A 1,080,552-nucleotide genomic window follows, 5' to 3' on the forward strand; every position below is an offset into this window, starting at 1 on the left:
AAACTCCTATAGAACATTATATTTATTTTAAGAGTGACATCTAAGCTGAAGAAAGAAAATAAGTTATCTCCAAAACAAAATCAGGATTCCCAGTAATATCTAGGCTTTCGTGGATCAAATGCTTGACCCACTTGCTTGAGTCAGTTACATATCAAACTAAGCTGCCCAAAACCAAATTCACCATCTAATCATCAAAATCTGCTGTTCTTCTTAACTTTCCTCTATCTTTTAAACGAACTACCATTCCTCCATAATTTGCAGTCTTGGAGTTATCCCAAATTCCTCTTCTTTCATCATCATCCATAACCAATCAAATGTCATCTCTTCTCAACTCTATCTCTACGACATGCCCCCAATTCACCACCACCACCACTACCTTGCTTTGCTTCACCTGCTCAAGATTATTACCTTAGCTCAGGACCTTATTACCTTTTGCCTAAAAGTATAACTTCCAAACTAGACTCCCAGTTTCTAATCTCCCCTCTCTAATTTATTCCCCATGCCATTGCCCCATCTCTCATACCACTGTCCCATACCACCTTTTTTTAATTTCAAGTAATAAATTATTACTATTAATCTGTTTCTCCTACCATCCTGACACCCAAAGCTAGGCAGGTTTTTTTAATTCCTCATATAGCCACACAATCTGGCAAAATCACTCCCTACCTTAACAATTCATGGAAAATAAATGTCTCTTTCTACATTTTAAGTATCAGAAAGTCAGTAGGATATTTCATCTTTATTTTTTTGGACTCAAGATTTACTCTGTTGCTCAGAGCTCTAAAGTTTTTCAAAGTTGTTTTTCTCTATAAAGTTGGTATCATTCTATAAAGTGTTTTCCTAGTTCTGTTCACTTTGTTCTATATCATTTCATAAAAGTCTTCTCACTTTCCTTTAAAATTATCTATTTCATCATTTCTTAAAGCACAGTATTATCTCATAACATTCAACTATCTCAATTTATTTAGCCATTTTCAAATAGGAGGACAACCTTTGGTTTCTACTTTGGAATTAGGAGAAAATTGCCGCTATAAATATTTTAGTAAATATAGATCTCTTTCCTCTTTCTTTGATTTCTTCAGGGTATTGGCCTAATTGTAGTATAACTGGGTCAAAGGGTAAAAACAATTTGGCAACTTTTTGGCTAAAGTTGAAAATTATTTTTCAGAATGACTTCATAGTTCCACCAACAGTGTGCAAGTCTGTTTTCCTACCAATATTATTTTATTTTCCTGTTTTGCTATCTTAGTAAGTATAACAGATATGAGGTGAAATCTTAAATTTGATTTAATTTGCATTTCTCTGATTATTAGTGAGTCAGAACATATGATTGTTGATAGATTGAATTTGGTTTTTTGAAAACTCTCTCACACATTCTCTGGCTATTGGAGAATGGTTCATCATGTTTTAAACTTGAATCAGTTCAACTGAATCTTGGAAATCATAGGTATATAAGAAAAAATTGTTAGAAAGATTATTTTTCTATTGTCTGTTTCCATGCTTATTTTTACTATGTTGTATGTGTTTGAAAACTAAAAACATAGTTTTATATAATGAAAATTTTCTATTTTATCTTGTTTATCCTCTATTACTTATTTAGTCATATTCATACATTTAAAAGGTAATTTCTTCCTTGCTCTTCTTATTTGTGTATGATCTGATTTTTATATCCATGTCATTTATCCATTTGGAGTTTACCTTGGAATATAGTTTGAGGAACTCGTCTAATCCTAATTTCTGCCAGACTGCCATCCAGTTATCCCAGCATTATTTTATTAAATAATGAGACATTCCCTTAGGAAGTAGAAGTTTATTGACTGTGCCACTATGTTTGTTTACTTTTATATATTGCGGACCTAGAATGTTCCATTGATTAAACCTCTCTTTTTTTACTAGTACCAATTAATTTTACTGATTATTGCTTTGTAGTATAGTTTGAGATGTGATACTGATAGAACCCCATCCTTTCCACTCTTCTTCATTATTACACTTGAGATTCTTTATCTTTTGTTCCTGCATATATTTTTTTATTATTTTTTTCAAGCTCTATATGATATTTTAAAAGTATGATTGGGTCAGCACTGAACAAGCAAATTAATATAAATAGCACTGTAATTTTTATTAAATTGGCATGATCTTCCCATAAGAAATTTGTTTTTCTAATTAAGCTTGCCAATTTCTGCAGTGTTTTATAGATTCATGTAGTTCTTGGTGACTCTTGGAATAGATACTCTCAAGTATTTTAAATATTTTGTTGTTATTTTGAATGGCATTTATTTTTCTAGCCTCTTCTTGCTAGTTTTATTTATAAAGACATTCTTGTGATTTATGTGGATTTATTTTATATCCTTCAACTTTGCTAGAGATATTAATTATTTCAATGACTTTTTAGTTTGTTTTCCATAGTTCTTTTAAGTACAGCATCATATGATTTGCAGAAAATCATCATTGTTTTCTTTTTGTTTCTTTATGTTTTCTATTCCTTTAATTATTTTTCTTGTCTTATTGTTATAGCTAATATTTTAAACACTAAATTAAGTAATAATGATTGAATGACCATCTTGCTTTACTTCCTATTGGAAAGGGTAGGAACATATCTATCACATATAATGTTTGCTCTTCAATTTCAACAAATTTTATTATCTACATTAAGGAAAAGTCTACTTATTTCTATTATTTCTAGAGTGTTTAAAAAGAATGAGTTAAAGTTTGTGAAAAGCCCTTTTAGCATCTATTAATACAATCTTTTCCAATTATTTCTATTATTAACACAACTTCCTTATATTGAATTAACCTTTTTCTGGCTTAAACCCAATCTGGTGATTGTGTATAATCTTTCTAATGTATTGTTATAGATTATTTACTAATATTTGATATAAAATTTTTATCTCGATACTCATTAGGGAATTTTTTCCTTGTGTTCCCCTTTGGTTTAGATATCAAGATCATATTTGTTTAAAAGCAGAATAGGACCTATTTCTTATTATTAGTTTATGTAGAATTAGAATTACTTATTCTTTGAATAATTGATAGAATTAATTTGTGAATACAGCTGGGCCTGGAAGGATATTTTTTTCCTTTGTGAATTCATTATGGCTTTTTCCATTTCTTTTTCTGATATTAGGTTATTTAAATCATCTATTTCTTCTTTTTTTAATCTTGGTAGTTTAAATTTTTTTGAAAGTATTAATCTACTTCTCAAGTATCAAGTTTGTTAGTATATAGTTGAGGAAAATGATTTATAATAATATGCTTCATTTCCTCTTAAATTTTTAGTGATAAATTCTCCTTCTAATGTTTTGATGCAAAGAATTGGTTTTCCTCTTTTTATCAAGTCAGTCAATTGTTTTTCTAAGTCAGCTTCTACTGTTATTAATCAATTCAAATATTTTTGGCTTTAATCTTATTAATCTCTTCTTTAATTTTCAGAATTTCTATTTTTGTCTTTTAGTTGAAAATATTAACATTATTTTTCTTAAAGTTTTTTATCACATTTTTATTGATTATTGATTAGTTCTTTCTCTGTCTTACTGATAAAAGAGTTTAGAGATATAAAATTTCTCCATAGAATTGTTTTAGCTATAGCTTCACAAGTTATGGTATGTTATCTATTACTGTCACTTTCTTTAGTGAAATTTTCCATTTTTAAAAATTTTTTTTCTTAACCCACTAATTCTGTGAAATTATGTTAATTAGTCCAATTACTTTCCAATTCTTTCTTTAAGGACACTTTATTGAATATAATTTTGTTGCATTACAATCATCAAATTATGCTTTTATTATTTCAGCTTGTCTACATTTTTATTAAAGTATTTATAGCTTAATACACAATCAATTTTTGTAAGAGTGTTAGGTACAGCTGAGTAATATATAAGTTATTTTCTTTTCCCAATTAGTAACTATCAGAAATGCATCATTTCTAATTTGTCTAAAATTCTATATTTGTTCTTTTAACTTCTTTCTTATTTATCTTTTTGTTAGTTCTGTTCACATTTAAAATGAATGCATTAAGGTTTTCCATTATTATAGTTTTACTTTAGATTTCTCTTTCCAATTTGATTATTCTTTTCCTATAAGTATTTAGATACTATATTATGGGGTGCTTATAATTAAGTATGGAAACTGTTTCATTTTCAATGGAACTTTTTAGCATAATATAATTTCTCTGCTTATGCTCTTAAAAATCTTTTCTATCACTGAGTTCTTATCTGAAATCATGCTTAATACCTCTGCTTTTTTTTTAGTTGAGTTTAAGGTATTTTCTCCACTCCTCATTTTATGCAATTTTGCATTTCTTGTGAACATCATACTGTCAAATCCTGTTTTCTGAACTATTCTGCTATCTTTTTCCATTTTATGGTTGAAGTCATACTATTCATATTCATGGATTATGACTTTTAATTATATATTTCTTTCCATTCTGTGTTCTTATACTTTTCACCTTTCTTTGCCCCAACTTCTCTCACTATAAATAAACAATGGAAGAAGAGAAGGAATTTACCCAACACTTGATATCTAAGAGAAATAACCCACTTCCTCTATGTTATAGATCTTCTTTTCTCCTTAAATGTCCCTGACCCTACACTTCTACTTTTTCTTCCTTTCCTCTTAATCTTCCCTTCAGTTCTTCTCTCAAACATTCAAAATCTCTTTATTTACGACTATTCCCTTACCTCTCCTACCCTCCCTATTAAACCTCCCTTACCCCTTATTGGTCCCCAACTATTACTATTTTTCTTTTGAGTGCATGTGGGAGTGGTGAGTAATTAAATTCAATATTAAATTATCCATTGCAGTGAGATTCACAGTATGCCTTTTCCTCCCACCCATGAATACATACTTTTTATGTTATGAACTTTTATTAAGCAACAGAGATTTCCCTGCCTTTCATCTGTGTGTGTGTCTGTCTCTCTCTCTCTCTCTGTCTCTCCTCTTCTAAGACCATTAAAACAGAACAAAACAATCCACAGTGTCATTTTAATGTTCTCTATAACCCTTAAAGATTTTAGAGTTGTGAGAAGACATTCGTTTCTTATCCTTCATTATGTAAACAATTCATTCCCACAAATACCCTTTCGGTTATATAAATAAATATGTACCTTTCTCTCATTTCCTGAATTTCAATTTCCAAAGTTCAGCTCTTCTCTTCAGGAATGCATAGAAATCCCCTATTTCATTAAAAATCTTTTCCCCTCTTCCTGTAGGATTAAATTGTCGTTGGTTGTAAATCTTTACGTCTTGTTTTTTGGAATATTCTATTCCAAACACATCTTTTTTTTTATAGTGGCAACTGCTAAGTCTAGCATAATCCTTATTGTGATTCCATGATATTTGAACATCTTTTGGCTGCTAAGAGTAATTTTTCTTTGACTTAAAGCTCTGGGTTTTAGATCTGATGTTCCTAAGAATTTTCATTTGGGTTTTTTTTTCCTCTAAGGGTAAATGTTTCTATTTTCACTGGTTCTAGTAATTCTGGGCAATTCCATTTATACTTTCCTGAAATATGGTAATTAGATTTCTTTTCCCAATCATAATTTTCAGAGAATTCAGTAATTCCTAGATTTTCCCTCCTTCACTTTGTTTTCCAAATCAGTTACTTTTCATGTTATATTTCTTAATTTTTTTCTTTAAAAAAAAACTTGTTTCTGATCATTCTTGTCTGGTTGAAGTCTGTTTTTGCCTGGCCCATTTTAATTTCCAGGGTATTCAGTTCTTGACTGAGATTTTTGCTCATCTCTTTACTGTTGTCGTTTTTCTTTGCCGTTCTTTTTTGTCCCTGGTTTTTCCATTCTGTATCTTGTATCTATTCTGTATTGTTTTATTTCCTCCGAATACTCCTGTTCCTGAAGTCTTTATCTTTAACTAGGTTTATGAGATTGCTGTCCTCTGAGATTTATTGCCATAACGCTCAAACTAATGTAAAGCTCCGAACTCAAATGGTTTTAAAAGGTGCTGCCTGCCCTGTTCTGAGTATGGTGAGCCAGACCAGGCTTCTTCAGGGGACTACCGGGCTCTATCTGGAGCCGCCTTCTTATTTCCGCGCTCCAGAACTTGTTTTCTATGGAAAGTGACTGGACCGAGAGTTATTCCTGTGCAGAGTTCCGGGACTTCTCAGGCTGGATTTTAGTCGAGGCTTCTGTCCAGCCGCTACCTGAATCCATTAGTGACCCTGCTTCTTGGGGCTCCCAAGCGAGGCTGCTTGCTCTGCCAGCCGGGAGCTGCGCGGGGCCTCTTAGGAAGCGAGCGGTCCTCAAAGCGCTGTTTCCTTGGGGTACTGGGATGGATTGCCCAGGACCGCCCCAAGGCCGCTCCCCTGAAGCCTAGTGTTGGGAGCCCAGCCTGACCTAGCTCTCCACCCAGAACGCCCCAAAGACAGCACCCTGCAGCCTCGAGGTCCACAGGCCTGGCTGTGCTAGCAAGTGCTGAGCTCCAGCAGACTGAGCCAGAACCACTCTCATTCTCCAGGGGTATCTGCGCGCAGGCGCATTGAGCTCTGCCCTCTATACCCCGTACCCGAACCTGAACTATATTTCCCAGGACTTTTGCAGGATTCTGAAAGGGTTCTCTCTGTGGCTTTCTGCATGAAGTCGGTGAGTCTACGGGTAATTCTGCACCCTAATAGACTGGTGCATCCCTATAGTTGCCAAAGATCTAGGATCCCCTGGCACCCACCTTCCCACTTTCATTGCTGAGGTGGTTACTAGCATTTGTTTCTGGTTCAGCCAGAAACCTTGAGGAGCTTTCCCTCCCAGATTAACTTTTTAATAAGTTAAAAAATGCAATTTTTTGGCTCATTTTTTCAATCTCGCCTTAATCACAGAATGGACTGTTAAAGACCTTAAATTTAAAAAGGTCAAGATCTTCCACTCCATCTGAGGCCACCTCCAGTCATCCTGATCTGGCCACTTGACCAAGATGGTACTGGAAGAGACAGTGACTTTGCAGGCCCTCCCTCACTAAAATCTATGTTGTGTAGCATCACCAACAACCGTCAGAGTAGCAGTCAATTAACCTTTCTGAGTTGCATCTGACCATTTCTTTGCCTTGATCAAGAACTTTCAGAGTTCCCCTGTTGCCTCAATAAAACACAAACTCTTGGATTTAACACGTAAAGCTCTCCAACAATCTGGTTGCAGCCTGCCTTTCCAGGGCTAATTACACATCCCTCAATATTCCAGCCAAACTTATTAATTCTCTAATTTAGCATTCCATATGTGGTTTCATGCCCTTTGTAATCTGTGCCACTTGCCTTCCTCACCTATGCCCCTTCCAATTCTTTGCCTTCTTTCAGGCTCAGCTAGGGTCACGCCACCACTGTTGGAAATTCTGCTTTCTCTGATGCTCCTTAATCCTTATTGAACTCTCTCCCTTCTCAGATTATATTATATTTACTTTTCTTTGTAAATGATAAATCTCATCTGGTTTTTTTTTTTAACAATGAGGTGATTCAGGCCAATTCCAATTGACTTGTGATGGAGAGAGCCATCTGCATCCAAAGAGAGACTTACAGGGACTTAATGTGCATCACAACATAGTATTTCACCCCTTTTTGTTGTTGTTGTTATTGTTTGTCTGTATTGGGGTTTTTTCTCATTTTTTTTCCTTTTTAAGTTGATTTTTCTTGTGCAACATGATCATTGTGGAAATATGTATAGAAGAATTGCACATGTTTAGCCTACTGGATTACTTGCTTTCTGAGGGAAAGAGGAATGGGAAAGGGAGGAAGAAAAATTTGGAACACAAGATTTTGCAATGATAAATGTTGAAAACCATCTTTGCACATATTTTGAAAATAAAAAGCTATTATCAAAATTAAAAAATAACCCCCCAAAAATGATTAATCTCCCTACTCAAATGTGAATTGCTCAATGGCAGGGAAGGATTTTATTTTTCTCTTTATATTTTCAGCACCTACTATTGTGTCTGGAACTTAGTTGGTGCTTAATAAATTTAACTGATTCATGCCAATGTCCTCAGCTTACATAATAACAGATTTGTATAGCACTTGAAGGTTTGCAAAGTATTTTCTTCACTATAGCTTAGTGAGGTAAATAGTTCAACTATTAATATGCCCATTTAACAGATGAAAACACTAAGGCTCTGAGAAGCAAATCAATTTGCCTGTACTCCACAACTATTAAGTACTTTAAGCAGAACTTTCATTTGTTCTCATTTCATTCTAGACCTTCCTAAATTGGAATTTGCAGGAACATCTCACTCAAATCCTAACAAGAAAAGAAAGGATTTGTAGTCTTTTAAAGAAAGCTCCACAAGAGCAGCTCGAAGGTCCAACTTGGAGGTCAGACACCCACCATGCACCTGTGTAACAAGTGTAATTGTAGGGCATGTCTTAACCTCCTATGAACTTATGATTAATTTTTCAGTCATTCAGTTTTTTCTCATGACTCATCCTGGACATTTTCCAAGCTACCTCTGAGGCTAATTCGGAGAAAGGGGATATTCTGAGGGGCTGTTGTCTTAAACTGACTCCTCATGAAAGCACTAGAGACAAGGCACCCTGATCTTGGGCCATTCTGGCTTCAATTTCACTATCTGTATGGTCCACTATAAATAGAATAGAAAAGAGCTTCCTCTTTTAGAATAGAAAACAGTTTTCTCACCTGTAAAATGAAGGGACTAGGCTCCAAGACCCTCACCCAATTCAGACACTTGCTCTGTGACCCTAAATCATTTAATCTAGTTTGCCTCAGTTTCTTCATCTGTAAAATGAACTGAAGGAAATGGCAAATCACTCCATTATCTTTGCCTCTCCCCCCCCCAAAAAAACCCACATGAGGTAACAATCAGCCATAAATAAAAATGACTAAACAACAGTAAAGCCTTTTTCCAGTTCTCATATTTGAAAATTCTTTATAGAGCATCAAACAAATATATAGAGAGATAACTCAATATCCCTTTTCTTCCAATGTGTATGTCATTGAAAACATCCTACAAACACCATAGGGGTTAGAGTCGTGTTTTCATTGGTATAGGAACTCACAGGTAAAGAAATTCTGTCCACTGGTATAGGTAAGCACTTTCTCTACAACTTTAAAAATTTAAGAGAACTCAATGGAGCAGTGAGAGATTAAAAGATACACCCATCAATACAAAGCCTGATACCAAAGGCAAAAGGCAGTCCATTTTCTTCAGGAGCTCAAATTCTGTTTTTTTCCCTATTTTTTATGTTTTATTATGTTTTTGTTTTATTTTGTTCAATATTTCCTAATTACTTGATCTTTTCTTCTCAATAGTATTTTATTTTTCCAATTACATGAAAAGAATTTTCAACATTCATTTTTGTAAGATTTTGAGTTACAAATTTTTTCTTCCTTTCTTCTTTACCTTCTCTCTCCCCATGAAAGCAAGAAAAATGATATAGGCTATATATGTACAATCATTTTAAACATATTTCTATATTTGTCATGTTGTAAAAAAAATCAGAACAAATGGGGGAAACACAAGAAAGAAAAAGCAAACAAACAAAAAAGGTGAAAATCCTATCCTTTGATCCACATTAAATCTCCATAGTTCTCCCTGTAGATGCAGATAGCATTTTCCATCCCTAGTCTATTGGAATTATCTTGGCTCCCCATATTGCTGAGAAGAGTTAAGTCTATCATAGTTGATCATCACATAATCTTGTTGTTATTGTGTACAATGTTCTCCTGTTCCTGCTCACTTCACTCAGTACCAGTTTATGTCTTTTCAGGCTTTTCTGAAATCAGCCTAGGAGTTCAAATTCTAATGGGGGAGACAACATGCAAACAAGATATAGTCAGGCTAAGTTGGAGGTAATCATAGAGACAATTGGGGAAGAGACTGAGAAACAATGAAATAAATAATGTAATTTGCCCCTTGATGACTATGCATGCTCAGGGGAAGGTTTATCTATTTGTTTTTGTTCAATAGGGGTGAGGCAGGGTACTGGAAAAGGATAAATTATAAATGCATGTAAAAAATTTGCTTTGAAAGAAAATATGTTTACTGTCCTCAAAGAGAGATAGTAGAGAACTAAACACTAATACAAGTAGCTATCATCCATATTATTGTGTAATAATTATCATCATAAAAAAAATGTGTATATATTTAAACTTATTTACTTAGCTTTAGATTTGAAAGCAAGTTACATTACTTATTTCATATTTTCCTAAAACCCTTGGTGGGGGAAGGGAGAAAAAATTTGGAACATAAGGTTTTGCAAGGGTGAATCTTGAAAACTATCTTTGCATATATTGAAAATAAAAAGTTATTATTAAAAAAATAAAAAGCTACTTTTAAAAAAAAAGATTTTGAGTTCCAAATTTTTCTCCCCTCCTTCCCCCTTCCAAAGAAGGTAAACAATTTGATCTAGTTTATACATATGCTATCATATAAACATATTTCCACATAGAAAAAAGAAACAGATTAAAAGAAAAAACACAAGAAAAAATAGTCTGAAAAATATACTGTGATCTGCATTCAGATCTATCATTCTTTATTTGGTTATAGACATAATTTTTCTTCTTGAGTCCTTTGTACTTATATTGGATATGTTACCAAGAAAAGTTCAGTCAGACATAGTTGATCTTCACACAATGTTGCTCATACTGTATACAATGTTTTACTGATTCTGCTCATTTCATTTTGCATTAGTTTGTACAAGTCTTTTCAGATTTTTTTCCTTGAAATCTGTTTCTTTATTTTTTCTTATTGAGCAATAGTTACATTACTCATTATTTTCATATACCACAAGTTGTTCAGCCATTCCCCAATTGATGGGCATCCCTTCAATTTCCAATATTTTGCCATCATAAAAAGGGCTGCTTTAAATATCTTTGCACATGTAGATTTTTTTTCTTTTTTTCATACTCTCTTTGGAATACAGACCTAATAGTAGTATTCCTGGTTCAAAGTATGTGCATAATTTGGTTGACCTTTGGACATAGTTTCAAATTGCTTTCCACCAACAGTGTATGTCCCAGTTTGCCCACATCCTCTCCAAAATTGATCAATTTACTTTTATGTCATATTAGCCTATCTGATAGGTATGAGATGGTATCTCAGTGTTGTTTTAATTTGCATTTCTCTAAACAAAAGTGATTTAGAGCACTTCTTCCTATGCCTATAGCTAGCTTTGATTTCTTTATTTGAAAACTGCCTATTCATCTCCTTTGACTATTTGACTATCCCTATTCATATCTATTGGGGAATGGCTTGTATTCTTTTAAATCATCTCAGTTCTCTGTATATTGAGAAAAGAAACCTTTATCAGAGACACTTTCTATAAAGATTGTTCCCCAACTTTCTGCTCTCCTAATCTTGATATCATTGGTTTTGTTTGTACAAAAGCTTTTTAATTTAATATAATCCCAATTATCTATTTTGCATCTCATAATGCTCTCTACCTATTGTTTGATCATGAATTGTTCCCCTTCCCATAGTTATGGCAGGTAGACTCTTCTAATTTCCTTATGGTGTCTCCCTTTATGCCTAAATCACACACCCAAATGGGTCCTAGTTTATGTTCTATTGTTTTCCAGTTTTCCCAGGAGTTTTTGTCAATTAGTGAGTTCTTATCCTAAAAATTAGAGTTTTGGCATTTATCAAACACTATGTTGCTGTTGTCATTGACTACTGTGTCTTATGTACCTAAGCTATTTCACTGCTTTCTCTCTATTTCTTAGCCAGTACCAGATTTGATAGTTTCTTATCTCAACTTTGTATCTCTCTAACACCCACCACAGTGCTCTAAAGGTGCCAATAAATGTTTGCTATATATAAAATGATTAATATTAAGTATTCCAAATGTAACATGAAGACTCATTCTCATTTGAATCTCCTTCCTTTAAATTATTAATAGGGTTTCTAAATAATTATGGCTCCTTAGTAGTCTCAGAATGCATCATAGTCTATTTCTAAAAGCCACTGAGTCCATATGTTTTCCTAATCCTGCTGGTCTAAAACATCCACTCAGAATATTATATAACATTAAGTGATTCAGGAAGCAGAGATGAGGCTATGCTCAAATATATCTGGATCTTTCAACAGCACACTATGAATGTTGTTAATTTTGTACTGGATCGTTTTTTAAAAGTACATTTTCCAAAAGGCAAAAAAAAAAAAAATGGACAGAATGATCTTTTCCACCCTATATTCAACTTTCTTTGCTTTTAGTCTCAGTTCAACACTGTGTTTATTGATGTTTCAACAGAATTTCTACATAAAAGAAAGTTGGGTCGGAGCATAAATGAGTGCATTTCCCAGTCTCAGCATCACCAATGACTTCTTTACTTTGCAAAATCAAGGGATTTTAGTTAATCCTACAGTTTCTCTATCATTGATCTTATTCCAAACAGTATAGTGTTCTCTAATTGATCAGGGCTTAAATGATCTTTCACTTTCAGTAGCTTAAGCTGAAAGGAACTACTACATTTAGATGATGTCCTGGAAACATTCAAGAGCTGAGAAGCTCTAAAATTCTAAATGCAAAGCCAAGCTTCTATCCACTAAGCCTGATTATCATAGTTTGCTTTTTGATCAAATTGATCAAATCAAAAAATCAGTATTATAGCATAATCACTGGAACTATAACTCCAACTGCCACTACACTGGGTGATACTCTTTTCCAAGATTAATGAACTCTTCCATTTCTGTTCTTGATCCCATCCCCTATCATTTTCTTTGGGACCTTGTTCCAGCAGTGCCCTATTTCTCTAGCATCCAGCTTCTTAAACTGTGATTTGTGACCCCATATAGAGATTCATAATTGAAGACAGAGGTTGCAAAATTATGATTTATTATCAGTAAATATTTGATTTGTACGCATATGTTATATACCCCTATACCAGAGTCATGTAAAAATTTCTTAGGTGAAAAGGAGTCACAAGTGGGAATAGTTTAAAAAGTGCTGCCTAGTACATTCAATCTCTCCCTCTTCTTGGCTTTTTCCCCTCTCTTCAAGTATCTCTGCTCTTGATGTAGGGAGATAGGGAGGAAGTAAGAGGAGGGAAGCAATATTTTCCAGTGGCTTCCTATTGTTGTTATTTCAGTCCCGTCTGATTCTTCATCCTCCCCATTTAGGGTTTTCTTGGCAGAAATACTGGAATGGTTTGCCATTTCCTTTTCCAGCTCATTTCCTTCTCCATCCTCATTCCAGATGGGGAAACTGAGGCAAGCAGGGTTAAGTGATTTGCCCAGGATCACACAGCTAGTGTGTGTGTGTGTGTGTGTGTGTATGTGTGTGTGTGTGTGTGTGTGAGTCCAAGGTCAGTTTTGAACTTAATTCTTCCTGATTCCAGATCTAGCACCCTACTATTACTTAGAGAATTTTCAGTTTAGTTCTTGTGGTTTCTAGCAATTTCTTTTATTTCCTCTTCTTTTGTTGTGAATTCTTTTTTTCATATTTTGTATTAACTGTAATTTGACACAGCCAATTTATAGTTCAGCCAAATTGGCCTCCTTCCTGTTATTCATGCAAAATATCCCATCTTCCTTCTCTGTGCCTTTGTACTGACTAACCCTTTTCTGTCTAGAATGCATCCCCAGTTTACCTCTGTCTAGTTCCCTTTAAGATTCAGCTCAAATATCTAGGTTTGAAGTTAGGTTTTTTCTAGTTCTTCCCTTGATAAATTAACCTTGTATTTATCCTATATATATTTATTGATGTCTATGTAATCTTCCCCATACTTTACCTACTGTAATTTCCTTGAGAACAAGGATTGGTTCATTTTTTTAAAACTTTGATCCAATTCTTTATTATGTACAAATTTAGATTTACAAATCTCCTGAGTTCACCATTCTTTCCATAACATTACTCTGTTTTCTGAATTTGTCCTAAAAAAAAAAAAAAAAGCCAATCAATCTCTTCCAATTGCACCACTGTTCATTTCCAGCTGCTCTGACCACCTCTACAATCAGCCAATGTTCTGAGTCTTTTTCAGGGGAGAAGAAGGGTCATAGGGGTTTCACCTCACAACTAGGGCAAGGAATTGCCCTACAAAATGACAAAGCAATCTTTTGAATGGACTGATCACTCATTCCTTCCCTTAGGCCATAGCACAAATCCAGGACACAGCTGTGGTTGTCTGCCAGACTTCTCTCTTTCAGGAAATTATAGCAGTAGTAGCATGATGCTCTGGCGAGTTCTTGCTTGTGCTGATTATTTCGTAGACTTATACAGAATCACAGGGATGAAAGGGAACTCAGGGACCATCAAGGCCAAACCCATACCTGAGCAAGAAACTCCTCTGTAACATCCAAGAGGAATTTTTTTCCTTAAAGACCTCCAGAGAAGTACTCATTACTTATCAAATTCTACCCTGGAATGGCTTTAATTATTAGGAAATGTTCCTTAGGGGCAGTTAAGTAGGGCAGTGGATAGAGCACAGGCCCTGGCATCAGGAGAATCTGAGTTCAAATCCAAACCCGGACACTTAATTATCTGTATGAGCCTGGGCAAGTTACTTATCCCAGATTGCCTCCAAAAAAAATTAAAAATTAAAAAAAAAAAAAAGAAAGTAATGTTCCCCACCAAAAAAAGCCCTAAATTTTCTTCTTGATAACTCCCTGACCTGCATCCTACTCCCACCAACTTTGTTCCTCACTCTAACCTCCATAGACAAGTAGAATCAATCTTCTATATGACAATGCTTCAAATACTTGAAGACAGCTGTCATTTCCCCTTCTAAGTCTTTTCTTTTCCAGGCTAAATATCTTAGAAAGTCATACAATATGGATGTATGGTAAAAATAGGAAAAGGGTGGCAATATAGGATCATAGTTTGGACCTGTATGGAATAATGTTAAACACCGAGAGGATGATGGCTTCTTCTTTTATTAGAAAAGGTTACCACTGAGATAGTACATCATTTAGTATGGCAATCCTGGGCACATCTGGCAAGCAGAGTGATCCTAAGATTGATATTCCAATCCAGACAGTAAAGCTTATAATTGTAACTAATGATCAAAGAACCAGTCTGGTCATCAGAAGCATTGACTTACTTTCTATAGTTTTGAACCCATGGTTTCATCTCCAAGGTCTTCAGAAGGTATAGAATGTAGTATGTAGATGGACATTTTCCATATTTGAAGCAAAGACAAAGCTGCTCAGTTTGTTTTGTGCTAACTGAAACCTTCCTGCTGAATGACAAAGTAAATGGAAGGAAAAAGGAAGAGGGGAGGGAATACACATTATTTAAAGCCCACTATATACCAGGAACTTTACTAAGTGCTTTACAAATATTATCTCATTTGATCTTCACAACAATCCTGTGAAGTTGGGTATGATTAGCCTGGTTTACAGTTGAGCAACCAGAGATTGAGTAACTTATATAGGGTTACATAGTGAGTGTCTGAAATGAAATTTGAACTCACGTTTTCTATACTCCAAGTTCAATGCTCCATTTGCTATGGCACTAGCTGCCTTCAAAAAAGAACTTAGATTTGGGGCCATTGTGGGACAGATCACGTAGCAAGTATGAATCATAGGACAGAATGGAAGGACAAATGGACAGAGCAACCCCATGATCTCCAACTGTGGGGATGATGTAGCCTTCAAAAAAAGGACAGACCCACAAGACTTCATTCACAACCCAGGATGTACCTGAACTACTTCAGGTCAGCTAAACAGCCTAGTTGTGTTTATCTCCCAGCAATTTTCAGGGCAGGTAGGTAGTAACGTGGATAACACATTTCATCAGGAAGATTCATATCTCCAAGTTCAAATCTGACCTAAACACTTATTAACTGTGTGATCCTGGGCCTCAGTTTATTCATCTGTCAAAAGAGCTGAAGAAAGAAATGGCAAATACTCCAGTAGCTTTGCCAAGAAAATCTCAAAGTCACGAAGAGTCAAACATGACTGAACAAATTTTTTTTTAAGAACTCAAACCTACTTCAAATGAACTGTCTATAGAAACAAAACAAAAAATGACTAATAAGCAGTCAAGAACAGAACAAAGAGGTCACATAATCTGCACTAAACATCTAGGTCCTAAATGACAGGATGCTGCCAAATGTTCAAGCTACTAATACCTTTTTAATAGAAATCTTGGAAACCCAGCTAACCATAGAATATGAGTCAAAACAAGAAGGGTTATCACATTGGTGTATGCTGACTCACCAGAGCAATTGTAGGTAGAATGAATTAACTTTATCCTCAAGGATCATAAGGCCATCTCTAACAAGGAATATAAAACATATTTTAATGTTTTAATTTTAATATTTTCTTTCCCTGAATTTGACAAACATCTATAAATGCGAGTACTTCCATATATAAACAAAGCACCTTTTGGAGACAGATGGGCAGATAGAGCAAATCTCTAGAGACTAGCTGCAAGAACCCTTGGGAGATGTGGTATCTTAAAGAGAAATCCCCCTTGATTCCTACATATTGGACTTTAAGACTAGATGAAGGTAGAGCTGGGGAAGCTCCAGATGGTTTTGAGAAAGAGAGAGGGAAAAATACTGGGCAGGGACAGCAGCAGCAAAAACAAAAGAAGAGAAAAAGGGGAGAGTAGATGGAACCTTGGATCTCTGTTAGATCTAACTTGTTTTTAAAAATATAAAATGAATTCAAAAATTCATATAAATTCCAAAACTTTCTTCTTTGTTATATCCTTTTAAAGTTCCTTCTGTTCACTACTATCCTTTTTTGTACAATTACATGCAAAGATAATTTTTAATATTCATTTTTATTAAAACTTTTTATCTTTAAAACCTATTTATAGATAATTTTCAATATTCACCCTTGCAAAACCTTGTGTTCCAAATTTTTCCCTCCCTTCCTCCATCCCTCCCCTAGATGGCAAGTAATCCAATATATGTTAAATATGTGCAATTCTTCTACACATATTTCCACAATTATCATGCTACACAAGAAAAACCAGATCAAAAAACGCAAGCAAACAACAACAAAAAGAGTGAAAATGCTATGATGTGATCCACACTCAGTTCCCACAGTCCTCTCTGGGTGCAGGTGGCTGTTTTCATCACAAGATTATTGGAACTGGACTGAATCATGTCACTTTTGAAAAGAGCCACATCCATGAGAATTGATCATTGTACAATCTTGCTGTAGCCATGTACAACAATCTCATATTTCTGCTCATTTCACTTCACATCAGTTCATGTAAGTCTTTCCAAGCCTCTTTGAAATTATTCTGTTGATCATTTCTTATAGAACAATAATATTCCCTCATATTCATATACCACAACTTATTCAGCCATTCTCCAACTGATAAGCATCCACTCAGTTTCCAGTTCCTTGCCACTACAATAAATGACTGATGCAAACATTTTTGCATATGTAGGTCCCTTTCCTTTCTTTATGATCTCTTTGGGATACAGCCCCAGGAGAGACATTACTAGATCAAAGGGTATGCACATTTTGATAGCCCTTTAGGCATAATTCCAAATTGCTCTCTAGAATGGTTGGATCAGTTCATAATTTCACCAGCAATGTATTAGTGTCCAGTTTCCCCTATCTCCTCCAACATTCATCATTATCTTTTCTTGTCATCTTAACCAATCTGAGAGATATGAAGTGGTATCTTAGAGTTGTTTTAATTTGCATTTCTCTGATCAATAGTGCTTTAGAGCATTTTTTCTTAGGACTAGAAATGGTTTCAATTTCTTCATCTGAAATTGTCTTTTCATATCCTTTGACCATTTATCAATTGGAGAATGGCTTGAATTCTTATAAATTTGACTCAATTCTCTATATATTTTAGAAATTAGGCTTTTATATGAACCCTTGAGATTAAAAAAAATTTTTTCCCAGTTTATTGCTTCCCTTCTAATCTTGTCTGCCTTGGTTTTTCAAGATTCATTTCTGGAAGATTTTGAGTTCCAAATTTTTCTCCTTCCCAACCCAAGACAGCAAGTCATCTGATACAGCTTATACATGTACAATCTTGTTAAATATATTTCTATATTAGTCATGTTGTGAAAGAAGAATCATGACAAAAGGGAAACAAAAAGAAGAAAGAAAAAAAGAAAAAAAAGTGAAAATAATATGTTTCAATCGGCATTCAGAATTCATTGTTCTTTCTCTGAATGTGGTTAACATTTTCCATCACAGGCCTTTTGAAATTGTCTTGAATTATTGCATTGCTGAGAAGAGCTAAGTCTATCATAGCTGATCAATGCACAATATTGCTGTTACTTCCTGGTTCTGCTTACTTCACTTAACATCAGTTCATGTAAGTCTTTCCATATTTTAGTGAAATCTGCTTGCTCATCATTTCTTATAAAACAATAGTATTCCATTACATCCATATGCCACAAATTATTCAACCATTCCCCAATTGATAGGCATCCCCACAATATTCTTTGCCACCACAAAATAAATATTTTCGTACATGTGGGTCTTTTTTCTTTTTTTATGATTTATTTGGGATACAGACCTAGTAGTAATATTGCTGGATCAAAGAAAATGTACAATTTTTTAACCCTTTGGGCATAATTCCCATAATTCTCATAAATTGTTCTCTATAATGATTGGATCAATCCCTTTCCCAACAATGTATTTCACTGCTATACTTTAAAAAAATCTTTGGTCTCGAATGTAATTAAGGACAAACTAGAACCATTCCCAAAAAGATCAGAGGTGAAACAAGGTTGCCCACTATCACCATTACTATTCATTATTGTACTAGATATGTTAGCTTTGGCAATTAGAAAAGAAAAAGTGATTAAAGGAATCAGAGTAAGTAATGAGGAAACCAAATTATCACTCTTTGCAAATGATATGATGATATACTTAGAAAACCTTGGAGAATCAATTAAAAAACTACTAGATACAATTCACAACTTTAGCAAAGTCACAGGATACAAAATAAATCCACATAAATAACCAGCATTTTTATATATTACCAACAAGGTCCAGTAGCAAGAGATACAAAAAGAATTCCATTTAAAATACAATAATATTAAATATTTGGGAGTATATCTGCCAAGGCAAAGTCAGGAACTATATAAACACAATTACAAAACACTTTCTACACAAATAAAGTCATTAATCAATTGGAAAAATATCAAGTGCTCATGGGTAGGCTGAGATAATATAATAAAAATAACAATACTACCTAAATTAATCTATTTATTCAGTGCCTTATCAAACTCCCAAGAAATTATAATAACAAAGTTCACCTGGAAGAACAAAAGGTCAAGAATTTCAAGGGAATTAATGAAAAAATTGACAATGCAGCCTACCTGTGCCAGATCTAAAACTATATTACAAAGCAGTAGCCATCAAAACTATTTGGTACTGGCTAAGAAACAGAATATTTAGACACAAAGAGTGATATTATAAGCAAATTAGAAGAACACAAATATAGATGATTTTGATTGCATTGAGTTAAAAGGTTTTTTGAACAAACAAAACTAATGCAGACAAGACTAGAAGGGAAGCAATAAACTGGAAAAACATTTTTATATTCAAGGATTCTGATAAAGGCCTCATTTCTAAAATATATAGAGAATTGACTCAAATGTATAAGAAGTCAAGCCATTCTTCAATTGATAAATGATCAAAAGATATGAACAATTTTCAGAAGAAAAAATAGAAACCATTTCTTGTCATATGAAAAGATACTCTAAATCACCAATGATCAGAGAAATTAAGACAACTTGGAGGTACCTCTCAGATTGACTAAGATGACAAGAAAAGATAATGATGAATGTTGGTGGGAATGTGGGAAAACTGGGACACTAATAGATTGTTGGTGGAGCTGTGAACTGATTCAACCATTCTGGAGAGCAATTTGGAATTATGCTCGAAAGACTATCTAACTGTGTTTACTCTTTGTCTAGCAGTGTCTCTGCTGGGCTTATATCCCAAAGAGATCATAAAGGAAGGAAAGAGACCCATATGTGCAAAAATGTTTGTGGCAGCCCTCTTTGTAGTAGCAAGAAACCGGAAACTGAGTGGATGCCCATCAGTTGAAGAATGGCTGAATAAGTTATATTATTGTTTTATAAGAAACAATCAGCAGAGTGAAATGAGCAGGACCAGGAGATCATTAGGGAGATCAGTAACAATACTATATGATGATCAGTTCTGATGGACCTGGCCACCTTCAGTAATGAGATGATCCAAATCAGTTCTAATGGAGCAGTAATGAACTGAACCAGCTACACCCAGCGAAAGAACTCTGGGAGATGACTAGGAACCATTACATTGAATTCCCTATCCCTATATTTTTGCCCACCTGCATTTTTTACTTCCTTCACAGGCTAACTGTACAATATTTAGGAGTCCAATTCTTTTTTTTTTCAGCAAAATAATGGTTTGGCCATGTATACTTATTTTATATTTAATTTATACTCTAATATATTTAACATGTATTGGATTATCTGCCATCTAGGGGAGGGGGTGGGGGGAAGGAGGGGAAAAATTGGAACAAAAGGTTTGGCAATTGTCAATGCTGTAAAATTACCCATGCATATAACTTGTAAATTAAAAGAAAAAAAGAAAGAAAAATATCAGATTAGATTTTAAAGAAGAAGAAGAAACAATCAGCAGGATGAATTCAGAGAGGCCTGCAGAAACTTACATGAACTGATGCTGAGTGAAGTGAACAGAACCAGGAGAATATTGTACCCGGCAACAATAATATTATATGATGATCAATTCTGATGGACATAGCTCTCTTCAATGATGAGATGATTCACAATGATCTTGTGATGAAGAGAGAGGACTGTGGGAACTGAGTGTGAACCACAACATAGCATTTTCACTCTTTTTGTTGTTATTTGCTTGCATTTTGTTTTCTTTCTCATTATTTTCCTTTTTGGTCTGATTTTTCTTGTGCAGCAAGATAATTGTATAAACATGTATACATATATTGGATTTAACATATCTTTTTAACATGTTTAACATATATTGGATTACCTGTCATCTAGGAGGAGGGGAAAATTTGGAACACAAAGTTTTTATAAGGGTCAGTGTTGAAAAATTGTCCATACATATGTTTTGAAAATAAAAAGCTTTAATAAAAAAAATATTGATTTGTTTTCTGGGTTTGGAATTTTTGTTTTTGCACATACATCAGCCCCACGTCTTTCCATACAGGGGGAGAAATTCCTCTTTTGTGAATGTAATCCCACTTCCTGTATAATCTAAGGCTAACTTCTGAAAGTCAACCCAATGGCAATGCATTTTATATATAATGAAATGAAATCCAGCTCTTGATAGGTGAGAGTCCACTAAACCCATGATATTTTGTACTTGTGTTATTAGAGAACAGACTTCTTCAGATTCAAAGGGACTACTGAAGGAATTACAAAAATTCAAAAGAATCAAGTGAAACCTTATGGACAATAGACTGCAGATCTCCCGAGATCCACAAATATGTGGGAAATCTGACTTCCAATATCTCTTGATTTTTGTAACCTAGAGGCTACTGAGAGCAGATTCCCCCTGGAGAGATATCTCCTTGGTTGACTTGAGCTCCTATCTCGTTCCTATTTGAAGATGTCATTTATTTTTATATTCTATCATTTATTCTATCTATATCTATCTATATATGTTATATATATATATATATATACATATATATATAATTTCCCTAATTCCTATTTGCAGCTTAAATTGATAAAGAGATTTATAAGCTATTTATGATCACATATAACCAATATTTTTATGGAGTTACGCTATCAACAGTAAACTGTTACCCACTCCTTGAAAATGATCAAGGAAAATGGCATTTCTACCAAGTCTCAAAAGAATTGTATCCATCACTTGCTGATATTTGAGATGTGATGTATGGATGGATATAATTCTAGTCTGATAATTTTCTTTGAGAAAGTACAGTGAATGGGGGCAGCTAGGTGGATAGAGCACCAGTGGATAGAGCAGCAGCTCTGAAATCAGGAGGACCTGAGTTCAAATCTGGTCTCAGACACTTAATCCTTCCTAGCTGTGTGACTTCCTAGCTGTGTCACTTAATCCCAAATGCCTCAGCAAATAATAATAATAATAGTAATACAACAAAGTACAATGTGAAAAAACATTCTGCTATGCTCCCCCCCAAAAATAGAAATCTCAATCTACTTTAAAGACTGAGTGGGTCAGATTCCAGATGAAGTGGTTTATTCATATCTGACACTATTACATTATAAATAAGCAGTCAAACAAAACAAATCTGTGTAGCAATCATTTCTGAAAACCTATCTCATTCTGCAACTCTAATCTTCTCTTTCAAAAAGAGGAAAATATTCTTCATCATTGGGCTTCTGGAGTCATAGATGGTTATTGTATCAGAATTCTTGTCTTTCACAGTTGTTTTTCTTCACATTGTTGCAGTTACTGTATATTGGATATAAATTATATAAATTTGTTTTGTTGGTTCTGCCTCATTTCACTTCAAGCTTTACTAAATTCATTCTTTCCATTTCTCATAGCACAATAGTGTTCCATTAATTCATAAACCACAATATGTAGCTATGGCCTCTTTGCTAATATTTTATGCAATATTTTTGTTTTGATAGTCATTAAGAATATTTGTCTATAGTTTTCCTCTCTACTTTGTCTTATCCTAGATTAAGTATAAAGACCATATTTTGACCTAAGAGTAATTTAATAAGATCCTTTCTTTTTCTATTTTTGTAAACTGTTTGTGTTTGATAGAATTTATTTATAAACCTATCTTATTCCAGCAGTTTTCCAAATATTCATTCAGTTTATTACCAATTTAGTTATCATATAACAAGACAAAATGGTTTTTAATAAGTTCTTTAATTTTCTTTTCTTTTGTTATAAACTCAACTTTTTCATTTTTTTTTTGTATTAACGATTTCATTTTCCTCTCTTTTTAAAACACAACCAGTAACAGTTGAATTATTATAAGGGCTTTCCTCCTCAGAAAATAGCTCCTAGAATAATTGACATGTTAATAACAATACTATAAAGAAAAACAATTTTATCACTCAGTGTAAGGACTAGGAACAGTTGATTCATTGAAATATAGTTTCATGTAACATAAATCTCCTAGGCAAAAATTTGCTAGAATGATTTTAACTCTATCATTATATTTGACTATGTATATGTTACAAGAATGATGTTTTTCTTTTTGTATTCTCTTCTTTGATTTTTAGTACTGATTTTAAAAATTATTTATTATTTTTCTAATCATTTCTTCTGCATGCATGATTAAGCAATTTGTTCTTTCTTTTATTAAAGTATTTAAAGATATAAAATTTTAATGAATATTTTGACTGCATCTCAAAAGTTTTAGTATATTAATCTCTTCATTCTCCTGTTCATGGATTCAATTACCTATTATTTCTATGGTTTGTATTTTGCCCATCAATTCTTGAAGATAAAATTAATTAGGCCCCATTTAAACTTAAATCTTTTTTTCAGATGCCCTTTATTGGTTATACTATTTATTATATAATGATCAATAATACATATGCATGATATTTTTATGTTCATAAAGTGTTTATGCCCTAGCACAAATCTTAAACTTTAAGGCAACAGAGACAATTAAATAAAGCAAATCAGTGTCAATTAAATAATTCAAAATATAATTGCACTGAATGACATAGAATCTAACTATTTAACTCAAATTATAGATATCATACACAGCAAAACTATAATAGTTAGGGAACTCAATATGCCCCTTTCAGATCTAGAAAAAAATTAAGGGAAAAAAGGACCTGAATAAAATTTTAGAAAAATCAGATATAATAAATCTCTGGCAACTACTATTATTTCAGATCTCCAGACTTAATTCTTGATTTGGGATTTTGCATTAGGCTCTGTACCCCCATATACTCTTCAATGGAGTAGTACAACCCTGTTTAGTCCAAACCTCAATTTTCTGGTTTCCCCCTTCCCTAATGTATCAGTGATCAGAGTAGCAGGTTTCAGCCCCCCTCCAAATCATTCTGGGTAAGAGTAGTAATCAGTCTTTCTGAAACGTATTAGGGCAGACACGCTGGTCTTTAGGACCCTCTGAAACACTTCTTGTCAGACTACAGTGAACTTCTGGCCCCATGGAACACGCCTAGACTGACAGATGCTGTCTTCCACACAGAATGCTGCAGGTTTCAAATACTCATAGATGTTCTCTGTTAGAACACTCCAGTCTTCTTGTCTAACTCCACCCCTCAAGAACTGAACCCTATGAACTTTAGGGACTTCTGAGTCTCTGATCAGAGTAATACCTGGCTTTTTACCTAAGCTTGCTCTGACTTAACTGGCATGACCTCTTTCCCAGTGCCTACAGGCTTTTCAGTGTCTCTTTGTGATGTCTTAGGCTGCATAAAGGATTTTTTTTGTTTGTTTTTTGAATTTGAATGAATTTATCATTATTTGATCTAGCACCCATTTATTTATTTGGGGGGGGGGTGCTGCAAAGGGCTTTATTTTTTTCAAATATATGTTCATATTTGTTGTATTGTGCAAGAAAAAAATCAGACCAAAAGAAAAAAAAAACTAAAAACTTCCACACCATAATGAGACATCAACATAAGATTTTGATTGAAAAAATTCTAGTGATAATGAAGTCTAATGAATCAGGAAAAATAAAATATATAAGTTAGCTATCCTCAGAGAAAGGAAGATGAGGAGATAATGGGGATATGGGAGGGGATCCAACCTTTTTTTATATTTTTAGGCAAGGAAAAGCTATAGGGAATGGATATACCAGTAGGTTTATATATCTCAAGTCAAGAATTTGGAAGAAGTTGACAATAAAGAGGAGCTAGTATCTTCTTCCAGCGGAAGTATCCAGGAGCAGGCCTTCAAAAATATGAACCCAGCTCATCCCCTACTCCTTCCCTCAAGGGAATAAGGGCTCGTCTGAGGAGGAAATGCCTTTCTGACCTCATTCATTTTTAGCAATATGTGACTTAGAGCTAGAAAGATTTAGAGCTGGAAGCAGATATCCAGGCCTCTCACTGCATTTCTTGGTAGGAGTAGCTTTATCAGTCAAACAGGTGTAACTCATCTACATTTGGGGTTTTCAAGAGTTCCTGTGGCCTCATTACCTTGAGTTTCTGCTGAGCCTTTCCAACTTAATGAGGCTAATCTTTGGAGGACAGGCATGGAGTAGAAACCTCTCCAGTCCTGCCAGCACATGTAGTCTTGTGTCACTGCCTTCCAGACCTCAAAGGCATCCTTTTTATCTAAGGATCTTTTTATGAAGGGATCCTAAAATAGTCACTCTAAAGTAAACAACTCAGGTTTTATCTTCCTTTTATGGCTAAATATTTCTAATAATCTCTCTCCCTTTAAAAAAAAACCTTCTAGTGAATATTTGGCATTTGAAATTCCATTTACAAGGAAATTTTCATTTCAGTCATTAGAGATAAAAGATAAAAACAGTGGCCAAGTTAAGTAGTATACATGTGTATGGCTGTATATGTGCATGTTTATAGATATCAAAATATATATGTATATATATTATATATATATACATATAAAGATATAGATATATGCACCTAATTGTAATATTCTTTGGGAAGGGAAGGGAGAGGGAGGGAGGGAAATTAAGTAAAAAGTGCACATGCTCTGCAGAGAACAAAGAAAACCCTCAAGGAAGCAAAGAAAAGCTGGATAGCTTTGAAAACAATGTATAGTATTTATTATATAGGTTTTCTTAAAATGGAAATTTATCATTTTATATACAAAAATACTTTTGTGTGAATGAGTTTCACACAAAGAATTAAACAATAATATTTAGTAACTGATGTTAATAGTTGATATTTATAATAATAATATAATATAGTAAGATTTGCATAGCAAATCTTATTTACTCATCACAAAAATCCATGGGATTAGTAGCATTATTCCCATTTTACAGAGAAAGAATCTGGATATCACAGATTTGGACTAATGCTCTCAGTCATATTGACGGTGAATGTCAGAGTCAGGATGATGAGCCCAAGCTTTGTCCTACTTACCATGGCTACCACTGGTTATCAGATCTTCCCTAGAGTTAATTAGGAGAGGCAGCCAGAGCAACTATGAAAATTAGACACCTGAGGAAGAGAAGGTGGAATTGAATTGGGAGTAGATGAGATAACAAAGGGAGAAAACTTGGAATCCAGAAAACAAACCGTAAAGACTAGTTTTATCTAAGCCATTCTTACTTTAAACTGGGCAGGAATAAACAGTTCCTTTTTTATGGATCTGCAAAACAAAAAATTATTTTTGATGTGTTTTTCCCCTTTCTACACAGTTTGCTTTAGGAAAAATTAGCTTAGTTCCTAGAGGAATGATTCTTTTTATTTTTGTTTAGGATTTCTGTAAGGTTTTTTGTTGTTGTTGTTGTTGTTGTTGTTTTTTGGAGAGGAGGGAGGTGGGTTGAGGGTGAATAGTTAATTCTTAATGGAGTCATCAATTTATAGAGTTCTAGGATTTAATCATGTTGTTTAACCTTCATTTTGCATTGAGAAAATTGCATAGTGGTAAAAATTGCACAAGATAATAAAGTGACTTGCCCATAGTTACAATGGTAAAGACAGGACTAGAACCCAAAGCCAGGATTATTCCCATTTCCCCAGTCCTCTGGGAATGTTATTTTTACTAACAGAAATATTCCATCACTAAACAATGCTATCCCATCTGTGGGGAATAGATAAGGTGAAGAACTTACAGGAATTTATGAATTCTTTTTCTGTATTTTATTATTTCTGTGTCTCCCCTATGACCTGTGTATGTGCAGGCTCATATCTACTTGAGCCTTGGCCAGCTAGAAACATATTTACTTAACCTAAACTGATGACATTTATTGGTATTTGACATTTATCAATATTTAGTCTATTAGCTGGACCACTGTCTGCTTGATTAAGCCTGAAGGCCTGACTTAGTTTCCCAGAAATCAGGAGATTTCAGGGAAACAGAAACCTCCCATTCCAATCTCCCCAAATAGCAACAACCAATTAGATGCCTCCCCCTCCCCTTCTCAATGCTCTCTTACTTGTGATGCAATTTCTTGTATAAAAGCTATGTATCTTTATTACTTCTTTAGCCCTCCTACCGTGAGCTTATCTTGCGATGGGACGGCTCATCCTCCGGAGGTTTTTCAATAAACAACTTTTCTGCCTTCTACTGAGGGATCTCTGAGTAGTCATTTTGGGTAAGGGTCTTCTACATCCCTCACACGTCTGCGCTGTTTATGCAGAATACTTGCAACAGCTGTGCTTACCTGCATGCAGCAGCTGTTCTGCATCAGCTTTTGCTGAAATACTTTTCATGTCTCTCAGTATCGGCTATCCTGGAACAGGAAGGTTTGAACCACAGAATTGAAGATAGCCTTGGAAGTCCCTTCCATCCTTCAAGGACTTCTGTTCTTTCCAGTTTTTTTTCTATAGGAGAAAAGTTGTTCTTTCCCTTCTGGAGTTTTCAAAGGAAATATATGGAAAATTTGAAAATCTGCAGCCACATATAAATTATACATTTTGGGGTTTGCATAGATGACCTAACAGCATCCCAAACTGTCCATGTCTCTCAAAAGGTCGTAGTCTGGTAAACATCTTATAAAGTGGGAGATTGTTTACCTAGAATGCCTTAGTCAAAGTCCCTATGTCTAATCTTCTAAGCCAAAGTTTCTTGAACTGTGGGTTGCAAACCCATATAGAGTTATGTAACTGAATGTTGGGGTTGCAAAAAATTTGGTGACAATAAAAGGTTTCTGAATTCAGTATCAAATATTACGCCTAATTATTTATGTAAAAATAAACAATTAAAATAAATAAATAAAAATAAACAAGTACATCCATCTCATTAGTATGTAAATTTGCTTTTGCCTTTAATGAATTATGTAATTTTATGTCTACCAAAGACATATTTTAAATACATTTCTTTATTTACTATCATTAAATTTTTGATTTGTATACCTATTTTATATACATATGTATTTTGGGTTTCTTAAAAATTTCTTGGGAGAAAAGGGATCATGAGTGGGAAAAGTTTAAGAAGCCTTGTTCTAGGCTCTCTTTACCACTTATTGCTCTTTTACCAGATTGGTTTCCTAGGCACTGATAGTCTATTAGAACAAGTCAAATCCAAATAGGAGAGCAAGGGATAAAAGAAAGAAGAGGGTAGGAATAAGTCCTGTATGATTCTTCCTCCATTCTTTGTTTCAGTCATACTAGCTTTCTAGCTGTTCATATTCCATCTCCTTTCCCTGTGCCTTTATCTAGGTGGTCCCTCTTACCTGTAATAGACTCTCCTCCATTTTATAGAATTCCTGGGGTCCTTCAAAGTTTAATTAAATGGCACCTCTTACATTAGCCCTTTTCTGATCTCCCAGGTAAATTAGTGCTCTCTCTTTCTTGAGAATTAGCATTGAATAGTGTAGAAGTTCTCAGAATGTGATCTAGGGACTCATGGGGATCCTTAAGATGCTTTTAGGGAGTCTGTGAGGTCAAAACATTGTCATAATAGTGATGTTTTAATTTTTAAATTACAGTAAATATCAATAGCTTTAACCCACATAAACAAAAACCATATACTGGTCTTTAATTATTTCTAAGAGTGTGAAGAGTTCCAAAGACCGATTTACAGAAAATGTTGGGAACCACTGATATAGTAGCTAAAGAGCTAATCTAACACATTCTAGATATGTGACTTTAAAGGGATCTCATAGGTGTCAGCACCCTCAGAATTCTAAGCCAATGGAGTTAAATTCAAATAAAAATGGGAGCCATTAAAACTATACATATGTAAGGATCCCTGCTGGCCACATATTGACTTAGTTTAAAAATGTAATGTTACATATAGTAGTATACATGTGTATGGCTGTATATGTGCATGTTTAAAGATATCAACATATATATATGTATATATAGCATGTATATATATATATACATATATGTACATATAAAGATATAGATATATGCACCTAATTGTAATATTCTTTGGGAAGGGAAAGGAGAGGGGGGAGGGAAATTAAGTAAAAAGTGCACATGCTCTGCAGAGAACAAAAGAAAACCCTTAAAGAAGCAAAGAAAAGCTGGACAGCTTTGAAAACAATGTATAGTATTTATTATATAGGTTTTCTTAACTTGGAAATTTATCATTTTATATTAAATCCTCTCATATTCTGCTATGAAAATGACATTTTTTCTTATTTTATATTTAAGTTTAAAATATATTTTTTATTATTTTTTAATAATCTTTATTCTTCTCTATGGTGAAGCTATTTGTATATCCCTTTTAGAAGACTACATCAGTGATGTGCAAGCTTTGTCATGTCTACCAAATTTGTTTCTTTTGCTTCTTTTCTTTCTTTCTTTCTTTTTTTTTTTTGGTGAGATAATTAGGGTCACACAGCTAGCAAGTGTTATGTGTCTGAGCTGGATTTGAACTCAGGTCCACCTGACTCCAGGGCCAATGCTCTACCCACTGTATCATCTAGTTGTCCCAAATAATTTTTTTAAAAAGGAAAAAAAATAAAAATTTAATGTTATGTTTGATTGTATTATTATTTGTTTTGTTAAATATTTCCCAATTACATTTTAATCTGGTTCAGGCCATACTCATGGAGTATCATGGGCTGCAAATTGCCTGAGAGCCACACATTTAACACTTATTTTTGTTTGGTTTTAATTTTGCCTTGATCTCAAGAATTGGTGTGGGAATGAATAGGATTTTCTTTTGTTTTTCTGCAATAGTCAGGGAGCCCTTGTGCAATAATATTTAAGAGTAAACATGCAGTAGTTGTAATGACACTTCTGCTCTATGTAATAGATAGAGCTGTGAGGAGAGGCTACAGACATATTCCCATTACCTCCAGATGTGATTGCAGATATAAATTCCATGAGATTCCCAGCACAATTATGTTCAATTCCTCTACCTCCCATTCCCCACCACCACCACCACTTATTAGAATATAAGCTTTTTATAGCTTCAGATCCATCCATCAGTGGCTACCTGTGAGATACTAGGGCAGGTCATTTAATTTCCCCGGACCTCTCTTTCTGAAACTATAAAATGATGCAATTAGACCAACTTATCTGTGATGTTTATTCCAAATCTCAGTCTATTATCTTAAAAATCTGTTACAATTCTATGAATTTTATTAAAACGATCTAATGAGAAAATTACATTGGAACCCCTAAGTTAGTGGTCAAACATTGGGTCTCCTGTGGTTCACTGGACTGGAGAGTAATTCTGCCCAAGGAGTCCCTGTATTTCAGGGACTCCCTAGGCATCCCATAAAAGCAGGGATTCCTCTCAGAGGAAAGCTAATTAATTCGCAGTTCAACAAAGGGATAGGAGTGTAGGGCTTCTGAAGTTTTTCCTTCTGGGCCCAGAATGTAAAACCAAAATAGGATGTCAGAGACAAATACCAAAAATTATTTCACCTCAACTTTTGCCTAACAGTATAATGGGGGGTGGGAAGGAATGATTCAAGACTGGTATTTTTGTTTGGTTTTGTTTTTGCCTTAATCTCAAGAATTGGTGTGGGAAGGAATAGGATTTTCTTTTGTTTTTCTGCAACAGCCAGGGAGCCCTTGTGCAATAATAATTAAGAGTAAACATGCAGTAGTTGTAATGACTCCAAATAGTTTATGATGTATTAATTATTCAGGAATTTGGGCCTGGAAGCCATTGTCCTTCTCCACCATCTTTCCAACAGATCCTCTGATGCCCACCTGAACAAATAACAGGGAAAGATGTAAGAATTCCTTGTCTGGCTGCTTATTTTTAATGCTAAATGTCAGGGCATGGGGGGAAGGGGAAAGTTGAGAAAGGAGAGAGCTTTGATTTAATTTGATGCACATGGTGATGGGCACCATTCACACTAGAAGAAGGCTCCTCCCCTGCCCATCCTTGCCAACCTGTGCACAAGCCATAAGTGATGGCAGCTAAGCTGAAGCCTGTTAGGTTGCTAATTAGGCTTTGCCTCAAAGCTACACCAGCCTACACTTTGTCCTCAGCTCCCCTCCATCCCTTTATCCATCAGTCCAGGACTCTCAAGTTTCATGTCTGAAGTCTTCCTCACCCCTTTCCACAGTAGCAACATCCTCCTCTCTTCTTTCTCTCTCCCCTCTCCTCCTTTCCCCTTTCCTCCCTCCCTGCCTTCCTCCCTCCACCCTCTCTATACCTCCCCTCTCTTTCTGTCTCCCCCCCTCTCTCCCTCTTCTCCTTGCCTCCTTCACCCTCCCTCTCTCTCTTTTTCTCCTTGTTCTGAACTTTTACTAACCTCATAGCTCTTACTAAAGTGTTTCTCCTATCCCATCCCCTCAGGGCTGTGCTAAGTGACAAGCGGATTAATCTGATCAACTAATTAGTCTAAGGATATTAATGAGTGATATTAACAGTTCTGCTCTCTCTTTAAGATCAGACCCTTCAAAGTTTTCATCCAAAGAGAGTAACTAGTGGGAAAGATTTCAGCCATTTTGGTTTAGGAAAGGAAAGGGATTTACTTGCTCAGGGTCACATAAGGAGTGGGCAGCAGGGCTGAGACATGCAAACCACATCCAGTATTCTTTCTATACTAGCCTGGGATCTGCCTAAGTATCTAAAATAAATAAATAGTTATTTCAGGACAAGTCCCCAAAGTTTACACAGGCAGGCTCACAAGCAACACAACAGAAAATCCTAATCCAGATTTGCTCTGAAAATGTCCATCTTGTCCAAGATGTTCCAAGATATTGTAATTTGTTTTTGTTTTTGTTTTTTATCTACAGTGCACAGCACAGTGCCTGGCATATAGTAAATACACAATAAATATTTATAGAATTGAATTAAATATTGGGCAAGGGCAATTTAGACGGAGGAATACCACTGACTACTGCATTAATGGTAGTAGAATATCTAGAATGCAAGATGTAATAAATAGTAAGTACCCTCGTCAAATCACTTCTGGTATAGGGTGTTCAATTCAGGGTGCTATATTTTAGAAAGGATGCTGACAAGCTGGAGTGTGCCCAGAATAAAGTGAGGGACCAAGAAGGTGAAAGACCTGAAGAGCCTCCCATAAAAAATGAATTGAAGGCACGAAGAAAAGATTTAAAGGGGATATGAAAACTGTCTTCAAATATTTGAAGCAAAGTTAAGAAGAAGAATTAAACTGGTTTTGCTTGGCCCCAGAGGATAGAATGGGGGTCACTGGGTAGAAATTGCATAGAAGCTATAAGATCTGTGTGTAAGGAGAAAGTTCTTAACAAGTAAAGTTCTAAGATGAAATAAGCTGCCTCTAACCACAAAGGTTCTTAACTTTGGACTAGCACTGCAATATTATTAGTTTCCTTTTTCATCATATTAATTTTGTTGCAGGCATTTTATAACATTATTCTGAGAAAAGGTATGTATGTTTCATCAAACTTCCAAAGGGGTCTGTGACATAAGATGCTATCCCTGTTGTTTCCCCCTCACTGGAGACTGGCTGGTTACAGGTTCAAGTGTATTCTTGATCAAACATCACCTTCTGCCTGAAGACATTCTTGATTCCCCCAACTACTAATCCCCTCCCTCTTTTCCTTTAATCTGTATTTATTCATTCTATATTCATATGTGCACATGTCAATTGCTCCAATAGAATACATATTCCTTGAAAGCAGTGATTTTTTTTTTTGTCTCTGTATCCCCACTGGAAAAATGTAATAAATGTTTATTGGTTGATTGATTGGTTGGTCAAGTTCAGGTTGGGCTAGAGCAGTGGTTTTCAAAGTATGGTCCAGAGCATCCTGGGGATCTCTGAAACCCTTTTAGAAGGTCTACAAATTCAAAAATAGTTTTTATTTCCAATATGGTAAATGTCTATAAATATAATCCAGATAAACAAAACTGCTTTGGAGAGATCCTCAATAATTTTTAATAGGATAAAGATACTGAAAACAAAAGTTTGAGAACCACTGAGCTAGAGAAATCAGCAAATATTTATGAAGTATTTACTAAGTGCCAGGAATTGGGCTAAGCTCTGAGGATAAAAATAATCAGCCAAAAAAAGAAAAAAGAAAGAAAAACAATAATCAAGACTCTTCTAATGGAGAAAGAGAATACATAAAAAGAAGTTGAAGAGAGAAGAGGGAACAGGAGGAAGGAACCTGCAGGAATGAAGAAATGAACAGGAATGAAGAAACCCTTAATAAACATGGCTGTTCCTTAAAACAGAGGTTCTAAGAGGAAATGATGAATCAAAGGAGGTCCACAGGGGCAAAGGGATTTTTCAAGGTGAGGACATTGCATGGCAGTGAAACAAGTCTGGAGACTTGTGAATAGACCTTAGAAAAGAACAAAACACCAGAAATCTCTTTATTTTCGAGAATCTATGATTCCATGATTCCAAGTCTATTAATAGCACCAGTAACAGGCAACTTCAAAACTTGACTTTTATGTGAGAAACAATTTTGCTACACGCATTCTGTTCTATGTCATCAGCTCAAAGCCCCAGTTTGGGGCAGTTGGGGAGCTGGGAAAAGACAGAGAGAGAGACAGACAGACAGCCACAGAGAGACAGAGACAGAGAGATAGGCAGAGACAGACAGAGAGAGAGAAGAAAGACACACACACACACACACACACACACGCAGAGACAGAAAGGATAGGCAGAGACAGACAGAGAAACAGAGAGAGAAGAGAGACACAGAGAGAGAGAGAAAGAGAGAGAGAGACAGAGACAGAGACAGAGACAGGAGAGGGAGGGAAGGAAGGAAGAAGGGAGAAAAGGCGAGGGAAAGAAGGAGGGAGAGAGGAAAGAAGAAAAGGAGGGAGAGGAAGAGGAGAGAGGGAGGGAGGAAGAGACAGAGGAAGAGAGAAAAGGAGAAATAAATTGGGAGAGAGGGGTTTCAATGAAGCAACTAGATGGCACAATGGATAGAGTGCTAAAGTTGGCGTCACCAGAATTCAAAATCTGAGTTCAAATCCATCCTCAGAAACTAACAATGTGATCTTGGCAAGTTTTAACCACTATCTACTTCAGTTTCCTTCTCTGTAAAATAGAGATAATAATATACCTATCTTCAAGAATTGCTGTGAAGATAAAATGAGATAATATTTGTGAAACACTTTGCAAATTTTAACATAATATATAAATGTTATATATTATTATCTGTGGTGTGGATTAGAAAGACTTCCTCTTCCAAAGAGCACATTGGCCTGCTTCCCAACTTATTAAAACGACACACTGAGGCCCTGGCTATGACCAGGAAGGAGGTCATACAGCCTTGAAGGAAATAAGTGTAATTACCCATAAAAAGTCCTTTAGGTTTTGATAAAAATCAAAGCAAACGTCTCTGGGTGCCGATTAAATTATTCATGTACTTTATTAAAGAGACTCTGTAGTTATAGAGAATAACTTGATATAAAATCAATTCCAAATTCACTTTCAAAACAGAAAGGATAAAATTACCAATCTGAGATAAGACAAAGATATTGAGTTTATTCTTCATGGAAGCACCACCACTGCCTTCTGGAAAAAAAAAAAAAAAAGCCTGGATTAGTTCATCAGTTCTTTCTATAACTTGGGTCATTTGAAATAATATATTGCTTTATTGGGAGATATACCACACTCTGATAGCCAGCTCTGCCTCAGAGTTTACTGAGGTTTTGTGGGAAAAAGAGTTTGGCAGGATCCCAGTCCATGAGGGCCTGAGAATGGTATGCCAGAAAGACTCAGGAGGCACAAAAAAATACTATAAAAGTCTTCCTCCTCCAAAGGCCCAGTCCAGAGTTTTTCTCTTTTACAGGCCTAGCTCAGAGACTATATTCTATTTCAAGACAGTTGCGATGTAGCAGAAAATTGGAATTGTAGTTATGTGGGCTTGGGTTCAAATCCAGACTCTAACATTTGGGAGCTGTGTGATCCTAAATCATTTAATCTTTCTAAACCTCAGATTCATCATCTGTGAAAGGGATTATCGAAATGATAAAATAATGTACTTTTTAATAGCACAGGTTCTGGAGGTACTCTCCCAACCCCCTGGATCTCAATGCAGGTCAAGTTTCTAGAAAGTAGCTAGAATTAGTATTCTAAGGGTAGCCCTGAAGAGGTGAGGGTGGCTTTTTCTAATGCTACAGCACACAACCCTCTAGCAACTTACTGTTGCCCCTATTGATTATCAGTTGGTAGTTATTATCCACCAGATTAATTAGCCTTTACTTTGGAATATTTACTGTTGTCGTATAGTAAAACTAGCTGATACAAATTATTTCCTCCAAAAAGTTGTATGTGTTTGTGTGTGTGTGTGTATGTGTGTGTGTGTGTGTAGAGAGAGAGAGAGACAAGAGAGACAGAGAGAAAAAGAGACAGAAACAGAGAAAGAGAGAGAATGAATGAGAAAGAGAGTACTAAGGAAAAGTGAGGTCCAGCTTAGAGAACACAAAGAACAAAGAGTAACTCACATTTCAGGAGTTCTGGACCCTTATAAATGAACTTCCCCTTAAAATAGCTTTTTGCTGGGCTCCTTATAGAAGTTCTGAATATGCCTTTACTCATTGTGTCCAGTTCTTATGTATACTTCCACCAGTCACTTCTGTTCTGGGGATACATCATGAAAAATCCAAATCCTCTTATTTTATGAAGGTCATACATAAGATCCTCCCCTGATCAAAAGAGACAGGGAAGGACAGAGGCTCTATTCCTCCTCCAGCAAGTGATTTCTCTAAGGGGCTTAGATGGATCTGCTCTCTCTTTCTATAGGAGTAGTTACTCGAATATCAGTTTTATACAAGCCCCACAAAACATGAGTAAGTTTCCCCAACTAATGTAAAATATAGTATCTTTCCATTTTCATTCAATGTTTTATCACCTCACAAATTGATCTAGGATTTTTCACACATCTCTAATGCCCTAGATTGATTGTTTTAGTTGAAGTATTCTTATCTGGTTATGGTAGTCACTTTAATTTTTTAAATTTTATTTTATTTTTTCTTAATTAATAAAAATCAACCTTCTTTCTCTTCTGTCTCCCCCACAATGAAAAAGAAAAACAAAATCCTTATAACATGTATGCCTCATCAAGCAAAATAGCTTTCTACAATGTTATGTCCAAAAATATATGTCTCAAAATGCACCACAAATCTATCATCTGTCTGTCAGGTCGTCATAGCATGTTTCATCATGAGTCCTATAGAATCATGGTTGGTTGGTCACTACATTGTTCAGAATCCTCAAGTTTTTTGATGATGTATCTTTCTAATGTTTTTGTTTTTGTATAAAGTGTGTTCTTGATTCTATTTATCTCACTTTGTATCAGTTCTGACAAATCTTTCTAAATTTCTCTAAAACTATCCTCTTCATCATTTTTATAGCACAATAATATTCCATTACATTCATATACTAAACTTTTTCAGCCATTCCCTAATTGATGTGTAAACATCTATTATTTTTATTTTCATCCTCATCCACCTTTCTCTTTCTCCTTTTTTCTCCTCCTCTTCCTCCTTTTCCTCCTTCTCCTCTTTCTTTCTGTTTTGCTAGTCTGAACCACAAAGGTAGTACTGCAGAGCTGCATTTCTAATTATTTGTGATTTGGAGCATTTTTCATATTACTACTGATAGCTTGAACTTCTTCCTCTGAAAACTGCCAATTCATATCTTTTGACCATTTTTTAGTTAGAGAATGCCTTTTCTCCTTATTCATTTGAATCAGTTCTTAACGTGTCTTGGAAATGAGACTTTATTAGAGAAAGTTGTAAGGATTTTTGCCTAATTAAGGTAGTTACATTAGGTGAGGGTATGGTGATTGGTGGTTGATTGATTGACATAATTTACAAGTGCAAACTTCAAAAATCTATATAAATGTTTGTTATTTTAATTACCATTATTCTTGATCTTTTTATTCTTACTATTATCCCCCTAAATTGCTCAGAAACAAATTCTCTATTGTCTCCCACTGTCTTATTTGTTCTGCTACAATAGAGTAGACTTTTCCCTTCTTCCTTTTCACCAAACTTCCATTTTTATGACCACAGAGTAGAATATCAGTTCTGTCAAAAAACAACCAACCTCTTTAGTCTTCGTTCTTATCAGTTTAATCCTATCCTAAAAATTCCTATCAATTATTTGTGATTTATATCTGCATTTGCTTGATAGCATTCTCCTCCAGCTTCATCTTTTCTCTCTGCTTCCATTCCCCCCCCCCAAATGGTCTAAAGCCACAGCCTTTATAACTTTATTCCATGATGACTGGTTAGATTTAATCATATACACAAGCTGCTGCAGTAACCTTAGCTAAACAAAGCCATATGGGAAATCACTGCCGCGGTCTCAGTAACAAAGACCTTTTTATTTTTCCTTCTTTTTTTCAGTACTTTCTGGAGCCTATGAATGAGCATAGCTGAATTTATATAGACTTCACAGTGATTTCTTTTTAAATATTATTTAATATTATTAAGCCTTTTAACACAAACAGACCCCACCCAGTTGCTAACACAGATACTCACATGCATATGTGACTATAAAGTAATGTTACTAATTTAAAAAATAAGTAAATAATTCAGAATTTATGAAACTTTTAAAAGTGCTGGGGATCTAAACTCCTCTTTCTAAATTGCCTTCAGAATCAGGAGCACATTCTTCTGAATATCCTCAGAGATGACAAATGTTTGTTCTTTTGATGCAGTTCGATTCTCAATTTCTTTGCCTTTTGCTCATGCGATCTCCTGTGTCGGTAATACACTCCCTCCTCACCCCGGTCTTGGAGAATTCCAAGATTCTTTCAAAATACAGTTCAGGTGTGACTTTGTACATAAGACCTTTCTTGATCTCAGCAGTTTATTGGCTTTAACTCCCTCTTTAATTGGCTTTGTATTACTTCATATACATGCAATTATACTGTTATATTCCCCAACAATTGTAAAAGCATAAACTCCCTGAAGGCAAGGGTTATTTTGGTTTTATCTCCAATTTTTGTGCATAGTACTCTCTTGATAAAGGTTTGGGGAATAAACATTTTTTAAGTGTGTGCTATATGAATGACACTGTCCTAGGCACAAAAGATGGTGCCCACCCTCAGGAAGCTTATGTTTTATCCTTTGTCAGTATATTCAGCATTTAGTAGCAATCAAAAGTCTGATAAACAAGGGGATTAATCACTTTGGGTCATACAATTTTGGGTAATAAATGGATGAATAAATGAAAAGTCATAACCTCCTGAGAACTCAACTGATTCTGAAGAGTATTCTCAAAAAGATTTTTGATAAATGTGTTTTACAAATTCAATTCAATAAACTTATTAAGTACCTATTGTGAAAAGGCACTATGTATATATGACAGAGATAAACAGCTCATATTCCCAGAGGGCTATTCTAAAGACTGAGTCTTGTTTAGGTGTACAGATTCCAATATAAGAAAACATTTAGGTATCATTACTTTGGAGTCTGTTACATCAAGGCAGCTAGGTGATACAATGTATAGAGTGCCCAACCTGGAATAAAGACCTTAGTTCAAATGCAGCTTCAGATACTTACTAGCTAAGTGACTCTGAATAAGTCACTTAACTTCTTTCTGCTTTGATTTCCTCATCTGCAATATACAGATAATAATAGCACCTATCCCTCAGAGTTATTTTAAGAATCAAATGATATATTATTGCTAAGTTAACCTTAGAATACTATATAAATGCTAGCTGTTATCTTCATTATTATTGATGGATAGAGAAGAGAATCTGGTTATTTTCCTGCTCAAGTATATGAAGAAATGTTAGTTTATACAATACTTGGAATGGAAAGAGGCATAAAGTTTGCAACATCTGTGACTTATCCAGACTTATATTAAGGAATTTTTACACTTGAGGTAAGTACCTACTGAATGGCACAAAGTATTATCTCTTTTGAGGAGACAGAGATTCAGGAGGTGGAGAGGAAGTAGGGAGGACAGAAAGCAACTTTCTCCAGTTCACTATTTTAATAAATTATTTTTGCTAACTACAGGCTTAGTTTAATTATTTCTGCACAGCTAAGAGACTGAAAGTATTGCTGGCCCTCCAAATTCATCATCTTAGAGCTAAACCTTGTCTACTCCCCACTCAGTTACAGCTCTGTTCATATTAGAAACAGAATTCTACTCCTTATGACCTCTTTTCAAAAAACTTCCTCACAGCTAAACAGTCTAGGAATCACTGCCTAGCTCAATGTATGGGCAGCCAGGTTGCACAATGGTTAGAGCCTGGGCCTATAGTCAGGAAAATCTGAGTTCAATTTGAGCCTCAGACACTTATTTGATGTATGACTCTGGGCAAGTCACTTCATTCTGTTTGCCTTAGTTTCCTCATCTATAAGATAAGCTTAAAAAAAGAAAGAAAGAAAGAAAGAAAGAAAGAAAGAAAGAAATGGCAAATTACTCCAATATCTTTGCCAAGAAAGGGAGTCATGAACAGTTAGACACAACTAAAAAATGACTTAACAACAACAACAGTTCAATGGATTGAGTGTTGGACTTGGAATCAGGAAGAGTTGAATTCAAATCCAACACCAGATACTTACTCAGAAACTTCCTTTTGTATGTTGTTTTCCTCCATTAGATTGTAAACTCCTTGGGGGAAAGGACTATATTTTCTTATTTGTATTTCCATATCTTACTATATTATAAGTCCTTAATAATTTTTTAATTGAATTGAATCACTAGCTATAATGATCCTGGTCCGATCATCTGACCACCCTGTACCTCAGCTTTCTCATCTATAAAATGAGTATAAAATGAAATAATGTGTGTAGAACATTTTGCAAATCTTATAGTGCTATATTAATGCTATTATTATTATCATATATCCAAAATATACATACTATCAAAAGACAAAAAATTGATTAACTCATCAGAATTAAAAACCCATGGTTCCATTATTACAGTTTCTAAGCTTCTTTCATGAAACCTGGATGCCTATGAGTTGCTGAAGGCAAATAATGGAATTTATAGAAAGTTTAGGAGCTGGAAACATAAGTTGAAACAGGCTTTCACTTTTACTGTTCAGAAGTGATTCATCCAGATAAGTTCCCTCCACACCCTCTTGCTCTTTCCCCTCTCCCACATGATTAGAATTTTTAGATCCTGGTATCAGTACAAATTGTCAATCAGGGTTAGCTACTAAGTTTGGGGGAAAACAGAAAAAAAAAAAAAAACCACACCCATTCCCTGGAGAATGTAGCAGAGTATCTTCCCACTCATCCTTTCCCAGCTCCCAGATCTTTTTTTCTAAAGATTTCATTCCCTTTAACCATTTCCTCTTCCCAAGAGTTCTGTTGCTCAATTGTGTCTGACTCCCTGTGACCCTACTTGGGGTTTTCTTGACAGAGATACTGGATTGGTTTGCCATTTCTTTCTTCAGCTCATTTTACAGATGAAGAAATTAAGCCAAATAGGGTTAAGTGGTTTGTCCAGGGTTACACAGCTTATAAGTGTGGAGGTTGGATTTGAACTCAGAAAGATGAATCTTTCTGGTTTCAAGCCCTGTGATCTATCCACTGTGCCAATTAGAGTTCTATTCTTATCCTATTTCATTCAGTGATATAGGGTAACTGCCTCCAATTCCAGGACCTGAAAGGATGTTATTTTCTATGATATTATTTTGATCAAGGCATTAGATATAATGCTTAAGTAAGTATTTAAGCCCATGGGAAATGACAGGCATAAATCTAGTTGAATAATGGACTCCTGAAGGATATGAAAGAGAAACTTAATTCTGTGCTTCTTCAGCTATGCATTGGGTTTTAACTGTATTCCCATTGGTCATATTGGGTTTAACATTTAAGTCATGAAGGTTAGTATAATAAAGATTGATGATATAAAAGAGAAGGGGAAGTTTTTAATTTTTAAAATTATATAGCATTTCAGTTTAACCCCTGAAATATACGTTTTCCTCAAGGATTTTTTGTTTGGGGTTGTATTAGTGTTTGAGGGATCATATATGGATATTTGTTACATATTAATTTCTTTTCTCCTGACCTATTCCCTTCTTCAGAACTCTCCAAATTCTATCTCATAGTATTCCTCTATACTTAATCTCATTCACTTTTTTATTTTTTAAACAAAATGTTGATGTCTTTTGTTTCTATATCAATTAAATTTCCCCTGTATCTCTCTCTTCTCCCTCTCAGAAAGACATCATATACAACAAAGAATTTTTAAGAGGGAAAGAAATCAACAAAGCCAATCATTAAAATGAAAAAAAAAAAAAAACCCTGAAAATATATGCAATGTTCCACACCCAGACCTCCCACCTCTTCTCATTCACTTTCATAGTTGTCTTTTCCTTTTTTGGCTCTTAACAGTTGACAGTTTGAAATCAGGGCAGAGTAAAAATAAGATACTTCAATTCAACACTGAGAAATAGTTTTGTTTCTTCAAAACCAAGAATATTTCTACAAATTTTCTAAAAAGTTTCTCTGCAAAAGCAGCGAGAGAATAGCATTTGACAGGAGTTATTATCATTTTAGATCACAGCATCTCTAGATTCTTTCTAACATTTTTTTCCCAATACACTATAGAAATCCTGTACACGGGAAGGGTTAAACAATGTACCTGGACTAAAGTTTTGAAAGTGACATGTCTAGGAAAAAATGTGTCCATGAAATGACACTTGGGAAACTTCTAAGAAAGACATTCCCCAAATATCAAAACTGCTCCCAGAATATTGTGGCCTCTCCTTATTTTCCATGATTCTGGATCTGTTTTTATACCAACATAACCTAAGCAAACACTGGGCTCATTGCTCATCCTGCTTTCACATCCTAGGAAGCAAAGCTAGGGCAGAGCTTTCTTTAACTTCAAAGGGTGTGCCAAAGGGTGCAGAGAAAAAAGAGAAATGGGTCCTTAGAGCCAAATGTTGCCTTCTGGCGTTCTCTTCGGCTCCCAGTGGGATTAAAGAGGGCAGACTTTGGCCCTTTGTATCTCTAGGTAACATTTCCCACAACCCCTGATACATAAATATTGACATTTGGAATAAATAAGAAAAGACCTTTATGAAAAGCCCAGTTGTTTTTTTTTTTTTAGTATGCTCTATGACATTTTTAGATTGCTTTAAAAGACATGTATGTTCCTGAAATTTTTTTCTTTTTTTTTCTTTGGAGTGAAAGAGTGATACAGAGGAATCTAAACCTATAATTTCAGCCCTGTAGGGATCTCCCCAAATCACTGTATATAAGGAAATCAGCTTCAATTTATCTTGTAGGCTCAAGCACTGAAAAGTTAATCAACTCACATGTGTAACATGTAGGATTTGAATTCAAGGCTTCCTTTTTAACACATTGCCAGTTCAAGGATATCACATCAGTTTTTGCATCAACTAATATCTATCATATTACACACACACACACACACACACACACACACACTTCAATGGACATATTGCATTCCCCAGTATGATGAAAGATCCTTGAGGTCAGGATTTGTATTTTTTTCCTCTTCCCATTCTTTGCAGTGCCTAGGCCAGTGCCTTGCACATAGTAGGTGCTAAATAAATGTTCACTGAATAGTATTGCATTAATTTGAATTGAATCTTGGTAGTTTACCCATTATCTTTTAAGACCTTGGGGATAATCAAGAAACAAAATATAAATGCAGAACACTTTCTAGCCTGTTCACTAAGAATAAAGCATCACCCACCAAGAGAAGCTTGATAGCTAGCTATGTCTATCTAGAGAAATAGATGAGATACATACACCCACAAATAAATTCACATCTTTTCCAAAGCAACATTTTCTCAAAAGAACTGTTTTTATTCACTATAAATGATCTGATCACATACTTTCGAATCAATGAAATCTTTTCTTTTTTCTGCCAAATATATGTATCCTATAATGCCCTACCGGTCCCACTCGCGAATCCATTCTGGAAGCACAAATAACGGGGACTAAAGTGACCAAGGGGGATTTCTCATTCCCCAGCTCCGAGCGAAGGTTTTTGTTCTCATTATGGAACTACAGTGCACCCTGGTGGCCATCGTCGTTATTACTACTTAACTAGCATCTCCATTGAAAGAAAACTAAAGGGAATTCTGATTCCAAAATATTGCAGACTGAAAAGACGATTATATATTTGAATCCCTTCATCTTACAGATAAAGAAACAGAGGCTAAGTAGGTTAAGGGTCCTTTATCTTTCTTCTTTTATATAGTGCCCTGGAACAGTTATCAAGGTTCTACTGCAGACAAGGTACCGCTAGGTGTCCTGGGGGATGACAAATTCGGCTAAGACTCAATCTCTGTCCTTCTGGAAGTTACAGTCTGGGGAGGGGGACGGGGTCGGAGCACTGTGTAGTGCTTTTAAGGCTTCATGAGGAGGAGAGTCTGGGTTCAAATATGTCTCTATCACTCACTCACCTGTGTGACTCTGGTCAAATCACCAGCTCTCTGAAACTCAGGCACTGAAATATGACTGTAATATATTCTGTGACATGATGCATTAACAAAACAGAGTTATATGAAGTCTGAGAGGGTTGCTCAAGAAATGTGAGCTGAACTTCTTCCTCCAGCTAATTGTTCTGGTTTCAAGAATACTACCTTAGAATTTTTCCCAGTTGCCTATGGGAGAAGTGACAGTTTTGCAGGTGTGAATGAGGAGCAGATACCATAGTCAGTCCCTGAGCTTAACTTCAACTTTCCCCTTGCTCTTCTCATTACAGCTGATTAATCAATTAACATTGCCTTTTCCAAAGCACAACATGGGGGATTACACATGTGTGAGAGCCATGGCGCCCAGCGCTCAAGTTGGAAAAACAAGGTATATATACATAAAATAAGAGCTAATAGTAGGAGGCAGTGCATGATAAAGTACAGATATTCAGTTCTATAGAAAGTCAAAGGACTTGGTAATGTGCTAGGGTGATCGGAACAGGCTTTGTATAGGAGAGGGGGACTTAAGTAGGGGCAGGAAAACAGAACAGATTCAAGCAGTCAGAAGGCAATAAAAAAGAATATATGAAGAAAGTGGCCTGCGCAAGAATATGTAAGGTGTATTTGGGGAAGAGTGAGTAGATCAGCCTGACTAGAGCTAAGGATTTCTGTGGGAGAGTAACAGGAAGTAACACTAGAAAGGGAACTTGAGATCAGATTATGGAGATCTTCCCCCCTTTTTTGTCCAGCATTTTTTGAATGCCAGGCTAAAGCATTTGGACTTCATCCTGTAGGAAACGGGGAGCTATAGAAGGTTTTGTAGCAGGGAAAATGGCATGATCAAAATTTTTTTTAATTACAGCTTTTTATTTTCAAAACATATGCATGAATGATTTTTCAACACTGACCATTGCAAAACCTGTGGTTCAAATTTTTCCCTCCCTTCCCCCCATCCCCTCCCCTACATGGCAAGTAATCCAATATATGTTAAATCCAATATATTTATATAATTATCTTGCTGCCCCCCCAAAAAATAAATCAGATCAAAAAGGAAAAAAATGAGAAAGAAAATAAAATTCAAGTAAAACAACAAAAAGTGAAAATGCTATGTTGTGATCCACACTCAGTCTCCACAGTCTCTCTCTAAATGCATATGGCTCTCTCCATCGCAAGATATCAAAGTTTAAAGAAGATCAATCTAGCAATTAGTAGGCTAGGAGCAAGGAAGAACAAGAGAGACATACAGAGAGAGGGGGAAGGAGAGAGAGAGAAAGAGAGAGAAGGAGGGAGGGAAAGAGAGAGACAGAGGAAAGAGAGAGAGAAGGAGGGAGGGAGAGAAAAGGGGAAGGAGGGAGGGAAAGAGAGAAAGAGGAAGGGAGTGATAGAGGCAAGAATGGAGGAAAGGAGGAAGAGAAAGAGAAAGAAAGAGAAAGGGCAAGAGACCAAAAGAAAAAGAGGAAGAGGGAGAGAGAGAGAAGGAAGGAGAGAAAGAGAAGGGGAAGGAGGGAGGGAGGGAAAAAAGAAAAAAGGAGGGAATAATGGAGGGAGAGAAGAAAGGAGGGAGGGAGAGAAAGGGAGAAAAAGAAAAAAAGGGAGCGAGTCAGAGAGAAGAGAGAGAGAAGAGAGAGAAGAGAGGGAGAGAGAAGGGGAAGGAGGGAGGGAAAGAGAGAAAGAGGGAGGGAGTGATGGTGGGGAGAGAAGGAAGGAGGCAGAGAGAGAGGGAGGGAGGGAGAAAAAGGGATAGAGACAAGAGACAGACAGACAGAGACAAAGACAGTCAAAGACAAACATAGAAAAGAAGAAGAGGGAGAGAGAGAGAAAAAATTTATTAGAAGGCTACAAAAACATACCAGATATAAAGTTAAGTGCCTTAGAAAGGAAGGGATAGGTTGATAGGTAGATTCAGCAGAGGAAATTGATAGTCCTTAGTGACCAACTTCTTTTGGGAGAAGTAGAAAGGGAGGAGTCAAAGATGGTTGAAGTTCTAAGCTTGGGCCACAGGGAGAATAAAGGTATTGCTGACAGAAATAGGGAGGTGAGGATGAAGAACTTGTTTGGGCAACAGAAAGATAATGGAATGGATCAATCTGTAATCTTTGGAGTTAATAAAATGGGATAATGTCATGTCTCTCAAGTACTAACTATGATATTTTCCAAGGAGTTTGACTCAGAAAATGCTCCCAAGATTGAGATAATTACTTGTGAATGACTTAGTTCTTCTCAGCAAAACAATGATCCAAGACAACTTTGAAGGGTTTATTAAGAAAAAAATGCTATCCACCTCAGAGAAAGAACTAATGGGTCTGAATGCATATTGAAGCATTCTTTTTTTTTTTTTTAACTTTTTTTCTTAAGCATTTTTCATCTAGGTTTTCTTTCATAACATGACTATTATGGAAATGTTTTGCATAATTACACATGTAGACCCTATATCGAATTGTTTGGCTTGTCAATGAGGGGAGCTGGGACAGAGGAAAAGAAAGAATCTAGAAATCAAAGTTTTTAAAACAAACAGTAAAATTTGTTTTTACATGTATCTGGGGAAAAATAAAAATACTAAATGAAAAAAACACTCCCAAGCTTAGACAAAGGTTAATCATGCACCTAGGTAATTTAAAGAAAAGGTATTCTCTTTTCTGCTATTCAATTAAGCAAATATTCATTAAGCCTCTTCTATGGGCAAGGTGCTGCACTAAATCCTTGGAATATAAAAGTAATAATTAAACAGTCCAATTCCTCAAGAAGCTCATGCTGTCTTTCTAACAGCACAGAATAATCATTTGTAGCATCTAATGAGACCTGCCCAAAGGCCTTCAACTTGGGAACTTACCTGTTTTTCCCAATTGTCATCACACCCATACAAGTAACAGATTAAAGAATTTTTTCTTTCATCATCTACCTATCCACTCCTTCTCCTTTTCCTCTTTCTCCTCCTATTCATTTTCCTTTTCCTTCTTCTTTTCCTTCTCCTCCTATTTATTCTTCTCCTCCTCCTTCTCATCCTCTTTTTCCTCCTCTTCTTCCCCATTCTCCTTTTCCTCCTCCTTCTCCTCGTCATCCTCCTTCCCTTATTCCTCTTCCTCCTCCTATTCCTCTTTTTTCTCCTTCTCCTTTTCCTCCTCCTATTCCTTCTCCTCCTCCTCCTAGGCTTCCTCCTTCTTCTCCATCTCCTGCTCCTTCTCTTCCTCCTTCTTCTTGTCCTTCTTCTTGTTGTCCTTTTTTTAAAGCATGACTTCATGAGAAGGTTTACATGTGGAATTGAGGGGCTCAAAGTTTAGGATTTTCCCCATATACAATATATCTTTTCCCCAGCATTTAGACTTAGGTGAAGTGCCTAACAGTTTGACTTCCAAAGTCTGTTATAATAGGCCTTTTGAGAAGTGGTTGTTGTGCATTTGTAAAAAGAACAGCTGAGTTTTAAGCTCCAAAGTGTGATCAATGTCCTAATGAAGATGTAGGCTACTTTATTCCAAAGGTTCTTTGGAAGTCCTTCTGAATAGTCTGAAGCCCAAGAAAGAAAGTCATACGTTCATGGAAGTAGAGAATCATTCCATGCCAGTGATAGACACAACAAATGGTCATCTAGACTTTACCTGAAGGCCTCTAAGGATGATATAATAAAAACACAGTATTTGGAATCAGGAGAGACCTAGATTCAAAACTCACCCCTGACACTTACTAGGGTTGTAACCATGGGAAAGTCACTTATTCTTGGGAACCTCAGTTTCCTTCTCTGTACAAGGACTGCAATGCCCATAGCACCAACCTCAGAGAGTTGCTGCAAGAATTTAGAGGAGGCAGGAGTAGTCTGTCTCATTCCAGTAAGGGGGGAAGGGCACAGTACAGGATGGAAAGCTTCCTAGAAAGCTGGCAGCAAGCCCCACCTCAGCCTACCAGTACGAGATCTTGAGCCCTAGTGGGGTAGAGCCGGCAAATATCAACACAGAATTTCCCATGAGATTTGGCATAGCCAGGGGAACCAGCAGACTCCAACTTATCACATGCTTCCCACAAGCAAGCATCCTCAGATGGCCAGTCATCATGTGCTTTAGTATGTCCTAGTGGGCAGATATCCTCCGGATTCTAGATTACCCTGAGCTACCACAGCAGTCAGGTCTCCTTATACTTCAATGAAGCCCTAGGGAAACACAGAAATATCCTACTGGGGTCCATACATACAACAGTCCTCACCACAAGAACCCCAGCTCAACACCAGGTAAGCTGCCAGACCCTTACAGCCTCCAGCAGCAGTCACATACACATCCCATCACACCCTCTCAGCCATAATACCAGATACAAGAGTCCTCCTTGGGCTCAGGGCAACATTAGTGTACCACCAGGCAAACAGCCAGGACCTGCAGCAACTAGCACAAGAGGCCTGAGAAAGTATTCTTTCTAACCTGAAGCAGAGTTCAAATTTAAAAGAAATGGAAAAGGCAAAAAAAGCAATAAAAAATAATTTGACTATAGAAAGTTACTGTGATGACAGAATTCAGAAGAGGACAACAACGTAAAAACACCTATGGGCAAAACCCAAAGAAAAATGGGAAGTGGTCTCAAGTCCAGAAAGAACTGATGAAAGACTTAAAAGCATGCTTTAAATCATATAAAAGAGATAGAAGAAAAACTGAGGAAATAAATAAGAATGATGCAAGAGAATTATGAAAAAAGGAGCTTAAAATTGTTTAAAAGGTAAAATTGGTCAAATGGATCCAAGAATCCACTGAAAAAAAACAATTCTTTAAAAAGCACAATTGGCCAAATGGGAGAAGAAAATACAAAAACTAAGGCAAACAGCATCTTAAAAATCAGAACTGGGCAAATGCAAGCTAATGACTCCACGAGATATCAAGAATCAAATAAATTCAAAAGAATGGAAAAATGGAAGAAAATGTAAATACCTTATGGGAAAAACCGGGAGAGACAGTATCAGAATCATTAGACTGAAAATCCACAATTAAAAGGAGAACCTGGACAGCATCTTTTAAAAAACTATAAAGGAAAATTGCCCTAATGTTTTAGAACAAGGGTAAAAATAGGCATTGAAAGAATCTACCAATCACCTCAGGAAAGAGATTCCAAAATAAAAACTCTACAGAACATTACAGCCAAATTTCAGAACTATCAGGTCAAGGAAAAAATATTACAAATGGCCAAAAAGAAATAATTAAAATATCAGGGAGTCACAATGGGCATTACATAGAATTTGGCAGTTACAATCTTAAAGAATGGGAGGTAGAATAACATGACATTCTGGAAAGCAAATGAACTAAGACCAAGAATCACCTACCTGACAAATTAAGCATAATACATCAAAGGGGGGAGAGGGGGTGTGGGGATGATCTTTCAGTGAAATAAAAGGATTTCAAGCTTTCATAAGGAGAAAGTCAGAACTAAACCAAAAATTTTATCTCCAATATCAAGATCCAAGAGAAACATAAATAGATAAAAGGAGGGAAAATGTGAAATTCAGTAGAGCTAAACTTTTTTATCCTTACATGGGAAAATAATACTTAAAACACTACATTATTAATAGTACAACTAAAAGGAATATACATGGACAGAGTGTACAAGTATAATTTGAAGGAATATCATTAGAAATAAGGGATGAAAAAGAGGGGTACTTTGGGTGCAGAAGGAAGGGAGAGGTGGAATTGTATAAATTATTTATCATGAAGAGGTATGAAAGACCTATTACAGTGGAAGGGAAATGAAGAGGAATTTTATCAGTATTGGCTAAAAGGAGGACTTTACACAGTTGAATATAGAAATCAATCTTACCCAACAAGGAAATAGGAGGGAAGAGATTATATTCATGGAATGAGGGAAGGACCTGACAGAAGAGAGGACAGATCCAGGGAGATGGTAGATAGAAACAAAACACTGGTGAGCAGGGAAAAAGTGAAAGGAGAGAAATACACATGTAGTAATTATAACTATGAATGTTCAAATTGGAAGAACAAGGAGTAGTGTAATTGTCATATCTATGGGAAAGGGAAGAATTCATGACAAAATAAGAGATTTTGCATTACAAAATGCAAAATAGGTAATTTTGATTATATTAAATCAAAAAGCTTTTGTACAAACAAAACCAATGCAGCCAAGGATAGAAGGAAAGCAGAAAGTTGGGAAACAATCCTTACAGCAGATGTCTCTTATAAAGGCCTCATTTCTCAAATACATAACAATCAATTTAAACAATATGAGCCATTCGTCGATCAATAAATGGCCAAAGAATATGATCAAGTAGTTTTCAGATGAAGAAATCAAAACTATGTATAAGCATATGAAGAAGTATTCTAAATCACTTTTAATTAGAGAAATACAAATTAAAACAACTCTGATGAAATTAAAACCGTTTCTAGTCATAGGGGGAAAAATGCTTTAAATCACTCTTCATCAGCGATACAAAAAAAGGCAGAAAACCATACTTGCTCCCAAGGTACTCTAATTGGGGAAAACAACAGATAAAATAATAAATACAAAAAAACTGAAAAGGTAAGGAAAATGATAGGAAGAAGAGATAATATACAGGAACATGATGATGTTCTATATCTGAGTAGAGCCTTGAATACTCATAGGATCTGAGAAGAGTTCTCCATGTCTTGCTTGTTCAGAGAAAGGAAGGAGCTCCATGGAACAGGATTAGTGAGGCGGTATAAGTTTCAGAATTGATGGGATTTTGTAGGAAGAAGAGTTTCTGGAAACAAGGACAAAGTTCATGAGAGCTGTCAGATGGAAAATCATCTGGAGATATTAATGGATTGATAAAATTAATATCAATCAACCATGTGATATACCAATCTGAAGGTTTCTCCTACTAGTGATAACAATATTGACAAAAATGGAAACATTCGTTAATATCTTTCTTTTATGTCTCATCCTAGTATAAAAATGAACCTTAATCCTCAAAGATTATACCAATGTAATACAATGTCTGCCAAATCCTATCAACTAAGAATAACTTTATATTTGAGCCCATTCCAAAGACCAATCTAGCCAAAATTATAATGGCCCATAACCAGAGAATTATCTTCCAGGTGATAAAGTTTGAACTTTCTCTTATAGACAATTGGGGGTGCCATCAGCCCATTATTTTGAGAAGTGGGATGACTGCAATGTAGTGTTTTAAAAAGATTAATGACATTCTTTTATAGAATGGATTGACAAGAGAGAGACTGGTAGCAAGGAGATCAAATTTATATCATTCATTCAATATAATTTTATCACATCTATTAGTTGGTGAGTATTGTCTTACAAAATTATGACACATTCCCTACTTTCAATGATTTTAAAAAAAGATTCATGGATTTATTATCTTCACATTAAGCAACTTATTTGCCTTTTGAAGGACTTACCCTTCTGTAAGGGTAAGAGTTGCCCTGGATGAAGAATTCTTAACTTCTGGGAGAGATTTCAAGAGATCTGTGAATTTGGATGGGAAAAAATTTCTATGTTGATTTTCACTAACCCCTAACTGAAACTTAATATTTGCTTCAATTATTTAAAAAAATTATTTTGAGTGATCCATGGGCTTTTTGAAATTGTCTAAGAAGTACAAAATGCAGAAATGGTTAAGAACCTCAGACTAAAGGATTGTTAAGGTCCCTTCAAGTTTTAAATCCTGTGATTCTATAATCCTAAAATAAGAGATTCAGAAAAGAGAATTGTGACATTGACCCAATTAAAGCACCTTCAGAGAGAAAAGGATCGTAGGGGAGGGCATTGAATTCTAGGGGAGTTTTGGAAACTAGACTAGCCCCAATGTCTCTAGGAGACTAACACAGCCATATAGGCCAAAACAAACCCTTAGAGAAAAATAAATCTGTCATAAGCAAGCTGTCCTGGACAGCTCATCAGTGTGATAAGAAACTGAGTGAACCACAAAGTAACCTTGGGCTAGCATCCAACTCCTTCTTCCCCCTCCCTGCTATCCATGAGGGCCGGTCCTCTGGGAACAAAGATAAGCAAATTCCCCATCTCCTTGCAACTAGGGAAGAATTCAGTCAACAGAGAGGTCATGGATCTTCACCCTCTGCTAGACAAGAAGACATTCTCTCAGGGTATCCATTGGAGAGCCAGGGGTCCCACATGTCCCCTAAGCCAACAAGGCATTCAAATCTCTTCTCCTAGAGAGGACAAGCAATGATTTTATATAATAATAACAAAAGTGCTACGTGAACTCTTTCCTAATCCATACACCTCCTAGGACTCTCCCCCACTCTAAAAATTTACCTTAAGTTTATTATGTATTTACTTTGTAAAAGGACAATCATAATTTGGAATAAAATACTGACCTTCAAACCAGGAAAACTTGCCTTTGAATCTTGCCTCTGATAAATACTGGCTATATAACTCTGAATAAAGTCTCTTAACTTTTCATTACCCTAAGCATCTCTGTAAATGTATAAGTTACAAAGAAGATGTAAAGGGAGTTCACTCACTTATGAGTTCATTTCCTGTGTCAATAAAATCAGAAATCCATTCCCCATTCCATATATTTTATAGATATTTTGCATGTATATTTTTTTCTTACAGAATACAATCCTTCTGAGGGCAGTAACTATTGCATTTTTGTCTTTGCTTTCCCACAAATGAATTGATTTGACTTGCCCAATACACAATTCTTTTTTCTCAATAATAGCTTTTTTATTTTCAAAATATATGCAAAATGACAATTGTGGATATGTATATAGAACTGAACATGTTTAACATACCTTGAACTATTTGGCTGTCTAGGAGAGAGGATGGGGGAAAAGAAAGGGAAAAAAATTGGAACACAGAGCTTTGCAGGGGTGAATGTTGAAATTATCTATGCATATGTTTTGAAAATAAAAAGCTTTAATTAAAAAATAAATGCAAAGATAGTTTTCAGCGTTTACCCTTGCAAAACTTTGTATTCTAAATTTTTCTCCCTCCCTTCCCCCATTTCTCTTCCTTAGGCAGCAAGTAATCCAATATATGTTAAACATGTGCAATCTTCTATACATATTTCTACATTTATCATGCTGCACAAGAACAATCAAAAAGGAAAAAAATATAAGAAAGAAAAAAAGCAAGCAAACAACAAAAAAGGTGCAAATACTTTGTTGTGATCCACATTCAGTCCCCAAAGTCTCTCTCTGGGTGCAGATGGCTCTCTCCATCACAAGTCTCTTGGAACTGGTCTGAATCACCTTATTATTGAAAAGAGCCACATCCGACATATTTAACATGTATAGGACTGCTTGCCATCTGGGGGAGGGGGTGGAGGGAGGGAGGGAAAAAGTCGGAACAAAAGTGAGTGCAAGGGATAATGTTGTAAAGAAATTTTTTTCAAAATAAAAAAAGTGGATGAGAAAAAAAAGAAAAATTAATTAAGAATGCTTTCGGGGAAAAAGAAAAAGAAAAAAAAGAGCCACATGCATCAGAATTGATCATCACATAATCTTGTTGCTGTGTACAATTCTACTCACTTATTTAGCATAAGTATTGCATATATTTCTAATACACATTTCTGAGACAGAATTCAAATCCAGGTCTTCCTGACTTCAAATCCAGCATTCTATTATGTTGTGTTGGTTGTTGCTGTTGTTGTCTTTTATTCTCAAAGTTGACCATGAAATCAGGGAAGTGATACCATGATAGGCAAGTGAGTTGGATTTAAGTAAGGAAGGGCTGTGCCAGGTCACCTGCCTCTCTCCTCTAGAGAAAATCTTGGGTCCAATGGGAGACCTTGGCCTTTCTAAGTTAAGGTTTTAACAGGTCTAAGTTCAACTGAAGCAACACTCAATCCTTGAATCAAATATATATTTGATTGATTGATTGATTATATATATATTATATATGCATATATATAATATATATAATCAATAAAACAAATTCCCTTATGGGTCATGTCCAAAAATATATGCCACATTCTGTACACTAAATCCATCACCTCTCTACCTAGAAGTCTTCATTATCTGTCCTCTGGAATGTTGGCTTGTTATTACAAAGCTGAGAGTTGTTAAATCTTTTAAATTTGTTTAGCTTTACAATATTGTTTTTATGGTATCAATTATTGTCCTACTTCTGCTCACTTCACTCAGTATCAGTTTATACATGTCTTCCAGTTTATACATGTCTTCCTAAGTTTCTCTGAAACTCTTCCCTTCATCATTTCTCATGGTACAATAATATTCCATTACATTCATACCTTAGTTTGTTTAGCCATCCTCCAATTAATGGGAATTCTCATAGTTTTTGAATTATTTATCCCTTCCAAAATTACTACTACAAATATTTTGGTCCTCTTCCTCTTTCATTTCTTTCACTTAATAAAGGATTCCAAATTCTTTCAAAATGATCTGGTTAGCTGCTTAAATATGATACCAGTAAGGCCACCAGAGCCAATACTACCTAGTCTCTCCTTTGTCTTTGGATCTGATTCAAAGATCTACACACAAGTTTGAGCAGATGGATTTCTTGGACCCTAGTACTTAAACAGGTTCTCATGACTCTTCAAAGTAGCAGGATAGGAAAGCTCTACATAATAGAAATTTGAAGTTTCATGTCTTCTTTCTGTTACATGTATATATAAAACTACCAATTTTACTTAGTATTTGTTAAATTCGGGTTCATAAATAAACCTACAAAGTAATAAGGCTTCCATAGAATGACATGATTACCAGGGCTAGGATTTATCAAAGAAGCAGTTATAAACAGTTTCTCTCTCTTTCTCTCTCTCTCTCTCTCTCTCTCTCTCTCTCTCTCTCTCTCTCTCTCTCTCTCTCTCTCTCTCTCTCTCTCTCTCTTTCTCTCTCTCTTTCTCTCTCTCTCTCTCTCTCTCTCTCTCTCTCTCTCTCTCTGACTAGCATACACTCTGATCTCTAACAGGAATTCAAAAATCCTGAGGGACTTCTGTGCCCTCCTCAGTTTTTAACTCCATCAGTTAATGACATGAAGCTACCTGGACTAAAACTCTGCTAATAGGAACCACATGTAAAGTTAGAATAGTTCTTGTGAGGGAGTAGCAAGGAAGTTAGAGTTGGAATTTGAGAGGCTACGTTAAAATCCTGACTTTAACAAACACTGCCTGGTTAACTTAGGGTAACCTCAATAACCTGACTGGTTTTCAGTTTTCTCATCTCAAAAATAAGCAAATGGTAGAGCAAAATCTACTTTATAGAGATTTGCCATTTTATACATAAGCCTCTCCTTCTGTTATGTCATGTAGATGGAAAGATTCATTTTGTTTGATATTTATTAAGTTATGGATTTTAAAATAAAGATATTAGATGATCTCTAAAGTTCCCTCCATTCCTTCTTTCTCTCATGAATCTATAGTCTTGATTCCTAATCTCTCTTGAATTTAGAGAATGTTGGCCATAAGGGCAAATAATTATCATCAGCTAAAGTAGCATTATGACATACATACAGGAAACATTCAAATGTCAGTATGACACAATATATGACTAGATATCCAAATAAAGGGAAGATAAATGTTCTGGCTCCTGCCTCTTAGTAGAAAGGTGATGGACTCTAAATATGGAATAAGATATATGTCAGATATTGCCCAGGTGGTGCGTTGCTTTTCTTGACTTACATTTCTTTGTTAAAAGGAAGACTTCAGGGGAAGCTAGAAGATGCAATGGATAGAACACCAACCCTGGAGTCAGGAAGACCTGAGTTCAAATCCAGCCTTAGATACTAATACTTATTAGGTGTGTGACCCCAGGCAATTGCCTCACAGGAAAAGGAAGAATTCTTTTGGGATGGAGTGGGGAGAATCTGTAGGAAATGAGATCAAATACAACCCTCTGCATGACAAGGTATGAACTCAGTTAATGGCAAAGATACTTCAACATAATGGTGGGGAGTTACTGCTCCTCAAGTAGAGTATGAGTTTCTTTATTTAGCCTTGTATCCAGGTTCTTAGTTCTTTGATTTTGTTGTGTGCTTCTTTCTTTTAGAATCAACCTGTGAGACTGGAAGATCTACAGAGATGGCAGTTTATATCTGTTCCTTCACCCAAGTAGCAAGAGGAAGAGAACAGGTAATATAGCTGCAAAAATGTGCTGGTGCCAAAGGAAAAATGGGGTAATGGGAAAGATCAAGTGTGGGAGAAAGGAAGCATTTTTGTCTTGCTCATCCAGCATATCTCTACCACAACCTAAAAAACACACAAGACTGAATTTTGATTGAGAAACCCAATAAAAAGTCATGAGAACTACACACACATATTGTAGCTAGGATATACTGTGACATATTTAACATGTATAGGACTGCTTACCATCTGGGGGAGGGGGTGGAGGAAGGGAGGGGAAAAGTCAGAACAGAAGTGAGTGCAAGGGATAATGTTGTAAAAAATTACCCAGGCATGGGTTCTGTCAATAAAAAAGTTATAATTATTTTTTTAAAAGTCATGAGGAATCATGTTTTTTTGCCCTAGCAGTTTAGGAGAATAAGAGGTATTCAAGATGTAGTCTGATCAGGAGCATAGTGCAATGGTAGAAATGGGGTATATTCTATGTTTCTAAATCCAGTTTTCTTGTGCAACAAGATAACTGTATAAATATGTATACATATATTGCATTTAACATATACTTTAACATATTTAACATGTATGGGTCTACCTGCCATCTAGGGAGGGAGTAGGGGGAAGGAGGGGAAAAGTTGGAGTGGAAGGTTTTGCAAGGGACAATGCTGAAAAATTACCCATGCATTTGTCTTGCAAATAAAAAGCTACAATAAAAAAATAAAATAAAAGCACAAAATAAATTCAATAAATTTGTTTTGAAACTTCAAATAAAAAATAAAAAAAGAAGGCTAGAAGAATGAGCAAACACATAAGGAATTTAACCATAAAGAGTTATTGTGGAGACAAAGAGGTTCAAGATACAAACGTAGAAGACAATGACTTTTTAAAATCTGTAGGCAAAGCTTCAGAGAAAAATGCAATTAGATATAAGCCTAAGAAGAATTTCTATACAGGTCCAAAAAAAAAGCTTTCAAAAAATAAAAAGAATAAAAAAAAACTTTTAAAAAATTAACAGTAATAGCAGAAAAAATGGGAAATGAGAGCTAAGCAGAAAAGCTATGAAAAGGGAGCTAACTGCTTGATAAAGGAAGTGGAAAATCTTACTGATGAAAATAATTCCTTGAAAGTTAGAACTGGAGAAAGAAAAATCAGTGACTCCATAGAAAATCAAGAAATAACAAAACAAAATCAAAAGAACTGAAAAAAATTAAATAAGATGCTAAATGTCTGACAGGAAAAGCAACTGACATGGAAAATAAAAGAGAGAGGGTTTAAAAATCATACAATTACCTGAAAGCCCTAAACAAAAAAAATCTTAGCTGTCATATTTCAAGAAATTATAAAGGAAAACTATCCAAATATCTTAGAACAAGAAAGCAAAGTAGACATTGAAAGAATTTACTGGTCATCTCTTGAAAGGAACTTCAGAAGGAAAAATTGCAAGAATTTTTATAACCAAAATCCCAAGCTCAAAGATCAAGGAGAAAATATTGCAAGTAACCAAAAAGAAGGAATTCAAGTACTATGGATCTATGATCAGGATCATATAAGATTTAGCAGTTATCAGTAAAATGAATTTAAAGGAGTTCAAAATATGATATTCCAGAAGACAAAGAATTACAGCCAAGAATAACCTACATAGCAAAGCTATGAATAATCCTAAAAGGGAAAAAAGTGATATTTAATGAAGTAGAGTACTTTCAAAAATTCCTAATGAAAAAATCAGAACTAAACAGAAAATTTAAATATACAAACATAACTTAAGCAAAGCATAAAAAAGGTAACATGAATGGTAGATCATAAGGGACTAAACAAGGTTAAATTGTTTATATTCTTATGTAGGGAGATCATATATATAATGTCTTAGAGTTATATGATCACAAGTAGTCTTAGAAGGAATCTAATAAGACAATAGATCTGGATGTTATTGTGTTTTGCTTGGATTATCTCAAAAGAAGAATGGAATGAGGGGAAAAGAAATACACTGGGAGAGAGGAGAATGGAGAGGAAGAAGGGAGAAAATTTTCTCGCCTAAATTGGGCATGCAAGTAAGAATTTATACAATGGAAGAGGGAATAGGAAGAAGCAGAATATTAGGATTGACTGACTGGATAATGCTAATGGAAGTGAAATGTAACTTGATTTATAATCAGTCTTGCAAAAAAAATTTTAGTTGATGTTTTAATAAAGCTTAAAAATTAAGCCCCTAGTTTTCTATACAAATAATGATAGATACTGAAACTTGTTTAAATGATTGATTTTATCTCAGCATATCTTTTTTGAAGGAGATAAGAATAAATCACCTACCCTATATTTAATCATATTGTACATATGCTCTATTACTCTTCTTTCTATCCTTACCTCTTCTTGGGAGTAATCTCAGATAAAGGTTAAAACTAGAATTGTCCCCATATTAGTAAAAGTGGGAATTTGATGATCCCTTGAAAATGAAAATCAGGAAGCCAGCTTCTACTGAGAAGCCAGGTTTCCCCAGAAATGATCCTAAACAAACCACAATGACTAAGTAAAAATCAGGAACCATTGCAGATTTATACCCTGGGAACTCAGCTATGCAGTAGCCCCCAGCCTCCAAAAAAAAAAAAAAAAAAAGAAAAGAAAAAGAAAAAGAAAAAGCAATTGGAGTTCAAAAAAAGGTAACACTACTTCATGGAGAAACTAAAACTTGAAAGATAGTTGAAATTTGGCTAAACAGAGATGAGAAGGGAGAATTCTAAGCTCTTCATTAAAAAAAAAAAAATCCCAGAGACCAAAGGTTCAGAAGTCAGAAAGAAGTCTTGCCTTCTTGGAGACTGGTGAGAGATAAGATTGGAAGAGTTATGCTGGAGACAGAATGTGTAGGGTCTTTAGAGAGGGCACCATAGTGGTATAGTAATCCCAATCTCTTTTCTTAGGAAACAGACAGATAGGTCAGTGGATAGAGTGCTGAGTAAAAGGATCTGTGTTCAAAACCAATCTCAGACCTAGCTATTCAACCTTGGGCAAGACATTTAACCCCTGTTTATTTTAATCCACTGGAGAAGAAAATGGCAAACCACTCCAGTATCTTTGTCAAGAGAACCCCATAGACAACATTAAAGTGCTGTGATTCACAGGATTACAAAAGAATTTTATGCAACTGAACGACAAGAAAGAATTTCTACCTGCAGTCAGGAAGTCTGGCTTCCAATTCCAACTCTAAAAGATCATAAATACAAATTTAAGGGACTTCAAAGCCTATCCCCACTTCATCTGGGACCATGAAGTTTCCCCATATGAAAAACTGGGATGTCACTAGCTATCACTCAGACAAAATAAAAGGTATTTCACAAAACTCAAAACATTTCAAAGATAAGTGTTTATTATAAATATTCATAAACACCTTGTTGAAAAAACACTATTCACATTCTTAATACTTCCATGAATGAGGTGCTAGTATACAAACCTCAAATGCAGCTGCCTCTGTATCTGGCTTCATTCATATAGAGAAGTTTGTTTGGTTTAGTTTGGTTTGTTTCAAATTAGTAGTAAGTTACAGGAATTTATATCATCATAAATTTAGAACTACAAAGAAAGTATTCTAGTTCTTTATTTTCTCAAGTAGAACACTGAAGACAAGGCAGATTAAGTGATTTGAACACAGTACACAATCAGTTCTTCACATTCCAAATCCTCCACATCACTCCTATTATAATTGCTTATAGATACAATTATGGGGGCAAGAAGAAGAGGAATGAAATGGATGCAAACTGACCAGAGATTCCATCTAGGAAAAAAAAGTTTTTAATCATTGTATATTGTTCTAATTAAGTTGAACATTTTTTCTCCAGGTCCTGCAAATTTCAGAAAATCTGAATAGAGAACTGTTTCCTTTTTGATCAGATCTCTTAATACCACTTGCAAAAATGCAGAAATAGATAGCAAATGCAATATATAGTAATAGGTCATTCTTCAACATTCCTAGGGATTGACTCTAACAGAAAAGCAAAGTAGGTCAGCAAGCTTCATTCTAGTTAAACATATATCTTTGCATAAAATTTTATAGGTCTTCACCTACAAAAATTCCTATCACTCTACCTCTTGTCACTTCTTCCAGGAAGTCTACCCTGAGCAGTGAGGGTTACCCAGAAGATAACAGAGATGGACAGTCTCCTGTTGTTGTACATGTTGTCATCCATTTTCTCTTCTCAAAGAAGTGGGGCACTTATTTCAGGACACCATGTCCTGTTGTATTAGTCTGAAAGAGGGCTTGTGACAAGTGTGCCAAAAACGCAAATGGAAAAGAATTGAACCTTGCTCAGCATCTTCCCTTTCCCTGATCTACAAGCTGGGTTTCTAGCTAAAGAATGACCAGACTCCGCTTATCATTTTGACTATCTTAACAACCACTGTAAATGACCAAACTGTTCTTTCGACTCTATTATTGCAATTAATCGGAAAGATGGCTGAAATAATTGGGTCAGATGTTGCAACAGTTCAGTTAAAGGACCACCTTAAAAAATGTGGCCATATTTAGAAAATTATAATGGGCCGATTTTCTCAATCACTTAGTTTTATGCCAGGAATTCTATCACAGCAACCTACCATTGTAACTGTTCCACTTTCTTATCCCTGCAAACTCATAAGGAGTTTTCCTTAAGAGATTTGATAAGTCAATTCTAGGGATCAGTGATTAGAGAGTTAGAGTGGGGAAATTTTAAAAAATAATTTTCTGTCAAAAATTTTGTTATTTAGGTTGTTTTGTTGGTCCTCATTCAATAATGTCTGACTCTTCATGGCCCCATTTGGGCCATTTTTTTGGCACAGATACTGTAGTGGTTTGCCATTTCCTTCCCCAGCTCATTCTACAAATAAGGAAATTGAGTCAAACAAAGTTAAGTGACTCGCACAGGATCACACATCTAGTAAATGTCTAAAGCCAGATTTGAAAGTGGGAAAAGGGTTTTTATCCACTTTTACCACAAAATTTATCCTCAAATTATTTAAGTAAAAAATACCAAAGATTTAAAGCAAGAGTCTTCAAGATGATTTAGTCCTCTGTGTGTGTCTCTGTCTCTATCACTTCCACTGTTTCTCTCTTTGTTTCTATCTCTGTCTTCCTCTCTGCCCCCGCCTCTATCTGTCTCTTCCTCTCTCTGTGTGTGTCTATGTGTGTCTCTCTGCCTCTGTCTCTTTGTGGCTCTGTTCAATCTCTCCTACCTATCCATTTCTGTCTTTCTGTGTCTATGTCTGTCTCTGTTCAGTCTTCTGTCTTTATTCAGTCTTTTCTCTTTCTCTCTCACTCTGTCTCTCTCTTTCTCTGTGTTATCTGTCTCTAACTCTCCTTTCTTCTCTCTGTGTGTCTCCCTCTATGTGTCTCTATCGCTGTTCAATTTTCTCTGTCTGTCTTTTTCTGTCTTTCTGTCTCTGTCTGTCTCTCGCTTTGTGTGTGTGTGTGTGTGTGTCTGTCTGTCTGTCTCTGTTGAATCTCTGTCTCTTTATGTCTCTGTGTCTCTATATCTCTCACTGTGTCTGTGTGTCTGTGTCTGTTCAATCTCTGTTTCTGTGTATGTGTCTGTCTCTGTGTATCTCTTTTTGTCTCTATCCAATCTTCTATCTGTCTCATCTGTCTGTCTCTGTCTCTCTGCCTCTCTGTCTCTTCTGCCCCCACCCTTTCTTTCTCTAACACATAAGGATGCCATAGTTCCTAAAGGGGAGGTCATACTATCAATAAGAGATAGAGATAGGATGTGCACTTAAAAACTCTCACTCCAAATCCAGAGCTCTTTTCACCATACAAAGTTGGTGAACTTTTTAAAGTTATGATTATTTTAAAGAAATGATTTGTGACTCTAAAAATTCTATCACTAAGAAGGGAAAGAGACCCACATGTGCAAAAATGTTTGTGGCAGCCCTTTTTGTAGTGGCCAGAAACTGGAAACTGAATGTATGCCCATCAATTGGAGAATGGTAGGGTAAATTGTGATATATGAATGGTATGTAATATTATTGTTCTGTAAGAAATGACCAGCAAGATGAATACAGAGAGGACTGGCGAGACTTACATGAACTGATACTGAGTGAAATGAGCAGAACCAGGAGATCACTGTACACGGCAACAAGATTATATGATGATCAATTCTGATGGACGTGGCTCTCTTCAACAATGAGATGAACCAAATCAGTTCCAATTGTTCTATAATGAAGAGAACCAGCTACCCCCAATGAAAGAAGTATGGGAAATGAGTGTGGACCACAACATAGCATTTCCATTCCTTTGTTTTCGTCTGCTTGCATTTTTGTTTTCCTTCTCAGGTTATTTTTACTTCATTTCTAAATCTGATTTTTCTTATGCAGAAAGATAACTGTATAAATATGTATATATATATATACATATACATATAAATGTACATACATATATTATATTTAACATATACTTTTTAAAAATTCTATCACTGATTTCCAGGCTTGCTTTTATGCATTTCAGTTTATTCTTCTGCCTTCATTTCCCTATCTATAAAATGGGAATGATCATAACATTAATATAATGTTAATGTCACCCAGACAATTACTTGCAAAAATTTATAGGACATTATTATCAATCTCTTGATAAAACTTACAATAATATTGAAATACATTGAGAAAATAGTTTTTTATTTGAGAAATCTGAAAATCAACACTTAGTTTCTTATTTAATCTCAAGTAAATACAAAAGAAAAGTTAATTTATTATTATTACTATAGATTATATGATACTTTAAAGCAAAGATCCTTAACTTTTTCTTCCTTTCTTTTTCTTTCCTTCCTCTTTTTTTTTTTTCAAAATGAGCTCATTAGAAAATCTAAATCAAGCTATGGACTCAGAATAATGTTTTTATAAACAGTAATAAGACTATGCAATGATCAACTGTGATAGACTGGACTCTTCGCAATAATGTGGTGATTCAAGGTAATTCCAATAGATTTGGGATGGAAAATGCCATCTGCATCCAGAGAAAGAACTATGGAGAATGAATATGGATTGAAGTATAATTATTTTCACCTTTTTTGTTTATTTGTGGGTTTTTTTCTTTCTCATGATATTTTTCCCTTTTGGTCTGATTTTCTTGCATGACATAATAAATAAATATTAATTAATAAATAATAAAGAAATGTGTTTTAAAAGATTGTACCTGTATAGCCTATATCAGATTGCTTGCTGTCTTAGAGAAGGGGGTAGAGAAGGGAGTGAGGCAGAAAAATTTGGAATATAGTCTTACAAAAGTGAATGTGGAAAACTATTTTCACATGTATTTGAAAAAAATAAAATACTATTGAAAAATTTTATAAGAATAATGTTTCTAAATGCATAAAATACAGAAGACTAGAAAAGAAAGCAATTATATTGAGATATAGTTGTCAAAATATTTTTTTTAATCCACAGGCTTCAGGTTAAGAACCTCTGGGTTTGCAAAGCTCCTTACAGATATTATCTCAAATTATCCTGAAAGAATCCTCTGAGGCAAATGCTATTATTACTTCTATTTTCAAAATGGAGAAATTATAGCTCAAAAAAGTGAAGTGATTAGCCAGAGTTACCCAGCCAGGAAGTGTCTGAAACAAGAGTCACACTTAAGTGTTTCTGACTTCAAATGTACTGTCTCATTCACTATGTCATGTTGCAACTGAAGGTATTTGAAACTAAAATATGGTTTCTAATATTTACTAATATTTCTAATATGTCTGATGATAGTGAGAAATAAATATAACTTATAGGTCATGCCTTAGTGGGTCATCATCATGAATGTGTGAGGCCAAAAATAAGTCATCACCTGATGACAGATCTTTCAAAGATGTCTGTGTATAATGATCCCTCCCAGGGATCTTCTCAGAAATGTTCCAGGTCGGTAGTACATCACAACTTGCATTCTTCCATGATAGCTTTTGAAAAACCAGCATGGCCTTCAGATTTCCATAAAGCATCAGAGAAGCATGTGGGGAGAAGCTATTTTTACATGAGCCACAAAAACTTGGAATGTACATTTACTTGCAAAGCCACTACCTTGGTTATAATAGAAGAAATACATAGTTCTCTGATTCCAAGACCTTGGTTCTGCATCTTGTAAACATGTGCAACCCTCTGAAACACTTTAACTCTCTGGGTCTTGGTTTCCTCATCTGTAAAATGAGATTATAAATGAATCAGTTTTTCTCTTTCTGCCTCCTACCCCACCCACTGTCTTCCTTCGGTTGCCACTTTTCACAATAAAAATCTTCATTGAAAAGAATGGAAGCACAAAATCTGAGCATGACCATTTATTAGCAAGGCTAGCAATAGCCAATAAGTGAGACCTCAAAGGTTCAAGGATGCATTAGAGCAGATAAAGCATCTTTCATATAGTTGGTAAAAGTGTACAGTGGTACAAATATCAATGTGCACTTGCCAAAAAGGCTATTTTTATGGAGCATTCACACAGGGCAAATACTCACACGGTGGTCAGAAAAAGTGCTACAAGGACACTCTCAAGGTCTCTCTTACTTTAGAACTGATTGCATATCATGGAAGATACTGGCACAGAATCACTCAGCATAGGGGCCCCTCATCAGAGAAGGTGCTTTGCTCTCTGAGCAAAATAGAACTGACAAAGCTCAAAAGAAACACAAGATGCACAGAGTTAGAGAATTCACTCCAAACACCCCTATGGCCTATTTGGCCTGACTTGTGGCAGAGCATTCCAAGCTCAAATTGGTTTAGTCAACCACAGTTAGGTTCACTGTAATTTAAGGCTAATAGTAATGTCATTTTGGTCATATTTTGAGAACAAAGGCAACAAACCAAGGGTGGGCTTATATTTGGCATAATCATACTGACTTGCTTGCAAAAGGTTTCCAAAGTCCACAGTGAGAGAAAAACACAGAATGAGTTAATATCCTTTGGATAGTCCTATGTCAGCAACATGTACAAAAGAGCAGTCCCACAATGACCAGGCAGAATATCTTATGATCACATCGATTCAATGAAACCAGACGATAACCAAGAGAAGTGAGGAAGTTAAATGCTTATAAAGAAGTCAAATCAGCTTATACACTGTTATGTTAAGTAATCAAACTATCTTTTAAATAAAACTAATTCCTAAGTACAGATTCTAGTGATTACATATAGTTCTCAATCAATAATTAATAAATAATATAGAATAAAGTGGGGTAACAATTTTCAACTTCACACCACAGTATGTCATATTACCTAAAATGGAGCCATAGAAATCATATGGTTTAATAAAAAAAGTATTTAATAAACTATTATTATTTATTAAAGAAACTGATATCACTCAGTCATTCAGGACAACCATCTCTGAAAGGAACTTAATATGTAAGCAAAGCTATTTGGTTAGATAAGCTTTTCAAAGAACAACTTTTTCCACAAGTGCTGGAACTATGTGGCACAGTGGGGAAAATGTTGGATTTAGAGCCAGAACAATCCCTGAGTTCAAATTCAGACACTGATACTTGCTATCTGTGTGACTTTGGGAAGACAATTTCTCTGTGGGTCTTAGTTACTTCATCAAATAAGGTAAATGACCTCTAGGACACTGTCTAGTACTGAATCCTATAATCTCCTTTGGATGATCTATGAGTGCCAGTTTGCCAGGAAATTGATAAACATGAGATCACAGATTTAGAGTAGACATTCTTAACTTTTTTTTGACAGTTTCTATGTGCCTCAATTTTTTCAACTATAAAATAAAGGGATTGAACCAGTTGACCTCTCAGGTCTCTTGAGGTTTTCAATCTATAATTCTATTATATATTTTAAAAATAATTAATGCATACCTTTCAACTAGTATCTAATTTAAAAATGTGATTGTGCATGGGATACATCCCCCACTCCTCCTAACAGTGAACATTTTCTTCTTTCAGCAGCTCAGAAGCAGAGCAGTGCTGGCAGGGACGACAGGGTCCAGGCGAATGTGATATTTCCATTATTTAAAGTGAGGCTGACAATGTGCTCAAGAAATGCCTAAGAAAGATGAAGTAGCAACGGCAACAGTGACAGTTGCATTTATCTCAGGGCTGACAACTTTAAGACTTGCTCTCCCAGCCGTAAAACAACATAATTTGGGGGTTCTTCTTGAAACAGTATTTATACCTGATATCCATTCCATCCAATCATGGACCCCATCACCACCATTCTCTAACTCAAGCTGCCTTGGGCTCAACTCAGCCATCCTGTCTTCATGTCTTCTCTCTGCTGTAATGGTTTTTCCCCTATTCTTTCTTAACTTTTTTCCTTTTCTTACAAATTTATAACAACATCAGAACCTCCCTTCTGAGCAGAAAGACTTTTCCATGCAACTACTTCCCCCACCAACTAGAGATTTTCTGAATTCTAAGTGGGGTATTTGCTATTTAAAGCTATTGAAATAACTTTATTTCAGGTCCCTTATTCCTTTCAGAGCTTAATTGGACATTTCAGCAGTATCACCTAATCTCTCTGTCTGAAAATAAAATGTCGACAGAGATAAAAATACTTAACCCCCATGCTGAGATATTTTAGGACTCATTTAGTGAATAATAAATTATAGAAGAAGTCCTCTATTATTTATTATACATGCTGTTCCTACCATTGGCAGTATCCTCTTCAATAATGAAGAACAACACACGCTATTGAGTATCATCAAGTCACTTAAGAACTACTGCTAACTGATATTTTAACTAGTGCTCCCAGAGTTCCTTTCTCACCAAGTAATTAGAAAAACCTCATGTCAAGTCGGTAATTCAGTAATCCTAAAAAAAGCCCTTTGAAAGAGTTGTTAAACCATATTGTGTGGTATTTCAGTAGTCTTAAAATTCCCTTTAAGAAAACAATAATTTACATGAAAGATTTTGTGCTTGGTTAGTCAGATCCCCTCATTTTACACATGAAAAAACTAAGGTCCAGAAAGGTTAAGGACTTTGGCCAGAACCACAAGGGAAAATAAGTAGTTGATCCTCTGATTCCAAATTCAAAGCATTTTCTTTTTTCTCAGTAGTATTTTATTTTTCCAAATACATGTATAGAGAGTTTTCAACATTCATTTTTATAAAAATTTTATTTTATATTATTTTATTTATTGTATTTCAAATTTTTCTCCTCTCCTTCGCCTCCCTCCTCCCCAAGACAGCAAAACAGATTCAGGTCCCTTAGATATAGATATGCTATCCTCAAAAAACTTTCTTTAAAAAATTTTTAAATTAATTCTCAATATTTCAATCCTGCATAGAATCCTCCCTAATAAGTAAAATGATTAAGCAAAACCAGACAAATCTGGCATTGTGTACATTCTACAACCACCATCTAAGACTAACATCATAGTGTGTTAACTTGACTTGCTTGTAAATTGGATTTAAGTAAGGCTAATAGTCTTACTTATGAACAGTCATCAGCGGCACTTTTTCCAAAGTCACTGAAGTCCAGTGGTAAAACAAACATCAGGTCACTTGGTAATGACTTAGGATGCAATGGATGACCTTGATGTCTTTGATGTTACACTCCACAGTGCCTTCTTCAGCCTCCTTCATAGTCATTGAAATACTGTTGTAAAGCACCCATTCCATCAAAAGTCTTCACATGCTTGGAGTACACATCCCCACAACTCACCAACAGGTTTGAGGCCTGTCAATTACTCTCAACCTGGTTTGGCCCTTTTGTGGAGACAGCTTTACCAGGCTATGGTCAGTGTATATGCTACAGCTTCTTGGAACCAGAGCTGAGAGTCGGGAGTCCTGAAGAGGGCTTGGCAAGCTCTCACATCAGAAGTACCAATCATCCCTGAGCACCCCAAATGCCCCTCACATGCGAATGGTTGTTGTCCATGCTCCAAGAGGACCAAAATGACATCATCATAACAGGATCAAGGTCCAGTATGTCTAAATGATCAGATCAATACGAGCTTGGAAGGCTCTGCTACAGTTCAGGCACAAATAATCCATATGGACATTTGGAGTGAAGATCCCTCTAAATTTGTGTATCTCATGTTTCTTTTAAGCTATCACAATTCTATTTTACTCAGAACACAGAACTTTCTTTGATATAAGCACTCCATGCTTTCCAAAGGTCTCAAAAAAGACCTTGTGAGAGTCCTTCTATTACTTCTTCTGACTTCCATGTAAGTTTTTCTAGATAAGTTCTTTATTAAAAAAAAATATATATATATATATATATATATATATATATATATAGTCTTTTAGTCAAAGGTGTGTTTAGCATTTGGGCTACCTGGCTAGCCTAGCCCATTAGTATTGTGCTCTCTGCAGCAGTTTGAATGCTTAACACTTCAGTTCAAGAAAGGACCTCAGCATCCAGTACTTTATCTTACCAGGTGATCTCCTAAGAATTAAAATGGAAGCAATTTGGTTTCCTGACATGGCATTGACATCCTGTCCAAGTTTCACAAGCATACAAAATGAGATCAGCCCAATGGCTTTGTAAACCTTTGGTTTGGTAGGTGGTCTTTTACCTCTTTTCTCCCACACCTTCCTTAGGAACCTCCCAAATACTTGAGCCAGCTCTGGCAATGCATACATCAACTCATCATATATGTGTACATCCCTAGAAGTAAGTAATCCACAGCATTCAAAATTTCTCCATTTGCTATAACTAATGGTTCCATGGATGGATGGTGTAGTGCTGGACTGGTAGAGAGCCTCTGTATTCATGGTATTACTTGTCAAGCCAAAATTAGCACAAGGAACAAAGAACTCATCCATACTCTGTTGCATCTCAGCCTCAGAGACTGCAACTCTCCTCCACTTTAGTCTTGGCTTGTAGCCTTTTTAAGTTAAACTTACCATCATTGTGATAGTCATTTTTGTCCCTGACAACATTGCTAAAAATATCATGCTAAAAAGTATGAGAGAAAGCACACAGTTCTACTTCATTCCACTGAAGACCAAGAAAGCTTGAGTGCATCGTCCATTATCCAGAACTCATGCAAGCACACCATCATGGAACTGCAATATGGCTATATATGATGCAGATGAGCTCCTAGGGGCAAAGTTTGCCCACAAATCTCTCAACTGATAGTATCAAAGGCATTGGTCACATTGACCAATGTTGCATATAACCCTGTGTCCAGCTCCTCCTGGAGATGTCAGGTAGCAAATACCTTTCCAAAGTTATACTATCTCTTAGTAGGACTCACCATCCAGGTGAAGAATCAGCCTTTGAAGGAGGACTCTGGCAAGAATCTTGCTAGCAAACACTATGAGAGAGATCTCCCTGTGATTGTCACAGAAAAAACTATTTCCTTTTACTTCATAGAGATAAATAATGGAGGCTTCCTTGAACTCCTGAGGAATAACTCTTGTTGCATAACCCAGAAGATTTCAGACAGCTTTTGTATGAGGAGTGTAAATCTCAACTGGAATAAAATCAGCACCAGGTACTTTGCCACATGACAGGAACCTAACAGGTTTAAAACATGTTCTTTAGTTGGAAGTTTAGCAAAAGAGGAATTATTTTCAATCTAAGGTATACAGTTAATAGCTTCAGCATTAGTTGATGATAGTCTGTTGAGAACACTATGAAAGTGTTCAGTCCATCTCTCCAGAACCATATCCTTATTACTAATCAATATGGCTTCATCAATACTGGGTAGCTGAAATCAATTGTCAATGTTGACAATGATTTTTGACCCATAAAAAAACCTTCAGAGCATCATAAAAGTATTTTGGATAATTAATATTAGCATAAAACAAGATTCCTGCATCTCTCTAAACTTCATTTGCACTTTATTTTAGATGTACTTAAATGCTGCCTTCTTAGAGACAGATGAAGTATCCTGCTGGTAAAACCTGTGGAACTGTCATTTTTTGCTTAGCAGCTTCTGAATTTCCCCATCAATTTTGTCAAAACGATGTTGATGTTTACTGGTATTCTGACCCAGATAAGTAAATTTAGTGCTGTGCACCAAATCTCTGAAAGCTCAGCTTTATTTCCAAGTTAGCTACAAACTGTTCATCCTCAGAGAAGTCCTCTAATCTGCTGATGTTAAATCTTCTGGAAATTGTCTTGTTTTGGGGGTCATCACATTTACTAAATGCAATTGTTTAGCTTGGAGAGAATAAGGCTAAGATTGCTCCAACACTGCACCACATTATCACCTTTGTCACTTACATCCTGTCTGTCTATTCTCTTTACAATGATATAGTCTATTAAATGTTGCAAGGGTACATCCATGAAATTTTATTGAATTTAGGTGAATGGAAGACAATATCGGTCATGAGACACACAAGTCTTAAGTAGGAAAATGTTTCTGATTCCATTGCTCCCAAGGACTCCCTGACATATCTGATACTCAATGCCTTCTCTGACACTAAAGTCACAAAGTACAAGCTTGTTCTCTTTTGGTATATTGGTGATGAGGATCTCCAGGTCTTCATAAGGTTTTTCTTTAACATCATCAGGGTTTGTCATGGTAGGAATATACACACTGATGGTAGTGGTATGGTACTTTCCTACAAGTGACAATCGTATTATCATGAACCTATCATTCACTCCTGTTGGGAGGCATACAAGCTTGTTGATCAAATTAGTCCAGATTCACAGCAGTCCCCTTCACTGTAGCTACTCCAGAAAATCTTGCATCCAACTCCAACTCCAGCCAATTGCTCTTTTTTTTTTTTTTTTTTACAAGCCTTCTTTCACTTAGGATTGTTATTTTGATGCAATAAGATCTCAATAAGAGTTATTAGTCTTTCATGTTATCCATAAGACTGCACATTTTCAATGTACCAAAGGCAATTGCAATCATCTTTATAAAAGTTGTTGGACATTTTTATATGTAGATACAAGTAGATTATTGCCATGTTAAGCAGATGACAGTTCAGTTGGGTGAAGCAAACAATTCTTTGGGTACTTTTTCTAACTCCCTCTCTCCAAGAAGTGAGCTAGGCATTCCTTTTAAAAGGCTGCTCAGACACTGAGGGACTGCTAAATACAACTGCTGCTTCAGTCCAGTAGAAAGATGACCTTATGCTCTGGGACACTTGTGCGCAGGGTTGTGACTACAGCTCCCAGTATATCTGTACCTGCTGCTTTCTCATTTGCATGTTGCCACAGAAATTTGAATTAAGTAAAAATGGTGAAATGATTTGAGTGATACCTTTTCATTTGTGCACAGATTGGACTTAAGTGAAGTGACTGGCCACATTCTCTCGTTCAGAGTCATCTGAATCCTGTAGCAAGACAAAATTCGGGACAACTGGTGATAGACCAGGATACAGGTGACCTTGGCATTTTCAATGTCCAATCAAGTTCTAAGCATTCCACAGTTCCAACCAGCTTCATATGCTTTCATGGCCACATTCTCATCTGACCATTCTTCTGGGGGAAGTCTTCACATGCTTGAAGTAGACACCCTCCTAATTCACTGAAAGATTTAAGGACATCTTCCATGGGCATATAATCTGTGAGCCCAGCTCCATGATGAATATTTGGCATTCAATAGTGCCACTGATCTTTTTTATTAATAACACACTGGCTTTATTAATAAAATCATAAAATCACCCACAACTTTTTAAATATCATATCTAAACACCTGTGCATTCCCCCTACATATATATATCATACATATTATGCCATATATATCATTTATACATCTGATAATCTTATATCTTATATATCACATGTTATATATGTGTATTTCTGTAAGATAGTCATGCAAAACAAGGTTTGGGGAATATAAAAAACACTAGTTACTTAAGAAAACTGAAGTCAATAATTTATTGCTGAGACCTCCTCAAGATGATGAAGTGAATAAGAGAAGAACACGCCAAATCTTTCTATATAACTCCTCCATTAAGACTAAAAAAACAACCAACATACTGAATTACAGTCAAGAAATCCAAGGAGAAACTGCAGAAAGTATATTTTTTTTCTATACAAAGAGATAGCCAAAAGCCAGCAGGTTCTATATTCAGAAAATTCCAACCCAAGAACACAAGAGAGTGATGCTCTACAGCTCAGATATTAGGGAAGAGCCAACTAAAGGCTCCAGGCTTTGGGTACAAAGAAGTAGGGAAGTGATAATGGGCACCTGATGTCTTCAGCTATAGCTCTCTGACTATAGACCACAGTTTGGTAGCTTGTATCAAAAGTGCTAGAAACAAACCAGAAGCCAGATCATCCTTCAGCTCAATGGCCTGAGCTTCTCCTGAAATTCTTAAGAACAGAGTGTTCAGACATATGAAGGAAACAATGACAGGACTCCAGGAAAAACAAATCAGAATCATGCAGGGTCTCACATTACTTCAAAAAGTATACAGAGTCTGGCCCTGATAGAAAATTCTAACTGAGAAGTAAGATTGGGAAAATGAATAAGCAAAAAGAAAACACCAATGATAAAAAAAATGTATAGAACTAGTGATGTTCAAGAGATACTCAGAATTCCGCATCATTTATAAGCAAAGTCTTTTAAAAATGTTTCACTGCAAGCTCCACTAGAATTTTTTTTAAATGATTACAATTTTTTTAAGAGACCAAAATTTGTGAAATAGAACTAAAACAATCCTTAAAAGAAGGATTTTTTAAAGCTGGGATCCATGGACCTCTGTGGTCCATGACAAGGTGCTAAGGAGTTCATGAACTTAAGAAAGTTCTATTGTTTCTCTAGAACATTACATCTTTATTTTCACAAACCTCAAAATGAAATTTAGCCTTTCTTTCAATTATTTAAAACCATTATTCTGGGGGCAGCTAGGTGGAATAGTGGATAGAGCACCAGCCCTGAAGTCAGGAGGATCCGAGTTCAAATATGACCTCAGACACTTAATAGTTATAGCTATGTGATGCTGGGCAAGTTACTTAACCCCAATTGCCTGGGAGGAGGAGGATGGGTGAGGGGGACTATTATTCTGAAGTGAAATATTTCTATTTCATCAGCAAGCCAAAGGGTTCATGATGCCAAAAGGATTAAGAACCCCTAGCTTATAAGAATATTTATAACTTTGAATTCTTATGTTAACAAATTTGAGAATGAGAAGATAAATAAATTAAGTATTCAACTAAAAGAACCAGAAAATCAACAAATTAATGATCAAAGTACTTGTAAGGATATCATATTAAAGAGAGGGATAAGTACAAGTTGAATACAAGCAGATTTCAGTTAAATGTAAGAAAATACTTCTTCATAGTCAAAGCTGTCAAAATGGAATGGACTGCCACAGAGGGAGGAAATTCCTCACCAGAGGTCTTCAAGTGAAAACTTAATGACCAATGGTTGAGCAATCTTGTAGAGGGGATTTTTCTGAAGAGGATTCTAGGTCTCTGATATCATTTCCCATTCTTAGAATCTATTAATCTGAGATTCTTAGGATGAAAAGTGAGAAAAGAATTACAATTAACATGTAGAACCACATCAAGAAATATATCTAGTCAATTCAACTTAACAAATATTTATCAATTGTTTGTTATGTGCTAAGTGTTAGAGTACAACTTTATTGGGCTGATCACATTAGAATGCCAAATGTACACTTGCCAAAAAGACTATTGTATGGAGAATTGATGGAAAATTGACACAGAGCAAGCACTCACAAGATAGTCAGAAAAACTGATAAAAGGACATTCTTAAGGTCTCTTTTAATAACTTTAGAATTGATTGTATGACATGGGAAAGACTGGTACAGGACCACCCAGCACAAGGTACCCTCATCAGAGAAGGTCCTGTGCTCTATGAGCAAAGCAGAACTGAATTAGCTCAGAAAAATATGAGGTGCACAAAGAATCCACCCCAAATGTTCATAGGGAATATTTGTGTCTGACTTGTGGCAGAGCATTCTGAGCTCGTATTGATCTGATCAGCCACACTCAGACACACTAACTGGATTCTAACATAGTGAAATCATTTTTATTCTCTTTGAGAACAAAGGACAACAACCAAGTTGTGTTAGGCAAGATGCAGAAACATTCAGAAGAGAGCAGCCAAAGCCAGGCAGGCATCAGGGAGCCAAGGAACACATCTGAAATCAGGATGCAAATAAACAATGGTCCTAAGACTCACATGAAGTCAAAGTCACAGAGACAGACACGAACCAAAGGATAAAAAGAGATTAAAAGTGAATTATGAGTCTAACCTAGCATATCATACCTGAGAATTTAATTAAATTTTTTTCTTTTCCTCTTCTCTAGTGAGTAGATAAGCACAAATAAGCTAGCTTGCACTATAAAACTATTTCTCAGCACCACATAGAACTTTTACAGAAATTTTACAAAATTACAAAATTTGACTACATATTAGAGCACAAAAATATTACAAATACATGTAAAAAGGCAGAAATGGTTAATACAAGTAACACAAGTCACTCATTCAAGAAGCACAAACAAAAGATATAAAATCAAAAAGATTTTTAATAATAAAATCTTAAATAATAAATGGAACAAAGACCAAGTCATAGAAACAACTAATACTTCTGTGAAAGAAAATTGTAATGATAAAACAATATATCAAAATTCCTGGGATGCAGCTAAGTAAGTCTTCCAGAGAGAAATATCTCTATTTTATACATTACCAAAACAGAAAAAGTGAAGATTTACAAACTAAATATACTTTTTTTAAAAATTAGAAAGCTAATAAATAAACTTAAAACAAATATGGAAGAAGAATTTTTTTAAAGTCAAACTATAGATAAATTGTAAATTTAAAAAACTATAGAAAACAAAAGTAAAAGTAAAAGCTGATTCTCTAAAAAAAACTAAAATTGATAAATCTTTAATTAATCTGATTTTTAAAAGACAAAAAAATCAAGTCAATGAAATAGCAAATGAGCAAAGTAAAATCATAGCAAAATAAAAAGAATAATCAGGACATATTAATCACATTAAGTTATATGCTAACAGGGGGACTTCCGGCCAAGATGGCAGAGAGGAGGCACACAGCTGTGTAAGCTCCGCATTTTCTCTCACTATCCATTTCATTACAAGCCTCTGAATTAATGCTTGACTGAAAAAAACCCACAAATAGCTACCAAGAGAAGACATTCTTGAAATTCGCCAAGAAAGGTCTGTTTTTGATTGAGGGCAGGGACAGTTTTAGATCAGGGGGCAGGCTGAGGGCAGCAGCGGCAGCGAGAGCGTGGGAAGCAGCTCACAGCCGAGCAGACCAGAGAGGGGGTGGGGTGTGATCGCAGCAGTCTCTGTGGAGAGAGCTTCACTACAGGACTGGATACTTTGCCCTGGCAGCAAGTTAGCAGCCCAGCAGAGAAGCTAAAAACACCGGGAGGGGGGAGAGGGGGGTGGAAAAATACAACCCCAAACAACTGGAGTCTCTGGAGACCTGGCCACCCCTCCCCCACAGTGTCTCAGCACGCTCTAGGAGTCTCAGAGCGCAGGCGCAGCACAGTCCTGCTAGTGCCTCGCTACTGCCCCCGCAGTCTGTAGAGGAATCTCGGTAACACCACCCAGCCCCTCCCCCCAAAAAAGCAGACTCCATTTAGGGTTTTTTTCTTTTTTTTCTTTGCTAGTTTGTCTTTGATTCTTTGACAAAATGAGCAAAAAATTGAAGAGGACTTTAACCCTTGACAGCTTCTATACAGATAGAGAGCAGACTCTAAATCCTGAGGAGACTAAAAACAGACAGTCCCCAGGTGAATCCCCAAAGGAGGAGATCATCTGTTCCTCAGCACAGATGAACCTCATAGAAGTGATTAAAAAGGCTCTCACAAGGGAGCTAGAAGAAAAATGGGAAAAGGAGAGGGAGGCTTGGCAAGAGAGTCTGGAGAAGTCATCCCACTCATTTAAAGACAGAGTGGATAAAGAAATAAAATCCTTGAAAAATAGGATTAGTGAACTGGAAACATAAAATAGCTCTCTAAAAAACAAAATTGGTGAAATGGAAAAAAAATTCCATAGAACAAAACAACTCAATTGGACAATTAGAAAAAGATATTTAAAAAGTGAGTGAAGAAAATACGTCATTGAAAATCAGAATTGAACAAATGGAATTGGATGACTCGAGGAGACAAGAAGAATCAGTCAAGCAAATCCAAAAAAAAATCAAACAATGGAAAAGCATGTGAAATACCTTCTGGGGAAGACAACAGACCTGGAAAACAGATCCAGGAGAGACAACATGAGAATCATTGGACTCCCAGAAAAGCATGATGAAAAAAAGAGCCTGGACACTATTTTCCAGGAAATTATCAAAGAGAACTGCCCAGCAGTCATAGAAACAGAGAGTAAAATAGACATTGAAAGAATTCATCAATCACCTACTGAAAGGGATCCTAAAATCAAAACACCAAGAAATATAGTGGCCAAATGCCAGAACCCTCAGACGAAGGAAAAAATACTGCAAGTGGCTAGAAAAACCCAATTCAAGTATCGAGGAGCCACAATAAGGATCACCCAGGATCTAGCAGCATCCACATTAAAGGATCGAAGGGCCTGGAATATGATATTCCGAAAGGCTAAGGAACTTGGTATGCAACCAAAAATAACTTACCCAGCTAGAATGACCATCTTTTTCCAGGGAAGAAGATGGACATTCAACGAAGTAAGCGAATTTCACCTATTTTTGATGAAAAAGCCAGAACTTAACAAAAAGTTTGATCTACAAATATAGAATTCAAGAGAAATCTAAAAAGATAAAGATTAATCTTGGGAATTATATTTTGGCTATAAAGATGTATAAAGAATACATGTATACCTTGTTCTAGAAACTAGATGTGGAAAGGACATTGTACCAGAAAAAGGGTAAAGTAGGGGTACTACATCTCATGAAGAGGCAAAGAAAACCTATTATATCTGAGAGAAAGAATGGAGGGGGATGAATATAGTGGGTATCTTACTGCCTTCAGAATTGGCTTTAAGAGAAAAAATTTAGACATATTCAATCTATGGTGAAACTTCTCCCACCTCATTGAAAAGTGAGAAGGGAAAAGTGAAAAGGGAAGGAATAAGCTAAGTGGAAGGGAATACGGAAACTGGGAGGGAAAGGGGTAAGATAGGGGGAGGAAATCCAAGGCGGGGGGAGAGATACTAAAAAGGGAGGGCTATGAGAAGCAAGTGTGCTCACAAGCTTAATACTGGGAAGGGGGGGAAGGGGGAAAGAAGGGAGAAAAGCATAAACTGGGGTTAACAAGATGGCAAGTAATACAGAATTGGTCATTTTAACCATAAATGTGAACGGGGTAAACTCCCCCATAAAGAGGAAGCAGTTAGCAGAATGGATTAAAAGCCAGAATCCTACAATACGTTGTTTACAGGAAATACACCTGAAGCGGGGAGATACATGCAGGTTAAAGGTAAAAGGTTGGAGCAAAATCTACTATGCTTCAGGTGGTCAAAAAAGCAGGGGTAGCTATCCTGATCTCAGCTCAAGCTAAAGCAAAAATTGATATAATTAAAAGAGATAAGGAAGGGCACTATATCTTGCTAAGGGTAGCATGGATAATGAAGCAATATCAATATTAAACATATATACACCAAGTGGTGTAGCATCTAAATTCATTCAAGTCATCCATTATTGTTTGAAAACTTAAAGTTTCCAAACTTAAATATTGTGATAAACATTAAGAAGAAATGCTCGCTGTCCCAAAGAGCTTTACAAGTTAGCTATCAACCAATCAGCAAACATTTATTAAGTACCTGTTATATGCTAAAGGGTGGGGAGAAAGGCAAGAATGAAATTGTCTGGTTCACTTCTCTCCAAGCTCTGCTTCTAACTCAACTGAGTTTTACATTGCTGCTTTTACAGCACTCTCCTCATATTCATAAGACTCTGTCAAAAACCTCCATTTTAGAAAGTGTTCAGGGCAGATTTGCTCACTTCTGTTTCAGCTCTATTCTTGGCTCTCTGGACTTTTTAGTCATTCCTCCACACTTCAGTTTGTTGCTTCCCCCTATTAGAATGTAAGTTCTTTGACAGTAGAGATTGTCTTGCTTTTGCGTTTGCTTTTGCTTTCATTTGTATTCCTACTACTTCGTTCCTAAGTTCCTGGCACACACTAAGAGCTTAAAAAATACTATGTAGCTGTCTATCCATCCATCCATCTAGATAAATAAAGCTATATCTATAAAAAGATGTGGTTATATACAAGTGCGGTCAAGGACGGAGATAGAGATAGGGATTTGGGTCTTAGCACTATTGTATAAGAAAAAGATGAAGCATATATATAAACATCTTGACTGAACACAAATACCACCAGCAGAGATGAAATTCCAGATCCCAGGTCACCCATAACTGAAACCTTCAGGATATTTCACCAAAAGGAAAACCATTCCAGCTCCTCAACCTGATCCAGACTCTTTTATCTTATATAGGATATTTACTGCCATTTACTGTTACCTGACAAAAAGCATTTTGGGATGAACCCGCCTAAAATCACTCACTTAGTTATGTTCAATCGACCTTCTTGACATTCTGGATTCTTGACTTTCTTGGGATACTCATTGCTTGAAGCAGATTAAATTCTTAATAATGTTTGTTGAGGAATAAAAAAAAAAAGTTATATGCTAACAAAACTGAGAACCTAAAAGAAATAGAGGGATACCTTCAAAAATATAAAACATCCAAAATATAAAATACCCAAGGCCAGATAGATATCTTAAATAACCCAGTCTCAAAAAAAGGAAATAGATCTAACTATAAAGGAATTATCAAGAAACAAATATTCCTAATCCTACTGGATTCACATGAGAGTTCTATCACACTTTAAAAAAGAAACAATTAGCAAAAGGGAAAAGAACCCACATATGCAAAAACATTTGTAGCAGCCTTTTTTGTAGTGGTAAGGAACTAGAAATTGATTGAATGCCTATCAGCTGGAGAATGGCTGAATAAGTTATGGTATGTAAATGTAATAGAATATTATTGTTCTAGAAAAAATGATCAGCAGGATAATTTCAGAGAAGTCTAAGGAGACTTACATGAACTGATGTTGAATGAAGTAGAACCAAGAGAATATTGTTTCACAGCTACAACAAAATTATGTGATGATCAAGTGTGATGGACTTGGCTCTTTTTTTGCTTGCTTGTTTGTTTCTTCTCATTTTTTCCCTTTTTATCTGATTTTTTAAATAATTAAAACATTTTTTTTCAAAATATATACATGGATAATTTTCGACACTAACCCCTACAAAACTCTGTGTTTTAATTTTTTCTCTCCCTTCCTCCACCCCTCCCTCAGTTGGCAAGTAATCCAACATATGTGAAATATGTGTAGTTTCTCTATACATATGTTCACAAATGTCATGCTACACAAGATATGAATAGACAATTTTCAGAGGATGAAATTGAAACTATTACCACTCATATGAAAGAGTGTTCCAAATCATTATTGATCAGAGAAATGCAAATTAAGACAACTCTGAGATACCACTACACACCTGTCAGATTGGCTAAGATGACAGGAAAAAATAATGATGAATGTTGGAGGGGATGCGGGAAAACTGGGACACTAATGCATTGTTGGTGGAGTTGTGAACGAATCCAACCATTCTGGAGAGCAATCTGGAATTATGCCCAAAAAATTATCAAATTGTGCATACCCTTTGACCCAGCAGTGTTTCTATTGGGCTTATATCCCAAAGAAATACTAAAAAATACTACTGTTTGTAGTGGCTAGAAACTGGAAAATGAATGGATGCCCATCAATTGGAGAATGGCTGGGTAAATTGTGGTATATGAATGTTATGGAATATTATTGTTCTGTAAGAAATGACCAGCAGGATGAATACAGAGAGGACTGGCGAGACTTACATGAACTGATGCTAAGTGAAATGAGCAGAACTAGGAGATCATTATACACTTCAACAACGATATTGTATGAGGACATATTTTGATGGAAGTGGATTTCTTTGACAAAGAGACCTGAGTTTCAATTGATAAATGACGGACAAAAGCAGCTACACCCAAAGAAAGAACACTGGGGAACGAATGTGAACTATCTACATTTTTGTTTTTCTTCCCGGGTTATTTATACCTTCTGAATTCAATTCTCCCTGTGCAATAAGAGAACTGTTCAGTTCTGCAAACATATATTGTATCTAGGATATACTGCAACATATCCAACATATATAGGACTGCTTGCCATCTAGGGGAGGGGGTAGAGGGAGGGAGGGGAAAAATCGGAACAGAAATGAGTGCAAGGGATAATATTGTAAAAAAATTACCCTGGCATGGATTCTGTCAATATAAAGTAATTATTAAATAAAAATTTAAAATAGAAAAAAAAAATTTCTTCATCTGAAAACTGCCTGTTCGTATCCTTTGACCATTTATCAAATGAATAATGGCAGTTTATTGCTTCCTTTTTTTTTAACTAAAGCTTTTTATTTTCAAAATATATTCATGGATAATTTTTCAACATTAACCCTTGCAAAACCACGTGTTCCAATTTTCTCCCTATTTCCCCCTACTCTCTCCCCTAGATGGCAAGTAATATGATATGTATTAAACATAGTAAAAAATCAGATCAAAAAGGAAAAAATGGGAAAGAAAATAAAATGCAAGCAAACAATAACAAAAAGAATGAAAATGCTATATTGTGAATCACACTCAGTTCCCACAGTCCTCTCTCTAGGTATAGATGGCTCTCTTCATCACAAGATCACTATAAATCATCTCATTGTTGAAGAGAGCTACATCCATCAGACTTGATCATTTTATAATCTTGTTGCCATGTACAATGATCTCCTGGTTTTGCTCATTTCACTTAGCATCAATTCATGTAGGTCTCTCCAGGCCTCTCTGAAATCATCCTGCTGATTGTTTCTTACAGAAGAATAATATTTCATAACATTCACTCACCATAACTTATTCAGCCATTCTCCAACTGATGGTCATCCACTCAATATCCTGTTTCTTGCCACTATGAAAAGGGCTGCCCAAACATTTTTGTACATGTCGGTCCCTTTCCCTCCTTTAAGATGTTTTTGGATATAAGGTGTGTAGTGATATCTCAGTGTTGTCTTAATTTGCATTTCTCTGATCAATAATGATTTAGAGCACCTTTTCATATTATTAGAAATGGTTTCAATTACTTCATCTGAAAACTGTCTGTTCATATCCTTTCACCATTTATCAATTGGAAAATGGTTTGAATTCTTACAAATTTGAGTCAGTTCTCTATATATTTTATTTATTTTACATATTTTAGTAATATATATTATATATTTTTAAATGAGGCTTTTATCAGAACCTTTGAATATAAAAAAATGTTTTCCTAATTTATTGCTTCCCTTCTAATTTTGTCTGCATTAGTTTTGTTTGTACCAAAAAATTTTAACTTAATATAATCAAAATCATCTATTTTATGTTCAGTAATGATCTCCAGTTCTTCTTTAGTCACAAATTCCTTCCTTCCTTCCTCCCTCCCCCCCACAGATCTGAAAGGTAAACTATCCTATGTTCTTCTAATTTGCTTATATCACTTTATGTATAGATCATGAACCCATTTTTTATCTTATCTTGATATACAGTGTTAGGTATAGGTTAATGCCTAATTCCTGCCATTCTAGTTCTCAATTTTCCCAGCAGTTTTTGTCAAATAGTGAGTTCTTATCCCAAAATCTGGGGTCTTTGGATTTGTCAAACACTAGATTACTCTAGTCATTGACTATTTTGTCCTGTGAACCTAATCTATTCCACTGATCAACTACTCTATTTCTTAGCCAGTATCAAATGATTTTGATGACCACTGCTTCATAATATAGTTTTAGGTTTGGTACAGCCAGATCACCTTCATTTGCGTTTTGTTTCATTAATTCCCTTGAAATTCTTGACCTTTTGTTCTTCCAGATGAATTTTGTTATTATTTTTTCTAGCTCTGTGAAGTAATTTCTTGGGAGTTTGGTTTGGCACTGAATAAGTGGATTAATTTGGTAGTATTGTCATTTTTATTATATTAGCTAGGCCTACCCATGAGCACTTGACATTTTTCCAAGAGATTAGATCATTTGATTTTTCTTGTGCAGCATGATAAAGGTAGAAATGTGTAAAAGAACTGCACATTTTTAACCTATATTGGATTACTTGCTATCTAGGATAGGTGGAAAAGGAGGAAGGAGGGAGAAAAATTTGGAACACAAAGTTTTGCAAGGGTGAAAGCTGAAAACTAACTTTGCATGTATTTTGAAAAAATATAAAACTATTATTAACTAAAAAATATTAGCACCAATAATTCACAAATTATTATCAAAAATTGAGAAAGAACCCTACCAGAATCCTTTTATAAAACAAAGTCCTAATTAATACCTAAACCAAGGAAAAATAAAACCCAGGAGGAAAATTATAGACCAATACCATTAATGAATATTAACTCAAAAATTTAAAATAAAATTCTGTCAAATAGTGTATTTGCATTTATGCATGAAATCATTAATTATGATCAAGTGGGATTTGCCGGGGATACAAGGATGGTTCAACATCAGGAAAACAATCTAAACAATCATATTAAAACTCAAATATCTAAAATCATGTCATCTCAATAAATGCAGAAAAATCCTTTAACAAAGAATATCTTTATCTTTGCTCAAAACCTTACAAATTATAAGTATAGAGTCTTTAAATATACATATATATGTATATTATATATATGTGTGTGTGTGTGTGTATATATATATATAAAGCATCTATCTAAAACCAAAAGTAAGCATCATATGCAATGGGGATATATTAGAACCTTTCTCCATAAATATTAGAGAAAGCAAGGATACCTACTCTACAATTGTTTACTATAGTTCTAGAGATACTAGCATTAAAAATAATAAAAGAAAATAAAACTTGAATGCATAAATATTGTTTAAAAGAAAATTAAAAACTATTAAAGAACTATTAAGATAGAACTATTCTTATTTGCTACTGTGATAGCATACTGCATTTGTAAAATCTTAGCTAATCAGTAAAGATACTTATTGAGGCAATAGCTTCAGCAAAGTTGCAGGCTACAAAATAAACATTAAAAAATCAACAGCATTTCTATTTAACAAATATAACAAAGTCTAAGAAGAAAGTTCTCTACCTCTCCCCGAAATTATTGCAACATTTTCCTAAGAGGTCCTCCTGTTTCAAGTCTCTCTCTACTCAGTCCATTCTACTAGTTAACCTAGTAGAATGGTAGGAGAGGCAAACAAGAGGCAATTATGAAACAAAAAATAGATAATTTTGATTACATGAAAGATTCTATATAAACAAAATGAATGCACCTAGGATAAGAAGAGAAGTGGTTGTAAAGAAAAAAATCCTTTTCAAATTTCTCTAATAAGAATTTAGTATCCAAAAAATATATTTTATATATATGCAGGCATGATTAATAGTTATTCTTCAATAGATAAGTGGTCAAAGGATATGAACAGTCCTTAAAAGAGTATGACAAGTGCTCCAAATCATGAATAATAAAAGAAATTCAAATCAAAACACACACACACACACACACACACACACACACACACACACACACACACAACCCTGGGATTTTGCTTCCACATCCTGCAAAATGCAGGACCAAAAAAATGGCAATAGTCAATGTTAGTTAGGAAGGGCTCTGGAATGACAGAAATACTGAAATAGCCCAGGCAATAAAATTCAAGACAGCCCCAATGAGGAAGATTTAGAATTTATTTGGTACGGAGCTCAGGACGGAGTTCTAATCGAATTCCGTGCCTTACAGAACTAAAACCAGCCTTATAAACATTTTTTGTTCCCCTTGTTGCATTGTAATCTGTGATTAGCATTTTACAACAGGGGAGTGGGAGCAGATATTCTATCATAGATAAATCAATCTCGAGCACCACCCGAGTAGATCAGTATGGAGCACCGCCCACCTGGAGCAAATAACCTTAAGATCATTGTTGAGCCAGTCTTTTGAAATACAAAAGAAATCCCCAATCTAACTAAGCAAACTTTCTTCTGCTGGCCCGAGTCGGGAAGGAGGGATTTGTCCATTTCAATACTAATACATTGGTGGTGGATTTGAGAAGATACAACCATTTTGGAAAGCAATTTGGAGTTATTAAATAAACTGACAAAGTTCAGAGTCTCCATAACTTGGTTTATACCCCAAAGAATCTATGAGCAAGAGGAAAATCCCTATATATACCAAAATATTTACAGAAGCATATGTTTATATGATAACAAAGCTAACAGGAAATAAGTTAATCATTTGGGGAATGGTGGTAAATAAACTGCCATCTGAATACAACATAATATTACTATGCTGTAAGAAATGATGTATGTGATGAATGCAGAGAGGCATATATGAACAGATAAAGAAGCAAATGGAGCCAAAAACTATATACATAATAACTTAAAAATGTAAATATAAAGAATGATCACACATGAAATCATAAAAAATGAATGAAACAAAATTACTAAGATGAAATATAACTTTCAAAAGACATATGAAAAGATACTAAGATGAAATATAACTTTCAAAAGACATATGAAAAGATATTCCCCAACCTACCCTTTCATAGAGGCAGAGATTCATATGTTACTTTTTTCAATATAGCAATCAATTGTGCTAGTTTTTTTTTTTCTTTTTGAAAAAAATAGCTATAACATTGGTTGTCTATGGGGAATGGGGAAAATATTGGGACTAACTATGATGATATAAGAAACAGAAAACATTATTAAAAATTTATTTAAAAAAAAAGAAAAGATCATGAGTAGAAATCACAGTACAAAAAAGATATGTTAAAGATGAACAAATGTACCAAATTTGTTTTTTTCAATTACATTTTCACATTTTCCTAGCAATGCAAAATTCTAGCAAGGATGAATGTTGAAAATTATCTTTGTATATATTTTGAAAATAAAAAATTATTTTAAAATTTTTCTATAGTGAAAAGTAGAGTGGTACAATCATCTTGATAGTGGAAGTTAGTGAGAAAATAATCAAACAAGTATTTATTAAGTACCTATTATGTTCTAGGTACTTTGCTAGATATTGGGGATACAAATTCAAACAATGAGATAATCCCAATCTCAAAGAATTTATATTCTAATGAGGGAGACAAGAAGTATATATATGTAAATTATACAATAAAGAAAGTAGTTAAATACAAGATATTTGGGGCAGTAGCAGTTTCAGTGGGTGGGGAAAGCTTGATTCAGTAGTTTCTGCTTGAAATGGTTGTTGGTCTTTTTTTCTTGAAGAGGATCATGACATCAGGGAGGTGATTCCATCACATGCAAATGAGTTGCATTTAAGCAAGGAAGGACTATGCAAAGACACCATGTCTCATTTTCTCTTCCAGACCAACTGGTTCAGTGGCCAGATAAAGATCAGGATGACTGGAGATAGCCCTGGATGCAGTAGGAAATCTGGGTCTTTTCAAGGTAAGATCTTTAACAGATCTCAATTTGGCTGAGGCAATACCCCAACAGTGATTAAAGTTAGGCAAGAAATGAGCTAATCGGGTGATGTCAGAGGCAGTAAGGTATTATGCAATGAGCATGAAATTTCAAATCCAAGAATCAGATTTGATTCCTATCTCTGTCACTCCTTGCTTTTGAGACCTTGGACTGTCTTTAGAGACCTCAATAAACTTACCTGAAAAAGGTAGGCATTAGAATCTGTACCTTGATCACAGCTCTAAATCTATGAACCTACTGATGGGAACTCTAAACCAGCTTATTCTCAGGAATTGCTAAAAAACAAGCCCATCCTGTTCCTATTATCAATCATAATCAGATTGGTTTTTTCAGTTTTATTAGAGTATAACCATGTGAAGTCTGAGTCCTTTGTTAATCCATTCATCCTGTCTCAACTCTCTGAGATGGTCTTGATTAGCATATTTTTAGACAACCAAACTCCTCCCTGGCTCCTCCCCTTAATCCCTAGACCCTGCCCCACCCCTTATCTTCCCTGATACCTTAAAAATTGTTCCTTTCCTCAAAAGCACATTTCTCAATCACCTCAACTAGTCATATTAGTTTGAGCCCATGAGTTATTTTACATAATAAAGGGCAAATCTCTGTAACCTGTGGCAGATGTCTCTGATGATTACATCATCAGATGTAATTTCTTTATGCTGCAAATTGAACCATTACTCTATTATCTTATAAAATTATGCTCTCCCAAATCTACTCCCATATTTCTGTTTCATATTACAATTTCACTATGACCTCTAAAATGTGTTGTAAAAAGCAGCCCACCTCACTCTTTTATTTGTATTCACAATGTTTAACAAACTGCCTGGTACAACATGACACAGATATTTGTTTAATTGTTCTGTTGAGGGAAGTTAAACATGGGGGGTGGGAGGGGGAAATGCACTATCTTTGTCAGGGGTAAGTACTAAGGAGAAAAAATGCATACTCTGAGTTTTAGCTTTAAGTCTGCCAGAAACAATTTTATTTATTTATTCAAGCATTTCTGAGAGATAAATTGGCACAGCCCTCTACCATACCCCTGAATATGACTTTCTAAGATGATGTGAGATAACATTGAGAGAAATCTTGAAAAAGAAAAAAAATCATATATTCTTTAAAAGTATATTTGAAAGTTAATATTCCAGAATATTTAAAATAATAAAAGTCACCATCCTATTCTTTCATGGACTACTTCTGTTAAGATTCAAAAGGACTTCTTTCAGAGAATAAGAATCTCTTCTGAATAAGAGAAGCTGGAACTTCCCTTTAGATGAAATAGAAGGTACTTCAATTAAATAGGTCATAGTCCCAAGTACTTCAAGGGACAAGGAATGCTAGAAACAAAAGAATATCAGGAATGATTACCAAGAATCCATTGGCATATAAAAAGCTTTTTTGTCCTCCACCAATCTATTAACCACAATTACAAAATCCCAAAAAACAGAGAAAATTTATAATTTATTAATGATTAAAAGGCCAGGGTAGCAATTCCTAGGTTCAAAATAAATATGTGGCAAATTCACAATGGCCATTCTCTTTGCCAAAAGGAACATTTATTTAGCAGAAGAGATTATAAACAAAATGAAAAAGACACCAAAAGTAATAGAGTTGGGAGATGACATAGTTAGACAACCTGAAATGGGAAGAGGGAGGGAGGGATGAGAGGAAAGATACCATGAAAAATGGAGGAGGAGAAAGATAGAACTCTGTATCAGGCTAACCCAAAAGAGATTCAGCAAAGATGGCATGGGCCATGGACAGATTTATCAAGGAAATTTAACCCTGGGGGTTTGACATAACTTGGCTTTTTTGATTAGATACAGTAAACTGGGGTTACCCATTACATCCATAGGAGATGGGACTGTCATGCTGAGCTGATCCCCATCAGTGTGCTGTCTCTGCTTATTTCAGAGAATAATCTTATGTGTACTTCAGGTTTTCTCTGCCAGCTCCACCTAGTGACCTAGGATTTCATCAATTAATATTTTTGGTTTTCCTAAAATATTGATTTTTCACTTGCCCTTGCGCTACCATATTAAAATGTTATTGCACCTCTGGAATGGAATATATTTGTGACAAAACTTGGTAATATTATCATTCAGGGACAGAGCATATGTTTGTAAAAACTGCATCAGACCTCCCAGAGGTCCATTGAAAACATGGTTGAAAAATACATTTCATATAATCAGAAATTCCTGACCATCCTTGACAGATTATCATGCCTTCCCTTCTACCCTAGTTTTTTGTGCATATCTTTCCCCTTTCTTTGAGTAGGGCATGTGTTATTGTTATCTTTGTAATTTTGGGAACTATCACAGTGCCTGGCACATAAATGCTTAATAAATGTTTGTTGAATTGAATTTGCTGTTGGGTTATTCCATCTTTGCCCTTGGGCAATCAAGAATGACTGAGAGGATCATACTGGCTGAAGCACCTGAGGCAGAGTATATATAGCTAGGTAGAAATGGAACTGGTTGAAAAATGATACCCAAAGAGGAATCATTAATAGATTATGTCAACCTGCAGGCTAGTTTTTAGTGGTCTGCTACAGGGATCTGACCTTGACCCCACGTTATTAAACATTATCAATGACTTGGATAGAAACATAGATCATGCCTCTGATACTTACTAGCTGTATCACTTTGGACAAGTTACTAAAACTTTGTGAACTTCAATTTGTTCACCTGTAAAATGGGGGTAATGACTAAAGTCACGAGTCACAGAGTTGCTAGGGGGATCCCATGAAATAATTTTTTTTAAGTTTTTGAAAAAAACCTTAAAATACTACGCAGACATCAACTATGGCATGCTTTTTAAATCTCCAGGTAACACAAGCTTAAAAAGGAGAGTTAACAAGCAGGACTACAAATCCAGGATACTAACTGGTTAAAAGGATAAGTCAAACCTAATAAAATTAATTTAATTAGGGATATGTATATATAAAGTCTTATGCAAGTTCAGAAAATCAACAGTACAAACACAAGAAGTAGGTGGAAAAGGAGGAAATGTGGGTTACTAAAGAATTCATGTAAAAAAAAATTTTAGGGTTTTACTAGGCTACAAGTTCATTTAATATGACATCCAAAAAAAGCTGATATAAGTTAGCCTAAGTTAAGAAGCACAGTTATCTCGGAATAACAGGTAATAGTCCCACTGTTCTTTGTCTTGGTTAATGAATATTATGTTAAGTTCTAGAGGTCATATTTTAGAAAGGACTGCTAAAGCAGGGGTTCTTAAACTTTTATTTAAATATCTTTATACTATTAAAACTTATTGAGGAGCTGCTGAAAGCTTTTGTTTATATGGGTTACATTTATAGATATTTATCATATTAGAAATAAAAACTAATTTTGAATTTATAGATTCTTTGAAAGGGTTTCAGAGATTCCCAGAATTCTCTGGACATACTTTAAGAACCACTGCTTTAAATATGCTAAACAACTTCAAATTCATAATGTAGAGAAAAATAGATAAAAGAACTAGGGATTTTTTAGCATAGAGAAGATTTAGAAGAGGGAAAGATATCTCATGCTATCAGTGGAAGAGGGATGAATGTATATTATTTTGTCCTGGAGGAAAGAACTGGGAGCTATATAGATGGAAGAAAAAAAAGGAAAAATGGCAAGAAGATGGAATGAGGCAGATTTAGAATCAAAGAAGGAAATAGTGAGCAAAGTCCTCAGAGGGCAACAGAGAGGAATAAGATAGGTGTGAACAGAGTATGTGACACATAACAATAATGAAAGTGAAGAACTGAAACAAAGGACATCAAAGAAATATGTGATCAAAAAATAAGATAGGCTATTCATCTGGTAAGAGTAAGGAATAACTGATGGAGGCAGTGAGGAAAGTTTCTCCATCAGATGAATCCTTATGATGAACTTATCCCAGGAGCAAGACAAAAGTCTAAAAGTCAATCATTCAACAAACATGTATTCAGCACTCACTCTGTGCTAGACGCTGAAGATACAAAGACAACAAAACAATAATAAGAAGAAAAAACAACAAATTTCATGGTCCCTGACCTTCAATACCTCGTATTCTAATAGAGGAGACAATATGCAAACAAATATGTACATAAAAAATACATACTATGTAAATGGGAGGTAATCCCAGAAGAAAGGCAATAGGATAGAGAACTAGGATGGGAAAGTCCTCTTGTAGAAAATATGAACTGACTTTTAAGCGTCTTTAGAAAATTAAAATAATAGGCAGTGATAAGGACTCCTATGTTGGGGACAGTCTATGAAAAGGCCCAGAATATAGAGACAAAAGTGTCCCATTTCAGGAAATGAAGTACATGGAGAGGAATAGTTCAGTATGGGGTTGAGAAAGTAGGAAGGTGGCAGGTGTGAAGGCTTTTAAAATCATAGGAGCAGAGACAAAGAGGGAAGGAGAAGGAGAGGGCGAGGGGGAGATGAGACAGAGACAGAGAGAGAGACAGAGGGAGGAAGAGAGAGGGAGAGGGAGAGAGGGAGGTGGGTAGATGGATGGATAGATAGATGATAGGTAGATGGAAAAAGAAAGAGAAGGATGGATGGATAGATAGATGGAAAGTGAGAGAGAGAAAGAAAGAGAGAGAGAGAGAAGGGGGAATGGATAGATAGATAGATAAACATTCTAGAAATAACAAGAAGCCAACCACTGGAGTTTACTGAATGTCTGGATTAGGGGAAGGGGAAATAACATGATCAGACCTGTATTTCAGGAAAATCCATTTTGGCTGCTGGGTGAAGTTCATATTGATGTAGAAAGAGACTTGAGTCAGAGAGAACAACCAGTAGTTTAATGCAATATCATAAGTGTGAAGTGATGAGAATCCCCACTAAGGTGGTAGCTGTGTGAATGGAAAGAAGATATATTGTGAATGTTGAAACAAGACACATGACAGATTGGGTATATGGCATTCAAGAGGAATCAAGAACAAACTCAATGAGTCACTATGGGTGATTGGGAGGATGGTGGTACCTTTGACAGGAATAGAGAAATTGGGAAGAAGGATGCATTTTAGAGGAAAAGATAATGTGTCCTTTTAGACACCTACTGGAAATCCATTTCAAGATTCCCAAGAGGAAGTTGGTGATGTCAGAACAGTTCCAGAGAGAGGTTAGGGCTGGATAGTTCTGGGAATCATCTGTATAAAGTGATCATTGAATCCATGGATGCTGATGAGATCACCAGAGAGAGAGAGAGAGAGAGAGAGAGAGAGAGAGAGAAAACGAACATAAGAGAAGTCCCAGGACAGAGCCTTTTAGGGGCACTCATGATTAACAAGCAAGATCTGGGTGAAGATCCAGCAAAGAATCTGTGAAAGAGCTGTTAGACATATAATAATAATAAATAATAATAGCTAACATTTATGTATCACTTACAATATACACTTTACAATTATAAACTCATTTGATCCTCACAACAACCCTGGGAGTAAGTGCTATTGTTTCCTCCATTTTCCAGGAAACAAGATTATTTGCCCAGAATCACAAAGCAAGTAAGCATCTGAGAGTGGATTTGGATTCACATCCTCCTAACTCCAGGCCTGGAGCCTATCCACTGCAGTACCTAGCTGCCCTTGAGGTAAGCAAACAAATAGGAGATTTAGAAGAAGGCAACATCTTACGGGAACCAAGAAAAGAGAAAATATCCAGGATAATAGGGTAATAGGAGGTATCAAAGTCTGATTTTTTGGGAAAAGATTTAGTGAATAGTTTAAAAGCAATTAGATGAATGATAAGGTAAGAAGCTAGACTGCAGATGATTTAAAAGAGTGAGAGGAGAGGAAAAAGAGGCACCAATTATACATATCTTTCTCAGTGAGTTTATGTGAAAATGAGAGAAGAGATAGAAAATGCTAACTGAAAGATTAGTAAAGTGTGTGTGTGTGTGTGTGTGTGTGTGTGTGTGTGTGTGTTTTAAGATAGTTGACTGGACATTAAGAAGAATCCATTAATTAGGCATAGAGAGGTTCTGAGGGAACATGCAAATTGAAAAGATCATAGCTCCGTGTGGAATTAGTGAAAAACTTCCCTAACAACTGAAGTTCATCTAAAATAGAATAGGCTACCCCTCAGTTCTTAAGTCATAGAAGTTTTTAAGCAGGAGCTAAATGACCCCCCCCCCCATTTTTTTTTTCTTTTCTTTTTTTGCAAGGCAAACGGGGTCAAATGTTTTGTCTAAGGTTAAAGAGCCAATACCTGTCTAGTATGTAAGGCCGGATTTGACTCAGGTCTTCCTGACTTCAAAACTGATGCGCTATTCACTGCACTACCTAACTGCCCCCTGCATAACTTATGCCACAGTTCTCAGTTTCCATAATTATCCTCAATTTCCCTGTTTCTCAAAGCTCAGTCCTGCAAAACCTCTCCTCCCTCTTTATCAGAATATTGATAAGATTTTTAAAAATCTTATGTTTTAGATGCCTCTCCCGGGATGCCTCCCCTTGATTATGTCATCTCATCTCCGGAGGTTCACCCACGCTGTCAGAATCCCATTCTGTTCTCAGTACCCTGACTCCGCCCCTGCCTCAGCCTATCCTCTGCATCGTGTATATAAGTTTTTGACAACTCTGATTGTTTGCTGGATTCGTGGAGACGATAGTCTCATTCAGCCCTGGGACCAAAACATGGATCCATTTGGTCCCAGTAAATTTCTCTCATTTAATAAATTATTAAATTATTCTCTAATCTCTATCCTGTCTCAGTTTCTCCAGCATTACATAACCACTTGTAAGCTATAACAGAGTGTTCTGATATTGATGGAACTGATCAGCCAATCAAAAATATTTATTAAATGCTTACTACATGCCAGAAACAATCAATAAACATTTATTAAGTGCTTACCTTCCAGCACTGTGCTACTTTCAATGAGTTTAAACAATAATGTGGGCTACAAGTACCTATAATATTATATACAGCAGAAATATGATAATCACATATATACACATATGTGTGTGTGTGTGTGCAAATAGACACAAATACACGTATATACAAAGGGTTGAAAAGAGACTAGTTTGATAGCAAGGGAAGACACTAACAGTTGGAAGGAATCAGAAAATGCTCAGTGCAGAAGTTGGCTCCTGAGTTGGATAGTTATTGAAAAGAGAGCTTTTATGCAGTGGAAGAAAGAAGGCAATAGAAATGTGGGACAGTAAATAAAAAGTTATGAAGACTAGAAATGGAATGTCCTGTATGAAAAGTAGAAAGGAGGTCAGTTTGCCCAAACTGAAAGATGTGAGAGGTAGAATAGTGACTAAATTAGGCTGAAAAAATAAACCATATATAGTATATGAACCATAGATAGACTTCATAATTCAAATAAAATAATATGTTCTGGATTAATAAATGTACCAAACTGTAATAAAATTCTGCCCTGGGACAACAAAGTAGTACAATCACCTTGATGGCAGGAGATCAAATGAGTATTACTTTTTCACCTACTAAGGATCAGGCATTGAGCACTTGGAATACAAGTATAAACAATGAAAGAATCTCTATTTTCAATGACCTTACAATCCATTGAGGAAAACAAAGACATATGAAAATATATATAGTACAATAGATGATCACATATATACATAACAAGTAGCTAAATATCTTAGTTTGAGAGAGAGGGCACAAGTAATTATGGGAATCTTGAAAAACTTTATGCAAAAGATGGTGCTTGAGCTGCTTCTTAAAAAAAGAGAGGAGGTAAGGAAAGATTCCAGGTATTGAGAAGAGCTAGTGCAAAGGCACCAAAAGAGAAAATGGGAGTATTGTATGTAAGGAATAGAAAGGACAGTTAGTTTATATTAAAATATACTCATGTTTATATATTCCTTTGAAGCTGGAATTCTTTTTTTTTTTTTTAATAGCTTTTTATTGATAGAACTCATGCCAGGGTAATTTTTTACAGCATTATCCCTTGCACTCACTTCCGTTCTGATTTTTCCCCTCCCTCCCTCCACCTCCTCCCCCAGATGGCAAGCAGTCCTTTACATGTTGAATAGGTTACAGTATATCCTGGATACAATATACATGTGCAGAACCCAACAGTTCTCTTGTTGCACAGGGAGAATTGAATTCAGAAGGTATAAATAACCCGGGAAGAAAAACAAAAATGCAAGCAGTTTATATTCATCTCCCAGTGTTCTTTCTTTGGGTGTAGCTGTGAAGCTGGAATTCTTAACCTTTTCTTAGTGTGAGTCTGAGGAAACCTCAAAATAACAGATTCTTTAAAATTCATAATTGGAGGAAATATATGAATTAAAATATATAAAATATAATTTTTATATATAATTATAAATTTATATAAAATGTTATAACTTTTCGCGTTCAATGATACATATTATTATGTATATATGTTGTTTTTATACACACATGTATGTGTGTATGTATATGCATATCCATATCTTTGTATGATAGACAGATATAGACACATACCCATACATCTGACTCTAAGGTTAAGAACTTCTGCTTTAGAATGTGCATCACAACATAGGATTTTCACCTTTTTTGTTGTTTGCTTGCTTTTTGTTTTTCTCTTTTTTTTTCCCTTCGTGATCTGATTTTTCTTGTGCAACGTGATAATTGTGGAAATAAGTGTGTAAGGATTGCTCATGTTTAACACAGATTACTTGTTATCTAGGGGAGGGATGGGGGAAAGGGAGGGGAAAAAATTCGAAACACGAGATTTTGCAAGGGTGAATGTTGAAAACTATCTTTGCAGATATTTTGAGAATAAAAAGCAAAAAAACAACAACAAAAGCTCCTGCTTTAAAGTTTGCAAAGAGCGCTATCGCCTCGGAGAGCCGCAAGACCCCTAAGAAGTGGACACCAGCGCCTGTTGCTGTTGCTGCTCTTTTTTCATTATTCTCGGGCTCAGAGAGGTCGGGGAACGTGCCTGGTGGCACAGAGCCAGCCGTGTCCCGAGTTCCCAAGACCTCCGGGTCTACGCCGCGAGACAATCAATCGTCGGCACGAAAGAAGCACTACTCTGTGCTAAACCTCCCGCTTCCTCACCTCCGAGGTCCTCTCTAGCTCTGACATGCTAGGATGCGGAGTCTAGGTTGCTGCCCTTCCCACGCACATGCCCAGGTAGCCCTAGTCTGGGCAAGCGGGAGGGATGCAGGGGGAAGCAGCTGCATCCCGCCTCAGGTTCCTAGGACTCTTCGCCTTTCTCAACTCCCTCCTCCCTCCCGAGCACCCCAGGAGGGACCGGACCCCTTCACTGCGCAACCGCAAACTCCACAGGGAGCCTGCCAACCTCGTCCAATCAGAGCGTGGTTAATAGACCGGATGGGGCGGGGCACGCCGAGCCCTAAGGAGCGAATCAAAGCCTTCGAGTGGCCATAGGCGGAAGCGGAAGCGGAAGCGATCCAGGAGCTGTTGTTGGTGTGTTGGTGTGTTAGGGGGGACCGTGCGTTTGTTCTTTGGAGGTTTGGGGGGGAAGGGTCAGGAGGGGGCTGCGGGTCTTGGCCGTGTGGAGGCAGCTCCTTGAGGCCGCCGCCGCCGTCGCCATGGTGCAGGCAGAGCGTGGGGTGGCTGCCGGCTGAGGGCAGGGTGGAGGGAGGGGGGTGACGGCCGCGATTTGGCCCGTCCCGGCTGGCTCCGCCGTGTCCGTCCGAGCTGGGGCGATACCGGGGCGAGCTGGGCAAGGTGGGCAAGCGGCGCAAGCCGCGCCGGGCCAAAGCCGCGGGCCGCGGCAGCAGCAGGAAAAAGAGAGAGTCCTGCCTCAGAAGCCGCGGCGTTGGGTACGCCGGCACCGTCAGCCCCTGGTAAAGTAAAGCAAAGCAAAGCCGGGCTGCCCCCTCCCCACCTCTGGTTGTGCCACCCGAGCCCGTGCCCCAGGGAGGCCGGGAGGGCGGGCGACGGGCGGGGCGCCGGGGCCCTGGGCCTGCAGCCTCCCCTGCTGCTCTTCCTCCTCTCCTGCTCTTCTTTTCCTCCTCCTCTCTACTTCTGTTCTTTCTCCTCTTCTTCCCCTTCCTCTTTTCCTAGTCGTTTCCCTTTTCTCCTTTCTCCTTGAATTCTTTCTCTTCCTCCTTTTCTTTTTTTCCTCCTCCCCTCTCCTTCTACTCCTTTTTCTTTTCCTTTATTCCTCCCTTTCCTTTTCCTCCTCTTCTTTTCCGCCTTCTGTTCTTTCTCCTCTTCCCCTCCTACTCCTTTTCTCCTTCTCTCTTCCTCCCTTCCCCCCTTCCCCCCTTCTTCCTCTTCCCCGGGGTTGGTCTTGACGAAAACATGCCTTGCACCTGGAGGAACTGGAGGCGATGGATCCGGCCCCTCGTGGTGTTTCTCTACCTGGTGGCCTTGGTCGTGTCCCTGCCTTTATGCATATGGGAGCTGCAGAAATTAGAGGTAAGATGAGCGTGTCGTGGGGTGCTTTGGTCACCCTGTGCCTCCTACCCCTGGGAAAAGACATTTTTCCATTTAGATCTTCTTCTTACCTTTTTTCTCCAAAGAAACTTCATGTAGGTTCATAAATTTAGAGCTCTTAAGGACATCTGGTTGCAAAAACTCATTTTATAGATGAGGAAACTGAGAATAAGTGACTTGCCCAGCGACATGCATTTATGTCACCAAGACCCTCACTCCACATGCCTATTCATCTTAGACGGCTGCTTTAACCTGCCTTGTAGTCTTTTGAAACAATGCACAGGCATCTCAGAAATAATGTTTGAGGCATATAAAGAAACCTAGAACAACAACATTCTATTTAAGTTTGCTTCCCTGAAAAATCCATTTTCAGGAACAAATATTCCCTTTTTTTTTTTTTAATTTTGTGGGCTTTTTAATTTTAATTCGGATGATTTTGCCTAATTTTTTATAAGTGGAAAATGTTAGAAAGTGTTGCTGGAATAAAATTATCAAAATTATTTTGTTATTGTACACAGATTGGGTTTACTGCAATTATGTCAATTGATGTTTATGACACATCATGCATTTGCATTTATCAGTAACCTTTAGCTTCTTAAATTAAAAGACCCAATTAATTTTTCTTTTACTTTAAATCATATGTATCAAGGGTTTTGCAAAATAATCCTTGTGGTTCCATGCAACTTTTTTGATGTCACATTGTTATTATGACATCAATAAAGTAATTCTAAAGAGCCTGAAAGTTCCTAAGGTAAAAACTTAAGTTATGTAACCTTTTCAAGTTAAAACTGGTAAAACTCAAAGTGTTTAAACTCTTAATCTTTCATCAGCTCCAATTTGTGAGAGTATCCTTTAAAGTAAAACTTACAAGTATATTTATCAGTAAAACAAGTTTGAAGCTGTTTCACCGTAACTGAACAGACTTCATTTCCCTTCTCTCCCAAGGCCAGCAAATTTATTAGTTTAGAAAAGAATTCTTAAGAGGAGAAACTCCCACCAAATCTAATGTAACTTAATCAACTTAAGATTTTCCTGAGGGCCCTGAGGATCATACAGCCAATATATGTCAGCAGGATTTGAACCCAGGTCTTCTGATTCTTATGCTGGGCCCCATACTGCGCCATAGTAGCATAATAAAGTTTTTAAAAAGCAAAATGACTTACTACAAAATGACTTTAAAACACTTATGTCAAAAACTTTATGGTGTATTATTTTAGAAAGAGTGATGTTTTTAGACCTATAAGTCATACTACTAGTGTCACTTATTAATAAAACGTGTTTTGCCAGTATGTCAGTTTTTGGTAGTATATGTAATTGGCTTCTGATGCTTTTTAATTGAGATGCTTATTCAAACATTCCCTTTTTATTGCTGGGTTTCATAACCAGTACCTAGAGAATAATCATTATAGAAAGAACTTGAAGTTGTTAGACAAGCCCTAAAAAATATCTTCAAGTGTGGTAGTAAGTACTTAAGTAAACTGCAGGAATCAGTTATACAGAAGGTATTGCCTAGGAACATCAAAAAATAAGCATATTCCTTACTCTGTAAAAAGGCACATGAGTGGCAATAGTTGTGGTTCCTCATTTTTCCATAGAAGTATTTTCTTTTCTCTCACGACATCTAGATTTTGTTTTATGAGATGTTGATATAACTCAGATTAAGAATATCTGACTTGAAAATTCAAACTATGAACTTTAAGAAAAGCCTAGTGACTTTCAACTCATTCCACTGAATACAAGGCGGTTTTTGGCTTTGTTTTTGTTTGCTTGCTGGTGCTCTTTGTGTTCTTTGCAAAAGCGAAGCTGTTTTAGGTTTGAATCCTGGGTAATTGTATTAAACAACTTTCCACTTTAGGAGTTTGAGCTACTGTTTTTGTTGCTTATGCTTATGTGTATTGCACCTTGAGCAGGTCTCCATAGGGAAACTTTGAGCTGTTCTCTCTCACTTGCTTCCATTTCTTTCCTTGCCACCTCAAGAGCATCACTCTAACTCCACTCTCCCTCCCCCATCTCCCCAATTTGAAAGCCAAAAACACTGCACTTTTATGGGAGAAGAGAGACAAAAATAAAACAGTTCTAGAGGAGATATTGTACATATAAATTATGCAAAATGTATACAAACAAACAGTCATTTTGCTGGGGAGGATATAGGCAGCTAGAGAAAATTAAGAAAGGTGATCTCTGAGCTGAGATAATTTTTTTCCTTCTACATTTTATTGATAAGGATTTTTTTTTTAACATTACAAACATATGTAATGTATTACATTGGTCACTTACACTCCCCATTTTAAAAATAAATAGAAATGTATATTCTCTCCCTCTCAACCTATCTTATTGAAAAAGAAATCATTATTGTAACAGATATTGTCAAGCAAAATAAATTCCCTCAGTGACTCTATACAAAATTATATGTCTCATTCTGAACCAAAATTCATCACCTCTCTGTAAAGATAATAAATATCTTTCATCATCTGATCTCTGGAATTATGAATGATCATTAAATTGATTGTACTTCTTACAGTTTGTTTCTACAATGTTATTTTATTGCATAAATTGCTCTCGTTTCCTTTATTAGTTTTCAAATTTTTATAATATTGATGTTATAAATTTTTCTCCTGATTCTGCTTGCTTCCTTCTGCATCAGATCATATAAATGTCTTTTTTAAATCATATACTTTTTTGTTTTTTATATCAAAGTAGTTGTTCATAATATTCATATGCCATAACTCATTTACCACTCCTCAATTGATGAGTTTCCCTTTAGTTTCTAGTTTTTTTGTCACTGCAAAAAGAATTACAATATAAATATTTTTGCATAGAAAGTATTTTCCCCTCTTTCTTTGATCTCTTGAGAGATAGTCTTGCTAGATTACAAGTTACATACTGTTTAGTAATTTGACCCATTTCACAGGTCCACCTGTGTGCCTCTTTTCCCAGAGGTCCTCCAATATATATCATTTTACTTTTTTTGGTTATCTTTATCACTCAGATGAGTATGAGGAAAAATTGCAGCATTGCTTTAATTTTCATTTCTCTTATTAATTAATCATTTGGGACAGTTTTTTCACATGGTTATTGATGATTTATTTTTCTTCTTTTGAAAACTGCCTGTTCATATCTCTAGACCTTATCAATTTTGGATTGATTTTTTAAGTTTGAATTTAATTGAAATGAAATTAATTTGAATCAGTTCATTATTGTACATTGGAAATGATACTTTTATCAGAGAAACTTGCTGCAAATGTATGTGACCTAGACATAAAAGTTCACTTCCTAAACAAACTAGAGAAACATGAAGAAGAAAAAATCAGTGAATAAAAGAGTTTATGAAGTTTTTGCTCAAAGCCAGTAAAGCTAAGATTAAAAAGTATACTCTTGCATTGAGTTTTGAAGATAACGGGTTCTGATACAGAGATGGAGCAGCAGTACATTCCATCTATGAGATAGCCATCCTGTGTCAGCTTCAGCTTTGTAGGCTAGACTGGAAGCCTAGTCACTAGTTATGATATTGGTGAAAATGTTTTATTTTGAAACAACCCATATGCAATTTTGAAAATAGAAGCCAAGTATTATACTTTTATTGATTTGTTCCCATCCCCAGTCTATCCATTTTTGATATAGTCAACATAATAATTTGAATATCTGAATTTTGATGCAATGACAGTTCTATAGACTACTGGTTCATGAATATACACTGATTTTTTTTTTTAACCCCAATTATGCTGAAAGTGAAATCTCAATGCACAGTGGCAAAAAATAAATAAATAAATAAGCACAGTTTAGTCCACAGTGCCATAAACTACATACATTCTATATTTTCTATCCTTCCTATAGTAAACATTGGCATCAAGCAAGCAGTGTACTGAAAAGTACTTTCAAGACCCAATAGTTTAAAAGATCTTAGGTTATCAGTTTCTTAGTCTCAAAGTGTGTGTGTGTGTGTGTGTGTGTGTGTGTGTGTGTGTGTTTGTCTGTCTCTCTCTCTCTCTCTCTTTGTGTCTTTGCTGAGGCAATTGGGGTTAAGTGACTTGCCGGGGGTTACACAGCTACGAAGTGTTAAGTGTCTAAGGTCGGATTTGAACTCAGGTCCTCCTGACTTCAGGGCTAGCACTCTATCCAGTTCACCATCTAACTGCCCCTATGTAATATATTTTCAAAAGGAAATAAAGATTCCTTTTAAAATTTGCATAAATAAAAAAAATAATAAAATAAAATTTGCATAAATAATTTGTATCTTTGAAGATGGGAACTGATTTCACTTACAGGTGTTCTGATTGCAAATTCTGGCCTTTTCTCCCTACCTTGCTGCCTGATTGAGTGCTATTTGATTGTATAAATTGTTTCTGTAACTTAAATCACTATAACTTGTTTATTCACTTTTTAATGATAGTTGTACTTTTTTCTGACTAGTTGTGGCTGAGAAAGTTTTGCTGATATTGGACCACAGCCATTCTGTGTTGCAAAAGCCTTTTTGTTTTATTTTGTTTTTGTCATTTACAAAATAAAACCCATGTCTCTTTACCCCACTACAAGATGTGTAACCATACTCAGCAATATTTTAAGAATGTCCATTCTGACCCATAGGAAGAGCCCAGGATTTAATAGTATCATTGACTTAAGAATTTTCTCTCAAATTCCAAATATTAATAATTACACCGAATATAATATTGCTTAGTTCCACTAAAACTTTAGTTTTGGGTTTTGCAGAGGACCTGATAATTAAGTTTGATTATGGTATTGACAGTTTGTGGTGGAATTTTTTTTTTCTTTCTGCTTGCTTTAAGGACCACACGTAAAGCTCAGAAGAGCCAGGTGTCCCTTGGGCTGTGGTTTGCCCACCCTTGAATTAATTGGTGAGCATGATGATAATGTGAGCCAACAAAATGCAAGCATGTTTGTGATCATATAATTTGTTTGTGATCATGTAATTTAATTAGAGTTTATAGCAAAAAAAAATATGATTTTTATCATCTTTTTTCCTTTGTAAATGGTTTTATGATGCTATTAACAAATCTGTTAGAATTTGTAAATAAACAAAAGCAGATCACAAAACACTTTGCCTCTATTAGAGCTTTAAGTCTCTAGTAATTTAATTCTATAAAGTTCAATCTACTTTATGTTTATAAATATTGGCTTAAAAAGTACTTGACTATGTAAGTGATATTTGCTTTATATAGAATGAGAAAATTTCTAGAGGAGTCAAAAGAACAATAATTATTAGAAATCGTAAGGCAGTTTTAAATGGTGTCTTTCAGGAGCATCTTAGAATCCCACTGATTTAAATTCCAAATTTTATATATATTAGTTGATTATAGAACTGTGGTTCTCATCTCCTTAAACCCCTTTTAGGCATTCAGAGATCAATTAAGAAACATTAAGATACTATATGCCAGGCACTATGCACTGAGGATACAGAGATCAAAAAGAGGAAATGATCTCTTAAGAAGCTTACAATTTAATTGAGGAAATTGACGTGTGCTCCCTAAATTTATATAGATTAAATACAAAATTAGATGGGGGGGTGGGAATAGCTGTTGCTCTCTAGAAGGGCTTGGTATTCAAAATGATGTTTGAGTTGAAAGTTTAAGGAAGGGAGGGGGGATGCTTTGATTTGGAGATGAGAAATGAATTCATTTCAGGAATTGAGGGGATGACTACTGCAAAAGCATGGAGGTAAGAGAGTGCTCAGTTTGATTAGATTGTAGAATACTGGGAGAATAATTTACACTGAGGCTGGGAAGATAGTTTGGGACTAGGTTGTAAAGGGCTTTACATCCAAACAACCCTAGAGGCATTAGGGAACCACTGGAGTATGAGTAGGGAAGTGGTATGGTCAGTTTTGGTGGATGTAAGAGGAGGATGGTTTAGAGTAAAGGGAGACCAGTTAGGAGGATTTGACAAATAGTCCAGGGGAGAGATGATAAAAGGCCTGAAGTAATTTGGCAACTCTGGGAAAAAGAAAAGTTTGAATATAAAAAAAAAAAAAAAAAAGTGGCTACAGAAACAGCAACATCTGACAATTACTTGGATAGAGGTGGAGTGAGAAAGAAAGTAATCATTCAAAAATAACACCAAGGTTAAAAAAAAAAAAACTTGTGTGAGTCTGGAATAATTGTGGTATCCTCAACAGGAATAGGAAAGTTTGGTAAAAGGGTGAATTTTGGGGAAAAGATAATGAGTTCTGTTTTGGCCATGCTGAGTTTGAGATGTGTCTGAGACATCCCACTTTTGAAATACTGAACAGAAAATTGATGATAATAGATTGGAATTCAGGAGGGTTGATTGGATGGATGATTAGATGGATAGATAGATTGATCAATTGATCTTGGAGTAACTTAATTAAACCCATGGGAGTTGAGAAATCTGAGATATGAGGGGAGAAGTGAAGGAAATGAATATGGACTATTTTTTGAAGAGTTTGGCCCTAAAAGGGAGAGAGAGATAGAGTGATAGCTTGAAAAAATATTAGGATATTGTTAAGGTTTTTTATTGGTAGGAAGATTTAGGCATGTTTGAAGTATGGGGAGAGATTGAAGATTATAGACAAAGCTATAGCTGACAGAGCAATCTGCTGAATAGGGAATGGAATCAATATATGAAGACCTTTCTCCTTGTCAAGGAGAAAGATTATCTATTCTGAAGATGTTAAGAGTTACTGAGATGGTAGGAGGAAAAAGTAAAGTAACTGGTGTGATCTTCCAGTGAGAAAACTGAGAGAGAGTTGTGGGAGGCTCAAGAAGAAAGAAGTTTAGGACAGCTTTGGGAAGTGGGATAAGGGGTCAGTTCGGGGCAAAAAGACAAACTGTCTTAGAACTTTCTATCATATCTCAAGGTGAGTACAAAAATTTTGGTTGAAAATTGTTACTTTTTATATATAAATTCTTCTACTAAAATATTATTCAGATGGTTCATTGTTACATGAAAGTGACCTTGGGTTCTTGAAAATATTCCAGATGAATTCTCAAACTTAAAAGTTTAAATAGGGACAGCTAGGTGGTACAGTGGGTAGAGCACCGTCAGGAGGACCTGAGTTCAAATGTGGCCTCAGACAGTTAACATTTTCTGGCTGTGTGATCCTGGGCAAGTCACTTAACCCCAATTGCCTCAGCCAAAAAAAAAAAAAGTTAAATAGATTTTGTACCTATTGTCCAAGGACAAACCTAGTTAGATTTGAAGATACAGTGTACAAAGGATTAGTTACAACAAATTAAACATTGAAGAGTGGCTACGAAGTAAAATATTGGATCTCCAGCATCTTCTTTGTGACATTTTGGAAGAGGGAAAGGGAATTGAGGTAACAAGGATACAGTAGAACTGCAAATCTTGCTTTTAAGTAGAATGGGATTTCATTGTCATAATGACTCCTGGGGAAAAAAAGAAATATTTTGGAAATTGGAAGTTCCAATCCCAGATTTCCCACTTAGTATCTTTGTGACTTTGATTCCTTTTAGGGTCTGTTTCCTCATTCATAAAATTGAGGGTATTGGACTAGGGGACCTTAAGCTTACCTTCTGACTCTAAATCACAGTCTGTACATTTAAAGGAAAAGTATCAGTAGTGATAGGTAATTCAGCACATTTATTGAATGACCGCTATGTGCAAGACTCCCTTAGAAGCTAGTATTGACGTGTTGTAATGGAAAAATGTTCTGTATTCCCTTGTAACCAGATCCATGTGATGAAGTAATGAAGTCAGTCCTAGATATATTTATTTATTTTTTGTGAGGCAATCAGGGTTGAATGACTTGCCAGTGACTTGCTCAGAATCACACAACTTTTTAGTGTCTGAGGTCCTGTTTACACTCAGGTCCTCCTAGTTCCAGGGCTAGTGCTTTATTGTACCACCTAGCTGACCTCTCTTAGTGTAGCATTTTCAAAGTTTTAAAATTTTTTAATATTTCCCAAGTCCTCTCTGTTTTATGGGGATTGATTGTATTTAAGATTTCTATTCTGGTCAGAACTTGTAGTTTTTATAAGACGTTTTTTGTTTGCTTAATGGTGCTTCTAAATTTCTTATATTCATTCAGTGAACATGTATTAAGCAGTTATTGTGTGCGATGGACTATGGAAAGGAAAAAAAAACACTAATAAGAAAGCCCCTTCTTCAAAGGCATGTTGTAACATATATAGAGCAGGACTGACTGACTGAATATTTCATTATTGTATAAAGAATTTCCATATAAGGAAAGTTCTGTCATTAATAACACTTTCTCATTACCTTAGAATCATAAGCTAGGTCACCATGCCCAGAGTCACACATCCAATATATATGTTGGAGGGAGGACTGTAAACAGGGTCTTTCTGGCTCCAGGACCGAGTCTCAGTTCACTCTACCAAAATATTATAACATAGGCCAAAAAAAAGTGACTACATAAAAGAAATCTATCTAAAACTCAGTGAGTTTAGATGAAGGGAAAAAAACTGTTAAGGCAGTCAGGGAAGATTTTATATAAGTGGTATGGAATTTTATCTTAGATCATGTCCTATCTAACACCAGAACAAATATTTTAAAAAACATGGTATTTTAGACTAAAAGAATCTTAGAGATCATTTTTAAGTAGACTTAAGATGATTTCATATCATGATTTTTAAAATTTAGTGGATAATTATTGAATACTGTTGCATATTCTATATTTGAAATAGATTTCTTTTGCCCTACTGGCAAATTGGAATATTTTATTTTAATTCATTTAACATGTTGCATTCTAAGTATCTGACAATGGAGAAGAAAAGAATAGAATTCTGGGAACTCTTAAAGAATGGAAAAGATGAAAAGGAACAATTTGGAATCATCAAATTAAAAGAACGGAAAAGAAAAAAATAAATGGTTGCTTACTATTAACTTTTAGAAGGTGTTAGCTATGCTTCTCTCATATGATGCTCAGCATTGTTGTAGGGTTGAGCATTCTTAGCCCTTAATAGCCATATCAATTGGGAGATTTTCCTTTAGGAATATTCTTCCTAATTTATGATAAAAGGCAACAGGAAAATTTGGTTTAGAGGAATTAGCTTTATAACCAACTTGAATGAAGAGCCTCTATTAAAAGAAAAGAGAGAGGTATACTTTTGAAATATTTTGCACTTACTGTGATAGAAAGTTACTTCTTGGAATTAAAAATAGAAACTTTTTTTTAAAAGGCATGCTTTTTTGTTCTTTAGTTTTTAATAGTGAGATATTTATGCTAACTTTTTTTTTTTTTTTTTAAGGTTGGGATACACACAAAAGCATGGTTTATTGCTGGAATCTTTTTACTAATGACCATACCAATATCTTTCTGGGGAATTTTGCAACATTTAGTGCATTACACTCAACCTGAACTACAGAAGCCAATAATAAGGTAATAGCTTACTTAGTTTTAATCTTACAATTACCCTGGAGATTTTTCAAGAATATGTTGAGTATTTTATGAAATTTGGTAAATTGTCTTCTTTGCTTTCTAAATAGGATTCTTTGGATGGTGCCTATATACAGCTTGGATAGTGTAAGTATGCTTCCCTTTATCTCATTACTTGAGAACTTGTATACTCATAGTACCTACATTTTCAGAATTTATATCATTAAAATAAATTTGACTAAATAAATACTGTATTTGTTAAAAATCACTAGTAGTAATAATTCCATAATTTTGCTTCTAAATACTGTTTGATTTTTGAAAAAATAGTTATCAAAATATAATTAGTCAATCCTCAACTACTTTTAGTTGATTGATTAACCACAGGAATCTTTAAATAAATTTATTAGCATTATCACCAAATTAAGTACTTGTTGAAATAAACAGAAATTTTGTTTAGCACAGAAGAAGCTGAAAAAAATTTTAATTTAGACATTCCTTTTTTATGTCAGCAAATTTGAGAGAACTTGTGAACAATTGTGCTTTCTGTTCTCAGCATGAGGTTGGTGGTTTTGGAGAAGTTAAGGGGTTGAGGCAGAATGCAAACAGGAGGATAAGTTCTCCCTTAGAGGAATGTTGCAGGATTTTGCATGCTATGATGCTCTGTTTTTTTTCATGCTCCTGCTGCCTTAACTTAGTGTTGATCATCAAGATTTGATTGTCCAGTAAAAATAACATTCTAACCTGTTGCCTGAACAGAAATCCTCCCACAGTCATTTTTTCAGAAGTAGTCATTCAGCTTCTGCTTGCAGAGCTCAAGTGAGGGCTGCTTATCCTAGGACCCAACAGGAACAACTACTACTACTACTATATAGAGAGAGAAAGTTTTTTTATATAAAAATATATATATGGTTTTTATATATATAAAACATTTGATCTCTATTTCAATATAATTTTTACTACTATTACTACTATATATATATATAGTTTTTATATATATAAAACATCTCTATTTCAACATATTTTTTTTCTTTTGTAGTCACTATTTATGCAGTTAAATATATCATTCTTAGAAAAGACCATAAACTTCACCAGACAACCAAAGCCTTCCATGATACAAAGTTAATTCCTGATACAGAATGAGGGGAAAGTATCTAATTTTGGATAATGGATTATTAGAGGTTTTCCTTACAATTGGCCAATATCTGCCTCATAACTTCCATCTATTATTTCTAGCTCTGCCCTCAGGGGCAAAGTAGAAGAAATTGTTTCTCCTCCTTATCAGAACCCTTGAAATAGGGATTTTTTAAGTCTCCCTTTCCTTCTTCCCTACCTAAGTCTTCTCTTCTCCAGACTAAGCCTTCACAGTTTATTCAGCAGGAGCCTTAGAGGCTTTGTCCCCCAGACTCTTCAACTTTTCACTATCTTCTGAGTATTCTTCTAATTTGTCCTTCTTAAAATGTGTCAGCAACTGACCACAGCATTCCCAGTGTCATCAGAAGAGGCCAGAGTGCTGTCTTCCCTGGCTCTGGACTCTGTCTCTTTGGATGAAGACTTCTTTTGGTTGTGTGCCATGGCTATTTATTGGCTCATTGAATATGTCATCCAAACCACAAAGTGACTTACTTAAGTCATACAACACACGCCAAACGCCTACACACCATTTTAGCCTTCCAGTTTGTTTCACCGAGAAATGGAGGCCAGCTATTACAAAATGCCTTACCTCACTTGTGAAATCTGACTTTTAAAAAAGTATCTTCAAAAGGAGGAATTATATAGATCTCCCAACTAAGGGAGTATTGGTGAATGTCTGATAAAACAGACTTACCCCCAAAGCTGCTTAAACCAGGGGTCCTCAAACACGGGCCAAATGCAGCAACTGAGGACGATTATCCCCCTCACCCAGGGCTATGAAGTTTCTTTATTTAAAGGTCCACAAAACAAAGTTTTTGTTTTTACTATAGTCCGGCCCTCCAACAGTCTGAGGGACAGTGAACTGGCCCCCTATTTAAAAAGTTTGAGGACCCCTGGCTTAAACTTTCAAGTCTCATATACTCAATGAAAATCCCCAGGTTTGTCTGGTGAGCATGGTTGTGCTGGAGGGGGAGGGTGAAGTTATACCCTGAAAGTATCCCTTTGTGTCAGTTCTAGATTTTTGACTGTCTTCTACATAGTTGAACATGCCCACTTTTAATATAATGCAGTTTGTTATGTACAAAATGTTTACCTCACAACAATTATGGTACAATTATTGTTTCCTTGATGTTTTAAATTGGTTCCCTTATAACTGCATTCAGAAAATCCAATTTGAATCATTGCTTCATTTGATTAAAAGGCAAAAGAAATTAATTCACATTTATCCAGCTTAGAATTCCAAACCATTCTCAAATATCATTATCTATTTTCATTCATCTTCCCATACATTTCAAAATCTAAGGTTAATGATTTCAGATTTTCACATTAATAAATTTGACCAAATTAGCTACATATCAAACATCCAAATCTAACAAAAACACTTCATAGCTTACAAAATGCTGCCCTTGCAGCAGCCCATTTTACAGATGAGTAATCAGAGACTCCAAGAGTTTGTTTCCCAGAATCTCATAGCTAATGATTTAATAGCTGGAATTTGAGACCAAGTCATGATCTGATCTTTATACCAAATAAAGGCTAAACAGGAAAGGATCTGAGGCAATTTCAGATATTTACATGACAAGAAATATAGTACTCAGTAGTGTATAAAATGTACTGAGAATTGGAATGTTGATCCATTGTCATTGGGGTGAAATAATTTTAACTTCTGTTTTTCATAGTGGATAGCTTTGAAGTATCCCACCATTGCAATCTATGTGGATACTTGCCGAGAATGCTATGAAGCTTATGTCATATACAGCTTCATGGGATTCCTTTCTAATTATCTGACTAACCGGTATCCAAATCTGGTGTTAATCCTTGAAGCCAAAGATCAGCAGAAACATTTGCCTCCTTTCTGCTGCTGTCCATCATGGGCAATGGGAGAGTAAGTATGTTTGTTCTCATCTTAATGCCTTATCTATTCAATGCTTCACTGCTCAGTCAGACTTTGTTATTATTTAGGGTGATGTGCAGAGATTTAAGGTAGTCTCTTCCCTTCAAGGAAATTACAGTCTCGTTAGAGAGGTGTGTTTTAGGAACATTGAGGTGTTCAAATGAATTGAACACTAACGGCAAGATAAGGAAATGAGTTAGGTGGTTCTTACACTCCAATCCTGATTTTGCCATACTACATGAGTGTGACATTGGATATACACTAGAGCTTAGTTTCCTCATTTGCAAAATGAGAAGTTTTTGAATTATGTCATTAATAAGGTCCCTTTGATCTAGTCATCAGATAGTAGTAGGTTGAACTAGTTTGGTGGCAGATAATGAAGGACGTAAAATTAGATAGTTTAGTAAGTTAATCTAGATAAGTAAAAGTCATTCAAGAAACTTAAGTTTTTGCTTTTGATTCTTTCAATAGAAAATTAAAGGTAAATTTGAGGTAACTTTAGAGTACTTTCACCTTCCTTTTCTAAGATCCCATTAGGGTGCCGAGGTTGAAAAATGTGCCATCTTACATAGATATTCCTTGGCTATATAACTTCCTGACCCAACTTGGTGAGTCATGGAATCAAAAATCTTGAAACTTAAAAAAAAAAAAAAAAATCTCCAAATAGCAAATAACTTTTACTCTGTATCTGATAACAATGAATAACTGTGGTGGTATTTGTGTTTGGAGTAGTTTAAATTACTTATTACAAATGCTGAGTTTTATGGTTAGATTCTTAATCTACCAATACTGATTTTTATCTTGAACAAATATTGATTGGGTTATTGTTATAATTTGAATCCGCTACTTATACAATTATTTATTTTCTACAATTATGCCTAAGTTTTACAGTTGTGTCCCAATGAAGCTTTTTTTTTTTAAGTAAATGAAACCTTTACCACCTTCACCCAATTCCTTTATTGGCAGCCCTTCTAGTGGGTGTTTTTTCTCCCCTTTCTATCTTATATTCCAGTTTTAAAAGAAAGTTTTTTAAACTAAAACAGTAACTTTCCCAGTGCAGAGAAGATGTGAGCAAGGAATCTTAAGGCAGAAGAGACAATTTAAAATGTCAAAAAAAAGTGATTTTTTTTTTTTGTGTGTGTGTGTGCCAAAGCTAAGCCTTAACTGTAATTTTCTATGCTTGCTTTTTAGATTGTTAACCCATAATCAGATAATATTTCATGCCTCTGAAATGCATCATGTAGATTAATTGGGTTGATTTTTACAGTGTGTAAGTAAACAAGTCCACAGATCCAAGTTTTTATATTTGATCTAAGACTTACAACAACAGACTGTCTCTAATCTGAGCTTACATATATGTATACTTGATCACCTATGGGACTAGATAAGATTGTTTAATATCAGCCAAGAAACTGTTGAGCAGTATCTTTTGATATAGACAATTGAATATTTCATAGTGTAAAGCCAATCACTGTGAGTCTTTGGTTTTTATGAAGTTTATATTTATAATCTTAGAAGTTCAACAGTATGTATGTCTCTTGACACCATGTGAAAAGAAAATTGAGAAGCATCTTTTATCTATTTAACGTGATTCATTTTTAAAATTTATATTGGGGAAGGGGTGATAATATTTACCTCTACTTTGAAAAAAGCTATTATGCTATTAACAATCTGGAACAATATTGTCCTTGCTAGGATAGATGTAGTGTAGCTTATTTGTTGATGGCTAAAGTTATCAAAGGGAAGAGACAGCATTTATTTCTAGTTGTCTGCAATTGTCTATTCCTCTTTTGTTTTATTCTCTATACTTCTAAGTGGAGTACTTGAGAAAATGAGTTAGGAAGAGTAGTTGAAGTATTGAATTAATATTTGCATTTCTTTCACAGAGTATTATTGTTCAGATGCAAACTAGGTGTATTGCAGTATACTGTTGTCAGACCATTCACAACTATTATTGCTTTGTAAGTATGTAAATGTGGAAAGAATATTTTGGAAGCACTTCATTATATTGCCTTTTGCTTTGTTGGAACTGTTAAGGACATGTCACTTATTCGGATGAATAATATAGGCATTAAGGAAACTTATTTTATTGTTATATTTATTATATTATTTTAGTATTATTACATCTTGCTTGACTTAGTATGTAATGGCAAGAAAATGCTTTTTAAAAATTCTTATGTCATATAACCTTCAAAATAACCAGCATCTTAGCGGAGCTTTATATTTGAGCTTTACACATGGTTAATTAGAAAATGCCCAAAATTATTAAAAATAACAAATTTGTTATTTTCAGAATTTTTTTGTATAAAATAAAGAACACAAAAGTCAGAATTAGTGTATTGCTTCAACTTTAATTTGTATACATTTTCCTGAAAATGATTTTAACAGATACTAAAAAGCTAAGAAAAGAATTTAAAATCTTACAATTTCTCTTTGCTAAATTTAGAAACTCCATTTGAGTTTACAATATCCAATAAACCTATTTTCTGGGTGTGAGAAGGTAGTAAATAATATTAATTAATAGGACTTATATAATCTGCCATATAGCTAGAAGAGTAATCAGCACTTTAAAAGAGAGGTCCTGCTGGCCCCTTTCCTTTTGCTTCTAAGTCATTTTTAGTCTCATTGGCTTTACATTAGATTGGCATTATGTATCCAATGTGTGAGTCTGTTTTATTTTGATCTTCCTACTAGATTTGATGGACATAAATTTTCTTGTAACATTTTTACAAAAATAGTTTTGTTGAAACTTTTAAGCAATATATTTATCCAGATTTGAATATTAGACTCTCATTAATAATTAACATTTTAGAATCTTTGAAATGAGTTTTTCATAAGACTTTGAAATTATGTTGTAAATGTGATTTTAAATGTTTCTCTTAAACCATTTTTAGAATCTGTGAGCTGCTTGGTGTATATGATGAAGGGAACTTTAGCTTTAAAAATGCTTGGACTTACCTAGTTATATTCAACAACGTGTCACAACTGGTGAGTAAGAATATGATTTTTGTAAGTAATGATGTAATGCCAGGGAAACTGAGGCAGGATAGAGATTAGAGAACAATTTAATAATTTATTTAAAAGGGAGAGATTTACTGGGACCAAATGGATCCATGGTTTGGTCCCAAGGCTGAATGAGACTATTGTCTCCCAAGAATCCAACAGTGAATGTCAGATACAAGATTCTTTTATAGGGTAACAAGAACAATGACATAATGGGGGAGGTACCTGGATGGGGATCACCTAATGGGGGGAGGCACCTAGGATGACATAATGGAGGAAGGTACTGGAGAGGCTTCTGTTGTTCTAATATCTAAAATGGATAAAGACCTTTATCCCATCAAACATTTAGAGGGAATGATTATAGCCTAAGGTCTAAGATATAAGACCTTTATCCTAACATTAAGAGGGAATGGTTATAACCTGAGGCAGAGTAACTGAATAGGACGATTAGGGAAACTGGGTCAGGACATTAAAAGAGAACTGTGGCACAACATTGACAGTACTCAAACTAAATACCTGTGACTAAATCCTCTGTGAATATACTTGGTTGGAAATGTTCTGTAAATTTGATACACTTTCAAATTTGATTTTCTAAGTTTCCCACATTGAGAATTTGAGAATCTATTAATTGTTTGATGACTGTACCTTGATCAATTTATGTTTTGCCTGTCAGTTACGTATGAGCCATTATAGTTCAGCATCAGATGTGAGAGAGATAATAATGGCCTACTGAACTTGAGATAACTTAGACTAGACATTGAATAAAAGAAGAAGTTTAATTTTGTTATTGACGATATGATAGTTAAAAGAATTGATTGGAATTGAGGCAGTAATTCTAAATTAAATGTCATCCAATATCTTTCAAATTTTAAAAGGGAGATGATTAGAGATAACAAGAATTAGATAATATATAAACAGATTATTTGAAGATATCTATCTCTGTTTAGAATGAACAGATAAATGTGTCATAGTATCAAAAGCTTCAGCACAAAAGCATTAATTACCAATACAAAGTCAAGTTCTGCAAGTCAATGCTAAACTAAATAGTTTAATGGTAACTATGAATAGTTTTCTCTTAGTTCTAAATTCAGTTATTTTGCTGCTAACTTCACTTTACTGTCAAATTTCACTTTTACATTATGTATTTGCCTTCAAGTTTTTACCAAAATAATTTTAATACAGAATGCTGTAAAAATCAATTGGGATGTTCTTGGGCATTTGTAAATTCTACTGTTGTGTATAACAAGGCTTTTTAAGAGTCAACTTCAATGAATAGTCGTTTTCTGTAAGTATTTTCTTCATAGCTTCTCTGGAGAAGCTTCTATATTTAAAAATGAATATTTTCAAGAAGATATTAAAACATTTTCAGTCTTTTATTAATATTTTATGTGGGGTATATTTTTGAACAATAAAAATGCATGGAAAAACAGAATTTAAAATAACTTTAATATATCCATCCATTCCCAGGGAAATAATTCCCAGAACAATATACCTTGTCACTTTTTCTCTTTTGTCTTCCCACGCGCGCACATGCTCACTCGTGCTCTTGCTCTTTTTCTTTCCTCTCCCCCTTTTATCTAGGTTACAACAAGTGCTATTCCTCTTAATAGAATTTCATCAAATCTAAGACATCAAAAGATTGTTTTTTTTTTTTTTTTTAGTTTGCTATGTATTGTCTTGTGCTGTTTTATAAAGTACTATGGGAAGAACTAAATCCAATTCAGCCTGTTGGCAAATTTCTTTGTGTAAAGATGGTTGTTTTTGTTTCCTTCTGGTAAGTGCTACTTTTTTACCAAATTCTTTAGTTTATGAAAAACTAATATAACTATTAAGAAAAAGTATATGGAAAAAATTAATTGGTCATTTTGAACTGGTTGAAATGTTTAGTTTTCTAGTATGATAACAGTAACTTTGCATTTGTAGTGTGTGTCATACAATTTTACGTTCAGTTGTAACTTCTGCCCTTAGTGAGATTATATTATGCACCATTCATAATAAATGTACCTTCATTTAGATTTATCATCATTTGCTTTTATACAGTTTAAACTATTAAACATAAGACATGATAGTCTAACTCTAGTCAAAAACTGTACACATTATATTATGTAGAGCTTTATTATTTACAAAGCACTTTTCTTTAAATAATTTACAAAGCACTTTTTTTTAAGTAACTCTTGAGATATAAGTAATGCAAGCATAATTATCCCTATTTAACAAACTCCTCATGAAGTTTATGAATGAACATTGGTCTTAATTCTATTTGAGGAACAGCAACTATCCATTTTTTTTTATCTTAATAGTATTTTTTTCAATTACATGTAAAGACAATTTTCAATGTTCCTAAGATTATAGAGTTCAAAATTTTTTTCTCCCTCTCCCCTACTTCCCCACACCAAACAATCTAAGTTATACATACAGTCATTTTAAACATATTAGTTGGGAAAGAAAAAAAAATTAAAATGAAATTAGTGGGCTTTGTTTTGCATTTAGTCTGTATAATTGTTTCTTTGGTTGTGAATGACATTTTCCATTCTAAGTCTGTTGGAATTGTCTGGGGTCACTGTATTGCTGAGAAAAGCTAAGTATATCACAATTGATTACTATACAGTGAGCAACTATCCATCTTTTTAAGATATTATACAGATAGGTATTAACTGATTCATATACCATAACTTGCCAATTTCTACTGGTCTTAAAATATATAAAATGACAAACAACAGTTTTAATATATAATCTAAATTTTCGTGTGTTAAACATTGAATTCAGTGTCTCTGACACAGATTACCTTTTCATAAACATGTTCCCTGTAGGCAAGCAGCGATCATAGCTTTGTTGGTCAAAGTTGGAGTTATTTCTGAAAAACACACTTGGGAATGGCAGACAGTTGAAGCTGTGGCTACAGGTCTACAAGTAAGTCTCACTCCTTGGATGCAGTCACAAATGTTCTCTTTTCCACTCATCTTCCTCTCTGATTCAGGTCTTCATTACTTGCTTGGATTTTCAAAAAAGGTCTCCTAATCAGCTTCCATGCCTCAAGCTTATCTTCATTTTCAACACTTAGATCTCAGTTTCCTCATGTAAAATGAGATTGGACTTAAAATGATCTTTAGTTCCTTCCCATATTGCATTATAGAGTTATAGATTTAGAACTAAAAAATCACCTATTCCAGAAGTCCTTCATTTTATAAATGAGACCCAGATAGTAGAATAAGTTGCCCTTGATCACGTGGTAAGTAGCCAGAATACAACCCTCTCTAACTCTGTGAATTAAAGTGGAATTGTTCCTATGTACAACAAACAAAATATAAAGATTATGACTACCATCTCTGCTCTTTTATAGGATTTCATCATCTGTATTGAAATGTTCTTTGCTGCTATTGCTCATCACTACAGCTTTTCCTACAAACCCTATGTGCAGGAGGCAGAGGAAGGCTCATGCTTTGATTCTTTTCTTGCAATGTGGGACATTTCAGACATTAGAGATGACATATCTGAACAAGTAAGAAATGTTGGTAAGTATTTGGCAAAAACTATTTATTTTTAATTTGTCTAGGTATATATCTCTGTATCTATACTGGCACCTTATTAAGAATTTATTGTGGACCAGGATTTGGTAGAAAATGGAGTCAAGAACTTTATTACTGAAGGATTTTATATGAAGGCAGTCCTATCACACAAGCCTATTGTAAGAAGGTTCTAGCATATATTTAAAAAGTGGTTTATTTTGTGTTTGTCAGAATTATTAACAAAGATTCTCATAAAACTTTTGCATTTCCTTTCAAGGAAGGACAGTCCTGGGTCATCGTAGTAAAAAGTTTTTTCCTGATGAGGAGGAACAAAATGAAAATACAAGTTTATTATCATCATCTCAAGACCAGATTTCTGTTGCTTCTTCTATGCCATCTTCACCCTTGGGTCATTACCAAGGGTTTGGACACACTGTGACACCACAGATTACACCTATTTCTTCTAAGATGCCTGATGAAATTTATAATGCAGGAAATGAAGAATCTTCAGCTAACTATAAATCTGTGGCCTCCTGAACATTCAGAGGAATAAAGTTTCTTCTGTCCTCCATGTTACTTCATAACCTGGTATCCCATCACTTAAGAATTTTGTGCTTGGGACAATACTAAACTCATGGAAAATTCCAGCACAAAGATGGTTGGTGAAAGCCAGGGTGTGTATAAAGGTAGAGTGGAATTTAAAACTGAATTAAGCACATTTTGTGTATCAAATAATCAGTCTAAATTTCCTAAGACTTGATTTATTTCTTGGTGTCAGAACACAAAATGCTTATATTTGATGAAGAGAAGAAAATGACTGCAACTATAACTGACATTAAACTACTCTGTCTAATAGATGGACATGAAAATCAATGTTTTCTACCCTTGCTGCATGGATTAGAATGCTGCTGAATTAACCTGAAGAGTGGACTTTATAAACAATTAGGTAAATGAATTAGTGCAACTTGATCATAATTAAAGTTAATGGTTACTTATACAGGTTGTGCTTACATAACCTTTAAATAACTAGATTTTATTCTATTCAATAAAAGAAGTAACTTCTAGTCTGTTGTTTGTAACTGTTTTCTTCATATTGTTAGTTACTCATAGCATAGTAATAGTAGAATAAAAAGGGGCTGGACTAGAAATTAGAGAATACCAAGTCTCCAATTCTGTAACACCCCCAAGATGGGAACAAATCTCACCAAGGGGCAGTCAGCTTAGATCTGGCAGTAAGGAGTCTGTTACAAAGAATTCTTGTTTGGAAGGATATTTAGCCAAGCAAGCAGAGAAAAGGGGAGACATTTAAAATGAAAATGAGGAAACAGAGAAACATGATGGGGGGGACATTTCCTATCAAAATTGTAGGATCCTATTTAAGAAGTTGTTAATTAATTGTAGCAACTGAAAATATTTTCTCTGACAGTGGTATGTAAGTTACAGGCTAACCAGTTTATTCATTATTATCAGTCATTTTAATGTTGAGGAGGGGAAGGCAGGAACTGTATCTTTTTTTTTTAATCTTTTTATTTTTAAAAAACATACATAGATGGTTTTCAATATTCACCCTTGCAAAACCTTGTGTTTCAAAATTTTTTCCTCCCTTCCCTCATCCCCACCTCTAGACAGCAAGTAATCTATGTTAAACATGTGTATTTCTTCTATACATATTTCCACAATTATGTTGCACAAGAAAAATCAGACCAAAAAAGGAAAAAAATGAGAAAAAAGCAAGCAAACAGCAGAAAGAGTGAAAATGCTGTTGTGATCCACACTCGGTCCCCACAGTGTCTCTCTGCATGCAGACGACTCTCTATCACAAATCTATTGGTACTGACCTGAACCATCTCATTGTTGAAAATAGTGCGTGCAAGAACTGTCTTATCAAAAAAACGAAGAGTCAATTGTCACAAGTACTCTTGAAGGTGGTATAGACTCCCAAGTCATTCTTGGCATACATTTTTGTGCTTTAAAATATAGATAGTATATTATAAGTATAGTTTAGCTAATACTTCTGTATTCTCATATGTGTGTGTGTGTTTTTTTTTTTCAACTAGGAGAGATAGCAATTCACCAATTCTTCAAGCCTATTCCAATCACATAAATCCTCCATAAAGACCTATTGAATCATTGTCTTCTTTTTTTAAAGTTTTTTTTTCTAGTTCAAAATTCTCTTCCTCCTACACCTCCCCCACATAATGAAAAGACAAGCAATATGATGCCCCTTGTACACATGAAGCTGTGCAAATTTTATTTCCGTATTAGCCATGTTGAAAAAAAATGACCAAAAAATATGCTTTGATCTAGTCTCAGAATCATCAGCTCAATCTCTGGAGGTAGATAGCATCTTTCATGAATCCCTTGGAATTGTATTGAATCATTTGTCTTGATCAGAGTATCCAAGTCAAATGACTTGTTGACAGCTGATCATCATGCAATATTCCTAGTTAATGTGTACAATGTTCTGGTTTCATTCATTTTGTTTTGCAGGTTTTTCTGAAACTCCACATCATCATTTTCTTAGCAAAAAGATCTTCCAGCACAACCACATACCACAACTTATCCAGCCATTTCCCAATTGATGGACATCCCCTCGATTTCCAATTCTTTGCACCCTCAAAAAGAAGTGCTACAAGTAGAATCTTTCCCTTTTTCTTTGATCTCTTTGGGATATAATTTGGCCAGTAGAATCTTCTTAGAAATCTTCCTCTCTTAATTCACTGGATACTAGAGAAATCTGTGCTCCATTATTCCTGATTATGGGAGCAACTCAAATCTTGTCACATCTACTTTAACTGATAAAATACTGTAACCTAATAATGATTACTGTCCTCTCATAGTAAAACATGCTGAAACCAACCTGAGTAGAGTTGCTTCTAACTAACTTTGCTTTTTCCTAATCACACCTTTGGCCTCTGAGCAATTGAGAGCAGAGATATTTTTACCAGTTGCTAAGCAAAGATAGGCAGTTTTGGTTACTTAGTTGAAGCTACTTTAGGATATATTTCTTTTAGCTCCTTGCGGGGTACAGCTGCCCAAAAATATGTGATGATAATGAATTCATCTTTTTTTTGTATTAAGGCATCTCATGCCAAGTATATGTAGGATTGTGACATGAATCTTTTTTTTTTTCCTTTTTTTGCTGTTTATTTTTTAAAATTTATTTTTAATATACATTGCTTTATGAACCTTGTTGAGAGAAAGAAATCACTGCAAAAGGGAAAAAACCATGGGAGAGGAGGGAAAAAAAAGAAATGAACATAGCATGTGTTGATTTACATTCAGTCTCAGTTCTTTTTCTGGATGGAGGTGGTATTTTCCATCCAAAGTCTATTAGAATTGCTTTGGATCACTGAACCACTGAGAAGAACCAAGTTTTTCATAGTTGATCATCGCATGTTCTTGCTGTTGTTGTGTACAACATATTCCTAGTTCTGCTTGTTTTACTTAGCATCAGTTTGTAAATCTTTTCAGGCCTTTCTAAAATCATCCTGCTGATTGTTTCTTATACAACAATAATATTCCATTATCTTCATATCATAATTTATTCAGCCATTCCCCCAATTGATGGGTGTCTACTCATTTTCCTATTCTTTACTATCACAAAAAGGGCTGCTACAAATATTTTTGCACACATGGGTCCCTTTCCCTCCTTTAAGATCTTTGAGATAAGCCTAGTAAAACACTCCTGGAACAAAGGGTTTATGCACTTTTTGATAGCCCTTTGGGCATAATTCCAAATTGCTCTTCACAATGATAGGATCATTTCACAACTCTACCAACAATGCATTAGTGTCCCAGTTTTCCCACATCCCCTCTAACATTTGTCATTATGGTTTTCTGTCATCTTAGCCAATCTGAGAGATGTGTAGTGGTGTCTCATAGGTGTTTTAATTTGCATTTCTCTAATCAACAATGATTTAGAGCTTTATTATTATAGCTTTTTATTGACAAAACACATGCATGGGTAATTTTTCAACATTGACCCTTGTGAAACCTTCTATTCCAACTTTTCCCCTCCTTCCCTCCACTCCCTCCCCTAGGTGGCAAGTAGTCCCATACATGTTAAATATGTTAAAGTATATGTTAAATACAATATATGTATACATATTTATACAGTTGTCTTGTCGCACAAGAAAAATCGGATCTAGAAAGAAAGTAAAAATAACCTGGGAAGAAAAACAAATGCAAGCAAACAATAACAGAAAGAGTGGAAATGCTAGGTTGTGGTCCACATTCATTTCCCAGTGTTCTTTGACTGGGGTGTAGCTGGTTCTGTTCATTAGCGATCAATTGGAACTGAATTGGATCCTCTCATTGCCCAAGATAGCTACTTCTATCAAAGGTGATCCTCATATAGTATTGTTGAAAAGTATAATGATCTCCTGGTTCTGCTCATTTCACTTAGCATCAGTTCATGTAAATCTCTGCAAGCCTCTCTGTATTCATCCTGCTGGTCATTTCTTACAGAACAATAATATTCCATAACATTCATATGCTACAATTTACCCAGCCATTCTCCAATTGATGGGCATCCATTCAAATTCTAGTTTATAATCACTACAAAAAAGGCTGCCACAAATGTTTTTGCACATGTGGATCCCTTTCCCTCCTTTAAGATCTCTTTGGGATATAAGCCCAGTAGAAACACTGCTGGATCAAAGGGTATACACAGTTTGATAACTTTTTTGAGCATAGTTCCAAATTGTAGAACATTTTTTCATATGACTATAGATGGCTTTAATTTTGTGTGACATGAATTTTAATCTCTAATCACTCAAGAACCAAAGTAGAATTTAAACTGGAATCTTACTTGGAAAAGAATGACAAGAGTAGAGTTTCTAAATGAAACTAGAATTGCATTATACTCTCTGACTTCTAGGCTTTGATATTTTGCTGTTATTTCAAATTTAATCTGGTATGCACACTCCCCACCCAACAACTTGTGCAGTTTCAGTGGGTTACAACCATAAAGATCCAGATTGTGTATATTAAGTTTCCGCTCCAAAAGAGTTGAGAAAATTACAGCAAGTCAAATACCCTTTTATTAAGAACTGTAATAAAAAGGGCCTCGATATCTTTTTCCTGTTTTTATACTTTAATGGATCTGGGATTTCATGGATTACACACACACACACACACACACACACACGCACGCACGCACGCACACACATACGCACACTCTCCTCATGATGCAGAGCATACCCAGTGTGCCAAGTCTATCACTCTCCTTTATCCAGCTCCTCCCTCCCATCCATGCTTCCCAAGGTCCACCTTTGGAGGGGCCGAGGAACATATTTCGATCCGCTGATAAGGTCGAGTACAGTTGGTTACTAGGGGAGCAATATAACTTCTCCTTGGGTGATCCCTTGCTCTGACTCCAAGCAGATTCCCTTCTATTTATATGTACATCTCTAGCAACATCCTTGACACCTCTGCCTGTCAGATATAAATAGAACTACAAAGACCTCAGGGATCAAGTACAGCTCCTGTTTTATGGAAGAGGGAACAGGCACAAAGATTAAATAATATATACCTGAGGTTTCACAGGTTTGAGAAGGTGGTAGGTTCATCAAATGAACTGCTCACCTTGTTTTTCCTCAGAGTCCTTTATTCCCTTTTGGGTCACATTACTTTTACTTCTCCAGATGTTATGGTTCTCAGTAACTGGAAGCCATCCCTCAGCACTAGAAATATAAAAATGGGTCTAGATTTCAGGGGGATGCCTGGGGCATTAAAAGCATACCCATCTCATCCACTCCCCCACCTCAGTTATGTTTAGAACAATATTTTACAGACTATGCTAAGTTGTGTCTTCAAGGAAAATTCTGTGCAGTAATGTTTCCAGAACCAGCTTGAATCAGGAAATTGGTAAACTAAACCCAAATACAGTGTGACCCTAGGCAAATTACTTTCTACCACTAAAGCCTTGAATATCCTTCTCTATAAAATGAAAAGTTTTCCAAGGTCTCTTCCAATTCTTGGCTAATGGTTGAAAGTACAGAGTTGATGATAGGGCAGATCAGGAGAAGAGTATGGATGAAACTGAACCATATAAATTAGGAAGTCACTCAATTTTTCTGCCACTAGAAAATATTTAATCCACAAGAATCCTTGTTCACATTGGATGCATTGGATTTTCTGACATTGTATCTCTTCTGGGTTTTTTTTTTTTAAAGCAATGTCAGCAGTTGAGGAATCCACTGGCATTATGGTTTGGAGGTAGGGTAGTAGGTTAGAAAGAGCTCTGAATTTGGAATCAAGAGACCCGGGTTTAAATGGCTCTTACATTTAATAGCCAACATGACCATGGACAAGTATTACTGTCCCCATCTATAAAATCAAAGAGTTGGACTTGATCAGTTATTAATCTTTTTTGTTTTGTGGACCTTTTGAGCCGTCTGGTAAACTTTATGCACTCTTCCTCAGCATAATGTTTAAACATAATAACACTTTTTATTTTTTCCAAATATATGCAAAGATAGTTTTCAACATCCACCCTTGAAAAACCTTGTGTTCCAAATTTTTCTCTCCATTTGGTACTTTCTTGGCAAAGATACGAGAGTGGTGATTTCCTTCTCCAGTCCGGATCTCCCTTGGGGAGGACCCTCTGGCGCCAGGCCGGAGATCCCCTCGGGAGACTCCCCTCAGGCTACGACAGCGACACTCTCCGAGTCTCCAAGTGAGTTTGCCTAGGAAAGTGATGTCTGAGAATATCCGTGCGTTTCTGTGCCTTGGTTTCCTCACCTGTAAATTGAAAGGATTAGCGGAACGTAAAAGAAACAGCATCATCACGTGCTGAAGTGTTGGAAGGCTACTTTTCTAGAGAAAGATCCCCATCTTGTGGAATACTGAGTTACTGCCAGGAGTGACTTCGCTCAGACTTTTTTGAAGACATTTTAAAAGCTGCGCCTAGGTTTCCCCCAGAGAGACATGATGAAAAAAAGAGTTTCAGGAGAAAAACAGGCAGCAGAAAAAGTAATGGACTCCAGCATCAATACATTCTGCTTTGCCCCTCTCTAGCTGTGTGTTTTTAGGCAAATCACCTAATCTTTCTGGGCTTGTCCCTGAGATGACACGGCTGGACTTGGTCTCTCGGGTCTCTTTCAGCTCTACGGTTCTGGGGTCTGAGATTTCTGTGATGCACAAAAATATCCCGAGACCTGAAAGACTCCGAATGAATGTAGGTATCCAGGTTATTTGAGGGGTTTTGACCCAAGAGGCTTCTAGAACCTGCAGAAGGCTTTGAAAAGTGAGGATCATGTTACTGACTTATTAAAGATTAACAATCACATTATTATTAGGTAGCATTTCTGTAACACTTATTGTGTTCTAGGAACTATGTTAAGTGATTTATAGATATTATCCTATTCTGATCCTCACAACCCCTGGGAGACAGGTGCCTTTATTATCCCCATTTTAAAGTTGAATAAACTAATGCAGAAAGAGTTTAGGAGATTTATCCAGCGTCACATAGGGAGTTAATCTCGGAGGGTGTATTGGGTCTTCTTGACTCAAAGTCCAGTGTTCCACCTAAGAATTGTGACCCTGATAGATAAGTTAGATTAAGTATTCGCTTCTAGAAGGCAGTATTTTACAGAAGATAGTTAACTGGCTTCTCTACCTAACAAAAAGAAAAGGCTCAAAGGGAAATGGGCTTTTTATTATGATTAGCTAAGTTCTGATGAGTTCTGTATGTGTGTGTGTGTGTGTAGAATTTGGGGGTTTGACAGGACTTGGGTAGCTTTTCTTGTTTTATTCAGTCATTTTAGTTATATTCAACTCTTTGTGACCCTATTTGAGGATTTCTTGGAAAAAATACTGGAATAATTTACCATTTCTTTCTCTAGCTCATTTTTACAGGTGAGGAAACTGAGGCAAATAGGATTAAGTGACATGCCAAGGATCACACAGCCAATAAGTGTCTGAGGCTAGATTCGAACTCAGGAGAATGAGTCTTTTGACTCTAAGCACTGCAACACCAAGCTGCCACCTGACCTGTTAAAAAGGATGAAATTTTGGGGCCCTGAGGTGTGGGTGAAAATGTCACTTTTATTATTGGTGAAAAAATGCAAGCTTAGGAGCTTGTGCTAGGTAACAGTTTCTCTAAAACCTGTTTCAACTAGGATTCCTATTCATCAATTAAACATTTATTAAATGTGCCAGGAACTGATAAACACTTATTAAGGCCAATTATATGCCCAGATCTCAGCCCTTTGTGTAGTGGCCAGAAACTGGAAACTGAGTAGATGCCCATCAATTGGAGAATGGCTGAATAAATTATGGCATATGAATATTATGGAATATTATTGTTCTGTAAGAAATGACCAGCAGGATGATTTCAGAGCCTGGAGAGACTTACAGGAACTGATGCTGAGTGAAATGAGCAGGATCAGGAGATCATCATACACGGCAACAGCAATACTACATGATCAATTCTGATTTTCAGCAATGAGAGGATCCAATTCAGTTCTAATTGATCAGTAAAGAATAGAATCAGCTACCCTCAGCTAAAGAACACTGGGAAATGAGTGTGGATCACAACATAGCATTTATACTCCTTCTGTTGTTTGCTTGCATTTTTGTTTTTCCGTCTTTCTAAATCCGATTTTTCTTGTGCGACAAAAGAACTGTATAAATATGTATACAAATATTGTATTTAACATATACTTTAACATGTTTAACATGTATGGGACTACCTGCCCTCTAGGGGAGGGGGTGGGGGGAAGGAGGAGAAAAGTGGGAACAGAAGGCTTTGCAAATGTCAATGTTGAAAAATTACCCATGCATGTGTTTTGTATATAAAAAGCTATCTAAAAAAACTATATGCCCAGATCTGTTAGGTTCTGGGAACATGCCCTCAAAGAGTTTAAATTTTGTCAGCAGCAGACACCATGTTCACAGGTAAATAATGGAGACAGATATATATAGATGTGTATATCTATGAATACATACATATAGAATAATAAGGAGCATTAACAACTGAGGAAATTTTAAAAAGGTTTCTTGAAGGAGGTAGCACTAAAACTGAGATTACAGTGAAGGTACAGAAGTGAGAGAGAATTAGTCATAGAGAGAACAAGCCCATTTGGCTAACAGGGGTCCTCAAACTTTTTTAAATAGGGGGCCAGTTCACTGTCCCTCGGACAGTTAGAGGGCTGGACTATAGTAAAAACAAAAACTTTGTTTTGTGGGCTTTTAAATAAAGAAACTTCATAGCCCTGGATGAGGGGGATAAATGCCCTCAGCTGCCGCATGTGGCCGCGGGCTGTAGTTTGAGGACCCCTGGTAGAATATAGAGGATGCTGACCTGTAATCATCCTGGAAAAAGTTGAGCTAGAGTCAGATTTTGAACCATTTTCAATACAAGAGATATGTGAATTTTAACCTAAAACCAACAAGGAACCCATGAAGGTTCCTAAACACAGTGACATGTTCAGAAATGCTTCCTGGACGGAGATAGGACCTCACTTCCAACAAGCATGTCTGACTATGTCATACTGATACTCTTAAGTTTTCGTGGCTCCCTATTGCCTGTGGGTTAAAATATCAATTCCTCTTTGGTATTTAAAAGTCCTTCATCCGGCTCATCCTTATGAGATGATTCTACTTTACTCCACTTCATATACTCTTATATTTTAGCCAAAATAGTTAGCTTGCTATTCCCCAAAGAGAACAATAAAAGCTTCACGGAAGATCTTCAAGGAGAAGAATAGTATGGAGCAATCTATCCTAAGTTTTAAAAAACAAAGTGAAGTGATGGAGACTAGGCAAGAGAAGGGGATAGAAGGTCCATTTTGGGTAGAACATGAACATTTAGGGGAATAGGATGAGATTGGGCTGGAAAGGTAAGTTGGTGCCTTGAATGCCAGGATCAGGAGTTTCATTTTGGGGATGCTGAGGTACTACTGAAGGGGGAAGGATGCTTGGGGAGGACTGAGCAGAGGGGACAGAGTAGAGGCAGAGAAGTCAGTTTTGTTGTTCATAATAATGGCAATGAAAAAGATGAGACCTTGAACAAAGGTGATTGTAGTCACAGTGGAGAGAGTGAAAAGAATCAAAAGGATTTGGCACCTGCTTGAACACACATTAAGAATCAAAGCTATTAAGCCTTGGTGACAGCGAGGGAGGATACTGTCCAACAAAATCGGACAAGAGAAAGATTGGAAGAGGTTTGAAGATGAGGGGCTTAGTTTGGGGCACATGAAGTTTGAGATACTAGTGGGTATCCTGGAATCAAAGAGGTAATTTAAAGGACCTTGAAGTGATCGGTCTCTCTTGAACTTTCCCTCAATATTTAGTTTTAAGTATTTTGTTTTTTCTCTTTTCAGTACATACTTTAATTATTAGTAGGGTGTCATTCATACACACACATTAGTACAGTGACTTTCGAAGTAAATTGCTTTCCACAATAGCTGGGTTTCACCAACATTAGGTGTGCGTGTTCAACCTGTCACCCTTTTTTCGACAATCTCTATTTTACTTTTCTAATATCTTTGCCAATCTCTTCAATGTGAAGTAGAACTTTGAGTGCAATGTGCCCACTTTACATGTTCAAAATTAAGGCTGCAGTGAAGTCACACATGGGCAAGCACTACCAGAAACACCTCAGATTCATTATGCATTTGATTTCGAATGAATTTTTGGTTGTTGAGTTCAGAAACCTTATTTACTATTGCCAAATTTTTTCTGATCCACATTTCAGTTACAGAGTTTAAAATTTGGTCTAGAGTACATACACATCAATGAACTCATGAGTAGACTTTTTGAATTTGTCTTTTGAGTAACTTGAACTTAGAACACTTTCAACAACTTCTGGAATTTTAGGCAGAAATTGTTTTCTGGAGTGACTCCTAATGAGTAATTTCTCCTAAGTAGGTAAAGATGACAAATATTCAGTAGTCTGGTCAGTACAGGTATAAGTAATTAACTTGAGAATATTGTTGGAAAAAAACAAGAAACAGAAGATTGCATTATATTTGAGAAACTGCACAATGTTTTTGATCTTAAACTGCTTCTTGAAACAAACCCAATAACACCGATATTCTCCTGGGATGCTAAATATCAAGTTTTAAATGTTGCAAAGGTGTGTGTGTGTGTGTGTGTGTGTGTGTGTGTGTGTGTGTGTGTGTGTGTCTCACAATCATCTCCTGACATAAATTAGCTAGAGGTATTATTCTCACTTTACAGATGAGAAAAATGAAACTCAGAAATAAAAGGTACTTGTCCATGGTCCTATTAAATTAGTACATGTCAGAGACAGGACTTGAATCCAAGTGTCTCTTGATTCCAGTCCAGGCACTCTTTTCCATTACCCAGTGCTGTCACAGAAATGCTAACATTTCTTTTCCATTTCTTAAGTCTGCTGACCTTCCACTTTCATCTATAAATTTTCCTTGGATGACTTAGCCAAGTTGGGTCTCAGGCCAAAATTTCTGTAGAAATCCCTACCCCTTTTCATTGTTTTATGTGTAGTACTGATAAATTTTATACCATCTGGGTCTGAAAGGTTGCACAAATGAGCCTACATTCTAAAAAGAGTTTGTGCCAAAGGGAAAGCCTATTAATTTGTGGAATGCCTGAACTAGTTATGGTATTTCAATGTAATGAAATATTATTATGGGGTAAGAAATAATGAAGGGGATGGTTTCAGAAAAACCTGGGAAGACTTAAATGAACTAATGAAGGAGAAATGAGCAGAACCCGGAAAAAAATTTATGCATAATAGTAATATTGTAACACAATCAACAACTGTGAAAGACTTAGCTGTTCTGATCACTATGATCCATTTCAGTTTCAAATAATTCATAATGAAAAATGCTATCCATCTCCAGAGAGAACTGATAAACTCTGAGAGCAAATCGAAACACTTTTTTTCACTTTTTCTTGCTCCACCCACCTAACATGATTTAATACTGAAATGTTTTGCATGAGTTCACATGTAAAATGAGTATCATTGCTTATCTTCTCAATGAGGAAGGGGCTAAAGGAAAAGAATTTAAAACTGAAATTTTTTTTAAATTCATATTTAAACAATTTTAAATGGCAAAAGCGATGGTATCAGAGAAACCCAGAAAGATTTGCATGAGCTGATACAAAGTGAAGTGAACAGAACTAGAACAATTTGTACAATAACAATATTATAAAGTTAATTTTCAAAGACTTAAAAACTGAAATCAACACAATGACTAACTGCATGCAGTTCCAAAGAATTCATGATGAAAAATGCAATCCACCTCAGAGAGAGAAAGAGAGGTGATTCAGAGAGCAAATAAAATCATATTTTCCTTGTTTTTGGAGGGGAGGGGGGTTGGACACAATTCATTAGGGAATTTATGCTATATATTTGTAAATATATATATATGCCTTTTCTATGGGGGGGAGCGGGAAGAATTTAGAAATTAAAGTAACCTTAAGAAAAAAAATTAAATGTTATTTTGGGCTCTCATTAAGACCAAATGTTTGATGGCTTCTTCAAACTCTTCTGAGTTTATTATAGAAATTGCTCTCTACTACCTTTACTCCTATAGCAAATGGTGAGAAATAGAATTAATGTCGTCTTCTTATTTTTTTCCTCAGTAGCTTATCTAAATAAGCTGACTGAGACAGTTAAGAAAGTGTAAATCCTGTATACCTGATGAGTATCAAGTTGCTTTTTGTCTGTTAAAATAAAGTAAACTTCATTTGGGCCATAAATTATGTCTAGTTTTCTGCTTTATGATTCTCCTCTAGAGGTAATCATGTTTTATAGCCATGAACTTTATGAAATAGTTTACAAGTCTTTGTGCTTTTTCATTTCTTAATGTTAAGCCGTATTTTCTACCTTTTTGTTGTTCTCCACCATTGATGTACAATTTTGCATCAAGGTAATGACCATTATGGTAAATTTTAACTTAGTTTGAAGTTCTCAAGTTGTCAAAGTACTTTTCTGCTTCTACTCTGTAGAATTTTTCTACATCTCCTGTAGCTCATACAATTGTCTTTATGGTTATCTTTTTGCATACACTCATATTGATATTACAAGGTAAGATGACCTAATGTACTATGAAATGATGCTTCTCTTTGCTAGGGCCACCATTCTATCTAAGTACAACTTCTTCCCATCCTTTGGTTTAGTTAATTGTAAAAAATGTAAATATTGATATAGCTTCTTTTAAGCATATGTCCATTTGTTGGCAGTTGGACAAAAATCTTATAGTGTTCCTAGTGTTAAAATAACAACTACAAACTGTTTAAAAACACTGCTTCTTGCACTTCTCTTTTTTTCACCACTCTCACCATCACTACAGATATAAAAAATGAATAACTTATACATAATAACTGAACAAACTATGATATATCAATTTAATAAAACACCACAGCACTGTAAGGAATTACAATAGAAGGAAATGAGAGAAACATGAAAGGATCTGTATGGTGTGATACAGAATAAAAGAACAAAATACATGACTTTACAGTGTAAATATCTTAAAATACAGAGCAGATGATATTGGAACTATTCCACTAAAGTTGAAGTATGCATATGTAACTGGCCAATTTCAAAAGTGGAAAGTGAAATATACCATCAGTTACAATCATACCATTTGATTATTATTTAACACATTTTTGAGAAACCAGCTTTGTAAGAAGATTCATCAGGGTGCTTCCTGGGAAGGGTAGGTTGAATTAAAACCATTTTAAAAAAATTTTTTTTCATAGCTTTTTATTTACAAGTTATATGCATGGGTAATTTTACAGCATTGACAATTGCCAAACCTTTTGTTCCACTTTTTTCCCTCCTTCCCCCATTCTCTCCCCGGGATGGCAGGTTGACCAATACATGTTAAATATGTAAAACCACTTTTTAAAGGAGGGAACCAGAAAAGATTTGAAGACCATTTTGCATTTTATAAGTTGCCCTGACCAAGAAATGTATCCCCCACTGGCCAGTCTCTTGAGTGATACAAGCCTCTCCATATTTCAATGGCCTGGTCCTAAGATAACAGACAATAGATATTACTGGGACCACCTCACAGCCTGTCTGTTTTATTCCAAAGTGAGCTGGCACTTCTCTAGCATTGTCTTCAAGATCACCTCCAAAATGTGAGACACCAACGAGAACTTTTGTGACATTACAATTACCAGAAATTTGTAGGCAGTATAACTCTCCCAAAGGCAACACAGGACATCATTAACTCCCATTCATATTTTCTGATGCAGTCCATAGGAAGATGATTTACACGTATGTAAAAGGATTATCCTTGTTGGAAATTGAACAGAACAGTCAATTTTGTACAATTTTCTACAGCAGCCACAAAGTTGATGATAATAAGATCCTTAGAAACTTGAGTCCAAATCTTAACTCCAATGCTTTCTAGCTGCAGGACCCTGGAGGACCCACTTAAATCTGTCTTGACTCAAAGTTTCCTCTTCTATAAAATGTGGAGAACATAAAAACCCACTTCATAGGGTTGTGATGAGAAAATAGGTTCAGTGCTTTGGAAAACCTTAAAATGCTATATAAATGCCATTTTCTTCTTAAAATAAGATCCTGTGACTATCTTAAAAGCTCTCTGTTCCATCAAGTTGTCTGTCATGCATGCTGAGTTTATATAAGATTCCTTGGTAAATAATACCACAGGTAACTTTGATCAACAATCCTCTCTGGTGCTGTCAAGAATAAAAGAAGAAAACACGCTGGTCAAACCTGTCACTATTACGGAGGACGTCCAATGCAGACACCAAGTGGACAACAAAATCCTTAAAGATGATGAATCTTCCAGATGTTTCCTTTGGCAGATGAAATTTTAGAATTCTTGGTCTTGATGTGATAAAGAACAGATCTGCCTCAGTGACATTTACCGTTAACTCAAAGGAGGCCGGCATAATTCTTAAAGGAAAAGCCAAGTACATGAAAAATGCCAATGGTCCAGACTGAAATACAATTGAGGGGAGAGTCAATCAAGTACATCTGTCTTGGATGGGGTATACAGATGGATGATCAGTTAGGCCTCAAATTTGAAAGAGCAGATTGGATTGCATTTGAGAAACTGCACAATGTTTTTGACCTTAAGTTGCTCCCTGAAATAAAAACTCATCTCAACACCAATATTCTCCTGGGATGCTAAATGTTAATGACAACTGGCATTTATATGGTGCTTTAGAGGTTGCAAAGCATTATACATAATCTCATTTAAGCCTCAGAGTCACCCCCTGAGGTAGATACTACAGGCATTATTCCCATTTTACGGATAAACAACTAAGGCTCGGAGGATAAAGGATTTGTCCATGATCCTACAAGACACATATTGGAAGCAGAATCCAACCTTCTGAAAACTGGGGACATTTGCCAGGCTCTGATTTCTGGCACATCAATTTCTTAAAAAGATTATGCATGACAATCAAATCAATCCTCTGGGATGCCATTAGTCTGGGCCAAAAGATCTGAACTCCAACACCAAAATGCTCTTTTGCTAGTTTTCATCTCAGATTTCAATTCAATATAAACCATGTTCATTTTTGCCTTTCTATCAAGCATCAAGCCGTTAAGTGCCAGGATACGAGGGACTATGCTGGAAATACAAAGACAAAAATGATCATCTCTACTTTTAGAAAGTTTATATTCTATCTCAAAAACTGAGCAACAACAAAGTGACTCTGAGTGGTAGAGAGGTGGCGTGGGAAGTCACTGCAGACATGGGGGATAGTCAATTCAAAGGCTAAATTTTTTTTTTTTTTTTGAGAAAGGTAAAAGTTAAAACCATTCTGTTACCTTTATGTTGACATAAAGGTGCTTTGGGTAGGTATGGTATTTGCTGTCACACAACTCCAGGAGAAAGGCCAGGAGGAGGAGAGTTTGTAATCAGCATTCGTCGCCCTGTTGCAAGCCCCTGATCCTGCCAGTCATGAGGGCTCCTGTTAAGATTGTATGGAGCCTCATCGCCTACAGGAGGTGATCAGTGCTGTATGCGGCTTGTGGCAACACGCTCAACTGGGCTCTGGATGAAGGATCTCTCGCACCTTCCTGGTCACCAAAGAATGCAGGAAGCAGGGCTGTGTGCTGATGCCTTCGATGAAAATGAAAAGAGCATCAAGCTCAGCAACTGCGCTGATGGCAAACTAACCTGAGAAGGCCACAAGCCAAGACTAAATAAATGGAGGGGAATTTCTGACATTCTGATCACAGATTGTGCGCTTGAGCCCAACACTGAGAGGCGCGAGTAGGGGATTTCTCTGCCTTGGGTGCCAGTTTAGGCCAGACAACTAACAACAAGAGCACAGTGGTTCTATGCACCCACCCACGCCACAACGTTACGCTAAATGAGAAATTCTGAACGCTGTGGCCAGATTCACTTACTGTAGCAGGGTACTTTTCAGGGATGTATGCCGAGGTGGAATTGGTGTGATTGCCAGAGCTAAATCAGGGCTTGGGATCCCAGGCCGCCCACCAAACCCAAGGTCTACAGAGCCAGAATACTGAAGAAAACTTGAATTGTCTTTGGAAGATTTGGAATTTTTCTGAGGTTACACACAGAGGCCCTTTCTTGTGTGGACTGCCAAGCACTCCAGCTCTTACAGAGAGCACACCCCGTCGCCCAGGTGTCATGCACACTTTTGCCTCAAAGGTGATTTTAGAGGGAACTCGCACAGGACAAGCACCCATACCAGTCACAAGGCTCAAGGATGCCCAGTTCTCTCTGAAGTTTCAGGATCAATCACGGGCCATGGGAGATGGCCAAGCGGCCCAAGCATGGAATGCTACACCCCAGGTGGCTCAGGACTCCATGAGCAAAGCCACCTGTGCCACACAGCCTGCCTGCTCCTGGGGCGTGACTTAGTGGGCTGAGACCGAATCGCTCGGCCAAGCACACTGTCCGGTGACCCCCGTGTCATGTCGTCATTGGACCTCCTTGAGCACGAAGAAGAAACAAGAGCACACTCACATTGAACCATCCATCTCAAGCAAAGGACCCGTCCTTTTGTTGTTCCTGCTTTGGACCTGCGTAAATCCTTTTTTTCTACATGATATCAATCATGCCTTACTCTTTTTTTCCCCCTGAACCAATATATCCCTCGTTCCATTGTTTTTGGGAGTATCTGTTTTTCCGAAGTTTCTATTCATTCTGGCCTATGATTAAATTCTGTTCAGTATATTCTTAGGTATTTTTTACAATAATGCTATAAACCTTAGGAAAAAAATGGCTAAATACCTTCTCAGAAGTCAGGGATTTTAAAAGCTTACTTTCTAATTTACATATTCCTCTATAAGTAGAAAAATGTAGAAACAATTTCAGTTAAGTTGAGCTAATTGTTTTGTTTCCCCCTCAAAGATTTACCTCCCCAAATGGGTCTGACTTGAATTCTAATCATTAAAATTAATTTGCACTCTCTAAATGCAACTACTTTCAAAAGTAGGTTGAGAGACATAAGGAAATCATGATGGGAGTTACAAATTACTAGATATACTGAGAGCTTCAAAGAGAAGATGGCAACTGAACTCAACTTGCAATGTATCACTTTACTTTTCTTGTTTAGATAAAAGATAAATGGTAACAGTTCTCTTTGATGTCTCACAGATATAAAAATCATAAAGGATAAAGATGCTTCAAAATGCTAAAGGGTTTTTCATAAGAATATAGAGATAAATGATTTTTTTTTTACTGATTCCTTCTCATCTTTTTAAGTTTTAGATAAAATCTATCATAGGAAAAATGCTGATAAATAAGTTTCACACAAATTAATCTGTAGCAAAATTGAACAGTAAAAAATGAAAAGAATTTCCTTTAATCTTAACAAGATTTGCTAATTAAGCAAAACCATACTATGATCCAATTGCCAGAAAGGTAGTAGCAATACCTTGTAATAATGTTACCCTATAATACAAGAGCTTTTAAATAAAAAAAAATTTATTTCTGTGTTGTTTTTCTAAAAACATATTAGATGGACCATTACAATGAATGATTTTTTTTTTTATTCAGTTATGAAACACAAATTCACTACTGATTAATACCATAAAATTCTAATTGTCAGACTGCAGGCCTTTCACTGTTTCACAGTGATGCTAATATTGCTTTTGTGGTGCTGAATGCTGAGGACAACCTCTTGTCCTATTTCAACAGGGATAGGATTTTCTAATACAACTGCAGCTTGTTTCCAGTGCGAGGTTTCACTTGATGTATCCAAGCTAATATCTTCATCAAGATATACATGATACCAAAATGGAATGGCAGTCACTTGTCCAGATTTACAAATCTTCACCTAAAAAAAAATTTTTTTTTAATTTTAAGAAATTCTAATAGCTTAAGCAAAGTCCTAATGTGTAATTCTCAGGATTTTGAAAATAATTTTGAATTGGTATACTTTCATTTTGTGTTAGTCATAAATATAAAATACAAAAGTCACTGAAGTGCATACAGTTTTAATAAAAGTTATGAGTGAAAAATAAACTAAGTCCAGGAGGACTATGGCTATGTAAAGCAAGCAATCAGCTACAAGAAAACAGAGAGTGACTGTTAAGAAGGAGAAAGTTTTTACATCTTTTTTTTTTTTTTATTAATATACATTTTTAATGCAAGAAAATTCTCTTCGTGGCATATTAGGAATTTATTCGGTATAATTCTCATGTCTCCAGGGGATAAATGAACAATAAACATATTAAGAAGCCACTTCTAAAATCAATTGGGATGGGGTGGAAATAACAGAAGGGGATACAATTTTCAGATCTTACCTAATGTGTACAAATGTCTCTGACAAAGAAAAAATATCATTAATATCAGTGCTATGTTCAGAATTATATTTTCTATTAGGCTTTTAACAGACTACTTGTAAATATTAACTACTTGTAAAATATATAAAATTTAAATTTTTCCTTTCTTTTTTGGGATGTGGGGGTAGAATTTCCCTAAATCACTTGGGCCAGAAGTGTGGCAGTTATTCACAAGCCACACTTGTGAGCAGTAAGGGAGCTTTAATCTACTTTATTTTTCTGACCTTGGTAGGTCTGTCCCTCCCTAGACAGCTTGGTGATGCTCCAACCCTGGAGCATCAGTAATCTTAATAAGGATATTCAATTGGCTTTAACCCTAATCTAGGATTCAAGAACTGAGTCCAAGTAATCCACCAGCCTCAGACTCCTCCAGTAGCAGAGATTAGAGTTATATGTTGCCAAATTCAGCAAAATGTACATTTTCCCCCTACAGAAAATAATACTACCTGATAGAGATGTTTTTCAAGATACAGTTCCACAAGGCAATTAAACCTGAAAAATGAAGGCAAGTTTCTGAACAAGACAAATAGTAACTACTTAGTTATTTTGTCCTTACCTTCACTTCTCTGTTAGAATTGTTCAAATACGGATTCATCAAATCTAATCTTAATAGTTCAGTTGGCTTGCTTAAAGGAATACAGGGCAATGTAGAAAGATCCAAAAATACACGTACAGGAACCTAGAGAAAGCACATTAAAATTCAAAAAGATAAACATAATAGCCTTCAATATGAGGAAGATTCACTATTACCTTAAAGAAATTTAAAAACTTGGATAAAAGCAAGGTGAAACTTAGGCAACTCAAGCGCCAATATTTGGTATCCATAAACTCTAATTTGCTAATTAGACAAAACCATACTATGACCCAATTGCCACAAAGTAAGGCAGCAGCAATACCTTATAATAATGTTATCCTATAATACAAGATAAATAAAAAAAATTTATTTCTGTGAATTTTTCTAAAAACCTATTAGAAAGACCATTACAATGAATGATTTTTTAGTTGATTTAGTACACAAATGTAGAGAAAAAGCCAACTTTGTAATTAGAAGGCCAAGCAAAGAGGATAATTTTATGCCACCAAGAGATATTGCCAAATGTTTGTTTATAAATTAAGCATTCTTTTGGAGGCAAAAATCAATAGGCAGCTTATGACTATTCTGAGCCTATTCCTTTAAAAAAAAAAATCCCTAAAAATTTTAGTGGCCTGCTATTTATTCACTTAGGCTTCTTTTTCAATCCAAAGTTTCCTAGCTCTACTAAGAGAATGAAGAAAAGGAACAGATAGGTTAAAAAAAAAAAAAAATTTTTTTCTAACAATTTATCCCTATGTTAGTAACCCCTAATGAACTAATTTTATATTCACTTCCCAAAGGAAATATTAATATTAACTTATTACAAAACTAAATAAGTTACAGGTGCCTTCTTCAGCAGTGTTAAGATGTGGGGATGGGAAAGAGAAAGATGGGGACAGGATGAAATTTTAAGTTTGGCTTGAAAAAACAATGTATCGTTTCTCTATAAGTACTTTAGCTCCCATAACCTTCTCATCCAACTATGGAATACCATCAACAACAATGCAGCAAACATTTTTTAGGGACACACTCTGCTAAGTGCTCTACACTGGACCTGCCTCCATGGAACTTAGAATCTAGTAGAAAAAGTACTTCATCAGAATGAATCTCCACATAATGAATGTGAACTATTTGCATTTTTGATTTTCTTCCCGAGTTATTTTTACCTTCTGAATCCAATTCTCCCTGTGCAACAAGAGAACTGTTCGGTTCTGCAAATATGTATTGTATCTAGGATATACTGCAACATATTTAACATATATAGGACTGCTTGCCATCCTGGGGGGGGGGGGGGGGGGAGGAGGAGGAGGGAGGGGAAAAAACGAAACATAAGTGATTGCAAGGGATAATGTCATGTAAAAATTATCCTGGCATGGATTCTGTCAATACAAAGTTATTATTAAATAAAATAAAATTTAAAAAAAAAAAATAAATAAAAAATAAATAAAAATTTAAAAAAAAAAAATATAAAAAAAAAAAAAAAAAAAAGAATGAATCTCCACATTCAAGTGAAGAGCCACGTTCTCATCCAAAGACTTCTCTGTCCTAACTTTCTATATCTTCTCCTTGAGGGAGCCTTATAGAGAAAGTATTTTGGCCCTTTCCTCTCTACTGCACTTTTCAAAACCCACTTGATTGTTCCACAAAGTATCCTTCCCTCTTCCAATAGAGCAGCAGCCTTCTTTATTATTTTCCCCCTTTCTGGTAACTTTAGCTCATTTATCCCAAGAGAATCATTTACTTCCTTCAGTGATCCTTTTTTTTTTTTTTTTAAATAACTTTTTATTGATAGAACCCATGCCAGGGTAATTTTTTTTTTTTTTTTTCAGCATTATCCCTTGCATTCACTTCTGTTCTGATTTTTCCCCTCCCTCCCTCCACCCCCTCCCCTAGATGGCAAGCAGTCCTTTACATGTTGAATAGGTTACAGTATATCCTAGATACAATATATGTGTACAGAACTGAACAGTTTTCTTGTTGCACAGGGAGAATTGAATTCAGAAGGTAGAAATAACCTGGGAAGAAAAACAAAAATGCAAGTAGTTTATATTCATTTCCCAGTGTTCTTTCTTTGGGTGTAGCTGCTTCTGTCCATCTTTGATCTGAATTAACTCTCTTTATCGAAGAGATCCACTTCCATCAGAATATACATCCTCAAACAGTATTGTTGTTGAGGTATATAATGATCTCCTGATTCTGCTCGTTTCACTTAGCATCAGTTCATGTAAGTCTCGCCAGTTCTCTCTGTATTCATCCTGCTGGTCATTCCTTACAGAATAATAATATTCCATAACATTCATATACCACAATTTACTCAACCATTCTCCAATGGATGGGCATCCATTCATTTTCCAGCTTCTGGCCACTACAAAGAGGGCTGCCACAAACATTTTGGCACATACAGGTCCCTTTCCCTTCTTTAGTATCTCTTTGGGGTATAAGCCCAGTAGAAACACTGCTGGATCAAAGGGTATGCACAGTTTGATAACTTTTTTGAGCATAGTTCCAAATTGCTCTTCAGAATGGCTGGATGTGTTCACAATTCCACCAACAATGTATCAGTGTCCCTGTTTTCCCACATCCCCTCCAACATTCCGCATTATCTTTCCCTGTCATTCTAGCCAATCTGAAAGTGTGTAGTGGTATCTCAGAGTTGTCTTAATTTGCATTTCTCTGATTAATAATGATTTGGAGCATATTTTCATATGTCTATAAATAGTTTCAATTTCTTTGTCTGAGAATTGTCTGTTCATATCCTTTGACCATTTATCAATTGGAGAATGGTTTGATTTCTTATAAATTAGAGTCAATTCTCTATATATTTTGGAAATGAGGCCTTTTATCAGAACCTTTGATTGTAAAAATGTTTTCCCAGTTTATTGTTTCCCTTCTAATCTTGTCTGCATTCATTTTGTTTGTACAAAAACTTTTCAGTTTGATATAATCAAAATTTTCTATTTTGTGGTCAATAGTGATCTCTAGTTCTTTGGTCATAAATTCCTCCCTCTTCCACAGGTCTGCGAGGTAAACTATCCTATGCTCTTCCAATTTATTTATAATCTCATTCTTTATGCCTAGGTCATGAACCCATTTTGATCTTATCTTGGTGTACGGTGTTAAGTGTGGGTCAATGCCTAGTTTCTGCCATACTAATTTCCAATTTTCCCAGCAATTTTTGTCAAATAATGCATTCTTATCCCAGAAACTGGTGTCTTTGGGTTTGTCAAATACTAGATTATTAAAGTTATTGGCTATTTTGCAGTGATCCTTTTTTTAAGGTGGCAAAAAATCACAGTTAATAAAGATTAAGCATGCTGCTAGTGACAGATATCTGCAACAAGAAAAAAAGAAAGCCAGGCATTTTGAAGTGTACCTTAGACTGTTGGAATCCTTACAAACTGTTAAGTCATTAGAGTTGAAAGAGACAATAATTATCTAATTTAGTATGGTTCAGTATCCTTGATCTAATCTTACAAGATGCTTTGGGCCAGAACCTGAAACAAGGTACTAAGTAGAACTAATTGATACAATGCTTGTGTTTACACCTTTACTCATTGGAATTCACAAGTATGGGAGATTCACAAAGAAAACTTTGTAACTTTATGAATTCACATCTCCCTTGAAGCTCTTAGGGCCAGAGAGCACTCTAGGAGAAAACCCATAATCCCACTCTCTGATATATAAGAAGAAAGCAGAGGCCCAATTAGAGAGAGATTCATTCCATTTTCCACTTGGCTGGCTGATGGCAGAAGGGAGTTCAGCTGAATTACATTGGAGAGGAGCACTCTGCGCCAGACACAGAGTACTCTGGGAGAGCCAGAAGCCCTCTCTCAGAGGCAAGAAAGATTCATTACAACTTTTACCTTGGTACTGGCTGGAGGCAGAGGCAGAAGGAAAGGACAAAGCTGCAAGAGCTCTTTGGAGGCAAGACAGATTCAAATTGGTGCTGGCTCTGGAGGCTGAAGAAAGCAGAGGCAGAAGCAAAGGATAAAGCTGCAAGAGCTCTTAGAACCAAGGAGAGAGAGAGGCCTCTAAGAAAAGCTAACTGGGCTATACTGGAGACAATAAAAGATCTGAACTTTTATCACCTGGCTGCGTTTTGGGTGATTATTACTCTTAACTGATACTAAGACTGCCTCCAGAAAACCTCCCCGAGAAACCTGCTTTCTCCCAGAGAGGACCACCATTATTTTATTTTAAAAGAAGAAAATCACCATATTAGATGACGTAAAGAACAAGAATGGCATCAATTTCAACATTATCCTTGAGTGTGTCCTGAAGTGTGACTTGGTATCATATTTTTCATCTTTTTTAACCTTATTTGATAATTTGGTTTTTTCCTTTCCTATTTACCTTTTTATGCTTCTTTTTTGAGTTTTGAATTTGAAAATGAAATTTTCAAATGAAAATGACCTTTTCATCAGGAATGTTTTAAAGTCCTCTATTTCCCTGAATCCATAATTTTCCTCTGAAAAATAGTGCTGTTTTGTTGGGCAATTGATTCTTGGTTGTAATCTAAGTGTCTTTACTTTTTGGAATATCGTATTCCAAGCTCTCCAATTCCCTAATATAGAAGCTACTAAATTCTGTATAATCCTGACTGCTCAATAAGACTACTTGTAGTATTTTCTTCTTGACCTGAGAATTCTGGAATTTAGCTATAATGTTCTTGGGAGTTTTAATTTTGGATTTCAGTTACTATTTCACCCTCTAGATAGCAGAGCAGTTTTCCTTCATAATTTCTTGAAAGATGATAATGTTATTTTTTTGATCACAGCTTTCAGGTGGCTCAATAGTTCTTAAATTATCTCTCTTGGAATGATTTTCCAGGTCAGTTGTTTTTCCAATGAAGTACTTTAGATTTTCTTCTATTTTTTCACTCTTCTGATTGTAGTTGATTGATTCTTGATGTTTCATAAGAGTCATTAGCTTTCACTTGCCCAGTTCAAATTTTTAAGGAATTATTTTCTTCAGTTATTTTTTGTATCTCCTAAAAAGGAGATTTCAACAATTCTGCTTTGTAGTTCTTTTTCCTCAGTAGATTTTTGTACCTCTTTTTTCCATTTGGCCAATTCTACTTTTTAAGGAATTATCTTCTTTTTCTAAGCTGTTGACTTTTTATTGATCCACTTGTATAACTATTTCTTTTTCCAATTTTTCTTCTACTTCTCATTTGTTTTTAAAAATTTTTTTGATTTATTATACCTTTCAACAACAATACTATGAGGATCAATTCTAATGGAAGTGGCTATCTTCAACAATGAGAGGATCCAAATCAGTATCAATTGATCAGTGATGAACAAAACCAGCTACACCCAGCATAAGAACACTGGGAAATAAGTGTGGACCACAACATAGCATTTGCACTCTTTCTGTTGTTATTTGCTTGCATTTTTGTTTTTCTTCCCAGGTTATTTTTACCTTCTTTCTAAACTGATTTTTCTTTTGCAACAAGAGAACTGTATAAATATGTATTTAAAAAAATTTTTTTTGGATCTCTTCGAGGACTTGTTGGGCCTGAAACCACTCCATATTTCTCTCTGAGGCCTTACATGCAGGTGATGCGACACTGTTGACCTGTTCTAAGTTTATGTTTTGACCTTCCTTGTTGCCACAGTAACTTTCTGTGATCATGGCTTTTTGTTTTCTGCACATTCATTAGCCTTTTTGGGGCCATTTAAAGTTGAGGTCTGCTCCTAACATCCAAGGTGATACCATCCCTTCTTGTGCTTGAGGGATAGTCTAGGATCTGGTCACTGTTTTTGCTAAGGCCTTCAGAGCTGACAGTTCACAGATGCACTGGGATTGCCTGACCAAGTCTGGTCAGCACTGAGGCTTCCAGGACTGCCAGGCCTGATCACCAGCCTGCTATATTGGAGCTGGAGGCCTTACCACTAGCCCCTGTGCCAGTCCGGGATCAAAGGGCTTTGGTTGCTGATCTTCGCTGGGGTAAAGGCCTCCTACTGGCTTTCCCTGCCTGCACAGGGTTGCACTTTGCTTTTAGCAAAGGGAGACAGACTATTCCTTCAATCCTTCTAAGTTATGTTGGGCTGAAAACCTGTTTTACCCCACCCTTTTGTAGATTCTGTTGCTCCAGAATTCATTTTGAGGCAAGATTTAAAGCTGTTTTCAAGGGAAATTGAGAAGAGCTAAGAGAACTTCTTGCCTTTTCTCTTCTATCTTGGTTCTACCTCCTCCCCTTACCATCATTTGTAATATTGTTTCTATGGAAAATACATTTAAGTACCAAGAATCAGACTTCACAAAATTTCATAATACAATACCTTTGTTAACTTGGAGACTGCTTATAAAGAGAAAACTGTAACGTGTACACTGACTCTACACAAAACAATAATAAAAACAACAACAAATCTGGTGGGAGAAATACATGAAAGAAAACAATTCAAAAGAAGAAAATGGTTACAAAGGGGAAGCTTGTTTACCATCTTATTAAAATAAATAGCTTTTTGTTAAAAACAAGTTTATAGTATCAAGAATAATTTTTTAAATTCTTGTGTATGTGAATGTTCTTTTGGGGTTTTATTTATAATTTTTAAAGCTGAATTAAGTTGTAAAATTATTAAATGCAGTAAAACATTCAAATAGAAATGGGAAATAATCTACAAAACAAAACACTCAAGCAAATTATTTTCTTTGGGAAAAGCATTCTGGTTAACTGAGTGGTACCTATTTCCCATAAAAACAAAAGCTTTCAAACTATGAAATGGGATTCCAAAATTGCAGATACATGCACACATACACACACACATTGTAAATATGCATGCACACACACATTTCACTTTTTTTTAATTTCTAAAAAATAAATGAGACATACTGGGTAGAGAGCTAGCCTCAATTAGGAAGAACTGGGTTCGAGACTCACCTCTGATACCTCTTGACTCAGTGTGAGCCTAATCACATCACCTAACCTTTTAGTACCTCAAGGATACTCTCTAAAATTCCTAATTTGTAGAATAGATGCATATCTGCTAAAGTTTCCCACCAGAAAAATCTTAACATTGATGCAACCAAAAGTCAAGTTAAACAAAATTAAAAAGAAGGGATCATTGCTTCTAAGTTGTAAGGGACCTCCCAGTTAATTGAGTCTATACCCTTCATTGTGAAACTATGAAGAAGCAGAGACCTAAGTCTGGGGCAAGGTGGGAGAAGTGGTCTGAAAGTCCTGTGACTCCAGAGTCAACATTTTTTTCACATCCAGTACAGCAATGACGTCCACAGTATTTGTTTTCCAAAGTATTTTTACTATTTTTTTACAGACCATATTATCATTGATAGTAACTTGCTCTAGACCACTATAATTCAGATCCCTGGGTCTAATGGATAGGCTCATTAAATGAAACTAGAAGGAGTAACACAAATTGAAATTACTTAATGGAAATCTCTATGTATTTTTACCCACTAAGTAAATTACTCTGCCATTCCCTAGCCACTTAAATATCAAAATCATGATATAAAAACAAAAAAGTTAATGACTTTGAATCCTCAAACTGCAATTTGTTGATCTTTTTCTTGAAATAATACTGTCTCTGGAACCCCTTATGTTCTACACTCTAAAGGTGACTGACCGAAACTTTTGGGAAAAAAAAGATTAAAAACTTCAGAAATTACTTTAAAATGCTTTACATATAGGCATTACTAATTTAATGAACTTGAAGCCAGGGATTTCACAGAACCTCCAAGTACAAGCTCACTAATGAAAGCAAGATCAGAAAACTAACTTTGCTACTGTCCTCCCCTTGCTCTTTCTTCTCAATTTTTTCCAAATACCCAAAAAAAAAAAAAAATTCCTTTTTCTATAGGAAATACAGTTTCCCTAAAACATGATTAGTAGAGTGACTAAATGATTTCCAAGGAATATTTATGTGGATTAAGTAGAAACTAGCAATCTCTTTTTCTCTAGAGCTCTGATTTATGAGAAACCCAGATTTTAAAATTTATAGGGAAAAAAAAAAAAAAGAACTCTACCTGGAACTGGTTAATGAAAGGTGCTATATTCAGTCCAAGAGTTGGCTCTGTCCCTTGAACAGCATTCTCTTCAACCAATGTCTGTGATTCCACAAGCATCCCCAACATAAGTACATATTGAGGAAAAATTTTGCCTCCAGATTGTAATAAGCACCTATAAAAGATAGAAATTTTTAAAGAAAAATTGAACTATTAACATATATTTCTAAATACCAAAGAATAAACATGTGAACTTAAGAGCTGTTTGCTGTTCAAAGCTGAAAAAAATTAGTACAGTTCATTATCATATACATCTAAAACAGATATGAAGGTAATTGTAATTTACCTATATTCTAGAGAACCATCAACTCCATGTCCATAGAACTAAATTTAGTACCACTAAGAAAAATATTGAGATCTTAGCTCAATAAACTCTAGGCAAATGACCAGCATATCCCAACCAGATCTAGGACAATATGCATAAATTTTGGGGACAATGAATTTATATTGGGAGATGAGGGCTACCCAAGTTTCCTAGGCCCACCCACAAAGATGAAAGAAGGTTATGTGATTGAAATAGGTGAAAAATGTTAAGTTGAAATTAGAAACTGAGAAAATAGAAACTTATTAGGCTAGAAGAAATAATAATGAAAATAATATATATCCATCTCTTCAATTCAGAATTAACTAATTTGCATGGGAACTTCCTTCAATCTTTTCAAATTAGTATTATTTTAGTCTCTTACATGTATATTTCTTTTGAAATAAAAGTTGCCAGTGACCAAAATTTATGATCAGTGAGTTCAAGAACACTTTATAAAAAAGTGTTTATAAAGAACATTCATAAATAGGACTATCACCTCATTGCTATTGGATAGTAGACTATCCTAAAATACTCATTTCACTATTTGTATAATACAAATAGCATGAGTTTCCTAAAGCTATGCCAGTTGGCAGGTCTTTCACCAAGCTAAAAAGGTTTCAAATATAGGCTCAACCAAAGTCTGTGTGTCTCTGTCAACTGCAGAAAAGTTTAGCAAGGTTTTAATGAGACTCATCAATGGAATTTCAACCACTAGGTGATGGATTTTTATTCATGCCACAACAATTCATAAAAAGCTACTGGTAAGAGAAAACCAGACTGATGAAATCACGTACTTAATTGTAAATATAGTACAGTTTCACATCATTATGAACTGATCCAGCTTTATATATACACTGGCAAGGTTAGTAGCAGTTCTTGGAATGAAGATGGGCATTTGATAAAAATACAACATGTACAAAAGTCTTTTTTCTTTAGCTAAATCAAGGAAGCCTACTCAAGAAAACAGAACCCTGATGAAAGAACAAATTAAGAAAATGAAACGTGAGGGATACAGAGAACTATGGAAAGATTTATATGATGACTACACATTGTAAACTACAACTGGTTGACTTAAAAACTGTAATCAATGCAATAATCAACCACATTTTTAGAAGATAGTCAATGATGAAACATGCTACTTACCTCATGACAAAGAGATATATGAATGGTGCAAAATAAGAAATATATTTTTAGACAAGGCCAATTGGGGATTTGTTATGTTTGACTAGGATTATTTGCCACAAAGGAAAGGTTTGGTAGTTTTCCTTTTTTTGGCAAATAGTGAAAGGGTGGAGAGTAAGGTTAATAAAAGGGGATAATGTGTCCAAAAAATTTCAAATTTCCAAAAACGTTAAAAAAAATAAAATTAAAATCTTTCCCCTGCATATTTACATGTATAAAGAAATGCTGGATTAAGTTCTCATTTCCATTAATATTCTCAAGTTTTTTTACATACAAAAATGACATATTTCAGTCAACAGGTATGTTTACCCAGGAAATGATCCCCTTAAATAACTACCCTGAGAAAGGTCTGATCAAAAGATATCAAAATTTGCCCACCAATCATCAGATAAAAGAAAGTATTTGGGTATATTTGAAATACCTATAACTATATATATATTAATTATTGCCAACAAGGTGCTACTTCAACTCTACTAAGGAATTTTATTATAATAATTTGATTGTTTTTCATCTACATGTCTCATTTCAGAGGACTTTGAAGCTTTTTATCTTTCTGAGACTATGGGAAAAATTGTCCTCACAGGCAACTTAACATTTTATTTTATGAGGTTGCTTTCAAAATGTACTGACACTGCTAGATTAAAGATGTACATGTACTGTTCACAAAATTCCCAGATTCTAAAAATGCAGAATTGGGACATCAAATAAAACACACTCTAAGAAAACTTACACACATGCCAAGAATTTTGCTTTGAGCATTTTCACTCTCTAAAAACTTTAATTCTCAATTAAATAGAAAAATTTTATTCAATCAAAATATTACATTTCCCCAAATAAGCATTTTCATGCAAATAGAGATTTTAACTTTCAATGATGAATTCTGCTGGCTCCTTACAAAACTGAGAATCTCACCTTCTTACCTAACATTAAATAAACACAAGCAAAAAAAAAAACCTTCCATTGGAGTATTTTCTGAACTGAGTTGACAAAAGTTCTGAATCTCTAGGTAGATAACACACAAGATGTAATTTTGAATACTCTCAAAAATCATCAGCATGGCCAAGTCAATTTATTTGGAAGAACTAGTGGTTCCTGTCTGATTTCTTGAAATAGAATATGTATTAATACAATATGCTAAAACTTCACCAAATTTATTGGAACAAACAAAATTATGTTAAAATGTAGTGATTTATTTTATTGGGGGGAAAATCAATAAAATTTGTCTTAAGAGTACAAACAGCATTGAAATAAACTATCCTTAAATCTTCTGGTTGTTTTATCCACATCCAGATATAGCTCATGATTGACACAAGAGGGTGCCATTTCATGAATTTAAAGGAAACATATACTAAATTAAAGAAAGCATAAAGGTGAGTGACCCACTTAAAAATCTGCTCTTAAGAAAAAAATGGTAAATCAGCTAATCCACAAACAATTGGCTAAATTGGTTGTCAAAAAATTCTAAGCATGGAGACAAAAAAATGCATGAAAAACTCATAAATATGTCTGGCCACAATCCTACTCGGCTAGTAGATGGAAAATCCTTAAAGTGTGTATTCCACATTATTTAAAATGAAAATATCCCAGAAGTCATTCATTTTCTCAGTGTTCTATTAAGCAAAGTAATGTTCTTTAGCTATGTTCAGATGGTATGATTTAAAAAAAACAACCAAAATTCATGTCTATTTAGGTTTGCTGGTGTTAAAGAGTGTTTTGTTGTTGCTCATACCACTGCTGTTGCCAGACTCCTCAAAGGAATCCTTTGCAAAGCCAAATATTGCCTCAGCGCCATCTGTGCCTCTAATGGTAAAATATGTCCTAATTCCAAAACCTAGCCATAAATGGCAGTTCTAAAAAGGAGAAACTTTTTTTTAAGTAAAGGGAGATTGGGTTTGTATTATATCTATTCTAAATATATGCCATTTTTCCCCCTTTCCTATTTTCAGAAGATTTAAGTATAATAACAGAGAATCTTAAGTGGGGAAAAGTTTTCATAATATTCAACACAAAAATCCATAAGGAAGTAAGGCAGCATGAGAGGACAAGCTTAGCAAGTAATCAGGCCCCTCAGGAAAGAATGCAATGAGCAATGGGTATGAAATCTATCTCTGAGGATAGTTGGTTCTGAACTACCTATCCTTTATACATTCATTTCCATTTATCTGATTTCTTCCATATGCCAAATTCTAATTTCTATAAAATCTTTATGAGAATGATCTATAGACATATCAAGGGCATTCTGGGTGAAAATATGAGAGGTAAATAAATAAAAGTCTTTTCAGAAACAATTTTCTGTAACAGACCATAGCTTCACTGTCACACAATGGTCTGAAAAGTGTAATGAAGGAAAGACCACACTGTATTTATTGTTGGTTATGAAAAAAGTATTTTTACTAAGTCAAATCTAAAATGTTATTCACCAAGTGTCTCCCAGGTGTATCTTTAGATCCCTACTAGATATACCTAGAGAAATAACTTTATTCAGCTATGCCCTACTCTTCGTTATCAAGCAAGGCAAACCAAAAGGAGTTTGTCACAGTAATGGAGAATACCCTGTGCAAAGTCCAAAAGGAAGAGGGATTCTGTTTGCCATGTGAATTGCTGCAAGACAGAGTACTACAGAACCTTTTCAGTGAGATGCAGAAGCTATCAAAAGAGATTGATCTCTTTTGATAATAATCCACAAAAGAAAATAAAAAGAATATTATTCATACTATGACATGCAATTAGACTGCAATCCATTTAGGCAAAACCTATTAGTATATCTTGTACAATTAGCTAAGCCCATAACCAAACAGGAAAAAGGGAGCAGACTGAGTTGAACTTGCAAAATTGCACAGCATTCTCAACAATTCCAAGCTGCTCCCTTTTTAAGTTATTCTTCCAACAATGCTACACAGCAACAAATCAAGCAATATCACATGCTGTAGGATCAAAAGTGTGGGTAGTGAAGGATAGTAAAGGAGCACATACTGAATTGTATCACCAATAATGATGTAAATATGCATGTAAAATATGGCATAAAAGTACTTTCTAAGAAAGGTCTAATCAGAAGAGGAAGAGGCCAGTTGGGCAAAAACAGCAAGAGATTAGAGATCATCAGCCAAGTACTGCATTTGTACCTAGAGAAAGTGAGAAGATTTAGAGGAAGGCCTCCACCATTTTGCACACATCTTTTATGTAAGTCTTACAGAAAAACAAGAAATCATACAGAATGAAAACCATGGAAGTACTGATTTGGAAAATACCCGCATCAATGGAATCCTAAATCTATTGAGTTAGTGAAATATCTTGTTTCATGACTATTACTAGTTAATTTCTTTACATTAAACTTCAACTTTCAAAGAATAATCTGGGAACACTCATTCAATTTGACAAATATTTAGTGAGCATCTAAAGTGCACAAAACTGTGAGAAGTTTTTGGATAACTACCTTCGAGGAACAGTTATGGGAAATGAGACAGGTAATTGGAAGTTAAAATATGCAAATGAAAAGGAAAACTACAAACCCCAGACCATGAAATTTCAGAGAAAACTCAAAATTATATAACACTTGAAAAATACTACTTAATTAAGGAACACATTAACTTCACAAACAATAATAAATTTACTTCCTCTATAGTAGTTTCCTACATCCTCTCAGGCCCAGAAGCAAATAGGCTTGCTCTGAAAAATTTACAAGGTTAAAAAAACAATAAACATGTCCGCAATTAGCAGAGAAAGTCATCAATTTTGTATTCTATCTACAATAGCTAACCATACAAACTAGACAATCACCCACAAAGAACAACTTGCCTACTTCATAATCCTCCTTCTAACTCCACCCTCACCTCCAAAATATCTAACTTGTAAATATTCCTTTCCAAGATTTCTTATTATATCTTTTTTTGCTTAATGCAAGACATAAGTAAAAACTGAAGATACTGATTATAAACATACCAGAATTTATACATTCCAATAAGTGTTACACTGGCAAAGTAGCTAACTTAGAGGCTACACTTATAATAATAATAGTATTGAGTATAAAAATTTGGGGGAGCTACTTTCAATGCTAAATTTATGGGGCCACCAAAAAAAAATCAGTCTCACTACATTCAAGGATAGCTAGAAACTCTTTCAACCCACTATGAGATAAATGATGCAAACTACCCAGTTTGATGATATATCTTTACTTGGTTTTGGCTCTGAATGACTTTTAGCTATTTCTAAAAATCAAGCCCACCCCCAAAGCCTGGAAATTTTCACCAACAACAATCACTATAAGACTGTATTGCAGTTTTCTGAAGGCAATTACAAGAGGGAGAGTTCCAGAATATCTCTGAGCAACAACATCACTGGAGTAAGTATATGGCTTGGTAGAGCAACTGCACTGAAAGGTATGGAATGTTTGGGGGGGGGGGGTTTCCTGGCACTTTCACAATTTCTTTCTTCCTTCAATTCATCTGTCTTTTACTAACAGTCACTTTTCCAACCTGTACTTCTATATTTCCTGAAAAAGAACTACAATTGACTATGAAATCCTTACATTTTTTAAACATTTTTTCCTACTATACCTTGTTCAAAAGAATTCCCCCAAATTAAGTATTTTTGTTCTTTCCATCCCAACTAAATAGAATATTTACTCAATTTTCTATTTTCCATGCCATAAATAAAAGCCAAATTTTCTTTAAGTGACACTCTACCCTCCCTAAGAAAGGTCACAGCAAAAACAAAACAGGCCTTAAGCCCTTGTATCGGAGCCTAGCAATATATAAATATAAATAAATATAGTCTTAAGTGCTTTTTGCACAAGCCAAAGCATAGAAGAAATTAAGTCATCTCTACACACTCTGAACTTTGAATCTATATTCCAACTCTAATCACTTAGAGGCTGTCCAAATGCCATTGTTTTCTATGGACTTCTCCATCTCTGATGGGATTCTTGTTTGCATGAGACATTAATTACCCTAGCAGGAAAAGCAAACATGAGAACTCTGTCAAGGAGAAGAACATGAACAAGACTGTGATTTTCTGTGCACGCAAAACTGACTCCTTTTCATGCCCAACAAACGTGCAGTTGCCTATTAAGGTCAGATGTACAGACAAACCTCCCGCGTGTGGCACACTACCTGGATATTGCTGCCTTTTCCATCATCTCCTGCTGAATAAGGCCGGAGGGCTCAATGACATCCAAGATGATAATGCCCCAGAGTTTGTCCGACTTGGGTCTCTGCAGAACGGCGCCATCATCTTCCACGCGTCTCAGCCAAAACTCGAGTGTGTCTCTAGGAAAGTGGTTGGCTTCAGAAATGAGGTCCAGGGTGAGCCGGTGCTGCTCCTTCTCCACAGAACTGTAAGGCTTCACCGGCCCCAGCGTGCCGGCAATGATGGGCAGAATGGAAAAGCCCTCAGAGACATCCAGCACGTACAAGGGGTCAGGGAGGGTATTGCCATCCTGGGCATTTCCAGAGTTCACCTCCCCCCCGAGGCCTTCAACGTCCATGATCTGCAACTGTTTGTCTGGGGTCAGAGAGGTCAGCACTTTCCTCATGGCAGCTTTAAACCCTTCATGATAGGGAGCGTTGTTAAGCAAAGCGATTTCTGTGGATTCCAGTGTGCACGTCTGCCTGACTTCATCTGGTTTACTGGTTTGAAGGCTTGCCAGGGCACTACAGAGTTCAGCCTCACTACCTAAAACAAGGGACTCTTCCTCATTTTTGTTGGAACCTCTCTCTATATCCATTCCACGATCAGCATTTAAAATACGAATGTTCTGGATTCTCAGGTAACAGTCCAGGCAAGAAACTTCCATCATCACAAGGTCTCCAGGCTTTACAAAATAATCTTCAATAAGGTTAGGAGTTGAGGAGAGAGAAGGAAGAGAGAGAGAGAAGTACAATAATTAATTCAAATAAAAATGCAGAATTCAAATAAAAATTAGAAGATATGCATTATTACATTACTTGAAAGCAGAATAAAACATGTCTTGCCCTCAAGGAGTTTAAAATTTACTTGGTAAATATGTTTTATAATCTGTAAAGCATTAACAGTTGAGATATTAATAATTAAACATGAAGATATAAAATAATTAAATAATGGGAAAAGAAGAGATCAGGTCCTTGGAAAAGTTTCTTGAAGGTGCCTCGGTTGGACCTTCAGTTCAATAAACATGACTCGTCCACTATAAATACAAAACACTATATAGTAAGCACTAATGATTGGAGGAAAAAAATGGTCTCTGTCTCAAAGAGTTTATGTTCTACAGCAAGTACACAACAGGTAGACTGATAAATAAAAATAAATATTAAATAACCACAAAGCATATGTATATGTATATATACAAAATAACTTCAAAGGATAGCAAAAAATTTCCTGTAGGACATAAAAGCTGAACTGCAAAGCCAAAAATTTAATGAAGCTGAGGTGAGGAAGGAGGGCTTCCTGGATGTGGGGAACTAATTATGAAAATACAGAGGAAAGAGATGGAATATCAGGAATGGAGAACTGCAAGGACAGTCTGACTAAGCCAGAAAGCTTGTGATTTTGAATTAGATATGTGGAAGCTAAACTATACTATGGAAGGCTTAAAAGTCAAGCTACAAACTCTGTATTTTGCCCCACAGCAGCCACTAAAGATTCTTTAGTAGAAAAAATGAGGAAATTGATGATTTCAGGGATAATGAAAGACTATGAACTAAATAAAGCAAAGTGAATTGAATAGAAACAAAAATAAATAAATAAAAGATCTGCATGAAAACATCAATCTCATTAAAAGAATAATTCTTACATGAGAGGGAGAGAAGTGGGACTGCCCTACTGGACAAGCCTGGAAAGGTAGGTTAGAACCAGAGATCTAAATACCAAACAGAGATTTATTTCTTCTCCTAGAGCATGAGTCCTCAAACTATGGCCTGTGGGCCAGATGCGGTAGCTGAGGACATTTATCCCCCTCACCCAGGGCTGTGAAGTTTCTTTATTTAAAGGCCCACAAAACAAAGTTTTTGTTTTTACTATACTCCGGCCTTCCAAAAGTCTGAGGGACAGTGAACTGGCCCCCTATTTAAAAAGCTTGAGGATCCCTGTAGAGTGTAGGATCTTAACCAGGGGTCCACAAATACCCAAAGAGCATGCATAGTCTTTTTCTGTATCAGATTTTTTAAATTCTGCCTTTTGTAGAGAAACAGAAGATAGTTTAAGACAGACTAATTATTTAGAATGCCACTTTTCTCCTTTACTGAGACCTTAAACTTTGAGAAATAGGAGATGAAATGAAAGTAGTTTTTTACTCTCCCACTTAGGTCCCAAACTCTTGTCCCAAGATCATCTAAACTAAGATACAAAAAGGTTCATCACCAGTAAGGTTGTCTATTAATTTTTTGCCCAGGGCAATAGATGAAACAAAGAAAAGACAAAAGAGATTTTTCCATAAACAAGTCCAGGATGACATAAGCCTATTATTAGATTAGACTTAATAATACAATCACAATAAATACTAAATATATATGTTTGGAATATACAAAAGATTTTAGGTGAAGAAAATAAAAGCACCTATGAAAGGACTTCTTACTCTAGCTCTTAAAATGTCTTTTCCTTCAGATTGAAAAGATCAGAAAAATAGAAATAGAAAAAGGAGTCTATATATCGGTTTATTTTTTAATTAAGATTAGGATCTTTAGCTATATCCAATTTCCCTCATGTGTCCTCCTCCAAACCTTAAAACTTCTCTACATCCTTAACCATTACTTTTTTTTAACCTTTTATCTTTATTCTTCTCCAATGTCAAAAAGTGGAGAGGAAAGGGTGGTGACAATCTTCTCACCATGGCCCTCTTCCCCTTGTTCTTGATTGTGTCTCCTCTTCCAGCATCTTCCCTCAATCATTCCCATTTCCAATCTCTCCTGCTTATAATCATATTCAGATCTCCCTTATTTTCCCTCCAAATTTTCCACTTTACTCTTCATAATTCTAAGTTAGGAAAAAACCTAGGAGGCAGGTGGACAAACTGGAGAAGAGAAGAAAAGACTATGGGAAAGGAATAGCACATCAAAGTAATTTATGCAAAACCACCAGCAAGGATAAAACACTGCATTAAAAGAAGAAAGGACTAAAACCATTTTTCAAGCAATATTAAAGAAACAAGTGGAGGAAAATTAAAGTTAAAAACTCACAAAGTCACATATGAACAGACTAAATAATCCAATAAAACAAAAAAGGCAGAACCCCACCACCAGTGGTACACAAGAAGCACATCTAGAAAGCAAAGCATCAAAATGAGAGACTGAGCACAATTCATATGCATCAGGTGAATTAAAGATCTTCCAGTCTTTGAGCATTACTCTCTGTCTTCATTCTCTCTCACCCAAGTACATGATGTTCCTTAATTTAAAATTTTATTAGTCCATTGAGACTCAGAGGTTTTCAATTTCATATTTAAAGTTAAGCTCCCAATTCCGATGAGTCAACAATCAGTTAATTATTTCAGGACAAAAGGTACTACTCAAGAGTCCTACAAAATAAAATATTTTGAAGAGTGTGAATTAGGGAGGACTTATATATTGAATGTACAGGACCTTAATTTCCATTCAGCTGCTAACAATCTACTAGATCAGTGAATTTCCCCCCACCAATGACAATGAAAATGAAGCTTTCCCAATCCCTCTTAACCAGAGTCCAAGTGACCCAACAAGGCAGCTCAGGAAAAGCCCCAATGTAATGGAATGCACTAAGTCAGTGATTCCATAATTATCACAGAGCAGGTTGGGATCCTAAGATCAGGATCACAGGATAAACAAACAATTTGGGCTGGAAAGGAGCTCAGAGTTCAAACAATCTAACCCCTTAGGCCAAGATCAGATCACATTCAGTGACAAAGATAGTATCTGAACCAGATCTCTCTCTCAAAAACTTCTATTTGCTTATTTTCCTTTAAACAAGTTCCATCAACACCAAAAGAAATAAGTGTATCCTATTCTGTGTATGTGCACATGCACAAGTGCATAGACACAAATTTAATCTAAAAATGTGATTTTATTGGAATACAGAACTCTTAGTTAGGAAATACCCTCTACTAATAAAAACTAGCATCTACTTTGAAACTGTTTTGAAAGCTGCCTGAAAACACTAAGAGCCAGCAGGTTTCAAACAGGACTTGAACCCAGGTTTTCCAGTCTTTGCAGCTAATTCTTATCTCCTAATCTATGCTGCCCCTCACCAAAATATGTACAGTCCCTAAAACAAAAAGTCGTGACTCACTGAGAGCCAGCGCAGTTCAGCTTTACTTTGAAAGTACAGGTGAAAATAAAACTCTATAAATTCCTGAAAAGTAAAATGAATGACCCTCTCCTGTGTGAGATACACTAAACTGTGACTTAAGTTTTTCTTCCCAGCCCTCCCTTTGCTTCCATCATTACAAACAATCAGGACTCAAGCCAACCAGTCATAAAACAAATTAAGCACCCACCTGGGAGGTTCTGCACAGGGTAGACAGCTTGTTCCCAACATGTCTCTTCATGAGGACTGGTTGATAAACTGTGTTCATCATCAAGCTGAAGCACAAACCAGACTATAATGGCATCTAACACTCCTTCCCGAATGACAGGAATACTTAGCTGATGAGGATTTCTGGTTGCAAGACTTTTTAGTTCCTAATCAAGAAAAAGAATTTAAAAAGCTATTAGATTTAATATTTAATACACAAGTAAAAGGGTATACACAAATATACACATAGTACATAACAATCTACCCAAGTATTACTAGAATATTTCATCATCTCCAAATTCAATTTCTCAGCAAAGACATGTTCATGAAGCATTCTCCAAGTTAAAAAGAGATTTAACCTTCTTTTAATTCAGTATATGCAAATATAAATAATATCTAAGTTTCTGTCAGCATGGAGAACTCTCAGTATCAGGCCATTTCCTCCCATCACAACCTATTCATGACCTAATAGGGAACCTATGGAGTTTAAGATGTGCCCAAAGGTCATATAGCTACAAATGTCTCAGAATCTTTTTTTTTTTTTTTTTTTAATGTCTCAGAATCTTAAAGGAGATTCTGCTTAATTAAGGTCAGCATCTTCATCTACTACACTACGACGCCTTATCAAAACACAGCATAATAGTTACATACATACTCAAAAAATATTGAATTAACAATCAAGAGACTTGGGTTCTTAGTCCTAGGTTTCCATTGTTCTATATGCTACTTTCAGCTTACAGTCAGAAGAAATCACTAAAATAATGGCCATGATTTATGTGTAGAATATAAATCAATAATGAGTAAAAAAATTTATATGCTGATCTTTAGTTATAGAGCCTGTAATAAAAGGAAATAGTGAAAAAAATAAATATAATAATCAGGGCATATCTTTCTCATCTCTACCCTTAAACTAGGATCGAATATGCATCAAATTTGGAGCAATTTAATCTAAAAATTATCTTAAATGGATCAAATTTTAAAAGCAGCATACTATATTCTTATTGTTTGGCAATCTCTAGAACTTTAGATGACAATACACAAAATTTCAGTGATTATGTAGTAAATTTTAAAATAGCAATAAATAATTTAACAATCCAAGGAGTTGTTTACCTGAAGATTATTGAAATTGACTGTCATAGTTTCAAAGGACTCTGTTAGAGGTAAATAGCCCCCAGGAACTCGACTCATTTTTTCAGTTGTATAAGGTTCAATTGTTTCTTCAAAATCTACAGAAGAATATGCTGGACTCTGAAATTTCACAGATGCTGGCAAATGAACACCAGCAATATCCTGAATACCTACCCTGTTGAGGAAGAGGGGAAAAAAAGCAACATTTATATTTTTATAATCCAATAGGCACATCCCACACTAAGTCATTTAAAAAAAAACAACTGTTAAGCAAGATTATGTGATAACTATGATAGACTTAGCTCTTCTCAGCAATATGTTGATCCAAGACTATTTTAATAGACTTGGGGTAGAAAATGCCATCTGCATTCAGGGAGAGAACTATGGAGATTGAATCTAGATTGAAACACAGTTGTTTTCATCCCCTTTTTTTATTTTTTTTTCCTCATGGTTTTTTTCCCTTTTGTTCTGATTTTTCTTTCACAATATGACTAATATGGAAATAAGTTTAAAATGATTGTCCATGTATAACCTATATCAGATTGCTTGCTGCCTTAGGAAGGGGGAAAGGTAAAAGAAGGAGAAAGAAAAAAATGTGGAACTCAGAATCTGACAAAAAAGAATGTTGAAAACTATCTTTACACATAACTAGAAAAATAAAATATTAAAAAACAACAACCATTGAGCACCATTTTCAGTGCTCCTTGATAATACCTTATTAAGAAATCAATTAAAATTTAAAATAGATCTCTTGACATTTAGCATAGCCACGTGAAGAAGCTGTAATAGTATGTCAATTTGGAGTTTCAGAAAGTCAAACCTCCTCAACACAAAAGGCCATCAACTTGGCTGGAGTCATTTCATTACTCTCTCAGACAAACACTGACTAAAGTGTCAGATCTAACAACCCTTTTAATTAAAGGATACTCCAACGAGTAAAGTTGGAAAAATCAAGTTAGTAACAATGGAAAGTCTCTAGTTGTCTCAAAATTCAGCAGCCCTCAGCTCCATTTTCCCAGTACTCTTGAATTTTTAACAGCTTTTATCCTTAACTTGGCTTTTATAAGAATCAGATCTCCAGGCAGAGATGTCCAAAAAAGAACTCTATTTTTGAGAAATTCTGTTCTCAAGTATAAATTAAAAATTAATATATTAAAAATCTGTAGGCAAAGCATATCAAAAGAACTCTTTTTGAAATTCCCAAATACGAGTACAAAAATACAGAAGCAAATGAAGTTTATGTATTAAAATTATAAATTTGTGAAATTTAATTAATTTATTTTATGCAATCTCTTGATACCCAGTCACTGGTGAATATACATGAGTCTTTCCATGGCTCTTTGAATTAATTTTAACTCGGATTCTTCCAAAATAAGGATAGTCCATATTCTCTAGCATAAAGCATCAGTAAAGGAATACTGGTTTTTTAAAATGGGATTTTACGGCAACATGTAGTCTGGTATCACTGAAAAGCACTGTAAAATTTCCTTAATACAATGTAGCTTGCCTGATTTGTTCCTCATACAGATATACTTTGATTATAAATAATAGACTAACAAAATGGCTTCTCCTACAGATAAATTTCATAGATTTAAAACTGAAAGGATTTTAGGGATTCTGTAGTCTATATCCTCTCCCGTTCACAGATGAAAAAGTTGAGGCACAGAAAAATTAAATGACTGGTCCAAGGTAACACAGGCAGTCATTGTTTGGGTCCTGATTGACTCAAATTGAATGTAAATAGCAACCACTTCTGCTTTGGCCAGAAACCCTCCAGATTGGCAGATTTAAGTGAAAAAGGAAATGCTTTGTCTAAATTGCTCCCTAACCTTCATGCACCAAGGTGCAGACTCAGTCAAACTGAGACCTGTTGCTTAAAACAGCCAAGATCTCCCACTGCATCCAAGGCCATCTTCAGTCATCCTGATCCATATTTTATCACTGGTCCCAGACGGCTCTGGAGGACAGAGTGAAGCAGGTGACTTTGCCCAGCCCTCCTTCACTTACATATAGTCACTTGCACGTCACCGTGTCTCCTCCCTGAAGTCATGTCCTCTTCCAGAACAAAGGACAAACCACCACCTCTGGAGGAAAGTATTTTATCTACTCTGCCCCCACCCGCAGTGGATGGCTAAGCCATTTCTTTTATATTGGTATAGAAATTACACAGTGGCCCCAGGACTGAATATATGTAACATAATGAACTAGTATTTAAAGAACCTCACTTATGATAGAAATAATTCTTTTATCTGAACAGGGAATTTTCCATGATGTTAGTGAATGTAGGTTACAGCAAGATGCCTTGCTAAATTTGTAACTGCATTTGTCAGTCTTGTGTGATGCAAATTCTATAAGATAAATCTTCTTTGAGGAAAGATTTTAAGTCTGCATTTTATTAAGTCAAAGTCTTAAGAAACAAGAGTAATCAACAACATGCACAGTTACATTTTTATCTTCCCTATATAATTCAGTTTTATAACTATAAAAAGCTGTCATCTGTAAAAATCATTTGTAAAAAGTCACTTCCTTTACATGTGTTCTTTAAGGATACTCTGCATGTATGCATTAACCCATTTTCATAAAACATTAGAAAAATGAGAAAGCACAAAAACAGATGGATCGTTTTGGATGCCTCCCTAATCAGAACAATGGATCTGGAGTCAGGAGACCCAAGTTCAAATCCTGGCTCTTATTTTACCCTATTATATGTGGCCTTCCCCAGAGTCTGCATATGTGTACAATGAACTGGGCCAGACCATCTGTAAGAACCAACCCAGCTCCAAACCTATGATCCTATGAATCCTTCTTTTTCATCAAAGCAGAAGGAACCATTTATAGTCCTTTTTACTCTTTCGGAAAATTTCTCTTTTTAAAATCCTTAGTGGCCATAAAAACAATAGTGTTTTCAACAGACTTCACATCAAATCCAGCTCCTCTTCCATATTTAACAACCACTGTTACTTTCTCAAGGAAATCAGATAACTGAGGTGCTAATTCTAAAAATGTGATGTTTACCACTACTGTTTACAATTAAAATGTATCAATGAAGAAATGCTGGCAGACATGTTGCGTTTGACAGGCTAGAAAACATTCCCCATGCTAGGAATAAATTCCATTTTTATCTCCTCTTAGCTTCTTTCAAGACTCAGCTCCAAAATCACTTCTTAGAGATCTTGTTCCCAAGAGGCTCCATCCCCATTCTGAAAAATATTTTTATTTACTCTGTGGGTACCTTGTATTTACTTGTTTTTCCCAACAGAAAGTACATTTTTTGAGGTCAGGGTTTATTAGTATCCCCAATGGTTGAATACAAGTGGTATTTAATAAAGAGTTCAATGGAGGAATCTATAAATGCCCTTGAGCATCTTAATTAATTTTACATAAAGCTCTACAGGTCATTTTTTAACTACTTTGCAAAATGTTGTGGACTAGTAATGCCATGTATTTTATTCCCACCCCCTACTCCCGTAATATTTTGCAAGAGTTTGTGCCCTCACCTGTATGTGCAAAAATGTTTATGGCAGCCTTTTTTGTAGTGGCTATAAACTGGAAATTGCATGGATCCCATCAACTGGAGAATGGCTGAGTAAATTATGGTATATGAATATTATGGAATATTATTGTTCTGTAAGAAATGACCAGCAGGATGAATACAGAGAGGCTTGCAGAGATTTACATGAACTGATGCTAAGTGAAATGAGCAGAACCAGGAGATCATTATATACTTCAACAAAAATACTATAAGAGGATCAATTCTAATGGACATGGTTCTCTTCAACAATGAGAGGATCCAAATCAGTTCTAATTGATCAATAATAAATACAACCAGCTACACCCAGTCAAAGGACACTGGGAAATGAGTGTGGACCATAGCATTTCCACTTTTTCTATTATTGTTTGCTTGCATTTTTGTTTTTCTTCTCAGGTTATTTTTACCTTCTTTCTAAATCCGATTTCTCTTGTGCAACAAGATAACTGTATAAATATGTATACATATATTGTATTTAACATATACTTTAACATATTTAACATGTATGGGACTTACCTGCCATCTAGGGGAGGGGGTGGAAGGAAGGAGGGGAAAAATTGGAACAGAAGTTTATGCAAGGGTCTGTGTTGAAAAATTACCCATGTATATGCTTTGTCAATAAAAAGAATTTGTGCCCTCAACTGACATTGCCTTGGTTTGACAGACAGAAGCAATGTTTGTGGCACTTCTTCTCAGGGTGTGGGACCCATCCTTCATTCCTCTCCAGACTCTGCTTCCACTTCTCCAGACTTTGCCCTCTTCCTCTGTCCTCTCCCACCCTCTTCCTTTTAAACTCCCCCAAATATTGTTTTCCTGAGCCAGAATATAAGATCCTTGAGGCAAGGAATGGCTTTCTTTTTGCTTGCATTTCTATACTTCATTTCTTAGCACAGTGTTTGACACATAGTAATAAATGCTCAATAAATGCCTGTTTGCTTGCTTGCCAAACATAGTCAAACTTCAGATACCTTTAGAACCAAAAACAGAGAAAATCCATGTCTTCAAAAGTCTTAATTTTACTCTCTCCTAATAAATGATAAGGATTTCATATAAGACTCTAGGTTTTATATTTATGCTTAGTTGACTTTGTTAAATATTATTCATTATAAATTTTTTAAAATCTAGGGCAAGGCAAATGTGGGAAACTAGAAATTCATGTAACAATCATACTCATAAGCACAGGGAATCAATATTTAAAGTTTATTATCAAATGACCCTCCTCCCCAACCCAACTCAAAAAATCATTTACCTGTGATGTCTTCGTATTTCTGGACATTCCACTGCCATGCCAAACACAATGGCACCGGCAGGTATGACTTGTCCATATTCTTTACAATTACCATCTTTACCTTTAGGCTGAAAATGTAAATACAATTTTTAGCCTACGAATACAAACTAGAACAGAAGTATCATTAATTCATCTTAAATTGTGAATACCTAATTTTATTACTCAAGATGAATATAATCTTTCATTACACATTTTCAATCCAAATTATACTAGGTTATCAATAGAATTTGGTCACTTTTATAGAATACAAAATTGTAGGTCCATACTATTCTATTCATAACCTCTTAGGTAATCATCATTTAAACTCTATTCTCCATCTACAATTTTGATTGGGAACACAAAACCCCTCCCAGGATAAGCTGCTCATATCTAATATTATCACCATGCTGCTAACTCCAGCCTTGGCTACCACCTCCCCCGACCTTTTCTCTTCTGAGATTGTAAAGCTGAAGAATGGAATTCTAAATTCTTCCCAAAGCTCTCCTCTATAGAGGGCAGAAACTGGATTACCAGATCATTCCACTTTCCATCAGCATCTCTGTATGGTTTTAACTCCATGGAAGAAAATATCCCTTGCCCCATGTCATGTACCCCGTGATTGCTTCCCTTCTTGTCCCTACTGAACTGAATTTAAATCAGATACAAATCTAAAAGGGTAGAGGACCTCTGAAAGATGAATATAATTTTGGCAACTGCAATGGAGGTTACAGGACTAGACTCTCTAAATACTATATTGGGATCTGAGGCCTTCCTTTGTCATTCTCCACAGTTTGTTGAGACTTTCAGTAGAGAAGAGGGCTAAGTTTTAAGTCTCCAAATTTCTTACCCTTATCTCTACCCCTTACTACTCCATAACCTGGGGTGATCTCAAGACTTCAGGAAAAAGTTAGATATCTTGCATCATCCGTATGACTGTCAAATCCTATGAAAGGGGCAAAGTATGGTCTTTCTGAATTAGGAACCAAAAACTGTACAGGGCCAAACTCTGGAGAAGTATACTTGAAACAAGGTGTTAACTCAGTGGAATTGATGAGATGATGGTTCTCTAGTTCCCATATATACTTAGTACTTAGTATGGTGATGATGTATGAGCACTTTCTCCAAAAGTACTGCTAGAAATATACCCACAGACTTCCAGTAGCAACTCTCAAACTTTTGGGTCTCTGTATTTCTCTACACACTTAAAAATTATTGAGATCCACTGCCCCCAAGAGTTTTCATTTATTTAGAATCTGGCAATTGATATTTACTATATCTGAAATTAAAACTTCTTATTATTTTGTGAAAATAGTTTTTACCTTGTGAATCCTCTGAAACAGTTTCATAAACCCTCTATATCTCCATCCCTCAGTTTCTCTAGGCCACACTTTTGAGAACCACTGATTTAGGGTATTAAAACCAATACTAAAAAAGTACCCATAACTCTTTAAAAACTGATGTTGATTAGACAATGTACTGAAATATTAAAGTATGCTGCATAATATTGTTCTAATTTTGACTGTTTCATGTCATTAACATCACAGACACATTATAATCAAATTCCATATTGTCACAACTTTAATTAGTCAATCAACTAAGGCACCAATCAGATAGCTAATGACTATCACCCCTGTGTAAACTACAAAACGATCATGACTGATTTTATATATAGACAGATAAAAAGATATGTAATTTCTCCCCAATAATAGCTTTTTGCCTAATGTATGGCTCTTGTAGATCCAATTAAAGGCAATGTATGACTATAATGAATTTTAATAAACAATGCTACCATAATTTAAATGCTGCCTTTGTTTATATAACTATATATTATGTATGTATTTATAGCATGGAATTTTTCTAGTTTTTCTAAAATATAACACAAGACAATGGTGTCATTAATATAACAGCATAAATTAATGACTAAAATACACTAAGTTTTCAATCAATCAACAAGCATTTATTAACTGCCTACTATATGCCAGGCACTATGAGATACTCTAGAGGCTTTTAAATAAAATGTTTTTGAATTATTGTTCTCTCTTTCAAGTTCTTAGAACAATTACTTAATCTTTCACAACTCTTTTTTTAAATGCGGAATCCCTATACTCATCTGTGTGCATATATATATATATATATATATATATATATAATATATATATATATATATATATATATATATATATACACACATGCAAAATACACATATATGTAAATACAAATAAATACTCAAATAGTATTTCGAAGTACCTATCTACTTTTAAGTTTTAACAAAATAATGTAAACACAATAAGAAAATGATTTGAATTTTAAATTAAACTCTAAAAGTTTCTCACAATAAATTAAAAAAAAACTAAATACAAATACACTCAAATATAAAATATGCATATATATGTGTATACACATACACACACACACACACACAGACACACACACACACACACACACACACACACAAATAAATTCATTTCTAATCTATTCAAGAAGTTTCATGCTACTTACCTTTGGTGGCAAAAGTAAATGTTCCCATGCATGAATCAAGCTCTCCACAATTCCTTCTCCAAACAAACCTGCATCGACAGTTTCTGTTACAACTAGGGAAACTCTATAGAATGATTTTTTAAAGATATATAAGTTATTTAAATGATATAATTAAAATATATGTGTAATTTATCTGTCTCAAATTATCTCTTGCATAAGAACATAAAATAGCTTCTATTCAAAATTTTGTCATAAATACCATCACTGCTACAAATTAAGAATGGATTTCTTTGTTAAAATGGTATAATTTTTTTTATACTTAAAACACTCTAAAAATTTCATTAACATTTAGTTTATAGCTCATAGTATGATTCAAAAATCAGATTAATGACATAGACTGTATGCCCCCATTCCTAAATAAACATTTTCATGATAATAGTAAAATAAGAAATCTGTCATGACAATCCCATGGAGCAGGTAATGACATCTTTATTATTCCATTTTATAAATGAAGAAATTGGCTCAAAAAGAGTAACAGTCTTTAAGTCAGTAATGGCCAATGCTAAGATTCAAAGAAATATATTTATATTTATAGACATACATTTAGACATATAGATATTTCTCCCAATAGAATATAAGTTCATTCAAAGCTAGCTTTACATTTTTTTATCCTTGTATGTTCAGTACCTGGGCACAGGATCTAAAGTACAGTGGACACAATAAATATTTGGTGATTCACTCCATGGTTTTATTGTACCTTTGTAATCTCATTTCACATCGCTCTCCTTGGTACACACTAAAACACTGTGCTACCCACTGGGTTTCTGTTTCTCATGGTTAACACTAATACTTCTCACCCCTTCCTTTAAGTTGCCCCTTCAATACTTGGCTCTAGCACCACCTCTATACAAATTTTTTTCCTGATAACTCATCAGTCCAGTATGACCTCAAATCACCTTGCAAAAATCATGTGAATGAATACCTACATATTACATGTTATCCTGTTTTTCTTTGTATTCCCAATATAGAATCTGGCACATAGCTAGCATATAATAAATGCCTGTTAACTGGATTGATCAAATGTCCCAAAGTAACAAGAACTAGTAGTATTTCATAGAACATTGAGCTGCTGGGGGTTGAAATGTATAAAGTTTTTGCAAAAATGCTACTTAAAAAATTGCACTTTATGTACTACTATTTGTTGCAGAGAATGAAGAGGTAGAAAATTCTATGAAGAAATTTCAGAGCCCTTCTAAATTAAATCAACATGTACTATAAATTCAGCTACTTTATTGTAAAGATAGAATAGGTTAAGGATTACAAGAAAGATGCTAGACAATGCAGGATAAGAATAAGGAATAAAAGAGGAAGCCGTTCCACAATTGATAATGGGAAAAGGAAAAAATTGAGTCTTTTAAAAAATCAAAGCTATCATTAGTGGTGTGAAATTGTGTCCCCAACTCACTAAAAATTATAGATATACAAATCAAAGCAACCCTAAGATTCTACTTCACATCCTCAGACTGGCAATGATGACAAAACTGGAAATTTAAAAGGTTGGAGAATCTGGGGGAAAACAGGCACAGTAATGCACTTTTGTTGGAGCTGTGAATTGCTATTCAGGAGAACAATTTGGAATAATGCCCCTAAATCTCTAAACTATGTATTTCCCAGACAAATAGACAGACAGAGTAGCAACTACTCTGTGAGAAAGAAAAAAATGAAATTAAGGAGATGCCTACCACCCATTGAGGAATAGTGCCCCCCCGCCCTATTAACAAGTTGCCTATATATTTGTCACTTTAGCAAATCTCCAAAAACTCAAAGAGTAAGAAATGGAAAAGACCTTAGAGGGCACAGGCTCCAACACCCTCATTTTAGGTGAGACCTGAGCTTGGGTCCTCCTAACTCCAAGCCTTACCTACTATGTCAAAATTTTTCAGACTTTCTGGTTTCAGAACTCATTCAACTATGGAAGGGGCAGCTGGATGGCACAGTGGACAGAACACTGGCTCTGGAGTCAGGGGGAACCTGAGATCAAATTCGGCCCCAGACATTCAACTAGTTGTGTGATCCTGGTCAAGTCCATTTAACCCCAACTACCTCACCCCCCACAAAACTTTTTTTTTTGTTTGTTTTTGTTTCTATGAATGATAGCTACGACATTTACCACATTAGAAATGAAAAGGTCTTCGTGTTAAGAAAACGGTTTTGGTGGCTCTCTTCAACAATGAGATGAACCAAATCAGTTCCACTTGTTCAATAATGAATAGAACCAGCTATACCCAGCAAAAGAACTCTGGGAAATGAGTGTGAACCACTACATAGCATTTCCAATGCCTCTGTTTTTGTCTGCTTGCATTTTTTATTTCCTTCTCAGGTCAATTTTACCTTACTTCTAAGCCCGATTCTTCTTGTGCAGCAAAATAACTGTATGGATATGTATACATATATTGTATTTAACATGTACCTTAACATATTTAACATGTATTGGTCTACCTGCCATCTGGGGGAGTGGTGGAAAGGAGGAGAAAGTTGGAACAGAAGATTTTGCAAGGGTCAATGCTGAAAAATTACCCATACATATATCTTGTAAATAAAAAGCTATAAAATTAAAAAAAAAAAAAGAAAGAAAGAAAGTTTTCTCCAGTTGGAAGGAACTAACATGAATATTAAAGGAGGACAAGAAAATTAAAACATTTAGTTCCTTCAACAATGATACAAATCACTCCTTGGAAAATTGTGTTATTTTAGTTGGTAGCATGTAATTAAGAGAAAAAAAAAGGAGAGATTAAGGGCAAAAAAAAAAAAAAAAAAGAAAATGGTTTTGACCTCAAAGCCCCCATGAAAGAGTGGGCAAGGCCTCTGGGGTCCTGTGCTCCATGGAAGGCAGCCTTGCCCTCCTGAGCTCGGAGCTGGTCTCTCTCTCTCAGTAACTGTTGGTCTCAGATTCCCCACCCATAAAATGAGCTCAGAAAGGAAAAGGCCAACCCCTCCAGGACCTCTGCCAAGAAGCCCCTCAACTGGTCCCCAAGGATCAGATATGGCTACAGACAACAACAAACAGAAATATTTCGCTGCACCCAACACAATAATTAAGAGAATGGAGAGAAACCATGATCGAGTGGAAAGAGGGACCACTTCAAAAATCTCTAACATACATCAGTTTAGTGACCACAACTAAGTCTACTCAGGGCTGGGGATATTCTCGAAGGTAGAACATTACAAATGAGCTGAGCCGATTTCTTGGTAAAGACAATTTTTAAACTGGGGATTATTATCTCAACAGAAAAAAGTGTAACAGATCTGGACCCTTCCTGTTCCCCAACATCCTCCTCCCTCCCCCAATTAAGGTTCTATAACAATGTTCAAAGTCACAACATGTTCTAAGCCATCTTTCCAAATTTGTTATATGTTACTCCCTTGACATATTAGAAAGACCTGTCCAACTGGACTTTTTTCTGTTCCTGATCCATGACATCCTGTCTCCTACTTTCCCCCACATCAGAAATGAAGGCTGTCCAAGGACAGCTCCCTCTCAGTTCAAACTCTTCTTACATGGCCCATTTCCTGCTCTTCCTAGTTGCTTCTTCCTCAAAGTATATTGCATTTATTTTGTACATCTTTTACACATGGTCAACAGAATTTAAGATCCTTGAAGGCAGGGCTATTTCCTAACTGTCTTGGTCTCCCCAGCACCAAGCATAGTTCAGCACCTACCAGGCTCTGAACAAATACTTGATTGACAAATTTTTCAGTTGGTAAGATGACCTTTATGATTCATTTAGGACATTTATCTGTCCAAATGTTTTCAACAACTATCCAACCTAATACATGTTTTAAAACTACCTTAAAAAACAATTACTGGTAATGCAGGGACATTAATGAATAACAGTGACAAAGAATATAAGAAGCTTTTGTCAGGTTTTATTTTAAAGGCTATCAATGCTTATAATAATGCTTTTTTAAACCAAGTATTTAGGAAGATGCTCAACAAGAATATAAAAAGATTGAAGCTAAGACAAACAAAATGATATGAATGAATATAAATTCCTCAAGTGCTGAGTCTTAGTGCTCCAGCAGTAAGAAGTAGAATGGACACATTAGTCAAAAATTCACTTCTCTGCTTCCACTGAGATAAAGCAGAGGTATAGAAAAGGACAAATAGATATATAGACAACAGAGAAAACCCTATATAGCTATATAATGGATAGCTCTGACAGGCTACCTAGACCTTTACCTCCAGCAATTGCATTACCTGGTACATAGTAAGCATTATTGACTGACTTATCTGAAAGATATGGTGACAGGAAGTTAAAGGAAGAATCACAGCTGAATAGACAATCATAGCAATCAGCTAATTCCCTCATTTTTCAAATAAGAAAACTGAGTTGAGAAATGTTTCTAACTCACATTTAAAAGCAATTCCCTCATAATAATACTATGAAGGAAGTAAAATCTATGAGAACCTATTAAAGTAAAAGAACAAGGAGTAAAACTCAAAATTCCTAAATCTCAATCAAACTCTAATATACTACACTAAATCTCAAAAGTCAAAGCTTCTACAGCTGTGGGACAAGACTCCCCATTGGAGTAGTATAACTGAATGTGGGGTTTGTGAAAAATTTGGCAATAGTAAAAGGTTTCTTAACATGCAACAACCACAAATTAATTAAAAAGCAAACACATAATGAATCCAAGGTGTTTCTGGCAGTGTGTGCCTGCATTGCATTGCCCAATTTCAGTGCAGCCTTGGTTTTGAACAGACAAGAAGATTATACTATGTACCATGCAATGCATGAACATAGCCATTTCATCTCAGATTCAAGACAAGGTCACCTAAAAATTTCTCAGGTGAAAAGGAGTCACGAGTGGAAAAAGTTTTCATAAGTAAGATACAGATCAGAACATATGACTAGGATGGGATCAAAATGATCAGGTAGGCCTCAACCAGGCTATTTTCAAAGTAGCCAGAAGTCCCAGATCAGAAAGCAAATCTGTTACCACGTCTTCCTCTAAGGTCATGTAAGAAGGTTTAGAAATTTATAGTTGATCGATTTTTGATTGTACATGTATAACCTATATCATATTGTTTGATGTCCTAGAGAAGATGGAGATGAGGAAGGGAGAAAAAATCTGGAACTCACAATCACAAACAAATGAATGTTCAAATCTATACATGTAATTGGAAAAACAGAACATATTAGAAAAGAGAAAATCAAAACAAAACATTTGATAAATTTTCCCAGACCTCCCATTTAAAGCTTGTTTTTAGATTCACAAGATGGGTAGGCATTAATTCATGTGACTTTAAAGGAAAGGGACCTGTATGTAGAAGAAGAAGGTTTGTGGCAGCCCTCTTTCTAGTGGCCAGAAACTGGAGACTGAGTGGATGCCCATCCAACCATTGGAGAATGGTTGAATAAATTATGATATATGAATGTTAAAGAATATTATTGTTCTGTAAGAAACGACCAGCAGGATGATTTTAGAAAGGCCTGGAGAGACTTACATGAACTAATGCTGAGTGAAATGAGCAGAACCAGGAGATCATTATATACTTCAACAACAGATGATCAATTCTGATGGACGTGGCCTTCTTCAACAATGAGATGAATCACATCAGTTCCAACAGAGCAATAATGAACTGAACCAGCTACACACAGCAAAAGAACTCTGGGAGATGACTATGAACCACTACATAGAATTCCCAATCCTTCTATTTTTGTCCGCCTGCATTTTTTATTTCCTTCACAGGCTAATTGTAAACTATTTCAAAATTCGATTCTTTTTGTACAGCAAAATAACCGTTTGGACATGTATACATATATTATATTTAACTTATACTTCAAGATATTTAACATGTATTGTTCAACCTGCCATGTAGGGGAAGGGATGGGGGAAAGTAGGGGAAAAGTTGGAACAAAAGGTTTTGCAACTGTCAATGCTGAAAAATTACTCATGCATCTATCTTGTAAATAAAAAGCTATAATAAAAAAAAATTCATGTGACTTAAAAAAAATTAGATTTCTCTTCAAGACCTTTACAAAATAATAGAGTGAATATATTTTTATAAAGAACATTCTACTTATATTTTTCTTTCTTTTTTTTTTTAATAGTTATTTCTTTTTATTTGGAACATAAACCTAGACTATTTTTATTTTTACAACTTAACTTTTAAAAAACAGATAGTGACTTTAAAAGTACTACTAAAGAACATACATGACAATACCTCTCAGGAATGTGCTTAGGAACAGCTATGTCAAGGGACTTCATATGTAATAATTTGATCCCTGTTTCCATCTTGTTTGCTGCCACTATGTCACAAGCGAGCTCATACATGGTCTTGGACAGTTCACAGGCATAGACACGGTGTGCACCAGCATTTTTAGCAAACATGCTGTAAAGGAAAAAAATCCATCAGAAAAAAAAGTCAAGCAATAAAAATTTCTGTTTTCTTTTCAAATTCAAGTTACACTATTTAAGAACATAACTTTTTTCTTAAATTTAAGTTCATTTTGTATTTTGCCATCAATGCTAATAAATAATCAGGTCAGTTTGAAACTACAAAAGTTAGGATATATCAAAGATAATAACTAGGTAACACAAAAGAAATATCCTTAAAATGATCATTCCAAAATTCCAAGAGTTAACACTAGCATAGGAAAAAAAAAATAAATCTCACTCTTGAATAGACATAAAACTTTAAAAAATAATAAAAATCTACACATATTAATGCAGTGATGACAAACCTTAATATTCCAGTTCCTGCTCCAATATCCAGAACAGTCTTGCACCCTAAGCGAACCACCTTTTGGATTGCTGAATGATAAGTCATATTCCTCTTGATGTCATTAAGCATGATAAAATGCCAGCGTTCCACCAGCCAGTTTGCAACACGATAAAAATTCTCCTTTGCATCAATGTAGTCAGGATTTAGCTTTACTGCTTTGTGGAAATACCCAGCTGCTTCATCTCTAAAGCCCATTCTAGCAGTGAAATGATAAACAAAAAATATTTAGCTGTTTGCTCTTAGTCCTATAGAGATGTGCCTCTCTGCATCCGGATAGCCCTCCCACTTGCATTCTAAATCCTACCCTTCCAGGCCCACCTCTTTCATGAAACTTTTCCTGGTTACTACAAACCCTAGCAATCCATCCCCTTCCAGTTCCTTCAATTATACTTAAACTTATAGCAAATGATTTAAAATTAAATCTTATATTGTTATTTAATGCTATCCCGCATGTTAATCTTATTTCCACAAGTAGTTAGCCATTAGTATCAGGGGCTACATCATGGTCTTCATGTTATCCTCAGTATCCAAGCACAATTCTAAGAAAACAGTATTGTACAACTGAGTAATCAATACTCACTGATTGTTTGGTAAAGCTTACGATATGATTAAATACCACCCCCAAACAGCCATGATTAGCCTGTTGAATTGGAAATGATCCCCTTCTCAATAACTTCACAGGTCTCTTCAATTAGCCTTGGTAAATAAAGTAACCAAGTCATCACTCAGTTTTCTGTTGTAGCTGCAAAGTTAATTTGGGAAAAAAAAAAAAAAAGGAACCTACATGAGAGCTGTAAAAATCAACATTAAGTTTAAATTACAACAGTACAGCTTTGGGGGGGGGGGGGGGAGGGGAATTTATTAAAATGTGCCAGAGAATCACAGAACTTGAAACAAAACTAGAAGAGACCTTAAAGAGACCGCCCTTATAGTCCAGGAAGGTTCTTAAGGTGAAATCTGAGAACATTTTAAGAAAAGTTTTATAATTATTTTAATGTAATTGCTTTCTCTCTCTTTGGGGGAGAAGGGATGTTATGTTTTTGGTGAGGCAAATGGGGTTAAGTGACTTGCCCAGCTAGTAATTCTTAAGTGTCTGAGGTCACATTTGAACTCAGGTCATCCTGACTATATCCACTGTTCCATCTAGCTGCCCCCAGTTTCTTTTTTAATACTATGATTTTATTTTATGCATTTAAAAACATTATTTTGAGGAGTCATTCACTGGAGAGTCAAAAGAATCCATGTCACACAAAAAGGTCAATGTGATCCAATGTCTTTTTTTTTTTTTTAACAGAAAAAGACAATGATATTGAGGGAGTCACAATGATTTATCCATGTGGTACAGTAGTGTCTTAAATCAATTTCAATCAGTCAGTATTTATTAAGCACCTACTTTGTGCCAGGAACTGTGTTAAGCACTGGGGATACAAAAAGATGTTTTAAAAACTAGTTAATAAAAATTTAGTTACATGTAGTAATTATTAACAATTTTTTTTTCCTATTTGTTCATTTTGATTCTTTTTTACCTTTGCTAGATTCTTATTTATATATTTGAATGTTTAAACCTGGTAATGGAAGTTAAAATAATTCATTCTTAAAATAAAAAGATTTATTGCCATACCTTATGACATTAGTATATGTAACTAAAGATTCTACTTTTTGAAGCCATATATAATTTTAAAGTAATAGTTTTCATATATATTTTAGTAATTACATCAAAAAAAGTAACAGATTTTATGCATCTACAAATTACCTTATAAATTGTAATACTGAAATATCATCATTATTAAGTCAAACTGACTCATGCTAATGAATAAAAGTATTCTTAATACTACAGGCCATTTGATAGAACATTATCTTTCTTAACTAAATGAAGAATTATACTGACAACCATTAAAAGATGACTTCATTTCATTCATTTTAAAGTAGGAAGAGAAAGTATATATGATTTTAAAAATTAAAGATAAAATTAAGGTTTGTTTTCTCTATGCTCATTGTTTTAAGGAAATAGGTAAGTAATTATAGGACAAAATATACTATAAAAAAGCACTTTTACTTTAAAAAATATTTTATAATAGTTTTATACAATATGATAATTACTATTTAAAAATCTTTACCATTCAATCAATTAATATTTATTAAGTTACTATACTGATATTGGTATGTTTCAGTTATAAAGGTTTACTTATATGCAAATGTATGCAAAATACCTTCTTATTGCTAATGGATAAAAAACTAGCTTTTTCTCTCATTTAGAATGGAAAACCTCCCATTAAACCCACTAAACCCAAATACAGAACTTAAAGAAATGATCCTTTTCTTGACCAAAGAAAAAAGGTCATTTCCCCATAAAGAAATGTAGTAACTAGTATAACATTTTTTCTTCAGAATTGTTAAATTAATTTAACATTTCAAAAGTGATAAAGCTTTCATGTTCTCAACTATGACTACCATTTTTAACTCTAATCCAACTATGTTTCCCTTTCTAGTCATAACCTAGTTCCTTGCTACCTCTTGACTCTTCTCTACATTGAGTATGATCTAGTGACATTGGCCTCTTTGCCAGTCATTAAATAAGACACTTTGCCTCTGGACTCCATGCATTTTCAACTATCTTCCAGGCCTGGAATACTCCCCTTTTGTTTCCTGATTTTCCTAGCATCTTTCAAGTCTCAGCTAAAAGTCCACCTTCTGTAAAAATCCTTTCCTAATCTTCTTTAATGCTAGCATTTTTCCACTAAGGTTATCTTCCATCTACCCTGTATGTTTTATTTGTACATAGTTGTCTGCCATGACATCTCTCTTGATTTGAAAGTGAGCTGGAAGAAAGAACTATTTTTGCCTTTCTCTGTATCCCCAAGACATAGCATGAAGCCTGGCATATATAAAGTCCTTCATGTTTCTTCAATGAACGGCAGAAATGCACCAAAAATCACAAATCAGTATAATAGATAATTTTTTTAAAAAAAGAGAGAGAAAGAGAACAAGAGAATAATTCTCTACAATGGAATTAGAACTATGGCTGTACCATGCAGGAAGAACTCTGCATTCAAATACCACAATATTAGTATCAATCCCAAAGACATGCACACACACATTTGGAGGGAGCACAAGGGAAAATTCATGGGAAAAAGAAAACTAAAAATAAAATAGAGCTTACAGGGTTTCATCTTTAAAAAAAAAAAAAAAAAGAAAAGAAAAAAATCTTCTTAAGTTACTGTTCTGTTGTTTTCAGTCACATCTGACTCTATGACCCCATTTGGGGTTTTCTTGGCAGAGATCACTGGAGAGGCTTGCCATGTCCTTCTCCAACTCATTTTACAGATGAGGAAACTAAGGTAAATAGAGTTAAGTGAGTTACGCAGAGTCACACAGCTAACGTCTGAGGCCAGATTTGAACTCTGGAAGATAAACGTCCCTAAATCCAGGCCAGAAGCTCTATCTACTGAGCCACCAAGTAGAGCTATCAAAAGGTGGAATGTGCTTCCCAGAGAGATAGAGGACGATTTCCCCTTCCTTGAAGTCTTTCAATCATCATATGGTATGTTACAGAGAACACTATATAAAATGGACTGTATGGCTGCTGTGTTCCCTTACTACTCTTGATATATGAGTTTGACAAATGTAGTCTCCAGGTTCTTATCCCTCCCCACCAAGAAATTCAGGCAATTCATGCTCCCAAATAATCTCAAATCAAAAATGGTAAGTTAACCTTTTTTGTGTTTTTTTTAACTCATCTACCAAAAATTAAACATCTTCGTAAAATCACAAATGGGGAAACAGGAATCATTATGCTATGCTCAAATCATTTTTTCCCTTCAATTGTTTTGATTATATTAATAATTTAACACTACTGAATAAAGCCATGTTTTTGAAATAACAAACCTGAACAGATGTTCCCCAATACTGTTACAAATCACTTCATCATCAGGAAAAAGTTCCAAGGCCTGCTCATAACAACCAAATAAGTCTTGTACTCGATTCAGAGAATCCAATTCTTCCGCCCACTTGAGGAGGGTATACTGAAAGGTTTCCTTTGCAAGAGGAAAAATATTTATCAGTAAAACAAAGTCCATATATAATGTCAAATTTAGGACTTCTGGGAATTCAAGTATGTTTAACAAAAGCACTACCTTAAATTCCACTTCTTCAAAGTTTCACACAAGTAAATGGAACCATGATTCAGTTCTCTTAATTACAGTTATAAATATGTACTCCACATTGATTACAACAGAAAATGGAAAATTTGCATAAATACAAGTGTCATGTATATATCAAAGAATTAGAGCACAGAAAAACTGAAGACTCCATCTAACCCAAGTCCCTCCTCATTTTATACATGAGGAATCAAGACCCAGATCCAGGAGGTAACTATCCAAAGTCACAAAGGTAATAAAATAGTAGGGCCTAAAATTTATGTTACCATTAAATGCCAAACACAAATATTAAGTCTATTTTAAATAACTGTTATTCTGTTCTTTGTAAGGCATCACCTTACCTAACCTCCCTGAACTTTAAAAAAATACCAAGTCCTCTTTTTTCAAATAAGCATATTCAAACAATTTATATGCATATATTAGACATGATTCAAAATTTTGCATCTAACCTCCATCACTTCTCTTTAAAAGGCACATATAGTAGTCTCCATCATGAGGTAGGGTTGTTACTGATCAATGCTGTTAAACAAAAATTGTTTCTCTTTACAATGTTGAGTTAGTGTATAAATTATTCTCGTTCTGTTCTCTGCATTGGTTTATGTTACTCTTCCAATATTTCTCTAACTAAATTCATCCTTTCTATAAGTTCTTATGGTTAAGCAATATCCCATTACATTCATAGACTGTTATTGTTTAGTCATTCCCCAACTGATGGGCAAGCCCCAATTTTCCATTGAACACTACCATATTAATGAATCAATGCTTCATTTGTAGATTTGTCTTCACATAATCATTTTGTATTTTAAGACAAGGAAAATGACTTTGCATGTTTGGTATTCCTCTGCATGCGTATTTTACCCAGGAACAATGCAATCATCTGGAGAAGAGGGCTTCTTATTTTTTGTCCTTGTACCTCTATTCCCTGACACATAAGACACATAAATTGAATCAAACCTTTAAGTTCTACCCTGTGCCTTATTATGGCATATAAATACTAAGGAGTTAAGCCAACAAAGCTCAAAATGTCTTCCAAGCTGGAAAAGCTTTCAGGACAGACCTGGATGTTTAACACATCATGTGCCAGCCTCATTTTAGGACCGATTTAGCTAAGCGCATTCCCTGAAGGCCAGAGAGCTTAACATGAAACCCTGGCCATAAGTCAGGGTAAGATTGAAGAGCCCACAACACTGAGATGACAGGTGTTTAATTACTGAAGATTTTTCACTGTAAATGTGAAGAAAATGAACGTATTTATCTTACTGAACCAGATCTTCTTAAATCAATTGGATTTTTTTTTTTTTTTAGCTTTTGTATGATATATTTAGGTGACAGTTTGCTCTTTGATATGAATTTTTACAAAATATTGTTTATAAGTTGATACATACTTTGCTTAACTGCCAGTTTTAAAACGGGAGATACAGGTACAAATATGTTAGCAGTGGATATCAAGCATTAGAAAATGTTTTTTGTCTTTTTTTTTTCAATAAGTATGGTATAGTAGTTTTGGATCTTTCCTCAAATACACACTGGCTCACCTAATGGTCATTTGTGCTTCAGATCCCTGCTAGACTTAAAACTTCTGTTTTTGCAGATTTTAAGGGACATGACAAATACTCCAGTCTACATCCCAGTTTCTTAAACCATGGGTGGAGACCTCCGAAATTATTTATTCTCAGTAAACGTTGTATTTGTATGCTTATTTTATATACCTACATATGTAAAGATTTCTCAGAACACGGGGCTCAGTGGAAAACGTTTAAGAAGGCCCCGTCTATAGACATAACTGGAGATGTATGCGGTATAGATATGGAACAGGAATCTAATAACAAGGGAAGGGGAGATGTAACTGGAAGGTAACAGACCAAGGCCAAAGGGGCTTTCCCGAGAGCTTGGCTGTGGACAGAGGAGGAGCCCAGACCTCATATTTTACATCTAAGGCCTAGGGCGGTGCAGCGGCTTTGGCAAAATTCTACAACCAGTATTGTTCGGACCGCAATAAGACGACCCCAGAGCTCCAGTTCAAGGTCCCTTCGTCAGTTACCCCGCGGGATGGGGGTGGGGGGAGGTTCCGGGGCCATTCGCCAGCTCGAAGCCGGGAGCGCGGGGAAGCTCCCCGAGGGCAGGCAGCGGGGCGCCGAGGGCTTTCTCCGGGCCCTGGGAGCGGCCAGACTGGCGCTCACCTTGACGTCGTCCCGCAGCTCAGGGGCCAGGCTGAGCACCAGCAGGTAGTGCGCGTAGGCCGTGCCGAAATCCCGGCCGGCCAGACAGTGCTGAGCGCTCTGCAGCGAGCGGGACACCAGCTCGGTCCGGCCGGCCTCCTGCCCGCCCCGGCCCCCGCCCCGCGAGCGCGGCATGTTGGCAATCCCTCGGAGAGAGCGACGCCGGGGTCAAGGTCAAGCCGGGCTGGTCCTCCGCGGAGACTTTTCGACTTCCGGCTGGGGCGCCTCGTCCTCCTCTAACCCAGAAGAAAGGGACGCCCCGAAGGAAGAAGGGAAAAGCGGAAAACATAAAAAAGAAGTACTTCCGACGTCGACGTCAACGTCCGCCTCTTTTACGTCAGGCGCACGCTACGCCCCCACGGCCTGGAGGCGTGAGGTGCTTCTCAGCTCTGGCGCCGCGCTTGCGCGTTGCGCATGCATTTGCCTCAGCCGCTCTTTCCACATTGCCCCTCCCTCCTTTTCTTCCAATGCGCAGCCCGCAGACTCCAAAGACTTGTGTCTCTCAACCTTTTTCCCTCTGCCTTCTCTGGTCTGGGAAGCTCCCCACTGCGCAGGCGTCACTCCAGAGTCTGTGGCAGTGCTTGGCTTTGCTCCACCAGTCTAGAAAACGCCGTTCTCGCACCAGCTCTACACTAATGTCTTGTAGGAATCTTGGAGGAAAGTGACTCCAACTCAGGCTCCTTTTGAGAAGCGAATAGGAGATGATTTTTCTTTCAGGGTAATTTCAGGAAAGTCTCAGGGGAGAAGCCGGGACCCAAGCCCACACGGAGCTGGGATGCTGACGCCCTATTGTTCCTCCAAATTTTGGAATTCACGGGCTTAAATCAAATCACTCTGGCTCTCATTGACCAATCTCCCTAAGTCTCCGTTTTGCCTCTAATTGTCTTAGAATGATTGGAAGTATCCATTGTTGCTGTTTTAGCCAGAAACCTTGGCATCTCATCCTCTCGGATTCATTTTTATTTTGAATAGGTGAAAAATGTCATTTTTTTGCCTCATTTTTTAGCCTTAATCAGCGAAGAGGCATTGCCTCTGTCAAATTGAGACCTGTTGAAGACCTTTGCTTAAGGTCTCCCGCTGCATCCATCTCTATTTCCAGGTGTCCTGATCTATATCTGGCCCCTAGACTCAGATAGCTCTGCAAGGAAAAGTGAGACAGATGACCATGCACAGCCCTCCTGCACTTAAATCCAATTTACTTGCATATTATAGCATCTCCCCCCTCCCCATGTCATAGTCATCTTCCTAGACTAAACAACAACACTGCTGCTCTTAAAAAAAAAAAAAAAAAAATCAAGTGGGCATGGCTCTCTTCAACAATGAGATGATTCCAACCAGTTCCAATTGTTCAGTAATGAAGAGAGGCATCTACACCCAGAGAGAGGACTATGGGAAATGAGTGTGGACCAAAATGGAGCATTTTCACTCTTTCTGTTATTGTTTGCTTGCATTTTTGTTTTCCTTCTCAAGTTTTTTTTCTTTCTTTCTAGATCCAATTTTTCTTTCTTTTTTTAAAATTTAATTTAATTTTTTTTAATTTTATAATAACTTTTTATTGACAGAACCCATGCCAGGGTAATTTTTTTTACAACATTATCCCTTGCACTCGCTTCTGTTCCGATTTTTTCCTTCCCTCCCTCCACCCCCTCCCCTAGATGGCAAGCAGACCTATATATGTTAAATATGTTGGGGTATTAGATACAATTTTTCTTGTGCAGCAAGATAACTGTTTAAATATGTATACATATATTGGATTAACATATATTTAACGTATTTAATATGTTGGACTGCCCACCACCTAGAGCAAGGAGTGGGGGGAAAGGAGGGGAAAATTTGGAACAGAACGTTTTCAAGGGTCAGTGTTGAAAAATTACCCATGCATATGTTTTGTGAATAAAAAGCTATAATTAAATAAAAATATATCAAGAATGAGTAAAACATTAAAAAAAAAAAAAAGACAAAGCAATTGGTTAGAACAGAAGGCAGGAGTGTCCTGGGGCCAGCTCTTATAGTTTCCTCAGGAATCTGATTGTAAAATTTTTATTTTCAGCATTTATACCTAGGAAGTAGGGGAAAGCTATGTATTAGGATATGATGTATTGTTTCATCACTTATATGGACTTAAAGTGATAAGGAAAATATTAATAATTGAAAATTAAACTTAAAAGCGTTTCAGGTATATATTTTTCAGATAGCTGGTAGTTAGCCAATTATTAATGTTGGGTCTGGAGCCCCAACTGTGTGCTGAAAGCACATTTATGTGCTAGCCATTGCTTCAGGAAAGCTTTGCAAATTTGAGTTTGGGATGTGAAAGAAAAGATCTTTGGCTAAAAAGAATATGATGTATAATTGTAATAGAATATTATCTTACTCTAAGAAATGATTGAGCTGATTTTTCTTGTACAATATGCCAACATGGAAATATGTTTAGAAAAATTACATATGTTTAACATATTGTATTGCTTGCTGTACTGGGTTTTGCAAAAGTGAATGTTGAAAACTATCTTTGCATGCACTTCTGTACATATTTTCACAAGAAGATTTTGTGAAGGTCAATTATAATGGAATTGGCTTTTTTTTTAATGAGGTGATTTAGGCCATTTTCAACAGACTTATGATGGAGAGAGCCATCTGCATTCAGAGAGAGAACTATGGAAACTGTGAATCACAACATAATATTTTCACTTTTTTGTTGTTGTTTGCTTGCTTTCTATTTTCTTTTTTCTTTTTTTTTTATTTTTGATCTGATTTTTCTTGTACAGCATGATAATTGTGGAAATATGTACAGAAGTACACATGTATAACTATAACATATGTTGGATTATGTACTGTCTAGGGAAGAGAATGGGAGGAAGGGAGGGAAAAAAATTTGGAACAAGGTTTTTACCAGGGTGAATATTAAAAACTATGCATATTTTTTGAAAATAAAAAGCTAAAAAATTAAAAATTTAAAAATGTCAAGAGGAATCATGAAAAAAGTGAAAAGGAAAGGGGTGATCCTTTATAATGCCTATTAATATAATACCTTTTCTCAAACTGTATTACAAAATAGCAATCATTAAAATATTTACTTCTGGTTTTAAAAAATTAATCAGAACAGATTAGGTATATAACAGACAGAAGCTAAATAAAACATTAGCTTCATGTTTGATGAATCTAATGATCCAAGTTATTGGAGGAAGGCTCACTATTTGACAAAAACTATTAGGAAAACTTGACACCAATCTATTAAATTTATACCAACATCTTACACATATATCTTCAAATCATGATGACTTGGACATAAAAAATTAACAAGCAAATTATTGTATCATAAGATATATCATAAATAAATTGGAGGAAAAAGAAAAATTATTTTTCAAAGTAATACCTAAGGGAAGAGTTAAAGTTCAATGATAGGATCACACAAGGTAAAATATACAATTTTGTTTATATAAAATTTAAAAGAGTTTGTACAAAGCCAGTCCAGCTAAAATTAGAAGGGAAGTCGATCTCTAGGAAACAGCAAGTTTCTCTCATAAATATCTCATTTTCAAAATGTTGATTTAAATTTATAAGAACAACAGCCACTCCCTAGTTGATAAAATCAAAGTCTATAAATGAGCACTTTTCTGAGTAAGAAATTCAATATATCCATATGCATATAAGTATCCATATAAAAATATCCATATAAGAAAATCAAAATCACTATTGAATAGATAACAAATTAAAACAACTTGTACCTCTCATATTGGTAAAGCTGACAAAAATAAGACATAACAAATGTTAAAGAGATTATAGGAAAACAGACACATTAGTGCACTGTTGGTAAATGAAGTGTTTAACCGTTCAGGAAAACAATTTGGAACTATGCCCAAAAACTGTGTATGGTACCCAACAATAACACTACACTGTATCTATGGTGTGCCAATACAGGAGAATTACCTTAATCATTCTGTGGCTCTATAGCTGTAGTCTTAAGAACTCCAATCAAAAATAATGCCACAATTCCTTTATCAAATTGCTTGACTTCTCAATGAAAAGAAGATTAAAAAAAGAATTTGGAACTCAAAATTGTAAAAAATGAAGGGTAAAAATTGTTTTTACATGTAATTGGGGGAAAAAGTAAATTTTTTTTTTTAAAAAAAGGAAAAAGAAAAAATTACCTTGGCATCTAGGTAAAGAATAGATTAGAATGGGGAGAGATTTGATTAAGAAGATTAACTAGAAGGCTTTTACAAGTCAAAATGTGATTAGGTTATATATACATGTTATGAAGATTGAAATAATAAGATTTTATAGTGGATTTGGGATGCCATTGAGTGAGAGTGAGGAATCATAGGATCTAGGTTATTGAAGATATTGGTACCCGACTGCCAAGAATTGTCTGAGGATCAAAGGTTGCATAATAAACACTCAATACATAATTGCTACTTGAATGTGTGAAAAGTACTTTGAAAAACTTAAGGGTGCCAGTTCAAATATGACTACAGTTGTAGAATATATGGAATGTGTGTGTGTGTGTGTGTGTGTGTGTGTGTGTGTGTATACATATGAAGTCAGTAGGACCTAAGTTCAAATCTGATCTCACTTAACACTTCCTATCTGTGTGACCCTGGGCAAGTCACTTAACCCCAATTAACTTAGCAAAAAAAAGAAAGAAAGAAAGAAAGAAAGAAAGAAAGAAAGAAAGAAAGAAAGAAAGAAAGAAAGAAAGAAAGAAAGAAAGAAAGAAAGAAAGAAAGAAAGAAAAGAAAAGAAAATTGTGCTCATAGCAATCAGAATTGACAGGAAAAAAATGAAAGCACCTATTAAAACATCATGAAAGTGTTGGGGGTGACAACATAAGTGTAGTATAGGAATTCAAGATAATTCAACCCTAAACTTGCAGTATTGATAAGTAAAAATTCATAGTAATCATCATTACACTAAGGCTAGCTGCTAGAAACATAAAGGGAGTTAAAAGAAATCTATTTAATTTACTCTCTTTCCTTACCTAGATCACTGCCTTGTCATGGTAGAGGGTCTTATATAGCTTAATGAAACTATGACTATGCCATGCACCCAAGACAGACCAATCACAAAAGGTGATCCATTGGACTAGGAAATGTTAAATCGAGTATCTTTGCCAAGAAAACTCCATGGACAATTCTAAGATGATAAAAGAGATGACAGTGTAAGATGAGCTTCTTAGGTCAGAAGATGTCCAAAGTACTACTAGCAAAGAACAAAAGACAACTACAATTATGTTCTGGTAACAATGTCCTTGTTATGTCTAATTTGCACCTAGTTACTGTTAGTACTAATGAAGTATCTGGGCCAAAGTGGAAAGGCAGCTCGGTTGTGAGTACATCTATCAAGGAAAGGAAAGTTCAAGGCTGGATATGGTCAAACAGAATAAAAAGATTAACCATCAATATCTTGGCAGTCAGTGAACTGAAATGGATGATTTTAATTCAGATTGTGGGTCCAAATTGGTAAAGCCATTCTATTGGGGTGAAAGTCATTCCAAGAGGGGATGAAAGCTATTACAAAGACATTGTACCTAACAAGTAACTTTGGATGTATCTGGAAACTTATTCAAACTGACCAGCATTAGTTTTATGGGTTCCTTATAGGATAAAAAGCTATATATAGTAGGATATAGTAACCAGTTGCAAGCTATAACAAAACATAACAAGGACATTATGACCAAAACATAATCTTTAATGTCCATCACATAACCTTGGGGGTTATGTGTCCTGAGCCCTGGGACCCAGACCCAAAATTACAACTGCTTGCTAAACATAATGCAAATCCACAATGACATATTTAATGCTGCTTTTCAGCTCCTTCTCCCTTTGTTTGATTTCCATAATTGTCATGGGACTTTTTAAGGTTCTTTATGAGGAATGATCTGAATAGTCTGGTCACTGTTCCAAACTGCATGGATCAGAGATCTAATGAATTGTCTGGCAACCGCTTCCAGGTAGTCCCTATGTAAGTAATTGATTATTATTAACAAACCACTTTTTTAAAAAGCATAATGGAACTCCTGCCTCTTTCTGCAGTACAAAATTTCACAAAAATAAAAGATATCAAATATTCCAATATTTAATTTCTTATGTAAAAATAAACAGGCACACCCATCTCATTAGTATGCAAATTTGCTTTTGGCTTTAGTAAATGACAAAATTATATGCAAAAGAATTTTTCTAAAATAAATTTTATGAGATAATGTGGAATGTTGGAGGGGATGTGGGAAAACAGGGACACTAATACATTGCTGGTGGCATTGTGAATACATCCAACTATTCTGGAGAGCAATTTGGAACTATGCTCAAAAAGGTTATCAAACTGTGCATACTCTTTGATCCAGCAGTGTTTCTACTGGGCTTATACCCCAAAGAGATACTAAAGAAGGGAAAGGGACCTGTATGTGCCAAAATGTTTGTGGCAGCCCTGTTTGTAGTGGCTAGAAGCTGGAAAATGAATGGATGCTCATCAATTGGAGAATGGTTGAGTAAATTGTGGTATATGAATATTATGGAATGTTATTGTTTGGTAAAAAATGACCAACAGGATAATTTCAGAAAGGCCTGGAGAGACTTACATGAACTGATGATGAGTGAAATGAGCAGGGCCAGGAGATCATTATATACTTCAACAACAATACTATATGATGGCCAATTCTGATGGACCTGGCCATCCTCAGCAATGAGCTGAACCAAATCAGTTCTAATGGAGCAGTAATGAACTGAACCAGCTACGCTCAGCAAAAGAAATCTGGGAGATGACTAAAAACCATTACATTGAATTCCCAATCCCTATATTTTTGCCTGCCTGCATTTTGGATTTCCTTCACAGGCTAATTATACAATATTTCAGAGTCCGATTCTTTTTGTGCAGCAAAATAACGGTTTGGTTATGTATACTTATTGTGTATCTAATTTACACTTTAATATATTTAACATCTACTGGTGCCATCTAGGGGAGGGGGTGGAGGGAAGGAGGGGCAATTGTCAATACTGTAAAATTACCCATACATATAATTTGTAAATAAAAAGCTATAAAAATAAAATAAAATAAAATAAATTTTATGATTTATTATCAGTAAATGTTTGATTTGTATACCTATTTTATATACCTATATATCTAGGGTTGTGTAAAAATTTCTTGGGTAAAAAAAAGAGTGGAAAAAGTTTCAGAAGTCCTACCTAAACAACATCCTTTACGAATATGAAGTGGAGGTAATAAATAGATTAAAGGGATTAGATCTGGGAGAATGCCTGAAGAACTATGAACAGAGGTTTACAACCTTGTATAGGAGGCAGCAACAAAAAAGCATTCCAAGCCAAAGAAGAGCAAAAAAGCAAAATGGCTATCTGATGAGACTTTACAAATAGCTGAGGAAAAAAGGAAAAGAAGAAGACAAAGAAATCTCCAACTGAATGCAGAGATAAGAGTTTCTTAAATGAACAAATAGAAGACAATAGAATGGGAAAGGCAAAAGAGCTCTTCAAGAAAATTAGAGATATAAAGAAAAACTTTCATGTGAAAATAGTCGTGATCAAAGACCAAAATAATAAGAATTTAACAGAAGCAGAAGACATTAAGAAAAGGTGGCAAGAATATAAAAAAGAACCATACAAGAAAAATCTTACCATAGTAGTGTGGTTATTGATCTAGATCCAGACATTGTAAAGAAAGAAGTCAAGCAGGCCTTAGGAAGAATGTCTAGTAAGACAGTGGAGCTGATGGAATTCCAACTGAGCTATTTAAAGCACTAAGAGATGATGCTGTTAAAGTGCTGCACTCAATATGCAGCAACTTTAGAAAACAGAGGCCATTCATTTCCAAAATATATAGAGAATTGATTCAAATGTATAAGAATACATGACATTTTTCAATTGATAAATGGTCAATGAACAGACAGTTTTCAGATGAAGAAATTAAAACTTTCTACTCATATGGAAAAATGCTCTAAATCACTATTGATCAGAGAAATGCAAATTAAGACAACTCTGAGATACCACTACATACCTCTCAAATTGGCTAAGATTATGGAAAAAGATCATGAGTGTTTTAGGGGATGTGGGAAAATTGAGATGCTAATTTATTGTTGGTGGAGTTGTGAGCAGATCTAACTATTCTGGAGAGCAATTTGGAACTATGCCCAAAGGGCCATCAAACTGTGTATACCCTTTAATCCGGCAGTGTTTCTACTGGGCTTATAAACAAGAGATCATAAAAATATGCAAAAATGCTTGTTAGTAGCCTTGTTTATAGCGGCAAGGAATTGGACACTGAGTGGAATACCATCAGTTGGGGAATAACTGAATAAATTATGATATATGAATGTTATGAAATATTATTGTTCTATAAGAAACAATCAGCAGGGGAGCAGAGCCAAAATGGCAAAGAGCAGACATGGCTTTCTGTGACCTCCTCCAAGCTTCCCTCAACTTAACAGAAGATTAAGGCTCTAAATTGGTTTTAGAGTGACAGAACTCTCAAATATTTGGAGTACAACAAATTTTCAGAAGAAGATACTTTGGAAGAACTTCAGAAAAGGTCTGTTTCAATCAAGAAGGGGGAAAGGTTGTCAAGTCCAGACTTCAGTGCCAGAAACTCATGCACAGAGAATCTAATGGGAGGCCCTAAGGTTATTCTATCTTGGTTACAAGCCAGTGATTCAGAGATTTTCTGTAAGACACCCAAAAGCAAAATCAAGGTAAATTGTGAGCTACTGAGCCTGGGAAGGAGCAGAATCTGGCCGTGCTTACTTAGCCCCCAAAGTCAATCAGCAGAACTGCCCCAGGACAAATTAAAATCCCTTATCTAAGAACAGAGCTCAAGCTTTAAAAAAAAAAAAAAAAAGCAAAAAAGAACTCTGAACAGAGACAGCTTTTATGGAAAAAGAGAAGAACAGACCTCAAACCCTGAGGATCCTAAAAGCAAATCAGATCCCAATGAAGCCCCGAAGGGTGATATGAGTTGGTCCCTATTTTACAAGACTCTCTTGGAAAAATTCAAAAAGTATCTTAAAAGAGAGTTAGAAGAAAAATGGGGAAAGGAAAGGAAATCTTTGCAAGAGGGTATGGAAAAGGAAAAATGGAAATCACCTGAAGAGATAAAAATAGACTTGATGAAATGGAAAAAGCATATAACTCCTTACAAAATAAATATGAAAAAGAAACCAATTCATTGAAAAACAAAATCTGTGAAATGGGGGAAAATGCAATGAACAAAACACTTCACATAAAAGTTAAATTGGTCAGATGCAAAAGGAAATAAAAAAGCTAACTGAAAAAAAAATTCACTAAAAGTTAGAATTGAACAAATGGAAATGAGTAAATCAATGAGACTTCAAGAATCAGTGAAACAAAACCAAAAAAAAAAAAAAAAAATTGAAGAAAATGTAAAATACCTTCTTGGAAAAACAACTAACCTGGAAAATAGATCTAGGAGAGACAATCTGAAAACCATGATGAAAAAAAGAGACTAGACATCATCTTTCAGGAAATCATCAAGGAAAATTGCCCTGATGTCCTAGAACAAGAGGGTGACTTATCCATTAAAAAATTCACCAATCACCTCCTTAAAGAGACCTCAAAATGAAAACTCCAAGAAATATTGTAGCTAAGTTTCAGAATTATCAAATCAAGGAGAAAATATTATAAGCAGCCAGAAGGAAACAATTCAAATATCAAAAAGCCACAATGAGGCTTACCGAGGACCTAGAAGCTTCCACTTTAAAAGAATAAAGGGCATGGAATCTGATATTCTGAAAGACAAAGGAACTTGGACTGCAGTCAAGAATCAATTATCCAGAAAAATCGAGCATTATCTTTCAGGGGAAAAAAATGGACATTCAATGAAAAGGTGAATATCATCTATTTCTGATGAAAAGACCAGAACTGAAAAGAAAATTTGATCTTCAAATGCAGAATTCAAGAGAAGCATAAAAAGGTAAAAAGGACAGAAAAAATAACTTTCTTTTAAAAGTCAAAATGTTTATATCCCTATATGGGAAGATGATATGTTTAACTCTTGAGATCTGTATCTTTGTTATGGGTATACTTCGACAGTGGAAATATAATTTGATTTTATTGTGATGATTTAAAAAAGAAATTAGAGGAGGAATGTTGATTCTAGTGGAAGAAGAGGAAAATGGAGTTAAAATAGAATAAATTACATCCCATGAGGAGGCAAAAAAAGACCTCTTGCAATTGAGGGAAAGAGGGGAGGGTATGAGCATTGTACAAATCTTACTCTTATCAGATTTGCTTCAAAGAGAGACTATCAGACACATTTAGTTTCAAAGAGAAGCTTGTTTCACCCTATAGGGAAGTAGGAGGGGACTGGGGAAAGAATGGAGGGAAGCTAATAGAAGGGAGAACAGAAGTGGAAAGAGAAAGGTATTTTAAAAAGGTAGTACTGAACAAGGAGAGGGCTGTTTGAGGGAGGGGATGATCAGTGACAAAATATTGGGGAGGAGGGAAAGGGGGAAAGGGAAGAGAAAAATATAACTGGGAGTAAACAAGAAGGCAGGAAATAGAGAGATAGTCATTTTATCTGTGAATATGAATGGGATGAACTCTCCCATAAAACAAAAGCAGGTCGCAGATAGGATTAAAAGCCAAAATCCTACAATTTACTGTTTATAAGAAATTTATTTAAAGCAGAGTGATACATTTAGAGTAAAGGTAAAGGTTAAAGAAGAATCTATTATATTTCAGCTGAGGTTTAAAAAAAAAAAAGGCAAGGGTAAGGGGAGCTAGTTGGTGTAGTAGAGTACCAGCCCTGAAGTCAGGAGGACCTGAGTTCAAATCTGACTTCAGACACATTTCCTGTCTGTGTGACCCTGGAGAAATCACTTAACCTCAATTGCTTCAGCAAAACAAACAAACCAAAAAAAAAAAAAAAAGCAGGGTGTAGAGTAGGGGCTAGCTCCCTGGAGGGCTTCAGGGTCAGCCAGAGTCAAGATGAATTAAAGTCCTTGGTCTTTAGAGGGAGAAGTGAAGAACATAGGCAAGCTGCCACAAGCTTGCCAAAGATCTCTCCTGGATTCTGGAGTCCAGAATCTCCATCCTCTCTCCTCCTTATCCTGCTGCCAAGTGACTCTGAACTCTCTCACTCCACCCTCTAATCCTTGCCTATGATTATCTTAACTCCAAACACCAACTGTGAGAAGAGCCATTTATCCAAACATAAGCTAATAGAGTCATTGTCTCAGTAATTATTTTTAAGTGCTCAGTTGTCTGATTCAAGCATACCTTTTTGGAGTTTCAGCCCTCTATACAGGGGTAGAAATCCTGATCTCAGATCAAGCAAAAGCAAAAATAGATCCAATTAAAAAAGATAAGGAAGGAAACTACATCCTACTTAAAGGTACCATAGATAAAGAAGTAATATCAATACTAAACATATATGCACCAAGTGGTATAGCATCTAAATTCCTAGAGGGAAAGTTAAGAGAGCTGTAAAAAGAATTAGATAGCAAAACTATGCTAGTGAAGGATCTCACCTTTGCTCTCTCAGAACCAGATAAATTAAACCACAAAATAAATAAGAAAGAAGTTAAGGAAGTAAATAGATTCCTAGAAAAGTTGACGAGAGACCTTTAGAGAAAATTGAATGGAGATAGAAATACACCTTTTTCTCAGCAGTACATGGAACCTACACAAAAATAGGGCATAAAAAATTCAAAATCAAATGTAGAAAGGCAGAAATAGCAAATGTCTTTTTCTCAAATCATGATGTAATAAAAATTACATGCAATAAAAGACCAGGGGAAAAAAGATAAAAAATTAATTAGAAACTAAATAATCTAATCCTAAATAATGAGTAGGTTAAACAATAAATCATAGATGCAATCAATAATTTCATCCAAGAGAATGACAACAATGAGACAACATATCAATATTTGTGGGATGCAGCCAAAGCAGTTATTAGAGAAATTTTTATATCTCTAGATGCTTACTTGCATAAAATACAGAAAGAGAGGATCAGTGAATTGGGTTTGCAAATAAAAAAGCTAGGAAAAAAAACTCCCAATTAAATACCAAATTTGAAATTCTGAAAAATAAATGAAGAAATTGATAAAATTGAAAGTAAGAAAACTATTGAATTAATAAGTAAAATTAAGAGTTGGTTTTATGAAAAAAAGAACAAAATAGATAAACCTTTAGTTAATTTGATTAGAAAAAGGAAAGAAGAAAATCAAAATTTTAGTCTCAAAAATGAAAAAGGAGAACTTTGCACCAATGAAGAGGGAATAAGAGCAATAATTAGGAGATATTTTACACAATTATATGTCAATAAATAGGATAATGTAAGTGAAATGAAGGAATACTTACAAAAATATACATTGCCCAGATTAACAGAAGAGGAAATAAATTTCTTAAATAGTCCCATTTTAGAAAAAAAAATAGAACAAGCTATTAATCAACTCCCTAAATAAAAAATCTTCAGGGCCAAATGGATTTACATGTGAAATCTACCAAACATTTAAAGAACAATTAATTCCAATACTATGCAAACTATTTGAAAAATTAGGGAATGAAGGATTCCTACCAAATTCTTCTTAGGAAGAGATATGGTGCTGTTACCTAAATCAGGTAGGATGTAAACAGAGAAAGAGAATTATAGACCAATTTTGCTAATGAATATTGATGCAAAAATCTTAAATAAAATATTAGAAAGAGATTAAGGAAAGTCATTTCCAAGTGGGATTTATGACCAAGTATGCTTTATACCAGGAAAAAAACTGGGACTGGTTCAATATTAGGACAATTATTTGCAATTGACTATATCAATAACCAAACTAACAAAAACCACATGATTATCTCAAATTGCAGGAATTTGCATTTGATAAAATTCAACATCCATTCCTATTAAAAACATTAGAGAGTAGAGGAAAAAATTATCAGTAGTATGTATTTAAAACCACTAGCAAGCATCATATGTAATGGGGACAAATTAGAACCATTCAAGATCAGGAGTGAAACAAGGTTGCCCCCATCACCATTACTATTCAATATTGCATTAGAAATGTTAGTTTTGGCAATAAGAGACAAAAAAGACATTAAAGAAATTAGGATAAGTATTGAGGAAACCAAGTTATCACTCTTTGCAGATGATACGATGATTTACTTAGAGAACCCTAGAGAATCAACTAAAAAACTACTAAATACAATTCACAACTTTAGCAAAGTTGCAGGATACAAAATAAACCCACATAAATCATTAACATTTTCATTCATCACTAACAAAATCCAACATTAAGACATACAAATAAAAATTCTATTTAAGATAACTGTCAATAATATAAAATATTTGGTAGTCTATCTGCCAAGGCAAAGTCAGGAACTATATGAACACATTTACAAAACACATTCCACACAAATAAAGTCAGATTTAATCAATTGGAAAAATATCAAGTGCTCATGGGTAGGTTGAGCTAATATAATAAAAATGATAATACCACCTAAATTAATCTACTTATTCAGTGCTATTATACCAATCAAACTCCAAAGAAATTATTTTACATATCTAGAAAAAATAATAACAAAGTTCATTTGGAAGAACAAAAGATCAAGAATTTCTAGGGAATTAATGGGGGGAAAATGCAAATAAAAAAAGCTAAAGCTAAAACTATATTACAAAGCAGCAGTCATCAAAACCATTTGGTACTGGCTAAGAAATAGAGTAGTCTATCAGTAGAATAAGTTAGGTTCACAGGACAAAATAGTCAACAACTATAGTAATCTAGTGTTTGACAAACCCCAAAACTCTAATTTTTAGGATTAAAAACTCACTATTTGACAAAAACTGCTGGAAAAATTGGAAACGAGTATGGCAGAAACTAGGCACTGTCTTACACCGAACACTCTATACCAAGATAAGATCTAAATGGGTTCATGATTTAGACATCAAGAGTTATATTATAAGCAAATTAGAAGAACAAAGGATAGTTTACCTCTCAGATCTGTGGAGAAGCAAAAAAATTGTGGCCAAAGAAGAACTGGAAATTATTATTGAACAAAAAATAGATACTTTTGATTATATTGTTATAAAGGTTTTGTACAAACAAAACTAATGCAGACAAGATTAGAAGTAAAGCAATAAACTGGGAAAACATTTTACATTCAAAGATTCTTATAGAGGCCTCATTTCTAAAGTATATAGAAAATTGACTCAAATTTATAAGAATTTAAGTCATTCTCCAATTGATAGTCAAAGAACAGAAAATTTTCATATGAAGAAATTAAAACAATTTCTAATCATATGAAAATGTGCTCTAAATCACTATTGATCAGAGAAATACAAATTTAGACAACTCTGAAGTACCGCTATACACCTCTCAGATTGGCTAAGATGACAGGAAAAGATAATGACAAATGTTAGAGAGGATATGGGAAAACTGGGACATCAATCCATTGTTGGTAGAGTTGTGAATAGATCCAACCATTCAGGAGAGAAATTTGGGACTATGCCCAAAGATCTATCAAACTGTGCATACCTTTTGATCCAGCAGTGTTTCTATTGGGCTTATATCTCCCCAAAAAAAATCTTAAAGGAGGGAAAGGGACCCTCATGTGCAAAAATGTTTGTGGTAGCCCTTTTTGTAGTGGTAAAAAACTGGAAACTGAGTGAATGCTCATCAGTTGGAGAATGGCTGAATAAGTTATGGTACATTATTGTTCTATAAGAAATGATCAGCAGGATGATTTTAGAGAAGTCTGGAGAGACTTACGTGAACTGATGCTCAGTAAAATGAGCAGAACTAGGAGATCATTGTACATGGCAATAGCAAGATTAATTGATTATCAATTCTGATGGACGTGGCTCTCTTCAACAATGAGGGAATTCTGATCAATTCCAATTGTCTTGTGATGGAGATAGCCATCTGCACCTAGAGACTGGACTATGGGAACTGAAGGGTCACAACATAGCATTTTCACCTTTTTGTTGTTTGCTTGTTTTTTGTTCTCTCATTTTTTTCATTTTTGATTTGATTTTTCTTGTGCAGCACAATAATTTTGGAAATGTATAGAGAGGAATTGCACATATTTAATATATATTGAAGTACTTGCCTCTAGAGGAGGGAGTAGGGGGAAGGTGGGAAGAAAAACTTGTAATACAAGGTTTAGAAAGGGTGAATGTTGAAAGCTATCTTTGCACGTATTTTGAAAATAAAAAGCTATTGTGCATACCCTTTGATCCAGCAGTGTTTCTAATGGGCTTATACCCCAAAGAGATACTAAAGAAAGGAAAGGGACCTGTATGTGCCAAAATGTTTGTGGCAGCCCTGTTTGTAGTGGCTAGAAGCTGGAAAATGAAAGGATGTCCATCAATTGGAGAATGGTTGAGTAAATTGTGGTATATGAACGTTATGGAATATTATTGTTCAGTAAGGAATGACCAGCAGGATGAATACAGAGAGGACTGGCGAGACTTACATGAACTGATGCTGAGTGAAATGAGCAGAACCAGGAGATCATTATATGCCTCAACAATGATACTGTTTGAGGATGTATTCTGATGGAAGTGGACCTCTTTGATAAAGAGAGCCTTAATTGATCAAAGATGGACAGAAGCAGCTACACCCAGAGAAAGAACACTGGAAATGAATATAAACTGCTTGCATTTATGTTTTTCCTCCCGGGTTATTTATACCTTCTGAATTCAATTCACCCTGTGCAACAAGAAAACTGTTTGGTTCTGCACACATATATTGTATCTAGGATATACTGCAACCCATTGAACATGTAAAGGACTCTTGCCATCTGGGGGGAAGGGGTGGAGGGAGGGAGGGGAAAAATCGGAACAGAAATGAATGCAAGGGATAATACTGTAAAAAATTACCCTGGCATGCGTTCTGTCAATAAAAAATTATTAAAAAAAAAAAAAAAGAAAAGAAAAGAAAAAGCTATTATTTTAAAAAAGAAAATAGAGATCACTTTGAGTAGAAAAGTTTAATTCCCAATTTCATGGACTTCAAAATCAATTTATGTCCCAATTCTTTAAAAAAAAAAAAAAAGGCAACGGCAAGGAACTGTGCTGATTTCACATGCCAACAAAGTTATACTTAAGACAGCAAACTAGGTTTCAACAATATTTAAACCAAGAATTACCAAGTGAACAAGTTGGTTTTTAAAGAGGCAGAGGAATTAAAAACCAAAATGCCAGCATTTACTAAATTATGAAGAAACCAAGGGAGTTTTAGAAAACATCTACTTCTGCTTCCCTGACTAAAGATAAGCCTTTTAGTGTGTGTGTGTTTCAAAAAGAAAAATTGTGGCAAATCCTCAAAGAGATGGAATATTAGATTATCTTACTTTTCTTCTGAAGAACCCATATTCAGGCCAAGAAACAACTGTTAAAACTGAATGGAGAACATCTAATTGGTTTGAAATGGAAAAGAGAGTACAACCAGGTTCTATATTATCATATTATTTATTTAATTTAAATGCATTGTACATCATATGATGTGCTAAAATGCTAGATTGAATGAGTCAAAAACTAGTATTAAAGTTACCAGAAGAAATGTCAACAACCTCAGATATGCAGTTGATACCATTCTGATGACAGAAAGTAAAGAAGCATCTTGATAAAAATGAAAAAGGAGAGTGTTAAAACTGGCTTTAAATTAAACATCAAAAAACCTAAGATCTTGGCATATATTCCCATCACCTTCTGGCAAAAAGAGGGAAAAGAAGTAGAAACACTATCCAATCTTATATTCTTGGGCTCAAAGATCACTGCAGACAATGATTTAAGTCATGAAATTAATTAAAAGATACTTGCTCTTTGGAAGGAAGTCTCTGGCAAATCCGGATGGTGTATTAAAACAGAGACATCCCTTTGCTAACAAAGGTACAGATAGTCAAAGCAATGGTTTTTCCAGTAGCAGTGTTGGATTGTAAGGAAAGCTGAGCACCATGGAATTGATGCTTTCTAATTGTGGTGCTGGAGAAGACTTTTGAGCATCCCTCAGAGAGCAAGGTGAAATCAATCAGTTCTTAAGGAAATTAATTCAGACTATTTATTGGAAAGTCAAATGAAGTTTTGGCCACATAATGAGAAGACGACTCATTGGAAAAGACCTCAATGTTGGGAAATATTAAAGGCAAAAGGAAAAGGAGAGAGAAGAAGATGATATGGATAGATACTATTATGAAAAAAATGAAAATGAACTTGGACAGATTTGGAGAGATGGTAGAGGATATTATGTGCGACAAGATCACCAGCTCAAATAATGAAATAAAATAAGGAGATTTCTCAAGGCAAAAGCAGAAAGGAATTTTATTACAATCTCGGGAGAAAGAAGATCTCCCTTCCCACAAGCAGTTAGGCAAGGAGAGGCAAGGCTCAGTTAACAGACAAGAATTATACAGGGACCTGGGCTAGTACTCCTTATAGGCTGGATCTTTGCCCTGATTAGCCAGGACAAAAGACCTCACTTTCTAAGTCATAAATGAGGAAAAACTTTCAACCCAATCACATCTTTAGGATGACTAAATTATCTTCTATGGGAGTTTCAGTGTCAAGGTGCTCAACTTAGTCTCCCAAAGAAAAAGTCCCACTCCTTGTAAACCACATGATCTCTGGGGAAAGAAACCTGGGCCTGGGGCCCAGCCAACCCTCTCCATCTTGTAAAACAGTTTTCACAATTCACTTCATTCAATTTGATGAAGTACAACAAGTCATGGAATCTGGAATGAATTCATGAACTCTATCTTCAAGTCAAGGGACAAATCTTTGTTATGATGTTTTAACAAGTGGGCTAAGTTTCCTAAAAAAAACTCACAATTTATATATATATTTTTTATCATAGCTTTTTATTGGCAAAACAATTGCATGGGTAATTTTCCAACATTGACCCTTGCAAAAACTTCACAATTAATGAATTAAATATGTATACATATTTATACAGTTATCTTGTTGTACAAGAAAAACTGGATTTAGAAAGAAGGTAAAAATAACCTGAGAAGAAAAACAAAAATGCAAGCAAACAATAACCGAAAGAGTGGAAATGTTATGTTGTGGTCCACACTCATTTCCCAGTGAAGAACTCACAATTTATGAGGGGGAAAGTGGGACCTTTTATTGGAAAGGAGCCAGACCAAGTTGTGTTAACTATCCTTGTGTATGTCAATAAATTAGATGATAGCCATGGTCATCATGTTGATGCAAGATATCCTTGGGAGTTGACACCTATAGCTTAATTTCCTGATCATATAAAGTAGCTATGGGCATCTGTGCAGGACAGCTTTGTCCATACAAGATAATTCTGTCAGTACAAGATAATTCTATAGTTTGTTCCTCACTGGGGTCCATTCAGATCCTGGGTTGCTGAAAGAGACATGATCTTTTTTTTTTTTTTAACGTTAAACATGTACAATTCTTCTATACATATTTCTACAATTATCTTGCTGCACACAAAAAATCAATTCAAAAAGGAAAGAAAACAGAAAGCAAGCAAACAACAAAAAAGGTTAAAAATACTATGTTGGGATCCACACTCTGTTCCCAGTCTCTCTGGGTGCAGATGGCTCTCTCCATCACAAGTCCATTGGAACTGCCTGAATTACCTCTCTATTGAAAAGAGCCACGTCCATCAGAATCGATCATTGTATAATCTTCTTGTTACTGTGTGCACAGATCTCCTGGTTCTGCTCATTTCACTCAGCATCAGTTCATGTAAGTCTTTCCAAACCCTCTGATTTCATCCTACTGATCATTTCTTACAGACTAATAACATTCCAAAACATTCATATACCATAGTTTATTCAGCCATTCTCCAGCTGATGGGCATCCACTCAGTTTCCAGTTCCTTGCTACTACAAAAAAGGGCTGCCACAAACATTTTTGCACATGTGGATTCTTTTCCTTTTTTATGCTCTCTTTGGAGTACAGGTCCAGTAGAAACATTGCTGGATCAAAGGGTATGCACAGTTTGATAGCTCTTTGGTTATAGTTTCAAATTATTCTCCAGAATGGTTGAATCAGCTCAAGGTTCCACCAACAATGTATTAGTGTCCCAGTTTTCCCACATCCCCTCCAACATTCATCATTATTTGTCCCTGTCATTTTAATCAATCTGAAAGGTGTGTAGTGGTACCTGAGAGTTGAGGGACATGATCTTTTGCTGGAGTCCCTTCACCCCACCAGATAGAATGGCCTGGTGTGCTATAGTCCATAGGGCCATTAAAGTCACATGTGACAGAAGGGCAACAAATTTTAGTTCAAGTAGCAAGTTAACCTGGGGGAATTTCTGCTTAAAGGAAACCAAATAACTTTGGTTTTGTCCTTAAGACATATATTATTTGAGGAACTCTTGCTGTATTGGCTAGGTGTGGCTGTGATTCATAAAAGAACTCAAATACTCCTGAGATTATGGGCTGACTCACAAAAGTGCTGTTAATACTCTATTAGGGTCAAAAACTCCCTGGAAGCAATAATTCAACAGACACAAGGTCAAAATAGAAGATTAGTAAAGACAGCTTACAATTCTGGAAAAGGAAGGCCAGAAGATTACATCAGCAAATCTGTATGTCAACAACTGTACACAGCCACTTCAGAGTTAGAAATTTCAGCTGAGACGCAAACCCTAGGACTATGAGTTGCTCAGGAAGCACAAGTTTCACTGAGAAAATGATCTGGAAAAAGAAATGCTCCTGTATATAAGAGATGGGGGCAAGGAGGGGCCAGAGAAGTTCCCTATTATTTAACTTGCTGAAAGCCATCATGTCATATTGGAGAGAGCCCCGGAGTCAAGGAAACTTGGGTTTAAGTCTTCTCTCTAGTTATGTCATCAAGGACAAATCACTTACTCTCCCAGGCAACTCTCTAAGATACAGAAAAGAGTTGGGAATTTCCATATCCATAACATTAATGAAATCGCATGTCCAAACTAAAATCAAAAACTTTTTTTTAACCTTACTCTCCCATTTAATTAAATGTCTTTATTTTGGATGGTTTGGTCGGTCTGGGAAACTGTTGAGGTTAGGAAGGGGAAACCAAAAGATTGGAGTCCCAAACAAATATCACAAGGTGTCTCAAAAGAATTTGCAGGCTTGAACCCATTTCCTAGTCAAGGGGCAAAGCTTTATTGCAATATAACACTATTAAAAAGTGGACTGAATTCTAGGGGAATCCAGTAAAAAAACAAACAAACAAACAAACAAACAAATCTAGAAGCAAAGGAGATACTTTTATCCAACTTAATTCTAATTCTATGGCTCAAAGGTAGGGATAGAAAATAATCTCCAGATGAATTAAGGGTGGTCTCCAAAATTTGATTATCCCTGACCAGCAGTGAACTGAGAAGTAGTCTATTCAGAATCAGACAGACTAGGTATAGGAGTTTCCTGAGACAGACTCCAAAATCAAAAGTTTTAGGGTTTCATAACATCAAAATCAGGGATGAAGGCTTGGAAGCTACTAACTGAGAAAGTATGCTGCATTAAGTATCCACTCTTTTACCCTATTAAGCATCTATTATATCCACAAGAAAAATATTGAGAGACAGCATGACAGTGAATAGAGCATCAGCCTTGGAGCCCGGAAGATCTGGATTCAAGTCTAGCTCTATTGAAAGAGACATTTGAATAAATTGTACTAGACAATTCTCTAAGACATGAAGCTGCTGGCTTATCCAAGGGAGTTGTTCATCAGAAAGCAACCTATACCAATTAAATCATGGGTCTGGGCTCAATCCTTGTCCTACTGTGTGCTAGGGGTTAATACAAAAATGAGCAAGACACTGTACAGTCACTGCCTTTCAGGTTGCCACTGTCATACACTTGCAATGCCCTTGTAGGAAGGAATCCCATCCCTAGCACTTAGAACCAAGCTGCATCTTGGGAAGCTAAACCAGATTGTGATGGAGCCAGCAAAGAGAACCCCAGCTGTTTGGAATCTTGGGCTATTTTAGCACTTAGTAGCACAATCAACCTGATTCCTGGCCTTTGGCCCATGGCAGGCAGACTTGTCTGGGTCTGTTCACTTGAGGTGATTTCCCTGGTTTTCTAATACAGCGAAAGAAGAGTTCAAGTTGGTTTCTTAGATTTCGTTGACAACAGTCTTTGTGTCAGTGGCAAAACATTACATTTCTAAGTTTTCATTTTTGGTTCATATAATGGGGGACTAACAAATGAGGGCTCATTCCCAGGACACAGACTAACTACCCACATAAGTGTTTGGGGAGCCTGCCCCTGGAAATTTATGATAATGTGGAATGGAGGAGTCCAGATTTTCACTTCTGAGTATATATATATAATCTCAATTTGTTATCCACTAAATGATGGTTCACAAGGCCAATAGCCAAGTCCACAGAGCCCTGAGGAATGACCCACTTGGCCAGCACAATGCTGGATTAATTCTGAGATGACATACAAGCAAGGGAGTGACTGTTCATTGGCAATGCTGTACTTGGCAGTGAATTTGGTGGGGGAAATGCTCTGTAGCAACTATTTAAATTTGAGCTTTTTCTCCTCAGGAACCAAAGTAGAAAAGGGGAGAGAATATCTCTAGTTCTGGGGAATGTTGTCTAACTTCACTCTTAAACTATGTACTTGATAAATATCCCTTTCTGGGTGTTAATGATATTAATTCTATATAAATTATCAAGGAGATGACAATTGTCAAACTAAATTGGGATGCTAATCCCTTTATCTTTCAATAATATAGGAGAGAGTAATTTTTTTATTAAAGCTTTTTAATTTTTAAAAGATATACATGGATAATTTTTCAACATTAATCCTTGTAAAACCTTGTGTTCCAATTTTTCCTCCCCTTTCCCCATCCCCTCTTCTAAATAGCAAGTTATCCAAAATATGTTAAACATGGTAAAAAAATATATGTTAAATCTAATATATGCATACATATTTATACAATTATCTTGCTGCACAAGAAAAATCAAATCAAAAAGGAAAAAAATGAGAAAAAAATAAAATGCGAGCAAACAATAACCAAAAGAGTAAGAATCTTATGTTATGATCCACACTCAGTTCCCACAATCCTCTCTCTGGGTGTAAGCTCTCTTCATCACAAGATCATTCGAACTAGCCTGAATCGTCTCATTGTTGAAAAGAGTTCATTAGAATTGATCCTCATAATATTATTTTTGCCGTGTACAATGATCTCCTGATCCTGTTCATTTCATTCAGCATCGGTTCATATAAGTCTCTCCAGGCCTTTCTGAAATCATCCTGTTGATCATTTCTTTTAGAACAATAATATATTCCATAACAGTCATATACCATAAAATGTTCAGTCATTCTCCAACTGATGCACATCCATTCGGTCTCCAATTCTATCCACTACACAAAGGGCCACCACAAACATTTTTGCATATATGGGTCCCTTTCCCTCCTTTAAGATGAAGAAAGTAATTTAACTAGAAATTGATTTTAGGGAGAACTCACCAGAATGGGGTTGAGCTTAGAGCACATGAGGGTAAAGAGGTATCTCTTCATTTCCTAATGGCTGGAGGGCCTTTTCCCCCTTTGAGGGATATCCTTTGAGAGGTACCTACTCCCTCTTAGACACTTGTAGTTTTCCTGATGGGTTCCTCATTGAGTCTTGATTCTATATTTCCATATCAATGGGATTAATAACCTGAAGAAGTCCAAAATCTTCCAGATCCTTCAAAGCTTACAAGATCCCCATTCTAGCTAAGGAGAGGGAAGAGGAGAATGAGGAACCAGGATTAAAACCAATATACTTGGCTTCCTACTCAAGCTTCCAAAAGTTTAGGGAGGCTTTTGGCCTAAGTCTACAGAAGCTCCACCATGATCGGACTGTAATGAAACTCCACATCATCCTATCTATGCCCTCCCCTCCTACCTCAGAAAGTATAATATTATCAGTATTTCAGTCTGTCTGTCAACCCACCTTGATATCCCAGATCTCCTCAGAAGGTGGCCTTTTACCTGAGATTGGAAGGCAATTTATTATTCTAAGAGGTGGAGCTGAGAAGGTGGTACATTCATGAAAATGGGAGGTAGAGTGTCATGTATGAGGAATATATAGTATATGTCATGTATGAGGAATATATAGTATACTATATACTATAATGTATAAGGACATCTGGCTGAATTATAGAGTTCATGAAAGAAGAAAACAAGCATATCTTAAGCATCTACTTATGTTTCAGGTGCTGTACTGAGAACAAAGATTACCTTATTTGATCCTCATTACAACCCTAGGAAGTAGGTGCTGTTATCATCCCCATTTTACAGATGAGGAAGCTGAGGCAGATAGTGGTTAAGTGATTTGCCCAGAATAGGTCTTCCTGACTCCGATAGCCACCTACTATTTTTCTTCATGTTAATATTTTATTTTAAAATTTCTTTATATTAAATTGGACTTATTTAAATTTAAATTGAGTTAGATTAAGTTTGTTATACCTCATTTGTTTTTTTAATATTAATTTTTTTATTATAGCTTTTTATTTCCAAGTTATATGCATGGGTAATTTTACAGCATTGACAATTGCCAAACCTTTTGTTCCAATTTTTCCCCTCCTTCCTCCCATCTCCTCCCCCCGTTGGCAGGTTGACCAATACATGTTAAGTATGTAAAAGTGTAAATTAAATACAATATAAGCGTACATGTCCTAACAATTATTTTGCTGTACAAAAAAAATCGGACTTTGAAATAGTGTACTATTAGCCTGTGAAGAAAATCAAAAATGCAGGCGGGAAAAAAGATAGGGATTGGGAATTCTATGTAATGGTTCATAGTCATCTCCCAGAGTTCTTTCACTGGATGTAGCTGGTTCAGTTCATTACTGCTCTGTTGGAGCTGATTTGGTTCATCTCATTGTTGAAGATGGCCACGTCCATCAGAATTGATCATCATATAGTATTGTTGTTGAAGTATATAATGATCTCCTGGTTCTGCTCATTTCACTCAGCATCAGTTCATGTAAGTCTCTCTAGGCCTTTCTGAAATCCTCCTGCTGTATATCTCATTTGTTGAAACAATCATACAATGTTTCCAATTGAAAAATGTACTATATTTCCAATTATTCCAAGTTTTCTCACTTAATTTTCCTTTCTCATCTCCACCTCTCATTTTTGAGGTAACAGTGTAACACTATTTTCCTCAGTAGACTACAACTGTCAACAGTAACAATTCTCAATTTTTTAGCATCTCACTTAAATTCAGTCTCTGTTTACTCATTTATATTAGCTAGAGGGCTGTTTCCATTTCCTGCTGTTCTTTTAAAGCAAAACAAAACAAAATGTGCAGTGCTGTACAAGGACTTTCACAAACAATGGAAAACCTCCTTGTTCCAGAAGTATTACTCTTCTTCTTTGACATCTTTTAAATCCCTAGTAATGATGCATTTTAAATGTTTTTCCCCATAGGTAACAAAAGTTAAATGGAACATTCTATTATGCTCTAGTTGTTCCCTGGAAAGAATTTTGTTTTTTTCTCTTTGTCAGAGGAAAGAAAGCAGATTCTAAACAGATTAGGTGCCACTTGAGCTAATTACTGGGAGTGGGTGGGATTAAACAAACACTAGCCTTATTGATTGCAAGACAATAAGAATAATAGTCTTTAGACTAAGTCAGTCAGTTTGTCAAGTATACTTTCAGCTTTCTCTCCCTTTCCGAGTCCTGGCTGAAGCTAGACTTGAGCCAGCTGGACATGAATCGAGTAAGTCATAGTCAAATTGCTCCGGATCATTGTGAACAGCTTCTTCCTCTGCTTTCTCCTTGGATGAAGACAAATATTCTCAGCTTCCCACTTTGAGACAAATTTCCTTCATTCTCACAAAGTATCCATTGCCTGTCACAGTTATATATCTGTAGTCCATCAAGTTTCCATGGCACCTCTTAAAGTGGACCTTCTTATTTTGATAAGGTTTTTTGTTATCCTATATAGGTCTTTATTACACTAAGCTCTGGTTGAACTGCTTGTTCAATTCCTTGCATTGACAAATCCTACAATTACTGTATTCAATCAGAAGACCAAGGTATGACTCCAATTGCTGAGGTTATTTCTCCCCTATAAAAGAACCAATTTATAGTTCCTTGCCAATGTCTATTAGGATCCTAACTCCTTTTTTTAGGGTTAGTGGCCAGTCAATGGTGTAATCTCCCCCCAAACTGTTAGCCTACAACTGGCATAATTCTCCAATTCTTTGCAGCTTAATTAGGAACCATTTGCCTTAGGGCAGGCAAGTTTATTAGAACTCATTCTGCCTAATGGTGTCTTCCCCCTGGTTAATTGTGAGTTCCCCCAAGGGACTTAGTTCCTGTCTTTCCATTTCTTAATGGCTAAAACTCCCCTTTGGAGTTTAGTGTTCCAGTCAATGGCATAATAGTAAAATTCTTGCCTCTTGATTTAAAGAAGATCTAAAGTTATAAATTCTTTAGAGAAACCTTGAGTCACTGGCTGTAATCCCAACATACTTTTGAGGTCCAAAACCCCTCCAAGAATCTTCTTAAATAGAACATATTCTCATGTATCTCTGTTCACCAATGCTCACCCTAAAGTTTACCTGGTTCTCATGGTTCCAGTTTTGTTCCTTGTTTCTATAATTCAGTGCTCCTACTAGTCCTTGTAATTGAAATTCAAACATCTTATGTGTAGTCTGAGAGGAAAGAATTCTCACAATCTCCTAACTAGGCTAATAGAAACAAGAAAATAATCCAGGAGCTCCTGAATCGAATGAAATCCCTAGATGTCACTGTGGAAAGTATGTGGAAAGATGGTTTTACTTCCCTTTTATCCCCAGACCCATTGGAAAAAGCCACAACACGGACCTATACCCATGCATACTCCATGGGAAAGCCACTGCTACCCTTAGTTAGCTACAGTAATTCACAAAGTAAATCAAAGTACTTCATATAAATTAATCAGTTTAGCTATACTCAGACCTCCACATTTGAATCCTGCAAAAAGTCTGAGAAAACCATCTTATTTAATGGACTTTAAAGGTAGAAACAAATGCTCCCTGCTTACTCTTTTCTGAGCATATGGCTTGGGATCATGATAGCTTTCACATCAATATCCTACTAAAAGAGAATGGGACTTCCCTCACTTCCCTCTGGAAACTGCTCACACATGGCACCAAGAGTAAGTGTTTGGCTAAGTGAACTTGAGACTGGTTCTTACGGCTTTATCAGCCTCTTCTGCTGGATCCAGGTGATTGAGCAGGGACTCAGAGATGGACACAGTGACAATCTTAAGAATCAAGAGATCTGGACTCTATGATGCTGCAATCTCTCAACTTGAAAGCATTATAGAAATATATGATATTGTAACTTTATAGTATTCCAGTGATAAATGCCAAACATATGAAATCTTTAAGTAAACATTTACAGTGATATTTAGGAACCATTGTATTTACAGGCATCTTTTTTTTTTTTTTTTGAAAATTCAAGAATCCTTCTATTTGCAATGATAGTTTTTTACCTCTCTTTCAGAGCCAAGAGAAGCAGTAGATTGGAAGATTGGATGGAGTAGATTCCAAATTTTGCTCAAACACAAGGTGTACAATGTATTTTATCATCTGAGACCAAAGCTTTTGTTTAATTTTCTTAGTGTGGCCTAGTTCTCTTTTTAACATGATTTTCAGCATACCATTTTTGTATCCTGAGGGGAAAAAAAACTCATGGCTGTGGAGAAACCACAGCTGACTAGATATTAGTTATAATAGTTGTTGTCTTTCAACATATTTGGACTGGCTTGTTGAAGGACTAAACATAAAAAAATAAGGAAGAAAAACAAACTGAAGTATCTTCTTGGTCACATACCCATCCCACAGAAATTGGAAGCAAAATAGGACTGATTCTCAGGCTCTTGGGAGAAAATTAGCAAATGAAAAGAAGTATTCTGAGAGTAAATGAAGGATAAGATCATGGGCCATCTTTAAAATTTTCTTCTCCCAAGAATCTTTCAGTATACCATGTGTTTTATTTCAGGAAGAAAGACTACTGGCTGTTTCCCATTCTCATCCTGCTCTGTCCTGTCTCTTTCCATTTTTGTTCACAAAATCCTCTATGACTAGAATGCATTCCTCATAACCTCTATTTGCTGAAGTCCCTACATTCCTCCAGGGCTTTCTTCTGGTGTATCCTCCTTTAAATCCCTCTAAGGCAGATCAAACTCCCTTCAATACCTTCTCATCCTTTAGCAAAAGAGAAAAGTTATAATAAAAAAATCTGAAAAGGGAAAAATCCCTCCCAGTAGATGGATAAGTGAAAATAAGAAAGGTTTCATGGATAGACATTTGTTTCAATCTTCAGAGTCCATTAAGTACTTCAACAGATAGAAACGTGGAGAAACCCATTCCAGGTTCTCACCTATGAATGAGAGAACTGAATCAGAAGATGATGCAAAGATCACATCTAGCTCTTAAATCCATAGGGAATAGTGCTTACTCAAAGACATGGAATCAGGAAATAGAAGGATGAGAAAAGGGAATGAAAACTAGTCTATTTTGACTACAATGGAGAAAATAGTATGACATAGATTGGAACTAGATTGCACATAAGGGAACTACGGGAATAAACATTTATATAGCACCTACTATATGCCAGGTTCTAAGCTAAGCACTTTAGAAATATCTCATTTAATTCTCACAACATATGCCAAGCTCTATGCTAAGCACTTTAGAAATAACTTATTTAATCTCTGGAGGTTGATGCTGTTATTATTCCCATTCTAAAGTTGATATAACTGAATCAAGAAGTTGAATGGCTTGTCCAGGGTAACACAGCTTGTAAGCATCTGAGCCTGGATTTAGACTCAGGTCAGGAATAATATTTCATGGCTAGCATATATTGTATCACCTAGTTGATTTAACAGCTGACCTCGAATTTACACTTTATTTTGTCAACAATTATTGTATATTATAGCTAGTTTTGTACTTATCAAAATCTCCTCCTGGAGCATTAAACTGTCCAAGGGCAAAGATTCCAGTCTTTTCAAAACTTTTTTCCCCCTCTTGCCCAATCACCATGCTTAGCACACAATAGATATTTAATAAACATTAGTTAAATTGAATTGATAAAGTCTTAAGGATAACCAGAATTTGAGGGTTGTATGTATAATAATAATAATAATATTAAAAAGCTAGAAAAGGAAATAAAGAAGAATTAATTATGTTTTTGTGGGTTCTCTTGAGTGGAATATTTCAGAGCTTCCTCTTAATCTAGCATGTTCAGAATCAGACCATATGTTTGGTTACAGTGACAGAAGGGAGAACCAGACCGGATGTTATTTTGTGACAGATGGGAATAGCATAGAGTAATTCAGTGGCAAATTACTGTATTTCTCTTTCATGTGCACTAGTGTAAATATGTCATTTAAATCCATTCCCCTCCCCCCCTAAGATTTACAAATAAATGTTTTAATCATTTACCTTCAGGGGTAAAATAGTTAACCTACATTTTTATAGAGTCCTTAAATTTTCAGTGCTATTTAGAGATGTTATCTCTTTTGAGTCTCACAACAACCTTGCAAAGTAAAGAAAGGTATCATTATCCCAATTGCAGAGATGAGAAACTGAGGTAAAAAGAGACAAAGTAATTTGTCTTATGTCATATTGCATACTAAAGGTAGGATGGATCCTAACCTAGATTTTCCAGAATTCAGAGACATCCCTCTATCCACTACACCATATGCCTAAAGGACCTAATAATCAGGAAAAATGTAGAAAATTGGCCTCCTGACAGAGAGAACTCAAAGGCCAAATATTTGTCTAGTAATACCTCATGATTTGTTTTTCTCTTGAGAATAACAGATTGCAGCACTAAAAATGAGATATCAGAGGACTGGTGTGAAATGAATTATATTATAGCAATGTTAAATGCCCTCTAAAGAGAATAGTCCAGTAGAAGAAAATCCATTAAGGTTTGTGCTATAATACCATCTAAATATGTAATTATTATTGACAATGCACTCTGTTTAAGCAATAATAACATTACTTAAGAATAAGAGCTGATATTTACACTCTGTTTGAAGGCATGCAAACTACTCCACAGAATAGATGTTGTTATTATGCCCATTCTACACATGAAGAAACTGAGGTTCAGAGATGTTTGGGAATTTGCCCATGGTCCTACAGCTACTAAATATTGGAGGTGGGATTTGAATCTAGGACTTCCTGACTCCAACTCTGAAGTCTAAGCCACTTTGGTCTCATTGCCTTTCACTGAGGAATATCCATGTGATAGTTTATACATGTCATATTTTATCATAATATTTATGAATTTTATTTTTATTAATAATAAGCATTTATAATATTTGCAAAATGTTTTGCAATAAATCGGTCTTAATTATATCTCACTGATAGATGACAGTCCAGATGAGGGAACAGATTCAGCAATTTGTTTTAGGTCACATAGCAACCTGTTGGCAGCTAGAAGAACAGAAGCCATATGGGCTTATAAAAAATAACATCTTACAAGTGACACACTTTTTGTTTTGTCTGGCCGGTCTAATATCATAATATGCCAAACTAATAAACATGTTGAAATATGTTAGAAAATAGTATGGTATTTTTGAATCTTTTAAAGCATTTTCTTTGTTCTTTTTGTTATCATAGTTTTTTATTTTTAAAATATATGCAAAGATAGATTTCACCATTCACCCTTGTAAAACCTTATGTTAAAAAATTTTCTCTCTCCCTTCCCCCCACTCCCTCCCTAGATGGCAAGTAATCCAATATATATTGAACATGTGCAATTCTTCCATACCTATTTCTACAATTAACCTGCTGCACAAGAAAAACCAGCTCGAAAAGGAAAAAAAAAAATGAGAAAGAAAACAAAAAGCAAGCAAATAAAGATAAAAAAGGTGAAAATACTATGTTGTGATCCACATTAAGTCCCCTCACTCTCTGGGTGTAGATGGTTCTTTCCATCACAAGACCATTGGAACTGACTGACCTGAGTTACCTCATTGTTGAAAAGTGCCATTTCCATCAGAATTGAGCTCACATAGTCTTGCTGTTGCTGCGAACAATGATCTCCTGGTTCTGCTCACTTCACTTAGCATCAGTTCATGTAAGTCTCTCCAGGCTTCTCTGAAATCATTCTTCTGGTCATTTCTTACAGAAATAATATTCCATAACATTCACATTCCATAATTTATTCAACCATTCTCCAACTGATGGACAGCCATTCAATTTCCAGCTTCTTGCCGCTATCAAAAGGACTGCCACAAACATTTTTGCACATGTGAGTCCCTTTCTCTCCTTTAAGATCTCTTTGGGATATAAGCCCAGTAGTAACAATGCTGGATCAAAGGGTATACACAGTTTGATAGCTCTTTGGGCAGAGTTCTAAACTGCTGTTTAAAATGTTTGGATCTCTTCACAACTCCACCAACAATGTATCAGTGTTCCAGTTTTCCCACATACCCTCTAACTTTTATCATTATCTTTTCCTGTCATCTTAGCCAATCTGAGAGACGTGTAGCAGTACCTCAGAGTTGTCTTAATCTGTATATTTCTACTCAATAATGACTTAGAGCATTTTTTCATATGACTAGAAATGGTTTAATTTCTTTGAAAATTGTCTGTTCGTTATGCTCAAAAAGTTATCAAACTGTTCATACCCTTTGATCCAGCAGTGTTTCTACTGGGCTTATACCCCAAAGAGATACTAAAGAAGGGAAAGGGACCTGTATGTGCCAAAATGTTTGTGGCAGCCCTATTTGTAGTGGCTAGAAGCTGGAAAATGAATGGATGCCCATCAATTGGAAAATGGGTGAGTAAATTGTGGTATATGAACATTATGGAATATTATTGTTCTGTAAGGAATGACCAGCAGGATGAATACAGAGAGGACTAGCGAGACCTACATGAACTGAAGCTAAGTGAAAAGAGCAGAACCAGGAGATCATTATATACCTCAACAATGATGTTTGAGGATGTATTCTGATGGAAGTAGATCTCTTCGATAGAGAGCGAATTCAGTTTCAATTGATCAAAGATGGGCAGAAGCAGCTACACCCAAAGAAAGAATACTGGGAGATGAATATAAACTGCTTGCATTTTTGTTTTTCTTCCCGGACTATTTATACCTTCTGAATTCAAGTCTCCCTGTGCAACAAGAAAACTGTTCAGTTCTGCACATGTATATTGTATCCAGGATATACTGTAACCTATTCAGCATGTAAAGGATTGCTTGCCATCTGGGGGAGGGGGTGAAGGGAGGGAGGGGAAAAATAGAAACAGAAGTGAATGCAAGGGATAATGTTGTAAAAAATTACCCTGGCATGGGTTCTATCAATAAAAAGTTATTTTAAAAAATTGTCTGTTCGTATTCTTTGATCACCTATCAATGGAGAATGGCTTGTATTCTTATAAATTTGAATTAATTCTCAAGTCAAATCTCTATTTTAAAAATGAGGATTTTATCAGAACCCTTGGATATAAAAATTTCCCCCAGTTTTCTCCTTCTCTTCTAATTTTCTCTGCATTAGTTTTGTTTGTACAAAAACCTTTTCATTTAATATAATCAAAATTATCCACTTTGCATTTCATAATTTACTCTAGTTCTTTTTTTTTATCAATTGGAGAATGACTTGAATTCTTATAAATTTGAGTCAATTCTCTATATATTTTGGAAATGAGGCCTTTATCAGAACCTTTGAATGTAAAAATGTTTTCCCAGTTTATTGCTTTACTTCTAATCTTGCCTGCATTAGTTGTGTTTGTACAAAAACTTTTTAACAATATAATCAAAAGTATCTATTTTTTGTTCAATAATGACTTGCAGTTCTTCTTTGGCTACAAATTCTTTGCTTCTCCACAATTCTGAGAGGTAAACGATCCTTTGCCCTCCTAATTTGTTTATAATATCACTCTTTATGTCTAAATCATGAACCCATTTCTATCTTATCTTGGTATAGGGTATTAGGCGTTGATCAATAGTTTCTGCCATACTATTTTCCAACTTTCCCAGCAATTTTTGTCAAATAGTGAGTTTTTATCCCAGAAGTTTATAAGATATCAAACACTAGATTACTATAGTCATTGACTATTGTGTTTTATGAATCTAACCTGTTTCACTGATCAACTACTGTATTTTTTAGCCAGTATCACTGCTTTATAATATAGTTTTAGGTCTGATACAAGCAGGCCACCTTCTTTTGCATTTTTTTCATTAATTCCCTTGAAATTCTTGTCCTTTTGTTCTTCCAGATGAATTTTATTATTTTTTTCTACCTCTACAAAGTAGTTTCTTGGCAGTTTGATTAGTATGGCACTGAATTCATTTAGGTAGAATTGTCATTTTTTTTATTATTTTAGCTCGGCCTACCCATAAGCACTTGATATTGTTCCAATTGTTTAGATCTGACTTTATTTGTGTGGAAAGTGTATTGTAATTGTGTTCTTATAGTTCCTGACTTTATCTTAATCATCTATATCCTAAATATTTTATATTATCTACAGTTATTTTAAATGGAAATTCTCTTTGTATCTCTTGCTGCTGGACTTTGTTAGTAACATATAACAATGCTGATTATGTATGTGGATTTATTTTGTATTCTGCAATTTTTCTAAAGTTGTGTATAGTTTCTAGTCGTTTTTGAGTTGTCTAACATTCTCTAAATATACCATCATATCATCTGCAAAAAGTGATAATTTTGTTTCATTATCTACTCTAATTCCTTTAGTTTCTTTTTCTTCTCTTATTGCTAAAACTAATATTTTTTAATACAATATTAAATTAATATTAATAATGATAGTAGGTAACCTTGTTTCAGAGGTGAAATTGGGAATATAAAGTGTTTTTCTTTATAGAAATTCTCCACTGTTTTCTAAGGGTGTGAAAAGGGGCTGAGAGTTTTATGGGAATGAGAAAAATCAAATGATCTCAAAATCAAATAAAAATCTAAATATTTTTATAGGTTACAAAAATGGAGGATCCTTAAAGGCTAACTAGTCTAATTCTTTTTTACAGACAGGTAGATAATTAGTTCAAAAGAGAGGAAAGGGTTTGGAAGCCTGAAGACTTGAATGCAAAGCCTGCCTCAAACAACTAATTGTGTAACCCTAAGTAAGTCACTTAGCCTCTGGATGCCTCAATTTCCTAATCTGTTAAAAAAAATTTTAAAAAAGGATAAAAATAGCACCAACCTCTCCCTTCTTCTGCAGGTTGTGATGATAAAAAGAGGTAGCATTTATAAAAGACTTTATAAACCTTAGCTTGCACTATATACATATGTATTAGCTTTATATGAGAAAACTAGAGTTGAATAGGACAAATAACTTGCCTATAATCTTACAATCTATAATGCCAGAGCCGAGACCAAATTCATCTCTTCTGACTCCTAAGCTAGTGCTTTTTAAATTCTACTTTAATAATAATTTTCATGACAGACTTATATTTTGAGTGTTTATTTTTTCTTGCTACTAATACTAACTTACTACATGACTATTAACAGTGATTTTTCTCTAATATTATTCAAGATTAGGAGAGGAAAAGCTTGTCCAAAGGAGAAGAGATTTCTGAGTTAGGGTGAGCTCATTAGAGAGAGTTTTTGTACTTTTTTGTAATTTCTAAGAATTTTCCAGGACTTGTCCCTTAGAATGTCTGAATTCAGAGAGGTGGCTAAGAAAGGAACAAGCCTTTGAGCAGAGATGGTTAAGAGCTGATTTGACTCTCAAATTCAGCATTTTGCTGAAACCTAATCTTGCTTGCCATTACACAACCTCCACTACACCTGTGGTACTCTACCTTTTATTTAAATGGTGCCCTCCCTTCCACTTTCAAATTCTATTAATATCTGAGGCAAGGGAGCTGGTACTCATTGGGAGATGCCCCAGGATAGCAGAATTCTATAAGATTCAAAGATTGATTCAGGTGGAGCAGGTTACTTTGAAATACAAAAAAAAAAAAGTGTCAAGGAGAGGCAGGGGGAGCACTAAAACTAGTGCTAGAACAGCCGAGTGAAAGAAAGACTGTTTGCTGATACCCAGAGAACAAACCAACAGAGACTAGCTTCTACTTAATGACTGGGAAGAGGGCTTTTAGTTGGATTGGGAAAGAATAGTGGCCAGATGGGTGGATCAGTGAGCGCTTCCAAAACCCTGGAATTTTGTCAGAATCCTGATGCTCCTGAGCAACAGAGCCAAGCCTTCACCTACCAGTGCCCATATTAGTTACCTATAAAAAGCTTGGAAGGAATAAATGATCACCTCTTTCCTCACCTCAATATCCCAGGCCCCACAGGAATAGTTTTCCCAACCTTCTTGAGTTTTCCTTGAATCTGTACTGGTAGCTGTAGAAACTTGTATTTATTTTGTGTATGGGATGAAGGAAACAAACAAACAAAAAAATTGTGGTATGTTATTTTTTCTATGAGTTACATTGTCATTCTATGTCACTTAAATAGCCCTCTATTTTATTTGTGGGTCTTTCAAGGTTTATAAATCGAGCTCATTTGATGGTGGTTCAATATGCGATATTCACTTATTAGCTTCATCCAATTTGTCTCATTTCTTCATCTGCAAAATGAGCTGGAGAAAGAAATGGAAAATGTCCAATATCTTTTCTAAAAAACAAAACAAAACAAAATCCTAAATGGGTTGCAAAAAGTTGGACACAATTACTTGACAATACCAACATGTTAATAAAGCAAAGAAGGAAAAAAGTTATGATTATTGATATTAATAATAATTAGAAGTATATTCAAATCCTACCATAGACACTTGTTAGCTGTGTGACTGCCCAAACCCTTTAGCTCTCTGCCTGTTTCCTCATCGGTAAAATGAGGAGGATCCTTGTAGCTCTAATCATTGTTAATCTCAAAGGAAATGCCTCTGATTCTACTAATTTAACATTGGATGTTTAACTTTGGATTTATAACTATCAGAAAACTTGGCTATTAGAATATCTAACTAGATAAGTCTAAAAAAAGGCAATCAGCTATCTACTAAAGATAAATTATTCTCCCTAATCTCGGTTCCTTATTCACTGGCTCTGGTGCATGGAGGCCATGGAAAAAAGGGTCTGTGTGAACAAGGGGACTGGAGGGATAAGTGGGATTTTTCCAGTGGAGACAAAGCTTCAGTCAAAAAAAAAAAAAAAAAAACCAGAACACTGCAGCTTCTTACTCTTCTCTAGAATGTAAATAGAGATCAAATATTTATTGAAGTGGTTAGAAGTTTGTTTATTTTAGTTAGTAAAAAGGGAGAGGGACCTATTTCTGAATACTTTCACTAGAGGAAGGCAGCAATTTTTTTTCAGGAGTAAAGAATATTCATTGAGCATCTGCTCTGTGTAAAGAAACATTTGAGTTGTGTCCCTAGACAGGATTGTTGACAAAAGAAGTAGCAATTGTCTAAGCAGCTTTAAGATAGCAGGCCCAGATTGGGACTAGTCTCCTTGAGAATTTCAGGCATCTTCCTCAATAGATTGCCTTATCCAGTTTTATAGAGATTGAAATAATACAGCATAAAAAACTTCAGCTGTTTAGATTTGACTCAAAATCTTGATAGAAATAGAGGAATTTTAGTTTGTCATTGGGCATTTACTTTGTACCTTCTTATCCATACTACAACAATTATGCTCAGAAATTGATTATATAAATAAAGCATTTACTATATTTCTTTATGAGACAAATAGCATGTTAATACCCAAACCTAAGTTAATACCTAAATCAGAGACAGAATTACATGTCTATGTCACCAATGAATAAATGCAAAAACATAAAATAAAATCCTTACAGAAAAAATTAGGGCAAATATTTTTTCAACATGACCAAGGTGAATTTATGCCAGGTATTCAAAGATATTTCAACATTAGAAAAAAATTAAAATAATCAATATTAAAATCTAACTTTATACAAGTAAGAGCTAACTCTGTGTGTGTGTGTGTATGCATGCACCCTCTAGGTTTTAGTAACTGAAAGATTAACCCAACAAAACAAAACAAAACATTCCTATTCTCTAGAAGTTCACTTTCTATTAGAGAGATCCAGTTAAGTACACAAACAAGGAAATTCAAGATAATGTAAAGAGGAAAAAGGTCATCCACAACCAGGAAAAAAAAAAACTTTCCATATTCCTGAAGGGGAAACTTTTAAATGTGAGTATCCCAAGTATTGAATTGAATTAAAAATGATTAACAGAGGTTATCTGAGTTTAGGAAATCATACCTTTTCTTTTGTGTTGTAAAAGTAAAGAAGTGTAAGATGTCCCTCTTCTTGGGTACATTTATCCCAAGCAAATTTAGGATTTATCTGGTAATTGTGTTATTGATTTTAGGCTGATTGTTTCCACTTCTTTTCTCTATCAAAAGGGTAAGGGAACTTTGATTTGTTCTTAGTGAAAGCTGATCAAGTTCAAGGGGAATCAAAGAAACCTTAAACGTTTCTAAGTCCACAATCAGCCCTGCTCCTCATTTGCAGAGGCTGTTATTTGATAATACTCCTTACGTTACATAAGCTAAGCCGCTATGTTTTTCACTGTCTCTTAAGTTTGTAATTGATGTCCCAGTAAATCGATCCCATCAATCGAATGTGTGAGTTTTTAATGGTAGACTCATGCTCTGTAGCAATATTGAGTAATCAAAGCTGTAAGAGTCACCTTTGAGCTGCCATTTTTATTTTCGGCCAATTTATATTAGATTCCATCTTTTTTTTTCTTCAAGTTTTAAAAATTATTTGCCTATTTTAAAAAATAGGCATTTCTAAAAATGAAAAACATAAAAATAAATACAAGAAGAAGATAGTGCTTTAATAACTTGCAATATGTAGTTTTCTAGGACCTTTATTGTAACTCCACAGAGGTTCTTTTCTCCTCCTATTGGCCGATCTTTTAATGTCCCTAGGTCAAAAAATCAGCCTCATAAACTGATGGAAAGAAAGGCAGCCTTCATTCAGGATTAATGACTCTACAATACCCTTTTGATGTTGAAGGAGATCTAGTCATTTAAACTTTATCTAGCTTCTTTGTATCTTAGGAAGCAAAACATTTCAAAGAAGTAAAGTGAGAAGACATTGCTTTTGGGATGAACAAGGTTTATTAGCAGAGCAGATCTCATTTATTTGTCTCCTATTCATGACTTCTTTTGTTCAGAGAAACCTTAAAAGATTTATATAAACTGATGCAGAATGAAGTGAGTAAAACAGGAGAACAATTTGAATAATAACGACAATATAGCAAAGACAACTTTGAAAGAGTTAAGAATTCTGAACAATGCAATAATCAACTATAATTTCATAGGACTTAGGTTGGTGTTCCTCTCTTGATGGAGAAGTGAAGAACTGAAGTCCGGATTCAGACATTTATATATATATATATATATATATATATATATATATATATATATATATATATATATATATATATATATATACATACACATATATATGTATCTGTGCATATACATACACATATATGTATGCATATGTATACATACATATATATTGTCTATACATATATGTATTATATATGTACACTTTATTTGTCTGATTGCACATAATTTAACATTCATTTTCATAAGATTTTGGACCCAAAGTTTTTTTATCTTCCTTTGTTTCCCCTTCCCCACTATAGCAAGCAATCTGATATAGATTATACACACACAATAATTTTAAACACATTTTCGCCTTAGTCATGTCATGAAAGAAAAAAATTAGAATAAAAGGAAAAAAACATGAGAAAGGAAAAAACAACCAAAAAATGAAAAAATATACTTCCATCTATATTTGGTGTCCATAGTTCTTTCTCCGAATATGATTGACATTTTCCCTCACAAGAGACATATTTTTGGAAATGGCAAATGTATGATTTTTTTTCCTTGACTGTGTATGTGTACATAGTACATATATCAATATGTAATATATAAAAATATATGTGTAGCTATAAAGATTTTGTTTTTATTTGTTTTTCAGTAGCGTAGTGGGAGAGGAGAGAATGTAGATTTTCTTTAATCGAAAAAATAAAATAAATTTAAAACTAGAAAACCAATTATTTCTAATTTGATTTGATTTGTTGCAGCAATGGATTTAAATTTTGATCATATCTACTTTGTAAGACATTTTTGCAGATCCTGCAGAGAAGATGTTGCTCTGAATTGTAGGAGTCTCCTTGTCAGGGAGTTTCCTTTGCTGGTGAAATCAGGGGTCTAATCTCTATGCCAATTCCATGAGAGGAGATGCCATATAATCTTTTTTTTTTTTAAAGCCAGAGTAATTATTAGCAAATTTGTGCTTTAAGGCACTTCAGATAAACTATTGTTTTATTTATTCACTTAGGGGCTGTTTTATATTTTGTCTTTTCTTCTCAAAGAGAATGCTTTGGTGCTCTGGGTAGAGTGAAATTTTTTTACTGTCATAATCGTATAAGTGACTCAGACAGGAAGAAAGAATTTAAAAATGCAGGTGACTCTTTCTGAATTTCTCTAGACTGAACCTCAGTTGACATACCCACTATTAAGGTCCCAGTGGAGGCTTTTTTGGCTAGCTAATATCTGCTAAAGCTTGCCTCTGCTAGTAAGGCTATGGATGATGCAGGATCATCTCTATGACAAGATGAAGTTTCAGAGAAGGATTTTGCAATCAAAGATCATAAGGTTTGAAATAGAAGGGACTTCAACATATAAAGGACTGCTTGCCATCTAGGGGAGGGGGTGGAGGGAGGGAGGGGAAAAAAAATCGGAACAGAAACGAGTGCAAGGGATAATGTTGTAAAAAAAAAAATTACCCTGGCATGGATTCTGTCAATATAAAGTAATTATTAAATAAAAATTAAAAAAAAAAGAAATAGAAGGGACTTTAGAGGATATCTAATTCAAGCTCTTCATTTTACAGATGGTAAGAATAAGATTAATCCTGTTATTCCCTCCTGCTCAACAAGCTATTATCTAAGAATCAAATCTAAAATACTCTCTTTGGAATTTAAAACTCTCTACAATCTGGACCCTTCCTACCTTTTTAAGTTTTCTTATACTCTACTCACCTCCATAGACTGTACAATTCACTGATGATCTTTGTACTTTTTCTCACACAGGATGTTCCATCTTCCAACCCCATCCATTCCATTTCCTCGACTGTCCTAAGTGCTTTGACTACTCTTTCTCTCATTTTTGCCTCCTGGATTCCCTGGCCTCCTTCAAAACTCAGCTCAATGATGATCAACTATGAAAGATTTGCTTTTTCTCAGTGGTTGAGTGATCCAAAGCAATCTTAATAGATTTTGGACAAAAAATGCCATCTGCATCCAGAAAAAGAAGGAGATTGAATGTAAATTAACAAATGCTATGTTCATTTCCTTTTTCTGTTGTTTTTTTTTTCCCTCCCATGGTTTTTCTCTTTGATTCTGATTTTTCTCTTTCAATATAGTCATAAAGCAATGCACATTAAAATGAATTATTTTAAACTTGGGGAAAAAAAAAAACAGCTCAAATCCCATCTTCTCTGGAAGACTTTTCCTGGATTTTTTTTTTTTTTTACTGCTAGTGTTTACCTTCTGAGATGATTTTGTATCTACACTACATCTATCTTTTACATAGATGTTTAGAAGCATATTGCCTCTTCATTAAATTGTGAGCTTCTTGAGGAACAGTGTTGTCCACACAGTTGGCAAATGTCAGAGAGGAGATTCAAACCAAAAACAATGACCATCCTCCATGCTACCTACATTTCTTAATTCTTTCTTCCCTTTTGAGTCACTTATATGATTATGACAATGAAAAAAGTCCCCTTTACTTTAGACATACAGCACAAAATTCTAGGCAGAGCAACAAGTATCAAGTGTCTATCCTCTACTCTGTACTATGGTCCCACCCAGAGTATCAAAGCATTCTCTTTGAGTAGAAAAGACAAATATACAACAGCTGCTAAGTGAATGAGTCAAACAGTAGCTTACTTCACACCCCATTCTCCATCTTTACTAATCATTGCTTCCTCCTATTTTAATGGAGATCCCAAAGATAAAGGGATAAAAAGAAAAATAAAAGCATTTAGCATGCTATGAACAGATCTTGAAATGCAGCCTTCAACCTACCCCTCTGGATTAAAAACTGAATACTCGGATCTGTGCATACAAAGTGACTTGTTAGTTATTTTTTTTTTCAGTTTAAACAAAGAAAAGGAGGTCTTAGATTGAAATTCTTAACAGTCACTGTATAATTACCTTAACTCAATCTAATCTGGCAGTGATTTAAGAGGCCTAGATTCCTGAAAGCATTAAGGGATCAGTCTCTGTTTATAAAACTGAACTGTGAAAGAAGTGCTTTTTGGCCACTGTGCATTCATAATTACAACGACCCAGTTGATAAGGGATAGGCCAAATGATTTTTATGGCCTTATAAAGGAGCAGGTCAGTAGAAAGCAAGGACTCCAGAATTTACCAGTCTGCTTATCAGGTCACTGCTGACAACTGTAATTCTGGGCTGGCGGTCAGGAAGAAGAGCTGTACAGTCAGCCAGTCCTAATTTAGAGTTACCATGTGCAGAGAGGGCTACTTCCCATTTATGCTATCTGTCAGGTATACAGATATGTTTGTATGTACTCTCCCTCACCAGACTGTGACTTTCTTTGTATTTCCAGTTCTTGGTATAAGAACTTACTCATTGCTGATTGGGACTGACTGGGACCACTCTTCCAATTAGACAGCAGAAGACATAAGTAGACAAACCTTCTCAGATTACTTAATTTGAGAACCAAACAAAAAGTCTAATGCAGGGATCCTCAAACTATGGCCCGTGGGCCAGATGTGGCAGCTGAGGATAATTATCCCCCTCACCCAGAGCTATGAAGTTTCTTTATTTAAAGGCCCACAAAACAAAGTTTTTGTTTTTACTATAGTCCGTCCTCCAATAGTCTGAGGGACAGTGAACTGGCCCCCTATTTAAGAAGTTTGAGGACCCCTGAATGCTATCAGAAAAATTTGAGAGAGGAATAATTTGGGAAATGATTGAATCTGCCATCTGTCTCTCCCCCAAATATAAAGAAATAGCTAAGGTGACCAGTTTTGTCAAGGACCACTTTCTCAACCACACAATTAACAGTATGAAAGTCTCTTAACAAAATATCATCATGGTGAGAAGAAAACTCAGGCATAATAAGCCCTTAACTTTTTAGCAGTTTTATGTTACATGCTTCTGTTTCCCTTCCCTCACTTTACTCTTGTAATAATGTTGAGGTTGGGAAAGGGGGGACCCCAAAAGTTTGTGGTCCCAGTTTGTGAGGTGTCTCAAAAGAATTTGAAGTCTCCTGCATATCTCCTAGTCAAGGGGAAAAGTTTATTGAAAGTAATAGTAACACCATGACAAAGAAGACTGAATTGTAAGGGAATTCAGTAAAGAAACAGAACCAAGGAGAGTCATTATCTAGTTTTTCCATTGATATGCTAATTCTGTGGCTCTAGGGTAGGGTTAGGGAGTAGTTTCCAGGTTGAGGGGTGGTCTCTGAAATTTGATTATGGCTGATCAGATCATCAGCCAGCAATGAACTGAGAAATAGTCTATTCAGAATCAGACATTTTAGGTGAGGGAGTTTCCTGAAGCAGATTCCAAAACCAAAAGATCCAGGATTTTCTGACTCACTGCCAGAACAGAAGGGGGACCACAAAATCAATAGTTTCCCAGCAGGTCTTTCTGATGCTAGTTTTTTATCATGGTACCACTGGAAGAATCTTCCTAATACATCACCATAATTCTGACATTTATATAGTACTTTAGAGGCTTAGAGTATGATTTACATCTCTTACATTCCCTCATTATTTGACCACTAAGAAATCAAATGAGAGAAAGCTGCTCTCAGTCAGAACACATACCAGCTGAGTCACCCTGGTCAATTGACTTAACCTCTCAACGCTCCCATCAAGTCTCAGACTATAAATGGTAGCCAGTGTGCTGATCTGCATTGATAGAGAAAGTTCCTCATGGAGACAACCCTCTGCAAGGAATGATATATATTTTTTTTAATCAAGAGAACTAATAAAAACAACCAATAACAGATTTGCCATAATGTAAAATAAAATTGTAGACAACACAGACAATCTGGAATATACATACTAACAAAACAGCTGAACTATTAAAAGAAATGGGAAATATGTATTCTTGAGCAGCAGTTCTGGAGCTTGTTGAGACAGAGAAAACTCCAGATTACTGACAACTCAGAATAATTATTAAAAAAAAAAAACCAAATCGACTCTGAACATCACATTTTGATAAATAATTAAAGAAAATTTGCCAGAATTAACAAGCCTTACTTAGAGCTGCCCCTTGGTGCCTCCAAACAAAGGATGAGGCAAGGGTAGCTATTATAGATCATTTTGAAATGTAGACAAGGTTGAGAAAGCAAGAGGGAATCAAATTGTGAAAGGCTTTAAATATGGAAGTAAAGTACTTATTCTTCATGTAGTAGGCAATAGGGAACCATTGAAGGTTTTTGAACAAAGAAATCATAGTAAATTTGGAGTTGGGATCATCTGGTTTGGATTCTACCAAATAAAAACTGAAATTATATATCTATAAAATCAAGAACTGGGAAGAACCATACAAAATATTTAATCAAATCCTACCCTTACATAGATAAAGTTCTTTTAATAGTTCAGCTATTCTGTTAGTATGTATATTGTAGGCTATTTGCATTGTCTGCAATTCTGTTTTACATTATGGCAAATCTGTTATTTGTTGTTTCTGTTAGTTCTCTCCATTTTAAAAAATTATTCCTTGTAGAGGGTTGTCTCCATGAGGAACTGAGGGTCAGGAAAGTGAACTAACTTACCAAAGATTATACTAGTAGCACCAGAGAAAGAAAACCCAGTTTCTCTTGTCTTGAAAGCTCTTTCCAGTTGTTCCTCCTGAGCTGGGCAAATTACTTTTGTCAGAAAATCTGACTGTAGAGCTGAAAACATCTAGTCCCACCCCCTCATTTTATAAGAAATGGATTCCCAAAACTGGGACACTAATACTTTTTGATGGAGTTGTGAACTGACTCAACCATTCTGGAGAACAATTTGGAACGGTACCCAAAAGGCTATAAAACTGTCCATACTCTTTGATCCAGCAGTGTTACTACTGAGCTTGTATCCCAAAGAGATCTTAAAGGAGGGAAAGGGACCCACATGTGCAAAAATGTTTGCGAAAGCCCTCTTTGTAGGGGCAAGAAACTGGGAACTGAGTGGATGCCCATCAATTGAAGAATGGTTGAATAAGTTATGGTCTATGAATGTTATGGAATATTATTATTCTGTAAGAAATGACCAACAGGATGATTTCAGAGAAACCTGGAGAGATTTACATCAACTGATGCTGAGTGAAATAGGCAGAACCAGGAGATCATTATACACAGGAACAACAAGATTATATGATGATCAATTCTTTTTTTCTTCTTCTTTTTTCTTTTTTTTTCTTATAGCTTTTATTTACAAGACATACGCATGGGTAATTTTTCAGCATTAACAACCACAAAACCCCTTGTTCCAACTTTTCCCTTCCTTCCCCCCATTCCCTTCCTCAGATGGCAGGCTGACCAATACATGTTAAATATGTTAAAGTATAAATTAAATACAATATATGTATACATGTCCAAACAGTTATTTTGCTGTACAAAAAGAATCAGACTTTGAAATAGTGTACAATTAGCCTGTGAAGGAAATAGAAAATGCAGGCAGACAAAAATAGAGGGATTGGGAATTCAATGTAGTGGTTCATAGTAATCTCCCAGAGTTCTTTCTCTGGGTGTAGCTGGTTCAATTCATTACTGCTCTATTGGAACTGATTTGGTTCATCTCATTATACAATCAATTCTGATGGAATGGCCCTCTTCAACAATGAGATGATTCAGGGTAATCCCAATAGTCTTATGATGAAGAGAGCTATCTACACTCTGAGAGAGGACTGTGGGAACTGAGTGTGGATCACAACATAGTGTTTTCACCTTTTTTGTTGTTTGCTTGCTTTTTGTTTTCTTTCTCATTTTTTCCCTTTTTGATCTGATTTTTCTTGTGCAGGAAGATAATTGTATAAATATGTACGCAAATATTGGATTTAACATATATTTGTCATGTTTAATATGTATTAGATTACTTGCAGAAAGGGGAAAGAAAATTGGAACACAAGGTTTTGTAAGGGTTAATGTTAAAAAATTATCCATGCATATGGTTTGAAAATAAAAAGCTTTAATTAAAAAAATAAAAGAAAGTAGATCTCCAAAGCATCAGAATGACTACAATATAAAACATATGCAATAAATGCTTGTTTGTTTAAAAAAAAAAAAAAGAAATGGATTCTGGAGGAACTTAAATTGTCTTATTAGTAAGATTAGGGTCATAAAAGAACTAAGTGGCAATGTTCTTTTCATTTTCCATCTCTGCCTTTTGGGCTACTTTGGTAAAGTTTAATATTTTTATTTTTATTTTTAAAAAATTCTTATTCTTATATTTGAATGTTTTTATGGATGGTAAGCAATTAAAGTTCACTAATTTTTAAAAAGAAAATCCATATAAATTCACTAGAGATAATTAAACAGTTATAAACTTTAACTCATTTCCACATATTAAACAAAATATCTTCTTTATTGGATATTTTCAAAGAATAGCCTACTTCAATAGTATCAAACTCAAATAGAAATGAGGACTACTAAATCATTTGTAAGAATCCCTGGGGCCCACATATTGGCTCAGAAAACCATATGTTTATATTTTTATGAGTAATGTATCTTTTTATATGATGTTTTTTACTTTCAAAATATCTGCATAGATAATTTTCAACATTCACCCTTGAAAAATGTTGTGTTCCAAATTTTTTTTCCTTCCCTTTTCTCATCCCCTCTTCTAGATGGCAGGTAATCCAACATATGTTAAATATGTACAGTTTTTCTATATATATTTCCACAATTATCATCTGTACAAGAAAAAAACAGATAAAAAAAGGAAAAATGAGAAAGAAAACAAAATGTAAGCAAACAACAACAAAAAAATGAAAATATTATGTTGTGATCTACACTCAATCCCCACAGTTCTTTCTCTGGGTGCAGATGGCTATCACAAGTCTATTAGAAATGGCCTGAATCACCTCACTGTTAAAAAGAGCCATGTCCATCAAAATTGATCATTGCACAATCTTATTGTTGTGTACAATATTCTCCTGGTTCTACTCACTTCACTCAGCATCAGTTCATGTAAGTCCCTCCAAACCTCTCTGTATTCATCCTGCTAATCTTTTCTTTTCTTTTTTTTTTTTTTGAATAACTTTTTATTGATAGAACTCATGCCAGGGTAATTTTTTACAACATTATCCCTTGCACTCTCTTCTGCTCCAATTTTTCCCCTCCCTCCCTTCACCCCCTCCCCCAGATGGCAAGCAGTCCTTTACATGTTGAATAGGTTACAGTATATCCTGGATACAATATATGTGTGCAGAACCGAACAGTTTTCTTGTTGCACAGGGAGAATTGGATTCAGAAGGTATAAATAACCCGGGAAGAAAAACAAAAATGCAAGCAGTTTATATTCATCTCCCAGTATTCTTTCTTTGGGTGTAGCTGCTTCTGCCCATCTTTGATCAATTGAAACTGAATTAGCTTTCTTTATGGAAGAGATCCACTTCTATCAGAATACATCCTCAAACAGTATTGTTGTTGAGGCATATAATGATTTCCTGGTTCTGCTCATTTCACTTAGCATCAGTTCATGTAAGTCTCACCAGTCCTCTCTGTATTCATCCTGCTGGTCATTCCTTACAGAACAATAATATTCCATAACATTCATATACCACAATTTACTCAACCATTCTCCAATTGATGGACATCCTTTCATTTTCCAGCTTCTAGCCACTACAAACAGGGCTGCCACAAACATTTTGGCACATACAGGTCCCTTTCCCTTCTGTAGTATCTCTTAGGGGTATAAGCCCAGTAGAGACACTGCTGGATCAAAGGGTATGCACAGTTTGATAACTTTTTGAGCATAGTTCCAAATTGCTCTCCAGAATGGCTGGATGTGTTCACAATTCCACCAACAATGTATCAGTGTCCTTGTTTTCCCACATCCCCTCCAACATTCCCCATTATCTTTCCCTGTCATTCTAGCCAATCTGACAGGTGTGTAGTGGTATCTCAGAGTTGTCTTAATTTGCATTTCTCTGATTAATAATGATTTGGAGCATATTTCATATGTCTATAAATAGTTTCAATTTCTTCGTCTGAGAATTGTCTGTTCATATCCTTTGACCATTTATCATTTGGAGAATGGTTTGATTTCTTATAAATTAGAGTCAATTCTCTATATATGTTGGAAATGAGGCCTTTCTGCTGATCTTTTCTTATAGAACAATAATATTCCATAACATTTATATGCCTAACTTATTCAGCCATTCTCTAACTGATGGGCATCCACTCAGGTTCCAGTTTCTTGCCACTACAGAGAGGGCTTCCACAAACATTTTTGCACGTGTGGGTCAAGTATTCTATAATCAGTAACTAGGCAACATCAATCATTTTTACAAAGAGATATTTACTGGGATGATATAACATGAATTAAAGTACAAAAATCTCCTCCCAAACTTGGAAGTCATCTCTTCCCCTCAAAAAAAAAAAAAAAAAAAAAAAGAACAAAGAACAAATATAAGCCAAACATAAGGAGAAACTTCCTGAAAATTAGGTATAAAAAAGCAAAATGTGTTGCTTTGAAAGGAAACGCCAGATTCTCAGTGGAGGGTCAGTAAACAAATCTAGATGCCTGTCAATCAGACATCTTGTAAGGGAGGTTTCCTGTTCAGATAAGAATAGGAATCGGATGGATTTCTATAACTATGAGGTACAATCAAACGCTGAAATTCATTAATTCTGTATTTAAACTTTGCTTTTTTTTTTGTCTCTATTTGGTTATTAAACTCCTGAAATTTAAAGTGGGAAGGATTTTTTTGCTTGCAGCACTGATATTTTGATTTTTGGGCTATCTCCTCCCAAGACTTAGCTGCTAATGCTTCTGGAAGACTCTGTTATGGAATCTACTTGACCTGGACTGTTAGTGTATTTTCTGACCTTTGGAATCCCACAATATCATAACTTATTTTTTGTTCCATTTTCAATATTCATTCACCTGCGGTCAGAAAAGAACACAGAGCCAGAAACTAGGAATAATACCATACATTCATACCCATATGATAACCAGGTAGGAAGATAGAACAGATGATTGAAAATTCTCTCCTTCAATTTTGGGCAACTCTGCCTCATTTAAATCCAATTCACAGCAAGTTGAGACTTCGCCCTTTGATTGTTACTGGTTTTCTTGGAAAGATGAACAGCAACAACAATCAGAAGAGAGAGTTCTTTCATTCATCTGAGCCTTTTGTATGCATACTCGGTTCTGGTTTAGCAGCCTGTTAAAAAGGCTGTTCGCCATCATGTAGCAACTAATAAGAAACAGTCATAAGATAGCTGAGTCTATCAAGTCAAATCAACAAAAATGTAGCTGCTTACATTCGAGGCACTACGCTATAGCCTTCCTAACTGCTATCCCTGCCTGAAGTCTCTCCCTACTATAATCTACACCCCTCTGCTACCAAAGTGATTTGCTTAAAGTACAGGTCCTACCACGTTATCCAATTACTCAATGTGTGCCAGTGAAATCAAATCAAAAAACTTATTTAAAAAAAAGTGATGAGGGCCTGAGAAATGTGAATTAGGGGAAGAAAGTTCAGGAGTTCTGTTTTGAAATGCTCACGAACAGTGATATCTCATGTGCCATGGGCTCAGTCATAAGATCATATGGAGTTATGTTCTGCCTACCAATAATTCAGGTTTGATGAGGCCATTTCCCAAAGTGGGTAAGGAAAATGCCCTTTCTCTCTTGGCATAGTCCCTGGAATGGGGTAGGCAGCTACATTTTTGTTGATTTAACTTCCTATTACTTGTAGGACCAATGATAAATTTCTTTTCTTTTTTAAAATAGCTTTTTATTTACAAATATATGAATAGGTAATTTTACAGCATTGACAATTGCAAATTCTTTTGTTCCAACTTTTTCCCTCCTTCCCCCCACCCCTTCCCTCAGATAACAGGTTGACCAATACATGTTAAATATGTTAAAGGGTAAGTTAAATACAATATATCTATATCTATATCTATCTATCTATACATGTCCAAACAATTATTTTGCTGTATAAAAAGAATTGGACTTGGAGCCTGTGAAGGAAATCAAAAATGCAGGTGGGCAAAAATAGAGGGATTGGGAATTCTATGTAGTGGTTCATACTCATTTCCCAGAGCTCTTTCCCTGGGTGTAGCTGGTTCAGTTCATTACTGCTCTATTGGAACTGATTTGGTTCATCTCATTGTTGAAGAGGGCCAGGTCCATCAGAATTGATCATCATATAGTATTGTTATTGAAGTAAATAATGATCTTCTGGTTCTGCTTATTTCACTCAGCATCAGTTCATGCAAGTCTCTCCAGGTCTTTCTGAAATCATCCTGCTGGTCATTTCTTACCGAACAATAATATTCCATAATATTCACATACCACAAATTATGCAGCCATTCTCCCACTGATGGGCATCCATTCAGTTTCCAGTTTTTGGCCACTACAAAGAGAACTGTCACGTACATTCTTGCAATACAGCTCCCTTTCCTTTTTAAAAAATCTCTTTGGGCAATGATAAATTTCTTTGGCATTTAAAACCCTCCATAATCCAGCTTTTTTCTGTTTTTTTTTTCCACACATTACTTGCATCTAAGCACTCTATAATTTAGCCATTATGACTTATTTGCTGCTTCTTTCACATAGCCTATTTTTGTGCTTTTGTACTGACTCTCCCATGCCTGAAATACACTTTTCCCCTCACTTCCAGCTATTGGAAAATCTGCTTTGCTTCTATAGTCAGCTTAAATGCCACTTTCTCGATGAAGTCTTTCTACGATTCCCCCAGTGCCTATTGCCTTCCCTTGAAGAGCTGATGTCCAGTAGATGGTACTAGAGAGCAGTTCAGTGACCATATATGCTCTTGGTATAGCACTGTGCAGAAAGTTAACTTGCCCATAAGTGACAATACGTCCATTGGAAAGCTGTAGAGAGTAAGGTGATGATATATACAGATAAGAAAGTTAACTTGTCCATAAAAGATAATACATACATTGGAAAGCTGTAGAAAGCAAGGTTATGTTATATTCAGATAAGGAAGTTAACTTGCCCATAAGTGACAATATGTCCACTGGAAAGCTGTAGAGAGCAAGGTGATGATATATATAGATAAGAAAGTTAACTTGTCCATAAGAGATAATACATACATTGGAAAGCTGAGGAAAGCAAGGTTATGTTATATTCAGATAAGAAAGTTAACTTGCCATAAGTGACAATATTTCCACTGGAAAGCTATAGAGAGCAAGGTGATGATATATATAGATAAGAAAGTTAACTTGTCCATAAGAGATAATACATACATTGGAAAGCTGTAGAAAGCAAGGTTATGTTATATTCAGATAAGAAAGTTAACTTGCCATAAGTGACAATATGTCCACTGGAAAGCTATAGAGAGCAAGGTGATGATGTATATAGATAAGAAAGTTAACTTGTCCATAAGAGATAATACATACATTGGAAAGCTGTAAAAAGCAAGGTTATGTTATATTCAGATAAGAAAGTTAACTTGGCATAAGTGACAATATGTCCACTGGAAAGCTGTAGAGAGCAAGGTGATGATATATATAGATAAGAAAGTTAACTTGTCCATAAGTGACAATATGTCCATTAGAAAACTGTGGAGAGCAAGGTGATGATATATACAGATAAGAAAGTTAACTTGTCCATAAGAGATAATGCATACATTGGAAAGCTGTAGAAAGCAAGGTTATGTTATATTCAGATAAGAACGTTAACTTGCCCATAAGTGACAATATGTCCATCAGAAAGCTGTAAAGAGAAAGCTTTCGATTCAAATTCAAATAACAACCCTGAACTCTGGAGGCAGAGGTGGCCCTGGTTGTGGGAGAGTCCTGTCCTATGTGACCCTGGTCATTCATTATCTCCTTGTGTGCCCCCTTCCACATGTCTCAGCCATGTCTGTCCAGTATTTGTGTTTCAGCCCTCATAGGCAGTATCATGTTGTGAATGTATTGAATTTTGAAATGCTCAGGAGCGTTGATATTTCTGTCAGGGGGGCAGGCTCAGTCCTATAGGAGAGTAATGCTCTTGTGTGGATGCAAGATTCTTATTATGTTTGAACTAATGTGTTCTCTGGCAAAGGGAAGCACATTGGTGACAGTGTGGTATTGGTCATATGGTATTGGTTTTGAGGGGGTACTAATACACAGAGTAGATCTGTGCTAGTTTTGTTGAGAGTTAACACAGGAAGAAGGGTGTATCAAATCATGTATTCCCTTGGATCTTATTTTGGTAGAAAATATAAGTTATTGACCTAAACTTAATTTGTTTTTTTCTAAAAAATTTCCAGTTTTTTGGGTAGTTTCCCTAGAAGTTTTACTTTGGTTTTCCCTAACAGGTAGAGAGTCCTTTTCATGATAGTTTATATTTTGAGATTTATCCTTCACTTGACTATTTTAAAAGTTACTTTGTAACTTTTATCCACTTGTTTATCCACTCTGTATAAGAAAAATAATTTCTTATTTTTTAAGAACTAGTAACAAATAATTCTCATTTTTCAAATTTTAAATATAATTTGAAATCTGGTGGCACAGACATAGTGAACAAAGAGCTACTCTCAGAGCCAGGAAGGCCTAGGTTCAATTTCTATCTCGAATGTATTGACCATATGATGATGGGCAAGTGATTTAACCTCTCAATGATCTAATAAAAGTCTATATTGTCATAAATTGCAGAGAAGATCTTCATCTGAATTAATAGGGGGATTTTCTTCACTCAGTGCTCCCTTATATCACAGGCCCAGTGATTCCTTGAAATTAGACACTGCTCAATAGCATTTATTTTTTCTTTCCCTCCCCTCCAGTATTGCTCTAGAGCAGTGGTTCTCAAACTTTTGTTCTCAGTATCTTCATGTTGTTAAAAAATTATCGAGGAGCTGTTCAAAGAGTTTTTGTTCACGTGGGTTATATTTATAGCTATTTACTATATTAGAAATAAAAAATAATTTTGAATTTTTAGACCCTCTGAAAAGGTTTCAGAGACCCCAACAATTCTTTGGACTACACTTTGAGGACCACTGCTCTAGAGATTCTAGAGTTTTTGTTCCTCTAAATTAATTTTTTAATTATTTTGCCATGTCCTATAAAGTAGCCTTTGGCAGTTTCATTGGCACAGCAGCAAATTTGCAAATTAAACACTAATGTAATTTTCATTATATTGACATTACTCAAACATGAATAATGAATATTTCTCCAAGAAGTGAAATCCTCTTTTATTACTGTAAAGTTGGTTCATAAGTTGTATTTGGTCCTATTTTTGCCCCTAATCAAGCCAGTCTATTTTTTTTTTCATTCAAATCATTATTAGATATGAGCCAAGAGAATATCATATTTCTGCATTTAACTTTGTAAATAAACTTATGTATCTGTGATTTCATGAATGTGAGTGTTGCCTTCACTGGTACAGATTGAAACTTATTTTCACTCTTCATTCATGCAAATGTTTTCTAGTAGGCAGCATGAAGGGAGCAATATTTAAGATTTCATTTCCCAAGATTCTTGCATTTGGAGACCATTGCTTTTTGGGAGAAATTCCCAGAATTCTGTTTCCTAAGAGACTATGTACTTGGATATAAGGTGATTGCATCGTGAGACCAGGAGAATTCCTATCTATGGATGTCTTCTCTGAGGAAGGTTTAGTAGGTAAAGAGGGTAGGGGGTGGGTATGAAAGAGAGGGCTAAAAATATCAATATCTCTATGACATTAAACATGGGAACTTAAAAGACACCCAAAGTGTTCCTGAACCCATACATGCTAATAGCATCTTGATGATCCTATAAACAAGATAAAATGAAGGTCTACACTAGAAAGGTTTAAGCAGATTCTCATGTAACTATGAGAAGTAGAGAGTGAGAAGGAGTAGTGAATGAATGGAGGGATGGATGACCAGATGGAAAAGCATTTATTAAGCACATATTTGCTAAGTATTGTGTCAAGGGATGGAGATATAGATATAAAAATGGGTAAAAAAATCTAATGAGTGTATCTTTATATACATATATATATATATATATATGGAATCTAAATAGTGATAAGGAATAAACTTGTTATTTCATTGATACAGGGAACTCCTAAGTGAGGAAACACTCTCTACTAATGCATGCTGGTATCTTCTCTGAACTTTATAGTCTTAGGTAGTTTTCTAGGATATTGAGGAGTTGGGACTTAGCTAGTTATGTTGATTCTTTTTGACCCCATTTGGTATTTTCTTGGTGAACATGCTGGAAAGGCTTGCCCTTTCCTTCTCCAATTTATTTTACAAATGAGGAAACTAAGCAAATAGGAATAAATGACTTGCCCAGTGTCATTCAGTTAGTATCTGAAGCTAGATTTGAACTCAGGAACACGAGTCTTCCTGACTCCAGGCCTGGTACTCTATCTACTATGCTGCCTACTTACCCAAAGTTTCCATATATGACCTGTGTGCATGAGGAGCAGGACTTGAACGCAGATCTTTTCCAGTTTAAGGCTAACCCCATAGTCGCATGCCATGATGTCTCCCCTATATTATATTTGTGGGAGACAATATAAATGGGGGGGAAGAATCGATTATAAGCCAGACATTTAAGGAATTCCAAGTCTGTTCTGAAAAATGGGGATTGGGCCAAATGGAGATAGTTATAAAGTTTTATTCATGTCTTTTGTCTTATCTTTTTTCAAGTGAGGATACTTCCTAATGAGGCAGCTAGACTGCTAATGGATGGAGCATAGGCCCTGGAGGACCTGAGTTCAAATCCAGCCTCAGACATATAACCCCGGGCAAGTCACTTAATCCCAGCTGCCTTGCCAAAAAAAAAAAAAAACAAAAAAAAAACAGATAGTTACTGTTATACAAATAAACTACAATGAAACTGCTTTATCCTCTTGGACTAAACAATCCAGCTACTGAGCATATATCTCAAGACACACATTAAAAACTACCATATATAGCAAAATATTAACAGTAGTACTTTTATGGGGGTAGCAAAAACTAGAAACAAGTGGGGGTAGCAAAAACTAGAAACAAAGTGAAACTTCTTTGATTGGGGGATGATCGTTCAGATTGTTTTTTTAAAAGTATTGGAAAAATGGACTTTAAGGTGTCAAAGTAGATAGTGCACCAAGCCTAAAACAGGAAAACCTGAGTTCACATTGCCATCTGATACTTATTTTTAGCTGTGTAACCCTGGGTAAATCAATTAATGCTATTTACCTTAGTTTCCTCATTTGTCAAATGAGCTAGAAATAGAAATGGCGAACCAGTCCAGTGTCTTTGCCAAGAAAAACTTACATGGAGTCATGAAAAATTGGACAGAATTGAACAACATCTCTTCTCTAATCTTGTCTGTTATGTCTCTTTCTTTCCCTTCTTCATTTCCCTTCCTCCCCCCTCTTTCTCATTTCCTTTCCTCTCCTCTCTTTTCTTCTCCTTTCCTTTCCTTATTGTCTTTCTTCATGCAAAAGAAGATCACTTTTGTTTTTGGCTATCAAAGCAGCTAACATTTATTTAGCATTTCCTATGTGATGAACACTGTACTAATCACTTTACAATTATCTCATTTGATCCTACTAATAACACTGAAAAGTAGATTCTATTATTATCTTTATTTTACAGATGAGGAAACTGAGGCAAAAAGTTTTAAGTGACTTGTTGTGGATTACAGTTAGTATCTGAGACTGGATTTGAACTCAGGTCTTACTGACTCCAGACACAGTGCTTTGTGCATTATGGAACCATCTAGCTACCATTTCACACTGTTGTGTTTTCAGTCAACTAAAATCTTTGTTTTTTTTTTTTTTCTCTCAGATAGACTATTGTTGAGCACAGCCCTACTTCTTTAATCTTATAATCGTGACCTTGATTTTTGAAGCCCTATAAGACTTTATATCAATCTATTAAATTTCATTTTATCAAATTTAGTTCCATGTTCTAGCCTGTAAAGATCATGTGAGGTCTTGACTTTGTCACATCTAATATGTTAGTTCATTTCCATAGTTATGTATTATCTATGCCTTTAAACATTGTCACTGATTTTAAAAATGTTGAAAAGAGACAGAGTGAAGCACAAAGCCCTGGTGAACTCCACTGGAGACCTCCTGAAAAGTTGAAATTAAATTATCACTACTTACCTTTGGTGTCTGGCCATTCAGTCAGTTCCAAAGCACCTAAATGTATGATTTGTTTTTTTCTCCAAAATAGAAGACATTTTATTAAGTGCTATTGCTATTGCTGTTGCTAAAGCTATTTTTCTTGTATAGGTTAGAATCTACCTTCAGTGTTTTCCTTATCTACTTTCCAATAATCCCATACAAAAAGGAAACCAGTTTACTCTGTCTTGTGCTATTCTTTTTAATCGCAATAGAAACTCATTTCATTAAGACATAAAATCCATGAAAGGTGGATATAGAAGTCCAACACTGGAGTGAGTCATTCAGTCAATAAGCATTTATTTTTATTTTCTTTTTTAAACATTTGTCTATATCTTTTTTTGTAAATAGTATTTTATTTTTCCCAATTAGATATACAAGTAATTTTTAACATTCATTTTTTATAAATTTTTGAGTTTCAATTTTTTTTCTCCCTCTCTTCCATTTCCCTTCTCCAGGACAACAAGCAATCTGCTATAAGTGATACACATGCAATCATGTAAATATATTAGTCACATTGTGAAAAGAAGAAACAGAACCAAAGGGAAAAGCCACACATAAAATCTGCATTCAGACTCTATACCTTTTTCTCTGGATTTGGATAGCATTTTCTGTCATGAGTCCTTTGGAATTGTCTTGGATCATTGTTCAATAACTATTTATTAAATGTCTGCTATTAATTGTAAATTAAATGCCCTACCCTTAAGAAGCTCAATAACAAAGTTAGAAAATTAATTCAGATATTGCTGCAGACCAGCATACTAGCTGGGTGATCTTGTTTTGTGACAGGCAAATCTATAGAACTACAAATTACAGAATACTTCTCATTCTAGGGAGTTCTCCATTCTGATGAACTCATAGGTCCAGGAAAAAAATACTTCTGGTATTTTTACAGAAATACTTCTTTTTGGTTTTAAGTCAGTACACACTGCAGTTCTTGAAGAATGCAGTGGAAAGTTACATGACATAGAAGTAGACATAGGCTGAACCACTTTGTCAGTGAATTTCACTGCAATAGAGGACGTGGTTCCTTGTACCCAGAGAAGTGTCTGATTCATAGTAGGTACTTAAGAAATGCTTATTAAATGATCGATGGATCAGAGAAATATATAATTGGCAAAAGTTTGGAGTTTGTCATGTGTCAAGTGTGATGAATAGCCAATACGAGGCCTATGTGCTCCATGAGTGTCCAATCAATGTCAAGAGATTCAGAGCGAAAGCCTCCAACCTCTCAGCTGTTTTTTTCCGTGGGGGAGTTTGAGGGAAGCCGGAGACAAGAATCACATGGAATGAAAAATCAAGGATCCATCGCTTTCTGTGTCCTTAGTAGGGAGACCCACATAAGTGACACCACAGATCCATGTGCAGGCACTGAGGATACAAGGACTAAAATGATACTCTGATTTCAAGATTACATTCTATCGAGATCTAATAGAAAAAGTAAATGCAAGAAAATTTCAGGATGGTGAGAGCAGTTACAATTGGGAAGATGCAGAAAGGGTTCCCTGGGATGGGAGATCGGCTTCTGAAATGAGCCTCGAGGGAAGGAACTTCTGAGAAGTGGGGACAAGAAGCGGGTACATTCATTCAAATCGCTGTGCTTAGCCGGGCAAAGTGGAGGCAGAATATTTCAGGGAACTTCAGGGCAGGTCAGTTTCTCTAATTTAGATAGCGCGTATTTAACTTGTAGGAAACTTACTCAGTTTCTTCCTCGTACTGTGATCTCTTAGGTTCCTTTCAATTCCAAATTTTAGGACCCTAAGTCATTAAAAAAAAAAAATTAAAACAGTAGATAGAAGTCCCTGCTTTTGGAGAGCTGGCAAAACATAAAATAGAGGAAGAAATGAAATTTCACAAATGATTTTAAAAAGTGACTAGTAATAACAGTATAATTTAAAAAGGACAAAGAAGACCCCGTTCAGCCCCAGGATGAATCCAGCAGTGTGTTCCTTTCGCTTCTTCCAAGCTCTGCAAAGCATTGGCCAAGGATCGCTTACTGCTATCAGACTCAGATTTCTTCTTTCCCAATTCCCTTTATCGGGGAACAGTCTGGGTGAGGCACCATAAAGGGAACAGCCTGGGAAGACAGGACTGGGGGGAGGAGGGCGGGTACCTCGCCAGGAGGGGAGGAGTAGGGCGGAGGGGGCTCAGCTTGTACAAGGAAAGGAATGAAGAGGAAAGATCGGAAGGAAGGGGAGGAGCGGACAGCAGGCTCCAAAGGGAGAAGACTTGGGCTGCTGGGGGAAGGCGGAGAGAGAGAGTGCGCTGAGCCCCGGGGAGAAGGACGCCAAGAGCGCCCAGATCTGTAGAAGGGAGGCGGAGCTCCCTTGGAAAGAGGAGGTGTCTGAGGGGGCGAGGTGGGGCTAAGGGGTTGGATGTTTTGGCGGAGGCTGACGGGATCTGGGCAGTGCGTTTCCCTCCCTCCCTTCTTTCCTCCCTCCTTTTCCTTCGTTTTTCTTTCTTGATTCTGAGACGGAGTCTTCCGCGGTAGATGCCCTGGCTGGGCGCGCAGGGCAGTGCTAGCAGCGCGCTCGCCGGCTCATTCGGAGCCAGGTGCGCCGAGCCGGGCGGACGGGGCTCTACTCTGCCTATGGTCCTTTTTCTCCTGCTCAGCTGCCCACACCTGGCCGAGGCCTCGGAGGCTGCCAGTCCCGCTTTGCCTAAGCCCCACGAGGGGAGCGGGGCGAGACGTTCCGCTGGCGCTGACCTCCGGGCGCCTTAGCGAGCCTTCCCGGAGAGAGCGGCCGCGCCAAGCCGGGGCAAGCATTTAGAGCCATGGGGCTGCAACCCTTGGAGTTCAGCGACTGCTACCTGGATAGCCCGTGGTTCCGGGAGAGGATTCGTGCCCATGAAGCGGAGCTCGAGAAAACCAACAAGTTCATCAAAGAGTTGCTCAAGGACGGGAAAAACCTCATTGCTGCCACCAAAAGTAAGCTCCGGGGAACGCCTGTGGAAGGGAGGGAGGCGTGGAGAGGACCCGGGCTTTGTCGATCTCGGGGTCGGACTTCTTAGCGCTCTGTGCTCAGAGCCCTGCCCGGGGCTCCCGGGCTTTGCCGCAGCGTAGCGCTCCGAGGTGGAAGCTGGGGGACCCGGTGCGGGGCAGGGGCTGGCGGACGCGGACGCACCGCGGCTCGTGGGGAACCCGCTGCGGCCGATCGGGGTGCATCGGATCCGGCCAGCCGAGCCGAGAGGGGGGCCCGGTATGGGGAGAAGGGAAGCGCCGCACTGATGTACGCTGGAGCGAAATAGCGCTTTGCGTTTTTGTCTTCCGGCAGGCAAAGGAGTGCCTTCTTTCTGTTCACTCTGGGTTTTTTTTTTTTCTTTCGGTAGAAGCCAGGAAACCTTCCCCTTTAGCTCCTCCACCCACATAGCTTGGAATGAATGTGTGGCCCCCATCCGAAGCCAGCATCAGCTTGTCTTCCTTGGGGCCTCGGCGCTTTAGACTGCCCAAGTTTCAGATCTAAGTTTCATGTCTTCTCCTCCTTTTTGAATGGAGGCAGAAAGAAGAGGGAGCAATGTGACTCTCCACCGCCTTGTGGATTACAGACAGTGCATTTTGTCGCGATGTAAATAAACTTCTGAAAAGGAGGATTCTCTGAAAGCTTTCTATCTCTGCTCCCTTTATTCTACTCCTACCAGTAGTTAGTTCTGTATTGGGTCAATACCGGTGTCTCTTTATTTTCTCCTCCCTCTCTCCTTTTTCTTTCTTTGCTTTTTCCATTAGAAAATAGTTCTAGAAATAAGCATAATATACCCAGTGGATTTCAAGTATGGACTCCTCCTCCTCTCCTTCCTCTTAGTTTTATTGCTCTTCAATGTTAAGCCTAAATGGTGATGGGGTAGCAATGGGATCAGTTTTAAAAGTGGAAGGGACCTTAAAATGGCCCAAACTCCTCGTTTGACAGATGAAGAAGTTGAGGCACACAGAGAGGGAAGTGATCCCCCGAGAGGATTTTTATAGTCTTCTATGGCAATTCAGTTCTATTCAAGAAAAATTTATTGACTTCCCTCTAAGCTCAGGAAAATGATCTGGGCTCAGAGACATCACATGTTTTGGGGGACCAGTCTTCCAGAAGGCTCAGCAGATAGTGCTGGGTATAATCAGACTAAAAACCCGATGGTCAAATAACTGGCCCAACAAGCCAAATAACTATAAAACAAAATAGAATAAAATAAATAAATGCACAAGAGAGGTACTAGAAGATTTCAGAGGTTGGTTCCTTCCAGCTTCTGATTTATACCCAAACAACAAAGAAACATTTATTAAGCACTTGTTGTATTTCAAGAATATGGGAGGGCACAGGAAGCTGAGAATACAAATACAAAAGTGAATCCTTGTCCTAAAAAAGTTTTCATTTTCTTAAGGGAATATCTGCACATAGCTAACTATTGTTGTCAGTCTGACTCTTCATGGTTCCACTTGGGTTTTTCTTGTCAAAGACACTGGAGTGGTTTGCCATTTTCTTTTCCAACTCATTTTACAGATGAGGAACACTGAGGCAAGCGGAGTCAGACTTGCCCGGGATCACACAGATTGTAAAATTCTGAGGCCAGATGTAAACTCAGGTAGTCCTGGCTCCAGGCCTGGCACTCTATCCATTGGGCCATCCAACTGCCCTTCACAGATGAGTAAATGAAGACTATTTACAGAATAACTACTTCGTTATTAGGTAATGCTAATAACTGGAGGAATTGGTGAAAACCTCCAGAAAGAGTTGACACTTGAGTAAAACTTGAAGACAGATTTCAAGAGGCAGAGATGTGGAGGGAGTGCATAAATCTGTGCAAATGACTGGATGTGGGAAATTGAAATATGCATGAAGAAAAGAAAATAAGGAAGGAAGGAAAGGGCAAGGAAGAGCAGTTTGATTGGATTAGAGTGTATGAGGGAGAGTTATAGTTTAATATTCCTGGAAGGATGGACTGGAGCCAGATTGCTATGGGCTTTAAATGCCCAAGAGAAGAGTTTGCGTTTTTATCCTGGAGACAAAGGAGAACTATTGAAGCTTTTTGAGCAGAGGAGTGACTGGGTCAAGCCTATAATTTAGGAATATCAAACTTGCAGTTGTGGGTAGGATGGTTAGAAGAGATTGGATATAGGTGGACCAATGGAGGCTATTGGAATAATCTAAGTGAGAGATGATAAGGGTCAGGGCTGGGGCGGTTGTAGTGTGAGTAAGGAAGGCATGATGCAACAGATGTGAGAAGGTGGATCCCATGAGACTTAGAAACTGGCTGTGGGATGAAGGGTGAGGGAGCGTGAAGAACTGAGCATGACTCCTATGTGAAGAACTTGGAACTGGGGGAAAATGGTGATGCTGGAGAAAAATAGGGAAGCAAGGATGCTGAATAAAAATAATAACAATAAGTACATCATTAGACAAGACTTTATAGAACTGTATTGAAAGGATAGGTAAGATTTCAGCTGGGTTAGATGGGGATGGGGAAGACATTCCAGAAACAAAGAATATTTTGAACAAAACAGCCAGAGGGTAAAGTGGATAAACGACTAAGCTTGGATTCAAGAAGATCCGAGTTCAAATTCAGCCTCGGATCTTTACTAACTTTAAATATGTCATTTAAGTCATTTAAGTTCCATTTGCCTCAGTTGCATCATCTGTAAAATGAGAAAAATAATTGCACTTATCTTCCAGGATCAAATGAAGTAATATTTATAGCGTCTGGTACACAGTAAGGGTTATATAAATGTTGGTAGTTATTATTAATCACGGCTGAGAAACAGAAAAGCACAGAACATATCAAAAGAAGAGGGGGAGTAATCTGGAGGTAGGGTTTATGAAGGGAGGAATAAGATGCTAAATGTGGAAAGGATGGTTGGCACCAGATTATAAAAAGCCATGATTGTCAGACTAAAGAGTTTGAACTGTAGAAATAATAGGGAATATGTGAAAGGTGAATTGCTCAAAAGCAAGGGAGTGATGGGATCAGAGAGAGCTATGAATGAAGAAACTATCTGATATGGTAGCTCTGGGTAGGATAGCGCAGAGTGGGCAGAGACCAGGGGACCAGGTGGATAGGTTGTAATGATAAGTAGACCAGCCATGAGGAACAGAAGTTTGGGGGTGTCTGACCGAATATTGATGTTAATTGCAGTGAAAAGGCAGCGATGAGAAAGATAATGCTGATTGTATGTTAAAATGGAAGATCCCTTAACATTTGGAGTTGGGAAAATGATGGTATGCATTCACAAAAAATAACAAGGAAGCAGATTATATTTTGGAGAAAGACTAGTGAATGTGGGTTTGAATGTGTTGAACTTGAGGTAGTAGTAGAATGTCTAGAAATGCAGGATTAGATCTCAGAGAGGCACAGTGGATAGGGCAGTGGGTTTGGAATCAGGAAGACCCACTACTAGCTGTGTGACCCTGGAAAAATCACTTACTTCTTTTGCCTCAGTTTCCTCATCTGTAAAATGACCTGAAGAGGGAAATAACTAACCACTCCACTGCCTCTGTCAAGAAAATCCCAGATGGGGTCAGCCACTGTGAACCACAAATCTCAAGAGAAAAATCTGAGTTGGAAACTCTCCAGTCTCTTAACATGTTCTGTGCTTTTCTATCTCTGAGCCTTGATTAATAATAACTAACATTTATATAGCCAGTGCCATTCACTGTGCCAAATAATTTCTTGATTCTATCTTTTTATTCCCATTGTAAGTCTTTCTTACCACTCATCTGTGTTATTTCACAAGCTGTTTTTTCCAAGTCTTCCCTCCTTTACTTTTTTTCTCCTTCTAGCCATGTTTCACAGTTTTTGTCAGGAAAATCTTCCTTTGATCTAAGCATGTCACTCTCCTCAGAAATTTTCTGTGGCTCCCTATTATCTATCAAGTACAGTTTTTCTGCTTGGAATGTAAATTTCCCTATGATTGAAAATTTGTTGTTATTATCTGAATTAAACTTGTGCTGGGACTTAGACCCTCACTATCATCTCAGATTCATTATTTTTCTTACCAGACTTAGTTGAGATGACAGGGGAAAGGTGTACAGATAGTGGTAAAGCTCTAAGATGTAGTAGAAAATGAACTTGGTCTGGAGAAAGTGTTGAGGGAAACCGAGAGCTCAGTTGGGAAGTCCCTTGGGTGCTATGGAAGCCCCTGAGCTTTGGGAGGTGAGCTCCTGAGGAGGTGTGAGGAAGGTACATGGCAAAGCCAGTTTGGCTAGTGAGAGGCAGGTACTTGAGAGAGCACATTAGCAGTCCTGCCAACAGGATGCACGCCTCTTTATGACTTCAGCAGCCCAGGCTGCTCCGGCTGGACAGCTGTCGGGATTCCCCGGGAGGATGAGATTTGGGTTGAAATCATCAGCTCACAGCTCATGCTTCTGGCATTCACAGTCCTTAATATAAGAACTATGACTTTCAGGGGTTGGTGTTCAGGGTCCTAAAACCTTTAAGTAGCTCTCACTCTTCCTAAAATTACTCTGTAATTGAGACAGAAACACATCCAAAACACAGAAGCCTTTGGGGACCATTAGGCTGGACTCACTTGGGTCCACCCTTGTGTAAATTGGTATCCATACCTACAATGTTTACCTCTGATGCCCAAGCAAGTGAAAAGAGCACTTAAGTGTAAGAGAGGAGGCCATGTGTGTCATGTAGTTCAATCTCCTTTTTACAGAGTAGGAAACTGAGGCCTGAAGGGGTGGGTTGTAAATTTGCCCACTGTCTCCTAGGCAACAATTGGCAGTCAAGATTTGAGTTCCAGCCTCTCATTCTCCATGCATCCCTCTTCCCACTTTGCAACTTTTCTTGCCAGCAGATTTTGCAGCAGATCTTGCTGGTCTGCCTTACGGGGTGATAGAGGTGCAGAGAATTTTGAAATCACTTGTTGCATTGGAGAGAACAGGGGCCATTTGAAGTGAGTTAAGTCTAAAGGTCAACAAGCCAGCTGATTCTCTGTAGAATTCGTGGGAGTTGTGAGAATAGGTAGCTGAGGAGGCAGAATAAATGAATTAGCATTAGTTACTAAAGTAGGTCAACTAACTTTAGTAGCACAAGGGTATTGCATATCCTCATACTCTTTATATTTGGCATTGCCTCTAAGAAAATGGTATATATATATAATATATATATATATTTATTATCACCAGTATCTGTTACTTTGATATGATATGAAGTGCTCCAAAATGTTAATTTGGGGATTATTCATTCACTTTTGATTTGGTAATTCTTCATTCAAAAAGGCTATGAGCTTTAGGGGAAAGAATATAGAGTTTTTTGTAAAATGAGTTCAAATCTTGACTCTACCACCTACTCACTTGTGAAACACTGAGCAAATTATTTAATCTTTTTAACTTTTGGGGGGCTTCATTTTGCTCATCTCTAGAATGAGGAGTTTAAATGAGCTAAACTGGAAGTTCTAAATCTGTTATTTAATTAGAAGTCTTCCCGCAATCTCCCTAATGTTTTCCTGTTAGTTAGTATTGGATACCACCTGCTGTGTCCAAAGTGCTCTTTGCTAGGGCCTCCAGGAGAGGAGAAGTTTAGATTAGAGGGTCCTTGTGCTCAATGAATTTTACATTCTTATTAGGAGGCAGAGAAAGAGAGGGGAAAAGGTAGAAACATAGCATCCTTTGGAATAGAGGCAGTGTGATGTACAGTAGGTGCTGCAAAACCAGAAAGCCCTGGGTTTCAAATTCCCCCTCCTACCCATTCTGGCTAGTAACTGAGTTGTTTAAACTCTTGGTGTTCTAAGGATCTCTCTGAAGACTCAGTTGCAGTGGAGATGATGACTTGAATGGTGAAGAGACTCCCCTCACTTAGAAGTTCCCCATGTCAATGTTATAGGCCACTATCCATTCCTATTGTGATATGTATAATGTAGTTTTGTGATATTAGAGAAAGGATAATCATATATATATATATATGTTCTTAGACAAGTTCAAAATCAATAGACTTAGATAATAGAAAGAAAAACTTCAAAGGTATAATTAAAAAAAACTTGGAAACTCAATTACTTTGTCTCCTATTAGCCTTGTTACTTCCAGCTTTGGTGGCTTTCTACTGAAATATATATATATATATATATAACAGATAGCCAGTACCTAATTAACTTCGTGCTGGGAGAAATAGTTTGTCATATGTGTCTGAGGAAATTTGAAGCTTCTGTAGCTTTACAGCTGACCTGATTGGATATGAAATCCAGTTAGCTAGATAAAAGTCAATCAGTCAGCACATTTATTAAATACCTGTTGTCTGCAATATACAGTCCTGGACTAGGGAAACTAGGATGTTGAGACAGAGTCTCAGCCCTTGAGATTGCAGTCTAGCTGAGGAGACAAGACGTAGGTTAAGAACTCCAGTTCGAAACCATAAATGGTTATAGTTAAATAAAATGTCTTAGGTATTTAGAGAGGAACTGGAGTGATTGAGGAAGGCTTCATGGAAGTGCTGATTTCAGCTGACAGGAAGATGGTATATATGGAGATGAACAAGGGATCTTCCCATGGCAGATGGGATCTAAAAGGGAAAGTTTGGGTTGGGTGCACCTGGGGTTAGGGGAGGGAGGATTGGTAGGTAATAAAGTTGGAGAAGTAGGTTTGGTCTAGGTCATGGAGTTCTTTAATGAAGAACTTATACTATCCCATATGGGTTTTTTTTTTATTTTTTTGATCTACAGTTTAAGAAGCTTTGCTTTAGCAATTGCCAAGTACAAGTCCCTGTCTTTGTGTACTTAGGCACCAAACTACTTTTGGCACCTATGTGATAGAGGCCCCTTTGTACAGCCGGAGCTTATCTCCAATTTTCCCTCTCTTATATATCATTTGTACATAGTTATTATTATTATTATTATTATGGCTCTTTATTGCCAACACATATGAATGGGTAATTGTTCAGCATTGATCCTTGCAAAACTTTCTGTTCCCACTTTTTCCCTCCTTCCCCCCACCCCCTCCCCTAGATGGCAGGCAGTCCAATACATGTTAAATATGTTAAAGTATATGTTAAATACAATATATATATACATATTTATACAGTTTTTAACACGGCTCCTGCATTATAAGTTCCTTAAGAGCAGGGGATTTTTTTCCCCCTTTTTTTCTTTTCCCAGCACTTAATAGGTGCACATAGTAAGTGTCAATTGTTGATTTGTTCCTTTTTAAAAAAGGACTCCTGCAAAATTCTGTCTTGGTGTGCTTAGGTGATTGCAGACAAAATCAATCCCTAAGTTCCTTCAGTTCTGGGTTTCATTGTTTTCCTATATCTTTTTTTGTATTCTTTTTTTCTCATAATATCCAGACAGCATTCTTTCTGTTGAATTCTGTTACAGTTCCTGATGATCTTGTACAAATATATGACATTACAAAAAATATAATCCATAAGTTGGAGTTTTCTGGTAACTTAATTGTTCTTGAAAGATGATGCTTTCTGCCCTGTTTAAAGAAGAAAAATTTGATTCATGATCTTAGAACCTCATTTTTAGTTTTAAAATTGTTTGACTTTTTCTTTGGATGGCTTTTCCATCTCATTTTGGCAAATTTAGATTTTTGGTGTGAGACTTTTTGTTTTGTTCTTTATATCCTCAGCACTTAGGATAGCATTTGGCACATAGTAGGCACTTAATTTGTTCATTGTTTGCCTTTCAATTTTAATTGTTTTAAAAAATAAAGACCTTGGGTGATTATAGAAATCCTCCTGAAGAAGTTTTTTGAAATATATTTTTGTTTTGAAATTAAGTTAGATTTAAGAGCTCTAAAGTTTCTAAAGAAAGTATTTCTTTTTCCATGAGGGCAGCCTATTTCACTTTTTGGACAATTTCTGTCAGATTTTTTTCTTTCTCTTAAATATGTCTAGCTGTAATAACCCATCTCTCCTTTTTTTTTCTTTCATTTTTTTTTTGTCATAAAGAGCATGAGAATTTTTTGAAGTCTTTGGCTTATAATCCAAGTTAAATAGCATTCTCCTGATCTGCTACTCTAGTAACTGTCATATAAGGATCTAAGGTTGTGACTGAAGCCATTCAGGCTTTTGATAATTATCATTTCCTTTTCAAAGTATTTACTAGCTATCCCTTTAATAATAGGTTTAAGAATTGTGCGAGGAACTACAAGTCAGTCATTGGCCTATAGTGAATTCCATTTTCTTCTTTTTTTTTTTTAATTTTTGAAAATGGGTAATATTTGCCTTTTTCCAAATTTGTAGCAATTCCCCCACAGCTTTCATCACCCCCCCTTCCCTAACATCTTTCAGATGACTTAGTATGTACATCTACTATTGATTTTAATTTCTGGTCCAGGGCACCCAAACTAGCCAAGGGCATCTAGATTCGCTCTTATGGTCTTCTCTGCTTATCTTGGGTTGTCAGCTAGGGATGTATTGATCATTTTTGTTTTGCCATTCCAGTACAGATGATTATTCTGGGCAAAGAAAACAGGAGTGAAAGAAGAGATGAGAAGTTTTATGCTTAATTTTGCCATCACTGCTGCCCATTATCATAGTTGCATCCACCTTGGGCTGCAGCCCCTTTCTATACTTTGCTTTTCACCCAATATCTCTAGCAAACAAAACTCCCCAAACTTTTGTGTTGTCCTTGGCTATCTTGCCAGCCTCGTTCACCTTAAGCTTTGGTAATATTGACCTTATTCTTGCAGAAGAGTCCTACATTTTTTCCAGTTATCTTTCATTCCCTACACATTCTTCCATCTTTTCTATGTATCTTTTTAAAGTGGAAATTGATGAGCAGAGTTCCCTGCATAGTATGATGATGAGAAACTGGGCTGTTGCTACATGTCTGTAGTCATCTTATAATAAGCATATTTTAAGTACCAGTACTGTGTGCAGTGCAATTATAGATGGTATTGACACAGTGCTGGTGGATGTTTGATAAATTAGGTGAATAAATTAAAAACTACATATGAATTAAATCCAATAATATTCTTTTTAGGAGTAATGTATAAATGGATCTTTTCTCTAAATAGAAAAAATGAGTTTGTTAATTCTGTTAATAAGTCATGTTTGTTTAGTACTTTTTGTTATTTCTGTTTTTTAGACAAGGCAACTGAGGATCTATGATTTGCTCTTGTTTTTACAACTAGGTAGGCAATAAAATATGAGGAAAGAGCCCTTGGTTTTGAGTCAAAAATCTTGGCTTGCAGCCCAGATGTGTTATTTACTGCCTGAATGACCCTGAACCAATCCTTGATTTCTCTGAGTCTCAGTTTTCTCATCTATAAAATAGGAGGATTAGCTTAGATGATCTATCACGTCTTTTCCAGCTTTAAGTTTTATAATTACAGTAGCAAAGCCTCAATTCAAATCCAGGACTCATGACATCATGTCCTCTATCATCATACATCTTATTTTTGGTAATGAGATGTTATAGTATTTAGAACTGTGAGGAATCTTAGAGGTAATTTAGTCCCAACCCCCTCATTTCAAGAATGAGAAAACAGACCAAGAAAGACTAAGTTTGTAAAGAGCTGAGGGTTACCCAGAGAGGTTCCTAGGGCCTAGTACTTGGTATCACTAAAGGGAATAAATAGAAAAACTAGGATTAAGACACAGGTCCAGGATCCTTTCTGACATATCATGTAATAGATTATTTTGGTTATTTGAAATTAAAAAGCTTTTGGGTGTCTGGGGATTTGGAATAAACAGGTTTTTTGTTTCTTTTTTGGTGGGTGCAGTGTATGGTATGTAACCATTACATTAAATATCTCTGATGAAAGACTGATATCTAAGATACATAGGGAATCAATACAACTGTAGAAGGCCAAGAGTTGTTCTAGGTGATCAAAAGATATGTACGAATAATTTTTAGAAAATAAAATACAATCAGTCAACACCATATGAAAGATTGCTCCAGATCACTAATAATAAGAGCAATGCAGAGTCATTTAGCTACATATTCAACGTTCTTTCCATTGTATTAAAGCTTCTTAGATTATGGGTTGTGACCCCACATGGGGTCATGTAACTGAATATGGAGGTCACAGAATTATGATTTATCATCAGTAAATATTTGGTGTGTATACCTATTTTATATACCTATGTTATTTGGGGTTGTAAACATTTCTTAGACAAAAAGAGTCCCAAGCAAAATAAATTTAAGAAATCTTGCATTATATCACAGGTAAAATTCAGCACCCACTTGTTTGGTTTTTTTTTTTTTTCTTATCATTATTTTTACCCAAGGAAATAATTGCAAATCCTCACTGTGTATCTATTGGATATCCAGAATCTTGTATTGTGGAACTGCTAACTAGAACGGTTCTTTTTTTTGAAGCATAGGATTTGGTGTGAACATACTCTTAGCTATTATATTATGATGGAGGAAATATACTGCAGGAAGTCCCTGTGTTTTAAATTGATTTGCTTTAGTGATTCATGTGGCATTCTGTCAGTTACACCCATTTGCCATCAATTTTCAATGGGCTGGGCTCTCCACAAATTTTGGCTTGGCTTCCTAACTTGCCATAATTTTAGTTATTTTGTTTTGTTTTTGTTGAACTCCCACCCTCTTCTTTTATCTTTCCATCTCTCTTTTCTTCCAGCTTCTACCTGTATTCTTTGCTTTACAAATTGAATCTCCAGAGTTGATTATGACTCCTGGCCTTCATTTTGCTTCACGTCCCCATTTTGGGGGATCTCCAAAGTTTGGAAGCATTCTACACTGTGACTGGTTTGTCTAGGTGACTGGACAGCACCTGCTAATACTGTGCCAGACAGTGGGGGAGAGAAAAATCATGGGAGGATATCCACAAAAGCTTCAAGTCCTGTAATGCACTAGTTAATGAACATTTGAGCACCTCAATAAATGTTGGTGTAGTTGGAACATGTTTGTTGAATGAATACTTTGCAAATGTCTGTTTCTTTGAGGACATTTTCTTCTTGCATGAGTTTGTTGACCAAGGTTGGGTATGTGTCAGAGAAGTTATCCTTTAAGGCTTACTACTTTAAACTAATATTTAGCTTAGCTATCAGTACTACAGGGCAAGGAAGTAGACAAAGGGAATTTTTGAAGGATCTTGCATAAAGTCATTGGAGAATCCTGAAAGGAAGCAGAATTCAGCATCATGCGTTTTGGAAAAATTATACCTACAATTCCACACTGATTTTTAAGAATAGCTCAATCTGAAATGGGACCATAACAAGATTAGCCAATTTTAGAGAGCTATTATCGAAGGAGGGGTTAACCAGTGACTGCCTGTCCTTGAAGAACAAAGGAAAGTCTAGATAAGCCTCTGCTTTAAGGTACCTTGATAATAAATTAAATTCACTAAACATACAGTGCTTACTATGAGAGAGAAATTGTTCCATGTTTCCAGACTTCAGAGACAGTGTTTAAGGAAATAGATGTTAAAGTTGTATGAAATGGCTGTACACATGCTTACTAGAGAAGACATTTACATGAGGGAAAGGAGAAGTGGGGAGAAGGGGAGAGGAGGGGAAAGGGGAGAAAGAGCAACAAAATAACAACTCGCTATTAGTTTCTCAAAAAGCCATCCAGCCCTAAGTCACTGCTCAAAGATGCTTGTCAACTCCCTCCATGATAAAGCTTTCTGATTTTTCCCCCAGTAAGAAGGCATGATGAAAGAGGAAGATTCATTACATTTTATACTTTGATGAAAATGATGAAATGTGGATATAGTTTGCATTGGAAGGATTGTAGAAAGTTTATTGCACTAATACATTATTGGTAGAATTATGAAAAAAGGTCCACCTCTTCTGGGGATCAATTTGAAATTTTATTTATATAGATATAATTCCAAACTGATTATATATATGTATATATATGCACACACACATCATATACACACACACATATATATAAACATATATACACATGCATATATATGTGAAAAATTATTGTTCTATTCAAACTCTAACCCAGTGATTCCACTAGGCTTGTAAGTCTATAGTTCAAGGAAATTAAAAAGCAAAAGGTCCCATATGTAGCAGCAATATTTTTTTGGTGGTACCAAAAAAAAATCAAAAACAAAGTAGGAACCCAGCGATATGTTATGTGTCAAGCAGGGGCTTCTTTGTGTCATTCATGATTCCATTAACGTTGGGGATGGTTACATTGTAAAAAATGACAATTACAAGGAATTCAGAGACATGAGGTTTGTATGAACTGAGTGAGGACACTGCATTCAGTCACTGTTGTTCATTCCCATCTGACTCTGTGACTCTGTGGGGGTTTTCTTGAGGATTCAGGGATGATTTTCGTTTCCTTCTCCTTTGGATTGAGGCAAACAGGTTAAGTGACTTGCTCAAAGGTCACATTAGTAAGCTAGGTAGCAAGTGAGTGAGACCTGATTTGAATTTGGATCTTCTTGACTCTGGAACTACGGCTCTATCCATTAGCCTCCTTGCTGCCCTATCTGATCGCTACAGTAATGTAAATTAAAGCATTCATCTGAGGCTTTATGTTTTGGGTTAAATACTGTGACCACTCTTGATTTCAGCTGATATCATTAAACATTCTTCCCGTCTTTCTGTATAGATTGCCTTTTCAGAATTTTGCACTTCAGAGATCCCGTTGGGTCCATGCTCTGTTTGATTTTGCTTAATTGTTTTTCATTGTGTCAGAGGAGGAGTCTGTGGGTTTGGAGGGAGGGACATATAATTGGGAAATGACTGGTATGAAACTTTAGACATCAATAAAATTGAAGGGCAAGAATCCTCAAATAAGAGAAGTGCTTTGATTCTGCATTTTATTTTAGTATTTTATGGGATTGGTTTTGTATTGGTGCTTAAGGTGCATATATGCTTTAGGAAGCTTTATGCTGTCAAGCCCATGTTTTTATAGTTCATTATGATGGGTGCAGTCACTTCTATAAAATTTTGGGCCTTTCTTGAGGAGCATAACCTTTTATTACAATATTGTTTGGCAAATCACATCTTCAGTCTGAAGCATCTGTTTCAGGAATATAAGGTTATGAATTATAAAATTTTGAATTTTATCATGTAAATATGAACTATGAAAACAATATGTAGATTAGAGATTTCTCAGAGGTCTAGCAATGTCTGCTAACAGTATCTGGAAATATGTTGACAATAGGCAGCCAAGAAGCATGAGAGAACATTATGGTTGTTTTCAGAGCTGAGTGCAAATTCCTTCTCAGAATCTTGTGAGTTGTGGGACTTAAGGTAATCCACTTATTCTTTCACTGGCTTATTTTGCCTGTAGTAAAATTGGGGATACTTACTTTCCACGGGGATTGAGAGGAGCAACTGAGATAATTCATGTAAAGGGCCCTGTAATGTAATGATAAATGTTCCAATTTTAAAAAAAGTTTTTTTTTTTTTTTTTTTTTTTAGGATAAATAGTGCAATTTTAGCTGATGGTGGTATGTATTTTTTTTTCCCCTAATAGCCTATTTGTCTCTGAATTATGGTTATTTTGCTATCTGCTACATGCACTTATGAATTTGCAAGGATGTGTCCCCTATGACTAAAAGGTCCAACCTCTTCACCTTTGGCTCCTGGAATCCTTAGCTGCCTTTAAAAACCACAGGTGCACGAGTCCCTATCTGAGAATTATCCTATTTCTTGAGTTATTAGTGCACCCTGCAAAAATTACTCTGAAATAAGTTTAGCATTTACATGGCACCAACTCTGTGCCAAACACTGTGCCAAATGCTTTACAGATATCTCATTGGATTCTCCCAACATTTCTGGGAGGCCAGTGCTATTAAATATCCCCATTTTACAGCTGAGCAAATTGAGGCAAATAGAAAGTTAATAGTGGCTTCCCCAGGTGTTATCAACTGAGGTAGAATTTCACCAAAGTGTTTTCCTGGGCGTAGGGTCTAATGTGTCTTCTAGCTGGAATCTGTGTACGTGGCTATGTGGAGCCCAGGAAAATGTAAACTTGAATGCAGAGATTGATTTCCTTTTTGTCTTCATAGTTCCAGGTACTGGCGCATACATAGGTGTTTAATAAGTGGTTAATGAAATAAATGTTTTTCTACATGTAAACTTGTCTCGAATAGATGCAGCCAACCTCTTCACTTTATAGAGGGGATCTATGTAGGGGTCATTTGTTGTTATTTTGTTGTTTTCAATCTTGTATGACTTGTGACCCTATTTGGGTTTGTTTGTTTTTTGGCAAAGATACTGGAGTGGTTGACTATTTCCTTTGTCCAACTCATTTTATGGATGAGGAAACTGAGGCAGAGTGAAGTAACTTGTCCAGAGTCACAGAGCTAGTGTCTATGGCCAGACTTGGGTCTTCCCAACATCAGACCTTATTACTTCTGACCATAGTAATCAATCATATAGTATTTATCCATCTTCTACTATGGACCAAGAGCTATATGGTAGGTGCTGGGCATGCAAGTACAAAGAATGAAACTATTGGTGTTCCCAAAAGAGTTTATATTCCTCTAGGGGAGAGAAGTATATGTTGTTGAAGTTAAACCCCAATTGGAAAAGATTTCAATTGGCAAAAGTTTAGTTGGAAACAAGGAGTTTTCTCAAGACACAGAAAAAGGTGCAAATATGATGTGAGTGCTAGAAAGGATTGGAGGCATTCAGAATTGTAAATAGTTGTCCAGAAGGGACATTAGTCAGAAAGAGAAAGCTATTAAAGGTTTATTGGAGTTATTGGAAAGAGCCTGGAATGCTTGGCTAAGGAGTTTTTTTTTTTTTTTTTTTTTAAGAAAAGGACTAGGGGAAGCCTCCTGAATGTTACAAATGTGTATCCCTGTATTTTGTAGGGAAGATTTTTTTTTAATGCTTAATTACTGAAACTTGGAGAACTTTGAAAGCAATATTTTTCTGGATGGATGGATGACAAAAATATCCCTTCAAATTTCAGGACTGTAAGAACCAAAGGAAGCAAAAAAACAAATGAAGTTTAAACAGTTTTGGCAACTAGTTAACACAATGGATAGAGTCTGTCCTTGAACCCAGGTCAGATATGACCTCAAAACATTTACTAGGTATGAGCCTGGAAAAGTAATTTTATTTACCTCTTTTTGCCTCAGTTTCCTCAAAGAAGTATAAAAGGAAACTAATATTATTAGTAGTACCTACCTCCTAGGTAGATTGTGAGGACCAAATGAAATAATTGTAAAGTGCTGAGAACAGTGCCCAGAATCTAGTAAGACCTATATTAACATTAGCTGTTATTATTGTTGTTTCTATTTATAAACATGGACTCAATAATTTCATAGTGGATAGGACCTGGGAAGCCAATCAAGTACAATACTCGTTTATGCCTGAGCAGCAAATCTCCCTTATATCATGGCGGTTATCTAAATTTTAAGATTGTGTTTAGAGACCTTCTATTGAAGGGAAAATACATTTTTTCCCCACAGATTTTTCTTTCCCACATCTTTTAATTGTGTATGTATAACCTAAATTGTGTTTTTTACCTTATGATTTGTTTGTTCCAAGTTTTTCCACTTAGACATAGCAGAACCAGCTTAGTATTTATGCTTCATCCCTTGCCATGTGAATATCTTTCAAAAATATCCTTCAAAAAAATACTTGTAAACCCCTAATTTATCTCTTCCTTGTCTCCCCAAGTCATTTCTTTTTCAGGCCCAACAAAATCTCTCTAGTCTTTCCCATCTCCATCTCGCAAGGCTTAAAAAGCTCACCATTGGCCACCACAGGTTTGCCAGTGCCTTTCCTAAGATGTGGTTCCCACAACTTTTCTTTTTCTCCATTGAAACTGCTCAATTCCAAAATTCTAACATTTGGGGGTGAGGGGATGGTGGTCCTAGGGACAGAGTTAGGTTATGTTACCCAGTGGCGTCCTTGCAGCAGATAAAAATCTTTTTTCAGTCGGTGGTTGGCTTCTTTTTAAACCACTTAAAAGCCATGGCCTATTTTATTTAATTACCCTAACAGGATGATAATTTATAAGCTTAGCAAGGTGGTGCTTAGTGTTGGGAAAGCTTTGGCGTTTGGTCCTTCCCTTTTAAAACAAACAAACAGTCGAATCTCCCTCCTTTCTGCTGTCTCTCTGTATTGTGGGTGCCATTGCAAGGAGGGACCTGGAAGGGTGGCTGCTCTTGCTCAACCAGAATTCTCTGTTTCCTGAGAAAACTGCTGTTCTCTTGAGGCTTTTAACAAGAAAGTGTCCTTTCTCCTCACTTAGCCATTTATTTATTACTCTTGTTTGTGGGACTAGGGATTTGGACCCTGGAGGGCAGAATTTTCCTCAGAGGGGCTACTGCCCTGCCTGGTTTAGTTTCTATTGGCAGTTCCTCATTTAGGAAGGGGAGGAGGAGGGGAATAAAGAGAAGGAAGAGGAAAAGAAAGAGGAAGTGAGGAAGAAGGAAGCGATATCAGCTGAAGCAGTATCGTCCATCAGGTCTGAGTACCTGGCTCCTAACTTTCTTTCTTTCTTTCTTTCTTTTTCTTTTGAGGCAATTGGAATTAAGTGGCTTGCCCAGAGTCACATAGGTAAGAAGTTTTGTATCTGAGGCCAAATTTGAACTCGGGTCTTCCTGACTTCAGGGCTGGTGCTCTATCCACTGCACCATCTAGCTGCCCCTGGCTCCTAACTTTCAATGTTGAGTGAGTTGTGTCCCAGTTGCCAGACTTGTTACTGCTTCCTTTTCAGATTACTTTGTATTTATTTATCCTACAAATGAGATAATGACAGATAAAGTGCTCGGCAGACCTTAAAAAGCTGTACAAATGTTAGCTGCTATTATTAGTTACATATTTTATGTATAGCTATAGCTGCTATTATTTATTTTATGTTTAGCTATAGCTGCTATTAATATTTAATGTATTGCTATAGCTGCTATTATTAGTTATTTTATGTATAGGTAGCGATGCTATTTTTAGTTATTTATTTTATGTATAGCTATAGCTGCTATGATTAATTTGTTTTCTATATAGGTATTTAGATATATTAAGTATGTATAGATATTTAGGCAGCTACGTGGTACATTAGATAGTGTTGGGTTGGGAGTCAAGAAAACTTGAGTTTACTCAGTAGTTGTGTGACCCTTTAACAGTTCTATATAGTTTGTTAAATCTTGAAACTATAACAGTTTAGTACAATGCCTGGTACATAGTAAAAATAAGAAATACTTATTGTTACTATTGTTACTATATATATCTCCTCCCTACCCCCATGTACTCTCAATAGAATGGAGTATTATTTTACTTTAGCCTTACACATTAAAAACAAAACAAGACAACTGAATTTGTGATTTATTTCACTTGGGAGCTCCCAATAAGGAAGCCCTTTTTCAATGCAGATTGGCACCTGCTTTGCCAGCAGTCTGACTGGCCTGGGGCATTAGGAAGTTAAGCAACTTTCTTAGGGGCTCTCTGCCAAGTAGGTGTCTGAGACAAGTCTCCAAGGCGGACTCTTCTCCCCTCTGCCACGCTGCCTCTCACCTACCAGCCCTGCCCATGGTCGGGTTGGATCAGCTATGAGTGGGTGCTTAGAAAGTGTAACAGAGCTATGGACCTTACCTCTAGTGGAACCGCTGCTTTTCAATTAAGTAGCTTTGCCAGATCTCTGCCAAGAAGCTTTGTCATCCTGAGTCTTTTGGAGTCATAATGAGTTACTGCCTTGATCAGCATTCTGTAGATTTTTTATATTCCCAGATTTAAAATCAGGTATTTTAGTGGTGGTTTCTTTTACATTATTGTAGACATTGTATAGATTGTTTTTCTGATTCTGCTTTCTTTGATTTGCATCAATTCATTCAAGCTTTCTTAAGATTCAAAGATTCTTGGACTTCTTCTTTATGGCCATATGATGTTGCTGGAATACTTTACAATTTGTTCAGCTGTTTCCCAGCCTTTTGGGCACCCTCCAGTTCTTTACTGCCGCAGTTTGCACTAGATCCTGCAAAACATTGCCAGAAACATTTCCTTAGTTGTAAACCAAACATTTTAGTCCTAGTGTGATCCAAGGGGAAAAAGAAGATTAAAAAAAAAATCTGTGGCTTTCATGGTAAGCTTTTTTTCATTTAAAAATTAAAAATTAAAAATTCCCAAGCAAACCAAAAAACTAACTTGAAAAGACCACTCGAGTCCTTCTGGGCAAAGTGCTTACGTTCAGCTGGAGCAAGAACTGAAATAGACCTTCTAGATCAGGGGTCCTCAAATTACGGTCTACGGTCAGATGCAGCAGCTGAGGACGTTTATCCCCCTCACCCAGGACTATGAAGTTTCTTTATTTAAAGGCCCACAAAACAAAGTTTTTGTTTTTACTATAGTCTGGCCCTCTAACAGTTTGAGGGACAGTGAACTAGCCCCCTATTTAAAAAGTTTGAGGACCCCTGTTAGATCATCTAATTTAATCTTATTTGAATGATAGGGGGCAGTTGAGGTCCAGAGACAGGAAGTAACTTGCCCAAGATCTCAGCCTGTTAGATATTCTCCATCTCCTTCTGGGAGCTCTGCAGTCCCCTGGCAACATTGCCAAAAGATGCATCAACAAAGATGCAAAAACCATGTTGTTTAGTGGCTAATAAAGGAGTGGCTCTCTCAGAGGGATTGGAGTGGCGTGGTCTGGCCTGGTCCAGTCTGTTGTGGGTGTGGGGCTCTCATTGCAAGGCCACAGGGAGCAATAACCTGACTCCACTTCTTTCTACTTTTGTCAATTTGGTTCTCTTTTATTACTTGATGAAAGTCTCCCCAAAATGCAAGAAGGCAACTAGAATGAAAAGCCCTTATATGATAAGATTCTCTGTTATGAGATCTTTACATGGCTACCCAAGCTCATGCTACTTTAGTTTCTGTTTCCCATTTTGCATAATGAAACAGATTTTAATTTTTATATTATTTTTCTAAAAGAGAAAAACAATTTTATCAGTGTAAAATGTAGTAACATTTGATTTTTAAAGTTCTTCAATCCAAGAGAGTTCTCTGGCATGGGGAGAGATATGGAGAGAAGTCTAGAAGAGTCTAAAAAATCAGCAATACAAAATCTAAAAGTTTTTATCATCATTTTGAAATATAAATTCTCCCTTCCCTCATACAGAAAGGGATCCTTCATATCAAAGCCTTTTTCTTATTGTGCCTCTGGTTATATTTACAATATAAATGGGGATGATAAAAGCACCTACCTCCCAGGATTGTTATGAAGACCAAATGAGTTAATAATTGTAAAGCGTTTGGCTCAGTTTCTTCATGAGTTGGGCTGACTCATAATTACCCGAAGAATGAAACTAGACTTTGTATTGCGATTTTAACAAGATGTAAAAGCAAAACAATCTGAGTTATTTATTCCTTAGTACATCTTAATTAATTTTGAAGAATAAAACATAATAATAAACAGTAATACTAAAACCAACAGTGCTCTTGCTCATTGCTACTTCCAGTTTTGGCAGAATGAAGCCTGAACATCTTGAAGGTGGTGCACATACGCTGAAGGAGAAAGAGGTGACAGGATGGGACAGGCAAATCAAACCAGCATCATCAGGACCACAGTGACTTTTTCAGACCCCAGCCCAGAAAAGGAAGTCTTGCCCCCCGAAGGCCTTGATATCTTCAAATGCTTTCAAAGTGATGTATTTCCAACTGCTTTGTCCCTGCACTCTAAGGACATGGCACCTTGGTGGCTGACCTGACACTTAAATCTCTTTAATGTGTAGTTGAGAATGTGAGACCTTTGAAAGCAGACAGACTTTTGTGTTTTTTCTCTTTATGATCCAGCACTTAGCTGAGTACTTTAGCACTTTGTGTTTAATAAATGCTTTTTTTCATTCATTATTTTTTTGAAGATGGGTATGGAAGGGGAGAACAATTCATCTCACCCAGTTCTTTTCCTTTTGTTCTTCTCCCCTCCATTTTTAAAAACTAAGTTTGAAACAGCAAAGAAATGGGTGAGTCAAATCTCTCACTACTTGTTAGCTATAAAAAAAAAAAGCTCAGTTAGCAAGGTGATAAGATGGGTAGATGGCCTAATGGGTAGCTCTAAGCTTGGAGTTAGCAAGACTCATCTTGCCAAGTTCAAGTCTGACCCAGTCACTTAGTAGCTGTGTGACTCTAGGCAAGTCACTTAAACCCATTTGCCTCAGTTTCTTCATCTGGAGAAGGAAATGGCAAACCATTCCATTATTTTTTTGCCAAGAAAATCCCAAATGGGGTCATGAAGAATTGGACATGATTGAAAAATGACTAAACAACAACAACAAAAGCACAATGTTGGGAGCTGATGATTAAAATCAAGATATGGAATAGCAGAAATCTTTTTTTTTCCCTCACTGTCTCAGATCAATGAGACTGGCAAGATGGGTATGAAGAAATGCTATAAAAAGGGAAAATGAGATTATTTATGTTTCAGAAAACAAAACCATATTTCAATCACTCTATCATGAGTTTGTATAATTCAAAGAAGTATGAAAAGTCAATACGAGAGAGAGATGTATGACTAATATCTAAAGCTCCTTTTCAGAGGTCCCCAGTGACATTGGACTTAGGAAGCTTTGGGTTCAGATTCTATTTCTGTCCCGAATTAGCTATGTGATCATGGACAGGATCCTTAACCTCATCATGCCCAAGGAAAGCCTGTTCATGCCAGGAGAAGGCTATTATGTTACCAGGCAGGTGTTGATCTGCATTTATAGAGACCATTTCCATATCATAAGTTCCCTGTGCTAATGAAATCACAGGTTAGGATTAAAGACATTAGCTCCAAAGTTCTGTGTTACAAGGCTTCGCAAAAGTGAATGCTGAAAACTATCTTTGCATTATTTGGAAAAATAAAATGCTATTTTAAAAAAATCTTTAAAAACCCTAAAGTTCTATTTTTGTCTCTATAGATCTATGGGATGTGGATAAACTTCCCTTTTATTTTCTCCGCTCTCTGGATTTGTCACCAAAATTTCTATCCAGAGAATGGGCATCTTTTTATCATTTACCAGAGAACAGCAGTCAGATTCTAGTTCTGGGGAATCTTTTCATTGCTCATGTAGTCTTGGGCAGTTTGAATTGTCTGAGTCAGTTTCCTCATTTCTGAGGTTGGCCAATTCATCTTCACTGGAAGAATTAAACATCAACCTTGTTTTGCTTTATGTCTTATTAAAATATTAAACTTTTAACATAGAGCATTAATACAGTTAACCAAAAGTTGCCTAATATTGTAGTGCATTTTAATTAATTGTAAAGCATAAAGTTTAACATTTCATTGACTACCTTTCAGTATCTCTCTTGATGTCCACTATTATTTGCTTTTCTCTTAGACAGTCATTGTATAATTTCTCTTCTGGTTCTGCTTTTTCCTCCATGTAGTTTTATTTCATAAAAGCCTTCTTAGATTTATGTTCCTCATATTTGCCCAGTTTTTATGTACTATGAATATATCATTGTATCATAACTTATTCTTTTTTCTGAATTTTTTTTTGTACCATAACATATTAAACCGTTTTTCTAATGGACATTTAGGTTGCTTCTAGGATATTTTTTGGCTGTTAAAAATAATCTTGTTATAAAACTTTTTGAACAAATAATTGTTTTTGATCAAAAGCAATCATTGATAACATGAAATGAAATGAAATTATTGAGTAAAAATCAATTTTTTTTGGTGTATTGCAGATTTTTGCTAAAAAGATTCTACAGGATTGCTATTCTGTGGGCAATGAATGAGTATACCTGCTTTTCCACAACCCACCAGCATTGCCTTTTAAATTAATTTTTACCTATTTGATAATTGTGAGTCATTTTAGTTAAGGAGGGAGTCTGTTTTGATAATCAAGACTTAGTACAATCTGCTCTCCACCCCCACCTTATTAGCTTTCCCTTATAATTGAGTCCCTTTGGGAACAGCTTGTCTTCCCCCCTATATTTTCTTTTATTTCCCCCACCCTCCTGCATTTCCATTATTTGAAAACAACCCCTTTGGGGTCTAACTGAAGCCTTCTTTTTTATGAAGACATCCCTAAGTTCTGTCATCTGAAAATTAATCTCTACTTCTCACCTTCCCATTTAATATAACATTTAGAGCTGGCACACAGCAGATGATTAATAAGTGTTTATTGATTGAGGTGAATGCCACTTGAAAATGCTCTTCTATGGACAGCAAAGGAACACTGGACTCTGTAGTCCTGCATTTTTATCCTGGTGCTGCCTATTCTTCTACTAACTATGACCCCCTAGATTAAGAATTTCATCAATTTAGTCTCTTTCTTTAGACAAGGAAATTGAGTTAGAACCAAGACTTAGAAATAAGTCTAGTTTACATTTTCGGTAACTTTGAAGTATACAGTGCTTTCCCTCCAATAATTTTATGATGAGCAACCTGATTTCAGAAAAGCCTGGAAAAATTTACATGAATGGATGCTGAGGAACAACAGAACACTGTACACAGTAATAAGATTATGTGATGATCAGCCATGATAGACTTAGTTCTTCTTAGCAATACAGTGATCCAAGATAATTCCAATAAAGTTGGAATGGAAAATGCTATCTGTATCCAGAGAGAGAATTATGGAGACTGAATGTGGATTGAAGCATAGTATTTTCACATTATTTTCACATCTTTCTCATGGTTTTCCCCTTTTGTTTTGATTTTTCTTTCACAACATGACTAATATGGAAATATGTTTAAAATAGTTGTACATGTATAATCTATATCAGATTACTTGCTGTCTTTGGAAGGGAGGAAATAAAGAAGGGAGGGAGGAAAAACATTGGAACTTGGAATCTTACAAGAATGAATGTTGAAAATTATTTTTACATGTAACAGAAAAACAAAATACTGTTTGGTTTCCCCAGCTTAAAATAGAGATTATAATAACACCTTTCTTGTTTAGCGTAGTGCCTGGCATATGATAGGTGCTTGATAAATGCTTGTTCCGTTCCTTTTTTCCTATACTGAATGTGAAAGTACGTTTTCTTATAGAAAGAGTATAGTTATTTTACCAAGCAAAATAAATAAAAAACCCACGAGACTAATTAGGTAACACAATATTGGGGATGGAAAAGCCCTTGAAGATTTAGACGGATAGTAGGAAGAATCCTGGATTTGGAACTAGAAAAAATCTGGATTCAAATTTTGCACTTAGGTACTTTGGTCAAGTCACTTACTCAGTAAGTATGTGTTAAGTGCTTAGCATATCCCAGGACATGCACATGGTGGAGTGTGATGGGGTGGAGGGTGGGGAGGAAACAGTCATCAACATTTTAACTGGGAAGACAAATGCTTATATAAATATATACAGAATAAATATAACAAGAACAAATACAAAGGAGTTAAACATAAGGATGTTTGGACACTTCAGAACTTATGTTTCTTTATCTGAAGAATGGGGACATAAATAGCTGAGATACTTTATAGAATTGTCGAGAACCCAATGAAATAGCAGACAAAAGTGTTTTATAAACCTTTGGACCTGTTTAAATGTGAGCAGTGCAGTTACTATTATTATTCAAGAAAGAATATTTGAAGGATGTTGAGACTTTAGACAGAAGCCAGCTAGCTCTTTTGCTTGCTGCCAACATAGGTACCTTTGAATGTGTTTTGGAGGCTAATCTTGTTTTTCTTCCTCTATGAGAATTCCTTTTAATTCCCTTCTGGACCTGAGAAGTTGGCCCCCGAGTCTCCTCCATCCATGAAAAGATTGAAGGCATGGTCCCAGAAGGGGAATGAAACTTGTTCTCTCCAGTCCCAGGGGGCTAAAAAATCTGACCAGTGAGGGGAAAGTAGGCTTCCCCATGGGTCACCCCAGCCACACCATCCTTGGGACTGAATATGGTGACTCCTGTTTAAATTTATTTCCATTCAGCAAGCAGTGATTAAATGCCAACTGTTGGCAATGCTCTGTGTTAGACAGGAAACAAACTGGGCAAATAAAGGAAGGAAAAATTCCCCTTAAAAACAAACAACTACCCCCTCCCCAACTTCTTTTCCATTCATTTTATTTCCATTCCATTTACTTAAAATTAGCCTGGAAAAACTCAAATACAAGTAGAGCTGTTTGTTTTTGTGGCAGCATGGTGCCTGGAACAGGAGCGAATTTTGAAGAGTTACTTTGCCTTTTTTTTTTTTTTTTGGTAATACTTGTGTGACTTTTGATTTGACAAATCTGTTTTTCTTTTGGACCTTGGTTTTCTCATTTGCAAAATGAAACATCTAGAGTAGATCTTTCTAAGGTTCCTTGTGGCTCTAAATCAGTAATTCTATGGTTATAGAATTCATCATATCATATATTATAACAAATCATTGATTCTATGATTTTCCTCTTAAGAATGAAAACAGTTTAAAACTCAATTTAAAACTCATTTTTGGTGGAGTTTGAGTGAGCATGTGCTAGAGTGAAAGGGAAGGCTCTGGAATGAATAGTTTTCCTAGGAGAAGGCAAAACTTCTTGAAGGAAGCTCTCCGTGGAACCTGTGGCTTTCTCTACCTCTGTTGCTATCTCATCAATTCGGGGAAAGGAAATAAACATTTATATAGTACCTGTATGTACCTACTATGTACTTATTTTTTAAACAAATAATTCTCTCATTTGAGAGACATTTATTGTGGTTCATTCATTTCAGTATTGTCTGATCCCATTTGGGGTTTTCTTGGTAGAAATAATGGGGTAGTTTGCCATTTCCTTCTCCAGTTCATTTTTCAAATGAGGAAACTGAAGCAAATGAGGTTGACTTTCCTGGGATTGCAGGACTAAGATGTATCTGAGGCTAGATTTGAATGAGGAAGAACAGACTTCCAGACTGGTCTCTATCTATTGTGTCACCTAGCTGTCCAAGGAGAGACATCATTAAAAATGGTGGAGCTGAATTTGGTGGTTTCTAAGGTCACTTCCAACTCTAAATCTGTTATCCTATGCCTTATTGGAAATTTCTTCGACTTTGAACATGAAACTTTTTGTTTGGTTTTGGAGAGATGAAATGACCTTTATGAGTTGAGTCTTTACTAATTTTATCTTTATTCAGATTTTTAAAAAGTGACTAAATAATGGTGGATTTGTTGTTGTTGTTTGTTGTCTGTATTTTTTTTAAACCATCATTTAGAAGAACTGAAGTTTGTTGCTATGAAGGAAAGAGGAGCTTGGTGTGGTAAAAGCGGCATTGGTTTTGGAGTTAGGAGTCCTGGATTCAAATCTCAGCTCTGACACTTAACAATCTATATAATCTTGGACAAATAATTTAAACTTCCTGGATCTCAGTTTCCTCATTTGTGAAATAAGGGGATTCGTGTAAATAACTTCTGAGATCTCTTTCAGCCAAAGATCTTCTGTTAAACTCTGAAATGATGATTTTTGTAAACTAAATGAAAGAAGTGATTGAAGTTTCAGCCAAAGATCTTTCTTTTGTTTTTCTTTGTATATTGGAAGGCTTCTGTAGTAAAGATTTTAATAAAATATTTGAATGAATTGATTTTTATTTCAAGAGGAGTGATTTCATTTGATTAATCAACCAGCCAACAAGCATTGAGCATTTACTGTGTGTAAGGTAATGTGCTAAGTGCTGGGGAAGCAAGGAAAAAATGAGTTTGTATCTGTTAAATTCTGAAATGATGATCTTTTGTAAATTAACTGTGAAAGAAGTGATTGAAGTTTTCTGAGAAACTGGCTTAATTTATGCAAACGAAGCAGGTGAATGAACATCCATCAGCTAACAGGATGTATCTCTTAACCACAGTTAACAGTTTCTCCTGTGATGTAAGAAGATCCAGGGGCAGCGTCTATTTCAGTGTCTACATGACTACTTCAAATTGTAGTGAGAAGAAATTTTTAATAGATTGCCATTTTTTCCTTTTTCTTCAAGAATTCTCTTTTGCCTCCCTTTTACATTTTACTCTGCCATCCCCATTTCTCCCCAAGACACTAATTAAGTGTGAAATTATAAGATTATATAAAGTCCTGATTATGTTGTTGATAAAATGAAAAGACTGGATTTGGTTCCAAGAAAGACTTGGATTTACTACTTAGTAACTGTGTAGAAACCATGAGTTGTGTGCAGGAGAACTAGCACTTCTGGAGGGTGATACTTTGATGAGCCTTTTTCAGAGCTGCTCATCCACTTTTGGTGTCTGCTTGTCACCTGGTTCTCACTGGTGGCTCTAGGAAGATATGGCATCCATAGAAGCCATACCCTAATACCCTGTCCTTGCAGTTGGGCTAAACAGCTTCAAGGTGACCAACAGACCTTAAACCCATCAGTCAGTAAGTTAAGGGGATGTCTAACCCAAGCATATGAAGACTTATCTCGGCAGAATGGAAGGATGAGAACAGTTTGTTCCAATGGCCACGAAAGTGGCCAAAGCAGGTACTGTGGAGTGCTTAGAGCTTGGTCAGACATTGAAGATGCCCAGATCATCCACTTCAGCCCAGGCTATCACCAGCTATCTTGACATTTGTTCTGCCACTGGACTTTGACTGCTATGGGACAGACAGTGAAGCTGATGACTTGGTGCACTTAAATTCAATTCATCAGCAAGCCAAGACATCATCTGGGATGTCGTTGGTCCTCTTTGAAAATGAAGGACAATTGGAACACAAGGTTTTGCAAGGATGACTGTTGAAGCATGTATTTTGAAAAATAAAAAGCTATGCATTTTATATTCTCTCACTCTTGTGCAGCAAGATAATTATATAAATATGTATGCAGATATTGAATTTAACATGTATTTTTTACCATGTTTAACATATATTGGATTATTTGCCATCTGGGGGAGTGGAAAAAAGGGGGGATTGGAACACAAGATTTTGCAAGGGTCATTGTTGAAAACTTATCCATGCATATGTTTTGAAAATAAAAAGCTTTAATTAAAAAAAAAACTATTCTAAAAATTATCTTATAAAATTATAAAATCATTATTTTATTATATTTACCTATTTTATATTATTTTATTATAAAATATATTATATCATTATAGTTACATACTTATATGTTATAATAATTATAAATTATTATAAGATTTATTTTATATTAGAATATTTTATAAAATTATAATTTATTATATTTATTGTTAAATACATATAACAATCAGTTTAGGTGACTTTTCTGGGCCTAATTTTCCTCATCTGTAAAAAAAAAAAAAAGAGAGATGATTGTCCTTTCCTCATAGACTTAATATGAAGCTCGTTTGTGAAGAATATATTTAAAATGCTTTGTAACCCTTAAAAAATGCTATATGCAGGTCAGTTAGTATTTAACCTAATCTAAGTAGAGTAAAAAATATATTTTTTATTTCATTATATTTCTTATTTAAATGTGTGTTGGTGAAAAAAAGGGACCTTGTTTGCTTAATGGAATTAGAAAATTAGATTTAGGGGCAGCGTCTATTTCAGTGTCTACATGACTACTTACTTCAAATTGTAGTGAGAAGAAATTTTTAATAGATTGCCATTTTTTCCTTTTTCTTCAAGACTTCTCTTTTGCCTCCCTTTTACATTTTACTCTGCCATCCCCATTTCTCCCCAAGACACTAATTAAGTGTGAAATTATAAGATTATATAAAGTCCTGATTATGTTGTTGATAAAATGAAAAGACTGGATTTGGTTCCAAGAAAGACTTGGATTTACTACTTAGTAACTGTGTAGAAACCATGAGTTGTGTGCAGGAGAACTAGCACTTCTGGAGGGTGATACTTTGATGAGCCTTTTTCAGAGCTGCTCATCCACTTTTGGTGTCTGCTTGTCACCTGGTTCTCACTGGTGGCTCTAGGAAGATATGGCATCCATAGAAGCCATACCCTAATACCCTGTCCTTGCAGTTGGGCTAAACAGCTTCAAGGTGACCAACAGACCTTAAACCCATCAGTCAGTAAGTTAAGGGGATGTCTAACCCAAGCATATGAAGACTTATCTCGGCAGAATGGAAGGATGAGAACAGTTTGTTCCAATGGCCACGAAAGTGGCCAAAGCAGGTACTGTGGAGTGCTTAGAGCTTGGTCAGACATTGAAGATGCCCAGATCATCCACTTCAGCCCAGGCTATCACCAGCTATCTTGACATTTGTTCTGCCACTGGACTTTGACTGCTATGGGACAGACAGTGAAGCTGATGACTTGGTGCACTTAAATTCAATTCATCAGCAAGCCAAGACATCATCTGGGATGTCGTTGGTCCTCTTTGAAAATGAAGGACAATTGGAACACAAGGTTTTGCAAGGATGACTGTTGAAGCATGTATTTTGAAAATAAAAAGCTATGCATTTTATATTCTCTCACTCTTGTGCAGCAAGATAATTATATAAATATGTATGCAGATATTGAATTTAACATGTATTTTTTACCATGTTTAACATATATTGGATTATTTGCCATCTGGGGGAGTGGAAAAAAGGGGGGATTGGAACACAAGATTTTGCAAGGGTCATTGTTGAAAACTTATCCATGCATATGTTTTGAAAATAAAAAGCTTTAATTAAAAAAAAACTATTCTAAAAATTATCTTATAAAATTATAAAATCATTATTTTATTATATTTACCTATTTTATATTATTTTATTATAAAATATATTATATCATTATAGTTACATACTTACATGTTATAATAATTATAAATTATAAGATTTATTTTATATTAGAATATTTTATAAAATTATAATTTATTATATTTATTGTTAAATATATATAACAATCAGTTTAGGTGACTTTTCTGGGCCTAATTTTCCTCATCTGTAAAAAAAAAAGAGAGATGATTGTCCTTTCCTCATAGACTTAATATGAAGCTCGTTTGTGAAGAATATATTTAAAATGCTTTGTAACCCTTAAAAAATGCTATATGCAGGTCAGTTAGTATTTAACCTAATCTAAGTAGAGTAAAAAATATATTTTTTATTTCATTATATTTCTTATTTAAATGTGTGTTGGTGAAAAAAAGGGACCTTGTTTGCTTAATGGAATTAGAAAATTAGATTTATGGACAGATTTTGATCTTTGCTTTCCAAATTACTTTGGTAAAGAATTAGGGGTAAAAACCCTTAAATGAGATCTTGTCTTTTTTTTTTTTTTTTTAATGTTTATTAGTATAAATCAAGTAATTTTCTAATCTAAGACCTGTTCAGTTGTATTGAGTCAGGAAGAAAATAGCTCAATCCTTCTTGAAGCTTTGGAAGAGAAAATCTTCAGAAAGTTCCAGATGTTCATGTATTCTATTATGAATCAGAGGTCCAGAGCTGGAATCTTGGCTCTGCAGCTCAGCATCTTCTTGTGTGTTTCTGGGTGACTAACTTCCCTGGACCTGAGTCCCCTTACCTGTCAAATGAGAAAATTGGAAGGGATGCTTTCCAAGATCCCTTTCTTAAAGTCTTTTGATCTTCAAGTTGAAAAATTAAGAGAAAAAGGATGTTTTTGTCCTTCATTTTGGAAATGTTATGTTTTATATTGCTTAGCTATTTCTGTGGAGTTATTTGCTTCTACAGCAATCTAATGTAGCAAGATGCTGATTTGTAATGAATATGTTTGCTACTTGAAAACAAAGCCTATTTATTTTGTTCTTCTCTCCTTAACTTTTAATACAGCAGACTTAGATGTTGCTCAGTTTTGTCTGCATTTAGAATTTTCTTACAAAGACACTGGAATGATTTGCCATTACCCTTTTCAGAAAGCTTTTTTGACAGATGAGGAAACTGATGCAGACAGAGTTAAGGAATTTACCCAAGATTACATTGCTAGTGAATATCTTTGGCTGGATTTGAACTTGGGTCTTCCTGGTTCCAGGCCCAGTACTCTATCTACTGCACTACCTAGCTGTCCCTGGCACATTGTAGGCACTCAGCAAATGCGTTTTTAATTGAATATTTGAAATTATATCCACCTGTAGCAGGGGTCCTTAACATTTTGCATTCCTTTGGCAGCTTGGTGAAAACTATGTTCACCTTCTTAGAATAATGGTTTTTTTTTCTTTTATTTTTTAAGAATAATGTTTTTAATACATAAGATAAAATATATAGGTTCACATAAGAAACCAGTTATTGAATTGAAATTGGGTTACAACTGATATGATATTTGAAATACAATGATTACCCATCTACAGTCTTGTAAGCTCTGCTACCAGAAGGACTCAGACTTGTGGTTCACTTGAGTTCAGGTCCAGAAAGGCTACCAATTATATGATTTTATAAAGTTTGGCAACGATATGGGGAGCCCTTGGGAATGGGCTGCTATTGGGTTGCCTGGAGATGGGTGAGTTGGCCTGGCTTGGAAATGTAGCAGATGATTGAGCCAAGAAGTGAGCCCTGTACTTCTAGCTTCTTGAGATAAAGAGGTCTAGTCTCCAAAATAAACAAAAATAATAATAATTTTTAAAAAATTCATCTTTGGAAATTAGGCATATATATAGAGAGAACTGACTCAAATTTATAAGAAATCAAGCCATTCTCCAATTGATAAATGGTCAAAGGATATGAACAGACAGTTTTCAGATGATGAAATTGAAACTATTTCCACTCATATGAAAGTGTTCCAAATCATTATTGATCAGAGAAATGCAAATTAAGACAACTCTGAGATACCACTACACACCTGTCAGATTGGCTAAGATGACAGGAAAAAATAATGATGAATGTTGGAGGGGATGCGGGAAAACTGGGACACTAATGCATTGTTGGTGGAGTTGTGAACGAATCCAACCATTCTGGAGAGCAATCTGGAATTATGCCCAAAAAGTTATCAAACTGTGCATACCCTTTGATCCAGCAGTGTTTCTATTGGGCTTATATCCCAAAGAAATACTAAAGAAGGGAAAGGGATCTGTATGTGCCAAAATGTTTGTAGCAGCCCTGTTTGTAGTGGCTAGAAACTGGAAAATGAATGGATGCCCATCAATTGGAGAATGGCTGAGTAAATTGTGGTATATGAATGTTATGGAATATTATTGTTCTGTAAGAAATGACCAGCAGGATGAATACAGAGAGGACTGGTGAGACTTACATGAACTGATGCTGAGTGAAATGAGCAGAACCAGGAGATCATTATATACTTCGACAACGATATTGTATGAGGACATATTTTGATGGAAGTGGATTTCTTTGACAAAGAGACCTAACTGAGTTTCAATTGATAAATGACGGACAAAAGCAGCTACACCCAAAGAAAGAACACTGGGAAACGAATGTGAACTATCTGCATTTTTGTTTTTCTTCCCGGGTTATTTATACCTTCTGAATCCAATTCTCCCTATGCAACAAGAGAACTGTTCGGTTCTGCAAACATTTATTGTATCTAGGATATACTGCAACATATCCAACATATAAAGGACTGCTTACCATCTAGGGGAGGGGGTGGAGGGAGGGAGGGGAAAAAATCGGAAAAGAAACGAGTACAAGGGATAATGTTGTCAATATAATCATTAAATAAAAAAATAAAAAAAATTATTAAAAAAAATTCATCTTTGGGATGGAGACTATATCTACTAATAATGTAGGACCAAAGCTGTGTTTTTAGATATTAGCCTCAATATATGTTTTTATTACATAAATATAATCCACCACCATGTATAAGGCACTATGACATTCTAGTATCTGCAGAATGCTTTTAAGGAAACTATTTTCCAAGAATCATAAGAAAAGTAAAGTTTCCTCTTAAGCTATTAGGACACAGGAAAATGGTATAACCTCAGGCTTGTAATGTGATTTTTTTTCAATAAGAAAACGTTGAGCCGAATTGTTTCCTTTAGTTAAAATAGAATTTTAAAAGGGCTTGTGATTATTTAAACAGCTGGTTTGAAAATTTCTGGCCGCAGAGGCCACATCTATACCTAGAGTCTTTATGACTTACTCTTCCCCTATGCAACCTGGAACATTTCTCACTGATAAGTAGCCAAACTCCTGTGTAATTTATACCATTTTATTGCCTTCATTGAAATGGTTAGTGTCTTTCTTTGCCAGGGGACTGGCACGGTGCTGGGTCGGCTTTGTGGTGAGACTTGGGAAGGCATTTGTTCTTATTGCTAGTGTGGTCTCCCTTGTAGTCTTTTGGCTGTAACTTTATTCTTCTTTGGGGAACCTTTTGGCATCTGGCTAATTCTTTCTTTCTTTTTCTCCCCCTTAGTGATCATATTCACTTGATTATTTGCATTTTATCATTTCCACCTGATGTCTTCATTAAACATTTCTGGCTAACACATTTTCCTAAGTGATGAAGGGCTATAGTTATGACAAAAAGATTTGGTCCTAGGGATCGGGGTCACTGAGTACTTGTAGAACCAGATGGATGTCCCTTCTCCTGAGGCCATTAGACTTATGGGGAGGGGAGAAACGGAGAGATGTTTCTGCCCAGTTACTTGATGAAAGCAAAGGGCAGCTTTGGCATCCTGGAAGCAAAACCACAGTGGTTTCCCTGGGCCCCTGCTATAAAGTTGTAGCATTTGACTGATTTTTAAAAAGTCTAAAGCCTTTCCAATAAACCTCGTGCCCTCCCTCCCTCCCTCCCTCCCTCCTCAGTTGAATCCTTCCTCGTGGAAGGAATAAGCATTTTTACAATCCGTACTATGAGCCAGGCATTGTGCTAGTCCTTTTTTTCGAAGAGAATTTCATTGATCCACCACAACATTGGGAAGTAGGTGCTATTATGAGTCCCATTTTAGAGTTGAGAAAATGAGGCAAAGGAAGTTAAGACTTTTCCAGGACATAGTAAGTATCTGCGATGGATTTGAACTTGGGTCTTTCCTGACCCCAGACTGGGTGCTCTGGCCACCACTCCATCACCTTCTCCCTGTTACCCTAGAGGCAACACCATTCTCCGGTCCCTGTGTCTTGATATCCGGAAGTCATCCTAGAGTCTTCACTATCGCCCAATCCCAGTGTCCAAGCGCTGCCAAGGTCTGTTTAATTTATCTTTGCTGCTTGGCTCCCAAACGCCCCCTTCTCTCCTGACACTCCAGTGTCTCCAGTACAGCCCCTCCTCACCTCCCATTTGGACTACATAGTAGTCCACCCCCACTGCAGCCCATCCTCCATTCAGCACCTGATTTCTTAGTGTGTCGGACCCTTCCCTATTCCCTCCCTATCACCTCCAGCATCAGTTCTGCATTCAAAGCCCTTCCTAACCTAGTCCCTTTCCTATCTTCCCAGGTTTCTTACTCTTTGTCCAGTAACCCTGGCCTCCTGGTGGCCACACAAATAAGACGCTCTGTGACTCACTGTTCCTCCTGGCTCAAGTGCTCTACCCCTCCCCCTGTGTTTCTCCCCTCCCCCTGTGTCTCTCCCCTCCCCCTGTGTCTCTCCCCTCCCCCTATATCTTCTCCCCCTATCTCCCCCTCCCACTGTCTCCCCCTCCTCCTTTGTCTCTCCCTCTCCCTTTTTTTCCCCTCCCCCCTTTCTCTCTCCCAAATGCCTAATAAGCTTGATAGGTCCTAACTAGGAACTCTTACATTAAAAGGCTAGGATTTTACGGATCTTTGAGCCCAGCCAGTCCCCCTCATTTTACAAGTGGTATCATAAATGCAGGGAAACCTTTCATATAATATTTTCACAGTGACTTTTTCACAATATCAGTTCATGCATCTGAAGCAAAATTTGGACTTTTTAAAAACTTTTCACTAACCAACACGAAAGCAAACTAACATTTTAAAAAGTGATATCAAATTTAAAAACTTTTGGTGCTTTTCTACTGTAAGAGGGAGATCTTTTAAGGACTGCTATTTGCTGATTACTTGCAATGAAGATCAAAGGGAGATAAACATACCATGTTAGGGTTGCATGAGCAGCATAGTTTAGTGAAACACAAACTCTCCAAGCCAAATTTTGAGTGGAAACAGTACTGCAGATAGAAGAGGGTTAGAACATTTTTTTAAGCATTTGGAATAGCAGCTCCTCTGCCCAGCACCTGCCCATAAATGGATTCCACAGCGGGTGCTAGTCTGGCTTCTGATTGCCTTCATATGTCCAGAGGCTTGTTATGTTCTCCCAGCTGTTCATCCGCCTCATAAGGGTTTTCTCTGTTACACTGCAGACTTCCACAGGGACGGACTTGGTTTATAGCAAATAGTGGCTAGCCCACATAGAATATTATTTAAAAATACATCTACATCTACATAGACAATACATAAATACATAAATATACATTCATAATACACATATACGTACAGTTGTGTATATGTATATACACAGATATATAAACACAACACTCATACATGTATAATACACACATGTACATACACAAACACAATCTATATATACACATAATACACAATATACATATATGAACATGCACACTCATACATACACTTATACATATACATGCATAACATAAACATACACACACTCATACACATTTATATATACACACAACACACACATATATAAACATTCACTCACATACATACATACACTTATTTATATACACACATATACAAGCACAAACATACACATACACACAAACATTCAACTTATATTCATACATACATACTTTTATATGTGTATATATACATATATATAAACATACATAAACATATACACATTCACACATTTATATATACACACAACACATACACACACATATATATATATATATAAACATCCACTCATACATACATATACTTTTATTCATACATACATAAACACAAACATACACACACACACATACATACACTTATAATAGACTCAAGACTTAATCTTGGATATTTAATGAGATTAAATTTGTGTACTGCACGGTGATTCAGCTCAGCCTGGGATTCTCTACTAGACACTGAGGATTCCATGATAACAATATACACAGCCACCTTTTGTCAAGGAGGTTAGAGTGTAGTGAGGGAGGTTGTGAAAAATTATGTGGAGGCTGTAGTCCATTCACTGGACTATCAAGGTGATCTCTCTAAAGAGCTAGTCACCTCCCTTACTCAGTAAACTCCAGTACTTATATAGCTAGAAAGTATCAGTGATGGGATTTGAACCCAAATCCTCTGACTTTAGAATGGGGGCATTTCTTGCTCTGTCATGATGCTTTTCATTGTTGGAAATATAGCATGACAGTATTAATAAGAACAACAACAACAAAGAGAGATCGTAACCTGTTTTTATATTTCATATTTAAGCATTTTTTTTTTGCTAGAAAGCAATTAAATGCTCAATAATGCAGAATTGGTCGAATAACATATATTAATGGAGTAGAACACTATAATTAAGATACACAAATATACAAAATACAGAAAAGATTAGAAAGGTTTTTATGAAGTAAAGCTAATACAAAGAAAGCGGGACCAGAGGAAGAAAAGATAGTATAACAACAACCATATAAGGAAAAAGAATAGTAATGAATGGACAAACAAGGGAATTTGGATAGGGATTCATGGGAGAGTGACTAAACAAATAATGTTTTTGGTATGCATTAAAAGTAATTTAAGTATGAAATAGTTACCAGTAAATCTAATTTGTCATATTGCTGTTTACTATTGAATGTGTATTTAATAAGACAAAAGCAAGGGAGGATCATCACTATTGTCCTTAAATAAGGATTCAATTTTTATATGTTTATATACATGCTTATTACATACACTATTATAGATATATTATGTATATTACAAGTGTTTAATATGTATCTAGAAATATAAACACTAGAAACAGAGAGAATTTCCCAATTTATAGGTACCCAAGAAACCTAGGACTTAGGACATGTCAAAGAAATTTTTTTAGCGAATTAAAAAAAAAAAAAAAACTAAATCAAAACCTCAAAACCAAAACAAGCTAATTCTATTTTAGGCAGTGGTTCCTCTAAAAAGAATTATGTGTCAAGATTTCCTCTTTGTACAATACATATTTTTATTTATGCCTGAGTTTGATGGTGATTTCAGTCCAGAGTTTCCTTGTTTCTAAGTCTTTGGTTAACTTTTTCTTAGAAATTTTAAGAAATTCGTATATATTTGAACATTTACATAAAGAAGAACCTCTGGCCACAAGAATATTATTTCAATGTAATGTGCTTAGGGAAATGAAAGAATTGTATTGGAAGTTATAATATGGTCTAGTGTACTTCATAACCATTGGTGGTCTTCATTTTTATTATTTTTATGAATGTAGATTTTTTTGTTATAGGGATATGAGTTCCTTGAGGGAAGAGACTCTTAAAAATTTTATTTTTTATTTTTCACTTTTTTTAGGCAAGGGACTTTTTATTGTGCTCTGTATAGAGTCTGATTCAGCCAATTTAAAAAAAATGCAGATTTGAGGACTATTTAAAAAAAATTATGTGTTTGTGTAGTTAGCTCTGGGCTGCAGTCATTGCTGACACTTAATAGTTGTGTGATCATGTGCAAGTTTTTAGCTTCTCTGAAACTTGAGTTTCTATATCCAACATGATGATATTTTTATTACTTGTATATTTATATGGAAATGGTTTATCACATCCAAGGACTGTATGAATGCTTCTATAAAATCTTAGGCCAGTACCTCATTGTGGAATGGAGGTGATGCTAAATTTTGCAAGACTATGGCAATAAAAAGTAATCTTTTTGGCATGTTTTCTCATGCTGTCAAGTTTTCAAATGTAGCCCCAGTAACCAGCTGAGGGTGAAAGTAGGTAACTGTGGGGAGATTAATCACCATAAGCTGATCAACAGATGATGATAGTTTTTCTTTGTCTTTTTTTTTTTTTTTTTTTTTTTTTTTTGGTCTTGGCAACCCATGAAACAAAGAAAAATAAAGATGGCCTTTTGTCTTGTTGACTATCTTCCTTTTCTGAAGTGATAGTGACTGGTGGGAAATAGAGCAGTATGTGCTTAGAATCAAACTATTCTTAGCTAGTCAATATACTTTAGTTTGACAGTTGGTAGTCTCAATTATTGGCCATCGATCCAGTGGACATAATTTTGGAGTAACTGAATCATATCAATCTTGATGTTTTTACTCTTAATCAAACCGGGAGGAAGTTACAACTAAATGGAAGGATTCTTCCCATTTTTATCCTTGAAGGGAAAAGAAAATGGTGTTGGAGGGAGTTTTATCATATATACAGAAGATGGAACTTTGTTTTGTGGGGCATTTGGTCATTATTTATTGCTGTGCTCATAAGTATTTGCAGTGAGATCGCAATTTATATGCCAGCATTATTTGGTCTAGATGAAATGGTAAAAAATATTTAGGAGAAATTTATAAGAAACTCCAAATAGTAAAATACATTGTAATACTTGATCTCATTGCAAAGGAGGGAAAGCATGAGGAATGGGAATGACAGTGGGGTAGGATGAAGAAGAAGGAATGAGACGGACTAAAAACATGTAGAATGAACAGAAACTTTGTGTCTCTATATCAGGAACACCTTTGTTAAGAACTGAGTACTTAGGGGCAGCTAGGTGGAAAGAGCACCAGTACTGAAGTCAGGAGGATCTGAGTTCAAATTTGGCCTCAAGACACTGGCTTCTAAAGGATTATTAAACAGAGATGGATAGGTATATCCAAAGGTTTTGTCCTTCAGCCTCTGCCTCTGCTTTCTTCTGCCTCCAACCAGCACAGAGATGGAATGAATCTCTTGTTTCCTTCAATTGAGTCAATTACCTGCTCCTCAGGTGGGGCTGAGGCTGCCTCAGATTCACCCCACCCTTGAGCCTCACTTAAGTCTCCCTGCCCTGTGGGGATATGGCCATTAATCTGTTCTTTGTCTTCCTCCTTTATCTCAGGCTTCCCCCTTTGGCTATCCTGGTATTTTAAGGCCATCTGTATTGTATTGTATAAATAGAACACTGCAATGGAAACTGAACGAGGACCGTTTTCATTGTTATACTGTCTGTTCTCCTGGTGCCTTCATATTTGAAGCTCGATATGTGATTTCCTTGACAAATGTAGCCTCTGGATTGGGGAAAATGTTGCCTTCATTCCTGCCAAGAGCACTGCCTGGGCAATAAAAATTAATTCGCAAGTAGGTGTAATCTCCTTCCACAGACATACTGATATTCTTGATTGTGGCAATGTGAAATGGTGTTGCAGTGCCAAATACAGGCATTATTACAGTTTCATATTTCTTATCAATATAAATCTTCATTTCACGAATATGTGGTTCCTTAGGCATCAGAGATGGGTTCTTGTAGGATACATTAGATTTTCGAGCTTTCTGAATTTGTTGTTCTCCTTTCTGCTCAGTCAAACGTCTTTTGGCTTCTTCATTGAGCTGTGTGGCCAATTCCTTTTGATGTGCTCTCCTCTTTTCCTCTGCAGTCATCTCATTTCGTGTTCTCTCGGTGAGCAAAGCTGCTCTTGAACCTCGTCCCAAAAGGTCCTCAGCTTCATCTTTCTCCTCTTCCTCTTCTTCTTCATCCTCATTCTTTAAGAAGATGCCTACATTCTTCACTTTCTTCTTGACAGAAGTAAGAACAACAGCTGGACCATCCTCATCAACAAGAACTGTGTCACCAATGAAGAGGGCATAGGTTTTTTCTTCTGGTTTCTTTCCTTCCTTATTAGTCAGATCTGAGAATCCCATATTGATGCTAAAAACCATCCCTTTTTTCAATTTGTACTGATTTTTAAGGCCATTTATATAGATAGTGAGCATAGGTCGGTCAGCCGTTACTGCTGCTGTCCAGTATATTTCTGGTTTTTGTGGTCTGGAGTCAGAACCTGGGTGACTATCACGAGGCTGCTTATTAGGATTCTGTATGAGTAACCCTGATGCTACTACGTCTCCTGGGTGATAAGTCACACATTGTCTACCTGTATTAGTGACTGGGATATTATCTACACATTCCCCAGTTTCCCACATCAGTGTGTGGATAGACACTGTTTTGTACATACAAGGAGGTGAAATGGTCAAGCCTACTGTGCCTGGAGGTGTAGACTGTGTAGACTGCAGCATATAATTAATGAGGAGCTCTGGAGAAGAGGAGTAAAAGATTCTATCAAGAAAATGTATGATAAAAGGCGAATGATCTGGCCATATGGATGAACAGCTGGAGTGGTCCCCACCTCCCTCCAGCCTTTGTGAAGTCAAGCAGAAATGAAGGAAAGGCCTCCACATAATTGGGTCTTTGTGAATTTTGGGGGAAGCTAGGACTGGGATAGAAAGGTAGGTATGGACCTTTATTATTATTATTATTATTAATTATTAGAGGAAACTCAAATCATTGAGCTCATAAATATCCAATATGTGATTTTTGAACTGCATTATTTATAGTCATCATTATTCATACCACTGTCATGCCTTCAATAGAATGAATGGGCTGTATGCAGGGTGATTTCCTCTTCCCCCTAAGGCTAAATAGAGGCCATGGACTTTTTTTGTCTTACAAATCAGTTCCCCAGACTTTGGGAGGGACTTGAGTTAGAGCCGCACACATCTTCCTTGTTTGTGACTCAGGGCCCTTACTCATCCAGAATGACTTCCCTCTTTATACATTCTAATTCATGTCTCTGTCTCTTCCTTCCCAATTTACCTCTTCTAAGAGGGCTTCATTGAATCACTCTCTAAGTAGCCTGTAGCCCGGGTTTGCAAAAACAAAAGAGATTATACCAATCCCTCTCCAAAGCGCTGGAAGAAGCAGATTCTTAAGTTGCTCATTAATTGATTACCTACTTACGGAGGCCCTCCTCTCCTCCTCATTCATGGGCTGTTCACTGATAGCATCTTTGGACTGGGGTTATTTCACATGGGTCTTAGGAGAATAGGGAAGTGCTGTTTTTGCACATAGTGGGAGGGACTCTCCACTCCAGAGATGTGATAGTTCCTGGGTGGTTGCTAGTCCTTTGTGAAAACTATATGAAATGGAAAAGAATGTAGTAGAGTCTGTTAGGCTTAAACTCTTTTGCCTGAAATTAGGAACCCTGTTACTTGTCTCTGTGTGTTCTAGAATATTCCTATTTGGACATTGCAGAGATTGAAGATCTTTTCTGAACCCTCAGCCCCATACCCTTTGTTTGTCTCACTTGGGTGTGGTAAATAAACTAAATTAAATTAAAACTGGATGAGAGGACAGCAACATTGTTTTCTATGGAAGTCTCTCCAGTTGTAAATGTATGTGAAAGTCAGGGTATTAGACCTGGAACTGGAGAGACATGGTTATTCAGACTGAGGCTGTGATTCTTTTTTACTGACTGTGTGATCTTGGACATGTCACTTAAATTCTCTGAGCTAAGGTATATTTGTCTTATGAGAATAATAGAGTTTAATATCTCTCCAGAGGATTGCTGAGAAACACACTGCAAACTTCAAAGTCCCCTAGCAGTGAATTAATTGTTTTTCCTCTCACTTATCCAAGAACCAGGTAGAAGGAGACAGTACTGGACCAAGAAAGGAGTGTTCCAATCTCAGTCCTGGATGAGTGACATTGGACTGATCAGTTTTGTGCCTCAGTTTCCTCATCTGTATAATGAGGAGGTTAGATTAACTGACCTTTAAAGCCCTTTCTTACTCTGAAATTCTGATTTATCAGACAAAGGGAATTCATAGTAGAAGCTGGAATCATTTTATAGTTTTTTTTTTTCTGTAATCGGGGCCATTTTTGTTTCAGATTTAACTTCAGCTTCTATTAAAATACAATTGCACTAGTTCTAGATGCAAATATGCCAGAGTATTTGTAAAAACCTCTTATTTGGAACCATGTTAAAACTGAATCTCAGGTTATCTAATTAAGGGAAAACTTTTAAACTCTATAAAGACATTATTGAGATATCATTTCTATCCAACTGATGTACAAACTACAAATCATTTTTTTTGTATGCTTTTAAGCAGGAGACTTCTAGAAATATTTCCCCATGATTGTAGTCACCATTAATGTAATGTTACTGAAAGACATTTATTAAGACATTATGTCTTAGTCTTTGCTAATTCCTATAAACTTCTGCTTAGTACGGATGTGTTTCTGACAAGAAGCCTTCCTTGGACTTCTCTTGGTTTTTTTCATTTTATTTGGGTTTCTTCACTGGTTATTAACAAAGACTGCTTTCTCTCCTGGCTTTTTGTTTAATATAATTTGTATTTTGTGTTAGAAGAGATCTTTTAGAGGTTATCTAGTTCAACTTTCTTATTTAATTTAATTTACCTAACAGATTGGGGGGGGGTCTCTATATCTTCCTAATTGGAAATTCAGGGATCCTCACAAACTCTGTCCCATTCTAGTCAACATAGGCTCTTTGACCTGCTCTGTTTCTGATCTGGACTCTGTACCCTCTCTCAACCCCTCTTTGGGGGTTCATCACTTAGTGTGGATAGTCCACCAGCTTAATAAACTGTGCCTCAGAACTCCTGAGCTCAAGAAATCCACCAACCTCATTTTCCTAGTTAGAGGGGATTACCACCACACTGACCACCATTTTCCAGGTGAGGAAACAGGAAGAACAATGAATCAGGTAGCTAGATTTCTCATCCATCTCTCCATTGCATTGTTAAGGCTTTGAGTGGGCTCCTTATCTCTTAGTTTACCATAGTTCTTTGTATCTAGGGGGCATTTCATAGATGTTTGTGGAATGATATATACTTATGGTTATGGAATTATAAATGCTTTTATATGTCTGTGTAGTGTAATAGTATATGTGCTAAGGGTCTGTATCTGTAGCTGCAACAGTAACAGTAGCAATAGTAGCAGCAGCAGCAATAGCAGCAGCAGCAACAATAGCAATAGTTGATGTAAGCATAGATTATTTGTCACTAGTGAGATGAATGAATGCTGGATCATAGAATTAGTGTTACAAGGCACCTTAGAGATCATCTAACTGCCATAGTTTACTGATGAATAAATTGAAGCCCAGAGACATGACATGACCTGCCCAATGTAACATCTAATTCCAAAGAGGAGCCGTTATGATTCTAGCCTCTCCTTTCATCCTTAATATTTACATGGGACTCTGTGGACTTTACATCTTTACTTTCTGGCCTGGATCCTCCAGGAGTTTTGCTTTAGCTTCTGAATAACGCCATCCTGAAGCTCCAGGGAGATGAGCATTCTTGATTCTGCAGAATATGGAGGGAGGAAAAAGTAGTATTGTGTTTCACTGCTCTGTATTGTGTGTCGACTGTTTCCAACCTCCCCTTTCTTTCCACCATAATTCTGATTTAGAGGTTGGTTTGAGTGATAATCTCCATGGCTGTTTACTTGTAGGCACTTAACATGAAGCTAAAGATGGTGCTCAAAAGAATTGGAAATTGAATAGAGGCCCATCAATTGGTATATGAAAGTTGTGTATATATGGTATATGAAGGTAATGGAATATTATTGTTCTATAAAAATGATGAACAGGTTGATTTTAGAAAAGCCTGGAAAGATTTACACAAACTGATGTTGATCAAAACAAGAAGAACCAGGAATACATTGTATACAATAATGGCAAGAATGTGCAATGATCAACTATGAAAGACTTGATTTTTCTCAGTTCAGTGATCCAAAGGTATCCCAGTAGACTTTGGACAGAAAATGGCATCTGCATCCAGAAAAAGAACTAAGGAGACAATGTAAATCAACATATGCTATGGCCACTTCTTTTTTCTGATTTCTTTTTTTAATCTCTCCTATGGTTTTCCCCCTTTGCTGTGATTTTTCTCTCCAACATGATTCAGAAAGCAATATATATATATTAAAAAAAAAAAAAAACAACCAAATTTAGTAGGAAAAAAATGGTGCTCATTCAGTTCAACAAACAATTATTGAATACTACTATATACAACTCATTGGTTTAGCATTTGTAGGGGATAAAGGAATTTATGATCTGGGAGTAGAACAAAAGGAGAAGGGATGGAAAATAAGCTTAAATACACATAAAACTATAGTATAAGTTATTTTTAAATATTTATTGATGCCTTTTTGATATCATATTCACTTCAAGTATTGCTCTTTTCTCCCTCCATAGAACTCCCACAAACAAAGAAAAGTAAAGTAAAATCAGCTGATATGTGTATATAGCATTTCTATCCATAATCTGCCTACTCTTTACTAAGAGGAATGCTTCATATTGGAATAAAGATTGATTATTGCATCTGATCTGATTTCTTTTGTTATTTAGTGTTGATTTTGTTTATATTATTGTGGTCATTGTGTATATACTTTCTTTGCACATATAAATCTTTCTGTCCTTTGAATTCCTTGGCTTCTTGTGAAATAATAGTTCTTCACATCTACAGATTTTTGCTAAGAAAACTACATCTCTTTAAAAAAAAAGTGTTTCTCTTTTCTAATACATCATCTTGTTTTGTAAAGCCATTATGTATTGTTGATGAATATTTAAATAATTTAATGGCATGGTTCAAAAGACACAGGAAAAGTTTTTTCTTTTATCTTTTGTTGTCTTTTTTTTAAGCTTTGGTTTAGCTCTAGGAAAGGAATGTTGAAGTTGTTTACTAATATTACTTTAAATTTAAATCAGTTATTTTTCTAATAAATTTAGATATTATGTCATTCAGATCATATGTATTTAATGCCAATATTGCCTCTTACTTGTATTTTCAGTATAATTTGATTTCATTTGTTCCTGTCTATTAATATTATGAATTTGCATTTTTATTGTATTAGCCGAATTGCATCTTTTGCTTTTTCAGATTTACTTGATGCATCGAATGTACTTGAATGCATTTTGTTCTAGCCTCTTTGCCTTTGCTTTTACATACATACACACATATGTATGTATATGTATGTATTCCTTATTGACAACAGATTATATTTTTTCTTAAATTTTTTTAAGTGCATGCTCTGGCTAAGGACCTCTGTTGGCCTTTTTGTGGTGTCAAGGAACTAGAAACTGGATGCCCATCAGTTGGAGAATGGTTGAATAAGTTATGGTATATGAATGTTATGGAATATTATTGTTCTATAAGAAAACATTCCACCAGGATAATTTCAGAAAGGCCTTACAGAAACTGATGCTCGGTGAAATGAGAAGAACCAGGAGATCATTGTACAGCAAGATTATGTGATGATCAATTCTGATGGACATGGCTCTTTTCAACAGTGAGGTAGGTGATTCAGGCCAATCCAATAGATTTGTGATGGAAAGACCCAAAAAGAGACTATGGGAACTGAATGTGGATCACACAACATAGTAGTTTTACCTTTTTTGTTGTTTGCTTGCTTTTTTTTTTCCTTTCTTTTTTTTTCCCTTTTTGATCTGATTTTTCTTGTGCAGCATGATGGTTGTAGAAATAGGCATAGAAGAATTGCACGTGTTTAACATATATTGACTTGTTTGCTGTCTAGGGGAGGAAGTAGAATTTGGAGCACAAGATTTTGTAAGGGTAAATGTTGAAAGCTATCTTTGCATGTGTTTTGAAATTTAAAAAAGCTATTATTACTTTAAAAAAAAAAGGAACTGTGCTGGATACTATAAATATAAGTGCAAGTGCAAGACAATATCTGACCAAAAGGATGCCCATTCTAGTTTGTTCAGCCATTCTTCAAATGATGGGCACCCATTCTTCTTCTTACCTTTTTTTTTTAAAACTAATAATTGCTGCCAATAATTGTTTGCCAGGGAAAAGGGAAAATTCAGAGAAAATGTCATCAGAAGTTCAAAATGGGAACGATGGCTACCAACTGGAGGAGATCTGGGAGTAATTAGGGAACAAGGTAATGTCAAGAGTTGTGTCTTGAAAGAATGGAAGGATGTCTACATCCCTAAATTCTGCCTAAATTCTAAAGTGCTTGATAAATGTGAGCTGCAATTTTGGCGTCTCCTTTCATTCTGTTTACATGTTGCTCCATGGGATCTGGACTTTTGCTTTATGGCTGGGATCCCCATGACTTTTGCTTTCACTTCTGAAAACTGCCATCTAGCAGGTCTAAGAAGATGAGCATCCTTGTGGTCTGCAAAGACGTTATTTGGGTGAGATGAATGATTATGGTTTGCTGTCTCTGTGAAAAGCAGAGCTGAATCAAATATAATCTCTTATGATCTCTTAAGTAGCATAAGATAAAGAAACAAGCTCATGAAGAGAAAAATTATGAAATAGTTATGTAGTCTAATTCATAGTCTGGGGGGAAAGGCTGAGCAAAGATGGGCTCCTTGTTGCTCCTGTGGTTTCCTTCCCTTATCTGGTGTGCCCTGTCTTCTGCCTCGCATCAGTCTTTAAGGGTGAGCTCACGTACCACTTCCTCCATCCAGCCTTCTGTCACTCCTGTAAGTGCCGCTGATGGTTCATTTCTCTGACCTCGTACTATGGGGACACGCCTTCGGACCTGAAATGTTTAAGGTGTCTGCTTTTTGTCTCCTGGTCCGGAGCTGCGTTTTCTCCTCTTGTTTTCCCCAATGCCCGTCAAGATTCAGATATTTGCTACTGTCTGTAATCACTTCTTGGGCAGGTCAGTCAGAGCAAGCTCGGTGGGTTGGTGTTAGTCACTAAATTTCCTGGCGATTTGTTCTCCTGATGGAGATAGTGCTGGGTGTGGGTAGGTGAGACAGAGTCATGACAGGGGATCAGTTTCAAGTCCATCTGTGAAACTAGAGATTTTCACATTTATTAGAGGTATAGACTAGTGTATGCGATAATCTCTCAGAGGCTCAAGCAAGCCCCTGTAAGTTATAGGTGTAAATAGCAATTGTTGCTATTTGAACCAGAAACCCTGAGTCCTTCCCTTTCCAGACTGATTGCCTTTTTTTTTTTTTTTAAACTAGATAAAAAAGGCCATTTGGGGCTTTATTTCTTTATGATCTCGCCTTAATCACCGAATGGGTGTTGCCTCAGGCAAAATGAGACTTGTTGAAGATCTGAGCTTAGAAAGTCTCCCATTTCATCCAGAGCCATCTTCCATCATCCTGATCTATATCTTACCACTGCATCCGCTGTTGGGCTTGTGGGACAGCTGAGGTCAGTGTGTGAGCCGGATTTCTGCTTTTGTCTTTTTATCCCAGACAGCTAACAGGTGCCTACCATAGATCAGCTCCTCTGGGTGTCATTTAAAGCCCTTTTACAATGTGATCCCAATCTCTCTTTCTGCTAAAGACTTTGTTAAACACAGCTCCCCTTCCTGTACTCTGGAGTGCACCTTCCTTGCTATTCTGGGCCACCTCATATATTGTAATGTTATCCCCCTTCACCTTTGCCTCTTGGAAAAGCCCTGGTTCCCTTTAACATTTTTCCTGTACCTTCCTGCAGGAGGCTTTTAATGGGACCCAGGTAGGGCCTTCTCTCCAAGGTGACCTTACATTTGCTTTGCATATAACTATTTGTGGAGCAAGAAGGTTGTGCAGTGGACAGAGCATTGGTGCTAGAGTAAGGAGGACCTAAGTTCAAATCCAGCCTCAGCAGTTTATGATCCTGAGCAAGTTACTTAATTCTGTTGTTTCAGTTTCCTCATCTATGAAATGAGCCAGAGAAGGAAATGGCCAACCATTCCAATATCTTCGCCAAGAAAACACCATATGGGTTGCAGAGTTGGACACTACTGAAATGACTCACCCACAATAACAGCATACCTTGAGAGGTGTGTGTTATGTTCTGTCACAGGATATAAATTCCTTGAGGGTGGGGACTGTTTTGCTTTTATTTTGTAGGAGCTAATAAATGCTTGTTGATCTAATGAATGAAAAAACATTTATTAAGTGCCTAGTAGGTTCCAAACTTTGAAGACTCAAATAGAAAAATAAAATGGTTCCTGGTAGTAGGAATGTAATTTCAGGAGCTAATATATAGGAGAAGGTCCTTGGGTTCACCAGCAAGGCAGATGGTAGTGCCCAGGATGTGAAGGGGTATAGTAAAGGGGAAAGTTCTTCAAGCAGAGTTGAAGAATAGATGGTGAGACACGAGGGAACTCCATCTTACTTGAATGAAGTTGGGAATTCCTTGTCCTTCCTTGCATTGACTAGGTAGTTATAATTTGAGGGACTAGAGCAGGAATTCTTAATCTCTTTTGGTAAAATGGAACTCTTGGACCTTCTGGTAAAAGTCCATGGATTCTTTTTCAAGGTGATGTTTTTAAATGCATTACATAAAATTACAAAGGTAAAACATATTGAAAAATGCTTATAAAATAATTTGAAAAACCAAGTTCTTCCACTTCAGGTTAAGAACCCTGGCCAGACAAAAGACTTTTAGTCAAACAAATTTTCCCATTATCTTTTCCTGTTAGAATTTTTCTCCATTAGAGATTCTCTTTTTGCTATAATTGATGCTAGTATTCCTTTCACTAAAACAGACTGCCACTCCATTCCAGCATATTAGTAGAAGTCTCCTGAGTTGCTATGGCTTTAAAAAAAAAAAGTAAAATTATCACTTGATAGTACTGTTAGGTGATGACCCTTTCCAAAGGAGACATAGAGAAGCTAGTTTTTGGAGGACAAGCCTTTGTGACTTCTGGGGACTTGGCTGTACTCTCACGCTTTGGGTCACCTCTCCCATGTGATGAATGGAGACATGAGAATTCTTTCTTCAGAAGTGAAATCCTTTTAAAGTAGAGTGATCTCCCAGGAGAGCTAGTGCCTCTGTAGGACCACAAAATTCCACCACAAGGAAGGTAGACACCTGGTAGGGTTTTAGAGATTAGTCTTTCTCACTTCATTTTGCCTGATAGACTATCATTAAGAACTGGAGTGCCGACTACCAATCAGTTAATAAATATTACAAATATTTATTTGTTTACCTGCAGGGTATAAAATAGGTGTTTGACACTTGGTGTGAGAATATTGAGAAAGAGAGAGAAAAGAGCACACTAGGAAAAAATCATAAATATATGAAGGGCTAGGTAATAGTTAACTCTAAGAGTACAAGACGATATGTGGTCGTACATGGCAGTGTGTGAATAATTGCTAAATGAGCAAGCAATACATACAATAGGATCATAGTTCTGAACTAAAAGAGACCTGAGCTGTTCTAGTCTAACCCCTTCTTTATAATAAAAAAAATTGCATTTAATAAAGACCAAATATCTATCTATCTATCTATCTATCTATATGATCATACATGAAAATGCAAGTCATTATTAGATGGGTGTACACATATTAACATATATAAATATACACAAATATTGTATAAATGTTTTACATATGTCTATATGTCTTTAGTTAATTCAGTTATGTTCTCTTTGTGATCTCATTTGTGTTTTTTTTTTTTTTTTGGCAAAAGTACTGAGTCATTTTTTCTCCAGCTCATTTTGCAGATGAGTAAACTGAGGCAAACAGGTTACACAGCTAGTTTTTGACCCCAGATTTGAATGCATGAAGATGAATCTTCTTGACTTCAGGTCCCTGGTGCTCTATCCACTGTGTCACTGAACTGTATATACATATATGTATACACACACACACACACACACACATATACACTCTATATTCCATATATATACATATGTATATATCTATCTAAAAATTCAACATGTTAAGATCTGCCATACATTTCTTTATGAATTTAATTTGTTCTCTTTTGTGCATTTAAAAATACTTAAACAAAACTCCCTTTTTTCTTTCTTATTCTTCCTTCCTTTCTTCCTTTTTCTCACTATCCTAGGCTTCCATCAAGCTTATAAATTGCTTTCTACCCCAATTTAAAACCCTTGTAACTGTACTTGTAACTGACGAGCATCTTCCAACAAAACAAATGCACACATTTGCTCTGATTCTCATTCTTGAACACATCACTTCTCTATTTGGAATTAAGTGGCTTGCTTCCTCATCAATCCTCTGGGGTTGTGGTTAGTCATTGCATTGATCAGTATTTTTAGCCTTTCAGAATTACTTTTCCTTACAGTTTTGTTACTATAAAATTATTTTCTCAATTTTCCTCGCTTTCACTTGGCTTCAGATGCATCGGTTCATAGGAATCCTCCCAGGTTTCTCTGAAGCCATTACTTGTAATTATTTCTTGTGGTCCTGTAATAGTCTTTATAAATTTAAATTTATAGCATATGAATTATGGAGTTCATAATTACATTCCAGTTCTTTACTACAACTAAAAGAGTTGGAAATATTTTTGTATACAAGGGTCCATTACCTTCTTCTTTGATTTTTTTTGGGAGACTCAGCAATGATATTATTTGAAAAGGTGTGCACAATTTAGTGACTTTTTGATACGGTTCCAAAACGTTTTCCAGAATTTCAGGAAGAATTCACAGCTCTACTGACAGTGCTCTGTGTGGCTACAAATCTCTCATTTTACAGGAGAGGAAGCTGAGTTGCTGAGAGTTTCAGTGAATGACTCACCTGTTATCATTCAGGTAATGAGTTTTGGAGGTGGAATTACCATCCCAATCTTTTGATTTCAAATTAAGTGGGTTTCCCCTTCTCTTCTCCATTGTCTCTAATCTTGAAGAATGTGGAGAACTTATTAGAGAGAAAAGGAAGATGCACAGGGAAAAAGAAAAGGCATTGGAATTGGGGAGGAGACAGTGACATTGACAGGATCATAGATTTATATAGTTGGAAGGGACTGGTCCAGTTAACTTAAATGACAGCATGAACAAAGGCATAAAAATGTAAGACATTTTGGGAGCGTCAGTGAGTCAACCCTTTGGCTGAAGTGGGTGGTTTGTATAAAACCAGGATGCTAAGTTAAAGTGAGACCAGATTGGGGAGGACCTGAAATACTGGATAAAGCTTTGAACTTTCACCTTGGCCATTGGCGAATTGAACCATTGAAAGTTGGCTACTTTAGAGACTGCTATCCAAGGTTTCACAATTGGTCTTAGAAACAAGGTCAGCAAGCAGAGTCAAGAGCAAGAGTAGATAAACCTTGAGAAGTACATGAAAAGTAAAAGAAGTACCACTTTTTTCATGTGGTCCTTTTTATTGTGAAACTGTTTTGGGTCATGTTTAAGGGACTCTGTGTGTGCTTGTAAGACAGCTGCTCTATAGACATTGCACTCTAATGAGTTCTGAGCTAAGAATACTTCACTAAAATTCCTTCCTTGAACAGATGATCGTTTTGGTTAATTTTTTAAAGGATTTTATGACCCAAACTCACATTGTATGTCTTAGAGATCTCAACATACCTCCACTTAAACCAGAAATATGTTCCAATGTAGGGTGTTTGAAGATGATTTTGGTTTCTTTTTTTACTGCTGTTCCTGCTTTCAAAAGTTTGACAACTAGACCCGAGCTGAGATCCTGTAGTCGAAGTCATTATCTGATATGAATTCCTCAGGGACATGAATAGGGCCCTCGACTATATATCGCTATGATGTTATATCACGTTTAAAGATAATTATAACATTTAAATATATCTTTAAAGTTTGCAAAGTGCTTTACAGACAATTCATTTGAACCATAACACAAAAGACATATTATTCCCATTTTACATATGGAGAGAAACTGAAGCTTTGAGTAGTCATAGTGTTGTTATTATTGCTTTGAGAAGATAAATTTCAGAACTGATATGAATCAGTCCAAAAGTATTTTATTAAATACCTTCTATGTGCCAGACATTGAGGATATAAGTATAAGGGAGGAAACATCACAAGAAACTTAAATTCTGGTGTAGGAGGCAAGAAGTATACACACACACACACACACACACACACACACACATATGAAAAATATATTATATATAACATAAATATAAAGTGAATGAATATAAATATACAGCATGTTCCAAAAGTCTTTTTAGTAAAGCTTAAAAACTTCAGGGACAGTCAGTAAAGATTTATTAAATGCCTCCTCAAGAAAGATCAGAGATATTGGTTAAATAAAAGATTATTTGAGAAGGAGGACATTAGCAGTTGGAAGACTCAAATATAGCTTCATATAGAATATGGTGGTAGATGGAACTGTCCTTTGTTAGTCATATTAGCTATAGCTCTCCATAATATGGTTGTTGTCCTTCATTCTCAAGGAGCACCATAGTAAGAATAATTCTACATCATTTAACAAATGCTAGGGTAAGCACAAGAGACATCCTACAAAGTATGTCACTCGCCCCATAAAATAGAGATGCAAATAGCACATGTGGGTATATGTATTGTGCTTTTTCAGTCATCCCTTATAGACAACAGAGGTCTGATGTCTAGCAGCTGAAACAAAATGCAAGTTCTGATTTCATGTCATTTGATCAAAATTTGTTGCTTGGAGGAAAATAAAGTCTTAATTTGAATTAGCTATTGCAATTTTTTTTAATCCACATACCTAAATTATGGAGGTTCTCCTTATGACGGATAGTTTAGACAAAAGCAAAATTTCATTCAATCCCGTGTATTTTAAAAGAGTATAAGAACATCCATCTGTGCAAGATACTTGTTGCACAGGACTGACACAGGAGAGCACCTTATCTTAGAATTTATCCTGTGTTGTGACATAACATAACGGGCTATATGCATCTGTGGTCTGACTTCCTGGGATAATTCTTACAGGCTTATATTCTTATGAGAAAATATACACCCAAGTGGTTTTTGAAAGTTGTTATTCCATGTACTTTAAAGCTCATCTCCTTTCTTTATCTCTAAGATTGGAAAAGATCATAAGATCAGAGATTCAGAGCTGGAAGGGACCTTGAAGATTATTTAGTCTGATAAATGATTTTACCTGAGTGACAGAGTCAGAATTTGCACTTAGAGCTAACTCTTAAAGTAGTTTCCCCTATAACATTCTGTGATTCCAGGAGAATTAAAAAAAAAATTAAAATTTTTGATGAATTGACAATCAAAAAACATGTTAGTTAACTTGATGTTTTGATAGAAAAAAAATACCCACTATATTTTTCAAATATCAGTATTTCCCTATAGTAATCATCGGTATTTTCCAATAGCTTTCCCTGGGTTACTAAGTGTGGCTTCCAATGAGAGCCTGGTTTCCTAAAAGCTATTCTTAGTGTGGTGGAGTGCAGCTGTTCCTATCATTTAGGCTTAGGAGCCTCTGGGTGGGCGGAACTGATTAGGATTCCAGGGTCGGGGAGGAGAGAGGCAGTTTGGTGGAGCACATTTGGAATTTGCTCAGACAGGTTTCTCAATCCTGTTTTGGTGCCTGTGATTCCCTCCAGTGTCTCCTGCAGATTTCCACTCAAATGAAAGTTCTAAAAGTCTAATTTTCAGCCTTGAGAGGTACTTCCTATGCAAATTAAGCCAGGACAAAAACGTTCCTCCAACATTCAGATCTTTTTTAGTTATCATTATAATTATTTTATCACCTCCTCCTTTTTTAAAAGTCATAAAATATTTTTCTTTATTCACTCAGTTCACTTTATATAAGAGTTTCCCCCCTTCTCTAATGTTATCATGACTTTTTAAGGATTTTGTTAAATAGCTGATATTTCACAGTAGAATTATCACCTAGAAATTAAAAAAAAAAAACTTTCTCTTTTTTTTAAGCTTGGGACATATTTCTTTTTATTGATTCAGTTCACTTTAAACAGTTATTTTCTTTTATCCATCCATTTATTTATCTAATTAGCTATTTTTAATGTTACTACATTTATTATATAAATGGTATTATAGTTTTTATAGGACTTTTTCAATATCTGAGACATTTCACATTAAAATTACCTCCTGGAAGCTAACAAAAAAACTTCTCATTGGTAAAAATATTTTTATTGATTCAGTTCACTTTGGACTTTTTTTTTTAACCAATGGTGTCATGGATGTTATAGGGCTTTGCTAAATATCTGAAATATTTCATATTAAAATTATCTCCTGGAAATTAAAAAGAATCTTTATGAAGTGAGCAATATATTGTTTTATAAATATTTTGGGAAGTGTGTTTTACATCAGACAATTCAGTTGGTCAGCAATCAATATTAAGCTCTTATTGTGTGCCAGGTACACTGTGCTAAATACTGAAGATGGGGGGGGGGAAAAGGCAAGACTGTGCTCTTTTCCTCTTAAGGAAATCATATTCTATTAAGGGTCACTTTAACAAGAAACTTTCAGTTTCTCCAATTTTAAGTTGGGATAATAATGACATCTCTTTGGGTTCTTGTGAGATTAGAGCTGGATATATGCATTTGGGAATTATCTGCCTCAGGATGATCACTGAACCCTTGGAAGCTCACCAAGTTAGTATAGACTAAAGAGAAGAGAGGAGCGACCAGAATTCATTTTGAATTAGAGAGCCTGACTTAGAATTCTGGCTCCGCTGCTTACTCCCTGAGTGATTATGAGCTAGTCACAAGGCAAGTAACCTCTCCAAGGCTCAAGTTCCTCATTTGTAAAATGAATGAAGTGAACTAGATGAACTCTAAGGACTTTCTCAATCCTGTGATCCTTGCTGTGTAACCATGTGCAGATTGCAACACCTGTAATTCCATACAGACCTTAATTCTGTGACACTTAATGGTATGGTTGCACCTGGATTCCTGAAGGCTGTGCCAGTAGAATAGAAGCTTCATGTGCCTTATTGTGTGGCATCTGATGTTCTCCTTTCCCCAGCTGGGACAGAACTGCCTCTTATTCTCTGATCTGAAATTTGAGAACCTGATTCCTAGGGATAGAACAATAAGTGAATTTTTTTCTCTACAAGTAGCCAGTATTGTGTGCATCAAAACTTAAGTGGAGAAAGTAGCTTGGAATTAAAATCTATGTTTATATATGGAGTAATTTGAAGGAATCTCTCTAAGGCTGGAAGATAGAAATTTGGGAATGGTTCAGACTTACAAAAAGACTCTTTGCCTTTTTTTCCCCCACTCTCAGATTTTCTATCTCCTTTTATAATACATAATGTTCATCTTTCAAACTGGGTTCCTCCTCCCCTTCCTCCTCATTTTTTCTCATATTTATGCTACGACTCATGAGTCAGAATGATTTTTATTTGTTATAGGAAATTATTCTACTTTCAAATAATACTTTTCCTAAGACACTTTTTAATTTTTGTTAGGATTTAAGAGAAGCAGCAGTGATAAAATGCATATTTGAGCATTTATGTAACCATCATAAGTTTTACTATGTGAAAGAAGAGGTCAACATTGAATGAAAGAGTATGATAAAAATCTAGTCTTGGAGTCATTAAAATCTCCATTCAAGTCCTGCCTTCAAGTCAAATTGACTGTGTGATCTTGGGCAAGTCATTTGATCTCTTAATGCTATAATACTAGAGGTAGCATGAGGCAGCTAGGTGAATAGAGCACTGAGCTTGGAATGAGGAAGGAAATGGCCAACCACCCCAGTATCTTTGCCAAGAAAACCACAAATGAGGTCACAAAGAATTAGACAGGATTGAAATGGCAGAATAGCAATAGCAAAAGTAGCAGTAGTTGTTGAAGTAATAAGGCAGCATTTATATAGTTTAATTCATTTTATTCTGACAACAACCCAGTGACATACATATTATTATTATCTCTGTTTAACTGAAGAAGAGCATAAGACAAGGGTTTCAGTGACTTGGCCAGAATCAGATAGCTTCTAAGTTTCCAAGGTTGGATTTGTTCTCAGGTTTTCCCAGCTCTCTATCTCCTACTCCACATAGCTGCCTCTAGTCAAATCTAGTGAGTGCTCTCTTAAGTGACAAATTTCAGACAAGGCGGTGACTTGCCTTGCTAGAAGTAGTTTCTCCATTTGGGAATTCCCTGTGTCAGTGAAATCAAAGGTCCTCTCCCTCTGTAACCTGCTCTAGTCCACTCATGTCTTTAATAGTGTGTTCAGTCCTAGGCACTAAAGTGAACATCGATAACTTGGAGAACATTTCATGAAAGGCAACTAATGTGAGATAGAATGCTGATCTCTGAGGCATTCTGGGATCAGAAACATCTAGATTCACTGGATGTGTGACTCAGAGCAAATTTTAATGTTAGAGCTCTAGGCTGGTGGTCCTTAACTCTTGTTCTCGGTGTCTTTATACTATTAAAAATGATTGAGGATCTGTCCAAAGAGTTTTTGTTTTTGTGGGTTATACTTATAGATATTTCACGTTAGAAATAAAAATGAATTTTGAATTTGTAGACTCTCTGAATGGGTTTCAGAGATGCCCGGGATTCTCTGGAGTACACTGCTGTAGGTTACCCTCTGCATTGGTAGAAAAACATCCTGTCTTGGGATTTTTCCCTTAATGAAAGTTACAGTTAAAACAACAACTCACCAGCCTGCCAAAACCCGTGTCAGAGCTGAGAAAAGCCATTTATGTCCTTCAGATCTGTTCTTCATCCATCATACCTGCTGCTAGTTCCCCCCCTGCCCCCCACCCAGGCTCTCCAGTTAGTTGTCACAGAGTGAGAAGTCTGCTGGTGAAACTGAACACTTTTCCCCTTCACCATGGTCTCCATCTCTATGGATATATTGGACTTATGAGTGTATGTCGGATTATTAGAAGGAGAATCAGGAATGGTGGCAGAGGAGAGGGTCAGTATGGGTTAATGGCAGGAACCCATGCTCCTTCCTTTTGTGAATTTCATCCAAGATGTCTCTTTTTACTCCTCTTTTTATAGTATCTGTATGTCTTATTTATGGTCTGTTTAGGGCAGTGGTGCAAAGATCACAGCGGATGACGCCAAACTCATTAATTACTTCCAGAAAGCAACAAGAGTTGTGGAGCTGGCAGAGGAGCTCCCAGTCCCAGTCATCTCCAGATCATACATTCTAAAAGAGGGTGGAGAAGGAGGGAGGGAGCACATGCAGAATGGGGCTTTGGAGGAGGGGGTAGATTTTATTTAGAGATGTTTTCTTTCTAGGCTCATCTGCAAACTGGCTGGCAGCTGTGCTCTAGAGCTTGAGAGTGCAGGGATAGAGACTCCAGAGCACACCTGAGTTGGTTCCCAGATCCTGAGCTGTTGGAGACTGCTGAAGACTGTTCAGTTGCCTCAGAAGGCTAGCTTGTTCTAACCCTGGTTTTCAGGTCTCTTGTGCTGTTTTACTTACTACTCGCTCTGGATCCAATTCTCTATAAAAGTCCTACTTTGATGCCTTAGATTAGGAGAAAAAGATATCTATCGAGATTCAAAAAAGCTTCCCAGTCTGGCTCCGTGATAGATTACCTACTCAAAAATCTTCATTATCTCTCTGTGACCTCTAGGAAATGCTAGATTCCCCAACCTGATACTCGTGGCCCTCCTTGATCGATTTGTTACCAACTTTTCTAGCCTTGTTTTATATGATTCTTCTTCATGTGTTCTATATTCCAGCTAAACTGGTCTATTGCCGCTTTGCCATTCACAATGTAATGAGTCTGTGTATACTTTTCCTGTGTTTCTGGAATATATATATATATATATATATTAAAAAAAAAACCTTTTAGGATCCTTATTCTACACCTTAATTCATTATACCACATTTTTCTGTTTTGTGTGGAATGTCTGCTTTTGTATTCTCTAACAGAGGCTGTAGCCAAGTGGACATTCTGGCTTTTTCTCTCCGTAGCCGGACCAGGTTGCTTCCTGAGGACCAAGACTCCCTTTTATTATTTGTATCCCTAATGCTTCGTACATAATAAGCACTTAATAAATATTGATTGGATTGGGATAAATCTCACTAGCAAAGGAGAATATGGAAGATGCTGGAATAGTGCTGGTGATCAATTTTCTTCCAGAAGATTTTCATGAATCTCTTTCCCTTTTTCTTTCCCTTCCATATAGAGGATGGAGACTGACATTTTGTAGGTTCAATGAATGAAGAAGCTGGGTACTATTCAGTGTGCTGGGGTTTCAAAGATAAAGACTGGACCTACCCAGTCCTCAAGGCATTTACACATTCTAACAGAGGGAGATAATACCTATTAAGGAAGAGGGGAGTCTTTGTCTGGAATTGTGAGCAGACCTTTGGGGCAATTAAATTTCATTCTCTTTCCTCTGGCAGTATGATAGATTACTGTTCCCTGAGCAAGGATTGAGAGGGAAAGGGAGGGTTTATTTGCCTGGGCAGATGGCAAGATAGCTGGGGTATGTGGTTGTGAAGCATGATCTGGGGAGAGTTGGATATCGTGTTAGTGGAATTTATACTCACCAGTTATGACAGTTCAGTCCCAGGCTAGTTCCAAAGCTGAATAAATGAATTCTTCCATAGTTCCTGGAGATTTATGAAAAGGGCTGCTCTGGGTGGTGGTGGTGGTAGTTCTGGAGGGAGTTAAGAGGAGGGCATCGGTAGGACAGATAGCTTGGGTAAATGAACATTTATTAAATACCTGCTGTGAGCCAAGGATTTGTGTTAAGAGCTCGAGATACAGGGATGATAAGTAAGCCCTGTTCTCAAGGAGAAATGGGGAAAACAGAACATTCTATTAACCCAGATTGATCTCTTTCTGTATCTTATTATAAATAAAATTGTTTCATTTCTGGAAGATACCTCTCCCCCATCCTACCACCCTTCCCAAGTTTTCCCAAGTTTTAATAGTTTGTGAAGGATAAACTCCTTTTAGGGTAAAATGAGAGATGGATTTCGTCTATATTTAAGAATCCCTTGCTGTTGAGAAAGTGTGATGTTTTGCATTGACAACTGAATTTGGATCCTTTTAGTTAGGCAGAAATATTTGGCTAGGATATCCTTTTCTGTCTTTTTTTATGCTTGTCCCACATTGGAACCTAAATGTTGCCTGACATATAAGACTATTTCTTGCCAGACACACTCATAACATTGCTCTGAATCACCGCTTGTGCTTCAATGTTGGGTCATGTGTTTGGGGCAATGTTTCAAATGCCTGCATTGGACAAAATCTTTTTTTTTTAATTATTTTTTAAACATCTGTTTTTTCCATTTAATTAAATCTTTATTCAGTGAGATGATGTATAAACACTTACACATCTCAGAACTCAACTATACATGAAGGATGATGGGATATTCATTAACATTCATTTTAAAATTTTGAGTTTCGTATCTTCTCTCCTCTGCCTCCTACCTCACCCATTGAGAAGGCAAACAATATAATATCCATTGTATGTTTGATGTCATGTGAAACATTTTCATATTAGATATTCCCCAATCGATGGGCATCCACTCAATTTCCAGTTTCTAACCACTACAAAAAGAGCTGCCACAAACATTTTTGCACATGTAGGTCCTTTTCCCTCTTTAATGATCTCTTTGGGATACAGACTCAGTGGTGACATGACTGGATCAAAGGATGTTTGCAATTTTATAGCACTTTGGGCATAGTTGAACATCACTTTTAAAGGCAACTGCACTTACAAAATGCATGTAAGATGGAATGGCAGGACAAGATATATGCTTTATTTCCTTGTTTATGGAAATTGAAAAAGTAATTATCATTTAGCAGTTTGGTAGTTTCAGTGATGTGTCCCTTTCATCTCCCTGATAAAACATAAAATCTTCTGTTGAAAGGATCTTAAGTCCTGTTTAGAATCTGCTTCAAACCTGTCTTTTCAGATTGATTTTATGTTACTCCCTTGAGAGAACCCTGTGACCTGCTCAGACTGATCAACTTGCAGTTTTTCATATACAACTCACATTTATGTGATAAAAGTTTTGGCTAAGTGCCTTATATATTTTCCTCATTTGATTCTCACAACAGCCCTGTGATGGAGGTGCTAATACAATCCCCCCCTACTCCACACAATTAGTAAGGAAATATCAGATGTAGGATTGAAACAGCTTTTTCTGAGTCCAGAACCAACTTTCTATCCATTGTGTCCTGACCAGTTGTTTCATGTTGCATCTTCCATCTCTTTGCCTTTGCAACTAGACCATTTTTCCTCGTGTTAAGCTCTTTGAATTCCTATTTTTTTTCCAGACTCAGCTCAAGTGCCCTCCTATCCCTGCTTGTCTCCAAATGTAAATGTCTTCCCCTCTACCCAGTTTCCTAAGCTTTTCGTGCCTGTTTTCATCATATAGAATGTAAACTTCTTGCCAGCTTGGGTATAGTTTTGGTCTCCCCAGCATGTAACACTTTCCCCGCACATAGAGATTTTAACGGACACTTTTGAATTAAATTTCTCTCTTAAACAATGGAGAGTCATTAAAGATTTTTGAGCTAGACAATGACATGAGGAGGAGATATCTTAGAACATTTAATATGGTAGTGATGCATATTATTCTGAATTTGAAGTGGTTTGGTTATAGCTTTTGCACAAAGTCACACAAGTGCTAGTTGTAGTCCCACATTTTCTCCATATGCCCTTTTCTTTGCATTACAGAATCCTACTTGAGGAGAACCTGCTTCAGTCTCAGATTTTATAACCAAGAAACTCTGGTCAGAGAGGTTGGGTGATTTGCTCTAGGAAATATAGATAATAAAAGCGTTGAAGTCATTGTTTTTCACTTTCTTTTCTTTTTTCTTTTTTGGCAAGGCAATTAGGATTAAGTGACTTGCCTAGGATCACATAAAATAAGTAAGTGTTAAGTGTCTTAGACTGGATTTGAACTCAGGTCTTTCTGACTCTAGGACCTCTATCCACTGGGCCTTTGACTTTATTTCTTGTTTCAGTCAGTTGCTTCTTGTATAAAACTGTGAGCTCCTAGAAAGTACTGCCTTTTTGCCTTTTTTTTGTATTCCCAGTACTTAGCACTATGTCTGGCATATACTAAATAAATATATACCCCAAAGAGATTTCTTTTTAAAAAGAAAGGACCACTATACACAAACACACATGTTTACACACACACACACATATATGTTTATATGTGTATGTATATATACACACATATACATTATATAGCAGCACTTTTTGTATTGACAAAATACGAGGGGGTATCTCCTTGGTTAAATGAATAAACAAATTATGGCACAGGAATTTAATGGACTACTATTGATTTATAGGAATAACGGAAGGGATATTTCAGAGAAACTTAGAAAGACTTGAAGTGATGAAAAATAATATTGTAAAAACAATCAACTTTGAAAGCCTAATAACTAATCAATACAGTGACCAACCACAGTTCCAGATGAATGATGAGGAGGTATATTATCCACCTTCTGAGAGTTAATGGACTCCGTGTATGAAATGGGATATGTTTGTGGATTTGGTCAGGAGTTTGTTTTGTTTGTGTTACAAAGATTTTCCCCTCCCTCCCTCTCTCCCTCCTTCCCTCTTTCCCTCTTTCCCTCCTTCCTTCCCTTTTTTCCTTCCTCCTTTCCTCCCTCCCCCCTTTCCTCCTCTTTCCTTCCTTCCTCCCTCCCTCCCTCCCTTTCTCTTTCTTTCCTTTTCTCTCTTCCTCTTTCCCTCTCTTTCCCCTCTTTCTCTCTTCCTCTCTCCCTCTCTTCCTACTTTCCTTTCTCCCTTCTTCCCTTCCTCCCTCCCTCCCCCTTTCTCTCTGCTTCTTTCTTTCTTTTTTTCCTCTTTCTTTCTTTTCCAAAGGCAATAGGGAGAAGAGGAGAAAATAAATGCATGTTAAATTAGAAACAACAGCAAAGCAACCCCAAACAAGTAAATTAGCTGATAATCATTATTTGACCTTAAAATCACCAGAGACTTTTTGGTGAATCTGCAGGGCTTGTGTCTTTTGATCAAGAAACTTTTTTGATGAAGGAGGCAGAAAGTTATTTATAAACCATTCATTGTGACTATGTCACAATGACTTTGATTCGTCTTAACCCCTTGGGTCCAGTATGGATGAGATTAGGTATGACGAATTTGTTATTTAGAGGAGGAAAAAAAGTTCTGTGTCCTGGGGAAGACCTTCTTATAGTCCCTTGTAGCTGCTTGTACAAGAGAGTTTTAGGTGTGCTTTAGTAGATGGAGCTTGCAAAATGGAGTAATGTTAGTGATTCAGAAAATCTGTGTTGTGGAAATGACAATTATGTTATTTCTTAATGGAATGCCTGGGGTGTTTTTCGGTACATTTCAAGTATTTATTGAGTTGTAGCTGTTGGGAGCAATGTGCTTAAGGTCAAAGAGAGCAAAATTCCCTGACCTCAAGGAGCTTGCATATCTTCATGGAGGAGATGACTTAATATATAATAGAGAGAACAATGCACTGTAATTTCAAGAGGTGGTGAGTGCTGACAGCTGGGAGGAATTGGGAAAGGTTTCTTGTAGGAAGCCTTTGAAGGGAGTTGAGATAGCAGGCACAAACTATGAGAAATATTTCATAATCCACAAACAGTTTTTGTCATCCTTAAGTCTTAGAGAATCCTTCCAGATAAGTCACTTTTGCCACTAACAAGTAACCTCTTGTTATAGAATGTCATTTTGTGGAAATTGTTATAAGTTAAAAAAAATGGCTTCCCCATCTCAGCAACGACAGCTAAGAAACTGGCTTTAAGAATGGCAGGAGTGGATTATTTAGCGCATGTATTCAGGGAGCTTGTGTTAGCTTTTCTGTGGTAATTGGCTCAGCCGCTAGTTATAGCCGAATCCAGCATGCTAGTCATATGTCTGAGAAGGGGATTACCCGGAGTGAATGTGCTCCAGCATGCTTGGAGGGCCAGTCCTGTTGGCTCATTAAGAAAGAATAAAGCTTATGTACCAGAGATGCTAGCTAGCCCCTTTCAGCTCTGCTCGGCTGTTGTGAGGAGAAAGAACAGAGAGACTTATTTATATTCTGCTAAATTCCACCTCCCCCTCCCCACCCCTGTCGACAGCCCTAAATGGAAGTGCTTCTTAAATTCTAAGCAAGATAGCACCTGGTTTGTGAAAAAGATATCCGAGTTTGTCCGTCTCGATTTTGACCCAGGAAGCAGACTGGATTCATTTAACTCCCAAATTGTTTGTGACAGAGAAAATGATCCACAGGGATCGATGAGACTATCTGTATTTTGAAGCAGACGTATGTAATAGCAGTGGATTTAAAAATAGAACAGCAGTCATTAAGAGTTTAATTTCAGGCTTCCTTGTTTCTCAGCTCGATCATGGAGAGCCATTCTCTCTCTCTCTGATGAGAAACCATCTAATCTTCAGGCATTCTTCCTTTTTATATCTTTGAATCTCCTTTCACATCTCTAGTTTCGTAAAGAATGTATCTTAACCTAGGTTTCTGGGCCTGTCCAAGGCACTTGAGGAATGTTAGATCCCTTCAGAAATGGATACTGATTCTTTCAGGTCAGGTCATGGGATCTTTAGATAACTGGCCTTCTGGGACTGCAAGTATCCAGTATGTCCTCAATGTAGTTCTCGTTTCCACTTAGGGATAGATAGGGATCTCTGTGTGTGTGTGTGTATACACACATAACAAATGGAAGACTGTTATTACCCCACTAGAGACCTTTCTCAGATAGCTGCCTTATGGTTTTTTCCTCCCCTGAGACAATTGGGGTTAAGTGACTTGCCCAGGATCACACAGCTAGGAAGTGTTAAGTTTCTGAGGCAATATTTGAACTCAGGTCCTGCTTACTTCAGGGTTGGTGCTTTACCCACTGTGCCACCTAGCTGCCCCATGCAGCCTTATGTTATTAAGAAGAGGTTTTTATCCTGGAATCCAAGGGGTCTTTGACTACCATGCAAAATCAGTTTTGATATTAAAGATTTTAAAACAACCAAAAAATCTCAGTTTAAACAACATGACTCTCTTGTTAAGTTTTACTTTTTTTTTTTTAATAGGAAGAATAAAGGGTCTTTGGATAGATTTCAGTGGAATTTGTAAACTTGGAGGGAAAGAAATTCCATACCTGCTTCTATGAACTTCTAACTGAAATCGAGCATTTTCTTAAGTTCTGAATGTAGGTGAGAATCTCCGGTAGTATTAACAGTCCCCATGACTGTTGCCATTTGAAATCATAGATGTCTTCTTCTCATATTGTAGACATCTTAACGTATTATACTCATGACTACTTGTACCTGTAATTCCATGTAGCATGTGCAGCAGCCATACCTGGTAAAACAGGTGAGCAGCTAAACCAGGTTGACAAGCTTCAAACCCACTGGAGAGTTAGGGGGATGTCCACTCCAAGCATATAAAGGTTTACTCTGAAGAATGGGTGGATGAGAACAGTTTGTTCCAGTGTTATAGAGGAGGCTGTCGGTGCTGTGGAACACTTAGAACTTGATTAGCTGCCAAGGGCATCATCCACCGCATTCTGGACCATAATCAGGCATTCCGACTTTTGTCCTGCCATTGGACTTGGATAACTTTGGAGGAGTGAGGTTGATGGCTGTGCAAGCCTACTCTATTTAAATCTAATACAGATGCAAGTCAAGACATCTCCCGTGATGGGACTCTGGAAGTGAAGACAGAACAATGACATCAGCTTAGAAAATGCCCTAGTTGTTCGTCTTGGGCTAGATTGCAAGTGGGCAGGTAAGTGGTATAGTGTGCCAGGTCTGCAGTCAGAAAGACTCATCTTCCAGAGCTCAAATCTGGCCTCAGACATGTAGTAGCTATAAGCCCTGGGCAAGTCACTTAACCTGGTTTGCCTAGTTTCCTCAGCTGTCAGAGGAGCTGAAGAAGGAAATGGCGTTATCTTTGCCAAGAAAACCCCAAATGGCTCATGAAGAGAAATGAATGAACCCAAAAACGTTCCCAGCCCTATGTTAAACTCTGGGGCATTATCATCCGCATTCCACAGATGAGGAAACAGACTCACACAAGTTAGGTGACTTGGCTGTGGTCATACTTAGTGTATACATAATGACACTAAGTATCAAAAGTGAGATTCCTGACTCCCAGACCAGGGGCTAAGGTCCCCCAGAATTCCCAACAACTAGGGGCAACCCCGTGGCACAGTGGACAGGGCTTAGCAGAGGGAGTCAGGAGGAATCAAGCTGGAAGTCTGCCTCATACTGTGGGCTGTACCCTGAAAATCAGATCTGAAAACTTGAAAGTTGGCTTTCGTTAGAACCCCTTGCAAGTTCATGAACCACTTAACTGGAATTCCATTTTTTTAATTAAAGCTTTTTATTTTCAAAATATATGCATAAAAACTCGTGTTCCAAATCTGTTCCCTCCCTTCCTCCCACCCTCTTCCCTAGATGGCAAGCAATCCATTAATTGGAATTCCTGATCTGCTTTAACCACATTATTTTATAATGAAGAAACCAATATTTGGGAAAATTAAGTGACTTGATGATCAGAGAACTAGAAAGTTAAAGGTTGTGGACCCAAATGCATAATCTCTAAATCCAGTGCTTTTTATTTTGTTGCCTTTCTTTGTATCCCCATTTCTTGGTGCATAATAGGTGCTCAATAAACATTCATTGACTGATTTTTGTTTAATCCTTTCAGAATTCATCTCTCTATATGTTTAAGAACATAAAACAATCATCACTAATATTTATGTAAAACATTATTAAATTTGTAAGGTCTTTATCTCCATTGAGCCTTATGAAAATCTTATAGTATAAGCACTTAGAGATGTATTCTATTTTACATTTGAAACTTCATAAAACAATCATAACTAAATATTTATGTAAAACATTTTAAAATTTGTAAGGTCCTTATCTCCATTGAGTTTATAACAACCTCATGGCATAGGCAGTTACAGCTATAATTATTCTATTTTACATTTGGGAAAACTGAGACTCAGGGACGTAAAAATCACTTATCTATAATCACAGAGATACTAGATACATCAGAATTGGGATTCCAGTTGATCTTCAGAATCTAAGCACAGTATTATGTATTCCATTTTCCTATTTTTGAGTTTTTACTTCTAATTTAATCCTATAAAAGTAGCTTCTGAAAAACATTCTGTGGGCAGAATGAGGAACATATTGAGATATACTATATCAGCTAGATCGTTTGACGTTTGTAGTAATAGCTGACGTGTGTGTGTGTGTGTGTGTGTGTGTGTGTGTGTGTATTTCATAGTTTCTGAAGCACTTTGCATTGTCTCATTTTATCCTCACAACCCTCGGAAATAGCTAGTGTAGTTATTTTTACACCTTATTTTCAGGCCTGGAGAGGTTAAAGGACTTTTGTTTTCAAGATTTCATAGCTAGAAAAAGGTAGAGGTAAATTTTGAACCCATGACTTCTGGCTGTAAATTGAAAGCTGTTCATCAGTCACCCAGATCAATTCCTTTGGATTAGGTGGAGTTGCAGAAATTCCAGCTGAGATATGCAGAGTTCAAAAAGTGGTCAGAACATATGTTATTAAAAGAAACTTGATCTGTGAGGGGCATGATGAGGCTAGCCTTCATAAAGCATCCTTTTAGCAGCTGCATACTATTAAATGATAGCCAAATCCTGAATTTATGTTACTATTAGTAAAGAAGTCTGAATGGAGAATCGGGAAGAGAGCATCCCAAAGGAACGGAAATCTTGGATGCCTGGGAATTTGGAAGGGCTAAAATTCCAGGGAAAGGAGAGCAAACTTCTGCAACCTTGTGGGAACTGGACGTTTCAGTCAAATGTCCTACTAGGACATTTAATGTCAAATGTCCTATGAGAGCCCTTGAGCAATTCTTCAAAAGAAACAAAATCCTGAAAAATGAACTCAAAAGGAAGTAAGTCACAAAAATTACGAGGCGAGATTTTCTCCTCCTCTTTTCCCCATTATCATCTTATTCCCTTATGTCAAATAGTTTCCATGCTTTGTAGCAAGAAGAAAACACCCTTAGAACAGTTTGGTCCCAAGTGAGATGGAAAGAAGGCAAACATGGGGAATGTTCCAAAAGGAAAATTAAAGCGAAGATAGCCTTGACTGTAAGAAATGGTTTGTGTAGGCATAAATAAGTTTATGAGATGACACAAATTGGGAGTTTGGTTTTTGGATGTGTATCTGTGTTCTCTTGGACAACTGCTTTTTGCAGGTATGTTTCTATTCTTCCACACTCCATTTTGAAAGACCAAGAGAATGATGTCCAAATTTCATTTGGTTAGAGTGAGAAGAACCAATTTCCTAGAGTCTTATATTTTCCCTGTGATCTTTCTCCCTGTGTAGTAGAATATTTTTTTTTTTTTTTTTTTTGGCGATCGTTACTGATAATTTCATTCTTGAATCCCCATGTTTTAAATTTCTTGTGTGATTTTCTTTCTTTTCCAGTCTCTGCTACCACTTTACCTCAAGTCTTTATTATGTTCAGTTTCTTCTTTAACTGGTCTCTGCATTTATAGTCCCAATCTTTGATTATTTCAATCCATCTTATGGGCAGCAGCAACTAGATTTTTTTTATTTATTTTTTTATTAAAGCTTTTTATTTTCAGAACATGTACATGGGTAATTTTTCAACATTGACCCTTACAAAACCTTGTGTTCTAATTCCCCCCCCCCCTTCCCCTCCCTTCCTCCTCTAGCTAGCAAGTAATCCAATATATGGTAAAAATATGTTAAATCCAATATATGCATACATATTTATATAATTACCTTGTTGCACAAGAATAATCAGATCAAAAAGAAAAAAGTGAGAGAAAATATAAAATGCAAGCAAGTAACAACAAAAAGAATGAAAATGCTATGTTATGAACCACACTCAGTTCCCACAGTATATCATTGGGAGATGGAAAATTGTGTTTAAAGAATAAAAAAATAGGTTTAAACAGCTGCATCTTAGAGGGCATGGAGGGAAGTAAAGTATAAAACAATTGGAAAGGTACAAAAGGGCCAGATTGTGAAGGGCTTTAAAGGCCAAACAGATTTTAGATTTGACTCTGGAGGCCATGGGAAGCATATTTTGAACACAGGAATAGGGTGGTATACAATAGATGCTCAATAACAACTTGATTGGCTAATTTTCTTGGAACTCTACATGTTGTATGTACTAGTATGTATCATAATATATTTGTATTTTGTATTAGTGTTATCTCTCTGTAATATCTGCATATGAGAATATAAAAAGCTTCTTGAAGGTAGATAGTATGGTTTAAACTTTTTTCTCTATCCCTCAGTACTAACCCAAAAATCTTCCACAATTTTTGTTGCTCATTCATTTCAGTCACGTCTGATTCTGATCTATTTGGGGGCTGTTTTTTGGCAGAGATATTGGAATAAATTGCTATTTCAGCTCATTTTACAGAGGAGGAAACTGAGTCAGTGAGTGAAGGGACCACAGCTAGTAAGTCTCAGGTTAGCTCTAGACTCATGAAATGAGTCTTTTTGATTTTAAGTGCAATGCTGTATCTACCATCACCCAACTGCCCCCTTCCCGCAGTAGGCATTTAATAATTATTTTTTGAATTGATTCTGCATGTGTAGGTATATATTGGCATGTATGTACATATATATTGGGCGTGCATATGTAGAATTATAAGTTTAAATTGTCAGAAGATTTTCTCCCCCCCCCAAAAAAAAAATTGACACACCAAGGTTTTTACCATAAAGATGCATTTCAGTGTGAAGATAGTTTTCTGCTGTTTTCTGACTATATTTAAATAGTTCTTGCTCTCCTTTCCCCACCATGGCCCTGTGACCAGGGGAGACAGTGGAGAGCAGTTATCCACTGTCAGTTGCTGTGTATCCACTTGGAGAGGTTCCATGCTGGTGAATTAATAGCAGGTGATATATTAGGGGCCAGCATTTAAAGCATTATTTCAGTCAGGCCTTTTGTTTTCCCTGTTTCGCTGGCAAGAATGAGGAGGGTAAACAGCACCATTGTGAAATATTTCTAAGAAGCTATAATTACCAGTGCTGGGGTGACCTCACATGCCAGAAGGGTAGCTCTGATACTTTTTCATTTTTTATTTTTATCATGCTTAAAAAATCATCATAAACTCAAAATGACATCTTGATAGTCTAGGGTGAAAAAAAAAAGGGTCAACATTTTATAAAACCCATTGTCTCTATTATCAAGAAATTGATTAAATTTTATATATTGGCTTCTAGAAAACATGGACTTTCCTTTGTGTCTTTTATGTCCTGTTAAGAGCTTTGTTCATTCTTCTGGATCATTGGTCAATAATGCAAAGCATTTGTAGATATTAGAGTTTACAAAACATTTTACACAGAATGTTGAACTTGAGCCTTACATTATGCCTTTGGCGTACTCTACAGGTAATATTTATTCCTGTTTTATAGATGCTGAAGATAAGTGTCCCTCCTTTTTGCCCACAGATAAAATCCTAGAATCAGCAGGATTTGAAATCAGGTCTTCTAAATTCCAAGTTGATTTTTTTTTTGTTTTTACAATTTTTAACTACTTTTTCCTATTTTTATTTTTTACTATTAATTTAGTATTCCAGCTTCCTTCAATGATGACACCATAGCCAGCTTCCACTCACTTTTTACCTTTTATGATATGTCAGCCTAGCTGATAAAACCAATGGAAGCTGCAAAATTGTGATTGGATTATTGATTCTTCACAGAGATCAATTTTGCCATTCTTTGGAAGGTGCCATTTGTATGTGTAATAAATACATGTACATATGTTTATGAATAATAAGTATATGTGACATAAACACATTATACACATTGTATAATATGTATATATGCATAATACACATTTACACATAGCACATATATACACTCAACGTGTGTGTGTATTTATACACAATAAATGTGTGTGTATATATGTATCTTTTTTCTTCCAGTTTTGAGAATCTTTTAAAAATAGTTTTAATAGAAAAACTCAAGTCTAATAATATATTAATCATAGTAACATTAGGCAAATTGACTGTTTGTAGTGTCATTGAAGAGGATCAGTTTGAAATAAGACTGAAAAGATACATGGGAACCATTGGTGAAAGGTCTTAAATTCCAGGTCAGTGAGTCTATATGTTATCTTTAACAATAGGGAGTCACTAAAACCCTTCAGGGGCAGTAATATGGTCAGATGATTTTGGCCCCTTTGAGGAATAGATTGGAAAGGGGACAGACTGAAATAGCAGGACCAATATATACGGACATGATATTGGGAAGAATGGTTATCAGAAAATTTTGGCAGAATAGGTTTGATTTTACTGTTATTCCAAAGTTGAATCATAGGATTTGAGGAATTTGGAAATTAATCCAACTTTCTCATTTTACACTTGAAGTAACTAAAGCAAATGAATTGTCCAAAAACCTGGCTAAGAAAAAATGGGACTGGACCCACATCTCTAAAGTTTCACTACTATATTCTTTCTACCATGCTGAAGTGATATAAACAGGATACCTGGTATTTAATGACAAAACCATCAGTTGGGAACTGACTGCATGGGCACTTATTGTTCAGTTATTTCAGTCTGGTCTAATTCTTGGTGATTCCATTTGGGGTTTTCTTGGTAAAGAGACTGGAGTGGTTTGCCATTTCCTTCTCTAGCTCATTTTACAGCTAAGAAAACTGAGACAATTAGGGTAAAGTGACTTGTGCAGGGTCAGACAACTGGTACGTGTCTGAGGCTGAATTTGAATTCAGACTTTTCTTACTCTAGACCTGGCACTGGGCCTTCTGGCTGCTTGTCTGTCTACATGGTCAGTTAGTAGAGATTTTTAAAGTCCCTCCTATGTGTTGAACATTGTAAGCACTGAACAAATTATAGCATACAGAGCATTTAGCATATGTGCCTTGTTGATTCAATAGGCTTGGTTTGCCTGCTCTGTGATAGGCAAATGGTTTGTAGAGAGTCAAGGAGGGGGTCATTGCAGAATGGTAGTTAGAAATTTTTGGCAGAAAATGTTTGGGTCTAACTAATTAGAAGAATCCCAAAGTTGAATTACCTATTGGTAAGGAAAAATATTTGAATATATAAATTAAATAAATAATAAATATATACTCCCACACATAAAATTTTGACTATATATATATATATATATATAAAATTTTGAATATATATACACACATAAAATTTGAATGTATATATATATATATACATATATAAAATTTGAATATATATACACACATATAAAATTTTGAATCTATATACACACATAAAATTTGAATGTATATATATACATTACACATACACATATCTCTGTGTACATATATATGTTTATATATGCACACAAATACACATCCATATATATATAATCTACAAGAAATTTGAAGTTGTATATTTTTACAAAGTTAGATATATATCTATAATAAACTTCTTTATTTTCCAATTAAAATTAAAATTTATTTGAAAAAAAAATGACAAAAGTTCTTAAAAAATTTGACCTCTCTCTGTCAGCCCAGAGGAATTAGGATTCAAAGATATACAAGTTAGCAAAGAAGCACTGATGAGACTGTGTCTAATATTAGGGATTTATGAATGGTAACAAGAGATACTTGTTGGTAGCAATTAAAAGGGTGTGGTCTCTTAATCGGCAGAAAGTCTGTTTATCCCAGTAATGCAGCTTCAAATGGAGTATCTAGATGTCCATTATATCATCAGTTATTACTCATACTCAGAGATATTCAAATAAGAGATTACATATATATGCTTTAAAAATATTTCAAGAGGGGCAGCTTGCTGATTTGACTTTTGTTTCTCTTGACCTCCTACATAGGTTAAGATTTTTCACATTTGAATATTTTATAAGGTTATTTCTAGGTTTGATTGATATATTAAAATAATGTTAATAGAATAATGGCATAGGGAAAGCAGAGCATTGTAATGGGAGAAAGAAGAGTAATAAAGTCAAATATAAAATTCCAAGAGAGCAAACTTCAATATTCAAATTATTTTTAGTAGTTTCAATATTCTTAATTGTAGTGTCAGAAATATCCTTGACTTTTAGCTATTCTTCCATTTATAGGTAAATAAAAATATTGTATATGTTCAAAAATATATCAAACCAGAAATATTTTTTCTAATGACCAGCGTAATTAATATAGAAACATTTTTATAAAGTGAGTCATAGTTACTCAGTTAACATTTTAGAGGTTATAGTTTTGTAATTACAGCTATCCTATTACCAGTATTTCTCATTTGCTTCTGACAATGCTTTTCTTTCTAGACAATGTTTTAATTCACTGGGTCCTGGTATACTTCTCAGTTCCCTTTAGGAAATCCATATCAATTTGAAAGACTAAGCATCCCTGTGTTGACCTCTGTCCCTTCCCCCCAAATAGTCTCCAAACCTAAAACAAATGACAGTCCTTTCTGAATCAGCTGTCTGTGTATAGTTAGAGCTCACATTTGTTAGTGCAACCATCAAAAACCAAATTTCTATTTCAAATTCTAATCTGGCCCATTAAGAAAGTATTGTCAAAAAGCTGGAATGGATATCAAAATAGACTAGCACCATTATATATATATATATATTTTAAAAAGGCTATAACAAAAAGACCAAAAGAGCCCAATCTTTTTTCTGAATCTATTGATATATTTTTAAATAAATGGCTTTTCATTTCTGTAATGCACTCTTTCTGTCTCTGCCTGTAATATAGGATTCCTGTCATTAATTAGCACCTGTTTCCCCTTTAGATTTCTTGTGTTATATAGGATCTACCTGCTTTTTTGCAAATATTGCAAAAAACTTACTTAGTATACGGCTTTCCATATAGTAGAAACTTTCATGTTGCTTGAATTGAATTGAAGATCTCTGATATGATTGGCCAAATAGAGAAAGGAAGAAAGCAGGAGCCTTGGTATATTCTAAAGATGCACTTTTCAATGGCTGAATTTTTTTTTTTTTGTAATTGTGAAAGCCACAGGGAAAGTAATTATTTTTACTAGATGCCTCAACTTAAAGGAAGCCTAATTTAAAAACAGATGTTTTAAACATTGGAAATTAATTTTCAATTTTAGGGTTAAATGTCCTTTATTCATTTAGGTGAAGGCCATTTTTGTTTCTATTTTATCTGATCCGGAAAAGGTCAGAGTGTTTGTAGAATTAAAAAAAAAATCATATATGTTCAACATTCTGATAGAATAGTTAGCAAGGTTGAATTATCTTAGAGGAGATATGATAGAAATTCTAGCATTCTGGCACTGTAACTAGTCTCAGAAGCCTTCTCACCTCTATTTTATTCTTTACTTTAGTTTTTCTTCCTTAAAAAACAATTCTAAAAAATGACATTTAAATTTTGCAAGGACAATCAATAGATTATTTCTTTTTCTCCAGCTTCTTTTTGTTTATTGTCAGTTTTTTCTTTATGTACCGCCTCATTTGACGTATCCTTGTAACAAAAATCAATTAAGAAAAAAGAACCTATAGTGCCCTTCTCTGCCAATGCATGCAACTTTTTCCATTTCTTGGACTGAGGAGATGACAACCATGTGTTTCTGGAGCCAAGCTTGTTCATTGTAGCTAATCTGAGTCTCATTGTAGCTAATCTGAGTCCTGCTCCTTTTGTGTGCTGTTTTCCTTTGCATTTTATAGTTTATTATGTATCTTATCCTCATGACTTTACTTAAGTTTCACTTCATTCACTCATGCAAGTTATCCTGTATTTTCTTTGAACTAATGTTTGCTATTTTATTTGTCAAAAATAACATTTATCAAACATTTGTTTAATTCCCCGATTAATGGATACTCATTCCCCATCTTTCCCCTTTTTAAACTTCCATGAAGAGTGATGTCGTGATTATTTGATTATTTCTATAGAATAATTCTTTCTATCATTGACTTCCTCATCATTGTCTCCAGTAGAGGGACAATTGGTTGTTTCTTTCTTGGTGCTCTAGCAGAAAACAAAACAATTTCCTACCAAGTTAATAATAATGATAATAGTAATAATAATAATTGCTAGCATTTATATTGTACTTTACAAATATTATTTCACTGAATCCTTATATCAGTATGGGAGGGAGCTGCCATTCTTATTCTTATGAGGCAGAGTTTTCAGTGATTTTTTTTTCCTCCTAGGCCATAATTAATAAGTATTTGAGGTTAGATTTGAACTCTGGATTTTTTTACTAGATCCAGTCATCTAACTACAAGTATCATCCTCTTATAAAAGGGGCATGTAGATCTTAAATGTCTGTTTCTGTGTCCTTGAAATCCCAAACTTAAGTCTTCCTAGCAGTTAATCCATATTTGTTCAGCAAGGAGTGATTAAGGACCTATAATATTTGAGGTACTTTGCTACATACTGGGGATATAAAAACAAAAACAAATCCTCATGGAATTTAATGTTCTACAGTAACAGTGGACACAGTGCTCAGCATATGATGGGCTATTTAGTTCATTGGTTCATAGAATTATAGCTTTAGAATTTGAAGGAATACTGAAAGTAAAGTAGGCCATTTCTCTCATTTTACATATAAAGCTACTGAAAGCTAAATCATTGATCCTTACGGTTGCCTAAGCAAATCGTTAGCTTTTGCTAACACAGAGGAATGAATTGGAAGTCATAGAATATTTGATAGAAGGGGACTTTGGAGATCATTTGCTCTAATTTCTTCATTTTATACATGAGAAAACTGAGGTTTAGAATGTGATTTGTCCAATGCCACAAAGCTCAATCATGACAGAAAGGGAATTGGAACTTTACTCTCTTGATTTTCCCTTCAGTAAATTATTTACTATCCCTTGCCAAGTCAAATTCATGAGAAGTCACAAAACTGTCTCTTTAATGGATAGTTTGACACTGCACTTGAACTTCAGGTCATGCTGATAACATGTTGATAACTGGTCTGTCCTCCAGATTCCAAGTATTTTTTATTGGAGAACAGAAAGAAATTCAGCTCTCTATAAAACTTAACAAGTCATATGAGGAATGGATATATCTTCCTTGACTATGCTGTTAAGCTTTGAAAAAGGAATCTTAACTAGATAGCTTTTTTGTGTCTATTTTTGTTCCAAAAAGGTTTGGTATATGATATGGTACAGTGAATAGAGCTCTGGGTGTGGAATCAGGGAGAGACATCTTCATATCTGCCATCAGATATTTACTCACTGAGTGACTGTGGTCAAGTCACTTCATCCTGTTTGCCTCAGTTTCCTTATTTGTAAAGTGAGATAGAGAGGAAAATGGCAAACCATTTCAGTATCTTTACCAAGAAAACCCCAAATGGAGTCATGAAGCATCTGGCATGATTGAAAAAAAAAAACAAACAAACTGAACAACAACATATTGTAAGATTTCCCTTGCCCATGGAAAGAACTGCCTATCACCAGTTATTATCATAGAGGAGTGTTTCTTTGACATTCATCCTTATGGGACATCAAAGGGAAGTAAAGAATGTAATTAAGATGGGTAGCTCCACCTGCACAAATAAAATCACTACTTGGCATTCATACAGAGTATTTCTTTTCATCATTGAATCTTAGTGTGTTCCATAGACATCAATTAATTCTCCCAACATTACTCTAGAAAGAAACTGAGAAGCCCAGAAGTTAACTGCTTTTTATGTGCCTTTGTTTAAAAAAAATTCTTTCTCTACAATTGCCCTGAAAGTAATGTCAGAACCAGGCTTGAATCTAAAATCCTTGAGAAATGAGGGCTTAAGGTCACTAACTTTTAGGCAGGATACAGGGTTTTATTATAGTATTTTATTTTTCTAAAAACATGCACAGATAGTTTTCAGCATTCACTATTGCAAATTTTTCTTCCTTTTCTCCTTCCCCTTCTCTCCAAGACAGCAAGCAATCCAGTATAGGTTAAACATGTGCAATTCTTCTAAATCTATTTCTGTAGTCATTGTGCTGCACACACATAAAAAATCAGATTAAAAGTGAAAAAAGAAAAACATGGGAGGGAGAAGCAAACCAACAACAACAAAAAGTGAAAATATTGTGCTTTGCTCCACATTCAGTCTCATAGTTTTCTTTCTCTGGATGTGGATGGCACTTTCCATCACAAGTCTTTTGGAATTGGTTCGAATCATCTCATTGTTGAAAAGAGTTAAGTCCATCACAGTTGATCATCGTATAATCTTGTTGCTGTGTACAAGGTTCTATTGGTTCTGCTGACTTTATTTAGCATTAGTTCATGTAAGTCTCTCCAGGCCTTTCTGAGATCATCCTGCTGATCATTTCTTATAGAACAATAATATTCCATAACATTCATATACCACAACTTGTTCAACCATTCCCCAACTGACAGGCATTCACTCAATTTCCAATTCTTTGCCACCACAAAAAGGGCTGCCACAAACATTTTTGCACTTGTGGGTCATTTTCTCTCTTTTATTATCCTTTTGGGATATAGACCCAGTGGAGATACGGCTGAATCAAAGAGTATGTGCAGTTTGATAGCTCTTTGGATACAGCTCCAAATTGCTCTCCAGAATGGTTGGGTCATTTCAGAACTCCACCAACAATGCATTAGAAAACACAAGGCTTTAAGTGTACTAAACACCTTCATTAACTCTTCTGTTCCATTGTTCTGATTTTTAAAAATTCACTTTGATGTGAGAATGAGGGATTCTCTTAGCTATTTTGGAGATGGACATTTCCTGTGGGATGTTAGGCAAATCACTTAAACTCTGTGGGTTGCCACAGAGTTATCTGTGATAACTCTTATCTAAGAAAATAGCATCTTAGATTGGGTAGCCTAAAAGGTCCTTTCCTGCTCAAATCTATGATCCTTCAATCCCAGGATGGTGACTGTGGAAAACTATTTCTTAGAAATTTTCATACATAATTTCAAATTGTTTCTCTGAACTGTTGAACTAATTCACAACTTCATTCATAATGAATTAATGTGCTTGTCTTCCTCAATCATGAATAATTCATCTTTGATCTTCTTTGCCATTTGATGGGTGTGAGGTGAAAGTTCTGTTGCTTCTTTGTTTTTGTATTTCTTTAGTTAATGCTTTGTAGCATTTTCTCTCCTAGTGTGGTTGTTTAAACTTTGCATTTTTTTTTTGGAAAACTGTTTATTTGCATCTTTTGACCATATCCATTGTCATCAGTCTATTTGGGCATCTGTTCATTGGGTTATCTATCCATTGAGCATCTATCCATTGGGTTATCTCATGGGCACTGCTCTGTAGAAGTGTCATCTGTATTTGAAACAATTTTCTTCAAATTTCGGATATCAGACTTTTTTTTTGGAGGCAGTTTGTCTAGGCTCACACTGATATCGGATTTTTATCTGAGATATTTTCTAGGAAGATTTTTTTCCTTCTCATTTAACAATTTTTCTTCTATAGCTTCATTAACTTTGTTTTTAGGTAATCTTCGACATTTTTTATATTTAAATGGTCTGTTTAATCCTTCTTTTATGATTCTTTGTTTAATTTTCCCTTATCCATGACCTCCTTTGGTTCTCTAGTTGTTTAAATTGGTGTGATTTAAAAAAAAAACATTTAGGTATTTTTTACATTTAGAAGTTTGTGGTTTTGGCTTATCAGACATTAGCCTTTTATGTTAGATTGCTTTTGAGTCTTGCTTACATGTCTTTCACCTTGCAGCTTTTATGTAGGATAAATAGTGAGCCTTAAGGAGATTGCTGAAATTATTAATGCTGAGAACATAAAGCAACATAATGGTGTGTTTGAGATCTGGACTTTGGAAATTAATCAGTGTTAATTAAATTAGATCACCTCTTCCCACTTCCTTCCTTTTGTTTAGTTCCTCAGATTTAAACAATTCAGTAAATATGTAGGCTAACCAAAAGTACCACAATCGACAATGACCTGTTTTCTTCTCTGAAATCAATGATTGTTTTTTAGTTAATTTGGTGATCCCTGATTACTTCTGAAATCATGTCTTTGGCTGGTTTTGCTGTTCAGTCTCAAGGCTTCTTCACTTTCTGTTCTCTTATTTGGTCTCTTCCACTTACTGAGACTGAGCAAGGTCAAGGCTTGCTATATATCGCTCTCATTTTTCAGTGTGTAATTTATAGGACTTTTCCCTTGTAGTTTCTCCGGGCTTTGGCAGACCATGCTATTTTAATATCGATGGGGTGGATGGGGAGGAAAATGTATCTTTGCTTTATCAGGCTCTGGAAAAATAAACTAAAACTTAACTGTGCCTTTTGGAAACATGCCAATTGCTCTCTTGCTTCTATCGGTCTGACTCCTTTCTTTCCTTCCTTTTATTGACTGTGTTCTTTCTAAGGACTTGGTATGGTTTAACTCAGTGCAGTTCAAGTATGTTAACAAATTCCTGGGAAAGGATTCTTTGGACTTGTATTCATACAACATTAATAGTCCATTCAAATTTAAATTTATGGTGGCCATCACCTTTTCCTTGGTTTTCTGTATTTCTCTGTCAGTTGAATATTTCTGAGTCTAGAACAGAGGATATTAACATTTATTTTAAAGAACAAGAGTAAAAACTTTTTAAAAAGGCAGCATGGTATGGGGAGAGGAAGGAACACAACTGATTGTAAAGTTAGAGAACTTGGATTCAGATTTTACTCCTGACACCCATTCCTTGTATGATCTCGGGAAAATGACTTAATTTTAAGACTTCAGTTTCCCCAATTGTAAAAGAAGAAAATTGGATAGGATGGACCTCCTGAAGTTTTGTCTAGTTCTAGATCTCTAATCCTATGAACTTGGGTCTTTAATTTATAATCTGTTGGAAACATTTGAGGAATAATTATGATACTACTAGCACCAACTGATATTTAACTGTCTCTTAACATTTGAAAAATCCTACCTGATCTTATTTCAGCATTATAATAACTTTTTGAAGTACCACAGGTGGGATTTTTCTCATTTTATAGATGACAGGACTAAAACACAGAGAAATGAAGATATTTCTCTTATTTATTTTTATATGATCCTTTTGGGTTTGCAAAGCAAACATTCAAACATTATTCCATTTTATCTTCATAAAAACATTATGAAGTCAGTACTCTTATTATCCTCATTTTACCTATGGGGAAATTGAGGTTGAGAGAAAATAGATTTCCCCTTCCTAAGTGTTTGAAGCAGAGTTCAAACTAAGATTGCCCTGACTGCAGATCTGACTCTCTGCTTCCTGGGCTGTAGAGTTGCCTCTAGGTGTGACCTTAACTTTGGTATCACTGCTAATAAATGTCAGGAGCAATGTTCTATGATGCTTACCTTCATTTGAGTTATGGTCTTCTGAATTATTTTTCATGTGCATGAATGTAGCCTTTATTGATAATTTAGAGGTTTTCTATGGATTTAGAGTATAAACCTAATCATAAATATGTGCAGCATTCAATCAACCAACATTTATTAAATTCTTAATATATGCAGGAGGTGATGCAGTAGATGTAGAGTACTGGACCTGGAGTCAAATCATTTTCCTAAGTATAAATCTGGACTCAGAAACTTACCAGTTGTGTGACTGTGGGCAAGTCACTAAAATCTATTTGCCTCAGTTTTCTTATTTGTAAAATGGACTAAAGAAGAAAATGGCAAACCACTCTAGTATCTCTGTCAAGAAGACCCCCAAACAGGGTCACAAGGAGTTAAACATGACTGGAAAACAACCACATATGGAAAGTATTTTATTAGGCACTGAGAAGATAAAAGTTTAGAGAAGACCCAGTCTCTGTCCTCATAAAATTTCCTTCATGAAGCCATGAGAGCTGTTTTGTGTTAGCTTTTTTCCATGTGTAAACACATTGTAGATCCTTGAATCTATTCAAATAAATAGTAATATATTACTGTGTCACAGTAGAATGATCCCTAAATCTGGAGTCAAAAGATCTAGATTCAAATTCTGATTCTGTCATTTACTAGTTATATGACCATGGCAAATCACAGAAACCCTTATGGACCTTGGTTTTCTGATTTCTCTCTCTCTTTTTAAATCTCCAAGTTTCTTGCACATAATAGGGACTTAATAATTGTTAATTGGATTTGGACCATTGTGGGTATTAAAACACTTACTTATGTGTGTTTATCCCAGGGAAGGGAATATATTACTGACGTACATATTCACACACACATTATTTTTACTAAAATATTTCTCCCACTGGATTATTTCTGCCTGCCAATTTGGGAGAGGAAAAAAAATGTCCTTGCCCCACCTTCAAATAATTTCTCTTTGGCAATTATTGTATTCAACTGTAGGCAAATGGTAGATTTACATTTTACTGAAATCTGATCAGTACAACAATTCATTTGTGTATATCTGATGTAGTATTCTATGAGAAACGCCCTGAAGTTTATAAATTTTTAAAATATTTTAAAAATATTCCCACGTTCTCCCTTTTCCCTTATCATTCATCAGCTTGCTTCTAGGCTTGTGTTTTAAGGAAGAAAATCAAGAAAAGTAAGGAGTTTTTAAGTCAGGTGATAATTTTTCAGTCCTTTTCTCTCTGTTTTTAATTTTTTTTTTTTTTTTTTAGGTTTTAACACTGTTAACCCAAGTTTTGTTGCTTCTATGATATTCACTTTGAGACCTTGCCCCTTTTCTTTGATCTCTAATTGTGACCATTAGTCAGAACTTGTTCTCCATCTTTTGCTCTTTCCTGTCAAAACATGGTTTCTTAGAAAGCAGGTATGGCTTTAGTCATCATCTCTATTATGGGTAATACCCGCATTTATATCTTGAATCTAGCCACTAGGTTTTACTTCAGTCTCATGTTGCCAATTTCCTGCTTGACATTTCCACATCTGTGTCCCCAGTCACCTCAGACTCAACATGGTGAAAATTGCACTCATTATTTTCCCCCACGATTATAGTTTTATTTCCTGACTTCCTTATTTTTATTCTAGTCACCCAGACTGGAAACCTTGTAATCATCTTTGACTCATTTTTTTTGTTTTTCATTCCCTTTATTATGAGGATTCTTATCTGGGATCCATGAATTTTTAAAATGTTAAAAAAAAAAAACACATTCCTACTTTTCCCTTATCATGCATCATTTTGCTTTCAGCCTTGTCTTTTGAGGAAGAAAATAAAGTGTGTGTGTGTGTGTGTGTGTGTAAAACTTGTACCTCCTGCATGTGGGGGAAGGGCTTTGATAAAATGACCTCTGTCTTTATCAGGGCTCCATTCAAGACTCTGGACTTTGTCCTTGTCAAGTTGAAAAGGATTAAAGGCTTTACTGATTGTGGTTGGGCTGGAGAAGCTGGTCAGAGTGTCTTCCCCATCCCTGCTGACCGCCCTCCTCAAACTTCATTTCACTTCTCTTCCTCATCTTCCTCCCTACTCTTGTCATGGGTCAGACATTGTTGGACATCTCCAGCAGCTGTCTGGTTCTTCTTCCCTGGGCTAAAAAGGGGTTCAAGCCTCAAACTGAAATGGGAAAAGAATCAAAATCCTATAAAAATCACCTTGTCTTTGACTTTAACAGACACAGAATCGATGAAGTAAATATGCAGTAAGGACTTCCTGGAGAAATTATTTCTAGGAAATTTAGAAGTCCTCCTGCAACCTTCCATTCAATGTTGGAATTCCACGTACCATGTCCCTGACACATGTTTGAACAGAATCTTGATGACCTGAGAAGGAAACTCACTATTTCACAAGACAATTTATTATATTTGTGTTCAGGAGAAATTATTTCTTTCAAACACTGAACAGAAATGTGTTTTCTTTATCTTCTTATAGAAATTTCTCTGTATACCACAGGCTTTGCATTCTTTGTTTAAAAAGAACCATATTGGCTCTTCTATTCCAACTAAATATTTCGTTCAGTTTAACACTTGGGTTCAAGCTTTACCTTTGGCATTCAGATTCTGGGCAAATTACTTAACTTCTTAGACCTCTAGACTAGAGGTGTCAGACATTCAGTCTCCTTCTTACTCCCAATGCTGTTAAACCAGATTACTATGTAATTGGGAAATATTTAACAAAATAAATAAGAATATAGTAGAACAAAGATAAGGGCAGCTAAAATGTTGCCTGGCAAGGTAGAGTGCTCAGTCTGAAATCAAAATTAAGTTCAGATTTGACCTCAGGCAAAGGACAAATCCCTTAAGTGTTTGCCTCAGTTTTCTTATTTGTCAAATGAGCTAGAGAGGAAAATAGCCAACTACTCCAGTATCTTTGCCAAGAAGAGTCAGATGGGACCAGAACAAGTTAACAAGAAGATGATTACAAAGATAATATTAATATTTGTTTTCCTGAATCAATATGCATCCCACAGAGATCCTTATACAAGGTTTAGTGTCCCCTGTGTCATTAGAATTTGCCACCCACTGTTTTAGGTGACTGTAAAACTCAGTTTCAGAAAAGGTACCACCCTAGGTTAGAAGAGGGAGTTTTCTCACCTGAGAGTTACCTATACAAGTGAAATCACAGGTCCAGCTCCTATCCTAGCCTATAATTTTCTCTTTATTTTTTTATAAGCCTTTATTATGTTCTAATAATAAGGTAGTATTAATGGCTTATTTTTATTACAATCTTAAAATACAAATTAAAATATTAAAACAACCTGTCATTAAATTAATAAAATAAAGCTTTCTACTATACAAAGTATTGTGATACATTAAACAATTTTTTCTATTATATCATTTTATTGTTTGGTTTTTTAAAGATGTTAGATTTTTATAAAATCATGAACCAAGAAGGCAGTCTTCTTTAATCTTGGTGCTTAGAAGCCTTACCATTTTGACCCATTACTGAGGACAATTGATTCTTAATAAGTCACACACTGGAAAACTGAGGCCTTCTTAGGTGTTGTTTTTTTCCCCTCCCCAGAAATCTCTTGGTATAGCTCAGAAGTCACAGCTGTCAGCTCTTTATCTGGGAATGTAATTCATCTGGGATCAGGGGTTTCCCTCAAAAAAGTGTAAGTTCTGTAAAAGTTTCATATTTTATCTTTTTAAATACCTGGTGCTTGGTACCTTGAAGCACTTTATAAATGCTCTTTGAATGAATGGATGCTTCATTGAACTCCTTCCTTTATTTTTCTCTCTCTCTCTTTCTTTCTGTCTGTTTTTGTCTTTGTCTTCTTTTTCTCTCTCTTTTTCTCTCTTCCTCTTTCTCCCCCCTCTTTCTCTCCTTTCCCTCCCTCCTTCCTTCTCTCTCTCCCTCCCTCCTTTCTTTCCTCTTTCCTACCCTCCCTCTCTTCCTCTTCTCCCCTCTTTCTCTCCCCTCTTTTCCCTTTCTTCCTTCTACTCCCCCCTTCCTTCCTCCTTCCTTCTTATTTATTTATTATTATTATTTTTTTTAGTGCATATTGCTTTATGAATCACATTGGGAGAGAAAAATCAGAGCAAAAGGGAAAAAACCATGGGAGAGGGGAAAAAAAAAAACAGACAAAGAAGTGTATATAGCATGTGTTGATTTACATTCAGTCTCCTTAGTTCTCTTTCTGGATGCAGATGGCATTTTCTCTCCCATTTATTGGGATTGCTTTAGAGAACACTGCTTTTCAAAATAACTTATTTTAGCCTTCAGATGACCTGAGACACCGACTCTTATGATTTCTGAGTCCTTGGACTTCCTATTCAGTATTTGCTTCCCTCCCTCATTGTGTGTACTGTACTAAGCACTAAATCCACATAACCTGGCATTATGTCATTTTCTATGCTGGGAACGTCCTCTCTCTAGTCTGTGCCAATCCCAACCTAACTCATTCTTCAAGACTTAGGTCAATTCTTGACTCCTAGCTTATTTCTTTTCCTGGACTGCTTTAGTCCACCCTGTTTTTTCCGTTTGTAAACTCTTATAAGATTCCCAGTTGGTATCACATGGTTCAACATTTAATTAAACTTATAGAGGAAGTGTCAAATAGAGTGATTTGAGAGATTTCAGGAAACCATGGTGCAGGCAGTTTTAGTAGCAAGAATATTGAAGGGACCTGGGTCTCTCCTTCCTGTTTTGTAACTCGATGTGTGACTTGGGCAATCACTCATCTCCTGAGGCATCAGTTTGCTCATCTGTAAATTGAAGGGAGTTGGAGAATATCTTTATTATCCCTTTCTATCTCTAAGTCTCTGGAGGTAACAGCTGAAATGAGTATTTTCTTGAATTTTTGATGCTTTACTCTTAGTCCTGCTATGTACAGGTATACCTGGTTGGTGTAGGAAGAGGAAATATTCTGTTTCCTCAGAGGTAATCACTTGATTGATTGCTTTAGAGAGAGAAGACTTTTGCTTTTCTATTTACATGTAAAAAGAGTTTTCAACATTCATTTTTGTAAGATTTTGAGTTCTAAAGTTTTTCTCCTTCCCCTTCCCCAAGACTACAAGCAATCTGATGCTATTTTTTAAGGGCTTCATAAGTCCTTAAATGCCAAATATAAGGACCAGAGTGACAAAGTCACATGCCCAATGCCAAACAGAAAGTAAGAGTCTAAGAGTCACTTAGTTCTCTCTTCTTAGTAAGAGTCTAAGAGTCACTTAGTTCTCTCTTCCTATGGGATGTAGGAGCATGCTTAAGTGACTCTCTTTTTTTATTAAAGTTTTTTATTTATAAAACATATGCATGGGTAATTTTTCAACATTGACTCTTGCATAATCTTTTATTTCAAATTTTCCCTTCCTTCCCTCCACCGCTTCCCCTAGCTGGCAGATAGTCCAATACATGTTAAATATGTTAAAAAATATGTTAAATCCAAAAATGTATACATAGTTAGTTATACAGTTATCTTGCTGCACAAAAAAAAAATCATATCAAGAAGGAAGAAAAAACTGAGAAAGAAAACAAATTGCAAGCAAACAACAACAACAGAGAGAGTGAGAATGCTATGTTGTGGTCCCCACTCAGTTCCTATAGAACTCTCTCTGGGTGTAGATGGCGCTTTTCATCATTGCACAAGTGGAACTGGTTTGAATCATCTCATTGTTAAAGAGAGTCACGTCCCTCAGAATTGATCATTGAATAGTCTTCTTTTTGTCGTGTACAATGATCTCCTGGTTCTGCTCATTTCACTCAGCAACAGTTCATGTAAGTCTCTCCACGCCTCTCTGAAATCATCCTGCTGGTCATTCCTTACAGAACAATAATATTCCATAACATTCATATCCCACAATTTATTCAGCCATTCTCCATTGTTGGGCATCCACTCAGTTTCCAGTTTCTGGCCACTACAAAGAGACCGGCCACAAACATTCCTGCACATGCAGGTCCCTTTCCCTTCTTTCAGATCTCTTTGGGATATAATTCTCTTGGGGCTTTTGGAGAGAGGATTCTTGCTCAGGTATAGGCTGGACTCAATGGTCTCAGAGGTCCCTTCCAAGATTGAGATTCTGTGATTCTGTTCCAGGAAAATCAATCTGAAAACTCAAGGGAAAGACTAGCAGGGTTGTTTTTTCCTTTGGTTAGCAACTATGAATCTCTACTAATATTTACTTTAGGCTTTAAGTGTATATTTGTGGTTAACCCCAGAGTTCCTCTTGTCGGTGTCCCTCTGTGGGAGGTTTATTACTTTCCCCCTCCCCCCATCTCTTTTTGCCTGGGTTATTTGAGAGTGCTCTTTTTGCCAGGTTACTCACACTGTTTAATGGAAACATAGTAAATTCATAGGATTCATTGACCAATGGGTTTGATGTCACAGATGGACTTGTGGAAGCTTGGGATCCTCATATGCCCATGACTTCTAACCCTGAGGTTACCCAACTCTCCCTTCCTCATCAAGAGGGATAGGAACCAGAACCCTGCTCATTCCCCAAAGATTTGTGAGCTGGACTTTCTCATCCTCTGTGCCAGGAGGCTCCAAAGGTGAATGCTGTCCATGGGAAAGGCTTAACCTTTGGCACCTAAAAAGTTTTCATTGGGAAGCTTGTGTTTTGGTCCCTGTCAACAAGCATTCCAAGTAGAGGTCCATACTGCACGAGCAACAGATGGCAGTGAAGAACAAGTGTGCACAGAGAGTGTTCATAGTTACCACATAAAACTTCTATTAAATAATGACTCATCCACCTTCTAAGCAATCTTAATTTTCAGTTCTTTGAAGACATTCATCTATAAGCCATTGGAAATGATCTCTTTTAACCAACCTCAGCTACCCTTCTCTCCATCCTCCTCCTGCCCTCACTATTGACTTAATTTTTTTTAAATTAAAGCTTTTTATTTTCAAAACATATGCATAAATCTTTTTAACTTTCACCTTTGCAACACCTTTGTGTTTCGTTTTTTTTCCTTTCCCTTCCTCCCACTTTCTCCCCAAATGACAAGTAATCCAATATGTTAAACATGTGCAATTCTTCTATACATGTTTCCACAATTTTCATGCTACAGAAGAAAAATCAGATCAAAAAGGAAAAAAAAAAGAAAGAAAACAAAATGCAAACCATTAACAATAAAAAAAGTTGAAAATACTATGGTTTGATTCACATTCACTCCCTATAGTTCTCTTTCTGCATGCAGATGGCTCTAATACAAGATCAATGGAATTGGTCTAAATCACCTCATTGTTGAAAAGAGCCATGTCCATCACAGTTGATCATCACATAATCTTCTTGCTTTGCTTGTTCTCTTGGTTCTACTCACTTCACTCAGATCAGTTCATGTAAGTCTCTCCAGGCCTCTCTGAAATCATCCTGTTGATCATTTCTTACAGAACAATAATATTCCATAAATTCATATATCTTAACTTATTCAGCCATCTCCCCCCCTTCCCATCCCAATTGATGGGTATTCACTCAGTTTCCAGTTCCTTGACACTACAAAAAGGGCTCCTCTAAAATTTGGGTCCCTTTCCCTCCTTTAAGATCTCTTTGGGATACTGACCCAGTAAAAACACTGCTGGATCAAAGGGTAGTTCCAAATTGCTCTTCAGAATGGTTGGATTAGTTCACAACTCAACCAATAATATATTAGCATCCCACTTTTCCCACATCCCCTCCAACATTCATCACTATCTTTTCCTATTCTGACTTAATTCTGAACTCCATATCTTATTCCAAACTCAGATTGAACACTCTGATTTTTTGTGCCCCCAAATCAGCTAACCTGTAAGAGGGTGCAGGATTGCTGGTTGTGTTTGGCCATGTATTCAGACTATTTATTTCAGTTGTTTTACACTGGACTGATAATTTAGTTGGGGTCCCAAGATCATCTGTTTGGTTCTATGGCAAGATCTATCAAGGCAGTTATTTGCTCATTTTGGAGCTGGATTCCTTTCTTCCCTCCTCTGTGTATGATCCTTTCTGTTTGGATAATTGTCACACATCACAGGGCAGCATTGTGCCATTTTATGTTGGAGGATTTTTGATTTGCTTCCAAGGGATTAGTGTAGCTGCTATTTCTTTGGCATGAGTCTTGATCAAAAGATTTAAAGGTCTTAGAGACTGTACCACGTGATGAACTGGAGTGTTGAGGAATGTCGGGGACAGGTTTGGATGTGTAGAAATGAACAGTGGAATGAGATGATCTGCTTGATTAGGTCTCTACTTGCAAAAGGATGCTCCTCTGTGGTCTGGAATTTCTGAATTTGGCAGTTACTTTTTGTAGAGAGCTAAAGCATTCAGATTTTTTGAATGATACTAATGTTTACATACATATAATTTATCACTTTGTTTTTCTAATTGAATCTAATGTCATGGGGATTTAGAATTGTTCTTATCCCTAGCAGATCCTGTTATGTTTTGAGAAACTGAAGTAAAGAGATCTAGGCAAAAGCTAGCCTTGATTTTTGATGTTAGGGCTTCTGGGGTAAATTCTCTTACTGAAGAGATTGACCCTTAAGATTGCTTTATGTAGGAGTTAAATACCATGGCTGTTTTGAGTTTATGTGTAGTGCAAAAATGGCAATACTCCTACGGTTTTGTTTTTTTTTTTTTTGGGGTGTGTGTGTGTGTGTGTGTGTGTGTTTACAGTGTAGAAAATTGAGCACTAGAGAGGCATAGATTCACCTACGTCAGAGCCAAGATTTGAAATCAGATCTTCTAATTCACATTGACAACATCTTCAAAATCTGAACCCAGACCTATTAAAACGAGGAAGATTTGGTTCTCTGGATTGAAGTGAAGAGAAAGAATGAGGAGGGAGAAAAAAGGGAAAGGCAGTTAATTGAAAGAAATCAGAGAAAAAAATCTCCAGGAAATATGGTGTCACCATTGTGCTATCAAATTGATGTGGAATCTGCCAAAATATTGGTAATGTTCCTTTTAGTGTGAATTGCAAAATTAGTTTGGGTAATTAGGGTAGGAGAAACTAGCTTATCGGAGTCTATCTCCATGCCTTTCTTGGCTGTGTGACTTTGGGAAAATTAGCTAATTTCACTCTTCCTCAGTTTTCTGATTTGTAAAATGAGATTAACAGTATCTAGGGGTAACCATATCACACTTTTCAGGGCCATTAGCAGCAATTGTTAGATCTGGAAGGGATCAGGTCAAGCCAGTCAAGCCTAACCCTATCATTTTCAATTGATATAAATGCGATCTAGACTTTCCCAAGCTAGGACCGGTTCTAAAGCAGAATTCAAGACACAGATTGTTGAGTCCAATCACACATTTTTTCCACTTCAACACTTTTCCTTTCTAGGCTCATAGATCTGGCAGAAAAACTTAGTGACTAATAAGATTAAACATGTAGTGATTTAAAACTTTAGAGAGTTCTATAAGTGCCACTGGTTATTTCTGCCACTGCAAGGTCTATAATCAATCTGCCAACAAGTATTTATTAAGTCATTCTTAAGTGCCAGTACTAGGTTAGGTATATTAGGATTAGGTCCTAATTGTGAGCATACACAGCAAAGATACATAGAATCACACATAGAATAAATAAATACAGATTATATTCAGGATAGTTTGGGAGGGAGAACACTAGCAGCTGGAGGAGGGCATCAGAAAGGCTCCATACATCAGATGGTTTTTGAGCTCTGTCAAAGGAAGAAAAGAGATGGAAGGAGGGAGTTCAGGCCAGATATGGGGATGGCCATTGGGGAGGGAGAGAGGCAAGAGATGGAGTGTCATTAGTGCCCAACAGAGAGGGAGAAAGCTATTGGGGTTGGATTGGGGAGTGTGTGAATCTAGAAAGGGAAATTGAGACCAGGTTATGGCAGGCTTTAATACTTCAGCATAGTTTATATTTTATCCTAGAGGCAACTGGAAAATATTGCCGTAGAGGCTCTTGTATTCAGCATGTTTTCCTCAATAGAATATAAGTTTCTTAAGGGCAAGTGGCTCTGTATGCCCAATATATGGAGTAAGTAATTTAAACTGAAAAAGCTTATAGGAAACAGTATTTTTGAAAGCTTCTGATTTTCTTATGTTTTATATTCTCAAAGGCCTTTTTTTTTTTTTTTAAACTCTGTGATGCAAAAGAATCAGAAATAATTACCCTGTTCTCAAAAGAGGAACAGACAGAACTGGCCTGGAGAATAGATAAACAATGGAACGGCCCATCAGTCAGCAAGTACAGATGGATGTGTGGTGCAAACTACATTCCATCCCGAGGCCATGAGTGACTTTGGTTGCATGGGACAAGCAGCAGCTCTCCCAGCTCTGATGCGTAAACCATCAGCTGTGGTTCATCTGGATGTCAGTTAGTGTGGAGCTATTAAAGTTTATACTCCTAGTTTTGCTAGTTGGCAGTGCCTGTCACTTAAAGACTCCCTTCCCTTACTTAGTCATGTTTTCTGGGTACCACTTTTGAAGGATTTACTCCAGTTCTCAAAATGCAAAGTTATATTTAAATGGATTTAAAAATTCCCACAGTTGTTAGGATTTCAAGCAAATGTGTTAGCCTACACCTGGAGCAGTTTTCAATGGATCCTGAGCTTATGAGGAAAGAGCAAACTCAAATAAATAAATTTCTGAAGTCTAGGAGAGCTTCAGAAGAGAGAAAACAATTTTAATTTGAATGGAATATTTTTCTAAATGATTAATATTTTATCAGTCTGTAGTTCTGAATTTTAGACATATTGCAACTTTAAAAAAATACATTTAATGATCCTATATCATCAAGATTTTAAAATTGTGAGCTTGTTTTCTAACTATTTTTTTAAACAGTATTTCAGTATAATTGATGTGCTTTGTCATCTGATGTATTTTATTTTACTCATTTAAACACTTTATTCATAAGTGTCATCAGACTGCTAAAAAGGTTCTATGCCATAAAAAAGATTAAGAATTCCTACATACTGTTGATCTCAAATTGCCAAATGCATTGGCTTTTCCTTAATTCTCATTTTCCTTGACTTCTCTGTAGCATTATCTCCCCTCCACTTAATCTGCTTTCCTTCCTTTGCTTCCTGATGCCTTTTCTAACTTTACTGCCTTGGCCTTCTTCTCATCCCTTAATTTGGGGATTCTCTAAAGTTCTGTCCTTAGCCTCTTTTTCTCACTGGTCATTCTCATTCATTTGTACAACTTCAGCCAATACTTCCATGTTGATGATTTCCAATCCATATTTCTAGTCCTGACTGCTTTTTGGGGCGCTCCAGGCATGTATCTTTATCTTTCTGAAGACATTTCTTCCTTGGATATTTCATCAGCATTTTAAATGCAATTTTCCCCAAAATGAATTTGAGAGGCACTATATTACAGGGAAAAGACATTAAATGTGAAAACAGAAGGAACCTGGGTAATACCTTTGTGGCTGATATTTACTGGTGTGACCATGGATAATTCAATTCAACTTGACAAGCATTCATCAAGTCCCTACTATTTGCTCCCCCCCCCCCGAGGCAATCAGGGTTAAGTGACTTGCCCAGGGTCACACAGCTAGGAAGTATTAAGTGTCTGAGACCAGATTTAAACTCAGGTCCTTCTGACTTAAAGGCTGGCTGCACCATTTAGCTGCCCCCTATTTGCCATGTTAATTTAAGCACTGGGGATACAGAGAACAAAATGAAAATAATTTCTGGCATCAAGGAGCATATATTCTCTTATTAAGAGGGTTGTTATATGGGCACAGATAAATAAACATAGAATATGCGCAAAGCCAACAACAAGTCCTTTTGGAAAAGGACAGCATTAATCATTAAGATCAAGAAAGACCCCTCAAAGAGGCTTAGAATGAGCCTTTAATGGACCTCGTTATAATAAGAGGCTGAGATGAGAAGGGAGGGCATCCAAAGCATAGGGGATAGATAGCCTGTGTAAAGACATGGATACGGGAGACTGAGTGTTGCATACAGAGATCAGATTGGTCAGTTCATGCACGTGTTGGGAATGGAAAATCAGCTTGGAAAGATAAGTTGGAGCCAGATTGTGAAAGAATTGGAATTCCAGCAGATTTTAAAATTATATCTGATAGGGATTAGGGAGCCTCGAAGCAAGGCTCTTAAGCAACAGGGTCACATGGTCAGACGTGTTGTGTCGAAATTAAATATTGTTGGAGGATTATCTCTGAGTTTGTTTCCTTTTCTTATAAAATGGGTTTAATCTTGATGGTAGGACCTGCCTTAGCAAGGTTATGGTACAGTGGGTATGTGTAATGTACAAAAACCCTGGGATTGACAGCATCCTTCTGATGTCTTGTTCTGCTTCCAGTCCTCAGCGCCATCAAGCAGCCCTGTCATTACAGCCAGCAATCTCCCCACCTGGGATGGGGAAGGTGAGAGAACAGAGCACTCTGCGGGAGAGAAAGCAGGAAGTGTGAGCTTCAAGAATGAAGGGCAAACCACAATTATTGTCTTCAGTGTTTTGTACAATCCTAAACACACCATTATATAGTTATTAATAGTGTATTGAATTTTAATTCCAAATATGCCTTAGTTGAGCAGGTTTTTAATTCCAAATATGCCTTAGTTGAGCAGGTTTTTAATTCCAAATATGCCTTAGTTGAGCAGGTGGAGTTTATTTCATGATATTGTCTTTGCTACTTGGATTAGCAGCAAAAATCTGATTTTTGTTACTCAGTTCTGGGGGCAAAGCACTGCTTCATTAGGGCTAGCTGGAGCCACGTTTGCAGAATCCCAAAAAGCATACAGAGAAGCTAGAGAGATTAATCTCTTTTTCTTATTCCCAACACCCAGCCTCAGGAATTTTGGTCTCTTTAAAGGTCTGCCTCAAAAGCCTGTCTCCTCCACAAAGCTTCCTTTGTTTCAAAGTTGAAAATCTATATCAACATGTTTACCCTTTTTACTTTACTGGGACTCTTCAAATGGTTAACATTTGAATAATTGCTAGCTTCCAGGACCGTGTCTGTTCATCTTATATATTCAATAATTCCACTCAAGCAATTATTGAGCTTTACGCAGTGTGCTGTTGGGCACTAGGAATATTATCGGATGGATCCATGATCTCATCACTTTAGATACTCTGTCCAGTAATGTTAGTCACAACATGTCCATGTCTCAGGGAACCAAAGACAAAAATGAAGCAATAGCTCGCCTCAAGTCCTGTTTCATCTTAGATGGGGATCACATAGATTTTGAGAGAAGAAAGGCTGGTATTCCAGGAGTTGAGATAGACTTCCATCATTAATGGTCTGTACAGTGATGAAGGCAATTCTAAATCAGGATGAAAACGAGCAGTTTCAGTTCTTGGAACTCTGCTCTACAGATCAAAAAGATTAAATCATGGTAGTAGATATTGTTTTTAAAAGTACGATATGAGTTGCCCTGAATATCTTCTTATGTAAAGATTTGCACAGCTAAGATCCAGTAAAATATTCGTGGTAGTAGTTATTGTCGTGACTGTAAGATGGTCAGATATTTTGGAGAGAGAACTTTAATAGTAGATCTTCAAAATTGTCAGACAAGCACAAATTCTAGAGGATTCTTTTTTTGGGGGGAGGGACAAGGGACAGAGGGTGAAATCAGCCATACTTAAACATCATATTGTAGTGAGGAGAATTGGACTGGGAGTCAAGAAAGCCCTAGATTTAAAGTCTTCTAGATATGTGACTTTGGGCAGCATTTAACCTCTCAGTCTCAGTTTCTTATTTGTAAAATGGATAATTCTTATATTTATTGCATAAAATCATCGTGAGAATCAAATGAAGTCTTGTCTTTCAAGCTCTGTGCATACATTGAAGTGTTTCTAGTGATCAATTAGAAGTTTGTGTTTGTTATTAACAATAATAACATGGCATATCCCATGAAATAGCATATTCTCAGAGGAAATCAGAATTGAAGCTTAGGTATCAAAAAATATGCTATTGGTATTAAGTAAAATTTGAGATTAACACAATTATAAGAATTTTAGTCATATCAGTTGGTTAGATTTATCTTTCATGGAGAAAAGCTTGTCTGAAAAGAGTGGAGAGATAAAATGCAATGAGCACAGAATTGTAAAATACAAATAAAATTACAAAACCATTATCTTTCTCATACAGATGGGAAGTTGGATTTAAATATAGTTATGTCTCACCAGTGAAGCTTTGTGAGTTGTTCATTTTTAAAACAATCACTTTCCCAGGTAGTTTTATATTTTATATATAATTACATATATAATTGTATGTGTGTGTGTGTGTGTGTGTGTGTGTGTGTGTGTGTGTGTGTGTGTGTATGAGAGAAAGAGAGAGTGAATTGTATATTGATTAGGCCTCCTTGGAGAAAAAAGCAAATTCAAAAGAGGTGAGAAGAGTGATAAATGGAGGATGTAAAAATTAGATCAGTGCAATAATTAGGAATTTTTGTATCTAGGGCCAGTGGTCTGAAAGTTACCATTAAGAGTATGTGTGTGGCGGGGGAAGCTGCAATTTCTTCTGGGGAGATAGAGACAAAGCATACACCACAGCATTGTTTTTTGGGATTTTACCTGTCTGTCAGATGCCCAACCCTTTTCCAACAAGACCATTTGTCAATATCCCATTTTAGCTATTATTCTTGCTTCTTAAGTGCTGAGGTCAGTGGATCCTTCACATTTGGCATCCAAAGAGCCTGGTAATAGAATGGGGGAATGGAGTTGGAGTTAGTAATCTTAAAAATGAACAAATGCTTTTGGGGTAAAGGGATGGCTGAAAGAGGGCTCAAGCTAATTTACATCCCAAACAACCCTCTCACAAAAAACCCTCCAAAAATCACTTTCATATATCATGTTACAATTACAAAGGACCTTAGGGAGCATCTTGTCTGACTCTGATTTTAAAATTCCCACAGTTGTTAAGATTGTGAGCAAATGTGTTAGCCTAGGCCTGGAGCAGTTTTCATTGGATCCTGAAGTCTAGGAGATCCTCAGAAGAGAGAGGAGAATTTTAATTTAGGTGAAATAGTGACTTATCCAGATCACACTTTGAAGGTCTCATTGAACTGTTGAGACTGAGGCTGATTGGAGATGCAGTCACTTAGAACACAGATTGTTGTAGACCCACAGGTAGAGGGAAGAACCTCAGGGACCGCCAATCTCACATTGTATAGAGGAAGGAATAGGAGGCTCAGAGTTAGTGATGTTAGACTCTGGTCTTCAACCCAGCTTTCCTGATTTCCATTCTAGCAATCTTTCAGCCACATTACTGAAATTTCTCTCCCTTGGGGATACTGGCCCTTCCAGAGCTTTGACCTCATGACTGGGGACAAATCATTGATCAGGGAGCCTGGCCACAGCTTCCTCTCCCTGCTTTACCACCCAACGTGGACTGCATTCTTCCTCAGAGAAGTAAAAATTATATTCTTTAAATTTCCAACCCTGGGGCAAAGCCTTCACTGACACCCTAAACACTCTCTTAATTAGAACTAATAAAGATTGAATGAATAAAGAAAATGATGAGAGGAATAATAGAAGGTATTATGAGGGTAAGGAACTTGCACTGAAAGGTCTAGGTGAGGAACGATTGCTGTTCCTTTTTTTTTTTTTTAATTTTTAAAAATATCACCTTGAAGGTGGTAGAATGCCTAGCTTGAGGTCTCCAAGGTCTGGGTTCAAGTCCTACCCAGATCATTATTGATTATATTATAATTACATTATTATATCATTATAATAGATCACTCATTTCACTTGTCATTGCTTCAGTTTTCTTTGTAAATCCAAGGATTTTGACCTAATTGCCTTTAAAGTCCTTTGCAACTCTCAATCTATGTTTCTATAATCCTTCCCTTTCTAATTTCATGAAATCAGAATTAGTTGTTTTACCTTTTGTGAATTTAACTCATAAACATGCCTTTTATGATGGCTTGATTTTAGTATTTATTTCTCTTCTGTCCATAACTATGAAAAGTATTTGATGTGGTTTTCTTCTTTTTTTTTTTTTCCTTTTATGATCTGGCCTTCAACTTTCATGTTGAGTGTCTCTTTCGAGATTATTATGGTATATGGTAGAAGATGTTGGTCTAAATCTAATTGCGACCGGTCAGTCGAGTCAATAAGCATTTTTATAACCACCCACTATGAGCAAGCACTGTGATACTGTTCTGGGAATACTCAGGAAGGAAAAAAATTGTTCTTACTCTCAAGGATCTCATAGTTGGCTTTCCAGTTTTCCTTGCAGAGCCCATCAGATAAGGAGTTCTTCCCCCAATAAATTTGTATTTTCAAGTTGATCAAACACTGGATTATTGAAGCCAGTGCCTTCTGCTTCTTCCTTCATTCTGCTCCAGTAACCGATTTTATATTATATTTTGTTTTTTTTAACCAGGACCAAATATTTTCAGTGTTTACCTCTTTATAGTATAATTTGATGTCTACATGTCTTTCCCTAATTTAGATTGTTTAAAAAAAGAGATGATTCCATAAAAGTGGATGGTTTTACAAAGATGGAAAATTGTTATGTTTTCTAGCATAACAATGTTTTATTACTTTACCTTCCTTTTTCATTTGGGTATTTTGGGTATTCATTGTTTTCAGTTTTGTTTTTAAAGCCTTCTCAGCCACATGAATTATTGTTAAAACAAAACATGCACTTTTTGTTGTTTGGAGACTGCTTTGTGCTGTGATGTGGGGAGTCATTGTGCTTCAGATCAGAGAATTATGGGAGACAGCAGCATTTGCTTTAGATTGGTGTCTGTAATTTGTCAGTTTCCTCATCTGTGAAATGAGGACTTTGGGGAAGAAAGCTCCTCTAGCACGAAATCCATGGTCCTCTGCTTATGGACTCATCATCTGAAGTAGCTTTTAGTAGATTGTCTCACAGGAAAAGATTCAACAATCACTTCACAGAGTTGGGGTGGGAATAAGGGAAAAGAGGGAATTGGCTTTTGCTCAGCTACTGTACTAATAAATAGTGTCTCATTTGTTCTTTACATTTCACATTTTGGGAAAGCTGAGGCAAACAGGGTTAAGTGACCTGCCTAAGTCACTTAGCTCGTGAGTGTCTGAGTCCAGATTTGAATTCAACAAAATGGGTCTTGCTGATTCCTCCTACGTTCTAACCACTATGCTACTTAGCTGCCCAAGACTGGAACGCTACTATTCCTGAAAACACAACTGTTTTGCATTGATTAAAACATTAAGAAATAAAATCTTTTGATTGTTTGATTTGGAGCTTTTCTGCCGCCAGTAATGAAGGGTTTTTGTGTGTGTGTGTGTCGTGTACACATACAACTCAAACTCTTCCTTGGTTTTCATGAAAAAGAAACTGACAATCATGGAATTGAAGCATATAATAAAATCTCCCCTGATTAAGATCAGATCCTATCTGATTTTAAGGGACTTATCCAAGAGGAGGATGGGTGATTTACCCAGGAGGAGGATGGGTGATTAATTTGAAGATATTTCCCCATAGGGATAGGTTTGATCTTTATAAAACAGATAGATTATGTTTTCTTAAGCCTTAGATTATATTTCTTAAACATACTTTTTGATACAAAAAAGATGCTTAATAAATGGATGTGGACTGATTTATTCTCTATGTGAAAAGTCTTACTGGTGCTCATGTCTCTGGTAGAATGACTTTGCTAAAGATCTGGATCTGAATTGTGTATAAATCATGAATTTTTCTTTTTTTAGATCTGTCTTTGGCCCAGAGGAAGTTTGCCCATTCACTAAGAGACTTCAAATTTGAGTTCATTGGTGATGCTGAGACGGATGATGAGCGATGTATAGGTATGTAAGAACAATAGGGGAATGGTTAAATTGTGTGTTCATGTTAATTGGTATATATGATTAATTGAGTTTTGATTGATGCAGTGGAATATTATTCTTCAATTAAAATTGAGAAGTATAAGAAATATAGGGGGAATATAGAGAAAGCTGGATTAGTTGACACCGAGTGGAAAAAAGTGGGACTGAAAGATGTCAGTCATGTGAGAAGGAAATATGAGTAAGAGTAAATAGACAAAAGATTGTTATGGAAACAAAGTGAAAAAGAATTCAAACTGTTTTATCGTATTAGTTTCATTATTTAATTATGAATAGTTACTAAGTAAGAAGCTACTATTGCATAGTATCTAGAGCAGAAGACCAAAATTCCAGTGCTTTCATATAATGGCTTGGTGACCCCAAGCAGATTGTGGCCCCCTAGCAACTCTCTAAGACTACAGAATTTTAAAGCACACGTCCATCTGTATGGATAGGAGTTGTTCCTCTCATTGGGAGTTCTGATATCAAGTATAAGGTGCAAGGTACTGAAGAAACTTCGCAAAATAAGTTTAATTGATCATATTGATGTTCAATTTTGTTTGCAAATATGAAGTGCTGAGAAACTTTTCTTTTCATAATTAAATAATTTCTCTTTGCCTTTGTAGATGCTTCTCTCCGAGAGTTTTCAAATTTTTTAAGGAACTTGGAAGAACAGAGAGAAATCATGGTAAGTTGGAGATGTGTGTGATCAGACGGGATGCTAAATGTTTGGTATTTATGTTTCTTGAGCGTTTTAATTTAATTTCAATTTTTAAAAATTTAATATCTTGCTTCATTTTGTTATAGGAGAGGCAGCATATCTATATTGTGGGGGAAAATAAAAAACAAACTAGTTGCTAGGAGGTCTAGATTCTGGTTTTGGAGATTTGCCAGGGAAAGACTTGCTGTTTGACTTTGGCCCAGTTGGATACCCTTCCCGGATTTCTGTGTTCTCATCTGTAAAATCAGGGGGTCTGATGGAACATTTATGAGGTCAGTCTTGTCTAACTTGGAAGATAGAGGTCAGTGATAGTAAAGGCTACTGCTGAGATGGGAAGCTGCATAGTTAGGGGTTTTTCCATCTGGCTTTCGTGCTTCCTATTGCTTGAGGATCTGAACTTTCTCATCCTGTTCTAATAGAATTACCTATTTATTGTAGCAAGGTTTACAAAGGGGTTTGTTATTAGGTGTGATTATTAAGGGAGGAATGGTGGGAATATATGTGAGAGAGAGAGGGACAGAGAGAGAGACAGACATATAGACACAGAGAAAGAGAGAAAGGTATGGATAAAGAGAGAGAGAGAGAGAGATATATAAAAGGTACAGAGACAGAGAGAAAGAGATAAAGATATGGAGACAGAAAAAGAGAGAGACAAAGGTACGGAAACAGAAAGAGAGATAAAGATACAGAGACAGAGAGAGAGATAAAGATATGGAGACAGAAAAAGAGAGAGACAAAGGGACAGAAACAGAGAGAGAGAGAGAGAAAGATACGGAGACAGAGAAAGAGAGAGACAAAGGTACGAAGACAGAGAGAGAGAGATAAAGGGCCAGAGACAGAGAAAGAGACAAAGGTACAGAGAAAGAGACAAAGGGCCAGAAAAAGAGACAAAGGTACAGAGAAAGAGACAAAGGGCCAGAAAAAGAGACAAAGGTACAGAGAAAGAGACAAAGGTACAGAGAAAGAGACAAAGGTACAGAGAAAGAGACAAAGGTACAGAGAAAGAGACAAAGGGCCAGAAAAAGAGACAAAGGTACAGAGACAGAGAAAGAGACAAAGATATGGAGACAGAGAGAGAGAGAGAGACAAAGAACAGAGACAGAGACAGAGAAAAAAACAAAGGTACAGCAACAGAGAGACAAAGGTATAGAGAAAGAGACAAAAGTATGGAGAAAAAGACAAAGGCACGGAGACAGAGAAAGAGAGAGACAAAGGTACACAGAGAGAGAGAATGAGAGAGACACGAAGGTGTAAGAGAGACAGAAAAAGAGAGAGAGACAAAGGTACAGAGAGAGAGATGCCCGTGCAAAGATGGCAGTGATGTTGTAATAGATGATTTATTCTCTGGCATTGGGACAGAGGCTTAATAAGGGATTTGTGTGGTTAGAAGCTGATGGAAACAAAAAAAAAACTGCTTGGGAGCAATGCAAAGAAGATTGGGGGCGCAACTAGGAGTCATAGTGGATGCGTTGAATCAGGAGTCAGGAAGACCTGAATTCAAATTTGACCTCAGATACTTACTAGCAATGTGACCCTAAGCAGGCCATTTCATTGTGTTTACCTCAGTTTCCTCATTTCTAAAATGAGTTGGAAAAGAAAATGGCAAATCACTTTAGTATCTTTGTCACAAAAAACCCCACCTGGGATCATGAACAGCAACAACAAGAACCACAAAAGAATACTTGGTTGGGCGTCACAGGGCTTGGATTCAAATCCTGGCTCTATCATTCACTGTTGATCATGGGCAAGTTGTTCCACATTTCTGGGCTAGATTCTTCCACCCTAACTCTATGACTTTATGATCCCGAGTTTCCAAGTAGGAGGTACATATCCTTGGTGAGTCCTTATGTATTCGACCGTTACAAGATTGTTTTACCTTGCTTTAACCAACCAGCAAGCAGCTGCTATTTGAGACTCTCTGTAAGTGTCAGGGACACAAAAGACAAAAATGTGAACCCCTGCCCTCAAGGATCTTAATTCTCAGAGAAACAACCTGTGCGATAGGGATAGGGACCTGGATTGGATTTGTGGATTTCCTTGGTATAGGGAATTCTTGAGAAGGGAACTCTCTGCTGGTGCAAGTTGGCCCCTCTACAAGTTATAGTCTTAGTGAGCTGCTTATGGCATTTAGGGATTAAGTGACGTGCTCGGAGTCACCCAGACAGTGTCTGTGGACTTGGATCCCAGGATTCCTGCTTCAGAACCAGCCCTGTAGCCACTATCCCAGGCTGCCTCTCAAAATACATTCAAGATGCTTTTTTTTTTTTTTTTTTTTGGTAGGGAAGGTACTAACAAGGAGGGGTCAGAAAAATCTTCCTGTAGAAGGTGTTTGAGTTGAGCTTTTAAGGAAATGAGGAATTCTGAGAGGGAGATAATGAAGAAGGGCATTCCAGAGTGAGTGCAACCTGGCCAACAAAAGCCTAGCAGCTGGAGACGGATCATCAGTAGTAAAGAACAGCAGAAAGGCAGTTGGACTGGGCCAAAGAGTGCATGAGGTGGGGTAACAGATCTAAGTTAGGAAAGATCAGATTGTGAAAGGCTTTGCATGTTAAGATGAGTTTTTTAAAAATCATATATGAAGTTATTGGAGTTAATTGATCTGAGGAGCGAAGTGGTTAGACCAATATTTTAGGAAAACAAAATTAGTGGCTGTGTGAAGGATCAATTAGAATGGGAATTAAGGCAAGGGAACCAATGAGGAGGGTTCTCAATGAGGAAGGAAGTAGGATGTGGTTGCAAAGAGAGTAGAGACCAATATGATATTATTGTTTTTTTAGTTAGTGAAAGTGAATGATTAGGAACCAGAATGAACTGTAAAATTCCATTGCTGCATGTGTGTTTTATTAGTTAATGTGTATCTTTTTTTTAGCGAATCTCCAGTTCCTTTCTTAAAAATGCAGACACATACAGAATGTTTGTTTGTCAGGCTGCAAAATCACAGGTGTTTGTGGTTGTGCAGAAGTTCTTTTCCATTGTCTTTCTTGGCTTTACCTGTTTTTAAAATTTTTTAAATTTTCTTGAGGTGAATGCACTGGGTCAAGAAATTAGAATGGGAAGAACAAGCCTGCAGGGTTACTTCTGGTCTATCTGATACGGACAGGTGGATGGAGTTATTGTTAGCTTGCCTGCCTATTTACATTTTGGCTACAAAGCTTGCTGGCCTGGTTTGATGACTTCGAGACATCTGGGTGAGAAGTTCAGGGATTTAGTTGCAAAAATGGTGTGACGCATTGGAAGATGGCACTTCTAGAATGTTGTGAACTCCTAGAGAGGGATGACGGAAACTGTGTGGGGCTCATTGTCATAAGGTCAAAGGGACTTCAAGGATCTAGGCCAATTTATACTCTGAACCTTTGGTCCCAATTAGAATTTACATTGGTTCTCACACAATGGGTTAGGTGGCTGAAGGCCCTACCATTTGGAGGGGAAATCCGGAAAGGCTGACCTTGAACTAAGTTTTCATAGGGATTTTATTAGGTGGAGGTGAATAGTATTCTAGGAATAGTGGGGAAAACTTTGGATGCTATTTTAATGGGGACAAAAACGAGATGGGAGATTTGTGACAGGTTTATTAATAATAAATAAATAATAAAGTAATAAATTAATAAGAATATTTGATAAACTTACCATTGGTAAAACCAAATTTAAAGTTAGGAAGTAAGTAGAACCAGGAGAATGTACATAATAACTACAAGATTTTTTTTGAATAACTTTTTATTGACAGAATCCATGCCAGGGTATTTTTTTTTTACAGCATTATCCCTTGCATTCACTTCTGTTCCAATTTTTCCCCTCCCTCCCTTCACCCCCTCCTCTAGATGGCAAGCAGTCCTTTACATGTTGAATAGGTTACAGTATATCCTAGATACAATATATGTGTGCAGAACTGAACAGTTTTCTTGTTGCACAGGGAGAATTGAATTCAGAAGGTAGAAATAACCCAGGAAGAAAAACAAAAATGCAAGCAGTTTATATTCATTTCCCAGTGTTCTTTCTTTGGGTGTAGCTGCTTCTGTCCATCTTTGATCAATTGAAACTGAATTAGCTCTCTTTATTGAAGAGATCCACTTCCATCAGAATACATCCTCAAACAGTATCGTTGTTGAGGTATATAATGATCTCCTGGTTCTGCTCATTTCACTCAGCATCAGTTCATGTAAGTCTCTCCAAGCCTCTCTGTATTCATCCTGCTGGTCATTCCTTACAGAACAATAATATTCCATAACATTCATATACCACAATTTACCCAGCCATTCTCCAATTGATGGACATCCTTTCGTTTTCCAGCTTCTAGCCACTACAAACAGGGCTGCCACAAACATTTTGGCACATACAGGTCCCTTTCCTTTCTTTAGTATCTCTTTGGGGTATAAGCCCAGTAGAAACACTGCTGGATCAAAGGGTATGCACAGTAACTACAAGATTATATGATGATCAATTTAGCTCTTCTCAGCAATGCTCCAATACAATTCCAATAGTTTTGAAATGAAAAATGCCATTCGTATCCAGAGAGAACTATGGAGAGGATCAAAGAATAGTGTTTTCATCTTTTTTTTGGGGGGAAGGGGGATGTTGTTTTTTTGTTTGCTTTTTCTTTCTCATGGCTTTTCTCTTTTGGTCTTATTTTTCTTGTACAACATGACAAGTATGGAAATATATTTAAAAGTATTTTATATGTACAACTTAGATTGCTGTTTTGGGGAATGAGGGAGGAAAAGCAAGAAGGGGAAATATTTGGAATATAAAATTTTACAAAAATGAATGTTGAAAACTATCTTTACATGTATTTGGAAAAATAAAATACTATTAAGAAAAAAAATGAAAACAATTTTGAAATTCAGTTCCTGCAGATTCCATATCCAACAGTGCGCTTACTTGTGATTTAGGAAGGTATGTTGAGCAAAAAGTGCTGAGGAAAGTTTTTAGACAGGAAGGAGGAAGGAGAGAATTATAGTGTGAAAGTCAGAGTAGAAGTGGGTCCAGAAGAAGGGCATGGTCAGATCAAAGACTGCAGATGTCAAAGAGTATAAAAACTAAGATTCTTCTCCTGGGATTTGCTTTCAGTGTCATTATCAACAAAGACTATTGTCTTAAGTAGGGCACTTCATTCCCACTTTCCATCCACCATGATAACATTAAAATCCCATTATATCTGTATTTTGACAATTTCCCATTAAATTGTCATTGTTTGTTTTTTCAAATCATCGGCATTTGATTATACTGATCAGACCAGGTACTCCCCACGGCCCAAGTCAATTTTCAACTTTTGACAGGAGGATGTAGCACCGGGGAATATGCAGAACACCATACATAAATGTCAGTCAGCAAGCATTGATGAAGCATCTTTGCTTGGTTCAACCTAGGGGAAACAACTATTCAAAGAACATGGGAACTACTGTTCAGGAGCTCACATGCTGTCAGCGGAGACAACATGTACATATATAGCTATATGCAAAAGAAATATAAAATAAGTGCAAGATGGACACAATAAATGTCCATTCAATAAAAGTCCCAAATCTCTCCATCTCCATGTCTTTGCCAAATTGAATTGAAGGGAAGTAATGAGTGAGGTTGGTCATACAAGAGTACATACTGTACTCTTGAGCTTGGGCAACGGTCCAGGAATTTAAGGACTTCCAAAACAGTGCTCGAGTGTTTCGGATGCTATTTTAAAAGCACTTCTTTGGGTATTCCTCTACCCCCTTTTATAAGGTTTTTTTTTCCCTCTGCTGAAAAGATTTTTAATCAGCTATTTCTGGAATATGGCAAATAGCGATGTTTGCCTGGGAACAGGAAGTGGGAAATTCCTAGGCATGGATTTTGGGGTGGGGGGTGGAAGACAGCAAACATGAAAAAAAAATTGAAATTGAAAAAAAAAACATGAAACATGAAAAAAAATTGAATTGTTCTTATATTTATTTTTTTAATTATTAGTTTTCAACATTTACTTTTATATGATTTGATTTCCATTTTTTTTCCCTATCCGGTTCCTTTCCCAGCAATCTGATATAGTTTATACATCATTCACATACTTATCCTTACCTATATAACTTATCCATATTCATATACACATACATTATCCTTTTCTCCCTCTTCGCCTCTTTCTCTGCTTCCCTCAACTCCCTCCATAACCAGGAAAAAGCAACAACCTGAGGATTGCCCTTTCCCCATATAACATTCAGGTTTAATGATATCCTTTGGAGGATGTATTCTCTTACATTTTTTAGAAAATCTGTCCCTCATCCAAACTCTCTTACTCAATATCAAGGCTGCCCCTTGGCTTTCAATTAATACAATTAATTGATTAATATTTGCTGATATTAAAACTTCCTGGGAAGCCACACAATGTGCAGCCCCTTGGCATTTTTAGTGGTTGCCCCCCAAACCTGAAATTCTCTTTCCAAATAAAATCCCACTTTATAAAAATTCTTCCTGATTCCTCTTAATGCTAATAATGCCTTCCCTCTGTCAGTCATCTCTAATATAGACTATTGGAGGAAGGCTTCCTTTTCAAGTTATTTTTCTGTATCTGCATTTTGTTTATAGATTGTGAGTTTTGGGAAAGCAGGGTCTGTCTTTTTATTCCCAGTGCATAATACAGTCAGTGTCAAATAGTAGATGCTTAATAAATGCCTCCTGAAGGACACATAGTCCCTGGGTAGTTAAGTAAATGTTGCTTAAATCCTTGCTCAGCGTAACTGGACTACATGAAGGGATACAGATGTTGAACTCCCCAAACAAACCAGACCTTTCTAGTTGCTGGTGCTTCTTCCTTCCCAAGTTTAGCTTCCCTTTTCTGTGTCTTGTATATACCTATTAATGTATATATGTATTATATCCTTCAGTTAGAATAGAAGTTTTTGAACCTGATTAAGATATTATTGGGAAATATTTAACAAGATAAAATACAATGAAACAGATAATATTACATTTTAAAGCTAAGTCAGCATGTGGACTTCATGGGGAGCCTTACACATAGATTAGTCTCTCCTTCTGTAATGATTAAAGTTCTAAAGCTGGAAAAGACCTTAGATGCCATCTGGTCCAATCCTTTTATAAGTCACTTGTATGAGGTCATGCAGGAAGTATTACAGGTGAGCCTTTATTTTAGAGCTTTTTACTCCATATCTATGTCATTTCTTTTCTTTCTTTTAAAAAAAATTAGCTTTTTTCAAAATACATGCAAAGATAATTTTCAACATTTATCCCCGTGAAATCTTATGTTCCAAATTTTTCTCTCTCCCTCTCTCCTTAGACAGCAAACAAGCAATATAGGTTAAACATGGTCAATTCTTCCAAACATATTTCCACTTTTATCATGCTGCACAAAACAAACCAGATCAAAAAGGAAAAAGGTCTCTATTTCAAGTCTCTGATGGTTTGGGATTTCCCCATTTTAGGAAAGAATGAAGTGAGGATTTATTAAGTGCCCTAAGCATTGTAGTAAGGCCTTTTACAAATATCTCATTTGTTTATGTAGGTACTATTATGATCTTTATAGATGAAGAAACTGGGGCACACAGATAAAATGGCTTTGTCCAGCCATATATCACTAGTAATGATTATGTTAGCTAACATTTAAATACCACTTTCTAATTGTTCTTATTATCTCATTTGATCCGCATAACAACTCCAAGAAGGGATGTGATTATCTCCATTTTATAGATGAGAAAAATGAGGCAGAATTTGAATGATTTCCCCAGTGCCTGCCACAAAACTGGTTAATGTTTGAAGCTAAATTTAAAATTGGGCTTTCTTGATTCCAGCCCTACAGCCCCATCAGCTTCTTTTTTTTAATTTTTAATTTTTAATTTTATTTTTTCCCATCGGCTTCTTTTAAAGGGCGATGATTGTCAACTTTTCCTGAGTTTTAAAGAATCTTACTTTTTGTCTCTCTTCACCCCTCAACACCATTCCTACTTCCAAAATGTTGAAAGACATTTATTTTAAAAACGAAAATGAACTTTAAAAGTTTGTTTGTACATTTTGAAATTTTATAGCATTATTTAAGATAACAAGATTGCTTAGGTGATGCAAAATAGAAGCTCATGTATATATAATGCTTTAAGGTTTACAAAGTGTTTTATTTATATTATCTCCTTAGCTCTTCAGAACAACTCTATAAACAATAATAATAATAATAATAATCTTACTAGATGCTAGGCAGTATGCATATATTATCTCATTTGTGTGATAACTATTATTGTAATAAAATATACAGTGTAATAATACAATATTACTATTGTAGTTTTACAGGTGAGGAAATTAAAAGTGAGAGAGTTTACCTGACCTGCAGGGTCATATAGCTAGTAAACACTATGTGAGGCAACATTCAAGCGTCTTGACTACAAACCTGGCTTTCTGGTCACTATGTGAAATGGTAACTTTAGGGCTAACTTTTTTTTTCCTACTTTAAGATGTATCCTTTGAAATTTCCTGTCCCTTTAATTTCAGCAGTGACTCTTAGTTAATTACAAGGTAGACATTTCTGTAAATCCTTGAGAGGTTTTAGCAGTTCTTTCTAAAAGGGCTTGTGTTTCTGATGTCTTGATTGTTTATTAAGTCTATTTGCAAAGGGCTCTGTTTATTAAGTCTATTTGCAAAGGGCTCTGTTCATGCCTGTTATTTATTTAGTACCTGTCTAATTTAGGTCTTGAATTACATTAAAGGATCATACTATAGTTTACTTTTCCCACGAGTGTGAATTTCCACGTGGTGCAAAGCATGTGTGAACATATGTAAGGCATCACTATTGGATGGATCATATGATTATAGTTTTGCACCTGGAAAGGCCCTTAGAATGTCATATAATCCAACCCTTCCTAATACAGTGGAGAAAACAGGATGATTTGACCAGAGTTCAAATATGGCCCAAGACTTCAACATCTAATTACACTATGCAGGTGCCCCCTCCTTCTTCAAGGTGTGGATTTTTAAAATTATTTTTTTCTTCAATTAAGAAACATTTTCTTTCCCTCTAACCATTGGTCCTCAAACTTTTGTTCTCAATATCTTTATCCTATTAAAAATGATTGAGGATCTGTACAAAGAGTTTTTGTTTATGTGGTTTATAGTTATAGATATTGATCACATTAAAAATAAAAACTAATTATGAATTTGTAGACTCTCTGAAAGGATTTCAGAGATTCCCAGGATGCTCTGGACCAGATTTTGGGAGCCACTGTGTCTAACCTCTTATCCTTGAGGAAAAATAAAATCAAACCCTTATTACAAGCAAAATATCAGAGGGACTGCTAGCTAAGGGGCTTATTAGCACAGGAAGGTAGATGAATTTATCCATTCATTCTGGAAAGCAGTTTCTAACTACTCCCTTAAAAGGTGCTAAAACTGTGTATGATGTTACCATTGCTAGGTTTCCCAAAACTAATTAGTTTGGTTTAGTTTAATAGTTAATTTGTTTTCTTTATTACCAATAGTTTGGTAATCACTAGAGCTACTAAAAATATCAAAGGAAGAGGAAAAGGATTTATATGCACAAAAATCATTGTTAATTCTTTTTCTAGTTGCAAGGAACTGGATGCCAGTTCTTGAAGTGGTTGAACAAACTATGGCATATGAATATCATGGAATACTATTGTGTCATTAAGAAATGATGAAGGGGCAGCTAGGTGGTGCAGTGGACAGAGCACTAGCCCTGAAGTCAGGAGGACCCGAGTTCAAATCTGGTCTCAGACACCATACATCCTAGCTGTGTGACCCTGAGCACTTGACCCCAATTGCCTCAGAAAAAGAAAAGAAAAAAGAAGAAATGATGAAAGAGATGGTTTCAAAGAAACCTGGAAAGCCACATATAAGTTGAGTGAAGTGAGTAGAACCTGGAGAACAGGATGCATGCTAATAGACAACCCGCTTTTGAAAGACTTAAGAATTGATCAATACAGTGTTCTGATTAGCAAGGATTCATGATGAGACCCATTACTCATCTTTAATAGAGAAGTGATAGACTCAGGGTGCAGAATATGCACATGCACACACATGTGTGTATATGTATATGTGTGTGTGTATAAAATACTTATATGTATGTGTATGCATATGTGATAATAGATGTATTCAGATATCTACAGAGACATATAGCACATGCATGCAAGCATATATGATAGAGGGATACATATCCTTAGATACATGTACATATACACACATACACATACATACACATACATGCACACATGAATATATGTAATACCTATATGCATGTGCATATATGTGTGATATATAGACATATTCAGATATCTATAGTTGTGTACAACACACACATATTTATATATGATAGACACATATACAGATGTCTTTAAATATGTATATATACATAATACCTGTATGCATGTGCATGTATATGAAATATATAGACATATTCAGATATCTATAGGTGTATACAATATATATGCATGTATATATGACATATAGATACACAGAGCTATCTTTAGATATATGCACAACATATATATATATATATATATGTATGTGTACATACAGCATGTGGGTATAACCAGATATAGTGTACACATAGACATATACATCAGAAACAGACATAAACCACAAAAACTTATTTTGCTTGACTTTGCATGTTACAAAGATGGTCGTTTTGGGGAAGTGAGATGGAGAGAAAACAAATTAAATTTGAAAAATCCTCCAAGTTATTTGGAACGTAAGACACATTTCCATCAGTGTTAGCTGCTGACTCCATCCCCTGCATAGCCAATAAAAGATTTATGAATCCTATCCAGGACACTTCCTCTCTTAGCCGCAGCATCGGGTGTTTCCCATGACTAGAATTCTCTGCCTCTTAGAATCTGTTGTTTCTTTCAAAACAATTTAGAGTAGGTTTGGTTTGGGGTTTGGTTTGGGGTTTGTTTGGTAATGAGAAAGAGCTGTGTTGAATTTTTTTCAGTAATTTTTTGTGTATTCTATTGAGTTATTATTGACATAAATGTCTGCCAACCACAAATGGAGATTTTTCCTTTTTTGAACCGATGCTTAAAAAGGATTATATGTGCAAATCTGTGTTAAATTGTGAAAAAATTAATTTTCTTTTAAAAATTTAGATTTTTTTTGGGGGGGAGAAAATATGTATTTGCAACTGTAAGAAAAACAATCATCTATCTACAACCTATGAAGATCGCTGTTACTATCAACCTTTGGAAGGTGCCCAGTCGATTGTTTGCCTCTGACATCCCACTGGACAGACAGATTCTACCCTCTCATGAACCACCGAGTTCATGTTGTTTCTGAGCTTCCCCCACTTCCCCACTTCCGTCATTCCTTCAATAATGTACACTTTTTTGTTTGCCATGTTCCACTTTGCTCCGAGTATTGAAACTTACCTTTCCTGTTTTTCATTCTCTAAGGGCCTTTTTCTCTGGGCTTCCAAGCTAACTAATCTGTTAGATTTATCTGCACCATTGGGACAGAGGAGAGATGTTTCTCCTTTCCCAGCTAATGTGCAGTTTAAGATAGTACAGAAGAAATGGATAGATTATACATTATTTCACTCTACCCACCCTGAACCAGCTCAGTTGACTTTAGTATTTCTCATAAATAGAATTTCTCCTTCCTCTCCTGTACCTTTTCACTGAGTATCCCCCCTGCATGGTAAAGCATTCCCTCTTCATTTCCATCACTGAAAATTTTTCCTTTGTTTCAGAGCCTAATTTCGATGCAACCATTTACATCAAACCTTTTCTGTTTTTCCAAACCTTCTCCCCAAAACCATCCCTAATCTCTTATGGGTATCTCTACATGGTATCCTAAAAACTTTTAAGCTTAAAACGACACTAAGCCTTTTGGGACACACTTTGTCTTTCCCCATTTCTCTCCCCAACTCAATCCCCTTCTTATTTAGGACACAGAAGGAAAGGTTCATTCTTGTCCTTGCTTCCCCCATGCTTAACCTGGTGTCTGGCACATAATAGCAGCTTAATAAGTACTTGCTGGTTGTTTGATATGAGATTATAGGAGGTGGAAGACTCCAGGTTGAGGAGAGAGGATTATGTATGTATATTTCCAAGTTTATGTATATATACATATATATGTGGGTATGTGTGATAGGAACCAGATTTGGTATTTCTTTGGTACAGGGAACTCCCAGATGGGGAAAATCCCTTTACCAATGCAGATTGGCAACTTTTTTTTTTCTCTCTTCCAATTTATGGCCCTGGAGAATTGCCTCAAGAGCTCTTGGATGTTGACTCAGGGTTATGAAGCTGGTAGGTATCTCTGATGAGACTTAGAGTCCAGTAGGGCATGTAAAAGAGGTAATTCAGATGTAAATAAGAAAGGGATTTCAGTAAAAGATGAAGTGCAAGGGGAAAGCTTGTTAGTGATTGCCTCAAAAAGAGAGACAGACAGAAGAAAAAAAGCTGTAGATGCTGGAGGACAGGACTAATTTTGTGTTCAAGCTGTAGAATTTGACTTCAGTTTAGGATACCTCAGAATCAGCCGAGTCAGGATAAGCAAAAGTCCTTAGTCTTTATTCTTGGTCTTTAGGGGTAGAAGTGAAGGGGATGGAAGAGAATCTCCACAACCTCCTTCTCCCTAGTCCATTGCCAAAGTGACTCTGGCTCTTCTTCCTCCACCCCCTAGTCCCTCCTACAATCCTCTGTATATACCAATCATTGAGCCAGCACAGTATAGTGGGAAGGACTATTTTCCAAGCATATGCCTGTAGAGTATTGTCCAATTGGTAGTTAGCCTTAAGTGCTCGGCAGTCCTGACCTCAGTGCATCAACTCAAGAGTTTCAGCCCTCTACAGTAGCCTCTGTTGAGAAATGTAAAAGAAGTTGAAGCTAGAAAAGTCAGGTGGTTCCAGATGGGGGAGATCTTTGGATACCAAGAACAGGAGTTAGAACTTAATTTGGTAGGTGATAGGGAACCACTGAGGAGATTTAAAAGGCAGGGATTGATTGGAGAAATTATTCATGCCCAACACATGAAAGATGTGTTGAAAGTAGGCAAGAGTGAAGACATTTAGCCCATGTGGGCTAAATTCTAATTTTTAAAAGGAATCCAGTTTTCAGAAAACAAATTTTGTTCAAGCTTTCTCTCTCTCTCTCTCTCTCTCTCTCTCTCTCTCTCTCTCTCTCTCTCTCTCTCTCTCTCTTTTTCTCTCTCTCTCTCTCTCCTTCCCCCTCTCTTTCTTCTTTCCCCTCCCCCTCCTCTCAACTACTATTCAAATAGCTCTTGTTTCACAGAATAATTGGGAGATGGGTATTTTATAGTTAGAAAAGGCAAAGTTGTCTTTTCTGATTGTTCAGCTCGAGAACCCAGATTTTTCAGTCAACAGTGATTTCTTGGATACCTATTATATGTAGCTATAGTATAGAAAATACTTTCCATATTTTAATCTAAAATGAAATATAAACTTGAATAATAAATACCAACATAATTTAATATAATAATAAATATAATTTATATAGAACTATAACTTCTGCAAAACATTTGACAAATTAGATCTCATTTTCTTCTGATAGTCCTTATATTTGGGAGTATATATATTACGTGTGTGTGTGTGTGTGTGTGTGTGTGTGTGTGTGTATGTGTATTCCCATTTTCCAAATAAGTAAGTTGAGTAGCTGAATGTTAAATAACTTTCCCAGGATTATATAGGTAATAAGTATTTGAGGATCAGATTTGAATTTGCACCCTTCTAACTTCAAAGCCAGTGCTTTATCCATCATGGCTAGCTAACTTCCATTAAAACTGCTTTCTTACTCCTGCGATTTTATTTATTTACTTTCTTCCTGCTCTCAGTTGTTATTTATTTTTAACAATAGAAATCAAAGTTCAGAAAGAAAGCAGAATGCAATAGAAATTCCAGAAGAACTTTTTTTTTTCCTTGATTAAATTTTAAGACTGAAGAATCAGGTTGATATAATCGAAAGAATAGACTGACTGGAGACTGAAAATCTGGGATGGAATCCTAGCTTCAACAGATATTAGCTTTCTAACTATGGGGAAGGCTTGAGGCTGTTTAAGCCTCAGTCTTCTTAACCTGTAAAATGGGCAAAATAATACTTCTCGTCCGCTTTGTTGTAGCATAGTGGATAGTAGCCTCAGAAACAACGCTACATTTAATGGACACCAGCTCTGTGCACTTGAGCAAGTGACTTAACCTTTCAGTGCTCCAGGTTTTTCTCTCAAGATACAGGTGCCAACCTACATTGATAAGAGTTCCTGTATAGACTAATATAAACATAAGTCTGGTTAAAAAAGTTACCTACTTCAAAGAGTTGTTTTGAACAAAGAATTTTGTTAACTCATGTCTAGAGTTAGAGGTTTTAAATAATGATAATAGTAGGTGTGATAATAAGTAGTTGAGGAGTCACATATTAAAATTCTTAAATTTTCCAAAGCTTTAAAGAGATTGAGAATATTATAGAATTTAATCTAATGGTATAGAATTTTCTTTCCTTTCCTTTCCCCTCCCCTTTTCCCTTCTGTCTCTCATTCTATTTTTGACAGATTTCAGAAATAAAGAAATCTGTGTTTCTCACACCTTGCTCCCTCACCCCCCACAGGCAATTGGGGTTAAATGACTTGCCCAAGGTCACACAGCCAGGAAGTGTTAAGTGTCTGAGTCCAGATTTGAACTCAGGTCTTCCTGACTTCAGCACACCTTGCATTTTAAAAGAAATTTATTAATTAAAATAGTTTCAAAGCTAATCTTGCCTTTCTTCATATGAATGTCCTGTTTTATGCATTAAAAAAATGTTACACTAATCCTTTTTTATCCTTTTTGAAAGAATATCCCTCCTAGAGGGATCTCTCTAGAACCTCTCCTTCTTTCTCACAATTACCGCCAACATTTTTTCCCATGAACATTTTAAGGGTCTGATCTAGTCCTTTTTGTTGTAGTTTTTCCTTCATTTTTCAAGATGTCTGTGATATTAGGGAGGTGTTGTCATGAGTCTGAGTGAATTGGATTTAAATGAAGATTAACTGGATTTAACAAAAAAAGGGCTGTACAGAGTCACCGGGAAGCCATCTGGGTGTAGTGGCCAGATATAGACCAATAGGATGAAGGTAGCCCTGGATGCAATGGGAACTGTTGGCCTTTTTAAGTTAAAGTCTTGCCCTTGTCTAAGAGTACAATTTGCAGCCCTGTTCTTCTTAAGATTTGAATAAACTCCAATGTTCTAGTGACAAATTTGTACCAATAATGGAATATAAGTCCTCTGGGAAGCTTGACCAAGTTTCATGTCTTGAGTTAGATTCATTTTGGAAATACAGCACTATTTCTACTTGGTCAGTTAAGTTTTATTTTGATTTCAAATTTACTTCAGGATAGGGTCCAGAGTTAGTGCAACTTTTCTAACGTTTTTCTTGGAGTTAGGACATAAATTGATGTTCAGAATAGAGGGAGATGAGACACCAGAAAGTACTGCCCTTTCGGTTTTTGCAAAATGGATGTATTTTGTATTGTCATGACTAAATGTAATCTAAGAGTGATATTTATTTATTCCTCTTTTCTCGAAGGGGCTCTATTCCCCTCCCCCCCAAAAAAAATCCAGGATATTTCTTTTCACATTAATCATGGGAAAATTGTTGTTGAAATTTTTTTTTTTTGGTCATGTATGTTTTCATGACCCCACTTGGGGTTTTCTTGGCAAAGATAACTGACCATTTCCTTTTCTAGTTCATTTTACAGATGAGGAAATGGAGGCAGGCAGGGTTAAGTGATTTGCCCAGAATCACAGAGCTAGTGGATATCTGAGGCTGCATTTGAGCTCAGGGAGATGAGTCTGACTCCAGGCCCATTGCTCTATGCACTGTGGTGAGCATCTAGCTGTTCTTTTTATAGATGAGAAAACAAAGCCTAGGAGACCCTCAAGATAGTAAGTAGCAGAAGTGAGATTTGAACCCAAGACCTCTGATGCCAGATCCAGCACACTTTCCCATGGAACATGCTGTCTCTCTGTGACTGATGTGGTTGCTATGTGGTGACTTTTTGGGCTCTGACCTTTTCTTGTGATTCTGTGGCTATTACTCAGGAGACTCTGTCCTGCTGTTCAGGGAATATTTGGGGTAGATGAATTTGCCCTTTATCATTCCTTTTTCTGCTTTAGAAGAGAAATGATTATCTTGAGTACAGCTTTAGCTTGGACTATAAAGGGAACTATCATGATGACCGTGGGAGACATCAGTGAGAATTCTTCTTAGTTCTCAGGTTTCTTATTTATCAGGGATCAGTGGGGATACTAAAGTAATGGATGCTTGAAGTGATAAAGAACATGGAGGTTAGCTACAGTCTTTATATTGAGGAGGAAGATTGATGTGCTTAAATTAAAACTCCTCTTAAATATTTTTAAAAATGTACTTGCTACAAGAGGACTTTTTCCTGTAATATTTGGAAATATTTATTTTAGCTACTTAATTACTGAGGTAGAAAAATACAAAGTATTCAAACTTTATATATATTTTTCCTCATTTGATCTTTATAGAAACACTGATCTTTAGTGCTTATGAGTACTTTTCTCCCCATTTTATAGATGACTGAATAAACATTTATCAACCATTTATTGTTTGTCAGGTACCATTGTACTAAAGGGAGACAAAACAGAAAAGCAATATAGTATAGTCTGCCTCTCCAGAGGTGACATAGTAGGCACTTAGTAAATATTTGTTGACTGAAATTTTAATTTTAATGTATTTTAATTTTAATTAATTTTAATTAAAATGTACATATCCCTTGTTTTCTATTTATATACCAGGAGTCCTAAAAGTCTTACTTTTTGCTCTTTTTTTTGTTTTTCAAAGCTTTTTATTTTCAAAACATATGCATAGATAGCTTTCAACATTCACCCTTGTAAAATCTTGCGTTCCAATTTTTTTTCTCCCTCCCTTCCTCGCCACTCCATCCCCTAGCTGGCAAGTAATACAATATATGTTAAACATGTGTAATTCTTCTAATTGTTTTCCACAATTATCATGCTGCACAAGAAAATTCAGATCACAAAAGAAAAAAATGAGAAAGAAAACAAAATACAAGCAGGAAATAACAAAAAAGTGAAAATACTATGTTATGATCCACAACATATTTCCACAGTTATTGTGTTGCACAAGAAAAATCAGATCAAAAAAAGAAAAAAAGAGAGAAAGAAAACAAAATGCAAGCAAATAACGACAAAAAGTGAAAATACTGTGTTGTGATCCATACTCAGTCCCTATAGTCTGTCTCTGGGTGCATATGGCTCTCTCCATCACAAGACCATTGGAACTGGTCTGAATTGCCTCATTGTTGAAAAAAGCCATGTTCATCAGAATTGATCATCATATAATCTTCTTTTTTTTTATAATATATTTTATTTTATTTTATAATAACTTTATATTGACAGAATCCATGTCAGGGTAATTTTTTTTTTTTACAACATTATCCCTTGCACTCGCTTCTGTTCTGATTTTTCCCCTCCTTCCTTCCACCCCCTCCCCTAGATGGCAAGCAGTCCTATATATGTTAGATATGTTGCAGTACATCCTAGATACAATATATATTTGCAGAACCAAACAGTTCTCTTGTTGCACAGGGAGAATTGGATTCAGAAGGTAAAAATAACCCAGGAAGAAAAACAAAAATGCAAATAGTTTACATTCATTTTCCAGTGTTCTTTCTTTGGATGTAGCTGCTTCTGTCCATCATTTATCAATTGAAATTGAGTTAGGTCTCTTTGTCAAAGAAATCCACTTCCATCAGAATGCATCCTCATCATATAATCTTCTTGTTGCTATGAACAAGTCCCAGAAATCTTACTGCAGTTTTGAGGTATTAAAACTGACGTTAGTAGAACATAAAGAAGCATATTATACATGAAATTGCAGATATTTCTTATGTGACAGATTTTTAAAAGAAATGATAAATTCAATGTGTCACTTTAAAAGTTCCCATTGCTAGAAGCATCCCACTGGAGGAGATAGGATCCTTTAGACTATAGAAGAGATTATAAAGAGAGCTCCTCCTTATCTATGATTTTCACTGGCCTTGCTTCTCTTTGGTGCCCTTAAAAAAACACAATACTTCAATGATTCTTTTGTTTCTCTTTTTTCCCTTAACTATCCTGTTCCATAGTACCACTTCTCCCCTCCACTTCCTCACCTCACCATTGGAAAAAGAAAAGAAAATGAAAACCCTTGTATCAGTTAATGCATAGTTAAACAAAACAAATTTCACATTGCCCATGTTAAGAAATATATGTCTCATTATGTATCTTGATACTGTTGTCTTCTTAGTAGGAAATGGGTAGCATGCTCTGTGATCAGTCCTCTGAAATTAATTGGTCATTACATTATCAGAATTCTTTGTGATACTTAAAATTTCCTGTTAATTAGTGGTTCATATTAGATTGGGATGTTTTCTTATTCTTTTAATTTATAAAAAACATAATTTTTCCTCCTTTCCCATTTCCTTCCCCATTGTCCTTCCCCTTCCAAAAAACAACAGTAACAAAAACAACAACCTGATGGTAGGGTAAAAAACAACTAATGGCTTCTATCAGTCAATCAAGTATGTTATTGGGGCCTTTGAAACATAAACTATTCTTTCTTTTTAAATTTTCAATGTTTTTTTTTTATTTTTCAGATACATGTAAAGATAGTTTTCAACATTCATCTTTGTCAGACTTTGTTCCAATTTTTTTCCCCTCCTTCCTTTCTTGCATATTTCTTCTATGGGATAGCAGACAATCTGACATAAGTTAAATATGTGCAATGCTTTTAAACATATTTCCATGTCTGTCATGAGGTGCAGGAAAAATCAGGCCAAAAGAGAAAAAAACATGAGAAAAAAAACCCCCAAAGAAAATCATATGCTTCGATCCATATTCAGACTCCATAGTTCTCTGTCTGGATGCAGATAGCATGTTCCAAGCCAAGTCTGTTGGAATCATTTTGAATTACTGAATTGTTGAGAAGTCCCATTGTTCTTCACACAATGATCCCATTGATCATCACACAATCTTCTTGTTGCTGTGTACAATGTTTTCTTGGTTCTACTCACTTCACTTAGCATCAGTTCATGTTTCTGAAATCATCCTGCTGATTGTTTCTTACAGAACAATAATATTCCATAACATTCATATACCATAACTTATCCAGCTATTCTCCAACTAACGGGCATCCAGTTAGTTTCAAGTTTCTTTCCTCCACCAAAAGAGCTGCTGCAAACATTTTTCTACATGTGGGGTACTTTCTCTCCTTTGGGATCTTTTTGGGACACAGATCCAGGAGAAATACTTCTGGATCAAAGGGTATACAGTATACATAATGCAGAATGGTTGGATCATTTCACAATTCCACCAACAATGTATCATGGTCCCAGTTTTCCCACATCCCCTTAATTTGAGTTATTCTTAAATTAAAGGCAACTAGGTGGTGCAGTGGATAGATCATTGGCCATGATGTCAGGAAGACCTGAAGTGTCAGATACTTAAAGACTGTGAGTCCCTTAACTTTTGTTTACCTCAGTTTCCAAGCTGTAAAATGGGGATCATAATAGCATCTTCTTCTCGACGTTGTTGTGAGAAGCAAATGTGATGATATTTGTAAAACATGTAGCACAGCACCTGATAAATACTAAGTGCTTAATAAATGCTTGTTGTCCATATTATTGTTTCTCATCTGTGGAACTCCATTTTATGTTTTCGTGATGTCCAGAATGCACTACCTTTTCAGCTCTACTTCTTAGAATACTTAAATTGCCTTCAAAGCTCAGATAAATATCACCTTATACATGAAGGCTTTTTTCTCTTTCTCCTCTTCTTCTTCCAGGACCCGTACACACATCTGGAATCTTACACCCAGAATGTGGCAATGGACTAGAAGACAGTTTTTTAGTCTTGCCTCCTTTTTAATATAGGAATCCCCTCTTCTTCCTTCAGGCAGTAGAGTTACCTCTGGTTGATTGCTTCTAGCAATGGGAGCTTCTTGTCCACACAATCTTAGATCCTCTTGGATGTTCTTCTACACTGATGCTTTCCCCACCTTCATCCTTGGGCTTCCCTTCATTGTACTTATTTTCTTCTGCTACTTTATTGTGTCTTGTTGAATTCTCCCATCCTATTTTTCTAGCCTTATTTCAGATGATTTTACCTTCGCATTTTTTCCATTCCAGTCAAACTGGGTTACTGACTGCTTTCTCCCACTTAAGTGCAATTATCTGAGCTGTTCCCCAGACTTGGATTGTATTCCATCTTTACCTCTTCTTCTTATCTCAGCTCAGTTGCCAGGTATCACACAAGGTACTGAGGATGTCTAGACAATGGTGAAATACTCCCTGATCGTAAAGAGTTTACATTTGAATAAAGGGGACAATGTGGACATAGATGCTGCATAAATGCAAGATAAATGGAGGAGAGAAGGCTCCAGGAGCTGCAGGGAACAAGAGAGGATTCAGGTGGAAGATTGTGCTTCAGCTGAATCTGGAAAAAAACAGGGATTTGAAAAGGCAGACAGGGGAGGAGAGAGTGCATCCCAGGCTTGAGCAGCAGCCTGGACAAAGGCATGCAGATTTCCAAAAACTTTTTCATATGAGCTGTTAAGGCAGGTCCTTTCCATTCTGTACTTGTACAGTTGAACCTTTGGATGCAAATGGAAGACATTCCAAGAATCTCCATTAAATTTCTTTTTGTTAGTTTTGGCCCTTTGTCCCGGCCTGTTGAACTTAAAAAAAAAAAATATCCTGGTTGTGATAGCCAAAGTATCTGTGATCCTTCTTAGCTTCTTTCCCTAGTCCTTTCATTTTCAGCCTCTTCATTTGATATGCATCTCTTAGATCTTCAACCAAGTAGTTGATCTGTTGAATAGGACAGAGTTTATCTGTACAGAGCCCTGGACTGCTAGAAACCTCTCTAGATTGGCATTAAGCCTTTAATCCTATTTGGGTTAGGTTTCTTATCCAGTCACCTCTTAATTTCCTGAGGCCTGTACCCGCCAAAAGAAGAATTGAAGAATTTCCAGGCGAGAGATTCACAGCTTTTATTGCTGTCTGGTTTTTGTGTTTTACAAGGTCATATCTAAAGATTAATAAATGAGGTCATTTTTGATTAATACCAATTTGAAATCGTTGATTTTTGATATTCCTGTATTAGATGAATGAATGCCTTTCTCAACATCATTCTATAATTCTTTGAAAATAGGTAATTAAATAGCTATTAAGTGAAATTGGGCAACCATTATGCCTATATGCTACTTATTTCCAGCATTTTTGCTATTTAACAAATATGACTCTCCGTCTCTCCATTCCAGGCATTTTCTCTGGTTGTCCCCCAGACTGGACAGCTCTCCCTCTTCTGCCCTAGATATAGACCTTCTTGCCTAAATCCCAACTAAAATCCCACCTTCTATAGGAAGCCTTTTCCAACTCCTCTTAATTTTAGTGCCTTCTATTGGTTAATTATTTCCTATTTTGTGTCTGTGCATGTTTTTCTTCCCCATCAGATTGTAAGTTCCTTGAGGGTAGAGATTTTTTTTTTGACTTTTTAAAAAATCACCATCATTTAGTTTAATACCTGACACATAGTTGGAACTTAATAAATGCTATTAATTGATCTTCACTCTTGTAGTGTTGAGCATGAATTTGTTTCTGATAAAGAAGAGAATTGTTTAGGTATTTTTAAAAAGCTCTTCGAAAACTCATTCTCCAAATCACAATTGGAAAAATCTTAATTGCTCATGACTGGGCCAAGCCAATATACTAAAAGTAACAATTCTACCAAAATTAATTTACTTATTCAACACCTTATGAAACTATTAAGATTATTTTTTGAAAAAATAATAATTTGGGGCCTCAAGGTGGTGCAGTGGATAGAAACCAGCTTGAAGTTGGAAGGACCTGAGTTCAAATTTGGCCTCAGACACTTAACACTTCCTAACTGTGTGACCCTTGGCAAGTCACTTAACCCCAATTGCCTCAGCAAAAAAAAAAAAAAAAAAAAAAAAAAAAAAATAATAAAATTCAACTGAAAGAGCAAAAGTCAAGAAAATCAAGAGAATCAATGGGGGAAAAAGTGAAGGAAGGTCTTTTAGCCATACCATATCTCAGACTGTGTTATAAAGGAGTAATCTTCAAAATAATCTGGTATTAGCTAAGAAATAGAATGTTAGATCAATGAAATAGATTAGGCACACAATAGTAAATGACCATAGTGACTTATTAGATAAACCCAAAGAACCAAGCTTTTGGAACAGCAACTCACTATTTGGCAAAAACTACTGGGAAAACTGAAAAGCATTTTGGTAGAAACTAGATGAAGACCAATATCTCACACTGTATATAAAGATAAAGTCAACATGGTATTTGATATGGACCTAAAGAGTGATACTAGAGGTAAATGAGGGTAGTATGGAATAGTGTACTTGTCAGATCTGTGGAGAAAGGAAAATTTTATTACTAAACAAGACATAGAGAGTTATGAAATGCAAAATGGATAATTTTCATTACCTTAAATTAAATCTTATAGCCAAAATTAGAAGGAAAGCAGAAAATTGTTGGAAATATTTATTGCAAGTTTTTCTGATAAAAATTTTAATTTTTCAATCAGTTCTCCATGCACTTGAGATTTACAAGAACACACCATTTCCCCACTGACAAGTAGTTAAAGAATATGAATAGTTTTCAGATGAAGAAATCAGAACTATATATAGTCTTATGAAAAGATGCTCTAAAATCACTATTGATTGGAGAAAGACAAATTAAAACAATTCTAAGGTACTACCCTACCTCTATGCCCATTAATTGGGGAATGGTTGAACAAGTTGTGGGATATAATGATGCTGGAAGGCGATAAGAAACAATAAGCACGATGGTTTCAGGAAGATCTGGAAAGTCTCATGTGGACTTATACATAGTACAAAGTGAATTGTACATAGTAATAGCAATATTGTATGATTAACTGAATGACTTGAGTATTCTCAGCAATACAATGATCTAAGACAGTTAGAAAGGGTTTATGATGAAAAATGATATACTCCTGCAGAGAAAGAACTGCTGGAATCTGAATGCAGATTGAAGCATATTTTAAAATTTTATTTTTTCTCTGTTTTCTTTCACAGCATGACTAAGATGGAAATGTGTTTTTCATGACTACATATGTATAGCCTATATCAAATTGTCTGTCTTCTCAACATGGATGGGATATTGTGAGAGAGGGAGAGAATTTGGAATGAAAAATTTTAAGAAATGAATTTTTAAATTGGTTTTTATATGATTGGAAAAATAAAATATCAGAAAAAGAAAAACTTATTATTCCTAGTAAATTTCATAATTCTTTCTTGGGATATGCGTTTCTGTATGTATGATGTGTGTGTGTGTATGCACATTTATTAATATACAGCATGTCATGTTTTACATACATGTTTATTTTTTCCAATATGAAATGAGGGGTTTTATGGATTTGTCTATTGACATAAATACAAGAAAAAAGCATCATGGATATCCATATGTCTTGTTGGTTTAAACATCATTTACCTGGTTGAAAGATTTATTACTTATTAAATCATTATTATCCTGTGTTACATAAAGTGTTTAGAACTGTAAATTCTATTTAAGAAAAGTGAGGTAATCACAAAAAAGAGCTCATGTGAGAAGGTGTTACTCATATAATTACTCATTCTAACAATATATAATTTTAAAGCTAATTAGAGTATGATAATAAAGCATATATATAAAGCAAAAAAAAATATTACAGTTCCTAAAAGATTGTGGTATTGAATTAACATGCTCAAGGTCATAGACACAATTAGAGATTACCTTAAAATCTTTTTTTCCTTCTGTCCAACCTCGTTCTTGAACTTGCTGTTGCCTAGCCAACTTTATCTTATCTACAATGTAAATATATACTGAGTTATTCTCAACCTTTTATGCATTTAAACAAAGTTATTAAAGTCATTCTACATCATCATTTACTCTGAGCTAGTAGAATAGGCTAAAGTGATCTTTGATGTCTTGTGTAGGAGAAACAGTGTTAAAAAGAGCTTGTAGGTTGTCTGGCAGTAAGTGTATCTCTTATTCTGTAATTGATCGTATTAAAGAGAAGCTCAAAAATAGTCTCAACTCTTTGGTCTTTCTCTTACAGTTCTTGGTTTCCAGACATCTAATCATTTTGGATACATGATAGATTCTTTTGTATCTCTTCCAAGTCATGAAGACAGTTTTTGATTTGGTGGAAGGAGAGCCTTTATGACAGAACTGTCCAGAATTCAAGTGGGACCGATCTAGCCTTGGATGGTGGTGGGGTCTTGGATGGTGGTGGGGTCTCCCTCACTGCTAGTCTTCAAATAGAGACCAGATTTCTACTTGTTAGAGATGTTAGAAAGAGGAGTTTTGATCAGGTTGGGGGATATATATATAAATATAACCTCTCAGCATCTTTCAAGCCTAATATACTTGGTTCCCTCTCTCTCTTCCTCTCTCTCTTCCTCTTTTCCTTCCTCCCTCCCTCTCCCTTTTTCCATCCCCCTTTCCCTCTCTCTCTTTGTGTCTCTCTGTCTCCTCTCTCTCTCTCTCTCTCTCTCTCTAAAACCTCTCAGCATCTTCCAAGCTTAACAGACTTGGTTCAAAAATTTTCCATGATTAAGCTGAATTAAGAAGGCACATGAGTTTTAATGTTTGGTTTTTTTTCCTTCTTAATTTGGGAAGTTTAACTGATCCATGATCTCTCTGTTTTCCCTTTTTTTTGTGTCTCTTTATGTAAATGTATGTATCAGAAATTCCTTTCACTCCTTTCCCACACCAGTCTTAGCCTCCGGGGTTAGACAAAAATAGCATTAAATTATTTCTGTATACCAGACAAGTGTAATGACCTATAATTGCTCTTGTGTAATACTGGGTCTTTGTGGAAAGGCTGTGTATAATTTTGTGAGCCATTGTTTAAAAAACATGGTTCACGATAGAGAACTCTCTGTGGAGAGAGTTAAAAAGGCTCCTGTGCATGAGACACAATTGTGGACTTCATCTCCTTCCAGCTGTGGGCTATGTCTGCATCTTACTTATGTATAATGGATGATGCAGCGACCTTGTTTAAATATTGAAACTAAATCACTTAAAGAACATTTGGTGTTCTAGATAGACCTTCCTTCCTCTCATTTTTGGCCCTCCTTTAAAACCAACAAATAAAAACAAATCCTGTGTTCTCCTCTTGTTTCTTTGGCATTTCTTTGGCATAATCAGATTAATTTTTCTCTTATCTTCTCTTTCTCCTCTTCCCCCATTCAACTCAGTTCACCTTCAGTTTCACCAAGATGCAAGCTTTTGGAAATAGAAGATTAGAACTTTTAATTTTCTGATCCCTTGGAGATATTTTCATTCTCATCACTTTATTTAATTTATTTTTTTTTTTTTGGCTGGGGCAATCAGGGTTAAGTGACTTGCCCAGGGTCACACAGCTGGGAAGTATTAAGAGTCTGAGGCTAGATTTGAACTCAGATTCTCCTGACCTCAGGGCTGATACTTTATCTACTGCATCAACTAGCTGCCCTTCCTTATTTCATTTTTAACAAATGTCTATTAAGTGACTTGTTTACAGTGTACTTTACTAATCATTGGGTGAGAATTCCATATTCTATCCCTCCTTTTCCTAATTTTTTCCTAATATGGTTAGCAATCATCATGTGCAGTCATGTAAAACATTTCCATGTTAGTCATTTTTTTTGCAAGAAAAAAACTACATCAGTTCTTTCTCTACACGTAGATATTATTTTTCAACATGATTCCTTTGGGATTGTCTTGGATTATTATATTCCTGAGAATAACTAAGTCATTCACAATTGATCATTGTACAGTTTGGTCTTATTATGTATACTGTTTTCTGGTTCTGATCACTTCATTCTGTATCATGTAAATATATGTCTTTTTGAAATCTAATTGCTTATCATTTTTATAGCACAATAGTATTCCATTACATCCATATACTACAACATGTTTAGCCATTCTCCAATTGATATGGACATCCCCTCAATTTCCAATTTTTAGTTACCACAAAAAGACCTGCTAAGTGGTCTTTTTACTTTTTATTTTCTCTCAAGACAGGAGTGCAGGAGAAGATAATGAATTTGGATAACTCCAGTCTTGTTTGTTCTTTTGGGTTTTAGTCTTTGAGGTAGTTAATCCCCTTGGATGGAAGAAAGTATATAGACAGTTGTTGCTTTTCATAAATTCACATAATGCAAATTTGATTTTATGTGAGGAATTCTGAAAGAAATTAAATGAACATTCTGAATGACGATTTGATTGAGCTGCTACCTGCAAAGACTGCAGAAGAAAAAGGGAAGCTTCTAAGTCCAAGGTTGAACCAGAAAGCTTCAAAACGAAAGCAGTTGGCAGAAGCATTTCATCAAGTGAATATTTTTCTTTTACTGAAAAAATGGATCTAAGTATTTCAAGATTTTTAGAAGTTCAGAGGCAAGTTGAGGATAATATTGCTTGCTATCTTGAGATATGTGAGGGGGATAAAAGAGAAACATTGTCCAAAAATTTCTAGGTAGCTACACACAAAAAAAATGTTTCACTGCTAACACCAGTGATAAAGGTTATATGAAGCCACTTTCCTGTTAAGATGACTCAATGGCTCCCCATTACCTTTATATTAAAACAAACCCCTTTATTTAAAATGTTCCTCCTTATTTAAAGTTTTCTTCAACCAGCCTTTAAAGCCCTTCACAACCAGCCTCATTGGATGGTTCTTTTCCCTTCCTCTCCTTTCTTCTCCCTCCCTTCCCCTTCTTTCCCTCCCCTCTTCTTTTTTCTCTCTTCTCCTTCCTCCTTTTCTCCTTCCTCCTCTCCCTCCCCTTCCTCTCCCTTCTCTTCCTCTTCCTTTCCCTCCCCTCTTCTTCCCTTTTCTTTTCTCCTCTCCTCCTTTTTTCTCTCCCTTCCTCCTTCCCTCCTTTGCTTCCTCTTCCTCTCTTTCCTTTTCCTCTCAATGATTTCATTGTTTAAGGATACTCTTGGTGAGGAATTCTCCCCTTTTCCATAACCTATATCCTCAGACAACCTCTTGGTACACTGAGAGATTCTGTCATTTGTCCAGGGTCATACAGCTTCCATATGTCAGAGGGCAAGAAGTGAACGCCAGCCTTGCTGACTTCCCCGTCCCCTCTCCCAGGCCGCCTCTGTGCTGGGAAGGGAGGAGATGGTGGAAACTTAGTCACTGACCTTGAGGAATTTCAGCTTAAGAAGAGGCAGATCTTTAAATCCTTCCAGGACTTGTGGTTCCATTCGTTTGGGTAATATTCCCCTGACCCAAGAGCCAAATCTTCCTTTGAGTAGATAGACTACAGCTGCCAACATGATAGGTTTTCCAAACATAACTGGGCGGACGCTTGAGTGACTGGTGGACAGCCTGGGTGGAACCTGTCAGAGCTTATGCTGTACAGGGACGGTCTCCAAGAACTCAGATTCATGGGCATGCCATAAGGAGGTAACTGAGGAGTTCAGTAGTAGAGGAGAAAGAAAAGATTGAAATGGCTTTTTAAAAAAAAGATAATGAATGGTTCGGACAGTAAAGGTTCGGTTGTCTTGCTGAAAGGGAATGAAGAGACCCTCTAGTTCAGGGCTTAAACTTTTTCCCCTTGTGTCCCCTTTTCATCCAAGAAATTTTTTGTTATCGTGGATATATAGATACATAAAATATCTAAAATAGGTTTAGAAATCAAACATTTACTTATATAAATCATAATTTTGTGACTCCCACATTCAATTACAAGACGCCATTTAGGATCATGATCCACAACTTAAGAAGCTGGGGCAGTCCAACTGCCTTATTTTCCAAGTAGGGCACTGAGACCCAGGGAGGATAAGTGATTTATGTGAATTGCTTCAGGAGTGAGATCTGGACTTTATTTTTTTCTGAGTTCTTGAATTTGTCTCAGGTTTTCTGGCCCTACTGTTACCAGCCTACTTAAGGTCCTTAACACCCATCCCCACCCTTGCCTATGTGCTTTTCCTACTAGTTTCTTTTCTTTTTAAACCATTACATAATTCTTTTTAAAGTTTATTGCTATTTAAAAAAAAATTAGTCATTTCAGATATGGCATCCCCCACACCCAGCCGAACAAAGTTCTTGTAACAAAGAAACACAGTGTAACAACCAGCCACCTTGTGCAACCTCCTGGTGACACGCAATGTTGTGATAGCCTTGGCCCTCCCCACTATCTCTTGATGAGAGGATGGCAGCTAAGGATATCAGTCAGTCTCCTGAATCATGGGAGGGGGAGGGAAGAGAAGGAGAGTGGGAGAGAGACAGAGATGGAGGGAAGAGAGAGATAGAGACAAGGGGAGGAGAGAGACAGGGACAGGGACAAGGGGAAAAGAGAGAGAGACAAGGACGAGGGGAGGAGAGAGAGAGACAGGGATGAGGGGAAAAGAGAGACAGGGACCAGGGGAGGAGAGAGAGAGAAAGAGAGAGACAGAGACAGAGACAGAGACAGACAGGGACCAAGGAAGGAAAGAGAGACAGGGATAGGGATGAGGGGAGGAGAGAGAGAGGGGAAGGGGAGAGAGGGAAAGAAGGGGGAAAGGGAGGGAGGGAGAGGGGGAGAAAGAGAGATGCGTTTTATACTGAAACGTTTCAAAAACATCATGCACACTTGGTTTTCTTGGACTGCAGTACACACGTGTATGTATCTGTACACACACACAGATGAAGGAAGCCGACTTTCAGGCTTTTAGATGTGATGTTCAGCCTGTATGAGCAGGCTTCCAGGGTGATTCCCCTGACTCCCTTTGCCGAGCTCTGTCCACTGCGGCACTGCAGCCCCTGGCCGGTGGGAGTCACTGGGGGCCTTAGCCCATGGTTTAGCAGACAAACCTGTCGGGAATCTCACTTTTGACATTAAGTATGACCACAGCCAAGCCACGTGACTTGTTCCAGTCTGTTTCCTCATTTGTGAAAGGGGGATAATAATGGCCGGAGTTTCGCACGGGGCTGGGAACGTTTTTGTTGTTGCTTCTTCTCTGACTCTTGGGCAGCCTGGTGCTCTATCTGCTCCCCCACCTCGCTGCCTGGAACATAGCAGGTTCTTAAGAGATGCTTGTTGATTTGACTTGATGGTCATACCCACTTCCTGGGTTTGTTGTAAGGTTAGTATGAGATGATAAATGAATCTTTGTGAACTTTAAGGTGTTGTATAATGTAAATAATAATATTTAGAAATATTAATGATAATAATTTAAGCCTCACCTGCCTCAATTGCCTGAATGATACAAATAACACTTAATTTTCAGTTGGCTTTGTTGATGTTGTTGGCTCAACAACTCGGTGGCCTGCCAATCATGGTCCAAGGAAAGGTGCGTTACTCGGAACATCTGACAGGAGGGTTCATTTCTTTCCAGAGTGCTCTGACCTTCACAAAAGTCTTATCTTTCTAGTTTTCTTAAATAAAACAAAAAACCAAAACTCTACTAAATTAAGACTGGCGAATCTAGGGAAAGCCACAGAAAACAAGGATACACACACAAGAATGACTTTCTGACAAATTCTATGTGCAAATCAAATTATATTCTCTGGGTGAGCCATAGCATTTTGGACAAGTTCCAGAAATTGAAATTGCTGGGAGATGCTGTTTGGTAGCCAGGCTTTTTCCTATATAACTTTTTTTTTTTTGATGTTGTAAGCTGAGGATGAAGTAGGATGTGACCCGCTCCTCCCTACCAACCACATAATATTTTGGGTATACTAATATTTTCTGGTAACTATACAAATAATCAGGTTTTGGTGATAGGGAGAGAGAATAAGTGTGTGATTTTATTGTTGTAGGAAACACTTTAAGACTGTTAAATTGCAGAGAGGATGATGACTTGCATTATTAGAAGGTATTTCCTCTTTGGGGAGTTTACTTACACCAAAGAAACCAGAGGTCTGGTGCTAATAATAGATGTTTATCAGTACTTGAAAGCTGGCAGAGTACTTTACATACATTATCTCATAGGACCCTCACCACAATCCTGTAAGGTCAATATTTATTAAGGTCAACAATAAATGCTATTATTTATTTTCTACACTTTCAAAGAGGAGGATACTGAGCTACTGGGGTTTCTTGTCTAAGGTTATCCAGGTAATCAGAGAATTCAGGTCTTCTGACTCTTGAGTCAGCCCTCTCAATGTATTATACCAGATTCTTTCTTGATATATTAGGAAATATTGTTGGATAGAATGGGCAGTTGTATTAACTAATGAATCTAGGTTCCAACTTGAGCCACAATTACAGGCCTATACATAATTTAATCTGATTACCAGAAAAGGAATGTGGCAAATTTAAATTTCCGGAGGAGGGGGAAAAGAGAGAATCCAACAGAAGTGTTCTGTTGATCTATGTGATAGACCTCTTTGTCGTGAGAGAAAGATCGCTTTCTGAGTCCTTCCTTGAAGAGTGGAAAGAGTAATATTGCATATTTTAGCAAAATTTGCCCCCATTCTTGTCTCCCTTCACCACCCGAGTTTTTTGAAGTTGAGAAGGGATCTGGTTGTTGGCAGGATGAGATGAAGCTCTTAATGATGTTATTTACTTGAGTTCTGGGTGGGGTGGAGGGAAATGTAAGACTCACTTTTTCCTCCCTGGGAATCTAACACTCTGCCCTTTTGTTATCATTCTTGTTCTCTAGGCATTAAGTGTAACAGAGACCCTGATTAAGCCCTTGGAAAAATTCAGGAAAGAGAAGCTTGGAGCTGTAAAGGTTTGTCCCATGTTGGAATGTACTCGTAAACAGAACATGTCTTGCTGCTATTTTATAATGCTGATTTACCTCCGTTTGGAAACTTGGACAGCTGTTGCTTTACAATTTGTGGGAATTTTCTTTCTTTGGGGTAATATAAAGTCATAAATACAAATATGGATTCCTAGGAAGGATGGTCAAAATCGCTGTTTCCATTCCTAAAACTGGTTTGCATGTTTAGCCTACTGGTATTAAATCTATAGAAAAAGCTGTCAAGGCTAAAGAAGGTGGAGATGACAATGATGATTGACATCTGTATAATATTTTGTGGTGTGCAAAGTGCTTTACATACATGGGGTTAAGTTAACCTTAAAATAATAGAGACTCTTTTTCTTTCATTCAAATTCTAATAATTAAAAAAAAAACAAACCCTTAATAGTCTGGAAGCTAAGTACTGTTTTCGGTAAGTTGTATCTATTTACTTATCCATTTTGGGATCTGGCCAGTATTTAAGCATGAATACTGCAACTATCAGAGATTCCCTGGGATATATTTAACAATGGCAAATGATTGGAATTCTGGTTTTGTATTATATCCCAGTGGTGTAACATCTGGGTCACCTTTTCTCTATCATATGTGGGAGAATTAAGTTTTTTTATTGTAGATGAGGGGCAACAAGCTGGCACAGTGGATAGGGTGCCAGAACTGGAGTCAAAAAAATTCACCTCCTGAGTTCAAATCTGACCTCATCTACTTAATAGCTTTGTGATCCCAAGCAAGTCACTTAACTCTGTTTGCCTCAATTTCCCTATCTGTAAAATTAGCTAGAGAAAGAAATGACAGCTCCAATATCTTTGCCAGAAAAACTCCCAAATGGGCACCTGAAGAGTTAGAAATGACTAAAATGACTGAACAACGTTGTGCTTGAGTGAACTTTTCTGCTTTGTATTTGTTGTATTATTTCAAGTTGAACTGCTCAGAGAGAAGGGAAGAGGAATTTGTATAGTGTGCCAGTTATTATGCTAAGTGCTTTTTACATTTTTATTTCATTTGCTTTTCACATTTGTGAGTTGGGTACTATTATAACCCTAATTTTACAGTGGAGGAAACTGAGGCAAATAGATATAAAGAGATTTGCTCAGTGTTTACAGAACTAATGAATCTGATGCTTTATTTGAAGAGAATCCTAATCTCATGGCTCTATCCATTGTACCATCAACTGTCTCTGGGGAGAACAGAAAATGAGGAAAGAATTTTTCTAGATCAAAGTATTTTGCACTTAATATGAATATAAACAGTCTGTCTATCTGATTGTACAGTCATCACAAGGCTTTCATATCTAACAATTAAATCTGTTAAAACTGAAAAATCTGTTAAAATCTTTTAAAAATGATCACTGATACTTTCTAATATCTACCCCATCATAAAAAGCCTTCCCTGGTAACAAATTACTCTGGTTAAGCAAAAACATCCCAGTTCATTGACAATATCTCAGAAAATATGTATCATTTCTTCACTCCACTATCTCTCCATTGAGATTTACAGAGGTATGTTTCACCTTTTGTCTTCTGGGATCAGAATTTACCATTGCATTTATCAGAATTCTGATTAATTTTAATTCAATTTAATGGATTCAGTTCAATAAAATCAGCTCAATTTAATCCCCAAATGACAAAAATAAACAGGCCCCTAGAGCTCATAAGAGATTACCTAGTTTGCTTCTTTTGTTACTGATGAAGAAACTGAGGTCCAGAAAGGTGTGAAGTGTTTTACTCAAAAATGTAAAGTTATAAACAGCAGAGCTCAAATTTGAACTCAGAACATTTGACTTCCCATTCAATACTTTTTCCCCTTAAGTAGGAAGCCCCATATAATTCCAAATATTTAGTCAATAGTTACCTGCATGTGATCCTTATAAAATTTTTTTTTGTTTGTTTGTTTGTTTAGAGCCCTGTGGTTACAACATTTTTGCTGTGTTCTTTTTGTATGTTTATGTCTTTTTAAGGGTTTATACAGTTTGAACTGTCCTTTCAGATTCCTTCCAACTCTGGAATCTTCTACCATCATTCTTAATTTCATAGCATTACTAAATCTCAGGGTTGGAAGAAATCTCAGTAACCATTTGGTCTTTTTTTTTTTTTTATCTGAGTAAGAGTCTTTTCTCAAATTTGTCTGTCAAGTGATCAGCCAGTCTTTGCTTTAAGACTTCATGATAGGCAGAAGCCACTTTTTCCCTATGTAATCCATTTCTACTTTTGGATAGCTCTGATGGGTAGAATATTTTTCCTTTTAAACAACATAATTTAAATAGGTAAAAAAAAAAATCTGAGAATGTCTCCATTATTTTTGCTTAAAAAAGCATTTACTTTACACCAAAAAGTTAGACCTGAATTTGGGTGTTTTGATTAAGTATTCTTTGTATTACATTATGTTCAAGTAGAGTACCGGACTTGAAGCTGAGAAAATCTTGTTTTAATTTTTCTGACACCTACCAGCTGTGTGGCCTTAGACAGGGTATTTCATCCCCTTAAGTCCTGAAGCACCTTTGTACTTACCTTCTGAAATCATACACCATAAACTCTGTGGGTGAAGAGAATATCTACAATAAGAGTCCCTCTACACTGATGTTCCCCCTAAAAAATATACACACATATGTATATTTTAAATGCATATGTATATTTAAAATTATATACCTATATCTCTTAGATCCTTTAGGTATTTGACTATTTCAGAGGATAATAACATTGATTTTAAAAAAATGCCATAATAATCTGTCATGTTCATTTTCTTACATTTTATATGTGTGTTTTATACAAGTAGATTTTATGTGCAGATTTCTTCACGATAGGTATTCTTTTTTTTTTAATGTATAAATTAGTTTTTTTCTTTTAAAATTAGAACTTGAATGAAAGATTCTATTTCAAAACTGACTGATTTTTTTAAATGAATCTCTCTTATTGTCTGTCATTCAGCTGAATTTAATGAATTTTTTTTTTTTGTGCATTTATAGGATCATAGATTAGATTTAAACTTAGAAAGAATGGTGGGGAGGGTATTTAGTCCAACCTTTCTTTTTACTGAAATGAAACTCAAGCGAAGAAAAGGAACTTGCCCAATGGTAAATGGAACAGATGGAGTTTGAAGTCATACACTTGATTCCAAGTTTATTGCTTTTCTCCACCGTATCATAATACCTCTCTCATATTTGTTGTCTGTCTTTTACTCTTCTTGCCAAATATGCCTGGTCTCCCTTCATTGGGAAAGTTAATACTTGCCAAGTACTGTTGGGAAGCTCTTTGCAAAATAAACAGTCCTATTTGGATGCTGAATCAGGTTCCCTGTTTACTCTCTTACTTTGCTTCCTCAGCTTTCCCTCTGGTCTGCCTCCTTGCACAGGTTACAGCTAGTTCACAGAGCCTTTTTGTCCATTCTGGCCTCTGGGTCAATAGTGAGTCTCCTCATTGATTCTTTCTCCAGTAAGAAGACAACTTTACTGGAAGAGTTGATGATAGGATGAGAATTGGGGTACTTTGTTGCTAGAATACCCTGCAGTAGTTCTCACACTAAAGCCTCTGGGAAATTGTAATTCTTTCTTAGAATAAATAAGATTGTTCCTGGGAACAGAGATAGCCTGAGAAGCTGGATATTGAATTGCTTTTTGAAGCCAAATATCTTTTATTTGTTTAGGGAAAAAATGTTGTTTTGTTTCTGGCTAATTGGCCTGTATTGAACCCTAAGCCTGACTTAGGGCTCAAGGTATCTAGGTACCTTAGGGGTCATGTAGTCCAAAACTTTTATTGACAGATGAGGAAATTGAGCTCTAGAAGAGGACAAGAAATTTGGCTGAAATCACATAGGTGGATCAAGTCAGAGCCAGTACTCAAACTAATGTTTCTTGGGATGTGGTTCAATACTATTCCCATTCCATCCCCAACATATCTGACCAACATTCATTTTTCACATGAGGATTACATGATTTTGTCAAAGGAAGAGGGATGGGGGTAGGGAAACCTATGACCTTACTGGAGTTTTTTTCCACACATGAATATCAACATTTCTAATCATCAAGTCCTTTGTCCCATTGGTAATATCATATTCATTCATTCATTCTCTCTCTCTCTCTCTCTCTCTCTCTCTCTCTCTCTCTCTCTCTCTCTCTCTCTCTCTCTCTCTCCCCTGAGGTTATTTTCTACTCTCTGTTTTAGTTCTTTTCAATCATGATTTCTTAAGTTCCTGGAGTCATAGTCATGTATAAAAACTTGGTTTTTACCAACTGAACTTCTAGGTGTTTTCTTAGTGAGATATTATTAAGATTACAAAAAAAAAAAAAACCATAAACACAACAACAACAAAAGCAGAAGTCTTTCCTTCTTTTCCCTTTCCTTCTATCCTTTCATCTCGTTTCAACAAACATTTATTAACAGTCTGTTGTGTGGAGAACATCATTCCAGAGAATAAAAATGCTAAAGAAGACAATAGTGTCTCATGGAGTTTACAATTTTATTAAGAGAATGTATGAGTCTACCCAAAAAAATATGGTAAAGAATAACAAAATTGCCTTGCTATTACTTAATTTCTCTAAAGAATAAAAAGAATAAAAAAATAAGAACAAGAAAAATGTACCTAACTGATGTTTGGATAGTCCTTTAAGATCATGGGATCCTAGCTCAGCCTAGAGCTGGGGAGGACTTCCAGGCAGCCCCCTTCCTCTGCAGATCTGGAAACTGACATTCAAGAAAAAGTGGCTTCCCAAAATCCATCTAGGCAGGGCTTGAATTCACTTCTGCTGACATTAGAGTTGATGCTATTCCCATATTTACTCTTTCTCAGAATAATACTGTGAGATAGATATTAGAAGTCCACTTTTGCCCATTATATGGAGGAGTAAGCAGATTGGGGTAATGACTAGCAGGCTTCCATAGTTACTAATTGTTGACTCCACAAATTGGAGTCAGCACCCCCATTTCAAGTCTACCCTCCCATGTGTGTAAATAGGATGCTTTGGAATGTTTGTGAGGAAGGAGAAGTGTTCCCAGGAGGGGGCGGGGATCAGGGATTGCCTTAAAGTAGCAGCAGCAATAGCAGCAGCAGCATTAGTAGCATCAGCAGCAGTAGCTCTAGCAGAAGCAGCACTATTACAGCACCAGTAGTAGCAGCAGCACTAGCAGTAGCAGCAGCAGCAGCTCTAGCAGAAGCAGCACTATTACAGCACCAGTAGTAGCAGCAGCACTAGCAGTAGCAGCAGCAGTAGCTCTAGCAGAAGCAGCACTATTACAGCAGCACTAGCAGTAGCAGCAACAGCAATAACTCTAGCAGCATCAGTAGCAGCAGCAGCAGCACTAGTTCCAGCACCAGTAGTAGCAGCAGCAGCAGCAGCACTAGTAGCAGCAGCAGCACTAGCAGCATAAGTAGCAGCAGCAGCACCACCACCAGCAACAGCAACAGTGTTTGAGCCTTAAAGAGTGGAAAGGAGTTTGACAAGGACACGCTATTGACATAAGGAAAACTCCATCAAAAGCACCATGGGGATGGAGCTTGGCTTCTGACTGGTGGGCTGAGAACAGGTCCTTGTGGTATAGTAAGGATGGAGGAGGGTGAGAGAGGGAGGTTGTGGAGGGCTCTGAATGCTAAACTAACAGGCCTGAATTTCATCCCATCAATCTTAGGGAAGCATCCCAAAGTTTTGAAAAGATGAGTGACATCACAATAGCTGTCAGTCACCAAGCTTTATTCCTTCTTACTTTGTGTTAAGATACAAGTCTAAGACAGACTTAGAGAATGAGGATCTAAGAGAAGTCAGTACAGCCTTCTGGGAGGGACAGTCACCTATATAAGCTTGGTTTTTGCTGACTTTGAATTGCTAGGTGGTTTTGTTAATGGGATATTATCAAGATTCCCTCTCCCCCCATACAAAAGTATACTTACAGGATGAAGCATAAATGAGAAATATTCTCTAAGGGAAGGCAGTCCAGTGAGAAGCCTGGGAAAGAGGTTTCTCTCTTGTAGAAGGTGGGATTTGAGCTGAGTGTTGGAAGAAGTTAGGAGGTGAGGAGAGAAGGCATTCCATGAATGGTACAGAGCCAGTTGCTCTGTATGCATGTATATATATATATGTGATATGTGCATGTTTAAGTATATATGTCATGCATGTGTATGATTATACATGTGCAAGTATATAAACATATGTGTATATATGTATAAGGGTATTTGTGTATATATATCTATGTAGATAAATAAATCTGTGTGTATATGCATATGTGTATTTAGATATATATTTGTCTAAATATATGCACATAAATATATATCTGTATGTAGATTTGTATATATCTATGTAAATGTATGTGTATGTATATATATATTTAAATATATGTGTGTAGATATATATGTGTCTAAATATATATGTAGATAGATATTTATATATAGCTATGTAAATATATGTGTGCACATATTCATGCATGTCTAAACAAACATGTATATAAACACACATTTATGCAATACACGTGTTTAAACATGTGTGAATATAAATATGTATATGCATATACACATGTTTACAAGTGTGTATGTATATATAGATAAATGTGTATGTATATTTTAAAATATATATGTATGTAGACATGTGTATATGGATGGTATGCATATATGTAAATATATATGTGTGTATGTTTAAATATGTGTATGTAAATATGTGTGTGTGTGTGTTTATGTATGTGTACCCATACACATACTACATCTGTGCAAGATAAAAACTACTCTGCCAGTATTCTTAGGGATATGTTAGGTTTGGAGTTGCTGTAAAACATCTCGTGTAAAGATATCTAGAAGACAGATGGAAATTTGGGGTTGTAGCTCAGTACCAAGTTTTGGATAGGATTTGGGGGGGCATTATCTCTGTAGAAGTCTCTTCTGTACCTCATCTGTATTTGTAATTACCGCTTTGGCCATTAAACCTACCTTTCTTCTCATGGCTTACCTGGGAATAAAATCTTGCATTGTCTCCCTTACAAAAATATTGTACATTTTTAAGACCGTATATAAATGTCAGTTTTGTTTTATTTTGCTTTTTAATCAATGCTTTATGGAATGCTCATTCTGGCACTGGCAAACTCCCTTATATTCTCCTTTCTTCATAAACACGAAGTCCACTTTTTGTGTTTTCTCTGATGATGTCTCTTCCTTTGTAACTTGCTCCATTAGAGAAAGCTAGCCTCTCCCCCAATATCCACAGCATTAGGGCCTTTGGTCCTTCTCCATTTTGCAGACTGTCTCCTTACCTCCAGGAAATCCACACACCTTCTTCCTTCATCTTCCTGGGGGAGTTATCATCCACCTTGATTCTCCATCTCTGACCCTTGACCTCATATGTCCTTACCCAGTGCAGTGGATATGGTGTCAAGCTTGGAGCTAGGGAAAACTGAGTTCAAATCTGGCCTCAGACACTTACTAGTTGTGTGACCTTTTTTGCCTCCATAAAATGGGGATAATGATAGCACTCACATCCTAGGGCTGCTTTGAGGATCAAATGAAATTATAATTACAAAGTGCTTAGCACAGAGTGCTTGGCACATAATAATAAATACTGTGTAAACTTTAGTTATCATCATCATCTCCTCCCAGTGCTCTACTGTGGGCATACCTTGGAGCTCATTATAATAGGGCTGTAGATTTAGAACTGAGAGTTATCTAATCCAATCCTCTCATTTTACAAATGAGGGACCCAAATCCTGGAGAGTTTTTAAGTGACTTGTTTAGGATTACACAGGGAATGCATGGCAGAACTGGGATTTGAATCTAGTTCCTCAGACTCCAGATCCAGCACTTTTACTCATGGAGCCATGTTGTTTTCTCTTGGAATAGTTCCATCATTTAATATTTCCTTTTAAAATTTTCCTCTCTGACCACAATTCTTATATTTCTACTTATCATAGTAAGTTTAATTCAGTAGACATTCATAAAGTGCCTACTGTGTGGAATATACTATACTTGGTATTTGCAGATTTAAAAGTTAAAATAGCAAAAAAGTTTCTGCCCTCAGTGAATTTATATTCTACTGGACAAGGGATGCTATTATTACATAGATATATGCAAGATGATTTGAGGAGAAAAGCATACCAACTATTGGAGAAGGGGAGGATTAGAAAAGGCTGAGAGCTTGCTCTTCAGGCCTCTGGCCTTTTATCCCTGCCCAGGGCCTGCCATCTCTCAATTGTCTTGAGGTTTCCCTTCCTTTCCTGCCCAGAATGGACTTGAGAATCAGCTATTTCAGCCCTTTTGCTAAAATTCTGTACCATCATTCTTCCTTAACCTCTTCCTTACTAATTAAAAGGATCCTTGGGGGTCATCTAGTTTCATCTTTTCATTTTATAGAGGGAGATTTATTGACTTTCCCAAGTGACACAGGTAGGAAGTAATTTGTTTCTAGAGCCAACATAGATCACTGCCTTTCCCTAATTATGGCTTTCTTTTCTGCTTTTCTGTCTTGTGTCTGCTTTTTCTGTTCCAAATGGACTGAGGTTGCTGGGGAAAAAAATCATAAAATTATGCTGATTGGTCCTGCTACTAATGAATGCTGTTGTCATCCTTGACATTTACATTGTGCTTGCTGTTTAGCCTCTGCTGGGCCCTCACTGCTGCTCAGCAAACTGTATTCCATCATTGCATGAAGTTCAGATGGAAAGAAGGAGTAATTATATCTCAGACTTCAGGACCCTTTGCCAAAACAGAGTGGTATTTGTCCTATAGCATTCCATGTGTGAAAGCAAGCAATTCTGTTTCACTTAGTAGGCGGGATGTTGTCCCTTGGCTAAATTCTTTGTTTCTAAAGACTTGATGTCATTGGTTACTTTCCCAAACTTACCCATATTAATCTAATTTTCATGCATACATAATACTTGTATTGAATAGGTTGAGTGTTGTGTTTGCTGATATCATCATCCCTGGATCCTCTGATTTTGTATTTCACTAGAAATTGGCTAAATGAGAGAAAGCACATTTTAAAATGATTTCCATTTAATTACAAGGGTAGAGGGGTTATGAATTTGCTTAGAAATTCATGCTAATTTTTGTCAGTTCTACTTACTTTTAAATTTTATTTCATTTTTTTCAGTTAACACAAATCTGTTTTTCCCTAATAGGGGGAAAAAAATAAGGGAACTCAAGACCCTTATAACAGATATGTTTAGCCAAGCAAAACTAATTCCTACATTAGCCACGTTCAATAAATGTTATTTCTGCACCCTGAGTCCATTACCTTTCTGTCAGAAGATGGGCAAGATGGGCAACATGTTTCATCATTAGCTCTTTAGAATCATACTTGATTAGATAATTTTATTTTATTCAGGTGAGCAACCATGAATGAAGGCTTGCCTCTATGCCTGGTTTTAATGTGTTCCTCAAAAGCAATGACATTCAAAAAGGTAGTAAGATTAATAATAATGATGGTAGTAATCACTAGTATTCATATAGCACTTAAAAATCTGCAAAATATATTGCATACATGATCTCATTTTTTTCCAACAACAACTCTGGGAGGTGCGTGTTATGTTATCAACATGCACCTCCTAGAGTTGTTGTTAAAATAAAATTTAAATTTTGCACTTTTTAAAAAAAAAGTGCTTTTTAAAGCATATTTAAAAGATGCTTACTGTATATCTGGCCATGTGCTGAGCTCTGGGAACACCAATTCAACTATAACAAGGGGGTGTCCCATATGGCTCACAAGGAGGGAGGAGTAGATCCATCTGTCACATTCACCTCTTCCATCTACCCTTCCCCAAGGGTGACTTTAATTACTGCAGGGAGAGGAAGTAGGAGGTTGGAGTGGTCATTGGCCGGCCATTCTGTGCTGCTCAGAAAGAGCAGGGGTGCAAGATTAGAATTTTATCTATCTGCTTCCTTAAGTATTGTTAGTCTAGATGTCATTTTCAGGTTCAAGCTAAACTCATGACAGTTATTTCTTAAGGAGGAAGGAGGACCCAAAGTCTTAGACCCAAAAAACAGCTCATGTTGTATCTTGTCAAATGGCAGATCAGAGAGACATCGTTCAATCACTTCTATCTTTTGCACTAGTCTCTTTCCATTTGCATGGGACCCTTCCTTCCTCTTCCCTTTTTTTCAGGGCCTGGTCTGCCTTCAGGGATAGGAGAGAAATGAGACAAGTTCTTAGTGCTGTTAATGACCTCTTGAAGTCATCAGGAAAAGATTAACTAACTGCCACTGGGTTACATCTCAGAGATTCTGGAGCTCCAGCTATTATTATACAAATCCCTTCTCTGTTCCCCACTGTCCATTCCCTTATTCCTATTTTTTCGACCCCCTTGCAGGTTTAAAGCATAACATTATACTCTAAAGATGCTCAAGCTTTTTCATGGGTAATAAAGTTGCTTTCATCTCAAATCTTTCCTTTTTTTGTTCCTTTTATATTTTGGCTCTTAGGGAGAACTGGCTGCCTCCTGATGACAGCTTCTCTTGCCAAATTCTCCAGCCCTAGTTGCACTTTCATATGTTCCCCAACTCACTATTTGAGGTGGAAAAGTTGGAATACTCTTTACTCTCCATTATTACATCAGGCTATTCCTCTACCACAATGATCTGTTGATGTCAATCTTAAATATATGGTGTATATTTTCCATGCAAAAAAAAAAAAATTGTCCATGTTGAGTTCCTTGAAATTGAACTAACAGATTTCTTAAGTGGTAAGGAATTGTAAATTGAGATGCCCATCAACTGGGGAATGTCTGAGCAAGTTGTGATATAAGTTATGATGAAATGTTAATGTACTATAAAAAATGGTGAACAGATTGACTTTACAAAAACATGAAAAAACTTGCACAAAATAATAGTAAAATGAGCAGAACCAAGAGAATACTGTATACAGTAACCTCTCTTCATTTGAGGATAACTATCTACTACTCAATCAGAATTTTGGTAGTTGTTGTCTACTGATTTATAGGATACTCCTCTTCTTTATTTTAAAAATATATTTTATTTATTTCATTAAACATTTCTCAATTACATGTAAATAATTTTAAAAAATATTTAAAAAAGCATGAATTCCAAATTCTCTCTCCCCCTCTCTTTTCTCCCACCTCCTTGAGAAAACAAGCAATTTGATATTATTTACATATAATTTACATATAAAGTTATTTACATATTAAGCAAAACATTTCTATATTAATCATAATGTAAAAGAAAACACAGACCAAAAAAAAAAGGAAAATAAAAATTTAAAAGTTCGCTTCTGTAGGCATTCAGAGTTCATTAGTTTTCACTCTGGAGATGGATAGCATGTTTCATCATGGGGTCTTTTGGAATTGGCTTGCATCATTATCTTGATAAGTATAATTAAGTCTTTTACAATTGACTATCCTTATAATATTACTGTTACTGTGTACAGTGTTCTCCTAATTCTGCTCACTTTACTTTAATGAGTTCATTAGTTATTTCAGGTTTTTCTTAAACCATTCTGCTCACTTCTTTTTTTTCCCCCCTTTTTTGTGAGGGATTAAAAGGGAGAGACTCCTGCTCATTTCTTTTTTCCCCTTCTTTTTTGGGGAACTAAGAAGGAGAGACTCAATGAGAGTCATTTGTTCCCCCTTTTCTTCCATCTGTCATCTATCTATCTGTGTTACATTTTGAGGTCTGAGTTTTTCCCCTCTCTTCCAATCCTACATTAGAGAAGCCTAAGATTTGACACAGTTGTATATGTGAAACCATACAATACATACTTCCATATATCAGTTCTTTCTCTGAAGGTGGATACATCATAGGTCCTTTGTAATCAATTTGAATATTCATGTTATTCAGAGTAGCCATCACCCACAAATGCTCTACTTCCAGGTTTATAAACTGAAATTTTCCTATTTAATCACAATTTATTATTATTCTATTTCCCTCATCTATCTAGAAATCCCAAACCTTGTTCTTTGTCCACACCGATCCCTCCCCATTTGACCCTCGATCCCATGACCACCTTATTCTTTCCCAGGCCATTTCCCCCAGAGCAGCTACATTTTCCTTTCTTGCATAACAAACCCTTAATGAACCAGTTCAACTCAATGCTGTTTTTTGTTGTTGTTGAATTTCTTGCTTGCTTGTACTATTTCCTTCAGCCCTGACTCTAATTGCTGACATTATTCCTATTCGTACTGCTGAATGAAGCTAGATAAACTCACACAATTGTTCTGACTGGGTCCACTACAGATTTATATTATGTGATTTCAACAAGCCCTTACCTCTGTAGGCAGTCTTTTTGTACCTACCTTATTGACTTACTATTCCATTCACCAAAATGACTTTCCCAAATCTTTTCTTCCATCTTTAAATTTTTCATAGTTCTCCTTCCTTCTATCTTCTTATTTGACAACCTTATTTATTATTTCACTGAAAAATGGAAACCATTGGCCAGATAATTTCCTCTTCTTCACACCTCTTCAACCTACATCTTATGCCTTTTGCTTTTGTTTCCTTGTTCTTCACCCCTTCTCAAAGGAGATGGCCCTTCTCCTTCCCAAGGCACAAATGATCCCACTGCATCTCTTCCTCTCCAGCAGATTGCTTCCTCAATTGTGATTTCTCTATTGGGCCCTCTTCTCTTATTTTCTCCCTCTATTCCATTTCCTTGGTGATCTCTTTGGCTCCTATGGCTTGTTCCCTTGCTTTCTCTCTCTATTCCCTTTTCCCTTCTCATTGTTAGATAAAAGAGATGTAAAAGAAATAAAAAGAAAGAAATAGGATTAAATATAGGGTTCGGGTAGCACAAGAAAAAAGAAGTCATTCTAGGAAAGGTTGGAATATTTTTTATGTGTAACTGGGAAAATAAAAATACTAAATTAAAAAACAAAATGCTTGTTTCCTTACCTTCTCCCTCCATCCCCCATTTAGGACTAAATGCAGGATTCGGCTAGCACAAGAAAAAAGAAATCATTCCAGGGAAGGTTGGAATAGCTTTTTATTTTGATTTAGGAAAGTAGGAGTTTGAAAATAAGGAAGAGAATGTTCTGTGTTCTGGAGATGTTATAACATGGTATGTGTTTAAAGGAACGTTTTGAAAGTATGAAGAACAGAATGCCCTCCTTGACGTTCAATAAATGTTTATTAGAGCTAATAATAAGTTGAACAGAGTAAGTAGCTGTAGGGAAGGCCCATCTGTGTATTTTAACAGTTCACTTTCTGACTTCTCTTTTCTCTAAAAGAGATCATCTTTAAGTGAAACCCAAGTGTTGTTTCTGGGCAATACCTGAGTAATTTTTAAACTACCTACAAAGTCAGCGTGTACTTGACGATGTCACCAGACATTTAGGCCCTTCTGATCTCTTGCTACATGTAGTGCGGAAAATATAAAATAAGAGATCAAGAAAGGTTGGTCAGTCATGAGATTGTGCATCCTGTGCATCCTCGGGATGTCTATTCATCACCTGCCATTATTCTCTTTAGACCTCTAGGTCCGATTGTCTGACCTGCTGGCGTGTCCAACAGACCCACTGACCTTGATGTGGGCCCCTCTGTTGAATTCTTAGGAGTAATGGGCCTTTTTAGTTGTCTTGTCCCCCTCACTTAGAGGGGCAGTTCTTTGAATGTATAGATTAAAAAAAAAACCTTCTATTTATATTTCAGATATTGGGTACAGTTCTTGATATATAGTAAACAATTTATAAATGATTTTTCATTAACCATCCATTCACTCTTTTCTTTATCCCAGTGTCCTGTTAACTGTGTTTCAAGGGGGTATTGCAGGGATAATGATCTCAGAGTCAGAATTTCTTCTCTATTACTTATTAGAACAAGACTCAGACTCTCTTGGAGGATCAAGAAAACTACATGAGATTGAATTGCTAAATTATAAATTATAATAATCTGATCTGGAGGGAGATCAGCAGAAATCACAGACCCTTTGTATATCTGTGTGCAGCTGTGGGGGCTCAGTGGATAGAATGCCAAGCCTCAAGGCAGGAACTCAAGTCATGAATTCAAATCCAGCCTCAGGCACTTAATAGCTACATGATCCTAAGCAAGTTTGTATGTTTCCTCATTGGTAAATGAGCTGGAGAAGAAAATGGCAATTCACTCGTTTCTTTACTAACGGAAGTTCAAATGGGCTCACAAAGACTCAGACATGATTGAAAAATAACAAGAGCAGCTGTGTTCACACCTTTCTTCCAAGAGAACTTTTTCCAAATATTTTCTGTAACTTTTTCAAATTTTTTGATGTATTTGTACAATGATTTTTTAAAAAGCATTTTATTTGTCTTGTCTCATTTGAGCTTCAGAGCAGCCTTGGAAAGTAGGTATTAATTGCTTAATTACTAGAGATATTAATTTGCATTCTTTCTCTGAAAATAAGGAGCACACACACACACACACACACACACACACAGAGAAAGAGAGAGATTCCTTTTCTCATACTTTTTGAGCTTTGGTAGCACCTATGAAATCTTGTGCCAATGTCTTTTTTTTTTTTAATAGTATTTTATTTTTTCAAATACATGTAGATAGTTTTCAACATTCACCTTTGCAAAAACCTTGTGTTTCAGATCTTTTTCCCTCTACTCCTCCCTAAGCAATCTGACACAGATTAAACACGTTCAGTTCTTCTAAACATTATTTCCACAGTTGTGCAAGAAAAATCAGATCAAAAGAAAAAAAACACAAGAAAAAACAATAAACAACAATAACAAAAAGTAAAAATACTATGTTGTGGTCCATGTTCAGTCCCTACAGGCTCTCTGGATACAGATGGCTTTCTCCATCCCAAGTCTATTAGAAATGTCTTGAATCCATCTCATTGTTGAAAAGAGCCACATCCATCAGAATTGTAGTTGCCATGCACAATGTTTTCTTGGTTCTGCTCACTTTGCTTTGTATCAGTTCATTTAAGTCTTTTCAGGCTTTTATAAAATCAGGCTGCTCATCATATTTCCAGTCTTGAATCTGGTGTTACCTCTGTGCCATAGTGAAATATGGTCAGGTTTAAAGTGGAAAAAAAGATGAACTGATAAGTATCATTGGTCCACATGTAAAAAGAAGGAAATGAAAGAATAGGAAGGAGTTTCATCTTAGAATTGTTGGTGATAGATCATCCAAGGATTGAGTAAAAATAAATTTCTCTAAATGATTTGCAGCAATCATCTTCATCTTTGATCTTGCTTGATTTTCAGATGATTTGTATTTTCAGATTTGTGTTAATTGGGCTTTAAAAAATTACTTCATTGCCCTCATTTCTCTTTTTTAACTTACAGGAGGAAAAAAAGAAGTTTGACAAAGAGACAGAAAAGAACTATAGCCTTTTGGATAAACATCTGAACCTCTCAGCTAAAAAGAAAGATGCTCATTTACAAGAGGTATTTATTCATTTCTCTCCCACTGTATTCCAAGAATGTATGAGTCTTTTTACTTCTGTTGGTGATTTTTCTTTTGGAAGTAAAATAAACCTTTCTTAGTGCTTAGAACTACAAATGTGTAGATGATGGGAAAACTTGAAGCCATTAATAATGAGTCATCACCAGAAACAGAAGAAAGAGGTGTGTTTTTTTTCAGGGAAAAGAGGACATAAATCAGTAGAACATTTTGTGCTTGGCTCTACCAATACTTATGTAGGTTTACAAAGCAATAAAATATGGTTTTGCTGGGTGTTTCTGTATCTGTGTTTCTGTCTCTCTCTGTGTTCCTTATTTACACAGAAGGAATGATAATACCTCAATTTCAAAATTAAAAAAAAATTTAGAAGCCATTAAAATGAAAATAAGGATACAATGATACTTTATGAAATGGCTAATGAACAGACTCTCAGATGTATTTATAGGGAAATCAACTGAAAATGCCCATAATTTCAGTGCCTTCCCTCTATTAATTATTTCCCTTTTATCTTATATAGCTTGATTTGTGTGTATTTGCATGTTGTCTCCTCTATCAGAATTTAAGCTCATTGAGGATGGGGAATGTCTTTTGGATTTTTTTGTTTTTTTGTAGCCCTAGTGATCAGTCACAGTGCCTGAAAAATAATAGGTGCTCCATAAATGTTGATTGATTGATAGAATAATTTTTTGGATTCAAGAGCTAAGAAGGAATATTCTTATTTAAAAAAATTAAGATTTGTAGGGATTTTTTTCTTTGTATGTTTCATATATTCCCTTCCCCCCTATATCTCTTCCACTCCCTCAAAGCAATGCCTTGTAACAAAGAATATTTTTAAAAAGATACAGAAGGGGAAAAAAACCCAGGAAAATGGATCAATACATTGAAAAAATATGATATCATATGTACTGTTACATAGCTATGGACAGAGTAGAATAAGGTCCATTCTTATATCTTTTTTTTAAGATAAACATATTTTTAAAAATAACATTGTAACATTCAATTTTGAATTTTTTTTTTTGGTGGCTATTGTTCTTTCCCTTACATAGATGTAGTTAATTGTGCATATTGCTTTTCTGGCTCTGCTTACCTCATTTTGCATCTGTTCATATAAATCTTCTCATGCTTTTCTCTTTCTGATTGTTGTTTCTTATCCCATTGTGTTTGTTTCTCCATTTTCTGATCTCTGGGCTCCTATTTGGTTTTTAGGTCATTTTGTTATCACAAAGAGTTCTGTTATAAATATTTTGTCAGTGACTTCCCTAGCATATTTGCCCAACAGGGGGATCTCTGGATTAAGAGTATGGACATTTGAATCAATCATTCCAGTTGCTTTCCAGAATTACTGGACTGATTTGTATATTCACCAAATGTGCATTAGGTTGTTTGTCTTGCACAGCCTCTCCAGAATTTGTGATTGTAGCATCCTGTTCGTTGTCCTGCCTGCTCAGGGTATCTCTCATTTGGGGGTCTCCCCAGTCCTGGAACAGCTGTCGACTTGCTGTGGCTATTTCTTTTCTTTTTTCTTTTTTTTATATTTTATTTTATTTTTTAAAAAATAATTAAAACTTTTTTATTGACAGAACCCATGCCTGGGTAATTTTTTACAATATTATCCCTTGCACTCACTTCTGTTCTGACTTTTCCCCTCCCTCTCTCCACCCCATCCCCCAGATGGCAAACAGTCCTATATATGTTAAATATGTCACAGTATATCCTAGATACAATATATGTGTGCAGAACCGAACAGTTCTCTTGTTGCACAGGAAAAGTTGGATTCAGAAGGTAAAAATAACCCGGGAAGAAAAACAAAAATGCAAACAGTTTACATTCATTTCCCAGTGTTCTTTCTTTGGGTGTAGCTGCTTCTGTCCATCATTGATCAATTGAAACTGAGTTAGATCTTCTCTATGTGGAAGAAATGTGACTATTTCTTGAGACACTCCTTTCATCCATCCCTGGCAGCTTGTGTCTGTCTTGTGTCTGTGTTTTGGCAAAGCTCTGAAACAAATAATATTTGTCCTGATATTTCTCTTTGCGTTTATTGATTCTTATTTGACCTAATTGCCTTTTTAGGTCATTGCTGGAGAGGGTATGGTAGCTTCACTTGAAATCTCTGAGAATATTCTTCTTTTCTGATTAGCTAGAACAATGCAAGCAATACTTAGTGTTTAGAGTGCTAGTCATGAGAAATTCCCTGTAGCCTAAAGTCCAAAGTATCCAGAATTAAGTGAGGCATTTAGGAGGATGAAAACTAATTTCTATTGTTCAATTATACCATTTTCTTTTCATCTTCCAAATCACCTGTATTTTTTCTTTTCACATGTTTTAGCATTTGACCTTAAAACCTGGTGAGCTGCCAATGGCTTCGAAGATAGTTCCCCTTTAAGGGATAAAGATAAAACAATTCCAGTAATCTTGAGGGAATTTGTGTTCTCCCTCTTCTCTTTTGAAAGATTTGATTATACTATATATTGGAATTTTAAAAAACTTTTCTAACACCTAAATGGAAATGAAAACAAGATTTTTCGAAAACTTTCACATTAAAAGTATCTAATTTACCCCTGCTTCTTTGAAAGATTTGATTAGACTATGTATTGGAAATATTTTTCTTAAACCTTTTTAATACTTAAATAAAAATATTTTTATTAATACTTTTTATTTTTTGTCTGATAAGTGTTTCCTTCTATGGTGCTTCATTTTGGGGGGTTGGGAATTATTGGACCCGTGATTTCCTTTGTATAGGGAACTAATTCTCATTGAGGAAACTTCTCTTTGAATTTCTGAGTCATGGAGAATTTTTTGGGAGCACCGACAGGATAAATGACTTGCTCATTGTCATGTGGCTCCTATATGTCAGAAATGGTATTTGAAGCTAATTCTTTATGATACTGAAGTTAGCCCTTTAGCATCTTTGTCATAGCAGCCAAACTTTTTTTGCTTCCCTTTAACATTATTTTTTTTTGAAAATTTTCCCCCTAATTAGATAATTTTTCTTCTCAATCTAACCTTAATTGATCTTACCACCATTGTAAAGGCACTTAAGTGTATTTGTGAAGAGGTGCTATTTTTGTTTGCATAAAACTCACTTTGTAACTTGGATTAAAAAAAAAATCAAATGAGGAAATCCAGTGAGCTGTCAAATCTTCAGATTCTTCACTGGAATTTTTTTCTAATGGGGCACATAAAGTTCTATCGTATGATTCTCCACAAAATGTCGAGAAGTTAGTGGTTGTCATAATTCATAGCTTAAATATCAGGTTTTATGTTTCTTGGCAGGCTTTCAAGCTCCCCTCAGGGGTCTTTTCTAAGTTTTGTCAGCTCTTATTTCTGAAAGCTTAGTAAATAATGTATGAGAAGATGAGCACTGGATGTTTCTTGGAGTTGGAGACAAAGGTCACATTTAAAGCCTAAAGAAATAACTTAATTTCTCACTTATTGGCTGACTCTTTTTAGATTTCTTCCTTTTGTTCTGTAATATCGTTATATTTACACATACACATCCCACCAACATACTCTCTTTTAAAATACCAAAATGATAAAATGGACTTAGTCATACTCAATGCATTTTCTGAAATGAAGCAATACTTTTGTATCCAAGGATTTAATATTTGTCAGATAAATGGCTGATTAGGAAATAAGTAGAGCTTTAGAGAGTATGCAGCACAATCTGTTTGTTTTACAGGAGCTTATAAAGATTTGTTTACTTCCCCAGGAAGTAACTGAGAGTGCCAGGATTCCAACCAACATTCTGTGATTTAAAAGTGTTTCAGTCTTCTTAGTGCAACAGTAGTTCCCAACTGTCAAAATACAATATAAACCAAATGTATGTGAATGCCCTAATTTTGGAAAGAAAAATTCTGTGATTCTGTGTTTATCTACATGTTCAAATCAAAATTCTGAAATTTTATCATGGCATTATAAAGAATCAATAGTCTGTGCCAAACAGTCCTATTTTCAAATTTTTCTATGCCAATTCTACAGAAATTTGAAAGTTTGTAAATTTTCTCATATTTTGGATCTTCTGGAGACCTTTGGGTTTCACAAATTGTATTCTGAATACAATTTGTATATTTAGATTTATATTGTATATTTAAATACAATATAATTTTGTCCTACTGTCAAAGAAATTTTTATTTTATTCTTATTTATATGTAATTTTAATTCTTATAAATTATAAGGTTAGGGAACATCTTTACCGACAGTAACAAAAAAGATTATTATAAAAAGATGACAAACCAAATTAGTTAATAGATTTCCTCTCCTTAGTTTCAGCAGCAATTTAATATTTTCATGTTTCTACAGTAATATAAATAGAGCTTCTTTTCAAATAATTATTTAATTTTTAACTTAATTGTATTTTATTTTTTCCAATTACATGTAAAGGTAATTACTAGCATTCATCTTTGTAAGATTTTGAGTTCCAAATTTTCCTCCCATTCTCTTTTACTTTTTAAATTCTGATATGTTATACATGTATAATCATATTAAACACATTTCCACATTAATCATATTGAAAAGAAAAATCAGAATAAAAATGAAAATAGTTTGCTTTGATCTGCATTCAGACTCCATAATTCTTTCTCTGAATGTGGATGATATTTAACATCAGAAGTCTTTTGGAAATTGTCTTGAAACATTGCATTGCTGAGAAGAGCAGAATCTGTCATAATTGATCATTGTATAATGTTCTCCTGGTTCTGCCCACTTCACTCAGCATCAGTTCATATAAGTCTTTCCAGGTTTTTCTGAAATCAGCCTGCTCATCATTTCTTATTATAAAAGAATGTCATTTTCTTACATTCATAGACCCTAAATTATTCACCCACTCCCCAACTGATGGGCATCCCCTTAGTTTCCAATTGTTTGCCACCACAAAAACATCTGCTATAAATATCTTTGCACATGTAAATCCTTTTCCCTTTTTTATGATGTCTTTGGTATTCAGACCTAGTAGTAGTATTGCTAGATCAAAGTGTATGTAACAGTTTTATAGTCCTTTGGGCAAAGTTCCAAATTTCTCTCCAGAATGGTTGAATCAGTTCATTCTAAGTTGACCTTTTTAAAATGAGATGAATAAGGACAAAAATAATTTGAACTGAAAGTGTGAAAAAAAAATCATGTTCTCTTTATCCTGTTATTTTTTCATTAGTCTTTTAAAAGTAGATGCTTGCTATTTCATAGCTCATATATCATCTTCAGTAGTCAAATCTTGCTTTGAAATCATATGAACAAATATTCTTATTGATTAGTATCTTTCCCAGCATCATGCAATACACTATTGTGCACCCCTGGCGACCTAGTCCCTGGCTTCTTAAATGGTTGTGTTTTACAAGTTAATGGGAGTCATTAGGGACCCAGAACTTATCTTCTCATAGAAGCAGTGTTCTCGGTCAGCAGCTTCATCAGTATTTGCATTTTGGTTTTATTTTGACATTTCAAGAGCATATCTCCCACCTTTCTTCTGTGGCATTGGATGGCTTCCACAGCCCTTTCCTTTTCCTATGCAGTGGCCAAAAGAATTTTCCTTTGTTCCTTTTTGGATGATTCTTGTGGCAGAAGGTCCACCTGGGTGGAATTGGACGGGGGAGATGCCAAGATTTTTTACTTGGTAGGGTTGGAAGAAAAAGAGTGAACAGAGGTGTGTATAGATAAGTGATTTTTAAAATTAAACTCTAGGTAGGTGTATAGGAAGCAAAATGAAAGTTTGTTTGATATTTAAGGAGCAAAAATGCTAATGAATTGGAGCAAATTTGACTTCTCACTTCATTTATGAAATATTTAAAGGAACTTGGGATATGTAGCTTTTTGAAGAGATTTTGTGGAAACTTGTTTAAAAAATCTTCAAATAACTGAAAGATTTTTATGAGAGAATTTATGTTTTAGTCAGACATTGCATTGAACCCAGGTCCTCTCACTACGTGTCAATGTTCATTTGTATTAGGCTGAATTTCACAACTTATCTAGCTTTATCTGAAATACAAAACCTTTTGATATTTCAACAAATGGTCACTTGTATTTCTGAGGGGTTATAGATAGTGGGAGAGCAGTAGAATCATTTAAGAAGGTGGAAATGATAAAATCCTCCTTCACTTCCCTCCAGATGAAGTCCACCATGCTTTCTCAGCCCTTTGATCCCAACTTGGATTTAACTCCCATCTCTTTTTGGGCAGTTCCCCACTTTAATATTATGGACCAGCTGGCACTTGGGTCAGTGAAGAAGCATATATTAAGTGCTTACTATACTCATCATTTGGTATACAAAGAAAGGGAAAAAATAGGATCTTTGTCCACAAGGAACTAAATTTCTAATGGGGGGAAATAACATGTCAGTAACCTGTGTTCATGTAAGATCTACGCAGAATAGTACTATAACTATCTGGGACTGGCTAAGAAATAAAGTAGTAGATCATTGGAATAGATGAGATTCTACAAGACAATATAGTATGACCATGGCAGTCTCTAATGTTTTGATTAAACCAGAGATCTCAAATTCTGGGACAAAAATTCTCAATTTGATAAAAATGGTTGGAAACACTGGAAAATAGCGTAGCAGAAACATCTCACATCATGTATCAAGAGAAGATCAAGAGGAGCACATGATTTAGACATAAAGGATGATACTGTAACCAAATTAGGAGAACAAGGAATAGTTTGTCACATATAGAGAGAAGGGAAGACTTTTGATCAAACAAAGGATTATGAAATGGAGAGTGGATAATTTTGATTTTATCAAGTGAAAAAGTTTTTGCACAAATAAAAGAATACAGTAAAAATTAAAAAGGAATTGGAAAGCTGGGAAACAATCTTTACAGCAAATTTTTATGATAAAGTCCTCACTTCTGAAATATACAGAGAACAAAGTCAGATTTATGAGAATATGTCATTCCTAATTGATAAATGGTCAAAGAATATGAGCAGGCAATTTTCAGATGAAGGAATCAAAGCTATATGAAAGAATGCTTTAAATAACTATTGATTAGAACATTGCAAATTAAAACAACTCTGAGATACCACCTCACACTTATTAGACTGGCTAATATGGCAGAAAAGAAAAATGATAAATATTGGGGGGATATGGGAAAATTGAGATACTAAAGCACTGTTGGTGGAATTGTGAAATGATCCAACCATTCTAGAGATCAATTTGAATCCATGCCCAGAGGGCAAACTGTGCATAATGTTTGATCCAACAATATCACTACTAAGTATCTCAAAGAGATTTTTTTTTTAAGTGGGGAAAGAATCTATTTTTACAAAAATATTTATAGGAGCTCTTTTGGTGGCAAAGAATTGGATATTGAGGAAATGTCTTTCAATTGGATTATGACTAAACAAGTTATGGTTTATAAATGTAAAGGAATTACATGAACTGATGCAAAGTCAAGTGAGCAGAATTAGAACACTGTACACAGTAATACCAGTATTGTACAATGATCAACTATGAATAATTTAGCTATTCCCAGCAATAGTGATCTCAGATAATTCTGAGAGAATCTTGGAGAAAAATAATTATTCACATCCAAAGAACTGATAGAATCTGAATGTAGATTGAAGCATATTTATGTGATTTTTTTTCACAGCATGACAAATATAAAAATGCATTTTACATGAACTCATATACAACCAATATCAAATTGCTTATCATTTTAGGGAGGGGAAAGTAAAGTAGGAAAGAAGAAAATTTGGAACTCAGGATTTTTAAATTTTTAAATGAATGTTAACTTTTATCTTTACATGTAACTAGAAAAAATAAAAAAAACTGTAAAAAATATGCAGAATAGATGAGAAATAATCTCAGAGGGAAGTCACTAGCACTAGGGGGACTAGGTGTCTAGGCGTTTAACCTCCCTTCGGCAGAGCCTTAGTGTGCCCCCAGGAGGACTATAACTGGGACAGTGCCATCAGAACCACTCCCTGGCATCCCCTGGCTCTCCTCCATGCTCAGGCTAGCTTTATTAAAAGAAGCTCTGTCCTCAGAGTATTGGATAATTGAGGTATGCTATTTCCACGTGTATTGAAGGACTAGGAGTGTTGTGAGGTTGTTCAGTCTTTAAAAAAAAAAGCAGTCCTGTGTAGTCAGTCCACCTTATCACAGGGCGAGCATCTTTCCAGCGTCTGTAATTTTACCCATCTGCATTCTTTGAATACAGGCAGACATCCAAGTGGAACAGAATCGAAAACACTTCTATGAGCTGTCTCTCGAATATGTGTGCAAGCTTCAAGAGATCCAAGAAAGAAAGAAGTTTGAGTTTGTGGAACCAGTAAGTATTCATTCTCTCTCTCTCTCTCTCTCTCTCTCTCTCTCTCTCTCTCTCTCTCCCACACACACACTAGTTATTTATTTTAAAATACATTTTTGTTGTTACGTTTTATTTTTATATTACCTACATTTTCCAGTTTGAGAAACTAGCTGGTACAGTGGATAGATTCAGAAAGACTCCTTTTCCTGCATTCAAATCTGGTCTCAGACACTTACTATATGTGGCCCTGGACAAGTAACTTAATCCTATTTGTCTCAGTTTCCTCATCTGTAAAATGAACTGGAGAAGGAACTGGTAAATCACTCCTTTATCTCCACTAGGAAAATCCCAAATGGAATTAGGATGAGTTGGACAGGGCTGAAATGATTTGAACAAAGACATAAATTTATGGTCTTGAGCAATGAAGTTACTGGGTCATCGAATCCATAGAATTTCTTATCAATGAAATTATTAGATCATTGAAACTATAGAACTCCTTATCAATGAGGTTATTGGGTGATTGAATCTATAGAACTCGTTATCAATGAAGTTATTGGGTCATTGAATCCATAGAACTCCTTATCAGTGAGGTTATTGGATTACTGAACTATAGAACTCCTTAACAATGAAGTTATTGGGTCACAGAATGCCTTATCAATGAAGTTATTGGGTCTTTGAATCCATAGAACTCCTTATCAATGTACTTATTGGGTCATTGAATCCATAGAACTTCTTATCAATGAAGTTATCGGGTCATTGAAACTATAAAACTCCTTATCAATGAAGTTATTGGGTCACTGACTCCATAGAACTCCTTATCAATGAAGTTATTGGGTCATTGAATCCATACAACTCCTTATCAGTGAAGTTATTGGGTCCCTGAAACTGTAGAACTCATTATCAATGAAGTTATTGGGTCATTGACTTCATAGAACTCCTTATCAATGAAGTTATTGGGTCATTGACTCCATAGAACTCTTGATCAATGAAGTTATTGGGTCATTGAAACTGTAGAACTCCTTATCAATGAGGTTATTGGGTTATTGAAACTATAGAACTTCTTATCAATGAAGTTATTGGGTCATTGAATCCATAGAATTCCTGATCAATGAAGCTATTGGTCATTGAATCCATAGAACTCCTTATCAATAAAGTTATTGGATCACTGAAACTATAGAACTCCTTATCTATGAAGTTATTGGGTCCCTGAATCCATAAAACTCCTTATCAATGAGGTTATTGGGTTATTGAAATTATAGAACTCCTTCCCCATTTAAGGCCTGTGATCTCTTTCGGAGATCATTTTACAAATGAAGGCATTGAGGTCCAAAACAGGATTGGCTTCTCCAATGTTAGATTTCAGATTTTTTTCCCCTTCCATAACTTTCTTTTCTTTTTATCATTGACTTAGATCTGAAAGTTCTACAACTCTAAAAGAAATTAGAGATATGAATAATTTGGAGACATAAAACAGCTTTTCCAGGCAGTTTCCATAAGTATTATCCCAATTTTTTGGGGTAAGGGAAATGATTTATTTAGAGATAGTGAGTGACTTGGAAATTAGCTTCATATGACTGGCAAATGTTGGAGGCAGGATTGATATATCCAGGTATTTATTCCTGATTCTTTAAGAATCCTGTCAAAGACTGATCCTTGGAACATAAGGAGTTTTTCTTTCTAGTTCATTTATTTTCAGTGAGAGGCAGCTTGGCTTTAATGGCTGGAGAGCTGACTTCAAGAAGGACCTGAATTTAAGTCCCAGCTCAGACATTCACTTGACATGTGACCCTGAACATGTCCCTTAAAATATTTCTGTGCCCTTTAAAATTAACTTGCAGTGAAAATACAGGCCTATGCTGGTTTCTTTACCAGGGAGAGCAATGAAATCTTAGGATTATTCTCTATTTCTTTCTTTCTTTTTAAATTAGGGATGGTAAGGAAAATAAGGATTTGAGAGAGGAAATTTGGTTCTTTATTTTATTTTTTGATACTTTAAAAATATCGTTTTTTAATATGTCTTTACACTCATCCCCTTTGAACTCTACTTTGAATTCTAATCAACACAACTCAATAAATGATCACATCTGGTAGTGTATATGACATTCTATAACTGTATTCCCCTTCTTCTCATCACCTGATCTGCAGGACGGAGATTGACCATTCAGATTTATCTGTGTTTGATGGCTTTTTGACATTGTTTTCATTTATTTAATTTTTTTTCTCTTCCAATTTACATTTTATTCACATGGGAAATTTTTTTTGTATTTTATTTCATTGTTTTTACATGCATATTAACTTTTTTAGTATACATTTCTTTATGAATCATTTTGGGAGAGAAAAATCAGAACAAAAAGGAAAAACCACCACAGAACAACAATAAAAACTGAACATAGCATGTGTTGATTTGCACTCAATCTCCATAGTCTCTTTCTCGATGTGGATGGCATTTTTTAATCAAAAGTTTATTGGGATTGCCTTGGAGGTTGTTCTCACATATATCCTTGTGTATATTTGTATGGATATTGTTCTCCTGTGCACCATCTTTTTAGTAAAAAGTCTAATTTTAGTGAAATTCCCAGATTGTGCATTTTCCTTCCTGTGCTAATGAAGCTTTTGTGTGTGTGTGTGTGTGTGTGTGTGTGTGTGTGTGTGTGTGTGTGTGCTACAGATGCTGTCGTTCTTTCAGGGAATGTTCACCTTCTACCATCAAGGCCATGAACTTGCCAAAGATTTCAACCACTACAAGATGGAGCTACAGATCAACATTCAGAAGGTGAGACCCTGCCAGCCATAGCCATTAAAGAGATGCTTGGGATTTTCATAAATAAAACATCTGTGGGCTCTTAAAAAATGTGCGTTTATGTCATTTTATAATATAAATAAAAAATATCAACATACTCACCTAGATTGCAAGAATATGGAAATTTTGGTGACATACTGCCATCTTCTGGGTAATCCATGGTGTGATAAAAAGCTTGTTTTCTGGTAACTGAGAGTTAAGCAAACCCTGACACCTAGTGGTGTCCAGTAGTATTTCTAGGTTTATTTTGAACTTTCAATGATTGCCCTGATTTTATATTTAGTATTTTTAAAAATTGCCCATTACTTGGCCCATTTATTTGGAGATGTTTCTCTTCAGGTCATCAATCAATAAGCATTAAGCTCTCCTGCTATGTCTCAGGCAAAGCCTTTCAATTCAGTCTTTTCAGTTCAAATTAATAAGCTTTTATTAAGTTCTTACTTTGGGCTGTCCACTATGAAAGTGCTAGGGATAGAAGTATAAAGAACGAAGCCATCCCTCATCACAAGAAGACAGTAGGTACAAACAAGTACATACAGAATAATTATAAAGAGAATAAGTTTTTGTAAATAATTATGAAGAAAGTGAGTAAATACAAAGTAGTTGATTTTAAAGAAATATAAGGGGAAGGGGAGAGAGAGAGAGAGAGAGAGAGAGAGAGAGAGAGAGAGAGAGAGAGAGAGAGAGAGAGAGAGAGAGAGATAGACAGCAGTCATAATTGAGGGGAATTGGGAAAAACTTCATGTAAAAAGGAGTAGATGGGAGGAATCTTAATAAAAGAGGTAATCTGTGAGGTAAGGAGAGAGTGCTTTATAGTTATGGAAGACTTGCTTTGGAATACTGTCCATTTAGACTGTAATGATGGTTTGGACATAGATTTATTTTTATTTTTTTAAATAACTTTTTATTGACAGAACCCATGCCAGGGTAATTTTTTACAGCATTATCCCTTGCATTCACTTCTGTTCCGATTTTTCCCCTCCCTCCCTCCATCCCTCCCCCAGATGGCAAGCAGTCCTTTACATGTTAAATATGTTGCAGTATATCCTAGATACAATATATTTGTGCAGAACCGAACAGTTTTCTTGTTGCACAGGGAGAATTGGATTCAGAAGGTATAAATAATCCGTGAAGAAAAACAAAAATGCAGGCAGTTTATATTCATTTGACATAGGTTTATTTTTAAGAAAATACTGAGTTAATTGATTAGGAGAGTAATAGAGTTAGATCTGCTCTATGGACTCAAGCAGTTGGGAACCTCTTTTTGAAATAAACTTTGTGGTTACGGATTGGGATTTGGATGCTTGAGATGTTATAGAGAAGGTGGAAAACAGCATGTTTTGGCAACTGATTAGATTGCTAAGATGAGGGAAATGGAGAAAATCCAAGGTAATGTCAAGATTATGCCCATGGGAATTGGAAGGATGATTATGACTTTGATAGAAATCAGCGAGTTTTGAAGTTTAAAAGAATGAGAGGGGAGAAAAATAATGAGTTTAATTTTGGACTTTTGAGTTTGAGTTGTCTCTGAGATTTCTAGTTTGAAGGTCTAATGGGACCAGATATCCAAATTTAAGAGTCAGCCTTATAAAAGTGAAAGTTAACTTCATGGGATCTGATGAGATTACTTAGTGAGCAAGTTGGATGAATGAGCAGGAATTTGAGCAAAGTAAGGTTGTTTTATTTTTTTTTATTTAAAAAAGTAACTTCCAAAAACATTTTTTTATAAAAGAAAAAGTAACTTCCTATAAAATGTGATCATAAAAGGATGTGACCTTTTAAAAAAAACCAAGAACAATATTATAACAGACATTTGAGGGAGTGATGATTCCATTAATGGTGGTTATCTCTTCCAGTCATGCACATCATGACTCATTCATCCCTGCCTGTCTTGTGCAACTCTTGAATGAGTCCCCTAAATCCCACAGCCACCCACTGCTACGGTTAATCCAAGGTGCTGAATACGGTTCTTATGTGCATTTCACTTAGGAAGCATTTATTTAGCACTTGCTGTGTGCAGGGCACTGCTAACTGCAGGGTAAAAAAAAGGGAAATCAACCCAAATTCTTTGTCCAAAATCGGTATCGATTTATTTGGGATCTAAGAGCAAATCATTTAACCCCTTATAAAGTGGGACCGCTATGAGTACTGAATCATGATAGCTTTGTAGGTAGTAAAACTCAGGTTTAAGTTGTATCACTGACATATTAGCTGTGTATCTATCCATGAGCCAATCATTTAATTTCTTTATCTTCCCAGACAGCTTTAATAAGGTTTTTATGAGGACTAATTAAGAGAATATTGATAAAATACTTACAAACTTTAAGATAATTTGAGGTGATACTCATATAATTCTTTAAACATAATTTATAGCCTGAGTAATTATGGACTTTTTCCCCGTGAAAATATATTGGGAAAGGGAAAACTATTTAGTGTAATGTATTCTAGTAATGTATTCTAGTCCATGGTTGTGTACCTCCATAGTGATATGGAACTTCTGAGGTGGTAGATGGATAGAACCATGGATCCTGTAGCCCATCAGGAAAACTTTAGAACAAATCCTGCTGGAGATCCTGGGCAAATGGCTTGATGGCTCTTAGCCTCAGTTTCCCCATCTGTCAGATGAAGAGGTTAGACTCAATATCTTCTACAAGGTCTCTTTCATCTCCAGATCCATGATCTTCTCAATTGTAGGTCAGCCACTGATTTTTGTGTAATCTGGCAACATGGTTACGTTTGAGGGTATGACATCTAGAAGGGGGATCAAGGTGACAATTAAAATTGCGGAAAGGAGAGGAAGGGAAGAAATTGGAAGGAGTTGAGGGCTGAGAAAAGAGAACAAAATGGGTTGAAAAAAGTATAGAGATCAGAAAGGAAAGTAGATTGGGGAAAGAAAGGAAGAAGAACGAGAAAGGGAGAGTGGTGGTAAATTCAGGCCTCTTTATGATCAAAGGAACAGTAATTTTTAAATTAGGAACTGGGCTAACCTCCCTTTACTAAGGTTGTTCATTTGTTTTATAACAGGCCTTCACAAATTAGTTTCCTTTTCAATATTGTTTTAATCAGATCTATAGAAATGTACCATGTCACCATTTTTTCTCTTGTGATAAGCTTGTAGTGACAGTCCTTCCTGTAGAAGGAGAAAGGGGATAATGTGTAGTAATAATTTTTCACTTGAAGTATATCACAGTTTTATATCAGCAGTTCTCTGCATTAATTAAATTTAATTCAACAAACCCTTATTATATGTCTAATTTGCCAACACATTAAGCTCTAAGAATATGAAGGTTAAAAACTAAATCCTTGTCCTCAAGGAACTTACAACTTATCAAAGAAAACGGTTTAATTGTTTTTTAATAATAGATTTTTTTTTCAAAAATTGTGCATAGATAGCTTTCAACATTTATTCCTGCAAAACCTTATATTCCAATTTTTTTCTCCTTCCCTCCAGTCCGTTCCCTAGGCAGCAAGTAATCCAATATAGATTAAACATGTACAATTCTTTTGTATTTATTTCCATTATCAATAATTAATGAAATAATAATTAATGATATAATTATCATGCTGCACAAGAAAAATCAGATCAAAGAGGAAAAAAAATTGAGAAAGAAAACAAAAAGCAAGCAAACAACAGAAAAGGTGAAAATAATATGTTGTGATCCACATTCAGTCCCCATAGTCTCTCTCTGGGTGCAGATGGCTCTTTCCATCACAAGTCTCTGAGAACTGGTCTGAATCACATCATTTTTGAAAAGAGCCAGGTTCATCACAGTTGATCATCATGCAATCTTATTGTTTCTGTGTACAATGATCTCCTGGTTCCGCTCACTTTACTCAATTCCTGTAAGTCTCTCCAGTTCTCTCTGAAATCCTCCTGCTGGTCATTTCTTACAGAGCAATAATGTTCTATAACATTCATATACCAGAGTTTATTCAGCCATTCTCCAGCCGATAGGCATCCATTCACTTTCCAGTTTCTTGCCACTACAAAAAGAGCTGCCACAAACAATTTTGCACATGTGTGTCCCTTTCTCTCCTTTAAGATCTCTTTGGGTAAGATCCTAGCTTTTGGGATAAGAATTCATTATTTGACAAAAACTGCTGGCATAAATGGAAATTAGTATGGCAGAAATTAGGCATGGATCCACACTTAACACCGTATACCAAGATAAGATCAAAATGGGTCCATGATTTAGGCATAAAGAATGAGATTATAAATAAATTAGAGGAACATAGGATAGTTTATCTCTCAGACTTGTGGAGGAGGAAGAAATTTGTGACCAAAGATGAACTAGAGACCATTACTAATGACAAAATAGAAAAATTTGATTATATCAAATTAAAAAGTCTTTGTACAAACAAAACTAATGCGAACAAGATTAGAAGGGAGGCAACAACATCTTCACAATTAGAGGTTCTGATAAAGGCCTCATTTCCAAAATATATAGAGAATTGACTCAAATTTATAAGAAATCTATTCATTCTCCAATTGATAAATGGTCAAAGGATATGAACAGACAATTTTCAGATGATGAAATTGAATCTATTTCCACTCATATGAAAGTGTTCCAAATCATTATTGATCAGAGAAATGCAAATTAAGACAACTCTGAGATACCATTACACACCTGTCAGATTGGTTAAAATGACAGGAAAAAATAATGATGAATGTTGGAGGGGATGCGGAAAACTGGGACACTGATGCATTGTTGGTGGAGTTGTGAACGAACCCAACCATTCTGGAGAGCAATCTGGAATTATGCCCAAAAAATGATCAAATTGTGCATACCCTTTGATCCAGCAGTGTTTCTATTGGGCTTATATCCCAAAGAAATACTAAAGAAGGGGAAGGGACCTGTATGTGCCAAAATGTTTGTGGCAGCTCTGTTTGTAGTGGCCAGAAACTAGAAAATGAACGGATGCCCATCAATTGGAGAATGGCTGGGTAAATTGTGGTATATGAATGTTATGGAATATTATTGTTCTGTAAGAAATGATCAGCAGGATGAATACAGAGAGGTCTGGCGAGACTTACATGAACTGCTGCTAAGTGAAATGAGAAGAAACAGGAGATCATTATATACCTCAACAATGATACTGTATGAGGATGTATTCTGATGGAAGTGGATTTCTTTGACAAAGAAGATCCAACTCAGTTTCAATTGATTAATGATGAACAGAAGCAGCTACACCCAAAGAAAGAATACTGGGAAATGAATATAAACTGTTTGCATTTTGGTTTTTATTCCCGGGTTATTTATACCTTCTGAATCCAGTTCTTCCTGTGCAACAAGAGAACTGTTCGGTTCTGCAAACATATATTGTATCTAGGATATACTGTAACATATTTAACATGTAAAGGACTGCTTGCCATCTGGGGGAGGGGGTAGAGGGAGAGAAGGGAAAAATCAGAACAGAAGTGAATGCAAGGGATAATGTTGTAAAAAATTACCCTGGCATGGGTTAATAAAAAGTTATTATAATAAAAAAAAATAAAAAAAAATATCTCTTTGGGTAATAAGCCCAGCAGAAACACTGCTGGATCAAAGGGAATGCATAGTTTTATAGCCCTTTGGGCATAATTCCAAATTGCTCTTCACGATGATAGGCTTATTTCACAATTCCACCAGCAATGATTAGTGTCCTAGTTTTCCCACATCCCCTCCAATATTTATCATTATCTTGAAAGTAGTTTAATTCAACAAGCATTTATTAAGTGCCTTCAATATGCCAGGCACTGGAGATGCTAAGGAAAATAAAAGTGCTTGTCTTTAAACATCTTAAAGCTCTAACCTATAGTCCAAGGCCCCATAGAGACCCTGAACTTGTAATGGATTAGCTAGATCTTGGAGTATGGAGTATGACCCAAGAAGAGACATTTTCTCTTGACTCATTTTGTCTCAACCCTGGAGTTCACTAAAAAGGAATATTTAAAATAGAAACAAGCTCTCACAAAGTTTGAAGCTTCCTCAAATCTAAAGAAGGGGAGAAAATCCTAAGTAGGAGTTACTTCTAAAATTGAATCTTAATAGAAGTATCTAGGACTTCCAAGAAGCAGAAAGGTAAGGAGTGAGGGATTTCGTAGGCATACAACAAGTTCAGATAAATGGGGGGCACTGAGTAAGGAGATGAAATGTAGCATATTGGGAATAGTAAGGACAGTTAATCTGGAAATATAGATTAAAGTCAGAGTGTGAAGGACTTTCAATGCCAAAGTGAATCTTGTATTTGTTACTTGGAGTTAGTAGAGCTTCTTAAAAGGGGTGTAACTTGGAAAGACTTGTATTTTAAGAATCATATTTTGACAGCTGTGGGGAGGATAGTTTGTAGGAGAAGAGATTGAATAAATAGGAGATAATACAAATAAATAAAAAAGAGGTAGCATGTGATAAGGACATAGGAGAGGTCTCTGTTCAGCCAGCCTTGCAAGAAATTTGAGGAGGAAAGGGAATGTGTTAGTTTTGGAGATTAGAGAAGACTTCAAAGGAGAGAGAGAGAAGAAGGGGGGGGAGAAGGAAGGAGATGAAGAGGGAAAGGGAAGGGGAGAGAGAGAGAGGAAAGAAAAAAGGAGGAAGAGGGAGGGAGAGGGAGAAAAGAAGGAGAAGGAAGGAGGGAGAGGGAGAAAGGGAGGGAGAGGGAAAAAGAGAGAGAGAAAGAACACATATGCGTGTTATATACTAGACATATACACGTACAATTTTAAGGTGAGTCATGAAGGATGCAGAACATTTTTGTAGGTGGTGAAGAGGGCATAGGCACATGTGAATAATAGCTTAGGATAATTCATTGAGGTTGGAAGGGATAGGACCAGAACTCAAAGTCTAGCTTGACAGCCATGCAAAGAATGGCTTTTTATAAACTCCTGCCAGACTTCAGAGGTAATATTTTTATACTATAGGCAATGAGGTACTATTGAAAATTGGAAATGGCATGATACTTTCAAGTTTATTTAAATAGGTGAACTGTTTTTGCAGCTGTGAAAAGGAAAGGTTGGAGAGGGGAAGATACTTTTGAGGTAGAATGGGTCAGTTGGGAGGCTATTATGTAATGGTCTGGTTGAGAAGTAGGTGAGTCTGAGCTAGGAATGATAGCAGTGAATGGGAAGGAGGAAAGGATCAACCTGACTCAACAATTTGAATATGGGAAGTGATAGAGAAAGTAGAGTGAAAAATAATTCATCTACTTGGGGAAGATAGTGATCACAACAGAAATAGGAAAGTTTTGAGGAATGGATCCATTTAGAAGATAAGATAATGAGTCTAATTTTGGAATTACTGTGTTAGAAGTACTGGTGAGGTGTATAGATGGAAATATCTCTCAGGCAGTTGTGAAAATATGTTACTGGCATTGAGAAGTTAAATTGGACTAGACATATAGATGTGGTAATCTCTGCATAAAGCTGTGGGAACATGTGAACTTGTCAGAAGTGAGAGTATAGAGAAAGGGAGGAGACAAAGACTGAGTTCTATATTTTAGTGAATATTTTCATGTGGTTAGGTAAAGGAGGGAGATGAACTAATGGAGAAAACTGAGAAAAGGTGATCAGTTTAATCCTTTTCTAAGAAAAGCAGGTGTCATGGAAACCAATTCACATTTTTCTTTGATTCTTTGCTTGTAGCTGTTTCAACTTCATTGTTTTCTTTTGAAACATTCCCTATCATTATGATAGCTTTTTTAGGTCAGATTCTTTTTTTGTTGTTGTCATTTGGTCATTTTTCTACCCAGTTTGTTGATTTGGAACTTTTTTAGTGTTAAGGTTTGTTCTTAAGTTTCAAGATTTTTTTCACTGTTTTCAGAACTTGTTCTAGAAGTTTGGAAGTTTTTGATATTTCCAAGATGTCTGATCTGAGGAGAGGTATGGTCATGGCTCTTTTAGCTTGTAATCTGGTCCTTACTCAAGAAGGGTTCCTTATCCCCTAGGGTTGCAGTCAGTACTCTTCTTTGAATATTTTCCTTGGGACCAGATGTGATACTGCCCCTCAGGACATTCTTTCCCTCTTAACTGAAGACTTGACTTAAAATGTTTTCCTCTGTCCCTGAATTATGATCCACAAGTGGAGTTGCCACACAATATCTGGACCTGTGTCCAGTGCTAGCAGAGATCCCCTGTAATCTCTTTCTGACTTACTGTTTCTAGCTGGACATCTCCCAAAGCTGCTGCTGTTTCTGTCACCACTGCCTAGTCCCACCACTGATGTTTCATCCATGGGGGCTCCAGGCCAATCTCCACTCCCATGTCATGGATCTTTCTTTCTAACCTTCTACATTTTCTTGGTCTGGAAGAATGGCTAACTGACCTTTTGCTATCTCTGCACTCTAGAATTTGATTTGAAATGTTATTTAAAAGTTGTTTAGAGGGGAATGTTGGGAGACCTCAATCTTTTCTATTTCTTGTATTTTTATTCTCCATCAGTTTGAAACTCGCCTTATTTCCATGTTTGCGGATACCCCCTTATTCTAGATCCCACATGAATTAAATACAATTAAATTTTTGAGCGGGTAAAAAATGCTTGAATGTGAGCTTTGCAGCCTATTTATTGGCCTAAGATTTGATTGATTTTCACTGTGCCTGGGACCTAGTGCTAATGACCATGCATTTGGTTGTACAATCATGTATAGCTTAAAAAATCCTAATATCATTAGTTTCTGACTTATTTTTCTCTATTAACTAGCTTTCAGAGTAGTTGGTATTGTTTTTTCAAAAAGAAATGCCATAAAAAATGACCTAAAAGATGGAGGATAGCTGAATAAATGTATAGAGAACCTGATTAATATCTTTGTTTTTCCAGAGAATTAATCTAGATTTTTAAGCTTTGCCCCAAATTTCACACTTAAGTCTCTTAATGTTTGCCTCTCATTCATTTTAGACAAGGAGTCGTTTTGAAGGCACAAGATCTGAAGTGGAAGATCTCATGAATAAAATCAGACAAAATCCCAAGGAGCATAAGAGAGCCAGCCAGTTTGCAGTGGAAGGCTACCTTTATGTCCAGGAAAAAAGTAAGAGAATTGCAAAGCTGAACTTTGATATGATGAATTCTTGTGGGATTCTATTTTACACATCTCTGCTCTATGTATCTTGCATGAAAAAAAACTATGATCTAGTCAAATGAAAAGATGGAACTAGATAGTTTCCAAGATCTTTTCCAACCCTGTCAGATGATAGAGGGACTAGTTTTTTATAGAAAAGTGCTTAGATGTTTGAACTCTTTTCTCTATCACCTTCTTTGCCCATTTTCTTCTCTAGTACTAAAAAAAATAGCCCAAGCACAAATAGATAAATAGACTGATAGAACATTTAGGACATTTACTTATCTTCTCATTTATTCTATTATTTTTCCCCCTACATAATCCACAGGATAACTGTACAAATAACAACATGGTATGGTTTAGATTGACTAAAGTGTTGGTAGAAGAAGCCATATGTTAAAGAGCAAAGTTCTTAAACTGTGGGTTGTGACCCCCAGATGGGGGTAGCAATTCAATTGCCACATTCAATTGAATGTGAGGATTGTGAAATTATGATTATTTATCAGTAACTTTTGATTTCTATACCTATATACTTGGGGATCCCATAAAAATTTTTTGGGCAAAAAGGGGTCATGATTGAAAAGTCTAAGAAGCTGAGAGGAAAGAGTTTTTATCCTGTTTTTTTTACCTGCATGATTCTGAACAAGTGGTTTAATTACTTTGAGCTTCAACTTCCTCATTAATAAAAAGAAAGGATTGAATTAGATGATTTCAGTGGTTCTTTTTAGTGCACTCTTTTTCTCTCTTTCTTTTTTCCTCCCTCCTTTACTCCTTCCTTCTCTATCTCCTCCTCTCTCTCTCTCATATTGAATCAACATGTACTTTAATACTTGCTTATTTTAATGTAACATCATACATGAGCAGAAAGCAAAAACGCAGGAATAAGACAAAAGAGTCAAATATCTATAGAGTATATAGGAGTATTCTATACACACACACACACATGAATGTGATCTTCAGCTTTCAACTTTGGAGGCATTGATCATAGAAAATATAGAATAGAATCTAAAAATAAATGAGACTGATTTTGCACTAACAGGCAATAAATCCCAACCAGAAAATTATTTTCACATCAACTTTGAGTGTACTCATAACTAAATGTAGTCCTTTCTCTTTTTTTGGAGACTTGAGTCTCTCTATCTTGCTGGGAGTACTGAGGGTCTTTCTAGGTCCAATCTCACTCCTGATCGTCCAGGGAGCATTTGCTGGTCAATTTGCGTCCCCTTTGGCAGACTCATTCCTTCTCCTCCTCCCACTCCTGTGGGCTTACCATATTGGTGCCGGATTTGTTAAGGGCATTTGATTAACCCAGCCAACTTCTGCTTAGAATTCCTGAGCTCAAGCAATCACCTTAGCTTTCTTGCTAAGAGATTCCAGATGCTGCTATCGTTTAAGCCATTCCTTCTTGTTCTAATCCTAGAAGATAGTCAAGAGATGTTCCAAATGGCTTCCTACCTTTTTTTCATTCCAGATGGGAAGATGAAACTCAGTATATCTGTGTGTCCCAGAATGTGGTTCATTTATGTAATTGGAGATTCAGAAATCCTTAGATCCAATCAGATGTTAACTGTTGGGTATCATTTAACTGCTGAGATCAGAGCCTTCCTTTTTCACCTGTGGGACTGAGGAGCCATCCTGATTGCCTGGTGGTACAAACACGAGAATGTTCCTTATTTACAGTCTCTCCCTCTCCTCCTGTTGACTGTAATCAGGGCAGCGCAAAACCTTCCTTTCACTTAACATTTATGACTGATTTGCAGTATTTCAGTTTAACTGACCAATTTAAGAACTTGGAAGACTGTAGAGGCAGTTAAATATCCTCCGTACTTTGGATGAAATATAAAATCGACGTGGGAAAGCTATCTCATCATCCACTTTCCTTTCATTTGCAGATATTCAGATTTGGATGGAGTTTTTCAGTCAGGTTGGCTGAGTTGTGCAGTTTTAGGGAGGAAAAATCACCAAGGAATCAATCATGGTCTTCTGAAAAGCCATTGATGATTTTTCTTGATGAAACTGTCATGTCTAGTGAATTTATGTGAAGAGTTTGAAAATCTAGGGTGTATAAATTAAAACTTTAAAACTTTTAGAAGTGATGACCAGATGATCAAGAGTTTGAAAGGTTCTAGTAGGTTTCAGACTCATGCCCTTTGGCCTTCAAGGACTTAAAAAGAATTGGAATAAAGGAGATTTGAAGTGCCTCATTCTTAGATTTCTCTCAGCAGATGGGTCTACATGTGGACCTCTGGGCCTCTTAGCTGTTCTGATTTGTGAGTTTTGTTAAGAGTGTGGGAGTATTGTATTCAGAACCAATCCAGTCTCATGATGATTTTATTTTTTCTAATACTTCCCACATTATCCTTCTTATTGAGTTCTGAGCTTTTCTGGTATATAGAGATGATTGTTATTATTGCTTATCCTTTGTTTTTGACCAATGACATTATGGGTTGCTGTCTTGATTTACTTGTGAATTAGATTTTAGTGAGGTGGAATTGGGCTAAATCGTCACCCTCAGTCTTCTTGAGTCATCAAAATCCAGTGGCAAAAAAAAAGTGAAGATACAGTGGATGACCTCAGTATCTTTGATAATGACTGATCAAGTGTTAAGTTCTCCACAGCAACTGTTTCAGCCAATTTTGTGGCTATTGGAAAAAGTAATTCTCATCCACCCATTGCCCTGGGGGGGAAATCTCCATAGGCTCAGGGTAGACATCTCCTACCTCACTGACATTCTTAAGGCCAGTCAATTATACTGCATCTGATTTAGCTCATCTATGGAGATGGCCACACCGTGGCTGCTGTGGATGTGGAGGCAGTGTGGTTCTGTGGAAAGAATATTGGAATAGGAGTTAGCATGGATTGAAATCCCTGTCTCTGATGATTATTCTGAGTTCCCCTTTGACATGTATTAGCTTTGTGACCTTGGGGAAAATGACTTAAACTCTTTGAGCCCAAGTTTCCTCATCTTTAAATAGTAGCATTGAGATGTATAAGTTTAGTAGCCAAGATTGGTCCCAGAGAAGAGATAAGCAAATGTACTTCCTCTTTGGCAAAGAGGGGAACTACAAGTATGAAATATTGCTTATGTTGTAAGATGTAGATGATTTATCAGTGGATTTTGTTTAACTGCTTCCCCCCCCTTCCATTTATATTTTTCATTATAAGGGGATACCTTGTTTGTTAAGGGAGGCACATATTGAGAAATGAAGATGACATAAAAATAAAAGCTAACTTACAAGTTTTTTTAAAAAAAAAACACGTAAGTTTGGATGCGAAGACTTAAAAGAATTGATTTATAAAGAGTAAAGTAAACAAAAGTAATAATATAAATGCTGATAGCAACAGTATAAATGTACAACAAAAGAAATGGGTGTGTAATTATAATGACCAAAATTGGTCCTTGAGAAGAATTGGAAGAAGGAAAGCAGTTGTAGAATTATAAGGTTAAAAAAAATTAAAAATAAATTAAGGGTGTAAACTTGGTGACCACTAAGGTCCCTTTTATGAGGCAGCTCAACTTTTGTCTCAATTTCCCTATTTGTAAAATGAGGATAATAGCACCTGCCTATCAGTTAAGGTAAAGATAAAATGAAATTATATTTGTAAAACTCTTTGCAAACATTAAATCATAATGTCAATGCTAGTGGTTGTTACTGTTGTCATTCCAGCTCCAAATCTATGATCCTATGATTTCATAATAGAAATCACCAATTCTAAAAATTACCCAATAAAAAAATACTTAACAGATCTCAAGAATTCAAGGCAAAGAGAAGTGATATGCTTTCAGTTTATATAATTAGATGACTAGTTATTAAATTATTTTTACACCATATTCTTAAATAAATATATATCACTGAATGAATAGCTAGTGATTTTTGTACCATTCCTGTTATTTCATTAGTGTAGGAAACCCCCACAGTCAAATTTTTCTCAATTGGTACAATTTGACATTTCATCTGTTTCTGAGCAATAAGAAGTTTAAGTGATTTAACTAGTCACACAGCCCAATATACTTCAGTATTTGTTGAATCCTGGACTCCAAAGTCTTCCATTTTTCTTGGCTGTGCCTATTTTTTTCTCCTTCTGATATATTTTGGCATTACTAGCTGCCAAGTAGAAGTCCTTATATGGCCCTAAACCCTCTGAGTAATGGCAGGGTTAAAGAGAACAGCAATACATTTACTCTAAATATTTGTTTTCCCCTCAAGGTATCAAATATAAATGAGAATTAAGTCTTGAGTGCATTATCAAAAGTTAACTTATTCATTTGTACGAGCAATATTGCTGACACATTTGAGAATGTTGCTTTTTGGTCCTTTCCATCTTCCCTCCCTCTTCCCCCTTACCCTGAATACATATGAGCAGAGAACATTGCTGATTATACAGAGGAGCTGGGAATTATGTTTTCCTTTATTACTAAAATGCATAAAATTGTCCCTCTGCTTCAGGGCCTGCTCCGTTTGGCTCCAGTTGGGTTAAACACTACTGCATGTACAGGAAGGCGGCAAAGAAGTTTACCATGATTCCATTTGAACACCGATCAGGGGGGAAGATTGTAAGTATATTGTTGTGCTCTAGGAAGATGGGGAGGATGATGTAACCCTTCTGTAATCCTTGATACTTGGCAGTGGTGAATGAGGTCTGCTACATTTTTGTCATGGGAATACGAGAAAGAAAAAAAAAATTAGAAGGCCTAAGGAGAGCAGAACTGATCATGTTTGGGTAATGAGTCTTGGGGAGGGGGAAGGAGGGGAGGCTAAATGAATAATTTTCTGACTCTTAAAAAAAAAGACTTTGTTGAAAGGATTGGATTTTAGTTCACTAAATATTTAAGCAGCTAATGTGTGATAGCAGCTTTGACAAGCTAGAGGGATGCAGAGGCTAAAAATGGCACCATTCTTCACCATCAAGGAATATACACTAAAAAAGGTATATAAAATATAAGCCAATACATATAATCAAAGGTAGAGTGCAATAGAAGTAAGGAAGAGATCTATATAAAATGGTGTAAGAAATTTGAGATAGAAGAGAGTACCTTTAGATGTTAGGGTAGGAGGAGGGCGAGAGAGACAGACCGAAACAGAGACAGATGAGAGAGAGACAGAGAGATGAGGGAGAGACAGAGATAAGACAAACAGAGAGATGAGAGACAGAGAGATGAGAGACAGAGATAAGAAAGAGACAGAGAGATGAGAGAGACAGACAGAGATGAGAAAGAGAGACAGAGATGAGAGAGAGAGACATAGAGACAAATACACGGTGGGGGAAGAGATAGGGGACAGAGAGAAACAGACAGATACAGAGACAGACAGAGAGAGGGAGGAGAATGAGAATGTGTGTATGGGTAAGGAAGTAATTGAAATAAAAATGGGGAAAAATGGTTCATGCTAAATTAGGGTGGATCTTAAATATCAGGCTAAGAAAACCTCTAAAGGTTTTTGATTAGGGGTTGAAATGATCTGTCCTTTAGGGAGATTAATTTGGCCACTTTGTTGTAAAGGGATGCATTGGAGAAGGGAGAGAGTATAGAGATAGAGAGATCAATAAGAAAGTTATTGGAATAATTGTCTAGAGAGAAATAAGATAATGAGCCAGGCTGTGATTTTGAGAATAGAGAGAAAAAGTTGAAGAGTGTTTCAGAGGGAAAAACTCAGGTTTTTGACATCTCACTGGATGTGGGGCAGGTAAAAAATGGAAGTTCTAAGACAAGCTGGGATTGGAAATGTAGGTGAGTTGGAAGTAGGGAATGTCACTAACAGAGATTGCCAAATTGGAAGCAAGTGGTTTTGGAGCATTTGAAGGGAATGTGTTCAGGTAAAATGTGTAGTATTTATTTATATTAGGTTGATTTCTTAATTTTTAGTTGATTTTTTTTGATATTTGATATCTTGATTCTAAGAATTTCTCATTAACAGGGTGATGGAGAAGTCTTCTCTTTGAAAGAATGTACCAAAAGGCATACTGACTCCATTGATAGACGGTTCTGTTTTGATGTAGAAGCAGCAGACAGGTAAATTATCTAAATTACAGAACATGTTAAAAAGAGCATTTTGCTTTTTTTGATACTGGGGAAACATTGCATCATTTTTACTCTTAATAATTATATATGAGACAGCCTGCTGTGAAGGAGCCAGAAATGCTCTAGGTGCCACCCCTGGACACTTACAAGTTGTGTGGCTCTGGACAATTCATGTAAGTTTTTGCTACCCCATCCAACATGCTATAATTGCAGAGCTGATACCAATCTGCTTTGGTAAGGAGGAGTTACTCATCGAGAACTCTCTAGACCAGAGGTATCAAATGCATGGCCCATGGCTGCATGATCTTCAGTATAATCTATTTCTGCCTGAAACAAATTAAAATAGAATTAGGAAATATTTAACAAAATAAATAAAAATACAATAAAAACACATGCAATGATACATTCTAAAACTCAGTCTGTATTTGGCCTATATAGATGCTTATGTATGGATTAGCGGTCCCCATTTCTATTTCTCTTTGACATCATTGCTAGACTAAAGATTCTTTTTTTTAAATAGTATTTTACTTTTTCAATTACATGTAAAGATATTTTTCAACATCCATTTTTTGTAAAATTTTGAGTTTCAGATTTTCTTTTCTTCTTCCCTTCCTTACCTCCCACTCTTCCCAAGACAGCAAGTAATCTGATATAAGTTATACATGTACAATTATTATAAGCATATTTCCATATTATAGACTAGTGATTCTTAACCAAGAGTCCATAGTCTATGGATCACTTGTAGCAGGGGATCTGAAAACTTTCATGAGGAAAAAAAAATCATTTTTATTTTCATTGGTATCTAAATAGAATGCAGTATTTCTTTAATTAAAAAAAAAATCCCTATGAGAGGTGTTCCATAGCTTTCACCAGATTTCCAAAGGGGTGCTCTAGTTCAGCGAATATTCAATATATTTTTCTATCTGGTATTGCATATCACCTCACTGTGGGCTCACTGTATATTGTCTTGGATGCCCGCCTAGCTGAGTGAGCAGAGCCTAATCGCCATTTTGCCATAGGGTAACAGTGAGATTTTTCAGTGACTCTAGGAGACCATCTGATTATATTTTAGAGGGCTTGCAATTCTCTTTCCATCGAGGGGAATACCCACAGTGACTTTATTACTGCCAATTGAATTATTAAATATACATTGTAACCCAGGTCACTTTGGCTGTGGAAAATCATTAGGAACTTCCACTTGAGATATATGCATTCATTTTCCAGCATCTCTATTATCACAATGGTTTTGAGTAGCAGGAGATCAATTTAGGCAGCATTTGGAGCTGTTCCTGTGTGGAGTTTAATGAATGTTGGAGCCATATAGGAAGCTTTTGTTACTGGCAAAATTGTGGTTACTGGTACATGACATGTTACTGAACCTGTACTTCCTTTCCAGCTAATGTGGTTTGTGCTTTGCTACTATGCACCTGTTACTTTTACGTGTGATTCACTTACGGTAATTCACTGCTCATTTATATCCTCAATTTTAGCTCTTTTATGCATATGTATCAGCTGTGGGACAGAGGCAACATTTGAATTAGGTCTTTTGGATTTGAGGCATCTAGACCTTCCAAATGCTAAAAGTGCTCTTAAGTTGCAATTTGTCAGTCTTTTGAAATGAGACATTCAATTCCTATTTTGCTCTTAGAGAAGACTTTTATTTCTCTCTTTTCTCCTGTTGCAGAATTTGGGTTATCCAATTACTTACAGTACTTTTTATAAAGAAGGAGAAAGGAAATGAAAAATAAACTAAATATAGCCATTTACATTTCCTGTTGCAAAATTTTGAGGTATCCATTTACTTACAGCACCTTTTATAAAGAAGGAGAAAGCAAATGAAAAATAAATGAAATATGGCCGTTTTCATTTCCTGTTGCTTAATTTTGGGGTATCCAATTACTTACAGCACCTCTTATAAATAAGGAGAGAGGAAATGAAAAATAAACTAAATATGGTCATTTACATTTATGGTGGCTCCAAGTGCCACCCCTAGACACTTACAAGTTGTGTGGCTCTGGACATTTATGTAACTTTTTGCTGCCCCAGACAACATGGGGTAATTGCAGAGGCGATAGCAATCTGCTTTGGTAAAGGGAGGGGTTACTCATTGAGAATTCTCTAGACCAGAGATATCAAAAGCATTACATTTCACTTCTGATCATTGTCAATATTTTATTCTCTGATGTCATTATTGACCAACATGCTATTCTAAGATTGTCCATTAATGATGGATGAACAAGGTTATCTTTAGATACAGATGACAGTATGTTAGGAGAAGTACAGATTTAAAATTAAACAGGCTCCAAGATACTTTAGTGATTGTCTAATTACTTTGTCTTATTTATATTTATGTTTAATGTGAACTTAATATGAACCTCAGCCAACAATAAAATCATTGAACTCTTTTATAATTCAGTTAAATTCAGGCATTTATTCCAAAGATGTGTAGTTTAAAATTGAATTTCATTACATAGTTATCTGCAACTTGTCAGTGATTCACCATTTTCCCTTTTGTTCATTGTTCACTCTCCCTTCAAAGGCATATGCTTTCCCATTTATATAATTGTCATCAACATTTGTGGGCAGCTTGGTAGCACAGTGAGTAGATCACTAGACCTGGAGTCAAGAACATTCATCTTCCTGTATTCAGATACTAGTTTCGTGACCCTGGGCAGGTACCCTAATCCTGTTTATCTCAATTTCCTCAAACTTCCTTCTGTAAAGGAGAAGGAAATGGCAAACCATTCCAATATCTCTACCAAGAAAATCTCAAACAGGGTCACGAAAAGTCAGATAACAATTGAAAAAAACAACTGAACAGCAACAAATAATCAACATGAACACAAACCTTTTTCTTTCACAGATGAGGAAAAACAGTTCTAGAAAGATGAAATCATTTTTCTAAGGTCATATTGCTATTGAGTAACATAGCCAGAACTGGATCTCAGGTTTTCTGATTCTAGTTTTGGTGCCTTTTTATTTGCTTGAATGACAGTGGCCCATAATGGGTTAGAGAGCCAAAGTTGGATGTGAGAAAGCCTTCAAGATTCCCATCTCACTCCTGGTCTATATTAGCTGTGTAAAGCTGGCCAGCCCATTTAACTCCCATTGGCTTCATTTTTCCCTCTGTAAAATCAGGATTAATAATATCCTTGGCAGATGCAGTCTGATCTAGAATAGAGAGATGGTGCCATATTGAGTCAAAACAAGCTGCACTGAGGTCTCACCTCCAAAAAAATCCTTTATATACTACTGTGAACAACTTGCTCATTCTCAGTGTCCCAGATATCATTGAGAGGAGGAGTTTCCTTACTGGCATTTTTCTAAATCTAAGGTCTAATCCTTTCTAAAAATATATCTATAGTATTTCTTCTCTTGATTATTGATCAGTAACAAATGAGATAATTCAAAGTGCTTTAGAACATTGAAATGTAATATAAAGGGTTAATGATTATGATCATCTGTGTACTCAGTAGTTTTGGGTAACAGAATTACCAGGCTTGGGGGGAAATTGGGCCTATTTGTCATGGGTTTCAGCTATTCATACAGTTCTTATTGCTAGTTACTCAGGGTAATTTAAGAATCATAAAATTTAGATCTGGAAGAGACTTTGGAAACCATTTTGTTTAACATTGCAATTTTGTGTATGATGATACTGGTGTCCATTTAGTCAGTGCATTCAGTGATCATTTATGTGCCAGATATTGTGGGAGGCAATGGAGACAAAGAAAAAGCCAAATCCTGTATTCTTGCTATCCAGGTGTGGACAATGTTATACATAGTATACTTGAATAAATGCCTCACAATTGTCTCCTCAGGTAGTTAGTTTTGACCTCTGGACTAAAACTAGAGTTTCCTTCTCAGGGTCCACCTCCTCTCCCCTCACCCCCCCAATTTTCTTGTGGTCACAGGACTTTAGATTTAGAGCTAGGAGTGACTTTAGAAGTCATCTCACCCACTCCCCCTCATTTTATTGTGAAAAATATGTGATTCAAAGAACAGAAGTGACTTTGCCCAAGGCAACAGAAGTAGGAAATCAAGCTGGAATTTAAACTTAAGTTCTAAGACATCAGGAATCTCTTTCTTCTCTACCACATATCCTCTCAAGCTCCTTGTCATGTGGACATGGGGATGTACAGGAGCAAAGTTAGTGCATACTATCTGCATTCCAGTGAGATTTATTTGTATATCTCTTTATGAAGCCTTGAAAAAGTTGACTTTCATGAGTATAATTTTTAAGTAGATGTGACTCACCTTTCTATTTTTGTTGATTTTCACTTGTTCTTTTGGATTCTTGGTGTTGATGAAAATTTCAGTTTGAATCTCTGTGAAACTTATTTGTTTTTGTTTTGTTTTTAACCTGTAAAATATAAACAAGATGGGAGGTTAGTTGCTAATGTTTGATTTATTTTCCTGTAATTTAGTTCCTCAAAGCCAGGGATTATGTCCTGTATCATTCTTTCCCAATGTCTTGTGCACAGTAAAGACCATAATTTTGAGTAGTTGGTAAATCACTTTGATTCTGTAATGTTTACCCACCTGTTGTATTTAGATACTGCTTAAGGAAAAAAAAAAAAGGAATAAAAGACTAAATTTGTATTAATACAGGGAGCACCCTCTACCAATTTAATTTCTTATCTTCTTTGCAATTTACTGATCTATAATGTTGTTTCTTGGAATACAGAGAAGTTAAATGGGTTTTCTAGGTAACATTTCCTGTTAAGTGTCAGAGGGTCAAAAAAAAATTGGAAACCCCCCCTCCCTTTCCCATTTTTCTTTGTCTAAATTTGCATTTCAAATAACATGCTCCAGTTAGTTTTTTCATTGAATTCCTGGTAATAGATTGATGAGGCCACGTGACAATAAATAATCTAACAATTTAATTTAGGAGGTATTAAGCACTTCTTCTGTGCTTAATATGCCTATATTAGGCACTAGGGATATGTCAGCCAAAAGAAGAAAGTTCCTTCCCTCAAGAGCGAATATTGTTTTTTTTTTTAATTTTTTTATTATAGCTTTTTTTATTTACAAGATATATGTATGGGTAATTTTTCAGCATTGACAATTGCAAAACCTTTTGTTCCAACTTTTCCCCTCCTTACCCCCACCCCTTCCCCAGACGGCAAGTTGACCAAGACATGTTAAATATGTTAAAGTATAAGTTAAATACAATATAAACATACATGTCCAAATAGTTATTTTGCTGTACAAAAAGAATCAGACTTTGAAATAGTGTACAATTAGACTGTGAAGGAAATAAAAAATGCAGGTGGACAAAAATGGAGGGATTGGGAATTACATGTAGTGGTTCGTAGTCATCTCCCAGAGTTCTTTTGCTGGGTGTAGCTGGTTCAGTTCATTACTGAAGAGCTAATATTCTAATGTATTATAGAAAATGATATGAACACATAAAAGTGAACATAAAATATGGGCAAAATAAATACAAAATCATTTTTGAGGGAAACACTAACCATTGGGATTATTTGGGAAGATATGCTAAGGGTGATTAATGGGAGATAGAATAGAAAAATAGACCAGCCTGGTTAGAATGTAGAGAGTGTGAGAAAGAAGTGATCAGTTTATAAAGATTGACTGGAGCTATGTTATGAAGGGCTTCAAATATGAAGCAGAGAAATTTATAATTGATCTTAGGGGTAATAGGAAGCCACCAAAACTATTGGAGCTGGGGAGTGATCTGTGTATTAAAATATTAATTCAGCTATTATATGGAGAATAGCTTGGCTGAACAAGGAAGAGTTTAGAGGAAGAAAGAGCAATTAGGAGGCTTTTTCTCCGTCCATTGTTCAGGGGCCAGACTAGGATGATGAACTGTGAATAGAACTAGTAGCAGACATAGGTGAGAAAGATGCTATGGAAGCAGAAAGGAAGAAAGGGAAAGTGTTTTATTAAGTGCCTGTGCTGGGCATTATTATAGACATTTTACAAATGTTCTCTTATTTGATACACATAACAACTCTGGGAGGACTTTTCTATTATTATCCCCATTTTTCCTTTGAGAAAATTGAGATAAACAGAAATCAGATGACTTGCCCAGAGTCACACATCTAATAAGTATCTCAGGCTGTTATCATTCTTGCAAGCCTCGTGCTCTAGATGCTGAGAGTTGACAAGACTTGGAAACTGATTGGATCTAAAATGAAAAGAGTGATGAAGGTTCACAGGTTATGGTCCTGTATAATTGCAGGAATGTTCATGCCCTTGACAGAAGAAGGGAGATTTTTGGAAGAAAGATGCTGAATTTTTGAAACTAAATCTATTTTTTTGTTTGTTTCCTGTTTCCTACCATCTTGCATAATGCTTGTGACCCAGATTTCGTGTAGTAGGTTGTAAGATACATTTAGTCCAGATGAAGTCTGTGGACCTTTTCCCACAATGGTATTTTAAAGTGCATAAAACAGAATATATAAGATTAAAAAAGAAAACACAAGTTAGATTAAAATAGTTACTAAATATATTTTTAAGAGTCCTGTTCGTAGACTACCAATTAAAAGCTTTTTCATTTTGGATGTGAGAGAAATGAGGTCTAGAGATATAAAGTAATTTTTTTTGGAGGCAAACCAAGGATTTGAACTTGGGTCTACTGATTTCACATACAGTGCTGCTACTTCTTGCTAGATGTTATTTCTTGAAATTTAAAAGTTGCCTGACATCCCCTCAGTTTTCTCAATAGATTTAAAAAATTTTCCTCATTTTACTCCTGTGACTGCCAACTGCTATTCAACATTCCTTGTATTTGACTTCCTTTCATTTCAGAATATCCAAAAAGGGAGGGCCCCTGTAGTCCTGTTATCTTTCTGTATATTTTCTTAACTGCAATTAAGACTCTTTGAGTCTTAATTTGAATATGCATGTACCTCTTCTCTTTGTTTCTCTCCTGTGGGGTTGTATCTGGCCTATATTGCCCTTCCACTATATTTTGTTAGCATAATAATTTTCAGCAACAGAAAAAAAAAACCCAAACCAAACAAAAACTAATTGGTTATAATTGGAAGATGACTACCCAGAGCAAATGTGAAACATGGAAAAGACACTCAAAAAGCAGTTTAGAAAGGGAGTGTTTGTTTTACTAGATATTTTGGGATTTCTTTAATGGATTTCTCTTCCTTCAAAATTTTAATTTTATGGTAGGTATTTGTTGATAATGATGATAATAACTAATAATAACAGCATTTATATATCATTCTAAGGTTTGCAAAGTGCTTTACATATATTGTCTCATTTGCTCATCACCCCATGTGTGCTAGCTGCTATTATGATCTCTACCAATGAGGAAAGCTTTTCCAGGGTCAGGCGGTTAGACCTTCCTAACTCCAAGAACAGTGCTTTCTACCATGCTACCTGACTGCCTTAATGGATAAGTAGCTAAGGAATGCAATTTTGGAGGGCCAAGACAGTGAATTACTTATTTTTGTAACTGTCTTACCTGGTACTGATGAATAAATGGAGTTTGATAACTGTTTAAGTGAATACTTGAGTTCTTAAATTGATAGTTGATCTCATGGTAAGGTGGAATGGGAATCTTACTCCTCCACACCTTCTCATCCAGAACAGTTAATCTGTTTATATATCTTTGGATCAATCTTCCACAGAAGATCTGTCCAGTGGGGCTGAGTCTTTAATTTCTATTGATACCAAAGCAATGCTCAGAATTAGGACTGCTATCTTTTTTTTTTTTTAAATAATTGCTTTTTATTTTCAAAATACATGCAAAGATAGTTTTCGACATTCACCCTTGCAAAACATCGTATTCTAAATTTTTCTCTCACCCTCTCCCTTCCTTTAGACATCAAGTAATCCAATATAGGTTAAATATGTGTAATTCTTCTAAACATATTTCTACATTTATCATGCTGCACAAGAAAAATCAGATCAAAAAGGAAAAAAAATGAGAAAGAAAAAACAAATAAGCTATCTTTTTTTGTGACTGGCTCACTTTTCTGTCTTAAGCTTTAAGGACTGAACTTGTGATCTTATGGATTGGCAACTCCATTTGGAGGAAACTCCCTCTGCCATGTAGATTGCCACTTTTTTGCAATTCATCCTCTCCGAGAGTTACTTAGAACACTGAGAGATTAAGTAACTTGTTTAGGATTCTATACTCAGTAGGCCTCAGAGGCTTTCAGGGATTATTCTGTTAAACTCCTCTTGGGTTTCTTACTTTTTCTGATTCCTTTGCTGAATCATCACTCAAATCACAACCCTGCACTTATGCTTAGGCTTTGTCCTGGTTCCTTTTTTCTTCTCTTTTTTACCCTTTCTCATTTTCAATAAGTATCTCACATTTTAGTGCCAATGGTAAAATGCTTAACAGAATTCTAAGAATTGTGTGATCCTTATAAATGTGATAAAATATCTTTTAAATGGGACTCTTAGCACTTTCTGCCTTCATTTTTACCAACCTACATCCTTCATGGCAGAAATAAAAATGGGCTGTAAAATACTGAAAGTTATTTCTCATATACCCCACCCATGCACACAAAGAAATATATACATACACATATATGCGTATATGTGTGTGTATACATACATATATATGTATATATACACTCACACAAAATATATTACATAGATATAGATCTAAGAATGTATGTATTTTGTTTCATGGTTGCTATGGCCAAACGATTCATCTCTGACTACTAACCATATTTAGCCAAGATAGTCCTTAGAATATTTTAGATACATCTCTATAGTTGGAACCATACTCAGAAATTTTTTGTAACTTGATTGGATTGGTTAGAGCTTGTAATACACCATCAAGTCCTTCAAAAATGCAGTATGTCTTCTGTGATGGGATTTTAGAATTATACTTTTGTGGGGGAATAAATGATTAGCTTTAAAAATAATCCAGATGTGTGTATGTGTGTATGTTTTATAGGTAGCTCCTTTCCTTTCATGGAAATAATAGGGAAAGGGAAATTATTAGAGTTGTCATTCTTTGTTGCTTACTCAGAATAAATAATAACTTCCTTCAAAGTTTTAATCTTAAAGCATGCATTTGTTTGATAATGATGATAATAATAATAATTAGCATTTATATATCATTCTAAGATTTGCAAAATGCTTTAAATATAAATAAATATTTCATTTGATCATCACCTCCTTGTGAGCTAGCTGCTATTATGATCTCTATTTTACCAATGAGGAAACTGAGTCACGGAGAGCTGAAGGTACATGTCCTCAGTATTAGTAGATTTAATATTTTTGGACAAGTGTAAACCTTACCAGGGCTGATCCTATGTAATGAATTGTCGAGGCAGCAGAGCTCAGTAATCCTGAAGCAGAGGTCTATATTTCTGAATTCTAAGCACAGACATCTTAATGGATTTTACAGTTGTCTGGACTATCACTAATATCTTTCCATATTATCCACACTCTTAAGACAAGTAAGCTATACTCTTGGTTCTTTTCAGTCCTTGAAAATGGAAATACTTCTCTCACTTCCTCACTCTGCTCCAGGAGAATGACACTTTAGATTTCCAGATCCTTTGCACTTTTTAAGAATTATTCATTGCTCAGTTGGGAAATGCTGTAGTTCAAGCCATGGGCCCACTGTATTGTGTCTTACATGAACAGGTGATTGTATTAATGGGATATGCCTTATTTTAGGAATAGCAACTAAAATATCTGTAAATTAGATTTGTGCTGAGATACTATTGATGCTGAATTTTAAAATGGGCCTCTCCTTCCAGGTAAACAGTTATTATTTTGTATAATAATGATTTCCATGGAATTGATTTTTTTTAAAAAAATGAAATGTCTAAAAAGTTAGAGACTTAAAATAATGAATTTTCCCAGTAGGGTCATTTATTTGCTTCTTTCTTCCCTACTTATTTCTTTGAAGTGTGAACTCCCACAGCCAGTAGGTTAAGTACAAGTCTTGATAGAATGACTAGTGAGGTTATTGGATCTCCTAGTTCATCTGTAAAAAGAGAGATTTGCACAATAATTCTTTCTGCTTCCAGATTTCCATTCCTATTATATTATTCCAGATGACTGTGCCGCTTTCATAATAGGTTCTAGTTGAGAAAATGGTTTGAACATATTTTGCTTTATTTCAAGATTTCAATGATTATTCCATCATTTGCAGTTAATTTTTTCAACAAATAGATGATAACTTCTCTGCACATTAGATGACAGTCTTTAGAGAGATTCTGTGGCTGAAACATTGATCACTCAATGGCCAATCTCTTGAAATTAGTTTTGTTATTGTTGAGTGATTTTTTTTCAGTCAACAGATTTTTCACTCCTTGTGATCCCATTTGAGATTTTCTTGACAAAGATACTGGAATGATTGGCCATTTCCTTCTCCAGATCATTTTAAAGATTAGGAAACTCAGGCAAATGGGGCTAAAGGACTTGCCCAGGGTCATATAGCTAGTAAGTGTCTGAGGCTGGATTTAAATTCAGGGAGATGAGTCTTTCTGATTCTAGGCCCAGCACTATCCATTTTGTTACTCAACTACCTGCTAAATTTAATTAGTCCTTATTTTTTTAATATATATATATATTTATTACATATATATGTATGTGTGTGTATATATACTAGTGATATTATATATATATAATATATATATATATTATATATAAATAAATGATAGGCATATAGTTAATTATTATGGCCATATCTAGAGCATTTCTGCCTTAAAGTAGATCCTTTTAGAGCTTTTGAAAGTCATTGGTATGACTTTTGAGAATGGAGGGTCTCCTCTATGGTAAAAGGAGGTATCAGTGGGAGACTTTGGTGGAAAGTATGATCTAAATTAAAAGGTGAACATTCAGATTTGTTTTTCCTTGACTGACTTGTTTTAAATAGATAATATTCGTATTTCTAGTTGTCATAAGAGAGCCAAATTACACTTGTTTTCATATCAAAGATGGATTTCTGTTGCATATACAAGTTGTCCTACATATGCAATTATATGATTTCTTTTACTTCATCAACTCATTGTATCATTGGTTTTCATTTGAGTATAGATAATATATCACCATCATCATCATCATTATCATCATCATCCAGTTTGTCTTAGTTTCATATTTAACTGCATCCAAAATATGGTGGTAGTCTCCTAAAGCATCAGTTAATTTTCTGCATAGTTTCTCCCTTCCCCATCCCCCTAAGGTGAATCAATATTTTTTAGCCCCAAATCCTTTACATTTTCTTTTATTTATTTATTTTTTGCTTTGATTTGCTCAAATTTGAATTTATTTTGTTGTCAAAAAGTTTCTTCAGAGGCATTTTAAAACTTAATAGTATTTTAATTTTTTCCAGTTATGTGTAAAGATAGTTTCAATATTGATTTTTTAAATAAGATTTGAGTTCCAAGTATTTCTCTCACCTCTCTTGATCTTTCCCCAAATAATAAGCTCCTTATATACTTTTCAAAATTAGTACCTTCCCTATTTTAAATCACCAGGTTGCCTTCTTTACTTCCCAACTCACCACTACTTGTATTTGTTTGTCATGTGAGTGGCCATAATCCAGGATATTCACTTAACACTGATTTCTTAAGTTTTAAGTTTTTCTTTTAAGTCAGAACTTCATTTATGTGTGTTAAAAGCACACTTACACCACCCACCATGGGTATCTCCTTCAAGGAGCAGCAGAGAGTGGAAGTAAAAATTGTGGGCAGTCAGGAATGTTGAAAATTAAAGAGAGCCACATTGAAACTCTGATGCTCTTCCTTCAACTATCCTTGGCTAAGTGGAAATTCCTCTTAGGGAACATAGGGAATTTCAAGGCAGGCTCCACTTTAGCTAACTCTGTGTTACCTGCACTCCTGTTTCTTCACAGAAATGTGAATGGAAAACCAAACTTACGGGATATAGAAAAGGGATATGAAATTTCTTCAGCCTAAACTTTTTTTTTCTCTAATAATCTTTGGAATTGACCCAATATTCAGAGCCTGTGTATATTGTCATTATTATCTATTGGTAATGAATCTCTTGACTAGTATTTATTTTAAGTTGCTGAACCACATTTGCTATATTTTGTTCATTTTAAAAGTTCCTTTGGACAAGGGAAATGTATTGTAGACCTAATTTTCTTTTGTAATTTTCGTCTTGCCTAAAGCCTTTACTAGGGTGGGGATAGAGTATTACTCTAGGTTGCTGAAATTCAGAAGGCATTGATAACACTAAGTACCATTGGAACAAATGAGCTTAATATACCTAATTAGCAAGATTAATTAGTTAAAAGGAGAAGCCATGTGAGCACATTTTCTCCACCTCGCATGCATTCTCCCAGTGACTATAGTATTCTTTCCACATACCGGGAAGCATCTCTAACTCTTTTTCAACTGAGCTTATGCTTAAAAAATCTAGTGGACATTTTGTACCTAAAATATAATGCCCAGCCTGTTTTGTACTTATGTCCAATTAGAACTCGACTCAGATTCCCTCCTTTGTTATCCTTACTTAGTGTGCTTCTCGCCCTCTCCCTTCCTCCCCAAGGCTGATTCAATATTATATAGAGGGAAAATCACAAAATTTTAGGGAATCTCCATTCAAGATAAATTTATCTGCCATCTAAGATGCTATTTGGTAACATTCTCCAGCACCATGAGACCCTGCTTGTAAATAGTTTTAATTTCATGTTCTCAGTTAATTGACGTGAAGAAAAATGTTCTTTCCTGTAATTATAATTAATTCCCCTGAGTCTGGTGTGGCTTACTTTGAATGAAGGCCAGAATTTTAAAACCTAAGGCAAGGGCTTTTTAGACTAGTCTGATGGGCAAGATACTTTTCTTGCTCCTACTCTTCAAAAGGATTCTATGAGGTACAGAGTTGGAGGGAGTTAAACTCTCTATTTTCAGATATATGCTGCCAAAATGAGCAGTGTCTGAATAATTTGAGAAATTTTTAGAAAGTAGGTGTGAGGCTAAAATCACTTTGCCTGGGTTATCAAGTTGTTCTATTAATATTCATCCAGCAGGCTTCATATCCCAGATTATGATGTTGAGGTATAAAAAGGTTAAGTTATTGGTGCAAGGTAATAACAACTGAAAATCCATAAGCTCTTCAAAAGCACTTTATTTATATTCACTCATTTCACCTACTCAACAGTCCATGAGGTCATTGACATAGTCTTTATCACCCCATTGTATAGGAAAATTGGATAGTCAGGTTAAGATGAATATTTTTGCTTGTGATCAAACAGCTTTTAAGTGTTAGAGAAGCTTTGAATCTTGTTCTTTTCTGATTCCATATCTACTGATTTTACTGAATTGTCCTGCAAACATATTCCCTGTTGGTGAGTGGTGTTTGCCATAGACAAGTGGAATGATGGTCTGGAATCATTAAATTGTATAATGATTCATAATACTGGTTTCTTAACCTTGGACCAATAACTTAACCTGTTTATTCAGCAACATCATAATCTATGATATGAAACCTGCTGGATGAAAATTGACAGAACAACTTTAACCCAGGTGAAGTGATTTTTCAGGATTAAAATTACTCTCTGAGAATGTCTATGATTATTGACCCAAAGTACCACTATAAAATCAATTTTTATTGTGAATATTATTCAGCAGTTGAAAAGGAGATGAAACAGTATCACATAAATATTTTGTGAAAGGCCAGCAGGCCTGTGTGAATAGAGAGCTTGCCTTGGTTTAAGTCCTGTCTTTGACACATACTTGTTTAGTGACCCTGGATAAATGCTCTAGGGAACCATATTACCAATGAACTGCTTCTCTGTATTGATAAAAAGCAACTTCTACCAAAAATAAAGGAAAAAAAAATTAAAGCACAGTCTTTATCAGTGGAAAATCAATTTATTTTCATCATCTTTCATCTTAATTTGGCATTTTCTATTGTCCTTTTATTGCAGATTTTGCTATCTAGATCTTTGTGCGATAGATTCATTTTTATCTTTTGATAAAGCAAACAAAAGAGATGTCTCATTATTTGGAAAATAAATCACAAGTAATGAATAAGGATTCTCCTCACCTCCCACTCCTCAGCCTTCCCCAGTCATTGGAGTCACCAGGCAGAATTTCCCTCCATTTGTGGATGGACTAAGTTTAGAAAAAAGCAGTTCAACTCAGCCATGGGGAACAATATCAGGATTTGAGAAAATGGGGGCTGTGATGATGGCTTTTTTAAATAGTTAGTGACTAATATGCTTTTGTTCCTTTTTTTTCTTCTTAATTTTCAGACCTGGAATTCCTATGACTATGCAGGCTTTTTCAGAAGAAGAAAGAAAGCAGTGGATGGAAGCTCTGGGAGGAAAAGAAGCTGTAAGGGTTTATTAAGAACTCCATTACAAAGCAGTTGAAGTACTATCTGGTTAACTATAGTTACTTTTACTTTATTTTTATTTCTGTCTGTGTGTATGATGAATGTATTTTTATATGTAACTGTATCTCTTTTGAAGATAATAGTTGAATCTTATGAGATTCCAGATTTATGGCCATGAGCATTATTTCTCATTATGTGTGATTACCATTTTTTTGATGATGGGTTTGGGTCAGTCATTCCAGGGCAAACTATCCAGGGCAAGTCATTTAACCCTGTTTGTCTCAGTTTCCTTGTCTGTAAAATGAAGTGTAGAAAGAAATGGCAAACCACTCCTGTATCTTTGCCAAGAAGCTCCAAATGGCTAAAATGGATTTATAAGTGGAAGGGGATCATTTTATTCAGGGCTTCTTAAAACTTTTTCCCTTCATACCCCATTTTTGCTCAAGAAATTAAAAAAATAATAGCTTTTTATTTTTCAAAATACATGCAAAGATAGTTTTCAACATTTCCCTTCCAAACCTTGTATTCCAAATTTTTCTCTCCCTATCTCCTCCTTCCCCTTGATAGCAAGTAATCCAAAATAGTTTGAACATGTACAATTCTTCTAAACATATTTCTACATTTATCATGCTGCACACATACAAAAAAAAAACATATTAAAGGGGGGAGGAATGAAAAACAAATAAGGAGATAATAACAAAGGTTAAAATACTACCTTATGATTCACACTCAGTCCCAACAGACCTTTCTCTGGATGTAGATGGCTCATCACCCATGCAGAACAGGAATTGGCCTGAATCATCTCATTGTTGAAAAGAGCCATGTTCCTCAGAGTTAATCATACATAATCTTTTTTTTTTTTTTAACTATATACAATGTTCTCTTGGTTCTACTCACTTCACTTAGCATCAGTTCATATAAATCTCTCCAGTTCTCTCTAAAGTCATCCTGCTGATCGTTTCTTATAGAGCAATAATATTCGATTACACTCTTTTACCATAACTTATTCAGCCAATCTTCAACTGAGGAGCATCCATTCAGTTTGCATTTCCTTACCACTACAAAAAAGGCTCTACAAACATTATTTTGCACCTATGGGTCCTTTTCCCTCTTTTATGATCTCTTTGATGCCCAGGAAATTTTTATGTCACCCCAGGTATATAGGTATATAAAATAGGTATACAAATCAAGCATTTATTGATAATAAATCATAATTTTTTGACTTTCATATTCAGTTAAGAGGACCCATATGAGTCACAAATCACAGTTAAGAAGCTGGGATCTAGTTTTCCTCCCCCCCTGTTTTGTTGATGGAGAGACTAAAGCTCCAGGAGACAAAACAATTGGCTTATTTTATAATGCTTGTGGGCACTCTCTGAAAATAATGGAAAATGCCAGTGGAAAATGCTCTGGTATTTTAGAATGGCAAAACGTCATGCTGGATGAGTCTGACGGCAAGGAGGTGTGATGGAAAGAGCCAGGTCTGGAATCCACATCTTCTAAGTCCTCTACTTATTGGATTTTAAGAATTTCTTTTCTCTCTCCAATTCTCAGTCTGTAGAATGATGGCCTCAGGGGAAATCACAGGAGCATAGAGCTATAGCTGTCAGAAACCCCAGAGTATATTAAGTCCAAACTTTTCATTTTTTTAGACGAGGATCCAAGTGTCAGAGTGGTTATACAGCTAGTCGGTGTCAGAGGTGAGTTTTGAAACCAGATTCCCTGATTCCCAGAGCCACTGTTATTTCCCCTTTACCAGTTTGGTAGAAAAAAGAAGGCCTTGAGTCACTGAGATTCTGGCCCCAGATCCCTAGTTTCTAATATGGGGGTCTCTGACATTTCTAGATCCCTTCCTGCTCTTAATCCAATGTTCCATTCATTTATTGATATGTGTACTTGATAAGTTCAGTGTTAGAATTGATAAATGAGTCCTCCTTTACTGTCTATTTATTTTAAATATGCCCTTGAGGTTTTTAGCCAAGTCTTGAGGGACCGATCTCTGTTTTGACAGCACCACATATAACCGAGATCTCAAAGCAAGCCGCTAATCCCCTGCTGTCACTGTAAAGCTAAGACTATGGACATCTCTCCCCAGTGAATAAAGAGGTCTGTTTAAAAGTCAGTTTGCATAGAGAAGCTTACCTGCTGCAGTCCCTGGGAAATAAATTTGCCATCAGTGGTACTGTGACCTTGAAGATACCCAGCCTGACTTTCCTTCAGAGTAAATAGCAAAGCGATTAGTCCAGAGATAAGCAGCCTCCAAATATTAAAAGTCCTGTGATATCTCTGTGTGTGGAAATCAGGCAGGGCACGTTTCTGAAGGTAATGTGTCCTTACAATAATGAGCCCGTGGCCAAAGATCTTAGTCCTCAGTCAGAACTTTCCTCCTTCAGATGGAATGATTTAAATCTTGGTCATCCTTGGGTGGGAGATGGCTCTCTGTGGCCAGAAAATGAGTTCTGGGCTAGGACTCCAGTGAGTCCTTTTTTTTTCTTGGTCATCCTGCAGCCAGACTGCTCGGTGATACCCCAGTTCTGTTGTTGGGAGATGTTTCTGTCTTTGTTAATCAGGATGACTGAACTCAGAGAAGTGAAAATGTTGAAGGACAGTGTGAAGGGGGGTTAAGAGAATTGGATGCAATTGGAGCGTCAGAATCGTGGGCTTAAAAGGTTTAGCGCTTGGCCCTCAGTGGCCATTGAGTCAAATCCCTTCATTGTACAGATGAGGAAATTCAATTTGAGAAATAAAGTAACCTAGTGCCCAAGATGAGATTTGAATAGAGAGCTTTTAGAACTCAGTTCTGATACTTTGCCCATTCTGCTTTGCTTTTTCTAATGATAGAATCTCAGGGGTGAAAGGGACTCCTGGAGCCTTTTTTTCAAGCCTTTACTTGGGGAAAAAATCCCTTCTACAGAGACATGAAAAGTCCTATTTTATACATGAAAAGTCCTATTTTATCCATCCTTCTCTTAAAGACCTCCAAGGAGCAGAAACCCACCATCTTCAGAGGCCGTCTGCTCTACTTAAAATGTGAGAAGGGTAGGGACTGGATCTTAGATTTCTTTGGTATTGGGAGACCTTGCATGAAGAAAACTCCCTCTGTCCATATAGATTACCTTTCTCTCTGCAATTTGTCAGTCAGTCAGTTGTCCATAGCATGGTGAAGTTAAGAAACTAGTTCAGGTTAAGAAATTCACACAGCTAACATATATTGAAGATACTTTGCATTTTTTGTTGTTGAGCCATTTCAGTCATGTTTGACTCTTTGTGACTTTTTAGGTGGGGGGGGTTTCTTAACAGAGATACTGGAGTGATCTGCCATTTTCTTCCCCAGTTCATTTATTGATGAAGGTGACTTGCCCAGGATCATACATCTAGGAAGTATCTAAGGCAAAATTTGAACTCGGGAAGATAAGTCTTCATAATTCCAAGTCTCGTGCTCTGTCCACTGTGCCACTTAGCTGCCCCTATTTGCATTTAGTAGGCATGTAACATGATGAGTGACCGACTGGTCTTTGCAAGAGGTGCCATGAGGCTGTTTGAGCCATGGCTAATCAGTGCTGGAGATAGAGAAAAAGGCAAAAAATAAAACAAAACAAAACCCCTGCCCTTAAAGAGTGTGTGTGTGTGTGTGTGTGTGTGTGTCTAGGAAACAACATGGAAATAAGTAAGCTTAGTCCATGATGAAGAATACTCTCTATCTCCTAACAGAGAGATGATGAATTCCTTTTACCAATAGGTGTTTTGACTCTACCTATCTCTTACATTGTTTTTGCTTTTGATTTTGCAGTGGAATGGTTGGGGCTAAATTGGGAGGTAGAGAATAAAAATTCTCATAAATTGAAAGGATTTAAAATTACTATTTATGTACAATACATATGCATGTTATCTCAGAGAGGGGAAGGGATTGGGAGTCTTACAAACAGAAGTTATGCTTTGATCTGAACCTTGAAGAAAGTCAACAAAAGTAAGAGATGGGAGTTAAAGGCTCAGGTTTGATGTTATAAGCACTGAACTAAACATTTCCAATTTACAAAACTTTTGACTTGGTCTGTAAGAGTCATTATAAAATCCCATCCTGCCCACCATCCTCCTATCAAGTCTTTTTTGCTGCCCACTTTTGGTAGCAATCAGAATAAGGATTATAAAGCTTCCTTCTGTAACAGAGCTGTGTGCTGTGAATGGGCTCTAGGTTGACTAAAACAATTAGCCTTTTTGTGCATGGTTTGGGTTCTTTTGACCTCCTGCTTCATCTCTAGCCATTCTTACTGATTTAAAAAAATGACCTATGTCTTTATTGTCTTTCCCACATATGGATCCATGACTGTTTCTTTTTCTTCTTCTTTTTTTACATATATATTAACATATATGTATATTTGCATAGCTGCTTCCCAGTTTGAATAGAGCCAACCTAAGACGAGAAGGAGGTAAGTATTAAGTCTTGTTTGCTCTTCATTTTCTGAATACATGAAGCTCACTACTGTCTCTAAAATGTGACTCATGCCATCTCCCATCCTCTTATCTAGTTTCTTCTCACTTTGTTAAAGCTTGATTCAAGTTCTTATTGGCTACAGTCTCCCATTTGTACTCCTTTGTTTCTAAAATAGTACTTGTTCGGACCAGCCATTTTTCTATTTCATCATATCCTGCTTTACATTATTCCCTAATAATCAGAAATGTATGTATCATAAGTATTCTCAAAGGGAGTAGCAACTCCTAAACTTTGAAGTCCCTGAGAAAGACGTTTTCATATCCAAGAGCAGAGTCTAGTAAATATTCTGATGTCTTTTGGGAGAGGGAATGCAAACATCGATTAAAACAACAACAAACCACCAAACTAAAAATCAATATTATGTCAAACTATGACATCTGGAATGGATTGTCTGATCACTTATAGTGTGTTCAACAGAGAGAAATGTTAAGAGTGACATTGACTATATTCTCTTGATCGAGCAATTTGGAATTGTAGCTTTTATTGTAAATATGATTTTTGTAAGATTGAAATGCATTTAAGATGCAGACGGCTGAGTTATGAACTTTGGAGAGATACCATGTTCTAGTGCGTAATTAATATCCAAAAATTTATGTGTCTAGATGAGCCTTGTAATCAATCTCATATAGAATCAGTTAATGAGCCTTAAATATCAATCTCAGAAAGAGATTGAGAAGCATCAAATTGCTTCAATTTATAGATTTATTATAGTGGATTCCTTTCATAGTTGTATCCATTCATTCAACAAAACCTATTTTGCATATCTTTTAGGTATCAATCTGAGGGCATGGGGCGACATACAAAAATGAATAAAACACTGTGTGTCAGTTAGAAACTTATGAGTCTTTTGTGTCAGGAACTTTTCTTTTCTTTTCTTTTTTTCTTTTTTATTATAGCTTTTTAGGGAACATTTCTAATTGCCATTTTGAAGAACAGAACCTTCTCATGTGAATGGGATAATCTGTGATGGTTCCCAACCAATTTATGAGTTTTGGCACTCTGAAATGATAGGTAGACATTGGGTGAGCTATTACTCTGCCACCCCCATTAAAACCCCAGCCAAGGGCCCTGGACCCTGATGTACATGCCAGGATTTGATGGAGATGAAATGCTGACCCCTTATGGTGTTACTGGCTTATTATCTATTTGATGGATGGGGAGTGGCTGCCCACACCCACCTGTGCTGATTTATTCAGAATTCTCAAGATGGATTCTGTTGAGAGACAAAATATAATCTTTGTAAAGACAAATATTTATTTTGAAGAAAAGGAAATTATTCAACACATTCTAGATTATCTAGAATATATCTAGATATTCTTGGCGTATTTAGATTATTATACCCTGTCTACTAAATGATTTTTAGCTTTTGAAAATAGTATTAAAATGATTAAAAACACTTGGAAGAATGGTATGAAACATGACTTGCAAAACATGAGCTTTTATTAAAAATATTCAGAGGCCTTGCTTTTCTGAGCCAACTTTATGATTTGCAAAATTGAGAAAAAAAAGATGAATAACATTTGCCCCTGACCCACACTGAGGACATAGCCTTTTCTTTTGAAGGACCATTTAAGATGCTGATTTTCTTCTTTTAATTTTCTCCAGAGCTCTTGTTGGAATTTTGTACAAAATATACTCAGCCATTTGGAGATGAAGTTTTTCTTGAGTTTTTTAATCTATTTGTTTTTCAGTGCTGAAGAAGATGGATGCTCAGTTAACGACCTTCTTTAGCATTTTAAGTTGTTGTTAACAGTAAATATACTGTTATTCTGAATGTGTGCTCCAATGAATATACTAGGATCATCAGTGTAGATCACTGCTGTAGCTCAACATGTGGCCTTTAAAAAAGAAATGGTTACATCAAAATGAGCCCAGATGTTATTTTTCCAGCTCTGTAAGGAAGAAAAATGTGTATAATTCATGATGTGCTTAACATTTTCCTTTTAGGTGCACAACTGGATAAGATCGGATTCACAATTCTCAGAAAATGCATCCGTGCAGTTGAAACACGAGGTAACGCTGTCTGCCTGAATCCTTTTATTCATTAAAGGATATGAGTATTTAAAAAGATCTGATATGCGTTGAGAATGCACCCTGCTTTTGAAAAGGACAGGGCATCGGAGGAGAAGAAATGAATAATAAGCATGTTTCTTTCACTGAGAGACACGGGGTTCTATCTCTCTAAAGACCTCAAACTGAGTTGCCCTCAGTGAACAGTGGAGATAACATGTGTTATTATATCACCATGTAATAAATGAGAGGCTGTAAATATTCAGAGAAATGCTGGGACAATGGGCTGATTATGTGATGAATCACTGGACTGCCCATGTGTCCCTTGGTATCCTTATGACCTCGGGAGTGATGGAGGAAGCTTCCTGGGTGGATTCATTGGGAGGTTGTGGATCCAACCCACCCAGGAGGGCAGGCAGTTCTTTGTTAGTAGAGAGAATATCCCTATCAGTTTGCTCATAGGCCCATTTAGGTATTTGAGATTGCTTTTTTCCCTGCTTTTAGCTGGTTATTTTGTGTATGTGTGTGGACATCTCTTTGATCGTTTTCTTTAGGAAAATTTGGAAGACCCATTTGCAATTCAGTTTTTTAAAATAGCATTAAATGCTTACTGTGTATGGGGCATTGGGTACACAAAGATGCTGGCTAGACAAAGATAAAGTTTATTATCTTTGCTGTAATTTAAAAGGATACTGGATTTATTATCCTGGTTTGTAGTCGTGCGAAATGTCTAAGGAGAAATCATACAGAATGCTGTGAGAGGTGTGAAGGGAGAAGGATCGTATCTAGTTTGGGAAATCTTTGAGGAGGTGATGTCCAGGCAAGGCCATGGTGGAAGAAAAGGATCCAAAATGTGGTGGTGATGGGAGAATGCTTCTCAGAACACACTGTGCAAATATGTGGAGGCAATGGAACTGGGAAGTAAAAAATAATTAAACCAGAATATGAAGAGAAACAAGTAAATAGTGTGGAAAGGCCAGTTTGGCTCAGCATAGTGGTCAGCCAGCAGTTGTATTCTGCTTTTATGCTCAGCACTAACTCTTAAGAAAAGACTCTATCTCCCACCATCTGTGAGAGCATCAGAAGTGCCCCTTTATGGGCTCTCTACATTACAAGAAGGCCCTTGTACTTTGTCCATCATATAAGCAAACTGAGGAAATCCAAACATTTGGCCAATGTGAAACGGACTGTTTTCAAGGACCTGCTTCCTAAGTCCTATTTGTCCAGACACTTTGCAAGGTAGGAATAAGCAAAATATTTGACTTGCTCCTCTGTTGTACATCCCTGTTTGTCTAGATTTAGACAACATCACAGGGGACAGCCAGACAACCCCATTTTCTGTGAAACCAAGGCTTTGTCATAAAGCCAAAATTGCCACCTGTGAAATTAGAATGCTGAATAACGGACGTACAAGTTGCTTTGTGATTTGGATGCTTGCCCATTCATAAGAAAAGACCCAAATTCAGAAAGCCTTTTCTACCAGACTCTTTAAACAGCAACACAGGCTGAAGAATTTTCATTCATTTTTTAGCTGTATTGGATGGACCTGACAACTTTCTTTTTGTTTCTGATCTTTCCAGGTTTCTGTAAAATTTTAAAATAGTTCTCAAATGCTACTTAGCGTGCGGTCTGCGTTTTTGTTGTGGTGGTGGTTCATAGCTAGCAAAGAGACTGATTTTCATTTTCTCCTTTGTATGTTTCTGTGGTTCAATTAAAAATGGAAAGGATATCCTTCTCCAAAGGGGACTTTTATACTCTCTACTTAGTTTATGTGTGTAGAGATGAAATCCCTTTTTCTTCTGGATCACTTGATGGTTATCAGAGTTTTGCATGTCTTGCAATGAGTAGACGTAAGTGAACTTGCATATCATTTTGTGATATTTTTCTAGAGAAAAATACATTTGTATAAATCTCTTATTAGATGTTTATTTTTTATCCAATAGTATTTTATTTTACGGATATATGTAAAGGTAGTTTTTAATATTCATTTTTATAAGATTTTGAGTTTCAATTTTTTTCTCTCTCCCTCCGTCCCTTACCTCTTCCCCCTTCCCAAAATAGCAAGCAATTTGATACAGATCATATACATATCATCACTTTAAACATTTAGATAGTAATCATGTCATGAAAGCAAAATCAGAACAAAAGGGAAAAACCATAAGAAAAATCAAACAAACAACAAAAAAGTGAAAATAGTATATTTTGATTTGCATTCAATCTCCATAATTCTCTCTCTGTATACAGATGGCATTTTCCACCCCAACTCTATTGGAATAATCTTGGTTCACCATATTTCTGAGAAGAGCCAAGTCTTGTGTCATTATGTATACTATTCTTTTGGTTTTGCTCACTTCACACAGCATGAGTTCATAGAAGTTTGGGTTTTTCTGAAATCGGCCTGCTCATCATGATTAGGTAGTAGTCCCTTTTAAAATGTGAATGACCTTAAAGTACAGCTAGTCATTCATTTGTCCCACAGCTGTGAAATAGGTTTTTTCTAGATCATCATCCCACAATCTTATTCAGCTTTTTTCTAGTGCCGCCATCCCATAATCCTATTCAGCCACATCAAAGCCATTCTCCATTTTGTATTACACGTTTGTAAATTTTAGTCTCTGTCTCAGTCCTAAAACCATTTATTGAGTGTCAGCTGTATGCTGTTGCATGCATGGTTGCCCTGTGTATTGACATCATTCTAATTAGTCTGTTTATTCCCTCTTTCAGTGATTTTTTATAGTAACAAGGCGTCATAGAATGAATCAGTAGTCCTTAGAGGCTCCCTGTAAGCTGACTTTATGGATGAAGAATCCAAAGGTCAGAAAATTTAGATAATTTGCTCATGGTCACATAGGATATGAGGCTTAGTTTATTAATTTTTATATTAAATTTTTATTATTTTATTTTAATTAATACATATAAAAATAAAATAAAAATAGTTTATTAAATACTGTTCATTATTTTAAAAAATTGTTAAATATTTTATTAAATCATTAAACTGTTTGGAGTAGTGAAAAGAACACTGGAGTTTAGATTTTAACATTGCAACTTACTAATTTTGTGACCTATGAATGAATGAATAAATGAATGAAAAAATTATTAAGGACTTAACCATGTGCCAAGTTCTGTACTGGGAATACAAATAGGAAAAACTAGCTTATTTTTACTAACCCTCATTTCACTTTGGGGGGGAGTGGATTGGGGTTAAGTTCACCCTTGCTTTGAGATCTCTGTAAGTCTAGATCCACAGAGCTTGCAGGCAGGTTGGAGATGGAAGGTAGGGAGAAAATAGAAGGGAGAAGAAAAGAGAAGGGTTACCTATGAAGAAACAGAAAGAGGTAGAAAATGAGGAAAAGAATCACAAGTACAATTAGATGTATGTGAACCAGGGTCTGAAGGGCAAAGAAACCAAGATTTTTTCAGGTCAACAAGGAAAAAATATTTATTAAGCACTTATTGTATTCTAGGGATTGTGCTAAGTCTTGGGGATACAAAGAAGCCATCAAGAAGCTCACAGTCTTAGGAAAAAAACAACTTGCAGACAACTATGTACATATAAGATATATGCAGATAAATTGGAGATAATTTCAGTAGGAAAGCACTAACATTAAGGAAGGCTCCTTGCAGAAGGTAGAATTTATAGTTGAGCCTTGCAGTAAGGCAGAGATGCAGGGGGAGTGAATTCTGGGCATTTGGGACAGCTGGTAAAAATGCCTGGAGTAAGAAGATGGAGTCTTGTTTGAAGAACAACATGAAGACCATTGTCTCTGGATTGTAGCTTATGTGTGGGTGAGGAAAGTAAGGGAGACCAGAAGGAATGAGGTTAGGAAAGGCTTTAAAAGGCAAACTGATTTTTTGTTTAATTTTGGAGACTCTGGGGAGCTACTGGAGTTTATTGAGTTGGGATTGGGGATGGAAAGGCGAGATCTACACTTTAGAATTATTTAGAATATTAACTTAGAATAATAGAATTTAGAATAATAAATAATGAGCAGGCTGATTTCACAAAAACCCAGAAAGACTTATATGAACTAATGCTGTCTGGAGTGAGCAAAACCAAAAGACTTGGCTCTTTTCAGCAATATGGGGATCCAAGATAATTCCAATAGAGTTGGAGTGGAAAATGCAGTCTGTATTAACTGGCTTAATGCAGGTTGAATTGGATTGGAGGAAGACCAAGCATCAGGATTTTGGAATAGTTCAGATGTGAGATGATGAGATTCACACTATGGAGTAAATGTACAGAGGTGTTTTTCAAGGTAAAATCAGCAGGACTCAGCAAAATATTGAACATTCAGAGTGAGAAATAGTTGGGGATGATATCTAGTACCAGTGGGACAGACTGGAAGAATGGATGGTGATGCTTTTGATGGTAACAGGGTTTGGGGGACAAGAGGAGCAAGTTTAGAACATGTTGAGTTTAAAATGTGTGTGAGTAGTAACACATTTTTGTTTCATGTTGGAGGGATGAATGAAGCAAATTTCAAGCCACTCTTTGGGGATTATTCTTGCTTTCACTCAGCCCATCCATACATGACTTATCCCTTGTCGCTCCTCAGCTCCTTTAGCACTCATAGTCTGCTTTGTTCTATGTGGTTTTTCCTTTTGTACATAATTGGATTTTAATTTGTGCCAAAGACACCCAATTCTCTGCAGCTTTCCTCCTTTGAAGTCTTATGGATGTTGTTTTTCAAACTCAATAGTGTCAATCTTCTCTTGGCTTTTGAGTGTTCCTGTTTGACCTTCAGAAGACCTCCACTGGACTCCAGTGGGCCATCTTTAGTCATCCCAATGTATATCTTGCCATTGGTCTCAGATAGCTCTGAAGGAGAAAGTGAGCTCAGCCCTACCTCACTTAAATCCAATTCATTTGCATGTCATGGGATCACCTCCCTGATGTGGATCTCTTGAAGGACTCCCAACAACAGAAGCTCAATTGCTTACCTACTTCATTGCTATTTATCCACTAGATCCCTTGTAACCTTTAGCTTCATCTGCCCTACTGGATTTTGGCTGTGAATCATCCTCACGCCTGCCTTTTCCATTTTCCTTCCTCAATAGCTCATCAAGCATGAGTTTCCGTTCCCTGTTGTCCTTCCTCTATTTCCCTAAATATAGCTCTTCAAAACCCATCTTCTCTTTTTTCCCCTTTTCTCAGAGGAATTTTTTTTCTCTCTAAAACCCATAAATTTGTGCTGTTGTTCCTATCCTCTCCCACTTGCTGGAAAATCACACAATTATTTCTTTTTCTTTTCATCTTCATTCTCTTCTCCAAAGGTTCATCAGCTGTTTGTTGTTGCTGTCAGTGGTGATTTAATTTTTTTGCTTTTTTTTTTTTTTTTAATGACACAAAGGTTGCTAGTCTTTGAAAAGGACAGGTCTCTATAGAACTTTTCAGGTCTTCTTCTATTTCTGTTTTCTTTTCTTCTTTTTTTTTTTTTTGTTCATGATTTTTGAATGAGCTTTTCATTTCCTCATCACATTTAATTTTCTGTACTCTTCATTCTCCCCCATTCATTTAGCTGAAAGTTCTCTTTCACAGGTTAATTGTTGTTCCTTGGTCTTCTTTGTCCTTGACCTCTCAGCATACCAAACTGTTAACCATCCTTCTCTTCTTTGGAATCCTTTCTTCCTTTAACTTACATAGAAACACATTTTTGCTTTAGCTTATGGGAAAATACCTTTCTGCTTTTCTTCCTGTTTGATCAATCCTACCTTTTTTCCTGCTCATTCCCTAAACATGAGCTTCTCCCAGAGATCTTTTGATCCTCTTTCATCCCTTTCAGGTGTCTTGGCCATTCCAGTCTCCTGGTATAGATAATTGATGCTCAGTTTTCTGTCTCCAGCCCCAGATTTTTCCTGAGTCTTAATCCTATTTTTTAAAAAAACTTTTACATTATCGCATGATTGGTTTGTTGTGACATTAAATTGAGCATATCTAAAATTGAACTTAATATCTGCCACTTCCTCATCTTTCCCATTTTTGTTATGAAGAAGTAGAGTGTATGTCAATAGCAGTCATTTCTGTTTTGGCCAGAACCTCTGAGGGTCTTGCCCTACCAGAGTTTTTTATTTAGATTTCTATTTCTATTTTTATTTTTTTATTTTGACTAGATGAAAGAGGCCATTCTTTGCCTCAATTGTCCTAGCCTTAATCACTAAATGGATGTGGCCTCAGTCAAACTGTTGAAGACCTTAGCTTAAAAAGACCAAAGGTCTCCCGTTGCATCCAGGACCATCTCCAGTCTTTCTGATCTATATCTGGCCACTGGATCCAGATAGCTCTGGAGGGGAAACTGAGGCAGGTGACCTTGCCTAGCCCTCCCTCCCTCAAAGCCAATTTACTTGCATGACACAGCATCCCCTCCCTGATGTCATGGTCCCCTTTGAGAATGAAGCAACTATGATGTAACATATAAAATATATATATACAGTAAATGTATATATTGGGTCAATATATGTTAAATATCATAGAAATATATGTATTATATAAAACATATTTATGGGGCATAAGTAATATATTCTATAAATGTGTATATATTTTATAGTCTAGGCATGAATATATATATGTATATATATAAACTATGATGTATATTTATATAATAGATGTTTTATGATATCAGTAGATAAGTAGCTGACTAGATAATATAAGCTAATATTAATATTATATAATTGATAAGATTTATATATTTTATGTTATAAGGTGATATAGAGAAATAAATTATATAATACATAAAATATGCATCATAGACAAAATACATATTATAAAATGTATATAATGTATAATAAATGTCTATACACATACATATTATATAATGCATAAAATTATATAGCGTGTAGACACACATACATATACATATACTACACATGAAAATATAAGCATGTATAGACTATTGCAGTGGCTTCCGGATTGGTCTTTCTGCTTCCAGTCTCTTCTTTGAATTCATATTATTCTCTTCCCACTTTTCCTTTATTAAAAACAATAGAATAATTAAGAGAATGATACCATTCTCATTTCCTACTTAGATCTCCACTGTCTCTACTAGGTAAAGTTAAAATGAGCTAGCCGTTGGAAGCTCATCCCCATTCAGATCCTATTCTCGCCACCCAGCTCTGTTTCCTTCTGTGACCCATCAGAAGTCTCCTTTCATACTCATTGCTTTGCAGGCAGACCTCTCAGTGTGCAGGATTTGGATTTATAGGACCTGGCTTCTTTGCCATCTTCTTTATCTCTGTCTCCCTCTTCTTTCTCGACATCATTGTCACCTTCTTTGTCCTTTGTTGCCTTCTTCTTCATCGCCTTCTTTGTCTCCTTCATCACCTTTTTGTTGTTTTTCTTCTTTCTTCTTGTTCTTATTCTTTTTGTGCTTGTTCTTATTCTTGTTCTTGTTTTTGTGCTTGTTCTTTTTATGCTTGCTCTTGTTGTTCTTGTGCTTGATCTTATTCTTGTTCTCCATCTCCTTCTCCTCTGCTGCCGCTGCCTCCTCCTCCTCCTTTTCCTCTTTCTTCTTCATTGTAGCCTTTGTCACCTTTTTTCCCTTCTCCTCCTCTCCTCCCCCTCCTCCTTCTTCGTTATAGCTTTCTCTTCCTCCTCCCCTCCCCCTTCTCCTTCTTCCTCCTTCCATATTTTCTCTTCCTCCTTCTCCCTTTTCCTCCTTCCCTTTTACCTCCTCTTCTTATCTTTCCCCCTCCTCCTTCCTCCTTGTCCCTTTTCCTCCCCTTCCCCTTCTCCCTTCTCCCCCTTCCTTTTTCTCTCCTCCCTCCTCCTGCATCATTTAATTACCTATATGACTTTGGGCACATTGTTGAATGTCTCTGGCTTTAACTTCCTATGCTAGAACACAAAGAGTCAGATCCTGTGATGGCTGAGGTGCTCTCTGGCTCGGTCACTTGCCAGTCCTTTCTCTAGTTTTGTCTTATAGTTTTCAAGTCCTGCTCATGTACCAAGCCCCAGCCCCCATCCTTCTCTTCAGGGAAACATTTATTGTCCATATTGCTCATTTGATAACGATGTTACCCTGCTTGGCATTAGTCAATTATTCATGTTGTGAAAGAAAAACAAGCTGTATTTAGCTGGAATCTGTGAAACACAAATTATTAATATACCGGCGGTTTGCCTGGAAAGAGAGATTCTGACCACCAGTTTCTCTTGCTAACCAGAAAATCCCTCACACTTAAGCCATATCCAGGTGATATGTTATCGTTTCAGTCTTGCAATCTGTCAATAAACATTTAATACCTCCTATGTGTTAAGCCCTTGACATACAAAAATAAAATGTGAAGCATTCCTTAACCTCAGGGCATATTTATATCTCGACAGAAACAAAAGCAGCCATGGAACAAAAATGAAAAAATTCTCCAGTAGCAAAACGTACCAAAATACAGTAAAGATTTTTGAATTCTTTAGCAAAGTGAATGATGGTAACATGGATGTGCCCATGAGGAAAATTTGTCTTCTCAAAAATTATGGATATTTCTTGGCTTGTTGTGGTCAAACTGTGAACAAAGAATACTTTCTGAATTTTGATTTCGAATGGACACTATTTAATTACATTAGACCAAGGACACAATTACAGCATTAATTTTCTATTTTAAATACATATTTCATATGTCTGCCTTATTTTTACTTTTTGGTGGTGTTCAGTTTTGTCCAACTTTTTGTGACCCCACTTGTGGTTTTCTTGGCAAAGATACTATAGTAGTTTACCATTTCCTTCTCTAGCTCATTTTACAGATGAGGACGTGAGGTTATAAGGTTAAATAACTTGCCCAGGGTCACACAAGTAGTATCTGAAGTTGGATTTGAACTTATCAAATGAATGTTTCTGATTCCAAGGCCAGGACTCTATCCACAGAGCTACCGAGCTGCCCCTTATTTTTATTCATAAATTACAATTACAAGATCCAGTCTTATAATTGTACCTTTTTCAGCAACCAACTGCCTTGAAAATCTTGTTTGATAAAGACTTGTGTTTTGATAAAGAGATTATAAGTAACTTGTAGCATACACAATGTAACATATAATGATGTTATAATATATATTTATATATTATATACAACACATAATGTATATGTATATATTATGTGTATATATTATAATATATGTATATATAATAATATATATAGTAATATAATGATGCTCATAATTCCATTTCAACCTCCCCTCATCAATAAATTGCTATCTTATATCTTATATGTAAATTTTATTATGAAATATAAGTCACAATGCTATATATATACATATATATGTGTATATATATAGGATATAATAAATAGTTAAACTTTTGATATTATAGTCAAATAGCACTTCAAGATTTAGACATTTTAAATTTAGTATCCATATTTAATAATTCAAGGTAAATTATTCAGTAATTCATATTAAGTTGTTCAATATGAATTCAGTTATTCAGTATTCAATTGTTTAATATTCACAGCAATCTTGGGAGACAGAGAAATGCAAGTATTATTATCCCCATTATACAGATTAGGATGTCGAGGCTCCAGAGAGATTGACTTTATTACTCAGGATCACATGGCACACAGTTTGTTAGTGGCAGGCATGAAAGTCAGATGTTGCAAAAGCTCTTGATTATAACACAACCAAAATCCATCAGATTTTAAAATCTTTGACAGTCTCTCTACTTCTAGACCCGGCAGTCACCAGGTTTTATAAAAAAAAAAAAAAGTGTGTCTGGGACTGGGTTAGAGTTCTTTACAGCTTTATTTGGATATCTTCCTTATAATATTGATAAAATGAAATGTCTCTGGGGAAGAATAGTGAGTTTTTCAGTTTCATTATTTGGAAGCCATTCCCTTTATTTTAGGTGTCTCCCTCCTGCTCACCTCAAGACCAGGAAATTGTGTTTCTCTAAAAATATATGTACCTAATCAGTTTCATGTGCATTCATTGGGAAATGTTCGAAATCAATGCAAGAACACATCTCTTTATGGCTGTTAAACAAACATACATCCTCACAGAAATTAAATTTGTTATGCCTCTTTTGTTTATGAAGTTTATCTCTTTTAGAAAACCTTCCATATGTAAAGAATTTGAATATCCACTTTCATTTCTAGGGCATGGAATTAAAATGTTTGTCTGGGCAAGCTGTCAACTATCAAATGCAGAATTTAAATTAAATTCAAATGAATTGATGAGATAACACTAGAAAGCCTTATACAGTACAAGTTAGAATGATCTTTGGTTACTCTAATTCTCCAGTGCTACACTTCCTTCCTTTTCAAAAGGAGAATGCTAAGTAATTTTTTTTTTAATCTTTTGGAATTTGCTTACAGAATTGTTTCCTTCTCAAGTATTTTTGTCCTGCGTAGAAGCTCAAGGTGAACACTGATGGAGAATTATCTCTCTTAGTCTCAATATTTATCATTGAGTTAAAAAAAAAAGACATTTAAATTGAACTTGTAACATATTTTATTATGATTGCACATTAATCTTAAATTGTCCAGGGGCAAATTATATGCAAAATCAGGAAAATAAAAGACAGCTGTCTCCTGAGATTTACTGTCTCTGGAGTCCATTTTTTTCTCTTATAATTTTTTTTTTAAATCATCAGACTAGGTGTGAGGTGAGTGTGGGTGGAAATACAGGACAGTCTTATGTGGGTGGAAGCCGAGAAGAGTCTTATAGTGTCTGCAGAAATGCAAATGTAAAAACAGAGCGATAACCAATCCTAGCAAGTCATGAAGTGAATATTCATGTTCTTTGGTAGTTTAGCTTTTTTTTTTTTTTTTTTTTTTTTAAATCTGAAAAGCCTTTAACTTTCAAATAGGTTCTTGTGGCAAATTGACAGCAAAGAAACCTACTCTATTGTTGTATTTCTCTGACAGTCCCTGAGAGTGTGGTTTGAGGTTTGGTTTGTGATTGCAGTAACTCTGATGCATATAGGTTGGTTTTACAAGGGAGTTAGTTTTCTCCACTCATTCTAAACCCCCTTTTCTGCCTTTTGCTGCTTCCCATTTTTTCTACCTTTCTTCTTGAGTTCTTTAGAAGGTGAATAGAGAGAAAGATAATAGGGCTGTATGTAGTCATTACATGAAACTATCTTGTTACTTGGGTGTGATTGAAGTGGGAGGAGGATGACAATTGTATGATTTCAGAAAGCTCTGGTTCTGTATTTAGAAAGGAAAAAAAAAAAAGTGAAGGCTTAGTATACCATTGAATGCCAGGTTTTAGGAGCCCGGTGTGGAAACAGAAAAAGACATTTAAAAACTCTAATATTGATATGCCAAAGGAGGCAAATCTGTCCATTGAGGGGATCCATGATAGAAAAATCAATGTTATTTTTAAAATGCTAGTACTGGTTAGTTACCAGCCTGTCTATAGATAAATACTTCTTTCCCAGTCATTCATATTAGTGGTGAACCTGGAATTTGTGTAAGGAAATAACGCAAGTCTCTCATGTACCCATTACTTAAAAGTTTTGTTTCTTATTTTCCTGTTACTTTGTCAAATACATTTTCATCTTCCTCGAAATGGAATCCTCTCTTATTACAAATAAGTAAACAACCCAATATAATTCTGTAGTTGAAAAGAGTACTGTACTTTTCAAGAAGGGGATTCTTGCCCAAATCCAAACTCTGCCACCAAATAGCTGTGTGACTTTGGAGAAGTTCCTTTAATTTCCTCAATTACTCTTTTTGGGTTTTTTGCTGACTCAGACCCTCCTGACTTTAAGGCTGGTGCTCTGTCTACTGCACCACCTAGCTGTCCCCCTCCTCCCCCATTACTCATTTTTTAATCAATTTAAACAATTACTCAATTTGACTCCATGACTTCTAAGTTACTTTTCAACTTTAAATTTCTATCAGCAATTATCTATACCTGTATTCCATTACCTCTCTGATGAAAAAAGCATATTTTACTATGAGTTTTCTGGAATAGAGATTAGACAGTATGTATAATCTGTGATCTGATGTACTTTGATATGGTTAATGTGATTTTAAATAAATTTTTAAAAATTTAATAATAATTAAATGTGGCTTAGTTTAAAAAATTTAATTTACTAAAAATCATTTTTATATTCATGTTGTATGTTGTTGACATACAAATGCCCATATTTCTCTTGATTTTTCATATTTAGAGATTTGTGTAGCTTTGGAGCTACTATATCATATTTCATCGTTCCATTTGTTCAGCCATTCCTTCATTAGCAGACATCTACTCCCACTGTTGCTTTTTTGCTACTACAGAGAGTTGCCATGAATATTTTAGCTTATGACCTTTCTGTCACCAACTTTCTTCACTAGGAGTGAAATCACCAGGTCAAAGAGAATGGACAATTGAGTGGCTTTTCCAGTTCCCTGGGCCGGCTCATAGGGCATTGATGCAGCAGTGTATTTCTGAAGCCAGAGTCCAGCCAACATTCTTTTATCTTGATCTTTTCCCCTACCTGAGATTCTAAACAAACAGTAACATTTGTTGGAATCTCAGCATTCCCTTTCTCAGCTTCTAGTTCTTGTGTTCTTGAACACTGAAATAATGAAAAGGCAATTAATAATAGGGGAAGACCAAAGAGTAGTAAGTGGTAGATTCAATCCCACTGTGTATAACCTGGGCTTTTATAACTCCAGGTAGAGTGTACTGTACAAAATTGTTTTTCTTTCCTTGACTGATGCTGCTATGGCTGGCTTTAGGCAAACATAGAGACAGATGGCAGCAGTGAGACATGGTTTTTAAGTTCCTCATTTGTAACCAGTATGGTTTTAATAGAACTGATGGAAAGAAATCCTAAAAGAAAGAGGAACGGCAATTTGGGTTTTACTCTGAGTTTGGGACAATTGATTTCCCTTAGCTTTGTTTTCTGTTGAAGTGTATTTGGCTAATTTTTTGGCTGCTTTACAAACAGATTCAGAAGATTGACTTTACTCATGTAAATCTTCCTTTTTTTCCATCACTGATCTGATTTGATTGTAGATTCTTTCTTCTTCTTCTCTCATATGCTGGATGGAAGAGTGTCTTTTTATTCTTCTTTTAAAAAATATTTATTAATTTTCAATATTTATTTTTATAAGCATTTGATTTCCATTTTTTCCCACCCTTCCTTCTCCCCTCCCCAAGAAGCCAATCAATCTGATACAGGCTGTACATATAACAAGATGAAGAATTTCTTGATGGCATATTTCCTGAGACACATGCATACTCATTCATTCTCATATTCCCTAAACCAAAACTCAAATTCCCTAAAGTCAGCCTCGATTATTGGCTTAGAAGCAGCATTTAGTCTATTTTTCTTCCTCTCTCCATCTTGATTTGTATCTCTAGAAATAACAGCCAATAAAAAAAGTCTGATGTGGAAATTGTAGAATCATAATTCTGTAACTAAAGCACTTAGTCCTTCCCTTTGACCTTCTAAAGTGGATCCATAGACCCCAACTTAGATCTGGGGACAGATTTCAGGGAGCTTATCAACATGGATGGAAAAAAAAGATTGTTATTTCATTCATTTAGTTTTTTACACATTCATTTATTTCTTTATGCCATTTATTTGCTTTTTTTTCTTTTCTTTTTTTTTCTTTTTTTTTGCTATGGCAATTGGGGTTAAGTGACTTGCCCAGGGTCACACAATTAGGAAGTGTTAAGTGTCTGAGGTCAGATTTGATTTCAGGTCCTCCTAGGCTTCCCTAAACTGCCAGAAGTTGCATGGAAGGAAGAAAGGAATCGGAGAGAAACAAGAATATCATAAGCAACTACTGCATTTCCGAAATTGTGCTAAATTCCCTACCATTGTTATCTTTATCGATCATCATGGGAGAGGGGTGTATTATTATCCCTATTTGACAGATGAAAAAACTGAGGCAGACAGGTTAAATGATTTTTCCCGGGTCATGCAGTAAATTAATCTTCTCTCTGAGGCAGGATCTGAAATTGGGTCTTTCTGTCTCTAGACCCATTACTCTGTCCATTAAACTAAATATATCTTGGGAACATCTTGATTCCTTCCAGTGCATCTTCCATGTAGCAAAGTCTGTTGATATTGTCTTATAAATACATACTTTCTAGTTGCTTCATACTTAAACAAGTTAAAAATCTGTCACCTGTATAATCTTATTGCAGCCACAAAGGAGGGAGAAGGCTTTGAAAGAGGAGTGGAATGGAGTGAATTGATTGGCAACTTCTTCTCATCAAAATAGGATAAGGAAAAGGAGTGCTGGATACTAAAGGGGGTCAGAGACTGAGTCTGTTGCCTTTACATTGTTTTTTAAAAGTGTGAACAATTCCAGCTTTCTTCCTCCAATTTTCCTGAACTTTGGTATTTTGCAATATTATTAAGCATTTTTTTTTCTGTTGGAGAAAGAACATAACATAGTAGTCTTAGGTAGATTTGATGTCAGAAAAAACTGAGTTCAAACACCCTGGCAGCTCTCCGAGGCTATAAGGTGCAAATGGGATTGCTGATGTATATGCATGGAGGGAGTTTTCATTCTGGAATTCCTCTCATTGATAAAATTACATGTTTTGAACTACTTTTTCCCAAACAACTAAAACTATATTAATGTGTTTAGAATCTTATAAATAAAAAAAAAACTTTTCATTCAAGTATATCCTTTTAAAAAAAGAAATGTAGAAGATTGAGATATTAAAGAGCTAGAGATCACTTGAATTAATGAGCTCTCTATTTAGAACTAGGATGGGAAGGCCATCCATATATGAGGAAACTGAGGCCTAAAAGAAATGAAGTAAATTTTCTAAGGCCACAGAGTCAATAAGGTGATTGAGCACAGATTCCCACAGGTTTGACTTAATTTAAGATTGATGTTATTTTGAGGGTAGTGAGTAAAAAGGTTAAAAATGGTTAAACAGCAGAAATTGTGTCCCTAATTTCTTTCTTAGTGGTGGGAGGGGTGGTAGCAACCCTGGAATACTCGATGGCTATTTTGGGGTTATTTCCATGGTAGATGCCAAGATGAAGCCAGTCTGGAAAGAAGTTCATTGGAGTTTCCTATATCCAGAGGAAATTATCACCTTAAGGCATCTGGATATATTTTAACAAATTTTAAGTAGATAATAACCTCAATTGTTTTTCCTCTTCTTGGATATGATTTTAAAATTTGAATAAGTTTGGGCATCCTTGATAAAAGCTTTGATCATCCCACTCTACTTAGAATTATTTATAAGCTGCCCCTGTTCCTCCTCCTCTTCTTCCTCCTCCATTGTCATCATTGTTTTCATCTTCGTCTTCATCCTTCATCTTCTTCGTGTTCTTCATTGTCATTTTCTTCATCTTCTTTGTTGTCTTCATCTTCGTCTTCTTCATTTTCTTCATTGTCTTTTTTGTCATCTTTGTCTTCATCATCGTTTTCTTCTTCATCTTTGTCTTCATCTCTTCTTCATCTTTTTATCTTCCTCTCTTCATCTTCTTTTCTTTTTCTTTCTTTCTCTTTCTCTTCTTCCTTTCCTCCTCCTTCTTCCTCTATCTCTTTCTTCCTTCTCGTCCTCCTCTTCTTATTCTTCTTGTTCTTCTCTTCCTCCTTCTTTCCTTTTTCTCCTCCTCCTTTTCCTTCTTTTTCTCCTCTTCCTTTCTTCATCCTCTTCTATTTCTTCCTGATCTTAAAAAAAGTAATGCCTAATATGCTATCAGTGCTAAATAAAAATAATTGATTCTTTTCCCTGTATACAAAGATGGTTAAAAATAAAATATTTCAAAGATTGCATATTCATAAGGAAGAGTGATAGCTCTTTTAATTTGTTAAAAGTTAGCTTTGCCTTTATTGCTGGATCAATCTCACTGTAGTTTTTTTTTTAACCTAAAATTTGAAAAGCTGTAAAGTATTAATAAAAATGGAAGGGCATATGTGCTTTATGTATCTGTGTAATATTTATTTTTTCTTTATTCCAGTGATGCCATATCATCTGTGAGATGTGTAATCTGTACATTTAAAACTACAAGTACATTATAGTCCATGTTATATTTATTTATAATTAGTCTTTCTTATTTTTATATTAGTTCATTCTATGACCTGATTGGAATAATTAAGATTCCTTTCTTTTCTATTTGTTATTCCCTTTCTGTGATATCATTCCTTTTTTTAAAAAAATAACTTTTTATTGACAGAACCCATGCCAGGGTAATTTTTTACATTATCCCTTGCACTCTCTTCTGTTCCGATTTTTCCCCTCCCTCCCTCCACCCCCCTCCCCCAGATGGCAAGCAGTCCTATACATGTTAAATAGGTTGCAGTATATCCTAGATACAATATATGTTTGCAGAACCGAACAGTTCTCTTGTTGCACAGGGAGAATTGGATTCAGAAGGTATAAATAACCCGGGAAGAAAAACAAAAATGCAAATAGTTTATATTCATTTCTCAGTGTCCTTTCTTTGGGTGTAGCTGCTTCTGTCCATCCTTGCTATGATATCATTCCTGACTTGTCTTTTATAGGTATTTCTTAACTCTTTTCCTACAGTGATTACTTATTATCCTTTTCCGTTGTATCTTACTCTCAAAAATCTTTCCAGTGATTAAATCAGCTAATATTTATAATTACAAGCAGACACTTTAAATGCTACTTAATATTTATATATGCATGCATATTTGTGTGTGTTTGTACATGACGTATGCTGCAGGGGAGGAGTTGTCTTTGCAGTGCCTATTAGATGGGTAAAAATATATATGAATATGTGTATGTATGTATATATTGATTTGTGTATATTCATTCCAGAAATATGTCTATATTCTAAATCTGTAGTGGATGTGTGTGTGTGTGTGTGTGTGTGTGTGTGTGTGTGTATATATATAGATATACATGTATGTATATCTATATATATATATTCACACATACATGCACACACAAATATATATTACTTATTTGAAATGTTGAATTTTTTCCAAGAATGTGACTATTTCTTTAATATGAATATTAATACTTATAAAATGTTGACATAAATTTGAAAGGAAATACAAAGACTTACTTAATGTGAATGTAAAACTGATATGAATTTAAGTTTTATGAAATCATAGAATCTGATGCTATATTTCTAAATCACCATTAGTGCAGCACTACAAAAATCTTTCATTGTAACTTTAATGATGTCACAAACAAAAAAAATTTTATGGCCTTTAGACCAACTTTATTTCCTCACTGTCTTTTCAGACAGTTTATCTCTTTTATTCTTTGTTGGAATTAATTGTGCACACATCATTCGGATGATCTTATTTTTGAGTATCTTTTCATCCCCTTTTAGTCAACTCCTCTTTTGGCCTAGGAATCCTCCTCATAATTTCTACCTAAATATTTTCCATTAGGTTTTTTCCTTTGAGTTTCCCCACACTAGGCTGCTTCTCCCTCACAGACTCCTCAGTGAAAGTGATTTATTTGTACATCCCAGGCAACGAAGGGGTTTCTGCCATAGCTGGCACTCGGCAGTATCTTTGGAGCTCAATAGTTCGTGTCTTGGGATTACCAAGACTAGTGCTCCTCATAGTGCATCACAAGATCACTCAGTTTGGATTAGGTCTATTTCCATATCTGTTTGGGACCTTTGTGGAGACAGACAATATAGAGCTATTTGATGATAGCAGTTTTAAAGATTGCGGAGTATAGGCAAGAAGAGTAGGTGCTAAGGAGTTGGAGCAGTGAGGTGAAAGGGACTTAACCTTCCCAACTCTCTAAGTTCCTTGTCACTTCACAAATTTTCCATGCCATCCTCCTCCCATTCCCAAGTCTAATGCCCTTATATGCTTATTTCTATTTTTAAAAGCAGCAAAGTCCTTTTTGTCACTACACCTTGTATCATGTACCAATCTCTCTAGTCAGTTTGAATCCATTGCCCTTTAAATATTTAAAGCTCTACTGTTTTAGTAATAACAGTGACCGCTGATATATTATTGAAGTAGAGTTCTATGGAAGCTTTTTCAGTTTTAAGGTGAAGTCTCCTGACTGAAACCCAAAGCACTTTCTTCAGATCTTTTTCTTGAAGTCCTAAACTGATAAATGCTTGTTAATTGGATTTGATTTGAAATTAATTTTAGCACGGTATGACAAAAAAAAACTTGAAGATATGGTCATTGTCCCTAATGTAATTTTTTAATATCATTGGAAAGACACAATGAGATCTAGGAACAGTAAATTGCAATTGAAAATGATATTAGCAGTTTGGTGAATAAAAGTATAGGACTTGGTATCAGGAACAATCCAGGTTTATGTCCCATTTCTGACATTTATTAACTCTGTGATCAAGGGCAAGTCACTCTCTAAGCATCTGTTAACTTATGTATAAAGTAGGGATTAATGACTATAATATCTGTCCCTAAAGGACTTGTGCAAGCGTTAAGGAAAATAATGTATGCACATTGCTTTGTAAGCTTGCGAGTATTGGGGATATGATGTTGTTCTGTGGCATATTAGCTCAGAAGAAACACGAAATGTGCAAAGTTACCGAAATCACCCCAAATGTTTATAGGGACTATTTGTGTCTGACCTGTGGCAGAGAATTCTGAGCTTGTATTTTCTGCTCCAGTCGAACACACTAACTTGACTCCAACATCGTGCTATCACTTTGATTCTCTTCCAGAACAAAGGACAACAACCAAGTATTCTTTAGATAAGTCCCGTAGGAATTCAGAGAAGATCAGAGACACTCAAGGAATGCTGATTTTTAGGGGTGGGCTGGAGTAGGACTTTAATGAATGGGCAACTGGGTTGTGTGGTGGGTAGTACTCTGGGCCTGGAATCAGGAAGACTCTTCTCAATTCCAGTCTGGCTTCAGACATTAGTTGTGCAAACCTGGATATGTCACTTAATCCTGTTTGCCTCAGTTTCTTCAAATGTAAAAAGGAACTGAAGATGGAAATGGCAAAGCTCTCCATTATGTTTGCCAAGAAAACCCCATGAAGAGTTGGACATGAGTGAAACAACTAAATAACAAAACCCACAAAAGACTTGAATGAAGTGTAACCCTTAGGTTGGTGGATGTTCATGGGAAAATATGTAGCAAAAACAGAGGTCTGGACTGGAGCATTTTTATATTTGAGGTGCTGGTGGGGAGAGGGGAGTATAGAAGGTCTGACTGATTAGAAGATTTGTGTTAGAAAATAGTGTTGCCTTGGCAAGATGGAGCGCATGAATCCTAAATGATGGCCTGTTGTCTCTAGAGTTATCAGTAATCTCTAATTACCAAATCTCATGATCTGTTTTCACCTCTTTTCCTTCTCAATCTCCCTACAGTGTTTGAAATTGTTATCTCTCTTCTTTTTGCTTTTTTTGAAGTTTTTGTGACACTGATCTTTCTTGATTCCCCTATAATTTAATGACCGTTTTTTCATTCTTTGTTGATTTATCAGTGACATCATGACCCCTGACTATGAGCATGTCCCAAGGCTCGCTTTGGAGACTTCTTCTAATCTCTCTACAATCTTTCACTTGATGACTAAGTCGTCTCCCAAGAGTTTAATTATTTCTATGAAAATGACTCTCAAATCTTTGAATCCAAACCTAGGCTCTCTCCTGAGCTCCTCTCCCACATGTCAAACTGCCTGTTAAACATTTCAAATTGGCTATCCTGTAAGTATAGCCAACCCATCATATCTTCCCTTGAATTTGTTCTGTTTACATCGCTTTTCAATGTTCCCTCTTTGTCTGGTCACCATCCTTTTCAATCTTGGCGAGATCCTTCCCTTGTCTCCTCACCCTACTTTTTGCTAACTCTTGCCATTTTTACTCTCAGTAGCATCTTTTGAATGCCCTCTTTGCTCACCTGCCCATAGCAGGTATTCCTCCCCTTTCATTCATTTATCCATCATTCAGGCATTCATCACCTTTCCCCTGACTCTTGCATCAGTTTCTAAATTGGTCCCTTTGTCTCAAGTCTATGCTTTCCCCAAAGCTATCCCGCACACATCTATCAAAATGAGTTTTCTAGTGTTTATGTCCACCTGCGTCACTGCCCTACTCCATAAACTTCGGCAGTCTCTCTTGCCTCTGGGATCAAGTATAAGCTATGCTATTTGGTTTTTAAAACCTTTCTCTTCTTGGCCACAGTTTCTTCATATTGCTATAGTTTCTATATATCACTATAGTTTATATTACTCCCTTTCTTTCAAGCTACAGTGTAGCCAAAGTGAATTTCTTGTTGTTTATCGAATAGGACACTCACTGGAGTGCCTTTACACAGTTTGTCACCTAGAGCTGCCTCTCCCTCTTCCTCCCACTCTTTCTGTCTCCGCCTCTCTTTCCCATCTATATGAAAACTTTCCTGAACATCAACTTCTCAGTGCCTCTCCCCCACTCCCCTTCTTGTGCTCTTCCCCTCCAAAATCGACATTTTCTTTATTTTATGTAATATCTGCACATGTCGTCTCCCTCATACAATACAAACTTATTGAGGTCAGAGGTTCTTTCATTTTAAGAAATTTTTGTGTCTCAAATGCTCCGAAAGTACTAGGTATTTAATAAATGTCTGCTGACAGATCAATAGTCCAGGCATTTTGGGTTTTTATCCAACAGATTGATTGCAGGTTCATGAGGGAGATCACCCACAGAAACTGTATTTTAGGCTGATGATTTTGGTAATGCTCTGCAAGTCCTAAAGAGCTGGGAGCAATGGGTTGGGGCTGGAGGATGGAAAGATTCTGTTACACTCCGATACAGTATGGCTTTTGTGTGGTTCAGAGGAAGAGCTCTGGGTTGTAGAGTCCCAGGAGCTGGCTGTGTCACTCAGTGATCCTGTGATCTTAAGTAAATCACTTAACACCTCCGTACCTCAGTTGTATTATTTATAAAGTGACTGAGTTTGACTCTATGACCTCCGATGTAGTTTCTAGTATGTGATCCTATACCTTTTAAATAACATTTCCAGATTGCTTTTGTAAGTGGTTTATTTAAATTTCATTAAAAAGTAAAAACCATGTTGAGCTGCATTAATTCCCCCCTGTACCTCTCATTATACATTAGCAATTAACTTTGCTTCTCTCAGGCTGATGAATTTGAACTTGATCAATTATCTGATAGTAATTACCAGCACAGTGATTATTATTGCAAAAGTAACATCCTTGTTTCAATACTACAGGTATTTTAGACGTTTTTCACAGCAGCCCATTTGTTTGACTACAGAACATGTCTTAGAGATTTGACTTCTTTCATTCTGCTCAAGTTATTTTAAGTTTCTCATATTGGGCCCCCCTTTCTCTGAATTCTTTCCCAAAAACATTTTAAGATCTTTTTTATTTTTATTTTAAACTCTCTGAACAAATCCTATCTGGAGAAAGAAATAAGGTCCTAATTTTCCCCTGACATTTAAAAAAAAAATCATTGATATTCTCCGATGTGCCCCTGTCCTTCATTGAACACTTGTAATGAAGAAAATGTTCACTAAACTAACAAAGCAGCTACATCTGATAGATACTATCTATTCTAATCTCTCTTCCTTTCTCATGAAGGGTTTTCATCCTTTTTTCTCTGAGAATCAAGATAATTGCCAATAATCTGAGTTTTTCTACTTTTCTGTGTTTTCCTCCTGTGCATTAGTGTAGCCTTTTGTGTTTTGTTGTTCTGGTTCTTACTTGCTTCACTCTGTGTCTGTATAGATCTTCCTATATTTCTCAGAATTACTCATGTTTGTTATGTCTTCCTATACACAATGTTATTTAATTGCATTCATATGCCACAATTTATTCGTTAATAATCCAGTTATTTGGCATTCATTAGGTTTCTAGTTGTTTTTTTTTTTCCAACAGGATATGATGCCACAAATATTTTGTTTTATTCTCCATTCTTAACCCAATTTCAGAAAGCTTCTTAGTTTCCTGCCCATTGACCATCTGTTTGCTGTTAAAAAAACAAAACTAAACTCTTGGCTTGTTCTGGTTTGCAGTTGATCTTTATACTGTGTCAGAGACTGTCTCTCTGACTGATTTTTTTTTTTTTCTGTAAAGAGAATATAAGCAGAGAAATGGATTAGCCTCCTTTGTCTGGTACTATGAGCATTAGTGAAGCAATTGAAAGAGAGAGAGGAAAAAACAGTTATGACCCTGGAGAAATGAGAGTTTGTGTGACCTGGGTATGCCCAGTAAAGGATAAGGAGAGAAGAATATAGCTGTGTTTGTGAGGACGAAACAAAAGGGAAAAGAAATTACTCAACCAATTCCCATGATCATAATTTCAGTTCTCTTCTTATCTTGGAAAGGTTGGGGGTTAAATGTACCTACCTTGCCAGGCAGCCTTTGTGTTTTTGTTAGAAATGACATCAGCCTCACAGAAAATAAATGCACTGCCTAAAAGCTGCCAATCTTAAGAAATATAAAAATAGGAAGTTATTTCTGACTAATTTTTTTTCCCACTTGCCTCCCTTTTTTCCCTTCTAGTTGTGCTTTGACTTGCTTGCTTTCTGGCTAGAGATGGTAGCAGCTTCCATGATGTGGTTCGATTTAATCCAAAATTTGAGGTGTCTTTTCTCGATGGGAATGTTGTATAAATATTCTTGAAGAAGCATGATGATTCCTTTTTGGAGCTGAATGAATTTGAGCTTGAGTGTTCTTGGGAAGTGACTCTGATTCTACTCTGTGGAAGTTATTCTCTTGGGAGTCATCCATACAAATTGACTTCTCCTGGTCCACTAGTTTATAAATCCCAATACCATTAATCCAGGAGGTGGACTTACTACACTTTCTCAAAATCAGATTTTATTTACAAGGCAATGTAGTAATAAAGCTGAAAATTGTTTGTCTATGGATTGTACGTGAGATATTCATAATTCTTGTTTCTAAACCTTGATTTAAGTTTAGATTTAATATAAATGGAATGGCATGGGAAAAGTGGGATTGTATGGAGCAGTAGTTTCAAACTTTTGTTCTGTGTCTTTATACTATCAAAAATTGCTGAGGGTCTGTCTTAAAGAGTTTTTGTTTACAAGGGTTACATTTATAGTTATTTACTATATTAGAAATAAAACTAATTTTCAATTCATAGGTCATCTGAAAGGGTTTCAGAAACTCCCAGGATGCTCTGGACCACCCTTTCAGAAACATTGATTTAGAGGACAGAGAAGCAGGATGAATGGATTGATTATCCTTTCATAAGGATATGGCAACTCATTTGCAAAGCAGAATCTGACCTATGCTGGTAGAAGTAGTTTTCACATGCAGAAGGTACTTAGTAAATGATTTTTGAGTGATTGATATTAGGGATTCCCTAACCCAATGAAATTGTAGTTCTAGTCCACTTTTCAAAATAGTAAACATTCCTTCATATGCATTAGATAGAAGGCTATCTTCAGAGTTAGGAAAAACTCAGATTCGAGTCTTACTCCTTACACTGACTTTGTGATCATGGGCAAATCAGGTAACCTTTTTCAGGTACCAAGTAACTCTCTAAGGCTATAAACTAGAGAGAAACTGTCATTCTGTAGAAAGGATGCATTTCCACATTGGGAGTTCTCCATATGAATGGGAACACAGGTGTCCAAGTGGTGTGAATTTAGATGGAAAGGTACTTTATAGATAATCTATTCTATCTTCCTTCCTCCTTTTTTTTTTTTTTTTTGATGTGTTAAGTGATATGTCCAAAGTCACAAAGAATCCACATTAAATATTAGAGCTGGGATTTGAACCCATGTTCTTAGAATTGAAATACTTTCTATTAATCCAGAAGTAGACATATTTCACTGATTCTAAATCAATCAATAAGTTGATCAAACAAGTTGGATCAGTCAACAAATGTTTCTAAGTCCTCACTCACTCTGCCAGCCATTGTGTGAAATGTTGGAGATACAAAGAAAAAGTCAACATACCCTCATCCTCTGGGAACTTCCTTTCAAATGGGGAAGACATCATATGCAAGATTTTTGAAATATGCATCAGTGGTGGAGTCAATAAAGTCTTCTTGTCTAAGAGGGCTCTTGAACTGAGTTTTAAAGGAGACTAGGAATCTTATGACAGAGAAGGAAAAAGAGTATTTTAGGTATAAAGAACAATTAGTCCCAAGATATACAGAGAGGGAAGAGTGAAAGTTGTATGGTTTGATTGCAGGGTATATGATTGAGGAGAATGAGCTATAAAAGAACTGAAAGGCCCAGGTCTGCATAGAGATTTAAATGCCAAATAAAGGAGTTTTTATTTGTTCTTAGAAGTAATAGGAGCTCATTGAAAGTCATTGAGCATGGGAGTGACTCTTTCAAATATGTATTCGGCAGTTGTGTGGAAGATGAATTAAGCTTGAGAGAAGCTTGAGGTGGAGAGTATCTGGTTATTGTAGGAGTCCAGGCAACAAGGTTCTGAACTCTGAAGATGTGAGCTGGAAAGGAATGGGTGTGAGAGGAATTATGGCAATAGACATGGCAAGATTTGGCAGCTGGCTGAATATGTGGGGTGAGTTAAGAGGTGAAGTTGACCTCAAGTTGCAAACCTGCTTGACTAGAAGTATGGAAGTGCCCTTGCCAGTAATGTAGAAATGGATTGTGTTTTGGGAGAACAGTAATGAATTGTGTTCCCTGCAGGATGACATATTATATTATGTTACGTTATATTACATATTATGTTATGTTATATTATATACAGTATAACATATCATATATATATATATTATGTTATATCACATAGATCATATATGTGATACATATTATACATATAATTATTATATATAATATATACTAAATAACAATTAATTGTAATAACATTGATTGATTACTTTGGAATGGGCAATTGGCAGGTGGTTATGTGGGACTGAAGTCAGGAGAGAGTCTAGGGTCAGTCTAAAGAGAGTTCATTAAGTATGGAGATGGTAATTGAATCTATAAGAGTAAAATCACCAAATGAATTATAAAAAAAGAAAAGGGCCCAGAGCTTGAACCTTGGGATAGTTCCCTGTTTAATTGAGAGAGTATCCCCAAAAATCCATAGCAGAGAGTCTCAGAAGGTGGAATAGTCACCAATATCAAGTGATACAGAAAGGTCCAGAAGATGAGCATTTAGAAGAGGCCATTAGATTTTTCAGGTAAGAGATCATTGACAACTTGAAAGAGAACAGTTTCATTTGAATAATGTGGTTGTAAATTAGACCATTGGTGTTTTGAAGAGAGTGAGAGGAGGAGAAGTGATGTGAGTGATAGTAGATTTTTCAAGGAATTTGTCTAAGAAAGGAAGGAGAATTCTAGCATAACTAGTGAGAATGGAGAAATAGAGTGAAATTTTTTAAAGGCTGCAGAGACTTGGAAGTGTTTGTATGAAGCAAAGTGGAAGTAACAGATAGGGAGAGATTTACAAAAAGGTCTGCTGGAAGGAACAATCTGCTGGAGAATATAGGCTGACTATTGATTATGCTATCATGAGGAGTGAGAAGGGCCACTTATTTCTTAGGAGGAACAAAAGAGGAGGAAATGGTGTGGGATGATATCAAGGGGGATAAAGAGGAGGAAGGGCAAATCATTTTTTAAAAATAGGAGATGATTTTCCAATCACGGTTTATGGCCCAGTGCTATTGCTAGACAGCTGTTTTTGTCACATGCCTTATTTTCAGAGACTTGACAAAGTTTTGCTAGTTTTTGATGTTCTGGAATTAATTATTTAGTGATGAAAGTGTTTTGGTCTTTTAAAAATGTAGAGAGATTATATAATATATTCTTGCTCACTTTTTTTTTTGTCTCCCACATAGGTATAAATGATCAAGGACTGTACAGAGTTGTGGGGGTGAGTTCAAAGGTCCAGAGACTTCTGAGTGTGTTGATGGGTATGCCTCTTTTATAATTTTTTTAACCATATGCTATTATTTTTATTATTTTATTTAATATTATTATGAATTTAACTTATCTTTGTATTTATAAATAGAATCTTTATATATACCAATCTATAATAAATAAATCTATTAACTTAATTTTGTAATACCTATTAGGGTTATAGAATTTGTGTTACTCCTGGAGTCTAGGCACATTGACTCCTGATCAATGATGGATTACTTATCAGAGGGAAGCATTAATATTTGTCAGTGGAGCCTCTCTCCTAATCCTTCACTTTTTTAGGTTAGAAGATTAATTTAAATTGACAGAGTTGGGTATCTTCCCTACCTTGCCTTTTCTAACAAAGAACAGAATTTTGGGGTTCTGTATTCCCAGATAAGAAAATGAAGGTCAGAGAAGGTTAAACAGTTTTGTCCAAGGTCACCCAGGTAACAAGTAAAGGTGGAATCTGAACCCAGAGCCCCAGCCCTAAATCCATCAGCCTCTGGGTCCCTCCTATCCATCTGCCTGGTTTGCAGACTGCCCGGTCAGGATCCTGCCAGTACATGAGGTTCGACAAGACCACTGGGATTAGTTCATTTTTCTGGAGCTTCCAGACCTGTCACTCCGACAGCACGGGGCTGATTCTTGGGGCTTCATTGGTATTCAGAGTGGCTTGTATGCAGTTTGCATCAGGCTCTCCTCCAGATCCAGGCACGCTCCATCTGTGCTGATAACACAGTGTTCTTTGGCACGGCAGGCTGGAGGAAACCAGAAAGTGAATTCATTTTATTACCCAAGACATTCTGTGAATGACAAAGCGCTTTTTATATCTGACGCTGCTGCCGATTCACTGCCACCTGTACCCCTCGCCCCCTGCCCCACGGCCCTTCTTCCTCCTCCTCCATCTCTTCCAGAGTGATGACAATCTGTCATAATGACGGCAATCTGTCATAATGACCTTGCTAAATATTAATTTATAGGATATCTTATTTAATTAATCAATATTAACAACAACGCCCTCAGGTATTCTTTCGGTGCATTTAAATCTGCCTGCATCCCACAGCCTGGGTGCAGAGAGTCTGTGGGAGGATGAGGAGAAAGCTCACGGCCCTCATAGAGCGCATTGGTCCTGTTGGGATGAGAGACCCCACGAGCGGCAGTCTCTCTCTCATTATCCCGAGTCAGACTTACTCGTCCCTGCTCGGACAACTCTGTTAGAATGCACCGTCTGCTTTCGGGGGGCCGTTGCATTTTTTGGACTCTCTGGTCTGACTGGGGCATACGGTTTTGGCAGGCCGGTGTTCCCGTTTACCATTAGCGGTCTCCAAATTAAATAGAACTCAGGTTGCCAGTGGTTCAGTAGCAGCTGGAAGAGTTTAATGGGGATTTCAGCATCTGCTTTTGCTTAATTTTAAAATTAGAAACACTTTTTCCTCGTTTCTGAGATTTGTGTTCTAAGGACCCAAAGCGGAAGATTATATTGGTATCAAAACAGAAAGAAATGTTGGATGGAAAACATAGGATCCAGAGGTTCCCAGTCTCCCCTAATTTTCAATTCAGCCAACATTTATTAAGCACCAACTGTGTGCAAGGTACTCCTTGCCTAGGTAGTGGATTAATTTTGTCATGATAACCTCAGTATGTTTTATTACTCAGTTCCCCATGTTCAAGGATAGTTTGAACAAAGATTTTTTTTTTCTTTAACGCCAAATCCATGATTAATTTCTCTTTGTGTGTCCCTCAACTCCAGTGGCCAGATCATTTCCTCATTTGGAGCATCTTAAAATGCAGTCTGTAGCTTAAATGGTGTTTACCCACCATGGTCCTGGGTATTGATACATGTAGTCCTTTTCTGCTTCTAATAATTCCCCAGAAATTGAATAAGTAAAACTTTATATTTATTTTTGAGCTACAGAATTGTGAAGGCCGAAAAGAAAGGGATGACACAGAATCAGTCATGCTGTTGGAGAAAATTCTCATTAACTTCATTCTCCAAATGGCAAAGATATTAGGGAATCAGGTTAACGGGAAGTATGCTAGATTAAGGTGCTTTTGGAGGATGCTTATCTGGCACTTTAAAGCTTACAAAGTTTAGCATATAGATTATCTTAATTGAACTTCACAGTGACCCTGTGAGATATCTGCTGTTCCATTTGCCAGATGAGGAAACTGAGGCTTAACATAAGCATTTTGCCCAGGGTTACACAACTAGTAAGTGCTTCCAGGCCCAGGGCTTTATCTGCTGCACCATCTTGCTACCTCCAAGGACTTGTAAGTAGGTCTTACTAATTCCTGATCTATTGGACTACATAGGTTCTCAGTTACACTGGACATTTCCATAAGGCTTTGAGGTTTGGAAAGTGCTTTCTATGCATTATCTAATTTAACTCTTTATAGCAACCCTGTGAGAAATATGCTTTTATTACCTCATTTTCCAAATGAGGAAATTAAGACCCAAAGGTTAAATGTCTTGTTCATAGTTACACAACCAGCAGGTGTCTAAAGTGGGACTTAAATGAGGTCTTCTATTTCCAAGATCAGTATTCTTGCCCTTATGCTATACTCCCTTCTTTTCGGACACTGAGAAAAATGTAGGTTCCTTAATATTTGGGGAGCATCAATATTAGAAGAGTTCATTTTTAGCTCTAACTAAAATCCTTACCATGTGTTGACTAAAAACTCTTGTTCAATCATTTTTCAAATGCGTCTGACTCTTAATGACCCTATTTGAGGTTTTCTTGGCAAAGATAATAAATAGAGTAGAATATAAATAATGAAATAAATAGAAATTTTGCCATTTTCTTCTTCAGCTCATTTTACACATTGAAAACTGAGGCATACAGAGTTGAGTGACTTCCTCAGGGTCACATAGCTAGTAAGTGTCTGAGGCTAGATTTGAACTCAAGAATTTTTGACTCCAGATCTGGCCCTATCCACTGAGCCACTACACTGCTGTCTAATATGTTAATATCTGCTATCTAATTTGAGTTCTTTAGGATTCCTTTTCCCTTTTGATTTTCTTTGGAGAATATTAGTGGATTTATTTTCTCCTTGACTTCTACCAGTTCCCTTTATCAGGTGCATCTTTGTGATCTTAAGTAAAAAGCTGCACAAAGTAGTAATAGTCAGATTTTAATTATTGACTTCTAACTCTAAGCTAATAAGAGAGTATCCTTTGACCAACTTAATCTTTCTGAATTTGTGAGCCTTATGACACTAGACTATTGTATTTTTGGACATTTCTTCTATTAAAACAATGACTTCAAGGTAGCATTTTCACAATGGATTTTTTTTTGTTATTGAAGCATTTTTTTCTTTGAAGAGGCACAAATTTTTCACCACTTATTAAATAAGGGACAGAGATAAAACACATGGCCATATCCATCCCTAAAAGTGAAGTATTTTATTTAGTTCCCTTTTTATTCCTAATAACCTGCTATATCCACTGAGAGTGCTTACCATTTTACTTATGTCTGCCTCCTGACTCTTTGAGCATAAGTTATTATATTTGTATATAGCTTAGTTTAAATGTTTTGGGTGCCTTGGGTACCATATATGAATACTTATAGTAATTTATAGATGGAGAGGAATGCTGAATTTACTTATATGTCCCTGCTGGCCCTTGTATATGTCTCCTCATTTACATTTTTAGAATAAAATCAAGAAAAATATCTTTCTTGTATCTCACTCTATTTTTTTTTAAACTACCACTTTCCCCTTTACTTAAAACAGCAATTGCTGTTGCTGGTTGTTTTCTCTAAGTGTGAAGGTATTAAACTGCTTACCAGTAGTTGGGGAGAAGGGAAAAAATGAGGGGAGGGGAAGGAATATACTAGACACTATTCATTCTTCAACTTCTACACAACTTTCTCAGTTCTCTTTCTTGCTTTGTTTTTTCTCTCCTCCGGAACAAGAGTATTCTATTCCCTTTGTATCTACCACAAGTGATTCTGTTATCATCATTATGGTTGGAGGTAGCAGCAGCCGCCTTAGTTCTTCTCTCTCATTAAAGATAACTGAGCCCTAGATATGAACGTCCCCTTCTGTTTGCTTTCACATCATCCCCTTTTCCCTTTACCCTTACATCTGTTTTTCCTACATCTTCCCTTGGAACACATTTATTCTAAATACTGAACCTTTTGCTGAGGAAAGAAATATTAGCTCTTTGTAACTCTGAGTGAGTCACCATTCTTTGGCAAATGGTGGGTGAGAATAAGAAGAAGGATAAGGTGGATTAAGAATAAAATTCATGAGTAGTAAATATATTCTTCCTCTTCATTTCTTTGCTCTTCTTCCTTTTTTCTCCCTATGGTATGAGAAAATCAGGAAATAGGATTGGTGAAAAGATGATAAATTATGTGATAGGATAAAATAAAAATATGGATTCTGTTGAGTTTCTAAAATCGAGGGACAAAAAGTTCAGGATGATTTATTTTATTTTTTAAAAATATTTTTTGGAGATAGGGAATAGTAGATAAAAAAGGAACTATGAAAAAAAGCAGAAATCCATTTAGAAGAGAATTACCCTACTTATTTTAGCTATGGAACATTTAAAACCCCAGTCCCAGAATACAGGAGGAGTGGAATGTGGGAGTGGGTTTTGAAAAGAAACCCCATTGCTTCTTATATATTAACCTAAGCTGATTCATCTGAGATTTGGATCGTAAAAGCTTGTTTTTCTAAAACTTCAAGTCAGTGGACTTCTTGAGTTCTTCAGGATGGGATAAATATCAATGATCGCAGTTCTGGGAGATCTCTGTAGAGGCAGAATAATCATACAATCTCCATTTCCCTTGAAATGATCATGTTAATTACAAGCATGGAACTAGCTCCCAAGTCTGCTCATTCTGTGGACCTGCAAATTGATTTGTTGTGCTTATTATTTTAGTTTCCTCCTAGTTCTTTTAAGTTGGGTTCTTTGCAAGAAATGGAATGAGATCATTTTTCTCTCCTATTTTTTTTTAAAGCAAAACATACTTTCCGAATGACTGCTTATAATGTATTTCAAAGCTTCCAAATATGTTATCAACAAATTCCACCTAGCCAAATGCAGCCTCTTATTGTAAAGAAGAGATAGTAATGATTGAGTTATTTGAAAACAGTGAAAATTTAATAGCGGATTAGCAGCATAGACACCATGCAGTCATTAGCTGCTGATGTGACAGCTGCTTTTTATTCTAGGAAGACTTATTTTTTTAATAGAAATACCATGGTTCTCAAAACCAAACAGATAACTTGTTAGCTGAACGTCTTATACAAGATTCCTTTTAAGAAACTTTTTGGACCTTAAGATGGTGATTTGCTGTTAGCTAGCTGATTGAAAGTGTTATCTGACTTGTATGTTAAAATGAGATTTAAATAATTGATTTAATGAGAGAGAGAATATTCAGTTACAGAAGTAATTGGTTGGCAAAGCCTTTAGAACAGAATTATTTAGTCCTAGTTATAAAGGACTACACCTTCAATCAGGAGACTTAATTTGATTTTTTAAATGTATCTCTGGTTTGTCTGACAAGCTCAGTAACAAATGAGTTCTGAATTGTATGAACTGATCAAAAATGTAATCAGTGTCAATTACTATTGTTGTATTTTATTGCATATTGCTTGTCAGTTGCTGGAATCCAGAAATGTTGAAGTGTTTTAAATAGTGACTGGAGTCATAAGCACTTGACCTTCTATGTACGATATTTTGACTGTAAAACAGCCATCACTTCCTGTTTCGTTTCACTTTCAAAATGCCAAGGCGTGACATTGAGTGAGTGTCCTTTCGGCTTTGCTCCAAGATCAAAACCCTCTTTTATTTCTGCAATATTCTTTTTTTTTTAATTCTGCAGAAGTCTTATTTTGCCTATATTTCATCAGTTTTAAAAAAACAAACTGTAAAAATGATTTGGTTTCTTTAAAACCAAAAACTTTTGTTGATATTTTTATTAGCACATCAGATTTTATAAACCACTTGGTATATCTTATTTGGCTCTCACAACTTTTTGGGTACTATATGGAATATCTCACTTTTACAGATGAAAAACTAAGGCTCACTCTAAATGAGTTTCCTGTGGCCATACATTCGAATCTTCGTCCTAACTACAAGTCCAGTGGTATTTAGTGGGGGGAACTTTTTTTTTTTTAATGGAGCTCTGTTTTCCTTGATGAGACAACATAGGAGAAAAGTATGTTGGTTGGTCCCTTAATATTCACTTTCAGCTTTGTCCACATACCCAGTCGCTGAGACAGCCTGGTATAATTTGTACTTAAATATTTTATTCAAAAAATTACTGCTATGCAATTGGGATATTCTCTCCTATCTGCCTTCATTTCTATCTTTATTTTCATATGCTTGGGTTATTTTCCTCCCAGACTTAATTTCTTTGTGTTGTTCATTGCCATAGATGTCTTTTTAGTCAAAACTCAAAAGCTTTGTATGAAAGAACTTTTTTTTTTTTGGGGGGGGGATGGTGATAGGGGGAACATACACTTCATTAAAGCTCATTAAAGAAAGAGCCAGTATAATCACGCCACTCATAAAACAAATTAGATAATGAATGATGACAAAATTTGATGTAGGGTGGGGAGAATATAAATTTGATTTCCAATGTGGTAGATGCTCAGAAATGTTTATTGCATGAATGAGAAGCAATAACATTAATATGGAAATAGCAGGTATGGTGGCTCATGTCTGTAATTGCTGCCATTAGGGGAGGCTTAGGCTAGTGGGTCACTTGAGGAGTTCAGAGCTACAATAGAGGCTAATGCAAAGCAGAAGTTATCATTAAGTCTAGCACAAATATGGTGAGCCCTGGGAATAGGGGCCATCAGGCAGCCTAAGGAGAGGTAAATTGATCCAGATCAGAAATGGAAGTAGTTATAGCTTCTGTATCTGTCAGTAGGGACCTTGAATGCTGGGTGAGGTAGGAAGACCCATTCAAAAATAAAATCTGGAAATAGTAACAATTGTAATAACTTTTTTGGGTGATATCCAGATCTCTGATTTCAACAAAGGGTGTTGAAATCTTAGTTGTCTCCTCACCTCACTTTATCAAAGATAACCCTCTTATTTTAATGATGAAAATATTAGATCTCAGATGAAGATAATGAAAATAAAAAAATTAAGTCACATAGTAAGTGGTAGAGCAAGGCTATGGAATCAGATTTTCTGACATCAAATCCAGTGCTTTCTCTGCCACCCTATGTTACCTCATCCATGTGGAAATTCCCTCTCATGATACATACTGGCCACTTAGTTCTTATAGCTGATCATAGAGAATTATCTGGGGAAATGTTGAGATTAGTTATTTTGCCCAAGGAAGATCACTAACCAGTGAATATCAGAGATGAGTTTTTGAACCCCGGTCTTCCTGTTTTGAAGGTTGGCCCCCTGTTTTGCCATGTTATCTCTTGCAAAATGATTTTATTGACTTATAAAGAGATAGAAAAATTGTTCTATGATCCAGTTCTCTTTTAAGTCTTCAGGAGAGACAGGTGGGCCATGGAATCTGCTAAGTTCTAAACTATAGAACCAAGTTCTCTTGATTTTTTGTTGCTGATTTGATGGCATACAGAAAACCATTGTTCTGTTAATTTCTCCCTAGGTTACAAGGGATGGCAACTTTTGTCATCTCTGAATGGCTTCATCATCTAAAAACTATTCAAATAAACACACTGCTACTGTTGGGAAATTTACCATAAAAGAAAAGTTGCCTTAGTTGGCAGCTGGCAATTTATGAAAGAGCATAGGGTCATAGATTTAAACTATTGAAAGGACTTTAGAATCTATTCAATGTATGAAGAGCTGGGATCCAGAGAGGCTAACTTACTTCTCTAAGTTCATATACATATTATGTGCCAGAGATGTCATTAAGTCATTAAGTCTTAAGACTTCTTTAACTATTGTTTTTTTAATTGTAATATGGTAGCTGAATCATTCCCATCTCCCTTTTGTTGCTGATGTCAGTGATCACCCTTTTCCTCCAAATAACTTGGGTAATACTAGTTTAAATTTTACCTATAGAGCCATTACTGAGAAGTTTTTTAATAATTCATGTTTAATACCCCATTAAGAATTGACATTTGATGCATTTGTAGATGAATATAGAGTTAACTCTTCTGACTTCGGTCTGATAAGAATTGATGATTTGTGAATTATTACCAAGTTTCTTTGGTTGTATGATGTAATTTTTTTATTTCTATTTTTGCTCATCAGATGCCAAAACATGCAATGAAGTGGACCTTGAAAATTCCTTAGATTGGGAAGTGAAGACTATAACAAGTGCTTTAAAACAATATTTGAGGTAAGTTGCCTGGGTCATAGATTTGAGTTCCAATTGGAGTGGATGGATTGTTTGGGAAATGGAATATTAACTGTATAAAAGCCCATGATGTATGCAGACCTCAAGATGAACTTTAAGAAAAAATCATGCATGTGTGAAGTTTTGTGGAACTTTCTTAAGTTAAAGTTGAGTTGATGGAGAACTCATTCTGGGAAAGATCAATTCTTGCTTGTCAGGGCTCTGACACTTAATGATTTATTTTGCTAGGGACACATGGATATACAAAGTTGAGGTTATAGGAAGTAATGAGAATGGATTAGTGCATTTCACTGAATCTAGGAGAGGCTCATGGAGAGTTTAGGAAGAGTTTTGTATTTTCCCTTCATTTATCTAAATTGTCCACCTCACTGTAATATTACTGTCTATTTGATTTCACTTGTGTAAAGTGATCAAAGTTTATTACATGAATCAGTAGCAATAACATTAATATGGAAATAGCAGGATATGGAGATGCTGCTAACCAGCTATTTTTGCATTGAAGTCTATGCTGAGCATTAACCTTAATGTGTGTCTTCATAGAGGAAAGAAAGCATTGATTTTTGCTTGACAAACAGATTTTTGAGCAAATAAATTAGTTTTCAAATCATTCTTCATGTCAAAATCAGAGCTTTTTTCATGTGACTTGAGTTACTGCCAACAACAAGAGTTCAGAAAGGAAGGTGGGACCTCATGAGATTTTTCAAGTGTTGCTTTTAGAACTTGGGAACGCCCGAATTATGTTTGTAAATTAAACATCAAAGCTGAGGGCTTTTACTGACTTAAAACATGGAGAGTAGAACCAAGTAAACACCATGGATATGTGGAGCTGCTAGAACTTTTCCACACAGAATTGAGGAGATTTGATTTGATAAGTCTTTTTTTTTTTTTTTAAACAAAATTAAGTTTTGTTAGCTTGTGCAAAAATATCAAAAGAATGGGGGAGGGTAGAAAGTAGAGTAGATTATTTTGGATTTTAAAGGGGAAAAACTATTCTGTTAAATAATTTTTCTAATTGTAGACAAAGTTATGGGAAAAAGCATATAAATTTTATATGAGCTGAGTTGCTTTCAAAAAGAGAGATGTAATTCAATAGGATTAAGTTTACGATCATGGAATTACCCTGTACATATATAGCCTGGAGTAGAACAAGAAATAAGGAGAGTAGAAGTGAGTGCTGAAAACTATGATCGTGATCTACATCCTGTATTAAGATAGGGCCTCATGATTTTGTAAAAGATAATTATTATTATTGTTATCTTAAAATAGGCTTTATATTTCTCTCAAAGTGTATAGAGTTCTTTATTTTGTTAGTCATAGTTTTTACGACTCAGCTATTGAGTTCACATGCTCTACAAGTATTGATAGTTTAAAGGACTAAGGTCACAACTATTTTTTGATGATTTCTTTATAAACAAGCTGTGAACAAGAGGCTACTTGACATACAATAGAAAGGCCTGAGCATGATGGCATTGGGAAGCTAGGGAGTCACATCCCTAGACACATATGGTAGGTGAATGACCGGAGACATCCTTTGGCTTTATTACATCTCAGGTAGCACTTTAGAGTCTGTGCATTAAAGCATGGCTTCTGCTCTGCACTAGTCAGAGACGTTCCCATCCCATTCTGGGGATGTCTCATGCTAATGGAAGGAATGATGCTTTCTCTCCTCCTCTTCCCTTGTGTATCCTAGTAATCTATGAGCTACATTATCATTCAGTTGTGGATGAGTAACCTTGGGCTATACCAGCACACCCGATACTTTCACGCTTCTGTTACATATACCCCCATGTCAGTATTCCAGTTAAGTGAGAAAAATGATCGAAATTATCCTGGAGTCATTATCCAAATAATAATAGTGGTGGAGGCAGTAATAGTAGTAGTAATAGTAATTGTAGTAATAATAGTGGTAATGGTGGTAATAGTAGTAGTAGCACTAATACTAATGGTGGTACTAGTAGTGTTAGTAGTAGTAATAGTAGTAATGGTGGTAATAGTAATAGTAGTAATAGTAGTGGTAGTAATAGTGGTAATAGTAGTAGTAGTAGTAATAGTTGTAATAGTAGTGTTAGTAGTAGTATTAGTGGTAGTAATAGTGGTAATAGTAGTAGTAGTAGTATTAGTGGTAGTAATGGTGGTAATAGTAGTAGTAGTAATACTAGTGGTAGTGGTAGTAATAGTGTAATGGTGGAAATAGTAATAGTAATAGTAGTGATGGTAGTAGTAGTGTTAATGGTAATAATAGTGGTCTGTTGGTAATAGTAGTAGTAGTAGTTAGTAGTTAGTAGCAGTAGTAGTAGTGGTGGTAGTAGTAATAGTGGTGATAGTGGTAGTAGTAGTAGTAGTAATGATAATGGTGGTAATAGTATTAGTAGCAGTAGTAATAGTAGTGGTAGTAGTAGTTAATAGCAGTAGTGGTAGTAGTAGTAATAGTAGTATTAGTGGTAATAGTATTATTATTAGTAGTAATAGTAGTGGTAGTTAATAGTGGTAATAGTAGTTGTAATAGCAGCAGTAGTAGTGGTGGTAATAATAATAGTGATAGTAATAGTGGTAATAGTAGTGGTAGTAGTAATGGTAATAATAGTAGTGATAGTAATAGTGGTAATAATAGTAGTGGTAGTAGTAGTTAATAGCGTTAGTAGTGATAGTAGTAGTAGTAGTAATAGTGGTAATAATAGTAGTGATAGTAGTAGTTAGTAGCATTAGTAGTGGTGGAAGTAGTAGTAGTAGTAGAAGTGTTAATAATAAAAAATGTGAACGAGCTTGAGGTAGTTGATAGAGAGCCAGCTTCAATCATAAAAATCTTGGGCTCATGTTCTATTTCTGACATATAAATCATAAATGCCCTTTTCCAGGCAACTTTCTTATAATGATGCCATACATTAAAGAGAAGGCACCATTTGGCTTTAGTAGAGGGAGTTTCTTCACCTGGAAATTCCCTCTACAAGCAGTCTACAAAATTCTATGGTAGGAGAAAGCAGTGCTTGTCATGCATGTGTAACCTAAGATGTAAAGAAGTAGAGGCAAACTATTATAATTTTCCAACTTTATTGGGTCAATATTTTCAGTTATGAAAGCAGGAGGTAGCTCCTTCTACCAACATAGACGATCTCACCATTATGACTACTACTACTAACTACTACTGCTAATTACTATTATTACTACTACTACCACCACCACCACTACTGCTATTACCACCACCACTACCATCATTATTAGTATTATTACTACTACCATTATTATCAGTACTAATGCTACCACTACCATCACTACTATTACTATTACCACTACTACCACCACTACTGCTATTACAACTACTATTCTTACTTCCACCACTACTACTACTAACCACTACTAATACCACTACTACTACTATTAACCACAACTACCACTACTATTACTACTACTACCACCACCACCACCACCACTACTACTACTACTACTACTACTACTACTACTATTACTACTACTACCACCACCACTACTACTAACTACCACTACTATTAATTAATATTACTATTACTACTACTACCACTACCACCACCACTACTACTAACTACTACTACTACCACCACCACCACCACTACTACCACTACTACTATTACTATCACTACTACTACCATCACTACTACTAACCACTACTACTATCAGTACTACTACTACTACCACCACTACTACTATTACTAACCAGTACTACTACTACTACTACTACCACCACTATTATTAGTAGTAATGCTTCCACTACTACTACTAACTACTACCACTACTATTATTAGTACTAATGCTATCATTACCATTACTACTACTGTTACTATTACCACCACCACTACTGCTGCTATTACCACCATTATCACTCTCTGGTAGAATCCTGTCCCAAGACAAACAAAAAAATAAAAAATAAAAAATAACAACAACAAATATTTCTGCAGTGCCTTATTTTACATGAATAATGGCTCCTGCTGACCCTATAGTCAAATATTGCCAGTTCCATTTTGTAAGTGAGAAAATTTAGGCCCAGGGATCTTAAATCATGGTTGTAGAGTAAGAGTTGGGTTCAAGACTTGAACCCAGGTATTCTGTCTATTGGTTAAGTATTCCAAAATATATGTATATTTGCAAACACACACATGGCATGTGTAACCCAAGATGTAAAGAAGTAGAGGCAAACTGTTATAATTTCCCAACTTTACTAAGTCAATATTTTCAGTTATGTTTACCTTGTTCCTCTGGTATTAGAAATCCGTTATTTTTGTTTTCCCCCCATACTTCTTGTTAGAAAATGTTAGCGTTGAGACCAAAAGGATCTTTCTAGTCATTGCAGCCTATTTACTATCCAGCTCCTGGTACTCTGTGATATACTCTATATAACATGACCATTCTGACCATTGTTACTCTTTCCACATGGTTCTCGTGATCTTTGACCTATTGGATTTCATATAATTTGAAAAATTAGCATAAAGGAAGCATTTGTGTGGGTGAGTTCCATGTCTTCTCTTCTACATATATAGATTATGGACAGGTAGACATAATGAAATGTTCAATCCAGATATGATGTCTCTACTTCAAAAGATTGCTTATATCTTGGTTGCTATGAAAAATCTACTTTCCAAACATTCTGCTAAGTGTCAGCCTGGCGTTATTAACGGTTAAGATAATTGTAGTTAGAATTAGCTATTGCTGATGAGTTTCCTCATGAGACCTATGAAGAGGACCCAGTTAGTTTGCTTGCCCACTTTCTTTTTGCCTAAGAAAACTAATTTAGCCAATAAAAATGTAGCCATAGCCATCCTGGGGAATGAATGTGGATTCTGTTGGGAAAATGGTTCTCCCTCAGCCCATGTCACCTCTCCTCCCCAATGCCTCAAGCTTCTTATCCAGAAAAAGCCCACCTAAACTTTGAAACCACCTAGCAAAATAAAAGAGAGTCCAAGAGCTCCGAGAAGGAAAAGGATGTGGTTTATCTTGTGCATGGCATTTTCCTTTTTCTCCTTCTGGGTTCAGAGCCTTTTTTCCCTCCTCTACTTGGTTACAGTCGCCAAATGCCAACTGTTTCATTTCTTATTAGACTATAAATTCCATTTTCAGCAATGTATATATTAGAAAAGATTTCCACTGTAGGGGAATGGGGCTTTGTAGGAATAAATGAATGAAAAAAGTACAGGACTGAGAGATGAAGATAGAAATAGACTAGGAGTGATAGTTCTTGTCCTCCAGGAGCTTACATCCAAATAGGGAAAAACAGCGTAGATGGGAGGACATTGGTGGCCAGGGAAAGAGGGATGGGAAGGGATGTGGTGGAAGGCATATGTCCTGGCAGGTGAACATCAAGATGTCCTGGGTGGATGAAGTCTGTAGCTCGGCCAGCCAGGATGTTTAATGGCATAAGAAGGCTAATTATCAACTTACCAGTTGTCTGGGTTGGGCCTTAGGTCAGGAATTCCCAAAATAAATGCATTAATTTCCCCACTGGAAATTAATAATTTAATAACTAAATTAATAAGTATATTAATTTCCCTCTTGGATTCTTAAAGCCCAGTCTGATGGTGTAGGGTAGGAGTTCAGGTGGAGGATCATCAAATATTCTTTCCACAGTCCCATGCTGCCTCTCTTTTGATGTTTCCTGTCATGTAATTTTTTTCTAAATAAGTTTTTTGGGATATCTTTTGTTTTTTACATCCCCATATTTTCCCTTCAGTATCATTTCCCTTCCTCATCTCTTAGAGAGCCACCCCATATAATAAATGCTAGTTTTTTAAGAGAGAAAAAAAGAAAAAAATCAGCACAAACCTATGACTATACTGGAAAAATCCCAAAAGGCGTACTGAGGCATTTAATAGGCCTGTTATCTCCTCAAAGGGCTTCGTGGGATTTTTACTTGGTTACAATGGAATTTTACTTGTGGTTAGACTCTACCTCCCTCCTCCCTACAATATGACCGATAAGATACACTAAGTATCCTACAACTAAGAAGATACATTCTCAGTCTTATACATCACGTAAAAGGCTGCTGTGACCCAGAAGCATATTGGGAGAAGTCAGGGGGGTGCTATCAAACAGCATGCAGAGAATCTATTTATAACAGTTGGCATTTTGATTTAAGTTGCCCTAGCATTAGAAATATTTATTATGCATGTTGTAAAGTGGTTGTTGTGGTCTTCTAACCTTCATTGCACACACATTGGAAAAACTTGTGAATAAGTTTCATAGCTTTGGAATTACAACCTTTATGGTGCTTTTCCCTTGAGTCCCTTAAGCTGCCTCATTTTTTTCTTCTTAGTGTTTTCTAGTTGTTCTCTTTTTGCACAGGAATGTCCCTTTTCTTAATATCCCTTATTTTTTGCTTGCTTATTCTGAAAGGATATATATAGTCTTTGAATAGAATGTGGTACAACTCGTAATCAATAATAATAATGGCTAGCATTTGGATAGTCCTTATGGTTTTCAAAGTGCTTTACAAATATTATCTTATTTGATCCCCACAGCCACTTTGTGAGGTAGATACTTTCTTATTCCCCTTTTTATAATTGAGGAAACTGAGGAAGACACAGGTTCAGTGACTTCTCAGATCATCCACTATTTATCTTTCAGGCCTGATTTGAGCTCAAGTTTTCCTGACTACATCCACTGTGTTGTATAACTACATGTAATATAAGTTCTTGGAGGGCAGAGATTATTGGGTAGCATAGTACCTTGCGGAGAGATAAGGATGGGAAATGGACTTGTGATTTCTTGGGATAGGGAGGAGAGAAGGAGAGAGAGAGGGAGAGGGAGAGAGGGGGAAAGAGAGAGAGGAGAGAGAGTCAGGAAGACACCTCATGAGTTCAAATACAGCCCCTAGATATTGATTGTGTGACCATGGGTCAGTCACTTAACCTTGTTTGCCTCCATTTCCTCTCTTGTAAAATGAGCTGGGAAACCAGTATCTTTGCCAAGAAAACCCCAAATGAGGATGGAGCATGGTTGAGTAATGACTAAAGAACAACAAAAATGAATGTTGACTCAATTCAGGGATAATTCCTTTATGTTTAAACTCTTCCTTTTCATCATGAATGAAAGGCTTTAAATGGTGTTTTATAGGTTGAACAACTAATCATGGCATGTTGCTAACACATATGAAGTACTCTGTGTTTTACCGAGCATTTACACAGGAGACACGGGCACAAGACCACTTAGCATGGTGTGGTGCTGTGCTCGGGAAGCAAAGTTGGAGTTCACAAAGAACCTGAGATGTACACATTTAGAGATGTCTACCTTCCAGATGTTCACTACTACAGAGTAGATATAGTACTGTATTTGGACTAAGTTCAAATTCTGCCTTTCACAGGTACTCACTGGGTGACCTCTTTCAATCTTGTTTCCTTATCTATAAAATCTCTAAGCTTTAAATGGACAGTTCTATTTTTATACACACACACACACATATGTGTGTATAAATTCAAGAATTTTAATGTCTTTTACAAGTCATTTGGGAAAAAGGAAGAAAATGCTTCTTTTGATTTCTTTACATATCTAATTTTTTTTCTAATATCTTTACTTTTCAGTAGATAGATTTGAAATGGCATCTCCATTATTATTGTACAGAATGCCTTTTTTTTTTTTTTACTAATTTCTAATTTTGAAATGTTTTACTATTTTCTAATTTTGTTAAACATTTTGGATTAGAAATCCATTTTATTTATCAATTAATTTAAAAAATTTCTATTAATCTAAATCATCTTTCCCAAAACTGGTTGTTGTGCTATCATTGGTTCAATTTAGACAGTGATTTGCCAGTTTTTAGCTTTTGTATGGCACTTTACATATATACCTCTTAATAAGAGGAGGCTTTGGAGTTGGACATCCTTGGAAATGTAGAGCCTCTTCAGAAAAGCCTCTTTGGGAAAAGGACATCCCAATGCATTGAAAATCTTTTCTGTAACAGATAAATCTGACACACGTGATCTTGCTTGTGGTAATTTGATGTCCTTTTTTTTTAACAGAAGTCTTCCAGAGCCCCTTATGACATATGATTTACATGGAGAGTTCATCATTCCTGCCAGTAAGTATTTCTTCAGCAGGTGTTTATTAAGGCTTTACTGAGTGCCCAGATATCAGAGAGACAAAGACAATAATGACAGACCCTTCCCTATCTTTAAGAAGCATATCTTTTGTTGGGGGAAATGCATAGTTGAAAGTCAGTACACAGTGATTTTGTTAATAGGGACAGCCTTGCTTGAAAGACCTCATATTGGAGGTGATGGTTTACATGAACTTTTTCCCCCCAAAGATTGTACTATGCGAAAATTTAAAAAGAAAGAAGAGTTAGGTTGAAATTTAACAATTTCCCTGCTTAGTATATTCAGTAAAGAGTGTTCATGGTTTTAAAAAAATAGTTGGTACTTATGTAGAAGAATTTGGCCTGTCATGGTATAGTACAAATCAGCATGAAAATCTCCTATTATTTTATGAAGATTAATTAAAAAAAAATAGTTTCATGTGTAAAAGTATCCAGCAGGGAGAGTAATATAGAAAATCACAGCTGAATTTGAAGGTCCTATTACTGTATATTATATCTCCATCCTGGAAACTCTTGGATTAGTTTTCTTTTATTATTTTGCTCTCTTCCCATAGACATTGGACAAATGCCCAACAGCTACCCTGGACACTGGAGGTAGATTAGTGTTAACAGCTTAATACATTAAGGTAACTGAGGCCCTAGTATAGACAAGTAACAGGCCAGATGGCTTATAACCAGCTGTAGAATTCACGACTTCAGCTCTCCAAGTGCTCCTTGAGAAGGTTTCACATCCATTAATCCAGCATTCTCCAAACTTATTTAGCCCTGGAACAATTTGAGGTGTGAAATGTATTGAAAAAACTCATAAATGATTGTCCAGGGATATGGAAGTACCTTTGAGAGGAAAGAGGATTTTGAGAAATTTTGCAAGAAAAAAGTAAGTTAAGTCTATTCTCATACCAAATTTTTTTTTTTATATTAATAGCCTTTTCAGATAGACACCACAATTTCACAGAAAATATCAACAAGAATAAATTTTTGTACCAGCGCCCCTGCTCACAATTGTGTAGAACACCAGGGATCTATAGAACTAAGTCTGCAAACTGTTGCTTTTGTGTTATTTTTATTTCCTAGCATAATCTTCTGGGGAAAAATATCCTCCCAAGCCTTTTGACTAAGCCTTACTGATGACTAAACTTTGCTTCAGAAGATCTCTTTAAAATTCTCCTTGTGAGGTTTGCATCCAGGTTAGCCTAGAGTTTCCTGCTCTGTTACTACAGTAGGAAAGGAATTCACCAACCTCATTAGAACGTACCACTTAAAATAGATGTTTGCAAGAGGTAGAAATATAGTTCTGTTTGGTCATATGTTTTCACATGGGAATGGAAGGTTTTGAGAGAGAAGTTGTAGGAGGGAGGGAAGGAGGAAAAAGTTCTGTTGGAAGAAATTCCAACACATGGTTGGCCGTTTTGATTTTCTACCCTGTGGCACTCTTGGCAAACCAGGCAAAGAGAAAATTCATCTTGACTTGGAGGACAGTTCTGTCTTGTTTGCCTTAGAGACTGGAAAGAGCAGAAGGGCGCCAGGTCTGGTCCGTCCTGCTTTAGGAGTTTTAGATAATGGTCACAGGGCAAAATTTGGATTTATTAGAAACTCCACATGTTAACTGGGAGCCAGGCTTGCTTTACACAGATCCCAAAAGGTCAGACCCTACAAATATAATAATAATATAATATATTATAAATATAATAATAAATGAGGATGGTAATACAAATGGTGGGTTACAGAATTTTTGGCTTGCTCATAGAGACCTTAAATAAGTGCACTGATATTACAGAACCTGATTTAATTCAGCAAGTCCTTGTGGAACATTTATGTGCAGGACTTTGTGCTTCAGGATCGGAGGAGAAAAAGCCTTTGCCCTTTTTGGAGCTTACATTCTCTTGGGGAATAAAACATTTACTTGGATGAGCAAATTTGAGATAATTTCAAGAAATCATTTAACTAGAAGAGATCTAGCGGGGAAAAATCCTATATGAAATGACTTCTTAACATTTTATATGTCATGGCTCCCACCTTGGCATTCTAGGAAAACCAGTTAACCCTTTCTCAGAATGACATTTTTGATGCATAAAATAATACACACAAATTGACAAGGAAACCAATTATATTGAAGTAAAGTTATCAAAATATTAAAAAAATAAGTTTATAGATCTCATGTTAAGAACCCCGCTGCTTTAGAAGGTGACTCTTTTTTTGAGATTTAATAAAATTTTTAAAAGATGGTATCATTTGATCTTTCTATTGAATCTTAAAAGGAGCTAAGCCTTCTAAGAACTACAGAGGAGGAAAGGAGTATATTCCTAGTGTTTTAATTTCCTGTGCAAAATGGGATATGGGAAGCTAAGTTCATAGAATAGCAAATAGACCAGTTTGGCTGAAAACAGAGCGTGTGAAGGAGAGAGTAACATGAGAGAAGATTAGAGCTAGAAAGACTGAGCTGAAGAGTTTGTTTTGTCTTAAAAAGCAATGCAAGCTCCCAGAGGCTCTTGAGTTAGGCATGACTTGAGCTGACCTAAGCTTTTGGAACATTATTTTAGTTTCTGTGAGAGATCCTTTCTACCACCTGAGGTTTTGTGATTGTGAGAAAAACTTCCCTCACCAACTTTATGGTGACATTTTAAAGGAGTCTGCAGGCTGATTGGAAGAACAACAAGACCGGGAAATGAAATCTCTTTGCCAGTCCTAAAGAAGCACTCTGCCTAGTGTAGAATTTGGCATGGATTTATAACTAAGAGGAGTTATGGTTGGAATGATATTTCTAATAAACTTTTAAATAAGAAAAACCACGCATATTAACAGTAAAGTTTAAAGGGCAAAATTTAGAAAGTAATCTGAATTTTTTTTATAGTAATAGCTTTTTATTTTTCAAAATACATGTAAAGATAATTTTCAACTTCATTCTTGCAAAACCTTTGTGTTCAAAATTTTTCTCCTTCCCTCCCTCTCTCCCTTTCCCTAGATAGCTAGTAATCTAATATAGATTAAAATTGTGCAATTCTTCTATACAAATTTCCACATTTATTATGCTGCATAAGAAAAATCAGATCAAAAAGGGAAAAAAATGATAACAAAAAAGAAAAAAGCAAACAACAACAAAAAAAGGTGAAAATACTATGTTGTGATTCACATTTAGTTCCCATAGGCCTCTGTTTGGGTGCATATGGCTCTCTCCATCATAAGACCATTGGAATTGGTCTGAATCACCCGTTGAAAAGAGCCACGTCCCTCACAGTTGGTTATCACATAATCTTGTTGCTGTGCATAATATTCTTGGTTTTATTGATTTCACTTAGCATTACTTCATGTAAGTCTCTCTGGGCCTTTCTGAAATCATCCTGCTGATTGTTTCTTACAGAATGATAATATTTCAGAACAGTCATATGCCATAACTTATTCAGTCATTCTCCAGCTGATGGGCATCCACTCAGTTTCTAGTTCCTTGCCACTATTAAAAAGGGTTGCCACAAATATATGTGGGTCCTCTTACCTCTTTTATAATTTTGGGATAACGGATCCCAGTAGAGACACTGCTGCATCAAAGGGTATGCACAGTTTTACAGCCCTTCAGGCATAGTTCCAAATTACTCTCCAAAATGATTGGATCAGTTCACAACTCCACCAATAATGCATGTGTCCTAGTTTCTCCCTTTCTCCAACATTCATCATTATTTTTTCTTGTTATTTTAGTCAGTCTGAGAGGTGTGAAGTGGTACATCAGAGTTGTCTTAATTTGCATTTCTCTAACAAATAGAGATTTAGAGCATTTTTTTCCATATGAACTGAAATGAGTAGCCTATAATTTTAAATGTTACTGTTCATCTATTTGAGTTATTTTTTGTGACACCATCTTGTCTCTTCCTCCCTCTGTTCCTATATACTTCCCCCCCCCATAATTATAATTACTAAAGTTCCCTAAGGAGGCAACCATTTCTATACACTTTTTAAAAAAGACATATATATTCAGACAGTGTTAAGGCAACTAATGAAATAATAACTGACAATAGGCAGGCAAAATTGGAAAGAGATCATCCTTTTGCAGAGTTTTAGGAAATTTGGAGTTAGAACCAGTTTTTTTTTTTTCTCTTAGTTGTGGAGACCATCCCATTGCTGAAACTTCTATTAGCTCAGTCAAGAGAATGGATACTACTTGATGTCTCCGTAGCCTCAAGTTATTTTGTATATCTTCTAAGCCATTTGTAGTTGCTTCTGGTCAGTTCTGTTGGATTGAGATCACGTCTTCCCTCAGAGTTCTGGAAGATTTTTCTTGGGTCTCTCACCAATCCTTATTTTTTCTTTCCCCTCTTCCCCCCCCCCCACACACACGTACATATTTGAAGTTGGATGAGAATCTGTGAATTAATTTGTGGAATTTTTGGTTTCAATATAATCAATATATTTTTTCTTTTTTTCTGGATACCATAAAAAAGGAAATAAATTATTCACTCATTTGTCTTAAAACGTTTACTAGCATTCAGTGCTAATTGGTGGGATTGGAGGCAACTTTTTTATTTTAATTTTTTGGATGGTGTGGGAACTCTAAATCCTGTTGCATGAATATTGCTTAGAGGAAATATACAGGCTGTCCAAAAAGTACAGTGTTAAACTTTAAGAGCTTAAAACCTCACTGAGATTTTTGGGACCTCCTGTGTTTGAAAGGTTGGTCACATGGAATTTCATGAAATTGGCGGGGGAGAGGAATTAGAACTGAGAATGGAAGTTACAGGGAGATAGTCATCAGCTCAATAGAAGAAACTTTCTAACAACTTGACTTGTTCAAATGAATTTCCTTTCCTTGGAAATGAATGAGTTCCTTGTCAACTGGAGATGTTCAAAGAAAAGCTATGTAATCAAAAACTTACTGCTCAGTAGGAGTTTGGATTAGATACTCTGCTGAGGTCCTTTTTAACTCTTAATTCTTAGTTAGCTTTGTTCACATTTCCCATCAAGGAAGAAAAGAAACAAATATTTAATAAGCACCTACTATATACTAGGAACTGTGCTAAGTGCTTTTGAAATATTATCTCATTTGAACCTCATTTAAATGAGGAAGGCAAAGAGCACATATGTTTTACAGAGATTATTGGGGAATATTAGTATCCAACTACAAGGTTTTCTTTCTCTCCCTCCTCTCTTCCTCCCTTTCTCTTCTCTTCCCCTTCTCCCTTTTCTTCTCCCCCTTCTCTTCTCCTCCTATTTCTCTATCACCTTATCCTTCTCCATTTTCTTCTCTTTTCCTTCCTCCTCTTTTCCATTCCCCTCCTCCTCTTTTGACTTCCTCTTCCCCTTCCCCTTCTCTTCTACCCTTTTCTTCTCTTCTTCCTCCTCCTTCTCTACCATCTTCTTTTCCACCTTCTTCTTTCCTTCTTCCTCCTCTTTTTCCCCTTCTCTTCCTCTACCTTCCCTTCCCCTTCTTCTTCATTTGGGATTAAGTGACTTGCTGAGGGTCACATAGCTAGTAAGTCTCAGCTCTGCTTCTTCTGACTTCAGACTGATTGCTCTGTCCACCATGACTCTAGCAGGTGCTCCAAGATTTTCACTCCACTACAACTGTAGAGAAACAAAGACCATCTCCTCGAGCCCCCTCCTCTACGGGTTAGGGGAAATCCATTACAACCCATAGAATCACAGAATTCAAGAGCTGTAAGGACTCTTATAGCTCTTCTGGTATGACCATTTCTTTGCTCATTTTACTTTTGAGGAAATTGTTATCTTCCCCATACTGTAATGGAGAGCTTCTCTCTTCCCCTCTCTTCTCTCCCGCTTTGACCCCAAAAGAAATTGGAAACTTGCTCCAAATTGATGTATGAAAAGTTCTTGGATGCACATAATGTAAATATTTAATTTGTATTAATATTTCTCTCTGCATTTAGTTGTTTGTTGTTGATAACCCACTCAGGGTTAGGATTATATTTAGCTCATTATATACTTTATGATGCCCAGATAGACGGGCAGTTAATGCTTTGAATGATTTTATTTTTTTACTATTAAAATAGTAAAAGAAATCACTGATACAATAAGCCCAGGAAGCTCCAGAAATGGAGTCTTTCTGATAAGTGTTAGTATAGCTGCCTTATGTGTACTGTACACTTTCAAAAACTTGACAGAATGTTTAAACATACGAACATCCGTATTTCAGGAGACACATGATTTCACTGCTTCAGTTTGTCCCCCAGGGAAGCAGATTAGTACACTCTTCTGTACCTTAGTTGATAGTCTTCAGGGAATCAGCTTTTTGTGATGAGCCTCTCTAAGGGAACTAGAACTAGTCTAGTGCAGACCAAGGTGGTCTTCTTAAGCAATTGCCACCTCTTCCCATCATTTTGTAAACCAGAAAAAATAATCCTGGGTTGTGCCTTTGCCTTCCAACAGTAGTTTTATCCTTGCATATCCTCCAGATCCATACTTAAGTCCTTCCACTTTTGTAGAAGCACCTGTGAGAACCTTTTCTCTGACACCTGGGATCCATGATGAGGGATGAGATTAATATCCAATTGAAAGGGACTTCAAATGCCAGCTTGTTACTTTACCGATGAAGTAACTGTGTCCTAGGGAGGTTGTGACTTTCTTAAGGTTAGAGCAGTGGGAAACATGATTGAGTGGAGGGGTAAAAGCAGACAAAATATAATTCAATATATTTTTGTTTTAAGAAGAATAACCTTTTAGTGACTCGGGCATCCTTGTGATAATTTGTTCTATTATAATGGGAAGGCCTAAAAATAGCAGGTTAAGGATAATTAACCTTAACTCTAAAGTACTTTCCCCAATAGATGGACAAAACTAACATAGGAGGAGGGAAGAGGTGATTCTTTTAAAAAGCTAATTTTCAATTATTTTTGCATGAATCATATCTATTGTGTGTGGGCATTATCCTGTGTTTCTTTGTGACTAAATAATTTGAAATTTACATAAATCATGTGTACATATACATTAACAATTGCTAGGAAATGTATATGGATGAAATGGATTTTATATGCCCAAATGTTCAGATTTGCTTGTAGTACATGGAATTTCATATTCCTGTATTATGTTTTGTGATTTTTTGCAGTCTATATTACAAATTCATTTAAAAAAATGTCATCTCTGTGAAGAACAACAACAGTACAACAGTTGCTTAAGTCTTGCTCCCTTCATATTTCTCAACCTCTATTGAACATGTGATGCTTTTGTGGACAGTATTCTAGTTTTTGCTCCAGATTGAGAATTTATTTGTTATTTCTCTTTTTTAGTAACTCAGTTCTGTGGTCATTTTAATGTAGTAGTCAGTGATAGATTTAGCTTATTTCTAAGACTTCTTTATTCATTTGGTCTGTCTTGAAATGTGTCACATGGTAGTCTTAGTGATTAAGTGGAAAGAGTTTCAGTTTTTTGAGTCTAGAATCTTGGGTTCAAGGTCCAGTTACTACCCATGTGATCTGGACAAGTCATTTGGCCTTTCTCTGCCTTAATTACCTCACTTGTAAAATGAGAGATGGGACCAGATTAATTTTCATTTAATTATTATTTTAGAAGTTTTTTTTTTTAACTATATATTAGGTGGTTGGAATAAAAAGAAAGAAATGAAATTGCTTCTGCCCTTCAGGAGTTTATATTCTGCTCCTGGGAAATAGTATCCCTTCTGGCCCTCATTGGTGTGATCCCCTGAATCGGCTGCTTATTCCATGTGTAATAATAACGCCTGCCTTCTGAGGTTACTGTGAGGCTATAATGAACTGCTTTGTGGAAAGTGCTTTGCAAACTTTAAGGAGTTAGAGAAATGTCACGTTATTATTATTAACTTTAACCTTTTTGAGACCCTGTGTGATATCCTAAGGGAGTTTTGGAAGGAGTTTGTGCTACACTGTCAGCAAGTCCTAAATCTTGGTAAAGAGTGATTAATGCAGAAGGCTTTAGGAGCAAAAGATGACATTCCTCTGCTGCATTTGTCATTCATATCTTGGGCCAATGATCCAGGCTCAAGACTGCATCCAGACTGAGCCTACTTCTGAGCAGAAACTAAGTGCATGCAGCAAAAGGAATAAATGGCAACAGCTGCCTTTTAAATATAACCTGGAGAGGGAAGGCATTAGTTTTCAAACTCCCCCTCCCCAGCCACCCCCTACTCATTGCATGGTACAAAGAAGGGAGTGATTTCAACCACGGTAGAGTTGGATGAGTATGAACAAGAGGAAAGAAACAGCTTTTATATCTTCCCCATTTGGAAATAACCAAGCATGGAAAACAAAACTGGTGCATGAGATGTTGATTTTAGGGGTATTTTTGGTCTGGTATATTTTTACTGACTATCTTATTTATTTTTCAAGAGTGTGGCAGCCCAGAATCCCGAGTCAATGCTATCCATTTCCTGGTCCACAGACTCCCAGAGAAAAATAAAGAAATGTTGGACATTTTGGTGAAACATTTAACAAAGTAAGCCCCCTTCTTCTTCTTCTTCTTTTTTAATATTAAAATTCCTTTTCTCCATTTGTTGTAGGAGATGGATCGTGGTCCTGGTGAGCTGTGTTTGTAACGAGTGGAGCCGTGGCTCATGTACACAGTACCAGGAACCAAACCTGTAAAAGCAGGCTGGAAGTTTGACTCACTGTGTGTGTTTTGGAGAAGAGTGCTGAAATCTAATATTTCATGAATTTGTATAATTATTTACTTAAGGACATTGCCAGAAACATAGGGTTTGGTTTGAAGGGAAGAAAGGGAATAGGATACTTTTTTCCTCCTTGACTGATTCAGGCTGACTGGGGTCTAAAGACCTCTTAGCCATTTAGTTTAGTTTCACACCTGCATAAGTAGAGGCTGAGGTACATGGCACTGGATTTTTCCAGTTCAGTTAGGAGCAATATTACAGAGAGATTCCAGTTTTTTTTTTTTTGTCTTAATCTATTATAATCATTACAACTCTTACTACTACCACTACCTTTATTAGTAGCACCGTACCCTGAATAAATAATCTAAATATGGAGTAAATCAACAAATAAAACCCTTAAATCCAGGCTGTTTATAATTTATTAAAATGATGACAACATGAAATTTAATATTACAGCAATAATATTAGAAAGTAGCTGAGTGTCAACAAAGATCAATAGATTTGCAGTCAGATGCAGATTCAACTCCTGGCTTGTCACTTTAGCCAGCTGCATGACACTGGGCACTTAATTTACTACGCTGGGCCTTTAGTTCTGTCATGTTTAAAATGAGAGGGTTGGACCAGATCCTTTCTTAGTTCCCTTCCAATTATAAATCTGTGGCCATAGGAAAAAGAACACTTGATTTCTCTGTCTTCTGAATCTTTCTGCAGTCTTAGCAAATTTTTCCTTTAAAAAAAAATATGGTTATGGTCACTGTGTGTATTCTTATCCTACTGACCTTACAGTGTTTAAATTTTCATGTTTATTTTGTTTCATTACACAGGAATATCTTGTACTATTATCATCCCATAATCTTTTCATCTGAGTTTTAATTATCATTTTAAAATAATACAGAATTTGATAGAGATATTAATTTGATCTTTAAATATGTGACTTAGAAACCCAAACTTTTAGATCCAGAAGGGATCTTAGAAATGATATACTCTAGAGATTCTTAATCTTTTTGGTAGGTCTCCTTTGAGAGTTTAAGTGAAACCTCTGAATGTCTTCTTGAAACTTTTTTTTAATGTATCAATAAAATATAGGTTATAAAGGATACAAATTTTGTTGAAATTATAGTCACACAATATATATGTATATATAATTATGCATATATGCATATCTATCTATCTAACTATAGAGATTTTTTTCTTACAAACATGTCAAGTTTATAGAACTCTCTGAGCCTAACCCTTTCATTTTACTACAAAACCAAGGCCCCTTAGGGCCTTGAAGGAAATGGAGGGAATTTTGCCTCAAGTTAACAGCCACTAAGTTCAGAGTTAGGAATTTCAATGAATACTTTATTCCAAGATGGTGGCAGCTTAAAATCTTTTTTCCCCTCTTTTCTTTCCCCTTCTTTTATCACAATAAGTGTTTCAAACCACGCCAAGCAAAATCTCATGACTGTTGCCAATCTGGGAGTGGTGTTTGGACCAACGCTGATGAGGCCCCAGGAAGAAACAGTGGCTGCCATCATGGACCTGAAGTTTCAGAACATTGTAGTGGAAATCCTTATAGAAAATCATGAAAAGGTAATAGACTTAAATAATTTTTTTTTCTGGATCTGAAAAGTACTGTTAAATGTATTCTAGGAATTCTTTGGTTGAAAGATGCCAAGATGAGTTATTTTACAATATAAATAATTTGCACTTTTCGTTGAGCACTTTTGTATTTGTCCTCCATCCGGAATCACCAGCAGGGTATGTGCAAAGAACTCGGCTGGTAAAAGCATGCTTATAAATCATTATCGATGAGTAACGTAAGCAAGGCTGGACTGGAGCAGCCCCAACGAGCGGATTGTAAAATTTTCAGGGCAAATATTGACATCTCAGAAATGGTCAAATGCTACAAATCAAGGCTTGATTTATTGTTTTGTTGATTTCTAGACGTAAAAAAAGCAATGGGAAAAAATGTTGATAACGCAGGTTAAGCTTAAAAATATGTCAGGGATAGGGAGATATGGTCGTGAAATATTTACCAGCATTCCCTTATTCATACACATCATGAAATATTTATTGGTTTGGGATTAGGGACAAGTCATATAACCTCACCCTACCTCAGTTTCTTATCTGAAAAATGTGTTCGTTTGCACTGCAGAGATAATTGTTAAGAAAATCTTTTACAAACCTTAAAGTGTTATAGAAATGAGAAAAGTTATTACCATCATCAGTTTTCATGTTATATTAAGACACTAAGGAAGACTATAAATGCTGCTTTGTGTTGACCTCAGAAATTGAATATATCTGCTATAATTTTGATATGACCCTGCCTAAAGTCAAGGGATAGACTAGGTGACCCCCTCTCCTAAGATCCCTTGTGATGCTAGGATGTTATGATTCCATAATTACAGTATTATGGAATGTGCAACGTTGGCGTGGTAGATGGGCTTACTACAACTAGACCAGATGCTAGCCAACTCAGCGTTTGTGGAAGGTTGTTTTTTCTTTTCCTTTTTTTTGAGATACCCATGCAAGTTTGCTTTCTGACTCAGGAATTTCAGTGGCTAGTGTCCTTGTTTAAATTGGATGATTCTCAGAAGAGACCATGTCAGTGTGTGGCTGTGATGGTCATTCTAGAGTCTCCTACACCCCTCCCTGAAAGGTGGCTGTGTTCTCTCTTTCTCTTCCTCTCCCTTTTCTCTCTCTTTTTTTTCCCCAAAAGAAATTTTGCATCTGTTCATATAGCCTACGAAGGAGAAAACACATGGGTAAAGGAAAACAAGTTATTCTTAAGTAAGACAATGTGCTTTTTTGGTTTTTGAAATTGTTATTTACATATGTTGAATGAGTTTTTCTGTAGACTTACCTTTTGCTACTTCTACTTATACAATATATACATATATATCCAACAAATTTGTGATTTTGAATATAGGGAACTCTCCCCAGTGACCCAGGGCTTAAGCTGTCTGTGATTTAGCCAATAAATCATGAGAAGTTGCATGAAGAACTTGGCAGTTTAGTAATGTGCTTAGGTTCACCTGCTACTCGGTGTTCAAGGTAGGATTTAAACACAAATCTTCTGCCTCTGAGAATCTCCACTCTGCCAGATTTTATCAAACCGAGAGCTTACTTAATATTTCTTTGCAGAATAACATTTCAGAAGAAAGGGAAAATATAAAGAAATATAAACAAAAAAAGTCAAGGCAGCCTCTGTGGAAGTTGAAAATTACAGCACAAATTGACCTTATTATATTCACTATATCATAGAACTTTTGCTAATAATTTCTGGGTCCTCCTCATAAGAAACCAGTTTTAAATAAGTAATGGAATAGGGCTGGTTGATTCTGTTGTGTCCTGTGGTCTTAATGCTACTGGAGTGCTGACCATTTGCACCATTTTCCAGATCAGCACTTCCTTATGTGAATTCTGAATTCTCCGAGGAAAAAATGGAGATGAAAATCTGTACTGTGAAATTTTAGTGGCTAAAGAAGGGCTTTGGTTATTTTCTTTAGCCCAGTTGTAAAAATAGCCTGGTGATCAGCCTAGGAGATTTTACTCTACAACCAGTCATGAATCTCTGTCTCCCTTTATGCTGCTGTCAAACTGTCATTAAACCTCATTAGTGTGCACGAAGCTGTTGAGACAGCTCTGGTGGACGATAGCTGCTATTCATTTGTAGAAAGAGAAATAATTAGGCTACAGGCTTTGAGATGCTGGTACAGTAGCTCAGCCATCATTCGATTAAATCCCAATTAAGGAACTTTAATGCAATATATTTGTGAAAATACTGGCTCTGGGGCTTGCCTTTGGATAAAAAGATCACAACTTAATGCAACACTTTTCCTTCCTCCCTCCCTCTTCTTCCTTCATCTGTCTGTCTCCTTCCTTCCTTCCTTCCTCCCTCCCTCTTTTCCTCCTTCCTTCCTTCCCTCCCTTCCTTCCTCCCTTTCTTCCTTCCTCCCTTCCTTCTTTCTCTCTTTTCTTTCTCCCTTCCTCCTTCCCTCCCTCTTTCCCTTTTTTCCTTCCTGCCTTTTTCCCTCCTTTCCTCCCTCCCTCTAATCTTCCCCCTCCCCTCCCTCCCTCCCTTCTTCCTTCCTCCCTTCCTTGTCTCTTTTCTTTCTCCCTTCCTTCCTCCCTTCCTTGTCTCTTTTCTTTCTCCCTCCCTCCCTCCCTTCCTTCCTTCCTTCCTTCCTTCCTTCCTTCCTTCCTTCCTTCCTTCCTTCCTTCCTTCCTTCCTTCCTTCCTTCCTTCCTTCCTTCCTTCCTTCCTTCCTTCCTTCCTTCCTTCTTCCTTCCTTCCTTCCTCTCTTCTCTCTTTTCTTTCTCCTTCCTCCTTCCCTCCCTCTTTCCCTTTTTTCCTTCCTGCCTCTTTTCCTCCTATTCTCCCTCCCTCTAATCTTCCCTCCTTCCCTTCTTTCCTTCCTTCCCTCCCTCTAATCTTCCCTTCCTCCCTCCCTTCTTTTCTTTTTCTTTTCCTAATTTGAAGCTTGGCAGAGAAATTCATGTTTTTCAACTAGGAAGTACATACCACTTTTACCTTCTTGGCAAATCTTTTAAGTGTTTCCAAATGGCAGTGAGGAGCTAATTAAGTAATCATAGTAGATGCCAATAGGCTAGCTTATATAGTCCAGAAGCTAAACAGAGAACTTTCTATTTCTCGTCTCTTAAGTGCTATAGCTGGTTATTGCTAAAAATTTGATATGAAAGAACTATGGGTGTTAAGAGAAAAAAACCAAGTGGATGGAGCATCATAAAGTTAAAAAACTCAAAAGAAAGGTATTTGTCAGAACTGATAGGTGCTGTGGATGGCAGTTTGGGAAATAATCCATGTGCTGATTGATGTCTTCAAAAGCTTCTGTGTAGAAGGAGAGATTGGACTTAATCAGTTTTGCTTATTTAAACTTAATCAGTAGCTGACCCTTTGACCAATTATGTTGTAGAAAGTATTCTTTTGTCACTGTGGGTTGCATTAGCTGACCTCAAAAATTCATTTAACTTCTGAATTCCTGTAATTCTGAGATGATATTGTCAACTTTGCAGATTTTGCTTAACATTCTTTTTAGAGGGGAAAGTATAAGAATAGGAACTTTTTATGGGCAGGTGGTAAAAATAAAAAGAAATGAATGTGGCACAAAAACCAAAAGGTATAAATATTAAATTTTAAATAAAATTAATGAGAACCCATGTGAATTGGTGGCTGAGAATGAAGAGAAGGCAATAGTTGTCCTTTTCTAGTCTCAATTATAGGGGAAAAGAAGAAAATTTCATAGGTCTTAATTCTTTCCCTTCCTTCTTTTTTCATTTGTTGGTCCTTTCTTCCCTTCTCCCATCTCCTGTTTTCAGTTGTGCTTCTTTTCTCAACATTTTAACTCTATAGACAGTTTACTGTGGCAATGTAAAATTGTAGATGTACAAGAAAATATCTCGTGACTGCATTCATGAGACATGGGTTTCCTTGTCTGATTTATAAATCAGTGTTACAAGTGCCTCAGATATGAGGGGGGAAGGGAAGAAGGAAGGGGTAGACAGGCAGAGAGAGGAGAAGGAAACAGAAGCAGAGACAGAGAGAGACACACAGAGAAACAGAGAGAAGATGGGGGAGAGGAAGGGAGAGAATGAAAACAATGGAGTTTTCTGTATGAACTCTTCAAATGAAAAATTGGTATTTATAACAGAGAGGAAAATTATATCAAGGAGAAATGGTAAAAAATAAAATAGAGAGGGGATGCCCCATTTTTACCCCTGAAAATCTGAGAGCAGGGAAAGTGCCAGAGGCAGAGACAGAAATGGAGGTAGGGGCAGGCAGAAGAGGGAGAGGACAGAAAGGAAGGATGAAATCTTTCTTTTGTTTTTGTTCCTTTCAAGAATATGGAAAATGTAAGCTCTAGCTAGGAAAATCACTATAAAGAAAAAGATGGTAATTGAAAAAACTATATAATTAAAACTAGCAAGTCTAGATAAATTTCCAGCTTGAAAAAGATCTCAAACTATGTTGCAAATGTTTAAGGTTTGGTAAAATCCAAAGCACAATTTACCCTAACTCCTTTCCCAATTTTATTAAATCCACATGTACTTTGGAAGAAACTTAATCCATATGTTTTGGTTTCATTTATACATAACACATTAAGATCTTGTTTTACAAGAACTATCAGAGGGCCAAAAACATTTTCGAGTTCTTTCTTTCCTTTGCAAACCAGGAAATTGTGTGTGTCCCAGGAGAAAACAATACCATGAACCCCTAGGGATTTTGAATTTGGCCAGAAACTCGGAATACATGAAGTTTACATGAATTCTTTCCTTGGCAGAGTACACTTTGCACACCCTGACTATGCAATATAATCAAGCATCTGATGACTTGAAAGTATATTTATCTAGAATTCAGTCACTAAAATGCTAGGCTCAGAATCAGGAAGAAGACCTGAATTCAGATCTTATCACCAACACTTAATGTGTGATATGGACACATGACTTAACCTTTATAAGATTACAGCTTGTAGTAATTATTATACCTGTGGGATCTACTTTACAAGGTTGTTGTGAAGGTCAAATGAATAGTACGTGTCAGCTCTTTCACATACTTTAAAATGCTGTTTTAATGCCAATTATTCTTATTTTTATCACAGCTGGATTTCTCTCTTTACTTCATAGAGACAAACGGCAAAAGCAAAATATTCTCAGGGTCTTAATTGTTTTCTATTTATTTTGAGTTATATTGATTGAGGGCAGTTAGTGTATTGAGCACTGGGTCTGGGAGTCAAGAAAACCTGAATTCAATCCCCAAACTGAACACATGTATTAACTGTGTGATTGCGGATAAGTCACTTAACTGTTTTTCTCAATTTCCCATAACTGAGGCACTCAGAGGCTAACCGACTTGTCCAAGTCATACGGCTAGTAAGTGTTGAGACAAAATTTGAAGTAACAGAGTGTTAAGCACAATGAAACGACTAAACAATAACAAAAAATATTGATTGACTCTTTTGTTTTATACCATTGTTATTTTCCAGGATACTCTGCTCCCCCATTTATTAGTAACAAAAAGAGATTCAAACAGATCAACAAACATGGCTATGTTGCGTTATACGTGTGACTGTCCGTTCTCATGGTACCCTGTCTCTTTACTTTATCTGAGGAGGCCCAAGCTTTGGATTAGGATACTTGTTAGCACTGAGTTCAAGGACAAATCAGTTTCCTCATCCTGCCATCTCTTCCATTGTTACTCAGTGGAAAGAATGTTGAATTGGATGGACATTCAAATCCTTATTCCTTTTATGACCAGTGGCAGGTCATTTAACCCTCTTGGGCCCAACTTTCCTTATCTGTAAAATGAATGGATAAACTAGAAGGCCACTGAAAGGCTTTCTTTCTCTCAATTTCGGATCCCATGCTCTGTAATAATTTTTATAGTATCAAGTGAAATAATGTACATAAAGCACTTTGAAAACCTTAAAGTATTTTCAAAATTATTATTATTATTATTATCATTATTTGTGGGCTATAGTATTTAAAATGAATACTTCTGGTATCATGCATATATGGTTTCAGTTAACCAGAAAATCCTATTCCCTGATTGTTATGGTTAAATGGGAGGATCTTTTCTTTTTCTTTTTCTTTTTTTGGGGAGGTGCTATTTTCATGGTCAGATTGTTAGGTATTTAAATATTTTAATTGGATTTTTAGATTATGGTATTCAAAACGTGGTGCTATAGATTGACCTCAGCTTTGGGTAATGAATGTTCCAGGCTGCTTGTCTCCATCTGTCACTGCAGTTTCAGTATTTTGTGTGATAGTCAGCAGCTTTGGAAATTTCGGTTGCTAACAGCTTTTATGTGCATCTCTCGATCCTTAGATGATAATGAAAGCAGCACATATTATCTTCGTATCCAGTCTAATTTGACAGGCATTTATTTAGCACCTACTATGTACAAGATATGTTAAGCTGCAGAGTGCACACAAACAATTCTGGACCTCAAGGAAATTACATTTTTTGAGGGGAAATGAAATCTGCAAATAGGCAAGTCCCCAAACCAGTAAGAACCCTACTTTGTGACAAAGACATGGAGTTAAGTTAACCGAATGAACAAATGGCTGCCTCTGACGCTGTGTGCCTCATTTTGCACTTATACCTATATTCTACTACCTCTCTGAAACATGTGTGATTGTTTGAAGATGAGAAAGGAGCTCTGACACTGGGGAAATGGGAAAAGCTTCTCAAAGGAACAATAGACTCTAAAAGGTCCCAAGGTAAGGAAGGCAAAAATTTCTTTTGGGGGATTTAAAATGCTACTGAAATAAACACTTTATGGGAGGCCAGAGGTGGCAAGAAATTATATCACGTTAATGATGTGATTTTCAAAATCTAACATCTTTTAAAAAAAGATTTGATTGTGTCTCTGCTGCCATTTCCCCCTCCCAACATTGCTGTTAAGTTGAAAAGAAGGAGTTAAGCCTAAGGAATATTGACCTGATCCAGCAGGACCCTGAGCTCTCATCTCTTGCTTGAGAGATGGCAAGCCCCAGAGCGAAAACCCCAGGAGAACAGAACTGGAGGAGGCTTCTGCTGGTGCTAGAATAAATCCTTGCTGACTCAGAGTGCAGAAGGAGATATGTTTTTTGCACATGGCCAATGTGCGAATTTATTTTGCTTGACTTTGCATATTTCTTATAAGGGTTTTGTTTTTCTTTTCTTTTTTTGTTTTTCCTAATGAAGAGAGGAGGTAGGAGAGAGAGAAAATGCATTTTTGTTCATTGAAAAAAAAATTAAATTAAAAATAAACATTGCTGTCACTTTCCAGTAACTCCCCCTTCCAAATCCCCAAACTTTGTCTTTGTGACAAAGACATAGAGTTAAGGAAATCAGATCAACGCATTGACTGTACCTGATGCTGTTAGACTTGATTTTGCACTTATACTTGTATTCTGTCACCTCTCTGAAAAGAAACAAGAGGTGTGCTTTCACTGCTAGGCCTCCAAAGTCACCTTTTCATTGACCAGGATTCTGAAGGATATTGGGTGAGTTGTTCTTCTGGTTGTGCTTAATTTTCTGTACATACTCTTTGGAAAAATATGGTAATTCAGTTCTACAAACCTTAATTAGGAGTCTTCTATGTGGTAAGCCCTTGAAAGAAAAAGACAACATGAAAAAACGGTCCCCACCCTCAAAGGGCTTCCTTTCCTCTTGGCAACTTAATCAAGGTCTTTCTTAGCAGGAAAAGGCATTTACAATTCAGGCATCCAGCTATATATTGTCCAGTTCTTTTTCCAACAGATGTCTCTTGCTTTCTATAGCTCCAGTTATAGTTCTGTTATAGGAGGAGGGAAGGTGTGTCCCACACAGGCCTGAGAATATTAAATTATACTTATCTGGGGAGGGCTTAACAGCCTGGAATGAATTGATACTCATTAACCTTTGGAACACTTGGTGGAACTATGCCGTGCCCAACCGTGGTGAACGTGGGGGAAAATCTGACTTCCTAGAACATGTCAAACTTGCTTATTCCTGTTCTTCCAGGTCTGTATATCACATCATTAGGTATTCTGAGTGAGAGTGTGTTGGAAGTCCAAATCCATCCCTCCAAACTCAGGGCCCCACCAATGGGAGCCAGAGCTATCATTTTTCACGAGACACAACAGATTTAATTCCTCGGCAAGCTTCTTTCCATCAGGAACCAACAACTTAGTGCTTGCAAAAATCTTTTTTTTTTTTTTAATAGAAGAGAATAGAGAGGAATTGTCAAATAGACTACCCTGAATTCTCCTTGATACCATGAAGCAGGCCCTAGGTTGCCAAGCAACAACACTGTCGATTTTCAGATGTGGGAAAATAAATCTCTTAAAAAAATTCAGGAAGCTTTATGTCTTAGAAGTGAGCGACTGTTCAATATAGAAGTCATTGCCCCATAGCTGGTGTTTTGACAAATGCCCAGCTATTTCTCCCCTGGGGAATTTGCAGGAAAGAAGGCTCTTTTGGCCTCAGTCTATAATCTTTTTTTCCAGTCATGTTCTTCTTAGTAAGCCCTTATGTTTTCCGAGGCTTCTAAAAACGGGGCTAGGAGCAGCTAGAAATCAAAAAACATTCTGAATGTTCTTTAAAGAGAAGCAGAGTGATGAGGAACAGCATTATCTCCTTTATTTCTACATAAAAATATAAGTAAGTGCTGTTTTTTACCAAACCAGGAATCCTGTTTTCTTAGAGACAAAGGGTTGTGCTCCGGGAGAAGAGAAATCTTAATGGACGATATTCAGGCAGTCTTCCAAGACTGTTGAAGGGAAGGTAACAGATTTCTAATCTACATGAAGAAGAGTTTTTAAATTTTAGAGCTGTTCTAAAGAAAAATTAGAAGCAATTAGGTGGTGCAGTGGATCTAGAATTAGGAAAAACGGACTTCAAATTTTGTCTCGACACTTACTAGCTGTATGACTTGGAGAAGTCGGTTAGCCTCTGAGTGCCTCAGTTGGGAAATGGGTGAGAATAACACCTGTCTCTGAGTTGTGAGGATCAAATGAGAGAATAATTGCAAAATGCTCTGTAAACCTTAAGGTAATATGTAAATGCCAGCTATTATTATCAGTTATTATTAGGAGTAGATTGTCTTGATATGGTGGTAATTAGATAATGTTGCTGGAGCTTTTCAGGAGGAGGTTGGTTATTTGATTATTTGTTAAGAATTTGGTAAAAGGTATTCATAAAGGAGCATAATATAATGAAAAGAGCTTGCGTTCTGGATGAGAGAACTTGATTCATATCTTGTCTCTGGTGCTCATTACTTGTGTGACTTTATAATTAAAACTTGGGACTAATTTTACCTCTTGGGCCCTCACTTTCTTTATCAGTGAAATCAAGATCTCTGAAGTCCTGTTCCTTCCAGCTTTAAATTTGTGATCCCTTGGTTTGGATAGAAATTGACTAATTGATTTTAGAGATCATTTCAATTAAAAGTAGTTATAAATGGGCACGGTGATATGTGGTGGTATATGCTGGTAGGTCTGAGTTATGGAGAGGCCATTTTCTATCATGTGTCTGCCCTAAGTCTGTTACCAGTATGGTGATCCTCCAGAGTAGGAGAAACCAGAATGCCTGCAGAAAGGTAACCCACAGCCAGTTAATCAGTATTAGGATTGCAGTAACTCTATGAACACAATTACAAAACACCCTTCACACAAATAAAGTCAGATCTGTACAAATGGAAAAATATTATTTGTTCACAGGTAGGCTAAACCAACCTAATAAAATAACAGTTCTGTCTAAATTAATCTACTTCAGTGCCATTAAAATCAAATTACCAAAAATTATTTTGTAGATCCAGAATAATACATAATAACAAAATTCTGGGAGAATTAATGGTCAAGCATATCAAGGAAATCACTGAAAAAATGGGAAGGGAAAAAATGAAAAAAAGCCATACCATCTCAACTTGTAAAATGGTAATTATCAAAATGTTCTAGTACTGGATAAGAAAGAGTGTGGTGGATCTGTGAAATAGATTAAATACACAATATATTCTAGTAAATGACCACAGTAATCTATTATATGGTAAACCCAGAGATCCAGGCTTATATTTTTTTGACAGTCAGTGCTGGGAAAACCAGAAAATGTTATTGTAGAAACTAAGTAGAGACTAACATCTCACTCTGTATACTGAGATATGGTAAAAATGGGTACATGATTTACACATAAAGGATGATATTGTAAGTGGGTTAGCAGAGAATGGAATAATTTATGTCAGATCTATGGCTAAGTGAAGAATTTAGGACCAAACAAGATAGAATTACAAAATATAAAATGGATAATTTTGATTATATTAACTTTTTAAGAAAGCTATTTATTTTCAAAAGATATGCATAGTTTTCAACATTTGCCCTTGTAAAACCATGTGTTCCAAATTTTTTTCTCCCTCTCTTCCCCTGATCCCTCCCTTAGAGCTCAAGTAATCCAATATACGTTAAACATGTGCAGTTTTCCTATACATGTTTCCACAATTATCATCCTGTAGAAAGAAAAATCAGATCAAAAAAAATGAGAAAGGAAACAAAACAAACAAGCAAGCAACAACAAAAAATATGAAATACTATATGTTATGATCCACACTCAGTCCTCACGCCCTCTCTCTGGGTACAGATGGCTCTCTCCATCAGTAGTCCATTGGAACTCATCTGAATCACCTTGCTGTTGAAAAAGAGCCATGTCCTTGATTATATTAATTTTAAAAGTTTGTACACAAAAAACCAACATAAACAAAATTAGAAGGAAAGCAGGAAACTGAAAAAAAATTTTTCCCAGCAAGTTTGTCTGATAAGAAGGCCTAATTTCTAAATATATAGAGAACAAATTCAAATTTATAAGAAGACAAGTCATTCCCCACTTGATTAGTGGTCAAAAGAAATAAACAGATAATTTCCAGACAAAGAAATCAAAGCTATGTAGAGACATATGATAGAATGCTCTAAATCACTATTGATTAGAGAAATTAAAATTAAAATGATTCTGAGGTACCACTTCACACCTGTCAGATTGGCTAACATGACAGAAAAAGAAAATGATAAATATTGAAGAAGATGTGTGAAAATCAGGATGCTCATGTGCTGTTCGTAGAGTTGTGAACTGTTCAATCATGAGGAGCACAAGTTGGAGAACAGTGCTCAAAGGACACTGTGCATACCCTTTGATCTAGCAATACCACTGCTAGGTCTTTATCTCAAAGGGATTTCACAAAAAATAAATAAATAAAAGGAAAAGGACCTACTTGTACAAAAATATTTATTGGAGCTCTTTTTGTGTTCATTAAGGATGGGAAATTAAGGGGATGCCCATCAAATGGGGAATTGCTAAACAAGTTTGGTATATGAATATTATTGTGTTGTAAGAAATGACAAGCCAAATGATTTCAGAAAAAGCTGGAAAGACTTAGATGAACTGATTCAAAATTAAGTCAGCAGAACGAGGAGAACATTGTACACAGAAACAGCAGTATTACATGATGAAGAATTGTGGATGATTTAGCTATTCTTAGCAATACAATGATTTAGGACAATCCCAGAGGACTCATGATGAAAAATGCTTTATACTCTAGGGAAAGGGGTGATAGTTTGAATACAGACTGAAACATACCATTTTCTCTCATTCCTTTCCTCCCTTCTTTGTGTTCTTGTACAAAATAACTAATATAGAAATGTTTATTGTATATGCATAACCTTTATCAGATTCCTTATTATCTTAGAAAAGGTGAAGGAGAGGGAAGGAAGGATAAACGTTGGACCTCCACACTTAAAAAAAAAAGTTTAAAATGATTTTGACATTTAATTGGGGAAAAATAAAATGTTATTTTAAAATATCAATATTGGAATTAGCCAGTGAGTGGCTGCTGTACTTACAATCTTGGCAAGAGGGGGAGACTCAAAAAAACAAAAGCACAAATTTAAAGAGTTATTGAGTACCTACTATATTCCAGGTAATATGATAGGATGACTAGGTGTAAGAATAGAAAATGAAGCAGTTCCTGCCTTCAAAAGTCCTATATTTTACTGAAAAAAAGCCTTTTGAATTTTAAGATTCTATATTTGGTTATCTCATCTGATTGTATTTGGAGAAAAGCAGAAGTCTTATCCAACTCCACATGGAGTTGTCTGTAAAAGGGAAAATTATCTAGTAGAGCAATCCAAAGCTGTGGTGAGTTGCCGCAAAAGTATCATAGGATTTTGGAAGAGAGCTTAGAGATGATCAAATCCAACCTCCCCTATTTAGACAGAAGATGTTGAAGCCAGAATGCTGTAGGGAAGATTCTCATTCAGGTGGGGGTCACCCTCGACAAGCCCTGAAATTCTATGCCCCAGTGATCATCCCTTTCTTGGACTTGGAGTCGTGTATCCCTTTCTCACTTTACTTCCTTTTACATTCTTCTGTAATGGGAGGAGGTCGTGTATATTTGGATGCTTGACCCTGTGTCACACATGTCTGGGGCACAGAGGCTCATATTTCTTTATGGGGATGTCACACTTCTTTTGGCTCAAGCCTCCGCCTAGAAACCCGAGAAGGTCTCTACTTTGGACAGTCCATTCATCTGGCACAAACTCCCATTTATAATTGCATTAGCTGTAGCAAAAGGAACTTTTCTTGTAAGAAAAGGAAAAAATATAGCAAACATCATATTTTGCAATAAAAGTATAATTACAGTCACCCAACTGTCTGAGGGCCGGTGGTACAGACTTTGCAAACTGTAAAACACAATATAAATGCTAACTATGCCTTTCTTTCAGAGACCAGAACTAGGCCAATGAGTGGAAGTTATACTTTGTAATAACTAGAATGGTAATGAATGGTCTATTTTGTCAGGTAATGAGCCTCTATCGCTGGAGGTATCGAAGCGGAGATTGGATGGCCAGCTCTCTGGGGGGCTGTGGAAGGGATGCTTGCCTTATGTGGGATGTCAGACTAGGTGGCCTTCTAAGCAGCTGCTGACTCCAAAGTTCTGTGCTTCTGTCAGCCTCCTTGTAGGACTATTGAAGCCTTTCTCCAATCTTGATGTCCCTTCAACTGCTTGACATGAAGATTGAAAATCAGACAGTGCATGAAAAAGCTTTTTGTTAAATGATTATTACTGCCAAGCCCTATGCTAAGCACTAGGAATACAAAGAAAAAAAACCCAATAGTCTTTGCCCTTAGTTTACATTCTAATTGAGAGGATCTTTTTCTCTCCTCATCTCCCCCCTTTCCCCTTCTCTGTCTCTCCCCCTCCCTCTGTCTCTTTCTCTCCCTCTCCCTCCTTCCCTCCTTCTCTTTCTCTCTCCCTCTCCTTTCCTTTTCTTCTCTTTCTCTGTCCCTCTCTCTCTCTCTCCCTCCTTCCCCCTTTCTCTTCCCCTTTCATTCTCCCTTCTCCCTCCTCACTTTTTCTCTTCTTTTCTCTTTTCTCACCATCTCTTTCTTTTATCATCTTTCTCTCATCTCACTACATACCAGAGAAACAGAGTAGGTGCAGAATAACTTGCTTTTGTTCTAAAGATTGATAGTTATTTGCTTCTCCCTAAACAGAGATATAGTGATTTTATTGAAGGCCTAAACTTTTCCCATTCTCAGTCCCTTTTCTCCTGAGAATTTTTTTTGCCTCCCCAGGTACATAGGTATATAAAATAGGTATTCAAATCAACCATTTTCTGATAATAAATTATAATTTTGTATGCCACCCCGCCCCATGTTCAGTTCCGTGACCCCATACAGGGCCTAAAGAATTCCCAAAAGGAAGAACTCTTTCCTTGTAGGTTAGCCTTTATAATCTTGAAGAATTGCCTAGATGTGTACATATTTAACCTATATCAGATTGCTTGCTATTTTGGGGAGAGGAGAGGTAAGAGAGGGAGAAAATTTTGTAACACAAAGTCATTCAGATAAACTGTCTTGTAGTGGGGATTCGATTCCTTAGAAGGAAAACCTTATATGAGTAAACAATAGGTGACATTTTTATTGCATCGAAGCCGGCATAGAATTCCTTATTCTTACAGAAGGTGGAATGGGGGCGAATAGGTGGAATTTATAGGGAGGCACACTTCATTTCAGAGTAAGGAAGGACTTTTAAACTATTCTAGCAGTTGACCATATTGACTTTCTGTTTCTCAAGTGTCACCAGAGCTTTTTGGGTTAAGTGACCTCTGCAGTCCCTTTCAAATGACCAAGTCTTCTTCATGAAATAAATACTAAGACTAGGAAATCAACAACTCATAAAATAAAAACATATCTATGTAGCTTTTTAATTAGAAGTGGAAAGTGTTTAAAGTAGTTCATAAAATCAATTGAAATATACTGTACATAGTTTATAGAGGGCCTAGCTGATCTATGAAAAATTAATAGTCCCATGAATTATATTTCATTTATCAAATTACAGTTTTTCTAAAACTAATGTTTTAGGAAACATTTAATTAAAAATAATTTTACATCTCTTCTTAGAATATAGAAGGCCTTCCTTTTCCTATGTGATTTGAATAGCACATCTTTTTAAAAAAAATTATCTATCTTTTGTTTTTTTATCACTTAATATTTTACAACATATCCTTCTCATTCCTTGAACCAGAAAGACATTTTTTTATAATAGAATAAGAGGGGGAAAGGAAAAGTCAGCAAAACCAACCAACATACTGGGAAAAGGTCTGCAGTATGCAATGCCCAATATACATAGTTCTGCAAGTCTGCAAAGAAATGCAAAGGTGAGAGGTCCAGGAAGCTTGAATCAAGAGCTTCTTTTTCTTTGAATATAGCAAAAAGAGGCATTCATCCTGTTAACCTTAGAATGATGTTCCATGTTTCTCCATTATCATTAAAATTAAATCACCATTTGGGTAACAATATATTTGAAAATTTTATTTAAAAAAATTTTTTTAAAAAAAAATATTTGAAGTACTTTGGTCATTAGGGTTTTGGAGAGCCAGGTTTCTTTTGGATTTGCTCTCTTTGTACATCTTTGATTTGTTCTTTCCATCCTTGGATCATCTCAATGGGACTTTTGAAGGTCAAAATTACTCATAAATGTTGGAGAGTAGGTGCATAAAGTTGGAGAAATGGGTTGCTTGTCAGGACTTTTTCCCTCGTTGATGGTACCATATTCCGTTCCCCTTTAATTTGTTTCTCTGTATCAGTATCACTTTTGAATCTCTTTATGAAACTCAATGAATCTCAGGTTGCCTAGAAAATCAGAATTGCTTGTATAAATGCTCAATGTAATTCTCTCTTTCTCCTTTTTTCCTTCTTCCCTCCTCTTTTAGAAATTCTCACATCCTTTAAGTAGGAAGAGCCTTCTCGGTGATGACTATTGTCACTCTGTTGGTATTCACTGTGTAAGTGAAGAAATAATCAAATGCTTTTTCTATCCACTTGTTAATAATAGGGTAGAAGAAATCCTCCAAGGCTGATTGTCTCAAATGACCACTTTCCTTGTGCTCTTTTTGGCTCACGTCTCTCCCTCAAATGGTTCACTTCTGACATGGAACTCTAATGGAAACTTTTTTGGAACCTAACTCCTCTTCTAGATGAAAGACCTCAGAATACCTCTCCCCATTGAGAGATTCCTTCTCTTTTTTCTTTTTGCCCCATACCTCTTCTCCCTCTTTTCTTTTTTACTCCCCATCTTTCCTAAAGCTTTCATTAGCTTTATATATTTGAGCCAGCTAGGTAGTATAGTAGATTTGGGGTTAGGAATGCTTGAGTTCAAATTATGGAAGTCACTTAATTAGTTTTGCCTTAGTTTTCTCATCAGCAAAAATAATAGCACCTCCCTCCTAAGGCTTCTTGAGAAAATGAAGTGAAATTATATATATAAAATGCTTTGCAAACCGCAAAGTGTCCTATAAATGCTAACTACTGTTTTTAGCTATTAAGTATTACAATCTCTTTGGAATCCCATAGAGAAACCTAACCTCTGTCAGTTGGTTATTAGTATCTAGGTGGCAGTGTGGTGTAATGCAAAGAACTCTGGATAGAGGCTGAGACCTATGCTCTGGGATCAGATTTTCTCTTACGTGTAAAATCTTTGGAAAGTGACCTTTCCTCTCTCCTTTTTTAGAGTGTTGAACAACATGAAAGTTAAGCTTCCTTGCATCTCTATTTGGAAGGTTTCTGTTTTGATGATGGTTAGAGGCAGAAGTCCCAGAAATAATGAAATTAAATTGTGTAAGACAAACAATTGGAGAAGATACAAATTATAGATAATGTATGGATTATAGCTAATATATGGTTCTTCTCATAGGGAGTTTATATTTGGAGAGACTGATAGGATACCAAAGAGATAGAATACATAGCATTATCTGACATATAATTTAGGAATTGACAAAGCAAAGGCTGTAGATAAAGAGTTAGTTCTCTCTATCACCACCTATTTCCTTCTGACCCTATCCCCTAAATCTTTGTTGAATCAGTCAGTCAGTCAGTGATTTGGATAATACAAAAAAAAATTAAATGACTATATCTTTAGAAAAGGACCTTTTTTTTGGTAGGATGAAATAACTGGAAACAAAGAAAGTGCCCATAATTAGGGAAATAACCAAGTAAATTAGTGTACTATTACAGAGCTATAGGAAGTGCTAAATATAGAGAGTGTGGGAAGAGTTAAACAGATGTAAAGTGAATTAAGCAGAACCAAGAATATGGTTTATACACTAACTGCAATATAAGTGGGAAGAACAACAACAAAAAACATTTTTTTTAAGTACTTACTGTGTGTCAGGGACTATACTAAAAATACAAATATTTTATTCATTTTTATTTCTTACTCATTCTTTCTTCATTTACTAGAAGCCTGTCTGTCATGTACCTTACACTGTATCAGCCTAGAGAGGGAACACAAAACTGGGAGAGTGTCCTTCCAGAAACTTACTCTTGTGCCGGGAAAAGGGGGTGCCCAGAAATTGGATCGCCAGTGGACAAGCCCATCAGTGAATTCTTCATTGCGTGATGGCCCGTTGTTGGAGCTGTTGACTACATCTGTAGGCATGGCGAGGGCAAGCTTTGTAACACAAATTTAGCACCATGTTTGTCTAATAGCAGCCGTCGGCTGGCTCCAGTTAGAAGTAGAATTGGCAGAAAAGCATTTATGTGTGTCTCTCGGAATCTGCAGGAAATCCTTGTGTTTGATTTTTGAAGGTCAGGGGCTTTCTCCAGTTCCCCAAACCATGCAAACCAGGGAAGAGTTGTGGGCCTCAGAAAATTCTTCTTATTAATTATTGCACAGCTGGTCTGCTGTTTGTAATTATTATTACTCATTCTTAATTACCCCAAGTGCACATGGGCTACAATCTGTATATTATGCCAATCCAAGTCTCTAAAGCCATTGGGTGATTAGGCATGAAAATGGTGTCTAATCCTCTGTAGATGATAGAAATTCTGTATATGTTTATGTAATGAAGACAGAACAAATGAATATGCTGTCGGGCTCACTTTTCCCTCTTCATCTATTTTGCCTTTATAGCCAAAAATGGAATTTTCTAGGTTCAATTCAATTCAGCAAGCATTTCTGAAGCCCTCACCTTTTGGGAAGATCTGTGCTAGGGCTGGGAATACAAAGACCAGATGTATTGTGCTATATCTTGTAGATTCAGAGACAAAACCAAAATCATCCTTTTGCTTAAACCCACTAAGGCAGGAAGGGAAAGTTCTCAACATTTTCTATTCTCTGTACTCTGATTTTTCAGTAAATTTTTCTATGTCCCTATTCAGTATGAATAAGAGACATTTTGGAGTTCACCATGCATATATGTGAGGGAAATAAAAGAAAGATGAATTTTTCATAAAGAAAATTACTTCTGTGATAAACTTCTTGTACCCTCTGTGGCAATATCTGAGGTTGGAAACCCCTTGCCTTGAGAGAATAAAGCCTACATAGGTTATTTTCACATAAATTTAGCCCCAAAGAATCATGTGGAAAAGAACCCAAAAAATAAAAAGCAGAAGAATCTGTTCAGCTTAAAGGAAAGACTTCCAGATTAAGAAGTATTTTATTAAAGAAGCATATAATAATAACTTTAGGATTTCTGAGACTTAAAGAGACAACAAAAAACCCAATAAAACATATTTTATTGGTAGCAACCTGTTCTGTGTGTGCCCTAGTGAACTTCACATGTATCCTAATTCAGTCATGAGGAATGATCCCTTTAGGTATCCTCACCAGTGAATGCCCAGTACCTGGTTGAAGATAACCAGTTGAGGAGAGAACCATTTTCTGCCAATCTTGAATGTTTAGTCATTTGACTCATTTGATAAAATAACTCAACTGAATGTAAAGACTAAATTTGATGATAGCACCAAGTCCATCCAGGGCTTCCAGATTTTTCTAACCAAGTCATTATTTTCTATTTTCTGTCCAACCTCTAAATGAATTGGGTATAGGATATATGTATAGTTAAAAAAAAACATATCTAAGGAAGTAATTTGGATAATACCAAAAAAAAAAAAAAAAACTAAAAATGACTGTATCTTTAGAAAAGGACCTTCTTTTGTAGGATGAAATAACTGGAAACAAAGAAAGTGCCTATAGTTTGGGAAATATATAAGAAGATTAGTGTACTATTACAGAGTTATAGGAAGTGTTAAATATAGAGAATGTGGGAAGAGTTAAACAGATGTAAAGTGAATTAAACAGAACCAAGAAAACGGTTTATACACTGATGGCAATATAAGTGGGAAGAGCAACAATAACAAAAACTCTCGATCCCATTTAATTAAAAGATACAAATTTGGTTATATAAAATGTATTTCTACTGTGGGACTTGAGATAGAACAGTGTGGATACTATTTGACTTTTAATAATAAGCTGTTTGTTGTTGCTCAGTTATGCCTGGGGTCTATATAGGTCTTCATGACCCCAGTTAGAGTTTTCTTGACAAAGACATAGGAATGGTTTACCATTTCCTTCTTCAGCTCATTTTACAGATGAGGAAACTGGGGCAAATGGGGTTAAGTGACTTCCCCAGAGTCACACAGCTAAGCAATAAGTGTTTGAGATTGGATTTGAACTCAGGTCCTCCTGACTCCAGGCCCAGTACACTATCTACTATGCTATCTAGCTGTGCAATAATATATTGTTTATAGTAATAATAATAGTTTTGTTAAATTGCTTTGTTTTTTCTTTTATAAGGAATAACTTTCTATGAAGGTGGGAGGATCAATCATATATCTGGAAATAAAGGTTCTGTTAAAATAAAATATATCAATAGTTTAAAAAAAAAAAGAAAAACTAAGGTGTAAAAAAAAAAAGAGTAGTAATCACAGATAAGAAAGGCAGCATGGGATAGAAAAAAGATAAGGGCAGCTGAAGTGGAGAAAGACCTTGCTTATGCTTAGTGTTTGTGTCCTTGCTGACAAGTCACCTGCCCTCTCATAGCCCCATCTCCTTTATCTGCAAAAGGGGGCCAGTAATAGTTTCTAGTTTGTCGTGTTTTTCTCAGCATAAATACCAGACAAAGGGTTTTAAAAACTTCATTGTTTGGCCTTTCTTCATATCATGGTACTTAGTTTAGCACAGTGCCTGGAATATAGTTGGGCTTAATGGATGTTCATCACATTATTATTATTATTATTATTATTATTATTATTATTATATTGTTGTTTGGGAAGAGACAGCAAAAGATCTTTTATATTGACTTCTATTGACAGTAGTCAGTGTAAGGGAAAATGACTATTGTGCTTATACACACATCTTTTGGCTCCTGAAAAACATGTATTAGAACACAACAGGGACACAAAGAAGGGGGAAGGGATATGATCCTATCCTGGAGAGCCAGCAAGTCATGATGACTAGAGATACAGCCTCAAAGTCTGGGAAACTTGGGAGCAAGTCATCCGTCTGCTGTTGCTCGGTGACCCCAGTAGTGAGTCACTTGCATCTCAGTGCCCCACGTGCCTCTGACTAGAAGCCCCAGATGAATTGCCACCCCAAGAATCTCCCCAAAGAAATCCTAGTCTAGCTCCAAATACAAATAATTGACTTGCCGGCACCCTAAAGAAATAGAGAACCCTCTGGCATACAAATTGTTACATTGAGGAACATCCTCCATGGGGTACAGGAATGCCCTGAAGAGAGCTTGAATCTCAGCTTGGTCTATGTGTCTCTGGCTCTTGCTTAGGGGAAAGGGTGACCTGACCAGCTGAAGGAAATGTTGGGTCAGCCTGCTGGGTGGGTGCCATCGGGGGTAGGCTGGGTGTGGATAGGAGTGAAGACGATGATTCATTGGGCTCACGTAGCTGAGAATAGCCGCCGAGTGTCTTACCTACGTGTTCCAGTCGGCCCTCATTTTTGCAGTTTGCACACTTAAGGCCAGACACTTGAGAGTACAGAGAGGTTTATTACTGTCCTTAAATATATCTCAGCTGTCAGTCCCCAAACACTGGCTCTGCCTGGACCATTTGTCTTGCCCGTGACAGACAAACTTTTGTTGGTGTGTGTGTATTCTGAAAGATAATAAATGAATAGCTTGTACTCGGTTAAGATTCTGTACTTAAACTGCGGCTTTGCTTGGCCGGTTGATGGCTGTTTTCCTTATTGAGGGGCATCTGAAGGGATTCTTGTTCAGTCTTAGAATAAAGTGATTGCTATTTAACTGTGACAGAGTGGGGGGAGCTGAATGCTCCAGATGATGATGGGCATGAGATCAGAGTAAAAGAAAGGCAGCATTTCAGAAGCTCTAAAAGCTGAGCTTACAGAAAGTAATAGAAAGGGAATGAGAAAGGAGGGAGGAGGAGACAGGGTGGGGGAATGGTAGGGGTGTTGGAAATAAGGCAAGGAACCTGGATTTGACTTCTGGCTCCTCTGAGGATGATCACTTTGGGCAAGTCACGCAGAATCAGAGGATGGCAGGATTAAGAATCAGGGTCACACAGTAAATGTCTGAGGCTGGATTGGAACTCAATACTTTATGCCCACCATTCAGTGCCACCTAGCTTGCCTCAATAATAATAATTGACATTTATATACTTGATAGCTGGATGGTGCAGTAGACATAGTTTTGGGCCTGGAGTCAGGAAGCCTCATCTTCCTGAGTTCCAATCCAGCCTCAGACACTTAGTGTGACTCTAAACAAGTCATTTAACCCTGCTTACCTCCATTTCTTCATTTATAAAATGAGCTAGATTAGGAAATGGCAAACCACTCCAATGTCTTTGTTAAGAAAACTTCAGATGGCATCACACAGAGTTGGTCAGACAAGACTGGAACGGCTAAGCAACAACAACACATTTATATAATACATACTATGTGTAATACCCTTCTCATTTGTTCCTCAAAATAATCTTGAGAGAGAGGTGCTATTATTACACCCATTTTTTCAGATGGGGAAACTGAGGCAAACAAAGGTATGCCCAAGGTCATACAGCTAGTGAGTATATGAGGCTGAATTTGAATCCTGGTCTTCCTGCTTTCAGGCTTTATGTGCATTTTGCCCGACTCCCTAGCTACCTCCTTTCTATCACAATTAATAGCACCCACCTTAGATTCTTGTAGGAATCCATGTTTGGATGTATCTTGTAGGATAATGTGTGTAAACTGTAAAGTACTATGTCAGTGTCATTTATTATTATCATAATTGTCATGAAATATACAAATAAAATGTATGCAGAGCGCGTAGTTGAAAGCCAGCCACAGGCCAGCTGAAGTGACTCATTGTAGCAGGGAATAAGTACTTTGTTGCAGGATCTCATTGATGCACATAGTTTTTTTGTTTGTTTTTTTTTTAAGAATTAGTTACAGCATCAGAAGGAATTGGCTTTTAGGGTTTCCTCTCCAGTCTGAGCTACCCAGCTCTCAGAGCTTCATCCCGACATGTCGATTTTTCTTTGCAGTGAAACAAATGAACCCAAGACAGCTCATCATCTCCCCGTTAGTTGTGATTGGGAACATTTGTGTCAGGAAATGCTCAGGTGCTGGGGCAAGTCCTCGGGAGAGGAAGCCACCTCCTTGGCAGGTGGCCCAGAGCTCTCGGAACCAGCCGAGTCAGCAAGTTCCAGGTTCCCGAGGGAGCCAAGAATCCATGCATTAACCTTTGGCACTTGTGTTCATCTCTTGGAGGCTTAGTGACTGGCACGGCTCCGGCTTCACGTTTCCTTGGTTTGGGGCATTCTGGGCTTAGAGCTGGTCCCGTTCTGACAGAAGGAACATTAGGGCTCGTGACGAGCAGCTGTGACCTTATTGGGTATATTGATTTGGAAGTGGGGGAGCGCTGCCTGAAGGTTGTTAAAAATGTGGGAAATGGTTTCAAAATAGAGAATGACGGCTAAAGGGGGTTGTGTGTGTGTGTGTGTGTGTGGGGTGATTGGGACCCTGAGAGAAGGAGAAACTAAGTATGAGAAGGAGGAGAGCTCTGAAAAATTGGCCTAGAGTAGGGGCAGGAGCTGCTGGAGTCTGAACTAAGGGGAGGCTCACACGTGTCTGAAGTAGAAGTCACTGTTCAGATTTAGTCTAAAAAAAGTGACTAACTTGCCAACAGTCACTGGATTAAAAATATCTGTATTCTTCAAAATAATAATAATAATAATTGATATTTAAATAGAGATTAATAGTTTGTAAAGTATCTCATGGACATTATCATACAACAACAATTGATAAAGTTTTTGAAGGGGGAAAGGAAAGGGAAGGTTTTTGCTATAGGGAATTCCTAATGGAGAAACTTTTCCCATCAATGGTGATCAGGGACTTAATCTTCAGTTAAGAGCCTTAGAGAGTTTCAATGGTCTGTTTCACAGTCACACACTATGTATTAGAGGCAAGGTCCTAAAAACTCAGTTCTTGCCAGCTCCAAGGTTGACCCTCATCTATTATGTTGTTGGACCCCCAACTCCATAAAGTATAAGTATTTCTCTCCTCACTCCTTCCAAATAAAAAAAACAGAGACTCTGAGATATAGTGATGGAACTGTCCCAGTAATGATTTTGAACTTGATTTTGCAGCTGACCCTCTAGCTGCTATGTTGTACTCCAACTCCTGGAATAAAGTATAAGTATTTCCAGCCCCCCCTTTCCAAATAAAGAAACAAACTCTGAGATATAGTGGTGGAAATGTCCAGGAAGGATTTGAACTTGATTTTGTGGTTGACCCTGTATCTCTATGTTGTACCCCAACTCCTAGAATAAAGTATAAGTATTTCCAGCCCCTCCTTTCCAAATAAAGAAACAGAAACTCTTGAGATATAGTGGTGGAAATGTCCAAGGAAGGATTTGAGCTTAGTTTTGCTTAAATCTAGTTCTATACCAAGATTGTTTAAATTGGCCTGTCCCCAGAAGTTTCATTTCACATTTTTATATTCCCCAAGTTCTAACTTCCTATGAAGTGACATCTGCCTTGTTCATAGCATAGACAAATACATTGTTGTCACTCATTTTTTTGAGGGGAAGGTGGCTTATACAGGTTGTTCCAAAAATGTTAGTAAAGGTTTTTTGCTTTTATAACTTAAAAGCTGCATTAAGAATTTTGCATCAAACTTTATTTTGTTGGATCACCGTGGCCAATGGATTTCTTAGTGATTACTCCATAAGTGTTGACTCTCTGTTTAGGTACACTGGTAGGACAACATAAAACATCTTTCTAGATTTGTTGAACCAACTAGAGCTTGAATTGTGTTGCCATGACCCTCCAAAAAAAGTATGGTCACCTCTATGCTCTCATCTTTTTTTAAGTTGAATTCTTTTTTTTTTTTAAAGCATTTTATTTTCAAAACTTATGCATATACAGTTTTCATCATGAATCCTTGGAAAAGCTTGTGTTTTTTTTCTCCCTCCCTCCTCTCCTCTTAGACAGCAAGTAATACAATATATGTTAAACATGTGCAGTTCTATCCATCTTTCCACAAATATCTTGCTGCATAAGAAATATCAGACCAGAAAGGAAAAAAAATGAGAAAGAAATTAAAGTGCAAGCAAACAACAACAAAAAGAGGGAAAATACTATGTCGTGATCCACACTCAGTTCCCACAGTCCTCTCTCTGTGTACATATGCTCTCATCTTTAACTCAGAATAACTAAAAAGAAAAAGTATGATTCATCCTCTCAAAGTAGGACTTAGGCTTCATCCTTCTTCAATGAGCCAGGCCTTCCGTGTAAGGAGATAAAGATGTTCTTATCATTTTCTGGTGGAATTTTTTTCAAAACCGAACCTACCTCCCAGAGATGTTGTAAAGATCAGTGAGATATAATACTTCTGAGGCAATTAGCACAGAGTACTTAGTAGGCACTATATAAATGCCAGCTATTGTTATTTTTGTTGTTACTATTATTATTACTCAAGTAATTGCAAAGTATATTTACTGTAATAATTTTAAGTGGGACGGAGAGCACTAATAATAAGACAGATGAAGAAAGGCCTCATGTTAGTAGGCACTTATATAGAAGGCCTGGAGGACAGGAAGTAGGCCATGGAGTGGGGGAAGGAATTTCAGAGGGATACAAAAAGAAAAAGTCCAGGCAACAAAATGAGAGAGAGAGAGAAGAGACTTGGCCTCGTACAAGTATTAGATTTACACCCCCCTCTGCCAGTCTTGAGCCTGCACCCTATCTTTTTTGAACTGATACTCAGTGGCACATAGTAGGCACTTAATAAATAGCTAACAATGGTTTGAAAATCAATTGGTCTTCTAGGATTTGTACAGTTCAGACAGATCTGTGAGCAGTTTGAAATATTATTCTCTGCTCTTAGACTATGGACTTCTTCAAAGAAGGGGCTTTGTTATTGTTTGTTTTTTATTTTTGCCTTTCTTTGTAAACTGGCATTTAGTATAGTATTGGACATTGTTGAGTCTTTAATAATAATAATGTTATTATGTAATAAGAATATTAAACATAGCTAACAAATTAAATATAATTTAAGTATTGTTTAATATACAATTATGATGTCTATTATACAGTAATATAATTTATATAATGACAATATAGGATAATAAAATTAAATAATAAAATAATAAATTCTAATTGGTTGATTGAAAAGACATTTGGAGGAGATACACCTCAGATTTATATAGAATGAAAGGAGCCCTACCGGAAAGAATCTTTAGCATAGGGCCCTTAGGTGAAAGGAGAAACCCAAAGGGGATGTACTATTGCAGCAGACCCGACAGGCATCTTAGAACAGAGCATTCCAGCTGAAGCCACAGCTTGTATTCATTTCTTCAAGGACTGAAGGAGTTGCTCCCAAAAGATCTGTACTTTCCCCAAATTTCCCTACGTGTGGCTATCCAGTAACAGACACTATAATAACACTCCATTCTTTTCCTCTACCTAAAAGTTTTCAGTCTCCTAATTTTGCCTCAAATAAAAAAAGGCTAGTTAAGGAGGAATTGTAGACCTACAGAAATTTAAATTCGAGTAGAAAGCCAAACTTCTGAAAGTTTTGAATGTTCCTAACTAGGAGCTCTAGGCTAATGCAATTGTAATTTTTCATCTGATATAAACCACCAGAGAATGGGATCACGTTATGTAGGACGTTATATTGATCAGAGACTAAAATGAATTGGCACTTCTCACAGAGTATGACTAATTGAGATTGAAAAAGGAGCAGGAGATTTAACTTCATCCCTTTCTCTAAAAGAAGAAAGAATTCAGTACCTTCTGAAGCAGCACCTGACAGGTGTTAGAAAGACTTGGTGATCCATTAGGTTAAACTTTCTGCTTAAACTATAAGGTTTTGACTAGAAGATTTTTATAGTTTTATCTATTTTTAAGTTCTATGTTTTGGGTTTTTTTTTTTTTTAACTGAACCATAGCTCAGAATCAATATATTCGTAAAGCCTATTGTTTAATTGTTTAGTCATGGCCAACTCTTCCTTATCATGTGATCCAGTGAACAGTCTAAGTCAAAAAGATTCATCTTCCCAAGTAAGTTTAAATACAGCCTCAAACACATTAACTGTGTGATCCTAAACAAGTCACTTACCCCAATTTCCTCATCTTTAAAATGAGTTGGAGACAGAAATAGCCAACCACTCCAGTATCTTTGCCATGAAAACCCCAAATAGAGTCACAAAGAGTTGGATATAACTGAACAACAGCAACCCATGCCGTCTCCATGCTTGGAATGCACTTCTGCCCATATCTGCCAAGTGGAATCCTACACATCCTTTAAAGCACAGTTCAAATATCTTAGTATAGTAAAAGAGCACTGGTTTTGGAGTCCAAGAACCTGGGTCCAAATCTAGACTTTGATATTTTCTATCAATTTGACTTTGGAAAAGCAATTTACCTTTCTCAGACCTCCATTTCCTCGTCTGTAAAATGAGAGTCTTGGACTGTGGCTTCTGAGGTCATCTCCACCTTTAGATCTGCCCCGTGGCTGGGATGCCCACAAGAGAGATGATTGAGAAAAGACTGAGTTGGTTGTCCAATTGATGAGGTTTAGATTTAGGGAACCAAAATGAAATTAGGGTTTCTGGTGGTCAGGGAGTTAAATGATAAGATCTAGTGGCAGGTTTGGGGTTCAGGGAACCAAATGGAGAGGTTTGGCTCCCTTGGGATTTGGTGCAAGGGTAGGGAGTTTTGGGGACTTCCTTCTGCTGGTGCAGAGGTCCCCTGTAAAGGAATTTACAGACCCCAAAACCTAGATTGATAAAAGAGGTTTATTATAGGAATTGGAAGTAAGTTAGAAATCCTGACAGAAAGGCATACAGTCTGGTTAGGGAAATAGGTGAGGTTAAGGAGAGGATAACCTTGGAAAAGAATATTATTCCAGCGGGCAGATCTATGTAAAATGGAGTTTTGCACTGAGAATGCAGTTCTCAGTGGACAGAAAGTCCTGGCAGAAAAGGGAGCTGCCAAGGTCCATCTGCAAAGACCTTAGTTGATGGAAGTTCATTATATTGGTTGTCTTGGTGGGGGTTGGGAAACCCAAGCAGATCAGAACCAGTGGGGGCTGGGCAACCCAAGCAGGTCAGGATGGGGGCTGGGACAACCGAGCAGATCCAGAACCAATGGGGGCTGGGAGAGCCCAAGTTGGTTCAGATCCAGGGAGGGCTGGGACAAGTCCGGATCTCCTATTGGAATTCAAAGGGGTGCTTTTGATCAGGATTTGTGAACCAAAGGCTCTGGCATCCTGAAAAGACAACTTGTCTGGGGAGGATATGCTTCAGCTGGGAGGGGCTGGGAATCTGAAAGGAATCACAAATCAATAGGAAATAGTTTCTTAAAGGAACCACAACCCGCTTCACAATAGCCAACCTAATGTGTTAGAAGAGGACTCAGCAACAAGATGACCACAGAGTAATGAATATTTTTGCCAGAGCAATTTATGAAGACCCTTTTCTGAGTCATAGAGGGATTATGATCTGTGTTGGCAGAGGGAGAACTATTCTCCCAGAATTACTATTGAACCAGAGCAAAATCAGTTCATTCATTTGGAGTCCAACGTATTTATTTTAGCTAAACCCTCTTTAATAGATCTGCAAGTGAGCTGATGGAGAGTGTGGCCACTGAGTGCTAATTCAACTAAAGATAATTGTGAAAAGCTCCATAAGAACAATATACACTTCAGCTAAAGCCTGAGGTTATCCTTTAGTTGTGAGGTTGAACTAGTAAATGGGATCAGATCATTATTTTGTAAAGTGATTGCATTGCATCATACTTAGCAAGTCAAAACTTCTCTTAAGTGGCACTGCACATTGTTGATGCATGAGTGTGTAGGACACTGGAGACTATGGAGCTGAAAATAATATTCATTAATAATGCTATCATTTTTTTCTCCAAAAAGGCTGAAAATTTCATTTCTTGCCTATTCAGTCTCTTCCATTCTCTTCCCTTTTTTCTTCTTTTCCCTTTTAAAGCCAACTAAATGCATTTTGTTGAAAGAAAAATTTTGTTTGGAGTCTTTTCACCCTGATTAAGGAGGTGAAACTCAGGACAAAGAGAATTAAAAGAGTTTACCCTAAGTACCTCAAGGTAGCAGCACATTGACTAGTTATTGGACATCAGCAATGCCTTCAAAGTGGGGCCAGCTTTTATTGATAACTTTCATGATGAGATAAGGAGAATTATTTCAATGTCAGCAAAAAGAGATTGGGCCTTTGCATCTCAAATCCTCCCTCAGGTAGCAGAATAATTTTCAGGTACATACATATAGGAGATATCTCAATTATGTGACAGGTATCAGAGGACTGGGGACATCTTCCCCCCTACCCCCCAATATTGATGTAGGGAGCAATGCGTCGCCAAGTCAGCATGACTTTCTGTAATTTAATTGAGTTTAAGTGAGATCTGTGTCTAGTCACAGTGCTTCTTATTAAATAGGACATAGGTAGGGAATGGACAGCTCGGTGGCACAGTGGATAGAATCCCTTGTAAAAAATATGATTCAAATGAGCAAAACTTATTAAGCACTGCTTATGTGCTAGCTGAAGGATGAAAAGACAATGAATATTCCTTGCTCCAAACTTAAGTTCTGCTGGGGAATACAGCATGGATATAGAGAAATAAATATAAAGGAATTATATTATAAATAAATATAAAAGAGAAAGAAGGCACTAACAACTGGATGACTAAGGAGAAAAGCCTTCTATGGAAAGTGAGCCTTGAAGGCTAGAAACTTAGTGATTTTTAGAAACAGATGAGCATTTCGGTCCTATGGCACAGTTAGGGCAAAAGAGGAAAAGGTCTCAGAGGAAAGAGATGAATTCAAAGCATTTATTAAGTACCTGATATATGCTGGGTGTTCAAGACAAAAACACAGAGTCCCTGTCCTTAAGGGGCTTACATTTTATGCAAGTATTCTTTTGGGAAATTCAGTCAATAATCACTCATTCAGTAGGGTGCTAAGTGCTAGGCTAAAAACTGGACATACAAAAAAAAAAGCAAAAACAATCCCCGTTAATGATTAAAATGGGAATTGTTGAAGCATGGAAGAGGAGAGAATGGTTCTAGAAGGGTTTTATTATTTTACTTTTAAAGTCTAGCAACTGACTGCCCTGATCCCCTGAGATTATATTTATTTATTGAAGTCAGGAGGACCTGAGTTCAAATCTGGCCTCACACACTTAATACTTCCTAGCTGTGTGACCCCAGGCAAGTCACTTAATTCCAATGCCTCAGCAAAAAAAAATAAAAATAAAAAAAATAATAATAAAAATAAACTTTGGTTTGTGATCCCATATGGGGTCTTGTAACTAAATATGGGGGATGTGATATAATAATTGATTATCAGTAAATGTTTGGTTTGTATACCTATTTTATATACTTATATACCCAGTCATGTAAAAATTTGTCAGACATAAAGGGGTCACAAATGGAAAAAAAAATTAAGAAGTCCTGATTTAAACAATTAATTAAACAATAAATCATACCTTGATTATGGTGTGGATAGATTTGGGAGGTGTCACAGTGGCTAGAGCCCACCCCTGGATCTTACCCTTCTATTTCTTATGAAGGTAGACGGGTAGCATTGAAAAATAGGAGATTGGATCTGGGATTGGAGAATGTCAAGGGATTGGGCACTTGAGGTGTGGTCTTAGCAGTGGAGATGAATGTTTGAATCTCAGTTCATAATCTGAAACTTCGGTCCTGTAAAAGTTCAATTGCATAAGTGAGAAGCTTAGTATTGGATCTCTACTTGGTCTGCTCTCCCCTTTGCTCTGCTTCTGTTCCAGTAGAACATAATGAGCCAGGAAAGAGTAGTAGGAAACCTGAGATGCATATGTTGATTCGGGGATGGTAGAACTAGAGCATCCGTTCATGACTGACAACAATAGCATCCCAATTCTTCCAGTAGTGGCAAGCAGAATCCCCTTTGTTTTTTGCTTTAGGCCATAGGGCATTTCCCTCACTGGTGGCTTGAGGAAAGTACTCAAAATTAGGATTGAATCACATAGTTTTTCTTGACCTTATATAAAGAGATGCTGTCTGTTTTATTGAGCTTGTACAATTCACAGCATCTCCCAGTGAAACCAGATTTCTGTTTGTCTTAATGCTGCTAAGAGTAGATGTGGATACCTTCTTCTTTCTCAGTGGTGGTTGCTCCATGGTAGAGCTCTAGGAGGGTCTTTTTCTTGGCTGCCTGTTTTGAGATTCCCTTACTTTTTAGTATGCAGATAGAACATAACATTTAGACACAACCTGAAAAGACCTGCCTTGAATAAATAGCTTCTGATACCTAGTGATAAGTATATCCACACAGGAACAAAGCTGACATGAAAGACCAGCTATCAGAGCAAAGAAGGCGGACACAAGAGATCGATATGCCTGTGTCCAAAGAACTTTTTTAGAGAGAGCACAGGTCTGGGCCATTTTAAAAGATGGCACAAATCATAGTGATTCCCAGTGAATAGGATGAGCTTCAGGATTAACTGCCGGTCTCAGGGGGCTGAAGAGAGGTCATCTTTTTATAAAAGGTTGTGTTGTTATTTGATCATCTAATTCAAAAAAAGTATATCATTCAAAATAATGTATGTTTCAAATAAAAAAAACAACAACAAAGGCAATTCTGGGAGATGCAATTGACACCAAAGCATAATTTTAGCTACAAATAAATTAAAAAAATGACTTTAGAACTTAGCTATCCACCCATATTAATGATGTCTCAGGCTACTTCTGCCTGTATTCCAAAATTCAGTTTAGAATTGAAAACTACAGTCAGTATTGTGTTCTGAAATTCCCCTGATTTTTAAGTTAAATTGAATTTAATGAAATGAATTTAATAAGTTGATTGTGAAAAAAAGAATTTATGTGTAATTCTTGACTTGACCTTTGATAATCTTAGGTCTAAAATGGATAATAGAGATTTATTTCACTAACAACTAGCCTTTAAAAAACTTGTTCTTTGGTGTGCTTACTGTTACTGAAATGAAGAAGTACTTGCTTAAAATTATTTGCCACCAATTACTCTACTTGGCTTGGGCTCCTTGAACATTATGCCGATAAACACACATAATATATATGCAGTCTCAGTCTCTCAGGACGCTTGCCTATTAGTCTGGTATGGAGAGACAGTTGTTCCTAGGAGAAATTCCCTCCTTCTCTCACCACGCTCCCAGAATCCTCTTGTCTCTGACTTTCTCCTAACCCCTTAGTATTGGCACTTTTCCACGTGAGGTTTTGGCACAATAGAAAGGGACATTGACTTTGCTACTGGGAAACCATCCTTGTGGAAATAAATTCAGGACTTATTTATGAGCTGAGTGAATCATTGCTTTCTATCAAAATTCCTGTTTATCTAGCAGGGGAAGGGTAAAGCTATCCAATGTCTTTTTTTGCAGGGGAAGTGGGGTGGGGTGAAGTTGGTGAGTGAGCAAAAATGGGGAGAAGGAGTAAGTTTCTGGACTAATTTGGCATCTGTGGTTTGTTCCTATAATTTATCAGAATGTCATCTCAAATTAAGTGACTGATAAAAGTTTTGTTCTTCTTGTAGGAAATGGAAGGAGTGGCTGGTATTTGGTATTGGGGGAAAATAAAAACAAAAAATAAAACCTTATACCTAATTAGAAGTTGAGAATGGAAAAGAGATTGCTTCAATCTGGTTCTGGTTACTTTTTAATGTTTTAGCATTGGCTTGTGTCCAGTGAAGTGTGGAAGATGTTCAAAGAGATCCATCCATTTTGGCCTGGAGCTCTGAATTAGATAGAGATGGCCCAAAAGACTCAAGCTCTTGCTCTGAGATGATGGTTCTCTGAAAGAGAGCTCGGATCCTCTTAAGGAGGAAGGTATACTAGATGGTCTGAGGTCTCTGCTAGCTCTTTGTCTGTGATCCAGTAACCTCTAAGGAAGAGTCTTAGCTTGATATCTAATCATCCTGCTCCAATAGGCTTGCTTTGCAGTCTTAGGCTTAGCCTTTGGGGGGATTGGGGTGAATCATGGGGTGACTAAAATATGATTAAGGATTTATCTCCACATAGTCATGTTAGTGTTATCTTTAGTGCTTTAGGATTATATGTTCACACATATTCTATATAGGATATATAGAATTATATATTCACACATATATGTATAGTATATATTCATATACATGTATTGTATAATAATAAACATCCATTCATCTTAGGGTATGTGCAAACAAAACACATACATGCACTAATATGTAAAACATATATGTGTACACAAATATTTATAGACACAAATCATGTGTTGTGTAACATTATCTATTCCAAATAAACATATATTGAACATATTGAAAACTACAGTCAGTATTGTGTTCTGGAATTCCCCTGAATTTAAGTTGAATTGAATATAATGAAATTAATTTAATAAGTTGATTGTGAAAAAAAGAATTGGTGTGTAATTCTTGACTATTGATAATCTTAGGTCTAAAGTGAATAATAGAGATTTATTTTGCTAAGAACTAGCCTTTAAAAAACTGAAATTCCCATAGAAATGCACATAGATATATAGTTATGTACACAAATACACCTGTATAGTGTAACACATTTCTTTCTGTATATATATATATATATATGTACATACACACATCTCATACATAAAAAATTCATAGGTATACACATTATATTATATTATTATAATATACACACTATATACACATTATTAGACATATCATATGCACATTATTATTATACACATATATATTTATACATATACATGTGAGTATGTGAATATGGACATATATATTGTGTGATATACATATTCCTCTCCACTTACATATAATATATAAATATATAAAATGTGTTATGTGCATGAATGTTTGCATCCACATACATATACATATATATACATACATATATACATACATATATATATATATGTGTATATATATATATATACACACACACATATATATATATATACATATATATATATATAATATATATATATATACACACATATATACACTGTATAATACATATGTTCCTCCACTTTCTATATTGTGACATTTAAAAGGTTCAAGAGACATAGTTTCTGAGTAATTTAATTATTTTACTTATAGGACTAGCATGTTATTATTCAAAGAGATCAGTGACATTCTTGAATGCCAAATATACTTCATGACTGTAGTCTCAGAGTTTATATGCCCTTGGAAAGGTGAGTGTTCCTGAGGGTGGTAATCAATTCTGATTGGTTAGCAATTAATGAGAATATTATAATGAGAGGTGGGTTATATTCCAGTAAAGGTCTTGAGGTTAGTGATTTTGATCACCTAAGTCTTGGTCAAAGAGATTTACCAATTTTTGTATCACCTTTCTAACAAAAGGGAGAATTCACATTTCCCCAGACCTGAGTAAGCATAATGAGAAGAAATATATCTATTAGTCTAAACTTAGAATTTCTTTTAGTTCCTGGCCTGAGTAAGTATTTGAGAAAGATTCCCTATACTGGTTGATTTCTGGATGAGGAAATAGAGAAGGGGAAAAAACTTTGACCCTGATTCAATAATTAGCTATTAATACACATATACATACATATAATGTAACATATATTCCTCTTATGTATATGGATGTATCTATATGGATATGTGGATATATAGAATATATAACAATAAAATGTTACATGTGTTATATATGTATATATGAATATTTATATGTACATATGTATGAGTAATACATTTCTCTTTCTCTGTCTCTTCCTCCCTTCCTAGATACATACAAACCCTTCCTCCTTCAATTACATCAATATTCTCTTGGTGACAATTAAGCTTCCATAGCTGTCTTGGGTACTGAAGGGTTAACTAACTTGCTTATTTATGCTCCTTGTGAACAGTGTGCCAGAGGCAGAATTTGATCTTTCCCTATTCACTGTACCACACTGCCTCTGAAGGATAACGGATTTCATTGAATGGTTAGTTTTCAGACTCTGAAAGGAGTCTGGGAGACTCCATCTGGCTTCCCAGATCCATGCTTTGTAGCCATCCTGGTGATGAGCTTCCATAAAGGCTTAGTCCTCTGACAGGAGACATCCTGTCACTTTTTCTGAGCTTTTCTCATTGGCAGTTTCGGCCAGTTTTTGTGCCATGTTAGCATGACCTTTGAAGACTCAGTCACTCCAATTCCCCTGAGTAATATTTTAATGGAGAATTGCTTTTCTAGAGAGACAGCATCCAGTGACAGTTCTTCTTGGTTATGATTTTTCTGATGTTTAAAGCTTGGACTTGTGGGTTATTTAATTTCTCTTCAAAATGTTACCAGGGACTGTTATCTAATTTGTGAAGAATCAAAAATAGTTGAATCAAGGAGATAGTTCTAATGTCAACAAATCATGGTCTCAGTCAGGTTTTCCTTTGAGCCCATCCTTACCTGCTCTTTCTCCTCCTCCTGTTTTCCCAGCTCTCTTCTCTCTGCCTAATTACTTTCTTAATTGTTTCTTCTTAAACCTTCTTCGGTTTGATCAAAAGCAGCAAGGAATAAATACAGCTGTGGACAACAGCCGAGGCAGCAGAGAACCTTTGAGACTGTTAAGTAGGTTGCTATTTACCAGAAAGCTGAACTGATGCGAATGCCAACAGATTCCCTGGAAATATGGTGTTGGGCTAGCAGTTGGAGTCCCAAATTAATTTTTCACCAGCAAATATTTGTCCACAGAAATTTAAACCATTCTTAATGAGTTGACACATAAGGGGGCAGTATGGTACTATTTGCAAATACCTTCTGTTGAAATAATATTTTATATTTATTTGGGTGTGATAGATTTTATGCAAAAACATATAGGCTCTGTTCAATTAAATGTTTTCCAGAGCTGCCAGTTGTTATATTCATTATCTGCTGTCTGTAAACAATAGTCCTCGCTTGTTCATTACAGGGCAGCTTTCTTGATTGACTTGCATAAATTTGTTCTAGTGAAAGAAACTCTCCAGTCAGGGCCTGGAAAGCAGCGTTCTGCATTTAGGACATGCTTGCTAGCAGTTGGCCATCTTTTGTCGCCACCTGAGGAATGTCAGCCCTCGAGGAACTGCGGTATCTGTCGTGTGGTCGTTTTTAAATATGTGATTACACAATATTCTCCATTGAAGATGGAAGTCTTTTCAAGACTGTTCCTTGCAAAGCTCTGTGGGTCGGAAGGTTTCCAGCTCGAGTTTCTGGGAGCCATTGATGTTTTGTTATCAAGCATCTACGACTAGAACACTTCTCTTGAGAGGAGAGCTTTGCTTTTTTCTCCAAAGAATTGCCAAGCAAAGAAACACCATGTTTTAACTAATGTTATATGCTGAGAAAGGAATGAAATTAGAGATACAGGATGGAATTAAAATTGGAGAATTCATCAACATGAGGGAAAATGCTTAAGGAGGAATTTACTTGATTTATCTTTGAGTTTTAAATGGATAATCGGGGGGTGGGAAGGGAGGGATTGTAGATGGAGTGAACTGCGCCTGTGATTTCATTGGCCATTAGGGAACTTGTGGTGAGGAAATGCCCAGTACAGACTGGTACCATCTCTGTGATTTTATAGTATTAGAGAATTATCTGGGATATGGTGAGGTTCCGTGCAACTCGGATGAATGGGAGGTAGGGGACCTAACTTTACATCGAGTGCTCTGTATGCTATCTGCTATCTCTCAGATGGATTAATGACGTGTGCAAAATTTAAAATAATGAATGTCTAATAAAAATGAAGATATGCTTTAAGTAGGGAAATTTCATAAGAACAGGGTAATTTTAAAATATGACTAATTCTAAGGGGTGATCCTGTAACTAAATTCAAGATAGAGGTTCTGGTATAAATATATATTGTAAGTATAATGTTGAAATTTTAGTGTGCATAAATGTAAGGAGCATTGCACAGGAGAATTCTTCAATTAATTTTATGATAGAATTTGTAAGATTTTTGGGAGTCGATATTGTATTTGAATCCATGATACATGGCACATAGTAAGTCCTTAACATGCGTTTACTGATTGCTTGAGCAAACATACTTTTTACTATAAAGAGTATGGACCCACTTGCAGAGTGTTTCACCTTACTAAAAGGCAAACTCCCGGTTGATTTCCAGTGACTGTGGTACCCCTAAAATTAGTTGGCTGGAGCTCTCAGCAGGATGGATTTTTGTGACAGGACTCAGCCCTTTGCAGTGGCCTGTAAAAATGAACTTCTTGAACTGCTTTCTCCCTCTTTGCGTTTTCCCTGTCCAGAGAAAGCAACAAAGTGCATTGATCTGCTCTGTCAGCTTTCTTTTATGAATAGACATGGAGAGATGGCACTTCTGACCAGAGGCCCTTTTCCTAAGAGTTCAGTCACTTACCCCTTAGGCAGCCCCAGTCACTGGTAACCATTAAGGTCTTATATTGTCCTCTTAACAAAGAGCCAGTGGTCATATTTTATAGGGGAGAGAAGTAAACCCATCGAATTAATTGGTTGTACTCCCCTAATCAAGTGCCCTCACAATGGATTATTCAGTTTATTTCTTTTGGAAAAAGAAAATGAGACTCTCCCATAGATAGCAAATATTTTGTACACATTTAGATTGTGGGGTTAATTTCTTTGAAGAACCGTTAATGTGCATGGACTGCTTTTTCTTGTTTAATTTTAATTGAATAGGATTTTTAGTTTTGTTCCCTTCTTTAAGGGAGACCCAAGGCAAATTCCCAAAACTTGAAGGAATGGATTGTTGGCTCTGCCTTCCCTTGAATGAAATCCAAAACAAATGTTGTTTGATGATGGCTTATGGTTGAATTACATACAGGTTCAGGGTAAATAATTAGTGTCTTTTTATGTTTTTGATCATAGATTTTCAGGACTGTGCCCGATGCTACCCTCCCCGAACCAATCTCCATGTCAACATCTCCTCCAAATGCTCCACCAAGGCAATCCAAGAGACAGGGGCAACGTAATAAGAGACCTGTAGCCGTATACAACCTTTGTCTTGAGCTGGAAGATGGTAAGATAATATTGCCTGGAAGCACAGCGAACTGTGTGATCATCATGGCCATCCCTAGTAATTTCCCTTCTGTGTATTTTTGTCCCCTCCCCCCCATAATATTAAGGAATTACTTACTAGAAAAGAATGGTTGAAATTAAAGCCATCATTAAGCAGAACTGAGTAGAGCATCATTGCTCCTTTCTGAAGACAGAAGATGCAGATTCACAAAATTTGAGAGTTAGAAGTAACCCTATAATCCTCCGGTTTCACTTATACCTGAAAAGAATCTCTCCTATAATATAAGTTTGCATAAGTGTTCAGAGGTATCTGCTGTGGCCTCTCTGAAATACTCATTGAGTTGCCCCATTGTCTTTCTGTTATTCTTCCTCCCTCTTGCCCTTTGGATTTCTCTAGTTAAGTTGCGTGGTCCTTTTTTTTTTTTTTTTTGGTCTCTTTTAAGAATCCTAGACCCGGGAAGGACTCCTTGCAGCTGTAATCTGAGGTTCATTGTGTCTAATTGTCAAATCTCTGGTCAGTAATATGTTACAAGCATAGTACCTTGTACTGTGTACATAGTACTTATTCATTCTCAGAAAGGGCTGTGATGGTTTTGTATGCAGGTCTGTTTTTAGCAGCCCTCTGAAATGTTTTTCCCAGATGGGTAATTAGTCTTCAATTTCATAGATGTTCTACTTACTACCTTTCTAATGCTATTTTTCATATTTTCAAGACTCTGAGCTCATATGACTATGAAAATATTTGATTGCTGTCCAAGGGTAGGAAGGGCTGAGGATTAAAACCAAAATGTTATTATTGGACTTCATAGTAAGGCACTATTTAATCACCTGTCTCCATTTTACTGAAGATGCAAAATCTACCCCCTCTGCAACAAACACAAATTACAAAATCTTTCAGTGTAACTGAGTGAGACAGCTGGCTCCATGGCATGTCTTCAAGAGAACTTAACACATCTTCTTTGCTTTAACTTCCTGGGGAGATGAGATGTTGTTGTGTTTTCAACAGTTAACTTAAGCAAAGATAAATAGCATTTTTAAAGGGTGTGAGCATTACTGTCAGGTCTTGATTTTCCAGAAGAATTAAAAAATGTGTATATCTCTTCTGTTGTTATTTGATTTATATATATATATATATATCATATGTAATATAATAATGTATTATGTATAAATATTATCTACTCTTAAAGTCATATGTTTTAAGTATTTTGGAGAATATTGATCAGATCCTAATCTTACCAAAATCTGGATTTCCCTCAATGGATGCAGATCACAATCTATCCATGAATGCTCATTCTATATAACTCAGTCATTGCATGGATCTTCCATAGATCTATGGAAGATGGTCTATCAGGAATATGAAAGCTCTTAAAAGTTTTTTTTTTTTAATTGTTTGTTTTTCAAAGAGATATAATTTGTTCTTCATGATTCCATTTGGGTTTTTTTTTTTTGGCAAATATACTGGAGTGGTTTGCCCTTTCCTTCTCCAGCTCATTTTATAGATGAAGAAACCAAAGGAAACAGAGTGAAATGAGTTGCCAAGGGTCACATGCTTGTAAAACTGTCTTTGCACTCATCTTCCTGATGTCAGGCCTGGTGCTTTATCCACTGTCACCTAGCTGCCATTAAGAAAAATAGTGTTGAAAATTTTAACTATTAGGTTTTCCTCAATTTTCATTTTCTTCCAACATGGTAAACATTAAAAAATATTAGCTTTTGAGGGAAATTAAATTAAGTTTAATTCAAACATTTTTGAGGGAGTGGAATATAATGATTAGAATATAATAAGTTTAATTTAAATATATTTTGGGGGAATGGAATATAATGATAATGGACCATAGGAAGGCTCTAAAGTAATGAATGATATAGACAATCTGTAAGTGATTCTGCCATTTTTTTTTATGAAAATAGAACCAAACAACATCAACAACAATAAAATGTTAATCTGCTCTTAAAGCCTTATGTTTCAAGTATTTTGGAGAGTACTGAACAGGCCCTAATCTGATACACACACAAATATGTATGTGTACCAATGTACAGATTGACAGATATTTGAAAAAAATGATCCAGCGGGTTGAAGCCAGTGCCATCTGGCAGAGCAGGCCAGTGTCTTCATTATGGAAGTGCGCCGCATTGGGCCGTGTGTTTCCTGTGGCAGCATTTCAGATTTGTGTCTGACCACAAATATTCTAATTTTCAGGTGATATTACTTTTCTAACAATAAGATAGTTTTGTTTCGAAGAAGAAAACTGTTGCCAAATATTTAGCTTCTTGCATCTCCCTTGGCATTTGTTATTTTTTAGTTGGTATTTGTTCTACTTTTTAATTTTATTTTTTGCTTTGCTAAGCTTTGTAACCATTTTATTGGTCCTTCTTGACAGACAATATTATGAGAGAGATCATTTGCCAGTTGAAGAAATTGAGACCAGACAGGAATAGTAAATTGCCAAATTATTGCTAGAGCCAGCCTAGCCTGTGATCTTTTTCCATTGTTTTGGTGATGGAGCCTTCTTTCCCTTTGACATGGAAGGATGTTAAAATAAAATAGTGAATTAAAATATGAAATGAAGAGAAAGCACTTTCAAACTCTTTCATTTTAAGTCATGTAGATGATTTGTGTATTCACTGGGTATTCACAGCTAGGTTTTGAGTCATCCAGTAGAACAATTGGCAATCTAGAGATCCTAGATGAGCATTCATAGTATTAATTGGCTTTATGCCCCTTAACCATAAAAATTTCTTGTCAAGTTGCTACGTGTTTGGTATAGATTCTTTTGTGGTTCTGTGGCCTAAGCATGAGTGATGATGATTGAAATTCTTCCTTAGATCTTTTTTTAGAGTTTTTTGGGTCACATCTTTCTGTAATTACTTCTTTATAAAAAGCTGTGTCCAGTGTACTGGAGACTTTCTTTTATTGTATATTCTATTTGTTTATTTATTTAACAAATTTATATTATTATATCTTTTTATTTACAAAACATATGCATGGGCATTTTTTTTTTCAACATTGACCCTTGCAAAAACCTTCTGTTCCAAATTTTCCCCTCCTTCCTCCCATAGCCTCCTCTAGCTGGCAGATAGTCTAATACATGTTAAGTATGTTAAATTATATGTTAAATCTTATATATGTATACATATCTATACTGTTATCTTGCTGCACAAGAAAAATTGGATCTGGAAAGGAAAAAAAAAACCTGAGAAGGAAAATAAAAATGCAAGGAAACAACAGCAGAGAGAGTGAAAATGCTGTGTTGTGTTCCACAGTCAGTTCCCATGGTTCTCTCTCTGGGTGTAGATGGCTCTCTTTGTCACTGAACAAGTGGAACTGGTTTAAATCCTCTTATTGCTGAAGATAACCACGTCCATCAGAATTGATTATCATATAGTCCTGTTATTGCAGTGTACAATGATCTCCTGGTCCTGCTCATTTCACTTAGCATCAGTTCATGTAGGTCTCTCCAAACCTCTCTGAAATCATCCTATTGATCATTTCTTACAGAACAATAATATTCCATAACATTCATATTCCATAACTTATTCAGCCATTCTCCAATTGATGGGCACCCATTCAATTTCCAGTTTCTGGCCACTACAAACAGGGCTGCCACAAACATTTTGGCACATGTGGATCCTTTTCCCTCTTTTAAGGTCTCTTTGAGGTATAAGCCCAGTAGAAACACTGCTGGATCAAAGGATATGCACAGTTTAATAACTTTTTGAGCATAGTTCCAAATTGCTCTCCAGAATGGTTGGGTCTGTTCACAACTCCACCAACAATGTATCAGTGTCCCAGTTTTTCCACATCCCCTTCAATATTCATCATTATCGTTTCCTGTCATTTTAGCCAATATGAGAGGTGTGTGGTGGTATTTCAGAGATATCTTAATTTGCATTTCTCTGATCAATAATGATTTGAAACACCTTTTCATATGACTAGAAATAGTTTCAATTTCTTTGTCTGAGAATTGTCTGTTCATATCCTTTGACCATTTATCAATTGAAGAATGGCTTGATTTCTTATAAATTCTCTCTATATTTTGGAAATGAGGCCTTTATCAGAATCTTTGAATGTAAATATATTTTCCCAGTTTATTAATTCCCTTCTAATCTTGTCTGCATTACTTTTGTTTGGAAAACTTTTTAACTTGATATAATCAAAATTATCTATTTTGTGATCAATAATGATCTCTAGTTCTTCTTTGGTCACACATTTCTTCCTCCTACAGAAATCTGAGAGAGAAACTATCCTTTATTCTTCTAATTTGTTTATAATCTCATTATTTATGCCTACATCATGAACCCATTTTGACCTTATCTTGGTATATAGTGTTAAGTGTAGGTCAATGCCTAGTTTTTGCCACTCTAGTTTCCAATTTTCCCAGCAGTTTTTGTCAAATAGTGAATTCTTATCCCAAAAGCTAGGGTCTTTGGGTTTGTCAAATACTAGATTGCTATAGTTATTAACTATTTTGTCCTGTGAACCTAACCTATTCCACTGATCGACTTCTCTCTTTCTTAGCCAATACCAAATGGTTTTGGTAACCTCTGCTTTATAATATTGTTTTAGATCAGGTACAGCGAGGCTGCCTTCATTTGATTTTTTTTCATTAGTTCCCTTGAAATTCTTGACCTTTTGTTCTTCCAGATGAATTTTGTTGTTATTTTTTCTGTCATTAAAATAGTTTCTTGGGAATTTGATTGGTATAGCACTAAATAATTATTGTATATTCTTATTTTAAAAATAATTTGAAGGTACTAGTGTAAATAGAACAGCTAGGTGGTATAGTAATTAGAATACTGAGCCTTTAGTCAAAAAGACTCAACTTCTTATGTTCAAATATGGCTTCAGATACTTACTAGCTGTGTGACTTCAGGCAAGTGACTTAATCGTGTTTGCCTCAATTTCCTTATATATAAAATTAACTGGAGAAGGAAATGACAAAGCATTCTAGTACATTATCATTTACAGATTAGACTATTTTGCACTCCTACCTTTTGACTAGAAATCCCTCTTTATTTTTTGGATTTTATATAACATCTTCCAAGAGACTAGCCCATATTAGAATTACATTTGTCTATCTTTTCTACTTCTCCATTGAGGTCCCTATTCAGTGACTGAATAGATAAAATTCTCTCTAATCAAATAGCCCCAGGGACTGTTTTGATCTTTCTTTGCATTTCTAGCACTTAATAAGTGCTTGATGCATAGTAGGCACTTAAATTCTTGTTGACTTGACTGTCAGATTTATATGCATAGGCGATACTTTGAGGAAAATCATATGCCAAGCTAGATTATCAAAAATATAAATCAATAAGCAGTAGGTACAGTAAAGTTATAATTTTATTGTTTGTACCTCTATGTCAGTTATGTGACTGCAGTATGTTATTTGCTGTAGCAAAACTGCCTGTTGTGGTTTTTTCATCTAGGTTTTTAGACTATTCTCAGATTTTATGGAGGTAAGAAAACAAGTATTCAGTTCAGTAGTTGCTAATATTTTCTTGAGTCACTTAAAGCAATTTCATAGAAGCATTTTCTGTCATTTTCTCCCATTCTTTTGGAATCTTCTCTCTGTGAAATATTGTAAATCAGCTTTTGAGAATCTTTAAATCTGGCTTTTTTTGTGCCTACATTGTTATTAACTCTGAAGGGCAAGGTGACCAAATGTTCCAACAAATAAGGGTTTTTTGGTCGTTTTTTGGCTGACTTTCTAGCTGCACATTGTGAGCCAATTCTACCACCTCCTTTATCTTTCTTGAGAGCCATCCAATCATTTAACTACAACTTATGCCTTCATTTTAGTGAGCATGTTAATATAAGGATGGTTTTGTTCTTCTGGACAGAGATGTCAACTTCTTGGTTGTTAAAGAAATATGGGTGTTTGTAGATGGTTTAAGAACCATGGAATCTAAATTAGCACCTTCTTTTTTTCCTGTGTGCCACAGTTATTGCAGAGATAGAAAGGGACTGAAGAAGAGCCAGAAACATTTTGTGGGTTTTGTCTATTTTGTGTTATCACAGCCAAAAAAATTCTTCACAATAGTGGGAATCTGATTGTGACCCTCTCTCTTCTTGCTCATTTGGTTGTGAGACAGTAGAGTCATAGTTTTGTCTTTGGGAATGGTGTTGCGTTTATATTTAAAACCATTCTAGCCTAATAAACTCTTCTAACAGGAATTGTATTCCATCTGAATAGTCTTAAGCAACCTGGGATTACTTTCATCCCACAATGAAACATCAGAATGGAGCTTTTGTGGAAGGGTCAATGATAAACCAGTAAAAGAGGGGAAAAAGACAAAGACATAAAACTGAAAATTTTCTCTCTTCCCCTCATCATCAGGAAAATATGTTAAGAATGGCAGTTAGGGAAGAAAAAAAACAAGGTAACAAGTGGAAATTTGAAATTTGGTTTGGATTTGAGGAGGGGGATATGTAGAGAACTAACTGGCCAAGGCTGTCACTTAGCATGACAAAAACTCTGCTTAGTAATAACAATTAGTCATCAAAGTATTTAAAAATCTATTTTTTCCAACTAGACCTTAAATATATTTTCTAATACCTTAATAGTTCTAATCTAATCAACCCAAATGCTTCCAGCAGCTAGGTATTTTAATATATTCTCCAATCAGGAAAGGTAGAGTAGTGATGAGGTAGCATGAGGCTAATGGGATCCAATCTTTCCATTCTTCTGGTACTTTACTCCCTTCCATGTAGTCTGTGATTTAGAAACACTGATTATTATTATTATTATTATTATTTTACTTTTCCTTTCACACTACATTCCATCTCTTGACTACATGTCTTTTAACTGGCTGTCCCTTATATCTAGAAATCTCTCCCTCCTTATCTTAACTTTCTAGCTGCCTATATCCTGCTTTCCATAAGAGACCTTTCCTGTCTCCCATTCCTGTCTTCCCCTCTGAGATTGCTTCCAATTAACATAGTATACTTATATGTATATTGTTTAGATTTTGTCTTCTCCATTAAAACATAAACTCTGGAATGCAGGGATTATATATATTTATAGTCCAGCACTTATTCTCAGTTCTAGGCATATGGCAAGCACTTAATAAATGCTTGTTGATTTTACTTGCAATTACATAAAATGCACCAAAGAAAGATAATTTTTCTTTGTTATTGTTTCTGATAACTTTGATGGTTTATATTTTAAATAACAGAAATATACATCAAAAGGTACAATTACTTTCATTAGTTTTACTTTCTACAGCCTTATTGCTCTCTAGAGTCTAGAAATTTATGATATCAGCATTGAATATGTAGACATTTTTCTCTAATCCCACTATCATTGAGTTTCATTGATTTTTTTTGCAAGTTTGTTTTGAGATGATATATTCAAGATATTTTAATTTTCATTTCTTTGATTAGAGTGAAGTAGAACATTTTTTCAAGTGGTTATTAACAAAAAATTCTCTTTCTATCTTTCAACTATGAGTTGGAGATACTGAGATGTTGATAATTCTTTAAGTATCAGATTTTTATTTGTTAAACTTGTCATACTTTGCTGAAGCATTTTCTTTTTTGTCTATCTCTTTGTATGAAGTTAAAAAAATTAATATATTTTGATAGATCTATCTTGTTCCTAGTAATTTCTTCTGTTCTTGAATTTCAAAACATTGCTTACCCCTCAAAAATCAAGATAAGTATTGCATTCCATTTCCTACGATTTAATTGTAATTAACTTGAATATATGAAACAATGTATATGGGTCCAAATTCCTTCTCTCAAAGTGACAGATAGTTTTTCCAAATGCATTTGTTAAATAATGAATCTTTTCCTTAATTTTTTCCCCAGACCTTGTTAAAACCTGGTCTTTTGTACATATTTAGTTGTATATCTAGTTTCTATCCATTGATCTATTTCTTCCAGTAAGAGATAGTTTTGTAACATATTTGAAAGCCGAGGAGCTCCTAACCTGTTTCATCAGTTTTCTTTTTAATTGTACCCTTTAGCAATCTTGCCAGCTTGTTTTCCCATATAAGCTTCATTGAGAGTTTGGCTTTTTAGGAAGAACAAAAATAGTTTTAAATGGAAAAGAAAAAATGGGAGTTGTTAACGATTTTTATTCTTATATCCAAAATGTATATTTTTTAAATGCCGTCCAATAGCTAGGCTTTTCCAAAGAAACTGTTTATCTCTCTTTGATGAGAATTTTTAATGGCTCTTTGAATATTAAGTTATAGCATTTTCTGATTGAATATTGATTTTCTTTGTAAATGAAAATTGGGTGATTATTAAGAATTTAGGGAATATTGTGAATAGCCCAAAGATCTTTATTGCTAGTTGATGTGAACTCATTTAGTTACTATAATTAGATGTATTTGCCATAGTATAGTAGTTATTAAATCTTTAGTGAAAACACCCGTATTTTGTTCTTTTTATTATTTTCCTACTTATGAAGCTTCGTGGGTTCCTGTTTTATCTAGACTAAAATACACACTCTTTGACATTTAAAGGCCTTTACATTCTGACTCCTAACCACTTTGCTAGTTTGATTTCCATCATTTCTCTTCATATTTCTATATTTAAGCCAAAGTGGTCTTTTAGCTGTTCTCCAGATGCAATGTTATATCTCCTGCCTCCATGCATTTCTATTGGTTATTCCCCGCTTCCTGCAATGCCATTCTTTCTCATCTCTGCCTGGATCCCTTCAAGACTGCTCAAGTGCTACCTATTAGTCTCCTCTAATCCCACCATTTTTTAATGTTCTACTCTAATCCTTGAATTTTTAAAAATACGTGTAAATGTTGAATTAGGATTTCAATAGAAACTCTGTTTATATTATAATACGAATAGAAACATTATAAATATGGAGAGTAACTTTATATTGCTTTTGTATTTATTCATCTTGTCAGTAGAATGTAAGCTCCTTGTAGAGACTAGGATTTCATTTTAGGGTGTGTTGGAATCCTGCAGCATCCAGTATAATTTCTGGCTTAAATTAGAAGCCTAAAAAATTCTGACTGAATTGACTTGAATCCCCCTTTTTGTAGATGCTATCTAGTTAAATTTGTTACAGCATTTAATAGTCTCCCAAGCTCCAGAGCGGAGGACATTTATTATTATAAAATAGTATTCATGGAACCATCCAAATAGATGTTGACAGTATGATTTTCTTCACATCCCATTCTCCTAATCTTTTGTTATTTAATTGGTAAGCATGACTAGAGATGACATAACTAGAAGAAAATTTTATATGCATGTACGTTATAAATGTGTATCCCTAGAAACTCTTCCTTTAAGATATAAGCTGCTGTGCAGTATTAATTGTAAGTCACCCCTATACCTAGGGAATTTAAATGACTAATAGAAGTGGAATAAATTTTTTTTGCTTATATTTTGGCAAATCACATAATTCCTAAATCACATGATTTGAAAAAATCATATAAATCACAGATTCCTAAAGGACTTGTGATTTTGTCATTGAGGGAAAACATCTTCACCTGGACAGATTGCAACCTGTCTGATTTAGTACTCCTAGGGAGTTGATTGAAGGTTAGTTAGCTTGCTTTAGGTCAGATAGTTAGTAAATGGAAGTTGAATGACGGTTTTCTTGAATTTGGCTTCAGTACTCTATCTGCAATCCTATATAAAGGGAAGGAAGAGGGGAAAACTTACTTTTCATTTTGGAATCAATTCCCCCTGTTTATAAACACTACCAAATGGCACAGACATAGCAAGAGATTACTAAGTGTAGTTTTGTTACCATCTTATTGTGTAGCATATTGCTTGAACACTCATAAAATTTGGGGTGCCTATCCTCCTTTGTATCGATTATTAGAATCCTAGAATCTTGGAGCTGAATGAATCCTAGAGATCATTTAGTTTAAGTGCTTCATTTTAGACACAAAAGGATTGCCTTAGAATAAAGGTATTCTTTAGTTAGCAGGTCAGATTTTTTTTTTTATTAACCCACTGGATCACTCAGGAATCATCTCTTTCTTTATCTTTATACGTTTTTGTGAGATTTTGAGTTTCATATTTTTCTCCCTTTTTCCTTTCTCTTCCCTTCCATTCCCCACAACTGTAAGCAATCTGATATAGGCTATACATGTACAATCATGTTTAACATATTACCACATTGGTCATGCTGTGAAAGAAGCAGCAGAACAAAAGAGGAAAAACCACAAAAAAGAAAAAAAAAACAAATAAAAAGTGAAAAAATAGTATTCTTTGATCTGCATTCAGACTCCATAGTTCTTTCTCTGGATGTGAATAGCTTTTATTATCACAAGTCTTTGAGAATTCTCTTGGATCATTGTATTGTTGAGAAGACATAAGTCTATCATAGTTGATCATTACACAGTTTGCTGTTACTGCATACTGATTCATTCAGCATCAATTCATGCAAATATTTCCAGGTTTTTTTGAAATCCACCTGCTCATCATTTCTTACAGTCTCCATGCATTTAGGTTGGCATATTTATTTTATATATGTAAATAAATAAATCATATTTAATTTATATATATTTAACATATAAATACATTTTATTTATTATTTCCCCACAATATAGCCATTCTTTCTGTCCATTATTTCCTATTTATCTTATATGTAACTTGCTTTATAAAAAGTCTATCTCTTTGAATGTTGTTTCCCCCGTTAGATTGTAAGCCGCTTGGGCAGGTACTCTCTTCCTCCCCCTTTTTTTGTATCCCCAGCTGTTAGTTTGGTGTCTGGCACATAGTAGGCACTTAATAAATATTTAATGAATTAATTTGGCTTTTGGGGACCAAGCAGAGCAAATGTAATTCACTTTCTAGTTGACTGCTATTAAAATACTTGAAAATAATTGTCAAGTCTTTCCTAAGTGTTCTCTTCTCCAAGATAAACATTACCTCTTCTATAAATTGAACCTCATTTGATGTATGCCTTAAATATGATCATCTAAAAAGGATTTGCTATGAGGTTTACAATTGCTTAAATGAGCTTCTCTTATAGGCCAGGAAGTGGCTGGTAGTTGTATTAATGTAGTTTGCTGTCAGCTTTTGTCTGGTTGTCATTTCACTAGAGCACTGTGTGCTTTTGTTTCATGGGGTTTTTTTTGGTTTGTTTTTTGTTTTATCCCTAAATGCATAGTGTAACGCCTGGGCTCTGTCTCGAAATAGGCTATAGCCGGAATGGGCCAGATGGGCCAGGGAGAACTCATTCCTTCCTGAGGCCAGTGACATTTTCTTTATGTTTGGTGTCTGCTCCTGCTCTATAATTCCAGAATTGCAAATGTACATGCTCAGGCTACCTCTGTGAACTAATTCCACTGCCCTAATCAATGAGCATTTATTAAGCAGCTACCATGTGCTATGTAAAAACAAAAAATGTATTCTTAAAACATGGCCCTCAGAGAATGTCTTTTTTTTTTCCTGGGAAATCATTAATAAGAAATTGGAATAATTGGGAAATAGGCAGTAACATGGTGACTGGCACATACTTTATATGTCTAATGCAATGTTTTTCATCTAATTATATTAGTATTCCTAGAAATGAGGAAAAGAACAAATAAATAGAACTTAGTTTATTGAGCCTAGGGGATAAGACTTTGTTATTCAGCATTTGGAATTTCTGTCTTTTTTATTATGTGTAAAGGAGGAGAAGGGTTTCATTGGACAGTAATTCCTGTGTTCCTGATCCTTGTACAACATTGGGCTGGGTGGCTTGAGGGTGGGAAATATAGAAATAGATTCTGTTCAGACACTAGTTACTGATTCTGTGCAAAGTGAAAGCATTCCTGCCTTCAGGGAGTTTCCATTGCCCTGGCCAGAGTTGACTTGTGAAAGAAAACAGAAAATGGTTTAAAGAGAAAGAGAACAAAGACTTATTGGTCATTAGAGAGATCTGGGAAAGCTTTCCAGAGGAAGTGGGGGCCTTAGATGACACTTGAAATAAGATGAGGATTCTGTGAGGTAGAAATGAAAAAGAAGTGCATTCTTTGGCAAATTCATAGTGGCCACAGCTATAGCATTGGAGGTTAGTAGCAATTAGTTGCCCAGGTTGTCTGGAGCCTAGCGTGCTTGCAGAGAAGTAATGAGAAGTATTTCTAAAAGACAAGTTGTTATCAGATGATTATAGAGGCCTTACAGTGTCTTTATAATATTTATTTTAAATTTTTATTTATATATTTTTAGTTATATGTTATATATTGTGTTATTATATATATGTAACTTATATTTAATTTATTCCTAGAAGCAATAGGGAACCACTGAAGACTCTTAAGCAGTGGAGTGATATAATGAAAGGTATACGTGTAAGAAATCTTTATCTAGCAAGAGTATTCAGGATTAATTTCAGATAGGAGCCTGATTCAGAGAGATCTCCCCAAATAGAGTAACCTAGGTGTGAAATAATAGCAACTTGATGTGGAGTCATCATTAAAAATGGAAAGGAAGAGATAAATGTAACATATAGAAGGAGAATTTGACAGTTGCTTACAGATCAGAGAGAGTAAAAGCACAATTGATCACTTGAAAGTAACTACTTAATGTAGAGGATTCAATTGTTTCAATAACCAAATGGATTTTTCCCTTAGTGAAGACCAGAATACCAAACATTCTTTGTAAGGATTCTTAAACTCATTACTTTGGACATAGGCCATTTTCTTGAATCTGCAATTATTTGGAAGCTTTAGGGAATAATAATAATCATTAAAGTTCACATTTCTCTAACTTATTACATAAAATCCTATGAAGTTGGTATTACAAACATAATTGCATTGATTTTTCTGACTATTTGGAAAGTAAGTTCAGGAATAACATTATACATGTTAGTGGAAATAGTGACCTACAGAGCAAGATGGAGCTGATAAATAAAAGCTCATCACTTCTGGTAAAAGAGCTCTATCCTTTTTAAACAAGCCATTCCTAAGGAAACTTTTCCCCCCTCTCCTATCCTAACACTCTTGCAACGGACACGTCTCCAAACTTAGTTTGACATCCTAAAAACCTAAAAATGACACCATTTTTTCTGGTGGTGGAAATCACTGACATATGCCTCCTCTCATGCTAGTTATGGGCGTATCAGCCTTCATGTGCAAAGAGAATTCTTTGGAAACCCATTCATGAAAGAGCCTGCTCTGGCCAGTGACTGCTGGCTTTCCCTAAAACATTGGCAGAATGTATAAAATATATATAAAGGGTAGGATATAAAATTGGTATTGACATTAGGGTTCCGGTAGCTCTACAAATAATGTATTAAAAATGGCATCTTAGAATCATCCTTTCAATTTGTCATTTAATCATAGTAAACCGATATGCTTTAGTCTCTCCCTCCCTATTCTTGCTCCCTATCATCTTCCCTTTTAAAAAATTTTTTTCAGTGGAGGGTAGTGATATAAGGTCTGGACTGTTTGAGACCCAGTTGGAAACACAGAGAGAGCTGTTTTGATGTATTTTCTTTGTGAGCATTTTTTACACCTTGGAAATCAGCAGATGCTACAAATTAATTTGATTTGTTGTTTTTTGATTGTGTAGAGATAAGGAAATAGAGAACTTAGTGTATTGTGTGGTATTTCCTACCCCACTTCTCCTCTCCCTATCTGCCCTCCAGCTCTCTCCCCCCAGCCATTAAACAGCATGTCCCTGGTCTAGTATAATATATTTGCTTTTTTCAAACTGAGGTATCTTATACCTTTAGGAAAAAAAACAGATTCATTATTCTCTGAAATGTATTCACCACCAGTAGAGTTGCTGGTAGTTTATTATAATGGAAAGAGTGATAGAGTTAGTGGCAAAGAAATTCTAGCTCTGTTGATTACTATTTGCATGATCTTGGACAAGTCATGAGTCTTCATAAAACAAGGGGGTCAGAACTTATTCTCCAAGGCCTGGCCAAACTACAAATGAGGTAAGAAGTATATTGGATATATATCAGAGACCCTGCACTAGAAACTTGGGGGAACTTACAACCTTGTGATTTTTTATTCCTTTCTGTCTCAGTTGCCTTCTCTGTGAGAGGAGGAATTTGGACCAGACATCAATGATGTCAAACAAATAGAAGTAAGGTCACCGAACTGTACCTAAAGTTACCTGGGGCTGCCATATTGACTTAGAAAAATGATTTTCTGTGTCCAGTTGTATTTCTGTTTATTATTATATTCCAACATTTTAATCTGGTTCCTCTTGGAAATGCTCTTTCAAATCAGGATGTTTGACACCTGTTTGATGATCTGAAATCCCTTCCAGCACTAAACTATGTAAACAGAGACCTCAAAATAAGGAATTTAAGGGCCGCTAGCTGCTGCCATAGTGCAGAGTGCCAGGTCTGGGGTCAGAGAGATTTATCTTCTGGAGTTCAAATCCACCCTCAGGCACTCACCAGCTCTGAGATTCTGGGCAAGTCAGTTAGCTCTGTTTGCCTTTTCTGTAAAATGAGCCAGAGAAGGAAATAATAAAACCCTCTTGTGTCTTTCCCAAGAAAACTCTAAATGGGGTCATGAAGACTCAGATGTGGCTGAAAACAACTGAATGATCAGGGGAGAGAGAATCCACTCTGCTGAAATCCCACATCCATCCCTGCAGTGAAATTTAGCTCTTCCTCAGTTTATTTTTGCGGTACTGAGACAAGTGGATTCCAAGCTGCAGCCAGAAATTGTGCTGTTATAATGGCGTCCTGCATCCTCTGTCTCACCAGAGACCTTTTGGGAGGCTTTGTCTCTGTAATCCACTGAACCCAAGTCACACAGGATATGTCAGTACTCTGCGTGTTCTTGACTTAACCTCTCCAAAAGAAAAAAAAATCCCATTGAACTCTTTTCAAAACCATAAATATCCAGTCCTTCCATGATGAAAAGAAGTTCATGGAATGTAATTAAAATTTAGTTAGCAGGAAGAAAAAAATCTTGGAAGATTTTATTTCTGTGATGTGTGTATAGCATTTATTTTAATTTGTAGTTCAGAATTCAAGCAGCTGTCATTCTCTCTACAGCCCCCTTTGAAACTTTGACTGTGTAGGAGGCAAGCTGGGTTGTCTAAGAAACATTTCACCCAACCAGCCGAAGGGGGGGATTTATCCTAAATTCAGTGAAATGTTTGAGATTGTCAGGAGCAAATTGTTTGGATGGTAGCTTTTGGAAAGCAGATTGACAAGTGGCAATATTTAAAAAGGGATGTGATCCCTTAATAAAACCGATCACACACTCTGCCCTTTGTGGTCAAGAGAAAACCCTCCCCGATCATTATGAGGATGATTGTGTCCTTGGTGTAATGAAATTGCTTTCCACTGGTCTCTCATTCCTGATTAACTCCTTAATAGCAGATGAATTAGAGAATAAAAGCTTTAGTGCTGGAAAGGAATTTAGATCTCTACTAACTCAAATTTATACAGATAAGAGAAAAAAATGAGATCCAGAGCAGTGAAATAATTTGGCCAAGATCACAGAGTTTGGAAATGAGGAGCAAGATTTTTGAATTTAAATCTTCAAGCTCAGAATCCACTGGTGATTAAAAAACTATATAAAATTGATTCAGCATTGGAGATTATGCTTTCTGCATGGTCCTTTTCTAGCTGGATTTCTCCCTGTAGTGCCCATACTATGGACAGCTGTTATGTTATGGGGGTGCAGGGCCAACAGGAAGATGGCAGTTAGTTCTTGCCTTTGGTTGAAATGGCTACTATTTTGGAAAATAACATATAAGTCTTAATTCTTCACTCAAAAAATCTTAAGATGGGGGAACCTGAGGCTAGATAGTCTGAAAAAAAATCTGAGGGTTCTAGTAGCATACAAGCTCAGCAGCAATTAGTAATCTGATATGGTGGCCAAAAAAGAGACTGGATTTTTATTTTTTACAGAAAGTTGTCATATCCAAGAAGGAGGAGATAGTTCTGCTATATTGTGTCAGATAGCATATGAAATACTCCATAATTTCCCCAAAAGTTGTACCCCAGCAAGAACCCAGAAAAGGGAAGTATCATATTCCATCTTCTCCTGAACAAAGACTGCTCAGTGCATTCATTGTGAACTTAGTTTTAGTATTCATTTAATTTACATGATAAACATTTTATATTTTGGGTTGTGGACCTAATTCTTCATGTTGAATTAATATATCACCATCTTCCCTTGTTTCTATACGTTTCTAATAGGGGTTGTTTCTTATGTTGCGATAAGAATATAGGCATCAGATATATTATTATCCATTCCAGTGAGGTTATATTTTATAATTTATTCATCCATTCCATGAATGATACAGTACCTCATGGATTCCAGGTTGTTTTTTTTTTTTTTTTTGCTACCACTGAGATTTATATTTTAAACAAATGTTTATTAAGTTCTTATTATGTGCTAAACTCTGGGCATATAATTAATAAAAAGAAAGACCATCCCTGCCTTTTAATACAAAGAGAGATAATCCACAAAAAGAATCAGGAAAGCTGGGAATGCAGGAAGAGATGGGATACCAGGGGTTATCTGGCACGGGAGGGATCTTGTTCTGTGGAGTTCTAAGCAGAGTAGCAGAAGCAAAATGGAGTGACTTTGTCACTCTAGTCATGTTTTTTTATAAAAAAAGGCATTGATTGGAGTTTGGTACTACCCTCCAGTCAGAGGGGAGAGTCAAGGTTGGAGTTAGTAGCATCCTGGGAAGTTTAGAAATGGTGAGCTTTTCCTAGAAGGGGCAATTTTTTTCTGTGGCTCCAAAACTAGATGGCATAGTAGATGCAAAGTAGAGAAGTAAAATTCAGCTCCTCCTTTTTTGTAGGAAAAAAATCACATTTGGGGAAGGTTAAGTTTTGAATTAAACCATAGATGTTGATGAGTTAATGTGCAAATGAATCAAATAGGGATAGATTCAATTTCTTTTGACTCATTATTATTATTTTTTCAATCAAAGAGAGAGTCTGGAAATTATCCATTCATACCCAGGACATTTAGTTCTGGAGGCCAAAATAAAGCTACAGTGACCCTTCTCTGATCAACAGTGACTGAGCTATCATGATGTACTTTGGCATGATTCAGTATCTTTCAGGGTTGTTTCATCTTTTTTTTTTTTTTTTAATTACAGAAGCTAGTTAAGTATTTCCAGAATTTTACTCGCCATTTAAAAAAAAAACAAATCCTTTCATAATAACACATTTCATTTCTATGACACTTGGCATTGTGACATTTCAGAGTGTATTTATATCAATTATTCTCATTTTCCATTTTATTCAAATTATGTGCACACATTTTAACACTGCCCCCACTCTGCTACTCAAAAATACTTCATTTACTTAGTATTTATTTTGTATTATTTATTTGTTATGCATATTATTTTTATTAAGTAGAGTGCAAACTCATTGAGGGCAAAAGCTGTTTTTATCTTCATGTTCATAGTGCCAGTAGCATAGAGGAGGCTTAATAAATACTTGATGAATATGTTTAATTCTTAGAGCTTAATGGTTACTTTTTTTTTTTTAAGTGAGACAATAGGGCAGCAAAGTGTTATAGTGGATAGAGTTGGTTGGTTCTAGTGGATAGAGTTTGTTGGTTGTAGTGAATGAGTTGGTTGTAGTGTAGTGGATAGAGTTAGTTGTAGTGGATAGAGTTAGTTGTAATGGATAGAGTTAGTTGTAGTGGATAGAGTTAGTTATAGTGGATAGAGTTAGTTGAAATGGATAGAGTTAGTTGAAGTGGATAGTTAGTTGTAGTGAATAGAGTTAGTTGTAGTAGAGTTTGTTATATTGGACAGAGTTAGTTGTAGTAGACAGAGTTAGTTGTAGTGGACAGAGTTAGTTGTAGTGGATAGAGTTAGTTGTAGTGGATAGAGTTAGTTATGATGGATAGAGTTAGTTGTAGTAGATGAATTAGTTAATTGTAGTGGGTAGAATTGAGTTAGTTGTGGGTAGAGTTAGTCATAGTGGATAGAGATGGAGGCAGGAAGACTCATCTTCTTGAGTTCAGCTCTGGCCACATAACTTACTATCTGTGTGCTCTCAGCAAGTCACGTAACTCTTATTTACTTTAGTTCCTCATCTGTAAAGTGAATTTGAGAAGGAAATGGTAAACCAGTATCTTTGCCAAAAAAAAAAAAAAAAAAAAACAACCCACATAGGGTCACGAAAAGTTGAATACCACTGAATAACAACTGAACAACATCACTGAATTATACAAACATTTATTAAGCATTTACATTAAGCACTGGGCTATGCAAAGATAACAGAAATCTCTGCCCTCTTAGAGCTTGTGTTTGACTTGGGGCCAAGAAGATGGTGTATGTGTGTGTGGGTGTGTAAGAGAGATACCACATCTATACAGATAAATATAGAGGGACTTCATCAGGGAGAGACCATTAGTAAGTGGGGAGGATCAGGAAATGCAGGAAAGCGGCTGTGATCCAAATGAACTTTGTCATCACTGACTTTGCTGAGCTTGATGCAATCAGAATGTGGATCTCTGAAGGATAAATGGAGAAGTGACACCCTTTCAGCTTGTTTATTTGTACAGTTGCATGATGTGAATTTGAGGGGCAGAAGAGCACTGAAAAAGTTTCCCTTTGAATTTTCTTATTACCTTTTGTTCTTGTTTATTGGCATTTCATTTAGATTGATTGACGGGTCCTAATGTTAATGATGATCAGACTTGATAATTGAGAAAATTTCTCTCTACAGTTGTACTAAATTAAATGAACATTTTCTCTCTTTGATCGATTGAACTTTTGTGAATATACAGTATCTTGTTTCTTTGACCTTTCTGATCTGGGAATATTTGAAGCTTCAGTGAACTCCCTTTCCTTTCTTTAACTCCATCCTCATTAATACAAGTTCCTCTTAATAAACATAACACATAGTTTGTTTCTTTTTTTCTTTCAGAAATACTCTAATGGATTTTTGATCTTATCAACTCAGGGTATTCTTCCCTCTAGTGGGATAAATCACAATTCATCCATTTCTGCTCATTTTAGGTTGTTCTTTTTCATCACTTCCCATAAACCCTTCTCAGGGGGACCACCCAAAGAATGGGGTCTTCCTTGCTATTTCTTGACATTTCCAGAATTACAGTGAAACTTTTGGGTTATTCCTTATATCCCACCTAAGGATCATGGGAGCATAGATTTAGAACTAGAAATTGCCTCAAAGATCTTCATTTGGTAGATGAAGAAACTGAAGTTTGGAGTTTAAAAGACTTTCCCAAGACCACTTGCTAATAAGTAGTAGATCTGGGATTTGAATCTAGCTCCTCTAACTAGGTCCTTCTCCTTTGCCATTCTGCCTCTTCTTTTTGGCTCCTACATTTTTCTAATTAGTTTTATTATTTTTGTGATGAAAACATTTCTTTTGCCCTCTTTTTATTATTTTTCTTTATTTTTTATTTATATTCTCTGCCATTCCAATTGAACAATAAAAGATGAAGAGAAAAAAGAAAAAGACAGCCCTCAAGAAATATTCAATAGATAAAACAAATTCCTACCTTGGCCATGCCTTAAAATGTACATTTCATTCAGAGTTTTAAATCCATCATCTTTCTGACATGCTTGGTCTTTGGACCTCTACAGTCATAGTTTGTCATGATATTAATAGGAGTTCCTAAGTCTTTTAAAAATTGTTTTTCTTTACAATGTCTTTGTTATTATAGAAATGATCCTCTTGGATCTGCTTCCTTCACTCTGCCTCCATTCATATGTATCTTCCCAGTTTGCTCACTTCTTATGACATAACAGCATTCTATTTCCATCGTATTTCTTCAAATCATTCTAAGGATTTGAGGTGGATACCCTCTTGATTTTTAGTTTTTCACAAGTATGAAAAGAGCTGCTCCATATATGTTAGTACATGTCGTTGGTATTTTTTATCTTGGTTTTCTGTGTTTGGAATGTGTTGCAGCCACCTATTTGTACCTAGTTTGGATCATTCAGTTGCCTTTTGGGTGATCTCAATCTCAGTTGTATGACTCACAGCGACAGAATATCAGAAGAATATTGGTATCAAAGGCCAGTGAGTCTTTGTTTCAGAGAAAATTTTTAGGTTATTGAAAGAATTTTTTTCCTTACTTAATAGTGGGTTTTTTTCCCAGTTGTACATAAAGATAGTTTTCAACATTCATTTTTGTAAGATTTTGAGTTCCAGATTTTTTTTTAACATAACTTTTTAAGGTTTATAAACAAACAAAAAAAAAAGTCAGAATGATTTCCAAGTGACACTCATCTCTTATAGGAATCACATTTGGTGCATTTTAACATAGGTATCATGATTATAGAATATAAAGTAAAAAATTGGTCTTTGGCTTCCATATACTTTGATCGAGATGAAGGATGTAACATAGGGAACAGTTAATTGCCAAATTGGATATTATTGATATTGTCAAGCTTCTATTAAGCACCTACCTTGTGCCAAGTATTCTCCTGGGCTTTATAGATACAAGCACAAAAAAATGAAATAATCCAGTCTCTCATGGAGCTTGCATTTCTAATGGAAATTGTTTGTTTTTGTTTTGATTATTTCAATTGTGTCCAGCTCTTTATGACATTTGAGGTTTTCTTGGCAAAGATACTGCAGTGGTTGGCCTTTTTCCTTCTCCAGCTCATTTTGCAGATGAGGAAACTGAGGTAAACAGGGTGGCTAGGATCACATAGCTAGTAAGAATCTGGTGCTAGATTTGAATTCCAGGACCTGCTAGCAGTACATATACACACATGTAGTATGCATGTATAATATATGTTTATATATATAAAGTATATACAAGTAGAAATATCTATCTATCTATACACAGTATGAATATAAAGTGAGCACAAATATATAGAAAATAGCTACAGGTTAGGTGGGGAGGGAGGGCACTAGCTGTTGCCAAGGATAGGAGGTTAGGAATAGTTTTATATGAAAGATAGTTCTAAAACTGTATCTTTTTAAAAAGTGTCTTATTTATTTGTTTGTTTATTTGTAATTTTAGATAGTATTTTATTTTTCCAAATACATGCAAAGATAGTTTTCAACATTCACCTTTGTAAAAACCTTGTGTTCCAATTTTTTCTCCCTCCTTCCCCAAGACAACAAGCAATCCGATATGGAGTAAACATATGCGATTCTTCTAAACATATTTCCATGTTCATCATGCAGAGATGCATCTTAATAGTACTCTCTATATCAAAGCTGCTTAAACTCATGACTCCACGTGGAGTCACGTGAGCGAATGTGGGGTTTGTGAAAAATTTGGGAACAAAAAAGGTATCAAATATTCTGCCAAGATTTAATTCTTTATGCAAAAATAAACAAGTACATCCATCTCATTAGTATGCAAATTTGCTTTAATAAATGGTAAAATCACATGCATACCAGAGAACTGTTTTAAAATAAGCTTTATGATTTATTATCGGTAAATGTTTGATTTGTATATCTATTTTACATACCTATCTACCCAGGATCGAGTAAAAAATTTCTTGGGCAAAAAGGGGTCATAAGTGGAAAAATTAAAGAAGCCCTGCTCTATTATGGAATGAAGGGAAGGGGAAAATACACTCCAGGCGCGGGAGATGGATGCTATAAAGGCATGGAGTAACCCATGTGAGAAACAGCAAGCCTGTAGAGATGGGACGACGGGTAATTCCCTATGAATCTGGGAAGATAGATTGGAGTCAGGTGTGAAGGGTTTGTTAAAGCCAAACAGGAATTTACTTCAGAACCTAGAGATCGGAGGGAGCCTTTAGAGTTTATTGGGAAGGAAAATCCCTTGAAAATCTGTGTGAGAGTACAATACTTTCTAGAATAGCCTGGGATGCTCCTGTGACAACAGGCGAGATGCTTGTGATGGACTGGAGTGGTCAGTGCAAGGCTTCATTGGTGAAATTTGAGCTGTATCTCAAGGGACAGGAGCGAGTTAGAGAAGCAGCAAGGAGAAAAGTGGCCATTTGAAAGCCAAGGGTGAGACCTTGAGGCAAGATATGAGAAAAATCTTAGGCTTAACAGTGAGCATGGTGCATGAGACCCTAGACTGAGTGGAATAGAAAGTGTCTTTTTTTCATCCTGGATTATGAAATTAGAAAGGTTTTAAATATGCTCATGTATTGATTATCTGGATTTTCACAGAGGTTGTAGTTTGTACTTAGTTTCCTTGTTTAAATTGTGATTATTTCTAATCTTTTGAGTCATCATTTTAATATCTTTACCATTTTGCCTAGACTCTAATGTCCATCCATCACCATGGAAGGACATGGAGCATGAAAGTTGGGGAGAGGTGGCTGAAGGACTGAGTAGTAGCCTTCATGGTTTTAGTTGAGCACTAGTTGTGAAGGCGCTTTCCAATGCCTTATCATTTGGGGAAAGCATCTTCCTTTACAGTGACTCATTAAATTGAAAGTACACTTAATTTTCTTGAAGTTGGGATGAATGGTCCTAGTCTTCATAGAACATTTTGGAAAGCAGAATTCCTAATTTATATTTTCTGTCTAAGGAGTGGAGCATATTACTTCAGAAGGGTATGGAAGGATCCCCGTTCAGTTCAGTTTTTGAGTTTTTATTTGGAATCCTAAATCCCAGTCTCCAAATATATTGACCCTTGACTCTGATACTGCATAAATGTTCTGTTTGGCAGTGTGATGCAATTTACTCTGACTTTTGTTGATGTTGCAACCAGTATGGCCCTATTCACACCATAATTGAATTGCCAGAGATGGCCATTGACCTTTGGTAGTCAAGGTCATTTTTGTAGCTGAGATATGTTGTCCATTAGCTGCCACTGACTTGGTAATGTGGTCTCTCTATCATATTACATGATTCTTTTTAACTTGAATGACATTGTAACCCAATAGATTGACATGTCATATGTTTCCCTTATTGTCTACTTTAGGTCTTTCTTTTATTTGTTGGGAGAGTCACCATATTTAATATTTGCCCATAAAAGGTCATAGGACTGTGTTAGGGAATCATTGATTTACTCCCACGACTACCCCCACTCCTTTTCTTTTGACAGGAAGGAGTTGAGGCCTGCCTCAGTTAAGGGACTTGTCCAAAGTCACAAAGGTAGTAAAAGCAGTCAATAAGCTGCTTTTTAAAATTTTCCTCTGAAACATTCTTATTTTTTCTTCATTTCCTTAATTGCTCAAGTTATAACTTTTGATTCATCGAGAACTTTCTTTTTCTCATTGGGTATTTGTATCAAAAAAGAGATGAGGGGATAGGCTTTGAACAGTAAGCATGTAAAATTCAATTAGTTTTGGAAAATGATTAGAAAAAGAAAAATAACTCATGAAATTCGTTATCATCTCTTAGGCCAGATTTCAGATAAAAGAAATTTCATTATCAGGTGAAATAGTTTCCTCTTGAATATGATTGTCTTTAATCTGTTAGTCATTTGCCTTCATTATGTCTTGCCCATTTTGAAAGGGTGAGATGAAATAAAATGAGGTGGGCTTTGTCCCCATATTCTAGACAAGCCCTCCTGTCAGTGCAAGTGGGGCTGTGAATTGGGGTAAGTGGGACATTGGGACCTTTTCCTTATACTTGGTAATTATAATCTGCTTCCCAGTCCTCCCACTGCTGAGAAACATAATTAGCTTTCTCTCCTTAATGGGCAGTGACAGTTCTAATTTCTTTCCTCCTTTTTTCCTTCTAATATAAACCAAAGAGAGTGTTTTTCTCTGATTGAAGAAGTGAGTCCATTATCAAATAGTAAGTTTTCTGCATGAATTCCCAGACTTCCATTGACTGCCCTATGGGTAACAAAAGGATTTTCCTTTGTCTTATAGAATTAAATTAAGAAAAAACCCAAACAATTATGCTCAATACATCGTCCTTAGAAAAGTTATGTTATATTTTCTTTAATTCATTTTCATTCATTGAGCACTCATTTGCTGGAGTCAGGAAGACTGATTGTCCTGAGTTCAAATGTAATCTCAAATGCTTCCTAGCTCTGGGATTCTGGGCAAGTCACTTTATCCTGTTTGCCTCTGTTTCCTCATCTGTAAAATGAGCTGGAGAAAGAAATAACAAACCACTCCAGTATCTTTGCCAAGAAAATCCTTAATGGGGTCATTTAGGTTAGGGACTAGGAGCACAGAGACAGAAATCCAAGTCCTTATCTTTAAAGAATCTTTATGCCAGTGGGTGGAGGGGAGAATAGCCTGAACACAGAAGAGTAAACAGAACACATATACAAAATGAAGGAAAAGTTTTTTCAGCAGAGGAAAACTAACAGGTAGGGGAAGGATCATTTCTAGAAGGAAATCCATAAGCTTAGCCTTGACGCAAACAAGGGTTTCCAAAAGGTTTGGGGGGACAGCTCCCCCCCCCCCCCCCCGAAATGGGATGTGAGGAACATGAAGAAGATGTGTGTGGGAAGGAAAAGCAGTGGAGAAGATGGCTGTGTGAAATGAGTTCCAGATTGCAGAGCATTGAGAATTGGGAAGATTTTTGAGAGGGAGGGGTGGCAGCTGTGGGGTGGATAGATTAGGGAAGGGGAGGGACTAGAAAGAAGGAGTTCAATTAGGAGGCTGATTAGAGAGACGTGACAAGACCTATTTTTTCAGGGGATGATGAGGACTTGAACTACAGTATAGCATTAGGAAGGGAAGAAAAGGGTAGATGTGAGATATGTTGTAGAAAAAGAAGCAACAAGAACACAACAAAACTGAGGAATAAGCATTTATCCAGTCCCTATGATGTGATGGTCACTGTCAAACTCACTGACCCTATTTGGGGTTTTCTTGGCAGAGACACTGGAGGGGTTTGCCATTCATTTCCTTCTCCAACTCATTTTACAGATGAGGAAATTATGGCAAACAGAATGAAGGGACTTGCTCAGAGTCACTCAGCTAGAATCAGATTTGATTCTGAGGTCAGATTTGAACTCATGAAGATGGGTCTGATTCCAAGTGCTTTACAGCTATCTCATTGATCTTCACCCAAACACGTGAGGTTGGTATTATTTTTATCCCTATTCTAAAATTGAGGAAATGGAGGCAAGGTTAAGTGACTTGTCCATGGTCACACAGCTAGTAAGTATCTGAGGCTGTATTTGAACTCAGATTTTCCTGGACTCAGTACTCTATCCAGCACATCATGGACCTTTGAATTTTCCATTTCTTTTGATTTTTGCCACTTCATTGCCTCCATATAGTAGGTATTTAATTAATATTTATTAACTGTTCATTTGGAGGATAGTTAACAAAAACTAACCTGGAATCTTAGGTGGCATCAAAGCCTGGCATGTAGTAGGCACTTAATAAATTTTTATTGAATTTCACCTTCATCAGTCTTATAAAATATGTTGGAAATATACTAGCCCCATTTTACAGATGGCGAAATTTAATCTGAAAGAGATTGAGTGATTTGTTCAAAGTCATGCTGACAGATTGTCGATGAGAACGTCTTCCCAGGTCTTCTCGCTCCTGTTCTTCATAGGTTCCAGATAAACCTTGATAGCATCATAAGGTTGCCCCATATTCAGCACCATCTTTGTCAGCAGCATCCATAAGATGTTGGAATTCAAAGAGATCCTAATGACTTGTGTCTGAATCCCAGCCTTTTCTATCTTATACCAAGGACCTCAGGTCAGGTCAGCTATCTATTATTAACAGCTGTATAACTCTGGGCACACCAATAAATCTCTTTTGGTTTTACCTTTTCTATAAGGGGAAGGAAAGACTTTTAAGATCATTTGTTGGAGTCCCTTAAGGTTCCTTAAAAAAGCAAGAGGAAACAACATGTATATATATTTGCAAAATCTGAAAAAAACCCCAACATTATATATGTAAGAATATGTGAAATATAAAAGAATGGATGATGGGGAGATGGAGGATGCAATGAAACAATTTTATGAAATGGCGAAAGTCAGGGCACTGGCTATATGATCTTAGGCTAGTCTCTTCCTGTGCTAAAGCACACACTAAAGTCTCAGTTTCCTCATGTATAAACGTGGTCTAAATCTCTGATTCTGTAATGTGTCAATCTTCTGAGTAAGGCTGTGTGTGATGCAGAGTGCTCAGACAACAATGGAGCTGGTTTTATAGCAGAATTGGGCCTTGGATTGGGCTTAGAGGAAAAATGCATAAATAGATAATACTGTGGTGACCTAGGGCTGATAGGAATGAACTTCCATGCTTGAGTCCTTCCTGTTCGTGATGAACCAGGCCCCATAACTCCCAGAAGTTGAATCTGGCCAATAGATGCCCTGCTGTTGATGTAGTCAGAAAACATCATCAAGGCCCTCAATTTTTGTTGGAGTAGAATATCAATAGAAAATATATTTGGTGTTCTGGAATCATAGATTGAGTTCTCGAGGGAAACTTTAAAACTTGAACTTGTATATGAAGAAACTTGGATCTGAGGTACATGAACTGATCTTGCCTTGACCTTCCCTATTTCACAAAATTGTGTTGCTATTTTTAAGTCAAGAAATCCTTAAGTATTCTATCAGAATTTTTTTTAAGTCCATTTAGTTTTTTTTTTTGTTGTTAAAAATTTTACTTGGATTTTTTTTTTAAGGACTAAATACCAGAAATGGAAATCAAATGGTCTTTGTCACTTTAGATTTTTTAAAAAATATATACCTATGAGTTTTGATGTAGTCCTGGATTCTATGCTTGTGTTCAGTCTGTTTTAATTCCTACATGGTAGGAAGGAAACAACATTGTGTTCACTTTGTATGTTGGGGACTCAGGATGGCTTATGCAGTCTGTATGTGGGAAGGAAACATTGTATTTACTTCGTATGTTGGGGACTCAAGATAGCTTCTTCATGTTGTGTATGGGAAGGAAACATTGTGTTTACTTCATATGTTGGGGACTTAGGATGGCTTGTTCAGTCTGTATTAATTCCTACATGGTAGAAAGGAAACAATTTTATTTACTTAGAAAGTGTGTTGGGGACTCAGGATGGCTTGTTCACTCTGCATATAGGAAGGAAACAACATTGTATTCACTTTGTATGTTGGGGACTCAAGATGACTTGTTCAGTCTGTATTAATTTCTACATGGTAGCAAGGAAACAATTTTATTTTATGTACTTAGAAAGTATGTTGGGGACTCAGGATGGCTTGTTTGTTCTCTATGTGGGAAGGAAATAGCATTGTGTTCACTTGGTATGTTGGGGACCATCTTTCTGCTTGGTCTGCCTGCATAAATGGCATTTTCATGTGGTAGCTTCTAATGGCTGAGGTTTGGCAGGAGGGGATATCCTGCTAATAGGACATGATTTAAGATGCTGGATGATACTTTGTGCTGCTTCCATGTGCTGGGAGCTGAGGGTGAAGTGATGGCGGGTGCAGGGAGGGAATGTGCAGGAGAGTTAGTGTATCTCCTTTTTAAAAGCATCCAGGGTTTCCCAGGAGCTCCCGGTGGCCTCTGACAGGCTTCTCCTTCCCTGAAATGAGATAGTGACTTACTAGGTCCGGCCCCCATGTTCTGCTTTTGCTGGGTCGTGCCCTGCAGACGGGGAAGCCGGCATGGAAAGATTAATGGAGGCCGGCTCCCATCCCACTGAAACCCAGGAGCTGCCGCTGGAAGGAGCAGCATCTGTCTGGCTTGGGTCTGACTCATGCTTGAGGTTAGCGCTGCTAGGCCTCCAAACCCATTGGGTTTTGTTACATCTGGCCAAGTCATCCTGAGCAGCCTCTGCTGAACAGCTGTACTGCAGGTGAATGTGGGGACTGTGTGCTCCTGGGTTGTTCTGTGTCCCAAGGAGGTCCTGATTCGTGGGGGAGGAGAGGAAAGGCTGAGAAAGTGGTATTTGGTGCTTGTTCGTCTCTGATGTCCTTTAGAGAGGGTGGGAATTTGATAGGAAAAAACAACCCAGAAAGGACACTGGTTACCACTGAGCTGTCACAAAGCAGAGGAAGATATAGTCCTTTTTGTTCCCTCGGTGGGTGGACCAAATTCAAAAAAGAAAATAAATCAGAAGGAATCCTAGCAGTGGTCAATCAGTGGGTTCTGGTTCATTTGCCTGAAAATTGGCTCTTTTGTTGGGTAGTTGAATTACACCAATTAGCTAAAGCTCTGGTGAAGAGCTGTGGAAAAAGTGACTGTTGCTGGGGAACACTCTTGTTGTTGCCTGTTTGATAGTAATGTCCTAAGATGAATTTTTGAAAAAAGACCCCAACCCATATTCATGATCTTTCCACTCAGAATCTTCTTTCTTCCTCCTAGAGTTACCATCACCCTTTAAAGGGGAGCTCATCGCCCATCCAGGACTCCTCCTAAGCCTGACTCCCTCTCTCATATCTCTAGTGCTCTCTAGTTTTGAGATTCCTTGGTATATGCTTCATATTTATTGTGCATATATTCCCATTGAATGTAAACTCTTTGAGGGTAAGGGGCTGTTTTATTTTATCTTTTATCCTTGGTACCCAGCTCCCTGCCTTACAAATTGTGAAAATAAATAAATAATCAATAATAAATAATCATTTTATTTAATAATTTAATAATAAAATAATCATTTTATTATTGGATCCAGTTGGAGGCATTCTACCTTGAGGCCCTCCATCTCCCCATCTCTATGCAGACTCATTTTCCTTAACTTCCTTTTTTTGAACCAGACTTGTAATTCCATATGGTATGGAGAACTTTAATTCATGCAGATTTACTCCTGCTGTGCAACAACTTAGTAATAACAATAATTATTATTATAGCTAGGATTTATATAATGCCGACTATGGGTCAGGCATTGTGCTTTACAAAAAGTGATCTCCTTTGATCTTCACAACAACCCTGGGTATTAGATGTTGTAATTAGATTTTATTGTTAAAGAAACTTAAGTAAATTACTCCAAAGTCAAACAGCTAGTAAATGTCTGAGGCAGAGTTTGAATTCAGGTCTCTCTGACTTCAGGACCGGCAATCTCTCCATTCTGCCATCTTAGTGAGTGAGGTGGAACAGTGAAAGAATAAATGACCTGCCCAGCATTGCATAGCCATTCTGTATCTGAGGCTGGATTTCTATCCACTGATGCTACCCTGACCCATAAAAACCTCCTTTCTCACCAATCACAAGCCAGCTTGAATTCGTTTATAAGAGCTAAATGTTAAATTTTCATTGTGAGCTTTGACATCCCCATCCATAAGCAAATGCTAAATTAAACAAGGGCTTCATTTATTGTCTTATTCGTTATCTAGATTTTTAGAAAAAGATGAGAAAATATTAATGGAGATTAAACTTAAAAGTAAATTGCAAAATCATATTTTGGGGACTATAGGAGAGCCAGTAGTTAAACATTTACTATATACTTCTGCCTAGATCCTACTATTTATCCTTTACAAACAATTCTAGATGTTTTCTTCTCTGAGATTTTCTGTTCTCTTGGTAGATCTATTCTTAGTTCTGCCATGCTTATCCATCCAATGCTCTGCCAGTGATAAGTTAGGTCTTTCCTTATTTCATTGGAGGTTAGGCTGGGGGTATGACAAGGATTAGGGAAGTCCTGAGTGAGATTGCTTTGGAGATGAGCATATTAGGATCTCCCTTCCTTAACTGCCCAGTATTTTTATTCTTCATCTCATCTCAGTGAAGTTTGCTTCCGTGTTTGGTTTTTGTGGTCATGGACCTTGTTATTCCTGGATCTCAGAAGCTCTGTATCTGGGCAGACATGTTTCTCCCTGCGTTTGTTGGTGACCAGGTGAGATACTTAGATTGTGAATCAGGCTTGAAACTGGCACCAAACTGATACCAGAATTCCTTCTCTGAAGAAGCAGATCTATAAATGCTGCTCTCGGTCCAAGACAGCGCCAGGTCCTTGTGTTCCCTGAAGAACCAGGAGTGGAGGAGGATGGTGGCTTTGGATCAGAGTTCAGAGTGCTGTTAGCTTGTTCTAAAGCTTGTGGGGGTGAGAAGGCCTCCAGTCCCAGCTCTCTTGCCAAAGTTCCTCTGTCCTGACAGGATGCTCAGTCTCTGTTCTCCTGCTTTCATCACTCCTGCTGGAAGGACACCAGAAGCTCTTTTCTTCTGCAACCGTCAGGCCCGTTCCCACTTGCCGATGGTTTTCCTGAGAGGTAGACCTCCAGGTGCAGGCTGATAATCCTAGGTTTTGCCCTATTTCCTCTGCACCTGATCCCTTCCACAGATGTCATCACTCAGTCAAGAAACATTAATTAAGCACCTACTATGTGCCAGGCAGTGAGGTGAGGACACAAAGAAAGGGAAAAGAGCCCCTGAGGAGCATAATCTAATGGATTGTCTTTTCACTTGTTTCTGGAGAATGGAAGCTGTCTCCTAAGTAAGTGCATAGCAAATGCTTAATAAAAGTGGTTAATAATAAAAGAAAGCAGAATAGTTGCAATAAAAATATAGAAGGAAAAACAACTGATTTACTTTCTTCTGAGTTCTGCACTCATGCCTCCACTATATGTGTGTGAGATCATCTTTATACATGTTAAATATTTATATTATAGATATTACATATATATATACATACACATATACACAGCTATTCTCTCTTTTATTATTAAACACTTTTATTAAACACTTGCTATGTGCCTAGCATAGTGCTAAGTGCTGAGGAATATCTATATATCTGTATACACACATACACACACACTCCTTTATATGTAAAAATAATCTTAAATATTTTTAATAAAATGATCCTTTTTGAGCACATGCATCTTAAAGTTAATTTTCAATTTGGGCTAAGCTTTCCTTCCTACTCATTGTAATAGCCTAGACTTTTGTAACTTTCTTCCTTAATATTCACAGAGGAAATGAGAGATTTATCTGTATTTTGAAACTTTTCTCTGTCCTTTATTGTTCCATGAGGTTTTCATCGGCTCATAGCCATTGCCTTCTTATGGATGGGGACATCATTGTGACCACAGTAAAGGCCTCATGGTTTTCCTCTCTTTCGATTTTGATTAGTGTTTTACCTTATGAGAAAATATTCTTCCTTATACATTTCAGATGGTTTATTTTAGGAATCTTTGGCTTCAAAAACAACCACTGCTGTTTAAGACAGGAGACCCAAATAGTCACAGCCTGAATTATAAATGTAATTTTAAGATGAAGTTTGATTGACTAATCAAGTAATGCTGTCTGATTGTTAGTGATGTGCCTTTTTTAAAGTAGCATTTCTTTAAATCCTCTTCTCCCTTTTACTTCTTCTAGCGGACAACCCCAGCCCTCCCAAAGAGGACACGCCAACGGGCAGCCTCGACTCTCTTTCTTCACATTCTCCTACACCCGCCACTTTGAGTAGTTCCCCTGGACCGGAAAAAAACCACCTCCTTACAGATGGTGGAGAATTGGCGGACTGGGCATCTAACCAGTAAGTAACTGTTTCTCTACCTGGTGATATGAAAATGAAGGAAGGCTAGCCAAGTCTAAATTTGCTCTTTAAATGAGGTCAGAGAATGAAGACAAATTTCTATGTGTACAAACAAATTGATTAAAGTTATTTTGAGGGCAACAAAGAGATAAAAAACTGAAGGAATGTCCGTGTGTTGGAGAAATGACTAACCAAATTACAGTACGTGAGTATATTGCAGTATCATCGTGCTGTAAAGGTAGCAATTTCAAATAAACTTTGGAAGACTTGTATGAAGTGAATCAGAATGAAGTGAGTATATCCTGGGGAAGAGTTTACAACATGACAGCAGCATTATAAAAATGAACAGTTTCAAAAGACCTGAAAAGTCTAACCATGCTTCTAGAGAAATCTTGAAAAATGCTTGACAAAGAGGTAATGGACCCAAGATGCCAAATAAGACACATTTTTGTTTATGTTCAATATGGGGATTTATTTTCCACAACTATGTCTGTTTGTTGCAAAGATTTTGTTTTTTTTCTTTCTTTTTTTGTTACTTCAGTAAATGGAAAAGAAAATGTTAATTGAAACATATCACTAAAATAGTTGAAATTTGGGGATTTATTAAATTGAAGATGACTTTATTAGGTTTGTTTTAAACTTTCCTTGGTACCAGTTGTCCTCTTCAAAAAGGGAGAGAAATCAAAAAAGGGGTTTTCTTGGATGATTTCCCAAAATCCTTGGGGAGAAAAAGGATGCAAGTGTGTGAGTTTAAAGTGTGATGAGAGGTTCATGTCATAGAAGGATAGCTTTTGTCCCAATCTGCTTGAGATGTTCTCTCATCAGATGGACAAATTAACCATGAAAGAAGGATGCGTATTTGTGACTGAGCTGATTCTAAAATATTCGTGTTAGAGAGATCCATAGTCTGAGATTCATCCATCCCTGTTGATAAATGTCAAGGAGTCCACGAATCTGGATGCAAAAAAAAAAAAATACATCTTTATTTTTCATTAACCTCCAACTGAAATTTATCATTTTTTTCAATGATTTGAAAGGATTATTTTTTAAAAGGATCTCGGATATATTTTTTCCTCATCCTAAAACATGCCTTACTTGACCCAGTTTTCTCCAGATAGCATTTTCTGTGTATCTTCATTTTCACAGCAAAACTACATATTCTCTCCACTTTCTCTCCTCCAGAAGTCTGTAATCTGACCTTGTTACTCGATTCAAATTGTTTCCTCCAAACTAGCCAAGAGTCTTCATTCTGATGGCTTTTTTTCAATCTTCATACTTCTTGACATTTTTACAGCATTTGATACTCTTGCCCATTTTCTCCACCTGTGTGTTATTTCTTCTCTGTGGTTTTCTGACATGGAACTTTTTTCTCCTCTCATGCTATCTCCATTTCTTGTAATGAGTGTTCCCTAAAGTTCCAGCCTGAGCCCTTTTCCTTTACCTGCTTTCCAGGATTTTAGCTGATTTGAACCTCCCACAGATTCAGTTATCAGCACTATATTGATGGTTCCAAAAAGTTTAAATCCAGCTCTAGTCTCTCTCCTGAGTGAGATCACTAGCCCCATCATCACCAGCTCTCTCCTGGGACTTTTGGAAGTGGAATTCCCACAGGCATCTCACATAGAACTGATCCAAAATGGACCCATAGCCCTTCCCCTAAACCTAGTTTTTTGTCTTCTAACTTTACTATTTTGATCAGATACCATCATCCTTCTAGTTACTGAGCTTCATTACATCCAAGTCATCTTAAGCTCTTCATTCTTGCTTGCTCCCTACCATACACTTTGGTTGCCAAGTCATTTTGATTGTGCATCCTTACATCCCATCTTTCCCCTCTGTCTTTCTGTTCATGCATTAGTCACTGCTTATTAAAACTATTGCAGCATCCTCCTAAATGGTATCTCTGCCTTGAGTCTCTCCATACCTGATCCATCTTCTATACAGCTACCAAATACTCCTCCTAAAACACAGACCTGTTTGAGTCTGTACCTCACTTCTCTGTACCTCAGTTTCCTCATTTGTTAAATGAAAAATAATAATTGTGCCTACCTCCCGGCATGGTTGTGAGGATCAAATGAGATAGTAAATATAAAGTGCTAATTATTAGGACAGTATCTGGCACATAGTAACACTAAATAAATGTCATTTTAAAAATTAATAATATGTATACTATTTGCAAGATTTCTGGTGTCAGTGGATAGAAGGCTAACCTTCAAGTTAGGAAACTTGGGCTCGTGGCCTGCTCCAAAAGCATATTAGCTGTGTGGCAATGGGCAAATCATTTAATTTTTTAATGCCCCAGATACTTTTCTAAAAATATAAATTACAGATGAGTGGGTAAACTTCACTGGCAGAAATTTCTATCGCAGGTGTTCCCTAAATCAGTGAAATCATAGGTCCAGATGTCACTCCAATCTTTCCGTATAGATGGCACCATAGTACACAGAGCTCTGGAGCCAGGAATTCTCATTTTCCGAAATTCAAATCTGGCCTCAAATACTTAATAGTTCTGTAACCTGGAACTTTATTCGTCTCAGTTTCTTCATCTATAAAATGAGCCGAAGAAGGAAGTGACAAACCACTCTGTTATCTTTTCCAAGAAAACCCCAAATAGGGTCATGAAAAGTTGGACATGTCTGAAAAAGATTGGATAACAGCAACGTGTGTATATATACACACACACACGTATACTCCTATGTATTATGTATACACACACATTATAGATATATGTATGTATATATAATACATAGGAGTATACTTGAGTTTATATATATTATCTATCTATCTATCTATCTATCTATACTCATATGTAAACATAGTGATAATTAAGTGGCAACTTTGTTTATATAACTATTCTATTTTATAAATATTTAAAATAAAATATAAATAAATATTATATATATTTGTAAGAATAATGGATAATCTATTAATAGTGGGTAAAGCTTCAGGTACTTTAAAATATTTCATTTTTATTTTTAGTTCTAAATATACACATATACTGCCATATTAACAGACACTGCATCTAGGTGATGCAGTAGATAGAATTCCAGATCTGAATTCAAATCCATCCTTAGATACTTTCTAGCTATGTGACCCTGGACAGATAACTTAAATCTCTCTCTCTCTCTCACAGCCTCATTGTCCCCCATCTATAAAATGGGAATAATAATAATAATAGTCTCTAAATCATAGAGTTTTGTGAGGCTCAAATGAAATACTATGTCACTATGTTACTATAGTGAAAATACTATATTTTAAGCCTTAGGATACTTTACACATGAAAACTGTTATTATTAGCCTCTTTCTTATACTGTACACTAAATGTAGTGCTATCTGTTAAAAAGGGAGCTGAGTACAAGTAGCATTTTAATTCTGGGTTAGAGTTTAGCCTAAATTGGGTTTGGGAAGCTAATATTGCTAGGATTTTTATTGTTTACTTGTGTTTTTTTTCCCCTTCCCATGCTGTTGGTGAGTGGAGAACACTTTCCTTGGTGACTTTTCTTCTCTAGTATTTCCAACAGAAAGTGACAACAGCTGTATTATCACCAGAGCTCAGTCCACAAAATGTTCACACCTGAAACAGAGAGCATGCAATACTTATTGGTCATAAATCAAACTCTAAGTGAATTCCCTGGCTTCCTCTTCACATCTTGAAATGTCGTGGAAAACTCTGTAATCTTGAGAGCTTAGAAGGAGTTGGGAGAGGCAAAGGAAAGTGGAAGGGAAGGGAATTGACTCAGACAAGAGAGAGCGTGCTTTGGACCCTTTGATTGCTTTTTGTGATTTGTACATAATTCATCTGAGTTCCTCATGTGTGTATAGACTATTTCTTTGTCTTCTGAAGAATTTGAGGTACTTATGTGGCATCTAGGGCAGCTAGATGGCACAGTGGATAGAATGCCGGGCTGGGAGTCAAGGAAACTCATCTTTCTGGGTTCAAATCTGACCTCAGACACTTCCTTGCAGTGTGATCCTGGGCAGGCCTTATCAACCCATTTGCCTCAGTTTCCTCATCTGTAAAATTAATTAGAGAAGCAAATGGCAAACCCTTCCAGTATCTTTGCCAAGAAAACCTCAGAGAGGTAGACAATGAACTGAACATGTAGGAATCTCAGCTTATCATGGCTCTGGGAAGGGTCTTTCCCTTTGAAAATGTGTTGTCATTTTCCAGAATGATTTAAGATTTTTCTTCTTGGTAATTATTCTCTTGAAGCAGCATCCTCAAGGAATGTAGATGCCTTTCCCTTCTGGTTAGCCATTTACAGTGCTAACCCAGGGATTCCTAAATCCCTGGACCTCCTCCCCAGGTGTGGAGCCCACACCCTTCTGATGAATTTCCTTTGTCCTTCCTACATTTTTGGGGCTCTACAAAAGATTCTTTTTTGTCCTTTTTTGAAATTCAAAAATGGCTTTTTCATGGATGTGGTCAGTTGCCCCAGATTATTGTTATTTTACTATTTGGTGTTGGAAGGGAGGAAGGACTTCCAAAGAGAAAAGCCAGTTAATATTACCATACAAAACTCTGCCATGTTTAATAGAGACAGCAATAAAGTCTCAATTTGATCCCTTAACATGGAAGATACAATCCATGTGCTGTGCTAAATTTGAATATATTCATTTTCTCAAGGTTCTTATAATTTCTCAGTGAGGATCCTTAGTTCTTAATGCTCTGATTCTTGCCATTTACCAACCTCTTGAGTCTCTGGAAAGCCCCGTATTATATATTTCACATTCTAAGTAATCTATACCTATTCCCTGCTCTTACTCAACACTTACTTCTTTCTTAACTCCCTGTAATTTGGCATGCATCCTCACCATGCTATAAAATCTCCACCCTTGAAGGTCAACTTGACCTCTTTCTTGCTAATTCCCATGGAGTTTTCTCAGTTCTTATTCTTTTTTCTTCCTCCCCTGTAACATTGGACACAATCCCACCTTAAAATTTTTTCTTTGGCCATTCTGAAACTAAATGATCCAGATTTTCCTTCTACCTTTCAAATGATCCTTTTGAATCTCCTTTGTTAGTTCCTTTTCTTTGTTTTATATCTAGTTCTCACCTTCCCTCTCTACTCCCATGCTGTTCAATTGTTTCTCCCCTGTCATCCCTGTGCAGCTAACTCCCAGATTATATCTTTAGTCCTGATTTTTCAACTGATCTGCATGACTATTTGGGCGGCTCATAGTCATGTCAATATAAGACTCATATTCTCCCTAAAGCCCTTCTGACATTTTGTTTCTACCCATAGCACCACCCTTCTCCCACTTATCCATATTTGCGTTTTTGATGCCAATTTTGTTATCTCCCACCTTATTCTTCTCATTTTTCTTATTATCTCTTAGACTCACACTGCTCTTTAAAATTCATCTGCCACCATTCCAGTTCAGGACTTTCTCAATTTCTTTCCATCCCCATTCCCCCCTACTATGTTATGTTCATCCTGTGTTCCAATGACTGCTTCTACTGTATTCCTCTCATATGTTACTTTTCTGTTTAGAGACTTTTATTAGTTCCCTTAACCTTGAATTTGAAGCTCTCCATGATTGAGAACCATCTTGTTTCTCCTGATCTCATTTCTTGGCTAGAATGTCATATCTTTGATTATCAGAAGGAATATCTTTGTTCCTTTTGTCTTTTTTCACCCATACCTTTGCCCTCTTGGATTGTAACCTCCTTGAAGGTAGGAATTATCTTTTTGCTTTCTTTTTGTCCCCAGTATTTATTATAGTACGTGATATATAATTGGTGCTTAATAAATATTCATTGACCAGCATCACTTCCAGTCATGACCTCTTAATTGTCTTTCACTCCTATAAATCTCATTCATCCTTCAAGACCCAATACAGATCCCACATCTTCTGTGAAGCCTTCAGTGAACATTCTAGTCCACAGATGGCTCTCCTTTCTCTGAATTTTTCTTTGTGACCTTAGGAAAATTACAGCCTCTCTGAGGTTATTTCCTTTGCTGTAAAATTGGTAAGTCACAGGTTATTACAGTTATCTGATTCTAGGGTGGATAGTCACCATCTAGCTGACCTGATTGATGTTCTCAAGGGAGACTTACAGACTGCTTCCTGTTGTGAATTTTCATCCATATTTGTCTTCTCTTTAAGTAGATTGTTAGCGTCTTGTAACAAAACACCTTGTAGCTCTTCAAAAAGTGTTTTGACTTCTTTCTTCTTTCCCACAGTACTTAGCACTGTGCTGTGTATATTGTAGTTGCTCAATCAGTATTTATTATGTTCCAGAAATCACCTTCCATATTGCCACTATGTTTTTATAAAATTTATTTCAGAACCCTAATAGTAATAACTAGGATTTCTGAATACTGTTTCTCTAAGACAGTGTCCTGCACATTCAGTGACTTTCTGGTCTTTTGTATTTGCCATTTAAATTTGGTTGAACTTGTACTTGAGTTTCCCCAAAAGTTTGCAAAGCAAATCCTTAATTTTAATAATAATAATAATAATAATAATAATAACAACAACAATAAGACAACTAGCACTTTGAGGTTAACAATGCACTTAATAGATATCTCATTTTAGTGCCACAGTAGCCTTGGAAGGTAGACTCTGTTGTTATTTTCATTTTATATAATAGGAAACTGAGGCATAGAAATTGTGACCTGCCCAGGGTCGTACAACTAGTAAGTATTTGAAGCTGGGTTAGAACTTGGGTCTTTTTGACTCCAGAAGGTGATATAACCCTTAACATACCAGGTTACATTTGCTCTCCCAGTAATTACTTTATAAAATAGCTTGTTCAGATTGTATTTTGATAAGATAATTCAGTGTAATAAAAAGACTTCTGGATTTAGGACCCTGATCCCATCTTTGCCACTCATGAACCATGTGACTTTGGACAAGTGTTTTCCTCTCCCTTATGACACTAATATTAATATTTTATAATGATAATTTACAATTCCAGTTTATCACTCTTAAGTTTTTATAAAAAAATTTTGATATTCCATATTATATTTATTTTGTTGATAAGGAAACTGAGGCTTAAATTGTACATTTCCTGGATGTACTCATCTTGGAACCAGTATTTGAACCTAGCCAGATTTTTCTGACTTATAGACCAGTGTTCTTTCCATCACAGTACCCTATTCATGCTTTCTCATTATTTTCTGAATCCTGTATTGCTTAGTATAGTGTTTTGTACTGTATTCTTGAACATACTAGGTAATAAGGAAATGGATGATGAGATTCATTTTAATTCACCTTGGTGTAGTATCAGTAGCATTCTCCCCAGGGGTTTAAGGATGCAGACCCCCTGCATTGCTTCATTTACTGTTTTAATAGGTGCTCATCCATTTTTACTTATGTGCCCAATCCCCACAAACCTCATTTTTCCTAAAGGTCTGTGTTTTATAGGGATTTTGCAGCTAGAAAGCAGATTCCCTCAGGATAAGTTTCAGAGAGTTTGAAGTGGACAGGGTGGTTTTTTAACAGGGTAGAAAACCATAGTTTATGACTTGGAGGCATTATTATTATTATTATTAATCAATCATTGGAGTCCAGCATTTAATGCAGTACCTGGCATATAGTAGGTGCTTAATAAGTGCTTGCTGATTAATCACTCAGTGATGTTTCCTGTATCCTTAAGAAGATCATGGTTGACTTTATTGTGAGGAAGAACTGCAGGTTTTGTCTCCTTGGAGACTATTCCATCATAGGTCAAGACATTTCAAATGTCCCCATGTCATTTAAAAAATATCAATAGAGAAGTTTTCTCCAGAGAAAGTATCCATAATTATAATTAATGGAACTGACCTTTAAGAGAGAACCCTTTGCAGCTCTTTTTTAAAGAGCTGCCAGTCAGCGTCTACACCTGCTCTACCTGACTTCTGGTGTAAAAGGAACCCCCCCTCTCCTGTCTCTGCTTTGCAAGTACTGTCCCAAAGCAAGCTTGTCCACATGTTGCAGTTGTGATTCGTCTTTCCTGTCCCCAGGGCTTGGGAGAAGGTATTGATCCAATACAGAAAGAGAAATGGGGCATTCTACTGCAGTGAGTTCAAATCTTGCTTAGATACTTAATCAGTTTTGCGATACCGGCCAAGTCACTTGATCCCTGCCAGCCCCACTTCCCTCACCCATCAATGAGAATAATGATAGCATCTGATGTACGGGGGTTTTGTGAGAGTCCAATGAGAATGGTTTGGAAACATTCAAGCGCTTTGCAAATATTAAAATGCTAGATATAAATCCTACCTATTATTATTACTATTGTTGTTGTTGTTGTTATAAGATTTTTTTTTTTTTTTAGATTAGTGTATTTTGAGTAGATTTAGGCAGGAATCAGTCATGTCGGAAATAGTACCAAATTATTTGTGAATAATGTTTGCTTCTGTTTCTCTAAGACAAAGTCAATGACTTTCTGGTCCCTTGTATTTGCCATGTGAATTCGATTGGGCTTTGTTCTTGGGTTTCCACAAAATTTCTTCCCCAGCGCTTCTCCTGGGGTAGGGTGGGGAGCCTGTATTCTCTTGGGCTATGTCCCTGGAGGACAAACTGATAGCTCATATCAATTTAGAAAGGGCATAGTCACCTACTCTGTGTTTGCTGCCTGAGAACTAGAATCTGTAGAGGTTGGTCATCAAAAGATTGACCACCACCATGGGAGCTTTTGAGCCACAAGGACACACCATATAGGGCAAAATACAAATTCCCACATAGTGTCTATTTGCTTTCCCAATAATAGGAGCGGAGTGATGGAAAATGGGACAGAGGAGGCAAATCACAATTTTGTAGATTATCTATGAGCATTAACTTAACTATTGAAACTCTTTTAAAATGTAATTATTGTATAATGAACAGTTTGATGATTGTACTGAAGGCATAAAACTATACCTAGGTAGGCATTTTTATTATAAATGTACCTAGAAAAAATATGTAACTTGCCACTAAAAAATCCACAACTCATAGGTAATCCTTGGAGAATAAGAGAAATTGGTGGATTTGGTTTATTCAGTGATACCAAAAAAATTCATTTCTTGAGATATTCAGTTGCCTTATTTCACACAGCCCATATTGGGTCTTAGCATATAGACTACCATGAAGAAGTTGAAACATATACCCTCCCTAAAGATGAGGAAATAGAGAAGTTCTGTGAGGCACTGGAGAAAATGGCTAAGCCATTTCCATAGAGCCTTTCCATCTTCAGGGCAAAAGTAAGTACAAGAAAGGAGAGTAAAAATTATATTGGAAGTAGAAGTTTGAGATCAAGAAATAGAATAGGTCAAAGGCTTGCTTATCTTGAAAAAGAATCAGACCTGTGTGTTGCAATTAATTTCCAGAACTGGGTGTGAACTATGAATCACCTAAAAAAGAATAAAATTGAATATTGACAGGAAATGACTTGTTATTGACATTAGGAACCATTTCACAACTAGACATAATCTTGTTGCTGTACACAATGATTTCCTGGTTCTGCTCATTTCACTCAGTATCAGTTCATCTAAGTCTCTCCTGGTCTCTCTAAAATCATCCTGCTGTAGTTTCTTACAGAACAATAGTATTCTATAACATTCATATGCCATAACTTGTTCAGCCATTCTCCAGTTGATGGGCATCTACTCAGTTTCCAGTTTCTCATCACTACAAACAGGGCTGCCACAAACATTCGTGCACATACAGGTCCCTTTCCCTCCTTTAAGAGCCCCTTGAGATATAAGCCCAGTAGAGAGACTATAAGGTCAAAGGGGATGAATAGTTTGATAGCCCTTTGGACATAGTTCCAAATTGCTCTCCAGAATGGTTGGATTTGAAACTCAAAATCTTCCATAGCTCTTTTCAACAATAAGATGATTCAGGTCAATTTCAAAAGATTTTTGATGGAGAGAGTCATCTGCATTCAGAGAGAGAACTATGGTAACTATGTGGATCTCAACTTTTTTTGTTGTTGTTTGCTTGCTTTTTGTTTTCTTTCTCATTTTTTCCTTTTTGATCTGATTTTTCTTGTGTGGTATAGTAATTGTAGAAATATGTAGAGAAGAATTCACATGGTTCACATATATTGGATTACTTGTTTAGAGGAAGGGGTGGGAGGGAAGGGAGAGAGAAAAAATTGGAACACAAGGTTTTACAATGGTGAATGTTGAAAATTATCTATGCATGTGTTTTGAAAAAAAAACTTTAATTAAAAAAAGATTTTGAGTTCCAATTTTTCTTCCTTCCATTACCTCTCCTCCCCAAGATAGCAAACAATCTGATATACATTATATTTATAGGATCATTTTAAAATATATTTCCAAATTAGTCATGTTGTGAAAGAAGAATCAAAACAAAAAGAAAAAATCACAAGAAAGAAAAAAATTAAAAAAAATTTACACTTCAATCTGCTTTTAGTCTCCATAGTTCTTTCTCTGAATGCAAATGGCATTTTCTATCCCAAGTCTATTGGAATTGTCTTGGATCATCGTATTACTGAAGAAAATTAAGTGTATCATAGTTGGATATCTAAGTTATTAAGAGATTTAAGTGCTAGGGAAGTTTATATTTGATCCCAGAAGTAATAAGATACCCCTGGAGTTTTAATATGGGAGCAAGATGAGGTTGTTTTGGCAGCTCTGCATGGGATATATTAGAGAGAATACAGGTGTATGGCAGGAGACCACTGAGTGATCTAAGTGAAAGGGCTTACTTTAGGTCAGTGTCCATGTCTGGAGAGGAAAAGTAAATGAAAATTATTGGGGTGATAGAAATAATACTTGATGATTAAACAGATATATGTAGGATGAGTAAGAGAGGAGTTAAAAATAATGTTGAGGTTGTATGAACCTAGGTGATTGATTAGCAGTGGCTATGTCAATTATCCTTATAATTAAGGTTATATATAAGGTTATATTATATTAATATATATTATATGCACATATATAATATATATAAAGTTAAGAAGAAAGGTTATTTAGGGGGTGGGGGAGAAGCCAGTAATGAGTTCTTTTTTATATGTTTTTCATTTGAGATGCCCATGGGTCATCTGGTTTGAAATGTTGAAGTTCGGGATGAAAGACTAGAGAAAGACTAGGACTGGATGTGTAAATTGGGAAGGCATTAGTCCAGGCACTACATACAGGTAATTATGGCAGCTCCAACTTGTTGACTGAAAACAAAAGAAGGATACAAGTAAAGGAACTGAATGTGGGAGGTGATAAATTTGTATTTTTCTCAATTCAGAAAATACTTTTAGTATTTCATTTATATATATATGTATATATATATATTTATATGTTAATATAATATCCACATTTTAGGAAAGGTGTTGATAAGTTAAGAGAATATCAGTAGGAAAGTGAATAAAATTGTGAAGAGTTTAAGATCATTCTCTAAGAGGACCAGCTGACAGAACTGGGGATAACATGAAGAGTAAGTGACATGTCAAGGTCACCCAACTAAAAGAGTCTGAAGAAGGATTTAAATACAGATCTTCCTCGCTCCAAATCTTAATTACCTATCCAGTGGTCCATGTGGCTCTCCACATTTTGAAGATAAATCATGAAGTTGTTCTTATTTCCAGAAAACAGAGCCAGGAACAATGAGTAGAAGTTGCAAGGGGGGTGGTGGATTGAGCCTTTATATTTAAGAAGGAAAACTTCCTAGAATGAGAGCTCTCTTAAACTTAATTGGGTTTCTTCAAGATGTAATAAGACTGATTGACCTTGTCAAAGTATTGTTCTTCAGGTGTGGGCTATATCACGTTGCCTCAGAGATCCCTTACTACTATGAAATTCTGTATTTTGCCAAAGAAGCTTAACCAAGCAACCTATCCACAGTAAGAGCTTCAACACTTCTTTAACCAGTTAATACTCCTAGTCTCTTTGAGAAACAGACATGGAATAACTAAAAAGTATACAGTTTTAGATCATAAGCTAATTTATAAGACATTTTGCTGGATTATCATCAGTTGAGCAGGGAATGAACTGAGAGAGAGCCTTGCTTGAGATTTTATTTAAAACAAATTATCTCCAAGTATTTGCAGGGGAACCTGGAAGAAAGATGATAAAAAAGCATGAAATAGGACAGACCTGTTTCTGTGGCAGTTTACTACATTTGGGCCATACCAAGAATGGGAGTGGCCCTTAAGTAGATTTCATGAGTAGCCAGCTGCTTACCAGAGAAATCTGTCCTGGAGGCAACTCAATTTTAAAGCTTTTCTCCTTGATCTGTTTTGCACATTGATTGTTTTTCCTATAAGATATTTTAAATTTTCTTTTTTATCATTTTAGTTTTGCCTTGTTTCTTGATGTCTAATGGAGTTAGTGGTTGGTTCCACTTTACCAATTTTAATTTTTAATGAATTTTGGGATTTCATATCTTTTATTCTGCTTAGCCAATTTTGCTTTTTAAGGAGTTAGTTTTCTTCATTGAAGTTTTGTACCATGTTTACCATTTGGTTAATTCTGTTTTTTTTTTTTTTTACGGAATTTCAGTATTTTTGGTACCTCTTTTTACAAAGCCATTAATTTTCTTTTCATAATACTCTTGTAGTGTATTTGTGTACTATTTCATAATATTCTTGTGCTGTCATTTCTTTTTCTAAGCTCTTACTTGACTTTTATAATTTTTTGTTCTCATTAAATTTTAGCTCTTCTAGCAATTCTCTTTGGGCTTGTGTCCAATCTACAGTTTTTCCTTGAAAGTTTTTTCTTTTAGATGTTTTCAATCATTTTCTTGGAGTTTGTGTCTTGAGCTTCCCTGTTGGCATAATAGCCTTTTTTGGTCATGCTGAACTTCTGGCTAACTCTCATCTCATTGCTGCAGACCTCTCTTCCTGGCTTCCTAAGTTGTCCTAGGATGAAAGAATATCTGACCCTTACCTTTTGTTGATTGTTACTTTAAAATTTGATTTGTTATGTTATTTGAATGTTACTTAGAGGACAATATTAGGAGAGTTGGGTCACTCTTTTCCTTCTTTGTGGGAAGATCTGTTATATTAATTAGGGTATTGTAATTCCCCTGAGCAGATCTTAATGAGGGGTTGAGTGAGAATAAAGTAGAAGGAATGGAAAGTAGAGATGTTGCTGTAATGGAATCAACACAACTTGTAAAAGATAAGGGATTTGGAAATCAGAATGGGCCAAGCATCTAGTTTTGGTCTGATTCGGGCATGGCAGAAGGTGCTAGTATTGGGATATCTATTTATCTCCCTCCATAGAAGAAAAAAACCCCAGAAATATCTTTTCATTAATATAGATCCCACAAACAGGGAATTTTGAGGGCACATTGTTTGCTGGTGCAAGAAATACTGGATTGCAATCAAGAGGACTGAGTTTAAATCCTAACTCTCTTATCTACAAGCTTTTTGACACTGGGTCACTTAAGAGTTTTTAAAATCCTTTTTCCCAGTGACTTTGCTTGCAGAGGTAATAGATGGCAGGTTCTGCCAGGCTGGGAATACTCTTCAGCCTTTCTTGAACAGGTGATGATGCATTGCTTGCAGCCCATAGCCAAAAGGAGCTCGGTACCATTTGGCCCTTCTGCAAGGATGACGGTTGAGTGATGGGAAAGGTGGCAGAATGTATAAAGAATCCCTGTTTTTAGACAGTTTGCAAACAGTAAATGATGCTCTGAAAGTGAAATCTTTTTGTAACAACCATGAGTTGATATACTCTCTGTGGTTCCAACTTACTCCAGTAACGTGGATGATATACAGGGTAACTTGCAAAGAAATTGCAAGGGGGAGCTCTCTCTTGTCCTCTAAGAAAAGGGAAGTTTCTCATTATGGGTCTACTAGCAGTGGAAACACGGCTGGGTTTGAGGAGGACGAAAGTTTGACCCTTGGATTGGGCACTTTGCAGACTTTGGCCAAGACACTTTCCTTCTATTATTCTTAATTTCCTTCTGTAGCGTAATGGGGCTTGACCACATTTCTAAGGTCCTTTCCAGCTCATCTTCTCATTTACAGAAGGGAGATTATAATATTTGAGCTGCCTCTGTGCAGGTTTCTTTGTTAACTATAAAGTACTATGGAAGCGAGAGTTATAATGATTAGGAACTGTGTAGACTGCTATTGTCCTGTGAGAGACTGGATTCTCAGCAGTTTCTCCAGTTCTAGCAAAGCTTCGGAAAACTACCATGGACACCCACGAGCTGATCTCTTAGAACTGTTTTTTCTTTTCTTCCCCACCTTTTGTTTGTGTTGTTGAAGCCTTCCCTCGGGTCGGTTCCCTTAGCTTGTCTTGTCTACCTTCCTTAAAACTTCCCCTCTCCTGCCATTTGCACCTTTGTGAATTATATAGAGTCTAATTCTGGTTTTCCTTTGCTATGCTGCCTTTTTTTGAAATTATTGAGAGTATTTTTTGGGATTTTTGAAGGAAAAGAAGAGGGTATCAGTGTTTCTGCCCCCTAGATATGGCATGTTAAAACTGTGTGTGTGGGTAGAATACTCACAAATTAGGTATTACAATAATTTAAAGACCTTGATTGGAATTACATGCATACATTATTAATTGACTTCAGCTATAACCTTTTTTGTCATTTCTTTGGTTTTATTTTATATTTACTTTTCACTGAATCTTTTCTCCTTTTCCATGTAACAAAGAAAAAATGAAGGGAAAATCTGACAAGTTTGCCATCCTAGAATGTAAGCACCACTTCTTTCTGGTAGTGCCTCACTTCTGTACTAAGAAGGAAATGTACTTCATCATTTATGCACTGGAACCAAATTTCATCACGAAAGGAAATCTGATTTTGGCTGCTTTTGAATGTTGTTGTCCTTTATTATTGTCACCATTATGCAGATTTTTCTTGGTTCTACTCCATTCATTTTCCATCATCTCACCCATGTTTTTCCATGACCTTCCCCCCCCCCCCCATATTTGTCTTCATTAGGTATCATCTTACTTTGATGTCATTATTATCACTGAACCAATAATGTGCACGTAGTAGTTAATCCCCTTTTTAAACACTTAAGTACAGTGGAATGATCAGCCATCTAGCCAATGGGAAGTTGGGACTGATATTTTCTTTAACTCCCAAGATCTTAGAGAGAACCCGAAAGATTGACCCAAAGCACAAACTGTAGATGATAAGTTCAGTATCTGAGTGAGAAACAGCAGGTGGCAAATCTATCACTTGGGTGAGACTGTAATCAGGCCCCAAACTATAAAGCATTTTTTCACACAACAAAATACATTTAGGCAGTCTTCTTGGAAGATTAATTTTCTTGCCTCTTTCTGGCTGTGAAGTGCATAGTTTGAAGTTTGTAGGCATATTTTTACTTGTTTGGTCAATTTTTTTTGGTGTACGAATTACAATTTGCTGTCAACATCCCTGTCAATCCAGACACTGTTGGATAAAAACAACAGACCTCTAGAGCCCCAATCCTTTTGAAACAAAACTCCAATCTCTCTTCTATTTGGCCTGTAAGCTAAAGTTTAGCTCTCTTATCTACATTGGCTTTGTCATCTGGAATCACAGACAAAGATTCCCTTAATGGATGATTGGTAGGAGAAAAAATTATAGTACCCAAGGAAATGACCCAGCCAGGAATTAATGCTGAGTGCAAAAAAATGTTTGATGACCAGGTATTGATCAAGAAAATTGCATAAATTCAAAATTCAGGCTCATAACCTATAGGGCTGAAAGGGCTCTCAGAAGCTAGCTTGGGTCATAAGTCTATCTATATACATATACATATACACATACACATATATGTGTATATGTGTGTGTGTGTGTGTGTGTGTGTGTGTGTGTGTATACAGCATCTCTTCCAATCGCCTATCTTGCTGTTTTAAATACCCCCCAAGCCAAAAAAAAAAAATCATCTCTGTCCTTTAAAGTTGTATATGTAGAAAAGCCCTTCCTGCATTTTTGTCTCCTTATTTCAAACCTAAGACATATATGCTCTTAATTGGAGAGAATTGTTGCAGAGTTATATTGGCTTTTTACATTTTGCTGTTTCTATAGTGGGAGACCATGAACATTTAATTGATAAACACAGCTACAATCTAAGCTTAAGTTGGCACGTTGTCAGGGAGAAAGGAGGCCATTATCAGAATAATGGTTGAGCTATAAGAGAGTACCATGTTCCCGACCTAGAGAAAGCCTAAAAGAATGACTTTAATTTTCTGGTGATGATGTAAAATCCCATTATTATTGAAAGAACTGCTAGACTTGGAATGAGTGGGAGTGGTAGTGTCTGGTTTCAAATCCAACTTTGTTCTCAGTTTGACCTTAGAAAAGTCCCTAGATCTCCTTCTGAACCTCTGTTCCTCCATCTGAAAACTCAGATGATTAGGTTATATAGCACAAGTACAGCTCTAGCAGTACTTTTCCTGGAAGGCTCCCTCTCTGGATGGGCAGCTCAGGAGATTGTCACAGCATAACTTTATAGCGTTCATAGTCGATCAATCAACAGATAGCTATTGAGCCCCCATTGTCTTCCTCAGATGATTTTTCTGTTGCCTGGGAAGTGTGGGGGCCTAGTTTAAAAAACCCTTTAAAATCTTCATTCGTGTCTGGCAGTTTGTAAATTGAGTTTTACAGCCTATTTTTGGCTTCCCAGTCACCTTTCCCTGCTACTCACATCTGTTGAATTATTACCCTCAGATTTTTTTCCCCTATTGACATGCCTTCGAATTGATCTTTTGGTAAAAAAAGGAAGTACAAGTTACATTGGTACTATCCAAGTACCAGGTCTGACTCACTCCTAACCTTGGGATTGGTACCATATTTAGTACTACTTTCCAAATATTCTTAAGAATGGGAATCAGACAGATAAAAGTCAGGACCTCGTGGAGCAAGATGCAGATTGTGAAAATTCTCCAAAAGTGGAGAGAGGAACGTGGGATCATAGATATAGAAGTGGAAGGGACCTTAGAGACCATGAAGTATAATGCTGCCATTTATAGATGAGGAAACTAAAATACAGAGAGGGAATAGCTTCCCAGGTATTGCCCAGATAGTGATGTACTATTTGAATCCAGGTTTTCCCTACTCCAGGTCTATTCAGAAGTGTCTGATATACAGCAGAGACCACAATTACTCCTTTCACTCAAGCCCTCGCCTTTCTCCTTTAGTCTTTTCACTTCCCATGGAACTGATCAAATTTCCTCCCTATTTATTTCTAAAATGCCTTTTCCTCTTCTAAGTGCATCATGGCCCCCATTTCTTGGAAGAGATTTATTTATTTTATTTACTCTGAGTGAGTAAATATGCACATTCATTCTCTCTCTCTGTCTCTCTCTTCTCTGTCTATTTGTCTCTGTCTTCTTGTTCCTTCCCTTCTTCCATCTTTTCTCTGGAGACAAAAAATTCCCTTTTGGCCCAATGACTTTAGAAACAGCCCGATGAATGTACAATAAAATCTTTTTGGAGTTTATCTCTGAATATCGGTACCCGATCCTTGGATTATTTTCCTTGCAATAGTCTTCTTGTTTTTCTTTTCTGCCCCAGATGGTCAGTGCCAGATGATGCCATTTCTTTGCAGGGGAAGATTATGTCAGGTCTCTTTCCCCTCCCTTGGATGGATTACCTTCATTTCAGCCTTTAGGAGGGAAGATTCCTTCAATCTGCTCTTAAATTTGAAAGATGGCAGCCAACAAAGGGATATGTTCGCAACCCCCTTAATTTATTTCCTTCTTGGTAACTGTGGTTTTAGTCTTTCTAAAAAAGCTCCTCCTTTTTCAGTCAATTGTACCATGGGTTTTAAGAAGCTTGTGGTACTTAGGTTGTTATTTTTAATTGATCTTCAATTCAAGTTTAAATAAAATCAATGAGTTTCGCCAGTGCCAACTCTGGTTATTTAAGTGTTCTTTATAGCTGGGTACCAGGAACGCAGTGTGGATATTGATTAAAAATTGGGCTGCCTCCCTCCCCCTCCAGTCTTCTCATACCCTTTTTCCCTTCCACATATTCTTTGATCTGGCAGCGCTGGTTTTAATGTCCTATCTTAGTCCTGGTCACCTCCCTCTCCCCAACCCAGGGCCAGAATTCTCTCCCTCCTCATCTCCGTCTCCAGGCTTCCTTGGCTTTCCTTGTGTCCCAGATAAAACCCCACCTTCTATGAGAAGGAACATTTCCTGATCCCCTGTAATGCTGGTCCCTACCTCTATGGATTGTCTCCAGGTTATCTATCTCGTGTGACAAAGCAGTCGCCATGTTGTTTCTCGTACTAGAATGTGAGCTCCTTGAGGATGGACTCTTTCTTTTGCCTTTCTCAAGTGCCTGGAACAAGACAGGCACTTAAATACTAATTGACTGGCTGAAGTACCTACTGTGTGCAGAACATGAGATACTTAGGGGAGGTGGTGTGGAGGAGTTGGGAATTCCTGACCATTACGTTTTAATGTATTACTTAGTAGGAGGATGTGAGAACTATTTCTTGAGATTACATATATATATATATATATATGTGTGTGTGTGTGTGTGTGTGTGTGTGTGTGTGTGTATAGTTATATAACATATTACGTAATATAATAATACATTATATACATGCATATTATATGCATATTATATATAATATATGTTATGACACACAATATTATATGACACATGCACTAGATACTTCCAAAACAAAGTACTAGATAAGGTCAGTGAGGGGAATTGCTCATTAGGGGCTCAGGGAAGGTTTGTGGAGGATGTCACATTTGGAACAGACTTTTTAAAGGAGAGAGAGGAATTCAAAAACTGCGTTTCAGTTCTGCCTTCCCTCCTCATTTCAGTTTTTGAATTCCTGTCCCAGGAACTGAGAATTCTTGATTACAGAAGGATTAGATCATATATTTACACTTTATACTCCTTGTAATAATGGCATTAAAGTAGGCCGATTCCACATTTAGGAAGAATGAGGAAAAAGTAGAGTGGAGAAAGATGTCATTGGGGATGACAGAGCCAACTTGCTAGGTGGACTTGAATGTGAACGTTGAAGGTCCCTCAGGCTAACACGAGGGATGGGAGCTGGGACTCCAAGGTTCACTGAAAAGATTAGGAGGATACCTCTGAGAACGATGGGTAACAGCAAGAGGGACGGCGGGAGTGTGGTCCAAGGGAAGTGGAAAGCTAGTGGAGGGAGTGTGGTGGGTCTGGGGAACAGTTATTTGATCTCTGCTTGTTCCTGGGCTTGGGCACCTGGGAGAAGGCAAAGGATGTCGTGAACTCGGGAGAGCCGTGTTGATGTTAAAAATGAGGCAGTGGAGGGAATTTTGGTTGAAAAGATAGAGGACGTGGGGAGATTAAGGTAGAGGAATGGGATGATTCTTTGCTGAAAAAATTGGATAAGGACTTTCTCAAAGGTGAGACAATTTGTTTGCATTTGAGTAAGTGAACCTGATAGATGGAAATGAAGTGGGTGGAGAGGGGAATTTTTCCTGGTCCTGAAGAAGTTTGCTATTTCCTTTTCCAACTTATTTTTATATATAAGGAAACTGAGATAAATAGGCTTAAGGGATTTTTTCCAGGGCCATCCAGCTAGGTCACAGCCAATGCCAGATTTAAATTCAGGTTTTGCTGCCCTGGCACTCTATCCACTGTGCCACCTGCTGCTGCTTCATTTATGTAGCATAGGAGAATTATGACTTATTCTCTCTAGCTATAATACAAGGATTTAGACACTTGGTTTGGGGACCTCCATGATGATGATGGTGATGATGATAAGTGCCATTTATCACCTAGTACTAGTATTTGCTTTAAGATTTGCTGACATAATACATTTGAGCTTCACAACATTCTTGTGAGGTAGGTACTGTTATTACTCCATTTCACAGATGAGGAGACTGAGGCACACAGAGGTTATGTGATTTACTAGTAAGTTAGTCTGAGGCGAGATGTGAACTCGGTTCACTCCGACTTCAGGCCTGGTGCTCCATCCCTCATGAAGAGGACCAGGTGCTCAGCGGCTGTTTACCTGAGGAAGGAGGCCCTGGAGGCTTTGGAGGCGCAAGGGCCTTTGTTTCCAGCCTCTGGAAGAATGACCTTAGAATGGATGTTGGGTCTCACCTTCAGGGAGGAGGAGAGGTAGGTCCTCTAAGGGTCCTTGTGGCCACTCAGATGGAGGAGAGCACAGTCATCAAACGCCAGCATTTTAGGTCTGGACAGCTTCCTTTGACCTTCTCACCCACCCCATGCTGAAAAAGAATTGTTCATGGCAGTGAACCCGATGGATGGGCTTCTGGCCACAGCTACGGACCCCCAGGAGGGAGCCCGCCTTCCACCAGGGCAGCCCATGGTTGGGTGGCGCTCATTCCCATCTAACCCCAGTTAGTGGCAATAATGAATCCCAGGGCCAGATCCCAATTATAGAAAACCTGGTCAATGGAAAAATGCAATATGGAGTCAAAACAAGTGACCGTTTCATAGGATTCATTCTTCCCACTAATTGGGACCTGGCTGTGTTAATGGAGTAGGAGCAAGATGGCAGTGGAGTGAGAGCTGGGCCTGGAGTCAGGAAAACCTGAATTCAGAATTTATTGGATATGTCCTAGCTGTGTGACCCTGGGGGGGAAAAAAAAAACAAACTTAACCCAGTTTGCCTCAGTTTCCTTATATGTACAATGAGCTGGAGAAGGAAATGGCAAATCACTTCAGTATCTTTGCTAAGAAAACCCTAAATGGAGTCATGACCAAGAACCAAGCTATATTAGTTAGATTTTTCCTTATATCAAGCTTAAATTTGTGTATTCCTTTCCTCCCTCTACTCCCTCCCTATCTTCCTTCCTTCCTTCCTTCCTTCATTCCTTCGCCTCCTGCTTTTGCCCTCATAATCCAAAAATAATAAGTATAATCTGTCTTCTATGTAACAAATCTTCAAATACATTAAGATAACTGTCATGTCTTCCCTTAGGCTGCTTTTTTCCAAGCTAAACTTCCTCACTTTCTTCACCTGAGCCTTATATCATGTAAACTCAGGCACTACCCATCTGTTTTCCCACTTTTTTACTTTGTCTTTATATTGTATATTTTTTCTCTGTGTACATGTGTTTCTCATAATAAAATATAAAGTTCTCAACATTTTGCTTTTAATCTTTGTGTCTCCAGTGCCTAGGTGCTTAATAAATCTTTGATGAATAAATTGGACTCACACAAATGACCCTGTGAGCATAGCTACAAGCATTGGTTCTTCCCATTATACAGAGAAAAAAACTGAGGTTACAACGATGCAACTTACCCAAGATCACTTAGTGGGAGGGACAAAGTGACAAAGGTTTAATTTCACCTCAGAGCTCTTTCTGTTCTATAAAAGTTGCTTCTCAAAGATGTGAAGATTAATCAGAAAATAAAGGTAAAACTCCCTAGATCTTTACTTTGAAAGGCCCTTATAAATATAGTCTCTGCTGTTTTATTTTCATGCCTTATCTGTCCTCCCTCCAGGCAGATGGATGGCTGTTATTTAATTCCTGGACTCTTTATGACTTGGAAAAACAGATAGGAGGTGTGTTAGAACAACTCCTCCTCTTCTCAGAGGAGTGCCTTGGATAATTGCTGGGAGGCATCAGGGCTAGTGTTTGACCTGAAATTTCAGCTCCCATCAGCCCTTCCTATTTCCACTAATTTAATTTTCTTTTCCTTTTCGTAAGAAAACACTGAAGAGCTCTGACCATCCCAGGAGTTAGTGATACAGCTCGCTGTTAAATTGATGGGATTCTTTGAGTGAAATCCCTTGTATTGGCCATGAGTAGGGGGTTGGACAGGGAAATAAGGTATTCAGAGAATAAGACAATAGATGAAAGAATCATCTTGGATCATTATCTTGATCAGAGAGGCTTAATTTTTTTTTTTTTTTTGGGTGAAGAACTCAACATTGTATTTAACAAAACCTATAGGGAAAAATGTTAAATGTTTGAACATGATTAGGGTTAGAGCAACATTTTTGACCACGTACCACAATAACATCAAAGATAATTAATGACCCCCAAATTAAAGATTATAATTTTTTAAAAAAATGGTTAGAAAGGAAATTCTTAACCAAGCCAGAAATTAAAGGCCATCAAAATATATCAAAGGAAATGATTGATTGTAGGAAATTGTTTTTCAAAAAAATATCTGAAAAAAAATTCAGATATATAAACTATACAGGGAGTAACAAAAATATATAAGTATTGAAGATAAAAATAGTTGATTAACAAAGAACTGTGGAAAATGAAGACTTTTTTCTTTTTCTTACCTTCCTTCTTTTCTTTCTTCCCTTTTTCCTCCTTCCCTTCTCTCCTCCCTTCTCTCTTTCTCTTCCCTCCCTCCTTCCCTCTTTTCCTTCCTTCCTTTCTTTTTTCTTTCTTTCTTTCTTTTTTAAAATCTCTTTTGGGATACATACCTAGTAGAGATATTGTTATTTCAAAGAGTATATATGGTTTTATAGTCCTTGGAGTAAAATTCCAATTTAATCTGCAGAAAGGTTGAATCAGTTCACCATTTTACCAACAATGAATGCATTAATGTCTCATTTTTCCCATATTCTCCACCATTTTTTTTTTTTTTCTTTTATGTCTTCTTAATTGAGTAGTACCTCAGAATTGTTTTAATTTGCATTTTTCCAATCAATAGTGAGAGTATTTTTTTAAAATATGGATATAAACAGCTTTATTACTTCATCTAAAAACTGTACATTTCTTTTGATCATTTATCAATTAGGAAATTCCTCTTATTTTTTTTTATTTTGTTTTAAAAATTTTGTTTTTGTTTTAAAAATTTGACTCAATTGTCTATATATTTGAGAAATGAGACATTTGTTAGAGAAACTTGCTTCGAAATTCTTTTCTTTTCTTTTTTTTTTTAAATAACTTTTTATTGACAGAACCCATGCCAGGGTAATTTTTTACAGCATTATCCCTTGCACTCACTTCTGTTCTGATTTTTCCCCTCCCTCCCTCCATCTATCTCCTCCCCCAGATAGCAAGCAGTCCTTTCTTTACATGTTAAATAGGTTATGGTATATCTTAGATACAATATATGTGTGCAGAATCAAACAGTTCTCTTGTGGCACAGGGAGAATTGGATTCAGAAGGTAGAAATAACCCGGGAAGAAAAACAAAAATGCAAGCAGTTTATATTCATTTCCCACTTAATGTGTTTTTTATAGCACAGTAATATTCCATCACAATCGTGTACCACAGCTAGTCCAGCCATTCCCTAATTGATGGACATCCTCTTGATTTCCGGTTCTTTGTCACCACAAAAAAGCTGCTATTACTTTTTTCTACAGTTAGCTCCTTCTCTCTTTTCTTTGATGTTTTTGGATAGAGGGTCAAAGAGTATGTACAGATGTTTCACTTTTTGGGCGTAGATCCAGATTCTTCTCCAAAATGTTTGGACTACCAACATCCTGATTTTTACTGATGAGGAAACCAAGGAATAAAGAGTTTCATCACTTCTTGATTGATTGCCTTTATTATGGAGGCATAGATCCAAATTCTCCAGAATGTTTGGATTATCAAAATCCTGGTTTTACACATGAGGAAACCAAGGAACATAGAGTTTCATCACTGCTTGATTAATTGACTTGAAAGCCTGAATGAGGAGTGTAGAGTAGTTTAGTAGACCTTCAAAGGCATAGTTCTTAAGGACAAGAATTGGCGTGGTAAAAATTATATTTAAGGGAGAACTATTGAATCAGACTGAATGTAGTAGGCTTTGAGAAACAAGGTACAGTGAGTGACCTAGGATTCCAGGGTGTGATAATAATGGAAAGGTAGAGAAAGTGACAAATATGGGGAGAAAGTATAATGGGATTTGGCAATAAATCGGAATTAGGAATGGAGGGAAAAGGGAATCAAAGATGACTATAGAGTTCTAAGCATGAAAAAAATGAAATTTTTTTTCAACAATTAAAATGGGAAAATGGGTATGGGCAGCTGAGTTTGATGGGAAACTATTTGATTGTGTTCCTGTTGAGATTGATTTGAGATTAGGGGAAAAGGGCAACCAAGCTGAGCGCTTTTCATGCCAGTAGGATAAATAATAATTCTGAAGAGAATGCCTGGTTGAAGAGTTTTAAAAAATGATTTCTATTTGGTAATTAATTATTGAGTAATTGGTGTACACTGATTGGTTTTTTGAGAGTGGTCAAAAGGATGTCTTTAAAAAATAGAACATTTGAGGGCAGCTAAGTGGTGCAGTGGACAGAGCACCAGCTCTGAAGTCAAAAGGGCCTGAGTTCAAATCTGGTCTCAGACACTTAACACCTCCTAGCTGTATGACCCTGGGCAAGTCACTTAACCCCAATTAATTCAGGAGGGGAAAAAAAGAACATTTTGTAGAGTGTAGAATGTTTAATTCACCTGATAGTTTCTGGCCTTGATTTGCTTCTCCTCTGAGTAATTTTCTCATGGGCCTTTTCTAAGTAAGTGAACTTTGTACTTTTCTAGTGGTGATCTAAATGTTCAGTCCCCATACCCCTTTTTTCTGGGTGCAGATGGCTCTCTCCATCACAAGATCATTGTGAATCATCTTTTTGTTGAAAAGAGCCATGTCAATCAGAATTGATCATCGTATAGCCTTGTTGTTGCCATATATAATGATTTCCTGTTTCTTACTCATTTCACTCAGCATCAGTTCCTGTAAGTCTCTCCAGGCCTTTCTGAAATCATCCTGCTGATCGTTTCTTATAGAACAATAATATTCCATCACATTCATATAATTAGGTGCTATTCTTAGTCTGTTTAGATCATCAAAAGTGGGAGACAGAATGATAAAATAGAGGGGAAAGATTTTGAAAGTTAAAAGTGCTAAACATTTGGCTTTAGGGAACTGTAGATCAGAGGGCTTGGCTTGGATAGGTCATCTTCTAAGATTCTTCTCAATTATTGATCTGCACACTTGAGGAAGTCAAATGAGGTTTTTAAAAATAAATTGTATTGATAGCTTTTGTGTTTATCTCACCCAATTTTCCCTTTACATTCCCTCCCCACCCCTTCCCAGAGAGCTGTGCCTTAGACCTATGAGATTCTATTTCTTTAACCCACTCTTGGGGATGCTGCCATTTTTGGTTTGTTCAAGAAAGTTCATATTTATCCAGTCTCCACTGAGATTCACTGGGATAAGGGATAGCTGGTTCTTTAGTGTGAGTATCTCAAAAGAGAAATATATGAGGGTAGAAAACACAGAATAAGAAGGATAAATGGGTCTGGGAAGAGCAACATAGTTCTGCCATAATTGCAGAATTGTCCTCCCTTTATAGACAGGGCCGACATTCTCGCCACGTAGGTTTGTTTGTATCATCACCTGTTAATCCTACCTTTTTATTCTTGTACCTTCAGCCCGAGTCAGGCCCGCCCTCCCATGGTCCAGTGGCTAAACCCCCAGTCTCCCACCAGCCTGAGCGCCCACCCGGCTGCAGCACCCTCGTCACCGGTCTCCTCCTCCTTCTGCTTCTCCTCTCCTGCCGTGGTGGCAGACAAGCCAACAGAAAGGTATGATGGTCAGTCCGGGTTTGGAGTGGGGACAAAGGGCAGAAATCAATGAATGTGCCTTAATTATGTCTGTTCCACCAAGTAGTTTCTTCCCAACAAACTCTGAAGGTGTGAAGCAGGATGGGGATTATTCTTCTTTTTTGGAGATCAGGGAACTGAAGTCCAATTAAGCTATTCTACCGGGGCTGTATTAGCTTTTGAATCCAAGGGCTCATGAGGCGCCGGCTTTAGGCTGATTGGACCTTGGGGCTGCTTCCTTTCTGAAAAGGAAACTCAAGGTGAGCTTTTGGATCCTTGGATCTCCCTCAGTTTTGTGCTTAGCACTTACTCAAAAACTCTTTTTTTCTTGAGTCAATCTTCCTCAAGTGGAAATAACCTCATAGTGCTCTCCTAACACTGTAGTTCCAGGCTTCCCTCAGATGATGAATTTACTGTTTTATGATCTCATGAATTTTCCCTACCTTTCATTCACTAAGAATAATTGCTGGACTAAGGCTGGTAGACTTGAAACCTATAGATGGGGAATGAGGGGAGGATGAAAGAAAAAAAAAAAACATTAAATAGTGCCTCCTGTTTGCCAGGCAAAGTGCTAAGCACTTTCACCAGTATTATCTAATTTGATTCTCAGAATCAGGTGATATTATTATTATTATTGTGGTTTTTTAATTTTTACTAATAGTTTTTTTTCCAAATATATGCAAGATAGTTTTCAACATTCACTCTTGTAAAACGTTGGGTTCCAATTTTTTTTCCTCTCTTCCCCCTACTCCCCTCCTCTAGACAGTAAACAATTCAGTATAGATTAAACATGTGCAATTCTTGTAAATATATTTCCACATTTATCATGTTGCACAAGAAAAATCAGATCAAAAAGAAAAAAAATGAGAAATGGAAAAAAAAAAACAAGTAAACAACAGCAAAAAAAGGTGAAAATACTATGTTATGATCCACACTTGGTCCAGATAGACCTTTTTCTGCAAGTCTATTGGAATTGGTCCAAATCCCTTCCTTGTTGAAAAAGGCCAAGTCCATCACAGCTGTTCATCACATAATCTTGTTGTTGCCATGTACAATGATCTCCTGGTCCTGCTCACTTCACTCAGCATCAGTTCATGTCAGTCTCCCCAGGCCTCTCTGAAATCATCCTGCTGGTCATTTCTTATAGAACAACAATATTCCATCTCATCCATATAATTAGGTGCTATTCTTAGCCCCCTTATTATTAACCTCAGGAAAGCTGGAGCAGACACCGGTTAAGGGACTTGCCCGAGGCTTTGAACTCCAGTCTTCCTGTCTCTGCTCCCAGTGCTCTGTCCCCTGTGTACCTCACTGCCATTGAGAGAGGTGAGGTCTTGCCTGGGGACCCACAACCACCACATGTCGGAAGGGGGACTCAAACCTAGACCCCCCCCCTTTTAAGTTGTTTTTAGTTTTCCAGCTTGAATACCTTAGAGAGAATTGAAATCAGCCCCTGACCTTTCCCAAGCTTTTCTGCCTCGATGGCCTGTTTACCCCTCACCTGGGAGAGCTCGAAGCCTGGCCTTTGCCAGGATGCCCTTTTCCCGGGAGCTCTCCCCATCTCGTCCAGCCTCTGAGCAGGAAAGTCTCCCTAAATCAGGCTGCCCAGGCCGTGGAGGAGGGCTTGGGATTAGACCTTCCTCTCTAACAGATCTGCATTAGGGATTCCCCCCTGAGTGCCCGGGATGTGCTGCTCTCACCCTCTCAGTGCCCCTCTAGTGAGCTGCCTTCTGTTTCCCTAATGACAAACTGAAATGCTCCAGAAGGAGATCTCCCCTGTGGATTTGACACCGTGAGATGAGAGGGGGAGGGCAGCCCACTGACAGCCTGCGAGGCAGGAGGAAGGAAGGGGAGGGAAGCGACTTAGCTTGAGCTCCCCGAGGTGAAGGCTTGGATTTGAAACCCATCATTGCCTTGAGAATCAGACCCTGCGGCTTTTCCTGATGTTCCTCATTTCCCTGTCCTTTCGCTTGGGAGGGATTGGCCCAACTGGGGAGCTGGAGGAGCCTGCTGCAGGGGGTCTCGGCTGCCCCGGTCCTCCCCCTCTGACCCATCTGTGTCTCTGACGCTTCCTTTCCAGTGTGGTGAGTCGGAAGGCTCGGGCCGTCTATCCGTGCGAGGCGGAGCACAGTTCTGAGCTCTCGTTTGAAATAGGAGCAGTTTTTGAAGACGGTACGTATGCTGTGGAGCAGTTCATTGCGGGCTCTGATCCAGATGGCTCGACATGAGAACCCGGGTTAGGAATCGGGCATAGGCTGGGATCCTAAAAACCATTAAGGTCAATCTTCTCATCGTCTGGAGGGAGAACCGGAGGCACAGGGGAGGAAGTGACCAGTTGGTCAGCCTTTGGGGCGAGATCGGGGCTTCCAGGCCCTCCAGTTACCGTCCCACAGTGTCTCTGCCAGGCAGAAAGCCGGCCGTGGTGGAAAGGATGCTCGAAGCAGAATCACAGATGTGGGTTTAAGCTTTGGGCTAATCCCTTGATTTCCTAGGGCTCACTTTACTCATCAAAGCAGTCCTAGGACTAAAAGCATGACTGTTCTGATTCTTAGTGACTCCCTTCTGGAAAATGAATTCAGGACTTCAAATGTTCTCCATAACTTCTGTGGCCTCTCTTTAGCTGTGTTGATATATCAAGAAATTCAGTGTCTGCAAGTATTAGGAGCTAACTGATTTACTTGTCTCATTTTTCTTTCTTTTTTCCTTTCTTTCCTTCTTTTCTTCCTTTCTTTCTTTCCTTCTTTCCTTTCTTTCCTTCTTTTCTTTCTTTCCTTCCTTTCTTTCCTTCCTTTCTTTCTTTTCTTTCTTTCTTTCAACTTTATATTGACAGAATCCATGCCAGGGTAATTTTTTACAGCATTATCCCTTGCACTCACTTCTGTTCCGATTTTTCCCCACCCTCCTTCCACCCCTTCCCCCAGATGGCAAGCAGTCCTTTACATGTTACATATGTCATTTGTCTTTCCCTAATTTAGTGCATTTAGCTCAAAACCAGTGTGGTGTGTACAGTGGTCAGGATTACCCATATGTGCCAGTGGAACTATGTTTTCCTCTGTGTGGGTGCTCCTTCTCTTGATACAAATCTTAGCTCATTCCCGTCTTTCCATCCTGATTGCTTCTTGTCCAGGTTCACCACTAGACCTTGTCTGAAGGCAGGGCAGGTCTTGGGCAAATCAGCCATTTTCTTTTATTCTAAGTAACAGGAAAGCCCTACCTACTTTTTTAGAACATACACAAAGATTAAGGAATCACAGAATCTGAAACTGGAAAGAATCATCTGATCCACTTTCTTTATTTTATAGATAAGAGGCCATGGGAAGAAGGGTGACTTCCTCAGAGTCCCTAAAACAACAAGGCTGGGGAAAGACTTGAGCTAAGAACTTCTTATTCTAAAGATAGAGTGTTTCCTCCATTGTTCCATGCTTTTGCAGTGGATTACCTTGCACTGCTTCTTTTGCACAGGCCATAGTTAGAATACACGGCAATGTACACACGATAAGGTTGTACTGTGTCAGGCCACTGAGAGACAGAGAGAAAACTAAGCTGGCCCCTTCCCCCAGGGAGCTTACATTCTAATGTGAGGGAGTGGCGACTGATGGAGGGAGCTGCTCAGGGGATGCTTCCTTGGATAATGGCTGAGGTGGCTGGCCGGCTTGTTCATACCCACTGTGTGTATTTGGCTCCCTTGAGATATTATTGTTATTATGAATTTATTAAATTTGTAAATATATTCCATTATTAAATATTGATATTATAAAGCAATAATAATAATTATAATTATAATCACATTAAAAATAACTGTAACCTTTTGAAAGAGCCTATTCCACTTTCAGATTTAGCTCTAATAGCTAGAAAATTATTCCTAACTACATCAAATCTAAATATGCCCCTTTCAAATTTCTCCCCACTGCTCCTAGGATCAATGTGGGGCTGTAGAATGAAGGCATTGTAGTTTCCTAGAGGTCATCCAACCTACCATCTATCTGTTGCATTTTGGGCTCAATTCATTGGCCATCTGCACTACCCTGTCTCAGGTGAGGGACTCACTCCATGGGATGACCATCTTCCTGCAGCCATTATTCTGGATAATATATCTTTTTTTTTCATCCATTGAATTCTTTACGGATTCAGACAGGGCAGTTAATACAATTTTGTTGAATTGGAGTAACAGTAACACGGTAGTCTTCTCACCTACGTTACTTGCTGGAACATGCCTTAGTTGTTTAAATCCCCCGTGTTCATGGTGTGCTTCTCCTGTAGACTGTGAGGAGACTGCCTCTCATCCGGAGGTGATTTCCTGAAAACACATCATCTGAGGTGACCAGTCCTTTCAACCTCGCTGGTCTTTTATTTTATTTTATTTACTTTATTTTATTTTGGGAGGCAAAAGGTAGATTTATTTAGGTAAAAAGGTTACAGACAAAATGAAGGGATACAATAGTCCCTGGGAATGGTAAATATGAAATAGAGCAGGAGGTCATAGGAAAGACAAGTTCCTTAGTGGAGCTCACAATTACCCACAGAAAGGGAGCACCCCATGAAATCAGGGCATGCCCTTAGCTGGCAGGATAAATCTTAAATGGGATTGGGTACCCTAAAAGAGTTAGCTGCAAGGGAAGTGGGAATGGGAAACGTGGAGTTATGGTAGATACCACATGGCAAAGGGGAAAGGGAAAGGCCCCAGGAGGCAGACTGACCCAAAGGAAGATAGAACCTTTCTGGTCTTAACAAACTGTATCTTTGAACAACAGATTTAGAGTTGGGTTGTAGACCTGTTCTTGACCCTGCAGGCCCTCACTGCCAAGGAAGAGGGCCCAGGCTTTGAGAGCCAGGAGGTCCAGATTTGTAGTTGGGTGCTAGACCTGTTCTTGACCCTGCAGGCCCTGGCAACGAGGATGACATAGGCTTTGGGACCTTCATAGTTGGGTGCTAGACCTGTTCTTGACCCTACAGACCCTAGCAAGGAGAATGATATAGACTTTGGGACCCCCATCGTTGGGTGCTAGACCTGTTCTTGACCCTGAAGGAGCTGCCAAGGATGATGGCCCAGGCTTTGAGAGCCAGGGCCCCCCCCTCAAGCACCAAGAAGCTATCTGAATAATACATAAGTGCTGGAATGAAAAGCAAGTGTCTCCTCCAATTCTTAATGACTCCCAATCTCTTTTGCGGGATGAGTATCTTATTTCAGTGTGTCAAATAAGGTGAAACGTAGGTTTTAATGTCTCTCTCTTTAGCAGTGTTGATGTGATGTCAAGAAACTTGCTGTTTACAGAGCTCCCTCCGATTTGCTTACCTCATTTTCCCCTCCTTCACAGTCTTAAGTCAGTATAATTTTACTGGTGTAAGAACTCCCTTTGCCACAAAGAGCACAATTCTCCGCCAGCCTTAAAGTCTCACGGAGTGCCCTGAACCTCGAAGCCTGCTTCCAGAGCCGGGAGGCGTCCGAGCCAGGCCTCCCGACTCTGAGTCCGGCACCGTCCACTGTGCCGTGCTGCCCCTCGGGAGCCTGACCTCCCTTGGATGCTGCTGGTTTGCTTTCTATTGATTTAGCCATGAAAAGGACCCCCCATCGTTCTGCGCTCTGTGTTTCTCAGGAGTCCAACCCCAGCGAAGGGCGCCCGGCATATTAGGTGCTTTGTTCGTAGATGGAAGGCACGCATTTCATGGGAGTGTTTGATCTGATAGTCATGCATAAGAGTGTTCAGAAGGTTCCTCATCTGTGCTCTTATTATAAAAATGCATTAGTTACTGTGACAACAGCGATGCTGTCTGGGAGCAGCCCCTTCAGTAGGAGCATTAAGCATGGGGAGGATGCTGGGGAGACTGGCTTTCGTAGCCAGCCGGGGGCCCGCTCTCCTTGGCCAGCCTGAATGTATTTGGCGTGTGAGTCTATTCAGTAAAATGCACACACGTGCCCAGCTGCTGGAGCAGGCTGCATTAGCCACCGCGGCATTTGGAACTTTGTTGTTAGAGCCGTGGATCGCTCCTGCATCTGTTGGTCCAGGGCTTGAGGGATGAGTGAAGAGAGAGGTCATGGGATCATGGATGGAAAGTCATCCCAGAGGCCCTTGAGCCCCTACCGCATTACTTGACAGATGAGGAAGCAGGAGGCACAGAACAGTAAAGGGATTTGACCCTCAGCACACAGCAAATAAGTATCTGAGGCAGGATTTGAATCCAGGTCTTTGTAACTCCTAAGTCCAATGCTTTACTGTATATTTTTGGAGGATTTTTTTGTTTATAGGTAGAAGATCATTCACTTATAGATAGAAAGGGTTGTTGGAAATTGGTTGAACACTTAAGAGACCCCCTTTTAGGAGCTAAGAGAAGCTGTCAAGTGGCTAGACATAGTGGTCCTTAAAGTGTAGTCCAAAGAATTGTTGGGGTCTCTGAAACCCTTTCAGAGGGTCTACAAATTCAAAATCTTTTTTTTAATTTCTAATATAGTAAATAGCTATAAATATAACTCATGTGAACAAAAACTCTTTGAATAGATCCTCGATAGTTTTTTAACAACATGAAGATACTGAGAACAAAAGTTTGAGAACCACTGGACTAGAGCACTGGCTCTGGAATCAGGAGGATTTGAATGCAAAACCAGCCTCAGATACTCATTAGTAGTTGTAGGACCCTGAGTAAGATGGTTAACCTTTGTTTGCCTGAATTTCCTAAACTGTAAACTAGGAATCATTGCAATACCCGTCCCTCAAGATTGTTGTGAAGATCAAGTGAAATTCTATTTGTAAAATGCTTAGCCCACAGTAGGTGCTTTACAAATGCCCATTTCCTTCCTTTTTCTATCCTGTGCAAATTGGTACCAGCTCTGCAGCTTAAAGCTCGACAAACAGATTTGCTTGAGAACATTGAGAAGTCAAATGATTTACATAGGATGACAAGGTTCTTAGAGGGAAGATTTGAACCCAGGACTGATCTCTGTTAGTCTGTTACAAAATAGGAGACACTAGCAGTGGGGAATGGAGATACAATCCTTCTGAACTTTTGAAAAATGCTTCCTCTTTCATCCTTGTAACACTGGAGGAAAATGGGCCTTTAGACAGTTCTCTAAGTATTGGAAATCTCATCCTGGAGAGAGCTGCGTGAGGATTTATGTTACTGGGAAGTATTAGCTCTAGAACTCGGAACCCCGGATCCTTCCTTCAGGAAGCCAGGGAGCTCAGTATTTTTGAGAAGTCATAGGAATGTGTGATTGCTTCCTTTGTTTTACCTAGTGAAGAACTGGCCAGATCCTCTCCTTTGAGCACAGGCACCTCTAAGCTATGGAAAAGAGAGGTAGTTTATTGAATATCTAAATTTTAATACAAACCCCTAATTTACAGGTGAGCAAACTGAGGCTGGGAAGTGACTTGTTCTAAGTGGCTCAAGTATGAAGATGCAGACCCAGACCTTAATGGCAGGCTTTGGATGCCAGCTAGTAGAAATAGGGAGAAAATTAAATGCTAAGAGGAAAGGTTGAGGAAAGGCAGGGGAACGCAAGGAAGTTATTTTTGTCAGAGGGAAAAAGCCCAGGTTCAAACTGCTGACCTGGCGTCTCTCTCTTGGATGAGAATCAGACTTGGGGAGGAAAAGGCTACGGCTGAGTTTTAATAAGTTGAATTTAAATAGGAAGAGATGTGCCATCTTATGCTAAAATTCCAAAAAAAATTAAAACCACAAATACAAGATGGAGAATATCTGGTTAAGATCATTGAATATTTTGTCTGGTGGTTTTAAAAAAAAAGAACTGAGGTCTTTTAGTAAATAAGAATCAATAGTACCGAAAAAGCTGGGGCTAGACCAGTCCTCCTTCCTTTCATAGACGAGGGAAATTAAGTGATGTTTCCCTAGTCCCCGTGACTCCAAATCCAGCTCTGTTATCTCCCTCTGGCAGCAGAAACCTGTGGTGGTTGGGATGCATTCAGGGAGACAGAGCCTCCGGGATGAAGGAAGCGATCAGCCTCCCATGCTCCGTCCCGGGATGATGTTCAGTTCTGGGCAGCATGGCACTCTGGGAAGATATGAAGCCGGGGAATATGCAAGGAGGGCATTTTGTTTGGGGAAGGCCTTTGGTACCATCTAGGATGATGAGCAACTGAAGATCATCCCGGGGTGGAGCTTTTTCCCAAAAAACAATTTTTAAAAAATCTCTTAAAAAAACATTTCAAAAAATCAAATCTAGAATATCCATCCTATATTTCTATCTTCTGAATTTCATGTGATTAGAATTAGTCCATTGCCATAGCCATAAAATCTCAACAGTGTATAAGCTGTTTTGTGCAAGTTTTGTGAATGTACCGTGTTTTATCTAGGATATTGATAAATATTGAGCAGGATGGTGCCGTAGATAGAGCACTGGGCCTGTAGTCAGGAGAAACTGAGTCCAAATCTAGCCTCATATACTCTTTCTTTCTCTCTCTCTCTCTCTCTCTCTCTCTCTCTCTCTCTCTCTCTCTCTCTATATATATATATATATATATATAGGGATGGGAATGTATATTCATATATATATATATATATATATATATCCACACACACATATATATCCCCACACACACATACAGACACCCCCTCAGCATAAGACCGAGCACAGCTCTCCGGGGTTCTCCATTGGATATTTCTCATGTTGGCATTGAATCATTAAATGATTATTTTGAGTGCAATCATCCCATCAATTCCAAATTAATCAGATTATATTATCCAGTCCCCATTTCTCCATCTTTCCCATAAGTCTCCAGTGCTTTGCCAAAGGCTGTTTTGCTTTAGCAATGGTGTTGTAAAAATAAATGCCTGTGGTAGACTTGAGAACGCTGATTAATGCAGTGACCGGCCATGATGCCAGAGGACCATAAAGCTTATTCCCTGTCTCCTAACGACATGATGGACTCAAGATGCAGGGTTTTGGGACAAAGTCCGTTTTAGAATTTTTGTCTGATTGTGCATTTTTGTTATGTTTTTTGTTTTTCTTTTGTTCCCCCCCCCCCATTTGTGGGGGGAATGAGAAAAAATAAGTGCTTATTAGTTGAAGAAAAATTAAAGCCTACCTAAATGGCCAGCACGGCATTTCTCTGATCTCCCAGCTCCATAAACCCTGTCCAAAGAGCGAATAAGGTCATTCTGGCATGACCTCTTCCTTCTGGAGCCAGATTGGCTCTCTGAACTCTAATAACCATTTCTTTCCCTCTTTTATGATGAAGGGTAGAATTTCCCCAGAATTAAGGTCAAGTTCATTTGTCTCTGATTTGCAGACTTTCTCTTCCTTATGTTTGAAACTCATTAGTGCTTTGACGGTCTTATGGCACCTTCTCTTTATTTTGTACACCAGCTGTTGTCGGGCTCAACTTAGTACTCCTTGGACCGCTAGGTCTATACCTGTAACTGCTGGCTTATAAGTGCTGGGCTGGGGTGAGGTTTCCCAGCCTGTTTCCTGCCCAGCTAAATTAGTGTACTTGCTTTTGCCCTTCAACCTTTGGCTCTAGGGAACTTTGGATGGCAAAGGGCGGGTCTTAATTCCCATTTTTTGGAATTTTCTGGAGGACTTTTTTCAAGTAACGCCATCATGGTAAAATAGAAAACGACCCAAATTTATGACATGTAGATCAAGTCAGGTAGCATTTATTAAGCACTTACTGTGTGCCTGGCACTGTGTTTGAATGTGATTTTGCTACTTTCTGCATGTGTGACCTAGAACAAGTAACCAGTGTTTCTGGACCACAGATTTTTCATCTATAAAATAAATAAGGGTGATTGGACTAGATTTTTTGTTTTGTTTTGTTTTGTTTTTTTTTTTTTTTTGTCTTGACTTAGCCCAGTATCTGACACTTAAGTAGGAGCCTAATAAGTGTTTATTGGAAAAAGGAATGAAAGTTTGGAAGCTTTGATCCATGATTCTCCTACAGGAATGCACAGGAATATGAGTGTCTTAAGTACCTGAGTAAAGATTTTCTCTTTTTCTTTATTTTTCCTCTTTGCTTTCAGTTCAAACTTCAAGGGAACCTGGCTGGCTAGAAGGAACTCTGAATGGCAAGAGAGGACTGATTCCACAAAACTATGTCAAGTTGCTCTAGTTCCCGGCCTATGAACACGCAGACTGACCATGGTATCCATGGTCTACCGTAGGACTGATTTACCCCGCTCGGGGGTGGGAGGAAGACGCTTATGTGACCAGGAACCCGGTGAACCTGTCGGACAAGAGTTCAGATCCCTGCTTTGAACGGGGTTGGGGGTGGGTGGGATATTGGGGGGGAGGGGAGGGAAGAGGGGCGAGAATGGGACTCCTTAGTTTCTTTCACTGGAGAAGAATGATTGCATGATTGAATGCTCTTCTGCGGCCGCGGACCTCTCTGGCTCTTCCTTTTTCACGGCCCTGCTCCGAATGGGAAGGCCCTGGTTCTGGACTGGGACCTACCTGGGATGCAGAAGAATCCCCTTGAGGAGTGGGGCGGCCGTGCTCCCCCATCCCAGGTACGGTACGGCGCCCGGGCCAAAGCAGGGCTCGGCTGGTCGGCCTGATTGACATGAGTGGGAACAGCTGCCGCCGAGCTGATGCATCAAGGCTGAGCCAGTGGCAGCTGAGAGGAGGTTTGCAGACCTGCATCGAGATCAGCTTTCTCCGTCACTTCCCCTAGACAGGGCACACGTATGTTTATGGCAAGCTTCACTTATCTCATGGATCTCATTTGTACACGGACTTGTCCTCCCCCCCAAAATCTCTGTAAATGAAATAAAATTTAATTTACTCTTGGATCTGCCTGTCATGATGTGGGGAGAGAACTTGGAATTCATTATCCTTGTAATGTTTTATGAACCTGAAGCCCTATTGCCTGAAATTCATTTTTTCTCTGGGGTTGGCACTGGCTCCTGCCTAGAAATTGTAAACATGGAGCCCTGCTTCTGCTCCCCGGGGAGTGGGTGGGAAGGAAGAATTCCTGGGGAACAGCTGGCACGTTAGCGGCGGCCTTCCCCAGCGCTGCTTCCCAGCCCCCCGCGGCCCCCTCCTGTGCTTGTCCGAGCCCCCCACGAACAGGAGGGAGGGAGCGGGGCTTTGCGGCCTTGCCACGAGCCTTTTTCTCACTCTCTCTTCAATGAGTCCAGAACCAAGTTTCCCAAGTAGCTTCGGCATGCCATGTTGTGTTCTTACTCTTCCACCTTCCCTTCCCCATCATCTCCTCATCCTATATTCTGCTCCTGGCCTTCCTCAGAACTAATCTGGACATGGGGGGAAGCCACAGTTTGCACCTGAAAAGGGCAGTTGGGAGCCACTGTTGAGTAGCTCACATATTTCCATTTTTGCTTGGGGGAGAGTCATCCCTGTCCCATGCCCAGTGGTAAGGGGCTTGGAGAGCCATGGCAGGGAGAGGAACAAATGTGAGTCTCCACGCCTTCCTCTCTCCCCTCTCAGACACATCCGAAATGGCCTTCCCCCCGTGTCGCAGACTCCCCGGGAACGGCCCTGTCCCATCAGGGATGGGGGGACCGCTGTGTTCATGTAAACCCTTTCTGTTCACATCGGAAAGCCTGCCTTCCAGAGTCGGATCCGAAATGTCTTTCCCTCGGCTCAGCCTCCCACAGCAGGCACAAATGAGCTCCAGATGCTCTCGGCAGCGGCTGCCCGAGTCCGAGTGGATCGCTTCCAAGGCCTGAGCTTTCCCCTGAGAGGCAGTCTCCCGTCTGCCAGCCCCCCGGACCCAAACCCCGGCCGGGGCATCCTCAGGCCCTCTAGCAGGTTCTGAGCCCGGGACGCAGGTAAGCTCATCTGTTTGACAGTGTCATTTTCCCCTAAGAAGTGATTGGAACGGCCTTCCCTCAAAGGCTGGGCTGGTGCTGGAGGATGATTTATCAGCTTTGCAGTCACTCCATCTATACTGTGAAGGTTTGGTAATGCAGCCCAATTCACGGGAGAGGAAAGAAACATATCAAAAAGAACTGAATAACAGAGAAATTCTGTGTAACTTGTTTTCTTTTAAATGCTTTCCAGTTTTTGTCGAGAGGAGAAGCCATTCAGCATTTTACTGTGAGTGGGAGAGGCCCTAAAAAGGACAGCCTGGCTTCGTGTAGTCAGGACTGATCCAGGGGAGCCCCGTTGTAAAATGGCTGCTGCGTTAGAGGAGCCACGCTGTGTTATTGATCATAATTTACAATCACCTTCTTTTTAATATTGTGAATTTCTCAGAGAGGATGGAAACTATGACCTGAGAGGATGCTACTAGAGTTGGATTTTTTGTGTCATGGATCCTTCTGGCAGTCTGATAGGGCCCACAGACATTTCCCCAGAACTTGTTTTCAGAAATAATGCATAAAATAAAATAAATTAGAATTACAAAGCAAACCAAATTATTGAAAGGGAGCCATTGAAATATTAAAAATCCAAGGTCAAAACCCTTGTTTAATAAGAGTTCTGGCTATGGTTAGCCCCTGAACTAGATGACCAAAATCCTCCCTGAGGTTTTCTATAAAATCTCTAAGAGTTAGTTAAATTCTTATTGAATGGTCCATGGAGCAGTGGGGGAAGCTCACAGAATGACTTGCCATATGATGGCCTTTCAAATACTTGAGCGTGATTAATCACGTCTCATCCTTTGCTTTCTATATGCTAGGCTAAGTGCCGGTTTCTAAAATTTTTCATTATGGGATACGGTTTCTAGATTTCTTTCTATCACTTTCCTCTGCACATATTCCAGTTAGTCAAGTGTCTTTACAACATGGTTCCCAAGCATCACACATACTTATCTGACTAGTTCAGATTATAAGGGTACTGTGATTTCCACTTGATTACTCTTACTGTACCTTGAGATTGCACTGATTTTTTTTTTTTAGTAGCTCCACCATGCTATTTGAGCTTGTAGTCACACAAATCCCAGATCTTTTTCTTCCACATAAAATTGTCTTTGAGGTCTCCTATAGCCTTAATAGGTTAAGAATTTCTCAAGGGTGAGTATTCTATTGTTTTTCATATTTGTCTGTCTCTTTAGAGCTAAGCCTGCTAGCTTGGATGTGGCAGGACCTTAAATATTTGAATTTAATGTAATTCTTGTTCAGTTGGTTTTTTAACACCAAATGTAAGATGGTGCATTTTATTCCATTTTGCTGAATTCAGTCCAGACTTCAAGCCTGTCAGTTTGAATGTAACTCGTCATCTGTATTAATGATCCTTTGTCCCAACCTTGTGTCCAGGAGTGTGCCGGTAAATATTTAATAATCAGCTTTCCAGGAAAAAATGCCTAGGATACTTTTCTGTTTCATCTTCATTATTAATAATTTTCCCATCACTTTAAGCCTCGACAGTCATCAAAACAATAAACAAAGGCCTGATTTTGTGCCTTTTCTGAGGTGGAAGTGCTCACCTCACATTGAAAATTTAACAAGGAGTTCTACCGGAGTAGGCCTGAGCACATCCCTGCTTATGTCACCTGTAGATAAATGATTGATAAGTCAGCTTTCATACAGTGAGTCCTTTGGGCACCCAGTGCTGTTGATTCTAGGTGGAGGATAAATACAACTTCCAATGAAACTATTAATTTATGTGGTTAAAAAAACCCAATTAAGTGTAGGATTTTTTAACTAATGAACTCTTCTAACATATTTACAAGAAAATGCAAAATTGGTTTGAATTCCACTTCAGGGAATGTCAATTTTACAGAGAGGCAGATTTTTTGGAAATCATCCATTGTTGGGAAAAGGTGGCTCTCAGTCCGTGACCCACAGATGGTGGATCTGTAATATCTGTTTATTATGTTGGTCAGATTTCTGCCTGTGAGAGTGGAATGGAATGAAGTGAGCAGATCTGCGCCAGAAAACTTAGATTTCAATCCCAACTCTGGCAGTCACTGCTTCTGGGTTCCTTAGGATTTCTGAACCTTGGTTTCCTCATTTGTAAAATAAGATGTAGGACTGTGTGACCTGCAAGGTGTGTTGCAATGTTACATGTGAATTAGGTTCCTATGCAGGAGGAGCCAGGAGTAAGAAAAGGGTAGGAATTTAATACTGCATTTATCTTACAGCTTTACACATGGCAGCTCATGGAAGCTCTCTACCTTCCCTCTCTATGGTCCTGGAAGCTCCAGCGCTATTTTGAAATCCATCAGAATTAGCCACGACATTCCAGTGGAACGGACTGTGGTCCCCAAGTGCTCCAGAGCATCCAAAGCCTCCCTCTTCTCTCTCGCCTGCTGACAAGTACAGCCCCAGAGATTGTTTGCTCCAGTTTCCTGTTGTGTGACTAGTACAAGCGGTTACCTCTGATCACGCAGCTCTAGGAAGGGTTAGAGGCAATCAGCTTTTGAAACTTGTGGTCAACCCCCACGGTAGAAAGTGTTGGGGAAGGGGAGGAGGGCTTGTTGTCAGTCATTTCTCAGTCATGTGTGACTCTTGGTTTTCTTGCAAAGGTACTGAAGCACTTTGCCGTTTCCTTTTCTAGCTTATTTACAGATGAGGAAACTGAGTCCAGGGTCACACAATTAGCGAGTGTCTGAGGTCAGATTTGGACTCGGGAAGATGAATCTTCCTGACCTGAGACACAACATTCTGTGCACTGAACCAACAAGCTGTCCTCTTGGGGGTTGGGGACAGCGAGCTAACAGGGTACTTCAAAGTAACAGGAATTATTACTGATTATTTCCTACTCTTCCCTCACTGTGGCAAGGGAGTTAATTTTTAGGCAGTGAAAAGATTAGCAGCAGGCGCTGAATCCTGTATTTTCTTGAACCGGGTGGTGACATCCATTTTTCAAGGGATGAAATGGTGTTATTTTGATGGATTACTCCGATGGCCGTCTGGGTGGCCAGTCCACGGGTGTGCAGCTAGAGCTCTGCTGCTTTAGCCCGAGCTCCATCTTCCCTCCACGGATTGCTCAGTGCCATTGGACAAGCAGGTGGCTGTTCACATTCTTATGCGCTGCAATTAATAGAGCAATTCTGGGCATAATTGGGGAATGGGGAGTGGAGGGCAATCTAGGTCAGTCCAGTACTATGGCTTCTTTGTCCTTTCTGCAGCAGAGTCTGCCCGGAGTTTCCTATGAACTATCTCAACTCTTTATTTAAATTTCCAGCCTCCTCCCCCCCTTTTATACATTTACCTGCAAAAGAGAATATGCTTCTAAACACCTTAATAGAGCTGCATTGTGGCTGAGAGGTGAGGAGGAAGAAAGATGGATGGGTGTGTGAGACTTGAGGTGGAGGCTATTTTCAGTCCCTCTTGCTGGGAACTTCCTTCATTTTCTTTATCACCTGCCCCAATTACCTCCTTCCTTACCCCACCCCATTTCGTACATTCTTTTATGCGGTGCTAGACTATAAGTTCCTTGAGGACAGGCATTCTCTTATTTGCTTTTATTTATGTCCCTGATAATTATGAAATGCTTTTTCTAGCTTTTTTTCCCTTCTAGCCATCATGCAGTCATAGTCTTTGCCTATGAACTCTAAACGGATCTTGGCTCTGCCTGCTGAATCTCAGCGTTTCCTTTGTCCCCTTCAGCTCAGCTTCTGAATCCCCTCCTTCTACTTCTCTGCCTCTGCTGCCACCCTTTATTAGATGGGGCTTCATCACAGAATGAAGGTAACTCTTGGTTTGACAAAGTTAGATCGAGTAAGTGCCAGCTCTGACAAGTATTGCAACCATACTGCAAAGGCTTCTGGGGATGGGGACGTCCAGCCGTGGACGTTGTCTTGTGGCCAGGAGCCGGCCTGATCCAGACCAGAGTGCCTCATTCCTACTACAGATGACTACTGGATAATAAATTGTAGTCACAGAAAGCCATGGAGAGTGCTTCCCGAAGAGTGGAGGGAGCCCTCTGTATATAAAATCACTTACTTGGAAGTCCTGAGTATCATCCAATGGCTTGTTCAATCATTTTTAATTGTATCTGACTCCTCATCACCCCATTTGAAGTTTTCTTGGCAAAGATACTTACTGGACACAGCGAGTGTCTGAGGCCGTTTTTGAACTCATGCAAATCGCCTAAATGATGCTGCCTGATTGATGCTGTGAAACAATTCATGGATACCACATGGTCTCTCCTCCCCTTCTCTCCCTGGGTCTCACTCCAGAAGCCTGTTCTTAAGCTTGCTTTCCTGCTTTTTTGGTTGGTTCCTCTGGCATAGGGAGGAAGTTCCACATCACGTACTGAAGCTTCACCATCTTCTCATAGTGCTACTTTAATTTATTGCTGCCCCAATTTATTTGTGTGTAACTATACGCACATAATATTGAATTGGCCATAGTGATAATGTATTAAACATTCTGGTTAAAGGCTCCAGTAGTTAATAATTTCTTATAAAGAGGGCAGAACCACTTTAGAACATTTTCTTTTCTTTTCTGAAAAAGCTTCCAAGGAGATCTCAATTCCATGGCTAGGTTTTAGATGAGTAGCTACATAATACATCATTGGGAATGGCTGCAGTTCACACACTACACTATGTTGTTGGCAGTGATAAAGTCCCCCCCCCCTTCTCAAATGCTGCCCACATTTGGTATGGGCACCCAGTGGATACATGAGGGATTAAGTTTGTGACTGACCATACCTTGTATTTTGGGGCAGATGTTGCTGGGATTTCCATGCCCAATGTTTGACAAAAGCCATTGTTCCGACTATTTGGGTAATTGCCCCAGCCATCTATTTCACTGTGGATATAAGAGACTTAATCTGACAGTTCTGATAGCTTGGTCTACCTTGATAAATGAAAATAAAAATATAGTTTTAATGACTTCATTTTCTTTAGGATGGCACAATCTCATTTCCAAAGAAATTAACTCTCCTAAATATTTGGCCAAGTTGACATTAAAGTGCTAGAAATACCTTCCTTTTAATCTGTGTACTTTTTTTGCACAATTTATCAAAAAGCATGTACTGTGTAATATTGTCAGAAAGAACAAGTAATAATTTCTATTTACTTAAAAAGCTTTACAGATAGGACATAAAGTCTTAATTATATGTGCATCACTGTGTATATCCTATGCTTGTTTATACCATGGAGTGTAGCTGGCTGTTTCACTTTCCAAGGATCTGCCATATCACTCATCGTTAAAACACTCAGCTTAGTTATCTGGAAGCCCAATACGCCTTTTGCATAAAATCCTTTATAGATGTCCTTTATTAAAACAAAAATGTCCTAAAAAAGCAGGTCACCAACAAAATGATTTTAAAAAGAGTACCAGCTCTGAGAATGCCTTTAATTAAGAAACTGATGAGCAACTCCTAGAGAAAGGAGCTTTAGACTGGAGATGTCCTTTCCCAGCTCCATGGTCTTTAGGATTTGTTAAAAGTGACCGATTTTGTTGGGACATGGCTGATGCAATTCTCATTGAACTACGTGATATTTATTAATTTGTAGGGGAAACTGCCAGTTTAATTTGTTGAATTTGAAATATTTCCTTGTCCATTTGGACAAAAGAAGTTGAAGGGAAGGTTTTGAAGAGGATCCAACTTAAGAGACACAGTCCTTGACAGTCACAAGAGGCTTTGATTGAAAGCATTGTGGGGAACTCAGAGATGGCACTGTGGGACCCCAAAAGCACAGATAAGGTAAGTAAATGTGTTACAGCCACATCATTCTGCTGGGAAGATGGCAGCTTCCTAAAATAGAAGACACATGGTCTAGTGCAACTTGGTCATAATGCAGAATATCTGAGAGTAGAAGTTCTGCTGGATGATAGATTTGTGTGTTTCCACAGACATCCAAACAAACTCTTTCAAAACAACAGATGATTAAAGTAAAGGATTTATTGTAATCTGCTTACAGTCGTTTGCAAAGACAGACATACGTTTTTGCATAAAGATATAAATTGCTTTTTTCAAACTAATTTAGTGTGTTTTTTTTAATTCTATGAAGAAGTTTCAGTGAATTATGAATTGTACCAAACCAAGATTTTTAAGAGCAATATGGTACAAAAATAAGAGCAAACAGACAATTTGGACTGGGACAAGCATTCAACAGTGAGTTTAGAATATGGCTTTGCTGTTTAATCAAGCAAAGTTACCTGGAGACAGAAAAAGCCAGTAACTTTGTTAATACAAAAAGCTGATGCAGACCGTATTCATCCCAAACCTCGTTAAGTTGTAATTCCAATTCTGTAAAAATTAAGTCTGAACTAAAAAGCGGCAATTGTCTCCATTTCTGTTCCAGAAACCCCCAGTCTGCATGCTGTGTATTTATCACCTTCCACGGTAGCTTTCATATTGCTGTGCAAGTCAGTTTGTAGTTAAAGATCTGTTGATTAAATTAAATTCCTGAAGTTGCAAAGTATGTAAGAAGACCAGACCCCTTTCCCTCTTGAGTACAGCTTTCCTACGTTTACCATAACATAAGGCCGGTGTCATTGAGAAAGACCGGGGTCATGTTGCCGTGGGTGAATGGGCTCCCATAAGGTGGACAGGGAGGCGAGGAGGGAATGCTGCGTTCTCGGGGATGGAGAGTTTGGGGAAATGGATGTGATTTCCATGAGTAATTGAGTACTTATGTTAATCATTACTCTCAGAAAGGTTCCTCGGGCCTCTACTCTCAGCAGTTTATCTTGTGAAATCAGACTGTTAGCTCTGCCCCCAAACATGCTCATTTATGCTTCCAGGCTTCCCAGAGACCTGAGCCTGAACCAGATGAATTGAGTTGAACTTTCGGTGTTCTCATTTGTTGGTAGGAGCTGCGGTTTTCATTATAAAAGGCTTATTTTGAAGATGTCAACCCCACCAATAATCTGCCCTCCCGGGATCTATGTTCCCTTGACCTTCCCCTACATCAGGAATAGGAACCGGTAAGAGGTTGCTCGCATTTTCTCCCAAAGAAAGAAAGAAGCATAAAATAGGTGGAAAGCAACTTTTAAACTACTTCTCCTCCCCCCTCCCTCCAGTCCCGACAGCATATGACTTACTTGTGTTTGTGGACAAGAGAAGAGGCAGAGTCTCCCTGCAGCCCTAAAGCTGTCAAGGCTCCTGAACCACCTGTTTGTTGTGTCTTGTTAAATGAAACCTTCATGATGCTGTAAACACAACTCAACAACGTTCCTTGGGGAAGGTGGAAGCCGGAGTCCTTAAGTGTACTCAGCTCACAGGTACTTGTAAGTGGCAGACAAAAGGGAAACGGAATACAGAAGAATAGAAAGGCTTAAAGACAACTGAAAAATTTTGTGTGGTTATTTACAACAGACACTGTAAAATGGTAAATCTTCTATGATGCTAAAAAAAGGCACAGCTTTCCCTTTCTTAAATACACTGTAAACGCTTCATTAGGCATGCAGAACATTTCACTTTACAAAAAAAAAAAAAAATTACCTTGTTTGTTTAGACAAAGATAGTACTTAAATAGTCTCCAGCAAAATAGAATTCTTTCAAAAATACTTTCCCATTCATCCTATTAACCATTAAAGATTTTTTTTTTTTTGTATGTGTCTCATTTACAAAAGTTCCTTACACCTTATTTCAGGTCCTTCACAATTTATACATACAGTAATGTACAGTACAGCAAAAGACTGCGAAAAATTATTTGTAAAGCCAGCACAATAGATAATATAAATTGAAACTGAAGCATTTGTTTTAACATCTTATCCATTTAATTAAATAATAAATGGACACCCAAGGGTGTGTCCACTGGTGATGGAGGATAACATGGGAGAACAAATGCCCCAGGTGGGGAGGTGATTATTCCACACCAAATGTTCCATTATTACACAAGAGGAGTCTGTATATATTTTTTCTCTTTTTTGTTTTTTTTAAATAAGAAAAGAATATTAATGCCCCATATTTGACTGTACGTTTTATGTGCAAACCAAGGGTAAGCTTTAAAAAGTTCATTAGTCCTTGAACCCTTTTACAACAAGCAAACAATACCAGAAACTACATGGCATATTGAAAACTTCCATCTGTTAAAATATCAAAATCAAAGAGTTATTGACTAGATATGGCTTTTCATCCAGAGGAACAGGATCATTTTCTAAGCACTGAGGGTAAGGAGAAGAGCTCTTAAATCATCCAGTTCTTGCCAAATCCATGTCGAACTGCTTTCCAGTCCCCAAACCCTTGACGTGATTTTAAACTTGAAAAACTGCTGAACTGTGAATCATCTCATGTTAAAAATGTGATTTCTTGGGTTCTTCATGGGTGTGGAATAACACGGGGAAACTTAAGGCAAAGTTCTTCCATTAAGACATTTTCCATCACTTCCTGTGGAAGTACAGGGGCTTGGCATTCCCGGATTCCACCTTTGGTAGCTGGTCACTGATGATCTCCACCAGCATCGCTGGGAACTCCACTTTCAGGGCTTGGGACTCTCGGAAGGTATAGAAGCAGAATTCCAACAAGTCACTCACCAGCTACAACACAGAGACAGAGGGGAAAAGGAAGTGAGCCTTATTTCAAGGTAAAATGCAAACAGACATCCAGGGATTTTTTTTTTTTTAAAGGAAATTACATAATTCTGCCTGATTAAATTTTGCTAGTTTGTCCTTGGATGGAGGAAGGAGTGGAGGCAGCCACAAGGTAGAGCATGATTAATTGAAATACAGATTTATAAAGTCAGTAGTCACACAGCTGTTACAAACTCTGAATTCAAATGGCTGTTTTTCTGAACAAGATTAAAATGTAATAAGGAAATATTTAAAACATAAAAATACAATCCAAAATAATAGTAAACTGATGATTTTTCTCAGTCAATAGACTGCTTGCAACTTTATTTGAGTCTAGCACCAAAGATATATCATTGGTCTCAGTTTCAATGAACTGTGGTGTTCTCATATGCTATGATGAGACTTCTATCAAAGTCTTATTCTGTTAAATTTTCTGGCAAAAGTATTCTTTAAAACATCTACTTTATAGCTCCAAGCTTTTTGTACTATAGAGTTTTGAAACTCAGGCATGGATTTGGTCCTGGGCATAGATTTGTTTTTAACCTTGGGCCACCCTTGGAGCCTCAGTTTCCCTATTTAAAAGATATTGGTGTCGATTTAACAATCTATAAGGTTTCTTCTACCTTTAAGTTCATGATTTCATGAATGAAGATATGTGCTAGGGGTATCACATTTTTTTTTGCTTAAGGGTTGATTCATGGGAAATGATTTCACTTAAACTCAGAAGTAATGGTGCCAGTGTTACAAAGGAAAGTAGTAGGGACAGAAAGTGATCTGTTTACAACTTGACAATCATGTCTTCAATGGGCAAAATCCTAAGAATTAACATTTCTGTCAGAAGACATACTAAAGTGACAATGACAGTATCTTCTGGCTGTTAAGAACTTCATTAGTTTTGGGTTCCCCACTAACTGGCTTTTCTGCTAATGAACTATTCAAAATATATTTCTTTCTCACAGCTTCAAAATTCCATTACGGTTCTATGCGCCTAGTGTCCAAGAAGAACTTTTGGATTAGTTTTTTTGTTTTGTTTTGTTTTTCCCTCTCATCTCTCAAGAAGTCCTATAAAAAGCAATAAAACAAAAAAAGCAATTTCTAGGAAGAATTTAGCATCAAATAGCACTACCCTTCCAGTTCTCCCATACTTTCACTACTAGGTACAATTCAGTGATTTGGTCTTTGGACCTTAAAGGTCCAAAGAAAATTATTTATATCATCAGGTAGCAGTGTTAATTAGAAAAGGGTCAAATCCTGAATCAAGAATCTGTCAATCAGAAAGGGGTAATCATTTGTCATTAATTATCTTTCCATGCATGATACTCAGTTATGTGCCAAGAAAGTTCAATAAGCCTCCTCTGTTCCTTTACAGAGCTTATTTTTAAGGAGACAAAATGATCAAAAAAACCAGTTGTTTAAATACTGTTGCCCCAATATTATGACAAAGATGACCAATTTTAATTCCATCTCTATGATTTCTCAAGAGGTCTATTGACTTCCCTGTACCTCTTCAACTGCAACATTTTATGTTTTATAGTCATCAGAGTCAATTTGGAAAAGCACTTCAGAGATCATCTAATTCATTGTTTCTGAAATTGTGTTCTGTAGAATCCAGGGAATTTACAAAGCAGCCCAAAGGGGTTGCATAAAGAACAAACTTACAGTGTTCAGAGAGTTTAGAGAGGAAACAGCTTCTAGGTAATTTTTGTACCAATGCTTATTATGGATAATTGGGTAAAATTGGTTAGGTGTGAAGGGACAAGTATGTAATAGTGTTAATAACCAAGACTAATGGTGGTAGTGGGGGAAATCATTAACCTAATTCAAGTACCAAATATGAAAGAAACAGACAGTGATCTTGACCTTGAGTTCATAGCTAATGAAAGTGGTGGTGGCAAGCATTAAATAAAGCGCTCACTATGTGCTAGATACTGTGCTAATAACACTTATAAGCAAAATTGTATCATTTAATCCTCACCTAACTGGTAAATACTCATCCCTTTTTTACATTTGTGGAATGTAATGATGCAAACAATTTAAGTGTCACACAGCTAGTAATTATCTGAGCACACATCTGAAGTTGGGTCTTCTGATTCCAGGTATCCCCTGCATTACTTAGTTGTTGGTGTGCAATTTAAATGCAAAAAAAAAGACCATTCATAATTCTAGAAGATTTACAAAATAAGATGAAACTGAATAGTGAGGGAAAAAAACCCTCAAAATTTTAAAGTGACATTCTTTGATGAAGTGAAATAACTTCCTGAAGTACTGGGAAATCATACTTTGGCTGAAAAAGAACTTTGTAATTTTCAAAGCCTATTCACTGATAAAGCAAATGGTTTCACCAAGGTAGTTTATATCTTATTTGTAATATTTGGGTCTCAGTATTTATTGCCTTTTTTTCCTTTAAATTTGACAGTAAATTTCTTGGACATTAGGAAAAAATTCAAAGCATAGTTCTAAAGAAGGCCCAATTTTGAAGGTTTCAGTTCTGAGTTAAACATGCCTAGAGAGTATCCCTGTAACTTCAGTGGACTATCTCTAGATCTGTTTTGAGTTGTTTGTGAATGGCTCATCACAAATCCATCAATGTTATGGGGACTTTTAACTCAAAATACATGTCCTACTAATGAGAATGAAACCTAAACAAGATTCAAATGTCACTGGGAAATGTTTCACAACAGAAATAAAAATATAACACAGCATAGACAATGTTAAATTGTGGTTTCTTAAGTAAATAAGTGGCTTGCAGGGCCACTTTGCAGTTTCTATTTAACACTGCTGGTATAGACAACAGAAAATACAAAGTTTAAGTTGTTCTCTACTTGGCTCTAAAAAGACGTCACCAAGTCTGAGAATTCTCTTACTCTTTGGGTCTCACCAAAGAACAGTAACCCTACAGCAAGGATCCCATCATGGCATCCGCTGTGTCATTGGATATAGACTGGGAATTCTTCTCATTACCAGAGAGCTGCTCTTACTTATCCTCCAAGATAGCCCTATTGCTGCCACTTGGGTAAAAGTGGAAGAATAAAGTAGAACTCAGAAGCCAAAAAGCCTCTGCTCACATTCCCATGGTAAATCACCACTTTAGTTTCTACTTCTGTAAAATGGGGCTAACATTTGCACTCTCCCTGTACAGAAAGTTGCATTATATAAGTTGGGAGTGATTTCTCAAGTGGCCTCTACCACCACTACTCACAAAACACTTTGGAGTATAGCATATTTCCTCAGGCTTCACTATTATATCTAAGACTGTTGCCTGAGGTGAAAGGAAATTCCGTTACTTGTCTAGAGTCACACATCTTCTGGGGAATCTTGTTTAATATGCCATTTGTTTGATGGTAATTATGGTTTGAATTATTCTTTTATTCTTATTTGAATTTTGTTTTACTTAAATAAGATTCCTATTGAGATATTTTTCTCTTTCAACCATTCCCTTCTCTCCCTTCATACCACAACTGCCCAAAATACAGATTACTGCAATATAGGCCTCCTCATGTGTTCCCCTACAGTCAATGTCTTCCTTTTCTAATCCTTCTTCCAAACAGCTGCTGGATTGACATTCCCCAAGTACCATCTAATCCATAGCTTTTCTATTGCCTCTAGGACAAAACAACTACATCTCTGGCAATTAAAGTCTTTCACATTTTGGTTCCAGCACACCTTTTTATATTATATATACTTCAAGCCGTTATCATCTCACAGGCTACAATCTAGTCCAACTGGTCTCCCTGTTGTTCCTCCTTCATCTCTTGGTGCCCTTGGAGATGCTTTGTTTCAGCCCCACCTCCACTAAAATCATTTTAAATTTATTTAGTAGATACCCCACATTTACATATCCATAAACAGTTATTTACAATATAAACAGTACCACATGTGAAATAATGAAAAGAACATTTGATTTTAAGTCTGGGAACACAGGTCCAAATCCCAGCTTTGCTGTGTCTTTCCTGGGCCTCTGAAGCCAGCTCTAAATCTCAACCCCCTATTCCAGGCTTTATCCTTCCAGTTGAATGTAAGTTTCCCAAAGACAAGGATGCTCACTTTTGTATGTTTAACCATGGCATATTTCATGTGCTTAATAAAAAGTTTATTGGTTTAAAAATTCTTAGATGCATTAAAGAAATCAAAGAAGCTAAAACTCATTTCAGTAAATGGTCAGCAATACCTAATGCAAACTAACACTTTCCCCTGGCCCTTGTTCAAAATTCTCCTTCAGTGCTTCATGGTACCAAACCTTGTCCCCATTTGACTTCCATTGAAAGTTTAATTCATTTTCTTTCACCTCTCACATTTCCTGACAACTTAAAATGAGTCTCCTTTGGCCACTCTTCAGATTTTAAAATTTCAAATCATCATGTATTGTAGTTAGCAAGGAGCTGAGGCAGATGGTTCTGGTGCCCCCAACTCAAACCCTCACCCCATCTTCCTGCCACCTGGATGCCTTCAGTGCCATGAGACAAATGGAGGGCGGGGGGGAAGTCTGAAGCAACAGCATTGATTTCCGCAATCCTTTACAGGCAGATCCCAATTTGAGAAGGCAAACAGGAGCACTAATTATAATCAGCAATGATACAGTATCATTAGACATCATAGAAAGATTTGAAAATAAATGGAGATTTCTGTCTTCCAGCTCTACAGAATGCATCTGCTTGGATCTAAGGCAAAGTCAGGCTCAGCCCCACGCATGAGTTCTCCCAGACTGACGGGCGACAGCTGGTGCTAAGTCAGGAGAGCCCGGGCAAGGTCACAGTGGAGAGCTGCGGCTCTTTGGATGTTCTAACAAATGAGAGCGTCGAGGCTCTAATTAGGACATTTCCCCCACTGCACCTCATTGAATCATTGCTCCCGATGGCCGTGCACAGCTGGCGTCCCCCACCCTCCCGTCTGGGTCTGCTGCTTTGCTGAAGACACGCTCGAGTCCAAATGAGAAGCAGGGGCCGCAGGGGCCCGCCTTCTGTGCCGTACCTGGGTGGGAGGCCGCCAGACGCCCCGAGTCCGGGGTGAAGGCTCCGTGATTCGGAGGATGACGGATCGTCAGACTTATTAAAACCACCTCACGGAAGTCTGGCCACAAACGTTTGCTGTGTTGTACTAATTTCTCTGAAATGATTTGCTGTTCCCAAAATCTGTGCATAATTAGGATTGATTCTTTGGGTAAGATGAATCAGGGGTGGGGAAAGGAAAAGCTATGGGGACAACTTTATTTTTAAAAGATTAGAAATTTTGCCAAATTTATTTTGGAGGGTTTGGAAGAATTTCTAAAATAGTTCTAATATTCTTATTTAGCTAGATATGGCCTAATATTATTCATTCCCATTGGTCCACAAATAGCATTCTGAACATTTGAAAACAACTTGCAATAATTAGAGAGTTTTTAATTCATAATCTCATTAATAGTCTCAGAGCCCTAAAGTCCAATTTCATATGAAATTTGTCTTCTGGGTTGGGGCTTGCTTCTTAGTACTAATGAACCAAGGAAAATGTGAGTCTTACAAAAGCCTAAAACCTTATTTTCAGTGTTGACTGCTCTTCCCTTCAAACATTTGCCCATAAAGAAAGCCTTGAACAAGAGGAATTAATTCTGGTTGCTTTTCCAGATTCTCTCCTTAACAATCAAGGCCTGAATGTCATTTTACTGGGACCTGTTGCTAAAATTGCAGGCCTGTCTGGCTTTTGTTTGTAAGCATGCATTTAAGTAGGGCAGCTAGGTGGCACAGTGGATAGAGCACTTGTCTAGGAATCAGGAAGACTCATCTTCTGAATTTAAATCTAGTCTCTGACACTCACGATCTGTGTACCCCTAGGCCAGTCACTTCACCCTATTGACCTCAGTTTCCTCATCTGTAAAATGAGAAGGAAATGGCCAACCACTCCAGTATCTTCGCCAAGAAAACTCCAACTAGGGCCATGATGAATCAGACAGGACCAAAAATTGACTAAACTCAAAAACAATATGTTTTAGGAGGCAAACTTAAGGTCTCCCTATTCTTCCCAAAAGTTAAGGGGGAAAATGCAAGAAAGAATGCTATTTACTAGTGGAGATGATGAAGAGAGATGGAAAGATATAGCTGCTATAATATTTCTTAGCAACATATTCAAACTAGGCTATAATAAATCTGACTACCATCAGTGAAGAAGCTACATTTAGGACATAGCTTTCTTTTAGAAACTTGCCAACTATGTTTAACACAAGGATGAAATGATATTAAGACAATCATTGGGATTGTGGGACCAAAAAGTTGGCAAATTAGATACTCTCCCTAATCCTTGCTAATTCTTTAAATGCACACACAAACCAAAGAAATATTATCTACCAAAAAAAATACAATACTCGGGGAGGATCCTGAGAAGATGTTGGAGTAGGAGGTCAGTAAATTTCAAGTTCTCCAGATTTCTCCCACAAACAGAACAAATTTGTGCCTCAAGGCTTACATAGACTGGTGAAAAATCAGGAAGACTTGGGGCAGAACAGGGGTCCCCCTAGCACAACCCAGGAGACTCAAAGAAAGATGGAAGGCCTGGAATTAAGCAATGTGAAGCTCTGGTCTCAGAAACATCAACTGGGGAACCCTCAGGGGAGCTGGGTTTGGGCTGGAGCCTTGTCAGGAACCACAGAGACTTTCCCCACCAGGACCGTTTATGGAGTTGGGGTCTAGATCTGGAAAGACTGAGGGAATTTTGATTAATCAGGAACACCAGGCCCAGCTGTGCTACAGAGACCCGGCCCTGGGCGAGAAAAAATCAATATATCCCTGAGCTTAGAAGCAGTGGGGCAGGGGCTACTGTCTGCAGGCACTTACAGGAAGGGGAAGGGGCTCTTGGTTTGGGGTTCCATCCAGATCAAGGGAGCTTGCTGAAATGAAGCCAGAGCACCTCACATTTAGAAGTGCTTACAATAATACCTTTTATTAAAAAAAAAAAAAAAAAACAGGAAAGAAGAAAGAACCCCATCAGAGAAACTATGGGAACAGGGAAAATTGGAGTTCATCTTAAGAGGAGGACACTGAAGTAAAAAACAAAACAAAACAAAAAAAACTGCTTCTACTCGACAGAGTAATGTGAAATGGCTCCCTACCCAGAGAGAATTTATAGAAGAACTCAAAGAATTAAAAAAAAAAATCAAATGAGAGACACTGAAGAAAAACTAAAAAACAAACAAAAAAACCCCAAAACATAACAAACTATCCAAGAAAAATGAGAAGATTCTGAAAAAGTTAACCAATTAGTAAAGGAGATAGAGAATCTTGAAGATGAAAATAATTCCCTGAAAATTAGAATTGAGCATATAGGAGACCAAGAAATAACAAAACAAAATAAAGAATGAAAAAAAAAGAACAGAATTTGAAACATAAGGAAAAACAACAGAGATGGAGACAGTTCAAGAAGAGGAAGTACAAGAATAACTGGATTATGTGAAAGCTGTGACCAAAAAGGAACTTTGACACAATAATGCAAAGAATAATTCAAAAAAATTGTCCTCGAGTGATAGAATGAGGGGAAAATAGAAATGGAAAAAATCCTAAAAATTACCACCTCAAAGAGATCCTTGGCAGAAAACATAGGAATATTATTGCCAAATTCTTAAACCCTCAGAGAAAAGAGAAAATTTTACAAGAAAAAAAATATAGCATTGGAGCTGAATAATAGAGGACAAAAAAGAGAAAACCCCAAACAATGTAAAATCCTTGTTAAGCAACAATGGAAAATAACAAATTTTTATAAGATTCACTCAGCACCCTTCACTGTCTAGCCTTCATAGTCCTGTCAAAGTCAATACTGAAGTAGAGTGATACCTCCTGGAAGAAAAACAAAAGGCAATTTTCTCTCTCTCTCTTTTAAAAATATGATCTCTTATAGAACAATTTAGGGATCCCACATTCCCTAGAAGAACATGACAAATGCAATGAACTGACATACTACAAGAAACAAAGTAACTATTGAAAGAATCTAGATAGCTTCCTAAATAAAAATCCTCCAAACCTCAAGATGTTGGTTAAATTTAACAATTCTAATAATGGGTAAATTCTGCAGGTGATCCGAGAAATATTTTCACAAAAGGAAAAGGAAATCTGAATAACACTATTTCATGTGTAGTAGATACTACAGAAGAGAATGAAGATTTGAAAAAGCAAAGCAGTTCAAGCTGCAACTTAAAATGAGACATTTGGAGTCCCTCCCTCCCCAAGAATGTTCTTGTTAACAAACAATGGCACAAAATGGATAAAATAAGTTTAATTTCAAGTAAATAATAAACAATGAACTATATTACCCTGTGTTTATTGGTCATTTAAAAAAAAAAAACAGGTGGGGGAAATCAAGATGGAGAAGTGAAAAGTTATAACTTTGAAACCTCCACAAAATTTCTATAATTTGTGGGATTCAGCTAACAGAGTCCTTAGGGTAAAAATTTATTTTTCTGAATGCTTATCTCAAAGGAGAGATAAACAAACTGACAGTTAAAAAAAATCATGAGACTAATGAATAAAATTAAGAGTTAGTTTTGTGGAAAAACAAGCAAACAAATGGCTAATTTGATTAAAAAGAAAACACCAAACAAAAGCTACAAATCACAAGACAATTATATCCCAATCTCAGGGCTACTTAGGAAGACAGAAGTTTGAGGATTTTGATGTGGGAGCTAGCTAGAGAGGCACACTGGAAGAGCCCACTCCTCCCTAACATACCAAAATTTGTGGGATTGAGCCAACAGTCCTTAATGAGAAATTTTATATCTCTAAAAACTTACTTCAAAGGAGAGATTAACAAATTGAAAGTTTAAAAAAAAATCACTGAATTAACTAATAACATTAGGAGCTAGTTTTGTGGGGAAAAAATCCCAGATAAATAGTTGGCTAATTTGATTAAAAGAAAGAAGAAAAATCATTAACTGTTTCATTTTTTACACTGGCAATGAACAAAAGAAGATGAAATTAAAACAACTCTTAGGAATTATTTTTGTTCAATTTTATGCCAAGAAAATTAACAATCTAAATAACACAGATGAATATATTTACAAAAATATAAATTGTTCATATTAAATGAGCAGATAAGATTATTTAAATAATCTTCTATTAGAAAAAGAAGTTGAATAGGGTACAAATGAGCTCCCTAAGGGGGAAAAACTCTAAAGAGCAACTAATTCGAACACTATATAAACTATTTGAAAAAATAGACAAAGGATTCCTAAGCAAATTCCTTCCAAGACACAAATATAGTTCTGATACATAAATCGAGGAGAGCAGAAACAGAGGGAAAAAAAATATAACAATTTCTTTACTGAACAGTGATGTAAAAATTTTAAATTAAATACTAGCAAGGAAATTACATCAATCTATTACAAATATCATACACTAAAACCCATCTGAATTTATACCAAGAATGAAAGGTTGATCAAATATTAAGAAAACTGTAAGCATAATATCAATAATAAAACAATAAAGAATCATGATCATCAATAGATGCAGAAAAGGCTTTTGACAAAATATGCTGCCCATTAAAAACATAGAAATAAATGTATCTTTTAAAATTATAAATACTATTGTGTAAAACCAGCGAAAACATCTAGGATGATGATAAATTAGAAACTTTTCCAATAAGATCAGGGGCAAAACAAATATATATATATGTATATATATATATATACATATATATATATATATGTATATATATATATAATTATCACTATTACTGTGCAATATTGAACTAGAAATGCTAGCTATAGAAATAAGGCACAAAACAAAAAAGATTGAAGGAATAAACAGAGGAAAAAAACTCACTGTTTTGCTGATAATATAATTGTTTACTTAGAAAATCAATTGAAAAGTTAGTTGAAACAATGAAAATGAAAAACTTTAGGAAGTTTTCAGAATATAAAATAAACATAAATAAATTATAAGTATTTCTGCATATTACCAACAAAACCCAGAAGGAAGAGATAGATTTAAAATAATTGTAGACATTATAAAATACTTGAGAGTCTCTCTGCCAAGACACATAGAGAAACTATATAAATATAATTACAAAACACTCTTCACATAAATAAAGATATATTTATAGTGGAAGAAATGTTAATTGTTCATGGCTTGGTTGAACCAATGTCATAAAAATGACAGTATTAACTAAATCTATTTACTTTATTGCATGCCATACTAATACAAATACTAAAGAATAATTTTGTAGACAGAATGAAAAAATAAAAAATACTGGAGGAATAAAAGGTCAAAAAATATCAAGACAATCAATTTTTTTTAAAAAATGAGTACATTATTTAGACATTTGGTGATAGAAGAAAATTAGAGGAGAATGGAAAAATTATTTGTCACTATGGGAAGAAGTTATGACCCAACATATTTTTGATTTCGTTGAAAAAAGTTTTTGCAGCCAAAATTAAAAAGAAGGCAGGAAACTGAGGAAAAATTTTGACAAATGATCAAAAATAATGAATAGGCTGTTTTCCATATGAAACTATGCTGTAATTAACTCATAATTAGAGAAATACAAATTAAAACAACTGTAAAGTACCACCTTATCCCCATCAGCAGATTGGCTAACATGAAGAAAAATGACAAATACAAATTTTATGGAAAAATATGTAAACCTGTGCAGTGTTAGTGGAGTTGTGAACTGATCTAACCATTCTATCAGGAACTATGACCAAAGAGCTGTAAAACTGTATAACCTTTGACTCAGCAATACCACCAAAGAAATAAAAAAAGGAAAAAAAGACCCATGTGTATAAAAATATTTATAGCAGCTCTGTGTGAATGTGTTGGGAAAGACTTGAAAAATGAAGAAATGGCTTGGGGAATGGATCAACAAATTATGGATATTATTGTGATGCAATGTTATTGTGCTGTAAGAAATGATGAAGAGGGTAGTTTCAGAAAAAACCCTTGGAAGACTTAAAAGAGATGATATAAAATGAAGTAGGTAGAACAAGGAGAACATTTTGTCCAGTTAGAGAAATATAATCAGAATTGTGAAATTCTTATTACTTCTAATTGATCAATGCAGTGATCCAAGACATTTCTAAAAGACTCAAGATAAAAAATGCTATCTACCTCCAATAGAGAATTGATGTTGATGAACTGAGTGCAAACTGAGGCAATTTTTTTTTCTTCATTTTGTTTGCTTCCCTGTTCCTATTTTTTTCCTTTTTTCTTTCTGCAAAAACACTAATATGGATAAGTTGTCTATGACTTTATATGTAAAATAAGTATCACATTTTTTACCTTGTCAATGAATGTGAGGGGAGAGAATTTGGAATTGAAACTTTTAAAAAAAGCAAAGGAAAAACCCAACCCTGATATATAAAGTAAATAAAACATTAAAAAAAGGATCATTAAGAGGAAATAAAAAAACCTATCCTCTCACACAAAGAAAGAAATTAAAGAAATAAAAATTGAGAGGAGCATAAATGAAGTATCATGGACTAATTTCCATGATGCCCCCAAAGAAGGATAAATGTAGTTTGTGAGTTAAGACTGTATTCTAGAGTTGCAAGTGATTTGTAAATCCTTTTTAACTCCATGGATAAGAAGAATAATCAGAAGAATAAAAGGGATAAAAACAGATTTTGTGATTTGGTGCACAGTAATTCTAACCCTGAGGCATTCATTGCTTCTATCAACATTATTTCCCTCAAGAATTGTTACTGTTAAGAATGGTGCAAAACATAAAAAAGGGATGAAAGATATCCAAAGAAAATTATTTAGAAATCAGAAGTCATCTTATACATGGTACTTCAGAAGCATTCACTCAGAGGAAAACAAAAGAGAATAAAGAAGGAACAGATAAAAGTATATTAAAAATTAGGACAAAATTTCAAATTTCAAAATGGAAGAGAATTGATGAAGAGAAGAAAACAAAGTAAAATTTTAAAATAAAAAGCTGCAGAAAATTTATATCCAAAAGTTGATAAAACAGATATGTTCTTTGGCCCAGTAATAATATTAGCAGGTCATTACCCATTGAGATCAAACAAAGATTTAAAGGACCTATATGCACACCAAAAATTAATAGCAGTATTTTTTTTTAAAGCAAAGAACTGGAAATTTGATGGGGATATCCATCAATTTGGGGAATGGCTAAAGAAATTACAATAAAAGAAGGTAATAGAATATATTGGGCTTTATGAAATTATAAATGGAATGGATTCAGAGAAACCAAGAAAAACATAGGAAATGATTCTAAGCGAAGTGAACAAAACCAGGAGGACACTTATACAAAAGATATACTATAAAAAACAAACAAAAAACAAAAACCATTAGGGAAAAGGGATTCCAAGATGAAAGAGGTTTGTGATTTTGTATGTGATTCTTTTATAAGGGAAAGGCTCAAATTTTCATCAAGTTCAGAGCCAAAAAACAAAAATTATTTCTAATAGACAAAGAAAACTAACAAATATAAGAAATTGGAGAGGAGGAAAAGAAGGAATATTTTGAACTAACCATTTAACTGAGAGGGGGGAAAGAAAGGAATAATTAAATAACTAAGTAAATAAAAGAAAGAAAAATAAATCATTAATTTAAACAATGCTCTAGAACTAAGAAAAGGGTTGACAACAAATGAGAGTGAGGAGCAAAACAGAGACTGTGGGAAGGTGTTGTATCAAAGTAGTTTAAACAAAATATCATTAAAAGGATCAGATGAATCAACTGATAAAAAATATTTTCTTCCTACAATCTCTTACTTTCTTTTACTTAAAGATTTTTTTAAAAGTACATGTCAATTGATTTAGCTTATTCCTTCAAGGTATTCTTAAATTCTGTTACTTTTAAACATTTTAAAAGAGGAAGGAAATTAAAATAAATACTAAACTAAAAAAAGAACACTAGAGACACAGATGGAAAAACAAATCTAACTGTTATAACTGTAAATGTGAATGGACTAAAACAGAAAAGAATTTATTTGCCCAAAAAAATCTTAAAAGCAGACTCTAAATTGATAAAAAAAGACTCAATTGATTCAAAATGACAGGCTAGAACTAAATTTACTATGTATCATGATAATTAAAAAAAAAAAAAACCAAGAATAATAACCATGCTATCAAAAGAAACAAAAAAGCACAGTATCAAGAGATAAACAAGGAAATTAGATTAAGCTTAAAAACCAAAGAACAGATTTGAAAAATATATGGCATAACATCTAAATTTATAAGGGAAAATTTAACAGGCATTAAAGTTAAAAAGATATGTAGTAACAGACAATAACTTAGTATTCGCAGACATGGGCAAATCTAAAAGAAATCTTAACAAGAAAGAAAATACAGAACTGAATAAACTTGGAGAATTTAGAGCTATAATTTATGGTATTTTCTGAATGGGACTGTTAGACAATATCCTTATTTCTAGGCTTCATTTAGCACTTTCACAAAAAGAGATCACATTTTATGCTACAGAGAATTTGCAGAGAAATTTGAAGAAGAAATACTGAAAATCTTTTACAGATCATAACACAACAAAATTAGTAATCAATACTGGGCACACAAGCAAAAGAAACACATATAAATGGGGACTTTCAAATGAATTCCTAAACAATTACAGAAATAATTGCTAGTATGTGAAAGACAATGATGAGACATAAAAAGAAGTCACGTTCAGAGTTGTTGAAAAATACATAAAATATCCAAGGTTTAATCCGCAAAAGCTCATTCCATTCTCTGTGTAGGTACAAAATCCTTCTCAAAGAAATAAGGGAAAAAGTTAAGTAATTACAGAAAAATTCAGAGCTGGACTATGCCAATATCATAAAAATAGCAATAGCGACTAATAACTATTGAAATTAGTGCACAGCTTTAATGCTGTATATTGGTCAAACTCTTGAGGTGATAACTTTACAGAACTAAGCAAAACAAAAGAAAATTCATTTAGAAGGACAGAAGTTCTAGAAAATCAAGGTAAATAATGAAAAAGATATTAATGAAGTAGAAATAGTACAGCTATAATGTAAACTCTGTAATAATATAATCAATTATAATAACAGTAATCATCCAATCCATCTGTTACTGGATAAAAAATAAAAAAAAGTATATCAGTAGAAAAGAATATACAAGGAAGAATCAGAAATAACTGAACTCTATAACACAATATTTTATAAATTCTAAATCATAGATTGCTTAGGAAAGAATTTTGACAAGAATGAGTAAGAAAAGTGGAAATATTCTGGCAGAAATTAGGTTTAGAGCAGTATCTTATGCCATATATTACAATAAATAAAAAAGTATATGTGACTTAAATATTTAAGCTGATTCTATGCAAAACTGGAAGAAAGAATTATATGTATTTTACAGCTATAGAATGTATTCTTAAATAATAGAGAGAGATGATTATACAAGTTAAGAAAGATAATTGTGATTAAATGTAACTGAATAGAATCAATGCAACTAAGATAAGAAATAAATTGGTCAAATGAGGGGAAAACCTTTGTTTCTTGATAATGGCTTGATATCTATGGTATATAGAGAAAGAAGCAAAAGATAATTAACATATTCTCCACAGATAAGCAATGAAAAGATATAAAACAACCAGTTCTCAAAATAATTTTAAAATATTAACAGCCTTGTGAAAAAAATGTTGCAATTCATTCATAGCACAAGAAATACAAATCAAAACATCCCTAAAGTTTTGACCTCATACTTAGCAAATTGTCAAGGATGATAAAAAAAGGGAGCAGTAATATTGGAAGAGTTATAGAAAGAATTCACACTAATGTAATGTTGGTGGAGCTTCAAATTGGTTCAAGCATTCTGAAAAGCATTTGGGAATTATGTGAAATGAGTGAATAAAATTTCTTTACCTTTTAATTAGAGATCCCACTGCTAAGTTCCCTATATACTAAAATACTTATAACAGCATTTGGGGGGAGGAGTGCAGTAGCAGCAAAAAACTGGAAAGAAAGTAGATATATTTTAATAATGTGTGAATATGGTGTGTATACATACAACTTTTTTATACTATTATATATATATAAAATAAATATGTAATAAAATAAATAATAAACTAATTAAAATAAAAGAGGCATACAAGAGAAATAAAAGGTAACCTTAGAGAAGAAGGAATTACAGTTTGAAAACTAGGAAAACTTTCTTGCAGAACTAGGAAAACAACATATACATACATACATAATACACCATGTGTATGCATGGCTATATGTATACACACTATATACAAGTGGATACACTTAAATCAGACTTGTGCTCTAAGAACCTAATACTGTCTTGGTTATTAACATATTATCAAAGTGAAAACACCCTTATTTACTTCAATGAATAAACTGTTTAAGTGGAAAGCTAAAAATACCATCAAATACAATTACACTTTTGGATCAGTTTACTGAACTGTTCTTTCAAAATAATTCTTTTTAGGGAAACTTATTGAAGTGGTTGTTGGGAAATATCCATTGTGTTAAAGCAAAATATACAAATAGATTTTAAGACCTAAAACAAAATAACACTTACTTTCCCCTAATGTGATAGACTGCCTTCTTATGGTATGAGGCTCAGACATTTAATCAATTAAAGGTCATGTGAGTTGAAATAATGAAGTTTGCTCATAAGTTTTTGCCAATTATTTCTCAAAATTACATGATGAGTTCTCAAATAGAGTAGTAGTTCCTCTTCAAATCTAGTCTACATTATGACAGGCATCAGGAATAGCACAAAGTTCCAGTACATGGAGCAGCAAGAGCATGCCTAATAAATGGGATATTTTTGCTGCTGCTTTTAAGAAAGATCCAAAAATGATAGGATTTGTCAACTAATTGGATGGAGAAGAGGAGAATCACAGAGGATCCCTGGCTTGGGATATGGTAATACTATCAACAGAAATAGAAAATTTGTGTTATTAGTGTTAAGTTGATGAATTCACTTTTCAATTAATTTAGGTGCCGGAAGGGGCAAAAAGTAGACAATATATGCATTTTGGAATCACTTGACATCAAACAGAATGTAAGCCCCTTGGAGACAAGAGACTATTTGATCTTTGTATTCTCAGTGCTTAGCACAGGGACTGACATATCACTGATGCTTAATAAATGTTTGTAGATGGACTGATCTGACGAGTGAAGCCATGGGGATGGATGAGATAAGCAAGGATGAAGGAATATGTTGAAAAGGGAAAGCAAAGTCTTAGGGAACAGCTATTTGATGCTAAGCTACAAGACAACAAAACCAGGACAAACAAGAATAACAATCACTCTCAGGGAGTATTCTGATAGGAAAGGCAAGATGTACGAATATTAGTGGGTGTATGTACAATATATGATGTATATGTGCAGCATATTATATAGATAATATATGTAATATATAATACATAAATATACATACAAGATAAAAATCAGGTGACCTTAGAGAATGCACTACAATTTGAGAACTAGGAAAGCCTTCTTGCAGAAGATGGCATATAATCTGTTGTAAGGGAGTTCTTGAAGTAGGGATAAGGAGGGAGAGCATATTCTAGTCAAAAAGACATCTAATGAAAAGCAGGGGGATGGTGCATCCTATGTAAGGAACAACAGGACTAGTATGGATGAATCATTGAGTGGATGGAAGGTATTCTCTTCTCTACATCACTCAGCCATCACCTTAGTTCAGACTAACCTTCTTACTAATTTCCCTGTCCTCAGTCTTTTTCTCTCCACTCTATCAGCTCTCAAAATAATCATCTTGGAAAAAAAAATATATATATATGGATCACTATGGCCAACATTAATAATTTATACTGAATGTTCAGATCAATTGATTAATTTTCAAGAAGAATAGAAAGGAAAGGAGTGATCAGGTTACAAGTAGCTTTAAATACCTGCCAGAAAAGTTTGTGTTTTATTCTAGAGTTAATCATGAGGTCATAGAGTTTACTAAGTAAACTCACTTTGGCAGCTGTGTGGAAGATGGAGTGGTGAGCTTATTGAAATAGCTCAAGTGATGAGGATCAATACTAGGGTGCTGGTTATGTAAGTAGAGAGAAAGGGATGCATATGAGAGATATTAGGGGAATAGAAAAGACAAGATTAATATCCGTTTATTCTGTTGGATTTATTTATGAATCAGATTTCTTACTCAGGCAAATTTCTTTTCTTTTTTTTTTAATTTTATTTTATTTAATAATAACTTTGTATTGACAGAATCCATGCCAGGATAATTTTTTTTACAACATTATCCCTTGCACTCGCTTATGTTTCGTTTTTTCCCCTCCCTCCCTCCACTCCCCCCCCCCCCCAAGATGGCAAGCAGTCCTATATATGTTAAATATGTTGCAGTATATCCTAGATACAATACATATTTGCAGAACCGAACAGTTCTCCCGCTGCACAGGGAGAATTGGATTCAGAAGGTAAAAATAACTCGGGAAGAAAATCAAAAATCTCAGGCAAATTTCTTAAGAAAATTTAATTGATATAAATCAATTACTACAAGGAAGAAGCCAGCCAGGCAGGAAATTCCTAATCTCTTTGCCAAATACATGGCAACCAAGGGCAACACTGGTTTATGATATGTTGTCTGTAAAATTTTGCAAAGATTTTGATGATAAAAGATTATAAGCAGCCTTGATCTCCTAAAGTAGAAAGAAGCATTGGAAGGGGACATCTTTACAGCTTAGTAAAATACTCCAAGAAATTTGATCATCCCGAATATATTTAAGGATGAAACTTAAAGGACAACAAATAGATGAAAAACAGTAAAATTATGTGAAGATTTCTACTACAAAATCTTATCTCCATCAATCACAGGAAACTATCACATTTGGACTTGAATATAACCTCTCCAAAATGCTGCATGAGAAAATACAAATGGTACTTAAGAAAATGAAAATGGGAAAGGCAGACAGAATAAATCAAGTACCCAAAAAGAAAGGTGTGAGCTGGAAGGGAGACAACTATGTCATGGAGATATAGCTGTCTCAACATATTTAAAAAGAGAGCAGATTCATCAAAGGCTGCAAAAACAAAAACAAAAACAAAAAACTATCAAAATTTATTAATACCTCCAAATAAGCAAGAGAATATAACTACCAACTCATATGCCTATTCTGTAAAATTTATCTGTATCTTGATATATTTTCCATGACAATGCCATCCTTCATAAAGTGAGAAGGGATAAGCATGCTTTCACAAAATGCCTCCTATAACAAACACTTTTAATTTCACAACTGATGGAAAGATTCAGAGACTATAAGATCCTATTACACTTACTGACTATATAAAAAGCAGCTGCGTTCTACAGCAAATTGTTGTCTTTAGAAGTTTTCCTCCAACAAAGCATTCCTATGAACGTGTCAAAAATCACACCATATACTCTAAATAATGTAACCATAGAAATTGTCTGACAGCCCTCTAATTATTTATTTTAATAGAAATATAAAATAATTCTGAGACATATACTCACCAAAAGTGTCTGCCTGTGTTGTGGGGGATGTCAGTCAAATAAACAATGACTATACACTTAGAAAGTCCACTCCCATAATGTTGGGTGGACTTCTCTTGAAGAAGTCATGGGAGAAATGAACAAGAGTTGCATGGGTTGATAAAGAACCCTCACTGATCAGATCATAGTCCTGAGAAACTATGTACAAAAGTCCTGAATTAGATGCAATTGATACAAAGACAAATATGAATGTATCTGTCCTCTGGAAGCTTATATTTTTACTGAGGAGTCAACAGTATCAAATTCAACAGAAAGTATAAGAGAGGACCTAAGTTTTTATTGCACCAGACGTTCACTTGGTGAAGTACAGGGTTTGGTCTTGAACCTGTGATTTTATTCACATAGGGAGTTTCCACAGAGGAAACTTCCTTTGCTAATGCAAATTAGCACTCCTCTCTAACTTACAGCTTTTGAGAGTTGTCTAGAACACTGAAGGGGTTAAGTGACTTGGCCAGGGTCACCCAGCCACTGAATCTCAGAGGTAAAACTTGAACCTAGATCCTCATGATTTTAAAACCAACTCTATCAGTACGACACCATGCTACTTCTCAGTGTTGAAGACTCATGCCAAATTTCTTAAGAATCCATTGTCAATCTAAGATGTGTAAAAAGTGAAAATCATATCTAATGATCTGAATGTTTAAGAATGCTGTGCTAAGCAAAATGGACTAAATTTCTTCTTAAATGTATTTTTTTGGTAGTTAAGTTTATTTAATTTCTACTTGTGTTTAAGGTTCCTTGTACACCAGCTTCACTCGAGATCACAGCTCCACCTCCTTGTGAATAAGGTCTATTGTACATGTGAACCACACAAAGCAAAATGACACAATGGAAAAAAAAAGAAAGTAGAGCTTAAAGATAAAGGATAATTAGGACATTGCTGAACAAAGAAAACCTAATGAAAGGGTTGAGTTGGGAATGCATTGACATGTTACTGTATATAGAAGTATGAACTTTCTCTAATTTTGTTTTCAATATTTCTTAGATCCTCCTTGAAAATATGCACTGAATTCAGTACAGTACAAATCTGAACTGGTATGTTTACAGGTAATCAACTTTCAAGATCAGATAAGATTTTAGACAGAATTAGTAAGTCCTTATTTCAACTCACTCCAAAAGCAAACTAACTTACAACTGGCAATGTCTAAATCAGACACAGTTTGTGTCAGAAAAATCTGATAGCCTTTATTGACTCAAAAATAGGTAAAATTGGCTCTGGTGACCTGGATTTGGGCATTAAAAGGACTTCTGATGTTATAAAAGTTGCTTTGATCTTAAATGTTACAGGGAGGATTCCTGCAATGGGTGGGGAAGCTGCACAAATGACCTCCTGGATGACCACTTCCATCTAACATCCTGTTCCTTTACAAAATAGCACAATTCTTAAAGAACCACTGCTGTCCCTATCTTTCATGATTTTTCTCAGTGTCTTGACAAATAATTCTCACATTTCAAGCATAAGTTTCTTTTTCCATGTCATCTGTAATATTGGACATTTTTCCAACAGATCTTTGATGAACTCATGTCTGGGATCCTGGTCTCTATAATCTTTTACATTCATTTAAAAACTTCACTATTAAAAACCTCTTTCTAACCTTTTACTTAAGCATATCACTTGCCTTCTCAAATCCTTTCACTGTTGACTTTCTGCATCAAATCATGCATCAGCATTGAGGCTCTTTTCACCATCTACTTGACTGACACTGTTCCTCATTTCCCTCAATTCTCCCCTTCCTTAGCTTCAAAATAAATTGTTCTTCTTTTAGCTTCATCTTTTGCTTCTTTCCTTCTTTTCTCTGTACTTGTATAAGTCTTCCTGCCCCTGTTCATCTACAATACATTGCAAAACATACATAAAAAAGTTTATCTTACAGTAAAGATGGATACCAACTGTTATTTCTCTTCAATAAGAACATGAGCAAACAGGTTTATAAGGAAATGTGTTCAAGTGAAATAGGAGGTTAGTCGCCTGAATTTTCTTTGCTATTGTCAAACTTTGAGACCTGAGAAAGCTGGACACTTGAATCCACTGTCTTATTTTCTCAACCTCTAAAAAGAGAACACTATCACCTCATGTTCCTACTTCATAGGGATGTCAGAAAGATACTGAAGCACTTTTGGTTCTTAGGGAGAATACAATTATATAAATCCAAGGTCTTATATATTGCTATTGTCATGCTGAAAAGACAAGAGTTCTTAAGACACTAATATGCATTTGTAAAAATCTTCCTTACAGATGCTTAGAATTAAGAATAGACACTCAATCAGAGAGGCAGTACGCTACAGTGAAGAAAAAGCCAGGATAACCTGTTGCACACGCTGTCCCTGACACATACTGATTGAGTGAAGTTGTTTTTTGTTGTTGTTGTTGTTTTTCTTGGCTAGCCAAGTCACTTAGTATCTGCACTGAGTGTAAAGTTCCATAATAGGAATCACTTTACAGTGGTGGAGAGTTCCTTACTGGGCACACTAAGAAATCATAAATCAGTAGAGAAGGGCAATGTATTTCCTGTATGATTTTAGTATATTCTTGTCCAGAAGCTTGGTGCAGATGAGCTCCAAAGGTCCTTTATGGTTTCTAATTCTATGATATCTTTTCTTTTGGGAATTTTTTTCAGTGCTATCATAAATCAAACAAGAATAAAGTACTGATTAGTATTCTATTTCTACCATCTACAAAGTAAAGGAAATAAAAACAGCTTCATAATTGGTCTTTCCAGCCTGTGAATTTCTTCTTAGGGTAGATCTTTTAATCAATTAGCCATAAGCAGCCTCCCAACAGTCTTCTGATACATGTTGAATGTTAAACAACAGCAGGTAAAAATGATATGTGAAAATGAGTAAGAGGAAGGCAGCTTCTCCCTAAGACTGCCATTTGAAAAAACATACATACAAATATATGTACAAATGCAATATGCATATATGCACATAAATATGCATTTCTCCACTTCAAGAAATGCTGTCTTAAAACTCTGTTCAAAATGTTTTAGATAAGCTCAACTAGGCATCCATTTCAACTACTTAGTTATGTTGGCTATAGAAGAGTAGAACCAAAGAAGACTGGAGAACAGTAGTGATATAGAGATGCTTGGATGAATGCAGGAGTTAATTATAGTTGCAATTAAATGTGTAAGCCAAAGTCGAAGGTTAAGATGGGCTATGAAAATATTAACACTAATGATTGAGAAGACAAGCTCAGCTCTTCATTTACTACTTTTGCTACTGACATTGAAATATTTATTTCATATATCTAAGAAGGTATATTAAATTTTTATACAGATTCCACAAATTCACCATTGGCTAAGGACTATAGAAAAATTTACCTTTGTATCAATATTTAGAATGAATTTGTTATGCAAATTAAAAGGACAACAAGAATATTAGGTATTAAACCTGCTTAAAAGATCCATAAAAGTTGTGTAGCAAATCACAATTATTTATTTCTATAATAGACTATCATTGTTCCTTAATAATAAATATCAAGAATTCAGACTGACACGAACAGATAAAGTATGAAAAAATCAGGACCAGGAAAATATCATACACCATGAGTAAAACAATACAAATGAAAATACTCCAAGCCATCAGAATTCAGATGAAAAGAAACGATCAAAAGAGGATTCCAAGGACACTTAAATGAAATCTTTTCTCCTCTAGATAGAGAGATGGCATACCACAAATATGGAATAGTGCACTATCAGGAAAAGTTACTCTATTGCCTGTTTCTGCTAAACTGTTTTTGCTTATTATACAGGAAGGCAATATTAATGGTGGGAGAAGCAGGCAAATTACTGGAAAATGACAATGTAAACAAAACATTAGGAAAACACTTAGAAATCATTATCCCTTCATCTCAACAAGTCTTTAAAGAATAGCTCTCAATATTTAAAACTCTGACTTCTTACTACTTGATTCACTACTACCAACACTTCAAATCTCAATGTGTTTACTCACTGATTTGTAAGTGATTATAGCAGGAATCCATGGAAGTGGCAAATTATGAAGCCAGTAGAAGACAAGAAGTTATTATAAATAGGAATATTCAAGTCCTAAGGCTTGTTGAATATTGAACAAGGTGATATTACCAAAGTGAAAGATTGTGCCAGCTTTTCCTCCCCTAACTTCCACATTTAATTTGGGAATTGCCCCTTTATGATTGACATCCTTTCATGGATGTCTTAATGTTAAAGACTGGAAGAACAGTGATAAGATGAACAAGACTAGATTCAAGAATGCTCTTGCATGACTGATTTCAGAAAAGTCTGGAAAGACTTACATAAACTGATGCTAAGTAACACGAACAGAACCAAGAGAACATCATACACAGCCACAAAATTATGGGATGATCAACTGTGACAGACTTGGCTCTTTTCAACAAAGAGGTAAATCAAAGCAATTTGACTTGTGATAGACTTGTGATAGAGAGTGCCATCCATCCAGAGAGAGAACTATGAAATCTGAATATGGATCAAAACAGCATTTTTACCCTTTTTGATTGTTCTTTATTTTTTTCCTTTCTCCTGGTTTTCTTTCTTTTGATCTATTTATGGCTCAGTATGATGAATACAGAACTATCTTTAGGAGAATTGCACACATTTAACCTATATCAGATTGTTTGTTGTCTTGGGGAGGAGAGAGGGGGAGAAGAGGAAGAAAAATTTGGACCACAATGTTTTGCAAAGGTAAATGATGAAAACTATCTTTGTATGTATTTAGAAAAATAAAATACTATTAAAAACATAAAAAGAGAATGTTCCTTCTCACTGAATTCTTTAGTCATGGCTTCTGATATTTAGATGCTATCATAGCTATTTTTTAAAAGAAGATCCTAAATTTGAGTCTAAAGTCAATAGAATAATGGCTTTATTAGTTATAGAAAAAGTTATTCAGATAAAAAAAGCAAGAGTTAAAACTTCACCAAAATACTTTTTTTAAACATTAGAAGGATATGTGAAGAGGAATAAGGTTTTAGAAAATTGGAGATATAGAAAGAGATAAAGGGAATAGGAATAACCATTTTTATAGTGTTAATACATGCCAAGCACTTTGCTAATACTCTGTAATTTCTATCTTATTTGTATCATGCAACAACCTTAGGAGTTGGTGTTATTATTATCCCCATTACATAATTGAGGAAACTGAAGCAAATATAAGTTTTTTTTTAAAGTAACTTGGCCAGGGTCACAACTACTAAGAGTCTGAGATTGAGAGTGAACTCAGATCTTCCAAGTCCAGGCCCAGTGATATCCTTTGTACTACAGAAAGAAGCCAATTTGTGAAGGGCTTTGAATGTCATACAGAAATTTTTTTACATTTGATCTCAGAGGTAATAGAGAAACCATGAAGTAGATGGAAACCAAGGGAGAGGGAAGAAGGGGAAGAGCAAGAAAGAGAGGGAGAGAAGAAACAGGGAGTGAAAGAGAAAAAAGGGGAAGGAGGGAGGGAAGAAGAGATAGAGGGAGGAAGAGAAGAAAAGAGAGAGAGAGAGGAAGGAGAGAAAGAGGAAGAAGAGAAAGAGGGAGGGAAGATGAGGGAGGGAGGAAGAAAGGGAAGGAGAGGGAGGAACAGAGAAAGAGAGAGGAAGGGAGGGAGGGAGGAGAGGGAAGAAAGGAGGGGGAGAGAGGAGGAGAAGAGAGAGAGGAGAGGAGGTATAGAGGGGAGTGTCTAGTGTGACATGATCGAGCAATATTTTAGGAATATCACTTTGGTGGTTGGATGGAGGCTGAATTAGTGGCAAGAGACATTTTACAGGGAAACCAGTCACGTCACTATGTAGTCAAGATATGAGGCAATAAGGGCCTATAACAAGTTGGTGGAAATATTAGAGGAGAAAAAGAGACATATTTGTTAGGTATTATGAATTGGATACAGGAGGAGCAAAGACAGGAATAGAGGATGACACCCAGATTTGGAGCCCGGATTATTGGGAGAATAAAGGTGCCTTTAACAATAATAGAGAACTTGAAAAAGGCGGATGTTTTGGGAGAAAGATAATGAGTTCAGTTTTGGATGTGTTGCGATTAACATGTCTACTGGACATTCAGTTTGAGATATCAGGCAGTTGAAGATGCAAGACTACAGATCAACAGAGTGATTAGAGCTGGATAAGTAGATCTGAGAATCATCGGCATAGAGATAATTGAATCCATGGAGCTGATCATGAAATGATGGAGGGAGGTGAGAAGAGGGTGCAAGACAGAATGCTGGGGGAGACTTTTGGTTAGCAGAATTGACTTGGATGAAGATTCAGCAAAAGAGATTGAGAAGGAGCAGCAGGACAGGAAGGAAGAGAACCACAAAAATTAGAAGAGAAGGAGAGGATCAGAAGTGTCAAAGGGTGAAGAAGTCTAGAAGGATGAAGACTGAGAAAAAGCCATGGGGTCGGCAATTAAGAGATAATTAGTAATTTTGGAGAAAGCAGTTTCAGTTCAATGATAAGACAGGAAACCAGATTGTAGAGATTTAAGAAAAGAGGAGAGGAAAGAAAAATAGATGGAGATACCAATTAGACAGCCTTTTGAAGGAGTTTAACCAGAAAAAAAGAAGAGATAAGGGATGTTAGCTGGAAGATGGACGAATCAAAGGCATGTTTGTAGGCAATAGGGAAGCAACCAGAAGAGATTGATTAGTGAGAAAATAGGAATAATTGACGGGTCAACAAATTCTATTTAAATTCGAAGGAGGCAAATACAATTACAGGTAATCAAATGTTTAATGGATATTGACTATAATTGGCATAATTGCTTTAGAAAGGTCATGTTTATTATATAACTATGTTTTAAAATAAAGTATAACTCTCTTGTAGAACATCAGGTAGATTCCCCATGGAGGGTTTAGGGGAGAAAATGGTTAAGAACTGGACAGAATGAAAAGGCATACTTGGAATTATGATTTACAGTGGTGGAAGAAAATCTATATGTATAGTAACAACTAGATCATATATTCAAGGAAATTTTAAACTATATACATATTTATATTTTATAGTTCTGGTGGGAGCGATATCCTAACATTGCCTCCTCTCCATTCTTCTTGCCACATACCAGATGGGTTAGGTTTTTCGTAAAAGGTATGTAACTGTTTTAGAGATGTGATTCATTTGGGGAATAAGGCTCAGAGTACTGATGTAGCAAATGCCAAATCACTTCTGGATTTCTGCCAAGAGGTCAGATGTGATTGAAATGACTGAACAACAACAAAAATTTATTGAACTTTTATGAGAGATAGTGTGATACAGTGGGAGGAACATTGAACTAGGAATTCTAAATCTTAATCCTGAATCAGCCACCAATTAGTTGTGTAGCCTTCAACTAAACTGGAACCTCTCTGAGCTATAAAATGATGAGGTTAAATTGTATGATTTCTAACATTACTTCCAACTCAAGTTCTATAATTCAAATTCTGTGACCTGGAGAATAATCTTTCATATTTAAATAAAGGCTTATAATTGTAACTTGGCTTTCATGAAATATTACTGTTTATATCCATTATATTTTTCTCGAAAAGTAAAAACTCCAATCATAACATTATTCCTATAGGAAGCTACGATCTACTTTAAATCAATCTACTTTGTGAGATTCCAGGAATGTATCTGGTCAAAAATCACATATTTTCTATATTTGAAGATAGAAAAACATTTTGAAAAATAACCCACAATTTTATCCTAGTTTTGATAGGTTTTTCCACCGTTTTCATTTCAAGGAAATTTTCATCATTCTCTAAGGTTGAATTAATTCAACCCATAACTAAACAGAAATCCTTTCTTCCAAACTTCAACAGCATATCTCATATGTGGTTTCTGTCTTTTATTCACAAGGCTATGCAATCCTAGTTCAAACCTTCATTATTCTTAACTGAACTATTTCTAAAGGCCCCTAAATGGCTTCTTAATTTTAGTTACTTTCTCTATGCTCTTCAAACCTGTTGTTGACACAACTATAAAACTCATATGCCTTCAGACATGATCCTGCATTTCTCTGCCTTAAAAAATCTGCTGTAGGAAGCCCTGAGAACATGGCAAAATGAGACAATTTAAGATATAGTTTTTCCATTAAGTCACATAAATATACCCCCTAATGCAGCAAAAATTGGTGATTATATAAAGAAGAAAACTGCCAAGATTGTACAGAAGTGAAGGGTTGGTTATAACTATTTAATGCTGCACAAGAAAAAAAGAGGAAGTCAGCAGGAATGAGAGAGGTAGAAGGGAGGCTTTATTGTAAAGGCTTCTCAGAGCTTCCTTCCTTCCAAATAACTACCTTGGGGAATATCTGAGTAAATTTCTTTCTAAATAGGTTCCCGAGGTCATCCTGGAAATGGAAGGAAACTACCTTGAAGAGAAGGATGGAGTTCACAAAAGTGGGATTATGAAAGGCAACCAGAGTAACTTTTGGGCAAATTTCTGCAATTGGTCACTTTTACCTCTTGAAAGGTCACAGATCCCATCCAGTCTGGTGGTGTGAGATAAATAGGAAAAATGGAACATTCAACAATGACTGATAGAAAAACATAGTGTAGGTTCATTGAAGGAAAAAGTATTGGTGGCATAAAGCATGTTGACAGTAAGCAAAGTAAGAAAAATAAGTGACAATTGCTAAAGGTGAGCAAAGTTAATTGAAAAGAAATGAACATTGAAAGACAAGAGCCATCTCAATGAACAAGTACTTTGCAATAAATGAAATAGAGTAAAAAAAATTCCCCCCAAGGAAGAAATTGCAACAAATTTTATAAGGCTCCCAGAAATGATAATGGAGTCATTCCAAGAACATCCAAAATGCTTCAGTGGTACAAGGATTGAATACAAATATAAAATAAATAAGGACAGAAATTAGAGTTTTTAAGGAAAGATTTAATAATGGTGACTAGAGATGAGAAACCAAAAGACAATCTCCACAAAAGAATATTCTTGGAATGAATCTCTTCTAGAAAACTCTGCAATATTTTAGAATGAATACAACCACAAACAGGAACATGTGGAGTATTCCACCTTAGGAAATCCCCCTTCAACTTAGTCTTTGTGCTGGACCATTTTACAGTGGTAAAATGTCATGGGCCAACAAACATCTCTCTTCCGTGCATATTTATAATTAAAGTGTAGTTTAGCAAGATTATTTCTGTTCTTTTTAAAACTTTTTTTTTTTTAATGATTTTAATGTATAGGAATGAAACACTTTGTTGGAAGAAAGCTCTTAAGGCTGCATTTTATTCTTCCAAATCAAATAATTTTTAAAAATTAATAAATAATAAACACACTGGGCTCTTGTATTGTCTACATTTCCAGGCCATTATATGAGGGTAAAAATATAGTCTGCCATCAGGAATATTACTTGGTAAAGTCTGCCTTTCCATCATTGAGGATGTCTTTAATATGTAATTATTCCCATAAAAATTTAATGATGAGAATGTAAGACTATAAGTAGATAGTTGCTGATATTTTCTTAGTCACCTTTTTGATTTAGTATTAATAAAGTCTGAGATTATTTCTATGCCTTTGCTCTATTGCTCTTCTTTAAATAACCTGTGATCTCTCAACCCTAAGAGTTGCATGATTTTATTTTAGCATCATTATACTGTTGTACACTTGGTTTACTGAGGCTGTTTTCTCATTTTTTATTTTAGTGTCACTTCTTCCTATTCTGTAAAAATATAGATGACTGATATTAAGAAATCACACCTCTGTCTCTTGATGGTGAAAAGAATTTATTATAAAAAGCAATCTTTTCCATTTTCCAGGCTTATTGTCTTCCTTCCATTGAATCCTTAAATGCCCTTGGGATGTTTCACCCAGTTAACTCTTTCACCAAGATTACTTTAAATTTGTCTTACCCTCTCTCACTTATTCCTGTCTTATGGGATTATACTGCTATTAATCTTCTACCACAAGACTTCATATAATTTTACTAAAACATCCATATTTTAAACTGATATTGTCTTTGGTGGCTCTCTCTCATTTACTGATTAAGGTGTTTAAGGCTCTCTGATCTTATTGTTATGTCAATTAACTTATATTATTTAGATGTATCTATGAAAGTGTGATTATTCATGTGTGTGTCCATTCTTCTATCTCCTAGCTATTTTTCATTATTGATAACTTAATTGAACAGATCAGGATTGAGTTGGATCAATTACTTGCCATATTCTTTTTTTCTTATCTTTTCTTCAAGTGGCATATGAACTCTGATCTTTGTAAAAAGCCAGATAGCTAAAGTATACAGACAGCTGATTTAGGAATTATTTTCAAAATAATAAGTTGTTTCCTATACGTTCTTTCTTCCTCTGCATGATTTCAACCAAGTGTTACAATTTTCTGCCATATTGATTTTCACTTGCTTTTAATTTTGCTGTTTTGGTTGTGAGGGCCAACATTGAAATGCAAGAAAAGGCAGCAATCCAAATAGCCTGACTGTGATGATCATAGAGACCAGAAGAGGAGAGATATGGAAAGTCAGAAGTCTGGGCACACGTGGCTGGCCTTCATAGATGTTATTCTATACATGTCTCTACCAGTTCTCTTACCTGATCAAGTATTCTTATTTTTGCCACCAAAATATAGGACCCTCCTATCTTTTAAATCCTTCCTAACACAGGATGTTCCATTTTTAATGTAATGTCTACATGCCTGAAATCAATCATTTGCTATGTGCCATGGAGTTTCTTGATATTCTAAAATTATTTCCTTTCTTTGTGGCTGAATACAGTACATAGATATATATCCTCTTTGTTGGTTGAAAAAAAGGGGAACAATGGAAAACAAACGAGCAACTCTAAAAGAAGTACAAAAGAAAAATAGAAGGCAAATAGAGAAACAAAAATTTAAAAGATCATGGAATGGATAAACAAAACTAAGAGATATTAGGTATTTTTGAAATGACCAAAAAACAAGGTGAATTTGAAACAGAGATGGAATTTTCCAAAAAAATTCAAAAAAATTTTTTCAAAAACTACTGTACACAGTTATATACCAACTAAGCTGAGAAGTCAAAATATGTCGATGAGCATCTTCAAATAAAAACTTCAGGGATTCTTTTATTTATAATATAAAACCCAAACTCCTCAGTCTTGCATTTAAAGACTTTAAAAAATTATATTCTTTCCTATACTCTCGTCTAATCACATAGACTTGTTAAAGTTTCTCTGAATCCAACCTATCATGTATTACCTAGCTTCTATATGCCAGGTTCCCCCACACTCCAATGCCTCAAACAGACTTCCTCATTATCCACACCACAAAATACCTTATTTCTTTTCTTTCTTTTTTTTTTAAATTTAAAATTTTTATTTAATAATTACTTTATATTGACAGAATCCATGCCAGGGTAATTTTTTTACAACATTATCCCTTGCACTCATTTCTGTTCCGATTTTCCTCTCCCTCCCTCCACCCCCTCCCCTAGATGGCAAGCAGTCCTATATATGTTGGATATGTTGCAGTATATCCTAGATACAATATATGTTTGCAGAACCGAACAGTTCTCTTGTTGCACAGGGAGAATTGGATTCAGAAGGTATAAATAACCCGGGAAGAAAAACTAAAATGCAGACAGTTCACATTCGTTTCCCAGTGTTCTTTCTTTGGGTGTAGCTGCTTCTGTCTGTCATTTATCAATTGAAACTCAGGTCCCTTTGTCAAAGAAATCCACTTCCATCAAAATATGTCCTCATACAATATCGTTGTTGAAGTGTATAATGATCTCCTAGTTCTGCTCATCTCACTTAGCATCAGTCCATGTAGGTCTCTCCAAGCCTCTCTGTATTCATCCTGCTGGTCATTTCTTACAGAACAATAATATTCCATAACATTCATATACCACAATTTACCCAGCCATTCTCCAATTGATGGGCATCCATTCATTTTCCAGTTTCTAGCCACTACAAACAGGGCTGCTACAAACATTTTGGCACATACAGGTCCCTTTCCTTTCTTTAGTATTTCTTTGGGATATAAGCCCAATAGAAATACTGCTGGATCAAAGGGTATGCACAATTTGATAATTTTTTGGGCATAATTCCAGATTGCTCTTCAGAATGGTTGGATTCATTCACAACTCCACCAACAATGCATCAGTGTCCCAGTTTTCCCGCATCCCCTCCAACATTCATCATTATTTTTTCCTGTCATCTTAGCCAATCTGACAGGTGTATAGTGGTATCTCAGAGTTGTCTTAATTTGCATTTCTCTGATCAATAATGATTTGGAACACTCTTTCATATGAGTGGTAATAGTTTCAATTGCATCCTCTGAAAATTGTCTGTTCATATCCTTTGACCATTTATCAATTGGAGAATGGCTTGATTTCTTATAAATTTGAGTCAGTTCTCTATATATTTTGGAAATGAGGCCTTTATCAGAACCTTTAACTGTGAAGATGTTTTCCCAGTTTGTTGCTTCCCTTCTAATCTTGTTTGCATTAGTTTTGTTTGTACAAAGGCTTTTTAATTTGAAGTAATCAAAATTTTCTATTTGGTGATCAGTAATGGTCTCTAGTTCATCTTTGGTCACAAATTTCTTCCTCCTCCACAAGTCTGAGAGATAAACTATTCTATGTTCCTCTAATTTATTTATAATCTCGTTCTTTATGCCTAGGTCATGGACCCATTTTGATTTTATCTTGATATATGGTGTTAAGTGTGGGTCCATGCCTAATTTCTGCCGTACTAATTTCCAATTATCCCAGCAGTTTTTATCAAATAATGAATTCTTATCCCAGAAGTTAGGGTCTTTGGGTTTGTCAAACATTAGATTACTATAGTTGATTATTCTGTCTTGTGAACCTAACCTTTTCCACTGATCAACTAATCTATTTCTTAGCCAATACCAAATGGTTTTGGTGACTGCTACTTTATAATATAATTTTAGATCAGGTACAGCTAGGCCACCTTCATTTGATTTTTTTTTCATTAATTCCCTTGAGATTCTCGACTTTTTATTGTTCCATATGAATTTTGTTGTTATTTTTTCTAGATCATTAAAATATTTTCTTGGAAGTCTGATTGGTATAGCACTAAATAAATAGATTAGTTTAGGGAGTATTATCATCTTTATTATATTCGCTCGGCTGATCCAAGAGCACTTAATATTTTTCCAATTATTTAAGTCTGACTTTATTTGTGTGGAGACTTTTTTATAATTTTGCTCATATAATTCCTGACTTTCCTTTGGTAGATAGATTCCCAAATATTTTATGGTATCGACAGTTATTCTGAATGGAATTTCTCTTTGTATCTCTTGCTGTTGGGTTATGTTGGTGATGTATAAAAATGCTGAGGATTTATGGGAATTTATTTTGTAGCCAGCCACTTTGCTAAAATTATGACTTATTTCTAATAGCTTTTTAGTAGAATCTCTGGAGTTCTCTAGGTATACCATCATATCATCTGCAAAAAATACCTTATTTCAAGGTCAGCCCAAGAGTATCTTCCTAACATATCCTTTTGCACTATAGCCTCTCTCCATCCTCAAACAACTTTGCGTTATTTACTCATTTGTGTATATTGTGTACAATGTATACAGCATGTATTCCATTGCTCTATACCAACTCAAAAGAAAGTAGATTACTTGACAATAGGGTCTCCTTTGTTTTTAGCTTTGTATACTCAGTGCTTTTTATATATGATAGGACTTAATAACTTTGATTCAAACTTAATACTTCAAAGTTGCTGGTAATAGACAAATCTGTCAATTCTTTCAGTATTGAGGGATGTTGTTTGTCCTGGTTAGGGGAGTTAGGTTCAGTGAGGTCAGCAAAATGTGCTTTTAATTTATTGATCAGGTTAAGTAAGTGTTTAACACTGGAAATTTTAAGGGATTAGAATGAAGAAAATACCAATTAATACAATTTTCTACCACTTAAAGGTACTGAGAGATAAATCATGCTAAATCCTGCCAAATTTTCACTTCAAAGCCATAATACAGAAAAAGAACAGGAATCATAGTAGAAGATAATGTTTATTACATCTTCTCAATCAATGCTACTACGTAGACTATATAGACAATTAAGCTCTTTTGGAGGTGTATTTACCCTTTCAAGATTCATCTAGTATTCTAAAAGTTCTTGTCTTATTCTCCACAAAGAGTTTCAAACTGGAAGAGAGCAAGGTTCTTTGCAGAAGTACATGTAGAATGTGGCAATTTAATTCAGTTTATGTACTTAAGCAACAAAGAAGGGGGCATGATTTCAATTTTCTTAGAACAGGAGATAGAAAATTGAACAAGATTGCTTCTGAAATCCTGTCTAGGCCTGAACCCTGGGATCCTCTAATCAAACTTTCACAAGATGTTGTCGGCCAATAACCTTATTTTTGTAATCATTTACTGAAGGATTTTAATCCCTTTGAAATGTTTATTTTATCACCAGAATTTTCATGTACTTTCATTCTGTTAAGAGTTTTCCAATAGTTACAGGTCAAAGAAAGGGTCAGTGTAGATTGCACCTCTCAAATGATCCTAGCTGCTGATATGAAAAGCAGAAATATGCCCATGCACTGGAAAGGGAAGAATGTTGCAAATGTACAGATCAGCTGATAGATAGAAAAAGGAATTAAACTGAAATTTTAAAAGATCAACAAGGCCATTCTATTGTGGTGCCAATTGCTTTGTCACTAGTAGTGCTGTTTTTGTATTTATCCATTCATAGTTTTTCACCCCAGTTTACCCTGGAATTGGAGACATACATTTTAAGGATGAGTTTAGGGCTGCAGGACAGAACTAAGCTGAAGGGAATAAAAAGAAGGCCATGTAGTATTAGAGACACATTCCCTATGGACAGGCTGAAGATCTTATTTTAAATTGTCTCTGAAAAGGACAATGGGGAGGGGAGAAAAACGTGCATTTACAATAATATGATCATCTCTGTTACCAGTAACATGAAGGATCTCACCTTAAGCATGAGGTGAAGTAAGCAGTAGAAATAGCAATTGCAGGAGAGGTTGGGAAAGATGGTGGGAAGAAGATGTTGGGATTGGAGAGAAGCTTTGAAGCAAGTTACAAAAACTAAGAAGTGGAGAGAAGGAGGGAAAATGTTTGACACACAAAGAACCTTGCCCTCTTCCAGTTTGAAACTCCTTTTAGAATACTAGATGAACCTAGATACACCTCCAAAAAAACTTAATTGTCTATGTAGTCTACGTAGTAGCATTGATTGAGAAGATGTAATAAAACACAAGAAGATGACAAGTGTCATGTGTGAGGAATGGCAAGTAGGGTGTTACATCTGCCTTGTAGAGGGCATGAAACAGTAAAGTATGAGACTGGAAACACAGAAGGAGTCAGGTTGTATTGTTGTTCAGCTTTTTTCATTCACATTCAATTCTTGGGGACCCTGTTTGGGTTTTTCTTGGCAAATAAACTGCACTGGTTGGACATTTCCTTCTCCAGCTCAGGTTACAGATAAGGAAACTGAGACAAACAGGGTTAAGTGACTTGCTCAGGGTCAGACAGCTGGTAGGGATCCGAAACCAAATTTGAAATCATGAAGATGAGTTTTCCTGATTACAAGCCAAGTGCTCTACTGCTCTTCCAAGCTGTCACTAAAGCCAGTGGAATGTATATTTGATCCTAGAGGTCATTGGAGTTTCTCTTCCTCCTCCTCTTCCTCTTCTCCCTCCTTCTCTCTCTCCCCCTCCCTTCCTTTTTCCCTTCCTCCCTCGTTCCTCCTCTCTCCCTCCCCGCTCCTTTCTTCCCTCCTTTCTCTTTTCCTCCCTCTCCTTGTGTCTGTCTGTCTGTCTCTGTCTGTCTCTCTCTCTCTCTCTCTCTCTCTCTCTCTCTCTCTCTCTCTCTCTCTCTCCATCCCTGTCTCTGTCTGTATCTCTATTTCTCTCTGTCTCTCTCTCTGTCTCTGTGTGTCTTTCTGTCATACACATACACACACATACAAAGAGACTAACAGTGAGAAAGAAAATGAGAGTGACAGAGGAGACACACACACACACACACACACACACACACACACACACACACACACACACTCAGACCAGTGCTTTAGCAAAATTACTTTGGTAGTTGGGCAAAGGAGAAATGATACAGAGATACCAATTGGGAGGCTGTTGCTATGGTCTAGACAGGTGCTGAGTTCCTGAAGTAGTGTCTGTAGGAACATATACGGGGAACATACATTTTACAAATGTGAAATGAGAAGACTGTCAGTGGATAAGACACGTAGAGCGAGTGCTCTTGAAGAGAGAAAGACACCAAGGCTTTGAGTAGGTGAGACAGTGGGAAGATGGTACTATCTACAACAGAAACAGGAAAATTTGGAAGAGAGGAGGAATTGGGGGGAGATATTAGGTTCTACTTTGAAATTGTGTGATTTGAGACGCAGAAAAGGCAGTTGGTGGGGTGAGGCTATATCTGGGAATCATCTTGAGGCAGATGAGGACTGATCATGGCCACGGCAGTGGAGGAGATCACCAAGTGAACAAGCACAGAGGGACTAGAGAAGAGGATTCAAGATAAAAGTCTCAGAGGACCCATGGTTAGTGCAACTGATATAGATGAAGTCCCGCAAAGGATACAGAGAAGAAGTGATTAAAGAGACGGGATTAGAGAGCCAGATAGCAGTGACAAACAAACAGAGCGGGAGAGATGTTAACTGACAACGTCAATGACTGCAAAGAAAAATGAAAGCTGGGAAAAAGCCAATACGTTTGGCAGTTAAGCAATAAGGGGTGACCTTGACCGAAGCATTTCACCTAGATGAGCTCTGGTTCTCCCACTTATAAAACTAACCTAATAAAACTTGTTTCACCAAGTCTGTAAGCCTGTTGTGAGGAAGGCCCTTGGATGCTTGTATAGCAAAGGTGAGTTTTCTTCTTGTTATCCTCTAGTGATTATTCTCTTCACTTCCACCAAGACCCATCCTTTCCAAACTCCAGATTTTAGAGGCTCAACATTACTTTGGTTATGTAATACTGGAGGACATTACAACATGTGTCTGAGAGGACAGACTCCAATACAAAATAATCTTTGTTATGAGAAGTGCTAAGTTATTAAAACTGTCTCTTCACCAAATGTACAGTCAAAAACAATTTAGTTATTACCAGGATATGAAAACAAATTAGAAATTGAAAGGTAGCACTCGATGCAATTAAAGTGACTTATACTTAGCTAAAATTATAGTAGGTTAATTCTACAGTGACATTGACAAATTGTCAATTTGGTAAAGAGAACGGAAATAACTTGAAAATGTAACATTTAACATTATGCTGAGTCACAGGTCCCTATTTCTGTGTTGGGCTATTGTCCTAGTTATCTCAACATAAATAAAATTTGAAAAGCCAATTTTCAATACGGATGTTTTTGTCATCTAGAAAAGCCTATGGATTCACTTCTCAGAAAAAATAAACCTTTTAATGCATAAAATAAACTATATAGGATTATAGATGAAAACAAATACAATTATAAAAACAAAACAAATGCTAGTTCTTTGAAAGGTTATATAGGGATGTATATGAAGAATAGAATAGGCATAAGGGTCAGTAGGTATTAATATTCCATTGCTCATTTTTTTTAGGTAATAGTAAGATTTATCAAATAGTTTTGGGAGAGAGAGAGGGAAAAAGGGAGAGGGAGAGAGAACAAATCCACAAACTCTATGGTAAATCCGCTGATTTAATAGATTAGAAGAGTGTTAACTTGGCTAACCAATGCTTCCTCCTTTCCCTACCATATAATTTTCAAATACCAAACATATTATCCAACATGCTCTTTAGGGGAAAAAAAGCCCGAAGGCATAGAACAAATAAATCATTTTCACACATATTTCTCCCAAATGATATCCTTTTGAAATGAGGCCTTTTTTTTTTTTTTTTGACAGAAACATCAATTCAGTATAGTTGGAGTGCAAAGGCCTTTGCTGTAATTAATCTGTGCTAATGAAAGCACCACTGATTTCATGAGTGAGAGAAGTGTGCCTCTTTGCCAATAATTATTTATTTAAAAGCCATTATACACTGAATTGTACCTCTGACCCACATTGGCTCTGTGACTCTGGGCAAGTCACTTAATTTCTCAGTTAAGGAAAGTCAAAGAGTTAGCATCTTAGAAAGCTCTTTAAGATGATAAATTGCAGAGAAGGTGCCGACCTACATTAGTAAATAAAGATTCCTCACCTGGGAGTTCTTTATAGCAATAAAATCACAGTTTCAATTCCTATCTGTATACTTATAAAATATTAGAACTGCAAGAAGACTACCAAAAAGATCATTTTGTTAACACCTCTATTTTACAGATGAGGAAACTGAGGTCAGAAAGAACTGATTGAAATTTTTTCTAATGCACTACATTTTTGAAAAGGAAGATTTATTTTAAATTACATGTGCTGCCTATGATTCAAAAGATACATCTCAGAAAACTTACTTCTTTCTTAAGAATCCTATTCTGTCATGCATGGTCCTGCAAGGGAAAAAGCTGCAGAACCCTGCTAACAATTCAGTGCAGCAGAATCTGTACAATAGTATGACCCTGAACTGTCCTACATACAAGGGATGGTGCCAGAGCTGGGTATTTTATTACAAAGAACAAAACAATTCTATTTTGATATTACTTGAACAATAAAAACAGAAAGAAATTTCTCTCCACCCAATGAGTCAGTTTTGACAACTTTTGAGAAAGATTCTGATAAGGTTCCTAAGCAATAATTCTTGGTTTACCATATCAGTTGTTCATGGTTGCCATCTAACTGGCAATTTGCCATTTTTACTGGATAAAATATTACTTAATGTCCTTGCTTAATTAAAAATGGCTTACCTACATTTCCAATTGGATTTTAGAATATTCTGGCATTTACCAAGTAAGAAGACTTAAGTGGTTTATGAAATTTTCACAAAAAGACTGAGAGGACCTATATCATTCTTTTTGTGTTCAATTTAATTCTTCTTAAATAACTGGTTAGCTCTTTGCTGGTCTACACTTTCAAAATAGAGGTTTATTTCTTAATATTCAATTGACATATAAATGATATAAGGAAAGAACATAGCATAAGGTCAAAACTCTAAGGTCATCATCTACTCTTCACATAATCACTTCCTCATCTGAAAATGATTTTAACACTTGCCCTATCAACCTTATAGGACTAATGTGAAGAAAATGCATGGTTGTAGAAATGTGAACTATTATTATTTGAAAATATAAAGTCCCTGAAAGTGAGAACTACATGTGCGTTGCCCAAGAGCAGAGAAGTAGAAAGAGGCAGGGCAGGGAGGACATGATAAGGTAAAGAAAATTGACTTGAATTCAAAATCTGCATTCACATCTTTACTATACAACATAATATTCATGTGATTTTGGCTGATTTATTTAATTTCTTTGTATTTCAATTTCCTCATCTGCAAAATAAGGGGGCTGAACCAATTCAACTTGAAAGATTTATTTAGTGCCTACTATTTATTCATAAGGTACTATCAGACACTGCAGATCTTGCCCTTAAGGGACTTTCATGATTCCCAAAATCTTTTTCCTATGATTAGAGGTACTTTTACATGGTGTAGAAAACAGCCCTCAAAAACTCAGTTTGAAGGCAATATTTCCAATTTACATCTCAATTTAAGAACTTAAAAAAGTTCCAAAACCTGAAATTGAATCACATCTTTTTAAAATAATGTTTTTGCTTTAAAAATAGATTTTTATTGATTTTTTTTCTTTTTACATCACCTAGATTTTCATTCTTCCTCTTATTCTCAATTTCTAAAAGAACTATGCTTTAGGACAAAGATATTAAAAAAATAGAAAGAGAAAAAGGTGAAAAAATTAAGCAAAACTGATTCCTACAGGAACAGAATAAAGTATTACATGTAATGCTTCACAACCATTGATCTCTCTAACTCCTACCTACTCTGTAAAGGAATAGGGAAAGGTATCTTATTGTATCTCTTCTTTGGGGTCAAATTTGCAGTTACTAATTTTGCAAAATTCATTTTTTTTTTTTTTATTCTTGGTTGCTCTTTCCATGTATATTGCTATAGTGTCTGTGCATATTGTTTTTCTGGCTCTGTTTACTTCACTTTGGTCACTTTCTTGACATTTTATCATTTTAGCACACTCATTATTTCCTACAAATTAGTAATATTTCCTTCTATTTAATTAACACAATTTATTTAACCATTCTCCAATCAAAGCGCAACTACTTTGTTTCTGTTTATTTGTTACAACAAAAAATACTTCAAATATTTTAGTGTATATTAGACCTTTCTTTTTGTCAATGGCTGTGTTGGGTTAAAGATATAGGAGTGGAATCTGTGAGTCAAAGGGTGTGTTAGTGACTTTATTTGCACAATTCTAAATTGCTTTCTAGAACGGTGGTACATGAACACTAAGTCATATCTTAAAGTACACAAACTACTTGCTCTAGGCAAGATGAATCAAACTTGTGACTTAAATTTTTATCCCTTGGTCTCTTAAAGCAGGCTTGTGACTCACTCATCCCAAGTCTACGTGCAATATAATCATACTTAGAATCATCACAACAAAAGGCACAACTGCATAGGATTAAAATCATCACAATGAAAGTCACAACTTCATAGGAAACAATTAACTAAATGAGCAATGAGAATTCCAATAATCGCATAAAGACTGGCTTGCTTACAGCATAAACCTTGAATGAATCTCTCTACTGTTGGCTAATTGTATCACTGAAACTTAAAACTTCCAACTTCCTTGTCTCCACACAAGTATATAACTCTTTCCTGTGTACTTCTGTAGGATCTACAGTGTGATATATCTGTACTGTACTGTACTTCACAGTTCGAGTTTCACCCCACCCTTTAACAGAAGTGACATCTTCACTCAGAGATTTCACCCTATAGAAAAATCATTTCACTGGTTAAGTACTGCCTTCAGAAGCCTTCAGAAAGCTGTTATTCAGCAAGAAGATCCTCTCAGGCAGAAAATGGCAACCGAGTCAAGCGTCAAGCACCGCTGGCTGCAGCCCTGCGGCCTCAGGGTAGGCTAACAGAACTGAATGATAACATGCTGAAACAAAATCCCTCCTAACGAAAATCTGTTCAGAATCAGTCATGTTGAGGCTGACTTAAAATTCTGTTTTGAGAATTGCTAAACATGCATTTAACTTTCATGCAAAACCAAGTTTTTGCTGACTTCAAGATGTAGTCTCCCTCCCCCCCACAAAACAACACATTCCAGAAGATGTCAGGAAAGATCTGAATGAAGCTTTGGAGAGCATCTGTTTCTAATGTTCCTAGGCACTCGTTCTCTGATCACCAGCATAACACAGTCCGGCATAAAACAAGCAGCTTGTCTCTCTCTCTGAACATCTACAATGAAGTGATAGAGTAGGAAAAGGTCATTCTTTGTGCCACTGACTAGCTGGGCTAGGAGCGTTACCTCTAGGAGATTCCCATTATTGGGGGGGGGGGGGAGGGGTTGGGCCAGATGACCTTTTAGATACAGATTGCTGACCATATTGTCAAGTGGAACTCAATCATATTCTTCCGCCTTTCTTGTATAATTCTTCATAAATATTGTCTCTCCAAGCTGACTGAAAGTTCTTTGAGGACAGTGGTTCATGTAATTTAATGCTAGAGATATGTAATATAATGAGTTTTTATAATTTAATTTACTGAAATGAATTTAAATATAAGGGTATGATTCCAGGTGGAAACGATCATAGGAGGAACAAAGCTTATATTTATTATTATGATGTTTTTCCTTCATTTTTGAAGAGTAACAATAACATCACGGGCTAATGTCTGAGTTTGAGAGTGAATTGGACTTGAATAAGGCAGACTAGCATTCACTCTCTCTTCCAGAGTTACTGGAGTCCAATGGTAGGACAAAAGTCAGGAAAGATGCTAAGGGATGATCTGGACATCTTCAATAATGACCAAGCTCTACGTGTTCCATCTCAATGGCTGTTGGGACAAATCGTTCTTATCTGCCATTCTGCCAGAGGAAGCGCTTGCCTGTTCGAGACAGAGAGCCCCTTAACTCCCTGATAGGTTGCAGGCTAGTGGTTATCCAGCCAAGAATCTTAGTGGGGAGTGGCTACTGTACATGCTACAGCTTCTTGGAGCCACAGGTGGGAGCTGGGTGAATCAGGTAGACACCAAAGGTGAGGAGCAGCCCTGAAAAGGATGTGGTGAGCCATTATCTACAGGTGCTGGTTCTCCTAAACACCCCATATACTTCTATTACCACTTAGCATTTATTAACTATACTGGCCACTCAACAAAGCATATAAAAAATAGAACCTGACCCCTGGGAACAAACGAAAGTAGCTAAGAAGTAGCTAAGTAATAGGATTTTTATAGCCATGAAAAATGAAACCTGAAACTAAGAGTTAGAAAATGATAACCATGTATCAGAGGTATTTTATCAAACTAACATTTGTAATGTTTCATACGTGACACACAGTCATACCTCTGAGAACAACTGTTTTCTGCTTTTTGAAATTTTTGGGTATAAGATAGTTATTTAGAAGCTTTGTTATGGTTGATAGATTTGAACAGTACCTTTTATAAAGTGTCTCAAATAAGGCTCTACACAATATTATGAGGTACATTCAACAAGGGTTATTACATATTTGTTGATTTATTGATGAAGAAACTGAGTCTGAGAGTAAGAAAGAATAGGAAATAGAGTAGATGCCCATTGATTGGGGAATGGTTAAATAAGTTGTGGTATCTGAATGTAATATCACTGTGCTATGGGAATAGTGACTTGTTTATGATCCCACAGCTGGATTCTATGGTCATGTACAAACTTTTTAATAAAGTAGTAAATCACCTTCTGTTGAATTGTCTATAACTAGCATGAAAAATTCTTAGAGTATATGAGTTTCTGCCTAAATAGCAACCACAGCATGAGAAAGAATTGTAGTATAGTTGTGTCTGTACACATGAAGTTTGGTACTTTCATCCCTTTTCCCATGTAGTAAATATCTCTATGTGCAGAAAGGTGAGAGCCCAAGTGAAATTCTCAGAAAGCCCCAGGTCAAGGATTTGATTGGGTCACAGCACCTAAAATCATTGTTAAATAAAACAATAGACAAAAGCTGAGAGACCCCAGGTTTGTACATGACACTTGTAATACTGAGTAAATAGGATCCTTAGAGAAGTCCCTTTAGATTTATACTGCATTTCCCCATATTCTGTCTGTAGTAAGGCAATAAATAGAAGACTCAAGATAACTTAGAAGGCCAAAATGTATTTCTGTTTCCTTAAAATGACTTGGATTTGGAAATGAGATAGCTCTCTTTAACTGTCCCAATTCATATCACAGAAATAAGAAATGACATGCTGATTCACTCATACAAAAGTTCTGCAAGATTTGGGGTTTAAGAAGGAGTTACATTCCTCAGTTCCTGTGATTAGTTTAATTAAATGCAAAATTGCTTTGTTATATATCATTTATTAACATATTAATTGGCTCTAAGAATATAGTGCTATTTACCTGGAGGTATGTAGCTTAGATTTACAATTCACTTGTGCTGGCACAAAGAAGGAATGAATTTTTGAACATACAATAAATTCATCCTGAGATACACTAAAAGGAATTTAAGCAACATCCACAATAAGAAAATTCTTATAACTAGACAATCTATTGTTTAAACAACATTCTGACTGCACTATGTTATTTCCCTCCCCTTTGTTAACTTTTATATGAACACAAAAATGTACCATGGAGAAAAAAATTTTATTTTCTTCCAGAAAATTGTTTGCCATCATCTAGCATAAAGATCTACTATTAAATCATGTTCTTTGGAAAATAATTCACCAAATAATTACTAAACTTTTTATTATTTATTACTAAAAACATTTCTAACACTGTAATCATGTTTATATATTAAGTTGAAAGGAAGCAAGATCTATCCAAAGTACCCTTGAATATCTGGCATAACTCGACTGAAATGACATTGTTTCATTTCATGATGCTCTGCACCACTCAATTGAAGTCATCTCTCTGGCAAAAGGAAACCTCCCTTCTAAAGCAAAAACTACCAGTAGTAATTTTCCATGCCTATCATCAAGCTTATCAACACTTTAAAGTAACAAAAAACTTCTGGGAAAAAATTCTCTGGGTAAATAACATAAACAGATTTCAGTTTGTTAATAGATCTGAAATGAAATCTTAAAAAAAAATATTCCAAGGCTTCACCAATAAGAGAAATCAAATGACTATTTGTGCACAATTTTTAAAAATCGCAATCTAAGGATCAACACATAAAGTGAAACAAAAATCATTTTTAATACCACCTCTGTTATACAGAGTAGATTATTTTAACTTATATTTAGTCCCTTAGGAAAAATAAAGCTCCTGATACCTACAGATGTGATATCAAAAAGGAACCAAAATATACAAATCAACCTTCCTACCTCTAGAAGACAAGGAAAGCGGTCAATATAACAAGTGAACATAGGATTCAAAATCTGGCAAAAATGGGGTGATATAAGTTGGCTCCAAACCATTAATAATGTTTTTTCAAAGATTGAGTTATAAGATTAATAGTTGCCAGACCATCAACTATTTATTCAATGTTAAAGCAAACATTTTTATTAACAAAATACTCCCTAAATTGCAAATAAAAAATGTGAAATTTGATCTAACACCTGTAGCAAATGTGAAGGAGGTCCATGACCAAAGGCACTCTGTGGGTCCGAACACTGTGGAGTGTTCTCTGTCTGATCTTGTTCTAAAGAGAACAAAACCGCACCCACTGCTGTCAATGTGGTTTATTCTTCCTTCAAATTTATCGAAATGAAAATTTCTTAATCAGCATTTAGTACTTGTGAACTGGTCTATTCCTATATGAAAAATTATAAACTCGATCCTTCTACAAGCTCTTCAAATGTCTCCAAAATGTTAATATAGCACTAACAGATCACTACCAGCTTGCTGTTTTAAAAGCCAATTAATGAACTAAACTTACATCATGCATGGAGTCCAGTAGCTTAGTCAGCTGATAGAATCTTTGCCAGCTTTGTCCAGAGTTACTTGGACATTTTGTTACCATTTTCCGCAACTCTTTGATGTAATTTGTCCTCATTTCTTCAAATGCAACTTGGCTTTTGAGGCCATCCTTGGGAACTGTGTTGAAAAACACGGATATGATAAAACATTACATTGTTTTAAAATTTAACAAGTTAATATATGTAAAACATTAATTAATTCATATAAATGCTCTAAACTCTCTGGGCACTCCTTTTTAGATGAATATTGAATATTATGAATGATACTGAAGTAGAAACATAATTAGATACTTAAGATTCATATACTGGCAATTATGCATGATATATAAGAGCACACATACTGAATCACATTATTCTTTATTTTCAAAGCATTTTACAAATCCTTGCCACTTAACTGAGTGCCCATACTTCAAAGGTTAAAAATCTCTACTTGTCCTATCGAGCCCCACCCCTAAGAAATATATTTATTATTATTATTATTATGGCTGTGATAAGCATGTCTTCTCAGAGCATTCCCTTTCCATTCAGTGATTGATTTCACGATACGTGGGAGGATGCTGCAATCTCTCACAAAGACACAGTTTAGCAATCTTATGAACTGGCAACAGGTAAATTCATGAGCCACAGAAAGAAGGTTTGGAGGAGGATGAACCACTTGCTCAAAAGGTGTTTTTTTTCTCCTAAAGCAAATTTAATGGTGCAAGAAAATTTAAAAAATCATAGAATAGTACATCTTTGTCAAAGTTCTGAATATAATAGATTTTTATTTATTTTTATACACTAGTTCGTATTTAAAGTGAAATGCCTCAGTTTAAGTTATGTTTTGCTTTCATGATATCATTTGGGTTAGATCCTGAGTTTAAAAAGTGACTAACGATGGGTTTATACTCATGTATTGACTATATAAGGTCTGAAGACCTGTTATAAATTCACTTATATCATCAAATATATACTAAAGACTAGACACATTTTAAGCATGTGAGACTGGTGCTCAGGCACACCATGAAATTCCCAAATAAAATCATTATCCAGAATATATATGGGTGTTCTGTTGCAAATATATTTCTGCGACTGTTAATGATTTCATTTCTGGATGTAAAAACACTATACTTTTGATTCCTGATTAAAATTAATTCATGTTCTGCCAGTGAGAGGAGGGGAGAAAGTATGGCAAAATCTTTTAATAGCAACTGCCCGTATTGCTGAAGGACTCATGAGCAATATATTAAAAACCTTTTCATAAAATTAATACTTTTAAAAATAAATTCTCTATTTCTTTAAGTCGTTCAGTCAACAAGCATTTGTTAACATACCCATCAATTCTGTGGTTACTACTGAAAAGTAATAATGGAGAATGTCGGTTGACTAAAACTGTAAAGCCAATTTCTATCCAGAATTCTAAAATTAGGTCCAGTCTTTAGAAAAGCACTGGAAAGTTGCACAAATCAAATACTAATATAAAAAGAATCTTGAGGTCTAAATCACACATGTCTGTACTGAGGCTTATTTCTTCATAGTATAAAATTCCACTAGCTTTCCTTCACAGATACATTAAATGTAACATCATCTGGATTTTTTTTTTTTTTTTTACATTTTACATTTTACTACAAGCTTCACTACTGTCTTTTAGGTCATTAATGCTTGTCAAATCTGCTTAAATCAAAACAGGCTTTCTTCTTAAGCCATTAGATTTTTGAGGGTTGTTTTACTTGGATTCTGAAGTTATTAAACTTTAAGTTAAGTATTGCTACTTATGAGTGGCAACATAGTGTACTGGACAGAATATTTAGTCTCATGAAGCCCTGGGATTGCATCCTTTGACACATCCTTTCTGAGTGACCCCTGAGCAGGTCATTTGGGTCTCAGTCAACTCATGACTATGAGTTGCAGAGCAGGTACTGATCTATAATGGAAAGGAAGAGTCCCTTCATTGGGGATTGCCTGTACCCATGAAATAACAGGTCTGGTCTCATTCCCACACCCATTATTACTTTTATTTTATGGCTAAAACTAAAATGTATCCTATTTCTCAGCCAGATTTTTCCAAAAATTGAAATAAACCCATAAATAAAGAGGACTTGAGCAAAACATCACATTCTGGATGTCAGCCCAGAGTTCTGATTTTACTTATTAAATGCAATGGGACTTGCTTTTGGAAATCTTCCAAAAATCTATGGGCTGGAGAAGAGCATAGAAGAAAAAAAATCGAGGTATAATATCTGCTTTGTTCTACATGCAGAAGAAGAAAAATGATGTCATCATCAAATAAAATGTTCCTAAATGTATTTTACATTGCTATGTGATTTCACTATCTCCAAATCAGAAGAAATATTTTCATGCTTTCTTCCATAGATTATTATGAAAAACTTTGTGAAACGTTTAATGTCATTTACTTTTATTTATCTAAAAACTGTGATACTTAAATTTTAGGAAACAAGAATAATAATCATAGTAAGCACCACAATGATAGTATTGTCTATTCTTGACTGCATCAGTTTATATGAGAAAGCGGCAAAGACAACTCACTTAGACTAAATAGTCTAGGTCAAGGAGTAGACACAGCACACACAGTGAAATTCACTCAAAATTCAATTAATCTATGATGTTGGCATTTTCCCCCAAAACTTTCTTATAACTGGAGGTTAAAAAAATGAATCAATGAATCATAGAGGTGAAACAAGGCAGGCTAAGTATGTGTATATGAGAGAGAGAGATGGAGAGAAAGACAGGGAGAGACAGAGGAAGAGAAAGAGAGGAAGAGAAAAAGAGGGAGAGAAATGGAGACAGAGACACAGAGAGAGACAGAGAGAGACAGAGAAAGAGAGAAAAGGAGGGAGAGAGGGAAAGGAAAAGAGAGAGGAAGGGAAGGAGGGAGAGAAAGAGATAGAGAGAGAAAGAAAGAAAAGGAAGGAAAGAAGGAGGAAGGCAAGAAGGAAAAAGGGAGGAAATAGGAGTAGGTAATTTGGGAGGTTGTAATCTTAAAACTAAAATCAGCATGAATCATCGTTCTAAGACTTTGGCACTACAGCTAGATAAAAAGTCCACAAAATTATTGCATTACCAGATAGAGTCTAAATAACATGAAATTTGATTGTAGAAGTTAGTAGACTATCTGTCCTTGAGGCTGACATGAAAGATTATGGAAGGAATGTAATGTATTTCTTGCATGAAGAAAAGAAAAAAAGCCTAGATTTGGAATAAGAGGTCCCGAGTTCAGATGGTGACTGTGTGCAAATAAATTACTGTTTGGGAACTTCTCTTCTGCAAAATGAGATACTTAGGCTAACTGATCTCTCAGGACACTTTTTTTTTCTTCTAGGTACCATATAGTTTATTTAATCCAATAGTTCTCAAAGTTTTTGGTCTCATTGCCCTTTAGTCTTAAAAGTAATTGAGAAACCCTAAAAAATTTTGTTATTGTGGGTTATTTCTCTAAAGATTTACTATATTAGATTTTAAAACTGATACATTTAAAAATTGTTGATTTTATTAAAATAACATATTTTAATGAAAAACTATTTTCTAAAATAAAAAATGAAGAGTGGCACTTTTTTTTAAATGCATCTCTTTAAAGTTTGGCTTAATAAAAGACAGCTGGATTCTCATATCTGCTTCTTCATTTAGTCTGTTGTGATGTGTCATTTTGGCTGAAGTGTATGAAGAAAATCTGGCCTCACACAGTTATGTAATTGGAAAAGGGAGGCGTATTTTAACAGATAAATAATGCCTCAGTATTATGAAAATAGTTTTGACCTCATTGTTTTTCAGTTGCGTCAGACTCTGGGACCTCATGGACCACAGCATGCCAATATTAACCATGGGGTTTTCTTGCTAAAGATACTGGAGTGGTTTGCCATTTCCTTCACTAGTGGATTAAGACAAAGAGAGTATTTAATGACTTGTCCAGAGTCACACAGAAAACAAGTGTCTGAGGCTGGATTTGAACTCAGTTTTCCTGAATTCAGGCCCTGAAAGGTTTCCAGGGATGATTCCCAGAGAATTATTAAGTCCAAATGTCCATGTTACAGATTAAAAAAACTAAGGATGAGAGGGAAGATGATTGCTACAAATTTAGAGTTAGTATTTGAGATTGGAATATTGAGGAACTGTATCAAGTTACACATAATGCAGTGTGAAGGTAAGCACTATATTTTGGATCAAACTAAACAGTAAGATTTCCTTTCTGTGCTCTAGCCTTATAAAAATGGCCAACTCATTGGATATTTTAAATTAAGTATACATAATGTCCAAAGCTAACTTCATTTTTCTTTTTTCCAAATGACAGCTCTAATCTAATAACAGTGATCCACTGGACCTTTTGAATTGAATATCCCATAGAGATCTCAAACACGAAAATCTTAAATCCTTTTTCTCCTTCTTCCAATTTTCCCTATTTCTATTGAGGGCATCATAATAATAAGTCAGTTAGGTTCATTTCCTCTCTTCACTTTGAAATATGCCAGTACTACCTACTGCCTCTCATCTCACTCCTTATGTTTAAAAAATAAATTAAAATAATTTTTTAAAAAAATTGAGCAAAATGCCAAGTTCATAAATTTTGTTCTATGGAGAATTGTATTACAGAGAAGCAAAAAAAGAAATTAAGAAAAAAAAGTCCTGGGATGGACACCAATTTACTTGTGCTTAGGAGAAGCAACACTTTCATTATGGTGTACTCTTCAAATGTAAGCTGAAGACGAACAAACTGAAGGCTGATTTGGTGCATCCCCTGGCACAACTCATACATGGCAGACTGTCGCATCTTCTCTCTGCAAAAGAAAAAAGGAAAAAAAGTCTTTAGGATTTAGTCTTCATTATAAAACCCAGAATAGCAGGCCAAAATGTAACTAGCCAAGATAATGTCATAAATGAGTTCTGAGTCAGAGTTTTTCTTCCCGTCTCAATATAGAGCAGATGAATCTTTTGCTGACAGAAGAGCTATTGTTTAAGAGAAAATTCTTTGCCATTCTCTTTAAAGACAAAAAATGGTGGTGACATCTATTCCTAGGCCTTGAGACAGCACTCAAAATCCCCAAATCATTCTTCTTCAGCTAATGCCATTATTTTAACTTATTTTGAACAATATTAACCTCTTGGGGTTCTCAATAATAATTCAGATTGTGCTACTGAGATGGTCTTAAAATTGGAATGTTGGGGGCAAGTGTAATAAGTTACACATGATGCAGACTGGGCGTAAGCTCCATATTTTGGATCAAACTAAATAATAAGATCTTCTTTTTATGTTCTAGCCCTATAACAATGGCCAACTCATTGAATATTTTAAGTTAAATATACATAATATGTCCAAAACTAACCACATTTTCCTTTTCTCCAAACTTGACTCTTCTCAATGAGAGCTGAATCATCCAGGTTCATTAATCTCTTTGTCCTTTTCCATTCCTCACTTATGCCACATACCCAGTCATTTGCCAAATCGTGTCATTTCTACCTCCATAACATTTCTCACAAGTCATTTCCACCACTGTAATATCTTTACAAAGTTCCTTCTTTTCATTCAAAATCAGGTCCTTATCACCTCTCACTAGACTCCTGAAATATATCTCCTAATTGGGTTCCCACTTCAATTCTCTGCCTATCCCAATTCTTCCTCCAAATAGCAGACAGAGGCCTTTCTAAATTGCAGATCTGATTATTCATTTCAAGTCAAATATAAACTATTTATATCTGTTTGTCACTTAAGTTTCTTTCCATTCAGTTCACATTTTTTTTCCCCAGCTTTATCAAACACTACTACTCTCTCTGAACTCAAAAGCACAGCCAAATTAGCTTTCTTCCTATTCCTTACCACTCCCATTCCCCCTAGGATTTGTTCCCTTTCTTCCCATACTTCCTAACTTTCCTTTTTCCTCACCCACCTGCCAGAATGTCCCCTCCAACATTTACCTTGTACTAATCTAAAGATAGGCAAGTTCTCAACCTTTTTAAATGGTAAGATTTTGAAAGGCAGGAGTTATTTTGCTACTGTCTCTATAACCTTCAAGATACAAAAATTCCTGACATGGTTGGTATTTGTTAGCTGGTTAGCATGGATTTAGAGGCACTTGATTTCAAAGAAACAGCCTATTTCCTTGTTGTTTATATTTAATCTCTCTTTCATTCTTTTAATGACCGAAGACATCATTGTGAATAGTAGAATAAAGTAAAAAGATGCTGAACAGTAAGGAAAGTAGCTATGTATAGTAATCACTGCCATAGAAATGAATTAGGAAATCTGTGCTTAAGTACTCTAAGAAGCTGTGATATCTTGTATAAATCACTTTATATTCCTAAGTCTTAGTTTTCTCATATATAAAATGAAGAAACTGAACTAAATCGGAGATTTTTAACCTATTCTGTAATATGAATCCTTTTGGCTCTATGGTGAAACCTATGCACTTTTCCCCCCCAGTATCATCTTTTTAAATACAGAAAATTAAAAATACGGAATTAATAATGGAAACCACTAATACGGAGAGCTGTCAGTCTCTCTTTTTCTTAAACAAGCTTAAAAACTTCAAGTTAAGAACCCCTGGACTAAATGATCTAAATTGAATTCTGGAAAACAAGCAAAAATTTTATGGCTCAGTTTATAAAAAATAAAACTAAATCTATGACCACTGCAGATTTATGGCCTATATTATAAAGGAATGGAAAGATCAGTGTAGCAAAACATCTGCCTATTAAAAAGAGTAGCGAGTCTGAAAAAGAATGAAGGCGACTCTCTGCTTCTGAATGACCAACCACAGCATTTCCCCAAAGTAGCACCCATTCATAAATCTGCCATTTTATATTTTGCAAATACTGTGTTCACTCTTGCTGAATGGTATGTGTGTGTGTATGTATACATATACATATGTTTACATATGTATCTATATATACATACACACTAATAGCTTGATACATATATAACACAATAAAAGTCTATTGAGGAATAACAATTAATTACTTCTTACTAGATGAATATGTACTATATCGACTTGAAATATATCTCTAAAAAGCTGGAGGCACTGGTAAATTGATATTATTTAATATTTTAAGCTATCCCTACCCAAAAACTTATTTTATTTTTCTCTTATTTATGTTAACAAAAACTGAAATCCCACACTGCCCTGAAGGTATATGTTAATAACATCTTTTCCTTAGAATTTAAGCTCCAAAAGAATAGAAATTATGTCTTCTTTTTCTAATCAATTTCTGAATAGCATAATGTTCAAGATCATGAGTACTGTTTTAAATAAATAAGATTTGATGAAATTGAAGGGGAAGCATATGAAAGATCAACTAGAAATATTGAAATATACTAATTTCACATACTTTGATGAATTTTTTCTTTGTTAAGAAAAAACCCTGGTCTCTCTGAAATAGCAAGATTGGCTCCTATATAAAGCACCTTAATAAGGGTGATTAAAGTCTATGTTAACTGTTCCTATGTATTAATGGAAATATGTAACTGAATGTATTGACACATGTTTAAAATTAGAATTTAGAGACTAATATCCTCAGGCTTTCCATATGATGCTTTCCACATACAAAATGGACAAGGCTGCAAAGTCCCAACCTTTACAGCTGATCCTACAAACCTCATCATTATGTTTGAGTAAATGAAACATTGTGTTGCACGGTCAGTATAACAGATGGTCCCTGTCTCTAGTTTGTTATGTTTTTATTTTACTTTTTAGAAAATAATATGCACACAGCCTCATGGCTTATGATAAAAATGACCTCAATTTAAACACTGAAATCAATTCAGCTTACTGATTTTTGACATTTTAAAAAGTAGTCCTGCTAGATTTTTTTTCTATTGATAAAGCAAAGCATATCAGGAGGAGAAGTATTATGCTCATTTAAGCTTTGATCTTGTTATTATTTCTGATGGTGTTTACTTTATTCATTCATAGTAAGGACAGGATTCTGGACTTTACTTCCAGGAATCACTTGTGGATGTTATTTTATAGTTCACTTAATGGGGCTAAAGATTTGTTAGCCAATAAGCTCTCCAACATATATCAAATCGCTATTAACTTTGTGCAGTACAATTAACTACTAAAGACTAATTCAGTGTTTAGCAGCTACTTTAATTGGTGTTTTAGAAGGGATGTTTTTAAATAATATTTTGTTTTCCCCTAATTACATACAAAACCAATTTTTAACATTTTAAAGCTTTTTATTTTCAAAATACATGCATGGATAATTTTCAAACATTCATCCTTGCAAAACCTTGTATTCCAGATTTTTCCCTTCTCTTTCCCCCACCTCTCTTCTCTAGACGGCAAGTAATCCAGTATATGTTAAACATGTACAATTCTTCTATACATATTTCTATAACTATCATGCTGCACAAGAAAAATCGGATCAAAAAGAGGAAAAAAAATGAAAGAAAACAAAATGCAAGCAAACAAGAACAAAAAATCAGCATCTATGTTGTGATTCACATGCAGTTCCCACAGTCCTTTCTCTGGATGCAAATGGCTTTCTTCATCACAAGATCATTGGAACTAGCCTAAATCATCTCATTTTTAACATTTTAAAAAAGTGCCAATTTCTAATTTGAGACTCAAATTTGAGTTCCAAATTCTATCTCCTCTCCTCCCTTTTCCCTTTCCTAAGACAATAAGCAATGCATCATATAAAACATTAGGATATATTTCTAAAGAATTGCAACAGGTCTTTAGCACCAGAATTTCTATTGACTTTAAAAGAGTTTGTCACATGTTATTTCTTTATGTATCAATCCAGAAATCTAAAAGAGGCAAAAATCACAAAATAGATATCCTTTGTGTAGTAAAGTCTTATCTATATATTACAGAGACTCAGCAACTAACAAATCTCATTGAGTCCAACTCCCTCTATTTGCAGACAATGAAACTGAGCCCCAGAGAAAAGTGATGTGATTTGTCCCAAATCATACAAGTTAAGTAGCAGAGGCAGGATATCTATCCATTGCACCATGTTGTCTTTATTAGTTAACTTTTAATTATGCATGTCAATAATGAGATATCTGGGATATCCTAATAATGGCTTACAATAATGTGGACTGGTGAAAATCACAGATGCTCCTTACTCAGGTGTATTAGGATTTGGGGCCTGTTAGCAGGCAGTGTCTGATATCATGTGCAGTGTCCAAGGCCCTGCACCAGCTTGGGGCCAAGGGCTCATGTGGAGGTGAATTTAGAATTAGGAACATAGCTAATTGACTGTACAGATTATTTCTCATTTATACTCACGTATTGTACTCATGTATTTCTTAGGATTTGTTATACACTCCAATGTAGTTTACATTAATATTTTATAAATCCAATTTTTAAAACCAAATTGACAAGCAGGCTCACATAAATTTACTAAAAAATACCCTACAGGGATTTTTATAGAGGAAAAAGGGCCACTGCAGGTGGCTGGTGAGCAAATACATTATCAAATTAGATCACATACGTAGGCAGAGATTTTGTGAACCTTAAAAATGTTATATAAATACCATCTATTAGCGTCATCATAATGTCTCTCTTTATCCCCTGGCCTACAGCGAAGCGCTACTATAAATGATTGTTTCATTTGCCTATGTTTCCTGAATGTGTAGGCTGGATATCTTCATGCAGGCCTCAGGTGGTGAAGGCCTCAGCTACAAGCTCTGCTACTTTTTCTGTATCTTAAAGACTGTCTGTTGGAACTCTTATAAAGTCAGAAGGCGATGATGGAATCAGTAATGAATCCTAAGGCTTTTTCTTATGAAATAAAGATCTATATTATGTCCATTCAACAGTTTATGAACTAACGACTTGATACAAAAAAGATATTCTCTGTTGTTCTAACTTAAAAACTAGGATCAGTGAGTGTAAACGGAATAAGTAAACTCAAAAAGGGAAAATTTTTTTTAATGCTGAATTGTTCAAATGACAGAATGGACTTCCTTGAAAAGTGTTCAGCTTAAAAGGTTCAGAAGGACATTGGACAACAACCTGGCAAAGATTGCTGTAGAGTGGATTCCTGTATGGAATGAGCAGTTGAATTAGGTTGGGGGATCTCAATCATTTTTGTGTCATGGACCCTTTTGGCAATCTGATAAAGCCTTTTCTGAACAATAATTTTTATTTTTTTTAAGTACATATAAAGATAGTTTGAGATACTCATTTTTATGAGATTTTGATGAACAATGTTTTTAAAGGTTTAAAGGAAGAGCTAAATTTGTTAGAGATTAATGAAAATAGATAATTTCTCCATCCAAGTTCATGAACTCCCTCAACTCTATCCAGAGTCACTTTGATAGAACGTGGACCGCAGGAAATTGATCGTTTCTACTCTAAAGTTCTTTCTGTTTCTAAGATCTTATGTTTGTCAGGGTTGCTGGAGAGAATGATAGGCTTGAAGTCAGAAAGACTCATCTTCCTGAGTTCAAATCTCATGAGTCAGAATTCAAATGTATATTAATTTATACTATATTTTAAAAGAAAAAAACCTAGTTCATTCTTAAAATCCACTTTACTGCTCACTTTTAAAAAATGAATTTTTATTACTTGGGAAAATATTCTCCCACCAAATATATAAAAAAGTAATTCCTCCCTCAGAGAATGCCATTTTTCATTGTCACACTTCCTGTCTAGTGTCTTATTTCATTTAATACCAGAACTAGAGTTTGAGAGATGAATGCAGTTTTCCTTCTGTTTCAGTGGGTAAGTAGCTCATGAGGAGACATGGGAACATGGAACTATTCCAATTCCTACTTTCTACCACTTTAAGTACTTTATTTAATTCCAGGTAACTGCCTCATTTATAAAAATGGGTAGTTCAAAGGATCCTTAATATGGTATTTCTGAAATATACACAAGGCTTATTACTTAGTACCTATGAATAATACCCTGGTCACAGAAAGAGACTGCTACTGTGAGAAGGGGTGAAAGTAAATTGTTTTTCCTCAATTAATTACAAATAATGCCCTAACATGTACTAGACAATTTCTCCCCAGTGCTAATTTCAATTTCTTGGAATTTAATTTGCAATTTGGTTTCGTTTTTTCAAAGAAGTGCTTTTATTCTTTCATTTAATGCATTTAAGATGTCAGCAGTCAGTGGGAAGATAGGGAGAGAAGTTAAAGAATGTGACTATTTTCACAGATTTGTAATTCCTCTTGTTAAATTCAGATGACTGATCCATGCTAAGAAAAATATCATTTAGGGATCTCATAAATTTCATCACACATAGTTTTTTGATATGCCTATCATATCACATAATACATGCCTTTGTTAAAAGCAGCTTTTAAAATCTGAATAATAAACTTAATAATAAAAACATAAACAACTTATACACTTCTATTTCAATCTAGAAATAATGATTTTATAATCTTATTCAGGACACTGCAAACAGAGTCCTATCTGTCATAGATTTTCATAATCATTTGCCACAAAGCAGACATCTTTTCAGCCATCATTAATAATCACATCACTTAACATTCCTCTGGATCTATATTATAACGCTTGCCTCACACTTTCAAGGTATCTAACCTTTTGCTAATGTTGCCACTCTACTAATACAGGCATATATAATGAATACTATTTAAAATTAACATACAAGACATTTGTTTTATTTCTATGCTAAATTTTTCTGATATTCCACATGCTGAGATGAAATGGTTAGTAAATTTAGTTGAGAAATAGAATAAATCACCCTGCTGGCATCCTGAAATCCTTAGGTCTTTTGATCATAAAGGTTGATGGGTTGGTAACATAAGAGTTTTCTCTAACTATTAAATGTATGATTCAACAGTGTGTGCTCACTATCTGACTTGCAAATATATTCATGGAAGGAATTTTAGAACGTTAACAAGTCCGAACATCTTATGTAAAGATTAGGAAACGAGTTACAGAGAGACAGACTTGCCCACAGTAAGCACCTGTGTCAATATATAAACCCAGTCTTCCTGACTCTAAGTGTAGGGCCCTATTCATTATAAAATATGAAATGCTGCATTTGCTCATAGTTGTTCTTTCTGTGTCTGTCTTTGTTCTGTGTGTCTCTGTCTCTTTCTTTTTCTTTGCCTACTCTATAGGAGTATTCTTCATATCTTTGCTTTATGTGTTGCCTCTCCATTAATATATAAGATCTCTAGGATTTTAGAAGCTGTCTTCCTTGCTTATATTTGTATCTCAAATGTCCCAAACTTTGTTTGTAATACTTTGTAATACACTTTGGCTTAATAAATTCATATTCTTTATTTTTCTCCATGGTGACTGAGTTCTATTCATCTAAACTTCTATAAACTAAGCCTCTGCCAACTATTTTGTTTGTATCAGAAAAAAAAGAAGTAGAAAAAAGAAAATCACTTCAAATATTCAATTCAAATTCTAGTGATCATGTGCCTCCTATCAACAATTGTATTTTCTGAAACAAAGGCAGCCAAGAATAATCATGAAGATAATAAAGTAGTCACTATTTCAGAACCTCACTGATGAAACAGAAATTTCAATAACTACATGTGAAACAAATAAGTAAAGCAGGGATAGGGGATTGTTTTGTTTTGTTTTGTTGTTAAGGTTTTCCCTTAAAGTAGTCAAAAGCAACTTTATTTAGTTGTTCTAAAGAGACTAGTTTTTGAAGAACTCAGTCTACCTAAGTTTTTTCTTTTTCTTTTTGGACAATTGGGGGTAAGTGACTTGCCCAGGGTCACACAGCTAGAAAATGTTAAGTGTTTGAGGTCACATTTGAACTCAGGTCCTCCTGACTTTAGCGCTGGTACTCTATCCACTGTACAACCTAGCTGCTCCCATCTAGGTTTTATTTTTTTCTGAAGAGACATTTAACAAGGAGTGGGGAAGTACTAAATAAATACAAAAATTCATTTGAAAATATACTGCAATTTCATGTTTTGGCCAGCAATGGGGATAAGAATAAGAAAGACCAAAAAAAAAAAAAAAGTGAGATATGAAAGAGAAAACAAATGGGCAGAAAGAGGGGGTTGGGAGGGACCTGTATTCCCAAAAAGGAAGATAATAGGGGAAAAAGAGGGGGAATGGAAGAAAGAAAGAAAAACCCTCAAGTTTTAGAGTCAAGGCTATATACATATACACCCACGTGTGTGTGTGTGTGTGTGTGTGTGTGTATAAATATATATACACACACATATAGAGGCAGATAGATAAGTATATATGTGTCTATAGATGCACAATAGACAGAGAGAGCGAAAGCAAGAAGGAGAGCGAGAGCAAGAGCACACTTTGTAATGTTTATATGTCAATGAGCTTCCTGTCACTCCCCCTTACTTGCTAAGACTGGTGTTCAATGTTACTTAATTTAAATAATCATTCATTTAGGACCGGCAATGCATAATTTGCTTAGCTATCACATTCCTCCTTTTCAGGGACCTTTGCGTATAATCATGCCTCAAATATACTCCCCTTTTCCCCACCCTGCTCATCCAGGCTTTAATTCACCTCCTCCTTGCTTCACCTCACACCCCACACCTGTAGGGCTTTCTTCCTTTCTTTGAAACTCCTATGGCACATTCAGTCTTACCACCTATTTTGCATTTTTAAATAAAATTCTCTCTACATGTGATTTTACCACACATTGCACAAACTTTACTTGGAACGGACCTGAGAACACATCTTTCAGACTTCTCATTTTAAAGATGAGGGACACTGACATACGTAGATATTCAATAACCTGCCCAGAATCACACAGGTAGAAAATGATGAAGTGTGAATTTCAACCCAGACCTTCAGATTCCAATCCAACATTTTTTATTGTACCACAAAAATGTCTTTAAAATATTAGGTCCTCTGAATATGGAAATATGTTTAGAAGAATTGTATATGTTTAACCTCTATCAGATTGCTTGCTGTCTTGGGGAGGGAGAAAAATGGTGGGGAGGACAAAAAAAAGAAAATGGAACACAAAGATTTGCAGAGGAGAAGGTTGAAAACTATCTTTACATGTATTTAGAAAAATAAAATATTATTTAAAATGTTAGCTCCTCAATATTTCTGAATTGACTTTTGAGATGTTAATTAGATGGTTAACTACTATCCATAGACACTTAGTGGCTCAAGATCTTTAATTTTTTTGTTATTGTTGAATTGTTTCAATGACACCTAACTAGTTGGGACTCCACTTGGGGTTTTCTTGGCAAAGATAATGCAGTAATTTGCCATTTCCTTCTCCAGCTCATTTGACATATGAGGACACTGAGGCAAATAGGGTTAAATGACTTGGCCAGGTTTCCACAGCTAGAAAGTCTCTGAAGCCAGATTTGAACTCTTAAAAATGAGTCTTTCTGACTCCGGGCTGCCACTTTAAATACAGTGTCTACGGCAGGTTTTTTTTTTTTTTTTTTTTTGAATGAGAGAGCCAAAGTAGTTCATCTGTCTCAAAAAACTGATATTATATAGGGAGAGATACAACTCTGACAAGTTGTAAAGTGCCATGTAAATAACATTAGTTATTCAGCTTGGTTTTCTTTTTGATATCTGAAAAGACACAATTACCCTTAAAGCTGGGTTCAAGACCTATCTCTGATACATTCACCATGCAATTCTAGGCAACTATTTGAGATTATAAAATACAGAAATAGTGCCAACTTGCCTTGGTAAAGGGGATTTTTGTATCCAGGGGTTACCTATACCACTGAAATCACAGGTCCAAGCTCAAATGTAAATGTAATTGGTTACTCCTTTTCCTTTTAACTTTCAGTGATCTTCAGAAAGGCTCAGACAATGTGAATAATTTAAGAAAAACAAATTCCTTTCCATCAACTTTGAGTATATTAAGTGATAAATAATTTAAAAAATTATGTAAAAGGCATTTATGTACTCCTTTGATTTGTCTTTTATTTCTTTTTATCTTTAAAATGAAGTGATTAAAATCACTGAGAACTTAATTACAGTTTCTTTAAAAAGGTATCCAGATTTCAAGGACGTCCTTTTAAAGAAAATATATATTTTACTCTTTTGAAATTTTTATTTCCCCCTCAAATATAGTGTTATCTTTGTCTAACTATCCACCACTAATAAGGCTTGGACAGATTTGCTAAGTGATTACTGAATTAAATTCATATGTAGTTAATGAGTACATTCCATTTGCAGTCTTGTGCTTGTTTCTACTTTATTTTGTAAGGTATTACCAGTTATCTCGCTTCATTAAATCTTTTGGGAAAACCTCAAGTATACTACAGGACATATTGCATGATTAAGAGTTAATCACACACTGAAACTCAGTGCACCTTGTTTTTCCTCTTTTAGTAGGAATTTCCAATATTAAATCAATTTATTAAGCTAATATGCTGAACCTCCAAGATATTTTGTGAAAATATCATATATCTGTTTTCCCACATGAGACAGAAGAATCATGTGAATCAATGGGCCAATCAATATCATTTCAATCATTTATCTTATATATAATCTCTTTGAGAAATCTGTTATAAATATTTTCTTTCCTAGTTAATTTTTCTACTTCAAATTCTAACAGCATTAATTTGGTGCAAACTTTATTAATTCTATGCTATCAAATCAGCCATTTTACTTAGACTTATTTCTATCCCTTATTTTGTCAAGCTGTCTCCCCCTATCCACAGTTGTTCCTCTAATGTGTTCATCACAAGACTTTAAAAAATCTTATTTATATGTGCATTTGAAACTTATTGTAGACTATGGGGTGACATATTGGTCTAAGCCTAATTTCTGAAATCTTGCTATTTTCCCATCATTTTAGTCAAAGAATGAATCCTTATTCCAACAATATTTGGGTATTCTGCTTCTATGTCTTATTTACCTAATCCATTTTAATGGTCAACTAAAAAAAAAATTAAACAGTATATGCCAAATGGTTTTTTTTTCCCTTTTACTCTGCAGTAATATCTAAAATCTGATATTGCTCATTCTTACTTTTCTTTACTTTAAATTCTCGAGCTTTTGTTTTTTTCACCTGAATTGGTACTATTTTATCTCATTGTATTCATGGTTACTACCTGGGCTACTCTAATACCTGGATCAGTTTTCATCCCCAGCTTTTTACTTTAATTGGAGTTGTTTGATTTTTAAAATTTTCATAATTTTTTTAGTTTCATTTCCAATTTCTTAATTTTATTCTCTCCTTTCATTTTTCTCTTAATTTCTTTCCTTTTTAAATTTCATTTTTCTCTTACTTCATTTCTTGAAGTATCCCTTGTTAAGTCATTCTTTTTCTTGAGGTTCTATTGGTATTCCTTGTGGAATTACTTTTTTGAGTTTACCTAGTGGGCTTCTCTTACCCTACAGGATTTCTCTATTGTACTTGGAGTTTTGTTGTACAGCTTAATATTCTCAGTTTTTTTTTTTAATTGTACTCAGTTCCAGGGCAAAAAACTTTCCATCTTCCTATGCTTTTGTACAGAGTGGATAAGTCCTGTCTCTTCATTTTCCCTCTGTACTTAGGTTGCTGTCAGAAATTTTGGATGGGGTTGCTGCAGCCAGTTCCTGACTTCTACTACTATGTCTTGGTGACCCAACAGTGGTCCAATCTGTCTCTCTATCTGAGCAATTACTTAACCAGGAGTGGGTTTTATCTTCTGAGAAGCCCTGACAGACTTTGACCAGTTGGTTGGGGATCAACTCTGACTTTCAGAAAGTGTGATGCTCTGGGGTTAAGCTGGCCCTCTCTTTTTGCTCTAACAAAGACATTGGTTTCTGGAAGGCCCCTAGAAGTACACTTCTCCAATCCCCCATTTCTCTTCCCAATGACCCATAGAAGTCTGACTCCATCCAACTATCTACAGGCCTCATTAACTAGGCATTGAGCTGGCTTTTGGAAAATTCCCACATACATTCACACTCACAATCTGCCTATTTTGTTGTATTGTCCCATACAGCATGAAGGAATTTACTGTTATTTATACTGGTCACTGTTTCAATTAATATTTATTTTTTTTGGTCTGAGGAAACTGAGCTGGCTAGAACCTTTTGCATTTATTCAGCACTAATTAATGCCAGGCAACATGCTAAGTGCTAGGGATAAAAAAAGCAAAAATAACTCCCTTCCCCCAAAATCTCCCCCAAAAGACCAGCTTCTGCTCTCACAAAGCTTAAGTCTAATGGGGAAAATAACACAAAAATAAATATGTATAAATAAGAAATATACAAGATAAATTGGAGATAATCAACAACCACTGCAGCCAACATAATTACCTTCTACAAGGAATTTGGGGTTAATTTTAATAAGATGTTATATTAGTTAATCTATGTATAATATCCAATAAAAGGTAAATGTATATCAATTTAGGAAACAGGTTGTTTAAATTTAATAAATTCAAGATCTAACACCATATATACACTAGCAGAAGCCAGTGAAGATGATTATCAACTGAATCTACTCTCTCACTATGGCAAGATCAGTAATTACATTTAAACAGCATTTACTGACATACTGGAGCAGCTAAGTGTGTAGTGAATGGACAGAGAGCTGGGCCTGGAGTTAGGAAAATTCATCATGAGTTCAAATCCAGCCTCAGAGACTTAGGAGCTATGTGATCCTGGGCCAATCACTTAATCCTGTTTGGCTCAGTTTCCTCATCTTTAAAATGAGAAGGAGAAGGAAGTGGCAAATCACTCCATTATCTCTGCCCAAAAAGCTCCACATAGGATCATGAAGAGCCAAACAGGAATGAACATATACTGGATACACTGGTGCAATAGATATGTGATCGTACTGGAAGCAACAAATGTCTGGATAAGAAATAATGACTTTTATTTCTGTAAAAGAATACATATTTCTTCCATTACAAGATGAATTTACTGTAAACTAATACAATAATAATACATTTTTGGTTGTAGTAAGAAAATATTAGTAATAAAAGATGCTTTGACCATGGTACAAAAGTCATTAATTCTTACAGTAAATTTCCTTCACTCTTGAAATTATTAAATATTCAAATAATTGCAACACTTCCCCCTTACCATTGTTACTACTGAAATCAGAACATTGGAAAAAGGCTAAACATCTAAGGGTCATACAAAGGTAACAGTGTTCTTATTTGTTATTACATTATTTTAATGGTTTCAGGTTCCATGAAAATCCCATGGAATACTGTTGGGCACATAAAACAAAGCTTGGTGAATTTGCGCTGTTTAACCAGGAAAATATATAGTATTCATTAACACAGATTCCTTTTACAACTAAACACAGTAGGGAACTACTTGAACTCAGTTCGATTCTTTCCCTGTAGAATTAGGATCAGGTTTGATTTAAGGATAACTATAGTGGTTTAAAATTTTTTTAAAGGTTCATAGAAACATAAACTTAGAAAGAGATTTCATAATGGCTATCCATGGAGCAAAATCTCTCTATTGCAGAACATCTTTTTTCTTTTTTCTTCTTCTCCAAAATAAGTCATAGTGAAAGCTAGCGGTCCCGAATGGTGGCTGTGAAAACTGAAAGATCTTGTAGTCAATGTACTTTTAGTATTGCATTAAGAGCTAATGTCTTTCTTCCTTTAACATTTTTTTCCAAGTAAATTAGAGTATATTAGCAGCACAGTGCAGCGAATGATGCACTCAGATTTAGGAAGAACTGAGTTTGAATATGGCCTTAGACATTGAAAGGCTGTGTGACTGTGGGCACATTATTTAAACTCTTCCAAGTTGAATTTTCTCTTCTGTAAAATGGGGACAATAAAAGCATTTTTATTACATGTTGTTATGAGGATTAAATGGGAGAGAAAAAAGTGCCTTGTGAAATTTATAAAAGCTATCTATGAAGATGATGAGTCTACTTAAGTTTAGTGTTTGGGGGACTCATAACATGGCTACCCTTAAGGTGCTTTCTAAAAGGAGCCAAGAGGCTAAACGAATATTTTGTTTTCAGGATTCTATACATAAACTGATCAGGCAGAATTCAAATAATTTAGGTTGAGCTTTCCTGCATTTTATATTCCACATTTGCCATCATTTAAGAGGACATATGAATTGAAATAAACATCTAATTATAATTGGGTCAGTTATCCTATTCAATAAGAAGTACTGGGAAAACTGGAAAGCAGATTGGTTAAAAGATTTACTTCATTATTTATACTATCTACCACAATATATTTGGAATATAAAAGATCATATTGTTAAAAAAGAGAGAAGGGAAGGTGGTACAGGTGGTACTTTTTGATTTAATTTTAAAATTTTACATTTAGGAGTTATGGGTAGGACCATCAGCAAATTTGATTATGTATTATTAAAAAAGTTTTTGTACAAATGTAATCAACACAACTATGAGATTGTTGAGTGGAAAGATTTGTTTCAAATACCTCTGTAAAAGTCTAAATGACATAAATATATATGGTTAATAGCAATTTCCTATGGATAAGTTGTCAAAGAATATAAATAAAAGATTTTTTCTTATTTTTACTGAGGCTATATTTTTCATAGTCTCAATCGGTTGTTAGTCTCTGGATGTGTTGACAGCAATATCCAAATTCATTCCCTCATCTAAATTAGGTTAGTTTTCCTTGGAAGTTTCCTATATTTGAATGACTCAGGAGCCTAATGCTCAAAGTTCACCTCCTTTAACTCCAGATTCCTATTAGTTTCTATTCACATAGATATAAAATGACTTACCAACAGAAGATGGGCCCTTTAGCCTTAGCAAATGTACAAAGATTTAGAGCTACCACTTTCTGACCTGATAAATAGACACATCATATGAAAGTTGTTGTTCAGTCTGACTCTTTGTGATCCAATTTGGGCTTCTTGCAGCAAAGCCACAGATCTTTCTCCAGCTCATTTTACACATGAGCAAACTGGGTTAAACAAGGGATAAATGACTTGTGCAAAGTCAAAATCAATATTCAAAAGTATCAAAAGCCAGATTTCATGATGAGTCTTTCTGATATTCTCTCTGGCACTTTATCCACTGTACCACATAGCTGCTCCCACCTCCCAGATGGAGGTAGATAGCCAAATTACTATGCTATAATAATAATAATAATAACAACATATGTTAAAGCTTATTATATACCTATACACTAAGATTTACAAAGTGCTTTACAAATATTTCATTTCATCCCTGTGTAATATTTTTTCTCTGACATGGCAAAGTAAATTTTTGTTTTTAAACTACAGAATGATCTATGAGAGTCTAATTTCATTCTAACAATTACCTAAACAATCAAAGGGTTGTCCTGAATCAGGTCTACTTATTAAACTGGGTAAAACACTTAACCTCACACTATTCCATCAATTCCCTAAGATTACTTGTTGCTAAGTAGGTTGAAGAAAGATTCTCTATATGAAATTATCAGTCTTATCCCTGTCATGTTTTAAAATCTTTTTCAATTCTGAATATATTCCTGTATCTAGTGGGAAGACAAGAAGGATAGTGGAAACGATTGTGATATTTCAAGCAAAAGGAATCAATAAAACGTAATAACAAATAATTACTGAGTCAACCCTTCCATTTCCCATGCTGTACCACTCTTTATACTTGGAAACCCACAAGAAAGGCTGTAAGTAACAGAGCAAGAAAGTCATCATTCTGCTTTTGCCTTCACTCTTGTAACAAGTTATGGAATCAGGATAATATCAACATGGGAATTATGGAAGGCTAGTTGAGATGCTAAAAGACTGAAAGACTAAATATACTTTCAATTTCAAAATATTTAGAATGATTTAGATAGCAGTATAGTGGATCTTCTCATTACTGAAAATGATTTTAGGAATTTTATTGAAGAGGGTATTTTTAAAAATTAATTATAGGCTTACAAATATAGGTTGTGAATGGATAAGTAAATTGAATACTGTCAGTGATCTCTAACAATCTTTTCAAAGTAAATCAAACAGTTAATAATTATATGAATATGTTAATGCTTTTGAACTCCACAGAAGAAAAGCTAAAGTGTTCACTGTACCCTAATTTTGAACAGAATATTTCAAGAAAAAGCTTCTTTTACATGATTCTCCCCCAATTTCCCTTATATCCCCTAAAGGCACCTCCTTTGGAGTTTTAAGAGCATCAATTAGTTTCATTTCTGAAGAGACATAAATATCCAGCAATTCCTTGATTATAGTATTATTGTGATGTTCTTCAATAAACTAATATATCTGTTAACAAGAAGAATGAATTTCAATGACACTTATTTGTTTGAAACTTCTTTATCATGTTAGCCACAGAATAAAAGGCCTAAGTATGTATTCCAATATGTTAAAGGGTCTTAGGATATGAAAATATTATTAAAAACTAATTAAAATAGAAATAGAATCCCTGGTATAAAGGAAGGAAACTTTTCATGTAAGGATAAGTTGGGTTGCAAGCATTAAAAGAAAATAGCAACAAGATTACTTTATCTTCCACAATTCCTGGGAAAAGGCCAGGAATCTAATAGCTACAGCATGGCTGGCTAGATCTCTCCTCCTCCGAAAGGAACAGGAGATTATCTGGGGTGAAGTTGTGACTTAAAGGATGTTTCTGCTCCCCTATATGTGCTTACATATGCTTGAAATTCCTTTCAATAACTTTTATTTCACTGTTAGTGACAAACTGTTTAACATGCCGACTATATTGCTGGGTGAAATTTAATTATACTAAAAGCTGACATTCAGTCAACAAGGGTAAATGATGAATATTCTTATAGTTGCTCTGGTAGGAGAAGGCTTAGGTGAATGTGGGATTAGGCCAGTGGCCCCTCCTCACTAGGAAAATTCTTCTATGAATGAGAACCTGGCTTAAGTGTCAGCACTTAAGTCCAGAGTGAGGGAAGGGTTGCTTTCCAAATAGGATGTGGTGGATTCCATTCCTTCAGTATGATCCAGCAAACATATTTTAAACACCTATTATGCATGTAGTCCAGTGTTAAATGTTGGATATATAAAGATGAAAAATAAAGCAAATTAGAAATAATTCAGTCTTACAGTTTCCCCAATATCTTCTTCTCTCTGAAGTCTGTACAAAAATATTGTATATGTCAGTAATCAATTTCTTGAGAGTAGGGTTCTTTTTATTTTTGTTTTTGTGATTGTAACAATACAATGATGTATTGATAATTAAGTGTTTAAGACTTTAGTCTAAACCCTTTAGTTCTAGCTTGAGCACTGCGAATAACTAGCCTTTGAATAGGCCCCTTTACCTTTCTCTGTCTCAATTTCTCCATATAAAAAGTAGGGAAGGATGGTTGCTTAGGTGCTCTCCTTTGCAATGCTAAGATTCTGATTCTATGGAAGCAAAAAGGAGAAAGGTACAGAGTTCTTAAGGAGAAGAGGATATCACTAGTGGGTAGGAAGGAGACAAAAATGGGAAATTGCTGACAGAAAATAAACTTCAAAGATGACAGAACTTTACCTAGTTTACTTTCAAATGGGTAAATAGATGTGTTTGAAGATATTTTTGTCCTAAGAAGCTTACATAATTCTTATTACTACTGTGAAAGATTTATGATTTCCTTAATGCGATAAATTCTTTCACAGGTATGGTTCAAAATCCCTCCATGACATTTCATCCAATTAGATTTTAAATCCCTATTTTACATACTAATCCTCCTTCAAATATCTATACAACTCACAGAAGGCCTTCCTCTTGTTCTTTCAGTATCTTTTAATACTTGTACCCAGGGGCCATCCTGATCTATATTTTGCCACTGGACCCAGATGGCTCTGAAAGTCTGGCTGGTAACTTTGCACAGTCGCTCCCTCCCTCCATTTAAATGCAATTCCCTTGCAAGTCATGATATCACCTTCCCAAAGCCATGATCCTCTCCAAGAGTGGAGGATAAACAACCACAATACCTGTACCCACTGTGGGTTGCCCATGAATCAGAGGGTAGAGTTTTATAAAGGTGTTATTTGATGCATTGGGAGCATCATCAAGTTAAACACATTGTCAGAAATAATTTGTGTATAAGAATTCCCATTAAAATATACCTAAGTGTTATTATTAGGAAGGGAGTAAGATTGTCAAGGAATAGTGATCCATTTGAAATTTAGCCGTGTTAGCTATTTTTTTTAACATGCATTTTATTATTTAAAAAGTTCTATTCCCAGAAAGATTTGCTGAGGTATCACTCAGTTCTCTCATTAGGGAAGACTTTTCACCAAAAGCCAAATGCCAGGGCAAATCAAGTACCAAGAGTTCAGCAAGCAGCAGACAGCTGTGTCCCAATGGCCAGAATGGACAGAGGGGAAAGACAAGCCAGTCCTCACCACTCCATCTGCATCCAGCTGTCTCTTAACGCTATTTCTGCCTTCCTTTCCTCCCAACCACTTTCTCTGGGCTCTGGGTACTGAATTTGGGTAAGAAATCATGATCATTATTCAGATGGCTGGTGGTTTCCTTGAATGTTTTTCTGAGGTTCTTTTATTTTTCAATGAGTCACCAAGACTGCTCCAGTCACTCTGTTTTCAATCTCCTGCATTAAACATGCTTTAAACTTTTTTTTTGGAAAGGAAGGTCTCAATTTTTGTCACCTTAGTATCTTCAGCAACTAGAATAGGTTCTAGTGCTGTTTATCACATTAAATTAAAACATAGACCATGTAAGAAGGCCTAAATGCAAGTTTTGGCTTGGCAAAGTAATAGCTTTGCAAATTATTTTGTATCTCATCTCTTCTCTCCTCTTCCTCTCCCTCCCTCTCTCTCCTTTTCCTCTTCCCCCCCTCTCTCTTTCTCTCTCTCCCCTTCCCTCTCCCTCCCTCCTTCTCTCCCTCCCTCCCTCCTTTTCTCCCTCTCCCTCTCCTTCTCCTTCTTCCCCCCTCTCCCTCCCTCTCCCTCTCCCTCTCTCTCTCCTGTTTCAAAAATGCTGTGAAACGCATTTCACATAGTTTCTACTGTAATTCTTGAATCTTTTTATAAAAACCTAAGGAGGGCAAGGAACCAATTCCCAGAGGTTTACATGGGCTCTCCTTACTCTATTTCAGGATGAAAATATCAAGGATAAATTAGAGGTGGTGCTAGAATTATTTGAATGATTAGAAAATTTACCAATCAAATCATTTCCCACTGTTCAGATGCAAAACAAAAAAAAGTTTAATTTCATCTATATGTATTAAGTCCTCATTACTATGATATAAATTTACATACCAAAACCCCAGAGAATTCACAAGTTAAGATTATCCCAGTAATTAAAATATATTAAACAGAAGTAAAAGAAATTTCTTGGTTCATTAATACGAACCATGTAAACTTCATAAATTTAGAAATCTGCTTGTCTTTCTCCTGGTTTCCCACAGAAAAAAGTTAAATAATACCATTTTTAATTTCAAGATAGAAAGTATCATGTCATCATAGTTATACAGTTGTAAGGGCACTGAATTCCTATCACAAACATACTAAAACCTCCATTGAAGTCATTCTAACCACTGAAGAAAATTAATCTTTTGGATTGGATATTTGTATGGTTGGTTTCTGTTCACAGCTGTATGTAGCTGGAAAGGTTGGGCATCAGTTTTTGAATCAGAAGCTGTTAGGTTTTTTTTTTTTTTTAGCCCTCTAAAACAAAAAAAGTTTTATAAAGGTGTTATTTTTTAAATTACAGATAAGACATTAATTCAATTTTAATGTTGTTTCCTCACATTTGTATAGACCTTAAGAGTTGCAAAGCATTTTCTCAGAATGATGATGGATGTAATACAAATTTTATTATCTTCATTTCAGAGATGAAAAAATTCAGAGATATTAAATGAGTTGTTTAAGGTCAGATATTTTCTAATGACACAACAGAATTTGAATCCAGATTCCCTGCTGTCTCCAAGTTCATTACTCTTTCTCTTGTATCAAGATGTTTTATGTTTTTGAAAGAATATTTTATTACTTAAAATTTTACTCTAACTAGAGAACATTTTTAAAATGTACTATCTAAAATTCAAAGAAATTTAATGTTTAAGATAGAAGAAAGTCAAAACAAAAAAGGGTATAATTGTGGAAACTGAAAAACTTCTTAGTAAGAATGCAATGTCATTTATAATTATTTACATAATATATGTACATATATAGACACACACAGACAGCCCATATATATTTATAATGCATGTACATATATGTATATATGCACACACTACATATACATACATGAACATAAGGCTTTTTGGACTACATGACTATAATATTTTTGAAATATACCCTTTTGGACAATATGTTATCCAATTATTTGGGGAAATAATTATTTTGTGCTCAGGACATGCCTCCCAAAATCAAAGATTTTGTGGGGAGCTCCAAATTTGATCTATTTAGTACAATTGTTTTTTATTCTTTAAAAAATTTTTTAAAGTACTTTATTATTTTTTTTTTACCAAATATATGCAAAGATAGTTTCAACATTTACCTTTGCAAAATTTTTCTCCTTTTTTCCTCTCCCTTCCTCTTCCCCAAGACAGCAGGCAATCTGATACTGGTTAAACATGTGTAACTTTTCTAAACATATTACTATGTTCATCATGTTTAGTCCTGATCTTAGCTAAAAGACAAATCTTGTTTTATAACACCTTGAATACATAGTCATTCAGTTTCCACTTTAAAAGTCTGAGCATGGGAGAAGCCAGCCACCACAATTCTCAAGGAAGCCCATTAGACTAATTGTTGGGAGGTTTTAAAAGCCTGTCTTTTTTGCAAATCAATCTACTTCCTAGCACAGTGCTGATCTTTGAGACCAAGAGGATTAAGTCAAATCCCTCTTTGGCGTGATATTCCTTCAAATATTTGAAGAAAGTGGTCATATTTTCTCTAAGCCTTCTCTTCTCTAGCCCAATTTTTATCAGTTTCTTTAAATGATCCTTGCATATAATGGATTCAAGTTCCCTTATCATCCCAGTTACCATATCCTTCCTAATAGATGTTGTCAAAAACTAAATACAGGATATTCCAGAACAAAACCTGACTTTTTTGTTCTAGATATTATATTATCACTAGTAATATTACTACTACTACTACTACTACTACCTACTACTACTACTACTATATCTAATGTTACATTATACCATAAGAGTAATTTAGCTTTTTTGAATGTCACGTCATACTGTTGTCATCACAAAAAAATTCATACATTAATTAAATGACTTGCCTAGAGACAAAGAGGTAGTCTGTGCCAGAGGTGAGACTTAAACCCATGTCAAGATGGGTTTGTAAGTTCAGTACTCTACCCACTTTGTCCTCTGACATTTCTTCCCCAGATTCTGCATGTGTTAAATATAATTTTTTTTCATAGAGTGAGTATTCAATAAATATTTGTTGATATTATTTGATCTAAATGAAAGAGCTATAAGATGCAAATATGACCAATGAAGGGCTTAATCACCAAAAAAATCTAGTCAATTAGATTAGGTCAGTTTTAGGCTTTGTTCTCTAGATCTTAAAAATAGTCTGAAAAATCAATAAGATGTTTAAGTATTTTTAAAATGCCAGGAAATAAAGAATAATGAGCTATAATTATATCACAAAACTATTTTTTAAAGAGCCAAGAACTAGGAAAAGAATCTATGATTTTTTTGTATCCTGGAACTTTTTGGCAGCATGGTGAAGACAAGATTCACTTTCAGAATAATATTTTTAATTCATAAAAGAAAACATATAAAATTACAAGGAAACCAATTATATAATGAAATACAGTTATAAAATATTTAAGAAAAAACAAATCCATAGATTATTTGGAATTTATTCGTAGACCCCTACATGGCTGGGGATGCCAGATTAAGATATCTAATTAGACTATTTTTCTTTTAACTGTTTCTTCTCAATTTCTATCAATTGCTAACCAATTACCACTCAGAGATCTGGCAAGTCAGCTTAGCTGTAGCAGAGAGACAGAAGTGAACATATTCTAGGCAAGTCTGACCACCACTATTCTCACTCACCAACCTGACACCATCTCCTCAGATCCTGTGAAGACAGGCTAGGACCTAAACCCAAAGGTTGTGGGAAGGGAAGGGTTTCCAACCCATCCTATGTCCTTCTAGCCCAACCCTTGTGGCCATCAATCAGGGGAGAACCTTCCTTACCACCACCAGCAATGATTACTACAGCCAATTGCTATCAATTTGAAGATAAAGTCAGGAGCCTTAGAGGTGGAAGCATCCCTCAGGCTAGAGCTCCAGTTTTTCAACCAGCCTTTATGGCCATCATCTGGGGAGGCAACTCCACCGAGGAATGGGCCAGCAATCCCAGATCAGAACCAGCCCACCAGGGCACTCCGAACAAGGGACAAGTGGCTGTGAGGAAGAGGAAAGCATCACAACCTGATATACCTCTCCCCTCAACTGTCATGGAAAAGACCCACAACCCTGAATCCAGTCACTGGAAATAGCCAGTGCCCTCAGCCATCATCCTCAGCACTGACAAATGGCTCAACCTCAGAAACTGATTCTATCAGTGGGAATGACATTCAAAAAGCCTCATCACCATGGGCCCTGCTGCTGACGCCTGAGAACTATGGGGCTTTTCTATGTGGCTGACAGCTGAGACCTTCCATAAGAGCTATCTCCCCTATTATCATGTGAGCCAGTAGAAAGGTAGGACAGTCTGCTTTTCCTCCTCCCTGGCACTTGGTACAGTGGTTTATACAAGACAAGCACTTAATAAATGATTGCTTCATTGTTCATTTGATCACTTTCTCCACTGATTTCAGAAACAGAAAAGGAAATATAAAGATCATGATTTTTTATGTCTTTCTGTTCCTGTTTCCTTCAAGAAGACCTCAACAAGACTAATACTGTCAAGCGACCAAGGTTCAGGTATTTCTCAACTTCACAACATTTTAATGATTTTCTTCAGCTAATAATCACTTTCCCAAATAGAGTTCTTATTTTCAAATGTCAAATGCCACTGTCAAATGATACAACATCCAAAGCAGATACGACTTTATTCATGGAAAGAACATCACATAATATTCAATATCATCTTCTTTGCTACATGGATTGTCATGCTTTCATATTTATTAACTTCAGTGCTTAGCATACAGTAAGCATTTAACAAACTTGTTAATAAATTTAATAACATACACTTAAACTTTTTATTTTTTTCATTCATTCAATACCCTTCAGTTCATGAGTGCCTTTGATTTCATGCACAATTAAAAAGGAAAATACATGTTAATTAAAATAAAAAGGGACATAAAAATAAACCAAATGGCATCAAAGATGACATTTTGATGGCACTGATATTCTATTGTGGCATAAAAAGCATGATAATGATCACTGATAAAACTATTATCACTTTTTTCTTTCAATTTATAGAAGCTATTTAAGAAATGTTTGCTGTTCAATGGCAGTTAATTTGTGCTTGTAAGCTAAACAAAACTCATTGAAAATGTCCATTTCAGTCATCAGCATATGTTTATCTCTTGTTCATTCATTCACCATACAACCAATGTTGAAGCAGGCTGTCTCTTAGTTCATATTTTTGAGAATAATTACATATAATATAAATAGCAATCATTCTTATCAGTAAGTTCCCCAAAGGCAGGTAAAATAAGAACCATCAACTGATGGCTGTAATCCTATTCTGACATAAGGATATAAAATAGTAGAAAATTCAGGAGAATTGATGCTATTTGCTTGTTTTTAATCCTTTGTGTTCACTTTCTCTTATCAACAATCCTTCTCCCTTTAGCTTCCTATCCTAACAAATCCATTATTTTCATACCTCTAGAGAAAGCCATCTGTTAGGATAAAGCTGTGGCAATATCATAATTTAAATACTTCTTTTCTTTTTAAGTGTTTCTTGACCCTACAATTATAGAGAAACACCACTGGATATAAACATAAATGAAATTTGCTAATGTGGCATGCAAACAATACTAAAATGTGAACTTAAAATAGGAAAAAATGCAAAGCCAAGGAAGAATCCATTATGATTCTTTCAATCTCTTTTAATGCATCATAAAACTGAGAATGTTTCACTACAGAAAAACATTTTGGCTTCTTTTATGATTTCAAAGAAGGATAATTATGATTGTCATGAAAACACATTGAGCAGCTGTATACTGTTAACAAAAGAGCCATTATATGAATGCTTATAAAAACTGGCAATTTAAACATTCAGATCTCCTAGAATTTAGATATTCTTCTCCAATAGAGCAAATACCAAAAAAGACTGTTTCTATTAATTGGGGCTGTGTGTCAATCATATCTCAGAGCCAAATAGACCATCCTTATTTTAGGACAACTGTCACATATTTAGAAATATATATTATACCATTTTGTTAAAAGTAGTTTCATGTTCTCAATTAAAAAAAAATACCCGGGTCAGTAGAATTTTTCTTATATAGACATATTCACTTAAAAATCATGAAGAGCATAATGAAGAACTATTGAGTTTATTATGAGACAGCTAATTAATAGATACTTACTCATTAAAGACTAGATCTGGAGCAAAATAGAGAAATTGGCTGTTCGTATGTTTGTAAGATCTCCAGCTCAAGGCAAATGATGATAGACACATCCAAGAATACTGGATTAGGGTAATTTGGTCCTCAAGAGGCAAGTTTTTAAATCCTGAAGAAGAGAACAATTAATTATAAAACTACTCTAGACAGTTCACATGCTGTCTATGATTTAACACCTCAAGATGTCTCCAAAATGCTTCTTTTCACTCAGTCCAATTCACCAAATCTTTAAGAAATATTTTCTACATTGTCAATGCCAAATTGATTTCTAAACATCTCAGATTACCGTGGGCAGTAAAAAACTAGTTGGAGTGGTTCAGCATGGGTACCATTCCAAAAAATTATTTTATTATTATTTTAAAACTCTGATAAATCTGGAAAAAGTTCTCAAGCCCTAATTATTTAATAATGTATACAACTAAAAAATTAAACATTTATGCTAATGATTTTATAAAATTCAGTTTTTGTGCACTGAATTTTTATACCAATCAATGAACCTTATTTCCCTCTAAGTTAGAGCAAGAATAGATTCTTGACAAAATTATAAAGTAAATCAGTTATTTTTGGTGTACCCTCTTCCTCTTTTCAGTGCTTCTCTGTCTTTTTAGTATCCCCTCTCAAATCTACTGCCCCTTCCTACGTTAACACACACACACACACACACACACACACACACACACACACACACGCTTTTCAGGGCAGTATCCTGACTTCTACCTTTGAACTTATCTTGATCCCCTTTCTTATTTCCCCTAGCCCCAATTCCTCAGGACACTATTCTCAGGAGATAGCCAGAACAGAAATGCTTTTAAATAAATAGACTTTTTAAAATTTTAATTTAATTTTTATTCCAAACAAACACTAAATAAAATGAACCATTTATATGTATTTTGTAGAAGAGGAAAGGATTTGACATTGATTTGCATGTCATTATTAAATAAAGACATGCTTCTCTTTTAAAATATATAATACAATTGATATATAACTTTCAAAGCTTTCCTGCTTGTCTGTGACTTTCTGGCTATCTTTTTTTGCTTTTCTCTTTTTTTGTTGAAGAGGAGGGGACTCTCCCTCTATCTCTTTTTTCCCTATCACTTCTTCTCTGTTGTAAAAAAAAAAAAAAAAAAAAAAGAAAAGAAAAGAAAAACAAAACCCCTATGAGAAACGATGATTCGAGAATATAAAGAAATAAGCATGTAATTCACCTCATAACAGATGATGTCTTCAAGATGTAGGATGACTCATACATTTTTGTACATAGTCAATGTGGAAATTTGTTTTCCATGACTATTTATTTGTTACAGGTGGAACTTTTGATGTTTCTTAATTACACTATACAAGGCTGCTGCCTGTTCTGGCTATATCTGAAGTTCTTTTTAACTAAAAGAGAATCAAGCTCTATGTAACAGAAACATACAATTCCATTTATCATCTTTTCCTTTTCTACAATATACATGCAAATGTTCATTTTATTTAGTGTTTAACTTTGGAATAAAAATAAAATAAAAATTTTAAAAAGTCTATTCAAAAGCATTTCTCACTGATAGGGTTCAACATTCTTAAAAAAATTAGCTTGTTTCTGTTCATAAGAACAGATTTTTCCATCCATTTTCATAATCAACCCAAGGAGTGTGTGTGTGTGTGTGTGTGTGTGTTTATCTTTGTAAGTCTGTGTGAATAAGGATACCCATCTGTATTCAATTGAAATTCACATTATGCTCTATTCTCAATATATGTTTTTCACAATGGAAATCTGATAGGATTAAAAATAAAACTAAACTCATATCTACAGACAGATGTTACATAGTATAGAAGACTGAAAATCATGGAATAAGGTAAAATCCTACCTGGCAGTACCTTTGCCCATTTTACTACTTGAATCATCTGCTTGCCAGCCAGGCGGTTTAAGGTAGAGAGCAAGTTCTCTGCCGTATCTGGTACGGAGCTATCATAACCTGCATATACAATTTCTGGTTCAATGCTTTCAAGGACCATAGAAGGTGAAGGCGTCAGTGCTCGTGATATTGTGGAGAGCTGAGGAACAAGTGCTGTGTTAACAGAAGGTTCTTTTACTGGTGCAATATAAGTTGTTCCTTCCTCTGGGCTCTGGGGTGGAGGTGGTGGTGGTGGAGCTTGTTGCTGAGGCTGCTGCTCTTCATGTATCCCTTTTAACTTTCCCAATTTCTTTGACTTTCGAGCTGAAAGCAAAAGGATCTTGTTAAAAAAAGGTAGAGAAGATTTTTATTGGTAGTAACTGCAGGATGCCCCAAATTTAGGGGCAATAAGTAAAATTAATAAAGCAAATAATAGTAAGGAAGCCCAAACATAAAAGGAGATGAACCATTCATGTAAGAGAGATAAGGGGTAATAGATGCACCCCAAGTGCTGTATCAGTACCCACAAAGTATGAAAGACTTAAAGAATGCTGCTGTTGTACTGATAGATCCTTTATGGAAGATTTAAGGACATTTATTTTGGGGTTGAAATCTATATTAGGTAGAGGGAAATCAAAGATTCAAGAAGTATCAAATAACAAGGTGAATCAAATTAATGCTTATTCTTAAGATTTACCATTTGAATACAGTGATTTAAAACATACATTTACCATCAAACCTCACATTATAACAATGTGGTTATCTCTTTAAACGCTAACAACAATATGTGACAAGCTTAAAACTACAGGCTTTCAATTACACAGGCTCTTGGGAACACGGAGTAGCATAGAGCTAACAAATTAAATACATGATAAATGAAATATATAATCAAAACACCCCCTAAAAGTCAATGGTTTCTGTCTTCGCTATTAAACTTAGAATTAAGAGCAAAAATAAAGATGGTATACTTTGTGCTTCTCTTTTTATTTTGCTAACTCTGATGAACTTTCCCTGATTCTCACTTGATTTTTCCTGAGTAAACACATGGGCAATTACCAGGATGTACTTGATTAAATCATGTAGTTATTTTTCTCTTATACTGTTTCCCTTGTTTCCTTGACTACACCAAAAGCTTTTGAAGAGCAGGGATGATGTTTTCTACTTTTAAAAATGCCTCTTTCCACATCATATAATGGACAGTTTTTATTGAATGGATAATCATCAAATAGCTCCAAATCAGACAACATGCAAGAGGAAAAAAATAAATGCAAAGGCCTCTTAATCTATAAAATGGACGGTCTGTCCAACTAATGAACCTACAGAAGTTTTTAAAACGGGAGAAAATTAATGTCCTGTTCAGAGCAAGGTGTGATATTCAACCTTCTAACTACACTTGAAAATCTATTCTACTCTCTAGTCCCTCCATCCAGGACAATATGTGTACCGAATTCATTTCTATTCATTGAATAGAATGGGTAAATGTTATGTTAAATAAAATATCCTTTCAGGCATTTTAGAAGACAAATATTTTAAAACATAGAATCAACACATCTTATGGCATTTTCCCCCTTTTCATACTACATCAAAGGTTGTACATATGACTCTTTGGAGTCATGTAGCTCCAAAGAACAATGGGGTGTTGTACATACTTGCTCTAGTTCAAAATGCTTAACCCAAAATTGTGAGTTTTTAAAAATATTTTGATAATTTCATTTTGATATGATTGGTTTTCTTTTGTAATTTGTGCATCTTATTTTATGTATTTAAAAATCACTATTTTGAGAAAGGGTCCATGAAGTTCACCAGACTGCCAACGGAGTTCATGACACAAAATAAGAAGTTTTTCCCATTCACCTTCATGCAATACAGCATAAGCCAGGAAGGCTACGTGTGTTTCTAAGTAAAGAAGATGATTATATTCTTGTTTCTCCTCCTATGATCCCCTATTTTTTTTTCTAGCAGATGGTCAAAGTAACTTCCCCATCCCCTATGCTTAAAGCATTCAGTTTTTGTCTAAGTGAGAAAATGTAAGGAACCTATTGATTCCATGTAGGAAAAGGGCACTATCTTCTGCATGAAGTTTTTTTGGAGACCCTGACCGCTCATGTCTTCCCCACTAAGTTACCTTGAATTTAAATCCTTTTGCATATGTTTATATATTTATTCACTTCATATTTCTATTATGTAAATTTGTATATGTACTTCTTATCTTCCCCATTAAAATGTAATCTCATTTTAAATAAGGATGGTTCCATTTTTGTTGTATCTATATATCCCTACCTAGTGTCTGACATACTGTAGGCTGATATTCTTCAGATGATCTTGCAGTGCACTAATCTTTATAAGTGTTATTCTGAATTATCAAAAATTCTGAATAACAAAATGTTTTTTTTTAAGGAAATAAATGATTACCTTTGAAAATATACAGTAACTGAAATAAGTCGAACAGAATTTACTTGAAATTGCTACAGGGACCAAAGTGGGACTTATGAGAGTTTAACAATCTCAAATAAAAGGCAATTTCTAAAATAGTAGAAACTAGTTTTTATTAAGTGATTAAATATTCTTACAAATCTTATTTATGTGGTGAATTTGCCTAACAAATCCTTCCCATCCCACAAAATTTAGTGTATTTCAGTTGTCAAATTCCATTATCCACCACCACTAAATTTTATGTAGTTCTTATTGTATGCCAAGCATTGTGCTAACTGTTTTAGAACCATTATCTCATTTTATCCTCATAACCCAAGATATTAGGAACAATTATTATCATACCCATTTTTACAGATGAGAAAACTAAGGCAAACGAGGTAGAGTGACTTGCCTAGGACCACACAGCTACAAAGTGTCTGGGGGCACATTTGAACTCAGGTCCGATACATTTTACCACCTACTTTCCCATATATTAAAGTCTAAATAAATGAGGCTGTGCTATTTTTATTATTTTTACAAGTACAACACCCTATAGTCTTCTAAAGAGTAAAGAAATCTAGTTCATAAAAATCTCACTCTTTTCAGGATTTAGAACAAATAGTAAAACTGAGTAAAGTTGCCTAAACATAAATAATTGAGGGTAATATTTTTAAAACTTTCTTATATAATAGCTAACATTTATATAGTACTCATACATGGTATCTGGCATTATGCCAAGTGTATTAAATTATTCTTATTTGATTATTTTGTGAAAAATTAAATTATTATTAATATATTATATGACACATGCTATATAATTAAATATTACCTTTTATATTAAAATTATTCTCTCATAATTTGAGTTTGTTTAAATTCTTTTTATTGTTGGGGATTTTTTTGACTTGTAAGGCTACACTAGAAGGACTAGATATGTCATATAATGAAAAAATGTATTTGGTTCCTTGAGATCTTCTTAAATCCTAGTTCACATAGTGTTTCATTCACACAAATACACACAGAGGTATAAGATTCTCTGAAAATAATACTCATTTTTAAAAAAAAGGCTTTTATGATATCTCTTATCTAGGGTTGTTTGGGACTTCAAAAGTAGCCTCATTTACAGATGAGCATATTAAGTCCCAGGGAGATTATAAAAAGTTAGTAAGAGCAAGAGGCAGGATTTTGAACCCTGACTCCAGAACCAGTGTTCCCCCCCCCAAATAACATGCTGCTTATAAAATTTATGACCTACATTTGGAACAAACCAAAGAGAGAAGAGATTTTTAGTTTTTTAGTTATATTTAACTTTATAAAATACTTTTGTAAATATATGTGGTATGTTTAATGTTTAATAAATCCATATTTTTATATTTCTAATTTATTTGTATTTTCCACAGCTTACTGTTTTACCATCTCTTATGCTCTCCAGTTACTGCTTGCTCCTGAGCTATGAAAAGTATATTAATAAGTACCCATATATTTTCCCGAATAAACTTTTTAAAATGACACTAAATTTATAAAACTCCTCTTGTATGTGGTTAGTCAGGAATCTAAATTGTGCTGAAATCAGTATGTAGTCAAAGTTTCCTAAACCTACTTGCTATTATGGCTGCAAAAGTGGTATAATAATCTTATAAATTTTTCATTCTTGTCTAGGGAAATGTCTAATTGTAATTCATGGTCTATAGTCTTCTAAAGATTCTAGACTTAACTCAGTCAGGGTTTGACTGGGAGCTGATCCCAAGAAGGCAAATTTATCTTTTTCAAGATATATAGTAAAATGTAGGATTTTTTGCATATGTGTAAAAGGGACACCCAGCTCCATGTCATAATGTCGTAAAAGCATTTGTGGTACCAAATGTATGTCAGGTCTAGGACAGCCTTTATTTCATAACAGATAACTCAAAAAAACTCAGGATTCTATTGAGATATAAGATACTCCTTATTCCCTCATAAGCTTCTTCAGGTTAAGAACTATTTCAGGGTTTTGTTTTTGTTTTTTTCTTTACAACTACAAAGCATAGCAAGAAGACATTTAATAAATATTTGCTGATTCAGTGATTGTTTAATAAAGGATTTCAGAGGCTGCTTCTTCTGGTAACTACAACTCCTGGTACAGAGTTTTGCACATTATCAGTTTGTAGCTGTAAGAGAATGTAACTTTTAATATTCATGTTGATCACAATTGTATTATATGGTGCTTTCAGAATTAGGGCTTATATAGGATAGATACATAAAGTTTAGAGAAAGATAAGATGTTGTCTTAAAAAACAACACCAAAACCAATTCTCCTATAAGAAAAAGTTGAATGAATTGTGCTGATTTTTTCTAGAGAAGAAGAAATAATTTTAGATATCATGATAATTTTAGACAGCATATACAGGCCAATTAATGATATACACTTGTTCCTTATTCCACCAGAGGATATCACGAGAAGTAAAAGATTGAAACTACAATAAATGGAATTCAGCATAGACATCATGAGAATTTCCTCTAAGTTCTTTGGAATGCAGTACACTTAAGACATTAGAATATATTACCATTAATAAGAAAACTCTCACTGGAAACATTTGAGAAAACAAAAGGTAGGAAAGATAGTTTGAATATATTCCTACTTTGTGGTAGAAGAAAGGGAAAAAAGAATTTAAAAAAGGAAGGTATGAATGAATGAATAAGCATTTATTAAGCACCCGCTATTATTTTGGTGCCCATCCTCTATTACATATTTCCATTTGGTCCTGCATATATTCTATTTGTATATAGTTGTTTGCAAGTTGTCTTACCAATTACAGTGTGAGTTCAGTATGATCAGGGACTATTTTTTTTTTCCTTTTCTTTGCATCCCCAGTGGTTAGTACTATGCTTAGCACAGAGAAAATATTTAATAAATGCTTACTGATTACCTGTACAACAGTTGGTTTTAATAGTTAACATGTAAAAATGAGTCATTCCCTTAAAAAGAGCTTTTGTTCTAATGGAGCATATAACAGCTCTAGCAGAATTAAATCAAGGGAAGACATCTTTCATTTAGGGAGTTCCAGGGTTAGTGGGTGAAGTTGACACCTTTTCTAATAGCAACGGCAATCACTAAGTATTTGAAAAGTGGGTAATAGGAATGTTTCTGGGTGGAGAGCAAAAAGCAAGATGACTATAGGTCCTATTTTCCTGGAAGCTTCCTGAATGGGATATTAAACATTGTTTGAGGTTGAATAACAAAGTATTTTAGGTGAGTTTTCACTTACTCATCAATCAAGATATTACAGTTTCAGGTAGTTCCAAAGCTGAGTTTATTAACTAGCTGAAGTTCAGGGTAGGAGTCACAGTCTCTAGAGAAGTTAGAAAAGATATACAGAATTGGGCATGGAGACCCTGAAAAGTTAAATGTGATACAATCCAATAAACACCTAATTGAGTAAACATATCAAAATCAGGAAACGATCTCAATTTTTAAGCATTACTTCTTGAATAAAAGTATTATACTTCCTGTTCTATAATTGACTGTGAATTGCAGGGAGGAGAAAGGGAAATTAAAACAAAAACAATAACTCTGAAATGATCCTATTATTTTATTTATAATGAAAATGGAAGTTTTTCTATATGGTATTTCTTGTGCTGACATTCTCTTGGCAAATTATATACTCTTTTTCCTAGTTCAGGTGTGTCTCTATAGTAGGAAAGAAAAAGTTTTTAAATATTAATTTGCTTTTATAAGAGAAGATTTTCTGGGAGATATCATAATAGGAGATACAAAGGAAAATACACATAATGTAAAAACAAAAATATCAATATTAATATAAAAGATATCACTAAAGATGTCTATTTTTAAAAAGATAAAATCTATTTTTATTTTATTCTTAAATTTAAATTTTTGTTTTGTTTAATTTAAATTAGTTTAATTTGTTAAATAAATAAATAGAAATAACAAAAATACCCACATTTCCATGTACATAAAACAACGTAAAGAGAGAAATCAATATAAAACCATGAATTTCATATTAACTTTTTTTTTGCAGGAAAAAAAACTATGCAATAAATACTATACATAATTTTCAATTACCCTGCTTTTCTATGCTTCCAAATCTTCTTTTGTTCTCTACTATGCATTTTTCTCTCTCTCCCTCTGCCCATCCTAGAGAAAGCTACCAATAGCCAGAATAATGTATGTGTATATTAATCTTCTAGTTTATCAATTCTTTCTCTAGATACAGATAACATCTTCTTTCATAGGTTTTCTGTAGTTGGTTGGAGTATTCATAATACTTTTAGGACAGTGGTTTAAATTTGTTGTTAGAACAATATTGCTGTTACTGTGTACAATGTTCTCTAGTTCTCATTAAAATCTATTTTTAAAAAAAGGTTCTTATACTTTTAATAGTGGATTGAAGAATATATGAAGAAAATGATTTGCAAAATTTAGGTTCTTTTGTAATGTAGCTCCAACTTATCCTTATATAATAAATTTGCATCATTCCCTTTTTTTCACCCTACCATAGAATCACAAATCTAGATCCTGCCCCCATTTTATAGAAGATAAAACTGAAAGCTGATTTTCCAAAGGCCATGTAGGCAGTAAGACGTACTGGAGAGATCTGAATCTTGGTCCTTAACTACAGAAGCTGAGCCTTTCTACTATATCATGCTGTCTCTAGCCTAAGTGGATTACTAGCTGCCCCTTGACTGTACTAGCTCCCAGGATTCCATCTCTGTGCATCTGCACAGATTGTAACTCAAGCCTGAAATGCTTTTTGCTGCCTTATCTCCACCTCGCAGAATCTCTCTTTCTAAGGCTTAGCTCTGGTGCTATTTTCTCCACCATATTTTTCCTAATTACCACAGTTACTTGTGTCTACCATTTTTTCCAACATCATTGTGCTTTCTGATTGATGTTTTATCTTCTACTACCATATAAACTCTGTGGATATCTTCATCTCCTAGCATAGTACTTTGAACACAGTCGGTACCTTTTAAATATTTGTTAAATTGAATAGAACTTTTTACAAAGCAGGTTTTGAAGTGTTTTTTTTTTTCACATGGACAAATTGACTGAAATAAATTTCTGGAAGCTGAATTAATCTTTCCCCGAATTAAATAATGTACATAAAATATGTAGAAGCCTGTTTTGCTTAGATTTGGCTAGGACCTATCGATATATAGGAAAACACAAGAATATTAATGGTTAAGAGTCAGAGAAGAAGTATCTTGAAATAGAAAATGATGGAGTAGAAAGTCTTGATAAATTACAGATGATGTTCATTTGAGTGAGGGAAAGAATTGGGGCGTTGAGGATTAAAGGTGGCTGGATATCAACTTTTAAGTTGGGAATGGGAGCTTCCAAGAGCACAGAAGCTGCTTGCTCCATCACAATCAGCATTGCCAGAGTTATATCTATCAAAAAACATTCAACCCTCTCCTTCTGAGGCTCTATGATTCTACTAAAGGAAAGAGCCTTTTTTCCCTCCTATTCCTCTTTCCTAGTGGAATAGCCTGATGTTTTTATATATACCTTTTATCTTCAATAAATGTTACTGTTTTCATTTATTTTTATTCTTTCCAATACTATATTAACCAGGTGTGTACCCTACTGTCCTTTTTAATACAAGTGAAAAAAAATGCAATGTATGATACCATAGTAATTCGTAAATTTTGTTATGAAAAACTCACCTAGACTTAAGATATTTTTGCTCCAATTTGTTTCTTTTTCCCTAAGATAATGTCAATTTGATTATTTAAATGTTATCCAGTTTGTGGATTATACAGACTTTTTTTTCTTCTGGCTGGTTTTGAGAACAGGGTAATCTAGATCTGTAAACATTCCTATTTGTAATTATGAAGGATTATGGGTGAAAAGGAAAAAGAAAGAAATATTGCCATTTTAGATTAATGTAAAGTTTTTGTGTTATTCTTCTTTTTTGATGTCAAAAAGCATTCGTTTAACACTTACTATGTGCCAGACACTGTGCCAAAAGCTGAGGACACATAAACTTGAGGACAGTTCCTTCCCTCAAGGAGTTCATATTCTAGTGTCTCATTAAGACGGTAAATTGTTCTAAAAACAGCACTGTTAAGGAAAGAAGATATTTAAAAATCTACTTGTCAGAAGTTGTTACTCCTGGGGAATATTTATTCTCAAGTTTGATCTGTGTAAATGTGCAAAAGTTGCAGATATTGGTGTGACATTTTTAAAAATTAAAAACCAAGAAATGTAAAATTTGTATCCTATAAGGAAGTGCCTTTCTTCTAGTCAAAAGGTTAATTCTTCTAAAAGATGATGGGTCTCCTTTCTGAGGAATATGCTGGAGAAGAGAATTTATTATATACGGTACAATCTCATTAGGTATGCATGGTAAACAGTCTCATTAAGAATGTTGTATGAAGATACATTACTGTTTAAACAAGGTCGAAGGGGTGAATAAAGCAAGAGAAAGAGGCAGTGAACTGGAAAATATATTACCTAGCTTATTTTTACTGTGCCTTTCATGTTCAATCAGTCAGCTTAACAAGGTTAGCTTGTTTAGAACTCACCAGACTCCAAGAAAAGGCCTTGACTTGAAAGTATGCAGTAAAGGAAAACTACTTGTGAATGGCAAATCAATACAGAAATGACCTTTTTAAAACAAATACAATATATGAAAATATTGACTTATATTACAGTCAAATTATGTTTTTTCATCTTTAAAAAATAATATTTATAAAAAAGTTACCATAATATTACTCTACATAGTGAATTTTTTAGTATAATTTTTTAAATTAATATTTTTTCAGTTAAATATTAATTTTCTACTCTTCTATGCCTCCATCCAAAAGAACCAGAATAACCAAAAACAGAAAGAAAGAAAAAGAAAACCTGATAACCAAAAAAGTAGAATCAAGCAAAAAACAAGGAGCGTAGCAAATAGGTAGAGTCAAGCAAAGCTTCTCCACTAGCCATGTCCAAAAATTTATTATATCTTGAGTTTATCAATTCTTTCTCTAGATACAGATAACATCTTCTTTCATAGGTTTTCTGTAGTTGGTTGGAGTATTCATAATACTTTTAGGACAGTGGTTTAAATTTGTTGTTAGAACAATATTGCTGTTACTGTGTACAATGTTCTCTAGTTCTCATTAAAATCTATTTTTAAAAAAAGGTTCTTATACTTTTAATAGTGGATTGAAGAATATATGAAGAAAATGATTTGCAAAATTTAGGTTCTTTTGTAATGTAGCTCCAACTTATCATTATATAATAAATTTGCATCATTCCCTTTTTTTCACCCTACCATAGAATCACAAATCTAGATCCTGCCCCCATTTTATAGAAGATAAAACTGAAAGCTGATTTTCCAAAGGCCATGTAGGCAGTAAGAAGTACTGGAGAGATCTGAATCTTGGTCCTTAACTACAGAAGCTGAGCCTTTCTACTATATCATGCTGTCTCTAGCCTAAGTGGATTACTAGCTGCCCCTTGACTGTACTAGCTCCCAGGATTCCATCTCTGTGCATCTGCACAGATTGTAACTCAAGCCTGAAATGCTTTTTGCTGCCTTATCTCCACCTCGCAGAATCTCTCTTTCTAAGGCTTAGCTCTGGTGCTATTTTCTCCACCATATTTTTCCTAATTACCACAGTTACTTGTGTCTACCATTTTTTCCAACAGCATTGTGCTTTCTGATTGATGTTTTATCTTCTACTACCATATAAACTCTGTGGATATCTTCATCTCCTAGCATAGTACTTTGAACACAGTCGGTACCTTTTAAATATTTGTTAAATTGAATAGAACTTTTTACAAAGCAGGTTTTGAAGTGTTTTTTTTTTTTCACATGGACAAATTGACTGAAATAAATTTCTGGAAGCTGAATTAATCTTTCCCCGAATTAAATAATGTACATAAAATATGTAGAAGCCTGTTTTGCTTAGATTTGGCTAGGACCTATCGATATATAGGAAAACACAAGAATATTAATGGTTAAGAGTCAGAGAAGAAGTATCTTGAAATAGAAAATGATGGAGTAGAAAGTCTTGATAAATTACAGATGATGTTCATTTGAGTGAGGGAAAGAATTGGGGCGTTGAGGATTAAAGGTGGCTGGATATCAACTTTTAAGTTGGGAATGGGAGCTTCCAAGAGCACAGAAGCTGCTTGCTCCATCACAATCAGCACTGCCAGAGTTATATCTATCAAAGAACATTCAACCCTCTCCTTCTGAGGCTCTATGATTCTACTAAAGGAAAGAGCCTTTTTTTCCTCCTATTCCTCTTTCCTAGTGGAATAGCCTGATGTTTTTATATATACCTTTTATCTCCAATAAACGTTACTGTTTTCATTTATTTTCATTCTTTCCAATACTATATTAACCAGGTGTGTACCCTACTGTCCTTTTTAATACAAGTGAAAAAAAATGCAATGTATGATACCATAGTAATTCGTAAATTTTGTTATGAAAAACTCACCTAGACTTAAGATATTTTTGCTCCAATTTGTTTCTTTTCCCCTAAGATAATGTCAATTTGATTATTTAAATGTTATCCAGTTTGTGGATTATACAGACTTTTTTTTCTTCTGGCTGGTTTTGAGAACAGGGTAATCTAGATCTGTAAACATTCCTATTTGTAATTATGAAGGATTATGGGTGAAAAGGAAAGAGAAAGAAATATTGCCATTTTAGATTAATGTAAAGTTTTTGTGTTATTCTTCTTTTTTGATGTCAGTCAAAAAGCATTCGTTTAACACTTACTATGTGCCAGACACTGTGCCAAAAGCTGAGGACACATAAATGATACAGTTCCTTCCCTCAAGGAGTTCATATTCTAGTGTCTCATTAAGACGGTAAATTGTTCTAAAAACAGCACTGTTAAGGAAAGAAGATATTTAAAAATCTACTTGTCAGAAGTTGTTACTCCTGGGGAATATTTATTCTCAAGTTTGATCTGTGTAAATGTGCAAAAGTTGCAGATATTGGTGTGACATTTTTAAAAATTAAAAACCAAGAAATGTAAAATTTGTATCCTATAAGGAAGTGCCTTTCTTCTAGTCAAAAGGTTAATTCTTCTAAAAGATGATGGGTCTCCTTTCTGAGGAATATGCTGGAGAAGAGAATTTATTATATACGGTACAATCTCATTAGGTATGCATGGTAAACAGTCTCATTAAGAATGTTGTATGAAGATACATTACTGTTTAAACAAGGTCGAAGGGGTGAATAAAGCAAGAGAAAGAGGCAGTGAACTGGAAAATATATTACCTAGCTTATTTTTACTGTGCCTTTCATGTTCAATCAGTCAGCTTAACAGGGTTAGCTTGTTTAGAACTCACCAGACTCCAAGAAAAGGCCTTGACTTGAAAGTATGCAGTAAAGGAAAACTACTTGTGAATGGCAAATCAATACAGAAATGACCTTTTTAAAACGAATACAATATATGAAAATATTGACTTATATTACAGTCAAATTATGTTTTTTCATCTTTAAAAAATAATATTTATAAAAAAGTTACCATAATATTACTCTACATAGTGAATTTTTTAGTATAATTTTTTAAATTAATATTTTTTCAGTTAAATATTAATTTTCTACTCTTCTATGCCTCCATCCAAAAGAACCAGAATAACCAAAAACAGAAAGAAAGAAAAAGAAAACCTGATAACCAAAAAAGTAGAATCAAGCAAAAAACAAGGAGCATAGCAAATAGGTAGAGTCAAGCAAAGCTTCTCCACTAGCCATGTCCAAAAATTTATTATATCTTGAGTATATCACCTCTCCATCATGATACAAGTACATACTTCAACTGTCAGATTTTTGATATTGTTCTTTGCATTGATCAGAATCCTAGTATAGTGTAAATATAAAGTATAATGACTGTCATTTCATTTATTCCCATCCTTTCAATAACATTCCTATGTCTTCCTTCTTTTCCCAATCTATTCAATTCTCTAGGTAGTGTGCTCCCTTCATGTCTGGATTCCTTGATTCCCTGTCTAATGGCCTGAATACACTGGCCTTATGTTAAGATTTTTTTTTCCAGACTTAAATCTTGGGGATAAACAAAGGATCAACATTAATTATTGGAAAAGAAAAAATGAAGGGACAAAGCTTTTGCAAAGCTACTTTCCTATAGCTTTTTTTTTCTTTACAATATTATACAAAATAACAGAGTTAGAAAATATCTCAGGGCCATCTTGTCTAATCCTTATATGAACAAGAATCACCTCTACAACATCTCTGATAAATAGTCATTAAGTTTTCTGCCTGGGCCAATGAGTCAGAACTGGCCACCTTCCAAACCAGTCCATTCTGTTTAATACAGTATAGTGTTGGGAAGCTTGTCTTTCCAACCTCGCTTAAATCTGCTTCTTTGCAGTTTCCCCTACTGTACCTCTTTTTGTTCTCTATGGCCCAGCAGAAGGAATCTAATCTAAGTGACACCTGTCAAATACTTGAAGATTGCTGCTTTTTCCTCCCAAGTCCAAGATAAAAATACCTAATTTTTTCTGCCCAAGATATGATGTTGAGGTCTTCCACCATCCAGAGAACTTTCTTCTGGTTATTCTTCAAACTTATCAATATCCTACCTAAAGGAGTGATCATTTTTTTCTCATTTGCAATAGCATTTTTCCCTATCTAAAATTGGTTTTTCTTCAAGTTCCAAAATAGTTCTGGAAGTTTAAATGAATACGTTCAGGCAATACTTATAAGTACCTTCATTATAATTTGAATCATCAAATGGATCCATGATGTCCCTAATAGAGGAAGTTTCTTCAGATACCGATTATGACAGATCCACGGTGACTCCACCCATGTGTGATTCTTTCCATAAGTTGACCACAGCTAGTATACCCCAAAAGCGTGAGGTCTCCCTTGCTTTCTTCTGACATCCTGAGAATTCCAATGGAGCCTACTGCCGACCCACCATCATCCCTCGCTCTCACTGCATCATTTCTGCTCAAACATTTTTAGATGGCAACTCTTATACCAGTTCTTCTTCAAAGCTATTGATTTGTCACATGCTACTACCTGATAACCATTCTGTTCATCCACATTGTCTCTGTATGTTACTTGGGAAGAAATAATATGATTTTCAAAGAATAATTCTTAATTCTTCAGAGACTATAGTGTTCTATGACTTATGCCATGCAATTAAAATGCTACAACATTGGTACCAAAAAAAGTATAGTTATTCAAAGAATTTAGTCTAACCAGCCAAAAAGCGGAAAAAAGTGGATGAAGCATGCTTATTGCCCCCAATATGTCACCTAGTTGGATAACCTCTTGAGCTTGTCTATCAACATACACACACACACACACACACACACACACACACACACACACACACATGCTGAGTTAATAATGGAATCTTATAATTATATACAATATATTTTCTAAGTATTAAGAAAGATAGGAGCTATTTAGATTTTATGAGAATAATTTTTTTCTTTCAATAATTTTTTTCTCTTTTAAAACTTGACCAGCCAACATACTTTTCTAAATAATGAATTATTTAAAACCATTTAAAAATTATTTAAAATCATTTTATGAATGGATTAAAATTAAAGGGGGAAGTTTAGGATTATTAAAAGAATTTCTTTTTTTTTTCTGAAAGTAGATTAGATTACTTTCTTCTACTACTTCTCTTTTATTCTGAGCTCAACTCACTGTCTCTTATGTACTGTCATAATATACACATATCTGTAGATAAAGGTGAATATATGTATATATAATATACATATATGCATATGTGTCTTGCATATGCATGTGCATCAATAAACATTTACAAATACATATGCAAAATCACCCAAATATTCAACAAGGAAAATATATTTGCATGTTAACATCAATATAAAAAAGAAATTTAATAAATTTCAAACAATAATTTTCAAAATTTTAAACAAAAATAGTTTAACAAATGAATCACTTAATAGGATACAACGGTTCAAAGAAAAAAATTAAGTTTGAAAAATTAGAAAAATATTAAAAGTTTGTAGCACCAATATATTTAAATAAATACAATTCCAACATTTGATTCCATTATTACAGGCTGAGAACTATTAATAACCAATCATGCATATACTAGTGAATTTGTCTCATCTTACCCTCTCTCCCCAACACAAACCCCATACGTGATCTCTTTAGGAAACAAGTTAAAATTGTTTGGAAGTTCCCAGTACAACTTACCCCCAGAGGTCTCTGAAAGTTTCCTAAGAAAGCACTTTTTTCTCAGTTTGTTCATTTATTTACTTCCTTGGCATTTCTAGCTTAAAATGAGCTAAAATAAAATTTTGTCTAATAATGTGGTACATTAACTAAATGATTCCCCTGACCTCTTCTTACTGGATATAGGGTCATCGCTAAAGAAATACACCCTAATTTCTTAAGTCAAAGAAGGCTGCCATTACAGTCAAGTCACAATAGGTCTAAAAAAATAAACAAAAAATGATTGAGCAGCAAATTTCATTTATAATTCTGGCTTCTATTTTTCATTTACTACTATAATTTGGGTTACTCAGAAAACAATCTAGCACCAGATCCAAACAATTTCCAGGGAAGAACTTGACAGTTCAAATTTCAATTTTCAAAATGTACTTAGTGATTTTCTTCTCAAATTATATAAAAACATAAGTAGAAATATATCAAAAGTCTAATTAAAATGATTTTTTTTCTTTTAAAATAACAATGAAATTCTCAATTAAATGCCTTTTAATTTTTAGTTAATGCTTGTAATTTTGACTATTCCATTTTGCCTTATAAAACTGAAGTACAGGCACTTATTGCATATTATCCAAAAATCTCTCTGTATCTACTGTGAGCTATGTGTTTGACACTTCTTATAAAAATGAGTGGGATCAAAATATGCTTTTTTATAATTAATTGATGATCGACAGGGCAATCTCTGAAATTACTGCCAAGGAACTCAGAATCTACATTAATAGCAGTAATGTGGACACAAAAACAACAATACTGAAGTCATAATTACGGGTTACACCATGACCAAAAGTTTGACCACTATTTTTAAAACAAAGAAAAAATGCCATCTCATCCATACTTGGCTCCTTATGTTTTAAAAGCAGGTATCCTTTTATTTAAGGCAAACACTGCCGGATGATCATCACTATTATAATATTCTTATGTAAGAATTACTGCATGAATGGACACTGTCTCTAAACAACAGACCTAATTGATGGCATTTCTGATAAAGCGAATTCCATCCTAGAGTGATGGCTGCCCACAAACAACACATAAGAAATACGATGATTCAATGCCAATTGTGCATTATTCCCTCTTTGATGGAGCCAGTTTTGCTGTGTTTTTCAAGCTGCTAGACCATATTGTTCTATGCTACATACTACATAAAACATTTTTTGCTGCCAACTCTTTTGACTGAGGAGAGATGCTTCAGGCTCTTAAGCTTGCCCCTCAGAGAATCTCAGTTATTAATATGGTTCTTTAATCCACAAAACTAGCCATATAAATCCTGTAAGGGAACGTACTCCATTCATGATGTGACTGGACCAGAGAAACTATACCATCAGGATGTACTTTATTCTATTTATATATTTCAGTGCTATAATTATCTGGATGTCATCTATCTTCAGAGTAAACTCTGGTTAATATGATGCTGATAGTAAAGTCTATGTTTCAGATGTATTAAAAAGGAAAATACAATGTATTATAACGTAAACCAGGATTGTAGGGGTTGGAACTCTGGAGAACATCTGCTCAAATCTCATTTTACAAAGGAGGGAATGGCCATCTATAAAAGTGAAGTTAAGTGACAAGAGCTAACTGTTTATTTAGCAGGCTAATTGGGCTTGTGTGTGTGTGTGACATCTAAATAGCAGCTAGATGGGGAGTGCCAAATTTGGAGTCAGGAAGATTCATCTTCTTGGGTTCAATCTGACTTTAGACACTGTGTGATGCTTAACCCTGTTTGCCACAGTTTCTTATTCTGTAAAATGAGATGGAGAGGGAAAAGAGAAAATCACTCTACTATCTTTGCCAAGAAAACAACAGTCAGTCACAGCCCTTATTTAACTTTCTTTCTATACTGAGAGACTGACCAAAATAAAGAATGGTTTTGGGAAAGGGACCTAACAATTGCTTTGTACCACACTAAATGAAAATTTATAAGCACTGAATCATTAAAATTCACATCTGAAATAACTTCTACTAAGACACAGCGTTAGGTATCAAAGTATCATTCATTGACTATATTCAGATAAAACCTAAGCAAAATTAGAACATGATTTTTAAAAGTACAGCTAATAGTAAATGATTAATAAAAATTATTGCCCAATTTCAGGACTATTGTCATTTTAGAAAGGATACTAGAGTTTGGATTTAGCATAGCAGAGTAGATAGGAGGTAGTCTTGGGGTCACTAATATTTGGATAAATCTTACCTCCAACATATGCTGGCTGGCTTTGTGATTTAGTGACCAGAGCTCTATGAAACTCTCTAAGTCAAAGATAACATTGGTAGACATTCTCTGGTCTAATCCTTATTATATAACTTTTATTTTTAATTTATCCCTCTCTATAGAAGTTACTAAAGCTAAATGCATTGAAAACTAAATGAAAGGGATATATGAATTAGTCTTGAGATAACTTAGTGAGGTAGCAAAAAAGGGAAATGAATAAAAAGCTAAAGTAGAGAGTACACAAAAACAAATAAAACAATTAAGCTAGAATTTCAGAAGGGCAGAGATAGAGAACCTGAAGGTGGAAAGTTTTTTTTTAAGGATTTAACAAAATGAATGAAAATGAATTAAAAAATAGTATATGATAAAGAAAATCTTAGTTATTGATGGTGATTGGTGGTCATAGGATTAGGTGAAAAAATCATGAATATGTTCTCAAAATAAAGAACAAAAATGACAAAGGAATATTAAGGAGCACTGAAATTTGTTTTAAATTCTGAAATTTAATTGCAATATAGAAAAGTAGCTTCTATGCATAATTCTTATAAGATGCATAGATGTTAAAAAAAAATCACACACACACACATCTGGACTCCAAGATCTTAGAAAATGGTTTCTAAAGTTATATTTAAAAATTATGTGTATGTATATATGTACAAAGAGTAAAAATATAAACACATGTGTACACACATAACACTTTAAACTCTGAACATCTATTTCATAGGATGAAATCATAAATTCAGGTATGGTAGGTCATCATTCAGAGTCCATCTTAATTCAAACTTTCTTCTTTAAAGATGAGGAAAAGGAAGCCCAAATTGTTAAGTAATTAATATGTATACAAATGTGCACATTTACAGAATACCATGGAGAAACAACTAATTTAATAATGTTATATCTGTCTTTTAAAATTGACATAAGCAAGGTAGTTCTTCATATCACTTTTGTGTTTGAATATTGAGAAACAAATGTGTGTCCTTATGAACATAGAATCTCAGAGTTCAGGGTATCAAATCAGAGCCTGTGTAAGAGTCCCATCTACAACATTACAGAACTTGGTGATCTAACCTTTCTTTGAAGACTTTCAGTGACAAACAACTCACTACCTTCCTGAACTGGCCAGTTCCATTTTTGGCTAACTTCAATTGGTAGGAAGTTTTTGCTTACATTAAACCCAAATTGTCCTCTTTACAATGTCTAAACCTTTATTCTTAGTTCTGTTCTTCAGACCGAAGCATAAGACTAATTTCTCTACCAAATTATAGTCTTTAAAATACTTGAAGACTATGATCATGACCTTCCTAAAATATCCAATTTTCTAGACTAAATTTTTCCCAATTCTATCAGTTAGTCTTATCTGGAAAGGACATAGTTCAGTGGAATAGTTAACACAGTGGGTGACAGTCAGGGTCCTAACAATTGTACCGACAAAACAAGAACATCGGGTTAAATCTAACATTGGGTTCAGATGAAATTCAATAGCAAAAAAATCTAAAGTTTTACACTTGTAAGCCATTTGGGCCAAGAAATTAGTGCAAATGGGGAGATGTGCTCTCTACTCCCACAATTTCAATTAAATTCTTTGCAAGCAAGGAAGTTGTACAGACATGGGGCAATTGGAGTTAATGTTCCTTGGTAGACTGATCTAGGACTCAGCTGATGGCCTAGAGGCAAGTAGATTTTTTTTTTAAAAAGTATTTTTAGAGACTGTCAGCGAGTTCCTAAGATGCAAAGAATCTCTTTACTGACTGCTGTTTAAAATATCTCTGCTGATAGTTTAAAAAAATATCCTCTGGACTGTTTTAAAACAATTTCGAGAACTGCTTCTACTTGTAGGAATTTGATTATGATTTTAATGAGAAGACTATTTGTTTAAACCTGCTGGTTCTGAGTGATCCATTGGGCCAAATGAGGGAGAGTGACCTTGACAGGTTGGTTTATGAAAATGAATTGCAGACAGAAAAGGAGAGTCATACCTAGAAAGATTATCTGAAAGAAAGCTGGAAACTTCAATGGACTATCTAAACTTGAGTCAACTTTGTAATATGGAAGATAGAAAGTTAATGTAATCAACTCTAGGTATATTATTAAGAGGATCATAATGTAGAGTCTTCTCAAAGTGGTAAAAAAAAAGAAATGGAAGCAAAATAGCCTGCTCTTAGAACTATCCCATCAATATTTTTTTTTAAGCAGCATAATGAATAATGATCAAGAAATCCAAGGAAAACTATAGCAAATGCCTTTTTCAACTCTATTTTATTTTTCAAATACATGTAAAGATAATTTTCAACATTCATCTTTGTAAGACTTTGCATTCTAGATCTTCTGCCTCCCTCCCTAACTCCACTCAAGAGAGCAAATAATCCGATAAAGGTTAACTATGTATGATCCTTTTAAATATACTTCTATATTGGTTGATAAAAGACCAAAATATGGGGGGAAACCATAAGAAAGAAAAACAAAGAAACAAAGATGAAAATATAATGCTTTAATCCACATTCAGTCTCCATAGTTCTACATCCTAAGTCTATTAGAAAGCAAATGCATGTTTTAAAATTGTTTCAAGCAAAAATTACAGAAGCCTGTAGATACCAGGAAAAGGGCCAGAGAGAAAATCTTGGCTCCAGGCTTCAGAACATCCAAGCCTTGCAGAAACAAAAAAAGCAAGGTACACTTCCCATAAAGCTGTATATCAGAGATATGGAACAGAGACAAGCCAAAGATGCCTCAAACTAGATGCTGCATTGCTTTGATCCTGACTTGAAGCTTAGTAGCCTACAGGGCTCAGACCAAGATGGTGATAATAACATAGACCTCAATGCACAAGCATTGGCTGGAGTTGTTCTAGAGGTTCCAAATGGGACCAAAAAAATAAACCCACCATTCTTCTCAAAAGAATGCATAGCCTACCCTTGACAAAGGGCTCCAATTCAAGAAGAATGAAAAAAAAAAATGAATACAAAGAAAATTTCACATCATTTAAATTCATGATCAAAAATTCATGAAAAACAATACCACAAATGATATAGCTTCAAAGAATGAAGCAAGAGTTTTAAAATATACTTGAAATGAGAGGTCTAGAAATAAAGAATGGGAAAGAAAATGAAACCACCATAAGATAGACTTGAAAGAAGAACAAATAACTTGATACAGGACATGCAAAACTTTACTTAAGTAACAGATTTCTGGAATATTAGATTGGGATTAGGGAGAGAAAGATGATTCTCTGATGTACCAAGAGATACTATATTAATTCAATATGCTAAAAATGAATTAAGATATAAGGTATGCCTACAATTAGTAGTTGACTTAGAAAACAGATTATGGAGAGATAATTTTTAACTGTGATTCTGACCATAAAAAAATGCTAGCTTCTGTCTTTGAAGGAAAAAAATGAAACCTGTATGGAACTAGAGGGTAAAGTAAGAATAGAATGTACAATCACTGTCTGAAAAAAATTCTAAAATAAAATTAAAAAAAAACTGACAGGAATGTCAAAATCAAACTCTAGAGCTACCTAATTAAAAAAAAATTAATCAGAGGAAAAAAGTTAAAGTATCAAGAAGAATCGGGATCATACAAGATTTAAATGCAATTACCATAAAAGAAAGAATAGCTTGGAATAGATTACAACTAACCATTTCTCACCTGACAAAAGTAAGAATAGTTTTATTAGGAGTGAGAATGTGGGAGAGGTAACAAAGATTAAATAAAATAGATGATTTATAAGTATTCCTGGTGAAGAGACCAGAACTGAATAAATATTTTTCAAATATAAAAAAGGAGTCAAAAGAAGTCTATAAAATTAAATACATTTGAGCAATTGGAAGAGTCTTTATGATGATAAAAGAAGAAAAGAAATCATTTTCCCCTAAGAACCCTCTTTTTGAGCATCATAAAGGAAAAAATATTGCAAAGCTTGGGAAAATGCCATTTTTATATTTTCAAGAGAAAAAAGGGAAAGAAAATGCAATATTTAAAGGAAAAAAGAAGGGAAGGGAAATTAAAATTACTATCTTACTAAAAATTACTCTTACTACATAAACATGGAAGAAAGAGGTTAAGAGGGAAAAAGTAAATATGAGTCATCTGTATTAGATAATTTATTTAAACCAAAGTTGAGTACATACATAATATAGTATTAAACTAAAAAGAGAAAAAGACTAAAGCAGGGAGAAGAGAGATGGGGCTGAGTAGAGAAGGAAGATTTAAGGAGGCATTAATCATAAGAAAAACACAAATTTTAGAGAATGGGGGAGAATAAAAGAAAAAAAATTTTAAAATGGAATAAAAGCAGATTACCTAAAATGTAGAAGAATGGGATTAAGAATGTTCCTTTCTAATGATTTTGAACTACAACTATACTTTATTCTTTCCCCTGGATCAGGACACATAATTGAAAGACTATGAAAAATTTACTTCATCTTTCTGGGCCTCAGTATCCTCCTCTATAACGTGAGTTTCCATTAGATGTATCACCTACTTCATATCATTCTGATGAAAGCATTTTGCAAAACTTAATCAAAATAATTTTATATTTCTAAAGTGTTTTCTTACTTCTGTTAGATTTCACCTTCATCATATTTTTTGTTATAATTCTACCTTGTGCAGTCTTTATCACAGAAGAGGTTATCTAATAGCAGATGTCTAATAAATATTGAGTGGAATAGACAAACATGAAGTTATTTTTAAAAAAAGTTATTTTTACTTTGAAATTCTTTAAAGTCTGAGTTTTTGTACTGTAATTAATAATGTTATGAAATATTTTGAAACAGGATAATTTTAATATACATACTCAACAGAAGAAAAGCAATTAATTGAAAAAAAGTCTGTTTTAATCTTTATTTAATCTAGACTGTAAACTCCTTGAAGACATACCTTACATCTTCATCTTTGATATTTTGTGCTCCTAAGACATTTGGAACATTTAAAATATTTTATTAGTTGTAATGATCACAATAAAAACCACAATGCTTTTCAGTTATATTTAAAGTCATTACTTATAATGACATTTAAAGCTGGTGAGTTTGGGGGATGATTCATGAGTGTCAAATAAAAACTAATTTCTAAGGACAAATTTATAAAGATGTGTAGGTCGGGAATGAAAATGTAGAATACATTAGCTTATAACAGCTTTCTAGGATACTCCTCCCCCATAAGGAACTATATACCACATGCTAATTAGTGGTTTCCTCTTAAAATCAAAATGAAACTTTTCTGGATAAGGAATTTGAATGAAAAATTACTAAATGCATAAGGATTATTTCCTCATTTGGTATTTCAGGAAAAGTAGTAAATATGACACTGTGATTTGACCATTTCTATTTTTAATATATCAAGCAGTCTGTGAACTTTCATCAATCCCAATAGAAACTGACTTCTGACAGTATTTTAAATGAATGTGTAATATGAAAAGAATTTTTAGCACTAACCAAAGAAATGATACCGATTCTGTCAGCAGCCAGTTTTCCACAAGGACCTGGGAGATGTTTCCACAATTTATCTTTCTGTATTTATTCATTCTCACATTGTGCAGTGAAATCAAGTGTCTAAGGGTTTATAATTAATGTTATTAAGAATATTCTAATTCATATAAAGATGCAGTTATTGACTTCTTTTCTTCCTCTTGTTTTTTTATTTTCTTAGTGAAGAAGGAAGATCTGATTCCATAACAGGCAAAGAAAGTAAATCACTATCAGCCCATTCTTTGGTACCCCACCTCCTCTTCCCATGCAGGTAACTCCTCCTCCTTAACTGGCTTTTCTGTTCCAATTAATTTAAAAGTATAAACAATCACTATTATTAAAATGGTGAAAAGTAATTTGACTGACTCTAGTAAGACTTTTTCAGTTATACACAAATGGAAAAGATTACATTCTACTATGTTTGCTAAAAGTACTTTATTTGGAGTTCCTTCAAATGAGTTTGGTTTTTATTAGATTAGATTTAAAAAAATCCAGAGATTAAATACTGCAATTTCTGAAATTTGAAAATTGTAGGATTAGAAGAAATCACAGGATCATCTAGTTCAATTCAGAATGAAAACAGGAATCCCTTTGGAAACATCTCCTATGATTACATGGTCATTCAGTGTTTCTTTGAGCACCTTTAGAATACTTAATACTTAAGATATTCCCAATCTACTTTTTGTTAACTTTAACCAACCATAGTAACAATATTGCAAATAACAAATATAACCCCCAAACTCAATAATTTTCACCTCTTTTTCATTAACATTTTAAATTAATTCCAATAAAAATTCCTTTGGGGAATAAAAATGAAAGCCTTATACCTGGAATTTAGAACAATAAATACAAGATGATAACTACCAACTAAAGATAATGAACATAAATATTGTGGTGCCAAACAAGCAATTAAACTTTAAAATCCAAAATACTAAAATAAAAAACAAAACAAAATGAAAATCCTAAAATAAGTATAAGTCTAGACTGATAGTGGTATTGCTCTAAAAATATTATTCCAATAAATGATTAAAGCAGAGATCCAATAGTTCAACCAATTTCACTGGCAAATAATAAAAAGATAGGAAACTATTCCCTTTCCCTAATTCTATAAACAATGAACTGAATTAGAGGACACAACTGAATATTTTTGGTTTTCATTAAAATAGTTGAGTAATATCTGTTTGGGACTCCCCGCTCCCTCCTTAAAAAAAAAAAAAAAGAAGGCAAGGAGATTGGCTTGAATTACTTATGGAAAATGCAATGGTTTTTTAATGACCACAAATTTCTCCTAGAAACAAAAAAAAAAACACTTTTTAATATTAATATTATTCACATGTGAGAGAATAGATGTAAGACTTGAAACACTATGGAATCCAAAGAACTGAAAATGAGCATCACTTACATGGTACATGATGGGTGTGAATATACTGTGATATATTACAACAAATTACAGACTTAAAGAGGAATAAAAAATGTCATCAAAGAAATGTATGATGAGAAAACTGTGGTCTGGTGATGTTTTGAACATGAGAAATACTGATGGATTCATAGTTCATGTACTCTGCCAACTTCCTCAGGCTGTCAAAAACAGGGGCTTTCTAATCTAATGTGCTAACAAGTTATAAAACTGATAGACCAAACCAGAAGAGAAACTGAATAGTTTAGGAGTGATCAACCAAATAGTTCAGAAGGCTTAAAATCTTTTATAATTAGTTAAAATATATTTCCAGGATAAGTATTCTTTCTTGTATTTTACATATGTGCTCAATAAGTTCCAATGAAGATGATAATACTTTTTATGTATATAATATTTTCCAATTTTCAAGCTATTTTTAAATGCATTGGCATTTCATTCTCAACAGAGAACCATATGATAATCCAAATAAATATTTGTCTTGCTATTACAGATGAGAAAAGTGACTTCAAGGCAACAGAATGCACTCAGCTATCCCAGAGTTCTTTCTACTCTTCACATATCACATTTGCTTCTTGAAGATGAGAATATAAAAAGCCTACGGAATAGAGTCAATGCTTTTCAACTAAGTGGGCGAGCCTTTTTAAATTTTAAAGTAAAAAAAAATGAGCATACAATCATATGCCAATTTCCTAAGCTAATTAATGTTTAATTTCTCATTAGTATTTACATTTATTCTGTTTAATTTCCTAATGTAATCTATTTTATGATCTAAATTTAAATGGAAGAGATGAAACTGAGGACTATTTTTTCAATTGCAAATTAGACCAATTTGAGAAATAAGAAAGATGGTTAAAAAACCAAATATAAAAAAAACTTTTCCTTAAATAAATCTTGAACAGATATTTAAAAATTCTAGACATTAGTGGCCTTCCTTCCTTGCCCTGCCCTTCCACCTTAAACCTAATTATGATAGTTCTATGAAGTTAATTCAGAGGATTTTCCTGGGGCAACCCCTAAAGGATGTTCTAAGAAAAGACAATGGACAGAGCCCTGCTAATAATTTCATTTTTCATAAGACAGAGAACACTTTGTAGGAAATTGCTGACCTGACCAACAAAGAGGAAGTGGTAGTTCAAATTGATAAAACAGCAACCTTGGGAGAAATTGGCTCTGGTGGCTTAGAATTTATATTAAGAGAGACATATCAGGCATGGGCTGATGTGTGTACTCTAGGCTTTAGGAGAAAAGATCACAAATTCGGAGAAAAAGACAAGTATGATAACGCAGCCCAAGTCCTTAACAGAGAAGCTGATTTTGCTGATGACATAATTTCAAATTATTTTGATAAAGAAAGGGAGGGGGCATTTAAAAGGTTATATAGAACATCTTTTGCTAAATTCAGATCTTATATATTGAATCCATAGTTATTTTCAAATTGCTAAGGAAGCTTGCAAAAAATGCTATGAACAGCAACAATGAGCCTTTAAAAAAGGCTACATTGGATTATGAGTAAAATAAGGAGAGGATAGGCCCACTATTATGAGAATAAAGAATCTAACTGTTGACATTGGCTGATGTCATAAATTTATAAATGAGATGTTGTTCAGCCTGGAAAAACAAACAAGCCTCAAAAATGGATTTAATACTTCCAGCACTGATGGAATATATTGATCTTTCAGTAATTTTTCTGATTATTATTTCTGCAGACCACTAGTACATATCACAAGGTCACCCATGTTAGCACACAGAATGGAAAAAAGGGGGAAAATAACTCAATCCACAACTGTATGATAAAGAACCTAGAACATGAAGGTATACTAAAGCCCATCTCCCATTTTCTAATCTTTGGGAACTGAGAAAATAAGCATGGAATTTGCTGGTGCTGCTTCGTAAGCCCTAGAACATAAGGCTGGGCAATGCCCATCAAATGAGTGATACCAATAACCAGAACCTGCCTATTCAGCTTACTTATTTCTAACAAACTGATTTCATGGAAATGTTGATTCCAGACTTAGCATTTTTTTCACATCCTTTCGGATTCACTTGAGCGTTTCTTAATTAAAATGCTCAGGAAAAATCTGGATTTTAGAAGACTTCAGTCAAGTTGCTTATCACTTTTGACCCAAGTTTCCACATATGACAAATGAAGGATTTATAATAAATAATGTGTAAATTTACGTCAAGACCTATACTCTCAATTCCACAAATGTATTAGACATCAGTGTAAAAATCTGCTAAGTACTGGGGATATACTCAAATGGAAGTCATTGCATGAACCTGGGAATTCCTTTCAATGATTTATATCCCATCTATCTCTGTCCATTTCGGAGACAATTTCTAATATAAGAGCTTGTAAGTCAGCATTTTGCTGAAATGAGTCAAATGCTTTTTCATAGTCAACAAACCAAAGTACAGTGGGATTTTGTGTTTTCATAATTTTTTTTTTTTGATAATGTGAAATAGTTAAGATGCCCATTATTTACTATCACTAGTGAAATACTGTTTCTTCTCTACTAATATCCAGGATATCTTTGATTCTTACATAGATGATTCTCAAAGATTTTGTACACATGGGATATAAACATATAGATCAGTAGATACTGATATTCTGTAGGTCCCTTTTTCTTAAACTCTGATTAGTAGAAGAAAATGTTTTTAAAAAGCAATTAGCAAGAATAGTAGCAATAAGAAAACAATAAAAGCAACAAATTGAGTCAAACTAACCTTTAATTATCTAAAGAGGTAACTGAAAATCAAAATTGGGAAATGGCCAAGAGAAATGACAAGCATCAATATTAATTTCATTAAGAGGTTTAAGCCAGATAAATTAATTGCTACAACACTGAACCTAGAACATGCCTTAGTCACTAAACATCTTACTTACTAGCCAAACAGAGATGGCTGCCAAGGGTAACATCAGATCAGAATATAAACTCATTTATAAAATATTATCTACAAGGATGATGGAAGACAATGAGTAGTATCAGCTCATAGATAAAGCTAAGCGAAACAGTGAAGAGCAAAACCTGGCTAAAGAAATGTTAAACTAGCAGCTCAACAAAGTCAACTTGAGCTTTCAAGGATGAAAATAGGATTGTAAACAAGAAAAAAAATTGGAAGAAACTTACAAAAATGATTTAAACAAGCTGTTTTATCCATATGTACATATGTAGAAAGTAGAGATCATATGTACACACATAAAGTGTACACACACACATACAACATGTGTGTACACAGAGAAACAGACACAGAGACCCACACAGAGAGACAGATAAAATAGAGACACAAAAGGAATAGGAAAAACCCCCCCAAAAAACCCCTTGGATCTCATCTTCCTACTGGGTTACCTCAAATATGAGACTAGCTTTAATTCAAAGGAGAACAGTATGTATTTGGATAAGTAAAATACAAGAAAAAATGAAGCAGGGGAAATATTAACAAATGTGGGGCCCAGGGAAGGCTTTATAGAGGAATTGACAACTGTGCTTAAATCTGGAATGAAGACAAAGAGCTGGAAGGTGAGATAACAGGAACTGAATTTCAGTCATTGAAGACTCTTCCGGTAAATAAATGACTACTAATTTGCATGATTAGTTTCTGTCATTTTGCATTATTTTCATGATTTTAGAATAATATTGAAAATGAGTCTATACTATTTAAAGGAATTAAAAAAAAACAACAACCTGATCCTTGAAACCTTCTCTCTCATGATTTAAAACCACAATTGTCTTTCAGACGTTACACTTGACTATCTTGTCAATGTAAAGCTTTCCAGAAAGTCACATTGCAAATCACATGGAAAGTCACTACTGGTTGTACTTTGTTAATGCTTAATTACAAGGTAGTTCACATTTTTTATGTATATCATGTTGAAGCAATATGTTTGATTTGTATCAATGTGACACAATTTTTCCAATTGTGCTTTTGGAAACTGAAAGCATAAAGTTTTCTAGTTCTGTATAAAAGTTATATTTTCTATTTTGTGCTCTCTATCCTAGATGCTATTTAAGCATGACTACTCTGAGATTTTATTTATTTTAAGCCCACAGGCTTGAGGGTGGGGTTAGGAAAGAGGAAACTAACTAAAGAATGGGGACTTATTCATAAAAATCACTACATTTGGGTTTTTTAAACACCCACAGATACCACAGACTACTGAAGGATTTCCTTAAGTGAATTTTAAGATAAGAAAAAACGTGTCTTTGACTGGCTTTTTACCATTAAATAAAGCTTTTCTCTAGGGACCAACCTATGCTTTCCTTTATAAGAAGGATTTTTTTTTTTTTTTTTAACAAAAACTTGCCACACCAACAATTTCAGGCTAACACAGAGGTACTTTTCTTCAGTTAACACATTTCTTTTCAATTCACTGCTTTGTTTATGATGTTCTTATTTTTTTGTCCCTGCAATTGTTTATGAGTCTCTTAAGAGGTAAGCCACTGATTCATTTATTCAAAATATATTTGTTAAGTATTATTACTTATTAATCTGCCATGTACTTAGTTTGATCCTAGTAGAGATAAGACATATGCCCTACCCTCAAAGAGGTTATACTCCAACAGAAAAATATTTATATAGGTAACCACTAAATAATACATGATGAGTATGTTAGAGGAGTGTAAAGTAATATGTTGAGTCTAAGGATTAGATGAGAGAATATTTATAAAAGAACTTAACAAAGTGCCTAAAACATTATAAATGCCCTCTTTCCCTTCCCTAAAGAGGGAGGGGGAAGATGTTTTTGCCACTACAGGAAAGATCAGGGAACTGTCCATGAAGTAGATTGGAATTTGAGTCAGGCTTTAAAGAATCAATAGGAATTGGGGGGAGGTAGAAAGGGAAATTCTAGAATATGGAAAAGTATAAACAAAAGCAGTGAGAAGAAAAGCATAAACTAATTTGGGGCAACACTTGGAGTTTCATCTGAATACTTGTAGTTCATTAGAACCTGCTTTATAAGGTTGGAGATGTAGGTGTTATCAGACTGAAGGGCTTTTACATGTGAAAATGCAATGCTTCACTCTATTAGATAAGGCTTAAATTAGATAACATGAAATTTTCATAAGAAGGTCCAATGTTACTGAAAGGTGGGGTTTCTTAATCCAGGGTCTGTGAACTTGAAATAAAAAATTTCCACCCAATTACATGTAAGAATAATTTTTAACATTTATTTTTCGTTAAATTTTGAATTCCAAATTCTCTACTTCCCTCTTTCTCCTCCTCTCACCTCAAAGATGGTAAGCAATCTGATATAGCTATACATGTACAATCATATAAAACATATTTCCCTATTAGTCATTTTGTGAAAGAATAGTAAAACAGAAAGATAGAAAAAAACCAGCATGTTTATTCATCAGTTCTTTTTCTGAAACTGGATAGCATTTTTCATCATGAATTGTCTTGGTATTGCTGAGAATAGCTAACTCATTCACTGTTGATCAACAAACAATATTGTTTTTGGTTTTGCTCAATTCACTCTGTATGAGTTTATCTAAGATGGTTGAAGTTTTTCTGAAATTTGCCTGCTCATCATTTCTTATAGCACAATACCATTTCATCACAATCATACACCACAGCTTTTTCTGCCATTCCTCAATTAATAGGCATACCCTCAATTTCCAATTCTGAACGGCCACAAAAAAGTGGCTATAAATATCCTGGTACATATAAGTCCCTCCCCTTTTTAAATCTCTTTGAGATACGGGCCTACTACTGGTAATGCTGGATCAAGGGGCATGCACATCTTTAAAGCCCTTTGGGCACATGAACACATTCTTTTACGATATTTTTAATACTATATTTCAACATAATTGGTTTCCTTTGTAATACTCCATATTTTGTTTTATGCATTAAAATATTCATCTGAGGAGTCTATGACACATGCTTATTGTTTACTCATACAAATATATTATGTAATGTATGTATACTTATTAAAAAGCTTCATAACATAATATGCCTTTCTTTTCTCTCTGCTTAATTCTTCCTCACTCATCAGAATCAAGGTGGTAGACAGTTAAGGAGAATATGTTTTAAGTTGGAAGGCAAGAGGGCGGTAGTCAATGAAGACATTGATGAGAACAGCACTTCAATGTCTTAACCACTTCAAGCTCAGAAAAGAAAGTTTTATATTTATCTTGTCCTCTCTCTTGAACCACTAAGAAAAGCCATTTGAAATAAAATACTCATTTCCCATCTATGGCCTATAACCAAGAGTGATACGAGCCAGACCAAAACAAATCTTTCAAGAGGAAATCTCTGCCTAGGCTAATGTAGAGACTGTGATGCAATATTCAAATGGGATTAGAAGGGAAATCTAATCTACATTTTTTAAAAAACAAAACTGTCAAAAACTCCATATTAAAAAATTAACTTTATTTCACTACTTTCAACAATTTTTGTCCTCTAAGCACAAACTAAAAATAATAAAGGTGAAGTAACAAAATATACCAAAAGCTTTCTATAAAATATTTTTTAAATTACACTTCCACCAACACAAGCATATTACTGAATTACTGTCATCAACATAAGCAATAGACAAAGGAGAAATAGGTCTTCAGCATGACTGAATTTTATTACCATAGACACTACACTAGAAAACACTGTAACATCACAATAGAATTGTTACTATTTTCAAATTCTAAAGAATTTCTGTATATAATATGAAGTTTAAATAGGCTATGACCCATAATAAAGACATAGTGTCTTTTAAAAAGAATATTCCAAATATTCTCTCATTTTAAATACTCAGAATAATTCATGTTCATAGGAACAAAGAAAATATTTTTAGATATTTTATAGAACTGAATACAAAAGAGCATATTAAATGAAATCTGTGATCACTCAAGAAATCAGGATAGTGTGTATATTTATATATACACATATATAATGCAGATACTATATATACATACATAGACATAAATATAGACAGACATATGTGTATATATATGTGTATGTATGCGTGTACATGTGTGGCTGTGGCTGTGTTTGTGTATATGTGCATAGAGAAAAATCAAGAAATGAAGAATTGTCTATTGCTCAGACAAGTGGTGTCAAACTCAAATAAAAATCAATCCCTGAGGGGCCACATTCACTTAGCCTCAAATTAACTTATTAATAGCATCAATAAAAAATACAAGACATAGATAAACATGTTCCAATTACATTTTAATCTGGTTCAGGCCTCACATGGGAATTTTGTGGACTATGGACCAAGAGTATGACATTTCTGGTTCAAACTATAGCATGCAGATAGAAAGGCAGACCATTTATTTAGTCTGCTGGTATGGGTGTCTTTTACAGACGCCTCAAAATTAAACAGCAAGAAGAAAGGTTGGATTGCATTTGAGAAATTGCTTTCCATGATTTTAAGTTGCTCCTTGCTATCTATTCATCCATCCATCCATCCATTTATTCATTCATGCATTTATCTATCAATCTATTGCCAATATTTGCATGGTAATGCTATATAACTACAAAACATGAACCATCACAATTTCAGAAGAATAAAAATAACAAATGACCCAAATTACAAGAAAGGATGCATGATGGATACAAATAGGTACAAAATGGAAGCAGCTAAGTGGAACATGAATTCTGTGCCTGAAGTCAAGAAGTTTTGAATTTATATGATTTCTGAAACTCACTTATATATATGACTTAGGACAAGTTACTACTTTTGGCTTCAGTTTCCTCAACTGTAAAGCAAGGACAATAAAAGCTTCTATCTTCAGATGGACTAAATGATGGCTAAAAGATAATATTTATTTTTAAAGTGCTTAGCATAATGGCTGACACATAGTAAGTGATAAATAAATGCTAGCTATTATTGTTGTTGTTATGTTTAACCAATGAAGATTTGGTTACTGGAGCTAACATAAAGATACTAACAAGTGACATGAAAAGGAGGTGGGCTGATCCCAAAATGAGATCAAGGGGATAATATACAAATAATAACTTTAAGAATAACAGTTGCAATTGTTATTATCTTAATAAGTTTAAAACTTTACAAATATTATCTTATCATTACAATAACTCTGAGAAATGAATGTGATTTTTATCCCAGTTTTATGGATAAAGAGATGGACAGAAATTAAAGAGATCACACAGTTGCTAAGTGTCGAGGAAATATTTGAACTTGTGTCTTTCTGACTCCAGATGTTTAAGTCTACCTACTGTCAAGGCAGACTATCCAGTGCATTGGATATTTTTTTTCTATCAAGGATTTAAGGAAGCTTATGTACAAAAACTTCATAGATAAGAAGGACTCTATAGATTTTAATCTATACTAGTATAAGAAAAATTACAATTGAGGAGATTTTTTTTTTCTAGGATGTTGAATGACTAAATTATGGAGTGCTGCTGTCACCAAAGTTTCTGCACAAATTTACTTTTTAAACTTTACTAATTTACTTGCTAAATTCTTCTCTGAACTCAACATTTTGAGCTCTATGTGCTTTTGTAGACCTTGCCCCCTCCCCGATATGTCACCCCACCTCACCTCTGCTTCTTAGCATTCCTTGTTGTCCAGCTCAGGAACCATTTTTATGTGGTCTTTCTTGAACCCTATAGCTTTTAGTATTTCTCTTTCTCTTGGAATTTACTTATATTTCCTCACATACTTTCTCTTCAATTTACTTATATCTATAAAATAGTATATCTAAATTCCTTGATGACAGGAACTATCCTCTTTTGTGTGTCTGGATTTCAGGCTTAGAAGAATGTATTCTAAACAAAACATGCTTAATAAATAAATTCAGAATAGAGAGACTAGGAAAGTCACAATGATATATTTTATCACCTTCACATTAAGTTAATTTTTGTCTGTGTTACCAAAGAGTAACTCTTAACTTTCATAAGCTCCATCTTTTAACTACCATCTTCAAGACGAGCAGATTAGTAATAGATAATATTTAAAGCCCCCATTAAGCTCTAAATAGGTTTTTCTTTTTAAATAAAAAGCTCCATATCTACTAAGTACTTGAATGAAAAGTGGGCAGATTCTAATATATATGTGAAAAATACTTTCTCAGAAATTAATTTCTATGTAGCTCATTTCCCACTCTTCACTTTTAATCACAGAGTCAAATGAAACCCTTTCTAGTAAAACCTATTACCCAAACCACAAAACCTAAGCCACGTACAGCAACCAACATCAAATTATATGAATTTTAAATCAAGCACTAATCCAAAGTCCAGTTTTAGCTAACTGTACCTGAGCCTTACAGCTGCTATTGATACAATTTGAAAAAAAATTTCTTAAAATGTGTTTTAAGCATTGCAGAGGTCTTGTGCTATATATGTGTTTGCATTTCTACAAGTAATATATGTGTGTGCACTTTAAAAAACTTACTAGCTTAATTTAGACCATATGAGTTCAAAAAATAGGCTTACTGTTCATACTATAAACACTGGTAATGTCACTGTGCCAAACAGATCTTAAAACTGTCAATCATTTCTACTAAACTTTCACTCTACACATGTAAAAAAAACACATAAAACTTCTATTTCCCCAAAATGACTGAGAATTTAAAAAGGATTATTTAACCTTTGTGTATTGTTTTTGCACATTAAATGTGAAGCTCTAGATCATTATTATTCATTTTTCTTATTAACACTGAAATGTACAACTGTTAATACTCACCACCTAAATTCATTCCAGCTTGTAGACATTTCTGAAGTCTGCAGGCAGGACAATTCTTCCTTCGAATTTTGTCAATGATACAATCATTTCTTCCAGCACATAAGTAATTGTGTTGCCCTGAATTAAGAAAAAAAAAAAAGATCATGAAAAAATTTGTTAAGCATTTCCATTCAGTCAACTGAAAATGATTCCCACTTTAAATCAAAAATCAATTCAAATGAATTCAAATCATAAAAACTCCTTTCCATTAGATATTATCTCAATTCCTGAAAACTTTTTCTAAAATAAGTAGAACAACATAAGGATGGTATCCATATGGATATTTCATCCATAATGTGATCTCCAAGGCAGCTTTGGTGACCCACGGGCCAGAGCACTAGTCCTAGAGAAAGAAATACCTGAGTTGAAATTCAGGTTCAGACACTTATTAGTTCTGTTACCCTTGGTAAGGACTCCTATCTGCTTCAGTTTCTTTATCTATAAAATGTACATAAAATGTACAAAAATGTACAAATACTTTACAAAACTTTATATTTGTAGAATTGAGATGCAACATGAGGCAGTGGAAATTGTAGTTGGGGGGGGGGGTGTTGGTAAGCAAAGGACATGGGTCCAAACTCTCACTCTACAACCTACTAACTAACAAGTCTGGGTTTGAGTTTCCGTATATAACAGGACACAATATCTACCCGATAAGTCAAATTCCAAAACCGACCTTGACTCCCACCATCTCCCCTCAAAACTCAATGGACACAGTATAGGATCCTAAACCTGAAAGCTTTGGGCATAGTAATACTTCCAACTCAACGTATGAGTCTATCATCCTGGCAAACTGTCCTTGCAGATGCCATAGCCAGAAGAACCAGAAAGGAAAGTTCTTGCCACCAAAGTCCTTAACCCTCTTAAATAATTAAACATCAGAAAATTATATTGAATCAGTGGAAATGACATTAACAAAGACCCATTAACATCTGCTTTGTCATTAAGGTCCTAGGGATTTTCCATCTGACTTAGAGCTGAAACTTTAAGTCAAGGACTTACAGGATAAAGTGTAAAATTTTAACACAGTAATATTAGGTATTACAAGGACAAGCCAAACCACAGATGCTATAAGAATTGAATTTGGAGCCTAAAATTTAAAAGGAACCACCCCCCCCCACACACACACACACAGAATTTCAGAGCTAGAAGACCTCAGGACCATCTAATTCATTTTGTTCTCTGCATCTCTCTGTTATCTCTACAGAATAAATTTTAATCCCTTAGCTATTCAAATATATGTGCTCCTTAACTCTTTACTTCTACGGGTTAAACATTCTCAGTACTTTCAACCACTGATGAATCATATGATATGCCTACAAGCCTCCTTACTCTGTTGTTATTTCTTCAAACTTGTCACCATGGCATTCTGCTAAACAAGAAACTCTAAATTATGATTAGAATGGGATTATCACCTAACTAACTATTTTGATAGATTAAACTGCTGGTTTCTATTGAGCTTGCAACCAACTATGTATTTTCTTATGAACTTTTCTCCAACCAAGTCTTTTCATGACTTTTTACTTATACTTATTGCACATGACTTTAGCTGATGTTCATAAAGCAGCATCTGAAGGAACCAGTGAATAAATGAGAAAGCATTTATCTCTCCCCTCGCTACTCCGCTAACCCATTTTCACAGGACTTTTCTCTACTATGCCTTGCCTGATACCTTTATCCTATTCCCGTTTTCAGCTTACTTCCTCTGCCTGCCTCAGTTTCCTCTTTTGTAAGAGTTTATATAATCTATAATCAGAGTTTCATTGGAATTTTTCTTAGACTATCTCTTACTCCCCATAACCAATCTGTTGTCATGGCCTGTGGATTTCATCTTGCAACATCTCTCAAATATGTTCCCTTTTCTTCTTCTTGTATCCTTCTCGTGAAGGACATCATTACCTCATACCAAAATTTTTGAAATAGCTTACTTGGGTAGTGGTGGTAGTCTATAGGCTTAAGTCTCTTCCCACCCCCAACAGATTCTCCATTCAACCACCAAAAAGATTGTCATAAAATTCAAATCTGTACATATTACCCCTCTACTCAAAAAACTCCAGTGGCTCCCAATTACGTCCAGAATAAAATAGAAAAATCAAAGCCTTTCATTAAACCTGTCTCCTACATATCTAATATTCTTAGAGATTACTTCCCCCGCCAAGTACTGTCTGATTAGTGACTAACTAGTCACACTAGTGACTAGTGACCTAGTAACTTGGTCTCTTGATTAGTCTACAAACAAGATACTCCATCTCTCAGTTCTGGGCATTTTCTTAGGCTATCCTCCAAATCTGCGGTGCTCTCATTCCGCTGTGCTCCTATCAGTGACCTCCCTGGCTTTCTTTCAGTCCCAATTAAAATCCCACCTTCTACAGGAAGCTTTTCCAACCCTTAATTCCAGTGCCTTCATTTATTATTTCCTATTCTGCTTGGTGTTCAGAGCTCTTCATAAGCCAGACTCCTCCTTTCTTTCTAGTCTTCTTACAGATCCTCTACCAACCAGGTATTGTCTGATTCGATTACAGCCTCCTGGCTGTCCCGTTCCATCTCTCATCTCTGGGCATTTTCTCCACCTGTCTCCCAGGCCTGCAATGTTCTTCCTCCTCTGTTATGACTACAAAATCTAATAAAAATCCATCTTAATGATCAAGGAATGGTCTCAAAAGAGGTTGACTAATTTGCCCATGCTGACCCAGAAATTAAATGTTAAAGCCAGAATTTCCAAGTAGTCTCTCTGATTATAAGATTAATAATGTCCATAATATTTTGCTTTCTCTCAAACACTCAATACTTCTGGCTGGTACTTGAAAAAAAGCAGGACCTCACTGGTGAAGGAACTCTCAGCATAATTCTAGATCATAAACTTTCCACGTATTAAAATATAAATTTTAATAATAATTAATAAATAACCATAAATCTGTGGCTGAGCCTCTTTCAGCTTGGCAGTACTGACCAGAGCCTCTATGTGCACATCACTTTTGAAAGCCTGAATTCATGTCTATGTCATCATAAGGCACTACACTGGGACTTTAGTGATACACATATACACACCAATATAGATATTCATGCCCAAAACCTATTGGACTTTAGAAGTCTATATATACATACACACATAGATCTCAATCCTGAGAGATACAAATCCAGACCTTCCTATGTATATAACAAATGGTTGTAATTCCTATTCAAACATCTTGAGGGAGAAAGTATAGAGGGAAAAAAAAAAGGAGATGGCTGAGTCCTGAATCTTAGAGAAAGACCTTGGTTAGAAAGGGAGAAGTGGAAAGAAGGCCAGAGGAAGAAAAGGAGGAAAATCAGTACACTTCGAAACTGAGATTGTTCTTATTACATCTGATACTGGAGGGCAGAAAAAGGAGCTATAGGTGGAAATTGTATAAATCTCATCTTGAGATTTCTACTTAATATGAAAAAAAGTTTCTGAACCATGAGAGCTGTCCAAGAGTATAATGGGCTGCCTTGTGAGTCACTGAGCATCCTTTATTTCTAAAAAAATCTCAACGGAAGAAAATAGATGATCAGGTTAAAGATATCATAAGACTATTCTTCCTCAGGTACATTTTTGCTTCAAAACTTTGATGTTCTTTCTAATCCTGAGTGTCTATGATTTAGGTCCTAACTTTGTCCTCAGTCTTCAAGCTGAGATCGAGAAATCCCAATTTCATGCATATTCTCCTAAAGCAATGGAATAAAAGCTCCTTGAAGGCAGGGATTCTTTCAGTAATTTTATTCTCAACACTTAGTACAATCCCTGCCATATAGTAAGAACTTAATTAACTGTTTGGCTCATTGATTGATTGACTACCAGGTCTTTGTGGCATCAAAAATCAATAAGTTATTTCCCTATTAGTGGAGTTCTTGGAGCTTTGGTGACCCAGGATAATGTTGTGATCCCAGGAACTGTGGAGGTCTTAAATATTAGGTCTCATTTGGTGATATAAAATCATCTTTCTAGTCTTTTTTTTTTCCTGTTAAAGTACTCTACTGTTTTCTTTCCTCTGGAGTAACCTTGCCAAAGAATTTTAAGCATTATATCTTATCAACTGTCATCTAAAGCCTTACTTTCATGGTTACTAGATTGTGTGAAATGTAATTATTTCCCCAGATCACTGTTTTGCAAGATGCTAAATGAAAAATATGTTAACACATTTAAAGTTTTAGAATCTAATGCTATCAATTAAATTTTGTGTATTTTGTGAAATTTATCATACATTATAAGTTACATGCTAACATCAAAACCCAAAATAATTCATATAGATGGGGGGATTATACTTTTTATAAGGAATCAAAAGTTGAGATTGTTTAGTGTTTTTTTTTAGGAGGATCTCTTCACCAGGTAATCCATAAAATACTAAACAAGATTACAATTAAAGTATGGAACAAACATTCTTGCTTCTAAAAGATTTCAGAGTAAGAAATGCAGTTTTATCAAACCTTTAAAAATTAGTTCATATTTCCTTTTCATTTTTAAAAGTCCATTTGTTGTGCTGCTAAAGGATTTTTTAAAATAGTTGACAACTGCCCAGCAACAGCAGCCTATGTTTGCAGTCACTATTTTGGGCTACATCACATGTCAATTACATAACCTTATTTAACTGCTCTTGAACTGGTTCGAACAACCTGGGGAACAAATGAAAGCAGTCCTGTTGAATTCAGCAGTGCAGATTCTGATGGACAATTTCCCGTCTTCTGTATCCCAACACCCACCTCCTGCACCCCCCTTATCAAGAACACTACCCATGTAGTAAGTGAGTCTCTGACAAGAAGTAGTTATTCATTGTTAGAGCCAACTAAAACATTTGATAATTAACTTCCTCTGCTCGGTTTAAACCAGTCTGCCCATAATAAAAGTAATGAACAATGATCCCTGCTACTGAGGTTTATGAGTAAGCTTGAGACATGAAAAATACATCTTTTAGAGATATACATTGCTTTGCTTTAAACTAATTTTTTTTTTATCATTTAGGCTTTTACTGATCACAAGATTCATTTTAGAAGTCAACATTTGACATTTTTTCAAAAGTTTTTTCCAAGTGGTCTAAAATGGAATTTTCACATGAACAGTCTTGTTGTTTTGAAGTAGTATTGTTTATTTTGATATCTTTTACGTTACTAAAGTTGAAGTTGAAAAAGTAAGTCAAGATAATTAAATATTACAAGCCATTTTGTATACAAGAGTACAAGGAAAACAAAATATTTCACAAAGGCAAGATGCACCAGGTATTTAACCTTGGGAATATTTATTATGGAATGCAACAAGGAAAACCATCAAGGAACAAGGAAAATTTTTCAGGTGGAAACAGTTAAGTCCCAGAACATTAAATGGTATTCACTCATTTAATGTGCTAAGAACATTCTATGTCACTGTATCAAGACCTCAGCTATCTAAGAGAATTTAAGTCATTACAATTAAGGAAATGTAAGGTATTAAACAATCACAAGATGCTTAGACCATGAGAGACCCACAAGAACAATGACAAAATCATGGCTCATCAACAGTGGCAGTAATAGGGAGATTGGTCTCAAGATGGCATCCCCAAATGTCCTAAATCCTAACTGCCTCTGTTACTGATCAGATTGAGGTGTCCCTGGGACTAGATTTCTTCATTTAAAAAAATAAGGGCCTAAATAATCTCTATAATCCTTTCTAACTACAATATTCTGAGACCTAGGATTGAAAAAACAACCAAGAAGATACTATACTGATTAAATCATAGTATTAAATAAGTCCAAAGTTGTCTAAAAAATAATCCCCAGTGGGTTAAGTGAAACTTGGATTAATGGTTGAGGGGAGGGGCAGCTTTTTCTATACAGGAATACATACTTATCCCTGCATAAGAAGCTAAGAATCACAAAGCTCTGAGAAAAAGAATTTAGAGGCATGCACTATAGTCTTTGCTTGGAAAGATGGTCACAGATTAAAGAAATTACTTGCCTTAAAATACTTCTCAGATTACAGCACTGAAATATATATATACACACACAATCTGTTATGTATATATACTTAGATAGATATATTGTAAACTTTAAACAAAGTGTTATGTTTCAAATGGCTAAAATACCAACTATCAGTGAAAAAGAACTCAAACCACAGAATCATTGAAAATATGACCTTAAAAATTCAGGCCTTAAGTTTTCATCAGGCCATAATATTTGATACATGTTGTCTGTCCAACTATTCTGCATATCTATCATCTAGGGAAAAAGACTGTTTACCTGGGTTCTGTAAACTTGATTAAAATATTTTGCTAATGTTCAATTTAATTGGATTCCCTTGTAATATATGTATTTTATTAGATGTATTTAAAAACATTATTCTGGAACAGAGTCCACAGGCTTTGCCAGAATGTCAAAGTGATGCATGAAACAGAAAAGATTTAGAACTTAGGCTTAAAAAGAATTGTAATATATTCATTGGCATAAAATAACTTTTCAATCAAATGAAAATTATAATCTTTTAGAAAAATAATTTTAAATCTTTTCCTACCCCTAATTTTTAAATATGCTTAATGAAAGATTTTCTTCTGTAAACAGAATATATGTAAGGGTTGGGGAAGGAAGAAAAGTATAGTTAGCATTTTATATAGTTTAAAGCTTACAAAGTTCTTTACAAATTCACTCATTTGATCTCCACAAAAACTCTGTGAAGTAGGTACTATTATTATCCTCATTTCACATTTAAGAAACTTAGTCACAGAGAGATTGATACTTGCCAGGATCACACGGCTAATGAAGAGTCCAAAGCAGTATTCAAAAACTCAGATCTTTCTGATGCATTATGTCACCTATCTCTGTATGTGCTGATGTGAATATGTTTTCACTTTTGGTACTAGTTATTAGTGGGGTGCAGGAACAGAATAATAAAATAACTATAATAATAACTAACCTTTATATAGTGCTTCTTTGTATAATAACTTATGTTAGATGGGTAGAAGACTACAACCTAAGATGCAAAAATGAATATGGGGGTTCTCCTCAAACCCCTTGGTAATAGTAGTGGCTGGTGGCTAAAAGGTATTATTCCCTTTCCCAAAGGCTGATGATTGAAATGTTCTCCGACATAGCAACCACCTCAAATAATGTTCAGAAATTCTGATAGATAATTGTACAGTATTTTAAAAATTTATAAAGTACAACTACATATAGAATATCTCATTTGAGCCTCTCAAAAACCCTATAATGAAGATAATAGAGGCATATACATTTTACAGATAAGGAAACTGAGGTTCTAAGAACTTAAGTGATTTGTCTATGGTCATATAACTAATAAGTGTTAAAGGCAGGATCTGAATCAAGAACTCCTACTCTCGATACAGCTTGAAGCACTGGATAGCAATATTAATCACACCAATCTACATTGTATCTTGTGAGAGAGATGAATGAATTGGTCAGGAAGTTAAGTAATACCCACCTTATAAACTTTCAGAATCATTCTAACAGTTATACAGTAGGGAAGGGAGACTGAGTATAGATTCATTCATTCATTTATTTATTCAAATTTTTTAACTAGGTGAAAGAGATTTTCTGCCACAATTGCTTTGTAGCCTTAATCACTGAATGGATGCAGCAAAGTCCAAGGTCTCCCACTGCATCCAGGGCCATCTCCATTGTTCTGATCTATATCTGGCTCTGGAGGGGAAGGTGAGGCAGGTGACCTTGTACAGTCCTCCCTCACTTAAGTCCCATTCACCTGCATGTCCCAGCATCTTCTCCCTGATGTCATAGTTATCTTGGAGAATGGGAGTCAAACAACACCAACAAGACCTTTATTATAGATAAATTACTAAATCTGAGTTTCTTCATTTATAAAATGTGAATGACTGTGAGAAGAGTGCTCTGTAAACCTTAAAATGCTATCTTAAACAGGTATCTTAACTTTACATCAAGGTGGTTTTAAAATCACTTTTTGTCTATTTGTTCTATTGAATTCAGTTCAACTGTTCCTTTTTCCTCTTATTCACTGCCAATTCTTATAGCTGCTCCAATTTCCCAATGCCACTGTGTTGGCTGAGTTAGACTCAGTTTAACAGCTTAGAAAGCAGCTGTGCTTACTTATTCCAACATTAAACTAGATCCAAAGGGCACCACTAAGCCTTGTTGGCTTCAGTGTGACATACCAATTAAACACCTTATACATACCTATAAATACTCAATAAATATTTAGGTAATTAATTCAAAGGAAATCTAGAAATGATGTGAGAAGATCTGATTGCACTTGTAGGAATATGAAGGCAAGAATTGCACAGTAATTAATGCTTTACATCATGACCATATGAAGTAGGATGGGGGTAAACAAAATACAGCTTGTAAGGCCAGAAATAGCCCTGTTTTTCCCAGCTCTGTATTCCATTTGTCAAAATAATGGTGTCTAACATTTGTCAGACACCAGTAATGTCTAGACAGTGAGACTGAACCAACCATTTTTCAGATGATTCAGGGTTTTTTCACTCACAAAATGGGCAAATATAAAGCAATTTAGTATTGTTTATCTAATTCCATCATTAAGAGGTTTACTTTGAATTAACTGTTATTTCAGTCATTTTAATGAGAGAATTGGTTTAACCAATTTTAAAGTCATCGCTCTACTTTTTACTTGGGGATCTTATAGTTAGTCATCTTTGTCTCCTTGATAAGACTGTCTACATAGTGCTAATAAATAATTATTGTGAAGAGAGAAAAGCAACTTCTAAGCCATAAGTAGTGAGTTTAAAGTATTATTGAATAAAAAAAGACAACCCATGTAGCAATTTCTTCAATTTACTAAAAATAAAGCAAAGCTATTGATTGTGTTCCTACACTAAGGTCAACATCAAATAACATTAAAGAGAAGTCATGGTGTAATAGTGGCTGAATATTCTAAATCTAAAAGACCATGGCTACTATACTAGGCTATTACCAACTTTTAGCACAATGCCTTATATACATTTTAATATATAAAGGATTTTTAATTTGCTGATAAAAATTTTAATTTTACCACTTCAAAGCAAATGACAACACCATTATGCCTCAGGGGATGTTCCCTGAAAATGCAGTGGCTTAAAAAACAATTACCCTGTGGCCAACATGGTTATGTCTCTCCAATGTGGTTAGGCTAGTCTTCTAACAAAGAAGTGTTTGGTCACTGGGGCAATAATAGAAATATTCCTAGTCTGGAAAGGACCAATTAATGCTTGTGCTCAGTTGAAAAAGAGAGGGGCGTGTTCCATATAACAATAAAATAAATGAGTAGCAAACAGTCATCAGGGTGATTTTCTAGATTGACAACACACTCCACTTTTCCTCAGGCTACTGCTAGAAAAAAAATCATTGCCTATCTTCCAGAGACAGAGTTTTGTTTCGTGAGAATATATTCATCAAGTCTCTCTGTATAATATTTTTGAGTTATATAATTATACAATGTGTAACCAAGGGAAAGAATAAAAAAATTAATGAGAGTAGATGGGAATCCTTATCATTTAGTTTACCAAGGAATTCTTTGGTAGCCTAGCGAAGCATTATGGGCCCATTCTCAGAATAGTGATTTTAAGTGCAAAAATAAAATATTACAAAGGAAACCAATTATGCTGAAATTCAGATTCTCTCATATTTATCCAGAAAGCCCTTGGAAGTCCAGCGTAAGAACCCCTGGTTTAGATGGAGAGAATAAGCATAGTTTGAAAATATTTTAATAGTATATATTATCAAGAAACCAAATGATGGATAACCTCTTAAAATATGACATTTATTAAGTCAATAAAGTAGAAGAATTAATTTGAAACATCCCATGATGTTAGAGGAAAGTTAGGAAATGGTATTGGTAAGTCACTTTTATTTGCTAGTCCATAAGGCATCTAAGAGGAAAAAGTATAATTTCAACATGACTTTTAATTGCTAAGAAACGTCAAAGGAAAAGCATAAAACAGGTTTGGAATTCTTTGAGTAGTAAAGTAAACTGTAAGATATATAAACTAGCCCTTAATAAAGTGATAATGTTTAATACTATATCTCTTAAAGATTAAAATCAGTTTTCCATTTCAAGATTTATAATATTTTATAATGAATATATTTACCCTATTTAAAATTAAATCAATGCATTATATAGTATTTCAAAATGATATGCTCTTTCAACATAGCCAACCTCTAAGTCAATGTAATCTTACGATATAAGAAAAAATACATTAAATTTCAGTCAGCCACTCTGTCTAAAATATCTTAAATTATTTAAATTGAGTTCTGATTAAAGTTAAAATGAAATTCTTCTCAATAGGGCACACAAGGTTTCTAGGATTTATGCAAATGAATTTTTGTAATCCACTTTTAGACTAGTCTCAATGGTATTCATTACATTTCATGAAAGTCTATGGACTCCATGTTCTTGAACTCTAACATAGCAGGGTCTCATCTAAGTTGAAGAAGTTATATGATCCTTCTGGTATGCAGTGAGTGTCTTGACTTACTGAACTGAAATCTTTCTGATAATTAACAAAAGTAAGCTTATAACAACTCTCAGCACCTAACTTATACAGTTTAATGGACCGAAAATATATTGGCTATATTCAAGAATATGAAAGCATTTTGAGGATAAACTTTTGGAAAAAGCAAGATAAAGTGAAAACAGTCTTTTTCATACATAAATCTATATGCAAATTATTGTACAAAGCAAAATAATAACATGTATTCACTTTAAAAATAAACCTTGCAACTTGTTACATCTTTAAGAAAATAACTTCAATATGGAGTATTTCCTCTATTAGTTTCAATCATTTATTTTATATGATTTGGCATTTAGTTCACAAGATTTTAAAATATTTTATGAAGCACATTGGATGTTAAAAGACTATTTTTCAAAGTCTGGCTTTGATTAGAACCCAAAGGTCTGCAATAGAGTTGATATCAGAAGAGATATATTCAGTGAAACTTTTTTTTTTAAAGTCTTTATCTCTTAGTTAACTTTCTTCTTAACCTTTCATTCTGCAAAATGGTGTTGTAGTACTCCATATTCATACTCTTCAAGAGATATAATACACATTACTTAAAAAGAAACACCAGAATTAAAATCACAATAGAAGAGATCAATGAAATACACATGCATAGTAAAAATAAACATAAACAAAGAAAATACAAGGCAACTTGGTAGCAGAAATTACAAACAGCCTCAAAGGGGAGGTTTTTTTTTTTTTTTTTTTGGCTAAAACATGATGGCTATAGCACAGGACACTACTGTTTTTATTTAACTCTCTCTACAACTGGTTCCACATTCTAATATTCATTATAAAATGATATCATAACTAAGAAAATTATTAATAAGGACAAATTTCCATAAGACAAACTTATAAATTCTTTTTTTTTTTTGACAAACTTATAAATTCAATAGGAAAAGGTCTTAATTTTCTTCTACTGACGTGCCAAAGATATTCAATTAGAAAAACACTGAATTTCATTCACATGGTCTAATAAATCACATGTAAATTGTGAAAATTCCAATCTGACTTCTTGAGATAACCCCACTATTATTTACTGTACCTTCCCTCCCCGACCTAATAGACAGTTATTACTATGTCAGAAACAAAAGTACTGATTTTCAGTGAGAATATGCCTTTAAAAAGTATTTGATATTTTAGATATCTGAAGTTCATAATATTATCAAATTTAAGAATTTGATTCAAATATCGAAAAACAGAGGCTCACCAAAGACCAATGCCATGGAAGATATTCTACTCAAATTCTAAATGGAAGAAGATGTTCCTGATACATGGAGCATATATTCTTGTTTATAGATGACACTATGCTGATCATCTCCAGCCTTAAGACGCTGTCGGCCTCTCTTCATCAAAAATAAATAAATTACATAAAAATCTATAGCTAGTCAAGAGATTCCCTTTGACTTCTCTTATTAACCATTCATGTGAAATAATTTTGATCAAACTCTAATTTTCTTTGATAAAGAATGATTATTTAATTTCATTTGTCAGATCTGTTTGAAATCATTCATGCAACATTTTGGTATAGATACTTTCCATTTTGGCACTAAAGTATTATATTAATATTATATTAACAATAATGCTAATAAAATAACAGCAATGTGATTGGTATAGGCTTTTGGCAGATATGAAATATTTTGAGATAAGCAAATCAAAGAGGATGTTTGTAAAGCTCTTAGCACAATGCCTGGCATATATGAGGCACTTAAATGATTGTTCCTTTCCTTCCTCTTTTCTTTTAAAAAGTCAATGAATTTTTGTGAATTTTAATTCTTAATTTCTTAGAAATCATCCATGTGTGCAACAAATTTATTCTGATATTTTCATTGTTTTTCATAACTCATGAGGAAAAAAGTAAAGGGAAAAAACATTTTTTGAAGTGAAACACTACAGATGTTTCTATGAAGCAGCAAGAGAAGCAAAAGGATACACAAACACATTTTTGGGTTAAGGTAAATACATACTATGAGTTGTTTTGTCCAAATAAACCTTGTAATTTGGTGATAGTTGCCTCCTGATGTTTCTCATACAAGTTTCTCACATTCCATCTCCAATCTCTGGCTGAAATTGGCTGTCCTGTCTGTTTAGAATGCTTTCCCTTCTCATCTCTGCTTTTTGATGTTCAGTTGTTTTATGTGACTCTTTGTGACTCCATGGACCACAGCACACTGGGCTTTTTATCCCAAACTATCTCTAGAAGTCTGTCTAAGGTCATATTTGTCATTTATCATTTTCTGCCATCTCCTTTTCCATTAGTCTTCAATCTTTTCTAACATCAGGGTCTTTATGAGTTTAGTCTTTATAGCCAAAGTATTTAAGCTTCAGCTTCAGTATTTGACCTCCCAATGAACAGCCTGACAATTTCTTTAAGTATTGATTGATTTGATCTCCTTGAAGTTCAAGGAACTCTTAAAAGCCTTCTCTAGGACCACATTTCGAAAGCATTGAGTCTGTAGCACTCAGCTTTCCTCATAATCCAAATATCAAAGACATATCTCTACTGGAAAAATGACAGTTTTAATCATGTGGACCTTCGTCAGCAAGATGATGTTTATGCATTTTAATACGCTATTTGGATTTGTCATAGTTTTCCTTTTAAGAAGGGAGGGTCTTTTAATTCCAAGGCTACAGTTACTATCTACATTATTGAGCCCAAAAATATAAACTCTGACCCTGCTTCCATTTCTTTTTCCTTTATTTGTCAGGAAGTGGTGGGACCAAGAAATCTTTTTTTTTAATTTCAATTTTTTTAATTAAGACTTTTTTGTTTCTCTTCTTCTTTTATGTCAGTATTTTGTCTCCCTTTTGTTTTGTTTAATTTACATTAAGTTAGTCCAGTTTCCACAAGCACTCTTCTCCATCCCCAACTTTTATCCCACCTGTTTATAAATTCTTTCCATAACTCAGTTTTACATTTTACTTAATTTTTTTTTTACTATATTTGGTCATCTAATTCTCTCTCTTTTCTTTCTCTCATTAGTTAAGTGATTAAATCAACTTCTTCTCTAACATTATTTTCTTAATATTTTTCTCTTTCTGCATTTTTTTCTAAAAAAGGATTTCATTATAGAGTTCTCTTGTTCAGTCCTCTGAACTAAGTATGTGTACCAAAGTGCTAAGGTCTTTCAATATTGTTTTTATGCTATATCATTAAGGGATTTGTAAATCTGTTCACTTAGTTGTGCTTGGAGGCCTTCCCAAGTTTCTCAGCATCCATCATGTTCATTAATTCTTATGGCAAAATAATATTGATATTCCATTATTTTCATATACCATGATTTGTACCAATTTGTTCAGCCATTCTCCAATCAATGGTAAACCACTTCTACTTTTTGTTACTACAAAAAGTTTATATATGTATATGGAATAGGACCTTTATATCTCCCTCTAACTCTCTTCACTAATTCCTGGGTGAAAGAATAATTTTACAATTCAATGATTTTCACAGCACAAAGGAAACCTTAAAATATATTACCTTTAAAATATCTTTTAAAATCACACACTTTAAGCTTGGTTTGATTCGTATTCTACAGTATACATATTCTTTGGAAAATTAAAAATTCCAATTCTATCCCTCTTTACATTTCTAACCTAAATTAAAAGTATTAGAAAAGTTTTAAACTAGGAAGATGACTTGAGTTTTACTCCTACTTCTGATACTTACCATCATGATTTTTAGGTAAATTACTTTAATTCCCTGATTTTTAATATAATATAAATACTATTTGATCCATCTATCTATCTATCTATCTATCTATATATATATAGAGAGAGAGAGAAAGATAAAATAAGACATCATACATAAAAGTGCCTTGGAAAAAGATAATATATTATGCAAGGCTATTATCATCATCACTCTACCATACTCTCTGAAAAAAGATGAGCTTCAATATTCTACTTGACTGATTCTGTACCTATAAATTAATTTCTATCTCCCACACATGGCTGAATGCTAGATCTTTGTACAAATTATGTTTTGGTTTTAATTCAACTATATTTAAGCCTTGAAGAGTTTTAGAAATATACCGCTTATATAAAAACACCATATTGTATCAAATAAAGATGAATCAAAACATTTACTCCTAACTTATATAGATATAAAGGAAGCTGTTTTAATGGCCAAATCTTACACCTGGGTAAAATCTTATAATCTACACCCAAAGTTGTAATTTATAAACAATAATATATCATCTTATATTTGAAGATGATCCCATAGATCCACCATAGAAGGGGCATTTGCTAGAGACTGTCCATACCTAAACTCCCAATCCCCATCCCACTGGATTACAGAACCATCCACACTGTTCAAATTCAATCCACATTTGCAAAATGGCTAAGGTTATGACAGCAGCCTGTTATAATGGTAAAAAAGAAAACTGTGTGACATCTTGGGGAGGAGGGAGAAGAAATAGGAAGGGAGAAAAATTTAAAACTCAAAATTTTATAAAAGTGAATGATGAAAACTAAGAAAAGAAAAAAAAAAAAAAAAGAAGAAGCTAAATGAACCAAATGGGGATTGAAGAGATTAAGTGAATTACTATCATTCTTGGTTAACTTTTACATGGAAAGACCAGAAAGCTTCATTTTTTTTTAAGGCCATTCTTCATTTCCCTGAAGCTTGAAGACTACTTTAGCAGAAAAGGAGCACAAAAAAGCCCCTGAACTGAACAAGGATGGGTCACATAGAAATTGTTTTGAAGACCCTTACAGTACAGCTTCAAGAACTCCCATAGACTAATCTGATGATTAAAGAATTTTTATTCAAAAATATGAGTTTATATAAGGTCTTAAAGAATTACTAGCGGAACATTAATGGTAGTATGGTTGAGAGAACTAGCATGTATAAATGTAAAACTATCAGTAATAACAAAAGTATTTTTATAAGAGCAGAAAATATTACTATTAGTATTGCTAATTCATAGAGGATTATAATCATTCTGTGTCCTCAAATTCATGCCACAGTATGATATAAACAGCTTTCCTGGTAAGTACTGAGACAGAAAATATAAAAATATAATAGCTTTAAAGCTTAAGTTAGTAATGCAGGCTATATACAAAACACAGCCATGTACAATTCTGGCTTTATCACAATCACTTTTAGTAAAACTTTTTTTAAAGACCATTAAAACAGTCTGGACAAACCTAGGCCCATTCTCCCAAAGGAAGAAGGGGATATATAAACAGCTAAAGTATAAATCCTGAAGTATAACTACTTGACTCAAGCATTTCTTGCCAATCTCTTTGTGCATCTCATTTAACTGCTCAAAGGTCATTATATTGAAAAGTGCATGTGCTGCCTTATACTACATCAGCAACTTTCAAAGTGTGGACACCTGGGGATTCCCAAAACCCATCTAGAGAGAGTAAGGTCAAAACTACTTTCAAAACAATACTAAGATTTTATTTGTCTACTAAAATATTCGTCTCTCTTCCAATTACATGTTTGTATGAGGTCACATTTTCTTCCTATACTTCAACAAAAACAACACATTGCAACAGATTCTGTGCAGAAGGAGATATAAGAATACTGTTATCTTTTTTTAAGCTACATAGATTTGCAAAAATATGGAAAACAATGCCACTTTTCTAATTTATTTGTAAATACAGTTATTACTCATAGAATATACCATTTTTGTTATTTAATGGGTTTGTTGCTGCTAGTTTTTAATGAATTATGATTCATCACTTTCCATTTCTAATATGGTAAATACAAAAAGATATAATCCACATAATAAAAACTCTTTGAGGTTTTCAATAATTAAGAATACAGAATGCCCTAAGACCAAAACATGTGAGAAATTCTGTAAATGACAACAGCTCACTTTGTCAATTCCTTAGCAACTACACTTAGGAGTCTTAAGTCATAGAAAATCTAACCACCTCCTAGATGGACCTTTTTGTGTTGATATAATAAGGATAATGAGAACCCAGATAGCTCTACTACAGAGTGAAGTATATTCTTTGTTTTAAAAGCTATAATTTATATTTAAGCAAATTTCTATGAACATGGACTATTTCCTTCCTTAGATTCAAAGAGGCCATGAGGAAACATAGCTAATATATCAAAAGATGTACATACACAAATACATATTTATAAAACACTCCTCCCTAACTACTGTTCCCTAATATATATTATCTTCTCAGAAAGTAATCTTGAGAACAGTCATTGTCTTCTTTTGTGTCCCAATGCTTGACACATAGTAAGTGCTTAATAAATGCCATTCATTCATTTATTCTTAAAAAGTTTTGTTTTTTTTAAGCAGAAATATGGAATTTTTCTCAAAGGAATTATAAAAAAAGGGGGCAAGGGAAGAACTGTCAGAAGACAAGAGTTTTTTTTTTAAACTTAATATCTATTAATAAATAATTTATTAATTAATATTTATTAAATTTTTAGTTCAACTTTGAACTTTTGACTCATGAGTCTTGTTTTGTTATCAGAAAAAAAGTTATAAATGCCAGGGTTTTAACATTTACCAACAACTCTGCTACATTAATTATGAAATTACAACAGAAATTCACAGTATTTCCTATGATCAGCAGATCAATACCTTTTCCTCTTACTAACTAACAGGAAATATAAAGCTGCCCTTTCTTGCCCCTTTTGTAACAGTTCTCCTGATGAAAGGCTATAGGTATAAAAAATAGTCAATTTAGTAGATTTTAGTTGACTCTGAGGTTTCTAAGACCAGACCATTCAGATTTTATTGTTGTTATGTTTCCAAGTACGTAGCTATAAATAATTTCTTTTCTTTTGAGGAAAAAAATCCAACTATTCAATAGCATATTTTAAAGGATCTTTATCCACTTCAGTTGATTTGAGATAAATTAATCTTCTCTTTTCCACATCTTTCCAACCCAAAATTTTCACCTGAACTTCAGGGACTCAATACAAGCTATCCCCCTACAGTCACTACTCCTTGAAATATATTTTCATGAAAATGTCTCTTTGTTGACCATATTAGCTATGCATCCATTGTCTTTTCTTTTCAAAATTCATTTTTGAAAAAGGTTTATTTTTTGATGAAATGTGGAAGACTTTAAACATCTTTTTAGCTAACAGGCACTAGAAATACCTTAAAGTTCCTAAATTCCAATGCTCTTCTTGGAATTCTTAGATGGTTCATTCTGCATTACTTAAAAGTTACATTTAAAAATAGTAAATTAAATATTACTTTATTTCTTTCTCTTTGATTAACTGGTTCTTAGTGAATACAATTCATAGATGGAAACCATCACCCTCATCCCTACTAACAAAATAATCAACCAAACCCTTAAAAATATGATTAAATTGAGTTTTCCACAATTCACATGACTGTCTACAGATAACTGGTATTTTGGAAAGTTTCAACAGCCCAGCAGGGGGCAAAACTAAGTTACTTTTATCAAAATAAGAAACTTCTCAGTAATTCTTCTCTTTGTTTTTACAAAATATTTTGTCTATATGATCATAACATAAAATTTAACATTTAGAATCTTGGAATTAAAATTTCCAAATATTAATCATTTTGATTTCAGCTAATATTTACTTTCAGTGCAAAACAACCAAAACATATACTTACATTTTGCTGTTAACTTTAATACATGTGGGGGGTGGGGGCAGATAGATGGAGACAAGGTTCCAATTTACAAAATTATTATAAGTTTTCATAACTTATTAAACATTAATATATCATCTTGAAGATTTAAAAATCCATAATACTGAAGTGATTTTAATCATGTAAGTTTTATAAATTAGCTTTGAGGATAATTTTTTTTACAGTTTTAGATAATTTGATTAAGAACTGCTATTGAAAATTATTTGTCATCTACTACAAACTATAAATATTGGATCTGAGAATATAAGCAAATTTGAGAGCAAAGAAAAAATATTTAACTTCAAATTTTTTTGGAAAATATATTTTATTATAATCTTCATAGCATCAGGAGAAAGTCCAATAAACATCAAACAAAGCATTGATTTTTATTTTTACTGGTTTGCTCTCAATCTTTGGCCCAATCATTTCAAAAGAACATTTTCTTTTGTTTTGTTTTGTTTTGCTGAGGCAATTGGGGTTAAGTGACTTGCCCAGGGTCACACAGCTAGGAAGTGTAAAGTGTGGGAGGCCAAATTTGATCTCAGGTCCTCCTGACTTCAGAGCTGGTAGCAATATGTATTTTTTAAGTGCCTATTAGGTACAATGTCCTACATGTGAGGTTGTCTTACAAAGACAAAAAAATAAAAAAAATAGTCCCTTCTCTAAAGAAACTAATGTTCTATCACTGAACATATATTTTAGTAAGCAGTGAGCATGTGTTAGACTTTAAGCTCTTGAGGTATTATTCCACTGTCCAGCATTTATTATGCAACTAACATTTGTTAATACCTACTATATACCAAGGCACTACATTAAATATAGAACATTTGCATTATATAAATATACCATTATGACTAGTTCACTTACTCCTCCCCCTCAACAGGAACCCTGACACTCTTTAAAAAAAAAATTAAAAATACAAAGCAGATCTACTTTGCCAACTTTGATAATGGACTAAAATATAAATGTCACATTAGCTTAAAACTTCATAAATTTGAACAAAGCCTCCACAATGAATAAAAATTACAACACAACCTAAGGGAATATACAAGGATGGTGATTATTAGCATTTTAAAAGTTAGACTGAAATTCATAACAATAAACTATAGAATGCTAATATAAAGTATTTTAGACTGAGAGATTTATGCTTCCAAATGTGCTTCTTAAAACTATATTATTTATCTCTTTTAAAAAGAAAAAATATTATATAGTGCATTAATAATGAATTAAAAGGATAAGTGAATGATTTGAGATTCAGTTGGAGGTGATATGAATATAATAAAAAAATTTGGCTACTAAACCCAAAGACATTATAGAATTTAGTGCAGCAGAAAGGAAAAAATACTGTATTGGGAGTCCCAAGAGGCTCTATATCCAGAGTTCATTCATTTTCTCGTTCAGGAGCCATTTGATAACTACCTGATGCCTACAAAGTCTAAATTCTACCACTGACTACTTTTGTAATCATGGGCAAATCAATTGCCTTCTCTAGGTCTTAATTCCTTCATAGGGAAAATGAGGGAATTAAAATAGATTTCCAGTTTAAATACTGAAGTGACAAGATGTTATACATTAATGCTTACACTTATATCCACTACACACAAAGACAAGTTGACCAAATTTTTAGGAACAAATGTAGGTATCTAAATATAATCCCTAAATATAATTTTCCCATAATCATTATAATCAGGGTTTGTTATTCAAATAAGAAAATGTTATTTTCTTCTCTTGATAACCACAGCTGTTATTGAAAATAACTTTATAATTTGATTCATTTGGAAAAAAAATCGATCATAATTTTAAGTGTCCTACAAGAATTATAAATCAATGACTATGTGAAACAAGGGTCTTAATTTCAGGTACATTGACTGAGGATGTTCAGTTACCTTTGTACATAATCTGTATGTGAAAGAGAATGCAGAGCTGACTAGTTATTTAAAATTCAACCAAGCACGAAATTCGGTGCAATCACAGATGGAAATAACCATGCTCAGATTATTTCTCATATTTCTGCTCCCCAAAGCCAGAAAGTTATTTTCCACTAGTTGATTTTTACCACCAGATTGCAGCTATAAATCCAAAACAACTTCTGTTGACTTGTGTCATATGTAAGAATGTGGGAAGGTTGAGAATAACCATCCATGATGATATTACTAAAAAGCAAAAATAGTTTTGCCTCCTTTAGAACAGGAAAGAGTTGGGTGGAAAAGGATGGCAAGAGCAAGTAGCCAAAGATGCCAATTCCTTCCCTTCCCTAATTTGTCCTAATTAAAAAGAAACAGAATAGAAAACAATATAAAATCAATTTTAACATTATGAAAAAAACCAGATGTTCTAAGGAGAGGTTTTTGACATTGTATGAAGGAACTATCATCATCAATTGAACCATAGGACACAATTCAAAAGATAAAGAAAGCTTTACTTTTAATTGATCATAATTTTAAAAATTATTCAAAATAACATGACATAATTAGACATTCATTCAATGTTAGTGCAAAGAAGACTGTTCAAGACAACCCATTCCTTGCAATTATACTAATAATGTGGCAAATTACCTTGGTAAGATGGCCCAGGGGATAGCAGAATACACTTGCAGTCAGAAAGACCTGACTTCAAATTTAGTCTTAGACCCTGAGCAAGATACTTAACATGTTTTTCTGTTTATACATTTGTAAGGTAGAGACGTCTACTTCCTAATAGATCTGAAAACAAAATGCAATAATATGCAGTGCTTTGCAAACCTGCAAAGCAATTATTATTAAATTCATATTATTAGAAAACTCAGCTAATCTGATGCTAATTTGTCTCAACAAATATTCACTGGGAAGTAGCCATAAGAGGCAAAACAGCTGGATACAAGGATACACAACGTGGAAGACTCACTAAAAGGTTTGGGAGAGACAGAAGATATACATAGATTAATCTTTAGAGAAAGCCATTACTCAACTTCAGAAGAATAACGAAGGTATTACTTCTGGCTGGTGTGATGTTAGTTTTCATTACTAGGACACTATCCATTGAGATGAAACATATGCACAGAGAAAATTAAATGTGAAATATAGACAGTCATTGCCATGTCTCCATGGCACTAGCAACTGGAAGGATCAGAAAGGCTTCCTCCAAGAGGAGAGAGATCCTATAAAGGAACATAGAGATCTGAGGCAAAATGAGCAGGGATGGCACTCCAGAACGTGGTAAGAGGGGGATAATCTGTGTAAAGTCTGAGAGATAAAATGTCAGATGCGAAGAGTCACAAGTAAGCTAATTTAGCTGAAATATAGAATGCATGAAAGAGAGCAATATGCAATAATCTAAAAGAGTCAAATTGTGAAGAGATTTAAAAGACAAATCGGGACTTTATTTTTATCCTAGATTCAAGAAGGAAATATGAAGCTTCTCAGGAACAGGGAATGACATAGTCAGACCTGTGATTTATAAATATTAATATAAGACTTGAGTGGGAAGACAGGAGAGCTATAGGAGCGGGGAGGCCGATTGGGAGACTAGTATAATAGTTCTGGTGAAAGGTAATAAGACTTGAACTAAGATCATGGTTATATGATTGGTGAGAGGGGAATGGATGTGATGTATAATAATGTGGTATTAGAACTGGTACCTCACTGGATATAAGGAGTAAAGGAGAAATAAAAGTCACAATCTGGATATACCCTTCACAAAAGTTAGGAACAGGGGAGAGTTGTTTCTTATATATTTTGTTTGAGATACACCTAAGGACATCCAGTTTAGAATGTTCAATAGGTAGTTATTGGTGAAGGCCTGGAATTCAGAAAAGTAGGAATGGAAACAGATATAGAAATAGGTCTTTATCTATATTGATCTCCATTGGGTGTATATATACACACAATACAGAAACATATGTATATATACATACAACACACAAATATACACACACATACACACACTACATACTTAAATATATACACATGTGTATGTATACTCACACATGCACACAACAGACAGACAGACACACACACACACACACACACACACACACACACAAGAGAAGTCATGTCCATATAGGACATAGTTGAATCCATGGGAGCTAAGAGAACAGCAAGAGCGAAAGGCCATGGACACCACCAATCCATTCACAAGAGTGGGATGAGATGTATTCTCATATATCTTCTTTGGAGTCATGGTTGTTGTTTGGGATTTTGCCATATATTTTTATATTGGTTGTTCTTTCCATTTATATTGTTTTACTCAGTGTTTTAAATTAAATTTTATTCTTTTAATCAACAGAAATCCATTCACTTACTCTCACTCCAAGGGAGAAAGAAAAATAAAATCACTGTAACAAAAAAAATTTCCTCATTCGTTAATTTAAAAAAAAAATTGTCTCATCCTGCATCTTCTCTGTCAGGAAGTAGACCTGTACTTTATGAATATTAATATAACACTTCAGTAGGAGGATTGACATAGGATATGAGAGCTATAGGAGCTGGGAGGCCAATTAGGAGGTTATTGCAAGAGTCCCAGTGAGAGGTGATGAATTGGCTGTATGAGCAGAAAAAGGGGAATTAATGTAATGTATGTTGTGGCAGTAGAACTTATAAAAAAGCTGGTAAATCATTGGATGTAAGGAATGAAGGAAAACTAAGAATCAAAATTAGATTGTATCTTAAACAGAAGTTAGGACGTGGGGGGTTCATCACTAGATCCTCTGGAATCAAGGATCATCACTATATTGATCAGTTCACAGCTGTAAGAAGGAATTTTCAAAGATGTTTGTTTTTATGTTTTATTGTACCATTTGTTCTCGTGATTCTACTCATTTCATCAAATTATTATCATTAAAACTGTTGCCCCATATCACAGGATCGTAAATCTAGAATTTGGGCCATATTTCAAAGTTTTATAGTCTAACATCTATTATCTTACAGATGAAGAAATTAATGCCCAAGAAAGATATATTGTTCTACCTTGTGTTGTATTTATCCATGTATATGCTTTATCTTCCTTCATATCACCATTGTGTGTGTGTATATGTGTAATTTCACAAAGCATTTTACATTTTATTATCTCATTTGATCTTAATAATAACCTACTCTTGTGAAGTAGATGCTATTATTACCTCCATTTTACAGATGGAGAAATAGTTGAAAATAGCTTTCTTAAGGATAGACACTGTATTTTTGCTTTTCTTTGTATCCACAGTGCTTAATAATAATTAGCTGTAGATTGAGTGCCTGCATCTGTCTGCATCTAAGTTTTATACATACAGTAGGAGTTTAGGATACTTGCCATGTATATATTAGAAAATTTTATTTTATTTTCTCAAAATAAGTAAAGATAATAATATATTCCTGAAAAATAACTCTTTTGCCAAGAATCATGACAATCCATGTGTAACATTTTATACCCGATAACAGCAATTTTGGTAATTTGGGTAAATTGATTAGAGAAAAATTGATAATGATAAAATTCACTGAAATATAGATCTGATGTGACAAGTAAAGGATTCATGTTAATTATCTGGTTCTTCTAGCCATTTGAAAAATAAGTATTGATAGTTTCTATTAATTATCCAGGACTCAGGGCTGGTAATGACCATGACTGGAATGAGCTACAAAAAAATAACATGTTTAAGAAATTTCCATTTTGTTGCAGGATTGGATTTTTAAAGAACTGTGGGTTCAAAAATCACATTTTAATGCTAATTTGCTAGCTAAATGACCTTGAAAAATGTATCCACAAAGCATATTATCTTCAGTGTGAATACAAAGAAAATGTGTAAATTCATTCTATCACTATCTAGTATCAGTTCTACAACTGAGTGATCATTTTAACTGATTACCAATTTTTGGGATGACCACTGAAGATATAAAAACCATGCAATGAACTAAATGTGTTGGAGACTTTGCTGATAAGATGTCTAGAAAGATTTAGAACAAGAAATCACTGAGCATTAAGTTCTCAATAATTACTGAGAAACAATGGTAGATAAAAGATTAAAATGATAAAGCAAATGTAGTAAATAGCATTTCTGCTGAAAACTTTATAATTTCATTTGCTTCCAAAAAGGATTTTTAGTAAAATGCACAATTAAATTGGAAAGTTATATTTTTTCTAAGATTGCAAATTCAAAAATATGAAAAGAATTCTTAGATCATGTCTTGACTCTGAGTTCAGAAAATGTGGCCAAAATGCAAATTGTTTGTGATAAAAGTGATAATTCTCAGACACATCTTTAACTTTTGCAAAACATTTTCAATATATTTGATATAATTTGATCAAGAAAGGTAGATACTGCTTATTTAAAAGAAGCTCTTGTTTCCCATCTTTAACTTTTGCAAAACATTTTCAATATATTTGATATAATTTGATCAAGAAAGGTAGATACTGCTTATTTAAAAGAAGCTCTTGTTTCCCAGAACTGACCCTGTACTCCAAGATTCCTTATCCTGTAGCCACTTTGTTGAGGAGTATCTCTATGGAACAAGATTGGGCCTTCCATGATAAATGTAATTTATCACCAGGTTTGTACAGGAAATCCTTATCTCTTAGAGATGTATGTCAGGACTTGTGTTCTGCTGGTTTCGTCTGCAAAAACAGTCACTGATAGTCATTCAACAAGCATTTATTAACCACCTGCTATGTGTTATATGGCAGCATTGTGCTAGATCAAGGCTGCCTAAACTTGTTCCATTTGTCTTCCACTTGCGTCCCCTTTTTGCCCAAGAAATGTTTATGTGACCCAACTTGAGTCTGAGCCAAGATGTTTCTTGCAGCATTCATGCATGTATAGTGTATCATGCTGTGTATTCAAAACCAAAGCTGCAGTGAAGTTGCACGATGCAACACAGGCAAGAGCTGCCAGAAATACCTTGGATTCATTCAGCACTTGGTTTTGAAATAATTTTTGGTCATTGTGTTCAGAAACTTTTTACTCTTGCCAAATTTTTTGTGACCCCCACATTCAATTATGCAACCCCAATATGGGGTCACAACCTACAATTAAATTTTGTGCTAGACAACAATGATACAAATATAAACTTTAAATATACAAATAGCACCAAAATGGAACATGAGATTTGATGTGGGAAATAACTACAGCACTTAATTACTAAATTCTTAAAACTATCATATAGGAAAAAATATTAACATACATTTTAAATCTAGATTGTAAGATACCTGGCTATAAAATGGTATTTGCAAAGAGGAAAATCCATATATTGTTTTAAAATACTTTCATGTTTCAATACTATAAGAAAAGAAAATGAGATAGAATAAAATAGGTATGAACAGCAGGCTCCCAGTAAGTACTGAACTATGAAAGGAAGTAAGGTATTACTAGCTAAAACTGGAGACAACTCCCCATCACTGGTATTTTCATATCTTATATGCTTTCTACCTCTTTAAATGGAAGGAAAAGTACATATCTCTAGCTGGCTAATAAGACACCCCATCTCTTGGCAATGATCATTCTCTCTGACTGTCTCTCATGGCTGGAATACTGTCTCCTTGGCTCTACCTACGGACCTCCAAAATTCTACCTTTGAGAAGAAGTCTTTGCCAATTTTGCCAACAACCTTGGAGTTTCTGGAGGGCAGCAAGCACCTGGCAAGATAAGGTACCAGATACTGTGGCTGTTCCTCATGCTGAACTGTCGAGTGTATGTTTCCCTAAAAGAATATTTTGCCAACAACTTGCCCTGGTAAGCATTCACATGGAGGTTCTAGAAAAAGTGGTACAATGACCCTCTCAAGGTATCTCTGAGGAACTTTAGTATCATCTGGGCAACACGAGAGATGCTGACACAAGATCACCCAGCACGGCATGTCTGCATCAAAGAAGGCATTGTGCTCTGTGATGAAAGCAGAATTACAGTAGCACAAAGGAAATGTAAGATATACAAATCGAGACACATCCCCGACCCAAATGCTGAGACAGTATTTGTGTCCAGACTATGGAAGGGCCTTCTGAGTTCAGCTACAGTCAAACACATTTATTTTGATCTCAACATCATGTCATTGGTCCTTTCCAAATACAAAGATCAAGAAACAGTCAATCAACCCTCTTAATTCTAGAACCTTCTTTCAGTTAATTATTTACTATTTATTCAATATATAGCTTGCTTTTATATTGTTTGCATTTTAGTTCCTTGAGGATAGAGATTGTCATCTGCTCTTTCTTATATCCCCAGTTTTTAGCATAGTGTTTACACACAGTAGGGCATTAATGTATGTTTACTGATCAAATTATTAATTGATTGTGATTTTCTGAACAATATTATAAAATGAGGCAATAACAAGTATTTGACTTAGAATACATAATTTATTAAATTTATATTTATGATCATTTAATATAGTGTGTAATGCTGGACTTAGAAGTCAGAAAGATCTGAATTAAAATGATGCCTTAGACAATTCCTAGAGTTGTGAGACGGAATAATAGCAGTAATTTCAGAGTTTTGCTATATTACATGAGATGATGTATGTAAAGAACTGTATCAATGAAAACTCTAATAACAACCACTTCTACTACAATTTAGTATTTAATAAACATGATTTATATTTTTATCTTTCCCAATGTTGGCACAGTGCCTTACCCATAAAGGAACTCAACAAATGTTTGTCAAGTGGAAGTGATAGGCGATGATGACCTGTGAAAAGATTCCATACTAGTTATAGGACAATAATATGAATCAAAAGTTCTCAAATTCCTTTTTTCTCATGTTCATATTATTTTGCTAGTGACCCAAACTCTAACTTTCAATGTTACCTTTGACAGATCCTTATATCCAACTAGGAGCTAAGTCTTTTTGCTATCCCCTTAAAAATCATTTCAAAATAACAACTACAGAAATAGAATTATTTTAATGTAAAAGAAAACTAATTCTTAGAGATCACAGAATCCAACTACTTCCTTTTGAGACTGAAAAATAAAGTGATTTTTGCCAAAGCTCACAAAACTGATTAATTAGAGAACTAGCACTTAAATCAGTTGATTTTCAGGGCATAAAGAAATTATTTTATTATTATTATTTTTTTTTTTACAAAAACATTAGCAAGTAATTGTTGAAGGGAAACAGCATAGTAAATTATAAAGATTGATGGATTTGGAATAGGATTTGGGTTTAAAACTCTCTCTTCCACTAGTTGGCTCTGTAAGTTTGAAAAAGACACAACATTTCTGAGGCAAAATTTCCTTATCTTTTAAATGGAGGGAATTGGAGTAAAGATCTTCTGCTGCTATGAAATTATGATGTTTGTTGTCAAATTAGTTACCAAATGAAAAGTCATATGAAGAGTAACTTTCATTTTTATACTATAATAGTATTATGACCTTGGTGGGTGGAGTCAGATTTCTAGTACTTCCTCTGGAATATACTAGTTCTGGACCAAAGGATAAGTTATTTAATCTACTCATGCCTCAAGCAACTCAATATTATCCATTACAGACTTTAGAAATGCATCCACGAGGGAGACTTTACAATAGGCAATTACTATCCCCTAAAGTTTCTATATCCCACATCTCAACTCCTCATCCTACACACCCTAATACATATTCTCTGGTCTTTCTCTCTCTGCTCTGGCTCTTGTCAGCCTGTCTTTGTCACTTCTTATCTGTCTCCATCTTTATACCTGTCTTTCCCAACTAACATTTTTTAGTAGCTTTAACACACGAGGAATCCAACAAAAAAGAGTATCTGCCTTTAATGAGGCTATATTCTATCAAGGATGACAGTAAGTACAAACACAAGTGTACAAATATACACAAATATATACATGCATATATACAATATACATACACACAAGTATACGTATGTATGTATCTATATACATACATATATATATGAAATAAATACAAATTCATGGAAGGAATTAGCAGCTGAAGTGTGGAAATAGTATGTGGAGAGAGGGGCAATTTCAGAAATAAGCATCCATGATGTGACTTCAGTAACAGAGGATGATCTAAATTCTAAATTCTAGCCCAGTCTGAAGCCTGAAAAGAAAAATCCAGGGCAGAAATCCCAGAAAATGCTTGAAGTTTTGCCATGGAATCAGCAAAAGCTCCTAGCTGGCTGGTAGTGGCTGAGTCCAGTAGCAATCTCCTGCTGCTCATTCCCAACCTCAACTCAGAAAGTTATAAAGCTTTCAGACTTGCCCCAGATTAGGCAACTTTGGGAACATTGATGGCTTGCAGGTACACTCAATCTAAGCTATCCCTAAAATAATGGAATACAATACTTAATACACTAAGAAAGAACACCCTAACTCCAGAGAAGCAGACAGACTCGTCTAGCATCAAATCCAAAGTCAGGAAGTATTTTATTAGAATGAGCAAATAATAACAATAACAAAAAAAAAAGAATCCTACAATAAAAAGCTATTATGGTAACAGGGATGCATAACATACCCAGAAGCTGATGATTTCGAAATACTTATAAGCAAAATCTCAAAGTAAAACAGAGCTTTTGCATAAATTTAACTAGAATTCCTGGAAGAAATAAAGAATTTTAAAGAGTTAAAAATGCTTTTATAACTTCTATTTGCCTCAGTTTATTCATTTATAAAATGAAGATAACAGCACCTATCTTACAGGATTGATGTGAGGATCAAATGAGAAAATATTTGTAAAATGCCTAGCGCAGTGCCTGGAACATAATAAGCACTACATGTGTACGTGTGAGTATGCACTTCCTGACCGTTCTTTCCTTTCTTTCGGACGTGGCCAATGTGGAAATCTGTTTTTACTTGACTACATGTTTGTGACAAGTTTTTATTTTTCTTCTTTTCTCATTTGTTGGGTATGGTGTGGTGGAAATATTTTTTTGGTTGATTGAAAAAAATTATTTTTAAAGAGAAAAATATTTGAAGGCTTATTACTACATATAAATTCTCTACACCCTCCAAAAAGAGATCACTTAAACTCTCAGTGCTTCAACTTCCTCATCTATAAAATGTTAAACAACTATAAGATATTAAACAAATTTGATGGCTTTCAATATGACTTTATAATTCTGGACTACAGATTACCTGAACATATTTTTGCTGAACCAGGTAGAGATAGCTGCTGAAATATTCAAAGGTCCACTCAGTCTTTCACACTGTTGCCCGAGCAATTCTTTTTTTCTGCTAGCTCCAAATTGGTCTTTACTACGTGGTTAAAAAAGTTCTTTTTAGTACAACATTGATTGAATAGGTGGACTGGGGTAGGGTGGATCAGAAATGAAAAACTTTGGATCCAGGTTTAGGGAAAAAGAGTGTCTAGGTTACTCAGCTCTTAATTTTCTGCCAACTTGATTAAGTACATTTGAAACCGGCTAAAGTCCTTCCCTTCAGAGACCACAAGTATCAGTTGTTTAAGTAGCATCCTGCCATGAGATTCAGGGTTCTCCATTTACTCATCTCTTCTGTCATTTGGGCTGGTTTTTTGTTTCTATATCTGTGACTACCTGAAGGAAGTTTTCACCTTTGTCTTCCTCCTGAAGACAAGTTTAGTCTGTTTGAAAACTGACAAAGTTTACAAATTCTTTTTGGAGATAAAAGACTATGTATAGACCAGCCAAGGTTTTTCTTACACTTTAATGGGCACAGACCTAAGCAATGGGATTGGACCTGCGATATCATCAGTAGCTCCCAGGTGAGGTAACTGCCTTTATCAAGGCAGGTCAGTATCTAACTCAGTAATTTATACATAGAGTTTCCTAGAGTACTATAGGTTAATTGACTTCCTCAGTTTACATGGCCAGTATAATATAAGACTGTGTCAGGACTCAGATACAGATCTTCCTAGATTAGAAGCCAATTTTCTATCCACCAAGTCTCAGTTTATCCATGTATCTATCCATACACACACATATAGTACATATTCATATATACATATAAGCGTCCTGGAGGGTGACAAAGATTAAATTCTCTGCTGGTTTTTTTTTTTTTTGTATAAATAAAACACATGTAGTTATGCTGCCACTTACCATTAACACTTTTAATAACTTAGTAATTAACTTCTATTTAAATAACTCAGTAAAAATAACTCAGTAAATACATATTAACTGTAAGAGGCAATATGTCATATGTGTCACTGGGAGTAAATATTCAGCCTTAATGTAGAAGGATAGAATTTGAGACACAGTGCTTGGTCAATCCTGGGAAAGTCTTTTTGTGCCGCAGGAAACTCTAAAAGATCATAAATGGTAGAGATGGTGCTGCTTTTGCATGAATGATGGGAATTTTTTTTCCTTTGGATTTCTCTATTCAAATAAAACTGTAGATCTGGTCCCTATATTATTCCCTACATATAATGATAATGGAACCTGTATATAAGATTATTTCTAAGATGTATGCTTAAGGAAAGAATTTTTTTCTTCTTATTGCAACAGGATACTAAATTTTATAATTTTGTAAGCTTTTTATTTTCAAAACATATGCATGGATAATTTGACTACATTGACCTTTGCATAATCTTGTGTTTCGGATTTTCTCCTTTTCTCCACCCCCTCCCCAGAGAGCAAGCAATTCAATATATATTAAACATGTTAAAATATATATTAAATCCAACATAAACATTTTATATTATAAATATTTTTGCCAGAATATCAGATGCACACTTGGAAAAATTTTACTACTTCTTCTAGCCATTGCATACCAGATACATGCTGAGATCATATGAATAAATGCCTTCTACATTGCAATAACTATGCCAACAATACTCTTGTAAAATCTCTCCCACATGAGGTTAGTATCAATTTATTCTTAAAATAGCAGCAACATTCTTAAACACCCTACAAATTATGAAATATAACATGATCCTTGCTGATGCACATGAAAATCCTGTAACAAATTACTCTATTAAAGTAAAAAAAAAAGACTATCACTGTCAATATTTCATAGGGTCCCAGCAACTGTCGAGATTTCTAGTTCCCTCCCTCTTTTTACAGATGAAGAAAATGATTCATAGAAAGATAAATGAGCTACCCAGAGTTATACAGCCAATTAAGTGGCTGAGTTAGGATTTGAATCCATGTCTTTCCTTTAGAAAGGGTATATATATATTTTAGAAAGGTTATATATGTATATATTTTAGAAAGAGCATATATATATATTTTATAAAAGGTATGTGTATATATATATATATATTTTTTTTTTTTTTTAGAAAAGGCATGTGTACACACACACACACACACACACACACACACACACACCCTTTCTAAAATTCAGCAGACAAAGTTTGTTAACTTCCCTTATACAGGAATGTATAATTTCAGGAATGGTAGTTAAACTATCTCATTAACTGAGAAGGAAAAAGAAAAGGGGAAGGAGGAAAAAAGAAGGAGAGGAGCATTGAAAAAAGGAGAAGTAGGAGAAAGGGAGGGGAAAGGAGAAGTAAAGAGAAAGAGGAGGGCAGGAAGGGAGGAAAGGAGAGGAGGAGAAAGAAGGGTAAAGACAGTGTTGGGAATAGAATAAGATTTGTCCAATAGTTTGATGAATTGTGTGTGTGTGTCTGTGTATGTATATGTGTGTGTATACACACACACACACACACACACACATAATGGACTCTGGAAAACAGGAAAAGTAGATGAGAAGATAGATAATGTGTGCTTTGGCAGAAGCATCATAAAATCAAAGATCAGAAAGGTCTATAGGGATTATCTCATTTTTATGATGAGAAAGTTGAGGTCCAGAGAGTTCAATTGATTTATCCATGTTCACAAAGTTAATAAGAAACATAGCTAAAACTAAAACCCAGGTCCTCTGGTTTCAAATCCAAAGTATTTCTATTTTATAGAGATGCTACTTATCCAAGCCATTTGAAATGAAGAAATTTTCCACTATATGGAATGGATTCATTCCTAAAAAAAATTGTTAATACAGCAAAACTCTGTACATCAATCTCAAATTTCCCTATCTATTTCCTTTAAGACATTTGAGATTTATTCTTGGAAGCAGCCAAAATCTGAAGGAAGAGAAAAAAAAAGTAGAAAAAGAGGAGAAAGGAAGATACAAGGCCATTCCACAGCTCATTTTTTCCACGAATAGCAGAAAAGATTTCTATACCCTTTTAAGTAAACATCATTTTTGGTATAGCAATCCTAGTAAGTAAATGACAGAGGTATCATCATCATCTTCATTTTCAAGAATGGGAATTCTTTGGAGGCTATACAGAGTAATGAAAGATCACCGGTTTGGAAGTCAGAAGACTGAAGTTTGAATCCTCAGTGCTGCTTCTTCACTGATCTTAGTTATTTACTAACAATTTAATTTCCATTATGAGCCTCAGTTTTGTAATTTGTAAAATTAGAGGGTTGAACAGATTCCCTCTAAAGTTCCATCAAGCTTTCAATCTGTGATCTTTTGAAATCTTGAAGCTGGGACTAAAAGCAGAGTCTCCTGACTTCACAACCAGTACTTTTCCCCCACTATACACTGGATTCATGCTTGGTGACTTATCTAGGGAGCTATTTTTCATAATACAACACTCCTCTTATAAGAATCATTACTCAAGTCAAAACTAAACAGCACTCATTACTGCAATACCCTCCTGGGGATCTGGTTCGTGTTTTTTTTTTTCTTTTTTTTTAAAGCAGAAAATACATTTCAAAAATTCAAGTAAAAATAAATCAAATGTGCTACAATGTTTTTTTTTTTTCCCAACTGATGTTAATATACACGGCTTCTGAAAAACAACACATGTACATCATTTATTGTATCTGTGAATTGTGATTAATTCTCCCTTTCATTTATTCTCCAACAAACTTTGCTGCCTGTATAAGCAAATAACTTCAAGCAATTGTTCCAATAGTTCTGATCTTTTAAACTGTGAGAACACTCAAATAGATAAAGCATTCTATAAAGCACACAAACAGAAAATCATGCTATTTAAGTGACTAAAAGAAAAGAGATGTGATTGAATGAAGTTTGCCACTCAGGAAGAGAATGGTGAGTTGAAGGCTGGTGTTCATTAACCAATGAAACCTAGCTCTCTCACCCCTTCCAAGCATTACCACTAAGCAAATTATTACTACTGCTATGGAGCTGAGAATAAGGCTAATTTTATTTTTATTCCACTGCCATAGCTACTAGCATTTTAGAAAGCTGTTACACCATTGATCTAAAATTGTTTGAAAGGTTTATGTGAGCAATTCTCTCATCTCCTGGGGAGGTACAGCTACAGCACCTCATTGTACACAATAAGACATTAGCTAGCATTTAAAGTTTAAAGAACATAAAGTATTATTTCAACAAAAGTGGAGTTCTACTAGTGGGCGGAACACACCTCTTTACCATTCAAAACGACTTTTCTTAACCGATACCCTGCCGATCCCAAAGGGAAAAAGAGTACCCACATAAGTGACCTGGCAGACAATGAATTTAAGTTTTTCAAGTTTCTTAAGGCAATGTAGAAGTATCTGAAAGTCAGGGAAAGAGATACGTCTATTTTTATTGTTTACCATTGCTTACCTTTTGAATCAATTTATGGAAATAATAAAATATCATACTTTTGATTAAAATTTTTCTCCAGATTGGTTACCAACTTAGATCATTTCCTCTCGATAAAAAATTATCAAGAGCATCACAAAGAAGAGACAACTATCCAGTTTGAATTCTACCCAATCTATTTAATAGGCATTTATTTAAACAACTATTGAGTTCTTGGCACCAGCTACTGAAAAGACTAAGGAAAGGGAAAATAGGTCCTGCCCTCAAGAAACAGCAACATGTGGAGAAGTAAATGCATAATATATGCAAAACAAATGCAAAGTAATTGGGGAGAAGAAAGGCACGAGCAAATAAGGGGACTAGCAGAGAATGAGTCATTTCAGCTGAAATTTCCAGGGAGTAAGAAGAAATAGGGCTCATGCAGAGGAATGGAGCCATTCAAGAGATGGATTTCCATGCATTCTTAGGGAATAGCATAGGTTAGTCTGGTCAGAATGTAAAACGTATTGAAGGGGGACAAATATTCATTTAAGATGGTTAAAGTAGTTTGGAGACATTGCCAAAGATTTTAAATACTAGAGTAGTTTCCATTTTCTTCAAAAGGTAACTGGGAGACAGTGAAGCTTCCCAAGCAGGAAAGTGGCAGTCACACTTGTGTTCCAGAGATATCAATTTGGCAGCTATATGGAGAATGCATTAGAGAGGGGTCAGTTTTAAGCTTCCTTTCTGTGATTTCCACCCACAGTTCTAATTCTAATTTCTGGGGACAAAAATATCACATCTACTCTGTTTTCCACAGAAAGACCATTGAGCTCTAGTACTGCGGCTTAAACAGCCTTTAGTGATTCTGTTTTGAGAATCCTATCTTCAGTCTATTCAACATTTAGTTAACCTTCCTTTGGAAGTGTTCCAGCTTAAAATAAAGAGGATGAAGGAAAAATGAGGAGAACATGATGTCACACAATTGTACTTCATATATGGTCTAACTAGAGCAAGACATAACACAATTATCAGCTATCTTATTTTGAGCCTCTGAGTTTCTTTGAACACATCCTAAGGTCATGCTGTTTTAATTTTTCCTTCCCCTCCCCCTTACCTTGTTATGCTGTTGTTTCATACTGAAGTTTATAGTCTGATAAAACCTCCAGATTTTTTTTCCCTTTCCCCCCAAAGGAACTTATTATTAAGTATACTTACCCATCTTATACTTGATGGATTTTACTTTTTGAATCCAAATATGGGATTTCCCAATTATTTCCCTTAAATATCATCATGCTTGATTTACTGTGTTTTTAAAACCTAATTAATATCTTGAATGCAACAATTTAAAAAAAATTTTTAACCTTTTTTTTGAATCCCAGCATAATCCCAGCCTGGCATATAGTAAGTGCTTACTAATTTTTAAAAAACTTTGTGTCTTCCACAATTTTATTTGCTCACTTCCTAAATCTTGATTTAAATATTTAACAAAACTGTTAACAGAGACATGTGAGATCTGGAATTACTCATTAGAGATCCTTTAGTGACTATTTTTTGCACCTGATCATTCAAAAAGAAGTTTTAGTCACTTAACTATGTGTTATTATCTAACCCAAACTTTTCCAACTTATCTACAAAGTCAGCAAGAGAGAATAGCCAAATTCTTTGCTGAAAGCTATTGTCTATGGCATTTTTCCTAATCTACCATTTAAGTAATCCTTTCAGAAAAGGAATGAAGTTAGTCTGGAATAACTTCATCTTGACTAAATTATGCTGGGTTTTTCCCCTGTTAATTCTTTCCTTTATACATTTTCACTAATCATCCCTTTAATAATATATTCTAAAACTGAAGAATCAAAATCAACTTCATTGGTCCATAATTTGAAGATCTCACTTCTTTTCTGATTTTTGATAAAGAAAGATTTTGCTATTTTCTGTCTTGTAACAACTCTCTTTTTCTACCCAACTTTTCAAAGCTGACACAGATTCAGCAATAACATTTGCCAGTTCTTTCAATGACATAGGATGTTGTTTGTCCAGGGGTAGTAATTTAAATTAGCATAATTCTTTATAACTTGAGATTTTGATTTCTTCTTACTAATATTTGTTTTTCCCAATCCAAAAATTATTATTCTTGGATGAGAAAACAGAAAAAAATACATGTCAAGTCCCTCCTTATCATTGTCATCAACTATGAATAACTATACTACTCTAAAAACGGAACCTATCTCTCCTTAAAAAAAAAAAATCTTCTCTTGACCTTAACACAAGTTTTTTTTAAAAATCCAAGTTAGATGTTATGCATCTACTTGGGGATTCTAAATCCAAGATATAGAAAAAGAATGGTTTGACCAATGAACAAGGTTTGTTGGGTGTCACAGAACACGGGTGGGAGGGGAAAGATTCCAGGATTGCCAAGGCCTGAAATGAGTTTCTAAGTCTTTAACAGACCAAATTTTAGGCTGGCACCAATTACCATTTGTAAGCAAGACAGCAATAGTGCCAAAAGAAAGCTTTATTAAAAGGAAAACAAACATTCTGCATCAAGAAAATTATAGTAATCTAGTTAAATAATAATACTTTGCATTCATATATTACTTTAAGGTTTAAAAAGCACTTTAGCAACAATCTTGGGAGATGGATAGCAGAAAAGAGTATTATGTGCCTTTTACAGATAAGAAAACTTAGGATCAATGATGTTCTATATGACATGTTCACAGATGCATAGCTAATAGATTAATGGCATAATTTAAACCTAGGTCTCTTTGCTTCTATGTCCAGTAAGGCACTGACTCGTTCTGGGTTGTTTTAAAAGGCAGAATTAGAAACAAATGAAAGTTACATAAGGAAACACATTAGGGAGGAAACCTAGTTATCACTAGAATGACAATGAATCGGCCTGTTAGGTAACAATTTTTCTATCACTAGATTCAAGCAGAGGCTGGGAGAACATCTATTGGATAGCCAGCAAAAGGAATTTTTCCATTAGGGAGGAAGTTTAAATAGATGAGATTGCTAAAAAACTTCTGACCCTCAGATTATATAATTCTCTAACTATGAATTACACCCATATTATTCCCCTTTTTAAAGAATGAACAATATAAAATGAGATCAGTAAATTAAGCTTCATTATAGTAAGCCTACAACTATGGAAAATTTTACTGAAGACTGGCAAAAAAAAAAAAAAAGCCTAAAGTAACCTATTTCTCATATCAGGGTCTTGGAACAAAAAATTCTTTAGTAAAATGTTGTGACATCCTCATACCTATTTCACTGGCAAATGTTGTTCTATCTCTTCCTTTCTGTATGTAGTACATATTTTGTGAAAGTCAATCGATGTACTTCCTTATTCTCAAACCAATGTAAGTAAATAAGCCACACTACAATAAAATTATTTTGTAATTATAAAGATGAGTTCTGTTCTACGCACTACAAATCATACCATGAAAAGACATTATTAACAATAAATCTATACATAAATTTAAAAATTATTGTGTTGGCATTTTTGAATAAATATTCACATTAAGTTAATTCCTATAAACTAGGATTTTAATTTATTACTTGGTTGTTTTAATGAAGCACTAAAGTCCATGAGGATTTAAAAACTACCTCTTTTTATTCACTTATTGCTCAAAAAAAATCTCATTTACATTCAAAAAAATAAGAAAATAAATAAATATTTGTTTTGTATTTCAGGCACAAAAGTAATTTTGCATTTGTTTGCTCAATATACTTGCTCAATGTCTTAAATTTTAAAAACATATTCTTCAGTTATGTGTTCATTTTTGGACTTTTCTCTGAGGAAAAAAAACATTTTTATACCTCAAATAAATATTAATTATCTGCTTAAAGTAGTTTTCTCCTGTTTCTGTCTTCTTACTATTGGTCATATAGCTTTATTTCCTATTAAAGAAATTTGCTAAAAATTCATATCCTGAAAGAAAAACTAAGTTCAACAATGATTTCAACAATGAAAAAGGAAATTTGAGTAAGGCCAAAAGGTCCTCTTAGGGGCAATTTTTTTAACCTTTTGAGATGCCTCTTACTTCACTGCAAGTGCTTTCACATTAGCTCAGAAAAACCTCCACTTTCCTTAAGTGACCTTTAAAATACTACAAAAGAACATAAAAATCAATACTTGAACTTGTGTGTGAAATTTATTTTTGTTTCTCCCAGATTTTTATCATAAGTATTAGGTACTGTAGAAAGAGTACAAGATTTTGAGGCAGGAAAACCTCAGTTGAAATCTTGTTTCAGATTCTTATCAACTGTGTGAACTTTACACATTACTTAAGTGATCTTGGTCTGAATTTTTTTCATCTGTAGAATGGCCATAATAATGATAGCTACCTCTCAGGGTTGTTCTGAGGAACATATGAGATAATATATATAAAGTACTTTATAAACTTTAAAGCTCTACAAAAATATTAACTATTGTTATTTCTAACAGTTCACAAGATTTCAAGATCAAAAATAGAGTCAGAAAGGATATTCAAAGACATTTAGTTCAATTCTTTCTTTATGCAGATGAAGAAACTGGGCCCCAGAGAGGCTAAGGGTTTGCCAAGGTTCTGTCTGTGTGAGGTTCAGGATCAGGACTTGGTCCCATTTCTGCTACTTACTACTATTGCCATCACTACGCCTCTGATTTCTCATCTATTAAATAAGCAGTTTGGAATGGATGACCTTTGAGTGTCCTTCTAATCTAAATCTATGATCCTACGAATTGAATTTAGTCCTCCTTAATATTACCTTTAAACTTATTTCCACCATGACTTCTATTTTTGCATAACTTTAGGTCGTATTTATCAGCACTTATATCATCCCAGTAATTTATGACTGAAATGAGAAGATACTATAGGGCAAAAGAAGTAAAAGGCAAATAACCATGACTTAATTAAACATTGGTCTGCAGATTAAGTGCTTCTACAAAAAGAAAAAAAAAGACAGGAAGAGAAAATGTCATATCTTCTTGATATTCTGGAATAGCAAGAAGAGAATAATTATTGTCCGTCTGATACTTAAGGATAGATTTAGCAGAATGAAAAAAATCTCTCTGTGTCTCTCTGATCTGCCCCCTATCAAAGTCTCAGATAAAAAGGAAGAATCCATCTAAATACTGTATCAAAAAGGTTAAATTTCAGGGCCTGAGTAATGCTAATTTTCCTAAATTTTCTAACAAGTGTGGATGTTCAGTCATTTCAGTGGTATCTAACTCTTTCTGACTGAAGTTTTCTTGACATAAAGAATGGAATGGTTTGCCATTTCTTTCCTCATCTCATTTTACAGATGAGGAAACTGAGGCAAGCAAGGTTAAGTGACTTGCTCAAAGTCATATGAACATTAAGTCTAAGGCCAGATTTGAATGCAGGAAGATAAGTTTTCCTAACTGCAGCTCCAGCACTTCTATGCACTGCATCACCTCGCTGCCTGGGTCCAACAATTAGTAGCAGTCAAAAGAATAGCAAGTATGGAATGGAAGCAAAGAATTTGGGTTTAAATCCTGGATCCTGCAATCACTATCTTTATGACATTGGTGAATGTTTATTTCTCTCAAAATCAATCTTCTCATCTATAAAATGTGGGATTTAAAAATAAAGAAAATTATGAACTCAAACTAGATTACTTCTCAGATCCTTTTCAACTATAAATGTATAATGATAATCAAACATTTTATTCCTGTGCCATAAGGAACATCAGAGAAAGTCTTTAGCAAAGAAGACACCAATAATTATACCATTTTTGACTAACTTAAAATGAGCTTTAATTATGTTATTTTTGTCTAACTTCAATATAAGCTTTAATTATGATATTATTTATGACTTGTGTGACTTTGGGCAGCCTATCATTTCTCAGTTATTTCATCTTATAAGTTGATTAGACAAAATGATCTTAGGTATTTCCAAATCTATCATCTTTGATATCCATATTCTATTGAAAAATGAGATCTATTAACCAAATTACTTCTCCTGCACAATGTAAAAAATGAACTATGAATTCAAAGCTCAGATACAACATCCAGACATTGAGTGTTGGACCTGAAAATATCAATTCTGATGACTTCTTAACTTTCCTCTGATTCTCAACTAATAGAAAGAATGCAAGAAGAAATTACTAAGATTTATGAACAGTGGTAGGATATCTGTCTTCAAATAGTTATTATCTCAATTAAATTCAAAATGTATAGACCTATTTATGTATAGATCTATTCAAGATACATCTTACTTCCCAAATATGTCTGATTATAAGACCAAGAATCCATATATCAAATAAATCTGCTAAAACAAAATTTATTTTCCATTAATAGTTTCTAACTTTCAATTACATTTGTAATTCTGGCACTGTCATTTATTTTGAGGAGAAAGCTGGTAGGTATAAAATATTTCATATAATCTCTTTAAGGACCATGTCAATAACAAAAACACTAACAATCATATGAAAATTTCAATAGACATTGAAAAAAAGCTTTTGAAAAATACAACTCATTCCCATTTAACACTAGAAAGCATAGGAATAAATGGGACTTTCTTTAAAATTATAAGTAGCATTTATCTAAAATCATCAGCAAATATTATAAGTAATGAAGGTAAACTAGAAACATTTCCAATGAGATCAGGGGTTGAGGCAAGGATGCTTCAACATCAACTTTATTATTTAATATTTCCTAGCAGTGCTAGCAAAAATAATAAGAGAAAAAAGTAGGCAATGAGGAAACCAAACTATCACTCTTTACAGAAGATATGATAGCATATTTAAAGATGATTTAGACATAAAAAGTGATATCATAATCAAATCAGAGGAGCATGGAATAGTTCACTTCTCAGATCTATGGCTAAGGAAAGAATTTATGACCAAACAAGAGACAGCATTCATTATAGGATGTAAAATGAATAACTGTGATTACTTTAAATTAAAAAGTTTTTACACAAACAAAACCAATACAGCCAAGATTAGGAGGAAATCAGGACAGATTTCTCCAATAAAGGCTTCATTTCTCAAAAATATAGAGAACTGAGATCAAACATAAAAATATGAGTCATTCCTCAGCTGATAAATAATCATGGTATATGAACAGACAATTTTCAGATGAAGAAATTAAAGCTATCTATAGTGAAATGCTCTAAATCAGGGATTCTTAAATTTTTTCCATTGATGACTCCTTTTTTACCAGAGATATTTTTACATAACTCTGATATGTATACTAATAGGTATATAAATCAAATATTTATTTATAAAATATATAAAGAAATGTATTTTAAATAATCATTTGGTTTAGATATAACTTTGCCATTTATTAAAGATAAAAACAAACTTGCCTTCTAATGAGACAGATGTACTTACTTATTTTCACATAAAGAATTAAATCTTGGTATAACATTTGACAACCAAGGCTATGGTAAAGTCACACAATGCAACATAGTCAATACAACACTCTAAATTCATTATGCCAGAAATCATCAATAGATTAGATTTGATTCTGAGCTAATTTTTGGTCACTGTTCAGTCAGAAACCTTTTACTATTGTCAAATTTTTCACTACCCACCACATTCAGTTATGTGACACCATGTAGAGTTGTAATTCACAGTTTAAGAAGCTTTGCTCTAAATCACTACTGATTAAAAAAAGAAGAAGAAGAACATTAAAACAACCCTCATACCTACCAGATTGGTTAACATGATAGAAAAAGAAAATGATTAATGTTGTGGGGGTATAGGATGTTGAGGAATTAAAACACTAATGAACTGTTGGTAAAGTTTTGAACTAATCCAATGATTCTGGAGAGCAATTTGGAACTACATCCAAAGAGCTATAAAATTCTGAATACCATTTGACCCAGCAATACCACATCATATATCAAACAGATCAAAGTAAAAAGAAATATGAACTATATACACAAAAATACTCATAGCAGCTCTTTTTGTGGAGACAAAGAATTGGAAATCAAGGAAATGACTATCAATTGGGGCCTGGCTGAACAAGTTGTGATATATGATTGTAATGGTATATTACTGTGTGATAAGAGATGATGAGCAAGATGAATTCAGAAAAATCGGAAAAGACTTATATGAATTGATGCAAAGTGAAGTCATCAAAAACAAGAGAACAGTATATACAGTAATCTCAATATTATATGAGAAACAATTGGGAATGACTTGGCAAATCTCAGCAAAACAATAACTCAAAATAATTTCAAAGGACTCATGAAGAAAATTGCTATCCACTCTAGGTAAAGAACAGATGGAGTCTGAATAAAGATCAAACCATATTATTTTTCACTTTCTTCATTTTTTTTTGGTTTGTATTTTCTTTCACAATCTAATATGGAAATATGCTTTGCATGATTATACATGTATAACCCATATTAAATTGCTTACTGTCTCAGGAAGTGAGGGAGAGAATTTAGAACTCATAATTTAAAAAATATGAATATCAAAATATTTTTTATTTACATATAACTGGTAAAAATAAAATATAATTTAAAAAAGACATGTGAACCAAGGTAAAGTGAACTGAGCAGAATCAAAGAACCACAGTATATAACATCAATAACACAACCCGATGATTAACTTTAAATTAATTAGCTATTTCCAATACCATGATCCAAGACAATTCATGATTTATGATGAAAAATATTATCTACCTCCAGAGAAAAAACTTATGAAATGTGAATGAGATTATTTTTGTTGGTTTTTCCTTTCTTTGTTCTTAGTCTAATATGGTCTATCTAATATGGAAATATGGTATGCATTTATGATAAAATGCTTGCTTTCTCAAGGATCAGGGAAGATAGCAAAGCAGAGAATTTGGAAAATTATCAAAAGTTATCACAATCAAATGTTAAATTGTTTTAAAATCATTCTTCATAAAAATCTACCTTAGGCACTTAAATAGTATGTAAGTAATTTAAGAAAATTCTTTTATCTTATATCTGTAAGCAGAAAATTTCTCATACTTCTTGTTGTCTTCACTTTCTGAGTCATATAAGTTCACAAGCTGATGTCTTTGTTAACTGCAACTTTGCAATCAATAGATCCCAAGCAGTAGTATTTATTAAAGATTTTTTAATTAGGGTTAATCTTAGAGCAAAATGGAAATGTTGCTATGTGAAATTTGGGAGTTGAATACAAGTGCCAGCTTACTGTTCTTTAGCTCTGTATTTGGCCCTGGGGGTGTATTTGGGTTTGGGGGTGAAGATGAAATAGAGAAATTATGAGTATTTTTTAACAATTCTAAGTTACATTAGTAAATTTCAGCACTGAATGAATCCAAAGAAGTTTCTTAAGTTTGCATGCTTTTTTTTACCCTCAGTCACTGAATAATAACCTTACTATGAAGTATCGAGGTAGAAGAGGAGTTCTAATTGAATTTATAAGTACACCATTCAAATGTCTTTTCTCCCCCTAAGCTACACCATATTCCTAGGGAAATGCAAAAAAGGGTGGGGGGGAGAACATATTCACTTCTCTTCTCCATCCCCAATTATAGCACTCCCTCAGGTATGAGAGTTGAACTTGAATTCTAAGCTTTAAAACAAAGGAAAAAAAATCATTAAAAATGCCTCCTTGTGAAGAGAAACATCCAAAAGTATGCAGGAATTACTCTGGCTTGGAACACTGGCAGGTTTTTTATTTGCTTCTTGTTAAAACATTAATGCTTTTCGGCTTTTCCAATCATTAACAGTTTCATCTTATGGTTCCCTATGGAGTTACAAGCTGATAAAATTGTTCACTACTCCTCAAACAAAGAGCTAACATCAGAGAGGCTTCTTAATAAAAACTGCAGAAGGAGCCTCTTCTATCACCTGATACTTCCCCCACCCCCCAATCTTTCAATTCTCTTATGCACACTACTTAGAATATAATTCCCAGATAGCTATAGCAGCAATCGAAAGCAACTAAGACTAAACTACTGTAAAACTTTATTACTTTTAATTAATGCAATCCCCAACTGTGCTAAATCACTTTTCTAACTCTTAAAAGAAATATATCCATGTAAAGAACTCCTGTTCCAACATCTTATTTCACTGTCCCAGTTTTTCTTTTTTTCCCTCAGACTGTTTCTGAACATGTAAGAAAAAATTTCTTTCTTGTGCTTTCCTGCTCAGCCCTTCTATTGCATGAGACTGTCTTTAGGGGAATCTTTTTGGATATGTGGTCAACATTTCAAACACATATCCTAAACTGATGCTTCATTTTCCCCTCTGTGACAATCTCTTCATTCTCTGCATCTTGCATGTCATCACATTCTGTCAGTTCTCCCTTCAGAGTCAGTCTTTTCTTGTCCATTTCCACTACCATCATCCTACTTCAAGCACTTATTTCACATCAGGACATTGTGAAAGCTGTCATCTCGGTCTTCTCACTTTTATAGATTTGTCTTTTTTCTAATCTAACTTGATGTAGTTGTTCCAGATTGTTTGTTCAGTCATTTTTCAGTCGTGTCTACCTCTTCATCATCCCTTTTGGGATTTTCTTTACAAAGACACTAGAGTGTTTTGCCACTTCCTTCTCTAGCTCATTTTACAGGTGAGGAAACTGAGGCAAACAGGGATAAGTGTCTTGTCCAGGCTACACAGCTGTTAATGTCTGAGGTCAGATTTGAACTTAGGAAGGTGAGTACTCCTGATTCCAAGATCAACACTGTTCCACCCAGCTGCCTGTTCTAGATCACTTTTCCAAACTATTTTCTCTACATCACACCCTTAGGCACCTACAAAAACTCCTCACTTCCTACAGAATAAATCAAAAGCTTTTCATTCAGATTTTCAGATCTTCTTTACCCATCTTTTCAACACTTACCCCTACTGTAGCCAGAAAAATCTATTTACTATACATCATTACAAGCTTGGCCAGTTTTGCCTACAATTATACCTTCCTTATGGAGTAAATCACAAATTCACACTGACTAGTCAGCTACTACTTGTTAGATTATTTTACATGGGCCCTCACTGTATCAAGGCAATTCTTTCACACCTGCACAAGGGATTCACTATCCCACTCACTAGAGTTACTAGGTAAAAGCATTTCAAGCTTTACATGTACCCCTCTCCCCCATCCTCTCAGCAGAATGCCTGATCTTACACTTAATCCAAAAAAGTAAATAAATAAAACTGTGACCATTATCTGAGAACTACTTCTTCCTGCCAGTTTCTCATCTCATATCGCTTTGATTTCTTCCCTTCCTGAATTCTCACTATATCTTTTTGTCTTTGTGTCAACATCAAAGGGTCTTTCTCCTTTGTGACTTGTGATTCTAATCTATCTTCTCCAACAGATCGGTCCCTTTATCCTACTCCTCTAATGTTCAATATTTCCCTATATAGTGGCTGTCTCTCTGCTGCTTACAAACATACTGTCATTCTTATCCTTAAAAATTCCTTACTTGTTTCATCCATTCCCACTAGTTATTCCAAACCTCTCTTCCTTTAAGTGATTAAATCTGAAAAAACTTTCAACTTGATCATTCAAATGAATGAATCTGCTTGCTCTAAAGTTAACAATGATCTCTTAATCACTATATCTACTGAACTCTTAGTTTTCAATTTTCTTGATCTCTGCAGTCTTGAACATTGGGAATCATTTTCTTCTCTTGGATATTCTCTTCTATGTTCTTTTAAATATGTTTTTTTTTCCTCCTTTTACTTGTCTGACTATTCTTTTTCAGCCTCTTTTACAAGATCTTCCTCTAAGTCACACCCACAAGTCAGTTTTTCCCCAATGCCTTGGACCATCTTCTATTGTCTCTTTTATACTCTTTGCCTTTAGAACACATCTCCCTTGGATCAATTGTGATTCTCATCTCTTGTTCAGAATCACCAAGTGCTCACTGGGTATCTCCAACTAGATTCAAAATGAATATATCAAAAATGGAACTCAGTATCTTCTCCCTTCCTCTCAACATTCTGTTTCTGAACTTCCCTATTATTATCATCAAGGACAGCAGTGTCCTCTCATTTTTTTCAAGTTATCAAACTCATCATCCTTGACTTCTCACTTTCACTCAACCCACACATCCAGTCTGTTACGGAGTTTTGTCATTGCTACCTTCACAAGATCTTTCCTAATTTCTCTTTTTTAAATTATAAAACCATTATGCCTGGATTACTGAAAGAGCCAGTTGGTTGGTCCCCTCAACTCCGGTGCTTCACTTTGTTGATTATCTTCCAGTACACACCTTACATTATCACTACCCTACTCAACAAACTATTTGCCCCCTGCTCCTTCGATGATAAAGTATTAAATCTTCTGTTTTTTAAAGTCCTTTACAACCTGGAAATTGTCAATCTTTCTAGTCTTTTTACATTTTATGTTTATCCATTTACTTTAAAACCCAGTAACTCTGGTCACCTTCTGTTCATTTCACAAGTTATTCAATCTCCCAACTTGGTAATGTTTGATGGTATGTCCCTAGTCCTTGACTTAAGAACAACCCCTCACCAGTGCCAACCTTCCCTCTGAGATTAACTCTCATTTATACTGTCAATATCTTGTGTGTATATTATTGGTGTATGGAAAATGAATTTGGAAGTCTTTACAAAGTCTATAAAAATAGAATTTTGCTATAAAAGCCCTTGATAGTCATCTAGTCTAACCAATTCCTTCATTTTTACATATGAGAGAATCATTTTAGAGAGTAAGGAGAGTTATAGATGGTTCTATAAGAATAAATAGCAGAGATAAGATTTGATTCTTAAGATTTCTGGCTTCAAATCTTGTGTTTATAAAAATTCTGCTAGCTAAAAAAGGTTTTTTATGTATATTACATTTTATATTTTATGAAAGGTAATATTAAGGTGAAGTAGCTGACAAAAATATTCTCATAAACAGGATACAACCTTGTAAATAATCTAATTGTGCTGTTGGTATGTATTTATTAAATTTCAAGCAATACTTCCCACAGTAAGTGTACATTAATTGAGAGTTTTAGGTTATGGAGAGGCTCTTCACAAAAACATTAATTTATTTTAAGTAAATACATTCTCCTTCCAAAGTATTCTCTAATAATTTATTTCCCAAATTTGCTTTCAATTTCACAATAGAAAAAAAATTAATATGACTTCAAGAAACTCCAAATCCCATAGACAATTATAATCAACAAATATTTCTTGATGTCAGGAGAAATAAGACAGGTATTCAGCATATTGAGGGGACCCTGATGGTAAACTGATGGGAGGATACAAACAAAAATGATGCTGGGTGGGCTGTGATCTGCTTCATTAAAGAGAATTTCTGAATCCATACGTTCACTGATTCATTTGACTAGTTAATTAAGTATTTTTTGAAGTTCTAGATAATGGAATCAGAGAACCTGGGTTCAAATATTCTACCAAACATCATCCTGTATGATATTGGGCAAATAAATTTTATGGGCCTCAAGGAGTGAACTATATGGTCTCTCTGATCTCATTCAAAAAATCTAAAATTAAATCTAAATCTAATCTACATACGGTTTACATGCTATTCTTCCTGAGTTATGTTTGGTTCCAAATAACATTCAATAACAACATGATGAAATAGAATAAATAAGAAGCACAAAGACTGAGATATATTCCTTTGATTTGTGGAGGAAGAGTCAAATCATAAGAAAATAAGTTTATGGGAATTCCTTAATTAAAATATTTAAAGTATTAAGTGTCTAAGACATGTAAAGCACCACCACAATGCTGGATACTAGTAATACAAAAATGAAAAATAAAATAACACATTCTCTCAAAGAGCTTAGACCTATTTAGGGGAAAACAGAATATGTATGCACAAATAAATATAAGGTAGAATGTGATAGGAAAGAGAGAGATGCAAACTAGTCAAGAAAAATATGTGAAAAATACCTTCAGCTACAGAAGAATCAGAGAAGGATTCATGGAGGATATGGTATGAGAGTTGGGCCTTAAAGGAAAAGAAGGATTTCATTAAGAAGAAAAGAGGAAGGGGTGTATCCAAGTACAGGAGATAGCTTGTACCAAAGCAAGAGAGTGAGAAAGGATCAGATAAAAGTTCAATATACTTGGAATCATACATTAAAGTATGATATAATGTGAAATGCAACTAGAAAGGTAAGCTGGACCCCAACTTTGGAAGACATTAAATTCAAGGATAAGGGATTGATATTTCATTACATAGTAACAGGCAGTCACTAAAGGTATCCAAGCAAGGGAGTTTCAGAATCAGCCTGTGCATTACAAAGATTATTTTAACATTTGTGTGAAGGACAAATTAACTAAGTAAAGGTCTAGAGGCAAGAAAACAAATTAAAGGCAGATGCCTTTTGAGAGTCAGTCAATCAATAAACATTTTTTAAAAAACCTACTATGTGCCAGGTACTGTGCTAAGAGCTGGGGATACCAAGAAAATTAAAAGAAAAAAAAAGAAAATTAAAAGAAAGCCCCTATTCTCAAGAAATTCATTGTTTAATGAAGGAAACAATTTGGATATTATTGTGAATTAGCATATAAGAATAGGAGTGAAAAATGAAAGAATATATATGAATTACACTAGTGACTGATGAGGTACAGGAAGTGCGTGGGAAGAGTCAAAAATATTTGAATTTTAGAGCCCATGTGACAGTAATAATCTAATCCAACTTCCTTATTTTTCACACAAGTAAAACTTAATTTTAGTGATGAGAAGTACTCAAAGTACTCAAAACTAATAAGTGGCAGAGCTCAGATTTAATCCCATCTCTTCAAAATACAAGGTCAGTGCTCTTTTTAATATAAATCCTCAAGGTTTTTGATCCTGGGTCACTAGGAATGGAAGCACCATCAACAGAGAAATGGGAAGCTAGGAGGTGATATCAAATTAGGAGAAAGAGGTATGCTGAGTTGATGGCATGGATAGCACCGATCTAGATAGATGTGTCCAGTAGCCATATGCAGATGGAGAATTAGCATTCAGCTTAGAGACTGGTGCTAGATACATGCATACAAAATATGCATTTGAATTTGGTATTGGCTCTCAGAAGTGAAATATGAAGCAAAGAGCTTCTCTGATGTCACTATTCATTCAAGCTAATTTCCTATATCTTTCAGATATATAGAGTAATAAAATCATAATTGATGATCAGAATGTTAACCATGAAGCAAAGCAAGAAACTTTATGATCAGTGTACTTACCAAGGGAGGAAAGTGACGGATGCTTTAGTTAAGCAACAAATTAAATGACTCCTGAGATAATTAATGGTTATGGTTGGAATACCAATTTTATATGATGAAAATCTATCCAAGGATACAAACTTCTTAAAAGATGTGTTGTTCTGGACCACTTAAATAATTAGGCTCTATTTCAATGTCTAAATACATCATGCACAATTTATATACTTTTCAGTTAAGGAAACAAGAATAAATAGATTAAAAAATAAAAGTAAACAAAGGATAAAATATGAACCTGAAAATCTCAAATTATAAAATAATCTCAGAAATTACCAGGAATATTAACTCAAAAGCATAAAAAAAGCCTCATCAGAATAAATAATAAAATTTAAACATAATTAATCCCCTTATAAGGAATTAATGATACAAATTAAGAGGAAAAAAAAGTTCTAACAACACTTCTAAAACTGAAAAATTTACCATATGGAGAGTGTGATACTAAATGATAAAATGTCAAGCTTCTGGAGAAGTCCCAAAATGTCATTAACTTGAAAGTGATTCTCTAAAATGTAGACAAAAACTATACGTGCAAAATCATTGAGATTCTACCTATTGAAAAAGTAATTACTTAAGCTATTAAAGAAATGAATAATTGGAAAATAACAGATTCATTGTAGAAGAATTTCTATATCAAAAACTCCACCAGAGTGTATCAAAGATGATTCAAGCTCAAACTGCAAAACCAAATTAATTTTTATGTCATCTGGCCATAATAGAAAGCACAGTAAAACTATCAATACTTGTAGTACAAATGTGTTAAGTGCTGCTGGATGCCCTTGAATCCCAAATATAGATTACAGATATAGATATAATATATGACTTAATGTTCAGTTCTTTACAACTTGGCCTCAATCTACTTTTCCAGCATCATTCCTTAGAATTGAGGCTTTTTCAGTGACTTTCTTTACCTATGAAATACACTTTTTCCTCATCTCAACCTCACAGAATCTCTCACATCTTTCAAGCCTGAGGTGAAAGACAATGATCTTCTTCATAAAGCCCTTCTTGACCCTTCTTCCCTATAATTACCTTGTATTTATTTTGTGTGTCTGTCTTGTATGCATATGTATAATTACATATGAATATATATGTGTGTTGAATATTTATTCTATATGCAGTTTATATACACACACACACACACACACACACACACACACACACACACACACACACATGTTGTCCTTCTCAATAATATAAACTCCTTGGGAGAGGGGGAATGGGATAATTTTTGTCTTTGTATTTCTTCTGCCTCACACAGTACATGCCGTAAAGGAGGAACTTAATCAAGTCCTATTGACTGGTTGATAATTGTTTAATAAATGTCTGTTGAATTTTGGTCAATCTCGCAGAAATGGGGAATCACGAGGACTCAAAATTCCAACAAATCATTTTTGTGACTTTATTTATTCTATAAAACAAAAATTTATTCTATGTTGTTCATGTCGTTTTCACTCATTAGACTTGCGTTTTAGTTGTGGGGCTGTGGCTATCATACTGAACAAGTAGTCTCTTAAGACATTTAGATTAGATCATTGAAACCGATTTTTTTTTTTTTTTTGCTCTAAAAACGTATCTCAAGAGCAGATAAATATATATTTATATCATCACATGATGCCATCCTGGGTTAGTTTTTAAAAATAAATTTGTCTTAATATGATTTCAAAATTTAGCTTTTCCACTTTGAAGTATAATTTTTGTACCTTCAAACTCAGATATCTATGTGAAACACTACTTCTAGGGGAAAAGCACACATTTGACTCAAATAGGAGAGGTTCTCTCCTCTTTGAGGAACACATGATTGATCTTTCCTTACTGGGTTTCGGACACTACAGTCTTCCTGGACTGTTTCATATAAGCGCAAATTCATTCTATTTTAAATCATGGTGGTTCAAGAATAATCATCTCATCTCAGTACTGATATATGAGTACCAGAAAACTCTAGGATTTCATTTAAAACTAGACGATCGTGGGATAATCTATTTCTATAAAGTTCATCTAGAAACAATAAGGGTGGTATCACACACACACACAAATTCTAATCTAGAGGGATATATAATGTAGGCTTAGCTAATATATAACTCTACTTAAAACTCTGCAATTAAATACACATCTGAGAAAGTCCTTAGATTAACTGCAAATCTTGATAAAGGGATAAAGTGATTTCATGTCACAGCTTTGCAAATCTCTTTCACTCAGTCTTAGTGTTTGAGTAGGGAAAGGAACACATGATTTGTCTTTCCTTACTGGATTTCCCACACTACAGTCTTTCTGGCCTGTTTCATATAAGCACAAATTCATGCTATTTTAAATCATAATGGCCCATCAGAACTTTCAGTGGTGGTTGTATCTGAGACACATACACACTGAGTACAAGTATTGAAAAGTATGTTATAAAATAGAATTTCATATTTATCCAATACCATTTTTTCCAAAGAGCTCAAAGTAAATTTCATATTTAAGTTAACCTAGGATTTGACTATAAACTGGACATTAAACAAAGTGAATTCTAATTACATCTCAAACACATATTTGTCTTGTGGCCTGAGGGAAGTCATTTAACCTCTCTCTGTATTTCATTCCATCCATATGTATTATAGAAAAAATATTTTTTCTGGAGTAATTAGCTTTTTTAAAAAAAATTAGTGGATGCTTTTTTGTTTTTATGACACATTTATTTCCAAACATCTTTCATCTCTTCAAAAAGCCATCTTTTATAATAAAAATTAGAATATGAAAAGATAAAAGGCATTTAAGCAAAAGCCACATGTGGACCACATCTGGCAATATCCGCTATATTCCACACTCTAACCCCTACCTCTGTAGTAAAGGGAAAGAGATACATTCAAATATATCTACTGAAATAAGAAATGGAGAGAAAGAAATAGGCGGCTGTCAAAAAATATATTTCCCTTATTTCAGTAGAAAATTTGACCTTAAAACAATGAAAAAGTTTAATTATAAATTTCTCTCATTCATAAAATAGTATTACTGTGTTGTCTCTTAGACTCAAGACTAAAAATGTAAATTCTATCTGGTCTTTAAAGAGACGACAATATATTTTCTTGAGAACTTTAGGAAAAATAAAGACTCAAAAGGTCTTAATGTTGATCTTCTTAGAAAAGACATGCTGTAACTGTACAGCCATGATTCTACTAATCATAATACATATTTTCATGAATAGTTAAAAACAGTTTAATAGTTAACTAAAAATAGTTAAAAACAGATTAAAGATCAGTCATCAATCCTGTGCTAATTAATTACCAAGTAGCAACCATGATTTAGAAATGAGAAACCAGGATAAAATATACAGGATTTTAAGAATGTTATTTCTCCTTGATAAAATGGAGACAATTCAGCACTGTGAAAAGAGTACTTCAGAGGGCCTTTTATTTGAATCTCAGCCCTATCTCTTGCTGCAAGACCATGATCAAGTAATAACTTGATAACATTTCTTTGGACCTTAATTTCTTCATCTGTAGAATGAGGGAATTGGAATAGATTGCCTCCCAGTCCTAATTTTATGATCCTATAATCTGATTCCTTCTCATTGTAATTCTAGGATCTAAGATTATTATAAATACTAACCTGTGAAAGTTAGTTCTTACCAGGCATTTTACCTGAAGCAGCCCTTGAACTGCTAGATAATATTTAGAATATTTTAGAATTTTATAATTTTTATAATTTTTTTTAGAATATTTAGAACTACTAGAAATATTTATGCTCAACCAAATATGCACTTGGATCCTGCAACTCTTTATATAAAATCCGGATTTTACTCTATTTTCATTTGCTTCTAAAAAATTTAGTCTTAACCACTGTTACTGTCCTTCTGATGATCTAGTTCTTTCAGTAGAATGGTGGTCCTTCTAGAGAGAAAGGATGTTTGCTGATTAAATACAGTAAGTTCTGGCTTTTAAGACTAATGTACAATAGAAAAAGCAGCTTAAAATGCTATGACACTAGAATCATTAGCATAGTCATATTCAAATAATATTACATTCAATCAAGATATAGTTTGAGCAAAATGCATTTTCTCCTTTTCAAAGAACCTGGGTGAACTAAAAGAAATACTTTTGACTAGCTGATCAAAGCTAACTGTAAAAGTTTGTCCTTTAAGGATTGTGCAATAGGAAACTTTCAGGTGGATTTTAGATAAGACAGTATATTCACTGCTGACAAATTACTTCAAAAACTGTATCTAAAGGCTTTTCTATAATGCTAAAGATTTTACTGCACAAATATGTTACACATGAAGGGAAAAAAGTAGAAAGGAAACACGCACAGGAACATTTACCTTCCACTGCTCTTTTGAAGAACACTTTGCAGCTGCCACAGGTCACCACCCCATAATGACATCCCGAAGCCTCGTCCCCACATACCAAACATATTTTAGAAGGTCTTGATGATGTAGTTGAAACACTTCGTAAAGAAGAACTGTAAAAACAAAACAAGATTGAGATTATATGAAATGGAACATTAATACACAACTGTGTGAAGGAAATGCTTTGTAAGGTCTAGGAGGGTCAATGTGGTATATTGGAAAAAGACTAGATATAGCTAGGTTGGCCTATCATGAGTCATCTCACTGAAATTTGTTTTCCTCACCTTTTTAATCTTTGAATCATCTGGCTTACAAAATTATTGTGATTTTTTTTGAAAATCACATCAGAGTGGATAAAAAGCACTTTGAAAATCTTAAAGTTCTACATAAATGTAAGCTGCTATTATTAGTTGGTGGTTAAGACTTTCTCATTATTGAATTATAGAAATCTTCAGCAATCTCTGATTTCTACAGAAGACAGGAATAGAACCTTATATTCCTGGCGTTGAGAGAGGACACTAACAAGAGCTGGACTATCATTTCACTGATATAGGAGGGAAACAGACTGACAGGAAGGTATGGAAAGAGAAGGAAATAAAACAAACATGAATCAAATTTAAAATAGGATAAAGAAGGCAAAAAAAATATTGTGGCATTTTAACACTAAACCTATCTGTGTCATCCTCATAGTTATAACTTAATATCAAAATATCTTGCTTATATTTTAGTTTTGTCTAGTTATTTTAGTCAACCATAATTTATAATGCACTTATGAGCAAGTCTTTGTATAATTGTATGAAGTAGGTTGTCATGGTTTTGTGATATATGCAATACTATTCACATGTGTTATAAAATTACAATATTTAATTTGCCCCAAGTAGTACTCCAGCACAGTAATTTTATATAAGCATAAATAAAACTGTCAAATTTCCAATACACATCTCAAATTCGAATTCAAATTTTAGCTTATCCCACAGTCTATTCCTCCAAGCTTTCTAATTTCTATTGCTAACAAAAGGCTTAAAATCTTAATAAGAGTCACCTGAATCCCGTCTTCGACATTTCTTCCATCCAATCAAATTCCAATTTCTGTTGCTTCTATGACCACAGTATTACTTACCTTTATCTATTTATTTCTACTCACTCTAAGTTCAAGCTTCCATTTATCTGGGTTATTGTAAGAATCTCAACTCATTTCACTGCCTTTAATCCATACTTTATTGGGATGCCAATATAATCTTCTGTTATCCACTTGCCCTAAATTCTTTAATGACCTCTGAATGACAACTGAATAAAAGCTTTAGCCTGGTATTTAAAGTTCCCCACAATCGAGATCTAACATTTATTTTGCTTTATTTTATATTCTACTATTTCAGATCCTATATTGCCTCCAAACTTTGGCTGTTCTTCAATCTCATTCTCTCATATATCTTATTCTTACAGAGGTAAAGTAAAATATTGCCTCATACCTAGTCCTCCCCTCCTCTCTGCCATTTGAAATCTTTTAACTTATACCTCTTTTGCAGAATGTATCGCCTGAATTCTAGTTCCTGTTTTCCAGCTGCCTGCTGAATGTCCCAGCGACATCTCAACATATCTAAAACAGAACTCATTATTTTTCCCTTTACTTTCTCACTCACTTAATTTTGTTAAAGTACAGCCTTATTTCTCGGTATCTAAGTTTACAACCCTAGGGTTATCCTCCACTCTTCACTTTCACTCAGAAATTGCCTCTTTTTCATTCCCTCCATACCAAATTCAATCAGCTGCTAACTTCTTAAATACACATCCCCTTCAAAGGGGAAAAAATGGGACACTAATACATTGTGGGTAGAGTTGTCAAGCGATCCAACCATTTTGGAAAATAATTTGGAAATATGCATAAAGGGCTATCAAACTGTGCATACCATTTAATCCAGCAGTGTTTATACTGGGTCTATATCCCAAAAAGATCATAAATAAAGGGAAAATACCTCACATGTGCAAAAATGTTTATCACAACTCTTTTTGTAATGGCAGAAACTGGAAACCTAGTGGATACCCATCAGCTAGGGAATGGGTGCATAAATTATGGGATATGAATGAAATGGAATTATTGCTCTATAAGAAATGAAGAGCAGGCTGATTTTAGAACAGCCTGCAAAGACTCACATTAATAGATGCTAAGTGAGGTGAGTAGAACCAAGAAAACATCATATATAGCAACAAGAAGATTATGTGATGATCATCTGATGGACTTGGCTCGTTTCAACAATGAGGGGATTCAAGACAATTCCAATAGACTTGTGACAGAGAGGGAGCCATTTGCATCCAGAGAGAGAACTATGGAGACTGAATGTGGATCAAAGCATAGTATTTTCACCTATTTTGTTGTTGTTTGTTTTGTTGCATCCCCCCCTTTCTTACGTTATTTTTTTTTCACTTTTTTTTCTGATTTTTCTTGCACAACATGATAATTGTGCATATTTAGAAGAATTGCAATATAAAAGAAAAATTTGGAATATGAGGTTTTGTAAAGATGATTGTTGAAAACTATCTTTGCATGTATTTTGCAAAATAAATTTTAAAAAAGTTTTCTAAAATAAATAAATAAATGACGATTCTCCCTCCCTTTTTACTCCTCATAACATAACTATTTTAGTTCAGGCTCTTATCACCTCTCATTTGAACTTCTGCAGTAGTCTCCTAATCTTGCAAATGAAACAATATCTGTAAAACAGTAAATATAATTCCTGGTAGTAAGCACTGAACACTTCCATACCCACAAATACATCTCTTGTCAATAAATTTCTCTTACTGTAAATCTATTCTCAACATGACCACTAAGTTGCTATTCCAAGGGTGCTGGTCTTGCAATGTCATTTTCTTGTTAAAGAAACTTCAATCATTAGCTCTCCTTTGCCTTTAGGAAAATAGGAAATCCTTTGTTGGTCATTTCAACCCCTTTGTTTTTCCAGCATGATTATATGTTATTCCCTCTCACAGACTCTGAATTGGGCTGACTCTGCCTAGTGTCCAGCAAGTAGAAGGTTCTTTTCCCTAACTTCTTGAACTCCTTGTATCTCTTCAAAATTAAGCTCATGAGCCATCTCCTTTTCGATTCCTTCAATCATTACAGCCTCTTCCAACATTCATTTATTTAGTAAGTATCCCACAGTGACTCTTCAATTTATACAGTATATCCTCCACAAAAGAACTAAGTTTCTTGAAAGTAGGAACTATGTCACTTTTTAATCTAAACTTTCAGATTCCAGCAATGGCAAACATATAGCTTATAGATAAGCTTTATAACAAGGCTTGTTGAATGATTTCTCTTCTAATCCTAGGTTAGGTGCTAATTCCCCTTAGAGTCTTCTCAGATGCTCCCCTTCATAGATTCTTAGCACTCTGTCCATACTCCTTCCTCCCCCTTGGTTCTTCCCACATTCCAACTAGTAGAATACTCTTTACATGTCTTGGCACATTTATTAGACTATCAGTTTCCTGAAGGTAACGACAGATCATTTTTTTTTTATTTATTGGTAGCACCTTGCCAAGTGACTTGCAGGTATAGTTGCTGAATAAATATAGCTGAATTGAATTAAAATTTTAATTCAGCAGTCCTTTACTTTGTACTTGGATACTTGAGAATACCAAGCCTTGAGTACCAAATAAACCAGTTTTTACTGTCCTTATAAATAAAATTGAACTCTATTACAACTATTTTGTTGTTTCACTGGGATAATTATAAATGGAATCTGACTTATTCTTCAATATTATGAGAATAAAAAAATGAAACAATTTACTTACCACTACTGAAGAGACTGTCATATATAAATATATGTGTGTATATATACAGATATACACACATATATATGTACATATACACACACACACTGAATTCAAAGAATTAAAATAAATATGTAACATGAAAACTTGTCCAATTATATGGATTAGAACATGTGAATTCTCCCTTCCAAACTATCCCCCTGTTTACTCATTACTTTTAACAATAAAAGTAGTGTTTGGTTCTTTGCTTTGAAGTCATACTCCAATCTCATTATTAGAGCATAAGTTTATAGAAGGTAGATAATGCTAATGAGGCCAGGGTTACAGGTTCAAGCCCCATACGGTTTATTTAACTTGGCACAGTAAAAACTCTGTTCTATGATTACAAACTGTACTCCAAAACTCAACCAGCTGTCTTACAAATATAAATCACTATTCACAAGGTAGGTTTTCCTGAGCTATTTACACTCTGTTGCTCAAACTATCACCATTCTCCCCTAAATCCAGAAGAACATTATTTACTGATACTGGGTCAGATAAGTTATTCTTAAATATGAAGAAGAGCAGACATAGCTCATATATTTTAAGTAAGCATATTTTTAAATTTTAAGGAAAAATAGGCTTTAAATTTACTGATATTAAACAAATCTTTCAAAAATATTATAGGCTTTCATGAATATTTTATATATAAAAATTAACTACCACATAAAACCCATGGTCTTGTATTGGAGAAAAGATACAGATGCTAGAAGGAGCATCTTAAATGATATAGGATTTCATGACAAAGTTTTATCTGGAACTCATTTTTATATCTTAATGAAAGTATACAGTAAAACATAACAAATTGATAATCACTACTTTTTTCTATGAAAAAAATCACATTCTATTTTAATAATCAGTTTCTGATAAGTTTCACAAATGTTCAAATTTGATAATTTTTCTTTTTATCAACAAATTAACAATTTGTTTCTACTTTCCTATAATTTTACTCATACAAGCCTTCTCCCATCAAAGCAATCCACCTCCCTATAATGCTACAAGATTATAAAGTACAATGCCTGCTTTTACCCTTTTGGTGAGTATAGCTGAAAAAAAGTTGTATTTTGGTCAGTAGTTTCTACAATAGAAACAAATAATTTCATATTCCATATAAAGGTTTGGGAGAGGTTAAAAATGCCACAATGAAGACCTGAAATAACAGAGTCTAGTGTTTTTTTCCTCTTCATTTGTTAAGAAACAAGACTTTTAGTCCTGGTTCTGCTCCCAAATAAGTTTGATGGATTCTGACCACTCAGTTGGATGATCTTCTCTAAACAGCTATACTCTCATTTGTTTTAATAAATAACAACAATAATAGCTAAAAGTAAATAAACAGGTATATAATATTTTAAAGTTTGCAAGGGTTTTAATGTAAGAAGTGTAAAATATACGTGGTGTAGACCCACTTATAACCCCTCTCCCAACTTCAATCTTTCCAGCATCTTCCCTCCTGTTTACAAATATCCCAAAGCTTTCCGCTTTCCCCCTTCCTTAAACAACATTTTCATAACCTATCACCTCAAATTATTATCCTATATTTGTTCTTCCTTTTATAAATGAACTTCTCGGAAAGTTATTCACTCGATGTCTCAACTCTTTATGCTTACATATACTTTTCCACCTTTGTAATGCAATACTTCAAGATTTGCACCTCTACTGTACTATTCTTTCCAAGGTTACCAACAAATCTCTTAACTGCAAAGTACAAGATTCTTTGGGAGTTCTGCATATTGTATCACTGTTCACCACCCACTTTTTCTGGATACTTTCTCCTCCCTTTCTTTCCTTTATCTGGTTCTTTCTCCTGGTTCTTTGACCTGAATGTTCCTTCACATTCTCCTTTGCAGGATAATCCTCAATGTTCCTCAAATATGGTACCTTATAAAGCTTTATCCAGGGATATTTTCTTTATTTCTCATGCTTAGAAATCTCCTTCCTCATCTCCATCTCCTAACTTTCTTCAAGTCTCAGGTAAGATGCTGTTTATTATTGAGTCATTTTTCAGTCATGGCTGACTTCTAATTCCATTTGACATTGACTTGACAAAGATACTAGAGTAGTCTCCAGCTTGTTTTACAGATGAGATAACTGAGGCAAATAGAATTAAGTCATTTGCCCAGAGACACAAAGCTAGTTTAATGTTTGAGGCCAGATTTGAATTCAAAAAGATGAGTCTTCTTGATTCCAGATGCAGTGCTCTACCACTTTAACTACCCAACAGCCCCTCTCAACTAAGGTCCAACCTTCAATAAAAAACAAAAAAGACCCCCCCCCTTTTCACACTTTCTTAATCTTAATGCCTTCCCTCTTAGATTATCTATGATTTACCCAGCATATGGCCTGTTTAACCATAGCTGTTAGAATGATTACAGAAAGGCCTGGAGAGAGAACCAAGAGAGAACATTGTACAAAGCAACAAGATCATACAATGATGAATTCTGAGAGACTTGGCTCTTTTCAACATTGAGGTAACTCAGGCCATTCCAACAGACCTGTGATAGAGAGAGCCATCTGCATCCAGAAAGAGGCTGAATGTGGATTACAACATAGTATTTTCACTTTTTTTGTTGTTTGCTTGCTTTTTTTCTCATTTTTTTCCCTTTTTGATCTGATTTTTCTTGTGCAATATGATAAATGTGGAAATATGTTTAGAAGAATTGCACGTGTTTGACCTACATTGAATTGCTTGCTTTCTAGGGAAGGGAGTGGGAGAAAAATTTGGAACACAATTACAAAAGTAAATGTTGAAAACTATCTTTGCATATATATTGAAGACAAAAATCTATTATTAAAAATTAAATAAAAAGAAATTTGAAGGAGTAAAAGTTAAACGAAATGCAAGACTATTTTTTTCTCAAGCAATTTACAATCTTACGAGAGTAGACAGTCTGAAAATAGCTATTTTTAAATTTTTTACTCCTTCAAATTTCCCTAATTCTTACTATGGGGATAATTATCCTATTTAATCAACTAAGTTGGAATCATCATTAGCTCTTTTCTATCCCTCTTCTCAAAGTCAAACTATTCCGAAGTCTTAAGAGTATTATTCTAAAATATATCATTTTGTCAGTCCCTTTAATTATGTTCATATGGCCACTATTCTAGTTCAGGACTTCATCTATCCTAGACAGCTGCAACAATCTCATTGTTGGTTTTTCTACTTACATTCTAACAGTTTAACAGGCTTTACAATAAATTTATTCATTATTGTAAATATTCAGTGAGATCTCCTCACATACTATACTGTATAAAAAGGCATGGAATACTAAAAATAAAAAAACAGATTATGTGTATAACAAACCAATTTTTAAAACAACTTAAGCAAAATGTATCCTTCCCAACTCATAAAATGAACTGAACTTTTAAAGCAATTTTCTTGTGTTTAAACTAAACTCGTTTAGATCATATTAAATGTGAAATAACTAGTTCTAATTTTATTATTGCATTGATATTTAGTGTATGTTATTTAAATACATACATCTTTTTCAATGCTAAATGATTCATCAATATTTTTAGATAGTATGAAAAAATCTGGTTAGTGATGAACTAATACATAATGCACATATGCATTAAACACAGGTTATAATGTCAGTTGGATGAATAAAGTCACACCTAAAGTTATCTGGCAGCTACTGAAGAAACTTTCTCACTAGGTTGAAAGAGATAAATAGTCTAGGAAATTGAAATTTTAAAGAACAATTACTAGTCATTTCCTTCCTAGGATACTCTTCTTCATCTTTCTTAATATAGTAGTTGTAAAATCACAATTCAGTACAGTTTATGTCATTAATAAAATCTGGCAGAGGAACACTGTTTAATAAAGTACTATCTGGCTATAAGGTATGTAATTTCTAGACACAAGATTTTACTTAAATGAATCCAATTTGCCTCCAAGTGACAATAATTTTTTTCTAAAACCAAAACACCATGCTCTACTTGAATTACCCAATTGATATATAATGAAATTATACAATTTAAAGACAGTAAAATATTTTGAAGCAGAACTAAAAATGAGGAGAAGACAGCAATAGGGAAGGAATTGTTGGCATCTCTAGGGTCAGACATTGAGATTTCTATATCTACTAGACTTTGACATTATGTCAAACTCCAATAAGTAGGAATTCTTAATTTAACAACCACAGAAATTCTTTAGTCAAAGATAAAATCATTTGTTGTTATGTTTGATCATCATTTGATTGAAATTTTCACAGAGAATTAAGATAAATACAAAAGAGTCAACTAGAAGACCTAAACAACTACTATTTATTATTTCTATAAACTCTGAGGGCCTATATGGGGATTACTGGTGGGGATTACAAGCATAAATTAAACTTAAAAAAAAACCTCAAAGGAGGGGAAGAGTGGAGAGAATTTGGAACTCAAAGTTTCAAAAAACCCTGAAATGTTAAAAATTGTTTTATAAGTAATTGGGGAAAAATAAAAATATTGAATAAATGCTAAAAATATTTTTTTTTGCTTTTTTTTTATTTTTTTTTTATTTTTTATTTTTATTTTATTTTTATTTTTTTTTAATTTTTTATTTAATAATTACATTATATTGACACTCGTTTCTGTTCCGATTTTTTCCCCCTCCCTCCCTCCACCCCCTCCCCTAGATGGCAAGCAGTCCTTTATATGTTGGATATGTTGCAGTATATCCTAGATACAATATATGTTTGCAGAACCGAACAGTTCTCTTGTTGCGTAGGGAGAATTGGATTCAGAAGGTATAAATAATCCGGGAAGAAAAACAAAAATGCAGATAGTTTACATTCGTTTCCCAGTGTTCTTTCTTTGGGTGTAGCTGCTTTTGTCCGTCATTTATCAATTGAAACTCAGGTCTCTTTGTCAAAGAAATCCACTTCCATCAAAATATGTCCTCATACAATATTGTTGTCGAAGTGTATAATGATCTCCTGGTTCTGCTCATTTCACTTGGCATCAGTTCATGTAAGTCTCGCCAGTCCTCTCTGTATTCATCCTGCTGGTCATTTCTTACAGAACAATAATATTCCATAACATTCATATACCACAATTTACCCAGCCATTCTCCAATTGATGGGCATCCATTCATTTTCCAGTTTCTAGCCACTACAAACAGGGCTGCTACAAACATTTTGGCACATACAGGTCCCTTTCCCTTCTTTAGTATTTCTTTGGGATATAAGCCCAATAGAAACACTGCTGGATCAAAGGGTATGCACAATTTGATAATTTTTTGGGCATAATTCCAGATTGCTCTCCAGAATGGTTGGATTCGTTCACAACTCCACCAACAATGCATTAGTGTCCCAGTTTTCCCGCATCCCCTCCAACATTCATCATTATTTTTTCCTGTCATCTTAGCCAATCTGACAGGTGTGTAGTGGTATCTCAGAGTTGTCTTAATTTGCATTTCTCTGATCAATAATGATTTGGAACACTCTTTCATATGAGTGGTAATAGTTTCAATCTCATCCTCTGAAAATTGTCTGTTCATATCCTTTGACCATTTATCAATTGGAGAATGGCTTGATTTCTTATAAATTTGAGTCAGTTCTCTATATATTTTGGAAATGAGGCCTTTATCAGAACCTTTAACTGTGAAAATGTTTTCCCAGTTTGTTGCTTCCCTTCTAATCTTGTTTGCATTAGTTTTATTTGTACAAAAGCTTTTTAATTTGATGTAATCGAAATTTTCTATTCTGTGATCAGTAATGGTCTCTAGTTCATCTTTGGTCACAAATTTCTTTCTCCTCCACAAGTCTGAGAGATAAACTATTCTATGTTCCTCTAATTTATTTATAGTCTCGTTCTTTATGCCTAGGTCATAGACCCATTTTGATCTTATCTTGGTATATGGTGTTAAGTGTGGGTCCATGCCTAATTTCTGCCATACTAATTTCCAATTATCCCAGCAGTTTTTATCAAATAATGAATTCTTTTCCCAGAAGTTAGGGGCTTTGGGTTTGTCAAACACTAGATTGCTATAATTGACTATTCTGTCTTGTGAGCCTAGCCTTTTCCACTGATCCACTAATCTATTTCTTAGCCAATACCAAATGGTTTTGGTGACTGCTGCTTTATAATATAATTTTAGATCAGGTATAGCTAGGCCACCTTCATTTGATTTTTTTTTCATTAATTCCCTTGAGATTCTCGACTTTTTATTGTTCCATATGAATTTTGTTGTTATTTTTTCTAGATCAATAAAATATTTTCTTGGAAGTCTGATTGGTATAGCACTAAATAAATAGATTAGTTTAGGGAGTATTGTCATCTTTATTATGTTCGCTCGGCCGATCCAAGAGCACTTAATATTTTTCCAATTATTTAAGTCTGACTTTATTTGTGTGGAGACTTTTTTATAATTTTGCTCATATAATTCCTGACTTTCCTTTGGTAGATAGATTCCCAAATATTTTATGGTATCAACAGTTATTCTGAATGGAATTTCTCTTTGTATCTCTTGCTGTTGGGTTTTGTTGGTGATGTATAAAAATGCTGAGGATTTATGGGGATTTATTTTGTAGCCAGCTACTTTGCTAAAATTATGAATTATTTCCAATAGCTTTTTGGTAGAATCTCTGGGGTTCTCTAGGTATACCATCATATCATCTGCAAAGAGTGATAGTTTGGTTTCCTCATTGCCTACTCTAATTCCTTTTATATCTTTCTCGACTCTTATTGCCGAGGCTAGTGTTTCTAATACGATATTAAATAATAATGGTGATAGTGGGCAACCTTGCTTCACTCCAGATCTTACTGGGAAAGGTTCCAGTTTTTCCCCATTGCATATGATGCTTACTGATGGTTTTAAATATATGCTCCTGACTATTTTAAGGAAAAGTCCATTTATTCCTATGCTCTCAAGTGTTTTTATTAGGAATGGATGTTGGATTTTATCAAATGCTTTTTCTGCATCTATTGAGATGATCATGTGGTTTTTGTTTGTTTGGTTATTGATATAGTCAATTATGCTAATAGTTTTCCTAATATTGAACCAGCCCTGCATTCCTGGTATAAATCCTACTTGGTCATAGTGTATTATCCTGGTGACAATTTTCTGTAATCTTTTTGCTAATATTTTATTTAAGATTTTAGCATCAATATTCATTAGGGAGATTGGTCTATAATTTTCTTTCTCTGTTTTCAGCCTACCTGGTTTAGGTATCAGTACCATATCTGTGTCATAAAAGGAGTTTGGTAGGACTCCTTCAATCCCTATTTTTTCAAATAGTTTATATAACATTGGAGTTAATTGTTCTTTAAATGTTTGGTAGAATTCACATGTAAATCCATCTGGTCCTGGGGATTTTTTCTTAGGGAGTTGATTGATAGTTTGTTCTATTTCTTTTTCTGAGATGGGACTGTTTAGGATATTTACTTCTTCCTCTGTTAGTTTGGGCAAGCTGTATTTTTGGAGGTATTTTTCTATTTCATTTGAGTTGTCGAATTTATTGGCATAAAGTTGGGCAAAGTAACTCCTAATTATTGCTCTAATTTCCTCTTCATTAGTGGTGAGTTCTCCCTTTTCATTTTTAAGACTAACAATTTGATTTTCCTCTTTCCTTTTTTAATCAGATTTACTAAGGGTTTGTCTATTTTGTTGGTTTTTTCATAGAACCAACTCTTAGTTTTATTAATCAATTCAATAGTTTTTTTACTTTCAATTTTATTGATCTCACCTTTTACTTTTAGAATTTCAAGTTTAGTGTTTGACTGGGGGTTTTTAATTTGTTCCTTTTCTAGCATTTTTAATTGCAAACCCAATTCATTGACCTTCTCTTTCTCTATTTTATACAAATAGGCCTCTAGAGATATGAAATTTCCCCTTATTACCGCTTTGGCTGCATCCCATACATTTTGGTATGATGTCTCATTATTATCGTTTTCTTGGGTGAAGTTATTAATTATGTCTATGATTTGCTGTTTCACCCAATCATTCTTTAGTATGAGATTATTTAGTTTCCAATTATTTTTTGGTCTACTTCCCCCTGCTTTTTTGTTGAATGTAATTTTCATTGCATCGTGGTCTGAAAAGGATGCATTTATTATTTCTGCCTTACTGCATTTGAGTTTGAGGTTTTTATGTCCTAATATATGGTCAATTTTTGTATAGGTTCCATGAATTGCTGAAAAGAAAGTGTATTCCTTTCTGTCTCCATTACATTTTCTCCAGAGATCTATCATATCTAACTTTTCTAGTATTCTATTTACCTCTTTGACTTCTTTCTTATTTATTTTGTGGTTTGATTTATCTAATTCTGAGAGTGCAAGGTTAAGATCTCCCACTATTATAGTTTTACTGTCTATTTCTTCCTGCAGCTCTCTTAGTTTCTCTTTTATGAATTTAGATGCTACCCCACTTGGTGCATATATGTTTAATATAGATAGTGCTTCATTATCCATGCTACCCTTTAGCAAGATATAGTGTCCTTCCTTATCTCTTTTAATTAGATCAATTTTTGCTTTAGCTTGATCTGAGATCAGGATGGCTACCCCTGCTTTTTTGACTTCACCTGAAGCATAGTAGATTTTGCTCCAACCTTTTACCTTTAACCTGCATGTATCTCCCCACTTCAGGTGTGTTTCCTGTAAACAACATATTGTAGGATTCTGGCTTTTAATCCATTCTGCTAACCGCTTCCTCTTTATGGGGGAGTTTACCCCGTTCACATTTATGGTTAGAATGACCAATTCTGTATTACTTGCCATCTTGTTAACCCCGGTTTATGCTTTCCTCCCTTCTTTCCCCTTTCCCCCCCTTCCAAGTATTAAGCTTGTGAGCACCCCTTGCTTCTCACAGCCCTCCCTTTTTAGTGTCCCTCCCCCCGCCTTAGAGTTCCTCCCCCTATCTTACCCCTTTCCCTCCCAGTTCCCGTATTCCCTTCCGCTTAGCTTATTCCTTCCCTTTCCACTTTTCCCTTCTCACTTTTCAATGAGATGGGAGAAGTTTCACCATAGATTGAATATGTCTTAAGATTTTTCACTTAAAGCCAATTCTGAAGGCAGTAAGATACCCACTATATTCATCCCCCTCCATTCTTTCTCTCAGATATAATAGGTTTCCTATGCCTCTTCATGAGATGTACTACCCCCACTTTACCCTTTTTCTGGTACAATGTCCTTTCCACATCAATTTCTAGAACAAGGTATACATGTATTCTTTATACATCTATATAGTCAAAATATAGTTCCCAAGATTAATCTTTACCTTTTTAGATTTCTCTTGAGTTCTATATTTGTAGATCAAACTTTTTGTTAAGTTCTGGTTTTTTCATCAGAAATAGATGAAATTCGCTTACTTCGTTGAATGTCCATCTTCTTCCCTGGAAAAAGATGCTCATTCTCGCTGGGTAAGTTATTTTTGGTTGCATACCAAGTTTCTTAGCCTTTCGGAATATCATATTCCAGGCCCTTCGATCTTTTAATGTGGATGCTGCCAGATCCTGGGTGATCCTTATTGTGGCTCCTTGATACTTGAATTGGGTTTTTCTAGCCGCTTGCAATATTTTTTCTTTCATCTGAGGGTTCTGGCATTTGGCCACTATATTCCTTGGTGTTTTGATTTTAGGATCCCTTTCAGTGGGTGATCGATGAATCCTTTCAATGTTTATTTTTTCCTCTGTTCCTATGACTTCTGGGCAGTTCTCTTTGATAATTTCCTGGAAGACAGTGTCCAGGCTCTTTTTTTCATCATGTTTTTCTGGGAGTCCAATGATTCTCAGATTGTCTCTCCTGGATCTGTTTTCCAGGTCTGTTGTCTTTCCCAGAAGGTATTTCACATTTTTCTCCATTGTTTGATTTTTTTGGATTTGCTTGACTGATTCTTCTTGTCTCCTCGAGTCATTCAATTCCACTTGTTCAATTCTGATTTTCAGTGAAGTATTCTCTTCACTCACTTTTTTAAAATCTTTCTCTAATTGTCCAATTGAGTTCTTTTGTTCTGTGGAATTTTGTTCCATTTCGCCAATTTTGTTTTTTGGAGAGCTGTTTTCTGTTTCCAGTTCACTAATCCTATTTTTCAAGGATTTTACTTCTTTATCCACTCTCTCTTTAACTTTCTCCAGGCTCTTTTGCCAAGCCTCCCTCTCCTTTTCCCAAGCTTCCCTCTCCTTTTGCCAAGCCTCACTCTGCTTTCCCCATTTTTCTTCTAGCTCCCTTGTGAGAGCCTTTTTAATCACTTCTATGAGGTTCATCTGTGCTGAGGAACAGACAATCTCCTCCTTTGGGGATTCACCTGGGGACTTCCTGTTTTTAGTCTCCTCAGGATTTAGAGTCTGCTCTCTATCTGTGTAGAAGCTGTCAAGGGTTAAAGTCCTCTTCAGCTTCTTGCTCATTCTGTCTATTAATCAGAGACAAACTACCAAAGAAAAACAGAAAAAACTGGAGTCTTTCTTTGGGGGGGGGCTGGGTGTGTTATCGAGCTTCCTCTACAGACTGCAGGGGGTAGCAGTGAGGCACTAGCAGGACTGTGCTGCGCCTGCGCTCTGAGATCCCAAAGCGTGCTGAGTCACTGAGGGGGGGGGGAAGAGGGGGCGGCCAGGTCCTGAGAGACTCCAGCTGTTTGGGGTTGTATTCTTCAGCCCCGGTGTTTTTAGCTTCTCTGCTGGGCTGCTGACTTGCTGCAGGTTCCAAACCTGTAGCGAAGCTCTCCCCGCAGAGATGGCTGCGATCACTCCCCACCCCCTCTCCAGTCTGCTCCTGTGCCCTCACTGCCGCTGCCCGCCGCCTGCGCCCGATCTAAAACCGCCCCAGCCCTCCAGTAAAGACAGACCTTTCTTGGCGGATCTCAAGGATGGCTTCTCTTGGTAACTATTTGTGGGTTTTTTTTCAGTCAAGCATTGATTCAGAGGCTTGTAATGAAGTGGATAGTGAGAGAAAGCGCGGAGCTTATGCAACTGTGAGCCTCCTCTCCGCCATCTTAACCGTGAATATCATGCTAAAAATATTTTCCCCAATTTGTTATTTACTTATTTTAAACATTCTTTCTTTTTACATTTTGAATTCCAAATTCGTTCCCTCCTCAAGAGATTACAAAGACAAGCAATATAGTAATTATACATGTGAAATCATACAAAATGCTTTTCTATATTAGCCAGATTGTCAAATGAAAATGCAAAAAAAAATTTAAACTTTAATTTGAACTCAGCATTTCATAATCCTTTAGAATTGTCTTGGATCATTGTATTGAATAGCCAGGTTTTTTCACAGTTGATTATCATTACAACGCTATTGTTACTGTGCACAATGATTTCTTGGTTCTTCTCATTTCACTTTACATCAATTCATATAGTCTTCTCAATCTTTTTTTTTTAACTCCTGAAACCATCATTCTAATTTTTCTTATACTAACATAGCACTCTAACACAATCATATGCCATAACTTGTTCAGTTATTCCCCAACTGATAAGCATCCCCTCCATTTCCAATTCTTTGCCAGCACAAACAAACAAACAAACAACAACCAAAAAAAACCCTGCTGTAAATATTTTTGTAGATACTGGTCCTTTTCCTTTTATCTTCTTGGAATATAGACCTAGTAGTGTTATTTCTGAATAAAAAATAAATACAGTTTATATCCCTTAAATCTAAGTTCTAAATTATTTCCTAAAATGATTGAACCCGTATATACTCCACCAACAGGTTCTGTACCTATTTACCTTTATGTTATCCATCATTTGTTATTTCTGGTAGGTATAAAGTTATGCTTCCTAGTTGTTTTTATTTTTATTGTTCTAAACAAGAATACTGTTTTATATAACTAGAGATAGTTTTTATTTCTTCTTCTGAAAACTATTTATATCCTTTGGCCATTTATCAATTGGGAAATGGTTCTTATTTTTTAAATAAAGTTGACTCAATTTCCTATATATTTGAGATATATATATATATATATATATATATCAGAAAAGCTTGTAAAATTTTTTGATATTACTTCATTGTTTATGAAACTTTTTAGCAAATAATTTCTCTGATTATTTCTTTTAATTTTATCTATTTTTGCTTTTGTTTTGAGATTGATTTTTTTTAAAGTTCAGCTCAAGTATATTAAATTCTCCTTTAGTCCTTTATTTTAAATCTTTATGTGTTTTTCTGTTTCAAATGTATTTTCTGTAAACAACATGCTGTTGAATTGTACTTTCTAATTTATCCTGCTTTCTGCTTCCATTTGATGAATTACCTCTTCCATTCGCCTTCATAGTTATCATTACTGTGTAGTTCCCTCTAACCTGTTTCTTCTGTTTAATCTCAATGTTTATCCTATTTTTCCTCAAAAGACCGTTTTGCTTTTAACTATTCTCTCTCTTAGTCCGCCTTCCCTTTTATCTTTGTCCCCTTTCCCCATAAATTTTTTCCTCTTCTACTTAATATCATGCTAGGGGATGAGAGAGATGTCTCTAACAGATTTTCCTTCTTTGAATTAATTCCAATGCCAGTGAGGTTCAAACACTGCAAAGGCTCAAGCAATGCAAACTTTCAAACTGACATCTAGGTTTCTGCTTCTTGAATATTTTTTTCTGTCATCTACTCAAGAGTGATGGTAAATATGGGAGGTTGAACATGACAAAGTGAGAAAGATGACTATGATCAAATCCCTTCATTACCTGGCTCCCTTTTACCTTCCTGCTCTTTTTTTGCACCTTACTTCTTGCCATGAACTCTTCCACTCAGTGACCTTGGTCTTCTGACTATTCTACAAACAATATTCTCTTTACTCTAGGAATTCTCTCTATTCTTTCTCATTTAAATCCAATTCACTTGCATGCCATAGCATCACCTCCCTGAAGTCATGGTCTTCTTCCAGAACAAGAGAAAAACAACAACAAACTCGGTTCCTATGTCTGGAGTGTTCTCCCTCTACTGGCTTCCTTTGAATCCCCATAAAATCCTATCTTGTACAGGATGACTTTTCAAATCCTTCTTAATTCTAGTGTCTTCTCTTTTTAAAATTATTTCCTACTTATTCAGTATATTTTTATCCTATATATAGCTTGTTTTCATATATTTGTTGTCTCCCGTACCAGATTATAAGATCCTGAGAACAGGAACTATCTTTTGCCTCTTTTTGTATCTCTAGCAATTAGCCCAGTATTTGACACATTAATTTATTGATTAATGTAATAAGAAATGATCAGGGAGTGAAAAAAATGCTATCTAGCAAAATGAGAAACTAGCTAATATTAGAAATCATCTTGTCAACAGACCTAATCAACACCATTTGATAATTTTCTACAATAACAGAAAGATTTATGGCTGATTGATTTTATTTTTTAATTTTTGTTGCTTAGTTAACAGGCATTTATTAAGTGCTTAATATGGACCAAACACTGTGAAATGATCTGAGAAAACAAAGAAAGACAAAAATAATCCCTGTTGAACTTTAAGAAGTTTTGATTTTAATAAGAGATAAATATGACAATAAAACAAGTTTATATAGAATAGATAGAATATAATCTCAGAAGATACTAAAAGCTCAGGATTAGGAAAGGATGCCAGAGCAAGGTAGATTTTAAGCAGAGTTTGGAAGAAAATCAGGCATATTAAAAGGTGAATTCAAGTAAAAAGCACATGGCAGGCCTGGTGGACAAGCCAAACAAAGAAAAGGAGACAATGGTGGGAGTGTTTTGTTTGAAGACCAACAAGTAGGTCAATTATACAACATGCTGAAAGTAAAACATATTAAGCCATAAAAAGTAGGAAGGAGATAGGTTTTAAAAAGCCAAGTGGAAGACTTTGTTATTACTATTTTTTACTTGACATAATTTTGTTGTTGTTATCCTCTCAATGTGCGTGGGGAGGTGTGGGATATGAGCAAGGAGGATAAATACTTGCTTATTGAAAGTAAAATAACAGAAAGTATTTACTAAAGTAGGAAGCAAAAAGAAGAGTTATTAAAGTATTAACATAAAATATTATTATCCAATGGATCCTAATAAAGATACTACCATGCTGGTTGCCAAAGTTTTCTTTTTTTATAATGTTGAAAAAATTAATCAAATGAGAGATGAAAGAGATTTGTAAGGAAGTGTCATATTTCAAAAAATTAACTAGAACAGGCCTTCTTAAAACTTTCTCTACTTGCGACTTTTTAACCAAGAAATTTTTATGTGACCCTGGGTAAACAGGTATATAAAATAGATTTACAAAACTAACATTTACTGATGATGAATCATTTTGCAACCCCCCGATTCAGTTACAAGACCCTATAAAGGATCCAGTTTAAGAAGGTAGAGATAATAATCTAGTGTTTGACAAAACCAAAGACCCTAAATTTTGGGATAAGAAAGAACTTGGTATTTGACAAAAATTGCTGGGAAAATTGGAAATTAGTATGGCAAAAACTAGGAACTGACCCATACCTAACACCATATGCCAAGATAATGTCAAAATGAGTTCATAATTTAGACATAAAAAGGGATATTATCAGCAAATTAGAAGAAAAAAGGATAGTTTACCTCTAAGATTAGTAGAAAAGGAAGGAATTTGTGGCCAAAGAAGAACTTGAGTACATTATCAAATGCAAAATGGATAACTTTTATAAAGTTAAAAAGGTGTTGTGCAAATAAAATTAGAAGAGAAGCAATAAACTGAGAAAATTTTGTATTCTAGAATTCTGATAAAAGCCTCACTTCTAAAATATATAGAGAACTGACTCAACTTTATAAGAATTCAAGCCATTCTCCAATTGATAAATGGTCAAAGGATATGAACAGGTAATTTTCAGATGAAGAAACTACAACCATTTCTAGTCATGAAAAGGTGCTCTGAACCATTATTGATTAGAGAAATTCAAATTAAGACAACTCAGGTACCACTATATGCCTCTCAGATTGGCTAAGATGATAGAAATAGATAATGATAAATGTTGGAGGGAACGCGGGAAAACTGGGACATTGATGCATTGTTGGTGGAGTTGTGAACAAATCCAACCATTCTGGAGAGCAATCTGGAATTATGCCCAAAAAGTTATCAAACTCTGCATACCCTTTGATCCAGCAGTGTTTCTACTAGGCTTGTATCCTAAAGAGATATTGAAGAAGGAAAAGGGACCTGTATGTGCCAGAATATTTGTGGCAGCCCTCTTTGTAGTGGCAGAAACTGGAAACTGAATGGATGTCCATCAATTAGAGAATGGTCGAATAAGTTATGGTATGTGAATGTTATGGAACATTATTGTCCTGTAAGAAATGACCAACAGGATGATTTCAGAGAGGCCTGAAGAGACTTGCATGAACTGATGCTGTGACGTGAGCAGAGCCAGGAGATCATTGTACATACAATGTATAGCAAGATTATACGATGATCAAGTCTGATGGACATGATAATGAGGTGATTCAAACCAGTTCCAATGGTTTTGTCATGAAGAAATCCATCTGCATCCAGAGAGAGGACAGGGGGAACTGAATGTGGATCACAACATAGTATTTTCACTGTTTTTATAGTTGTTTGTTTGCATTTTGTTTTCTCATATTTTTTCCCTTTTGGATCTGATTTTTCTTGTGCAACATTATTGTATAAAGATGTACAGAGGAATTAAGCATGTTTAACATATATTGGATTACTTGCTGACTGAGGGGGAGAAGGGAATGAGAAAAATTAGAACAGTCAAAAATTATCCAAGTATATATTTTGAAAATAAAAAGCTATAATTAAAAAAAGAAGATAGAGAATATTCAGAAGCAGATAAAGAAAATAATAAAATGTAATCCTTGAAAATGGTAAATGAGGTTAACATAAATTAAGGGGATTGTCCAGAGAACAATGCACATAATAACAATATGATTATGTGATAATAACTGTGATGGACTTGGCTCTTTTCAACAGTGTGGTAATTGAAGACAATTAAAATAGACATGGGATGGAAAATGCCAATTGCATGCAGAGAGAGAAAACTATGGAGACTGAATGTGGATCGAAGCATAGTATTTTCACTTTTGGGGGATTTGTTTTTTTTCCTTTCTCATGTTTTTTCCCCATTTGGTCTGATTTTTCTTGCACAACATGAAAAACATGGAAATATGTTTTCTGAAGTTTATAATTAATAAATTAAATCAAATGCTTATTTGGAAACTATGGGAAAATTATATGTACCTTTCTAGAGTCATTTCTGATAGAAAGGTTAATTTCTTTAGTTTTACTTCACAAGGTAAAGATGACCACTCTCCTTCAGGGAGCCCTGATTTGAAGGACTAGACAATATAAGAAGCCAGAGAAAAAAAGATGGAGAGGGATGGAGTTAAAAAAAAGAGGAAAGAAGAGAAGATGGAAGAGAAGAAAAGAAAAAGGTGGGCATAAGACAAGGCAGCTGAGCTGAGGAAGAATTACACGGAACAGCAGATAGAGAAGGCTACACAGCTGACTCTGACTCTATACGGCTATGATGCTGAAAGCCTGCTGATTGGAAGAGAGGCTTAGCTTTGCATTTTGGCTGGCAGAAAGGTTTGGTCAGCTGAGAGTTCTTTGACCAGAGGAGAGTTGAATGCTGGAATGATGTACAGAGCTGTCTAGCTTATTGCTATGAGGAACCATTTACAGCCTAAGACAGGGGTAACTAGGGGTGACTGGTTGCTCTCTATTTTCCTCTATGGTTTAAGAGGGAGAAACAGGAGGGGAAACAAACTTTGCATCTATTTTTTCTGAGCTGTGCTTATTAGAAAAGAGATTCTGTACCAGAAGCTTAAGATGAAAAAAAGCAAAATTCTGTTGTCTGAAAACGAGCTGTGAGGGCTTCACTGGATTACCCTGAGAGGCAAACTAATGAACTTTGAGTTTTTCTGGCTTAAGGAAGCTACAAGTAATAGAATAAATGAAATATTGATTTTTTTCTTCCCTTCCCCACCATGCTAACATACCACAACACTTCCTCAGCACCTTGTAGAATGAGCTAAAAGAAGTTATCATTGGTTAATTAACTAAAAAGCATTAGATCTTTGCCCAGCAAAAGAATGACTGAGGACCAGAAGAGGTGCATCTGGAAGAAAAGCAGTTTTGCATGGTATAATTTGTTCCTGAAAAGACTAATGACATCAAGACATGTTGTCTAGAATTGAGTTTTCCTTGACTCATTAATTTTCCCATTCATGAACCCACATGCTTAATTTCTGTGCTCATTTTCCACCCCAAATTCTACATGCAGTAGTAGGAAAGGATGACACAGGTTAATGGTTAAATTATATTTTTGATTATTCCTGCTTTTGTCTTGTATTGAGTAAATTTAATAATTATTATTGCTTTTGCCTTATTTTTTAGTAAATATCAATTGGGGAATGGTTGAACAAGTTGTGGCATTTGATTGTGATGGAATACCACTGTGGTATAAGAAATGATAAATAGTAATTTTAGAAGAGCATGAAAAAGCTTGAACAAAAAATTAATAGTGAAATGAACAGAATCAAAAGAACATTGTATATAGTAACACCAATGTTGTTTAAAGAATGACTGAGTGAATGTTATTTTTCTCTATTATAAATACCCAAATTATCTATAAAGGCCATATGAAGAAAGATGGTATCTGTTTCTAGAGGAAGGACTGATAAATAGAAATATGTATAAAATAATTTTACAAATATATATCTGTTTATGTCTGTGGGTAGCCATCTCTAAGATGGGGGAGAAAAAAATTTACATTATAATTCAATTGTATATTTTAAGGGAATAGCAAGTTGGGCACAGTAGATTTACAGTTTCATTTGCAATTTTTTTTGGTACTATGTTATAGAGAAATTTGTTTTATTCAAAAACTTAAATTTTTTTTAAAAAAAAAATTCAATGCTTCATTTTGATTTTGTTCAAATGGATAGCACTAAGATGAAGGTTAAAGATTAGAGTCATGAGCAGTTTCTCTATCCAATCACACACACTAAGATCAACCCTAGAATTCTACAATTGAGTTTAAATAATAGCAGTATGATCTTTGGGGACTCCCAGACAATCTGATATGAGTTTACATTGGGTGAGTAAGTCAGAACACAAACTAAAATTTGGGATCCATGTCTGAGACATATGACTTCTTATGGAATGGCAAAGGGAAATTTATCATGGTCCAATAAGAGTTTTTTAATAATGTTGCCTTCCAGAAAGGAAATATAAAGATAAGGATACAAATGGATGCCTTGATAGCAAATCCCCAAAAGAGAAAAGAGCAGTTTTGTATCTAATATTAATTTTCTATTACGAAAAATTACTTAACAAGAGAATTATGAAAACTTCTAAATTAATTTGTATGTCATGTGATTAGTTAAGAAAGTCAAGTGATATGGAATAATTTTTTGAAAAAATACTATGTCATGGAGTAATATATAAAATATTGCAGCAGGTTATAAGCTAGATTAGATGCAGAAAGCACAGAGACTAGAGGTTGAGACAGAATACCAAATAAGTACTCAAGACCCAAAACAAGGAAAAGCCAGAGATCAGGACAACATAATGAGTCAAGACTAAATGAGCCATCTGGAGTGTAGATGCAGAGATAGAGCATAATAGAAGAGGAAATTCAAGATCCTATTGGAAGAAGGACCCTTCCAGATGATTTCTTACTAGGACAAGTAGAGTCAGCTCAAATCTTACAATGCAATAGTCTGATAGATACAGATTTTAAAAAAAGAACAAAAGTATGTAAGAAGTGCGATAGGAACAAAGATTTAAAGAGAATAATTGATCATCTATGTAGAGTCAGATAATAAGGAAGGTGAGAAAAAATAAATCTGTTAAAAAGAAATCAGGTCAGTGAAATCAGTAAAACTTTCGGAATATGGTAAGTATTTTGGGGGTAACTTCTGTTAAGAACAGATGGTGTTCAAAAAGACAACTGGCAAATGATTTAGCAGATTACTGGGAAGGTGGCTATATACAAGTCTGGTCAGAAGAGTTATCTAAAAATGGCTTGGAAGGAAGTTGCTAAAAAAGTTTAAAGAAGGAAACAAGGAAACTTTGGCTACAAATGAATTTCAGTCATTTGGAAAATAAATTCTAAAAATCAAAGGTTTTTATTATATGATTGTCATTTCAGTATGTTCAGGTCTTGCGAACCAAAAAATGCTTGTCTAATTGTGGCAGGATATGAGCAAATCAAAATGGAGCAGCAAGAGAAATCCTTGTGAAGAGGTAGTTGTACAATAAAAATGGACTTAATGGGATTTAATTAATGGATACTCATTTGAAAAAAAATGTCTTTAAATTAAATTAATGAAATTATCTTATAATAATAGAAGCCAAAAATAGGGGGAAAAAAGGATATTTTAGGTCCATTGCTCCATCTTACTAACTGTACCACTAAAGGGAAGGTATTAAATGAAATTTTTTGGAAGAATTTTATTCAATAAGCCATAATTTTTCATCTAGGAACAAAGGAAAAATCAGCACGAACTCAAGTCAAATGTTACCCTAAATGCTATATAAGAAAAAAGGAATAAAATTTTCAACTCTTTATTCCAATTCCTTATGAGTAATAAGGGAAAACATGATTTGGAGATAGGAATAGATCATTTACACAATCATTTACAGTCATAAAATCACTTTACATAGATTATCCAATGTGCTCTCTCAACCAATATATAATTTAGACAAAACTAGTAATACATCATCCTATTAGATAAGAGAGAGCTGAAGTTCAAAAAAAGTTTAAGTGAATTATGTAATATTTCGCACCCAATCCAGCCTGTCTTCTGTTTCTAAGTTATATGATCTTTTCATGAAACAAAACCTCTACATGAGATTCTGAACATGCTAATGTATTTTGTAACCAATCAATACAGAAAGAATTATATTTTCTATAGTCATTTAGTCACAAAACCACGGAAACTCAACAAAAAGAACCTCAGAAATCATCCAATTCAGCCCATATTTAAAGAATCCGATATTTTCTAATTCTATAATAAAGTTAACAAATGATCACCAAACTTTTGTTTCAATAAAAGAACAATGGATACCCCTACCCCCTAAAACTTCCTAAACCATCATGAGATCAAAGGGAGAGCTATATTTGTAAAGTTGCTTACAACAGTCCTTAGCATATTAGACATTAAATAAATGCTAGCCATTATCATCATCATTATCATTACTGTAGCTTTTAACAGTCAATTTACAAATAAATATTGTGTCTAATCTCTTCAAAAAGCGTGATTCTCTTTGTCAGAAAGACTTAATGAAAAAGACTTATGAAACGAGGAAAACTTATTAGTGATTTTTGGAAAGCTGTGTTAGAATATTATATTATGTTAGAATATGCAATAGAATATGCAATGAATAAAATACTAGAACTTTGATGGATCCTGAATTTGTTAATATCACTATGCCTTCCACTAGAAGAGATAGAAACTTATCCAAATCTTATCAATTGGTGTAATCTATAAATCCTCCAGTGATGATATAGCCAATAGGTAGAAGGCCATTGTTATTTGGTTATTTTTTACATAAAAAGAAACAGATTACTCATATTGAAAGAAAAAATTTCCTCCATATATTTGATAACCTAGCCTATCTTTTCATAAGCTACTTAAAGAAAAAAAGATCATGTTTTATTCCCAATTCTTCACCATATATTCTTTTGCACAGAGTAAAGTTTACTGATGGCCATAGTATTCATGTTTAAGCACACACACATCTCAACATTAAACATATATAAGGGCAGAATAGGTGCATTGTTACATGCACTCACTCCCTTCACCTTTTTCTGCTATTATTTTTACTTTAAACTTGATAGGTAGATGATGAGGTGTCAATACAAAGAATTGTGCAAATATTTGACAATTTACTTATGTTCTCTGGACTAAACCACAGACTTCTGCCTAAGGCATTCACAATTATTTGTATATATATATATATATTACTTTATCTTACTAATTACTTTATCTGCTTTGAGGTTCCACTTTCATAAATTCTGCAAAATTCCCCTAAACAGATTGGGTGACCTCTGATCTATCCATAGACTGAATAAATGCTGCATATTAATTGTTTTTTTAATTGTAAGAATTGCTGAGATGAATAAAATGCAAATATGTTTAAGAATTACTGAATTCCCAGAAATTCACAAGTTCATCTTGTATTTTCTCAGTGGGTTTGGTTTGGCAAGAGTTACACCTTTATGTCCAAATATTTTTTATCAAGAGAAAAAAAATGGAGTAATGCCTAACAATCAACTAACAAACAACTCACAGAATGCCTAAACTTGCACTGTGACAACAGAGCATGTGGTGGTGCAGAGTGGGGATGTTTTGATATGAAAAGTTATTTTTCTTTTCTATTTATGTATATGAAGACATAGAGATGAAGAACAGGGAGGAAAAACTTCACAATACAACTTCACTCACTGAAATGGAGAATGGGAAAAGTTTAAGCTTATAAATTAAATTATAATTTTAATCTAAGAAATATGATATTGCTATTTTGAAAGAGATGAGAATTAGAATTTTCTCAACTTACAAGCTATATTGGACTCATGGACAAATGAGTTATTCTAATGTGTAAAGAAATCCATAATTATACTCAATATTATTATTATAAACTTTACTTAGTTCAAAAATATATAGCACTCAGTGAAACAAATATACCTTTCATTATTGCAAAATATAGCAAGCTCTTTCTGCTGTAATTTTATGGAAAAAGGTCTGCAAATTTTAGGCCTGTGACCTTGATTGATTCCTGGAAAAATTCTAAGATGAGTCTCTAAAATGATTGGTTTAGATCTAAAAAGGGAAGTGAGTTTCATTTTTTTGATGAGATTAAACTATTTTCCTAGATTTGATTGGAACATATAATTCATACAATTCCTATGGAGATGGAGATATATTCACTAGATAATAATGCAAACAGATTCAGAATTGACTGAAGGGCAAAGATTAGTCTTAAGTCTACTATGTCAAAGTAGCAGGAGGTTTTCCAGTGGAACACTACAGGGATCTATAATTGCCAAAATAATTAATTTTTTTTATCAATGTCTTAGATAAACATATAAACAGCATGCTTATCAAATATGTCCATAATAGGAGATTAAAAGGGATAGATCACCCACTCAATGATATTTAAGATCCCCAATTTTCTTGGCAAGCTAGCCTACTGAGCTGAATGAATCTAAAAAGATGAAATCAACAAAGACAAGTGTAAACTCTCACACTTGTGTTATCATACAAGTTCAGGATAAGGGTAGTATCAAGAGTATCAAAGTCAATTTAAATTTAAATATAAGTCAATTTAAAATTTAAATATTTAAATTCTCAATTTAAATTAAAGTCAATTTAAATTTAAAATTTAAATAAAGTCAACAGAGTGTTAATGAATAGCTGGGATTTGAATTCACATCTATAAATTTCAAATATAGGAAGTTCTTTCTTCTGTACCACTGTCCTCCTTATGGTTCTTCTCTTTACCTATACTGGAGATTTCAATAGAGCTTCCATTATGATCACTTTGGCTGAAGAAATTTAAATGTCTTGAAAAGCTGTCAGAGCAACCAGAAAAACATTCATAACCTCAACTTTGAGTGGTTTATCATTTTTTCAGTTGAAATGTATTTACATTCATACATGAATTTGTTTACTATCTTCTTAAGATAATAACTAAAAGAAGTTTAACATTTACATTTTCTTCTAATAATTATGTAACTATATAAGATTTTCAGATACAGTCTTTATTTCAAATTTTAGTGCATTAATCTAAATAAAAAATTAATGAAATTATGAATAATGATATTCAATACATGAAAATTACAACCAATCTTTGCCTTCCTATTTTATGCAATTCTTGTCCATACCTTCTCATAAATTTACCATAAGGGGAATTTCTTCCTTTTTTTGGTCATATGATAACAACTGGGTTATCTACCTTTCATCCCTTATTATGAGACCAGATCATTTTCTCTTTCTTTCATGCATACATAATGGTGGTGATATGTTTTTTCTCTAAAGTCCTTCATGCTGCATTTATTTCATATCTGTCACAAACTGCTTTATTGTTCTTTGTATGATATTCACTTATGATTCTTCAAAGACTTTAAAGACTGTAAATGACCATCTGTCACTTGCAGGGGCAGGCAAGCTGGACTAGCTGAAAGCAAGTCACCCTGAAGGAGAGACAGGAGAGAAGCATGAGTGGAACCCCCCCACTTTCCAACCAATATCCTCCTTCAAATTCTAGTGGAGACAGCCCAGGACTTTGAAGCTAAGAGCCCCTAGAGAAACAATGCTTTGAGTACAATGACCATCAAAGGGAGCAACTCCTGTGGAAATGTAGCTTGGAAATTGTTTCTATAGATGCTGCAGCCACAGCACCAAAAAGACGTAGAAAATAAACTTGTTATTCCTTGGCATTGCCAAATGGTTCAGCATAAGAATGGAGAGTTCATCAGTAGCAATAATATTTGATTTACCACTGTACCTTAAGGACTATGGGACATTAAGCTGAAACCTTCCATATGTATTGTCTCCCCCATTACACAGTGAGGTAAGTCATTAAGAGCAGGTATTTCCTTTTCTATTTGATCCCCAGTGCTTTTTCATTAATTAATTGGTCATAATCCTTATAATAAAAAAGTTGAGCCTTTGCTTCTGAAAAAAATGTGAGGTCATTTATGGAGTTTTATAATTTCCTAAAGCCAACTTAGCTTGTTCATCAATGCCTGCTTAATTTTGGTAACCCGTTGTGTCCATCTGTATTGTCTATCCCAAACAAGCTCTATAAATTGTATACTAAGCTGTATACATATATATGTATATAATCATTTAAAAGTTTGGTAGATGAAGACTATACATGATTTATACATACCTATAGTCTTCATCTACATGATCTATCTAGAATGGATAATCACACCAAATTTTTAGATGATTATATCTCTCTTCTAGGTTTCTAAAATGTTCTATGACTTGACATAACTAATATTATGTTATTCATAAATACATGTAGCCATGAGGAATTCCATCTTACATTTGAACTGGATTCTAGATTACCTCCATTACAGTTGGAAACACTTTGCAACTTTTCTCTTTACTTTTCTCTTTTATGTCTTCTCTAATGTTTTAAATCATAAGATCACTAGAAAGATTGGTTGATTTTTTTTCCCATTAAGTCTTTTAATGATTCTTAAATGATTTTGATTCATGGGCAGATGCCACCTTATGGAAAATCTTTAACGTGAAATTTTGTTCTGCTTACTCAAATGTCTTTTTGATCATCAATAAACAGTAAGTTCAAAGAAATCATGTATCTCTACATTTTTTAGTCAACTATTAAAAAAAATGAAAATTTTTAAAAAAGGAACTCACTGCAGAAAGTCACTTGCCAAAGTCTGCTTTGTTTTCTAATCTCATTATTGAGGTTAACCTCAATTTGCATATCAGTAATTCTAATAAAGATTATATACAAAAGAGAAAAATAATTGCCACAGATAACCTTTCCTAATTCTACAAATGCTTTCATTTTTGTAAAACATACAAACATAACCTAAATTATAAAATTTTATATTTTCATTTTATATATTATCAAATTTTATTTGTGCAATGAGAATATTCATTATAGAGGTAACCCAAGAGAGGCTACATACTATACTGGAGCAATAATTTAGCAAAGAGCTGAAAAATCTAGTTTTAGTCCAAGTCCTTTCACAATCTAACTTGTCATTTGATTTCACATGTTCCTTGTCTGCAAAATAGGGCATTTTTAAATAAGATAATTTTTCAGCTTCAAAATTTCATACTATTAATATTTCTATGTAGTAGTTTCTATAGGAAAATAGACTTAAGAACATATAGATTTCTCCACAATCCATTTGGTTTGGTTAAAGCCAAATGGATGGTTAAAGCAATATAAATGAAGCTTATTAGGAAAACTAAGAATTCAAGAAAACTTCAGATACCATTGTAACTGATACTGGAGAAGATAAATAATGTTAAATATGCACACAAATAGCAGGAAATCATTGGTTTATTTTTTATCTATAGGAGAAATGGTTTAGCTTGCTTATTTTTGTACAGATGGGCTGAAATATGACATAGGGGGAAAATTAGGGGTCTAAGAAGCCAAAGATTTCATTTCTGACTTGGCTTTACTATTAATTATCTCCTTTTACTTGGAAAATGAGAAGTGAACTAAGTATCTTTGAAGTAACTTCACTATGAAATTCTATGATCCTCTGAAAGAACTATGAAATATATTTTGCATGTAGCTCTTCCATGGTCAAAACAACCTCACTGTCACAAAGCATCTATGTTTTATGCCATTCTTAAAAACTGACACACAGTAAGAGTTTAGCAAACATCAGAATACCAAACCTATTTAGGACCATGTATGCCCACAGGTACTGCATAACCATCAAATCATTTCCAAAGTCTTTCAGTTCATGAGATCTTGAGTTCATGAGTAATCTCCTGGATTACTGCTTGGAACAAAAGCAGAATTTGTCCTAGGTTGTACCTCAGCCCAGAGATCTGGTGTTATCTGGTGGAAGCTTCTCCTTCCTTACCTTCACAAGTGATAGCAAAATCCAAATAAGAAAAAATGCATAACTATCAACATCAGTGGTCCAAACCATACACAAAAGACTATCTATACATCATGAAAGATATAAAAATGCTATCTTTCCAAATTGTACTTGCAAATGGAAGAGTCTCTGCTTTTTATTACAAAAGTGGAATTGGCCCCAGTAAGACATCTGTTAGTAACTAATTACAGGGGACAGAAAAACAAGATATAATTGCCCATCAATACTAGCGCAAGGGGAGCTTAGACTGTGATAAACAGGATGCAGTTACCCATATATCCAGGTTCAAGGAGCTTGAGTCCTGGTAAACACGTTGTGAGGAAACATGGGTCTTCCAACATTTTTCCACTTCTTATTTTTGACAAAATAAGGTTAGGAATGTAATGGTTAGGAAGTAAACATTTTCCTTGATATGTTCTAACCAACGGCTGAGGAGTAAACACTCCTCCCCTTCCATTTGGAGGAGAAAGCCCTTGATTTATTCTATAAGCACTCCTTCCACATTATCCCTTTCTGATTTACCAATCTCCTGATGCTGTTTGGGCCTTTTATACTTTTATGATAATAAAGCCCTTTCCTTTGAAAAACCAGTTCATTCTCCAGGCAACTTTAACTTTTCAAACCTGCTCTCACATCGCAAAAGTACCCTAAAACTGGGAAAAGGTTTCCTTCTTAGCAATTTTGCTTTTCCCTTGAAAACTAAGCACCAAATGAAGCAGATACATTAAAGAAATTTTATAAGATGTAACAACCAGAAATCATAGCTATTGAATATAAAGGAGAACGGAATCTTTTCTAAAGGACAGAAGGAAAAAAACTACATAAATGTCACTGTCAAAGTCATCTGAAAAATAATTTGCTTCCTAACAGAATTCACTAGGTTACAAAAATATTTAAGGCATCAAACACTCCCTTATAAAGGATACATGTTACAACTATGTGGCATAATTCATGGACTTTAAATGGAGACATATGAAAAGGTTAATTCAAATATAAAGATGTTTTCAACATTTTTCTTCATTATATTTACATTTTTTCTTCATTATATTACTTTTAAGTAACTTGTAGACAATTGTTCTTTAGGAAAAAGCAAAATTAAACATATTAATTTTACTAAAAACTTTAACAAAGACATTAAATACTCACATTAACAAAACATAGAAGGAGAAAAGGAGAAACAAATAACTTTTAAAAATAATTTTGCAGTACCATATTCTAGAGGTTACCAGTGGTACAATGGATAGAACTCTGGACTTAAGAGTCAAAAAACCTGAATCCAAATCTGGTCTCTAGCAATTAATAGTTATCACTAGGCATATCACTTAACCTCTGCCTATGTCACTTTCTTTATATGTAAAATGGGGATAATAACAGCATTTACATCCCAGAGTTACTATGAGAATTAAATAAGATAATTCAAAAGTGCTACACTTGACAAAATACAGCTATCATTATTATATATGATTGTGGCAGTTAATAATATAGTTAAACTTTGTAGTTTATAACAAAATTTACTTTGAATTTTAACATGCACGATTGTCAAACTTCAAAACAACTAGCTTGATGTTGAGGAAAAAATACAAAAAATTTGGAGACAAGACATGAACTCAGATTCGAGATCTAGTCCTCATAATTTGAGGGATCTTAAATAAGCTAATTAAAATTTCTGGGCCTCATTTCCTACATCCGTTTAAAAAACAAGCAGATTATACTATATATGCTATACAGTCCTTTCTACTTCTAAATTTTGGGATGTAAAGCTCTCAGGAAGCTTCAGAAGGTTAAGATTATTTAAAAATTATCAAACTACTATGTAATAATAGTCATAAGTATTATTACTATATCATTATATTATATAGCACATATATAATAAATATACATATGTAATATATATTTATTACTATTATTATAATATTGCTATTATTCATAATAATATAATGAGGAAAATAAAGATAAGGCACATGATAATCATATTTTTATAATAATCATACTTTTATTAAAGTGGAAATTTTTGAGTGACAGTTTTTACCCGAGTTTTTTACTACAGGAAAATGGAGAAGACCATGTATATTTAAGGACACATATATAATATCCCAAAGTTCCCAAAGTACTATAATACAATCTCTTTCAATTGGGCCTGCAGTGTTACTACAAGTAGAATCAAAATAATTGATATCTGGCATTAAAACTTGAAGCTATAAAGCATGATTTAATCATCCTCTTGGTGGTTCATGATATTCAAGCACTCTGGGTTTTTCAACAAAGTAATGTATTTAGAAAACTTATATATTAATTAAAATATTATTTACCATCATCATTCTTAGACTGCTCAAATTTTTTTTCACTGGCATTCCAATAGATACAATTTTTTTATATCTAATGTTCTAGAGGCCACTGTGATAAAATAACTTCTTTTTAGAGTTAAATTAAAAGAATTAGGATGTAAGCTCCCCTTTGTTGATTCATCCTGAGGACAAAGATTAAAAAATTGTAGGTTTTATTGTAGTAGTGTTAGTGGTGGTGGTTGATAGTACTTATATATTATAAATATTACTTCATTCTTACCCTTTTAGTAACATTCAAATAGAAAATCATCCTAGGACAAGTTGCTATCCTATTTTTCTTTAAAATTTAACATAGACAATTAGATATATAACTGCTTTTTGTAAATAAATATAACTATTAAGATGTGAGCTCATCCTTGGTGTACTCACTGAAAGTAGCTTTGATATAACTCAGTAGTAAATGGGTTAATGGAGATATGTACCTGTTCCCATTCCCACAAAATTTTTAACATATTCTGCCACATTTCTATGTTTTTTAAGTTTTCCAGTATATCTTAGAGATGAGAAATCTTTGGTATTGTGGCTTCTATTTAAAATGTTCTCAGTTCTATCTGGGTAATTTTGGATAGCAATTCAATCTATGATGCTTCAGTTCCCATTACAAGTTACAGGTTCAATTCTCCACACTACAAATGATGTTGCTATTTCCTTGAATAACCTGCATCAATCACTAAATAGGATCCTTTTAAGAATTATCTTTCTGTTATTAATTTCAAGGGACAATGAATGACCCAATCCTGAGTTGCTAAAGTAAACTCTTCCATTTTCAAGAACAAATCCATAGAACTCATTCATTTGTTTGGTATTTCATTTTCAACATTACGAGTTGATTTCATATAGATGTCATCCATAGAAGGACTTTCATAATCCTCTATCCCAGTTAGTCCTACCTGTGACAGGTGAATATTAATGAAAAGAGTTTGAGTCTGTTAATAAGACCAGAGTCCCAGTCAATTGATTCACCATAACATGAAGTCATGGATCAAAACCAAGTATATTACAACTTGTGGTCAAAAGAGAAAACAAATTTCAGGGAATGATAGGCAGACATATCCAGCTTAGAATTTCCTTCACAAATTGATAAATGGTAGGAGGATGTGAAGAAAAGATTATTTTCCCAGTCATTCGTTTCACTCATCCACTAACACACACCAATAGAAGCAGAAGCAGAAGTACAAACTAATTCTTATTATTCTGATGAAAATAGAGGTGTTTAAATATATATATATGCATGTATATATGTATATGTATATAATTCCTTGATGAGTAGTAAGCAAATCTATAAACTCAAAGATTCATAGTTTTAGTTCTGGAAGGGACTTTAGATGTCACTAAGTCCAATCTTCTCATTTTACTAATGAATAAATTCAGATCCATAGAAGTTAGAATACACAATTAATAGGTGTCAAATCCAAATCCAGTGTCCTACATATCAGACCACACCACACTGCCTTAAAAGGGGGAAGGGAAAACAGTCAAATCAATTGCTTAACTGTACTAACCAATGAAGTTGGCTTATTTACAGAAGAGACTAGGTAAGACCTGATACAGCTAGGAAAGATTCACCTAAACTATTTGCACATGAGCCAATGCCCCCGACTCCCTCCAAGCTAAAAAAGCAGTGTCTCAGATCTCAAAAGCATGGTACTTTTCAAAAGAAATGTTTTCACATGTTGTAGAATTTAGGGACCAAAAAGGAGTAGAGAAAGGAATGAATGCATATCTCATATGTAGGGGGGTAACCTAGAAAAGTCATTACCATCTAATAACCTACTACCTTTAATTTAAAGGGATGCAATAAAACCCAACACCACACGGTATTGTCCATTGTTGCTATATATCCTAAACAGAAGCTCAAGGCGTCCTAAGGAAAGAAGGCACTTTTCCAAAATGAAAAGCTTTCACATTCACAGAACATTTATTAACTAACTCAAAATTTTTCTGCTATAAACTTTAATGCATACTTATTATGCATCTGCATTTCCTCTTTCCTTCATGGCAGAATACTAATTTCAACTCATTTAAATGAAAGAGCCACATAATATGATCTCTCTTGTTTAAATTAAACAAAAAATAGAGATAAGAGCATGAAAAAGATTCTCACAGAATGTTCTTAATCATTGCTTTCCATTATTTAACAAAGAAATACTACATGTGCATAGTCACCAATTTTCTTTTTAATGTTTTTAGAATTCTGATCATGGCTGTTACTACAGTTTCTAACTTTGTACCATCTTATACTAGTTTCCACAAACCCCTTATTAAAAGAACTGGGAAGGCTTCCTATCTGATGCTTTGCCAGATACTGTCCCATTGGACACAATACAACAATCCCAGATTCAGGTTATTAGCTTGATGCCTATCATTCAGCAAGCTGTCTTAGAATTTTACTGATCATCAGCTAGTAATTCTGAATTGCTTTCTTAACCATGGCTTTTAAAATTATATAATTAACCAACATTAGCTTTATATTTTAAACACAATGCCAGCCTACTCATTTATTCTTGGAAGAGCATTCCAGTGAACATGAGTGGGCCCATTCAGTATGCCAACTGAAATCGTCAAAGTTCACCCTCTAAAGTTACTATATGTCGTATTACAATTAAACTCTAGAGCAGATTAGAAAAAATTCAATGAAAATCCTTTATAAAAATATGTTTAAACCCCATGACAATCTGATTTCAACGCAATATTCCATGCACAATCTTTAAATATAACAAATAAATTTGAAAGCCCCTTGAAATTTTTAATAATTCTATCTGATATACATTGAATCATAAAAGACTTCATGATTTTCATCTAGTTAATTGAGATCATTTATGCAAATGTTTGATAATTATAAAGCATACTATAGATTAAGGGGTACATGTAATGGTAACATAAAAATTTAAATATCTGAATAGCCATATAATTAATATTGATATATCATATATAAGTTTAAAAGCCAAAATATAGTTCAGAGCAGGAGATGGAAGAATCCTCTGGGTTTTCTGGTACTTTTATAGATGAAGAAACTAAAAAGCATACTAACTAAATGTCAAATGTCACAAATGTAAAGTAGGCAAAATTGAGATCTAAATTGAGGATTTCTGACTTTTCAATCTATCATATCATGCCTAAGAAAAAAGAACAAGGCTCGCACCTGAGATCTCTTAAACAGGAAATTTTCCCTATCAAATTCAGGTTGGTATAATCTCTGCAATTTATTATCTTAAAGAATTGTGGGAACATAAAAAATCACAATCACCTTTCCTTCAGCCAGGTGCCTGTAATAGAGTAACACAGCCAGAAAATGTCAAAAGTGGGATATGACTCCAGGTTTTCCATCTCCTGAGGCTACTCTCTTATGGATTATAACTCACTATTTCTGCAATGCTGTCTAAATGACTGCTAAATGCAGTAATTCCAACATATATTAGGCGGTAAATTATTCTGATCTATTACTTATGTTAGTAAATTTTAAATGTATACCCACTAATCATGTTTTCACTATTTAGAAAACAAGAACAATATTCATACAATGGCAGTATTATAGCAACACTAATGCAAATGGGCAATCCATTCCAAGAAAGCAAATTTGTTAATTTTAGAAAGATAATTTCTTCTATAATTTAGTTTTATAAATTTCCATTTTTGTCCTGAAATTTTTACTCTTAAAAAGAGGAAAGAATTATCTTACTACCTGGATTCCAGTCTATTCCTGGCCGGAACAGCTTCATTAATATCAACAGCCTGACCTACTTAAATGAAAGAAGAGTTAAGTCATCCAGTGTTGCCCAGTAATTACTTGCAAAGTTAATTTGGCTAGATGTCCTAAAATTTCTTTCTTCCTTTAGCAATTTTTTTTCTTTTTTGTTTGTTTTTAAGAGAAGGTTTTTTAGGCAAAGCTTTTATGTAGTGGGGGAGGAAACAGGAAGAGAAATTTGCAAGTAATTAAAGGGTTATATACATGGGAGTATTTCTTTTTGTTTCAAGTTCAAATTTGTGGTTCTTACCTCTGTTTAAGATAAAGGAGGACTAAGAAACTCCTATACTTGATGATCTTCCCACAAGTTCTGTCACAGTTGGATCAATATGGAAGGAGGATTGGGGGAAGGTGGGTAAGAAATCAATGAAAACAGGGCAACATGCAGTTAAGGAGAAGGAAACATGTTGCCAGTGGGATGTAAATCAACTGGTTAAAAATACAGGACAAAGTTTTGATTATTACATTCCCTAGCCCTAGAAAATAGGTAACAGAAACAATATCTTAATTTATTTTGTCCACGTGACAAAAATGTCAATTGTAAATGAAAGAAACATCTATGACAGTATTTGATTCTTCAAAGGTTATAGGTGATGGTATGTACACGGGTCTGGGAAGGAAGCAAAGGTTATTTAAGCAAATAAAATTTCTTGATTTTCTTCTCTCACAAGAGTGAAAGAAAATCATATATATATATATATATATATATATATATATATATATATATAAATATATATATATATATATATATCATAATTCACAGAACTTCTTAAGTGAAAGCACTAAGTTAAAACATTTCAGTGTCTTAGTTATCATCCTATGGGACTTAGCACAATATCTTTTAGCCACTGAGATGATTTTTATTTGTTGTTCAGTCATATCATCCTGTTGGACTGTTTGTGACCTCATTTGGGTTTTTTGTTTGTTTTTTGGTGTTTTTTTTTTTTTTTTGGCAGAGATATTGGAGTGATGTGCGCAACTGATAGAGGGATATACCTGGACTCATAAGGACTCATGTTCCTGAGTTCAAATTTGGCCTCAAAAACCTCTTTAACATATGCTCCTGGGCAAATAACTTAGCCATGTTTGCCTCAGTTTCCCAATCTATAAAATGAGCTGGAGAAGGAAATGGCCAACCACTTCAGTATTTTCTGCCAAGAAAAAATCAAATGAAGTCGAGAAAAGCTGAACAAGACTGAAACGACAACAAAAAAATAATTGTTTTTTAATCCAATTTTTTGTCTCTCTACTTTTTTTCCATCCTCACTGCCAGCCCCCTCAAAAAAAGAGAGAGAGACGGTACAAGGCAAAGAATTCTTTCAACTAAGCCTGTTTCTTTATGGCCCTGTAAATATAAAAGCACTCCCACAAATCACCCTCTAATAGGCACCTGTAACTAGCAGGCAGTATTTCCAAAAGAGAATATTTCTAGCCTACTTCTTGACTTTTAAAAAGTTTCATTAATCTGATCATACCTATATGAAAATAATAAGCAAAATTACATGTTTTTTTCCTGTTCCTATTACTGTTTGCAAAAGATAAAAATATACATAACATACTAATTTTCACCTACATTCATTTTCTTTTCTTGTAATGACCTTTATTACAGGTATACAAATAATACTAATAAAAGATATGTAGGTATAATTAAAAAAATAGAAAGTTCAATATAAGTTCAGGGGTGGAGAGTGGGGAGTAGACTAGCTAAAGCTAGGGGAGAAAGGCTCATAATAGTAATTTATACATTAGAGATTAAGCTATTCTTTTTTTTCCCCTCTTTCTCCAACCTTTTCCATTACTCAAAAATTTTCTTTTTCAAAACATTTAAAATATTAATTGTGCTAACTTGAGATTTTTGTTATTAGCATTTCACAAAAATTTTGCACGTTTAAAAGTTTTACTTGAATATGTTTAATAATTAAGAGTTATATACACTAATGGTAACATCACTGAATAATCCTACCATTTTTATTACTAGGTGATATGGAAAAAGGCAAAAAGGGTTAACAGAAATAACACCTGGTTTCAAGACCCTGCTTTCTTGGGATTGCTTTGTTTCATTGGCCAAGTCACTTTTTCTGACATTTTCTTCATCATATTAGATTGGGAATTCAACAAATTCAATAAGACAAACACTTATTAATATGCTAGGCACTGTGCTGGATACTGGGGACACAAAGATTTAACATGAATATAAAAATACTTGATAAACCACAAGTTGGAAAAGAAATAGAAGTTTTGGTGCTGTACATAATCTTTTAAAATATGTAGTCAGCATGATACCAAAAAATGTTAAGAGTCTGAACACCAGGGTTAAAATTCTCCCTCTAATACCAATATTAACCAACAATAATCACTTAACTCTTTCAGACTCAGTTCCTCAAATATAAAATGAAGATAATAACAGTTTAAGTATAGTGATGTTATAAGGGTTACATGGAGATAATAATACCTTTAATATAGTAATATTATAAGGGTTACATGAAATAATATGTAAAATGATCTGCAAATCTTAAAATACTTTATCAGTGGCAACTATTATTTATCTTTTTAATAACTTGTTACTCATGGGTAGCATAATAGAGCAATTTAGAGACTGGGGAAACATGGATTTAAATCCTGCCTCTGATCCTTGGTAGCCATTCACAGACTATAAGTGTCTTAGTTTCTAAATTGACAAAAAGGAAGTAATAAAGCTTGCTGCTCCTACCCCACAGAATAGTTAACGAAAATCAACTGAAAATGTGTAAAATGCTTCATAATACTTAAACTATGTAAAAAAGTTATGTTTTCGTGTGCCATTTAGCACTTCAAACTGACGTATTCTTTTTAGTTTCATTTTATTAATTATAAAACATTACATAAATTATTATTTAAAATCTCTCTTCTACAATAATACAGAAATAATTCAATATTTCTTTAACTTGTTTTTTTGTTCTGTTTTGCTAAAATGTCTCACTTGTTGGTTCCCTTTTTCTAAATAAAGAAAAAAATTGGATAATGTTCAAATCTATAGCCTTTTGATTCATTTTTTCCAAATGTCACTGTTTATTTTTAAGGAAATGAAAGTTACTCTGCAAATTTATTTCTACAAATACTTTTAAAATGTATTATAGTTATTGACTTTGTTCTTTGATTTGACAAAGTATTTATTTTTTCATCTTATATTTCAGCATACTATTGAGCCTTAGTCAATTAAATTCAATCCTTATCTACAAGTTACATTTTATTTAGTTCTCACTATTATTTAATTATATTTATAGGTTTTAGTCTTTCTCCGACCACTTGTTTTCTTTGACCTGTGCTACATAATCTTAGTTATCTTTAGTTTATATTCATTTTCAATTTCTTAACTTTTTTTTAAAGTGAGTTCAAAAACCGAGTTTCCATTAAGTAGCTTTGCCACATTTTGCTTTGCCTTACATCCTTCTTAATGTATATTTAATTTTTCATTAACAATTTTCCTTTAAATTTTTCCTATTTTTCTCATTTTTCACTTTGTCTTGTCTTGAAAAGTCCCCTATGACATCATGTGGTAACACTATTCTTTGGTTGACTTTCAGAGTATTCAGACAATAAATGACTTTTTTGTAGGAAAACAAATTAGCTTTCATTTAGGTACAAGTCACAAGAAACTACCTCTGGGACTAAATTTATTTCTGATAAATTATTTAAATAAATATAACAGTTTACTTATACTAAGTTTTTGATGAATAATAATTTGATTCACATAAAAATCACATAATAAGAGGTAAAATACAAAGTATAGCATGATTGTTGTGGAAATAATGAAATATACAAAGCCTTCAAGTCCCAAGACAATACAAAGAGTCTGGGTATTTTTAAAGTATTCGTTATTAAATTTCTCCCAGGTTAAGAGACCGTTTTGTTTTGATTCAGACATGTGGTTTCATTTGTTGTAGGAAACTCCCTTCACCAATGCAGATTAGCAACTGTTATGTAACTTACAGTCTCAGTGAGCTGCCTGGAACACAGAGATTTTAAGTGATCTGCCAGAAGTGTCAGAAGTGAGACCTGAATCTAGGCCTTCCTAATTCACAGGCTGATTCTTTATCCATTATGCTCTGCTGCTGCCTTCTCATCACTAGGTGGGGGTTTAAAATTCTAATAAGAAGAAAATATTTACTGATGTGGTGACCAATTAAAAAATTAATCCAAATCAAATCATACCACCCACTAGCAATCCACAGGAAAGATAGGCATGAATGGGTTGTGATATGAATAACTGGAGAGCACTTCTTAAATTTCTAATACTCTTCGATTCTTACATTATTCCCTATTGTTTTTATCTTAAATATTTGTGTTTCTTGATGAATTTTAAGTTTAGAGTTTTTTAAAGGTTGAAGAGGACTCAGATTGTGAAAAAAAAAGGTGACTACAAATACTGTCATTTCTTCAACATAAATTATAAAATTTGTAGGAGTACAAATTTAGGGTGAGTTTTCATAGTCTATTGGAAAAAGACTTCCTACCTAGCATCATTTCGTTTTATTCAATGACTTTCAAAGACTTTTCACATTTAGGATATGGTCTTGTGTGGGATTTTCTAGCCTAGTTAAAGGCTTAAGATTGAGTTAGGGAGGTTTTCACTCCACTTTTAGCAATGTTAGATAATATACTGATTTTTAGTTTCATTTTTCAGGATGAAATCCCAAATCTCCATGGTCCCTATTTTCAATGAATTCATTTTAGTTGACTTTTTTCTGGTCCACTCATAACAAGGACCTCCTGTGTATAAAATGCTATTATATGTAAGCAAGGGAATTATTTATGTAACTATTAAAAACTCTTGTTACACGATTGTTTTTCTCTTCCAACTCTTTATGATCTCATTTGTGATATTCTTGGCAAAGATACTGGAATGGCTTGTCATTTCCTTCTTCAGTTTGTTTTACAAATGAGGAAACTGAGGCAATCAGGATAAAGTGATTTGCCCAGGATCTAATAAGAAGCTGAATCCAGATTTGAACTCATGAAAATGTTTTTCTGACTCTAGGATCAGCACTGGATATTTGCTGTGCCACCTAGCTGCCCCTATTTAAGACTAATGACTACAATATTTAATGTATTCTTAATGTCATCAACCTGGTCTAAACTGAACAGCAGTAAAGCTAACTTGTTTTGTGCCATTAATCAAAGCACTGTTAAAATTTACCTCTGGAACAGTTGTTGTATCTGTTCTTTAGGCACTACCCATCTCATTTTAAATTTTTCACCAGGCTCTTCCGGGGAATTTTCCACTATGCCCACCCTCCCTAACTGCCATCCACTGCTCCAGCCTTTTCAGAATCTTTTAAAGTATAGAATTCTATTATTCCTACCTAGCATCATTTCGTTTTATTCAATGACTTTCAAAGACTTTTCACATTTAGGATATGGTCTTGTGTGGGATTTTCTAGCCTAGTTAAAGGCTTAAGATTGAGTTAGGGAGGTTTTCACTCCACTTTTAGCAATGTTAGATAATATACTGATTTTTAGTTTCATTTTTCAGGATGAATGTAAACTTTTAGAGGATATAGATTGTCTTTCTTTTTTTATTTGTAATTGTATTCCCAGGTGTTAGCATGGCTTCTGGAACATCATAAGTGCTTAATGATTAATAAATGCTTGTTGACTAAATGATAGATTGGACTATTTTAACAGCCTCCTAATTGCCTATCTCCAGTTTCTTTCCTCTCAAATACACTGTCTATATATTTGCCAAAATAATCTTTCTAAAGCAGAGGACTTAGTCACCAGGCAAAAGAAGTTCCACCAGGTCTGAGATAAAATGCAGACTCCTCAGTTTGGAATTTAGTGCACTGCACTCTGCTTCTAATCTACCTTACCCTATTTATGTCCCACTTCTCCCCTTTAATATGCTCTGTTTTCCACATGATGATATTTCATGATTTCATGTCACCTCCCATTTTTGTGTATACCTGGAGTATATATACATGTTCTTAGAATATATCCTGACTCTAAGAATCCTTAGCCCTGGCCAAGGATCATATTAAGTACCATTTCTAATTCAAAATTATTCCTGATCCTCATCCTTGTTAGTCCTATAAATCACATTCTATTTATTTATCACTATAAATTACATATCTTCCCCCCTTCCAAGTATAATGTAAATATTTTGAGGGCAAATAGTTTTTTTTTTTGTTTTTTGTTTTTTTTTTTTGGTTTGTATTTGTATTCTTACTTATGCAGCTTAAAATAGGTGCTTAATAAATGTTTGAGAATTAAAATGGCAAACATGGTAGAGTGGTGGGGAAAAAAAATCCTAAGAATAGGACCATACTTATTCTGCAAGAGAAGGACTGAATGGCTTTACCCAGAAATCTTTATACTGCTCAATGCCATTCTCAGAATTTGGCCAAAGCTGATAGCCTACGAGGTCAGTCAATATAAATGAATGGCCTTTAAGTGTGTGGACTGAGGACAAAAATGATACAATATGCCAATAAGCACCAAAATTATTCAGGAGAAGACAAAAGGCATACAAAGCAAAAGCTCTCAAAATGAAATTTTTAATGTTCTTATAGTTAGGAGTGTTTTGAAAGGCATCAAAGCCTGCACAACATTATGAACAATGATTAGGACATCCACCATAGTGGATCAGTATCCTAAGCTGCTGAGGAAAAATAAAATAAAAAAAAAAGTTTTGGTATTTTCAGTTGCAGGATTTACAAATACTTACTTTATATATTTAATGGAAAATGAAAATTTTCAATGGATACCTTATTACTTCTTGAAATCTGACTATTTTATTTTGGGCCCAAGGATTCTCAAAAGGATGCAATTTCAATTTTATAACAAAAATAAAAGAGGAAAAATTTGATAGACAGAAATTCATTTTATATGGAGTTTCAAAAAATGCAACTACTTTGTACCTTGAATAAATCCTGTACTTTAGATAACCATCTCAACAGAGAACAAAAAATGAATATTGATTTAGAGCTTTTGAAAGAATGTATGATATGAAACTAGTTTAATAATTAACTTCTCATTTTCAGATTGTGTCAAGGTCTTCAGACATAACATTTGAACTCTTGCCATCTGTTTTCTTTTATGAGTATATGTAACATTTAAAAATTAATAATAAAATTATATTCTGCTCTCCTTACCCTAGTGATCAGATATATAAACAAAATCATGCTATTTTGTAACAATGCCAAAATGTTATGGGCATAGAGTGAGCAATAGATATTAATAACAAAAACTTGAATCACATTTGTCAATGAAGGTGGAAGCTTTTGCTTTTCAACTTAAAAACTCAAATTTCATTTATTAGAACAATAAATTTTCACCACATACATTGATATTTTAAATCACTTTAAAATAAATATTGATGTTGTTTCTCATTAGAACACATAAGAGAAAATTTCAATTTATACATATTATAGCATAGATTAGCATAGCATATATATATATACATATATATGTATATATATGTATGCATGTATATATATATGTATATATATATGTATGTATGTGTGTGTGTATATATATATATTTATGTGTTATATATATATATATATATATATATATATATATATATATATTATATATATATATATATATATATATATATATATATATAACACATAAATACAAGATTATGTCCTAGGAGAAATTTTAAAAAAATAAGAGGGGGTAGCTAGATAACACAGTGAACAGAGCATTGGCCCTGGAGTCAGGAGTACCTGATTTCAAATCTGATCTCAGACACTTAACCCTTAACACTTACTAGCTGTGTGACCACAGGCAAGTCACTTAATCCCAATTCCCCTGCCCCTACAAATACAAAATTAAAGAAAGAAAAAAGTTAAGACTTTATGGGAGTAGACACAATCATTATGAATTCATGATGATCTCAACTTAGTGATCATAACTACAACTCAACTTTTCATTCATCTTTGATTTAACGTTCTTTTTATGTTGTCCTTTTATATCTATTTCCACCTATTAACTCACCCTTCTAAAGAGAAGCCCTTCATGTAACAAATTAGTTAAGCAAAATGTATTAACATATTGGCCATTTCTAAAAATGTATATTTTTTCCTGTACCTCTCTAGTCTTTTCAGTTCTGTGGTAAGATACAGGTCGACATGCTTTATCATCAGTCTTGTTTAGTTATGATTGGTCATTGTGTTGATCTGAATTCTACAATCAAAAGATGTTTCCCTACATTGTATGGTTATTATTTAAGTTTTATTCCCCTTCTGCTCATTTCATTATACATTAATTCATACAAATCTTTAAATGTTCTTAGAATTAATCACATTTATTGTATCTTACAAGTTGGCATTTTTTCTTTCAAAAGATGACTTAACCATATAATTCTCTGAAAAATCTTAAAGCCATTTGGCTGAATTACCTCATTTCCCCTTCTCTATAATTCCCCTCTCAATAATTCACTATATCCTAACTTATCATCTCACTATTCTCTCAAATCTCAGAAAATGAGATGGCCCTTCCTTGGCAAGTTGATCTATGGATCAGAGGGAAGACAAGAACCCATCTTTCTTAGATGGAAGACAGATTACTGTCTACTATTACCATGCCTTATAGACATTTAAATATGTGTGTGTGTAGACATACACACATATGCACATATGTATATTACATATATTTAATTTGGGAGACAATCAGGATTGACTTGCCCTAAGGTCACCCAACTAGTAAGTGTCTGAGATAACATTTGAATTCATGTCCTCCTGATTCCATCCATGGCTGGTACTCTCTCCCTTGTGCCAACTAGCTGACCCTAAAAATATATTTTTCAAAGGGAACAAAAAATCTATGACTAAAAGAGAGATGATTTATATTTGAATTTCGGGAATCACTGAGCATATGTTTCAGTTTTCATTTTAGGATTTATATACCTAGGCTCAGAAATGGGTCACCAGGTGATATTACTTTTTAAAATCACAATACTTTTATGAAGACATTATGAAGTCATTATGACCTGAAATTTAAGAGGAAATACCAATACTGATGAAATCACAGATCATTTGAACTATTTTAATAATTACATCAACTTTTGCTTATTTAAGTGTACAAAAAAGTCAAAGCAGTTACTTTACTTTTCTTGTTTACTTAAAATGTGTCCCATTCGGACTTGTTCACAGTGCAATGGTTAATATATTGTAACTATTTTATTGTAATTATTGTAACTAATTTAATTGTAATTGTAATAATGTAATTATTGTAATGTAAAAAATTGTAATTTATTGTATTTTATTGTAATTAATTGTAATTGTAAATATTGTAAAAAAAATAAATACTGTAAATGGCAATCATCACCATCTTCCCCCCCTTCTGTTTTCTGTTAGGATTATGTAAAATATATGTGTATATGTATACATATATATTATATAGCATATATTTATTAATTTCATATATAAGCTTACATTCTGAACGCCCTACCCATCTGCATTTTCTTCTAAATTTTCTTCTAAATCCTGTACTTGGAGATAAAAATAGTCATTTGTACATGTGTCAGACATTTATTATAGCTTTCCTTACTTTTCCTTCCTCCTTCTCCGACCAAAAAGAAAAAAAAAATGAAGACCTAAATATGAATAAGCAGTATGAGAAACAGGCAACAGAATGACAAATTAGAAATATCACATATTTGAATAAAAGGCTCAAGTCAGTACTTGAGCAATTCTCAATATTTCCATTGGAGGTAGGGGGTTCATATATATAAATAATTTTCTTTTAAATGGGTCATGAAGCCAACAGTTTACACGAAATGGACTATTCAAGACTATTTCTATGAACCAAACAACTATGACAACTTAAAGTCCTGTTTTGCTCTTAAACACAAATCCATTCTTCTATTTGAGAATCTGTTTAAATGCTTTAAAGTAATTCTGGAATTCTACAAAACTTTAGAGTGAGAAGAATTAAAATATACTGTGATTTCTAATTGAATTTTATTATGATTAGTACCAATTAGATACTTGGGAAACTAACCCATGTTTTCCCATCTCTATACATCATAGACAACCTTTGGCCTGGAATGTCTTTCTTTTGATATGTCTCTGTCTCTCAAGAATAAAAACAAAAAGACTAAAAATTGGCATCTTCTTTAGTCCTATCCTTTCCTCTTCCCATTTTCACCATTAATTACTTTTTAGTATACTCTGAGAATTCAATATGGAACTACCTTCCAAGACTATTCTTAAGAATCCCTCTTGGTCAGGAGAGGTATAATCCATAAAGAAACAAGAATAGAAATAGAAGAAAGGCCAACTCAGCTTAGTAGCTTACAAAGTGTTTTTTTTTTTCCTTCTTTACAACTTACCATTATAATAAAAACTGGAAAACTTTATTATTCCCATTCTACAGATTATGGCTCAGAGAGGTTGAACTATTTTATCAGATCTGTGATTCAAATTGGAGTCTTCTGACTCCAACTGTTACTTCCACTATATCATAAAGGTATTGTAGAAAATCCTTTATTGTTATAAAAGATGATTCTAGATATTCTTTATACATAGTAGAGAACACAACAGAAATTAAATGGATTTGGGCTCGAGAATAAAAGGATCTTAGAATTTTTTAGATCTCATCAATTATGAGAAGCTTTCTTAGAAACACATGAAAGTGATAAATAGAATTTTACATTTTACTTAAATAAAATGTCCAAAATTATCTCGTTCCCTAAAAGAATATAGTAAGACTGTCTTTATTTCCATTGTTTTAAAACATTGCTTTGAAAATTGTCAAGTGACATTTTTCTCTTTAAGAGTATCACCATTTCCCATTTAGCAAATATACTTTGCTTATCTGTGTGCCAGAGTTTCTTATGATGCTATCACATTTCTGGGAAAAGGCCCAGAAAATAGTATTCACAGTTTTCTACTTTTTCTTAAGGCCTATGGAAACTCTAAAAACGAAAATTAAAAAAACAACAACTAAATAATTTTTAAAAATAACAATTAAGGACTTACTGGTATTTCATAAAAAAAGAAGAAAAACTTAGCAAATAGCTTTTTTCTTCAGTTTACATTATCTGGGAATATTTTATAAATACATATCATATGATGATCATAAGTATATAGTAATTTACATCAACTGTTTTGCTTTACCAAAAAGTTATGTTTTGTTTTCAAGTGATTTGATTTCTTTGTCTTCAATTTACTATAAAATGAACAATTAAAAGGCAAAGATTATTAATAATGTTATTTTCAATAACTGAACCAAATAGGGCTTTGAATTTATTTCTATTCTTACGTCTAGAAGTAATACCCTGAAGACACATTCAACATTTAAATTAATTTTAGAATCCTGAGCTATTTGAAATTTCAAAAAGATTCAAAAATGTGATAGAAGGATTTCCAAAGTACTGATTATATCTAACAATAACTCTAAATAATTCCCTTAATTGGTTATAAATATTTGAAACAATTTGATCTATTAAAATTTAAGATAAAATACTAGGCCATTTGAATTTGGGGTGGTGGTGATAAGGTTCCTATAATAAAAGCCCAAACTCTTAGGAAAACAAAGGGAAAATAAAGCTAATAGAACATTAATTTGTCGTTCCATTGTTCAAATATTAACCAAAAAAGTATTTTGTGCATGTGTTTTTATACACATATATATTCATATACACTTATTTCCAAACAGCCATTATTTTAAAATGATTTTTAGTAGATTTAAGAAAATTCAGACCTCGGTGCTATAGCCCAGGAATTATCTTAATCAGCAAAAACATTCATGTTCTTGCCAAGCAGAGAAGTAGCAGTCAAGAAAAATACCAGTTTGTATTATAAATGGGTTCTGAAAAGCTATAGTAAGTTGTGAAATATTATACATGTGATAATTCACAAAAATGGTAAAGAATAGGGGAAAACAAATATGTTAGGCAACTTGGCCTGAGACCCACCAAGTCTGATCATCCCAATAGTTGAACTGATAATTTAAGAGTCTACTGTGTTCCAAAATATGTATTAAAGATATAACTATTAAAATGATCTTTACTCTGGTAGAGCTTAAAAACCCCATAAACATTTACAGACAAAACCTCAAAGATGACAATAAATATACTAAAAATGAATCCAATATCCTCATTTTATAGATGATGAAATAGAATTCAAGAAAAGTTAAGTAGCCTGTCCACAATCGCATAGCTAATAATTGGCAGAGCCAGAATTTGAAACTAGATAATTTATAATGGTAATGAAAACACTACACTTGGTTTCCAATACTTCAGTTCCCAAGATGATACATATTTGAACCTATGAAAATGGAGTCAAAGATGGCAAAAGCAACTGATCCAGATTTTTGGAGATGAAAAAAATCTGTGCTAAGGGAAACATGAAACTGAATGAAAGCATTCAGTGACTGAATTCTAAAATACCTGAAAATTTTATGATAAGAGAATTAAGATAGAAGAAAAATCTGTAAGTATAGGATTCCATGGGCAAGTTCTATTACTGTTATTAGAGGAAGGGATGCAGTGACATAAAGATGTATGAGAATAACATTACATAAAATGACTCCACCACCAAAGATCACAATACTACTGGGAATGGAGGACAATAGTTTTTAGTTTCAAAAATGCCAGTCTCACTTGTATTTTATTGTTTGAAAAAGGTGGTTCTCCAAAAGATACTATTTCTTATTCACTTTTATCTATAAAAAGATAAAAAAAAGAGGGGAAGCTAAGTGGTGCAGTGGATAGAGCACCAACCCTGACGTCAGAAGCACTTGAGTTCAAATCTGACCTCAGACACTCAATACTTCCTAGCTGTCATTACTTCCTAGCTGTGTGACCCTGGGCAAGTCTCTTAGCCTCAATTACCTCAGCCAAAAAAAAAAAAGAAATATACAGTCTGAACTGGAGAAATGTTTTTTAAAAGTATCTATTCACAAAAAGAAAATATACTTTATTATCAGAAAACATTAGACAATTCTGCTACTCAAAAAGGGGGTTTCATATGTAAGGTTAATAGTTATTGATATAAACAAATAGGTTCATTAAATTCAGTAAATATGTAAGTACTTACAATAGGTAAGGCATTGTATAAGTTCCAAGGATGTAAACATAGATATGGCATAGACTTGTCTCTGAAGGAGCTGTGAACATTAATGGGAGGGGATATATGAAATAACTATCGTATAAGGATGAGTAGGAAATGGGCAACTTGCTATGAGAAACCTGAAACTATTTTCTTCTTAGTGATGTAGGATTCATGGCAGAGGAAGCTCTGAATGATGCCTTGAAAGAACTTGTTAAAGAAGGGAAAGGGAAGGAGAAAATCCATCTCAGGCATGAGGCAAAGCATGAAGAAAATTATGGAGATGATGTCTCAAACATTAGAGAGATAAAGAATAGCCTGCTTTGAATGGAATTATATATACACACATCTATCTATCTATATGGGAATAATATGAAAACATTGCAAAGATAGGTTAAGATTAACATTATAAAAAGCCTTGAAAGTCCTGATCAGGTCTGTATTCTATCCTGATGGCAATGGGGTATCAATGAAGATGAGTGACATGATCAATGTAACATATTAAGAATGTTACCTTAGAAGTCTCATACAAAAATATGACACAGGATTAGAGAAAATATGAATGTAGGAAGTGAGGTAGGTAGTTTTCACAGTACTGTAGGTGAGAAGAGAGTGTAACAAAGTTTCTTGCAGGGGGAATTAAAAGGAGTGAACAAATGCAAGAAAAGTATTGGAGGCAGAAATGATAGGACTTGACAATTGATTGGATAGAAAGAGCTGGGAGTGGAAAAAAGATCACAGATGGTACTGAATTTATGCTTGTGGATGACAGGGAATATGGTAGTACTAGCAATAAAAATTGAGAGGTCAAGGTTAACAAATAAGATTAGCAAATAGGATTAGTGTTAGGGCAAATAGGCTGAAGACATAAAAAGACCAATAATTTAGCAATAATGAAGTGAAGTGTGACACTTAGAGAATATATTTTCAGAAGAGCATACATGGATGAACTAAAAAACTACCAGTTCTTTTGACTAGATGGCCACTAAGGTACCTTCAAGATCGAAATAGGTCATTCTAAGAAAAGAAAGACTGAGAAACAATGGGAAGTAAAGGTGAATATAGACTACTCTTTTAAAAAATGGTGTCACTAGCCCTTGCCTGTTTCCTCAGCTATAAAATGAAGGGGATTAGAGTAGATAGTCTCTATAATGTTTCTTGTTCTTAAATTCTATCTGTTGACTCCTCCTGAGGAACAGTAAAAATATGGAGTCAGGTTCAAAGTCAGCAAGACTTGGTTATCACTTTTGACATATTTAGCCTTGGGCAATTAACTTAAATATTATTACTACATTGAAAGGTTAAGAGTCTAACTTACAGAATAGTTGCAGAATAGTGCCAGTGGAAGGGGTTTATTCCCTAGGAGTTTGTTTATACCAAAAGAAACACAGGTCAGTATAAAAAACAGTGGCAAAACCTACACACAAGGATACCACTGATTTTTCTCCTAGTACAATAAGCAAGGGGCAGCAAACTATGGAATATGGAGAATAACTACAGAGTAAAAGTTTCCAGATAATCCGTAGCATAAAACTCCACAACTCAAGGAAACAACTGCCATAGAATAAGTAGGATAGTTAAAGTCTATGCAGCATACATCAACAACAATTGAACTGAACAACAATAATTGAAAAGGTCACCAAGATAGGACTGAAAAGAAGGAATCTAAGGAAACTAAAGGAAGAGGCAAACAAATACACAAAATTCTTAACACTGGGATACTTTTATATGTAAGGATACAAACCAGCTGGGGTAACTTGAAAAGACCTGAAAAGGTCAAAACCTTGAGTGAAAGTGGTCTTTGTATGACACCCTACCATGTTGGAAGGGAGGAGATGTTATTACCAGCAAAGCAAAGTAACCACAAAATTGAAGGGAGGTGGGATCTGGGCACTGTGGGTCAGAGGCTAGGTAAACAGTACAGCTAGGAGAAGAAACAAAAATACTATAGAGCAAGATAAGGTGGGATATCTAAAGTTCATGTAAACAGTTAATAACCAAGAAATATACAGGAACCAAAGAAAGAGACAGGAATTCACAAGAATATAAAGTCACAAGGCAAGTCACCACTTTTTCCTCCTCACTCATTTTTCTCCCCCATCCCTTTTTTTTTTTTTTGCTTCCCCAATTACCAGTTTCCATTTTTAAGCTTTAAACAATTAATGCATAGAGTTTGTAAGAAGAAATCAGATCTCAGATGGGAATTTAGGTAACATCTAAGCTTAAATAATAATCTGCATGGCAGCACTGAAATAAGAGCAGCAACACATTAAATTTTCGCTTTCAGTTGCTTTCGTAGAATAGATAGTATGCTTCAATTGTTAAGGGTTTACAGAAAGGATTTTTGGTAAGGTACAGATTGTACTAGTTGGCCTTTAAAGTTCCTTCCCACTAAGATTTTATAATTTATTTAATGACACAAGGGTTTACTAAATAATTTACATCAATTATAGGAGTTAGACCTGGAAGAGACTTAAGAAATTGACAAGTCTAACCCCTTTATCTTATAAAATGGGAAAAATAAAGGCCAGAGAGCTCAAGTTACTTGTTCAAAACTGAAATTTAATCTCAGATACTCAACTCCAAATTCAGAGCTCTTTTCATAACATCATGCTGCAATGCTTTAATATTTCTTAGTATAAACTTTTTCTTTGCATTTCATGAATATTTACTAAGGATCTATTATGTACAACATGTTATGCTAGCACTTACAAATATTTAAATGACTTATTCCAAGTCTAAATTCATTCTTTTCTAGTCAATCTCATTATCTCCTACAGTTCAAATTGGCATTTGTGTATCAAAGAACACTAAAGCTGGTTATCGTAATACCAGAATTAGTGCAATCAGAATGAAGAGGTCCATCAAGACATTGATGTCTTTTCTTTTCTCCCCAAATGGTGAGTCCTGCTCAAATTAACTAAAGAAAAATGGCAAATCACAAAACGCAAATCAAATGACTTGTTTTGCATTTCAGAGCACCTTATTTAATTGTTCTGATCTTTAGATACCTTAAAGTGAGTCAGAATTAATTTCTAAACTAGAGCTTTATGATATTGAATAATAATTCCTTGAGTACCAGGCATTGAGCTAGAGAGTCAAAGACATTGAGCTCTTGTTATACTGATTTCAATAATTTCTAATAACACCTCATTGGCAAAAGTAGACATCTGATTATTCCCCAAACTCAACAAATCAGCTTCTACCTCTGTGTCATTCTATAAGCTATACCTTATACCAATGATATTTTCTTGTATAGAAACAAGTCATCATAGAGTTATATCCTTTTCTCTCATTGACTAGAAGTCAAAATTTAAATTGTTTTAACTATATTACTGCATCACAATCATCAGAGTAAAAAGAATACACAGGTTACAGAAATTACAAAGTAAGTTACATTAAGAAATTATCTAAAAATGTTCTCAGAAAAACCTGGACAGACTTAAATGAATTGATACAAAGTGAAATGAGCAGAATCAGGAAAACAATGTATACAGTTGATTCACAGATCCACTATGAATGACTTAAGCTATTCTCAGCAATGAGCTAAGTCAATTCTGAAGAATTTATGATGAAAACTGCTATTTACTTCCAGAGAAAGAATTGGTAGTGTCTGAATAGTGTCTGAATATAGATCAAGGCATATATTTTCTTTATTTTCCTTATTTTTAAAATTTGTTTTAGTGTGTGTTTCATGTTAGCCATGACTAATTTTCAGTTCCTTAAGTGAACCACATAACAATAAAACAAATGATTAAATGTCCAAAGAAATCCCATTCCAATGTTTCATCTTGATATAGAAATGACTCTGGACACTCAATCTATGCCAGGTTATACCAAGCACGTAGATTTGACAAAATATTACCAAAGATTTTAGAGCTTAGGGATCATTCAGGTCAACTCTTAGGGAAAAAAAAAATTGAGGTCAAGAAAGATAAAATCATTTGCATAATATCACACGTATAAGAAACAGCAAAGTTGAGATTCCAACCTAAGTCTCTTAATTCTAAAGCAGCCCTCTTCCCATGACATTATGTTCCTTCTGGATTATACTATATTGGAAATATATACCTGTTGTCTGTTTCTAATCAATCTGGTTAAGTATCAGACATCAGATATTGACTTTTTGCCATTGAGGTCAGAATAACAATATATAAAAACGCCATAAAAATTAAGTAAAACTGAATCAACTTTTCTTCTTCATTTCCAATGTTCTCCCCTATTATCCACAAAAGAAAATTACAGAATCACTTATGCTGGTCTGACATAGTTTTAGATGATATAGTCATCTCAGAGATTCCCCATGTAGTCATCAGACATGAGCTGAATGTCACAGAAGTAAAGTGACCATCTTAGCCCACTTAAGGCATACTTGTGCAACACTCCCTTTCTGAACAGCAGCATCTGAAACTGCCTCTTGTTTCTCAAGACACTACTGTTCTTGTTCTACTGTGACTGCAGTTTCTAATAACCTATGGACCTTTCATTGAGGTAGTGATCTTATTTAGTACAAGATAATTTACTTATCATCCAGCGAGTGATTCCCTTAGCAACATGTTCCTTATATTCAATTCCCAATAATTACTACATTTCATTGAAGATGAAATCCTATAAATAATGATAACTGCAGAAGCATTTCTACTTTCTAGATTATTAATTTCTGAAATTGTGTGTATATATACATATGAATTTAATTTTTGAAAATGTATATATTTTAAAATATATATGTATGCTTTATAGAATATATATTTGCGCAGTATCTTACATTACAAAGCACCTGTAGTTGGAGAGCAGTGGTGACGAAGGTTATTCCTAAGAGTCTGAGAGAAGTTCAATGTAACTGTTTAGTATTCTTTCTCTAGTAACGCAGTATGAGGGCAAATTGGGGTAAATGAGTCAGATGAGAGATTAACTATCACAAGCCTTATCCAAAAGGTTACATAGCTGACCTGTGTACCTTACATTAGCACTATTCTCTGGGCAGGGGTCCTCAAACTTTTTAAATAGGGGGCCAGTTCACTGTCCCTCAGACTGTTGGAGGACCGGACTATGGTAAAAACAAAAACTTTGTTTTGTGGACCTTTAAATAAAGAAACTTCACAGCCCTGGGTGAGGGGGATAAATGTCCTCAGCTGCTGCATCTGGCCCGCGAGCCATAGTTTGAGGACCCCTGAATCATATAGACTTGAAACTACTTTTATCCCTTCCTCATTTTGCTTCCAACAATATAATAAACTGCAACATATTGTTAGTTTTTTTCCCCCCAGGGTTTGACATCTAACTTTTTTTTTCCATTCCCAAATCCAATGACATAACATATGATAAAAGACTAGGTTCAGTGTTTTTAATTCTTTCTTTCTATTCCCAAAGCCAATGGCAGATTACATTAAGTGTTTTAGTCTCTCTCTAATCCATTAAATTCTACATAATGCTGTCAGATTAATGTCCTTAAAACATTATGATCTTGACACTGTGAATGGCTTCCCTCAGTCTAATAAACAAAGTCCAAACACTTCAGCCTCTTGAGCAATGCTACATAATTAATCTTTCCCCACCTTAGCTCCCATTACTCTCCTATATGAACAATATATGTTAGATGATCAGGACTATGCATTTCTACTATGCATCATTTTAATTTCTTGCTTCAATTCCTTTTATTTAGTTTCCTCTGCTTGATATGGCCTTCTCACCTTTCCTATCTATAAAAATCCCAGCCAGTCTTCATGGAGAACTCAAATACTACATCTTCCAAGTCTGATTATTCTAATGGAAATGATTTTTCCTTTATACTAAAAAAAATACTTAGTTTAAACCACCCACATGGTACTTACCACACAGTGCCCTAAAAGTGTGTCTGAATCAAGTCATCTCTTAGACAAATTCCCAGAGGGCAGGGATGTTATGTATTCTATATCCATTACACTCAATAGAGTACTATCCCATAATAGGTAATGCAAATATAGTTGTTAAATAAACAAGTCACAGTTTTAAAATAGATAATGAGGAAAAAAAGTTTGGGGAGCTATTTAGCTTATGCGATATTACCTACTCATAAATTTGAAAGTATGAGCTTAGAATAAATTCATTTAAAAAATGTATTGTTTTCTCTTTTTCATTCCTCTGCCCATAAAACTTCACAGTTGGCTATTTTATCCCATAATCTACTTAAAAGCCTTTAAAAAGATCACACCTCCCCAGTGTTCTCTGAAAGTTTACAGAATAAATGTATAGGTGTTACAGAAAACAGTCAATTCCAGAGACATTTGTTCACCTTCACCCAGAGAAAGCTATATTCCCTTGGGATTCATAAACAGCACATTCTGAATGCTTGGGTGGGGCTATTAACATGCTTTTAAAGAGAATTTTGAATATGGCAAAATGGAAGAACTTGAAATGGCATGTGTCAAATCTAGGCATAAGGAAAAAATGTGACTGAAAATAAATGGCTAATGTAAAAACAGTTGTTTTCAAGTAGAAACATTCATGGAACAAGGGAGAGCAATGAGGCCAAAATATTTCAGCAACTGAAGACTAACTCTAGTTATTTTATTGTCTATGTCAATTGCATTAATTTCATATGATATAGATAGATGCACACACATATATACACATTAGCTAATTTCATAAAACTGGAAATAGATAATAGATGATTGATAGATGCACATACATGCATATACAGATATGTAGCTAATTTCACAATACTGGGGTTTGGAAGAAGGAAAAGTTTCACAAAATAAATTCTAGAGAAATAGTGAATACATTAATAAACAATTATTCTGCTTAAAAATAAAATTTTCAAGGAAAACAACAGTCAGATATACAATTTATAAAATATAATACAGTTCTAAAATCATTCCAAAATAGGCTTACTTGGGAAGGAGTATCAAAGTCCTTCATTACTACATTAAATGAACCATGACGATGTGAACAAGTCACTCTTTCTCAGGAGCATACCTTGTCTGGAAGCAGGGATAACCAGAACTCAAAGATCATAAAACAAAATGTTTGACACTAATTTCAAGAGGGAAAAACATATTTCTGATGCAAATCAAAATAAAGGTCTTATGAGTTTATAATAATTTCTCATTTGCATTTCTCACTCCCCTTAACTTTTGCCCCTTAAAAATGCATAAATTGACCCTTCTACCCAAAATATTTTCAACATTCTTCACAGAGAAACATACAAAGTAAAGTATAACTTTGCATTATATATTTGTCTGATATAACACCAAATTTGAAGAAAATTTTCTATCTAAAATTCATTTTTATGCCTATTTCTACACCAATTCAACCAGAATTACCTTTCAAATTTGACAGGAAAGAGGAATAACACTAATTTTAAAAATTCTTTTTTATATCTTTATATCTTGTGTACTATCTTACTTGTACATATGCTATCTTCTCACATCCCCAGCTGATTCTAAAATCCTGAAGGGTAGTCTATCTATGGTGCTTTACACATGGTAACAGAATAACTAATGTCAATTGATTTTAAAAATAATAAAAATGTAGCTGTGATCCATCTCAAGAAAATTAAATATACAAAAATATGAAAACGTTAATAGTTATATTGGGAATTCATTATTTGCCCTATACAATTTTGTATCTCTGACAATAATATTCATAAGTTACTTTTGAAACATGAACTATCCTAATATATGTTTGAATTAAATTCTGATTTGCTAAAACTTTGATTATCATATATGCAAGGACATTCCTTTCTTGATCTCTGTCTTAAGTAATCATAAAAGTCAATTAGTAAACAAACATTTATGTTTTAAATTAATTAATTTACAGAGCATATGTATAAGTATTTTTTTTAACATTGACCCTTGCAAAACCTTTTGTTCCAAGTTTTCCCCTCTTTCCTCCACCCCCTTCCCTAATTGGGAGGAAGTCCAATACATGTTAAATATGTTGAAATACATGTTAAATCCTATACACACACACACACACACACACACACACACACACATTTATACAGTTATCTTGCACATGAAAAATCAGATCAAGAGAAAAAGAAAAGAAAAACTGAGAAAAAAAATGCAAACAATTAACAACAGAGAGAATGAGAATCCTATGTGGTGTTCCATACTTCATTCCCACAGTTTTCTGGGTGTAGATGGCTCTTTTCATCACTGAACACTGGTTTGAATCATCTCATTGTGGAAGAGAGCTACATCCTCCAGAATTGATCATCTTATAATCCTGTTGTTAGTGTGTACAATGACCTCCTGATCCTGCTCATTTCACTCTCCATCAGTTCATGTAAGTCTCTCCAAGTCTCTCTGAAATCATCCTGCTGGTCATTTCTTACAGAACAAAAATATTCCATAATATTCATATACCACAATTTATTCAGTCATTTTTCAACTGATGGGCATCCATTCAGTTTCCAGTTTCTGGCCACTACAAAAAGGGCTGCCACAGACATTCTTGCACATGTAGGTCCCTTTCCCTCCTTTAAGATCTCTTTGGGATATAAGCCTAGTAGAAACGCTGCTGGGTCAAAGGGCATGTGCAGTTTGATAACTTTTTGAGCATAGTTCTGAACTGCTCTCCAGAATGGATAGATCCATTCACATGGCAAACACGCCAGTATTTTTGCCAAGAAAACCCCAAGTGGTCACAAAAAGTTGGACACAACAACAAAAAGTCCAAAAAGTCCTATTTTAGATAAATTTTCCATTTAAAAAGAGAAAATGATACCGATTAAATAAATAGCCTCTTCTACTTAGGAAAGAAAGCACCAGATCCTACAATGTAGCAAACCAAAACTATTTCTAAAAAGAAATGGAAGGAAAATATTTTAAACTTCTTGAGAAAGATGATAATTTTTACTGAAAACAATAGCAATTTTTTAAAAGTGAGAACTTTTTAGAAAAATGATTTCTAGTCTTTTGAGAAAAATGGCTCTTTTTGGCTCTTCCAGTATACCATGACACATCTGTAGGAAGTATTTTTAAACACAGACATTTGCTGTTAGGAGAGGTGGCTCTAGAAAGAGAGCCTGTTTGAATGTAGGAGGATCTATGTTTTAATTCACTTTTTACATACACTGATTAAATAATTCTAGGTAACCAACACTGTGACTCTGATTGCAATGTACTTGAAGATCTGTCTGATAAAGGGAATTTCTAATACCAATAATATTAAGCACCTAGCTTAAAAAACAAATTTCATTATATGATACCAACTATGTTTAATTGCACTTTCTTTAAATCAGAAAAGTCAATATAAATATATCCATACTTAAAGAATATTAAATCCATGCTATTATTTGTTGCTGCTACTACCATTACTAGGGCAATGGCAATTTTTACAGTCATTTCCCAATAATATCCAACTCTTTGGGGTCTCATTTAGAGTTTTCTTGGAAAAAAATTTTGGAATAATTTGCCATTTCCTACTCCAGCTTATTTTACAAATGAGGAAATTTAAACAAATAGGATTAAGTTACTTGCCCTGGGCCACATAGCTAGTATCTCAGGCAACATTTGAACTCAGGTTTTCCTGATTCTAGGCTCAGTACTCTATCCATTGAGCTACCAATTACTGATCCTTAAAAATGAGAATATATTCTATTTTTTTAAAGTAAGCCAACTGGAAAATGTAACTTAATACATCAGATTTTACTCTATTGATTTATCTTAGCAAATATATTTTTGCTAATGAAGAAAAGCCATAAAATATTCTACTATAAAAAGTATAAGCTTTCCTAGTGAACAAAAATGGAAACTGGTCATCATTATGTTAGAGATAGAATGAAAACCAAAGCCCCTCATTTGCAAATTAATAAAGTAGGGCTCACAATTTAAACTACTTGTTTAAGGTCAGTAGCAGACCTAAGACTAGAGCCCCAAACCTACTGGCTCCCAAAGAGTAACTGTTCACATACCATTATCCCAACATCCTTGCAACTTTCCCATATCTTCATTCTACTGATTGGAAGAGAAGAAAAGCCATTCTACCAATGCAAATGTCGCAAGGTCATTGCTTAGCTCAAATAACACATAAGATGTTTTCTCCAAGAGATAATCAGAACAGCCTAGGAAGACAGCACCATTAGGACTTAGAGGAGCTATGATCCTCTACAAGTACTCCAGCAAAATTAAAAAAAAAATTGATTCGGAAAGAATAATGATAAATAAAATCAAAGACAAACTACTATAAACTTCTTTGTCCAAACCAAGAATGCATGAAAAGACTTCCAGATTTCTGGCCTTCTTGTTCTAAGTAGAGACAAGCTAAATATGTGCCTGATGAAACATATAAATAGTGTAGGCACAAAGCCTTTGGGAAGGTGAAGCCAGCACAGGATGTAAGGAGTCCTAACCGAGGTATACCAGGAAACAGACCAGTGCCAAGAAATCAAAGCTCCCAGGCTGCCTTTCCTGAAATACAGTGGGAGGTAAGTGCTATTATTATGTCCATTTTACATATGTAGAAACTGAGGCAGGCAAAGGTTAACTATCTCAGAATCACACAGCTTGTATCTGAGGCAGGATTTGAGTTCATGTGTTCCTGTCTCCGAATTCTGGCACTCCATTATTGGATTAACTAGCTACCTCAGAGAAAAGAAAATTTTGCAAGAAAAACTAGGAAGAAAATAATGGCAAAGAGAATTAATAACCTACAATAAACAATGGTAAATCTTATCCTTAAACTGAAATTTCTCAAAGGATCAAAGAGAAAGCAATGTAAATATGATAACCAAAAAGTATTGAAATAAAATCAAAAGAAGAAATAAAAAAAGAGAGAATATAGTGTGTATTAAAAAAAAAAAACCACACACATTGATATTCAAAATTAGTTAGAGACAAACTAAGAATCACTGAAGTCACTTGAAAACAGTAAAAAAATTTTTAAAAACCTGGATAGCAATTTTTTAAAAAATCATAAATGAAAACTCAGTATTATAAGTACTAGAGGACAAAATGACCAAAGAAAAAATTAATTGTATAACTCTTGGAGGAACCCAGAAAGGAAAATTTCCAGGAATATCACAGTCAAAACCCAGGGCTTCCAGCTTAAAGGGAAAAAACATCCTTTAATACAGTCAAAAAGAAAGAGTTCAAGTGTACCAAGACAAAAATATAAGAGATGGAAACTTGGAAAAGGGAGAATAACAATCTTTTAAAAAAGATATTCTATTTAAAGACTTTTGTCTCATGCCTAAGTTCATTATTTCTATTCTCTTATAATACCTAGTATACCTGTTTTAATGGGTAGCAATCAAATTTTCTAAGAGCGTGTCAATACAATTAATCAGATATAACCCAAATTCACTAGTGTTATTAACTACTCAACTACTTACCTCAATTTAAAGTAGTCTAATATCTGAATATGAACTCATTTCTACAAAGTATTAAAGATTGTGAACACTTCTGAAAGTTAAGAGAAATTGCTTAATGATTTAAATTAAGTCAAAATAAACACAAAAAATCATATTGAATGAATGTTATTTGTAAAAACAAAACCTGTCAGATCTGATTCTTACCCAAAAGATGGTTTAAATTATCTTGTATAAGTGTGCGTGCATATACACAAGAAGATAAAAATAAAACAAAATCAAATATAACAGCCAATTATAGAGTATACATCTTATGGATAAATGAGTTATTTTTTCAAAACTTTACTAAAAATCTATTCAAAGTATATATGTTTATAACTTGAAATATATTTTCCAGCAGAAAAAGTGTTACAAAAGTTGGCAAGTTTTTCAGGAGAGACTATAAATGTATTAAATTCATAATAATTCCTGAAGGGGATTATTGTATTAAATAAGAGTATGATCTACATGAACTCCACATAGCATCTCTTCCAACTCAAAGATTTCCTTTATTTCAAGATTCTTATTAATTGCATTACAGAACCCAACTGTGTATAATATTCTTAGAAAAAAATGTTCTAAGTTTCAACTTGGGATGTCAGAAAAAGACTTCTTTCTTGCCCCTACCCCCATTCCTTAACTCCTCACCTCTAGCATGGGACAAGTGAATGGCTCATTAAATCTTTATCTTCTCCAACTTCCAAGAATAGGGGTGGGGCTGACTACCTGTTCCAAGTTGTTCAAAGGAGCTTCTGCAGGACAGAGACTAAGGAAAGTGACATGAACTAGTGTGATCAAAAGGCCTGAAAGGGAGAGAAGCTCTGGAAGGAATCAAGTAACTCCTACAAGTACAAACTCTTGAGAGGATTGAGAAATAGTAAAACAGTCGTTTTAGGGAATTGGTAGTAGACAGAAAAATAAAAAAGGAAAGAGAGCTTGTGCTACAGAAGCAAGGAATAAAGAGGACTTCTTAAAACTACCTACTATTCCTTGGTATTCAATGATGTATGTAACTTGGGTATATCTAGGCCAAGGGCAGACTATATTTTAGAGAACAGCTATACATTAACACTTCAAGGAACTGTGATTTTTCCTTAATTCCCTCCACTGTGGCCTGGGTTTAAAAAAAGTCTCTTTAAACTTAGGCAGATCTTCAAATGATAGATTGTTATACTTAAATCAGGAAAGACTTCATGTAGAAGTTGGCATTTGAGCTGAGCTCAGGAAATTTCAGATTGTAAGAGGCAGGAGTGAAAAAATACATCTTAGACAATCCAAAAGATAACCTGTGTGATGTACCAATATTTGTATATTGGAGTTTTATATATATAATGGAGTTTTATAGATGAGAAACAGTGAAAGCTAAGATGGCTGAATCATAAAATCATAAACTGAGAGAAATTAATGCATAAGAAGGCTGGAAACAGGTTAAAACAAGATTTTAAGAAGCTTTCAATGTAAAATAGAGGAGTTTTCATTTGACCTTGAGGGAATAGGGTACCAGTAAAGTAATATTGCTAGATTTGTCCTTTAAGAATATTGCTTTGATAGCTGTATGGAGGAATGGACTGGAATGAGGAGAAACTTAAAGTAGGAAGACCAGCTTGGAAGTTATTATAATGATGCATTTGATATAAGATAAGCACTTACCTACAATGATTAAAAATATTGAAATTATACCATTTTTCTAAAGTTAAAACATCACAAAACTTACATTTTCAATATTAATCAAAATACCAGATAAAATATGATGAACAATCAAATAAAGACAAAACAAGATCCTTCAAAACCATCAATGAAAGCACAGCAGAAATAAAAGGAAAAAAATAAAATGAAAAATAGACTTTGCCCAAAGATTAACATCCTTTCAAATTATATACATTCAGTGCTATAAAATACTTCCAAATCATGCAATATTACTATACATGATACATAATGATGCATGCTGATATTTATAGGCACTACTACATTGAAAAGTAAGTATAACAAAAAACATACACATACACACAAACATATATTCATATACACACACATATAATAACTAAGATGTCATTGGAACTGCATGCTGAGGAATTGTAATAACCATGCTTGAACCAGAAGTTGAAAAAAAAACCTTTCCATCCTTTATTGCAGGGATGGGAAATTATAAATATAGTATATTGTACATGCTATTAGATAGGGCTGAAATACTACCTTTGCTAAATTTTGCTTCTTTTAAAAAATCTTTGCTATAAGAAATGCTTTATGGAAAGCAAGAGTAGGGAATAAGTTACATATTTCGAAATGAATATAATGTAAAAGCCAAAAGGCATCAGTAATAAATAAAATAACTCCAAAGTAGCATATAAAGTAGTTAATAAGTTTTTTCCCTTTCTTTTTTCTTTTTCAGAAAAGGAAGGGGAAAGGAGTTGATAGAATGAATGATTTAGAGCTGGAAAAGAGCTCAGAGGTCTTACAGGTCCCCATGTAAAACTATTTACATGGATTTATGCTACATTTAATTTTTTTTTCTTTCATACAAGTGACACATTATTTAGAAAATAATTTTAAATAGTGTTTTTGAAAAATTGAAAACAACAGGACTATAAGGAATCCCCATTTATTAAATATTTTGTTTTATATGATTTTTATTAAATTCTATATACTATAAGGTATGCTTCTTATTAAATAATGTCACATTAACTCAAGTAAGTTTTCCATGAAGTGAATATAATTCAACATGCTACAACAAGCATTTGTACAGGGCAAAATAATTTAATCATCATACTTTCCAAATTGTTACTTTCTTGCTGCAGGGTTTCATTTAGTCCTAAACTTCAAAGAAATCCATAAAAGAATAGATGAATGGCATATGTCTTTTTCCAAGATCAGTACATTTTTTTTTAAAAAAAGCACATTTTAAATGACTCATTGTTAGAAAATTATTGGCTGTAAGGAAATAAATGTACTATTTCCTACCAAATTTCAATTTATAATAAGTATCATTATTTATTAAGCACCTAATGTATACAGAGAACTAGAATGCAAAGACAGTATTGCCCTCAATAGGCAATCATAAGATACTCTCCTCGGAAAGAAATGATACACAGATGCATTTGTTAAAAAGACACACAATTTAAAAAAAAAATCAACAATTTGACAAAGGACAGGTACAAATAAAAAACATATTATCCCACATCATGGCTTTTTTCACTTGAATAGCTTTGTTCATGTCTTTCCTTTGAAGACTCCCTAGTGAAAAGGGTTCAAAGTTCTCTGGTGGGCATTGATTGTTCTACATAATTTGGCAGCATCCTATCTTCTTAGTCTTATCTCCTACCACTCCCTTCCACATAGCTCTACACACTTCAAAGCTGATTACTGTCTCCTTAACACACTTTGTTGTCTCTGTGCATTTCATCACTCTGTTCAGTAAAGTCACTTCTGCTATAGCATATTTCTAAAACTCACAAATTTGTTCCAACATTAAGATATCTATTAGGGAACTTTGTGAGCATAGCAAAATTCAAATTTGCTTCTGAGACTCCTATCTTTTTGTGTCACTGATGAGATGTTTGAGCACTGTGCTCATAATCTCATTTCCCCCCATAAGCTTTGTGGTTTTTATTTATGATTTTTGCATGGTACAATGTTTTGGGAATGCATATGTCACATTATAGAAGATCTGGCTGTATGCTTGGAGTGCTCCTGTGGCCACCTCTGGTTCCTTGCCATCCTTTAAAACCCATATCATAGGCCATATCCACCAAAGAAGTCTTCCCTAACACCTCCCTCCTTTTCTTGAAGTCAGTAACAACCTTTCCCCTCTCCCCTGAATCTAGCATTATTCATACTTTGCACCTCTTTAATGAACCAATCTAATTTTTGGTATTACAATGACTGATGTCAAGATAATGTTCTCCAAACAGATAATAACTGCCATAAAGACAGAATGTATCTTGACTAAATATTGTATCTCATTTAATACCTAATATATTGTAAGGATTTTTAAAAATGTTTATTGACTTGGGGCTGAATATATATTAGAAAAGCACAACCGTAGAATAAGCAAAGGAGCCCTCACTTGGAACTAAGTAATGTCTTAAAGGAAGGAAAACATTTCAGATTGGAGGTGGAGACAAAGGCATTTTCACATTTCAGGCAGTGTGAATGATTGTTTACAGGTACAGTGGTTAGAAATAAAACATGTATTCAGAAAATAATTGGTCCGGTTTATCTGGTAAGTAGCAATAAGTGGGAAGAAGAGGACATATGGCAGAGATGATCTAGATATCAAATTTATAATACTTAGCAATAAACTGGATTCAGGAAGTGAAGGAGAGGGAAGGGTGGAGGATAAATAAGTTTTACAAACTAAATGACTAGGAATGGTAATTCCCCCCAGAAGAAGCAAGTTTGGAGAAGGAAAAAATAATAAATTTTCTTTTACACGACTCATGCTATTATATGGATATCTTGAAGATTTCTAATAGGTGTTTACAGGTAGGTGCTTATATTAGAAGGAATGTCAGAAGATGTGGGCAGTCATCTGCTTAAGAGATAAGTGAATTCATGGCAGCCAGTAAGATCAAGATCGTCAAAAGAGTAGGTACAGGGAGGAAAGAGAAGCTGAACTAGGCAAAACCTTGGAGTAAACCTAGAGTTTAAGTCACAGAATACGGACCTTAACATATCAAAACAGACTGAGAAGGGATAGGGAGAGTATCACAAAAGCTGAGGGTGATGAAAAGTATCCAGGAGTGAAGGATATTCAACAAGGAATTCGGGAAAAATGAGAAAAATTAATTTGGTTTGGCAATTGAGGGATTATTGGTAAAAAAGCATTTGACCTCAAAAATTGGAATCTGAAGTCAGATTAGAAGTGATTGTGAAGTGCAAAAATGTAGAGCTCTAATAGATACTTTTCTTCTTGGGAACAGGAAAGATGTAAATGATCTGAAACAATGAGAGTCAAGTGAAGATGTGCCTATGTGAAAGATAACTAAGGAGAAAGAGAGAGAATGAAGAGGCAAAGCTCTTGGAGTACAGAGAGAAAGAGATAAAGACACAAAAATAGGGGTTAGGCTTAGAAAAAGGGAGCTCCATCTTTTGGCAAGAGATTAGAACAAAGAAGAGAGAGTCAAAGAGAGAAATAGCATCAATTAGCACATATTGTAATTGTTTAATTGAATATATGAAATATATCAGTTATAATCCAGCAAGATAGTTGTCTTAATTTTCCATTCTCTAAAACTGCCACAATGATGCTTATTTCAAAGTTTGAAAAAGATTAATGCCATTTGGCATATTTAATAAATATAAGTTCATTTCATCACAACATGATTTTTTAAGAAAGCACTTAAAATCATGGTTACTCCACTGCTTTAGTAGTTTTGTGTCAGCCATTTTGTTAAACTAAGCTTCCTTCAGTATATTTTATTTTCTATTTTTGTTTTATTGGTGAAATTCTTTGTTCTAACCCAATTTTTTTCTCTCTTGCCTGATATTCTTTTTTTGTCTTTGCCTTTTTTCTGATTTATTGAGTAGGCAAATAAATCCCATAAGAACTTAAGATCATCGATCTAGAATTGGAAAAGCTTTTAGAGGTCACAAAACTTCATAATGTAACAGCAACACTCTGTGATGATCAACTACAAATGACTTAGTTCTTCTCAGCAATAATTCCAAAGGACTCACGATGAAAAATGTAGAAAAAGAAAAGCCTGGATAGAGATCAATGCATACTATTTTCACTTTTTTTTGAGGGTTGTTTTTTTTTGGGGGGGTCTGTTTCTTTTTCAACACAACATAATTTACATGATTGTACACATATAATCTATATTAAACTGCTTATCTTCTTAGAGAGGGGAGGTGAAAATGGGAGGGAGAAAATTTGGAACTCAAAATTAAAAAGAAAGAACATTAAAACTGTCTTAACATGTAATTGGAAGAAATAAAGTGATATTTTAAAAAGTCAATTAATCTAAATCCATTTTTAAGTGATGAAGAAAGGAGGATGCTGTCAAAGGTGAAAGATAATATAGGTGGGATTTAAACACAAGTCACTGACTCCAGGGCATGTGCTCTGTTCATTGTCCCATGTTGTCAGTATGGATCTATCTCTCATTGAAGAGTCACACACACACACACACACACACACACAAATGCAAAAGTCACACATAGACTTTGCAAAACTATGAATCACTCTTGCTGACACAACCCATCTATTTTCATGATAACAGGTACAAGGAGTCTGTCCTGCATTTCTAGTAGGAAACGGGGATTTTAGAGGCAGGTAGGGATCCCTCTTTATAGAAACCATAGATATGCCTGAATGGATTATCATTCTCTTTTTTAAAAAAGAAATACATCGTACAGTCAGTGAAAATGCATGGAACCGCATCATCATTTCCATATAGTTTTATAATATGCATTAAAGGGAAAGGGGCCTGTGATTTTTTTTTAAAGGTTTAATGAAGACAAAGATTTGTTTCAAGTGGCTGTGTGTGTGTTTGTGTGTGTGTGTGTGTGTGTATGGGGAGGTGGGGGTTGTTAAATCATTAACCACAAAATCCCATCTTCAGTAGACTCTGCTCTGATCTATACCTACTCTACTGTTATACAATAACTGTTTTACATGATGATCCTAAAATACTTAAGATATATGGAACCTTGGAAATTAAACTATGTATAGTATGTTTTAATTGTTGGATCACATGGCATTTGTTCATCAAATATCAACGAGCACCTATGAACCTCAACTTTGTCATGTATAAAATGCAGACCATACTTTTAGTATCTATAATACAAAGCTGTTATAAGGATCAAATAAAAGAATATATATATGAAGTGCTTTGCAAACCTAAACCACTACATAAATGTCAGCTATTATTAGGTGCAAAAGCCTAGGTGATGAATTCATGTGTGATAGTGGAAAAAAACTTGAAAGCTTTATTCAAAGCCAAGGTAGTTCTGCTAAATAAGCACATGTAATTGCTCCTTCAACACTTTCAAGGGTCTGTGATTTTTTAAGTGTGGGAATTGCCTCCAGTAATGGAGATTCCAATCCTCCAGAGTTGAAGAGATAGTCTTTAAGAATTTCATCACCAATCAACTTAACTAAGCTGGGCTCTGTCATAAGATCCAAAGCCTATCCAATGCAGTTGGAATGTGTATATTATGAATTCTTTGAAAAATGGTTAGGCATGCATGTCACCAGTTATCCATAATTTTCAATTAACCATCTCATTCCACAATATTTTTCAATAAATACTAATGTTTAGCATACACAGCATTTTTGAATCTTAGTTAACTGATGCACAAGAAGCAGAAACATTAAAGTAACTGGTTTTTATTTTTTAAAGAAGGAAGTTCCTAATATAGGATAGTTGTTATCAATGAGAAATTCTAAAGTCCTTTTCTATAAAAAAGAAAAAAAAAAACCTGCTAGCTACAATATGAAAAAAAGTCTTTTCCTCCTCAAAATCACACATAAAATCTGCAATTCCAAAAAGATATGATCTCACCATCATAGATTTGTCAGAAGGGATCTCAAAAGCAATCAGATCCAGTATTATTTTACAGATCAGAAAATTGAGATGTCAGACAGTAAAATCACTTGCCCAAGGTCACATAGATATCTCTGAATCAAATCATCACTCAATTATAACTCCAATGAAAAAGGAAGAAGTTGTCATAGAAAATCACCAAGTCATACTACAAACTGGCATTAGAAAAGCAAAACACACAAAAATTAAAACTGTATTTAATGCATACTTGATCAAGGTAAATAAAACCCTTACAGTTGACTACAAAGCAATAAAAAGTCTTATAATGCACAAAAGTTTTGTGAAACAGAAATCTAACTAGTCATCTTGCTGATCTTTTTTAAAATTCAACATTGTAATCTTAGATATGGGCAAACTTTGCCAAATTTGTTATATAAAGAGCTAAAAAAAATCTACGTTGGGGTGTAAACATAAAACTTCTGTGAAATCGTTCTCTTTTTTCTCATTGAAACCAAAAGCTTTTCTACAAAAGACTTCCTGCTTTGGAAAATATTTGTAATTTAAAAAGTTTACTTTCATGAAAACTAAGTCTCTTTTGTGAATAATGCCAAGAAAAAACACAAGCAAGTTATATTTTCACAGCTACAAGAATTAAAATGTTTTGTACTACTAAGCTAACCAGGAATTTTAGTTATAAATATAGAGTATTCTAATCAAATGAAGTGTTATATGGTCATCTTTTATTTGGATAACTAAAATAATAGTATGTACTATCATTTTTAGTAGAGAAGTTCATATTTGGACAGAAATTATCTAGTTGTGTCAGACAAATATTGAGTTATATGATTTTTCTTACTATAGATACTTGATTCAATATAGCAAACATTTTTAGAATGTATATTACATTCAAGATATAGCTGAGGTAAGGGAAATAAAAGTAAAATCAAAAAAGTGTCTGATCTCAGGAACATTCTATTGGAGACAATTTACATGTTTACAGGCATTATATGAATTATTTTTTTGAAATGTTAGAACTATGCCATACTTCTTTTTAAAATGCAATTAACAGAAAAGAAGGGAACTTCCTAGTTATTTATTTTTGGTAAGGTAATTGGGGTTAAGTGACTTATCCAGGGTCACACAGCTAATAAATATCTGATACTGGATTTGAACTCAGGGTCTCTTGACTCCAGGGCCAGTACTCCTATGCCATACTTCAAAAGTAACATTAATGCTCTGTGCCAATTTAAAAATGTAAATTTTTTATCAAAATGATTGATCTTTCTTTTAAATACACATATCTGCCATTTTAAAAGTTAAAAATAAGTGTTCTTAAAATATCTTTTCTTAATAAGTTAATTATTTAGAAAGAAAAAAATAACCTTAAAATGTGATATATATATTTAATCTGTCCAAAAAACTGGTACATTCTTGTACATATAAGGGTTTTCTTGTCTTAGGGACATTTCCCTCAAAGAAATCTAATGTGACTGAACACACATTTTTATATTTTAACATTAATTTAAGGCTATTAGATTATCTTTTTAAAAGGGATAAGTTGCTAATTTGCAAAAAAAGGTTTTATTTTGTTTTCATATCTTAATTTCTTCTCAAATTTATAGTTCAAACATGTATATGTATCTATCTCTTCGTAAGCAATGGTAGTTGGAAAAGATATGATTTTTAAAGGTTTTCCTTTTTGAAAAATAGCTAAATTATGCTGTTAAAATTATTTTTTTTCACTGTTTCTAATTTGGAAGGAAGAACATCTCTAAAGAAGGGACATTTTTACAATTAGGTATAGATTGTGAACTGTTGGGAAATACTTATTTTCCCTGCAATTTTGGTTTTTATTTTATTGGGAAAATATTCAGAGTATTGGAAAAACTATGCTTTGTGTTTTAGATTTGACTATTACGGGACAGAACCCAGAGAGATGCTCAATTGCAAGCCCCCATATTTATAAGTCTATCTCATGTGATTGGGATACTTTAAACATGCTAATCTAATGATACACACACAGTCACAAAGACTGTTGAAATGTACTTCGTAATTTCAGTATCTAAACACTCAAACCACTTAATGAAAATCTTCAAAAAGAAAAATTTTTTAAAGAATTGTTCTCTACGTATAGCTAAAATGAAAGCAAGGAAGAACAAAAGCTTATTTCATACAAAAGTACTATAAATAGTTATAAAAACTATTTGATTTAATTTCAAAATAATGTTATTCTTACTTTATGACTATTGTAAATTGACCAAAAAAACCTATAGATACTGCTTAAGGTCACATTTTTAAAGGAAAACTTTTATAATATGAAATAAATTCATCAGTTTGGTAAAAATTTTGAGGTCCATATTAATCAGTAATGAGAAGCTGCTTATTAGTGGTGAGAGTAATTTGAAAAAATAATTTGAAAAAGGAGGGGGCACTGTACACCTACTAACGCTGTCTAAAGTGATATAAAGGAGGGAAAAATTAAGTATTAATCACATTCAAGAAAAAAGTTGAGTATCAATCTTGAAATAAAATTTTAACACTAAACTTCAAAAGTATATTCAGTCCAGCCTTTTCCACTTTCCCCAAATGGCGTTGATGCCATCAGGTTCATTCTTTCCCACTTTCCAAACTCAAAACTCGTTTCACCACGGGACTGAATGGTGCGACTGCAAAGGACTTCAAAACCATTTGGTCCAATGCAAATAGTACTATAAGACCCCGGGGAGAAAACAGCATACATAGGATTAATGAGCATTTCTTCAGGACTTTACAATGCTGTTTTTTGGAGCTCTAACTTCTCCAAGGCTCTGCAGGATACAAACAATGTATCAGTACCTGGAGTGGCTTAGCTTGAGCTTCTCATAGTCAGTGTACAATGGCAATCTTCAATTGAGAGGATGGTTACAGAAAAAAAGAAAGAGATGAAATATAATACTAGTACATTTGTTTTGGAGAAAAGTAGCATCAAGGGGAGAATTGCTGCTCAGTTCTCATTTTCTCATTGTGAGTGACAACTGGCTATGAAGTCATAGGTATCTAGGTCAAAAGGATTAGAGGACAAATAGAGACTTTTCTTCAAAGAAACCTGAGAGATTATTAAATCCAAACAGCTGTTTTACAGATTAAGAAACTGAGGCCCAAATAGTAGGAGAGCTGAGATGTAAATCCATGATAATCCCTTTGCTTCTTAAATAGATATTTTAATTGATAAAATTTGCTTCCATATCCCATTCATTTTTCAGCCTATACCGCTACCTCAATCTAGTTTTTATATTAAAGAACACAATGGGATTGGGAGCGAGACAGAGTTCAGCAAAACTAAGCAACGTATAGGGAAAAAAAAAGTCTGATATTCCATATCCACAGTCTCCCACTTCTGCAAAGAAGGTGGGAGAGATTTTCTCATCTTTCCTTTTTGGAACCTATTTGGATCATTATTATTTGGCAGTATTTAGTTTTCCATTGCTTCATTATTATTGTTCTTTCCATTTCCACTGTTTTCCTGATTCAGCTTATTTCAATTTGCATTACTTTATTTAATTTTCCCCATGTTTCTCCATACTCATCATACTCACAATTTCTAATTGTATAGAAATATATCATTGCATTTATGTACCACAACTTCTTAAGTCATTTCCCAAGTAAGAGCTATCTACTTTATTTCTAGTTCTTTGTTATTACAAAAAATACTACTATCATAATTTGGGTATATATTGGACTTTTGTTTTTGTCACTGGCCTTGGCATATGCACAGTGAGTTTATTTAAACCGGTATAAGCCACTTTAGTTAGTTACTTTTCTGGACATAATTCCAAACAGATTTCCAGATAATCACACCAATCATTTCAATAGTGTGTCTGACTTTACCTCTGCACAACTGACCATTTTCCTCTTTTTTTTTTTTTCATGTATTACTTCCTTACCTCCATTTCTTTGTTCCTTCAAAGCTCTCTCAAATGCCAACTCCTATGTGTAGCTCTTTCTGATCCTCTTAATTCCAAGTACCAATACATTTCCCAAACCCACCATTCTTTATACATTTATATCCCCTAATAAAAAATAAGCTTTTAAAGGACAGGGATTGTTTCATTTTTAAATGCTTAGTCCCTTGTGAAGTACCTAGAACATAACTAGCACTTATGGAGGGATTGTTCTCAATTTTAAATCTGAGAAATAAATTAGTGTCTAAATATTTTTCATGTATTATTTAACCATCTTTTTGATGTTTAACCATAATAGCTTCCCTTAGGAATTCTTAATAACAAGCTCACTGTTTTGCAGCAGCTCACACAATTGTACTGGACTAAATTCATTTCAAAGTGTTATTAAATGTATTAAATTTTCTAGTTGAAAAGAATTGGAAACTGAAGGTGTGAGCATAAATGTAGGTATGACTAAGCAAATTATATTATATGCATATAATGGAAAGCTATTGTTCTGTGAAGAAAAAGTTTGTTTCAGAGAAACTATGAAAGATTATATGAACTGATTTAGAGGGTTGAGAGCAGAACCAGGAGAACAAGTTTTACTAGAACATTAATATTATATAAAAAAGAAACTAGAAACCCACTTTTTAAAAGCTCTAATTAATGTAATGATCAGCCATCATACCACAAGACTGATCACAAAGAATGATATTTACATCCACAGAGAGATTGTAGACTAAATATGCAAAATAAGTTACATATTTTTTGGACATGGCCAATCAAGGCATTTGATTTGTTTGATTATGCTTATTTTGTATAAGATTTGGTGTTTTTTCCCCATGGGTAGGAGGATTTAGGACAATAAAAAATGTTAGATAATAAAATCAAAAAGTGAAGAAAATACATATATTCACTGTCAGATTTTTAAAAATAGAAACACCGAGTTTAAAATGAAATTGAGCTTCAAATGTTACTCATGATTATTAATATTAGCAACAAAACATTAAAGGTACTGAAATATATTGATAAGCTAGTTAGCACTTAAATAATGATTTCATTTTCAAAGTACATAAATTAACTAATTAATCCTAATGAAAGCTTGCTAATGAACAAAACAATGCTGAATTTATTCTGAAGGAACATTTATATACTAGATAGGTTGTGGTCTTATGGTTTATGACGTCCCTGGCTTACACATCTGACATAAATTACAGTTTTAGATTCTCTACTGGGCCATGTATAGTCCCAATGAAATAACAAACATTATTTCATCGATTTATATGTCTCAATATTCTATATATGTTCCAGTAATCTGAATTTTCCTCTTTCTTGTTGTCTCTCAAGTTAGTGGTATCCCAGAGTTTCCGGAGCAAGTCAAATGCAGTCATTCCAGTTTGTGCTTTGAAGGAGAGTTTTTCAATGCAGGTAGTCTTTTTTTAGAATTTTCTTTCTTCCCTAATTTTGGCACAAAAAATGAATAATACATATGTACTTTAAAAAGTCTCAAATATTTTTTTAAACTAATTATAATGAAGTAGAAAAAGCACTGTATCTGAAATCAGAAGACCTGGATTCAAGTCATTCCAATTCTATCCCTTAATAATTCTATTATCCAAACTCATTATGTAACAGTTTCCATATCCATAAAATGAACTAACTGAGAAGTGGTGATGATATAGAGTAGAAATCAATTTCTTAATCAGTCTGTCTGAAAAGTGATAAAACACCCTCAAATTGTCATCACGGCTTAAGAAAAAAGCAATTATATAATGCTTTGAAACAAAATAGAAACAAAGGTAAGGCAAGAAAAAGCTTTTGCATGTCAGAAGGAGTTCTAGCCTATCTCAGCCTCAATTACTATTTTACAATTTTCCTAAAGTTGGTTTGTTAGAATGTTTATACATGTCTGCAAATCATGTTCTTCCATGTCACATTGTCTCTTAACATAACCATGATCAAATAAACATGGTAAAATAAGATTATTTAATAATGATGATAGCCCTAATATCTCTATTTATTTTGAGGAAGGGCCTGAATTTGGATATTTTGATTTTAATAAGGATTAAGTAAGTAACCCATCTTGAGAGAAAAAAAGAACAGAATAGCAAACTTTTCATCTTCACAGATCTAGGAAATTAATTATCAAAATAAGAAGAATAATTTCAAATAACTAAAATTCACCCAGTATATCAAAAAGTTATAGGAAAAACTAAAACATCAAAAGCATTAAATACAGGCAAAACATTTATAGAAATGATAAGAATTGCAATTGATTACTTAAACGTAAAATGCAATTATCTTTTAGCAAGTCATTTAACTTGGATCCTTAACTCTATTATCTATAAAAACAAGTATAAACACTGTTCTACATTAAATATTCACTATTATTGTTTGAGGACAATCAAATCGAAGCTGCTCAAATTACTTGAAACTCTTCTGAAATCTCATCTTGAAAGTTTTTTCATTAAGAGGACTACCTTAAACATTCATGCTTTCCATGTCCCTTCATTTTTACCATGCAGAAGCTTATTAATGTAACAGAAACCCCAATAGCAGTAGAGATTCCAATACTTTTCAAGGAATCCCAAGCTATCTGACCTCGGTAATGATACAGTTATTGGGAGTAATATGGCATGACCCTGGAGAATATGTGTGTGAAAAAAAGGGAGATGAGCCTGTTTCTTTATTCCACTAATCTATCCTTCAAGGATGTCTGGCTGTCATCCAAAAGCTTAGGCTGCTACCTTGCCCCTAGATCCAAATAATGGTCACTTCTTAGTTTTAAGGACCCTGTAGGTGAGGGATCCTCTTCCTGAGCAGCACACACTAAAGCATATTCTTGCTTGATAGTAAGCTCTGTGATGAAAGCAGCCCTATTACCATACATCAGCATATCTTTGTTCTAGATTTTCATCATGCACTTGCTGACTGAGACATAAGTACAAGTCAATTTGCTTCCCTTAAAGCTCTTCCTAACTCTTTAGGACCCTGTCCTTGCACCCCCCTCTCTCTCCCCACTTCGGACTTTCAAATAGTGTCTCTTTACTCTCAGCTCCCTACTAGACCTCTTTAGTTAGCCCTTATACATTTCACAAAATAAAGCTTTCCTTTTGTGTATGAGAATACCTTTGTGAGTTTTTCACATTTCAAATGGCTCCCTCCAATCTAGTATTTCATCATTATCACTGTCATCCCTATCTGAACAAACCTTTATTAAAAAATAGCCCAACTGACTTTGCATAGTTATAATGAAATTACATAAAATTTACTCAAATGTGCATTTCAAAACACATTTGACCTTTATAATTTCAATTTTAAAATGTTAACTGAAATGAATTTTCCAATAAGTGCATTAACTTGGCATGTGTGAAATTGAAGTTTCTTGAAATATGATCTGAAGATTTTATGAAATATGATTTCCAGTGTAGTCATCCATTTTGCTTTCTGTTATCTCAATGCATTGGCCACAAAGTTCATCCACATAATCACACAAGATGGTTGGGACATTCTTCAAATATAAATAGGTCACTTAATAGCAAATGTTAATACATTTTTACAATGAATGACTCAAGTATTTTTGCATCCTTTTTTGTTTATTTACCAGTATACATGTAACCCCCAAATGGAACTGGGGGACAAAAGATTCATTTATAACAGTTAAGTTTAAATACAGAATAGCAAATATTAGACAAAAAAATTATCAAAATTTTTATCTTCTAAAGGTTTTTTTTTTCCAACTGGGATTCATTCTTTCAAGAAATTTAGGGCTTCAGATGCAAGTTTTAAAATTACTGCATATTTTCTTTGTGGTAAGATGAAAAATGCATTTTTATGTATATTCTAGAGAACTTGGTATTTTCTCCATTCACAGGCCATTTGCAAATACAAAAGTTTTACACAGAAATATTATTTAAGATGTTGTCACTAAAAACATTCAATGATACCAAGATGTATAGTCTTTCTCTATACCCCTCTTGGATTGATTAACACATAAAATTTCAGGGGTAGTATAAACTGCAATAGTTATATATAGCTCAATTCACATTAAAAATATCCAATACAAGATAGCTAATAATAGGCTTCCAAGTCCCTGCTTTGAAGACCTCTATAAAAAAAACTCACTATATCCCATGACAGTCCCCATTCCAATGTTATAAAGTTCTAAATGTTCAGTTTTTTTGACATGAAGCCTAAATTTTATTCTTTGGTAACTTCTAATAATTGCTCCTAATACTGTCTTCTGAGAACAGAGAGAACAAGTCTAACCTCTCTTTCCTGGGATAAAAATCTCAAGTGTATTATCAAGATCAAATCTTCAGCTCCATTACACTCATTGTAATATTCTGAAATCATCTTTTGGTTGTATTGAATTTAGGTTTTGTTTTGTCACTTGTTTTTTGCAACTTTATTTTTCATTAGCACCTCAAAAAATTTTACCAAAATAAAAATTTCCATTGAACGTTTCAAATCATTCTTCTTACAAGATGGTAATGATTTCCAAAGTGTACTCCCACAGACCCCTTTGGGTCTTCCCAATACCCTTTCAGGGTATAATTTTCAAAAATACTAAGAGACTATTTGACCACTAAAATATTCCTCTCTTTTCCAACTACACTGAATTTTCTTCAGGCTGAATTTTCTTCATATACCTCTTTTTTCATAATTAAATTTTATTTTTTAACTTATGGATAAAACAATCATTTCAATAATGTAGTAAAGATTGCACATGAGACTGCAAATCTACTATGATATTCTTTTCAAATATACAACAAAATTATAATTTATTTTCTTCCCTTCCTCCCTTCCCCCAACCCTAAAGATGGCTACAATTAGAAAAAATAAGTATTGTATATGTACATTTTTGTATACATATACACATATACCTATAGAAATCTCTGTGTGTGTGTGTGTGTGTGTGTGTGTGCGCGTGCAGGCGCGTGCAAAGTTATTCTGGACATACATTTACCAGTTCTTTCTCTGGATGTATATAGCAATATGCAAATATTCAATATTCAAGTATCCAATAGCAATATGCAAAAAAAAATACCATTTATATCATTTTAAGGAAAATATTTGTTTTTAAGAAGGAATGTTGAGTTTTATGTTAGCCTTCTTTTTTGGGAGGTGTCTTCATTTTTAAAAATTCCAATTCTGTAATGTTCTAATAAGTTATTTAATAGAATATTTATCAATTCATCTTCTTCTTCTTCCATTTTTTTTTCCTGAGGCAATTGGGGTTAAGCGACTTGTCCAGCATCACACAGCTAGGAAGTATCTGAAACCAGATTTGAACTCAGGTCCTGCTGACTTCAAGGCTGGTGTTCTATCTACTGCACTATCTAGCTGCCCCTTCGATTCATCTTCTAAACCATTTACTAAAATTAGTATTAAAAACACATCTATTATTCTTTGAATTGCCCTTCACTTTCATCATAATCATAATTTTTATTTTCCTTGGTATTGAAATTCTTAAGAACTACATAGATATGTGATAGAGGATCTTTAGCTCTTCTATTTTGAGTGATTTTTCTCTTTTCCTATTAATGAATTTATTATAAAAATATTAATATTATAGCTTTTTAAAAATTGTCTAAAACAAGTATCATACTAGTTATTGTCATATCTAAGATCTGATGAAAAAGAACTTGACTTTGAGACAGACTCTCTTATAAAGTCACAAACATGGTCATGAGCAACAAGGTGTCTGATGGGGAAAGGTATATACACAGTACTTACTCCCTTGGCCATCATCCCAAGATAGTTGGCTGACTAGAAGTGCACAGACAATACAGAAGGAAACATCTAGGCAACCAAGACAGCTTCAGTCCAACTTCTTTGAAATGTGTCACAGTCCTACTTTGGTTCATTTATATTTTTCTCCTCACAAGTTCAGAAGCAATGCTGGCAGGCTAATATTAATAAGGAATAAACAAGCAATGTTTTCCCAAGTTTAAGTATTCTAACTAGTAGCCAGCCTCAAAACAAGAGTCAAATCTAATATTCACGAAATGATTTCAAACACTCAATTCCTGCCTTTATAAGCGAGATGGAGAACTGGCTTACTGTGTTAACCCAGATTACCTTTTTTCTCAAAAGCTTGATAATCTTTTACACCCTATTTAGAACTAGTTTATAAACACTATTTGGTAGAAATTTAGGCAAAAACTAGGAAGCAAGCGAAAAAGCCCTCTAAGCAACATAGAGCAAAATATTACTGTCATGTACTAAATCTCATGCATGTAACTTATAAGAAGGCCTTCTGAGTCAAAGTCTACTTACTTCCTGTATTATCTGTATGTTGGCTCCTCCATTAGAATATAAGCTTTATTTTTGCTTGCTTTTCATAGCATTTCCAATACTTAGGACAATTTTTGGAACAGAACTTTTATAAAAAATTCTATTTTATCATTAAAAACAGTAAAAATCTGGTCTTCTCTCTACTATACTGCTATCAAATAAGAACAAAAGAAATATGACATATGTAATCAAGCAAAACAAATTTCTGAATTGGATATTTCCAAAGGCAAGCATGTATATATATGATATATAACGTGTGTGTGTTGTGTTTAAGTATAGATAGACACAGACATAGACAGAGATTTATATCTTTCTGCATTTCCAAGTCTGCTCTCTATCAGAAGTTAGGTTGCATGTTTCAACATTATTCTTCTGGAATTATGGGTAGCCATTTTATTGATCACAATTTTTAATTACTGAAAAACTGTATGCCTTTACAATATTATTATCCTTGTATTAATTGTTCTCCTGGATCTATTCACTTCATTTTGTATCAGTTCCTACATGTCTTCCCAGATTTCTCTGAAAACATCTCTTCATCATTCTTAAAACACAATAATATCCTATCATATTTATACATCATAATGTCTTCTGGCATCACTCAGTTTATAGAGCACTCCCTTGGATTTCTATTCTAAAAGCTCTATAAATATTTCCAACATCTTTAAAATTTGTGACTAAACTGTCACTTAATTTACCCTCTAATTCTCTCTTCTTTACCTTATACATTGAGTGAAATATATTTCACAACGTGTGTGTGTGTGTGTGTGTGTGTGTGTGTGTGTGTGTGTGTGTGTGTTGTGTTCTTCCCTCTTTGGACTAGTTCAGTTGAGTTAGGTTCATGAATCAGCCACCACTCTCACTATCTGTAGATATGTCTCCTTCAGCCCTTGATTATTTAAAATAGTAGCTGCTTATTCATATGTGAAGTTGTTAATTACATTAATTAAATCTTTCCTTTTTAGTTACTTAGAACGTTGTTCCTTTCATCCACAAGTTCTGGATTTTGGCTAAAATGTTTCTGGGAATTTTCCTTTCTGGATTTTTTTTTCAGGAGGGGATAAGATTCTTTTTACTTCTACCGTACACTCTGGATCTAAGATATCTAGAAAGTTTTCTTTTAAGATTTCTTGAAATAAAGAAATAAAGTGAAATAAAGTGTTGAAGCAAATTTATCAGTATCCCAGTAGCCCATTGATTTCTTTTTTTTTTTCTCCTCCATTTGTTTCCAAGGTCATTTGTTTTGAGTACGAGAGACTTTATACTCCCTTCTAATTTTTCCAATCTTTTGATTTTATTTCAACATTTCTTGTCTTACAGAGTCACTGGCTTCTTTTTTTGAGAAAGTTTGTTGCTTGGGTAAGTTTTGGAACTTCTTGCACACTGTTAATCCCCCTTTTAATTCTTTTGTACATGGCACTCATTTCTTTCTTAGTATTCTCATTTCATTTATCATAAACAAACTTGTTAAACTCTTTTTTTTTAAACTCTTAATTCATAGCTCTTTCTGGAATTCTAGTTGAATTTGTGCTCATGCTGTGCTTGTAGATGTTTTGGAATCATTCTTTTATGGGTTTGTATTTTGTCACCACAAAATTGCTTTTTATAGTTTTATTAGTTTTTTTATTTGTTCATTCTTCCAGCCTATTTCTGTACTTTGGATTTGACATTACAGCCATCCTCTGTCCACTTCTAGAGGAAAGGTCTATCATAGTCCTGTTTCTGCTTTCTTGGGAAAATAAGTATTGTTATTGAAGGACAACTAAGTATGGGGGCTTGTAAGCTTTCAGCGTTCCCAAAGAGGTCTGATGCAGGAACGAAGTCTAATGATTGCCCTTTTGGTCTGGGTTTTTCCAAGTTCTTTTTTTCAGCAAGGCAACAGAGATTAAGTGACTTGTCACACAGCTATTAAGTGTCAAGTGTCTGAGTCCGCATTTGAACTCAGGTCCTCCTGACTCCAGGGCCAGTGTTTTATCTATTGCACCATCTAACTGCTCCAACTTTCCAAGTCCCCGACTTGGTTTTGGGTCTGAGCAATAATAGTAAAATACTACTGGACTCAGGCACCATTAATCTGCTCTGAAGCCCTTTTGGTTTAGAGTTACATAACTGCAGGATTCCCTTTGGTCTGGATTTCTGCAAATTTTAAGTGAGCTAGAAGCTGGAATCAAGAGCATGTTCTGCTTCCAGAATCTGAACTACGTTGTTGCTACCTGCTCACAAAATATTTTGTGAGTGTTTTTAATAGCTGATGATCTGTTTTTTATGTCCCTATCAAGAAAGAAGACAATTATAAGAGAAAATAAAAATGATTAGAAGGCTACTGCATTAGTCCAGAAAAGAAGCACAAGAGCCTATTCTTGGGTAGTATCATGAGAGTACAGAGAAGGAGAAAAACAAGAGAAATGTTCCTGTTTAAAACAAGAGAAATGTTCCTGTTTAACTGTAAAATTATATCAATTCTTTTTTCATCATTAAAAATCAAAGAATTAGCTAGATAACCCAAGGTATAATAAAACATAGTTAATACTTTGATTTTAATGATGAAAAAGAATTAACTTTACTTAATTTTGCAGCTCCTCAAGAGCAGTTCTCGTTTCTCCCCATCTATCTACTTTCTATTTTAGTAGCTTCTCACAATTTTGTTGTTGTTGAAAACTGGGGCCCAAAAATTTAACAAAAGAAGGAACCTTTGGAATCTAATGTAAATCTTGTATTTTTTTATTTTTGTTGAAAGCTAGGATCCAGACATTTAACAAGAATTAACAAAAGTATTAAGACACAGAGTCAATTTATTTCAAGAAATCTTAAAAGAAAACTTTCTAGATATCTTAGAAGCAGAGTGTATGGTAGAAATACAAAGAATCTTGTCACCTCCTGAAAAAAAAAAAAAGAGTCAGAGAGTCAGGTTTTCTTATTTCAAATCCAGTATACTTTGCAGGATGACAAATAGATAAGAATTTTTTCAATCTGAAAATTATTTTTCTGTTCTGTTATAGGTAGGATTTTGAAACAGGGGTCCACCAATTTTTAATAGATATTTGATATCTTCCTTTATAACTTAATATATTAGATTTTGTGTTGTGTTCTGCTTTCTAGAGCCCCCAAGTTGGGATGATAAAACATACAGTGCTTTCTAAAGCCCCTATGCTGGGGTGATTAAAACATACCATCTTAGTGGAGGAGTGATGAGACATTACTGCCGAGGATGGTGGAAATATGGAGTCTGTTTATTCTCAGTTCTTTCCCTTTTATATACCCTAATACCAAAACAATACTGGTCATGCACTAATTATATACTGCGCATGTGGGACCACATAAACAACCTGCTATTGTATGTAGATTGCCATCTGCTATCACTCTGCTTCAATCACAACACAGGTTGTCACTGCCCCCTGACTTCTCAGGAAGGCCGAGAGCCCTTAGGGGAGATGGGGAGCCGAACCCAGACACTGTCAGTAGGTTCCTCCCTCTGGGCTGAAAGGTCTTATATCTCACCCAGAGTTCCTCCACTGTCTGTGGCCCTCTACAATTTTGTACATTAAAATTTTTTTTTTATCCAGAAAAGGAGTCTACCAACTAAAGACAGCCCTCTCCCAAGGGGATCCCTGACATAAAAAATTAAGAACTCCTGATCTAAGAAGATAAACTTTCAGCTACATAGAAAATATGACTTTTTAGCACATGCATTTTAACAGATCTGAATAATCTTGTTGAACTGAGAAATGTCTTTATAAACAAGGTTATCTTATAAATATTTTTGGTTTTTTATGGTTAACAGCAGAACTAAGTAGTTGTGATCTAATCAAATACTATTGTAATTATTACCATTTATTTGCCTCTCTACATTAATGTATAGTTAAAATCTGGCTACAGACACTTATTAGCTGTGTGATCCTAGACAAATGCGCTCACCCTGTGAAATGAGGTGGAAAAGAAAAAAGCAAACTATTCCAATATATTTTTGCCAAGAAAGCCCAAATGTGGTCACAAAGAGTCAGGCATGATTGAAAAAAAGGCTCAACAACATCACATCAAAATATAGTAATTCAGAGCAGTTGAGTAGTATTTACATGACTAATGCACTAGGGCAATAGGATTTTATTCAATAGCAGTAAACTATTAATAATTATGATAGTAATTAAATTATAACAATCAGATTCTTCTCACAGCTGGTGTTTTCTAACAACACAAGGGGTTGGGATGGGAGAAAAGAGAAGTAGAGGGGAGGTGTACAGAAAATAAGATGAATTTACATTTTCACAGAAAACTTACCTGTAGGATTGCATAGCTAATTACTGTTTCTCAATAGGCAGTACTAATTTTATTTGCTATAAAGGTGATAATTTTTTTTTCACAATTCTGAAAATAAGTATTGTAAAAAAAAATATTGAATATACATTAATTATTCCTTAAATAAAGTAAACTGACCCGTTATTTCTACTGATAGCAAAGGAAACATTAGGGGAAAATTAGAAGAAAAAAAAATCTGTGACTGACCTTTTTTGGAAATTATTTCTAAAAAATGATATTCTATCATAATACTGTATTATATTTGTTCAACTGAGCCAATCTAAACTTTTATTCTGCACCCTACTGCCTATACCCATAGAAGTTTTGAGTTTCAATTAATGAAACTATCAAGGAGAGAAACTGGTAGGGAAAGAAAAAAAGTGGAAAGAAGGGAACCATGCTGTCTCACAGGCTACTTAAAACAATTCCAGGTATTCAAAATTAAAAATGAGTTTCAGTGACATAAAGTAAAACTTAAAAAAGAATCATTTCTGTGAACATAGCTATCACAAGCTAATAACAAAAAGCTAATCATCAACAATTAGAAAATATAGTTTAAATGACATGAAGGAACTAGAGTAGAAGACTAGGAAAGTACAAAATATAAAGGAAATTCAATATATTATTTATTTGATGTTATAGTTCTCTGGAAGTATATTCAAGTAGGAGCTTTGAAATGGGAAAAAAATTCTTTTCTTCCCTCCCTTTCTTTTTCCCTCCTTCCCTTCCTCTTTTTTCCCTCCTTCCTTTACACTCCTCTCTCTCCCTTTCCTCTTCCTCAACTTCTCCCCCTCTCTCTTTCTACCTCCTACAATTCCCTGGCTCTCTTCCTCATGTCTCCCCACTCTCTCCTATCCCTCCATCTCTGTCTGTCTCCCTCCTCCCTCTTTCCTTCTATCCTTATTTCTCTCTCCCCATTCTTTCCCCCTCCCTCCCTTTTCCCTTCATCCTTTTCTCTCTCCTCCTACTACCTCTCCCATTCCTGTTTCTCTGTCTCTTTCTTTCTCAGAGATATTCATATGTAGCAGCTTCCATAATACGTGGGTTTTGATAGAAATCAAATATCATCTAAAATAACTTTAAAGATATACCTTGTATTTCAAATCTGATGAAGCTCTGGTTTGTTGATCCTTAATAAGACAATTATGATCTTGTACTGTGTTTTCATGCTAATCCATTCTCGCATACCTACACCTGCTGTGGGATTTTTTTTTAAAGACTGCTATTAGCAGAGATTAAAACTTCTAATCCCCTAATATGCTTTTGGTTAACACATACAATTATTATGCTTTAGAATTAGAGAACTATGAAACACTATTTCCAACTCACACCTTTTTAGACAGCAGTAATGCATTCAGTTATATATCCTATCATTTGCCTATGTTTTGATTATAAATTACGTTACCTATAAGGTTAACTGACATTTCTTCTAGGTTCTAAAAAATTTCAAATTGCTCAAAATGAATCTATTATGAATGCAATCATTTCAAATATAAAAATACTTTTTTTCTTTGGACTTAAAAACAAAGGATGATTTTCAGTCCTGAGGAAGAAGAAAAACAAATCATACAAGAGATTGTTCATATAATAACTAAATATAGAGAAATTTCATCCTGTTCCATGGCAGTTTAAAAATGAATATCACAGAACTTTACAACTAATCTAACTTAAAAAAAATTACTATGTGATATAGACACTAGGAGACAGGAGCGGAAATAGGGGAATTGGGAGAGTAGGCAACTAATAGTTCTGCTACAGATGACTGTGGTCTGGAGCCACCAAGAATGGCACTATTCAAATGTACTTCGGGGTAGCTAGGTGGTGCAGTGGATAGAGCACCAGCTCTGAAGTCAGAAGGATCTGAGTTCAAATCTGCCCTCAGACACTTAATATTTTACAGCTCTGTGACCCTGGCCAAGTCACTTAACCGAGGTCAATTGCCTCGGGGGGGGGAGTTCTTTCTCCTGTTTTCCTTTCCTTTCATTTTCTCTTCCTCTCAGCTTTCCAGTGTTCATATTGACCCCTTCCCCTAACTTTTCTTCCTCAACTATTTTACCTTGACTTTTATTTTGTTTTAAGCCTGCCACTGTTCTATAAAAATTAACTGCTGCAAAGATATGGCTGCTTGAATTCACTGCTAATATTTTGATGTTATTGTGTCGTTGGCTAATGATAATGAAAATAGAATGCTCATAACTTGCCAGGGTAGAAAAAAGAAACTGAGGCTAATATTGCCTAAAAACAAGGGTTGCAGGAATAATCTCCGTGATACATGCTGATTTTGTAGGCAAATTCACTAGATTACAAGAAAACTCTAGGCCTCTACTAAATTATTCCTGGGGGAGATTAAGTAATATTTAAAATATTGGGTTCTTTGAATCCAGAAGACTTGATTTAAAATCTCATATCAGCTGCTTATGAACTGAGTAATATTAAAAATAATAACAATAATAATTTAATTTGGAGAACTGTTAGGAAGGGTTTTTTTTTTTCTTGTAACAAGTTCAAATTTGCTTGAACAGAAAATCCTATGTAAAATTTTACAATACTCTCTAAAATAATTACTATTACTAGTATTACTTTTGACTAAAGATATCAGGATGGACCATTTTTGGGAAAATGTGTAGTGTTCTCAATTTGTTAAAATTACATACTGCTTTGAAAACTCACCCCTAAACAAAAATGTTATCCTAATGATTCTAAGTATTAATTCACCACGATATTAGAATACTATAATCTCACAAAAATTAAAATTAGTAATAATCCAAAATTAGACAAAAAATTGTAAGGAGTTGTTTGAGTTTTCTATCGATAAAAACACACAACAGATGCACAATTAAAGTGGTACATTACTACCCCATAGATCTTTAAAAGACTAAAAAGACCAGCAATATGCTAGATCTCTATGGGAGATTTATAGGGGGAAGAGGTGGGAAGAAAAGAAATTACAATAGAAAAGTTATAAGGAATCAGTGGAAGAACTCACACAAATAAAAACAAATCTTTAAAATTATTAAACACTTTAAAAAAAATTGGAAGAAATACAAAGAATAATCCTAATGTATTCCTCAAGCAAAAATAAGTTATTCACAAAGATCGATTTTCAGAATTCCAAAAAACATACTGTAGCAATAACTTGAATTTGCTTATTACTGTATTCAGAATCCTAAAAAGGATATCAGAATTCAGAAATAATTCCAATATTTTACTAACCACAGATTTAAAGCTAGAAACTGAAGAATCCACAAATTGCTAAAATAATCAAAATTCATACATATCACAAGTTATATAGAGACAATTCTAAATCTGCTTCTCCACACTCCACATTAGCCCTTTAAAGTTTTTGTCTCATATTTAAATGTTTAAAGCTGCTTTAAATTTTCATGTAACTGAGGTCAGCTTTTTTAAAGCTCATCTTTATTATTTTTTAAACATTTGTTTCCTTTTTTGCATTTATTTAAAACAAAAATGACAAATTAAAAAAAATAGAAAGACAAAAAAACCCCAAAAAAACATTGTCACGTGCCCAACATACTATCAAGAGGATTCAAAATATGTAACAATAAATTAATAATAGAAAGCATTGTATTTATAACTTCCTATCTTTTCTTTGCTTCCTTGTAGGTTTTCTTTTGTTTTCTACTGGACACTTTTTATTTTATTCTTTTTTTCCCCTCCTTTCTCTTCCCTAACCTTCCCCAAGGAGGCTTAAGTTAAATACAGATATATTTATATATGTATGTGTGTGTTTATTTATACACAAATAAACATAGACTCATATACATGCATAAGCTTATATACACACATATATATATGCATATACACATACATCTAAAACAGTATTTATTCAGCAGACATATAATGTAGATTTCTGTTGACTGAATCTTTTTTAAAGTTTGACTCTAAGATCAATGATTACTACCTCTACTGTTTTTTTTTCCCTAATAAATTCTACTCAGCTTTTAAAACAGGTTCAGCTAAGTCAATGAAATGATGACCTAAGAAGTCCAAAGAAGAAAGAACTAAATTTACCTATGGTTGAATTTTTATGAAGGAAGACAGAGATCTGCACCTTTATAATATCTGAATCATGCTTTGGGAATTTAGTCAATCTCCTTTAAAAGTACGCAAGAGAAAAATGATAAATAAAACTAGCAGCTGATTATTTAAAAAATTTAAAAAGCAATAAACTGTTAGCTAATCTAATGGAAAAAGAGAGAGTAGAAAATCAAATCAGTAAAATAGTGGGTGAACATGATGAAACCACAGCAAAACTAGAAAAAAATTGTTTAAATGACAACACAGTATGCACAGCTAAATGCTCACAAAACTGAGAGCACAAAAGAAATAGCGGAATACATTCACAAATATAAATTCCTCAGAGCTATCAGAGGATGACACAGCTTTTAAATAATCCAATCCAAGATAAGGGAATAAGTAGAGTTGTAAAGGAATTTTTAAAGCAAAAAATCTCCTGGTCCTATTGGTTATACAGCTCTATCAAACTTTTTAAGAACAGTTAGTACCAATTTACCAGATAGCTAGTACCAATCTACTAGAAATCTTTTATGAGACAAATACAGTTCAATACCTCCACCATGGAAAGATAAAACATAGGAGAAAATGTACAGGCCAAGAGCATTAGTGAACATTGACTAAAAAGTCTAAACAAAATACTATCAAGTACACTACAGTGATTTAGTCAAGAAATCATTCATTGTGACCATGTGAGATTTATGCTAGAAATGTAAGTATTGTTTAATAATCAGAAAACAATCAATTTAATATTATTAAAATCCAAAACATCCAAAATCACATGATTATTTCAACAGATGCAGAAAGATTTTGATAAAATACAATAATTCTTTATGCTAAAAACCCTATAAAATATATTGCATGGAGAGACATTTTAATATTATAAAAAGCATCTATTAAAATAAAAAATAAGCATCATTTGTAATGGAGAATACACTGGAATATTTTGCAATAAATATGATTTAAAAAATCAAGATGACCACTCTTCTCATTATTTGTTTTAGAAATGCCATCAACAGCAGTAAAAAAAAAAAAAAAAGGAATTAAAAGAACTAAGATAAAAGAAAATAAAATTAACCTTCTTTGCTGACAATAGGATAGTTTACCTGAAAAAACCTAGAGATTCAACAATAGATAATATCTTCCAAAATTATAGGTTGCAAAATAAAAACTCTAAAATCAGCAGCCTTTCTATATAATAATAATAACAAAACATAAAAAGCAATAACATAAAGGGAAATATCATTTTAAATAACTATAAATTGCATAAAATATATAGGGATTTAACTACCAAAACATTTATTTTGAATTAATCACAAAGTGCTCCCTAAAGAAAATAAAGAACATTTTTAATACCTGGAGGAATAGTCAGTGCTCATGTACAGGTCATGCTAATTTTAAAAAAATAACAATTCTACCCAGAATAATTTAGACTTTTAATGCTATCCCAATTAAACTGCCAAGAGAATACTTTATTAAACTTATATAAAATTCATTTGAAAAAACAATCTAGAGTAGCAAGGAAATGATGAAAAGAAGTAGGAACAAAGAAGCAACAGCATTTTCAGACCTCAAACTTTAAAGCAGCCATCAAAAGTATTTGGTACTGGTTAAAGAACAGAGTGATAAATCAATAAAACATATTAAACAAGAGAGATTAAGAATATCAGAATTCAATATTCTAGTATCTGATAAAGTAAAATATGTAAATTACCTTGAAAAAACTCCCTATTTAATAAAAACTTATAAGAAAACTTGTAAAGGGTGGAACTTTGAAGAAGTGTACTTGAAACAAGGTGTTAACTCAGTGGAACTGATAATTGTTCTCTAGATCACATATATAACTTAGTACTTAGTATGGTGATGTAATGGTTTTTTAAGTTCACACACACTCAGTATGCTGTAATGATGTAATTACAATCAGGTATATAAGGGCTAAAAAGGACTAGAAGATAGATATTCTTTCTTTGATCAGCCTCTTGGTGGCTCTCCTGCCTCCTGCACTATGGGAGAGACTGGTTCAGACCGGGAGACTGAAGGAGACAATAAAGACTTTGGACTCTATTCCTGACCATTCTCATGGTGTTTATCCTGCTGAGATCAATGCCCCCTCTGAAGGACCTCCAGAAAGCTAGCCCGGACATTACAGAAACTGGAAAGCACTCTGGTAGAGATGAGGTTTTTCCAAAACCTTGTACCATATTCCACAATATATTCTAAATGAATAAATGACTTTAACATTAAAGATCACAAAAAAGAATAGAAGAGAAACAAAATAGATTATACATCTCTCTTAGTTACAGGTAGGAGAGGTATCATTAACCAAACAAGAGATAGAGGCAATTACCAAAAACACAATAGATATTTTGAAACTGAAAAGCTCTGCACAGACAAGATTAATGCACTTAGGCAGAGAAGGAAAGTAGTCAGATAGGATTTTTAAAAACCACCCTTTTTAAATCAAATTTTCTGATGAGTTTGGTATCCCAAATAAATACTTACACTTGTATGTATGTATGTATGTGCATTCACAAAGTATATGTATCTCTTATATACTTAGACATATATAAAATAAATTATCACAGAGAGTTGATATTCTCTAGCATTAGAGAACTATAAATATTTTTTCAATTAACATCTTTTGCATACTAACAGTGTAACTCTATCATTTACCTACACATTGATTATACATTACTTTAACTATAAAGTTAACTGACAATTCTTCCAGCATCTAAAAATTTTTCAAATTGCTAAAAATGAATCAATTTTCATTTGATTAATGCAATCACTTCAAATATATGACTTATTAGCCATTCCCCAAAAGATATGAAACAAAGGATATGAACAAATAATTCTCAAAAGAACTGAGATTATCACATGAAAAAATGCTCCACATAACTAATAGAGAAATACAAAGGTTTCACCACACATCCTATAAATTGGCAAAGGACAAAAAAAATGGCAACAGTCAATATTGGAGGAATTATATAATGCTAATATTCTGTTGGTTGAATTTAAAAATGGTACAATCCTTTTGGAAAGTAATTTCTAACATTCAAATAAAATGAACCAGAGACTCCTTTACCTGATAAGAAGAAAATGTAAGAAATGACATGTTGAATAAAGAGAAGCATGAAAAGATATACATGAACTGTTGCAAACTGCAATACTGTAAATTAAAAGAAATATGTCCTTTTTGTAGTAGCAAGAAATTAGAAATTCAATGGATGCCCATCAGTTGGAGAATGGCTAAATAAGTTATGGTATATGAATAAGTATATGGTATATGAATGTAATGGAACATTACATTCTATAAGAAATGATGAGCAGGCTGATTTCAGAAAAGCCTGGAAAGACAAATGAACTAATGCTGAGTGAAGAGAGCAGAACCAAGAGAACAGTGTACTCAATAACAAGATTATATGATGATCAACTGTGATGGATTTGGCTCTTTTTCAACAATGAGATGATTTAAGGCAATTCCAATAGACTTGGGAAGGAAAGTGCTATCCACATCCAAAGAGAGAAATATGGAGACTGAATGTGGATCAAAGCATAGTACATTCACCTTTTTATCGTTGCTGTTGTTTGTTCTTTTTTTCTCCCATGTTCCCCTCCCCCCTCTGATTTTTCTACTATGATGAATGTGGAAATATGTTTAGAAGAATTACACATGTTTAACCTATATCAGACCGCTTGCTGTCTTGGAGAAGGAAGAGAGAGAAGAACAATATGGAACACAAGGTTTTGCAAAATGTTGAAATCATCTTTGCATGTATTTGGAAAAAATAAAATACTATTTTAAAAAAGAATCAAAAAAGCAAAAGTAAAAGTAACAAAATTATAAATTGAGTACATTCAAATGAAGAGATATGAGAAGACAACAAACACCAATATTTCCCCTGTGAGATGTCCACAGAGTGTTAGATATTTTACACATTTTTTTCAGACTTTGATCTATCAATCCACTATACTGGGGGTTTTTTCCTCCTCTAAAAATACTATTTGTCCCAAAGAATGGCTCTCTGGAAGGGTTAATTGGGATAACTATGGTGACTAAAGAAATAGAAAACAGTCATGAAAATCTTTTTGAGAAATAAATAAAAGTATTTAAATTTAAAGTATAGTGGTCAGAGAGAGTCCATTTGATTTCTTATAAGTATAAATATAACTTAGAAGAATCATATAATTTTTCAATGCAGAAAGATACTAACATTATATAAACACACTGTTCTCTTTCTTTTATAGCAGAAGAAAGTAAAGTCCATAATTGCTAAGTGAATTGCCCAAGAGAACACAGATATAAGCACAATCAAATCTGATTATTCTGTCTAGTGGTCCTTCCCCTACATAGTCCTGTTTCACAAAAAACCATTATTTTGAAATAAGTCTATAAAGTACTTGTTGAGAAAAGATGTAATACTAAAAAAATGGCATACATGACAGCTTTTTCCTTTAATTTCTTTCCAAGAGTGCTAAATTTTGAGTGAAAGAATTAAAAGTAAATTCAGAGATTATTTAGCCCAAAGTACTTATTTTATAGATTTTGCAGGTAAAGTGACCTGACTAAAGATACACAATCCACATCAGTCATAATTGTCTCTAGAATACAGGTCTTCAAATTCTTAGTGCAGTCATCTTTTCTACAACACATGTTAATTTCTGATGTTTTGTTCTCTGCCTTGAAATACTGTAAATGGCTAACTTCCAGATTGAGTAGCTATCCTCAGATGCCTTCCAGGGAACCCTGCCAGATTCTGTGCTTCAGAGGTAATTTAAAAGTGAAAATCTGTAGCAAATAAGAACTAATGGAAAACACAGAATGCTTTAGTTCACTCTAGCTTTTTTCAGACCAGAAATAGACCACAATACAAACAGATGTACAAATACACGCACTCACAGAGCAAGCAATGTTTTATTTCTTCTTAGTTTGGATACAAATTGCCAGTGATAATAAAGACCATACAATATTCTTCTAACAGTCTACAAAATTAATAATATAAGCATAAACCAAAACAAAATATCACCAAAGAAAAATTGCTATATATTTCTTCACTACATTCCTTCTTCAAATACCTACTTTTTAAACATTACTTTCTAGATCTGTAGGGACTAAATTAATTGCAACTGTTCAAGGCAGAGCAATCACACTGACTATTAATTCAAACAGTTTGTAATAGCTTAAAAAAGTTTGTTGAGCTGATCAATATCAACATAATAGCTTTTACCCTTTGCTGAGTCCTCTTTTTTTCCCTTTCATTCCAAATTCAGGATCTCATGACTTCACTTGGACTACAGTAATAACTATTACAATTCTGCAATGTATGCATCCCTGCCTCTGTCTCTTGCCATCTGATTTATCCTCAATACAATTGCCAAAATAATTTTAAGGTACAAGACTGACTACATTACTTTCCTATTCAAAATCTTTCATTGATTCCTTACTGCTAAGAAATAAGGACAAATTCCTCAGAGCCCTCTACAAGTGAGTTTGAATCTACCTTCCCCTATTTCCCATTATTCTTTTTAACCATATTGACTTGCACAAATGTCTCATGTCTAGATAACTGACTTTCAGAATATTTACTCCAAGATACAAGCAAAACACACACACAATCATAATAGAAAGAAAAATTTGAGGAGGGAGATGTTTTCTGCAAAGGATATTGCTTTAGAATTTAAAATCCATTCCTTTCTTCATCATGGAAAGATGTGATTGGAGAAAGTAAAGAATTTATCTGAGGTATGAAAGCAAGCAAAAGCAAGACCTCAGAAGAGGGCAGGATGATAATTATAAAATCTGATAATGATATCTGTCTCCACTGTGACAGGAATGTTGAGTAGATGAAGATGAGTAATATGAGAACTATGAAATATTAAGTTGGAACTGGGATGTCAAGAATTTGGATTGCTAAGATAATTAATTCATATTTGATTTGGTAGGAGTACTAGGGAAGCAATGCAGAGCAGTCTTAGATCAACCTGAAAGAAGAGTCCTAATTTCTTTTGCTTCTTTTTATATGGAGGTTCCTGAAATGATGTCCAAGACAGTAAGAAAATATACTATTTATATTCATGATTTAAAAAATACACAACAGAAAAGAATTCAGTAACAATATTAAAACAAGTAATAATTAATTGAAACAATATCTCTGCATATTTGAAAATAAAATATTCATATGCATAAAACATTTATTCAGTTTATAGAAAGGACATTTGATTAATTATAGATTTTACTTTACAAGCCTTTTCACTGGCTGCCCTTCACCCCTGGCATTTTCTTCCTCCTCATCCCTATCTCCTGACCTCCCTGACTTTAGGTCAAATCCTATTTTCAAGAAGTCCTTCTTGGTGTCTCTTCTTCCCACATTAATGCCTTTCCTCTGAAATTATTTTACATTTACATTGTACATAACTCTTCCAAACACAGTTTTTTGCCTGTTGTTCCTTCCATTAGGATGGGGGCTCCTTGAGGTCAGAAACTGTTTTTTTTGTCCCTTCTTATTATTCCCAAAACTTAGCACAGTGCCTGTCAAAAAGAAGGCACCTAATAACTACTTGTTGATTAAATATTACAAATCACTTGGAAAAATGAGGCTTCCAAGTGATTTATCAACTTAATTTTAGAAATTGTGACACTCTTTATCTAACATAACCTATCATTTCCTCTCTCTGATGTCTCATGCCTCTCAACCTCTTTTTTGTTTTTTTTTGTTTTTTTTTGTTTTCCCTGAGATCTACAATCTTTGAGAGATCATTGAGACTCCACAGTATTTCCTCAAGTTACACTACTCTTGCTCTGAATTTATTTTTCTACTTTTCCAAATTCATCCCTATGGTTAACTTTTTAAACTTTATCCTCGAATTTCAAACTCCCTGTCTCTTTGTCCTATCTTTGTTCAAATAAGTCATATACTAACTCCACTATCTATCCCCTCCATTTCTATTAATTAAAAAGATGCTTCCAATTGTGCTGAGTCGATACAAAATAAATTAATGTTATCCAGTTTTAAGTGGGCCCTCACTAAACCAAGGCAATTCTTAACTTATTCCTCATAAAAACTATTTCAAATCTTTTTCTTCATCAAGTCTCCCACATTTTCTCCTTCATCTCTTTTACCATAATCCCTTGGCTCTTACTCTACTGAGAAAATAGAAGTCATTTAACATGAGCCCCCATTCACCTTTTGTATTCATCTTAAGACTTCTAGCATCATCTCCCATTCTGTTCTCTGCCTCAGTTTTTAACAAAAAGTTTGGAGAAAGCTTTTTTGTTTGTCAAAGTAAATTTTTCTAAATGTACATTTGATTCTATTAACTCTTTTGAATACTTAACTGTTTAAAGGTTCTCTTCCTACAGACTTCAAAGATGCATTAGCCTCCCTCAACTTTAAAAATCCTTCACCGGACCTGAGCATCTTTCCTCAAAAATGTCTTTCCATTTCTTAGCTAAAAGTCTTAGGAAAAGCTGACTATATTTTTTGCCCCTATTTTCTCTGTCAACCCTTTAAAAATTGGTTTGTGGTCACAACTCAACTGAAACTATTTTCTTCAAAGTACCCAAAGATATTTCTATTGCCAAATCTGATGGTCTTTTGTTTTTTCCTTATCTTTCTTGATAAAGCTGCTACATTCGACACTTGTGACCCTCCCTATTATCCTCATTTTCTGGAAACTCTTATTTTCTCTGGGTTTTTGGAACACTACTCTCTTCTCTACCAGTCTGGCTTTTCAGTTTCAATCTTCTTATTGTTTTATCATCACCCCTAATAGTGGTTGTTTCCTAAGGTTTTTTCTTGGTTCCTCTTGCCTTTTTCCTTTACACTCACTTTCTTAATAATATTCTCACAAGTTTGATTATTCTTTGCTGATGATGTCTAGATCTATATAACTAGATTTTCTTGTGAACTTCAGTTCTGTATTATTAACTAGAAGTTGGACATTAGATATTGTAACAGAGATACCTCAAACTTAGAATATGTCCAAAATAGACTTCAATATCAATACCCAAAACACTGTTCTAGTCTTTTTAGAAAATACTCTTCCTACACAGTGGCAACAAGATTACATGATGATCAACTCTGATGAACTTGCCTCTTTTCAACAATGGTGATTCAGGCCAATTTCAATAGAATTATGATGGGGGGAGTCATCTGAATACAGAAAAAGAATTATGGGGGCTTAATATGGATCACAACATAATATTTTCACCTTTTTTGTTAGTTTTTCTTTTTTCTCTTTTTTCACTTTCTTTCCTTTTTGATCCGATTTTTCTTGTGTAGCATGATAAATGTGGAAATTTAGAAGAATTGCATGTTTAACATATATTGAAGTGTTTGCTGTGTGGGGGAGGAAGTAGGAGGGAGGGAGGGAAGGAGAAAAATTTTAAACACAAGGTTTTGTAAGGGTGAATGTTGAAAACTATGTATTTTGAAAATAAAAAGTTATTATTTAAAAAAAGAAAAAAAAGAAAAAAAGAAAATACTCTCCTTATGATCCAGCCAAACTGGCCTTCTTTCTATTCCTTGATCTTCCATCTCCAAGTCTTTGTATTAGCAGAGCAGTTCACATCCAAGATATATGCCTTCCTCACTTCTGCTTTTTCCTTCAAAATGCGGCTCAAGCATATTTTGATGGAAGTGGATTTCTTTGACAAAGAGACCTGAGTTTCAATTGATAAATGACGGACAAAAGCAGCTACACCCAAAGAAAGAACACTGGGAAACGAATGTGAACTATCTGCATTTTTGTTTTTCTTCCCGGGTTATTTATACCTTCTGAATCCAATTCTCCCTATGCAACAAGAGAACTGTTCAGTTCTGCAAACATATATTTTATCTAGGATATACTGCAACATATCCAACATATAAAGGACTGCTTGCCATCTAGGGGAGGGGGTGGAGGGAGGGAGGGAAAAAAATCGGAACAGAAACGAGTGTCAATATAAAGTAATTATTAAATAAAAAATTAAAAAAAAAATGCGGCTCAAGGCCCACTTTTTCCATTAAATCTTTCCGGATTTTCCCAACACTCTCCCTTCCCTGTCAAACTACCTCACATTTAATTATTTTATATTTATTATGTTTTTACCTAAATATATTCTTATGTTTTTCTCATTAGAATATAAGCTCTTTGTGAACAGGAATTGTTACATATATCACTTGTGCCTAGTATATAGAAATCGCTTAAAGTGCTTATTGATTGAATTATTGATTATAACAACTTCAAAGTGACTGATGTGTACTTTTAGACAAGATTTCTGACCAATGCAACATCTGAAAAGAATTTAGGGCTATTTATTTCTTGTTGTTTGGGAAAAGGAAGGTCCATAGTCACCACTTTGCTTAGTGCTTACAATATGGTTTATCGTTGCTCTGAATGTTGAAGTGTGATAAGCAATATACTAATTTCTTCATCTTTATTTCCCATTAGACAATTTTCTATTATTTGTGAATTTCCCTGACTTCCAGAAACATATAAAAGGAAAGTTTTTATTATAGTTTTATTAATATCAAAAGCAACTATTGTATATTGTTCCCAAGATAATTTTACCAGGCAGAGAAAAAATGTTTGGAAAAATAAGAAAAAATAAAAACTATAAAATAAAATGAATATGAAGGAATAAGTCCTATCATATATATTCCTAGATTAACCAAGAGCTTCAGAATGTAATTCTGAATGAAAGATTGCAAATTATTTCTGCAATCTATATTATAAACGTTTCTAATAACTAAAAGAACTGGTAGCATCATAGCAGTACTCACGTTTCAGTATCACCTCCAGTTTAACAACTACTCAAAAACACTTTTACAATACTCAGATTATAAGAGATAATATATATAGCACCTATCCCTGAAAATTTGGAATCTAATAGAAGAAACAGGACATTACATTATGAATTACATTACAAATGTGAAGGAGTGAAAACAGGATAAAGAATTTTTGGTTAAACAACAATGAAAGCAGACATAGAAATTCTAGTTTTATTAAAGTATACAACTACCAGGAAATTTATTTGAAGCTATTTCTCCCTTTGTGGAAAGCAAAGTAACTAATAATTTCTTAAAATTCTTTAATGGGAATTTATCCTTCTAAAGGTAGGGGAAAAAAACAGAAAAAATTAATTGGATTCTGGATCTGATTCTCACCAAGAAGGAACTGGTTGCTGGTCTGGAGATGATAGGAACCTTAAGGGAAGTTCCATTTTATCCAATAATTTATAATAGATAAATAGAGAAAAAAATTCAGGATAAATATTATATGCCCCCTAGATTTGAGGAGGCAAATTTTCAGGATTCAAAGGATGTCCAAAACTTTATATGGGAAAGTCAACCTAGCAGGACTATCAAAAATTAATTCTGATGACAAAAGGAAACAACTCCCAGTTTAAGGAAAAGGAGGAACTGTATAAAGGGAATGATGCACAGGTAACACCAACCAGCTAAGATCTTTAAAAGACTTGTATAGAAGATGAAAGCAAGGGCAAGTAATGAAAGATGAATATAAAAGCAAAGCATTACCCTTGGGAAAAAAGTAGAGTTAAAGCACAATATGAGCTAAGGCTAGTAAAGGAATTAAAAAATAGCAAAAATAAGTATTATTAAACAATATTAAAGAGAAAGATCAAAGAAGGGACCAGTGCTCAAGAAGCACAGGATGATGATCACTTAGGGGAGAGAAAATGGCAGCTGTTACTCTTGACTATGTTTTCTCTGTCAAAGAAGATCATTATTTTATAGAATAAAAATATGTAATAGAGATGCTCAAGATAAAAAAAATCCATTTCATTTTAATGATATTTATTAAGCATTTATGTAATAAAAAGGGATCTAGGGATGAAGACAAAAAAAGCAATTCCTTTCTTCAAGCAGCTTACATTCTATTCTAAATACAAAATTCTATTGGTTCCTCCTTAGTAACTATTTTCAAACAAAGGCTGGATGAATTCTTCTCAAGGGCATTTTAGGGAGAATTCTTATTCAGATACAGCTTGTCCACTGAGGTCCCTTCTTCCTTTGAGATTCTGTTATTTTTTTTTTCCTCATCTCTGCTGAAATATTATAGTAATTCCCCCAAATCTTTCTTCATCCAATCCAAGCTTTAAATCCCACTTTAAATCCAAATATTTGCCTACTCTCACCTATTACCTCAACCTTCAACTGCTTATTAAGTGCAGGTTAATTTCATTTTTTTCTCTCTATTTTAAGTAAATATACTACTTTTCTTTAAATCTATAATTCATCATATTTTTTCTGGATAATCTCCCACTCACAATTCATATATCCTTCCTCTAGGATTTTTGGAGTTCTATCTTTATTTGCTCAACAAATATTTATCAAGCACCTCCTATATGCAAAACACTAAGGAAAATACAAAGATTAGGAGGCAACTCTGATAAGAGATACTCTCATAATCACCTAAGGAAGGCAATACTTTTGACATAGATACAGTACTTTGACATAAGTACTGTAGGTACTTAATAAATGTTCATGGAACTGAACAGAAAATGAAATCAATAGTACATATTAGGGCCATATTAATTTAGAGGAAGATGAACATTACTTGAGAACTGAGGTTGGAATCAAATATGAATTGAACAGATAAACTTAGAAGAGATAGGCATTTCAATTAACACACAGAATGGGCATGGGGTCCAGAAGTAGGAAAGGACATCTTTTTCTTAAGGGCTCTTTGCTGAATAATTACTAGTGAGATGCACAGCTTGGGCAGAGGGGAACACATACATATACATTACAATGTATATTATGAATGCTTAATGTATGTTCTTTTAATCTCACTATCCTTTCTTTTTGTTGATTTTTTTTTTCCCTTCAGGTTGCATTTTTATGTTCCCAATATACCCATCTGCATTTCAGAGAATTCATTGTATTGGTGAATTTCTCCAATATTTGTTCAAAATTCTTTATTCTCATTTGTGTTACTGTTTTACTTTGAGAATTCTAATTTCTAATGTTATTTCAACTTTTAATTCTTTTATTGCTTTCCTGAACTATTAAGTAGATAGTTGTTTCATCACAATTTCTAAGGGACTTGCAGATTTTATTTTAATAACTTCCTCTTCCTCACAGATTTTCAAGTATTTGTTTCATTGTGAAGTTCTTTTCATTGGACTGATTCCTTTTCAACTTTTTAAATTTCAGCTTTTCAACTCTCTTAGTTCTTTCATGATGACCTTGAATTTAGCTGTTTTATAATAAGAGCACTTAATTGTTGGGAGGAGCAAATGAAATGATGTATGCTAAATTTTGTGCAAACCTTAAGAAGTTATACAAATCTGAGTTATTATGACCACTCGCAACATTCATCTTTTGGTATTACCTTTTGGATTTATAAATTCTGCATTCTTTGGGGATGAGATTGAGGCCCAAAGGAAAAAAAGATGCATCTGCCACTGGAGAGAGAACCCTTCAGTCACAGCTTTAGTGAGGCAATTTGAATTTGTAGCAAAAGAAAATGAAATAACTTCTTTATTTTATTTGAGGGCAATCATTTGGTTTGTTTCATATCACATCAAAGGAATCTGATTTTTATTTTTTTCGTAAGAATAAATTGATCTTGACATTGTGTCTTGAATATAACAGGTGCTAAAATGTATTTAAATGAAAATAAAACTTTATTGCTCCAGCTCTGAGAAGTTGACACCAGTTATTATGAGATTAAATATCTTTGACTATCTTCCCACAGTCATTTCACACATAGTATCATTACATTTAAATATGTAGCCCCTGAAATCTTGATTAGTCAAAGCAATCTAATATATAATTATAGACTAACAACAAAGCATATGGTTAAGGAGATGATTCATGTTATTATATCCGTATCCTACTTTAATAATAAAATATATGTAAGAAAGGGAAATTTTTTTGCATTAGAAATAGGGTCATTTGTCTCTGATTGTTATATCTACTTCTGACATCTATCTATGCTGTAATCTTTATAAAATTCTAGTAGAGAAGGGAGCATAATCTGGTTAAAAAGATAGAGAAATATGAACCCAACAATAATAAATTAGATATATTTGGAATTGTTTGAATGCCTAGACTCAAAATGAAGTTGTTCATAGTACAATAGTTAGTGGAATACCCGAGGGATGGGTATTGAGCTCCACATTAACATTTTTTAAGCAATGACTTGGATGCCAGCAGAAATGTACAGATGACACAAAGCTGTAACTGCTAAAATACTGAGAAACAAAATCAGAATGCACAAAGTTTATGACAGGCTGGATCACTGCACTGAATCTAATGAAATTCAAAAGAATTAAGTATAAAATCTTATACCTAGACTAAAAAAAAATCAACTTCACAAGTGCAGAACAGGGAGTTGTTAGCAGTGCATCTGAAAATGCTCTATTTTAGTGAACCATAAGCTATATATCAATCAGCTAGAAAAGTTTATGTAATTTGGACTCCATTAAGAGAGGCTTAGGTTCTAGGAAGAAAATGATGATGTTCAGACCATATCAATCAACATATCTGAAGAACTGTGTTTAATTGTGAGCAAACCTTATAAGTTACAGATCACACAGGGAGATCCTTGAGTGTGTCTGAAGAAAATCAAAAATGTTAGGCTAGAAGAGAAAATCTGGAGATAGAAGGGAATCACTATTGGAAGAGCTATCACATGGAAAGGATTGTTCGTCTCTTGAGATAAGAACCAGGAACGTTAGAAAGGAATTACAGAAAATCAAATTTAGATTTAATGTCTGAAAACCTTCCTAACAATTCTTGTTCAGTCATTTTTCAGTTGTGTCTAACTCTCTGTGGCTCCATGTGAATTTTTCTTGACAAAAATACTAGAGTGGTTTGTTATTTCCTTCTCTAGTTCATTTTACAGATCAGGAAACTAAGGCAAACAGGCTTAAGTGACTTGTTCTCTGGTTCAGTTTCCTGGAGGTCTTAGGGGAGTAGCCTTCTTTTCAGTACGAGTAATCACTACAAGAACAGCCAGGTGTTAAAGTCCAAATCCTTTATTATCTTCCTTCCTGGGGCTGGGCAGCTTCCTGGAGAGCTTTTCAGACCAGCCTTGGTCTCAGTGGGGAAAATACAGGAGGCCAGGCCAGCCACTAGGAGCATAATTGAAGGTGAAATGAATTTTTGTCTCCTTGACTCCAAGAGCTTGAGCTCCTGCCCCCAGTCCTTTGTCTTCTCTAACTCTGAATCAATCTAGATGAGGTTCCTAGTTTATATGTTCTACACTGAGTATAAACCAATCATTATATTACTAGGAAACCATTATTTATTGTAAGATTAAATCAATCATATTGAACCATGCTAAACTATAGATAATCATTGTCTCATCAACTCCACTTAGTACCTTGTAAGAATCCTGTTTCAAGTTCAGAGTTCTAGCCCATTTCACCCAAGGTAACAGAATTTAGGCAGTATCTAAGGCCAGATCTGAAATCAGTCCTCCTGACTCCAGGCTTGATGATCTAGTCACTATGCTGCATAACCATCCTCCTCACAATCCCTGCCTTCCTAACAACTGCAGCTGTCCAGAAATGGATAATCTGCTTCAGGCAATATCTGATTCCCTTCATTGAAATCTTTAAGAAGAGTTTGGATGAATACTTCATAGGTAAGCTGTAACAGGGACTCCTTTCTTGGGTAGATTGGATTTGAAAGCTACTAAGGTCCTTTTTCATCTCTAAAATTCTGAGATTCTGTGATATGAATAAGATGTTATCAAATATTTACAGAATAGATCACATCGTTTGTAGTCATATACTTGTTTATACAAAAGAAAAATAATTTAAATAGTTTGTACATTTGAGGTGAAATGTTAAATGACCCAGGTATTTAATTATTGGATGCAATGAATTATTTTATCTAAATAAAAATGAATGACTATTGAATTTGACAATGCAACATTCATAACTTTCATATTTTTGGAGCTAATAAGTCTAACTGTAGTGATGAGAAGATAAAATATTCATTTTGAAAAGGTTTTTCCATTCTTTAAAAGTCAATAATATTTTCGGCTTATGGATAGGGCACAGATTTGTGATTTCATTAAGATAAAGAACTCTTAGGTAAAGAAACACCCATTGGCACTTTCTCCCCAAACTACCATCTTAGACAGTTTCCTATAGTGCTGAGACACTGGTTTGATTGAAATTACAGTGTACATCAGAGGCGGGATTGGGCCCCAGGTTTTGCTAATTTGAAAGTTAATTCTCTGAAGAATATGCTACACTACATATTTAACTCCCTACCTATTTAACTCACTAAACAAAGTTAATAATTTGTTATCAGTGTCTGTTTATTCAATAAAATACTGAACTATTATACCAGTGGCATGTGTGCATATACAGAATAATTCATCTTCATTTTATGAACTATCAAAATCCAAAATATTTAAGTGTTAACTGAAAATTTACCTTCAAAAGGGTGAAATTTTCATTTAATTAGATTCAAACGAAAATAGAAAGACAACGTATCCTGTATCCCACTAATATTGAGGATTACAGCATAAACATGGAGAATATTATCTTACGCACATCTCTTGAAAGAACATGATTTCATCATATAAAAATCCATATTGCAAAATATGTTTAAGGTTATCTTCAAATTGAGTATGATAAAGCTGTTTCACCTTCATTTGAAAATAGTAGATAAGTTAAAAATACGTGAGGAAATGGTGAATAGTCTAAACTGACAGAGACATAAAATATGGTTTTTGGTAAGTGGGAAAGAAGTTTGGAAAGCCAGATTACAAGTAGAAAAATTTGAGTGTCATTCTAAGGTTTAAGCAATGTTTTGGAAAAAATAAATCTATCACCTAGGATTTACCTGATGAAAAAAAACAAACTAAAAACAGATAAACTTAAAATTTAAAATGGCTTAAATAATAATAACAATGACGGAAAATTAAAGAAGGGATAAAGATGACAGCATCTGACTGTGTGAAGAGTAAAAGGAACAATAAAGATGATTCCAAAATATATCTTGAGAAACACCCTCCCTTGCCAAAAAAAAAGACCAAATTCAATAATAACTATATATTTGATGGCAAATTTGATTTTGATGATTAGTTGTAGAGGGCTGGAACTATATACTGAGATCGGGACTGCGAGCAGTTGAGGCCAACTTCTGATTGGATGATACTCTATGGGCATATATGCTTGGAAAATGGTCCTTTCCACTATCTGTGCTGGCTCAATGATCGGTGTAGAAGGGATTAGGGGATGGAGTAAAGCTAGCCAGAGACACTCTCGGTGGTAGACGATGGAAGATGGTTGGGGAGATTCTGCTTCCATCCTGTTCAATCTTGAGTTTGGGGACCAAGAATAAAGATTGGGGACTTTTGCTTATCCTGACTCCGGCTGATTCTGGGGTATCCTGGGTGCGAGTGCGGTCATTACAATTAATACTATATTTTTAAAAATTATTCTCTTTTAATCACAATGTATTGGGTACTGTTAATTAAATTATAAAGTTTAGAGCAGGAAAGAAAAGTGTTCTCATGGAAACCAAACATCTTGCAATTAAAAAAAAAAAAAAGAATGAAATGCCACCAATTCCTCTCAAGTGTTCCTATTTTTCATGACAGAGGAGAAAATTTTGGACTATGAGCCAGGATGCCTGGTTTTTGGTTCCAACTCTTTGAAAACCTAGCTATGTAACTTTGGGCAAAATACTTAACTGTGTCCAGACTTAGTTAACTTTAATTGTAAAATAAAAATTATCCCATAATATGCCCAAGATCTCACTCCAATTTCTGGTTACATAATTTATACTATAAGATCTAAATTTCCAGTACTTTTTTGTTTCATTATTTTACTTAAAAATTACTAATATAATATTTTAAAAGGATATGAAGTCTTGTGTTATTGTTGATTAATGAAAATCTACTATTAAGGATACTATCTAAGATCAAAACTAAATTTCAGAAGACAATTTACAAATTGTAATTTATATTCAAAAGCCCTTGTCACAAACTGACTTAAAAAGGTATATATCACTAATACTTCCTTTGCTATCGTTCTGAGTTGAGATATCTTTAATGACACACTATTGTTTACTTTTCAACTATAGAAATAACATAGTTACCATCATACTCTAGAAGGAAAATAAAATAGAGGTTATACTTCAAAACTTTTTAAAAAGAAATAAATAAAAAGTCATTGGGTTACTTTAATTATATAAGCATGTTCTTTTAATATTTGAGGAAATTTTGTTTTACTGAAAAAAATTCATGAGAAACAAACAAGAAAATGAGAAGGTAAAAATAAATTTGAGAATTATGTAAGATTTCCTTGTAACAATAACAGAGGGGAAAATGGAAAATTGTTCTAATATTTTAAATGCTTACAGATAGTAAATTTGAGGTTGCTACTTAATTTTCAGAATAAATTTATAATGAACCTCTTTTTGTAGTGACAAAAATATGTAAACTAAAGAGGGTATTCATTAGTACATAAATATAATGGAACACAATTGTGCAATAAGAAATAAAGGAGATGATTTCATAGGAACTTGAAAAAACTTATGTGAACAGAAGCAGAGTAAAATGAACAGAACTCAAGAATGATTGATACAAATACTACTGAAAGCCTAAAGACTTGGATTAATATGATAACCAACTCTGATTCCTCAGAATGGATGATAAAGAACTCTGTCCACTTTTTGACAAAGAAGTGATGGACTTGTCATCTAGATAGAGACATTTTTCTGAACATGGCCATTTGGGAATTTGTTTTACTTGATTATACATATTTATTACAAAGGTTCTGCATTTTTAAAGTTTCCAATAGTGAAAGAGGAGATGTGAAAGAGAGACAACAGACTGTTCTTAAATAAAAATTTTCATTATATAAAAACATTGGATTAGATATATTGGCTATTTGTAATGTTCTTTTCCAGTGAGATCTGGGAAGAGTTAAAAATAGAGGAAAATTAGGGTTAGATTACCACCTTCCCACACATACCAAAAAGAAAAAAAAAAGGGAGGCCAGAAGGAATAGGAGAAAACCATATAGCTTTGAAAGCAACATTACATTAACATTTTAAATACATTACATATTTAAAAAACAAGTTCCACAAGGTAAAGATTCACAGTTTAATATTCAATCCTTTCTATTCTACTGTATATGGAAATGTTCATTTTGCTGTTTGCCAAATCCAGAATAGAAATAAAGGGGAAAAATACAAAACAAAAATACCAAAACTACTGATATAGTTGGTAGTGGTATAGTTGTGGAAATTTTTAATCTATTTGGTAAATTAGAATTAATTCTATTGTACTCTACATGGAATGATATAGGCAATTATCTAGTTCATTTTGTAATGTGAAAATCAAAGTTTTCCAGAAATCCTAACTAACAAATGGAATAAACTAGGTCTTCTGCCTTCCTATTCATTAAACTTTTAACCATAGGATATAAGACAAAGACAGAATATGTGTTTTCTTTAACACTGGGTATTCCTAACTGAAGAAATTCTATCACTGTAGTTAGGCACCATTAGCTCTGAAAGTCCGACTCACTAATCAGTATCCCACACTGCCTCTTATTCTATACCATATCATACTTTCTGGTACAAAGAAATTCTTATAACTGCTACTTTGTAAGAAAGTTCCTTAAACACAGATTTTAAAGTTACTGATTTTCAAGTTAATTTCATTTTTAAAAGGCACATGTGCTCAGAATTAGCCAAGACAGTTCTAATTTCTTATATTTGTATTTAATCCATAATTTTCTTAAAACACAAATAATTTTCATACTAATAGGATGGGGTTCAACCTATTTCAATTCAGTAAATATTTATTAGGTGCTTACTTAATTTTAAAGCAATGTTTTAATGTTCTGGGTATACAAAAAAAAGGAAAAAGTCCCTGTCCTCAAGCTTACAATCTAAGGAGATGGGGAGAGAGAGAGGCAGGAAGACTAGAAGCAAAAAAAAATAATAATAATACATATGGAGCAAATTTTATATATAGAACAAACAGGAAATGATTAAAAGAGAAAAACCAATGGAATGAAGAGGAACATTTTCTGTAGACAGTAGGATTTTAGTCTATACTTAAGGAAAGTCAGGGAGATCAGTAATCAGAGCAGAGGACAGAGAGTAGATCTATGATCTTCCTAGTAAAGAAAATCCTTCCAGCAATGCAGGTCAGCACCTTCCCTCAAATAGCATGTATTTTATTGAGTTACTGATTAAATAACTTGTCTAGGATCATATAGCTTTTATGTGTTAAGGAAAGGGGTTGAATAATGGTCTCCCTAACTTCCATCAAACTAACAGGAAGTCAAAAACAAATTATTTTTAAAAAGCAAAGAAAACATCTTTAGCAAGATTAAATTGTAAAATTAAAATGCTGTATCACAATTAAGATGTACAGCAATCAAAATTCCAAAGTAAAGGTTATTTTACAAAATACTAAAAATAACATTCAATTCTTATGATAAAAAAGACCTCAAAAAAATTGTAAAAAGTGATCATGAGTGAAGAGAATAGAATCAACTAACATGCATAATGGCAACAATGCAAACAATCAACATGAAGGGGCAAAAACTCAGGTAGGATACAATGGTCAATAGCAGTACTGCTCTATCAAAATTAAGGGTCATTAACTACAGCAGTGGAAAGTGATGCACATGATATTATTATTGATTTTCCATAACTTTTCTGGGAATATATTTTATAGAGAGTTTGAAAAATTTAGAAAGAAAAATAAGAAAAAATATAAACATGCACATATGTATGTATATATGTGTAGGCATTTGTGTATTTATTGTGTGTATCTATATGTGCATACACTGTGTGTATATATGTATATATGCATACACACATAAACATGCACACATGTACCCACATATACACATACACACAGAAACAGACACAATATATATGTACACACATGCATACATAACATATACACATACATACATTTACATAAATTTTTTCTCCTTTCCCTTCCTTTTTTCTTCTTTCCTTTCTTACACTTAAGGCAAAATAAGGCTTGTATCTAATGGGGGAGAAGGGGAATTATCAGCAGCAGTATTCTGAGACAAATGAGGAAAGAGGAACCTAGATTTTTTTCTCCAAAAAATAAATTAAATAACTCCCACTGTACCTGAGAAAAGGTTATGGAAGCAGATGAGATGTGCTTTGCTACTCTTTCAAGCATCTCTCCAGCATCTCTAATAACCTTTCTAATGTGAGCCAGGTTAAAAAAAAAAAAAAAACTATACTGCATTTACTTTGTCACACAGTATCTTTAGGCCTACAATTTATGAAAGAAGGAGTTTTTAAGTGCTCAAATTACTTTATTTAGTAATATTTACTATATTCAATGCAATGATTATATTACTAGCTTTTTTTTCTCAGAATTGGGGATAAATGGTGAGTATTCCTCATGCCCATCTGAGATCGAGAAATCAATTTTTAAAACAATATATTTTGGAGAAGTAATCCTCTGCTTCCATGAATAGCAATGTTATTGGAAGAGAAACTAAACTATTGAATTCCCATAGTGGTTCACTGGAAAACGGAGTAGAATTTTGATGTAAAATTATACCTTTTTTGTGTGTGTGTGTGTGTGTGTGTGTGCGCGTGTGTGAACATGTGAGCTCGTGTGTATGTGTGTATGGGAGAATATGGACATAGAAACAGACATGAGGGAGAAGAAAAGCAGAGCAAGCAGGTGATGAAAAAAAGAAGAAAAAGGAGAAGCAGGAAAAGAGGGAGATAAAGAAGAAAGACATAAGGAAGAGGGAAATGAAGGTGAGGAAGATGAGGAAAAAATCCAGTTTTTTTCTACTCTACTGTAGAACTTCGCTTTTTTTTTTTCCTTTAAGAAGCAGGATATGGACCCTTAGTTGCTTTGGGATAGAGAACTCTTGATGGCAAAAATTCCTTCTATCAAAAACAAGTCTTTTCTTGACTTTAAAACTAACTCTATTCTCAATGTACCGCTGTCACTTTAGGTACCACTTAATTGTTCCTTAAGATAATCTCTGATGCAGTAAAGTTCATTTTTATTCACCAATCCAATTTGCTCATTTCAGCTGTATCAACTCAGAAATTATGTCTTCCTTAAAAAAGCAGCTTTCTCTATGTATTTTCATCCACTTTGGCCTAGAGTTACTTAATTCACTCTGAAAACTATCTAAACTTAAAAAAAAAAAAAACCACCTCTTGATTTGTGGCAAATTCCAATAAACTTGTGATGGAGAGAGCCAACTACATCAGAAAGAGGACTATCGGGATTGAATGTGGATCACAAAATAGTATTTTCACCGATTTTGTTGTTTGCTTGCTTTTTGTTTTCTTTTTCATTTTCTTTCCTTTCTGATCTGATTTTTCTTGTGCAGCATGATAAATGTAGAAAAATATATAGAAGAATTGCATGTTTAACACATATCGGATTGCTTGCTGCTTGGGGAGGGATTGGGGAGAAGGGAGGGAGAAAAAATTTGGAACACAAGGTTTTGCAAGGGTGAATATTGAAAACTATCTTTGCATATATTTTGAAAATAAAAAAAGCCATTATTTAAGAAAATAAAAATAAAAAACCCACCTTAACATTTGAACTATATTGCAAATCACCTTACCATAATATATCAATCACAGCCTAACAAGAAAAGCTCCCTGAATTTGTTGAAATCTATACCATACAGACCTCCATTTTCAAAGATTGTTGCCTATTATACAGTTTCCCATTAGAATTACAAATAGTATTTTATGGAGAGAGAAGTAACAGTGCTATTTTGACCTTCATTGCTTTCTTTTAATTATTTAAAAAAGACCTTTACAGAATTTAGTGAAAAGAAGGTTACGATTTTCACATATGCAGAATAAAATATGAACAAATATGCCAAACACTATGCTCAAATACAAAGATGGTAGTCTTTCTTTCCAGAAGCTTTCAATCCAATGAAAGAATTAATATATATAGGGGAATATGTATAAGGAAATATATTGGGATATATCTATAACTACATCTATTTATGGGGAATAAGAGTGTCAAAGAGGAATACATTAGCATATCTCATTCAAGAACAATGAAAATGTTTATGTGATTACAATTCAAGATTCTAGTAGGGGAAAAGAAAGAAGAGGCTTAGATAGGCAAAGTAGAAAAAATGAAGAAGCCCACTTTCCTGTGTCTTTTCTGATCTAATAAGCTGGGTTTGATGTTATAATGGCATAAAAAAATACAGCATAAATGGCATTAAAAAAAATCCTATAACCTGAAAAATTCAGAAAACCTCTGCTTTGAGAAATCAAAAGAATACCTAGTCAAAACAAATCCATAAAAGTAGTTTTTAGCTAGAATGACTGATAACCTGAAAGTCGCACAAATCCAAGACAAAATTTTGGCACCATGTAGGTTTATCTATCAGTTTAAAATGGTTTACACAAAAGCATTAGAAGGAAATTTAATTATGTATTTTAATTAAATAAAAGCAATTAAAAATTTTCAAGCTTAATAATTCAAAAAGAAAAAAATTCATTTAATATTCGGCTTATGTCTGATATGAAAAATGTTAAAATTTGCAAAATAATTCTAGTTAAGCAATCATGTATAAACATATCTATCACGCTAGAATTTAAGAGTGTGGATTGAATTATGAGACCATCAGCTTGAGCTCTTTGGTCCATTAGTTTAAGCATGAAGCCAACCTAAAATTTATAAAGACACAACTACAAATGTAATATACCTTCTAAGTTTAGGGAACTATACAAGTTGTTCATTCACTACATTGTGAAGAATGTGTACTAAGAATTATTTCAATATCAATGACAATACAACTAGAAATCTTTAGGGAAGAAGAGAATGTTAAAGAAACTATCCTATTAAATTATTAGGTTATTAAATAAAAGTTTAAGTGAGCCTCATCACTATGATAACAGATTCTGCTTTTGACAGAGTCAAACAGTATATCCAATGTATAGACAATGTGACATAAGGATGAGAATCTGGAAAATCTGGATTCAAATCTTAATTCTGGCTCTTGCTAGTAATGTGGGCCACTCTATCTTTACTGACTTTTATTTTCTCAACTAAAAAATGGGGATAATAATAAGTATAAGATATATACTCAAAATATGGTAGAGAGTGACAAATAAGATAATATATGTAAAAATTTGACAAACTTTAAAAGTCCAAATAGGGTTATATTGCATAAAGCCCTGTGCTTGGAGAAGACTCATCTTCGTGAGTTCATATCTGCCCTCGGACACTTACTAGCTCTGTGACCCTGGGCAAGTTCACGTAACCTGATTTCTGCCTCAGTTTCCTCATTTGTAAAATGAGCTGGAGAAGAAAACAGAAAACCATTTTAGTATCTTAGAAAACCCCAAACACAGTCATAAAGAGTTAAACATAACTGGAAACAACTAAGCAACAAGAAAAGACCTAAATAAAAAAAGCTGAAAAGATGTTGATTGGTTGAAGATACATTATGGCAAATAAATTTCACAAAAGAGAGACCACTCCTTTAGAGAATGAAGCTGCCCCAGAAAAGGAAAGCAGCTCCAGAAGACAAGAGGAGCTGAATGTAGCAAAAAGAGGTTAGCAGCAAATCTGAGAAGACTTCTCAAGCAAAGAAGAAAGGTAACTACAGAGGAAGAGTGGAATATCAATTAGGCACATCTAATCACTGGGAGCTGGAACAGTGAAAGATTTTCTAGTCAGGTTTCAATTCTGGAACAGAAAATTGACCAAAGAAAGCTCTCTCTCCTAGCAGGTGCACATTTGCAGAAAGTTGTATCCTCCTTGTATGGAGTGTGTTTTCCCATATTAAATTGGTCGGTGATTTAGCATTGATTAAGCACTGGTTACTATGTGTCAGACACTGTGCTAAGCACTAGGATCCAAAGAAAGGCAAAAGTCAATCACTAGTCTCAAGGAGCTCACACTCTAATGAAGGAGAAAACCTGTAAATGACAAATTGACTATATATAAGTGATTTATACATGCATAAGTATGCATGCATGTGTGTATGTCTAGAAACATACAGTATAAAGTGGAGATAATTTCAGAGGGAAAGGATTAGCATCAAAGTACCTTCTTGTAGAAGGCAGATTTTTAGCTGGGACATAAATTACTTTTTTTTTTATTCTAACTATATTTCCCATCTGATGGTTTAAAAAAAAAAAAAAAGGCAGGGTTGGATGGCAAACAGACCTGATTCAGGGGTCCAAAGTTTATATTCCACCCACAATATTTACAACTAGTGTGACTTTCTGGGGCCCTTCCTTTCCTCTGGGTGTATGTGTGTGTGTGTGTGCACGTGTGCATAATACATATCTGAGAGCTCCTCTTACATCCTCCATTTGAGAAGGGAACCCAGAAAATGCACCTCATCATTTCTTACTCAGCTGCTTCCCTGGATTTCATGACCAAAAATTCATTATTTAGCAAGATGAGTATGATTCAAACTCTTATCTCCTCAGATCATTCTTATACAGCTGCTGGACTTCATTCTGCAGCCTTCACTTCACTATCCTTTTGTTTCTTTTTATGTGTTAACTACCTTCTCCCATTAGATTGTAAGTTCTTTAAGAGCAGAGACATCCTTAAGAGCAGTCCTCAATACTGGGTTATGAAGCCAGGGACACAGTAGATGCTTAATAAATGTTTTTAGAATCAGAGTAAACTCTGATTCTAACCTTCGGCAAATCCTTGGACTTCACTTTTTTCATGGATAAAATTAGGCAGTTGGATTAGGTCCAACTGACATCTTTTTCAGCTCTAAATTATCTAATTTTATAAATAGACTAGTTGATAATGAGCCATACTTGCAGAACTTTGATTGCTCAAGTTATGTTAAATTGAATCTAGAGGATTTAAAAATCATGTCAGTTATTACTATTATTACTAATCACTATTAATAATTATTAAACATTCAATTTATTCAGTTTATTCAAGTATTTTCTATTACTAGTAAGATATTAAGTTTACACATGAGTATAGATCCAAGTGACAGAGTTTTGTATTTTTTTTTTTCCTTTCAAGATGTGCTTAGATTGATGATGGATGTGTATGGCAAATAGTTATAGAAAAAGCTGTCTTATATTAGCTAACAAAGCATAAGAAAGCTAAGAAAGTGCTCCAAAACAGAAATATAATAAAAAATCTGAGGACACCTGGCAGTGGATAAGGATGTGAATAAGAAACAAAGTGCTCATTATCTCATTATTTCCCAATAAGTTCTGAAGCTTCCTATGTCTTACCGCTATTAAATTTATAAAAACTAGAGGTTTTTTTTAAGTCTACATAAATCTAATTACTTTTTAATTATTCCCAGTAATTTCATTATTATTTCAATATTACTCCTATATTCTTATGTTTCTAATGAAATTTTATAGTATATGGATTACATATACGAATGGGTCAAAGTCACTCAGCTAGAAGAAGAAAGTATTTGAACCCCTATTCAAATCACAAATTCTATCTCAAATGATATGCTTTATTACCTAAACCACAGTAATTGTTTTAGAAAGTGATTCACACAAATCAAGAACACACAAAGTAGACATAAGAGATCATAAAAAAGGGACAAGGACTCACATGTGCAAAAATGTATGTAGCAGCCCTTTTTATAGTAGCAAGGAACTGGAAACTGAGTGGATGCCCATCAATTGGAGAATGGTTGAATAAGTATATGAATGTTATGGAATATTACTGTTCTGTAAAAAACGACCAGCAGAATGATTTCAGAGAGGTCTGGAGTGACTTACATGAACTGATGCTAAGTGAAATGAATAGAACCAGGAGAACATTGTACACAGGAACAAGTTTATGTGATGATTAACTGTGATGGACTTCGCTCTTTTCAACAATGAAGGGATTTGGACCATTTCTAATAGACTTGTGATAGAGAGAGACAATCTGCATCCAGAGAGAGGACTATAGGAATGTGGATCACAATGTAGTATTTTCACCTCTTTTGTAATTGTTTGTTTGCTTTTTTCCTCTCATTTTTTTTTCCTTTTTGATTTGATTTTTCTTGTGTAGCATGGTAAATGTGTAAAAGAATTGTTTAAAAAAATTGCGCATGTTTAACCAATATTGCATTACTTGCTGTCTAAGGAAAGGGAGTGGGGAGAAAAAATATTGAACATTAAGTTTTGCGAGGGTAAATATTGAAAACTACCTTAAAATGGATTTTGAAAAATAAGCTATTATTAAAAAATAAATGGATGAATGAATTCTCAAAAAAGGAAGAAAGGAAGTAAGGGAAAGAAAAGAGAAATATTATCTACAGAGTCAAATAAAATTTGATTTTGGTCAAGTAGAAGTAAATATTGAAAATTACACCAGTATATCATCCAGAGTTTTTCTAATTTTTAATTGTTTGCTTGCCTATTTACCTATATCAAAAGTGAAAGACGGCCAGATATGAAGCAACACTACAGATCCTGTGTGGTTTGCTGCATAGGTCTCAGTTTGCAAACTCAGAGAAAGTTGAAATTTTCATTCATGGACACAAAGAATTACAGGCTGTTACATACGATTTCAAAATGACATCCTACCCTCATCATTCCTGATCCTTTCAACCTTTCTTTGAAATAGTAGTAAAGAGCTTGTGTTTTTTTTTTCTTTTTTCCATGCCAAATTTTCAGTTTTTAAAGGTGATCATGAATAGCCTTTCTTTGTTTCTAAGACAATCACCAAGAGGGGAATGATTACTTTCATTTTAGACATAGGAAATCACTTTCTTTAAAGATATATTAGACTGGCATAGCTATTTAAATTTATATTTGTATTATTCTAACTTTATAATTAAATATTGGTGATGCTTCTAAAATACATAAATGAATATAACTTCTTCCACATATGCATAGGTACACAATTAAACAAATATATGTATCACATACTAGAATGTTTTTTTAAGTGCTCCTCCCTTCTCCCATTCACAGTAAGAAAAAAAATCATTGGCCTTAGCTGATTGATTTTATCAAAGAGATCTTGAACATAAAGCAAAGAATTCTAAATTCAAGGCACAGGAAAATAAAACTAATGACTCCTTTTCCTTAGCCTTATTTCACCAGTAGTTATTATAAGCTACTATAAGTAACTATAAGTTACTATATATTTTGCACTAAGAAATGGACCAAGAAATTCCTTTAAAGTCCTTTACATACATATAAGCTTTACTACTTTTATGACTTTAATCAGAAAACTTATATGATGCTGAGAGAGATTGTGTGTGTGTGTATGTGTGTGTGTGTGTATGTATGTGTGTATGTGTATAAAACTCTCTGCATACTAGTTGTTGCGTAAAATGCACCAATAGCTCCTTGTTCATTATGGAGGAAAGAAAGAATTACTTTACTGATCATGGATTCTAGGAATAGAATTTTTGTGGATCATTTTTTTTGCGGGGGAGGGGGGGAGTTGGTTTTGGGTTTTTTTTTTTTGGACAAAATCAAAATCAGAGAAAATAAACATTTACTATGGACCAACAGTGCTAAAAACTCCAAAGAAAAGCATAAGGCAATTCCTGATCTCACAGAGTTCACAATCTAATGAAGGAATATAACACATTTTTTTAAAAGCTGAAAATGTAAAGGAGTAAGAGGAGAACAGTGCAGGATGAAGTCCTACAGTGAGAGTAAGAAGTAATTTGAGGAAGCAAAAAATTTGATTTTACCTTGCAAAATAGTAAGTTTCTGGAGATCGTGAAATCCAGGAGAACATCTGGGTAGAAAATGATAAGATGAATTCCCTAAATAGTGGAGAATCAGGAAGGAAGTCTCCATTGTCCATAGTCTCCAGTTAGAGGGATCCAGGGACCCCAAGGATAAAGGGTACTGAAGAGTTATGAGTTTCAGATCTTATTTCATTTTACACAATGATGTTTAACTCATCATCATTAAAGTTGTCTTTCGAATGTTTTATTGTCTGGGAGCTTGTACGGAAGCTGAAATCCCTTTTTCCTTTTTAATAATGACCTCACATAAACTAAATTCTGATGTTCCTGAGGAAATCCCAAGGTCAGGCAGGGGAAAGCAAAATAAATCAGATTGTGGCTTTTTCAAGGGAAAGAGTAGGAGGGGGTCACAAAATGCTGATTTATTAGAAACCATCCAAGATAGAACCTAGCTTATATAAACCCTAGAAATTGAGACATACACACACATTTACAAAACAATATATTCTCTCACTGTATATAAACAATATGGATATGTATGGATACATAAACATTAGTCTTTTTTTCATCTTCTTAAATATAAGCACACAGATGTGAAATATACACAGAGAATAAATAATTTAAGGACACTACAAAGGTGAAAAGAATAAATAATTCAGTGCAGCCAAGATGGCGGTGAAAAGGCAGTGACTCACCTGCTCTCTCCCCCAAACCCTTTAAAATAGCTTTAAATAAAGCCATAAAACAATTCCTGGAGTAGCAGAACTTACAAAAGGATGGAATAAAGTAATTTTCCAAACGAAGGTCAGCAGGAGAGGTCTATCACACCTAGGTGAGAGTAGAACACACACCAGCTAGCATAGACCACAACAGTATAGACCCTAATCCAGAAAGCCAGGATCAGACCTTAGGAATCCATAGACAATAAGGGATCAAATAACTGGTCAGAGAGAAATTATAAGGGGTCTCTTTGCTAGCACTGAGGTCAGACTCAGTTGCTCGGTTTTGGGGAGTAGTCCCAGGGCAAAGAGGAGTACTAACATATTAGAGCTTGTGCTGCTGTAGAAGATGGGGGGTGAGTGGAGGAGAGAAGAGGTATCTTTCTCATAGTTCCAGGATGACAGTACTTGTGGTCACTCACCAGAGCAGACCAGGGCATAAGTCAGAAGAGTAGCAAACACATCTCCTTAGATCATATCACTTTGAAACAACCGAAAACTTTCAGGTCTTTAGAGTTGTCTCTGAAAACACTGCATAAAAGTCCTAAAGCTTGGGACAGTGTGCCCACTACCCTGGAAACAAAGGCCTATTTTAACAAAGAAACTGGCTAGGAGAATGAGCAAACAACAAATTCGAACCATAAAAAAATCACTATGGTGACAAGGAAGATCAAAACAGAAGAAAATAAGAAAATCAAAATTCCTACATGCAAAGAATTAGTCTCAAGCGAAAAAAGAAAGAAGAGTTCAAAAAGAATTTTGAAAAATCAATAAAAGAGGTAGAAGAAAAATTGGGAAGAGAAAAATAAGTGATACAAGAAAATTATGTAAATAAAGTCATCAGTTTGGTTCAGGAGACACAAAAAATACTGAAAAAAATAATATCTTAAAAACAAACCTAGATCAAATGGTGAAAAAGATACAAAAAGTCAAGGAAGAAAAGAATGCCTTAAAAAGAAAGCATTAGAGAATCGAAAGGCTTGGAATATGATCTTCTAGAGAGCAAAGAAGCTAGGATTACAACCAAGAATAACTAACAAAACTGACTAAAATCCTTCAGGAGAAAAAGTAGACGTCAAATGAAATAGAGAACTTTCTAGCATTCTTGATAAAAAGTCCAGAGCTGAATCAAAAATTTGACTTTTAAATATAAGACTCAAGAAAAGAATAATAAGGTAAACAGGAAAAAGAAAATCAAAAGGGGCATAAAAGGTTAAACTGTTTATATTCCTACATGAGACTATAGTATTTCAAATTCATAAGATCTTTCTCATTATTAAAACAAGTAGAAGGATTAAACATTGATAGAGAATACAGATGTGAGTTAAGATGATATTCCTTCCCTACCATCCTCCCCAAAAGAATAAATAATTCCTTAAAATCTATACTTTTAAAGTCTGTATTTTTAGACAACTGCTAAAATGTAAACTTCTCTTCTCTCTTAAAGAGCCATAAAGGCTGACCAAAGCTTCCTTTTCTTCCTGATGACTGGGCTCAGGATTTAAGAAAACATATTGAAATCTATCTTAATTATCTCTTCCATTCCATTTCTTCCCCTCAGCCCATGCATCCTCATTCTGTTCAAATTTGGAGATAAGTGAGGAGAAGATAAACTGAAAAACATAAAATAATATAAATTGTATGTCTTGGAATGTATGACAGTTTTTTTAAAAAAAATTAGAAAACATCAAAACTGACAAAATTTATCTAAAAATTACAAAAAAAAAAAAATACCCTACTTAAAAAGGGAAGGAAAGCAGGTTCTAATTATAGTAAGGAAAAAAAAAAAGACTTGCATTGTTTTCCAAAAGAAAGGTAAATATTCCTGACTTTTAAAATAAGTCATAACTCTTTAAATAAGTTTTTAGGATTATTAACATATATATATTAATCAAGTTTTATTGCTTTTTCCTCACAAGGGAAAAGAAAAAATCTTACTATGTACAATGTCTCTTCTTTTTGACTAAATTCAATATATTCCTCTGTTCAGAACATGAATGACTGGAAACAATATGGTTGGTGGAAAGAATGCTTAATTTGCAACCAGCAAAACCTATACTATGACATTACCTAATCAAATGACCCTAGTCAAGTCATCCTCTCTGGGTCTTAATTTTCTTATATGTAAAAGGGAATAATACAATATCTACCTCACAGGACAGCATTTTCTAAGCCTTAAGGCATAGAAATATTAATTAGTGTAACTTTTATGGTAAACAGTAGGAGAGATTCAAAGTGTAGATGAGACATGATCTCTCTCTTCATGAAGCATTCAGTCTAGTAAGGGAAGTTGGGGAAAAGTTGTTACTAAGGAGAGAAAGTACAGAAGAAAAACTTTAAATTACTTTTTTTAAGATGAGAAAGATATTTTCCTTCCCATCTTACCAATCTGAAACAAGACTTGAAAACATCCAAACTCCAAGTCCATCACTATTCATCAAGACACCTAACTGCCTCTGGGACAAGCTACTTCAGAAAAGTCAAGTTTATTTTTTAAAAATTTTGTTAATAGCAATTTATTTAAATATAGTTTTCCTTCCCTATATGGGATTTTCAGATATTAGCTTTCATTCACAGAAAAGTAAGCTCTAATTTCACAATCCTTTCCCCTTGGTTTCTTTGGTTCACTTCAGTTTTTCTTCCTTCAACAAGCTCAATAATCAAAACAAACAAACAAACAAAACCCTCCTGATAGATTAAGGAGACTCTAAAACTTGAAAACAAAAAAAGCTTTGGAACCCAAATGGAGAAACATTTCTTGGTAAGTGTTTTGGAAGTGAGGAGAAGAGGAACAGAATAGCTTTTACAAGTGAGTTAAAGGCAAAATTTAAAAAATGACTAGTCTAGGGGCAAATAAGAAAAACACTTGTCTAAGCTCAGATACTTTATGAAATAATGAAGGCGAGAGAAATATATTCTGTAGAACTACAAAAGGAAACCCGTCAAAACCAATACCAGAGTCTTGAAACTACAGCTAAGTTGATATCAAGACTAAGATTTTAAATAAATTTATATTCCATCAGAATCTTACTTTTGTGATTCATCTCATCTTCATGTAAGATGGCATGACCAGCACGGCTGAAAAAGGAACCTGTTAAATCACTGAATGAAACTGACTGATTATTGTAGTCTGATCTATGCCAAGACTTCCATTTTGAAAGATCATCTTCATTTTTTTTCCTTAGTGAGAACTACATGCAATTTGAAAATAGTCTTTTAAGCCCCAAAACTCGTTTCCTGGGACAGAATGTTTTAATTTCAAAAAAATAAGATCTTCAATTCTTCTCTATAATGATTTATTCACACTCATCATGTATATCGTAACATTCTTCAAGAAACTTTTTATAAGCATTTAAAAATTCTTAAATTGATGAGAACTGAAAACTTATTAAGAAAACTAAGCCCTAACATAAAACTATTTTATGAAATGAAATGAAATAATGCCAAGATAATAAAGGTCATCCCAAAAAGTATGCTAAGTGTTTGCCTTCCTAATTCTGGTCAATATTGTGAAAGTGTTAAGATATGCTTCTGGTCATTTTTGACTCAAAGCTGGTAAATCAAAAGATACTCAGGAGTGAAAATCTCAAAAACTTGATCAGAGTTCCAGTCCTGATTCAAGTCAACAATGTGAGAATTCTAGGGCCTGCTTCCAGTATATGACATTAAAAATTTAGCTTAGAATTAAAAGTACCTGAGGAGATATGGCTAGAATGAACCTCAGAGACAATCAAATTCAAAGTCCTTTTTTTACAGAGAAGGAAAACAAATGGTCTTCCTGATTCTCAGGTCAATTGTTCAAGAGATGATGAAGAGATGATCAATGATTATATAAATATCTTGGATGGAAACATTAAAAAACATTGCAGGCAAAAAAAGAACCAATGATTTGTACAATTTAAAAAAAGACATGAATCAGTAGTTGTTTGAAGCAGAATAATGTAGTCCAAAAAAATTGCTTAGGATTCTGATATGGTTTACATACCAGCTTTCTGAGACAGTGCAGTAGTATTTTTAAAGTTATTACTGAACTTGTTTTAAATTGTTCTCTCAAATATACTTTGTTCATTTTTTGTATTTCATAGCATTTCTTTTGAGTATAAGAAATAACTTTCTCGTAACTTTTATATTTTACGTTGAGTATTTTTCTCCTCTGTTTGGGGGAGATAATAGACATGAACCAAAATACCATCTATAAATAATTTTCCCCAGAGTGTTGTGGGACCTAAAGAAGAGGAAAAAAGGAATCCTAGACTTCTCATTACAGCCTAAGCTTCCTTAGGATTAACTAAATGTGCGTAGGCACTAAGCAGAAAGGAACCTTGGAAAGACGAGAGTGCATTCAGAGCCTCACCTCCTTACATTCATAAGTAGTTTTTTAATGTTAGACTAGAATCATTCAAATTCTTTTTAAGAGGAAAATAATTCACTATATTAGCACCTTCTATTCCTAAGCTAAAATTCAATAAATAATAAAATCAAACTAATAACCTATATTAGTATTTTAACTTCAAGACCATATAAATCCCCCTTCCCTTTCTTTAAAAATGAAGAAACTATGGTCTGGAAAGATAAGATTATTTACCCACTAATGGGCAGCAGAATTAGTATTAATGAGATTTAGGTTTCATGACTTTCAATCTGATGTTTTTCTTACACTATCACTAAATCAATGGTTATATATCTTGGATGGAAACATTAAAAAACATATTAACACTACTCTTTTATAAGCCAGTCAGGGCAGTGACTGAAAAAACAATCAAAAGTATAAGACAAATTCACCATGGTATCCTAAAAGCTGTCTTCTTTTAAGCTTTAATTAATAGCTTGGGTCTTAAAAATATCCCAAACTGGCTTTCTTAAACACTCACTCCAGATTTACAATATATTCCTTTCCAACTTTACAAAAAAAAAAAAAAACGATTACATTAGATATCTTTGGGGAGAATCCTTTAAATATTCCCATATGACATTTTAGACCTTCTTAACCTGTGTCCTTCTTATCTTTTCCATCTTCTTAAATCTCATTTCCCTCTACCTACTCTAAGAACCCTCTATTAACAAATGTTTTCACAAATAAGTTTATTTTCCCTTTCCTGAATTTACACAGGTTGTCCCTCCAAAAAAGAAGAGGCCATCTCAACTCAGCTCTGCCTACTGGTGTTCTTTCAAGACTCAGTTATAATCCCACCTTCTACATAAGGCTTTTCTTAGTGTTCCCTCCCTTCACCAAGTGATTGGTGAAAGATGAAATGACTGAGGAAACAAGAATTCAAGATTCTGGCATGCAAATGCATGCCAACTGCATAACAAATTGAGGTCAGATAGCCTTAGCTTAGGCCTGGACCCTGAATATAGAAAAAGATACAGTTTTATACATTATAATAGTTGATAAAATGACCAATTAATCAAAAGAAACAATCAAGAAACAAAATTAAATAATCTGATTTCTAATTGGAGGCAAGATTAGTGCCTTTCCAAATGGGAGGTGTGTGTGTGGGCAAACAGATATAATCCCTTGAAATCTGAAAAAGAAATGTCATATTACCCCTATATATTTGTAAACAATCAAATGAATATGGAAATAATAATTGATCACTATGGAGCCACTTTTCAGGTAAGACATGGGTTGATTGAAATGAATAATTATGAGAAAACTCTTTGCCATCAATCTTCAAATCTGACTGGGTTTCTGGTCAGCAAAACCAGTCAGGGGTCCTCAAACTTTTTTAAATAGGAGGGCAGTTCACTGTCCCTCAGACTGTTGGAGGGCTGGACTATAGTAAAAACAAAAACTTTTGTTTTGTGGGCCTTTAAATAAAGAAACTTCATAGTCCTAGGAGGGGAAGATAAACGTCCTCAGCTGCTGCATCTGCCCACGGGCCATAGTTTGAGGACCCCTTAGAAAAAATTCCATAACCATTGACTTCTTGACAGAAGTGGTCCGATTTCTTAGCCATATAAGGTTAGGTTCAAACAATACAATAAAATTTTCCTCACAGTTCTCACAATTGAACAAAGTTTTCTTTCTCACAAGACAGAAAAGGGAACTGAGCTACCTCCAGAATTGAATCTTAAGAAAAAGTCAGCATGGTTCAGATAATTCCCATTCAGATAATCCCTCCTAAATTCTGTCACCCACTTTGGTGTCTTTCCTCTGAGATTATATATAATTTAAGCCACACACACATACACACACACCTTACACACACACACACAGACACACACACACACACACACAAACATATCTTATATTACATAATTATTTACATGTTGTCTCATAATAAGATTCCTAGAGAGTAGGGAGTGATTTGATCCTGGCACATAGTAATTGATAAATATTTGTGGGCTGACTGACTGAAAAGCACTCTAGAGATGGATATATAGAGAAAGATGTTTCCTTACTTAAAAGAAAAGATATTAAGAGGAGCAAAAATAATTTAAAATAGAGCTGAACACCAGATATATCTATTGCACTCAACATACCTGAATAGTATAAAACTGTCTCAGGTAATTCTCTGAAAGGCACATTCTGAACTAAACTGTGATATCAAAATTTATTACCACTATTTTAAGGGTTCTAGTTTAAAATTATCTTCTAGGAAAAACTTCAACAGTAAGTTACAAAAAGAAAGGATATTTTTGGGAGGTTAAAAAAATTAGAAAAGAGTTTTCTTCTTCTTTTAAAATTTCTCTAATTTATTAAGAAAACAAAACAAAATTTTTAACAAGTTTATTTCCTCAGAAGAAAAAGGGGATTGGGATATTAAAAGAACCACACCCTATATTTAAAAGGAAGAACTCTTTACTTCTTATTTCCCTTTCCTTTTAAAATATAACTTAAGCAAAAACCCAGTAGTCAAAAAGCTGACTATTATCCTTAAAAAGGCCCCATATTTTAAAGGTGAATTTTAAGTATATCATCTTTTGATAAAAGTAAAACTTTTTGTGGGGAAGAAATCCCTAAAGAGGAAATTGCCTCTACCAACCAGAAAGGCAAGTGTGGAGCAACTCAAAGTTGCCTAGGGCACTAAAAGTTGAATGATTAGCTCTGGGTCACACAGTGACTGAGATAAAACTGTAATCAATTCTTGCCAGGACTCTATCTCTACTCTTTATTGCCTTTAAAAAATAGTTAAGAATGAGTCCTAAAATAAAAATTAATCTATACCAAAGATGTATTCTGGATTCAGCTCAGCTCCCATGAACCTTTATTTACAATTGATGAGGAACAGAGATAATGATTCTTAAAAAATTGAAGAGAAAAAAAAAAGAAAAAAATGCTACTAATCTAAATAACATTACATGCTTAGTAAGAAATCTCAAAGCAGGGATGGAATATGTGGGCATTCTTTTCTATAATTTGATCTCTTCCCCATCCTCCCCTTTTTGCTTGAGCTGAAACTCTTCAATACAGAAGGAGAAAGTAAATAAAGGGAAAGAATTGTCATTTTTGAGCTTGTGCCAATTTACAGTATTCGGATCTGCGCCACAGATTGGCAACCTGCCATATTTACAGTAAGCTATCTAGTGTTTGACTCAACAGGAAGGACAAAGAATTCAGTGTAGTGCTGCTGGTTGTGTATGCTTCCAATATTGTAGTCAGGATGAATGCAGTCCTACATGCAACAAGATCCTGTCCTTTTCCAGCCTCCTTCTCCTGGAATGACTCTTAAAACATGGTCAAAAGTATATACAAAAGGGTACCAGGAAAATCTTACTGCTATGGAGAGTTTAAGCTTGAACTTTAAGTAATCATACATTTTAGTTTTGAAACCAAAACCTAGCAATTAAGAGTATTTTGAAGTTATAAAAGACAAAAAGCCTAAGCTTGTCTCATGTCCAACAAATTCAGTAGTTCAAATATGGTTACCAATTACACAGCTGCCTGAAGCAAAATCTTTAACTTCAAAATTTCTCTCCAAGCCTGAAAATCTATTCCTTTCATTATGTAATCAGTTATTATCATAACTTACAAGAAAGAGATGAACTTAACTATAACCTAGAAATCACATCAGACGGAGCAGCTACTTATTGGCAATGTATTAAATGGTGTTTATGTATAACAGTAGCAAATGAGATATTATCCTACTGAAAAAGTCCATAGTCACATTTTTAGGATCAACATTAAATGACGCAAATAACATGTTGCTAGATAAACTTTTCCCCTCTGAAAAGCACTGTTTTTCATTCTGTAAATTATGTTTACACCTAAAGGAATTAAAAATGTATCTGAGAATAACTTTTTAAAAAGGGGAATACAAAAGAATGGAAAATATAATATCAAAAGTAGGAACTCCATTGCCTGTACAATGTTTCTAGGAACAGAATGATATGGAAATAAGGTTTTATGATACTACAGCATGAAATTTAATAATAATCTACTTTTAACACATACAATTTTACACAAAAGTATCACACACTAGCTATGACACTGAATAAGTAACCTAACTTTTTAAAATTCTAGTTTCCTCATCTGAGATTTATTCCAAATTGTCACAAAGAAATTTAATTCGAAATATTTAAATAAGACTTATTATAATCATCCCAAAATAAGCAAAAAATGTATTAATTATATTTGTCATATCTAATGTTAGTTTACTTTTTTTACATTTTCTTTTTTTTTTTTACTATTTTATAATGCAATCAGCAAAATAGATTATAATGTTTAAGACACTGATATAATCAATAACTAAATATTAGTCCTATTTTGGGGAGAAGGGAGAAAATTAGGGCCACATAGCTTGGAAATGTTAAGTGTCTGAGGATGGATTTGAACTCAAGTCCTCCTGGCTTCAGGGCAAGCTCTAGCTACTGTGCCATTTAGCTGCCCCTAATATTTATGCTATTTTGTATGTTTTATCATCAAATATCTATTCTTCCTCAATCAAGTGTCATTCCATCGCCTCATTAACTGTGCAGAGCTGATCCCACGTTCCTGGGGGCATTTTGTCAGAAATGCACAGGATCCAGAAGGTTCTGCGATGCTGGTAAAACTTCAAGTACATAACCAGCAACCAAGTGGCCTGGATGGTTCTAATGGAACAGCCTAGATGAGTACAGAAATTGAATAGCAAGAGAGGGGTCACTTGATGAAGATTCCTTTGATCACACCAAGTCCTGAAACAAATCAAAAAACAAAATGACCCTCATTTACCTCTTATCTTCTTTTACTTCTATATGACAACTGCTCAACTTCTAGAGTTATAAATATCAACGTGTGTCAACATGTCAACAATATCAAACAACTGGAGCTCTAATTGTGAGGTCCTAGTCAATGACCGATGAGTAGACGTACTTTTAGAAGAAAAGATCTGTTCCAATTTTGACATTTTCACTATAAATGATACCAGAAGACATCAAGAAGATAAAACTAAATGAAAGAACTCACAGATTTCCTTTGGAAAAGCAAAGCAAAAAGATGGCTGAGTTGGTCTTATCCTGGAAAGGAAGTTCTCAGATTCTTCTCGGAGAAGCTAAGTAAAGAGACTGAAGAGTTTTATCTGTAGACATGCACACATGCAAACACACAGAGATTCACACACACACACACACGATATTTCATGAGATACCCTAGTTACCTCACAATGTATTGCTTTTGAAAAATAATGTAAAAACTTCATGTAAAAAATCATGAAAATGTACTTATGTACAGCTACTGTTACTGAGTATGAAGAGGTAGAAAGATACAATGAAGAACTGTAAAGACCTCCAAATTAAATTTACATATACTCTGATAGAATATTAGTGCAAAGATGGCAATGAGGAAGCAATTAAAAATTCTGAAGATTATCATTCTGAAGTAGGGAAGGAGTAATGTGAAAGATTTCAAAAGAAGCTTTATACCTATATGTCACAAATACTTTCTTTGAATAAAGAATTGCTTGACTTAGCAATGAAAAACATTTACAAAAGATGAATGTGGTGTTATTTTGGGAGTTATTCCTGAATCAGCTGTGTTCTAAGCCAAAGGGAAAAAATAATGTAAATTTAAAAATGAAACAATGAAAGTGATAAAGAATATAATTAAAAGAACTCTAGTTGGATCTATTTAAATAACTTGCTGAGATCCCCTTAATCTGAAATAAATTGAGCAGAAGATATCCACTACGATTTTCTTCGTAAATTTAACCAATGTTAATTGGGCTATCAATTACCATAACAAGGAGAACAACAGGGTTAAAAACCAACTCACTTAGCAAACATTTAATTTATTTATCAAGAGAAAAGATACTGCTGTCAAAAGTAATACTAGTTAGAACTATAAACTCATTTTTGAAATCTGATTATAATAGATTAAAAAGTGAAAGAAAAAGATTTGTCATTCAGAAACAAAGTGGAACATATTGCAAAATAGAGAAATAACCAAGAAAGTTAAAAGGAGCAGATGAGAATCCCTGGTAGAAAGGCTGAATTAAGAATTCAGTAAGTTAAGCAAAGGTTTTATACTATTACCATAGTCAGTATCACAGAACACAAACATCCAGGAACCTGTGACAGTAAAATTAGTACCTCATAAAACAGCAATAGGTAGTGTAGAGAAAAATCAACCTGAAGAAACCTTAGTGCGAAATCCAACTAAGTCAATTGCATTTAAGGATAAAAGTGAATGACAAGAAACAAAGATAGAAAAAATCTGCAAATATCAAGGATCAAAAACCTTTCACATTTGAATTATTCAGTCCCAGAAGTGACACTAAAGAAAAACTAAGACAGGAAATGCAACTGCATTAGACCAAATATTCCCAGCACAGATCTTGAGAGACATAAAAGGATGGATTTTCAAGGTATCTGAAGGACAAAAGGTTTTACATGCATGAAAAATTATGGATTTTATTATTAATAGAAAACAAAGGTAGGGGAACTGAGAGATCAATAGTGACAGATCCATATATCTACTTTCCCACATATCAAAATTTCTCTTTGTGTGGGTACATGTCTGTATGCATGCCCAAATACAAGTGTGTGTGTGTGTGTGTGTGTGTAAAATAGCTTTAAGCTATCTTTAAAGTTGCCCTAAGACTTTTGGGATGACACACATGCATATGAATAACCCAAAAAAAGTTGAACAGACACTGAAAATGAACAAATGAATTGTGCCCAGAGATGAAGACGAGACAGAAAAGAGGCTAAATTGTTTTAATGATGTTATATTTTTTTAAAAAAAACATAAAATTTCAAAGAATATGAAACAATTGCCCATCTTTTCAATATGAAGCAATCCCTATAAACAATGTAAGGCTTCAAATTTAAAACTGGCATTTTCCAGTATTTATATTTTTATAAATACATATCAAAAATAATATTGCAATAAGGAATTACATAAGAAGTGCTACTAAAAAAAGGTTTCTTAAATTGTTTCTACCCATAGCCCCTATTTGCCTGAGGAATTTTTATGTAACCCCCAGTATACAAGTATATAAAATAGGTATACAAATCAAACATTTATTGACAATAAATCATAATTTTGTAACCCCCACATTCAGTTGTGAAACCCCCATATGGGGGTCCTAAACCACAGTTTAAAAGATCTGGAGTATAAGAAGACATCAAAATAATGAAAATCACGAGCTGATCACATGATAAAAGTGAGAAGATGGATGATGGATAACCATATGATTTACTAGTATGCTTATAATGTCAAAAAGACTTAAGCAAAGTCCCTAGAATGTTTAATGAATTCTATTGAGAACTTCTAGGTGGACACAAACTAAAGTCAATTAGGTAGGTCTAAACTGGTTTTGAGGTGCATTACTAAAAGGAATAGTCACATCAATGAAGTTATAAATCCTTTACTATATGAGAGCTTATTTTTCTTTTAAATTTGCATTTAAAAATTAGCCAAAACACTATTTTAAAAATATGCATAATTTAAGTATCTTATTGTTTGAAATTAACTTAATTCCTAGTTACATAGCTATTTCAATAATTTCCAAATATTTTCTAATAATTTTCTGTCAAACTGTAGTTGTACCTTAAAACATAACACCATTTGTTCCATTCTTCTTTCCCTTTTCTTCTTGCCACCTATCACTTTCAAAATCAAAACCATTACTTCCTCATTTTTAAAAAGTCATTGGAATAAACTTGAAAATTTGATTTTCTATAATACCCATAATTTATTTTTTATTTTCTATACTTTCAATTCATAACATATAATTATACAAGTAGACAGAGAAACATGAAACAGCTAGGTGGTACAGCGCTTAGATTCAGGTCTGAGGTCAGGAAAACTCATCTTGAGTTCAAATCTGACCTCAGATACTTAATAGCTTATAACTGAATGTTTCTAATAAACACCAGATATAGCAATTATAATGAAAAATATAAGTAATGTCAGGTAGACTTTTTAACATTTGGTAGCAATTTTTTAAAAAGTTAAGCATTTCTCAGGAGTTTTAATGGCCCTAATATTGATGAAATTCTTAGGAGTTATTATCTTCCCAGATAGGAATATAAACATTTCAACTTTAAAATCACTCCTTCATGTTTCTCTTTTTGTGTATTTCTTGAGTCTTTTGTTTGAATATAAAATTTTCTAATAAATTCTGGTCTCTTAATCAGTCCTCTATTTCTTAAGTATCCATTTCCCCTCTAAAAGATAACACTTAGTTTTGTGGGTAGGTTATTCTTGATTGTAATCTTAGCCACTTTGCCTTCCAGAATATTATATCCCAAACCCTCTGTTCCTTTAATGTGGATGTTGCTAAATTTCGTGTGATTCTGACTTTGACTCCATGATATTTTAATTTCATAATGTATCTTAGAATCATTACCTTCCACTTACCCAATTCTAATTTAAGAAATAATTTTCTTCAGTGAATTTTTGTGCGTCTTTTACCTTTTGGTCACTTCTGCTTTTTAAAATTGTTACATTATTTAGCATTTTGGAGGTCTCTTTACTAAACTACTAATTCTTTTTCATGTTTTTATGCATCACTCTCTCATTTCTTTTTGTCAACATTTCATCTTCCACTCATCTCTTTCTTTAACTCTTCCAGGAATTATTGGGTTTGCATCCAATTAGAATTTCCCTTTGAGGCTTTGTTACAGCTGTTTTTACATTGTTGTCTTTATAACTGTTATTAATGTTTTGGGATTATCTGCCACCATACTAGCTTGTCGTGATCAAATATTGTTTTTTCATTTTTCCAACATATTTATTGACATTGAAATTTATTAAAAATTTGGCTGTAACACATATATGAACTGTTGTTAAGTGAAGTGAATAGAACCAAGGGAATAACAAGATTATGCAATGATCAATTATGTCGGACAAGGCTCTTTTCAACAGTAAGATGATTAAGGCCAGTTCCAATGGACTGACTTGTAATGGAGAGGGCCATTTGCACCCAGAGAGAGGACGGTAGGGATTGAGTGTAGATGACAACATAGTATTTTCACATTTTTGTTGTTGTTTGCTTACTTTTTGTTTTCTCTTTTTTTCCTTTTTTAATATGATTTTTCTTGTGCAACATTATAATTGTAGAAATAGGAATAGAAGAACTGCCCATATTTAACATATATTGGATTACTTGCTTCTAAGTGGGGGAAGGGAGGAAGAAAAAATTTTGGAACACAAAGATTTGCAAGGATGTATGTTGAAAACTGTCTATGTATGCAAAAGCTTAAAAAAATTGGCTCTGCTCACCTTGGAATGGGGAGGTATTATCCCAAGATTCAAGCTTTTTTGTGCTTCTGTTTTTCAAAGCTAGCTCTGGAGTTCTGCAAGATTTTAGTGTTTCCACAGCAGTGTGGAAAAGGTATAGTCACTACTCTCCTGATCTTTCTTCAGGACAATCTGCTAGTCCACTATAGTTCCTCTTTGCTCCTGACCCCTTCTGCCCTGGAAGTGTGACCCAGAACACTATATGGACAATCAGGTTGGATGGACAATCAGGTTGCTAGTCACTACAAGTTGCACCCAATATCTGCAAAGAATCTCCTGTAATCTCATTCTAACAAGTTACCTGACTCCCTTATTATCCCTAGGCTGAGAAATCTCAAAGTTCTCGGCTCTGGAGTTATAGATGTCTCCTACCAACCTCTTAAGTTTTCTTAGGTCAAAAAAAAAATCTCACCTGGTTCTTATGTTGGCTCTACCACTCCAAATTTTGATTTGAGGTATCATTTTAAAGTTCTTTGGAGAGGAATGATGAAAGAGTTCACCAGGGTGGCTTCTCCTAAGTCCATGAGCTAGGCTCTACCTCCCTACCCCTTCTTTTATAAAACATGTTACAAGGATTCTTATTTTTGAAATAATTTAATGTCTGAGGAAAATGTAGATTAAGGAATCATTATTCAGAAACACTAATAGTAATGAATTTCTATGCAATAACATTTATGTTAGGCTCACTCTTATACTCTACATGTGTGCTCACATTATCTAACAAAAATGCCCATCGACGTGTACCAAATGTTATTGGTCTCATCACTGATGGGAACTCAAAGTTATACCAGAAAACTCAAACACCAAAATAATGATAATAATAATAATAATAATACTCCTTCCCTTCAGTAGAAGCTCAAAAACTGATTCTTTAGATTTATTTCCAAACGTACATAGGTAATCAACACTATTGTTAGTATTTTATATGCTTTTATTATATTGGCTGAAAAAACATTTAATAAATATTCCCAGGGAAAATAATTTGACACTTATTTTTACTGTATTGCAACTAAATAATGCACTGATCAAAACCAACATGCGCAGAACCAAACAACACTGGCACTGAAGTCCATATTATAAGTGTATTTGAGAACAAATAAAGTAATGGCAGTCCTTTATAGAGAAATGTTGCAACAACTGTTTTACAGAATTTGAGAATGAAATCCACCTGGCTAATCCAAGACAGTAGGGGGAGCAGAGAGGTCAGGGACAGACAGAAAGAACTTCAAGAATCTTATTCTATGAAATTTCTATTTTTTAGTAATAGTAATGCCAAAGAAATGCCAATATATAATCAATAATATTTGAAGCAATAAAAATTAATTTTAAAAGAGAGAAACTAAATTAAACATTTAGCCTGTCTTCCTCAGAGTTAGGTGACAGACTTAGGAAAAGCATATTTTAATGTAAATATACTCTTTAATTTATAACTTTCTTAATATCTGATGATTGGAGAACTGGAATTGAGAACCTTACTCAAAGAACAAGCAAGACCAATGGGCAATGAAAAATGTTACATTTAAATATCATTTATTCTAATGTAAGAAAACAGTCCAAATATCTGAGAATCATAGATTTAGATTCTGAAGGGACTATATGAAACAACAAGGTATAGATAGCCTCATCAATTCTCACATAAAGAAACTGAGTTGAAATGACTTCCCAAAAGCCACATTATATGGAATTACAAAGATTCTAAACCAAGGTAATACACACACACACACACAAAACTGTTAAAACTATAAATCAGAGTCACTAAGTGCTATTATTCATTGTCCTAAACTATAAGGAAAGTTCTTTTGATCAAACCATTGCTTATATAACAAATTTCCCCACAGGCAGAGAGAATTTTATGCTGCAGCTGTTCAATTTACTCATGATTTTTAAGAAATGAAAGCTGCCAAGTACAAAAGTACTTTTAAAAGAAATATACACACCAAAGCAAATTTGCATAAGAGCATGTAAAGAAAGATTTTATTTGCTCATGCTTTACCAAATATGCATTCCATCATTACACAGCATTCAACTCAATAAATGTTTGTTGAATGACAGTGAATTAATCATAACAAATGTTTTTTTTTAAATGCACTATTTGTCAGGAGAGTTTGGATAAGAGAAAACGAGTTTAAGCTCTTACAACAAATCAATCTGTAGATGGTAAGAAATTGTCTAATAATAATTAGCCATGAAAAAAACTAAATAACCTTTTCTACTTTCTGGATTAATTTTTATGACTAGCTTCTTAGAGAAATTTTTACAATTCGAATCTGTTTCTACATAGGTTCCTACAATCCCAAGGACTTCTAACTTCTTATTTCTTTTCATTTGTAATTTCTCAAAGCACTTCCCAACTAAATAAAATTGTATGAAGGATATCTTGGAATGGAAATTCTTTATCTCTTAAATGACTCAAAGATTTGCACACTAAAAACACTGTATCTGTATCATGGTTTAGACTAGGAAGGACCTTCCCACAATACTCTGGAGAGAAACAGGGACTTAGGAAAGAGGAACATGAATATTTCCATAATATTTTAAGATCTGCAAAGTGCATTATATCATTTGATCCTCATTTCTGTCCTACAAAGCAAGTGTTCTGGCTCTTGGTGTTTTGTCAATTAGTCATGTCCAATTCTTTATTTGCTGTTTTCTTGGCAAAAATACTGAAGTGGCTTGCCATTTCACTCTCCTGCTTATTTGACAGATAAGGCAATGAGGGTTAAGTGACTTGCCTAAGATCACACACTAAATGCCTGAGGCTAGATGTGAACTGAGATTCTCCTGAATCCAGAATCAGCACTCTATCCAATGAACCACTTTACTATCCCAAGCACTCTAGCTAGTTTTCCCCAATTTACAAAGAAACGGGGTTCAGAGTATGGTTTAATAACTTAACCATAGAGCTAGCATCAGACAGAAATCCAAGCCTCAGTTTGAGTATAATACTCCAATTACTATCAAAACTGTCCCTTCACAACTTTTCTTCCTCCTCACCTATAAAGCCAGAGAAACTATAAAGCCATGACAGAGAAATAGAGATATTATACCTAATAACAAAATCAATCCTATTTGTAATATAATGGTTTGTCTCAAATACAGGTAATCCTGTTCATGGTGATGGATTCTCTCTATAGTAATATAGATCACATTAATCCATGCCTGCCAAACCTGTATGATTTTTGTCCATTTTTCCTAAATATGTACGTCGTTAATGTGAAAGTATGAGAGTTGAATATAAATAACAATGTCAAGAGTTTAAAAGAATTTATGAACTTGCATGGAAACTTTACCACCGTGACATTGCTTTTAGTGGGAAATAAAACAATGGATTTATGAATCTTAAGAATGTAACTAGTTTGTAAGTTAAGACTATCTGGGTAGTCTTGTAAGACATTTATTACAAGAGAGTAAGTTATAGATTTGATGACAACTGAAACTATGTGAAATAGTAGTTAAACATTTAGAAATAAATGTAAAATTTATCAAAGTCAATTTTTCCTATTTATGTTTTCTTTGACACTTCCTCCAAAATATAAAAGGAAAAAAATTATTCTAAATATTCGGTGTTCATATTTTTTTAAATTTAGAAGGGTAGTTAATAATTATGTGATTTTAATCTTGTTTGCAAATAGTTTTACAAAATTAGTGGATTCTGTAGTCATTTTGTTTTCATTTGAGAATAATGCCACAATTTACATCACAATAGAAACATTTTTAGTAATTTACAACTCTGCATATTCCATTACATTGCCTAAAATTTCCCTATGAACAATATGAAATCGAAATGACGATTATAAGTTATTTGGGGGGAGTATTTTGGAAGACAATAACTGTTTTCACTTTTTGATGAGAAAAGTTTTACACAAAACAAAAACACTGTAATCAGCAAAATGGAAGTTTATTATTTTTCCAAAACACTGTCTACATATTTCTTGTGCACTAGTTTATATTGCCATACAAATTTATAAGAACCTTTTAAAAATAAAATCTTATCTTCAATGATTACAATTTTTCTATATGTTGAATATGTCTATAATGAAATATGTCAGATCTGTAATAAATTTATAACATCCCTTGTTATAACTAGTGTCTACTTACTAGTGTCTACTTACTAACAAACGAAGTCAAACCAATTATTGAAGTCAATAGCATTGTGATATTTTATTTAAAACTATACCACTAAAATAATTGGAACAAAAGTAATTTGATATTTTTAGGCCCTTTTAAATCAGAATCTCCTAAAAATGAGGGATATTAACAAATATTTGCAAACTTAACCAAAAAAAGAAGGGTTATTCTCCTTGAATGACACATTGAAAATAAGTCCTTAAACACTAATAAAAGGCTTTATGAAGACCAAGCTTAGTCTCTGTTGATTATAAGTTTTTTTAAAAAAATCAAGTAAATAGCCATGCTTAATAATTTATATTCTCTATTACTTCACATTATTAATATTTAGAACACGATATGGACATCTTCTACAAGTATTTCAAATGAATGTAAGCCATTTGGCCATTTCATTACATGTCCATATTTCATGTAAATCTTCTGATTTAAAGAACACATATTTTTGATATATTTTTTGTAAATAAATTTCATTTTTAAAGGAATTGCTACTTTATTATATTTCTTTTACATGAGTTATTTCAATTTCACATCTAGGAGCCATAAACTGTTTTCATTCAACATATAGACTGAACAGCCAACACTGGTGAATAAGTTGGTTTGATCAAAAAACATCAAAAATCATCTACATGAAACCTGCCCACTCTAACACAAAATGTAGAATTCTCAGAAAACTCAAATAGAAAAATGTTACACTAACAGAAGCAGTTTATTATAGAAAATACATATTTAGAAATGAGGAGATATGATCTTGAATCTCAGTTTTAGCCATACAACCATAAGAAAATCACTCTGTTCACCTGCAAAAATACAAACATTAATGCTTATAATATCTGTCTCATGGGATTTGTGTGAAGAAAGCATATTATCATTCTTAAAAGATTATAAATATCAGTAATTTAGTAAAAATAAAGGAAGGAAAAATCTTAAAATACTGTGGATTTCTGGTTAAGCATGAAGAAGAGCTATATTTTATATATATATATATATGATGCTTTTTGTCAATTCATTAACCAAAAATCTTCCAAAATATATTCACTTTCATATGCATACATATTAAGAATTGAGAACCATGCTGTGAAGTTAATGTATATCATAGAGCTCTTCAAAATCAGTTGTAAAAAATAAAGAATAATCTTAATGGTTGCTATCCTATTTTCTATATCTGATCAAAAAGAGTAAAGAAACAAAGTGGGGGAAAAAACCCTGAATGTTACTTTATCATGGCAATACTTGCATAATGCAATTTCAGGAAAGAATTCCATCACAATCCCCAGTGAGTTCCTGTTGTGCCACAGTTCCCTCCTAAGTGTCCTGCCTATGTTTCCCTAATTGTCCTGACTCAGTTTCCCTGAATTGTTCTGCCTTAATTCCCCTGCAACCCCCTCTCCTGATCATTAGGACTGATATAACTTAGGGCTAGTTACTCTAAGGTTATAAATTGTAAATGTGTAAACTCAAGATAAGGAGGAAATCAGACTTCCTGGCTTCTAACTTCTCCTAAGTCATCAGAATGTCCAGTGCCTCCCTCTACCCCATCAGAACCGGATTCATAGTTCATTCCATTCCCAGTGCTTGGACTCCATCCCTGACACAGTCTACCCTGGTTGCTTGGAGCCACGTGCATATATATTTCACTTAGAACTCATATTTGCTGCTGGATGCTTTGAGACATCATCCCTGGGGGCAACATGCTCCCAGCACAATCTCTCCCTCTTAAATGAAATATTTAAAATTCTCAATCTCTATCTTGCCTCAGTTTGTCCAGTATTACATTCCAAGATTAAGAAGCATTAAAAAAAATGAGGAAGATTAAGGAGAAATGGCTATCAATTTCAGAAAGGCAGTGACCTGTCATTTTATTTGTAGATAGTCAATAAGTTATATAACTTCTCTAGCTTGGCCAGAGGCTGCCCCAGTCATTTTTGGGCTCTAATTTTCCTCTATCCCACTACTTTTGATATTGGGGGAGGGACAAATCTTCAAGTGGACTTGTTTGATTTAAATTAAATCAGAAAGCCATGTAAACTCCTATACATCAGGGATTCCAAAGTACAGAATTACCTTGGATGAATGGCTGGAAGGATAGATAGACAGATGGAGAGATGGAGCATTTATTAATTACAAGGGCATAGACATGATAGACCCCTGAATGCTTCTAACAAACACTAAAGATCTTGTCTAAAAAAAAGACTGCCACCCAACTATGGAGAATAAATTCCTAACAAAATTCTTATCACATCAATATTATATAAAATTAATAAACTATTTGCATTTTGCAGCTTATGCTAAAATACTTAGTGATCTCATCCTTATCATAACAAATTATCTGCCAGAAAAGACCTTCAAGGTCAACACTGGCAACAATTAAAAAGTAATGAAAAACATTTATCCCAAAGGCAGAGTTACAATTTCTTACTTTGAAGCAATGTACTGTATATTTTATTAGCTGTCATTTGTTTAATTATTCATTTCAACTCATATTCCATACAGAAACCTCAGGTTGATCAGATTTCTATGTGAATTCTTTTTTAATTCAAGGGCAAATGTCTTAAAATTATTTAGGATGCAAGCAAGTAAAAATTTCTAGTGCCATCTTGGTTGGGACATGACCATTTTGAATTGAAAAACTTCAAATTTTCCCACCGAAAAACATTAACATATATATTTAATTTATGCTTTCTAGTTGATTTAAATAATTTCTTTTCCTAGAATTCCTGCTCCTACAGCTTTCCTACAGTTCTTACTCTACCATACACATTCCTAAATCTTAACTCTAGGCATAAGGATTATTTTCAATAGCCTAATCATTGAATACCATTTGTCTTAGGACAAAGGCATAGTTGATCATGACTATGATTCTTTCAAAAAGCCCTTACTTTATTTGTATTTCTCCTTTATATTTCCTCTGCTCTTTAAATGTTCACTTTTAAGTTAGTAAATTGAACACTTGAATTCTTTTCTTTTTCTTTTTTTCTTTTTTTGTCACATTTCACTTCTGCAGACAACCTTATTGTCATCATTTTTAAACTATCTATTTTAAACACACAAAATAATGCCAAATGTGTTTTTTAGCTTGTGGAATAGACAAGACTTATTCAAGAGGATTTAGAGGCACTCATACTAGTAGCCTAAGACTAATATGCTCCTCCAGGAGATCTAGTAAAAATAAAATAAAGTAAAATAATATTTTAGAGATAAGAAAACCAAGGTCCAAAAAAAGATAAAAATAACTTGCCTGAAGTCACACATATAGTAAGTGATAAGAGTTTGAATTTGAATCTAAACTCCTGGATTATGTGACTATCCAAACTATAAGACCCTCTCTTTTACAAAAAAGGACACAGAGATATTTCCTCTACTACTAATGATACCAAAGAGATATCAAATGGATCAGCAACATTTCACAAATTTTAAATAGATGATTCATGTCTCTCTGTCCTATTTGGTGGTGTGAGGCAATAAATACATCACGGGAGTTCCTTACATGAAAAATGATTAATAAACAACAACAATAACCCAACAATCACCACCTTCCTTTGACCTTCCTATACCATCTGGCTTAGATCCCATTTTTCTCTTCCCCATTACTTCCAAGCTTCCTGAAAAAGTTACAATATATTTTTATTTCCTTACTACCCACTCTTTAACCCTCTGTGATGTTTTCCATAACCCTTCTACTATAACTGCTTTCAAAGAGTCAATGTATGCAAAATTTCTGATTCTACCAATCTTTCCTTTATGTTCTCATCCTCTAGGACTTCATTGTGGAATCTAAAACTACTGACTACTTCCTATCCTTTGGGTTCTGAAATAATGCATGTCCCGGGTTTTTCTCAACTGCTTTTACAATAGTTTAATTCCTCTCATTAACTTCTTCCTTGATTTCCAAACCTGTAATAGTTGATGTTGTTCCCTAAGTGTCCATTCTGAACTATATTCTCTCTGGTTTTTTTTCTTCACAATATCATCCTCCCAAAACTTAAACTATCAATTCTATGAAGAGAACTCCCAAATCAATACCTTCTTTCGCAAGGTAATATTCTTATTCCCACATACCTATAGAACACACTTAAAATAAAACATTCTTCTGGTATGCAAAATTCAACATTTCTAAAGCTGAATTGATTGACTTTCTTCAAAACTTGTTCTTTCTTCTTAAATATTTCTATCATTGACTGCACCATTAGCCTAATATCATAACTCTAGAATCTTAGAGTTATCTATGATTTATCCCTCATCTTTAGATACAATGAACTGAAATGACTAAGTCCTACTAAATTTATCTAGGACAATACACATTCATACCTTCTCTAATCTCATTGTGTCCATTAAAAAGAAAAAAAAGCACAGTTGTAAGAGTTACAAGATTTGCAAAAATAAATAAATAAATAAATATTTAATACTACAGTATCATTATGCCATACAAGTTTCTTAGTCTTTTCAGAATTTCTGCCTTACTTGTATATAATTAATTAGTGGTTATATTAAATAATTAGGAGAGATCAAATTTGAAATGTGTAAGAGAAATCGAGAGGATTAAGTAATCATTGATTCCTTTGGAGAGGGCAATCATGAAGTTAAGAAGCAAGATAGCAGTGAATTTATTAAACTATGAGAAGAGAAGCAGAAACACCTAGTTCAAATGGCTTTTTGAAATACAGTTCATCCCTGAAAGGAAGGAGAAATAGAGGATGATAGGCAAGAAAGATGCAGAAAAAAACTAAATTAAATAACTCATTGTTTACAAAACCCCAAAACATGAATTACTTTCTGGGAAAAAAATTCCTCCAATTGACAAGCATAGTCAGGAAAGTGGGAAAGCAGTATAACAGAAATTAATTTGAGACCAATTTCTTGTATCATATACTACAACAAAAATATACCTCAAAGTAGAGGTGATCCAAGTATTAAAGATCAAATCATTAAAAAAAAAAAATATATATATATATATAAGTTGATCAGGCACCTTTCACCTTCACCTTTCCCTCCTCTCTTTTATTTATTTTTCCTTTGCTGCAAAAGGGACAAATTCTTAAGCGGAGGGATGGGGAGGCAGAGAGAAGATAGAAAAGAATATATTGAGAAATTAAGTAATACAAAAATAAACAATAAAATAAAATCTGATTTAGAATTTTTCTCTTGCTTCTTACCTTATCCCTCCTTTATTACTTTACCAATAGCAGTGAACATAGATGTCACATACCAAGTTGCTTATTGTATTGCTGTATTTGAGGTTAGTATCTCTTTCCTCAAAACTTAGCACTACAGCTTACAAGTGTCTAAAGGTTTTATTTATCTACAGCAATCATGCTTCCTTGTCCAAACACCTAGTTATTTCAGTTTATAGCAAAGTATTCTAAGATTGATTACTTTGATTTTCACCTATAGTATCTACCTTATTTTTTTTAATTATTATTTTTAATGCCACTATCATTAAAGTAGGATTTTTTCCCTTTCTTTATTAGACATTCTTTAAAAGATACTAAAAGAGAGAATAGCTAGGTGATGCAATGGATAGAGTCAGAAAGGTCTGGAATAAGAAAGACCTGTGTTCAAATTCAGCTATAGACATTTGACAGATCTTGCAAAAAAAAAAAAAAAAAAAAAAAAGATCCTAAAAGCAAAAAACACTAAAAGGTTGAATAAAGGATGCATTCCTCAATTCCTTGCTTGAGCTTTTCTACTGATTTACCCCAGATTATCCCTCACAAACATTTTCTGCTATCAGGTTACATTGGTAACAGCCCAAGGAACTTCTTAAGCAGCTGATGGCATCCCTAGCAATGGAATAAAACTGTGTAGCAATCCACCTGGAAGGCCATAATGCTTTTTTCTATTGCTCTGAAAAAGGAAATTATAATAAGCAGAGAGAAAAGAAAACAAGGGGCCAGGCCTTGGAATGGAAAAAAGAGGACCATTATAAGCATACAAAGGGATGAACTATGAGTCTGTGTGTGCTACCTGTTCTAAATGTACATTATTCTAATACTTGGAATAGTTATACTTTGTAAGTACATCTTATTCTAAGTCAGGGGTTTCTTACCCTAGGGTCCATGAACTTATTTGTAAAAACTTCAATAACTATACTGGCTTTTTTTGTAATTCTGCGTATCTTATATTACATATTTTAAAATATTTCAAGAAAGGATCCATATGTCTCACTCCAAAGGAGTCCAAGAAATGAACAAAAAGGTTAAGTACTTCCCCCCAAGCATAAATTTTAGAAATGAAATTGAATTTGGATATTATTTAATCAAATCTTTTCCTGATAGAAAGATAACTAGAGACCCAAAGAATTTAAATGACTTACTCAAAGTCACAGCTAGTTAGTGCCAAAGCTAGCCCTTATTCAAGGTCTCTGGAATCTAAATCTAATATTACTTTTACTGTGTCATTAATTGCTTTTAGATGAGGACTAGCAGTCAATTTCAACAAAGATGATTTCTCTCTTATTCCTTAGACCTGGCAAATGACAAAACAGAGAAAAAAAAGAAAGAAAGGGAATGGAGTCTTCTGATTTTGGAAGGGTAACAAAACATCTGTAATGGTCACTGGCCATAATCCTAATGGGCCCAAAATACTATTTCAGAAAGAATATGATTGAGGAAGCTTCTGAAATCTAAACTGAATGTATCCCATCAATAAAGAAGTTTCTACTCACACAAAAGAAGAGTTCTAACTCTTTCATATCTGATCAGAAAGGTCTGGTTTTTTTTGTTTTGTTATAATAAAGTTCAAATATCATCACCACCAAAATTGTTTAAACCGAATTCCCAAATTTTATTAAGAGTTATCCTCTGGGCCACAATAAGGCTGATGGCCTCTTGCAGTAGTTCTTAAGAATTTTAGAACTGTACCACAATCCTTTTCTTATAGTTAGGAATATATCATTCAGAAGAGTCCAGTGTTTTCTGTTATTTATTACATGATCAAATTCAATAGCTCAAATCTGAGATTCAAGGCAAGAAAAAGTTTCACAGGTGTTGAATACAAGAAAGAACATTTAACTAATCCAGGACATCTATACAGATCATTTTTGTTGCCAGAAAAATGAGGGAACCACTGAAAAACTGAAAATCCAATGCTCTACATTTCTGACAAAGCTGTGTCCACATTCATCCTGAGAAAACACAAGATTTTAAACTTCTACCTCTTCCTCTGCCAGATACATTCATTTTTATTCTTGTCTCATTCGCAGTAGCAGCTCACACTAGTAAAGTTTTTTTTTTTTTAAGAAACTACTCAAATGAAGAAATGGCTTCATAAAATAGCACAATTATTATGTTTGCTCTTCATATCATAGAAATAAATAGAATTCTCTTCCAATTTGAGCAGAATATACTGACAGACTACATTAAGCATAGGTTATCATCTTAATTTTTTATTTGATGTTAAGTACTTGTTATTTAAAGAGCAGTTTTTTCATGAGTAAAATGAGTTGTATTACTAGCATTGAAGATCTTTAATTCTAACTTTTACACACTGTCATACCATGATTTTATAACATCACAACATGCATTTAAAAAATAAAAATTTAAAATACAAAGTAAGAAAAATATCTCATTTTAATCTTAAGAAATTAAGAAATAAACCAGTCAAGATTATGAAGGGGAAAAATACCACCTATATAATTGCTTGCCAAAACAATTCAGTAACAAAAAGTATTCACATTTATATAATGGTCAAATATTTATAAAGTATATAATTTTGGAAGGCACTGTACTAAATGGTACAACTAGGTTAAATTGAGGGTATAGCATATGTGCTGCCAGGACTTGGGAGAGTAGAAGGCTGGTTCTTTGGTAGTACAACATCCAAAAGATAAAAGATTAAAAACTTGAGGACATCTGATTCAAGAGATATTTTGTATAATTTCACATATTTCTTGTCTTCTCAAGGGGTAGGGGAGAACTAAAAGGGAGAAAATTTGGAACTCAAAACTCTTAAAATTAAATGTTAAAGATTTTTAAAAATGTAATTGGAAAATGTTCAAAAAAATAAGAAATATTTTTAAAAGACTAAGTTGCTGAGAAGATGAATTATTGCATTATTGGTATAGAGGGATTTTCCTCATCTCAGGGTTCTCTATCCTAATGATATCATAGATCTAGTCCTTCTTTATGAAATCTGAGCTAGAAGGGAGACTAGACGAAAATATCAGATTTTAATATAAAATGCTTTAGAAAATTAAAACTTAAGAGCATACAAGTAGAAATGCTATAAATGGTTATTAAGTGTCCAGTGCCTTAATGCATCATTTAAACTAGAAAAGCTTACAAGTAAAGAAAATATTTAGAGTGGGCAGTGGATATTTTTTTCTGGGTGGAACCTATAATTTCAAGAGTATAGGGAATTTATTCTTTGTAGATAATCCAGTAATACAGATTGACAAATCATTTGCATGTTGGAGTCTACAAGAGTTATCTAAGGCTCTGAAAGGTTAAGCTGCTTGACCAAGGCATGATTTGAACCTAAGTATTTCTGGTTCTAAGGCCACTTGTCTCCTAGGTCCAACTATTTACTCTTCCATGGGAAAAATGGGAGATAGAAGAGAAAGACTGTTGGAGAAAAAACACTGGTTGGCAATAGTATTGTTTTTGTGGTCATTTATCACTACTGCCATTGTTTTAGGGAAAACATTAAAATTATGTCATTTTATACCTTCAGAACCCTTGAGGAAGTGTGAGAGGATAGAAAGTGATTTCTTTTATTTTTAGCTCTAAGACTTATGAGCTTTGTTACAGGGCAAATTAAATCATTGCTTTAGACCTCATTGACTACATCTGTGAAATGGGGGGAATAATTAGATTATCTCCAGGGTTGCGTTTTGCAAAATAAAGTGCTACATACATACTTATAATCTTAGTCCATCATTTTTTTGTGGATGGGCTTTTTCTTTTATAATTATGTAATTATAAATAATAAATTTAATAATTATAATGCTCCCTAAGACTAGATAAGTAAGGAATCAATTTAACCCTGCACTGGGCCTTCTCTGAATAGCTATACTCAAAATTCAGATTTTTTTCACAGGGAAACATAACATTATTTTCTATTCCAGGGATCTTAGTGGCCCAAGTGTCCATATCTTTTTCTAAAAAGCTATTTACTCCCCTAAAAATATGGTAGCAAAAAATTGGGAATTGAGAGCATGTTTTGAACAAGTTGTGGTATATAAGACTGTGAAGGAATACAATTGTGCTATAAGAAATAATTAGCAGAAGAGTTTCCGGAAAAAAACTGGGAATACTTACATGAACTGATGTAAAGTGAAATGAACAGAACCAGGAGAACACTGTACACAATGCAACAGACTAAGGATAATCAACTGTGAAATGTTTAGCTACTTTGATTTAGCCAATGATCAAGGAATTTGATTTTTTCATGAAATGTCAAGGAATTTGACATTTCTGAAGGAATCAAAATGAAAAATACTGTCCACTTCCAAAGAGAATTGACAAACTCATAATTTTCACTTTATTTTTCTTGCTTTTTTTGTAACATGGCTATTATGGAAATATGATTTTCACACACACACACACACACACACACACACACACACACAATGTTTAGCTGATAAACATAGCTGCTTGTCTTCTCAGTGGGTGTGGGGAAGGAAAGAATTTAGAACTCAAAAAATTTTAAATGAATGTATAAAATAAATGAAGCTTTTTAAAAAAATAGTCTTCATATGTCTTTACAATATCTTCAAAGCTAAAATATCCAAATAGAAATTATTTTTTTAATTAAATTTATTCCTTTATTAAATTTCGATCTCCAGCAGAGAACTAATCATTTAAGTCAATAGGGTTACTAAATAGTTAGTGTTCTGCATAAATGATCATTATAGGCCTTAGAACTAGAACAGAACCTTTTCCTTTCTCATTTTAGAGATGAGCAGTACATGAAGCAACTAGTCCTTAGTTTTACCAGTTAATTCTTCATAATAAAGTTTATTTAGTGTGAGAAAAGCCAGTAGTTTAAATGCTGGGCTATTTATTGGCTACAGAGCTAGTGTTCCATTGCATTGCGCTGCCTCAAATCTCTGCTATATTAATCCAATTGGGAAGGGAGCTAAAAATGATCATATTATTTTAATATTTATGCAATTTAACACAAAATGATGAAATTAAAAGATGCAAACAAATTACTGTTTCCTATACAGACAGTATATAATTAGGCACATTTTTCACGTAGGTAATTTTTATTAAAAACAAGTAAATTTAGACCATCTATTATGAAAGCATAAATTTACAAATTTCTACATTATTTAAAAATCACAAACTTTGATTTATAATACTATAATTAGCATTATTTTGCTTCCATTCATCTGAATTGATTGTGTCTAATTTCATAACTAAACTCAAATTCTGGATTATTCTTAGCAATAAAATAACCTCATCATCCTCTACATAATTATTTTCATCCCACAATTCACAGTCCAGGCAGCACTAAAAAACATTTGTGGCTGTTATATTAAGTGAGTTTTTGAAACTATGAATGTATTTTCCATTAAAAAAAAAATGTTTTACTGATGCTTTTTTTTTAACACTATTGTCACTTCCCTAAACATAATAACCTTTTCCCACCCCAGAACAAAGAAGGCAAGTTAAGAAAAACAAAGAAATATAGAAATAAGGTCTAAAATCATATGCCTTATTCCACAAATATGGTACTCTACTAAAAGCATAATCAATCTTGTAAAGTCAAAATAATCATGGATCAGAATGGGATGTTTTCTTTTTTATTAACTGTTAACAGGAATTGTTATCTTGGTTCTACTTACTCCATTCTGTAACAGTTCATATAAGTCTTCCTGAGTTTTCTGAATGCTTAAATGAATTCATCACTAAATTTGGATGTGATAAAGATGCCTTTTCAGATCTTGCCTCAGATACTTAGGTGTGGGACATTTATCTCTTAACTTACAGCTTAATTTGAAAAATAAGGATAATAAATAATAGTATCTATCTCACTAGATTGCTGTGAGAATCAAATGAGATGATAAATACAGTGCTTTGTAAAATTTATAAATATATAAATGTTGCCTACTGTTATTATCAGATAAAATGCTATGTATGATACAGAAGTTTTTCAGGCCAAGCCATATAAACGTATTTAACTAATAGGATCAAATATTTATGTCTAAAAGAAGCATTATAGCTAATAAAGTCCAAATGCCTGTTTTTATAAATGAAGAAATGGAAACCTCAAGAGTAGTGACTTTTCCAAGAAGATAAATCCTATGAGTCAGATGAAAATTATATGACTTGTAGGCCAGTTCTCAATGTCAGCCCTACACTACTTACTCTATTAATGCTCCACTAATAATAGAAGAAAATACAATTTATAAGCTTAACTGCTTCATTTGGGGATAACAATTTTCATCATCCCATAATGAATTCAGGAACCCCCCCTTCCAATAATTCCTGCCTTGTAATTCAAAGAAGGTTTGAACTTCTTACATCTTAACACATTTCTGCTTTACATATTAGCAGCTAAAATCGCTGGCAGCAGCAGTCTCTACTGACTCTTTCTTGGACTTGGAAGTATTTGAAAACTGTTGACAGTGTGGGAAGAGTATATACAAATTTTGGTTATAAAATAAATAGGTGCTAACACCAAGCCTGCCACAGCCGACCCTAAACTGGACTGGCACTAGGGTAAAAGTAAGAAGTGAGAACTGAGTGAGAATAGTGGATTTGTCCCAGACAGAAAAAATCAGGAATCAAAAAGGAAGGAAGAAACATAGCAAAGCAGAGCAAAAAAGAAGTGACAACTAGCCTTAGTTAAGAGATAAGGCCACTTAGAGGGGGACAAAGGGAAAATAATAGTGAGGGGAAGATAAGGGTACCTCCCATCTCCTCCCTCATTCTTGCCATGGCTGCTACTTCATCTACCATGTTAGGAAGTCTTAATTTGACACAGACAGTGGTTTACAGTACAAACAGTCCCTCAATTATATGTCCTAACATGGCACAGAATTCTCACAATTCAAAATGAGCATAACATTTATTAACAAAATGAAAAAAGGAATTTATAATTCCAAAGTATATGATGATAAAGCTTTGCAAATCAGAAATATGATATATATCACAAGCCTTAAAAAAAAAACAAAACAAAAAAACTACTACAATACAAAGTGAACCAAAAGTAAATGCCCAAAGAAAATAAGAAATACATAGTTGCTCACAATTTAAAAAGTTCTTATCCTTACCACTAAAAAGATGAACAATATTAAATTTCTTATCTACTGGGATTTCATTTTTTTTATTTTTAGAATCTGATTTACTCTCCCTTTTTTCAAGTTAGGTAAAGAGTTATTTTTAAATTATTAATTCTTTCAAAGAATCAGACAAGTGTTTTAATCATTTCTATAATCCTTTTATTCTCCACTTTGTCCTCCTCTTTTAATTTTCAAGATTTCTCCTTTCATACTTATTTAGGACTTATTTATTGATGGACTTTTCCCAATTTTTATAACTTCATTCTTGATTCATTAATCCTCTCCATTTCTATTTAGTTAGGATGTATGTTTTCAGAGAAATAATTTTTACTCTTAGGTATGCTTTACCTAAATTCCAGAAATTTGGGCATATTATCTCATTATCACTCTTTTTCACATACAAATTGCTTTTTTTTCTGATTTAGAGTTTGGTGAAGTGGGTGATCAAGAGTGTAGAATACAGCACAATACTGTTAGATATATTTATTTTAATCATTTTGAAGAAATTTCTTTTCAAAACTTTGCAACCCAAGATGACTATGGGAGGGGATTGGAGGTATATTCAGGTAAGTTTATATGATAAAAACCAAAAAAAAAGACAGAACTTAGACAAAAAAGTTTTCAAAAAACAGACTGGGAGAGGAAAAAGTCAAGTCACAACAACTTGTTATAATAAATTCTTTATGTTCACTAAATTGGGAAAGATAATTAAGAGTAATGAAAATCCAATGTTGATGTGTTTAAAGAGAAAATGGTGAATTCTTTCAGAAGCAGTAGAATTGCACATTTATGGGAGCTCTCTGGGGAGCAACCTGAAAGGAAATAGTAAATATTACAGAATTATTCATTGCTTTTGACCCAATAATTCCACTGTTGTGAATATTCCCTGAATTGTTATTAAAAACAAAACAAAATAAAACAAGTTATCTATTTAAAGATTTTCCTAGCAGCATTATTTGTAACTGCCAATAGTACAGGATCACACAATTGGTATATTTCAGAGGCCAGACCAGAAATCAGTTCTTTCTGACCAGTGGTCTGAGGCACTCTAGTCACTGCTATTTTTTTTTTTAAAGCATAGCAAGTCTTATTTCTATTCATTACCTAATTTTAGAATCTGTAAGTACCACACAAAGGCAGAGAATCTGCTGAAAAGATTATAAGAATATTAAGTGCAGAGGAACTCTAGGAATAACAAGATGGTTTTGTCATTTAAATGGAATTTCTTGAGTTCATATTGTGTGTGTGAAAAGTAACATATGAAAAGTCTTACTGGATTCTTAGAGAAAAGTTACTTTGATAAGCATCTCATCCTACAGAAAACAAATCTATTTATACCTATAAAAATATCCAAATCTAAATCGATATTTTTATATTACATGTCCTCCTAACTCCAAATCTACTACTTGTTCCACTGCATAGCAGACCTAACAACTTTCTGGGTCTATTTATCTATAATCAAATTCATATTATATTTTCTATTTCACTAAGTCATTAAAAAATCAAATTAAAATGATATATGTGAACATTAAAGAAATCTGAACTAATATATAAGCTAGTCTTAGAGAGTCTTAAGTTGTTATATTATCAAAACAGTAAATGTAAGGAAATTAAGAAATCATAATTCTCTTATATCCTTCAAAGTTTTTCTTACATAGGAGGTACTCAGTACTTGCAATTAAATTGATTCAAGAAAGCAGATTTCAAAATTCAGTACAATGACCCATCTTAGATCATTTCAGGTGCTTTTCAATTGTGTCTGACTTTTATGATCCTATTTGGAGTCTTTTTGGCAGAGACATAAAAGTATTTTGTCATCTCCTCAAGCTTATTTTACAGATAAAGAAACAAGGGAAAAGAGAATATGTATTTAAAAGGCATGCATATAATTTGGTATGCATTTAATCTTCATCAAAAAGTATTAATAAATTCAATCATGTAGAGTAGTTATCTCCAAGATGGATCCTATGTTAACCCTCAGCAGTAGGTTTCAAGAGTGGGAAGATGGGCCCCAGCTCATCCCCAACACAGCTAGTGTTAGGCTTGTCTCCAACAACAAAATCACCTATTTAAATACTTCCCTACTCCCTCCTTTTTTGTTCCCTTTGTCATAGATGGGATCCACAGGTAATCCGTGGCTTATGGTAGTTCTCACCAATTCTGACCAAGATACCAAGATAGCAGCCAGTAGGCAATTTTTTTCAGTAGCAGTGGACTATGTTTTTCTGAACAGTGTCTCAATGAACAAGTTCTATTCTTTTCTTCCTCTCCCAATTTCAAATTTTCACTTTCTATTGAGTAGATAGAGAGGGGATGGGTTGCCATTGAATTATCTTTCTAACTTCACTCCGTCTTATGAACTTTCCTATTTCCATGAAAAGGGATCACTATCCCTCTAACCTTTTTGGTTGTCATCTTCCTCCTTAATCACCAATGATTTCCTAATTGTCAAATCTGGTCTTCTCTCAGTTCTTGAGCTTTCTCTATGTAGCATTTGATATTGGTTACTCAATCCTCTCTGAGTTGTTATGATATTATTCTCTTACTTCTCCTCTTACCTGTCTCATCAGCCCCTTTTCAGTCTCTTTTGTTTTATATCTAAGAATGTATTCCAAGGTTCTCTCCTGTGCCCTCTTCTCTTCTCTCTTTACACTGTCTCAACTTGTAACTTCATCAACTGTCAAAAGTATAATTTCCTTCATGTAGAGAACTTCCAGGACTATATATCAAGCTCTAGTCTCTCCCCTTTGCTCCAGTCCTTCATCATGAATTGCCTATTGGACATTTCCAATTGTATGTAGTAGGCATCTCAAACTTAACATGTGCAAAACAGAAATCACTACCTTTCCCCCCAAATCTACCCCTCTTCTTATTTGGACATACCAATATCATTCTAATCACAAAGGTTTTCAAATATGGTTGTCACTCCTACTTTATCCTCACCTCATATAGCCAATCAGCTGCCAAATTCTATCTCCACAACAATACTAGCATAGGTTCCTCTTTTCTCCACTAATATAGCCACTATTATAGAATAAGTACTCAACAATGTCTCAATTGTTATTGTAATAATTCCTAATTAGTCTCCAGCCTCAAGTCTCTTCCCTTCTCCAAGCCTTCTTTCACAAAGCAGCCAAAGTGATTTTCTTCACATTCAGACTTGATCATATCACTTCCCTATTCAATAAATGCTAGTGACTAACTATTGACTCTAGGATCAAATATTTTATCTTTATCTCATTCTTTTATAATTTCTATTTTTATCTTATAATATACACAATTATTAGTACAAAGCTGCACACACATATATATTTTATAAATATTATAAGTAATATTTATATTGGGAGTTATGCATAAAAATTTTCTTACTAGTAGAACACTCCTAATATATGTATATTTATTTAAAAAATCATCAGGACTTAATTGTTCAACTAATTTCATCAATGTGCCCAGCTGAGCATGTAAATTTTTTTAAAATCTTTTTGGTTGAAAGAAATGTAAAGGAAAAATCAAATAGTAAGTTGTAAGTCAGTGAACAAAGCAGTTTTTCAGCTTTAGCTAGTTTTTTTTTCCCCTGGATATAGACATTTATCCTAAACAATATAAAAAAAGCAAAAGTGAATTATTTCTGCCTGAGTAGAAAGTTTTTAATATAAATCCATTTATATTTATCACATGGTTCTGCTTACTGAATAGTAATAGTATTTTCCTATTCTCATTTGGATATTTTAGATGTATGAATGTTAGGCATAGCAAGAAGGTCAATTTGTCTGGAGTGTGAAGGATGGGAGAGGAAATAAAGCTGGAAGATAGGTTGTAAATGGCTTTAATGCCAGAGAAGTCTATATTTGATCTTAAAGCCAAAAAAATGCTATGGGAATTTACATAATGGAGGAAAGAAGAATGGATAGGTAAGACCAGAGCAAATGGAAGGGAAGTATGGAAGACAGAGTGTCAAATGATAGATATGATTGTATTGGAGACAAACTTCATCATTGTCTATCTCAGAGGGAATGGAATTTAATCCAGCTTGCCCATCTCCAGTTGGTTGATCACACTACCTCTGAGATCATATTAGACTATCTAAGGAGCTAAAATCTCAATTTTGAAGATCTAGACCAGAAGTGGTGAATAATTGTGGCCTAGAAGACTCCTGAGTATGGGGGAATTGAATTAAAATGTAACTGGAAAATACCAAACAAAATAAATAAAATACAATAAAACATCATGTTAATATGTGCCTTTCTAAATCAACATGCAGCCTACGGGTAGTTACATATTCCTTTGTTCTAGTTGAGCTCAGTACCAATGATCTAAACTACCTATTATTTCATCTATGAGAATTCTTTATTATTTTTTTTAACATTGAAGAGCCCCCATCCATTCCTTTATCATCTTCTTGAGTTGCTGTGGCCACATACACAGACATACAGACACACACCATGAAACAAAAAACCACCACATGGCAGCCAATCTTTTGGTGAGGACCTTCTTTAAATTTTAAATAGTCTGGTTCTCAGATGATAGTTATTGACAGATTATGCTTCAAGAACTTTTTAGTAGACTTGAATTCACATTTAATTCTCAAAGTCTTTGAAAATCCAGAACCACTGCTATGCCATGCCATGCCATATCATAATGAGGTACTACTTTGTATTATTATATTGTATTATTATTTAAGCAAGAAGCTAAATTTTTTAGATATTTATTGATCTATGGCAATATATAATATGATTACCAGCTAATATAAGGTCATCTGTTGAATAAATGTCCATAGCAGAGAAGCCAAATTAATAAATCTATTAATTTGCTTAGCAATTTTGCTCTTAACCGCTTAATTTAGCCTTTCTACATCAATTAGAAATACTATTCAGGAAAAGGGTTCAATACAATTAGCATCCATGTGTGAAATTCATGATTTGTGAAATTCTGATATATCTGTAAAATGCAAACATAGCTTTTATAATGACTGGCAGTCAAGGTACAATCTCTTATCTAAACCAACAAATAATTTGCTCGCCTAATAGAAATGTTTCCAAACCTCACAAATCTCATAATTGTTCTTTTCTGTCATATTTAGTTTTTGGCCACATTTTCTCACATAAAAACTAAAAGACATACATAAACACTTCAGTACTATTTGCTAGAAGAACACTTACTCAGCTTTCTAAGTGCATCTAGATTTTGTGCATCTAGATTTTGTTCCTCTCCCAAGGAAGCTTTGAAAAGGGCACATTCAAGTACAATGCTTTTTAAAAGATAAGAATAATATGTCTTCTAAATTTGCACATCTTTTCACCATGCCTCAAAAATAAGATCTATGCTGTAACTCTCAGGTTAAAAAAAAATTCTACGTTTTTCCTTGCCCCAGCAATTTACAAAACTCAATTTTCTTTTCCCTTTGGACAGCAAAATAATTTCTTTGGGGGGGGGGTATTTTTAAAAGAAGACATTAGCAGTTGAAAATTCTAAAAAGTGGAATAGGGGTTAATTGGGGAATTAGGGTACTGAGGTAAGACTGCTGGAAACACCTGAAAAGAAAGGGAATGCCCCATTGCCCAAAGAGTATACTAAAGGCACTGTGTAAAGCAAGGATACAACAAGGTTCTATTCAATTCAATACTGTTTACTTTGTGATGTGTTGACCACAGGATTTAGTACTATATATCAACTTACCATGAACTAAATAGGCACAAGATGTCTTATTCTTTGTCAAAATGAATTCAATCTTAAATACAGGGGGAAATTCTGAAAAAATATGAGCCTGAAGTGTGCACATGGTTATTAAAAGATATAATTACTTATAAGAGTTTTTTTTTTTAATTCAACAAGTCAGAATATGACTTTCAAGAATGAAGTCAGGAGTTGATTTTATTTGGTACACCACAGTAATTTGCTATAAAGGTTTATGAAACAGCTAAAATAGTGTTACAGCCAGAAACCAATTGTTGCTAAAATGCATTCAGCTAAAATGGAAAATACAGAGAAATAAAACACTATAATTGTCTCTCATCCCACATTGTATATTATGTTCCTAAATTATATAGTATTACATCTTCTACTTTTTAATATACTTTCCCATAGAGGAATTGATAACATAAGGAAATGATTCTCTGGTCTTTCATCTCTGAAGACCTAAATAATATCCCACACAGATTTATAAACCAAACAGGGCTATAGCCTCTTATTAGATCCCAAGGGTTATAAAATCTGTTTGACAAAACCACCATATGTAACAATGCATGAAATAAGCTAATGCAAATAGTTTTTATGCCATTTCTTACTTGCTTCACAATTGGGAATTATGCCTTCAAATTTATCTGTAATATTATATAAAAGAAAGAGATAATCACTTTTTTAAGGTTAGAAAAATCTTTCTATAGCAAATTACACAATTTCTTTTCATATATTACATACCCACTATCTTTTTTTTTTAACTCTACCCCCTCCATCTTCTCAATATCTGGTCTATAAAAATCAAAAAAGTGTTATTTCCTAAATATAGCCAAGTGTTTTAAGGAAATGCTGACAAATCACATATTTACCAATTAAGTAATCTGTTTAGACAGATAAAAGATGAAATGGGTCCTCCACAAGAGATTTTATAGGAATTTATGTATTATTTATATTATTACTATTAATCAAAAAATAATTGTTTGAACCAATACTTTGGGGAGAAACAAGATTTATAAAGAATTTTAATATCTAAGAAAAGTCTTCAAATTAAACATGATCAAGTTCAGAAGTATGCAAGATATAAGTTAGGAAACAAATCATTCAGGAAAAAGAGACCTCTTTCAGAAATATGGAGCTATAGTTACAAGACCTGAAAATGATCAGTTTTCAATAAGAATACTAAATTCCTAAACATATAAAGAAATTGATCATAAGAATTTGAAATCTGATATGGAATTTGAAATCTGCATCTCTGTAATACAGACCATAGGCCATCCACATTTGCTTATCTATTTTACCAAAAACAAAAAGGATGAGGTTCTAATTAAAAAATCCCCATTTTTGAATTAGCTTATCTTCCCACTCCCTTGGGGGATGGATACCATAGCCACAGGATGATCTTTTAGGAAAGGGTCTACCCTTAAGAATTTTCACCTTGTCTCTTCTATATTTCCTGCTGTGACCATTAATATTAAAATATATTTATTTCAGCAAATATTTATTAAGCACCTAAATACAAGGCACTTTTCTGGGCCATGAAGATACAGCAGCAAAAACTAAATGTCCCGTGACTTCAAAAAGCTAACAATATTTTAGAGAAAAAAGAAAGGATATTGCATGTACTTATATCAGTAAATAAACACAACAAAACTGAAGGAGAGCGAGAAAAAAAGAGAAAGGCCAGGAAAGACTTTACAGAAAGTATTAACTGTGCTGAGACTAGAGATTCTTAAAAAAAAAAAAAAAAAAAAAAAAAAGGAATTGGGAAACAAAGCATTAAAGGCATGGTGACAGACCATAGATTCAGAGAACAGCCAAAAAGGCCAATTGAGATTCAAAGAGTATATGCATAGGAATAATACAAATGTCTGGAAAGGTAGATAGAAGACAGATCTTGATGAGTTTCTATAAAGAGTTAGATTGTCAGGATGACAAATTTTTATCCTAGAGGCCATAGGAAGCCACTGAAGATTCTTCAATAAGAAAAATACTGTGATTAGACCTTTACCTTGTGTTCTGTTGTTTTCAATTATGTAAAACTCTTTGTGACCCCATTTGGGGTTTTCTTGGCAAAGTTACTGGAGGGGTTTGCCATTTTCTTCTCCAGCTCATTTTAAAGATGAGGAAACTGAGCCAAACTGGGCTAAGTGATTTGCACAGGATCACAAAGCTTTTAAGAGTCTGAGGCTGGATTTGAACTCAAGTCCTCTGGACTCAGGGCCTACACTCTATCCAGAAATACTTAATTGACAAAATATAAAGGGAAAGCTATAATCAGGAAACCCAATAAGAAGACTACTGCAATGATCCTAGTATAGAGAGAAAGAAATATATGAGACATATTGTAGAACCTGAGTCAAGAAAACCTAGAAAATGGTGAGACAGGGAAGAGTCAAGAATGACTCATTACAGACCTGAGCAAATGTAAGGTAATGCAATTTGGAGTAAAGATGAAGCTGAGATAATGAGAGATAATGAATTGATTTTGGAGAAGTTCAGTTTAGAGACATTCAAGTGAACATGTGTCCAGAAGGGAAGATGAATGGGACTGGAATTCAGGAGACATACTAGAAATAAATAGGTATATTTAGTAGCCATCTGAATAAGATGAGATCACCAACAGAGATCCCAGGACAGAACCTTAAGAGACATACCTGACAAATGGGAATAAAAAAAGATAATAATCCAACAAAAGAGACTGAAAAGGCACAACTGAACAGATGTGAAAAATACCAGGAGAAAACAGTGGCTTGGAAGCCAAGTGAGATGGGAGTATTCAAGAGGATAAAATAGCTGACAGTGTCACTACTGTCAATAGTTGATAATAGAATAAGGACTGAGAAAAGATCACTTATTTTCAATACAGCTTTTAGAGAGAAAGATTTCACTGGTGGGATCAGAAGCCATACTACAAGGATAAAAAGATAACACATTTAGAGACTTAAAAAATCATCTAGTTGCCTTCATTTTAAAAATAAGCAAAACAAAGTTTAAAGGGGTGAAGCTACTTGTTCAAGGTCACCCAGATAATAAGTGGTATAGCCAGGATTTATTTAGTAAGCAACTACTGTGTTCCAAATACTAGCATTACAAAGACAATTGAAATGATCCTTGCTCCTTCTGCTAAACAGAACATGTACATAATTTGTAAATAAGAAATATATAAAAAAATAAATACAAGATAACTGAGAGGCAATACTAACAACTGCAGAAATTTTAAAAAGGCCTCTTGAAGGTCATATTTGAGATGAGCCATGAATGGCATCTGTGATTCCACAAGCAGAAGTGAGCACCAAAAGCATTCCAGGATGAGGGCAGCTTATGCAAAGAAACAGAATAGAATAGTGTACATGGAGTCCAGCTGAAAGAGTGTGAGAATGAGAGTCATTCAATATTCCATGTGTACCAGTATAGCATAATGGTTAGCCATCCTTTACCCTGCTGTACCTGGCCCAATTCCTTATCTAATCATAGAAGGAAAGGAAGAGAATAAGTATTTATATGGAACCTGCTACTTTCTAGGCACTGTGCCAAGAGCTTTACAAATATCTCATTTTATCCTCACAATAATCCTGAGAGATAAGTGCTGTTATTACTCCCATTCTACAATTGAGGAATTTGAGGCAAGAAAGTAAGTGACTTCTCCAGGGTCACATAAGTGTCCGAGGCTACATTTGAACTCAGATTTTTCTGACTCCTACACCCAGCGTTCTATCTATTGTGCTACACACCTGCCTCATTATGTAGAAGTGGCATAAAAACACATTACTCAGGAGATATGTGATCATTGCTAATTACGCATATGTCTACTGTCCCCAGATCACCCAGTTTTGGATTATTTGATAATTATGCTATTTCAAGATTCACTGCCATATACCACCACAAACATTGTTAAATAAGCAGGTATTTTATTTCAGGAAAGTTTACATCCATGAAACACTGTACAATTTCCCAACTATAATTAAGCTTAATTTCTCCCTTATTCAACTTTGTGTATAGTTTATGGTCCCTCTACAATTCTGATCCACCACCATATCATAGCCTAGATGATGGCCATTTCTCATCCATTAGGCTAAGCTCTTTAGATTGCTTATTCATCTCATTAAGAAAGCCATGTAATATTTTAGGGTGTAATACTGTCAGTTAAGCACCCTATGTAAAAAAGGAACATTCAGAAGCTTCTAGCATCCAGTCCCTCTTCCATTTAGAGTCTCCATCAAACATCCACTATGACAGAGGTAAAAAAAATTCTTGGCACACAATATGTCCCTGTCCTATGTTCTACTTGATATTAATAATCAGACATGGAACAAAATTATCAATATTGTTACATCAAGAAATCATATATGATTCCAGAATCTATCCCAAGGAAGCCTTTTTTTTTGCTCTTCTCTTTGAAATCTCATATTCTTTGTACTTTTCAATCATTTTGTGTGACTGAAGCAATTATGTTTCAGGAAAAGTTGGTCCATTCCACTCTTTCATTGTCAACAAGAATACTCTCAATACATACCTATGAAAGTGAGATCCTTCCTATAGTCTAAATAGATGAAACAGTAGATATATGGCTTCACAATTATTGACATCCCTTCAATTGCCATTTTTGGGCCATAATGATATCTATGATTTTTTTTTTTAATCTTAAGAATCATTTCTTCAGCTCCATCAAATTTTGTGTTATTTTCCAGACTAAATTTCCTCTGTGTATTTTTGGATTGGCTTAGCTCTTCTTCCTATCTACGTATTTTGTAGTGCTATTTACAGAATTGTTCTTAAATACACTGAACCAGAAAAGAGTCTATTTCTGCTACCTGGCCCTTTCATTCTAGTCTAAACCTGTATAACCAATACAATGTCTACTCATCTCCACAAAAATAAAAACAGCTACAAATTAGCATTAGTTGCTTAATACCAATACAAACATATTTCTTTGAAAACATTAAGTATTTAATAGTTGTTCTAAGAAGGAGTTGACCTCCGTAATTTTGGTTGTCTATTTCTTTATAAGCTGATGCTGTTTTTTCTTTATAAGATTGACGATCTTTTCTTTCTAAAAAGAAGAGGTTCTCTCATGACATTAAAAAAAAAAAAACACCAAACATTTCCACAAGTAGATATTTTTGTATGTTTCTTTAAGTGAGCTATAGTTATAGTTGTGATAAATTCAGGTTTAAAAAATACCAACAGAAAAAGAATTCTTACCCCTAAAATGTAATTGGCAGCAAATTCCTTTTCTTTCTGTCCTCTGAATTCCCCATCCTGGTTTTTCTTCATGGAGTTTCACAGAGGTGATGTGTGAAGATGAATGAAACAAATGAAAATGCTTTGCATTTCTCAGAAGCGAGACTAAATAAATTCAAAGTATAGTGAACTCTCGATTATTCATGCTAATAAATGGAATTGTTATTTTAGATACTCAAAAACATCAGATAAGCCACCCATCTGGTTCAGAGTTGAATCCATGGCTCCCTAGGGCCTGGAAACTTGGCATAAGAAGGAACAAAGAGGTTTCAAACCAGATGGAGGGCTCAGTGGTTGAGAATAAGGGAAAGGAGAGGGAGCAAACAAGGCACATTCCTTCTTTCATTAAACCCTCAGAGAATTGGGACTAAAAGCAACTAAAAAGAAAGTAAGACAATTTTTCACTCTAATCCATTTTACTTAATATATTTTAAATAAATTTTATTGGTATCTTTTGTTTTTAGATGACCATTTTTCAATGCGTCTCTCCTCATTCCCCAAAAGTTCTCTCTCAAAAAATTTTTAAGAAAAGAAAAAACTAATTAAGCAAAATCAACCAAAATATATTTTTAAACTCTATTTTTATATCCAAGAATTCATCTATACACAGATACATACACACACATATATTTCATATATATACACAATACACATGAAATACCTTTTCTCATCTCTTCCTTGAGTTCAAGCCTAATCTACTTTTGTAGCATTCAATTTCAATTACTTTGTTGCTCTTCAGTTTTCCAACTATATAGCAGTTGTGTATCATCAGAAAATCACACTTAGTATTATTCTTATTTTCTGTTTCTACTTATTCTAGTTGGTAACAATCATTTAAGGTTTTTCTAGCTCCTTTATAATGCTCATACTCAGTTTTTAACTATATTATTACATTGATGGCCTATTTTAATTATTCCCCAATAACTGGGAATCACTCTGCTTCCAATTCTTTATCAGCAACTGAGCTGTGTTAGTGATACAAATTAAGGCAAAAACAAAGTATTTGAGACATACAAAGTGTATATATGGAAAGTGATATCAGAATAAAGTCATGGAGGGGAAGAAAAGGAGATGTTATGGAAAGTGAGACTGATACAGAGTTCAGAACAAGCCTAGAGGCAAAAGTGAAGATGGAAAGCATTATAAACCTGGGTAGCAAACAGAAAAGGCAAAACTCCGGTGAGAAGATGACAGTATTTGAGGCACTAATATTAGCCTACTCAAAAAGTTCTGCCTCATTTAAATCCAATTCACTTGCAAGTCAAGACATCCACTTTCCTAAAGCCATGGGTTCTCTTCTAGAACAAAGAACAAAAACAACAAAGGTACAACAATCTATAAATATTCTAGTATATATGAAGCCTTTCTTTTCTCTTTGACCTCTGAGGTATATGTAGCAATGGAATCTCTGGGTCACAGGAAGGAAACTTTTGGTTAAATTTTATCATATAAATCTACAAACAAATTTTTATATTAAAAATAGTTGAGAGGGGGAGAAGGGATGATAAGAATCCCTCAGGGAAAGGGACCTGTATGTGCCAAAATGTTTGTGGCAGCCCTGTTTGTAGTGGCTAGAAGCTGGAAAATAAATGGATGCCCATCAACTGGAAAATGGTTGAGTAAATTGTGGTATATGAATGTTATGGAATATTATTGTTCTGTAAGGAATGACCAGCAGGATGAATACAGAGAGGACTGGCGAGACTTACATGAACTGATGCTAAGTGAAATGAGCAGAGCCAGGAGATCATTATATACCTCAACAACGATACTGTTTGAGGATTCTGATGGAAGTGGATTTCTTCGACAAAGAGAGTTAACTCAGTTTCAATTGATCAAGGATGGACAGAAGCAGCTACACCCAAAAAAAGAACACTGGGAAATGAATATAAACTGCTTGCATTTTGTTTTTCTTCCCAGGTTATTTATACCTTCTAAATCCAATTCTCCCTGTGCAACAAGAGAACTGTTTGGTTCTGCACACATATATTGTATCTAGGATATACTGTAACCTATTTAATATGTAAAGAACTGCTTGCCATCTCAGGGAGGGGGTGGAGGGAAGGAGGGGAAAAATCGGAACAGAAGTGAGTGCAAGGGATAATGCTGTAAAAAATTACCCTGGCATGGTTTCTGTCAATAAAAAGTTATTTTTTAAAAATCCCTTAGAAGATAAAGACCCTATGATGATACAAATGATGTAAGTATTCTCTAAATTGCTATAAACCTAGAGTAAAGCCCAAGTCATCATAACACATTTCAGCTCTGCAAAACTCGGATTCAGGGATTTGGGATCAAAGTAAAGGAATAATTCAAACAGCTGTTTTAAGGGAAAGTACTTTGTAAACTCTAAATGATTAGATCAATTCTAATTATAAGCATAGTGACTGATACCACCACCATCATATCAATTAGCAGCACATCTTTCTATCTCTCAACTTGTTTTCAGACAACCTTTTGTATGTTAGAATAAATGTCAAGAGCACACACTCTGGAATCAAGGGGCCACTGTTTTTGTGTGGGCTTGAGTATATTTCATGTCTAGGGCTCCATTTTCCTTGCACAGAAAATTAAGGAGTTGAATTTAACTGCTCAAATACCTTCCAGCTCTTACTCCATGATTTTTTTGATCCACATGAGCACCAAAACAGCATTAGAACACTTCCTAAAAATGCACAAACATTCTGTAACACACTTCAGTGGTGTTATTTTAGGATGATAGGATTTATAGCTAGAAGAAACAAAAGTTTGACCCTCACACTTTACAGATGAGAAAACTGAAATGCTGAAAGAGAAAATAATTTCCTCAAGGTCAAACATGTATTATATAACAGAACCAGAGTGTGAACTCAGGTATTCTACTTATAAATCTGGTGTTTTTTCATTTCACTACTCTTACTTACTGTTGGCCTTATGTATCTTTAATATTTGTGCCTCTCAAAATACACAGTAATATAGAAGTTGACATCTAAAATTAGGAAGAAAACTGGTTTCTATCATAAAAAACCAATGTTCATTGTACCATGTAGTACAAGAATTTCAGAAAGCATATCATCTATTGACATTTTCATCATCCTCCAATGCCCATCTTAATAGAGTATTTTTAAACAAATGAAGATTACCATATTTAAATATTTAAAACTAAAGGTTGAAACAACTACCTTCTATTTCAATAACATTATTAGGATTTGTTTGCCTATAGCTTGATTCTTCAGAACTCTACAATACCTATTTTCATCTCATTCTATTATATATATATATACATATATATATATATATATATATATATATATATTATAGTATACAGTAACTTATAACAAACAATAATTCATGTTTAGAATCTATAAAAAAAGAATCAGTCAGGAAATATTGTATCTTTCTTTGAATACATGTCAAAATGCTACTCTTTTAAAGAATATGGTTAAAATATCTAAAACAACAACAAAAAAAAGTACAGTACTTAATAATAATACACAGCTAAGTGGATAGAGTGCCAGGTCTGAAATTAGGAAGACTACCTTCATGATTTCAAGTCCAGGCTCAGATACTTACTAGCTATGTAACCTGGGCAAGTCACTTAACCCTGTCTGGCTCTATCTTCTCATCTATAAAATGATCTGGAAAAGGAAATGGCAATCCATGCTAGTATCTTTATCAAGAAAACCCCAAATGGGGTCGTGAAGTGTCATCGGACATAATTGAAATGACTGGATAAAACTTAAAAATAATGCCTCTTGTTCCATTATTGTGTTTATAAAATTTCTTTTTCTTCCTCTATCTTCACACAAACTGACCCAAATCTGTATCTGAGATAAATTCACAGAATAAGTTCACAGATTACAATATCCCAACTCAGAACTATTTTCAACTGCTTAAAAAGCCACTGCCACACACTATCACATACTATTGAGTAGTTAACTTACTTCTTTGTTTACCAAAGAAATAAAAAGACAATACCATCTATATCTTTACTTTTTTCTGGTTATATCTATATCTTAAATTTTTTCTGGTTCAACAATCTACTATTATAAAGTAATACCTTCTACACTCTTCCAAGATAGTTGTTCATGTAAGCATACAGAAAAATTTATAAACCATTTTCTTTCAACTTAACAAGAAAATCTCTAGTGCATATTCACAATTTCCCTCCTGGTCTCAAAACATTGCTTTGGATCATTTAATTACCATAATTAAATAAAAACAGCAAGAGAAATAATTCTGAATTAATTCAGTTATATGTCATGTTATAATTTACAAAATACCTTATTTGCAACAATGTGACAAGGAGTAAAATTGTCTTTCCCATTTTACAAAGGAGATCAAAAGACAGATAATCTTAGGCATCTTATCTTGGGCTATATTCATGAGGGAGTAGATAGTTCTGTTGTATTCTGCTCATCAGACCACATTTGAGGTGTTGTGTTTAGTTCAATGTACCTCCTTTTAAAAATATTGACAAAATGTTGCATAACTCAAAGAGAGAAAACCAGAATAGTTGGAGGTCTAACAACGATGCCCGCTGAGAATCAAATATAAGAACTGGGAACATTATATCCAGACAATTGATCAGGAAATACATATTAAGCACAAGACACACATTAAGTGTATATAATGATACAGACACTGACTACAAAGAAAAAACAATCTTTGCATTCAAGGACTTATAGTTTTTAGAATTAGAATAAATAATTGACAGCAATCTTCGAATTCTCCAAGAACAACTAGCCAAAGAGTGATTAGTCTTGTTCCAGCACCAGAGGACTGTAAGAGTTGGAGACAAATTTTAGTTCTATGAAAAGAACTTCCAAAAAATTAATGCCGTCCAAAAGTCTGATGGGTTGTCTCAGAAGGCAGTGACTTTTCCTATCACTAGAGGTTTGCCAATGGAAACTAATTTTCTAGAATGCTGCAGAAGAGATTTCTATTCATATATATGTTAACCTAAATGACCTTTTAGGTTTTTTCCAATGATAAAGTTGCATAACTTCACGACAAGAAGATGATTAAAAACTAGTTAATATCTGACAATATTATCAAAATTGTAGGCTGCTACTGTCTTGACTATTACTTTCCTAAATCTGATGCTTTGTCTATCTAGCTGATGATGGATATCCTTGTTATTAGGGGAAGAAAGATAAAATCAGTCACAAAGTTTGGCTAGGAAACAGTAGGATTATATATTCTAGATATAAAGATAAAGACAAATGAGAGAACTACAAAAAGTGTGAAGAATGTTTATAATCAATTTGTGGATTCCTTAAACAAAGTTATGTTACTAAAGATATCATTTTGTCCAGGAGTCCTCAAAGTACGGCCCTCGGGCCAGATTGGCCCACTGAGGACGTTTATGGGCGCTGGGTTATGGCAAAATCAGACCAGAAGTGATGTTCAACCTAAACTCCCGTTAGCAACGCTCACTTCCGGCACTGGGCTGAGGCAGTGGAGACAGAGTGTGAGGCGATACCGAGGTGAGGTGAGTTCCCAGGATGGGGTATGTGGTGTGGGGAAGGGGGTGAGATGCAGAAGATGGAGAACTGACGGCCTGCAGCCTTGTACAGTAACGGCAGCCACCACACCAGACAGGCGTGGGGGACATACAGTGCATGCTGCGCATGTCACGGCCGCTGCAGGGGGAATTCACTGCAGCAGTGAAGGTCGGAAGCACGAAGAGTGGGAGAGAGAGTGCCGGAAACGGAGGCATCACAGCACAAAGGCAGCTTGGAGGAAGTTGGGCATTGCAGTCTATGTCAGTGTGGGCAAAGTTATTGCTGGTATATTGTTTTTGTAGTGCTGTACACACACACACACACACACACACACACACACACACACACACGTATTTTACTAATAGCAATTTGGAATCCCTAGGAAATAATGATGTCAAGAAAAAGAAAAATTGACTCGGAGTATAGGATATTCAAAGAACAGTGGACTTATGATTACTTTCTCATGCAGTACAAGGAAAGTACATGTCTGATATGCCAGAACATAGTGTCTGTGTTCAAAGAATGTAATTTGCATCGACACTATGAAACTCAACATAAAGATAAATATGATTGTTTGGTTGGAGAAGTGAGAAAAGATAAAATATTAAAACTGAAAAATACATTGACAACGCAGCAAAATACTTTTGTGAAGCAGAAGCAGCTAAATATTTCATCACTGCGAGCAAGTTTTCAAGTTGCCAAGTGAACAGCACGCACTGGCAGACCATTCATGGAGGGAGAATTTGTTAAAGAATGCCTTCTTTCTGTTGCCAAAGGAGGCCGATTTATTTAGTACAGTGAGTCTTTCAGGACCGACAATTACATGGAGGATTGAAGAAATGGGAGACAACCTGCATCAGCATTTGCAAAACTCCATTAAAAAAATTTCATATTTTTCCTTGGCACTTGACGAAAGCAATGATGTTCGTGATTCTGCACAACTTCTAATTTTTATGCGTGGGACAAGTGATTATTTTGAAGTCATAGAAGAGCTTGCTGCACTGCAAAGCACCAAAGGAACAACTACAGGAGAGGATATCTATGAAAAGGTTTGCCAAACTATGAATGGTTTGGAACTAGACTGGGCTAAACTAGCCAGCGTGACAACTGATGGTGTTCCTAGGAAAGGAGTAATTGCTCACATTAACCAAGAGAGGGACAAACATAATCCAATAGCCATACCCTGCCTCCTCCACCAACAAGCGCTGTGTAGTAAATCACTGAAGTGGGACTCTGTTATGAAAATTGAGGTATCTTGTGTTAACTTCATTAGAGCTAATTTACTAAATCACAGACAATTTCAGGAATTTCTGTCTGAGCTAAATGTTGAGTATGAAGATGTTCTATATTACACAGAAGTCCATTGGCTGAGTCGAGGGAGAGTCTTGAAACATTTCTATGACTTACTTCCACAGATTACAACTTTTCTGCTTTCAAAAGACAAAAAAGTACCAGAGCTCAATGATGCAGAATGGAAATGGCACCTTGCCTTTCTGACAGATGTAACAGAGCTACTCAACAATTTCAATATACTACTTCAAGGAAAGGGGAAGCTCATCTGTGATATGCAATCACATGTCAAAACATTTGAAGTAAAATTACTTCATCAGTAAAAAATCCTCATCAAACAAGTGAAGGAGGAAAACTTCTGCCATCTCCCCACAACTCAAAATCTGTTAGCGGAAAAACCACTGATTGCATTCCCAAACAAAACATGTGTGGATTCACTGGAAAAATTGCAAAAGGAGTTCCAATTTAGATTTAAAGAGCTTCATCTCCATGAACAGGACATACAGCTTTTCCGTAACCTATTTTCTATTGATATTGAAAACATGGATACAATTTACCAAATGGAACTGGCTGAACTGCAGAATTGTGACTCTCTGCAAGACGCATTCAAGTCAAGCAGCCTTCATAATTTCTATGCATCTCTCCCCGGTGAACCTCAGGAACCATGCACTCAAAATGGCAACCATCTTTGGCAGCACTTATATCTGAGAACAGACTTTTTCTAGAATGAAACATTTGAAATCTCCAACCAGATCAAGACACTTGCATCACTTGTCATGACTAGCAGTGACAAATATGGAACCAGACACTGACCATCTCATTAGCCAAAAGCAGGCCTATAGATCCCATTGAAATACTGGTAAGTTTGTTGATTTAACTTTACTTCATTTTAAATATTGTGTTTTTTCCCATTTTGTTTCTTCACTTTAAAATAAGATATATGCAGCATGCATAGGAATTTGTTCATAGTTTTTGTTTTTACTATAGTCCAGCCCTCCAACAGTCTGAGAGACAGTGAACTGGCCCCCTATTTAAAAAGTTTGAGGACCCCTGATTTTATCTTTCTTGATTTCAATTTTTTCATCTATAAAATGAGATTGAACAAGTGATCTCAGCTCCCTTTCAGGTATTAAGAGCTTCTCACCCCCCCTCCCCCAACTTCTGTCAAGTATGGAATGACTATCTGCAAAATATATTTATTCTCCTGTTATTTTGTATACCTTGCTATTTAACTCATAAGAAATGCCTAGTAGAAACACCATTAACCTATCTTTTAATTTCATTATATATTCACGAGCTAAAATGCAAACATTAACATTTCAATAATTAAGAAGTTTAAATTCTCTGAATGACATATTAGCACAAGCCTTTTAAAATGAATTCATCATGTTCTTCTAAAGAAGACATATGGGAAAAACTTTAACAAGTCCTTTACTGCACCAATGGAAAAATTTATGGAATGACCACAGTGATATAAAGGCAAACAATTTGAATTGCTAAGAACTCTTAATAGTTTGGTAGTAATCTATCATAACTTTGGGGACAGCTGGGTGGCAGAGTAGAAAGAGTGCCAGACCTAGAGTCAGAAAGTTTAAATCATGAGTTTAAATCTTATCTCAGACACTTACTAGCTGTGTAACCCTGGCTAAGCCACTTAACCCTGTTTGTCCCAGTTTCCTCATCTGTACAATGAGCTAGAAAAGGAAATGCCAAACCCTTCCAGTATCTTGTTACCCTCAATTAGGGTCACAAAGAGTCAGACATGACTGAAAAAAGACTGAATAACAATAATAGTTTTAGAAGACAAATGGTGAAGCAGTCTTTCTGTTACCAAAAAGATAATGGACAATAAGCACAGAATAGGATATGCCTTTTTTTAAAATGGTAAACGTCCTATTTGTGTTTCTTAATCATTGAGGTTATGAGGTACATTATTGAGTAGTATTGGAGAGGAGAGGAGAGAAGAGGGGGGGAGGAGAGTAGAGGAGAAGGAAGAGGAGAAGGGGAGAGGGAAAGATGGAAGGAGGGGAGAGGGAAGGGCAGAGGAAGAGATGTGAGGGGAAGGTAAAATGAGGAAAAAGGAGGGAAGGAGAGAGGAAAAGGGAAGGAAGGAGAAAGAAGGAGAAGAGGGGAAAGGAGAAGAAAGGGAGTTGGGGAGGGGAAGGGAAAGGGTGGAAGTGAGAGGAAAGAACAGGAAGGGAGGGGGAAGTAAGGGGACAGTGGAGAGGTGAGAGTAGAAGGAAGAAGGGAGGAGAGAGGAAGGGAAAGAGAAGAAAAAAGAAGTAAGGAAGGAAAGAAGAAAAGAAGGAAGGGAGGGAGGGAAGAAAGGAAGGAGGGAGGGAGGGAGGAAGGAAGGAGGGAAGATGAGAGAAGGATGGAGGGAAGGTGGGAAGAAGGAAGGAAGGGAGGGAGAGAAGGAAGAAAAAAAGAAGGGAGGGCACGAGGAAGGGAGGGAAGAAAGGAAGGAGGGAGGGAAAGAAGGAGGGAGGGAGAGAGAAAGGAACATCAATAAAACATCACAAAACTCAGAAGGGTACAAAAAAGGTCAATTTTGTTTGCTCCTGATTAAACTGAATATTCATTTTTAAAATGCCCAAGTAAGTTCATGGGCTCATGTAAAAATTATTTTAGTTCTTTTTATTTCAAATATGTCTTTGATATTTACTAATTTTTAAAATTTTTTTCAAAGTTACCTAGAATTGCACATATTTAAACTATATCAGATAGTATGTTGTCTTGGGGACGGGGAAGGAAGGAGAGAGAGAGAAAAATCTGGAACATAAGGTTTTGCAAAGGTGAAAGCTAAAACTATCTTTGCATGTATTTGGGGAAAAAAATACTATTTAAAAAAAGCAAAAGCAAAACCAACCAAACAAAAGAAAACCAAAGTTACCTTCTAAAAAGAAAAGAATTGAAACTGCCTATGTGCATGTGCTCAGGATAATTAATGTTATGAATAAATGCCTTAAATCTAAAAGATTATTGAGAATTTAGCACAGTGAAAAAGTTGTAATATATCTCATATGTGGAACACATATTAATATCTCACATATGTGGATATGACAATCAAGCTATATAAAATATAGCCCCAAACTAGGGAACACGGAAAAATGGTTACTTAGAGTAAAAATGCTCGACTCAGAGTAATATACCAAAGCTCATATTCTGTGGCTGAATGGGAGTCTATTTACTCTCACTTTACACATTATTCTAATAAGTTTGGCTAAATGTATCGCCAATCTCTCACATAACACAATAGAAGGAATGAATTATTAAAAGATAGATAGGCTATTTTGAGGGAATAAAATAAAATAAAAAGATAAAATAACTTAAAGGTCATTAATTCAGTATGTCTCAAAATTGAGACTTGAATCCAAGTTTTCATAGTTTCTAGACTACCTCTCTCTCTAAGTTTAACTGCAAAATTATAAATGAACAAAATAAATTACAAAAGTAATCAAATATTCATAAGCATTCAAACTTCAAACTTTATGTTTCCTAGGGATAGAGCTTTTTAATTTTATACATCAGCAATTAAATGCAGTTTTCGGAGAAATTTTAAAAAACATCATATAAAGTACATACATATATGTTCTCTTCAATATAGCAAATGATTTCGAATAAAGAATGTCTGAAGTTTTAAAAGTAATTCACCTTTCAGGTACTGAAGCACAAAGTTAATTTTGATTATAGAGGGACTTTTTTAATATTTAAGTAACTAAATTAGAAAAATAGCTTCATTAATTTATGAAAAGTATTTCCATTTTTATTCTATGAATTAGTATGACAAATTTGGCCAAAATGACAACATAATGAATAAAAGTAATTCTTTGGAAAGAGATTTTTATAAAACAACTTTCTTAGGTAACATAGTAACCCTGAGATTTTGTTAAAGCATTCAAGAATCAATTTTTTTAAAGTTTGTTTTAACATACTCAGGAAAAAGAGAAACTTATTCTATCTATACGGGTTGTCCCAAAAGTTTTAGTGAAAATCTAAGGGATCTTTTCTTAACTTTATAATCCACTTTGTTCCTAAATGTTCTCTCAAAAGAAGGGATAAAAAAAACTTTTTTGTATTGTTTCCCATTAAAGTTTTTAGGCTCCTGCTTATGGGTCATTTGGAAGGAAATAGTTAAAATTCTAGTCAATGTAAAAATGTCTTCTATAGTTGCTCTCTAAATTGACTAATTCTCAAACTGAATTTTATATCTGTCCTTGGGTGAAAGATGTAGTCTTATAGGCATTAGTTAAATCCAAAGTTTTGTACTCTTTTCTGAATATTTCCTAAGTGGATTTTATTCCATGTTGTTGATGCAGCTGTTCTTCACTAAACATCCAACATAAAAACTAAATAGTTGAGCATTCCTAAATTGGGACTCAAATCTCAGTTTTCTACTTTCTTCACTCTGTTGGTCTCAGTCACTAGATTTTCAATAGGCCTCCTATCACACATTTTCCCCCCTTACTCTGGGAGCATAGCCAATCCCCAGTACTGCAGCTGACTTTCCCCACATCTAACTAGAAATATGCTAAGGATGCTATTTATAGATGCTTAGAAACTCAGTCTGGAACTAGCCAACCAAATTTTTCCATTCTTTGCTTCCCTCAGTACTGTTATATCCCTCTATCCTCATACATACACTCTAGCTCCTCTAAGTTAAGCTTAGAGTCTGAGTTACATGCTTCTCCTGGGAAGTAAGAATGAACATGAACATTTAAGACACTGGAGCCACAGTTGTTTCTAAAATACCAAGCTTGCCCACAGAAAACCTAATATAAAATTTACAGTGTATGTTAACACACTTTCATCTTTCAACCAATTTCAGAACAGACTGCTACTGACTAGAAGGATTTCTTTATAACAATCTACATTGGCAACATGATATTCTTATTGCTAAAAAATCACTTATAAAATTTAACACTCTCTCACATCTCTTAACCTGTACTATCCCTAAGTAAAAATTCTCATCATATCTTCTTTGTCAAATGTCAAATTTGTCAAATACTTAGAAGTAGCATGGTCTTTTTATTGTGTTAAAGTTTAAATTATGTTTAAATAAATATCCTTTAGATTCCAATGACTAATTCCAAGGGTAAGAAAAATTGCTTCTCACTTATGTTCTTTTTTTAAATGACAAAATTAGTTGTTGAACAGAACAAAGCTCCAAAACATCCCAAAGTTCCCTTGTAATTAGTTATTTCTTATTTCATTGACACCCTTCAAAGACAATTTAAACTACCTCTTATGATAATAAATTCAATTATAGATATAATGAATATTATATATATAATATATATATACAGATAGATATAAAATATAGCTATAATGAATAATGTAGCACTTTTCACATTTAACCTCTTTCAATGGATATTCCTGTGCTAGGATTCTAGAATTTTTTTTAAAGTATATTACACTACTCTTATCCATGCTCTTGAGAATATTTTTATTAACTTTGATTCCTATCCTGCTCTAACCTTCACCAATCTATACTAATACATGAGAAAAGCCTAAAAACAATTGCTTTCCCTCCTCATCTTATTCACTTTTCTCCATATTTTCCTTCTCGACATAACAATAGGTAGCATTTATATAGCACTTTAAAATTTACAAAGTGCTTTATAAATATTAATCTCATTTTGTCTTCACAACAACTCTGGGAACTATTATTATCCCAATTTTTACAATGAAAAAAATGTGATAGTGCTTAAGTGACTTGCCTAGGCTCACATGGCCAGCTAGCAAGTATTTGAGACCACATTCAAACTCAGATCTTCATAACTCCAGCTCCAATGCTCTTGGTTGTAACAACCAGAAATATACATCATGGTTAAAGAGAGACAATTATTATGTATAAAATTAATTTCTTTTCCCCTTGTTATTTTTAATATTATTCCAGCATGTTGTTTAGGTGAAGTCTTTTGGCTGAAACAGTATTAAATGCTAGGGTTTTGAGCAGCATATTATAGTGACTCTCAAATGTATCACCCAGCTCATACCCAATAGTTCAATGAGTGCCCCTCATCCTAAAAGTATATGTTAAAATAAAAATATTTTAAAAATTCATGTAAGGAATTCCTCAATTTTTCTAAAGTTCTATTTTGCATAAAATGTGTCATTTTACAAGCTTTATTTATTTCAATAATTTTTTTCTTGAAATCAGTTTTTTTTCTTTATGCTCGCTTCATTTTCTCCATCAATCATTCAAGAATTTGTCAAGAAAAAGGAGCATAGTGGAAAGGGAACAGGTCTTGAAGTCACAAGATAAAGGATTAAGTTTTGCCTCTCACAATTGCTGGTTATGTGACCACGGCAAATCATCTGACTTGTCTTCAAGTGTCTGTCACACATACATTTTTCTTAATTTTTCTGATCCTGCATATCCAAGCTCTTTCTGAGCTTTGTTTTATCTTCTTTCTCTCTTTTCCTTTTCCTTTCTCTCTACTTTCTTCCATTTTTTTCCAGAAAGTAATTCATGTTTTGGGGTTTTGTAAACAATGAGTTATTTAATTTAGTTTTTTCTTCCAGGGGGAAAGAGGCACCTGAGATCTATTAGCCTGCTTAGGGAAGAAGCCTAAAGTGTCTTAAGACAGGGATGCAGGAAGAGGCATAAGGGAAATGGGTGGTGGTGCTGGTAGAGGTGAAATCCTCAACATTCTAACTATGGATGCTAACTAGGAATCCTCAGTGGGCTGAGCACTGCCCCAAACATAACTGAAGAAAACTCCTTTTCTGAAGTCCTTTGTATTCATCAGCAGATTTAGCTCATTTTGGGCAGGCATTATTCTCATCAGACTATGCTACTTTTGTATTCAACTTTAGTCATTTGCGCACCAAATTGGTTCCAGTTTACTCTGGTTATGTAAATGTGAAAAGTATGGATAACATAGACATCTGAGGTCATGGTCTTTGTACTAAAACTGTTTTCTTGGGTTTTGCTTTTACCAATCCTCTCTTTTGCTATCTTTGTAATCTCTTTGGGATGATTTTGGCAGATCTATAGGGTCTTTTCTCATTGTTCAATTTACAGCATAGTTAATAGAAAAATATCATGCTTGAGCAAAGATCAAAGAACAGATATGAAGGTCTAATAACTATAATAAGGCAAACATAATGTACTAATTTTTTCTACATTAAACTTAGTCATAATATGACAAAAATGAATCAAAATAGAGTGAAAGCATATATGAAGCATATGCCAGAAATTGAGGGTAGCAAAATTAAAGGCCTTTGTGACACAATTGATAGTTCTTTCAAATATTTAATATGAAAGCTTTTTAAAAACTTTTACATTTTTATAAATTTCAGAGATTAGTGAGGTCTATTTTATATAAAAGATAACAAATTGCAATTTTAACATAGAATTAATAATTCATATAGAGATATTAATTGATATTAATTTGTAATAGTAAACAGAACAAAAAATTCTCAATTATAATTAGGATATTTTTTGTCATTATTGATAGAACATAACAGAAATCAGACTTCACAGCAAACTTTTGGGATCTGCATATCCTTTGTTTCTTCATAAACCTTTGTGTAGCCCCTACACAACATGAAAAGTAGATAAATCATGCAGTTTATCGCGTATATACAAATATGGAAAAAAGACATTAATTTCAACAGAGTAGTTATTTACTAATTAAACCCTGTACTCCCTTAGCAAGATTTTCTTCTCAAGGCAGAGAACCTTTGCTTTGTAGAATAGGGTTTCCTAAATTTCTCTCACTCACGACTCCTTCTCACCCAAAAATTTTTACGCAACCCTGACTAGAATCTGAACTAAGTTGTTTCTGGCAGTGTTCATACATGTGCAATGCAAAGTGCACATGTTGTGTGTACAAAACCAAGGCTGCTGAGAAGTTGCACAATGCTACACAGGCAAACACTGCCAGAAACTGCTCAGATTCATTACATACTTGCTTCTGAATTAATTTTTGGTAGTTGCATTCAGAAACCTTTTACTTTTACCAAATTTTCATGATCCCCACATTCAGTTAAGGCCAATCCAATATGGGGTGGTGACCCACAAATTAAGAAGCTTTGTTAAAGGTATAGTCCTAAAACGTATTTGGCAACAGAATCATACTTTTAATGTGCTAAAAGAATTTGCTATTTTGATACAATCTACTTTGACTGATTTTAATAAAATGAATAGTGTCTCTAAATTTATCCGGTATAAACCTATTTTCTTATACTAGGGTTGTTTGTTGTGAGTTAAACATGTGATGAGTCTTAAAAGCACAGGTGCTTTATATACAGCTGTACTTAAAAATCTACATTTTATAAGACAGATAAATTAGGAGTACATTATTTGAATTACCAAATGGTGATTCACTTTAAAAAAGGATTCATGATCAAATTCATTTAAGAAGAAAGGTCCCCTGATACATTTAAAATATGATTCAATTAAAAGAAATTCTAAGGACAAAATTCTTCAAGAACACGTCTATTCTAAAAAAGAAAGACGAATTGCATTTTAAAATGGCCAGGTTATATAATTTTTGGACTAAAGAGTTCTTAAGTTGCAAATCTTTAATAGCAATTTACAGATTTAACGTTTGATGGGGTCAAGTCTTATACAAAGGGTAAGTCATGCAATGGTATGTAAGGTATATTGATTGCTAAAATTATCCATTTCCTAAGACTCATAAACATAATGTAAACAGAGAATTCAAAAAACTTATATTATGCAAAGGAGCCTTACTGAATCACTTTTCCTTTTGTTATAAAAGGAAAAAACATTTTAAGACTCCCAAATACCAAAATATAAACATAATAGAAAGGCTTATTTATGTGAATACCTATATTGATAATAACATTTATGCAATTTTTTTTATTTGCACTCAATTTATCTATAGTATCTGTTCATCAGAATGTGTTACTAAAGGAAAAATATAATCAAATTCAACTGACATGAGAGTAATCAGGAGAGAAAAAGCAGAGTTAGCAGAATCTTCCAAGTATACTAATTGAAATGCCCACAAGGAGTTAACAGTTATAGCTTCTTTAAAAAAGAAAAAAAAGAAAAAAAGAAAAAATAACAACACTCACATTAAATAAACTTTACTCTTTGAAATGATAGATTCATTCAACTTCAACATTTTACAACTAAGGTAACTTTTAATAAGTAAAAATGCTCTATAAATAAGTCAAAGTCTGAGCAAATGGAATCCATAGCTATTTAGGGACATTAAAAGAAACTCACCTACAGAAATGCTTCATAATAAAGTCATTTAAATGAAATCTAATGCTTTAATATACAACATCTTTATTTCTCAGTATAAAAAGTCTACAAAAGATATTAGAAGTTCTTCCCTCCTGAGTTGAAAAAAAGTAAAACCTGCCTAAACTCATAAACTATTCATCAAAATAAAATGTATAAAGAGATGAAGAAGCTTTAGAGAGGGTTTGGTCAGTATACATGAGACATCTTTCTCCTATTGGTAACACATTCATTCTTTTAAAAAAAAATATGCATGGGTAATTTTTTACAACATTATCCCTTGCACTCACTTCTGTTCCAATTTTTCCCTTCCCTCTCTCTACTCCCCTCCCCAGATGGCAGACAGTCTTATACATGTTAAATATGTTATAGTATATCCTAGATACAATATATGTAACACATTCATTCTTTTCACTTACTGATTCATTGTAGTGAGATTGGTGACCTATTCTTTCATATAAAGGACAAGTTTTAGGAATATGTAAGTTATAATAAAACATTATAACAAAATTTGGGTGCTCCATTGAGTTACTTACATTGCTGCTTCTTTCTGTCTTGAATTCTTTATGCTAGGAATAAGTGACATTTAGAAAGAGGGGAAAATCAGGGGTCTCTGTGGTACTAAGGGAAAGAGAGACAGCAATGACAAGATTTAACTTCAATAATTCTGTCAGTTATAACATGGCCCACAACTATATTGTACAACTATTGAAAACCAACTATTCTCATGCCCTAGGACTTACATTTCTGACTACTGGGATTACTTATAAATAGGAGCAAAGATGGTCTTAAGCATAATGGGCTAATAGTGAATTTGGTCCATGAACCCCACCTGGTCTTTAGCTACTGAGGGAATTTTGTCAAAACAAGACTTTCCTAGAAATACAGATCACCCTAAGAAGAAAATAGAAGTCGTATTTAAGTTACCTCCACTTCAAAGGTTTGGTGTGTTAGTTTTTTGCAATTTCAGGCTTAAATCTACTTAGCACAGAGGATGAGCCATTTAAGATCATACTTTTAGTAAAGAAGAGACCCTAAATGTTATTTAGGCCAAGCTTAATTCCTTCTGATTTTATATTTGTAAACAGGCCCAAAGACATTCTATGACCTGTCCAAAGTTACAAGAGTAAGTAAATTGCAGAGCTAGAATTATAACCCAAGTCTTCTGCCCTTAATCATGGTGTTATTTCCCATTAATCACATTATTAATACACTCCATCAAAGTTCTAGAACAAGCTAAAATAATTCAGAACCTATTGAAAATTAAGCAGATTCATACAAAAATGGACCTGAATTCTATAAAACTGCTTAGTCAACATTTTACAGTAAGATCCTTTCCAGCAGAACCCTCATGGCACATAAAAATTATTACTGGGTATTTTTATTTTTAAAGGATTCATATGCAATATTTCAAACATCTACTACTTCATGCACTTGGAGATTGTAAGGCTGATATTTTGGAGAAGTTAAGTAATAAAAGAATGACTTGATAATGATAGTTCCAAGTAGTTCCAGTTCAAATACATTCCTAGGATGTCACCATTTTAAGAGTTATTGAAAACAACTTAAATGATCATACTAAAAACAAAATGTTGAAAGCACAAATCAATTAGGATATATATGCTGGGCTTGAACTTGGGCTGGGAGAAGACTAAGTTCAAATCTCACTCCATGATCCAGGATAAGTTATTTAATCTCTCTGGGTCTCAATTTCCTCATTTCTAAAATGGAGAGAATAATAGCTTTATTTCAAGGTTTGTTGAGGTAACAAATGTTTTGCAAATCTTAAGGCACTAGATATTAGCTATTTTATTATAATTTTTAAACTCTTTATCCAAATACAACCCTCTTTTATGCCAAAAAAAAATCTAATGAAGTATAGGTATATAATGATCTTTCTTTGAAGTGACAAAGATTATCTACCAAAACAAAAAGTTAGTAGTATATCTAAAAGGGAAATACTGGAGGTTTTCTCAATAAACATGAGTCAAGTAAAAATATTTCCTTCACTGTTTTTATTTGACACAATTCTATAAATTTTACCACAAGCAATAAGATAAAAAGTACAATTGTAAAAATAGACAAAAGGAGACAAAACTATGCCTTTTTACTGATGACACAATGGTTTACTCAGAAAATTTCATGTCACTCACCAAGAAATTGGCCTTTGACACAATCTTTTTTTGGTAAAGTTGCAGGCTACAAAATAACCCCACAAATATAAACAACTTTTCTATTTAGCAATAACAAAATAAAGGAGGCAGCACTGGAAAATAAAGTCCCATTTAAAGTAACTGTCAAAAGCAACCACCACCATCACCACCATCTTCAGATTTAAACTACCAATTCTGCGTGATAGCTATATACATATAATTTAAAATGCTTCTTAAATAAAGAATGGCTTAAAATAACTAGAAAAATATTTAGTATTCATGATTGGGTCATAACAATATAATAAAATGGAAATACTATTGATATTAAATTTAAATTTAATCACATACTAATCAAATTACCAGAAGGATAGCTTACTGAACTAGGCAAAACAATAAAATACAGTTGGAAACATAAAAGATGTAAAATATCAACAAAAATAGTGAAAAGATGGGAATGAAGAGGCAATAATAATTCCTATCTTCAAAGTATATTAAAAAGCACTAATCACCAAAACTTTTTGTTGTGGATTTAAAAATAAAAAGGAAAGGAAAATGAGACTGAAGGAACATTCTAGATGAAAAAAATCAGAAATACCTTATATCAACTAATCAATAAGCATTATTATGTACCTATTATTGACTAATTTGATTGTGGCTTAAGAACTGAGAAGGACTGGGCTTATACCCCAAAGAGATACTAAAGAAGGGAAAGGGACCTGTATGTGCCAAAATGTTTGTGGCAGCCCTGTTTGTAGTGGCTAGAAGCTGGAAAATGAATGGATGCCCATCAATTGGAGAATGGTTGAGTAAATTGTGGTATATGAATGTTATGGAATATTATTGTTCTGTAAGGAATGACCAGCAGGATGAATACAGAGAGGACTGGCGAGACTTACATGAACTGATGCTAAGTGAAATGAGCAGAACCAGGAAATCATTATATGCCTCAACAACGATACTGGTTGAGGATGTATTCTGATGGAAGTGGATCTCTTCTATAAAGAGAGCTAATTCAGTTTCAATGGATCAAGGATGGACAGAAGCAGCTACACTCAAAGAAAGAACACTGGGAAATGAATATAAACTGCTTGCATTTTTGTTTTTCTTCCCGGGTTATTTATACCTTCTGAATCCAATTCTCCCTGTGCAACAAGAAAACTGTTCCGTTCTGCACACGTATATTGTATCCAGGATATACTGTAACCTATTCAACATGTAAAGGACTCTTGCCATCTGGGGGAAGGGTGGAGGGAGGGAGGGGAAAAATCTGAACAGAAGTGAATGCAAGGGATAATGCTGTAAAAAATTACCCTGGCATGAGTTCTATCAATAAAAAGTTATTAAAAAAAAAAAAGAACTGAGAAGGGTGGAGGCAGGAAGAGATTCTGTCCAGTGAAATGGTGTATAACTGGGTGAAATATATAATGAGTGATTGAGGCAGCACCAATCAGGACATAATAGACGTTTGGAAGCTGGAAGTCCCTAGTGGAAGCTTAGGAATAATATTAAAATAGTTAAACCCTATGTATCATGGCACCTAAGATGAGTTTTGAAGGAAATGAAGAATTCTAAGAGGTAAGAGTACAGCAGAAAGTATACTCCAGACTTTAGCATAACAAATACAAATGCACTAAAGCAGGACATCAAACAGGCCAGCTTGACAAGATGAACTATTGAGTGAATTAAAGGGTATGTTTTCCTTCATAGGAATAGGTCATCATTTACCTATCCTCTTCCAACTTGGGTGACACTTTTGCCCCCCCAAATTTCCTTTCAAGGGACCCTATTAAAATGAGGACCTTCCTCTATGTGACATGATACTTTTAGGTACCTTTATAGTATTAAAAACTGTGACTTGGTTATTTCTTACTTTTGCTACTTAAGAGGTTTGCGTGGAAGAGCAGATTGATCACTACATTCAGAATAAGGAAAACTTGGGGTGAATATACTCATTTTGTCCAGTACCTACATGCCTGATGTCATCTTTAACTGTATTTCTCCTACAAATCTTTGTGGGTGATACACTGAAGGCCACTTACTTATCACATGAATATTCATTACCATTTTCATAGTGCACAACTTTTGATTCATCCTGAGCCTCTTATAAGCCTATAACATTACCAGAAAAATAAAAGGATGAACTCTATTGCATAATTTCTCAAAGGTAAACTGCTTTGGTCCTCTTCTTGTTCAATTATTAGCCCAATTAACCACAATAAATTTAAATGAGAAATTGTACTTATGAAAAAATAATTGTTGCTCGCTTAATTGTAAAAAATGGTATCAACAACAGGTTTTCATCTTCAACCTAGATTTTCCTGTATGATTACATTAAAAAGTTTTTTTTAATTGAAAGCTTCACAATTATCAACTATGATAGACTTAGCTCTTCTCAGCAATGCAATGATCCAAGACAATTCCAAAAGACTTATGATGAAAAATGCCAACCGCATCCAGAGAAAAAAACTATGGAGTCTAAATGCAGATCAAAGCATAATATTTTCACTTTTTAAAATTTGTTTTTATTCTTGTGGTTCCCCTCTTTGTTCTGATTCTTTTTTCACAACATGACTAACATGGAAATACATTTAACCTAATTGTATATCTCAAATCTGATTATTTGCTATCTTGGGAAGGGGGGAGGGGAAGAGCAAGAGGGAGAAAAAATTTAGAACTCAAAATTTTGCAATAATGAATGTTGAAAACTATCTTTACATATAATCGAAAAAAGGAAAATACTACTTAAGTGCAAAAATAAAATAAAATGTATAGTTTCGGTGTTCATTACTAAAATGCTCAAAACAAAAAACAACATATTTCTAATATTTTTTCTCAATAGTTCCATTTTTCAAGAAGCAAAAGCTAATGGATATTTTCTTTTCCATTTGGTAATTTCAGGATATTAGAATCAAGATAAAATTTATAGTATACTCTACTTAGATGAACACAAAATATCTCAGTGTCATCATTTCTATTTTGAAGAGAAGTAAATTGAGGATACATAGTTACTAAGAGGGAATAGAGTGCCACTGGTAGAGAAAGATAGCTACTGAGAAAGGAAGATGTAGATTCAACCTTGTGCCTGACATACTCGCTCTGTTATCCTGGCCAGTCACTAAATTTCTTAGTGCTCCTAGGCAACTTCCTAATATTATAAAGTCATAGGGGACAAAGTCAAAAACTATAGTCAAGTTCTTAAAAGAGCAATACATATAGTATTATCATAGAAATGGTTGTTTATAAAACACATAACATTTGTTAAAGAACTATGAAAAACATGCCATGTTAAAAAAATAGCTGTTATACTACATATCACCTATCATATTTGAGAGAAAGAGTTTTATATTTAAATTCTCTGGCCATAAACTGCTTATGACTTTGCAAAATCTTAAAAAGGCATCTTTTTTTTGAAGACAACTTATTGAATATTAAAATGAGTTCATCATGCCTCCCAAACATATATTTATTTTGACTGCATAAGTTTACTTTTGTGAAACTTTATTAATTCATTAAATAGCTTATTCTCCTAATAATTTAGTGCTAAATCCTGAATACATTACTACTGATAAGATTTCACTAAAGTTCCAAGAATGCCAAATCGCCCTTTCCCCTCTTAGTTCTCAAATATGTTTTGCAAGCATATGCAGACAATAAATTTAAATAAATATAAATCATTCAAATTTACCACAGATTCTATTTCTGAAAAAATGATTAGCTAGCACATTTTAATATTAGTTTACAAACCTTTTTAATCCTACAACATTTTAAATTTGACAACTTTTCTATAATGTCTTGGTCTTTTTCCCTCTAGTCCTTTAAAAATATCCATTCTTCATTCTATAAGTAATCTATTATATCCCCAAATCATGTGCAACAATGGAAATGGTGCCCAATTTTAAAAATCTTATATAATATTGGTATTACATCATATATAAAATATAAAAATATAACATTTTCTTCCAGTAAGAACATTCTTGGTGACAAAACACACAGCAAGTCAATGTGCTTATAATAAATGTATTTCATCATAAATTTCAGAGGAAAAAAAATCAGTTCTGAAAACAAAAACTGAATGTAAGTTTCATTACAAAACTATGAAATGTAGTTATATTAAAAAATATAACCCAATGCACTATTGCTTTTCTTATGATATACCAAATAACATATCCTACAATTTAGAGAAACTGTTTTTTAAAGCATGCATTTATGCTTTTTATTAGATTTACATTAGTCATCTAATCAAGCCCATGTTGCAGTGATTCTTTGGGATGTGGAAGAGACCTTGAGTTCTAAAGGCTCTACCAATACAGCCAAAATACTTTTACCACTTTGGAAAAGCTAGCCAAAGCAACAGATTGAGAATCTGCTTTCTTAGGGCTAGTCTAGCTAAGGAGAGAGGGGGTTGTCACCATTAGGCTATCATATCAGCAATAAATTCTTTGGCTAGGCTTGACTCATGAGAAAAAGAAAACTGCTGAGTGGCCTTTGGTCCTAGATGAGCCCTCTTCCATTTCAGCAGCTCACTGCAAAATGAGCAGAAAAATAGGACAGGGTTTAAAAAAAAATCACCCAATTTTTAGATAATCTACATATACTGACTTAGTTGTTGGTACTAGAAATGAAGGTGAGATACTTATCCAGTGAACAGTGAGATAACATACAAGAACTGAATCTTAATCTGCACACTTTCTATGAAAAACAAAACAAAACAAAACAGAAAATAGAAGAAAATTGTAGCTAGATGAAAGGGGAGCTTACACATTCTGATTAAAAAGGTTCTTGTTGTTTGTCCTTCATTCTCAAAAAGGACCATGACATCATGGAGGTGATGCCATGACAAGCAAGTGTCTTGGACTTAATTATAGCTGCCTCATTTTAACTAAGTAGAAGAGTTGATTTCATCTTGACCAAAGTCAGGAAGAAAGATCATTTTATTATGTCATTTAAATTAATTTACATTTTAATGCTACAATGGGGGGCATGAAAAGAGGATAGAGTTTAAAAGAGATGTTCAAGATAATAACAAAATTCTTTGGGAGGAACAAAATGTCTAGAAGCTCAAAAGGAGAAATGGAACAAAATAAAAATGAAAGGAGAAAGGTATTTCCATACCACGAATTACATTATAAAGCAGTGGGCACTGACTTAAAGAAAAAAAAAAGTACCAATGATATAATTTCTAAAAAATCTTTATGGCCTTATCTCTAGATAAGAAAAGCTCACAATCAACTAACTTGGGTAAGAATTTCCTGTCTAAGTACTGCTATGAAAATCTGTAAGTAGTTTGGTAAAAGTTAGGCTGAGTACAAATTTTTATACAACATGCTACAGTAAAGTCAAAATGGATACACAATTTAAATCAGAAATGTTATTTCTGGAGGGAATCCTTAACCAAACAAGGAATAAAGAAAAATAAAAAATAAAAGTCCATAATTTAATTACGCATAACTGAAAAAGAATTTTTTAATAATCAGCTTAAAATGTTTTTGCACTAACAAAATTAATGGAGTTAGGATTACAAGGGAAAATGTCAATTAAGGAAAAAATCTTTATACTGGATACCTTTAATAATGGTTTGGTTTCCAATACTTTTAGAATATGAACTCATTTACAAAAATCATGGCGGATAGGCAAAAATTATGAGCAGTATCATCTCAAAAGACAGTATGATGCAATGAAATGAAAAAAGCAAGTTAATGGAAGTTGGTAAGAAGGAATGAAGCATATATAAATTTTTTTTTTAATTCCCCAATGATATGGTTAAACAATTATTTTTTTTAAGCTTAAAAAAAAAGACTTAGAAACGATTAAAAATGTATAAAAGATTGCTTCAAATCACTGACATAAATGGAAATGCAAAACAAAATCCTTCCAAGTTTTTTATTTACAAAATTGGCAAAAATCACAAAAGATACAAACAATAAATATTAGAGGGGTTGTAGGAAGACATGAACACTAATAAGCTGTTGGCAGAGCTGTGATTTTATCCAAACATTCCAGGGAGCAATTAGAATTATGCTTTAAAAAAATAACTCAGATAGTATTACTAAATAGAATCCAAAGAAAACCGAAGACAAAAACAAGACTAGTAAATACCAAAATACAGTTTTTTTTTTTTTTGTGTGTGTGTGTGTGTGTGTGTGTGTGTGTGAGAGAGAGAGAGAGAGAAGACAGAGAGAGAAAGAGAGAGACAGAGAGAGAGACAGAGACAGACAAGAATCGGAGACAATCAGATACCCTTCAATAATTAGGGAATGCCCAAACTTTGGCATATAAATGGAATGTTACCATGCCATGAAAAATTATGCATTTTAAGAAACGTGGGAAGACATATATAGATATATGAGTGACAAAGCAAAATTCAGAAAACAACAGCTTTTAATTGTGCATATACACTCTGGCTTAGTAACACTGCTATTTGATCTAAACTTCAGAGATATCAAAGAAAGAGAAAAGGACCCTTCTGTACAAAAATATTATTTATTAGCAGCTCTTTATAGTGGTAGCAAAGAACTGGAAACTAAGGGGATACCTATAAACTGAAGAATGGCTGAGCAAGTATATAAATATGAGAATACCATTGTGCTATATAAAAAAATGATGAAGGAAATAAAACTTGGGAAGACCGCATCAGTATGAAATGATGCAAAATGAAATGAACAGAACCAGGAGAAAATTATGCAATAACAATAATATTGTAAAGATACATAACTTTAAAAGAAATAGAAACTTTAATCAAGATTTAGGAATGCTAGTCAAATAATAACCAACCATGATTCCAAAAATTCATTGTGAAACATACTTATCTACTTCCAGATAGAGAACTGATGAATTCAAAGTACAGACAGAAGTCTATTTCCCACCCGCAGATAGAGGTAATTGGGAAATTTGTCTGCTTAATTAACATATTTATAAATTTTTTTCTTATCTTCTCAATGAGTAGAGGAGAGGGTGTTTGGAAGGAAGAGATTTGAAATTGAAAATAAAATAAAAATAAAATTTAAAAAACAAGAAAAAAGATAAACTATTCATTATTGAGTAGAAAAATATTCCAGAATCAGATATCAATATAGAGTCATACCACTGACTTAAAAGAGCAAGGATCAAAATTAATACAAAGCTAGGAGAATAAAAAGATAAGGTGTCCAGCCTAACTTAAAATATTGATATAAAAATGGCAAATGGGTGGAGAAAACATAAACAGTAATAACCCAACAGTAATCTAATAGATGTAAAACAATTATCATAAAATGAAGAACAAAAAAGCCTAAAATCCCCCTTAATCAAATACTTTATTTACCTTACCAAACCAAGTGGCAACATATAGCTAGCTATGTTGAAATATGAACCAACAAAATTTCATGAAGAATGGTAGATTATGAGCAGTAGTACCTCATAAAACTGTGATGAACAGTAGAATGAAAAAAAAAAATTTAAGGAAGAGACTACAGTAAAAGTCATCCTAGGGGCATTTAAATATGAAACTTGAAAGAAGATAGTCTAAAAATATAAAGATCCAAGAATTTTTTATAACAAAATTATTTTATCACCAAGGACAGAGAATTCAAACATCATAGTGCCAGATGTGTGTCTAGAAGCAGAAATAGAACTGGAAAAAATAAAGATAGAAAAAGCAGCTGAACCAGAACAAATATACACAAAGGAAGTTCATACTAGAGCCAATAGTTATGAGGAGACTTGGGGATCAGTTCTGAAGGTATCTCTTAAGAATGGGAAGATACCCAAGATGTTTGGAGAAATCTCAGACTTTCTTGTATATGAAAGAGGAGGGAGTGTCAACCGAAAGAATGTCAAGAACTCCCAATCTATAGTCAATTTCTAATCTACTCAAAATTCTTATGAGAATATTCTATACACACATAAGACCCTCAATGAGGGTACTAAAAACAAACAGGCAAGCTTTTACAAGTAACATCCCATAATAGACCATACCTTTACTGACAAGAAACTGACTGAAAAATGAAAGAACACAAGAACTCATTGTGCTTGTTAAAAAAGAAAAACAAACGAGTTTTGGAAAAATATTACCTTAGAAGTTCTCATTCACAGTGAAAGCAGTGAAGATGGACCAGCCACTTGAAGATGAATATGAGCAGACAAAATAATAACAATAATCCTTCTTAGTTATTCAGCTTCACTTAGGAGGACATGTCCAAACTTTTTTTTTTTTTTTTGGCATATCTACATGGTTGTAGATCTACAAGTAACAAGTACTATGTGACTGCACAATAACTTTGTGACGCTAGATTCCCACACCCATATGACGACAAGGAATATCTTTTTTCCTCTCTTCCCCAGAAAACCCATTTCTTTTTCTTTCTGTACATGCCTTATCCACAAACCTGTTGCTTTTTTATTTTTAAACATTTTCCTTGGTTTCCATTTTTTATATAAGTGTCTCTTACACCTCTTAACCTTCTTTAATGACCAGATCTGATCATTAATGACAAATAGCAATTTAGCTATATGCTCACCAGACATGTTTACCATTGTCATGAAGGACATTCTATGCAGAGTCCTAGCCAAAGGGAGATTTTCTATTGATAGAGCCGCCCTTCAGACACTACTAATAGCAAATGACAAGGTACTGACTGCCTCAAGTCCTGGAATACTGAAGAGACTAATCCATAAGCACTGTGAAGAGTTGTCCTAACCATACAGAAATAAGTGGATGAAAAACGTCTGTTTTCTAGACTTTACCATGTTGTTAACTAGACAATCAGTAAGACTATCAAAAGATATAAATGTTTTAGACCTACAAATGAACAATGAATTGAACTCAGAATTAAATTGAAGGAAGAATAAGTGGAGTTGAGCTTTCTTTGGAAAACTGCAAAACTTAATGATTCCAGATTCTCCATGAAGCAAAGACCTTCTTCTATTAATCTTGTTATACATTCTATTTTTTCATTTTTATATTATTTATTTAATATTATGCCTCTAGTATTGTTATATGGTTGAGAAATAGAACATTACAGACTCACATGGTGGTTGCATCATGGCATGGAAACATTAAGAAGCAGCAGTGAATAGAATATCATAAATATTTCTTTTTTAAAGAAATGTGTCGGTCACATGGCAAGAATATGGGATAATTCACAGACCAAGGTCTTTATTGGCATTCTCATAATTTCAGTATAAAGTAAGAGCCTAGTAATGAATGTAAGGGAAGACATGATATGAATGGGTGGGTTGCTATTCGCATACTAACAGAACAATAATAATAACAACAAACATTTTATAGATCTATGTGCCAGGCACTGTGCGAAGCATTTTATAGTTATCTCATTTGATTTTCATATTAATCTTGGAGGTAGTTACTATTATTTTCCTTATTTTACAGATGAGGATACTGAGTCAAAAACAGGCTGAGTTGCTCTAGGTCATATAGCTAGTAAGTGTCTAAATAGTAAGTGTCTAAAACCAAATTTGAATTGGGGTTTTATTGACTCCAGGCCTGATGCTTTATCCACTATATTATTTAGTTGCCTTTATGCCATTAATGAGATCATATAACCCCTGGTATAGCTGGATATCGAGTTTCAGTACATTAAAAAATACTAAGACAACACATTTGCACAACAATCGATTGTTCAGGAAAGTTATTTTATAGCAATGCTGTTCTATGATAAAAACCTGGAACCATGTTTTATTTTGTTTTTTTTAATTAGCCATGTTTAATGACTTTTACAAAGTTTATTGACTTTATAAAGACATATAAAGTCATTAAATTTGTTCTATCAAATATGCTTTTAAATGGTTAACTTTTTAGAGAGCTATACTACTAGAAAGACTGCATTAAATATTTCAAGTTTAAGCAATAAAGTCAGATTCCGATGACTTCATCTACTGTAGAAACTATGATTACAGTTACTATCTTTAGAAAGATAAATGATAGATCAAAAATCTGGAGAAATTTAAATTAAATATTTGCCAGCCCCAATCCTGGCAGTTTAATAGAGTCATACCTCACTTCATGTAATATATGTGATACTAAAAAAAAAAGTTTCATGATAAATATATGTAATATTTTCTCACTAACTCAATTTCAGAGATTTTATATCTTTTCATTTCTTACTGATCACTAGTTAACAATGGCTCTTAGAAGTTTCCCTGCCTCCCAGATTCTTAATCAAGTAGTTAATGTCATAAACAAACATTCAAATACACCAGGGGACCCACTATGAAAACAAACTGCTGGCTGAATCATTTTGTAAATCAAAGAATCATTTGGTAATGTAAATAACATCTGTTATATAAGGGTAGATTTTTATATGTTGGATTTTCTCAAAGGGGTCATATTTTCATTTGCTAGGTATTTTTGGTTGTTTAGTCAGTTGTGTTTGCCTCCTCGTGACCCCATTTAAGGTTTTCTTAGCAGAGATGCTGCAGTGGTTTGCCATTTCCTTCTCTAGCTCATTTTACAGATGAAGAAACTGAGGCAAACAGAGTGGAAAGACTTGCTCAGGATTACATACTAGTGTCTGATGTATTTATTTTGACTAGATATAACTTTTCCACTTCTAGAAGTGCATGATTTCTAGGACTCTAAGGTAGAACTTTTCAGCAACAATTTTCAAAAATAATGCCAGAACTGTCCATATTTGATCCTGGGGGATATGGATGTGACCTAGGTTTCAAATATGTAAACTACCATTCCTATAATATTTTCTCATTCTGAACATAGCAACGCCATAATAACTAACATGGTCCAGGAACCTATGTTCTAATTAACTTCTACATCTTCAAAATCCCTGTAGTGCTGATTGTTTGAGTCCTGCTTTACTAAGTACTGGATAGCTCAGATTTTATCACAATATCTTTACAAGGTTTTGTGGTTGGATGAAATGAACCTGAAAGACCCTTTAAAAATTAGGCAGGTGTGAGGGGAAGCTCCTTTGGAAACATCTGCTTAAGGTCCTGGCTAGCAACCAACCACACAAGTAGCTACAACTCACTTAGCTGCTCTGGCTTCATGCCTTAAGGCAGGGCCAAAAGACTAGGCAAGGCCAGGTGCCAGAGGCAAGACAGAGACAGACAGAGAAAGGGAGACAGAAAAGGAGAGAGGGCAACAGGGAATCAGAGGGGAAAGAAAGAATCTGAATATATGTGGTATATACACATATATGTATGTATATGTTTAAATATATAGTTACACATATACATCACCATATTATATTAATAGCTATTAGGAAGGAGATGAGTCGTCCATCCCTCCACAGGAACATTAATCTGGACCTATCGAGAAAAGCAATACAAGCAAGTTTGGCTTGCATTCAGTTTTTATCCCTTGTTCTTTTCTTTCTATAATCCCTTTCCACAAGATTTCATCTCCTCTCAACACTTCTGACCACTAAGCAGCTGTGTCTCAAATTTACATCTTGAGCCCAGTTCTCTCTCTTTGGAATCCTAGCCCCACATTTTCCATTACCAATCAGACTGCTGTCATCCCCAACTTTTAAGGTGATTCTACCATTACTGTCCTGCCTCCATCCAGAAAATGGTTCACCTACAAGCCTCTAACTTGTTTCTGGCTACATTGAACCTTGTGTTCAAATCCACCAAAATGGAGCAGGATGTATGAAGACAGACGACTGGCAGACAGTCTCTGCCACAGGCCCAGAGTTCACCAACTCCATTCTGGGTATCTATAATGCTGACTTTCTCATCTCTCAGATTCTGGAATCTACTTCCCCAGAACAATTTCTCTGTCCAGAAAGACTGAATGCTCATAGAGCTTCAGTGTCAGCCAGACTTTTTCTTCAGTTCAATTCCCATTGTGGCCAGCTCCTACTCAGTTATGATCTACTGCTGCCTCCATTTCAGTATGACAAGACTCAAAATAAGAGGGTGTAGAATGGGCAAGAAACTGAGGGGTCATGCAGACCAACCTGCCTCACAGAGGTTAAGTTAGTTAGCAAATTCCCATTCAGTCCCCATGATTCTAGTTCAGGGCTTCTGCCTTTCTCCTGCACATATCTTTCTCCAAAAAGCTAGTTTCATCTCCTAAATTTTGTATTTCTACCAAAAGTTGCCAAAATTCTTCAAATGACTCAGATTTAAAACCTTTGTGATCTTGGACAACTTCTCCCTTTAGCATCTCATGCAGCCAATCACTTGTTCTTGGGGATTCCTCTTTTGGGCAGTGTTTCCTTCACCAGTTTGCATTTCTTCATTCACATTGCTATCACAGTTCAGTTTGAGTTCATATCACCTCATACCAGGAGTTTGAGTTTTCTTTTTTTTGCAGGCTGTCAGGACACTAACCTTCCTAAGCTATCACTTCCACCGCCACACAGACACATGCTCCTCCAGGGCAAAATCCAAAGTCCTTTTCCTCACAGTAAAGACTTCATTCTTTGATCTCTACCTATAGAGCCTAATCTATTTCTAACCAAAAACTCTCCCCAACTCAACCAGACTCAATTCTCCCTATTCCAAAAGTGTTTATCGTGTTCATTTCATCTCCATGCTTTTTGTTTATGATTATTCTTCCCCACTGATATTCTCTCACCACATTTCCTTATTTTTCTAATTTTTTTCACATAGGAATCATATTTTTCTTTAAACATCCCCTAGTCCATAGTGTCAACTCTTGAATTCTGCCATCTCAGATTCAATATGTTTATAGGTTAGTTCATGCTATTAAAATCAAATTCCCCTCTTGATTTCACTGTTTTTTTGGTCCCTCCCCTAGTTAACATCCAATTCACACAAGAATAAATCTAAATTCTTTGGCATTGCTTTCAATATCTGCACAACCTGGCTACAATTAATGTCTAAAATATTAACTTCTATTATTTCCTAACAGTCTAACTACATCACATTGTTCCCTGAATACCCTTGCAAAATCAGTTACATGTAAAAAGACGATGCTTTTGACATTTCACCTACTTGAGATCCCCATCCGTCTATATTTAGTCTAAATTCTACCTTTTTACGAGGTCTACATTCCTCTGGAAAGACTTCCTTGAACACATGAATCTTATTTTTTTTAATTGCTGAGGAAATTGGGGTTAAGTGACTTACCCAGGGTCACATAGCTAGGAAGTGTTAAGTGTCTGAGATCATATTTGAACTCAGGTCCTCCTGACTTCAGGGCTGGTTCTCTATCCACCGAGCCACCTAGCTTCCCTGAGTACATGAATCTTCAGTGGTCACTCTCTCCACTACATTCCTGTGATAATACTTCCTTGCACTTCTTAATATATTAGAAAACAAGCCTTCAGAATTGGAGTCTAAAAGGTTATTTATAGTCCAAATAAATCTGAATGAGAATATCCCTTTTATAATATACATGACAAGTAGTCATTCAGTTTTTGCTAGAATACTCAAGCTATGGGGAACTCATTACCCATGAAAGCACTTATTCCACCTTTGGATAATTTCATTTATTAGAAAGTTTCTCCTTAAATTAAACCTTAATTTGATTCTTGAAAACTTCTATCCCTTGTTCCAAATTCTGTCTTCTAAAGCAATGTAAAACAAATCTAATCTCTCTTCCATGTGATAGTACATCAAATAGCTTAATGTACTTAAGCTTAATAAGTATATTATTATTACTTATAATAATATATTATTATATTATTATAATATAATATATCATATTATATTATATATAATATTATATAAGCTATAGTGTCTCCCAAAGTTTTCTCTTTCCCAGGCTAAACATTTTTAATTTTTCCAACCAATTTTCATATAAACGGTGTTATACTTTATTCACAGATCATGTCTCGCCAAGTAGATTTTAATTTCTAAGCAATGTTTTAGACCACTTTGAATCCTCAGTGCATCATTGTAGATGCACATTGTTTACAGATTGGCTGACCTAAAAACAACTGAGTTAATAGTCACTGCATGTAAATTTGAAAATCAAGAAGGAAGACCTGATACTAGAAGACACTGATAAATTACATCCAATATGAAGCTCAGTCTATTAAGTCAATATGTTAAGATGATGCATAAGAAAATTTCTTGGAGATAGAGAGGGGAGAAGCAGGCCAAGAAGAATCAGAGAAATATTAATCTGGCCAAGATGACAGAAGAGAGCAGGATGTTTTCTTTTCCTCTAATCTTCTAACCTTCCTCAGAGTCTTTGACAGTATAAGTATAATCATTGTAGAAGAATCTTAGGCAGAAGAGCAAAAATTTGGTTCTGCATATAGTGGGAGAATGCTTTGGAAGTATCAACATGTTTATGTTTTTTAATTAAAGGTTTCATTTACTGCATCATAAGTTCATCAATTTGGAACTGAATGAGACTTCAGAGGACATCACCAAGACCAAGCTTTTCATTTTACACATAAATTGATGAGAAAGAAAAGGAAGAGAGAGAAGGATGAAAGAGGGAAAGTAAAAGGAAGTGAAAAGAGAATGAGACACAGAAGGAGGAGGAGAAAGAGAAAGGAGAAGAAAAGAGAGGAGGGAGGAAGGGAAACAGAAGGAAGGAAGGAGAGACCAATGGGGACAAGGAGAAAGTTTGGGGGGGGGTAGAGACAGAAAAAGAGAAAGTGTAGAGAGAATGTGAGAAGGAGGAAATAAATGCCAGGGATGGAATCAAGACAGAAGTGAAGCAAAAGAGGGAAGAAAAAGGGGGAAAGTAGAGGAAGAAGGGGAAAGAGGGAAAAATGAAAGGAGAGAGAAGGAAGAAGGGAGAAAAAAGAGGAGAGAAATAAAAAAAGAGAGGAAGGAGGTAGAGGAAAGGAGGGGGAAAAGAAGGGAAGAAGAGTGAAGGAAGAGGGAAAGGGGAAGAAAAAAGAGCAGGAAAAAAAGGGGAGATGAGGGGATCAGAGAGAGAAGAATGGAAGTTGCTGAGCATTTCCAAAATTCATTCAAATATCTATAATTTCACATAAAACAATGAAAAAAGTAAAAATGAAGGAGGTCAACCATTACCAGATTTCAAACAATATTATGAAACCATAATCACCAAAAGCATTAGGCAGTGGTTAGAAAAACTGAAAAGTAGATAATTAAAATAAAGCAAACAAAGACATCATATTAATCCAATTAAAACAAAGCAAATATACACATATTAAGCCAATTAACATAATAAATAATAATATAATAAAAATAATAATCCAATTATAATCCAATATCACAAATTACTAGAGGAAATACTATTCAAAAAGAACTACAGGAAGAATGAGAAGGCTATGTTAACACACAAAGAAAACTTTTATCCATTATCTTCTAATGGATAAATCCAAATGGCTTTTGCTCAGTCTTAAATCTTGACATCTCTATGGCTTCTGGTATGGACTAGGAACCACTTCCGGATCCTTTTCTCCTCCTCTGCTTTCAGTGACACTACTCTCTCCATTCCGATTCTGCCTACCTAATTTCTGTCTGTTCCAGACACTTTTACTTTTACTAGATCCTGTCTTCCTGGCCACTAAGGGTGGACATCTTGAAACCTCTTATACAGTTGCTTTTCTTGGTGATCTCATAAACTTCCAGAGATTCAATTATAATTTCTATGCAGATGATTCCCAAAATTATGTGTCCACATTACTAACTACCTGGTTGATGTTCTCGTAGATATTTCAAACTAAATACATCCAAAATGGAACTCATTTCTTCTAACCTCACCTTATCCCTTTTCCTATTTCTGATGATAGAACCACCATTCTTCCCAATATTCTATTATATCCCTGTTATATCTCAGCTACCTTAGTCACTCTTCCTTATACTAAAAGATCCTAAACAGAAAAAAGCATTTTAATAGTTTATCTAACTCCTATCCATCTAGCATGGTTATGGGTATAACTGAATGTCCTCTTCTAATCTATCTTTCCATGACTAAGGGGAAATGGAGAAAAACTAAAAATATATGTATTTTTGAAGTACAAACTTGGAATGAGAAGACCAAAATTCTAGTTCTATTTCTATCTCTAACTAGCTAGATGACTTTGGATGAGTCATTTAACAAAGGGATGCACTAAAGGCTTTTTAAGGTCTATTGCAGCTTTAAGTATCCTATGATTCCATGAACTCAAAAGTCACTTTCTCTCTTGATGAACAGTAAGATATGTGACCTGGATTGCTTGATATATTAAAAGTTTAGTTAGAGAATAAATAATATATTAGCTGATTTTATATATAAATGTTTTTAATTTCTGATATAAATGGAACTATGAAAGCTACATTTACCTCATAAGTAGAGGTAAAGTAAGGATGATACCTTCTTATAATGAGTTGACATAATTCTAGAATTATACTAGAAATTTCCTTATAGCAGCAAGAGAACAAATTTAATAGCACTAACACTAACAATAATGAAGCTATTCCCATATGCATAGATATGATGATAAAATGAGCAATGAAACAAATTCAAATAGTTACACCCAAACAGCAGGATACAAAATAGAATTACAAAAGTCATCAGTTTTTTTTTAATAGAATATCAAGAAAAAAATCAGGATGAACCCTTAAGATAAATCCCCTTTGAAATAACTACAAAATATATAGAAATACCTGGGAGTTAACTTACTAAGACACATCCAGAAGTTTTGTGCATACAACTACAAAACACTTTTCCTTTCATAAAAGGAAATAAACATTTGAAAAGATACTCACCTCTCATGCTCAGGCCATATATAATTATTATATTGATCAGGGGTCATGGCTAATATAATAAAAACTATAAATTATAAATCAGTGTAGTTGATTTAGGATTATACCAAATTAATAGGAGGGCTTTTTTTTTTTAAGAATTTGACAAAATAACAATTTATTTGGAAGAACAAAGGATCTAGAATCAAGGAAAATAAGAGCAAAGGAAAAGGGTATAGCATGACCAGAACTCAAACTATATAATAAAGAAATACTGGTTAAAAAAAAAGAGAAAAGCTGAAATGTGAAATAGATTAGGAAAACAAAAGGCAGCTACTACATTAGCCAAGTGTTAAAACAAAATCTTTTAAGGAATGACTCCTTGTTTGGCAAAAACTATTTGGGAAAATTGGAAAGTAGTTGGGCAGAAATTAGATTTGGACCAATATCTTACACCATTATGTCACAAAATAAGCTAAAATAGTTATATAATGTGCATATTAAAGATCACCCCCTTCCCCTACACACACACATGCACTCACACAGAGAAGAGAGAGAGAGAGAGAGAGAGAGAGAGAGAGAGAGAGAGAGAGAGAGAGAGAGAGAAACACAACAGCACTTTGACAACTGGACAAAAGAAAAATTCTTAACAAGAAAGAGTGGAAAGCATCAAAAACAAATCAGACAACTTTGCTACATAAAATTCAAGAGCTTTGCACAAATAAAATCAATTAGAACAAAGAAGAAAAATGATAAAGGGAAATTATTAATATAAAATATCTTATAATCAAAATATACACTGTTTCCAACTCAGCACAATTTTAAGCTCTAATAAGATTTAGGGGAAACTTGGAATTCACATGTATATGCATATATATGTATATATTCATACCATCATTATCATAACCACCAAGAACCATTCCCCAATAAACAAATGGTCAAAAGTTAGGATCACATTTCCAGAGAATATCATGAATTGTAAACAACTGCATTAAAACATGTTCTTCATCACTAAGCAGTCAGAGAAATAAACAAAATAATTCCGAGGTTTCAGCTCACACTATGCAAATAAGAAAAGGTGACAACATATGGAAATAATCAGTATTGGAAGAGATGTGTAAAGATGGGCATGTTATTACATTCTTGATGGAGCAGTGGTCTACTTAATTCAGGATACAATTGGAGAAAAAGTGTCAGGTGTGGAGTCAAAGTATAGGTGAAGTTAGAATTCTGGCTCTAACATTTATTTTCTTTGTACCCTTAAATCACTTTGTAAAATTTAGTGGAAATTTAGCACAATAATACAATTTGACTCAACATAGCCTTTTTGGGTCTCAATTTCTTCTATCTAAAATGAAGGAGTGGGGCTAGTTGGCCTTTAAGGTATCTTCCAACTCTCATCCATTTGGGATTATGCAAGAAAAGAAATTCAAATGCTTCATATCTATTGACCCAGAAAGCCCACTATTGGCCACAATCTCCAAAGAGCTAAAAATAAATAAATAAATAAAAATAAAAATAAATTTAAAAAATAAAAATAAAAACCTATAGAGAAATTTATCACAGCATTATTTTTTGATAAGAAAGAACTAAAAACAAAGTGAGTGCCCAATGTATGTGAAATAACTAGGGAAGAAATGGCATTTAAATGTAATAGAATGCTATTCTGCGGAAATAAATATGATTATGAGAAATTAAGAAAGTGTTTTATGAATTGATACAAAGTGAAATAAAGAGAACTAAGAAAACAATGCTTGCTATAACTATTGTTGTTGAGCTGCTGCAGTTGTATCCAACTCTTCATGATGATCACTTTTGAGGTCTTCTTGGCAAAAAAAAAAAAAAAAAAAAAAAGAATGGTTTGTCATTTCCTTCTCCAGCTCACTTTATAGATGAGAAAACTGAAGCAAACTAGGTAAGTGACTTTTCCTGGCTCACACAGCTAATAAATATCTGAGACCACATTTGAACTCAGGATGAAGAATCTTTCTGATACCAGATCCAACCCTTTATGCACTGTACCCCCATGACTACAATAATATATATAGAACCAAAAGGAAAGGTAAAACTCTGCCTAACTGATAAATCAATTAAGGTCCGGGTCATTAAAATGAAAAATTTTTAAATATACTATTTTTATGAAACAGAGCTATGACCTGCTGAATTTTACATGTAATAGCATAGTCCACTTAGTGGGTAAAGTAGGAAGAGGTGTTACATTTAGGAATTAGGATTCTGTTTCACCACAAATGTTGGGTTTTGTTTTTCCTTTACAAGTTTTTGCCTGTTCTCATATACCAATAACAACAAAACCTTCACATACTGCCAAGAATCTATTATCCTCATCATCATCTGGGACCTAGTCAGCAGTTCAGTTTACAAATCCATAAACCTTTATATCAAATATAATGAGATGAAGTCCATAAGTAAAGGCACTGAATATTTCTTTATAAAAGTGGTGGCACCTCCTAGAGGCAGACGCATACACTGGCTTCTTTATTTGAGAATAATCAATATTGTATTGTTTTGGCACCATTCCTATACACTAAGGAATTAACTATGTGACACACTTAACTATACTGCAAAGCTTTAAAAAAAACTCATTCTGGAGGAATTAGGACTGAGCATCAACTTAAAGACACTTCAATCTAAACATTAAGAGGTGTGATAGAAAAAAACAAGGGTCAGAGTACTTAGGCTGAAGATCTAACTCCAATACTTAATATTCAGAACGCTTGGCAAATCACTGAGTTTCATCTCATCATTTATTAATTGTGGATTATACTTGATACATTTCACAAGTTGGTTGTGGAACAAAAACTTAAAATGCTATATAAATATGGGCTATTCATTCTCTTCCCCCCAAAATCACAGAGCCAATTTTTTTTTTTTTAAGAACCAGTCAAAAAGTGCTCAGCAAAACATTGCTCCCAGTCTCTCCTCCTTTTCAGGCCTTTTATCTCTAGATAAGAGTTTATATGAAGCATCCTAAATGATGAGAATCATTTTTATTTTTAAAGTTCTTCAAAGTAAAACATTCCTTAGGCTCTCCTTGAATAACATATCCCATTGTTGAGCAGTTTTGTCAGGACACGCTTCATATATAATCTAAACCTTCTCATGCTATAATAAAAGAAGGCTGCATCTTGTTCTCCCCTCAGTAGAGAGGAACAGCTGGTCACCATCTATATAAAAGTCTTCATGTTTTTGAAGATCAGTATTAAATTGCCCTAAAGATATTATTTTACAGGCTTTTATTCATATTTGTGGTTTTCCTTTCAACCATCTTTAAGTTTCTCATAGTTGTAAAATCTAGAACTAAACACAGTATTTTAAGGATCTGGCCAGTGCTCAGTGTAGCAGAATGATTTCTTCGCGGAGGCCAGGATTGAAGTTTGACATAGTCATCAATCAGACTGCTGACTGATAATCAAAGCACAAAATGCTATGGAGCCTCATCCTTTTCTGTTTTATTATTCTTTTCTTGTACTTGAGTAACTTTTCTTCACCAGTACTAGGTGAAACACATTTTCTTAGTGCCTTATTTCTGCTCCTTTAATACATCCAAATGAATTGAGATGTTTAAAGTGCTGTCCATTCTAACTTATCATTTACAAACTTAATAATAATGCTCTTGAGCTATTCAGCTCATCAAAATTTGCTCATTTGATAGGCAGTAGTATTGTCTTCATATGAAAATGACTATCTTTCAATAACTACAAAGATAATGCAACCATTAAACACCACAGGGTGAGAAACTGTCTTTGGTAGCATATATCTTTTTACTTGCTCCTAGATATATAATGATAAACATGGCCTAAGTGGTTATGGGGTCATGCTTTTTTAATAAGACAGGTCATACAGCACCATATCAAGAGCATTATAAGTCAGATGCAAATGTTCTTTGATTCCTTTTGATAACACAGAATAGGATGAAATTAGGTTAATAGGAGTTGTTCTAAAGGTTTCAATTCTATTTACCAAATACACTACCTCGAAACCATTTACAAACTAATTTGATAAAATTTTCTATTTTCTCCAGAAATTTATGATGAATTTATAAGTATTCAACATAATTCTTTTCCTCTTAAAAATATAGGTACTTCCTCAGGCCATTTATAATCTTCAGCCATTTTCCTCTGGGGTTTGCAAATTTTAATAATACTGGTTGTTAGCCTAAATAAAAGAAAATACTTTCTGCAATAACACATGCTATGCTCACTTCTTTTTCCTGTTTTTTTTCTCTTTCCCCTGATTTTTCCCTTTTGTTCTGATTTTTCTCTCCCAAGGTGATTCATAAAAACAAGGTGTTTTTTTAAAAATACATAAAAATTAAAAAAAATTAATTTCTGCAATTACATTTAAAATCTCAGGAACATTAAGGGGAATGGAATGGTCTGGCTAAGCTTTCTGGTTAAATGAGATTTAACCCTTCAGGTACCAAACTATGTCCAAAATTTTCCCACTAATTGTTCTGTGAGCCACAAGTACAAAATTATATATATATACATATATATATATATGTAAAATCAGTCCTGAAACAAAAGCAGAGTAATGAAGACAGTGACTGCTCTGATAGAAGGAATACAATACAGCATCCATTTCTAGTGAGTTACGAAATTATATCTATTTATAAATCAAGTGAAGAATCTTGAACACTAATAGTCAGTAAAAAGACAATTTTTTAACTGCTGCAAATGTTTCCAGTAATATGCCCACTTTGTTTTTCAGATATAGAGCCATTTTTTCTTCATGAGATTTCTCTCTGTAACAATAAGATGGTAGCCTAAACAAGAAACTGAACTTTAAAAGTTTTTTCCATATCCATATTTAATCAAAACCAATGAACCCCTTTAAAATTATTGTGGATGAAGCATGAAACAGGAAGAAGTTGAAATAGATCTCATTTTCTTCTGGCAAGATTATATAACTATATATACTCGTTCTATGAATATTGTAAACTAAATGCTCTGCAAGACCAATATAAATGCAGACAAGAACTAAGTTTTAGAATGTTACAATGTGTAATAGTAACTAATATTCACAGTGCTATGCACTAGGCACCGTGCTCAACACCTTAAAATTATTATCTCATCTCATCTTTACAACAATCTTGGGAGGTAGCTGAGTCCAGATTTCTTCCCATGTTACAGTTCCTTGAGATAACAATTCTGAGTAAAAAATAAAACAAACAAAAGCTCACTAAATTCACCGAAGTTCTAGACAAACAAATATGGGATATAGCATTTTTATATAGCTATAGAAAACAGAAGTCAAATTCTTTTCAGGTGTTCCAAAGGAATAATTCATCTAGGCTTTTACTGAATGGAAGGGGAAGTGGAATTGCTGCCTTTAATATAATTTCTTCCAACTTTATAGGACTTTTGTACTTTATATAAAGCACCTGCAATCTATCTCCAGTGGATTAAGACAGAAGTTAAGTGAGTTGTGCACTATGGCGCCCTCAGCTGCCTCCTAGGCAAACAAATCAAAGGAGATAATATATGTAAGGTACAATATAACTGTCAGTTATCATTGCTATAATTGATTAATAATACCTCTTTTAAATTATTTGAAGTGGGTGTAGTAAAATATACTCTTAACATTTATTCCCTTAATTTTGCCAATCCCTCTTCTTTTCTTAAGATAATAAATTCTGATTTATAATCACTTTCCCCAAGGTCACCCTGGGAAATTAAAGGTGATCATCCTAGTTAGCAGCACTGTTTTCTATGCCATAAAATTATCCCCAATGTACTGCTGAGAACTTGCAGATGACCTGCTTTCCAATAGACATCTATGTGGTTACAAATCCATCATCTCTAAAACATTTCTAAAAATCCAATTGCTTACTAGATAATTACTAATCTGAATGTCCCCTTATCACCCAAATTCATCATATGCAAAAATGAATACTCTATTTTCCTGTCCAAACCAGGCACCTGAAAGGTGACCTTATTTTTCCAGTCACTGACAGCTTAGAACCTTTATTCAACTTTTTTTCACTTCCTAGATTCATCAAGTCACAAATCTATTCTTATTTCCTCCACATCAAATTAGGCTTTGAGGTTCAGCTCACAATTTTGGCCAGTTATTTACTGAGGTTCATCTTTCTCCCTCTTGTAATACCATTATCAGATAAACTATCCTTATTTTACATCATTCTAAAGTCAAAACCTTTCCTCTCCTTTCTGAGCTGGTCCAAAGAATACTCAAAAAATTCCAAAATCCGGCCCTTCCATTCTTACCTAAAACCTCTCTCAGTACTTACTGCCCAATGCAAACAAGTGATCCAGACAGACTAGCCTCCTCAACTTTCCCTAAATCTGAGTAGGCACCTGAAGCTTGTGTAGCATTTGAAGAAGAGGAAAGTATAAGTCCTTCCTCTTTCATAACGCTTTCCCTGACTGTGTCAAATAGCCATTATCACCAATAGCACATCATCAAACATTTGATTATCTAGCTTGGTCCTTCTCACTTACTGTATGGGTTGCTAAAATGTGTTCAACCAAGATGTTGAAGTTTTACATTTATATCATCTGAAGAAGTGAATACTATAATCCTGGAGAAAAGATTTATGGAGGGTCTGATAGCCATGGTCAACTGAAAGGCTGTAACAAGAAAGAGGAATTAATCTGGTTTTTCTGTGTAGTTAAGAGAACTCAAAGGACATAAATTTAGGCTGGATGTCAAAAATGCCTAAATAACAACTACAGGTATCCACAAGTGAACTGGACCGACTTGGGAGGTTTTTGTCTTACTGGTAGTTTACAAAGGCTTTATAAGTTCATGTCAGATAGGATGCAGGTCTTCTTACTTAGGCAAGGACTGGACTAGGTAATTTTTGAGAACCCTTAAAACTGAGATGTTTCAATTATTTAAGTTTACAGATAAATTTGAGATATCTACAAGTCTTTATATGCCTGGTGCTCAACAAATACTTGTTAAACTGAATTTGAAAAACAGGCATATACCTGTTTTTTCTTACATATAAAAGTCTTTTTTTTTTAAAGAGAGAACCCTAAAGCAAGAATTTTCAAATATACTTAAAGAATTTTGGACTTTGTGCTCTCAAACTTCTTTTTCCAGGCCTCTGGGCAACAAAGTAGCATGATGAATAGACCCTTGGATTTCAAGTTGGTAAAACTACAATTCAAACCATACTTCAGATAGTTACTAAACTAAGCCTTCTCTTGGCTTCAGTTTCCCAATATGCAAAATAAAGATAATAATAGCATCTCCCTCAGAATATTGTTGTGAAGATATAACAAAACATGAAGTACTTTGCAAACCTTAAAATTCATTATAAATGGAATTACTATTTTTTTTAACAAAGCAAAAAGTTGGTTTGGTTTTTTTAGAGTCAAAGAAAATTAAAACTTCAAAAGCATAATTTGGAGATCACAGATAAACCTTTTCAGTGACAGAGAATAAAATCTTTGTATATATTTTTCAAGAAAGTATTCTTAAGTCTCCATTCCTCCTACTACATGCAGTAATCAGTTTCTCATCAGTGACATCATTTGATTCAAAACTCTGGCTATGAAGCCTTCACTTCTTATACTCAATCACATTTGTTTTAAAGTTTTTAGTTTAATATTCTATATTTGTACCACACTTCTCATCCTAAAAAGAGGATAGTATTTGAGTTGCTTTCAAAGTTGTTTTTACTTCAGGTAGTTTTGTTTTTTTTTGGTCTGGATTACAATCTAATTTTAAAATCCTGTAGGCATAAATACTAGAGTCCTAGTTTAAATAATGCTTTCTTAAAAGCACTAGCATTTAAAATTAGCTATTACTTTACAATAAAAAGCCCTAAACATTGAAATATCTAAAGTTAAATAAGCATTCTGACAAATATCTCTCAATGTGTATATGAGTACAAATAAATATATGTGTATTATGTATAGAAAGAGACATATGTATGTGTGTAGATATATATGTGGTTAGACACTTATCTAGATATCTAGATACTGATATAGAGTGATTTAGATGATAAACCAGAAATCCTGAAATTTAAAAGGATGAGTGAATAATATATAAAGATTTGTATCTAAGTTCTTTTTCATTATGAACCTGTTCTCAACGAAACTAAATGACATAAACATCAAATATCATTTATTTTCTAAATTTTGCTTTGAAAAAATGAAGATCAAAGCTTGAGTCTGCATTGTGATACTGAATTAATTAAGGGGTAATCATAAAAATTACAAAAATAAAAAATATATAAAATTTCATTGACCTTACAAAACCACAACCACAACCATTACCACCACAACAACCCAAAGTTAGCAACATTAAAAGCAAAGGTCAGGCTAAAAAGAAGTACACAGAAACTGAAGAAACTCTAGCATATAAATTATTGATGATTAGGATTCATTTAGGTACTACAATGAAACTGAAAGGTTAGATAACCTTAAAATTTCCTGTATGTAACTAACAATAAATTGTATTCTATGTTGGGAATTCATCTATAGGAAACAAATGCTATTAGCTTAATTTTTGGATGTTGAGCATGTAAAATCAGAATCGGAGAATCCAAGTTAGAAGATACTTTGGAGTCCAATCTACTCAGAAGTAAAAATTCAATCTATAATACCCAACAAATAGTCTTTGCCTGAAAATCCTCCAGTGAGGAGAAATCTAATATCTCCCACAGAGGCCCATTCCACATTTGTATAGCTCTAAATTTTAGTAAGTTTATTTTTTTTAACATGATGCCTGAATAAACCTCTTCTCCTCATTGCTCACACATACCATATAAAATATTTGTAGGAGAAGACTATTACAAACATACTTGCAAGGAATATTTTGATTTTGATTTTTAAAGTTACATATATCACAATTTGTACATTATAAAGTTTTCAATCATTATAAAGTGATTTAAAAATCACTACTAGTGTTTACCACAAATAATGAATGAATCATTAATAGAAACAAGTCTCATCTTGAAATCTTTCCTAAAAATATTCTTTAAAACACCAACTTTAAAAAATAAATTCATTCAACAATTTAAAATTATATATAATGTATATGTATATGTATTCATACACATACATATATATCAAATACTTCATACATTTTTTCACAAAGTACACTCTCAACACATTACATGGTTTTTCTATGATTTTTCAAAACATAATTTGGAAAAGACTATTTAGAACCAAAGAACTCAGACTCAAGTCACAGCTCTGCCTTATACCGTACTTGGTCACAGACAACTTCTTCTCTTTGAGCCCCAGTTTCTTAATCTGCAAATTGAGAGTGTTGAACTCTCATCCTAAGACTCCTTCTAAATCTAAACCTACAATCCCAAACAACCTGTTATAACCAGAGATTCACCAATGCTGCTGGCTGGAGCTATGGGATTGACGGGGTGAAAAGAGGAAGGGCAAGAATCTCAAGAGGAAGAGCAATAATCTTAAGGGGAAGACATTAAGAGAAAGAGAAAAAAACCCTGGGCTGGAGGAGTGGTAAGCTGCCCCAGAACCAGTTGTCCATTTCTACTGAGAGAGATCACAACCTGCACAAGTAGCGGTAATGGAAGCTGCCTTCAAAATAACTTCAACTATGGGTGACAGTAGACTAAGGAAAGATAGATGGATAGTGCTCCAGGGGACCAGTCTGCTGTGTTATTACAAATAAGTAAGGGGATTGATAAACCAGGCAGCCACTAAACCAGACTAACAAAGGAGAAACTGTATCTGTCCCCATCGTCAAATGTGGACGAGTTCAGTGAAAAAGGAAAGGAGGAAAGGGGGGTTGACAAGAAAAAAGAGAGGGTAAAGAGCCAGGAAAGAGAAGAGAAGAATGTGATGCTATGGATAGAGCACTGGGCTGGAATTACAAAGATCTATCTTCACACCTGCCCTCAGACATTTCTACTCTGTTATCCTCACTAAGTTAGTTACTACTGTTTGCCTTAGTTTTCTGACCTGTAAAATGAGGATGATAATAACAACACCTACCTCCCAGGGTTCTTTTGAGGATCAAATGAGATAATATTTGTGAAGTTCTTAGCACAGTGTCTGGCACACAGTAAGCACGATATAATAACTAATTACTACTACCACCACCATTACTATATTAAGAGATTCTCCTCCTATTTGAGCAGGATGTCTGGCCAGAGACATGAACAAACCATAGATACTGCTACTGAAATATTATTGTTAATTTTTTTAAGAGAAGAGATTAGGGTAGCTAGGTAGCACAGTGGATAAAGCACCAGTCCTAAAGTCAGGAGGACCAGAGTTCAAATCTGGTCTCAGAGATGTAACACTTCCTATCTGTGTGATCCTGAGCAAGTCATCTTACCCCAAATGCCTCAGCAAATAAAAAGAGATTAAAAATCAATGTATATATATATATATAAATATATCTGCCCTTAGCTGTAACCATATTGGGGGGAGTGGGAGAGAAGGACAGAGGGAGGGAGGGAAGGAAGGAAGGAAGGAGGAACGGAGGGAGGGAAAGAAGAGAGGAGGGAGGGAGGGAAGAAAGGAGGGAGATTAAAAAGTAGGTAAAAAGAATAAAGTTTAAAAATATGTAGCAGAGAATAAAAGAATAATCTACAAGAAAACAAGAAAAGATGTTAAGTCAGGTCTTTTATTATTATAAATGCTTTCTTGAAATGGAAACGTATTGTTACATATTTACATACATCTTTCCTGATGTTCAATTGGCCATATGACAATGTTTTGTTTTGTTTTCTTTTTCTCTGTCTTTTTTTCTTTTTGATTTTTTCTTATTTTGTATTTAGTTTAAAATAAACAATCAAAAAAAAAAATCAACATAGAACATCAATGAATTCTCCTGAGCAAAGAATGTAGTATAAGATGAAAAAAAGATTAGCATATATATCTCAGTTTTCTTCAGAGGACTTTATGCAGATTATAGAGAAGGAGTAAACAGCTCACTTGCTAAAGCCAAATATCTCCAAACCCCAGACATCTCTACACTGTGAGGAACCAATTTCAGATGTTGAGTTCAGACCACTAACCAAAAGCATCAACTCTACCATCAGTTCATCAGTACTTCTTCCTGCTGGTATAGGAAATCAGGAAAGCCTGGGTTCAACTCCTTCCTCTAACTGCTGGATGTGTGATGCTCAATAATTCACTTAGCCTTTGGTCTTTAAGAAACAATTTTAAGACTCTTATGTTGCAAAAAAGAACCAACTTGTCTTGGAAACGGAATTTCCTCACTCAGTTTCTTATACCAATAAATTCATCAGTCCAGAACTTTACCTTCCTTTCCTCTGCAACAAACATAACCAAATTCCATTAAATTTAGAAATTAAAAAAACCCTCATTGAAGACATAGAGCCCTTGAAAAGTTGTTCTCCTTATAGCTCTCTCAAAGACAGCTCTTGATTTGCTAAAGAACTGAATTAAAAGAAAAAGTATAACAAAGAACAATTAAAGAAGAATACTAGTAACTAAGATTAAATCTTGTAAACTTACTTGAATATGCTCTTTAGAAAAGTAAACTTTTGAATGTGCAGTATGAATCAATGTGAGTACTATATTGTGGATACTAACAAAATCATTATTGCCACAAACATCTAATGGTATGCAAAGAGTAATACTTTGTTTCTGTAAGGAATACTGTAAAGAAAAAAACCAAGGAAAATATATTCATATTGCAAGACAGAGTTTCTATAAAAAGGTATACCTGATGAAAAACTTCATTATTTTTCCAAAAAGGTCAAATTTCCTCTCTTTCCTGGCTAAAGAGCAGGGATATTATCCTATACAGACAATCCATAGCTAATCATGAAATCAATAATATATTTGAATTCAGATGAGTATATCTTAAAATTTAAGAGGGATCACATCTTGATTCTTCACCTAGATGACTATCTCAGCAACGCAATAAACAAATTTTAGAGCTCAAGACCTTGAAGAAGTGACCTATCTAGAGTCACACAGCTAGTTCCTGAAAAAACAGAAATAATTTTTTAAATACTATACTGTGTTGACACCAAAATTTGACAATAATCCAAGTGCCTTAAACTTAGATTTGACGTGATATATTCTATTCAATGGTAATCCCTACTAAAAATTGACGCCTTTATAAGAATACACTGAAACTGAAACAATAGCACACCACACTACACACATGCACATCGCCTACAAGAGTAAAGTATGTTATAAACCCTTTACTCTACCTTTACTTAGCAATCCTCCATCTCCCCCATATTATGTAATGATACATTCTATTTTGGAATATAATTTAGGATTGAGAAGAAACTGTGACTCTCCATAAATCACAATTATTATTTAACTCACAAAACATTTTAAGATACTAAAGTCTATCTCTGTTATAAAAGAAAAAGAATGATTGACTCTTGGTGAAAGTTCACAAAATAGTAGTTACATAGTTAGAACTATGGATCAATTTTAATCCCTGTGTTTCAAACCACAATTACTTAAGGATCAAAACAACCCAAATATTTCAAGAAATACATTCACTTAAAGACAAAAACTTGGCAGGTTTGAACAATGTTCAGTAGAGTTAGTCAGGAAGAATAATTAACCTTCATGAGATTGTCAATAATAGTACTTCTATAGTTTTGAGAAAAAAAAACCATAATAAGTATATTCTGAGATATTACTATGCTAACATACAATGATTTCCACCAACTTGTATCTTTCCTGGGCTTCAATGTTCTAATGTATAAAATTGGGAGATAAAATTAGGTCTGAGGTTCCTACCACTTTCAGATCTATGATCTGATGATAAACTTACATCACATCAAAAGCTGGCATTTGTATATCACTTAAAGGCTTGAAAAATGTTTTCAAATAATATCTCATTATATACTCACTACAGTCTGGGAAGCAGACATTATTATTAACTCTATTTACAAATGAGGGAATTAAGGCAAAGATGAAGTGACTTATCGAAGGTTACATAAGCTACTAAGTGTATGAAGGTGAATTTGAATTCAGGTCTCCCTTATTCCAAGTTCAGAGCTCCATCTGCTATGCCCCTAGCCACGAGAAACTGCCAACAAACATTCACAATGTCACAGCAACTACTATGAAGTCAAAAAAAAGATTAGTTGTGTTTGACAGTGACCCATCATTGAATATTTTCTTTAAACAGAAATAAAAATATCTCACTAAACACTTTGAAGCATCTCATTTTAAAGTCCTCCTTTCTCAATTCTATGTGATGTAATGTGCTAATAATATCAGGAAATGACAATTACACATATATGCACATTACATTTGTAAAAAATATTACCCAAGTTTTAAGATAAGTTTGTACTGATGAAAGCTCTTACTCCTAAACACAAATACACTTGTATCATCTCAAACTTTAGGAAATAGAGGCAGCTTTGGAATATGAATCAATAATTCATAATTACATCTACATTACAATGCATTATGATGTACATATTACACTATAAAAATATGCTAGCTTCCATTCCAAAAAAACAAACAAAAAATACGCTATAGCCTGGGATATAACAGGTGGATAAGCAGGACATATGAAAATACTGATCAACTCTAAGTATATTACAGAAGTAATCTACTGTCCCATCGTGGAAAAAAAAAACAAACAACTTTGTATAAGCAAATAAGGAAAACTCCACCTTTTCATAAAAGAACCATATAATAGCTAAGATACATGTTATATATTCAGTAGAGGTCATTTATCATGACCACATAATAAAAATACAGTTTTGAAGCAAAGTCCAATGCAACTATCCCACGAAGAATTGAAAACCACCCTTTAGAGGCATATTTTAAACCTCTTCCTTGTTTTTCTAAATACACACACACACACACACACACACACACACACTACTATCTAGAGCAAGGGAAAGACAAGAGATATTCTTACCGTAAATAAGGCACGTTTTATGAAACTGGGAAGTTAGAACACTAATTCAAAATTGCATTAACATATTTCATTTCCAATATAAGTAAAAAAAAAAAAAAAAGTTATCCATTCAGTAACTTCGGAAATGCTGGAGTTTAAAAGCTCCTTACAGAAATGATTAGTTTTTTTCATATGAAAACCATAATGCCTTTCCCCCAATAAACTTGAGGGTAACTTGAGGGTTCAATTTTACTTTTCAAAGACAAAAACCTCTATTTTTTTAAAAGTTCCGTGTGTGTGTGTGTGTGTGTGTGTGTGTGTGTGTGTCTGTGTACACACACACACACGCGCACACACACCTCTAGTTAACGCAAATCAGTAAATTGACAAAGAAGAAAACCTGGTACTAGACCATTAAAAGTAAATGTAGTAAGTTGATAAATATAAAATAAACAACTTTCTGAACAATACAAATTGAAAACAGGAACTACTACAAAATGAAAGCACTACTGTTTGTTTGAATGTTTTGAAGCAATTTTCAAAGAGCTGCTTAGGGATTTTTTTTTTTTTGTTCCTCTTATTCAAAAATAAGTAACAACATATAAAAAGAATAGCAGGCACATAAAGTGATGATGTTTGAGATAAATTAAAACCACAAGTCAGAACATATATAAATTTAACAGTTTAAAAGACAATTCAAAGGCAAACTTGAATATTTTAAAAAGCTAATTTTGAAATTATGAAGTAATAATAATTTTTTAAAAGATAGGCAATAACTCACCTTGACACATTTTCTGGAATGTATTCTAGAACTGGATACCCATCATTTCTTCTGGATGACAAGTCACTGTGTGATTTCCATGACTCAACCAATGTATTGACAGGAGGAAATGAGCTCAAATGTGAAAAAGACTGCTCTCTTCCAATAGGTCTTGATAAAGATATTGTGCCTTGAGCTCCAATTCTGTAGTGAAAAGACTGTCCACCTGAATTTACACCAACAATGGCAGACGAAGGCAGACTATTTTCTTGGTAATAGCTACCATCATCAAGCTCTTGTTTAATTCCCATTGGCAGGCCTGGATTTGGAAATCCGCTGCCTTCACAACTGCCATCAAATGATGGAACAGGTGGTCCTAAAATTCCAGATAGAGAATAATAGTCTTTATCATCCATGAAGGAAAAATATGAACCATCCATAAATGGAAATGGATTTACTGTTTGATTCCCTTTAAAAGAAGTACCAGAGCATGAATGCTTGGCTGACTCTTGCTTTACTGGTACTGAGAATTGGGAATCAGAATTGACTTTGCTATTTGCTCCAAGACATGAGCTACTGAAAGCTCCATCTGGTTCAGATTTTATATACTGTACGATATTAAGCTGACTAGCCACACCATTATTAGAGATGGAATTTTCTATTTCCTCTGTTTTAGGAAATGTCACTTCTTGAGCACCTCTCTCATTCGTTTCTGGACTAGGAACCACATCCTGGGTTGTACTGGATCCAACCGATGTGGCAGAAGCAGAAAAACTGAAGGCATTATTTCCTGGGCTGCAGATAGACGATCCCACAGTGCTAGCAGCTGGACTAGAAAGAGTAGACCTGTTATTTGTATTGGAAGGGCTGGAAATTGAGCACCTTGAGTTGTTGATATTTGCAGGACTGGACACAGAGGAGCGCATAGTGACATTATTAGGACTAGAGACAGGAGATTTTACACTACAGTGACTAGGAGGGCTTGAAATTGGGGATTTCATGCTACTTATTGGACTAGACAGAGGAGAACCTACATTGCTAGCATGTGCAGGGCTGTGTGACACAGAGCTTCGATTTTCAATATTTGGGGAACATGGCAAAGGAGTTCCCTGGGTAATCGGGCTGTGCACTGTGAAACTGCCAAAGTTGGCCGTAGTTGAGGACACTGAGTTGATTCCAGCAGGACTGCAAACTGAAGTCATGTTCAGAGGACTACAAACAGAAGGACTTTTCTCATGACACATTATGGGGCTTTTAACAATAGAGCGCATGATACTACCATTCACAGAATTTCCAGAATCAGATATAAATGATCTCAAGGACCTGTTCACACTGTTTAAAGTAGAAGGACGATGGCCATTTTCTTTGTAAAATTTTACCAGCTGCTCAACATTTTGATAAATTTTTGCAGGACTTAGGCTTCTTCCTTGCTGATTCTGCTGATCATAGGCAAAATCAGCATCTCTTATTGAGTCCATGTATAAACCCATAGATTCAGCTACAGTTGCTGAGAGTTCCTTAGATTCCAATTCTGTTTTGATATCAGATGTTAAAATCCCAGACTGATTACTATCTTGCTGAAGGCAAGGGAGTAGTTCATGTTTTTCTTTGCTGTTTCCTTGAGTACTGTTGTTTGGAATAGCACCGGAAACACAGCTTACATTTATAATCTCCATATAGTTATTCTCATCAGCCTTTTCTCCAGACCCCAAAGAGGAATGCTCAGAAGATTGAGAAACTTGACCCCAACGTCGTTCCATATCTAGGCCTTCAGGAAAACTGTGGTATCCCTTGGTCTCCATAACTGCAAATAAATTTTTTAAATAAAAGAAATTAATGCAAGTAACATCAATTCTAAATTAATGTTACAAAATTTCATATATAAAGCAAAGGATATATATCATACTATTTTAAGAATATCAAGTAATTCTGAAGAATCACAAATTTTATAAATTTTCTAACCCCTTAAACTTCATAAGCTTCTCTCCAAACTAAAAGAAAACTAAAGATTAACCCTATATGTGTCGACAAAAATTCTGCATATTTTAAATATAACATACTGGAAGTATATATCACAATATTAAACATCAGAATTTTAAATGTCTTAAAATACAATTCAAAAATATTTAGAAAATTAGAAATTTTTAAAGTAGTAGTTTCAAAATGAATAGACTTAAATGCCAGCATTGACAAACTCCTTGTAACTTGATTAATTCAAATGAGATATAACACAAAATGTTTAAAAAAAAAAAAAAAAAAAAAGCAAAACGTATCATCTGCAGACCCGTTCATGACCCTATTCCCAGGTATTTTCATACAATACAATATCTGGACGTGATGCAATCACAAAAGGACCTCACTTGTCCCTTTCTCAAGAGAGCTTTCAATAGTTATATAGAGATATATTGTTCAAGATGGTATCATCTATAAATTGTGATAGTTCCTATATAGCAGAGAATTTATGGAAATCCTGAAAATTAATATCGATAATATAGTTAGTTGTAAAGGAGGCTGAGGGCAGGGACAGTTTTACCATATTTGTTTTAACTATCTACAGAAGTGATTTGGAAAAAAAAAATTATTCCTTATGTTTCACATGTAAGAAAAGCTGTTTGATTTAAGGAACTATCCACCTATTCTTCTTACTATTATTATCTATTGGTACAGTACTTACTAAGAGGGAGATAATGTTAGCTTACATTTATATAGTGCTTTGTAGTTTATAAAATGTTTAACATGAATCATCTCATTTCATATGTCAACTCTGAGATAAGCAGCACAAACATTAGTATCCTCATTTTATAAATAAGGAAATTGCGTCTCAAATAGATTAAATAACTCGTCTAAGGAAACTACTAAATGGTTAATTCCATAGTTGAACTTGGGAGTTGAGACTCTTAAGTTCAGGACTCAGTATGTTGCATTACACAAGGGGTCTATGTTGTAACGCTGATTTGGGCATCCTTTCCCTACAAAAAAAATAGAGTGTCACTTCACAAGTTTTCTAATATAAACCAGAAAGTTGACATGAAACGGTTTGGAAAATGAAATCTCTCAATAATACTCCTAAATTCTTGGCATTAAGGCATTGGGATAGCAATGAGATTTAATGACTAGAAAAGAATTTTAAAAAGCTGAAATAATTGAAAGACAATTTATTGATATTAAAATTTATACTTACATGCTATATTAGCATAAAGAACATTATTTCATCAGTTTTTTTAAATAAAAATATTCTATAAATGAGAGCAAAAGAAAGAAAATTTTAAAAGAGGCTACTTCATATTAACAATTCACATTTTAATAATCTCAGACAAAATGCTGGATATGACCACAAAAGCTGACTCAATATGCTGATAATTCAGTACAAAAAATGTGACAGAGGTAGGGATAAAGGGTAGAGGGCTTTAGTTGAAGGTAATTGAGTAGGAAAATTGGATTAATTATACTGAATATTATTCAGATTAAGATAAAAAGCTAATGAATAGTTGCTGTATTTGTAAAAAGTCTAAGGATATAGTAATTTTTTTTTCAAATATCAAACTAGAATTTAAGTATACTTATGATGGCCAAAAAACAGATAAAAAAAAAAAGCAGCCCATCACACTATCAGCAGGTTAAAAAACCTATTGATAGATGTTAGAGTTATATATCATCTTATCTAGCCTACCCACATACAACTTTATCACTAAGAGAATCATGTAACCTTTGCATAAACATTTTAGGTGAGAAGTGTCATCTACCCTAAGTTCTTTTACCCAATCTCAGGTAGGCATCAAATGTTGGTTTATTGTTGTATTTTTTATTAAATTCTTTCTTATGGTGTGCCAAAATCTGACTCTATGCAAACTTTCACCCATTTATTCAAGTTTGACCTTTTAAAGAAAGATATAATAAATTTGTTCCTTCTTCTATTCATTTACATTATTCTTTAAATACAGGACTATTTCCCCTGAGTCTTCCATCAAGGTGCTTTAACTCTTCTATGCTTTACTTTTATTTGAGTTAATTTAGGCCTAGTCTTGTAGCTTCTAAGGATCATTTAAAACCTTTATCACTTATGATTGTATAGCTTACTTATCTTTGGGTTAGTGTCAGATTTTAAAGAATTCTTATTTTTTCTGTCTTTATTGAAGACTTTCATAATATGTGTATATGACAGTAAAAGACTAACAGCCATGCTTTCTGACACTCCGCTAAAGATTTCTATCCAAGTAGTCAGCAACTCTTAATAAGCACTATATTGGTAAATTTACTTAAGTATCTGTGAAAATCATCTTTAAGCATTACACATGCCACCTTAACGTTTTCTTGGGAGAATGTCAAAAGTTATTATAATATATACCATTCATAAAGAAATCTCCTGATATACCAAGCTAATAATCCTATCAAAGAGAAAATGAGATTTATTGACAATAAGTCTAAGCAAACTATACAATAGATGGTTTTATTCTGATAATGATCTCAGAAATCCATTAAATGTTAATAGAATTATATGGTTAAATGAAAATTATTTTTCAGGTGCACATGACTATTTTAGGCTAATTCTAGCCCAGTGAATCAGGTTAGTACTTTATTTCCAAATCTGCTCAGGGGAACCCAGACTATATCCTTGGACCTTGGCACATAAATGTGACCAGAGGTAGTATCTGTATACAGTGCAATTTCTTTCTTTTCTTTTTTATAGAAGCCAATAAATGTATGATCATTTAAGACATACTAACAGGCTGACTATGGCAGGATGCTAACAAATGAAGGGAAAAGAAAAGCTTCCCATTACTCAAAAGTAAGCTCTAGTAGATGTTAATATGGAGACCTAGTCTTCAGAATGGAAGCTGTAACACAAGACCCTCGGGATAAAGGTAAAAGCAGCAATACCCTTCCTTAATTTTCATGCAATGATCTACCTACTAAAAGGTTTATCCAGAATTAAGAGACGTGAAAATAAGCTATGACAGGTGCTCAGATGCTCTTAGAAAGGCTAAAACATAAATCTCTTTTTCCCTATTAGATAGTTTACTTAGAATATCTTGGCTATTTACATTCATCTCAAAAACCATTTTCATTCATAGCCAAAACACATATAAGCATATCATTATCTTTAATTTTTGATTGGATTCTTAAGAATGTATCGATCATAATAGACGACAGTTGTAAAATTCATTAACTATTCTTTCATCATTTTTATGAAGGATTAATATTATTTTCTGATCTTTTATAGACAAGATAAGTAACAGGTATCAGTCAAGGTCATCCAAGTAAGTCTGTGGTGAAACCAGTTACAACTGAGCAGACTGATTCCGATTTCTCTGCTTATTTCATTGAGTCACCTAGCCTCTTACAAAAAGAAAGAAAGAAAGAAAAAAGTTTTCTCCTTAAAGGAAAAACCACGCTCCTCCTAGTAAAACAATTATTTTCTCAAGCTGTATTTTCATCACATGCCATGATGTTCATTGTTAGTAAGGATATCGCTTTCAAAGTAAATATCTGTAATAACAATTAGAAGGCAATACAAAAACATTTAAAAGTTTATATGTTTAAAGGTATTCCCTTGTTTTATACAATGTGATGCAAAAGAAGGAATAATATCCATATTTGAGGAGTTAGATAACTATAGAGGAAAGGTTGCAGTGTGAATATTTACAACTGCCCTCTTATCCGGAGCAATAATTATTTAAACTGCCCCAGGATTTACTTTCCCAAGGGATCTAGGAGCTTCTTCAATTGCTATTGAAAAAGGATTAAATGGCAAAAATAAAATCAAAAACTCAATCTTTAGGAAGAATGGCCGAACTTCAACTACCAAAGGCATCCAAAAGCTTGCATGCTCTTAGCATTTAGCAAAAGTGGCCAAAACTTTTTTTTTTCTTTCCAAAATAGTCCTCTGGCGGCCAGGGAATAAAAAGTGGAAAACCAAAACACAAACACACAGAGACACACACACACACCATACTGACTGTGCCTCCGGATTACGCAGCTCCTTCTCCCTTCTCAAAGTGAACACCACGCAGCGCGGAGCAGCCAACAGCAGCCCCGCTGCAGCCCTACACACCTGCCTCCCTCCTGCGCGGGGGTCTCAATCTCTTCTACCTGTTGCTGCGTCCACCTCCTCCACCACCGCCGGGTCGCCGCTGTTGCGCAGCCCCCTTAAGTCCTCTCACATGCAGGCGGGTAAGTGCCGCTCTCCCTGCACGGAGAGAACATGAAGCAGCAAAGCTTCCTCGCCCAGGTGACGGGGTTTCCTCTGCAGAGCCTGAAGTCGGCTCTATCTCTCCAGCCCAATGACACCCCGGGCGCGGAGAGAGAGGCAGGGGGCAGGGCCTGGGCAACCAGCGGGTGGGAGGGGAGATAGGAGGGAGGGGGAGGGGGGGGAGCGAGAGGGCCGATCCTTTTAAAAGCAGGTCACATGTCCAGATATAAAGTTCAGATTGAGCTCCCGCCTCTCAAAGCCTTTCCCATTGGCCCGGAGAAAAGCAAAGGGCCACGCTACACCGGGCAGGCTGGCTTCTCATTGGAGAATCGAGATTGTCAGTCACTAGGCGGGCGACATGACTGATACAAAGTTGCTGCGACACAGCCTGGAATATGTGGCTCCCCCTTAAAGCCACAGAAGGGGCAAGACTACGACACTAATGCATGCATGAGATCTATGACTTCTCCCAGTTGCTTATTACCTCTTGTCCAAATGCACAGCATTCAAACTCACTCTTCCCTTTTCCTTAATAAGTCTGCTACTAATTTGGAAGGGGTGGGGTGAGGGAGGAGTTATAAGGGGTCGGGGTCCTCGCTCTCTTTTCAGAGAATTGGCAATCTGGGTGTTTCCTCACACCCTCTACCTGCAGCACCAGGTGAGCAGCAGCAATCAGTGCCGCTGGCCTTCCCAAAGTACTCCATGGAGGAGTGTAGGGGGGTTTAATTGGCAGCAAAGCGTCTTCCCTCCGCCCCCTTCCCTCGGCTTTTTTTTTTTTTTTTTTCCCAGTTATCTCTCAGCTGAGGAGTCGTTGCCACCACGGATTTTTAAGAGCTAGATGATCACGTTCCCATTAGCTTTTCCTTGCCTAAACCATTCGGGAGTAGCAGTAGGTTGTCAATGCAGTAAAATCCTTTAAATACATCCTCCCCCCAAAAAACTCACTAGGGTCAAGGACTGGAACTGTTCTATTTTATATTTTTCCCCCTACTAGTTTAGCTTTGGGGTTTCTGCCAGGCCTTATTTACCATCGAGGATTTTCACTTCTTTAAAAATGTTAGGAGACAACTGGGAGAAATAAATGAAGAGGGTAGAAGGAACAAAACTATTAAAATAAAAAGAGTGTCTGCAATAAGATGTCCGTTTCCCTTTGGTTTCCCCATCTCAGCTCAGCTAATCTCCCGCCCACCTAAACTCTACAGTTACTAAGCAAATGATAGGACTTCATAACTTGGATTTCTAAGGACTTTTTATGCACAACGTATACACCCGTACAGAGCTTTGGCTCTAAGTCTGCAGCAGTGACGTACACACCTAAATCTAGTTCCCCCCGCCACCCCCCAAGCCTCCTAGACTTAGAGCCCCACGGACAGCAGCAGCAGCAGCAGCTGTGTGTAATAATTCCCCTCCCCCGCCTCACCTCACCCGCCAAAGCCAGAGATCGGGGCACCCCTCACTCACAACTCCTCCTGTCTTTACCATTCGAGAATCCAGGCCAGAACACCTACGCTGCTGCCTCAGATCTACCGAGGATCGGTTAAATCCCATGCAAAAACCCTTCCCAAGCGGGAAGTCGGGGCAGCGAATCCGTTTGCTGTTCCCTACTTTCACACATAAATGTCCGGGACAACAAGCTCCAACTCCATTCCTTGTAATCTAGAGTCCCAAAGACTTCAGCACCCGGGGAACAACTTTCGCCGCAGGGCTCGCCGTCACGCGTACTTTCCCGATTTAATAACCGGTCAAACATTGATCCGCACTCTCAGACTTAGCGGGCATTCTTGAGCTGAGAAGCAAGAGAGGATCCCAGACCCAGCCACCCGATTGGGAGAGGAGACAGCAAGGCAGCAGCCGGCTGCGGAGTTATTTATTATTTAAAGAAATGGACGTGTCTCTTTTACTAAGTTTTTAGCTGATTTGAGAGGAAGGCTGGTCTTGATTTGGATCTTAGTTTCTTTGCAAAGACCTAGGTTAAAACTCTATAGGAGCAGTAACGCCCCCCCATACCACCACCCAAAAGCACACACCAACCCCCCCACAGGTAATCCCGTAATAGTCTCCCATCTCCCATTACCCACAACCTTCGCTTACTTTCCCTTTACCTCTCAACCCGCAGCCCCTTGCCCAAAAAACTATTCTACGGCTCGCTCCGCCGGCTGCTGCTTTTCCGCAAAGAAATGGTCTCCGCCGTGGCCGCCGCCAGCACCGCTGTCTGTACAAAGTGATTTTCGCTGCACTCACCTTTTCTAGGACATGGTGAGGTGGTTGTGGAGGAGCCGCCGAGACTCCTGCTGCCGCTGCCGCCGCCAACAAGTCCAATAATAGTAGAATGGTGATAAGGATGGGGATGATGATAATAACCACAATAACAGTAATGACGGTGGTTATAGTAATAATGTTGTTAAAGCGCAGGAGAAGGCGACAGCGTTCAGTCCTGGTGGAGGGGTTACAACCCTTCTACCCAGACACACTCATAGACACATTCACATAACATGCGCACCCCCAACAGCGGCTCTTCTAGTCCCTATCGCCGAACCCCCCCGCCCCCAGCCTCACACACAAACACACGCACGCACACACATACACACACACATACACACACAAATCCACCCCCCCTCCTTTTCCCGAAGACTGTTTGATGCTGCTGCTGCCGGTAGGGAGAGTAGGTGCAGAGATAGATAGGAGGTAGGGAAGTCCAGCCGGATAAACCCTCTCCTTTTCCTCCAGTTTCTCTCCCTCCCTCCAGTTCAGCTTTGGCTCCCTCTCCTTACCCCTCCCCCCGGCCCCCTCTGGGGGACTGGTGACAGCTCTACCGAAGGGGTGTGTGTGTGTCTGTGTATGTCTGTGCTTGTGTGCGCGCGCGCGAGCGCGGGGGTGGGGGGGTACTGGGAGCACTCCTCCCGCCCCCACCCCGTCACACCCTCACCGGTGGGGACGGGCGGGGGTTTGGGGAGAGCTACTAGGGTACCAGACTCTCAGACAGGAGCGGAGAGAGAAGAGAGGGAGGATAGAAGACAGGGACCTGCAGCAGTGCCCGCTGAGTCTCTGGAGAGAGGAGAAAACACCCCAAAGGCAATACGCACAACCCCCCCCGTACTAAGAATAATAATGACAATGAAAAGTCGGGGCCAGTCCCCGGGCACCTGCCCCAGATGGGTTCTTCAGGTGCACTTCGCACCTGCCAACCGAAGGAGGAGAAGGCTGGGGACCACCACACCACGCACGGGGAGGAAGGGGAGGGGGAGGAGAGAAGAGGAAGGAAGGGAAAAGTTTCTTTTCCTCCACTCCTCCCGTTCGCCTCCTCCCACCCAGCATTTACCCCTTCCCCCTCTTCCCTCAAGGCTAGCTCCCATCTCTCACTCCCACGAGGAGTGAGAAGGGGAGTTATTGAATGTGCGTGTGTGTCGCGGGCTCAGTTCTTGCAGCCGGTGTCCGAGACCTGGACCGCGGCTCTTCCGCCCGCGGCAGCGGCGGCTCTGCTGACTGAGCCCAAGTGGGCGAGCGCCCGGGGCTCCCCCTCCCCCAAACCCGCCGGGGAGGCGCGCGCGTCCGGGCTCCGGAGCTCGCGCTGCGCGCGCCCGTGCCGACACACATTTACACTCGCACACACGCGCACCCGGACGCCTACGGGAAAGTGAAAGAGGGAGGGGGGCGGGCTCGGGGAGGGGTCAGGCGGCGGCCCCGGAGCAGCTGCTCCGCCGCTCGGGCCCTTCGCGTCCACAGAAGAGCGGAGCCGCGCCAACGCGGGGGGAGGGGGAGCACTGGCGGCGGCGGCGCGTGGGAGGAGGAGCGCGCGCGTGGGGGGAAGCGTAGGGAGCTGGGGGGGTGGGGAGGGAGCCCTCCCTCTCTCCCTCCCTCCCCGTCCTCGGGCACCCGCGCTCCTGGTCCTGAGGTGGGGTATTGCGAACGGGTGCCCATGACCTGGAGACCCTTTCTAGCACCGGACAGGAGAACTCCTACCTTTACATGGGCAAGGGGGGCAATCCGTACGCCCCTCTCCTTCCTAGTGCCCTGCATTACGATGCTCGGTCCGAGAACCTAGCCCTCTCCCCCCGCTGTTCTTATAGAACACCCCTCTCCCACTGGTCTCCCCACTCCCGGACAAATCAAAGTTTCTAATCCAACCCTCGGTATTACCGTAGCACCCTCCCAAAGTATCAGGGTATCCCCGCGCCCACCAAGAAAACGTCATCGCTCGCTGTAGGAAAACTTTTGCTGCATCTCATTAATACTTTACTGTTACTGGTCCCCGCTTCCAAGGAAGACTTTAGCCTCTGGCAGAACAGCTTTTTGCCTCTGCTTTTCTATTTATAAAATAAGAGTGGTTTTTGGAGAGCCTTGAGTCTATAAAGTCCTTAAAGATTTTAAAGTGTTAAGTATTGCATTAGTGTTATTAATAGGGAAAATCCCATTTAAACTAAATATCCTTAAAGATTTTAAAGTGTTAATAAATGTTGCAATAGTGCTGTGTCAATGGGGAAAACAACATTTAAAGACAATATTCTAACTACAAATACATATAAATATTTAACAAAGTGGAAAAAACCCGATGTATATGAAGATCGAGTTGCAAAAATAAATTATGAGGTGATTATGTAGAAAGATTCACCTCAAAGGATTCCCTTAAATGGTTAATTCTTCTAATGCATTTAGACTACAATTTAATTTACAGAACTTTGCTTTGTATAATATAACTTTCAAGAATCAATACTTTTTTAATTGAATTGCATTAAATTGAAGATAATTTGTGCAAAAGAAGGTTTACCTCTACACCTTAGAAATTTAGCCAGGAACAGTTGTTTTTTTTTTTCCTTGATGTGATTGTCTTTTTCATATGCAACTCTTCTTACATTTTTAAAGTTATGTTTGACTTTCCTCCTTTTAAAGAATCTTTGTAATTACATAAATAGCAGGTTAAGGTTGAGCTTTTAAAAAAACACACATCAAAAAATTCTCCCATGAGGTATCCACACCAACAACACTGTTACTGCCAGACTGTCTAATACAAAGGCATATAAAGGAAGCAAGTATTTGGAATAAAAGTGGAGGTTCATAAATAGTTTAACTAATTGCAACATTTGGGATTGATATTAGGTGATCTTTCAATTAATGGTAGGAGAATTGTGAAATTGTTTCACATGTACAAGCATATGTTTAAATGTTTACTCAAAATATTTCAACAGTTCCTCTCCCATTAATGTCATTCTGTGGCACCCTATCTTTTTCTCTATTGTAGCTCACTATGGGGACAGCTGGTCTTTCATATAAACTAATATAACTCAAAGGTAAGTTGTGTGGCTCCCTCTTGTAAAGAGAAGGTGACACTGGTTATGCTTGGAACCATCCCAGGAATAATGCTTTTGAAAGGTTTCATAGTGTGTGAGGTTCAGGGCTTCCTGGCCATTATGAATACTGTTCATTCCAGGGTACTTGCAATAAAGAGCTTCAGCAACATAGCAACTGAAAAAAAAAAAAAAAAAGAAATGCTTAGCATTATCTGACTTGTTTGTGTTTTTATTGTCTATCTTAACAATTTTTCCTCTTTTCTTACCTTTATTTTTCCCCCAGTGGGTGATAAAGGAAGAAAAGAAATTTTTAAAAGCACAAAAATTAAATTGATCTCTGGATGACTACCAAACCCTCTTAAATCTCCCAGCAGCTTCAGAAATCTCCCATTTTGACAACTGTTCACCCTCTATCCAGAGCAGCTGGAACTCAGGATGGCTCCCTCCTCCCTTTTCGTTTTTTAGTGTCACATTCCCTAATGTATGCAGCTATAAAGTGCACGACTCAGCCTTTGCAAATTTGTGACATCACATCCTCTATTATATAACTTCAAATACAAATCCTGTCTTGAATTTATACTGTAAAAAGCCTTCCTTGCTTTCTTGCAGCTTTTTTTTTTTTTTTTTTTTTGAGCCACCTTTCAGCTACCTATGCTATTTTCAAGAGTTGATGCTGGGGAAAAAAGGAATTTATTTCTTAAAATTATAAAATCTGAAGATCAAAAAGTAAATAGGCTTGATGTTCTATTTCAAAATGTAAAGTCTTTGGAACTTTACTCAATAAAAAGGAAAGTTCACTAAGCAAAGAGAAGGGGGATAAAAGAGGAGTGAAGGAAAGAGGGAGAGAGGGAGGGAAGGAAGGAGAAAGAGAGAGAAAAAGAGGGAGAGAGAAGGAGAGAGAGACAGAGAGAAAAAGAGAGAGAGAGAGACAGAGAGAAAGAGACAGAGAGAGACAGAGAGAGAGACACACAGAGACAGAGACAGATAGAAGAGACAGAGAGAGACAGAGACACAGAAGAGAGACAGAGACACAGAAGAGAGAGAGAGACAGAAAGACACACAGAAGACAGAGACAGAGACAGAGAGACACAGACAGACAGAAAGAAGAGAGAAAGAGAGACAGAGACAGAGAGACACAGAGAGAGAGAGAGACAGAAAAAGACACAGGAGAGAAGAGGGGGAGAGAGAGAGAGAGAGAGAGAGAGAGAGAGAGAGAGAGAGAGAGAGAGAGAGGAGGTGGGGCATGGAATTAAAATAGAACTTATTTGTTTATTGCAAAGCACACTCAGTTTATAAACACTTCTAGCAAATAAGAAATTATGGGCCAGAAGATAAATACAAAGCATATTAGGATTCTAGTAATTCCAAAAGAGATGCAGCTAGAGTTTGGGCTACTTGAAATTTTTTGTTCTCTATTGGTTATTTATGTGTATCTGTATTTTTTTTTAAATCTACCTACCTATTTTTTCATTAATCTATCAACATTTCTTTGGTAATGAATTAAAATACAAAATATGCCAAAATAAAGTATTTGTATGGCCAGATTTTGAGATGACAAAGTCCTAAACAGAATATGCATCACAATTAGTATGCCATATTATTAGAAGCAAATCAGATTTCACTGTGCCTACACTATTGCTCTATATTTAGAAATAATGTACAGTGGTTGAAATGGGGGAGGAGGAAGCCAGAGAAATGTGTTTTAATAAGAAACAAGAGATTTTTCATTTTCTCTTTTCATCCAGACTTGATTTAGAACATAAATTCATTCATCACAGATAAATAGCAATTTTTAAACTTATATAAATAGCCACATGACCTGGGTGTGCATTAAGGTTATACATTAAACAAGTTACTATTAGATTGCATGCAGTCACAGCAACAGTAATGTAAGGTAGTCCAATGGATCAGCTAAAGAAAACTTAGACTTTTTCTATTAAGCTTAATGGAAAATTCATTTCATATTTTTTTTTACTAGTGCCTCACAGAAGCAGTTACTTTTCATATGTGTGTATTTATGTACATGAGTATATGTATAAAGTCAGAGCTATATGGGCAAACACATATCAGTTTTTAATAGTTGTAAGTAAGAACTCAGATTTTTAAAATATCTGCAAAATATAATACAAAAGAATAGAATGTTAATCCATGATAAACAAACAAAAAAGGAGATATGTTTTATTCTGAAGTAGAAATTTATCTATTGGTTCCAAGAAGCTCAGTGATTGAGTAAAATCAAATGGAGTCTGTTTTATTTAGAAAGTATAATTTTTCAATGCCAACATGCAAACAATACAAATTCTTTCATTTTTCTTTAAGGGCATGTGCTTGGTGCCAAGAGCTGTAACATGGGAGTCAGAGAATGCCCAGTGTATCTTGTCACAAATTTGCAAGTAGGTCAAGAATAACTATGTGGGCATCTCAGAGGAGAAATTCTCTTCCCCAACACTAGATTTTCTAAAGGGAGGTTAATACGCATCAGATACATGACATTGAAAACAGCAGAGAAAGAAAAGCATAAACCCCTTTATAGCAGATGTCATCTTTATTCCTAAAGATAGAGGTAAATTTGCTCTTGGTAGTGCATTAAGAAACAAACTAAAGAGGAAACTCTGCAAGTATCAAATTTCTCTTCCACCTGTAGTCACCCTAAACTGAGTGATTTTTCACTAGGGGGAGTAGAGGTAATGGTATAGTGCAAAAGCAGCCTATTGTGCCATATTATTAGGAGGTCATATGCCCTATTTTGAGAACTGAATCAAAGTGAATGGAGTTTTGAGTCTGTTCCAGATAAGGCAGCTGGGTATTTCCCATTTCACTCCAGCTAGTACAATGGAGAATTTATATATTCTTACAATAAATCATAATTTTATTTAATAGTATTTCATATATGCCTAATTGGGGAGCATCCATTTGCTCTCTCATTGGCTGGGGAGATTTGAACATTTGGTAAGATTTTGAATAAAAACTATTTGATTTTTATTAAATACTGGAGTTTGATGAATTGAAATGTGTTCTCCCTTCCCTCTTCTAGATTCCCTTGACAGGTGCAATCCTTCTCATGTGGACGTATAGTTTTCCACAGATCACTACATAATTTTATTAATGCCTAACTTTGTGACATATAATCAATTTTTAAAGCTTTATGCAAAAATTAAGCATGTGTAAATAGTTTCTATATGAAAGCCTTATGCCATACCAATTATTAATATTTAAACCAGAGCCTATTTTGAACTATTTCATCGTAATTATAGATGTACTTTAATATTTTATCAGAGTGAATGGACAAGTCCCCTTTTAACCTAGTTCATTTCTTTTAAAAAACACAGGCAACACAAATGCTTTTAAATGGTCTCAACCATAAATGTGACTGAACCACAGCTAAGTGTAGCACCCTTGCCTGCTTTTCTAATGCATACTGACAATATCAATAACTTGCTTATATAAAGAGCCAGTGCATGCATTTCTAAATCAGAGGTTTTTTCAGAGGTTTCAAATCTTGTCTTTAATTTAATTAGTTTTATTTCCTTTGATTTTGTATTTTCTTGGCTATTTGTATCTATGTCACATTTTCATACTGGATTTTAAATTGAGTCTCCCTTAGCACAGTGCTCTATTCATAGTAGATAATAAATGTCTGTTGAGTGAAGTGGAATTGAATCAAATATATATACACTCATGTCTATAAATACACACATGTACATATACACACACATACACACTCACGGCTTTTAAAAACTTACTTATGATAAGCAATCCTTCAGTGCTAAAGAAAAAAAAAAGAAAGAAAAAAAAAAAGGCACTATATTCTCATCCATGTGGTATTCCCTCCAGCAAGGCAGACAGCAATACATCCACATCCTTCTATCTTATACAACTCTCATCTAAGTCCTCCCATAAATTATAAACAGAGGGTCCTTCCTCAAGTTTACTTGGTGTTGCTTGGATACCAGTGGAACACAAGTGCTAGTCATCAGTTATTCCTTGCTCTGTCTGTATGATGGGATCATCTTTTTTCCCTCTGTCATACATTTCTCCAGTGACATTCTTTATGCCACTTCTGCATCATTCCTAGTTCATAATACATTTTAATTTGCTCAAGACTATCATGCAACTTTCCATTTCCCCTTAGATCAACTTCACTCTTATTTATATGTACCTACCAATCCTATAAACCCTACTTCTTACACTGTAGTTAATGACCTCATATGGAGTCTCATAATTGAATGTGGGCATCATGAAACTATGTTTTATTATTAGTAAATAATTGATTTGTGCATCTATTTTATATGTCTACATACCCAGGGTCTTGTGAAAATTTCTCAGACAAAAAGGGGTCGTGAGTGGAAAAAGTTAAAGAAATCTTGCTATAAACAATAGCCATGACCAAAAAATACATAAATAAACATATAAAACAAGGATGAAAATGTTATCAGACTTTTTATAATCTTATTGGTAGGTTCCTTTCCAATATAATATAATCAGTTACCATTTCCTCAGTATCATCTAAGCAGTGATTAACATTCCAGAATAATTTAACTAAGTTATTTGAATTAGCCTTTACAAAAGTAAATTTCTCTAGATCTGAATCCATAGAGAAAGTGAACTCAAACTTAAATCATTCCTTTCACCAAATCCATTCTGTTCACCAAGTTTCAGCCAAGTGTTGCATAGTCAAAGGACAAAGAGTTCCCTTGCTCATGATTTGACCAATGGCCACTGCTAACCTGAACTCCTCAGGGATAATTTCTCACCAGATTTAGTTGCCAGCAGATTTTGCCATGGATTCCAGTTTTGAGAGCTTTTGTGACCATTCTAACTCTTTGAAACACAGTCATTTCCTACATTCATTCGTCTAAGAGCAGGAAAGAATGACACAACAGAGACATAACAGAAAGATCATTAATTCACAGCTTCATGGTGACAGAGGGCTTCTTCCCCATTCCAGGGCCCATGGCAATTCATTCTCTTCAGTCAAGAATTATCAATGAATGACACAACTCAAATTCCTCCAATAGAACTTTCTGTATGCATACTCAATTCTGGTTCAGCAGCCACTTAAAAGACTTTTCTTCACCATCTGATAAATAGGCAGAGGATGCTTGTGCATGCTCTGAATCAAAGATAGAGACCTTTCATTGCTCATCATCACACTTTTCCAGAAGCAGGCTCACCCAGCCTACATGTGATTTGATATCAAGAAGAACATATTATACAGTATGTTCAGTTTTCTGATTCCCTCATTGGCTAATTTCTTATTATATTTTTTGCATCTGTGCCTTGAACATTAAGAATTATCTTATGCTGGTATATCAAGTAATTCTTAGCATCAAATAATTTCCATGAAAAGGTCCAATAGATTTTAAAGTATATATGGAGTGGAAAAAATTCTCCATTCTCTTACTATTGGATGGGAATCTTGTAAAGAAAGAGGGACCTGGATGAAATTCCTAAGGTATGGCAAATTAGAGCAAGGACCCCAGTCTTCATACTTTGAGCTTCAGATTTCTTATCTGTAAAATGGATATAGTAATATAATATACCTCACTGCCAACTTCATGAGGTTGTTATAAAAGATGAAATGAGGTGATGATGTGAAAAATCACATTTTGTAATCACAAATTATGATAACACATAAACTTTTATTATTACTATATCCTATGACCCAGTAACACTCCCCCTCCAAGAAAAGTTTGTATAGTCTATATTCTATTTCATTTTCTTTCATTGGTTTATTGTTGCCTCAATTTCCCAAAATGTGGCCACCCCCATACATGTTCTCGAGATACAATGCAATTGAATAAGACTGCTTTTTATTTTTTCATCTCATAGAAAATATAGAAAATTTAAATAGCATGTACAAGCCTATAAACATGTAGGAAAATTTAAAGCCCGCGGGGTCCTACATAGTCCTTGTAGACTTATAGTGTGGATTGTACTTTCCCCAAGAAGGAAGTACAATCTAGGACTGATGAATATTCAATTCTCTTTCTATCTGACTCAGAGTATCTAAATAGCTCACTGACTGGTCTCAAAGCAGGATATTGCCTGGTAATTATATAGATAATGATCTTTTTTCTAGAACACAGCTTCTTTATTAGATCATCTGATCTCTAAACTCTCAAACTTGAGAATTCTTGAACTTTGGGTATCCTATGAGGCAACTTCCAAAACTGGACCTGACAAGTAAATCTTCCTTCTCTAAGAAAAAAGCTAGATTCCTGGATTACTCAGCCAAAATAATTCAAAATCCCTCTTTCTTCACCCAGAAATTTGGGTTCCACAAATATTATCTCTGAATCATCCTCTTGAGCTCTGTGGGCATGCAACTCTGCCATTTGCTTTTGGAGAAAATTCAATATGTCTAATTTGCTCCCATTTCTTGGCCTGGGAAAGTTCATTTTCAAAACCTCTCCTATCAGACCAAAGTCTGATAGATAGATAAATAGATAGACAGACAAACAGACAGAGAGACAGACAGATAGATAAACACTCCCATATGTGTGATATATATAGATATATATATATAGTATATATGTATATATATATTCATAAATAGACATATAAAACAAGGATCAGAATCTTACCTGATTCTTTTAATTTTATTGTTTTTATAATCTTATTGATTCTTATAATATTATTTATATTATTGATGGGTTCTCTTCCAATATCATATGCATACACATATATCAAGTATATATATGTATATATATATATATATATATATATATATATATATATATATATATATATATGCATATGTAGTATATGTGTGGGTATATATATCTGTCCCAGTACGGTCATTTCCACATCCTAGTGAGAGGAGATTGCTTAGCTACATGGGTTCTTCCTCCTCCAGCTCTTTTCAGTTCTCTCCCATTCCACAGCTATACCTTTACAAAACCTGTGTATACTCTATCATTCTTAATGGAGAAAAACAAAAAGGAAGTCTAAATGAGGTTGAACTGGTCTTTCAATTCACTTTTTTGTGAATAATGATCATTGATCAGAGTTCAAATCACATGTACTAGTTGGCCAATTATTTTGGAGGCAAGCCTAAGTGATTGAAATTCCATGAGGTCCTTATCCTCTCAGCAAGGTTTCACTTGCTATACTCACATTCTCTATTGTGGGGATGGCTTTCAGATATTTTGGGACCAGAGAATCATCATCATTGGTAAAGATTCCCCTGATTTACCCCCTTACCTCACTGTGATTGTTGCTGTTGTTATTTCAAGAAACATACTGTTGGATATGTTTAGATGATTGAGAGTGAGGAAAATGGGAGATTTGCATGGAAAACAATGGGGAAGAATAAGATATGTGGTTAGATAGTATGAAAAATCGATTTTCAGATTTTTATATATCTACAACAAAGCTATATTGGCCAGACTACTTAGAAACCACATTTTATTCCTCTATACTGTGCATACTGGTTGGAGGAATATATACTGTTCACTTATAATTTTTTTTAATCTAAAAAGAAAATCAAGGTATCTTTATTGTTCACTTTGACCAGGTCTATTCTGAGAGCAAGAAATTAAAGTGTGATTGGTTTTAATCTTGCCTGCTCCTACAATACCATTTGTAGGTGTCATGCTGAGGATTTTCACAGGCTCCCTCCTTTCTTTATTGAGATACAAGACATTTGCATGGAATTCCCTCTATGATTCCTTCCTTTGAAATATTAACTTGAGAATTTCTATACTTTGATTTCTGTACCTGATACTCAAGAAGTTTGTTATCCTTTTCAGGTTGTTAAAACCCATTATTGTATCCTAAATAACCTAAATCATTTAACACCAGTGATTTACTGTTAATTTGCTCAAGAGAAGAAAGTCTCATATTAATATATATAAATATAATATGCATATATAAAGTTATATTTATAGCCATATAGAGCATATATGATACATATATCTAAATAAAATATTTTGAATTTTTGATGAATATATCATGAAAAATAGCTTTACTACACTTAAGATATATTTCAACTGTTATTTTTTTGGGGGAAGCCATTGGGGTTAAGTGACTTATCCAGAATCCTACAGCTATTAAGTATCTGAGACCATATTTGAACTCAAGTCCTCCTGATTCTGGAAAATTGTGCTCTGTCTACTGTACTATCCAGGTGCCTCATCTGTCATTTTGTCCTGACCTGTAAGGACTGGGCCTTTAAAAAAAATTAGCTTACTCTGACAGAATATTCTCTTTATCAGATGATATTGATCATTTCCTAGTATTGCTCTCTTCTGGGTACTTGCCAATTGATTTTGTGAGAGAAGTTTCTCAATATTTTCTTTTGTATGAAAAGAAATAATTTTATGCTTGTAGCCTTTTGTTTCCTTAAAAACAATCCAAAAAAAATTAACACACAAAGGTATTATGTTGACCTTAGAAGAGAGAATTAGAATTTAAAGTTTTCTTGGTAAGTTGAAAGTCAGAAAGATAAATTTACAGATGGGTAACAATTAGAATCCAATGACAAAAACAAGGTCCCCTCCAAAAAAGTAAGCTGGAATTAGGATTAAATAGGATAAATACAAAATCTTGTGCAAAGGCTCAAAGATTCAACTTCCCAAGTACTATCTGAGCAAGATGTAGGAACATCAGTTCATAAAAAAAGACCTATAGTTAACTAATTCAGTTTGAGTGATTAAGAACTTCCTCCAGAGTTAATTCAGTTTACTGGATTGGGGAGGAGAAGAAGTTAGAATAATGAGGAGGTAAGGCCCAAGAGTCAGACAGCTTGATTCTTTATCTTCTTTTTCCATTCCCCAATAAAATTGAAAGAGTTGATATTCCCAAGCAAATTCTGCTTGTTGGTATTCAGTCGAAGCTATTCAGTAAGTAGTTCTAATGACAGAAGGTTCCTTCTTCACTACCCCAAAGACATAAATCTCCCAGGATGCCTTGTCCTGCTAATAAGCAAATGAAGAAAATATCCTTCTGAGTAATTCGGAGTCTCATTTTTAGCAGTTATCAGCCCCACAAGCATTTCCCTAGGGAATTCACTCACCAAGGTCTCATGGTCAAATCCAGAACAAGGATGACAAGCTCTGAGATAATATCTACAGACTTGGTTGTCTCCTGAGCATCTGTGATTATTCCCTTCTATTGTATGGCAACTTCACCTGAACAGCTGCACTAGGATCCCCTGAAGCATGCAGAGTGCAGGCAATGATGCGTTTATTGCACCTTCACTATTCAATCTCCTGACAAAACAGAACTGAGCCCTCCTTACTCATTGGTCTCAGGAAGACCTTGACTCTCGGTACAATTTGCATTCCTCTTCTTAAAGTGTAAAACCACATTATTAGCATGAACATCAGACATCTCATGTGCCTTATGATTGGCTAACAAAATTAGCAGTAGACTCCACAGGCTCTGGGTTAATCTCTTCTGGATACAATTTAAGAATCATTCTCCATTACCTTTTGAGCCCCTTGAGATTTTCTATCCCAGTTCACCTCTTACCCTCAGACATCTTAGCCAAGCATATTTCTAAAAATATAAATCTTGTGGTTCCATAAGTATTCTAACTTCCCTATATCAATAGGTCAAATTGATCTTTAGCCTGAATATTGCTTCATCCAACTCTACTCCAATCTTCTGCCTCCCCCTCCACAAGTGAGCTGATTCCAAAACTTCCCCTTTTCACAGTACTCTCAGCCTGATTGCGTCATTTGTATGTGAGTCTATACTTCCAAGGCTAACACACTCTAACATGATCTTGGACTATGATGTAATGCATGACCACCTGCACTCATAAGAAGAGATTGGGTAAATTTCCAATATCCCCCCAAATTGGAATTCGCCCAGAGAAGGCAGGACAAATCTCAGTCCTTAGAGTAGAATTAAACAGCAAAAGCCAAAAACAAACAAAAATGCATCAAAAACCAAAAAACCCACACAAAAACCAATAGGCATAGATTTGAAGGATAAGAATTATATCATCACCTACATTATTCTTGGCTAAGGACTAGAGGCTAAGACTACTTCCATTGGCGAACACATTCACCTACAAAAAAGACAAATAATACAAGAACCATTTAGAAAAATGCCTCAGTGGCTATTATCTTTGCATTTCTGGCTCTTCAATTTGCTGGACTATTTCCAGTGCAGGTGCACTGAATCACAGACTGCCTCAGGCAGAGTGGCCATTCTTACAGAACTTCTGGATCACAATGCTTTAAATCACTTTAATTGTTCTGCTTCACATTATTCCTCCTCCTCCAGCCTCACCCCTAACCTATGTGCCTTTCCCAGGGGTAGAAGCTTCAGTCCTTATTGCTAAGCAAACCTTTTCCTATCTGAGTTTCTTGGATTAATGAGTTTTCATTATGAAACCTTGTTGGTCTCTGTGTGATATAAAAGGTAAGAAATCATTTTAGGGAAGCACTAATCAGTGGTCAGTGATGAAGCTAGATCCACAAAATGTTTCTGTAATAAAAGAGAGATAAATTATTTGGCCAACTGATACCAATAATGATTTAATGTAAAGGATAAAATATTTGGAGTAATATGCCCCAAATTCAACTTTGGTAAATCCACATTTTGCTATGTATTACCTGTGTGAACTTTGACAAATCACTTGCATGAGCAGAATTTATCTCTAAAAAAGGAGGGGATTGAATTCAATGATTTCTATAGTTATTGAATAGAACTATTCTATATTTCTCTCTCTCTCTTTTAGAGTCTTATAGATTCTATATTTAAAAACAATGATCCTGTGGACTTCCCTTACTATGCTTTATCTGAAGTCCATTTATTTGACTTCTATCCTTCTCCAAGATCATGATGGATTTTTCCTTTTATCAAGATTTTAAACCAAAGTTGAGTGTATTTAGACTAAGAATAATGCCATGAATAAAGTCAAGATAGAGGAATAAAGCAGGGACTCACCTGAACTCTCCCAATCCCTTCCAAATACTTTTTAATGATTCTAAACAAATTCTAGAACATCAGAACTCACAAAAAAGTGAAATAATTTAAATAATAATTTCCAAGCCCAAGACAATTTAGGAGCTCCGCAGAAAGGCCTATGGCATCAGAATGAGAGTAGAACACAGCCCAACTCTTGCTGTACCAGGACAGACCAGACCCTAGCAAACAAGGAACAGGCTTTGAGAGTCTCTGAATCAGTAGCAGTGACTGCTTCTGAAGTCTCAGCCCACAGATGGTAAGGGAGCCAAACAGCTGGTCAAAAGGAAATTACAAGATCTCTTTGCTAGCACTGGGCAGAACTCTGTTGCTTTGTCCATTCTTGGATCTGGGTCATAGTCCTGTATGACAATCCTAGGGCAGGGAGAAATAGTAGAACATCAGTTTGCTGCTACAATGGAGCAAGGATACCCTTTACAATTCCAGAGCAGAAAAGCTCACAGGCCAGGAGAGTAATAAGCACCTTTTCTTAAATCATATCACTTTGGGAGAACTGAAAACTTACAGGTCCTTAGAAATATTTCTGAAAACAGTTGCATAAAACCAGTGATGCATCGGACAGTGCACCCTCCACCCTGGAAACAGAATCCCACTTTAATCAAGAGTTAAAAATCAAGTAATAGACTGGAGAAATGAGCAAATGATGGAAAAAGTTCTAACCATAGAAAGTTACTGTAGTGACAAAGAAAATCAATACATACACTTAGAAGAAGATAATAAAAGCAAGGCTTCTATATCTAAAGCTTCCAAAAAATATGAATTAGTCTCAGATCATGGAAGAGCTCAAAAAATCAAGTAGAATACGTAGAGGAACAATTGGGAAGAGAAACGAGAGTGATGAAAGAAAATTGTGAAAAACAAGTCAATAATTATTTTAAAAGAATAAAAAATGCTGAAAGAAATAACACTTAAAAAAAAGCAGATTAGGCTAAATGGTAAAGGAAGTACAAAAAGCCAATGAAGAAAAGATTTCCTTAAAAAACAGAATTGACCAAATAGAAAGAGAAGCACAAAAATTCACTGATGAACAAAAAAAACTCCTTAGAAAATAGAGGTGACCAAGCAGAAAAGGAGGTACAAATGCCCGCTGAAGAAAATAATTCTTTAAAAATTAGAAGGAAATGGAAGCTAATGACTTTATGAGAAATCAAGAAACAATAAAATAAAACCAAAAGAGTGAATAGAATATTTGATTTTCAAATTCAAGACTCAAGAGAAATATAAAAAGGGGAAATGGAAAGGAAAATCTAAGGGACTTAATAAGGTTAAAATATTTATATTCCTACATAGGAAGGTGATACTTGTAACTCATAAGAACTTTCTCATTATTAGGGCAGTTAGAAGGAGTTGTATATAGATAGAAGGCAAAGGTGTGAGTTGAATGTGAAAGGATGATATTTAAAAATAAAATTAAGGGGAGAGAGAAGAATGTACGGGGAGAAAGGAGAGGGAAAAGTAGAATGGGGTGAATTATCTCACACATAAAAGAGGCAAGAAAAAATTTTTACAGTGGAAGAGAAAAAGAGGGAGGTAATAAACCTCACTCTTCAGAATTGGCTCATAGAGGGAATAGCATACCACTCAATTGCATATAGAAATCTATTTTACCCTACAGGAAAGTAGGAGAGGAAGGGGATAAAAGATGGGGGTAGATATTAGAAGGAAGGGCATATTGGGGAGGGAGAGTAGTCAGAAGCACAACACTTTTGAGGAGGGATAGGGTAAAAAGAGAGAGAGAATGGAATAAACAGAGATAGTTAGCAATAGTAACTGTGAAAAAAATTGAAGGGAGTTTCTCTGATAAAGGTCTCATTTATCAAACATATAGAGAACTGAATCAAATTTATGAAAAAAGTTAAAGTCATTTCACAATTGATAAATGATCAAAAGATATGAACAGTTCTCAGATGAAGCAATCAAATCTATAGTCATACAAAAAATACACTAATTTATTATTGATCTGAGAAAAATGCAAAATAAAACAATTTTGAGGTACTACATCTTACCTATTAGATTGGCTAACAGGACAGAAAAAGGAAATGACAAATCTTGGAGATGTGGGGAAATGAGACAATAATATATTGTTGATGGAGTGGTGAACTGATTCAAACATTCTGTAAGGTAATTTGGAATTATGCCAAATGGCAAATATTTATAGCAGCTCTTTTCTGGGAGAAAAGAATTGGAAACTGAAGGAATGTCCATCAATTGGGGAATGCTGAACAAACTGCAGTAATGATAGATTACTATTGTGCTATGAGAAATGATGAATGAGATGCTCTCAAAAAAATCTGGAAAGACTTCCATGAGTTGATGCAAAGTTACTATATACAAAGTAACAGCAGTGTTGTAAGATGATCAGCTGTGAATGACCTACCTATTCTCAGCAATATAAGACAACTCCAAAGGATTTATGATGAAAAATACTATCCATATTCAGAGAAAGAACTAGATGGCCTCTGAATGTAGATTGAAACATCCTTTTTTTAATTTTATTTTTTTTCCTTGAAGATTATTTTTGTTTTGTTTTGGTCTATATTTTCTTTTACAACATGACTATTATAGAAGTGTTTTGCATGACTACACACATATAACCTATTTCAAATTGTTTGCCTTTTCAATGAGGGAGAGTGGGGAGGGAGAGAGATTTCTTGAAGAGTGGATAGGGAGGAAGGTTTTTCTGGTCCAAGAGGGACTAGAAGTCATTCTCATTCCCTCCTTATAACATTCATTTTCTCTCATTGTGTTAGCCAATCAGAACTGATTGCCATCCTCTGGAACATGTTCTCTTTCAAGGCCATATAAACCCTAAGCCTGTCACCATTGGCATTTGAGAGCACCACTGACCTCTATTAGCATTTTAGCTAGCATTATTAATAAAATGATTAAATTACCCAGAAATTATGTCTTTTGACCTTTTTAAACTTTACACTACTCTTTCATTAAATGATATTGAAACTATCTTTGAGTTTCAGGGGACCAATAACATAGCTTCCAAGTGACCAACACAACCAGTTGAGAACCTGTGGTCAACTGAATTCATATCATACCATATCCTTTCCCTAGTATGGCTAATTAAATATCTTTTGGGTAACAGTTTCCATTGTTTTATTTCATTCCAATTCCTAACTTGAAATAAGATGACCTAAATCAGGCTCAACTCATAATATTACATCTGATTTAATTGATTTGCCAAGGGGAGGATCAGGATCTACGAACTTCCAGTTTTAAATTCTGAGTCTTAATTTTCAACTAACAAATCTTCCTTATAAACTATTTTATGTTACTTTATAAGAAACATCTTCCTTTGCTTTAAACTTACTTCCTTTCCTTTACTACATGGGATAGAAGCTCTCTCTGGTCACTATCTTTTGTATTAAAATTAGGATAAAAATCAACATATAACCAAATATATATATATATATATATATATATATAATCCAATTTACTGAATTTCCAACAGACATTTAGCTGCAGCTGAAAGCCTTGGTTAAGAGGAAAGTTAAAAGGAATTATAGGAGGTGTTAGGTTTGAAAGAAGTAATAAACATGGGGATCTACATGGTGCCATATTTAAAAACAGTGAATTGAAGAGCCATTTGACTTCTGAAGACATGGATAGGAAATCGTGTGAAATGGCTCCCAGCCAAATTTTCCTCTATGTTCCTAAAAGAGAGAGATAGAAGATGGAATAACAAAGTGTTACAAAGATGGGATCAGAGTGATCCTGAAATTCTCTCTGCTTGCCACTTGATCACAGGAAAAGCAAGACTCAGTGCATCTGCATTAGGAATCATTTGAAAAACCCAAGGGTGGGAATGAGGAAGTAAAGGTTTGTTCAGCTACACCATAGTGAATAAAGCTATAATGAGGTTCTTTTGTCTGTACAATAGAGAATAATTCCGCATTGACCATTTAGATAGTGTTTTAGAGGATGCTTTGTAAACTTAAAATACTTTATAAATAAATGTAATCTATTTTTGCTGCTATTCTTATCTTCACTATTAAAGTGTGAATTACTCAACTTAGCCAGCTTTTCATCTTCAATTTCTACAATTCGAGGCTATAAATTGATTTTTGAATAGTTGCATTGAACTGTTATAAAGCATTGATATTCCTGTGTCTTGGTTACAATGATCCACAATTTGGTCTAGAGAGAATCTAATCCCTCAATTTGGGTTTAAATGAAAGAAAATCATTACAAAATCTTATACAGTGAATATAATAGTTTGGAGAAAATCCTCTCCTCCCCACTATATTTAGTGAACTATTATGAAAGTTTTTGTGTTGGAAACTATCTGCTATGAACTTTATTATACATTTAAAATATAATATTTTAGTCCCACCTAGGGACTAAATATTAAAATATAATATGCAATGGAAGTCATGCAAGTGGCAAGCAGAGAGAATTTCATTGAAAATGAAATTATTGAAATTATTCCTGCTAGGATTTATCTTGCAAAACCTTCCAAAAATTTTTGACCCATCTAATATTTATGAATCAATCTTCTATTTTCCATCTGATCTGAACAACTAGGAGAATGATTTCAGTGTCAAGCTACCCAAAATGAGCCATCTGAAAAAGTTCTAACCAGGTATATAGAGCTGTTTGGAGACCATCCTTTTGTTTGCATACTTTTTACCATTTACATGTAAAATTTAAAGATAATTTTTAAAGGCACACCCACTATATCTGCCTTTGTCCTTTGATGTTTAATATCTAAACAAAATGTTTGAAATTTACCATATATATTATGTGGCTATTAGTATATATTACAATAATATATTATAGTATATATTAATAACAATCACCAAGCTAACATACTGCATAAAACCTACAAGACAGGAAAGGTGAATTTATAGAAATCTTATATTGTTCTCCCAAAAGACCACAGAAACTAAACATATTAGTATTATATTGTTAGAAGAACTTTCCACTTTCTAGTTCTGTGTTTTGATAACATGTAATATAAACTTAAATCCCCTTAATTGTGTGACATTTTTTAATCATTTAAAAAAATGAATAAAATTTTCACCAATCACAGAGATATTTGAGGATTAATGAAACTATGGAATGATGTCATGATTTCTTAGTACTCTATAGGATGGAGAGAGCACTTTTCTCTACACATTGAGGACCTGGGGACTTCTAATGCCTGTTACCTATATGCCTTCAAGAGCAGTCACTTAATTAAACTTGAACCTCAATTTCCTTTGTGTAAAATTGAGAGATTGAAAAAGATGGTTTATGATGTCCCTTTTAAACCAAGATGATAGGATAGATCTTGGAAGTTATTGAGTTCAATTCCTTTATTTTACAGAAGAGGAAATTGGAACTATAGTGCTTAAGAAACTTGCCCAAGAACGCATAGCTATTAAATGTCAGGAGCAAGATTTGAATTCAGTAATCAGGGGAGACAGATCTTAGAATTGAAAGGCTAGAGATATGTTTGTTATCTGAAGTATAATTCAGATGAAAACTAGGATCAGAACAGGGGCTGACAGAGTTAATAAAAGGAGATACTTAGAGTTGACCTGCAATAATTCTTACTGAAATTAGCATGCCAACTGGAAAATTTGCTGAGCTATCTTATTGGATTCTGTGGCTCTGCTGAATCCAAGAAAAGGCCAGATGGAAAGTACCTCTACTTTAAAAAAAATTATTTTATTTTTGTACTTACATTCTTTTTAACATTTTGAGTTCCAAACTCTTTCTTTCCTTCAAGTCTTTCCTCACCCATTGAAGAGATAAGCAATATGATACCTATTACATGTATGAAGTCATGCAAAACATGTTTGATTATTAGTCATGTTAAAAAAAAAACAAAAAAGAAAATAAAATGGAAAAATTATGCTTCAGTTTGCACTTAGAATTCATTAGTTCTCTCTCTGGAAGTGGATAGCATTTTTTTTATCACGAGTCCTTTGGAATTTTTTTAGATTGTTTTATTAATCAGAGTAGCTAAGTCTTTGACTAGAATATCATTACAATATTGCCATTACTGTATAGAATGTTCTCCTGGTTCTGCTCACTTCACTTTGCATCAGTTTGTATAAGTCATCCCAGGTTTTTCTGAAACCTTTCTTTTTCATTATTTCTTATAGCTCATCAGTATTCCATCACAATCATATATCACAACTTGTTCAGCTCTTCCCCAGTTGATGGGCATCCCTTCACTTTCCAATCATTTGTCATCATAAAAAGAGCTGCTATAAATATTTTCCTTTGATATCTTTGGGATATAGATGAGATCTTTTAAGATACTTTTGGGATACTAATAACAGTATTGTTGGGTCAAAGGATATATGCAGTTTTATAGGCCTTTGGACATAGTTGCAAATTGTTCTCTAGAATGGTTGGACCAGTTTACAATGTCACCAATAGAATGTTATTGTGTCTATTTTGCCACATTTCTTCCAAGAGTTATCGTTTTCCTTTTCTATCATGTTAGCCACTCTGATAGGTATGAATTGGTACTTCAGAATTGTTTTAATGGAAAGTAGTTTTTCTTTTACTATCCATGGTACCCCAAACCATTAGTTTTTCCAGCCCAGCATCCAGTTAGAATACTTTCAGTGACGAATCACACATGGTCAGAAATAGGCCCCTAGAGATTCCAAGATAGTATATCTAGCTGCTCTGGAATTTGATGTAATAACCACATAATAGGGGCTCATTACATAATAACAAGAACAACTCACATTTTTGGTTGCAGAACTAATCATCTGAATTTGAAATGGAAGAATGGGATAAAGTATCACAGAATGAAAATGTCAGAAGGAACCTCAGATATTATCAAGCTAAACTTTTTCATTTTACAGATAAGAAAACTGAGACTTGCCATCATATAGTGAAGTATTAACAGACCAGGACCTAGAATCCTTGAATTCTTGGAATATTCCTAGAACTAGAATGTCTTCTGACACTAGATATGGTTCCTCTGAGAACCAAAGGAATAGTGCCCTTGAAATTCAACTTTCTGCCTTATTTTTTTTTTGTCAACTGAAGTTTAATGAATAAGAATCCAACCATCAAATTCAAATATGATAACTAACATTTTGAATCTCTGTACCAGGTAAGGAAATGATAATATCCTTTTTTCCTGCACATTTCCCTGCTTAGAAAAAAAATTTTAATGCCTTACTATCCTATGATATGTTAATCAGCATGTCTGCTTTCACTTGCTAAGTAAATGAGTTGTTAAAAGGAATAGGTAAGATAAGTGTTTTTCATCATTTATATTTACTTGGGTAAGAGTGAGACAAGAGTTAGTAGATAACCTAGAATAGAAATGAAAAATATCTTATTTTAGTAAACCAAATTGCTCTTTCCCACCCTGTCTTTGGTAAGATATACATTGTCTTTTTTCCTTCTTGATGGGTGGAAGGAGTGCAGAGAACTATGCTGATGGGCACTGAATAAAGATTGTTTTGTTTCGTTTTTTAAACTGTTGAGGTCTTGCCTTTGCCTTCATATGTCAAGGTTTAAGGTAGAAATAAAACCTATAGTGTAATGTATCAGTGTCCCAGAATCCAGATATTTTGGGAGTAGATAGCTCAGCAAAAAACACAAATTACTTTTAGACTCAATCTATTATTTATTATTTCAATTTATAAAAATGCATCTAGTGCATCTTTGGGATGAAGAGTTCAAAGACAGTTACTACTGTTTAGTTGGTTTAGCTATGGGGTTATGGAAATCTGCAAGTTTTATATGGTGCAATGTTCTATTAGAGGCTAAAGCCATGAAAATAAAATATTTAAAGGTTAAAAAGGCCAGGCTAATTTAAATCTAGAATAATCTTTTGTGTGGATTCTTTTAGTCATTTGAGATAAATTGTGAAGAGCAGTGGAAATTATTTTCACACTATACATATATATATATATATACATATTGCATATATGTGTTTATGTGTGTGTTTAATCTTCACATATATGTGTATGTGTTTAATGATGATTGTTACTAATACCTGTAAGTCAGAATGAGAACCACACTACAGAGTTTAAAGTATGAATCTTATAATTTGTATTTTGTAATAAGCAAATTTGCTTACACAATGTCACCTATGACTTTTTTTTTCCAATTCCAAATATTTCTAGGCTATTATTTAGACACATTTTTGCACTTTGAAAAGTGGAAAGTGGCCACCTAGGGACTTCATAATCTCGTACAACACTTTCGTTTCATCCAAATAACAACTTATGAAAATATGTTAATTTTGATTCTGTGATTCTTTCTTTATATTATAATGAATTAATGCATAGGAAAAATCACTTTTCTTTTTTTAAAAAATTGCTTTTCTGAAGTACTGGATAGAATTGTGATAAATAAATAAATAAATAAAAATAAACACTTAACATTCATTTTCTGGCCTTTCATGTAAATATGCTTTATGCAATTAAGTATAAACAATAACTACAATGAACTGTCTTTTAGGCTTATTTTAGAGAAATGCCATTCTCATATACATATATAAATGTTTCTCTTTACTTTCTTATGTAGCATTGGATAACTAATGGCATTTGACTATTTTCAAATTAAGTAACAGCAATCAAAGTTGATTTGTGCCATAAATGCAATTTGTTATTCTTTTTATTTCAGAAAAATAGATGAACACATTCATAAATTCATAAATCAGCAGCCAGTTTGGCAGGCATCCTCAAATTAAATTAGGAGGCGTTTAATTATTAAGACAACCAGTCAGATGAATGGGATGGCCAATTAGACCCTGGGCAAATGGCCACTCTCCATTCCTAATTTGTGATTCATTGTTGCTCAAAAATGCTAAATAAAGGTCACCAGTTTTTCTTCTCTCTGTTCATCTAGGTCAGGGGTTCTTAAGCTTGGTTACCTTTGGCAGTTGGTTGAAACATATATCTCTTCTCTGAATAATGTTTTTAAATGCACAAAATAAAATTCATGGGATTATATTTGAAAATAATTATAGTTATGTAATATATATTTAAAATTTCATGGATTATAGGTTAAGGAATTGCTAATCAAAGAATAATTAGGTTTTAGATCTTTTTTTTAAGATAGACTTTTAAAAACTGTATGCCTTAAGACTTAGCACCTACCTGAGTATATTTTTGAGTTTATGCACAAATAATTAAACCAATGCAGCAATTTCAAGGAGTGTATAAATAGACACATATAGTTGATCATCACCAGTTGAGAATTACTTTATGCACAAAGAGAAATGGATGAAAATATAAGACAGAGATTTACTATTTAAAGAAAAGCATGAGGTCAGCTTTTTTTAAATTGAGTAAATGAATGAAGAATGAAAATAATCCAAAATTTTTAATTGAATGAGCTACAGTGGGAGACTATCTAATGAAAAATTGGCTCCAAGATGCTTTTTAGGATGTGAATTAGAGAAAAAAGAATCAATGGTCCCAGTGCCTGTCACCTCTTTTTTGGCAGACAGAGATGTTTCTGTAGGGACTTTAACTCTTTCAGGTCATCCAGTGACCACTAGGATTGGATAATCTCCAAAGACCAAGCTGGACAAATGCCTGTGATACCATTCCAACTGGCAGAATTTCCAGGGACAGTCACACATCATATCCCATGCTGTTGTTCCCTCCTCTGCACAGTTCCCAGAAAAGAGCAAAAAAAAAAAAAAAAAAAAAAATCAAGTGCTCCACAGACAATTGGGTAAGTGCCCAATTGTCCTCTCTATTAGAACATCTCTAAAGAAATGAAATGGACCATTTCAAATTTCTCTAAAAAGATTACAACCAGCAAACACACAGGGATCACAGATTGTGTCTAGACAACAGAGTTTAATAAGACTGAAAAATTTAGTCAGTCTGATTCATCATGGCTCATTAAATATGCCCTTTCTGATGCTTTTCTAGCCCTTTCTTCTGTAGTCCACCCCTTTTCATACAATCATATTACTGAATTTTACCATTTCCTTATAGACCTAATTATACATTTTCTAGAATGGCAATTAAAAATATTTGTTTTTAAACTAAAAGCTAATAAACTTTAGCTAATAATCTAATAAATGCTTAAAGTCATTGGGACAATCACTATAAAACCATTTACTCTTTGCAATACCAGTTATAGCTAAGTGTCACAAAAGATAGAATGTCAGGTCTGAAGTCAGGAAAACTTATCTTCATGAATTCGAATCTAGCCTCCAACACTTACTAGCTATGTGACTTAATTCTGTTTGATTCAATTTCTCTACCTGTAAAATGAGCTGGAAAAGGAATGGCAAACCACTCCCATTTCTTTGCCAAGAAAATCTCAAATGGAGTCACAAAGAGTCAAAAAGACTGAAAGACAACTGAACTCTAATATGAATGAGATATAAAATGGAATCTTTCAGCAAAGTCCTAATGTAATGCCCCAATGTACTGTGAAAGGGATTCTAGTTCTGAAAAATTAAGTCAGTTCAGGAAAAGCTCTGTTGGATTCCATCAAGCTGGGAAGGAAGCCTTTGGATATGGAAACTGGAATGGATTATATATGTTGGCCATGCAAATATTTTAGAATAGGACTAGCCCAGTTAAGTTTAGAAAAGCTTATTACCAAGGGGTAGGATACCAGCTAATGATTATTCCCCCCCACAGCAACTAATTAAAATGTGTGCTAAAAAGAGGAAGTGCAATCTGCGTAATACAGTGACTCATAGATGAAGTCACAGATTCATGTATAATTGAAAGATAAATTATATGTAGTCCAGTTCTGATACTTCATAGTGACCATGGTTTCTTGAGGGCTTTTCTGGACAAATATAGGCTCTGACAGAAACCATCAAAAAACTTGTGATTCTGGGCTGGTGTCAAACAAAACATGTCTGTTTTCTGAGGCCTTGAACATACATATTGATTCATTCTCAAACAACCTAGCCATTCAGTTACTCAACCCATTACTTTCCAAATAAAGGTGGAGAAAATCAATCACTCCTATTAGTTTCACTATAAATTTATGTTATGCAATCTCACTTGGCTCTCACTGCTGCTAGGCAATTTTATTATACTTTCTTTATCAACTCTCTGTCCCATTTTCCACAGTAGCTCTTCTAAATTTTTTCATTCTTCCTCAAACCTCTCATGGCTCCCTTTCATTCCCCTCTCATATGAGAAACTTAAATCATATTTTACAGGAAAAATCGATATCCATTCTATTTCTTATCTTCAACATCTTCAACAGAAGTTTATTGGCTCCTATCCTATAACCTACAAACATGCTTACATCACCTTTATTCTCAAAACTAGATCCTTTCAAACCTACTCTCATTCATTCTATATATCATCTGCTCATTGTGCATAAACTTGAAAAGGCAATCTACAGTAGATGTCTCCACTTTTTGCTCTCTCACTTCTTAATTTCTTACAATCTTTTTGTTCTCATTCCACCAAAACTATTTTTTGTTGAAGTTTCTGATGATTTTTTTCTTTCTTTTTTACTTTATGGTATTTTATTTTTTCAATTACATACAAAGATAGTTTTCAATATTCATTTTTTATAAGATTTTGAGTACCATTTTTTTCTTACTTCCTTCCTCCTTTATCTTCTCCTTCCCCAAGCCAGCAAGTAACCTGATATAGACTATAATTGTACACAATTCATTCTTTATTGGAAAATCCAATGACCTTTGCTCAATTTTTATTCTCCTCAATTTCTCTGCAGCCTTTCACACTTGATCATCCTGTTCTCTTTAATACTTTTCTTTTTCCTGTGTTTGCAGGATACTACTCTCTTTTGATTCTCCTCTTACCAATCAAACTATTCCTTCTCAGTAACTTTGCTGGATCTTCATCCATATCATAACTCTAAATGTAGATATCCTGCAAGATTTTGTTCTTGGCCCTTTTCTATTTTTACTTTATGGTACTTCAATTGGTAATCTCATCAACTCCCATGGATTTAATTATCATCTCTATGCTAATGATCTACTTATTTTGCTCTAAACTTCTTCCTATAATCCTGCATTGACAATTGTCTTTCATATATCTTAGACTGGATGATTCAGTAGATATCTTAAACTTATTGTGTCTAAAACTGAACTCTTTATTTTTCCCCGATAGTTTTCCCCACTTCTACTTTTCCTATAACTATAGAGGACAATACTATACTATCCTCCCAGACTCTCAGGCTCACAAGTAAGATGTTCAACTCTTCACTATTTCTCACCCCTTCCCTCCTCCCCCCCCTCCATAAAACTAAGCCACTAATCTAGGTGTAGACACTCATGCCTAGAATATTGTAATAGTCTTCTGGTGACTCTGATGGCTCTTCCCATTCCAAACTGTCTTGCATTTAGCCACTAAAGTAGTTTTTCTAAAGCACAGATCTGATCATGTTGTTTCCTTAATTAATAAACTATAGGGCCTTTCTATTACCTACTTCTAGGATGAAATACAAGATATTCTATTTGATATTCAAAACCAATCGTAACCTAACCCCTTCCTACTTTTCCAGTTTTCTTACTCCTTACTTCCAACACTTAATCTTGGATCCAGTGATACTGCCCTCTGTTCTTTTCCACAAATAAGACACTTCATCTATTTGCTAAGGTATTTTCTCTAACTGACCCCCATGCTAGGAATGCTTTTCCTCTTCATCTCTGCCTACTGGCTTATCTAGCTTCCTTTAAGTACCAATTAAAATCCTAGCATACAGGAAGTCTTCCTTCTTTTAATTATTTTCTACTTATATTGTATATAGCATCTTTGTATATATTTGTTTTCTTGTCTCTACCATTAAATTGTAAGCTCCTTGGGAGCAGGGATCTTCTTTTACTTTATTTTATATCCCCAGCATTTTCACAGTGTCTGACTCATAGTAGATATTTAATCCATATTTGACTATTGACTGTTGAGAACGAGTCCAGGAAAAGTTAATTACCATATTACTATTATTTATGCCATTATCAACTCATGAAACTACATCATGAAGGAAAGTGGACTTTCGATATGCCTTGGTTGAAAGAATACTCACATTTATAAAATAATAGTTCCTTAAATTATTAAAATAAAGAGACATGATCATGTTTCATCACTGCTATGGTTTAAATTAACTAATATTTAGCTCACTCTCAAAATGGTATATAGGATAATATTTTAAGATAATGAGAATGATTACTGTTAGCCACAAGAAAATGACTCATATAAATCATAGGTTATAAATAGGTTAAAGCACTTATTATGTAATAAGGACTATGCCAAGAGCTGAGGATACAAAAAAAAGGCAAAAATCAAACAGACTTTACTTTCATAATTAATTTAAATATACTTTTGTAAAAACACCAGAGTTCTGAAGGGAAACCTGATCTAATGGACAGTATATTGAGAAAAATAAAAACCAATTTATTTTAATGCTATATCATGTCCCTGCTACTAACAGATCATTCATGGTTTTAAAAAATTAACAACAATTACTTCATTTACATTATACAAGTTTCTAGGAAAAGTTTCTAGCCATAATTTTAGTGTCTATTATGTGTGAGTTGTTGATCTTGGAGTATTGCATTCATCTTGACTGACCCTGTTTGAGGATAGTATAAATTCTTGTGATGTCCCCAAGCCAAAGAGACATCCCACTAAATTGGCAACTTGACATAGCAAATAAATATTCACTTAGAAGTAGCTAGGTGGCACAATATATTGAATTTTTTACTTCTATTCAGTAAGTCCTGCGTTCAAATCCTGCCTCATGTACTAGTCATGACTTGGGTAAGTCACTCAACATTATTATGAGAGGTTATGTGGATCCTCCTATTTAAAAAGTGAAAAATAATATCACATATCTCTTGTGGGTTACTATAAAGATAAAATGAGATAACATTCTTTGTTCTTTGCAAAGTTCTTTGCAAACTTAAAGTACTGTGAAAATTATTATTATTATCATCATATTCCCTTTTCAGAAGTGGACCATTTTTATTATCTGAAAGCAAAAGAATTCCATAGAACAAGGCATTATCCAACACAGAACAATTTAAGATGTCAGGCTGTTTTTTGGGATTGTTGGGAACTCTTCAAGAACATAGAAGTTAAAGAAGTTAAAGAAAAATTCTTAACCATTTAAAAAATGCCATTTCATTACTGCATCTAAATAAACATTTATCAAGTATTTATGTGTGTCAAGTACTAGAAATTCTAAAATGAAAGAACTTCAGTCCCTACTCTCAAGTTAGATTATAATCTAGTAATAAGATCACCATCATTTAACTACTGTGAATGTTTTTTCAAGAATAAAAAAAATTTGTGTTTGATAAATTATAATATCAGAATAATAAAGAGCCTGAGGTAAGAACTTTAAAAATGTTTTCCTTTTTATTATTATGAACTTGGTACACATCAACACAACTATTTTCCTATAGAAAGAATAAAATGGGGAAAAGAACTGCATATGAAACCATGTATCTTCACTATAAATAACAGTATGAATTTTTTGTTTATTTCAAATTTTAGTAGTTTTGTCATTGCTCTATTTGCCTTCTGATGAACTTTCTTCTACTCAGTGTAGTATATTTTAATGATTCGTTGACATTCTTGTCTTTCATTTTTTTTTAAGTATCACTAGTATTCCTTTCCTTCTGTCCCCCAATTCAGTTCCTCCTCTTCCCCAGGAACTGAGTGTATAAACACAGCAATGAAACAACCCCTCCTCAAGGGGCTTACATTTTACTTGAGATGAAGATAAGTGGCAGGACATGTACACAGTTAAATAAATGCAAAATTTAATGATAAAAATATAATTTAACTTTTAGGGGAAAACACTAACTCAAGAATTTAGGGAAAATCTTTTATAAAATATAGCCCTTGAAAAGATAGTACTACAGATAGTATTTCTGTTTTATGGATAAGAAAATGAGGCATAGACTTTATTTTCTCATTTTTTCTTACCTACAAAACTTGTTCAGAGTCTGAAGACAGTATACAGTCAGAAGAGGCCCAGTGCTTTTATAACTTGAAAAGTAAAACTTTAATTTTTTTGAGGTTTCTTCATGTATCACTAAGCCAATTGGAGTATTGCACTCATCTTGACTGACCCTGTTTGAGGACAGTATAAATTCTTGTGATTTCCCCAAGCCAAAGAGACATCCCACTAAATTGGCAACTTGATATAGCAAATAAATATTCACTTATAGGTAGCTAGGTGGCACAATATATTCCTCCCCTTACTACACTTGCAAACATTGTCCAGTTAACACCTAACATTTTAGAAAATTTCTCCTTGAGAAAAATCTTAATGGCTCAAGATATATTCAGAAATCAACCAATTTATGTAATTCAAACATTCAATGTAATTCATTTCAAGTCCACCAATATTTTAAAAAGTGCCAGCTGTGTGTGGAGCACTGCCCTAAGGACTGGAGCACTGGACATAGACTTGGATGGTATTTGGCAGGGCACAAATTCATATGTTAGATAACCAAAAGTTTAAAGTTAAATAAATTGGCTGCCATCTGTCCTGCTTAGATATTTTACCTCTTCCTTCCAATGGTTGAACAAGAGCAGAAAAATTCACCTGGTAACTAGTCTAGTGATTTTATATTGGGTCTTTTATACTAGAGTGAAATATCACCTAATTACTGTCTATTTTTTTTTGCCAGATTAAATTAATACTCCAGTACTCCAAAATATCTGTAATTCATTTATGTGGATATTCTTCCTACCAATTGATACAAACCCCAATTTCACTTAGTAAAGGATTCTATTCAATTTAAAAAAGCCAGGGATTGTGGTAGACTGGGAGATGAAGACAAAAAATAAAAATAGTCCCTGATATCAAGGAATTTATATTCTAATGATGTTCTAATATTCTAATACAGTTTCATAGATATAAGATTTATACAAGACAATCAGGTGAAAGTATTGATAATTGGGAGGGGAAATATCTTTGAATTTGACCTTGAAAGAAGCTGAGACTTTTATAAATGAAGGTGATTAAGGAGAACATTTCAGACAGGGTAGCAGCCTATGCAAAGACATGGAGGTGGGAGATTAAAAATCCATTAAAATATGGGCAAATATGCAAGTTTTATTAATTTTTTTTTGGTTTTTGTTTTGCTGGGGTTAAGTGACTTGCCCAGGGACACACAGCTAGGAAGTATTAAGTGTCTGAGGCCAGATTTCAACTCAGGTCCTCCCAATTTTAGGGCTGGTGCTCTATCCATTGCACCACCTAGCTGCCCCTTTATGATTTATTAAGATCAACAAATTCATCCTCTTGGGATCTACTTTTTGGTAATGGGAATTCCTAAATTGAACGACTGATCTTTGGATAAATGGCCACTGCCAAGTATGTACTCCTAGGCTTTCCAGGAGAGTGAGCCAGCTAATGCCAGGTACTGGTATATCTAAGGGCAAACATTATCATCGATAGAAATGTATTTGCCTATTCTTGAAATCTTTCTAACTTTTGTAGGTCCTAGCAGAACTTTCAGTACAACTGACATACCCTCTGAAAACCCAAAGTCACCTCAAAATCACAGTGAAGAATGAATGAAACCAGAATTAAATATCAGTATTGGTTTAGAACTGAATTTATTTATTTATTTTTGGTTTCCTTCTATTTTGTACTGAAAAAGGCGGGGAAGAAAGGGAAAGTCTTGATGTTGAATTTAGCACTCCTTCAAAAGATAAGGAGCATTAATTTAAAAAAAAAGTTAAACTTCAAGAAAAATCTGGACATGAGTCAGGTTCCATCAGAAAACTTCTACCACTTTCCCAGTAATGATGTTCAGAAGCTATAAGGTACTTAAGTCTTTTTTCTTCTGTTACTCTCTTGGAAACTGAACATAGATATCTATCGCTCCCCTCTCTCCCCCAGTACCAAATCATTAGCTGAGGAATCAGAACTGAGAGGGCTTACAAAATATCCATGTGGGAGATCTCTCATTCTCTCCCTGGGCATTTTAACTGAATTTGGAAGGAAACTTGGGATTCTAACAGGCAATGGTATAAGAGAAGCACATTCCAGGAACAGAGATAATCTATTCAAAGGCACAGAGAAGGAGGATTGAATGTTTTGTGTGAGGACTAGACATATGGCCAACGTGATTGGACCCTAGAATTTGTAAAAGGAACATATTATAAGGTTTCATGGCTATGTTGAGGACAGGTTCTAAAGTGCTTTAAATGCCAAGGAAAGGAGTATGTTATTTAATCCTAGAAGTCATAAGGAGCCACTGGAATTTATTGAATTTATTGGCTAACTTAGACTTCAAATTTAGGAATTTTTTTTGCAGCTGTTTGAGGGTTGGATTGGGGCAAATAAGGAAGGATTGGGGCAAGGAGATCAGTTCGGAAGTTACTGCAATAGTTCAGAAGGACAGTGATAAGTGCCTGAAATGGAATGTTAGCCATGTACATGGAGAAAAAGGAATGGATGTGAGAGATGTTCCAGAGATAGAATAGACAAACTTTGACGATTGAATGATTTGGAGTTAGAACATAAGGGTGACACCAATGTTACCAGTTAGATTGTGTAGGAGAGGATCACTCAAAGTAGAAACAGACAAATTCAGAACAGGGGTGAGCTTTGGGGAAGAGGATAATGAATTTAAGAACTCAATGGGACACTGAAACATGCTTTAGTTATGAGACATGGGCAGAGCCTCAAAATTGTGTTGACATTATGCTTAACAATATGATGTTGGGCAACTAGTTAGTGTAGTGGATAGAACACCAGCCCTGAAGTTAGGAGGACCTGACTGACATTAAATCTGGCCTCAGACACTTAACACTTCCTGGCTATGTGACCTTGGACAAGTCACTTAACCCTAATTGCCTCAGCAAAACAAAATAAAACAGTATTATGTCACAATTCTAGAGCAACCATCATTGGATGGATGAGCATCCATCTTTGGGAATTTTAACACGCCAAGTCATATAGGTTATTCTGAGCATTCAGCACAAATCCAACTGGCTAGACATTCTCCTATGACAGCAACAAAGTCCAATACTCACAGCTAGATAGTGAAAAAGGGCTGATGGAACAATATGTAATGTAATAGAAAGAATTTTATTAGTTGAGTTTTAGAGACATACAGGAAATGGAGTTTGAATGCTTAATAGGGAGTTTGTGATATTGCTTAGAGCTTGGGAGAAAGACTAGAATTGGATGTAGAATTGATGAGGTCACCAAAAGAATAAAGAAATAGTATGGAAGAGGACCTAAGACAGAACATTAAAATACAACCAGAGTTAGGAGAGATCATGTGAATGATGATCAAGTCACAGAGACTTTTATAGAGTGGTCAGACATTTAGAAGGAAAAACAAGGAGGAGCAATTCCATGAAAACCCAGAGAAAGAGAGACTATGTGGAAGGAGAAAGCTGTTAATGGTATTAAACGATGCATAGTGGTTAAGGCCTGTGAAATCTTAGAAAAAAACCTGAAAATTCACAAAAACTTTGATGTGATTTCTCATACCTCTTAGTTCCAGAGATGTCCTTCTAAGGATTCTCCACAACAACCCCTGCCACTGATTCACAGCAGAATTTTTTTTAATTAAAGCTTTTTTTTTATTTTCAAAACATATGCACAGATGATTTTTCAACATTGACCCTTGCACATCCTTATGTTCCTAATTTTCCCCTCCTTCCCTCCACCCCTTCCCCAGATGACAAGCAATCCAATATGTGCTATACATGTTAAAATATATGCTAAATCCAAATATATGTAAACATATTTATACACTTATCTTGCTGCACAAGAAAAATCAGATCAAAAAGAAAATAAAGTGAATAAGAAAACAAAATGCAAGCGAACAACAAAAAGAGTAAGAACATTATGTTGTGATCCATATGCAATTCCCACAGTCCTCTCTCTGGGTGTATATGACTCTATTCATCACAAGATCATTGAAACTGGCCTCAGTCATCTCATTGGAAAGAGTCATGTCCATCAAAATTGATCATCGTATAATATTATTGCTGTCACAGCAGAATTTGAACACAGATCCTTTGATTCCAGAGTCAGTGTTCATTCTATTGACTCTGACTCACACTGACTCTATCTTGGAAATCACATATACATGGAGACAAAGAGGTTCAGAGAGGTCTACTTAGGATAAAATATATTTTAAAAGGAGTAGGGCTGGAATCAGACCCAGAGCGTCTGACTCCAAGTCTAATTCCTCTTTGCACAGCATATTGCAAGATGGCTCAACACCAAAAATTTTGAATCTCTTGAGTTATCTCCATAGCCTTGCCTTGGTATGTTGTCCTTGAAGAAGAAATATTTTGGTTGGTAGAAAACAATGTTTCTGGATAGCCAGCTTTGAATTTGATACAGAGTAATTTTTGTATCCAAAGTCAAAAGATAATAGATTTGGAACTGGGAAAGAATTTGAAAGTTGTTGAGTTCATACCCTTCCTTTTTTGAAGAGGAAACTGAGCTCCCTAAGAGGAAAATTGATTAATTTCATATAGTTAGCAAAAATCACAACTAGGATTTGAATCTAGGACTTTTGACTCCAGATCAGGCACTCTTTCTATTACACTATATTTCATTCCATAATCCTTACTTCACTATTTAGCTGTGAGTCTTGGACTTTGTTGCTGTTATAGGAGAATGTCTAGCCAGTTAGATTTGTGTTCAGTGCTCAGAATAACCCATATGACTTGATGTGTTAAGATTCCCAAAGATGGATGCTCAACCATTGGATGATGATTTCTCCAGAATTGGGACATCATACTGTTAAGCATAATGTCAACTCAATTTTGAGACTGCCTATGTCTCACAACTAAAGCATGCTTCACTGTCCCATTGAGTTCTTAACTATAGTTGAGTCATTCAATAAAGGGGTGCTCTTACATCTTCTGGTAAAGAATTACACATTACCCATCTTAAGCATAAGAACTGATAGCAATCATTTTGGTCGCCATCATTTCCAGAATGCCCAAGCATGGTTTATTTGTTTGAAAAAATTCCATATAAGTTAATCAAAGGCTATGGCCAATACATATTGTAACTTTGGTTCTATGAATTGTTCTTATGTCAAAAGAAGCATATTTTCACATGAAGGAATTTTTAATTAAGCATTCATAACTTTCATTAAGTACTACAACTGAGCTGGTCTCTCAAGGATAATTAGGTCACTTCTAAACAAGTTAAAACAGTGGACACATTTCACTCTCTGGCTAAAAGTTTACTCTATCCTACTTTGGAGAAAAATTGAAAAGAATTTCCCTCTCTCCCTTTTCCTCCCTCATCTCCTGGAAGGGTTTGAGCACGAGATTTTGCCATCTGTGCTTATTGATTCCTGACTGTAGCAGCAGACAGATGGATTAGATAAATGACAACAAGCATATCCAAGGGATAAAACACTCAGGAGAGAGGTGACTATCATTTTTTTGGGGGTAAATCTGTTTATGATGAGTCATCTTGTCATGGTTGGCTGCAAGGGGATGAATTTCTCAGCCAGAGTAAATCTTGAAGATTGTCAACTCAGAAGATCTTTGTTGGGGATGGCGGAGCAAATGTATATATTTATGGCATTATAGGGATCATTGAGGCAATACTTCAATGACTGAAAAAGGGTTAAATGAATGTCATCTGGATGTGTGTATGTATGTAAATAAAATAGTTTGCTCTACACAAGTACAATAAGTATTATGAAAGCTCTGAAGAAAATAGCATTTAACCAAAAGAGAAAAATTGATAAGTAAGTTTTAGAAGTGTTTCTTACTCATTTGCTACATTTACATTGCTGCATGTACTAGCATCTCCTTGATGGGTTTATAATCAATTGGGATGAATAAATAATAGCAATAGTATTAAAGTTTATGAAGTGCTGTAGTATGTTATTTCATTTGAGACCCTCATTTCACTCTGTAAAATATGTGCTATTATTAATGCCATTTTGCAGTTTTTGGGAAACCAAAACCGAGAAGTCAAGTGACTCACACAGGGTAAAGATTAAGAGCATGAGATAAGATTTGAATTGGATAAATGATTTGGATATATATGTATATCATATCATATCATAAATCAATTATGGGAAGAAGGAAGACAAACATTTTGGATCTATAGAAAAAGGAAGAGTTTGTGATAAAACAAAGGATAGAAATGATCACAGAAAATAAAATGAACAAATTTGATTACATAAAGTTAAGAACATTTTGCACAAACAAAATCAATGCCACTAAAATTAGAAGTAACTAGAAAAGTAATTGGAGAAAAAAATTCTTTGCACACACTTTCCTGATAAAGACTGCATTTCCAAGATATGTAAGCAACTGATTCAGATTTACAAAAATAAGATCTATTCTTCAATTAACAAATGGTCAAATGATATGAATGAGGATTCTCAAGGGAGAAATTGAAAATATCAAAGCCATAAGAAAAACGTGCCAAATGATCAACAATTAGAAAAATATAAATAAAGACAACTCTAATTCTTCCTCATGGCCATTGGATTAGTAAAACTGACATAAAAAGGAAAATAACAGATATTAGAAGGCTGTGAGAAAACAGGAACATCAATGTACTATTAGTAGAGCAGTAAATTGGTTTAGCCTTTCTGCAAAACAACTTTCTTATGCTTGTTACATATTAAAATTCTACTTCCTTTCCATATATTTTGGGAATATTTTTCATGCTGCTTTTTAACCTGCAAATCTTTATTGATTGAATTCTGCAGCAACCCGCTTAACCCTACCATGTGAATGTCCATTCTGCCTTGAATTATTGGGAATTTTATGTTTTGGAAAGACAACAGGGTTAAGAAAATGGAAGGACTCTTTTGTAGATGTGAGTAACTATGGAAATGGAACATTATATATGCTATTGATATATTGATTAGTTTTACTGAATTGTTTTTTCCTTTCATTTTGAATCAATAAACACTTATTAATCACTTAAAAAAAGAAAGTGGAAGGAGCACTGGTCCCAGAATCAGGACACTTGGGTTGGAATCCTGGATCTATTTCTTATTAGACATGTCACTTTATTAGGCACAGTTTTCAGTTTTTTTGGTCCTCAGTTTTTACATCTATAAAATGAAAGTGTGTGACTAAATGCTTTCCAGGATACCTTTCATCTCCAACATTATATGATTCTGTGATCATGATATCCTCACCACATGTCATACATGCAACAACTAGAGAATAATTGTCAGTCCTTCACAAAACAACAAAAATAATTTGGAGGGGGGGAGGGATCCCAGTCACCATATAGTTTAAGCTCTTCATCTTTTAGATTATTAGAATGAGAATAGGAATGGTTGGTTATACAGCTAAGAAGTCGCAAAGGCAAGATTAAAAATCTATATTCAGTGACTTAAAGCCTACTTATTTTTCTTTCTATGACAACACATTGCCTGTTTCTTTAGCAATTTCAAGAAACTGTTATCATTAAAAGATGAAATTCAGAGTAAGTAGATGTTAATATATGCTGGAGTTAATGAAGATAGACTTTGGGGAGGGGGTATTAAATTATGTCATGTAGATTCCAAGTCTATTCTTCTAGTTACCCAGGTTAAAGACCTCAGTCTTCTCTGGTGTTTCCCAATTTCCTCTTTATTTAATAGTTGTAAAGGGCTGAAATTCTTGAGTCGATGCACTGAGATTGGACAACCAAGCACTTAAGGTTAATTACCAATTGGACAATATGCTATAAGCATATGCTTGGAAAATGGTCCTTCCCACTATCCTGTGCTGGCTCGATAATTGGTATATAGAGAGAATTGTAGGAGGGACTAGGGGGTGGAGTAAGACTAGTCAGGGTCACTTTGGCGGAGACAAGGAAGAAGGAGGTCATGGAGATTCTGTGTCCATCCAATTCACTTCTACCTTTAAAGATCAAGAATAAAGACCAAGGACTTTTGCTTATCCTGACTCAGGCTGATTGTAAGGTATCTAGGGTGCTGACTCAGTCTTCACAAATAATAACTGAATTCTCTTGTTTGTTCTGCTGTATCACATTCCATAGTCATCCCTTCCTTTCTATTTTCACTGTTACTAATTAATCAAGCAAGCAAGCATTTATTAAAAGTCTATTATATACCTGATGGGACAGCTAGGTGGTGCAGTGGCCAAGGCTGGACTCAGGCAGGCTCATCTTCCTCAGTTCAAATCTGGCTTCAGACACTTACTAGCTGTGTGACTTTGGACAATTCAATGAGTTTGCCTCAGTTTCCTTATCTGTAAAATGAGCTAGAGAAGGAAATGGCAAACCATTCTATCATCTTTGCTAAGAAATGACCACAAATAATGTCACAAAGGGGTAGAGATTATTGAAACGTTTGAATAGAAAAAATGTGCCAGGTACTGTACTAGATGCTAAGGATACAAAGTCAAAATTGAAATGATCCCTACCTTCAAGGAGTTTACTGCAACATTTTTTTCAAATGGTTTCTGTTTCAATTTCACTGATCCTAAGTCTAGCACTTTTTCCAATATACCAGATTGCCTTTAAAAATTGTGTTGAGTGTAGTTTTAAAGTCAAGTGTATTTTAATGTAATCTGTTTCTTTGGACACTGGAAAGCCATTACAGACAACATATTGTAGTTATCATTCAGGGTATTTGAATAACCAAAACACTATTCCTTGACCATGCTAAATAATTTTTTTAAAACTATATCTGAATCAGAGTTTTCTAAGGCAGTTGAAAGCATTGGCCTTTAAACTAAAATAATTCTAAGCCCAAATTACTTCTTAAGCAATCAGAAATAGCTAAAAATTAGCCTAAACCCTAAAAGTCAATTCATATTAAATATCATAATTAGCTCTATCATTTCACAGTGTCCTTAAATAAGGTTGGATGTCTGATAATTTATTGCATGGGGGACTTAAACTTGTATCTCTGTTTTTGTATCTGGATAATGAATAGAAATATTTCAGCTCCTGTTTTTGGATCAATATGAAATGATATATGTGAAAATCCTTTGAAAAGCTCTTTAGAAATAAATGCAAATTGTTATTTGGAGTACCTTGAAAATACTTGAAAAATGTTTTGTGATTATGATTTCCTTTTTTACTCTCAAGGACAAGAAAATAGAAATAAATTTTAAAAAATTAATTATGACATTGTTTCTGAACATCATCATTTAGCCACTTTTATACACTTTTCTACATTTACAATTAAGACTATGGTAAATGAAAAATATTTCTTTAGAATATGAAATTTTATTTACATGAGCAGTCAAACATACATGTTGTTTGTGTAACAAATATTCTTTAGTGATGAATTAAAGAATTCTCACCTCATAGGACTTTCTAGGTTTTATAATAGTCTGATTTCATTCACTAACAATTCCCATAATCAGATTGATATGCTATTAAAAGTTATAAGATATACTTAGAAAAAAATCAATTCCTCATGGCCAACAAAGAAAACAATTTTGGATGTAACCTATTAGCTAAACAGACTTAGTTTTTCTAATATGAATTGTGGAAGATAACTTTTTAGTTACATGATTGGCTGAAAGGTACATAAAATACAAGATTCTGCTTTATGTATTGTCTGTTGATTATTGGAAAGAAAAGGCATCAGATTTGATAGAGAAAAACTGAAGTCTTAAGGCACTTCTTCCAACATTTTTCAAATATATTTCAAATATAATTCAAAGCTCTTTATTAAATATAATTATAGCGAGTACTTTGTTCAAAGATCCTCTAATAGTTAAAGTCAACAGAGGTATAAAATTGATTACTATGTTCTTTCTATAAGAGTTTACCCCTGTTAGGAAGATGACCTCAGGAAAGATTGAATCAGAGATTTCCTATAAATGGTGAGGTCCACCAGATATTCCTCTCTATGGTTGATACTTTTTTCACTGCATCAAATCTCAAATTTTCATGAAGTCTATATATACTACTCAGAGGTTGGATGAATAATCCATACAGGACAAACAAAATGGATGAAAAAAGACTATGAAGTGGCCAGTCAATTGAGTTAGTTAATTCTTCTCTTTCTTTGTCTCTTTCTCTTTCATATACACACCCAGAGAAATACACAGACACACACACACACAATCCATTTATTATTATTTTATTACATAAAATATTCAATAATACTCTTAAAAACCGTGTAATTTTAGGGATATTCAACAATGTTGACAGAAAGAACAAAGCATCATGAGAATTTAATAAGACTCTAGGCAGAAGGCCAGTTGGGCAGGCAATTAGAATTTTTGTTCAACAGTCTTGATCACAAAGAATTAAACAAAAGTGCTGTTGCTAGAACCAGGGAAGGACAACTGGGATCTGCAGCAGGATTAAGTGAAATTTAAGTTAAGGAAAAGCAGAGGAAAAAAATTAAGCAGACCATTCATTATAGACAGGATACAATTACTCTTAAAACTGTCAGGATATATTTAAAAATCTCTTAATTAATCTTTCCTTAGGTACTTTATTGATTCTTTTAAAATTAGATGAAATTATTTCATTGAAATCTGTGATTTATTTATTTTCTTTTCTTCCTCTCTTCTTATTTTCTACCTTCCTCCCTCCCTCCCTTCATCCCCTTTTCCTTCCCTTTGTCCCTCTCTCTCTTCCTTCCTCCCTTTTTCTCTCCCTCCTTCCCTCCCTTCATGTTACTTCCTCCCTCCCTCCCTTCTTCTTTCCTCCCTTCTTCCCTCCTTCTCTTCACCCCTCCCTCCCTCCCTATCTTCCTTCCTTCCTTTTTTCCTTCTTTCCTTCCTTCCTTCCTTTCTTCTTTCCTTCCTTCCTTCCTTTTTCTTTCTTTCTTGGTCTTATTCTCCATTTCTTCTTACTTCATTTTCTCTTTCTTTTTATTTTAGACACAAATTCATAGATCTTATTTATTATATTATATATTTATTGATACCTGAACTCTCTGTATTATTGAAATATAAAAAAATCAAACATTAATAACATATAGCTTTCTTGAATGCATCAAACAGGTGAAGTAGCTTGATCATTTGATGCCTCTATTTGTCATAAATTTATAAATAGAACTATAAAGAAGGTCATTCCTCCCACACTCCATACCAGTATGAGATTCCCTTTTTGGCATCAGCAGGTTTCTAGAAGGGAGAGTAAAGGCTAATATACTCAGAAAGTGTTTGGGTAAAAAAGAAACAGAAAAAAGTTCAAATGAGGGTTTTTGCCTGCTTTAATAACAGAGCTAGATCTACTTCGAAATTTTAAACTTTTCCTTTAGATCACAGGATTTAGTACTTAAAGTAACTCTAGAGAATCATTGAGTCCAAACCCCTCATTTTACATATCTAGAATCTAATATCTAGAAAAATTAAGTGACTGGCCCAAGATCATACAGATAGAAAGTAGCAGAGCTAAAACCTCTCCTGAATCCCATTCCAGTGTGTACTAAACATATACGATCATATTTTAAATGAATTATTTTCCAGAAGAGGTCCCATGGAATCTGCTTTAATAAAGATAGAATTAATTTATAATCACCTGCATATGCTTGTAAATAAATGAAGTGATCAAATCCTTAAAACAAAGGTTAAGCATATCTTCTAAATGAAGGATAGTTTACCTCTCAGATCTGTGGAGAAGGAAGAAATTTGTGGCCAAAGAAGAACCAGAGTACATTACTAAATACAAAATGAATAATTTTGCATATATTAAATTAAAAAGTTTTTGTACAAACAAAACCAATGCAGACAAGAGTAGAAGGGAAGAAATAAACTGGGAAAAAATTTTACATTCAAGGATTTGATAAAGTCCTTATTTCAAAAATATATAGAGAATTGGCTCAAATTTATAAGAATTGAAGCCATTCTCCAATTGATAAATGGTCAAAGGATATGAACAGACAATTTTCAGATGAAGAAATTAAAATGATTTATAGTCATATGAAAAAGTGTTCTAAATCACTATTGATCAGAGAAATGCAAATTAAGATAACTCTGAGGTACCACTACACACCTCTCAGATTGGATTTGTAGACAGTAAAAGATGACAAATTTTGTAGGGAATGTGAGAAAACTGGGACTCTAATACACTGTTGGTGGAATTGTGAACTTATTCAACCACTCTGGAGAACAATTTGGAACTAAGTCCAAAGGGCTATCAAACTGTGCATACTGCTTTTATCCAGCAGTGTTTCTATTAGGTTTGTATCCCAAAGAGATCATAAAAGAGGGAAAGGGATCCATATGTGCAAAAATGTCTGTGGCAGCCCTTTTTGTACTGGCAAGAAACTGGAAGTTAAGTGGATGCTCGTCAGTTGGAGAATGGCTGAATAAGTTATCATATATGAATGTTATGGAATATTATTGTTCTATAAGCAATGATCAGCAGGATGATTTTAGAGAGACCTGGAGAGACTTACATGAACTGATCAAAGTGAAATGAGCAGAACCAGGAGATCAATGTACAACAAGATTATATGATGTCCAATTCTGATGCATGGGGCCTTTCAACAATGAGATGATCCAGGTCAGTTCCATTGGTCTTGTGATGAAGAGAGTCATCTGCACCCAGAGAGAGAATTGTGGGAACTGAGAGTGGATCATAATATAGTATTTTCACTCTTTTTGTTATTGTTTGCTTGCATTTTTTTTCTTTTTGATCAGATTTTTCACATGCTACATGATAATTATGGAAATATATATAGAAGTGTACATGTTTAACATATATTGGATTGTTTGCCATCTAGGGGAAGGGGTAGGGGGAAGGAAGGAAAAATTGGAACACAAGGTTTTGTAAGGGTGAATGTTGAAAATTATCCATGCTTATGTTTTGAAAATAAAAAGCTTTAATAAAAAAGATATCTTCTGTAATCTTGTTACCCTTTTTTATTTCCTCTACAAAATTTTTCTAGGTGGAAAAAATAAATTTCTGCCCAGCCCAAGATCAGAAGAATTTTTTTCTGTTGTCTTCTTAACATTTCCTCATGGCAGCAACCATTACATTTATATTGAAATATTTTAGTGACAGCATAGATAGAGATGTTCCAAATCTGTCTGGGTGAGATTATAAATTCTTTATTTATGTTGAACCAACAACCCCTTCCTCCCCCCCCCAAAAAAAAAGAAAAATTAACCCTGATTTTTCAAGTCTAGACTCTATGGATGACCTCATCTACAACATCCCTAACAAATGGTCATCTGGCTTCATCTTAAAACTTCCAGTAATGGAAAGCTCATTACCTCTTGTGGCAGCCCATTTCATTTTGGAACATGTCTCCTGATCAGTAAGATTTCCTTATATTCAGTTAAATTATGTCTAAACTATATATTTAACTTAACAAACTCTTTCTTCTTTTGGACCGGTGTAAGCATTGCTGAGAAAAACAACACCAGCAGCAGTGTATTAGCAACAACATTACAGTCACTTTATGATAATGCTCTTTGTTCTATGGAAGTGTTTTTGTAGTTTGTAGACTGAAACATACACATTATTTTAACATCTATACTACATTTGAGGAACAGCTAAGTGGTGCAGCGCATAGAGCACTGGCTCTGAAGTCAGGAGGATCTGACTTCAAATTCAGTCTCAAACACTTACTAGATGTATGACCTTAGGGAAGTCACTTAACTCTGATTGCCTTTAAACAAATAAATAAAAAAAATCTAAACTGCATTTAAAATTATTGTAAATTTCTTCTATTTTCTTTCAACAGTGAAACCAGGCATGGTAATGGGAGATAATGAAAAAAGTTGGTCTTGGAGTCAGGAAAACTTGGGGTCAAGTCTTGCCTTTGATGTGGCAAGTTACTCAGTTTTTCAGTAGCCCAGGTAACTCTAAGATCATCAGTTATAAATGGCCTCTCCTGGTCCAGGGAATTCCTACTACTAGGAATTCTACACAATGATGAAATCGCAATGCTGCAATAAAAAATACACAAAAGCACAGTTTAATTATGATTTGGATAATAATTAATTCAACAATTATTAAGCACTCATGGCATGTAGTTCTAGGTAGCAGTTGAATAATAGAATCACTAACAATTGATCAAGTCAAATCATGAAAAGCCATTCATCTCTTTTTCTTTTTGTTTCTATATTCTGTATAATATTTTTAGACTTTAATTTGATTCTCCAAAGAGAGCCCTAACTCCTTTCAATTAAATTAGAAATGTTGAAAGTATGAATGGTAGAAATATGTAAAGAAGTAGCTATGTAACATCTTCATTGGCTAGCTCATACTTAGAAGGTTATGGAACCCCAATTTGAGAGCCATAAGAACTGTGTTTGAATTCTAGCTCTGTTGCTTCCTTGATATCTTGAAGAGGACAAGGTCGATTTAATTATGTGGTGACTGAGGAAGTTGACTTTGATTAGCTAATCAAAGTGGCTAATCTGGATGCTAAGGCATCCAGAGTTAGGAAGTTGACAAGCATTTGTTAAAATGCTTACTATGTGCCAAGCAATGTGCTAAGTACTGGGAATATGAATTCAAACCAAAAAAAAAAAAAAAGAAAAAGAAATACAATACCTACCCTCAAGAGGAAGGGAGAACTGGAAGGTACTTTTTTAGGAACACAATGGCAAGGTCTGGAGGGTTAGAAGCAGAACTGGAAGGATGAGAAGGACAATGAAAATGATAAAGGGTCACAATGTCATTCAATTCAGTTCAACAAATATTCATCAACTGCATATTATTTAACTCTGTTGACCTCAGTTTCCTCACCTGTAAAATGAGCTGGAGAAGCTGGCAAACTTTCAGTATTTTTTCCAAGAAATCCCCAAAAGGGATTATAAAGAGCTAGACATGAGGGAAACAGATGAATAACAACAGCTATTTGCAAAACACTGGAGAAACAAATATAAAAATCAAATTTTATCTACTCACATCCAGCATGTGCTCCCTCTATTATCTGTTTTGCATATCTTTTCCACGTGGCATCTACATCAATGCTGAGGGTCTTCATTTGTGCATTCTGTGCATGCTAGTTCAACATTTGAGTCACCATTTGGTGCATCTTGTTCTTGCTACATACTTGTTCCATATCCTTTTCTGAACATACATGTTTGATGATGCTTTCAGTAAATCTCCATATATTAAGATCCTGGCCACTATATGCTGCATTCTGCTTAATACTCTAGACAGTTATCAGGTCCAAATGAGATTATTGTGCTGAAAATACTTTGTCAACTCAATGTCTTGTACAAATGTAAGTCACAGAGTCACAATTCCTGGGTGACAGGTTACCTTGGTGCTTAGTAATTTCTCTATGGCGCTTATACTGGATGGCTGAACCTCTGGGTGTTAATTCCACTGAGGGCAGTCCATACTAGTGTCATCCAGGATAAGTGGTTTCAATTTTTGAAGAAGGATAAAGAGAGGTATGTATGAGTGAGGAAAGGATTAGGCTGTTTAGGGACAGAGAAATGACAAGTGGCAACTTGCTGTTGAGGGAGATGGGGTAAGAAGTACAAATATTTTAGCAGGAAACTTTTGGTTTCATCATCTCTTGCTGTACTCATTGATTATCTTATTTTTATGAAATTTCCCCTGAAAACCTGTGTAGATATATGTGAGGGAGTGAGGGAAAGAGAGAGGAGGGAGGGAGGAAGGAAGGGGGAAAGAGAAAGAAAGAGAGAGAGAGGAAACAGAAAGGGAGAGAGAGAAAGAGAGAGAAGGGAGGGTGGAAAAGGAAAGGAGGGAGAGACAGAAGAGGAAAAGGATGGAGAGAGGAAGAGAGAGGGAGGAGGATAAGGAGGGAATATGGAAGAGGGAGGGAGGATGAAAGAGAGTGAAGGAGGAAGAAAGAGGAAAGGAGAGAGAGAGGAGGAGAGGGAGGGAGGCCAGAACAGGGAGAGAGGCCGAAAGAGGGAGGGAGAGAAGGAGGAGAAGAAGAGGGAGAGAGAGAAAAGAGAAAAGGGAGGAGGAAGGAGAGAGACAGAGACAGAGACAGAAATAGAGAGAGACAGAGACAGAGGGAGAATTATCAGTTACAATGGAAAACGAGATACCAATAAGCAGAGGGGTAGCAAGTTGTGTTTTATTGATAAATATGTTTTTAAAATTCCCAATATGACATTTACATAAGGCATAAAACATTATATTATTTTCTTATATTCTCATTCACACACATATTTACATGCATATAATACACATACATATTTATGTGAAATATATTATACATATATATGCCATTCGCAGAAACACGTCAAAATTTGGGAAACCATTATTAAAACCTGAAACTTGAAATCTGAAAAGAAAAGTCATTTGATTCCCAAATTCCAGGACTTGGCACTAGATTAAAAAAAAGGTTGAGATGCAAAATAAGATATTATAATATTTATTAATAATTTAGCAGGGGTAGGCTAAGTGCTCTTGAACTCACAGTGTAGACACCAAGATGAAAAACTTCCATGATTCACTGACTTGAGCTAATGGACACTAGCACAAAAATAAAAGATCATATTGGATAAGCCTGAATCCAGGCTTAGACTTAACTAATGAAATGCATATTCTCTTTGCTGTGTGCTTGCAGTCACCACAGAAATCCTCTCCTCCCAGCCAGAAGTTTAAGAGAAAGCTTCCAGAGTCCCAAAATGATGTCCTCAAAAGAAAGGAAGAGCTTGTCTCCTCAATTCCTCTTAAAATCTACTATTTGGATAGCTCCTCCTGATTCAATTATCAATCCTCTTGGAGACAGGGGGAATGATCAAGTTGCTATAAGAGCACGCTATAGTGCTCTTGTCCTTTAGAGTGTCTGAAGCACCTGTCCCATTCCTTCTAGAGCCAGAGGGTTTGGCTGTCCCCATTAACTAATAATGATAATAATTATAGGCATAGAGATAAAGTCAGTTATTTTTGTATAAACTCACAAAAAAAGGCTTTCTTCTGAAGAATTTTTGTTTAGTTATAAAATCAAGGTCCTGTGCAAGATCAAGATCTAACTTTTCTTAAAACATTTGCATTTTATAATCTACAAGTTTCTCGATGACTAACTCAATTCAACAAACATATAACTGATATAAAATTATTTGTGTTCTCAAGGTGGGGGAAGAAGAGAGGAAGAGAAAATTTGGAACTCAAAATTTAAACAAATAATTATTAGAATATTTTTACATGTAACTGAGAAATATTAACAAAATAAAAAATAAAAGAAGAACGTATAAAGTCCCTACTACGTGCAAAGTTCAGAGAATGTTTTTTATTGTGTGTATGTGGTGGGGCAGAGTTTTAGGTGGTGTCTACACATAAAATATCACGGGTGGCATGGTAAGGAAGTTCCCACTATCCAGTCACGATGTGTCATAAAGTCTTGATCCAAGGTCTTTCTTACTCCAAGATCAGTCTTTTTTCTAGATCATGATGTTACATCTCCTAACTTTGAGGACTTTACATTCTACTGGGAGATACAATCTCTACTCAGATAAATAAATATAAGTTTAAAGAGCTCTTTGAATATGCTCATTTTGCCTAATATATAAGTATCCCTAGGGAAGTTTTCGTGTTTATAACTAATCCCACCAAGTTGGAAGAACTTTTGATTAATTTTGTAACTAGAATAGTCTGATTTAAAAAAAAAAAAACTGGTGAGACTGAAATGATCACTTTTTTTCTGCCACTTTTTCTGGCTTGAGCTTTTCCTATCTGCTCACTCCTTCTTGCTGAGTCTAGACAGTGAAGAACATAGTTCATCTATGGCTCAGGGGCTAGAAACTTAACCAATGAGAGGGGAAGGACTTTCTTCCCCAGCTTCTGCTCCCTTCCCCCCTTTATCCTGTATAAAGGAATGAGCCTCAGGAAGAGAGTATCCTTGTATCTATACCTTTTTCATTTGCCCTCAATTTTAGGTGCCAGTGGTGCTCCCAACCACTTTGGAGCTGAGATTCCAGGGGGGATGTTGTATTCAGCTTGGCCAGGAGGCCAGGAGAAGTCAGGATGCTTTGAGACTCAACCCTAAAGGGATTTGCACTTGGAACTGGAACTGCATATTCTGTGGAAATTGAGCTAAATTGTGAATCTAACCTTCTCCTTTCCAATGACTAAGGTGGTGCAAAGAGTATATGTATGAATAGGAGGAGTAAATTATACCTCCCATGTGTTGAGGGAGAGTAAATTTGTATATTTAGGATTAATTATGATGAAGTAAATATTTCTTTGTAAAAAGATAATCTGAATGTTAGTGCTAAATAGAATTGGAGCACATGGGGCCTCCACTACATTTGGGAGAGACACTATCATTAGGGGCTGGAACTATTTGCAGATAGATGCCCTTAATCTGCTTTAACAATGGAGCATATTGGGGTTAGAAGGAATATCTAAATGAACTCTTATTGTGGGCCACAATAGTCAATGTTAAATATCATAACTTGAGGAGGAAAGGAACCCAACCTAAAAGGATTAGAGAAGAACTCAGGGAAGAATTTCCTGCAGGAGGCAATACCTGCCTTGAGTGTTAAAAGAAGGTAGGAATTCTGAAAAGGAGAGGTGAGGAGGTTAAAGAATTTGAATGAAGGACTCTAAGGAGCATTACTAAATCTAAAATTCATTATAAAATGATTATAGTGATTTCTATTTTTGTAATGGACATATGTTTTCTCTAAATGAAACTGATATAATAAGTACCAGAGATATAAAATCATCTATTTATCAGAAATTGGCTCTTTCTGGTTAAAAACTCTCACATTCTGATACCAGTTGGTTGAATAAACAAAAGTCATTCTTCAATGTTAACCTTGGGAAATGGAAATGAGAAGTAAAGTAATTTGAGGATAACATTCACATCTGTAATTTATATCGGGTGTTGTGGTCCCTCTCCAATACACACAAATTTTCTCTCATTATACAAATATAATATGACTATTCTATACCATTTTATTGTCCAAAGGTATAAACTAATGAGATTCTGGCACTTAATCTATCCTCAATAGGGTGTCCCACACTGTCAGCATCTCTAGCTTGCGTGTGCTAAATTTGGTCAGATCTAGACTCCAACTGTCACTGCATTTTCTCCCCATTCATTACTACCCCCAACCTGTCTTTGATGCACCTGTTCCTTATTACATATGGATCTGGAAGTGAAAGATAATTGTGGGATTGTAAATCATATTCAATTTCCACTGTTTCTGATCTTGGAAAGCTTGCAGTAAAGTCCAGGGCTTTGCTGTTGAAATTTCCAATCTTTTTAAGACTGAAAACTTGTAACTATACTTCACCAAAAATGTCCCTGAAAAATAATATGATGAAAGGAAAAGCTGATTTTAAAGGCAATGATGAAGCCAGGAATAATTGTTATTTGCTTTTGGGTAATAGATCTTTTTTTTTCACTTTCCTCCCCTTTATTCATAGATCTTTTTTTTTTTAATCATTGATTGACAGATCCTTTCTTGACAATGGAATACTTCAAAGTTAATTCAATATATTGACATGATTATGTGAAGATGCAATAACAGCTAAACCTAAATAAAATGTAGTATGGAAAAATATGATCCAATATTTCTTGAGGCTTTGTAGCTAATAAAACAGTGATTCCTAGGTGGTTTAAATGAATTTTTTACTTTGATGAGATAGATCTTGCTTTCATTCCTGTTGATATTACTGTCTAGTCTCAACTCCTCTGTGAACATTTGGCTCCATGATATTCTTACTTTTTTTTTTTGACTGTCCAAATCATGCTGGTATTTAGGGACAATTAATGTGTCCTGAGGGAAAAAGCATTTTCTGAGGAAAGGATAATGGTCCCAGTCATTTCTTGGAAAAGAATAACAGAAGGTGGAGTTCAAAGTCAAAAGGATATTCCCAGAGTGATGAATCCAGGAGACTTAGTCAAAAGGCTTTTAGGAGAGTTTGGAATGACTATCCCAAAGACAGGGTAAGGGAGGCACGGAGGAATAGCTGGTACATAATGGCTTGTCTTATTTCATGTCATTTGGCTATATTTGCCTAATTGTACCCTAGTGAACTCATTTGTAAAATGAAGGGATTGGATTAGATAGTTTCTAAGGTCTTTTTTCAGCATAACTATTCTGGTTCTTCTTATCCACGGGATCAATGTGAATAGGCATAAATGGCATATAATTAAAATTCACTTTTAGACAACCTAGTCTGGTGATAAAGTTGAGAAAATTTGGAATTTGGCAATTTAGGAAAATTTTGTTTATTTGGAAACACATTTGGACAAGTTTGTGAATCTCTTTGCATATTTCTTTATTCTCTGAATATACTAGAGTTCATTGTTAATGAGGTAACAGGTAAAAAGCTTTGCAAATCTTAAAGAGCTTTTTAAATTTTAGCCATTATTATTATTGTCACAAAATCTTAGAATTTTTAAGTATTATAAAGCATAACTAAAGATAATAAGAAAATCATAACTAAAAGTAAGAAAATGGGATCTTGAATATTCAAATAAATTAGCTTTACACATGACTTTTCATATCTAATTCACAAAATAAGATATTTGTATAAACAACTTAAGATGCATTGACAAAGAATAAATGATAATAAGAAAAAGTTTTCAATTGTATACAAGTCAAGAGGGATTGTACTTATAATTTATGAAGTGATAAGTGCAAGAGCCACTGCAACTTATTTTGAATTATATTAGGCTTATATTGTGATGAATTTCTGGGAATGTGAGCTGACTTGTCCTAATCACTTGTACCTCCTTTTAGTTCTACTAGTTGTCTATGTCAGTATGTTAAAGATTTGTGATGAACATAAAAATGAATATAATTTAGCAGTAGAAATTATATTAAAGAAGATATATTACCACCTGTTTTGCCACTGTGCCCCAAAAGACCCTGGGACATTTCCATCTAACTTGCAGCTGACAACTCATATATAGGGTGTCCCAGAAATCTCTGTATAATTTTAAGCTACCAAAGTTATCTAAGCTATTGTAGCTTTAAACTATACTAAAACTTTTGGTACATGCTATATATGGTATCTCCATCATTAAAACGTTAACACTTGAACAGCAGGGCTTGACTGTTTCTGTATTTGAATAGTGTGAAGCACAATGCTTTGAACATAGTAAATCACAGCAAATGTTTTCTTCATTCATCCATTCATTTCCTAGATATAGGAAATATCTCCACCAGTGCTAATCTGCAACTTAATAGATAAATTTGAGAGAATTGCTTTCATCTTAGAGAAGTTAAAGTACTTCAGAATTATCCAGATAGTAATTGCCAGAGACACAATTTGAATTCAGATTTTCTTAACTTAGTCCATCACTCTTTTCCTTATGTCAAGGCATCTTTCTAAGTCAGTAGACTAAGATAAATATTCTTCTCTTGTTGCTATATTCAGGATATTGCCTCTTTCATCACACTCCTATCCCTACCACTGGTACACTGACAATGTGATATAACACATTGGGACTAGAAAAGAGAATCTGAGTATTTGAAACCTGATGATTCAGGCAAACTGCCTGGCTTTATGAGTGGGTGCTTATTTTCATGGCTGCTATATTGTATGTTCTATTTCTTAGTATTCACACCTTCTTCTGCCAATGAAAATACTAATGTATGTTTCCTACAGTACCAGTGAGCTTGAAATCTGTGTGGCCTTGAGATGAATGGTTGCTTTTAGTTCTATTAATAAAAGAAATTGCTTCCATTTCATAGCACTTTACATGACATAACATTTCACCTACATTGTCTCCTCTTATTAGATCCATTAGATCCGAGCTGTGATCATTAGAACCGAGCTCAGAGTGAAGTTCTGTAATTCAGTGTCCCAGATTTTGCAGATGAGGAAATTGAGGCCCTATTAAAGTGACTTACCCGTTGTCATATAACTTAATAATGATGTAGTAAATGGCAGAAACAGGACTCCACTACAAATCTAGTGCCCTTTCTATTAACCCCTATTATCTCTCCTTGGCAAAAGAGATCCAAGGGTGATGTTCCCTCCTCCCCAACTCCATTCATTCATTTTACTCGGAGTGTGTTGTCCCCAGGCTTCGTTAATTTATGCTTTTTTCTCTCATGGTCAGAAAATGATGCTGAGAAGAATGAGCTATTCTAGCTCAGTAATTTAGGTGGGTTAAGATGTAACTAAGAAGGGATACAGGGCCTTTGTTTCAGTGCCAACTGGGGTGCCAACAGCACCCTCCCAGGAGATACGTTTTTTCCCCTCAGTGGTTGAACCCTAGGGGAGGGGTCCTCTACCTTGCCCCATACACAAAAATCTTCAGTTAGAATTTTGTAGCAAGGGATGCTGGATTTTATTTGCCCTCTTGTTAGAACAATAATAACAACAATAAAAATCAATAGTTAATGTTTATATCATGCTTGCTATGTGTCGGGGACTGTGCTAAATATTTTACAATTTGATCTTCACATGACCCTTAGAGGTAGGTGCTATTATTACCTCCACTTATTTATTTATTTATTTTGATTCTATCTCTCCAGTATTTCTTTCTTTCTTTCTTTCTTTTTTTTTTATTATAGCTTTTTATTTACAAGTTATACGCATGGGTAATTTTACAGCATTGACAATTGCCAAACCTTTTGTTCCAATTTTTCCCTTCCTTTCCCTCATCCCCTCCCCCAGATAGCAGGTTGACCAATACATGTTAAATATGTTAAAGTATAAATTAAATACAATATAAGTATTACCTCCACTTTACAGATGAGGAAAATGAGACAAGCAAAAATGAACACTAATAGTAATTATCTGAGAATGGATTGCAACTCAGGTCTTTCTGACTCTGGACTTTCTAAGATGAACATAGCAGTTCTTTGGGCACAATATTTGTGTTCTATTGGGTTCATTGACAATGAAAAAGTCATATTTATAGTAATATTTATATTGTATTTATATTATATCTTAAATATAATATATTTTATTTATATTATATATTTATAGTGTAATAATAATGCTTGACATTTTAAAAAGCACTTGTATACATTATTTAAATTTGAGCCTCCCTGAAGAGTTGACTACAAGTAGTAATTTCCTTATTTTACAGAGAGGAGGACACAGAAACTCAGATATTGACTGAAGTTACAATAGCTTGTAAATATTAGAGTTAGGAGTTGAAGATAATGTCTTTTTTTCCTCCAAGTCCACTATGCCATGCTCTCTGTCCATCTGCATGCTGCTATATCAGATTTCTGCATTTTTATTGCATCTTTTGAATCTAGATTTTGGTTCATATAATTTATTGGTACATATCTATAACCTGAAGGCAAAAACCACCCATTCATTGCACCAGTGTAGGAGACCATTTTGGAACATGCTGTATCCTCTGCCCTGCCTTGGTCTTTTAATGGAGATGGTGGCAGGTTCCTTCTGGGATTTTATTCCCCAGTGAGCATCCCTTCCTCCTCCTTCTTGTCTACTGTTCTGGATATAAAAATGATTATTTATAGTTATAATAAATCTACCCTGGGTCCTATATGGTTGCCTATGATTTAAGCACCACATGGATGTCACGTGCTGGCTTACTGTACTCATCACTCTGAATAATGTAGTGAATCTTTTTTAAGACAACAGGCAGTTAAAATATTACAGCTCCATCTAAACATACAAGGTCTGTCTTCCCCAAATTATGATCGCTGAAGAGTCAGGATAACTTTATAACTGACACATAACACATTAACACTCAGGTACCTTAAGAATTGCTATTCAGACTTTACCAATACTTTCTAGATTATACGCTTAACAGTTTCTTTTGCTCCTAGTACATCTTCTACACATTCTAAAGTTGTTCTTCCCACCCCTCCTTTCCCCATAGCCTGTAATGGAAAATAACTTAGTGGTCTATCTATAATGTATCATTAATGCTTAAATTCCCTAGAATCACATATTCAGGGTCTATGCAGCTGATTTCAGGCTTACATACATTTATTAGATATTTGTATACTATTCATTTTATAGGGAGAGATTCCCACATCAAAGTTTAAAAAATGAACTCCATATATAGTCTAAACGCTGTGGAAATTTTCAGAAAGTTTAGTTTCCACCCTACATTCTTGTCTCAAATTTCAGTGACCATGCTGACTGCCATGAGAAATCTAAAAACTACAGCTTCTTTATCCTTGTGAATATATTTGAAATCTCTGCATTTAAAAATATAATGAAGAATAAAAGCTGATTCATTCAATAGGAAAAAAGCTAAAAATATTCATGAGAGAGATAAAATATATACATGGCCACACATGGCTTTGGGGCCATAGCTGTGGTCTTAATAGGTTTAAAAGCACAGTAAAATTTTGAAAATTCAAGAACATTTTTCTCTTACCTGAATTTATCATTTCTGAGATATCATAGAATAAGTCTGAAGGCACATGAAAGATCTGTGTTCATTAGTTCAATAGTTTTAACTGTATAGATGAGAAAACAATTTTTGTGAAAAGAAGTCACTCAAATAGGAGTGTAGAATCATCAAGAATCATCAAGGTTTCACAAGGGTCAATGATGAAAAATTACTCATGCATATGTTTTATAAATAAAAAGCTATAATAAAGAAAAAAATTATTATTGGTCACTATACTATGCTAAGGATTTAGAATACAAAGAAAGGCAAATATGTGGTCCTTGCTCTTAGGAAGTTCACATTCTAGTAGAGGAGGCAAAGCAAGATATAAATAGCAATATACATATACATATATATATATACATATATATATGAGAAATGGGAGGTATTCTCAAAGGGAAAGCTCTAGAAGTAGGGGTGAAATGGGTATAGGATATAATCCATTACTTCCTTTGCAGAAAGTAGGGATTAGAGTTAAACTTTAGAAGCCAAGAGGCAGAGATGATGAGGGATAGCATTTTTAAGTATGGGAGATGATCAGTGAAAATATATATTGTATATGAAGAACCTCAAGAAGGGAAAAGTTACTGCATAATAGAGTAAGAGAAATATCATTAGAAAGATTTTGACAATAGATTGGGTGTGCGGGGTGAGCACTAGTGCAGAGTTGCCACTGAAAGAATAGAGGTGTCTTTGACAGTCATAAGTAAGTTACAAAAAATGGATAGTTTTTAGAGAAATATACTGCATTTCATTTGGAATATGTTGAGTTTGAAATAAAGCAATTAAATGTTTTTAAGTGAGATATTTATGGGAAATCCAGCCCAAGATATTCAATAAGTAATTGGTGATTGAGACCAATGGAGGTCAGGAGAGAGGTCTGAGGGATGGATAAATAGATCTGGTTTTCCAAAATTTTGAAGTTCAGGACAATTTTCCTTTTGTTAGATCATAATGTCTTCCATATCAAAGAGAAATAGTGGGGGAAACAATTAAGCCAACTTCCTAATTGTCAATAAGTAAAATAAAGGATATCTCAAAAATTTAATAGCTTAAAATGGCATTAGACATTTTGGCAAACTCTGTGTATGTATGTATAAAGGTTTGCTGAATCCTTTTAAATGACAGTGGGTACAAGTGGAGTGAGAATTCTGTAGTTTCATTGAATATCTAACTTCCCTCCTTTCTCTTGCTCCCATCTCAGTTCTGGCTAGAATTTCAGGACAAACTGTGAAAAAGTTACTTTTGACATAATTCTGGATCACAGAGAATTGGAATTAAAAAGTATTCTACTAGTTATCTTGTTCAGCGTCTTTCAACTTAGATTTGAGGAAATAAAAATGGAGGCTCACAGAGTTTGTGTGACTTGCCAAAGCTTATACAGCCAACAGCAAAGAACAGAAACATTATGAGATCTCAGTTCCTTGACTCCCAGAAAAGCTTTCTATCTACTGTTGCCTTCCCAGGCTGAAAAGTAACATGGTATAAGACAAAGAGCCAATCTGAGATAGTGAAGAGCAAGCTCTTGGATCTCCAGGTAGATATCTACCAGGCAGTGAAAAAAGTGGGACTGGCTTTCAAAAGGAGAAAAGTCTGGAGATGCAATTTATTAGCAATCTATATAAGGATGATAATTATATATATATATATATATATATATATATATATATTAAAATATATGATGTTACATATTTATTATATATAATTATATATAATATTATGTGTTTATTATATATTATTATATGTAATATAGTAATATATATAACTATAGAGTGTATATTATATATAATTATATATATTATGGATATATGAAACAATTCATGGGAACAGATGAAATCTACAGGATTATAGAACAATCATAGAAACAAGATACAGAAGAAAGTTTATTTTAACTATATGGTGCTTGGAAGGAAAATTAATTTAGGCATATGTGATGCAATGTAATGTAATTTGATGCAATTCAATACAACATACATTTATTAAGCAAATACTATGTGCAGGTTACTGTTTGCAGCATTGGGGTTACAAATAAGAAAAAAGACAGCCCCTGATCTCCAGGATGCTACAGTCTAATACTGGGGGAGATGGGGGGAGAGGCAGACAACAGATAAACCTAAACTGAAAAGAGTGGGGCAGAAGGTATCTGGTACAGAGGACGATGATGATGGAGTCAAAGCCAAGAAATGCAGCTGGAGAGAAATGAAGAGTTGAGTGAGCTTCTGAGCCTCTTTAAATTGAGATTTGGGGAAGGTTTTCTCTTGCTTCAGCCCCAGACTTCCAATCAGGGAGACGGAAAAACTGAGTGCATGAGTGCCAAAGCCAGGTAGCCTTTGAGGTGATGACTTTTCTAGTGATGAACTTTTTCTGGAGAAGCACAATCATGATTAGTACAGCTGGAGTCAAATGAGGAAGGTTTCCACACTTGGTGTAAAGAAGCGTGCAAAGGGCAATGGGAGAAATCTCAACCACATTGGAGAACAGGGGAAATTTTGCAAACTTGCATTGAGTATGTGACATTTTCTCATTTCTGTTTAAGCCTTATGAGTGTTATCTGTGTTCCAAGAAAAGCTGGTTTCCTTCCTACAGGAAAAGGTGAAGAGATTCAGAGGATATTTCACCATGCTTCAGGTTGTTAGGGATAAAATAGTGTCCTCAAGGAAAAAAGAAATAAGGGTGAAAGGGGTACAATGAGGTGCAAGAGAGATTTGATTTCTCTTCTAAAACTGTATAATAGGAAAATGTTACATAGAAAAGGAAGAAAATGAAAAGGACAACTAACTTGGCAGGAGCAAAAAAAAAAAAATAGATTTGAGGCTCTTTCTGAAAAGGGAGCTTGGTCCTCCGAGAAGAAGCTTCTACTTGTCCTCTAAAGAATGAAATAGTGAATCCCCAGAAGCTTTGAGGAGAGAGATAATCAAGTAAGGGCTGGAGGATCGGATTGTAGATTTAGTATAGAATTGAAGAGTAGTAGTGTTTGTTGATTCTCTGCTCTAGGGTTCTGAGGCAATCTGTCAATGTGACAACAATAGAAGTCTGTTGTCATTTCCTAGAAATCTACTTAAGACATGAGAGAATCTCCTAAGAATTATCAAAACAGCTAACTATTAGGCACTTCTGGTGATTCCCAGGAGCTATAGGATACTGATAGAATTCACCTTAGAATTGATGATGACTGTGAAGGTTTAGGTAAGAAATCTCAGCTGACAGAGGCACAGGTGATGTTTTCCTCATTATTGCCCATTGAAGCCCTATGGTGTAGAAGAGAAAAATTGACTTGGGATGGAATATGGTTTCTGAGTGCAGTACAAGTGCACAGGATACTTGATACTACACAGCATAGCCTCATGAGAAAAAAGATGTCTTGAAAGTGACCCTCAAAAACTAAAGAGGTGATTTCTGAGAATGATATTTAGGTTTTTGAACCATAATTTAAAATATAAAGATAACAGATTCCTGACTTGGTATAGGGTATAAATACATACATACAAACAGACAGATAGATAGATAGATAGATAGATAGATAGATAGATAGATAGATAGATAGATAGATAGATATTTGCCACATGTTTTGCAAATCTAATTTTTAAGAAGGGTTTAAACTTAAGTGGATTGGAAAGGCAAAGGATTATCTATGTACATATCACCAAGCTAGAAAACCCTAGAGAATAGGTATGATAAACAAAGAAAAGCAGTTGAGATACTCATTGTCTCAGTCCATTGGTATCTGCACTTGATACTGAGCTTCTTAACATTTTTGTAACCCAGACAAATGCAAAAATAGAATTCTTGTCAGATTTGAAGATGACCCAGAAATGTGGGGAAAATAGCTAAAATACTGGGTGATAGGTCTAAGATCCAAAAAGACTTTGGCATGCTAAAACACTGGGCTAAAACATTAAATTTGGTTCTGGCATTTATAAAGTCTAACATCTGAGTTTAAAAATTAACTTTGCAAATACGAGAAGAGGGAAGCACGGTTAGAAAGCAATTGATCTACAAAAATAGTGACTCAAATGAGCCATAAGATCAACAGTGTGATGTGACAGCCAAAAGGGCAAATATCATCTTGGGCTTTAATGGAGGGTGGGGGTCAGCTTCCAGAAATAAGGAGGTGATAGTCTCTATGTACTTTGCCTTGGTCAGGTCACATTTTTTTTTTCTGGGTGCTGAAATTCAGGAAGAACATTATAATCTTAAGAAAATCATGATGATTCAGAGACATAAGTCTCCTTCATGTGAAGATCATTTGAAGGAACTGTGGCTGTTTTACCTGGGGAAGGGAAGATGTGGGAGGACAAAGCTGTGTCCACATATTTGAAAGGCCTTTTTATGGAAGAGAGGTATACTTACTTTATTTAGTCTCAGAGGACTGAGCTAAGAACAATGTAAAAATGGCAAAGGGACAAGTTTAAGTTTTATATCAGAGAAAAACAAAAACTTCTCAAGAATTAGAGCTAGCTAAAAGTAGAACGGTAGCATAAGTGATTCTGCTATGGCAGTATATGCAAAATTGTGTAAGAAAATCACAGGCCTTATGGGGGAAATATTAAAACCACAGTGATAAATTTTAAAAAATCTAGCAAAATAGGAGTGCAATTTTATACATGCCAAGTTATTTAGAAATGTATAAATACTATGCTAAATAATAGTGATTTTCCCAGTGGTGGGCTGCTTTTTGGTCTGTACCCCTACAGCCAAGGAAGATAGAGTGGGGTTAATGTTTGAATATGGATTAATCTCCCAACACCCAAAGCTCCTACTGTACTAGAAGATAGACAATCAATATTGTAATTTACCTTGACAAAGAAGATGGAAGTAGGTATCTGAATTCAATCCCAAAGGAAGCTTTGGCAATCACATGTGAATATACCCACTGTGGGATTTGTGCCACTGATCATCTCAGTCCCAGTGAGACTCATGAGGGATACTATCGTGGCTTCTTCCTTAAGATACCTTGGAGACCCTCCCCCCCAGAGTGAGGGGTCCATATCCATTTGATCATCTCTGGCTGGGCAGCTTGCTGTTGTATGAAGATATAGGTCAAAGGAGCCAGGGGATTGTGCCTTTTACTCTGGGAATCAGTGGTGGAACACATTAGGGGTCTCTCTGTCTTTCCTTTCCTAAGACCCCACTTCTCCTTCCCCGAAATGTTCTTCACCATTCCCATCTCCAAGTAGCTCTCACCATATCCTAGATAGAGAAGATTCTCCCCAATTTGTAGCTTCTTCTTACAGGATGCTGGTAGCACCCTTACAATCTACAGAGGTCATCCTTCTACAGCATATCTGGACTACAATGGAAGTTTTCCTCGTGCTCAAAGTAATCACTGATGTATCAATCATATTGGAATAATTTTTTTTCAAAGAGTGTTATGCCATGATACTTCCTCATTGGAGTCTTCAGAGACTGGTTGATCACTTAACAAATATGTTAGTGGTTTTTTTTTTTGGGGGGGGAAGGGCATAGAAAACGGCCAGTTGGATTGGTTGATGGCAAATGAACTTTCTTCCAACTCTAAAATTTTGTCATTCTGGGAAGTGTTATATAAATGTAAATTGTCTTAACTCTGCAATTAGTCACCTATGTGACCTTGGGCAACCAACTTCATCTGTCAAATGAGTGTGTTAGATGAGATGATTGCATCTAAAGTTCCCTTCCAGCTCTAGAATTCTATGAATCCATGACTCATCTGGTGCATAAGTTGAATCATAGGTACGTTTCATGTGTCAAAGTAATTCTGCACCTAGCAAACAGGTGCTAAGTGAAATTAGCCTGTACTGCAAAAATGCTGGTTTTGACTAGTTTACATGCTCAGTAGTGTCAATGACTAGAACACCTATTCTTTGCTGTACACTCAGCTACAAGATATGACATGCACAGAGTACCCAGTGGGGAGGTAAGTTGAAATCCACAAAAAGTTTTGAAATATAAAATATGTAAAAGCTAACTGACTTTCAGATGCCAAAGAATTATATAAACACAAACTGCTTCTCAAGTGAGAACCTGTAAGACAAGTTTCCCTCCAAAAGAACTGCTTACCCCTGCTTAAGGTACTTGGAGAGGTAGATGATGGGATTGAGAAAGCACCATTTTTTGCTTTTAATTATAATATTCATTAGGTCAGAAGAAAAAGAAATTGGTTGATTTATTCCAGCAATTTGGAAGGTGTGGCCAAAAGGGATTCAGGTTGCTAATGAATATTTAGTTAACATGGTATAGTGGATAGAATATTAGACCTTAATTTTCTCATCTATGAAATGGGGGAATTAATTGACTAGCACTTGTTATGCACCTATTTTCTCTTCATTGAGAATCTCTCTGGAAGGGAAGAATTTGGAGGGCTTCTTCCTTTTCTCCCCTTCCTTCTTTTTGTTTCTTAATACATAATAATAGCATAATACATAATAATAAATGCTTTTACATTTAGGATTTAAGTATCATAAATTTAGAACTGGAAGGGATCTTCAAAACCGCTAATCCAACCCTCACATTTTACAGATGATAAAACTGAGGCCAGAAAAAATATCTGAAATGAGAATACATAAACACTTCACAACCAGTCAATAAATCAATAAGTATTTGCAAAGTGCATGTGGTGTTCCAGGCACTGTGCTAGACTTTTGGGATGCACAGACAAAATCCTTATTCTTGAGATACCAGACAAATGGAAGGGATTAGGGGGAAATTTAGAGGATTCTTTAGGTACAGCTTCTCTGTTGAACTACTCTGGACTTGCTTATCCAGGAATGAGTTCAAATCCAATCATACTGGTTCCAGATAAGAAGTAACATGAATAGGAGCTCTTTTTGTCTCTTAAGAATTGGATTTGCAAATACCATTGGCTGATCAACAACCAACAAGCATTTATTAAATATCTACTAAACATCAGGCACTGTGAATAAAAACAGAAAGAATGAAATAATTCCCGTTCTCAAGGAGCTTACATCCTAATAGAAGCTTAGATTCAAACAGAGTGAGGAGTAGGAGGACTTTTCTTTGAATAGAAATAGAAATGGTGCTTTAAATAGAAATCCCTGATGCTGTTATATCCCAGGGCAGGTCTGAGTTCCCAGTTCTCTGGGTCTCATCCATCTCTTTCTGAGGGACATCAGACATTTCCCAGCCCACACACACTGTTGCTGGTGGGAGAAACAGAACAGTAGTGAGAATTTTCTATCTATTGACCTAGAAGATGGGACATAGGGGACTCAAGTCAATTCAATCTCATGGAGCAGAAATTTAAAATTTCTTTAGCTATGCTTCTGCTGTTGGTCCTTTCTCCATTAAAATGCCTTCTCTCTGTCAGTCTACCAATTGAAATTCTAGATACCCATTTATTCAAACAACTTTTTTGGGTATGTTTTATTAAATTTAACTTTAAAAAAAATCAATACAATTTGCTTTTTTCACTCTTCTGCTACCCTTTAATCCTAACCCTATAGAGAAGGAAAGAAAAATAAAACCTGTAAAACATGTAAAGTGAAGCAAAACAAATCCCCACATTAGCCATATTCCCCCAAAAGTCTCAAGGTATATTAAGTGCATGACCTATCAGGAGAAGAAAATGTGTTTCATCACATCTTCTTGGATCATGATTAATCATTGTATTGAAAAGAGTTCCTTAGTCTTTCACAGTTATTTGTTTTTTCAATATGTCAATACACATTTTGAGGCAATCCCTAATCTCCATTAATGTGCTGTACTAGATGCTACAGGGAAATGCAAGAATAAATAAGGACTGCTCTATGCATTGAAGGAATATATACTTTGTTTGAATTCATCTCCAGGATGAAATCTTCCTGTATTACTCTAGTCAATTTTACTTTTTTTTTATTTGTTAATATATTCTCTGACATTCTGTGAATACAAAACAACAGTCCCTCACAAATTATTTCCCCCAAAAACAGTTAAGGAAAAATCTCCAACATTGCATTGTAACTTTTTAACCTCCTCTTCTGAACTTCTCTATTTTGTTGAGACCTTCCTCCTAGTCACCCAGGTTTGCAACCCAAATCATTCTCAATTCTTCACACACATACTCATTCAGTTGCACATTCACTGAAATTAAATTAGATATTTGGAAAATGCTTAGCACAGTAGCTGACACATAATATGCGATTAAATGTTTGTTCTCATCCTTAACTCCCTTGGCAAGCTTTGTTGGTATCTTCACAATATTTCTTGTATCTTTCCCCTCCTTTCTACTCATGCAGTAGCCAAGTTTAGCCATCATTACTCCTTGACTAGACTATTGTATTAATTTATCTTTCTGCCTCGATCCTTTCTTCTCTCTAATCCATTGATTTTATGGCTATTAAAGAAAAATTCCTAAAACACAGGAATGTCACCTTCTATTCAATAATCTTAGGTGACTCCCTATTGCCTCCAGGATGAAACAGAAACTCCTCTATTTGATATTTAAAACCCTTCAAAAATGTGGCTCCAGACTACTCATCCAGGCTCATTATATATTACCCCCCACTTACGTCCTCTAACCACATTGATCTTATTGTTTCTCACATTCAATATTCCATCTCTCAACTTCATGCCTTTATTCAGACTTCTCCCCAGGAGTGGACTGCTTTGTCTCTCAGAATCCTTGGTGTCCCCAAAATCAGCTCAGATGTCACTGCCCGACAGAGGCTGTGCCTGGTACCCTTCTGTTGTTACTGCCTCCCACTAAAATGAGCATGACTTTATTTTTATATATTTATATGTTGTGTATCTTCTCTTCCTTGAAAGGATATGTTCTTTGAGGGCAGGTGCTTATTTTTGTTTTTGTATTCCTAGCTTCTAGCTCAGTGACTGATTCATTATTGGTATATTTATTAAGCCCTTACTTAGGTACCGTGTTAAGTGCTGTGACTATAAATGTGATAAAAAACAAAGACAGTCCCTGTCCTCCAAGAGATTACATTCTAAGGGAGGATGACAAAACATAAAGAGCAGTTGAAAAAGAGGAAGTGGTTGGAGAGAGGGAAGGGAAATGAAAGTATTTGGGGAAAGGGGGCAAGGTAGAGAACGACCAGTGAAGATGAGGTAGTGTCCAGCCTGGAGACCCAGAAGATAAGATTAGCTCAGATCTGCTGCTTACAGTGAAAGTTTTAGGAGGAACCAGCCAATCAGAGGGAGAGCTCACAAAGGTAGCCTGTACTTCCAGGGGAAGAAGTTGTCCAAGGCTGTAGGGAGCTTCCAGGGTGAAGCAGTTTCTGTGACATGGTAGCAAAAGATTTGAATTATGCATTTTTGATATATTTAGAATATTTGCAAAATGCTTTCCTTACTCCAGATCTGTGCCATAAGCAATGCAGAATTAAGTTTATAATATATAATATGCTATGATACAATGTAGCCCAATGCATGCATGAATTGTGCATCTTTCAATGTACTTGGAATATTGGCAAAATAGTTTCCTTACTATAACTCTGTACCATAGACAGTGCAGAATTAAGATATAATATATGCTATAATATGCTATGATGCAAAATAATCCATCACATGTATGAATTGTGCTACAGCCACAGACTCTGCTGGACACACAGGAGTTTTTCAGTGAAAAGTGATGCAGACAGACAAGGGCATAAGAAGTAGACATTTTTGATGAGAAAGCATATTTGCAAAGAAGCTGAGCCTTAAGGCTGCTTAAAGGAAGTAACAAAAATGAGTGCATTTAATACAGATCAGTGATTGGCTAATCATCTCACCTTGTGAAAACTCAGACATTAAAGTCACAATGTAAGCAACTGTATGCTAATTGAGCTAAAGCAACTTGAGAGGAAGAGAAACGAAAGGCAATAATGGGGAGAACTTTCCTTAAAGGAGGGTGCTCCATAATCTGAAGGGGGTACATATATTAATAATTAATAATAAATAATTAATAAAATAATAATCTCCTGAATAATTCTCATTCAGGAGATGTTTTATGGAAGTTCATAGGAGTGAGTAGCAGAAAGAAAAGCAAAAGAAAAGTGGGGGCTGGAGTGGGAGTGTACACCTCCATGCGTTTGTGGAAGGTGTTCAACAGCATAAAATATCCCTTCTTTTACCAGAAAAGTTCCAATATGTTTTGTAGTTCATGCTATTTCTTTCCATTGGTAGGCTACACATTCAGAGACAAATACAGCAAGAACAAGTGCTTATTTGAGAAATAAAATGACTGTCCCTCCCGAGTCACAAGTCTATGGTAGGAGTGGGGAAGAGAGTTAATAATGTATTAATAATTGATAATAATTAAAATTATTTTTGCTCTCTATCATTTCTTATGGTTGTTTGTCTTTTTTGACAGTCAGTATCTCTAATATCTCATATATTGCTTCTGTAATATCCCATTACTCCTAACTAGATCCTACTAGGCACTTAGTAGGTATTGAGTAAACATTTGATTGCTGATTTGGTCTTTCAGGATGATAAGGTGAACACCAAGTTCTATTGATTAAAAATACTACTCTATTGACCACCTAATAAAATAATTTAAATAAACATAAAGATATAAATTGAATCTGAGATTTTATTGACATGAAAACCAATGAGAAGGTGAGGAAACTCCCTCTATCACTGTAAATTGGTACCTTCTCTGGGTCTTAGAGAACTGCTGATCCTTGAGAGTTTAAGTGACTTATTGAAAGGCATGTTGCTATTAATGAATATCTCATGAGTAATGAGACTGGATTTGAACTCTAATCTTCCAAGTCCAGATCTGTTAGTACCAAACTAGAAATACAAATATAAAAGCAAACAAGTTCCAGCCTGCAAGAAGGTTACAATTTTAATTCAGGTAAGCCTTTATTTTAACTTGCTGCTTTCTAAAGTTCCAGTGTTTTAGGTTAAAGAGAGAAGAGAATAGGAAAGATATCCCACAGAGAGTTGCTTTGATTAGTAGAAAAAAACATGTATTCTGGGTTTTGAGTTGTGGCTCTGGCACTTTCTAGAATCGTGACATTGGGCATGTAATAACTTCTTTGACTTTCTCTGCCTGCTGAGCTCAGGATGATTCCACGTACCCTTCCTATCTTGCAGTGCTGTTGTCAGGAGCCAAGGAGATAATAATGTATGTTGTTGTATCAGTCCAGGGGGACCTCATTATCATGGACCATATAAGTATTCTATGTGAACGATGTATCAGACTGTCAGTGTTTGTAGGCTTTTGAATTATTGTGTGCTTTACCTTGTAACTTCCATGCTTACATAATACAGGTGTAATAATCCCTGATTCCCCTGCTGCAATTAGTTAAGTCTTGACACTGCCCTAGCTCTCCTAGTTGATTCCTATTGGTTTATTCCTCCTTGCTGTGATTAATGGCCTCCTGACTCTTACTCAATAGAATGCTTAAACCAGTAGTTACTTTCCAGGTTGTTCCAACCTAGGGCCTTGTTTCCTACAGGTATTTTCCAATTAGAAATTTCAGATACCTTCCATGCTGATACACAGCCAAGGTCTGGGGAACGTTGAGATCTTAAGAATGATTTTGTGGGCAAGAAATGACACAGGACCTGCATTACCTTACACAAGTCACTTCACTTCTCAGTTTTTATTCAATGATAGAATGAGAGTATTGAATTAGATCATCTGTAAGTACCTTCTAGTTTCATATCCTATATGAATGTGCCACAAATAGCCAACATATTTAAATGCAGTATAAATATTTAAAATAAGTCCCCAAATGAGACTCTTATGGTAGCCTTCTAACCTTCCCAGTAAAAGGAAAATCAGTCAAAGAGTTTAATTGGCTATCTAGAGCTGACAATCTTTGAGAACTTCGGCTCCATGAGCAAGATTCTGCCAAATTATGCCAAATGGACTGAAATACAACAACTGGAGATCAAAGTGTCTTCTGGGAGTCCAACAGATAGAGTTGTGATGTCAATATAATATCATACTTCAGGACAAACTGATGATCCACAAAATGGTGTTCACACAATGAACAAGTATTTATTAAGCAGCTCCAAGGCACATAGCAATGTAGTATCAGATGACTGGAACAATATTAAGATGGGAGAGGAGCCCAGAAAAATAGGTATATTGAGATGGATATTTTCTGCTGCACTGCCATTACAGGAGCAACTGTCAAAAGGACTGATTGACTGTTCTACTCTGTGGTGTCAGCAAATAAATAAGAAGGAAGAAAGGAAATAAGTATTTATGAAGCATTTGTTATGATCCAGACACTGGGCTGAGTACTGCACAAATATTATCTCATTTAATTCTCATAACAACTTTAAGAAGTAGGTCAAATTATTACCCCCATTTTAGAGTTGAGAAATAAGTTGCCCACAGTCACATAGCTATGAAGCATCTGAGACTCCAGATTTATTCCTACATCTTCCTGATTTCAGGCCCAGTGTTCTATCTGTGATGCCCTCTAATTTGTGGGTAAGTGATGTGATGGATGCAGAGAAAAGTCTTGGAGCTGTAAGGACATCTGGTGATAGGATGCCCGGTGAGAGTCAGAGGGTATGATGGCAAGGATGAGGAATGCTTGCAGGGGAGAGAGGTCTGAAGGGGGCTTTTGGCTTTGGATTGGCTCATCTTTTATTGTTGTTGTTGTACTCACCATTTTGACATGTGTCGGCAAGCTCAGCGGTCCCAACTTGTGATTTGGATGTTGATGTACCAATAGGGGGGAGGCAAATAATGATGAAGTTGTCTTGCACTGTTTGTCTGAACTTTATCAGTTGAGTTTACTCCTTGTTTTCTGTTCATAGAGGAGGGCAGCCAAGTGCATTGGACAAGGCTCGAGATAATTTTTTAAACATTTGACATTTTAAAATCTTTTTTTAATGATAAAATTAACTCCCTGCCTCCTCCCACCACTGGAAGAAAACAAAGAAAAAGAAAACACTTGTTGCAAATATCCACAGTTATGCCAAACAAATTCCTTGGGATACATATGAAAGCATATTCACAGTTTTAAGTGTGCTTATTATATAAGTGGGCTTATTATATAATGGGGATGTTCTATATCAACGGTGCTAAAACAATGAGTTATGACCCCATATGGGGTCACATAAGTAAATGTAGGGTTGTGAAAAATTTGGCATCAGTAAAAGGTATAAATACTCCCCCAAGCTTTAATTCTTTATGTCAAAACAAACAAGCGCCTCTATCTCATTAGCATGAAAATTTACTTTCATTTTTAATAAATAGTAAAATTATATGTATAGCAAAGTATCATTTTCAAATAAATTTGTTTATGATTTATTATTAGTAAATGTTCGATTTGTATACCTATTTTATATACCTATATACCTGCAGTTGTGTAAAAATTTCTTGGGCATAGAGGAGTCTCAAGTGGAAAAAGTTTCAGAAGCTCTGCTCTATCCAGTTTTTCACATAGCTTTAGGATCATAATGTGGACCACATATCACTTTTGGCTTCTTGAGCCACTTCCTCAGTCTCAATTCTGAGTTGTTCTTGACATCAAATGTGAAGTTAGACTAACTAAGGTCCTGGAAGTCAGCCACTTTATAAGCTTGTTGCAAAATAATTCCACAGGACAGAGGTAGAGAATGGACAGCCTAGATTTCCTATGCACTCATGTAGCTGCAGCTTATGGTGCTGAAGGGAGGAAGCTGAGAAGAAAAATAAGCCGAAGAATAAAGATACAATGAAATACAACCTGAAATGGGAGGCTTCTGGAGTCATGCCAGTGGAATATTGCTATCAGGATTCTGGGTAAAATGATGGTTGTCAGGGCAACTTGACTTGCATCAATCAGAAAAAAAATGTCATTATATAAAAATATAGTAATTGCTCACATGTATATTGTGATTTATATTCTAAGAAACATCCAAAACATTTCACATGGGTTATTTCATTTTGCTTCTCAACTACCCTGTGAGAAAGGTGGCTTAAAAATTTTTTATCCCCTATTTATAAAGAGGGAAACTGAGTCACAGAACATTTAAGTAATGAAAATTACAGAGCTTATAAATGGGGGTGCCAGTATTTGAACTCAGATCTTTAAATATCATTCATTGTGTTGGGCAAAGAAGAATAAAATAATATGTGGTATTGATATAATTATTTAACAAGTGCTTTCATACATATCATCTCATGCATTTATTTTTCATAGATGTTATTATATATGTGTTCTTTCTTGTATATTATGTTTCTTCAAGATGTTTTCAATAGGTCGACCACAGGGTTTTTCAAATTTTGACCAGAGTAAATTTGAAAGACTATTCTATTAGGTGTTCACTTGGGTGGTTCAGTGGACAAAGTGCTGGATCTGGAGTCAGAAAGACCGAATTTCAAATCCAGTTTCAGACCTTTACTCTGTGACCCTGGACAAATCATTTAACTTCTTTCTGACTCAGTTATTTCATCTGTAAAATGGGAATAATAATAATAGCACTTCAGGGAGTGTTGTAGCTATTAGTTATGACTATTATTAAATTATAGAAGGGGTTCTAAAATTTTAGACACTTACAATAACCCCATAAGACATGCAGAATATATGCATGTGTGTGTGAGTGCATACTTATGTAGGTGTGTATGTGTATGTATTCCTAAATGAGGAAATTAAAACAACCATGTCTGACTTTTTGTGACTCATTTAGGATTTTATTAGCAGCTCATTTATTAAATGAAGAATGGAGGCAAAGTGAAGTTAGCCTGTGTAGTGTCACACAGATAGCAAGTGTATGAAGACAGAATTGAACTCAGGAAGATGAATCTTCCTGACTCCAGGGCCCAATGCTCTGTGCATTATGGTGCCATCTCGCTGCCCTGACTTTCCCAATAGCTCACATATAATGAAGAGGCAGGGTAGGGTAGTGGATGGTATGCTGGACCTGGAAGCAAGAAGTTAAACTGGACTCTTGCCTTAGGTACTTACTAGCTTTATGATAATGGACACGTCAATCAAATAATCCTGCACTTTAGTTTCCTCATGTATAAAATCAGGGTAATAATATTTGCATGATAGCCTTAAAGAGCTGCTTGAGGAAAATGCTTAGTACTCTTTAAAGCAATTTCTTAATGGTAATTTTTATTAAGTGAAAGAGAGAGGGCTGGAATTCCATTCTTGACTCCAAGTTCAGCGTTCTTTTTTTTTGCCACGCCAATCTCTCTTGCTCTGAGACATTCAATGGGGAGCAACAGCTTCACACTCTATGATGTGAGTCTACCGACATAATTTTCATTTCTGTACAGTATAAAAAGGAATACAGTGATATGTGATAAAAAATGTGGCATGTGTTTAAGAAAAAATCAGGTATTTTTTTGAGATGTGCCTTTTCATCAGATGATATGGTTACAATAATTTTATCTTTCAATCAAATTGATCACCAGGCATTTTGGAAGCATTTCCTCTGTGCCAGACACTGAATTGAGCAAAGAGAATACAAAATAAAAATGAAACAGTCTCTTCCCTCAAGGTAGTTATAGTCTATCAGGGCAAACAACATGTGTATAAGTATATGCACAACAAACAATTCTATACGTATGCTCGTATGATCTCCAATTACAAGAGAAGTTAGTGTAATGCTTTTGAACCTAGAGTATTACTTGACTAGATTCTGGGTAGAAGTTGGCAAGTTCAAATAGAGCCATATCATAGTCTAAATAATTCCTGAGTGCCATTAAAATAGTTTCATTTATGAACACAAAGCTAATAATACTATTATATTATGGCTCATTAATTATATGGATTTGGATATATCATAGGTCATATAAATCCCTTGAAATACAGAAAAAAATATATATATATATAACAAAAATTGAAATAACACAATTAGTCCTTCCTTCTCCTTTTTTCCTTTCTTTATGCTGGCTTTACTAGGCAGAATGAATAGAACTGGATAACACTCTATAATTTGTATGGGAGGGGAGATAATGGACTACATTTAAATTATGAAGTTTGAGAATGTATAGCTTCAGGGTGAAAACTTGTCAGAGTTGCTTATCACTCAAATCAGTCTCAATTGAAGCCATTAACAGTGATTACAAGCCAATTCATGTAATTGGCATGGTTCAAGAGACCTTTCCATGAGCCTAATCCTTGAGATCAGCTCCTTGGAACTACCACATTTTGTCTGCTAAAACAGGACAAGGTGTAGAATTTTGTTTTTCCTGCTCAGCAGTGCGCTCCATATATCAGTAAACTTTTCACGTGTGGATAGACTTTCCATAAATCAATTGAAATCAGCTCAATATTTTCCAATCCAGCTGCAGAAAACCAGTTTGCTGCTTAAACAAGGGCCCTTGACTATAACTATGAACCTTTGGGCTATTAAAAAATATTTCAATTTCATAACAGTGCAAATAAACCAAAAAAGCAAGTAGACTTGTGATACCAAGTCTAATTTCCCATTCTTTCTCTGATTCTTGCTATCTCCATGACCTAAGAGCAAATAACTTACTCTCCTAGGGCCTCACTTTTCTCACCTGTAAAATGAGAGAGTTGGACTATATCAATGATCAAAAAGAAAGAAAGAAATGGGAGCCACTAAACCATACACAAGGATCCTTATAAGCTGCAAATTGACATAGAAACCCTCACTTTTAGGTATTTCTTTTTAGAAATTAAAATACCAACACATTAAAATAAAATAGGCACAGTTCAGCTGTTCTTGGGAGTGTTATAGGTTGCATGCAACTTGCTGGCCACATAGTAACGGCTAAGCTACCCTCTAGTATAATCCTATGCTAAATGAAATGAGCAGAACAGGAGATCATTATACATGGCAACAACAAGATTATATGATAATCAATTCTGATAGATGCGGCTCTTTTCAACAATGAGATGATTCAGACCAGTTCCAATTGTTCAGTGATGAAGAGAGCCATCTACACCCAGAGAGAGGACCGTGGGAACTGAGTATGGTTCACAATATAGTATTCTCACTCTTTTTGTTGTTGTTTGCTTGCATTTTATTTTGCCTCTCTTTTTTTTCTTGTGTGGAATGATAATTATATAAATATGCATGCATATATTTCTACCATGTTTAACAAATATTGGACTACTTACCATCTAGGGGAGGGTGCAGGGGAAGGGGAAAAAATTGGAACACAAGGTATTGCAAGGGCTAATGTTGAAGAGTTATCTATGCACGTGTTTTGAAAAACAAAAAAGCTTTAATTAAAAAAAAAACTATAATCCTATGATCCAACCCAGCTATGAGACTATCTTTAATGTGATCTTGTTCAAGTTCTTGAATTTCCTTAGGCTTCAGAATCCTTATCCATAGATGGGTGGTCTCAGGTGCCTTCTAGAGCTTAGTCTGTGATTTTATGATTCATACAGTTAAAATTATTGAAAAGATTAAGATATAACTATCAGTGAAATGAAATTTTAGAAGTTAAGACACTATTTTTTATTATAGCTTTTTATTTACAAGATATATGCCTGGGTAATTTTTCAGCATTGACAATTGCAAAATCTTTTGTTCCAATTTTTCCCCTCTTCTCCTCACCCCCTCCTCCAGATGGCAGGCAAACCAATACATGTTAAATATGTTAAAGTATATGTTAAATACAATATATGTATACAAGACACTTTTATTTTAAGAAAATAGAAAATTTAAACAAATCTCTTTCCCAACCCCAATACATCCAGTGGATAGGGTAGATGGGATAAGGCAGCTGTCCTAAAATTTTTCAATTATAATAGAGTCTGAGTTGCCCCCCATTTCATGCTATTTAGCTTTCTCACTGGAGTAAAGGCCAACCCTTTAATTGATAAAACACATTTCCCAGTTCTGTGCCCTTTCTTCTGTTTTCTTCTCCTTCCTCCTCTCCTCTTTCTTTGGAGTACTTTTATTAGCTCATTACCCAGGTTCCAACTCTTTGCCACACTTGCCCAGTGAACTCTGCTCCTTTTCTCTTCCTGTTAGTTTATACCTACTCCATTCAATTATACTTGCTTTTGGTTTTGAGATACTGCTAGATGTGACGTATATTTTCAAAGTAAATGGAGGGTGAGAGCCTGGAGTTGATATAAGAGTATAACTAGTCTTTTGTTGCTGTGGTTGTCATTATTCTCAGTTTTATACATTGTATCTCACCAACACCAACAGTGGCTTATGGGGAAGATTAAATCCTCAACTAGAGTTGCTTCTGAACTCTCAGTATTGGGGAAAAGTGTTGGTAGAAGGAATCTGGGATGAGCACTGTTGTTGATAGCCATCCTTCATTTTAGAAGAGGATCAGTGACATCATGGGTGATATCTTGAATTGCCCATGAATTGGATTTCAGTAAGGCAGAGTTGCAGAAAATCATCAGTCATAATCTTTTTTTCTAGAGTCATCAGAGTTTAGGGGCAAGACAAAAGTCAGGATGACTGGAGTTGGCCTGGGATGCAGTGGATAACTTTAATATTTTTGATGTCTGACCAAGCTCTGAACTTTTGAAACAAGTTGCTTTCAATTCCCCCCCCCCATTCTATGTGTGTGTGTGGGGAAGACTTAATATATGAGAGGTAAACACTCCCCTAACTCACCTAACCTGTCTACTAAGATGATTTTGGTGGGGTGTGGCTGTGGGGACTAGGATTCTACCCTGGATGTGACAATATTGAGTTAGGTGCATCTCAGAATAAAATAATGTATGAGTATGCACCTGGACACAATGCTGTCAGGTTTATAAAGTGCTTTCTTCCCAACAATCCTGTAAGCGATGGAGTATATCATTACCTGCCTTTTCCAGATGAGGGAATTAAGGTTCAAATAGGCTAAGTGACTTATTTAAGATCAAAGCCAAGATCTGAACCCAGGTTCACTGATTACAACTCCATTACTCTTGACATTATGAAATCCTGCTTCTCAATTATTTTTCTAACTTTTTGGCTTTTTTTTGAAAAGTAACTTTGTTAGAGGTTCATTTAAATACAGTCAACTTGTGGTTATCTATTTTCTGTTTCACTGTCTGCAGTCAGTCTTAAATTCCAGTCTGTTTTATTTCTCTATTCTCAGCTGCTTTTTGACCTTCTATTCCACCATCATTTGGTATGGACTTAGAGAATGCAAACTATTATAATATTTATTAATCTGAAACACAATGATAAACATAAAAATGGGGGCGAAAGCTGTATGCACTCTTAAACCCAGTAGTAACTATTTTTTGAATTAATGTTTTGGATTATTCAGATCACTGTTTCTTGTTACCCCCTTTAACATGGATGATAGATAAAAAACTAGAACTTTTTCCCCTTGCAGTAGGGTAGCAGTTTTATGCCTTCCTAAAGCAGAATAGGAAAAAAAAAAACTTTCTCTACTTACCCTTCCTGAGTTGTTTTAGTTTGAGGAAAGATTGACTTCTAGATGATAAATTACAAGACAAAATTATTCAAGTGGTAAACAGCAGAGTTCATAATTCAAACCCAGAACCTATGGTCTCAGATTCTGGCTTGTCTAATAGAATATACTTTTTGGCAGTACAGACACAATCTCCTATGACCAAGAGAGAAATCATATTTTTATTATTTGCTTGGAGAAGACCATTCACTTTTTACTTTCTCAAAATATAACTTTCTAGTAACATTTTAATCTGGTTTCATTGTTGTTGCTAATTCCAAATCCTGGGAAGAAGAAAGGAGATTAATTTCTATGTTTTTTTTTTAACATTTGTACATAGTTGGAGATATACACACATCTATCTATCCATTCATCCATCTCTCTCTCTCTCTCTCTCTCTCTCTCTCTCTCTCTCTCTCTCTCTCTCTCTCTCTATATATATATATATATATATATATACCTATCATCCATCTATCTATCTATCTATCTATCTATCTATCTATCTATCTATCTATCTATCTATCTATCTATCTATCTATCTAATCTATCATTTCTGTGCCTTTCCAGATAGTCCACCAGGCTTGTTTGATCCTTTTCTTTTGCATGAATATCACTGAAACCAAGATGGCAGCCACACTGATTGCTGGCTTGGCAGCTGGTGATCTTTCCCAGCTGTAACAGCTTGAGATGCCACTGATGCTCTTTAATTTGGATATCCATGGTGCAACAAGTCTGTCCAATATAAAGTTTCCCATAATGACAAGGAATATTATAGGCTAGCAGCATCTGGATTCAATCTGACTGGCTCAGATGTGTGAAAACTAGATGGGAGGCTGGAGTATTGTTTTCATGTTTTATTTCCTGATCTACCCTATGGATGCCTGAAACATCAGCAGTGCGTGGAAAAATATGATGAAAACAGATTAAAGTAAAGAAGGAGACCTAAGTGTCTGAGACATCAAATGTCTTTGTCATTGCTCACGTGAGTCTTTTTCTAATTCTGCTGATTTTTCATCTATCTGCTGAAAGTCCTTTGAAACAAAGACTGTTCATTACATTTCATCTAAATTCTTGTGTCTCTTAGGGTTGCTTTCTTTTACATTATTGTGGTCATTGTGGTATTCTTGTTCATTCAGTGAATTTATATTTTTAAAGTATCTAATATATGTTAGGCTCTGAGGTAATAGACTTCCAGAAAATAGGCACTTTGTAACATAGGCAGCTTTGTCAAAACAATACCAGTGCTTTACAATTAGTAGGGGGAAACCCTATGTGTGTTGAATTCCATTGCATGGACTTTGGGAGAAGGTGAGTTCCTGAAAAATGGATATTAGACTGGATACTTTTGAAGGCTTCAATTATACTTTAAGCAGTGATTTCTTTGTCCTAATTTCACAAAAACCTCAGATCTCTAATTATTTCAAAGGGTGTGATGCCATTTTTCCTTTTAAAAATGTTTTGTTGATTTAAAAACATTTCACACCACTGTTACTCCTTCCTCCTCCCATCAAAAAGTTGTAACAAAGAAAAACAGTTAAATAAAACAAAATCATCCCGTGATATGATTTGACATTATCAGCAACATTTTGCACCAATTTTCTGTCACTTGTCTGCTGAGAGGAGGGAGGAGTACTCTGCCAACAATCCTCTGGAACATAGATCTGGCATTTTAAAGGATTGCTTTCATTTGCATTTTTCTGGTCATTGTGGTATATTTATTCATATATTCAATTTATGTTTAGCAAACACCTAATATAGGCTGGGCTCCAAGAAAACAGAAATAAAAATAAAAACACTTGCCCTCAAGGAACTTACTCTCTATTGGAGAAGGCAACACGGACACATCTAAGAAAATATTAGAAATAAATAGAAAGTAGTGGGCTCAGGAAAGGTCCTATGTTGAAAGTAATGCTTAAGTTCTACTTTGAAGGAAACAATGGATTCTAAGAGTTTTGAATAGTGAAAGAGAACATTCCAAGTATGGAGAATAGCATGTACAAAAATAAGGAGGTGGAAAGTAGAATACTGTTTTAGTTTTGCTTTCTTTATTTTGTTCTAATTAGCACATTGGAAGTGTTTTTCTAGATTAACTAATTCTCATAAAGAAACAAACCCCCCCAAAAAACTTTTTGGGGGCTTACTTTCCCCTTAATTGGCTTCTATTATTTTATGAAACTAAACTGCTTATGATTCTTCTGCCAGCTTCATGCTATTTTTCAAATAAGTTTTTATCCTAAAATAATGTTATTTTTGACACCCCCATCCTTTTGTTTCTTTGCTTAAAAAGAGATCAAAATTCTTCTTCTTTGAATTCCAGTTTTCATTCTTATGGTGCCATATCATTCAGATCAAATCACTAAAGCAAAATTAATTTAAATTCTTGTAAATTTATAAAAATATATTCAATGCCAGTACCTTTAGGAGGAAAAGTCAGATATTGTAAAAATAAACAAAGTTATGCTAGAATGTGATAGCCCTTCCTAAAAGCTGGGAAATACTGTTCTAACCTGTTCTATGAAGCTAATTGATAAATTACTTATCAAATACTTCATTACATCTTATTTTCATTGCTCATTGTGACATTCCTTTCAAATAAATGTCACTTATCACTGTGTGATTCTAGTCCATCTCCTCCCATAAGTTCTCCATAAATAATAATAATAATAATAATAAATAGCTAATATGTAGATATAAAGCTTTATGCCTTACCAAGTAATGTACATATCTTAGCTTATTATCTGCTCACAACACAACCATAAGGGAAATAATATTATGCTCCGATTTTTCAGATGGGAAAACGATTAGCTTAGAGCATTCAGCTAGTGAGCACTTGAAATAGGATTAGAATTTAGGTCTTCCTGATTCCAAGTCCAGTGCTCTTTTACCTTATTACCTAGTTGCCTCATAAGAGATCTACCTGGCACATTGGAGGTCTTCTTCTGGACTATCTAATTCTCATAAATAAACCAAAAAAATTCCAAAACTTTTGGTGGGCTTATTTTCCCCTTAACTGGTTTTTATTATTTTGTGAAGCTAAATGTCTTATGTTTAATTTGCCAACTGTATTTTCCAAATAAGTTTGTATCCTAAAATAATGTTACCTTTTGACATAACCCACCCTCCTTTTTTTTTTTCTGCTTCAAAAGAGATCAAACTTTTAGAAGCTGACATGGTTTCAGGGACCTTTTGACCTCCTATTGTAGCCACTATTTTTCAACCATTAATTTTTTTTAAATGGTGAGAATTATTGGATGTGATAGTACAAGACTATAGTCTATACTATTGGAAAGGCTGATACTTTGGATTCCTTGACTTTTGGAGTTCTAAGATATAATAGGACTATAGTTGATTGGGTACTTGTACTAATTCTGTGATCAGTTCCATGATCCTTCATGAGCTGAGGCCATGAGGTTGTCAAAGGAGGGGTGGATCAATACAGATCAGAAATGGACCATCAATAAACTAGATTAAAGTTTCTGTGCCAATTAACTGTGGGTCATGATGGCTTTTATACTTCCAGCCATAACAAAATTGGAAGATCCAATTTAAAAAATAAAGAAACAAAAAAGATGATGACAGAGTCCATATCTTTACTTTTGTTCATTTCCTATTTTTTCAAAGTTAACAGCTCTTTCAAGGAAGTAGGACTAGAGTGGTTGTCATCAAATGTGGTGTCTTTTTATGGTCAGCCTTCTCATTTCATATTGACTTTGGCCACTGGTTTAATTAATGATTCAGTTATATAGGAAAAACTTATTCTAAAATCATTTTACCAATAGGAACTTGTCATTTTCTGTCTTTAAAAAGTCAATTTTATGTTGAGTATATAATATTGTTTAATCCTTGTCCCATATCTAGTACCTACTGATTCTTTTGAAGAATGTATTTTCTTTATGTTATGAGACTTCTGACTAATCTGCAAGCAGTTGGTTTTTAATTTCTTGATCCCAAAACATATTTTCCATTATACCTTTGCTTGCTCTCCTATGTTCACCTTTTTATTAAAGTAATAGAAAACAAAGTAGATGATACCTTTGATTAAATAGGCTACAAAAAATTGTTATAATTACCTATAGATGGGCCAGGAGATCATTATATACTTCAACAACAATAATATATGATGATCAATTCTGATGGACCTGGCCATCCTCAGCAATGAGATGAACCAAATCAATTCCAATGGAGTAGTAATGAACTGAACCAGCTACGCCTAGCGAAAGAACTCTGGGAGATGACTAAGAACTATTACATTGGATTCCCAATCCCTATCTTTTTGCCTGCCTGCATTTTGGATTTCCTTCACAGACTAATTGTACACTATTTCAGAGTTCGATTCTTTTTGTACAGCAAAATGACGGTTTGGTCATGTATACTTATTGTGTATCTAATTTATACTTTAATATATTTAACATCTACTGATCATCTTGCCATCTAGGGGAGGGAATGGGGGGAAGGAGGGGAAAAATTGGGACAAAAGGTTTGGCAATTGTCAATGCTGTAAAATTACCCATACATATAAGTTGTAAATAAAAAGCTATTAAAAAATAATTACCTATAGGCATTTATTTCTTCTCCCATTTAAATTTTCTCCTAAACTGGTTTTAATTTTGACCTTTGTCCCAACTAGTTAATAGTCTAAATGATTCAAATGAGTCACTTACTAATTGTGTGACATTGGGTAAGTAATTTAATTTCTCTCAGTCTCAGGTGCCTCATCCATAAATGGAGAAAATACCAGGTTGGTGTTGAGTATCAAATGAACTAACCCATGTATAATGTTTGCAAACTTTGTACACTAAATAAATGTTAGTTATTGTTATCAATTTTGTTTTTTAGTTGGGCAGTGATTGTCATTATCAGAGGTTGTTAATTATCCTCTTGAGAAAAAATATTGATGATATGTAAATGCAAAGTTTCTGGTTAAACTAAAAGCCTTTGACTTCTTACATTTCTTAATCTTTAATCATATAATTAAAGATACTTCTTTTAATCTATCCCTGCCCATCTTTGCAATGAGGTCATCAGACATAAGGAGATATATTGATTCAGTTTGAACAATCGTGTCAACTTATTAATTGAACTTCGCTACTACTTTATTCAGTACTGGTAAAGATTTAGCAACTGTCTCTTTAAAGAAATAATGTCCTCATGACACAATTTAAAAGTTTAATATGCATCATTTACATTTTCTCCATCACTTTCTTAAGTCTATCCAAACAACAAAACAATCAATCAAGCCCTGATTTATAACATTTACCAATTTGCAAAGTGCAAATACCCACATTAAAGAACTAACAGTTCTTGTGAGTAGTTTGGGCTAGCACCAGCAAATCTCTAGCTCTAATTATCTTTCAGGTGATCTCTTTGCTTAGGCTAGTGTAGAACATTGCAAGATATGATGACCCGGTGTCTTATGACATGATGTTTCTCAATGTCCCTGGGCACACAATAAAGCCAATTCTGACAATTCCTTATTTGACTCTTTAAGGAGAAGTTGTGAGTCATGATCTCATTGAGCTGCCACTTCCTTCTTTCTTTTGATTTTATTTATAATGAGAATGTCAAGATTGATATGCTCTATGTTCTCCAGTTGCATGTTAACTTGATGATCATTTGAAAAAGGATAATACCGTTAGGGTGCTAACAGTAAAATGGATGTTTATAGATGGTTCTAAAATGGTGAAATTAAGAACTTGCTCTCTTTCCAGGCACTCTATTAGTATTGCTGAAAAGGCAGAAGGGGGTTATACAAAACTAAGAGCTTGTTGGTCTGTTCTTTGTTTTATGAAACACTGTGTCCAGGAATCATAAAATCATAATTGTATAAATTAAACAAAGTTTAGAGATTCCCTAATCCAGCCCCTTCACTTTAGAGATGAGCATATAGAGGCCCAGAGAGATCATATGATTTGCCTAAAGTCCCATGGGTAATATAAGTACACTGAGATGGAATTTGAAATCAGAACCTCTGAGTCTAAATCCACTTCCCCTCCCACTGCCCCATGCAGTTTGACCATAATACTAGTGAAGAATCTCTCATTACTTAGTCAGGTTGGTAATTGGATAGCAATTTGTTGCTTGGATCATCCTTGATTTTCCAGCTCAGTATATCTGAGTTTGTGCTCCACTTACAGCCCAGTATCAAATCTATGCCATAATGAAGTTTTTTTTTTTTTGGTGAGTATTCATTATTTTTTCCATATAATATAATAAATATATATTGAATTGAAACTCTGGTGATGTTTTCTTATGCCACTAAATTTTTAAAAATCACTTTGTGCAGACTGAAAGCAAAGCAAAGCAAAACAAAACAAACATCCCTGAGATTCTTGAAATGCTTCTGTGATTTAGAAAGCTTATAAAGAGAGAGGTAGAGGAAAATTCAGTGATTTTTCCTGAAGTTGTGGATAATTTCTATTACCTTTTTTTTGCCCTTTCATGCCCTATATGGAGTATCCTATAGTACTGTATATTAATAGTTGAGAATGAATGAATGAATGAATGCATTATTAAGCACTTTTAACTTGTCAAGCACCATGCTACAAGTGCTGGATCCACAAATACAAAAGTGAAGATAGTTCCTGCCCTTAAGAAGCTCACTTTCTTTCTGGGGGAGATCAGAGATATTTTGATTATGAAAATGACAGCAATAGTGATTGGAACCACAAAGGCTTAGAATGACACAGTTTTTGCTAGATTGATAATAGATTATTATTACTATTAGTTAACATTATTAGTTCAATATTATTAAAGTAAATATTATTATTATTATTATTACTATTATTTAATATCTGGCAAGAAGTCTAGGATACGGAGGGTAGAGAAGATGAGCTGGAGTAGAGTGAAGCATGCTTGGGTTAAACCAGATATAGTGGAAGCCTTAGAGCACCACTAGTCAGATTAGGAGAGTCCTATGACTGGAGCTTCCAAGGGGACACAGAATTAAATCCCCTAGGGCATGCTATGTAAAGCAGGGGCAAAATGACTGTGAAGGAGTCAATGAGTATTTGAGTCAAATTTCTCTTCAACATCCCAGTACAATAGAGCATGCTGACAGTATTTACAAACTTTCTTGTTTCACTAGCTCTTGGTTGGTGAGGGTGTTATTTTCTGCATTTTGGCTTATGAAGATTCAAAGTGTGCTTCCTGTTCCCATAAAACCAAGAATGTATGATGCTGGAGCCCAGAGGAATGGCAAAGAGATGGGGATAAAAACAAGAATATAGGCACAATGCTAGTGGGTTTGTATCCCAGGAAAAGGACCCATATCTACCAAAATGTTTGTTGCAGCACTTTTTTGTGGTAGCAAAGAATTGGAAAATGAGAAGATGCCCATCAGTCAGGGAATAGCTGAATAAGTTGTGGCATATGAAGATAATGGAATATTATTGTCCTATAAAAAATGATGAATGAACTGATTTTAGAAAGGCCTGGAAAGATTTATATGAATTGATGCTGAGTGAAACAAGCAGAAATAGGAATACATTGTACACAGTAACAGCAAGAATGTGTGATGATCAACTATGAAAAACTTGGTTCTTCTCAGAAGTTCAGTAATCCAAAACAATTTCAATAGACTTTGGACAGAAAATACCATCTCCATCCAGGGGGGAATACCTATGGAAATGTATTCGGCACATGCTATGTTCACTTCTTTTTTTTCTGTTTTTTTCTTTCCCCTGGTTTTTCCCCTTTGCTCTGATTTTTCTCTCCCAACATGATTCATAAAGTAATGTATATTAAAAATAAAGTAGAAGAAAAAAAGAATAGAAGCATAAATGAAATGAAGTAAATAAGCCCATCATGAAACATCAAAAAGGAGAGCTGAAAATAAAGTTACCACCATAGGGACATGTCCCCATATCACTCTCTTAATTTTATATAATGAATGAATGAAAAAGCATTATTAAGAACTATGCAAGACATTGGGGAACAAATTGGAAAAAGCAACAAAGTCTTCACTGTGAAAGGGCTTCTGTTTTATTAGGGAAATGGTGGGTGTGGGTATAAATTGTATTTGGAGAAGTCACAAGGATGGTGAGGAAAATCATTGCTTAACTTAGTATTCGTGAAATCGGAGTGGTATTTAGCATGGGTTGGTGCAGTAGAAAAACCACTGAATTTGGAATCAGAAGATCTGCATTTTAATCCCAACTTTGCCACATATGAATTCTGATCTAATCATTTTTTCTATAAGGACCTTGACTTTCTTCTCTGCAAAATGAAGGGATTGGATGAAATAATCACTAAGATTCTTTCCAGCTCTAAAAATCTATGGCATGTATAATTTATATCAAATTGCTTGTTCTCTCAGGTAGAGAAAGGAAAGGAAGAAAATTTTGAACTCCAAATTTTGCAAAATGAATGTTAAAGGATTTTTAACATGTAATTGTTAAATATTACTTAAAAACTATGAAAGTGAGTTAAACAATTGGAGATATGGATTTTAAGAGGTGGGATGGAAAATTAGAAATGAAAAATCATGAGTAAGAATGCAGATATCAGGAAGGTAAAGGCCAAAGGAAAAAAAAAGTTAAAAACTCTTGGGAAACAGCAGAAAAGAGTACTTTAAGGAAATGAAAGAGAAAAAAGAGAATGAAAGAGAAAAAAAGAATGGAATGATCATTAAGACAGCAGTAGGGAGTAAGTTTGGAAGATAGAAATAACCTTTTCCATGTTTTGAAATAATGTTAATATAATAGAAGTAAGTTTGTCTGCTGTAGTTGAATTCTCAATCCTTTATGTACTTGTTTGAGAGGGAGAAGATATGTTAAAGTTAAATGATTTACAGTCAGCGTGGGAGCTAAGCTTAATGCTGTTTTTGTCCTTATTGAAGGCATCTGACAACATCATTGAAAACATCATGTTAAAAAGCCAACAGCCCTGCCTCATTCTGCTGGTGACTAGAAAAGTGGTAGAGTATCATCCATAACCCAGAATCCATGCAAACTTGCTGTTTTGAAACTGACATTTAATTTACTGAACTCTTGACAACCAAATTTTGCCATGATTTTCCAAGACCCTCATGACTGACAGTATCAAAGACCTTGTGAGGTCAACGAATGTTGTACACAGACCTTTGTTCTGTTCCTGGAGTTGTTCACCAGAAAACACCATATTAACCATTTCTTGGCTCTTTCTGAAGCCACATTGGCTCTCAGGTTGTTGAGCATCTTTCAAGTGAAGGATTAGCCTAATATGGAGAACTTTGGCAAGAATCTTGCCAGCACTGACTCTATGTGGTCTAGTATCTGCTATCACATTCTATAGATTGTGACACTATAGACAATCATGGCTGTGTTTCCATACTTCGAAAAAATAAGTGATTTTTGTAAGGAGTGTAAAAGAAGGTCTGTGTGTGGTAGTAGAAGAGGTTGGGATGGAAGGGGAGGAGTCTGTGGCAATCCTTTCGAAATCATTCCACGTGGCAATGAAGCAACCACAGAATCATGGCTCCCTTCCCACCTCTAAAACCTCAAGTCCCTACCATTTGAGAATATGATACTTTATATACAGTATTCTTGACTGTAACCCTTTGTCTTTAGTGTTGAGTTGCATTGATAGTTATATTAATTTAAATCTAAGTCTAAGAACTACTATGTTGCTTCAAGTTTCTTTGATTATTCTTTTGAATATTTCTCATTGACAATGTCATATAGCCATATTTACAATTATCCCAACCAAAGGTCTCTAAACACCTTTGCTTCCATTAAAAATGGCCTCAAAAACACCTTTTTAAATCATCTTGTATTGACACTGGAACATAGATTTTGAGCTAGAAGAGACTTCAGAAGTCTTCTTTTGTAGAAGAGTAAACTGAGGCCCATTGAAATTAAGTGGTTTGCCAGTTTTCATACAGCCAGTAAATACAAGAGCCAAGAAGTGAATGTGAGCCCCTTGATTGTAAATCCGATATCCTTTCTGCCTTCTGAAGTTGATTTAGATCTGGAAAGGATCTTAGAGGTCATGTATTTCTGCACTTTCTTTTTTTAGAGATCAAGAGACTGGAGCCCAGAACAGTTGTGATTTGTTCAAGGTAGTGCAAGGGGCAGAGCCAAAATTCGAACTCAGGTTTTCAAAACTTGAATTTAAACACTTTTTCATGCCATGTATCTCTTTTTACTGTGGTGGTTTGAACAATTTTCTTTCTTGTATGACATTTGTGCAAACACTTGTAATTTATTTCTTTGCATCAAAGTAAAGATCTGTTAATGCTTTTCATTTCTATTTTTGTACCAAAGGATTGGAGTACAAGGATTTTTATTACAGGATGCTCCTTTTGCTTTTGCTTTGGCAAAAATCGCTTTGAGTGAAGAATTACTAGCAATATAGATAATATTTTCAGGAGATGGCAGATAAAAAAATGACCAAAAAATTGGTCAGCTGGTTAGCTTTTTGTTTACTTATATGCATGATGAAATAATTAGAAACAACACAGTATGCTCTTTTCATTTGATGAATTCATGCTTGGAAGTTATATCCTAGAAGTTCAACTAGAGCAGGTTTGACCTTATTCCATAAATCAACTGAGTCAATTCAGTGATTTCATATCAAGTCACTAATGAAATATTTTTCTTTCTTGTCATTATCTGTATGTAAACACCACACATACATGCATGTCCCATGCATGTATATATATATATATATATATATATATATATATATATATATATATCATAACCAAAGTTATCTAGAAGGATTTGAAATATTTTTAAAAAATTGATATTCCTTTTGATAATTTTGATTCAAATACCATTCATTTATGGTCACCTTGTATGTGATAATCGAAACCAGAAGTTGTTTACTAGGATAAAGAACAGGTTAAGTTGATATTTATTCTTCACAGTTAGGTAGAAGAGTCCCTTGAGAAGAGAATAAGTATATTGTCATTTCGATGTGTGTGTAAGACAAAAACTTTCTCAGTTCTGAGCACTGAGAATATATTTTCAATTATGAGATCTGTTTTTCTTTTGAGATCTTACATGATCATTTAAAAAGATAAAAAGAGATGCCTCTGTTTATGATGAACTTTTTTCCATAATTTTCTAATGAATCTATAAATGAAGATGTCTTTTAGAAGGTATGTCAATCAATCACCCAATGTTTACTGATTGTAAACATTGATCATTAAACCTGAGACAATGTGGTTCAGTGGAACAAGTGTTATCTTTGGAGACAGGGTGCCTGGTTTCAAATTTAGCCTTTAATATTTACAAAGAGACGTTAGTCAAGTCACAACCTTTTGCAGGCATCAGTTCCTTCTCTTGTAAAATGAAGGGAGTAGTGGACCAAATGAGTTCTAAGGTTCCTCTTAACTCTGACTATGAACTACATGCAAGGCATTTGATAGGCATCATGGGGTATAAAGAGATGTAAAATACTTCTTTCCTGAGTATAGAAATTTACAAGCTAGCAGGGAGATGAGACAAATTCATATGAAAAGTGAGTGACTTTAAAAAGACAATATATGGTAAGTGAAACAGACAATAGGACACAGTTCAGAGGAGGAAGTGGTTGCTGTAGGTTTTGGTAGTGAAGGAAAGGAAGTGGAACTTGAGCAGAGATAGGTAGGGCAGCTAGCTAGGTTGTATCATGGATAGAGCACCAGGCCTGGGATCAGGAAGATATCTTCATGAACTCAAATCTGTCCTTATACCATTACTCATTGTATGACTTTGGGCAAGTCACTTAATTTTGCCTCAGTTTTTTTCATCTGTATATGGAGAACAACTGGAGAAAAAAATGGCAAACCACTCCAACATCTTTGCCAAGAAAATCTCAAATAAGATCACCAAGAATCAAATAGAATTTGAATAGATGTAGACAGAGGAAGGGACATAATATTCTAGCTGAAGGAAAGACATAAATGAGACAGTAATAGGAATATATAAAAGTCTGCTTGAATGATAGAACATAGACTGGCTTGAGCTCTTTGTAGACTAGAAAAGATCTGCTGTTGGGAGGTAGCAGGACCTTAGACCTTAGAGTAGGGTTAGAGAATGGACTTCCTTTAATTCATGTCCAAGGAGCTTAGATTTTATGTTTTAGGCTCTGAGAACTCATTGCAGATTTTTGATCAAGTGTCTCATGAAGGAAGGTTTAGGAAGACATGTCTGCTGGTGGTGTTTTGAATAGTTTGGAGATTGGGGGCATTGGAGGCATGAAAATCTGTCAGAAAGTTATTGTAATAGTCGAGGTGTATAGTGATGAGCATGAGTTAGGGTGATGAAAGGGGAAATGGAAAAGAAGAGATAGAAATGATAGAAAGGGAAAAAAACAGAAAATCAGTGGCAAGGAAGAAATGGAGCCCCAAAATGACTGAATATTTGAAGAAGTGAGAAAGATATTAAATTCAATTTTAAGACATTTTGATTTTGAAGTGACTATGAGACAGAGAATGAAATAACCAATAAGAGGATATTTGGAAATAAGAAACTGGAACGGTCAGAACTGGAGATAGAGGTGGTAGTTGAGTTCAAATAATGATTCGAATAGCTAGAGTTTATATAGCACTGCAAGGTTTGAAAAACACTTTACAAATACTATTTTTTGACACTCACAACAACCCTGGGAATTAGGTGTTATAATTATTTCCATTTTACAGATGAGGAAACTGAAGTAGAAGTTAAGTGACTTTCTGGGGTCACACAGTGTGTCTGAGGCTAGATCTGAATTCACATCTTTCTGACTCAAAGTCTAGTGCAGTAATCTCTGTACCACCTCCTTATCTCCTCATTACTTTTATTACTTATTATCTACATAAGCTTGAATAAGTTGCATGAACAAATTTCTTCAACTGTATAATGAGAAGACTGAGCTAAATGGTCTCTGGGATATCCCTTCTCTAAAGCTTAAGAACCTATACCAGAAGAACCACAGAAACACATCTTGACCGTTAATGGACAGGAATTTGCAAATACATCTGTTATGTAGGAGTTTCTCACATAATAAAATTTGTTGCATCCACTTAAATAAAACTATAGCAGTATGGTCTGATGGCTGGAACACAGAAATCATGTAGATAGACCTGGACAATATAGCACAATTTATTAAAACCGGATTCTACTTGTAGTCCCTTCTTGCTTTGCCAATTCTCCTGCCACTGTGATGGAAATCTCTGTACTTGCCAGCTGTTATCAAGAGGCCATTAGGATACCTATAGGGATTTCAGTAAGTAATTGAAAATCATCAATTTCTAAAATATCTTCAAAAGAATGAAATCTCATACTACCAAAAGAAAAAAAAAATCTAGGCTCCAATAGGAAGCAAGTTGAGTTTTCTTTAGGTAAGAATAATGGAAAGAGGGACAGATAGATGGCTCAGTGGATAGAGCACCAGCCCTGAAGTTAGGAGGACCTGAGTGCAAATCTGACCTCAGACACTTAACACTTCCTAGCTGTGTGGTCCTGGACAAGTCTCTTAATCCCAGTTGCCTCAGGGGGGGGAAAATACTATTGGACAGGACTGAGTATTTCAGCATTTCTTATCTCAAGGTTCAATAGGGCAGTACTACTTAATTACTTCAGTGCTTAATACATAATTGTTAAATAAATGATCTTACAAATTTTCTCTTTAAATATTTTGTTAACAATGGGAGTTAAAGTTAAATAACCAAAAGAAATTTTAAAGTACCTTATCTAATTATTTTAGTACTTAATACATGATTGTTGAATGAATAAACAATCCTTCAAATGCATTTTATTGGTAAAATGGGAATAAAGTTAAATAAAAGAAATTTCGAAGAGCCTCTCTCAAAAATAGGGCAGATTTTCTCTATCCATTCCATTTTTCTGTAATTATTTCCTCCCATATTATTGCTCCTAATTTTATTTTCCCTTTTCTGCCATTCATGTCTCAGATTCCACATATTTAGAAATTGCTTGGTAGTTCAAGCTTTTTTTTTTTTTAACCTTCTACACAGCCTATCATTGGTTTCTTGGCAGATTGTCAAATCTGTCCAGGCAATACGTCAGCCCAGTCCAGATTAGACTAGCTTGATCTAAGAAACAAGCCAGTGCAAAACAGCAAGATCCTCGTTAATTTTAATTAACAGTTCCAAACAGAGTTGCACAACAAGGTCATTTTCCCTAAATGAATTATTAGTGTTGTAAGGAACAGACTTCAAGCAGCATTTTAAAACCTGGATTGTGAGCAAAATTTGTCTCTGATTATGTATGCTTTCCCAAACGAGTCCATCTTTACAGGACTGAGTATTTCTTGGAAAGACTGAAGTCAAAAGTTGCCCCGACTTTGTTTTGTAATTTTTCTAACATCCAAAATGGTCTGATCCAGCCTTTGGAGGTGGGGAGGGATATAATCTAGCAAGAAAAGCTTGAGTTGATTCAATTCAACAAACACAGATATAGAACAATATCTGTGTTCTAGATATTGTGTTAGACAGGATCTGGAATACAAAGACAGTCTGCTGTCAAGAAGTTTATATTCTACATATGGGATCTTGGCCAAACCGCTTCACAGTTCCATCTTGAAAATAAGGGGATTAAGCCTAGATGGCCTTTTGAGTCCTTTCTAGTCCTCCACCTATGATTCAATGATTTTACGGGGAAGGTGGGTAGGTGGATAGACACAACATCCATACAGAATAGCAAGTAAAAATATATTATAAGAAATTACAATGTAATTTCACTAAGTAAGCATATTAGTAATAATGGAGGCTATAATAAGAGTGGAGTTGAGCGGGAAGGAGGATCAACAAAGGTCTTAGGAAGGAGGTGATGTCAGAATAGTGTTTTGGGGGAAATTAGAAAATTTAAAAGGTAAATGTGAAGAGAGTGCATACCAGACATAGAAGACAACTTGTACAAAGGTCTCTTAAGTAATAACAGATAATATTGTACATGGAGGACTATTGGAGGTAAGTTTGACAAGCATGAGTAGTCTATGAAGGAAAGGTAGTTAATATGAACTGATTTGAAATAATGTTTATCCCCTCACAAGATTTTGGTTTGAAGTTAATGACATTATCTATGTAGACAACTCCTAGCTGAGAAAAGTCTCTTCATTGACATGAATCTGTAACTCATTTGTATTGAAAGTTTAGAGAGTGGCTTGGGGACATTGAGAGGTTAAATGTCTTACCCATAGTGAAACAGTTAGCATTGTCTGAAGTTGTTCTTAGTGAGCCCAAGGCTGGTCCCTCAGCCTGTCATGCCATAGTACCTCAAACTGACAATCTCACAGGACTGAAAACATCTACCAGGCAACTTTCTTTTAGAGGGTCCATTGAAACTAATCAGAACTCTTTGAGTTTGTGTAACACATTTCTTATTCATTATGTTCTTGTATATGACATCAAAATCCTCTTGAAAGGCAGTTAACAATGCTAATATGAAGAGAATTTAATTACTTTGGAATGTAGAGTATTAAGCTTATCTAACGAATTGGGATTCTAGTTTGATGGAAATGCTTATTGCACAAAACACTATTTTCATAAGTTCTACAGGAGTAACAAAGAAAATAAAGGAAAACCAAAGTGACTTTTTTTCAGATTTTCATTCACTTTCTGAGGAATCAGAAAACATTCTATTCATAAATCAGAATTCAATGAAAACTAAGGGAATGCTGTTATCCTTTCCCTCCCACCCCTTCTCCTGCCTACTTTAGCCATCTGATGTCCAAAGGAAGAAACATCCCTCTCAGCTGAGAAGCTCATCTAAGAAACTGTTATACTCTGAGTTACAGCAACAACGCTCATGAAAAAATCACAACATTGCCAAAAGCAGCTACAGCCACTGACCTAGCAGCTCGAGTCTGAAAGAGGCAACATGGAAAGCTGTAGGGGTTGAGCTAAACATATGGTATTGGGTTACCATTAATCTGGAGAAACAGACTATCAGCAAATTGAGAAAAGACTCTTATTACAGTGATTTGTCAGGCCTCTAAACTATTGCTTTCCCTCTCCCTTTTTGATTTGTCTTCTTGTGTTGTGCTTTTCTGCAGGTTCATGGGTAGTGACCACAGTATTGGATAGTGTCCCCATGCAAAAACTTAGAGATAAGAACTCATCAGTGATTTGGCAAGTGGACAGTGACATTGCAAATAGAGCACAAGATAAATGAAATCAGTCTTTCTTCTGTTTACAGAGGGGAAATGTTGGGTCATTGGCTGAAGATGGCTCTTTGCCAGTCTTTTTTGATTGTCTACATGCCCACCGGAGGACAGGGATTGTGAACTCAGATACAGTGACCTGATCATGGTTATCTTGATGCCCAAGTTGATTCATGGACAGATGCTGGAACACCCCCCCCTCCCCCATTGTCTTGTCCCTGGCATTCTGATACCAGTTTTTGCAACATTTTGGGGTCAGTTTGTGATGCCCTGGGATATAGCTGCATGGTGTATTTGACAGATTCAGATGTAGAAGGGACATTAAGTCATTTAAGTCCAACCCCTCATTATGTAGCTGAGGGAACTAAAGCCCAGAGAGGCTAACCCAAAGTCACTTGGATGGTGGGTATTTAAACCCAAATGCTCTGACTTCAAATCCTTTTCTTTCTACTAGGAGGTAGTTTTTTTTTTTGTTTGTTTTTGTTTTTTGTTTTTTTAGAAATGGACCCCTCTCCACTTTTTATTTGAAGAGATTCAAAGAGAAGGAAAGCAGTTTAGATCTAAAACACCACAATCTATTTAGTGAGTGGTCAACTTCAGGAGCGGAGGAACATTAAACTATTTATCTCGTCAAATTGATGGGTCAGTTGAGTCAGAACACTTGAGGGAGTAATGCCTTAGAATTTATTATGCTTGAAATAGCAAGTCCTTAGAGTAGTCACTACTTATAGCATTTCATTTATATAAAGTCCATTAATAGTTGACAGCTGTCAGCCTGATTGGCCAATAGAAAGGTTCTAATGAGACCTACAACCTTCTCCCACAGCAATGGAATAGAATGTCTCAGGTTTTACATTTTCTTGAAATGCCTTTGGTTCTTTAATCGAGAAAACACTGCCTTTAATTTTTCTTCTCCTTCTCTTCCTCCAACTGTCCGAACTCAAATCAAAACAACATGACCATCAAACATCAATAAAAACTGGAAGATTTTGCTCATATAACTAATTGGATCATTCGTCTACCTTACTCTAACCATCTGCATAATTAGAAATGCATTCTTGTACTTTGGATTTTTGATGTAAGTTTTTATTGTTTGAGTTTTCTACTCTATATCAGACTTAACAAGAGCAGCAGCCAGCTCAGCTTCATGCAGGTACGGCCCTTCATAGATGAAGAAATGGTTCAGTCTAACAGAGAACATAGCATAGAATCATAGGAATTTCAAGCTACAAGGGTCCTTAGAGATCATTTATTCCAACCTCCTCAAAAGTCACATATACTTTATTTCACTTTCCATTAAGCTACCAACCTTGGGGCTCATAGAGAACGCCCAGGAATGGATTTCCAATTTATACTTATTACCACCATGTCTCACTATCTGCCCCAAATCATATTTCAGGATTTCGCTATTCTGTGGCTGCCTCTCAACTTTAGATTGTTTGGGGGACCATACACAGTCTCGGTCTATATGTACAATTCTCCATGACATTAATGGGCAATCACTATAGACCAAGAACAGGCTATATGGCCTTTTGTCTGTAGTTGAAGTCAATCAGAATGCAATTATTCCCTAAGATGACTGCAAGCCATAGGCACTGAGCAGTGCTAACATTCATCAAACTAAAGGCCAGGAGGCATGACTGCCAAGGGGCAGGTCTCACATAAGCATAAAAATCCTTATCTCAGTGGCAATGCAGCAATATGCCTTCTTTCTTGGTTACCACATTCTCAGCAAGGAATTATAGTTTCCTTGACTCAGAGCATTGGGAATGGGTCCACTCTTGAGGTAGGGGTACCCCCGGAGAAGTGAAACACTAATCCAAACTTGATGGCTTGTGACATTTCTGAGAACAAATGAAAAAAGCTGGTCTGCTCCTCGAAGGATTGATTAATAGACCCAGGAAAAGCCTGAACCAGAGAAACAGGGCAGTTTGATGTTTTGTGGACAAGACATCCATATGATTAAATTCTTCATTCTTCATTTGGAAGCTTTGGCATTGTGTCGGCAGGTGTCAGGAGGGGTGTAATCATGTTGTTTATAGTTGGATACGGTGTGAAATGCACAAAGCAAATGTTAGTAATAGAGGATATAGAATTGATCATGAGAACCCCCTGGAGAATTCTTAGCTCCCATGGGGCTCATTATGAGGTTGAGAAAAAAAAAGCATACTTCTCATATAAGCTTGTAGAAATGTCTAACTCTGGCTCGTCAGCATGGAGACAACCAGGATCATTGTGGGAAACAAATGGTACTTTTAAAAGCTTGGGATGTTTTGACAGGGCAGAAAATGACGAGTATCAGGCTTTTTAGTAATCCTTACCTAGTTATATGATTTCTTTTTATTAGAAATGAGGAGAAAAGTACTGAAACAGCAAAACTCCATTTGGCTTTCTGTCCCCAAGAATTAAATACAATGCATTTGCTTCACATTACATTATATCATTATAGAGAGATTGTTGCATGTGGGATAGAAGGCTGACCCTGGAGGGAGCAAGACTTGGAGTCATGATCTTCTTCTGACACAAACTAGCTGTATGATTATGGCCAAGTCATTGAAGCTCTGGGTGTGCTTGGCTGCCGGCTAAGACAGTAAGTTATAGGCATGTTTCCAATTGGCATAGGAGGAGGGGCCTTCAATTCAATTCAGTTTGATAATTCTATTCAACAAGCATGTGCCCTGAAGCACTGGGAATAGAGAAGCAAAAATAAAGTCATTGCCCCCAAAGAATTCATATTCTACTATAGCTTGCTCTGACCATTTCCTATATCTATGAAATCCTAGGTCCTCACCAAGAGCAACAACAAAAAGCATTATATAATGATTCTATGGATGCTATTATTAACATACTTTGCTTCTCTCTCTCTCTCTCTTTCTATTTAGTTCTCTCTCCCTTTCTCTCCATCCCTCCCTCCTCTTTCTGTCTCTCCCTCTCTTTCTTTTTCTCTCTCCCTCCCTTTTCTCACTCTCTCCACCTTCTCTCTGTCTGTCTCTCTGTCTCTCTGTTTCTCTGTCTCTCTGTCTCTCTCTCTTTTTCCCTTTCACTCTCTCTCTCCCCCTCCTCTCTGTTTGTCTGTGTCTCTTTCTCTGTCTCTCTGTTTCTGTCTCTCCCTCTCTTTCTTTTTCTCTCTCCCTCCTTTTTCTCACTCTCTCCACCTTCTCTCTGTCTCTCTGTATCTTTGTCTCTCTCTCTCTGTTTCTCTCTCTCTCTCTTTCTCTCTCTTTCTTTCCCTTTCACTCTCTCTCTCCCCCTCCTCTCTGTCTTTCTGTCTCTGTCTCTCCCTCTCTCTCTCTGTCTCTCTCTTTCTCCCTTTCACTCTCTCTCTTTTTCTCCCTCCCTCCTCTCTCTGTTTGTCTGTGTCTCTTTCTCTGTCTCTCTGTTTCTGTCTCTGTCTCTCTCTTCCCCTTCTCTTTTTCCCTTCCTCCTTTCCTCCCCACCTTTCTCTCTCCATCATGACCTCCCACACAAAAAAGCAAACACTTTATATGCATTAGTTAGTGGCAAGTGAGTATGCATCATCTCAGAAATATTCCTGCCCCAGCGAGAATGCAGTGTGAGATGAGAGCCTGTTTCTCACTCTGTGTGTGAGGGAAGCCCAAAGCACATACAACGCCCGATGTGACAGTTTCCCATTTCACTTCAGAGCCTATGGCATGCAAGCCAGCCAATTCTGGTATGTATGACTCTATGGAACTGGAATCAGAGCCTGCTTCATGTGCTACGCTTGACGTTACTGTACGGCATATGGCCACAGTGTTACTGAGAGACATGATTTGTTTTCCCGTTGCTGGGATTCCCACTTGTGATTTCATGGAGGCCTGTTACATAGCTAATGCTTGTGGTGTGGTCTAATTCTGTACCTAGAGACTGACTGCCAGAGAGCCAGCCTCCCTCCAATTGGCAGAGTGGTATTCTTGTTATATAATCCCAGACTCTTTGAGGAGAAGGTTAAGGGATAAAAGAAGTCTTCCTTCAGAAGGTAAGTATATTTAAAATGGTGTCACAAAGGCTTGAGGTCATAGAATTATGGAACTTGGGCTGAAAGGGACCTCTGGTCCACCTCCCCTTAATTTTTGAGATGAGGAGCAGGGAAGTTAGGTGACAAGATCAAAGTTACCCAAGTAATGAACATTAGTGTTCAGTGTGCCATTTCTACTGAAAAAGGCATTGACCACAGGCTTCCTTCTGGTCATGCTTTTAGCCATTTGGCACCTCAGGCTTTGGCTTAAGTCAAGAATAGTTTGTGCAAAAGGAACAGGGAATTGAAGATGAAGGAATTAGGTCTGTGAGCCAGCAGGATGGCAACCTTCACCTCCGACTCGACTCTGGTCATTGTTTTTACTGGTCATCTCCCATATCTGTGGCCCTTCTAGCTTCCTTCAGGTCCTAAAAGGCCCTCCTTTTGCAAAAAGCCTTTCTTATCACTCCCCTTAATAGTCATGCTTTCTTTGTATTGATTATTATCTCCAATTGATCTTATGCATAGAAAATATCCCAAAGTCCCAGTGCAGTTTTAAACTTTAACAACTTAATGCTGTTATGAGTAGTTGCAAGTGTCTTTATGTCCATTTCACAAATAAGTGAACTGAGGCACTGAGATTAGGTACCCATTGACATACGACTAGAAAGGATTTGAAGCAATTTTGAATCCAGTCCCCTGACTCTCTACTTCTAGCATGAAAAATAGTACTGTATTTAGAGAATCATCATGCATGTATATTATGATTAAGATTTTTTTCTTTGGTCTGGACTTACACTAATGTAAAGCTATTATCTATTATTAAAGCTTAGAATTGCACCGAAACTTTGATATACCCAATATATCTTGTTAATACATGGGACATATCTTGTTTGTGTGTTGTCTTTTCAATAGACTGTTAGGTCCTAAAGAGTAGAGACTGTCCTTTGCCTTTCTTTGTATCCTAAGTGCTTATTATAGGATCTGGCACATAGTAGGAATAACTGCTGGATGACTATTTGCTCCCATATTTCTTATTTAATGTGGAATTTAGTAGAGACATGGGGTGACTCCCATAGCTCTTATTTATATCATCAATCAGCTCAGCCTGGCAACAAGCAAATTCAGGATTACCATCCTGCCTAATCTTGTAGGTGTTTCTCCCTGATGGGATGGGGGTAGGGTATCCAAAATAATCAGAACTTCATCCCCCTAGAGCAGGTCCCTGAAATAGAAAATGATCATAATTGTCCTTGCCTGTTGCCCTGAAAAGATTTGTAAATGTATTAAATCTGTGTTGGGATGTCTTCCTTTATACATCAATGACAGCTACAGGAAACTTTGAGATCCTTTTACTTTCCGATACTTCCCTTCTTGCCTTCTGAGTCTTCTCTCCCTTAACTTCTAAGACTGCTGTCCAGTATTCTGAACAATATATACTACTTTAGGCTAGGATGATATTGATGACAACTGTGATGATGAATAATAATTGACATTTAAGTGACACTTCAGAGTTTGAAAAGAAGCATATATATGTATATAACATATGTATATATATTATATGTATATAACATATGTGTGTACAGGGTGTATAAATACATTTATCTATGTATACATATATATTATACATATATATATATATATTTATATTTATACACACACATTTCCCATTTAAGCCTTATGATAGTCCCTTAAGATAGGTATTGTGGTTATTTTTATTGTTATCCAATTGGGGCAGACATTCTTTTTTGCCCAGACTGCTTTCTCACTGTGCCCATCTATTTGTGAGCTTTCTAAGACTTAATATGGATCTCAGAGATAGGGAAAGAGAGTGTTTCAGGGAAAGGAGGCTGTTTCTGTTTGGAGGAGAAATGGAGTGTCACACAGGTAAAGTAACTTGTTCATAGTTACACAGCTACTAAGTGTCAGATGTGGCTTTTGAATCAAGCACCCTATCTGATCATGATCACATTTTTAATTTAGTATTTATTAATGTTAATTGAAATGGACTGTGAGAGGCATAGTGACAGTCTCATATCCAACTCCAGACCAAGAAAACTTTTTTAAAAAATCACAATATATTTATATAATGATTGTCTAAATACAGAACTATCAATATCGTACTTTGTTGGAATCAGAGTCAGGAGACTAGGTTCAAATCTGTCTTCCCAGACCTCAGTTTCCTTTTTAGTAGAATGGAGAAAATAACACGCGTTCTGTCAATTTCTAAGCATTTTGCAAAGGTCAACACAGAAGATATAGTAAATTAACATATCTCAAAGAAATTATTCTTTTCTCCTCATATAAAAGGTCCATGAAAGCAGAGAAATTGATTCATAAATTCTTGTTAAAAGCAAGAAGCTCTGTTACAAACGAGGCAGACATTGTTTTTGCCCAAACTTCTTTCACACTATGCCTACTTATCTCTGAGATAGAAGAGGAGAGTGTTATAAAGAAGGGAGACTGTTTTTGTTAGGATGACAACAGTTTGATGGCTGTAGTTGGAGAAGATACCGAAAGAAAAGTGGGATACAGATTGTTGAAAAGGGGAATTCCTTGGTGAACACACTAAGATTCTTAGTGAATTAGTGGTACAAAAAATAATATCAAGGTGTGATAAAGATCAGAGAGTAATTAGATAAATGCTCAAAAAGCAAATAAACAAAAAAAATCCCACGGCCCAACAACAAAATTGAATAGACTTTAACCAAACAGTCTTAAACTCCAACTCTAGCCATTAAAAACTTTCCACCAGGGAGGTAGCCTAGAGGCAAGCTCATTATCATTGTTACCATCAGCACCTCTCAAAAGTATGCATTTAATTTTATTGTCACACTTGACTTTTAAAATTTGTAAAGAGCAGCATTTACAAAGTTGTTAACAGAGTCTCCCTAAAGGTATGAGATGGAATTTATTATTTGATGTTTACCAGGTCCTCTGGGAAGGTGCACGCCCTGAGAGGAAAATGAGAGTTTAGGAATTCCAGTGTGAGAGAAACCTGTCGTCTTTGCTCCAAAGATAGATTTCTGTTTCTGTCCCAGGATTGTGATGACAATCCTGTATGACCACAAGTTCTGGCAAAAGGTGAAACTAAACTAACTGGAATGAGAACATTGGGTCAGCATCTGAAAGTTGGCTGAGCATATCACACTTCCTTATAAAAACAAGATCTGAATAGTTTCAGAGCTAGTGTATGGTTCATTAACTAATAATAATGATAGCTAGCATTCTGATGGTGCTTTAAGATTTGCAAATCACTTTAAGAATATTATCTCCTTTAATCCTTATAGCAACCCTGGGAGGGAGGTACTGTTATTATCCTCATTTTACAGATGAAGAAATTGAGGCAGATAGAGTTTAAGTTATTTACTCTCAGCAACTAATAAGTGCCTGATGTCTTATTTGAACTCAGGTCTTTCTAACGCCAGGCTTAGTACTCTACTCATTATACCACCTAGTTGTACTGTTTTTTTTTTTTTTTTTTTTTTTTTTTTTTTTTTTGTTGTTGTTGTTGTTGTTGTTGTTGTTCTTTTAGGGTATGCGGAGAAACTTGCTTTTAAAATATTTCTCTAAATTTGTAGAATAATACTTATAGTTTTCAAGGTATGGAAAGGAATTTGGAGAGTCTCAAATTCAATTGCATCGTTTTGTTGAGGTTTAGAAAGGAGACCTCAGAAGATTGGGATCACAGACTCATGTTGTGAGGTGTCTCAAAAGAATTTGCAGACTTGAACCCATCTCTAAGTCAAGGGGCAAAGCTTACTGCAATTGTAATGTCAATTGAAGTGGGCTAAGTTCCAAAAGGCTTTAGCAGAGAACCAAAAGCAAGAAGACAAATTTATAGGAAAAGGACTGAGAGATCTGGTGTTTCATGTCACTGATATGCTAATTTTATTATGTCCCTCAATATTAAATTTTATGGTTTAGAGGTGGAAAAGGAAGCATACCCCACCATTTGTCTTGGAAACCCTGTTATGACAAACCAACAGATTGGTATGTGACTACTACCTGCTATCAGGGGAACTACATCATTGTCAAGTTCCAGTGGCTTCAGGATAAAGGTCAGATTTCTGCTAGAAACTGTATCCCATCAGTGTGATATTTAGGAATTTTGGAGTTTTTTTTAAGAGATGTTTTAAAATTTTTTATTCACTTTCCAATACCACCCTCTTCCTCATTTGTAACAAATAAATAAAGTTAATTAAATCAGTTAAAACACTGGCCATATTTAACCATATATACTTCATCCTGAACCTATAATTCTTTACTTTTCCATTGAAATGAAGGAGGTATGTTTCCCCATGATATGACAATTAGTCATTGCATCTATCAGTGTTCTTATATTTTACAGGCTTTACAATATAGTGATCACTAAGTATATAACTTACCTGATTCTGCTTTCTTTGCTTTGTATCAGTCAATAAAAGTTTTCTTCAGTTTCTATGAATTTTTCATATTTGCTATTTTTTGCAACATAATAATATTCAGTAATATTTATATATTATAATTTATTCCAACATGTTTCTAGCTGTTATTTTTTTCTATCACAAAAAGTACTCTTTTTTATTTGATAAGTAGCTAAAGCATATGAGGGGATGGTTTTCAAAAGAAGAGATGCCAACTATCAGCAACCATATGAAGAAATACCCCAAAAGAATAAGGAAAATGATGAAAACAAATGTAATATTTAGAGAGCCAAAGGTCACAAGCATGAAAAATTAAAATGTTGGAGTGGCTATACAATGATAGATACTCTAATGACTAATTTGTAGTGAACAAGTAGGTTCATGGACTCAGGAAAACAATTCGGAACTATACAAATGGGTATGTATCTTTTATGAAACTCAAAGACATCAAGATCACCCAAGACAGTTGGTAGCAAATCCTAGACTGGAACTCAAGAACCATAACTTGTTTTATGCCATATGAAAATACAATAAATGGACCACCTATGTTTTTACCCAATGAAGTGATGAAACCATTGAATAGCACAGGGAGAAGATCAGATACTTGGGCCATTCATTCCATTAAACTTTCTTCCAAGTTGTCAATAATTTTGATCATAAAGAGCCATTATGACTTCCCATCAATAGGCCATCCCCAAACAACCTCATTTCTTGATACTTTATTAATTTTAAAATTAAAATTATTTTTACATTAATTTAAAAGCAGTTTTGAGTGTCAAATTTTCTCCATCCTTCCTACCTACTGAGAAGGGAAACAAGATGGTCATTGTATACGTGAAATCATGGAAAACGTATTTCCATATTAGCCATGTTAAAAAAATAAAAAGCAAAAGCACAATGAAAGAAAAATTCCTCAATCTTCATTGAATTCTTCAGTTCTTTCCATGGAAGTGGACGACATTTTTCATTATGATTCTTTTGGAACAGTTATGGATCATTGTATTGATCAGAATAGCTAAATCTTTCACAGTTTATCATAATTACTATATTTCTGTTACTGGATGCAACTTTTCCAAGTTCTGTTCACTTTATTTTGTATCAGTTCATATAAGTCTTCCTTTGTTTTTTCTGAAGCTATTTTTTGTTATTTCTTATAGCATAATAATATTCCATCAAAACCATCTATCACAACTTATGTCCAATCGATGGATATCCCTTCAGTTTCCAATTCTTTGCCACCAGAAAAAGGAACTGCTATTAATATTTTTGCACATATAGATCCTTTCCCTTTTTCTTTAGTCTCTTTGTGATGCAGACCTAATAGTGGTTTTGTCAGATTAAACAGTTTGTTCAGTTTGATATTTCTTTCAGCATAGTTTCAAGTTCTCCTCCAAAATGAAGAACTGGAAGAATTCACAACTCTACCAACACTATATTAGTGCTTCTATTTTTCCACATCCTCTTCAGCATTTGTCATTTTCCTTTTTGTGTCACATTAGCTAATCTGATAGGTGTGAGGCTGAACCTCAGAGTTGCTAATGGTTTGTGTTTCTCTAATTAATAGTGTTTTGGAGCACTTTTTCATATTGTTATTGAAACCTTCGATCTCTTCTTCTGGAAACTACCTGTTCAAATCTTTTGACCATTTGCCAGTTTGAGAATGATTTTTATATATAGAGCTGTCTTAGTTCCCTACTTATTTGAGAATTGAGGCCTTTATCAGACAAACTTGCTGTAATCCTCCAGTCCCCCTTCTCCATTTACTGCTTTTCTTTTAATTTAAAATGCATTGTTTTTGTTTGTGCAAAAGATTTTCATTTCATGTAATCAAAATTAACCATTTTACTTTTGGTGATTCTATCTCTTCTTTGGTGGTAAAATTTTCCTTTATCCATTCATCTAACAGGTAATTTTTTCTAGGCTTCTTTAATTTGCTCATTACGTCATTGTTTATGTTAAAATCATGTATCTATGATTTTACATAGTGTTATATAGTGCTATACATTACAGAGTGTTAGATAGTGTGAGATGTTGCTCTATACCCAATTTCTCCCAAAATGCTTTCCAGGTTACCCAGGAATTTTAGCAAATGATGAGTTCTTGCCCCAAAGCTCAGATTTTTGGGTTTATTAAATACTGGATTATGATAGCTATTTACTTTCATGTATTCTACTCTTCCATTGATATATCACTCTTTCTTAACCAATGCCAGATTGGTTTAATGATTATCATTTTGCAATATTTGTGCAAGGCTATCTCTCTTCACATTTTTTTCCATTGGTTTCCTTGATATTTTTGAGTTTTTGTTCTTCCAGATAAATTTTGTTATTTATTTTCTTGTTCCATAGAATAATTCTTTCACAGTCTGATTTATATGCCACCAAATAATTCAATTAATTAAGGATGAATTGTTACTTTTAAGTATGTTGGATCAATTTACCTATGAGCAATTAAAATTTCAATTGTTTAGATACGTCTTTATTTGTGTGAAAAATGTTTTGTAAAGTTCTTGGGCTTATCTTGGCAGATAGACTCCCAAGTATTTTATATTGTCTGCATTTATTTTAAATGGAATTTTACTTTCTATCTTTTCCTGATGGGTTTTGTTGGTAAGATAGAAATGTTGATGATTTGTAAGTCTTTATTTTATATTCTGCAGTTTTGCTAAAGTTGTTTACTGTTTTAACTAATTTTAGTTGATTCTCTAGGGTTCTCTAGTATAGTATCATATCCTCTGCAAAGAGTGTTAGTTTTGTTTCCTTGTTGCTCATTTTAATTTCAATTTCTTTTTCTTTAATGCTGGACTTAGCATTTTTAGTACAATATTGAACAATGGTGGTGATAAAAGACATCTTGCTACACCTCTGATGGCTTGTAGATTATTACAATTACAATTACTATAATTGGTACTGTTTGTTCTTGGTGTTTAGATAGATTTTTCTTATAATTAAAAAAACTCTATTTTTCCTATTCTTTCTTGTTCTTTTAATAGGAATAAATGCCATTTTTTGTTCAAAGTTTCTTCTGCATCTTTTGATATAATTATATCCTTTTTTGGTCATAAGTATGATCAATTATAGTTTTCCTAATATTAAGGTAACCATGTTTTCCTTGTACAAATCTTGCCTAGTAATGATATATGATCTTTGTGCTATATTGCTGAAATGTCCTTGCAAATAGTTTCTTTTAAAATTTTGTATCAATATTCATTAGGGAAGCTGGTCTATGGTTTTATTTCTATGTTTTTGCTCTTCTTAGTTTAGATATCAGAATCATATTTGTGTGATAGAAGAAATTTGCTAATATTCTTATACCTATTTTTCAAATACTTTAAATCACAGTTGAATGAATTGTTCTCTAAATGTTTGATAGAATTCCTTCATAGATCCATATGGTCCTGGAGATTTTTCCCCTAGTGAGCTCATTTATAACTTGTTTAATTTCTCTTTCCAAGGTAGGGTATTTAAGCATTCTAATTTTGTTAATCTTCAGTTAATATAGGGTCATTTATATTTTTGGAAATCTTAATCCAATTCACTTAGATTGTCAGTTTTATTGGCATATAATTAGGTAAAATAGTTCCTAATTGTGAAGACTGAGTTAGCACCGTGGATACCTTAGAATCAGCCAGAGTCAGGATAAGCAAAAGTCCTTAGTCTTTATTCTTGGTCTTTAGGGAAAGTGAAGGAAATGGACACAGGATCTCTGCAATCTTCCTTTTCTACCTCCACTGCCCAACTGATTCTGGTTTGTCTTACTCCACCCCCTAATTCTTCCCACAATTCTCTGTATACACCAAAAGATTGAACCAGCACAGAATAGTGGGAAGGGCCATTTTCCAAGCATATGCTAATAGAGTATTGTCCAATCAGTAGTTAGCCTTAAGTGCTTGTTTGTCCACCCTCAGTGCATCAACTCAAGAGTTTCAGCCCTTTATATCTAATGATTGCTTTAATTTCATCTTCTTTGCTGATGCATTTACTCTTTTCATTTTTGACACTGGTAATGCTTCCCTTCCCCACCCCCCCTTTTAATCAAATTAACCAATGATCTATTTTATTATTTTTTTTCATAAATCTAGCTATTAGTTATATTGATTCAATGGGTTTTTAAACTCTCACCTTCAATTAATTTCTTCTTTATTTTTCAGGATTTGCATTTTGATATTTAATTGAGACCTTTTAATTTGTCCTTTACCTAGTTTTTTCTTTTTAGTTGTATGAACAATTTATCGATCTGCTTTTCCTCTCTTTTTACTAATGTAAGCATTTAGAGATATAAAATTCCCCCTAAGTACTTTTTTGGCTGCATCCTACAAATTGTTGTCATCGTTAGTGAATTTGCTGATGGTTTCTGTAGTTTCTTCTTTGATCCACTAATTCTTTAGGATTAGATTAGTTAATTTCCAATTAAATTTTAATGTTTGCTTCCAAGGACCTTTTTTTAAAAAGTAATTTTATTGCATTATGGTCTGAAGAGGGTGCATTTGATCTATCCTTTGCTTTCTGAAATATCATGTTTCATGACTTCAAGCCTTTTACTGTTGAAGCTTTAAGTACTTTATAATCCTGATTGTAATTTCCTACTATTTTAATTGTTTCTGATCATTTGTGACATTTTCCCCTGGACCTGATAGTTCTGCAATTGGGATATAAAGTTTCTTAGAGTTTTTATTTTGGTATCTCTTTTCTAAGGTGACTGGTGAATTCTTTCAATGCCTATTGTGCCCTCTGATTCTTGGATTTCAGAGTAGTTTACCCTAATAATTTCATGAAAGATGCTAAATCCTTCTTTTTGGAGATTTTTAATGTGTTCTTTTTCTAGTTTTTTATAGATATATGGTCAATTTTTTTATCTGCTCTTTCTTTCTTTCTTTCTTCTTTCTTTCTTTCTTTCTTTCTTTCTTTCTTTCTTTCTTTCTTTCTTTCTTTCTTTCTTTCTTCTTCTTTCTTTCTTTCTTTTCTTTCTTTCTTTCTTTCTTTTCTTTCTTTCTTTCTTTCTTTCTTTCTTTCTTTCTTTCTTTCTTTCTTCTTTCTTTCTTTTCTTTCTTTCTTTCTTTCTTTCTTTCTTTCTTTCTTTCTTTCTTTCTTTCTTTCTTTCTTTCTTTCTTTCTTTCGCAGTTAGCAAGTAGAGATATAAAATTTCCCCTTAAAATCACTTTTGTTGGATCCCATCAATTCTGGAATATTCTGGAATCTTATTATCATTTTCTTCGATGAAATTATCGATTGTTTCTATGATTTGTTCTTTGACCCATTTGTTTTGTAGGATTATTTAATTTCTAAGTAATTTTTAATCTCTCTTTCCATTGTTTATTATTGAATGTAATTTTATTGTATTGTGATTTGAAAGGATGAATTTACTATTTCTAATTTGGTTGTGAAGTTTTTAACATCTTAATACATGATCAATTTTTGTGTAGGTGCCATATATTACTGAGAAAAAGGTATATTCCTTTCCATCCTCATCTAGTTTTCTCCAGATAGTTATCATATCTAACTTTTCCAAAATTTTATTCACTTCCTTAATTTCTTTCTTGTTTATTTTTGGTTAGATTTATCTAATTCTGAGAGGGAAAGCTTTTATTACCTTTTTCCTCTTCATTCAATTTTTTCAGAAATTTAGATGATACCGTTTGGTGCATAAATATATTTAGTATTGATATGACTTCATTGTATATGGTATCTTTCAGTAAGATTTAATTAGATCTATTTTTGCTTTTGCTTTATCTGAGATCAAGATTTCTACACCTGCTTTCTTTTCTTTAGCTGAAACAACATAGATTCTACTCCAGCCCCTTACCTTTATCCTGTGTATATCTCTCCACTTCAAGTATATTTTTTGTAAAGAAACATATTGTAGGATTCTGTTTTTTAATCCATTCTGCTATCCACTTTTGTTTTGTAGTTATGATAATTAGCTTTGCCTATTTATTTCTGATCACTGCCTTTCTTAATCTACCTGCTTTTTATCAATTCTCCATCCTCCTTCTATTATTCCTACCCCCTTTTATTTCCTTATATGGTATTACAGGTTTCTATATCCAACTGAGTGTGTATGCGATGTTAGAGGAAGCTCTTTGAGCCAATTTTAATGGGAGTAAGATTTAAGCTTTGCCCTCCCACCCTTGTTTTCCTCTTTATTATAATAGCTCTTTCAAGCTTCTTTTAAAGTAAATTATTAACTTCTTTAATTCCCATTTCTTCTTCCAGTGAAATTTGCTTTCTCACCCTTTTTTATATTTTAGGAAGATATCATCCAAACGAAGTCATCTTATATTCATATCTTCAGTCTACATATACTCATTCTAATTGCTCTTATAATAATAAAGTTGTTAAAAGTTACAAATATTATTTTGCCATATAGCAGTACAAATGCATTACTTTTCTTGAATCCCTTATGTTTTGTCTTTTTTGTTTCTTTTTTACCTTTTTTATGTTGCCCTTGAATCTTGTATTTATAGGTTATATTCTTTATTTAGTTTTTGTATTTTCATTGGAAATGATTGAAAGGCCTCTATTAAGTTGAAAATCCCTGTGAATTGTTTATTTTTCCCCTGACAGATTATGTTCAATTTTGCTAGTTAGACAACTTTTGGTTGTAATCCTAACTCCTTTGCCTTCCAGTATATCATATTCCAAATCTTCTGGTTTTTTTGATGTGGGAGTTGTCAAATCTTATGTAACCCTGACTATGGCTCCATGATATTTAAATTGTTTCTTTTTGGCTGATTGCAATACTTTCTCCTTGATCTATGAGCTCTGGAATTTTCCTATAAAGTTCCTAGGAGTTTTCATTTTGGGATCTCTTTCAGGTGATGATTGATGAATTCTCTCTATTTCTACTTTGCCTTCTGGTTCAAATACATCAGGACAATTTTCTTTAATAATTTCTTGAAAGATGTTTTTCAATTTTTTTTGATCATAGATTTCAGGTAGTCCAATAATTCTTTTATTATCTCTTCTATATATACTTTCCTGGTCATTTGTTTTTCCAATGAGAAATTCTACATCATCTGCTTAAAAAAAAAAAAAAAAAACTTTTTTTTTTATCATATCTTGATGTCACATGGAGTTATTATTTTCCATTCATTCAGTTCTAATTTTGAAGGAATTATTTTTTTCAGTGAGCTTTTGTACTTTCTTGTCCATTTGATCAATTCTACATTTCAGGGAATTATTTTCCTCAGTAAATTTTTGTGTTATTTTTTCCCATCCTATTGACTCTTTTTTCATGATTCTCTTATATTACTTTCATTTCTTTTCTTAATTTTTCTTCTACTTCCCCAGTTTGCTTTTTAAAATCTCTTTTTAGGAATTTTTTTTGGCATGAAACAAATTACATTTTTCTATGTGGCTTCACATGTAGCCTTTTTGATATTGTTGTCGTCTTCTAAGTTTATTCTTTGATCTTCTCTATCATCAAAGCAACTTTTTATAGTCAAACTTTTTTCATTGTTTTTCTGCTCATTTTTTTTTTTTTTTGAGATTTATTATTTTTATGTGAGAATAGAGCTATGGTCTTGCACTGCCGCAAGCTTTTTGTCCTGGTGTTCTGAGTCTTACTATTGGCTTTCGATAAGCTTCAGGAATTGACTGCTTGCTTTCTCTGGAAGGTAGGCTACCCTTCTGGTTTGTATTGTGGTGTGGAGCCTCCCTGTTGTCTTCTCCTGGGTTTGGGGTTTAGCTGCTAGCCTATTCCAGGATGCAGACTTCCTGTTGGTTTCTATGTTTTTTTTTTTTTTTTTTTCCTGATGGCTGGCCCTGGAGAAGGGATCTTATTGGTCTCTGGGGGTTGGACCCTGTTGCTAGATTGCTATGGAAATAAGGTTTTTCCTTAGGAGAGTTTGCCTCTCAGATCTGTGGAGAAGGAAGGAATTTGTGACCAAAGAAGAACTGGAAATTATAATGAAACACCAAATAGATAATTTTGATTATATTAAGTCAAAAAGTTTTTGTACAAACAAAACTAATGCAAATAAAATTGAAAGGGAAGCAATAAATTGGGAAAACTTTTTTACAATTTAGGGTCGTGATAAAGGCCTCATTTCTAAAATATATGGAGTGTTGACTCAAATTTATAAGAATTCAAGTCATTCTCCGGTTGATAAATGGTTAAAGGATATGAATAGACAGCTTTCAGATGAAGAAATTGAAACTATTTCTACTCATGAAAAGGTGCTCTAAATCACTATTGATCAATGAAATGCAAATTAAGATAACTTTGAGATACTGCTACACACCTCTTATATTGGCTAAGATGACAGGAAAAGATAATGATGATTGTTGGAGGGAATGTGGGAATACTAGGACACTAATATATTGTTGGTGAAATGGATCCAACCCTTCTGAAGAACAATTTGGAACTATGCTAAAAAGGTTAGTCAAACTGTGTATATCCCTTGGTCCAGCAGTGTTTCTACTGGGCCTATATCCCAAAGAGATCTTAAAAGAGGGAAAGGAATCCATGTGTACAAAAATGTTTGTTGCAGCCCTTTTCATAGTGGCAAGGGACTGGAAACTGAGTGAATGCTCATCAGTTGGAGAATGGCTGAATAAGTTATGGTCTATGAATGTTCTGAAATATTATTGTTCTATAAAGAAAGATCCGCAGTATGATTTCAGAAAGGCCTGGAGAGATTTACATGAACTGATGCTAAGTGAAATGAGTAGAACCAGGAGATCATTGTACATGGCAACAACAATGATATATGATGATAAATTTTGATGGACATGACTTTTTCCAACAATGAGATGATTGAGGCCAGTTTCAATCTTCTTGTAATGAAGAGAGCCATCTACACCCAGAGAGAGGACTGTGGGAATTGAGTGTGGATCGCAACATTGTATTTTTACTCTTTTTGTTGTTGTTTGCTTGAATTTTGTTTTCTTATTTATTTTCTTTCCTTTGTGATTTGATTTTTCTTGTGCAGCAAGATAATAAAATAAATATGCTTACATATATTGAATTTAACATTTTAACATGTATAACATATATTGAATTGCTTGCCATATAGGGGAGAGAGTGGGGAGGAGGAAAATATCTGAAACACAAGGCTATGTGAAGGTAATGTCAAATTATCTGTGCATATGTTTTGAAAATAAAAAGTTTAAAAAAAATTTACTTAGCAAAAAAACAAAACAAAACAAAAAACAAACAAACAAACAAACAAAAAACAAACAAAAAAAAGGTTCCTCTGCTGGTAAGCCTTAAGGGTGAGGTCTTATTATTGGCCAGGCCTGAGGCAGGGCTTTAGTACTGGTCAGCAAAAAGGTCAAGGTCTTGTTAGAGGCTTGTGCTAGGATTGGGGTCACTGTGGTGGGGTCTTATTATCCTGCCAGACTGTTCACTTGTCTGGGGGAATGCTGGCTTGCTGGAGAGCAGTGCTCTCTAAGGGATTGCCTGAGATTTAGCGCCTTCCTACAGGCCCCCTGCTATGAGTTTGGCTGGCAGCTGCTCTTGGGCTTTATTCCCTTCTGTTCCCATGAGATACTGTCCTCCTGGACTAGTAAATTGCTTCCCTGCCCTAGATAAATTCAGAGGCAGTTTTCTAGTCCCCTTTAGTTTGGAGGGGAATTCGGGAGGGTTTCAGAGGATTTCTTTTTCACTCCATCATCTTGGTGCCAGAAAGAATTTGGCCATTTTTAAGGAATTATTTTCTTCAGCATTTTGTTGTGCCTCTGTTAGCAAAATGTTAATTACCTATTCAAAATTTTCTTGTATTGCTCTCATTTATTTTCTTTTTTTTAAAAATCCCATTCTTTTTAATTTTTTCTTTATTAAAGCTTTTTATTTTTCAAAACATATGCATGGGTAATTCTTCAACATTAACTCTTGAAAACCTTGCATTCCAATTTCCTCTCCTTCCCCCCCACTCCCCTCCCCTAGATGGCAAATAGTCCAATATATGTTAAACATAGTAAAATATATGTTAAATCCAATATATGCACAGCTATTTATAAAATTATCTTGCAGCACAAGAAAAATCAAATCAAACCAAAAAAAATGAGAAAAAATAAAATGCAAGCAAACAACAACAAAAAGAGTGAAAATGCTATGTTGTGAACTACACTCTATTCTCACAGTCTCTCTCTGCATATAGATAGTTTTTTTTGATCACAGGATCATTGGAACTGGCCTGAATCATCTCATTGTTGAAAAGAGGCACATCCATCAGAATTCATCATCATATAATCTTGTTATTGCCGTGTACAATGATCTCCTGGTTCTGCTCATTAGCATCAGTTCATGTTTGTCTCTCCAGGCCTCTCTGAAATCATCCTACTTATTATTACTTACATAATAATAATATTCCATAACATTCATATGCCATAACTTATTTACCCATTTTCCAATTGATGGGCATCCACTCAATTTCCAGTTTCTTGCCACTACAAAATGGGCTGCCACAAACACAAAGCTAACATTTCTAATACAATATTAAATAGTAATGGTGATATTGAGCAACCTTGTTTCATTCCTGATCTTATTGGGAATGGTTCTAGTTTATCCCATTACATATGATGCTTGCTAATGGTTTCAAATAGATGCTACTGATTATTTTAAGGAAAAGTCCATTTATTCCTATACACTAGTGTTTTTAATAGGAATGGATGTTAGATTTTATCAACTGCTTTTTCTGCATCTATTGATATAATCATATGCTTTTTGTTAGTTTGGTTATTGATACAGTCAATCATGCTAATAGTTTTCCTAATATTGAACCAGCCCTGTATTCCTGGTATAAATCCTACTTAGCATATTATCCTGGGGATTCTTGCAACCAGGAAAGAGTAGCCAACACTGCTGTAGATTCCTCCTGGTAGATTCTTTCACTGGGGCACCCACACCACCCTGGGATTATGTGCTGCCTGCACTGTTGGTCTGCTTGTGCTTGGTCCTTCTCCCTCCATGCCCGATTGAAACAGACTTTTTCTGGAGATCTTTGAAATTATCTTCTGCTGATAATTTGTTACACTCCCAATATTGGTGGGTTCTGTCACTCTAAAACTAATTCAGAGGCTTGATTTGCTGTTAATGTGAGGGTTATAGGGAGAGCTTAGAAAAAGATGTGTCTCCTTTCTGCCATTTTGACTCTGCCCTTTTCTCATTTATTTTCTCAAATTTCTTCTGTTTTTCTTATTTATGTCCAAAATAATTTTGCTTCTTAAAAAACACAACTTTCTTTATTTCAGGAATTCTTGTTGGATTTGTGTTTAATCTCCACTTTTCTTTGATGCTTAGTTTGCAAATGTTTTTATTTTCATTATCTTCTTCCAAGTTTGTTTTGGTCTTCCCTTTCATTCTAGTAGCTATTTATGGTTTGATTTCTTTTTTGTTTCTTTCTCAATTTTCTTGCTATTTCTCTACTTTGAACATTAGCTTATAGTTGGGCTCTGCTCACCTAAGGATGGAGTGGGGATAATGGTGATGATGGTATGCTGCTATACCTACCTTTAGGTTTTTTGTTTTGCTCTTCTCAAGGCTAGTTTTGGGAGTCTGCAAGTTTTTAGTGATTCAGGGAGAGTTGTGGTCATTGTTCTCTGTGTCTACATTCTATAATTGCAAAAGCTACAGTTAGAATTCCTCTTCACCTTGGAACTGGCCTACAACAAAGCCTCCTCTTTCCTTGCAATCACAAGTACTCCTTATTTTCCTGGACATACAACTGTAAACTTATTAATGAGCAATGAAGTTCCTAGATGGCACCCAGGCTTGTACACAGAATCTGAACAGGGTTTTCCTATAATGAGATCCCCTGTATTCTTTTTTTAACCAGTTGCCTAATCTTCTTATCTTCTCTGGGTCATAAAAGCTCTGAGAGTTATTGCTTCTACTGCTCTTGTCACCATTCTGGCCTCTAAGGCCTCCAGGTAGTGTCATCATAATACTTCAATCCAGTCAAGTCTCAATTCTAGTGTGACAAACTTGTCATTCTGTTGTCTTGGGGTGAAAAAATTCCTCCCCTGATCTTTTGTTGGCTATCCTGCTTCAGAATTTGATTTATGCCTTTATTTTAAGGTTGTTTGAAGGAGAATGTTGGGAAGTTTAGCTAGAACATTCCCTCTATTTCACTATTGTGACTTTATCCTTCATTTCTTTTTTTTTTTTAATGAAATAGGTAAATCAATAAATCGGGGAGTATTCTAGACATAGAATACTTATATTTTTAGCAATACTATAGATAAAGCCTCTCGTGGTATTGAGAGATATGGATCAGATGATATTAGAATGTTGGAATCAGTTGAATGACTGGATTTAGTTGCAAAAAAGGTAAATTTAAGCTGATTGCATGAAAATTTAGAGTTGTTTGGTTGTTTTCAGTTACATTTGACTCTCTGACTCTATTAGGGATTTTCTTGGCAAAGATACAGAAGAGGTTTGTCATTTCCTTTTCCAGTTCATTTTACAGGTGAGGAATCTGAAGCAAACAGGGTTAAGTGACTTGTCCAGGGTTACACAGCTGTTATGTATTTGAACTCAGGAAGAGGAGGCCTTTTGATTCTAAGCTCCATCCATTGCTCCATCCAGCTTCCCATTGTTTGAAAAATTTCCAAGTTAATAGAACTGCCCCAAAATTAAATGGGCTACCTTAGAAAGTTAGTGACTTATCTTTCATGGGGAACTTTCAAGAAGTTGTTGGAAGATCACTTGTTGGTGACACCCTAAACAGACACGTTGAATTAAATGGGCTTTGACAACCCTTCCAGATCCGTGATTCTGTGATCAAAGTAGGTAAGAAACACATATATAAAGAAGACAATATCAATGTATTAGTGGATTATTGGGTTGAATTCTTCAATTCTTTAATTTTATCTATTATTCTGCAATATTAATAAAATACAGTTAATCCTCAAGATTTAATTTAACTTCTATGATTTTAGGTATTTGTGTGATTTTGTTAGTAATCTCATTTTCATTTCTGCATTGGCAACTGTGGACATTTGTAGTCATGTACAGTGGAGAAAAGAATGAGAGACATGATGTGTGTGAGTTTGTGGAGCAGCTGGTATCTTACTAGGTGTCTCACCAGTTTTGACCTTACTGTTGCAACAATCTTCCTATGCATGTGTTGCATATTTTCATCATTTGCTTTTGAAACTCAAATTTTGTGTGTAATTGATTATTCCCCCAAAGTGTAGTTCATGTCCTTTGGGCTCTCTGCCCAAATGTACAGAGTCAGTGATATGACTTAGTGAGAAAATAAAGGTGTTAGATAAAGTTTGTGCTGGAATGTCTGCAACTGCTGCCAACCAGGAGTTTGGTGTTAACGAATCTCTGCAGGAAGCAGGTGTTGCTGACAGATTATTTCAAGCTGGTATATTCTTCACCATCTCCAACACCATCCAACAGCCATGAAGGACAGAATGTTGGGGGTGATGTTGAGACCTTGCCAATCCTGGCATCTTCCAACAGGAGTTATAAAAGTCCCTGAGCCCTTTTCCTTGGTTTTCAGAAAGTTGCTAAGGTAAAGAGGTTTATAGCAGAAAAATATGCGGTACAAAATCCTTGTACCACCATCTGACACGGTAGAAGGTAAGATCAGTTTAAAAAATGTCTTAGTCATAAGAATTTTATTTGCTATGCCATATTTATGGTACTATAGATGTCATGTATTATGAGAAATGATATTATATGAATTTTTTTAAAAATTGAGACATTAATGTAAAAGGTCACAAAATTCTCGAGAGTGGCTGATGAGAAAAATGTTTTACATGTTACCAGTTTTATTTTGTGTATTTCAATGTATGAGTTATTTCCTGTTTATTGTGTTAGGAAAAGTAAATATTATCAGAATTAATTCTATTTGGAAAAGAATATTTATAGCAATCTCTAATAAAAGGTTGTAGTTTTTTGTGGTTGTAGGAACCTCACCTCACAATGTGTTTTTGACTTTTGTGCCATTTCACCCCCATGAAAGTTGAAAAGTGACTGTATTTAAAGTATAGGGACTGAACCTATAATTTCACCAATACGGGGATGCCCTCATGAAACCCCTCTAGTAAGGTAAGTCAGTGTCATCTCTGAAACTCTTTGAAAACTGTCCAGGTAAAGTAATGAGGATAATATAACCAGTATATGTTAAAGACAGGACATGAACATAAATATTCCTTGTTTTGAGGGTGGCGTTCTATCTACTACACCAAGCTGATTATATGTCACTACTTTGGGAAATATACTTGCTATATCTGAATAGAACAGGGAAAGGCCAGGCTATGAAGAACTCAATAATAGAGGCACTAAATAATATTGTGGAACTGGATAAGTTTACAAATGTTCACCAAAGAGACTTCAAAATATTTTCAGCCCTGAAATTGGTAGTGTACACAAGAGAAAACTTGTTGATAGTTGGTATGCTAACATCAATAATACACCAAAATCAACAGATAGTCAATCTCATTTGATTTCCTTATTTGTAAATGAGAATATTAGATTAGACAACTTCTAATGTTTTTTTCTAACTCCAAATCTTTATCCCATTATCTCCTTTCCCCAAACTTAGAACACTTTGCTATGTAGAATGATGTTAACAAGCTGTAGAGCATTACCATTTATGTGTTTGCAAAGGAAAGATGAAGAAATGATACTTTCATCAAAATGTATGTAAATTATTGCACCTTAAAATAAAATCCCATATTTTAGCTCTATATGTTTAGTATCTATATGTTGGGAAGGATTTGACTGATTTATAACTAATCTGTGACAAGTCATGGCCATGTATACCAATATTCTACTCATAGATAGAAGCATGGAGACACAGGATATTTAAAAGAATAAGATTTTCATCATCACCAAATATCAAATTGTGTCATGATTTATTGATGGATTAGCATGCACTTGAGAAAACATTAGTTTTTATTATCTATCTTTTTAAAAATAAAATACTAGTTTTTTATATATAAGCAAATATAGTTTTCAACATTCACCCTTGCAAAATCTTGTATTCCAAATTTTTCTTCCTCCCTTCCCATCCCTCCCCTAGAGAGCAAGCAATCCAATATATGATAAAAATGAACAATTCTTCTACACATAGTCTCACAATTATCATGCTGCACAAGAAAAATCAGATCAAAAAAGAAAAAAAATGAGAAAGAAAACAAAAAGCAAAGTGAAAATCCTATGTTGTGATCCACAATCAGCCCCAAGAGTCCTCTTTTTGGATGCGGACAGCTCTCTCCATCACCAGTCTATTGGAATTACCAATCCTTTTAAGTGTTCAGGAGGTCAGTTTGATCCATGACACATCCAAATTTGCTAATGATATTGAGCTATTTGGGGACAAAAAAGAAATCGACATTATGTAGACATCAATGGATCATCCATCTTCCCACAAATCACTGGGGCAGCCCATTTCTCTCAATGGCAAACTCTTCCTAGAGTCTCCATGTCAGGAACAGACCTAGGTTATCCTTCCTTCATTTCCTTCCCAGCTTTGCTTCTAAGGCTTAGGAAATGTGCCCTTGAGCACCTGAAGTATCTTCCTCAATTTCTTCTATACTCATTCCCTGGTTTTCAGTCCCTTTTGTATATCACTTTTCTCCATAAATATATAAGCTTTTATGCTGCTATAAGTATTTTTAACCATAAAATGTCCTAATTCAATGTATTCCTCTCTCTTTTGCTGTTGATGCATATTATACTGGATTTGATGAGCATTCCAACATGTTTTTCCTGAGAAAGAAAAGAATCAAATAAGAAAGAACTGCTGCAAAAACAAGGCGAATATAAGATTTTGGGGGGCTGGGTTTGTCATTATTTTTGCTTGTGTAGGTATCCCTGGTGCTCATGACTTTGCCTGACACATAGAAAGTATTTAATACACGTGTATTGCCTGCTATATAGATTGCCAACAGATTATTTGTTTTTTTCAATATGATTGACACAGTCTTCTTTTCTGGTCTTAATATCTTTCTTAAGATGTCTTTTATTCTATTTTGTGCAACTTTTTCTTTGATAATATGTTGTTTTCTCCTCATGTCCCTCATATGTGTCTCCATTGGAATTTGAGTAATAAGAAACTTTAATTATTTGAAGCTTGTGATAGTTCATGACATCATTAGAATTATCACTAGAATAACTTTTCTTTGTCCAAACCTATGATTTCTTTATCTCTCAGTGGGGAAATTCCCTCAACTGATAGAGATCATCAATAACTTTCCTTCAGTTTAGTCCTAGAGAGTTGCAGAACCATTGTTATTAAGGGACTTCACTATGGTGACACAAATAGTTTGTTAGAGAATTTGAACCCAGTTTTCCTGATTTTGAAGTCAGATCTTTATATGCTTTGTCAAAATATCACACCGGAAAATATTTTAAAAGATGGTTCTTTGTTCAAGGAGAAATTTCAGGTTATTCTACACAATTTTCAAATCTTTGGGTTTTCATGTTTTTTCCTTCTGAACTATTTTTCAACATATACATTTTAATATTCATGAATAAATGTATGTTTTAATTTTGGGTTTCTGATCCAGTTATTTGTAGAATTTTTCTATTTTTTCATCTTCTGTAATAGATAATATAAGATTCAATTATCTTCATATTGATTTTTTAAAAAATTTTCATTACAAGGATTCTAATGTAAGATGACCAAGTGTTCTATGAAATGATATCTTTTATTGCCTTTAGTGATATGACAAACCCAACTTCACAAGCTTTCTTCATCAATCATCTATTTCTTAATTAAATTAAATTAAACTGACATTTACTAAGCTTCAGTATTTCATTCAATAAGTATTTTAAAATTCTCACTATGTGCTGGTTACCATGCAGGGAAAGGATTGGGAGTGAAAAAGACAAAAATGAAATAGTTCATGAACTTATTCTCTAATGGGGAAAAATAGCATCAACATGTCAGAATAAAGAGACAGGATGGCATAATAGTTAGAGAGTCATTCAGAAAGATCAGGGTTCAAGTACAACTTCTGACACATGCTTGTTTATGTGGATTTTCCAAAGAAAAGTGATTAATATAATCATGGGAGTAGGCAGATATTATTTGTCAGAGGTATAGCTTCAATGCCAGAATCTTTTATAGTTCAGTTTTGGTCTTGGGACCAAATGAGGCACACTTCAGTCATTGAAGGATTTAACAAAAAATGCTTATTTTGCTCAAACATAGCAAGAATATGCAACAAGGATATAGTGGCTCTTCGCGTCTCTGGATATTGTTCCCTCATCTCCACCTGGAAATAGTTTGGTCATTAGATATTGCCACTTGCATTGTCTTAGGCCCACCAAGTTTAATGCTCCCACTATCCATATAGTTGGGACTTTATATTCCCCTAAATGGCTAGGAAGCTGTGCTAAGAAAGCAGGGATCAATCAAGTTCTAAGAACAACTTTGTCCTCGACTTACCCCCTTGTCAGTTGGGAATAGGGGAGGAATACGCTTCAGAAAAACTGAGGCTCATCAAGCTAGGGGACAACTTTGTCATCATTTTGTAAAACCTCTCCATGATTTGGATGGGAGAGGAAAAGTTTTGTCTCAGAAATATGGTTCTATCCTGTCATTAAGCAAGGACAGACAAAAATAAATGGAACATTCAGTCTGAAGGAATGGAGGCCAGGGGAGAGGTTGGGATATGTTTGAACTTTATAAAATAATGAGCATTGTGGATGAAATGAACTTATTAAGTCCTAGAATACCTCAGTGAAGTTACTGTATTGGATTCAATGATCTCTAAGATTCATCTTAGTTCTAAATCCTTTGCTCCAGTTTTGTATCTTGAGGTATTATAATCTGGTAATATATTAACAATTTTTGTAACACCAGTTTTGCTGATTTTTTCTTTTCTGTTTTAGGTGAAGAATATTAGAATCTTCAACCTGTGGTGCTACTCACTGGTATCTGATAATAGGAACAACACAACCAGTGGGGGCTTGCTTGAGCTAATTTAATAGAGAAGGGACTCCCCAGAAGATCCCTGAGGGAGAGGTGTCTGGCCTTGGAAGAGTGGACCTCGCCTCCACATTTGTATCCTGGGACTTAACGCAGTGCTTTGAGAATAGATGGTGTTTAATAAATGTTTCTTGAATTGACTTGAGTTGAACTGCTTCACAATGACAGAAGCCCAATAATTGGCTGAGTCTCCATAGTACCACAAGGCAAACACAGCTGACTCAACAAAACAACCGGAGAAAATGGACTCTATTTTTTTCCCCTGACGTTTCTGGCAGACTCATTTAACTAATGGCCTTCATATCTTGCTAACAGGCTCCTGACAGCACCTACCTCCAGGATATGCTACTCTTTTAATTATCCCTCAACTTTCTTATTAATGTGTGAATTTTCAGTTTCTTCTCCTTCCCGTGTAGTTCATCTCATACTGAGTCATATTTTGTATAGAATTGCTTTCTCTTTGTTTCGAGCCCCTCATACTGAAAACACTGATGAAGATTAAACTTGGGGGTAAATCCTAGAAGCATTTTATCCTAAAGAATTCATTTCTTGGATGTTAGGGTAGAATGTTTGCTCTGTATTTTTTATCATACAAGATTTTACTTTAAACTGATGTTGATTAGACACACGTCAAGGTTTCAGATGTACATGAATACAAATTGTATGCCTGAGAAAACATTGAAAAAATTGTTTATGCACACACTTCAACCTCCTTGGGGCAAAGAAACCGCCAATGCTCTCTCTTCTTCAGGCCTCTGTTTGTCATTGGATGGAAAAGACATTGTAGAAATATGTTTAAAACTACCTACACTCTCACCTCAGGGTGGTTTTGAGGGATGGGGGAGTTGGAGTAGAAGAAAAAAATTATCTTCCTAACTTTTATTCTGTTTAGGAGGCTGTCATAGCATCATAGAATGTTTAAAGGCTTTAAAGAACAACTGCTGGACTAACTTTTCAGCCTTTCTGACATGTCAGGTACTAGGTGATGTTCCTCTATAAGGACTACAGAACCTGAGTTCTTCCTTCTCCTCTTCTTTCTCCTCCTCCTCCTCCTCTTCCTCCTCCTCTTCTTCCTTTTCCCCTTCTTCTTCTTCTTTCTTCTTCTTCCTCTTCCCTCTCTCTCACACACATACTAAGAACTCTTATGCCTATGGTGTAGGGATAGTTTTAAGTCAGGTATAAATCAGATTAGGTGTCCTCTATGATCTCTTCCAATCTGAAATTCTGGGATTCCAAACATAAAGTAGGATAAAGGGATTTTGAGTCAGAAGGGGCATTTCAATTCATCTGATTCAAATTCCTTATATTAATTGGGAAAGTTAAGGTCCAGAGAAGACTAATGATTTTTTCAAGATCACAAAATATGAGCAGAGCTTGATTTTGAACCCATATGGCTTTTGAGTTTTAATCTAGTTTGCTTTGTCCTAAACTATGCTGCCAGATGACTGAGTGCTGAATTTCTGTGAACATGTGACTGTGGATATAATCTGATCTGAAGGTGCTTGGCCACAAATGGTTTCCTCACTGGCTAAATGATTGCAAAATATGTTATATAGATGGTCTCATTTGAGCTTTCTAATAATTGCCATATAGCTACTATATTCCTCCCATACATCACTTAGTTCATTGAGATGTAGGGATTTATTCCTAATTACAATTCCTAATAAACATCAGAGGCAGAATTTGAACCCGTATCTTCCTGATCTTAAGTGCATTGATCTAGCCAGTTGGTGGAATCATTCCTGGCACATTGGTGCAGTAAAAAGAATGTTGAATTTGTATTCAAGAAACCTGGATTTGAATCCTGCCTCTGATACATACTGATTTGAAGGGAAGAATCATGTCACCTTTCTGGATCTCAGTTTCCCCCTCTGAAAAATGAGACGTTCCCTTTAGCACTTTAGCAAATCCTTTGATTAAAGATTGCTATAACTTCCAAATAGATTACGTGGTAGAGGAACTGTACCAGAAGCCAAGAATCAGATTTGTTGATAAGATCCAAGCTCTTGTCCCCAAGCAGAAAGCATTGATGGGGAGCCATGCAGGACAAGCCAGCTTTTGGGAGGAAAGGGGTGGGGATTTGGTGCCCATCTGAACTGAAACATTGGCTTCTGCCAAGGAAAAGAAGATTAAGCCTGGGTGGGGTCTGGAGATAAGAATGGGAAGGTTACAGTAAAAACACTGAGCATTTCTAGGAAGATGGGAAAAACGGGGTCTGGGTGTGAGGAGGTATGTTGCTGAAGGCATCTATTGTCTGCTTCACCTTTCTGCCTAAGGCTGATCACAGTAGCCAGCCAGCAAATGTCCCATTCCACTAAAGGACAAAAATAATCATCACAACACTCATTTCTTAGGAAGGGTATTATGCTTTATGGCTTTCATATCCTTAATCCCTAGCCTGTGAGTCAGGTTGGGGAGTAAGAATGTTCATTTTATAAAAGAACTGATGGAATCTGAGATATTAAGTGACTGGCCTAAAGTCATATAGCAAATAAACAACAAACTCAACAGTCAAGCCTAAGTCGGCTATCTTAAAGTCTTGTATTCTTCCTGCTATACCATGCTGCTCCTGTGACGAGGGAAATATATTGAAGATTGCATGTAACTCAGCCTGACTCAACTACTTGGTCTCAGAGCTCCCTTCCTATTGCAGATCTTTAATCATACAATTAAATAAAATCCATGAACTCTGTCAGCAAGACCCACATTTCCATACACTTGGCACTATTTTATCATGGACCCCTCCCCTTCCTTTCCTTCCTCCCTCCCTCCTTCCCCCTCCACCCCCCAGGGATTTACCCCTTTGCTTTTCAGTTTTTTTTTTTTAATGTATAGTCTTCTCCCATTAGATTGTGAGCTTCTTGAGGGCAAGAACTGTCCTGTGCCTTTCTTTGTATCATTATTATTTGGTGCGATGTCCACCACCCAGTAAATACTTAACGTTTATTGATTGCTCACCTATTGTTATCTGATAGAATCATGGTGGTAATAATAGACAGAGTGTTCCTTCTCTATCACAATTCCCTGAAATAAAGAGAACAAATATCTTCATTTTGCTCAGGAAGACCTTGAGTCTCGGGTAGAATATGTGGCTCTCCTGGGGTCACAGAAACAGCAGCAGATTTTGAAGCTGAGGTTCAGACCTACATTTTTGATTCCCAGTCCAATGGGCTCTTTTTCACTAGATCGTACAGTTTTCAGATAAAAAGTTATTCATCTGGAAGGGTCACAGGCAGGGTCCATAAGAGGTTCTTTTGAGAGATGTCTGAATTTGAACGAGAAAAAAAACTTTATTTTTCCCTAATTTCTAACTAGAATTTAATATTTCTTTCAATTATGAATATAGGCAGCAAGCATTGTTTTGAGGAGGTATTCATAGGCTCACAGACTACTACAGGGGTCCATCACACATAGCTGTGCACACACACACACACACACCCACACAACACATACACACATACACACCCACATATACATGGCTGAGAACTCCTGGGCTAGATGAAATCTCCAGGGTTCAGGAACATAAAAAAAACTGCATATGTTAATCTCAGTAATTAGGATAACAACAATTTGTAACAATCCGATCTAATGTTTTCAGTGGCAAAAAAATGTTGATGTACATAATAGATGTTTTAAAATGGCTGTCTAATAGAATACAAAGTATTTTATAAAAATCTGACTTGCTCTTTAAAATGAAAAAGAATTGTTGTTAAATCACTTCTGAATGTAGTCTTCCCTTATAAGAAAATAATAAAAAGCAACAAATAATAAAAATAGAGTAAATAAAAGATTAGCAAAATTAACCAACTTATTGACTGAATCTGAGAGTATTTTAAGTGCTCTCCACTAATAGTCATTTACTTCTCCAAATAAAATAGAAATCCAATTTTCTTGTCTTTTCTTCTAGACAAGTTTTAGGGAACATAATCTTTTATGGAAGAATTATGTTCAATTTCTGCCTATTGGCCTATAGAATCATAGAATTTTGGATGTAAAATGGACTTTCTAAATCATCTAGACTCTTACTGCCCTTTTGTTTATTAGGGAACAAAGGCTCAGAGTAGGTCATTCTTCTAAGGTCAATTAGCATTAGAGCTGGTACTAGAAGCACATTTTCTATCAACTAAATTTAGAAGCAGGTATAAGTGTGGTAGGGTGATGTTAGCTTTCTTCTGCCCTGGAGGCACTGAGTTTAGGGCATAATGATAGGCTTGAGCTAGATCTCTACCACCTATAGAACATAGCACTTGGTTAGCATGGATAATTAGTTCAAGTGGGAAACTATTTAATTGGTGACTGGAGTAAGCTCTTCCCTTGTTTTGCCTTGCTTCCCATTCCCCTCCCACATCCCGTAACTGGAATTCCAGGTTCTCTGTGTATTCTCATTCCCTTAAATGAGGACATAATCTGTATTGCTTACCTCTGTTGTGGTTCATGGTCTTTACCTCCAGTGTAAAAATTCCCAGTCGTTTCTCTGACTAGACTACTTAATTCCCATAATGTTAAGGATGAAAACAGCCATAATGTGGCAAGCTGAAGTGGGGAAGACAGAAACTGAATTCTTCAGAAGAGACATTCATTCTGTGGTCATACTGAAGCACTTTTTATCATATCATACACTGAGAAATTCTGGAAACTAGCAGTAACCAGAAGATCAGCTTGCCATAGTGATTATAGATGATATCTTGGCTATTTGAAGATACACAATATTAGGGAAAGAGTTGTAGCCATGAGCATTAGTGTGGCAGGTTTTAGAAGCAGTGTGGGTTCCCATTATGTCAGACTAATACAGACTTATGGTTTATGCTCTAGATCTGGAAGTCTTTCCAGACTACTCTTTTGGTATCATGGACACCTTTGTCAATTTGATGAAGGCAATGAATTAATTACTTTTCAGAATAATATTTTAAATGCATAAAATAACATAAAAAGATTGCAAATGAAACCAATTATGATGAAAGAAATCTGTAATTTTTCCCATCTAAGATCATGAGTCCCCTGAAATATAGCTAAGACCCCCTTGGGGATCTGTGAATCTCAGCTTAAGAATCTCTGCTGACATCCCTATAAGGAGAGAATAACTTCATCAGAAGATATTATTATCTTTGAATACAATATGTACAATCTTATTTGTTGAATACAAATGTATATAGCAATAGGGTTAATTGAAATAAGGCTGTTGTTCATAAGCTATATCACAAAATATGATGGAATAAAAATGCAAATCCTCATAAGAAATGAAGAACAGATGACTCAAGGATGAACATGTGCTGAGATGAGGTCTGAGCTTCACTATTTGTTTTATCTCTTTTTTTTCTTTATAAAGTACTATATTTCCCCAAATCTATGACATGTAAGTATGGAAAGTTTATGACAAAAATCTTGCTGTCACCTTAAATTGCTACCATAAATTATTACCTCCTACATCGTCTTTCGCTCGCAATATGCAATTAATCAAGGAAACAGGTTATTCTTTCTAATTATGGCACTAGTTTTGAGATCCCTATTTTTGGTGCAAGAAGGGATATCATAGATCTGGAAATGAAATATGAGTATGTGATAATGTGATGAAGCATTCTGTACTATCCCTGGGGTACTTTGAATTGGGGCACCTGCCCTAGCCATGTGCTATCTCTTCGCTGGCCCTTTCTCTTTCTACTTCAGACACTGATAACAGTGTCATACTTCCATATCCTCCAAAACAAAGAATAGCTGTAAGAGGGGAATATCAAACTATTTAGTTCTGGGCAGATTCTTAGCCATTGTGACATCTGTTATTCATCAAAGTACGTTAAGTCACTTGCTGAAGGTCACACAAACAACGACAGAGATGTGGGATCAATGTAGTTTGGTAAGTTATACATTGAACTTGAATAAGGAAGACCTAATGGGTTCAAATCCAAATTCCAGAGCTTTCTATGTGACATTGGACAAATTAACCCCTCTGTACTTGGATTTCTTTATCTGCAAAATGAAAGCATTAGACTTTATGGTCTCTAAAGGTTCTTCCAGGTATAAATCTATTATCCTATGATCACAGGCTCTAAGAGATTAATGGTCACAAGGCTACTAAGTCAACAAACCAGAAATAAGCCTTTTGATTGAAAGTCCCACATTATTTTCACCACACCATTCTCTTCTCTCAAGAGAAGTCAGATGTATAAGTATCCAAAATTCCTCTTTAATTGGATCTTTCCTTTCTTTATACTGATGCTCTAAATCTTTTGTTCTTTTGTTTTCTTGAACTTTATCAAATGTAAAGTCAAATTTTCCTTAGCTTGCTGCAACTGAGACTTTGGGGTATTTCCCTTTGGGTGAGATCTCGGATGCTTTCCCTTAGCTGAGCTGAGTTTCCTTGTTCTCAATGGAGAACTTTTTTGTATTGTTTGGTATATATTCCCCTATTCATAATTTCTCTGATTTCTGTTGGCTAGGATTTAGATAGATGTGTTTCTTGGGTAAAAAATAATTTAAGTAGGAGGCTTCATGTAGGAAGAAATATATTTTCTGCTTCCAATCCAATTTAGGAATATTTATTAAGCACCTATTATTTGTAAGACATTGGGAAAGCAAAAGCAAAAATGAAACAGTACCCTAAAGCTGACTCTTATGGGCTTGAGAACCACGGACTAAATTTTCAGTGTGAGTTTCAGGTACCTGAGAATCAGTCATATGGAATGTGACTTCCATTTATTTTCTTTGACCTCAGGAATTAAAAGTAGGAACAATGTGTGGGAGTTGCAATGAGGCAAACTTCCTGACAATCTAAAATAGCACATAGTAGGAGTTTAATAAATGTTTATTAATTGACTTCTCTTTGGGGAATTTTTAAAAACAAAAATTAGATGGCCACTCGTTAAGTGAATTGTAGTGGTGATTCTCAGCCCCCTTCCCCCCCAGATATGGTTTAGGTTAAATGGTCTCTGAAATCATTTCCAAGTTTAAAATTGTGTGATTCTATGTTTAGCTAGTCCCACCCTCCCTTCGCTTTCCTTTCATTCTTTTCAGTTGTTCACTTGAATAATAGAGCAACCAAACAAATCTCCCCATCATTCTGGAGACTCACTATGCAATTCATTGCCACCTTAACTCTTCTGATCCCCACATCTATATTTTAATTATATTTTTTCAATTAATGCACTTTGATTTTCTTTCCTCCCTCTCATTAGAAAAGAAAATACTAGTAACAAATATGTATAATCAAGTAAAATAATTTTCTGCATTGCCCATGTTAGAAAATGTATGTCTCATTCACCATCTGATTATATCATTCATTCAAGCATAGATCTTTTTTCCATGTAACCTTGCCTCAGAAATTCTTTCTTTTTCTGAACTCTGGTACCCCTCATTTGATACATCCCTTGCTAACTTGTATTATTATTTATCTGCTTGGAAGAAGCTGTTACATAGCAAAAGGAGTATTGGCCTGGGAATCAAAGGCCGGGTTGAGTC

General features: G+C 35.1%; 4 protein-coding genes and 2 long non-coding RNA genes across 11 annotated transcripts; 4 read left to right on the forward strand and 2 right to left on the reverse strand.

The window, feature by feature from the left end:
- Nucleotides 1-93,994: 93,994 nt before the first annotated feature.
- TMEM184C (transmembrane protein 184C) lies at nucleotides 93,995-114,795 on the forward strand. Of its 2 annotated transcripts, none has more exons than XM_051963903.1 (10): nucleotides 93,995-94,845; nucleotides 104,070-104,200; nucleotides 104,308-104,344; nucleotides 107,008-107,213; nucleotides 109,109-109,183; nucleotides 110,117-110,210; nucleotides 111,887-111,999; nucleotides 113,036-113,135; nucleotides 113,566-113,737; nucleotides 114,009-114,795. In XM_051963903.1, exons 1-10 carry the CDS (start codon nucleotides 94,729-94,731, stop codon nucleotides 114,266-114,268), a joined length of 1,305 nt encoding a protein of 434 aa, XP_051819863.1. In that variant the 5' UTR covers nucleotides 93,995-94,728; the 3' UTR covers nucleotides 114,269-114,795. The 2 variants fall into 2 exon arrangements, with proteins under 2 accessions (XP_051819863.1, XP_051819864.1); XM_051963904.1 differs by lacking the exon at nucleotides 93,995-94,845 and adding an exon at nucleotides 99,523-99,716.
- A 12,266-nt stretch (nucleotides 114,796-127,061) lies between these two features.
- On the reverse strand, nucleotides 127,062-173,876 carry PRMT9 (protein arginine methyltransferase 9). Of its 3 annotated transcripts, none has more exons than XM_051967634.1 (12): nucleotides 173,550-173,876; nucleotides 171,098-171,246; nucleotides 167,172-167,408; nucleotides 166,652-166,819; nucleotides 160,441-160,543; nucleotides 157,924-158,030; nucleotides 153,128-153,320; nucleotides 152,001-152,184; nucleotides 147,670-148,384; nucleotides 141,037-141,190; nucleotides 133,033-133,155; nucleotides 127,062-131,968 (listed from the first exon to the last, which is right to left on the reverse strand). In XM_051967634.1, the coding sequence occupies exons 1-12, from the start codon at nucleotides 173,721-173,723 to the stop codon at nucleotides 131,753-131,755; spliced, it is 2,523 nt and encodes an 840-aa protein (XP_051823594.1). In that variant the 5' UTR covers nucleotides 173,724-173,876; the 3' UTR covers nucleotides 127,062-131,752. The 3 variants fall into 3 exon arrangements, with proteins under 3 accessions (XP_051823594.1, XP_051823596.1, XP_051823595.1); XM_051967636.1 differs by lacking the exon at nucleotides 173,550-173,876 and adding an exon at nucleotides 167,793-167,954 and having other exon boundaries at nucleotides 171,098-171,194; XM_051967635.1 differs by lacking the exon at nucleotides 173,550-173,876 and having other exon boundaries at nucleotides 167,172-167,954; nucleotides 171,098-171,194.
- Nucleotides 173,877-230,144: 56,268 nt separating this feature from the next.
- ARHGAP10 (Rho GTPase activating protein 10) lies at nucleotides 230,145-575,284 on the forward strand. 2 transcript variants are annotated; one of them, XM_051966160.1, is made up of 23 exons: nucleotides 230,145-230,704; nucleotides 325,527-325,622; nucleotides 326,264-326,325; nucleotides 356,960-357,031; nucleotides 372,244-372,345; nucleotides 380,512-380,622; nucleotides 383,270-383,374; nucleotides 392,269-392,398; nucleotides 396,877-396,983; nucleotides 398,344-398,438; nucleotides 412,627-412,708; nucleotides 417,094-417,136; nucleotides 419,149-419,214; nucleotides 444,809-444,883; nucleotides 453,073-453,160; nucleotides 461,158-461,216; nucleotides 469,538-469,643; nucleotides 471,231-471,390; nucleotides 507,889-508,039; nucleotides 539,027-539,186; nucleotides 564,374-564,526; nucleotides 566,625-566,716; nucleotides 574,517-575,284. In XM_051966160.1, exons 1-23 carry the CDS (start codon nucleotides 230,551-230,553, stop codon nucleotides 574,603-574,605), a joined length of 2,358 nt encoding a protein of 785 aa, XP_051822120.1. In that variant the 5' UTR covers nucleotides 230,145-230,550; the 3' UTR covers nucleotides 574,606-575,284. The 2 variants fall into 2 exon arrangements, with proteins under 2 accessions (XP_051822120.1, XP_051822121.1); XM_051966161.1 differs by having other exon boundaries at nucleotides 383,288-383,374.
- Nucleotides 326,332-327,628, forward strand: LOC127541075 (uncharacterized). Its single transcript, XR_007948361.1, has 2 exons — nucleotides 326,332-327,211; nucleotides 327,332-327,628. It is a non-coding gene; the product is annotated as an uncharacterized LOC127541075 (long non-coding RNA).
- A 6,952-nt stretch (nucleotides 575,285-582,236) lies between the features above and the next one.
- On the reverse strand, nucleotides 582,237-959,502 carry NR3C2 (nuclear receptor subfamily 3 group C member 2). 2 transcript variants are annotated; one of them, XM_051965553.1, is made up of 9 exons: nucleotides 958,466-959,502; nucleotides 950,056-951,838; nucleotides 745,629-745,768; nucleotides 692,709-692,825; nucleotides 659,357-659,707; nucleotides 657,474-657,618; nucleotides 632,847-632,977; nucleotides 628,169-628,326; nucleotides 582,237-584,836 (listed from the first exon to the last, which is right to left on the reverse strand). In XM_051965553.1, the coding sequence occupies exons 2-9, from the start codon at nucleotides 951,834-951,836 to the stop codon at nucleotides 584,681-584,683; spliced, it is 2,979 nt and encodes a 992-aa protein (XP_051821513.1). In that variant the 5' UTR covers nucleotides 951,837-951,838; nucleotides 958,466-959,502; the 3' UTR covers nucleotides 582,237-584,680. The 2 variants fall into 2 exon arrangements, with proteins under 2 accessions (XP_051821513.1, XP_051821512.1); XM_051965552.1 differs by having other exon boundaries at nucleotides 745,617-745,768.
- A 109,609-nt stretch (nucleotides 959,503-1,069,111) lies between these two features.
- Nucleotides 1,069,112-1,073,631, forward strand: LOC127540628 (uncharacterized). Its single transcript, XR_007948253.1, has 2 exons — nucleotides 1,069,112-1,069,208; nucleotides 1,073,004-1,073,631. It is a non-coding gene; the product is annotated as an uncharacterized LOC127540628 (long non-coding RNA).
- Nucleotides 1,073,632-1,080,552: the final 6,921 nt, after the last annotated feature.

The sequence above is a fragment of the Antechinus flavipes genome, chromosome 6 (genome assembly GCF_016432865.1).
Source record: "Antechinus flavipes isolate AdamAnt ecotype Samford, QLD, Australia chromosome 6, AdamAnt_v2, whole genome shotgun sequence".
Lineage (NCBI taxonomy): Eukaryota > Metazoa > Chordata > Mammalia > Dasyuromorphia > Dasyuridae > Antechinus > Antechinus flavipes.

Coding starts and splice junctions, on each gene's coding strand:
- NR3C2 (XM_051965552.1), bottom strand. CDS start 951,836: ATGGAGACCAAGGGATACCACAGTTTTCCTGAAGGCCTAGATATGGAA. Junction 745,769..950,055: donor ATTCCAGAAAATGTGTCAAG/GTGAGTTATTGC, acceptor TTGTTTTTACAG/TTCTTCTTTACGAAGTGTTT. Junction 692,826..745,616: donor AGTGGAAGGTAAATGTTCCT/GTGCGTGTTTCC, acceptor TTCTTAATTCAG/GGCAACACAATTACTTATGT.
- PRMT9 (XM_051967634.1), bottom strand. CDS start 173,723: ATGCCGCGCTCGCGGGGCGGGGGCCGGGGCGGGCAGGAGGCCGGCCGG. Junction 171,247..173,549: donor AGCTGCGGGACGACGTCAAG/GTGAGCGCCAGT, acceptor CCTCTTGCAAAG/GAAACCTTTCAGTATACCCT. Junction 153,321..157,923: donor GAAATACGAAGACATCACAG/GTAAATGATTTT, acceptor CTTCCTCAACAG/GGTAGGTATTCAGGATATTG.
- ARHGAP10 (XM_051966160.1), top strand. CDS start 230,551: ATGGGGCTGCAACCCTTGGAGTTCAGCGACTGCTACCTGGATAGCCCG. Junction 325,623..326,263: donor GGATGATGAGCGATGTATAG/GTATGTAAGAAC, acceptor TTGCCTTTGTAG/ATGCTTCTCTCCGAGAGTTT. Junction 412,709..417,093: donor CTCTGGGAGGAAAAGAAGCT/GTAAGGGTTTAT, acceptor ATATTTGCATAG/CTGCTTCCCAGTTTGAATAG.
- TMEM184C (XM_051963903.1), top strand. CDS start 94,729: ATGCCTTGCACCTGGAGGAACTGGAGGCGATGGATCCGGCCCCTCGTG. Junction 104,201..104,307: donor CTACAGAAGCCAATAATAAG/GTAATAGCTTAC, acceptor CTTTCTAAATAG/GATTCTTTGGATGGTGCCTA. Junction 113,136..113,565: donor CTGTGGCTACAGGTCTACAA/GTAAGTCTCACT, acceptor GCTCTTTTATAG/GATTTCATCATCTGTATTGA.